The sequence below is a fragment of the Chrysemys picta genome, chromosome 1, assembly GCF_011386835.1.
Source record: "Chrysemys picta bellii isolate R12L10 chromosome 1, ASM1138683v2, whole genome shotgun sequence".
Lineage (NCBI taxonomy): Eukaryota > Metazoa > Chordata > Testudines > Emydidae > Chrysemys > Chrysemys picta.
Genome location: NC_088791.1, coordinates 77658415 through 78811847, shown reverse-complemented (window position 1 = coordinate 78811847; position 1153433 = coordinate 77658415). Strand labels below are relative to the sequence as shown.

The following is a 1153433-nucleotide window of genomic DNA, read 5'->3' as shown; positions in this document are numbered from 1 at the left end:
TCTACATAGCTTGCTTCCGTCAACGTGCACGGGCTGAAATTGTGGAAAAGCAGCATCACTTGCCCCATAACCTCAGCCATGCTGAACACAATGCCATCAACAGCCTCGTGAACAACTCTGACATCAGAATCAAAAAGGCTGACAAAGAAGGTGCTGTCGTCATCATGAATAAGTTGGAATATGAACAAGAGGCTTCTAGGCAGCTCTCTAACTCCACATTCTACAGGCCATTATCCTCTGATCCCACTGAGGGTTACCAAAAGAAAATACACCATCTGCTCAAGAAACTCACTGAAAAAGCATAGGAACAGATCTGTACAGACACATGCCTAGAACCCCTACCAGGGGTATTCTATTTGCTACCCAAGATCCATAAACCTGAAAATCCTGGATGCCCCATCATCTCAGGCATTGGCACCCTAACAGCAGGATTGTCTGGCTATTTGGACTCTCTCCTCAGGCCCTATGCTACCAGCACTCCCAGCTGTCTTTGAGACACCACTGACTTCCTGAGGAAACTACAATCCATCGGTAATCTTTCAGAAAACACCATCCTGGTCAGAATGGATGTAGAAGCCCTCTACACCAACATTCCACACAAAGATGGACTACATGCTATCAGGAACAGTATCCCCAATAATGTCATGGCAAACCTGGTGGCTAAACTTTGTGACTTTGTCCTCACCCACAACTATTTCACATTTGGGGACACTATATACCTTCAAGTCAGCGGCACTGCTATGGGTACCCGCATGGCCCCACAGTATGACAACATCTTTATGGCTGGCTTAGGACAATGCTTCCTTAGCTCTCGTCCCCTAATGCCTCTACTCTACTTGCGCTACATTGATGACATCTTCATCATCTGGACCTATGGAAAAGAAGCCCTGGAGGAATTCCACCATGATTTCAACAATTTCCATCCCACCCACAACCTCAGCCTGGACCAGTCCACACAAGTGGTTCATTTCCTGGACACTACTGTGCTAATAAGCGATGGTCACATAAACACCACCCTATACCGGAAACCTATTGACCACTATGCTTACCTACATGCCTCCAGCTTCCATCCAGGACACACCATACGATCCATTGTCTACAGCCAAGCTCTAGCAGGACTGGATGAGCAGCAAATGAAGAGCATGAGAATCAGGGTAAGAAGCTGTGACGTTATCTGATTAAGATATGATCATGCAAAAGCATTGTTGCTACCACTGTTATAAAATTACAATGAATTTTATACAAAGTGTGATGCATGGCCAGAAAGGGTTAAGCAGCTGGTAGGCTAATTGACCCAAATTCAAACCTTAGAGACATTTTGGTAGATAATGTTTGTGGTTTTGTGTGTTTACATATATATTGTTAGAAGTTAACAATGTAATCAAACCAGGGCCGGCTCCAGGCACCAGCTTAACAAGCAGGTGCTTGGGGTGGCCAAGGGAGAGGAGAGGCACGTGCGGCAATTCGGAGGCGGCAGGTCCCTCACTCCCTCTAGGAGCGAAGGACCTGCCGCCGAACTGCCGCCGCCGATCGTGGATTTTTTTCTTTTCTTCCCCAATTGCCGCCGCCGGTCACGATTGCGATCGCGGATTTTTTTTTTGCTTGGGGCGGCAGAAATGCTGGATCCAGCCCTGAATCAAACAGTTCCTGTCTATGCTGTATTCTGTTAATTCAGAGATCAAAAGGACATATTAACATAAACATAGGATATTGCTGTAGTCATCTCTCTTTGAAATGTATAGCAAATCACCTGAGAATGGTGGAAAATGGGCAATTGCCTTATGTTAATCTGCGCAGCTAATTACCGGTGATATTTAGGAAATAGGTCTACTTCAAAGTCCCCATAATTGCTGGAAGCATGGCTCCCCAGAAGTGGCCAGCATGTCCCTCCGCTCCTAGGCAGAGGGTGGCCAGGAGACTCTGCAAGCTGCCTCTGTCTGCAGGCACTGCCCCTGCAGCTCCCATTGGATGGGAACTGCAGAACCAGTGCCCAGGGCAGGAGCAGTGCACGGAGCCCCAGTGGCCATCCCTCCACCTAGGAGCTGGAGGGACATGCTGGCCACTTCTGGGGAGCCACGTGGAGCTACATAGGGAGCCTGCCAGCCCCACGCCAACCAGAATTTTAATGGCCCAGTCAGCAGTGCTGACTGGAGCCGCCAGAGTCCCTTTTTGACTGGGTTTCCGGTCAAAAAACGGACACCTGGCAACCCTATGGGTCAGGGTTACAAAAGGCTATTGCTGTTACATGCCAGGATTTAGTTTCTGGTGAGTTTAAAACCAAGTTCACTCATACATGTTTACCACTCTACTGGACATCTGTATAGACAAGAGTCTGATCTTGTAAATCCATATGCATCTGGATATGCTTAGGCATGTCAGAGAGTAAGTATGTATCAGGGCCTAAACTGTAAAACATCACAGAGGCTTGCTCAGTAGCAGGCAATTCAAAATAGTAATAACTTCTGTAGTACACATGACAGGTTTAAATAGAAATCATGGCCATGAGACAAAGTTTTACTCAAAGAATATAAAATAAAATCAAACATTTTGAAAATCAAGCAGTGGGGATGGGGGAAGTAAAAAGACTTAACCCCATGAAGAGGCTTCAGTAATACTGTCAGTTGATGGTTTCCATCAGCAGACTGCATGTAAGCATTCCAATAGAGAAACACCAGCTTTAAAGCAAAAATGTGCCACTTAGTAATACACATTAATTAGTTAGAGATGTCCTTTACCATGTGTTCTGCATCACATACCACCATTACCAATGTTCTAGTTTCAGCACTCAGATCACAGGGTACCTAATACTTTAGAAAATTACAATAATCAGTAACGTTAGTAGGAACAAAATTGGCAATAATTTAGGACTAATGTCAGCTTCACATGTGCAATAATTTTCCCCCATTGATTACTGAAACTTTCCACTTTAAGATAGTGTAACTATATGAAAGATTTTCAGTCGCGACCATAAGCTAAATATTTCTCTTTCCTGGCTCTCACTAATGTTATTTGCACAAAGCCTCAAGTCATCACTCTTCAGAACCACTCTCTCAGTATATCACTACCTTCTGAACTAGAAAGCTCTCCCTTGGTTCCCAAAAAAAGTCTCAATGGGTGACACTCATCCATTATGTAACACTGTATTCACTGGCGCTATACCAAAAATTTGATTCATAGAGTAAATCCTGGGTCCACTGAAGTAAATAGGAGTTTTGCCACCGGCTTCAGTGGGACCAGGATTTCACCCAGTCTTCACACTGGCATAATTTATACACTTTCAGAGGCATTAATTTACATTTGACATTTATTTGATCATATATTTTCTTGATTGTCTTGTTTTCCTATTTATGTTAAGAGTGCTGAGAGCTTGGTAGGGTGGTGTTTGCTTCGGAGGTTTTAAATCTAAATAAAAAGAGTCCAGATGGTTTTCCTACTTAATCCTGTAATATTTCCCCTCTTCACTCACTACTAACCCAGAATGTATTTACACATAAAGATTTGTTTTGTTACAGACCTAATAAAGGTCATTTTCTGATCAGATACTCCAATACATTAATTTCATATGGAATTGTAAGATGTACTAGTTTAAATGAGCAGATGTTGGCCCAACAACTTTAAAGCAGATGAGAATTTCCCCATAAACGTGACTCACTTTCTCAATATTCTATTGATATATAATTATGTTTATAATTAGTTGGTGTTTCATTCCAGGGAATTTGTTCATAGTTTGTAGAAAGCAGCATTTTATGTTAGAAAAAATGAGTGAAAGCTGACATGGGCCCTGCCCGTGCTGTAGTTTGTTTAGAGAAATAGAATACTAACGGCCTTGTAGTCTATAATCTGGCATTTTATTCAAGCTATGCATTAATTTAAAATTGAAATAAACAAATACCCCAGAGTTTAGTCTGGTGAGAAAATACAGCCCTTCCACCAAAATATAAAAACTACAGGATCATTCAGCTAGCTAAGCCCTTTTTTCAGGGACAATTTTATATACCAGGCAAATGACAACAGGTACCCAAACATCCGAAATATAACCCCTCCCCAACAAAAATGTTTCACAGCTCAGAGTTTCTAACCTGAAGTCTTAGCTTCAGAGTTTAACCCTGTGTAATCTCCAACTCTCCTTCCTGGAACAACTAGTTTTATTGCCTCTCCTGGGCCTAAAGTGTCTGTTTAAGCCTTGTTGTTAATCCCTTGTCTATGGAGGTCTGTCTCTTCACCCTTTTACACAAAGGAAGATACCTTGAAAAAAGACATCACATTCCACCTTTTTAACAGCAACAGAAGTTCAATGCTAAAATAAGGTTTGCTCTGTTTTGTCTTTTGACCCAAGCACTCCCATTTCTTCAGCATATATGTGCAAATTGTTTCAGAGACCCAGCAGTAGTTTCATAGTTCAGAGCAGAATTTGGTCCCATAATAAAATAGAAATGCATATATTGCAATATTCTGTAAAATATACAATCAACCCCATTGTAATTGGGGCTTGGCTCCATTTTGTAGCATTTAATAAATGTATGTAGTTAAAATAATGGGGGGAATGGGGGAGGATGGCACATCAAACCTACTACAGAGCACAATACTTATCTCAGGAGTAATTCATCCAAATAATGAAAAGGTTTCTTTTAATAAAGTTAAAATATTAGAGTTTTATGCATTTGTAATATTTCAGCCAAAACATTCATCCTTTACTTTCCCCAAAGCATTGCAAATTGTTGCATGCTGAGTGCTAATAGAGTTAATTCATTATGTACGTTTGTTGTGACATTTTCAATGAAACTTTTTTCTGTGGACTTGTGGCACCTTAGAGACTAACAAATTTATTAGAGCATAAGCTTTCGTGGACTACAGCCCACTTCTTCGGATGCAGTCCACGAAAGCTTATGCTCTAATAAATTTGTTAGTCTCTAAGGTGCCACAAGTCCTCCTGTTCTTCTTTTTGCGGATACAGACTAACACGGCTGCTACTCTGAAATTTTTTCTGTGGAATATTGTTGTTTTGTCAAAACTTGAATGTTCCATGAAAATATATCAGTTTTGACCAATTATGTCCGGGAAATCGCTCACATCCAGGAGGAGACTTTTTTGTAAGGGTTGAGGGAAAGACACAGACTAGCTCATCCCAAAAGAGCCACTTCCAATAGCCCAGTTGTTAAGGCACAGTCTGGGAAACCCATGTTCAAGTTCACAGCAGATATTTGAACCTGCATCTCTCATACCCCAAGTGAGTGTCCTAGGCATCTGGCTATTCTGGGGTTGGTTGGTCTTGGTCTTTGTGAAAAAATTCAAAGGTCTCATTTCATTCTTCATTGGACAAAAACAAATTTTGAAACCTTGGATTTTTTTTTGCAAAAATGAATTATTTTCTAACCAGCCCTAACAGTGGCATGAAGTAAGGCATCAAGCATATAGAGATATACCTTTAAAATCAAATTTCCTACAGATGGTGCTCCAGATTCACCCCGGGTATTTGTATTCCCCTCTATAGGATATGAAACTTTACTGTTACCATAATTCCCCCTACCTCAGCTCTCCTTCTGTTTGTCACACTCACTTGTTAGTTTGTTTTATATTAGATGTGGAGCTCTTCAGGACAGGGACTGTCTTTCTATCTGTGCGTTAAGTACTCAACACAATGGGACTCTGATCCTAATGCGGCCCTTTAAGGGCAACTGCATGAGAAAACACTTTCGTACAAAAAATACACTAAAGAGAATATTAAAGTTGTACAACTAAGCACCCAATCAGAAAATGCCTGACTTAACATTGTACATGTAACCTTAATTCTGCCCCTTATGTGTTGGCATTATGACACAGTCTTGCCCAGCATCACATAAGAACTCTGTGGCAGATCCATGAATTGAACCCAGCTGGGTTTTAATCCAGTGTTTTAAACAGGAGAACATTCTGTCTCTCCTTGCAACTCTCTGCGTCATTCATTGTTCACCTTGTGCTTTGAAGGAGGCAGGGATCTTGTAATGGAAGGCTGTTCCTGGCTGTGGAGGGGATTGTGGGCTGTAGGTATAGACAGCAAAGCCATGCACATAGATTTGGGATTTTTATTCTGAAAGGCAAAGCAGTTAAGTGGCTACACATACATAAGATTAGAGCAGAACATTTTTCTAAATATTAACACTTTCATCATGTCGTAAGAACATGAATTTCAGGAGAATATCTGTTTTAGGATTATTATTTTTCTGTTGTTTTGCAAAGCACACTTGGAGTGGTCTGAATAACTTTTACTGAAGAACAGTTTGGCCAGATTGTGACTTAAACCAGAATTGGCATTATAAGTGAGTGGAGGAACCATGTTGCAATAGGATCCTCAGAGAAAATACTCTCTGATTCGGTTGGAATTCCCTTTCAGGCTCTAAGGAGTGGTTATTGGAATGGAAACTTTGTCAGCCTTTGAATGGATGCAGTATGTGCTTCTCTCCCTGCCCAGGCAGCTCTGCTGTTTAGAGACTAAATATTCAAGTAATATATGTGCTAGCCAGTAATCCCATGGCCCAGTTTCCACAAGCATTTATAGTATCTTGTAATTAATGTCTTCCACATTGTTCAGCATTCACCATAACTCAGTCAATCTGGGTTTAAGTCTAAGTGAGTGACATGAAATCTTTCTACAAAAAAAAGAGAAAGTCTGACAATTGACAGTGACTGAAAGGAAAACTCCACTTATGTTGCTCTGTCCACTATTCTGAAAGCATTATCCATGATAAAAAGCACTTGTCACAATAAATAAGCTCCAAAATGTACTTCAAAACAAGCTTTTTAATTGTGATTGGCATATCTGAGCTACTTGCTGGCGGTGACCATCTTTTGGAAATGTGGTATCATTTGTAACACTGGCATTGAGCCTAAGAGTGGTGCTAGCCATTTTGCCAGCCAAAGCCAAAAATATTTTTGTACCCCCCCCCCCCCCCTCAATGGCTAAGCAAAAATAAAAAGGCCAGCCAATCAAAGGGCAGAGTGGTGCAGCAGGATAGTGCCTCCTAAAGGCTGGCACCATGGGCGACTGCCCTGCTCACCCACCCCTAGAACCGTCCCTGAGTGATCCCATTATAAGAGACTTTAAGCCGGTTTCTATCATGCTTTAGTACTCAGTAATTTGACTATATAAACATTGATGGTTATATTGTGGCTTTTAAAATCACAACTATATTAGAAAGCATGCATTATTGTGGCACACTATCAACAGCTGCAAGAAGATAGAGGCATGGACAATGGCTCTGTGGGCACTGTTAGAGCACTTGGAAGTGGCAGCTATTACACCTTTTCAGTGTACACTTCCTACAGGTACCTGCTAGTGTAGGAGAAGGCAGGGTCACAGCCTAATGCCTGCTTTGTCTTCCAGGACTGTCTAGTGTCTCTGATGGTACTAAAACTTCCCTGTGCCTTGTGATCAGAGAATGAAAGCACTAGAATTCTGACTGTCCATCTCAAGATGTGCAGTGAGATTCATTGTGTCCTTATTTCCCACCCACCCCATGCATCCACTAATGAACAGCCATAATCTTCTGTTAAGCATCTCATTTAAATATTTATTAATAGCAATACTTAGCACCTATATACATAGGCGCCGACTTCCCCTCTGCCCCGTGGGTGCTCAACCAATACCCCGCATCCCTGGCCCTGCCCCTGCCCCACCCTCATCCCACCCAATTCCACCCCCTTCTCCCAAGTCCCTGCACCTGCCCTGCCTCTTTACCACCTCCTCCCCTGAGCGCGCCACGTCCCCACTCCTCCCCCTCCCTCCTGGAAAGTCCTAAGCACCGCTGAACAGCTGTTAGGCGGCGGGCAGGAAGCGCTGGGAGGGGGGAGATGGGGGTGGGGGCGGGGGGAGCTTGGCTGCCTGTGGGGGGTCCAGCCCCGCAGCACCCACAAAGTCGGCACCTATGCTTATATAGCTGATATATATGATATAGAATATAAGTAAAAATGACCTCTAGAATTGGCATTTCCTGGTAGCTAATGACTATCCAAAGGAGTGGGCCTTTAAGCTGTAAGGTCATTAACTTAAGGAAATGTTCATCCCAGAGGCTATTATTGCTTTTAGAAACCATGCAAAATTAAAAAGATATAAAGTACCATTTTTTCCTGTATGCTGCATCTCATTCTATCAATGCTGATGCTGTACTAGTAATGTTCTTGCAGTCATTGACTGATATAGTGACAACAGGAAATTAGGGCTTCATTCTCAACATTCCATTAGTCTTCAGCTTCTATTCCCCCACTGTTCTTTTAACAAATCTTTGCTAATTCCTGATTGGGGCGGGGGACGGAGGGACCTGATTGATGTTTTTAAGTGCTATCTCCAATTTGCTGCATCTTTGTTTTGTTCATAAAAGTTACAAATGATTAGGCAAGGCTCGGCATTGCTTTTCCTCTTTAAGGGCCAGGTAAAAAAATAGGTGTGTTTTCACATAGCACAGGGGTGGGCAAACTACGGCCCGTGGGCCGGATCTGTCCCATCAGGGCTTTGGATCCAGCCCACGGGATTGCTACCCCTGTGGTGCCATGGGCCACACACCACTCCCAAAAGCGGCCTGCACCACGTTCTTGCGGCCTCTGGGGGTGGGGGGCAGAGGGCTCAGTGAACCACGGTCAATGAGAGCTTCGGGGGAGGTACACACAGGCGAGGGCAGCGCGCAGAGCCCTCTGCCCCTCCTCCCAGGGGCTGCAGGGACGCGGTGCCGGCTGCTTCCAGGAGTGGCAAAAGGCCAGAGCAGGCAGGCAGGGAGCCTGCCCTGGCCCTGGTGTGTGCCGCTGCCACCCCGGAGCCGATCCAGGTAAGCGATACTGGGCAGGAGCCCAAACCCCGAATGCCTCCTGCAACCCATACCCTAACCCCATGCCCTGAGCCCCCTGTCCTACCCACCCCCCTGCCCTGAGTCCCCTGCCATACCCTGCACCCCAACCCCCTGCCCTGAGCCCCCGTCCCACACTCCTCCCTGCACCCTTGCCCTAAGCCCCCTCCTGCACTCCACAACCCTGCCTGTACCCCAACCCCCTTCCCTGAGCCCCCTCGTACACCTTTCACCCCTCTTCTGCCCCAACGCCTAGCCCTGAGCCCCCTTATACACCCCGCACCCCTCCCACACCCCATACTCCCTCCTGCACCTCAACCCCCTGCCCCGGCCCTACATTCATGGCCCTGCATGCAATTTCCCCACCTAGATGTGGCCCTCGGGCCAAAAAGTTTGCCCACCCCCATATAGCATAATGTAATATGGAATTATGGGGCACAAATTTGTCCTTCAGTTTGAAATGCTCCTTTCTGCAACATGCCTACTTAAGTGTGGCACACCACTCATGTACCAATTAAGCCTTTTTGAGAATTTCAGTAGAACACAGGCTTTAGAATATCAGGGTTGGAAGGGACCTCAGGAGGTCATCTAGTCCAACCCCCTGCTCAAAGCAGGACCACTCCCTAACTTTTTTCCCCCCAGATCCCTAAATGGCCCCCTCAAGAATTGAGCTCACATCCCTGGGTTTAGCAGGCCAATGCTTAAACCACTGACCTATCCCACCCACCTTTGTGTTGACCCTCTACAAGGAGATGAATTTGATACAGGAAACTCTAGTAAACTCTATTGTTGCTTTTAGGGGAAACTGTTGCTTGCTGTATTACCTACCCTTTTTTTGCTGGATCATGGAGAATGGTAGGAGTCAAATTGATCCAACTTTCAAACAAATAATTTATTATTTACCTTCCTTACCCAACAAATGGTGTGAATTTGGTCCTCATAAAACTTGAGTGACTAATAATACTAGCAGAAGCCATAATACAGGCAGCTTCAGCTGGGTTCATTGCCAAAGCAGCTCAATCCTGACCTGCAGCATGCTTGGTATTCCAGGTGTGGGTATTTCTTGGCTGTATTCTTATTTCTGTGTTGTGAAGCTTTTGTTATGCAGACACACTAGGGACTGAGATTTTGGGAACTAGTAGAAACCATCTCATTCACTTAGGATTTAATGGCATGTTTCTAAAATGGTGCCTTACGGGCTGAAGATGAGGATACTTGATATTCTGTGCAGACTTTTGAAGTTGGAAACCTGTGAAAAATCTCAGAAAATTCTCACCACTTTATGCAGTTATTTTTTGTAAATTACCTCCAGTCTCCTTCTTACTATTACTCCAATATGATCGTGTGGTAAAACTAATCCATGTTTGGTCAGTTGCACTGGAGTAGCTAACATATTTCACTATTCTTATCTTAATAGATTTGTTCCATTTTCTTTATCCTTATTCATTATTTATTTGATGTGTATGTACATATATAGGCTATTACTGGACAGAAAAAAACTACAGGTAGTTAAAAATAATCCATTGCATAGTGACAGGAAGATGGATTTAATTCATTGTGTAGTTTCTTGCAGACATGTCCTTTTATTCTCTGGGGAAATGTGCTCCTTTTATGACAATCTAAGCCATTTTGAAAATGAGATATTAACATTTCCTGAAAGGAAAATTAGAATTGCTAGCATTGCAACATCCATGTTAATTAAAAATAAAAAGACAACTCACTTTTTTCAGATCTGACCTATTTATTACCTATCAGAAATAACTACTGCTCAGAAATAATTTAATTTGAAAGGAGATGTTTGGAATTGAATTTCAAACTCTTTGGTAAAATCGATTCTGTGGTATAATGCTAGTTTCCACTTAATCAGAATATCTGAATATAGGATGTTACATGGTATGTAGCTGTTTCTAATTTGTAAAACATTGATATTGCAAAAAATATATAGAGAGAGACATAATTTGAGACCTGGTTCAAAGGATTAGAGATGAATAATAGCCAAATGCATTTATAAATTCAGTAGAGTAAATGTTAGATAAATAAAATAATGTTGTGAGTGTTGGGAAAGGTGTTCCTATATCAGTGGTTCCCAAACTGGGGTTTGTGAACCCCTGGGGTTCGCGAAATGTTACAGGGGGTTCTCGGGAAAAAATTCTCTAATGGCGGTCAGAGCTGTCCCTAGGGATCCTGGGCAGCATGGGGCCAGCAGCCCGGAGCCCCTGGACTTCCAAGAGCTAAGCAGATCAAAGCAAACATAGCTATCACACTGAGGAGATTTAAACTTCAAGACTCCTTATAAGAAATGGAAAGGGAGGTGGATATTTTTTGCTATTTTTAAAATTAAATAGGCAGCTAGTATTGTTTTTAAAATTATTATGAACAATTTTAAGCTTTGTTGTAATGTGCATTGTTTGCCTGGACTGCTCAAGACCTGAATGCTTGTGTAGGAGGAACTCTTTGAGTTGGCTTCTTAAATGCCTTCATGCTGTTTCACATCTGATACTCCTTGATGAAACATAGAAGCCTTGTCTTATAACAGGCTTATTCAAAGTGATACAAGCTACGAAAGTGAGATCTTGGAAGAGTGTTGCCGTTTTCATAATGTAATAAAAATACTGTAATGATAACTAATAATTAATAATAAATACTATGTAATAAGCATGCCATAAAAACAAATTTTATATTTCCAAGATCACTGCTTTTATAATTTATGCTCAGGTAAAGGAGAAAATCCCTGGAAATATTCATTTTTAGGAGGGGGTTCACGAGACTTGACATTTTAGTGAAAGGGGTTCACAGGTTGTTAAATTTGGGAACCACTGTCCTAGATCAATAAAACTGCCCGTATTTCCATCTATCTGTGCCAGAATTTAGTCTCCTCTGCGACGATGTGTGTTCTCATTCAAAAGTAAACAAGAAAAAAATTAAACTTGAACTGATGTTCTGATATTGCACTTTCTTCCTCGTGCCCCCTTCTCAGCATATGAACAGTTGTACATGCTTATTCATGACGGCCTCCGCCTAAACCCTCCTTCCATGGCAGAACAAGAGTGGGCTAAGAGACTGAATATCAAAGTACAGCAACAACTTGGGGTTTTACAGTCAAATGAACAAAGACAACACTTAAACCAACACCCTGACCCTCCCCAAACCACTACTTCTTATTCTGGAAAGCAAGGACCCTGAAAATGATTTAGGGGGTCATGGTAGACAAGCAACTGAACATAAGGCAAAAAGACTAATGCAATCCTTTAATGTATGAACCGGGGAATACAGTGTAAGACAAGGGTGGTGATATTCCTCTGCATACAGCATTGGTGAGGCTGCTGTTAGAATACTGCACCCAGTTCTGGTGTCTTCTTTCTAAAAGAATGTTTAAAATATTGGGAGAGTGCAGAAAAAGAGCCACAAAAATGATCCAAGGACTGGAGCAAATGCCTTACGGAGTGTCGCAGGGCAAGTGCGCCCTGTCCCCTCTTGAGTTGGGGTAGGGTAATTACTTCCCTGTGGTTGCCTCCTTATGATGACCACCCTTTATCTTGGGGTGGTGAGGACTAATGGTAAAAGTCAATATGGCCACTCTCTCTCAGTCAAGGTTGTGTGGCCCAAAGGCCAGAGTCACAGTAATGGCCCCTTCCCACAAGGCTGTGGGACCCAATGGCCCAAATCAAAATGGCTCCTCGGTTCAGCCAGAGTGTATTGCCTCACGGGCAGAGCCAGTGTGGCTGCCTGGCAAAGCAAGGCGGCCTGGCCGAGTGGCAAGATTCAGTAGGGCTGCCCTCTCTCAGGGCTGCTTTCAGAGTGGTGTAGCCCAATGGACAGAGTCAATAGGGTCACCGTCTCTCAGGGCCACATGGCCTAGTGGCCAGAGTCAGTAGGGCTGCCCTTTCTCAGGGCTGCATGGCCAGAGTCAGTATCTCCTTCTGTGGAGCTGCATAGCCTAGTGGCAAGTATGCTCGCCACCAGGGCAGCGGGGAATCTGCCCAAAACACACTGACCCCACTCAGCATCCCAACTAGTCTCCTGGAGCTACTTTGTACCCAGTTCCTGATGCTGGGATCCCGGTGTGTCTATGGGCTCTGGGCTTCAGGCTTCTTGGTTGGGGCAGCTACCAACGGCTCCACCACTTCTGGGTTATTCTCCAGCATTGCAGCATCCCTGGTTTCTGCCATCTGGGGCTTCTGTGGTTTCTGGACTGGAGCTCACAGCATGTGTCCTCTCTCCTCAGTGGTCAGCCCTGAATGAGCTGAGCTGCTCCCATTTATACCTAGTCTCCAGCTGGAGCATGCCCAGCAGGGCCGTGGGGGCGTGGCCTCCTCGTCCCAGAGAGTGGCATTAACCCTCGCAGTACCAGTGCGGGGCAAGTGCACCCCATCACACAGTGACAGACTTAAGGAACTCAATCTGTTTATCTGATCAAAAAGAAGATTGCGAGGTGACTTGATTAGAGTGTGTAAGTACCTTCACAGGAAGAAAATACTGAGTAGGAAAGGGCTTTTTAACCTATTGGTAAAAGGCATAACAAGAACCAATGGCTGGAAGCTGACACCAGAAAAATTCAAATTAGAAGTTAGGCACAAAATTTTAATAGTGAAGGTGATTAAGCATTGCAGCAAACTACCAGAGAAAGTGATGAATTTTCCATCTCTTGATATTTTCAAATCAAGACTGGATGCCTTTCTGGATAAAATGCTACAGCCAAACCCAAGTTATACTTTAATCAATCACCAGTTATTGGGCTCAATACAAGGATGATTGGGTAAAATTCAACGGCCTGTAATATTCAGGAGTCAGATTAGATGATCTAATGGTCCCTTCTGGCCTTGAGTGCTATGAATCTATGATAATCTGGAAGTCTATATCCTTGTCACTCAATAGTCAGACTGTTATTTGTTATGTTCTTTCTTATTGATACCACAACTTCACACGTATTTTTGTAAGGTGTTTTACTTTTATAAAGATGAATTTGAACATCTGGACAGAAAGAGAACTAAATATGTAGACTAGCCTCATAAGAATATTCAACTTGCATGTGGGAGAATGGATCCTGATACTGTGAGAAGGATTGATAGGTTCTTTCTAAACAGAATAAGAAAATCCAGTCAATCTCTAAACTTAAATGGGTCTCATTCTTTTGTGGTAACAGGCTGGTAGTACTTTCCTGAAACACTCCAATCTGAAAACAGATCTCGATCCTGCTTAGAAGTAAGTGGGTTCTGCTGACTCATTAAAGGAGGTGACTTGTTATCCCACCTAGTTATAAAGGGGATAGAGAGGCTCTCATGTAAGAGAGGGTGTAGAGTGTGGGCTGATCTACCCTAAGGGAAGAACCATATGATCAGCCAAACCTGGGAAGAAGATTGGTGCTAATTTTAATGCTAGTAAAACCAAATCTGTGGAAGCGGAGAGTTTGAACTTTACTGTCTAGATTCTATTTGTAGAGCATGTTGGGTAAAGGACTTGATTATAAGATAGTTCAAAATAGATGCAGAACACAATTAACTCTTGAATCTGAACATTGGAATAAACTAGTGTTTACTATATTGAGTGCCTATCAAACTTAAACTTGGAAAGTAAACTAGATGTCTAACATCTGTTGTTAGAACTAAGGAAAGGCCAGATGCACAAGAATGCATTTTGTCTTACTGATGTCTCATTTTCAACTGTGCAAGAAGTTTGATATGAGCAGAAGCATCCGTCTAATAATCATGTTAAATTGCAATGCTGTTCTGTCTCTCAGCAACTGGTTAATTCAGTCAGAGCACATAAATTTTTCATCAGTCTTTAATTTGCTTAATTTTGGGGAGCTGTTGTCTTAGAAAATTTCATATCTTTCAGCCCTATGACGATAGGGTTGATGTCTTGTGCTATTCTTTCTCTGTCATTTCCATTTCAATATAGATTTTATAGTTCATTACCTGTCAATCAGTTTTAAATGATGCCGTATTCATTTTATCATGTTCTGTAAAACAGTTGCATGCTTCTTTCAATGTCTTACATTTATTTCAGTCTGAGCTCTATTTATTTCTCTAAGCACTGAAGCCATCTGTAGCTATGCTCATTTTAACGTGTATTTATTTTAGCAAATGCAATATTTTGTTTTATATGGCATTCATTTGGGATGTTTATTGAGGCAAGTGAATTCTGACAACAGCACGGAAAATTCTTTAGCTGTGACAAACAATTTTTTTCCCCACAGTATGTTTATTTGTCATAAAAACTCTGAGGACTAAGTTTTCAAACAGTGCTTTTCAAGATCTCACTAAGATGTAACAATGTACCAAACAACAAATGAACAAAAAATATATATTCATAGGAACAACTTCAGCTCCTGGTTCTGCTGGACGTTTGGGGGCATATCTTGGCCCACAATATGGGCTCTGCACTAATCTGACTGCACAGAGGATCCATAAGGTTGCCCTCACTATACGATGAAGGATTCCCTTGGTGCATGTAAATTCTTAGCTGGCATAAAGCTAGCAAAACGTCTTTTCCAGCCAGCTTCCCTTTTTCCTCTTAGTAGGTCAGTTTGTTGTGGAGTGTTAAAAGAGTGCTGTAAAAAAAGATGTATCTATAGTTAGTTAAAAGAACACACTCTGTGGGCACATAAGTAAATGTAGTATTTTTGTTCATAAATTAGTAGCCTTAATAAAGTTGTTGTTTTCGTACTGTAAATGGCTTTCTAATTTTAAGCTCTTAACAGGTGAATTTCTAATGGAGGGTGCCTGTGCATATGGGTCCATTTCCAGGGAGATGGGGAAGTTAGTCTTGGGGATGGAGTTTGTACCTTCTCTTCTTTCCATCCCTTTGCATCGATCCACTAAAAACAAAGCAGAGACTTTTTGGGGCTCATGTATGCATCCCAAATACAGAGCTGATTCCAGAACAGATATACCACTTGCGAACCCATCTCTAGTGCCACGTGGTAGCTTTAGTGCCCACATTTGCATTATGCAATTCACTTTAACAGCTTTATTCTCTTCTCTCAAACAAGCTTTTTTTTTTAGCATTAGAAGCAAGCAAGAGTCTATATGCACAGGGTCTTCATGCTGACACCAAAATGTTTAATTACTCTAAAATGTTAACGGTTTTTCTCCACTTTCCAACGATTTCTGAGCTACATTCTCTTTCAGGTGTGTTTGACATGGGAATCATCTGGCTGGGATGATTTAGCTGGGAATTGGTCCTGCTTTGAGCAGGGGGTTGGACTAGATGACCTCTTGAGGTCCCTTCCAACTCTGATATTCTATGATTCTATGATTCTATGACATAGTTTAAGTATGTGGGTTTTAACTGGTTTTGAAATGTGCCTGGAGCATATGGCAGCAGTAAAAATTGAAATAAATGTAAATATACCTCATTCATTGCAGTATTTTCCAAACTCTACTCATTGCTCTGGAGGAAGAGCTTTTGAAAAATGAATCTGTTGCCAGAGAGCATGTCTGTATGATCAATTAGTACATGGCAAGTCAGGGCGTGAATCCACAGCGCACTAACTTGTTGCGCACTAACTAGCTGTGTAGACCTTGCTAACATGCACTATGAGTTCTGTAGTGCACTTTGATATATTCCTGTTTGAAATGACTGAATTATATCCCTTCAGTTTTGCTATAGTGCAACAACTTGTCTCATCAGCCATAACTAGAAACTGACACTTGTTAATCTTAAAGACATAGATCCTGATCCAACAAAGCATGTTCAATTGCTTAACTTTAAGCATGAGTAGGCTCCTAGGCTTTAGTAGGGCTACTCAGTGTGCTTCAAGTTAAGTGTGTGTTTAAATATTTTTTTGGGTCAGAGCCTTAATTTTGGACCACCATTTAGGAAAACAACTCAATAGTTTCTAACTCAAGAAGAACATATGAAGGCAGCACAATAGTCACTGTGTTCCCTGTTTCTGAGAGCTGATGGGTCTGAGCTGCTAGGGCCCCTTCTCCTTCTCAATCATACATGTAATAGAGATAAGAACCTTCAAATTCACCTTTCCTTCAGAAGAAGAGGGAAGAACTTCTTGGATCCTCTTCCCTGATGGAATGGGAGAGGAAGAATGCCCTGTCCCTGGACCCCATACCCACTACAGAGACTGTTGGAAAAGGAAATTGTTGTTGCATTTTCCCTTACTGTGTACAGTGGGACTGAAGGAGAATGACCTGCCTCTGCTGATTATTCTGAGGGGATGAAGAGAAGGTTCTGCATAAGAAAGATGCAGGATGCTTGATAGGATTTAGGCCTGCTCACACCCCAGTGGGTTGAGAATGAGAGTACAAGTGTGACAAATTACAGGGCCTGTGCTCATCCCTATTAGTAATCTGGGAAACCATCTGCTGAAAATGCAGGAAGATGTAACCTATGAAATAGATCATAATTCATTTGTAGAATACTTAAAATTAAGCATATCATACAGCAGAACCATACCCAAGGAAATGCAAGGAGTCCTATTTGGAGAAAACTCACTAACCAAAGTAAAATGGTTACATAATAAACTGGGGAGAATAAAGAAGTATAATTCTTGGATATGCTGACCTGCTTAGTACAGGTATCCGAGCTGTGCAGCACAGCAGACCAGAGAATCACTACATAAAAGTGGTGGTTGACAATATTTTAAGAGAATTCTCTTGGGTGCAGAACTTCTCCATTGCTGTGGAGTCCTTTTGAAACAGACACCCCCAAGATACATCAGAAATATACAGTCTTGCATTAAATCAGAACCCTATATATTTAGAATATTTTGATAAAAGATCTGAAATTCAAGTACACAGACGATGCCTAGATTAAACGCTAAAGAGAGATGCCTTGTAAAACAGGGGACCACTTTGAAATGGATGGAATTAAAAATCTAATATAGAGACTTTTACCCATGAACAAGCTAAATTATTTTAGGAGATAAATATTGGAAATTGTATTGGATGTTAAACCCAGAACAATATTGCTAACTCTTGTGACAGTTGGTGTTTTTCTGGAGTCTTGTGATTATGTGAGAATCTCTGCTTTAAAAAAAAATAATCCTAAGATAATTGTGGAGAAGAGCTTCAAAATATGACCTATGTGTGACCTAAACGTTCAGAACCCAGAAGGCAAATAGAAAAGCCACACTTTTTATTATTTAATTAAAAATCTCATGATTTTTAAGCCAATCTCATGATTCTTGGAGAACGGGGGATGGCTTGATTCATGTAGAACACTTGGGGTGAAATTCTGGCCTAAATGAAGTGGAAGTGGAAGTCTTGTCATTGACTTCAATAGAGCCAGGATTTCACCCTGTACGTTGGCAGTATTGCCGGTATTGTTGAATATGGGTGGCTGAAAGTTAGACACCTAAATCCATGGTTCAAAAATGTTGCCTAAGAGACTAGAGGACACGTTCTGGAATTATCAAAGTACGGACATTTTGGAATTACATATTACAAATACTTTGCTGAATAACTAAGAAAAACTTTCCTTGGAATAGCATTCTGTGCTACATAGTTTTTAGCAGAGTTAATTAAATTAAATAAAGGTACAATGGGCAGCAGGTTTAAAACAAATAAAAGGAAGTTCTTCTTCACACAGTGCACAGTCAACCTGTGGAACTCCTTGCCAGAGGAGGTTGTGAAGGCTAGGACTATAACAGGGTTTAAAAGAGAACTAGATACATTCATTGAGGTTAAGTCCATTAATGGATATTAGCCAGAATGAGTAAGGAATGATGTCCCTAGCCTCTGTTTGTCAGAGGGTGTAGATGGATGGCAGGAGAGAGATCACTTGATCATTACCTGTTAGGTTCACTCCCTCTGGGACACCTGGCATTGGTCACTGTCGGTAGACAGGATACTGGGCTGGATGGACCTTTGGTCTGACCCACTATGGACATTCTTATATTCTTGTGTACCTAGAAAAAATATTTTTATGATACTTTCAGGATTACATTTTTTCTGCTTTAACATCCGAGGGACAGAGATGGCCAATGGAAGTTTCTAATAGGCATGATTCCAATAGCATCTATGAACATTTATAATGAAAGAAGATAAAAATGAAAAAAAATTGATTGGAGGCTCCTAGTTATCCTATTGCTCTTGTCTTAATGGCCTACTGGCTTTCTTGGCATCATTTCAATCAGCCTCTGAAATCCCAAGCAAGGCTAATGGACCTGCCTGTTGCGGGTTGGCTGGGTGCCCTTGGCCGCTGTGTCACCTAAGGGCAATACTCCGGGATATAATGCCTGCTGGTGAGAGTTCAAAGGGGCCACTTTGCCTAGAAACAATATCGGGGGTAGAGTTGCCTAGAGATGAAAGTGGAGTGGGGAGGGGAACTTGGGTCTGTCCTTCTCCACCAGGTTCTGACCCAGAGCCCTTTGAAACAAGGTACCCTGACACAGGTTTTGGGTCCCCAATACCCTGAAACGCATTCCCTGGGTCGCTTCCTACCTTGTGCCTGTCCTCTCTGGGGTTGGACGTGGGGTATCTCTCAGGTCCTTTCTGTTTTGTCTCCGGAATCTGCTCTGCTGGCAACAGCAAGCTGTCTCTCTCAGCTCCCGCAGTCAGCTGGCTTCCATGGTGCAGCCAGCAGGGTTGACCCCAGTGGCTTGGAGTCTCGGTGGCTTGCTGTCGGGAGGCTGTTGCATACAACTGCTCACCTCCATCAGCCCAGAATGAGCTGAGCTGCTCCCTTTTGAATGCTCTCTCGACTGGAAGCATGTCCAGCAGGAATGAGGGGGCATGGCTGTAATGGGTTGGGTCACAAAAACCCCTTGGGACTGTCATCTGGTCTGCTGAGACTACCTCTGAGCCCATTTTCTCTGCCAGTTTGGTCCTCCAGAACCCTGCCTTGTCGAGCCATGAATGCCAGTCTGCTCCAACAAAGACCCAGGGTCTGAACCACACACCCCAAAGCTGCTGACTTAACTGAAAACAGCTTAAGAAGTGCTCCTGTCTCTAGCACCCAGACACCCAGGTCCCAATGGGATCCAAACCCAAAATGAATTTGTTTTACTCTGTATAAAGCTTATACAGGGTAAACTCATAAATTGTCCACCCTCTATAACACTGATAGAGAGATATTCATAGCTGTTTGCTCCCCCAGGTATTAGTCACTAACTCTGGGTTCAATAATAAGCAAAAGTGATTTTATTAAGTATAACAAGTAGGATTTAAATGGTTCCAAGTGATAACAGACAGAACAAAGTAAGTTACCAAGCAAAATAAAGCAAAATCCTGATGTCTAAGCCTAATACATTAAGAAACTGATTTCAGATAAAATCTCACCCCCAGAGATGTTTCAATAAGCTTCTTTCACAGACTGGACTCCTTCCTAGTCTGGGTCTAGCAATCACTCACACCCCCGTAGTTACTGTCCTTTGTTTCAGTTTCTTTCAGGCATCTCTTGGGGGTGGAAAGGCCATTTCTCGAGTCAGCTAAAGACAAAATGGGGGGGTTTCCAGGGCCTTTATAGTCTTTCTCTTGAGGGCAGAAACCCCTTTGTTCTCCTGTGCAAAATCACAGCAACAGGATGGAGTTTGTAGCCCCCTGGGCAAGTCACATGTCCATGAATAATTCAGCTTTTTGCAGGCCGATGCTATTGTTTACATGTTAGTTTGAATGTTCCCAGGAAAGCTCAGATGTGGATTGGCATCTCCCAACGTCCATTGTCAGTTAAGTGTTTCTTGATTGGGCACTTACTGAGAATAGTCCTTTCTCAAGAAGCTGACCAAATGCTTCACTGAGGCTACTTAGACTCAAACACATTGAGATACAAGTAAATAGTCAATATTCATAACTTCAAATACAAAAATGATACACACATACAGACAGCATAATCATGACCAGCAAATTACAACCTTTCTATAGACATCCCACTTGCCCTCCTCTGCACAAGACCTGGTGCAACCATAGGACCTTGGTTGCAACAATGATCTATATGGTCACAGTTCGTGTCAATAACGTCACAATGGTCTCTTGGACCAAGAACTGTTCTTTATCCCTTGCTTTGCCAGTGCGGGGTTGATACACCCCCATCACACTTCCTGAAAGGGCTAACTTTAACAAATAGGTCGTTAAGTTTCATGTAACAAAATATTATTCTAATCTGTTTACTCCAATATGTGCTTATTCCTGTAAGAATATATTTCTATTCTAGTCAGGCTTAGGTGCTACTCTTTACAGTAAGCTACTAAGTCAAATGGCTGTAGTGCTATAAAAAAACCAGACACGGACCTACTCATCTCTAAATTCATGTATCTCCTTTATTCTTTCAAGGACACTGCCTTAATTAATTCATTCAAATTCCTTAGCCCTTTTCAGAACGTTAGTCTGCTTTGGGACATGTAGTTTTTTTTAACCCTATTATTTCTACATCAGACAGAAGAATACTAAAATATTCTATTTGGGGGATGGATTTGTAATATTGATATAGCATCATTGATGGGAATGGCGTTTTACAGGCATATACAAAGACAGACATACAGAGAGTATTTTTTAAAGGAATCCCTGCTTCAATGATATCAGAGTGAGAGCAAAGTGAAAAATGACAAACATTAGTAAGCAGGGAAATGAACAGAAGCACTATTTTAGGGAAGCATTGTATTTAACTTGTTCATGCAGAGCTGATTTTATAAGGTGTTCTGTTTCCTACATCTCTTTTCTTTTTTTATTTTTTTTTATTGTTCATTGTTCATATACCCAAGTGGGAGGAGATGAAATAGGACTGATGATCAGAGATAGACGAAAGGGTCTTCTTATTAATGTGAGTTTTTAAAGCAATTTGCAAGAAGACTCATACTGCTTGTTGCACAAAGAGGGAGAGCAATTCCAAAGGGCAATCTTTAAAAGAAATAAAATAAACACAATTGCAAACGAAGGGGATACAAAAAGCACTAAGGCGAGATTAGTGAGTACAGCATAGTCTCAAAGATGAAGGGGAGGGGCATTGGCAAGCTGACAAGCTTTCGATAGAGCTGGTATGTTATGGCTAGAAAGATGCTGGGTCTGAAATAACTGAGCAACACAGTGCTGCATTTTTCATTAAATAGCCCTGGGAAGTTCATGGCAAGTATTAGACACCTTGCCAGAAAAATAATAATGATTTTGAGACCAAAGAAATGGAACTACCCCCTGAGAGCAAGTTTAGAGCTGGGCAAACTATTTGCAGCAAACAAGTTTTTTGACCAATTTAGACCCCTTTTTCTGTTTGCTAATTATACACAAACAGATTTTTACTTCTACAAATGTGTTTGTTTTGAACACTAAAATATTAGCAAACAAATGGCCTGAACAAACATGCTAACTATGGCTTACTCATGAACTATTTACCGTGATTATTGCTTTGAATATTCAAAATTCATTATTTACTAATTGTGCTAGTCCAAAACCAGGATTCTTGTTGCTGTTTTTCACATTTAAAGTGTCCGATCAACTCTAGTCACTTGGTATTTCTATTCCAGGAATGGATGACTTCCAAATGCAAAGAATCTTTAAGACTTCCATGTGAATACTCATGGTGAATTTATATTTGCCTGAGTATTTGGGACACTTACTTTTGCCATGAATACGTCTGTAAACAAGGGTTTTCTTCTACGAATGTTCATGCAAGCTGGAAACACAAACACTGATAAAATTCATGGTTTGTTCAAGCCAATATTAGTGAATATATTTTTGCAACACTTGCCCACTTCTAGTAAAGAACACTGTCTTCTATTCATGCAGTCTGCTGCCATGTTCTTCAGGTGAAAACACAGAAGCTCCAGTTCAGGAAAGCATCCCTATTAAGGAGAACAGTTAAGCATTGAAATCAGTGGAACTTAAGCACATGCATATAATCAAGCATGAGTTTAAGTGCTGTCCTGATTTTAAGTCAGAAAGAGCTGATCAGAGAAAAGGGAAACTTTTTAGCTATTTCATCTGCTACAGCTTCCTCTCAATGAAAACATAAATGTGTTGTCTTCCTCAAACTCTCCTGAATTATTTTGATCCATCTTTAATCTTAATAACCCCAATTATTAATTAACTTTGAGCACTAATTATCAGTATTTCCAACTTTTAAGAAATGGTTTTAATAAATGACCCCCTTACCTCCATCATGTCTGTAATATTCCAAGGCAGGAAAGCATAAATCTATATTATTAGTAATCTCACACTGTATCACACTTATAAATTAAAATTAACTGAAGCATAATGTGAATTTTTGTTTATAAAAACTGTAGCTGTTGCCAGCTTTGTAATTGCTGTATGGTTGCAAATATCCTGGCAAAATTGTCGGTATTTTTTTTTTCTAATCTTTATTTGCAGTCAGGGTAAGCACATGAAACTTGGACCAAAAGTTACCTGCAAAGAATCTTGCTATGCTCAGTCATTCTCGGGAGAATAATAAAACAATATTATCAGAAATGTTTACAGTATCAAAAAAAAATTGATTTACTGGCACTGCACTATCATTCTTGGAATTACTGCTGGAAATGGCTTCTGAGAATGGGAGATTGATATATGTCATAGAGTGTCACAGTTAGGTCCAGGTAGTAGTTGCTGTGATGTCTCATTGCTTGTCAAATGACTAACACAAGATAAAACCAATCAAAAATGTGACTGGGGTCTGATTTCCTCTGGTCTTCTTATAACTGCAAGTTAACATATAGTAGTTGTCTTTGGGTTTTTTAATATTCCAAAATCATCCTTACTTCCATTTAATTATTCAGAGGAGGAAAAGGAATGGAATAACTTCATGAAATGTTATCACTTTCCGTGGGCAACTCCAGATAACAGACACAAGGTAACAGCTAGAAATTTCCATGCCTTTGACAGAACTTATCTGACAAAATGTTGTTGGTGTTTTTATGATGCTACTGCTGAGCACATCTTTAATCTTTTATGATTGTAACAGCAACAGGCCACCCAAACAATTCAAACAAGCAGCTTGACCAGGAACAAAAGTAATATGCATTTCCATGGGCTAACATCAATATTTGAACATGTATTTTGGAGGGCAATGCAAAAGAAAAGTTTTTTTGATGATGTGGTATAGAAGGGGCAAACCAGTTTAAATTTGGAAAAAAACGTATTTCCTGGAGATATGTGGCGTAGCATTAAGTTTCATGCTATTTCAGTGGTTCAAAAACTGCTATAGTTTTATCATTCCTAATCACTGAAGTCCGTCAGAAAATTGACAGGTGCTGTAAGTCATATGAATCAGGTCAATATCTAGCTCATTCTGCGGACAAACCTGAATTGTATTTTTATGTAGGGTTGGGGCTATAAATGGGCTGTATGCTACTCTTTAGCCTCACTTACACAGTTAAGGTAATCTATTATCCTCTGTCCACAGCAGAACTCCTGTTGATGTCATTTGTTTATTGACATTTCTATGACACAAATCAACATGATATTTGAGCACCTAAAATCCAGTAAAGAATGAATCATGTGTGGTAAAGAAGTATTTTTATTCCAGGGTAGTCCATGCACAAAAAAGCAAGGGGAATTAATGCAAATAAAAGGAGTTCATAGGGAATAGATGGGAATGATTCCTCCTTAGGGTGCATCAGAATCTGGCCCTCCCTTCCCTCCGGGACACGCAGTTGTCATTTAGGAAGCTCCAGCCATCCGTCAGCCCTTTCCTCGGGAGCTGCAAGTTTGTTCTCTTCCTTGGTCTGCCAACAAGTGAGCTACTCTGCTCCTCTTTTAAGCAATTCCTTAATTGCCTGAGCCCAGAGCAGCTCCTTAACTGCTTGTTGTCCTTCGCAGGGTTTGTGTTCCCCATTATGCTCCTCATCGGCTGAGTTTTTAGAATATCAGTTATGTACCGATAGTGTGTATTGATAGAGCATTTTATAACCTTTTAGCTACACTGCAAAATATATGCATCAAGCCGAACTTACTGACAATGTATCAGCCATGGCACAAACACTTCCACTCACTGGTAGGGCGGGGGAAGGGTGGGAGAAAGAGATTGACTGACTGACTGACTACCAAACTGGATAGCCTAAAGGACAGTTCACTGAGCCGGGAAAGAGGAGATAGGAGTTCAGATATCATCTCTTCTATCTGCTGTTTATATTTTCAGGTAACATATTACTCTTGTTATTGACCAAGGCTACGAACTCCAGCTCTTACTGGCAATCAGGGAAGACCTTCATGAAGGCCGCCTCCAGCTGAGAATTATGTCATCACTGCTAAATATAGAGAGTTTTTCTTGGTGTAATTACTTTCAGTAACTTTTAAACATCTACGTTCTTAGTGTCTTATAGGGACATGTCACAATCTCTCTCAGCCTTCAGGAGGGTCAACAAGGTCGGTAGTGTAGGTTCTTCCTCTGATACCCAGGCAGGTGCAGCGCCCTTTCTCCCTGAAGTAAAACCTTAGCAGTGACCTCTTCAGAAGAATTTCTCATACACACGGATGTGTGAAAAGTCAGATGTGCTGATCTAGGAATATAACTGACATAAAAGCATATAAGAAAACTGTTAAGATTTTGTGTTAGAGAGCAAATTGGATAATGATGGCTTACGTATTGCTTAATGATATCTGCTGGAGATGGAAATGAAAGTCTGTTAGATCACTGAGTGTCTTATCAACAGCATTGTAAGCAATATGAACGGGGAAAGCAATGCACAAGTCTTTCTCTTTAACTTATTTCCATGTCTGTAAGATGTTGGGTGTCGTGATGCAACCTTAACTATCACTAAACAGTTTTGGCTTATTAGAGTGTGTGTGCGCATGCACATACCCATGTGCTCGTTCAGTCTATAACTCAGGAGCTACAAACCCATGTGAATTGAAGTAAAAAAAAATGTGTCAAAGCCGCTCTGAACCATATCTGAGTTTCGTGTAGGCTTTCATTTCCACTTTTTCTTACTATACATGGAAAAACAAATGTGAAATCAGTATTATGATTCAGTGGTCAGACATATTGGATTTCTTAACTGTACACTCTTCACAATAGATGGGTGCTTATGGAGGTAAAATAGTCACCCCCTGAACATGCAGTTTGTTTGCAAAATTACTGCTATCGTCCCTATAAATGAGGTGACAAAAAAGTGCTTGGACTCTTCTCACAGTACTCTTATTTCCTTGATGAGTCAGATTCAGGCATTGCCTCCAGATAACAGATGGTTCAATGGTGATTCAGGATGCTAATTAGACTGTTGAAATTTCTTGCTAACCTTAGATAGACACAATCCTTTGAGAGATGATTACCACTATGCCATTTTTAAATGCTAACTGATACCTACTAAACTCCTTTTATAATGAACCCCTTATAAACATGGTTTTGTTGTTTAACACCGGTATAATGAACACATGATACCAGCAAGACAGTAATTAAATTCACCGTGGCATTTTAAAAGAGTTATTTACATGTTGTAACAGTTAGAGAACTAGTAGGGGCCCTTCAGATAGAACCTGGAAATGTTTGCAATAGGTTCATTGGAAGTTCCATAATATGTTGGTGAAGAGATATATCCTTCTATAGGGAGAGGTTTCACAGGAGGTGGAGGGGGGGAGCAGAAACAAAATAAGAAGCCCATTATCCTGAATAAAACAGAGATAGCTGAAAGGGAAGAAGGAAGATACACAGGAGCCCAAAATCTGATTTGCATCCAGTGTGCGGAATGGACCCAGTTTTCTGGGATGCCACCTAATGTACTGGGATTTCACTGAGACTGCCTGCTCCACTAGCCTGGAATCCCTCTCCCTGTTCTGCTGAATTAGGCTCTCCAGCCTCTGGCAGCACACACACATGGGTAGGGACGAACCAGCTGTAGAATCACACACAGTCTGCAAACAGCTCTCTATGAGAAGACTCAGCTAGAAAATCACCCAGTACTCAAGTGGAGCCCCCTTCTGGAAAGTACATCCAAAATAATATTGTCTTGTGCTGAAATCTATACAATGTAAGCTCATAAATTCGCCCCCTCCCTCAGTGTGGAGGAAGATATGCACAACTTCTTTCCAGTTAGAAATTGCACAAACTGGGTTTAATAATAAACAAAAACAAGTTTATTAACTATAAAAGGAAGATTATAAGTGATAGCAAACAGAACAAGGCAGATTACTAAGCAAATAAAACAAAACACAAATACTAAGCTTAAGATCTTAAAGATACTGGTTTCAAGAAGTAATTTCTCACCCTAAATGTTGTTTTAGGCAAATTACAGAGCTTCAGTAGCTTAGAGATCCAGGTATTTCTCTTTACAGACTAGACTCCTCTGTCTCAGTCTGAACTCAGCCCTTGCCTTTCCCACAGCTCAGTTCCTTTGTCTCTTCAGGTACTTTCTGCTGTCTTTCTTCTTGGGCAGGAAGGCAATGGAGAAGAATCCGGTTTTGCTTACTCCCCAGACTTAAATAGAATTTACATAAGGCGGGAAGCCTTTGTTTTCAGTGGAATCGTACCAGCAGTATTCAAGGTGGCACTTTTTACCAGGTGACATTATCACCCTTGCAGTGTCAAAGCAACCATGAAACCAGATTTATTTGCAATGTCCACAGGAAGGAACTCCCGGAAGATGGGGGATCCACATCTTCCAAGACTCATTGTCTTTTTCCTAATGGCCCATTAAGACTCATTGCTTATTGTCTGGTTTGGCTTCAAGTATAACCACAGTTGTAATTGTTAAAGAGTCAATATTCCTAACTCCAAATACAGAAACAATACATGCATACAAATTGGATTCTCACAATCAGTAAATTATAACCTTTCCAATGATGTCTTACATGAGCCATCTTACATAAAATATATCTTAATTATGCCATATTCATATCATAAGCATATTTCTATAAAGAATATGGAGCATCACGTCACATCCAGATCTTATAAAATAAACTTCTATTTGAACCATGTAAGAAATAATGAAATGTCTAAACATAGTAAAACATCAGTGTATACTGAATTCATACATATTATTTGTTGAGAAATGTAAGTTACTGTATACACTGAATGTGAGCCAGATTAAGAAAGATGCATTAAAAATGTGTTCCACTACTGAAATTCCCCCATTGTGTATATTATACAATTAGGTGCATCACATAATGACCTGGATATGATTTCTGCGATATAGCTGCCACTCTTTAATAATGAAGAAGTGACAAAACAAGTACTGCAGTGTGTGCAAACCTCACATTATCTCAACCAAAGGCATACTATCCTATATAAATGATTCAGTTATACTCTATACTGAACAGTCCTTTGTGGTTTTGGCTTTGTGATAGCAAAGGCAAAGGTATTGTTATGTTCTTAGCCATGCACTGGGCTAAGAACATATGAGGACATATTCTGTACTCATGGTCTGCCAAAAATGGCAATGGATTTAAAAAAAAGAAACTATATTAAATCAAATAAAAGGATGGCTTGATTCACTGATATTGCTTTTTTTTTTTTAAACTGAGGGTTGAAATGAATATATAGTCTTTTTCAAGTTTTTATGTTTTGGGTCCTTTACCTCCCTATCTTCTGCTTAGGAAAAGAACATGCCTCCCTGAAGGTTTGTCTAGATGAACAGTTTGTAGGCATCCCATTTCAAAATAGAGTAGATCAGAGCACAGTAGGGAACTTTTAGTGCATGTAGGGTTTCAAACTGGTGTATTGGTGCCAAAGTGCCCCCTCTGGCCATGCAGAGCATTGTATCAGAGTTCACTCAGTCTGGCAGGGTGGTCAGTTGGTCCTTCTTGCTTGAGTCCCTCTGGAGTGTGTGGGTTTTCTCCTTATTCCTGGCTGGGTCAGCTGGTCCTGGTGCCCAGGGGATTTGGAAATCCCCTCAGTTCTTAAGATTCTGAGGGGGCTGGTAGGGGATCTCAGGCAGAATCAGGACTCTATAACTCCAGCAGTGCCCTGAGTGTTCTGATTGGCCAAATGCACTATTTAACCTTGGAGGGTGCCCCAGGATGTTATCTGAGTAGCCACAGACTTCTGTTCTGCTGCGATTTCAGACCGCACCTTGCTTTCTGATCTCCAGTCTGTGACCCCAGCCTGAATTTGACCCTGACTCTTGCCTTCTGATTTCAGCCTGGTGCTGCCTCTGATTTCTGGGCTCCAACCCCAACCTGACTCTGACTCTTGCTTAGTGATCCCAGTTCTAGCGATTACGCCAATCGCTGCTCTCTGGCTACTGCCTTATGGCTGTCCTTGACTTGTAGACACCAGTCTGGCTGTGACTGCTAGGCCAGATTGCCTACACCTCAGTCCCTTATAGTTTTCCAAGACCCATTTTTGACCCCCTCCACAGAAGCCCTTTAGCAGGGATTTGGAAGGGGTGGGTCTACCACCACCCACTGGGGTACCAGCTCTGCAGGAGAGGGTCGCTGTACTTCAAACAGAGAGCCATGTGTTGTGGTCCCAAGTGGCACAGCTCCTAGCAGAAAATCAAACACTCTGCGAGCAGCAAGCGTGGTCCCAGGAGGAGAAGTCCATACTCCAGTCTCAGGTTGGTGCACAGCCCTCCAAACAGGGTCCTCTGGTCCCGCTACCCACATATTTTGATGGGAACTGCTAGAAGTTCAGGGAGTTCCTGAACCAATGCAGTCTCCTTTTCCTGTTCCACCATCAAATGTATCCCATTGCTCAGGCCAGGGTGGGTCTAGCGATCAGTTTGCTAGCTGGAGAAGTGCTGGATCGGGCCTCCCCCTTGCTGGAAAAGGACACCCTGGTGTTAACGGATTGGAATGCCTTCCTGCAAGCATTTTCTGCATTTTTTGATGAACTTCATCACAATCACTCAGTAAAAGCTGCACTATGAAGGCCTCAGCAGGAGTGAGTGCCAGATGCTTTGTATGCTGTCCAGTTACAGCAACTCACAGCTGATGTTGAGTGGAACGATGTGGCCCTGCTGCACCAATTTTGGGGTGGACTTAGTGAAAAGGTAGAGGATGAGCTAGCCCATGTTGAGACACCAAGCAGCTTGGATATTTTTATTGACCTTTCTCTCTGTATTGACAGAGTGCTGTATGAGTGAATGGAGGAGAGGAGGGGCACCATGTCACACCCCATGCCAAAAACCCCAGGCCCCAAACATGAACCAATGCAAGTTGATTTGGGGCTGCTGACACTTGACCCGGACAAAAAGGAATGGTAGCAGCACAATAACTTATGCTTTTATTTCAGAGCACCAGGACATGCCCTTGCCTTTTGCCCATTGAAGACCTCAACGAGCAGGGAATCAGGAAACAAGTGAACCCAGGCTGCCAGGGGGCAGCCTGAGTACCAACTGAGCACTATGTTGCAGAACTACAGGCCTCGAGGGAAACCTGATCCAGGACATGCTGGTCCTTCCCATACTTCCAAGTACAGATACAGTTATGTACCACAGATATGGCCAAGCTGATTCTCCCTCAGTGGGCCCTGATTATTTAGAGATGGCCGGTAATTTCATAGATGCTAAAGCTTCTCTTCTGCTACAAAGCCCCATCTGTTTAAAGCCTACATCAGTTCTTGTAGAGACAATAGATGAGACACTTCTGTTCTCAGGGCCAGTGATGCTGGAAACATTACCCCCTAGAGGCCATACTCCATGGTCATCCAGAAGTGCTTCAGTTCAAAATGATCCATTCTACACACTTCACTCTCATTCTTGGCATCACCTATCTGAAGCAGCATGACTCTGGCATCTGCTGGTGAGAAAAGAGGATCAGCTTCCCCCCTGAATGCTGTCAAAAGGTCTGACTGCATGCAGCTGGCCCCAACCCTCTGGGCCCAGGATCCTGCGGCCAATCAGAAACAATAGCACCTGTGCGGGAAGCCCAGATGGTGGCTTCCAGCCAGAAGGAACTGCTCCTAAGCCTGAGTTCCCATCTCACTGAAAAGTATTGGGAACATGCAGATGTTTTTGAAAAGAAAAATGATATGCTTCCTCTGTACTGGGACTACAATGGCCCCAAAGACCTGCATCCTGGGACTAAAGTCTCTTTTGGACAGATCTATGCAATGAGCAAGTCAGAACTAGCAGCCCTTCATGTGTACAGACAGGAAAACCTGGCCAAGGGCTTCATCCAGCTCTACTGCCCCAGCAGCGGCTCCAGTCCTTTTGTTAAGAAAAAGGTTCGAACACTATGTCTTTGTGTAGACTATCAGGTCCTAAACCAAGTGATGGTGTGAAAGAGGTATCCCCTGCCCATAATGTTGGAATTACTAGATTTTGTGCAGTCTGCCAGAATTTTCACCAAACTGGACCTCTGGGGGACTTAAAACCTACAATGCATTAGGGCAGGAAACAAGCGGTAGACTGCCTTTTGAATACACTGCGGGCACTTCTAATATTTAATCAAGCCATTCAGTCTGACCAATGCTCCCGTGACCTTTCAACATCTTGTGAATGACATATTTAGAGATGTCCTGGACCAGTATGCAGTCATCTATCTTTTATTCATGTTTTCAGATAACCCTGAGCAGCATTGCTACTACATTCGTCCATCCTGGAAAAACTGAGGGAGCATGACCTATACGTGAAAATGTAAAAAATGTACCTTTGATCAATCCTCCACAGAATTTTTGGTTATATTCTCTTCCCAGAGGTCATTAAGATGGATCCCCAGAAGTTGAAGGCCATCCACAACTGGGCAGTACCCAGGTTTCCTTGGGAGTTACAGTGCTTCTTGAGTATTGTGAATTTTTAACCGATGGCTCATTCCAGGCTTCTGAGGGCAAATAACCTTCATGACAAACCTCCTCTGCGGGGATGTCAAACTTGTTTGGACACCTGAATATCACTAAACCGTCAAACAGCTCAAGGCTTCTTTCACTATCACCACCATTTTAACACATCTAGACCCAGACCCAGTGGAAGCCAATGAATCTAATGTAGGCATTGGGGCCATACTCTCTCAGAGGCATAGCCCAGAGCAAGTGTTGCACCCCTGCATATATTACTCCCAAAAACTCACCACTGTTGAACGGAATTATGAAATATGAGATAAAGAACTGATCATGATTTAATCAGCCTTCAAAGAGTGGTGCCATCACCTCAAGAGAGCCCAACACCTAGTGCAAGTCTTTTCTGACCATAAGAAGCTTGAATATTTGCATAAGGCTCGAGCCTTGAACCAAAGACAGCTCAGGTGGGCATTATTCTTTTCTCAGTTCAATTTTGTTACCATCTATTGCCCAAGAATAGCCAACGCCTTATCCCAAAAGGAGGAATACTATAAAGAGGCTGAGGAGCCTAACCAAGAACCACTCTGTCTCCTAAAACCTTGCAACTTCTTTACACCAAGACCTGACTGATCTAATATGATCTGCTTCATGAGGTTATCTGTTAGTCCAGGAGGTGATGGAACATCCTGGGCAAATGAAAGCCAGAACCTAAATGTAATGCTCCACACAGGACAGGAACACATACCTCAGTGGGAACATACGAGTTCCACTAAGGTGTCCCCGGCTGGAAGAGCTTTGTCTCTGTCATGACACTCTGTTGGTGAGCCATTTTGGCTGCCTTAAGATTTTATGCATGGCTTCCCATTTCTTCTGGTGGCCCTGTATGTGAGCCGAAGTCCAGAACCATGTCAACTTCTGTGACCTGTGTGTATGCACCAAGACATCTCGTGCTAAGCCCCTCAGCACTTTAGTACTCCTGGAAACCCCGCTAGACCCTGAGTCTTGAGGACCCTGGATTTTACAGTGGAACTCCCCAACTCTGGCGGCCAAAAAGTGGTTTTGACCGTTGTAGACCAACTGACCAAAATGGCATACTTCATCCCCTGTGACTGCCTGCCCTCTGCTGAAACAACTGCTCAACTCCTGCTGGTGTATGCTATCCGTCTTCATGAACTTCTGAACTATATAATGTTTGACCAAGACCTGCATTTGTCTCATGTTTTGGCATGAAATGCTATGATTAGTGGATGTTTGTACCTTTACCTCCTCTGTGTACCACTCCCAGACAGATGGGCAGACAAGATAACTGGTTCTCCCTCCTGCCTTATGCTGAGTTCTCATACAAAAACAGTGACCACACCTCCAAGGGGCAGAGTTCCTTTTTCGCAAATTAGTGGTTCCACCCAGCCTTGCCAGCAGCCTCTCCATACCCAGCAGCCTCCAACTAGATCCAACAAATCCATCGTATTCAGGAGGAGCTTACAGACCACCTTGAAGATGCAGAAAAGGACAAGAAGTGGTGCATGGATTGTCAATACCAAGAAGGTCCAGTTGTCATAGTGGGCCAAAAGATTTGGCTTGCAGCAAAACACCTCCATACAAACAGGTCATCCCGCAAAGTAGACCATCATGCCATTCCGGAAATGTCAGCACATCAAGCCCATCACCTTCAAATTGCAGCTTCCTCAATCCTTTAAGATGCATCATGATTTTCATGTATCCCTCCTGAACCTTACATGGAGGACTCCTTTCCCGACAGCTCCCAACAGCTGCCCCTGCCAGTCCAGGTCCAAGGGCATGAGGAATATATAGTCCATGCTATCTTCAACTCAGAACTACAAAGCGGAGACTGTAGTGCCTCATTGATTGGGAGGGCTATAGTCCTGAAGAGCACTTCTGTGAACCTGCTGCCCATGTCCATGCTGCTGACCTGGTAAAAAAGTTTCATCAAGATAAACCAGGCCTGGCACCAACCTAAAGGAAGAGCACCCTTGGGTGGTGGGTAACATAAAGCTCTGTGGAACTAGAACCTGGGTTTGTGGGACAGCTAACATTGCCACTGGGAGAACACACACAGCCACATCCAAGGAGAACAATAGAGATTAGGCACTTCAGGAGGTACTGCCCAAAGGAGCCAGAGCGACAGCACTCTGCAGCCCTCTGATTGGTCAAGTGCGCTATTTGATCCTGGAGGGTACCCCAGGAAGTTGTCTGGGTAACCAGACAGCATTCTGGTGGTTGTGATTCCACACCTCACCTTACTTCCTGATCTCTGACTCCTGATTCCAGTCTGGTAACTAACTCTGATCTCTGGTCTCTGACCTGACCTGACTGTGACTCCAACTCTTGCTTATCCATCATGGTCTAGCAATTACTCCAATCCCTGCTCACTGACTACTGCTTCATGGCCATCCTTGACTTGTGGACACCAGCCTAGTTGTGACTGCTAGGCCAGACTGCCTATGCTCTGGTCCCTTAAACAGCAGAAGCAACATCGGGGATAGCATTCATTGCCTGAAGTTTTGTGAAGTTGAAACCTGAAACATCAGCTGCAGCCAAAATATAGTTGGGGAGAAGAGAGGATGGGGAACAATTCTGGGGCCCTCTCCACAAAGAATCTGACAGCTGGGGCACTGGGGAATGGCACAAGTAACCTTTAATTCCCCCAAGAGAGGAACGTTGTAGAGGAGATCTTCAGGCCAGTTACAATAGATTAGGTAGCATTGAATAGGACTATCCAGGTATTTTAAATAGTCCTTCATCCAAATTTGTTGTTGTTCTTATAATTATTTTATTTCATTGGAGCCAAGAGGCTCCAACTGAAATGGGGGCCCTATTGTGCTAGGCACTGAATAAATATGTAGTGTGATACAGTCTCTGCTCCAAAGAGCTTACAGTTTAAATAGATGAGGCAGACAAAGGGTGAGGGAGATACAGAGCCATAAGGAGGTGACAGGTTATTGGTAGAACCTAGAATATAGAACTCAGGCCTCCTGACTCCCAGTCAAGTACCCTATTCACTGGACCAAACTGCTTCTCTTAATCAAATTCATCTGCATAATAGAAATTCATGTAGCTCAGTGTTCTGGTTCATCACATCTGAAGAACTGTGATCTACAGTAGAACCTAAGAGTTATGAATGGCAGTTGTTCGTAACTCTGAACAAAATGTTATGGTTGTTCTTTCAAAAGTTTACAATTGAACATTGAGTAAATACAGCTTTGAAACTTTACTATGCAGAAGAAAAATGCTGCTTTTAACCATCTTCATTCAAATGGAACAAGCACAGAAACAGCTTCCTTACCTTGTTAAACCTTTTTTTTTTAATTTTCCCTTTATTTTTTAGTAGTTTACATTTAACTCAGTACTCTACTATATTTGCTTTTTTTTTCTTTGTTGCTACCTGATTGTGTACTTCTGGGTCCAAATGAGGTATGTGATTGACTAGTCAGTTTATAACTTTAGTGTTCGTAGCTCTGAGGTTCCACTGTATTGACAAATGACACTCAGATACTGTGGTGATGGCAGTATAAAAATGTAAATAGAAACACCAGTATCTTGAACAAACTTGATCTTTCTGCAGCCCATCAGTCAAATCTGAAACTTCCATAATCCCCCTTTCTGCCCTCCCAAATTGTACCATAGAGCTTTTACTAAAGAGAATATTGGTTGATAAGAATGATGCTTAAAATGCATTTTATGGGTTTCTACTCAAGTTTGGATAAAGTGTATTGAAGATTTTATTTTTGAAAGATACTGAGGATGTGTGAGCTAGTTCTTAGAGGCTAGAGAGACTGAGGGAGAGGGAATGTCTGGATCGGAGACTGATACAGACTAAAGTGTGATGTGAACTTTTGTTTTATCTCTTCAGCACCACGAGGCTAGTCAGTTAATTGACAATTTCATGGACGGCTTCTAGTTTTTGTCATTTCAGCAATTTAATGTCATGTTTATTATTTGCTTATTAAATATAAATATTGCTGCTTGTGGCTGCAGTCACTGAAATATTTCTTTCCTGGTATGCTTGAACACATTTTGTGGTTATTTCAGTGTTAGGTTTATTATGTATAACTTGTACAACAGGAAGCCAATTTCTGAGGGCAAGGGCCAAGGGTGGAAGCTAATAGAAAGGCACCTTTATGAAGGGGAGGCTATTCCTCTTCAAACACTACTCTGTGCTTAGTTATAATTCCAATCATGTGTCTTTTTAATTCACAATGTTTATTCCATTTAGAAGGGATGTGACTGTCCAATATTTTAATCCAGTACATAAAGAGTACATAAAACAGATTTAATCCAGTACATAAAGAGTACATAAGACAGATTTTTAGACGTGGACACCTAAAAGTAGGCTTCCAACTCCATATAAATAGGATGGGCTTGATTTTCACTGATGCCAACCCTCCTTCTTCCTGGCAGATTTCAGTGGGCGCTGCAGATGATCATCCTCGCTGAAAGGAGGCCACTGTTATCGGTGCTTCTAGAAGTGTATGGAACAGTCCAGAGGTGAAACGATGTTACAGATTTGGTGCTGTGGAATCTGGATGCTCACAAAGGTTATTTTTACATTTATTAAAGGATAAAAAAGTCCAAGTGGGCACACAGACACTTCAAAAAAGTGCAGCTCCATTTCTGATCTTGATCCTTTTTAATTAATTATATTAAATATTTAAACTTGTTAATGCAAGAAAAATAGATAATTTTTATAATCCATAGGTACTAGAACAAATTATACTGTGTAATAGCTTGATCCAAAGCCCATTGAAGTAAATGGAAAGATTGCCAGTGGCTTCAGTGGGCTTTAAATCAGATCTTATGTGCATTACATTACTTTCTAGTTCAGTGGATCCTTAAGAAAGTTTATTAGTATTTGTTTACTTAGGTACTTCTTCCTACCCTAACAATAATGCATGCAGTCAGACATACAATTGGCTATTGAATATAACTGATCAGAACACTTTGACTACATTTATTTTTATCTAAATATGTATTTTGTTGAAGCCAAAACATTGCATGGAGATGTATGAATTTCAACAAAGTTTTCAATGGGAAAGTTTAAGGTCCAGAGTGGACTATCTGGTCACTTCTGGAGAAAGAGAAATCAAAAACCTGATCTTTTAAATCTGAAAATGGACATTTCAACATCTTTCCATTTTGCAAAAAACATTCAAGAGGTTTTGTTTTTGTTCCCGTGTGGTGTGTAAACAAATTTAGAAACCGCCAGAGTTATGAGGAAACAGAATTGTCATCCTCTGGCCAGCTCTATTAAAGTATTAAATATATAACAACAGCTATAGTTAGAGGTGCTTTTTGCATATGTTGCTAAAATGTGTAATATGTAAATAAGAATGGTAGACAACATCAGAGTGTCCCTCTAGATGGACACCAATCTGCTGAGTGGCCGCAACTCCTGAATCCCACGTGCTTCTAAACTACCTGGATCTGGTTAGGGACTGATTTCTGTTCCTAGCTCTGGGTCTCTCAGGCGCACTTCTGAGGTGCAGGTCCCATTTCTGACACACTTTTTGAACAGTGGGCCCTTACTGACCAGCTGCCTTAGACCCCCAAACCAGTGCCACAGTTTTCCTGAGCCCCAATTGCTTAGGTATGTTCCCTCGGAGTCCACTTAGCTGTACGAGCTCTTGTTTATATACCCTTTCAGAGATAGTGTGGCAAGGAATACAGGCTTAGCAAAGGAATTTCTTAACCGCAGGCACTCTCCTCTTGAGCAGCACTATTGAGTTACAGATGTGTAGACCATAACAAACGGTCCTGAGGAGGCACCTCCTCCCTCCAGTCTGATCTCACCCCTTCTGTGGGTCTGAATTTAGTCATTGTTAATAAGATAGGCAGACTTTCTTGGCTTTGCTCTCCTCCCACTCTTTTTTCTAGCATATGGCTATAGACTGGCCCCTTGCTCAGAGAAGCAGCCTTCTTTATAAAACCATCTCTGACTTTCCTGTTGACCATGTACTTCCATGGAGAAAGTGCAGGCTCCAGCATGGTCCTCCCTTCTCCTTCCTACATTGTCCTTTCTGTAAAGAGTCATTCAAAGTCACTGGCCATACCGATTGAAAACACATTGTTCCAATAAGAGGGTAATTCCATGTTGATGGCCCTTGATAGCTCTGTGCCAGGTTCTCAGATACAGATATGCAAGCAGGCATCAAGCTGCAAGTACAAAATGAATGCTCTAATCCACAATGGATGTTACAGGGCACTATGAATGTCACACTGCAAAATGAAGATTACAATACAGAGTGGAGCCCCTGAAAAAAACATGACAAAATGGAATGGAACACAAAACAAAATGGAAGAAAGAGAACAACATAGGTTCCCGATATGACACGGACATTCCCTCAATCTGTCACCAACAGGAATACACAATAAAGCAAGAGAGAGGGGGAGACTTGGAGAGAATAAAGGAAGGGAGAATAATACCAAAGTTGATCCATCAAATTGAGAACTAAGCCATAACGTCCATGAGTTATTTCCAGTAGAGACTATGAGTTCCTAATAACATAGTAAAATGGTTAGTATTTACCGTAGAGTGAAACAATATCCCTTCATTAAGTTCTACTTAACATGTAACCATATTTATTCACATATGTGTAGATTTTAGATCTTATGAAAGGTTTCTTTTCCCCTCTACCTTTGCCACTTCCAGTAGGGAATTAATCAATTGTTCTCTATTGTGTTCTGCCTTGTCTTTCCATAATGCTAAGAGGCCTCAAATTGGCTTAATATTGTTTAGGTTTAGTTATTGTTCACTGTAAATCTCTGGCTTCTTGATGAAGTATTAACAAATTAGTGTATGGTTCTAAGATGTTCTTGGCAGAGACTTATGAGAAAAGGCTGAGTAATCACTGGCTATATACTGTTAATTACCATAATACAAATTGATAGAATATATTATGACACAAAGTATGCTGTAGCTCTGTAAACCTTGTTATTAGTATTTTTAATTAAACAATGATAAAAAGTTGATAAATTTTGTTTGCTGTAACAAATAATCAGTGGCACTTGCATGTACTGCATAATTTTGCAGTGTCCACGATATTAGAAGTTGAGAGATTCCCTCGTACAGGGTAACTGGTAGAGCTGGTCAGAAATTTTCCAACAAAACTCTGTTTTATTGGCAAATGCCAGGTCAATGGGTCCTAAATTTCCTGCAAAAGTGAGTTGGGTTCAACAATCTTTTGCTGAATCACAGGTAGGGTTCCAATGCAGGCTGATGTGGTCTGCCCAAGTCTGGGGGACCACAGGTTTCTAGGGTACATAGTTTTGGAACAGTCCCTCCATGTAGACTGATCCAAATGATAAAAAGCATTAACTTCAAAGGGATTTGGATTAGGTCCCAAACTTTCAGGAAGCCTCTTTGTTGAGTGCTTAAAACCGTATTTGCACAATTGTTTTTCTCATGCAAATATGTATGCAGTTAGTAATGCAGAGACATGCTGCTACAAATTTAAAGGATATTTTTAATTGCCTAAAATTGTTCTATTTGACTGTGCATTTCAAAATAATTAATTGATGGTAGCAATTATGGTAGAACCTGGGCACCTCATCCAAGATCATTGACCCAATATATGGGGTGTTTTACATGTGTAGTAAGAGGTAGTACTTTACTCTAAAAAGCTTGTAATCCCAATAGACAAGATATAACTACATAGCATTTTGGATCCTGCATCGACATATTTGGGCTAGCATTCTAAAAATAGTTGTGTAGACAGAGCTTTGAAGTTATGGTTCAGGCTGAAGCTCCAGCTCTGAAGCCCATCCCCTGCCTCTTTCAGAAATAGTGTTGCTATCCTTATTTTACAGATGGAGAACTGGAACACAGACATAAAGAGTGACATGGCTAAATTCCCCTTGACTTCAATGGAATCAGGATTTCACCCTGACTGCCTTGTCCAAAATCACTCAGGAATTCTGTGGCATAGCGAGAAGCTGAGCCAGAATCTCTGAGTCCAATTTCTTAATGCCAAGCCTATCCTGTCTGTTTCCCCACAATGTTTTGCAGAGTGTTGTTTGTTCCAAAGATTTCAGACAACCACATCACAACATACTCCACATTAAGCATTTGTTGAAATTCTGAAGCAAATTACAATTGTTTCAAGAATAAAGGAGATGGGATTTCACACATTTATCTAAATGTCATGGCCCAGAGATAAAGGGGGAGAGCTGATGACTGAGCTTACAGGTACAATAGAGTCCTGAAAGCAGGGCCAACCATAGACCAAATAGCACCCCAGCCGAAGAGCATCTTTGGTGCCCCTCCTCCATTTGTTAAACTTTTGAATACCTTATTTTTTATTGCATTTGTAGCCCATTTCACAACTTTGATGCATGATTTGCATGTATGATTTATCCCTGTCATATAAGATGATAAATTTGCACGCTAGGATCTGTACATCTGTATTTATTCATATCATATATAAGCAAATAAAAATAATTTCCTTTCAACTTATTGAAACTTTTTAATTTAAAAAATAACTGAAATGTACTAACATCAAGAAATTGAAATGTGCACCAACATTGGGTGGACTGGTATTAAATAGGGTTACAGTAGGTGACAGCCTTAGAATGTTAACCCTAGTCCTTTAGTTCAAAAGGTCGCTTTTTTCTTGCCTTTGCCCTCGCAAACAGAAGCCAGCATCAGAGAGATCCCAGACTGGTCAATGGCATTTTCAAGTGATAAAATAGCAAGCGATGTCAGTTTCTCATTGGCCACTGTTGATAGAAGATATGTTTTAATGAGCTTGAGCTGTGCTCACCACTCGCAACTATGACCGGCAGCATGACCAGAATCCTCAAAGCTATCCACACATTAGGAAAAGAGTCCTTCAGCCCTGCATCATGAATAAATTGGAGAACTTGGAGTGGAGAGTGCTTCCTATGTTGCAGAATGTGACTGATATTGTCCAATTTGACATAGAGGTCTTTATCATTGACATCTCTACATTCCCCATGAGTCAGCATTTGGTGAAGGTCCATACTCTTGTTCAAGAGTGTTTTCTTGTCAGCCAGCAGCTTACTAAGGTCATACAACTCCCGCCTCCACCCCCCCCAGGCTGTTTATGGTATTTCATTTGTTCAAACCTTTTTCTTGATAGACATTTGAGCAGAGTCAATGAGTGAGCAAAATAACTCTCTCTTGCATCTGATGCAACTGGCTTGAAGGAAAGGAAGCCACAAAGCACAAAGAAAGTTCTTGAATTCAGCTCAAGGATCCTTTCCTGGATACCACTGTTTCTTCCCTTCATGTTAGTGCTGTTGTCGTAGTGTTGGCCAAGGCAATCCTGAAGCTTTAGTTTATTCTTATTTAAAACGTTGATAAACAGTTCTGTTAGGCCTTTTCTAGTAGAGTCATCCACAGACCAGAAACACATAAAGTGTTCCTTTTCTTGGATACAACCATCCTCGTTGTTAACAAATCTTACTGTAAATGACATCTTTTCACTGTGAATAATGTCGGAAGTGCAGTCAATTCACATAATACTTCGCTTTGCTGAACTGCATCAATATGTTATCAAGCACCTTCCTTGCCGTAAGGTCAATTTGTTTTGAATTGTTTTGCTGCAGTAATGGTCCACAGCTTCTATACAAACTACTAGACATAGGTGCTAATGCATGACATTGTCGTATTTCCCAAGGAGCTCTACCAAACCGAGGAAATTACTGTTATGTTCAGTGAACAACTTAGTAGATGAGCCCCAGAAAGGCAAATTATTCTTTGCAAGGAAGAGGGTAATTGAGATCAGAGGTTTGAGCATGTTCCTCCAATGCTGGGTTTCTACATTAATAATGTGCTGGTTTTCTGCATCTATGCATTTATTCAGCTTGAGCCTGGACTTGACCTCTGTCCATTTGGAGTAGGCCATAAAATGGCCGGGTGACCTTTCATGTTGCTTCAGAGCATCAGCTAAGTTATGCCAGTAACTGTACTCGGAGGGTACACACAACGATCTGGCATTCTTGTCAAATATTTTGCAACAAAAACAGAACACTTTGTCAGCTGATTTCAAGTAAACTAGCCAACGTCGATTCAGTTTCTCACCATTCTCAAGCACTCTTTTGCAGTGTGACTTTGAGAAATCTCGCTTCTGCTTATTTACTGGAAATATCATATCCTTGATTTTGCCCAGCCTGTTCAAAATTGTATGATCAGCATTGGCAGGGTTTAAGATCACTGGCCATAAAGCAGAATTTGATGTGTCGATTTGTGGTGTGCAATTTTTGTCACCACGGTTTCTGTCATCATGCGAGGCTGATTCTTCTTTATCATTTCTCTCCTTTTCATGTAAACCAGATTTTTCTTTATCATTAATCTCGTTTTCATGTCAGCCCCATTCTTCTTTATCATCACTCTCCTCACATTTCCATTCCTTATCCTCAGGTAAAACTGCTAATTTCTTAGTAATAGGACTTCCTTCATTTATCTTCGTTCCTCAATTTCTTCTGCCCTGGGATGATCCGTACTACCTACAGCCTGGTCTATGTTGTTCTATTTCAGATATTTCTCCATCAGATTTGCCCCTTGCTTCAAATTAAATTGACAATTGAACCTTTTGCTTCTGATTCTGAGCTCCTGAAGGCTTCTTTGTGGGCATCTTTTATTTTCCCTTTTGTCGCTAACAAAAAAAAACAGCACCCCGAGCCTGACGCTCCCCCAAGTCTGGCACCCCAGGGTCCCTGTCCCTAAATTAGGCCCTGCCTTAAAGTATAGTAGAAGAATGTGTGGAGATGGCACAAAGAAGAAAGGGACTAACGTATGAGGTTATTCGCGACAAGACAGCAAGGGATTAATTATAATAAAGACCTCACTAAACTGAAAAGTTGTCCAGCTACTATAACTAACACTATATGCCAGACCAAATCTAAACTAGCATGTGACTTAATACTTAACCTTGGACAAGTCACTTATGGTATGTCCATACAACAAACCCCGCCACCTGCGGCAGAGACCCATCCCCCCCTGCTGGGTGTCAGAGCTTAGGCTCTAGCCTGAGCCCAAACATTTAGACTGCCATTTTTAGTCCCACAGTGTGAGCCCGAGTCAGTTAACTTGGGCTCTGAGACTCTCTGCCATGGATCTTTTGTTGTTGTTGTGTAGATGTACCCTTAAACTCTCTGTATCTCAGTTTCCCCATCTTCAAAAAGGGGTGGAGATGCTTAAGTACATTTTAAAGGTGTGAATTTGAGCTACATAGGTTTGTCTTCACTGACACAGCAAGATAATAACATGAGATAGTTATCTTGCTGTAAAATCTTGAGTGAAGATAAGGTACTTGGCAGTGTTCACCACAAGGCATATAGGCAAGGTCAATACTAATACTATCCAACCCCTCCACTCCACATGATTGACCTCACCTAGTTTACCTTACAGTAAAAATGAAAGCAAATTGTCGCCATTATGTTATTACAGAAGAATAACTAACATATATTAATTATCCTTGTCAGTGAAGACGTAACCGTAATTGTGCTATATTACCATTAAGGTGCAGGTGAAGTGGCTAGTTCGACAGTGTTTTAGAGTTAGTGCCCAATCCTGCAGTCCTGATGCACATAAAACTCTCTCTGATTTCAGTGGGAGTTATGCACACCATAAAGATTGCAGGTTCAAATTATTTGCTTATTAAATGTTTTGGAGCATTCCAAATTTTGGATTTTGTGTGACTTTGGCATAATCCAGAAAATGAAAGAAAAGTGTGTCCCTTTCCCCTCCAGCATCTCTGATGCAATGCTGTCTGTCTCCAAACCAGAGACAGACTGAAAGGGCTGCAGTAATGCCACAGATAGAGTAGGTTATATATATTCAGCTATAAATGTGTCTCCTTAAGGAGAAAGCTTCCACCTGCTGATAATAGATCTATTAGCACATTACACACAGTCTAAGTAAATATGCTTCAGATTACCCAGGCCAGAAGTAGAATGACAGAATAACTTTACAGTACATTTTCTCATTTGAGAGGTGAGCTCAATTAAGGCTCAGTTCTTCACTATTGGAGTCAGTGAAAATTTTGATTTTTGATGACACTTGAACAATTTTTGATTTTACGCCTATATCAGGTCAGTGGAAAAGGAGAAAGGGCTGACCATTCAGTACCACTGTCACGGTGCTCGGTAGCATCACTATGGCTGAAGCGAGATTGTGTTGTTGGCGCAGTCTCTTTGACACATTGTTAAATATCAGTTGCTGTGTGGTCCTGAGCGAGCACTAGTAGAAAGGAAAGTGGTAATAACATGCCCTCCTCATTCAGGGATGGCTGTTTAACCAGAAGTACTTTCAAGCTTGTGAAGCGGGGACCGCTAGCAGTGCCTTGTGCTAACCTTCCCTTGCTACTTCGTTATTATAGTTCACATTTAGATTTGTTACAGACTATTAGTTTGCAGCTGTGGGCTGATTCTATGAAATTTCATCAAAATATAAACCTCAAAAGATGAAAATCTGAAATGACAAGATTGTCGCAGTAATTTTAAGTTAATTACAAGTTGAGGTACAGTGGTGGAGGCAGCTCGTTGTGGAGCAGTGAAATGAAATCAATGGTGAGTGCCCAGCGGTAGTGCTCAGAAATAACAAAAAGTGATCTCATTAAAATTTTTAAACCCATGCTGCCTTTATCAAATGGCTACCAAGCATGTTTTAAATGACGTATGGAATGAAAACTTGTCTTCTTAATGGGCTTTGCAGTCAATACTAGGGCATGATGAGAGTGATGAAAGCCCATCAGACCTAGAGGTTTCACCCAAAATTGCCAATAGATTAGAACAACATTAATTGAGAGAGTTCATTTTGTGTTTCTGCACCATCAGTACCTGAATTCAGGCTGGTGGGTTGCAGTACAGGTCACAAGTATGGCTGGTCACAACTTGTCAAAAATTGAATTTTGACAATTTTTGGAAGGTGAAAAATCTTCACCATCTTTCAACCAGCTCTAGACAGAAGCACCTGCCTTTAATATTTTGTACTTTCTACTGATTTTCTTCTCTCAACATAACATCCTATTACCCACTTTTCTTCATGTGAGTCAGCACAGATTCCATGATGATAGGTATGGTATAAAAATCGAAATAGAATCTTAATCACTGCTGAAAAAAATTCCTAAAAAATGAAGGCCAAATTAGAAAAAATGCTGAAAGGGATTCAAATAGCAAGTACAGCTCCAAAAGCTAATAGGTCAAGAGCTTCCAGTCAATCAGCTGACAGCTATTCTGACACTTTTCCCATGAGATAAAATTTCCTATTTGCTAAATCATTGGGATTCCATCATAATATCATAGAAAGGTAGGGCTGGAATGGACCTTGAGAGTTCATCTAGTTCATCCCCCCCACACTGAATCAGGACCAATATATGTAGACCACCCCTGAAAGGGGTTGGTCTAATCTCTAATGATTGGGATTCCACAAGCTCACTTTGTAAGCTTAACTACTCTTATAGTTAGAAATTAACTATTCTTATAATTAGAAAGTTTGTCCTGATATCTAACCTAAATCTCCCTTGCTGCAGATTAAGCCCCTTAACTACTTGTCCTACTTTCAGTAGACATGGAGAACAGTTGATACACATCCTTCTTATAATAGCCTGTCACTGGTCCTTGGTGTGGTCTTTTGAGTGCTCTCTGCTGCCCCCTAACTGGCTTTTTTGGTTAGCCTATGGTCAGGACAGTTCCTGGCCCCAAGCTTCTAATTTGCCCAAGTGGTCTGCTTCAGTCTCTTTGGGCTGTATTTCTGGAGGCAGCATTATCCCAGGCCTTTCTGTCTCTCTTCCTTCTCTGAGTGCTCTTCTTTTATAGCAGGACTAATTTCCTCTAAGGTTGTAACTGTGGATGCCTGCCACCATGATTAGTGGTTGGGCCCCTGGATGATCGAGATAAAAAAGGAGGGCTTAAAGATGATAAAGTCATTGCAGAGAAACTAAATGGATTCTTTGCTTCAGTCTTCAAGGCTGAGGATGTTAGGGAGATTCCCAAACCTGAGCCGGCTTTGTAGGTGACAAATCTGAGGAACTATCACAGATTGAAGTGTCACTAGAGGAGGTTTTGGAATTAGTTGATAAACTTAACGTTAACAAGTCACCGGGACCAGATGGCAGAAATCAAATGTGAAGTTGCAGAACTATTAACTACGTTTTGTAACCTGTCCTTTAAATCGGCTTCTGTACCCAATGACTGGAAGATAGCTAATGTAACGCCAATATTTAAAAAGGGCTCTAGAGGTGATCCCGGCAATTACAGACCGGTAAGTCTAATGTCGGTACCGGGTAAATTAGTTGAAACAATAGTAAAGAATAAAATTGTCAGTCACATAGAAGAACATAAATTGTTGGGCAAAAGTCAACATGGTTTCTGTAAAGGGAAATTGTGTCTTACTAATCTATTAGACAGGTTTCAGAGTAGCAGCCGTGTTAGTCTGTATCTGCAAAAAGAACAGGAGTACTTGTGGCACCTTAGAGACTAACAAATTTATTAGAGCATAAGCTTTCGTGGACTACAGCCCACTTCTTCGGATGCATAATCTATTAGAGTTCTTTGAAGGGGTCAACAAACATGTGGACAAGGGGGATCCAATGGACATAGTATACTTGGATTTCCAGAAAGCCTTTGACAAGGTCCCTCACCAAAGGCTCTTACGTAAATTAAGTTGTCATGGGATAAAAGGGAAGGTCCTTTCCTAATCAGGAAAAAGATCTTGGAGTTATCGTGGATAGTTCTCTGAAGACGTCCACGCAGTGTGCAGAGGCGGTCAAAAAAGCAAACAGGATGTTAGGAATCATTAAAAAGGGGATACAGAATAAGATGCAGAATATATTATTGCCCTTATATAAATCGATGGTACGTCCACATCTTGAATACTGCATACAGATGTGGTCTCCTCATCTCAAAAAAGATATACTGTCACTAGAAAAGTTTCAGAGAAGGGCAACTAAAATGATTAGGGGTTTGGAACAGGTCCCATATGAGGAGAGATTAAAGAGGCTAGGACTTTTCAGCTTGGAAAAGAGGAGAATAAGGGGGGATATGATAGAAGTATATAAAATCATGAGTGATGTGGAGAAAGTAGATAAGGAAAAGTTATTTACTTATTCCTGTAATACAAGAACTAAGAGCCACCAAATGAAATTAATGGGCAGCAGGTTTAAAACAAATAAAAGGAAGTTCTTCTTCACACAGCGCATAGTCGACCTGTGGAACTCCTTGCCTGAGGAGGTTGTGAAGGCTAGGACTATAACAGCATTTAAAAGAGAACTGGATAAATTCATGGAGGTTAAGTCCCTTAATGGCTATTAGCCAGGATGGGTAAGGAATGGTGTCCCTAGCCTCTAATTGTCAGAGGGTGGAGATGGATGGCAGGAGAGAAATCACTTGATCATTACCTGTTAGGTTCACTCCCTCTAGGGCACCTGCATTGGCCACTGTCGGTAGACAGGATACTGGGCTAAATGGACCTTTGGTCTGACCCAGTACGGCCATTCTTATGTTCTTATGTTCTTATGTAAAAGGTGAGGAGACTTTGCTGAACTTGGAGAAACTAGTTGCACAGTCTTGTGAAGGCACTAGAAAGCTTAGAGCAGACAAGCAGGCTTATTTGACCATAGTGTTAGTCAGTCTCTGCCTGACTCTAAAATGCCCTGTGTGGGTTTTAGAAATAAATCTGGAAAGAACACTGATAATTGCAGAGTACGGATAGTGTCAAGAGACATGAAATGGCTAAATCAAAATTTAAAATAAAAACGGTCAGGTATCTGTGGAAAAAAATCTACAGTGAAAAGTTAGCTTTGCCTGCAAATGTGGCAACATTGTATAAATATTCAAATCAGAAGTATTTCTTCTGCAAAATTCCATTCATCTGTTTCCTTGGGACCTGCAAAGAATAAAATGCTCTACATCTTATTTTTACCTAGGTATTTTATATAACCCTTAGCAATTTAGTACATGGGTGCCTTGTAAAAATTAACATATTTATCCTCACAATACCCTTTTGAGCCAGAGCAATGTTGTTATTCCCACTTTACAGATGGGAACCAAGGCCATGTCTACATAAGGAACAATTTACCAATATAAGCATACTGGTACATTATACTGGCAAAGTATTCCTAGTGTGGATGCAGTTTATAACAACAAAGTTTTACTTTTGCTAGAATAGCTTATTCTACCCTATGATGGGATGTACCTACCCTGTACTGGTTCCGCAGGATTTAACCACACTGTGGGCTGAAAAGGCCATTCCCTCTCACCCCTGCTGGGCGTGCTCAGACCAGAAGCAGAGTATAAAGAGGAGTAGCTCAGCTCAGTCTGGGCTCACCATAGAGAAGACAAAACCTGTGTTGCAGGTGCCTACCAAGAAGCTGCCAGAGCCGCAGGCCTCAGAGGTCAGCCATACTGAGATCCTGGTGGACACCCAGCAGACCTCTGAAACTGACAGAGAAGAGACCACTGAGGCCACGAGATTATTGTCACTATAAATCAGGGTAGGAAACGACCCCGGGATCGGGATTGTAGCAACTAATCTGTAGCAACTGAGAAATAATCACAAAAGTACTGGTTCCTCAATACCCTGAGTTGTGACATGGTGGAGAAAGGAGGGCCCCCTAGGAGTTGGGCTTTACCGTCAAAGGGCTTCCATATAGACTCTGGCCACTGAGTCCTGTTGCCCTGAGAAGAAAAGCTTCCATGTAGACTCTGGCCATTGGGCTAGAAATGCCAATACATAGGCTCTGGCCACTGGGCCCCACTGCCATGGGAGCCAGGGCCACCATATTGACATGAAAGACAAGGGCAGTTGAGCCATCAAATCCCCATTTTATTTCCCCCACAACCAGACACCCCATCACAGGGTGTACCCACCCTGCGACACATCCCCTCTCCTGAAACAAGCTATACCAGTAAAAGAAGAGTTTTGCCAGTATAACTACATATGATACATCACGATCACACTTTCACAACCATTACTGATGTAGCTATGCTGGCAGAAGTCTGTAATGTAGACATGGCCTGAGGCTGTGTCACCAAAATCAGTGAGAGCAGGATCAGACGCTAAGGCCCAAAGGTCATCAAAGATATTTTGGCAACTAACTCCCATGGATTTCAATGGGGAAAAGGGGCCTAAATACCTTTTAAGATCTGTGCCTAATTGACTTGCCTACATTTACACAGGAAATCTCTGGCAGATCTGGGAACTGACTTCAACTCAGGACATCTAGGTTTTAGTGCCTTAACCAAAAGACCATCATTCTCTCTCTATGCTAGGACACTATTGGTGAGATAAAGAGAGGTTCCAAGGAAATTTCTGGCATCAAGATTCCCTGATGGTTATATAAACTTTCTGAGTGAAATCTTGGCACCATTGACGTCAATGGCAAAATTCCCATTGACTTTAGTGCTCCAGGATTTCCCTTGCTATCACTAAATGCAACTCGTGCTTTACAAGACAGTGCTGCAGAAATACAGGGAGAGAGGACTATCTTGTAAAATGAGTCCCGGGGGCAGCAATGCTCTAATTATAGGAATAAAAAGCAATCTGTCCAATTTATTTAAAGTTGTGCATTGGCTCTTTAGAAGCACATGTCTTATTATTACACTGGGCCGTTTGCACTTCGTGAATTTAGTCCTTTCAAAACCTTACATTATCAGCAGTTACTATTTTATTGTATTGTATTATAACTGTGATATTCAATTCACCTGACCTATCCATAATTTTCATGTATCTTTAGCTTAACACATCTTTACTATTTGCTCTGCAAAACAGTCTGATGTCTGATTTACTCTAAACTTATATCTATTATTGTTCGGTACTCCTATGGCTGTTCATGGTAAGAAATCCTGACCTTCAGCTCCCTGAAAATTGTAAGTAGACCCCAAATTGAATCAATTATCCAAAAACTGACTAATGCCTATTTTTTGAAGGTGCCCTTGGGGTAGTAGTTCAGCAATGTGTTTTACTACCTACTTATCTCAGCTTGTTCCACCAGCCTGTTCTGAAAATTAGAGCAGATGAGTTGGATTAAATTAGAAGCTCCATGGAAACAGTTATATTCTTTAGCCATAGAGGTTTGCTAGTTCTCCAAAACATTACTGGGGATAGTGTATATGGAGCTGGTGTTGCATTCAGAGCTCAGTTTCTGTGAATAGAAAATCTTCCACTCTCTGCCAAATTTTGATACAAAGAGCTTAAATATTTGTTGATGAAGTGAAAAATCATTTTGTTCTAATGTTTCAAAATTATTAGGCTGAAGCTTGTCCAGAATACTGATATTAAATGAAATAGAAAAATATGTTAACAAAAATTGGTGCCAGGTTGAAATCTTTCCTTAAAAACAGGAAGAATAATCTCAAGGATTAAGGTATGGTGGGTGACTCAACAAGAAAGAAAGATCATAGGGCCTGATTCTGCCGCCCTTACTCATTCTGACTAGTACACTACTTCACAAGTAGTCCCAAATAAATCAATGGGACTACTCACCAAGGGCCAGATTTGGATAACCTTACTCTGTGAGTAGCCCCATTGAAGTCAGTTTCTTTAGATGTGGAATTAGGATACTAAACATTAGTACCAGATCTTTAGGGAATTAAAAATAAACAAACAAAAAAACAGAACAAAGCACTATCTTGGATCTTTTCTCCCCTTGTATATGTGCAAAACTAGATTAATAGGATCTTAAAGGTGGAGTGGAGACCAATTTCTTATGTCAGGTTAGAGACAGGAAAATAGATCTGTTAAGTCTGTCAGGATATTTATATGAAGTTTATCACTGTGGGATCTGAAAGCCTTTGAAATGATGGGATAGATTTTAACTTCAGGCCCAGCCTAAACTGTACTACTCTAATAGCAGCCTCTGAAAGGGCTGGGACACACTTTAAAATCACAGTTCTTCCCCTGCTTCCTCCTTGCTCCCAGATGCTGCCTTTACCAGCAGTAAATTATTACTTACTCCTTTCACTAGCTCAGCTAATCTGCCTAGCATGTACAGGGGGCAAAGATTCCTCCCATTTCCCATGCATTCATACCCACTCTCCACCCACCTGTAACTATACTTATTCCGATATTATGTTGTGATGATTGGACCTCGAAATTTACCCTAATTCTAAGGTCAACTGTAAAAAAGTATGTGAAAATTCGTAAGATGCCACAATAACTGATATTAACAAATGTTGGTGAAATGTACAAAAAGGAGAGAGACTGAATTAGTGATATCAAAAAGGTCTATTGATATAACTTATTGACTCTGTTAAGATGGTGCTTGGTAAACAAGAAAAGTGTGGAATTAGAAATCAGTGAACCAAAACTGATGTATTGGAAATTAGGCCTAATTGGTGAACAAAATAATGAGGGGATGAGCTATTCTGCCCCTCGCCCCTTTTCTGGATCTTTAAAGAAAGTGATTTTGGAGAGAAAAACAGGTTACTGGAGCAAACTTCATCATCATGGCTTCTACACCCACCATCTCCTAGGATCCCAGACCTTCATCGTGATCTTTAGATGTCCTGACCAGAGCAGGCCAAAGAGGGGGAGCCAAATGACATCACCACCTCTACTGGCTCCAGCTGAATCCCCAAAGCCACCTGGGATGAATGTGGATCAGACTTTACCAATAACAGCAACAACAACAGGTTCTTCTTTCACCAAAAGGACAGTTATTACCATATTTGATACTACCTAAGAGACCCTCAAACAAGAGGTTTTTCCTTCGAAAAACACTCTCCAGCTAAAGGCAGAGGGAACAGAAATATTGTTACAATGAAAGCCTTTCGTAATACTCTACATTTCAAATGCTTTAATTGTTTTTCCTTTTCTTTCTTTAATAAAAGGTTAAAGAAGACTTCTAATGCTGTGTTTGCCATGGTTCTAAGCAGGCTGAGGACTCTGTATCCCAAAAACCCGGACCTTGTTTTACATGGTTTAATGTTGACCAATGACTGGGTCATGTTAACATCTCTGGCCCATTTATTCTATCTAAATTAATGAAACAGCACCCGGTCTAGATAGCCCATGTAATGACATAAGGAGGATTTCTTTTTACCCTAATGTGGGTGCATAGTCTGAATCAAATTTTAGAATTCACAAAACAGATCACTGAGGCCATCCCCTGCAGGTGCACAATGTAGCCTCCTGATAGAAGATGTATCTACTAATAACAATACACATCATCCTTGCTATCAGGGCCGCCTCCAGGCACCAGCCCACCAAGCTTGTGCTTGGGGCGGCACCTGGAGGGGGGCGGCGCGGTGCGGTGCTCCGGCTCCGGCCGCCGGGGAGAGCGGAGCCCCGGCTGGGCACTCCGCCCTCCTCCCAGGGCTCCGGCCGCCCTCCCCCTCCGGCGCCCTCCCCCCGGCCACCGGGGAGAGCAGAGCCCCGGCCAGGGCTCGCTGACCTCCCCCTGGGGCTCCAGCCGCCCTCCCCTGCCGCAATGGGAGGGGGGGGGGGCGCGGCCGGAGGCTTTTTTGCCTGGGGCGGCAAAAAAGCCAGAGCCGGCCCTGCTTGCTATAAGTCTAAGAAGAATTTTTTGCCCATGAGAGTAATGTGTGTTTGTTAAGGTGGGAAGCAGTGTTATATAAAATATACCAAAATAATGAAAACAGTCATTTCAAGATAAATAAATAATCTTGCATTTGGTCCCAAGGCTTAAAAAAAACTCCAACGGAAGAAACAGATAGTAAGGGATGGGTTTGATTACAACAAAAACAAGTCTGAAACATCACCTGCATGTCCATCTCAACCTGATGGTTTTTTTTTTTTTTGTGGTTTGGAAAATTCGTATGTATTTTTAATATACTAGGTATTGATGTGCCTTTGCATTCCTGGCTTCTAACTCAGAAACACCACCAGCCTATTGTTCTAGTATGTCTAAACCAAAGGAAATCAGGAGCACTGAAATCTTATGAGATTTTATGGCATCTTATGAGATCTGATGACATTTCCAGCCCAGTAATTTCTTAGTTCCTTTTGCTGTGTTAGTTTAGAAAGGAGAAAGATGGTAGGCGAAGGTATCTTGTAGATAGTGAGTGTTTAATTACATCACTTTAGTTAGTAAAACAGCTACTTCAATCTCTTATCTAGAAGAATTATTGAATGATACCTCCCATACAGTCAATGGGTAATAACTTAGCTTGTTGGACAGTAGGGGCCATCTTTATGAAGCGACTCTTTTCATGTCATTACTTAATGTGGGAAGGGTAACAGCACTGGTGACCTTTCAACCATAAAAGTTCCACTGAAACACATATATGAAATGTGCTATGAACATGTGTGGAGAATTATTTTTTCAATTGTCCAACTTGCACAGGTTGTACCTTCATTTATCCCATGATGCAAGGTCATGCAACATGTGACCTCATAAACACCATGCTTATTTATATGCTGTGATTGCACCTTAATGGGGTTTGCAGAAATTGAACTTTGCTTGCCCTTTTTGCAGAATTTAGCAGATTATTTGCTAAGTACTGGTGACAGATCACAGTATTGTTAATAGAACTGGCTGGAAACTATTTTAACTGAACCATTTTGCATAAGGGAATGCAGTTCCATCAACATTTAAATGCTTCATAAAATCATATTGATTTTTGCCAAAATCTTGTTTAGGTGATAAACCAGAAGAGACATAGCATCCGATTTTAATATATTCTGAATGACATATTTTGATATTTCCTTTAAAAATTATTTGCTTTTTGCTGTTATATAATGTATTGTAATATAAAGTTAAACTAAATTAAAAACTGAAAGGCAATGTTTTGTTATTTTTCTAAACTAAACATTTTGATTTGCCCAAAATGATATTTGTTTTTCTGGCATTTTTCTCTTGCATAAAATTTCAAATTTTTGAGTTTTATTCCTAATCAGAATGAAAACAAATGTTGAAACCACAAAGTCCTCCACAAAACAGGATCTGTGTTCTCCACACAGCTCTAACTGCCAACTCCAAGCATTTTAAAAAAATAATGAGTCAAGCTGCCAAAATTATGAGACTAACAAATAAAATGAACTAATTTTGGGGTCTTATCTTCTTTCTGTTTTTTGAGCTTTTTAGGGCTAATGTTTTCAAGATGCTCTCCACAATCAGGAGGGCTAGAAATTTTTTAAATGAAAGCTGAAGTTCTCATGTAATCTTGTCTCCAGGAACTGGGGCTTTAAAATCACCAAATATTGCAATACTGACAATAAAAGCACAAGAGTTGCCAACATTGTGAACAAATTATACTCACCTAGTATTTTATATGTGGCTGCTGTGTTTCAGTTTAAATATGTATTATGTGTGTCTCTCTCTCTTTTAGGGAGCAAATGGTGAAAAAGTGCTTACAATTCAATGCATGTTCTTGAACAAACCAGTAAAGAGTCTTATTTGGTAGTGGTACTAAAGTGTTTGTTTTCATTGTTCTATTCAGCTGTATTGCTCTCCTGATATTCTCATTCACAGTGGCATGGCACATAGTGGTATCAATCTTGTTCTTAACATTGTGTGACAGTCTCCTGAACACAGCCCACATGAATACTAATGTTCTCTCTCTCAGCAAAAGCTGAATCCGAAGTGACTCTCTTTCTGTGACCACATGCTCAGATGTGCACACAATGCAATGGTAGCCAAATATTTACTGATAGAGCATATTTCTTGGTATTTATATGGCCTCCATCACCATAGCACCTAGTTATATTAAATGATCGGAATTATCATCCACATCTTAAAAGTCTAACTGCTCGCATCCTAAAAGTTAGCTTCAATGGGGTTCAGAAAGGAAGGCAACAAAATGCCCGCTGGCTTCCATCGAGTTAGCTGAGATAGACATGGAAGTGTAGAATGAGACCTCTGTTTCTTCTCTAATATACAAAAAATGCCAAATTCCTAAACATATGGAGAAAGGAGTGAAACTGGGATCACATGATCTACTAAAAAAGCAATCTACACCCTCAGCTGATGTCACTTTCAGTGACGTGCCTCATTTTTCTACAGTTGCTAGGGTGAAAATATGTTATAACTGAGAGTTAAGTGGGACTTAAATTATGCATCGATCTTGTGCGTAATTTCACCCTCATTCAGCAGACCTTTCTTCAGTTCCCTAGAAACAGTGTCAGCAGTTGATGATTTGTCAATCAGTTCTGCATTCTGTCTGAGTGAGTCTGTCTGCACTTGAAAAAAATGACCTGTGGCATGGCCAGGGTCATGGTTGGCCTGGGTCAGCTGTCTTGGACTCAAGAAACTTGGGCTGTGGGGCTGTAAAATGCTGTCTAGATGTTTGAGCTCAGGCTGGAACCTGAACTCAGGGACCTCATGAGGGGAGAGGGGCCCAGAGGGACCCAGGCCAGCTGCGGGTGTTTAATTGCTGTGAAGATGTACCCAGTAAGGACAGCAGGGTTAGTCCTTCATTCAGTAATTGTCGTTGATATGGATGATGGCTGATATCAGTTATAGACAAGACTCATTTGGTGAGGAGTTGCATAGACTGCAGTATTAATAATAGTGGTTATTATTAAGTGATAGAGCTGCATTACTCCACAAAAAATTTACGAAGCAACTATGAGTATTATTGTATAACATAAATATTCTGCAATACTAACTCCAAAGTTTATTTTCTCATGATGCAGAAGTACCCCAAAACAGCTATTTTTGGGGAGGGTGGGAGGAAGAAAGGGTAATTATATTTATTTACTCAGAAGGAAATGATTCCTATGTTTTTAAAAATACAATATTTGAGATGTTTGGGATCAGGGTGGAATGCAGTTTACTGTTGAGACTGCTATATTTTCCTTTTTTTTTCTTCTAAATTGTGTTTCTCTACTGGAAGGTTGTATTTTCTTTTGATTTCTCTTTTTACTTATCTTGGTCTTATCAAATGTGTTGCTTCCTTTTGGGAGCCACTTTAGTAGCTTGGGAAATGTTTAATTTGTTACTTGTTATGTAAATATCAGAAAATATTATTTACTTTTTGAACTGTCTCAAAAAGTATTTTAAAAATAAAAAAACAAACCAAAGAACCCTTAACTTTACAGTATTCCCCACTGTTCTGTTTAGTGGTATCAGGATATTACATCATTGCACCTTTTGAGTCATGTTCTCAAACATGGATGAAATTGGCACTGTGACTTTTAATTGTATTCTTGTGAAACTTCAGATGACAATGTTTTCTGTTAAAATGATTTTGCTCTAGCTTTTATTATGTAGCTGAGCAGTGCTTGAAGTGTAGAACACTTCTTGAATTTCAAATGTGAGATGTTACACTTTGTATTTTCTCCTTCCAAACAAAAATAATCCAATTTAACTGTCTGTCTGAGAACCACTAGCTTGTTGATTGTTCTCTAATAAGTTAACCTAAAGAGATGTATAATAGTTTCATATTTAAATTCTTAATGTGGTTTCTATTGACCAATGTTAGAAATTTATTATGAGCAAAAGTTGTGTTATTTATCACTTTCTAATTAATTTTAGTACACTGATAGAGGAGTAGATTTGGATTTTTTTTTTCCAGATTTGTAGACCACTCTGATGTACTCTTAATTAGGTGAAAGGAATGCTGCATAATAAACTCTCCCTGAAACTATAGTGTAAATATGTACTGATTCATTTTTGTTTGTTCGTTTTTAAATCATATGGTAAAGAGAAGAGAGGCTATCAATCCCTATCAGTTTTTTTAATAGAGTAATCACTGAAATAAGTCCTCTGTTTTATCACTTTTATAGTCTATATTCATATATAATTTCAAGAACATATAATAATTCAAAAGCTTTATGCCGCAATTATAATGTATTTGGTTTTGGCATTTTAATAATACCCAATTGTATATTTAATATAAAGATTAGAATTCTTTAAACTGTTTTTAATGCAGATGGTGAAACAAAACTGAGACTGTTTCTTGAAATGGTGCTTTTTCAATCTTTGAGTTAAATAATTACTTTTGATTTTTTTTCAGACTCAACCACTGTAAAAGAACTAATACCATTAAAATTAAAAATAAACTTTACTTTATTTAAATCTGACCATTAGATGTACACCCAACAAAGCAAGGAAAAACTGAGCAAGGACAGTAATGAAGTCTCAATAAATGCCAGTTATTTGCAGACAGCTTGGCATAGACTATGCCTCTTTACCAGAGGGTCTCATGTAACCTAATATTGAGTTCAAGCTGAATTATTATAAATACAACAATGCAGCTAAAGGACAACAAAAAAGGTACTTGTACTCATGTGCATGATTGTGGATGCCCTTTTTTCTGAAAGTTCATTGTCTTTTAAACAGGTGAGAAATTTTCTTTCCAATGACAAGTCCAAATAACTAAGCTGGGTGCTGGGGATGTCCGTGAAAGAAGGATCAGTAGATTAGCTGCTGATTGAACACAAAACTAACCTTCTGCATTAGTTTCCTTGGAAATGCCACAAAAACATAGTTCCTTACTATACTGCACTTCACAGACAGCATATTTATATATATAATCAGTTCATGTTTAAATTCCCCCTCTCCCCAAATGTAGTAGGTATTCAACAAGCTGAGCTAGAGAAGGAATTCAGCAAAGTCAGATGGAAAGAAGTCAAGTTATCTTTCTTTTGCTGTTCAATAGTGTTTACCAAGAAACTGAGTCATAAGGACAATTTTTATTTTCAATCTCAGTCAGATATGCTAGTCAGTCAATAATTCAAGGATTTTTATGGAGTGGACTATAGGTAATTTAAATTTAATTTGTCTGAACTTGATTATTGACTTTCTTATAGTGCCAGACAATAGGCTTCTTAGCCTGAAGCGCTCTCAGCTTTTATATCCAAGATGAGAAAATTCACCAACACATTTATTGAGCCTTTAAGAAAGACAGCATCACACTAAAGACTCATCTACAAGGTACAGAACAACCTTGAAAGATTTTTGCAATATTTGAGATCCTTTAATAGTCTCCACAAAGCTAAATATGCCACACTAAATTTAATCTTCCAACTTTTTTGCTTCTCATATTCTTATCCCTATTTTTTTCCATCTTCCATTGTAATATTATTGAACATCTCCTCATAGTGCCAAATTAGATAGTCCTACGGGTTTTGTTTAATTAAATGGGTAGGCAGTTAGATCTAGGAGAAATGTGTCTTGCATTTTGTTTTTAGAAGGTGTGTATCTCCCCATTAAAGCTTGTTCCTTTCCCCAGTATCCCGTGAAAAGATTATTATTCTACATGCAAAGCTGCTGCCTACAGGAGATTATATAAATATGATTGTGTCAGATACTTTACACTGGTCTACAATTTTTGAGAAGTCGTCTGCTTCAGAGATAAAATGTGCTATTTATTATGTATTTTGATGTGCTGAATTCAAAGATGACAATTAAAACAACTGATTGGCTACTGTTTCTAAGATATTTAAGTTTTTACATGTTATGTCTATGTATATTGTGTAGATAGTAGAGTTTTAATCATATATTGTAAACCTAGGTCTTTTCATGTGTTTATGGTTGCTTTACATGATAATATTTCACCTGTCCTGTTTATGTAACACTTTAAAAATCAGCAAAAGGGTTATATAAATAAAATTTATTATGAAACAAAAGGCAAAAAACTATTATGTACATAGTTTAGTCCTATTCAAACAACAAGGAGTCTGGTGACACCTTAAAGACTAACAGATTTATTTGGGCATAAGCTTTCGTGGGTAAAAACCTGATTTCTTCCTATTCAGTATCTACTCGGCGCTTCTTGGCTTGTCTCTTGTATTCATTAAATGGAGCATCTCTTGTCACTGTCCAGCAATAGTCTGCAAGCATTGATGGGCTCCATTTGCCCTGATAACGTTGCTCTATTGTTGCAATGTCCTGGTGAAATCGCTCGCCGTGCTCGTCGCTCACTGCTCCGCAGTTCGGTGGAAAAAAATCTAGATGAGAGTGCAAAAAATGTATCTTTAGTGACATGTTGCAACCACGGATTTTGTATGCCTTGAAGAGGTTTTCCACCAACAACCTGTAGTTGTCTGCCTTGTTGTTTCCGAGAAAATTTATTGCCACTAACTGGAAGGCTTTCCATGCCGTCTTTTCCTTGCCACGCAGTGCATGGTCAAATGCATCATCTCGAAGAAGTTCACGAATCTGAGGACCAACAAAGACACCTTCCTTTATCTTAGCTTCACTTAATCTTGGAAATTTTCCACGGAGGTACTTGAAAGCTGCTTGTGTTTTGTCAATGGCCTTGACAAAGTTCTTCATCAGACCCAGCTTGATGTGTAAGGGTGGTAACAAAATCTTTCTTGATTCAACAAGTGGTGGATGCTGAACACTTTTCCTCCCAGGCTCCAATGACTGTTGGAGTGGCCAATCTTTCTTGATGTAGTGGAAATCTCTTGCACGACTATCCCATTCGCAGAGAAAACAGCAGTACTTTGTGTATCCAGTCTGCAGACCAAGCAAGAGAGCAACAACCTTCCAATCGCCACAAAGCTGCCACTGATGTTGGTCATAGTTTATGCACCTCAAAAGTTGTTTCATGTTGTCATAGGCTTCCTTCATATGGACTGCATGACCAACTGTAATTGATGGCAAAACATTGCCATTATGCAGTAAAACAGCTTTAAGACTCATCTTCGATGAATCAATGAACAGTCTCCACTCATCTGGATCATGAACGAGGTTGAGGGCTGCCATCACACCATCGATGTTGTTGCAGGCTACAAGATCACCTTCCATGAAGAAGAATGGGACAAGATCCTTTTGACGGTCACGGAACATGGAAACCCTAACATCACCTGCCAGGAGATTCCACTGCTGTAGTCTGGAGCCCAACAGCTCTGCCTTACTCTTGGGTAGTTCCGAATCCCTGACAAGGTCATTCAGTTCACCTTGTGTTATGAGGTGTGGTTCAGAGGAGGAGGATGGGAGAAAATGCGGGTCCTGTGACATTGATGGTTCAGGACCAGAAGTTTCATCCTCTTCCTCGTCTGACTCAAGTGAGAATGATTCTGGTGCATCAGGAACCGGCAGTCCTTCTCTGTGGGGTACTGGGCGTATAGCTGATGGAATGTTTGGATAATGCACAGTCCACTTTTTCTTCTTTGACACACTTTTCCCAACTGGAGGCACCATGCAGAAGTAACAATTGCTGGTATGATCTGTTGGCTCTCTCCAAATCATTGGCACTTTTCCTGTTCAATCACTGGCGAAGATTTGTTGCACAAGTGTTGCAGCATATGTGTGGGGCCCACCTCTTGTCCTGATCTCCAATTTTGCAGCCAAAATAAAGGTGATAGGCTTTCTTAACCGTAGTGGTTATACTGCGCTTTTGGGATGCAAAAGTCACTTCACCACAAACATAGCAGAAGTTATCTGCACTGTTCACACAAGTACGAGGCATCTCTGCTCACTTTGGCTAAACAGAAATGTGTCCCTTTGCAAAATCAAACACTGACAAATAAGAGAACACGACACTGTATGATTTCTAGAGCTGATATAGGGCAATTTGTTCAGCAGAGTGATGTAAGTTTCATTATGATTGCATCATCCATGACTTCTAGGAATAACATGATGCAATTCATATCATGTATGACGCAATACCAGCTTCAGATTGCATCATTCATTGTTTTGCCTAAAAAGCAAGTACTGTCCAAACCCAGTCATAGATTTATTCATAGATCCAGTCAAAGATGTATTTTAGTCATTTCTGGTTTAAATTGAGATCCCTTCCCTTTATAACTCACTTATCCTCCGCCATTCCCAAGTCAAGGGTCGTATATACTGACCCAATAGCATATCTTGAAAACTAGAGCCAATCAACAATTTTAAGCATCATTTTCGTTCTGAGTGACCCAGAATTAGTAAAGTTTGACTACATGTATTTCAGAAGCATTTTGGCTGTAGAGCAGTGTAAGATGCAAACGAGGTGTGACGCTGTCAGACTAAGTGACAACCTATACCAACACCCCGGGCCTTACTGAACACTGACAAATGCATAGCTGGAAACCAGTCTGGCACACCTGTGGATTAGTATAGTTAAAATACTAGTGTCCTGTTTATAAGCCTGGCACCTACAGCAGAACAGTGGTTGCTCAATATGTACCACACCCACAGCTCCACTTGCCCAGCTCCTGCTCCCAGTCTCAATCCCTGCCTGTACCTGTTTCCTGCCCCATCTCTGACCTGTCATCTGACTCTTGGCTCTGATCCTCAGCTCTGCCTTCTGACTATGTCTTTGGTTTACCTTCTTGCTCTGGCTTTTGGCTTCTGTCCCTGTGGTACTGACCCTTGGCTTGGTCCTGGACTCTGCCCTCCTGGACCCAGCTTTAATCAGTAGGCCAGACTTTCAACCACTACAGCCAGGTTTTTTTCTGGCAGAGCTTATTGGTGGCATACAGAGCTTGCAAACATGGGTTTCCACCTTGTAGGAATAGAATGTGCCCCTTCAAGACCAGGCAGCTGTGGTGCTGGCCTCCGGAAGCCAAAGATCCTGCTCCCAGACAAGTTTGATGGTGACTGTGGTCAGTTCTGAGGCTTCCTAAACCAATTCCAGCTCCTCTTCTTGCTATGCCCCCAATTTCTCTCCACAGATCAGGCCCCAGTAGGGCTCATCTGCTCACTGGGGAGGCCTTAGCCTTTTGGAGCTGTACAGCCCCCTCCTAGGACAGTAGGAGAAGTTCATTAAGGCCATGCTGGTTATCTTTTGTGGCCCCCACCCCACATGAACCTCTGAAGCTGCCCTACAAACGTTGCGGCAGAGACCTCGATCAGCTGCTCAGTACTCTGCCAACTTCCATCATCGCTCCACTGATACCAAGTGGAATGAGGCCATGCAGTGTCATCAGTTCTGACTTGTGCTGAATGATGATCTAAAAGGTGAATGGTGTTGGTCAAACCATTGCCCTCCCTTGACTATCTGATCAACTTATGTAATAGAATTAATGACCATCTTACTGAGCAGTGCCATGAACGTGGCCCAGCCACTCTAGTCCTAATGATTCTCTGGCCTCCAACTCCTCAATCGCTCACCCTGCTCCAGGACCCGGAACCTATGCACATCAACTGGGCCTGCTCATGCCTGATCGAGGCTGAGAAACACTGATAGTGAACTTTGGGTCTGTGTCTATGTTCTGTGGACATTGGACACTTCACCTCTAGATGCCCCTCAAAGCTCAGACTATCTTTGGGTCAGTAAACACCAAGCCCCAGCCCTGATAAAGGGATCCGGGCTGGGCCTGTCTCTTTCCCCCTCCAGAGACTCTCAACTACCATGCACCTCTATCAAGATGGCAGCAACTGAGAGCCCACCCTTCATGTGTCTCTGACTGCCATTGCAGCTCCTACTCCCAGCAAACCCAGTGGTCCATCTGGAGGCTCTGACTCAGGAGCATCACGTAACTTTATGGACCAGGATGTGGCTAAGGCCCCCAGGATACCATGTAGCTGGTGGAAATCTTCAGTGGCTTGCTTCTGGCCTCGGGCTGGTCATCCACCAGATGCCTCCTTAGGAGTCATTTTTCTCTTGGGGCACTGGGAAATCCTTCAGATTGGTTTGATGCAGGCTGTGTACACTCAGGTCATCCTGCCAATGACCCTGTATCCATTGGTGAAAAGGGACAGTATGCTTTTGCTCCCAATGATTCTGCCTTCCTGAGCCTGAGGAGAACAATGGTATTCTCTGCAGCTTGTGTCATCATGTGGGGAATCCCTGCTGTGTAGGAATGGGCACAGGGAAGCTGGGAGCGCCCTGACTATCCAGCCTGCCACCACCAAAATACCTCTGTTACCATGACCTTGAAGATGTATTCAAGAGGGGAAATACTGACACTCTACCTCTGCTCTCTATATCCAACAGCCCAACTCCCTTCATCTGCATATACATGCTTGCTGAACCAGAGCTTCAGCCCCTTTGCATCTATTTGCAGGAGAGACTGATGAAGGGGTTTATCTAACCATCTTCTTCTCCACAAGGGACCCTGATCTTCTTTAATAAAAAGGATGGTGCTCTGAGACCTGCATTGACTGTCTGGCCCTCAAGAAGGAGACTGTTCAGAACCATTACCTGCTCCCCCTCATTCATGAGCTCCTAGATCAGTTATGCTCTGCCTGAAATTTTATGAAGTTAGACCTTTGTGGGACCTGTAAACTGGTGCAGGTATGAGAAGGAGATGATTAGAAAACTGTCTTCCATACCCCGTATGGACACACTGAATACCTGGTCATGCCATTTGGTCTGTGCAGTGATCCCATGAACTTCCAGCATTTTTTTCAGCATTTTCCATGGCATGCTAGATTGGTTCATTATATATCTCAATGACACTTTTTCCAATGACCAAGTGCAGCACGCCAGCACATATGGGGTGTCTTAGAAAGGCATTGCCAGCACTGCATGTATAGCAAGCCAGAGAAATGCTAGTTCAACCAGGACATACTAGGGTTTCTTGGCTACATCATCTCTTCTGAAGGACTGGCCATGTACCCACACAAAGTGACAGCCATCTCCAACTGAACAGCATCCAAGGACATCCAGGGGGTACAATGCTTTTTAGGCTTCACAGTTTCTTTAGACAGTTTATCCAGGGCTTCTTGGCATTGGTCACCCCTATTACAGCCCCCCGATGGAAGCTAGCTCAGTTTCCTTGGTTCCCAGAAGTCGAAACCAGCTTTTGAGTGCCTAAAGCTGAAATTTATCACAGAGCTCATCTTGGTTAACCTCAGCCTGGGCCAGCCATTCATGGTGGAAGTGGATGTCTTGAACTTTGCACTGGAAGGAGTCCTCTCCCAAATGGCTGCCTCCAATGGTCAGCTTCACCCTTGGGCCTTTTACTTGCACAAGCTCACACTCAGTGGAGCAAAACTCGAACATCCTTGATAAGGAGCTACTGGCCATCAAAGCAGCCTTCAAGGAATGCCAGCATCTCTTGTTGGGCACTAGGTTCCCAGTCCACATTCTCACTAGTCACAAGCATCTGGAATTCCTCAAGACAGCTCAGCACCTAAATCAGCAACAGACCCACTGGGCCCTCTTCTTTATACCATTTGACTTCATGATTGACCTACTGCCCAGGGACTAAGAACAGGAAGGTGGATACATTATCCCAAAAGGGGGAGTACTGTAAACCTGACCAAGAGATTCCATCCACCATCCTTAAGCCATCAAATTTCATTTCAGGTTACACAGTTTGGTTCCTGCTGCCCAATGATCCCTTTGCCATTCATATCCACCAAGCCCTGAACAATGTCAATGCCCAGACTGCCTCAGCTTTCACCCTTAGTGATGGAATCCTGTATTGGAAGGGGTGCATCTACATACCCAATGTCCCACACAAGCTACAAGACCTACAAATCTGCCATGGTGCTCTTCTGGCAGGTCACTTCAGGCAACTCAGAACACAGGCCCTGGTGTCAAAGAGTTTCTGGTGGCCACTTCTACAGGCTTCAGTAGCAACTTATATCTGATCCTGTGATCTCTATGCCCAGACTTAGACTCCCCAGGCAAATCTGCTTGGTCTTCTCCAGCCCTTGACCACTCCACCCTGGCCTTGGGCTATTGTGTTGATGGACATCATTGTGAGCTACCACCTTCCCAAGGGTACACCATGATTCTAGTGGTGGTTGAGCTCCTGATGAAGGTGGCACATTTTATACTGCATTGCAGCCTCCCCAAAGCCTAAGTAATGGCCCATCTGTTTGAAGTCAACATCTTTCCCTTCATGGGTTGCCCACAAGTGTAGTATCTGACCGTATTATTTCCTGCCTTTGATGGAAATTTCTGTGACTCCTCAGCATCAAACTTCATACCTCCACTGTTTATCACCATATTACCAATGTTCAAGCAGAGAAAGTCAGTCAAGTTCTGAAGCAGTATCTATGCTACCAGGGCCAGCTCTAGGTTTTTTGCCACCCCAAGCAAAAAAATTTTTGGCTGCCCCCCGTCCCAGCCCTGGGCTCCTCGCCGCACCCTCCTGCTGCCCCAACCCTGGGCTCTCCCCCACCACCTGCACTCCCTGCCCTAGGCTCTCTCCCCCCGATGCGCACCCCCATGCCGCCCGAGCCCTGGGCTCTCCCCACCACACACACCCTGCCGCCCCAGGTCTGAGCTCCCCCTACCCCACCACCATTGCCCCCACACACACACCTCTTGCCACCCCAGCCCTGGGCTCTCCCCTCCCCACCCCGCCCTTCACCCTCCTTCCACCGCAGCCCTGGGTCACTGGTAACTCGCTCCCAGGGCCGGTCATTCAGCAGGAATTTTGGATGTGCACAGAACACAGACAGGATTGGTTCCCATATGGTTACAGAACTGCAGTAAAGTGGAACAATTTTCAGCTTGTGTGATTGGAGGATATCTGTATGCATATTATAAGACTGTCCTACATAAATGAGGAAAAGTTGAGGTGCCTTTATTATTCTTTTGTTCCACTCTTTCTTTCTATGGGGAATTTGCCAATACAATATCACTGTCTTCCTTTTAAACAAACAAACAAACAAACAAACAAACAAACAAACAAAAGGCAATGGCTTTTGAAAATAGCAATTCCAGTCCTAATAACCACTGGGAAGCATTTCTTGCTCAATTTTATCCTATTTTTTCTTCAGCAAGTTACAGTGGATCAGTATATTTGATTTGGGAGAAATGAAGTAACAGCTGCCCAAACTGAGCTTGAGCACTCCTGAATTTTGAGGTGTTCAAATCTGGAAGGCAGGTGCTGGGGGGGGGGGGGAGGCGCTGTGGCTCCGCAGGGGAGCACGGCAGCATGTATGCAACAGCGTGTCTGGCACTGTGCGAAGCCAGACATGCCGGTCTGAGTAGCACGGTAAGGGGGCTGGGGGGTTGGAGAAGGGGTAGAGGGTTCTGGCAGGGGCAGTCAAGGGACAAGGAGAAAGGGGGGGGTAGATGGGTCAGGGGTTTGGGGGGGCAGTCAGGGGACAGGCAGCAGTTGGATAGGCATGGGAGTCCCAGGGGTTTGTCAGGGGAAAGGTAGGGGGTGGGGTCCTAGGGAGGAAGTTGGGGGGGGTCTCAGGAGGGGGCAGTTGGGGACAAGGAGAAGGGAGGCTTAGATGGAGGTAGGGTCCCGGGAGGGGGCAATCAGGGGACAAGGACTAGTGGGGCTTAGATAGGGGGTGGGGTCCTGGGGGGCAGTTGGGGCAGGGGTCCCAGGAGGGGATGATTAGGGGACAGGGAGCAGGGGGGTTGGATGGGTTGGGGTGTCTGTAGGGGGCAGTCGGAGGGAGTGGATGGGGGGCAGGGTGGGGCTACCCTCGGGCTACCCTCCCTCCCCATGGAGTGTCCTATTTTTTGAATGTTAAAATATGGTATCCCTCCTCACAGTGCAGCTCTCCATTCACAGCAGGCTGCAGCATGAGGTCTCAGCTTCCGCACTCCCTCTCCCTCTTTCCTGTTGGTAGTGGCCAAGGGAATGCTGGGAAATGTAATTCTTTTCCTGCTCCAGGTCTGGCTCTATAGGCAGGGAGCTAACCAAGGAACTACAGCTCCCAGGGCCCCCTGTTGGTTCTCAGCTCCCATGCTGGATCCCTGCCGCCCCTGCAAATGAGCTACCCCAAGCACGTGCTTGCTTTGCTGGTGCCAGAGCCGTCCCTGTATGCTACTTCCTACATTATCACCAGTATGATTGACTGGCACACATTCCCCAAGTCAAATTTGTTTACAACAACTCTACACATGCCACAACCCAACCGAGTTCTTTCTTCATGAATTATAGGTATCATCCAGAAATCCCCCTTGACTTATCACTGCCCATCTTTGTAGCCCTCACCACACATATTCACCAAGTACGTTAGGAACTCAAGTGTCAGTTAGAGGCTGAGATGCATATTATAATACAAGCGCCATGCCCACTGACACTTTTAGACATCTCCCAACCTCACAGTAGGGGACAAGGTTTAATTGTCCTCCCAAAACCTATGATCCACCAGTTCATCTGCAAAACTAGATCATGAGTACTTAGGACCATTTTCAATCACAAAACAACTTAATTTGGTAACTTTCTCATTGCAGCTGCCAGAATCCGTTAAAATCCATCCCATGTTCCATATCTCCCTCTTAAAACCATTCACTGAGAATCCCTACCCACACCACACTACTCCTCTCCCCCTCCATTGATAACCATGCAGGACCAAGAGGCATAAATGGTTCAGCAGATTCTGGATTCCTGCCAAGACTGGGGAAGACTCCAATATCTGACTGTTGTGGTATGCGGCCCAGGGGAGTGGCTGTGGAAACCTATGAAACACATTCACGCCCTGACCCACCTGCGTACCATCCACTGGGCCTAACCCCAGAAACCCTCTCTAAGGGATCCTGGGAGATAACCCTGAAAGAAGGGGTGTGCTGCCCAGCTAGGACCAGCTGCTGGCCTGGTCCCTGACTAACTTTGCTGCTTTGGAACTGATGGAGTAGGCATAGCACCTGAGGCTGCTGGATCCGCAGTCCTGCTTGTAAGCCTGGCACATGTGTACCATGTCTGCAGGTGCGCTCACCCTCCACCTGCTTGAAGACTGCTTCTAGTCCCTGTTTCTGCTCCAGTCCCAGCCCCTAGCCTGTATCTGCTCCTGCCCCAACCCCGAGCTCTGTCCTGACTTCAGACTCCCAGCTCCGCCCTTCGGCTACACCTTGTGACTGCAAATCTGGTTAAACTTTTTAGCTTTGGCTTTGGTTTCTGACTCTTGGCTACACATTATGATTATGACTCTGATTTACCCTCCAACTCTGGCATTTGGCTTCTGCTTGACTGCCCATAGCCTAGTACTCTACCAGGTCCTTATAGAGCTTCCAGCAAGCTAGGGTTTAGAACTAATCTATCTCCCACTTCCTTTTGCCAGAATGCTAGGAGAATGAGCTCTTCCATGCATCTTTTATTAAAATACCTTAATTTCACATTTACTGGTAGCAATTTGATAATATTGTATTAGAAGAAAAAAATCCTCTTCCCCCTTTGGATATTGTGCTATATAAAGTCTGTGAGGCTATTGTGATTGGACAAACTAACAACACAGGGCACATAAGTATCTAATCAAATGGTTGGCTTTATTGAGTTTTTAAAGAACATTCACATCAAACCAATAGCTTTAGATTCTTTTTTGGAGTGTTCATTCCAGGTGAATATACTTGTACTAGGTGTATGCTCATAAATCAATGGTGCTAATACTATCCTGGGGTACTTAATTCTTCTAAATCAAGCACAACCTCATGTGACCATTTCAGCTTCTAGGAAAACTCTCTTCTGCAAACAAAACACTTAAATGGGTATCTCACTCTGCAAGTCCAAAACAGTTAAAATCGATATAGTTTATGTAGCCTATTAGGTCAACTGTGTCTACAGAATATTTTCAGGAAAAAATAATTCCTGAGCTTATAGTATAGTGCCTGAAGCAGAATGGAGGAGGATAAGTACCGGTAAGTTTGAATACATTACATTGTATAGCTTCTGAAAATAACAATAAGAGAACAAAGAAAGTATGCATAGATATGGCTGGAACCTCTCAGCTCAGAGTTCTGCCTTGTTTCTGGCAAAGGGGTCTCAAGCTATTTCTCTTGAGGAATATAAGTGCTTTCTGAGGTGCACTCTCCTTTTTTGCTACAGGAGAGGGGTGTGTGTGTGTGTGTGAGAGAGAGAGAGAATATTATAGAATCTGCTGCTCCATGTGGAATAGGATGGGGGAAGTGGTAGTTTTATACAAGGCATGGCCACTTTTTGAGGCTAGTGCAATATCAGGTGTACAATTTCTTCAAAGACTTTTTGCCTTTTCAGATATACCTGAGACTTTTTATTCTCTGAGAATGGGCATCTCTTGTGATGGGTCTTTTAGGTTAAGAGATAATCATTTACCTGTAATTCTTGCTCTCAGAAAAAAAATAAATGTAATGAAATAATTAAAAGAATCAATATTTTAAATATACACGAGTGTATGTAAAAATGTATTTAAGCATATGTGTATTTGTGTTCATATATATCTGTATGCGTACACTTACAGAATGTATATATCATTATATACTGCTTATATTTGGTTACTGTAGGTGGGATTTTACAAAGCTTACTCATTGACATCTGATGGGAGCAGAGCTAGGGCAACAGTGAGTGTTCATGAAAATCCTTGTGTATGAGCACTAATACATAAATACAGAAGCTCCACATAAAACAAAAAGAACAAGAGTACTTGTGGCACCTTAGAGACTAACAAATTTATTAGAGCATAAGCTTTCGTGGACTGCAGCCCACTTCTTCGGATGCATATAGAGTGGAACATATATTGAGGAGATATATATACACACACATACAGAGAGCATGAACAGGTGGGATTTGTCTTACCAACTCTGAGAGGCCAATTAAGTAAGAGAAAAAAACTTCTGAAGTGATAATCAAGATAGCCCAGTACAGACAGTTTGATAAGAAGTGTGAGAATACTTACAAGGGAAGATAGATTCAATGTTTGTAAAAACAGACACATATTCAAATGAAATTACTTGGCAGAGAGAGCATGGGCGTCCCTCCCATGAGTGGAAGTTCTGTAGTGCTGAGAGACCAAGGGTTATATTTTCTAAAGCACATTAGTAGTTTAGGAGCCTAACTCCCATTGACTTTCAGTGAGACCTAAGTGCTCATGCTGCTAAGGCTTCACTGCTCTTGTTGCTGAAGGTAGTTAGGACAAACTTAGCTCAGTTTGTCTATATATGCTATAGTCACAACTCTGACTGTCCTGTAGACATATACCAAGTCCTTTTTTTCTTTTTCTTTTTTTAAAATAGGGCTTAGGCTCCTAGGTTCCTTTGTTACCTGGGGTTCTTTCAATCCAAAGCTCTTGGTAACTTTTACTCTGTGCAAGGCAGTGTCAGGAAATAAATCAGGGAAGACACGGCCATCCGACTGATAGATGGCTGGCACAAGCAGGACAACACAAGAGTGCTTTCACTTAAAGCTAAACTTTACTTAGTCTCAAGCACTTACACATGTCCGCAACAGGTTAGTAAAACACCCCCAACCCTCGATAATTACCGAAGCTGAGTGTGGCTCTCAAGTGGCGCAGCAGCTGGTGGGGAACACAAGATGCATCGAGCGGGAGAGTCCAGTCCTGAAGAGTCCCACTACCTCAAACTTTCCCCCTTGTTTTATACATTAGTAACATAATGACATGTCCCTTAAAGAAAACTTGTTAAGCAAGCAGTTTCAGTGGTCAAACAAGAGGTTTTCTTCTGATTATTGATTAACCAGGTGTGGGTTTTTCCAGAGTTTGCAGCCTTGAGACTCTGTTAGACACATTCCTGAGGGCACATCCTGCTCTTCTAAAATGCATGTATCAGCAACTTCAACACAATTCTTATCAGGAAGGACGCGGGGTCAAGCTGCCCTTTCTGTAGTACCCAACCCTCCCTCCCCCCGCCTTGGTCAAGCTGAGGCTGCAACAATTTATTGGTTAATAATTAAATCCGTGTTTTAACACCATGTGATGCAAAGAGCCACAGAAGACACACTAAAGAGCCACTTGTGGCTCATGAGCTGCAGACTGAGTATCACTGTTGTAATAGTTTCTAGAAAACAATTCACAAAACCCTTTGCTTGTTTGTTATTTTCAAGAGTCTTTCTTTTTCTGAGCTAAAGAAGCGTGTGTGGGTTGCTCCGGCACAATGGTTCTTACTACAGTTGAGGCTATATAGTAACATAATCAGCAATCAGCAGAATGGGCTGTGATCCATTCCCAGGCTAGAAAGGGTTAAAGGTCAGACTTGGGCTCAGGAAGCCACACATGTGCTAGGTTTGGTCTTAAAGGCGCAAATCCAGTAGTTGGGTATGGAATGGGGAAAAGTGTAGGTGGGTAGTTCCTGCTAGAAAGCAGCTGCTAGCTGGGAAAGAAGGAACCATGTGGGGACTGTTGTTGGTTGGCTGGCTGGCCAGAGTCTGTTGCTGAAAGGAAGGCTTAAGCCAGGAAGATCGTGACTAAACTTGAACTGCCTTTCTGAGAGGCAAAGAGCTACTGTGTAAGGGATGACAATTGCATGTAGTGCCAGGGACTGGAGCTAGAACCTAGCAAGCTGGAAGATTCCTTTGTTTTGTATCCTTTTGGCTTTGTTTTTGGAGGATTCCTTTGCCCTGGAACGAGTTGGACACTTTGAGATCACCTGGCTAGAGGGTGAAGTTGATGATATTATAGCCAGCTATGCCCCATCTTGATCTGATGGTCCTGGCTGTTCAATATGGAATATAACATACTGGAATTTGTAGCCTTTTCAGACTTCACTTCATATTAAAGATGACAGCAGCTGTGGGCTGCATTGCAGGGGAAAAGTGAGGCAGAACACTCCCAGGACTACATCCTGCTGTCTGGGGTGTGCTTGAGGCCATGCCCAGTCACATTCTAAAGATAATATATCTCTGAGGCAGAGAAGTTGTCATGCAACATCATAGCAACAAATGTGCCTTTTCAGTTTGGCTCCCTCCCCCACCCCCAGTGCAATCTCTTCACTAGTGCCTCTTAGTAGGCTGGAGCAGACTTTATGTTGTAGATCTATTGATTTCTGGATTCTATGCAGCAAATAGATACATAATTTCCACTAATTAATGTAGCAGAATTCTTCAGGCAGCTTTAGTCATCTTAACTATTATGTTATTTCATATAGTTCTTCCCTTAGGGTAGGCCTAGATACTAATGTATCTTTCCCACACTTCTTCCCTTTCTTGCAACAATTTAATTCATGCCTCCCTATTTGTTAAATTTAGAATCAGCTGATGCAATTTAAGCCCAGATCCACAAAGGTATTGAGGCTCCTACCTTAGGCTGAAATCAGTGGAGGTTAGGAACTAAATACCTTTGTGGATCTGGGCCTTAGTATTCTATGTGTGAAGAAGAGGGGAGGAGTAAGTCCTATTGTCTCCATGCTCGTTTTTCACACCTTGGTAGGTGGTAGACTTAAACATCACCAGTAAAATAGGCTGTAGATTATAGCATAATAAATTCCTTAATCTCTACACTGCAGAAGAGGCAAAGTGATCAAAATCATATGCACCTGGTTCCCCATTCCAGTGCACTAGTTTCACACAGGTATAACTTTATTGGTATAATGTAGGGCTGTATGAATAACTGAATATTCAGTTTGGCTCCATGTCCAAATAATAATAATTAATAATAACTAATAATAAAAAGTTTCATGTTGACTTGAAGTGAAAATGTTTCCAATTTTTTCACAAAAAATATGCCAAAAAATTCTTTTGGATTGACCTGAAACTAAGCATTGTTTCAATTATGAGGTTTTTAAAATATTTCTACTTCTTTAAAAAAAATTGAGTGAAATTCCAAAGCAAAACAAAACTTTTCCAAAAATCAAAACTTGCTGAAAACTGTTTCAGAAATGCTGAAACAAATCATTGACACTTCCAAAACTTTTCTTTTTTTTGACCAAAACAATTCTCCAAAATCAACTCAAATTCACAAATTGTTTTGGTCAACCCAAATCTCCATTTTTCAGTGAAAAAAGATTTTGCATGAAAAAATTTATGCAGCTCTGATGTAATGTCTTGTATATCATAAATGTGATGTCACATGCGTGTATATGAATTATTCTTTTTTTTTACACTAAGAAAGTACTTTTCTTATGGACAGGTGTGTTTAGAACTGTGCTTCATGTATTATGCAGTATTCATTTATATATACCAATGGCTGTTTCCTTAATAAAGGGCATGAGTCTAAAAATTCAGTAATTTAATTGCTTTTAAGTGTAGATCTTTCACTTTAATAATATGCTCAGAATACAGATCTTTTATATAATTATTTCATAGTAAAGAAAAGACAAGGTCACATCAGAAAACATTTCTTGTTTCACATCACTGGAATGTATAATGCAAGAGCTTGAAAGCTTGGATTCTCTTCTGCTGGTGCATTATAGACTAGGTCAAGGTTAATTAGATATCTTTCATTTCAATGCATTCTAATTAGAGCCGCAGCAAGCTGTTTACCAGAGAACCAAGCTCTAGTAAACACAAATGCTCCTGGTCGTCTATATACATACGGTTTTCCAGCTATCTGTTTGTCTGCTATCAAGCTCACAGAAGGCTATTTTCAAATACAAAATGTTTTTTCTTTATACTGTTGTCCTTTGTCATGGGCTTTGTGAATCAACAAACAAGGGAACCTCCATACCTATATCTAGACTAGAGGCAGTTTTGCATATACTTGAAAGAAACAAGCAAAGATTTAGACTATGTCTACACTACAGACCTTACAGTCTCTCTGTACCAATGCAGCTGCATCGCTGTAAGGTCGCCCATGTATCCGCTGTATGCCGATGGGAGAGAGCTCTCCCATCAGCATAATTAAACCACCCCCAATGAGCAGCAGTAGCTAGTCAGCAGGAGAGCATCTTCCACCAACATAGCACTGTCCACACGGGTGCTTCTGTTGGTGTAAATTATGTCGCTCGGGGTGGGTTTTTTTCACACCTCTGACCAACAAAAGTTTTACCGACAAAAGTGCTAGTGTAGACATAGCCTTAGAATATGATGGGAATGGATTGGCTGTTGAGATACCACGGGTGGAGTTAGTGAGGGATGTGAACAGGAAAAAATAATAACAGTGACTAGAAGTGGAAGAGGCAGAAAGAATCAGGAAAAAAAATTCCCCAAGAGGCTTAAATATCTTAGAAAAAAATAGCTTCTGACTTCTCTCCATGATTTTGGAAGAACCAAAGTAGATAGTCTGCTCCTTGAAACTTAATCCTGCGTGCTATAGGCCGGGACATGTTTTGACAAGTTTTAGTTCTGTGTAGGTATTCACCCAGTGTGGACATGTATGTTTAATGAAGTTGATCTATATGGTGATACTCAATATGTTTTTCAAGTGAAAAGAGGTCTTGGAGAAGAGAGAGGCTACAAAGCTCCCCAGAATGTATGTTGCAGCTGGGGAGCTCTGGGAGAAAGTTGCAGCCTTTTTTTTAATACCTGGAGGTTCCTAGGGAGTAGCATAGGGGTAAAACATTTAATCTCAGACCTTGCCTACCATATGGAGTTTTCCTTAGAACTAACCATGGAACCCTCTTTTAATTCCATGCAATACTGATTAAAGAATTACCAAACTGTTTTGCCTCTGCTTTTTCTCAGTTTGTTTCTGTTTTATCTATTGTACTTTGCATTCTCTGAAACAGAATGTGACGTGCCGATACTAGATAAGTGTTTTTAATTACTTTTTAATTTAGAATTAGAAACATAAATCCCTATAGCGATAGGGTAATAGAAATAATTTAAAGGCAATTAAATGAAAGCAAGCTTTGGACTCTAGGATGACACCATTTTTTTAAACTGTCTTTAATTACTTTGTTTGGATCTTCTATTTAATCAAAATTCACTTAGAGCCCCTTGAGGAGAATTGATATTTTCCATTAAGCTTGGTTCACAAAAAATTAGTTGCCAAATGAATGATTTGAAGAAAACATTTGCTATAAGTGTATTTTAGCAACACAGGTTAAAAAAAATGAACTGGGGGGAAAAAGAGGAAAAGGGGTGGACAAAAGAGTAGAAATATCAGAATGAGGGGGAAAGGAAGAGAAGAACCAAGAATGCTAGACTCTCAAGATAGAGAAAACACCAGTCTTCTGGGATAAATTAGAGGAAAAAGAAGAGCCAGGTTGCATAAGTTTATTTGATGGATTTTCATGCTTTTTTTTTTTTTTACTGAATTATACTAATTATCTTCCATTCTTTATTCAGTTCCTATTGCTTGGTTAATCACTTGTTTTTATACAGGTATATAATGACAATGTATATGAATTGCAAGAAGTTAAATATTTCTCATGTTATAGTGGGTTAATGATTTCAGAAAGAAAAAACCTACATACTGGTACATATGTTTTTTTTCTTTTCCCAATCACACTAATTTATTTTTAGCAAATAAGTGCAAGAATATTTTAATTCAGTATTTGTTCATTACAATGTATAATTATCTCATCTGTCCATAAATCAGTTATAATGTGATTCCTTTCTTTGGATCACCATAAATTGGAATAGATAAGCTTTCAGAATAAAGATGTCCTTCTGATCCAATCATTTTCCTGCCAAAATGGATATGTACAGAGCATTCTTTGGTTCATGCTGATTAATGTAAAGTTGGTGGTCAATGAAATTTCCATCATCTATGAATTTATTAAAAATGAGTCCCTCAATGTTGTACATATCAAAGTCTTGACTGGAAGAGAGCGATGCAGAGCCTGTAAACAGCAGGAAAAAAATGTGAAGAATTTTTTTTAATGTTTTATTTATTTTTATTTATTAATTTCCTGCTCTTCTGAGCACTGCAAAAAGGCTAGTGAAAGACATGTTTAAATGTTTGTTATTTAAAGGTTGTGCTATTAGTGGCTTTTTTTATTGAAGAGCACTTCATTTCACTCTGTTAATACACAGTTAATTGTATGTTAACATGCTTTTGTGTAGGAAACATTTGAGTTACGTAATGTCTAGTCTCTAAAAAAAAAAAAAATGTATGGCCCACCAAAGAGCTTTAATGGATTTTGGGGCCCCCAACTACCTTAAAGTTGCCCATCCCTGTCCTAAGCTAGAGTTATTGTAAAGACTGTTAGAAATTGCAGGGGCTATAAGTTTACAGTTTCATCTCTTTTCAGTATCATCCTGCAATTTTCCAGCTCCAAACAGGTTGTTTAACTGCACAAAAAATTTTACACCAGTTCTCCCTTTCCCTTTCAGAGCTAAATCACCACATTGGAAGTGCTACCCTCTTTTTGCCTCTTATTGTTAGTTCCAGAAAAATGGGGAAGGAAGAAAAAAAAGGTGAATCTAAGAGATTGTAGACTAGTATGATATGGAGCAGAGCAAAGTGTAAAGGTTAGTGAGGCCTGGAAAGTTATCTCACAGGCACAACAGTTTTGGGCTTTTCAGAAGAAAAATCTTCCTTCTTCTACAATAATCTGCAAAGAGAGACTTTGTATAATACAGTAAAGGTGACATTTTTTTCATTTGTGTTACAGTAACACCTAGAGGCCCCAAACTAAGATCTCTGTGCTAGACACTGTAAGAACATCTTAGAGTCATGAACACCAGAGTTATGAACTGACCAGTCAACTACACACCTCATTTGGAATCAGGCAGCAGTGGGTGTGGGGAGAAAGCAAATACAGTATTGTACTGTGTTAAACATAAACTACTAAAGAAAGGGAAAGCAGCATTTTTCTTCTGCATAGTAAAGTTTCAAAGCTGTATTAAGACAATGTTCAGTTGTAAACCTTTGAAAGAACCTTTGAAAGAACAACCATAATGTTTTGTTCAGAGTTAGGAACAACCCCCATTCCTGAGGTGTACGTAACTCTGAGGTTCTACAGTAGTAAGAAACAGATCCTGCTCCAGAGAGAATTCACAGATAATAGTGACCTTATAGGCAAGTGAGCATGTTATTTTATCTCTTTAGGTTCCCAAACGTGTACACTTTTTTAAATGGTCACACACTTTTGAAGCAGTGTCACTGACTGACAGTCCCCTTTAAGAGGAAGCAGGGTCCAGTGCACCTGTGACTTACTACCTGCTGCCCAAATGGACTTTAAGGTAGGCACCTTGGCCTTATAAAGGGGGAGACAGCTGCAGGTAATTAGTCACATGTGCACTGGATCCTGCTTTATTTTAAAGAGTTCTGTTTGTCCTGTGACAAGCGGGGGAACCTTTCTAGGTTCTTCTCTGTTTTCTCCTTATGTCTAGTTCTACCAGACATGTGAACCTATTTATATATAGCAACCATCCACTTTCAGTTGGCCTCTGGTTCATAGCCTATTCTCTTTTAAAATCTGAATTCAAGAGGCGCAGAACACTTGCAGCTTCCATTGTTTTCAGATATAGTTGTTGATGTCTAGCACAAAGAGCAGATCCTAAGTATTTATGGTGTGCTTATACTGGAAAAATTCTGATACGTAATTCTCTACTAGTGCAGCTTCTCCAGCCATAATTATACAGGAAGCTGTACTGTGGACAGGACTCAGTTCATTGCCATCATGTTGTCTAATCTTGCTCAGAGCACTGTGATAGATGCCTGAGTCCTTTGTATGCTAAAATGGCCAATGGTGGAGAATTGTTTCTCTTAAACTGTCCTAAATAATTGCAATGTGTTTGACTATTGTAGATAATATTTATTAAAAATCTCATGGAAGTTCGAAAGGCACGATACTACAGATATTACTGTTTCTTAGCACTTCCATAGCTCTTTACATTTTCAGAGAGCTGCACAAACATTAATGAATTAATCCTAATTATTCACAATAGTGATTTAACTGTCTCAGTTTGATTGACAATTACCATAAGTAGGCAAGGAACAGTAGTGGAGTCCACAGGTATAAGAGAGGATAGTCACATAAACAGTAAGAAGTACAATAGTAATTTATTTGTCTATTGTCAATAAATTTAGCATTGTAAATTTTAAGAACAAAATCCTTTGGGCCTTATCAGCCTTATCCTCAACTCAGTGTGAGTCCTGAGAAGTGAGGGATGAAGAAACTTTGTCAGTACGTTTTCCAATGTAGATAAACCACTTGTTCAATCATTAAGCAACTTATTTGAAGTGGTTTATCTGGAATTCCTAAAAGTTCATCTTTTAAGACTTGAGTATTTTTCTTTTATGCAAGAGATTTATTTGTGACTATATGAATGTGGGATAGGACTGGGGGGTTGTGGGGGTTTTTTTGTTGTGTTTTTTTTTTTTTTTTACAAAATAACTTCTTATAATAGTGCATTTAAAACTATTAGAGAAGGGTCAGGCAGGATTGTTCAAGGATTCAGAGAAACTCTTTTTCTAAATATTTATATCCCTCCATTACTTTTATCACAAAAGGAATAAATCATTCATCTTATGAATAAAGCATTTCAAACATTACCATTACAGGTTTTGATTTTTTTAAAGAGGTATTGTATTCCACACAAGACTGTGGGCTGCATTGTGCCTTTTATGAGACAAAGCAATGCAGGGGAAGAAGAAGGGCACCGTATAGTCTGGAAGCATTATCATGTCATAGTCTGTTAGATTCTGAAGTAAGTAACAAAACTCACTATGACTCTTCAAAAGTGTAGCTAACACTCTCTCCACAATACTCCTGCTGGTGCATAGGGACAGGGGAGCATGATTTCACCCTGATATGCTCCCTCTCAGGCCCTGAGCTTTGATGGCAGGACTAATCAGCATATCCCCTCCTCATGCACTCCTGAAGTCAAGTCATGGCTGCCTTCTACATAGGTGCACTGGAAGATGGGGCTGTCCCCCTACTAGTTCATTAATGCTAATACAGAAGCAAGCAAACATTGCATAAAGTGGCACTAAAAGGGTGCAAAAATGTGAATGAACGGTCACTAAAATCATCTTGCAGTGCTCATAGCTCTTGCTGGTGGCAATGTTATTAGACACTGAAATTATAGTAAACAACATGAACCAAACAAATAAGTTGCATGGTAATTATCTGAACTAGAAATGGCCTTAAGTCACTGGATAGTTAGGCCCAAACAAAAAGCCTCGATCTGAATATATCGTGTCTTTAATGTGAATGATTCAGACCTTTTGGGTCTGTAAGATTGAGCTGTAAAATGTCTCCAGAACACACACTTTGTAGATTGCCAATTCAAGGTTGTGAGCTAGATTCAGAAGGGACTTAGGCACCTAACCTTCACTTTAGATACCTAAATCCCAGAATCAGGCTGCTGCAGACTGCTGTAGGTACCTAAACTTGCTTGCCATGTGAATTTTTGTAGTAAAAATTCTCTGGGTACCTATGTTTCTGCCTCAGTGCATCTGTACTGCTGCCTTCCTATAGGTAACAGGAAGCCTAAGCCCCAGAGCGATGCATGAACCACAGGAAGACAGGCATTCCCCCACTTAACTTGTCTGTTGGGCCCTATCCAGGAAGTGCACACTTACTGATTGGGCCCCACAGATGAGCTCACTATCTTCCCCCTTATCCTCAACTCAGTGAGAGTCCTGGGTAAGCAAGGAATGGAAGAACCTTTGTCACTAAGTTGTCTATAGCAACATTCATATAATTCAACAGCAGTTAATCACTGGAAACATTGCATTTTAAGGGGAAATGTTTCTTGTAAAATGAGCTTTACTTAAATTGATGAAAGGCTTTGTCCATTTGTCAACTTGCTTTTGGTAAATTGAAATAATTCTTGGGAATCTGAGCAAGAAGTTAAATTACTTTTTCTAATAAACTACACAGATATTTTTAGAAACTGTAGATAGTGATGTGCATATTGCATAACTAATGTTGTTATTAAACTGATTTAATTACTGGGTGATTTAATTATCAACGTTCACACAGTAATCAAATGTTCAGACCCTGCACAATTAATATACAACTTTCAAATATTGGGGGAAGGAACATGATTGGGAGCCACTGTCATACCACACTATTAAGGGGTGGTAGTGTTGACAGAGGTTAGTCAGGAAAATCTCCTATCTTTACTCCTGCTGTGGACTCCACTCTGATCCCCCTTCTCCTTCTCCCCCACATAACAGTGAGAAACAGAGAGGGCTAGGAGAATCCCCCAAATGAACATACTAAGAACAATCCTTCCATCAGAGGGCAGTGAGAGAGCAAGAAAAAGTCATCACCAAACACCAAAGGGCAATAGCTGGGATCAGACATGTGACCCCCATACCCCTTAAGAACTGCTAGGGGTGCAAGCCTTTAGCTAGTCTACCATTTACATTCTATTTTAGTCCCCTCCAGATGAGGCAGAGCTGTTTCTGAAGGGCGGGAAGGGTGAGAGAGAGCACTTTGGGTCAGCAATGCCCAGCAGGTTAGGACACCGATATTTGGGTTGAGGGAGAGAGTGGGTTTGGAGAAATGAAAATAATGATGGTGGGCAGGTGGAGGGAGAATCATAGACTTTTCTGTGTGTGCTGTCTGTTTTGGTTATTACATTCCAACTCTTTAGGGCAGGTACTATATCATGCTATGTATTTTCACCACACCCAGCACAATGGGGTCCTGCTCCTGACTAGGGCCCTTGGGTGCCACTGAAATCTATCTTAAATACTAGCAATATATCTTATTGAGACTAGCAGAATTGTCAAAAGTTTTGCAGCCAGTCTGTGCACCATAGGAACTGCTTGAAAACTCCCAATGATTCCCTACTATTGGGAAGAGATTAGGGAATAATGCAAAATGAATAGTTTATGTGAATTTAGCCCTTCTGTCTCCTTGTCTCAGCAAGTCCCTAAGCAAGTGTGTTCCCCTGAATTCATTATTCAATCCTTCCTGCCCCTCATTTTTTAAAAAAATGTACAGAATAATTATGAACAATTCTGAGTATTTGCTGATCGGGTTGTATTGGTCTGTAATGTATGGTTGTGTGTGCACGAGTAGAGACTGGTTAGTAGTGGCTGTGTACACAGTAGCTCTAGGGCATTGGTGGGCTCAGGGCCCATAACAATACCAGTTGGCTAGCAGGCTCTGGCCTGAGTTGAGTATGGGGGAAGAGCATGGCATGTTTGTTCTCTCTCCTGTGTCAGACTTACAGTAGACGCAGCTCTTGGGGCAATTAATGTTTTGGGCTTGATCAATCTTTTTAAATTTTAAATAGAATATATTGAGTCAACATAAAGTATATACTGTGCCTGTAACATGTTGGCATCTTTAAAGAACTAAAGGAAATATATTTGCTAGATTTTCTTAGGGGACTTATGCCTCTTATTAAGTGAAGAAACAACTTCATGCCCATAAAGCTGAAACCAACACTGTCAGCCTGGAAAAATGAAAATCCTTAAAGGCAGAAGTGGGGAAAGTCATGTGTAAAGGGCTCATTATAGTCTAACTTTGTACAGTCTGTTTGGCAAAGTAAACCTTTTTTAAACTCCATTTTGTAGGCATATCTATGTAAAATATGATAGAAAGGCAAGTTTTAGCTCAAGTTTTGTGTTCAAGTAAGAACACAGATTACTGGTGCGGTATTGTATGCATAAAGGTACAGAGTGAGATATGGTACACAAATCTGCAGCATTGTGGCTTACAAATATAAGTACAAGTAGTGGTATATGGTGATATTTCCATAAGTACTTAATACAGAGGTTTTATACATGGCAAGGTGTAGAGGTATTTGAGGCAGACTTGTTATATGGAGACAAGTAAGCAGGGGGTATTTGTTCATTTTGTAAATGAGAGAGCACTCCTTTAGTTAGAGTGCAGTTTTAGCTGGAGGCCATTGCTGTTTGTCTCAGTTTCTTTGTGTGTTTCAGGTAGCTCATTGGCTGAAGTCCATTGATCTACAAACTAATCTTGGAGCTGTTTAGCCTGCCCTATACACCTCTACCCCAATATAATGCGACCTGATATAACACGAATTCGGATATAACGCGGTAAAGCAGTGCTCCGGGGGCGGGGGAAAGGGTGGGTGCGGCTGCGCACTCCGGCAGATCAAAGCAAGTTTGATATAATGCAATAAGATTTTTTGGCTCCTGAGGACAGCGTTATATAGGGGTAGAGATGTACTTTCTTCCATATTTTGTATTTCTTGTAACTTGGTTAGATACATTGCAATTACAGCAGTTTTGGTTGTAAACCTTAGTGTGCTGATGTATATCCTGACTGCTGCTGTTAATATTCTGAATCACAAAATCGTAGGAATGTAGGAATAGAAGATCCTCGAGATCACCTAGTCCAGAACCCTGCACTAAGACGAAGTATACCTAGACCATCCCTGACAGGTGTTTGTCCAACTTGTTCTTTAAAACTTCTAGTGATGGGATTGCAGAACCTCCCCTGGACACCTATTCCAGTACTTAATTATCCTTATAGTTAGAAAGTTTTTTCTAATACCTAACCTAAATCTCCCTTGCTGCAGATTAAGCCCTTTACTTCTTGTCTTGCTTTCAGTGGACATGGGGAACAATTGATGACCATCCTCTTCATGACAGCCCTTAACATATTGAAAGACTGTTATCAGGCCCCCCTCAGTCTTCTTTTCTCAAGACTAAACATGCTCAGTTTTGTTAATCTTCCTTTTCTAAACCATGTATCATTTTTGTTTCTCTTCTCCTGTTTCTCTCCAACTTATCCACATCTTTCCTAGGGTGTGGTGCCCAGAACTGTATACAGTATTCTAGCTGTGACCTCATCAGTGCCAAGTACAATGGGACAATTGCCTCCTATGTCTTACAAATTAAACTCCTGTTAATACATCTCAGAATATTAGCCTTTTTTGCAACTGCATCACACTGTTGGCTTGTTTAATCTGTGACCCACCATAACCCCAGATCCTTTTCTGCAGTACTACCACCTAGCTAGTTATTCCCCATTTTGTAGCTGTGCATTGGATTTTTTCTTCCTAAATGAAGTACTTTGCACTTGTCATTATTGATTTTCATCTTGCTGAATTCAGACCATTTCTCCAATTTATCAAGGTAATTTTGAATTTTAATCCTGTCCCCCAAAGTGCTTGTGACTCCCATCTTGTTGTCATCCACAAACTTTATAAGCATAATCTCTGCTCCATTATTCAAGTCATTAATGTAAATATTACTGGAACCAGGACTGACCCCTGCAAAACCCCACTAGATATGTCCTCCCAGTTTGACTGTGAATTGTTATAGTCACTTTCTGAGTATTATAAGGTGGGTTCACAACTGGTTGACAGAACGTAATTTCATCTATACATTTCCCTATTTTGTTTAGGAGAATGTCATGTGAGACTGTGTCAAAAGCCTTACTAAAAACCAAGATGTATCACATTTTACAGCTTCCTCCCTATTCACCATGCCAGCAACTCTATCAGCGAGGGACATTTGTTTGTTTTGGTATCATTTGTTCTTGACAAATCCATGTTGAGTATTACTTATAACCCTGTTATCCTTTTTGTTCAAACTGATTGATTGATAATTTATTCCTGTATCTTTCCAGGTATATCACTTATGCTGACTGGTCTATAATTCCCTGTGTCCTCTTTGTTACCATTTGTAAACATTGTACTATGTTTGCCCTTCTCCAGTCCTCTGGGACCTCACCTGTTCTCCATCAGTTCTCAAAGATAATTGCTAACAGTTTTGAGATTGCCACAGCTATTTCCTTAAGCATCCTACAAAAAGTTTCATCAGCCCCTGTCAACTTGAATACCTCTAACTTATTTAAATATACCTTAACCTATTCTTTCCATATTCTGGCTTGTGTTACTTCCCTCTTGTTGTTAATATTAATTGTGTTAAGTATCTGATCATATTTCTCTCTTTTAGAGAAGACTGAAATGGTATAGTCATTAAACACTTCAGCCTTCTAAAAGTCATCCATTATTAGCGCTGCTTCATCTTAAGCCTGTTGCTCCTAATGAATTTATAGGACCTCTTCTTATTGACTTTTATGTCCCTTGCTAGGTGTAAATCATTCTGTGCCTTAGCTTTGCTTACTTTTATCCCATTCTTTTCTACGTATCCTTAGCAAATTGTCCATGTTCCCACTTCTTTCACAATTCCTTTTTGATTTTCAGGTCATTAAAGAGCTCCTGATGGAGCCATCTTGGCCCCTTACCATGTGTGACAGGGTTGGGACTCACCCCGCGGTGCCTCCTACTGGTCGTCTCAGGGAATTGGTTCAACCCAGTAGAGCGCCCCCTTCTGGTGGCGTCCCGTCTGTCATCTTGCCTTTGGTTGGCGTGCAGACCCACGTTGCTCCCAATGCACAGTGTCCTCTCCTGGAACACTGTCCTCCGACAGTGTCCCTTTGTCCATTCACACCCCCTTCCGGGGGGGGGGGGGGGCTGGATGACCCACAGTCCTGCACTTTCAAGTCCGATCCCTACAGTCCAGGATCTGGTGCAGTTTTGGCTGCAGCCAATGGCTGTGTGTACTGCCAAGGGGAACAAAGGCAGGTGGGGGGGGGGGAACCCAGGCCCACCCACTACTCTGAGTCCCAGTCCAGAGGCCCTCCAGCGACAGCCTCACTGTCCTCCTTCCTCCTCTGTCTGTCCCTCTGGACCGCTTCCCCAACGGCCCTTCTCCCCGCTAGGCCCTTTCCTAGGCCCTTTCCTACAAGGCCTGCCACCTGGCAGGCTACGGAGTAGGACCTTCTCCTGCTCTCCAAGGCTGGCCTGCACTGCACTGTCCATGGTGCTGGCCTCCCAGCTCTGGAGACAGACCCTCCCCTCTGAAGGCCTGGGACAGACTGACTGCTCTCTCCCTGAGCAGTCTTTTATATGGCTGAGCTGGGCCCTGAGTGGCTGGCCCCAATCTGTTATCTGATTGGCTTGCAACAAGCCCTTCTCTCATTGGCTGCTGGAATATGCAGGTGCCCAGGCCTGCCGCAGCCCACACTCTCCGGGCGTGGGGCAGCCGCCCCACCACACCATGTTTCCTATCTGTCCTTCCTATCAAGATCCTTTGCTGTTGCACCTTTAATATTGTCTCTTTGAGAAACTGCCAGCAATCCTGAACTTCTTTTTCCCTTAGATTTTCTTCCCACAAGAACGTACCTACCAGGTCTCTGAGTTTGTCTGCATTTTTGAAATCCATTGTCTTTAATATGCTGCTCTTATTGCTTCAATTTACTTAGAAACAAGAAAATTATAATTTTTGATCACTTTTGCTCAAGTTTCCTTCCACCCTCAGATTTGTAGCCAATTCCTCCCTGTTAGTCAGAATGAAGTCTAAAATGGCTGTCCCCCTGGTTATTTCATCTTTTTTTCAGAAGGTGGAGGTTGTCCCCACTACATTCCAAGAACTTACTGGACATTTTTGTTTTCCTAACAGATGTTGGCATAGTTTTGAATCCCCCATTATTACCATGTATTGTGTTTTGTATATTTGTTATTTATTCTAGAAATGTCTCAACCACCTCCTCTTGATTTGGTGGTCTACAGTAGAGCCTTGCCATGAAATTGCCCTTGTTTTCCCCCTTTTATCTTCACCCAGAGACTTTCAAATGGTCTGTCTCTCACCTGCTTCTGGACCTTAGAACAAGTGTATATATTCCTGATGTATAATGCAATATCTCCTTCCTTTAGTCCCAAATAAGTTATTCCCCTTCATACCAATATTTCAGTAATGAGAATTATCCCGCTAAGTTTCATTTATGCCAGTTAAGTCATAATTTAGCTTACATTTTCCTGTTTATTCCTTATAATACTTGCATTTGTGTGCAGACATTTATTATGTTGAGTAGATTCTCCACTGTTTTCCATCTTTTTTTTTCCCTATGACCCTATTGTAACTTCCCCCCAACATCTACCCAGCTGTTAAGGCCATCTTTTTATAACTACCTGTCATTTTTTGTCACCTGCCCCCTTTGAATCTAATTTAAAGCTCTACTCACTAGGTTGTTGAGTCAGTGTCCAAAGATGCTCTTCCCCTTCTTGGTCTGGTGAGCCCCTCTCTTCCCAGTAGTTCTCCTCCTTTTTGGACCAACATCCCATGGTCAAGGAAGTCAAAGCCCTCCCATCAACATCATCTGCTCAGCCATCCATTCATCTCCAGGATGTGTTTCCTTGCCTGGACTTTCAACTTACCTTCAACTGGGACAAGAACACTGCCTGCACCCCCAACTCCTTAGCCCAGAGCCCTGTAATTATTGCTGATCTGCTCAGGGTCATAACTAGCAGTATTATTAGTACCCACATGGATGAGCAACATGGGGCACGGGTCAGAGGGATGGACAAACTTTGACAACCTTTCTGTGATATCTCAGATGCAGGATCCAGGCAGGCAGCACACCTTCTTAGACATCAGGTAAGGTCATCAGACAAATGCCTTCATCCCCCTCAGAAGGAAGGCCCTGACTGCCACCTCTCTACCTTTCTCCTCTGTGGTATGGTAAATGATTCTTTTCCTCAGCCATTGGGGTCTGTGCCTCTCCTCTTTTTGCCACTACAGCATATTGATTCTTGACCTCAATGGACAGGAGACCTGGGTGGAGGGTGGAGCACTGTCTATTGCCCGAGTTGGTCATCAGCCAGTTTTCCTTCCTTGCTTGGTGCTGCTATAGTCTGTTCTAGTCAGTTAGCATCCTGCATATATGGTGATGTCCAGGATATTTTCTTGGTGAAGCCTTTGTGCTCCTGGATGCTATATAGATGAGCCACCTCCTTCTGCAGCTCTTACCTGCTTCCTGAAGGACTCCACCAACAGACACCTCTCACACTGGTTGATTCCTCCAGCTTTGCTTGCTTCAGCATGGACATGAAGGCTGTAATCCCAGCAAGTCAAACCAAGTCTTGGGTAGAAGGCTCCAGGGCCCCAACAAGTGCAGGCAGAGGAGGAGCTAGCAGCAACATTGACAACACACTTTTACTTTCAGATAAATATATAGTGGACCTTTTAGAAGCGTGCTTCCTGGAACATATTACGCAGGGTAACTATCAAATTGGATGTCAAAGGTTTCGTGTAACCTTGTAGGTGAGTGTATGATCAAAGTGTTTAGGTCCATGAGAAGTTGTAGAAAGTGTATGCATAGTGACCAATTTCCACATTCTTTTCAGCAGAGGTTGGAGATGCAATAGCTTCTAGTAGAAAAACAAACAAAGGTGAAATCTCTCATATTTTAGCATCTCAGATGATAAATCCATTTATGAACATTTTAATTATTAAAGTGTTTTTAGAAAACAGGATTGCCTCTAACTCTTAAGTAAAGAATAAAGAAAATCTGTTCCTCTCTTTTCATCAACCTCATTAAAATATGTAGCTAGTGAACAATTTTAATTAGCTTGACCTGCTTTTTCTGGGAACAATCCAGTTCTGCTACATATTTCTAATGCCTTCTGGCTAGTTTTTTGAATAATAGAAATGATCAATTCTTGTCAATGTACCAAAACTGCAATCTGAATTATGTTCCTCGGAACAGTTAACATTTTATATGTATCAAATACTAGCTTGGCATGTTTTAAAATTCTCACCAAAAAGCATGTGTCTTATTTCCAATATATTTATTTGGCTCATGGGAAATTTACCAGCTGGAGGGATCATCCAAGACCCCTTGTATTGCTGAACTCTTATGGTACCCATATGTGGGGTGGGGAGAGGAGGAGTGGTCATACGGGTGTATGGAATGAGGTGAGTTCCATGCCGCTCCCCAAAAGATTGACACACTTGGCAGCAATGGTGGTAGGGCATGGGAAGGGATATTGGATTCATACTTACACAGGACATGATTTGGAAATACCCCAACACAGGTGTGTGGATGGGACTGTGGACTTTATGCTCCTCATCCTCCTTTATGCACCCTCACTCGAGTGAACCACACCTGCCCCAGTTCATCCCTGTAACAGTAGGTACAAACATCATTCCAGAGTTCTTAGGGTCAATGGTGATCAGTGCTGACATAAAATTAACAGTTAGAACTCAGAATGGTGTTGATACCTCTGGACCAATTAACTCCACTTGTTTTCTCTTCATCCTATGAAGGTAGAGTCTTTCTCTTCATTTGGGACCATCAGTCATGCAGCCCCCTACCCTGCAGTATTAAGTATCCTCCTTTAACACAAGGCACTCTAGTTCACCCATCTTATTATTTAGACCTCTACCATTTGTGTACAAGCACTTTAAAACCTTGTCACTCTTTATTTGTCTGCCCTTTTCTGATGCCTCAGATTCTTTTTTATGTGAATGTTTCTCATCTGATCTGGCCCATACTTTATCCTCTTCCATCCTCTCCCCCTTCACTTCTTTCTCCATTCTCCTAGCTCAGGATGTCTATGTGAGTCTGTTCTTTGTGTATCCACCATTTTGTAGTAGACCTTTGATAAGGAGAAGCCAACCTTATCCCTTAGTGAATTCCATTGAAATCAGGGATGGATTTGGCTTCAGGTGTTATTATTAATATGCAAGACCTCAGGAAACCTGTTTATTTAAGAGTCAATACATGTGTAAATCCACACCTCGAACAAACTATGGTATCTCCCTATTACAACATGTTTAAAGTAAATTATTCTATTATCCCAGTCACACTGGAAGAAAGACAAGATGCAAGGGATTAGCATAATCAGGATATAAATGTATTCACTCATCTGTGAACTACTTGGCAATAAATCCGAGTATAGGAACCCTTAAAGGAGCCAGGACCTCTCCCTCCCTCCTCCTCCCCCACCCCATTGGCCCGGCCTTTGAAGTTTCAGGGAGCACATTTTCTTTTCTAAAACAATAGGATGTGTGTGGGGTTGATGGGAGGATTCCATGGGAGTTGAACCATTCAGGATTCTTGGAAAATCCTTTTAGGCAAATGTACAACTTCAAGATGGCTACCTTTTAATGTGGGGGCTAAATCCATCCTTGGTGTAAATCCAGGAAAGTGAGGAATGAACTTTGTTCCTTTTGTCTTTTTTCCAGCTGAGGGATCCAAGATATACATCCCATCTTTGTGAAAGATATTTTTTCTATAAACTGACTTCTTCCATGTGGAACCCACATAGTTTTTAAAATTCTGTAAGCTTAGCTGTAGTATAATGAGGAACATAACATACAGAAAACGATAACATTTGTTTAAAAATATCTAGACCAATGTATCCTATAGGTTGTCACTCCAGCTTTAAGCACACGGAGAATTTCACCCTTAATGCACAATTCTGTAATTATCTTCTGTAGGTTTCTTTTTTGTGATGTTGATCCATTTTGATGTACTTTTTCTCTTCTGCGTCTATGGCAATAAAGTGTTTGGGTTTTATTTTTTATTTCTGTTTGTTTGTTTTAAACACATTTGTTGCATTAATCCATAATAACCAAAAACTACCGAAAATGAGGGCAACCTAAAACTTATGATTGCCACAGTGTACCTTCCATATTCATCAGTATGACCCTACCATGATCTGACACACCCAACAGTATATAACACAGGAAACCACTGCAATTACACCCTTCATTGTGTCCAATAGGAATGTCCAATTCCAAAAGGAACCCTATCCCCATCAAACTGACACTCAAATGCTGCATACTTGTTTTTTAAAAGGCACAAAATTATTATATTTAGAAAGCACTGAGAAGATTCATTGATGAGGGGCAAATATTTCCTACCTAAGTAACTGCTGACTAAGGGTTGTCAGTATGGTAAATTACTCTGCGGCAAACCGTCTTTCACTGTGTTGTATCAAAGTCCACACTATGAGTCATTTCACGGTAAGCTGGTGCACTACAGACCATGGCTTGCCATGTAGCAAGTCACCATGTAGACCAGTACTGAACTTCTTTATTCCTCTTGTTCCAAGTGTTAGTGATGGCAGGAGTAATTGCTAGGGATGTCTGGATTTAATTACGCTTGTCAGGTAAGTTTTTAAAAAAGGGAAGGGGACACCTAAAATTGCATAAATATTTCTAAAAACAATATAGTTGAAAACCAAAGTCTGCACATGCCTTGTTACTTATTGAGGATCTTAAACAGATTATTGAAAAGTTTTGAGATAACATTACTTTTTTTCTAAAAGGAAAGAAAACCACATAATTTAATGGGAATATTTTGTGTGTGTGTGTGTGTGTGTGTGTGTGTGTGTGTGTGTGTGTGTGAGAGAGAGAGAGAGAGAGAGAGAATGAAAATGGACACCCTGATTTTGGAGAGATGATACTATTTTCTGTAACTCAATTTGGAATTAAATTTAACTGAAACTAAAATTACATTTAGGGCGCATATAATGTCCTCTTATGTCACAACTTTACCTCAGAACGTAAAATGATGTTTGCTTATAACTCAGTGTGTTGACATTTCACTCATAACACAGGTGTCAAGATTTCATGATACATGAGTCTGTCCCATTGAGCACGCTCCCCAAGGTAACAGTCTTTAAACAATTATCTTTTCCTGCTGATACATCCATTCTCTTCTCTCCAAGATATTCTGATAATTAGGGAAGTTCAGGGTCTCTATATGTTGCAATAAATGTAAGCCTGAGGGAGGGGATGTTAAAAACTCATTAGCCTCCATAGGGTCCAGTGAAAGAACACAGATGAGGAGCTGTAGGAATTTACTAGCAGTGTAAGAAACTCAAACTAAAATGTTGGGGGAAGGAAGAGGCCCAAGAGTTCGGAAGGGGGGGGAAAACTAAATTGCATAAGAGTTTTCATTAGAGATCCAGATTGGGTATGGAGGTTGGACCTGCCTCAGATAACTTGAAAAATGGATGTCAGATTACAAGCATTTTAATCTCTCTTTTTTTCTACCATATTTCCCCCCAGTTTTCTTCCTTTTCTTCAGTTTCACTGAGTGTACTTCCCAACCGCTGAAATAACTTCTGGAGCTAGTCCCTCCTATCTGTATCTAACATTTTTTTATGAACAAGTTTTCTATCTCTCCTCCTGTTTCCCTCCCCCCATCCCCGCTCCCATGCTTTTCTCTTGTTATGAATCTCTGCTTGTGTTCTGATCTTGTGATTCTGAAGTCCTTATCTCTAGCTTGTCTTAATCTTTTCTCTATCTCTGTCTCTGGATAATACTATTTGCTTTCTCCTTTTCATCATTTGCTCCCTTTCCCACTATTTCCTCCCTTGAATTTCACTCTGCCTTCCCTTCTTCTCTCCCTTTCTGCCTCCTATCACCCTTGTTCTCTTTCCCCATCAGACCATTCCTCATTCTCCCTTCATAATATCCCTTCACCATTTGGTCTCAGTTCTTATACTTTCTCTCCCTGATGCCTTCACCTCTGTACTGAGTGAAACTGAGGTACTGATTAAAAGCATAACTGCTGCAGCCGACCCAACAGTTCAGAAACAGCATGAGTAGCTCTTCTATACTGTGAGCCGATGGGGAATCTGGAGTGGAGCCTTGATCTACTCCAGATTCTCTTTCTATTCCACTAAGCTTTCCTACATAAGTAGGCTGGGAAGAATGAGATTTTTTGTCAGTAAATGGCAGTAAACATTTCCCCGTACACACAAAAACTGATGACAAAATATTTCCATCGATGATCATTGAAATTTACTGAGAGGCAAAGTAAGAAAAATGCTGCTTGGGAACGTATTAGTTGGAATTAAGGATATTTAACTTGTATATTTCAACTTAGGATGTTTACAATTTGTGTTTTAATGTTTTTTAAAGCTTTCACTTTTTGTATCTCGACATCTATTGTCACAATTGGCTGAAGACCCCCCCATAATTTACCACTAGTGTGAAAATTTAAACTGATAAAATTAAGAAGTGCTTAAAAATAAACATTGTTGCTATCCAATGAAATAATAAAAATATTGAATTCTGCCAAATCTAGTCATAAGTAAGAAGAAAAGTGGGAGTACTGTCTATGGGATGGAGAACGTAGTAGTACTATTAATACTGGTGAGCAACTTATTTTAGCATCCAGAATTTCATTAGGCTTACCTTCTCCCATAATCCCCAAAATATATTATAAAAGAGAAACTGCTGTATCTTATCTTGGCTGTACATCTATAAAATTTAACTTGCTGTTGTTCAATGAACTAGCTTAGTCAATGGAAGGCTCATGCATTTGAGTGTCTAAATGTACATCACAAGAAATGTTTCATCCACCAATGAAGTGCAGTCTCCTCTTCCATAGAAAGTAATGGTTGTTTAACAGTTCACACTAACAGTATATAGCAGCGTAGGAAAGTGAAGAAGAGTACTATGTCCATTGAGAACACAGGGTGAACTTATTATTTGTGTCTCCCAACGAAGTGCTGAAACTTTGGCTTAGTACTGATGAAGGAATGAATCACTCATTCCAGTGATCACCATCATCACTTTTGGAAACAATTGCATCTTTCTTAAACATATCCCAGTCAGATATTAACTGAGTACCATCCTAATTAGTTAACTTTTTCATGATGCTTTGAAATTATAAAGCATGCCATAAATGCTATATAAGATACAAATACATCAAAGCTGAAATTGTTACAGTAGAACTTCAGAGTGACAAATACCATAGTGATGAACTGACCAGTCAACCACACATTGGGAACCAGAAGTATGCAACCAGGCAGCAGCAGAGACAGAAAAAAAAGAAAAGAAAAGCAGCATATACAATACAGTGCTGTGTTAAATGTAAATGACTAAAAAAAATAAAGGGAACATTTTTAGAAAAGATTTGAAAAGGTAAGGAAGCTGTTTCAGTGCTTGTTTTTTAAAAATTAAAATGGTTAAAAGCAGCATTTTTCTTCTGCATAGTAAAGCTTCAAAACTGTATTAAGACAATGTTCAGTTGTAAACTTTTGAAATAACAACCAAATGTATTGTTCAGAGTTATGAACAACCTTCATTCCCAAGGTGTTCATAACACTGAGGATCTACTGTATTACTGGTGGCATGGCAGTACAGATAGTATATAATTTGAAAATTAAAGATTTCTCAGGCAACACATTTGCTTGTGTATCAAAATCTGACATTAGTGACGACAGCTTGATTTAGGGGCAGATGACCATGTGACCGACTAGGATGCCGGGCTGCGGGGGGGTGCAGGGAGCTGTTTTTGTTGTTAGCAACAAAAGAGAAAATAGAGTGTTTGAAGTAAAATGTATTAGGTATTCTGTATGTGGATTCATTTTTCACTAACCTCCTAGAATATTCTAGACCTTTGTATAATCTCATGGAACCTTCCAGACTTTCTGAGAACTACATTTTCCTTGAACCTCCTAGAACATTGTCAGCATGCCCTTAGGTGTATATAAGGGGCAGAGCATCACCAGACAGTCAGTGAGATATAAGAATGAACTGAAGTTAAATGAGAGTCCAGTTGTGACACTGTGAATCTTATTTTATTGTGTAAAGGAGCCTTCATGAGCACATTACAGGAAGCAAAAAGCTCAATTGCAATCTAGTTTGCAGCAAGGGGAAATGATGGGAAAATATCTGAAAAAACCCCAACATAGACCAGGATTTATTCAGTAGCAATCATCCCACTACAGAAGAAATTGAGGAGTGAAGTGTAAATGGTGGAAACCCTATTACTACGAAATTAGCAGATTTACCTGAAGATAAGGAATGGAAATGTGAGGAAAGAAATGGAGAATTGTCCAGTTTTCCTGGTGGCATAAAGGAGACTGATGATAAAGAACAATGTGGCTCACATGAAAAGGTGAGTAATGACAAAGAAAAATCTGGTTTACATGAAAAGGAGAGAAACAATAAAGAATAATCAGCCTCACATGATGACAGAAACAGCAGTGAGAAAAATTTCACACCACAAATTGATACATCAGATCAGGGGTCGGCAACGTTCGGCAACGTTCGGCTCACCAGGGTAAGCACCCTAGCGGGCCGGGCCAGTTTATTTACCTGCTGACATAGCAGGTTCGGCCGATCGTGGCCCCCACTAGCCGCGGTTCGCCGTCCCAGGCCAATGGGGGCGGTGGGAAGCCGCGGCCAGCACATCCCTCGGCCCGCGCCGCTTCCCGCCACCCGCATTAGCCCAGGACGGTGAACTGCGGCAAGTGGGGGCCACGATCAGCCGAACCTGCCGCGTCAGCAGGTAAATAAACTGGCCCAGCCCGCTAGGGTGCTTACCCTGGCAAGCCGCGTGCTGAACGTTGCTGACCCCTGCATCAGATGCTGCTTTATGGCTGGCGACTCTAAACTCTGCCAATATTGGTCGTACAATTTTGAATGGGCTAGGCAAAATCGGGGATATGACATTTCCAGTAAATGAACTGAAGCGAGACTTCTCAAAGTCACACTGCGAAAGAGTGCTTGAGAATGGTGAGAAATTGAATCAGTTTTGGCTAGTTTACATGAAATCAACTGACAAAACGTTCTGCTTTTGTTGCGAAATATTTTATAAGAATGCCAAATTGTTGCTTGCACTTTCCGGGTACAATTACTGGCATAACTTAGCTGATGCTTTAAAGCAACATGAAAAGTCTCCTGGGCATTTTATGGCCTACTCCAAATGGATGGAGGTTGCCAGGCTCAAGCTGAATAAATGCATAAATGCAGAAAACCAGCACATTATTAATGCAGAAATCCAGCATTGGAGGAACGTGCTTGAGCGTCTGATCTTAATTACCTTCTTCCTTGCAAAGAATTATTTGGCTTTCCAGGGCTCGTCCAATAAGTTCCTCACTGAACATAACAGTAATTTCCTCAGTTTCATAGAGCTTCTTGGGAAATAGATGCTCACACATGACATCATTATATGTCTTGTAAAGCTTGTAAAGAAGCTATGGACCAGTACTGCAGCAAAACAATTCAAAACAAATTGATTGACCTTATGGCAAGGAAGGTGCTTGATAACATATTTGATGCATCTCCACAAAGTGAAGTACTATGCTGTAATAATGCACTGCTCTCCTGATATTAATCACAGTTAAAATGTCATTTACAGTAAGATTTGTTGAGAACGAAGATGATTGTATCCAAGTAAAAGAACACTATATCTGTTCCCGGTCTGTGGATGACTCTACTGGAAAAGGACTAAGAGAACTGTTTATGAACATTTTGAATGAAAAGAAATAAAGCTTCAGGGTTGCCACAGCCAAGGCTATGACAATGGCAATGAAGGGACGAAAGAGTGGCATCCTAGCAAGGATCCTTGCACTGAATCTAAGAGCTTTCTTTGTGCCTTGTGGCTGCCATTCCCTCACCCTGCTTGTGTCAAATGCAGCATCATCTTCTTTAGATTCAGTATCTCTTCGGAGTACTGCAAAGGATATACGTCCTGTTTTCATTATCAACTATCAGGTGGAAGATCCTTATGGACAATGTTACAAATCTGACCATGAAACTGCTAAGTGAGACTCGCTGGGAGAGATGCATTGACAGTGTGAGAACAGTGAAAGTACCAAGTGACTGCGGTTTACTGCGATGGAACTGGCGCAGTCGAGTAAAGCAGAAACATGAGGTGCAAAGCCTGGCAAACCAGATCTCTGCCTTCAAATTTCTGGTATCAATTGTGGTTTGGCATGACATCCTGTTCCAAATAAACATTGTAAGGAAGGTATTACAAACTCAATCAATGTACATCGCAACCACTACTACTCTGATGAGAAGCTGAGCCTTGATTTTATTGTGGCCTACAGAGACAACAGATTTGAAGATGCCATCACTTCTGCCAAAGTAATGGCAGAAAACTTAGGAGTTGAGCCTGTGTTCAAGGAAACTCATATTCATTGGAAGAAGAGACAGTTCGGTTACGAGGGCAGAGATGAGGTGAGGGAGGTTTTTTTGCTCTTTCTTTGACACTGTTTGACTTTCCATGAAAGATGAACAAGATAAAGCACCACAAAAAGACCTGGATTTTTTTTTGTATGACTTTGGTAAACTACTTGCAGACAGGAAAACACTCTTGAACAATTGCATAGAACTTCACTGGCTGCTGACACATGAGGGATGTTCAGACGTCAATAATAAAGACTTTTATGTCGAACTGGACAACATCGAATTTTGCCACACAGGAAGCACTCTCCACTCCAAGTTCTCCAATTCATTAATGATACAGAGCTGATGGACAATTTCCTAAAGTGTGGATAGCTTTGAGGATTCTCTTCATGCTGCTGGTCACAGTCGCGAGTGGTGAATGCAGCTTTTCAAAGCTCAGGCTCATTAAAACATTTCATTGATCAATAATGGTTGATAAGCGACTGACATCGCTTTCTAGTTTATCGCTTGAAAATGCCATTGGCCAGTCTTTGGACCTCGCTGATGCTGTGCTTTAGTTTGCGAGGGCAAAGATGAGGAAAGCAACCTTTTGAACTAAAGGATTAGGGTTAACATTCTAAAGCTGTCACCTACTGTAGCACTATTTAATACCGGTCCACTCAATGTTGGGGCACAGTTCAATTTCTTGATGTTAGCACATTTCAGTTATTCTTAAAATTAAAAAGTGTCTATAAGTTGTAGAGGAAATGATTTTTATTTGTTTATATATGGCATGAATAAATACAGATCCTAGCACGCAAATTTATTGTTTTATATGACAGGGATAAATCATGCATGCAAATCGTGCCTCAAAGTCATGAAATGGGTGCAAATTCAATAAAAAATAAGGTATTAAAAAGTTTAACAAATGGGGGAAAGGCACTGAAGATGCTCCTTGCCTGGGATACCATTTGGTCTAGGGCCAGCCCTGAGAGGTGGGTTCATGTTCACATTTGAAGTTAGAATTTAGAGTTTGGCCAAGAAGTGTCAAGTTCATCAGCATTCTTTGAGATTAAAAGTGCTGTACAATCATTGGGCCATATTGTACCACAAGTTTAAAAGGAGGAGTTCTGTCAAATTAGTGTTGCAACATGGCATTTTATTAATATTAGTGTAATGGCTATAAAAGGAATTATGACATCACTAAATGTATTGCACACATTGCTTATAGACATGCTAAACTGTAAAGTATAAATATATAAAATCTTAAACTCCTCCAAGTTAATAAATATAAGCAATGAGACAAATCATCTGATTGTACTCAGATTTTTTCTCCATACCTTTGAAAAGCTATTTTAGATGTAAAGATAAAAATGACTGTATAAATGTTAAGTATTACTTCTGAAATTACCTAATGTTTTCAGACTCTGGCTTGTAGTAACTAATCCCAAAAGATTAATTTAGGACTAAAAATGAATGGTGGACTTAATAATATTTAATAATGCTTGGCTCTTATTATATTGTCGGAATTGTTTTGCTTTCTTGTGTTAGAAGCCTTAATTAAAACCATTGTATAAATATTTTAAAAAGCAATAACACTAGCCATTTTATTAACATGAGTACTGTGATTGGCATAAATAGAATTCAAATTATATTCCTCCTCACCTCAATGGGTTAGAGAAATATGTAGTATTTCACTTTCTAAATAACTGTTTCAAATACACAAAATCACCTTGTACCACACCATCCTAAATGGCATTAACTGTACAAAGTAATATATACACTTGTACACCCCTTATTTATAACAAGCGACTGCCAAAATTTGGCATTTTGATGGCTATATGCCAAACTTGCTGCAGTAATTTTAATATATGTGGTTTGGTAATATTGGAGTTTGCTGGCTCATCAGTGCCATGGACACTTCATTGATTCCTTTCATCACCATATATGAGTTTATACATAAAGTGGCAGTGATGTGGCCTTGTGATCATGAAGCATATATCCTTTTGAACAAGGCACTTTAAACCTCCCTACAATTTTTCTGTGGCAAATGGATGCTTAGGAGTATTCTGTGCCAGTGGAGTCTAGTGCAACCACCAGAAGTGGTGAAGCAACAGTTATGTCAAAAAGCTGATTAAATCCATTAATACTCAATGAAATATATTAAAATTATTACAAGTAATTTGACAATTGCATTAAATGACCAGATTTCAGTAAGGGCTTTTATTGTGACTTATTTTATAAAGAAAGAGATAAAATATACTGCACATGTTGTATGTATGTATGTAAATAAATAACACAAGTATGTAGGGACAAAATTAGAAAAGCCAAGGCATAAAATGAGATCAAATTAGCTAGGGACATAAAAGGAAACAAGAAAACATTCTACAAATACATTAGAAACATGAGGAAGACCAAGAACAGAGTAGGCCCATTACTCAATTGCACAATTGCAATAAGGCAATAACAGAAAATGTGGAAATGGCAGAGGTGCTTAATGACTTCTTTGTTTCGGTTTTCACCAAGAAGGCTGGTGGCGATTGGATGTCTAAAATAGTGAATGCCAGTGAAAATGAGAAAGGATCAGAGTCTAAAATAGGGAAAGAACAAATCAAAAATTTCTTTGACAAGTTAGATGTCTTCAAATCACCAGGGCCTGATGAAATACATCCTAGAATACTAAAGGAGCTGACTGAGGCGATATCTGAGCAATTAGCAATTATCTTTGAAAAGTCATGGAAGATGGAAAACATTCCAGAAGACTGGAAAAGGGCAAATATAGTGCCCATTTATAAAAAGGAGAATAAGGACCACCTGGGGAATTACAGACCAGTCAGCTTAACTTCTGTACCTGGAAAGATAATGGAGCAAATAATTAAGCAATCAGTTTGCAAACACCTAGAAGATAATAAGGTGATAGGTAATACTCAGCATAGATTTGTCAAGAATAAATAGTGTCAAACATAAGAACATAAGAAAGGCCGTACCGGGTCAGACCAAAGGTCCATCTAGCCCAGTATCCTGTCTACCGACAGTGGCCAATGCCAGGTGCCTCAGAGGGAGTGAACCTAACAGGCAATGATCAAGTGATCTCTCTCCTGCCATCCATCTCCACCCTCTGACAGACAGAGGCTAGGGACACCATTCCTTACCCATCCTGGCTAATAGCCATTAATGGACTTAACCACCATGAATTTATCCAGTTCTCTTTTAAACTCTGTTATAGTCCTAGCCTTCACAACCTCCTCAGGTAAGGAGTTCCACAAGTTGACTGTGCGCTGCGTGAAATAGAACTTCCTTTTATTTGTTTTAAACCTGCTGCCTATTAATTTCATTTGATGACCCCTAGTTGTTGTATTATGGGAATAAATAACTTTTCCTTATCTACTTTCTCCACATCACTTATGATTTTATATACCTCTATCATATCCCCTCTTAGTCTCCTCTTTTCCAAGCTCTTTAATCTCTCCTCATATGGGACCCGTTCCAAACCTTTAATCATTTTAGTTGCCCTTTTCTGAACCTTTTCTAGTGCCAGTATAGCTTTCTTTGACAGGATAACAAGCCTTGTAGATGGGAGGAAGTGGTATATGTGGTATATCTTGACTTTAGTAAGGCTTTTGATATTGTCTCGCATGACCTTCTCATAAACAAACTAGGGAAATACAACCTAGATGGAGCTACTATAAGGTGGGTGAATAACTGGTTGGAAAATCGTTCCCAGAGAGTAGTTATCAGTGGTTCACAGTCATGCTGGAAGGGCATAACGAGTGGGGTCCTGCACAGATTGATTCTGGGTCCGGTTCTGTTCGATATCTTCATCATTGATTTAGATAATGGCATGGAGAGTGCACATACATAGAAAGTTTGCAGATGATATCAAGCTGGGAGGGGTTGCAAGTGCTTTGGAGGATAGGATTAAAATTAAAATTCAGAATGATCTGGACAAACTAGAGAAATGGTCTGAAGTAAATAGGATGAAATTCAATAAGGACAAATGCAAAGTACTCCACTTAGGAAGGAACAATCCGTTGCACACTGTAGCAAGGTGCTGGTGCAAAAGTACCTAATTAGCCACTGCCCAGTCAGCTCCAATCAGGGGAAACAGGTTGGGGTTGATGGAAAAGGCCTGATGCCAGCCTGAGGATTGGCAACACCTGCTGGTCTGACAAGCCAAGGGCTATAAAGGCTGGGAGGGAGCCAGAAGGCAGGGGGCAGCCAGGGAGAAGTCAGTCAGGGAGGGAACTGGAGGTCTCCTAGCTGAAGGTTGACTCTGTCTATAAAGGAGATGACTAATCCTGTAAAGCTTGTATATTGATAGACACTGGTGGTGGGACAACCTTAAGTAAATAAAGACACATATGTTGCACAACCCTGAAGCCTCTCTGAGCCTTATTGAGGGCACCAAGTGGGCTCCAGAAAGAGGGGCAGGTCATGAACCCTGTTACACACACATACAAAATAGGAAATGACTGCCTAGGAAGGAGTACTGCAGAAAGGGATCTGGGGGTCATAGTGGAGCATAAGCTAACTATGAGTCAACAGTGTAACACTGTTGCAAAAAAAGCAAACATCATTCTGGGATGTATTAGCAGGAGTTTTGTGAGCAAGACATGAGAAGTAATTCTTCCGTTCTACTCCTCGCTGATTAGGCCTCAACTGGAGTATTGTGTCCAGTTCTGGGCACTACATTTCAGGAAAGATGTGGACAAATTGGAGAGAGTACAGAGAAGAGCAACAAAAATGATTAAAGGTCTAGAAAACATGACCGATGAGGGATGATTGAAAAAATTCGGTTTGTTTAGTCTGGAGAAGAAAAGACTGAGGGGGAACATGATAACAGTTTTCAACTACATAAAAGGTTGTTACAAGGAGGAGGGAGAAAAATTGTTCTTAACCTCTGAGGATAGGACAAGAAGCAATGGGCTTAAATTGCGGCAAGGGTGGTTTAGGTTGGACATTAGGAAAAATTTCCTAACTAACAAGAGTGGTTAAGCACTGGAATAAATTGTCTAGGGATGTGGTGGAATCTCCATCACTGGGGATTTTTAAGAGCAGGTTGGACAAACACCTGTCAGGGATGGTCTAGATAATACTTAGTCCTGCCTTGAGTGCAGGGGACTGGACTAGATGACCTCTCGAGGTCTCTTCCAGTTCTACGATTCTATGTTTCTATGTTTATTTTGCATTTTGAATATATATTTTTAGTAACTGCCAAATGCATATGAACATATGTATGTTAAAATAGTATAGAAGATTTGACTAAATTTGAAACATACACTAAACCACTTATGTATTAACTGAACACTTTTTTCCCTTTTTCCACCTACTGTTCTCAAAAATCCATTAATGTTTTCTAATCGATCTAAAATAAATTTTACACTACAGACCATTACATAAATTATTTGAAAAATCTGACTCCCCTTGCAAATTTCCAAAGAGGCAATTAAGAACATTCAGGAATCAAGTACCCTGGAGAATTAAAGAAAGGCTATAATTTAAAATGTAAAACAGTGTGGTTAAAGGATGTCATATTGCTTTGATTAAAAGTCTAAAGATCAAATCACATGTTCTGTGAATCTGTAGGATTGGCATAGTAAAATGTGCAGCTTTCTTTATGGTATAATTTTACCAAGATTTGTATAATTTTTATACGCTGTTCAAGGATTGTCAGTATATAATATGTCTTCTGTTTAACAACTAGCACTGTAGTGCAAGTGGAAAGAAATATTATCTGTACATTATAAGTAACAGCTTGTCCAGAGATCAGGGAGCAGGATGCATCCAGATATTTCAATCCCTGCTACTCTTTATCAAAGATGGACTGCTTCATTTATCTTTCAGAAGAGAAGTTTATGAGGTTCTTTAATAACTTCTCCAGTAGTGCAAGACCTTATCATGTAAATTATCCTGTAACACTTCATTCTAGATATACAGCATAGTTCTGCTTGCTGAGTGTGAAGAGTATATGAGGTATAGTAGGTATAATCAAATCCTCGTTAGCTTTTACCTGTAAATGCAATAATTACGTGTGTTGTATCCTTGACCTTTTGTGCAATGAAATATATCACAGTTTAATCATGCATTTGTGCTGGCAAGCAACAATCTGCCAGCTTTTAGTGTTCTACACGTAAAATTAATAGAATTTATCTAAAATATTCCACTAAATTGAACACATCACAATTCACCTTCCTCTGCAATCAAACCTGGATACTCTTATAGTAATACATCTAGAACATGAAATTAAAATATGCATAGTTTATGTGCACACCTACAACTTTAAGCACAGACAACATACCTTTATGTCATTGTAATCCATATATGATGATATCTCATCTTGCGTGTGTTAGTGCCATTCACCTTATCTATGTTATGTGTTTATCTTTTATTATTTAGATCAGCAGACTCAGACATCACCTTAACAAGATGCATTATTTATGTGGTAGGATTTACAGCATCATAAATAATGAATACTGAATAGCATGAAGATTGTGGAGGGGGACTTGGAGTCCTTTTTCAGAACATGAATGTCAGCGATTTCAAATGTTGGATGCAGTGACATAGCACAGACATGACTTCGCTACATGTAATGAACAATGGATTCTAATCTAGACTACTGAACATAAAGAAATTTCAAATCACAGGTAGCCAGGTCCCTAGCAGAAAGCCTAGTAACCCACTATGCCCAGCAATTGAATCTTAGATGTTAGGAGAGAACAGGAAATAATTTAGCTGAATAGGAGGTGGAAGAATGTATGGACTAGTGTGTGTGCAAGCCATACTAGGCTGTGATCTCATAGTGTTTCACACCAACTGTACTGTACAATCACTTTGCACTGGTGTACATTATTGCACAAGGCAGTAAAGAACAGGGTGGGCTAGAAAATAAAAATTCTGTTTCATGGGAAAAAATGAGGTTTCAGCATTTTGTTTCATTTTGCATCGGGATAAAACTGAGATCTTTCAAAATTATTCTTGAATAACCAGAGAGGGGGAGCAAGAGAGTGAAAAAAAGACACCTTGGAATAGACAATAGCCCTGTGGTTAGTGCATTTATGTGGGATGTTTAGAGATTTCAGTTTAAATCCCTGCTTCAGCTAGTCTGAATCTTTTTCTGGCTCTTTTGCTCTGGTCAAAGCCAGAACTTCTGTCCTGGACCTGAGAAACTTGCCCAATGAAACTTGTAAAAATGGGTGCATTTCCGCAGTAGTTTGTCTCTAACACAAAAACAAACTAAAAAAATAAAACATCATTTTGTCAAAAAATTCCCAGCTTGCTCTAGTTGGGAATCAGGTTCATTGTCCGCACTTAATCTGATATAAATGAGAAGTAATTGCATTGAAGTCTGTGGAGTAAACCTGGTGTCAAAGTGGTGACAGTGAATGGAGAATCAGGGCCAATGTACTTAGGAACGCCTTTGAAAGACTGCAGATTAAGAACTCTTTTTGTAGAGATGGCTTTGCTAGCTGGTGCAGAGGGACTGGAGTGGAATATTTTGTTGTCTATTAAGAGACCAGTTTCCAGTTTAGATATTTTTGTTATCTTTTTTATTATTTAGAAAGTATCTTACCTATGCACATGTGAAAAAAAACAAAACAACTGGGAAAGAAGAAAAACAAACCAAAAAAAGTTTGCAAAATTAAGGAAAATGTGGTTACTCATTGGTTTGGCCATCGTGTGAATTTGTTTTTTGTGCAAAAATATAGAGATGGATTTCATATTGCAGTATAAATAAAATGATTTTTGGGACATACTATTGATGTATTCATGTTTATGCAATACATTATGAGCAGAATCGGTTAACATGTAATGATGTTATTCTTATTTATGAATCCTTGTTATATTTTACTGTATACAATATTTTGTATGATTGTTGCTGGAAAACTAAGGGAAAAGATTGACCTCAAGCATCTAATTCACAAGTGGATCAAACCTACAAAGATTTATGCATGTGCTTGCTCTTGAGTAGTTAGTGGGATTATTCATGTGCTTAAATTTAAACATGTGTAGGATAAGGAAATGAAATATAAAAACATGGACCAATGTTTGATTACCAAGGTAAGAACTGGAAAATAGTTGTTAAACAGAAAAGCAAAAACTCTGAGTACTTTTGCTTACCTGAAGAAGGCACTGAAGTGGAAATACCAAAGTTGTTTTGGCCAGTCCTTCATTCTGAGAATAATTTATTTTTTCTTCATCATAAAGTGATGTACATATCTAAAACTCATAGAACAACCTTTTTCATTTTATATACTGAAAAAATTGGGTGTATCAGTCCAGGTATATTTAACATAATTGAAAATTATAATTGGCTCACACATATGGCTCTCAATAAAATTGATGAATTAATCAAATGTGTATTTCCTTGAAAACACTCCTAACTTTTAAGGGCATGGTAATTGTCTGAGTTAGTGGCTAACTTGATTGTAGAACACTGACCTATCAAAATAGGAATAAAAACACTGTGTATTTGCCAGTATTTACATTTGTTTTTTATAAATGAGATAAATGTATGTATCTGTTCCCTTGCAGAATCTTGCGAGGCCTTGAATGCTCTTACCATAGATTTCCAGATTTTTGTGCAACCTGGTTTGACTTAAAAGCATGGATGTTTAAAGCATAGAATCCACATAGTATCTTTCAGCCTTCAGCTTTACTGGGATTTGTGTGCATGAATAAGTTCGATGCAGTGGGTTTGAGGTTTCATACATAGGAGTCTCACTAGAATAAACAGTTTCATTCCCAGCCTCAATCTCAGAATTTCACCTTTTGATCCATTGGATGTCATTAAGGTGCCAGTTTCTTCCCTACTATCAGAAAGTTCCCAGACTCACAGGGTAAGCACTGCAGAGACTACAAATTCATCTCTGAAGAGATCGTCTAACATCCGAGTATTTCTTATAGGACTCTGACTCTTTGAAGCCTTTATCAGGATTAAACACCGTAGTTTGTTTCAGCACATGCAGCTTCATTAGACTTCACGTCTTTGCCTCAAAATCTCTATTGCTAAAATCATCTGTCATGTTCCTCCTATTTGATGTTCTAGGATACAGCTTTTATTAAACTACTATATTAAAATTAATAATAACCAATTACAGGGACTACTGAAATTCATCTTTAAACAGGACTCCCATATCTGCAATCACAGCCATTTATTTGTCATCTTTCACTGTCTCCTTAATGCCCTCTTCTGTCTCTACACAGGGGATTTGTCAAAGTTTTAAATAAAAGATTATCAATGTGATGTCCTCCTGCTCATCCTGCCCACCAACACTCTCCCACCTTTTTGTCTGTGATGATACTGAGGTTTCCTCAGTGCTCTTTTCTTCTAACTCTGCCCCAATGACTCTACATCCTGACCTCCTTTGTCCCCCACATTGCTTCCTTTTCCCCTTCATCTCTTACTCTTTCAGATGCCTTCTTTTCACTTTACAATCATACCACCTCAACTTAGGGGTCAATCTGAGAGCCAGCTAGCCTAGTAGTCAGGCAGTGACTCCATAGTTCTTTTTGGCCTGGTCTTTCTGGACAGGGTGCTGGCCAGGTCATATGCAGCAGGCCTCAGTCCCTCCTGAGTGTGTCTTCTGCTCCCCTTTGGGTTCTGTCATGGCACAGAGGCATGGAAACAAGGCAGGGAGATACAGGCCCTCCACTCCACTGCCATCTCTCTAGCCCAGAGGTGGGCAAATTTTTTGGCCCGAGGGCCACATCTGGATATGGAAATTATACGGTGGGCCATGAATGCTCACAAAATTGGGGGGGGGGGGGGTTGGGGGAGGGGTGAGGGCTCTGGCTGGGATTGTGGGCTCTGGGGTAGGGCCAGAAATGAGGAGTTCAGGGTGCGGGAGGGGGCTCCAGGCTGAGGCAGGGGCTTGGGGTGTGGTGGTGGGGGCGGGCTCTGGGGTGCGGCTGGTTATGAGGGGTTGGAGATGCAGGAGGGTGCTCTGGGCTGGGACCGAAGGGTTAGGAGGGGGATCAGGGCTGGGGCAGGGGATTGGGGCATGGGAGGGGATCGGGGGTGCAGGCTCTGGGCAGTGCTTACCTCAAGCACCTCCTGGAATCAGCAGCATGTACCCCCCTCTGGCTCCTATGCGGAGGCATGGCCAGGCAGCTCTGCTCACTGCCCCGTCTGCAGGTGCCGTCCCTGCAGCTCCCATTGGCCTTGGTTCCCAGCCAATGGGAGCTGTGGGGGTGGTGCTTGGGGTAGGGGCAACGTGCGGAGCCCCATGGCTGCCCCTATGTGTAGGAGCTAGAGGGGAGATATGCCGCTGCTTCCAGGAGCCACGGCACACACAGAGCGGGGCAAGCCCCTGACCCCGCTCCCTGGCTGGAGTGCCAGAATAGTGCAAGCCCAAGACCCTGCTCCCCAGCAGGAGCTTGAGGGCCAGATTAAAATGTCTGAAGGGCTGGATGTGGCCCCTGGGCTGTAGTTTGCCCAACCCTGCTTTAGCCCTGGGTGTGTCCAATCCTGCAGTTGTTTTCCTCTGTAAAACTTTTAAGATATCACCATTTCATAGAATATCAGGGTTGGAAGGGACCTCAGGAGGTCATCTAGTCCAACTGCCTGCTCAAAGCAGGACCAATCCCCAGACAGATTTTTGCCCCAGATCTCTAAATGGCCCCCTCAAGGATTGAACTCTCAACCCTGGGTTTAGCAGGCCAATGCTCAAACCACTGAGCTATTTTTCCCTCCCTGCCCCCCATTATCATAGAACATCAGGGTTGGAAGGGACCTCAGGAGGTCATCTAATCCAACCCCCTGCTCAAAGCAGCACGAATCCTCAACTAAGACCCCAAATCACCCCTTCAAGGATTGAGCTCACAATGCTGGGTTTAGTTGGCCAATGCTCAAACCACTGAGCTATCCCTCTCCTTATTTTTCTTTGTACAAGTCTCCAATCCATGAGTGGGCCAGGGATCTTTGGGCAAAATCTGCCCAAATTCTCCATATGGGGTCTTGGACTTGTGAACATAGGGGATTTGCCTTCCTGTGCCTCCCAACCATCCCCCTACCATAGGTGCCGTAGCTGATCTGTTATTGACTTCTCTGATGGAAAGAGCAGCCATGACCTCTCCAACAGTGTCACAATGTGAACAGTGTCTGTGAATGCTATTCAGACCAGTAATAACTTACTAAACTTTTGTGTGGGTGAATCTGACCATCACACTGCTTCCCAATGGAAATACTGCCATATCAAGAGTATGTTGATGACCCACTTCTAGGCCATTAACCTTCTGTTTTTGGATAGGGGAGTCTGTTATGTGAGTTGCACAGAGGAGCTATTCAGTAACATGGGAGCACATCACATAGCTGGATTTCTCCTCTGTGTAACTCCCCAGATCCTTTCTCAGACAAAATATGTTCATCCCTCCCCTGTTCACTGCCTAAGGGAAGTTGAACATGTAGGCCCTTAATTTATCATCTGTTCCAGGAAATACAATATCAATTCATGAATTAAGAACAATCCCTAAAAGTGATGAATCTTGCAATAAACTCAACTGTAAAATATGCAAATATAAGAAACAGTTTGGCACTTGGTGATGGATGAAGAAAAGGAGTTGGCATTAAAGCAGATTTTACAAGCAATGACATGCCAAAGCCTTTACATGAAAACTAGTTATATCCAATGTCAATCATTCATTTTCTGTCACTTTTAAGGGTTGGTCTTTTAGAGATGGCATCTATCCATACTGGCATCTGAAAGCACTATGTGGGAAATAGTACAATGTAGTGCATCATGAAAATGAAAGAAAATAAGAAATTGCAGGAGACATGAAGCCGGATGTTATTTACTATGAGAACAGTCACATGAGAATTGGTCAAAATCACACAACAGAGCAGCCTAATTATGGGCCCTCTGTACTATTGCAGCCATACAAAGAGAGCTGGAAAATTCCTGCCGGATGGAGTACACAGTTGCCTTGACACCACCATACTTCTCAGGGTAGATGGTGTTTTAAAGGGAGAGAGATGAAACAGGGCACTTCTTTGCTCCAGAGGTCCCCATCTGGGACAATGCCTCTTTGGGAGCTCTTACCAGCTAGTGCAATTTTAGAGCAGCCCTGTAGGCAAAGATTGGGGACAAGGAGGGGAGACCTGGGATGCAGAGAGGCAAATGAGGGCATTAGAGAGAGGAAGGGAAGAATGAGGGATTTAGGAGTAGGGGTAATTAGGGAAGTAAGGAGAAAATGAGGGGTTTGTTGGAGAGGGAGGAGTTAATAGAAAATTGAAAGGAGGGAAAGAAGGCATATTTTTGGAAAGGGAAAGGCTTGGGGAGTAATAAAAAAGTCAGGCAATTTGGAGAGAGAGAGAAAAAAAAGGAGGACTGTAAGGAAAGGGAAGTGGTAGGAAGATGGGTGAAGACCAACTAAATCGATGGCAGAGCACTCTCCGGTAGACCCTGGTACTCCACTGGGAACGAGAAGAGAAAGATAAATCAACGGGAGAGTGAACCCTCCTGTCGACCCAGCGCGGTGTAGACACCGCAGTAAATCGACCTAAGCTATGTTAACTCCAGCTACGTTATTATCATAGCTGGAGTTGCATAACTTAGGTCGATTTACAGCATAGTGTAGACATAGCCTAAGATGTAGAATCATAGACTCATAGAATATCAGGGTTGGAAGGGACCTCAGGGGGTCATCTAGTTCAACCCCCTGCTCAAACCAGACCAATTCCCAACTAAATCATCCCAGCCACGGCTTCATCAAGCCTGACCTTAAAAACCTCTAAGGAAGGAGATTTCACTATCTCCCTAGGTAACACATTCCAGTGCTTCACCGCCCTCCTAGTGAAAACGTTTTTTCCTAATATCCAACCTAAACCTCCCCCACTGCAACTTGAGACCATTACTCCTTGTTCTGTCATCTGATACCACTGAGAACAGTCTAGATCCATTCTCTTTGGAACCCCCTTTCAGGTAGTTGAAAGCAGCTATCAAATCCCCCCTCATTCTTCTCTTCTGCAGACTAAACAATCCCAGTTCCCTCAGCATCTCCTCATGAGTCATGTGCTCTAGCCTCCTAATCATTTTTGTTGCCCTCCGCTGGACTCTTTCCAATTTTTCCACATCCTTCTTGTAGTGTGGGGCCCAAAACTGGACACAGTACTCCAAATGAGGCCTCACCAATGCTGAATAGAGGGGAATGATCACGTCCCTCGATCTGCTGGCAATGCTCCCACTTATACAGCCCAATGTACCATTAGCCTTCTTGACAACAAGGGCACACTGTTGACTCATATCTAGCTTCTTGTCTACTGTAACACCTAGGTCCTTTTCTGCAGAACTGCTGCCTAGCCATTCTGTCCCTAGTCTGTAACAGTGAATGGGATTCTTCTGGCCTAAGTGCAGGACTCTGCACTTGTCCTTGCTGAACCTCATCTGATTGCTTTTGGCCCAATCCTCTAATTTTTCTAGATCCCTCTATAACCTATCCCTACCCTCAAGTATATCTACCACTCCTCTCAGTTTAGTGTCATCTGCAAACTTACTGAGGGTGTAGTCCAGGCCATCCTCCAGATCATTAATGAAGATATTGATCAAAACCAGCCCCAGGACCAACCCTTGGGGCACTCTGCTTGATACCGGCTGCCAACTAGACATGGAGACATTGATCACTACCCGTTGAGCCTGACAATCTAGCCAGCTTTATATCCACCTTATAGTTCATTCATCCAGCCCATACTTCTTTAACTTGCTGGCAAGAATACTGTGGGAGACTGTATCAAAAGCTTTGCTAAAGTCAAAGAATAATACGTCCACTGCTTTCCCCTCATCCACAGAGCCAGTTATCTCATCATAGAAGGCAATTAGGTTAGTCAGGCATGGCTTGCCCTTGGTGAATCCATGCTGACTGTTCCTGATCACTTTCCTCTCCTCAAAGTGTTTCAAAATTGATTCCTTGAGGACCTGCTCCATGATTTTTCCAGGGACTGAGGTGAGGCTGACTGGCCTGTAGTTCTCCGGATCCTCCGTCTTTCCTTTTTTAAAGATGGGCACTACATTAGCCTTTTTCCAATCATCCGGGACCTCCCCGATCGCCATGAGTTTTCAAAGATAATGGCCAATGTCTCTGCAATCACATCCGTCAACTCCTTTAGCACCCTCGGATGCAGTGCATCTGGCCTCATGGACTTGTGTTCGTCGAGCTTTTCTAAATAGTCCTGACCCATTTCTTTCTCCACAGGGAGCTGGTCACCTCCTCCCCATACTGTGCTGCCCAGTGCAGTAGTCTGGGAGCTGACCTTGTTTGTGAAGACAGAGGCAAAAAGAACATTGAGTACATTAGCTTTTTCCACATGCTCTGTCAGTAGGTTGCCTCCCTCATTCAGTAAAGGGCCCACACTTTCCTTGACTTTCTTCTTGTTGCTAACATACCTGAAGAAACCCTTCTTGTTACTCTTAATATCTCTTGCTAGCTGCAACTCCAAGTGTGATTTGGCATTCTTGATTTCAATCCTGCATGCCTGAGCAATATTTTTATATTCGTCCCTGGTCATTTGTCCAGTCTTCCACTTCTTGTAAGCTTCTTTTTTGTGCTTAAGATCAGCAAGGATTTCACTGTTAAGCCAAGCTCGTCACCTACCATATTTACTATTCTTGCTACACATCGGGATGGTTTGTTCCTGCAACCTCAATAAGGATTCTTTAAAATACAGCAGCTCTCCTGGACTCCTTTTCCCCTCATGTTATTCTCCTAGGGGATCCTGCCCATCAGTTCCCTGAGGGAGTCAAGATCTGCTTTTCTGAAGTCCAGGGTCCATATTCTGTTGCTCTCCTTTCTTCCTTGTGTCAGGATCCTGAATTCGAACATCTCATGGTCACTGCCTCCCAGGTTCCCATCCACTTTTGCTTCCCCTACTAATTCTTCCCTGTTTGTGAGTAGCAGGTCAAGAAGATCTCTGACCCTAGTTGGTTCCTCCAGCACTTGCACCAGGAAATTGTCCCCTGTACTTTCCAAAAACTTCCTGGATTGTCTGTGCGCCACTGTATTGCTCTCCCAGCAGATATCGGGGTGATTGAAGTCCCCCATGAGAACGAGGGCCTGTGATCTAGTAACTTCTGTTAGTTGCTGGAAGAAAGCCTCGTCCACCTCATCCCGCCGGTCTGGTGGTCTATAGCAGCCTCCCACCACGACATCACCGTTGTTGCTCACACTTCTAAACTTAATCGAGAGACTCTCATACCGGAGCTCTGAGCAGTCATACTGCTCTCTTACATACAATGCAACTCCCCCACCTTTTCTGCCCTGCTTGTCCTTCCTGAACAGTTTATATCCATCCATGACAGTACTCCAGTCATGTGAGTTATCCCATCAAGTCTCTGTTATTCTAATCACATCATAATTCCTTGACTGTGCCAGGGCTTCCAATTCTTCCTGCTTGTTTCCCAGGCTTCTTGCATTTGTTTATAGGCATTTAAGATAACTCGCTGATCGTCCTGCTTTCTCAGTATGAGGCAGGAGTCCTCCCCTCTTGCACTCTCCTGCTCATGCTTCCTCCCGGTATCCCACTTCTCCACTTACCTCAGGGCTTTGGAACTCCTTCCCCCGGTGAACCTAGTTTAAAGCCCTCCTCACTAGGGCTTGCAATGTATTACAATACTTGCAATGTATTGCAAGAAGAGTAAACTACCAAGCAAAGTGTCAGTCAGACATTCTTTTCAGCCTTCAACACACAAAAATCTGGTGAGTCTTTGTCAGAAAAGCCTCCAAAAACCTAACATGCCCATTGAATGAACAATAATTATTTGATTTTTATTTTATCTGTGATGCAGCAAAAATCAGGAGAGGTTCTTTGCTTCTACCATAGCATCTGCAAAACCTAGGCCACTGTTTTTGTTTTGGGTTTTGGATAGCTTGGCTAATTTGCTCTCTCTTCCCTAAATGTCTGCTTTGGATGCTTCCCACTGGGAGGAAAGGCATGTTACTTTATTATTATAGATTGATATTGTTATTATTAATTAACTTATTTGTATTATGATAGCACCCAAAGGCCTGAATCAAGATCAAGTCTCATTGTCTCGATGTTGTACAAATACATAGAAAGTCATGTCATTGCCCCAAGGAGGTTGCAATGTAATTAAGAAGATAAAATTGAGCTGATTTGAACCGATGAAACAAATGCTATATTTTCTTTGCTGGAGTTTCAGCTGGTAGTATTCATAGAATCACTGTTGAGGTAGAGAAAATTTTGTGCCACAACCTCTGCTTTGGACCCGGCCTTTCTTTGCAGGGGAAAGCCAGTGGAGATGAATTGGGCCCATTTTTAGTGGAGACTTTCATTACCTCATTTATGGAGGGTGGAGTGCCATTTCATCCACTGAGAAGTGCTTACAAGGCTTCTGCTGAAGAAAACATCACCTTAATATTGGCAATATAGGCACCCATCACCCAGAATATACATCTATATTTGGGCAATATCACTGAAATATTGTGGTTGGGGCAGGAGAATTATGTCTCAGATTTCTTTCACCTTTTTCAGCCTCAGTACAGACCTGATTATAATATTCACAATGGACTGTAATGGATAAAGAGCAACAAAGAGTCCTGTGGCACCTTATAGACTAACAGACGTATTGGAGCATAAGCTTTCGTGGGTAAATACCCACTTCGTCAGACGCATGTGGTGGAAATTTCCAGAGGCAGGTATAAATATGCAGGCCAGAATCAGCCAGACGTGTACCCAGAAGCCTCCTGCTGCAAGACAAGCCCAAGAAAGAAACCAACAGAACTCCACTGGCCATCACCAACAGTCCTCAGCTAAAACCTCTCCAATGCATCATCAGTGACCTACAACCCTTCCTGGACAATGACCCCATGCTTTCACAGGCCTGGGGAGGCAGGCCAGTCCTCGCCCACACACAACCCGCCAACCTTAAGCATATTCTCACCAACAACCACACACCGCACCATAGTAACTCAAACAAGAACCAATCCATGCAACAAACCTCTATGCCAACTCTGCCCACATATTTACACCAGCGACACCATCACAGGACCTAACCAGATCAGCCACAACATCACCGGTTCATTCACCTGCACGTCCACCAATGTAATATACGCCATCATGTGCCAGCAATGCCCCTCTGCTATGTACATCGGCCAAACTGGACAATCCCTATGTAAAAGGATTAATGGACACAAGTCAGATATTAGGAATGGCAATATACAAAAACCTGTAGGAGAACACTTCAACCTCCCTGGCCACACAATAGCAGATGTAAAGGTAGCCATCCTGCAGCAAAAAAACTTCAGGACCAGACTCCAAAGAGAAACTGCTGAACTTCAGTTCATTTGCAAATTTGACACCATCAGCTCAGGATTAAACAAAGACTGTGAATGACTAGCCAACTACAAAAGCAGATTCTCCTCCCTTGGTTTTCACACCTCAACTGCTAGAAGAGGGCCTCATCCTCCCTGATTGAACTGACCTCATTATCTCCAGACTGATTCTGGCCTGCATATTTATACCTGCCTCTTTAAATTTCCACCACATGCATCTGACAAAGTGGGTATTCACCCACGAAAGCTGATGCTCCAATATATCTGCTAGTCTGTAAGATGCCACAGGACTCTTTGTTGCTTTTTACAGATCCAGACTAACGCGGCTACCCCTCTGATACTTGATGGATAAAGGTGGTGTTATTAAATCTCTCAGTTTTCTTTGATACCATGGGTCTTGAGGTAGTATTGGCTAATTTGTAGGCCCTAGATGGATTGGAAAGGGCTGTTCCTAGGTGATACCATTTCTTCTTGTCTGAGAGCTTTTTTTTGGGAAGTTTTGGGTATTTCTCTTCTTCACCAAGGTTGCTCATTTGCGGAATTCCACAGAGTTCCATCTTGCCACCTATTGTTCAAAGTGGATATGAACCCGCTAGGAAAAGGAGATAATGTAGCTGTGAAAAATAGCACAGCCCTATTCTCCAGTATTTAAGTATAAATTGCTCAAAAAGCCAACCAAAAGTCAACATTGTCTATCTTGTTTCATGCCAAACGTTTTTTTGTTTTTCTTCACACGGTCTCATGGTAATTAATCATAACAGTCAATGCAAAATGCTGTATATTTATCCATCTTCTTTTATTTGGCCAGTTATTTGACCAGAGATATCAAAGGAAGTATGATCACCTACTGTACATACAATATCTCCACTAATACTTTTTTGCAAGCCTAGAACAGTGTGCATTTATGTAATGTTTCCTTCCTGTTGACTAACAGGAAGCACAGGATTCTTTCTCAAGTGGAACAAAATTATATTTTAGTGTTATTTCCATCACATGGGGAGAAAAATCTATAAGGAGGATTTAAAAAAAATATTCCAAATCAGTCCTGTAAAAAATTATGAAAGGACAAATATGTTCTGAAGCAGGTATTTTCCTCAGCCTACATATTCCAGTAATATTATAAATTGCATTTAACTTTGTTCTTGCTGAAAATGTTGACTTTTATTCTCCCTTATACAAATGCTATTTGTAGGTTTAAAACTGGCACTGGATATAAGAGGTGTGAGGCATACTGAATAATATATAATGTGCTGTACATTTTTAGAGATAGAAGGCTGGATTCTCCTGTCTGCTTTATACCCTATAGACGGTACAAAGTGACCTTTAACTGGCTGCAAATATTGTGGAGAATTCTCCCTAATGAGGAACTCTCCACTGGCAGAAAGCTGGCAGGGGCAGCTCTGATGCTTTTTGTGCCAGCTGCTCCTTCTACCATGGCATAAAGTGTAAGGAGGGATGTTTTAGAGATATGACATTGTGATGGGGTATACAAACCTCACACTGGGCCAAAGAGGGCTAAAAGACAGTACTGGGCCCAGGTAGCTCACCCATCCAACCCTGCAGATTATGCTCCAGCTGGAGAAAGGGTTGAAAAGGGAGTAACCCAGCTCAAAAAGTGGGGAGGAAGACAGACCTAACCTGAAGGCTCCTGACAAAGTGCTGGAGAAGACTCCTTTAGGGAATTGGACTATATGCCGAGCCTGGTTGGGGCTGATGTTTTGATTACCTTTTCTTTTCATCCTGTCTTGGATCAGAAACTGAGAGAGAAAAGCAGTGGTAGGAAGTGACCTAGGGAGAATAACACAGAGGGGGCACCTTAAAGGGCCCAACACTGTTGACCCTGTAAGGGCCTTTGGTTGAAGCCCAAATGGAGTGAGTGGGCCCAGGCTCCCCTATCACTACCCCTCCTACAGCAGGAACTCAAATCACCTGTCTACCTTATTGCAACTCTTGATTTAAAGGAGGACTAGGACAGCAAGACCTACTCAGTGGCAGATGGCACTAACCACTACGCCACCTAACCCATCAAGGACCATATTACATGCATGCTGGAGTGAAACTCTGATATGCTATTCCTGAACTGGTGTGAGGTCCCTAAGGGATCTTATACTGGTGGTGTAAGTAAGGGATACGCAGCACTGCAGCTGTATGGCTCTGAATCATGGAGCCACAACCAGCTACCTGAAAGACCCCTCCCTCTGCTCACCAATCCACCCACACAGTGGAGAAACAAGGTCAGAATTCATACAGACCTATTTGTGGAAGACTCAACCTAATATGAAGACTAGGATCAGAGGAAGAAAAAAAGATGGCTTTGCATGTCCCCTTCAGTTCACCAGTTTTTTTCTCAGCACAGTTGGTGAGAGTATAATAATAAGGGAAGTGTAGTTTAGATTTCCATTGGCTAGGACCCACCTAGTGTCTACCACAAGATAGCCCAAACTTTGTGGCATAGGGTTGGGCAAAAAATATGGATCTTTATTCTTTCCAGTGTGACTAGAGAGCTGTATTGCACTAACAGTAAGCTCAAATGCCTACCAACATTGCATGGTTAAACATCAAGCTATCCTATTTATGTACCTTATGTCCCATTGGTCGCCTACCTGTGCCCACAGGGACTGAATAACCAAAAAAAAAAAAAAAAGCTTACTACATTGTGCTAATGGGATATTTAGGTTACAAGTCAATTAATCTTTTAAAAAGTTAGATTTTTAAATGAAGGATCAGGGTTTGGATAGATCTCATTGCATTAAAACGATGTTCTCATCTCTGAGATTTGTCACTGGGCATGTACAACACCCTTTAGCTCTTAACTTGAGACAAAGACACCTCATTTTATCCACTGGGTGGTGGAGGGGTCAGGGCAGGATATCATATGCTTATATAGTTGGCTTGTTGTTTATATTATGCTGTTTGGGTCTCATTTGGGGCACTGCTTGCAAAGGACCTCAATCTCTCAAAGTTCATCTGAAATGATGGCCCTGAGTTGAATATTAGTCTTTGCAGCTGCATCTAGTCTTAATGGAGGTTATTAGGTCTAAGCTGAAGACTACTCAATCTACTCAATACTCTTATTTTTATATACATTCAAAAATATGAATATATATGTATATATATCTAATATAATTTGTGTGTGAGTATGTGTGTGTGTATAAAATACACAAAGCTATTTGAGAAACTCCCACAGGAGCTAAAAATAATATACTGCTATACCTAGATCTGCATGGAAGAGAATGAAAAAGTGGCACTTGACAATAAAAACAGACGTTATTGCTGTGTAAAAATAGTGTGTGAATATGATTCTTACTAATGATGAGCAAACTTCCGAAAGTTTGAAGATTTGGCTTGGTTCAGCTAGGGACACACCATTCTAATGCTTATACAGAAGCAACTCAAAGGTTTTGGGTTGCAAAATTAGGCTGGAAATACTATAACAACATACTTTCTTGTGTGATTTCAGTACTTGTGGTCTTATGTTGCAGTGCAGAGGCATGCAAATAATGGATTCTACTGAACTCTTTCAGAATTACAAAACAGGTTTAGTTTGGGTTCAGTTTGAATTTTGGCAAAAATTTAGTTGAGGCAGCTTACTTTTTTGAATTTATTTGCTCAGCACTTCTGACGTATCTCTTGGACACTCATTTAGGCAATGGGCTTTTTAAGTGTAAAGAACATGACTCAAAGAGCAAAAAGGATGGGGTCATTGTTAGTTTTACAGTAGCAAGTCACAGAACAGACCAGTAGCAAAGGTGAGAATAGAGCTGAGATCTCTTGACTCCCCACATAGCCCATAGAAGTAGCTTAGCTTTTTATTTTACTTAGCAGTAACACAAGGAACTTACAGGTCTCTATCTTGTAAGACATTGGCTAAGCAAGTTAGCATAAGTAGAATAGGCCTATCACCCTTAGCTTACAGTTACCCTAGATTTTGGGAACTGGGAATAGCTTGCTCAAGAGAAGGAGTTGGTACATAACAATATTAAGTAACTGTAGGAACACTGAACTGATACTGGGCTTGGATATTTTAGGACAGAATCATTGCCAGATTGTAGAGGGGTGGTCACCCACTCCAGCCCTGAGGGGTTTAAAGACAGCCCTCAGAGAAGGCTGTTGCAGGGGAAAGCAGCTACTAGGCTGATTGGGGAAGCAGCCGCAGCTAGGCCACGCCCCAATCAGGCCTCAGCTGGCCCTATATAAGAGGCTAGGTGCCAAGAGCTCAGCAGACTCTCTCTAGCTTCTGAGAGGGAGGGACTTGGCTGTAGAGACCTGAGCAGAGGCAAAGGAGCTGGGGAAGCTCCAGCCTGGAAAGCCCCAGGCTGTGGCTTAGCATAAGGCCACTGGGTACTGGGGGTTGCAGAGGGCAGCTCAGGGGTAGGCAAAGGCAGTAGGTCCAAACCCAACCTTACCGGTGATGGGTGACTGGCAATAGCCTTATACTGAGACAAGGGGGGGGATAGTGGGTGGGGGCTCCCTGGGGAGGGGAGATGCTGAGAGAAAGGGGTTACTGCCAAGGGGCAGCACCCCAGATAACAGAGCACTGGGTCTGGGAGGGACACAGAAGCCAAGTGGCAGTGGGACACTGGCCTGCAGAGGGTGCTCTGGAGGCTGGATGAGCTAATTCGCAGAAGTGACCAGCAGGAGGTGCCGCAGGGGTGGGTCCTGCATGGTTACACAGATGTTTAACCATAAACTTGCTTTAACAATAGTTGCATATATGATGAGCTAAAAAGTATTAATATGTTAACCTATAAGATAAGGGCACCCCAATGTTATGAAGGTGAGGAAGTTAGATTTGGAAATGGGAGGCTGGGCATCTGAATGAATATTCATGATAGTACCCAGGCCATATAATAAGCTGAGCCACGATGTAGAAGAGCCATCATTGATCCTTTAGCTCTTTGTTGTTGTTATCTACCTCCGAACTTTGGGCATTGGGGGTGTGGACCATTGGACTCATTTGGCATACCAGGGACAGGGCTGGTCCTTTGTCTCTTACCACAAAGTCCCCAAGGAAGGGTGTGAATATATAAGTGTCTGAACATATAAAGGGGATGACACCAAATATATCCTTAATACTATATTACTGCTATGTATTTATGTGGTTTAGAGCTTTCTTGTCTTTACTGATTGTTTGTTTTAATAAAAGTGGCTAAGGCTTTGCTTTGCCCTCAGTGGAGTATTTTTCCCATACACACTGGGGTTCCCTATATGATATTGAACTTGTTAGTTTTAACTCTGTTGAGCCTGATTCTGGGACTAGAACCCTATTACCCTCAGCTCATTAAATTAATATCAACTGGCAACCAATACAATTAGTAAGCATTAAAAATTAGGTTACCCCAGTCAATGTCCTCCCCAAGGAACTCTTCATTTTCAAAGACAAAATAATCAAGACTGTGACTTTCATGTGACAGAGACTCAAGGAGGTGGTGCAACCACTCTATGAAGATCGAGCAAGATCATATACCAAATAGAGACTGATTGCTCACTGACAGCTATGGTGTAATACTTAATATATTATGGCCCTGATAGATGTACTAAAAAATCTACCAAGGGAAAAGATAGAAATTGCAGAGTTTAGTACAAGCATCACTTAAAATGATAAATGAAAAGATTATGTATTCCTATGAAATTTTGCCATTAGGAGAGCAGACAAAGTGTAATTGGCCTGATTTGACTGTTAAAACTTAGTAAGGACATAGATCCCTGCCCTAACTCCAGCAGATATAACTGTTCAGAAAAAGATACCCAAATTGGGGAAGTACTTCAGCTATGCCTGAATAGTGAAAGAGTGACCAGCCTTGGTTCCATAGTTTTTGGGACAATGACACTGAATGTTATAGCAGAATGGTTAGTTTGTTTTCACTTTATATATATATATATATATATATATATATATATATATATATATATATATATAAATGCAGTGAATGTTTGAACAGTATCAGAGGAGTAGCCGTGTTAGTCTGAATCTGTAAAAAGCAACAGAGGGTCCTGTGGCACCTTTAAGACTAATAAAAGTATTGGGAGCATAAGCTTTCGTGGGTAAGAACCTCACTTCTTCAGATGCCGTGAGGTTCTTACCCACGAAAGCTTATGCTCCCAATACTTCTGTTAGTCTTAAAGGTGCCACAGGACCCTCTGTTGCTTTTTACTGTTTGAACAGGTAACTTTAGCTACTAACTGCCATCAGTGTTGATGAGATTAATCCTTCAGCAAATACAATACAAACATATGTACCATATATGATGGATAATGTGACGTATGCAATGATAGATAGGATAAGTTCAAGTTGATAATTTAATAAATACATTATGTCTTCGGAGCCAAAATTGGAATGTGTAAGTACATAGTCAAGCACCAATGGCATTTATATATGGAACCAATTCCTCAGCTTGTGTAAATCATCATAGATCCATTGAATCCTAAGTTATGCTGATTTATGCAACCTGAGCATCTGGCTCAGGTGACGTTAATGGGCGTTTTGCCATTTACTTCAATTGGGCCAGGATTTCACCCATTATCTCTAAGTATAATTCATTCCATATGTAAATTACCTTAACTTTCTTACCCAAACTTTATAGTCTTTTATAGTCTTTTTTTAATTATCGTGAATAAGTTTATATTAATTACTTCAGCAGCCTTAATATTAAGTTAACGAAAACGTGGTGTAGGAACAATTATGGTCATGAAAGAAATCTATACTGCAGTATTCCCTTACTTGGTGTAACTTGGGATAATAGACAAGAGCAGCATTTTAATGTTTAAAAGTATAACTCACTCTGCCCCTCCCTCCCACCAAAAGAAAAAACACCTTACAGTATTGCACCAGGTGTTTTTTAGCAGAGAGTGTAGAAGTCTGGCATTACATCTGAAAACTGACTTGGCACAAATCTTGCAGTCCGGGCTTAGGTCTTTTGACAGTGACTATCAGTGTGGATACATGACGCCAAATTATGCGGTTTTGAAATGCAGACAAGATTGTGCTGAATTTGTACCATTTTCAATTGGTATGAAAATCATTGCCATGATAAAAGGTTTATAACATTTCCCATTATCTTTACAATTTGTGTCCAAAAATGAAAGTGTTCTATAGTCCTTAAAAGATAATAAATTGAATTACTTTTGATTTTCTTAGCTTTTTGAAATTTGATTTGCTAGCAACTTTTTGCATGACTACAGCCTTAGCAATCTGTAAGGAAATAGTGCAACACAGAGCCAAACAAATGCAGAATACCGAAAAGACTAAAGTAGTATATAACAAACTACTGATATTGTAGACCCTTATGTGCTTTAAAATTCTAACCTGTAATTCTCATTACTAAGACTCTGACCCTGTAAACATTTAGGCATGTGCTTAACTTCCTGTGTGTGGACAGTCCAACTAAACGAGACTACTCACACATCTAAATTTAATCATGTTCAGAAAGATTTGCAGGATCAGAATCATCATTCCCCATTACAGTTTTGAGCCCCAGGAATAGAGAATTTTTTCACAATAAAAAGATCTACAAACTAGGTGAATAACACTGAGCTGATGTCCACTATAAGCAAAGTGTTTTGACTCTCTAGCTTGTTTCTTTCTGGGGATGGGAGAAGAATGGAAGTTTAGCAATTACTTCATTCAGGCCTCAGTTCAGCAAAACACTTAAGCATGTGTTTAACTTTAAGCATGTAATTAGTCCTGTTGACATCAATGAGCCTTCTCATATACTTAAAGTTAAGCATATGTGTGTTGCTGGATTGGGTTTATAAAGCGTTCAAAAGCAGTACTAGGTTTTCTGTGCTCATCTCTTGTCTCTTACTAATGACTTTTTATCTCTGAACTAGAAATGTGACACTTTAGAGTTTGACCTTGTGTTTCTCTATACACGTAACTCCAAATGACTTTGGATGCACAAAAAATGCAGGATGCAGCCCTTAATAGGCCACTTATTTTAATATGTAAATAGAAGCTCCATCTCATTCAGTGTTATAAAAGTTGGATTGTTCGCTATAATGATGAGGAACCTGTATTTTTAATTACTCCTATGCATCACCAATTTTACTGAAAAGCACAAATTAGAAGTTAGTTCAATTTGGTTGTGATGGCTTCTATTAAAAAAAATATATATCCCACACAACTCTGCACAACTGCCATGTTGATAAATGTTTACACCACTACATTAAGCGCAAATTACCTACTTTTGTACGAGGTCACATCCTTCACTCAGAGTGATAGAATGCATAAAGTTCCCCTGGATTTATTCTGAATGGCTTTGGGGCAGCAATAGAAATTGAAAAAGAAGATATAAATCTTTATCATTGACTGCAAAGAGTATTGTTTGGTTTCATTTTGGTCACATTTATGATGATGATTTTGTTAGAGAAGAAAATGCTTTGATGAAGGTTACCCAGAGAAAACTAGAGGTACTTCTATTGAGTTAAGTGCATCAGAACAGCACTTTTCACATAACTTTAGAATTCTGTAGAAGAAGAAAAAATTATTTTCATTTGTAAACCTAAAGGTTAATGCCAAACTTTTTTGCATTGGATTTTTCTGAAAATTGAAGCAAATCCACATACATTATTTAAAATGAGGTTTGTTGTTTGCTGTACTGCAGTGGTATCTGAAGAGAGGAGAAGTAGTGTGCACTTATCAAAATGTGGCACTATTATTTTTCCACTTATATATTCCATCGGATTTTTAGTTTAATGATAGAGAAACCTTCTGGGAGAGGGCAGAGAGGTCAGAGCAATATTTAAAAATTCTAAATATTTTCTAAAATAAAATATTTCAAAATCATTTATTGTAATATTGCTTTTGAACTATATTAAATCCTCAGTTGCTTGCAAAAATATTTTAGTTTGACTTATGATACAGAGTGGAAAGTGTTAATTGGAAATATAAGGCACAAAGTCCTTACTCAGTTCAGATGCCTTGCTGTATAATTCTTTATGGTTTTAGATGAAGACCTATAGAAATGATGCCCTTATCTATTAAATTCGGTAGATTTTCGCTTAATTTCTATAGAACACTCTAGCTTCCTAGGGAAGGTATTATCGTCTATCTAGAGGTGATATCAAAGCCACAAAATTCAGATCCAGATTATGAATATGTCAAAGTTCAGGTTCTGATTGTGTTTGTATAACACATAGCACAATGAGGCCCTATTCCAATCAAGTCCTACGGGAGCGACCACCAAACAAATAAGTAATAATAATTCATGGTTAAGATTAATGGTTTTAGTTTGGTTCATTTTACAGGAAAAAGACCACTTGGAAAATTTAGACCTGGATCCAGATTCTTTAACACTTTCACATTTTGAATGGATTCATACAGGGCTGCCCAGAGAATTCAGGGGGCCTGGGGCAAAGCAATTTCGGGGGCCCCTTCCATAAAAAAAGTTGCAATGCTATAGTAACATTGTTTGGAAATGTAAAAAAAAACTAGTGAAATACATTCAAAAATTAATTTGTAATAATTTGAAAATACACTAAATACATTATTTAAAAACATTAAATACTTTAATGGTATGTATACATTTGCAATTACATAATGGGCTATTGCTGGGTGATGGTGATGGTTGGTGCCGGGGGGCTGTGGGAGTAATGGGGTCCGGGGGGGTGTCCAGCTCAGAGGGGCTGGGCTCAGAGCTGGGGGTCAGGGCTGTGGAGAGATGGGGTCAGGGGTGCCCGGCTCAGAGGGGCTGGGCTTGGAGCTGGGGGTCAGGGCTGTGAGGGGGATGGGGTCGGGGGGTGCCTGACTTAGAGGGTCTGGGCTTGGAGCTGGGAGTCAGGGCTGTGGGGGTAATGGAGTCAGGGGGGTGTCCGGCTCAGAGGGTCTGGGCTTGGAGCTGGGAGTCAGGGCTGTGGGGGTAATGGAGTCAGGGGGATGTCCGGCTCAGAGGGGCTGGGCTCGGAGCTGGGTGTCAGGGCTGTGGGGGATGCCGCCTACCCCCTCTCCCAAATATCGCTGCAGCTGCCTGGTGTCTCCAGCGGGGCCTGAGCTCCCACCGCTCGGCCGCAGCTTGCAGCCCCGCCCCCTTACTGGCTGAGACGCTGAGGGATGGGGGAAGACGGAGGCGGGGGGAGCCTTGGACATACAAATTGGCAAATTGCCCCACTTTCCCCCCCCCTCCCCCCCGGGGCGGCCCAGACTCTGGGAGCGCCTCTCGCCACCGCCGCAGCCCAGGCTCGGCTCCAGGGGACTCCGCTTCTCTCCCTCCATGCTCCTCACACACTCCGGGAGCCTCTTTCGCCACCGCCGCAGCTAGGGCTGCAGCGGCCGTGAGAGGGGCTCCCAGAGTGTGTGAGGCGCGGGGGGGGGGCAGGATGCAGGGAGGGAGATGGCGGTCCTGCTGCCGCGCCAAGTCTCCCGGCAATGCTGCCCCAAGCAAAAAAATAAAAAATAAAAATAAAAAAGGGGGGCCAGAGTGCCGCCTCTTAGAAAGTGCCGCCCCAAGCACATGCTTGGAGGGCTGGTGCCTATAGCTGGCCCTGGATTCATATCAAACATGTTTCAAGAACGAGAATAAATTGCCTATGGAGGTTATGGAATCTCCATCATTGGAGGTTTTTAAGAAGAGACTAGACAAACACCTGTCAATAATGGTATAGTTATTACTTAGTCCTGCCTTGAGTGTAGGGGTCCAGACAAAATGACCTATTGAGGTCCCTTCCAATCTTACATTTCTATGATTCTATGATCCATGGGTTTGGTTCAGGCACCCCCCCCCCCCCCGACTCCATCCCCCCCATATGTTGCATGACAACTAACTTCCTAATGTCAACTGGCCACATATTCCTTCTCATTTGGAAGGTTGGTCTTTCTAACACAGGAGTGCAGCAGGATGAGAGCCTTAGTCAGGAATGTAGAGACTCTTCTACTCAGAGAGACTATCTCCCATGAGTGTTTATTTTCTCTCTGAGAAAGAAAGTAAAAATTCACTTTTATTTTGCAGTAATTTAATACGTAAGATAGCATGCCATTAATTCATTTTGTATTAAATTCCAAAACTCTATATTTTTCCCCAGAAACTATATTTTTCCACTCTGCGCAAAGAACTGAAAGAAGTCAGGAATGCAATATAACAAAAAGTTGTAACTGGTAAGTACTGTAAAATGAAATTACCTGACAGTAATTTCTCCTTTTCCCACAAATACACTCTGAGTAGAGGTGAAGATATGAAACTCAATTGTATGGGGGAAAACTACAATGCACACATTTTCTTTTGGATTTTTTCCTAATTCACTGGCAGAAAATTTAGTGCAAGTGAACAGTTGTATGAGTCACTGGAAACCCACACATGTCAAATTTAAAGATTATTCTGCTTAAAGAATATAGCTTTTGCATGTTGATTCCAGCAGCCCAAGGTTCTTATCTGTATTTCAATATTTTGCTTCTATGGCAATGAAAAGATGGACGCTAATATTTAGCATTTCTTCTGTTTCAGTTTTCTCTTCTAGGTCAATTATGTGTTTGGAAATGTATAGCACCATTTCTTTAACTTAGTGCAGTTGTGGTGTCAATATCTAAAGCAAGGAGAATTATTTGATCTATTCTTCAATCTGTCGCAGTTTCTCTCAAGGAATTAAAAAATTACCAGTGACTAAGTTTGCACTCCAAAAGTTATTTCTGTGGACTTTGGCTTTAATTTTTGGCCATGAAGTCATTAAAAAAAAATAGAAGCATACAAAAAACCTGAGGCTGAATTAGAGAAACAAGATGGGTTAGGTAATATCTGTTATCGTCAGTTAAGCTACATCTACATTGACATTTGGACATGGTAGTACCAGTAAACCACCCCGCACTATCCATATCTAAACCCCAGAAACAGGGATTTTGAGATGTCCATGGCAACAATGCTAGTATGTCCGAGGGGCATTCCTTGGGCTGTGGAACATCCCTGCATCCAGGGATGCCAATCCCTGACAATGTGTAGTGTGGACAAGGGGAAGGGGAGTGCTCCATGTCCTGAGTTGAATAGTTCTCCAGACCCATTTCCACAATGCACTGAACCCTTTCCTGTCTGACCCTTACACAAATCTATAAAGGTTCCTGTCCCCTCTTTCTCACTTGTAGTCGTGAGTTGCACTGACCACTCCAGAACAGTTTTCCCCTGCACTTTTTACATGGTTATATGTGGACATGGAACATGCTCTGAGAGCAGCCGTCTGGTCAGCCGAGCACACCTGGGTCTTGATAAATGTGTGGTTGGAATTCACTGTCTTCTCCCACAGCAAATAGGAATTTACATCTATACCAGAAAGTTTCAGAGACGCTGTCACAGGCAGGTATTCACTGCATTCTGGCTCTGTGCCAGGAACAGATAAAGCACCCGAGGCTCCAGTATTGGAGGGAAAAAGATTCCAACAGTCACTCTGGGAAGGGTCCTGCAACATGCCTCTTCTTCAAGGAGATGGACTGAATACTCTCCAGGGCTCCCAGTACCAAGCCAGGGCATGACCCCCTCCTCAAACCTGCTGGCCTCATCATCCAATGGGACACAGATGAAGGCTAGGGCAGGGAGACAGTAGGGACTGCGGAGGAGAAGGTCCAGAAGGAGGGTGCCCCAGAAGACATGGAGGAAGAGGAACACATTATCCTGCACTTCTTCCCAGCGGAGCTGGTTCAACAAGCCCTTCCTGACGAGCCATAGAAGGATGCCAAGACTCGGCAGGAAGAGGAACCCAAGGCTGGTAAGTTTAAAATCTCACCATTCCTGCCAACATCCCCTCCCTCTTTCTCCAGGGCCACATTCAGGACTGGAAAGCCACTAATCTTTCCCCCACCAGTGGTCCCTGACCAAGGCACAACTTTAAATTCAACATCTTATTGAATCACCATGAACCACTATAAAGCTTTTGGCAAAAGCTACCTAACAGATTATCAGAAAACTATCATACTGGGTCTGTTGGCCAAAAGGCTGATAGCAAGGGAGGGGGTTGAAAGGTCCAATTTAGGAACAGGGCATTTATACAAGATTAATGGTTCTCCAGAGTTACTCTGTTTTCTACTCCTTTGAAGATCACAAACTTTCACTACAGTAACAGCCCTCTCCCCCTTACACACATGGGCCACACGGAAATGGGACTCAGTGTAGTACGGAGGTGGTTATGTATGGGAAGGAGAAAGGGAATCTGTGCTCCTCTGAGGAATGTCACAGTGGTCTTCTGTCACAGTAGAAATGTTTTCAAGCATTTCCATGCCCTGGTGTCCAAAGTCTCCCTTCTCAGGGCCACACCACAGAAGTGGGGAGAAAGGAGGGTAGGTCTGGGATCCACAGTGGTGGCTGTGCAATCAAAAGGTGGTGTCCCTTTGTAGAGGGGAGATGAGTGGCTTGCAGTCTTGTCTTATGAATTTTCAGATGACTGTACAGTTGCAGGGGCTTTTTCTGCTCTTCACTGGACAAAGGGGTTGGATTTCCTGATGCTGCAGGGGCTAGTTTGAGGATGGGTGGGCATTTGAAGTGGTTTGATTCTCCCCCTCCAAGCAGGCTCCCATCTGCTAGCTTAGAATATAGTCTTGTGACTGGGGTCCCAGGGGAGCCAACAGAGATCACCCAGTTAGGGTGGACTGCAAAGAATGGGCAGGCAATCCCCAAAGCTGGTGGATATTCCAATAGTTAGATTTACCAAACCAGCACAAAACAACCTTACTGGTTTACCCAGAAGCCAACAAGATAGTCCCCTTAAAGTAACCCAGCCTTATGCCTTCACCCAGACACACAAGTCAAATATGATGAGGATTACTGAAAATCTAATTAATCATATAAAAAAGTTCTACCAATCCCAAAGGATCGGACACATTACCTCCATTACAAGTTGATGAATATTTCAGATCTTACCCAAATGCATGCTTACAGCCAATTCTTATTAACTAAAATAAAATTTATTAAAAACAAAAGGGGTGAGTATTGGTTAAAAGGTCAGTATACATAGAGACATGAGTACAATTCTTGATATTCAGATTCATAGCAGAGATGGTGAGCTTTGTAGATGCAAAGAGTTCTTTCAGAAAAGTTCATAGGTTATAGTCCAATGTTTATATTTGGGGTGGTCCAGTCAGGATTGGGATCTCAGTCCTTATGGTTTAGGCTTCCCCTGCATGACGCCTCAAGCAGATCTGAGATAAAAAGGTTTGGGACCCAAACATCTTTATAAAGTTTCAGGCCTTCTTGTGACAGCTTGGAGTCCTTAGGCGAACAATAGGCAACTATGGGGACTTTGAAGTGGACCCATTTCCTAAGCATCAATGGTAATTATCTCCACAGATTAACATAAGGCAATTGCCTGCTTTTCCACAATTCACAGATGATTTGCTATACATTTCAGAGAGATGAATACAGCGATATCCTATGTTTACAATTCATTTAAATGTTAAGATGTCCTTTTGATCGCTGAATTAACAGAATACAGCCTAGACAATGTTTGATTACATTGTTGATCATTACACAAGATATAAGTAAACACATACAATTTGTATCACCTTTAATTCCTTTCAATATAAGTTTGCATTTCAAAGTTCTAGCCTATCTAACATGTCTCTAAAGGTTGACTCTGGGTCACCTAGCCTGCAAGCTACTTAACCCTTTCTGACTATGTGTCATAAGTCTATTTCCATTTGAATTGTCTCCCAGTCCCATAAGCAAATGTCAACAAATATCTGGTGCAGAAGAAACTTCAGCTGGTTCTTAAGGTTCAGTGGCAGCCACAATAATGCAAACTGCATTGGCCATGTTGGCATCCAATTGGGTGTGTAGGCATTGCTGGCGAGCTTCAGCCATACAAAGGCACACTCCACTACTATCCTGCAGCTGCTTAGTTTGGAATTGAGCTCCCATTGATGGGTCATTGATGTTGGGGTATGGTTTCATTAACCAGGGTTCCCCAGAATAACCATGCACAGGAAGACACTATACAGAACCAGGTTGTTTCTGGGGAATAAAGTCCCATCCTTCTTATTCAAATACAATTCCGATCTCCTCAGCACCCTGGAGTCATGAACCTTTCCTATGGGTCTGACATTCATGTTCATGAACCTGCCTTTGTTGTCCACTATGCAACCTTTCTGATTGATGTACTCAGTCACTCCTTTTATGAGACAAAATATGGGGATATGGGTAACTTTGAGAGCCCCGGTAAAGTTGAGAAACTCCATTCTCTGGAACCCGGCTATAATGTCTGGAACTTTGATGATGGCAACCACCCATGGGTGGATGAGAGTGTGGATAGCTTTGCAAACCTATGCCACCACAAGCCTGACAGTGCATTCCCAACCCCAATTGGTTTGAAACTGACCAACAGCTGTCTGGCATTGGCAGTTGCCAGAGGGCAATAGCCCCCTGCTTTTGCACCACCATGGGTCTCTGGAACCAAGTGTTCTGCTGTTGTAGGGTTGGGGCCAGCTCCTCATAGAGCTCCAGGAATGTATGCTTCCTCATTCTGAAGTTCTGCAGACACTGCTTATCCTCCCAGGTTTCCAAGATAATGTGATCCCACCACACCATGCTGGTTCTCCTGGTTCAGAAGCTGTTGTCTGCCAGTGTTGTAACTGTATGTCCATGAGTAATCTCCTTTGTCGTAGGGTGTCACTAGATCGGTCAGAGTCCCAGTCACCCATCTTTGGCTTGTGAGAAAGGTTTGAGTCCATTCACCCAAGATTCTCACTTGTCATGCATGGCAACACAGACACATTTATCCTGCAAGAAGGAACAGGAGCAGAACCACATTGTCAGTCACTTGCTCCATGTCTTTCACCTAATTGGGTAGGAGAGAGCAATGAGTTGGAGCCGATATTGCCAATTTTGTGAAGACATCTGCACATCTGCCCACGGCCCGGTCCCCGCCGTTCCCCACGCGCCGAAGCGGCGGGGAGGGCGGTCCCAGCGACCGGGGGCAGACCGCACGGGCGGGCAGCATCTCGGAGGAATGCGGCTCGGGTATACACACGGTGGGGAAGGCGCAATGGTGGCCCGGTAGCGGACCGGAACGGATGGAGGAGACGATGGCCTCCTTGCTGTGTACACCAGTACACAGCAAGGAGGATCCTAGCATGTCTCCTGTGACACAAACCCTGTGATACCACTCATGAAATGCTGGTACTAACCTCGTGTACCAAAAATGCAGTGTGAATGTGGTTATACCCCGGGACAGCACATATACTCGTGTCCAGCACAGAATATTTGTACCCTTGTCAGGGGTATGTGGTACATGGGCGAGCATAAACATGGCCCAGTGTCCACGAACACACTCCTTAAGTGTAAATCAACAAAGCCCTACAGAAGACAATGAAGCGACACTGATTTACAACAGCTGCGGATTGGGCCCAATATCATCATTGCTCTATTTTCTAAACCGTTCACAAAATTCATCAAAAATTAGTTATTTTTACTGGATTTTCTTATTTTTCAAATGTTAATTATCGTCTCCTTTTAAGGATGTTACCAATTACGCCAGTAAGGCAATCCTAAAATTGAGATGCCTGCAAAAGAAAGTTATTAAAATCACAGAAAACTACACTACACTTGGCTAAGATGGTATCAAAAGGGAAATAACCTATTGTGTTTCTTTTTTCTTTTTGTAGTTTCATACTTGTCTTTTCCTATCTGTGAGAATGCGCCTATTTATTAATGAGAAATTCCTATTTTCAAACCTCTTCCTCTTTGATGATGATTATCTTTTGACATCATTTACCGAAAGTAGACTTTTCCCTCAATCTTTGACCTCTTTTGTCTACTCAAGGTTATTCCACAGCTAGAACTAGAATTACAGAGGTAAGATTAAAGGCGGGGAAGGGCGAATTTCAACAACACAAAGGGCAGTTACATGCCCAACTTCCTATCTTTTGTGCCTTTTAAAATCTCTCTCTAAAACAAGCCCACCATAAGTACGAAAGGGATATAAACTCTCATGCTTCAGGAGATAAGACAACCTTTACTGAGGGGATTAGAAAGATGCTTCTTGATCTTTACTTAGAAATATCACAGTTGGAGTAGACTGGATATAGGAATATATGAACTACTGGTCTGATTCAGTATGGCAGTTTTTATGTTGCATTAGTACATTCATGTTACTTTTAAAATTCTATTGTTAATTAACATTTATATTCTTCACCCACTTCCATGATCTACAACTGCTCTCTCTTCAGACACTTGTCCCTCATTGCCATCATCCAGCCTGACTCAGCAATTGCATCTGCTTTATGGCACTTTTTCCTGAAATAATCTAAACTTTTCATACCAGACTTCATGAGATAAAATATTAAACAAAACACAAACGTTTGAACAAGAAGCTCCCTTTTAAACATGGGCACCCTTCACTGTCTGACCCCACCCTATCTTCAGTCTCCTTCTCTTCAGCAACGTTCTAGAAAATAAGATCTTCTCTTATCTTTCTGAATTACCTTTGCTGCAAAAACTTTTGTGACTACTGGGCCTTTAATGGTATTGACACTATACTTTCCTAGGTAGTTAGTGAAATGACCTTATGCTCGTCTCTGATCGAGACCTTTTGAAATCTATTGTACTTGTTCTCAGTACATCATTAAGTACTATTGATCATTCTGTCTTTGAGGAGATGTCTGCCTAGAGTATATCTACACAGCAACCAGTGCTTAATTTGTGTCAGAGTTTGCCAGGGCTGAGCCCAGGCACCTCTAGGATTAGTAGTTCATAGTCCCAGAATTTCTGGGCTTGCTGCATCAGTTATGAATTTAAAAAAAAATGCTTGAACCCCAGCAACTAATTGTTTGATCCCCAGCACCTCTTTCATTACAAATTAAGCACTGTCAGCAATTAGCCACATGGCTGGCCCATGTCACCCTACTTTAGCTCGTGGTGTTCAGGCTGTGGGGCTGTTTCATTGTTGTTTAGACTTCTGGGCTTGGGCTGGAGCTCGGGCTTTGGGACCCTCTCACCTTGCAGGGTCTTAGAGCCTGGGCTCAGCCTGAACCTTGAAGTCTATACAACAATGAAACAGACCTGCAGACTGATCCCCATGAACCCGAAACAGCTGGCATGGGCCAGCTGGGGGTTTCTAGTTACTGTGTAGACATATCCATAGAGATACACAGGAAAGTTAAATGAAATTAACTAAAGGTGTGAATGTAAAGACTATTAGTTAACGCACAATAAAATCCTTTGTGGATGCATTCCCTTCAAAGGGCATTAAGCTAAAGTGAACTGAGGCCAGTTTACTTCTTAATGCACTTTCAATTAACCTTCAGTTAATTTTGGTTTAAATTTTCCTGAATGTGTCTATGTAGACAGTCTCTGAGTACCTTAAAATAGAAAAAAAAAGTGTAATTTGAATTTTAACTTTCTAATTACACTGTGACTTCAGGGAGTAACTAAGACCTGGTCTACACCACAAAGTTAGGCTGATATAAGTAGTCTTGCATCAATCTATAGGTGCATGTTTCTATGCTCAAATTTGTCTCTAATCAGCATAAGAACCCTGCTACAGCAACACAGTAAAATCACCTCCCTGAATGGAGTAGAGCCATGGTCAACCAACTGAGGTAGATGCAGTGCAAGTGTAGATGCTGCATGAACTGTGTCAACCCTAACAGTCCTCCAGCAGCTATTTCACAATGCCCCATTCCCTGCAAAAGGTTGCTATTTTAAACCCCACAGCCCAGAGATCACAGAGACTGGAAGCCACCCTCCCTTTTAAAAGCCCCCGAGTGTTTTTTCACATGCCTTTTCCTAACTGCCCATCTTGATGCAAACACCTAGCAGCTCATCTTTGTTGGGTGCAATTGCCCAACCAACCATGCTGGCTCCATGCACTAGATGTGCTCTTGCATGGAGTACAGAGGAAGTGCTGGATCTACTGGGCCTGTGGGGATAAGAGGCTGTGCAAGCATAGCTGTGGGCCTGCCATAGACACATGGACCTCTATGAGCAGATTACATAGGCGATGCGGGCAGAGAGGTATGACAGGGTTCAGCAGCAGTGCTGTGAGAAAGTGAGTGAGCTTTGCCACGCATACCACAAGGCCAGAGAGTGCAACAGTAGATCTAGTACTATACCATAGATTTGCTGCTTCTACAAGGAATTGCTCGCCATACTTGGTGGAGACCCTATCAGCACCGCGCAGACCACTGTGGGAACTTCAGAGGAGCCTGAGACGGAGACCCCTGCTGTGAAAAGTGAAGAGGAGAAGAAGGATGGGGAGAGACATGGTGGAGGACTCCAGCCAAGCTGTGAGCCAAAACCTATTTGAGACGCTGCCACAATCTAACCAGTCCCACCAGGTGAACACTGATGAGCCTGATGAAGGGGAAGGGAACTCAGATAAATGCATGCACGCAGTTGTCCTTACAGTACTCAGATTTAAAGCTGGCACCCCACCATCCTCCCCAAGTTAACAAGACAAGATGTTCTACTCATATGAGATGAAGTAGAGATACAACAAACAGAGGTAGAGTTGGCAGCTGCTTTTCATTCCCCTGTTTGGGTAGGTAGATGGACATGTGGAGCACTTTGTTTATGTGCACAGGGATGTCTGTTTTATCCTCCTGAGACATCGTGATGAAACTTTAATGGAGATATTCTGCAATCGTCTCCCAAAGATTTCTAGGGATGGCTGCCTTATTTCTTCCTCTTCCTCTTTTGCTATTCCTGTGATGAGTTTGTCTGGCATCATTGTTGTCCACAGGAGTGAGATATTTGCACTGTTTTTTCTACTTGAAGTTCTATTTTTGGAAAATCAAATATCTTTATTAATTCACAATAAATATAGCAGAATTCATAGTGGTAGTCAAAGCAAACAATACTTATAAACGCATACCAAGCATCAAAGAATTCATAGCTCCAGGAAAACACCCCATCATATTTATAAATGTACAGCAAGCACTACACAGTTCTTTGCAATCAAAGCTGCAGATGCAGCAAACACTCCAGCATAGAACATTACTCTGGGTGACCATTTAAAATGCTCTTTAAAAGCCTCCCTCAGTTGAATAGTTCCATGTTGGGCGCTAGTAATCCCTTGTCTCTGGCTGTTCAAAGTCAGCAGACAGCCACTCCACCTCTGTCCTCCACCTTGACAGCAGTTTTTTCCCCATTGTCTCACAGGTATTATGCAAGACACAAGAGACAGCTATATTAGCAGGAGTGTTGTAAGCAAGACATGAGAAGTAATTCTTCCATTCTGCTCAGCAGTGGTCAGGCCTCTACTGGAGAATTGTGTCCAGTTCTGGGCACCTCAATTCAGGAAAGATGTGGACAAATTGGAGAAAGGCCAGAGGAAAGCAACAAAAGTGATTGAGAAAACAGGACCCACGAGGAAAGATTGAAAAAAAAAAACGATTTTGTTTAGTCTGGATAAGAGAAGGCTGAGGGGGGGACATAACAGTCTTCAAGTAAATTAAACTGTTTCATAAAGAGGAGGGTGATAAATTATTCTCCTTAACCACTGAGGACAGGATAAGGAGTAATGAGCTTAAATTGCAGCCTGAGAGATTTAGGTTAGACATTAGCTAAAACTTCTTAACTGTAAGGGTAGTTAAACACTGGAGAAAATTACCTAGGGAGATAGTGGAATCTCCATCACTGGAGGTTTTTATGAATATGTTAGACAAACACCCTATCAGGGATGATCTAGATAATACTTAGTCCTGTCTCAGAACAGGGGACTGGTCTAGATGACCTATCGAGGTCCCTTTCAGTTCTACTACATTTCTCTGTTTCTATAAGCAATGGGATATTTTTCTTACTGAGATCCAAACTAGTGAGTAAACACTGCCAGCCTCCATTCAATCTACCAAAAGCAGATTCAACAGTCATTCTGCACCTGCTGAACTAATAGCTGAATCTTTTCTTGGTGCTGCCATGATGGACAGTCTATGGCTTCATGAGCAAAGGGTAGGCTGGGGTCTCCCAGAATCATTATTGGCATTTCAGTATCATCAATGATAATCCACTGGTCAGAAAAGAATGGCCCTGCTTGCAGCTTTCTGAAGAGTCCTATGTTCTTAAATATGATAGCGTCATGTACCTTCCCATGCCAGCTCACACTGGTATGAGTGAAGCATCCCATGCCATCTATCACCTCACTGCAATTCGGGAACCCCATTGTTGCAAATCCACCCACTATGTCCTTCACATTGTCAGTAATCACAGTCCTATGTAGCAGGAGACAATGAATGGCCCTACATGCTTGTATGACAACAGCCCCCTCTGTGAATTTTCCAACTCCAAAATGATTTCCCACTGACCCGTAGTAATCCGTCATTGCAAGCTTCCAGAGTATGATCACCATTCATTTCTCCACTGTCAATGCTGCTCTCATTCTGCTGTCCATGGACTGGAGGGCTGGGGTAAGCTCAATACACAGATTCAGGAATGTGGCCTTTCACATTTGAAAGTTTAGCAGCCATTGATTGCCACCCCAAATCTGCATAATGATGTGATCTCGCTAGTCAGTGCTCATTTCTAAGGACCAGAAGCAGTTCTCTACCATCTATAGCTGCTCTGTGAATGCCTCAACAACTGATTTGGTTTTTGCTATGTCCCTCAGCAAATTGTCCTCAAAGAAATTGTCATGTCCCCTGTTGTTGCAGTACTTCCTTCTGGTCTGGAAAATTATGCATCCTGGAGTTGAAATGTTCATAAGAATAGTGTAGATGGCAGATATCAAAAAGTGCCACGCAGGTTTGTAGGATTTTTTTTAAAAAGGCACAAAAAATATTGAATATGGATGGCATGATGGGATGGGGAAAGTTGAATGTTGGGAACCAGACCCTTAGCTCCCAGACATCCGGGGCAAGTCATTTCTATCCCACAACACATTGTAAACATTTTCCAAAAGGCATTGCACTGGACAGCAGCGCTTGGTGCACTGGGATACCCACCCATGGTGCACTGCACTTTGAATCCATATTAGCACTCCTGGTGAGTATACACAGCACAGATGCAAGCAGCGAAGTATGCATGCACCTGAACAATATACAAACTTCAGTGGCTGTCTGCTTATGTAACTTGCATCAACTACAGTTTCTAGTGTAGACATGGCCTGTGAATCTTACCATAACTCCCACAGTTAGAAGGTGCTCCTATGCACTGCCTTTTGTCCTTCTCTTCATCTATTTCACACACACACCATTTCTATCAGGTTGTTGTCCTCACTTCTACAGTATAGGAATAACACCCTATTGTACACCTCTTCTCGTAAATCATAGATCATATCAAATGAGAGTGCCTGCAATGATGAGATTAGAGTAATGTTGATGAGCAGTATAATAGAGTAGTACAAAGAGAAAATGCACCAGACAGGAAGGGTGAATGGAACAGGCAGTGTTAATGAGAATGGAATAGAAACATTGAAAGTGAAAGCCAAACAAACAAAAATTTAAAGGGGAAGCAGAGTGGAGCAAGTGAAATAAAAGTCTGAATTGGAAGTAATAACAATGAGGGGAACAAAATACAAAAATAGTCTATTATATAGTATCCTTAGTACATAATATCACACACACTGTTTCTGGTGTCAATGGCAAGCCAAATAGAAATGGTATGGTGTGTATTCAGGTTTTCTTTTTTAAAGGCAATAGGCAAGATTTGAGTGAAACAATTACTCTATGGCCTTGAGAAAGAGGGAACAGAGTTCCAGAGGAAGGGCATGGTCCTGCAGCCCACTAATGTTATTGGGAATTTTCCAAGAAAGACTGCATAATCTGCCCCAATGGTAGAGCTCAAGTAAAAGTGTGACTCCCTAACTGTGAGGAATCATGGGAAGGAGACAGAAAAGCAGTCAGAACATAGGAGGGGAGTAGAGAAGGGGGTAGTAGTAATAGTGATTTGCTGTGATGGTAGTTATAGGATATAAAATTTTAGAGAAGAGCAGTTTTGAATTGAGTTTGGAAATAGGAAGCCTATCAAAGAGAGAGAGTTATTTTGGATCATAATGGACATACTTTTACTGTTTGTCTTTCTTCCATTAATTCCCAGATCTTTCACCGAAAATATATATTTTTTTAAAAACAAAAGCATCCTTGCTCCTGCAAAGTATATATTTTATATACATTTTGCAAAGGGCAGCATATTTTCACCATATATTGCCAGCAAAAACAGCTTTTTGTGCTGAGGCAAAACAGAAATGTGGGTATTCAGTGCAATGAAAGGAAACTTTTATACTGCTTAATAAGGAAGACATAGAACATATTTGAATCAATTCAGAAATTTACCAGTGAACTCAAAAATACATGTGTAATACTCTTCAAAATGTTACTACACACCGATAATGCATAGAATTACTGTTACTGTCTCATTACTGCAGAGTTCTTGCAGTCTCCTGCCACATAGATAAAGCCTGGCAGTAGTCATATGACAGATATTATATAGAACAGTTCCATGAGAGGGGCACAAAGGGACAGGAAAGCTCCAAGTTTGATTGCCCACTACAATGCACCTGGGTGATATTATTTTGCACGTATGCAATGTGAATGCATCCCAGAAACCTTCAGTTGTGTAAACTCAAAGAAGCTGCATCACCAAAAAGAGGCTTTTTAATGTGCTGCTCAAGTTAGAGCCCTGAACAAAGGAGATACTTGAGTAATTCCCCCCTTGTCTGGTTTTCTGCAGGATACGTGAAGGCCAAAAACTGACCCTCTATGACTATGGAGGCTATTTTAAAAAAAATTAAATTTAATCCCACTCTTTTATGTGCTAAACTGTGAAGTCTCCTGAACTGACACCCATGGAGCTGGGAATTTTAGATGAATAGAACTCTTAATGATCAACTCTACAGTACGTCTGATAAGTTCAACATTATTTCATTTGTATGGAAAAATTCTCTTGATGTTCAATTGATGTCCCACTGTTGCATTTTAATGAACTGAATTTTAATTTTTTTTTCATTTTAAGAACATCTATCCAGCCCTTATCCAGGATTTATAATTGGGAGGCAGGGGTGGGGATGTGGAGGAGGAATTAAGGCATTGTGTTTAAAATTTCAACATTTTTGTTTGAAGTTTAGGATAGTGGGTTTGATCAGGTAGCTAAGAATTATATTGGGATAAAGGCAAAACATATTTAATTATAGTTTGAAAAATCAGAAAACGCATTAAATGGATGATTTGTTTTGTAAGATAATAGACTTGTTAGAGTAAATGTTAGAGTAAATTATTAGCCTCATTGATTGTTAGAATTTTTTAATAATGTTAATGGACTAAATTGTGAACTCATTTGCACCAGCAGAAGTCTGGTGTGACTCAAGGCATGACTAGTGTAACTAGCTGGTAGAATCTGATCCTGTCTCCTCATTAAAGTTTTTTAAAATAAATTAAATATCATTTTTCAGTATTAGTGGTTATTTAATGGTTCAAATATTTTAACAAGTTTCAGATATTCTCCTAGTTTTAAAATGTATGTGGGGTTCAGGATTTGCCCTGTCTACTTTCTGCCACAATTTTCGCATCCTTTGCATAATTTTTTTTCTTTTTAAGGCTTGATTCGTCCCAAATGCACTATGACAGCTGATGGCCAAAACCCTGCAAACTTCCCGAGATTAGATCCATAACAATGTAAGCTGCTCACCGTTCATAGGGGTAAGCACCCATCTGTTGATGTGAATGAAATGGTCTATTAGGCATTCCTTCCTAATGATGCAATCTATGATTCTACTCAGCCCATTCACCATACACACTGATTGCAATTAGTCAAGTTACCAAACAATAGCACAGCAACCTTTGCCGATCCCTACAATAGCATTTGAGAGGCCAGAGTTTTATCCTTGTGTCAGAAACATAAATAAGAGTGGTGAATATTGCCATATGTAGATTTTATAATGTAGTCTGTAGTCATGAAGGCTTTCTTCAGCTGGGGTAAGTCACATAACTCCATTTAAGCTCAGAAGCTTCTCTCTCTCATCAACAGAAGTTGGTCCGATAAAAGATATTACCTCACCCACCTTGTCTCTCTGATATCATGGGACCTACATGGCTAAACAATACGGCATACAATGAATCTATGTCTGTTTACCCCTCCTAAGGATCTAGCCCATCTTTTGAGAATGATGACTGTATTCACCGATATTACTGATTTTCTGTTTTCTGTAGACATTATTTAGAGGCTATTGCCAGCTTCTTTCTCTGTAAATTAAATGACCTTCCCTTGACCTATAGATTTATTTTTTTAATCATTGAGGTTAGGGTTGCCAAATTTCTAATTGCATAAAAACGAACACCGTGCCCCGCCCTGGCCCCGCCCCCACTCACTCCAGGCTCCCTCCCTCCATCGCTCACTCTCCACCACCCTCACTCACTTTCATTAGGATGGGGCAGAGGGTTGGGGTGCAGGAGAGGGTGAGGGTTTCAGCTGCAGGAGGAGGCTCCAGGTTGGAGCATGGGGTTGAGGTGTGGGAAGTAGTAAGGGCTCAGGTTGGGGGTGCGGGGCTCGGGTGAGGCGTTTGGAGTGCAGGAGGGGGGTCAGGTCTGGGGCTGGGGGTTTGAGTGCGGGAGAGGGTGCAGGGTGTGGGCTCCGGGAGGAAGTCTGCATGCAGGAGGGGGCTCAGCGCTGGGGTAGGGGATTGGGATGTGGGAGAGGGTGTGGGCTCTGGGAGGGAGTTTGGGTGCAGGAGGGGGTTCTGACCTGGGGCAGAGAGTGTTAGGGTGCAGGTGGGGGTGTGGGGTCTGGGAGGGAGTTAGGGTGGGGGAGGGGGCTCAGGGCTGGGGCAGGGGGTTTGGGGTGCGGACTCCGGCTGGGTGACGGTTACCTCAAGTGGCTCCAGTTTGGCAGCACAATGGGGCTAAGGCAGGCTCCTTGCCTGCCCTGGCTCCACGCTGCTCCCGGAAGCGGATGGTATGTCTGGCCCCTAGGCGGAAGTGCGGCCAGGTGGCTCTGCATGATGTGTGGTGTCTGCACCTGCAAGGCGCTGCCCCCGCAGCTCCCACTGGGCACGGTTTCTGGCCACTGGAAGCTGCGGTGCCGTACTGGGGGTGGGGGCAGCACACAGAACTTTCCTGATCACCCCTGTGCCTAGGAGCTTGCCTTAGCCCACCTGCACCTCCAACGGGACTTTTAGCAGCGCAGACAGCAGTACTGACCTGAACTGCCGGGGTCTCTTTTCAACCAGGCATTCTGGTTGAAAACTGGATGCCAGACAACCCTAATTGAGGTATTAGATGAAATGGGAGTTGTTACCCCATACACCCAGTGGAAGTGTCTGCAAGTGAGGGATATAGTATCATACATGAGAAGTTTAATGTTGCTCTAAAGCAGGGATCTCAAACTCGAATCACCAGGAGGGCCACATGAGGACTCGTATGTTGGCCCGAGGGCCGCATCACCCACCTCCCACTGTCCCCGGCCCTGCTCCCCCTCTCCACCCCCGCCCCGCCTGCAGGGTGCAGCAGGCGGCTCAGGGCAGGGTGTTGGGGTGGAGGAGAGGTGTGGGGTGCGGCAGGGGGCTCAGGGCAGGGTGTTGGGGTGCAGGAGGGAGTGTGGTGTGTGGCAGGGGCTTGGGGTGCAGCAGGAGCCTCAGGGCAGGTGATTGGCGTGCAGGGTGCGGCAGCGGGCTCAGAGCAGGGGGTTAGGGTGCAGGAGGGAGTGCGGGGTGTGGCAGGAGGTTGGGGTGCAGGCAAGAGGCTCAGGGCAGGGAGTTGGGGTGCAGGGTGCAGGAGGGGTTTGGGTTCCGGCCCGGCGCTGGTTACCTGGAGTGGCTCCGGGGTGGCACGGGCATGCATCGGGGCCAGGGTAGGCTCCCTGCTGGCCCTGGCCCCGTGCTGCTCCGCTCTGGGAAGAGGCGGGCACCGTGTCCCTGCGGCCCCGGGGGGAGGAGGAGCAGAGAGCTCCCTGCGCTGTTCTTGCCTATGGGTACCTCCCCCGAAGCTCCCATTGACCGTGGTTCCCCATTCCCAGCCAATGAGAGCTACAGGGGAGGTAACCACAGGCAACAGCAGCTCACGGAACTCTCTGTGTCCCCTTTCGCCGGGGCCGAAGGGACACGGTGTCCGTGGCTTCCTGGAGCAGCGCGGAGACCTCAAACACCATGCAACGTCCAGAGGAAAACTCCAAAAATATCCAAATTTGAGCTATAAATAGGGGGGGAAAATAAACTCCAAAGTTGTTTAATTTTCAATGTGTTAAATTTGTCCCATAAGCTGACAGCAAGAATTGCTGCAGCATTTTTTCTTATATATCTTCTTGACACTTTTATAATTGATCCCCCATGCCAAAATTTCTTAAAAGAAATAGGTGAGCGAATCTCAAAAAGTCCTATGCACTTACTAAATACAGATTGCTTTTAGAGGAATCTGAAATGTGGGCCACAAAGCAGGAAATCTAAGATGCCATATGTTACAGATATTGAACTGCATGCACTCAGGGCCGGCTCTGGCTTTTTTGCCGCCCCAGGCAAAAAAGCCTCCCGCCGCCCCACCCCGCCCCCCGGCGGGGAGCGCGGCAGGGGAGGGTGCTGAGCCCGGCCGGGGCCTCGCTCTCCCTGGCCAGCCGGAGCGCCGGGAGGAGGGCAGCGAGCCCGGCCGCGGCCCCGCTCTCCCCGGGGGGCTGGCCAGAGCACCGGGGGAGGGCGGCCCCGCTCTTCCCGGCCGGCCGGAGCGCTGGGGGGAGGGCGGTGAGCCCGGCTGCAGACCCGCTCTCCCCGGGTGATCGCCGCCCCCCTCCAGGTGCTGCCCCAAGCACATGCTTGGAGGGCTGGTGCCTGGAGCCGGCCCTACATGCACTATCTGTGGGGGAACATACTATATTAAGTTTATGTATTGCTGCGGGCCAAGAATTGTATGTATGATTCTGTTCTACTCCATTGGGGAATGTTACCACAGCTCTCTCAGGATTTAAAACAGTGATTAAGATGAGTCACTCACTTTGTAAACACCTCCAACTCCTGGGGCAGTTCACACATACTGGATCAAACTGGATTTCCAAAGACTAGTAAAACAAAGAAAGAGCTTTTGGCTTAACAAGGCTGCATTTAAACTGACTCAGCACCTTCTTTCTGATCCAACAAATGGACAGGATCTTCTGTCCAAGGGCTCCAACCCTTGTGCAAGAATCAGAAAGACTTTGGACCACCAGGCCTCCCGGGACTTTCTTATGTTTTCTTTGAAATGCTTTTTCCTTGAGAACGAAGTGCTTGTTGAGACAGAGCTGTGTGGTAACTTGTAACTGCTGGCAATATGCTCTTCTTAGCCCTCTCAGAGAAAGCAGAGTACAGGCACTGGCCTTTAGGCAGACTGGTTTGCTGGGGATATTGTAGGGTAAGGCAGGGAGCTATGCAGCCTTAAACCCCTGTCAGGAGGGAGACGCAGGCCTCCACTTAAGAGAGGTGACAGATGGAAGCCAGAAACCTTAAGTGAGTGCCCTTGATTGGCCACAGAAGGAGGAATACAGGTGCAGTTATCCTGGAACTGTGACATCATAAACAACCAAATAAAGAAAAAGTAAATAAGGTTCTTTCTAGTTAATAGTGCTAAATAGAATTCTCTTTAATTCTGTTAACTTTCTTGTGTTTCTATATCTTTTTTAATCTCCTCGATTCTTTCTTCCTTTTCTTGTTCATAATACATTTTTCCATAACACCGGCCATTCTCCACGATCAGCTATCTCTATGCATATATCTATATTGTTGTCTATTATCCATGCACTTTCCCATTGTGTTTTTTAATATTCTGCATTTGCTTTAATCCTTGTTTTTATATTTCACATTTGTTTTCTCAATTCTCCTTTGTGCGTCTTACTCTATCTTCTCCAGTTGTTTTTCCTACCTCCATTTCTCTCTCTACACCACCTTGTTCCTTCTTCCCTTTCATCTGATCAATTTTTCTCCACTTTTCTCTTTCTTTCCAGTTCCCCTCTTTCACATTTTCCCTGCTATCTTTGCATGGTTTTCTGTCTGTTTTTGATTTTAAATGTCAGGTAATAAATGTACTGTGAGCACAGTATTTTCACTACAATAAGCTCTTTCACTCTTGCATGGACTGAAACCTTAATTGAAATCAAGCCTCACATCTGAGTTTCAGTGGGAGCTATACTATTGCAAAAGAAAGAACAGGAGTAGATGATATAACCAATTGAGAGCTGAAACATCTGGGGGGTGGTATCTGCAGCTGCTCCATTTTAATAGATAATGTGAAATTTAGAGGGCTGGTCTTGATTTTTTTTAAATAGAGGATACGTCCATCAAGAGTGTACAACTTACTGCCTTAATGTAGTAGATGAGAAAGAGATGGAGGATAGCCCAGTCCGTATTACTTCAGCAAAGGTAAGAAGATGAATGTCTGAACCCTATTGATGCCTGGTTTCAGTTTTACTTTTAAAACTTAAGATCAAGCACCTGCCAAAATAAATTATTCACAATAAAACATTTCATGGATTCTGCACTGTAGATACCTTGAGGTCTATATCTCCCGGCAGCATTACTGCAAAAGTAGAACAGCCAAGGGGGAAGAGTTATTTACAGTCAATGATAGAAAGGCTTCTGAAACTTACCTTGTTCATGGGAAGATGGAGAGGGTTCCCTTTGTATGCCTTATCTCTAAGGGCAGCAAAGGAGTTGCAGTTAATGTTTTTCTTTTAATTTTGCTTTGGGGTGGGGGGGCATTTTTTTCATCCTTCCCTCTTTTACAGACTCTTTAGAAGGAAATAGTATATTTAAATTCAGTTACCTCTTACACATATTACTGTCCTCTCCATTAAACATAAGGAAACTGTTCCCATTTTCAGTCAAGTAAAACCATTTTGAATGACCTGAACCTTGCCCTTTCACTCATTGCTCTACCTAAAGCAGACCTGATCTCTGAGCTCTTCTGGTTTTAGTGTATTTTTTTTAATTCAAAAGATTGTTATTGAATTTTATATACAGTGAAAAAAACTTTCATCTGTTCAAATGCTAGTGAACAAATGACTCTCTTACCTGATCTGGGGGACACACCACACACACACTGTAGGATCAAAATTTACCCCTTCCTGGAGTTTGACTTTTTTAGCAAACAAGTGAATAATAAGACAAATGAGATAATCCAAGGTTTTCTGAAGTGACTAATGACTCTTTGCACTTCAGGTTTTGGGTGTCCAACATCAGTCACGTTGAAGGGACATGATTTTCAATGAGTTTAGCAAAATTGGGCCTCTTTCAGGCACCTGAGTTTGGACATCCAAAACCTCAGGCACCCAAAATTCCTGGTGACTTTGGAAAAACTTGGCCACAGAGTTGAGTCCAGGTCTTCTCCACAGACTTTGCAGCTGCTAGGGTTCTATATTCAGTGGTGCTCAGTTCCTCTCTTTTCCTAGCCAGGGCAGCTCAGCTCTGAAACCTCTCTGTTATTCTTTCATCAAATCATATTCTTGCCAGCTGGCAGGACCTCAGTGCACTTGATACAGCAACATCTGCCAAAGAGGAACGAGCAAGCATCATGCTTTTTACACTCAGTAGCACTGGTGAGAGTTGGTGTGGGAGGCTCTACAGGTCAGGACTGTGTTGTGTTTTCTTTTGTTTGTTTTTGTTTTTAATAAAAAAATAATAATTCCTGCATTTTAAAATTGCTCCAGGAGCTTTGTCAGAGAGGAAAAAATAGAACAGGAAAGCAATTCAGATTAGATAGATCAGTTAATAAATGCTAACTGCTTCTCACTAATAAACAAACTAATTATATTTACAGTTAGAGATTTTCATTAAAATATTTAAAATATTCAGCATTTGTAATCCTTGTCTGTGTATGTGACAAAATTGTGGATACTAATAGTTAGCAATGGATAGCACTTAAGGGTCGGAATTCAAACACAGCTGCAATATTTTTGACCAATAAATATATTTAAACGTAGCACTTTTAACATAATACTCCAATGATTAATTGCTTATTTACATTTATAAGTATGTACAAAAGTTAAAAAACTCTTTTCTGGTGCCTTTGCTAAAAATTAAGTATATAATCATACTAGAAATAAAGGCTACAGGTTCTTATCACTGGTAAATCCCAGAATAACTAACCACAATAAAATCATCCCCAAACAATACCTCCAGCTCCACAAATAGGACTCATAATTCCCATCCCTCCCTAAAAGTCTGGGTACATATTTAGCTCAACCTATTTGAGTTATAGCAGATGAAGGGATGGGATTCTATTCCAAAACTGAGGATCTCTGAGAAGTCTCCAGTTTGTTGATAGCAGCTGTGGCAATATGGCATGGGAGAGAAAAATAGCTTTCCTCAAAACTACTATGTGTTTGCTTATCAGCAGGTAGGAATCCAAGAAATGCCCTAGATTGCAAACTGACCAGTTTTCGACCTACATAGAGCTCTGTATAGCTCAAAAATTTGTCTCTGTCGTCAACAGAAGTTGGTTCAATAAAAGATATTACGTCACCTACCTTGACTCTCTAGATTGCAAACTCTAAACACAAATGGCATGCACACACCCTCAGTAAGAGATACAGCTATAATCCTCCTTTCTGATTGCTTTGCCCAGTCTACCAGTATCACCTTAGTCTTATCCAGACAGAGCATCAGTCAGATGGCTTTCATTTATGCCCAGATACAAGGCTGGGCATTTGACACTATTGGGGTATGGATGAGCTACAGACATAGACAAGGGCTTGGGCCACCGGGATGTGCTGGCCGCCACTTCCCACAGCTTCCATTGGCCAGGAACGGCGAATCACAGCTGCTGGGAGCTGCGGGCGGCCATGCCTACGGACGGTCAATGTAAACAAACTGTCTTGCAGCCCACCAGCGGATTACCCTGATGGGCTGTGTACGGCCCTCGGGCCGCAGGTTGCCCACCACTGGACTAGATGATCATGATGGTCCCATCTGACTTTAAAGTCTGTGAGTTTAAATCAATTATTTGCTCAGATCTACATAACAGTGCCCTCAAGGAATAAGAGCACCTGTCCTTAAAATGCTTATCAAGGGAAGACTATAGCCACTTGTCCAATCATGCAAGAGTCTGGAGATGAGACAACTATGCCTTATCTTGAAGGATATTTCAAGCAGCCAACAGAGGTAATAGTAGCAACATAGATGCTCCAACTTCATCCATCCCTGAGGGGGGATGATCATCTATTGAAATGTAATAAGTTACATATTTAAATATTTACTAAATGAGACCCAAGTACTTTAGTTCTCACTCAAGCACGAATGGTATGTTACATACTAAAAATGAACATTAAAATGTGTTTTTGAATTACCAGTGATTGTTTTGTTATCTCCCGACCTTAATGGCCTTGCAGTATAAACTGCCATTTTGCTGAAGCGCTGCAGACTAATAATGATGCTGAGTAGGACTGTGTTAAAGCAGAGCTCATTCCTATGCATGGGAAAGCAGGGGCATTCAAAGATGTTGTAAAGTAAAATTTATTATTATTTAAAATAAAAGTTAATTTAAATTAAAGGTTAATTTAAAAGTAGTTTTCAGTTAATTTACTTGAGTTAAACGTATAAGAAAATAATAGAATCTGCCTTACAATTTAAGATTGCCTGCACTCCATAGGAATGAGTTCATCTGTTCTTATCCCCACTCTGCAATATCAAGCTGTCAGGATACCAATTCTCATTTAATTATAAATTAGTAGTTTTACTATATTAAAACTTTAGTGGCTTGTATTACTTTCCTTTAGACTTATATCTAAGAGACGTATTTGTGACACAGGAGTTCTTCAAAGGAAAGACAAACTGCCATATTTTTGACATGCATCAAGAATAGAACAGAAAGATGTCTTTCTCATATTTACTTTGGCAGTTGGACAAGTACCTAGCCTAAAATAAGGTTTGCCAAATTGCCTAGATCTCTGTTATCCACTTTGATTCAGTACCTGAGGAGCTGAATCTTTTTGCAGTTCCACAAAAGTGCGGTCGCTATTTCTTTTCAAGAACTTGCTCTTGTAAGCAGGATCTGACTTGCAGAGGTCACAGCGGAGAAGCAGGTGGCAGCAGAAGGTGACCGACGAATGGCTGGTGATGGCAGCTGGCGGGGTGGCCAGAGTAGCAGAAGAGCAGCTGGCAGGATGTCCAGTGGAGAAGAAGGGCAGCTGGCAGGGCAAGTGCTCAGATAGCAGAACAGGCGAGGTGCCTTCTTTCCTGGGTGGGAGGTGAACTCACACAGATACACCTCTGAACCCTGGGTCTTCACTGACCAACGACAGCACTGTGAGTGGGGTATGGTGAGGGAGCAGAGGTGGGGGGAGGGGCACAGTAAAGGAACTTTTGGTTGTAGAACTCAAGAACATGAGGCAGAAGACACTGTCCCATGCACTTTAGAGTGGGTGTCCTGCTCACAGTTTTATGATTATGGTTCCTGCTTGCAGCATTTTCCCTAATTAATGTCAGGTGACTTCCCTCCTTTCATTAAAAGTTTCTTTTCTACACGGTGGTGTGTAATTTTCTCAGATTACTGGGTAGGGGTTCCAGCCAGGTCTGCATTGTATTGTTGAAAAGGAACCTCTAGATATTGAACCCGGCCTTGGTTGCTGCCAGCTCACCCTGGCAGAGGGGTTACATTCTCAACAAGTTTACTTCTGCTATAAGACACTCCTCCATGCCATATAAGTAATAGTAATTATTTGTGGTAGTGTTACTCTTTGGGGACATAATTGAAGGTGAGGCACCTCCCCACAAGACCCACCTAGGAAAGTCCAGAAGACTTAAACATTGTTTTATTAATATCCAACATATAGTGTCAATCACTGATCTGGGACCTTAAAAATCAGATCTGGATTTCTATTCCCATCACATGCCAAGCAACCACATAAAGTTTTGAGAAGAAAGGTGTTTTAACAACCCCGGTCCATATAGACCCCTGGTCAGAGGTTAAAGATAAGCCAGATATTTTCTGTATTAATTTAAAATTCCAATTAATGTGTCCTCTAGCTTCAGAAAAAATTCTTTATCCTTCTGAATCAGATAAGATGAGAGGCTGAAGAGACTAATTAAATACTTGCTGCTCTGACTTCTGGGAGCCACTAAGGATGCATAGCTTTACCGCTCCCTTCCCCACCTCCTAAAATCCACAATTGTTTGCAGTTAAATTGCTTTTTACCATCTAATTTCCATCAAGTATTATTCTATAACTCTTTTCTTTCAAATTAATATCATATTGGTTGTTGCTTCATCTCCAAACTTTCTACAAAATCCTAAAAAGCAAAAGCCATTGGTCAGCCCTCTTGTAGCCAAGATGGCTGACAAGGGAGAGGCTGCCCCTCTGAGACTAGATGCAATTATGGACTGGATAAAACAAATCTCAAGTGATAAGACTATCTTAAGAATATTTGAAGATATAATTGAGGTAAAAAATATTAATAGGACACATCAAGCTACTTTTCCAGGCTCAGCATCTAGACTAGATGAAGCTGAGACCAGAATCTCCTTGCTAGAAGACACAGTGAGTATTGTGAATATAACTGCAAAGTAACAGGGGAGGACTATGAAAATACTGCAGGAGAAAGCTAATGATCTTGAGCGAAGATCAAGGATAAACAATCTGAGAATTGTAGGGTGCCCAGACGGGCTGAAAAAAGGGAGACCTGAGGAATTTTTATCCACCAGACTGCAAGCGTTTTTATCTCTTCTCCCTGATCAGAATTTACATATTGAGAGAGCCCACTGCTCCCTTGCATCGGCCCCCTCCAAATCCAAAGCCCCGGGGAAATGTAAGATTTTTAAATTAAAATAGTAAGGAACTCATTCTTCATAAAGCTCATGCATTTAAAAATCTAACATGGAAAGGACACAGGCGGATGATTTTCCTGGATGACACCAAAGACGTGGAGGAGAAGAGGGCTAACTTCAATAGATCAAGAGCCCGAGCCAATGGGTTGGGTTTGGATGACCTCATTTCCTTCCCTGCTACCTTCAAAGTTAAAAATGAGAGCAAGATGCTTAGTTCTATGACAGCAGAAGAAGCTGAAAGGTATCTGATCTCACTACTGCAAAGGACTCCACAGAAGATACAGACAGGATGAATTAAAACAAATTTACCAGCTCAGTCACTGCAGTGTTGGAATTCAGTTCTCAGTTAAGCAACAAACTGTACAGGGCAAAGCCACCACTTTGCCACCTCCCTTTCTCTCAGTTTTATTTCCTTGAAGTTCCCTTGTTTCACCAGCACAGGGAGATGGCTGGGGAGCAAGTGACTGGGGAGAAGGATCTCATCTCAGATTGAATTTTGAACCTCCTGATTGGCTCAGGAAGCAGCTCTGGGCTCTGGCTGCTGGTGTTAGCAGGTTGGAGTGTTGGACACTCCTGCTTTGCCTGAATCTATCCACATTTTCCCCCTTGCCCCCCATAATTCCAGTGCACTGGGAGAACACCCACTTCTGAGATGCTGACTCCAAACAAATCGCTTCTCCAGACACGGGGACTCTTTACACCTGTGGATCAGCAAGGCTCAACAGAGTGTGATTTTGTTTTCTGTCCAAGGCACTCTCCCTTTTGGTACCTTTTCCAGCCCTTTCCCTCTCTCCTTTATTATTATTATTATTGTTGTTGTTTTAAATCTTCCCATTCTACCCTTAATGATTTTACTTTTTCATCTCCATCTAATTTCCTATATTCTGGGTTTATAATAAATCTGGAATTATTCAATCCATTTGTCCTAATGTACTGTAATGTCCTAATATAATGTAATAAGAAATGCCAGATCTAAACAATGTAATGAAGATTTCATGATGAATCTTTTCAATTCCCCAACTGTAAAGAAATCTGCTCTCCTAAAATCCCATCCAAGAATAATTATTATTGATGGTTATGATCCACCAAGTTACTGAGAATGTGTTAGTATGAAATGTTCAATTATTTTTTCAATAATATTAGTTCAAATGCTTTTCTTTAGTTTTTATTTTTATGAAATGAGTTAAAATAAATACTATGCTGATTTATATTGCTGATGTCACTACTGGGCAATAGCTATCATCAAGTGTGGATGAGGTTCTAGAGCAGTGGTTCTCAAACTTTTGTACTGGTGACCCCTTTCACACAGCAAGCCTCTGAGTTTTTATATTTAACACTATTATTAATGCTGGACGTAAATAAAGATGAGGAAGTTAGATTTTTGCTGGTGAAGACTAAGATCTCTGACTCTGTATATACTCTGATTATTATATGGGGACCCAGAAAAGATGATCCAAGTTTTTTTTTAAAGTTTTTTTTTCCAAATTAAGTAATATACCACTAGAATCAATCATCATAACAGGAGGTTTTAATGAGGTGTTGGACCCTTTTTAGACAAGTTAGTGTGGCCCCCATGTACAAAATCACATGCTAGAAATATTTTAAAAGATTATATGGAAGAATTAGGGTTAAAAGATCTATGGCAGTTGCAGAACCCTACAATGAAGGATTTTACTTTTTTTTCCTCCCCACATTCCACGTATTCATGAATAGATTTCTTCGACTCTGGTGGACTCAGTGCTAAATAATGAAATCAAGTCTATCGTGATCTCTGATCATGTACCAGTGATAATATATTCCCCCCCCCCCGACTAATTGGACTTGTAAAAGATAGAGATTGAACTCCTCTCCTTTGAAAGATAAACATTTTCAAAACTATGTCACAGAAGAAATTTGTTTTTTCTTCAACACAAATGACACCAAAGAGATCCCAATCCACCCTACAGGATATGCTAAAAGCTTTTATTTGGAGCAGGGTCAATTCTTATTCGGTGGATAGAAAGAGGATTAGCCAAGCTCAGCTCCTGAAAATACTGGTACAAATTAAAGCTATGGATTTAAAATGTGCAAAGTATCCTTTCCAAAGAAATCTTTTAAAAAGTAATCAGTCTTCGGTATGAAGTAAATCTATTGACTTCACTACAAGTTTATGCTCTTTTTAGACTCTAAGGCCTGGTCTACACTACGGGTTTAGGTCGACTTTAGCAGCGTTAAACCGAATTAAGCCTGGACACGTCCACACAACGAAGCCCTTTCTTTCGACTTAAAGGGTCCTTTAAACCGGTTTCTTTACACCACCTCTGACGAGGGGATTAGCGATAAAACCGGTCTTTGCGGGTCGGAATTGGGGTAGTGTGGACGGAATTCGACGTTATTGGCCTCCGGGAGCTATCCCACAGTGCTTCATTGTGACCGCTCTGGACAGCACTCTCAACTCAGATGCACTGACCAGGTAGACAGGAAAAGACCCGCGAAGGTTTGAATTTCATTTCCTGTTTGCCCAGCGTGGAGAGCACAGGTGACCCCGCAGAGCTCATCAGCACAGGTAACCGTGATGGAGTCCTCCCAGGATCGCAAAAGAGCTCCAGCATGGACCGAACGGGAGGTACGAGATCTGCTCGCCATATGGGGAGATGAAGCAGTGATAGCTGAACTCCGTAGCAGTAAAAGAAATGGAAAAGTATTAGAAAAGATCTCCAAGGCCATGAAGGACCGAGGCCATAACAGGGACACACAGCAGTGCCGCGTGAAAATTAAGGAGCTACGGCAAGCTTACCACAAAGCCAGAGAAGCAAACGGAAGGTCCGGGGCAGAGCCGCAAACTTGCCGCTACTACGCGGAGCTGCATGCGATCCTAGGGGGTGCAGCCACCACTACCCCAACCATGTGCTATGACTCTCTCACTGGAGAAACACACAGGGAAGATGGTTCGGGGAACGAGGAAGATGACGATGGAGGTACTGTAGGTAGCTCACAGCAGCAAGGAAGCGGAGAAACCGGTTTCCCCAACAGCCAGGATATGTTTGTGACCCTGGACCTGGAACCAGTAACCCCCGAACTCACCCAAGACCCTCAGGGCACACAGGAGACCTCTGGTGAGTGTAACTTTGTAACTATTTGTAAACATTACAAAAAAAAAGCAAGCGTGTTTAATGATTACTTTGCCCTGGCAATCGCGGCCAGTACATCTACTGGAAAAGTCTGTTAACGTGTATGGGGATGGAGCGGAAATCCTCCAGGGACATCTCCAGAAAGCTCTCCTGGTTGAAATGGGGTGATTTTATTAAGGGGACATTCAGAGGCGCCCGTTCCTGCTCTTCTGACCAGAAATGTTCCCCGCTGTTAACCACGCGGTGGGGGGAGGGGTGAAGTGATCATCCCAGAGAATCGTGTGTGTGTGTGTGGGGGGGGAGGGGGGTTACTTGTGTTTGTGCCGCATGTTAACCGGGAAACCGCAGCCCCCTCCTTTTACATTGAAACCCCATTTTAAATGGACAACCCAATTCATCCTTGATATGGGAAATGCGCTGCTGTTTGCAACCTTTCCCGCATGTTAAGAAGGTTAAAAAAGCCAAAACACTGTGGCCTATGATGGCTGCCTGCAAGCCGAAATATGCGACCTTGTAATGAAAGAGTGTACCCATTGTTCTCTAAAATGTGTCTTTTTTAACCACCTCTCCCTTCTCCTCCGCCAGCTGCAAATGTTTCTCCTTCGCAGAGGCTCGTGAACATTAGAAAGAGAAAACGTAGGACGAGGGACGAGATGTTCGCGGAGCTGCAGATGTCTGCCCAGGCTGATAGAGCACAGCAGAATGCGTGGAGGCAGTCAATGACGGAGATGAGAAAAGCCCAATATGAACAAGAGGAGAGGTGGCGGGCTGAATCGCGGGAAGAACAGAGCAAGTGGCGGGCTGAAGACGATAGGTGGCGTCAGCTTGCAGACAGACGGCAAGAGGCAATGCTCCGTCTGCTGGAGCATCAAACTGATATGCTCGAGCGTATGGTTGAGTTGCAGGAAAGGCAGCAGGAGCAGAGACCGCCGCTACAGCCCCTGTGTAACCAACAGCCCTCCTCCCCAAGTTCCATAGCCTCCTCACCCAGACGCCCAAGAACACGGTGGGGGGGCCTCCGTCCACCCAGTCACTCCACCCCAGATGATCGCCCAAGCATCAGAAGGCTGGCCTTCAATAAGACTTAAAGTTTTAAAATGCAGTGTGTCCTTTTCCATCCCTCCTCCCCCACCCATCCCAGGCTACCTTGGCAATTATCCCCCTACCTCTGTAAGGAACTAATAAAGAATGCATGAATGTTAAAAAAAAATGACTTTATTGCCTCTGCAAGCGGGAGGGGAGGGTGGGGTGGGGTGGTTGGTTTACAGGGAAGTAGAGTGAACCGGGTCGCGGGGGGGGGGGTTTGGAGGGTTCATCAAGGAGAAACAAACAGAAGTTTCACACAGTAGCTTGGCCAGTCACAAAACTCGTTTTCAAAGCTTCTCTGATGCGCACCGCGCCCTGCTGTGCTCCTCTAACCGCCCTGGTGTCTGGCTGCGCGTAATCAGCGGCCAGGCGAGTTGCCTCAACCTCCCACCCCGCCATAAAGGTCTCCCCCTTACTCTCACAGATATTGTGGAGCGCACAGCAAGTAGCAATAACAATGGGGATATTCTTTTCGCTGAGGTTTGAGCGAGTCAGTAAGCTGCGCCAGCGCGCTTTTAAACGTCCAAATGCACATTCCACCACCATTCGGCACTTGCTCAGCCTGTAGTTGAACAGGTCCTGACTCCTGTCCAGGCTGCCTGTGTACGGCTTCATGAGCCATGGCATTAAGGGGTAGGCTGGGTCCCCAAGGATCACGATAGGCATTTCAACATCCCCAATGGTCACTTTCTGGTCCGGGAAGAAAGTCCCTTCCTCCAGCTTTCGAAACAGAGCAGAGTTCCTGAAGACGCGAGCATCATGTACCTTTCCCGGCCATCCCACGTTGATGTTGGTGAAACGTCCCTTGTGATCCACCAGGGCTTGCAGCAGCATTGAAAAGTACCCCTTGCGATTTACGTAGTCGGTGGCTTGGTGCTCCGGTGACAAGATAGGGATATGGGTTCCGTCTATGGCCCCGCCACAGTTTGGGAATCCCATTTCAGCAAAACCATCCACTATTGACTGCACGTTGCCCAGAGTCACTACCCTTGCTATCACCAGGTCTTTCATTGCCCTGGCAAATTGGATCACAGCAGCCCCCACCGTAGATTTGCCCACTCCAAATTGATTCCCGACTGACCGGTAGCTGTCTGGCGTTGCAAGCTTCCACAGGGCTATCGCCACTCGCTTCTCAACTGTGAGGGCTGCTCTCATCTTGGTATCCTGGCGTTTCAGGGCAGGGGACAGCAAGTCACAAAGTTCCATGAAAGTGCCCTTACGCATGCGAAAGTTTCGCAGCCACTGGGAATCGTCCCATACCTGCAGCACGATGCGGTCCCACCAGTCTGTGCTTGTTTCCCGGGCCCAGAATCGGCGTTCCACGGCATCAACCTGCCCCAGTGACACCATGATTTCCACATTGCTGGTGCCTGTGCCTTGTGAGAGGTCTATGTCCATGTCAATTTCCTCATCACTCTCGTCGCCGCGCTGCAATCGCCTCCTCGCCTGGTCCGGGTTTCGCCTTGGCATGTCCTGGCTCTGCATATACTCCAGGACAATGCGCGTGGTGTTCATAGTGCTCATAATTGCCGCGGTGATCTGAGTGGGCTCCATGATCCCAGTGCTAGCTATGGCGCCTGGTCAGAAAAAAGGCGCGAAAGTAGTATCTGATGGACCAGGAGAAGGAGGGAGGGCGGGAGGGAGGGAGGGCCGAGTGACGACATGGCGTACAGGTACAGGAACAGGGAGAAACACAAACAACTGTCACACAGAATGGTCCCCCCAAAGATTAAAATGAAAACCCTGGGCTTGGCAGGCCATTGATTTCACGGAGGAAGGGGAAGCATATGAATACAGAACAAATCTATTTTTTACATCTTAAGGTGGCAGCCGACGGTGCAGCATGAGTGACAGCCATACCCATACCAGTATGACGATGACGGATACCAATCATAAAATACCATCATCTGCCAAAAGGCAAGGGGCTGCTGCTGTGTAGCAATGCAGCCCCACGTCTGCCAGCCCCACGTCCGCCAGCACCCAGCATCGCCCTCGGCCTCTTCTGGGTGCTTAGCAGACAATACTGGGCAATTGGCAGAAAATAGTATATTACGACTGGTAGCCATCATCATCGAAACAGTAGCATGTCTGCCCAGGTGGCCATGATTGACAGCCACACCAATACGATGACGACGGGTACCAGTCATAATATACCATCGCCTGGCAAGGGGCTGGTGCAATGCAGCCCTACGGCTGCCAGCCCCATGGCTATCACTCATGCTACACCGTCTACCGCCAAAAGGCAGTTAGCAGCTGCTGCTGTGTAGCAATGCAGTCCCACGTCTGCCAGCACCCAGAGGACATATGGTGACGGTGAGCTCAGCTGAGCTGAGCGGGCTCCATGCTTGCCGTGGTATGTTGTCTGCACAGGTAACCCAGGTAAAAAGGCGCGAATCTATTGTCTGCGTTGCTGTGACGAGGGGGGAGGGGCCTGACGACATGTACCCAGAACCGCCCGCGACACTGTTTTGCATCATCCGGGCATTGGAATCTCAACCCAGAATTCAAAGAAAAGGCGCGAACCGCTTCTCGGCTCTCTGAGCTGTGGCGCAAACGTAGTATCTGACGGACTAGGGGAAGGAGGGAGGGCGGGCTGAGTGACGACATGGCGTACAGGCACAGGGAATTAAAATCAAGAACGGTGGCTGTGCATCAGGGAGAAACACAAACAACTGTCACACAGAATGTTCCCCCCCAAAGATTAAACTGAAAACCCTGGGCTTAGCAGGCCGTTGATTTGACGGAGGGAGGGGGAAGCAAATGAATACAGAGCAAATCTATTTTTTACATCTTAAGATGACGGTGCAGCGTGACTGATAGCCCTCGGCATCTTTCTGGGTGCTTGGCAGCAAATACGGGGCGGCGTATGACGATGGTCTTCAGGCCTATTGCACAATCGGCTGCTCGGGGAAGACTCTGCTAACGTGCGATGACCCGACTTGTAATAGGACGGCTAATAGTCGTAATACACCATTTACTGCCAAAAGGCAAGCCCCACGGCTGCCAGCACCCAGATCGCCGATGAAGGCTACCAGTCTACTGCACCGTCTACCGCCAAAAGGCAGTTAGCAGCTGCTGCTGTGTAGCAATGCAGTCCCACGTCTGCCGGCACCCAGAGGACATATGGTGACGGTGAGCTGAGCTGAGCGGGCTCCATGTTGTCTGCACAGGTAACCCAGGTAACCCAGGTAAAGAGGCGCGAATCTATTGTCTGCCGTTGCTGTGACGGGGGAGGGAGGGGCCTGACGACATGTACCCAGAACCGCCCGCGACACTGTTTTGCATCATCCGGGCATTGGGATCTCAACCCAGAATTCACAGGGGCGGCGGAGACTGCGGGAACTGTGGGATAGCTGTGGGATAGCTACCCATAGTGCAATGCTCTGGAAGTCGACGCTAGCCTTGTACTGTGGACGCGGTCCGCCGACTAGAGCACCTAGAGCATTTTATTGTGTGGACACACACAATCGGCTGTATACAACCGATTTCAATAAAACCGGCTTCTATAAATTCGAACTAATTTCGTAGTGTAGACGTACCCTAACATACTGGGCAGCAGGGGACTGAACAGAGAAAATTCTTGCATACACATTTAAAAGAGAGAGCTCAAAAGTCCCGAATAGTATCACTCAAATCAAAACAAGGGCAGATTACTACTTATCAAAAAGAGATCAGTGTTTAAAATTCTAGCAGGCTCTTTCAATAATTATTCATCACCTGCCTCAGAAGAATGGAATAATTTTGTAAAACTCTTAACCTCCCACAAATCTCAGAAAAGCAGCAGGTCAGGCTGTCCTCTCCCTTGCAATCAGAAGAAATAATCAAGGTCATGGAGGAAATAAGTCTGGGCAAGACCTCCGGTCCTGATGGCCTACTCATAGAATTCTATCAAAGTCTCTAAGAAATTCTGCCTCCTAAGCTGTTACACATTTATGAAGATCTCTTAAAGAAAGTTACATTACCTCCTACTATGAACAAACCCCTAATTACTATACTACTTAAACTGGGCAAGTATGTACAAAAATGTTACAGCTGTAAACCCAGCTCTTTAATCAATACTGATATAAAAATACTTTCAAAAATATTGGTTAAGAGGCTTAAAAAGTAATTAATGATATGGTTCACCCCAACAAGTGGGATTTATTAAAAAGCATGGTTCAGATAACATGTCAGTTGATTAACATGATGGCATTCCACCAACATTATAGAAATTTCCAAGCACTCATTTCACTCAATGAAGAGAAAACCTTTGACAGAGTGAACTGGAAATATCTGTTTCTTACCCTGCATAAAGTTGGGTTGGGAAATTCCTTTATTCCATGGATAAAGCTGTTATAATCCAACCCCAAGTCTTGCATACTAACCCCTCTCCCTTTGATTTGTTTTGATGAACTGGACATACAGGCTCTCACTCACCCTTCCTGTTCAATTTAGCATTAGGACCACTTACATTACTAATTAGGGAACACCAAAGAATTCAAGGGATCAAAACAGGGTCTTAGGAGACAAAATCCTTCTATATGCAGATGACATCCTCCTATTTATTAAAAGTTCAGATCAATCTATTCTAAATATCCTACAAACAATACATGATTTTGGCAAATTCTCTGGCTCCAAGATAAATTGGGATAAATCAGAAGCAAAAAAGAGCTCATTGGATTTGGTTGCAAGTGGCTCTCCTAGAGGGACACTGCAACTGTCACACCTCAGACACTTGGCATCCTGTTCCCTAAGGAAATTGAAAACATAATCAAGATTAACTTAGCCACCATATTCATGCAGTTAGCAAATGATTTAAATAGTTGGCAGGCAATACCTCTCTTTGGGGGGGAAAATAAGCAATTAAAATGAATGCCCTCCCCAAGATCCTTTTTATTCTGCATTCCCTCCCTATCCATATGACTTCATTTTAATTTACCAAAATCAACAATATGTTCAGGTCCTTTTTGTGGGGTGCTGGTAAGAAACACAGAATTTTGTTACTAAGATTACTGCTTCCAATCAAAACAGGTGCTTTTAGATTTTCCAACTTTAAACTTTACCATCAGGCAATAACTCTTAGCCAAGCAGCATAGTGGCTCATTCCCTCATTCTGTACGCCCCCAAATTGGCTCTAATTGGAAACAGAATTGGTTGGTCCTTTCCTCATTTTCAATGAGCTGCACTTCTATTATTATCAATTCCTTAAAGAACAATTACCAACTATTGTGGCAGCTAGAAATACTTGGCATACCCACCTCCACTAAATTTAAAAATCACTCGCTTCTACATACAAAGGCCTCTATCGGAGATAACTCGAAACTCTGTATAGCAGGCAAACCCATTATTTGGCCAGATTGCATTAGGAAATGAATTTTGACCATGAGTCAATTTATTGAAAATGATACCTTCCTCCCTTTTACAATATTAAAATAAAGGTCCAATGTAGGGACTAAGAAGGAACTGCAATATATCCTACTCAAACATGCCATCTCCCATCTGTTTGGCCTTGATGCCTGCACCACAACCCAATGAACTACTTTCATTTCTCCAAATATTACCCAGATTGGCAAGACTTATGGCAACATTATATGCAAACCAGCAAATTTGAATTAAACATACATTCCCTAAAAAAGAAACGAAAGGCCAATCATTCTCTGCTAACCAATTTTTAGCCCGTGCTCAGAACTGTTCCTTGAACATCTGTTTAAGATTCATTTAGCAGAAAAGCACATGGAGGATGCATTGGACCCCCTCTCCAATAGGTCTTGTTAAGTCAGACAAATGTTGACTCTATGATTCAACAGGTGCTAACTTAACGCATATGCTCTGGGAATGCTTCTACCCCCATATATTTTGGGAAGAACTTAATTGCTGAAGTATTTTTTTCCCTATCAAATAAAATTGTGTTCCAAGCTAAATATGTAATTTTAAACCTATTAAATTTTAATTGGAAGCTGAATAAATCTGAAAACCTTTGGCTAAGTAGAGCACTAATGATTGCTAAAGGACTACTACTACAAAAGTGGAAATCCAAAAAGCCACGAACAAGAGTTATCTGGAGTACAGACATCATAAACTTGGCCATCATGGAAAAAATTGTATACTGTAATAAAAAGCCCCAAGAAAATTTTTCAGAGATATGGGATCTCTGTAAGTATCTGAATGATCCTTCAGTTAAATGCATGTCCCCCCCCCCACTATCATTTCCTTCCATCCCTATCTCTATCACCCTCCTTTGAATTTTGCTTCTATTCTTTAGCTTAACTTAATTTTCTTTCAGTAGTTGGATTTTTATAAACAAATACTGTTTCTTTCTAAATTGTATAATACAAATAATTGATTTATATTTTAATCATTCATTCATATATAATGTTTAAAGCAAAGCCAAAGTTAGGTTGCAAATGGTTAATATACTATAAGAAGTTTATGTATTATGAGAAGTTTATGTATCGTTTGTTATGCTTGTTTTTTCTGTGTATATATTTTAAAAAAATTAATAAAAAGTTAATAGAAAAAATACTTGCTGCTACACTTTTCATGTGCTACACATGGACATTGAGAACTCACTTCAATGTTTTTATAAACTGACCACATTTTGAGATGCAGCCAACATTTGTACCCTTTCACATGTGAAAGTATCTACTCTTCGTTTTTATGTATTACCACAAACATGAATAAATTCATATTCACTTTCAGTCCAAATTATTTTATATTTTAGATTAAAGGAAACTGTATATAAAACAGGTGTCTGCAGCTAGGTAATTTAAGGCTGTTTGCTATGTCCTGTACCTTTAAAAATGGACTTCCTAGCCAGCTTCCAGGAGCACTCACTGAATTACTTCATGATGGCTGCTGTTACAAAGTGAATCACATTCACTGTGCTCTCTCATGGAGACTTCATATAAGTATATATATATAAAATTCAGTGAGTGCTCCTGCAAGCTGGCTAGGAAGTCCATTTTTAAAGGTACAGGACATAGCAAACAGCCTTAAATTACCTAGCTGCATACACCTGTTTTCTTCACCCATGGCTACACAGAGTTTGGTAGAGAGATCTTTTATTATGAGACAGCAATATTTATCTCAAAATAACTGTACAATGATAGGGATGAGTAGCAACTCATCAGTAAAAATTGTCTGGAATCAGGGCCTCCAGCTGAGTCAGTCTCCAGGCAACCTAACGAGCACGGCTGGCCTTTAATAAGCTCCATAATTGGTTGGAGGGGTCAGTAGACTGGCTCTTAAGCCCAGAAGCAGCAGCAGTTCAGTGGCTACACAAAGCATTTATCTTGATTGTGATAGCTTCTGCGGCTGCTTGTTCCCAGCTCGGCTTCTATCTCAGCCCCAGCATTGCCCATATCTTGTCTCACTCCGGATAACCTGGTTCTGACCCTTGGCTCTGATTCCTGACTTCACCTGTCTGGGCCGTTCTTAGGGGGATTTGGGGGCTGAGACAACACCCACACCCTTCAGTCCAGGCCCCGCCCTGACTCCACCCCTTCCCTCAAGCTCCCGCCCTGCCTCTTTCCAGCTTCTGTCCCCTTCCCTGAGTGACGCCAGGAGCTGGCAGGGTGGAGCGGAGCGGGGCAGGCTGGGGCTGAGCGGGGCAGGCTGGGTCTGGGTCGCTCGCTGCTGCCAGCGACAGGCCCCCCCACAAGCTCCCCAGGCTGCCCTAGATCCCGCCTCCTGAAATGCAGGGCCCCCCAAAGTGGGGGGCCCGGGGTGGTGGCCCTAGTTTGTCCTATGGACGGCTGATGCCATCTGATGCGTGCTCTAACCACTAGGCATGACTAATGACTTCAGCCTATTTTCCAAATGTGTAACGACATGGCTGTTTACATATGACTATTTCTGCCAAATTACTTACTCTTTTTTCAGATCTTGGTATGCTTCTTTTCAACAAGAAGTCCAATTCAAACTTGCAGCATTAATTAAATAGGGAGGAAAGTGTTTGTTGGCATTAGGCTTCTTTTGCAGAAGCAACACTGTAGCTCAGTTGATTTTATAGCTATCCTAAAGCTTATATTCTATAAACTGTGTTGCAGGAATATAATTTTCCTCTCATGAAGGTTGCTAGGCAACATCACTCAAAATATTTTTGTTGACCACAAACATAGCTCTGTGTGGTCTCATAAAGCAACATACATTTTCCATTTTGTTTCTTCAAAGTGGACAAATATTAACTTGAATTCAATCAACTTGGAAATAGAAGTAATAATTTTAAAAATAATTGTGACATATTCTGTTCATGTCTTTCTTTTAATCTGCATCACCTTTCTTCTGTAAACATACTGGGGGTGAACATTAATAAATAAGATGCACTACATGTTAATGAGCACTAATTCAGTTTAAGCTTATTGGCTTCTCTGTACTTTTTAATCTTTTAAAACATGTTTTAGATGTTGGGGGAGAGGAAAATTTAGAAATAAAACATTTTGGCTTTATAAAGCTGTAATAATAAAAAAATAGCCATGTTAGGAAAGGATTAGCTATTTCAATGGTTAAAAGAAACAAAACACTATTACAGCTGCCTTTACCCAGACTCTCCACAATTCAATGCTCCCATGATCATAAAACCTAGATTAGAGACCAAAGGCTTGAGCCTGATGCTGTTGAAGGAAGTCTATGGCAAAAATCCAATGGAGATCAGTAAAATCAGGATTATGCCCCAAGTTAGCACTAGCTATAGAGTTGCTTACTCAATAAATGATCAGTGACCCTGATACTTGCATGACTTGTTACTGGTTCCTGACTATTCGAAAAAGCAAATCCTTTTCTAACACAGCCATTTTTATGATATATATTGTTGAATTGTTCATTTTCTTACCAGTAGTTGTTTTAAACATCGTAAATATTTTTGACTCAATATTTGGTTAGAAATAAGAATGACTATATCCCAGAGTGATAGCTACAAGTTATAAAGAAAATGAAAGTGCATTTTCACAAGATTAGAACACTGTACTTTTGAAACATAAAACAGGCAATTTATCCATTAGAATATATAATCTAAGTTAACATACATGAGAATTGAGTAGTAGTACTTTTACCACTGGATGACTTGCATACGATTCCATTAATGCAATGCTAATATAGTGACATTGACTAAAAATAATTGAAAATGTAATATAAAGGTTAAGTGCAAAGTGCATTCAGTAGATTACGCAAAAATCTTCATGCAAGCATAATTCAGTGAAAACCAGGCTTCCTATAACTTTGTGTGGTGCTTTCTTAACACACATCTGAGAATTCGCAGAGCATTTTAGCTCTGCTCACTGCACTTCTCCATACAGTTTTGACCTTTTACTATTACATTTTCTAACATCACCTACAAAACTTTATATTTGTAGAAACCTTAACTATAAGCAAGCGTTTAAGTTCATCTCTGTTCAGCAAAGCACTTAACCACATGCTTACGTCGTCATGACTTAAGCATGTGCTTAAGTGTTGTGCTGACTTGGAGCCTTCGGGTATGACTACACTGCACACTCATTTTGTTGACATGTAGAGTACATATACTACATACACCTTTAGACTGGGTATAAATAGCAGTGCAGACAGTGAGGCACTGCTTAGATGAGTAGAGGACAGACACTCCTGAATCCTGTTGTTGTATACCTAGTATGTGCATCCTCAGCTACACTGCTATTTTTAGCAGTGTAGCAGTGTCCCACTGCCTCCCTGCTGCTAGAATCTTTCCTACTGCAGGGAAAGGCAGGAGGAGGCAGTAAAAACAAAGGCTCCAGCAAGTCCCTGCTGTTGAGTCTTTCTCTGCTGCCTTCCCCTCCCCCCCAGCCTTTCACTGACATGAATAGCTACATACTGCAGTGTGTAGCTACGCATACCCTACACACCAATCCAAAAGGTGTGGTATCTAGAGGTAGCCTTGGTGAAGTGTTCCTGTTAAAGTATTTGTGAAAAATCTACTGTATAAAGCAGTGAGGGAAATATACTGTGGTTTATTTACATATCCTGAGAAATAGCACTATTGTTTTTTTTTCAAAACTTATGTTCAGTATGTATCTGAATGGGGAGTTACTTAAAACACTTGTAAAAAGATCAAATTGATTAAAGCATAAGAAGGATAAAACAGGAAGTCCAGGCATGCGTAAAAAGATAAGTGGCAGTTTTAAAGAAGTCTAAAAGTTTAATAGATATTATACATTTAATATATTTGATATGAGAGATGAAAGGAGAGCGACTTGAAAAGGAAAATACCTAAATAGCAAGCTTTTTGCATCTGCTTTGATAAAAATAATTCTTAATGCATTAGAATCACAGATGACTTGCAAGAGTAAATTTTACATTTCTGTATGGATATTTCAAAGGTTGCATGAAATGAAGTTTCTCCTCTGATCCATATCAATTTGTAAAGGTAGGCAATTCAGTTTGCTTCATGAAATATATTCTTATGAAGCATAACAAAATCCAATTTAGCAGTAAAATCCATTTAAATTAAAATCAAGGAGCAATCTTCATACGATTCGCTACTTGTACCATAATGATGAAATGAGATCAGATACCTATGCTGTACAGTTTTGTATCCTGATTACTTTTTGCCCTATTCAGCAGAAATTATCCACAGTAGGAAAGCTGCAGAAAGGTCACACATCTTGCTTTCTCACTTTGCCAAACTATTCAAGCAAGAAAATATGCTGGGATGTAGGACTGCTTTGGCTGAAATCTGCAAGTGTTTCCAGATCTGGTTGGAGGGATGAGTTGGGGAGAGCGTTATCTGTAATGTTTTTTTTTTTCTCTTTCCTGAAGAACTCCATTTAAAAAAAAAATAGAACCAATTTTTTTTTGCATGATATGGTGGCAAGAAGCTACTTGATGATTTCTAAAATTAGATGAGATCTGACCTAGAGTATTTTCTATTTGAAGCCTTCATATGGCCAGTGTTGACATACTCCAAGCGGGGGGAACTTCCGTCCCTAATTTTCTAATAGGCTGAGCAGCAGATTTTTTAAAAATGGGTCTGTGGAAAGTGACAACTTTTCTGCAACAAGATCCTTTTTCTAAGAGATTGAGCAAAGTTTGGGAACTGATTCAGCAACGTTTTTAAGAATGTGCTTAACTTTAAGTATGTAAGTCATCAGTGGGACTATTCACATGTTTAGAATTACATACATGATTAGTACTTCCCACATTAAGGTCTTAACAGGTGTTTGAGAAAACAATTGTGTCTGCTGAAACTGAACTCTAAAGCAAACATCATTTGTTTACTTTAACAGTGATGAATAAATATGAATGGATAAGCATAATATATTATAGCAATAGAAACACATTAATGCCTAGATATGTCCTCACATCTTCCACATAGGTTAAACTTACTATTGGATCTTTCAGGGTGTTTGGGAATTTAGCTCTGAAACTCGTTTAATGCCCATAAGAGACTTGCTGCTAAATCCTCACACACAGCTTTAAAATTTTACTCCTGCTCACAGTTAACCAGAAAGCAGTAAGTCAGGTGATTCGCTGCAGTGTAAGCCAGTTTAGGGAAGCAACAGTTTTCAGCAGAAGCTGAAACAGATTAGTGAAGAGCCAGATTTAAGATTGTAAATGAAATTTAGATGAAGGTTAGTGTGAACGCAGAGCTAGAAGAGAATAAAGTCAGACAGCAGGAATAGAGGACTGCTAATCTGGGTTATGTGGCTGTCTGGTGCTTAATGTTGCTCGAAACTAAGCTTTGCTAGCTGCAAAAATAATTTTCCTAATTGTAAATATTTTGTTCTTAAAAGAGCAAAAAAGCATCTCCCTCCCAACACATAATCAAAAAAGGTCCCTAAAGGTGATCAGAGTTCACCATTTTAATTTGTTTTCAATTTTAAAGACAGCATTGTCTTCATTCCTTTTTTAAATGTCTGTTTTTTTTAAAATGCAAATAATAGGCAAGAAAAGATATGCTACCCAAAATATATTATTTATGTAAAAATAATTAGAGTGTTATGTTAAGATATGTTGCCTATTCTTGCAGTTAGGACTCATGTAACCCTATAAAACATGTTAGCATGCATATTGTTTTGTGTGGACTGATCCCTTCGCCTGAGCAGAGCCTTGTTGACTTCAGTGGGGCTGCATATTGGTGCAAATGTGTGGAGCAACTTGTAGGACTGGAACCTTGGTTGTTTTAATTTTATGAAATCAGTTAGAGATTCTATTAAGATGTGTACTGAGGAATGATCTAACATATTAGACTAAGTTCACTTAGCATGTCTGCTGGCTAATGCCTACCAGAACCATAACAGATGGCTCCAGTAGTGGAAAGTCCACCAGAGAACCAGATTGCAGTGATAAAAACCTGTTCTTAAGCTGCAGGGCCATACAGCAGGTATGCGCTGGTTCTATAGGGTGTCTGACCAGAGCCCTGAAGGATCGTGCTGATTCGTGGGGTCCTAGCTACGGATGTTTTTTAACAGTGTAGTAGCAGTAGATTAACTTTACACCTTGAGTAGTCTCACTGATTTCAATGGGATTATTTGTAGAGTGAGGCACTGCACACAGTAAGGAAAGTTGGCAGAATATGTCTGGCTGTTAGAAAGAGTAATGTGCTAATAAACAAGAAAATGGAAATTGGAAATTGGATTTGGGTGAACCTCAAAAGATTCATACTGAATATGTGCCTATAAAGAGTCACAGGTTTAGAACCTACTGTTGCAGGGTCCTGAACAGCTGACAACTCCACATGGCCAGTGGGAAGCCTGGCAACCCCCTTGCCCCCCTCCCCAAACAATTATTGGAGGGTTAAGCATGGTAGTGTGAACCATCTGAAGAGGCCAGACTACGGAACCCTGCAGCTACCTGATTTGTCCACACCAACTATTTAAACAAGAAAGTTGCCTTAGTAATCTGTTTGAGCAACATGTGAAGTCTGCCTTACCACTGATACAGACTGCAGCTTTCACCTGTCTGACTCCTGTCCTTGACCATGGCCTGATAATTAGTACTGATTCCTGTCTTTGTCCCCATCCCAGTGGATGCTATTGGCGCAGCCGCCTATCCTCATATCCAAAATATGTGAACCCCTTGGGTATGCAAAATTTGTCCACAGTCTGATCTGCATAGCTGTCTATGTGGAACCCCAGTTACCTCTGTGAGACTCTACTTAGGCAGACCCATAAGTTCACAAGGAAACCCATTGAGTCATCATAGAAACCAAAACGCACCTCCCTATGATTCACTTTCGGAATCTTCTGCCTTCTATCTTTGCTCAGGGGACAGAAAAGATCTCAGAGAGGATTGTTTGGACATTATTCTTCATCAAGCTTCCAAGTTCTGTGAGATATCCCATGGTGCAGTGTCATTAGTCCAGCCCCAATGGATCCTTACCTGTTGACGTCAGAAGCCCATCTAATCTTAGAGTGACATCTAGTGTCTTGGCTCCAGGAAGGCAGCACACTGTACTGTTGTCCACCTGTCCCATGAAGAATGTTCTGTCAATTCTTCTGAGTATTAAATCTCCAACAAGGATAATCTCTCTACCTTGGACAATTGGAGAACATATTACGGGTAAACTTGATTTTTCTTACAGATTGGGCTGAGCTGCTATCCACATGTGCATCCTGTACATCTTTCCAGTCTCTTGCATTTGAGATCCACTCCCTGGATCTTGAGAGCTATCTTCCATAGTTTCCCTATTGAGGTGCTGATATCAATGTGAAACTTCTAGTTGTGTGGAATTCTGTCTACTTCACTTCTCTTCTCTCTTGTGTCCACAGTCCACCTATCCTTGTCTGTCTCCAGTCAAGTGGAAAGTTGCTATGACCTCTTGTCTTGGGTGGTTACAAATTGCCAGGCCTCCTCTTTGATTTCCCTTCTCACTAGTGGCCAAACAGTGCTCATGGCATTGGGGTTGGGGGCACACAGAGCCACTGGCATGAGGGAGGAGGTGGGGTGGGTTGCCAGGAGTCCCTGAGATGGGGGGGATGGAAGGGTAGCACACAGGGATCTTGTGAGAGGGTGGAGATGGAGGAATGCAAGGAGTCCTGCTGTGTGCAATGAGCTCAGCTGACAAAGCTATGAAGTATGCAACCCTATAGTTTAATTAAATGGCTCCAAAAATACAAGATGAAGTATTTAAGAAAGATATAGTATATGAGAAGAAGGATGGGCTTGTGGTAAGGGCATTGGTCCGGGTCTTGAGAAATCTGGGTTCAATGCCTAGCTTTGCCACAGACTTCCTGCATGACCTTCAGCAAGTCAATTAGTTCCCAATCCAGCAAAGGAGCTGTTTAACTCTAAGAATGTGAGTGGTCCCTATGACTACAGTTAGTTAGTGCACTGTTGGAGTAAATGCCCTGTTTCAGGGAAACATCACTTTTCAGGACAGCAGTTAAGAACATACTTAACTAAGCACCGTGGGGTTTAAGTACGTGATAAACATGCTAAAAAGCTTTCCTGAAATGGAGCCGACATGCTTTGCAATACTAGAACCTTAATCTTTTTGTGCCTTATTCTTCTGTGGTAAAAGATAGATAATAATAGTGCTTTACCTTGCCTGGGTTTTGTGTTGATCTTTTTCATGAATGTTTTTGAGGTGCTTAGATACAATGAGGGCTGTATGAGCAACTAAAAGAGTATGTGTAACGTATAAGTGCTTTTCGCATGCACAGTTGAACATTCACAGAATTTTTTTTCTAGGTGCTATGTGCATCAAGTGATGTGTAATGGCAGAAATCTCAAGAAATGTAGCCAAATGCAGGGAAATTTCACTACAGTACATTCATTCATGTGTACAGAACCTTGAATGTTAAAGTGTTATTGTGTTATCAGTGTTCTTTTTAGTCTAGAGAAAAGAGGGAGTAAAACAACAGCTCATGTCAGTCAATGGCTAACACCACTAGCAAAAATTCATATGCTGTACTAATCCTAGGATCATGCCACAAGTTCATAATTGCCAGCTAGTAGTTTTTTAGGCTCTTGCTGGTAAAGGCAGCATCAAGAATGTCACTAGAACTTGTAAAAAGGCTCATAATGAACTCCCTAATGGCTTGTACAGAAAAATATATTCATAGAATTCAAAATAAGGGCTCTTTTAATTGCCTGGTTTTGCACAGTAAAAATGGTAAGAGAGTAAATACCCATTAACAATAAACACTCTTTTATTGGGGAAGGAAATTTTAACTCTGTCTTCAGCTGCTTTGAGCATCATAACAAAATGAGTTATGAAGCAACATTTATAACATGGTTTTGCATGTTATTGTTAGAGATGAGTGAGGTAACTATTAGATATGGTGAAAATGCTCCTTCTTTACTGTTTTAAGGGTTGAGAATAAAATTTGTTTCCCCTCAACCTGAACGTTTTGCAAAAACAGATTCAATACAATCCATATGTTTCTGAAATCACATCGAAATTGACTAATCAGCAAAGAAGCTGTAAACCCAGTTTTCTTTGAGGTTTGGGGAGGGAGGAGATTGTGGAAAGGGAGGTGGATGCATTTGTTTGAAAATGAGACGGCAAAGATCTTTATTTTTTCTCAATGAATAATTTTGATATTTATATAGTGCCTTTTATCCCAAAGGGCCAGACCCTGGTCCCACTGAAATCAATGGGAGCTCTGATATTGAGTTTAGTGGGAGTAGAATTTGTTCCTAAGTACTTTATAGACTTTACATACATGCAGGAATCATCTCACTACAACCAAAATAGAACCACCTCTAAGGAGGAATGCAACAGCTAGTGAATAATATACAGTAGTACAATTTCCTGTTGCAAGTGCTGGAGGAACCAACTAGGGGCAGAGCTCTAGACCTGCTGCTCACAAACAGGGAAGAATTAGTAGGGGAAGCAAAAGTGGATAGGAAACTGGGAGGCAGTTACCATGAGATGGTAGAGTTCAGGATCCTGACAAAAGGAAGAAAGGTTCAGGGGGAGGGATAGCTCAGTGGTTTGAGCATTGGCCTACTAAACCCAGGGTTGTGAGTTCAGTCCTTGAGTGGGCCACTTGGGGATCTGGGGCAAAATCAGTACTTGGTCCTGCTAGTGAAGGCAGGGGGCTGGACTCAATGACCTTTCAAGGTCCCTTCCAGTTCTAGGAGATGGGATATCTCCATTAATTAAAAAAAAATATATATGGACCCTAAACTTCAGAAAAGCAGATTTTGACTCCCTCAGGGAACTGATGGGCAGGATCCCCTGGAATAATATGAGGGGGAAAGGAGTCCAGGAGAGCTGGCTGTATTTTAAAGAATCCTTATTGAGGTTGCAGGAACAAACCATCCCGATGTGTAGAAAGAATAGTAAATATGGCAGGTGACCAGCTTGGCTTAACAGTGAAATCCTTGCTGATCTTAAACACAAAAAAGAAGCTTACAAGAAGTGGAAGCTTGGACAAATGACCAAGGAGGAGTATAAAAATATTGCTCAGGCATGCAGGAGTGAAATCAGGAAGGCCAAATCACACTTGGAGTTGCAGCTAGCAAGGGCTGTTAGGAGTAATAAGAAGGGTTTCTACAGGTATGTTAGCAACAAGACACAGGTCAGGAAAAGTGTGGGCGCCTTACTGAATGAGGGAGGCAACCTAGTGACCGAGAATGTGGAAAAAGCTAATGTACTCAATGATTTTTTTGCCTCTGTCTTCACGAACAAGGTCAGCTCCCATACTGCTGCAGATGACAAAACAAGGAGTAATGGTCTCAAGTTGCAGTGGGGGAGGTTTAGGTTGGATATTAGGAAAAAACTTTTTCACTAGGAGGGTGGTGAAGCACTGGAATGGGTTACCTAGGGAGGTGGTGGAATCTCCTTCTTTGGAGGTTTTTAAGGTCAGGCTTGACAAAGTCCTGGCTGGGATGATTTAGTTGGGGATTGGTCCTGCTTTGAGCAGTGGGTTGGACTAGATGACCTCCTGAGTTTCCTTCCAACCCTGATATTCTATGATTCTATGAATACAATGGTTTGTGGAAAGAAATTAAGAAGAAGAAAACATCCAATGGAAATTACAGGAAGAATTTAGGTAGGCAATATCCAAGGTAGGATTTTGCTAAAGACACTATAGTCAATACTGCTACTTTTTCAGAGTGCCATGCCACCCACATTGTATGGGCTACTTCTTTCCTAGATGTGTGCAAGGATCTCCCCTCAGATACCCCTATAGTACTGTTCTCTTTTGCATCCAAGCACACCATTCTGAAAATGAGGGCCTTCTTACTCTTGGGCCACACGGTAAGCAGGCTCAGACTTGTCAGACAGTATATGACAGGATCCCCAACTGAGACAGCTTCCAAACTTGAAACACAGATCGGAATACCCAAATTAAACAATAACATGTTATCCTTGTGAAGTTGTACACACAATTTCACAGAAAGATGTCTCCACAGAGGATATTGTTTTTAAACTGTAAGTTTCCCAACAAGAGAAGGGAGGAATGGTGAGTCTGGATGCTCAAAGAATTGAAATCAATAAGTAGCCAATTTTCCTTTCCATTTCCTTTCAAAGCTCTTCATTCTGACGATGGGATTTAAACAGTAGGTTTTAATCAAACATCTATATTTTTGTGTATAAAAGGCCTGATCCACTGAAGTCAGTAGAAAGATTCCCATTGATTTGAATGGGCTTTGGATCGGGTCAATTATTATCAAAGTGCTTGTCAGGTGATGCTGCTTGTAGCCACCTCTGCCAAAAACCACCCTCACCAGGTGAAGGAGGAGAGGAATTTCATTCTATCCTGATTGAGCAATCTGATTCCTATGCCGCCAAGGAGAGAGAAAACCCCTGCCAGAGGAATGGCCAGTCTATGTGTTCAAAGAAGAAAAAATAAACAAGGGAAACAAATTTTCTATCCCACTTCCAGGGACTTCGCAGAATATTGTGTGTCTGCATACGTGCACATGCACCAGAGTAATCACCATCATCTTTCTCCCTTCCCCATCCCAAACACAAATGCTTGTAAAATTGCAGGATGCTTTGTCACTTGTTTGGAGCATCATCATGGCAGGGACTGTTACAGGATGGGTTCCAGAGAGGAAACTCTCTATTTGGAATTTGAAATTAATGAAACAAGTGAAAGCTCAGAAGCATTAGCAGCACTTGATAGAAAAAGAAACAGGGATAAAGGAAAATACCAGTGGAAGCTTGAATTGCTCTACTGACTCCTCCATCATATTGACTATGTGCTCAGAACTTTCCCAGCTAAGCAGCCCTCTCACCCACAGTAAAAAATAAATAAATCCCATTTTGTATGAAATTTTGTGTAGTAACATAAACAGACTGAACATTTTTCTTTTTATGTGATATTTTTAGTATCTTCCTTTTCTCTACTGCCAGGTGATTTGCCTCCTTTGCTGATGAGTATTGTTCAAAGGATGAGTAAAAAGAAATATGCAAACCAAATGAAGCATCACAAAGAATTTGAACATTTGATATTGCGCTCCTTCTCCACCACAAACTGTGGATTTTTTCCTAAAGCAACTGGGAAACCTGCCCTGGATAGAAAGTTTTCACATGAACTACATTGGATAAATTTTTATTCACTCTGATGAGAAAGCAGAAAGAGAGAGTAAATTTTTCTGGTTTCCCACTGTGTGAATGTGCTTGTACAACTCTACTAGTTAAGTAGACAGATATTAGTTCATTGAGGGAACCATTTCATTTCCCCTAAAATGCAGACTGGGGCACCTGAATTGTTTTGAAGCATCCAACACAAATAAACTAATTTAAAATACTTCTAGGCAGTTTATATTAGAAGAAGAACAACAAAGAAGTATGCCTTTCCCATGACTGATAGCTCTGAGGATTTGATAAGGCACTCACTTTTATTTAATGTCCTAACCAATTCTGGTTTGCATTAGTCACCTAAGCATAAACTCACCTTTTCCATTTATTATTACTTAAAGTTAAATAAACCTCTCATTGCCTTAGTAAAGAATGACAACCTGTGCAAGAAAAGTAGAGAATACATTAACTTTTCTCTTAGCAATCCCTCATTCAAAAAATGTTTTGGGAATTTTCAGAATGCTAACTAATCCAGAGAGCATGCAAAGTCAAATGACCTTCCCTCGTTTATAACCTGAGTCATCTGGATGCTACACCTGTTCTAATGTTGTGACTACATCTCAGTTTTGATGATCATTTCAGGTTTATTTGGGGCTGTTTTAAAAAAAAATCAGCAAATTAAGCCAAATAATTTTAAAATAAAATTGAACTATAGCTGCAAGTAGAAAGATTTCAAACTGAGTACATCTTGTGTATCCTTGTAGCTCTACAGCTTCAAAACAATACATAATTATGTGATATAAAATGTTATGCTCAGTGGGGATTACTTATGTGACTAAGGTGAGTAGGATTTGGTTTGAAATTAGGAAGAGATTCAATTTTTGCTCCCTTGATAGAGTAACTGATTATGGGCCAGGACAACTGGGTTGTATTGGCTTATCTGTGGGTGTGGTATTTAACCTGCACTCATTGCCATGTTTTCTGAAGTTCTTATACACTCTAAAAGTAAGCACACTAAAGGATCAATGTTTCTCCCTGTACACCCATCATTGTGGAGGTTTTGGTTTGCTTGGTGGTTTTTCTTATTGTGGAAAGTCCTCGTGAAAAAAATTGATTTTTCATTCTGATCTGAAGGTTGTGAGACTTGTTATGGTTGTAAGGTCTTCTGTCAGCGGGTTGCACAGTGGAAGCCCGTTGAGAAGAAAACCCAGTCAGTGGTCTTCACTTGGCATACTTAACAGCATACGCAGCATAAGTTTGCTTTGCATGACAGTGTTTTTTTACAGCCTCATTCCAAAAATAAAATGTTGAGCCTCAACTGATATAAATTGGCATTTAATTCAGTGAAGCTACATCTATGTAGGTTGGAAAATATGAGCCTTTATTGGGATGTGACTGTGCGGATAGATCTTTTGCAGAAGGGAGCCTGAAGTTCTGCCATACCCCACCTCAGAGGTACCCTGAGGAGAAAGCCTTGCCAAATAAAGCCAATGACCTTAGGTTCCAGGGTTTCATTACCAGCTCAGGGGGGCACTATTAGTGAACCAGTAATTGGGTCACATTCTGGTTTGCATACTGACATCTGGGCTGCATGAGTGGAGCAAAGGCTCTGTTCAGCTCAGAATTCATTTGGCACAGAAAAGTTTTTCATCCCTTTCCCCACTCCCCAAACACAGCTTGTTGCATAATTGGGTCCAGAAAGAGACATCCACCTTTCTAAGGGCTAGCCAGGAAGGATAATTCCTGGATAAGGGGGCCACTAAAGATCACCAGTAACAGGCTAATGATAAAAAGGATCAGATCTATACAAATTTTAGTGAGAATGTTAATTCCTGCAAGGCTTAACTTTCTGCTGCAAGCAAAGAGATTACAAATGGTAGCTCTGCTATGATGTGCTTAAATCTGGACACTGTAATGAACTCTCTCATAGAGCTGCAAAGGACTGTGAAAGGTCATTGAGTCCAGCCCCCTGCCTTCACTAGCAGGACCAAGTACTGATTTTGCCCCAGATCCCTAAGTTGCCCCAGATCCCTAAGTTGCCCCCTCAAGGATTGAACTCACAACTCTGGGTTTAGCAAGCCAACGTGCAAACCACTGAGCTATTCCTTTCCCCCCTGCTACGTAATTACACCTTAAAGCAATGGGACTACTCATTTGAGCAAGACCTGCAGGATCTGGCCCCTAGTTAATTGCTATGATGAAGCAGTAGCTGTAGAAATCTCTAATATAATGTACTGACAGCCCCTTTATTAAAGTTCCATAGAAGCCAGTGGCAAAACTCCAATTGACTTTAATGGGAGCAGGAGCAGGTCCTATGTGCTTTAATGCTCAAACTTTGGCTTCTCGTGTCCTTTTTCATTATTTCTATCTTTTAATCTTCTGCTTTATTACATATATATTTTTTTTCCGTGTGAAGGAGATGAGAACTTATTTTATCTCTTTGTGCCACTAACTTCCTGAGTGCCTGCCTGTGAACTAGACCTTTCTATTCTCCAAAAATAAGCCTTGGGTGTATTTTCATGGGTAAATGTTTAACTCGGAGTCAGCCTGGAGAAAAGTAGCTTTTGACCTTGGGTGAAAAAATGATGAAAGTTGCGTGAGAGAAGCACAGAGGCATGTAAAACTAAAAGTGTTTGGAGAGTGATGTACTCTGTGTTCCATTTCTATATAAACCTGAGTTCCATTTTCTCTCTCGCTCACTCCCCCACCCATCTGCCCCCTGCCATGGATCAGTCAGCACCTATACCTTTACCAGCAGCATATCCTTTAATCATAAAACCCTTTAAAAAGTACTGGAAAATGGTTTGTTTCCTCCACCAGAATCTAAAAGAAGAGTACTAGAGATTTGCTGAATAGAACAATTATTTATTGCAGTGTATAGAGGAAAGGAGATTCACAAATGAAAAAAGTGTGCACAGTAGAAAATTGGGAGGAAAAAGTTTCAGCATTAGTGGAAAGCTTGTTTATGTTACGCTAATTTCCTCAGAGCACAATGCACTCTACTTCCCTATTGCACTTAAAAAAGAAGGAATTTCCCCATAACCACCATAATAACACCAGCTGATCAACACACTTTTCTCATACATATTTTTAATTATGTTTAGTTTTTATATTGTATACATTTGTGAGAAATATAAATCCACTTTAGAGAACAGTAGCCTATGGCAATCATTTCTACAGATGAGACTATCAAGTGAGAAAGTGCACACAGGCAATAATAACAAATAGACTATATTAATGTTATTGGGTATCTTGGCTTTCTTCTGTGAATTTAAATAGCTGTAGTTTCCAATGCCTTTGGCAATCCAGTGATCCCGAAGAATTCAGGCATATTCTGTTTTGCAAACAATATTCTTTGTTTGTATTGCAAGTTCTTATCTAAAAATACAGTATGTATATGGGTAGATATTTATGTCGTTGGCTGGCTAAGCTTCCTTCTCTGAAGTTCTAGACTAACCATAGGCAGTATTTTAGACCAAGGACACTTATAAAGCTATATTTGCTCATGCTTCCTTAACACAATATCCTTCATCAGCCATGAACTTTTACCAAAACATTTTTAATCTAAATGCATAAAAAGTAATTGCACTTCAAATAAGAGTCAATTTCAACCTAAAAAAACCCACAAGAACTTATAGCACTTCAGTAACTGGAAAAGAAAGCAAATATTCTTATTTTGTGTGTCATTACGTATTATGTTTTTGTATGATTGCTTTCCACCTTGATGCTGTCAAGAGTTGATTTTATATGCTCCCTTTTACTGTTGGTTTCTCAACAGAGTTTGTAGGGGGGTTTCTTAATGGCCAAATATATATATATATAGTTTAAACAATTAAGCAGGGATGTTTGACTATTAAAATATGTGTTCAGGATGTGCAACAAGATGACAGTGAAGCTTGAACTTCAGTATGGTACTACAGGTAAAGGTAACTACATTATTTTTAAGGAAGTAAAAGTGCAATGGTCAGTCCCTGTATGTGTCTTATTCACTGAGCACTATGTGTAGTCCCAGAATCACTGTAGAGAGGTGTACCAAAGATAAGCCAGATATATCTATTCTTTCAGATTTTGCATATATCCTATGGGACAGGGGTTCTCAAAGGAGAGATTCAGTGTCTTTCTCCTCTTAAAACATAGTCTGGCAGTGCTTAAGACTAAACTTTGGAAGCTATATTGGATGGTTATGGCCCTGGGCTATTTAAACTGGAAACAAAAGGTTGTATTAAGATCTTGGAGGAGAAAATGATGGGTCTTCAATACCAAGGAAAAAGCTCAAAGTCCTCACCAATTATAATGATTATACACACTGGAAAATATTTTAGCAGCAGGATCTTTCAAGTGTTTTGTTTATATAAAATGAAATTACATGATAATCCTTGCTATGTATCAAGAAATCTCTCTGGCAAAAAATATCTCACCTACCCCTTCATATTTTAAAGGTCTTCAGAATTTGGCCAATTAGGGGTCCTGGAAAAATGGGTGCCCTGCCCACAGCAGAAGTGTGGGGCAGGCCATGGCAAGACCCAGGCCCCAACATCACTCTGCTCTCCGGCAGCAGCACTGGGCGGGCGGGGAAAGCCCCTATGACCCAACCCTGCTTCGCTCCCCAGCAGCAATGCCAGGCTGGCAGGGTGGGGTGAAGGAAGACCCAGTGCCCTGACCCTGATCCCCTGGAGAAGCACGGGGTAGCAGGGGAAGTCCCAGCACCCAGACCCCTGCTGCAGCCCCAGGACTGGAGGAGCTCTGGCTCCCTGCTGCGGCCTCAGGGCTGGGGGGAGCTCTCAGTCCCTGCTGTGGCCCTGGAGTCCTGGCAGAGGGGGACAGAGCTTCTCCACAGTGTGTGAGAGGGGTCAGAAAGTAGCAAATGGGGGATGCAGTGGGGGGGCAGAATGGGGCAGGACCATGGGTGGAACAGGGGCGGTCCATGGAGGAAGGAGCAGAATAGTGTGGAGCAGTGGACTGGGCCACAGGCAGAAGAGGCAGAACGGGGCAGGACTGCAGGTGGAAGGTGTGCGGAGGGGGACCCCCACTTGCTCTGGCTCATGGCCCCACAAAACGTTAATCCACCTCTGCACAGGAGTCAGGGATATCAATCTGGAAACACTGTGTCTACAGCAGCTCAGGATCTTGATGGCCCTCTGGCTCCGGGACCGTGTGGTTCTATGGGGAAAAAAAGGGGCAGGCATCTGTACTGCTTTTTTAAATCTGTAGGAGGAAATCAAGCAGGAGGGGGACTGGGGAATGTTCTAGAGAAGAGCTCTACAGTGAAGCAGTGGGAGAAAGAAGACAGTGGTTTTAGGGATAATATGATCCATTTTCTAATAAAATTCCATGTTAAATATTTGACAGAACCAGATCTTTCTGTGAAGTGAATCTCCACAGGATTGATATATGTCTCAGTCCATCCAGTCTCTGACTCCCTCTCTTGCACAGATTTTCGACTCATAGAATGAATTCCAGTGTCTGGAGGATGGGAGGAAAATGGGCCATGTAGGTGGCTCACTCCCCTCTACTACAAGAAGGAAAGAAGAGCAATATGTGGAGAGTCCGCTCTATGTGCAGATCCTGAGGGTGTGTACAAAATGATCTGATCCTCAGTCCTTAATCAAGCAAAACTGCTGAAGTTAATGTGAGATTTCCCTGAGTAATGATTAAGATCTGAAGAACTTTGCTCTTTCAGAGAAGTTTTCCCTTACCAAAGAATAGTCAGCATTGTTCCTTCTTTCACCTCAGTTCCCTTTGGTAGTTGATCAAGAAAAATCCATCACCTTTGAATATGAAGTTGTCTCTTTTTATGTTGATATATTCTAAGAAAACTGTAGATGTGGGGAAAGGGAGTATATATAGCTGGAATGCATAATAGATGCTGAAATATATTATCCCCAATTTTGAATAATTCTCACTTAAGAGGAAATATTGATTAATGCACTATTATTTTTTTCTTTGGGCTTTGTGTCAGTGAAATACTTATATGGTAATAAGTAGTGAATAATGCAACTAGAATTCAGTGTCTTAGGGGATTTTGACCTGGTTATATAAATTAGTTCCTCTTTATCTGTTCACTAAATGGCAGTTTAGGTACAGCTGATCATGACTTGATCACAATTAGAATGTGGAAGCAGAATAAAGGCCAGAATGTGCAAGCAGAATAAAGCCCAGACCAGTTTATATATATATATATATATACACACACACACACACACACACACTTTAATAGAGCCAATTTCACAAAGCTGAAAACAATTATGAATCAAATCAGCTGGGAGAAATAATTTAAACAGAAAAATATGAATGATCATTTGGAATCTTTTAAGAACACCTTATGGAATACCCAAAATGGCAGAACTGAGGAAGAAAGCTGTTGATTTTTAAAAACAAAAAACAAAAACCTGGTTCAGAGGGGAAGAGAAGGCAGATTTAAAAAGTAATATATAACTAATGGTAGAAAGGGGAAGTTGGTAGTAAGAATAAATATAAATCAGAAGCTAGGAATTGTAGTAATTGATAAGGGAAGCCAAGTGACACAATGAGAAATCTGTGGCCAGCAGAGTAAACGACAATAAGGAGGTTTTTTTGTTTTGTTTTGTTTTTAATATATTAATGAGGATCAAGAAGAATCTTGACAAAGGTATTTGTCCATTACTAGGAGTAAATGGTGGAATTATCAATAATAATACAGAAAAGGAAGAAGTGTTCAATAAATATTTCCTTGTTCTGTATTTGGAGAAAAAACAGATGTTGCAGTCTGATCATATGGTAATAACACTCTTTCCATTCCACTAGTACCTCTGGAGGATGTTAAACAGAAACTACTGAAGTCAGACATTTTTAAATCAGCAGGTCCAGATAACTTGCATTATGTTCACTTAGGTCTTTTTATACATTTCTTCATTACAAATTATTTAATTATTATCCAATTGGCTTTTAAACACATCAACCTTTTGGGTATTAGATAACCCATACCTTACACATGCACAAGCTTCAATTACCCAATTTTTGCATTTTTCCTGATGGTATTGTAATTTCTTGGTCATGCCATTTTATGTCATCTTTCCCTCTGTCTTCCCAGAAAAAGTGTTTTCATTGTTTAGGTTTTTAACCTCCAGTTACACCACATTGTTACTTTTCTTCCATCAACACTAACATAACTTTAAATAGATCAGCAATTCTGTGTAAAAGAAGAATTGGTTAAACCACTTATGCCAGCAAAGTCTTGGCTAAGTATTACCTCATCTGAACTCATTCACTATCCATAATTACAAACCATTAAAATATAACCAACAAAGCTTTTAATTTTACCATTTGGCAAGTTAGTGTTATAACTCAGTATATGTTATATCCTTAATCTATTTGGGGAGGGGAGTTAGGAATTTTTGAGTGGTTTATCAATTTTAGGGCATTGATATTTGGTTGCTTTTAATGGTACCCTAACACATCCAAGAGTTTTAAAAGAGCTGACTGAGGAGCTTACTGGACAGTTAAATTTTCTGTAATTCTAGGAACACTGAGGAAGTTCCAGCAGCTTGGGAAAAAGCTAATATTGTGCCAATTTTAAAAAAGAGTAGATGGGATGACCTGGATAATTATAGGCCTCTCAGCCTCAGATTGGTCCTGGGATATGGGACTCGATTAATAATGAACTAGAGGAGGGTAATGTAATTAATACAAATCAACATGGGTGTATGGAAAATAGATTCTGTCAAACTAATTTGATATCTGTGATGAAGCAGAGAAAACTCACACCAGCACAAAGAATTAGAAACTCTTGGGTCCACTTAGCCCTGCCCTGCTACACCTACAGCCAGTGCCAGGCCTGGAGGGGGAAGAAAAGGAGAGAATTTGGCTCATTTCAGGATTGACTGGAAAAAAGGCAGCTATGCCTGTCTTTGTGGAGGAGCATCACTACAAGCTTGACAGCCAGGATAGCTGTGAGGGGAGAAGCACTGTGTCTCTGACAGAGACTGCTGAGGAGACTGGGGAGCACTCAGTAGTTAATTAAATGTACTATTTGACTATAGAGACATTGTGGGGCTAGATTCCTCCAATTTATATCTGCCCCTTCCACAGGGACTTCAGACCATGGCAGGGCACCATAAAAGTTCCACAAGGGGCATTACTCCAGGCAAGTCACTACAGACTTTTTGGACTATAGGGACTATGTCCCAAACTCAAGGAACATAGCTATGAAGTAGCTCAGGGCAGTGGACTTAAACTCTCTGCATGGACGATCCTGCCAGCATTGCTTCACACAGGGCCCTGGTCTGGGACCTGGTGGACAGGGGGGGCCCAGGTCCCCCTACCACACCTCCTTAAGGGCTTAGGCCCAGACTCAAGTGGAGGCCAGAAGGTTCCTGGCCTAAGATCAGGGAAGCAAGTGACCAAAAGTGAGCTAGGCCGCCTTGTCCTCTGAGCACCCTATCAGTATCTTTTTTCTTTTTTTGAGATTACAAGTTTAGTGATAAAAGTAATAGCGCTGATGTAATATACTTAGACTTCTGTAAGGCATCTGACTTGGTGCCTCATGACATTTGATTAAAAAGAACTAGAACAATACAAAATTAACATGGCACATACTGAAAGAATTAAAAACTGGCTAACTGATAGGTCTGAAAATGTAACTGTAAATGGGGAATCCTCATGGAGCAGTTCTGTTCCAGTGGGGTCCTGCAGGGATTGGTACTTGGCCTATGCTATTTATTATTTTTCTCAATGACTTGGAAAAAAACATAAAAAATCACTGATAAAGTTTTCAGCTAACCCAAAAATTGGAGGAGTGGTAAAGAATGAAGAAGACAGGTCACTGATTGGCTAGATGTAAGTGTATACATCTGGGAACAAAGAATGTAGGACATATTTACAGGATGGGGGACTGTAATGGTCCCTCGCTCTCCCTCTCGGAGGGAAGCCACTCAGCCTGGTCCTGTCGGACCAGGACCGGAGTCTGTGAGACAGCCAAGAGCCCACAATAGGGCTGGGCGAGTAATAGTCCCTGTCTAACACAAGCAGTCAACCCTTAAACAGAGACTATCTGGGCTGGATTTGGCCTGGGCCAAGCTCAGGCAGCCAGCAAACAAACCAGTCTATCAGGGCTGGGGCCTGGGTTTGAAGAGTCTCAGGAATCCAGCAACAAAACAGTCTATCAGGGCTGGCTTTGGCATAGGCGGAGCTCAGGCAGCCAGCAAACAGTCTCCCAGTGAGCTGGGCCTGAGCTTCAGTAGGCTTAGGTTGCCAGAAAGCAACAGTCTTAAGTCTGGCTTTAGCCTGAGCAGCGCTCAGGTCGCCAGTAAACAAACAGTCTACAGGTGAGCTGGTAAGGGAGGCTCCTTCCTCAGGGCTAGAACTTCCCTGCCCAGTGTAAGGAGTCAGCCACCCCAGGGTGGGGTGGCAGAGGGACGCGGGCCCACCCTACTCCACCGCGCCCCAGCCGAAGGCCCTGGCAGGGGCAGGATTGGCTGCCCCTGCATCGGCGGAGATTCAGCCGCAACACACCGACTAAACCACACCTGGCTTGGTAGCCGGCTGCTCCGTGGCTGCCCCTGGGCTACTTCCTGCCACCCTGGGGTTCGGTACCTCTAGCCTCCAGTCCTCTTCCAGCTCCGCGGGGTAAACGGCAGCAGGGACTCCGGGCCATTCCTTGTCAGCGTCTGCGGATGGGGCACCGCTCGGTGCAGGTTTCTCTTGGGGATACAGCTGAACCGGCAAAGAGTCCTTCTCCTGCACAGGCTCCCCCACAACTGTGCTGCAGGGTCGGCCTTATCTACTTCAGGCCACGCCCAGGTACTTCTGGCGAGGGGGGTGGGGCGATCTAGGCTCTGCCCTCCAAGGAGCGTATAATGGTCCCTCGCTCTCCCGCTCGGAGGGGGGTCACTCGGCCTCACTACAGGGACACGATCCTGCAAAGCCATGACTTTGAAAAAGATTTAGGGCATCATGGTGGATAATCAGCTGAACATCCTATTAATTTCATGTGAGTAAGGAGTTCACAGCAAGTCCCATAGTTTGGTCTGCATGAATATATTTATAGGTAGAACGGGCAGAAAAAATAGTATGTTATCATGTAATTAAAGTCTATATTTCAGGCAACTTTTTCAGGCATTTCCTCTCTTTAATGCTTGACTTTGCAACCTTAATGTTCTTTTAACACAGATTTCTGTTTCATATTGATTTTCATTGAAAAGCCTACATTATAATTAAAAAAAAAAAACCTCAAGGCCACCAGCATTTGGGATGTAAGACTGCACAATTCCCTTCATGAAATTACCAAATCTGACAATTTCATTAAAGGTCGGTCTGCCAAAGTGACAGCTTTGTATTTGTACCAAGACATGGGCCTGATTTTGCAAGGTTCTTAGTATTTTCGATTCCCACTGAGATAGTTGAAAGCATTAAGCACCTTATAAAAGTTGCTTAATGCTTTGAAGGATTGGCCCCAAACTATAATATCGACAGTATGCTGACTTGGTAGCATAGGTTGAAAATTACCTTGACTTTTTATCTTGAAACCCTATTACATTATGTGGCATGATTTATCACGATGATTAGGTATTATAGAAGTAGTATAAGAAAATCTACTATATGGACAACTCTATGCTGTATAATGTGGTGGTATGGAATTCCATCACTAGTTATTAGTAATAAAAGAAACAATTCTGACCTTAAAATCAACAGTAGTGATTTTTAGGTTTGTGTTAACCATGTTATGTCAGAACAACATTTACTTATGTCACGAGATGGTGTAACTGGGGGTGCCTAATGAAATCAAAATACAAGTGGCTGCCCTGGCCCACTATCGCTTTGGGGGAAATAACTGGGAACTGCTGCTGCTGCTGCTTGGAGGCACATGAAAATTGGAAAATACTGCAGTCATTACAAAATATAAGTTTTTCTTATAGAGACACACTCCTTAACTGAGACATCTGACTCGTCCAGGACTGGAATTAGCACATATGGGATATGTGTTCTACTAATGAAGAATAACAGAATAATGTGTGCATTGTACACATTAGCAAATAAACTCTGGCAAATGATGTATAGTTCTATTTTTAAGATGAAAAGTGTTCAATTTTATCTGAGTTTTAACTACAGATTGGGTACAATGAATTTGTCTTTGGTTTACAAGTAAAAATAATAGTATTTATTTATCTCTGAGGAAAAAGAAAAATTGTGCATTTTGACTTTTCCTTTCTCTTGAGCTTTGCAAGATACAGGGACTAAAATAATGTTATATCTTTTGAAAGGAGCATTGCATTATGTACAGCTCATATTTCTCAACAGGAAGAAAATCTTTATGATATAGTTCTAGCCCTAAATGGTGGTTTTTACTCAGGCAAAACACTCACTGACTTCATTGGGAGAGCTGAATGCTGTGTGATGTCAGATTTTTTTCCTGGTCATCATAATTAACTAAATATTAAACTGTGTGTGTGTGTAAAATATATTCAGGGCTTTCTGAGGCCTAGAAGTTTGGAGCATGTCCTAATTTAATTTAGCCCTAGACCTTATAACTCTAGTCTGTGCTGAGGCACTGAAGAAGAGTACACTCCAAAAAGAGGCACACCTCCCTTCCCAGTACTCTTCCCCTTGCCCCCTGTGACATTTTTGATCTCTCCTGAACTCACTTAGCTGACCTGTCAAGAGCCAGAAGAAAGGACCCACTCAAGTGAATGGGCAGTGATCCTAATTCTGATTCTGTCATCCCTGCCTCCCGAGTTTCTGCCACTGCCAGCATCAAAACAGATTTTTCTTATTATCCCCTGACCTCAATTAAATCCTACTTTCTTGCTGATCACTAGCTTGAGGGACATGTCATAAAGCAGCAGCAGGAAGAGGTGAATCAGATTTGGGGTCAGGACAGGGTAGGAGGGTATTTTACCAAGAAAAAGATGCAGGATTGAACCAACTTCAGTCTTGTGTCCTGGCATTGGCCTACTTGCCAGCAACTCAAAACCCACCCTTCATATGGCATAGCAGTCCCCATTAACCTCTCCTGAAAATGAAAATCTGGTATTATCCGGGTGCAAGCCGTCTGAGAATTAACTAGATTTCTAATGTTCATTGAAATGATGCCAATAGAGACATTCATATCTTTTTCCTATTTTTAGCCAATGTTTGTGACAAAGACATTGGAGAGCAATTTTATTGAATCTGGCCCTTTGTATTCGAGGAAAATAAATTAGATTTCCTTTGTGGCTATTTCTGGAGGACATGAAAAGCTGTGAGCTGGGGAAAAAAATTGAACATACAGTTCAATTTGGCATAGTCAGACCTAGTGAAAGAATCTTCAAATAACTTGTAAGTAACTCTGAAGCACCTCCATACTATCTCAGGGAAAACAGGTTTGGGAATCTTATTATAATTACATAATCAATATAGATATAGTATTAAAAAGATCATAAAAGCCACAATCTTTTTATGTAGCTCTAAAGGTGTCTTGAAGATTAAAACCAGTCTATTTTGCCTTGCTTACTCAGGACTTTTCCACACTAGGCAGTCTTAAGTAGATGACAGTCCCTGAGGCTAAACTTGAAAGATGTTTTTCTTCTGCTCCACAGTGTCTGTACTGGGAGGAAAGCTTTGGCTATATGTGTGTTCTTTGACTGACTTACAGTTCTTTGGAAAGATTTCATATATAGAGAGAGAGTGAGTTGGGGAGGAAGGGGATGTGTGGCAGAGGTTAGCGATTATCTTTGAATATATATTGACCAAAAGGGAAATGCAAAAATAATTAGGTTTTGCCAGAAAAAAAAATGTGTTAGATTAGAAATATTCACCATAATACCTTGCACAAAAAGTCCTGTATTACATACACACCTCAAGGAGTCATCATTTAAACAGTCTTTATTTAGCAGTAGCTTCTACATACTGATACCCATATTTCCCCATACTCTTAGGCGGAAACTGTGATAGCTGTTGGCTTTTTTTTTTTTCTTTCTTTTTTTTTACTTTTTAAAGGTGCGATCACTTAAGAGCTGCACTTGGAAAAGGCTTCACAACCACACAAATTCATAAATGACCCGTAGATGTTCTTCACTGAGGATACATCAATGCTGCAGCTGGGACACAGCTTCCCAGAGTGGGAAACCTATGTGCTAACTCAGCTCTAGCTAGCTAACTAAAAATAACAGTGCAGCTCGGGGTAGCAGGTGAGCAGCTCAGGCTAGTTGCATGAGCATATACCAAGCTACATGCTATGTTTAGTGTGCTAGCTCAAGCACAGCTAGTTTGTCTGTCTGCAGTTTAGGACATATGCTCTCAGATGCAGTGTAGACATACCTTCAAACAGATTTGAGTCTTCTATTAAGATACAGCTAGTGGATTAAAGAGGAATATTAGCTCAATTTAAAGTCTGAAAGGTACAGTTTTCCCTTAATATAAATACAGTTGTGTTGAGATCTCATCCCAGCTCTGCTGAACCTCATATAGGGCATGATTCAACTCCTACTGAGTTGAGTGAAAAAAACTTCTGTTGACTTCAGTGTGAGTTGCATCAGTCCATATGGCCTAATCATGCATAGTGCTGGATTTTGATTTAACTTGGAGTGGTGGATGCTTCACAGGATCAGGACCAGACCTTTTAGACTGAAGCAGTGATAATATCAGTTGGCTCAGATGTCAGTAGACTACAAATTAAAATTAGCCAAAGGCTATCAAATAAATTCTCAGTGAATACACTTCACTTAGAGAGGTGGGGGACTGCTCTGCGTTAGTCAGTCACAGACAAAATAGGGAGAGATTATAAATAGGGTGAGATGTTGCAGATGCTTCATGGGATCTGAGATTAAATTTAGTATATTTTGATTGAAAGAGGCTGATCAACATAATTCTCATTACAGGCCTGTCTTTGGCCAGACCATGCGTTCTTCTAAATTGAGGCCTCCATTAGACTTTTGTGGAAGCTTTCTGTGTTAGGAGCTTGCTTGGATTTTCAGTATTCTGTTTTAGATTCCTGTTATATGAATTGCAGCAGAATTTAACAAAAACAGGCAAAGTCCAGTTAAGTACATGATCTGTCTCTACTGAAGGCATTGATGGCATCATAATAAATACATAAATAAACTCACTATATTCAACAAAAAACATGCATGAGAGAAGTTCTACCAATGTTCTCCATTTACCTTTTAGCTGGTATTTAGACTATAGGTGAACGGTATGAGAAGGATTGAGATAGGCAGAAATACACTAGATATTTACCCTCATAGAGTCTTTCACCCATCATATTATGACAATGGTCAAATCTGAGGTCAAAAATTTTGTTAGCGTCCATTTAACTTCATTGCTGCATCCTGCTACAGCTTTAAAGTGACATGCCTAGTAGAAACTTTGAATCATCGTCCAGTTGTTTGGCTGTTCAGTCAAATTATTATCAACAATATTAAGTTGCTCTTGTCCCAAATATTATCATGAACTGTATATGTCAACTGTGCAGGAAGATATTGATGCATGTCTGACTAGGGACTCAGTTCAACAAAGCACTTAAGTACACTTTTTAAATGTAAGCATGTGCTTTGCTAAATCAGGGCTTAGGTTAGAGAGGTTCCATTTTAACTTAGCTGGTAAGATAAATGCCTATGGATCAGAGGATGCCAGTTGCAGACTTGGGTAGAGGAACGTGCAGGATACACATGTATGCTCGATCGACAGCAGATGTGGAATTTTCCTAGTTGATTATGTAAGCTCTAATATCTGGGCATAATTTGATTGCAGCCATAATACATTATGAGTGGTATGGTCTATTGGGAGTGTGTGCATTCTGTAAAAGTTTAGAAATTATGTACATTTTTGTCTCACAGTCCAGGTATTTTCATCACCACTCATATATGTACACAAAAAAGGAAACCCATTTACCTTAGTATTGCATTTATTAAAAATGATCAAATCCAATAATTTAGCTCTACTTCTTTATTTTGTAGTTACGAGGAGAGCCTGAGGCTTCAAATCTTACTTGGATTTAGAAATGATGTCAACTGAGAAACTCCAGTCTGAATTACCTTTCCCAGTGAAGTGAACAGCATCTTATTCTTACAATTGAATATTCAATTTTATTTTGTTTAAAATGACAACATGTTTAAAAACAACCTACTCAAAATTTAGTTTTGGGTTGTGTCTCCTCCAGTTCAAGTGTTACTTTCCTTGTCCTTCAGATGTTCTTGATGCCATGGGCAGGGAGAAAAGGAGGAATATTTTGGAGCCTCTGTTCCCCTTTCTTATAGTTCTTTCTCTTTGATCATCTCCAGGTGAGCTTCCAGAGACAGAAAGTCTGTGGGGACAGGAACCTCTAGCTGTTTCTCTGCCATAATGTAGATTTCTTGCTCACCCCCTTTTTCCTGTGAAAGAATGGCCACTTAACCAAGTTCATTTGATCTTGTTGACACCTGGCTGAGGAGTCGGTTTGCCTTTTGTTTCTGAGGAACTGGTTTGTGGTTGTTTTTGCAGACTTGGAGAATGTCTCAGTAATATCATACAGTAGAATTTCATAACTTACATAAAATGTTGCCACACACATTTTACCAGGACAATAATGATCAGCAGATTCTCAGTTTTCAAATGATACGTCACAAGACATACTTTATACAAAACTTAGTCTTATAAAAGTGGTGAACATCAGGGTATAGACTGTCACAAGTGCATTTAAATGCATGGGTACTGATGCCCAGCTTTCAGTGAAAATCAGGAAGAAGGACAAGTTGCAAGGGATGTGGTTTAATTAGGTTGTCATTTTATTATTTAACTCATGGGGAACTATGCAGTGTAGTTGCCGCTGTGTCAGGGTATTAGGAAACTCTCCATCAGTAACTTGTATAGTGCAGCTTGTGATTCCTTCCTTAATCACCTCTACCTGGAAGAGAGCTACCATCAGCTCTCCCTTCTCCTCCACCCCCAGCTCTATACAGCTGGTCTGAGCCTGTTGGGGGGACCACACTGCCATCCATGATAGTGGGCTGGAGAAAGGGAGTGATCTCCCTGCTTTACCAGGCAGTAGGAGTGCCAACCCCATTCCCCAGATACTTTAAATAAATTCCAGTTTATTAGGAAACTGGATCCGCTATGGAACAAGTACCTGCACAGGATAGCTGACACAAGAAGGTGCCAGCAATTGACTTGGCCGCCTGCCCACCAACCCCCTATTGGTTTACCAAATAATTTACAATTCCATCCCTAACACTGTTCAAAAATGTGTGCTCCCCCATCAGAGAAGTATACCACATTGGTACCAAATCTAATCTTTTTGGTGGGTAAATATTGATCCTCCCTATTCCAGATGCTTTATGTTTGCCTTGTCAACCTGTGGAGACCTGGTAGCTCTCCACCATATCTTCCACTGCAGCATTTCAGACCAGTTGAGAATCATCCCTGGGGAAAGGTCTTGGCTCTGCCCTAGATTGCTCTCTTTCCTGATGGGGGAAGTCAACCCACTAACAAAATCCCAAATTGTTTTCTTCCACATGTACTTTGGTTGTTTTAGGTGGCTGCTTTCTCGTTCCCAAAGAGTGTACAAGAAGTATCAGCTGGTTCCAGAGAATGGGCCCAATGCCTCCAGCTCCAAAAATTGACTCTCCCGTGCTTCCCTTACAGCAGGGATCGGCAACTTTTGGCACACGGCCCATCAGGGAAATCCGCTGGCAGGCCGGGATGGTTTGTTTACCTGCAGCGTCCGCAGGTTCAGCCGATCGCAGCTCCCACTGGCCACGGTTCACTGATCCAGGTCAATGGGTGCTGTGGGAAGCGGCGTCCAGCACATCCCTTCGTCTGTGCCGCTTCCTGCTGCCCCCATTGGCCTGGAACTGCGAACCACAGCCAGTGGGAGCTGCGATCGGCCGAACCTGCAGACACTGCAGCTAAACAAACTGTCCCAGTCCACCAGCGGATTTCCCTGATGGGCCGCGTGTCAAAGGTTATCGATCCCTGCCTTACAGAGTCTCTCCATTCACACTGATGTGGAGGCATGGTAGTGAACATCTAGGGTAACTGGCCACACACTTGTGGGCCAAATGTATAATATTATACCCACACCAACTCCTGTGACCCATTAATATGATTAAAGGAAGGGCTAAATGGAAAGAGTTTAGCACATATAAATCACTGATTTTATCCTTCCTGTGAAGGAGTAAGGGATAATATTGCTCTGGGGTATGGAGCTGGCCTGGCTGCCTGATTAATCCATTCCTGCACCTGAGGAAAGGGGCGGGGGGAACCTTAATTAGCTGACCCTTATAAAAGAGGGAAGCAGGAATGAGGGGGAGGGGATTGCAACATCCTCCAGGAAGTGGAAGTGACTCGGTATGTGCCCAATAGAGTGCTAGAGGAGTTACTGCTGAAAGGAACTGCTTCAGAAAAACAAATGAACAAGAGGGTAGACTGTTTGGGGAGCCCTGGAAGCTGAGGCTCTTAGCAAAGAGCCAGGAAATCTTGATGTGGGAATTATTGGTGAGAGAGGCACTGAGATGCCACAATTGATAGGTATAACCTGTTGGGCTCCTATTCCCAGTCATGCTGTGGATGTAAACAATCCAATCCTGAATGAATAGGATCCCACTTCCCCAGGGGAACCTCCACAATACATTTGATTGCCAATGGTATTTCCTTTTCTGAGGTAATACCCTTTCCTGTGAAGGAAGAGTGGCTTCTACACAAAGCAAGTCTGTATTAGGCAAATCACAGTCCACTCCCCTTCCCCTTCCCCCCCCCCCCCCCGGCTCTTGTAGTGTTATTACTCACATGACATCCCTTAATTGCTTTTATTGATATTCTAAGAGTTCGGATGTCAGATCTCTCCCTCCCCTCCTGGCTGCAAACCCCTACATTCCAAAGCCCCATGTAAATTCTTCCTTGATGAAGTCAAAGTCCTTATTAACCCCGATAGGCCATCCCTCCAACAAATCTCAGCCTCCCCACACTTTCGTAACTTCTATTTGCATTCACATTACAGTACAACAAACTTTTGCACTCTGCTACCTGCAGCATAAGGATTGCAGGATCAAGGTTTTAATCTACAGATCACTGATGCACATAGAGTATAATAAATTCCATTAATTGTTCAAGAACTAATTAATTTTAAAATGAAAATGCCCTTGGAGGCAGATTTCTCCAATAAAATTTTCTTCAGAATCGTCCCTTTTTGAAAAAAGAATAGTTTCAAAGGACACATTACATCTTTAAATTAGTCAGTTGATTTCTTCTTTAATCCTATTAAAATGAGGTGGGGGAGGGAGGGGAGCAGAGTGAAAGCTTTTAACAAGCCTGCTAATAATTCTCTGCTTGTGGGCTGTGCTATTTGTTGCAGTGGAGAAAAAGGAATTTAGGATTCAGAAGTTGTTATTGGAATGCTGGCCTTGTTATACTTGCTGAATAAAGTAAAATCAGCTTTGAGATATCTGACATCGTCTGGGGGAAAAATGTCCCAGAAAGGAGCAGTAGGTCTTTGCTTGATAAATTAATCAGAGGCAGTGTGCAGTGTGAATACTCAATTATGTGAATAGATGCACAATATAAGGTGTGAAGTGACCACATATTTGTTTGATTAAAGGACTGCCCAATTACTCTTTTAGAATAGTTATCTCCCTGAAACAAAGGTTTTGAACTCAAATATGGATAATGTGTTTAAAGAATTCTATTTTCATTTTTAGTTAAATATTTGTATGTTTGTCATTCATAGTTTTATGAGCCAGAAGGGACTATTATAATCAACTGGTCTGAACTCCTCCATAATACAGGACATAGAATTTCACCTAGTAATTCCTGCATCAAAACTATAAATTCTGGCTGAACTTGAGCATATCTTTTAGAAAGACATCCAGTCTTGATTTAAAGACTTAAAGTAATGGGCAATACACCACCTTAGGTAAGTTATTCCAATAGCTCTTTACACTCACTGTTAAAAATGTACCCATTTCTAGTCTGAATAAACATGTCTAGCTTGAGTTTCTAACCAATGGATTTCATTATGCATTTCTGTCCAGATTTAAGAGCCATCTACTATCAGAAAGCTTTTCCCCTTGTGTGTAGTTGTAGACTAAGGGTAGTCAATTTTTTTTTCCAAGATCCAAATTTCTTGGTCAAGGTATAGTCGAGGTTCAGACTCCAGATAACAATAATGATAATAAGTAAATACAAAGATTTCAGGGTCCATTCAAAAGCATCTGGCATTCTGGATTTGGTCCACTGTTTGCCTATTGACTACCCCTGTTGTAGACCATAATAAAGGCATCTCATATATTTGACCTTTATATAGGAAAATAACAGGTCAGACCATCTCTTCCCATCCATGTCTTTCAGAACAGAAGTGTAGGATCCAGTGGATTCCAGCTCAGAGATACAAAGGTGGGCTTCTGTCACACATTGAGCTCTTACGTTGATATTATTTTTTGTGTTTAATAAAAATTCTATGAAAATTATATATGCATGAAGAGGTGACAGCATTCACAGAAACAAAATCCATTGGGAGAAACACTGGGCCCGATTCATCACTGTGCTACAACTGTGTAACTCCATTGATTTGGTTGCAGTTTGCAGATTCACAAATGGAGGTCAGTTTTAGTGCTCTTTTGAAAATTTGGCTCTAGATGATTTTAATAAAAAAAAGATTAATGCACAAATCATAAGAATTGCTGAAATGGAGCAGAACAAAGGCTGAAAGTTATGTATTTTTGGCCTCGACAATGTTCCAAAACAGATGTTTTGAAGCAGGTGAAAGCCACCCTCATAGTGCAGCTGCTTGTGCAGTACTACACGACAAAGGGAGATGTTTTCCTTTCCCTGGCTATTCCCTCAAGAATACTTGATAAAACTAATCATATGTAATTTAGTGGCCATTATTTGCACTGCTGAAGAGCACAACTGAAGACCTTACAATTTAAAGGGTTCTGGAATGCTTATGGTTTAAAAAGACTGACAGATAAAGTTAAGGGAAAGGGGTGTACAAAGAGTCAAGGTAATGACCGGCCACAGTCTGACATCTATGTAGATTAAGAGATATGCAAACTATCCCCACGTGCCCCTCAACCTTGTTGTTGTTAGTCAGCTAGACATCAAAGGAGAAGTGGGTCTTTGGAAGAGATTTGTATATGGAAAGGGTGGTGGCCTTGAAGATCAACTCAGGTAGAGAAGCCCATGGTGTGGGAGAAAACACAGATACAGTTATGGGGGAAGCCTGTAAATGGTGTGTCAAGGGTGGCACTATCAACAGACCAGGAGGAATGGGAGGGGAGATCTGAAAATAAAGCTGGGTAAATTGGCAGGGCAGTTATACAGAGACTTGAAGGAAGATGCTTTTCTTAGTAAATTGCATAACTTATGAAATACCAAAATTTCTCTTGAAACTTATTCAGCTATTTAGATCAATAACATCTGTCAATGAGTTCCACTGGTTTATCAAATGTTAAAAAGTACTGTATTCAGTCTTACTCGTTTCAAATTTGCTCCCTTAAATTCCCTTGATTACCTCCTTGTTGTCATATGATAGGAAGTGAATGTGTTGAAACTCTAACATGACCATTGTGATTAGTCTGATGGTTAGGATTTGTTGTTGTTGTTTTTTTGGGGGAGAGGGGGGTTTTGTATTTCCTTTGAATGTGAGATGCTACTCTTGCTACCACCTATCAACATGTGGTACCGCAAGAGTTTTCCATTGTGAGTTCTTGTGACGGGAATGAAATTAGCTCATGTTACTACTATATGTAGATTAATGTGAAAATGAAGTGAGCTAGCACCCAGAATTTTTGGTTAGTTGTGTGTTGATTCCTAGTTGAAAAGAAGTTTTAGTTTTGCTTTGCAACTCCATGGAGTGCCCAGTTGAGAAGAACCCTCAACCAGAGACATGAACTAGCAAACAAATAGCAGACAGAACAACTCTTTTGTTTAAGCATACAAGTGTAAGAAGTGTGGGGTGGTGAGAAAGAAAAGGATAGGAATGAAAATAGACCACACAGCTGAATATTTTTTTTAAATCAATTAATAAATCAAAGGACAAACATCTACACTGGACAAAGTGTTGCCTTATCTCCAATTAAACTATTTCAGTGGTGTCAGGCAAATAAATTTTAAGTGTGAATATCTGGTCCCTTGAAGTTAATGGCAAAACTCCCATTGACTTCCAAGGGTCAGGATTTCACCCTCAGTGTCTGCCACTGTCATGAAGTCCAAGGACCTGAGTTATCTGACACTCCTCATGCTCTCTAGGGTAACCTAAACATACTAATGGGTGCAGAGTAACTGGAAAGCAGGTGCCACAACACTTTATCTCAGAATTATTTGACTTTTTTATAGAACAAGTGCCAAGTTGAAATGTCACAACTCAGAATATTTGCTTACTCCATGAAAAGGGATTAGTGCTTGTCATAACTATAAAGGGAAGGGTAACAGCTGTCCTGTGTACAGTACTATAAAATCCCTCCTGGCCAGAGACTCCAAAATCCTTTTCCCTGTAAAGGGTTAAGAAGCTCAGGTAACCTGGCTGGCATCTGACCTAAAGGACCAATAAGGGGACAAGATACTTTCAAATCTTGTGGGGGGGAAGGCTTTTGTTTGTGTTCTTTGTTTGGGAGTGCATTCGATCTCGGGACTGAGAGGGACCAGACATCAATCCAGGTTCTCCACATCTTTCTAAAGAAGTCTCTCCTATTTCAAACTTGTAAGTAAATAGCCAGGCAAGGTGTGTTAGTTTTCCTTTGTTTTCTCAACTTGTAAATGTACCTTTTACTAGAGTGTTTATCTTTGTTTGCTGTACTTTGAACCTAAGACTAGAGGGGAGTCCTCTGAGCTCTTTAAGTTTGATTACCCTGTAAAGTTATTTTCCATACTGATTTTACAGAGATGATTTTTACCTTTTTCTTTAATTAAAAACCTTCTTTTTAAGAACCTGATTGATTTTTCCTTGTTTAAGATCCAAGGGGTTTGGATCTTGATTCACCAGGAGTTGGTGGGAGGAAGGAGGGGGAATGGTTAATTTCTCCTTGTTTTAGATCCAAGGGGTTTGGATCTGTATTCACCAGGGAATTGGTGAAAGGTTTCTCAAGGCTTCCCAGGGAGGGAATCCAATTGGGAAATGGTGGCAGCGGAACAGAGCTAAGCTGGTAGTTAAGCTTAGAAGTTTTCATGCAGGCCCCTACATTTGTACCCTAAAGTTCAAAGTGGGGATACAGCCTTGACAGTGCTAATCTAGTCCAGTGCTAGCCATAGCATTGCTTGCCATGTCTTCAAAACATTTTATTACCAACAAACTATCCTACCCTGGGAGTGGCATCCACACTTCTGTTCACTTCACCTGGTCCACAGTGAGCATTGGATTGTGGCCATGGAACCGGTGGGAGAGGTGAAGTTGATATTATAGAAGGTGCTAGACAAAAAGTGGGAAACAAAGGACTATGATAGAGATAATGAATAAGTGTTGGGGGGGGAGAGCCTGAGGCTAGGAAAAGGAGAGAATAAAATGACAGAGTCAAATCACAGAGAGTAGAAGAATAGAGAATAGAATAGAGAATTGCATTTCTTCTACCCTTTTCTTGCTCCTCCCCAGGAAAGAGAAAACTCCCATTGACTTCAGTGGAGTCTAGGTTTCACCCCAGTCCCTAAATGTCTTCTGCATTTCACTGATCTTGGACTTCAAGTGTATCTTGTGGTTGAGTAGTACTACAGAGTTGAGGTTATGTAAGTACAAAGACCAGTGGAGAGGAAGGAAAATAGATTAAAGCAAAGAGTATGAGTTAATCAGCTGGCTTAGTAGCAGGAATAGATAGTTTTACTGGAGCTGTATGAATATATATACCAAAGGAAACTTTTACTCTCTCCAAATAATGGGGGTTAAAAAAAATCTTATGGCTAAATTCTGAGAGCAAGGAAAGCGAGAGATTAGTACATTTTGAAATCCCTAAAGCTAATTTCTATTTCATTAGACTCTCCCTTTAATTGAAACAAATGCTGCTCTTTCAGAGCAAACCAACAAAATGTATTTCATTTGAATGCTATCATCATAGGATGAAGGGTAATCAACAAATGTGGTAGTTGTGGTTATTCAACATGTCAAGTCATATTTGTAAAGTTCCGCATTCAGACTGTTAGAGTGCTTTTGTGTTTTTGTTGTACATTTCCACCTCCTCAGGGCCTATTTAAATGTTATTCTCAGGTCAAAGTAGCTGCAAGAAAATCAAATCCCATCTGTTTCTGCCAAATGAAAGAAATGAATTCAGGGAATCAGCAGAAGACTCTTACTTGTTAAATACCACTTGCACTCAATCTGTGGCTACAGAAACTTCCTGCTCAGATGACTTGTGCAAAGTAGACTGCCTTCCCACTAGTAATCTGCACAGCCTTTTGAATGTGCCAGTAGTCACCAATAGACATATGAAAAATTAAAGTAAGCCACTTCTCACCTTCATAGATCATGAATTTTATTATATAAAGCCCGTAGAGATACTATCAATAGGCTGTTTTTTCTCGATGAACAAGGTAGATATTTTTATTAGGGTATTTCATATGATAAAAGCAGGGACCTCTCTGCATTTCCTGTTTGGTTTGATAAATCATAGATCCTAAGGGCAATTAAATTAACTACTACATTTGTATTACCAACAGTTTACAGATGTAAATACTCCAGGGTGAAAAACATGACTCAGTGCAGCTGTATACAACACCTCATTTCATGAACATTTTAGCTAAATTTTACTGGAGAAAGTGTGTCTCTATAGTGTTACTTGTTCACCTTCTTTATATATAATCATCACCCAAAATGTTTAAAGCAGTGGTTCTCAAACTTTTGTACTGGTGACCCCTTTCACATAGCAAGCCTCTGAGTGCGACTCCCCCCTTATAAATTAAAACCACTTTTTAATATATTTAACACCATTATAAATGCTGGAGACAAAGCAGGGTTTGCGGTAGAGGCTGACAGCTCACAACCCCTCATGTAATAACATCGTGATCCCTCCTGAGGGGTCCCAACCCCCAGTTTGAGCACTCCTAGTTCAAAGTCTTGTTTCTTCATGGACACCATTTTTCAATCATTATGCTAATGTGTTATTGTTAGTATAGTATTAAGAAGAGAGGGGTAGAGAGTCTGGTTTCTCTCTATCTCTCTCTCTGAACTTAAATCCTAACTATGTCAATGGAAGTGAGGTGAATACCCAGTGCAGGAAAGAACACATAGTCTGTAAATGAAATATTTGTAACTTTTGCTACTTCATGGACATGGACATGGACATGGCAAGATGGGGGGAGGGATAGCTCAGTGGTTTGAGCATTGGCCTGCTAAACCCAGGGTTGTGAGTTCAATCCTTGAGGGGGCTACTTAGGGATCTGGGGAAAAATGAGTACTTGGTCCTGCTAGTGAAGGCAGGGGGCTGGACTTGATGACCTTGCAAGATCCCTTCCAGTTCTATGAGATAGGTATATCTCCATAAATTATATTTTCTTATGAGTCAACAGTGTGCTCTTGTTGCCAAGAAGGCTAATGGCATTTTGGGCTGTATACGTAGGGGCATTGCCAGTAGATCAAGAACGTGATCATTCCCCTTTATTCGACATTGGTGAGCCCTCATCTGGAGTACTGTGTCCAGTTTTGGGCCCCACACTACAAGAAGGATGTAGAAAAATTGGAAAGAGTCCACCGGAGGGCAACAAAAATGATTAGGGGTCTGGAGCACATGACTTATGAGGAGAGGGTGAGGGAACTGGGATTGTTTAGTCTCCAGAAGAGAAGAATGAGGGGGGATTTGATAGCAGCCTTCAACTACCCGAAGGGGGGTTCCAAAGAGGATGGAGCTCGGCTGTTCTCAGTGGTGGCAGATGACAGAACAAGGAGCAATGGTCTCAAGTTGCAGTGGGGGAGGTCTAGGTTGGATATTAGGAAACACTATTTCACTAGGAGGGTGGTGAAGCACTGGAATGCGTTACCTAGGGAGGTGGTGGAGTCTCCTTCCTTGGAGGTTTTTAAGGCCCGGCTTGACAAAGCCCTGGCTGGAATGATTTAGTTGGGAATTGGTCCTGCTTTGAGCAGGGGGTTGGATTAGATGACCTCCTGAGGTCCCTTCCAACCCTGATATTCTATGATTCTATGACATACAGATTAGCTGAAAATGAAACTTTTGAAATGTAGCTAAATTTCAGGGCTCAGTCTGTAATTTGTTGAAACAATGGGCTGCAATTGAGTACTCACACTACATTCACCTTTGCTGATTTTTTGGCTATTCAGTACATAAATGCAGTAACACATGTATCCTCTGAGTATGGTCTCCTGAGATAAAATAAAACCTCCATTTGGCATGGCCCCACAAGAGGATGATTTTAGGCGTTTTTGGCACACCCTTGTACATTCTCTGTAAAGATGGCCAAGGCTAACACTTTGTGTTACAGCTGGTAGATCTCTTGATTTTGAAATCCCTTTATTCTGAGTAATTAATTTATACAAAGAAGTTTGAAAGTTGAGAACTAGTTCAAGAAGAAACCCTGCAATGGGTTGTGTGTGCTAGTGCTGCAATGGGCCACATAGGTTTGTTATTTGTATTTCTCTATAGTTTTTTTTTTAATCTCATCTTGTTGTCTATTGAATGATGATACAGACAAATCCTAAAATGTGAATGCAAAGCAGGAATGGGAGTAAAGAGCACTTAAGCACTTTGCTTAAGAAACTACCAAATCCTGCATGATAGCTCACAAACATATTGGAGCAAGTCTGTAGCGATAACAGTGAATGCAGGTACTGCAGTAAAAATTACTTACTGCCCAATGAAGAAGTTCTCACAAACCTATCCAACGCTCTGTACAAGCCCTCCTTACAAGTCCTCCTTATATGTGGCTAGAGGAGTCTTGACTTTGGCCCTATCTTTTGCTAAAAATACAATGTGAAGGAAAGAAAATGAAGCGTTTAGATTAAAATTCCCTTCTGAGAGATGAGTGTATTTTCCCTCTTTTAAGAATGCAAAAGGAACTGTACCTCAGACTTGAAGTATGCAGATTGTAGTGAGAAGTTCAACAACTACATTTCCATGTACACTGTCACAGGTATGTGATAAAACATCTGAACACTTAGAGACAAATTAGCTGTACATATAAATGTCAATGGGAATTATGCATTCTTTATTTTTATTTACACAAGGTGACAATTTAAAGCTGTCTTTAATCTGTCCCTCATATAAGTGCCTCCCTGTCTAATAGTTGAGGTTAGATGAAACCCTGGAGCACAAAGTTTGGTGTCATTAATTATGATTACTCTGGATAGTCCAGGTATGATAGCTCTGGATGTTCAATCCCTTTTAGAAACTTAAGTTCTCGACCTCAACAACTTCCTTCCACAATTTAGTCATATGTTAGAAGAAAATACTTTTTCACACATCAGTTTTGAACTTCCCAACTTTTTAACTTCATCTGATGTCCTCTTATTCTTGCATTATGACACTGGGAAATTCGTTTCACTATCTACCTTTTTCTATACCATTCATTATTATATACACTTTTACCTCCTCCCTTCTTATACGTCTCCTTTCTAAGGTTAAAAAAAACACAATCTTTTCAATCTCTCTTCATATGAGAGTTTATTCATGCCTTTGATAATTCTCATCACTCTTCTCTGAACCCAATTTAGTTCTGCAGATCCTATTTAAGATGTCGTGACCAGTACTGCATGCAGTATTCCTGAGGAGGCCTCATCATTGGTTTATATAAAGGCATTATAATCTTTGTATCGATCATCGTCCCATTTCAGTTGTATTCTTTTTAATATCAATCTAAAAAGAGAATATACTCAATAAGGGGTTAAAACAGATAACTTTATGAAAATATTATGTGTATGTACACCATGTTAACACTCCTCAAAATAAGGATTGAGCTCCTTTCAAACATCATAACACCAAGCATGAGACATAAGCAAGTGCTCTATTAGGAATTAGTTTAACAACTTTTATTTTTTTCTATGTTGAATGATCATAGGGCTTTCTGTAAAACATTTTTTAAAGAAAGAAATATACTTGTGTTTAAAATGTCAATAAAACTTTATGAAAATGAAGATGAGGGAGTCTTTGAACTTTAGAATTGAATGTTAGGAAAAAGATTCTGTGCAATGTTTTCCCCTCACAGTAAAAATTCTTCTTATGAATGAATCTTCAGGATTAAAAGATATGATAATGTAATAGAGATTCAAACAGCCAAAAAATGCTGTTCCTTCTTGCAAGGGATTTTTATTCCTTCCCTTCAGAGTTCAAGATTGTGAGACAAGTTCACCTGCATTTCTCCTCTTCACCTTGTTGGTGCTGGACAGCAATCAGCAAAGTCTGTTGTTCTCTGATAGGTTTCAGAGTAGCAGCCGTGTTAGTCTGTATCCGCAAAAAGAACAGGAGTACTTGTGGCACCTTAGAGACTAACAAATTTATTAGAGCATAAGCTTTCGTGGACTACAGCCCACTTCTTCGGATGCATATAGAGTGAAACATATATTGAGGAGATATATATACACACATACAGAGAGCATGAACAGGTGGGAGTTGTCTTACCAACTCTGAGAGGCCAATTAAGTAAGAGAAAAAAACTTTTGAAGTGATAATCAAGATAGCCCAGTACAGACAGTTTGATAAGAAGTGTGAGAATACTTACAAGGGGAGATAGAGTCAATGTTTGTAATGGCTCAGCCATTCCCAGTCCTTATTCAATCCTGAGTTGATTGTATCTAGTTTGCATATCAATTCCAGCTCAGCAGTCTCTCGTTGGAGTCTGTTTTTGAAGTTTTTCTGTTGTAAGATAGCCACCCGCAGGTCTGTCATTGAATGGCCAGACAGGTTAAAGTGTTCTCCCACTGGTTTTTGAGTATTATGATTCCTGATGTCAGATTTGTGTCCATTAATTCTTTTGCGGAGAGACTGTCCGGTTTGGCCAATGTACATGGCAGAGGGGCATTGCTGGCACATGATGGCATATATCACGAAAGCTTATGCTCTAATAAATTTGTTAGTCTCTAAGGTGCCACAAGTACTCCTGTTCTTTTTGTTCTCTGATGTTTCACAATGGTTTATCTGGTGCCTATGGGTATTCTTTTATTGGGCAGGAGATAACCCCCTCCTGTGGCAAACTAGTATTTCAAACTTAGTAATGTTTCTCTCCTGAATGTGTGGCTTTATAGATTCAGAGCAAACACTTTATAGTTTCAGAGCAAACACTTTTACAGTTACAGAGCAAACATTTAAATATTATCTTATCGCATGGGATATAAACATTATAATACATGCAGCAACATAAAGGCATTTCATAGAGTCTAAACACTAAGTACATTCTTATAACACTAATACCTATTCTGGGCAAACTAGCATACAGGTGACATCATGGTTTGACCTCCAGCTACAAGGTTGTTAGTTCTTAGCTAATGCCTGCAGCCTGGGCAAAACTTGGCATCGCATCTGACCTGCCAGCATCACAAAAAACATAACTGTTTCCATTATAGAACTGATTTTTGACACACTGCCCCCAAATTCATTTTTTTTAACTGTGAGCATTCCTCTCTTAAATACCTGAACCATGGCCACTTCTCTCCACTCCTCTCTGGGAATATGAAGACCTAACAAGGACGGGAGGTTGCCCCCTGAACTCACTCCTGGATATTGACAGGAAGTTTCCAGTAAACGTGCCACCCATGCTGGCTGATAGTGGCTCTTTCCTATCTCAAATGCCCAAGGTCTTACATACCTTCTAGCAACAGCCACATAGTATTGGAAATGTTAACACTGGTCCCAATGAGTGACTTTAAAGTTCATGGAGATGATGAAACCTTACACTCAGGTCAGGATATTAAAAACTAAAGAAATCTACTTAATTAGAACTGTGTTTTTTTTTTTAACCCAAACTTTATTTTTGCCAAAAAATGCAGATTCAGGTCAAATGACAGACTATGAAAATTTATGTTGACTTCACTGCTGTCCCCTCCAAAAACAACACCTGAAAATATTTAAACATTTCATTATGCCATTTCCTGAACAACATTTTTCATTTTGAAACAATTTAAATTTTATTTTAAATTTCCTTCAATTTTATTACAAAAATGTACTTTTTAAAAGATGCTTAATTGATATTAAACTTTGTTTGGGGTTGAATGATATATTTTGTTTGACTCAAAATGATTTTTATTAAACTTTTCAGTTTGCCAAAAATTTGTTGTCTTAAGTTGGCCTGAAACATTTTTTATTTTTTTTCAGAGCTGCCAATGCACTATTTTTTATTGTTGCAGAATACTTTGTTTTCATTTGTCAAACTCACCTGCCCTTGCCCGATACTTCATATGCATATCTCAGCCTGTGCACAGTTATTGGCATATCTCTAGTCTCAATTCTCCCACCATCTAGAAAAAAAACCCCACCTTCATTAATATAGATTTTTAAGAGTGTAAACATATTTACACTAAGAGGTGCTAACTAATTCTCACTTTACGCTGCTCTTTCTGAATGTTTAATGAAAAATGTTCATTTCTCACTGTTTGAGTGAATTTCTCAAAGAAGTAACCTGCCATCATAAAGAATCAGCAAGTCTGTCTATTTCCGTAGTTTGATTTTAATGCCAGAGTAGTCATTTATATTGCACTAAATGAAATGAAGAGAGTGAGGTTCACTTGGCTAGAGATTCTGTGCTTCACACAACTTTTCTTCCCCTGCTCATCATCTTCCTTTTCCTCCTTCACCTCATGGCATGTTAATAGATGTGGTCAATCTATTTTCTTTCATTTATGTTGCTGTATACATTATGCAGCTTGGCATGAGTGACACATTATGTTAAAGAGGGAGTCAAATGTGGAAGGGGGGAAATGGATAAAGAGACTGAATAAATTGCTGGAAAAAATGACACCTCTTTCCATTCAGGAATATAGAGTGACTGTTTTTTTTTTTTCTTTTAAACTAATGGATGCTCTTATGAAAAACACCTCAGTTAGCATCTATTTTCAGTTGTCTTTGTAAGATACCTGCAGACTGAGTTCTCATTGGAACTAAGGCTGTCTCCACCATTTTTACTATTTAATATTCATTGGTGAATCCTTACATTTTATGCTGTTTGTGACAGAGATTGGGTCTCTGTAGTAGGGGTTCTCATGACAAATTTTTTGGTGGCTTCAGAGTGCAGCCACCAACTCTTGCTGGTGGCTATTCTCACACCTTTTCCCTAAAATACTTAATTAACTTTATGAAAAAAAGCACATATACACATCAAAATCATTGTAATTTATTTATTGCTAGCTAGTAAGTCTGCTGCTGTGAAAAGTGATATTTGTTAATATTTTTCACAACCTCCCAGCTAGCTACTAAGTCTGCTGTGAGAAGTGATATTGACAAAACATATAAGTATCACTTCTCACAGCAGACTTAATTTATCCCTGGGCTTGCCAGGGCTGAGTAAGCCCTGGATAGGGAGGTGGATGGATAGGCAGCAGGAGCCAGGGGTGATGGTGGGTGGAGGGAGGCAGTGGGGAGCCGGCCTGAAGCCTGGGAGATGGGGTCTCCGGGCTCGAGCAAGAAGCCCCGGGGCATAAACCCAAAGCCCCATGCCCGGGGCCCAGGCTCAGTGTCCAAGGCTCAGGGACATAGCCTGAAGCCCCATGGCCAGAGCCTGCTGCCCTGTCATCCCAGGGCCAAAGCTCAAGGGCCGAACCCTGCTGCCCCCAGGGAGATGGGGAACTCAGTCTGCCTGCTCCTCCAGTCTTGTGCCCCATGTATCTCCAGAGAGGGGCAGGGCCCAACCCCTGCTGGCAGTCCCAGTAACACCAAGGTGGCACATCCAGGAGCAACAAGGAGTGGCTACTGCTCTGCCTCCCCCTCCCCGCCCCCATTGCCCTCCATAAGGCTGTGGCTGCAAGAAAAGCCCCTGGTGGCTGCATGTGGCCATGGTGGCCACATTTGAGAAACACTAGCATCTTGCACAATGGGGCTCTGATCCCCATTGTGGCTTCTGGATGCTACTACAAGACAAGTGTCTAATAAATATAATAATACTTTAAGGTTCACGACAGAAGTAGACCGATAGCACAGGCAAGAGCCAGGTATAATTCAGGGAAGTGCTGTGCACGTTTTTCCACACAGCTTTGTCACCGTATTGTCCTAACCTGCAACCCTATTTTCCATTCCTGGCTTTGTCTTGAGTAAAGAGTACCAGTCATGTGGAACTTTGTCAAATTACATGACAGATTTGTGACCTGCACAAATAGGAATTAACAGAAGGCCAATAACCTCACTTTTACTTTTGACCTCTTTAAACTTAGGTCTCCAGGGAGGTAAGGCTAATACATTACCCATCGTACTATTCAGTTCTTCACAATACCCTATACTCCCTTTCCATTTTAAATGATAACTGTGAAATATACTTTGCATTATTATTTTTAAATGTTAGGCAAAGATTTAGATGAGAGGTTTTTGATTTTTCACTGAGTTATTTCCACCATACTTGTGAAGTTAGCATAAAGCTGCACTGAATACTTGGCAAACTATTTTCTACAGAAGTAATAGGAGACATATAATAAAGCTACGGCCTCTTTGTGATAAAATGCCACTTCAGACGCCTTTAATTTGCTGCAAATCAGACTAAATTACAGTTTAAACTGAGAACATTGCTATCTTGCACTTCATGTAGCAATGCTGCATCCTAACACCATGTAAGCCATCACAAGATTTAGAGCTCAGCTCAATCAGAGGCAACAAAATTAGAAATAAATAGAGAAGGATCAATACAAAGTGTTGTCTGGAATAATGAAACAGCCCTTATCTGGAAAATCTATTTTATTTTTCTCTCACCAGCTGTACTCTTTGACAATCTCTGTCCCAGTCTAGTACACAATAGACCTATTTATTTTATTGAGGAAAAAGTGCAAAAGTTACATAACTTATATTCCAGAAATACTATATTGTTGATCAATAAAGTGGTTAAACAATTTAGTTTGTATTTTGTAGATACTTTGTATTAGCACTGTGTGTTGTTATTTAATATGGTGTAAGAAATACCTTGCAATTGCTGCTGGTTTGCCGTGCAGTGTCTGATGGGAAATGTTTTCAACCTTGCTTTAATACAGAATTTATCTATATGTTGTTGGGCAATGCTAATAAAAACATATAGAGAAAATTATTATTCCACATAGCAACACAGTTCAGAATCTCAAAGTGAGGCCAGCTTAGTGACTGACAAAGTGTAATGTAGGACTTTTTCTTCTTGAGCAAAAGTTCTGACAGTACTTTACACTGAGGAATCAAATGGTCATTTACAGAGCATTATTTGTGCTGGAAACTCAATTATTTGAATGATAGAAGTGCTTCTAGTTTCCTGGGAATAGGAAAAACAATCAGAAAATATGATTCAGCACAAGCCATTGTGAGTTGACTGAGCTCATTCCACACTTCCTGTTATCCATCCTTTTTTAATTACACTGCTCTACAGCCAAAATGCTTCTGAAATAAATGTAGTCAAACTTTACTAATTCTGGGTCACTGAGAACGAAAATGATGCTTAAAATTGTTGATTGGCTCTAGTTTTCAAGATATGCTATTGGGTCAGTATATTTGACCCTTGACTTGGGAATGGCGGAGGATAAGTGAGTTATAAAGGGAAGGGATCTCAATTTAAACCAGAAATGACTAAAATACATCTTTGACTGGATCTATGAATAAATCTATGACTGGGTTTTGACAGTACTTGCTTTTTAGGCAAAAAAATGAATGATGCAATCTGAAGCTGGTATTGCGTCATACGTTATATGAATTGCATCATGTTATTCCTAGAAGTCATGGATGATGCAATCATAACGAAGCTTACATCACTCTGCTGAACAAATTGCCCTATATCAGCTCTAGAAATCATACAGTGTAGTGCTCTCTTATTTGTCAGTGTTTGATTTTGCAAAGGGACACATTTCTGTTTAGCCAAAGTGAGCAGAGATGCCTCGTACTTGTGTGAACAGTGCAGATAACTTCTGCTATGTTTGTGGTGAAGTGACTTTTGCATCCCAAAAGCGCATTATAACCACTACGGTTAAGAAAGCCTATCACCTTTATTTCGGCTGCAAAATTGGAGATCAGGACAAGAGGTGGGCCCCACACATATGCTGCAACACTTGTGCAACAAATCTTCGCCAGTGGTTGAACAGGAAATCTATGCGTTTTGCAGTGCCAATGATTTGGAGAGAGCCAACAGATCATACCAGCAATTGTTACTTCTACATGGTGCCTCCAGTTGGGAAAGGTGTGTCAAAGAAGAAAAAGTGGACTGTGCATTATCCAAACATTCCATCAGCTATATGCCCCGTACCCCACGGAGAAGGACTGCCAGTTCCTGATGCACCAGAATCATTCTCACTTGAGTCAGACGAGTAAGAGGAAGAGGATGAAACTTCTGGTCCTGAACCATCAATGGCACAGGACCCACATTTTCTCCCATCCTCCTCCTCCTCTGAACCACACCTCATAACACAAGGTGAACTGAATGACCTTGTCAGGGATTTGGAACTACCCAAGAGTAAGGCAGAGCTGTTGGGCTCCAGACTACAGCAGTGGAATTTCCTGACAGGTGATGTTAGGGTTTCCATGTTCCGTGGCCGTCAAAAGGATCTTGTCCCATTCTTCTTCATGGAAGGTGATCTTGTAGCCTGCAACAACATCGATAGTGTGATGGCAGCCCTCAACATCGTTCACGATCCAGATGAGTGGAGACTGTTCATTGATTCATTGAAGATGAGTCTTAAAGCTGTTTTACTGCATAATGGCAATGTTTTGCCATCAATTCCAGTTGGTCATGCAGTCCATATGAAGGAAACCTATGATAACATGAAACAACTTTTGAGGTGCATAAACTATGACCAACATCAGTGGCAGCTTTGTGGCGATTTGAAGGTTGTTGCTCTCTTGCTTGGACTGCAGACTGGATACACAAAGTACTGCTGTTTTCTCTGCGAATGGGATAGTCGTGCAAGAGATTCCCACTACATCAAGAAAGACTGGCCACTCCGACAGTCATTGGAGCCCGGGAGGAAAAGTGTTCACATCCACCACTTGTTGAATCAAGGAAGATTTTGTTACCACCCTTACACATCAAGCTGGGTCTGATGAAGAACTTTGTCAAGGCCATTGACAAAACACAAGCAGCTTTCAAGTACCTCCGTGGAAAATTTCCAAGGTTAAGTGAAGCTAAGATAAAGGAAGGTGTCTTTGTTGGTCCTCAGATTCGTGAACTTCTTCGAGATGATGCATTTGACCATGCACTGCATGGCAAGGAAAAGACGGCATGGAAAGCCTTCCACTTAGTGGCAATAAATTTTCTCGGAAACAACAAGGCAGACAACTGCAGGTTGTTGGTGGAAAACCTCCGCAAGGCATACAAAAGCCTTGGTTGCAACATGTCACAAAAGATACATTTTTTGCACTCTCGTCTAGATTTTTTTCCACCGAACTGCAGAGCAATGAGCGATGAGCACGGCGAGCGATTTCACCAGGACATTGCAACAATGGAGAAATGCTATCAGAGCAAATGGAGCCCATCAATGCTTGCAGACTAATGCTGGACAGTGAGAAGAGATGCTCCATTTAATGAATACAAGAGACAAGGCAAGAAGCGCTGAGTAGACATTGAACAGGGCTAAACTATGTACATAATAGTTTTTTGCCTTTTGTTTCATAATAAATTTTATTTAGATAACCCTTTTGCTGATGTGTAAAGTGTTACATAAACAGGACCGGTGAAATATTATCATGTAAAGCAACCATAAACACATGAAAAGACCTAGGTTTACAATTTATGATTAAAACTCTACTATCTACACAATATACATAGACATAAAATGTAAAAACTTAAATATCTTAGAAACAGTACCCAATCAGTTGTTTTAATTGTCATATTTGAATTCAGCACATCAAAATACATAATAAATAGCACATTTTATCTCTGAAGCAGACGACTTCTCAAAAATTGTAGACCAGTGTTATTTAGTGTTTAAAAAAACACTAAACAGCATAGTTTGGGGATTTATATCTGCCTCAATTATTCATACTCCTAACTTAATTTGTCAAATGCATTTTGAAGAAAGCACTTAAAAATACAAATCTGGGACTCAATCTACATCCTTTTCTTTGCTTGTCCCCAGTACAAGTCAGGCAGTCCTTGGGCTAGTCTCAAACTACATCAGTTAACAAAAGGAATATACAATGTTTGGAATGAGAACAGGACACACAAGTTTGTTCCAAAAGGTTACTTTGGTATTCAGTATACATTTTTTTTACCCAGTGCTTGGAGCAGTTTGAATTTCCCATTCGCTTGGTGGTGATGTATTCCATATTCAGGTTTGCTATTGATCATGAATCTAGAAGATTTTAAATGGCTGACGGGGCCAAGGCAGGCTGACAGAAGTAAGGCTTTCAGGTTGGTGGGGATTTTGGAGGTGGAGCAAGAGGAAGGAGGAATGGGATTGAAAGTTATTTGTTTTTGTTACAGTTTAGCCTTTTAATGTACAATGCAACATACATATCAGACAAAAGGCTCATTTTTTCCTAAAACCAACATATGGGACCAATTTTTCAACTCCCATTCACGTGAGTAGTATTTAATGGGATGGCTTGTATGCTTGACTTTATTGTCCTTAGCTGTGAGAGCAAGGGCTGCTCATCTGAATAAGGGCTGCAGGATCAGCATCTTAGACTCTTCACATTGAGCCCAAGATATATTAAAAATAGGAGTCTAAAAGAAAACCCCTAAATCCAGAGCAGGCATCTGAATAAGTGGCCTGATTTTCAAAGGTGCTGATTACTCAGCAGTGCCCAGTGATGTCTTAGACTTTGAAAGTGAGGCAATTTAATTAGGCCCCAAAGTCTAGACTACCAAAATGAATGAAAAGATCACTTGAAACACTCTCTAAAACCATACCCCCCATCCTTATTTTAGTCATTGGTGCTGCATTGCTAGTAGATTGTTGAGCTTGAAGTTGCACATATAGTAATAGAATACAAGATAGGGTTCAGCCAAGAATTTTTTTTTTGCTAAAAAATTGTTAAATGGGTCTAATTGTCAACTGCTGTAATTGTTCTGCTATTTAAATTCAAGTGATTAACTAAAAAAGGATTAAATATGCATCTGACTTTGTTACAGTATCTATTTAACAAATAAACAGTTTTCAACATTAATGGATGAAAGTAATATTTTCAAAAGGTGGCATTAATCCTATTTTATGTGCTGCAATGTCTATTAAAAAAGAAGCAAATTATGTCTAATTACTGCTTTGACTATTGATTGGTGATAAAGTAATGTTACTGTAGCACCTTAACTGTGGGTGATAATGGAAAACATCTGCCTAATATTCATTCCCTTTGCAACAGCCTCCTGGGATATCACCTTTTACTCAGAACCAGGACATCATCTTATCTGGTTTCTAAAGCACCATTTGCTAAAAAACAATTTCCCCCCCAAAAATTATCTGTAGTGGATGCCCTTCAGAGATAACTGGAAAACCTGTCAAAAGAGATCAGAAATGTAAGACATCAAAATGTTACCTTTTACCTACACACTTAGATCCTAATTTTGAAGCTTCTGAAATATCTCCAGAATTAACAAGTATCAAAAGCAATTAAAATGTGGTGTTAGAGCTGATTACAATGTTTCCATCTTGTGATGTTCTCTTTCCTTTCCCTCATGGTTCACTGTTTCTCTTTCACGCCTCAAGAAACAAGTGTTCTGTTATCTGACAATGACAAGGCTTTGGATAGTCTTAAAAGTGCTCTATCCTCTAACTTCTACATCTGGAAAAGTTATTCAGTCACCTTCTGTTGACATTGACAGTCAGCGTTTCTTACTAATTATAATGAACAGGGACCTTCTCAGTCCTTGTGAAATTGTCTTGTAAACACGAAAGTTTTCTTTAAAAAAAAAAAAAAGATCAATTACAGCTGTATAGAGGATGCCCATGCAAAACACTTGTGTCACTTAAGACATAATTCTGCAAGCCTTTAGGACCTAATCTTGCAAACGCCTGGGTGTTTGATCCTGTACATGCAACAAGTCACATTAAGCAGATGCTCAACTTTGCAGGACCAGCGCCTTAGTATGCAGAAATCCCATCGAGAACAGTGGGAGATGTGTCTATAGCATACTTGTAGAACTTGGCCCTTACTTTGTTCATCATCAAGTGTATGCATACTCAGTGTATCGCTTTAGCAGCGCAGGTAAAATAGCTGCTAACAACAAAACTTTTTCCCTGACTATTCATACTAGTACAGCACTAGTCCTGTATGACATTAAAGTAAAGTCTTCTATATAAATTTGAGAAAAAATCATCTTGTTTGCGGGTTTGTAATGACCAGTAATTTTTAAAAAAAAGTGCTTGCATATCTATACGGACTAATGTGGTATTTTTGTAATAAAATTAGCTCTGGGGAAAATACTATCTGTTGCTTTTTTTCTCTGATTAAATGTTTCCATCTCTCTCCTCATTAAATAAATTGTGGTTTTGCACAATGCTAAGGATTTTTCTGACTCAGAATTTTTCATGCAAATCCAATTGAGGACCTAAAATATCTTGGCACTATCGTGGAGTTGTAGAGAGAGCTCATAGTCCTTTTGTCAGTGTGACTTATGGTGCCATTTTTATTTTGTTTTAATATTCAAATTGAGATGCGTAGCACCAAATTCAGCATGGTTCCAATAAATGAAATAGGGTTGCACCAATTCAAATGAGAAAATGTGGCCCATTGACTTCAGTAAGAGTTTTCCTTGAGTAAGGACTTAACAAATAGATTTCAAAATTTGCTTTTCATTTTGTAGTGTATTTTCATATGCTGAACATCTCAAAAAGGATTTAACAGAATAGAGGGGGTTCAGAGACTGGTGATGAGAATGAGTAAAGTCATGGAAAATGTCTGTATGAAGGGGGATTGAAAAGATTGGAATTGTTTATTCTAGAGAGAAGGTAATAAAGGAAGCCAAAATAATAAATGGCATAGGAAGGTAGATAGGGTGAATATAAAAGTTTCTAATCTTCTACTACAACAAGGAAATGTTCAGTGAAACTGCACGGCAGCAAATTTTAAATTAATAAAAAGAAATAACTCTTTTACACAATGCACAGCAGGCTCATGGAATTCATTGCAACAAGACATCATGGAGGGCCACATTTTAAAAGTCTTTAGGTACCTAAAGATGCAAATAGATGCCTAATGAGATTTTCAAAAGAATCAATGGGAATTAGGTGATTACCTGCTTAGATGCTTGGTAGTATTTTCAAAAATGCTGCCTGCATCTTCAGGAACCTAAATTCCTTTGAAAATCTGGCCCAGGAGCTTAAAAAGAGTATTTTTTTTAAAAAAAGGATCCAATATTTATAAGGATAGTGAGAACATCCAGAGTATATAGAAGTTAGTAAAGATTAAAAAGAGAATTTTGGAATGGATATAAATCTTCATGTTTCAGGACATCAGCCAACCTCTAACTAATGGAGACTGTCCTTTGGTCAATTAGTCCATAACTAACTTCCACAGAGTTTCTTCTGAAGCTGCTGATACAAGCCACTGTTGGGGCGGGAGCGAGGGAGGGAAATGACTGGAGTATACAAACAACTGGTATGATCCTATATGACAATTCTTATGTTCCTAACAAGGCTGATCTTTTTACTTTAGCAAAATATCACTCTGATTTTGTGAGGTGCTTGCATTTGTCTTTTGGAAGTCTGTTCCAATTCCTCCTCATACCGATGCATTCGTCTTTTTATTCCTCATATTTAATTATACAAATACTTGGGTCTCATTATTAAATGACAGGGATCCTCTAGCACTTTTCTAGTAATCTCCTTCATTCTGAATATTTTATGCAAAGACATCACTTTTACTCTATATCATAGATAATAATGACACTTAGAGACTCATCTTTTTACTCTTTTTGAATCAATCGATTTCTCATGCTATCCTGCAGTTCTTACACAGGCAAATTTCCATTGTAATCTATGGAAAACTTGTCTTTGTGATGGATTGCAGTACTGTGCTCAGATTATCTAAATGTACTTATAGTGACCTATAATCTTGATGAGTTTTTTTTAGCCCATTCTTCATAATTAAAACTCTGATTAACTTGATATTTGTACTAATCTGACTTTTCTTCATACAGACTTTTAAATATGCAAATACTCTATAGTATACTCTATACCCCTTTTTTCTCACAATAACAAACATTTGCTCTTGGATTATTATTTAATATTTTCCCCCTTTCAGATCTGTGCTGTGTTTATAGTAAATTACAAACTTTTTCTCTTCCTACCCATGCAATGCTGTATCAGTACATGGTACTCCTCGTTGTTGTTTCATTTGTTTAATAACACAATGCTTTTAATTTATGTCATCTGTTTCCTTTTTAAAATATAGTTGTTATTTAGACTTTTCTAAAGCTCAATTTTTCATGAAATTCACTGGCTTTGACAGTTTTATGTAGTCCTCCATGTTTTATGACACACAGACTTGTTTACTGGGTTATCTTCTTACTTTTTATTATTTTACTTATTTTAAGATTGCAGCATATTACACCTTGTCATTATTTTAACCTTCAAAGTGTCAGAAATACTGTCAGGAAACAATGCTGTATTTACAAAGGCTGCTGTAGCATTCCAGTCATTTCTTATTTTATTTTCAAGGTGCACACATATCTGTCTTATGAAACCATTTGAATTACAGGTGGAGGCTAAGTAAAATGTGTTCTTACTGACAACACTGACATGATCAGTCTTTTTCAAGTAGTTCATCTGAATAACAAACACCTGACCTGAATTTTTTGCGGGTAAAGTGTTTTAACTCTTACAAGTCTTCTTTATAGCTAAACGCTCTTGTTCAAGTGACACGCCAGTGCTTAACCACTGGAACAACTTACTTAGGCGTGTGGTGTATCCTCCGTCATCTGAGGTCTTAAACTCAGGACAGGATGTCTGTCTAAAAGATATACTGTAGCTCAAAGCGTAGTTATGGGCCTGATGTAGAAATTAGTGGGTTAGGTTTTATGGCTTATGCAGGAGAACAGACTAAATCATCATAATAGTTCCTTCTGGCCATAAAAATCTATGAACTTTAAGCATGTGCTTATGTTACTTAATTATGTACTGAACATTACGCACTTGATGAAATGCATTCCTGGACTGGTATGCTTTTTTGAATCGGGGTTATATTTTGAAAATTGAATTATATTAATTTTTGTCTCACTTTGGTTCCAGGAATATTTTATAACAATTGTGCTGAGTTCTGAAAGTTCCATTAGAACAAGAACAATTTAGTCAAAATAGTTACAGTATATCCAAAACTAAAATAAGTTTAATCTATCCTAACTAAACATAAATAGTGAGTTCATTTAAAGGTGGTTATAGTTGCTGAATTAGATGTCTAAGATGGACTGAAATATCCCTGTTTGGCGAGGAGCAGTTCCCATAATTTCACTAGAAAGCTTCTATGTAGAAGACTTTAAGTTATTAAACTAAATTAAATTTGTTTAATAGCAGGCTTATTCGTTGTACTATTTTATATGAGGGTAGAATGGAAAACTTACTGAGTACAATATGTAGGGGGGGGTGTTTGTTTTTAAAGTATTGTGTCGCTTACAAAAGCAAAGGTGAAAATTTTCTTGCAAATGGTGGTAGTAATGTATATTCTACTTACATATATAAAAATCATTTATGAGACCTAGGATTTTAAAATTATTAGATCAAGGAGTATTTATAATTGGCATTTAAAGTAGCTGGTAACTAAGGTGCTGCAATAGCAATGGATCAAATAGATTATTAAAAGAGAGAACCTTATAATCAGAGAAATTCCCATCTTCAATGGTTCACAGGCAGAACCTTTGTAGTCTGAGGGTTCTGAGCCAAAAGGTCTCAGGAAGTAGAGGCAGTGCTGGATTGCAGGACAGCTGGGTAGCACTTGTTTATATCAAATCTATGGCTGTTTTTAAAATAGATTTTTACACTGGCAGAAGGGGATGGCACTGAAGTCTGGGCCAGAGGTTGTACACAAATTACACTCTCAAGTGATTTGATACAGATCTCTGGATTTTGCCGGGGAATGTGCAACTCCTGTGGTTCAGCCCTTAATTTTTGAGCCAGTGTGAAAGTACTTTTACAATCTGTGACACGCCAGGCTCTTCTCCCACCTTGGGCTTCCAATCTCCAACCTGATGCCTCTTGCTTTTCAATACCTCTGTGATTTTTATCAATATCACCACCACCAAGTCCCCATCATAATCCATGTGTACCACTGTAACTACAGTGTCCTTCAGCTCTCAGCCATTTTGAGAGGAAGAGGAAGCAATCTCACTAGCCAGAGACCTAGCATCCTATTGGCTCTGCTAGCCCTTCTTTCCTTTCCACTTCCTTCTTGTGCCTTTAACTAGTCTCCCCAGCTGTTTGGATGATTAGTACCTTAACTCATCAACCCCCAGTCTGCTTAAGCAATAAAGTACTCTTCTCCATCATGCCTCTCCTGGTGGAGCTAATTAATTCTTAAGTGATCAGAATGCTGGGTCATCTAGTGACTCTCAGCACTCTGTCATGCCATCCAAAATCCATTTCAGGAAGGCAACAATATGGTGCTGACAAGTGGATTGAACTGCTCATCCTGGTGAAGCAGAAGTGCACGGAGGCAGCTTTTCCACTGTTGGAATGGGTCAAGCTGCTATCACAAGGTTTGATGAATCATTCATACACCAGTGGTGATGAAACAGTCATGGAAAGACTATATCCTGGTGATAAGATGTTAGTCATTCATCTAGGGACCAAACTGAAGCACATGAACCTTTCCAATGACTGCCTTACATATGAGTATATGGGAAGCAGCTCTTGGTCATGGGAGCGTATCTTTTCAGTATTAACATATTGTCTTGGACTGATGTCTTACAAAGTTGGCTGATGGGGTATGCTAGCTAGGTCGAGTCTTGTGTGTCTTTAGTGTTCTGTCCTGGCAGAAATGGTGAGATTTCCCTTTAGCAGGGATAACATTTTTGAGGGGAAATAGTTAGGTCTCCCACTATCTCAGAGATTGATAGATGGGCCAATACCTTTGATGAACATGGACGATACTTGTATTTCTTATAACTATACTATACATCTTTGACTATTTGATTACTGTCATGATGTCTGCTACATGGATACCATCAGTAACATTAGTCCTGGGTGGGGGTTTGCACGTCTGCAGAAAGGCAGACACTGATTGTATATAACCCAATCACTGGACATTTAGCCAAACAATACAGATCTCAAGGCCTTTGGTGGTTTTGTCCAAATCCAAGGGGGCCAAACCATCCCCAGCCTGGGGCAGAGCCAGGGCTTTAGTAGGAAAATGGATACTACTGGCCAAACACTATCAACTTGGAAATGTCTCGGCTCCACCGTAACAAACACAGAGGATTGGAGAATGTAAAAACCCTGGGAAGGACTGGAGGCAGACTCTCTCTAGCAAGGAGAGGAGAGACAAGAACCAGAAGAGAAGACAGAGCAGGAGGAGAGGGTGTTCAGAATGATCCTGAACACCCTGGAGGATACTGACTAAGATACAAAGGACTTCCAGGAGGGTGAGGAAAGTGAGGGTCAGAGTTGTTTGTTTTTCCATAGATCTGTATACCTCTTGTGCGTCATCTATGAGTAAAGGATGATTAGTTTAGAAATTATTTTTCAAAGCCTGTGTCCTTCTACTTTTAACTGTCAAAGAGTTAAATGATAAAGCAGGGTACTTATGAAGGTGGAGGTCTGGAGAAGACATGTGTGAGCTACTGGGAAGACTTGGTGGGTCCACACTGACCTTGAGGCACAGGGCAGCTGGACCTTAGGGAGACTCAGATCTCAAGAATGAGTACTAGCTTTGCAGTCACTACCCCAAATGTGTGTGTGAAATGTTGGACTTAGTAAGCTTAAACATATATAGAACCTAAAGACTGGGTCCCATACAGCAGCCTGGTGACTGACCAGAGAGGGGAGCTCATCCAGGTTCCTTTTCCTGCAAATTAGTCATCAAACCCACCTTCTGTGCTTCTTTTCACAAAGAGGCTTAAGATTCCACAGTGAGGTTTGATGTTTTCTTGGACAGTGTGTTTTGTATGGTGCTACAGACCTTGGAATTGTGCATCTGGGCTTTGCGTTTAAGCAAGTTGGTGAGATTTAGGATGGAGACTTTGGGATCTGAGCAGCAAAATGGAGACAGGCTAGTGGCAGTTCAGTGTGGTTTCTGTTTTCATCCTTCAATGTGTCTGTAATAGATTATCTTTAGGAGTTGTTTTATTTGTTGATGAGCTGTAGTGTTGTGTCCAGTTGGACAAAATGTCATGCTGGCATCCATCCTTATTGCCACCTGCCTTTCATAAATATTAGTCCTAGTCCTGATGTACATTTCAAATGTGCTTTGATGTCTGGTGCTGTAGCTTTTTTTCCTTATGAATGGAAAGTGTATTTTTGACCAACATTCACACTTTCAGGTGTTCTACAGAAGTGGGAACAATGGAAGCCATCAAATTAATAATGTGTTATCACCTGGTAACATGAAATAGGTGTTACGTTTTTAAAAGCAAAGACTAGATTAATGTAATTTCAGCCACAAAAAGCTTGGAATCAATTTCAATGCTAATCAGTGGTTGAAAGAATAGATTAGTAGTGCAATGAATGCCATTAACCTTTCAAGCACTGCCATTATATGAAGCTTCCTGCAGAGGCATATAGTAATGTGGAAATGTGATACAACCAGGCAAAGTACTGTAGAAACAAATGTTGCCTACAAAATTTTACAGATGGCATTAAAGTAAGATACTCCTATCAATAATTCTTGTTTTGCAAATAGGAATAACAATCATCCTGACAATAAAAAAAATTACATTTTCTTTAAAGAAATAAAGAAATAAAATTTATATGGCACTTGAATATTCTCAAATATGAACCACCACTTAATCTAAACACTTGGTTTAAATTGGATGATTCCTATAACTTTTTAGTTTGCTTTTTATTCAAATATCATTTTAATAATTTAATTTTTAATAGTGTATGTTGCAAAATGCATACTGCCCTTTGAAGCCCTTAAGTTGACATGATTGCTGGGAGATATTATTCTAACACAATATTGATATATTTGTTCTTCTGCGTTAATGAAGGAATTCTGATCAGTATACATTATTCACAGTATTCTTCTAGATGACATATTTGATAGAAAAACATTATGGACCTGAAGCTAAAATCAGATCCTGTTATATAGACTCCTGAGTTCCACTGACTTCACCAGTGATGGGTTTTAGGGGGGTTATATTGTGACCTTACACTACAGGAATAGACCAAGGCCCAGATCCTCCAAGGTATTTAGGCTCCTAACTTACATTGTCCTTAATTCTTTATACAGTTGGAAAGGGGAAATATCAAGCTCAAAATCAGCTCAGGAAGGTCCCACGGTATTTGGCCTTAAATTGTGATTTGCTTAGGTTTGGAAAAGCTGTTTTCCATTTTTTTGTCCAGTGTAACTTTATAAAGACTCTTTTGCTCCACCTGGATAACCATGAACATTTTGAAGCTGCTGTTCATTGATGAATTTTGAGTTTGAAATGTGTTGCTGGAAAAATTCATGAGACAAATCACATGGTGTTTTCCAATATGTTCATTGGTCCAAGTTCCTGGTCTAGGAAAACCTATGCAAAAAATGTCCGTAAACTATTTCTGACACACAAAATTTGAAGCAAACCTAGAAACATTTGCATATCACCATTTAGACTCATTTGGGCAAATTCTTCACTGATGGAAATGGGTGCAATTCCATAGAAGTTGTGTCCTCGTGCATCAGTGGACTAATTTTTTAGACTGATTTAAATCATGAATTTTTCAAGCATTCTAAATAATTATCACAGGTTTTTAAATGTAGCACTATATTAGTACTTTATTTTTAATCCATAAAAAGGTAGATTCACAGAAGTGTTTTGCAAGAACATACATTTTGTGAGCAAGAAAAATGTTGTGACCTTGTACAAAACATTTGGGAATAGAACCTTTAATTGCTGCTATTCTTTTATTCATTTTTAAATGTTCAATCAAATTTCCGAGATGATGATGCATGATCCCCAAGTTGTTTTAGTCCTGATATTCCATCATTTTGGAAACATTGTTGATACAATCAATGATGATAAATGATTCATCTCACTTAATTAGGCTGAGGAAGAAGTGAGATTCCATACAAAATGGTTAAAGAAATTTTTGATCTCCATAGCTTTCTAGTTTTGTGCATTCTGGGCTATATTTGCTTTTTCTTCCATCTTGATCCCCATAAGGGTGGATATACTAATAATAGGTAATCTTAAGAAAAAAGACTAAGGTTCTAAACTACAAATTATGTTGTGAAATGGAATGAAATAGACATTAGGTGAACAAACACTACATTCTTTTATCTGCAGCTAGAAATAAAAAAACACATTTGCTATGTCAGGAAATATTATACACCTATATGATTGTATATGCTCTTTATTCATTCTTGTTAAGCATCCTATATATTCAATAAATCATGTTCTAGTCATTTAGATTCTTATAGTTCATCCTTCACAGTATCGAAGTTAGTATGAATAAGCATTTGGAGATATTTGCATTTAGGAGAAAAAATGTTATTCTGATACATTTTAAAAGGTCCTTTAAGATGTTATATTCAGATACAAACAGGACACTAGTTTATTTTGACAGTCCAATATAAATAAATTATTAGATGCCAACCGCAGTACTGCAGCAGGTTATATAGGGAATGGATCCCTTCCTTAACGGCAGTACTGACAGTTCTGCACCATTATAAATTTAATGCATTTTATAGCTGTCTACTATTACTTGAAGATTATAAACTTAAAGAAGGGAGAGAAACTATTAAGGTGATACAAATGGGTGTAACAAGGAATAATTTGATTAAATTAAGCAATTGAACATGTAGACTGAATTCCTAATAATCATATATATTGGGTCCTTTTCAGCACTCCCTACTAATACTTTACTCAGGAAAAACTCCCATTTGACTGAGTTTAATAGAAGTATGGAGTGCTGAGTAAAGCCCTTGGAATGTGAAATGTAAATCCTACAAGGAATCTTGTAATTGTACACTAATCTTAGAGAGGAAGAACAGTCATGTATTTAAGGCACTGGACTGTGATTCTGTGTCAATTGCCAGTTCTGCCATGTACTTCTGTGTGAATGCGAGCAAATCATTTGATTTGTCTATGCCTTCATTTTCTCATCCGTAAAATGGGGCTATTAATACTTCATTCCTCCCACCCTTTGTTTTGTCTGTTTAGATGGTAAACTCTTTAGGGCAGGGACTGTCTCTTACTATGTGTATATACAGCACCCTGATCTTGGTTGGGGCTTCTGGATGTTGTTGAAAGTCATGAAAACCCCTTCTCCCGAGACATTTTAAATCAGCTGAATAAAGCACAATAAAAATATATATTTTTATAGAAAGCTTAGGGTGGCAGGGATGAACTAAATGCCCTTGGCAAACGTCTTGAAATATTTGGGTGGCCTTCCCTTCTTTCCAACCCCTGCTACTGCTTGCTACATGACTTTCTGCACAAAATATCCTGGTCTCTCCAACCTTTACATGTTTTCAGGCTAGCGAACATATACTGGGGCATGGGATCAGGGAGTCATAACTCTTTGAAGGCACTTCCTTTCCTTGTACAGAGTGAATTTCAGCCACAGAAGAGAATCTGGCTCATAGTTTTCAAAGAAAATAAATAATAGTGTAGCTAATAAAACTGTAAAGAAACAGCTAAAACAATGCTTGCTTTGTATTCAGGCCATGAAAATAGTGCAGATAGCTGTTATAACTTATTTTGAAAACTAGTATTGCTTTGTACATTTCCGAACAGTAACTGTAGGTATACTGCCTATGGTAAGATCAGAATCTGGTTAACCATTAAGTTAGTTAAAGACATGTTGCTGTAAATGCCATCAAACTGCATACATTAAGCTTAGGGGAGCATACAGGAAGAAATCTCAGATACTATCCTAGGTGAGCATCCTCTGGAGAGAATAGCACATTAAGATAGACAAATCAGTCACTTCAATTATCCATCCCCTAAGAGGAATTCTACTTTTCCCCCAGCAGATAAAGAAAAATCTTACCTTTGATGATTTCAAAAAGCTAAGAGTTACTGAAACGTTGGTGCAAACTCCGACTGTTAGTTCAGTAGCTGTAATATAAAAGCCAAATAAAATATGGATATGCACAGATCCCAGTGATTTCAGTAAAACCCTAAGGCATGAAAACATCCCATGAAAACTGTTGAAGTAGAAGCTAAGCTTTCAGAAGCAAAAAATATTCTCAATATTAAATGCAAGACATGCATTTTGGTTAGAGGAGTCAAGCTATGTTAGGATTTTCAATGCACCATGTGAATGTTAAAAGTACAAGTGAATCAGTTCTCTTCCTAAGATATTAAAATGAATAGTCTCAAATATTAAAGACATTATAACATGCAGAGGTTATAATGCAGAATGTTTCCTTTTTCAATAGGGATGTTTGTTGTGACAATGGAACAACCTACTGCCATCTTAAAGACATATAATGAAAGACTTGTGAACATTTTATAGAGAACAAGAGAAAGAATGCTTACACTGAACTTAAATAAGATTGGTATAATAGCAATTATCTATATTGGACATACTTTAAGAGAAGATGACTTAATTCCTGATTCACATAAAATAAAATCAATAGTTGAAATGCCCGCTTCACAATGTAAACCGGATCTCGGAGATTTAAAATGATAAAAATCTATTTGACAAAATTCATTGTAAATCTAACTATGATCATGAGGCTCTTAAGAGAACGGCTGGAAAATGACATTTCCTGGCATGAGAGGAACGATGATCTTGTTAAGACGTGAAAGTAGATCTCAAGAGATCTGTGTTCAGTTTCTGGCTATACCTAAAACTTGCTGTGTGACCTTCAGTGAACCATGTAATCTCTCAGTGCCTTGGTTCCAAATCTCTAAAATGGACATAATAGTTAGAGCCCTGCCAATCCCTGGATATCTGCTTTATATCCATGGATATCTGCATCTGTGGATGTGGATGCAGTCATATCCTTTACCATCTTTGCGGATCGGATGCGGATCCAAACTTTTGTATCTGCACAGGGCTCTTACAGCGAGATAGGGTGCTGGTGTGGGTGCACATGCAGACACATATAAAAGGTGGAGTGCAGATTGCGGGTCTGATACAAGTTAATTGTTCCAGATGCAGATTGGATGCAGATCCAAATGTTTGGATCTGCACAGGGTTCTAATAATAGTACTTCCTTTGTCTGTCTTGTCAATTTAAATTGTAAATTCTTTAGGGCAGGGACTGTATTTATACAGTGCCTAGCACAATGGGGCCCTGATTCCAGCTCAGGCCAATAAACAGTAAAATAATACAAATAACTTAAAGGAATATTGCCAAAAACAGGTATCAGAGCAATTAAGCATACTTATCAGTTATAAAATATTATGCTTTAACTAAGCCTACTACAATACCAGTATCTATTCTAGTGAGGTAGGATCCTGATTCAAAATCTACTTAAATCAGTGGTGGTCTTTATGTTGATTTAAGGGGGCCTTGGATCATGAGCTAGGTGCCCACCTTATGCAGGAGGAGCAGTTGGATGCATCCATGACTGAATTTCCTGAACAAGGCAGAAAGAAACTGTGATGTTAGAATGTCTTAGATTCCATCAATATAGAGATAGGAAAGAAAACAAATACAGAGGCCCTTTTCGCCAACCACTAGAAAGTTATTTGCTTGAGTCAAAGTAGCTATGTCAGTTTACACCAGCTGAAGATCTGACCTTTTAACTTTTAATGGCTAGTACTATACCTTAAAGATTTGTATTATAAGGAGTGCATAAAATCTAACCTTTATATTAACTTGTAGTAAGTATCTTGTAAGAGTTCTATTAAACTAAGCAGAACGCTAGAACACTTATGTTAACTATCTGAATATCCTCCTAAAGAGCATTTGTGGTCTATCTGGGAGTCTGAATGCTTTCATATCTGCAGTGCTACTCAGAAACTTTGAATCCACTCTAAAAAGTTTTGTAGACAATTTAATCTCATTTGCTCCAAAAATAAGGAATAATGGAAAGATCTTAAACTACAGGATTTTAACAACTGGCTGAAAGACATGTGTGCAGTAGTTAGAGTTAATGGCTGCAGGAAAGAAAGTCTACATTAAATGGTTTGATAATGGTCTTGTATTTCAGAACACTTTAAGTTGCACACTACTCATATATGGAGCAAATGTATTCTACGACTATCTAAATCATTATACAGCACTCTAAACTCTTCTAAAGAAAAAGCTTGAAAATGTATGTGGTTTCTGATATCCTGTACTTCTTGTTGCCTTTGGTCCATCCATTCCAGCCATGTCTGCTATATATTTTTTTCCTCTAGAAAGGTTTTCTTTACTTGTATAAGAATTTGATAAACAGACCAAAATAAATAAAAATGATGCAGGCTACCCTGGGTATGGAGAATCAGAGGAGGTAGGGAAGGACCAGTGTAGGAACTATGATGATCAGCGAGAACTTTTAGAAGGTTTTAATTTTTAACTCGTTTTTCACTGTTGTAATCGTAACTGCAGTTTGGGTTCAGGGTTCCATTGCCAACAATTTGGTTGTGTGTGTTTTATACCAAGCAAGAAATTACACACTCAAAAAGAAAAATAGTGGTTGTTTAAATATTTTGGTTGAGATCCTCACCTTTTGTGATAGCTGTTTACAGCCGACAAAAGGGCTGGAGTGGCAAACAGAGGTCCTAAAAACCCTGGATCTAACATGGGGAGGGCTCCCGTGTGGAGGCAGTATAGAGATAGTTGCAAGACTGTCCTCTAAGAACCATTTTGCAAGCCTTTCATAGGGAGCATGCCATAAGTGGGGCTGAGGGCAGGAGCCATGTTAGGTGAAGAGCTGCAACACCTAGCGCTGCAGATATTCTGAGCAGTGCTGCAGCCCATACAGCAGCCCCACTGTAACTTAAATAGAGTCCTAGCATTCTCTAAGTTAGTGATTCTCAACCTTTCCAGACTACTGTACCCCTTTCAGGAGTCTGTGATTTGTCTTGTGTGTCCCCAATTTCACCTCACTTAAAATCTACTTGCTTACCAAATCAGACATAAAAATACAAAAGTGTCACAGCACACTACTACTGAAAAAATTGCGTACTTTCTCATTTTTACCATATAATTATAAATTAAATCGATTGGAATATAAATATTGTACTTACATTTCAGTGTGATACTTGAGCCTGTTTTTCACTTGTGAGCCTTGTCATTCTGGGAGGCAGTGAAGCAACAGCAACAATTACATTTTTCTCCACATTGAGTCTATTTCTACTCTTTGTCTTGATTGCAGCCATAGCAGAAAATGAGACTTCACAAAGATATGTTGACCCAAAAGGTAACCGAATATCCAAAAGCACAGTTCCCAAGGTTGGTGTACTCTTTCTGTACTAAACACGAGAACTGGGTTAGCATGGAGTCATTAAACTTAATTGGCAGACCATGGTCTGAGGACAGCTCAAGAAGATTTTCTTGCTGACTGGCAGAGAGGTTACTGCTGCTAATATCCGACAAAATGAATGGATTTCTTATCTGGTTGAGTTGAGCTGAGTTGTCGAATGTTGGGGAAATATGACTTGAACTCAGATGTCAAGTGGGCCAAATGATCTACATATGAATCTTCAAGTGCTTTTGTAGAAATAGCTGAAGCTTTTTTCATTTTAACCTGGCAAGTCTGGAACTCAGAAAGCTTTCTTTGAAAAAAATTCTACTGGTTTACCTGCATGCACAGGGCATTTGGTCTTCAAATGTTGTTGCAAATACGCTGGCTTTATACTGTTATTTGATAGTTTTCCAGCAAAGGAAACACAAAGCTTGAGGTGGATCACTATTTGTAGATGTGACTCCAAAAGCAATATATTCCTCACAGAACTGACTGCTTTTTCAGTCATTTTCAATTTCTTACCATTTTTACTATCACCACTTCCAGCTCCTTCTTTTAAAAATCTATCCATTTTTACAACACAGCCGCATGCACAGCATGACAACTTCAACATCATTAACATGTTTGCATGCAGCAGTAAATGACATAAAATGCATGTGTAATACAGTGTGCATGTGCACGTTGTTTCCATATAATATATAGAACAATGGAAACAAGTCATTCTTTGTATGACATTTTAGTTTGTACTGACTTTGCTAGTGCTTTTTTGTAACCTGTTGTAAAACTAAGCAAATATCTAGATAAGTTGATTAAGACCTCTGCATACCCTCAGAGGTATGCATACCACTAGTTGAGAACCACTGCTGTAAGTAATGCTGGGGGCCTGTCCAGTCCCTGTAACAGTCAAGGATTGGGATGAGGCAAAGATGTCCTAAAGTTACCTTAACCCCAGCCCTTCTTCTGGGCTGAGAGTTCTCTCTTAGAGGCAAAGCACATACTTTCACCCTTAAAACTTAAAATGAAAAACAAAAAACAAGAAAAGGCCAGTCTACTTTTAACAAATGTCACTGGACAAGTCACTTCACTTATGTTGCTCAGTTTCCCCATCTTAATAAGGAGGATATTGCATATTATCATGAAATCTAGTAATTTGTCTGTACAATTTATGAATTCTGGTTGACATTATGGAGTTATTGTGAAATGTTACTATGAAAATTGCTGTATCACAAATGTCTCTGTATGCATATCCATCATGTCTTACCAGCCTAATCATCTAAAAGGAAATGATCTCCTTAGCAGATCAGAAACAGTGACCGGATAAATGGCTTGGAAAAGGACTTAAAAAGGAGTTGTTTATTAAAGGAAGCAGATAGAGGGGGAGGTTGGAGACTCCTATGATTGGTACGGAAGGGAGCCAACCCCCCTTTCTTATAGCCCAAGAGAGAGGGGCTGGATGGTAAGGTCCCAACAATGGATTGACTGGGAGCACATGAATGGAAAAAAGAGGGGGAGCTAGCAGAAGCACCCCCAGGGTAATTATGGAATGAACATGGGGTTACCTACATTGTACACTTTTATCTGTTGGGTAGTCCCAGACATCTAATAATAAAGTTGTAGCTTGATTAAACCCATATCAAATGTCTCCTGTCCTTCTTTCAGTATAACTGGACAAGCAGCTTTTATGTGAAACTTCATGCTTTTGAGATATCCAGGAGAGGTGGGACCCAGGCAAGTTTTAACACTTATTTCCTAGGTTGTTACTTGTAAGTGAAGAGAGAATATTGGAAAAGGAGGAAGTTGTTTTATGTATTCTCCATACATATACATTCTCATATATACTCATTTTGAAAAAAGATCTCTGTGCCACATACTTATATATAAACACACACACACACACACACACACACACACACACCTTGCTTAAGATTTTTGGCAACATGAGTTTGCAATGTTCATTTACACAGGAAGGGACAATGCCCTCAAATCCCCCCTAAAAGAAGTTATAGCTCACCACTCCAGGGTAGGGTTGAAATTCTCCTCTGCCCCCTTTAGAGTACACTACAGCTGGAGGTGTAATTTATATCTTGGATAGATGTTAGGGTGACCAGACATCCCGATATTATCGGGAATGTAACAACATTCAGGGCTTTATCTTACACACCTCTACCTCCAAAAAAGAAAGTGTCCCGATTTTTCACACTTGCTATCTGGTCACCCTGATAGATGAACATGTGCTAGCTCTGATTTGAGCTAGCATGCTAAAAATAGGAAGGTAGCTGCAGTGATGTGGATGGCGGGATGAGCTAGCCGCCGAAGTATAATCATGTCCAAGACCCTAGGTAAGTACTTGGTTGGCTAGCCCATGCTGCCGCTGCAAGTACACTGATACTTCAAAGCTACCATGTGTATATCTACCCTAGCTGGAAATTATGCCTCCAGCTGCAGTGTAGTCATAGTTTTAGAGAGACAGCATAGAAGTCACACCCCAGGGGATGAAGGTTAAAGGTGATTTTAAGCATCACTATACTCTCTGGCCCAGCACAATCCCACCATGATGCACCCTACTGGGTACCCAACAACACATCCCCACATTGGGGCTTGCATGACAATCCTAGAAAAACAGTCTATGACTGTCTTCATCAGTCCCTGCCTCTGGGAATTCCCTCATAGCCAGAGCTGGAGGATTTAGAGCCACTTTACACACCACATACAGGAGCTGCAGCACAGCTGAGAATCTCACTCTAGATGTCCTAGGTACGATGGGTTTGGGTGTGCAGGGATGAGAGGGAATCACAAAACTTTTGGAAAGACTAAGGCTTTGTCTACACTAGCACTTTTGTCTGCAAAATTTTTGTAGGTCAGGGGTGTGAAAAAAACACCCCCATAACATTGTAAGTTTCACCAACCAAAGTGGCGATATGGATGGTGCTATGTTGGCAGGAGAGCTGACACAGCTACCGCTGCTTCTTGCCATCATAGACTCGCTACACAGACCTTACAGCAATGCAGCTGCAGCTGTATTGTGCCGCTGTAAGGTCCATAACGTAGAAATAGCCAAATGTAGAAAAATGGTCATGATGATGTTCACTGGGTTACCCCCAGAGTATTATGGGATAGAGCCATGCTTCACCCCTCCCTCAGTTCCTGTTTAATCAGTGGGAGTTCCCCTTCCCCCAACCCCACACTGTTGTTATGCAGTGAAATAAAGCAGCAAGTACCCAGCTGGCAGTTCTGTAAGTAGACTTATTTTTGTTGCACTGAATGGTCCCGCTAAAACAGTAAAAATAACTTTTTGATACCTAAAAGTGTGAGGTATTCCAAGAGGAAAATGGATAGTGGGCAGAGTTCCTGATAACTGCAGATGCGTATTAACTTTTATTTCCCCACAAGGTTTTGCTATTGAATATGTCTATCGCCACCACACTTATAAGTAGGTGTGTGGGAGTATTTATGTAGCCAAAAATACATATCTGGTCAGATGCAACGTACTAAGTTGCACACAGAGTGCACATTTGATTACCTCTTCTAACACTGACCACTAATCCACAACACCAAGACTATTCTAACATCTAACCCCTCTACATAGCCCAAACAGCCACAATTCTCAAAACAAAAATATCCCTCAGTCTGACAGAGGAATTTTCCATTATCTTCCCTCCAAACCGCCCACCCCACCCCAGCCCACATCAATGCAGTAGGGAATAATTTACTTGTCCTGGGCGACAGACTTGTCAAATTATTGAAATATCAGTCCTGGACTGATGACATGCAAAGAGTCTAATAGCTCATGATTCATGGGGGCTTTATATTACTAAAAAGCCAGCAATCCCCCACCGCCATCTATAGTGTTGAGACATTTGTTTCTAGCTCTATTAGACATAAACATCTCTGACCATAACATTCTGATGTTATAACCTATTGAACAGATGTACATCTCTACCCTGATATAACGCTGTCCTCGGGAGCCAAAAAATCTTACCGCATTATAGGTGAAACCACATTATATCGAACTTGCCCCGCCCCCCTGGAGTGCTGCTTTACCATGTTATATCCAAATTCGTGTTATATCGGGGTAGAGGTGTATTAGGTAAATATTATAATTTTTCTGCCTCTGATGCCTGGATAGTGGGACTCATGGTACAAAGGGAGTCTAGTTTTACAGGATGATGGAAAACAAAATCAGAAAGCACCACCAGCGAATGTCTAAATCTCTACAACATTTCTAAAATAGCTTCTCTGTAAAATGTGGAATATATAAAGTGCATGATCATGTGGGATTGTATAAAATTTGACTTTATTGAGATACATTTGGAATTGCTTACATCAGCTATGGTACTGCTATCCCAAATTCATACTGATAAAACATTTCTACCACAACATATTGCTTAAGGGCTTTTCCCTTTCTCTGGTTCAATAATGTGCCACCTAGGCACAGGCCTGCGTTGGATGCAGTGCAGAGGGAGCTAGAGGAGGGAATGAACACCAGAAAGAGGTAATCATCTCTGAGCTCCCAGATGGACCTGAGAAGTGCACAGGATGCATCACTCATTAGGATGTACCACCAACAATTGCCTCATTCCCTTTGGAGTGATTTATGCATAGGAAAGCACATACAGGGAACAGACCTTGCATTCCCTGGAGCATGGGTATACAATTGTCCCTGTCTGGCACCGGATGCACAAGGTGTGTGGGAAGGGTTCTTACACTCGTCTCTCCTTTCCCTTCCCCTGCACAATGCCAAAAATCTATCCCTTTCTGGTTATTTAGATTTAAAAGAATTGTGTGTAACACACAAAGGAAGATTTACATTAATCTGTGTTAATGATTGCAATTTCTGGACTTCTTGTTAATTTAGGTCTCTCAAATGTAGACCTAACTGGGGCTAGAACATGTGGATCTTGCTTCAGAAAATGAGTCCGTCTTCATTTATGTTACAATATTATAATTTGTTGAATTTTCAGTCACTGCTTAGATGTGAAAGCAGGACAGCCTAGACATTCATAGCAAAGGAAATTAATTGAAAACATGCAAAGATTTAACAGGAAAACAATTTTTATCTCCAATTTTATGTATTGAGGTCATCATTTTCAAAGACTATCAGGAGTAATGCTATGCATTTGTGTGCTGGAATTTTAGCCTTTAACTTGCAAATCTCACTCCCAGAATATTCATTGTATTTAATTTGCTGATTTTATTTGCAGTCTGAAAACCCTGACTTATTTTTAAAGAATGATCTAGTCTCATTAAAAATTCTGAATAAGTTCTTTCTTGATTTCCCTAATTTTCTTTTAAAAATATAAACGACTAACTCAACTATAACGCGTGTTTGACAGAAATAATTTGAAAGTAATTATACAGAGCCAAGCATTTGGACTCATGGGTAATTTGAATGCAACTTCTTTCACTCTTTTATAATTATATACCCTTTGGTGTTGTGCTATTGAATGAACATCATCCTTTAACAAAAATGGAGAAAAAGATGTGACTATTCAGTATTCACCCCACAGTTCAAAACTTCAAGTTATCATTGTGCAGAAGAAAAGTGCAGCATAAAGAAAGCCCTTCAACAGAGTCCTGTGTCATCTCCATTAGGAGCTTAAAATCCTAGCAAAAGTTATGTAAAGATGCTTTTTGCTTCCCTCTCTTATGCAAATACATTTCAACCCTTGGATAGGGAACTGCATAAAAACCAAAAAACTTGAAACCAGTACCAATGAATGAGATAGCTATCACCATCTTATTACTTGCTTTTGTTAACACTAGCTAGATTCTGATCCTAGCTAAATTATTTAACCCAGAGTTGTGTCAGAAGTCAGTGGATTTACACCCAACATGAGATCAGAATCTGGATCTATTCCAGTCTCTTTCAGATGATATTTCAGTATGACACAGAGACCGCATTAGTCTCATTGGTTGAACTGAGATAGTCACTGAGATAGTTTCACTGTCCAGTCTGCAGGGCCATCAGAATGCAGATTACATGCAACTCAGCCTGATTTTTCATCTCACTCAGAAGAGGTTGGGTCTCCTTTTTCCTAGTGTCTGATTGAGAATGGGATTTGGCTGAGGGCAAGGTGGTTGAAGCTTAATCCCCAACAAGATGGAGATGAAGTTAGTGGGTTAGGGGAAGGCTCTATAGGGAAAGGTAGTTGTGATGGTGGCAGCACTTGCTTTGCCCCATTAGTGAGGGGATCCATCCTCCCTTCCGCCAAGAGCTGTGCCATATGGGTGTGCTTCTGGGTCCCTACTTGGTACTGAATTACAAGTGGCATCAGTGCCGAAAAGTGCTGGGGTTTTCTTGTGATATCTTCATTTGACTAGCTGCTGGTGACCTTTTCTTTCTCACTGTTGCCATCTGACTTCTAGACTAAATTATTGCAACCCAGTCCACAGTATGTGGAGCAACCTGAAGACAACCTGGGAACAACAGCTGATGCAAAATAGATGCTCATTTTGGTTAGAGAAGTTAATCATGGGGGAAAATATTACTTCCATTCTCTAATAATTGTATCAACTCCCCATTTCTTTCTGGGTGCTAATCAATATGTTGATTTTGATTTAAAAAGCCCTATAAGGCATAGATCCTGGCTGTGTGACAGACAGTCCCTCTCCCTGTGAGCTGCCAAAGCAGGTATTGAGGTTCACTACTGTGTTCAAGGAAATAGGCCTCAGATTTAAATGTTTGAATAATTTCTGAAGTTCACTTCCTAATTGACCCAACACAGACAGAATTTGTTAATCTTTAGGACAAAATTTGTTTCTAAATGTAATGCTTACAATAACAAGACAAGTATGAATTCAGCATTGAGGAAGGGTCCATCTAGTCTGGTATCATGATGTCTCCAACAATGGTGGGTACCAGATACTTCAGATGAAAGTGCAAGAAACCCAATAGTGAGCAATTTTGGAATAACAATTCCAATGTGAAGACTTTACTCTCCCATCCCCCACATACATCACCATCAGAATGTGGCTCATACCCTGAAGTGTAAATGAGTTTACCACTTTTTAAACAAATCCTATCCATCAAAACTGTGAATGTTCTTGTTACTCAAATACATGTCTAGTCCCTTTTGAATGCTGCTAAACCCTTGGACTCCAATGATACCTTATGGCAGTGAGTTCGACAGGATATCTGAAGCCTGACACTTGGAAGTCTGAATTCTGTTCTTGGCTCTATGCAGGCATGTTTGTGACCTTTGAGTATATCATTTACCCTCTCTATAGCTCAGTTTCTCCACCTAGAAAATAAGGTTCATATATCCCTACATCAGCGGTGTTGCGAGGCTTAATTCACTGATATTTGTAAATTGCTTTGCATGTATATAAGTGCCTTACCTTTGAGGATCTCAAAGTACTGTTAATAGATGATGCAGTGGAGTGGTCACCCGCTCCTGCTCTGAGGGGTTTAAAGATAGCCCTTGGAAGGGGCTGGGGTTGAGAGAGAAAACCCTAGGCTGATTGGGGAAACAGCCGCAGCGGGGCCATGCCCCAATCAGGCCCCAGCTGGCCTGTATAAAGAGGCTGGAAGCCAGAAGTAGCAGCCTCACTCTGACTTGAGAGGGAGACAGGCCTGGCTGCAGGGAGCTCACCCAGGGACCTAGAGGGAGGCAGGGTTGGGGAAAGGCCTTAGGAGCTGAGAACCCCTAGGCCAGCAACTCCCCAGGCTGCAGGGCCTAGTTCTAGGACTCCTAGGTATTGGGCTTGCAGAGGGGCAGCCGGAGGGTGGGTAAAGGCAGCCAGTCCAAACTCCTTGTTCCCTGTGATGATCGGCTGATAGACTGCAGTCTGCCCCAGGGCGCGGGGGCTAAACAGAGACTGGCAGTAGCCATGACTGAGGTGACATGGAGATAGGGGGTGGGGGTTCCCCTGGGGTGGGGAAACCCAGTAAGACTGTGGGGTGCTGCAGGAGGCAGAACCCTGAAATAAGGGCACCGGGGTCCTGGGAGGGACACAGAAGCCAACAGCAAGCAGATCATCGGCCTGCAGAGGGCGCCCCTGGGTTGAAGAGCTAATTCCTGAGGATGACCAGCATGAGGCGCTGCAGGGGTGAGTCTGTGCTGTGCTACAGATGATAATGAATTTTGTGGCTGATATCCCCAGTTTAAACTGAAATTTAAATAGTGCAGCAAAGAGAGATCAACAAGAATGTGCTAAAATTCCTATTTCTGTGAAAACTCATCTTTAATTGCAAAGGGAAACGAAAGGAAAACTGAGCCCTCTTCCTCTCCAGCTCCTGGAGCTGGGTGTGGGGGGGGGGGGGGGGAGTAGGAGGCAGGAAGGCTGAGTGTCCCAAGCTCTATGTCTCTCAGCCCCAGAGCAAGGAAGAGGAACAGGGAGACAAAGTGACCATGATCTCTGCCTCCTAAAGATGGGAGTAGGAATGCTGAGCAGGCGGGCTGGCAGCTCTTATCAGTTTCACAGATGGGCTCCTGAGAAGCCAAAAACTTCTGTTTTGCCTCTCCCAAACCAGAATCTTTCTTGGGAATCCTTCCTGTGGAAAAACAAAACAAGAATGTGTTTTAAATGTTGAGACAGTCTAATTACGGTTTGTGTTAACAGGTGGAGCTCTCAAGTCAATTACGATACTGTACTGAGAACAGGTGGAGCTCTCAAGTCAATTAAGATACTGTACTGCCCTTTGTCTGAATTCACAGGAACAAAAACAATCACACAGATGAGGCCTTCAGGATGAACATTTGTTTTTTCAAAAATGATTTTTTTTCACGGGAAGGGATTTCCATTTCTGGGCCAGCTCTAGCACTGAGGAAGGATGGTCTTGCAGTCAAGACACTGGCCTGGTACTAAGTAGATCTGGTTTAGTATGTTCAGGTCTGCCACAAACTGTCAGTGTGACCTTGGGTAAGTTGCTCTTCTTTGTGCTTGAGGTTCCCCATCTGTAAAATGGGAATAATACTTTCTTTCTCCTATCTTGTCTATTTAGATTGTAAGAAACATTCCCTGGCATGAAAAGCTTACAATGTGTTTTGTACATTGGGGTGTTGATCTCACGTGGTCCTTTAGGTGCGCCTGGAATACAGATGATCATGGAACAGAAGGGAATCATGGAGCTGCTGAAGGGCCACAGAGTATGAAAATAAATATGGGGGAAAGGGACAATGGGCAGATAGAAAGGCTTTAGGGAGGAAATGAGCATGGTAAGAAGGAAAGTAAAATTTATCCTAAACCGTAACAAGGTTTGAGTGAAGGGGATGTACTCATCTGTCTGATTTTCATTTTCCTAAAATAAGTGTGTCCCTCCCTAATTCAGGGTTTCAGATGTTTAACAAAGGAATTGCCCTTTCCCCTTGTGCTCTGTCTAGCATATTGAACAACTTATGTTAACATGGGGAACTGTCAAGCTCCCCATAAAACCTTTTCTTGATTACTATTTGTTTGTAGTGAGACTGCTGATGGACAGTAATGGAACGAAGCAATCCAGTAGAAGTGAAATGTACAGGGGATTTTAATTGGAAGAGAGCAATACTGGAGAAAACATTCTGTTTTTGTTCCCTTGAATTCAGAAAACCATACAGATGAAGCCTCTGCCCCTTCAAATTAAAACTTTGGCTTCAGGACATGCTGCACTATATTGTCTACACTAACAAGTTGCATTATAGTAGCTGTGGTAGCATGGAGTAAAAGGTAATTTTGTTCATTGTTTCAAGACTATTGGAATAAAAGGAAGAGTGAATCTAGGGATTTAAATATGTAAGGAAAGAAGGTCACAGACATGATATGCCTTAATACGTTCCACCAGAATGCCCTGGCAATGCATGTATTAATCCTCTACAATATAGTTGCCTTAATCATTACTGTTTCTGTAACTTGAGATTGTAAAATAAGTCTGAATAATAAAACTTTATTCTTCTGTAGCAATCTTCATCCAAGGATTGCAAAGTGTTCAAAAAACCTGTTTTATGCCCATTACACAGATGGTAAGTTAAGATAGTCTATTAAGCTTTGTGTCATTAGCTGGAACTCGCCAATTAAGACATTGTACTGAGATTAGGGCTTGTTCCCAATCTTATACGCTGATAAAGCCAACTCTCTCCCCCACAAATTGGTCTAGAATTTATATGAAAACCTGTTTCTGCTCCTGAAAAGCCACTAGTTGCAACATAAGAATGGCCGTACTGGGTCAGACCAAAGGTCCATCTAGCCCAGTATCCTGTCTACCGACAGTGGCCAATGCCAGGTGCCCCAGAGGGAGTGAACCTAACAGGTAATGATCAAGTGATCTCTCTCCTGCCATCCGTCTCCACTCTTTGACAAACAGAGTCTAGGGACACCAATTCTTACCGATCATGGCTAATAGCCATTAATGGACTTTACCTCCGTGAATTTATCCAGTTCTCTTTTAAAAGCTGTTATAGTCCTAGCCTTCACAACCTCCTCAGGTAAGGAGTTCCACAAGTTGAGTATGCACTGTGTGAAGAAGAACTTCCTTTTATTTGTTTTAAACCTGCTGCCTATTAATTTCATTTGGGATTCTATATTTACTGTTTCAGTGATTTCTGTTTCAAATGTGCTCTGGCTATGAAGCAAAGCAGGTGGACCTTATTTATACCTATGGAACACACAGTTTGATCAGATTTATGTGGTGTTTAGGTCCCAGGCTGACAGCTAGGAAAGACAACAGGTGAAATCCTGTCCACAGTGAAATAAGTTATGTAATTCCTATTGAGTCAATGAGGTGAGGATTTCACCAAACACCACGTTTTTATTGTTATGGGTCTCTGTCTGTTGAAAACAATAGGGAATTTTGCCATTAATTTCAAGAAAAGCAGCACTAAGCTCAAACTGAGCAAGTTTGCTCTGGAAGTTATTGAGAGACAAACATGAAACTCCATAATCCCACTTTCAGATTTGCACTACAATTTAAAAAAATACATCCTGGTACTCTAAGTATCCACACACGACTGATATAACAGCTTAATACACTCACCCCTGGGATCGGAAAAACTCTTCAATCTTCCAAAAGACTGTTAACACAAGTCTCCAACAAGGCTGAGTAGTATTTCCTGGGGTGAATATACATTAACTTGTCTATTGTCCCTATTCATAGGCCTTAGTTCAGTGGTATGCATTATCCAGTGCAAGCTTTTATTGTCACAAGAATGATCATCCAATACTTGTCACAATTATGGGGCCAGTTACCCATCCGTCCCCTTTCTGGTTTCTGAGTGCAGTTCCTCATCTGCTTGCTTGTACCTGTTTTGGGGTGGAATCTCATGCTTCTTCCACTTTTAGCATATCACTACACTGTGACAGTGTACCCCATAAGGCTTTATGGTGTGTGTGTGTGTGTGCTTATAAATGTATGTATGATATAATTGAAATAGGGTTTTGCTACATATGCCATGTAATATATCTATGTAAAGGTTATGATCTACTGGTTATGCTCATCCTAGTTGAACATTTGTGTGTTCAAAGTTATGAATATTGGCTGTATAATTGCTTGATTTCTAAGTAGCCTTAGTTAGAATATTTGGTCACTTCTTGGGAAAGGAATGTGCAAATTAAGTGCTCAGTCAGGAAGCATTTAACAGACAAAAGAGCTTGGAAGACTCTAATCCACATAAGAAGTCTACCTGAGGACGTTCAAGGTAGCATGTGGGTAATGGCTGCTACCTGTAAGTCCTGAGTCATGCATGGGCATGTGACTTGCCCATGTGATTCGGAATCTCCATTTTGTGACTGGATTCTACACAGGGTGAGGAAGGGGGTCTCCACCCACAAGAGAAAGTCTATTTAAACCCGTGGGAGACCCCTCCATTTTGTCTTCAGTTGGCTAAAGAAGGAGCCTCTCCACCCCCGCAGGATACTTTAAGGAAACTGGAACAAAGGGCAGTGACTGCAAGGGGTGTGAGTGATTGCTGGACCCAGGCTAAAAGGAGATTAGCCTGTAAAAGGAAGCATTCTGGAACTGGTGAGGATCTTATCTGTATTTAGTTTGATTAGACATAGATTTGCACATTTTTTTATTTTGCTTGGTGACTTACTTTGTTCTGTCTGTTACTACTTGAAACCACTTAAATCCTACTTTCTGTATTTAATAAAATCACTTTTTACTTATTCATTAACTTAGAGTATGTATTAATATCTGGGGGAGCAAACAACTGTGCATATCTCTCTCTCGGTGTTATAGAGGGCGAACAATTTATGAATTTACCCTGTATAAACTTATACAGGGTAAAGGGATTTATTTGGGTTTAGACCCCGTTGGGAGTTGGGCATCTGAGTGCTACAGACAAGCACACTTCTGTGAGCTGTTTTCAGGTAAACCTGCAGCTTTGGGGCAAGTAATTCAAACCCTGGGTCTGTGCTGGAGCAGACGGGAGTGTCTGGCTCAGCAAGACAGGGTGCTGGAGTCTTGAGCTGGCAGGGAAAACAGGGATAGAAGTAGTCTTGGCACATCGGGTGACAGCTCCCAAGGGGGTTTCTGTAATCCAACCCATCACAGCACTACAAAAAAAAGCTATTTAAAAAAAAAACAAAAAAACTTGGATTAGCTAACTGGGGTTAAAATAGCAGCGGAAGACGTGGCAACTCAGCTTTTAATTTAGGCTTTAACTCAAGCTGCTAACCCACATGTGTCAAACTCAAGGCCCGCGGGCCACATCCGGCCCGCCATACAATTATATCCGGCCCGCGAAATCGTTTTATATATCTGTTTTTAATGGCCCTGTGATATGACGCCCCAATAACACACACTACAAATCCCATGATGCAGTGCAATTGCCGCCAACGGCAAGCTGCGGTTCAAGTTCGCGGTCTGTTGATGTATACAACGCTAATATCAAATCAAAGCTAGACCCCAACAATGGCCAAGAGAAAAATTGATTCTGAAAACCGAGGCTTTCAAAGCCGGTGGGAGAATGAGTATATGTTTACTGAAATTGCAGGTAAACCAGTGTGTCTCCTTTGCGGGAGTAATATCGCTGTAATGAAGGAGTATAACCTAAGACGGCACTACGAGACGAAACATGAGAACAAATTCAAAAACCTGAGCGCAGGACAGAAGCTACAAAAGGTAGAGAAGTTGAAGAAGAATTTGACATCCCAGCAGACGTTTTTCACCAAAGCAAAATCACAAAGTGAAGCTGCTGTGAAAGCAAGTTTCATTGTGGCCGAAGAGATCGCCAAATCAGGACGGCCGTTTACCGAGGGGGAATTCGTAAAGAATTGTATGATGAAAGTGTGCGACGTCCTTTGTCCAGATAAAACGCGAGCGTTTGCAAATGTAAGCCTCAGCAGAAACACTGTTGCTAATCGGGTTTGTGAGATGGCGACTGATTTGAAAACACAGTTGATTGAAAGAGCAAAAGATTTTGTTGCATACTCCCTTGCCGTGGATGAAACTACTGACGCGACTGACACTGCACAGCTGGCGATATTTATCCGTGGTGTGGATTCCAATTTGTGCGTAACAGAGGAAATACTGGACATTAAATCGATGCACGGGACAACGAAAGGAGAAGACATCTTTGGAAATGTATTTCAAAGTGTAACCGACATGAAACTGCCGTGGGAAAAACTCGTTGGACTTACAACAGATGGCGCACCTGCTATGTGTGGTGAAAAAAATGGACTGGTGGGAAGGATGCGCTCAAAGATGCGGGAGGAGAACTGTGCCGGTGAGTTGACAGTGTATCACTGCATCATACACCAGGAATCGCTGAGTGCTAAAGTCCTAAAAATGGATCATGTGATGAACACTGTAACACAAACCGTCAACTTTATCAGAGCCCACGGTTTAAATCACTGCCAATTCCAGTCTTTTCTGCGGGAAATAGATAGCGAGTTTGGCGATATGCCATATCATACGGAGGTCCGGTGGCTAAGTCGGGGAAAAGTTCTCAAAAGACACTTTGAGCTGCGAGAGGAAATCTGCCAGTTCATGGACAGTAAGGGGAAAGACTGCACAGTTCTGCGGGATGAAAAGTGGAAATGTGAGTTGGCGTTCCTGGCTGACATAACGTCGCATCTTAGCGCTTTAAACCTTCAACTCCAGGGACGGGAGCACATAATAACCGATATGCATGATGCAGTGAAGGCATTTCAAGTGAAGCTGCGCTTATGGGAGACACAAATGCACCAATGCAACTTGTCTCACTTTCCCTGTTGCCAAGTAATACGGAACCAAGAAAGTGCCACAGTTTTCCCAAATGCCACCTTTGCTGAAAAACTCAGCGCGCTGCGCACTGAGTTCGCACGGCGCTTCAGTGACTTTGAGGCACAGAAAAGTAACTTCGAGCTGCTTCGCAACCCATTTGCAGTCGATGTGGAAACCGCACCTGTAGAAATGCAGATGGAGCTGATAGAACTGCAATGTAACGGGACACTGAAGGCAAAGTACGACACTGCGGGGCCAGCACAGTTCACTCGCTTCATTCCTGAAGCGATGCCGCAGCTCCGCCAACATGCGGCTCGAATCCTGTCCATGTTTGGCAGCACATATCTGTGCGAGCAGCTGTTCTCTGTGATGAAAATTAACAAAACGTCACACAGGAGTCGCCTCACTGATGAACACCTGCAATCGATCCTGAGAATCTTCACAACACAGAACCTAACCCCAAACATAAACGAACTTGTTGCAAAGAAAAGACTCCAAGTATCAGGCTCTGACTAAATAGGACAAGAAAATGGAATGTTATGATTTGTTATGATTATACTTTTGCTTTAAATTCAATTTTTTATTTATATTTTCAGATTTTTTAATATTCCAGCATGTACAGATTTTGAATGTATTGTATTGACAGGATATTTTTTTATGAAGAGCAAAATATTTTAAGTTGAAATGTATTTATTTTGGAATGATATCCTGTATTTTGGTTCATATTAATGGTTAAAAAACATAAATATTTAGTCTGTTAAATAAATGGTTATACTGTTCGGCCCGCGAGTTTTGAGTTTTGGCCCCCTGTGCAATTGAGTTTGACACCCCTGATATAGAGCATAGCATAATATCTGCCGTCTTATAGGGACACCTTCATGTGCAAAGATTCCTTGAATAGCCCATGCTGTTGTTTTCAAAAGATTATATGGTCTACAAAGTACGGATAAAAATGGACTGAAAACTTGACCAACAATCTTCAATAGTTGCTTAGTCTGTCATTAAATGGCTAGTAATAACCAAGGCCAAACAACTTCCAGATAAAGGCTGAATATCCATGAATATGGCAACTTTTTAAGTAACTACTGTATTAGGAAATGTAACTTTGTAAAAACTCAGATGTAATTGCCTTTACTTACAATCTAATTACTGTCACTTATTCTTGCACTATTGACAGTTTTTGGTTATGTGCCTTATTAACAGAGGCAGTATAATTTAGCAGCTACAGCACTGCTCACAGTACAGTAGTTATTGTTTTTGGCTTCAGAATGTAGTTGTGAGAGCATTTAGTCAGTCAGCGTGTAAATAAATTAACAGGATTAATATGTGACTTAATGCCCCCGGACATATCTGCCATCATACAATACGACCTCGTAGGTTATAAGTAATTACTAGTTGAATGTTAATGTAATGATTATTGTGTTGGTGAAATAATTACATAGGGTGAAATGAAAGGCAGCATATTCAAATTTCAATTAATTTTTCAAGCTTTGAAGAAAAATCCTGTTACATAAAAGTACAGTCTGTTTTACAGTAATATTTTAACTGAACCTCTGAAAAAGTTACAACAATTCCTCTGGTGCACAAAAGAAAAGACTGTTTGAGATTCACAAAGTGGGATTTAAAATGGGGGTGAGTAAGAAGTACACAGAAATACTTTTTTAACAGGGTGGTCTGTCCCCTTTAAAGGTAGTAGAGACTAGGGTCAGCCTACCTCTGTTTCATGGCATGGCTCTGTAAAGTTTGGGGAATTTTGAGATACACCAGGGCCCAGGAAATAGCACAGGCAGGTACGGGTGGAGAGGAAGTGATCCCAGGGAAACTCATCCTATTGTTCCATTAGGGTATGTCCATCCAGCAATTAAACACCTACAATTGGCCCTGGTCAGCAGATTCTGGCTCAGAAGGCTTAGGCTTCATGGCTGTAAAATTTCAGTGTGGACATTCAGGCTTGGGCTGGAGCCGGACTACAGGACCCTCCCCACTTGGGCCCTGTGATCAGGAAGTTTTCTAGAGTCCTGGCTCCATCCAAGCCCAAACATCTACACGGCAATTTTACAGCCCAAGTCCTGTGAGCCTGAGTCAGCTGACCAGGGCCAGTTGCAGATGTTAATTGCTTGGTAGACATACCTTCATGGACCAGGACCCTGGTAGTGCAGGTCGGGGCAAAGCTCCCCTGTCTCCCTGCCAACCATGATGAGCCCTGAGAAGGAAGGCTATATATGCTGCCTTCTCCCTCATAAAAAGAAGATACTAGCAGCAAGAACAATGCTTGCTTCCCTCTATTGGCCCAGAAACAAAAGGATTGAGTTAATAAGGGACAGTCTGGTAGTAAATTATTTTAATGAACCAAGAGGGAACTGAGGGTAGCCTGCCTGCAAGGTCACTGTACCAGAAGGTAGTGTGCTTTTGGGATAGCACCTGGTCACGTTCCTGTATAAAAATTACATTGTATCCGCCCCCCCCCCCCATCATGCTGAAACTTATTATACTTTTCCCCTTAAGCCAGATTGCTGTTATCTCAGAGAAGATCTAGACATGGAGGTGACAAATGAGGACTTAAGTAAGGTGCTGACAGAGGATAAACTGATGGGCACAGTTGATACCAATTCATTGAGTGGTAGATCACAAGAAATCTGAAATCCAAAACATATAAGGCCAGCTTTTACAGCACTCAGCACCCACACAAGCACCTAAATAAGATTCACGGTGAAATTCTATACCTACTGAATAGAAGTTTTTCCACTGACTTCAAAGGGATCAAGATTTCACCCTCAGGTTTCAAATAGCTCAGCACCCAATGTGCTTGAAACTTGAATCCAGAAGGGTCAGTTACCAAGACATCTTTTTCACCACTATCTCATGAGAGAAAAGGATTCAACAAATCAAAAGATAGTGAAGCCTTGTAAAGAGGTGTCACTTGTTAATAAGAGTGTCACTTGTTATTCTTGAGTCGTGTCATCCAACAAAAGAGTAAGTCCTTGAAATGCGTTAACAGAATAACTGGGTAACTTTTATTTTAAACTTCCCCAAAGTGCAACAAAAACACCACACAGTCTCAGGGGTTGTTTGTTCCAGACACTCCTCAGAGGTGCCCAACCACAAAGGCATTACCACAAAAGTGAATTCAAATATGAAACATAAGGAAAATATGTTCATTTGCTTCCTACTTCCAGGAGCAACTACACCTGCTCTTTGTTTATTTGGAGGAAAGACTACCAGAAAACTGGGAAGGGAAGTACCGGGGAGACACCCTTTTCTCCTCTGTATCCTGTTTGGGTGACTGTTTTTGGATCTACTTCCCTGAAACTGCCTACACAAATCACTGAAGACATCTTGCTTGCCAGGGACTCTTCTGCTGCTTTTAACAGTCAACTATCCACTTCTCCTTGAAATACTCTCTTCCTTAGGCTTCTGTGACTGCCCTTTCTTAATACTTAATCCCATTCACATGTTTTGATGCTGCCTTTTTCTCTCCCTCCCACTCTGTTATCCCAGGGGGTGGTTCTTGATTTTTTTTTAAACCTTCCATAATCATCCTCCAAGTGACCTCATTCATTTGCTTGGTCTCTAACTCTGATTCTCAAATCTACCTATTCTCTCCTTATCTCCGTAGTAAAAATTTAACTGACCAAAATTAGAGATGACTAATCTTTTCCTACTGGACATTTTATCCGTCTTCCTGCCAATGTAGCATGGCGCACCCTTCCTGTACAACAAAATCTGTTTGTTTGTGTTGCTAAAGAACTGTAGTGCATAATTTTATTTATTTTATACTTTGCTGTCAAAGGTACAGAACTTAATCAAATCAAGATCACAACTGGTTCATTAGTCACCTGGTTAATCCGTTTAACAATCTAAGAAATTGTGCCTAAAAATGCTAAATACAAAAAAACCTTAGTATGCATTAGTAGTTGTGAATCTATTTTACTCATTGTGATGTTGTCTGATTAAAATATAATTATGCAAACCATTGTTGCTACCATTGCAGCAAATTTTATACAAAATATAACGCATGGCCAGAAAGGGTTAAACAGCTTGCAGGCTGAATGACCCAGAGCTCACCTTCAAAGTCATGTTAGAAATGGTGATTAAGGCCATTCAATGCTAGAACTTTGAAATGCAACCTTATGTTGTTAGAAGTTAGAGGTAATATTAATTGTGTGTATCTTTGATACTAGCCATGTAAACAGACAGCTCCTGTCTGTCACTATAACTATTAATTCAGAGATCAAAAGGGAATATTAACATTTAGATGAATCTTGGGTGAAGTAATGTCATTGTCTATATGTCTCTTTGAAGTTGGTGATAGATTGCCTAATGAATAAATTGCCCTATGTTAATTTGTGTAACTGATTTCTGGTGGTGTTTAGGAAACAGAAGGTTACATCAAAAGCCTATTGTTTACCCAGGACTGTATGGTCAAGTGGCTGCTAGAAAACTGTATAAAAGACCATTGGGTCCTGATTCTGCCATCTCAGATCTGCTTAAGCTTCATCAGGGGACGTTTGTTGCCAGATTGAGATCCCAGTTATGCTGGAACTCCCTGAAGGTGATATTGGACATTGGACTATAATCTATGGACTAAATTCTAAAGGAACATTTTGCAACTACAAAGCTCACCATCTCTGCTATGTATCTCAACCTCAAGAACTGAACTCGTGTCTGTATGTATATTGATCTTTTAACCATACCCTCTCTCTTTTCTTTCTTTAATAAATTTTAGTTTAGTTCATAAGAATTGGCTGTAAGCGTGTATTTGGGTAAAATCTGGAATATTCAATAATTTGGGAGGTAATGTGTCCAATCCTTTGGGATTGGTAGAACCTTTTTCTTTTATATGATGAAACAAGATTTTCAGAAATCTGCATCATATTTGACTGGGGTACCTGGACGGAGGCCTGAGGCTGGGTTACTTTAAGGAAACTCTGTTGCTGGTTTCTGGGCAACCAGGGAGGTAATAAAGAAGCTGTTTTGTGCTGGCTTGGTAAATCTCAGTATTGAAAAATCCATCAGCTTGGGGATTGTCTGCCCCATTCTTTGCAGTTCACCATAATTGAGTGACCTCAGCTGGCCCCCACGGGGATCCCAGTCATACTAGTCAAAGTGAATAGTTGCAGTTCTGCAGTGCAGTAGTTGATGAGTTGCACCTCAAACTCATTGTCACTATGCAAAATTTACAATATAAAAACTATTTTCATTTCACTTCAGAGAATCATAGTCACATCACAAACTGTAATATTTACCAATTTTGATTTCCCATTAGAGCATAACCTATTTTAAGGATCTTCAGGAACATTTGATTATGAGACTTGAATACACTACTAATCATCAGCTTTCTCTCCTTCTGAATAATCTTTCCTGTTTGTTCTCTAAGAATGAAATCCTGGTCCCAGTGAAGCTAGTGGAAAAATTCCCACAGACTTCAATAGGGCCAGTATTTCAACCTGAATGTCTACAGTTCAGTTTTGATATATCTTCTTATTTTAAAGGTGATGATATAGGAATTCAGTATTATTCTGCAAGAATGTTAAATTTAATCCTTATTGCTGAATAGTTTCTTTTCAGACTGTCATTATAATACTATATAAATGGGGAAAATGCAAACTGACAAAGATAGCACTGAGTTGTTCAAGTCAATATTTCTATAATGATAAACCAAAATCCCATTTCTTGTCCTAAGATTCAATTATGGCTTATTATGGCAGGGTTTCTTTTAAAGAAAAGACATTGGAATGGTCTGCAGTATGAACAGCTAATCACTTCATTTCATACCATGTTTCTATGATATGTTTAACAAAATGTATGACAGTGTGATATGATCTAATTTATTTCAGAATCAGCAATTGATTCTATTTTATGCTATGCTTTATAAGATATTAAAATGCCAATGAAATGATCACAAAATTGTACAAGATATTAGCAATGAGTCATTTTTATAAGATGTACATGGTAGTAAAGTTAGGAAGTCATATTGGGTGTAATCCATGCCCCGTTGAAGTCAATGCGGTTTTGCCATTGATTTCAATGGGCCAGGATTTCACCCTTTGCTCCTTCAGAAATCTAGAAAGAGGCAGGGATGAATTCATACATTTTATATTGCTGCTAGATTTTATGCTGCTTTTTCTTATGAACATAAGAATTGCCATTCCAGATAAGTCCAGCAATCCATCTAGTTCAGTATCCAGTCACTTAGTGGTCAGTACTAGATGTATCTGAGAAGCATTCACAAAATCATTAAATACGCAATTATGGAATATGGGAAGTTAATACCTGCAGAACTCTCATGCACCAATTTATGCCTAAAGCATGATGGTTTGTACCTCTTCCAAACATCTTGAAAAAATCTTGCCTCATGAAGCTGTGGGATGTGCTCATTAGCCATATGCAGATTTCTGAATCCTGCTAAGCTCTCACCTCAATGATACCCTGTGGTAATGAGTTTTGCAGGTTAGCTATGTATTGCCTAAAATGTATTTCCTTTTTCAGTTTTACATTTGCTGCCTTTCAATTTAATTCAATGTCCCCTTGTCTTGTATTATGAGAAAGGATTAATAGGATTGCCTGATTTACTTGTCAATTTCATTCTAACAATTGAATAAAATTAACAAAGAAAGGCAAATAATTGGCAATGACAAGAACTTTTGTATTATGCCTCTTAGCACAGAAGTTCAGTTTTCATTTTTAACATAAGCTTGTTTCTGAAGATGGGTCAGAGCATCGTTCAGGGCTCCAACATATACATTAACATATCTGCCAAAGGCCAGTCATAATTAACATTACAGTATATTTCTAGATAACCTTTCAAACAAATTTCTAAGACAACCAGTTAATATATAGATCAAAGCTGTGGAAGGGTAAAACATTTATAAAATTCTAAAGTTTGAACTATACTCAAATCCTATATGTTTGTTTGGGATAGGAATTCTGACTAGTAGACATTTTCGAAGAGTCTGTGCTACAGGTGTCCTGGCATATTTTAAAGAACAGTATCTTTTGGAAGCTTCCAGTTCCAAAAATTGGTCCAGTTGAGTGATAGTCTTCAAAAGCAAATGGACAGAGAGGAACCTGTGTATATATTTGACTTTAAAAAAAAAAACAAACAAAAAAAAAAACCAAAAACCCCTCAGGTCATTGTTTATTTTAAGCACAGAGTTATTTAATCAGTTCTCCATGGAAGTAAATAGGCTGCCATAATGCTTGTCTGTATTGTTACAAAAAGTACTCTCCTGTGCTGCCAACCTCACCGTGCTGCCTCTATCTAGCACTGAAACACTATCTTTTGCTGCCATGCAGTCTGCAGTCTGTGATAAAGTGCAGTTCTGCGCTGCCTTGCTGATTATCTACTCTGCTATGGAAAGTGCTCCCTTGTGCTGCAGTATTCCATTTTAAAGTGCTCTTCTCTGCTGCTTGTCTCCCTTCCGAAACACTCATCACAATCGCTTTATTTTACTGCTTTCAGTTAGTTTCATTCTAGAGCATATTCTTTCTGTGCACTCTTCAGAAATGTTTTTTTTTTCTCTGCATTTGAACATCGGGAAATTTGTAGACTGGGAGTGGGTGAGGAATTGAAACTGTATATTTTAATTACTCACCGACTGTAAATTGCTCATAGCCATGTTTTCCACAGAGATGTTAACAAGACAAAACGTAAACTACACTGAATCATCCCAGCACACACAGTTTTCACTGAGAACAATGCATGCACTGACAACAATTGTATTAGCTGTTAAGCAAAGAGTATGTGTAACATGAATCAATTCATTTTGGATGAAATTCACCCCAGGCAGAAGGCCAGTACAAGGCCTATTTACTATGGGAGTGGGACTTAAGTTATGCTAGCCCCTCTGGAGCAATGAGTTTCACCCTCTGTTAATTTGGTGAACATGAAACTTGAGTATATGGAACTTCATATGACTTCCATATCTCCTTTCATCTCCCTGTATCCAAAACTAATAAGCTACAGTACTAACAGGTAAGAGGAGTACCCTAAAGCACAACTTCACCATCTCAATGTCCCTCCTTGAGGACAAAGTGACCTCAGCTACACTGAGGTAAATTCTTATGTAGGCCCTCCCCTAACATGTGGCTTAACCCTCCTCCTTTTTCTCTCCCTGGTGCTTGCTATCCCATTTGTAGCAGCTTCTCCCCTCTCCTCATGTGGATTCTTGTTTTCTTGGTGCCTGGTGCCTTCACTCCAGAGATTCCTCACTGTGCCAGATATGCAATCAGTGATGATACTGCTAGATGGCAAGGAGAGTAAAGCACATTATACAGGAGACAAAGTACCTGAGACAAAGTCCAGCAAAAGAATGATTCATCAAAAATATCAGCATGATAGAGGGGGTGACTTTATTGGGAACAGGAAAATTGGATCTGGGGAAGGAAGGAGTTTAAGATAACTAACAATTATTAAACATAAATAAGACAATTTCTTGCCTTATAACAATCAAACTCCCCCAAACTCCAATTCCTTCCCTAGCACCTCCCCCCCGTCAAGTCTGCTCTTGACTCGCAGTATCATATTTACTACCTCCTTCTGTAACCAGATATTTGATTTGACCTTGTAATCATCAATTTCTGCAAAGTGGCCATCAGTTAAAAAACCAGCCAAAATATATTCTCCACCACACTACTGAAGAATCTGATTATGTTTAGGGCAACAAACATAATTTTGTGTATTATCAACCCAGAATCCCAACAACATTAGTGGTCTGGTTATGTTTCTATACTTACAGTCCTTCTGACTGACCCCACTGTATATATGTTGGTGTTTGGCATACCACAGGTTTGGAGGCAAGCTTTGTAGGTGCTCCAAGCGCTAGGGTCCACAGGCTCTAACCCTGAATGGGTCCCTTTAAACACACATTTCAAATAAGTATTGCGATTCCTTTACTAGGGCTGGCCAAAATAAAAGGGACAGATACTCTAGGTACAAGGACGTCAGCATTTACAACAATCAATCAGCCTGGCAGATCCTTAACTTACAACCACAGAGACAGTCCAGAAGAGGGGTGTGAGGCTGCTTCTCGGTGGGATCCCTCCACATTGTTCTACTGCCTTCCCCATGTGTTGTCATCCCATGCCCCTTGCTTGCAGGCTATTCCCTGCACAACTTTCAGACTACCTGTTACCCTTCCTTCCTTCCTCTGCCAGCTCCCAAGTAGCTGCCCAGACTGCTTGCTGTTCCTGCTTACACACATCCTCCAGCTCTCTAGTCAGCCTGATATACCTGAAAACTTAGGCTCTTACTCCTTTATCCTATACTCTGAAGATTACGGAAACCTCTACTGATGCGTTGATTTGTAACACCGTGCTCTCATTTGGGTAGATTCTTTTACCTCCACCTCAGCCAGAGTTGCGGGGAAAAGTACCCAGTTATAAATCAGAAGGTCCTTTACACACCATTCTCTTCCTATCTTCAAGCTGGAAAATTATCTTGATTTATTTATCTTTGGCTTATTTTTCTTCCTTTCCACATTAAGTTGCATAATGAATATGGTGTCAAGTGTTCATTTGCAGTTCTGTTTCCATTATTCTTGGAACATTGTGCCACCATTCTTTATCATTCAGCTTCTTACATTAAGGTAGTTTCTCCTATTATTGAAGACAACAGGCCTGATTCTGATTCTGTACAGTTATTCAATAGAATGTGACTCCTTCTATTGCTGTCTCTGATTTAACATTCTTAGTTGGAACAAACAACTTTTCAAAAATATTAGCTTGCATTCCCTTTAGCATGCTCAGAGAGAGCTTGAGTCACAGGGTGGGTTGGCCCTTTCAGAGTGTGGGGCTTTACCCCCACCTGTGACTAATCGACTGTCTTCCAGCTGGTGAGACAAAAGCAGTTACCTTAAAGAAGTGAATCATAGATGGACTCTTATAGGAGACCCTTGTTCAAGGCAAGACCTGGAAAGCGGGTTTGTCACACTAGCTAGATGGAAGAACTGACTGGGGATACCTGCTGTGTAGATAGCAACAGAAATCCACTGAGGAACAGGTTCAGGTAGGATACTGGCTTATTTGTTTTCATTCATGTTGAACAGCGTCGGAACAATAAACATGTCTTTAGGGGAAGGGATTGAAATATTGATGCTAATGGGAGCATTATTGATGTACTAGCTCATGAGTTAGCCTGCCAGCTTGTACAAGAGTGGGGAAACTGAGGCAGGAGTGGGGTCTGATGATGAGTTTGGGTGGGAAGATTTCCACAAAGCTAAATAAGGAGTTGCTTTGATTACCTTTAAATACGTTCACATTGTGCTGTGTGAAGCTGAAATGCTATTAGGTGCTGACCTCCTTAAATTCCCATTGAATCAATAAAAACTGAGGGTGCTTGTCACTTCAGAGGATTGAGGCCCATTTGAATAACCTTTGTTTGCTAATAGAAACAATAATTTTGTCTGAGAGAAAAAGAAACATGTGCCTGGAAACATAAACTAGAGCTGGCTGGAAAATGATAAATACTCCAGTGTAAACTCTTTTAAAGAATTGGGTTCTTTCTAAAAAAGAAAAGAAACTTCCAAAATTTCATTACTAAGAAATGCCATTTTCTTGTTGTTTAAACTTTGTTTTAAATGCAAAATTCCAACCTGCTCTAATTTAAAGACTAGTATGAACCAATACTGACATTCTTGATTTACAGTAACACACCTAGAAAGTGACAGAATCACCCTCAATATAGGGGGGAGGGGAAGCTCCCTATATGAGTCATGGACTAAGGAAATAAAGTCTGATACTCTGCTCCGAGAGATCAGAATGATCTCAGACATTTTCCCACTATGCAGAGGCCCAGCACCACTTAAGAACCATTTAAAACAAAATTGTGTGATTTAGAGTATTTTCTCCCATGTCCTCTTGCCAATCATGAGTTCGAATTTAATATGTGTTTGATGTTTGTCACAATTTTTGGGGGGGCACTGAAGTGTTTGGTTCTGTAGACCCCATTAACAGTTGATAATTAATTAAACTCAGATTTGTGACTAGGTCAGGGATATGAATCTCAATGATCTACCATAGACTGATTCCTCTCATTTGTGTCTCTAATCCTCACATGAGGAAGGAGTTATAGAGAAATTAGACTGCAAGGTCTCATTCCTTATTATGTTTATAGGGTGGCTGGATAGCTCCCCCCCAGTTTTGATTATTGTTCATGAGATTCTGGCATTGTTAAGTTTCAATATTGAGATTCCTCACTGGACAAGTTCCTGTTGGGAGAAGTGAAACAAACCTCACAATGACACTCTACAGGCCAAAGGGTTTGCCCGCATGGATCCAATTGCAGGAGATGATGCTGTTGGGGTCCACTAGGTATAGCTACCAGGTAACTCGGGAGAGCGGAAGGCCAAAAGTATCGATGAAACCCTTTTGCTCTGGGCCTACCTGAACCACAGTGACTCCATCTTGGGAACTCTCACCTACTTCTATGCTAACTGTTTACATGCTCTGAAGTAGGCTGAAGCAGAATATGTAATGGTCAGCTTTTTAGCAGATGGCTGCAGTTTCACTCACACTAGCAGAAATAATAGAGATAAGAAGTGAGGGAAAGGAGGGGTAGTTAGTTTGCAGGCATCTAATCCAATGTCGCAAAGACTGAGAAAGTTTTCTCACAAGCTTATGTAGAGTTTATTGTAACAGTTGTCTGGAAGGGAGGGGTAAGGGGGAACAGCCAGACAAAGAGATGTATGCAAACAGTTTGGAGTATAAAAGGTAAAAGTTGTTTGTATTTGTTGCACTTGATTTGAGACATGCTGGTCTCCTAGTGCCATTTCAGAGCTCTGAAATAAACTTGGCTTGTTTTCTCCCCTCGGTGTCTTTATTGGTGCCAAGCACACTGGGCGACAAACCCCCTGTTTGCCATCTCGGGCCCAGTTCTGGGCAGGCAACAAGGCTTTCTACTTGGTCGCAGTTTTTATAACAATGTAAAATAAAGTTCCGTCTCTTAATATGCCTGATAGTTGTGGAGGTTCAGATTTGGGTACATCTCTTTTGGTTAAATCCCACTTTGCATCTAACTCTTTCCTATAATCCAACTGTAGCAACTGGGTGAGTGAGCAATCAGACGAAGTACTCCCTGTCCCAGACTTCCAGTTTAGTAATATTAGTATCCATTTTATTAATCCTAGCAGTTTATTGTTCAAAATTCACATAAAGGAAATAAGATCTGTAATACTTTCTTTTTATATTTAACAGCCCAGCTCATTTTTATTTCATCCCAGGTGCAAACTACTGCCAGGCAGAGCAGTATCACAGCTGCATCCATTTAGCACTCCCTAAACAAGAATTCCAGAACCAAAACATAGTGAATCACAACAGCTGGGCTTTATACCGGAGCCAGATTTCCCATGAGCTTTAGTAGTGCAAACAAATCAATATCTGTATTTGTACATTATAGTCTAATTATTTTAATAGTCTTAAAAGCCTAACTTAAGACTGACTCCCTGAATCCCTTTTACATGAGAAAACAATTTAAAATGATCCTGACAAGCTTTCAAAATAGCTCCTCCCCACTCACTGAAAGTCCCTAGTGCTTAGGGCAGTTTGCACCCTTAGCAAAACAGCAAAGTCAGGGCACCAGTCTGCAGGTGTTAAAGCACTGAAGTAGTTTTCTTTGGTAAAGTAGTCTATTATCTTAGGGCTTGTAGCAAGGAACCTGATGAAATAGCAATGACAAAGAGAAAGAAAGGATTTCTTTTTCTTTACTAGGCAAAAAATCAAGTGTAAAGTTGCTTATGCCCTCCTTAACATTTTTATATTATCGTAGTCCTATTTTTTTATATTAGGTTTATAACCACTATTGGAAGTGGAGAGAGAGAAACACATTAATTGTAAAGAAAAGGCAAAAGGAGTGCCAGCTCTTTTATCCCTGTAAACCTTACACAATGGCAAATGATACTCAATGGATGGAGGCTCAGATGAAGTTCAGAGTACGTTCTTTCTGAGAGCATATTGATCTTTTTTCTGCCAATATTGATTTCTAACATTAAAAAAACAAGGGAAGGGAGGTACCCATTGTGTTATGGTTTGCTGAGAGTTATAGGGGATATTGCAGGAGGGCCACATGGTTATGCATTTATCAAGTGAGAAGTCTCTGCCACATTTCTACCTGAGAGAGACAAGGTGGGTAAGGGAATCATTTATTGGACCAACTTCTGTTAATGAGAGAGACAAGCTTACTGCTTACCTCACCCACCTTGTCTCTCTTACATTCTGGAGCCAACATGGCTACAACAACACTGCATACAACATTTCTACCTTATCATTTGGCTTTGTAGTAATAAGTTGGGGGGAAAAAAACACTCCAATGCAGTTCTTTTTCAAAAAAACAAAAACAAAAAAACAGGATCCAAATTTCCAAATACTTGTGCACATGCTTACATTAACTCACATGAAGTCTCACTGGATTCCATGGGGTTATACTTAAGTGCATACAGGCTCTGGACTTTAGTTTGTGTAAGGTTGGGACGAGCAGTGGGGCAACTAACCCACCCAGGCAGAAAAGAAGAGTTAAAGCAGCCTTGGAGAGGCTGTACAGAACACGACCAATTAGAAGAGGGCTTATTGAGCCAGCCAATAGGGATAAGGCTTAGTGGAGCAGCCAATCAGGGCCAGGCTGGCCCATATAAGATGGTCTGCTGAGCAGAAGAGAGGCAGTCTTTTCCTGGAGGCCATGGAAGGAGAACTGGATACCCTGTAGGAGGAGATAGAGAAGTACTGGACAGGATCAGGGGAGTAAGAGGGAGCTTGAGCCTGATTTCTGTTGGACTGAGGGCCTGCTACAAGGATGGAGAAGGTGCTAGGGCTGTGGTGAAGTGCCCTAAGGAAATAGACAGTGGTGTAGGAGGGGGGCACTATGTGTCTGCCAGCTATAGGGTCCCTGGCCAGGTGCTCCCACTTCCCCACCAAGGGGAGTAGCCAGTGCATGGACCTCAGTTTGCCACTGAGGCAAGTAGCTGGACTGAGAACTGTTCCTCCCCTGGAAGGGAGGCTAGAGTACCTAGTGGGGTACAGTTGGAGGATTGTGTCCAGAAGAGTATGCCATGGTCTGTGGAGCAACATGGGTCCTAAAGGTAGAGGTGAGAGTGATGATGGGTGAGATAGCAGTAGATGAGGGTGCTCTGGTGAAATGAGAGCTGATTCCCAGGATGGCCAGCAGGAGGTGCCACAGTGGTGAGTCCTGCTCCATTATAGGATGTATTTCTAAATTTAATTCAAAGATAATATGAGAGCTTTATTTAATAGCTAAATTCACAACTGAAAAGATGGACATCTGTATCTGGTTAGATATTGCTGAATGGTTTCAGTGCATTGACAAACATAGGCATAGCTATTAACATAAAATGGCCACACTGGGTCATACTGATGGTCCATCTTGCCCAATATCCTGTCTTCTGGCATTGGTCAGTGCCAGATGCTTCAGAGGGAGTTAGTGGAACAGGGCAATTATCAAGTGATCCATCCCCTGTCATCCAGTCCCAGTTTCTGGCATTTCCCCACTAATGTGTGGTAGTATGTGCTATTCCCAGATGAATATGGTTGGGAAGTGCACAAGATGATGAAATGGTGGTTACACATCATGTTATTGGCTCCTAGCAGTCAATTGTTTTCTTTTAAATATGTACATAAATTGCACCCAGAGAGCAGAGTGACTGACCAGGATAGGGGACTGAGTTAAGGAGTCGCTGCTGTATGCAACATGCTCCCATAGCAACCGCCCATAACCTATGTGATTGTTGACTAAGTCAGTGCTACTTGTTGCAGTACTAATTCCTTCTGATTGGTTTTTGCTTGTCTTTGGGGAGTGATACTGGGAAATATACAGCTAAGGGGAAAGTTTCTATACTAATTTCAGATTTTATCTGAAAATAAATTGTTGGCAGCAACGGTGAGAGTGCTAGTGTAGACCAGGTTCCAGGTGACACCAGTGGCTAAAGGAACCTTGTTCTCTAATCATGCTCAGAGCAGGTATAAACCACGTGGAAACAAAGCACCAGTACTTTATCAACAGCAGTGCTCAAACCCTTACTACAAGAGATGGAGCTGACCTATTCGTAACAAAATGCTGACAAACTTCAGGGGTGAAAAGCTTGTTTAGGGATAGCACAGCAAAGAGCCAGGTCATCTTTCTTTTGTATGGTTGGTGTAGAGCAGCAATTACAATTTGACTTGAACTTGAATGAGCCAAATGGCTACATCAGGAGTAGCAGAATTTATTTCAGTAATGCCTTCATATTTATAAATTTGGCAGTAGGTAGTGATATGTTCATGGTCTATCGTGTGGAACCACATTCTCACACTGTGGAGTCCTTGACTTTCCATTTGTGCATTAGATATCCGCATCTACAATGGTGGGTTCAAATTCTGTTCAGAGTTGATCAAAATGACTGTGGAAGGCCAAACCCAGGAACCTTCTGCATGGGATCTGGCACAAGGTGCTTATTTTTAATTCTTGTTTAGCCCAATCTGCCTTCCAATCCTCCTTCTGATCATAGCCTGATTGCATGAGGCTAAACAAATGTTCACAGAAAGGCGTGCAAGACTTAAGATGTTTCAGGGGGGCATTGTCAAGGTCTTGGTGAATAGGAAGGTATATGCTTTCCTGGATTTGCTGAGCTTTGCAGAATGTTGCAGCAGTTCGACATATTGGCGGCGGAGCAATGTTAGACAGGAAAGGTAGCCATGGTATTGGAGTCAACTTAAGGGTTCCCATGATGCACTGCATCATTGTATTCAGCTGATATCCACAAGTCGTATGTGACCGCATCTGCTTCATACCATGCACAATATTCAGCTACTGAATATACAAGTGCTATTGCAGATGTTAGCAACACTGATGCTGATGCACCACAGATTGTACCTGCTAGTTTCTGGATTATGTTGGCTTCCGTTTTTATCTTTGCAGCCACCTTCTCAAGATGATCATGGAAGAAGAGGGTGTGGTCAAGTTTCACTCCAAGATATGTTGGCATGTAATCATGTTGCACATTTTTACCACAGAAATCTACTTTCAGTGTGTTTTTGGCACTCTTATTATCAAGGTGAAATGTGCTTACTATTGTTTTTCCAGGGTTTGGTTTGAGCCTCCATTTCCGGAAATATCTTCCATATTTTGGAGGTCCTTAGTTAATGCTTTCTAAATGTCATGGAGGTTTGATGCTTGGATTGTCACTGCAAGATCATCTGCATATCCACATTTTTGTGATTTAGTTAGAGGCATATCATTTATGTAAATATTAAAAAGGGTTGGCGCAGAGCTTTGTGGTAGCCCATTGTTTATGATATGGGTGAGTTGGTCTTATTACTCGGGTACACCCATAAGTGTCTGTTACTCAGCAGGGTCCACAGCTGGCCCAAGTGTTTAGTAGCAAGGTATAATTTTAGCAAGTTTCAGCATCAGGCCCTTAATCCATACAGCATCATATGCAGATGACAGGTCAACAAATACTCTGCCAGTCTTTTTTTTTTTTTTTTTTGATAGCCAGCCTCAATGTGAGTGAGTGCCAGAACTTAATATAAAAATAAAAAATGGAGATATACCTATCTCATGGAGCTGGAAGGGACCCTGAAAGGTCATCAAGTCCAGCTCCCCGCCTTCACTAGCAGGAACAAGTATTGATTTTGCCCCAAATCTCTAAGTGGCCCCCTCAAGAATTCAACTGACAACCCTGGATTTAGCAGGCTAATGCTCAAACCACTGATCTATCCCTCCCCCTTGGTTACAACAACTATGTTTTGGCCAGAAGCCTGCCTATTCGACAGGGCTAATTGGCTCAGTAAAAGGGCGTATTCTTTTGAGGATGATATGTTCAAGAAGTTTATAGGTTGTACATAGTAGAGAAATTGGCCTATAGCTTCCTGCTTCATGAGGGGTCTTTCCAGGCTTTGGAATAGCAATTACCATTGTCTCAAACCATATTTCAGGGATCCGTACTGTCCTTAAGGTAGCAGAGTACAATGTTGCTACCCATTGGTGTCCTTTGGGGCCAAAATGGTGGAGGAATTCTGGCAGAATAATATCAAGCCCTGCAGCCTTCCCTTTTTTCACTGCGTCAAGTCCTTCTTTTACTTAATGCTGACACTGGAAGGTTCTCTTTGGGGGATTGATGCAAGTGTTCAGTAGAGTTGTTCTCCTCTTGTTTGTTTTATCAAGTGGTCCTTTTGTGTTCTCCACTAGTTTGGAGGCTATTGAGTTTGGCCGGATTTTCGGTGGCAGGTACTCTGTGGGATGAATGGCCCCAAGACTTCATAGAAGTGTCCAGCCTCGACTACTTGACTGTGTAAAATCAAGGTTTTGCACACAATCAAGCTGGTGCTGGCATATGTGTGTATGTTTTGCTTTTTGTTTAAGCATGCATTAGAAGAGAAATTCTCCCCTCTTACTTCAATGGCAACAAAAATATTCTAAATGTAAAAAAATCAAATGAGGAGTCCTTTCTTTGAAACTCTTTCCAATTAACGATTAGTGATTAGCACTTTTATTTCATTCTGACACATTTAACAGAGATCACTGCCAAAATCATCATCATATTATTTAGAAATTAGCCAGGTAATTAGGATAAAATATGGTTTGTTTAAACAAAATATCCCTAGAGTCTTCTCTGTCACTTGCTTTCCTACTTCTCTTAACTTTCCTTAATAAATCAAGCTTAATTACTTATGCTTATCTAATAGCTCTGATTGAAGTCTAATTGCCAAGCCTTGCTTGAGTTCTGAAATTCAGAGTCTGCCACCATGTTGGATGATCTCCTTCCTATTCACTGGAGCGATATTGCTGCCAAAATTGCAAAAAACACGTAGGATATTTATGCTGTTCTTGAATACAGCAAAAAGATTCTTCAAGGCCGTGTGTGTTGGACCCTTACCAGAATGGCCTCTATAGGCCTTATGACACATGCTGTGGGAATGCCCAATTGTATGTGGCTTCTTGGTCTGCAAGTCTGAAAATAAATTGTTCTTGAATTCTAGGCTTCTTGGTAACCCATATGTCTTCTCTATGCTAAATAGTTTATGCACAAAGTGAAAGTTCTTTCCCTAGAGGAGGCAGTTTCTTGGACCCATCATAACTGTGAGTATCTAATAAGCTAGCAGTGAACACCCTGGTAGCCCCAGAAAGTGAGTGAGAGGCTAAACAGTTTCATGAATTTGGCTTTTTTGGGGAACATTGAGTAAAATACTTGGCTAAGCTTTTTTTATGAACCGTGTACTCAGCAGTGCTGCATACTTTGCTCAGTGCAGCTGAAGAAGACGTAGAGAGAGAGACTTTTGGACACTTTTCCCACCTCTTCCTTCCCACCCCTCAATTCCAGGGGGAGAATGTGGGCACTGGATTGGATGCTATGTAATTTAGGACTGCTTTAATATCTAGCTTGCTTTAATTCTGTAAGCTGGTAATGTTTCTACAGGGTTGCTATGCTAGCTGGGATCACCGTAGTGCAGTGTGGATTGGCTGTACTCATACTACACTAGTACACCCAATGTACTGGGTGGGCTGAAGGGGGAAGGTAGTGAGCCTGGTACACCAGCTCTGTGATAGCTGGAGTTCTCACATGCAAGAGGACACATCTTCTGCTAATTTAGGGTTTCATTGCTCTTTGTGCAGTTCTGGCAGATTAGATTTGGAGGTAGTTAAAATCACTGTTCTTTTCATAAAGTGATTCTATAACTTACTCTAAAATACAATAGATCTACAGATAATTGTGTGGGGGGTGGGTGGGGAGGGTTAATCTGGAATCTACCCTTTGTCCAATATTGCACATTACTTTGAAGTTCAGTTTCACTTTTTCTCTTTTGTAAAATCTGATACATATGTTCAAGTATTACAAATGGCATGTTTAAATTATGTGCTGGCCAACTGAAGTAGACCTGCAGTGTACTTTAAGCATCCATAATTCTTGATTAGGAAATGGAAGCCTGCAATGGCTCCCAAACTTTACTGGTTCACATACCACATTCTTAAATTGTTCCATCCATTCACTTCACAACAGCAAGCTCATGTTACATAGTTTGTGAACCTCTGGACTCAAGGGAATTTTGTAGGCATGGGTATATCGCCATTCCTAAACAAAATGAGTCATTTGCTTTAAAATCGGATGAGGCTGACAATAACAATGTAGCTATCTGTAGATACCATTGCCAAGTACTTAGAAGCCAGTAAATGAGTTAAGAACATGTTACTGTACATCTTACATTGCCCACATAATCCTATTCTAAACAGGTATAAAAATCATATTTCACCAAAACACATCTTAAATCTTCTCTGTGAAGAGTGCCAGATGGATGCAATGGAGCAGAGGGCAATAAGACTGGGAAAATGCCCAACTTAACACAACATTATCAATGTAAATCTAGTTGCCCCATACATTTGTGTTAAGAGGAGTCAGCTGATACTTCAAGTAGTTTTTTGGTGCCTATATATAATATATAACTTGTTGCAAGTTTCTTGTTAAGTTCCCAAAGTATCTGTCTAGGTAGGAAGTATGGTCCCATATACCACTATATCGCAAGTTTCCTGCCACCTAAATGTGCATGCACAATTAAATGAATATATATATATTTTTAAAGGCAACCCTACTTGTTTGCCAGGATTTGAATATATTGTGTGTGGGGGAGTGGACTGTTGGTTTTTTTTTTTGGTGGGGGGTGGAGTGGTGGAGATTAGGGAGCAGCAATGGCAAGGTCACTTATTTTTGTGCCTGCAAACAAGTCTAATTCAATGCATTTGAACCTGTGCACCAGGTTATTTAACCCTTTAATGTGATTAGTTACTGTGCATCAGTCTTTTGCATATTATTTGGATATGTGACTGTACGTTGGGTCCATCTATAAGAAAGCACTTAGTCTAAATCCCTTCACTGTTGTTTTGCTAGAGAAACAGTCACAGGATAAGAGCTGCAAATGTGTTATAAAATGAATCCATTTCAGGCAAGAAGGCTGATGTGGGTTGGAAAGAGATTAGCAGCTTTGAAAGAACTGATAAATCAGATACATCAACTTCCACCATCAGTGAAGGCCTCCCACACAAAACATAGCAAGCTAGTATGCAGCAGAGGAAAAAATGTTTGAAAAAGTTACCAAAACCATTAAATATGTTGGAAATAAAAGTGAATATACATGCACAATGGTATGTTACAGTATGTGGTGTAATGTTTCAGAACAATGAAAGCTAGCAAATTAAACAAAATGAATATAACCATATTGATTATTGAAGTGTTTAGCAAGTATGACCTATTTGCCTTAAATATTTTAAAAGGGATTGATTTTATTACCTTTCATAAAATATTAGTTGTATAAAATTTTCATAAAATGTTTAAATCTGTTCTCGTGTGTGTGTGTGTTGGTAACAAGAGCCATATTGGGGGTGGGGGTGACAATTCCCTATTCATTTTAATTAGGGTGGACAAACTTCTTCAGATTGGATTTGGTACAAAACAGGTTAACTTCTGCTTTTTTGAAGATCTCTGGTTAACTCTGGGAGTTGGATAAATACACTATTATGAACATTGGTTCATACTTAAAAATGAATTCCCTTTGGCTGCTCACTCAGGGAAGTGAATTTTAAGACTTACGCAACAAATCACCTGCAGAGTGCACACTTTAAACTCACACAGGGACTGCAGGAAAGGGTGGGTGGGTGTAGGGGAGAAAATCAGTTTACAGAGAAAGAGCTGTAGTGGGGAGGAAGAGCCTGTTCAAACTGATTCTGGAGCTGCCACCGGTAATGCCTTGTAGCAGTGCCACAGGGGCCAATTGCTTGCCAGGTATGGAAGAACATATGTGCTGAAGTAGAGGGAGCAGTGCTGCCACTCTGGGTCAGCCTTCACATTTTTGATAAGCAAAACAGACTAAGTTCCTTGAGTCTCTTGCTCTAATGCATATTTTCCAATCCTTAAATCATTCTTGTGGCTCATGTCTGAACCCTCTCCAGTTTTACAACATTCTTTTTGAAGTATGATTTAGAGATGGGCAAATAACTGATTTTTCAGGTCATAGACCGCTATGAAAAATAAAATTAAAGAAAAACTTGGTTTCGTCTAAACCAGAACCAAAAATTTTGGCAAATCAAAACCGTCTTTTTTGGGGGTAGGGGAGGGGACAGCAGCAAATGCAGTGTTTTTGTTCAACCGGAAATGAAACACTTCCTTTAGTTTCCAGAGACTCTTTCAAAATAAAAGCAAAGGATTCATAGGTTCCAAGACTAAAAGGGTCCACTGTGATCATCTAGTCTGCCCTTCTGTATAACACATGCCACAGAACTCCCCCAAAATAAATCTTGTATATCTCTTGAAAAAACATCCTATCTTGGTTTTAAAAACGGTCAGTGATGGAGAATCCACTACAGCCCTTGGTAACTTGTTCCAATGGTTAATTACCCTCACAATTAAAAAAAACATATGCCTTGTCCCAGTCTGATTTGTCCGGCTTCAACTTTTAGCCATTGGATCACGTTATACCTTTCTCTACTAGTCTGAACAAGCATCTGCCACCTTTCAAGTGAGTGCCCTCATCTATTCTGGTGGGAGGCTCCATCAGTCTCTCCCATTGAAGCTGTTCTACTTTGGACATGTGATTAAAAGTCACTGGGTGAAAGAGAGAGCATACACCCAAGCATGACAATAACTCAGTGGCCTGGTGATTAGAGCATTCACCTAAGAGGTGGAAAACCTAGGATCCTGTCCACCTATTCCAGCACCTTCTTTACATTATTTATTCACAGTGGAACAGCTTCAAAAGGAGAAATTGAGGGACCTCTACCTCAACTGTCTCATAGCCCTGTGGTCAGGGCACATACCTAAGAGGTAAAGCTCCCAGTTTAAATCCCTTCTCCCCCTCAAGTGCAGAAGTGTCTTGAACCTGAGGTCTCACACAACCCAGGTAAGTAACCTAGCCACTGGGCTAAATGTTATGAGGAAGTTGGCCTTGCCTCTTCCCTGGCTTCTTGCAAAACAACATAGGTAGGACCTTACCAAATTCACGACCATGGAAAAATGTGTCACAGACTATGAAATCTGGTCTCCCACCATAAAATATGGGCTTTTACCCTATATACAGATTTCACAGGGCAGACCAGATTTTCTCAGATTGAGGGTTCTGATCCAAAAGGGAGTTGCAGGGGCAGTCAGTTATTTTTGCGGGAGCAAGGTCACGGTATTCCCATCCTTACTTCTGCACTGCTGCTGGCAGTGTCTCTGCCTTCAAAGCTGGGCTCCTGGCCAGCAACCCCCGTTCTCCACCTGAACAGCTGGAGAAGGCAGCACCGCCACAAGTAGCAGTACTGCAATCCCCCTTACAATATCCTGCGACCCCCACACCACAACTCCTTTTTGGTCAGGACACCTATAATTACAGCACTGTGGAATTTCAGATTTAAATAGCTGAAATAATTAAATTTACATTTTTTAAATCTTATGACTGTGAAATTGACCAACATGGACTGTGAATTTGGTAGGGCACTAAACATAGGTACTTAATGTTAAGAGTTTGCCGCTGAAAATACCAAGTAGAGGGAGGTACCTCCCTGCAGCTTGGGCTTGGGTGCCTCTCTCTGAAAGAGTAGGGTTTATCACACACACCTTGCCTTGGCATCTTCCATCAGTTAGTTTAGGTGAGACACCGCCTGATGTGCTAGCATTTGTGAAGCCCATTCTGAGGGTCCTATCTCTTCCCATTCATTGTTTAGGGAACTTAGGTGCCAAACTCAGGCTTTGTGAATGCCAGTGATTTTTCTAGGCATCTAAAAGTTGGGTGTGGTGATTTTCAGCATCATCAGCCTAAGGTCTTTTGTGCTTGTAGACTCTTGTCACCTACCACTATACCTCTTCATAACTTCATATAAAAACAAAGGTAGGATGAATTATTGCCAATATGTCCTTTCTGAGTACCCAATTCTGCAATGATACATTTTACAATATCTGTGCTATCTGTAAAATAAAACATGAAAAATACTATTTGAAAAGTTGGATGGAAGTACAAAAGTTTTGATGTGTGATGTATCTGTATGTTTGTTTTATAATGCAGCCCCCTTTGTTCTCATCCCTCTGCTTGGGGGGGCAGGGAGGAGAGGATAAGCAGGATTCATCTTTTTTCAGTTTGCCTTGTCCTGTCACTACTTAACATCTTAGCAAGAGATTTCCTCCTGATAACATCTTATTCTCAGGATAATCTTGAACTTATATTAAATGTGACTTGAGCAAGTAACATATGGGTTTTTTACTGTGATGTACAGTACAAAACCCACTCACAACTACTTCATAGCTCTGCTGACGTTTATGCTTTCTGAAAACACTAAAAGGTTTGGACATGCTTTTTCGTGCTCTGAATTATACAGTGTTGCTATACGATGCTTAGTAATATAGTTTATTACTTCCCCCTTCTCAATACGCTCTTTCTTCAGTTAACTATTTATTTGTATTGCAGTAGTGCCCAGATGTCCCAATTACAGTCATAATGAATTTCTGGAATTGTCACAACTTGCTTATTTTTTTCTATTATCTTTCTAATCAGGATCCTTTGAATCCACCTATAACAACTGAGGGAAACAAATATGTAGCTAAAACACTGACAGCCGGAAGGTTGAAGGCCCTTTCATCACTGATTGCTGAGACTTTCTGAGAGCATGCACCTCCCTGCAGTAAAGTTAGTGGAGGAAGGAAGTCTGTAAACAATTGTGAACAAATAAGACACAAAAATTGCACAATGATGGCATTATAACTCAGCTACCATCCTCCACAGAATAAACCCAACTCAATGGAGGTGCCCTGTTATAATTGTCTGTAATGTTCTTTCCCATGAAAATTCACACAGCTCATGACCTTCAGCTACAGGGAAAACAAACCGTCTTGAAGTCATGTTGCCCCTCAAGTATGTGCCAGTGTTCTGGCATGCACAACTGTTGGCAAGGCACATGGTGTGCGGATGTCCCTTGGTACAGGCAGATGGTACAGCAAACACAAAGGAAGACAAGTTGTGTGCATATTTGGTGCATATCCCTGATTTTTTTTTTTTCCCCCTACCTGCTAGGAACCAGAACTAGTGTGCCCATGGATGGGTGTCTCAGGGTTTGGGGAACACTCCAGATCAGTTCGAGACTGTGTCACCACTTGCCCTGAAACTCTGGGTGCCTTAAAATGTTCTGCTGCTGTAGCGCCCAACCTGGGATGCTCATAGCCAGTCTAGACAACCCTGGTTCAGCTGCTCTGACCCCAGCAGCCTGCCCACAGCTCCACTCTGACTTCCACCTGTCTTGGTTACAAGCAGCAAGGTGACCCTAACACAGTTCCAGTCCTGAATTTCTCTAAAACGGTGTGCTCTGCAGTGTCCAGCCCTCTCCTGGACAATTCAGAGAAATAAGATTTCTTTATTCCTCTAAAGACCCAAAAGCACATCACAGCTTATTAACTTAATACACCTTCCATTTAAACACAGCACTGAGTTGGTTTATAGTAAAAATAAAACAAATTTATTAGTAATAGGACATAGGTTAAGTGATGCCAAGTGAAAAGAATAAAGTTAGAAAGGGTTACAAGCAAGTAAATGTGGAAAATATGCACCTAAAACTTAACCTAGCGAAATACAGGCTTTGTTCAAGATGGTTTCTCTCACCAGTCACTCTTCTTCCCAGCCATGGCTGACTTTCCCTCAGTCTTGACCTTCCATAGAAGTACAAGATGTTGGTTTTCCTTGTTTTTCTAGGTGAAAGATCTTGGCCTATGCAGATTTCTCACCTACATTCAATCCCCAAAGACTTCAACCTCCCTATTTTTCCGCTTACAAGTTCTCTGTCCCCTTGTGTCTGTCTAGTGATGGATAACTTAGGGGTTTCTCTGCCCTGCCCTTTATTAGTCAGTAAACCTTTGAAAAGCATATTTATCAACTTTCATTGACCTTTCTTCAAGAGGAAGGATGACCTCATGCCATTACTCTCTTCCTGTGATCTTCCCATTGCTTTGCATATTTTATGTAAATAGGGCTTCTGCTGTTTTTTGTCACACCTCACTTAATTTCTTTGGAGACGGGTAGATACTTGTGACATTCCCTTCTGTGTGAGAGAGGACTATTTCTCCCTTTGTTTGAGTTACAGGCTGTAAAGCATAATATTAATGTATTCATAATTCATGTATAAAGTATTGAATCAAAATGATTTTATACAACATTACTGTATACAACTGCTTATCACTTGAAGTTCAGCCCCCATCTTTATAGTCCAGTTAAACATTTGCAATGTATTATTTGAAAGTAAAACTCACACCAAACTTCTCTCTTCTGCTGGGTGTAGACACCAGGCTGTCTCCTCCCCAACTTGTTTGCTTAATAGCTTTGTTTACATAATATGTAAAAATGGACCTTCATTAACTTGTGTCTGAAGATTGGGCTGGTCAGAGGATCAAATGTGCATTCCTTTGTCTAAGGCAGACCTGTCTACCAACTCTCCCTGAGACGCATGATGTAAACACTCTTAAGTCATAATTCCGGCATATATCCATAACTCATAATACACACAAGAATATAACTCACTGATCATTAGTAATGTTCAAATAAAGCCTCACAAGGCATATTTTGTACAAAGATTATTACAATAGGGTGTGAATACAGGGGTGCTTATGGTCACGGTGGGATCTGGCTGCTTGTATGCAGTTTGTAAACCAGAATTGTCTGGATCTAGGGTGACCAGATTGCAAGAGTGAAATATCAGGCCACATTGGGTGAGCGGGGGGAGGGGGGGTGGAAGAGAGCCACAGGTGCACAGCCCTGACCGGAGCCATGAGAGGGGGTGCACAGCCCTAGGAAGCTGCAAGAGGGGTGTATGGCCCGTGCTGCAGCCCTCATCACAAGCCATGGGGCAAGGACTCATGGCCCCAGCTCCAGCAGAAGCCAGGGATACAGGGCTCCAGCCCCCGACTGAAGCTGCAGGATAGGGCCACAGGATCCTGGTTGCAAAGTCAGACCCAATTGCAGGGCAGAGGAGTGAAGGGTCGCAGTTCTAGCCCTGGCTCCAGCCCCAGCTGCAGTCACAGAGGGGAGGCCCACAGTCCTGCCTTCAGCCCCAGCTACAGCCACTGATGCAAATTAAGTCACAGAAGTCTGGAATCAGTGAGTGTCATGCCCCCCCCCCCCCAAATAAAACTAAATTATAGACTTAGTTCTAATCCATATTTAAACATACAGATTTATTTGTGCACTAAACAAACAGGGGTAAAGGGCTGGGTTGTTTATTCAGTCAATAAATCAACTTCCCAATTTGCATACCTCTCAGACATGCCAGAAGTCTAGTACTTCTTGGATGACTTTGCCATAGTCTTGACTTGCTTCTGGGCAATCACAAATCTGTAGAAGTCCTTGCAACTCATCGAGAAATTCAATTTGACAAGGGTTTCACCCCGCAACAAGTCTATGCTGCTTCAATTCCGGGCGTCAGTCCATGCACCTTTCATGATTGAAAATACACACTCTGTGTATGGGTTGCTTATTGGTATACTGAACACGTATGACACCAGCTTTGTCATGTTCAGGAATTCAGTGCTACCGTCCTTGTTTCTCAGCACTTGAGACCAGAGTTCCCCAACTGAGTAGTTTCCAGGCTCCAACTTGGAGTTGATGTCTTTGATGATACAGTACTCATCATAGAGCTGATCAAGATCCACTGTTTTCTGGAGGTTTACAGCTGTCACGGCCACAGACAGATCCTTGTATTCGAAATCCCTATTAACTTTGATGTTCAAGCACTGGGTATTGAACAAGTAGTCAGTTGTTGAAAAATCAAACCATTTCTCCAAATATAGGATCGACACATCATAACATTTCTTGAAGTCTTTCTGGAGACATGCAGCAGTGACAGGCAGCATCTCAGTTAATGCATTTTCAACTCTGGAGCCAAAGAATTTGTCATTCTTCCATTGCTGAAGTTTAATTCTCAGAATATTCATTATGGCATACACTTCACATGCTGTCATACTCTCATTTTCCAACAGAGCACAGTATCATTGAAGATTTTCAGGACATTCTGGAGGAAAAACAGATGAACCTCGACTTTGCTAGGCCCCTCACCTTGTTCACCATTTTCCATGTCCGAGAACAACATCCATAGAGATTTTGGGCACTTCTCACTGCCCAAAGAAACAAAGTAGCACTTAACAGCCTGCCATGTATTTACAAGCCTGTTTGCAGCTGGGAAAACACTCAACCAGTGTGTCGGAACATGGCGCAGTAAAGTGGCATACTCCACATCGACAAAGTCAAACATATCCTTCAGTGCTGCTACTCTCTTAGCTGAACTGCTGAAATGATTGAACTTCTTAATCACCAGAGTCTCAATATCAACTTGTAGGGTATTGCTAGCATGTTTCATGGCATTGTGCACAACATGGGCAGGGCAGTTTTCAAGCAAGATATTTTCGTTTTGTTTTTTTAAATTCTGGTACACTGTCGCTTTCCATAATTCACGTTTGCATTATCAGCACAGTAGGAAGACACTTTGTTTAGGTCTAGTTTGTGTCACAAGTTTTTCAAGTAATGTGTTGCTTATTGCCACTGCAGTCTCTTCGCATTGCTCATAGAAGTCTAACAGTTTATCTTGGACCCCATGTTCGAGTGCCCAGTATCTCAGCAATAAGGGGAAAGTTTTCACATTGCCCTTGTTAGATGCATCTGTGGCAACTGAGAAATAGGGACCATCTGGCTTCCTGGGGTCTTTTAAAAATTCTGTTGAGAGCAGTGACAGCACATTTTTGATCAATGCCTCTGCTTTAGTCTGGCCACTGCTGACATGCTTCGCAATCACTGAATCTGGATACAAGGTAGGCGCCAGTTTAAGTTCACAGTCACACGAGCAATAGGAGTGTTGATGGACTACTGTGTGGTAAACTTGAGTTAGCTCAACAATGATAACCTTGTCATTGAAGGATTCATTTGGCCTGCTGAAAAAATGTGAAACCAGGGTATTGCTCTTGTGAGTCTTGGTGTTTTGTTCATGATTTCTTGAATCAGCGTGATGCTTAACATCAGACTCACCACCATGGCAAATGCTAAATTCCTTCTTGCATGCTTTACAAAAGGCTTTTGAATCATACTCGTAGGATTTCCAAATCCAGGTGTAAGTGGCTTCCAGGAAGGGCAGGGCCGGCCAGGGGCAATGGGGTACCCTGGTCCGCCTGGCCCTGTGCTACCAGCATGCCCCTTCCCATTGGGGGTGGGCCCATGCTGCGCCACACAGCTCCCCTGCCCAGCGCTCCCTGGATCCACTATGCCCTGCACCCCCTGAATCCATTATGCCCAGAGCCACCCCACAACCCCCCACATTTCCACCACAAATACAGTGCTGTGCACTCCACACCCCTGCCCAGTGCCCCCCTGCCCACAGCCCCACCACAGCTGCCCAGCACCCCACACAGAACCCCCCACTTGCTAGTTTCCTAATACACAGATTTCTCCTTCCTCCCACCCTCCCTCCCAGTGCCCTTCCCCACAGCCCTCTCCACAACTAAACAATGCCCCAGTACCCTGAGACACACAGATCTCCCCCACTGCTCAGCACTCCCCAACAGGCCCCCACTGCCTAGCACCCCAAAACACACAAGCCTCCCCCACTGCCCTCCACACCCTCACAGTGCCCTCCACACCCTCACAGCCCAGCACCCCACACACACCTCCCAGGCACTCACTCTATCATACCCTGTCCCCTTCCCTGGCCGCACTCACTAGGCCTGCTGGAGGTCTCTGGATCTTAGGGTCAGAGCGGCGAGGGGGGTCTGCAGACTCTCCACGTGCTGTGCCCACCACAAGCGCGAGTTCCATGGCTCCCATTGGCCGGGAAAAGCACCAATGGGAGCTGCCAGAGCCACGGGGCGGGGCTTGCAGGCGGGAGCAGCTCCCCCCCTCCAACCCTAAGAGCCAGAGGGACCTGCCGGGGGGCGAGGTGGGGAGTCCCGGCAGCGCTTACCTGGGGTGGCTCCTGGGAAGCATCCTCCAGGTCCCTCTGGCTCCTCAGGTTGGGTGGGGAGGTGGGGCGGAGGGCTCTCTACCTGCTGCCAGTACCTGCAAGCCCCCCCCCCTCCCCAGCTCTGATTGGGCAGGAGGGAGTCGGTGCAGCACGCGGAGACCCCTCCACCTCTGTGCCTAGGTTCCTGCAGGCAGGTGGGTGTGCTGCTGGGAGCTGTCCCAGGAAGTGCCACCACACCAGCCCCAGAACTTTGGCGGTGACTCATGGTGAGCGGTCCCCAATTATCAGGACAAAGGGCGTCCCTACCGATGTACGTTCAGGACGCGGGACAACTGTCTTAAAATTGGGACAGTCCCAATAATATCGAGACGTCTGGTCACCCTATCTGGATCCCACTGGACTGGAAGGCTGGAATCACTCCCCCTTACCCTCACAAATGTTATGGAATGTGCAGCAAACAATGATTAGATGAACACTATTTGCCACATTGACAGGTGTGTAGGCAGTTCCAATGAGATTTCAGCATACCAAACTTGCACTTCGTGACCATTCTACAGTTATTAAGTTTGAAATTGAATTCCCTTTTTCAAGAGTCATTGATGTCAATGTATGTTTTCATGAGCCAAGTTAGGAACAACAAGGAGTCTGGTGGCACCGTAAAGACTAACAGATTTATTTGGGCATAAGCTTTCGTGGTAAAAACCTCACTTCTTCAGACGCATAGAGTGAAAGTTACAGATGCAGGCATTATATATTGACACATGGAGAGCAGGGAGTTACTTCACAAGTGGAGAACCAGTGTTGACGGGGCCAATTCAATCAGGGTGGATGTAGTCTACTCCCAATAATAGATGAGGAGGTGTCAATTCCAGGAGAGGAAAAGCTGCTTTTGTAATGAGCCAGCCACTCCCAGTCCCTATTCAAGCCCAGATTAATTGTGTTTAAATTTGCAAATGAATTTTAGTTCTGCTGTTTCTCTTTGAAGTCTGTTTCTGAAGTTTTTTTGTTCAATGATAGTGACTTTTAAATCTGTAATAGAATGACCAGGGAGATTGAAGTGTTCACTTACTGGCTTATGTATGTTACCATTCCTGATGTCGATTTGTGTCCATTTATTCTTTTGTGGAGGGACTGTCCAGTTTGGCCAATGTACATGGCAGAGGGTATTCTTTTTCTCCCAAAATAACAATGGGCCTAAACACATCCTACAGAAAAATACCTTTCTGAGGAATCAAGTCCATTCTTCCTCCTCCACTTACAATACCAATCTCCTCCACACACTTTTATCATGAACCTTTCCAGTGTTTCCTATGTTGCTATTCATGAATCTGCTTCTGTGGTCCACTAAACCTTGCAGAATGAGTGAATAGTAACCTTTTGGGTTCACATATTCACTCACCCCCTTTGGTGGGCAAAGTATTGGGATGTGGGTGGGGAAAGTATTGGGATGTTGGTGCCAACGGTGGCCCCTACACTGTTCAGAAACCCCATCCTCTGAAATCCAGCTATTTCTGGAAGGCAGCCACTTATTGGTAGATCGGTGTTAGTTGCCTTGCAAACATGCATAACACTAATAGTGGATTTTGCCACCCTAAGCTTCTACAGGACAATAGCCCCTCATTCTTCACCAGTATGGCTTGCCTGAATTGAGTGTTCTGATGTTGGAGGTTTCGTGCAAGCTTCTCTCACAGTTCCATGAAGGTTTGTTTCCTCATTCAAAAGTTTTGAAGCCGTTGCTGGTCATTCCAGGTTTCCAAAATGATGTGATCCCACAACACTGTGCTGGTTCTCCTGCAGCAGAAATTATTGCCATAGCATGCCCCTAAGCTGGACCATTGAGGCATTCACCATATCTGTATCATGGGAATCAAATTAATTGTCATTAACCCTCCAGGACACCCATCTTTGTGTGAGAAAGTTCTGCCCAAATTCCATCCACCAACTTTCCAATCACATTTTCTGCTTCACATTTGTCCCGTGACATGGAGCCAAACCTGAACCACATAGTATAGGACTGAAAGGGACCTTGAAAGGACATCTAGTCCAATCCCTTGCACTCATGTCAGGATTAAATATTATCTAGACCAGTGATTCTCAATTTTTTTTTTCGCGGACCACTTGAAAATTGCTGAGGGTCTCAGCAGACCACTTAATGATCTTGCCAAATGTTTTTTGTCCTATTAGCTAACTAATGTAAAGCGCTATATATATATATATATATATAAGTTAATTAAGGTTTTTTAAATTTTATATATATATATATATATATATATATATATAATTTAAAAAACCTTAATTAACTTTTTTTGTTCTACAAATAAAAGCAAACAACTCATATTTTAATATCAGTACATGGCATTACCTTTCTAATGTGATGGATGTGCCCTCTTCCCTTCCCTTCCCCCCCACCACAGCAGCTCTCAAGCTGGGGCTGGGAAGGAGGGGGGTCTCCCCCTGGCAGCTGCATCCCTGGAGCTTGGGAAAGTCATCTTTCTCTGGCTGCCGCAGCCCTGCAAGTTCCAAATTCCCCCCCACCTCCTCTTCTCACCCCACTTCCCCCTCCCACCTACCCACTGTACCCCCAAGGCCACCACCTCACCTTACATGTGCATCCTCTCCAGGGTCCAGGCACCTAATTAGTGGAGCCACGCCTGCCTAGCTCCACTAATTAGATGGGTGGCCCGACATTCCCAGGCATGCACCTTAGAAGGAACTATCCACGGACCACCTGAATGGAGCTTGTGGACCACTCGTGTCCATGGACCATAGTTTGACAACCTCTGACCTAGGCCATTTCTGACTGGTTTGTCTAATCTGCTCTTAAATTGCCAATGATGGAGATTCCACAACCTCCCTAGGCAATTTATTCCAGTGCTTAACCACCCTGACAGTTAGGAAGTTTTTCCTAATGTCCAACCTAAACCACCCTTGCTGCAATTTAACACATTGCTTCTTGTCCTATATTCTGAGATTAAGGAGAAACATTTTTTTTCTCCCTGCTTCTTGTAACAAACTTTTATGTACTTGAAAACTTATGTCTCCTCTCAGTCTTCCCTCCCCTCATAAATCATGTTTTCTAGATCTTTAATCATTTTTGTTGCTCTTCTCTGGAGTTTCTCCGATTTGTCCACATTTTTCCTAAAATGTGGCACCCAGAACTGGACACAATACTTCAGCTGAGACCTAATCAGTGTGGAGTTGAGAGGAATAATTACTTCTCATGTCTTGCTTACCATCCCAGAATGATGTTTGCTTTTTTTGCAACAATGTTACCATGTTGTCTCATATTTAGCTTGTGATCCACTATGACCCTCAGATCCATTTCTACAGTACTCCTTCCTAGGCAGTCATTTCCCATTTTGTAAATATGCAACTGATTTGTTCCTTCCTAAGTGGAGTATTTTGCATTTGTCCTTATTGAATTTCATCCTATTTTCTTCAGACCATTTCTCCAGTTTGTCCAGATCATTTTGAATTTTAATCCTAACCTCCAAAGCACTTGCAATCCCTCCCGTCTCAATATTGTCCTCAATTATGATAAGTGTACTCTCTATGCCATTATCTAAATCATTGACCAAGATATTGAACAAAACTAGACCCAGAACTGATCCCTGCATAACCCCACTTGATATGCCCTTCCAGCTTGACTATGAACCACTGACAACTGCTCTTTGGGAACAGTTTTCCAACTAGATATGCACTCACCTTATAGTAGCTCCATCTAGGTTGTGTTTACCTAATTTGTTTGTGAAGGTCATGCAAGACAGTATCAAAAGCCTTACTAAAGTCAAGATATACCATATCTACAGCTTCCTCCCTATCCACAAGGCTTGTTCCCCTGTAGCACTTTGGCACTAACCTGAATTCTGAAGAATTTCAATTGCAATTTTATTCCAATTGCAAAGACTTGTAATCGGAGTCTGTGACCATCTGTCACAAGGGGTTTTTTTAAACCAGACTTTCTAAGGGTACAGCAAAATGGCCATCAAATGTTTTCTTGGACCAGCATCTCTTAAGGTTACAAAGTGCAAAATGTCCTGATTTCCAGCTGTCACTTCAATTTTTGTCAGCCTGTCAACCTCTATACTAAAGCATTTCAAAATGCAGATAATTGTTGGCATAATGATTATTAAGACCAAGAGAGCAGGAACAGGAATGGAAAAATAACTTAGGAACAAGCAGGTAACATTAGGAAATATATCGCTGGTTAACATAGTCTTAGTATAGGCAATTTTTCTATTGGACAAAGCTATAACAAGAGCCAGGTTATCATTTGTTAACTAAAAAGTTTTTCTTTCAGATAGAAATGTATCAACTGATAGTATGTGTTTTGACCTGTAGCATGAAGGAGAGCAATAGTAAAAATGAATTTCATGCTAGTAGACACTCTTAAAACTAGACTTAGCTGCAGTCACATTAGCTTAGATAATGGGAGAATTTTTCTTCATTGAAAATGCTCCCTGTCGCTTAAGAAGAACTCACTGAGGCAGCCTGCCATCTAGCTTTTTCACAGCAAAACAGGCTTGCAGACTGCAGATGAGAGACTCAGGAGCAGAGACAATTTTAACTTAGCCAGCCCTAATTTATCTCAAGCTTTTTCAATTCATCTTCACTGCTCTATGCTCACTGGAACACCAGATTGTCATCCCTTGGGAACAGCATGCAACCAGGGATCTAGAGAGCTGTCACATCACAAGAAATATTTAAATTGTGCTGATTTTCTTCTGGAGTACTGAGCAGAGGGAATGAAACTCTCCATCAAGTCATAGCTTTGCGGGCAATAGATCAGAGGATACTGCCAGTTTTCTAATGGATTATTGTTATCGTGCAGGTTCTTCCTGAAGGTATGCAGTTGCTCTCAATTCATTACCCAGGCTGTTTATAAGGTAATGAGCTAATGAACTAGTGAGCCAAATATATTGGGAAAAATGTTAACTAAGTAATCTGTAGCAATGGAATGATATCACTTTATTGCAGCATGTTTACAGGTAAAATACTCTAATCCACTTATTGTAGCACCTACTGCTAAGTGCTCTGTCAGCTGCGGGGGTGAGGGGGGGGGACCCTCACTGTGCTGCAGACCACATTATCATAAGTTAGTATTGCTTGCCCTAAGGGTTTTGCTTTTGTGAAACAATGAATAGTGAAGGGCAAAATCATACTTCTGAAACAGTCAACCATTTACATTCCTGGGAATTGACCATATTTTATTTTGCAAAAGAGAATGTTTTCACAGGGATGGAGAGGGTGGAGAGGAAAACTTTCCTTGAAGTAGCATAAATTAATGTTGGAGTTTGACTTTTTTTTTTTTTTTTTTTTTGCTATGACATTACATGCTCTTATATGAGGGATGAAGGTATTTAATTCTGAAAAGCTCCAGTGTGAGATGTGTGATAGAAGCATGTTGTTGCATTTGTATTCCTGACTTGAGGAGTATCTTGATAAAACATCAGGATTACAGAACACAAACAGGAATATTAAAAATAAAATGAACCTATGGAGAGGAGTATGTTGTCTTTAAAATTTGGTGTTTTCTAAATGAGTTGCAGCAAGCCCTCCCTAAACTCAAAAGCTTACTGCCTATGTGTTAATGTGCTTTGTAGTGAAGTGTGAGCCAAAATAAAAGGATCTCACTAAATTGCAGAGCAGTCAAAAATTTTCAAACTGTTCCAAGCGCGGGAGTCACTGGAGCTGTGGAATTACAATGCCACATTTAAGCTAACCTCATGATATCATTCCTGATGTGACATTCTCTGCTCCAGCATGTGTATCAGCTGTGACACTTCAGTGTCTGCAGAAATAGAGGAAATACATGAACTAAAACCCTCAAGAGAACCTTATAATTAACCCGTTCACTGCTGGTTTTCTTCACTTGCTGTGCTGCCATCATTCCGCTCAAATGTCATGTTAGGCCATACTTTGAGTGTTTGGCAGCACAGTGGGTGGCTTCAACTGTATGCATGCTCACAAGTGACAGAGCCTAGTCCTGTTGCTTAAAGCAGTACTGAAAGGCACTGGGACAGGCACTGGGACACCGCAGTGATGGGTGAATAGGACAGACATAGCATGGGATGTTCAGCACTTTAAGGGGTTAAAAATAAATGAGACTGAAATGAGAGATGGAAGCATTAACTCAAACATTTTTCAGTTTGTTTTTAATAATCTTCTTAAGCTCTTGAAATAGTAGTAGAGAAGACAGCAGGGGTCATGTACTCTGTTCCCCTATAGAGCACCTTTCGACAATACTCTTTCTCTTGAGTCTCAGACTGAAAGAAAAAGGAAGAGGAGTATGGATTCAGCCCTGCCAAAATGAACTCTAAAAAACTATTTACTTTCCTATGGACATCGGAGGGACCAAGGCAGAGAGGCTTTAGCTCAGTGATATTCAGACTGAGGCTCGCAAGCCACAAGTGGCTCTATAATGTGTCTCCTGCGGTTATTTTCAGCACATGATATTAAAACACTGATTTTAATTATTAACCAACCTAAGTTATTAACAAATTAGGATGCTTTTACTATGTTAACCAATTGTGGCTGGTAACATAAAAACTTGGTCAATCATTTTGCTGTGAGAATAATATTGTGTATATATCATAGTAAATGAAACAATGAATTCACATTACTGTGGCTCTCTTGGTAATGTTGATCACTAATTTGGCTCCTGAATCACTGAGGCCTGAGAATTAAAGCAGTGATAAAACTCTGCCTATAGGATCCTACCTTCAGGTAGCTAATTTTCTGTTATAAAGGGAGTTCGTGTGCCAGGCTGGTTTTTCCCAATCTCTCAAACTTCTTATTTATATTTACAGAGTATTCTTAAAGTGCTGTTACCCTGGGGTGTTTCAGAGTTTTAAAATTCAATGGCTTATGAATATCAGAGGATCAGGAGGAGAATATGCATTTTAATATTATAACCCTCTCAAGAAAATCTGAGGACATGTTCAAAATAGGATCTTATGTTTTCCCCCTTAGGGTAAGTTTTTGTGTATTTGCTTTCAATAGTTAAAGTAACATAATGCCAGCTGATTAAATGTAATCACCTCCAACATTTGGCCTTGGCAAAGATCTAACCACTTAATGATGTCTCTGAATTTACATTCTTTAAAGTAAGATCGAGAAGAGATTAAAGTGGCACAGGAATGTTAAATGGTCAGAATTCAATGAAGGCTATTACATTAGCACTCTGTCCTAACTTTCACATAATTGTCCTTTCCTCTGCTTACCCTACTATTCAGCAATGCCATTCATCTCCTCACCTTTCAGAGAAATTGTGCATTCCGTTATGGACTAGGCATCTGGAACTTTCTGCCACCTTATGAAACAGTGTTGTGCTGTCTTGTGTGTGTGACACTGTATTACTTTAGTGTTTTGTATGTGGATCAAAATTATCCATCCGGACTATTAATTGAGCTAGCAGTTATTGGCACGTAAGGGGATTTAATTGGCATTTGGGGAGGGGGCGGGACATGAATATACTGAAGCACTATCCTCTTTTGACTGCTGGCTCTGTCTTCCTCTTATTGCTATTTTTGCTGTCTACCTGTTCCAGTTCCAACATTATTGTTCCAGCAGTTCTTCTCCTCTGTGGTGCGGACTTCTCTCAGAAGTCCACGGTGACTGCCAGATTTATTTTTTTGACGGTCTAGCTGTTCTTGCATTGTCTTAGAACTTTCTCACTCATGCTGAGGCTCTTTCTTAGCTCATCCTTCATCCTCCCCTTTCTTCCAGTGGGAGGAAATTATTTCAGGCAAGTGCACCAGTAAGAAATTGCTTATATGTGGCCTTGCTAGTTTCTCAGTTTCAACACCATGTGGCTATGTCTTATTGACTAGAGAAACCTTATCCTCTCTTAGATCACAGTGGATCAAGCAAAGGCTGTTTCAGTGGAACTTCATGATGATTTGAAACCACTTTAAAGAGATGGAGCAAGAATTTTTTTTTTTTTTTAAGTAATGATGTGTTTTTGTTTTTTTTTAAAAAGGTGCCCGAATTCTTGGTTGCTTAATGTGAGGTTCTTTTACAAAGCCTGACTTTCTAAAAGAGTTAAGCACTTACCCACTGAAAAGCAGGTAAGTTACCCTTTAACGTGCCCCAAGTTGGATTCCTTAATCACTAGTCATGTTTTACAATATTAGCCACACAGGTCATATCTGATTGGCTGGTATTTTTAACTGTAATTTTGAAGGAAGCACACAATCTGACTTAAGATGCAATAAAATAATTTTATTTAAATATGTGGGTGGCCTTGTATTTCATATAAAAAAAAGAGCAAAAAACACCTTTACATCTATTTTCTGTTTCAATATATATCACATAACATGCAGAAAACAGGGAGTAAGGATGCTAAGTAATTAGAGCCAGAGGAACAAGTCAGACTTCTTCACCTAAAGTATTGCATAATACCATACAAGTTTTCTTCCTGACAATGCCCTACATTAAATGGAAATCTTATGAAGTCCTAGTTTTTTTTTAAAATTCCATTGCAGTTAAGAAAGACTTAAGCATCCCGATTACTGCTAGGTGAAACTTCAGATAATATGCCAGCCAAAAGAGTCTGCCTTTTCATTTAATATATTTGGATACTGTCTCAGTGTGAGCTGGCCCTTAAGAGATGCCTGCCATCCCAGGTGAAGGGAATAAGCCCAGGTGTTACATGATTCGAGGCCTGCTGGGAGATATAAAGAGCAACCTGAGATTAGGGAGATAAAGATGCAGGGGGGATACATGAGCTGCTCTAAACAGAGATTCTCCTTAGCACCCAGGCAGAGGGCCTTGGGAGTGCAAGCCTGCAGGGACCAGGAGCCATCTAGGAAGACTGGAGTATAGAGTGCAACTCTGTTAGAGGAAAGCCTCATCAGAGACAGGACTAAGGCCCCTGCAGCATGAGTTGTGAGCCAACTAGAAAAGCTGGGTATGAGTTCCTGTATTAAAGTTGACAATGAATCAACTCTTCTTGAGGTCTGGATCTACCTGACTCATGCCAGTTATGGTGACGATCCTGAGAGTCCAAGAGGGAGGAACTGAAGCCACAGATGGGCCAAAAGCCAGACTGGGAAAGTCCCTGCCACAAATATATTTTGAGCCTCAATTACCTAATCTTGAAGGAAAAATTGAACAGAGTATCAGGGAATTGTAAGTGGCTTCCTGACATAAGACCCTGATCTGCTGTGCCTGGTGGGAGTTGACCACAACAGAGAATATGCCCCTCTATCTTGAAATGTCCCATGTGTGCCTGCATTGTAATAGTATGGTACCTTTACTGTTTAGGGTTGAGCACACTGGCATGATTTGGGCTGTATCTTTTCTGTGCTTGGAGGAAATTAGTTTTCAGGGCTGTCAATTCAGCAGTCATCAGAGGCACAAGATGTGGGGGAGGAGACTTCAAAAGTGAAGAAAAATCCTTCAAAATCTTTGAGACTCAGGCAAATTACTAAAAACACGAAGAGTATTATTGCTGGCAATCCCGAAAGATAAAGGAAAAGCTAACCCTCCCACACACAGTAACAAAGGATGTGATATCACAACTGCTAAAGTGGACATTGGACGAGTATGCAGTTTCTATTAATTTACAGAATTTCTGTGGAAAAGCCAAACTGAAGAAAGAAATAGAAACCTATTGTGACTGAAGAAGTGGGGAGAAGGTGCTAACAACAGATAGAAGTTACTGTACATTACTTACAAAGACAGTAATGCTTTTTTCCCATACGTACTCCAATGCAGAGAAGCGACTGTATCCCCATGAAGTGGGCTTCTGTGTAGGACAGAGACCAGGTTGTTGTTTTATTGCCTGACTCTTCAGGTGGTATTGAAGGATAGAATGTCTTCTGAGACTTACAAGTTGCTGCTGGAAAAAGTGTTTAGGAAAAAGCTGGGGGTGACAACAGAATGTGAAGAAAAACAAAGATTGCCAGTCTAAACTCTTACTTTATCTTTCTTTCTCAGTTTGATTATTGACATCATTGCTACTTCAGAAAATATGGAATGCCACTTTGGGGTGCCTTGCTTTATGCAGCCTCTAACTAGACAACAAAACCAGCTGTTAGGCAGGAATTGTATTAAAATGTTAATCAGGACTTAGACTGATGGTATATATTACAGTTGCAATTTGAATATTGAATATTGGGCAAATACTAACTTGGTGCCTGAGTCTCATAGTTCAATGAAATGGAAATTTGATAGGAATCAGGATTTTTTTTTTGGTAAGGGGATTTGATTAGTTTTGTGTTTGTTCCGCTTGTGGATCTCATCTAGTTATTTATTTGGGTGTTGTAAAAATGACGACAATAAGCAGTGCTGGGTAAACCTGGCAAAGTGTATGGGTTCTTGGCATAAATAACTCGTTCAAATTTACAAATATTTTCCAGTAAATGAAACTATACAGTGGGTCAGTATTGTATCTGTTTCATTAGGATCCTGATCATCAACTTCAGCAGGCTTTGGGATACATTCACTCTTCTAAGGCCCATTGAAGTCAGACCCTAGAGTCTCCCTCCCATTCCTTCTCATTTCACCACTCTTTCACCCTCCAATGTTGCCTAGTAGGTAGAGCACTGGGTTGGAACTCAGGAGACCTGGGTTTTATTCCCAGCTCTGCCATTGATCAGTTGGGTGACCTTGGGCACATCACTTTGTCTCTCCATACCTCAGTTTACCTTTCATTAAAAATGGGGGATGATACTGTGATATCCTTTTTGGGAAGTGCTTTGAGACCTACTGATGAGTGCTATATAAGAGCTAGATGTTGTTTTTTCTGCTCTTGGATTCCTTTCCCCCTTCCTGCACTACATGCTCTCTCTTAACAATGCAAATCCAATTTCAATGATCACATTTTATATCCCTGAATGTTCCAGTGGGTTCAAAACCAGGCAAAACAAATACACCCATCCGAGCCATGCAAAAGAAGTTCTCTGAAGTGGCAATACAATGAAGACATGCATGCTTGGCTATGGGACTGGCATTACGTATTTTTATGCATTTGGTAATGTGCCTCCTTTTGGTTTATATCAGTGGTTCTCAAAGCCGGTCCGCTGCTTGTTCAGGGAAAGCCCCTGGCGGTCCGGGCCTGTTTGTTTACCTGCTGCGTCCGCAGGTTCGGCCGATCGCGGCTCCCACTGGCTGCGGTTCGCCACTCCAGGCCAATGGGGGCGGCGGGAAGCGGCAGCCAGTACATCCCTTGGCCTGCGTCGCTTCCAGCAGCCCCTCCCCCCACTGGTATGATTGGTATGTGTAGTTTTGACCATGTTGTCCCATTAATATTAAAGTCTGGATCAAAATATGGAACAGTGGGCTCAAAATATGTATCTTCTAAACATCTAGGCATGATCACTGTATTTTATGTGTTTAAATTGTGAAACTGAAATATTCTGTACCCTGGTACCTGACTATATTGGTTTTGATAAGTTTTTTAGCTCCATGAAAAATTTTGGGATTTTGACTTTTAGTTCTGAGTGGAATGAAACTAGATTTTGAAATCTCAGAATTTCCTTTGGGATGGAAATTGATTTTTTTTTCAGCCTGTTCTAATATTGAATTCATTAAACTTGATAAGAATAGGATTCCTTGAATGTGTGGCTTCAGGCTAACTTATGAACCTTTTATTGTTGTATTCTTCTCCGGTACTCTTACAGAGCTGCTCTCCAAAGTGAGAACAAATGAATCCATTCTCTGCTGCTGCTTCTCCCTCCTGCCCTTCTGAATTGTTAGGATGGGACAATGTCAGGGGTTCTTTTGAGAGATCAGCACTTGTTTCTACTGTTCCTTTCTCAGTCTCTTAGAGTTACATAAGTTAGATAGAAAAGACCTACTAAGTCATCCAATGTCTCTTCTTGCAAATACAGTTCCCTTCAGTATGTAATGTATTTATTTATTGTCAGTACAATTAGAGGTCTTTCTGTTCTGGGAGCTCTCAACCTGGGAGCTCTCAACCTGCCTCTCCTTTCTATCTCTTAATGTGATTACCAAAGTCTCTCACATACTAATATAAATAATATTCCAAAAGATATTGTGGCACTATATCTTGTTCTAAATGTCAAAAGGGCCCAATTCACTTCTTTATTACACCAGTGGAGGCCAAAAATAATTCTGACGCTAGTGACATTACACTGGTGTAAGGGAGAGGGGAAATCAGGCTTGGTATATTTTAGAAGCTCTGTTGGCTGCTAGGCTTGGATCAGCTTGAAATTACTGCCAGTAAAATTGTTAATATTTTTAAAGGCATAGAAATATAGATAATTTATTTGGACTTAAATAATTTTTTCCAAGCTCCTGCTGAAGAGTAAACACACTTTGTAAACATTAATGCGTTCTTAAGCTTTGAAGAGGTGGTTTTTTTTTGTTTGTTTTTGTTTGTTTTTTTTTTAAACCAAAGCTTTAAACTCCAGCCAATAGTTTACTGCTGAGATTTTAAAGGGGTCGTTAGCACTGACCCCCCCCCCCCCCCCCCCCATTTGGTAAGGCAACTCCCATCTTTTCATGTGCTGTAATATATATTCTTCTTACTGTATTTTTCACTCAATGCATCTGATGAAGTGGGTTTTAGCCCACGAAAGCTTATGCCCAAATAAATTTGTTGGTCTCTAAGGTGCCACAAGGGCTCCTCATTGTTTTTGCTGATACAGACTAACACGACTACCACTCCGAAGTACAGTTTCAGTTTCTCTTACTATAGATCAGGGGTGTCAAACTCAATTGCACAGGGGGCCAAAACTCAAAACTCGCGGGCCGAACAGTATAACCATTTATTTAACAGACTAAATATTTATGTTTTTTAACCATTAATATGAACCAAAATACAGGATATCATTCCAAAATAAATACATTTCAACTTAAAATATTTTGCTCTTCATAAAAAAATATCCTGTCAATACAATACATTCAAAATCTGTACATGCTGGAATATTAAAAAATCTGAAAATATAAATAAAAAATTGAATTTAAAGCAAAAGTATAATCATAACAAATCATAACATTCCATTTTCTTGTCCTATTTAGTCAGAGCCTGATACTTGGAGTCTTTTCTTTGCAACAAGTTCGTTTATGTTTGGGGTTAGGTTCTGTGTTGTGAAGATTCTCAGGATCGATTGCAGGTGTTCATCAGTGAGGCGACTCCTGTGTGACGTTTTGTTAATTTTCATCACAGAGAACAGCTGCTCGCACAGATATGTGCTGCCAAACATGGACAGGATTCGAGCCGCATGTTGGCGGAGCTGCGGCATCGCTTCAGGAATGAAGCGAGTGAACTGTGCTGGCCCCGCAGTGTCGTACTTTGCCTTCAGTGTCCCGTTACATTGCAGTTCTATCAGCTCCATCTGCATTTCTACAGGTGCGGTTTCCACATCGACTGCAAATGGGTTGCGAAGCAGCTCGAAGTTACTTTTCTGTGCCTCAAAGTCACTGAAGCGCCGTGCGAACTCAGTGCGCAGCGCGCTGAGTTTTTCAGCAAAGGTGGCATTTGGGAAAACTGTGGCACTTTCTTGGTTCCGTATTACTTGGCAACAGGGAAAGTGAGACAAGTTGCATTGGTGCATTTGTGTCTCCCATAAGCGCAGCTTCACTTGAAATGCCTTCACTGCATCATGCATATCGGTTATTATGTGCTCCCGTCCCTGGAGTTGAAGGTTTAAAGCGCTAAGATGCGACGTTATGTCAGCCAGGAACGCCAACTCACATTTCCACTTTTCATCCCGCAGAACTGTGCAGTCTTTCCCCTTACTGTCCATGAACTGGCAGATTTCCTCTCGCAGCTCAAAGTGTCTTTTGAGAACTTTTCCCCGACTTAGCCACCGGACCTCCGTATGATATGGCATATCGCCAAACTCGCTATCTATTTCCCGCAGAAAAGACTGGAATTGGCGGTGATTTAAACCGTGGGCTCTGATAAAGTTGACGGTTTGTGTTACAGTGTTCATCACATGATCCATTTTTAGGACTTTAGCACTCAGCGATTCCTGGTGTATGATGCAGTGATACACTGTCAACTCACCGGCACAGTTCTCCTCCCGCATCTTTGAGCGCATCCTTCCCACCAGTCCATTTTTTTCACCACACATAGCAGGTGCGCCATCTGTTGTAAGTCCAACGAGTTTTTCCCACGGCAGTTTCATGTCGGTTACACTTTGAAATACATTTCCAAAGATGTCTTCTCCTTTCGTTGTCCCGTGCATCGATTTAATGTCCAGTATTTCCTCTGTTACGCACAAATTGGAATCCACACCACGGATAAATATCGCCAGCTGTGCAGTGTCAGTCGCGTCAGTAGTTTCATCCACGGCAAGGGAGTATGCAACAAAATCTTTTGCTCTTTCAATCAACTGTGTTTTCAAATCAGTCGCCATCTCACAAACCCGATTAGCAACAGTGTTTCTGCTGAGGCTTACATTTGCAAACGCTCGCGTTTTATCTGGACAAAGGACGTCGCACACTTTCATCATACAATTCTTTACGAATTCCCCCTCGGTAAACGGCCGTCCTGATTTGGCGATCTCTTCGGCCACAATGAAACTTGCTTTCACAGCAGCTTCACTTTGTGATTTTGCTTTGGTGAAAAACGTCTGCTGGGATGTCAAATTCTTCTTCAACTTCTCTACCTTTTGTAGCTTCTGTCCTGCGCTCAGGTTTTTGAATTTGTTCTCATGTTTCGTCTCGTAGTGCCGTCTTAGGTTATACTCCTTCATTACAGCGATATTACTCCCGCAAAGGAGACACACTGGTTTACCTGCAATTTCAGTAAACATATACTCATTCTCCCACCGGCTTTGAAAGCCTCGGTTTTCAGAATCAATTTTTCTCTTGGCCATTGTTGGGGTCTAGCTTTGATTTGATATTAGCGTTGTATACATCAACAGACCGCGAACTTGAACCGCAGCTTGCCGTTGGCGGCAATTGCACTGCATCATGGGATTTGTAGTGTGTGTTATTGGGGCGTCATATCACAGGGCCATTAAAAACAGATATATAAAACGATTTCGCGGGCCGGATATAATTGTATGGCGGGCCGGATGTGGCCCGCGGGCCTTGAGTTTGACACATGTGCTATAGATGGATCTTGTAGCACTGTCTGTAGTTGTGGTTGCCCACCACTTCACGCTATAAGACCCTGTTGTCAGTTACTTATCACTTTTTAAACTTTAACTGCTTAGGCTGAAATTTTCACATCTCTCTCTCTCTCTCTCTCTCTCTCTCTCTCTCTCTCTCTCTCTCTCTTGGTCTGAAAAATTTTTTAAAGTTCCACTTAAAATTGTTCTATTTTCCAGTTCAAAATGAAGAAAAATAAGATTTCAAAACCTTTTCATTTCTACCTCAGGACAAAACTTTTGAATTTTCCCCCACCCCAAAAAGAATTGTAGGTGTGCTACTCTAGAAGCAGAGACTTGAACAAGAAAAAAATATTTCTCAAACTCCCGACCATAGAGAGATGCTGCATGCTCCATCATGAGGCTACAGGGGCTGAGCAGAACATACCTTGCAGTTGCTTCTCCCAGACACTGCTGTGGCATCAAGGAACTGATCTGAGAACACTCTAATTACATCACCACATACTTCATTTTTCCAAAGGACTTGTGCCTCATTCACTGCCCATGATGGATTGAGGGGGATGAATCAGTGTTGCGTAGCATTATTACTGTCACCTGTAGGACCACTGCCTCGTTCATTGTAGTAAATGAGCAGGAAGAGAGAAGATTGTCTCATGATTAAGGCAGCTTAATGCCATCCTGGAGAACTGGATTCTATCCCTGTTTCTTGCCCAGAGTTTCTAGGTCATGCTAGGCAAGTAATTTAAACTAATATATTCATAGTTAGCCACTAATCCTGTGCTCCTAATTTTCTGAGTGCCTAGACTGGAACATCTAGAAACACACTTGCAGTAGTGCTGAGCACTCATGACTACAACTGAAGTCAATTGGAGCTGTGGTTTCAAAATATAAAAATCTATGAAATGCTAAGTACTCTGGAAAATCAGGGCTAAGGTGTTTGAAGTTGGTCATGTTTGAAAATACTGTCTGGAATCCCTGTGCTTCAGTTTTCCAGCTGTAAAATGGGGATAATATCACCCAATCTCACAGTGATGTGATGCTAAATGTATTAATGTTTGTGAAGAATTCAAATACGATATTGAGAATACCATAGAGAAACCCACAAGGAAATTAATCACTTATATTCTCCACTAGGTTTGCACGGTGTGCAGAAAATCAGGTCGGTGCCATACATTGAATGATGAGAATAAAGCAAGATATTGAATAACTACTTACTAATTTAACATCTGTCCCATTGAGACAGGAGTCCTGTGGAAAAATGGTATATGCTTATGTAAATAAAGACTGTATTGTAATGCATAGGCATAAAGGAGTCGGATTAAAGTTCCAAAGTAATCTTAATTCTAACATTTCTTAACTTTGGAGTGCTTGACTTTGCCACCTTCATGTTCTTTTAAGAATTTTTTTAAATTTATATACGAAGATTCCATGAATGTTGCTCTGTTTCTCACTGACACCTACAATGTCTGAATCAATGTGAAGTGATGGAAACAGCTACAAGCAGGGTCGAGAGCTCTTTTTGTTCAGAATATCATCAGGTTGAATCATCAATGGGTTTTTTGGTCTGTTAGCATCTAATAAGTTCTAAACCACTTCAACTTTTTTACAGATGATTTTGTGAATTACACCTGTATGACAGCACAAGATTTCAGCTACTGCTTGGAATACCTTTCAAGGAAACTGTATTGCTGTGGCTAGAAAAATGATTGAATTACTGCCATATAACCCTATTTGACACCGAAGGGCCCTTTGCAGAGAGGGGAACTGAATACCTGTATAAAACTTTTTTTTTCTATTGCTAATTGGCCAAAAAAAAAAAAAATCTTGTTTATTTCCATCCACGCTGTTTTACACAGCTTCTTTAAAATAAATTTTAGAGGCCTTGCATTGTTCTTCTGCTGACACAATTTGGAGTCCCTTTGAATTCAAAGGGACTACTCATATGCTTAAACTTAAGCAAGTACATAAGTCTTTGTAGGATTGATGCCCCTAGGCTTTTATTTGTGTCTTCTAGCAGCCCTTGGACCTTCGCCTTTGCTTAAGACATTTTTCTTTTCTTGTTTATACAGTGCCAGTCACAATGTGGTCCTGGTCCATGATAGGGTTCCTAGATGCTACAATAATACAAATAATTAATAATACCTGTAGTTTCTCTGCTAAAGACAGTAGGGCTTACTTTTTGTGTGGCTACCACTAAATCTGCTTTGGGGCTAATACAATCTCTCTTTATTGTCTTTCTTGGTCTAGGACTTCTGTCTTGTCTGTTAAGAGCTTCAACTAAAAGCTACAGGCAAGAAGCCATTTGCAGTGTACAGGTTTTATTGGCCCTACAAAATCCACTATCTATGGTAATTATTATTAAGTGCCAGTAGATGGCACTTAATCTGTTATATATATAAATCACTTGTAGAGCATTCTTGTAACATTCTTCACCTGTTTCCTAATAAATAACTCCAAAAATAATTTGATAAGTGACCAGAGGAAACACAACCTTCAGATTACTTATGTTCCATCTGGAGTTGTTCAACCTACAAAATATCAGAGGGGTAGCCATGTTAGTCTGTATCCACAAAAACAACGGAGTCCGGTGGCACCTTAAAGACTAACAGATTTATTTGGGCATAAGCTTTCGTGGATAAAAAAAACCCACTTCTTCAGCTGCACGGAGTGAAATTTACAGATACAGGCATAAATATTCTAGTACACTAATCCAGGAACCAATCACTAAACCTGTAACAAACCCCATTGCCAACTCTGTCCCCGTATCTACTCTCGCAACACCATCAGAGGACCCAACCACATGAGCCACACCATCAGGGGCTCATTCACTTGCACATCTACCAATGTGATATGCCATCATGTGCCAGCAATGCCCCTCAGCCATGTACATTGGCCAAACCTGACAGTCTCTACACAAAAGAATAAATGCACACAAATCAAACATCAGGAATGGTAACATACAAAAGCCAGTAGGAGAAGACTTCAATCACCCTGGACACTCAATAACAGATTTAAAAGTAGCTATTCTTCAACAAAAAACACTTCAAAAACAGACTTCAAAGAAACTGCTGAGCTACAATTCATTTGCAAACTTAACACCATCAATTTGTGCAAGAATAGGGACTGGGAGTGGCTGGCTCACTACAAAAGCAATTTTCCATCTTTGATATTGACACCGCCTTATCAATTATTGGGAGTAGACTGAATTGGCCTTGTCAACACTGGTTCTCCACTTGTAAGGTAACTCCCTTCTCTTCTTGTGTCAGTGTATATATATTTATGCCTGCATCTGTAATTTTCACTCTATGCATCTGAAGAAGTGGGTTTTTTACCCATGTAAGCTTGTGCCCAAATAATTTGTTAGGCTTTAAGGTGCCACCGGACTCCTTGTTGTTTTTGTCAACCTACACATTTTGGAATAGGGACAAACTTAAGCAAGACTGTTGTAGATTTTTTTTTTTAATCTAACTTCACTTTAATGGATGACCTATTCGCTGGACACTCTCTATGAGAAAACAGATTGAAATAAATTCAGTATTTCCAAAGTTCAGTTTTTTATTGCAAAAATCTCATATAAATAGGAAATCATTTTACTGTGTATTCGACCTCAGGTCACTGAGAATGAATTGCTTCAGATTTTATACAATTAAAACAAAAATGGAGTGGGACTTCCCATAAGTCTTCTAGTTGTTTTTATTAGCCTAAAGTATTCTGATTCTAGCAGAAATTGAATCTGAACATGACCAAGAGCTAATCTGAAACCGCTTCAAGTGCACATAAAATAGAGTACTTGTACTGTATCACTGACAACGTGAGTGTCTTTTTCATTAAACGAAACATGTGGCCATGGCATTTGTGTCACCACTTTAGTGTGTGTGTGTGTGTGTGTGTGTATACATACAAACACAAAATCAAGCTACTGTGAGATCATAAATTACTATAGCAGAATTATTGCAGTGCAGGGCCGCCCAGAGGGGTGCGGGGCAAGTGGGGCAATTTGCCCTGGGCCCGCAGGGGCCCTGCGAGCCCTGGCCTGGCGGCAGTCCTGGTCTTCAGCGGCGGGCCCTTCAGTGCTGCTGAAGACGCAGAGCAACTGAAGAGACCCCCGCCGCCGAAAAGCCCTGCGAGCCCCTGAATCCTCTGGGCGACCCTGTTGCAGTGCCATAATTTGGCACTAGCTGGAACTAGGACATAGGTTGTGGATAAAAGTTTGAAATCTCTAAGACTTGTATATAAAAGGCAGTCTGACATGGGACTGACAGCTCAGTTATGGGTAGCACTCTTTCTCCATCTTGCCTCCAGAGTCAAAAAGATAGAGGTGTCTGCCCAAGGAGGACAAGAGTGTTTATCAATTTAGGGTATCAGAAAATTAAAATGAACTTGATCATAAATTTCTAGAGTTTAAGTGATTAAAAATTGAATCTTCAAACTCCTTTCACGCCACCATCAGCAGCCAGTAGTGCTAGTTATCTTTTGTTCACTTTGACAATACTCTTGGTAACAAATGTTGTGCTAGCTACTGGCAGCCAACATACCACTGCAACACAATGCAGTGTGTTTCACTATTGTTGACAATGAGATTATTTAACTTTTTATTGGATAGTGGAGTTTTCCATGTTACCTCTGTATGCTGCACTAACCACCACTTTATTAGAGACAGAAAGATTACATCAAATCTTCCTCCCATTCAATTATGAGTGATGTCATTAGACAACAGATAAACTGAAGGATGTGTTAGGCTCATACTAGACAAATTGTGATAAAGAGTCTGAAATCTCCCAGGAGAGATAAGATTACACAATAACTATATGTCAAAGAATCCTGTGTTCTATACATATCTGATAACAGCATAAGCTTACTAAATTAAATCAAACCATTCTAACAAATGATAAAATACGATTATCTAATTTCTTAAAGAGCAAGCCTGTTCCATTTGCTCACACTACTATTTATCAACTTTATATATATATATACACACACACACACTCACACTCACTTGGGAAAGGAATAACGCTTGTCAGAGAATGACACAAGTAAAATCCCTTTTGCCTGGGATGTGCAGAATGGCTTATAGGAAGAGCAGTGCTGATGTAGCTATGCTTTTTTTAAATCATGGCCACTAAATTGGGTAGCAAAAAGAGAAAACATTAATGTAAAATTGTTGAGTATCAAAGGGGTAGCCGTGTTAGTCTGAATCCGTAAAAAGCAACAGAGGGTCCTGTGGCACCTTTAAGACTAACAGAAGTATTGGGAGCATAAGCTTTCGTGGGTAAGAACCTCACTTCTTCAGATGCAAGTCATACAAGTCACTTGCATCTGAAGAAGTGAGGTTCTTACCCACGAAAGCTTATGCTCCCAATACTTCTGTTAGTCTTAAAGGTGCCACAGGACCCTCTGTTGCTTTTTAATGTAAAATTATTCTTCATCAAAGTGTGGAAAGCTGACTTGATGTTTGAATGACCATTTAATTTTCTTCTCTGCAGGCTGCCAATCCTTCCATCTCTTATATTGGAATTCCTTCTCTTTCCCAAAGTGCCTAAGCACACCAGATCCTGATTCCCTTTATGTCTGTGACAAAACTTCCATTTACTTCAATAAGTCCCTTTTCTAAAGCCCAGGAAAACAACAGCTAGAGAGCATAGTCCTCTTTACTCTGGTCTCCTAATCAGGGTGTACAATCACCATAGCACATATATGCACACAATGGTACTTGGGGAGAATAGAGCCTTAACTTGCATAATATTCTACACTGAGAAAGCAGAACACACAGTTGTGGAGGAAGAAACCTGCAGGTCATTGTGCTGTTACATGCTGGCTCTTGTTTCATCAAGTCTGGTTGTGAATGCTGGTGTCTCCTGGGAGCACTAGTAGTGGTGCTTCAAAGGTCAAACAGCTCTAACATAAAACCATGCTAGTCAAGGTAACAAGACCAATTAGATGTTTTTTTTTTTATTTTATTTTTTTTTTGTATGGCCAGAAAGGACTTTATGATCATCTAGTCAAATCTCCTGCATAACAGGCTGCATCTAGTAGTTTCTGCATCAAACCCTTAACTTCTGTTTGAGGGATATCCTATTTCTGAAAGCCTTCAGGACATTAATTCACTATATCCATAGTAAGGTATTCCAATAATTACTTATCCTCACTTAAAATTGTGCACCTTATTTGTAGCCTGAATTTATTGAGCTTCAGTGTCCAGTCATTGGATCTTGTCATGCCCTTTCTGCTAGATTAAAGAGCCATCTACCCATCAGAAATCTCTTGACCATAGGTACTTTTAGACTGTAATCAAATCATCTCTTAATCTTCCTTTAGATAAATTAAATAGATTAAGCTTCTTAAGTCTCTCTCTAAAAAGGCATGCTTTCCAGACCTTGAATCATTCTTATGGTTCTCTTCTGAATCCTCTTCAATATTTCAGTATCCTTTTTGAAGTATGGACACCAAAACTACACACAATATTTCAATAATGGTCTTTCTAAAGTTGTATATGGAGGTTGTGAAGTTCGCCTGGTGATCTCCTAGGTCACTCCAATCCTCAACTCTGGGAGCCAGCCTTACCCTGCTCTGCTGTGAGAACCCCCACTCTCAGGCTGTTCACGCACCGCCTCTAGCATATAAGCTGCTCCCAGCTACATGAGTGAGCACTTTTGGCCAGCTGCTGCTTGGATTGTGCAACTGAATGACACTAGCTAATATCTCCAGTCCCAGACACAACCCTTCTATGAGTTCATCAATTTAACAAAGAAATTGATATGTACCAGGCTTGCTATACCAAGGAGAGTCTCTGACATGCTTCAAACCAAACACACAGTTTCAGGTAGAATAAACAAACCAATGTATTAAATACAAAACAAGAAGTCAGATTTGGTCAAATGAAATAAAAGCAAAACTCATTGTAAGTTGATCTTAACACTTTCAATGCCCATACAAACTTAGATGCTTCTCACCACAGGCTGGCTGGTTGTCCATCAGCCAGGCTCCCCACTTTGATCAGTGCTTCAGTAGCTTGGTGGTTGTATCTGTAGATGGAGGTAGAAGAGAGCGAGAGCATGGCAATCGTCTCTCCCTTTTATCATGTTCTTTCTTCCATCTTGGCTTTGCCCCCTGCCCCTTCAGAATCAGGTGAGCCTTACCTCACAGATTCATAGATTCTAGGACTGGAAGGGACTACTTCGAGAGGTCATCGAGTCCAGTCCCCTGCCTGCATGGCAGGACCAAATACTGTCTAGACCATCCCTGATAGACATTTATCTAACCTACTCTTAAATATCTCCAGAGATGGAGATTCCACAACCTCCCTAGGCAATTTATTCCAGTGTTTAACCACCCTGACAGTTAGGAACTTTTTCCTAATGTCCAACCTAGACCTCCCTTGCTGCAGTTTAAACCCATTGCTTCTTGTTCTATCCTTAGAGGCTAAGGTGAACAAGTTTTCTCCCTCCTCCTTATGACACCCTTTTAAATACCTGAAAACTGCTATAATGTCCCCTCTCAGTCTTCTCTTTTCCAAACTAAACAAACCCAATTCCTTCAGCCTTCCTTCATAGGTCATGTTCTCAAGACCTTTAATCATTCTTGTTGCTCTTCTCTGGACCCTTTCCAATTTCTCCACATCTTTTTTAAAATGCGGTGCCCAGAACTAGACACAATACTCCAGCTGAGGCCTAACCAGAGCAGAGTAGAGCGGAAGAATGACTTCTCGTGTCTTGCTCACAACACACCTGTTAATACATCCCAGAATCATGTTTGCTTTTTTTGCAACAGCATCACACTGTTGACTCATATTTAGCTTGTGGTCCACTATAACCCCTAGATCCCCTTCTGCTGTACTCCTTCCTAGATAGTCTCTTCCCATTCTGTATGTGTGAAACTGATTTTTTCTTCCTAAGTGGAGCACTTTGCATTTGTCTTTGTTAAACTTTATCCTGTTTAACTCAGACCATTTCTCCAATTTGTCCAGATCATTTTGAATTATGACCCTATCCTCCAAAGCAGTTGCAATCCCTCCCAGTTTGGTATCATCCTCAAACTTAATAAGCGTACTTTCTATGCCAATATCTAAGTCGTTGATGAAGATATTGAACAGCGCCGGTCCCAAAACAGACCCCTGCGGTACCCCACTCGTTATGCCTTTCCAGCAGGATTGGGAACCATTAATAACAACTCTCTGAGTACGGTTATCCAGCCAGTTATGCACCCACCTTATAGTAGCCCCATCTAATTTGTATTTGCCTAGTTTATCGATAAGAATATCATGCAAGACCGTATCAAATGCCTTACTAAAGTCTAGGTATACTACATCCACAGCTTCACCCTTATCCACAAGGCTCATTATCCTATCAAAGAAAGCTATCAGATTGGTTTGACATGATTTGTTCTTCACAAATCCATGCTGGCTGTTCCCTATCACCTTACCACCTTCCAAGTGTTTGTAGATGATTTCCTTAATTACTTGCTCCATTATCTTCCTTGGCACAGAAGTTAAACTAACTGGTCTGTAGTTTCCTGGGTGTTTTTATTTCCCTTTTTATACATGGGCACTATATTTGCCCTTTTCCAGTCTTCTGGAATCTCTCCCATCTCCCATGATTTTCCAAAGATAATAGCTAGAGGCTCAGATACCTCCTCTATTAGCTCCTTGAGTATTCTAGGATGCATTTCATCAGGCCCTGGTTCATCATAGTCCCAAACTTCCCAAGGGAAGGGGGGTGACTCACTGGAAAGTCCAGCAGATCCTTTGTTGTTGCAAGGACAGTGTCCTTTGTTCCTCAGAGACTGGGCTGGGTTTGTCCCATACATGCCCTGATGAGGTGTGAACTGCCCCTCTGCTCCTGGAGAGTTTTGCCTGGGCTTGTTTTAAGCCATGAGGACACATTTTCAGACTCATAACTATATACATGAAATTACAACCTATAACATTACTGTAACAACAATGCTTAGTGCATCACGAGCCTTCCGAAGACATCCAACATGACAAACTTTGAATTGGATACCACACAATCATTTTACAAGGATAAACATGGGGGTGCTGGGTGTTCCCCTGAGGTACAGCGTGTCAGAGGTATGCTCCTCTGTACTACTACTTGATATTTCCCTTGCTTATATATCCATAGATCGCATTAGCTTTATTAGCATACAGCATCACAATGGGAATTCATGTTTTATTTGTTATTTATCCCTAAGCCATTTCAGTTTTGATGGCTTCCAGGATACTGTCTCCTATCACAAATGTTCTATGTTATTTGTTCCTAAATGTGTGACCTATGGTTTGGCTGTATTAACTAGTGTTGCTCAACTGAGCTCAATTTACTAAGTGATCTAGATTAGGGTTACCATTTGTCTGGATTCCCCCGGACATGTCCGGCTTTTATGAGTTAAAAATATCGTCCGGGGGGAATTTGTAAATGTCTGGACTTCCCCCCCCATGCAGAGTGCGCAAGGCTGACAGGGCAGCCGGCTGGATGGTGCCACTTGCACTGGGCTCCGGCAGCCAGAGAGAGCTCCTCCTCCGCTTCCCCCTCCTTTCCCTTGCAGCTGAGATCCCTCCCTCTCTCCCTGCATTCACAGACTGCCGGATGTTCGGGCCTCCGGCAGTCTGGAGCTCCTCCCCTTACCCAGCGCACCGTTCAGCAGCACTCTGCGAGGGCAGGAACCGGGCTATACACTCCATGGGGGAGCGCAGCATCATGTCGGGCTGCGCGTGGAGCCCGACACGCTGTTCTGAGCGGCACGGTTAGGGGGCCAGGGGGTTGGAGAAGGGGCAGGGAGGTTCTGGAGGGGGCAGTCAAGAGACAGGGAGCAGGGTTGGATGGGTCAGGAGTTCGGGGGGGGCTGTCTGGGGGGTTGGGGGTGTAAGGTTTTGGGCAGTCAGGGGACAGGTAGGGGGTAGGGTCCTAGGAGGGCAGTTAGGATGGGGGGAGGGTCTCAGGAGGGGGCAGTCAGGGGACAAGGAGTAGGGAGGCGTAGGTAGGGGGTGGAGTCCTGGGGGGCAGTTAGGTAGGGTTACCATATGTCTAGTTTTTCCCGGACATGTCTGCCTTTTTGGTCCTCAAATCCCTGTCTGGGGGGAATTGCCAAAAAGCCGAACGTGTCTGGGAAAATAGCTTTGCCAGCATCCCTGCTTACCTTGCGGCTCCCGCAGGCTGTGAGCTGCAGGCGGATTCCCCCGTGGTGGCTGCTGTTGCTCCTTCTCCCCCCAGACACCTCAGCCAGAGCCCGGGAGGGGAAGTGCCCGACCAGGGGCGCAGGGTCTGGAGGTCTGGGGGCTGCCCGGCAAACCGTGAAGCCGGTAGCGCTCGGGCAGCTGTTTTGCGGCTGGGAGGGAGGAGGGGGAATGCGGGGTGCTCAGGAGAGGGGGCGGAGTTGGGGTGGGGACTTCGGGGAAGGGGCAGAGTTGAGGCGGGGAAGGGAAAGGGGTGGGGGCGGGGCCAGGGCCCCGTGGAGTGTCCTCTTTTTTTAATGAGGAAATATGGTAACCCTAATCTAGATTGGTTTGTATAATTGACCTGGCCAATCATTATTTAGCATGCCACCAGTTATGCCCACTGCAAATTTTATCAGCAATCCTTTTATATTTTCTTCTGGATTACTGAAAGATATTGAATAGTTTTGGGGCAAGAATAGATCCCTTTGGAACCTGACTGGAAACTCAGTTTTCCATTTACAATTACTTTTTTGAGATCAATCTATCCATTTAATTTTAATACACTTAATATGGGCTATGTTAACTTTATATAGTGCTAATTTTATCAGAATGCCATGCAGGACAGCTTTTCAGGATGCCTAACAGACATCTAAGTATGTTATGGCAACATAATTACTTTTTTTGGATCAAACATATAGGATCTCTATCACATTGTCTAAAAAGGGCTATTATCCATAAAACCATGTTGATTGCCATGGATTATGCTACCATGATTTCATTCTTTACTAATTGTGTCCTATATCACTCTTTCTATTATATTGCATGCAATGGATGTTGGGTTAATTGGCTTATAAGTACCAGGGTCATTCCTGTGACAAATATGACTAACAGACATATCTTTTTGAGACTATTGTTTCAACTTTGTAAAAGATTCACTGCATGTTTGTGAGCTAGTTATTGTATGCTGGCTAGTTAAGTGTGTGTGGCATTAAGGTCTATCCAGGAACTAAAATCAGGGGTGGATAATTACTGCAAACCTTGGAACCTGTAAATAACTCCAGAGAAGCACCATTCACTGAAATGAATTACATGTGCTGGTTCAGACAGGATTCAAGAGGCCCAGGAGACAAAGAGCAAGCTGGGGGTATAAAGGACTAACTTGAACTGACTCCCCCTCCCAGTTTGAGGCAGCCAATGGACATGAACCTTTTCCCAGGGTGGAAAAGGCACAAACCCTGCTGAAGTGGTTGAAAGGCTGTGACCTATCAGACCCTGATGTGGAAGATAAGAAACTTCTGGTAAGTTTAGTATGCATTTAGGCCTTTTATTGTTTTCTCTGCTTTTGTCCTTAAATAAGTGCACTCTGCTTTGGAAGAGCTGTTTGGTTACTTGTTACTGCTGACATACACTGTTCATAGCCTTCTGAAAGAAAACAAACTGTGTGCTGAGCTAGGTCAGACTTGCTGGGGCCTAAATCACTTGTCTTGAAGAAGTGGGAGGTGGATCCTTGCCAGAGCAAGGTGATGATAAGCCTGAGACTTAAGAGGGCATCCCATGGGCAAACCACAGCAAGCATCAGAGGTGTTTACCCTTCCAAAGTATTGGGATGATGGTAGCCCAGTGTTCTGGTATATTTAAGGAAATGCTTCTTATTGTCCTTAACTCTACTGGCCATAGATTTCTTTTCATTGATACCTTTTTAGCCTTCTATATCAATTGTCTTTATCTCCTAATTACCAATTTGTACTCCTTGCTATCAATGCCACCATTTCTCCATTTCTTTAATTGTTTTAATTCTTAATTGCAACTTTTCACTTCCCAAAATATTCTTAACCAGAATGTTTTTAAAAAATTTTAATATATTTTCTTATGCCCTGTGGAATTGTTTTGTTTTTTGGGAGCATCTACTAAAACATTCTTAAACTCCCAATTGTCATTCACATTTTTGTTTTAATTTTTCCTCCCACTCACTTTTTCTCATGTTTACTTTCAGCTTTGGGAAATTAACCCTTTCAAAGCATGATGTGCATATGTATTACCAGATGTACATAAGTGAAATTAGGTCACGATCACTTGTGCCTAGACAACCATTAAATATTTAGTTCAGGGATTAATTCATCCTTAGCTGACAGAATAAGCCTAATATAGACTTGTCCAGCTGCCCAATCAATGCAGGGCTTTTTAAATACAATATAGTTTGTAGTGCTTTATTCATTCTCATTTCAAATGTCTTGTATGATGAAACTTCCACCACTCCTCTTGGAAGGTTATTTCAGCTGCTAGAAGGCTTTCCCTGACTAGTCTTAATTAAAACTGAATTACACCTCTTATTACTATGCTAAAGCATGTCTGGTCCTGCACTTACTTTATGGTATACCATTCTTCTCTGTATTGGATCTTTATATTCTTTAGAATGTGGAGAATGAGGGAGTTATGCGGTATTTTTTATGAATGTCCTATGCCCCTCAGATTATTGGATTGATATTAATGTGCCTTCCTATCAGGAGTTAAATCAAAGGAGGGTTGTGAAGAGAGAGCAGCAGGAAACAACAATGGCAAATGTAAGACACCTGAGACCAACAGCTTGAAGGGCATTGAGATAACAATGACTGGGCCATCTACTGAGAAGTAGCTACTATTTGGTTCTCTCAAGACAGGCATAGTTTAATCTTCCCAAGGCTGATGCCTAAACCTAAAAAGCTGCTGACCTCAGGAAGGAGAGAGAAGTGAATTGTCAGCAGACTGCAGATGACACCCAAATGGACTGGCACAGTCAGCGAGAGAGAAACACTGTGACCCCTAGCAAGCAGGCTGGCTCTCCCAACCCAGAGATGGGAATGAGCTGGCCTTATTTGAGCTATGTATAAAGAGATTAGGTAAGGAAAGATGCATGTTTTATCCCTAGGCCCTGTGGGCTTTGTACTTTTTAGGTGAAAAAACAAAAAGAAGAATTATTTAAAGAAGTTGTTTTAGAGTAACTTTAATCATCTGCTGTTACAAACTCCTGGGGGGAGGGCTTTCAGGTGCTAAAGTCTGCTGGGCCTGCTGGATTAACATGCAGCTCAGACATCCAGTCTGTATGGTTCTACTCAGAATAAGGTACAAGAAGCGCAGCCTGCTGTTGCCTAAACGGTGCACTTGAGAGGGACTGAAGGTGGTCTAAGATGCAGTTTGTCCTATAACATGACACCAATACAGTATGTATTTGTTATGGTTTTTCCTCAGAAGTGATCCCTTACCCTTTTAAAAATTAGTTGCTCTTTGAATAGTCCATGATTTGACCTACATTGTTTATCTCCCTTTGGTTTCCAGAATTTAATTTTCAGATGTGAGGTCAAAGTCCCATTTTAATGAGCAAGCCTCAGGCTCCTGAGTACCTAAGTCACTTTGGAAAATAGGACTTGGGTTCCTAAGCAAGTTAGGCACTTCTGGAAATTATATCTATGATCTCACTAGAGATGTATAGAGAATATTCTCTCCTGGCTTTGTGCTATGAGGAATCGGAATATGCAGTCTTCGTTAGATTTCTGATGGTGTATTCTATTGCAAATTCATTCTGTTTTATATTTCCAAGCCGCTAATATTTGTAGTAATCTTTTGACATATTGGGGAGATGGAAACCCTCTGAAAGCATTATCTGTTCAATTATTTCCCTCAGATACATTGTACTTACCTAAACTGAATCCCATTTTGTTTCCATCTCCTTTTTTTCTAATCTCTGTACTTGTTTATATTTTTCTGCCCTCATTGGCATTCACAACAGTACTTCTTTATTATCGGGGAATGCAATTTACATGCTATTTACCCCGAACTTCATATTTTAATGAAGATGCTAAATAAGACCAAACATAACACTAATCTGTCATTCCACTAGACACCACCTCCAACTCATTTACCATTATTAGAATAGAGGGGCTTACTGTTTTTTTAAATAACCTGGTTACTTTAATTAAAAAAACCTGAAATAATTTTGGCCACATTTATATCCACTTTGTTGTTGTCTTATAAGCATTTGTGAGTGAATTTTGGTTAACAGCAGTGTTTGTGAAGATAGTTTGCATAGCATTCTTGTAACCTCATTGCACATATGTGAATTGGAAGAAAGGAAGTATTGAGAAAAGTGGAGGGGAACGTATAAGATAAAAACATGAGCAGAAGCTGTTAAGAACATATGGAAAACATGGCAACACATGGTAATAGGTGGTTGTCATGGTAACCTTGGCAGAGTTCATTGCTAGGATGTATGTGTAGGACAGTAAATAGCAAGCAGTTTCATGCTGAGGGAACTTAATTGCCATTTATTTTTAAAAAAAAACCTCAGTCTCATTTACCAAGATGAAAGGCTGTAAACTCTATATTCTGTGAATTAGCATGAGATTCAAAATATGATGCACATAGGGGAAAGTGCATGCAACCTCTGTATATACAACTGCTTCTGCATGTGATCCACTGACTCTTGCCTAGAAAGGTTTTTATAACAGAAGTTTCTTTGTTTACATATGTAAGCTGATGGGAAAACTCACTGTCTGGGAAGGTTTGTAAAGCTCCCAACAACTCTTCAGTGCATGACCCTTTCTGCAGGGCTGGCTTCATTTTCAAACCTGAATTTCAAAACAAGAGCAAGTACACTTAAAGTAGAGGGCATTGACCACCTGAGACTTTCCCAGCTTCTGCCCACTCAAAGAAAAGAGAACATACCTTTGCCTTTAGTAACCCTCCTGGCTACTGTGGAGAGAACCTCATGAGGTGCTACCTTGGGGTCCTTTATGCTGCCCTCTGTCCCACAGGCGAGAAGCCTTATAGTTGGTTTCCTGTAGGTCACATATTTGCTCCAACCACGTGCCCTGTCACTACAATTCCAAGTTTTAAAGGATGTAAAGGCTGTAATGAACACATTGAGATATGCACATGTGCCTCAAGAACTATTGCCCTGTTACCAACACACCTGCTTGATAAGTGTGGCATGTAGAATTAGGTGAATTTTTTTTACAGCAGTTTAACAGGTTTATACTTATCATAACACTATTTTTAATACCCTATATATAGGCTTGGGAGGATTAGATTTTTACTGGTGAATGTGGATTTCAGTGTGTGATGGAAATATTTTCATGTGTGTAATATATACAATCATCAAAAATGTACAGATAGGAAAATAAATTGTTACTTGGGAACTTTAGAGTTTGATTTAAGAATATTTACCTTTTTTAGGCATATGATGTTGATAATTTGTGTTTTATCAGTTTAACTTTTTGAATCACAATATCTACTGTCATTAAATAATTGTTGAGCCCCCATAATTTCCCACAACTGTACAAATTTAAATTGATAAAGTGAAGAAAAATGTTTAAGTAAATGTTATCCATCAAAATTATACCAAAAATTAAAATGTAATTCTGCAAAGCCTAGATGTGAAATGGAAATAACCTCTCCTCTTCTAAACAGCTAGTACATCTGCTCTACTATTGTACTTTAGTTAACATTCCATAAAAATTGGTTGATTATTGTTGAATAAGACACATGCCCAGGTGCAATACACTGGTCATGGTGCAGCAAATATGGTCTACTCTGCTTATCAACCAATGTAGCCTACGTTAAAACAAACAAACAAACAAAAAAACCTGTTGGATACCATTATGGTGTAAAATTAGAAAACTTCCATAAATCTTAACTTTAAAACTAGTTCAAAGATCCATGGTACTGTATTCTGAGGAGTGAGGGGAAAGGAGGCTGTGTTCTGTAATCCTAGTAATGTACAATCAGGTCAGCAAGGAACCTATTTGAAAGTGGGTTCTCTTTAAGAGTTGGACTTATTTACTAAAATCTCGATGACAAGTGAAACCCTGACTAAAGGCATGTTCACATTTAGAGGCAATTGCTTTCCATCACATGGAGTGAAAGTGGTAAAAAGCTTTTTCTCAAATATCTCTGCTATGGGCATATATAAAAATACTGTTAGTTTATTCTGATTCGGGAGCATAAATAATACTGTGTAATGATTTTCACATAATCAGTGATATATCTGGCTATACATATTCAAGGAGCCAGGAACCAGCCCCAGTGATGCATCAGAGGCGGGGAGAAGTGATAGAACTGCATGTCTGTTATAAATAAGGTTTTTGGCAAAAAATGCCGAAACAATTTTAGCTTAAGTCCCAAATTATAGCATAAAATGTCTTTCGTGGGTAAGAACCTTACTTCTTCAGATGCAAGGGAGGTTCTTACCCACGAAAGCTTATGCTCCCAATACTTCTGTTAGTCTTAAAGGTGCCACAGGACCCTCTGTTGCTTTTTACAGATTCAGACTAACACGGCTACCCCTCTGATACTTGATTTAATCAAGTTGTTTGTCATGGGAAATTGAGAAGACAAATCCTTCTTTACAATAAAACTTGTTTAAAGCTATTTTGAACCACACACAGGTTTTGAACCAACTAAACAAGACATGCAGGCCCTGATCCTGCAATTGGCTCCTCCTAGGTGGATGAGATGAAGGTGTTTCTCTTTCTCCTCCCATTATCATTAATACTATGGAGAAATTACCACCACTGATGAGGAGACCCCACAACAGGGAATATATATATACACTCCCAAAATATGCTCTGTCTTCCACTTATCTCAAGTCAATTTATTGGAGATGTTTGGTTGATCATTACCTTTTTTGGTTTGATGGTGGCTTAACTGGCCTGTTTTCCCTCCACCCACTTTGCACAGACCCTTCTTGGAGCATGCAGGGCCAGCTAGCAGAAAAGCCTGTCACCTCTGTGCATGGGTTTATTCTGATGGGGGTGAGAGGCAATATAGCCTAGGTGAATGCTGCAGCAGCAGCAATTCTGGAACTGAAAAATGCTGCATCCTGCCTCTACTTCATCCTCCTCTGTCCCATGGATGCCATTGCCCTTTGTGGGTAGATCAGGATTCAGAGGCAGACTGAAGAAGTAATGGAACTTGTATCTCAGTCTTGCTGATGTGAAATGTGACTGGCAGACTGGCTTCCTAAGAAATCTGAGTTCATGAGGCGGGAGGGGGTTAAGCAGTTGCATCCATTGAATACAGAAGAGGGGGTGTGGGAATGGAGGTTTAAGAAGGTAGATCTGGCTTTGAGAGAGTAAGGGGATTTTATTCCCTTTCCCCATGGGTGCAGGTTATCACCCCTTATAGATATTTCTCCTTCTTCTCCCTGGGATTCATACAGCTAAAGGCCTATGTATGGTATTGCTTTGTAAAATCATCCCTAACTTAATGGTTTGCCTCCAGATCAAGTTTATGGATCTCTATTACCATGGTCTGCGTGAAATGAGTTATTGATCTCAGTCCAGTTCTTCAAGAACAGATGCCATATATATAATAAACACTCCAGCAATGGAGACAATTGGTGTCTATAGTAGTAAGAAGTTTTGGCAAAGATGCTAAAAGTAGATGGCCATGGACTCTAAAGACCCATTCATCTCTAGGTGCTCACTGCAGAACGGGATTAATGGGGCAACTGGAATAGGATCTGCAATATTCCTAGTGCTATACCTGTTCCGTGGATAACTAGAGGGCTAGTGTTCTGGTAATTCGTACAAGTGCTATCTTTACGTAAATTGTAATTAATACATTTTTTGTAGTTTTAACACCATGAAAAACTCATTCACATAGAAACATCTTGAATGAAGACCTCTTATTACGTTTTAGTGTTTGGATATTGAAGTGAAAAACTCCCTTATAGATTTAGCTAATATCTGCATTGATTAATTACCAAATATTTCAATTGTAAAATTGCAATATTAACTAATTACCTTTTCTAGAATACTGGTGTGCATATATATATAATGTGTGTATGCATGTGCAATGTAATTACTTTGTATAATGTGGAAAGTGTGCTGGGTTGATACTGTAGACTCTATTGGCAGATGGCAAAAACTTATTCCCTTCCTGCACCAACTTGACCTAAATGTAGATTACACCAGATGTATGTTTGTTTGTTTATTTGTTTATAGTAGACGGTGGATATTCAACCCCAAATAAACACTCTTTAGTTGTATGCTAAAATGTTGCATTAATATTTAAAACATGAGTATATAGATTTGATGTATTGCATTACTTTGTCATGTGTCAATTTGCATTGATTTATAATCTGAACTATGTAACATGATATGACACCACATAATTTACCATAAATTGACATAATTCAACATAGCAGGTCAGAAATGTAAAACAAAACCAAAATAAACTTGTGTTTGATGAAATTCATGTTAATTTGGACAAAATTATGGTAGATTTTTCATGAAGCACAGAATTGGACTGAATTTCAAATTATGCTCATTTCACTAGCAATACTGTAGTTCCTCTATTTTCCTACCTATAAAGTCTTCAGTTGACTTGGTATATCCAAATAATATTGTACACAATCTAAACAACAGATCTAACTGAACACAAAATGTAAAGCAGTTTTTTAGTGGGTTAAAGTAGATGTTTTAAAGACTCTATCAAATATGAAATATGTATATTCTTCCCATAAGGAATTGGGACTGGATCCCCTGGGATGACCAAACTGCTCAGTATAAGACTAAGCCTGAGGCTGTTGGGTCTCCTATATAACTTGAAGTAACTGTTACCCAGGTTTTTGCTGAACTCAAAGCTCTTGGTAACTTTACTCTTTGTGAGGCAGTGGCAGGAAATAAATCAGCAGGGACCTAGCACGTCCAGTCAATTTGTTTGCCTTGCATTAACTAAGTGCTTTCAGTTAAAGCTTCTACTTTATTTAGTCTCCAGCAATTACACATATCCGCAATAGGTTAGTAGAAAACCCCCAGATTCATATTTACGTGAGGTCTTGAGGGGGTCTCAAGTGGATTTCTGTAGACATCCAGTGGCCGGCTTTCTGTCTGCAAGGGAACTTCAGAGGTGTTCAAGTGTCCACCAAGCTCAGATTCCCCGTCCCTCCCCCCCCCCTGGTCTTTATACCCAATTTGTTAGTACTTTCTGCTCAGCAGTTTTTTGATGAACAAGCTAAATGTGGAATTTTCCATCAGTTAACCGGCTGTATTTCTCATAGCAATAGTTAACTATTGCCAGACTTTCTATCTTGCACAACTGCAGCCTTCAGCAAAAATCACAAATCAGGAGGGCAGAGGGTCATGTTAATTCCTCGTGGTCGATCACTTTGCCCCTCCCCTCCTGCTTTGTTAGTTGTGCTAAGGCATCAGAAACGGCCTTTCTAGCTGCTATCGCTAAGGAGCATAACAATTGGTATTCCAGCTGCCGGCAGTGGTCTAGGCATGTTACTGGGCTCTGGGCTATGGGAAATATCCTACATAGCATCCAGGTTGTGCCAGAGTAATACTCTCATCACACTCCTTTTTCTTAGTCCAGGCAGGGAGGAGACATTCCTACCACACTGGCCTGTAGCATCTTGATTGTGTTCTCCTGTGTGCTCTGTCCCTTCCCCAGTGCAGAGCCTCACTTTCATGTTTGTTTCAGTCCTGCAGTCAGAAGAATAAAGACTAGCACAGCTGAGAGCTTTGATTCTATCAGCTCCCTCTGTGTGCATCTATCTCCTTCTCTGCTGTGTCCAAACATATAACATTTGGTGTTCCCCTTTTGTCAAGGGAAACCCCCAAATAGTCAGTTAAGGTGACATTACAGCTGCTTTAAACCACTAAGGAGAAGCACAATAGCTGTGATCCAAAGGACCTAGACTTCATTGTAGTATTTAAGTATAATGTATATCAGTATAATTTTACTAAAAATATTTAACTACAAAGTATTCTCTAAAAATCATGAACTGTGAGACATATAGTTCTGTGGCTAATTTATTTATTTCTCATTACACAAGTTAGTTTAAAACTTTGGGATTTTCTGTACAAATGCAGGACTTGATGTTCAAATCTGGGATGCTTGCAGAAAATCCGTACAAGATGTTGGTGACAGACCCTAGCCAGCAGGACTAATTTCAAATGTAGAAGTCGTGTAGGTCCACCTTGTAGTTTGTAGTTAATGTTCTGTTCAATAAACCTAGGTTTGTTTTGGAGGCCCAGCTTCTATTTCTATGTCAACAGGAGCTAACCTTTTTAAGAAAAGTTACACACTCAACACCCAGGGTCACCCCACAGAAACTCTAATGACTGAGTTTGGGGGTTAATTGATTGGCTCAGCAGAAAGACCCTCCATTCTAGGGTGTTTACTGTTGTATAAATCCCTTTAAGGTGGAGGGGAGAATTTTGCAGTGAGGATTAGGGAAATGCGTCAATACAGAGAAGACAATATGCCATATTTCATATACCATATAGCATTATTTCATTTTTATGGTGTCTAATAGGAGGAAAAAATTGTGCTCCAAGTAAAGCAGCAGAAAATCATGTTATGTTATTTCTAGCAATCTTTGAAATTACTTTGCTGAGCTGTAGGTATATGAATAATCGAAAGCTGAAGCTCATGCTGAGCTTTCAGATACAGTAATCTTTGTAGCCCCAAAATGACACACATCTACATACCAGGCAATCAAACAAGACCATAGGAAAGAATAACAAACACTGACAATGCACCAGAAGGTTGTATTTTTTTAAAGCAGTGTTTAGTATTATAAAAAGTTATTTGCAATCCAAAAAATACAAAATATATGCTCACATTGTAAACTAATATTTTTATAAAAGAGAATGGTAGCAATAATAAGAAAGTGTCGTAAGATACTAAAATATTTCAGATCTACTGCTTTGGATATCTTTATGGGAAACACTCTCTGGAGAGAACGTGACAGTTTAGAAACATTTATTTCCAATAAACATTTAAATGTATTTTGATTCATACCTTTATTTCTTTCATTATGTAGTTGTCCACAGCTGCCTTGAGGTGGAGGAGACATATAGGAAAGAGAGAGAGATTCTGCTTTTCTTTACCTCTCAGTCCCCCAGTTTCTTGTATATACTTCTTCCGATCCACAATTCAGGCAATAATCACCTTTGCTTCCTAACTAGAAGAGTATTCTGAAACACAATTTGTAAAACTCAGTAAGTGTATGAGACACGGTAAAATAATGAAGGATAATTGGTAGAAAACAAACTGCAAGATCTCCATGTAAGGGATCATTAATCTAATAGCATGAGTGGGTACAATCCAGTAAAGAACAGACGTGCTGTGCAGTTGGGTCTTTTTTTCTGGAATGCTTTGTGGCACCGGAGACTTTTTTTCTTCCAAAGTCCTCATGGAAAGTAGGAGTTTGGTATAAAGAGAAATCACTTCCAATGTGAGGGAGAGGTATGAAAAAGTGCATGAAATGGCACTTGAAATTAGGTTATGTTATGTGGTGTTCAACTGTATTCCAGTCTATAAACTGAAAGCCACACTTTCGCCCACCCTTTTGCCTCCTTCAGAAGGGGCTTGCCTACATTGGGCAATTATATTGCGTTTATAATGTGTTCATTGTTAAACTCAATGTAGCACTAAGTGTAGAAAAGGACTATCCTATTTAAAATTGGATCAGGTACTCATGGTGGAATCTACAATTAATCATGGTCAGGTGACATAATTTTAAAAACTGATGAGTACAAAGTTGTGTTTGAGGCATAGTGTTGTTACCAAGGGTAGATACTCCTTTCTAGGAGTAACTGATTCAGGTGAAGACCAGAAACCCAATGGTGGTAAAATAAAAATCAGAAATAGGGAAAAGACCCATTAGGTCATAGAGTCCATCCCCTATCAATACAAAACAGTTCCTGCATTCACTGGGCATTGTCTGACTTTATCAGAACTTTATAGATCTCCTTGTCATGAAGTACTTCCTGATGTTCATTCTCAGTGTTTCATTTAAAAAACATCAACAAAAAACCACAATCCTCTCCACTTCTATCATAGTTGTATTTCCTTGGGCTACCCTGAATAATTCCATTCCCATCTTGCTGTTTATATATGTGACTATATGGGGGGAGTTGTCAAGTTCCCCATTATTTATTGCTTAGTCAAGCTGTTCATTTAGCTCTCTTGCAGAGGCTCAATATAGAGATGTTGGTGATAGGCCCAGGTAGTCTGTGTGTGAGAGGGCGCTCAGGCTGGAGGGATAGGTTTTATATTCCCTCCTCGACATGTGCAAGAGCTAATGGCATACCTGAGCCCCACTGGCCCACACACCATCTCAGGAGATGCCTTCTTCCCACTCGCCACCATTCCAACCCCCCAGGCAATCGTGGAACCTTTAAAAGACCTTTTTCCACCAGTGCAGACAAATGCCCCCAGCCTTTGAGGGTGCATGGGTTGCTTTCTGTTCCCTAAGAAGTACCCTAACTCGTGAAAAGAACAGGAGTACTTGTGGCACCTTAGAGACTAACAAATTTATTTGAGCATAAGCTTTCGTGGGCTACAGCCCACTTCTTCGGATGCATAGAATGGAACATATATTGAGGAGATATATATACACGTACAGAGAGCATGAAAAGGTAGGAGTTGTCTTACCAACTCTGAGAGGCCAATTAAGTAAGAGGAAAAAAAACTTTTGAAGTGATAGCCCAGTACAGACAGTTTGATAAGAAGTGTGAGAATACTCACATGGGGAGATAGATTCAATGTTTGTAATGGCTCAGCCATTCCCAGTCTCTATTCAAGCCTAAGTTGATTGTATCTAATTTGCATATCAATTCAAGCTCAGCAGTTTCTCATTGGAGTCTGTTTTTGAAGCTTTTTTGTTGCAAAATTGCCACCCACGGGTCTGTCATTGAGTGACCAGACAGGTTAAAGTGTTCTCTTACTGGTTTTTGAATGTTATGATTCCTGATGTCAGATTTGTGTCCATTAATTCTTTTGTGTAGAGACTGTCCAGTTTGGCCAACGTACATGGCAGAGGGGCATTGCTGGCACATGATAGCGTATATCACATTGGTAGATGTGCAGGTGAACGAGCCCCTGAGGGCATGGCTGATGTGATTAGGGCCTATGATGATGTCACTTGAATAGATATGTGGACAGAGTTGGCATCGGGCTTTGTTGCTGGGTCAGTGGTTTTGTTCAGTGATGTGTGGTTGCTGGTGAGTATTTGCTTCAGGTTGGGGGGTTGTCTGTAAGCGAGGACAGGTCTGTCTCCCAAGATCGCCCTCATCTCGAATATTGCGTACAGATGTGGTCTCCTCATCTCAAAAAAGTTATACTGGCACTAGAAAAGGTTCAGAAAAGGGCAACTAAAATGATTAAAGGTTTGGAACGGGTCCCATATGAGGAGAGATTAAAGAGGCTAGGCCTCTTCAGCTTGGAAAAGAGGAGACTCAGGGGGGATATGATAGAGGTATATAAAATCATGAGTGATGTGGAGAAAGTGGATAAGGAAAAGTTATTTACTTATTCCCATAATACAGGAACTAGGGGTCATCAAATGAAATTAATAGGCAGTAGGTTTAAAACAAATACAAGGAAGTCCTTTTTCATGCAGTGCACAGTCAACTTGTGGAACTCCTTACCTGAGGAGATTGTGAAGGCTAGGACTCTAACAGAGTTTAAAAGAGAACTGGATAAATTCATGGTGGTTAAGTCCATTAATGGCTATTAGCCAGGATGGGTAAGGAATGGTGTCCCTAGCCTCTGCCTGTCAGAGGGTGGAGATGGATGGCAAGAGAGAGATCACTTGATCATTGCCTGTTAGGTTCACTCCCTCTGGGGCACCTGGCATTGGCCACTGTCGGTAGACAGGATACTGGGATAGATGGACCTTTGGTCTGACCTGGTACGGCCTTTCTTATGTTCTGAAAGATGATCCCTCACTCTCATAAGGATAGGTTGTAGATCTTTGATGATGCGCTGGAGAGGTTTTAGTTGGAGGCTGAAGGTGACAGCTAGTGGTGTTCTGTTATTTTCTTTGTTGGGCCTGTCTTGTAGGAGGTGACTTCTGGGTACTTGTCTGGCTCTGTCAATCTGTTTTTTCACTTCAACAGGTGGGTATTGTCGTTTTAAGAATGCTTGATAGAGATCTTGTAGGTGCTTGTCTCTGTCTGAGGGATTGGAGCAAATGCGGTTGTATCTTAGAGTTTGGCTATAGACAATGGATCATGTGGTGTGTCCTGGATGGAAGCGGAGGCATGTAGATAAGTGTAGCGGTCAGTAGGTTTCCGGTATAAGGTGGTATTTATGTGACCATCGTTTATTAGCACAGTAGTGTCCAGTAAATGGACCACTTGTGTGGATTGATCAAGGCTGAGGTTGATGGTGGGATGGAAATTATTGAAATCATGGTGGAATTCCTCAAGGGCTTATTTTCCATGGGTCCAGATGATGAAGATGTCATCAATGTAGCGCAAGTAGAGTAGGGGTGTTAGGGGCAGGGCCGGCTCTAGGATTTTTGCTGCCCAAAGCAAAAACAATTTTGGCCACCCCCTACCCCCGGTTCTTTAATTACCCCACCCCCGGCCCCGCCTCAACTCCGCCCCTTCCCCAAATCCCCAGCCCTGCCTCCTCCCCCCAGGCTCTCAAGCCTAGGAGGGAGGGAGGGACGGGGAGAAGCGGCGCCTGCGCCGCAGCCACTCGGAGTCTCCCCCTCCCTCCCAGGTTTGAGAGCCTGGGAGGGAGAGGGAGACTCCGAGTGGCCGCGGCGCAGGCGCCGCTTCTCCCCGTCCCTCCCAGGCTCCCAAGCCTGGGAGGGAGGGGTGCAGCAGCGCACGAAACGGCCGCTCAGGATCTCCCCCTCCCTCCCAGGTTTGAGAGCCTGGGAGGGAGGGGGAGCAGCGGCGTGTGAATCAGCTGTTTCGTGCGCCGTGGCAGCAGCAGCGGAGGTGAGCTAGGGCGGCCAGGACACATTTTTAGGGGCAGCATTCTGGCGCCAGCCATGCCGCCCCTAAAAATGTGCCGCCCCAAGCACATGTTTTGCTGGTGTCTAGAGCCAGCCCTGGTTAGGGGATGAGAGCTAAGAAACGTTGTTCTAAGTCAGCCATAAAAATTTTGCCACACTGTGGGGCCATGCGGGTACCCATAGCAGTGCCGCTGACTTGAAGGTATATATTGTCCCCAAATGTGAAATAGTTGTGGTTGAGGACAAAGTCACAAAGTTCAGCCACCAGGTTAGCTGTGACATTATCGGGGATACTGTTCCTGATAGCTTGTAGTCCATCTTTGTGTGGAATATTGGTCTAGAGAGCTTCTACATCCATAGTGGCCAGGATGATGTTTTCTGGAAGATCACCGATGGATTGTAGTTTCCTCAGGAAGTCAGTGGTGTCTCGAAGATAGCTAGGAGAGCTGGTAGCGTAGGGCCAGATGAGTGGGTCCACATAGCTAGACAATCCTGATGTTAGGGTGCCAATGCCTGAGATGATGGGGCATCCAGGATTTCCAGGTTTATGGATCTTGGGTAGCAAATAGAATACCCCTGGTCGGGGTTCTAGGCATGTGTCTATACAGATTTGTTCCTGTGCTTTCAGGGAGTTTTTTTTAGCAGATGGTGTAGTTTCTTTAGGTAATCCTCAGTGGGATCAGAGGATAATGACCTGTAGAATGTGGTGTTAGAGAGCTGTCTAGCAGCCTCTTGGTCATATTCCAATTAATTCATGATGACGACATCACCTCCTTTGTCAGCCTTTCTGATTATAATGTCAGAGTTGTTCCCGAGGTTGTAGATGGCATTGTGTTCAGCATGGCTGAGGTTATGGGGCAAGAGATGTTGCTTTTCTACAATTTCAGCCTTTGCATGTTGACGGAAGCAATCTATGTAGAAGTCCAGTCCGTTGTTTCGACCATCTGGAGGAGTCCATGCAGAATCCTTTTTTTTGTAGTGTTGGTAGGGAGGATTCTGTGGGTTAGTATGCTGTTCAGAGGTATGTTGGAAATATTCTTTGAGTCGGAGATGTTGAAAGTAGGATTCTAGGTCACCGCAGAACTGTATCATGTTCGTGGGTCTGGAGGGACAAAAGGAGAGGCCCCGAGATAGGACAGACTCTTCTGCTGGGCTAAGAGTATAGCTGGAAAGATTAACAATATTGTTGGGTGGGTTAAGGGAACTATTGTTGTGGCTCCTTGTGGCATGTAGCAGTTTAGATAGTTTAGTGTCCTTTTTCCTTTGTAGAGAGGCAAAGTTTGTGTTGTAAATGGCTTGTCTAGTTTTTGTAAAGTCTATCCATGAGGAAATTTGTGCGGAAGGTTGGTTTTTTATGAGAGTATCCAGTTTTGAGAGCTCATTCTTAATCTTTCCCTGTTTGCTGTATAGGATGCTGATCAGGTGGTTTCGCAGTTTCTTTGAGAGTGTGTGCACCCTAGACTTTTACCTTGTCTTGATGCTGAGAACTGAATTTCATTTATTCCTACTTCTCACTTCCTTCTTCCAATCAGTTTTCAATCCATGACAGGACTTTACTTCACCCCAGTGCTACCAGTTACTTTCTACCATGTCTAGCCCCTTTAATCTGGGACTGGTAATTATTTTAAAGAAATTTAGAGGCAGAATCATTGTATCATTGAGATTTTTCATCTATTTTACTGATTCTTTGAGTTAATCAGTTTCTTATGGAGGGGACTGTTCTTAAGCAAAAAAATGAGTGCTGGCCATTATCCAGTCTTCTGATGTGGCAGCTGTTTCATTATAAAACTTAGTCAAAACTTCAGAAGCATACAATTTTATTTTACATTACTGTTGCTAGTATCCTTAATAAATTTGAATCTATTTTCTTCCAGTAACAGCTTCAATTAATTTTATTGCATTTAAGGTTTACTCACTGAGTTTTCCAGAATATTCCCAGATCTATTTTTTTATTATCTAGCTTATGAGAGAATAGGAATCCAATTTTAGCCCTATATAAATTCAGTCATTAGTATCACAGTTCTATTATGAAAGAAACAAAAATGTAATGAGAAGTTCATTATTTTCAAGCAATATTTTTTTCCTCTTTAAGAGACAGTAAATCAGTAGATGCTTGTCAGTTTATTAAGCCCATGGGGTTATGGTATCAGTTTTTCTAAGTTAAATCCATGGTATTTTACCTAAAATCTTGCTCTGTGACAATAAATCCGGTCTTGCTAGGGAAAGCAAAGTTTTAACAATGTTGCACCCTGGAATAAATCTACCAATACTAGACTGATTTGTTACATTATAACGGTTCAATTAACTTTATAGGCTAATTGTCAAGTGTTCAATTATATCTAAGGTCGATGTGTCTATGTGGCCTTGAGTCACATTGTTTGATTATAGAACTTCAAAATGCAACCCAATTACTCCTGTTTATTATAAATACTTCAAAATGCAACCACATCACATTCCCTTTGTTAGAGTTAACTGCTTTAGAATAAATACAAAATAAATACTACCAGAATAATAATTCTGTGACTATTCAATAATTAAAAGCTATGTTGTTGATTCTTTTCTCATGTTGAATGTGTCTAACTTACCTATTTAAGATAATGCCCTGGATATCAGACTATTACTTAGATGCACAGCTTCACAGACTGGCCCCAAACCCTAGTTAGTTTTGCATCTTTTTATGTATGGTTTGGTGATAATTTATTCAGAAAAAATGTATATAGTGTCATAACTCTTGTATTTTTAAAAATCATTCACACCCCCCCCCCCCCCCCCCGTCTTGCCAGGCAGAGTTTACAATCTAAGGATCAGATTCTGTCCCCCTTACTTGTGTTGAGTAGTTCCTACTATGAGTAGTCAATTCCAGTGGGATTACTCTGGGTGTAAGGCAGTACTCAATATGCAGAAAGGTGCCAAAACTTGGCTCTAAATTAGCCAAGTCTAGAACATGGAGACAAACCCCAGAAGGATAAGAGTTAAAACAAAATAATGTGAACAAAAGTTCTGTTACATTGAAGAAGAAATAGAGCAAGAGGAGTGTCAGAGGCAGGGATATAGAGGAGCAGAATGAGGATATATGATATTGCTGGGAACAGAGATGATATTCCAGACATTAAGGGCCAGTGTCCAAGTAACAAAGGAGAAGACAAAGGGAATACAGAAGGTGGAAGAGTGGGTAGAGTGCACAGCAAAGCAGGCACAACAGTGATTAGATGTAGGAATGGGTGTAACTGTATGGAGCATTAAAACTGAGAATGATTTTGAACTGCTGATGGAAAGTGACAGAGAGCTAGCATGGAACCTGAAGAAGGAAAAGTGTGACACTCGGAGAGGCAGACAGATTTTCAATCTACCCAGTGCTTGGCAGCTAAAATAAAGGAGAGTGATGTTGTCAATAGTAGTGGAGAACAGAGGAAGTAGAAAGGAAGAAGGTTTGAGGAAAGATGAATTTGGTTGTCAAAGATCTTCATGTTTCAGTTGCATGAGGGACAGGTTGGAACAGTTATAGAACTGAGGACCAAGGCCTCTGTAAACTAGCGGACAACATTTTAACTCAGTGAAGAAATATCTAACTTGTATTCTCATGCAAGTTTAACTATTAATGTTCTTTGTTCTGAGGTTTCTAGAATCCCTTTTTTTCTTAGTAGTTGTTTTTAATATAAAGACAGTACCTACCATAATCACAATGTAAAAAATGTAACAACATTACATTGTAAATTCCACGTCGCAATACCAGGCTACTCCAGCAGGGCTGTATAATCCTTTTTGAAGTAATAGCCTGACTGCTTAATTTAATACCAGCACTTTGAGGGGAAGAGTTTAATGTGTGGACTAGGAATTAAAACTTAAATTCAAGTTGGAATGTATCCTCATTTCATGGCTTACAACATATTTTGGTTTCTTCGTTCATTTAAGCATGACAGAGTTCAAGGCACCCTGGGGAGACTCTCTTAAATAACATCAGTGCAGGCACATTTTAAAGTTAGTTCAGGCTAAGGTTAATCTCATCTTGATGTATCTGAAAAACTCTTCAAGGACTGTCAGACCTTCACTCCTCTGTTAAGAGGTTGATGGACCCAAATTTCACCTGAGGATAAATCCTTTGGCTAGAATGTTTAAAGACCAGATTCTGTACTGATGTCTTCTAGAGAATATCAGAGGTGGCCTTGAATCCATTTCAACCTTGTGCGTCGGGGTGAAATTTTCAAAAGCAATCAGCATTACTTCCCTCCTTGTCAGTGGGAGTTTTAACCTTGAATTGAAGGGGAGTAGACTATGGTCAACACTAAGAGACTTCCAAAAGTCTCACCCTTGTTTATGAAGTCAGGTCCTGATCCAAAAGTCAATGAAAACAATCGCACTGACTTTAGTTGGCATTGGATCTTGCCCCCAAAATGAGCATGTTCTTGTAGTCAGAAAAATTAAAGCAGGTAAAACACACTATAAAGGGGTACTAAAATAATGACAAGGCCATTAGCTGCTTTTTTAAAACTGGTGTTGGAAGAAAATATCAATATCCCTGTATCAAAATGTCTTAGCACTTCTTTCAGTGTGTAAAACCACACTTGATGCTGGTATAGAAAATAATGTACCTCATCACTTCAACAAAGGTGGAAATAATGATTGTTAGTGAGAATAGTGTGTGTCAACAGGGGAGATGATATAAAAGTTGCTGAGACTAACTAGTTCTCTTTTGAACCTCAGCAAGTATCAGGTTTCATGTCACAATACTAAAGTTTTCAAGGATTAACCAAAATGTTTAATTTACTTTAGTGCCAAGAATTTTTTTATTTTGTTTTAGTATTTCAACTTCTTTTCTCTTTTTATTACTATTGCTTAGACTATAGGCTGCTGAGAAAAGCAATAGGGCCCAAATTTGACTGATTTATAAAAGGTTTGATTGTTGATGTAGCATACACTTTTAGCAATTTGATTGTAATTAAATTGATGTCAATGGCAAAACTCTCATTGTCTCTAAGGGGGTCAGAATTTTACCCCAAAGATCTTGTTTAAAAAAATGGAAGGTGAGAGGAGGATAACAGCATGTGATTGAAAGCACCTGCCTTTCATTTCAGCTCAAACTCTTTTACACAAATAATTTGAGCCAAACTATAATATTTGAACCTATAGAACACCTTTCATCCAAGGCGGCCAAAGCAATTTACAAACACTGAGTCTTGCCTTTGTGGTAGTGTTTGTTATTTACAAATAAACGATTCCACTCCTAAAAAAGGGAATAAATATTGTTAAGGGAAGGTGATTCCATCACAAACTAGAAAATCCATACAAGGTTCCTTCCTTGGTGATGTCTTAAGGCTGAATTGAGAGACAGACACATATCATTGTAAGGTGTAGATGGACATGAAGGACTGCTGTGTGTTCATTATGGTGTAAAATAACTTCTTTTACTGATGTATTTAGGGCTAGTGAATCCTTCTAGTATGCTTTGCTTACCTAAATGAATGCTCTTGAGGACTTTGATTTGATTAATAACAGCAAATTTGTCTGTTTTCAGAATCGTGTTGAATGGGTGAAGGGATGAACATTAGTAATAGAGAGTGGATTGGACTGTATATCTAGTAAAGCTGGCCATTGTGTTTTTTTAAGATATTTAAATGCACTATTTGGAGGACTGGGGCTGATATTCCAACCTCTGGTTAATTGGTCCTTCTGAATAAGAGCATTGTTTCATGGTGACCTTCATTTGCAACTTCCTAATGTTAATATTTGGTAGATTGAAGAGTGTACAGAGCTCTTAGGTGGACGTCAGGCCCAAATGAGACTCAGCACTTTATTAACTTTCTTATTCTTCACAAGAGCTGAGGGAACAATGAAAAATCTGGGGGAGGGGAGAAAATAGTTTTTGGGTTGATCTCACTAAAACACAATAAAAAGAAACAAAGTCCAACAAAATAAGTGCTTTTCAGGTTTTTATTTTGTCATTGAAACCCCTTCTTTTAAACAAACCCAGCTAAATTGCAAAATGTCATTTTGAAGCCAAAATAGATTTTTTCTATTTTTTTTGCCAAAACTATGTACTAAATTTAACTTGAATTTCTGAATACTTTCTGTTGTCCTGAAACTGCATTTCTGGGCAAATAATTTGTCTGAAATTTAACTGAGCCCTATACTTCACTTGGCAAGATTTTGAAGGAAGTCTGAACTCTGCAGTTCCTGGAGTATGCAGATCAACAAGCTTTTATTAATCTTGATGCCATTAAATCCTCATGGGTGCAACACTTTTAACAGTATGTTTCTATGCCAGTCTTGTCCCTAAAAGAAGAAAATTAACAACCCTCCTTATGTCCCAATGCTACACAACTAGATGACTTCACCTGAATGAATTTGCCTAGGATGGGTCATCCTCATTAAAGCTCCTTTAAAGCTGGAATTTCCATTCCATTGGAAATTTGGAAATTCTGGAAAAAAATGGAATAAAAAGCAGAATTTCAAATTTTCCTGTGGAATGGAAATCAGAAAAAAAATCATTTAGAAATAAATGTTTTGTTTTGAAAACTTGGAATGAAATTGACTCTGGGATCTAACCTCCAAAGCTCCTAACTCAGTTATGGCTCAGAGGTTCCTAACACCCTAGCTGACTATCAGAACCCTGCCTATGATAAGTTTTTACAAAATACTTCAGGTTTGACAAATTGCCATATTCTGACTAATCCCATTTTGCTGGAAATTTCCCAATGGGCTGTAGTCAGCATCCCATAGATCTCCAGAGAGTGGGCCTGAGCTGTCAGGAGCTAAAGTTTGCAGTAATTCTTCAGTTTTGGGGGCGGGGGGGGGAAGCCTCCTCCTCTTTTATCTGTACCATACCATTCTGTCTGCTTGTGATTTTATGTCTGCTACCATTTATAGTATTTAATGATAATATGTGGCAGACATGGCCACCTAGAAACCCAGTCTATGAATGTCTATGCTTTAAGGTGCACTTATTGCAGTTTTCGTTTTTCTGTGGTGAGCAAATAGCATACTAGCTCTAGGCATTACACACAGAGGCAACTGTCTTTGATAGCTCTTTCTCTACAGTTAGCTGCTGTTTTTGCTTATTCTTCATGGTTTGATGTCTGTATCTGACTTGCCATTACCCAAATATTTGCAGTAAACTCCTGGGGGAACAAGAACACACACAAGTGGTTGACCCCAGTACAGCAAAGATTGATATGCTTTTTTTAATGGATAACAACAAGATATAATCTCAGAACATTCCAGGCATAAATAATCCTGTGAAATGTTGCACACATTTTCTTACCTTAAACAAAAAGCTGATCTGAGAGACGCAGTGGGCCATAAGTTTAAACAGAGCTCAGTTGGGGAAATATTTACTCCCATTAACAAGCATTAAGAATGCAGTAAATGAAGCATGTCTCCACTAATAACAGCAATATAAAAAGGATATAAAGTATCAGACATACTAAGGAAGAAAAATTCTGAGCCTAAATATCTAGCTAGTGTGGTGATGAAGTGGAAGTCACTGAGGTTCTTGTCTAACTCCTGTTGAAGGCAATAAAAAACCACCTATTAACTTCAATGGGAGTTAGATCAAGCCCTAAATAAATTGAGGAGAAAAGTCCTGGAAATGCTGTGTATTTCTTGTCCCTTAGAAAACAGCATTTCATAAAGTTGCTAGGTTCTCCATGTCAGAGCCTAGAGTTGGCCAGGGTGGATGTGTCTCAGATTAACGTGATCAAACATTTTCCTATTTTGCACATTGGTGGACCTGCCCCAAAGCTTGAGTTTTACACGACTGACAAAGGAGCTTGCAATAATCACCTCAATATGGAATACATTTAAGATTTCCCCTTATGGTGCAGCCTCAGATCATTAGTATATATCCAGGTACTCGGAACCCTTGGCTTGCTTAAAGAAATGGGCTCTCGTGCTGGATAAGAAATTAAAACATTTTTGACCAGCTAATTAAGTGCTAACAGATCCACCTACAATGGATCTCATCATTCTGCACCTCAACTTCCTTTGTGAACTCGTTAAGTTTGCCCCTTTTAGATTTCAGACCTGCAGCAATCACCTCTCTATGGGTGCCCATGTCCCTCTCCTCCCTGACTAAGGTTTTAGGCTTGTAGTTCCCCTGCAATTAACTGTAGTTCATCTGTGGTTCGCTTTTATCTCAAGAGCTATAATACGATCTACCTGTGACTAGGCAGCTTTCACAAAACACAATGCATTTAATTTTGGGCAAAGCATTATGGAGAAAACAAACAATAACAGTCTACATGTGTGCTAAGTTTACCAGGTGTCAACCATCTTCCACAAGGAAACAATGGCAGGTTTCCAGTCCTTCAGACCCTTCCAGGAGGGTTTCACACTCTTGATTACAATCTCATGTCAATTATTAGATCTAAATGAGGGATTCCCAGCTATTTCAGTCTGACCTGCTATATCAAAAGCTCTTTTTGTCTCCTGAATCGCTCTTGAACCTGGCCTGAACAAGTATATGCAGTTCACCCCAGAGGAACTTCTCTGTGTAACTGTTCTAGCATCACAAGTCATTACCTCCCACTGTTCTAGTTCTTGGGGAATGGTCTGTATCCTTCCCCCAGTGGGGCTAGAATACAATCCCTAGCTCACAAATGTACATATGACATTTGTAGATGCAAACATTTGTCTAGTCCTTGGCTCACAGTACTTGGTGCATCTGAATATAGTAGTGTTTTGAAGATTCCATGTGTCCAAGATTTCGCTTCTGTTATAGACACATTGATTTGAATTCAGCTCCATTAAACAGTGAACTCAGAGGATTATGATTCTAGGGTGTCACTTTTCTGATGCAGTCAGAATTGGCCTATCCCAATGAAATCAAAGGGAGCTCCCATTAAAGTCAACACTGAGCACTTTTGAAAAATCCTACCATACAGTAGGATTTATTTACACTGTTAGAACATAGAGGAAACTTGAAATATAAAAGGGGATTTTACAGAAAGCACCTTATGAAGCCTGGAGCTGCTTGAAACATTTCACTAAAAATAACAAATATTTTTGCCATTTTGTTTTTAACCAGCTGATCTGAAAATTAAATAAAATCATTTGGTTATGCAGAAGAAAACTCAGATTTTATTTTCATCTCCTTCTCCTGCAAACCTCTTCTACACCTGCCCTTCTGTTAAACATGGTAACTGGGAAATGATGTGACTAGCCAGATGGCTTGTCTTTTTGTACCTTCTCATGCAAGTTCTAGGAAGCCCCAGTCAAATCGGGCAGCCCCAGTCTGGCCTCACCTGACTTCTCTTTGGGGTCTACACTTTTCATGCTATGTGCATTTTAAATTGCTTCAAAGACCGTTTCTCCCTCTCTAAGTAAAACAACTCCCTTTACTTGTAGATTGGAAGCAGTAACCCTTTTATCATCCACCTACATTTTGTGTAACTTCTCTCAACTCTTAGTTCAAGCAGGTCCTTGTGAAGAGAACTCATTGCACTCCTGCATGAAGTTTCCAAGCTGGTATAATAATATGAAAATTACAAATTTTAAATTTTAAAATGATATATTAGCAGCAGGGCCGGTGCAAGGAAGTTTTGCGCCCTAGGCAAAACTTCCACCTTGCGTCCCCCCCCCCCCCCCAGCTAACCCTGCCCCCCTGCGGCAGCTAACCCCCCCCCCCGCCCAGGAAGCCCCCCTCCCCACTGCAGCAGCTATCCCCCCTTCCGCGGCAGCTAAGCCCGCCTGGGGAGCCCGCCCCAGGTCACCTCGGCTCCGCCTCCTCCGCTGAGCACGCCGACGCCGCTCTAATTCTCCTCCCCTCGCAGGCTTGCGGTGCCGATTGGAGGAGACTTAGAGTGGGGGCTGTGTGCTCAGCGGAGGAGGCAGAGTGAAGGTAATCTGGGGCGGGGAGCAGTTCCCCTGTGCTCCTCCCCCCGCCCCAGCTCACCTCCATTCCACCTCCTCACCTGAGCGGGCTTTTAGGCGCCCCCAACCACTGCAAACTATTGGCCTATTTTAGGGATTCAATGGTCAGAATATCTCACTAACCGCTCAGCTTTTTCTTTAGTTTTTTTTTCTCCTTCAAATATGCTGGATTATAATAGTGATCTTTGTTGTCATCCATTACTGGCTCCTATAAACATACAACTTGATATGTTTTCCAGAGGGGTTGAGCAACTGTAGCTCCCACTGAAGTAATCAAAATCCACCAGTGCCTAGCATCTCTGAAAATTACATCATAATAGGTAAATAATAACTTTCAGGTAGAGAAGCATGTTTTCTAAGAGCCTTGGGAGCTGTAGTCATGAAAAAAGCTGCAGAAGAGTAGACTACTTCCATTCCAAACATGCAGTGTTGGTCGAACTCAGCCTCCCACAATTAATATGTATGTCTTCTCCCCGCTCAGTTCCTCATGTATCCAACCCAATATGGTAAAATGCTTAGTGTGTGATCTACTCTAATGCTATTACAATGTTTTCTAAGAAAGATCTCATTTCATAGCTGCTAAATTAGTTGATTATTGACCTTAATGCTAACTGTACTCTGTTACCTCTTTCTTTCTGACTTATATGCAACTGTCCTATTTCAGGTGTTTTATTTCAATGTAGTTCTGCATCACATTGTCATTCACAACAGAATTAGACAAGGTGTCATACTTTGCAACACACTTGCTCCAACATTAAATGGTAGATATTTGCAGTGTTACTGTGTGATGCTATCCTAATCTAATATACAGTGCCATAAAATATTTGAAGAGAATTAAAATTAAACTTTAAGCTTTGAACTGCCTATAGTACATTAAAAGTGAACTCTGCAGCTGAAAAGTGACAAAAAAAATGCCAAAGCGAAGGATTTTGTGGCTTCCTTGGCAGGTTGATCAAAGTGGCTCTCTTAAATTAGTTTGTCTGCGAAGATACAGTTGGAAACACTGACTTTTATAAGAGCTGAAGGAGGGGAAGGGGTGCTTTGGCAGTGTGCATAAAATCAGTGTGAAGGGGAAAAACATGAACTAAAAAGAGAGACATTACAATGACTTGATAAATATAGGCATCGTGCACCCCTAAACCTTCTTAAAGAAGAGAAGTAAGGAGAAGAAAAAGAATAAAAGATAGGAAGAAAAATAAAAGATGACCCAACTTGTCTTACCTATTCTGCACATTTGAAAAATAATATTTTTGGGGTGGTGGTGGGGGAATAATTAGAGCAAGAAAAATCTAAAGGCAGGAGGACATGTTAAGCCTGTTAACCTATAGGTAGTTTGGTGTTTCGTTATAGAGAGCCTTCTCTAAGCACACTATTTAAATGCAGTCAAACAGAAAAGGAAAAATGGAAAAGCAAAGCCAAGCCACTGGATTTTGCTTATCAAATTATTAGAATTCTGACTAGCAGGTTATGTTTCATACCAGCTTTTGGCTTGACATATCATAGTTAACAATAGTTCAGAAGATAGGCACTAGGAAAAGAGAAACTTGATTTGCTAGCAAAGGTTTCTGATGTCTGAGTATCTGGCATAACTAGATAGAGATCCAGTGCTAATTATGATTAAAATGTTCCAAATCCTCCAACATTGTGGAATCAAGTTGTGTCATCATCTTGAATTTTTTCTTCACTTTTGTTTCTTTGTTCTCATTTCTCTCCTTTCAGTATGTTTCCAGTTTAGGAGTGCACAATGTCCGCATTGATCTAGTCATTTTAGACTTCCCTTTGTAGTATGAAGCCAATGTTAACTCTAAACTATTGTTAGCCATGCCCTACTGTATAGATGTAAGAGTTTTCACCAAAAAGCAAGGGGAAAGTTTAAAAACCAAAGAATGCAATAAGTTGTTGTAGTATTATTATTATTTATTATTTATTGTGTAGGACACAAGCAATTCAACTGGCACATCAGGCTTAAACAATTAAAATCAAACTAATACCACATACAGTACCAGCGAGAATAATAATAGTGCTTATCTCTTCAAAGGAGCTTTAGTACAGCTCAAGAATACTTAATCTTTCATTTTAAATGTCTTCTTTTAAAAAGGCAAAAGGCAGATGCCCACGCCTCTTAGCTTCTAGTAACCTCAGCCTCAAGCCAAATACGCTGTATTATGGAATTAATTAAATCTGTCTAAACAGAACACTGTATTAAAGTTATTTCCAAGTTCCTAGTCCTTTATGGTTTACAATTAGATAACATGTTCGTTAGCTTGTGCTTGGTGCAGCTGTGGAAGCCTAAGCCACCTTTCTGCATCCTCACAATTGTTGCATTTCTTTTTTGTTGTATTTGTTTTGGGTAACTTTTGTGAACCAAATCATCATCTTTCTTCTCCACCTTCCTTTCTCCTGCACCAGGCATCTTTAACTGAAATGGCTTATAAACATTTGTGGTTGTTCAAACCAGTTTCCTGACTAGTTTAACCTTTTGCTCACATTATTTCTGTGTGCCATTGGCAGCCGCTGCCTTCATATACATGAATAAGCATTCAAACTGCCAGCGGCTGCTAGTCTGAGTTGAAGTGTGTCCTCAAGAAATTACCTACAATGCATTTTGTCCTGTTTAGCTAAAATGAGTTTCCCTTTGATGGCTAGTGGTATGGTTGTCAACATTGCTAGAGGTGGTCAAAAATGTTCCAACTAAGGTAGGTGTGTGTGTGTGTGTGTGTGTGTGTGTGTGTGTGTGTGTGTAAACTGAAATGTGTGTCAGGGTCAGTTTCAATGAATCTCCTAATTTAAAAAAAAAAAAAAAAAAAACCTGGGAAAAAATGGTTTTTAAAATTCTTGAAACATCCTGTTTTGACGCTTTTAAAAGAAGGTCTTGATTTTTCATTTAGAAATTATAGTTAATTTGTACTAAAAAAAGTTAAAATGAAACATACTGAAATTATCAAAATGAAATGTTTAGGTTGACCAGCTCTAAATATTTTTGGATTGTTTGTTTGTGAAACTTTTCATGATTTTGACATTTGTCCTAATTCAGTATGGGAAATTAAAAAACAAACAAAAAAACCCACTCAAATTCTTGTGGGATGGGAAATCAGTTTCTTACACAGCTCTAAACATTTTTGCTATTTATCGAAGGTATCCGTTGCCATGGTATGTAAGAACTGAACACAGAAGCATAAACATGGCTTAGTGTTTGTGACTGGCTTAACATCATGGTCTTGATAGAAGTGGTACACAATCCTTGAGCTGACCGCCTGCCCGTGGGCGAATTTCATCTAACATGCATAGTTCTGAAGTAATCTGAAATGAGTAGGCTGTGGGTGTTTCTAAAAACACAAAGTGAAATACTCAATTGACTGTTTTCTATAACTAAACAATTGCAATTTTAATAGCCCTTCTGGTATGTGATTATGTTTTTGATTGTTTTTTCTCTTCCTGTTATCTTCCCCCTCAAACTTCTGCTTATTTTCACTCCAATAAGATGGTAGCAAATGTCTGAACTTGTCTTATTTTCATTGGGTCCTATAGTTTGATAGCTTTTATGTTTGATGTACCCATTGTGTGCACTTTTTTCAAATGAAAACATAAAAATTCTGTGATGAAGTCCTGGCCCACTGAAATCAGTGGCAACACTTCCATTGACTTCAGTGTGGACAGGATTTCACCATAGTGTTTAAAACTTCCTTTATATCCTAATCATACGAACATTTAAGTATATAGTTAACTTAATTCATGTGAGTACTCCCATTCATATCAGTGGTTCACATGCATGCATGTGAACAAATGGTTCTATGACTATGTCCAAAATTGATATGTGAGTATTCTTTTTATATTCAGTTTTGCTTTTGCTGGCTGGATTTTTCTTCTTTTATCAGACTTTTTTGTTATTAGTTTCTTTTAAGAAGTTACTAGAATATAAAAAAGTGGCACTTCAAAGAAATTCTGGTAAATATATTCATAGTAAAAATGTATGTATAATTCACTATATTTTGATATTACAGTAATTTGCCAGGTCTTGCATAGTTTACCTGCTGAAACATAGTAACATTTATTAATCAGCTCTTTTATGTTGGTACTTAAGAGTAAATGCATGCAGAAGAAAACACATTTTTCCTTATTTGGTGGCAGCCTAATATTACTGTTCATTTTTCTACAGTCATACAACTCTTTTGTCTAAGAAACTTAGCTGTTTACACCATAGTCATTCAGATATGAGAAAGCTGTAAACAAATAGTGAATGGCTTGAATAATTCAGACTCCGTACTTATAAAGTTGTCCATGGCAGTAGTTCATGCTTGGTGTACTAAGAAAATGGGAGGAAAAAAGATTGCTCTAACAGGAGCAGCTGAAAGTAACTGAAGCTTTGGAAACATGTTTATCTGAATCTTCAGAAATTATGATTTAAAATGTTATGGAATATTTTATCATAGCCTCATTAATACAAAATAAGCCTACAGTGATTGATAGAATGACTAGAAGTGCTGCAGACATTGGAGATGTAAGGTACTCAACTCTTCATTAACAAGCAGAAGTGAGGGTAGGGTTGGATTTCAGAACTCACATTTCTGACGTGTTTTCTTTTCATGTTAAGAGCTGTCTCTCCCATAATGAAATTGCACACCTCCAGTTCACTGGGGATATGTAATCATTTCTGAGAGGATGGATGAATGCAGGTGGGGTATGAACAAATACTTCTGAGAAGCCTTTGAGCATTGGATGGTGGTGTCATATCACAGAGTAGATTATGCAAGTGTAATTAAAACGCTATGCATCTAATTAATACAATACATATTAAAATAATGTCACTACAATGTAGATGGAAGAATGTAATAAAGGTCCTAATACAGCAGTCCTGATGTAACTTTTTTCTCTTTCCTTGTGTTCAGCCAAAAAAACTTATTCCTGTAATTACAGCTGCTAATTATATCTACTTGGTCTGAGTTGATATGGACACATTCTCAGACCAGGTGTCAGTATCGAGGCGGCTTGTGTGACTGTAGACAAATGGTTGCTATTTTAGCACACTAGAGGAAGTATAAGAAGTTGTCAATCATTCTCAGTAGCTGTTTTGAAGCACCGTGGAAGTTTTTATTAAGGGCAAGCATTCCTGCATGTACATACCTACCTCCTTTGTTCAAGAGCTTCAGGTTTCTAACTATTAGTAATGGATTTTGTTGGGGTACAAACCTGGCAGCCATTTTGAGCACCAGTCAAATCCAGCCTACCCTACCACTGCAAGGATCAGGTAGAGCTGCCTGAGGTAACAGACTGAATCTGTGGGTTGGATTTCATTAGTTTGCTGTAATTTTACAGGTTAGTTGGACCTTATTGTTCTGCAGCAGTTATATGCTAAGGTATCTGTACAATCCTTAGTCCCAAAAAGGAAAATAAATATTTTTATAGCAATGGCTTACAGTTAAGGGAATAGGGAAATTTACTACTTGCCTAAAAGGCCGCTGCCTTACTCTTTTCATTCTGATAAGCAAGCTTAGAATTAAGTAAAGAGGGCAGATGTATTTGTGTGAATATATATATTGTTGATACACAAGGCATGGCACTGTGCCTTGACTTACAGAGCACCAATCAGATCTAGGCCAGCCCTGCAGAGAGCAGATAAAGCTATCAGGGGTAACCCTGACTGAATCTGTGGGTTGGATCTCAATACAGTTTCCTATAATTTTACAGACTTCAGTGGGATTGAGACAGGGAAAACACCATAAAGGAGGAATTGTAGACTAAAGGGGAATTTTTTGTGAGTTGTATTATATCAGTCAGGCTCACACAGTGACTTTGGTTAACACCTACAGTAATTGTCAGTTTTTCTTATTGGAAGCTATGTATGTGTTCAGTTTCATGGATGCTGAAATAATTGGTTAGGTAGTATAACTAAATGGTATTTATTTTAAAAACTATATCAAACCAGAATGAGCCTACTTGAAAGCAGAAGATCAGCAATTGTATGAAGTCCCAAACTCTCTACTTATTTTGTGAGGTTTAAAAAATATATAAATTAAAATTAGGGTTTATGCCCGGTGTTATATTTTTCATTTTAAAGGAATATAATTCATCTCTGGTTAGTTGATATTAGTCGAGCTAGGGTGCTATAAGAACAGTTTCTTTTGAAGTGTTATTCTTTAAAATGGAATTTTGAAATTGCTCTGTGTGTGTAACTGTCTTATGGTAGAGACTGGCACTGGATTCCTAAGAAGGAAAAGAAAGTGAATCCTATTATAATTTCCACTTCTAGTATTTAGAGAGTCCCTGTAGAAAATCCAGCTGTAGTTTCTCACCAGAATGAATTTACAGTCTGTGCAAATACCTGAAGTCATATCGAGGAATTCTGTAGCACAGAATTGGTAAGTAAATCAACCTACCTCCTTTATATGTAGGTTACACTTACTTGGGTAAAACTTCTCAAACTCCTTAATTTAAGACTAGGCCTGGATGCTCATTTTTCATAAGCAATAATTTGAAGTTAGCTTAGTTTCCAGTACTGTATATATCAAAGAAGGGGGTCCACTGCAGAGTGATTATTTGTTTTTGTCATACTTTTTCTGAGACTTTTTATGGTATTAAAAACAATGAAAATGAGACACTAAAAAATTGAGATGTGTGAAACCTAACACTTCTTGTCCTCGTTCTTGTCTGAGTGGTGATATAGTAGTCTCACCAAAAATACTATCTAGGTGTTGAAGGATAGCAGTGTGGTACAGTAGATAGGGCACTGGGCTGGGGCTCAGGAAACCTAGGATGGAATCCTATCCTCGTTGAAGTAAATGGCAAAGCTCCCATGGACTTCAGTAGGGCCAGGATTTCTATTCCCAGCTGTGTCTGTCAGCTTAGGGCAAAGAGCGGTGACCATCTGTAAAATGGGATAATAATACCTTGCTTAGATAGGCTCTTGGAGATCTCTGTGTGAAAACAGCTATATAGGCCACCAATGGAATGATGGGATTTTTGCCATTGATTTCCAAGGGAGCAGGATAAGAACTACATTTTCTTTCCAATTACTATCATTATTATAACAATACATCACTGAAAGGCATAGAGAAAAGCAGCCCATAACTGTCATCTTATGAAACTCAATATGCTGAGGTGTAAAACCTCAGATTGGGTGTAAGTATTTTGTAAACTACTCACTTTGTTTTTAAAATATTGCTTACATGCATCTCCTTGAAATCATTTCCAGCCTTCTTCCATGCACCTGAACCTTGGAAGTATTTTCCTTTCCCTTGGTCCCACTCTGTTCTTCACAACTGTTTAGTTTTTGGAATACCTTTTGTTAGTAATTTAGTCTTAAATTTGCTGTACAGCAAAAAGGTTAGTTCTGAATCTGAAATCATTGTGGCAAATCCACAACAATTCTAAATATAATTTTTATCTCAGTAATTATTTTCTACAATGGTTTCTGACCTCAACTGTCTCTTATGCCTCATTTACTGTAAATTGCTGTTTTGGGTGTGATATGGATATTTCAAAGAGAAATATATCTGACACTAGCTATTATATTTGTTGGTATTTGACATGCTGACAGGACTAGCTTAGGGAGTCTTCCCCATCTTACACCTACAGTATTTCATAATGAGGCTGTAGATATTTGAGCTCTGGGAAAGAACAAACATTTAGTTGTGCTGTGGCCTCTGTCCTGTCATCCCAGTTTGCAAGCTAGCAACAATGATCATTCAAAAGTCACTTGAGGAATTATGGGACTGAGAAGGAAAAATGGAGGGAATCTTAACAAGAGATTCCAAACTCCCAGATCTCTAGAGCCATAAACATTCCTCTTTTTAGGTTGACAATAAATGGGGGAAGAGGAACTTTGCTTGTGTGGACTCTGAAACAAAAGCTTTTCCCCTGGTTTTATCTGAATATTGAGGGATGGCAGAGCGAATGAGTGTCTAAGTAGTTCAGAAAACAGTGCCATGGCAGTCTGTCCTTATGCAGTTTTCAGTATGTATTTTTGACATACTGATATGTTTCACTGTATATTAACAGTTCATTAGATAGCCTCCCCATATTGTAACTGTTATAAACCACTCTTTGGAGCAGTACGGTAGAACAGCGATACACAGTTCCACTGTTCCTGAGGTTGAAGTCCTAGAGGAAGAGGTGTCCTTTTAGTAGCCTGGTTCAGAAGGATTTTTAAAGCCTTATTTACAATACCTTCATTCATTATTTTTGGAAGTTATCCTACCTTAGGGTCCAAATTGATTTGAGGATTTCACAAATAGTGATTACTTTTTGAGTTGATTTCTTTTGAATTTTTATTGGGATTTTGAATAGTGACTAATGATTTTGTTGGGTACCCAGCTAGAGACTTTATAGTGCTGAATTCCAGGAAGGGCTGAGCGCTGCCTTCAGCAAATCAGGCCCCTTTATGTTGTCTAAAGTTGGGTACCCAAAATCTCTAGTCATTTTTGAAAATCTTGTCCTTTGGTCTTTCGTTGTGAAATGTTATCAATAAATGTATATCGATAGTTTTAACTTACCCCTTTCTATTACAATTATCAAAGAAAAATTCCAGCTGTTTTAAAATGTTCTTAAAAATGAAAGGAAATAATTGTTGTTGCCATTTATCCATTCCCTCCCGCCCTTCCTTATCCCTAGTAGACAACCAGTGGCTATTGGAGGTTAACTGATTTGCTCCAATGTTTATGCTAAAGTTTGTAGTCTTTCAGATTATTACAAAAGTGCATTAAAAATTAAATGGCTATGCAGGATAAGATGGTGAATTGTCAGTTTTTTCATGGAAGGAAGAGTGTTCAATTTTTAAGGCTAGCAGGATATAACTACTTGTCTCATGCTGCTCTCCTCCACCGTTGCTTAGTAATACCATGTAGAGCCACTGTAGTTAAAGTACCTTATTTCTAAACTTGCTCAGCCTATGTTGCACTGAAAACACAATATCAATGTGCTTTCAGTATGGAAATATTTCGCAGGCTCAGGCTGTATCATCAGGCTCCAGGTAGATTTCCCAGTAGGGCCCAGGACCTGGAGGCCCCCCACTGCAAGCTGTGGCAAATCAAGGATAGATATGTTGATCCAGGAATCTAAGCAGGAGACCACCAAAATCTGACACTTTTGATCTATCTGTGGAGTGACCACTGCTGAAATACAGTTAGGCACAGCTGGTAGGGAGGCAGGGACTAAGATCCCTCTCAGTTTACATTTGAGAGGCAGTCAGTGATTTCCCATAATATACAGCATGGCAACACACTAACTTTAAACCCGGAGAGACCAAATGTCAGGGAGGCAACATGTGTCAGCACTTGCAGTAAAGTGCTCTCTTTAGAGGTGTGCATGTGGCTGTCAGAGTGCTGGTGGGGTAGGGGGATGGGATTCTATGTGACTTAATTTCTGGGACACTGTGTGTGAAGAGGAAGAGGGAGGAGTGGGTGTGTGAGTGTGGGTTAGCCATGGGAGGAGTGAATGGGTGAATGATGCATGCATAGGAGACTGCCTTCTTGACTCCATTTCCCTCAAAGTATGAGTCAGAAGGGAGGAACATAAAACTTAGATTGCAAGCCCTTTAGGGCAGGGCCATCTTTTAGTTCTGTGTTTATACAGTGCCTCACACAATGGGGTCCTGATCCATGACAAGAGATCTTCGACACTAATGCAATACAAATAATATCAAAGGGTGATGTGAGAGAATTAAAAAGAAAATGAATGGGTGGAGAGAAAGGAAATGACAGGAAAGGGATGATAGGGAGAGATTCATGATGGAAACTAGGTGGAAGGAAAAATGAAAATTATAGGGGACAAGTGGAGAGAAGAATATAGGATTGTGGGGGAGGAAGAGAAGAAAATTGGAGTTATTAAAATGCACATGGAAACAGAAAAGTGGAGATGCCATTTATACCAGAAGCAAAGGAAAATTGTAGCAAAGGAACAGAAAGGGGGAAGAGGAGGAATAAAAGAGACACATGCTTTGAACCAGATCCTCACCTGGTATAAAATAGGGTAGCTCTATTGGCCTAAATGGAGATGAACAAATGTGCACCAGCTAATCTCTACTGAAGCCAGCATAACTATGCCAGTTTCCACCAGGGCTGGATTTACATTACGTGCCTCTAGGCTCAGCATCTTCAGTGCGCCTCCCCCTTCCCCTCCCCCCCCCCCCCCCGCTACCCTCCCTCCCTTCCTCCCCTTGCCTATAGCTGACCTTTGTGTTGCACAGTTTTAGAGAGGTAAGGTGCGTCTAGGCACGTGCCTTCTGTGCCTACTTGGAAATCCAGCCCTATCCAGCAGAAGATCTGGCCCAGTACATCTACTTAAACTTTAATTTCAAAATGTTAAAATAAATATACAAATGCCTTCCCTGAGATCAACCTAAAAGGATCCTCTTTGCACTTTTCCATTAAAACCTTTGCCCAATGAATTCATCTATATATGCTCTGTATAAGGCAGCCCATCACCAGCCCACAACAAATTATTATTCCTTTTAAACTGCAGTGTTAAAAATGGAAAGAACTGTATCTTCTGGGAAAATAGTTTTGAAATATTTAGACGGCTCTGGAATATGAAATGAGAATGGTCTCTAATGATAAAGAATCTTTCTTGGGGGGCAATAGGGAAGCTAATCCAATTTAAACTGATAAGTATAGTCAGTACTTTCATGCATAAACTGCCACATTATCAATATTTCTTTTAAAAGGGAGAAAATTATGAGAGGAGCATAATTATAATCCTTTGAGAATCCAGACCCAGCCCTGCTGTGAGATAAATCACTTTTTGAAGAAAAATATCAAATTCATCCTCATTAGCTTGCTCTATGTAATGTGTGTACAGTAGTAAAGTATATCATTTAAGTAAAAATCTGTTCCTGGCAGACTGACAAAAGTAATTTAAAAACTGTCTTTGTAATTATCTCAGCCATGGTAAGCAGAAATGTTTTATCCAAACACAGTTTAGAAGATAGAGGTTGTGAGCACTGTATTACAGATTTAAAGAACTGTATTAATAATCTGTAATATTAGTGGTAATAAATGGATAGCATCATTGGCAGCTGTGTTGTTAGCTCAGGCAGTAGAGAATCATGAATTAAGATCTAGAGGTCCCAGGTTCTATCTCTGTTACAGCCCACCTAGAGGCATCATTGTTACATATGGAAGATCCAATGAATATTGAGGTAAGACTTTGAGAATTTTAGTCTCTGGCTCCCAGAGGCAGACATATGTGCCTGGCCTGAGCCCCTTCAACAAGTGGCTGCATGAAACCAGATTTCAGGATTGTGGCCTTAGCTAGTTCTATCAAGTTCTCTAGCCAGACAATGTTTCTGTGATACATTATAACAAAATTGGCCAATATTAATCTTTTAAATATTTGCATGTATGCTTTTTTAAAGCTGATTTTTTTTTCTCCCAATCCAGACAACTATGTGGTGTGTCTGAACTGCAGTGTGGGCATAAAACTTACATTTAACTAGAAAGTAGGGTTTTCCTGAAATTTTTATAAAAGGAAAGTAAATTCAACTCTGTATAAGAAAATTATTTTCCAAGGTAGGAAGAGCCATTGAGGAAGCTTGTTTGAAATCTACATAGATAATGTATAATAGCATGGGAAATTATGGAGACTTGAACAATCGTACATACTTTAATATCTGCTATAACAGAAAACAAGTAAATTGAGGGGGTTTTTTGTATTTAGATATTATAGGAAACATCCCCTTCATTGGTAGGAAGATGGACTGGATGGTCTGATTACTATGATTCTAATATACTGAACAGACTTGAAGATGTGTATTGTAAACCTATGACATGTTTACATCAGTTTTTATGGGAACTATAGTTGAGCTTGTTTCTCTGCACACTACATGTTCTCACTGGGAAAAATGTCTCACTTAGACCTCTCATAGGGAGCCCAAAAGATGCACAAATCTGATTGTTGCTAAGATTTCCTGGTATGTGTGGTACCATGTGCAGTCTGAAAATATTCTGTGACTTCAAAAGACAGTCCCAGGTTAAAGATCTTATTGCAGATGCCATGTTTAGTCTGTAAACCTTTAATCAACTTTATTTTTTGTTTTCATCTGATTCTTTAAATTTGCTAATATTTCATAGGTTTATTTTTATGTTAAGGCTGCACAGTTAATTACACAAGTTGGACAGTGGCAAAGTTCAGGTTGTGGACAACTATAACTGTTCCCACTTTCATAGATTCCAAGGCCAGAAGGTACCATTGTGATCATGTAGTTTGACCTCCATTATAGAATCGGCCAAGGTAATTCCTAGAACCTATATTTTTAGAAAAACAGCTAGTCTTGATTTAAAAATTGTTAGTGTTGGAGAATCCACCATGATCCTTGGTAAGTTGTTCCACTGGTTCATTACCCTGACTGCTAAAAATGTATCCCTTATTTCCAGTCTGAATTTGTCTAGCATCAACTTCCAGACATTGGATCGTGTTATACCTTTCTCTGCCTGATTGAAGAGCCCATTATTAAATATTTGTTCCCCATTTTAAGTACTTATATATTGTAATCAAGTCACCCCTTAACCTTCTCTTCGTTTAGCTACATAGATTGAGCTCATTGAGTCTGTCACCATAAGGCATATCTTCTAATCCTTTAATCATTTTCATGCCTCTTCTCTGAACCCTTTCCAATTTATCAACATCTTTCTTGAATTCTGGGCACCAGAACTGGACACCGTATTGCAGCAGTGGTTGCAGAGGTAAAATAACCTCTCTACTCCTACTTGAGATTCCCCTGTTTATGCATCCCAGGATTGCATTAGCTGTTTTGGCCATAGCATCACACTGGGAGCTCATGTTCAGCTGATTATCCACTGCGACTCCCGAAATCTTTTTCAGAATCATTTTCCTAAGATAGTCCCCCATCCTGTAAGTTTGGCCTACGTTCTTTGTAAATCTATTCATCTAAGAACATTTAGCCATATTAAAATGCATATTGTTTGCTTGCATACAGTTTACAAAGTGACCTAAATCAAGCTGAATCAGTGACCTGTTCTCTTCATTATTGACCACTCCTCCAATGTTTGTCATATCTGAAAACTTATCAGTGATGATTTTGTGTTTTTTCTTTCAAGATCATTGATAAAAATGTTAAATAGCATAAGGCCCCAAACCAAGCCCTCTGGCACCCCACTGGAAAAACGCCCACTTAATGTAGTCCCCATTTGCAATTGCACTTTGAGATCTATCAGTTAGCCAATTCTTTATTTAATATGTGCCATATGAATTGTTATAATTGCTTAATCAAAATGTACAGTACCAAGTAAACACCGTATAGAAATCTATTACATCATCAACACTATTACCTTTATCATCCGAACATGTCATCTCATCCAAAAAAAAGTCAAGTTAGACAGGATACATTTTCTATAAACCCATGTTGATTTGCATTAATTACATTACCCTAATTTAAATCTTTATTAACATTAGTGAATGTTTGACAACCACACAGGCCTTTCCTTAGGGGACTGAAAGCGTTAACTATAAAAATAACATAGGCTCTGATTCAGGAATGTGTTTAAGCACGTACCCAACTAATCACATAAGTAGTCCCCTTGACTTGGTTGAGACTACTCATGTAGCAGTATAGTTTGGGACTCTCTAGTATGGACTAGAATTGGGCTAGTTTTATTGCATGCTATGAACTTTTGAGTTCATGGATGGGTGAATGAGAACAATGCACAAGAGAAGGGATTTAAGGCATATCTACACTGCAATCAGAAGATAGGATTGCTATCTGGTTGCTGTAGGTGTAGGCATATCTCATCTAGCTTTGAATGAGCTATCCTGCTAAAAATAGCAATATAGCCACTACAGCAAAGGTGGTGGCATGGGATAACTTCCAGAGTAAGTATCTAGGGCTCTGGGAGGGACTATATTCAGGCAGCTAGCCAGTGCCATGGCTGCAGCACTATTTTTAGCAAGCTTTCTTGGGTATGCATGTGTGCTGTAGAATGGACGTACCCCTAGTGAATAACCTGGCATGAAAAGGGAGGAAATGTATAAGCAGTAATGTACAAGCACTAAAGCTTTTCCCTATGTGGCTGCTGTATTAAGCTAAATAAGTACAGGGTTAAAAGAGAAAAAACAGGGGAGAAGAGTGACTGATTTCCAGTACTCACTTGAGAAAGATCCTGACTTGCCAGTCACTAAGGGTAGGTCTATGCTATCCGCTGGATTGGCAGGCAGCGATCGACCCCCGAGTGCTCTCCCGTCGACTCCTGTACTCCACCAGCGCGAGAGCCGCAGGCGGAGTCAACAGGGGAGCGGCAGCAGGTGAGTCACTGCGGTGTCTTCACTGCGGTGACTAGATCAAAGTACGTCGACTTCAGCTACGTTATTCACATAGCTGAAGTTGCATAACTTAGATCAATTACCCCCCTCTACTCCTCTTCCCCCCCCCCCCCCCCGGATAGACCAGGCCTAGGCATGTCACTGTTTAGCCAGGCATCTCCCAGGGATCTAAATATCAAAGCACTTAAGCATGTGCTTAACTGTAAGACTTAGTCTTAAAAGGGCAAAAATATCAATTTTAGGATTAATAACATTTTTAGATGTTAGCTGTTCTTGATACCCCTTTTAAGTTAGTCTCTGGTTCTAGGCTTTAAACAGGCTTGTTCAGGCTTAATTTCTGGTGTATCACAAAAAAACATTTGAAAGGTACTATATAAATGCCAAATTATTGTTAGTGTTTAGCTTTGCTTTTAATATATATTTGCAGACATATTATACTCTTAAATCTAGAAGGTGTTGAGTGCAGAATTTTGGTCAAGTTTGTCCCAAAACTTGACTAAAGTAACAATATACTCATGTAATTTTAAACTACTAAATTACAGTTTTGTTAAATAACCACTTAACTTGCATTGTGGTCTCCCCAAACTGTCCATCCACTGAGTTCTATGTTCAGTCTTCACATTTTGGAATACAAGTTGATTTCCCCCCCCCCCTTTTTTTTTTAAGCAGTCTGTTTGCCATGTCATTGCAATATATAATATCTCATCCTAGTTCAATCTACAAGTCAACGCTGTACTCCGTCTATGCACTAGTTACCCCTGAAATTCAATTGTTTTTGGTTGCTCTCCTTTCATTGCATCTGATGATCTCCTCTCATTGAACAATAGATCCTCCTTGCACAGTGTGTCTTCACAGAGATCCTCTTTGCAGCTTGACATCCCACTCTGTTGTCCATTGAGTGATATATTTCTGTTCAGGGCTTCACTGATTATTTTACCTTTTGCTTTTCCTGTTGATGCAGTTTTCTTGTTCTCTTTCTGCCCCTTACATGGAGTTAACTGCTACCAGCATCTGGTTTAGAGGTTAAAAGACACATGAATGAATGAATATGTTGTGCTAACAATTGACTTGAGAGAGGTTATGGAAAATATTTTTCTTTCCTTAAATAAACCACATGGCTTACACCACTCAAAACCTCTTTTTGCCCCTGTGGCCCCTTCTTTGCTATCTTGAAAGGATACAATAACACCCGAAGGAGTCTTGCTGACACTAATACAACCTTAATCTAATATACATTTTCTGAATAACTAAAAATACATATAATACTTTCTAAACTGAATAAACTATGTCCAAGAAATTTGCCCAAAAGGCTGATGCATAATTTAAGGCTGCCTGAGGGAAGCTTCAATTGGTACTCTGGCAATTTGTTCCTGTTTTCCTGACTGTTTGTATCAAAAAGTGAATCAGAAAATGAAATCTGACTTTGTTTAATGTAGCAAGTTTTTATATTTATAATGTCTACCGGTGATATGCAGAATGTGGCTAGTATATTTTAAATATCTAAAAGTCTGACCATGAAAGCATTTCAAGACTTTGCAGTAAGGAGTAAGACATAAATACTTCAGTGATGTGTGGTAATGAAAAACATAAAATGTTTTAAAAGTATGAATGTTCATTGGACTGACCAACAGGATTACAGGAAAATCTAGAGGCTTCCCAAAGCCCTGCAAACAACATCAGCTTAAGATCCCTCCTATACTCAAACAGCAAGTAGGTGGTACAAAAATTATCCAGCATCCTACACCATTATTCCTGGCTTATGTTTACCTTCACTGCTGCAAGAACCACATTTATGATCTTTATAGAATTTGGGTTACTAAAAAAGATAAGGCTGATAGTATTGCACCAGAGACAAAGGGACAAAGCAACTTAATTTACCTGCAGATAAATCCATGTTTCCTGCTTCACATAGGATGGTAATGATACTAAAACTGTTTGTTACACAAGCCTTTATTAGAATGCTCATATTTTCAGGTTGAATTGGTGTTGACTGTTTTATTTATTGGTGTGATCATGAACACTGACAGATTAAGAGCCCTGGCTACAGCCATACACAACTTTGCCAATGTGCTTCAGTCCATTCTTGTGCAACACCTCTACTATTCCAGTACCAAGGCCTCTTAGAACAGAGACTGCCAGATGTGCCAAATTGTGCAGTGTGGTGGAATGATGAATAACCATTGGGTTCATGATGACCCCACAGAGGTCTCTGATCTGTTTTATTATAAATGATTAAACTCAGGTGTCCAAACACAAAGGACTGATGAATCAATCCAGTGAACCCACTGTCCCTCAGACTTGACTTCTTGAACACTCAAAATGACAATAGATTTTGAAACTTTTAAAATACATTGCTAGGCATTTTCAGGGTCTGGGCATCACACGTTATTTATATCTGTCTCAGTAGTGGCAGTATCCTTGGACTTTGGTGTGTGTGTGTATGTACCTCCATGTCATCTTTTATTGCCTGTTAATTTTCATCTCTTCATTTCCTAGCTGAGAGAAGAGTTTTTAATGTGCTGAAGAAACACTAAAAGACAGGGAAACAGTGAGGTTTTACAGATGTAAATCAGAATGTAAGTGGCCAAGCATATAGGCAAGAGAGAGTGAGTGTAGATTTTTGTGTCAGTCTGTGGTTAGCTAGAAAACCTAAACTTCTTCAGCTTCAACCACCTCTAGTGTTTGCTTTTTTTAGTTGGGAACACAATGTTTTCCCCCCATTGTTTACAGTGGAAAATATAATCAGGAAGTAATTCTGTCATCTAATATAAATATTTATGAGAAGGAGTGTTGCAAGAATCATTACTCCTATTTCCATTCCTATGTTCTTCTCTGCACTTGTAAGCAATCCTGTAGCATGATTCAGCTTTGATTTACTGTATTAAACTTCAAGTAGATTCTATATTTTGTTACTTGAAATACTTGAACTATTTATTTCCATTTGTTTAGGTTCAGTTTTATGATCTCAAGTGCCCTTGATATTGTCAAGTTGGTGCCACTGATATTGTCAAGTTGGTGCCACATGGTTGAAATTTAACAGCTCCATTACTTCTGTGAAATGTACTTTTGTGTTTGGCTTAATATGCATAAGGGTGCTCAGGAAAAGTATAGCAAGCATAAAAGGGAAGCCCTATTCTGGAATTTAATGACTTTTGGGGGAGGGAGGGAGGGAATTCAAAAGCGCTTAAGTCCCATTGAAAGTCAATGGGACTTAAGCTCCTAAGTCACTTACGTATTTAAAAAATGTCACCTTTATCTCTCAATAGACACATGATTTGGCTACTGTTTATAAAACTGAAAATGTACTACACAATGGTCTCACATTTTGTTCAAAGTACTTTTCTACTCATCAGTTACCGATGAAGAAAGACAACAATTAAGGTATTTTCTAGTGTGAGAGGGGAAAAACTCTGTTTCTGTATCTCCTTCATTTGGCTCAGATTTTAAAACTACTAAGAACCCGAAATTTCCAAAAATAATAAAAGGAACAGTCATGTAAATAAGTCTAACACACACAATGTTGGATTCACACAATATTTCATTATTTTTCATATAGGTAAATCACACAAAAAAGAAGGGCATATTTGGAAGTTAGTCGCCTACTCCATATGATCTGGTAAGAGGGAGCAGTAAAGGGAAAAGGACCTTATATGCCAGTTTTCTTAGATAATCTGATTGAATACTACAATAAATGTGTGGCTCAGGAACTGTGGACTGGATTCTCCATGGTATGGTTACTTGTCTAGTTATTAATATTTGTGTAAAGGGAGCGTACAATGTTGCATTTTGGATTTGTAATATTTTACATTCAATTTGTTCACCCTTTGCAATGTGTAAATGACTACATCAAGTACAGGATGGTGATGTATATATCTGGGAATCTATATTTAAATTGTTTGTACGTGCTTGATTACATTTTGTTGCACTGAGTTTTGGTGTTTTTTTTGCTCCTGAGATGTAACTTACTATGTATAAATTGTTTTTCATGTAACTTATTCAGAATGCATGAATGTTACTTATGAATATAAATTTGCACTGCATTATGCTCCATATAGATAACCAGTGGTGAATCTCTTGAATGTGCTTATGTTGAGTACATTCTATTATTTTATCATAAAGTATTGATGAAGACTCAAATTGTATTATGCCCCAGAACTATTGAAGGAGCTACTATAACTCTTTGGGAATCAGAAAAATGGCTCTTATTTCTAGAAGATTTATGCTGAAATTCTGCAGAGTAAAGTGCACAAGGCCTTCTCTGCTTTTGGGCTTTAAACCTCAAAATGCTTCAAGAAAAGTTTTAAGTATTTTGACAGAGTAATACTGAGTTTCAGGAAACAGTAAATGTCTGCACTGGCCTGTTTTACATGAAGAAAACAAGCAAAATGCTAGTAGAATTAATTCACAGAGATTAGAGCCCTTAAGCAATAACAAATGTTGCTAGTAGTGATGGTTGTAGTATGCTCTACAGACGTTACAGGTCTCCATACAGTATAGGCCAGCATCTGTGTTGTGTGGGTGGTTAACACATATTCTGCTGTTTTTTGTAGCCATTCTGAAGAGCAACTCATGGTCTGGCACAGGGGGAGAGGTGAAAACTTGCTGACAGTATGTTTGTGATTCCTGCATTTAAATTCTCCCTGGGCATCAAACTTCAGTCTGACTGCAGCTGAGACTCAGCATACAGTCTTGATGAATGGCTAGTCAAACCTTCAAAGTAAAGTGAAACAAAAGAACATAAAAACCAAAACCCCATCACCACCATAAATTCTTCACAAAATAGAATATACTATGAAATCCTCCAATGATGCTGTGAAATATAATCTGATATGGAAGAGGTTCAATTGTTCAGCTCTCCAGTTCATCTTGCGAGTATGATATATGTCATCCATTGGTTCCACTGTAACAAAATAGTGGCTTTAAAGTGATCATATATGACCTCTAATGAGGACATAAAAATTTCAGCTATTACTTATTGAGGTGAAGATCAGGCTTTAGCTGGATCAAGACTGAATTACTTCTTACTATTAGAGGGAAGCCCTTTTGCCGTATTTTAAGGTTAAAGCAGCTTACACCACAGCTTCCTATTATAGCTGATGTGTAAGCACAGCAAAATTTCTACTCCTTTCCAATCCTTCTTTGTAAGTTTACCACTTGAAAATATGAAGCCTAGAGATTCTTATTCCTCAGGGGCCTCTGTGCATTCCCACATAAGGTCTAATGCTTCGAGATCAAGCTTTGGAACTGAATAAGAAAGCAATAAGCTGTGGGGTGCAGCAGTGTTCTTATACTAAGATTTGATCGTTTCTGCCTATATAAATGAGCACAACTCCACCCTGTCAGAAGTAAGGCCCTGCAACTGTGCCTGCTCAGCTGATGTCCTAACAAGTCAGCTTGGCTGCCTGATGGACTGCCCTGCCTAACTGGCTGAGGAAGCTATCAGGCTGGTTCTTAAGCCCAGCAGCAGCAGTAGGTCGCTGGCTTCTCAACACCTGTGGACTCTGTCTCCCTTGGTCATCTCTCTAAGCTCTGCTCCTGCTTTGCTCCTCCATGGCTGCAGCCCAGACACTGCCCTGCACCCAGCCTTGCTCCTGCCTCAGAACCAACCCTGCTCTTGCCTTCCCTGACTCCTGGTAATCCAGTACTGACTCCAACTCTGTGACCTGGTCTGCTGAGTGACATCCCCCTCAACTACCTCAGTTACTTTACTGCCACTACAGAAAGTTAATGGAACTACCTCCCATGAACTGTGAGCTAGTTAGCCTCTGGTATTATTATTTAGTTACTTAGAGTAGTTGGGGCTTGCCATGTATTATTTTTCAAAGCTATGTTGGGTCCTGAATAACATGGCAATTCAGAAGGTGTGTGACCTGATAAGCCATCTTTCCAGAGATGGATGCACATGTTTGGCACCTAGCATGTCTGGGAGAGGCTCATATAATGTCTCAGTGCATAAGTCACCATGCCTTCTCTCCCTGGAGGATAAGCCAGACAGTTAAGACTGTGGGCAAATGTGGCTTCTTTGAGCTTTCATCCAGACCGTTCTAACACTCCTTCAGAAGTTATGAGACCTGAGACACATCTTGCCACCCCAGGTTCAATGCTGCCCTTGATGTTGACATCCCTGAGGCAAACACTCATGGGGGCTGAGCCTCCTGCCTGGCACAGTCCAGCACAGCAGACTCCAACAAATCAGACTGCTCTGCCACAGAGGTCAGTAGCACAATCTTCCTTGATGCCCTTACTGGTTGACACCACCAGCGAGTCTCATGCTTCCAGATTGTCTCGTGCCTCTGTTCCAGGGAAGACAAAGGAAAAAGAGGAAGTATTCTGATCCATGAAAGTAGCCAAAAGAGGAAAAGAAAGAGGCATAAGTTTCCTTGAGCTCCATTGATGCATGTCACATGTGGAGATCCCTTGCGTAATTCAACGCCACTCTTGCTATGCACACCTCTCAGCTTCAAGCTGAGGCACTGAATGACTTGGATACCTCACCAGGCTACACAGCTCTAACACAGTTGATTTTCCTTCTCATGACTGGGGGCCCTCTAAATAGATACATTATGCCTCCCCTGCTGATCTACACAGCAGTATTTGTTACTCATATAAAATTGGAAAATCCTCGAAGAGCATGGGATCCCCTCAGAGCTGACATACCAGCTCCTCTAATTGTTAATTTCTTATATACTGGAATGCATGGACATCCTTGAAGAAGGAGGGATTACGTACTAGTCACTGTTTTTCTTTTGAGAGTTGTCTTCGTGCATTTACACTCCACCCACCTGCCTCTGAGTTCTTTGTGTTTCAGGATTCTGTTAGAAGGAACTGAGGCTGGGTGGAGGGATGCGCTCCCCTTATATAGATACAGCCAATGTTGTCCACCTAATACAAGAATGCTACTGCATCCCCCTAACAGACATGGCTTTATTGTACAGTTCTTTATTATACAGCTGTTAGATGCCATAAAAGGGAATGCACAGAAGCAACTCTCAGAACAACTGTTACTTGTCAATAACCCCTCTTAAATTAAACCCTGCAATTGCCATATCAGACACTAGTGTTTAATTTTTGAAAACCATTCATCTGAGAGTAACTATTCAGAGAGCTTAAATTCATAACTTTGCTAGATAGTAAAATTCATAGCCTGAACAGAGGCACTGGATTTATGGCTTATTACAACAATCTATATCTAAGGCTACGTTTTTTTAGCAAAAGTCATGGACAGGAACTGTGGCCAATGGGAGCTGCCGGGCAGTGCCTCAGGGCAGAGGCAGCTTGCAGAGTTGCCTGGCCACGCCTCCACCTAGGAGCCAAGGGATGTTGCAGCTTCTGGGAGGGAGGGGGCCTCCAAGCAAGGTAAGCACCGCCCAGAGCCCTCACCCCCTCCCGTGCCCCAAACCCCAACCCTGAGCCCCCTCCCACACCCAAACTCCTCCTGCTGCTGGGGGAGAGGAGGGCAGTGGCCCGAGAATGCCCCAGCAGCGCCAGTGCGGTTGGCCCAGGGGCTGCCTGATCTGCCCAGGTAGCCCCTGGGCCAGCTGCACCTGTTGCTGCAGAAGTCCCGAAGGTCCTGGAAAGTCACAGAATCCGTGACCTTCGTTACAAACTCGCAGCCTTATAACCCACTAACCCCTGTTTTTGTCCTAGGACTACAGGGATTTTAACAAGCTACTTCACCTTAAAAGGTCCCTTAGAATATGTGCTAACTGCTTATGCTAAATTATTTGTGTGATCATATATTTAGCATGAGACTCTACAGCTTTGTCTACACTACAGAACTTACAGTGGCACACTTGTACCACTGTAGCTGCACCACCGTAAGTTCTCCCATGTAGCAGCTTTATGCTGGCGGGAGAGAGCTCTCCCGCCAGCATAATTAGACCACCCCTAACGAGTAGCGGTAGCTATGTCTGCGGGAGAGAGTCTCCTGTCGACATACCATTGTTCACACTGGTGCTTTTGACCGTGAAACTTTTGTCAGTCGGGATATGGTTTTTTTTCATACCCCTGACTGAAAAAAGTTTTTTACTGACAAAAGTGCTAGTGTAGACAAAGGCTTAGTACCTTTCCCACACCTGAGGAAGAGCTCTGTGTAGCTCGGAAGCTTGTCTTTCTCTCCAACAGAAATTGGTCCAATAAAAGATATTACCTCACCCACCTTATCTCACTGGTATTCAGGATAACAGTGATTAGTTTGGACTGACCATCACGGAGTCGAAATGCTCCTGTTCTATTCAGATTAGTATACCATACCTATTATGTAGCTTCAGGCTCTTAGTGGTTAGATACTTGAAATTTCCTGTATGGTTTAGCCCAACTCTGATTCAAAAATTGTACTTCTGGGGGTGGACATAAGATTTTATTTTATTTCTTGCAGAAATTTTTCCCATGTAGTATTTAGAATCAAATAGAAGTCCCATCAGTGACCGGCTTAATATCAGACATGCACAAAGGAATATTCATTTAAAATGTCATTCCCACATTTCCAGTTGATGAAATGAACTGTGTAAATTGGAGTTTGGTTAGTGTTTTTCTTAATTCAACATGATCCCTGCCATTTATTATGTTGTAGATTTTATTATTGATGATGATGATGATGATGTGTGCAGTTTGAGCTGCCAACCTCATCAAACTAATCTGAACTGCCCCTCCCCCCTAAAAAAGTATGTCTAGTGGGTGGGAGGGGACACAGGGTTACCTTTTATGTGAATGGCAATGCTTCATGGTGTCCTCCTTACCCTTGTGACCCATATCTGTGATCTTTTAAATTGAATGTATCTGTCATTTATTACCAGCTCTATTTTAATTTCCTCTCCAGCTTACACTGCAAATAAAAGACTTCTAGCTGTTTTTAATTTTCCCCTTCTGACAGAAAGACATATCTGCATGATTAAAATGCCAGATATCTTTATAACTGTTATCAATTACATTAATTAATAGAAATAGCAGTTGAATTTGCACAGAAAAATATATTATTCTAAATCTTTGTTAATGCATAGCTGTCTATAAACTACTGTTTCTCCCACATCCCACTTATTTTTCACCCATCAGTTTATGCATAATTAATATCTGCTTCTCTAACCAGTGTGTCGTGTAGTTACAATATGCCTCAATATGAAGTATAGGCCCATTGGCTTTGCATCTTTCTGCCTAAGAAGTAAAAAGGAATTTTTTTTCATAAAACAAATTGTGCTTATTAAGTGGCTGAGTTATCTGAATGCCAAACAGACCCTTGACTATCACATATTTTCTTTTAAATTAAACTATAGACCACTCAGCTCACATTAAAAAAGTAAGAGTCATAATAGCCCCAAAGAGAACACATTAAAAGGAGAATCTGAAAGAGCACTGAAAGGTGCAAGGATCTACACTGGCAGGCTCCAGTGGAGGGTAAAGCCTAAGGGTGCTTCAAATATGCTTTGGATTTGCTCTCTGGCTCTCCTCCGTGTTCCTAGCCCAATGTTATATTACCTCCTTCCCACCTCGAAGCCCGGCTAGTTTTTCATCCATTTTTTCTGTCTTTTCTGGGACTTTCTGTGAGTCCCTTGGGCCTGCCTTTTGCAACCTTTCTTGTACCTCCTCATTATGGCCCTATTGTCCCTCCCATCTATTCTGTGTTCCACTCAACTGCATGTGAGCTCCAACAGGTAAAATAACAATAACAAAAAGGAATCCTAAGCCCTGATTCTTCCAGGTTTTTAATACTTGTCTATTTAATAAACCCTGCCACCTTTTTATTTTTATAACTTGGCAATGTATTTATCTTCACCCTATGCCTATGTCATTGTTTTATGTAAAACTCTTGCCTAACTTCCATTTTTATTTTACTATAAGCCAATATTTATTTTGTTACTTCTACAATTGCCTAGTTTTATTTGTTTAGCTTGATTTTTTTTTTTAAATTGTCAGTTTGCTGGAAAGGCGCGTAAGTACAATTTTAATGTATTAATATCTAAAAATTAGAAATAAAAAATACAGCCTTGCATAAGGGGTTTAAAACTAATGTGGTATGCTTTTTTTCTTTCTTTCTTTTGTTGCTTGTCATCCAGAGGGTGGCAGACCCATTGAAAACTGAAACAAAAAACATCTTAAATGTTTTACAAGACCTTTCCTAATTTCAGACTTTGTATGCAATGATTCTATCCATACTGAAGCATAGAATCTCTCCCCTCCCCCCACTGTAAAAACCTCAGAGGGGGGGACTAAAGTCAGGATCCCATCAGTTTTCCCCACGCTCATATGTGGCATGAGAGAGGATTCTTTTCTTCCCTTCCTTTCCACAAAATGATAGTTTGCTCTGCCTCAAACCCACAGAATCCCTGGGAACAGTGAGAGACTAGGGCCATCCATGAAGATACACTGTGATCCCCAGCAGCCTCTATCCCTTTCTCTTTGGTATAGCCACTCAAATATGATTTTTCTACCTTGGGCTCCCTTAGCTCCTGGGATCCTTTGCATCCAAAAAGAAGAATATCATTGGTAAAGGTAATACAGTCCTGTGGCATGTTTATGGGGCTGGTGGGAACACAAGTGCATTGTCCTAGCTAACCCCTGCTCAACACAAGATCACTCAGTCTGCAATATCTGTCTATCTCATGAATCTTAATCTGGAGGAGGATCTCCATGGGGTCTTGCGGATGGAGGGCAATGCTATAGGAGTGGCTGGCCTCAGGGGCATGATATGTCCCTGAATTTTTAAGGCAAGCTAGAAGTGCTCCTTTCAAAAAAGAGGTTTTGTGTTGGAAAGCTGACAGACCCTTAAGTGAAATGGTGCTTGGAAGGTATAGCAATAGTTTTGAACCCTATGGTTAGCAGAGTATCACATTGAATGAATATATGTAAGAACCACAAGCATGTAGGGACAAAATTAGAAAGGCTGATATTAAACTAGCAGCTAGAGACATAAAGGATAACAAGAGAAAATTTTACAAATATATTAGATGTAAGAGGAAGACTAAGGACAGGGAAGGCCTGTTACTCGATGAGGAGGGAACGAGCATTAGCAAACAGAGCAATGGCCGAAGCATTAAATGCAACCCCCCCCCCCTTTTTTTTCCCCCATCAAAAATTTTAGCAATGATCAGCTGATACACTGATGTTCACTATGTGAAAGTGGGGTCCGACCCGAGGATAAAATAGGGGGAAAACAAATTAAGAATTAAGTTAGATGTTTTCAAGTTGGCAGGAACCAATGAAATACATCCTAAATTATTTAAGGAACTGGCTGAAGAGATCTCTGAGCCATTAGCTATTGTCTTTGAGAACGCATGGAGGATGGAAGAGATCCCAGAGGACTGGGAAAAGGCAAATATAGTACCTATCTATAAAAAGGAGAATAAGGACAATGCAGGGAATTATAGGGTGGTCAGCTTAACTTCAGTACCCGGAAAGATAAAGAAGCAAATAATCAAGCAATCTGTTTATAAGCACCTAGAAGATAATAAGGTGATAAGTAACAGTCAGCATGGATTTATCAAGAACAAATCATGTCAAACAACCTAATATCCTTTTTGGATGAGGTAAGAATTCTTGTTGATAAGGGGGAAGCAGTAGATGTGATACATCTCCATTTGAATAAGGCTTTTGGTACTGTCTCACTTGACCTCATAAACAAAATAGGGAAATATAGCCTAGACTAACCTATTATAAGGTGGATATCTAACTGGTTGGAAAACCATATTCAGGTAATAGTTATCAAAGGTTCACAGTCAAGCTGTAAAGGCATATTGAGTGGGTCTTACAAGTATCCATGTGGGGTTCCTCAGCGACCAGTCCTGGGTCTGGTTCTGTTCAATATCTTAAATAATTTTGGCAGAGCTTATAAAGTTTGCAGATACTAAGCTGGGAGGGGTTGCAAGTGCCTTGGAGGACAGGATTAGAATTCAAAATGATCTTATCAAACTGGAGAATGAAATTCAGTAAGGGCAAAAGCAAAGTACTTCACTTAGCAAGGAATAATCAGTTGCACAAATACAAAATGGGAAATGACTGCTTAGGAAGGAGTGCTGCAGGAAAGGATCTGAGAGTCACAGTGAATCACAAACTAAATATGAGTCAACAATTGTTGTACGGTTTCCAAAAAAGCGAACATCATTGTGGGATGTATTAGCAGGGGTGTTGTAAGCAAGACACAAGAAGTAATTCTTCTGCTCTACTCAGCACTGATAAGGCCTCAGCTGGAGTATTGTGTCAATTCTGGGCACTACACTTTGGGAAAGATGTGGACATATTGGAGAAAGTCCAGAGGAGAGCAACATGAATGATTGAAAGTCCAGAAAACATGACCTCTGAGGAAAGATGGGAAAAAATGTACCTTGTTTAGTGTGGAGAAAAGAAGACTGGGGCGGGGGGGAACATAAGTCTTCAAGTACAGAAAATGAGTGTGACATATTGTTCTCCTTAAGCATGGAGAACAGGACAAGAAGTAATAGGCTTAAATTGCAGCAAGGGAGATTTTGGTTAGACATTATGAAAAACTTCCTAACTGTAAGGTTAGTTAAGTACTGGAATAAATTGTCTAGGGAGGTTGTGGAATCTCCATTGTTGGAAATTATTCAGAGCAAGTTAGACAAATACCTCTCAGGGATGGTCTAGATAATAGTTTGCCCTGCCTCAGTACAGGGTACTGTACCCATCAAGGTCCCTTCCAATCTTACATTTCTATGATTCTATTTTTGATGGTTAAATCTCTAAATGTGGTAAATATCTATTAGGCTTTGACTTTGGAGTACTTAAGGCTCAGGGAATTTATCTTTTTATTGGTCACTAATTTGCACATGACTGACTTATATAATGATTTTTTGTAATATGTCTCGATTAAATTTGCTTTAAAAAAGTAATCTGGCATTTGGAACCTTTACAATGTAGCTAGCCTATTTTAACAGTCCAGTGACTAATATCTCAATGAACATTAAGGACAACGGGCTTCAGTAACCCCAGAAACATTCAGATTTCATGGTTCCTTTGGAATGTTTTATCGATTTAATTGTTTGAATTACTTTGCAATTAATCTCAGAATATGCTATTCCCGGAAATTATTTGAGTGTAAAAGTAACATCGGACACCTTTTTTCCCCCAAACTGATTATTTTGCCCATTGTATAGTGTTTGATCAAGCAGTGATTAACCTTTCTTTTAATTACAAAAAAAAATGACTTAGAACTTTGGTTGTTGTGATTTTATAATCCATTCTCTTGTTAAATGTCTAAATGAGGCCCAAAAAATAAGAGAATTTAGACTGCAGACTGACATACCATCTGTAAACCATACCCCTTCTAATGATGTAGTGGAACGAACAGCTTTGAAGGTAGAGTTCGGCAAGTCCCTGGATGAAACTCTATTTGTTTTTAAGACAAAGTAGAAACTATTAGTAGGTGTTTTTCTGTTATTCTTGAAAACTGAAGTATTCCTATTGGACGGTGTACATATGCTCATTTTTACCAATAATTACATAGCAAAATAATGGGAATTATAGTTGTCCAGAGTTTACATTATCTGACTGTATGCTCTGATATTTAGATGGAAGTTCTGGAATGAATGTAAGTTCTTTTGATGTTTTTTGTGTTAAAATTACTGGTTTTCCCTTAGGTACTTCACTTTTTGTAGATGAAATTTCATGCCTCTTGTTCTCTGAGCTATTCTTGGTAATTGTTCTCTTTAAAATGTTGTAGCCTTACCTTTCAGATTTATCCCTCACTTACAAACAATATTCTAGTAAAGGCTGCCTTTTGAAAAGATGTCATCAACTCTGAGGGGTGTGTTTTTTTTTGTTTGGATCTGTTATTTCATTAAGAAGCTATGAATGTACATTATGGCTTGTGTATGTGTGTGCTGATATTTAAAAGGAAGAAGTCCTTAACATTTCTCGGTTCTTATATTTTAATTGACCTATATAATGGCTTTCGTAAATCTCATAAGGGATCTTTTTTATCCAATTGAAACAATGTAGGGTTGTGATAGGCAGAATGTAACTATTTATGTTAGCATATGGTAAGAATGTGTTTGTGCTAAATCTATTTGTTTTAAAAAATGCAGCAATAAAGTCAGCTTTTGCCAACCATGATTACATAGTAGTTTAATGTTACACGCAGAATAAAAAATAACTCTGGTATCTTGCAAATAATAACTTCTTGATGAAGACCACTGTAGTCTCAAATTAGCCTTGCATGTCTAAAGTTGCTGATTGCTGGATATTTAAATCCATGATAATGGGACTGCTGAATTTTCTTCTGACTTCTCAGAAGTGAGACTCCTCCTGCAAAACTAACAATTTTTCACCTCTTAGTGAGAACTGCTGAGTGATTATCACTTTTGAAAATCAGGCCAGTTAGTTGGATGCTAAATATGTACTTAAAGGACTCGTTTAAAAAAACAAACAAAAAAACTTAGCTTTCATTTTAACTTAATGTACCTTTTTATAGGATAACTTATTGTAAATATGACAGTAGCAGTTAGATAATGTGGTTTGTTTTGTAGAAACCACAATACTTAGTTACTCTGACTGCTTTTGTTAATGTCAGTTAAACAATTTTGATATGACTATTATAACCAAAATCTCTAACATGCAGTGACAATACATTCTACAAAGATGCACAAATGCTAAAGGCTTATCTTCTGGGACTCTTTCTAACACCAGGGACCTCTAATAAGCTTTTAACAGAAAAGTTCAAAGAACGGTTACATAAAAGAATTAGCAAATCTAAGTAGCTAGAGCAGAAAATAACTGAATTCAACCTTAAACTAATTGTTCTGTCTAATTGGAGGCTGTCTCTCCAAGTGCAACATTTTGCAATAAATAATGGCTTATCTTGTGCAATACCCTACCAGCAAATTTTTGGACTATTTGTAACTTAAGATGCTACAAGGGACATTAAAATGAATAATTGCTGAGTTATTTGAAAGAAGAAAAAGTAATTGCTATTGAATTATAGGTGATTATATAGTAACTAGTGAAATATGTATTAAGTACATTATGTTTAACCTTGGATTTAGTCTACTTTCACAGCAGTGTATTTCACTTATTCTGTGAAATACAAGAACTAGGGGTTATCAAATGAAATTAATAGGCAGCAGGTTTAAAACAAATAAAAGGAAGTTCTTCTTCATGCAGCGCACAGTCAACTTGTGGAACGCCTTACCTGAGGAGGTTGTGAAGGCTAGGACTATAACAGTTTAAAAGAGAACTGGATAAATTCATGGTGGTTAAGTCCATTAATGGCTATTAGCCAGGATGGGTAAGGAATGGTGTCCCTAGACTCTGTTTGTCAGAGGGTGGAGATGGATGGCAGGAGAGAGATCACTTGATCATTGCCTGTTAGGTTCACTCCCTCTGGGGCACCTGGCATTGGCCACTGTCAGTAGACAGGATACGGGGCTAGATGGACCTTTGGTCTGACCCGGTACGGCCTTTCTTTATGTTCTTATGTGACAAATCACCAGAAATTTGACCAGACCTGAACAACCAGTCTTTCTCCTTAAGCATTTTGGGTGAAATCTTGGCCTCATTTAAGTCAATGGGCAACTGTCATTTACTTCTGTGGGGCCGAGATTTCATCCATTTTTTTTTTTAAATACAGTAACAGATGTGGAAAGTATTGTGTCAAGGAAAAGTGGTGGAGTTTGGTCTTTAACAACTTGATAAAGTTACAATTATTTGTACTATTCCGTGTGTTTAGATCTCTGTTAGGAGTTTTCCTCTTCTGAGGCAAGCAGGGAAAACCAAACTCTATGAGCATGAAGGGACACAATACAATGAAACAAATCCTTGAGTCCTCAAGGGTACCATAAATTATCAAGTGACACCTCTGGGACATCTAAAAGAAACTAATAGAGCCACTGTATCCAGGTTAACAAAACATTGTATGTTGTGTGTGACAAAAACAAAAAAATCTGATTTCTGTTTACCACTAGGAAACAATTATCAATCAATAAAATTAGTATAGTTTATTTTATATTCACAAGTCATTCATATTGGGACACTTAACTAAGGTAATTGTCATTAGTAGAAGGAACTCTTCAACATAATTTCTTTAAGCTACTTTTTGCGTCTCCCCCTTGAAAATTAAGGCAAATAAGGAAACATCCAGTATTCATTTACATCTTTAATAACTAAGATTCACAATGGGAGTCCTTCCACACAGTGGACATTCTATCAGATCAGGAAGGGAGTTTTAGGTGTACTATGTGGAATTTTTAGAAATGCTTAATGGCTAGATTCACAAAGAGGATTTAAATATAGCAGTGCTCAATGTTGCAGTGTCTTGCTGCCTAGTAGAATCCTCCGCTCTGGGTTAGGTCCCCAGGTTCCCCATAAAATGCACAAGGAGAACTAGGCTGCTGAGGAAAGGAATTCACAGAAGCCAGCAAGCTGAGAAGAGAGCCTCCAAAACTAGCTAGGAGTGAAAAGCAGAGGAAAGGTTGGGGTGGGGTTTAGAGCCTATATCATCAAAAGTACTTAAATGCCTAACTGCTATTAAGTGGGCTTTAGGCACCTGACTGACAGGTATTTCCCTCTGGCCTATCTCTGCTCAGGATTTTCAGCCATGAATCCTCTCCTATAGTTAGGGCTAACCTGGCTTAGGCACCTATCTCATGAAAAATTATAGACACACACACACACACTTATAGCCAATAGTCCAGGGGTTAAAGCACCCCCAAGTGGCCGTTAGGCTATACAGCCCCACCCAGGAGGGCAACTCTATTGTCCCTGGTTGCTAGGCCTCACTGCCCTGTGAGTCAGGATATCTTTATTGACTCTGGCCTCTAGACCTTACCGCCCTGCAGAAAAGGATCACTCTTAACTTTAGCCCTTAGGCCTCACTGTCTGGAGACAGAGGGCAGCTTGAATGATGGGGTGCACTCCACCCACACTGGACTGGATCCTCCCACCCGTCACAGGGTGACTAACAGTGTCTTGGCCTCATGGCTCCTGGACTGCCTGGAAAAGCTAGCTCAAGGTTTGGAGAGGCTGTTTGGCTGTGAATTCCACTGCAGGTTTAGGTGGCAGCTGAGGGGATTTTTAGATTGTCAATTGTGCCTACACATTGGACTTAACCACCAAACTGCCCCTTTAGGAGTCTAAGTAACTTTGTAAATCTAACCCAAAGTGACTTAGGAGCACAAATATTGACTTTCAATGGGACTTAAGTCTAAGTGACTTATGAGCACTTTTGGAAAATCTCCCCATTATCTTTTATACCCCAGGTAACGTTTTCTTGTGTTGCAGTATCTGAATATATTGGGTGTGACTGATATTGCAAGAACTTGCCATAGCCTTGAAAAACCTTAATGAATTAAGTGTTTAAGTATCTTTGGAATCCCTTGTATTAAATACAAAAGTTGTATATTCCTGTGGGTTAGGGTTGTATGTAACCTCTGTCAGGGGAGCTGAATGCAAGTTTTCCATCTCTGATTATGCAAAAACCCAACCTTTTAAAGCTACACCGTGAAGAGATGACATTGTTTGCTGATTGTCCATTCCTGAAATCTGAAGGTCAAAGGCCCAACCTGTGCAAAGGAAAGCCTGAACTATTAATGGTTGTGCCAGTTCTATGCTAAGGCTATTATGAACTTGTAACTAGAGAAAAATCCCTCTGTGGAGTTTGAAGAAGTTGAGGGGTGATGTCTGATAATCTTGTTAGCAGGCATGTAGGTTCTTTTGTTGTTTAAATGTTTTTTTCTGCAATGCTTTCACCTTTATAAGCAAGCATATTTATTCTTAAGGGCTGTGTGGTAATTTTGAACTGCTGGCAATCATAGCTGTACATAGGGTTGCCAACTTTGTAATATTTAAAAACTGGATATTTAAGCAGGACTTCCAGAGCCTCTCCTGCCCTGCTTCTTCCCCCAGACCCCACCCACATTCACTCCTCTTTCCTCCTCCCATTGCTTGCTGTTTTTCCCTTCTCTCTCTTATCCTCCCCCCGCCCCCTGCCCTCACCCAAGTCAGGAGTTACTTGCCTGCAGAGCCATGGTTGGGAGAAGCATCCACAGTCATTAAATCAGAAATATGTTAAACCTGAGGTTAATTGCTGAAAGTGCAACAAAACAGCTAAGTCGCATAGATGAAATGTAATATTAAGAAACAGTAGCATCAAAGATATTGTATTTGATTACCATCCTATCTAATTCTATGCGCTGGAACAGGAATTACAAAGTAATAGGTTTCAGTAAAGACTCTTTTCAGGATTCAAAACAGTTGACTTCAGTACTGAACTATATTAAAGAAAGGCCTACTCTCTGCTGCAACTATGCTGTCCTTTTCTAGTAGAAATAAATTATTTTTTACTTTAAAAGAAACAAAAATAAAGCAGGCATTCTGGTTATTGAAGGGAGAGAACTGAAGTTAGGTTGTCTTGGATACATACTGTGGAATTATGTGGATAAAATTAGAGTTTGTATCCTGAAGAGATTTCTAAATGAAGAAAAAGGGCAATCCTAATTTGGTAGATAAGATATTCATCATGGAGTGTATAAGTGGAACAGAGAGAGAACAGGAACTTTATTGAGTTAATGGAGAACTTTTTCTCCTTTTTTTGGCAAATGTATAAGGCCTTTGTGTTTTTCCCCCTGGAAAAGAGAGGAAACTGGGGCACTTTGGTAAGGGCAGAGTTTATAATTTGTACATTTCCACTAGCAAACTGTTATAAATTCGGTTGCCCTGTGTTTCATATGGGCCAGTGGAATCCAAGTAGCCAGTTATATATTCCCTGGTGCAGGTGATCTTGACCCTTGACACCATAATTTTGTTCTGGAAACAGACAGCTAGAATCTAAAGATCAAACTCTATCCTGATTTATGACACAAGGAACACACACTAGAGTTCACAGGGGCACAGCCAAACATTATTCCATTAAGCAACTCTACTGGCTAAAATGTTTCTTTTCAGCAGGGGTGAGTGAACATTTCAAGAGCCCACTAAGGCTTTTGAGAGCTCTCTGAAAAGCTTCTAAAAGCTCAAAAACCTATAAACTAAAGCTGGGTCAGTAAACTCAATGAATTGTGAACCTTTTGTTTTCACTGCATTCTGTGTTAGAGATAAAAATTCAGGGTAAGTGTGGAAGACAACAACAGATGTCTGAGAATTTTACTGATGTCTGCCATCAGCTGTATTAGTGGAACATCTGAGTTAAGAACCTTGCTATTACAGCTATCTTAAACTGTCAAGAGACATTTATAATATATATCAGTTTGATATTACAATTTTGATTTGTGATAATGTACTATTTTCTTCTATTATACTCAATGTTTTTGAGACTGTTGCTTTTCAGCTCTTGGTTTGGTCTTTGTTATGATAATATATTCATATTTTTGCATTATCTGTTTCTCTCATTCCTTCATGCAGAAGGAAAATGCATATGACTACTATATTTATTAGGAGATGAATAGATAGAAAAAGTGACAATTGTATGACATATCCCTCTTTCATGATCATGATTTTTAATCCTATAAAGTAGCATGAAATTAGTGCAATCTTGAAATGAAATGGAATAAAGTTAACTCTGTTTTGAGAATCTGAGAATTGATGTGTAAGAATTATTTATCCCCCTGTCCTGAAAAAATCGCACATTTCTTAGAGATTTGAACTAGCTAGGATGGTAAAAAGTGCTTAAAGAAATTATAGAAATAATAGCACACTGAAATGTACCTTGGGATTCATAAGTTTTTCTTACTTTCATGCTTTTAACTAGTGGTGGGAGAGTTGGTTTAGATGGTTGACTGATTGAACTAACATTTGGGAGTGAAAGGCTCTATGTCCCATTGCCAAACACGGCCCAGCTTAGGAGTGATGAAAATCCATTACCATCAATTGCCCACAGTGAAATGAATTCAGTGGAGTTTGACATGATTGCTGGAAGCCTTATCAGAGATTAGTAGCCTGGTCCAACATAACTGAAGTCAATAGGAGTTTTATTGGTGATTTTCAATGTGAGTATTCAGATACATAGCAGAGATGAGCTTGTAGTTGCCAAATGTCCTTTTAGAAATAGTCATAGGTTATAGTCCAATGTCCATGCTCAGGGTGACTCCAGTCAGTGGCTGGGGATCTCAATCCTTATGGCTTAAGGTTTCCCCCTGTCTTGAAACCCAAAGCAGATCTGAGATGAAGCAGGATCCTGTCCCAGGATTCTTATACATTTTCAGCAGCCTTTTGGCCTGAGAAAACAATAGGCTTAACTCTCCTTCTTCCAAACATCCTGGCAATTAGCACAGGGTAACTTATCCATTAAAAAGTTCAGATACAGGTTACCACAATCTTCAAAAGAGACATATAGACAATAATACTATTTCACTCAAATATCTTCCTAAATGTTAATATTCCTTTTTTGATTTTTGAATCAAAGTTATAGCAATAGACAAGACTTGTTTGCTTACATCACAAGACCTGAGCAAACACCTACCCTTCTACCTCTAACAATGCAGACTTGCATTTCAAAGCTCTATTCATTTACATATCTTCCTAACCCGTTTCTAAATTTCGGACGTGGGTCAGGTCAATCTGTGAGTTAATTAACTCTTTCTGTCACCTTCCAGTGAAATATTATATTACACTCATAACGTCACACAGCAGTCATGAGTGAAAGAAGAAAACACTCCTTTGGGGCAGCATTCAGAAAAAGCTTTTCTATCTAAGCAGGAAGGAGCTCTCCTGAGATACATAGACACAAATGTTCACAATGAGCCTTCCGGCCCCAGTGAGGATGTGAGTGGTGAGGAGATGCCTGATCTTCCAGTTAGTCAGAGTGCAGGTGACCTGGCAGCTACTGCAGCATCCATATCTCCATCTCAAATGGATGTAGCCATGCACATGCATTCCTGAAGAAAAGTCTAGATCAGAGAAGAGTGTGGTGGAGGCGCAAGAAACAGCTGCTGCTGAGTTTAGTTCCTTAAGTCTAGATGATCCAGGACTGTGGACCCACTTGAGCAGTAGCCTGAGGGACTTCCTTGTACTGCATGGGCCACAGCAAGTGAAAAACTTCATGTTCCCCAAAGACAATGAAAATAGATGTTTCCATCAAATACCTATTCTAGTGACATATAGGAGAAATGCTTAATGAAACACTGAATGAAATTGAAATAACCTATTCTTATTAATGGAAAATCGGATGTGTTAAAACATATGTGTGTCGGTTGAAAGCTGACTTGTAAGGACTGTTTATATCTCATTGCTTTTCTGTTGATTTAAATGAGTAGCATTTTATCCTCAAATATTAAATGTAATCAGTACTCCATTACTGTTTGACCCCCAAAAAAGTGTAACAAAGAGATTATAAAACAAAACACTGGAGTTTATATGTCATGGGAGCTGGCCCTTTTAGAGGAGACAGGAACCAGCCTACCAGACAGGCTCCTATAAGGGTGAATCCAGCCAACTCAGACCCACAAGGAAGTAATTCAATCCCTAAATGGCTGGCTTGCAGCTAATGAGCCTGATAAAGGGTTATCAGGGCTCAGCTTAATTGGTTCCTAGAGACAGGAAGCTCCTGAGGAAAGTAGCTCCCAGGAGAACTGAGGAGAAGAGCTCATCATAGCAAGGGCACTGGAAGGTGTGCTGTGAAGAACAAGGAACTCTCACATAGTGGCAGGAAGCCTAGCCTGTCAGGAACTACATACTGCCCCAGAGAAGAGCTGTAGCTGACAGATCTCTGCAAACTCCTGACTCTGGAAAAGGATCCTCCCAGGTACGGGCAAGAGGCCTGACTTCAGAGAAGGGACCACAGCTGAGAGAACCCTGCTGGCAGGAAGTGGTGGATCCAGGTGGGAATGAATAAACTAAGACTGACTCTGTCTCCCAGCTAAGATGCTGGGAGGAGGGCTTGCTTGTGATTTCATCAGGTCTGTGGTTGATAAGCCGGACACCTCAGAAGAAGATTTTGTTTCCTGTGTGAAGCCTTAATGATATTATTGATGACATTAGGGGAAACAGAGGTAGAAAGCACATACAATGCCACACTTGGCTAGAAGGGGGCACAATAGGATAGGTACATCCTGTGACAGTGTATTACAATAAATCAATATATTAGTTACTAAATACTATCTCAATGTCATGTTTAATAAATATTTCACTAAATCATTCATTCACAGAGGAATTTGAAACCTTAAATACATATGAATAAAGGCACATGTTTTCTTTGCAGGTTTACACCACCATCTACTATATGTACCCATAATGGTAATACAAAGCTCTATTTATCTTATCTCTGCATGGAAACATTATTCCCATATATGTTTCAAACAGCATTATCCTCACAAGTGCCTAACTAGTAAGAGAGAAGAAGGGGAAAAACATGAGTGAAGCCATATTTGAGGCATTGTTAGCAGCCTACAGCCATGGAAACACATTAGGATAATTTCCCTGCAATAACAGATTTTTTTTAGATTAACCCCCAACCCTGACACAATCCTAATTCCCTGATAATCAAAGAATGAAACCTATTGAAAGCAATAATAAAAGATGTACAAGCTCATTAAAACATAGTTATATAAATATGCATACGCTGAATGAATAAATAATTCTTTAAATTTGTGCCACTGACAAGCACATACCAATGTATTCTGTCTTTGGGATGACGTAAAATTGAGACTCTGAACACTTTTAGCCATTAAATGCTGGGAGAATACAGCAAAACAAGTATTTCATTTTTGGGGGTCTCTCCACTTCCCAGCCTCAGCTGAAACTGGGAGCCAAAATAATCAGTCCCATTGACTTAAATGAAGTCAGGATTTCATCCAGTATTTCTGACCATGCCCATATAATTCTTGTGAAGGATACCTATCTTAAGAGATCTCCAACCCAATTTTCTCCCCCAAAAGGGTTGGGAAACACTAGTTCTTTTTGGGTCAGTAACATTATGCATAATGGCAGTGGTGTTATTTTGGCTGATCATATAACACAATAAAGGGAATAGGAATCTAGAAAAAAAATAAGTATTTGTTTCTTCTCCTGTCTCCTGCTGAATCAGCTGGAACAGCGCCTATTTGTGTGTAATACTATATAGCAGGGGTCGTCAATGTTCGGCACGCGGCTCGCCAGGGTAAGCACCCTGGCGGGCCGAGCCAGTTTTATTTACCTGCTGACACGGGCACATTGCTCGCTTGCGCCGCTTCCCGCTGCCCCCATTGGCCCAGGACGGTGAACCGCGGCCAGTGGGGGCCGCGATCGGCCGAACCTGCCGTGTCAGCAGGTAAATAAAACTGGCCTGGCCCGCCAGGGTGCTTACCCTGGCGAACCGCATGCCGAACGTTGCCGACCCCTGCTATATAGTGTTGTGACATGTTTGCTAGTGGCAGAAACCTTTACATGTTGACTGTTAATCAAGTGGCATAGAACCTAGTATCTTCACTGTGAAAGACCTCCTTATATTATTTCCTTTCCTGTGACTTTCTTCTCACATTTCCTCTGGGAGTAATTATTTCATAAAGTAACTTCACCTGTTCTTGAGTGTTAGTAGAGAGCAAAATTGCTGCTAATTATTGTGGTTGCATTTTTCAATCTATTCTGTAACACCAGGAATTAATCTCATATGAAATTTGATCTGCGAACAGGTCCCTTAGCTTGTTAAGTTGATGCACTAGTAAATCAGTGTTTTGTTTTACTCTTTATTGAATAGATTCATCCGGTTCTTAGCTTCAACAAAAACTGGGTTGACTGGGTCCTACTAACATGCCAGAATAAAAAATCAATAGTGTAATGCCACTTGTAGAGCTAGTAGTTCAAAAGGTATTTACATGCTATAATTTATCGAAGAACCAACATTGATTTAATATAGATATTGGGTCTTACAGACAATTGCAACTGAATACTACTAAAGGAGGTGAGAGTGGGGAGATGGCCAGATCCTCAATTGGTGTAAATCAGGAGAACCAGATTGGAATCAATGGAGCTATAGTGATTTACAGCAGCTGAAAATCTGATTTGGAGACTATGCCTGCTATAGGTTCTACAGTGGATTACAGTGATTTCATGAACATCTTTATTAAAGGCTGTTAAAGTAGTCCCTGTGGTTTTGGCACAGTTAAAATACATCCTCCAAGAGTATGACTATGTTTTAGTCAGTAATACTTTGGTGTTGATGCAAAAATGCATTGTAATTGTATACTCTGCTGTCAACCTGAGAAGTGTAATAAGCCAGGTGTTTTAACAACAACTTAAATCTCAGGAGAGCTTGAAATTTTTGACCCTAAATTTGCAATGTAATGATGCCAGATTTTCTGGACAGCTTTATATGCAATTGAATCTCATGTACTGTGGTCCAAAAAAAAAAAACTGTTTAAAAATTAATCCCCTAACCTTCTTTTTTCAGCTGCTGTATGTTCTGTAGACCAAACATTTTAAACTGCCTTCCACTAAGTAAGGGTTATGCTTCCTTACTCACACAATTTATTTCCTTAATGCTAACATCTATCATTGTAAATTGCAGCTGACGTACATACTCTGCAAAGACTTTTCCTTTGTTTCCTTGTAATGTTCATTTTAACACCCACATGTTTCTAACTACAGGAACTGACCCAAAAATTGTCATAATTTTAAGTCAGATAATTAATACCATTCACACAGGAGCAGTGTACACACAATGAATCATTCTAATTTCTTTCAGAATTTGCAAATGCAAGTCAAATGTGTGTGAGGTGGTGTTAAATCACCATCACCACCACACAGGCACACAAAAAGTCATTGTTAATTTAACTTTCAGCTAAGGTTGCTACTTTAATGTTGAAGTTAAAGTAGGTATAACAAGAAATATTATAGTTTCAAATCTAGTGCATTTAAATGTATGGTAACTAAAGATAACTAAATATGGATCTACTTTTGTAAATATCTTAATTTTTTCCCTGAAAGCAGTGGTACAAGTAAGCTGGTACAGTCAAGTATGCTGTACCATTAAGACATTTATTGCCGGTACGCCATACCGTAAAGACACATTTTCAGAACCATAGGGCTCTCCTGGGAACTGCAGCAGCAAAAGGAGAAGAATATGGGAGAATTCTCCTGTCCTCCGGTGGGGCTGTACAGACCCCAGACAGGAGATGCAGCTATATGGAAGGGCTGGGGACAGAGCTAAGGGTGGTATACCTGCACTGAAGGACCTGCTGGTGTGGGGCGCTGGTTCCTGGGAGCGGCGGCCCCACATTCTGCTCCTTTTGCTGTTGCGGTTCCTAGGAGAACCCTGTGGTTCAGCAGATACCAATTTCTATCCATGGATATCCACATCCATGGGTATAAATTTGTATCCCCACAGGGCTCTAGTCGCGGAACAATTTTCGTGACGGGTGTGGGGTCAGTGGCTTGGTACCGTATTGGTAAGAGTTAAAATATACTTGCACCACTGACTAAAAGTAAAAGCATAAAATATCACATTCCGCATTCTAAAAACTGTACCCCTCAATAAACCTATCCACCATTCCCCTAACAAGAATATTCCTTCATCATAACTAAAACAGGGACATTTCTGAAATCATTGACCAGAAATGAAAATCTACTATGTCCAGATGACATCTCTACTTCTACATGCCCTTCATGCTAAATAACTGTGTAAAGGGGGATATGGAGCCTATGTATGGAAGATGAGGGAGAAGGAAGAAGAGTATTTATGGTAAATATATTGATCCTTTACTTCATATATGGTGTAGGTGGATTGGACTTTCTGTATCAAAGGGGGATAGTGTATGGGGAATAATATTTTTTCTAAACTGAATACAAGATCTGATTTTTTACATGCAGAGAACCCATAGCTCCTGTTTATTTCACTGGCAGGTGTGGTTGCGCTGCATCATCAGGCCAATGGATAATGAGATATAATGTCTTGCTGTCACTAATCATATTGGGAAGGGGAAGAGTTGACTCTCTTGATGGAACAATGAGGCTAAGAGGTCTGTGGGCCATATGGTACATGGTGGGTTGGTTGTGTTTTTGTAGGGGTTTATAGTCCATGTTGACTGTGGGTTGGTGTAAAAGGTGTCTTGACTATAGATTGAAGTTGGGGGTGAATTAACGTTGTTTTAATGGGCAGTGAGGTACTTTACATGTGTACATTTATTTGAGATCATATGAATGAGGATATTTAAATATTGTTCTCTCTGACTGTTAATTTCCACATTGTCAAACACTATTTTAACTGTAACAAAAATAAAATTTAACTTCGGTGTTAAATGGGAACCATAACTCAAAGGTAATATATTTTTGCCAATTCACAAGATACTTAGTTGTTCTCCTGTTATATATTGTTCACTGGGACCAAGATCAGTCATAAGAACAGTCATACTGGGTCAGACCAAAGGTCCATCTAGCCCAGTATCCAGTCTTCCAACAGCGGCCAATATCAGGTGCCTCACAAGGAATGAACAGAACAGTAATTATCAAGTGATCCATCACCTGTTGCCCATTCCCAGCTTCTGGCAAACAGAGGTTGGGACAGCATCCCTGCCCATGCTGGCTAATAGTGATTGGTGGACCTATCCTCCATGAATTTATCTAGCTCTTTTTTTAATCCTGCTATAGTCTTGCCCTTCACAACATCCTTTGGCAAAGAGTTCCACAGGTTAACTTTGCCTTGTGTGAAGAAATTACCACCTCTTGTTTGTTTTAAACCTGCTGCCTACTAATTTCATTTGGTGACGCCTTGTTCTTGTGTTATGAGAAGGAATAAATAGCACATACTTATTTATTTTCTCCACACCAGTCATGATTTTATAGACCTCTATCATATTCCTCCCTTAGTTGTTTCTTTTCCAAGCTGAAAAGTCCCAGTCTTATTAATTGCTCCTCATACAGAAGCTGTTCCATACCCCTAATCATTTTTGTTGCCCTTTTCTGAACCTTTTCCAATTCCAATGTATCTTTTTTGAGATGGGGTGACCACATCTGCATGCAGTATTCAAGATGTGGGCATACCATGGGTTTATATAGAGGCAATATGATATTTTCTGTCTTATTATGTATCCCTCTCTTATGATTCCAACATTCTGTTAGCTTTTTTGACTGCTGCTGCACATTGAATGATGTTTTCAGAAAACTATCCACAATGACTCCAAGATCTCTCTCTTGAGTGGTAACAGCTAATTTAGACCCCATCATTTGATATGTGTAGTTAGGTTTATGTTTTCCAATGTGCATTACTTTCCATTTATCAAGATTGAATTTCATCTGCCATTTAGTTGTCCAGTCACCCAGTTTTGTGAGATCCCTTTGTAGCTTTTTGCAGCCTGCTTTGGACTTAACTTTCTTGAGTAGTTTTGTATCCTCTGCAAATTTTGCCACCTCACTGTTTACCCCTTTTTCCAGATCATTTATGAGTATGTTGAACAGTACTGGTCCCAGTACACACCCCTGGGGGACACCAATATTTACCTTTTCCATTCTGAAAACTGACCATTTATTCCTAACCTTTGTTTCTTATCTTTTAACCAGTTACTGATTAATGAGAGGACCTTCCCTCTTATCCCATGACAGCTTACTTTGCTTAAGAGCCTTTGGTGAGGGACCTTGTCAAAGGCTTTCTGAAAATTTCAGTCCCTTAATTATTCGCTATGGGCAAAATTCTGAAATCTTTACTCAGTTTTTACCCAGTTCTTTGGAGTTGGCCCAAATAAGGACTCAAAGACAAATCCTGACAGATGTCATGCACCTTATACTAAGTGATAAGCACCCTCTTTTCTCACACTGAATGCAATGGGAGTTCAGACTAGAACGCTTCTCATCGTCCATGAATGGACTCTGAGTAAAAACTAGCTTCTTGTGAGTTTGAAATATTCTCTAATCACCATTAATTACATTAAACCCAAATGGCAGGAATTTCACAGAGCTGAAGGGAATGAGAGCCATAAAGTCCAGAAAAAATAGTTACCATCTTCATACCAAAGAGGCTTGCAAAAGTCCAAGGAGAAATAAAATTAGAAACTAGAGAAGAAAAGTGCTTATTAGATGCAATCTATTTTCTCATCATATTCCACAATTCTCTTCTCTGTCACCCACTGTCCCCAGCCCAGGTCATTTTAGGATTGTTCCTCATAATGTCTCTTCTGGTATTTTTTTTTTTCAGTACCATTTGACATTATTCTAACAATAGGACTTCCACCTTTTCCCTTCAGAAGCTATTAAATAGTCCAATGAACCTTGACACTAACAACTTTCCCCTGATGACCAGCCTAAATTTTACTTGGCTTAATTTCATGTCATTGCTCCAATACTAAATTATCACTATGTATTGATCTAAATTCTTCTTCTGTGTTGGTATTTCCAGACGAGAGATTAGTGAATACAAACCTCAAGAAAAGTAGCAGGTTGTCTCTGCAGTCCATATCAACAAGAGAAAGAAAATGAGGTGGAAAAGAGAACCTGCCAGGGTGAAGTATATACCAATTTAGAAGGTAAGAGACAGAGGAGACTAGTTCAAAACAGTCGGCGCAAGGGCCGCTGTTATAATCGTCACTGACGCTGATTTTTACACCAGATAATATCAAAGACACTGAGTATTTGATTTCAGAAGTGTCTCTCTAACCAATGACACATAGGAAAGTGACCTGGCAAGCCACTAACTTGATTTTATTGTGTTCAGAGATGTCCTTTTTTGTTACTTTTACCCTGAATCCGTCTCAAGGAGAGGTGGTCAGGTTTCTTGACCCTCTTACTCTCATCGTTATCACAGAAAATGATTCCAGAACTGCAGAAGTGGAATAAAAGGCCATCCTGAAAAGCAAAGAGTTAACCACCCATCATTAGAAATGGATTTTATTCTAGTTTTCATGATAGTCCAGTAGGGAACAGAGAAAAGCAAGAGGAATGGTAATAGCAGCATTCACAACAATAGTATGTGTATCAGATTGAAAGACAGAGAGACATCCTGGAACAGAAAAATCTGGGGAATCCCCATCCTGGCCTTATCTCAACAGTTCTCTCCTCTAGAAAAGAGAGACTTGTTTGGGGGTATCAGACTGCAAGTGCATAGTGCAACTAGTGCTCTTTCGACATCAGTGTCTCAGTAGAAATCCTTAAGAAAGAACTTCAGAACAAACTATGGAGTAATTTGTCTTCATCTTTAACTTCTCATCCCTATTTTTCCCTTGACACTTTCCATTTTGTAATATTTCCTTGCACTTAGCTTCTCATGGCTCCTATACATTCAGAATTTTATCCTTAAACAAACCCTGCTCGTGCTAATAAGATTAGAAAAAATCAAAATGATAAGAGACAAAACTGATTATTGCTAAAACTTTAAAATTATTATTTTGCTTCAGATTTCATAACTCATCTTGTCTCCTTTCCCAGGTTCTCAACATGCACAGTACATAGGACAAAACTTTTTTCTTCCTTTCACTCTGACATATAGCTGATCAGATCATTTTTGATGAAATTTCATTTAGTTGAAATAGGCTGTTTTTTCAAAGCAGAAGGAAAGGGAGATTTTTCTCTCACTCTGTGTAAGCCTGTTGGTTAGACCTCTCACCTGAGATGTAAGGGATCCAGGTTCAAGTCCCGTGGATTCAGACTCTGGGATGAAAATGCTGCTCTGAATAAGGCAGAGCAGGGACTTGAACTGGGATCCTCCCACATCCTAGGCCAGCCACTCTTGTCTTGTCTTGTTGAAGAGAATAGCTCAGGTTTCTATCCAAAACTGGACATTTCAACATAGTTCAGTTTTCACAAAAAACATGTGAAAGGTTTTATTTTTGATCCAATCTGAAACAAAACCAAACTTTAAAACCTCTAAAAAGTTGGGCCGAAATGGAATTCTCTTCTGACCATCTCTACTTTTATGTAATATTGATTTACACCTTTCACTTGAGCCAAACAAAAAGGATTTGTGACTAGTAAAATGTTTGTCTTATTAAAAATGTATGAAAGTCCTACAGCTAAAAGTGATTTTTAGGGGAGAAGCTGATGGAAAAACAGGGAACCCTGCTTTCTTAGAACTTGTTCTAGCCTAGAGATCACTTCTCAAATAGAAGTGTATTTCTAATGCACCCATCTATCTGTTCACTAATGGTGGCTAGAGCTCTACCAACATTTTTTTACACTTTTGGTAACATGGGGAAATTTATGCTTGTTACCATTTCCACTTGGGGGGGGGTGACTCTTCTGACATCATCCACTCATACAAAATAATAGTTAAAATCTGTTTTTTGCATTTAAAAACTCACTTTCTCTGCCTCCACATTTCTGTTTTGCAGGGAACTTGCCTATTTGCTAGAGAATTTAAAGACTGGAGGAAGGGAAATGTGATATTGAATTGGACCAGGGGTGCATGTAGTCAGTCTAGTATCTTGCGTCTGATAGAGGCTTATTTTTTCATGGTGGGGGAAATGACCTTCCCTTCCCCTCAACTTTTAGACTTGATGAGACCATATTTCCCCGCCTTACCCTAGAGCTTTTGGCTGATGAGAAAGGAGGCTGAGATTGAGGGAGAAGAGAGTGTGAGGGTGCTTTCGGAAACAAATATCAACTGGGCTTCCCCCTTCTGTATGCTGGATGTCATTCAGCTGCTATGGCTCCAGAGACAGATGCAGTACAGTTTCCTGCCTCCAGAGGCTGCTCTGTTATTTGCTGGGCAGGCAGGAAACTGAAGCTGGGTTTCCTGTTGAAGCTAACTCAGTCTGGATGCTCCTTCTTGACCACCAGCTGAGTGTGGAGGCCAAGCCAGAGAAACGGGGGAGTTCAGTTGGCTGAGGTGGAGTTCCGGTCCCTGTCCTCCTGACTGCCCAGCATATACCAACAATAAACCATCCATCAGGTTTTGGGAGAAGGTGGTAGAAGATGTCTATTTCTGTGTCTTGGTTACTGGGTTATGCAGAAGGTCAGACTACATGATGTAATGGTCCCTTCTGCCCTTAAAATCTATGAATTGTATATGAGATTGTAATAAACATATAGCTAAGGGTAGCATAAAATCCCTCTTTACCCTGTAAAGGGTTAATTCCTCTTTTACCTGTAAAGGGTTAAGAAGCTCAGATAACCTGGTTGGCACTTAACCAAAAGGACCAATAAGGGGAGAAGATACTTTCAAATCTGTTGGGGAAGGTTTTTGTTTGTGTCTGTTTTTTTCTCTTCCAGTCAGTAAGGAACCAGGGCAGGAAAAATGCATCTCCTTAAGCATATCTGGACTAAGCATCTAGTATTGTAGAAATAGTAAGTAATAGCAAAGAAATGCATTAAATTATCTTTTGTTTTAGCTTGTGAATTTTCCCTGTGCTAAGATGGAGGTTTATCCCTGTTTTTGTAACTTTAAAGTTTTTCCTAGAGGGGAAATCCTCTGTGTTTTTGAATCTTTTGGTATTCTGTAAAGTACTTACCATCCTGATTTTACAGAGGTGATTCTTTTACCTTTTCTTTAATTAAAATTCTTCTTTTAAGAACCCAATTGATTTTTCATTGTTCTTAAGATCCAAGGGTTTGGGTCTATGTTCACCTGTACTAACTGGTGAGGATATTATTCTCAAGCCTTCCCCAGGAAAGGGGTGCAGGGCTTGGGGGAATATTTTGGGGGAATAGGACTCCAAGTGGTCCTTTCACTGATTCTTTGTCTAAATCACTTGGTGGTGGCAGCATACTGTTCAAGAACAAGATGGAACTTGTGTCTTGGGAAAGTTTTAACCTAAGCTGGTAAAAATAAGCTTAGGGGGTCTTTCATGCGGGTCCCCACATCTCTACCCCAGAGTTCAGAGTGAGGAAGGAACCCTGACAGAGAGATACAGCACATAGACAATATAAGTGATGATTAGGCTTCATATATTTGAGCAATATTTCATGAAAAAAGAAATAAAACATTAGTTTGCTTTATTCAAATCCTCCTGAAAACATAACTTCTATAGTTTTGCCTTTGAGAAGTAAGCAGGGAAGGAAAAAAATCGTGAGTGAGGATAGGGAAGTAATGTAATAATCAAGATGTTACATACCGTACAGAAATGATTAATTACAGGTTTTTTTAATTGTCACCCTTGTTCTTCCTCTTTCCCTTCCTCTTCATCTGTTAGGATCCAGGAGAGTTCTCGTGTCAGATTTAGATTGTATGCTTTTCCTGGCACAGAGCACGTCTTCACCTATTTGTGAGGTGCTTAGAACATAGTTTGTTAAAAATAAAACTATATGATCTGTATATTGGTGAAGGGGGTAGCCTCGGTATTCAGAGGTAACGTCACAAATTTTAAAGCAGTTCAGTGTGTCTCTAGTTTTTATGTAATGCTATGATATTTTATTACAATCTCATGTCCTTCTTGTCCCACTTGACTGTCTCTAATGCCATGGAAATGGAGGATTTAATCTATCTGTAAATACTGAAAGGTGTGCCGTTACTTACTTGTCTTTCTCATAACTTTTTTTTTATCTTGTTTCTGAATAACAAACCTTCATTTAGACCATCCTGGTCTCATACACTTAACAAAAAACAAAAAATTCTTTCAACCCTTTAAGAACATTAAAACAACAAAGCTATCTATGATAGTGAATACTGGCACATGTTCAGGGTGTTTTTGATGAAAAATTTAAAACCTTCATCAGACAACCACCACTTAATATTATCACATGAGATGATCAATTATATTTGACAGCAGGTACCAACTAGCCTAATCTGCTTTTGATGAGATCATCTATGGAGAGGTTAGATGCAGGAGAGACAGGGCAAATTTTTAAAATTGACAGTCAGAGCAATGGAAACACATTAACATTGAACAAGTCCTACTGTTGCAGGATATAGCAGAAAACAGTGTAAAAATAGTTGTATATTATCCAAATTGGCTCATTTGCCATGCAGGCAATCTTCTTAGTCAAGGCATCTGGTTTCTCAGAATGAGCTCCAGCTAAAGTACCAGATTTGTCTACAAATCCAACAGCTTCTGTGTCTCTTCCTTAGCAGCTGTCGTCATTAACCATCCAGTTTGTTTCCACAGAGAGGGCAGGTGAGCCAGAAACTAATCATATTTAATTGCACACGCTTTTAGTTTAAAAAAAGAACAGACACTTCTTTCTCCCTAATAACTGTCCTGGGTACAGCAGGCTTTCCCCGTCTTCAGCTGATGGTCACCTCCTACCAGTAATTTGGAGTATAATGTCCATACTAAACTGCTCTGCTGTGCCTTGTGAACTTATTTTTTCCCATACCTACTTTTCCATAAACTTTACATAGTACAATAGTAATGATTTTACTCACATATCCAGAAAAGGACAGTTGTGTGGAGAATGAGGTAGATGGCATTGAAACAGCAGCCAGGGATTCAAGCAAGGAATTTAATCCCAGTTTAGAGTTTACATGGGTGTACAGGGCAGAGTCACTAGACATGACTGGAGACTTGAAATACTAATAGTGCTCTTAAAAGGGTGCACCAACAAGTCTGTATAGAAATTGCCTTAGATAGCTGGCCTTTTGAGAAGGTAGAACTCGCCACCTAGTTGTTAAAGGACAAAGCCAGCAGGCATTTTAGCTTGGAGGCAGGGTTTCTAATATACAAGAGCTTTTTTCATTCGGTGTTGTAATTTGTGAATTCCAAAACCTCATGAATAAACTCTTGAAGTGGATAACTTGCTGACTGAGGCCATGTCTATATGTACAGTACTGCAGCGGCACAGCTGTACCAGTAGAGCTGCGCCACGTCTGGTGGAGACGCTCTATGCCAATGGGAGAGAACTCTCTCCATAAAAAAACACCTCCTCAAGTAGCATACGCTATGTAAGCAGGAGAAACTCTCCTGCCGACATAGTGCTAAGCACACGAGCACTTATACTGGTGTAACTTACTGCGCTCAGGGTAGTGTAGACATAGGATGAAATATTGTTTTTCCCTGTTGCTGAACCAGCTGATCCACTACGCTCCTGTACCATTGTTTTACCACTGCAGCTGCTTTCCGTTATTGTTTTGTTGCAAGGGTATGTTACTAAAATGAATGAATAAATTTATATTGGGTCTTGATCACTTACAGTAATTTACTGATATGAACAGAAAAGCAATCTATAAAATGTCCTGAAGAGCCATCCAAGGAGGAAACAATGTGGCTGGTTATCAGCAATGCAATCTTGAATAAAATACTTTCTGTCAATACTGTTTTACTTATATTGCATGTTACTGATTTAGTTTTGCACAAATTGTCCTATTAAATGCCTGTGTGTAATTCCTTTAGTAGATTGTTGATTTGTTTTTAAATTTAATGGGTAATCCTCTGGCAGCTTCTTTGTTCTTTCAGAAGGTGAAAAGTACATTTCTTCATAGAGGCTAAAAGGCTGCAGCTTTTTGGCACATTAAAAGTTACTTAAGCATACAGTGTCTAAACAGACTAGTTAATTTCTTGGTGGTGAATCAATATTAACAAAGTAGACTCTATTCTTCACTACCAGCATCTTGTGCCATGCTCTGTCTGCAAGTTTCAAAATAGATATGATGGGGAGCTACCTCATATAAGGTGCCTGTGATTCTAAAGTTTCAGATTCCTCTAGTCCTTACCTTTTCATTATTGTCCAAGTCATAAGGTAAATATAATGTTTGTGATGTAAATATACTTGGCAGTTAGCAATCCAGTTAGTGATCTAAAGGCATAAGAACATAAGTATGGCCGTACTGGCTCAGACCAGTGGTCCATCTAGCCCAATATCCTGTCTTCTGATAGCGGCCAGTACCAAATGCTTCAGAAGGAATAAACAGAACAGGGCAATTTATTGACTGATTCATCCCTTATCACCCAGTCACAGCTTCTAGGGTGTAGAGACACCAGGAGCATGAGGTTGCATCCCTGACCATCTTGACTAATAGCTATTGATGGACCGATCCTCAATGAGATTATGTTGTTCTTTTTTGAACCCAGTTATACTTTTGGCCTTCACAGAATCCCTGGCAATGAGTTCTGCAGGTTGATAGTGTTTTGTGTGAAGAAGTACATCCCTGTGTTTCTTTTAAACCTGCTGCCTCTTAATTTCATTGGGTTACCCATGGTCCATGTGTTATGTGAAGGGGTAAATAACATTTCCTTATTCACTTCTCTACACCATTCATGATTTTAGACCTTTATCACATCTCCCCTCAGGCATCTCTTTTCTAACATGTACAGTCCCAGTCTTTAATCTCTCCTCATATGGAAGCTGTTCCATACCTCTACTCATTTGTGTTGCCCTTCTCTGTACTTTATCCAGTTCTAATATATCTTTTTTGAGATGGGTTGACCAGAACTGCAAGCAATATTTAAGGTGTGGGCATAAAATGGATTTATTTAGTGGCATTATGATGTTTTCTATCTTATTATCTATGCCTTTCCTAATGGCTCCTAACATTGTTAGCATTTTGACTGCTGCTGCACATTGAGCTGATGTTTTCAGAGAACTATCCACAATAACTCCAAGGTCTCTTGAATGCTAACAGCTAATTTAGATAATTTAATAATCATTTTTATGTGTAGTTAGGTTTATGTTTTTCAATGTGTATTACTTTACATTTATCAACATTGAATTTCATCTGCCATTTTGTTGCCCAGTCAAACAGTTTTGTGAGATCTTTGTAACCTTTGCAACTGGCTTAGGACTTAACTGTCTTGAGCAATTTTGTGCCATCTGCAAACTTTGTGATGTCACTGTTTACCCCTTTTCCCAGATCACGTGGAGTGGCACTGGTCTCAGTACAAATCCCTAAGAGACCCCACTGTTTACCTCTCTTCACTGTGAAAATTGACCATTTATTCCTACCCTTTGTTTCTTCCTGTCTTTTAACCATTTACTGCTCCTTCAGAGGACCTTCTCTCTTATCCCATGACTTCTTATTTTGATGAAGAGCCTTTGGTGTGGGACCTTGTCAAAAGCTTTCTGAAAGTCCAAGTACACTATATGAACTGGATCACCTTTGTCCACATCTGTGTTGACCTCTGCAAAGATTTCTAATAGATTGTCAAGGCATGGTTTTGTTTACAGATGCCATGTTGACTCTTGCCTCAACAAATGGTGTTCATTTATGTGTGTGATGATTCTGTCATTTACTGTAGTTTCAAACAGTTTGTCTGGTACTAAAAGTTAGGCTTACCAGCCTATAATTGCCATGGTTGCCTTTGGAGCCTTTTTTTCAAAATTGGCGTCACCTTAGGTATCCACCAGTCATCTGGTATGGAAGCTGAGGTTACGTACCACAGTTAGTAGTTCTGCAATTTCATATCTGTGAGTTCCTTTAGCACTCTTGGGTGAATGCCATCTGACTTATTGGTGACTTATTAAGTTTTAATTTATCAATTAGTTCCAAATCCTCCTTTATTAACACCTCACTCTGGGACAGTTCCTCGGATTTCTCACCTACAAGGAATGGCTCAGGTGTGGGAATCTTCTTCACATCCTCTGCAATGGAGACCGATGCAAAGAATTCATTTAGCTTCTCTGCAACAGCCTTGTCTTCTTTGAGTGCTCCTTCAGCACTTCGATTGTCTAGTGGCCCCACTGATTCTTTGGCAGCGTTCCTGCTTCTGATTTATTTTTAAATAAATTGCTGCTAGTTCTTCTGTCTTTTGCTAGTTGCTCTTCAAATTCTTTTTCTGTCCTGCCTAATTATACTTGTATGCTTGTTTGTATTTTCCTCAGCAGGATTTCACTTCCAATTTTTAAAAGCTTTCTCTTTGTCTCTAGCCATCTCCTTTACTCTATTGCTTAGCCATGGTGGCATATTTTTTTCTGGGGTCCTCTTACTTTTTTTGTTTGTATCGAGTATACATTTAGTTTGCAGATCTATTATGGTGTTTGCAAAAAGTTTCCATTCAGCTTGCAGGCATTACACTTTTATGTCTATTCCTTTTAATTTGTTTAATAGCCTCTTCATTTTTGTGTAGTTCCCCTTTTTGATGTTCGTTGCTGTTGTGGTGGGTTTCTTTGGTATTTTGCCCCCACAAAGAATAAGTTGGAAACTGTATGGTACAATTATTAATATAATAAAATAAATATAAAGTGGCACAAGGTCTTTATAACTGGAATGCATCACAGAACAGGCAGATTTTCAGACGTGTTGTGGAGGAGAGGAAATGCCACTCGGACTGTTTGGGAGGCAGTTCCAGGTCTGTTTAGAGGCATAAAAGAAGACACAAAGCAATCAGTGCATAAGGGAGGCACATTGAGAGAGAAGATTGGGCAGAACACGGGGTGCAGGAAGGGATAGGGAAGAAAATGAGGGTGAAGGGAGAAATTTGTATTCAGATGAAGGGTGAACCAATGCAGGTTTTTAAGAAGGGACAAGTGTGGTTAGAGCAGCTAAGAACCTCAGCTGGCCTAGATTTTTAGATGCCACATTTGCTTTCCTCACGTTTTCAGTTCATTCCTTAATTGTCCATATTTAAAAACAAAATATTCTTTTATAAAGTCATTAGCCAATTTCTTTAAAACTGAATGATGCATGTAGTCTTGACCACCTGATGTGAATATGGTAGGATAATTCAAATATTCCCTTATCTTCTCTTTGTCAACAGTTCTTTTAAATTCGTTGCTTTTCCATACTAATTGTTCAGACTTATCTTTTGCTTGTTGAACACAGATTTTTAAAAGATGTTGAGTACCTGTTACTCTTGAATAAATCTTCTCTATCACAATAGTTTTCCTGTGGCATATTTATAAAAGACTTTCTTGTTTCCCTTGACCTTTTGTTGCCATGTTAACTCATTTTTCTTGTTTTCCTGCATTTTAGCTTGTCGGGAGCCTTAAATGAGTCCATGTGTTTGTTTGCTTACCTTCCTCCTTCGTTTTCAATAAATGTTTTCATTTATCCTGAAATCCTTGAGCAGCCCTTCATAAAGCCACATAGACAGATTCTTATTTCTTGCAGTTTTTTAGCAAAATTGTATTTGACTGATTTTTTTTTTTTCTCCCCTGTCTTTTTCCATTCCGCAGGAAGTAGTCCTCTTGAAGCCACTGGGTCTACTCATATACTTAGTCAGTCTCTTGTTTAATTATCATATTGAATTTAGGCCTAGACTTCTCTAAATTTTTTCCAAAATTTGCTTTCTTTAAACGTAGCCTTAAAGTTTTGTATTATCTGATCCAGTTCTTTGCTATAACAAATTCAAGTACCTCATAATTCCAAGGTTTTTTGTTCTGCTTTTCATAATCATAATTCCTCCTTATCAGGTAGGAGGCAGGAGAAGATGGCTTCATTAGAGGTTGGGAGTTTATACTTCCATGATTATAAAGATATTGTCTATATCACTTAAGAACATAAAATGTGTCATGTTGCTGGTTCGCTCTGTATTTCTTATGGACCGATATATGGATACTTAAAATTCCACATGAGCAAACTGTCTTGTGGTTAGAATACCTGCAGATTTGATCTAAGAATCATTAACTGAAGATTCCCAAGACCTCATTTTCTCATTCAGTTTTAATTTTCAAAAGGTTTTGCTCATATTGTTCAGAAATATATTGGGATTTTACAGCTAAAATGCATGGAGTATTGTTTGATCTGTCTTTAAATATAACGGCATACTTTTTTAACGTTTAGTCAGCCTGCTGAGTTCTGTTAAGTTTTTTTTTCCCAACCATGCTAGCTAGTTATTTATTCTGCATGTCATGGCCTCAATTTTCCCTTTTAGAGTGGTCATCAAATCCTGAAGTTTGTCACTGCAGGCAAGTAGCTTTTTCTAATGTTTCAATGACTTATTGCTGTAAAGAAGGATCAAAAGTGCACCCTTGGTGTTCAGAGATGATGCCTGGACAATCTGTGAGGCAAAGATCTGTGTCTTGGATAAAAAGGGGGAGGGACTCTTATTTCTCTTTGACACCTGGTTTTCAGGTATATGCAAGGTGATATTTTTTTTTCTTATTCCCATTATAGATAGTATCTGGTCGAGAGCTCTGTGGGTGTTGGAATTTTTTTGTTTATCAGTACATGCTGCAGTCTTGCAGAATATCTACCATATTTGACAGCCAGACTTCCCCCCTGCAGGTAACGACTCATCAAACCTTTTTCAGACCTCAGTTTTTTCTTTACAACATGTAATATCAAACACTGGTTTTGGTGATTACTCTGTCTATAAATAATGTCCTGCAGTCTGTATTGAAGAACAATGGACACAGCACATATTGAACACCTTCCAGCAGAACATTGTAAACAATTGTAGGCCATCATAGACACAGGTCAGTTAATGGCTAGAATACCATTACAAGACTCCCTAGATGCTGTGGACACTGTAGCTTGCTCCATCTCCATAGCAGTGTCACGTGTTGGGCATCTTGCCTCCAGCTCTTTGGATTCCCAAATATTGTTGATGACCTCCCATTTGATGGCTTTAACTTTTTGCTGAGACCACTAACAAATTGCTGTACACCTTGAAAAACTCCAGGGCCACCTTGTGATCTCTTGGAATCTATACACTTGCAAGTAAATTGAATTTTTGTAGATCCCAGATGGCCCAGAGATTCCATCCCATCCAGTTATTTGATTTCTGAATTCCTACTGAGCTGCTTAGGAAGAAACCAAGGTTTCAAAGAAAGATCACCCACTAGAGCTGGTTCAACCATCCTAATCAAAATGTCAATTTTAATGGACTGGTCAAGAGCTTAGAACAATGCCACTTCTCATATCTTCAGCTGCACTTATTTACCTGCCTTCTTCTCTTTGGGGACTCTCCCTTCCACTTTCTACCTGCTGGGGAACTGATTACATATGACAAATGGGCATTGAAAGTTGAGATCAGTTTACTGCATGTATTTTACCTACCTTCCTCTACCTCACATCCTTCCCCATCCCTCTTCAGGGACCCCTCTCATGAACACTTCTTGAGACAGGAAATCACCTCCCTTAGGAGCTTTAGAATCAGTTCCTGCTCAGCAAAGGGAGAAGGGATTTTTCTCAAAGTATTTTTTGGTCCCAAAGAAGAACAGAAGGTGGAGACCTAATCAAGATCTGAGACTCCTAAACAATTTTGTGAAAGCCCCAAAATTCAGAATGTTGACTCTTGCCCCTATAATTCAATCATTGGAACCAGGGGATTGATTTTTGGCCCTTGACCTTCAGGGCATGTGTTTTCATGTTGTGATTAACCCATCTGACCAGATTCTCCTTTGGTTTCTGGTTAGCCAAGACCACTTCAAATATCAGGTACTTCCGTTCAACCTCTCATCTGCTCAGAGAGTATTCCCAAAGGTTTTGGCAGTGGTCACCACCTATCTTTGTTGAAGGGTGATAATAGTTTTTTTTCCATACCTTGATTATTGGCTGCTCAAGGGGTTACAACAAGATTATTTCTACCATAAAGGTAGCTTTCCCCCGTTCCTCAAGCTAGATATCCAGCTCAACATTGAAAAGTTCACTTTGACTCGTGTACAAAGGATAGAATTCATAGGGGCCTCCTTAGACACAGTAATAACCAGAACTTAGCTCGCCATAGAGAGGTTCGAGATTCTAGCAAACCTCATTGCAAAAATTCAAATAATTCTGCAAACTTTGAAAATAGTGTTCAAGTTATGGACATATGGCAGCTTGCACCTTTGTAATGTGTCATGCAAGCTTATTGTGACAGGTTCCTTGGGGTGCAACCTGGAACTGGGGTACCGCTGAGCCCTATAGCTTACCAACCTGGGCTCCCTCTCACACTGATATGCTGTGAGAAGCTGCAAACTACTCCAGGTATTGCACTTTCACAGCCATCCACAGGCAGGAACACACCCAGCTAAGCTGCATGAATGCTTTTGCCAGCCACTCATGAACCAACAATAGAGAGGCTCCAGCCAATTCTCTCCAGCTCCCCAGCCTTATACCCTACCACTATACCATGTTGTTCTGGTCAGAAGCCTGACCAGTGTAAGTTTATTACCCAGTCTGCCACTTCTACAAAGGAAAGTGGATGTGCACCAGCCCTTGGAACTTGAGCATATTTCCCAAGCACTTCAACCAAAACACACTGTTTAAGGTAAAATATAAAATAGATTTACTAACTACAGAAAGATAGATTTTAAGTGATTATAAATAATAAGCGTACAAATCAAAGTTGGTTACCTAAGAAATAAAAGTAAAATCACAATCTGAGTTCTATAAACTGGACAGGATTTGAATCAAGCAGGGGCCCTGATAGTAGAGTTCCTAAATACAAAAGCTGGGATTCTCCTTTCCAGCCTGGACCCCCACCCCAGTTCAGTCTTTGTTTTCCAGACATGTTTGCAGGTGTTGGGGTGGGGGTGGGGGAGATGCCAAATGCTGTCACTTCCCCGTTTTATAGGTTCTTCCAGCTTGCTGGAAAGATCTTTTGCTATGATGCGAGTCAAGCAGAGTCCATTGCGGGGGTGGGGAGAGGGATAGCTCAGGGGTTTGAGCATTGGCCTGCTAAACCCAGGGTTGAGAGTTCAATCCTTGAGGGGGCCATTTAGGGATCTGGGGCAAAAATCTGTCTGGGGATTGGTCCTGCTTTGAGCAGGGGGTTGGACTAGATGACCTCCTGAGGTCCCTTCCAACCCTGATAGACAATGAATCATAGAATAGAATCATAGAATATGTGCTGCCTCTGAGAAATCTTCATGTATACAGATAGTGATAGTCCTTGGTAGTGTGGATTCCCCTTAATGGGTCATCAACAATGTCTGGCTTCTCCATTTTTATAACTGAAAGGCTGGTTGTGAGTGTTTTCAACTTCACAAAATGTTTCAGTAACACACACATAGCAAAACTTCATAAGTTCCCATACAATGATAACACATACAATCCAACAGGATATTAATATCCAACAGATCAAGACTTTTAGAATGATACCTCACAAGGCATACTTTATACAAAAACATAATATCATATCACCATGGAACATATGGGGGTTGCTTTGGGGTACAGAGTGTCACATTTATGCCTTTGTTGCTTCCAGGGTTGGCTCAGAACCATATACATGCTGAAAAAATACAGTTTGATATCAATTCTTTGTCAAATACAAGATTCCCTCAACTGGTGGAGTAACCCCTCACAACATCTGTGTGGGTGTCCCCTTAATCCAACCATCACCATAATGACAGACTTTGTTGCAGGAGGGTGAATATAGTGGCACATGCCATTAAGGGCAGACGGTCTACCCAAATGTTTGTTTATATATCAACCTTGTAGCCCAATTAATCCACAAAAAGCTCAAAAAGAAACTAAACTTCCCTGTTTGGCTTGTTTTTAAAAAAAAAACAGGACAAGGAGGGTGAGATCCTTCTCTCTTTGTGCTGAAGCAATGAAGCTATGGAACTTGTGTATAGTCAATCATATTCTTGTTTCAGCAGATTACCTTCCAAGCATAGAAAATACCACAGCTGACACTCTCAGTGGGCACGTCTTCCAAGGACTTAGAATTCTGGACTCTCAATCATATTTTTTGGACATGGGGGTTTCCAGAAGTGTGGACCTTTTTATCACAGTCACCAACAGGAAGTGCAGAGAGTTTTGCTCAAGAGGTGGTTGGGGCTTCACTCACTAAGAGATGTTTTCCTTGTTCTGTATACATTTCCTTCAGTGCCTCTGATATTGAAAGTGGTAAACAAGATAAGGTCATAGCAATAGCTCCAACATGGCCCAGACAGACTGATACCCTTTCCTAACTTGATTTGCTGTTTTGTCTGGTGATCAGTCTTCCATTCATTCCTCATTTCCTCTCTCAAGATGCTGGTCAGACTCTCCATCCCAACCTAGAAATTCTCCTTTTTAGGGCTTGGTTCCTCAATGGCTCATGGGAATAGAGACCTTCTCCTTCTCCAGAGGTACAGCAGGTGTTATTAAATAGTAGGAAAAATTGTATGCACAACTTATCTTCAAAAACGGAAGAAATTCCACCATTGGTATGACCAGTGGCATCTTTCTTTCACTCATTCCTACCTCGCTGCTGTACTTGAATATCTTTTGGAATTAAAAAAAAATCAGGATTATTTATAAATTCTGTCAGTATTCATGTGATGCCTATAATGGCCTTCTGTTCCTTGATTGAGGGATTTTCAGTATTTGCTCATCTCACCGTGGTAAGATTTATCAAGGGCTTGGAAATGTTTTTCCTCAGATTAGGGAACCCACCACTCTATGGGAACTAAACTTAGTACTGAAATTGGCTATGAGACCTCCCTTTGAACTGATGGATACTGATTCTCCTCTTAATCTATCCATAAAAATAGCCTACTTGGTGGCCATTGCTTCTGCTCAGAGTCAGGAAAATGAAAGCTTCAATGGCGGATCCTCCCTTCATGTAGTTTTTCAAGGACAAGGTTTCATTACTTCACCTTTCTAAAATGTTACCTAAGGTGTCATCTGAATTTTACATCAAACAAGTCATCCATCTCCCATTATTTTTACCCCCAAAATAACATATAACGTGGGAGGATGCAGCCTTACTCACCTTGGATGTCAGGAGGTGGACTGAACCAAGCTATTTAGAAAGTCTCCCAAACTGATAATTTCAATTGCCGACAGGTGAAAAGGGTCCATGATCTCCACCCAGAGACTCTCCAGGTGGATTTCTGGATGTATTATTTCTTGCTGTGAATCTGCCAATATACTATCTCCTCCTAGGATATTAGCCCATTCCACAAGAGCTTGTTCTACTTCTATGGTGTTATTTAAGCATGCTCCTATTGTGGAGATTTGCAAGAGTGCACCTTGGACTTTGATAGAGATCTTTTCCAAATATTATTTGGTGGTCCATTCTTTTAGATTTGATGCTACCCTTGGGAATGTAGTCTTGTCTTCAGTCTTAGGCTCTGAAGCTTTCCCCTCCAGTTGAGGGTACTGCTCAGTAGTCACCTGAAGTAAAGCACCCGTAGGGACACTACTCAAAGAAGAAGAAGGGATTACTGATCTTGTGCAGTAACTGGGTGGGAGGGTGGGTGGGTTTGTTTGTTTTTGTTTGTTTGTTTTGAGATCTGTGTCCCTATGGGTGCTCTACTACCCACCCTCATTCCTTGCTGCTTTGGAGTTTGCTCTGTGGGACTTTGTGGTGGAGAAGAAACTGAAGGTGATTCATCCCTGTAGCCCTATGTATCCTCAGTGTGGGGCACGAGGATGTGTAGGGCACACAAGTGGGCCAAACGGGCATGCCACCTGAATCTCTAATCAAAGGTGCATGAGGCATACGTGCACCTGAAATAGTGCACCAAGAGGGACACATCTCTCAAAAAATCCTCCGTTACTGAGCAAGTAACTTCTACTTTTCCAGTCATCTCTGCTGGTAATTACTGCAAAGGTAAATTCTGGCCTGTGATTTTGGGGGTCTCCTATTACTTTTTGTCTCACAATTGCTTCTCAAGACTCTGTCCATGCCAGCTATGCAAATCTTTCCTCCTCATCCAGTCCCCATTACTTTGACATATGGTTGATATCCTGTGATAAGGTCTTCCTTTTCCTTGGCTTCTCAGGATATGCCTCAGGAAAGAATGTAAATTTCTCCACTGATCCCTTCCCCTGCCCCCTCCTCTTCCAACTCTTCTGTTTTTGTTTTGTTTTGTTAATGTGATGTTGAAAGATTCAAGCAGAAGCTCTTGGTTTAAATATTTTAGTATAAAATGGAAGTTAACGGATGACTAGAGAAGTGGAGTAGAGCATTCTGTATTGGAGAAACCATGGCTATACTTATGAATGTGGGAAAATGTCAGTTTAATATGTTAGAAACACAGATGTGGGTTTTCCCAGGCAGAAGTTTCTTTCACTTAGCACAAATCTGTCAATATGTCAATTTGTGTTCAATATTAAAATAGGAGCCATTAGAGAGCTCCTAGTCTGCAGATTTCTGTATAAAGTTAAATTGACATGGGAGGCTGAAAAATGGTGATGTCTGGGGTGGAAGTGTATAGAGATGAGGAAGCAAGTTTAAATGGTAGCTTTTATTTTTTTTTAAGACAATAAGTTAATGGCCATAGTTTAAACTAACACTTTGAATATCTGGTTAAAAAATTTCCCCTAGAAACTATTTTACCTGGCTTTGCATGTGTTAATTAGCACAGCTGTATGGGCGGTCATTCCTAGTTGTATAATTCATAGATTATAGGACTGGAAGGGACCTCGAGAGGTCATCGAGTCCAGTCCCCTGCCCGCATGGCAGGACCAAATACTGTCTAGACCATCCCTGATAGACATTTATCTAACCTACTCTTAAATATCTCCAGAGACGGAGATTCCACAACCTCCCTAGGCAATTTGTTCCAGTGTTTAACCACCCTGACAGTTAGGAACTTTTTCCTAATGTCCAACCTAGACCTCCCTTGCTGCAGTTTAAACCCATTGTTTCTGGTTCTATCCTTAGAGGCTAAGGTGAACAAGTTCTCTCCCTCCTCCTTATGACACCCTTTTAGATACCTGAAAACTGCTATCATGTCCCCTCTCCGTCTTCTCTTTTCCAAACTAAACAAACCCAGTTCTTTCAGCCTTCCTTCATAGGTCATGTTCTCAAGACCTTTAATCATTCTTGTTGCTCTTCTTTGGACCCTTTCCAATTTCTCCACATCTTTTTTAAAATGCGGCGCCCAGAACTAGACACAATACTCCAGCTGAGGCCTAACTAGAGCAGAGTAGAGCGGAAGAATGACTTCTCGTGTCTTGCTCACAACACACCTGTTAATACATCCCAGAATCATGTTTGCTTTTTTTGCAACAGCATCACACTGTTGACTCATATTTAGCTTGTGGTCCACTATAACCCCTAGATCCCTTTCTGCCGTACTCCTTCCTAGACAGTCTTTTCCCATTCTGTATGTGTGAAATTGATTTTTCCTTCCTAAGTGGAGCACTTTGCATTTGTCTTTGTTAAACTTCATCCTGTTTAACTCAGACCATTTCTCCAATTTGTCCAGATCATTTTGAATTATGGCCCTGTCCTCCAAAGTAGTTGCAATCCCTCCCAGTTTGGTATCATCCGCAAACTTAATAAGCGTACTTTCTATGCCAATATCTAAGTCGTTGATGAAGATATTGAACAGAGCCGGTCCCAAAACAGACCCCTACGGTACCCCACTCGTTACGCCTTTCCAGCAGGATTGGGAACCATTAATAACAACTCTCTGAGTACGGTTATCCAGCCAGTTATGCACCCACCTTATAGTAGCCCCATCTAATTTGTATTTGTCTAGTTTATCGATAAGAATATCATGTGAGACCGTATCAAATGCCTTACTAAAGTCTAGGTATACCACATCCACCGCTTCACCCTTATCCACAAGGCTCGTTATCCTATCAAAGAAAGCTATCAGATTGGTTTGACATGATTTGTTCTTCACAAATCCATGCTGGCTGTTCCCTATCACCTTACCACCTTCCAAGTGTTTGCAGATGATTTCCTTAATTACTTGCTCCATTATCTTCCCTGGCACAGAAGTTAAACTAACTGGTCTGTAGTTACCTGGGTTGTTTTTATTTCCCTTTTTATACATGGGCACTATATTTGCCCTTTTCCAGCTTCTGGAATCTCTCCCGTCTCCCATGACTTTCCAAAGATAATAGCTAGAGGCTCAGATACCTCCTCTATTAGCTCCTTGAGTATTCTCGGATGCATTTCATCAGGCCCGGGTGACTTGCAGGCATCTAACTTTTCTAAGTGATTTTTAACTTGTTCTTTTTTTATTTTATCCGCTAAACCTACCCCCTTCCCATTAGTATTCACTATGTTAGGCATTCCTTCAGACTTCTCGGTGAAGACCGAAACAAAGAAGTCATTAAGCATATAATATTCCCTTTGAACTTAAAAGTCTTCAAAGTAACATCATTCACAAAGTTTACTTGTGAAGAAACAAATGGACTCTCTTTCAGGATCATGAGGTGGTGGAGCTGACTAGTACTCAGCTATCAGAGTATGATTAAGAACTGAAAGGAAGGCCAGCCTCTTAGGGCAAGAGACACTACACTTTACAAAGGTTTGACACAAATTAAAACCAGTATCATACAAGGTATAGTGTTGAGAGAGAGAGAGAGAGAGAGGCTTGCATAGGATTTGTTGGTTTTTCTGTGTGCGTGTAAGTTTTGAGGCTTCTCTATCTTAGGGTTACCATATTTCCACAAGCAAAAAAGAGGACACGGGAGGGGGGGGGGAGGAGCCCCGCTCTAGCTCATCCACTCCATCCCACTTCCCACCCCCTGATTACCCCCCTCAGAAACCCCCCTCCCCGCTCCTTGTCCCCTGACTGCCCTCTCCTGGGGCCCCTGCCACTAACTGCCCTCTAGGACCCCACCCCCTATTTATGTACAGGCGTGACTACCTGCCCTTTCCTGGTTACTATACGCGGCCAGTCCGCATCCACATCCAGTAGTTAAAATAAATAAATAAATAAACTAATGATTTAAATTGGAATTTCATCCATTAATAAGTATTTATTATTATAGTTAAAACCATTCTATTGAAGGGCAGATATTAAATAACACTAAATATGTTAATGTTCAAAACAATATTAAAAATTTGAAAATTTAGAGCATGGAAACCAAAATAGCTAAAATTTAGTTTTGGCAAGATACACGGAATGGAAACTCCGGGATCTTTACCTGTCACTGAATATAGCCATCATACCAATAGTGGAATATAAAACAAGTCTACATATACTCTCCTTAAAATTTTTACTTCTGTCCATTCCCAATAATTGTAACAAATCATTATTACCTTCACTCCACTTGCCACGCGCCCCAAGCACAAAACCAAAGAAGTGGATATTTTTACCTCCCGTTAAGTTTTTAATTTCTTCCTCTAACTCAAGATAATAAGCCACCTTCTCACTGTGGGCTTGTTCCAAACTTCCGGCATTATCCTCCCATCGCACTGTAACATCAACCACCACTGCTGTATCTCCTTTTATAAATATAATATCCGGCTTTCTTAACTCACCCTTACTATTTCTCAAATGGGGCTCTATCATTGCCTTCCACCCTAATTTACCAACCTTATCCACAACTGCAGACACTACTCTATTATGCCTTTTTATCCTAGCATTCTTAGTCTTATAACATTGTCCTGAGATATGGGGAACAGTCTCCCGCACTTTACCGCACCATCTACAAAGAGCATTCACACCTCCTCTTCCTCTTGCTAATGTCTCCCTAGTAGGATAAATATTTGCCCTAAGCTGCAATGCTGCGATATACGCTGACGATTTAACTTTACTAGAGTTTCTAAAAATCGAATTACTAATTAAATCATTTTTAAAATATTTTATCCCTATTCCCTGACATCTCAGTTCCGACCATCTTAAAAATTCCTCTTCCCAAGCCGCCCTGCTTCTTGTCCCCTGACTGCCCTCTCCTGAGAACCCCTTACGATCCTACCTGTCCCCTGACTGCCCCGACCCTTATCCACACCCCCACCCCATATTCACACCCCCGCCCCCAGACAGACCCCTGGGGACTTCCATGCCCTATCCAACTGCTCCACGCCCCCTGACAGGACCCCCAGAACTCCTGACCCATCCAACCCCCTCTGCTACCTGCCTGCCTCAACCCCTCTCCACACCCCTGCTCCCCTGACAGCCTCCCCCAGAACCTCAGACCCATCTAACCTCCCCTGCTCCCTGTCCCTGACTGTCCCAACCCCTCTTCACACCCCTGCCCCCCTGATAGCCCCCCCAGAACCCCCGACCTATCTAACCCCCCCGCTCCCTGTCCCTGACTGTCCCAACCCCTCTCCACACCCCTGCCGCCCTGATAGTCCCCCCCCAGAACCCCAGACCCATCTAACCCCCCCTGCTCCCCGTCCCTGACTGTCCCAACCCCTCTCCACACCCCTGCCACCCTGATAGCCCCCCCAGAACCCCAGACCCATCTAACCCCCCTGCTCCCTGTCCCTGACTGTCTCAACCCCTCTCCAGACCCCTGCCCCCCTGACAGCCCCCCCCCCCCAAACTCCCGACTCATCCAACCCCTCCTCCCTGTCCCCTGACCAGGGCCAGCTTTAAAGAGCCCAGGAATCGGGCTGCACTCCGGGGCTTGGGGCCAGGCCGAAGGTGCTCGGCCGGGGCTGGGCCGGCGCGCTCAGCTGGAACCAGGGCCGGCACTGCTGGGGCCCGAGCTGGGCCGGGCTGGGGGTGCTTGGCTGGCGCGCTTGGCCAGAACCGGGGTCGCTGCCCTGGGGCTGGAGCCGGGGCCAGAACCGCTGGGGCCCGAGCTGGGCTGGAGCCGCTGGGGCCGCCGGGCGCCGCTCGGCCTGGGCTGCGCCCCCCCGGAGCTCTCCTCCTCGTGCCCCCCCCCGCCCCAGCTTACCTGCTGCTGTCTCCCGCTTGCCCCTGCTTCTTTTCAGACTTCCCGTGAAGATCTGATTTGCGGGAAGCAGGGGAGGGGGAGGAGCAGGTGGGTGGAGCGTTCAGGGGAGTGGAGGAGGGGGAAGACAGCTGCGGGGCCGGACAGCATGGTAAGGCTGCAGAGGATGGGGGGAGCCAGGAAGGGGCTTTGGGTGTCCAGCGGTGCTTGGCCGCTGGTTTTCTGTCTATAAATAGCTGACTGGGGGAAATCCGGGACATTTTTAGATTTTTAAAAATCCCCCCCGGACAGCTATTTATAGACCGAAAAGCCGGACACGTCTGGGGAAATCCGGACATATGGTAGCCCTACTCTATCTTAATGGGGTCGGCTGAGCTCTTTTAAGTAGAAATGTCAGACAGCTGGTTGGACATATTGTCAGGTGAAAAACAAAAATTAGGTGAGAGTTGATGAATGCCATCTTGATTGATAGAGGTTGTTGCATATTCTTACACAGTTGCTACCTTGCATCTAAGATGTCATCTGGTAGAAGACCCAGTATTTAAACAACTTACTGTATACTAGGTGAAGCTGGTTATATCAAAGTTGCATCCCACAAGACAAACAGATGGTACACAGATAACCAGCTTGCTACTAGCTGAACAGAAGCAAACCATATACATATATATTTCTGAATCATCCCCATAACATCATCCCTGTATATCCCCAGCATATACAGAGTTATGTGATGATAGAATGTAAAGGTTTTATTGGCACTCAGACTGAAATCATACCAATAAAACCTTTTATATCACACACTGCCATCATAAATATAGTCTCTCAATATATACAGTCTGGTTCTAAAATATTTTATTTCCAAACTGATTTTTCAAACTTTTATTGTTATCAGTATACTAAGTGATTCAATTTCCATTTTCATTTTCTTCACCTGCTGTTCTTACCATGTCACTCCTCTGTTCAGATCCTCGACTGGCTTCCTCTTCTTTTCAGTGACAAATGTAAGTAGCTGGACATCACCATTAAGATATTGAATAGCTCTGCTCCATCTTTTATCTCAGTGCTCTCTCACTTTTCCTTTTGCCCCCTTCTCACAGCTCCCTTTGTATCTCACTTTGTGCCTTCTTCCAGGTTGTCCCTTATTCTGGGAATTTTCATATCTGTCCTGCAAGCATCCACCTTCTCTCTCAGATCCCTTCTTCAAATATATATTTTCTATGACATTTAGCAGTATTAAATGCTACCTAAATAAGTATTATCCTTCATTTGAATGCACACACAGAAGGGAAATAATCTTATGGCACCATCTGGTCACATGGTGCTTTATACATTTGAACTGGTAGTATCTGTGTATTTTTTATGATTAGGGGCCAATCCTTCAAACCATTACTCACATGAATTTTCCCATGGAATTTGGGGGATTTAAGTCATTTGGACTAAGATCTGAAACTTCTTTTTTGGAGAAGAAAAGGAAGTTGGGTAACTTTTTCCTTTTGAAATAAACTGCAGCAGCAGATATATTTTTGATGCAACTGATAGTTTGTTTTAGAAATGCCTTGAAGTCTAGGGCAGCTTTACACTAGCACTGTACTTAAATATTTTCTCTGTGCTGGCAGGATAAGATGCTCCTTTCCATGGTGGGGTTTTACAAATAGAACTCAAACTGTTTTTCTAAATAATTTTCCAATGGAAATTTTTTCACTGATTAATTTATAGTGGTATGTAACTGTTCAAGCAGTGAATTTGGTATATAGTAAACATGGATCCTGACAATGACCCTGTATTTGAACACTAGGTAGAGTTTCCAAATGTGGAAACAAACACGGATCTGAATTTTACTATCCTGAGCTTCAAATGCACATGCAAACCGAACAATCAAAAGTATACATAAAATAGAGAAGTGGTAAACAAAGAAGCACAGAGTCTGTCTGTCAGGCCATCATTTTATTTCTAAAGGTTTTGTACCATTTCCCACCACTGTAGTATCTAAGCATCTTTATCATATAACAGATTAACAACCTTGGAGTACTTGGAATTCTTGGCTTTCTTGTCCTTTTCTGGGTTATAGGAGGCATTGATTGGTGTATGGTGATGTGATTTTTGAGTGGGAGGGATGAGTTTCCAGAATAATCTCAACATGGATTATATTTCCATTGAGCTAACTCAGCCTCATGATCCTATTGTTACATTATTAGTATTATATTACCACAGCAGCCAAGAGCCCTCGCCATGGACCAGGAACCTCATTGTGCTAGGCGCTGTGTACACACAGAATGAAGAGTCCCTTCCCCCAAAAGCTTATATCCTGTTATCTAAATTGGAAGAATTAAGAGAAATCTGTATAGAAGGCCTTTTTTCCTCCCCTCTTCCCCCTTCTCACCCGTTCAGCAGCACAGTAGGTAACTTGAGAAACAACAAGCATGTTTGCCACCCTTTTGGAAACTGATATAAAATATTTGTTATAAACTGTTAAATAGGTACACATCAATATACAAGAAATGTTATAGAAACTGATCCTGGAAATGAAGTTAGAGGAACAACACTGCATAGATCAACGTTAGCCAGTTCAATTGTAAGATTAAGTCAGGAGTACTTCTGGAAATCTCAAAACGTGGTGGTTCCTACTGGCTCAGAGTGCCCACTAGTGGGTTGGTTCTCTTAGTGATTGCTCTGAGCACTGGTGGTTAATGAGTAGAATGTGAGATTTGGCTCATCTCTTGTCATTATTCATGAAAAAAGTTTATTACCCCATATAAATAACTTCTAAAAATGAACACAAAAGAGTGAAATACCATAGACAATGTCATGACTTCACATAGTCCTATTTCCACAGGCATGCAGATTTGCATTACTAATCATTTTTAATTTAAATTTATAACACATCATGTTCATTTGGAATTCTTTGTGCATGCAGCAACAGCTGTGCTAATTAATTTTGTGTAGTATCTTGTGAATAAATCTGCTTTTGGTTTCAGTGAAAAAAGCATTATCCCTATACAACTGACATTTGTGTAGAAGGAAATAGATTGAAACAGGTGAATCTTCCAAGCTTTGGGAGTTATTCTGAAGAGAAATGCTATATTATAAAAGTCTTATATAGATTACATACATACAGTATTTAACCTGTTCATATTAGTAAGACTTGCAAAAATTGTTGGATAACTTTTCTTCACATCAGGTACTTAATTTTCTACAAGATGTTTGTAAGCAAATAGGTATTTTTCTGCTTTTTAATTTTGATATATTGTGTTTAGTGACATTTCCAATTTAAGGGCCCATGCTAATAGAAAATGCACACACATTAATACTGAATTGTGCTACCATGTACTAGTCATGTGTGTATTTGTATTGAAAAGTAAAAATGATCACTTTAATTATGGGGCAAATCCTAATCCTACTCATTTACATTACAGCAATTGTTTATTTTTATTGGATCAGGAATTGGACCTAAAATGTTGATCATATTTTTAACAATAGACTTTCAATGAATATTCTTAACTTTAAAAACCGGATCAGTTATGACACAGCACTAAATATCCTAACTCTGTAAATGTTTCAGAAATCCAAATATGTGACTTCAAATACTGTGGTATTCAGGCTAAGAAAATTAAACAAACTATATGATTAAGCATGGGTGAAACAAGCCAATCCAAAAAAATTATATTGATTTTGTTTCTTGCAAGTGTTAACATTCATTGCATTTGGCATTTTTATTGTAAAACCACAAGCTTTGATAGTTACTTTTATCTTCAGATAAAGTTGCTGGTTTTTTTCCTCTAGAGATTTACAATATCCCTGTCTTATCAAGTTAAATAACCTGCCTGGACTTCTAAGGGTGGATACATTTAACTCACTGTGTGTATGGAGCTAAAAGCAGAATGCCAAAGCTATATGGCTAGTTTAATTGACGTCTCAGAGGCTATGCTTAACACTAGATAATATGTAATAGCTTAAATGGCAGAACAGAACCATTTTCAAGATCAAAATCTTGATATAACGCTGTCCTCGGGAGCCAAAAAATCTTACTGCATTATAGGTGAAACCGTGTTATATCAAACTTGCTTTGATCCTCCGGAATGCGCAGCCTTGCCTCCCTCCGCCCCCTCCCCTCCCCCCCCCGGAGCGCTGCTTTACCGCGTTATATCTGAATTCGTGTTATATCAGGTCGCGTTATATCGGGGTAGAGGTGTATATGAAAAGAGTGAGTGACAGGTGTGAAGCCATTCTCTACTGTCAGTAGCCCTTCATAATGTGGGGTTTTATTGGGTTTATGATGGCAGTTTAACTGGGATGCTGTGATACAAAGGTTTAACTGTGAATAAATCCATTCATGGCCTGACTTAAAATTTTATCTTACTGTACCTAAATTTATTTACTAGTGACTGAAGATTATTTTGATCGTAGTCTGCTAGAAGCATATATAGTACAGAAACAGGTAGTCTTACCTCATGCGCTAATGGATTTATTTAATATGTTAGTTCTCATCAGTCTGGGAATGATTTGGCATGGATGGCAGGCTTTGATCAGAAGATAAAATGTTTGAAATAAACATGAAAAGTAAATCCTTTTTTATTCTTTCCCCTGCAAGTGGTCTCTGCAGAGATGACCTAAGGTAAAAGAAAATTATAGGAAGAGAGGACTTGTGATGTTCATAACATCATTATTTCTGCAGATCAGTTGAATGCCTTGGGGTAACTTGTCAATGAACAGGGTATTAAGTGCATAACTTGTAATAACCATAATTAGAATTTGTGTGTTGTTCCCTTTGCACCACACTAAATATGGCTTCAACTGCATTTTAAAATTTTGTTACTCTACTCTGCACAGACTGTGAATAGCTAATAACAACAAAAAAATTTTTTTTTAATGATTTAAAATATAGAATATCTACTATAATAAACACTAGTTTTAACTAGTCCAATATTATAAGACTTTTAAAAAAAGCATGGAAGAATTTTTACTCTAGTTTGAAATCCAAACAGTCAAACGTTAAGGGAGATTTAGTGTGACTCCTGACTCCTATATGTAGCTTGGTCCTTTGCAACTCTGCTTTTGTCATTTACCTTAAAGTTAATGTGTGTATAATGCTTATGTAAGATGTAATCACAAATGTGAAAAGGTGTATTCCTTCTCACAAGAGTCTACAATAAATCTCTCTGATGCATTAGAGACCATCTTTGTTGTTGCAGCAGATTGAATTTCTAGCTGTAGGATCTGTCAGAAATAAACAGTAAAGAGTGTTTACTTTTATGTTGAGCTGTCAGAAGTATATAATTTAGTGAGATATGAGGAGTGTATAGGAGTAAGCATCCCAGGCTTGTTTGTTTATCCACCCACTAGTAGTTCAATTTGAATGAAAACTACATACATTTCTGTAGCAAAGAAAAAGCTCCATAGTCCCCAACCAATGATGACTAATGATCATATTTATTTTGAATATAACAACATACCGGTCAATAAAATGGCAAATAATGTCTTGTTGGGCATAGCATTTAACAGGGATGCTATCAGACCCTGTAACTACAACCATACTGCCTCTGTTTTCCTGCTTGTTTTTCTAATCAAGGACATACTTTCTCCTCTGAGTCATGTGAGAGTTTAACAATTACTTGCAGCTCTAACACCAGACCATTTCTTCTGGGACTGCAATCTGTTAGTTCAATTTTCTCAGTCACTGACGAAATGATCAGAATGAATTCATTGCTTCAGAATGAAACTGAGTGAATAAACTAAATGTGATTGAAATGAACTTTCGTGGCACTCTGACATGAATCAGACTTCTTTTGCTCATGTGCATGAGCGTGCGCACACACACACACACACACACACACACTGTCATGTACAATTGCAAATGGTGGTGTTTCAAATATCCACTAACAAAGGGTTCTTTTTCCTCCTTTGGATTGGCCTTTAACCAACGGGTTCCTTTTTACAGCAGTGGGAAAAAATGGGTTGCCTCTTGTGTTACTAGGCACAGGAAATTCTAAGTAAGTCTAAGTTTTTATCAACAATAAAGGTTTAATTTTAGTTGCATTAGGTGATAACATTTTAAATTAAACCTTTACTAATCTACATAATGCATATGGCTTAGGTTTCGGACATTTGTGTAGTGGCATATGATACTAATCTTCCTAAGCACCGTTACAGTCAAAAGAAGTTAAGCTATATAACACATTTTTTTAAAAAAAGTGACAATCTGCAAAGTACTCAGAGTTTCAATAAAAATTCCTTCCACTTTATGCATATCTGAAACTTGCACAAGGCTTTATTTGCCTTGAAAAATCAAGTCTAATGGGAGACCATACTGTGAATATGACATAGGAGTGATATGATCAACAAATTTGTCTGATTTAAATTTAACCTATTGCATTCAGAAACTGTTAGGATTAGAGAAGCCATACACAATTTCAGTGGCAGCTGATGCCCAAAATAACTGTCAGAGCTACAGGTACAAATTTCTCTCCCCTCCCCCCATCCTTCTCTTATACAAGATGTGAAAAGCTAGGAGATGCTGTTTTGGGCATTGGGTGGTATCAAATATCATTTTCATAGAGGATAAGAGGAAAGGAAAGGGTTAAGAAAAATGGGTGCCATCTTGTTTCTTCCACCCCTTTCAAAATGGAAAAAAACTGGAGCATTTTACTGTAAAGGGCAGGGTGGGGAGAAAATAATGTTTTTGACTCCTTCACTGTTCTTTCATTGTCCCAACCTCATTGTCTCTGATATAGTTCTTGCTCTGTCACCTCACCATACATTCACTCACACCCTTGTTCACCAGTTGACTCCACTCCCTTCTGCTCTCCTGCCTGCCAACTCAATCCATTTCCCTTCTGACTCAAACTTCCCTGATACCCTCATACCCCCACCAAATCAGAAACGCCCCAGAAATGCACCTAGGATGAACACCACTCCACTTCCTAACTCATCTTTCTGCCACACAAAACCACCCAGACTCAGAAACCTCCTTTCCTCACAACACACAAACCCCTACAGGTCAGAAATAGAGTCGGGGCAAAGAATAGATGGGGGGGGGGGGGGGGGTAGGGTTATTGGCTGTTTTGATAAATAACTTAAAAATAATCAAAATCAAATTACATTCTTTAAAAGTTTTTGATGATTTGAATATTTGAAAAAAATGAGTTGAAACATGATGATATTGAAATGAAACATTTCATTTTAACCCCTAAATTTGTGTTTTGCCTTTGACATTTTGAGAAAAGCAAGTAAAGAGCAGCAGGAGGAGATAAGGGATTTGAAATTGGGTCTCCCCTTCTGTCGGAGAGTGCCTTGAACTTGGGTCTCCCACAGCCTAGGTAGTACACTAACTACCGGCCTGAAAAGTAATTATCCCTGGTCCGATAACTATTTGTCGTTCATTATAATGTTGAATAGTCTATGAATAAGGTCCAGTACATGGTCCAATAATTCTTTAGTTATTTATAAAGAATGGAACAGGTTCAGCAGCAGAGACTTAGAAAGCCCCATACCAGAGTATCCTATAGCCCAAGCATTAGGGCACTCTGAACTACTTTATTTTGACTTTTCCAGTTTGGTGAAAACTATTTGGCAAACTCGACCCAAATTCGCGAATACTTTCAGTCAAACAGCATTTTTCAATGAATAAACTATTTGCCTGAAAATCTTCAGCTAGCCCTAGTCAGCCAACATAACTTTAATCCCGGCTCATCTCCCTCGTACCTGATACCCATCCCCATCGTGCTCAGAAACCCCATTTCCTTCTCCCTGAACTCAGAAGCATCCCTCTCCCTCCATGCTTGGTGTTGGTCCCACAAAAGCATGAACAGGAGCTGCAGAGAAGAATTGTGGCTGCAGAACGCATAGAACCCTGTGTGCTCTCTGCCTCTGGGACTGAAGGGAATCAACCACACAGACTGTATTGTTTCCTTTGGGCCACCTCCTGCTGCTGCTTGCAGCACATGGGCTGCAAGGAGTATGTGCAAAAGTAGAGCCACTGTCTCCTCTACTATTGAGTAGGGTCCGGTAGATGGCCAAGTCTCCCTGCCCCAAAACTCTGAAGTAGCTATCGGTTCTCTTCAGTCTGTCAGTTGACTGATGCAAAATTCACGATCTCTGCATGGTTATGAGCTATTGCAAAATGATATAGACACATGACGTCATTTTATATATCTGGGAACAGCATCTGCTACCTGACAGCTATAGGAAGAATGTGTGCTTGCTCACACACACACACATCACATCTAACACAGATACAAATAATTGTTTAGATAGTTGTTAAACTCTGAGCTTAGCACCAGGTACATGCCCCCTCACCCCCACCCCCCAGGCCTTTTTCCTGATAACAAATGTTTAGATGCATTTTAAATATGTTTTGTCATGTTCTGTCATATGTACCCCATTTTTAATCCTCTTTAGGTGGCTCTGTAGATTAATTGCAATATGTGATTGTGATGGGGTGTTTACCCCACACTCGCCCTGAAGGGGTTAATGAAGACTAAGAAGGGGGCTAATTAATGCAACAGGTCACAGCTGAGAGGAATCATGGCTAAGTAATCCCCGGACTGAGTGAGGGAGCACAGCTGGGGAGGAACAGGTCAGGTGGGACTTATAAGGACAGGAAATTGGCAGCAGGAAGTGGGGGCTGGTAGGAAAGGCTGCAGTTGCTCCCTGGGAGGAGTGTATGGAGAGTGCAGAGATGCGTAGCCTGCAGTTGCTCCCTCGAAGGATGAGGATGGGGTGAAGTTGGCAGACCCAGAGAGGGTGGGGGGGGGAAGAGAGAGCCAGCTGGTTAGGAAAGGGCTCAGGGAAATGCAGCGCAGTCTGGGGTGGAACAGACCTTGACTGCTGACAAGAGAGTCCCTGAGCCAGAACTTGAAGTAGAGGGTCGGTCAAAGTTCCCCAACCAGAGGAGAAGTGACACCAGTGTGCCAGTGAATAGGAAGACTGCTGAGTCTGTTTGTGTCCAGAGACTTTCCAACCCCGGAAGGGGAAACCATTTGGTGACCCGGCCAGAGGGCTAAGTAACAAAGAGGCAGCAGGAGCTCATGGATCAAGAGAGGGGCTGCAAACCCAGAGAGAAAGGTGGAAGATGGGATGCAACTGCGGGAAGGGGTGTTGACATCGTGAGCTATTCCCCACAGTGACCAGGAGGAGGAGCCATCCTAACAGTCAGTGGACCACTCCATCACAGTGATGAATTACAGAATGAGTTTCCCCATCTTCCCCAAATCCCCAGAGCCTGAAGTGACTGCAGGAAGTCAGAGGCTTGCACAGCATTTAATTCATATTCATATGATATAGATATTGAGAGAGAGAGAGAGAGAGAATGGAAAAACACAATATAAAGAATGTTAAACCCTAAATTATATGTATGTTTATCAGTTTGCATCAAACACTACAAAATATCAATTATTTTCTGGTTTAAACAGGTTGGTCTTGATTCTGAGTTTGTGACAGCCAAAATGTAGAATCTCCCATAAACCACATATTTTAGTTAAACAAGTGCTAATCATTCTCTTTCATATGCATTAAAAAAAGACTGGCTGACTTTTAAAGTGGTTGTGTTAATCAACTGTACTGATTCTTCATAAATTCCATTGAGCAATTTTTCCTCATGACAATGCATAGCTAATAACCCCAAATGAATGAGACTTAAGTACAGAAGAAACCTTTGAAGAGAGATCCTTCATTGCACAATAGATGTATTCTTTTCTGGTTAACTATTTGAAGAGGTGTCACTTAAAATTGCTCCATTGTTCTATTATATTGCTGCATAGGGAAAGTATTCGCTGAACCTCCTGAGTGTTGTTTGATGCACTTTGTGCATAAAGCAAATCAGGATTTCTCTGTCTTTAGAATAGTAAGTCCCCAGCATATCCCACACTTCAAAAAAGAAGTTTTTAACAAACTGAAATGACTGGTAGGTAAAGTCCCGTGGGAAGAAAATCTAAGGGAAAAAGAAGTGTGAGAGAGCTGGCAGTTTCTCAAAGACAATATTAAAGGCACAACATCAAACTATCCCGAGGAGAAGGAAAGATAGAACCATAGTGGCCTCTTACTATTCCTCCTATCAGCAGCTCTTGAATGATCTGAAAATCAAAAAGGAATCCCACAAGAAACGAAAATATGGACAAACTGCTAAGATTGAGCGCAAAAGAATAACACAAGCATATAGGGACAAAATGAGAAGGCTAAGGCACAAAATGTTACACCTAACAAGGGACATTAAAAGGCAATAGGTTCTATAAATACATTAGGAGCAAAAGGAAAAAGTAGGAAAGTATAGGTCCTCTCGTTTGTGGGGAATTAGAACAACAGCAAAAAGACTTAGTTTTTAATGTCTATTTTGCTTCAGTCTTCACTAAAAAGATTAATAGTGACCAGATACTAAATATAATTAATATTAACAACAAAGTGGAAGAAATGCAAGTCAGATAGGGAAAGCATAGGTTTAAGAATGCTTAGATTAGTTTGATGTATTCAAATTGGCAAAGCCTGCTTAAAAACATCCTACGGTACTTAAGTAACTAGCTGTAGCAATACTGGAAACCTAAGCAATTATCTTCAAGAATTCATGAAGGATGGGTGGGGTCTGAGGACTGGAAAAGGGTTGACATTGTACCGGGGGGGGACAATGAGGACCCAGGGAATTATAGGCCAGTGAACCTAACTTTGATACCTGAAATGATACTGGAACAAATTATTCAGCAATCAATTTGTAAGCACCTAGAGGATAATAGGGTTATAAGTAATAACCAACATGGATTTGTAATCATGTCAAACCAACCTAATTTCCTTCTTTGACAGGGTTACTGACCTAGTGGATAGGGGGAAGCTGTAAACGTGATGTATCCTGATTTTTATAGTGCAAAATGCAAGGTCAGGTACTTAAGACTAACAACAAAAATTTTTGCTTTAAGCTGGGGATTTATCAGTTGGAAGCAACAGACAAGAAGAAAAACCTGGGTGTATTGGTTGATCACAGGATGACTGAGGCTGGGTCTACACTACCCGCCTGAATCGGCGGGTAGAAATCGATCTCTCGGGGATCGATTTATCACGTCCCATCGGGACGCGACAATCGATCCCCGAATCAACGCTCTTACTCCACCAGCGGAGGTGGGAGTAAGCGCCGTCGACGGGAAGCCGCAGAGGTCGATTTTGCCGCCGTCCCTACAGCGGGGTAAGTCGGCTGCGATACGTCTAATTCAGCTACACTATTCGTGTAGCTGAATTTGCGTATCTTAAATCAACCCCCCCCCCCCCCCCCCCCGTAGTGTAGATGTAGCCTTAGTTACCAATGTGATGCACTCATGAAAAAGGCTAATGCAGTCCTAGGATGCATCAGGCAAGGTATTTGCAGTAGAGACAGGGAAGTGTTCGAACCATTATAAAAGGCACTGGTGAAACCTAATAAGGAATATCACATGTAGTTCTGGTTTCCCATGTTTAAGAAAGATGAATTCAAACTGGAACAGGTGCAGAGAAGGGCTATGAGGATGATCTGAGGAATGGAAAACCTACCTTATGAGAATAGATTCAAAGAGGTTGGCTTGTTTAGCCTAACCAAAAGAATGCTGGGGGGAAATATGATTGCTCTCTCTATATACATCAGAGGGATAAATACCAGGGAGGGGGAGGAGTTATTTCAGTTAAGCACCAATGTGGACACAAGAACAAATGGATATAAACTGGCCCTCAGTACGTTTATGCTTGAAATTAGGTGAAGGTTTCTAACCATGAGAGGAATTAAGTTCTGGAACAGCCTTCCAAGGGGAGAAGTGGGGGCAAAAAAACCTAACTGGCTTCAAGACTTCTTGATACGTATATGGAAGATATGGTATGATGAAATTGCCTACCGTGGCATGTTGCCGATCTGTGACTGCTAGTAACAAATATGTCCAACTGTCGCTGATTGGGCACTAGTTGGGGAGGGCTCTGATCTACTACAGAGAATTCCTTCCCAGGTGTCTGACTGCTGGGTCTTGCCCACATGCTCAGGGTTCTAACTGATTGCTATATTTGGGGTCGGGAAGGAATTTTCCCTTGTTAGATTGGCAGAAACCTTGAGGATTTTGCCTTTTCCTGCAGCATGGGTCGAGTCACTTGCAAGGTTAAACTAGTGTAAATGGTGGAATCTCTATAACATGAAGTCTTTAAATCATGATTTCTGGAGTTCAGTAATTCAGACAAAGTTTAGGGATCTATTACAGGAGTGGGTGGGTGAGGCTCTGTGGCCTGAAATGTATAGGAGGTCAGATTAGATGATGATGATCGTCCATTCTGGCCTTAAAGTCTGAGTCTCTAACAGGAATGTGTTGTATGTAAGGCAATGGAGGTAATTATCCCACTTTATTTGGCATTGGTGAGGCCTCAGCTGGAGTACTGTGTCCAATTCTGGGTGCCACATTTTAGGAAAGATGTGAACAAATTGGAGAGAGTCCAGCGAAGAACAACAAAAATGATCAAGGTTTAGAATATCTGATCTATGAGGAAAAATTTAAAAACACTGGGCACATTTAGTCATGAGAAAAGAAGACTGGGGGCAGAAGGGCGTGGAACCTGATAAGTCTTCAAATATGTTAAGGGCTGTTACAGAAAGGATAATGGCTGGCTGGCCAGAAGAAGAAGGCAATGCTTTCTGGCTTGGGGTGAAGGGAAGACTTAAAGCTTCTGGAAGAGCAGTCAGCATGGTGGATGTGGAGCTGTGAGGTTTAAAATGATCAGCTGGGACTGGCCCCTCCCTTCTTTACTCAGAACAGGCTGGGCAGCACCCACCCACCCTTCCTAATTAGGTCACAAATATGCCGGGTGTTTAACTATATCTGCTGTGGGCATTATGCTAGCTGCCTCACTAAGGGGGGCTGGGAAGGATTTTTTCCCTTATCACCTGTAGTGAGGCGGCCTGGCTCCCAGTCGCCCCAGCGAGGGACGAGCCAGAACAGCCGCCGGAGTGGGCGGAGTCGCCACCGCCTGTCCCCGCCCCCCGGAAGTCAAGGGGCGGGGCAGGACAGGAAGTATAAAGGCCCGGCCCCAGAGCTCAGTTGCCGTCCGACTGTGGGAGAGGACAGACGCTGGTGTCCGAGCTCCTGCTGGGCCGAGCCTGCCCCGAGCCCGGTATCCTGAGGAGGACTGGCCGAGCCTGCCCCAAGCCCGGTATCCTGAGGAGTGGACTGAACTTCCCCTCACCGAGTGTCCAGAGGAACCACCCAACTTACCCAGCGCTCACTGCCCTGAGGAGCCCATGATCTGGGACACGGCGGATGAGGCTAAGGACGTGCAGGTACCTATGGAGGAGGAGATGGGAAGTGGCCCAGGGATAGCAGACCCCGAACCCATGTCAGTGTGTTGCGGTCAGGATCCCCACTGACCCAGCAGCAGACGGATTGCTGCTGACAGTGCCCTGGGCTGGAACACAGTGGAGTGGGTGGGCCTGTGTTCCCCCCTGCCACCCCACGCCGGGTGGCAGTCTCTCCTCCTCCCCTACCCTCAAGCCAATGCTCAGCCCCTGCCTGAGGGCCTGAGCCCGGGACTACTGGTTGCTCGCGGCCCCGCCCCGACTTAGGGCTTGGACCTGCGAGATGGATCTGTTCCCCAGCCTCGTGTAGTGACGCAGCCTGGCTCCCAGTCGCCCCGGCGAGGGACGAGCCCCACCCCGGATGTCTACACCACCATATTGGCCAGGTGCAGTGGGTTTTTTTTCGCCTTCCTCGTAGCAGGTTCAGGTAGGCTCGGTTCATGCATAGCATGACGGGCGGTAGGACATATGTCCCAACTCTTTAAGTGTATGGTGGATGTTCAGTGCAGGTACTCCATAAATTAAGGCACAAAAGAACGAAAAAAAAAATGGCTTGGAAAAGGGATAAGGAAAGGTGCTTGGTAATTGAACAAGCTGGGGGCAGTTGGGGACTCCTATGACTGGTACAGCAGGGAGCCAACCCCCACATCGTTATAGTCCACCTTAACCCCTCCTCTGAGGGGGCGTGGTCAGTAAAGTCCCAGCAAGGAATTGCTGGAGGGACCTGGTCTCGGCAAGAAAATTGCTGAATTGCTGGAGGGACCTGGATGTAAAGAGGTGTGTGTGGCGGGGGGGGCGGAGCTGGTGAAAGCTACCCTCACTCCCCCGGAATTGGCTGGAAGAGGTAAGGTCTTGGCAAGGGAATTGCTGGAGGGACCTGGATAAATAGGGGTGAAACTGTGGAAGGTTCCCCCACCCCGAATTGTCTGAAATTGATAAGGTCCTGGCAGTGAATCTACTAGATGGATATATATTTTGCACCTGCACTGCACACATTTTGTCCACCGGGTTAGTTCCAGACAATGATAAAAGTTTATCAATGGTAAAATTGCGGCCTGATTAAACCTATATCTAATGTCTTCTGTCATTCTTTTGGCATAGCCAGACAATCGCCACCCTGCACTTAAGCTGGAAGGAGTTTGTTCTCCATGCCTAGTGAAGGTATGACGAGAAGTAATTGGCTTAATCTGCAGCGAGGAAAATTTAGTTTTGACAATAGGAAAATCTTTCTAACTACAATGATGATTAACCACTGGAATAGGTTTCCAAGGGAGGTTGTAGAGTCCTTGTCATTTTAGATTGTTCAAAACAGGTTAGACCAGGGGTCGGCAACCTTTCAGAAGTGTTGTGCCAAGTCTTCATTTATTCACTATAATTCAGTGGTTCCCAAACTTTAACAACCTGTGAACCCCTTTCACTAAAATGTCAAGTCTCACAAACCCCCTCATAAAAATTAATATTTCCAGGGATTTTCTTCTTTACCTGAGTATAAATTACAAAAGCAGTGATCTTGGAAATATAAAATTTGTTTTTATGACATGCTTATTACATACTATTTGTTATTAATTATTAGTTATTACAGTATTTTTATTACATTATGAAATCGGCAACACTCTTCCAAGATTTCACTTTCATAGCTTGTATCACTTTGAATAAGCCTGTTATAAGACAAGGCTCCTATGTTTCATCAAGGAGTATCAGATGTGAAACAGCATGAAGGCATTCAAGAACCAACTCAGAGTTCCTCCTACACAAGCATTCAGGTCTTGAGCAGTCCAGGCAAACAATGCACATTACAACAAATAGACAGTTATTCCCAGTTGCTCATAACATATTTAATCGCAATGTAAATCTGAGGTCCAGGGTACATTTATTATAATATGTTGGGCTTCAAAGTTCACCGTGTACTATCAAGGATCTTAGAACAATGCATAGACCCAAGTCACTAAGCTTCTAATTTTGCAATTGTCCTTGAGAACTGGGAATTCTGACACTGAGTAATCTGGGAGGGAATGTGGATGAGAGACTTGGTTTTGGTGAGAGGGTTAAACAGAGCCCCCAGAGAATACATTTCAAGTCATTGGTTCACAAAATTTTCCCTGTGCAAACCCACTAGCATATAAAATATTTGTGAATAGACCTTTTTGTTATATGTATAGCAATACATGGTGATAACTTGAGAAATGAACAAGTGCATTACAATACATACTCTGAGCATATACATATTTAAGTTGGGCATAGATTTAGTGTAAACATCCATTGTTCTACTGGTTAATAACTTTAATTGAAAGTAGAGGATGTCTTGGGATCTCCTGTAGTAGCTCGGAAAATCACACCTCTTGAGAATTGTGTATAAAGATAAACAAATAAACATGATCTCAAATGTGCTCTGATTTGTTGTGCTTTAAAATGAGGGCTTCTAAGAGTTTTGAACAGAAGTACTTGATGTTCAGTTATCATTTGAGAACCATGACTACATAATATAAATATCATTAAATGAGCACCTGTTCAACGTGGGCATCTGTCATTAGAAATAAATCATAGATTAAAACCTCCAGTTAAAGGTAAAATACCAGGAGTTCATCCATATAAGGCCACATCTACACTACTACCTGCCGATCCGGTGGGTAATCGATCTATCGGGGATCGATTTATTGAGTCTTGGCTAAACGCAATAAATCGATCCCCGAATCGACGCCCGTACTCCACCTTGGCAGGAGGAGTAAGCGGAGTCGATGGGGGAGCTGCGGCAGTTGACTTGCCACCATGAGGACAGCCAGGTAAGTTGAACTAAGATACTTCGACTTCAGCTATGTGAATAGCATAGCTCTCAAGTTGCGTATCTTAGATCGATCCCTCCCCCAGTGTAGACCAGCCCTAAGTCTGTGTATATTTCAGTCTTTCAGTGTCTATTCAGATTTACAAAGGGAACAGAAAACGGTTTCTTGTCCATTGTCTAATATTAACATTTTCTGATATTACTTTTGTGTCTACAAGCTATTTGTTTCAACCTGAAATTTTGTGCAAAGAAAAAGCATTTCATACTCATAAAACTAAATCTTCAGAGAGAAGTTTAATTTGAAAATGACCGTAAATGCTTACAAGATATATATAAGATTATTTTTAAAAAATCAAACATGTAGTTTGATTTTACTAGTTTGATGTATATGAAGTTTGTAGACTGATAGTAAGTTGAATACTTGGGAAGTTGTGAGGTACAGGTGTCATAAAATGTTGCTAATTTTTCTGGGGAATTCATAGGTTTAGATTTGCCTCGTGTAAGTACATTTGTATTCAAATTGGCTGAAGCTAAACTTTCTTCCAAACACCATAAAATCTTGTTTTCTTTCAATCACTAAACGTCCTTACAACTTGAGAGCCCCAGATGAAATATGAAAGCTGATTTAATGTAAAGTTTGATAGATGCTTTGTCCGGATGCCAATAGACAGCCTACCTGAATACCATTAAATATCAGTGCAAAAAGAAATTTTCCCTGTAGAATTCAAAATATGGTGGATTTGCATTTGGTATCTGATGTATAGAAACAGTCAAAAAAGACTAACAATGTTAATAATTATTAGAAAAAGGATAGAAAATAAAAGAGAAAATATTATAATGCCACTATATAAGTCCATGGGATTCCCATGCTTTGAAAAAACTGGATCTATTTCTGATCATCCTGCCTCAAAAAGGGATGTAACGGAACCGGAAAAAGTTCTGAGAAGGGCAACAAAGATGATCCAGGTTATGGAATGGCTTCCACACAAGAAGACGTTAAAAGATTAGGGATCTTCAGCTTAGAAAAGAGACGTTCAGGAGAGTTATGATAGAGGTATATACAATTATGAATGGTGTGGAAAAATTGAATAGAGAAGTATTAGAAATTGTCATAGAAAGTACGCTTATTAAGTTTGCAGATGATGCCAAACTGAGAGGGATTGCAACTGCTTTGGAAGATAGGGTCATAATTCAAAATGATCTGGACAAATTGGAGAAATGGTCTGAGGTACACAGGATGAAGTTTTATAAAGACAAATGCAAAGTGCTCCACTTAGGAAGGAAAAATCAGTTTCACACATGCAGAATGGGAAGAGACTGTCTAGGAAGGGGTATGGCAGAAAGGGATCTAGGGGTTATAGTGGACCACAAGCTAAATATGAGTCAACAGTGTGATGCTGTTGCAAAAAAAGGAAACATGATTCTGGGATGCACTAACGGTGTATTGTGAGCAAGACACAAGAAGTCATTCTTCCGCTCTACTCTGCGCTGGTTAGGCCTCAACTGGAGTATTGTGTCCAGTTCTGGGCACCGCATTTCAAGAAAGATGTGGAGAAATTGGAGAGGGTCCAGAGCAAAGCAACAAGAATGATTAAAGGTTTAGTGAACATGACCTATGAAGAAAGGCTGAAATAACTGGGTTTGTTTAGTTTGGAAAAGAGAAGACTGAGAGGGGACATGATAGCAGTTTTCAGGTATCTAAAAGGGTGTCATGAGGAGGAGAAAACTTGTTCATCTTAGCCTGTAAGGATAGAACAAGAAGCAATGGGCTTAAACTGCAGCAAGGGAGGTTTAGGTTGGACATTAGGGTGGTTAAACACTGGAATAAATTGCCTAAGGAGGCTGTGGAATCTCCATCTCTGGAAATTTTTAAGAGTAGGTTAGATAAATAACTATCAGGGATGGTCTAGACAGTATTTGGCCCTGCCATGAGGGCAGGGGACTGGACTCAATGACCTCTCGATGTCCCTTCCAGTCCTAGAATCTATGAATAAAAAAAATATATTCATCCATTCTTGCAACACAAAAATCAGGGGTCACCCAATAACACAAGGCGGATAACTTGGGAACTCATTGTGATGGGTTGTTGTGATGGCCAAAAGTATAACTGGGTTCAGAAAAGAATTAGGTAAATTCATGGAGGATAGGTCTATCCATGGCTATTAGCCAAGATGGTCAGGGATGTGACCCCATGATTGGGATAATCCTAATCCTTTGACTGCCAGAAGCTGGGATGGAAAGATGGGGTGGATCTTTCTAAAATTGCCTTGTTCTGTTTACAACCCCTGAAGGTCTGGTACTGGCCACTGTCGGAAGACCGTATACCCTGCTAGATGAATCAATGGTCTGACCCAGTATGGCTGTTCCTCTGTTCTTAGTTTAGGTGTTCAGATATCACAGTGATGGGCATCATATCGGAAGCTAGCTAGCTAAAAGTAGCTGAGAAATTAATGTCTCATTTGCAAATTCTAACTTAGAAATTAGTAAAAAAATATATATATTCTTGAGACTTTGACTAAAAGTTATGGGTCCGTCACAGATAGGTCCCAGTTAATTTTTTCAATATCATGGGGTAGAGGTAGATTAAAAGTTTGGCTGTGAGATGCCCCAGATGGATTCCTCCGCTCTTGAAGGCGAATAATGTAATCAGCAGCTTGGTATGATATTCCCTGGCTGGATTTCACAACATCAGCAAGTAGGTGCAGCTCTCCATGCTAATTTTTTTAACACAAATTCATGGAAGGCTGATTTCATCCTGATTTATTCAGAACAGCCTAAAGCATTGGTGTTATACAGTACATAATAATAATCCTACTTCAGTCAAAATGCAGAGGGAGGAGAAAATAAACAGACTCATGAGGGGGAAATCATGTTGCTCAGCTAAACTATGACTTGATTATATTTGTTATATGCAAAAATGAAGTCCAAACCACAAATATATATAATATAAATAAAATATATAAGGTGCTTTTAAAAAGCTAATTGCACAATGCTGAAACCAATTACGAGCCAAATCAGCTGGGACAGAGCATTTAAACAGAAAATAAAAGACTGATAATAGGGAACTGTTTAAGAACATTTTCTAGGTGCCCAAAAGTCAGCAATTGAGAGAGGGTTCGCTGGTTTAAATGAAAATAACCTGGCTTAAAGGGGAAGTGAAAAAAAGCTTGCTCTCTCTCTCTCTCTCTCTCTCTCAATCCCCAATTGGAAATAAATGGGGAAGATGATAGTAATTAATATACATTAGATGCTACGAATTGTAGAAAATTGATAAGGGCAGCAAATGGACACACAGAGAAATTTCTAGCCAGCAGAGTTAAAGACAGTAAGGATGAAGATTTTAAGCATATTAGGAACAAAAGGTATTGGTTCATTACTATATGAAAATGGTAGAACTGTTGATGATGAAGCAGATATAATCAATAAAATGTTTCTGTTCAGTACTTGGGAGGGGGGGAGCCAGATGATATATGCATATCATATGATGATGAAATACTTTCCAACAGAAACTGAAGAGGCTGTTAAACAGCAGCTATTAAAGTTAGACATTTTAAAATCAGCAAGTCTGGAGAACTTGCATTCAAGAGTGTTAAAGGAGCTAGTGAAAGAGCTCTCTGGACTATTAATGTTGATTTTTAATGCATCTTGGAGCACAGGGGAAGTTCCAGAAGACTGAAAGAAAGCTAATTATAAGCTTATCAGCCTGATATTGAACCCAAGCAAAGTAGTGGAATGGCTGATATGTGGCTCAATTAATAAAGAATTAAAAGAGGGTAACATAATGCCAGTTGACATGGGTTTATGGAAAATAGATCTTGTCAAACTAACTTGATATCTTTCTTTGAGATTACAAGATTGGTGTATAAAGGTAATTGTACTGGTGTAATATACTTAGGGTACATCTACACTACAGGGGGGGGTCGATTTAAGATACGCAAATTCAGCTACGTGAATAGCGTAGCTGAATTCGACGTATCGCAGCCGACTTACCCCGCTGTGAGGACGGCGGCAAAATCGACTTTTGCGGCTTTCTGTCAACGGCCCTTACTCCCACCTCCGCTGGTGGAGTAAGAGCGTCGATTCGGGGATCGATTGTCGCGTCCTGATGGGACGCGATAAATCGATCCCCGAGAGGTCGATTTCTACCCGCCGATTCAGGCGGGTAGTGTAGACCTAGCCTTAGACTTAAGGCATTTGATTTGGGTACCACACAACGTCAATGGATTTAAAACCAGCAAACCAATAGGTCTCAAAATGTAATTTTAAACAGGGAATTGTCATCAAGTGGGTTTGTTTCTGGTGTTTCTGATACCATAGGGATTAGTTCTTGGCCCTACACTAGTTAACATTATCGATGACTTTGAAGATAATGTAAACTTATTACTGATAAAATTTGCAGAGGACCAGGGGAGTGGTAAATAATTAATAGAAGAGGTCCCGGTTCTAGAGCAGTCTGACTCATTGGTAAACTATACACAAGCCAACAATATGTGTTTCAATATGGCCAAATGTCAGTCCTACATCTAGAAACAAAGAATGTAGGCCATGCTTAACAGATGGGGACTCTATTCTGGGAAGCAGGAACTCTGAAAGAGACTTGGGAGTTCTGGTGAATTATCAGGTGAATATGTGTTTCTAGTGCAATATTGTCATCAAAAGGGTCATGCTATTTGTGGACGTCTAAACGGGAATATCAAATAGGAATAGAGGTTATATTCTCTCTGTGTTTGTCACAAGTTTGACCTCTACTAGAATTCTTTGTCCAGTTCTACTGTCCACAGTTCAAAAGGGATGTTGATATATTGAAGAGGGTTCAGAGAAGAGCAGCATGACTGATTAAAGAAGCCTACAAAACAAGCATTACAGTGAAAGACTCCAGGAGCTTAACAAAGACACCGTTACGGAGTGACTTGATCAGTCTACAAGTATATATATGGGGAGCAGAAAATTGATAATACGGGATTCTTCAATCTAGCATTCAAAGGTATAACAAGATCTAATGGCTGGAAGTTGAAACTAGAAAAATTTAGACTAGAAATAAAATGTAATTTTTTTAAGTCGGGTTAATTAGTGGTTGGAACAGTTTACCTGGGGCTATGGTGGATTGTCCATCACTGGAAAAATTTTAACCAAGACTAGATGTTTTTCTGGTTTAAACAGGAAATAATTCAGAGAAGCCGTACATCATACATTACACAAGAGGTCAGAATAACTGATCATAATGGTCCCTTTTGCACTTGGTATCTATGAAAAGAAGAGAAAGGAAATTATTTAATGTCCATCTATTTTTATGCAGGTTGACAGCTGGAAATGAAGATGAGTCCACACTATACAGTTAGCCAGCTGTTTGCTGACCTATTGGCCACTGTTTGAAGCCTCTGGGTAATTAATTTGCAGAACAGCCCAAACAGTTGAGATATTTGATTAGTTAAACACCATATGAGTGTAAATCAGTTAAATATTAGCTGATAAATATTCACTACCTTTCCCACCTTCCCATCCCAACCAATCCCTGTCATTTATGGGCACAAGGTTGGTGGTAGCTGCCTGGATAATCTCTAGTTTACAGAGGGATCCAATGCTCACCATGAACAATCAATGGGAATTTCTTTAGGGCATCTCGCTGTTTACTTAATTTAACCAGAGCCCTATCCTGCAACAGCAGTGTCAGAATATTAAAAGGTGATTTCTACATAATGCTTTCTGTAGTGACTCCAGGTTCTGACCAACACTGACAGTAAACAGAAGCTTTCTGTCTGAGCTGATGCTTCAAAATGGGGATCAGGGGGAGGAAGTGAAGGAAGCAGTGCTTATGGGAAGGGAGGTGCAAAGGGCATATTGGTGACATTCAAACTGGATTGTTTTCAGATTCAGGGGTTTGACTATTATCTGAACATTCTATTCAGAATGTCCTAACCCAATTTGGAATATCTGCCTATTCACTCATTTTTACAGCGCAGCAGTTTTCTCAAGCACTAAATTTACTTAGACAGTTTGAAAAGAAAACAGAAAATTATAGCTCGTTTATATTCAATTTATATGGGTCACTAAGAATTGGCCTGTAAATTAAATTTATTCTGAACCTGGTTGCTCATTTATGTGCCAAATGAAAAGAACGATATCAAAGTAAGTGAATATATTAAATGTTTTCAAACATATATCCACTTCCCATTATTTATGTGGAAATGAGGAAGGAGCCAGAGAGGCACTTGTCTCTAGTAGGAAAAAATGACTCAGACACTACTGTGTAAAATGAACTTCTGAAATTAATACCTTGGAAATATGATGAATACATACATGCTGCAAACATGCTATTAATATTAAAATTGAGAATACTACTTATGGTTTATTAGTACTAGCATCTAGCTACTGTTACAGTGATAAGGGGAGGCTGATTTCATGCTTGAATGTGTTGCTGTACAGTGTCGGAATCCATTCTGTATACGTACTACTCTGCATAAATGCTAGGGGTGGGGCGATGATACCCTCCTGCAGGGGCTCAGATGGACTAGGGAGCCAGTAACGGTGGACCCTTGTCTCCAGTGGATCTCAGGCCCCAAACAATGAGGAACTGAATGATCTGCAGAAAACTCTGAAGGGAACCTTGTGGAATTCCCATACAAGGTTTTCTGCAGATCATTCAGTTCCTCATTGGTTGGGGCCTAAGATCCACTGGAGACAAGGGTCCATCGTTACTGGCTCCCTAGTCCATCATTGCCATTGAAAGCAATCCCCATGCTCTGCATTATCTTAAAAGGAGATTGTTTCCACATGGACTTGGCTTGGTATGTGAACAGTGAATGTAGTCCAGCAGTACCCTTGCATCAGTCTGCACCCACCCATCTTTGGCCATCCGTTTCTCTATATGCTGATGTCCAATTCCATGAAAGACCCAAGAACAGATCTTCAACTGGTTATGCTAAGAATCTGATTCCCTATGTGAGGCCAGACACACTTGCTAACATATCTATTTGGTCCAGATGCCCTGGAACAGCCAAAGGCCCCAGAGCTATCAAGAAACTTGGAAATGCTTCATAAACTTGCTGGGCCCGTGTCCACTATGCATGCTTTAGTAATGAAGAGGAACTCCATTGGTCTGCCGTTTTTTGTGAATGTGTGAGAAAGGGAGTCATCACAGCCCTTAAAAGAACCCCAGTGATGGAGCATATTATGGAATGTTAAAACATGTCTTTCTGAATCTCAGGTTACTCCTGATACAAGAAAATAGTCTATTCAAAATCTACTGGATGCCACAGAGGTTGTGCAAGAAGGGGACCTTGTCCTCTGATATTTGTTGGAGCTGTAATAAAGAAAAAGGAACTTTGATACATATGCTATGGAACTGTCCAGCAGTCAGGCAGCTGTGGAAAGAGGTGATGAAAATAGTCTTTGGTTGCTGAAGCCAAGCCTCAGCTGAAAATGGTACCCTAAGCTGTGTATTTACTACCTTGGGTTTTATTCCACCACAAGTATTTTGGGTCTTGAGGGCCACAATGATTACCAAGCACATAGAATCATAGAATATCAGGGTTGGAAGGGACCTCAGGAGGTCATCTAGTCCAACCCCCTGCTCAAAGCAGGACCAATCCCCAACTAAATCATCCCAGCCAGGTCTTTGTCAAGCCTGATCTTAAAAACCTCTAAGGAAAGAGATTCCACCACCTCCCTAGGTAACCCATTTCAGTGCTTCACAACCCTCCTTGTGAAAAAGTTTTTTTCCTAATATCCAACCTAAACCTCCCCCACTGCAACTTGAGACCATTACTCCTTGTTCTGTCATCTGATACCACTGAGAACAGTCTAGATCCATCCTCTTTGGAACCCTCTTTCAGGTAGTTGAAAGCAGCTATCAAATCCCCCCTCATTCTTCTCTTTTGCAGACTAAACAACGCCAGTTCCCTCAGCCTCTCCTCGTAACTCATGTGCTCCAGCCCCCTAATCATTTTTGTTGCCCTCCGCTGGACTCTTTCCAATTTTTCCATATTCTTCTTGTAGTACTTCAGATGAGGCAACACCAATGTCGAATAGAGGGGAATGATCACGTCCCTCGATCTGCTGGCAATGCCCCTACTTATACTGCCCAAAATGCCATTAGCCTTCTTGGCAACAAGGGCACACTGTTGACTCATATCCAGCTTCTCGTCCACTGTAATCCCTAGGTCCTTTTCTGCAGAACCGCCGCCTAGCCATTCGGTCCCTAGTCTGTAGCAGTGCATGGGATTCTTCCATCCTAAGTGCAGGACTCTGCACTTGTCCTTGTTGAACCTCATCAGATTTCTTTTGGCCCAATCCTCCGATTTGTCTAGGTCCCTCTGTATCCTATCCCTACCCTCCAGCGTATCTACCACTCCTCCCAGTTTAGTGTCAAAATGATTTTACAAAAATTGAAGAGTAGGTGGATGCCGAGTATTCAGACTTGTCTGAGTTAGCAATGAAAGAATGAACAGCTTATCAATGCACAAACTAGTTATTTGATTTTGAAGAAATTTGGACCCATTTCTTGATTCATTTGAATAATGCCAGACTTACATTCCACTTGAGATCTCTGCTTTTTCTCTCCTTCTTCCCACCACCATCCCAGTCCTCTGTCCCCCCCCCCACCCCCATTTTTTGCATCATTTTGTCTCTTGTTGTTGTTGTTGTTAGGTCCACCCTGACATTTTGTGTCTCTATAATGGTGTGGAAGTAGAACAAGAACTGACAGGGACTTGCTGCACCCAACCTGAGAGTGAGAACTCTGTTTTTCTCCGACAATATTGTCTGATTTTTATATTGTCTGGTCTTGCAGCTTTGAGAAGTTCTGAAGTTGCATAATTTTATGGGGTATCTGGTGACATATACTTGCTGTAAGTCATTTACCTTTTTGTATTTTAGTTTGTTTATTAAAATTAATTAAAAAAATCTCTCGCAACACAAAAAAGACAGCACTTCCCCTTCTACTCATTAAAGATGGAAATACATGCATCTATTTCATAGGGACCATGCAATTTTATATTTGATTTATTTTTGTTGATTCATGGCTGTATTTGAAATAAAACAAATTATATAGTTCTGTCTTAAATCCCTATGCTTCTGCTGCTTTTTCATCACATCATAATCCTTTGCTTGGACATTGCAGCTGGTTGCTGTGGAATAACTGTGGCGTCAGAGAAGATAATGACTTCAGCAATGGCACAGATGACTTTTTGGAAAAGACAATCTTGTTTTCATGCAAACACTCCAAGTATTGGGGGAGGGAGGACAGAGACAAATGAAATGTATTGGAGAGATAAGCAAAATTGCTTTAGGATGTCTGTGTCTGCACCTTCCAAAATTTTCTTCAAAAATGGATTGTAAAATCATGTGTCTGTGATGGCTAGGTCCCTATGCTGCAGTTTGTCATACCCAGGACAGCTCTGATTAATATTTGAACAATTTACTCAGAGACCAAAGTTCAACTTCCCCACCAGCCACCACTATTTTCTTCAGAAACCATACTTTTGCTGGACTGTTCCCCAATCCCACTGGCTAAGGAAGAATACGCAGTAAAGAGGATAGTATGGCTCTCTTTTCAAAGCAGCAGTTCTGAGCTGCCACTATCTCATTTTCAGCATGGTATTTTTTTGCCTGAGGATTCCTGAGAAATACTGTATAAACACTGTAGCTTTTCTTTAATTACAGGGTTCTTTTTTTCTGTTTCTACATCAGTCCTATGATGTAGAGTCCTATGACTCTCACTCTACCTGCTAGTAATATGTGGTGGTCTGCTTTGTGTTTACAGTGGCTTGTGTTTCTAGGTAAAGCTTTGTTACTGATGCAGCTTGTGACTAGGGATGTGTGAAATGCTTTTGTTAAAATTAGACATGTTCCTGAGCCTTCTACCATCTTTGAAACAAAACCAAATTCAAGCCCTCCTGACAGCTGGGCAGGTTTGGTTAAGGAGTCCAATAACCTATACTTCTGTTGTAATCTTCTCTTCTCCTACTAAAATATATAGTGGCAGTACTTGTATTGTTGGAGCAAGGGCATTCTCACCTTTGGCCTCTTTATAGAGGATGACAAGGTGCCTATCCAGCCAAGGAAAGGTGCTCGTGTGGTTAAACCTTGTATCAAAACTGATTTTTAACTTTTAAGTCATATATTTCTTAAAAAATAATTTATAAGGAAAATGGTAGGACAACCTTAAGTTCCATGTATGTAACACCACTATTAAAAGCTCTTATATTTGTATCTCTAGTAAACAAAGCTTCTGTCGCGTTTTTGTTGCAATATTTGGTCAATAATTTGCCCAGTTACATGATGTCTTTCCTCTCTCCCAAACCCCATTTGTTTGCTTCTCAAGCAGCAATCAACATGTTGACAAATGACATTCTGCTAATGGATGCACAACTGCAATATCCATGTTTCAGTTATAAACAGACAAATTATAAAAGTTGTTTTTAAATATCCTCAAATACATAAGATGATTTGGTCCAGAAATTATTGCTTTATGAAACAAATTAAACCTCATATTGTGAAACGAAGGCTTTTTATTGATTGGCATGTGAGCTGAATTGCCTTTTGTCAATTTTACTTTAAACTGCTTAAATTGTTGCAAAGAAAATAATGAACTCTATTTTTGACAAGTCCCGTAAATACAAATATTGAGCTTTCAAGTCCGAGCTTTCCTTATGAGCTTTTGAGCCTAATCTTAATATAAATGACATAGCAAAGAAAAAGGAAGAGGGAGAGAATAATTTTATATGAAACTTCTTGGGGAATGTAGGAGGGTGTTTATTTGAAGCTCATAATTTAAATCTGTCTTGAGCACACCTAGAAGATAAACAATGTACCCTAGAGTTTCTGTAGTGTTTTAAGCTACTTGAATGAATACATTTACCAGTGCTCAGATGCCAAGTCAAACAGGTGACAAGACAGCGCTAATTAATGGCATTTGCACAAACTAAAGCTTAGAAAATAAATTAATAAACCATTCAGACTTAACATTTGCTTGACAGAAACTCACTACTAACTGCACAGAGCATGGGAGCATTAACTGGCAGAATGGCATTGATCGCAAAATGCAATGCAAATTCTTTTCTAATCCAAAGGAAACCATTTACAAAGAAGCAAATGTTGTGTGTGTTTCTTCCAAGGTAGAAGCTGTGACTGGTTAAAAAATAACCAACTAACTGCAGTCTGACCAGGCTTTCGGTTGGGAGTATTCCATCCCTGCGTAAGCTGCAAGGGGCTAAAAGAATGGAGCTGGTAGCATAATCAGCTCTGGGTCTGAGGTGATGTATAAAGTGAATCTTGGTATAACTTGCATACTGAGTGGGGGGGGGGGGGGCAGAATAAGGTGTAATCTATTCCAATTTTGAAATCATTTAGACCAATCTCTGAATTTCCCTGTCTCTTCAGTGACTTTCTTCTGTCCAACTGAATGGTACTATAGGAAGAAGTCACAATTTAGTAGAGTCTTTTAAAGCTAAGAATGAGGAGTCTGGGCATGGGGAACATTATTACATGATATATGTAGTGCCATCCCTATTCAACAAAGCATTTAAGCACCTTTCTAACTTTCTAAGTCAAGTGGACTACTTGTGCTTAAAGGTAAGCATGTGCTTCAATTTCAGTTGTCTTTCAATTTTCCCATCTGTAAAATGGGGATAATATGTACCACAGGTGAAATCCAAAAATCAGAGAGATTAAGATGTAGGTGGGTATTTTTCCATTTCTACATGTGGGAAAACTGTAGCTTCAGAGAAAACCTCTGTTTCTCAGGGATCAGTATGTTAGCTTGAGTGCTGCGTATAGTTCCCATTCAGAACTAATTTGACCTCTCAGCATCTAGATAGGATATAGGTTACATATATCCTATCTGAGCTCTTAATTGCATTAGTAATATTGTGTTTTTCTAGTTGTTCTTTTTAAAACTAATAAATATATAGTCACTGCAGAAAAGCAGAGTGATTATTCTAATAGTAGTTTCTCTGACAGTAATTGCTTTGATGTGTGTCATGTCATCATGCCATGTTTGGTTAGTACATGAGGAAACTGATGGAACCAGGAATGTCGCCTCATGGGAATGATGGTTTTGAGTAATGATTTAAAGGGACACAATGGGGGAAAATGCTTAACACCTATCTGTGTAAGAAGTTGTTGGAAGTAGTTTGGGTTAATATTTTTGTAAGAAAAAAAAATACTTGTGATGTTCAGTGGAATTAGATTAGGCAGTTGATGACTACCACTTTTTTTTTTTTTTGGCTGATAGCCTCTTTGGGTGATATCCCTATCTCCATATTAATATACAAAGAGGTGACTAGGAGGGCTGACTCTTTGCTTATTTAGAAGTTGCTAGAATTAGACTGGTTTGTTGTTCTAGCCTAATTTTATGTAATCACAACTAAGTCAATTTGCATCAAACCTGAAGAACAAACGCTTGCTGTGCCTATACACTACAAGTGTGATGCGACACTTAACCATTCTTTATTGGAATGATACGTATTTCTAGATAATACTTGTTACATAATTACTTATGTGAAGGCATCTGATCAGACAGTATCATAATATAGGTCCCATTCCAGTAGAGCACATAAGTGTAGGCTTAAATTTATCCAGAACTGATTTTCCAAAAACTGTTTTTAGGCATGTTAAATGTCAATGTGATTTACTTTAAATTTTGCATCTCTGTGTTAACAACCAACAAACCTGGAACCATTCTGTTATAGGAATTTAAATTACAGACCTTTGTGTGAAAAATGCCCAGGAACTAGCATGGTTTTAAAATATAACTCTATTAAAATCCCTGAAAAAAAATCAGTTACTTCCACATCAGTTGTGAATTCTTACTGTAAATATTCATATAGACTGTACACAGACTATAGTTCATAGGTTTCCAACTTTACATCCACTAGAAAAATAACTCATTTTTTCTTAATGCTAAATCAAATCTAAAAACAAACCAGCTGAATATTCCTTTTTAAAATTATTCATCCTGCATTAGAAATGTTTGAAGGTTTAATTCCAAATTATTTTAGTAACTAGCATATGCCTGCTAATAAATTGAGTGCCTTGAGGCTAATTGTGAAATGAATGCCTTGAGGATGTTGCTACCTGCCAGATAACTGTTCGATAAAATTCACAGATATGACAATTATTTGGCATTAATGTTGGTATATAATTAATCTTGCACAATAAGAGAAGTTTAGCTTTGAAATAGAGTAGGCAATAGGGAGACCATAAGTGTTTATCCCCATCAAGTGAAAATATGGGAAACTGTTTTCTGTTAGACAAGCATGTAGCATTTCTAACAGCATTTGAGAGAAAACAAGTCTCATCTTAATTTTGGAATCAGTTGCTAATTAATTATGGCCCAACTGTGAACATAATCACATCATCGTATGCTATGTTCATATGGCATATTTTTAAATAGCGTTAGTGTTTCCCTTGCCTTTCATGAAAAGACTTACTAGTAGGATTTGGTTTTGATTGGTAGTTTTCCGACATATAACCAAATTATAGTAGTGTCCTGGCTGAAACATAAATTAATGTTATAGCAGCTATTTTAAAATGTGTTCTGTGGATTTTTACTTCTAATTCATGTTTAGAAACATGACTTACCTTGGGAGACCATAAAATAAATTGTAAGCTTTAAAGAACACTTTCTGGTGTTGTTCTAGTGCTTGGAAAGGGGTCTGACATAAGACCGAGGAAGGGCCGGCCCTAGACCAAATGGTGCCTGAGGGAAGAAGTTTCTTTGGTGGCCCCTTCCCCCATTTGTTAAACTTTTGAATACCTTACTATTTATTGCATTTGTAGCCCATTTCATGACTTTGATGCACAATTTATATGCATGATTTATCCATCATATAAGATGATAAAATGTGCATGCTGGGATCTGTAAATCTGCGAGCCCAGCGCCCCCCAAGCCCAGCACCCCAGGTGGTGGCCTGGGTCACTGGCCCCTAAATCTGGCCCTGGACTGAGGGCATGCATAGACTACAGGTTCATCTCTAGCAGCAGAAGTTAACGTGTTGTCCTACTATTTGTAAAGGGGCATTGCTCCTTCGATGCATGTGTATGTTCCAATGCTTCTGTTATGGGTCCTGGCTCTTTAAAAGTGGGAGGTGTAGTCTCAGTGGGAAATCATGTGCCTGTGCTTGATGGATGGGTGCAAAATCTAGAGTTTGGTGTCCCCATTGGGGCTGGATAAGAGACCTGGGAAACACTCAGGAAGGCTGAGGAATGAAGCCTGGGAGGGACCTAGAAGTTGTTTGTAGAAAGACCCCATGAAGGGGTGATGTGAAAAGGAGGAGACCTGGGCAGTAAAGCGCAATGTGGTGCTAAGGTGTGAGTTGACACCTGCACTCATTTATGTGCTAAGATTTCGAGTTGTGATGAGGGTGGGTTTCAGACCTCCTTCTCTGACCCTGTGAAAACAAGGCAAATGAATTGCTGAGCTTGGGAGAGGGTTTAAAGAGTAATGGTAGTGCGGGGAGGGAGATGATACTGTGCAGTACTGTGAAGGAGAACCCTCCATCAATAGAACTGAAGAACTAGTGAGCGCTGGGGGCATGAAAGACTACGTGTGCATTTATTTTGGACTTCTGCTTTAATCCTGGAGTGAGTGGATTTTGGCTTTTGATGGGAAGGTGAAAAGCACCACAGTGGCCAACAAGCCCATGAGACACCAATGCCAGTGGGGAAACTGTGGCCCAGACACATGACCAACAATGGAGAGGAAGCCCCTCATTCTTTGAATGATTGCATGTGTCCATTACATGTGTGCTCCTATTGTTCACTAGTGCTAGAGAATTTTCTCTAGCAGCACCCATAGGTGTGGCCATACCTGTGTCCCCATGCTGTCTGCTGAGGATATAAAGGACAGAGCTGCCCTGCCTATCCTTCAGTTTCTTCTTGCTGTTCATGGGCAGTGGTTAGAATTTGTAGTTTATTCATTCCTTCTGTGAACATACTATTTATAGTTCATTGTTAATAGTTTGTGGTCCTCCTTTTGGGTCCCTTGAACCGCCTTTTCTTTTTTCCCTGTATATTTTGATCTGAATGTTAGTAGTTAGTGAACCCTAGGCACCATCCACTACCAGGGAAGCCTGTGCCAAGATCCCCTGGCTTCAAGCCCTGCCTTTGCTGTCACAAGCCCATGCCAGTTAGTGACCCTCACACTGTTTGAAGTGTGAAGATCACATCAGAGAGAGGTGTCCAGTTTGCTGGGGCTTCCAGACAAGAATTAAGAAGCAGAGAATAGAATGCCTCAGGTGCATCCTCATAGGAGCCGATTTTCACCCTACATTTGTACCACCTCAGTTGACTAGGTGAAGTTCCTTCATGTCCAGGAGTGCTCCCCTAGCCTTATCTGGGGATAGAGACAGGAGGAGATTCCTATCAGTAGGACAGCCCTCAAAAAGGCACAACGTCTCAGAGCACCCAGAGCCAAAGAAAGGGATGATTTCCACATCATAAGAATCCTCAGTGCATTTGTCCTGAACCACAGAGGCTAGCCACTCTGGTCCCATAGGCTGAGGGTTCACTTTGGCCCACTGATCCCTGGTGCTGTATTCTAGTGGCTTGACCAGTCCAGAGTCAATGACTCTGTTTCCTGTGCCGGGACAGTTGAGGCCAACTACTTCCTCGGGGCAGATGCTTGATATGTCACCTCTGCTCCCTGTGGGCCAAAGGCCCAATTCACACTGAGCACCTTGGAGGCATACACAGCTACAAAGTATCCACTGAGTCTCTCAGTGACAACTTCACTGACTATTCAGGCTGACATTGCACATGGAGCCCATGTTTGTTTCCATGTTGGGATCTGCTTTGGCACCAACGACTTCAAGTCTGATACCAGTTTCAGAAGTCTGGAAGCCAGCTCTGAGACCAATGGTAACTGTTACAGCAGAAGCCTCCAGTGTTGCCTCTGGTGCTACCACTTGGTAGCAATCCACCCTGGCCTGCGGAGTACTCATATTCCTCCTTTGAGTCTACTTTTCCTATTTCAGGGAACCCAGGCATGGTTCTCACTCTCGCTCTCATAGAAGGACAAGAAGATGCCATTTTTCCATAATTATTTTTCTGGGTAGAACACACTTTAAGAAAAAAATAGCTAAAAATGTCTGGAGGCGGGAGAGTTGATCTGAATTAGCCTAAAACAATTCTGTATAACTTCCTGGTGCTTGCTGACTTTACTATCACTTCAGTTTGCTTCAGAAGGAAGAAATGGATCTGCCATAAGAGGCTTATAGAAACCACTGCGATAGGCCCCTTAGATTATACCATACTATAGCTTGATAACTAGAGAAAGAAATGTTTCAACTTTCCGACACATTATTTCAGGTTTGTACATTCCTTAGAGAGTTGTCAGTTAGCAGTCACGTGAGAGATTGGAGTTGGGGTATAACCCTGCTAGTAACCTGGTAAGGGCACATTGCAGTGTATTAAGATATTTCATGCATTGTTACTATTCAGGTCATTTTTAGCAGGAGCCTGACCTTGAGCCTGACTAGTATTCCAAAAATAGATGCTTGTGGTGCTCCTGTAACATGTTGAGCACACCCTATTCAGCACACCTATTGTGTGATCTCTTTTGTTATAACATTCAATCCATGCAAGTGTGCAATTCAATAGATAAAGCACCTATTGAAAACATCTAGCTGCTGTACAGAAATAATACTCCAAAACAATAAGCTCTTTGAAAACAGTTTAATAAATCCTGCACAGCTGCTGTTGGAGAGGATAACGTGAACTGATTTATCAGCAAGAGGGAGTGGGGGGCTGAGGTATAAAGGCTGGCTAAGGTTTTTTGGTTTTGGGGTTTTTTTTGTATGATTTGGTAGTTGCCATGTTTTCTGTCACTCCAAAAATAATGGTCGTCCTCTTGAAAAGTTCAATGTTTTTAAAATGCTACGTTTATATCCAAATGTAGCAATTGGCTGATGTGTGATGAAACTTTGAGTGCTGTCTTTGGATGAAGCATCTTCTTGAATTAAATAATATATAGTAGCCCCCAAAATAAAGTTGGAGGCAAGTTTGGATGATGCCCTTGTTGGGTGTTTGAGAACTGATAGGCATCTTCTCAAGAGTGGATGATATTTCAATATTTTATATAGGTGGTATATATTCTTATCCAATATCATTAATAATATTTACTGTTAAATAACTGGAAACTAGATTGGAATTCACACTTATAGAAAATGTTGTGATGAATAATTTAGTGAATTCATTTGTAATTGCTGAATTTTTAAATGTATGCATTTCATCTAAGAATGTAACGGCCATACTGGGTCAGACCAAAGATCCATCTATCCCAGTATCCTGTCTTCCAACAGTGGCCAATGCCAGGTGCCCCAGAGGGAATGGACATCCACTTATTCATCCACTGTCGCCCATTCCCAGCTTCTGGCAAAAAGAGGCTAGGAACACCATCCCCGCCCATCCTGGCTCATAGCCATTGATGGACCTATCCTCCATGAATTTATCTGGCTCTTTTTTGAACCCTGTTATGGTCTTGGCCTTCACAACATCCTCTGGCAAAGAGTTCCACAGGTTGACTGTGTGTTGTGTGAAGAAATATTTCCTTTTGCTTCTTTTAAATCTGCTGCCTATTAATTTCCTTTGGTGACAACTAGTTCTTGTGTTGTGAGAAGGAGTAAATACTTCCTTATCAACTTTCTCCACACCAGTCATTATTTTATAAACCTCTATCATAGCCCCCCTTAGTCGTGTCTTTTCCAACCTGAGAAGTCCCAGTCTTCTTAATCTCTCCTCATACAGAAGCCGTTCCATACCCCTAATCATTTTTGTTGCTCTTTTCTGAATCTTTTCCAATCCCAATATATCTTATATCTTTTTTTTTTAGATGGGGTGAGCACATCTGCATGCAGTATTCAAGATGTGGGCATACCATGGATTTATTATCTATCCCTTTCTTAATGATTCCCAACATTCTGTTCACTTTTTTGACTGCTGCTACACATTGAGTGGATGTTTGGAGAGAACTATCCACAATGACTCTAAGATCTTTCTTGAGTGGTAACAGCTAATTTAGACCCCATCACTTTATATATATATATATATATATATATAATATATATAGTTGGGATTATGTTTTCCAATGTGCATTACTTTGCATTTATTAACATTGAACATCTGTATTTGGATTGTATTTTATTCAGAAGCTAGATGTTGTCATAGATTTTAAAGCCAGAAGGGACCTTTGTGATTATCTAGTCTCTCCTCTTGCATGACACAGACCATAAGAATTGCCTGAATTAATTACTGTTTCAAGTCCAATATCTTTTAGAAATATAGCCAATCTTCATTTAAAAACATTTCAATGATGGAGAATCCACCACAACCCTTAGTAAGTTATTCCAAAGATCATTTACCCTCTGTTAAAAATGTGTGTGTCATTTGTCTGAATTTATCAAAGGGGGCTCAAACCTCTGTTCCTTATCTAGATAATTATAGACTGTGATCAAGTTACCTTTGATAAGGTAATTAGATTGAGCTCCTTGAGTCTTTCACAGGAAGCATGTTTTCCAATACTTTAATCATTCTTGTGGCTCTTCTCTGAATCCTCTCCAATTTTTCAGCATCCTTCTTGAATTGTGGACATCAGAACTGGACATTATTCCATTAGCATTAAGCCAAATACAATAGGTAAAATAACCTCTCCACTCCTATTCAATAGTTCCCTGCACATCTAAGGATTCCATTGGCCTTTTTTACCACACGATTGAGCTCTTTTGGCTTCTTTCTGCGATCCTATTATTTCTATCTCTTAATATACCAATACTATTTTTAGGATTTTTTGTTGTTCCTAATATACTTTAGAAATTCATTCTTATTGTTCTTAACTCTGATTTCCAGAGATGACTTCTTATGTCCTTTTGCTTCCTTTGTACTCTTTTTAAAATAAATTTCAGCTTCTAATTTATATTCATTGCTTTCAGCTTCCTCCCTTCCCCACCGCCCATTTATGTATTTTTAAATGTCTGTTTTCACCTTCCCTTTAAGCCAGGATGAGTTACTCACCAATGTTGCCTTCTTTCTTGATTGTAACACATGGGACATGTAGTAAAATATCATTAATAGTTCCCAACTATTATTCACACTTCGCTGTTTAAGTTCTTTCTTGCTGCTGATTTGGCTCATAATGTTTTTCAGCTGGCCCTGTAAAGCACCAACTATATATTATATTAATATATTATATGATTTGGACTTTATTCTGTTTGCACATAATAAATGTAATCAAGTCATGATCACTGGCACCTAGGCAATCACTAATATTTAGTTCTGTGATCAGTTCCTCTTATTCTGTCAAGATGAGGTCTAATATGAAATTCCCCTGTGTTGGATGCAACACTTTTTTGAGTTAGGAAATAAACATCCTCCAAATTTCTAAAAATTATAGATGACATAATACTGGCAGTATGAGACCTCCAGCATATGTCACTGAGATTTAAGTCCTCTGAGTGTATAGACAGCTGGTCAGTTTTCTACAGCGATTAGGTTGTCTGCAGCAGACACCAGTTAGTACTCCATCTGCTGCTTTATCTGGAAGAACATGAATATGTTTTCAGTGGGTGCTCTAATCTACTGAGCAAATAAAGATAAATAATCATCCTGAATTGTAAACTTGCATATAATACATTGGAATGGACTGAAAGTTATAACAAGAGACCACACAGTTGGCATGATGAATAGTGTGCTGAAAAGTGCTACAGGAGCATCACAAGCATTTATTCTTGAGATAGGGTAAAGGCTTGAGACAAAATTAATGCATTGGTAGATGCTCCTGCTAAAAATGACTCCTTGAATAACAGTACAATAAATGTCTGAAGACACCAAAACATGCCTGTACGAAGTAATTAGCAAGGTTATTCTCTCAATTCCAGGCTATCAGGTGAATATCTGACCGAACTCTTCACAACATGCATAAGAACATGAAAATGTTTTTAATGTAGTTTTTGGACTACAACCACCCCCCTGAATAAACAAATGCCATCATGTAAAACTACCCTGGCTCAGGCACATACTTGGAATTTGCACAGTGCATTTCATAGCTATTTGCTGACAGCAGAGGAATTTAGAAACTTAGGACTGCTGGGTGAGGTTACAATTTTTGATGAACCCGTTTTGATCAACCTGAAATTCTCAGAAAATGTGACACATTTCCCTGATTGGTTTGGCCCTAACATTTTTTGGTGGTGAGATTCACAAGAGGACTTCTGCACCGTACACAAAATGGGAAGAGAGAGTGCCCTTCTTCAGCAGATGAGTTAGGGCACTCACTTGGGATGGGGGAGTCCCAGGTATGAATCCCAGCTCTTGAACATGGATTTGAAACCAGGTTTCTTCTGTCTTGGTGAGTGCCCTTATTCCTGACTACAGGTTATTCTGGTATGAGTCTCTCAATCTCTCCTCTTGAAGGTTCTCCACTTTGTATAAAATACTTGAATAGTTATTGGGCTAGATAGTATAGTTCTACAGACCGGTGGCTAGAGCACTCACCAGAGAGGTGGGAGGCCCCACTTCAAGTCCCTGCTACAATGACAATTGATTCAAACTTATTTGATCAAAATTTTGAAAAAGAATCAGTCACTTTGATCTGAAGCAATTTTCACCACCCCCGCCCATCTATTCACAACTTACAGCAAACTGAAAAGACAGTTATTCATCCAGCACCACTCCTTGGTTCAATTCCAACTTCTAGGGGTGGGGATATTCTAGTTGTTCTGCCACTGTGCCCCCAACAAGTCTCTCCATCGCTTGCCCTATGTCCCCCTCTCTTTTCTCAGTTCCCTCTGTTCTCTTTTCCATTACCATCCACATCCTGTCTTCTGTCCCTCCCACCCCCCAGTCTTCTCCTCCCTTTCATTCTCCTTTGCTGCTATCTAACCCCCATGTCCTGGGTCCTGCCCTCCCCCATCAGTTTCTGTAAACCACCCACCCCAATTCCATCGCTTTTTTATTTCAGACTGCTGCTTCCTTCTCTATATTGCTGGATGCCACAAAGGGCACAGGAAAGAGTCTCATTTTGCTCTCCCTTCCAGTGCATGGAACCACAGTGGGTTTGGCAGCTGGGAGTTGTAATTGCAGGGTAAGTCCTCCTGTGCTCCTGCAGTCTCAAGATGGAGCATGCTCAGGGCAGACAATCATAAGAGAACTTAATGTCCAAACTAAGTGCATGAGCCTGGGAATTAGGGAAATTAATAGCAAATATGAAAATTCTGTATTTGACCATGTTTTGCACTCTTTGGTTTTTCAAGAACATTTTTGTAAATGAGTGTCCATGTGCATGTTGTGAACAGCTGTTCATGCGATTACTTGTGTTCACTCCTGACAAAAGCTATTTGTTATTGTGCTGGAAGTGCTGGTCTCCTCTTAATGTGGTTTCAGTCTTACAATCAGAGGGTGAAACACCACTATAACTGATGTAGCCAAACATAAGAATGTTTTGGGTCAGACCAATGCTCCATCTATTCCAGTATCCTGTCTTCTGATCATGACAGTTCCAGATGCTTCAGAGAATGAACAGAACAGGACAATTATCATGTGATCCAGTCCCTGTCTTCCAGTCCCAGCTTCTGGCAGTCAGAGGTTTAGGGGCACCCACAATATGAGGTTGCATCCCTGACCATGTTGGATGCACCTATCCTCCATGAACTTATCTAATTCTTTTTTTAACACAGTTATAATTTTGGCTTTCCCAACATCCCATGGCAACGAGTTCCACACATTGACTGTGTGTTGTGTGAAGCAGTAGATCCTTCCTTTATAATCTCCTCCTTTCCTAAAAGGTTCTCCAGTCTCTAAAACTCTCCTCCAAACACCATAATCTCATCCAAACATTGACAACCTAAAGTCCTGCCTGTCTAAATGGCCCTGCACAGGGAACTGGAAGCATTTCAGGAGACTGCTACTATGGAGGTCTGTGACTTTAATCTCTTACCTAACAGCCTAAATTTAGCTTCCAGGCCCTGTCCCCTGCCTTTCTCTGTCATTGGTACCTGCATGTACCACAATCACTGGTTCCTCTAAAGCCTTTACACCCATAGGCAATTCATCATGTGGCTTTCCTGGTCATCACAAACTCAATTATCTATTTTCCTAATAATGAAATCCCACATTACTATTGCCTGTCTCTTCCTGATAACTAGGATCCAATCTCCTGGAGCAATGTCATCAGTGTGAGACGATAGCATGATATCTGGAAGGAGGATCTCCGCTATGGGATTGTTTCCTTCTGCCTACCTTGATGTTCTCCTTCCTGGAGACTTGTATCATCCTCAACAACACAGAGGCCATCACTAAGAGGGTGGGGTGGGATTGCTTTGTGTCCCTGAAAGCTTTATCTGTCTACCTCTGTCTCTTAGCTCCTCTAGCCACACTGGTCTCAAGAGCCTTTACTTGATCTGAGTGCTTGCACCAAATGCACACATAGGCCACCTACCCACAAGGCAGCATTCAGTGCAATAAGCTGGCTAGCCCCCACTCTTCTCCCTGACTTCTACCTGCATTATTTTTACTCTTGCAGGGGATTGTGTTTGTTTGGTGGGGGTGATGTCCTGAATCTTTAAATGTTTGACCACTCACCCCTCCCTAATGGAAAGCCTCACTTTCATATGAGTTTGTTTTGCAGACAGAACAATAAAGCCAGCACAGTACAGCCAGTACAGAGTTGTGTGTCCATCAGCTCCTTCTGTGTGTCAATCTCCTTCTCTGCTGATCTCAATCTCCAGAAATATAATGGGGTTATTGGCCTAATTTTAGAGTGTGTTTGTTAGGTCTATGTGGTTCTCACGCTTCCTTTCTAACTCCCTAACAAAGCTTCCATTTGCTAACTCCTCTGATTGCCTAGGGGCATGCTTTTTAAACCCCTGTTCTCCTTGAGTTAACCCCACCCCTTTCTCAAGTGATTAGGGATCAAAGAATACCAGGCTAGAACCTTGTTAGTAAGTTCTCAGCCTAGCCTAGCAGGCCTCTTGGCTCAGCACACAGTGCCCAAAGCAGACCATATATAATGAAAACCAAACAAAGATGTAAGTTAAAGTGTGAATCGTTCTCAAACATTCCTTGACCTAAAATATGATTGCATAAAGTGTTTGAACAGTTATACATTGAATAGTTTTGTGAAAAATCAGTATCTGGTCATGGATAGTTTGCAAATAGGGAGAACAGGCAAAGTTGATCAGGTAAATGTGTTTGCTATGAATGGTCTTGCTGGCTCTAGTGAGTATGCATAAAAGGACTCTATTTTAATTTTACATAAAGTTAAGCTGTGCTTGTGGATCAGTTTTCTAAGGCTCAGCTAGTACAGACATGTTCTGTTAAAGATAAAGAACATGAAGAGTAAACAACAAAATACTTCAATTTGCCCTCTACCATTAAAGATTGTTTGGCTAGTTAATAAAAATTCATAGCACTTATATAATATTACATGTTTGCAAAACACTTCACTAGTATTAACCCATCTAATTAAAACATTTAATTTAAGTAACATTAAAAGTTACTGGCTCATGAACATGCCCAAAGTTAATTTGTGAAACCTTATTTAATAAAATATCCCTCCCTCTCATAATGTTATAGTCAAATGGTGTTCACAGCATTCAGAGAGGAACATACTTATCTTTGATACTTTTGGTTGAAGCCAGCATCTTCCTCTCTCTCTCATCCACCAATCTTACAGTGGTTTAACCTTCTACTGTGCAGTTTTGGAGATAGCCATATCACTCAAGCACTGTTAGGATTTAGCTCTGATCACCTACGAAAATGCCATAATTATTCTGCCTCTAGATAGAGGCAATCTATCTCCAGATTTCTACAGAACACATGGTCTAACACACCTAACAAATTTCTGGGTTATTTGGAACACCTTGGGAAGTGTTTTGGAGAATTTTGGGAGCATAATTCCCCAGGATTTTCCATTTCTCTTCATAGCAGCTCTGTTCTCTGGCTAAGGTAGAAAAAATGGCAGGAACCCAAAAAAGCAAGCAGCAAAATGCCAGTATGTGTTTCTTGCCCTAAATTCCTCCAGCCCTCGTTAGAAAGTTCTCTGAATCTTTTTTGCAAACAAGAGGTCCACCCTTAAACTTCCAAGAATGTTCATGGAGAAAGTAGACCCAAAGCAGACTCTTCTGCCAGACCTCTTCCCATCCCTGAGGATAACTCCTCTGGACTGTTTTTCCTCGCTGATAAGAATATGGGCCCATAATTTCCCCCCAGGTATTCTGGTCACTATGATGTGAGTGTCAGGGTGAAGAGCTCATGGTCTATTCTTATTGGCAAAAGGACATTGTTCCATTTGTGAACTTAAAAAAAAAAAAAAAAAAAAAAAAAAGTAAAGATTGACTGCAATGATGATCAATTCAGTTAGTATTGAAGACTATGAAAAACACACCTGAAGATTCATCATCACATTCTAATCATGAGCTACAATGGGTGTGAGGAGATGCAAAAAAATTTTCTTTTGTATAAAGGAGCAGCGCTTCCCACTATAGAGCTGAAGTAAACTCAGCTTCCATTTGAGTACTGTGACAGGTACGATGAACACAGGCATATCTTGAAACTATTGTTTCAACTTTACAAATGTTATCTGCATACTTCGAACCATTCTTTGAAAGCATGAAAATTTCAGACTATTATATTGAGATGTGCCTGACAATATGGCCCTGTAGGCCATTGTATCCATAAGTGTTATATGTATGTGTGTGTTCCTGGCTCACTGGGTGGATTTGGGAAATCTTAGACACCAGATACATTGTATGATAATCAGGCTTATGTTTGCTGCCCCCATGCTGCTACCTGAGAAGTAACATCGTGACAGAGAAAAACAGCTCCCTCCCTCCACTTTATTTGCATACTTGGGTGTCACTGTTGCACTGGTTGTCATGGCAATGGCTACCTTTGATAAGGGATTGACCTCAGATTATCATATTGTTTGAAGAAGGGTCACAGGAGGAGTTTCAATAAAATCATACTGGGTGTTGCTAAACTCTGCTGTGCTTCTTTGGGTTTGTACTGTGTTGTTAATTACCCTTTTGAAATGAGACCATTTGTTTACTTTCCTCAAAAAGGGTTGCATAAAAAGAAAGGAAAAAAAATCATAGCTCTTTTTTCTGTACATTGTTAGAATTGGGGGACTGTGACTTTATGAATATTAACTTATTGTTAAAAGTGGAAAATTATTGATGAGTCCCTGCTCAGTTTTCTGTTACTCAATTTAAAGAGACATTTAGAAGTTGCAGATCATTTTTTCCTAATACTGTAAAATCCATATTTCCCCCCAAATACTGAAAATAACATTTTCATAACTCTCTCCAAAATACAGGGAGACAGTGACTCTTGCTGACATGTTTACATGATAATCTACATTTTTGAACAATACTGATGCTACTTAATTATGTCCTATAAAACATAATTGTAATGCATAGTTTTACAGCAGGATGAACATTGTCCATGAAACCTTAATTCATCCTTTTTTGCATAGGCAGTATTATACAGTCTTTAATTACATGCAGAAGTGGCTACCTGTGGAAAATTTTGGCATTAGTGACTTGCCCAGCATCACATAGGAGCTCAGTGGCAGACGCCAGGATAGACTCCAGGTCTCCAGGGTGGCAGTAATTAGACTATTATAATGCCTACACAGAAAGGGGAACCAAATTAAGATCTCATGTGTAACCTGAATACTGACATATCTTAATTTGTGAGTATTTGGTCTTGCATGCTTTTAATCCTTACTTTGTATCTTCTATTTTTTATGGGTTAGTTTATTGATGAGAGCAGCCTAAGCTAATGTTCAGTAAAGCTTTGTTTGTGATTTTTTGGGGGGGGGAGGGTTGGTACAAGAATTACTATGCTATAAAACTATAATACAATAATGTTTTATGAGACACTGACTATTAAATTGCAGCAGTATTGTTTATAGGATGTTGACTTACGTAAATAAATCCACAATTCAGGAAGGATTTTGATAAACTGGAGCAGGTTCAGAGAAGAGCCACAAAAATGATTCAAGGATTAGAAAATATGCCTTATGATGGTACACTCAGGGAGCCCCATATATTTAGCTTAAAGAGAAAGTTAAGGGGTGGCTTGATTAGTCTATAAGTAAGGGAACAAATTTACTAATGGCCTCTTCAGTCTAGCCTAGAAAGGTATAACATGACCCTAGGGCTGAAAGCCAAAGTTGGAAACATTCAGAGTGGAAATAAGGTATACATTTTGAACATCGAGTGTAATTAGCCAGTGGAACAGTTTGCCAAGGATCGTGGTGGATTCTCCATTACAGACCATTTTAAATCAAGATCGGATGGTTTTTTCTAAAAGATATGATCTGGGAATTATTTTAGGGAAGTTCTAGGGCCCTGTATTGCATAGGACGTCAGATTGGATGATCACAATAGTCCCTTCTGGCCTTGGAATCTATGAATCTATTCTTTCAAGTCATTGTAAGCACTGTCATATTAAATGCAAGGAAAGTGACAGCCAGGTTTTACATAATACTGCGTCTAAGACATATGTTGACACAAAACCACTTGAGTTTTGCTTTTCGTTGATCTCCATGTTACCAGAAGAAACTATTATACATGCATAGCTTTATATATAACTAAGGTACCCGTGTAGCATTTTTCTTATTCATATTTGACAACAGTTATAAAAATGACCAATGTCTGAAGTGCAAAAATGATCATAGGTAGTAAGCACTGTTACATATCTAATATCAGTGTCTATTTAGTATTTTAAAAAGATTCTAATTTGTTTAAAAGATAACTATTTCAGTACATCTCACACACCATTGGTCAGAACAGTTTCAGCCCTATTTCAAATCCTTCTGTGTAATCCTATAGCTTTATGGATATTGAAATAGTGATCTTCTAGAAGCCAATAGAAACAACATATACTGATTAAATTTGTTAATAAAATGGTATAGGAACTGCACCTCTCAACATTCCCAGAAGGACTGTTGTTGCCTGTAAGTCTCTTAGCACATGCTATACACATGAAAGACTTTTGAGAATTCCCTTGTGAACGCTGGAAGCCTACAATCTTTTTACTCTAAGTGTCATTAAAGTGTGAAGGTTTTGCTGGCATTTGAACTCTGCTTGCAATGAAGGTGTGTGTGTGTGTGTGTGTATGTGTGTGTGGGGTGGGGGGGTGGCTTTGCTTGAGCTAAAAGGAAAAATCTCAGATTGCAGTGACTAGTATTATTAGCAATTTATTCTATTACAAGGCCTCCAGCCACTAGAGTGCAAAACCATAATTCCCTGGAAGGTATCAATTTAAATCTGAGCAGTGCAATTCTGAGCCCTTGATGTTTTGGGTCCAGTTTCAATGCTATATTTGGAACTGTTCATTGGCAGCAGCAGTTCCAGACTTGACAATGTAGAATTTTATCAGCTTTAGAATACTTAGAAATATATTCAAAGGAGATGCATGTTAAGTTCCAAATATACCTTTTGCAGTTCATATTTAATTCCAGTAAATCTCCCATTGTTATAAATGAGTATATCCCATACTTAGTTTTGTAGTAGCCAGTTATAATCACACACCCTTTTTCAAATAGAAAAAGCATGGGTTTTTAAGTTACCCACTGACTGCTTTAATGCCCAGTCCTGTGAAGAGCTCACAACCCTCACTGAAGAAGATAGTAATTACCTCACAGGACTTGATCCATAGGATTGAAGTGCACATCTGCTCACAGAAAGATCTTTTCTGAAAGGCAGAAAACCAAAAGTATATTTTAAAGTTTTAAACTCATAAAACCTAGTTTAATTAAGAATTGTGGTCTTTTCAGCTACAGTTTTTTAATCAAAGCTCGCCTTTTTCAATTTTCCAGGCTGATGATGCAGCACATGGAGTTGGCAAATCTTTGTGATACTGACTATGAAAGTGTTTAAAAACAATTTAAAATATATTTTAATGTCTGAGGGATCTGTATGATTACAGTTTGTGGTGCCTTTATGTATCAACATAGGGTTTGGCTCTGCCAGGTGCTGACTACCCTCACTACCCATTGAAGCCCGTGTTAGTTAAGTGTTCGGCACCTTACCGGATTGAGCCCAGAACCTTTTAGATCAGATGAATATAGGACGGGGGGAGGAAGGGGCATGGGAATATAATGAGCTAATTAGATATATTTGTAGTGAAAACAAGAATAAATTTATTACCAAAGATTCAAATAGTAGTGAGTAAAACTATTCGTTACACATAAAAAAAAATCGTAACATGCTTTCCAGAGACTAAACTTAACTAACACATTATTCTTCTGTCTAAAGAAATGTATCCCAGCTCCATAGTCCTCTGCAGCGTTTCAACTGAATTTGGCTGAGATCCTATTTTCTGAATATAAATGCACTGTCCATTTACTTCCTACGTGCAGGATGAGGCGGTGTCTTCATTGCTTTCTATTATACCCCCCCAAAATTCATTGTCTGTACTCAAAGACAGGTTAACTACTCATAGCTTATTTTTCTTGTGTGCTGCTTTTCTCTTGACTTTGTATATAAATTGGCATCCATTCTGTTAGTTTATAATGCTTAATATACATCCAACACAGAGAGAGGTGAATAAACATCTGTTGTGTTACAGAAAATCTGTTTTTTTCCACCTCTGTTGGTGACTTTCACCTCCATACACACTCTAAGAACGTATTTCCAGTATACATAAAGAGCACCTTGCATAATATCTGCATGTACATTTCATAACAATATTAATGACCAGTGTGATTCCAACATTCATTTAAGATCTCATATGACAATCTCTGGGGAACAAAAATGTAGATACCAGAATCAGGACATTCCTGTAACCCCCTCACCAGTTGGCATTAAGGCATTTTTGGGTCACACCTGGAGCCTGCAGCCCAGTATAAAGGTCAGGATACTAAGGAAAGGTTAGATTTAAAGAGAGGAGCTCAGGAGAGGTGCATCTGAGTACGTGGGACTATTGTTTAACTCTGGGATTGTGAAGGCCGGTTAAGTTTCTTCATTTATTAGGGGACACCAGGGAAATCCAGTAGTCCTCAACCACCTGGAAGGGTGAGCTGCATGAGCAGTGAAAAGAGTTTGGGTGGACAGCAAACAAGTCACATGAGACTCTTTAAGCTGTGACATTTGGACTTGAGGGCTATGATTGGGTGAGTCAGAAGCCTTTCTATAAAAAAAGCCCTTGACAAAGGTAGTTTTCCATGGAAAATATATTTGTGGAATGATTGGTGGGACCGGCAGGGGCACATTTGTGCTGCAAGGAGACATCAGGAGTCCTTAACCCTTTATAAATCCCTTTCAAAATTGTCTTTTTTTGATCAGGTGGTCAGCTGAAGAAAACCCCACCTCCCTTCACTTATGTGCTCTGACTGAGGAGAATTCCGGCCCCTCGTCTCTTTCTCCCACCGATGTCTGTCAGGAGATACTCCATTCAGAGGTAATAGCCCCTACTGTCAGACACCTTATTTTTAAAGCATCTTATGGCCCTTTGATTGCTTTGTCCCTCCTTTCCTCACATAGATTCCTGCTACATATATTGTTCCTGCCACAGGTGCTGGCTTTTTCCTTTGCTCAACTTCTGCTCAGCCCCAGGCCCCACCCCTGCCCTGCCTCGTCCCACCCAGTTCCACCCCTTCCCTTGAGCTAGGGTTGCCAACCTTCCAGGATTGCTCTGGAGTCTCCAGGAAATAAAGATGAATCTTTAATTAAAGATTGTCATGTGAGGAAACCACCAGAAATACGTCCAGCCAAAATTGGCAATCCTACCCTGAGCGCCCCCCATCTCCGGTCCTCCCCCTCCCTCCCAGTGCTTCCTGCATGCTGCAAAACAGCTGATCATGGTGGGCTAGAGGTACTAGGAGGGAGGTGGAGGAGTTGATAGGCAGGGCTGCTGGTGGGTGGGTGGGGGGTGGGTTCGATAAGCCATGGAAAGTTTTATGAATGGGTATCTGCAACTTCAAAGGTCCATCCTTCCTAACTGAACCAAATTCTTCTAGTTGATTTGATCCTTTTTGTTAACTCCATACGACAGACACACCACTCTCCACCTCTCTCCCTGACTTGAAACAAGTTAATGAGCCTCAGTTCCTTAAGCATCTCAGTTGAGATGGAGAGGGAGGGTCTTTCACGTTCAGGCCACTTGCTACAGGGGACTGCCTGTTCTCTTCAAATTCTACATTGTTTTGGACTGTCACCTAGGACTCATAATAGATCACCTTTGACTTTTGGAAACTCATAAGATTTTGAGCAAGGGGAAAAAGTCAGGACAGCAAAAAATGCAAGACCTGCTGAGATGAATTTCAGGGAGGACAGGAACACATTTGGGGTCAGTGGAGTTGGAGCATTAGGTTGAGATTTGACCCATGTTATTCAGAGCTAGTTCATTCATCCCTAGCTTAAATTAACGCTGCAAGGATATGGAACATCTGACAGATCAAAAAAGGAAACAGAATGAGTCTCCCTAGGAGCTAAAAGACATACCAGCAATGATATTTCATTTTACAATTAATGCTTTGGGCTTGGGTCTATGAAGCTTACAAGTCCTGACTTACCATTATATAGTCCACCTGACAAAGATAGGGAGAAGTTAATTGGAAACAAAAGCTATTTTCAGTATGGAGAAACTGCTTTTCGCCACAGTGAAAAATTCAACCAGTGATTCTGGTGAAAACTTATTTTTCCCCCTTGTTTTTACTAGTCAATTATGTTTTATATATAATATGAATGATGGTCTAATTTGTTAAGTTTGATAGTGGGATCAAACTATTAACCAAAGATGGTGTCGTCATTGTAAGAAAAGCTTATGTCTTTTCCTCTCATCTACACTTGGGCCAGTTTCAAACACTGTGAAATGCATTGTGTCATAAGCTATTCCTGTGAGCAAACATGTGAACTGCAGAAAGTGAATGGGTTATGATTTTACAATGGATCATAACAAAAACAATCAGCTACCACTCTGAAATCTTACGAGAGTTCCTTCCATGTAACACTATTGTCTAGAATACATTAATGCCTTCTGGAAAATCTGAAGGTTTCCAAGTCATGAATCACTATGATTTCCTAGATTACGTTTGTTTCTTTGAAGAAATTCCTGCATCTATTTGCCTTTGAATCATACTAAATGAAAAAGTGTCCATTCACTATATCTGAGCTCTCTACCATTCATAACAGAAGTGAATAATAGAAACAGGTGAATAATTTCTTTTAATGAGAATTTTTTCAGTATTCTTTTTTTCTCAAATATTTAGCTGGATCATTTCAAGTATCTATTAATCAGAATATTTTATACCCACGTAAACATTTCTCCAGTGGTCTGAATGAAAGAGATCGTGAATCTTAAATAAACAAGCCAGTCAAATATATATGTAGTTGCATGTCCTAGGAGAGAGAGTCCACATAGATCCCTGTCTGATGTTTCAGGACTCTTTGGGGATATATTCATATTTCTTTTCCATCCCAGACTTGGTAGCCTGCAAGAATGAAGGCACTTAGAAAGAAACATATGCAAAGAGCAAACTAGTCCTTTCACTCAGGCTGTTGTCTGCAGAGAGAGAACAAAGCAAGAAAGAACAAAAATGAAGTCCCAAGCAGAGAGCCCATACTGGGTGTCTCAACAATCTGTACTGATCAATATTGCTGCAAAACTCTGCACACAAATGCTACAACAATGACAGTTTTCTTGGATATCTGCATTTAGATTGTGGTTAAACATGCATGACAGGATGGATATTTGCTCCTTCTCTAGTTCCTTATCTGTACTTTGAGATTCACTTTCTACAGCAACATTTTAAATTGCATAATCTCTTAGACTAAGATAAAGCACAACCATTTTTCTTAGTAATGACATTACCAAACTTCAATTTCAATTATTTTTTCCTTTTCTAAACCTCTATCTTGCAACAACTTGTAGTATGTTTCTTCATTATTTCCCCTTTTACTTCTCACAGACATGTGAGTGGTCCCAGTTCCTTCCTGGCAACCAGTTTTTCTCCAAATCCTTCTTCCCCTGTAACTTTGTATCTCAAAGTCTTGGTAAAATCCCCTGTTATAGATTCTTTATTTTTTACCTTTTTAACCTGGTTTTTGCTAAATCTGGTCTAGGTAAATCATATCTAATTCATAATTTGTTTACAAAAATAACTGCTTAGGGTTTTTTGGTTTGTTTGACTCTGGTATAGACCTGTATGATAGACTATTTTGAGCACACTATTGAAGGGGTCTGCCTTCCTATGTGCTAATATGTATGCATGAAGTATTCTGCTAACCTATTTGTTGCTGGGTGATAAGCTGCATATTTAGTGTGGGTATAAAATATTCTGAATTTCTTCTGAATAATATTTGAAATTCCATAGAAACAAATTGAAAATCCCTATATGAAATGATACCTTCAAAGAACCCATATAGGGCAAACATATTTTGCAATGTATTAATGGTCTTGGCAACAAAAGTATTTCCTTTAATTTTTATGTATATTTTTTTCATGTGGATATTCAGACTGCTTTTTATGAGGTTGGTCTCATAAATCTTGTGGCATTGTTTCTGTTCTCTGATTGGCTGAGTGTAATTCCTGTAAACAAGAGAGAGACTTGAATAATCCTCTTTGGGTTTGAATATCACAAGGAGATAAATAGAATTAGGAAAACTTAAATCATCTTCTTGGCCACACACACTTTACCTAAGGCTTCATTTTTTGGGAAAAAAATTATTCTGGTGTAAAATGTGTTGCACTGGTTCCGGATTTAAATGTAACATACACACAAAGCTATGGTGCATGCATGATCCCAGATTTGAAGAATATTATGAGAAAACTGTTTGGCTTGGGTTCTGGGGACTGCTGTAGTCCCTGCTGTATTGAATAGTCTCATCCCCTATAAACATATACCAGTTACACTGTGAATAATCCTGGATGTATGTTAAGCTTGTGAGTACTGAATGTGCAAGCTTAAAATTTACTTCCTATAAGCACTCAAAACTCAATTACTCAACATTTGTAGAAAGAACACACACACAGGGGCATAAGCATGGCAGACTGAAGCAAATGTATTTATAAATTTGAGCAAATACACAAACTTTTTGTGATATTTGCCCAGCTCTACTATTTACTCACCTAGGATGGGCTGTCGTCAAAGCATTCTATGGGCTTATCTAAACAGCAAGTTTTTGTGTCAAGACAGGGTGTGACTCTACTGCACACCATCTTACCGTGCAGTAATGTCCTGTGTGGACACTGCTGCGGCACTCTGAAAGATCTGGACTGCGAGTGTTTGTAGTAAGCCAAGCTGCACTCCAGGACTTTCACTGCACTGCAGCAGAGTTGACACAAGATGCTACTTTGCAGCAAGCTGGCATGCCGTCGATTCACCCCCTGGCTTGCTGCGCACTAACTTGCCATGTACAGACAAGCGACATGTCTAGATGGTTTGAGTGGGTCTATTTTTGAACTGCAATCACATGTGACAAAGCACTGCAATGTCACTAGCCAGCTAGGTGAGTCCAGAATCCTAGTATTTCAACAATTATATCGACGTGCTGCAATGATTTAAGTTGTCCGAGAGACAGAACCAAATCCTGCTTTCATTGGGGGTCTAAATGGATAAGGACTGAGTAAAAGCAGAATAAACACCTCAGCTTTAGTCCATCTATACTAACCTGGTTTTCATTTGCAAAAGATAACGATGCAGGAATTAAAAAACAAAACACATTGTCAATCTACATATAAATCAGTATAATCTCAAATTGAGTTTTGAAAATGGGCTGTCTTGTGTTGAGACACAGTCAGCAAAGGTCTGTGTGGGAGTCAAAAGTGAAAAATCTGAAATTCAAAGCAAAAACACATCCACAGGCTCAGCTGTCTAAAGCCCAAGGTGTTAATTTTGGCTCTATTCTCCAGCTCCTACAGATTAACTGTAAAATCTATATTTTACTTAAAATGTGCATTTTTTCAAAGGCATTTTTTAAAAAAGATCATTATTTCTTACTGAATGACAGGGGACTGCCTTCTTTAGTGTTTGTTTATTTTTTCATTTTGGTTTGGAAAGACAGCATGGCTATTTTGAACTCTATTCCCCAGTTTTGAGACTCTTCCAGAGTGTGTAATTTGGGGTATTTAAGAAGTATGACCCCAAATTTACCCCAAGGCCTTAGGCACCACTACCTTAATCCAGTCTTGCCTTGGATATATTCTTTCATTGTCTCCCATTAACTGGAACAGTTTTGCCTGGAGCAACATGGCAGTTCTTCATTCGATACCACCAGACAGGTTTGCTCCTCTGGTAGCATTGATTGGCTCAATTCACAGAGGGCGTAAGGTTTGTGTTTGTGTGGTTTGTATTTTTAAACCTGGATTGCAAACTTGCCTTGTGTCCGTGTATTTGGTTAATGTTTTCAGGATGACGTTCTCCAGTTAAATTAGGAGTAGTCGACCCATCATTTGGACAAAAGAACTCAAAGAAAATGAATAACATTGTCAGAAATCAGGGCCTTCAGCTGAGCCTGGGACCAGCTAATTGACCTACAGTTGAACACCCTGATTATCCAGATGCCCTAACAGGCCTAGTGGTGCCTCTCAGCAGCAGCACCAGGCCAGCAGCTGTTCAATACTTATTCCTGCAGCTGTGATCACTCCTGTGCCTGCCCTCTTCCTGCCTTGCTCCCGTTCACTCCAGCCCTGCTTGGTTTCTGACTTCTGGATCCAGACGCTGGCCTTGGGCTCTGAGTCCCAGCCTTTGGCTCAGCTCCAATCAGTAGCCCTGGCAGCTTGCTGCTCCAACCACTAGATCTGGATGCCCCTGATAAGTGACACAAATGGATTTTCATCCTTGGGATAAACAGGTTGTGATCACGCTGTACGTCCCATACTACTAAATAGACAGGAAGTCCTGGCTACATCAGAAAGAGCCTCTAGTATGTGGGGGAGGAGAGGGAACTATTATGGAAGCAATTCCACCGTCAAGAACATACACTAATGTTGAAACAGTACACCGAACAAAATAGATTAACCATGGGCAGCTTAATGATATTCAGTTAGCATGTATATTCAAGAATTACTTAACAGAATGCCAAAGGATACTTTTCCTACAGTGAGCCATATTTATCGAAGGGACATATATGGTCCCCATTGCTGTAGTGTTAGAGCTGGTAAAATAAAATAACTTTCTGACAGTCTCCCCAAATTTTGAGAGGGGGAAATGCAAAATCTTTCATGATAAAGGATTTCCATCTTTTGGCCACTGCCACTCACAATCTTTAATGTATGTAAATGAGATGAAGGACTGAGGCACAGGGAGGGAATTGAATCTGGATTTCTCAAGTCCTAGGCTGGTACCCTAACCACTGGACCATCTTTCCTCATGTATAAACATAACTATAGGAGAATACACAGAAACTATTCAAACTACAGTATCTTGATACAAAAACAGATATTTTTAAAGAAAAAAGAGAAACTTTTGTATTTTCTCAAAATGCAGTTACTTTGTGATTTCAAAACAATTAGTCACAATACTCAGTTACATCTGAAATTCCATCATTATCTCATTCCATTATGCTTAAGTACCGTAGCTCATCTAGTATGTAAAATTACTTCCTCCATTACTCAAATAGAGCAAATCAACTCCAGTAAGTACAGCTGATATACAGAGTGAGTTAAGAATAGAATTAGAATTTAGAAACTGCATTACTGTGTTTTTTCCCAGTCACGACAGATTTCTAAAATTAATACTTTCTTTTTTCCTAGATGAAGCTCATGGTTTTTATTTGAGATTAATTTTAATACAACTATTAAAATGTTTTAAATCATTGATTATTTCTATTTATTTCAAAGTGCCTACTCAAATCTCCAGTGTTCAAATAATATAAAGAGCGTTTCCTTTTATGGGTTGTCCATGCTAATGTGGCCCATGTTGGTAGTGAGTGAACGTAATTATTAAGAATGGCTCATCTGGCTTGGAACAAAATTAGCTCAAAATTTTTGCCCAACATTCAAATAATCTGAAATGAAATATCTCCTTCACTGAAATTGACACTGCAGATCTCCATTGCAGGAGTCACTTTACGTGACTTTTGGTCAGGTCCCAATTCTAAAACAACTTAACTGTTAGAGGGATTCTTCTGTGTCAGTCTGTAGGCCTGATACTCCAACTATGATTATAAAAGCTCTGCCCATAACCATCCTCACCGTTCTCTATTTTTCACCTGCAGAAATGGTCTTTGTCATCTCCCCATCTCTTGAAATAGGAACGGAGATAGGTAAATGCTAAGTGCTTTTGAAAAATCTCACCCATGTAGTGTGGCGCTAATGAAATTGTGCCTGGCCTAAGATGGTGATGTTCTTTACTGTTAAGTTTTGTGCTTGCGTCAATTTTTTGCTTTTACGTATGCAATAGGTGCATATGTAATTTCCTCATTAACATATTTAGCCTGATATACTCCTGGAATTGTGCTCAGGAGCTGTATTTGCTCCACGTTCCCAGGCACTTAGAGGCTTTTAGCACAGGATAAAGGGCACTTTCTCTTTAGAGGAGAAATCCATTTTGATGTTGTGGTGTGGTGCATTATTTAGAAGGAGTGTGAGGCTTATCTTGTTTTCTCCTTCAGAAATTAGGTTTCTGTTAAGAAAGATATTCTTCCCTAGCCACTCTCTCAGCAATTCCTATTAGGAAAGACTATTCTTCCTATCCAGCCCCCATGCAGCTCTGTTCTGTCTAACTGTAACTTCTCAGAAGGGGTTCTGAATAGTTCGTCTCACTTTCATGTTGGCAGGTGATGCTCCTGTGGCATACTGAGGAAGAAAATGGATGTATAGTAGCTCCAGCAGTGAGGATATAGTCAGTCTCTCTGCTATCCATGAGGATTGTGGGGGTCTTCCTCCTACCCCAGCCATGATGGTGTTTGGTCAAGCAGCTATGCACTGCTGACAAATGACTGACTCACTGGCTGCTGGGTGTGAAATGGCTGTTCTATTGAGGCAATGAGAGTTGGTGGCTTCTCTGCTGTAGGCAGTTTTAAGTGCAATCTCTAGTACAAAATATTTGTGTTCCAAAGTATTTTTACATTTAGGAGCCCTCCTTCAAAAAGTCTATGGAAGGCAGACTTTCCAGGATATACCAAAACCCACATTCCTCTTTTGCTATATGCAAATTTTGGCAGACACCGGTCTCTTACTCTCCAGTTTGTGCCACCATGTGAAAACATTTCAAGTGCACATGAATTACAGGGGTAATAGTCCAATTTCGAGAATTTGAACTTGAAAAATATTCAAGAAGATTTTAAATGGAATCTCTGAAAATCCAGGCTGTAATGCATTGATAGTTAGATGTTACCTAAATTCACATTCCAGCAAATGCAATATACTAGACAGCATAAAAATGTCCTGATAACATTACTGAAGTCAGACAATGATTAGCATATTACACTGATTACATGTAAGATTATGTAGGAAATCAATAAACTTGTATGTTTGTCCAGTGTTTGTATTTCTGTCTGTAACACAAATATGCTAGTGAAGAACTAAAGTATAATGGTACAGATCCATGGTATAGTTATTCAGTAGACATATTGCAATATTTATTTCAAAATGTATTATTGAGATCATATCCTTTTAGTTTTTAAATCTTCGATTTCTACATTTTTCACTCAAATACACTGGTGTTTTTATGCCCACTATTACAGCTTGATTGTAAAATTAAAGAGCTTCTGGGGCAGATGGTTGTTTTCTTTGTTAATTTGTTTTTATATTCATTAATTCTTGTGTTTACCTTCTGTTTGTGCCTCTGTTTGCCAGATAACATCTACAATATGGAAGTCTGTAATCAAGACTGCAGAAATGAAGTAAATGTTTCACTTTCTCTGCATAGCATGGGGCAGAAATAGGTGTTCTACATTGTTGAGTTCCAAATAATTTTCTCACCAAAAATATATAGACTAGAGTAGAACTGCTCAGGAATTTTCTGTCAGAATGACTTTCCTTTGGAAAATGCTGGTTTTTACAAAACAGAAATAATCTGTGAATATTTCAATTTTGCAACACACATATATATATATATATATAATATGTTTCCACTCGGAAAATTAAAAAGACTGCTCCCTATTTACCTACCTTGAAAACTCTTGTCAATTTGGCTTTTTCTCTCTGCAGGCAGAAAGTGAAATTGACAAGATCCTTCTAGGCAAGAAACTGAAAAATTCTGTTTTGGGAAAACCAGAATGTATTTTTTGGGGAATCCTTTCCTGTGAAAAATTCAATGTTTCTGACTTTTCATCCTGATTGGGGATTACATTGTTTTCATGGGGCATGTTGAATTAATTTAGATGGCATATATGGCCCAAAGGTGTTAACAGAAACTTGTCATTGTCCAACATTAAACAGTGTTAAACAAGGTTCAGGATTTGGTATACAGAAAGTTAGCCTGCTTAGTACCATGGCAAACACATCATTAACATTTTTTTAAACCTTTTATTACAGATACAGAAAAGAAGGAGAAACAGTTAAAATATTTGAAATGTAAAGTATTAAGTAAGACTTTCATTTTAACATTTCTTGTTCCCTCTATCCTTAGCTGGAGAACATTTTAGAAAGAAAACCCACCTTTTTGACAATCTTAGATTGTATCAAAAATGGCAATAACTGTCCTTTTGGGGAAAAGAGAATGTGTTTGTTGAGATGGGCTAGAGCTGTTGCTGCTGCTGCTAAGTCTGATCTCATTTCATCTCAGGTGGTGGTTGGGATTCCTCTCATGCTGGTAGAGATGACAATGTCATCTGGATCCCTCTCCCTGGCCAAGTTTGGTCAGGGCATCCTTCAGGCTGAGAATGAAGAAGATGGTGGCAGTGGAAGCTATGATGCTGAAACTCTCTTCAGTAGCCTCCATCTGTTCTTTCTGTTTCCCATCCACCAAGTCTTTCTTTAAAAACCGAAAAGGGAGTGAGGGGGGAAATATGTGACACACCCCTTTTGGTTAATTAATTTCTGGTTGTACATCTGTTTTTACCAAGCATGATTTTAACATAGTCCTTGAACCATATGAGTAGGCTCTTTTGTTCTGATTAATTTAGTTTATCTCCTTTTCCTACCTTTTCCCATCACCATTTATTATTATAGGTTATTGTGACATCTTATAAACTTTGACATATTTTTTACAGTTGAGCTCACAACTAGAGTAAATCTATAGGGCCCATTATAGTTTCTGGCCAGCTTTGCAAATATACATCTCAAAAGAAGGTTATGACATCTTAAGCCTTTGAGGAACAACAAAAGCTGTCCACTTTTAAGTGGAAACATGAATTACAAGTAACAAAGGTATTGTACAAAACATTTCCCAACCATAAATGTTCTCCTTAACATTTGAAGAATGAGGACTTTGGAGAGTTTGAAAGAAATCAGTTTTAATAAGGATAGTTCTTTTTGTGTGGGTTTAACTTGAGGATTTTCTTTTTCAAAGAAGAGGCACTTTTATGACTGAGTTTATAGTTCTGATAACGCATCCTGAAGCATCACACCTCTTTGAGCCTGACTAGAGAACATCTTTACATTTTTTACACAGTGAGATCTTTTTCCTCAAACCTAAATATTGTAGAAAATTTGATTTCTTAAGATAGAAACTATATCTAGACCCAAATGGTGCCTTGGAGAAGAAAAAATGTACAATTGTGTGGCTGTTAGCCTTTTTGACCAAATGGCTCCTAGATGTATACATTACCATTTTCAATACATTTACAATTTGCAGTTAAAAACGCCTATTGAATATGTTATACAAAAAATGAATCACAATAACTAACATTTATATGCATCTTTCCAAACATAGTATAAAAGCAAATATAGAATGTTAATGCGAAATAGAAACTACAAAGCTTCATTCCAATGTAAATACACTTGATACCTCCTTTGTCTAAAACCTCCATCTTCTTTGATATATCTTGGCTTATCCCTGGCTGACAGAAAACAGAGATCTCCTAGGCAATTCTTCAATTAGTTTGAAAATATTAAAGATATAAAATTAAATAAGCAACTAAAACATAAGCATTTTCCTATTATATTCTCTAAGCAGCATGCAAACGAAAAATTGTATTTCTTAATAATCAGTAAAGGTGCAGGCAAGTTTGAAATAACTGAACACAAATAAATTAAACTTTATTAATACTATTTTTGTACCAGTATTTGTTTTCTCCCTGCAATAGTAATTGCCTCAGTGTAAAATCTGTTAGCATTTTTTCAAGTGATTCAGACAATTAACACAGGACATGCTTTTAGTTTTCTTTCTACCAGTGTCATCCAACATTGTAATTAGTAGCTAGCATATTTTTTTTTAGTTATTTAAACATTGAGTACATATAGGAGTCTAAAAGGAATTAGAGGTTGCTCTGGTCTGCTGCTGCATCTCTGTCTGGGGTGTTAAGGAATATACATTCCCTTTCTCAAAATCTCTGATAGCAATAGATGGCTGGTTCAACCCAGGACTGCACATTTTCCCCTGTAGTTAAATCTCAGGTCAGAAATATGGATTTCTGATGGAGAGACATTTCTGTTGCTGGAGTATAACAGAAACATCTTAGATCGGTATTTCTATGTCAGGGTTGGGGACCCCCAGAGGGATACCAAATGGCAATCAGGGGGTCTCGAGGTCCTGAAAATGTTCATTTCCCCCAGTCCCTGCACACCCTTCCCTTAAAGGTCAGGTATTCTCTGTCAATCTCTTGAAACACAGAAATAAAGTGCATAGGTTTGTCATTGATCTATTTGTACTCTTATAGTAAATGTAAAGGCAGACATGAACATTTTTTACTTTAAGTAAGGGGTTACAATCTCAAGAGTGAGAGCCTGTCGTAAATTAATTTTTGTGTTTGAAGTAGTGAGGTTTCATAAGTAATTGAAATAATGTGACCGGTATATCCTGGGACATATGCACACAGGAATGTCCTTTATTGAATAAAATGCGGGAGAAATGTTTTCCCCCATACTCAGAAAATTATATAAACAATTGAAGACTGAGACCATAGACAGCCATGATATGCAATTTTGGGGCTCCATTTTCACTTGTACTTTAACCGCGATAACCAAATCATTCTCCAACAGTTTGGCTATAGTTCAGGTTAAAATAAAGTATTTTTGGTTTACTAGGTCAGGGTGGGCAGGGCCAAATTTTGTTGAAGCAGCTTTCAAATGAACAGGGTTTAACTTTAAAACGTATTTTAGAAAGGTGCATGCTGAAAGAGGTTCTAACACTGTTTGGCCTCATCCATGTTGACCAGGCAAATCATGATAAAATGATTTTAATCTGAACTGTGGTTCTGGTTAAAATGGTTTTAAAAATCGTTCAGTCTACACTGTTAAAGTACAAAAGAAGATGAGGTTTCTGAATTATCATATCTTAAAAATTGGATTTTTACCTTTCTGGTATCTGGAATTCAACTGTTGGTAACTGATTACATAAACAGACATAGAATTATTTTTTTTATTAAAGCTAATGTTAAAATTATATAATACACAGGTTAAGGAAAGACTGTACATCTGGATATAGTGCTTAAATTATCCAAAGTACAAAGGTTGGTTTAAAATTAATACAATATGTATAGGATGTAATCCGCAATAACCCAAATAAGATTAATAAATTTAACGATACAATTTAGATATTAGCATCCAAGTATTTGGGTACATCACTCATCAAAAGTTATACAGAGAGTTGGTTATAGAAAGCAAATATATGACTAAGTGTAGATTTGTCCCTCAGTAATTGAGCATTTAGGATAGATTGTCCCTTAGATATAATCCATCAAAGAAGTATTTCAGTTACTTTCCAATTTTGCTTCTCATTGGCAGTCCAGCTCTTCTCTCCTGGTATTGCCAATGTCCAGTGATGTGTTCTAGGTAGACGGATGCCATCGGGTGGTTGAGGGACAACACCATGAGTTGCCGCAGCAGCTGAATGTAGTGTTGACCAATTCTGCATTCTTGCAACATTTGCTCGTGTGGTTGCAGTTGGCTGTCCATTCCAGGGATGGCGGAGTTCACAGCAACCTTCCCCATGGGCGGTGGGATGGCTCTCACTAGACGATCTTGGATGATATTGTGATGCAGCTGCCAGGCTCTGGAATGGGACTTGCAGCTACACAAGATGTGGGGTAGCATCCTGTTGGCATAGCCGCACTTCCTGCATCGCTTGTCCCGAGTCCCATGGCGAATGGCTCCATTAAGCTGGATGCAGTTGAGCTGGGCCCTGTGGATGAACCGCCAGTCAGCAAAACAAGTGAAGCTACCCCCGGGGAAGAAGTGGTTGCTGGCATCTCACTTGCATGTCACCTCAAAGGCCTTGCCCTGGTCCAGCTTCCATTTCAGGTTTTCCACATACTGGCAGTGGATGGCAACCTTCAGGGTCCTCTCCAGCATGGTTCTAGCTCTTGGAGTGATGATTATATTCTTCACCTATGGCACCAGGACTCCCAGCTCCTGACGTTCCTCATACCACATCCAGTGGCAGCCAATATGCTTCTCCATTCATCACAGAGCATTGTGGGCATGAGTCCAGAATGAAGCAAAGTCTCCCCCCTCTCTTCCAAATTCGCCTTCCAGTGAGCTGCTCATGTAGGTGGCAACATCTTGGGTGGAGGGGGTCCTGGCGATTCACTTTCTGATGACATCCTGCATAGCACTCTCCATGATGTTCCTCGCCATGACATCGGGGCATTTCAGAAGGTCTGAGTGGTCACTGCAACATCTCACAGATCGCCCATTCGAGGGACATTGGTATCAACCTTCCTGTGCGAGATGTACACCGGTTGATTGCTGGCCCTCTGAGGAAGAAACATCCACTTCTTCACTAGCTGCCTGATGATGTTGTCTGCCTTGTTAAGAGGTACCTTTGCCACGGCAGATCCCCTCAGGAAAAATTAAATATAGGGGATCAGGAAGGTATTCAAGATGTTGATCTTCTGCCCTGGTGACAGTAGGAGTCGATGATCCTGGCCACATCTCGTAGGATCTCTGCGATGGCATCCTCAGATGTCTGATGGATGCGGAAATCCGTGGGTGTGCCAAGATGTTGGTATGCTTGCCCATCTTCGAGGAAGATCATGGGTTCACGCTGGATCTGAAATGGCGTCACCTGGACAACGTCCCTTCTACTGCCATTGATATGCAGGGATGCACACTTCTTGTCATTGAAGCAGAGTCCCATCCAGTTGGCAACCTGGCTCATGACATTGAGCATTTGTTGGAGACTCTCAGTGTTGTCTGAAATAAGGACCAGACCATCTGTGTAGGCCAGGCTATTCACTCTGTTGCCATACAAGTCAAAACTGCCGAGATTGTTGGAGATTGCTCAAATGAGCAGCTCCATGGCTAAGTTGAAAATGATGGGGCTGAGGGAACAGCCTTGCTTCACACTTCTACAGATAGGAATTTCAGCATCTCTCCTTTCATGGAGCGGATAGTGGTGGTGAAGCCTTCATAAAGTTTCTGGACCAGTTGGAAAAAGTTTTCAGACATCCTGAACTCTCACAGCATGGCAAAAATGTGCTGGTGAGGCATTGATCCAAAAGCATTAGTGAGGTCAAGCCACGCTATGGCCCATGGCCAGGAGGGCATGGCAGCAGTTTGGATGGCAGTCTGAAGGACAAAATTGTGTTCGTAGCAGCCTTCGCATTACATGAAGCCTTTCTGGGTGGAGCTGATGGCTCCTCCGTTCATTGACCAGTCTGTGATCCTAGCTGCAACACAACTGGCATACAGTTTTGTGTATGGTGGAACAGGGAGAGATGGGTCTGCAGTTGCTGGTGTCATTTCGCTCGCCTTTCTTGTAGACAAGAACCCTCATAGACTTCTTCCAGGAGCTGGGCGTACAGGAGAACTTTTTGCATTTGTTGAAAATGGCAGTTAATACCAGGCAACCAGGATGTCATTTTTTCAGGAAGTTATAACGAATGCCATCTTTTCCTGGGGCTGTGTTTTTGGTCTTTGTAAGTCCGGTCATTACTTCTCATGATATAAAGTCTCGTCCCCTGCATAGTCAACCCAGGTAAAGGATGAAGGCACCCTGGATGCTGCGTGTCGTTCTGAGCTACATGGTCAAACACACCCTTGAAGTACAAGAACAGTCTCTCAGACTGGTGTTCACAGTAAGATGATGGCCTGTTGAGGATCTCTCTCCTAGTCTTAGGGCGGTTTGACTTCTAGAGCTTCTAGATTCTGGATGCTGCTGCTGGATCATAGCAGTGACTGACGTTCCTTCTCCTTGCTTCCCTCATGTTGTTCTTGTTATATCTCAATGCAGGAGTTCTGTGAGCAGTTGGTGTATTCTCCTGAGTTTCCTTCCTCTCAGATACGATTTATGCAGACAGCTCCTTAGTGAGTCTGTCTACAAGGAGGTCAAAGTCATCAAAGGAGGCTGTCCTCACTAACTCCTCCATCCAAGCGGCTAGCCATGGTGTGGCAACCCTCATCAAAGGCTGCTGCTCCTCTGGCCTCTCAATCTCTGCAGGCTCAGACTAAAATTGCTGTGGGATTAGCCTGTTGCCTCTTTTCCTGACTGTGTGGAGAACTCCATACAGCCAGGTCTTGGAAGGAAAGTCCATTCACATTTCTGCAGAACTTTATAGGTACAAGGGATGCCTTCCAGTACTTAGTGACTTGTAAGGGGAATCTATCTCCTCTCCACTCCCATGAAATGGCAATAAAATGTGGATAGAATACTGAATGTAAAATGCATTTTATGAAACACAAATAATAGCACATTCTAGTATCTCTATTTGAAAGATATTTGTCAGAGGACATGGACCACAACTAATGTCCAGGGCCTCTTCCCTTTTACGTATTACATTTTTTCCCTTGTAATGTCTGAAATAATTTTATACATTCACCTTTGTGACCCAGAGACCTCTTGATGCCAACTGGCAGTGGGCATAAGGGGTGCAAGAGGGTTACAGAAATCTCCTTTGTCTGGTATTTATATTCTAGTTCATCAAGAGTGCCATGTGACCTCTTTTTAATACAAGCATGGGCTCATTGGTCGTCATCAATATCATTGCAAAACACATCTATGGATGTTGTGTAAGGAATTATGTATATACATTGAAAATTATGTTCTTAATGTCTGTGTCTAGGGATTGGACACCAGGAAAGGCGGGGGGTAATGGGGGAAGGGAAGGTTTTCTTTCACGCAAGAAATGTTTATCTGTTTATATGTAAAATGATCATTCACAATGGCCCTCCGCTCACCAGTCTGAACCAAATGCTAATGAAAGATTGTGCAAACTTCAAATAGATAAAAATAACAGGAAGAGGAAAACAGTGGGGAGGGATCCCTACCTTAAGGTGCACATCAACGGTTTGTTTTGGTATATATGGGGGGGCAAAGAGGACACCTAGCATCCTTCAGCTAGGAAGTAAACAGACAGTGACTTTTCTTCATGAAAAAGGTTTATCCAGCAGGCTTGCCTGAAAATGCTTGAGAGAACTTTGGGTGAGATGAGCTTCTTTAGACAGGAGGATAACTTGTTAGTTAAGTTTAGTCTCTGTAAAGCACATTATGACTTTATTTTATATGTAACCTTTAGTTTCCAACATTTTTACCCATTATCACTTAAATATCTGTTCTTGGATGATAAACTTATTCTTGTTTTCACTAGAAATATATCTTAGTGCTGTGTGTTTAGCAGAGCTATGTTCTAGGGTATAACTAATATGCTGTGGTGTACTGTTCCTTTGGGAACAGCAGGCCTGGTAATTCTGTGAGTGTTCAGTGGGTAAAGGACTGGACACTATGAGGAATGGTCAGAGGACATGGTGGGTTGGTGTGTGACTATTTTTGACCTGCACAGAGAAAATGAGGTCTGCAGAGACCTGGAAGGCAGTGCATGTGTTGCAATGCAGTGCAAGATTTAGGGAGCTGATCCACAGCAGGCACCAACAAGACTTCCTCATATTAAGGGTGGGGTGATGGTGAAGTGCCTCACAACCCAGATACCCCAGGGAGTGTCAGAACATTCAAAAGAAAAGAAGAAAAAAGCAAAAGTAACAAAAATCTTGAGTCCTCATGCAAACTCTTAGGACATCAAAATATGTAAGAGGAGATTTAAGAGGAGATTTTAATAAATGTATCACCAAGCACTTGTTACTGGAGCCAAAATGTATATTGTTATGGCTGGATTGCTAATAGCTGTTAAACTGATAGTCATGTAACCTGCCCAAGTGTGTGATCTGTGTTTCTGTCCCTCTAATGAGACACACTTGGGCAGTGTGTTTAGTCACTTAAAAGAGAAAAGTTCCCTTCTTATCACCAACCCCCTGCCCCACCAAAATAGTCTACAAATATTTGATCATGATGTCTATTTACAGTGTGAACCTATCAAAATCGTCTTCCACTGTGAGCCCTTTGTGGCTTACTGGGTGAAATTCTGGCCCCACTTAAGCAAATGAAAGTTTTGTCATTGACTTCAGTAGGGATAGGATTTTGCCCACTGTTCTTACGTAGTCTTATTTCGGAGACTAGTGAATTTAATTTCCTTACTTCTTGATGTGTTTTTTTTTATTAGCTTCCTTTTATGTATCTTTTATTGTTGCCATTTCTGCAGTGTAGTGTCATAGTGACAGCTTCTTATTTCTCCAAGAAGGATCTTGAACTCTAATTTTATTGTGTTCACTAGTACTTTGTGGCTCACCATAATTATCTTTTTGAACTGGGGTACTGCTTAACACTAAGTCAAAAAACCCTTCTCCATTGCTTATGTGAATTCTATGCATTTGCTTGTAAAAGAGCTATGTTTTTTCCTTGTCCTCTCTTCTTTCTCCTTACTACTTTCCTCAGTTACTTTCTGAAAGTAGTAGTAATAAAACCATTGGGGATAATCACTATTAGGTCTAATAATAACTATTAGGGATGCTTAATCTTTAAAACTATCCTGAATTCTTGGCACTGCACAATTTTTTCCCTTGCCACTGAAAGAATACATGATTATAGAGTATAATTTATAATAGAATATTGCTATTTACATTTGTTAAATGAATATTTATGAACTGGTTTTTCAAACTCAGAAAATGTTGACTACAGTACCTTTGGTTCAGAATGAATAGCTGTGCCATAGGACAGCACATTTCTGAACCAGGTGGTTGGCAGTCATGTAGTGGTCTCCAAATGGGTGTAGGTTCAGTGACAACAGATTTATCTCTGCAGTAATATAAACATTATTGTGAGCAATCTCTGTTCTTATTTGACTTTGGTTTTCAGTTCTGAATACCAATTAAAAGATAACTAATATGCCGTTCTAATATGATCATTCAGTACCAAACGTTGGAACTTCCCAGGATAAGAGGAAGAAGGTTGATGCTACTGAATTCAGAGATGACAGCAGTAGAAGTGTTCTTTCTACTGGGAACAGTGTCTAAAACTGTGTGAAAAGATGTGACTAGTACCCTGAACTCACTCAGAATTAGGCTCTCAAACAGTAATTAAAGTTCAAGAACCCCATTGTTATCATCATTACTTTTAAAAGGTGTGGGGGTGGTGGAGGGGTTTACTGGACTGAGCTACCTGCTGGATAGTTCTCTCTCCATGGTCTTCTGGGACTGCTAAGTAGGCATATCTCTAATATATTTTGGAAGATGCCAACTAAAGCCCTGCCACTACATTAACCCATCATAGTTTTTGAGACAGGAGGAGGGCCTAACATTTCCCTCTCATGCCTAAATTAGAAGAGAGGTGCATATAGAGCAGCAGGTGGAGTAGAACCTCATTAAGCATAGTGCACAGTTGTATTTTCCTAGCAACTGCACAGTAAGCTTCTGGGGGATGCTACTGCCCCTTATATGTAGTCTATCAGTATTTTGCAGTCCTGATATAGATCAGTGTGAGTAGGAGGAGGGTCATGCTGCTTCCTGATTTTTTTTCTCTTACCTTTATAAATTTACAAGGCATTATTTGTTTACATTCTGTATTTGGGGGCAAATCTGAATTCAGGGTACATATTACAGTCCTGTTCCCCACTTAGAAATGTCCAAACTCCTTCAATTGCATTTTGTTTGAGATCTCTCTTATATTTCGGCCAACTTCTGGAATTTCATTCTTCTTTGGATGTAATTTAGTACTTTTGTTGTTTGAAAGGTATGTTAGTCCCTTTTATTTTCTTTCATTTGCAATTTTGGAGACTTTTCTCTCCACTGGATCTGCTGAAAGGGGCTCCTGAAAGATTTAGTGACTTACACTTCTGATTTAGTTTACCCCTTCTCTGAATGCTGCTCAGTTATCCCTGTCCAGTAGTTCTGAGGCTCATAACATTATTTATGACTACATCTGGCTGGGAATTTTCCATCAAAATGGTTTTTCAATGAAAAAACAGTTTCTGCAAAATTGAAAATTTGGGAAAATTCAGTTTTACCAAAATAGTTTGATTTTTTTTTCCCAGTGGGAAAATAAAATGTGATGTTTTAATTCAGGTTGACTCCACCTGAAATGAAATATTTATGTTTGTAGAACCAAATCAAAATGTTTTGGTTTTGGTCAGTATATTAATCTGTGTCTGCCTGAGCTGCTGTAGTATCTCATGGCAGTTGCAGTTCAGGTGCCTCATGTCCTCATTCTCTTGTATGGATAGGGCTCCCAGTTGGACTATGTTTCCAATAATGCACCCTCATGGTTTGACCAGAAGAAAGATCCATGAGAGATGTAGACCATCCACCGAATCTGGCGCATGGTGGAGAATAGGGGCATGAAGCATGAGCCACAACAAAATGTTTTGACATTTCTGAAAAATTTCATGTCAGAACTCTGAGAAATTTTGATATTTTGACTTTTAATTATAACTTGGGACAAAAACAAATTTCTAAATATGGAATTTCCCATTGGACAGAAATACTATTTGTTTTTTCCTACTAGCTCTACTTCTAATTTATAAATCTTCTCAAAATAACAACATTTTGACAAAATCGCCATTTTCCACTGGATAAAAAAATAAAGAAAAATTTCAGCCAACCATACCCCATAATTACCCACATCTTAATTTGTACAAATTGAACACTGTGCTGTACTAGCAATATACTAAATATAATATTGAGGAAAAATGTATTTGTTTTAGCATTTCTCTCACACCAGTAGGCCGGTAGTGTCCCCACCCAGCCCACTTCTTGTAGAGTCAAAAATTAACCTAGTCTGAGCTCTAGTATACAAATGAATTCTTCTCTTAGTATCTATCTATTTCTGAACCTAGCTTACTTTTTCAGAGGGATAGTCAGAGTAGCATTTGAGCCAAAATTATCTAATGAGTCTTCAAAAGTTAATCAGCAACTCCTTATTCCAGACTCTCGTTTACTCCTTGGAAACACAAATGGTGTTTTGTCAGCAAAGGGAGAACATTTATATCTCCATTTTAAAGTGTGTGTGTGTGTGTGTGTGTGAGAGAGAGAGAGAAAGAGAGAAAACAGGGCTTATAATGGTGACTCATAGCAACTTCAACAATAGCATTCACACCCACCCTATTAAAATATATATAACATATGTTATGCTAAAAGAGACATAAAATATTTCACATTATGATTTTGCATTAAAAAATACAAATGTCTTGCTTTCCTTTAATAGTCACATTACTACATTAATTGTAGACCTGGGTGAGAACTGATTTCCTGAGAAATTCTGCAATAACAGTGTGGAATGAAAACAAAAAATAATGGAATTTCCCACAAAATGAAATTCAGAAAAATACTTTTTGTTGTTGTTGTTGATTGAAACATTTTGTTACATTTTTACCTTTGACATTTTTATAAAATTTTAAAAATGTGAAATGAAAAAATTGTTTTGGAATGGCAACTTTAAATATTGAAAAAGTCTAATCAGAACATTTCAAACCTTCACTCAATTTGGTCCCCCCCCCCCCAATTTCTTCTAAATTGACATGTTTCCATGAAATGTTTTTCAACAAACTCTCATTTTTCAGATGGAGAAATCAGAAATTTTCTGACCAGCTCTAACTAATGCTCAATCGATTGTAATCGTGAATAAAATTAGGATAGAGCCCTAAAATACTTCATCATAGAACTGGGGAGGAGAGAGCGAGATAACATGTGTAAATATGTGTTCTTCCTTCTTTGAGGTGGGTCTGAAGACATTGATTACTTTTGTCTACCATTTTACTGCTTCCCCTGTTCTATGGCATAATAATCCACAAGCATCCCATTCTTTAATTATGGACTGGCGGTAATCACTCCATAGTTAAAGATTGTAAGTTCTGATTTTCAATTCTGCAATTTCGTCCCCAAAGCATATGCTTTCCATTTCAACTTCTTGAAAGATTTTGCTTAGAAATTATTACCTTATAAGGTAATAAGCAAGCAATTCTCTGATAGAGCCAGAAGAAGACAGTTTACTTGACTAGGTTTAGCCAACACATACTGATAACCATCTTTCTATTATGTATGGGTCAGCCAAATTGCTCTGTTTTCCTATGCAATGTCATAGAGCTTAAAATAGTGGCAAATAAGGGGAGATTAGAGTACTGCACTTACTGTGCAGTAACTGGAGTTTGTTGAAATCCTCATACAGTTTTTCATTTTTTCTTTCCAGACTTTGACTCGCACAGCAGCTGCATCTCGGGTTTCAGCCTGCAACCTCAACATGACGTTCCAGGCCTGCCAAATATTGTTGGGATCTGCAAGATAAAAAGGTATATGAGATAATTCAGTTTATTGTATTAAAGTAGAGAAGAACTTGTAGAAGGGGAAAAAACGGGGGGGAGGTTTGGCAACAAAACCTGTTTTATGCCTTTATGAAATACTGTGTGTCTGTGTGTGTACACACACCGTATCAGTATAATCTATTTTAAGTTCATTTTAAACCACCCACTTATTAAAATGTACAGCTTCTGATAGTGGTTTATGTATTAAGTTTAATATTTATGTACGTGCACCGACACGAGCAATATAGCTCCAATCCAGGAGTTTAAAAAGGTTACCTTCCTCTGAGGTATTTGCAGGGATAGAGGGCTCCTGCATGGAGAGAGCCAGGAAACAACCAAACTCAAGAAGAAGATTGTGCTGAGGTTTATACTTGCATTGGTTTTAAGTTAGAAAAAAGGCAAACTCCAGGAAGTGGAGGATATAGCAGGATAAGTTTGAAACATCCTGTGTGTGAATTAAGTCATTCAAGTGGCTGTTGAAGTCACACAATCCCTGAGCTCTGACAGAAAGTCAGGGGGAAGATTGGGTGGTCTGTATAGCACCTTGTTTCCACTTTGGCTCTGGATCAGCGAACAAAGTGAGTGCACTTGAAGAAGGAGTCCCCTGATGGTGGGCTTTTCTTGCATTTGCATCAGATGCAAAGAACACATGCTCATTTTGAGGTCTCTCAAAGAGTTTGGTGGGGTTGTATGAGTTAAACAGTCACAAGGCTGGCAACGACATCCTGTCAGAATTTTGCCATTAATGTGAGGTCTTACAGCTTAGGTAAAATCAGCCAGCAAGAAAACCAGCTCCACCCTGAAATGAATTCAATATATATTTTAATTCTTTGAGGAAGTAATTATTTCAGTCCTTACAGATTTGCCAATCAGATATGGTCTCAAAGGGGAAAAAATGAATAATTATAAATTCATTGTGTATTTCTTATGAGTTCCCAGTAACTAATTTATATGAAATATATTGCAGTCGCATTAGGTTTATGGATACTATTTCTCTATTTAGTATGATTGTGGAGGGAGCGTGTGTGTGTGTGTGTGTGTGTGTGTGTGTGTGTGTGTGTGTGTGTGTATATAGATATATATATATCTATATCTATATACACACACACATGCTCCCTCCACAATCTATATATAGATAGATAGATATAGATATATGTAATCCTAATGTTTAAAAATCTCCTGCTGGATAGACCCCATTTCTTTGCTTGTGTTGAGAATATTGAAGTAATGATCAAGTAGGATTTTTTTAAATGTTCTCTAAACTCTAGGTTGTCATTTGTTGTTGTTAAAAGATTTTATCACATTATGAGACATATATTTTTCTGAAATGCTATATCAACATTATGCACACTCTCCACCTGCTAATTATTCTATTCTAGATTGATTTGGGTGCGCCATTAACATGAAATCTTGCTTGAATGACTTTTTTTTCCCCCACTGACATACAGAGATATTAGCGAGATATGCATTTTGCCCTTTTTACTTTACCAGCAACTTCTCTTCTTACTATTTTTATTTTATATCTGACTAAATCTCACCTGCCAATTCTTTTCCATATTGACATAGAAAAATCCAATTACATTTCACGATTCTGGTAAAATTGGTTGATGAAAGCTTACTGTTGTCAGAGGAAGAAATAGCTGTAGAGTTAAGACAACATAGCTGTAAACTGGCATCCATGTGTCCATGTTTCACCTTACCACTCACCAGCGTCCTTATCACTATACTGGCACTACTGACATAATCAGGTTAATGTATAAGAAGGGACTGTTGACTTTTATGAAACTGTGTGAAGCTGTAGAATACATAGCGTGGCCTATAGTGGATTTATTCTGACCATCTATAATGTAGTTAACTAATATCCTACTAGTACTGATTGGAAAACTGTTAACTAAAAAAGCATATTAACAGTTTCTCTTAATGTGGTACCCAACAATGTGGTGATGTAGTAGAGTAGAATAATGGTAGTGATCTTCTGTATGATCAAGGACAAAAATGAAAGAAGCCAATGCAATTCTAACAGTCTCACTCACTCTCACACCTTACTTTCAATCCTTGCAAAGAGCCTCTTAGGGGATAGGTATCAAGAGCAGTATTTGACTTTTTGTTTGTCAAAACAGAACTCTATGAGAAATCAGGTTCAAACTTGACTTGGTTTGCAAGCTTAATGAGACCGATTGTATATCTGTCTGCATCGCTTAATCACAGCAAAATTACTTATGAACAGAGTCCCTTGTGCTGAGAGACTGGAATAGCAGAAGTATTGGCAGTCTGAGATGATGATGATTTATTATAGTGCTTTGGATGTTCACAACATTCTAGACTTAGTACAAGTATACAAATCAAGAAATGAGACACAAGGTCTTTTCTTCAAACAACTTAAAATTGACAACCTGTGTGGGAAATTGTTTGACCTCTACCTGCACCATCAATCCTTTACTTTCATGACCATTAAGGAAATGCAAAAACAACAACAGAAATTGAAACAACAAAGATGGGAAACAGATTTAGAACTAGTATTAGCAGTACTACCTTTTACTTTTAATCTCCGCAACCATGTAGGTGTGTTGTAGTGATTTTCTGTGGTAATGGCCATTGTCAAAGCTGGGATTCTAGACTAACCGGATCATTGTTCCATGATGGCTGTTCATGTTCCAAAATGTAGATAGATCAATGTGGAACTTAAAAATTAATTTGTAGCATGCATAGTGCATTGCAAATGGGAAGTGCTAACGTGTTAGATAAGTCTGAAGTACTTATAGTATTGGTGTTAAAAATAATAGCTATTACTGTTAGCGTTATTATTATATAGTGCATTTAAAAACCCATGGTAAGTTAATTCTGTTTTTTTGTTTTTTGTTTTTTTTTGGCTAGGAAATTATGGTGTCTTTCAGTCTAGCCAAGTCAGTCATGTTCCTGAACTATATTCCTTTCATAAACTCTCTACTTTGCTTTGCAGTTTTTATTCATACTTCCCTATTAGCAGCAGCTCTATTTCCCTATTAACAGGGAATGCAAAAAGGTATATCAAGAATCCAATTCCTAGAATATTTGATTTAAACAATCCAAACCAGTCATGCTAACCAAATGTCATAATACACTTAATTGCTTCTGTCATAATATTGGGTTGTCCATTAACTTATTAAACATAAGGTTGGTATGTATAACTTTGTTGGTAAAGAAAAATTAATCCAAACAATAAACTTTGACAGGGCAACATTTTGATATTTATCTCTTGGGACAATACTACATGCCTCTGCAGGTTGTAAAAATTGTATTTTTGCACTTGTGCTATTACATCTTCTTGACACAGCAAGACTAAATTCCAATTCACACCATTGCTGGTTACAGGACGAAGCATGCCACAGACAGTAAACCAGTTCTGTTATCTATCAGTCTTGCAGTTGGTCTGTTCCCTGACTATAAGAGTTGTCTTCTGGTATTGCATTTTGAATACAATGGCATTATTTGATGAAACCCACAAATTCAGCTCTTTTGTTGAGCACCAGATAAATCCTAATAAAATGGATTTTGGGTGTGAAATCACCTTCTGGTCCCTGTTTTGATGAGATTATATATAGCTGCTAATAAAGTCACTGATACCTATATCCATGTAATGTTGCATACTCTAGAGAGCAAGATATACAAAGTTAAAATGTGCAACATATTTTACTTGATTGGCTATAAACTCTCAGATGAATTTCCAGGTGGTGAAAATAGGCTTTCTTGATGTATTTCAGGAATAAATCCTTTACATCTGATTAAAATGCAGATGAGTATCATAAACTATTGTAATTTGAAAGGGCTGATCTCTTGGTACAATCTGCTTCCATCTGCTTCGGGTGTAAAGCTGGAAGGAGATGGCTACAATACAACTGAATTCAATTTGGGGTCAGAGCTAGCGCCCCACCTCCCACCCCCAAGCTGAACATTCAAGGTGAACCTCCCAATGTGAACCAAGCATTTTTGCTGTTCACTTATGATATTTTGGAGATGTCCGAAAAGCGTAATTGGTACATCTTTATGATGAGATTAGTGATAATTCTAGCAAAGTATAGCTTCTGCTTGTGAAGACTCCGAAAACAATCCTGAAAATGATAAGAATGACCGAAAGGGTAACATGTCACAAATGTTCTGAAAAGGCTAATTCGGTGCACTAAGGTTTTCCTTTGATGGGTGGTTCATTTAGCTCTTCCTATATATTTCAGAATAAGGTCAGTGAACAGCTCTAAATCATATCTTGAGTCTACCTACTTGCAATTAATACTCATTATTTTAATTATTGCAATTATGATTAATATAGCTATGTATCAAGAGTTTGGTTTATGGGACTGTCTTGAAAGAAGCTGCTGCATCTTGGAAGATTATTGCTTGACTGGGATGCATCCAATAAGGATCATTGGTAGCTGCTATGCATCACTCCAAGGGCAGTTATTAGATGTGAGTTTTTGAATATTGATGCCTTACATAGAGGGATAGCAGGAGCAGCAGGGTCATTTGTTGAAGCAGTAGTTGCTAGTTTGGAGGGGAAAAAATAAGAGAGAAAGTGAGAGGTGAGCTTAATATACCACCTTTGCATGGCTGACCTGTAAAGTGTGTGTGAGAGACAGAGCAGGGAAAATAAAAAGGCAATTTCCCAGTTAACTGATGTTGAATAAATAGAGTAATAGGTACTTTTACTGTAATTCTCTTTTATATTGAAATTATGTAGGCAGGGAGGAGAAGGAAAAATACTCCTTTTCATCTGTTGACTTCTTAGTAAAATATTAAACTCATTCCCTGCAAAACAAATAGTCTGCTTTGAAAACTGGCATGGGATGTAGGGATTAGCAGAGGTGTTGACATTGAGAAATTAAGTTCAGTTACTCAATGGCAGGGAACGATATCAATGAAGAGAGGAAAGAAATGTTGTGCTCAGCTCACAAACAGCAGTATTACCTTCTAAAATGGGTGACTGTCAACAATAGCTTTTTTATTACTTTTGTTATTGGGAAAAGTCATTGAATATTCCATTCACTCTCCTTTTCAGTTGATGTTTTGATAGCCTGAATGCCTCTGTATAGTGAACTCATTTCCTGAAAATGTATTTTTAAAGAATGTCTGAGAGGCTCCAATTCTACAGGACTCTTTTTTTTCTGTTCTCCCTAGAGTTTCTCAATGTTTTGCGTATGGGTTATGCCTTGAACTGACATGGAGAGAGTGAAGAACTGAAGGCTTGATTAAATGGTAACTGTGTAGTAAGATTTCAGTTACCAAACTTTTGGACTAAAGATGTAATTGGCATTGAGAAATTAAAAACGGGATAGATGTTAATGCAAACATTTGCCATGGAGAAGGAAATGGGGAACTGATCATTATCAAGTATCAGAGGGGTAGCCGTGTTAGTCTGGATCTGTAAAAAGCAACAGAGAGTCCTGTGGCACCTTTAAGACTAACAGATGTATTGGAGAATAAGTTTTCGTGTTTGAATGTAGGGTTACCATACGTCCAGTTTTTCCCGGACATGTCCGGCTTTTCGGCAATCAAACCCCCGTCCGGGGGGAATTGCCAAAAAGCCGAACATGTCCGGGAAAATGCCGGCCGGGCACTTCCCCTCCTGTGGCTGCTCTGCTGAGTCTGCTCCTCCCCTGACTCTTCGGCTCTGTTTAAGAGCCGAGCTGCCCGAGCGCGATGGGCTTCAGGCAGCCCCCCTGCCTCCGGACCCCAGCCGCCGGCCGGGCACTTCCCCTCCCGGGCTCCAGCGGCGCAGGGTCCGGAGGCATGGGGGCTGCCCGAAGCCGGTAGCACTCGGGCAGCTTGGCTCTTAAACAGAGCCGAAGAGTCAGGGGAGGAGCAGAGCCTCCGGCCGCGGCGGCTCTGCTCCTCCCCTGACTCTTCGGCTCTGTTTAAGAGCCGAGCGCTACGGGCTTTGGGCAGCTCCCATGCCTCCGAACCCTGCGCTGCCGGAGCCTGGGAGGGGAAGTGCCCGGCCGGGGGCGCAGGGTCCTGAGGCATAGGGGCTCCCCGAAGCTCAAGCGCTACCGGCTTCACGGTTTGCCGGGCAGCCTCCAGACAACTGCGCCCCCGGCTCGGCGCATCCCCTCCCGGGCTCCAGCTGTACTGGGGAAGCGCCGGCCGGGGGCGCAGGGTCTGGGGGCTGCCCGGCAAACCGTGAAGCCAGTAGCGCTCGGGCAGCCCTTTCCGCGTGGCTGGGAGTGGAAGGGAGGAGGGGGCGGAGTTAGGGCGGGGTTGGGGCGGGGAGGGAGCGGAGTTGGGGCGGGGCTAGGGGTGGGGAAATGGGCGGGCCAGGGCCCCGTGGAGGGTCCTCTTTTTTTATTTGTTAAATATGGTAACCCTAGGTGAATGCCTACTTCGTCGGATGCATGTGACGAAGTGGGCATTCACCCATGAAAACTTATGCTCCAATACATCTGTTAGTCTTAAAGGTGCCACAGGGCTAATCATTATCAGAGTATCTAGATGCTGCATGTTTATCCTAGAAAGACACCTCAATCAGCTGAAACTATTATTTGACCATTAATGTCTTGTCCCTTCGTTAAAGAAGGAATATCACTCAAAGGAAACATTTTGTATAAAGGCAGAATATCTGTACAATAAAAACAAGGGATATAATGAATAGTGATGTGTGGGCTTCTCCACACACAGAAATTCTTTGTAGGACATCTGGCCAAGCATGTATAAGTGACAGGTCACAAAGTCTGTAAGGAAAAGAAGAATTTTGTCTGCCATATTAGATAATTCGGACCCTTAGTAAGAAATTTTAGTGGCAGTATAGTGCTGCTGTAGCACTAGTCTAGGCATGTTTGTGTTTATCACTTTATTTCACGCTATTTTGGTACAATTGCCAATAATAATCTTTATTGCCTTTATTCCCTTGCATAGTAATAGCGATATTTTAAGTCTGTGATATTTTCTCCAACCATTGTTGATGAGCATCATGAGAAACTATACCTTCTTGGAGCATAGTACAAGAATCTGGTTGCCATAGGTCATAAAAGATTATGAATAAAAAGTAACCAAAAGACTAAGCAAAAATATTGCTCTTCATAGAACAGCAATGTCAAAATCACTTAGTATGACTGGAAATTTCAGTGGTTGCCTTTAGAATGTCAACATTTAGTAATGGCAACTAAAAATATCCGAAATACTGAAGTTATTTCTGAAGGCCTGTATAGTGAAATAGTATGGTGTTGGCAGTCACCAGTTGGTGCTACTTAGAGCTGGTCAGAATTTGTTGGAATTTCAAAATTCTTATGAAATTTGAAAAATAAATGAGGACACTTTCAACTAAATTAAAATTCTATAGCTTTGACATTAAATAAAACATTTTATGTAAAGATTGCTCTAGAAACTTTATATTTAAACATCAACCTTTTATTTTTTTAAGTGAATAGAGTTGTTTGAGTTTATCTTTAAAAGCTGAATAGTCATTTTTTCAAGTGCCATAGAAATCCCCAGTAAGAAATTGTCAGGATAAAGGACAGAATTTTGAATCACATGTTCATTAGATCTCCAGACAATTAGGTTTGATAGAATTTTCTGAACTGTATAAAGGTTGTGACAGCATTTTCCTGACTGGACTGCATCTTTATGGCTATGAGCTAAGTGTAAAATTGACCTTAAGTCCCTTCCTTGATAATTACTTGCTAATCTGTAGTTGTTCGATTGACTTTACAATGATGATCTATAATATGGTAATAAGGAAAAATAAGGAGAGATGATGGTCTTCTTCAGGAAATAAACTATATAATCAAATTGAAAACTAAAATGTACACAAAACAGTCATATTATTTTCATCTGATTCATTAAAAAAGAAGGTCACAATCCTGTAATTATCTCCTCGTGGCGCCCTTGATTTTAATAGCATTCCAGGAAGGCTCAGGAGTGCCCACATGGTAGATTGGGGTCCAAGAAAGATCCTCTCTCTTCTGTTTATATAGTAATAGCCACTTAAAGATTAGAGGTTCAGAGTCCTAATTGATAACTTGTTTGATTTTAACCTAGTTTTATATTTATTGTCTAATTTATTCTTCAATTTGTCACAAGATCTAATTCCCCAACTCTGTTATTCTTAGCTTCCAGGGCAGGAAGATTCTGTGTAGGAAACAAATCACCAAAAGCCATTTGACCTTTTCTTGCTTGATAAAACTGGTCTCCAATTAAGTCACTTATTACAATTTGTAGCATAGCTTGGAAATGTACTCTATCAGTGCAATGTGTCACTAGAGAACAGTGTGATTTTTTTAAAAAGCCAGTAAGTTAAAATGTAGTATTAGACTTGCCTAAGTTGAGTCTATTATCTACACATTTGGGTATTAATGTACACAATTTCTTACTGTCTTTTCAGTTACTTCCTAGCCACAAAAAAATCCACAAATGGTACATTGCATTTTTTTGTAGGAAGCCTTTAGCCTGGAAATGTCACCTCACACTTAAAACAATAAAACTGCGTATTGTAACATGAACATGGGATTCCCAAGTGACCTAACATTTCGGATAGAAAACATTTCATTTTGATTGGAGCATGGATTCAGCCTTGTAAACAAGTTCAACAAAGAATACAAAATATGTAATATAAATTCAAGTTCATATTCCTCTATTCAAATGCTGCACATTAGGAACCTAGGAACTAGTTATGACGGACAAATTGATGAGCTGTCTTAAAAACAAGTACAAGGATAGAGATAGGCACCTTCTTTCACTTCTTCCAATTACATTGAGAAGATTGTTGCACTCTCTCCATTATGTATAGGATTTGTAGCAGTTCAGAATTCCCTCCTTTCATTTATTTAGGTAGAAGCTAGTGCTTTCTCACTTAAAGTTAGATTGTGCTGTTTGTACACTGCCCATATTAAAAGGTGATGCATAGGCACACTGCCCCAAGTGGAGCACCAGAAAGCATTGTGATTGCCAGGCTCTGTTGTAGTGGTGGGGTGGCAAGATATTTGTGGCACTCCTTTTATGAGGTGCAGAATACCATCACCATCCCACAAACAGTCAATTCTTTTGGCTGATGCATGGGGTGAGGTTGGGTGCTCGGCTTAATCCCTGCTCTTTACCGTCCTCTTCTCACCCTTTTGCTCCCAGAGAGGAGCATCTGGTGTGCAACCCAAGAACTCCAGGAGCTTTGATGTGGGTAGCCCCTGTGTGGCTGCTGAAGATGGGGAAATCCGCACACTCCCCTACTTTCATGTATGGCTATATTAAGTCTCGTAACAGTCTAGTCTAGTCATGGTATAAATTGGTCAGTTTAATTTAATACTGCTGTACATTTATAATGTGTTTAATCAACTTAGTTTTAACGTAGACCAGGCATTTACCAGAGACCTTCTGTGATCTGTATGATAAAAAGTTTCAGCAGAAAAAAAGTTGTATTGTCTTATCCTATGAATACTTGCTGCACTGAGTACCCCATTTGAAGCTAGTTACTGAATTAATTAATTAAGCCCCAGTAATAGTTGCTACTACTACTACTACATCTTCATTTGCTTTAGTTTTTAGTAAAAATGTTTCTTCCTCAAGGTTTATTTTTGAGGGTTAGAGTGTAGTGTTTACAAAAAGGACAGTAAAAATAATTTCTTAGGAAATTATGATATTACTGTTCCACTGAAATCTTTGAAGACAGAAGTATTTTTAAATGAAATAAACTTAATTGTATGTGATTGTGTATATTTTAGAAATCTGTTGATAAGTTATATTTAAATGAGCATTTTTTCAGAGAACAGTAATATTTATTGAAATACTGCTTAACTAAAGGCTCATTCTTAAGTCAGTTTTAAAAAATAAATTTAAATGTTCATTGTAGAAACACCAAAAAAGAGGGGTTTCAGATCTTGATTAGGCTTTTGTCAAATAGATTTAGCTAATAAGAATATAACATTCCATTAGTTTACATTTCGGATCTCACTTTTTTTCCATATGAAAACTAGCCATATATTAAGGCCCAAAATGCAGTCAGCTTGCATGCAGAATATTATTTTAATAATTATTTTGTAATATATTATTTATATACAGTACCCCTTTAAATGTCGACACTATTTTACAAAGCAAAGAAAGCCTGTGGGCTCAGAGCCTAACAAAGACAAACTGCAGGGCCGCAGTTGAAGTGGGGAGCATGGTAGCAAAGAGGTCAGCATGAAAAATAGAGCTGGTTTGGCTTTCAGTTTCAGTTTGGCTCCAAATATAAACTATAAAATACAGAAAGAAATCCCCACCCTGTCCTGCAACCCATAACTTGATATAGTTCTAGAACTTCTGTAATTGGGACACTATTTGGCAGGTGCCCCTCTGTGGCCAGAGGTGTTTCCACAAGGCCCTCCGACTGTTCAGGGGCCCGTGGGAGTGGCGTATAGTTTATCTCAGGGCTATCCACAGCCCTTCCTGAAACTGGCTCAGTAGCAAAAAGTAATTCAAAATAGTCTTCAGTGTTTCAAATACAATGTCCATCATACCAGCCCTGTATCTCTCATCCAGCTTCAATGGTCTTGTTATCCATGGAGACTTTATTCTGATCAAGAGAAACATAGCCTTCTAGTTTAGACTTTCTTCCTCAGTCTCTTCCCCTGCCGTTTCCTGTTGCCTTTTATACTGGAATCATCTGATTCTCCTAAGGTGGGACTCATCTTGTAACCTGGCTTAGCCCCAGGCTCCCCAGCCCATGGGCAAACCGCCCTATTACTCTTCTATTACTAACTCCATTAAAGACATAGGGCTAGATCCTGAACTATGGCTGAGACATGTTTGGTGCATCTGAGGAAGGGGGTACAAACATGAGTTTTAGTGATCATGTGGCTGTTGTGTGCCAGTCTGATTCCCTCAACGAAAGTTTGCCTATTGTGTCCAGAGTTGTAGCCATGTTGGTTTCAGGATATTAGAGAAACAAGGTGGGTGAAGTGCTATCTTGTCTCTTTCGCCAACAGAGGTTGGTCTAATGCAACTTTCAAGCTACACAGAGTTGTTCTTCAGCAAGTTTGTCTCTTTCACCAACCAATTTTGGTCCAATACAAGATATTACTTCACCGACTTTATCTCTCTATTGTCTCCAGGGTCTGTTACAATAGCCAGAGATCACCAAGAGGCCACGGATACCCCAGCCATGCCAACTGTATCTATTGCATTGGCTTTTTGCTGTCTGAGGATAACTTGACACAGAGGATCTTGTGATAAAACTTTGTTTAAAAGTTCTTTAACCTTACTGAAAGTCAGATTTACACTTAATAAAGGCAAGAAAAAATAAGCTAAAGCCTAGGTCTTGCAAGGAGATCCCTTTCGGTATGCAATGTAACATCACATACTAACTTGTGATACCTTCAAAATTTGCCATAATAGTGCACAGTAAGAAAACTTTAATGATGTATTTTCCTCCTTTGACTTTGTGTTGCATGATTTAAAATAACAAGAACTAAATTTAATTTTTAAGTGGTGCTGGATTCAAAGAGCTGTAAATGAAATCCTACACTCATTCACAGAACAAGTACACCATAGGCAAATTTCTCCACGCTACCCTGCCAATATATTTCAAGCCTGAAATGGAAGTATTGCCTCTAGAAGTATCAGGGTAGTTTTATTCTTTATATCTGTTCAGTCCTTGGTGTGTCTCCTGAATCTGACAGCTAATGTCAACTGCGATGTAGACACGTCTCCTCTAGGAATTTTACAGGAACAAAAATCACAAACTTAGTTCACATATGGTAGACCATAGAACAGCTGCTTAAAATGTCACTTCTCCCCTAAACCACATTTGAGCTCACTCAATATGGATGTTTTTAAAGTTTAATTCAGACTTTTGTGGATTTCAAAACCGTACTTGTGGTCAGCTAAATAAATAAAGCTATCATTTACATTTGGGGAAATGTTGGCCTTTAATTAGCCTTCTGATCTCCAGTGCGTGTGTGTTTGCCTTTAAAAGGGCAATATGAAGGATTTTTCATTCATCCTTAAGTTATTTTTGAGCTATTAATACTAAGAAAGAGGACAGAGAAAACGAGGGAGGATTAGCTCTTAAAGGTCATTCTAAGATGTGAAAGGTGTCATTGACCCAACAAGCAAGCACAAGTAGTTGTTTTAAGAATTATTTTTTTATAAAGAAAATATACCACGTTCTGAAGGAACTTTTTTTTCTTTGTGACATAAGCTCGCAGTTTGCAAATAGAAAGAGCATATTATAATTCATTTTTTTACATGAGGCTTTATCCATGTCTTGAACTCTTTGAATGGTTTTAAATGTTGTATGTCTTTATGCTGTTTCAGTGGGAACTTTCTTCACTTCTATTTTTGTGATTGAGCAAAGTTTTGTGGTAACCACTGCTCAATAGATGAAATTGTTTCAAATGTGTATCTAATTTAGTAGTGCATTGTAATACAATGCACTACTAAATTATTGTAATTGTAATGACAAACTAGGATTTGTCATTTCACACTGACTTTGCAAGCATTGTAGTTAACTGAAAGACTGATAGAGAACTTCGAGCAATATAACCTTTTTTTTTTTTTAATAAAACTGTAGCGTAGGGAGAAACAGGCAGTATTTAACTGAATTTTACCAGAATTTAAAAACCAGCCTGTACCTTGTTTAGAGACATTTATATTTACAACACTTGAACTATAACAGATAAAACAAGAGACTAAAAATAAATATCAAATAGTGGTTGTTGTCAAGATCTTTAATTCTCTCCTTTGCTTAATGTTGTCACATCGTTGGGAACACAAAACTATGCTGATAACACTAATAATTATGAACAGTTTTTCTAAAATTGTTAATAATGGGTACTGTGTAGAATCTCAGAGGAGTGAGAAACAGATGCCGAGGAAGTGCTAGAGTAATTTGAAAACAAAGTCATGGACAAAGATTGAGGACATGACCAGCATATTAGCTATTCAGGGATGTTGAAATATAATGGCTATGTTAATATTGTAATGTACAAACATTTAAGTGGAAGTTAAACACATTTTTATTAAGAATGAGGGAGCACGGGATCACAACTGCATTAAGCCGGTGTGAGAATTAAAATGATATATGGCCTTGGTATCTCTGTGCTTCCTGTGTTTTTAATGGCATGCCTTGTTGAAATTGATAGCTTTTCCTTCCTTCTATTTTGAAATGATATTGTCAATGTGAAATGTGGAATATCACTGAAAAGTCCAGTGTTGTCAGTCTTTCCAGTGTATTCAAGTCATGTGCACCTGATGTGAAGGTAGTACATTGCATGTTAGGGGACTGAATCTTAAAGGTGAATAAGAATATATTTTTTTCAACCAAGTAGGCTAGCTTTACAATAAACTGCCAAATGTCCTAACAATAAAGAACATTTCAGCAAACACACTTTTTCTTCAAAATAAACTTTTTGGTGGTTGTTGTAGGCCATGAAGCTTCTCTGTGCAATCTCTAAGTTTGCATTCACACTGGACATCCCAGTATGCACAGATCTTCCAAAAGAATCATAAATAGTACTAGTAGAAAACATCTGTGGTAGTGGAGCAAGGAATTGCCTGTGGGAGGAATAGGTAAGTGTTATACTTAGTGTTGAATGGTAACTTTGGAAAAATATCCAGTAGTAAATAAAACAGGCTTACCTTTTCCTCCCATTTGATTAGTTCTCTGCTCAAGCACCAATGATGTTTAAGGTTATCATCACCAGCCCACACTCCGTTACTTAACACAAGGAAGATGTTAATTATTATTAGATGAGAAAAAATTATCCTAGTTACTAGCCTGTCAGTTATATAAACTTGGTATGATTAAAACGATATTTTAAAATAGTATCTGATCATTCAGTTTGCTCTTCATTGGTGACTTTCATCTAAAACCTGTTGATTATGTAAATCTAAATAGTTTTTTCCCCTTAATTCACAATGCTATATGGTTGGCATAGTGTTCATAAATCAAGCTGTTCACTTTGTGCATCCTCACTGCTAAGAGAAAAAGGGATGGAATCCAGATAAGGCCCGAGTATCAACCCTTTGCTTGGCAGATATGGAGACTTCCTAGACAGTGGAACTGGTGCACTTTCCTTGCACGAGGGAGGACAGGACTATTAGGACTTGCTTGGGGTATGTGCACAACATGGATATAGAAAGCTGTCTCGGGAGAGTTAGGGCATAAAATTCCATTATAGGCTAATGCAGTAATTACATGTGAGGAAAGGAGAAAGCTACCTTGCGACTACCATAGCCCAGTCTCACCTGTGGATGCTATCTCATCAGAGACTTGAACAGCAACCATAGTCACCTGTGTCCCAATTGTGCAGAGCATTAAAGGTGTATTACAGATGAACAGGCACTTTTCTTGCCCAAACAGCCATTGTCTGGCCATGTCAGAAGAAAGACAGGAGGCAAAGGATGTGGTTTAATTAGGCTACAATTTTATTCACTTAAAATGGTGGGAATATCTGGTAATAAATTGTATGGTGCAAGTCGTCATTTATTTCCTTAATTGTTTTCATCTACTTGGGGGACTGCCATCAGCCCTCCCCCTTCCCAATCTGGTCCTAGACAGTGTATTGCTCTGACCCTACTGCCTCATAGTGGAGCCCCATGGCTGCATGTAACCACAGCAGGTTCCTCTGCCATCTTGTTCCAGCAGCTGCTGCTGTTGGATGATTGATGAGAGCCTGGCATTGCCACCTTACTGGCCGGGGCTGGGTGGGTAATTTCTCCCTTGCCTTTTGAGACCCTGGCTCTGCACTACCCCCTTTACTGCCTGGGGGATTTCCTCCACTACTCCTTGCCCTGTGTACTAGGCAACATAGCCCTGCACACTTTCCCTTGTGTATGGGGATTTCTTCCCCACCCCCTGCCATGCTATCTATGTTCCCCAGCATTCCAGGAGGGGAGAGGGAATTCCCCTTATCCCATCCCAATCTCAGAACACTGTTGTGGTGAGTATGTGCATGCATCTGGAGCCTCCTCTGTGAGCCCTGAGGAGCTCTGCTGCTGTTGACAGCCTGATCGTAGTTAGAGAGGCCATCTTTGGAACAGCCCAGGGTAAAAATACCACCCTCCTCCAGTCACCTGGAATGTAGTGTCCCTCCTCCCCACACCTGGTGCAGCCACTTCCTGTTCCATCCAGGTAAACATTCCCCTTCCTCACCCTTTGCCACCAATTACAGAGGGAGCCCTTTTAGAGGCAATAACCCCCTTTCTTCCCTCCTATTGGAAAAAGGACACACTGCTTATAGTTAAAGTGAGTCTTAGTTGATGCAGGGGCCTTATATGGACTCTATGGACCTTTGTGAAATTACTAGTATCTGTATATGACCCATGAACTATTTTGAGTCTGTAAATATGTCATGTTTTCTTAAATGGGCTGTGTATGTATATTATATTTTTTTTCAATCATTCTTTCTGTGCATGAAGTAGTTGCTTCCATTTTCTATTTGTGCCTGAGTATTCTAACATCTCCTGTATGTACTTCTGTTTTCTGTGTTGTCTGTTAGCATTTGTCTGAAATACATGCCAGTATTCCCATAATAAGTGTAGGAGCTTCAAGTTAATCAGAATTCATTTCCTTTTCATTCTAATATAAATCCTCAAGGCCACATTTAACTTATTACTCCATGCTGCTCTAGCAAATCTATCCTATTGATGAGTCATTATTTTCCAGTTTTTCTGCTTACTGATATCCATGATCCCATTTTCAACCTCACTTACACACAAGTGCAGATTAAGAGAGATTCATTTTGGAGGAAACATTCCCCATCAATTTAGTTGTGCCAAAAAATGAGCTTCTGAGAGCAGACTACCATATATGCTTGTCCTTTGCCAGGAATTCTCTTAATATGGAGAAAAGGTAGAATTCTTCTGAGAAGTTTTTGGAGAGAAAATAAAAGAAACTTGATGTGTTTCTGTTGAGAGAGTGATCATGGGAATCTGAAGTAATCCCTTATCTTTTCCTTTCAAAACTCTTTTACACATAGATTTTATATAAAATGTGTAGTATTGTAAAAATACTTTACGGTGTTAGTTGGACTCCGTTCAAACTCACTTTCAGTTGTAACTTCTTTTCTAAAAAAAATGTGGGCATGTGGTATGAATTCATGAAAAAACTCACCAGGTTATAGATCTAAGAAAGGCATATATCTGGGGAAAAAAAAAAAATGTTCACTTCTCCTTCTCTCAGTTTATGGGTAACTTGGAGTACTTGAAATGGTTCTTTTCTCACTAAGAGCCTGATCCAAAGCCTGTTTAGGCCAATGTGACTCTTTACATTGACTTCAGTGAGCTCTGGATTGGGCCCCAGCCTTTGTAGTTCCCTCTGATGCATATTGAAAAGCCATGTAGCATCTATTGCTCCACAAATACTAGATCAAGAATGTTTGGGTACATATTCAAAGTTTTCTGCAATTTATAACTATACATATTACCTCTGGGCACCTTGCATCTCGATAGAAAAAAATACCATTTTGTTTTATTCTTTCAAAACTTTTTTTTTTTTTTTACCACCAGGTCCATAGCTGATTTATCTTTCAGTTGTAATTTCCAGGTCAACTTATTGGTTAAAATGGTACACTGCCTTTCTATTAAACTTGTATCTACCACTTTGATTTTGTTCTGATATGTATAAGCTTGTATTTTTACTTTAAACTGCTGCAAAATAAAGATGTATCCAACTTCAATGCCTAAAGAAGAGACTTCACATTGTATTCTTTATTCTAAAGCAAACACTTTGCACATCTTGTACTTGGGGGAAAAAAACACATCTGTCACTACAATAATAGGTTATGCTATCTATGTATGCTGTTGTGATTTAAATGATAGTTGCCATCTAATCTGGCAGTTATGTGGTGCTCATGCTTGATTCTTTGTTGTATTTACACCGATTATAAACTTATTGTGCATGAACCAGTTACATTTTTGGATTGGGTGTCTGTACAAAGGGGCTCTGATTTCCATTGTAGGCTTCTAGATGCTATAATAATAATTATATTATATTCAAATGCAGGACCTGAAATCTCAGTTCATTTGATAAGATTTACTTTCTAGCAGAAAGTGATTTTGTAAATAATAAATGTATTATGTTGTGACTAGAATATCTGAGGTGGTTGAGCTAAACAAAAGCAAATGTAAAGTTGGTGTGCTGCACTCAATATGTTTGACACCTACCGTCATCCACAAGACCATCCATTCTATGATAATGATGAAAGCGTTAATACTTTGTCTAATATAAGTTACAATGAAAAGCATGTTACCATTTGATAGAATATCTCTTATTGGAAACTTCCCTGACCAGATATAAAAATATCGTAGTAACTTACTGACAAACACTTTTTAAAAAAAAATAAACAAGTTATGTATGTACACTGAAAAGTGAGCCAGCTTATGATATAGGTTTAATAAATAAATGATGCATTTGATGGGATCCAAAACTTTGAGAAGTAAAGAACCCTAGGAATGTAATCAGTAACAAAATGAGTCCACTGAAGCCAGGCTCGAAAAGGGTGTTTTTTAGATGGTGGAACTGGACTTTTAAAGAGATTTTTGATGTATTTGTAAATCACTGGTTTTGTAGTGCTGTTATTTTGAGATCTAGAGGCTGTAAAGTATATGCATAAAACCCAGATATATTGATTTCCAGATCAGCTTTACCTTCAGTTAGATGACTTCCTTATTGTCTTAATTACTTGTGACTGATATTCTTCAAAGGCAATCCAAGCTTAACGAGTACAAATTGAACACTTTTTCTTGACCATTGCCTGCTCCTGACTTCAATACTTTGACACATCTGTGCTTAGTTGCCATAATGAATATTCACATATTCTCAAGAGTTGCATCAGTTTCTTGGCTGTGGACAAACTCCTGTTTTTCCAGCTGCTATCTAATTATGGCAAGGCTTTAGATTTCCAGTAGCTCATTTTCCAAGCAAGTTGCAAAGATGGCAGTGTTTACAGATGAATTGCTCTCAGTTAAATCGATAGTCATATGATCAATTAATTTTTGTAGGAAAACATTTTAAACTTTTTATCACTCCTTTTAGGACTGTTACATTAATGTCCTGTTAGAGCTCATCAGTATATTTAATAACGCAGGCAAGTGAAGTAATGTTTGAACTTAGTTATCTTTGACTGTTATCCAGTTTTCCGTGGAATATTGTTGATGCTGTGATTAATTTTAAAATATTTGTGCTTAATTTAATGTTTTCAAAGATGTTTAATTAAAAGTGTACCATAAAGCAATTACTTGCTTTGGACACATAAGGATTTAATGTTCGATTCTCCAACTCATCCATTTCCTTGTACTCTAAGAAATGTGTATATCCCCATCTGACACTGCCTGTGCTGTAGCTGTCTCTTATGGTGGCCCTTCCTTTGCTTACACCTCTAACTGAGTCATCTGCCAAGGGGCACAGTGGGGTGTTTGTGTCTCTCCATCTTTTTTCCTCTCCATTCTCCTCTTTGGAATAGCATTGCTTTTGACCTTCTTCTTCTTCAAATAATTCATCTCCCGACTCCTCATGGGCCACCTTCTTCTCTGACATCTGGCTTTTTTCTCTTCCTCCTCTCTGTCCCCCAACATCACCATTCTTGACTTCAGTTTTAATGTTGTGTAATCTTCCCCCCTCAACCACAGTCTTATTTGGGCTTGGCACCTGAACCAGCACTCTTACTCACCAGAATGGTCACTCGCTCTTCCTTAAATTCACCAAACCCTATTGCTTTTCAAATATCCCTATTTGTACTCCTTTCAGACTACAACCTCATCTCCTTCGACATTTCTCATCTGTCTCCCTCCCAGTACTTTACTGTCTTTCAATCCATCAACATCTGTTATTTCTCTGCCCCTGGTCTGCTCACACTCTCTCTTTTCCTGACTCTCAAATATTTTCACTCTTCTTTCTCCTCCATCCTAAAGCCTTTATCCCCTGTCTTCATCACAGTCTGTTGTGTAAACCCCCATCCCTGGCTCATCTCATTATCAAAGTCCTCTTCCCCTGCTCCTGTGGTTCTAGCCCAGTGTCCACACTGACTTCCTCTGCTACACATTTGTACTTCCAATCCCATTTTTTTCTGCCATATTCCTTTCCAAGCAGCATGATATTCACAACCCTAACTGACTCACAAGCATACAGTCCCAAAATCTGCCATGACCTCCCTTTCTCCTTTTTCTTTCTTCTCTCCATCTCATCTAATATCCTTTGCTCTAATCTCTCCCATCCTAACAAATTGTGTCTTTTGCACTCTTTTATCCCTTCACCTCCAAATTGGCTGAATGCACTATTTGCAACTGTTATTGTGAGTTCTTCTCTTATCTTCCTGGGTAGATTTCAGTCTGGCTTTTAACCAGTCTACTCCTTCTCCATAGTTAGATCTCAGGACTTCTACTTTAACCTCTTCCTTCTTGACCTCTGCAGCTTTTGACAATGTTGATCAGATCCTTCTTAAAATCTTGTTCTCCCTTTGACTTTTGTGGCTTAATCCTTTCCTGAGTCTCTTCCTATATCTCTAATCTTTCCTTGGGTGGGTCCTATTCCGACCACCACCCTCTTTCATAGGGCTCTTCTGTTACAGAATTTTTTTCTTTAGGATAACCTTATTTGCTCATATGGCATCTTTATTTGGATGACAAATCTATATCTCTGCTCCTGAACTGCCTCCTTCCACCCAGTTCCTCAGATTTGTCTGTCTAAGGGTACGTCTATACCCAGCCGCTAGTTCGGCGGCTGGCAATCGAACTTCTGGGTTCGACTTATCGCGTCTTGTCTGGACGCGATAAGTCGAACCCGGAAGTGCTCGCGGTCGACTGCGGTACTCCAGCTCGGCGAGAGGAGTACCGCGGAGTCGACAGGGGAGCCTGCCTGCCGCGTGTGGACCGAGGTAAGTTCGAACTAAGGTACTTCGAACTTCAGCTACGTTATTCACGTAGCTGAAGTTGCGTACCTTAGTTCGATTTGGGGGTTTAGTGTAGACCAAGCCTAAGACTTCTTCTTTTTCATATCTTGTCATTTACTTAAAACTTACCATGAATAAACTGGTTGAGAGTAAAAAGTTTTTTTTTCCTTTTATGGTTTCTTTGTTTTAGCTATTGGATTTGGGAAGTTTCTAACATTATCATTTTCATTAAAAAATAAATAAAAGGAAGCATGACAAATAACAGCTAAAATCCCAAAAAGCTATTATTGTGCTAATGGATCCCTGTTCATTCATAGGCCATTGCTATTTAACCTACACTCAAGATGCATTACTTAGAATCTCCCTATAATTCATTTGGCCATCAGTTTTGAGTCATAATGAGTCAGACCAAAGGTGCATCTAGCCCTGTATCCTATCTTCTGACAGTGGCTAATATCAGCTGCTTTAGAGGGAATGAACAAAACAAGTAATCATCAAATGATCCATCCCGTCACACATTCCGAGTTTCTGTCAAACAGAGGCTAGGGACACCATCCCTGCCCATCCTAGCTAAGAGCCATTGATGGACCTATCCTCCATGAACTTATCTAGTTCTTTTTTAAACCTGTTATAGTCTTGGCCTCCACATCTTATGGCAAAGAGTTCCACAGGTTGACTGCGCATTGTATGAAGAAATACTTCCTTTTTGTTTGTTTTAAACTTGCTACCTATCAATTTAGTTTGGTAACACCTAGTTCTTGTGTTATGAGAAGGAGTAAATAACACTTTCTTATTTACTTTCTCCACACCAGCCACGATTTTATAGACCTCTATCAGATCCCCCTTAGTCGTCTCTTTTCCAAGCTGAAAAGTCCCAGTCTTACTAATATCTCCTCATATGGAAGCTGTTCCATACCCCTAATCACTTTAGTTGCCCTTTTCTGAACCTTTTCCAATTGTAATATATTTTTTTTTTTAGTTGGGGCAGACATATGTACATGCAATATTCAAGATGTGGGCATGCCATGGATTCATATAGAGACAATATGGTATTTTCTGTCTATCTATCCCTTTCTTAATGATTCCCAACATTCTGTTAGCTTTTTTGACTGACACTACACATTGAGTGAATATTTTCAGAGAACTATCCACAAGGACTCAAAGATCTTTCTTGGGTGGTAACAGCTAATTTGGACCCCATCATTTTAGATGTATAACTCCATGGAAATTTTGATAAGTGTTGTCAGAAATGGGATGAGTTGGGTATCATTCCAAAGGCCTTTCTCCCACAAACACGTTACCAAACATGACAAGCCTAGAACAATTGTGTGTGTAGATATATATTTGAGCAAATATTTAAAAAAACAACTTAAAAAAATTATACTTTAACACGGATGCATTGCTTCCGTTAAAAATTGGATCTTTGGTAATCCTAGGGAAGTTAGCATTGACATATAGGACTGAAAACGTTTATTCATGAAAATCATCATCAGTGTCTTCTCCATCTAGGGTGTCACTGCTAGAGACAGTATCACACTGATACTCATTGAACTGCACTGGCACAGCTCAATACAAGACAAGCTGTTGACCAAACATTTGCAGGGTGGTGAGCACCTGGTTTTTGCACACAGAAATTTGATTAGATGAAGGATTAATTTCAGAGTGCACATGGTATTTCATTCACAACTAGTGTGGTCAGTCCATCCTCCAAGACCCATGCATGCCCAGTAGGGAAGGGTATTTTTGGATACAGTTGATCATAAATTATTCCAGAGCCATTCTATTGTTTGATAATTTGTCCTTTTGATAGCAGGTATAAATGCACCCCTGGTGGGTGGCAATTTTTCTTCATTTGTCTGCTTCTTGGAAAATGTCAATGAAGACAGCTCTGCAAGTGTTGTAATGTTGCTGTTCAAATGGTAAACTGGGCATATGAACACCTCCAGTGCATTTCTGACCTCATTAGTGACTGTCTCAGCCATTCAGAGTGAGGAGGAAACATGCGGAAGCTGAATCAAATGCTTTCTAGTAAGATAAGTTGGTCTTTTAAGTCAACCTTCTTGAAACGGCATGGATATCTGGCAGTCCAATGGCTTTTAATGGTATGAGTGATAGGAACATATCTCTGAGGGATAAAAAGCAATTCTGTTTCCCAGCACAGGCACAAAAACAGAATCTTGTAGAAGTCTTGGGTAGCATCTCAGAGAGAGCGCTAGAACTTCTCTCTCCCGTCCAAAAACACAGAGTATGGTAGCACCTCTTTGTGGCACTGATGGCATGCAAGATAATTTTGGTGTGAGATTTCTCATGGAAACTATGAAAACCTCTACTGAACAGTGCAAGATAGCAGCTTCATTATGCCATATGACAACAAAATTATTTAAGTAATTTTTCGCACAAGAGAGCATTTTTTTCCTGTGAGGTATATGGCTAATTCATTCTTCATGTCAGTATGAGACAATAGTTTCTTCATTGTAACATTGGGAATGTTTGTAGAGTCAATGATTTTTGTATTGGACAGGTGCAATAATATTATTATTATTATAATAATATTGGTAATATTTTAATTGATTTATCTCTATATGTGTGAAACACAAGGTGGACTTTGTCATAGTTCCAGTATTTTCTCTGTAGTGTCATAATGAGGTGTTCAGCCAAATCTCAGCAGATGTTAATATTTTGGTTTGTTGAGAGCTTGTACCTCAGCCACGCTATCCATGATTGCTCTGCTGAAAAGCCTCTGATTGTACAAGGTAGTAGCCACATTGTCTGTACGTGCTGGCTTAGGAAGACCATACCAGATGTGCAATAGTTTGTTTTTTGCCTGGCACATATGGATTGTTCCATCTCATTCAAGCATCAATACTGGCACCACAGAAGACTCATGCTTCCCAAAGTCTCTCACAGATCAACATCACACTGAGATCTGGACATGAGTAGGAGATGAACCAACAATGACCTGTCTGCAGTTAGCTTTGTATCAGTTCCTGGCATCTTCCTTCACTCTGGCTGTCTTCTTTGCCTTCGAGCTCAGCTTTAGTCTGTTCTTCTAGATTGGAGCCCATAGATTGACAGAGCCTTAGATAATGTTTGTTGGTTTTTGAAGGCTTCATGCAAGTCTTGACCCAAAGTATCCAATCAAATGACCTCTTTAGCTATGTCATCATTTGAAGACTGCTGTTGTCATGATATTAATGATTTCCAATCCATCAAATGGGTTGTGAGTAAGCTCATCCTGTAGTTTTAAAATTTCCCCTTCTTGGCATTTAAACGCACGCAATGAGTCTAGATGGTGTTTGGGATGATTTTCCCAGAAGTAACCAGCCATGCTTAATATTTTGTCCAAAAATTGATGGCATTCTTGGGTTGTCAGAGCATTTTGGAGGCTGTGTTATGCCCACAGACTATCCCTCCCCTGCTCTGACTTTGATTGCTCTGTTTTCATGTTCTAGGGCTTCATCTGAACCAAGTGCACAGAAAGGAACTGGTGACCTTTTAACAACCCAATTATCTTTTCAAAAATTCTCCCATATGTCAGGTCAGATTTTTCTACATGTTATTTCAGCGAGATACCAGTCAGTCATCACAGAATAGTTTGCTAAATCTATAGGGAAAAAAAGTATTTCACAGAGTCTTCTAGCGCTTTGGCATGCAAATTCAAATTAGCAGTCCTTGACAGTTCAAATAAAGAGCAGCAAAAGACTCAACCATCTTCGTGTATTGTCAGACCACAAAAGTTGGCTTTGTCACTGATTTAACCTCATCAAATTCCTTAACCCATTCTGTGATATTGCAGCTTTTCATAGTGTGCAACAGGTCATTGAAAGTAGAATGTACACTGGATGTGTGGAACTAGTCTTGCAAGTCCTGTGCCCTTTGGGAAATGACTGCAAGCACATTAATATGCTTTTCAAAGAAGACATCTAGGTAGCATTTTTGAAGGGCACTAGTGTGTACATCTATAGAACATCAAAACTTTTTCCTTGCAAGAATTTGGTTCACAGTATGCTCTATAAAAATCCCTGAGATCTCAGGAATACCAGTGTCATCATCAAAGGAGCTGATTGTGTGTATTGCTGCAAAGATTTGCTTCAGTTCTCTAGGACACAGATGCCATCATGAAGATCATCATGGGACATTATCAGCTGTTAAATAGGCCTGTAAAGGCCCATGTTTATTGTCACAACACATTTTGATTCAGTTCCATAAATATACTTATTCATGCATTCCAGTTGCATAAATTGAACTGAGTCATCAGTGGGGCTTGCAGGTATGATTGCATATATGAGTCTTTCAGTCTGGCACCTTCTATAGTACCAAGTTAAAGGCTGGCCCCATTGGAATGTATCTTTTGCATGACATGGTATGATATGGTATGTCTTGAGTGTCTAGATGATTTGAAGGTACATCATTCTCTTCAGCTGAAGCTGTGCTCAGTAATTTTTTTCACCTCTGGGGTTCATCCCACTTTTGCACAATAACTAAGTGAGGTGTGAATGTAAAAGACTCTAGTATAGTCAATTTAACTGCTGCTCCATTGAAAATTGGATTTCTTGGCTTCAGAATTTTTGGACCTTGGTAGGAAAGTAAGTGAGTCAAGAAGACAGGACGCTCCTTCAAGGAATGGTTCTTTGCTTTTCCAGAGAGCACTTGATCATGGGACTGGTTCTCATTAATAAACTCCTAAGAGCAGACCATAACTGTATCAGGAAGGGTACCTTTGCCAGCTGCTGTATCTTCAAGGAAGTCTAAGTTATCAGCAGCACAAAATATAAACCTATCCTTCCTGTGGTTTCGGAGAATGTATGCCCTTCATTCAGTTCCATGTAGCAAATAACCACATTTATAATTGCAGTCTCCAGGGGGACTACTCTGTAGTCACTGGAGAACCTAAAGCTGTGCATAAGCTGCTATAGAATTTTGTTACAGGTTTTGGAATGAATTGATAACCAACAGCCATATGTAGTGGTAGATTATCACATGTGGCAGAGTTGTAATGTATGTGTTGGAAACCTGCCTTTCACTCAAGCATTCATACATAGTGATTTGCGATAAAATGGCCTCCTTGAGCGCCACCTGCATGCTACTCTATCTGCTGGTGCTGAAATCACTGTGGCCACTAATGCACCACTTAAACACGTGCAGGTCACAGGGTATTATTTTTTCAGGTTTGGCATCAGCTATGCTCCCACAAACTGAAGGACAAAATGTTTTTCTGTAAAAATTTAGCAGCTGCAAATAGTCTTCATATTACTGTTGACATCAGCACTTTCTTCCGTTTTTGGTAGCACCACACTCTTTCCCCCCCCAGCTTTTAGGGATGTGCGCTGTAATTCATTTCTTCAGATAGGATTGCTAAAAAATGTCCATGTTCCCCAGTTCATCTTCAATAAGGGCTTTAACTGCCTTTCTTCTAAGCATTTTTTCTTCTTCAATCCCATTCAAAGCACATTTCTCTGTACTTAGCCTCTTCATCAGCTATCACCACCACTTTCCTATCCATTAGAGTGTCTGCGAGGCAATTTATGAACTCAGCTGAGTCACTGTTTGCAGTAGTATATTGTTGGTGTGGTGCTAGTTGTGACACACAATATCATGTGTTTGTGTCTTTTGGGTCAATGCGGGAAGCAGCGTGGGCTGAGGGAGGTGCTGGCCGCCACTTCCCGCAGTCTCCCTTGGCCTGGAATGGCGAACCGCGGCCAGTGGGAGCTGCGATTGGCTGAACTTGCAGAAGCTGCAAGTAAACAAACTATCGCAGCCCACCAGCAGATTTCCCTGATGGGCCGCGTGCCGAAGGTTGTCAATCCCTGAACTAGCCCTTAGAATCACATACATTCCCAGACTATGTCATAGACTACCTAGTCTTTCCTATGGGTTACCAGTTGTCCATTAATATTCTACGTCATTTTAAGTCAAGTAATGGGAGACATTCTGCCGGTCAGCTAATAAGATTGGATTAACTGTTTTTTGTTTGTTTTGTGAGGGGAGGAGTTACCTTACGCAAACTTTTGTAGAAATGTTTTAAAAGTGTGACGGATGTCATCCTACAATCCTCTGTATTTCTTGTTTTTCTCCAGAAGTCAAAATGCCATGAAAATGACTTACCTTGTGCCTTGACTAAAACAAGGGAGTATTGGAAATTGCAACAAATATCACTGGTTATAAAATATTGAAATTATCGGTCTGCTTGGCTGCCTAAACATTTAGAAATTGTTTTACGGGATTATATCTCGAAATACTCTTTGTTCAAGATGATTTTTCCATAACCCTTTGTCACTACACATCTGTATATACAGCAGCACACATTTTTCCTTACAATTCTCCTTCATTTTTGGATGCATTATTAATAGCAAAATATTATAATTTACTCTTTCCCTATGGTATAAACATAAAGATACTGTAGTTTCATAATTGAATTTTCCATTAAAAAATGTTTCTCTTCCCTATCCCCAAAATAAAATAAACTCTGGTGTGAATATTTATTGAATTTTCAAATAAAATGATGTATTTGTATTTTGCTGATGCTTACCAATATGAATGACTCTGCTTTGTACATTTTCTAGAATAAAGAAAATGTTTTAATGAAAAATAAGTGGCATGAAAGAAGTTAACTACTGATGAGATTAGCTGTGCTCATTGCAGAAAAATGTACTAATCTAAAGCAGCATATTCACAAAGGGTTTGTTTATGTATGTATTTGCATTTTCTGATGTCTTATTAGTGACTTCAGTGGAAAGCTTCCAAAGGATTAATTGCTTGCTTTTGCACAAGTTCTTTATTTATCATCATTAACAGGCCTGTTTGAAAGAGGTAGGGTTTTTTTTTATGGTGTAATGTATCATTTACTGAAATTCTCTTTTTGGCAAGCTGACAAAAGTAGTATATTAGATGTTATGCTGTCTAATTACATGGCTTGATTCTAGTAATCATTTCGAATTTGTTAATCTCGATGCAGGAGGACAGAAAAGAAGAACACTGTAGCACAAGTCTTAAAGCTCTTTCCATCATACTATATCTAAGATAGGATAAAATGTCTGGAAAGTCTTATTTTGTAGCGTTCTCTAGACACGTCTGTTGAAATAATTAACCTATTCATTGGAAGGGTTTTTAGCTCGTGTTTGAGAAAAGCTTTTGTTACAGAAAACAAACTTCCCACAGAATGTTCATTGTGAATAACACCACAATGTCATCAATTGTAATATTCTTTTTTTTTTAAAAGAAGTTATGCCTAAAGAAAGCTTGACTGTTCAAAACATTGTTTTAGTTATTTAAGATAACTGGTATTTTTTAAATTTATTAACATTCGATTCAATGCATTTAATGGACACATCAGTGCATTTACTATCAAATAATTAAGAATACTATCCATAATTAATATAAAAAACTAATTGAAAAGCTGTTCATGGAATATTTTGACAGGTACTTTTTGCCAAAAATATTGAAAACCCCATTAATTAAACCCTATCAATATTGTGAATGTTTGGGCTGTCTCTATTTACCACGTCATAGAAGAGAGAAATTCTCTGCCATCCCCAGGGGTTAGAAAAACAAGGAGCATAAGATAATATATTTTGTTGGACCAACCTCTGTTGCTGAGAGAGACAGACTTTTGAGTCACACAGAGCTCTTCTTCAGGTCTGGGAAAGTAACTCCCAGCATCACAACAAAATGCAAGGTGGAACAGATTGTTTAGCACATATTGAAAGTGACCGTTGTAATTTGTAATATACTCCAAATATCAGCACATACAAACACTTATCTTCTTCAGATAAATTTAAAAACATATGTTTTCAATCTTCTAAAGTTTTTGCAGGGGAAGCCTAGTCAAGCTGAAGAATTGGAATATATTACAGAAATCAATATGCTAAATATAATACTGGTCTCAAACTTTTGTGAAGTTTATAAAGACATTAATGGAATGGAATATATATATCAATATAAATGAGAAATTATATGAATGTCAGCCACAGTATTGTTACTTTGTGTAATTGTATTTTTGATCAAAGAAAAGTATGGTGGGATATAAAATGTCAGCAGATTAATTATTTGTGCAAAGATTTACAAATTAAATGCATGTTAGTGACATATCTAAAACCGTAATATTTGAACAAACTACTCCCAAAGCCCAACTACAGTGCACTGTCTCTCTTAATATTACACTGGTATTCTGTAGGCAGCCTTCCTGGTACCTGCTTTTGACTTATCTCTTATCTACTTTTGGTAGGTCTGTAGGTTTGATGGCGCTGTATATAATAATCCATCACAGGGTACAAGTACAGGAATGTTAAAGTAATTCTTAACATTATCAAGTGGAATCTTGGACTTTTAACACAAACATAAATGCACTTCAGACACTATTGGAACATTTCAGTTAGGTAATGTTTGTACTTTTAGGTAAGAGAACTACAAGAAAGGTCATGCCTGTTTTGAAACCAGACAAATAACTTTTGAAAACAAATCTGTGACCTAAGAACCTCTTAATGTCGACTGGCAAGTGGGTACAGAGGGGTTACAGAAATTTCATGAGCATGTCGTGTACATTCTAGTTTGCTGAAGAATATCATGTGAGGTCTTGTATGAAAGCAGGTGTCATGCTGGTCATCTATATCATTATGAAATGTATGTACCTGTACTATGCTGTGAGTTATGTATCTGTATCTGAAAATTATGTTCTTAAGCAAGTAAGGTAAAAACAAATCACCAAAGGTGACATTCCTTAGACCAGTTCCTCCAGATAGGAGGTAAGAAATATATCTCTGTCAGGATGTAAATTAAGCATTGTAAGCTAACAGAATGGTTGTCCAATTACATATCAATTCAAATGATAATGAGGAGGCATGAAGTCAACAGGAAAGGAGCACACGGGGGGGGGGGGGGGGGGAAACCCAAGCCATAGGGTTTATCCTGTCCAGGAATAAGGACAATACATTTTTTGGGGGGGGTGGAGGTGAGGCGGGTATAAGTAGAAGACAAAGAAGACATTCTGGTATCCCTTCACTGCGGAAGCGAAGGGACAGCAATTTTAGCTTCTTGGCAAAGGGGTGTCAGTCATGCTTGGTTGAAAACTCTGATGAGAACTTTGGGTGAGATAAAATGTCTTTAGACGAGAGTAACTTGTTAGTTGAGTCTCTAGAAAGTGTGTTATGATTTTGTTTTGTGTGTAACTATTGGTTTCCAATATTCTTACTCACTATCACTAGAACCTCTTTTCTTTGACAAATATTCTTGTTTTCACTGTAAATAGATCTTACTGCTGGTGTTAAGCCAAGGGGTGGTCCTCAGCTGAATCTTACAAGCTGGGGTGTATACTGTTCTTTTGGGAACAGCAGGCTTGATAGAATGCTCAGTGGAGAAGGCCTGCATGCTACAGGGCATGCTTAGAGAGGACTCGAGGGTTGGTATGTGCCCTTCACTAACCTGCAGAGAGGGAGCAAGGCCTGCAGGGTCCTGGAAGGTGGTGCTTGTGTGCCAGAGACTGATGGATTCAGGGGGCTGATTCACAGTAGGCACAGATAAGGTTGCCTCATGCTGAAGGGCTGTGGTAGTGAGGTAGTTTACAACCCTGGAGAGCATCACACATACATTTAGTTAAAAAATGTGGAGTAAAATTATGAGTATGTTTCTGAAGTACATATCTGAACATCCTTTCCATAGACATATTAGTGAAAATAGACCTGTGGAAATCAAAAGCATAGTCCAGTTTAAATGACCAAATGTCCTTTTATTCCTAGGACAGTCTAGTCATCGGAGCCTTAAAACAGAGCAGATGTACACTGTTTCTTTAAATCTGGAGCAGGAACCCAGACAAAGTGTTCTAGGCAGGAGATTTACAATGAAACAGGGATTCTGTAATGCAGTGTAGTACAGGAAGGGCATAGTTTGAGCAATACTTGCTTAACTCACAGGGGCACTATGAGCGTAACTTATGATCTAGATCATTGGTTCCCAAACTTTTCGGCATCACGCACCCTTTTTAATTTTCGAGAAACCCTCATGCCTCCCACCTCTCCCTTACCATCATCCAACCCCCTTTTTAACAAATTCAATTTGTAATTTAAAATGAAAAATAAACACAAAAACTGGGTATAATTTTTTATTTAAAATTAAAAATAAGCACAATGAGTTTTTCTTGGCACAAAAAAATAATAAATATGTAATTTAAAATAAGAAATAGCATAAACAAAATGAATTTAATGTGAAGGATGCTGCTGCATTTTCTTCATGAGTTGGGAAATCCTAAGTTTGAAAAATGAAAGTGCACAATGCAAATCATATTCGACATCCAGTTGATTCCTTTGTTTCATTTTTATTATGACTAAACTCGAAAAGCTTTTTTCACAGAGGTACGTCGACGAAAATGGAAGAATAATACCCAGCGCTTCTTCTCCAACTTTGGGGAAATTGGGAAATATTTTATCCAAAATTCCTCCAGGTTTAAGTTTTCGAAAATATCTTTCACTCTTGAATCATATTTCATTTTGAGTGCTTTTTCTTGAAATACTTCTGGCAATGAATTGACATCAACATGGAATAGATTATGTGCTAATTTCTGAACGGGGTTGCCAGAAAAGTTGTCTGGAAAATAGCGGATGAATTTGTCAGCAAGGCAGTCCAGATGAAACACAATTTTGTTTTTTGCATCCTCTTTACAAAGTTTCAGTGATTGATGAAAATGTTGGTAAAGACAAAAAATTAGGCATCTGAGCTTGCGTTCGACGTTTCCTAAGCTTGATTTTTTTCCGTAAATGCTTTTATGGCATCGTGTTGCACTATAATGTTTGCAGTGTTGTTTCCTTGCAGCTTCAAATTGAGATTGTTCAAAGATTCAAAAATGTCCAGGAGGTATGCCAGTGAAAGTTGAAACATTTGGTCCGTAAATGAACGATATAACTCTTCTTTTTTCTGTTGCTTGAGGAAAATTTCCACTTCGTTTTCCAGTTAGAATAATCTCGAAAGCATGTTCCCTTTGGAAAGCCATCGTACCTCCGTGTGAAATAAAATAATTTTATGATCCACACCCAAATCTGCGCAAAGAGCTGCAAAACGTCTCATATTTAAGTGCTGTTCTTCACAAAATTGACAACTTTGATGGCCAAATTCAACGAGTCCCATAGGTCATCTGGAAGGGTTTTAGCAGCCAACGCTTGTGAGTTATGACGCAGTGAGTCGTGATCTTGGCTGGATTTTTTTCTTTCACCAATGTCACAAATCCAGAGTGAGAGCCAAGCATCACTGGAGCATCGTCTGTGCATACACCAACCAGTTTTTCCCCATGAAAGTCCATTTTCGTCAAAAAAAAAAAAAAGTTGGAAACCGTTTTCATAACATCAGAAGCCTTTGATGTGGTCCTCAATTCCTTTGGAAAAAACAGTTTTTCTTTCACAGTTCCATTGTTAATTAATTGAACGTAGACGAGGAACTGACAGCATTGTGCTAAATCAGTGGTATCGTTGCACTGAATTGCAAAAAAAAGAAGCTTTCACTGCCTCCACAACTTGAAGTTTTAAATCTTTTGCCATGTCATCGATGCAACATTTTACAGAATTGTCAGAAAGCAAAATTTCCATTTTTTTTTCTTGCTTTCGACACCGAGCACAATATCAGCTGCTTTCAACAAGCAAGGCTTCACAAGAGTTTCTCCTATTATTTGCGCTTTCTTGGCTTTATCGATGAGCGATGACTGTTCATAAGAATCTTCTACCACTTTGGCCGACGCTTGATGAAAAACTCCAGTAGTGTCCAGCTTCATGCGTTTTAAATTTTGAAGTTTTAGCAGCAAAAAATTATTTTGGTTTGTCTTTCAAAGCGCTGTGGTTCTTTGTCAAGTATCGCTCAAGATGACTAGGTCTCAAGGCATCATTGCTGAGAACTCAGTGGCATACTACACATTGAGGATGATCAATCCCGTTTTTTTCCATGACGGTGAAGCCATACTTAATGTAGTCTTCATCGTACTTCCTTTTCTTAATCGCGACCATAATAACAGATATAACTTAGATAATAAAAAACCTATAAAATAATTTTCCTGATTTGTGAATAATAATGGATGCAAGTTAATTTGAGTTATAGCAAATGTTTATTTACTACTACTATTATGAACGGATGCGTGCTGCCCTATAATATACCCCACCACCATTCCGGCAAGTAGCCGATCTTGTGTGGTGAGTGGTGGAGGTAACTGCTCCCACGATAGAACAGTCTTGAACATTCTCACAAATGAGTTAGGAAGTTTTAAAAAGTTCCATGACTTTCTACATCGTTCTTCGGCCTCCCCACCGACCGAAAGGCAAAAAAATAAAAAATATTCACATTTTGTGGTATGAAATTTGAAAACATTGCAGTTATATACTTTTATTTATAGTTGTATTTTTATTATTATTGTACTTTGTTATACCTTTATTCTTGTCTACTTATATTTATAATTAAAATCGAGAAGATTGTTAATACTTTATTGTAGTTAAATAATATAGGCCTGTAATTGGACACTTTTGAATATTTATTATGTATACAGAATGTGTATAATTTTATTGTCTGTCTATTAAATAAATAAATTTAAAAAATTTACCCTGATTAAAAAAAAATGTTGTTATGAAAATTTCACAGCTTCGTGCCCCCCTTGGAATTTCTTCACGCCCTCCTGCGGGGCTTGCCCCCCAGTTTGAAAACCAATAATCTAGATTAATTTGCCCTGGTAAAAGCCAGCTTTTGGTGGTGACATAATTCTTGTGGGAGTGTGGTGTAGAAGCACAAATCACCTACCAACTCCTGCTCTTCCAAAAGCCAACTAGCATGGCTCAGAAAATGGGCTGTGTTATCTTGTGAGAGGGCCAGGTAAACTGGGGTGAGAGGAGCTGATTCAGAGCTTTGATGTTCCCCAGCTGGAGTGTTGCCATCATACAATGGCCAACTTCTGTAGGGGTGAATTCATCTCAGGTACAACGGCCTGTGGAGACCCAAGATGTAATTTGCACCCTATCCGAATCAGTGCGTGTAAAGCACTTCGAGATACTTGCATGAATGGTGCTACATATCTAAAGATTAGAGAGGAGTATTAGTACTAAAATGCTGCTCTACTCAAAAAGTGTGGCTGTGCAAAAGTGTGACTTTTCTACTCAACAGATCTATGCTGTATGTGTTTCTGGCATCTCATGCTCTCACTTCTGTGACTAAAATATGGTTTTCATTCTAGTTAGCACTGTAGAGCCAACATGGTGCAAGTTATGGATTATCACCAGCACAGTTTACTGAGTTTCGGTCAGATATACTTGTGCTTAGATAGTGTGGGGATGGACAGTATAGAAAATCCTAAGAAATGTAGAAATCCTCTAAGCACAATAGGCTTTGCATAGGTTTTTATGGAGATCATAAGCTGAAGACAATGGGACTAAGGGTGTAACAGTCTTTTATTCATGAGATGATGCATGGGGGGGAGGGCAGGAGGGAAGAGTCCAGCCCAATTCTTGTGGGCCAGGCTGAGTTTGCAGGACTGCTAGTTGGAGGCAGAAGGGGCTCTTTCATTTCTTAATTGAGTACCTTTAAATAGAGTCATTATTAAGACACAATAGCCATGGAACCACAGAGTGCTGTTTTTGCACAGTCACATTAAAGTCATGCAGGCTTTAACTTTCCAAATTTTGAATGTAATAATTCTATAAGGTAAATTTAACCCTTCAGCTTTCCACAAAATGAAAACAGCTCATCACTGAGGCCAACTGAACAAACCAAATTAGGAGTTTCAAGTTAGAGAAATTTTCAACTATTGGAATACTTTATATGTTTTTAATAGTTTTTCATTTTCCAAATGCATCGTCTATATAGAGGTTTAGGATTGGATCAGAGTAGTTATATCTAAATCTTGCATAGATGTATCATAACTTATTGCTTAGGTTTCCCCCCTGCACTAAAGGTCAGCACCTGTTTCTTCAAAACCTGTGAGCTTCTTCTCATCACTGCAGTTTCATTTATTGATGGCTTGTTGTTAGTTTCATTTATTCTTCCTAACATTTTGGTTTTTAGGGGGGAGAGAATGAAGAAACAAAAACACGGTTAAAGTCAGATTATCTAAACCTGCCATTTGACAATATGCTGTTCATTATTGGGTTGCCATATCCATATTTTGAGGATGGAACTTTGGTCTCCAGGTGTCAAGGGCTAGCATAGGGTCCTCTCTGCCAGTTGAGTGCAGCATTGCAGCTGTACGGGGGATCCAGATAAGGAGGGTTAGCAAGCAGGAAAAGGAATCTGCCTTTCTGCATTTCCTGTGGACCCAACACTGTCCAAGTGAAGATAAGTGACTGAAGATCCTACTCCCAGCCTACAGCTTGTACTGTGCCCTTGTACCAGGCTGGGGTGGGTGGGTGGGTGAATTTCATGTTCCCAGCAAAAAGCTTAATTATTCTTGACTTTATGCACATAAAGTGAATTTTACCCTACATGTTGCCTATAAGGAAAATGGATACAAGGGGAAAACATTCATAGTTTTAAGATGCAAAATGTGCCAGTACTGGCCTCATTAATATGTCCTGTTGGATTGCAAATGAACAGCAAAATAGAAAAAAATAATTTGTAAAGTAGGAGAGGTTTTTTTTTTTTGTAGTTAATCGGATACATTTAGTTGGAACAAGGCCATGAAAAAACTATGGCACTTAAAGCCAAGAAAAGCCTTCTAAATCTTTGATTTTGCCTAAATACAGACTGTTTTATGCTCTATCCCTTTAATGATTTTTTTGGGCTGCCTTCCATTGTCAGTGTACATTTTCACGGCCTGACAATTGTTTGCATTACATCGGGTTCCTATGAAAAAAAATAGCTTTCAGATATGTAGTGATAGCAGATCAAGTGTTTCTGGAAAGAAATCCAGGTACCGATCATGCAAAAATCAGCTGTGATTTATGTTGTATGGAGGAGGAATTGCCAATTTATTCCATTCCAAATCATGTGTATATTTTAGTTTCTGCGCTACAAATAATCAGTTGGTCCCAGCAAAAAAAAGGCTGGCATTTGACACAAAAAATCCATTAATTTCTATTGTGTTGCATATCTATAGGCTACTTTACCTTTCCTCCTCATAAAAAATATAGAAATCCTACTTCCTAACCATGTTCAGAATTCCCAGTGCAACTTGAAACCTGTTTTACTAGAACTGCTTATACTGTAAGCAGGGGAGGGATAGCTCAGTGGTTTGAGCATTGGCCTGCTAAACCCAGAGTTGTGAACTCAATCGTTGAGGGAGCCACTTAGGGATCTGGGGCAAAAATCAGTACTTGGTCCTGCTAGTAAAGGCAGGGGGCTGGACTCGATGACCTTTCAGGGTCCCTTCCAGTTCTATGAGATAGGTATATCTCCATTACAAATTATATAAGAATTTTTTTAAGCTAAAATTCTCCTCTATAAAATCATTTAAAATAGGTGGCAGCATTTGAAAAGTGGTTCCATTAAACATGGTCTTCAATGAGAAGCATTTTAAAAGTCTATGCAGCATTCACAATAAACAAAATGTAGGACAGAGTAAAGGACAGTCAGGGCATGTCCACATTGCAATTAAATGTTTCTGGCCTGTCAGCTGACTCAGCCATGCAGGGCTGTGAAACTGCCCTGTAGACGTTCACGCTCAGGCTGGAGCCCAGGCTCTGGGACATCACCAGAAGGGGTGGGAGTCCCAGAGCCTGGGCTCCAGCTTGAGCCCAGATGTCTGCAGGGCAGTTTCCCACCCTTGCATGCCTGAGTCAAACATGACATGAGATTCTGGAACTGAGGAGCACACACACACACACACACACGATATGCAGACAATGCTTGAGGCTTATTAATGTTAGACTGAGTCACATGTTATACATGTCCACATTGCAATTAAATGATTGTTTCTGGCCTGTCAGCTGACTCAGGCATGCAAGGGTGGGAAACTGCCCTGCAGACATCTGGGCTCAAGCTGGAGCCCAGGCTCTGGGACTCCCACCCCTTCTGGTGATGTCCCAGAGCCTGGGCTCCAGCCTGAGCGTGAACGTCTACAGGGCAGTTTCACAGCCCTGCATGGCTGAGTCAGCTGACAAGCCAGAAACAATCATTTAATTGCAATGTGGACATGTATAACATGTGACTCAGTCTAACATTAATAAGCCTCAAGCATTGTCTGCATATCGTGTGTGTGTGTGTGTGTGTGTGCTCCTCAGTTCCAGAATCTCATGTCATGTTTTGATCTGAAAGCAGATCAAAGTTCACTAAAAACAAGTCTCTTTTGACTGGTTATAATTTTAAAAAAGACAAACAAGCCTGCAGTGATTAACAGAGCATAAAGGCTGTATGGGTTTCTTGACATTTTAATGGTGTGTCAGAAACTCCCTCCACCCAAATTTCCTTGTTTAGCCAGTTGGTAACTCATTGTATCCATCCAGAACATTTTAATGTCTTATTAGCAACATATACCAACTTCACACACATTGAAAGGGCTGCTAGACTTTTTTATCCTGCCAAAGAATTTCCCCACATATTTATGCACAAACATTTCTACACTGGTGAAATATTTGAGCAGTTTATCAGCACTCCTATCTAGCCTGATTTTTGTGGTTGTGACTTTTGTTTATTATCGTGAATAATAGACAGTCACAATGATCCCTTCTGGCCTTGAGGTCTGTGAATTTGTGATTTGAAACATCATAATATCCCTATTGCAGTTTGAAGAGCAAATACTGGGTCAATGATCAAAGCTGGGAAACAGTCTTATCAACTGCTGTGGTAAATAAACAAAAAAGGGAGGTAAATTGTAGTAGATAGTGTATGTTAGACAAAGGGATGGCTACAGAAACTAGTATGCTCCATGAGATAGGGATGGAGATCATTGAGGAACTGACAGAAATATATTACCATATTCAACTGGGGTTTCCCCCAGTTTCTGTGAAGGCCATAGACACCCAACCACACACTACACCTTCATTATGCACATTAGAGGCAGACAGATGTGACTGAGGCAAGCAGGGGAACTCTCACAGTGTATTGCAGCAGTACTTCGATGCAGCACAGCACTGCAGAGGGGCACGATCTTGGGGAAGGCGTTGGGCAGAGAGGTCTGAAAGAGATCTGCTAACCTGAATCCTTGGTTAGCAAGTATGAAGAGATAATAGCCCACACGGTGAGTTCCAGTAGCAGCTGCAGGACAGTCTCCACTGAAACCTTCTGGCCCAAAGGAGAATATGCCTTGATATTTTGTAAGACTTTTGATACATTCCCACAGGACAGTCTCAAGCAAACTAGGGAAATACGCTATAGATCAAATTGCTGGTTGGAAATTCATACTCACATGCATCCGAAGAAGTGGGTATTCACCCACGAAAGCTCATAGAATCATAGAATCATAGAATATCAGAGTTGGAAGGGACCTCAAGAGGTCATCTAGTCCAACCCCCTGCTCAAAGCAGGACCAATTCCCAGCTAAATCATCCCAGCCAGGGCTTTGTCAAGCCGGGCCTTAAAAACCTCCAAGGAAGGAGACTCCACCACCTCCCTAGATAACGCATTCCAGTGTTTCACCACCCTCCTAGTGAAATAGTTTTTCCTGATATCCTACCTGGACCTCCCCCACTGCAACTTGAGACCATTGCTCCTTGTTCTGTCATCTGCCACCACTGAGAACAGCCGAGCTCCATCCTCTTTGGAACCCCCCTTCAGGTAGTTGAAGGCTGCTATCAAATCCCCCCTCATTCTTCTCTTCTGGAGACTAAACAATCCCAGTTCCCTCAGCCTCTCCTCATAAGTCATGTGCTCCAGACCCCTAATCATTTTTGTTGCCCTCCGCTGGACTCTTTCCAATTTTTCCACATCCTTCTTGTAGTGTGGGGCCCAAAACTGGACACAGTATTCCAGATGAGGCCTCACCAATGTCGAATAAAGGGGAACGATCACGTCCCTCGATCTGCTGGCAATGCCCCTACTTATACAGCCCAAAATGCCGTTAGTCTTCTTGGCAACAAGAGCACACTGTTGACTCATATCCAGCTTCTCGTCCACTGTGACCCCTAGGTCCTTTTCTGCAGAACTGCTACCTAGCCATTCGGTCCCTAGTCTGTAGCAGTGCATGGGATTCTTCCGTCCTAAGTGCAGGACTCTGCACTTGTCCTTGTTGAACCTCATCAGGTTTTTTTCGGCCCAATCTTCTAATTTGTCTAGGTCCCTCTGTATCCGATCCCTACCCTCTAGTGTATCTACCACGCCTCCTAGTTTAGTGTCATCTGCAAACTTGCTGAGAGTGCAGTCCAAACCATCCTCCAGATCATTAATAAAGATATTAAACAAAACCGGCCCCAGGACCGACCCTTGGGGCACTCCGCTTGAAACCGGCTGCCAACTAGACATGGAGCCATTGATCACTACCCGTTGAGCCCGACGATCTAGCCAGCTTTCTATCCACCTTACAGTCCATTCATCCAGCCCATACTTCTTTAACTTGGCGGCAAGAATACTGTGGGAGACCGTATCAAAAGCTTTGCTAAAGTCAAGGAATAACACATCCACTGCTTTCCCCTCATCCACAGAGCCAGTTATCTCATCATAGAAGGCAATTAGGTTAGTCAGGCACGACTTCCCCTTCGTGAATCCATGCTGACTGTTCCTGATCACTTTCCTCTCCTCTAAATGTTTCATAATTGATTCCTTGAGGACCTGCTCCATGATTTTTCCAGGGACTGAGGTGAGGCTGACTGGCCTATAGTTCCCCGGATCCTCCTTCTTCCCTTTTTTAAAGATAGGCACTACATTAGCCTTTTTCCAGTCATCTGGAACCTCCCCCGATCGCCATGAGTTTTCAAAAATAATGGCTAATGGCTCTGCAATCTCACCCGCCAACTCCTTTAGCACCCTCGGATGTAGCGCATCCGGCCCCATGGACTTGTGCACGTCCAGTTTTTCTAAATAGTCCCGAACCACTTCTTTCTCCACAGAGGGTTGGTCACCTTCTCTCCATGCTGTACTGCCCAGTGCAGCAGTCTGGGAGCTGACCTTGTTCGTGAAGACAGAGGCAAAAAAATCATTGAGTACATTAGCTTTTTCCACATCCTCGGTCACTAGGTTGCCTCCCTCATTCAGTAAGGGGCCCACACTTTCCTTGATTTTCTTCTTGTTGCTAACATACCTGAAGAAACCCTTCTTGTTACTCTTAACATCTCTTGCTAACTGCAACTCCAAATGTGATTTGGCCTTCCTGATTTCACTCCTGCACGCCTGAGCAATATTTTTATACTCCTCCCTGGTCATTTGTCCAATCTTCCACTTCTTGTAAGCTTCTTTTTTGCGTTTAAGATCAGCAAGGATTTCACTGTTTAGCCAAGCTGGTCGCCTGCCTTATTTACTATTCTTTCTACACATCGGGATGGTTTGTTCCTGCAACCTCAATAAGGATTCTTTAAAATACAGCCAGCTCTCCTGGACCCCTTTGCCCTTCATGTTATTCTCCCAGGGGATCCTGCCCATCTGTTCCCTGAGGGAGTCAAAGTCTGCTCTTCTGAAGTCCAGGGTCCGTATTCTGCTGCTCTCCTTTCTTCCTTGTGTCAGGATCCTGAACTCGACCATCTCATGGTCACTGCCTCCCAGGTTCCCATCCACTTTTGCTTCCCCTACTAGTTCTTCTCTGTTTGTGAGTAGCAGGTCAAGAAAAGCTTTGCCCCTAGTTGGTTCCTCCAGCACTTGCACCAGGAAATTGTCCCCTACACTATCCAAAAATTTCCTGGATTGCCTGTGCACCGCTGTATTGCTCTCCCAGCAGATATCAGGGTGATTAAAGTCTCCCATGAGAACCAGGGCCTGCGATCGAGCAACTTCTGCTAGTTGCCAGAAGAAAGCCTCGTCCACCTCATCCCCCTGGTCTGGTGGTCTATAGCAGACTCCAACCACGACATCACCCTTGTTGCTCACACTTCTCAACTTTATCCAGAGACTCTCAGGTTTTTCTGCAGTTTCATACCGGAGCTCTGAGCAGTCATACTCCTCTCTTACATACAACGCAACTCCCCCACCTTTTCTGCCCTGCCTGTCCTTCCTGAACAGTTTATATCCATCCATGACAGTACTCCAGTCATGTGAGTTATCCCACCAAGTCTCTGTTATTCCAATCACATCATAGTTCCCTGACTGTGCCAGGACTTCCAGTTCTCCCTGCTTGTTTCCCAGGCTTCTTGCATTTGTGTATAGGCACTTAAGATAACTCATCGATCGTCCCTCTTTCTCAGCATGAGACAGGAGTCCTCCCCTCTTGCGCTCTCCTGCTTGTGCTTCCTCCCAGGATCCCATTTCCCCACTTACCTCAGGGCTTTGGTCTCCTTCCCCCGGTGAACCTAGTTTAAAGCCCTCCTCACTAGGTTAGCCAGCCTGCTGGCGAAGATGCTCTTCCCTCTCTTCGTTAGGTGGAGCCCGTCTCTGCCTAGCACTCCTTCTTCTTGGAACACCATCCCATGGTTGAAGAATCCAAAGCCTTCTCTCCGACACCACCTGCGTAGCCATTCGTTGACTTCCACGATTCGACGGTCTCTACCCCGGCCTTTTCCTTGCACAGGGAGGATGGACGAGAACACCACTTGCGCCTCAAACTCCTTTATCCTTCTTCCCAGAGCCACGTAGTCTGCAGTGATCCGCTCAAGGTCATTCTTGGCAGTATCATTGGTGCCCACGTGGAGAAGCAGGAAGGGGTAGCGATCCGAGGGCTTGATGAGTCTCGGCAGTCTCTCCGTCACGTCGTGTATCCTAGCTCCTGGCAAGCAGCAGACCTCTCGGTTTTCCCGGTCGGGGCGGCAGATAGATGACTCAGTCCCCCTGAGGAGGGAGTCCCCGACCACCACCACCCTCCTCCTCCTCTTGGGAGTGGTGGTCGTGGAACCCCCATCCCTAGGACAGTGCATCTTTTGCCTTCCAATCGGTGGAGTCTCCTTCTGCTCCCTTCCCTCAGATGGGTCATCTAGTCCACTCTCCGCATTAGTACCTGTAGAGAGAACATGGAAACGATTGCTCACCTGTATCTCCATTGCTGGTGCATGGACGCTCCTCTTTCTCCTTCTGGAGGTCACATGCTGCCAAACCTCCTCACAATCCTTCTGTCCCTGCTGCGCCTGCTCTGAATCTTCAGAACATTGCGGCCGTAGAAGCATCTCCTGACGTCTGTCCAGGAAATCTTCATTTTCCCTTATGCAGCTCAGAGTCGATACTCGTTTCTCCAGCCCTCGAACCTTCTCTTCCAATATGGAGACCAGCTTGCACTTTGTACAGACAAAGTCGCTTCTGTCCTGTGGAAGAAAGACAAACATGGCACAACCTGTGCAGGTTACAACAGCTGATCGCTCACGTTCCATATCTCCGTCCTCTTAAGAGCTTCCTCAACTGTTGCAGGAACTAGTCAGAGAAACCTGCAGATGAAAGCCTCGGTGCGCTCTCCCCACGCGAACTCCCAGGCAAACTCCCGCTGTTAGCCTCTGCTGTTTGCCGCTCAGCTGGTTCGCTGCTGACTGCCCTTATATACCAGTCAGGCCCACTCAAGGCCCACCTGGAACAAAGCACTCCCAATTCACACTTTTCAAACAAACAAGCAAGCAATCATGCTCCAATACGTCTGTTAGTCTATAAGGTGCCACACGACTCTTTGCTGCTTTTACAGATCCAGACTAACACGGCTATCCCTTTGATACTACTCAAAAAGTAGTATCAATGGTTCACTGTCAGACTGGGAGAACATATCTAGTGGAGCCCTGATGGGATCTGTCCTGGGTCTGGTACCAAATCATGGGAACAATTTACGAACGGCCATGGAGGATTCTCCATTACTGGCAATTTTTAAATAGTTTGAATATTTTTAAAGACATGCTCTAGTTCAAAGGAATTATTTTGGGCAAGTTCTATGGCTTGTGTAACACAGGAGGTCAGACTCAATGATCAAATGGTCCCTTCCAGTCTTGGACTCTATTAATTGTTTGTCTCTTCTGTTTTCACACTGTTTGGTTCCCTTGCCACTGCTATGATTCTCTCCATGCCAAACCATCAAATATACATACCCAGAGCCTTCAGGTCATTGATGTTGGGCTCCCGTGAGTCCCCATTCAAGTTGTTAATGTCCTCCCCCTGTTAGGAGCATGTGAGGCATTCGCCAAACAAAAATGTCCTTTTCCCTGTCTCTCCCTTATGAGAGAGGGTGATCAGAGTAAAAAAGAATAGATTAGATGACCTGTCTCTTGCACAGTCTTTGTAGGGCTAGCTCTTTGGGGATTGGCTTATCAGCTGGCCTACTGTCTTTAATTAGGGTCTGCCTCCAGCCCCTCCTCTTGGGGCACCGTGCTTTACAGCTGGTCCATGCAGTTTTAGGGGCATAAGGCCGGCAACTATCTTCCTGCTGGCTCTCAGTCTCTGAGCTGTAGCAATCTTTTCCTGTGCCACCACTCCTTCCTGTGGCAGGTTTTCCCTTTTTAACCTCCCCCACACCCACTTCCCTCTAGGCAGAGCAGGTGTGCCTTGTTACAGGTGTGCCTTGTTAGTGCTGAATGAGCCCCAAAGCGCTCCGTCTCCTCTCCAACAAAGTGAGGGTGTGCAAGCCTGTTTGCAGTCTGTTTAGATATTTCTTGCCACTTTTGCATCGCAGTGTCACTGATCAGTAGAGTAATTGCTCTTTACTTATCTGCCTGCATGGTTTTATCTGCTTTTCAATTCCAACCACCAGCTAAACGTCACCCTTCCTCCTTGACAACAATCACAGCCCTGCTGCCTGCTTTCCAGTCATTCTACCCTGATCTGCTTTCTGCTGCCAGGATGTGCTTCCTACTGCCCAGCTGAGCCTTGAGGAAAGAATAAAAGTACTGGCAGCAGGCAGCCTTTTAGTGTTGAGTTCCACTAAGGGTGGGCGGGGGTGAAGGATGAAGAAAGGGGGCACAGGAGAAAAATAATAAAGCAATTTTAGGTGATTTAGCAGAAGTGACCCTTGAAAATGGATTTGAATGAAGAGAGGTTTTTTGTCACACAGATCAGATAGTCCATTATAAGGCCTGGGGATGGAAGAAAGCATGAAGACATTTGTGGGAGAAACAGAGAAGCAAGTATTTGAGACTGGTGGCACTGGAAATGTAGAGGGGCTGATAATATAAAAGATGAGGGATCATGACGTATGACCAATTTAGAGTGCAAGCTCTACAGGGCAGGAGTGTGCCTTTACTGCCCATACAAAGTGCCAACTACACCTATGGTACTGTTTACAAATATCAGATAATAACAAATTCACTAGTGTTGCACATCTCTTTTTTTTTATTTAAAAGAAGGAGATAACACAATGGGAAAAGATCTTGTCCTCTAAAAAGGGAGGGAAAAATAGCCTATATTTAGAAAACCTGTATCACAGCCAAGATTCCTGACTTTGTGTTGCTGACATTTGCCCAGTATCCATGGTTCAAGCTATTTAATTGCTCTTTCTGCCTCTCATTTTCAACATGCTCAGCTCTCTGTGCCTAGTGCAATGGTGCACAAACTCTGCAACACACAGGTGATACTGGCAACCTTTCAGGAGCAAGAGGACTGCAATTCACATACACATTTACATAAAAATTACTTGAAATTTGTATCCGTTAGGCTTCCTCCCTACATTGCTTTTAGAATAAGTAATTTTTTTTAAGTAAAGTGACTCCTTTGCTACCCTGAAAGCTCGGTCTTCTCACGATTTCTCTTTCCTTTTTTATTTCTTTTCTTTCCCCTTTTCCTCCTCTTCCATCTGCCACCTTTCTGGCCATATTATGTTGATTTTGATAGAGGAGGGTGATATTTCACATCATCTTAGTGATAGCAAAAATGTAATATTGTCTTGATTTTACAAGATAAAACCGGTGTAATACTGCTTGTATTGTGATGGTAGCACAGAATTATTATTTTTTAAAAATGTATTTAGTACATTGGCAGGACACATAACTGAATTGGTTACTTGGGTTTCACAGCCCTAGTAGAGATCCCCCAGCTGGACACTCATTAGGCTGTTGTGTTGGGGTCCCACCGGGCTGGACCCATGTGCTTTAAGTTTTCTGAGTATGAGTAAGCTCCAGCACTGTCTCTTTCTTTGGCCTCTCTGACATACTTGTGGGTACAGATGCTCAGTCTATTACACCTTCATGGAAATGGGATCCTGTGGCCCAGCTGCTCTAGGCCCTGGGATCAGTGTTGACCTCCACCCCTGAGAATCGCTAGTAGCTTAAGCACACCCTTTTCCACAGCTCCAATTGTGTGGGCACTCTGGGTATATAGGTCTCCTCTTCCAGCTCACATGAGATTTGACACAAACAGACACACAGCCTTCTCAAGCATTCAAGCACCAGTCAATCCCTCTATACTTTACATAGCACAAGAAATATATAGATTTAGGGTACGTCTTCACTTACCGGAGGGTCCGGCGGCAGGCAATCGATGTTCTAGGATCGATCCCGGAAGTGCTCGCCGTCGACGCCGGTACTCCAGCTCGCCGAGAGGAGTACGCGGCATCGACGGGGGAGCCTTCCTGCCGTGTCTGGACCGCGGTAAGTTCGGACTAAGGTACTTCGAATTCGAATTTGCGTACCTTAGTCCGAAGTGGGGGCTTAGTGGGGACCAGGCCTTAGACAAAGCAATAAAATACCTGTATTCATTTCCCCGTTTGTTTCCTCACCACCCGGGAACATTCTTTTGGCTTAGGTTAGAGTCCTCTGTAGAATCCAGGATCTCCCTTTCCGCACATGACTTCTCTGAATTGTGAAGTCTTTCTCTCTGCAGCCAGTTACCTTGCTTCTCAGCTGATCCCACAGTTAAAATAAACTCTTCCATTAAGATAGCCTGTCCTTCTGTTCTGCCCAAGCTTCCTTTGTCACTGTGAGTTCCTCTAGTCTAAGTCCCCCTCTTCCCCACAAAGTTTCTCAGGCTGTCTGGTTTTTAAGACCCCAGATTAGCACCTGGTCAGCTCGTTCTCCCATTCAAAAATTTTCTCCTATGCTGAGGACTTTTCCACTCTCCAACCCCCCCAACCCCCTGGAGAGAAGATGGAGATAACTGGTTTCACCTAGGATGCAACTATTATTTTGTTCTCCTCAGGCAAGACTTATTCAGGTGTTGACAGTCTTCAATGATCAGCCTACTTGTGGATGGACATGTTGATGCCATTCCCCTGTCTCCTTAGCACAAGGAGCATGGGCCAGTAAAGGGTAAAAGACAGTCATAAGACATAAGGATACAGACAGTTCATAAAATCAAACTGGAATTGATCAGGCAGATTCCCCAAATTATCACTTCGTCTCTTCCCCCCATGTAGGCTGTTGTCAATGGAACATACAGAAAGGGGTGAATGGTGCTCCTTGTTAGAACATCAGAAGAATGTGGCCCATTGTGCTCCCATCAGAACTCTATTCTATGTCATTCTGCCTGTAGATTCCCCAAGAACTATCATACAGATGAGCACCCTGTTCTCTCATGCAATACAGCCCTTATACAGAAGGCAGAATTTTTTGACCATACATGCATACTCCTTATCAAATGTGCAAACGATCAATGAATATTCCATTCTTTTTACTAATGCTCCTGCAAAGTATTATAAACAGACACAGAATTCAGTTTTGCTTTTTATTATGTGGCTTAAAGTATATAAAAAGTGTGTGTGTCCATCTGCCTGTGTAACGTGCATTTATAAAAAGAATGTAATAGATTTGGTAGACTGGAATATATTTCTTAGCGCCGTGGCTGGTTTAATGACACATAAATAATGTATGAAATGAATTAAGTAATTTAAAAGCAATTATAAGGAAGTATGTATTTAGAATCCGGAATGGTAGTAATTAATGGCTTCTAGTATTTAAGAACAGCATGGTATTGGTTAGTGAGGTTTTCTCCCCAATATATATTGTAGATTTTTGTTTTCTGTGTCTTCCTCCCTCTCCTTGCACTACAGGAATTTTTCACTGTTAAATTTGGGAATTGGAAGATAAAATTAAGACAATTCTAAAGGTACATGAAATTTTAAAAGTACAGATTTTCCACTAAAAGGGACATTTCAAATAGGTCTATTTTAAAATGTGTTCCCCGAAATAGCTTCAGTGGGACTCCTGAACCACAGGAGTCTTCTCCAGAAGGACTTCACTAAACTATTTGAGGCTTTCATAGTGGACTAGATATAATGCCCATAAACTTTACAAATATTAATAGCAATTAATATTCATCATATAATTGAAACTGGTCAGTGCTGCAAATAGTATTACCAAGGATGTGAAGATTACTTCCCACATTTGAAGACCATATGTCATGGTGTTTTCTGGAATCAGGTGTATTCTTTAAAGTAGAGCCTTGCAAAGCTATCAGGTTAGATATCTGGGGACAATGTGGCGAGAATCTACACCTTTTTTTCATTCAATTTTTAATGAGCTATGACAACAAATATTGGAATTAAATAATAGCTTATGTTAATCTTTACAGTTCACTTGTGTAGATTAAAATAAAGTTGTGACCCTTTTCCCCAGTACAATATTTTGAAAGCACACATGGTGGGAAGAATTTCCTGTCATGTTGTGTATCCACAGAGAGTTTTACATCCAATACATGTTAAATTCAAATTGTTGTTTTTGCCCCTGCATCTTTTGCTACTAACCACCATTATGTTCATGAGGACAAACATTTGTGATTCCCATAGCATGAGAGCTCCATATTGTTAAACAATTTCCATCCTACTAAAACAAGTTTATTATTATTAATAATAATAATAGGCAAACCCCCCTACATTTTATAGAAGAAAATTAAAACTGTAGACTTCTGATGTTAAACCAGTACCTAAGTATGATGTGCATTCTTTTTTGAGCATTAGTCTTATTAACTGCATATGCTTCTATGTCAAAATGATGACACTTTACACTGTTGGCTGCTGACAGAAAAGTCAGAAATGACAATTTTAACTAACAGCAAGTTATAATTAAAAGTCACAGTTTACACAGGGCAGGGATGCTTCTCACCATGTGAAATTTCAGAGGCCTGGAATAAGCAGAGAAATATCAATAATGTGATATTAAGATATTTGTTCTCACAACACACCAATAAGGTAGATTGGTAAATGTCGTCCTTATTTAATTGGGAAATTGAGACAGGGTCTGGGTCTCATTAACACCAAGATCCCTTTATGCCACTCCCTTATTGACAGCACAATATGAATGTAAGTGAGGATCAATATAATTTGTTCTTTTTTAGGTGCCTTTACTGTCAGAGTGCTGCAAAAAGACTTTACTGTAAATGCAAATCACGTTCAGGGAGCTTAAGGAATTTTTCCAAGGAGACATAGGAAGCTAGTGTAAGAGTAAGGACTAGTATGTAGAAGTGTTTGTCTTTCAGTCCTATGCTTAAATTAACAGACCCTATGTAAAATTTTCAAAAGCGACTAAGGCCTTGTCTACACTACCCAGTTTTGTTGGCAAAAAGCAGCTTTTTGCCAACAAAGTGTTGGTGTACACACTACAATGCTACTTTTTGTGGGGAAACTCTCCTGTTTTGCCAACAAAATACAACCACCTTGACAAAAGGCATAGAGCTTTTTGCGGAAAAGTTAGTGACAAACCGTCAGTGTAGATGCTGGCGTTTGTTATGTCGCTGTAACTGGCCTCCCTCAGTATCCCACGATACCCACTGTGATAACTGGCCTCCCTCAGTATCCCACAATACCCACTGTGGTAACTGGCCTCCCTCAGTATCCCACAATACCCACTGTGGTAACTGGCCTCCCTCAGTATCCCACAATACCCACTGTGGCCACTCTGCTCACTGTTTTGAACTCTGCTGCGCAGCAGGAATGCATCCCTCCCTTTTCAAAGCTCCAGGAAGATTTGACATTCCTCAGCTTGGAGAGCTCATATGCTGAGCATGTGGCTCCCAGTAGGAAAACAGCAACACGCTCCTGCCTGGATTACGGGGGGGGGGGGGGGGGGGGAGAGGGGGGAATCATTGGTCTGTGAGCTGAGGAGGATGTGGGAGAACTCAGAGGGCATCACAGAACCATTAATGTGGAATCCTGCTCTGCTCTCCCCGGCACTAGGTGCTTTTAAAACTTTTACCCTATCTCTCTCACTAAAAATGGATGCAAGTTCTTAGTGGGACTGCATAAACTATAATATCCCACTTTGTGGAAACTGTTGTGAATCAGGAATGTAGGACTGGAAGGAGCCTCCTGGATCTTTGAATCTAGTCCTCTATTATCACAAGCAAATCTATCATATAATGCTATTCATAAATATATCAGGCTCTATCTTAAAATTAGTTAGGTTATTTGTCCCCACTATTCCTAGTGGAATAGTGTTTCTTGTTACTTCTTACAGTAAAGTCTCTTTGCAGCACTCTGACAGTAAAGACACCTGAAGAAGAACAAATTATATACTCTGGACAAAAAAGGCAATTCATGGTGGGTTTATTGATGACTGTATTTCAAAAAGATCAGAATTTGGGTTCTGTTCAGATAAGAGTTGAAAAATTTCAATACTTAGATGAAATCTCTGGATATCTGACAATTCCTACCACACCCAGGAAATCTCAGCTCATTCTACCAGAAGTGTTGGCTTTTGGAAGAGGCCAAGGAGGCTACTGCTCAGGACAGGCATCCAGACTTTTACCTACTGTTGCAAATAGACTTTGAACATTACTTTCTTTACTGCCAGCCTTGCCTAACCACATAACACTGCTCTACAGCCAAAATACTTCTGAAATAAATGTAGTCAAATTTTACTAATTCTGGGTCACTGAGAACAAAAATGATGCTTAAAATTGTTGATTGGCTCTAGTTTTCAAGATATGCTATTGGGTCAGTATATATGACCCTTGACTTGGGAATGGCGGAGGATAAGTAAGTTATAAAGGGAAGGGATCTCAATTTAAACCAGAAATGACTAAAATACATCTTTGACTGGATCTATGAATAAATCTATGACTGGGTTTGGACAGTACTTGCTTTTTAGGCAAAACAATGAATGATGCAATCTGAAGCTGGTATTGCGTCATCCATGATACGAATTGCATCATGTTATTCCTAGAAGTCATGGATGATGCAATCACAACAAAGCTTACATCACTCTGCTGAACAAATTACCCTATATCAGCTCTAGAAATCATACAGTGTCATGCTCTCTTATTTGTCAGTGTTTGATTTTGCAAAGGGACACATTTCTGTTTAGCCAAAGTGAGCAGAGATGCCTCGTACTTGTGTGAACAGTGCAGATAACTTCTGCTATGTTTGTGGTGAAGTGACTTTTGCATTACAAAAGCGCAGTATAACCACTATGGTTAAGAAAGCCTATCACTTCTATTTTGGCTGCAAAATTGGAGATCAGGACAAGAGGTGGGCCCCACACATATGCTGCAACACTTGTGCAACAAATCTTCGCCAGTGGTTGAACAGGAAAAGGAAATCTATGCCTTTTGCAGTGCCAATGATTTGGAGAGAGCCAACAGATCATACCAGCAATTGTTACTTCTGCATGGTGCCTCCAGTTGGGAAAGGTGTGTCAAAGAAGAAAAAGTGGACTGTGCATTGTCCAAACATTCCATCAGCTATACGCCCAGTACCCCACAGAGAAGGACTGCCGGTTCCTGATGCACCAGAATCATTCTCACTTGAGTCAGACGAGGAAGAGGAAGAGGATGAAACTTCTGGTCCTGAACCATCAGTGTCACAGGACCCACATTTTCTCCCATCCTCCTCCTCTGAACCACACCTCATAACACAAGGTGAACTGAATGACCTTGTCAGGGATTTGGAACTACCCAAGAGTAAGGCAGAGCTGTTGGGCTCCAGACTACAGCAGTGGAATCTCCTGGCAGGTGATGTTAGGGTTTCCATGTTCCGTGACCGTCAAAAGGATCTTGTCCCATTCTTCTTCATGGAACGTGATCTTGTAGCCTGCAACAACATCGATGGTGTGATGGCAGCCCTCAACATCGTTCACGATCCAGATGAGTGGAGACTGTTCATTGATTCATCGAAGACGAGTCTTAAAGCTGTTTTACTGCATAATGGCAATGTTTTGCCATCAATTCCAGTTGGTCATGCAGTCCATATGAAGGAAACCTATGACAACATGAAACAACTTTTGAGGTGCATCAACTATGACCAACATCAGTGGCAGCTTTGTTGCGATTTGAAGGTCGTTGCTCTCTTGCTTGGTCTGCAGACTGGATACACAAAGTACTGCTGTTTTCTCTGCGAATGGGATAGTCGTGCAAGAGATTCCCACTACATCAAGAAAGATTGGCCACTCCGACGGTCATTAGAGCCTGGGAGGAAAAGTGTTCAGCATCCACCACTTGTTGAATCAAGGAAGACTTTGTTACCACCCTTACACATCAAGCTGGGTCTGATGAAGAACTTTGTCAAGGCCATTGACAAAACACAAGCAACTTTCAAGGACCTCTGTGGAAAATTTCCAAGGTTAAGTGAAGCTACGATAAAGGAAGGTGTCTTTGTTGGTCCTCAGATTCGTGAACTTCTTCGAGATGATGCATTTGACCATGCACTGCGTGGCAAGGAAAAGACAGCATGGAAAGCCTTTCAGTTAGTGGCAATAAATTTTCTCGGAAACAACAAGGCAGACAACTACAGGTTGTTGGTGGAAAACCTCCTCAAGGCATACAAAAGCCTTGGTTGCAACATGTCACTAAAAATACATTTTTTGCACTCTCATCTAGACTTTTTTCCACCGAACTGCGGAGCAGTGAGCGACAAGCACGGCGAGTGATTTCACCAGGACATTGCAACAATGGAGAAACGCTATCAGGGCAAATGGAGCCCATCAATGCTTGCAGACTATTGCTGGACAGTGACAAGAGATGCTCCATTTAATGAATACAAGAGACAAGCCAAGAAGCGCCGAGTAGACACTGAATAGGACTAAACTATGTACATAATAGTTTTTTTTTGCCTTTTGTTTCATAATACATTTTATTTATATAACCCTTTTGCTGATTTTTAAAGTGTTACATAAACAGGACAGGTGAAATATTATCATGTAAAGCAACCATAAACACATGAAAAGACCTAGGTTTACAATTTATGATTAAAACTCTATCTACACAATATACATAGACATAAAATGTAAAAACTTAAATATCTTAGAACCAGTAGCCAATCAGTTGTTTTAATTGTCATATTTGAATTCAGCACAGCAAAATACATAATAAATAGCACATTTTATCTATGAAGCAGACTGCTTCTCAAAAATTGTAGACCAGTGTAATTCCTTCCATGGAACAGTTCTAGAAAGAGGTACCAGCCTTTGGCCCAGTACACAGGCAGTTACCTTCACTTTTTTATCTTCTCTGAAGTCAGAGTACTGTTCTCTTTGAAAACAATATCCCTAGAACTAGAATGCAAGAGTCAAGTTAAGTGTGCCTTGAACAAGGGAGGCATTATTGGTAAATTACAAAACCGAAGGAAAAAAGTAGAAATCAGGTGGCAGAATATTTATATAGGTGTATATCTGAATAGGGATCTTTTAAAGTTTAGGTGCAGTCAAGGTACAGACTATTGGAAAAAACTATCATATCTATAGCATTGTAAAATTTATAGCGGGTCGCCACATGATTGAGAGAGAGGCAGCAGCATAATATGGTTTTAAGATATTTCTATATTATAAAAAGCCTCTTTGGTTTCAGTCAATGGAAGTATTTTGATCTTCTCCATTAACCGGCTTATAGTAGGCAACAAAGTGCATACTACTGTTTGAAGTCACCTTTTCAATAAAATACAGCTATATGCTCCTTACGTAAAATGTCTTTGAGTAAACTATATCCTCTGGAAGTATTCATTTCTAAATACTATATATGAGAATCTGTGTTCTTCTTACTGGTACAGAATATATACTGGCATCTGTATTACATCCTCTGGGATAATTTTTTTTTTATCTCCTTGACAGAAACTTTGCCTAGTTCAAAGGCAGTTGTCAAACTGTTTAACTAGATCTCACGACATTGTTTCTTAAGGTGGGGGAAGGGAAGAACATCATTTGCATGTAGTTCACCTTGCTACCTTTTGTTGGGTGAATGCTGCTTCCATCCAGGGGACCAGATTCTTAGCTGGTGTAAATCAGTGTAAGTCCATTGATTTCAGTGGAGCTGTGCCAAGTTACCAGCTTAGGAGATGGTTCAGTGACTTCAGTACTTTTTCTTTCTGTGTTCCTGTCATGTATCAAAGTTCATTAACATTTTAAATGACTGAATACTAAATGAAACTGCCATCATTAAGAAAGACCCTTTTCTACCAAATTCAATAGAATCATCACCACTTTTATTACCCTTTGTGTGTCTTCCATTTCTAACCGATGATTATGCCTTGTTTCTAGAGACCCACTCCTCCCTCATCTTCTAGGCTTCTGTCTTGTCCCAGTTACTCACATACTTCATTGACTACTCCCACAATTCAGTCTTCAACTATCCTTTTCTACTGCTTCTGAATTTCTATAAGGGTCACCATGGATCTCTTATTGGCATCCTCCTTTTGTGTTTCTACACACTTTCTCTTTCGGTGAACTTGCCCACTTGCATAGCTCCAGCTTCCACCTCTATACTGATAACTCTCACATCTATGCCATTGTTCTGGACCTCTCTGCTTCTACCAAGGTTTTCTTCTCTGCCTGTATCTGAGATCTCTTCCTGGATGCCTTGTCACTTTTTTCATACTAACCACTTTAAAGACCAAATAGTTTACTCCTTAACTGTCTAGCAAACTCCCTGACTGTCTAGCATCCCTGCTTCCTCCATCTCTGACAACTTCATTGGGTCATTTTCCATTCCTCCCTGTCAGTTTCACATACTGATCCTCCTCAAATATAGCTGTTTTTCCTTTATACCATCTCCAGAATCCACCCAGGCCCATGTCCCTTTAATCTCACGAGGAAAACAATTTACACAGAATGTCCTCTGTAATAAGATTCTCCTTATTAAAGTTACATTTGTGACAAAAATAAAAATAACTTTTAACTGTATTATGTAGCATCACAACTTTTGGTTCTAACACATTCCACCTTTGTGAACTTCTCAGTGCAGACTGAAAAGAGTTCTTTTGAGCTACTCTGACAGATATATACCTGGGGGCTGATGCACCACAGTTTTGTGCTGGTGCAGCTTCATTGGTTATGGTAGAGTTGCACTGACCTAAAACAAGAGTATGTTTGGTGAATGTCTTCCATAGATCAATAAATCAACTCTTTAGAGTTAGTAAAATGTAAGGAGAAACCTTTGCAAGGTCACACCAATGACTGTATATTTATGACTGGATCAGACAACCTTACATTGTTGACACTGTTGCCAAATCAATTGATTGTGTATTGATTACTTAAGAATTTCCAATTAAAACTCTGAGGATTGGTAGGTTGTTGTCCCAAGATCAGGCCCAGTATTATTAAAATTAAAGTTTAGTTGGGAACTCCAATGTGCATAGTTGCAAAACTCACACTTAGGAAAATCGTTCTGTGTTTTCAATAGTTTTGTTAACACAGTTAGTAAAGTTACAAACACTCCAGCCCAGCACGGTAGATGGAGATAATGCAAAACGAGCATCTGAGCATCCATATATTTACAACAGCCCTTGTGGAACAACCTGCAGTGTTAGTCATTATCTTTTTCATCATCATCAACTGCCTCATCACCATCACCAGTGGTCATCACTCTGGCATCTCCCAATAGTTACATCTGCCAAGGCACACAGACTGGGTTGCATCTTTTATAATATGTTATACTGACACTATTATGCCTAATGCATATTCAGTAAGGGTTTCTCCCCTTTTACTTATTTGTACTTCCTCACTCTACTAATGTTGGGGTGCCCTTCTCCCGTAGGTTACTAAACCTTTTACGGCAAGCTTATTAGCATATATGACAATTAGTTACCATAACACTCTTGTGGTCAGACATCTGCTATGTTCCTAACTTAAAATATCCCAAGCTGGTATAACCACAAATATGCTAGTTTTCTGTCCACAGTTTAGTCATTACAGCATTCTATCTTGTGACCTAGGGTTACTCTGGTTAGTTGCTTATGCTAATGCTTTTTGGACTTTATGCCTTGTTTAGCTAAGCTATTGTCTTACATGTCTTGTATATTCATTAAATTATTGCCTTAACTTACACCCATGCCTTACTTAGCAAATACCTATACCTAATAGGCTACAACATGTAAAGCCTCATTCAGTTTGCAGTTCAATCAACGTTCACCTTTAATTTCAGACAAAAAACGCATTTACTTTTTGGTCTCTCTATTTAGACTTTGACTTTCCAATTTTTTATATTTATTTTTCAAAAAGGTGCTTCAAATGCAGGGTGGAGTGTAGAGTGTCTTATACAATATCTCCACCATTGAGTATAACATTTGCTTGTGCTCTCTGTAAGACTAATTCTGTTTGTTTAAATGTGAAAATGTAATACAATATAATAAGCAAAATGACATTTTACATGGCACATGCTAGTGTTCAATATATTTCAATATCTGAGAGAGAAAAGTAAGTGCAAGCCAAACTTCCACTTAATCTAGAATATGCTTTTCAAGTCAAAGATGTGATTCCGATGTATGAGATCTGTGTAATCAAGCTTAAACCAGAAATAAATAAATAAACATTCCTACAAGAGGAGATGTAACCAAAATCCTTTAGTATTTTCCTGTTGCTCTGATTAGTGTCAAACCTCAAGAGCTTCAGAACAAAATGCAGAAAATTCAATGTAGCTTTCACAATAATGCCACAAAACAAACAAATGCAAAAATTGAAGTTCCCATTCTGCAGAGCATAAAGATAAATATATGTTAACTTTGGGATGGCTGCTGTAAAGGAACCTACAAAGGTAGATATAAATAGTGTTACATCCATATAATGAAAGTATAATGAGAGATTTTATTTACAAGTATCTATCTTGAGATGTTTTTCAACACCCATCTACATAGTATTGGAACATTGGTTTCACAGCTGTAAGTGTTGGACCTCGTGACTGCAAAAGTAGTCATGGTGTGTAGACTTCCCTGTTAATACAGTTCTTTATCAGCAGGAACTCCTGTGCTTTCAAGGGCTTTTCTAGAAGAAGAAAATCAAATTATCAAATCATTCTAGTATAAGCCCCATTTGTACTAGGACAGTGCATAAAAAGCAGGGGTTTTCAATGGTGTATCTATTAATAGAGTTATAATGGTGTAAATTTCCATAATCTAGACACACCCATATACATTTGGGCCCAATTTTGGCACCTTTACCTCATAAGATTTCAGTGGGACTCTCTGTGGACTAAGATACTATTCAGGATGAAAAAAGTTGGCAGATTCAGCCCCTTTGTAAACATAGGGATTTTCTGTTCAGTTATTGATGTAAGACAAGTCACTATACCTCTGCATCATTTACTGCTCTTTGTATCAGCTTTATTTAATGATATCAGCATAACTCTGGGTATAGGATTGATTAATTAATTTGCATTGCCTTTGCTGATTGACTGAAGATCCTAGATACATTGGAAAAAGAACAGGAGTACTTGTGGCACCTTAGAGACTAACAAATTTATTAGAGCATAAGCTTTCGTGGACTACAGCCCATTTCGGATGCATCCGAAGAAGTGGGCTGTAGTCCACGAAAGCTTATGCGCTAATAAATTTGTTAGTCTCTAAGGTGCCACAAGTACTCCTGTTCTTTTTGCGGATACAGACTAACACGGTTGCTACTCTGAAACATGTCATAGATACATTGGCTGGTTTTGCTCATGAATGGTGTTCTTGTTTGTTTTACATTTTAAATTACAGAGTTCAGGATAAAAGAATGAATCTACTTGTCTGTAACTTTTATTTCCCTTTCATAGCTTTCTATCCCTCTTAAAAGTAAAACCATGCAACAGACAAATTTAGTTGATTGGTTTGTTCTTTTTACAGTCATTTAAAATGTAATTGAATAACAAAGTTACCTTTTACTTTAGTGCTCCAGTAAATCACATAAGTTACCATTTAAAATGATATTTTAAAGGAATTAAATCTTGCTTTGTCTCAGAATAATTTGAAGACAACTGTAGAATGAACCTACTTTTACATTGCAAATTCAGAACAAAGAGCAGTCCTTCCCATGAAAATAAAAATGAGATGTGGATCTGGGGAGGAAATGTTTGTAAGGATCTCCTAGAACAGTTTTGCTTCAAATCATTTTGGGGAAGGAAGGCAGGGTTAGTCTGTGAAATGAGTAGAGGTTCAGCCCCTAGAAAATGGGTTATTATTATTAACAATTGGGAATAGAACCCTGTTTGTAATAAGTGCAGCACAAACACTTAAAAAGAAAAAAATTGCCCCAAGGTGCTGACCATCTACATTGATTTAAAGGCTTAACTGGATAGTTTAGCTTTAGCAGGCAAGAGAGGGAGTGGTTGTAAGGAGACAAGGCTTCCTAGATCTGGGTGAGCCAAGTGGTCTGTCAGCTCTGCAATAGTTCTTGTATCTGTGTAGCTGTCTGTTCCAGGGTCCCCTTTAACAATGGTTCCCCAGTATGAATCACTCTGTTGAAGAGTTAATACAGCCTGGAAGAGTTAATAGATTCATAGGTTGTGAGGACAGAGGGCATTGTGATCATATAGTCAGTGATGGAGAATCCACCACAATCCTTGGTAAACTGTTCCAACAATTACCCTCGCTATTAAAAATTTGTGCTTTGTTTCCAGTCTGAATTTGTCTAGCTTCAACTTCCAGTCATTGAATCTTGTTATATCGTTGTCTGATAGACTGAAGAGCCTATTATCAAATATTTGTTCCCCATGTAGGTATTTATATACTGTTATAGAGTCACCCATTAACATTCTCTTTGCTGAGCTAAATAGATTGAGATCTTTGAGTCTGTCACTATAAGGCTTATTTTCCAATTCAGTAATTGTTCTTGTGGCTGTTCTTTGAACCGTTTCCAATTTTTTCAACATCCTTCCTGAACTGTAGACACAGAACTGGCACAGTATTCTAGTAGTAGTTACACCTTTGCCAAATGCAGAGGTAAAATAATCTTCCTATTCAATATTCCTGTGTTTATGCATCCTAGGATTTCATTATTCTTTTTTTGCCGCAGCATTGCACTGGAAGCTCATGTTCAGCTGATTATCCATCATGACCCCAAATCTTTTTCAGTCACTGCTTCCCAGGTTAGCACCCCCATCCTGCAAGAATGGACTGTATCCTTTGTTCATAGATGTATAATTTTATATTTGGCCCTATTAAAATACATATTACTTGCTTATGCCCACCTTACCAAGCAACCCGGGTCACCCTGCATCAGTGACATGTGCTCTTCACTATTTAACATACCCCCAGATATCTGCAAACTTTCTCAGGAATGGTTTTATGTTTTATTGTCACTTTGATAAAAATGTTAAATGATATATGGCTGAGAACTGATGCCTGTGGGACACCTCTTGATACATACCACTGGGTAATGACTCCCTGTTTACACTTACATTTTGAAACCCATCAGGTAGCCAGTTTTTAATCCATTTCACGTGTGCCATATTATTTAACATTCTAGTTTCTTTAAAAAAATATTGTGTGGTATCCAAGTCAAATGCCTTGGAAAAGTCTGTTGCATCAACAAAATTACCTTTATCAACCAAGCTTGTAATCTCATCAACAAAAGATACCAAGTTATTTTGACAGGCTCTATTTACCATAAACCCACATTGTTTGGCATTAATTATATTATCTTCCTTTAATTTGTTGTTGTGTTCCACAATTGCCATTCTGTTATTTTGCTGGGGATCGATGTCAGGCTGACAGACCTATAATTACCAATGTAGTCCCATTTACCCTTTTAAAATAATAGTTCTATATTAGACTTCTTCAAGTCTTCTGGAACTTCCCTAGTATTCCAAGAGTTATTGAAAATCAACTTCAATAGTTAAGGTTAACATTAACTGTTAAAACCGTTCATATTAATGTTATCTATTACTTCAGCCTGAAGTTGTATAACCTCCTCTTTATCTGTGTAAGGTTGATAAGGAGAAAATACTGTTGTTCGCAGCCCTTCCTGCACAGTCTCTGAATTCTTCTTCTCCATGTGGACCCTAAAAGCACATAAAACCCTCCATGGGGTTGCCAATGAGTCAGCTGATCCTGGTGTAGGGCTGAGTAGATCAATGCATGGAGAGACCAATCTGATTCCCTTTTTAATAGATCTAGAGCTTCAAATAGATTTTAATATTACAGACTATGAATTTGAGTGTCTGGATTGTAAAGTGTAGAGTGACTTAATATATTAGCAAACTTGAATTTTATAAAAAAAACTCAGTCTGAATTTTGTGGTTTTATGTTCCTTTAAAAATGTAATGTTCATCTCATATAATTTATCTCTGCTTCATTAAAGAGAGGGACTCAGATCTTGCTTTGCATTTTAATGTTTTTGTTTTTGTTTTTAATCAAATTTGTTTGTGATAGCCTTTAAAAAAATTGAAAATTATGTTTTTCCCATCTGGCTTTATATTTTTACTTTTGGCAAATATCAAATTCAAAGCAAAACTTCAAAATGGGGAATAGCTGACTAGATGGTATCACTGCTGAAAAGGATTTGGGGTTATAATGGATCACAAATTGAATATAAGGCTACAATGTGATGAAGTTGTGAAAAAGTCTAATGTCATTCTGGAATGTATTAAAATGAATGTCATATGTAAGACATGGGAAGTAATTGTCCCACTCTACTTGACACTGGTCTGACCTCAGTTGGAGTACTGTGTCCAGTTCCGGGCACCACACTTGAGGAAAGAGATGGACAAATTGGAGTCAATAAGAGAGCAACAAAAATGATAAAGGATTTAGGAAATATGACCTACTAGGAAATGTTTAAAAACAAACAAACAAATGAACGAACAAAAAACAACTGGATATGTTTAGTCTTGAGAAAAGAAGATTGACAAGGGGGACCTAAAAATAGTTTTCAAATATGTTAAGAGCTGTCATAAAGAGGATGGTGATCAATTGTTCTCCATATCCACTGAAGGTAGGACAAGAAGTAAAGGGCTTAATCTGCAGCAAGAGTGATTTAGGTTAGATATTAGGAAAAACTTTCTAACTATAAGGGTAGTTAAGCTCTGGAATACACTTTTCAAGGAGGTTGTGGAAACCTCCAATATTGGGGATTTTAAGATCAGGTTGGACAAACACCCCTGTCAGGGATGGGCTAGGTGTACTTGGTCCTGCAGGGCACTGGATTCGAGTTTTGGGGATAGTATTAATTTTGCTTCTTTTTCTGTTTTGGTTGTCTCTCCATCAGAAGAGTCAATTTATTACTCCCTATGCATTAACAGAGACTTTTAAAATTGAATATTCACAGAGTGAATGTAAAGATATATAATCATTTTGAGGCATGCCAAATTTCACGTTTGCTTAATAGTTTTTCCTCTGAAGCCCAGAACACCTAATTGCCTCCAAATAGTTTTACTCCTAATAATTTAAAGATACATCATTTTAAATTGCATGTTCTCAGGCTACTAATCATTTCCAAATTCAAAGGGCTTTTATAAACATTTAAAGAGCACTAATGATATAAAATTACTCTACATGTCTAAAACCAAATAGTCTCCAAAGGGTCTGGTTTAGAAAAATGTATATCATTTCAGATATTACAAGTAATTATTCAGAGTGCAGAATTGCTAGAAAAATCTGTAATTTCTCTTTTGGATAGGCTGGGCACTGGATGGCTCAAGTAGTGTGATATGCAGCTTTTAGTCTAAAAGTTACTGAGGAATTCAGTTCTGGTAGAAATTGCAAGTTAAAATATTCTCTATCATTTTGTTTATAGCATTGGACGTTTGTGATTTAAGTCCCGAGGAGCAAATCCTGCCCCTTTTGTGCAGAAGAATCTATACGCTTCCTTCCTTCACCCACCTGTTCGTTGCTTTCTCTGCCACAACCCCGCTCATCTGCATCTTCAGTTTGCAAATTGCTCCATCTGATTTATATTGATTTAACAACCCCCATTTGCATTCTCTGAATTTGACCCATCACACCATTGCAAATTAATGAGTTTTAAAATAACCTGAATTAAGATTTTCTGCCTCTGTGATAAAGGGATTTTGTGAATACTCTCCAGCAATCAGAGGCATTGTGCAAAAATTTAGAAAGCTTTCTAAATCTTCACAGTGTCAAAATTTTGTAGCAACAGGACAGTTTAGTCACAGTCTGAGGGTCAGATTCTGCCACTCTTACTCTTGTTGGATGGTTTGGTCTACTATTCTTTATTATATTGCCAGTAAATATACTCAACAATTTATTGCATGTGGAAAAGATATGGGGACAATTCTGCACTGCTTTCAACTGTGTTGTAATTAACATCTGTACAAAAATGAATGTAAAGTGGGTTATACAATGCTACCCTTCAGAGAACAGATAAAAATATAATATAGACTAAACACAGGAAGGTGTAGAAAGGTCATAAAACATTAGGTTAGGAGGGAGTTGAAGTAGAAGAATTAAGGATTTTTTCAAAGTTATGGCAGAATGGAGGAAGGCATGAAGCCAAGAGTGGAAGAACGAGAACAAAGGCCTTGATTCAGCATTGGTTCAGCAAGATACTTAAGTATGTGTCTAACTTTAAGCCCATGAGTAGTCCCATTGACTTAATTGGAACTCCTGTGCTTATATACCTTCCTGAATCCAGGAGCAGGAAGAGGATTATGTACCATAAAAAACAATATAGGCAGTCCGAGGAAAGAAAAGCCTCTGATATCTGTTTATTGGCACAATGTAACTAATAAGATAGAGATCTTACTGTATTCTTTGGCATGGGTGGTGAATGATTATGATTGATATTTATGTGTTGTTTTTTCTCGCTGACTAAACTGTACCCTCCACAGATTTTGAATGGATTCCACTGAAATTGGACCTGCAAGTTTGTTAGAATGCCTTGGTTCTCATGGAATGCGCATGCATATGTTGCATACATTACACTCAAAGGAATAAATTCCTCTTCCTTCATGAAATATATCAGTCAGCCCTATTGCAACGTCTCTCAGAGGGTTTTAAATTTGCAAAGCCAAACTTGATTACACTTTAATTTTACATAAAAATACAAATATTTATTTATGTCATGTTTCTGCTATCTAATTTCTGTTTTCATTTTAAAGTGTGATGCAAAGTAAACATGGCAAATGCTGCGCAGTGTTAATGCAGTAGCACTGATTCATTAAGAACTGAGGGAAACTTACTGTACCTTTTCATATGATGATAGTCATTACTGTCTTTCTTTCTGCACTATTACACTTTTTTCAATCCCAAATTCAGTTCAACTGCCAAAATGTCTTATGATGCTAATCAAGTATCAGGGGGTAGCCGTGTTAGTCTGTATCTACAAAAACAACAAGGAGTCTGGTGGCACCTTAAAGACTAACAGATTTATTTGGGCATAAGCTTTCATGGGTAAAAACCTCACTTCTTCAGATGCATAGAGTGAATGTTACAGATGCAGGCATTATATACTGACACATGGAGAGAAGGGAGTTACTTCGCAAGCGGAGAACCAGTGTTGACAGGGGTCCATATGATGAAGATGTCATCAATGTAGCGCAAGTAGAGGAGGGGCACTAGAGGACGAGAGCTGAGGAAGCGTTGTTCTAAGTCAGCCATAAAAATGTTGGCATACTGTGAGGCCATGCGGGTACCCATAGAAGTGCCACTGACTTGAAGGTATAAGTTGTCCCCAAATCTGAAGTGGTTGTGGGTGAGGACAAAGTCACAAAGCTCAGCCGCCAGGAAGTGAGGAAACAGATTGACAGATTTAAAAGTCACTATTATTGAACAAAAAAACTTCAGAAACAGACTTCAAAGAGAAACAGCAGAACTAAAATTCATTTGCAAATTTAACACCATTAATCTGGGCTTGAATAGGGACTGGGAGTGGCTGGCTCACTACAGAAGCAGCTTTTCCTCTCCTGGAATTGACACCTCCTCATCTGTTATTGGGAGTGGACTACATCCACCCTGATTGAATTGGCCCTGTCAACACTGGTTCTCCACTTGCGAAGTAACTCCCTTCTCTCTATGTGTCAGTATATAATGTCTGCATCTGTAACTTTCACTCTATGCATCTGAAGAAGTGAGGTTTTTACCCACGAAAGCTTATGCCCAAATAAATCTGTTAGTCTTTAAGGTGCCACCAGACTCCTTGTTGTTTATGATGCTAATGTGTATTTTCAGCAAATAATTCGCTTCATAGTTTGAAAGGCTTAAAACCCTGAGAAACTGGTTATTATTCTTATTGCAATATGTTACTGTATGCATGTCTTCAACATCTACTGAGCATGAACTTTTTATCTGTGTTGTCATTTGAATTCAGCTCTTTACGTCCTTTCTCTATTTCTCTGAGGAATGTTTGTTCATAAGCACTACTTGATGTTATGTTCCATGTGCCTGCCTATATTTATACTGACTACAATCTTTCAGTGAGAACGGAAGAGTAGAAGCTATTGTTTTGCAGTGCATATCTGGATTACAATTACTAATACCATCATAGTTCCTATTCTAGTTTGCTGAAATAAGCCATCATCCGAAAATCATACCTCTTTCTGTTTTTGCTGTAGTGATAGCAAGCACAGGACTCCTAGTCTCTCCCTTGTTGCTTGAGAGTTATTTTTTTCAGAATAAGTGGTATCAAAGATTTAATTAATCATTTTCACCCGAAGAGATTCTAAATAATGTATCTGGTCTTTTTTTGTATTAGCGATTGAATTGTGTGTATTTTTATTAAAAAGAAGATATCATTTAAATGTGGTGTAGTGGTTGGGGTACCACAGAGGGATTTGGGAACCAGAGTTCAAGTCCCTGTTTTGCCACTGACTTCCTGTATCATCTTGAGCAAGTCACTTAGACCCTCAATTCTGCATCTGTAAAATGAGGATGATGGTATTTTCCTATCCCGCAGGGGCGTTATGAGGATAAATACATTAAAGGTTGTCAGGTGCTCAGATACTATAGTAATGGGGGCCACATAAGTACATAAGTTGGGTAAGTTAGAAACAAGTCTGTTACAGCAAACCTCTTAGATTATCCAAACATAACGATAGCTTTTATTCAGAGTAAAGTATTTCACCAGACTTCAGTTTCTCACTTTTATATCCATGTATGCCAGGTTATCCTTGCAGAAACTAAATATGGGGAGAGTTTGACTGAGTGACAGTTAAAGACTGATGAGGTTTAATCATACCATGAGATGAAGATAGATGCTGACTTTTTTAAAGTGGCAAGGTACTAATATGGCAATTTTATGAAGTCATTTCACTAACTATGAGCACCATAAATTGCTGTATGATTGCATGAGATAGGTGGTACATGCCTCTCAGATCAGTGTTCTCATTCACTAATCTTTTCTTTTATCTTTCAAATCAGGCCTCCTGGGTAGATTGGTGATTGCCCAAAGGATGCTAAATGCAGAAAGAATGGTTAAGTTGATCTGCTCTGTGACCCCCTTAGAAGATTCTTTCAGTAGGCTCTATTTGGGGCTGTAGTGTCATTTACCTTGTGTGCTGCACTGTTCTGCAGAGGGGATATAGTAATTATATTAGGCCCTAGAAAAGAACTTGAAATGTGTCATGTTACAGCGAATTCAACTGCTTTTAAAATAGGGGTATTGCACTTAGCAGTTTGCAGCAGCCTTATTACAAATTGTTAGTTTTAATTTTTGTTTTGAAGTAGAAATGTAAAATAACTCTAACTTCGTCTCATTCAAGCATTCAAAAATAAAAAATATTAAACATTTATCTAGCATCAATAAGCTAGGCCTATTGCTAACAGTTAGCAGTTTATTTTTTTTATTCAGGGTTTCTTGTCAGTTAATCTCCCTTCTTTGATTAATTTTGGCCACTCTCAGACTGGATTCTGGCCTTGATGGAATATGGATCTGATCCAGAATAACCATCCCTATATCCCCTCTTATGACCTATTCTCAGCTCCCTGATTCTAACACAATATTTAATACTTGTTCAGATATTTCTAAGATGTTTCCTTCTGACACCTTTTCCCTACCTCTGCCCTTTTCCTTTTTTCTATTTTTCTTTTACTTTTCATTGTAAACTTTGACTTTACTTTTGATGGTAAAAACCAATGATCAATGGTATTACTTAATAACCTGCCCACTTACACATTTTAACTTATATTTGTATTACCTGGGCACAACATGCGAACTTACTTTATTTCTTTTTCAGTGGTGCATTTAAAAATGGACAAACCTGTTATTAAATTCAGCAAAGAGTAAAACAAGATCCATACTTCCTGTTCTCCAAATGTCATATACATTTGAATTTGTACAATGCCTTATATTGTTCTCCTGCTATCCATTTGCAGTATCCAACTGCTGTCTCTTGTCTTATAGTTAGATTGTTAACTTGTTAGCAGGAATGATCTTTTTTGTATATGTGTATTCAGTGCCTAGCACAGTGTGGCTCTGGGCTCTGAGAGGAACCTCCTGGCACTGCTGTATTGCAAAAAAATAATTGGTGTCTAGGCCCAAGAGACAGTACAAAGTTTACATTCCATTATTCTCTGCTCTGACCTCTCTTTGCCTTTCTCAGTCTTTTTCTTACACAGAACAGCAAACATTTTGAACATTTAATTCTCCTCCTGATAATTAACCACATTTTGAAATCACTGGATTCTCTGGTATTTCCTAGTTTGTTTATCAGTGCTTCCTTAATTCCATACTGATGCAAATGTGTAAGTGTAATGGTGCAGGGCAGGGAGACCTGCCTTGATCACTGTCAGCACCGCAGAGAGGGCTCATTCCTGGAACTCTCAGCACCACAGTAAGCATTAGGAAAGATGTGATGGTCCACACTACGGGTGCAGGACATCCCTGAAAGTTTATTGGGGAGGGAGGAAAAAAAATCTCATTACATGGAGTATAAGGTCCTTTAAAACACCTCCCTCTCCCTGCTGGGATTTGTCCCTGTCTTCCCTCCTCTTAGCAGTTCTGATCTAAACATTCTATTTAATATTTAACAATAAGCCTTCAGACATGAGCTAATTCGAGCAATCAGTGTATTCATCCTCTGTGCCAAGATAGAGAACTTTTGTCTTTTATGCCACTTGGAAATCAATTTAATCTCCCTAGATAAATGTGTGGGTATCTCTAACTTAGGTACTTAATTACTTCTGACCAAGAGGGGAATGCCTCCATTTCTTTGTTCTGTTTTCTATTTAGCAAAGAAACAGATCCAATTATTGCAGTCTTCCCTGCAGTGAATTGGGAAGTGTGAGGTGGTTAGCAGGGGGTTATAAGATCTTTGTCCAAAAGTACAAAAGAAAAATGGGAACATGCTAGTCTTATTTAACCAGTTTAGATTTTAAAAAGAGTGCTCTGTCTCCTTCAGTTATTTCCTAACCTTTCCACAAATTCTTAGTTTATACATTCTATAGGACTCTAATCTCAAAAGTGCCCATCAGTTCTAATCTAAAATGTCTGCATATTGCCTATCTGCAGTAATCTAAATATTTCCTTTATTATATGATTTATATTTACTGTTCATTCACTTTCTATTCATAATATGGAACAGACACAAAGTTGGAGGGCTTGGAATTTGGGTCATACACAGTCATTCATGCTGCCAGGTGATAGCACAGTAATCATTTCAGGCTGTTTATATTTCTATAGTTATTGCCACTATGTAATTTGTAATGAAAGAGGTGCCAGGACTCAAGCAATTAGGTGCTGGGGCTCAAGCAATTTTTTTTTTCATAACTGACATAGCAAGCCTAAAGGTGTCAAGGTTCAGTCCTGGCACAAATTAAGCACTGGTTACTGCTACATAGCGGGTGGCATTTCAGAACTTAACCTCACACTGTGGCATTTATATGTAATGTTTATATTATGTCTGACTGATCATGACAGTAGATAGAACCACCATATAAAGAATTCTATAGTCAGGTCAGTGGGCAAGAGGCAGTTCATGTTTTGTTCTTGGGTCCCACCTTCCTAGGCTATGTCTTCATACCAAAATGGTGTGGTTGTTTTGTGGGGGGGGGGGCAAGGGGGGTTTACATCAAGGTAGCTATCTTGATGTAAAATCCTATTGAAAAGAAGGCACTGTAGGTTTTTACCTTGATGGAGCTGGCTGATGTCAACCCTATACCCCTTATGACCTCAACTGACTAGATAGAGGTCAAAATGACAGTATCTTCTCTTCAATAAGGTGTTAAATTGAGATCTATTAGAAATCACCCATATCATTTTAACTTCCCTATGAAGGTACATCGTGTTAGTTTTCTCAATGTAAAATACACTTTTTTCTGTAAAGACATAGCCTCATTCACTTTCCAGACCCCTCGTTCACCACCCTGGATCCTTCTTTCCTGCCCCTTGATACCTTAGGTCTCTACTGTGATTGTATTGAGGTGTCCGAACATTTGATGATCATGGGAAGGGAGGTGTGGTTCCATGTTGCACAGAGTTTATAGGGCAATGTCAGTCAATTTTCACCTATTATGCTTTTTGAGCTGAGTCCAAAGAATGCGCTAATTGTGAATGGAATTGTACTGCTGGCACATGTTCAGAACTAATACCAACCACTTCATGGATTTAATGGTCATCTGGAGGATAGGAGCACCAGGAATCTTAGGTAGTGAAAGGAGAAGATCTAGAAGCTGTTGGAAACATTGTTGTGGTTAGAGCAGACAACTAACGCTGAGAAGACCTGGCTTCTCTTCCTAGTCTACCATGGTTTGCTGTGACCTAAATTCACACTTAGCTTCTTTGTCTGAGTTTCTTCATCTGTCTGAAAAATATGTATATTATATGATTCTTAGCCTCCTTTGCAAAGTGTTTCTGTGATTCTCATGCATTTGTATAGCACATATCTTCTGAGAACCTCAAAGCTCTCTACAAAGGTGGCTAAGAGTCACACAATCCCCTTTTATATTAAATATGACTAGCAGTTGTAGTAATAGGAAGAATAATGGGGGAAAGGGCACTGGAAGTCTGAGAGATGGTTTCAGAGTGGAAAGAGGTTGCTGGAAGTCTGGAGTAAGTAAGGTAGAAGCTTGAAGGTCATGAAGTCTGGGAAGAGTCAGAGGATAGCTATGAAGTCTTTCAAACAGGACAGTAACGTTTCAGAACTATCTTGCTATTTTAGATTTATATTCATCCCCATGCTTGGACACTAATACTCTTTTTACAGGGGAGATGCTGTTTCTGAATGTAAATTATGTTGCACCACATGTCATGGATTTTGCAAAATAGATCCAAGATGTGAGACTTCAGACACCTTTGTTTCCCCTTTTTCTTAAGTATAAGCTGCTCCTCTTTTATTTTCCTCTTTCTGTGCTAAATGGTAACACTAGCCTTCTCTGCATGTAACACTTAACCTGCTGAACATCAAACACAGGGTGGAGAAAGCAGTATTTTAGCATTGGCACTGGAAGTGGAATGAGAGCTATTTAAATTTCACTTGCTCATTCATCTCATCTCTTAGAGTTGGAAATAGAATACATCACTGTACCAACATTACAATAGTTATCTTTGCATTCTAAATCCATATTTTCAACTAATAATATCTTTCTCAAAAACCTACATTTTGGGTGGATATTTCAGATCTTGTTTCAGCCCGGAAATGAATTTTTTGAAAATTTTGCTGAGATCAGTGCCAGAGGGGGAAGAAAAAGTATTTTTCACACAATAAAACTTTCAGGCACTTGTGAATTTTGGCTCTAACTGTGTATGTATTAATGGCCAAATTTGATTTCAGTTTCACCAGTGTAAATTCAGTGTTCTCCATTGATACTCAGTTCCTTATACTCAAGAGGATGTTTCACTTCACCTACACCCTAGTCAATGCTTTGCTGGATTGCCTGAAGGCTGCCATTACAGAATGGAAGATACGGAATCAGACTCTGAATCCTTCCCATGCCATTGGACATCACTCAAGGGCATGGATATGGTTATCATCTATCATGCTGTTGGAGGAATGGCTGCCTTGTTGTGTTTCTATAACTTTTCTTTTTACGAGGATAGGTTGTTGGCCCTAATGCTCAACCCCTAACCCTGGAGGCCAGTGCACTGCTTTTCATCTGGTCCCTACCCTTTGACCTCTCCAACTTAGGTGTCCCTACCAGGACGTAAATCTCCCGGTGGTGTAACTCTCAAGGTTACTGGAACACACAAACTTTTCTATCATGTCAAAGTGAAATTCATAGGCTAAGCTCTGAGTATCAGTTTCCCATAATGATTTTCTTGTGATTCTCACATCCAACTGATCAAATCTTAATAGTATGCTGTGAAGAGGTACACTCACCACTACAGCACTTCCTTGTGGCTGGGCATCATGTAAAGGCTCTTTCTCCATCTGGTGTCCCCTGCCGATGGTGTTTCTGGCACTGCAGTGGTCTCTCTTCCCATAACTTGGCCCTCTGGCTAGGTCATGATTTAGCCCACCCCTCTGGGGTAATAGAATCCAACAAAATAACAACCTAAATGTCCTCACCAAAAGGTCTTCGGCCCCAGCACTGAGCTCTGTGGTCCTCACATCCCTCTCTCAGGATTCTCTGTTGATTTGAATCCCATTACCAGGGGTTTCATACCATTGTTAATACCATCGATAATAACCTCTCTGGATTCTTCCTTGTTTCAGGGATGGGACTATCAAAGCTCTCTCTAGGAATCCCCTAACAAAATCCCAGCATAAAAAAATAACCAAAGTGTCTCTCTAACGTGGTGCTCAGCACGTTCTGGAACAGTTACAGATTCAGGCTGATTCATATAGACATTTATGATACTCAATAGTACAGGCTGAAAGACGTATAAAACATCACATATTTTCTTCAGTTCCATGTGTCTGAATACACTCTTAACCTACTAGACAATGAACATATTTTTATTGAATACCGCCATATATTCTGCATAGTTTTTACCATTTGTAGTGTTAATGGGTAGAGATTTCTTTTCAGTGGTTTAAGTGGTTTGGGAGTAATACAAATTGACTTCTTCTGATAATTTTCTCACCACCACTCTACCAGGCTGCTGATCAATTCCGTCCCCAACCCCCCAATTTGTAATGATTTTGTAGATTTCAGAATAAATATTTTGACCTAGATTCACAAAAGTACTTAGGTGCCTAAGTCTGGCTTTAGGCACCTAATTCCCAGTTTCAGGTTCTACTACAATGCACAAAACTCCCGCTAAACTCTGTAGGCACCTAAAGTTACTCTATACCTACATTTGTGCAGTAAAATTTCCCTAGGTGCTTATGTTTCTGCCTCTGGGCACGTGCAATGCTGTCTCCCTCTAGGCATGTGGATGTCTATCTCCGCCTGAACCCTGGAGCAATTCAGAAACCAGGGGAATATAGATGATTGGCTGCCTAAGTCAAATGCAGGGCCCAGTCTGGTAAGTCCCCTTTGAGCATGCCTACTGGATTCAGACAAGTTCACACAAAACAGCTGGGAGTGGGGGGGGGGGGGGGGGGAGAGTGCAGAGAAAGACATCCCTCATTAGTTTTATCCCAGTGGCCATAGGTGCCGACTTCCCCTCTGCCCCATGGGTGCTCGACCCCTCCCCTCCCCCGCCCCTGCACCACCCTTGCCCCACCCCAATTCCACTCCCTTCCCCCAAGTCCCTTCCACGCCTCTCTACTGCCTCCTCCCCTGAGCAGGCTGTGTCCCCAATCCTCCCCCTCCCTCCCCGAAAGTCCTAAACGCTGCAAATGGCTGTTAGGCGGCGGGCGGGAAGCGCTGGGAGGGGAAGGAGTGGGGACGTGGCACACTCGGGGGAGGGAAAGAAGGGGTGGGGGTGGCAATGGGGGGAAGTTGGCTGCCGGTTGCTGCAGAGCACCTGCTAATTTTTTCCCGTGGGTGCTCCAACCCTGCAGCACCCACTGAGTCGGCACCTATGCCAGTGGCTACGGTACTCACCTGGGATGTGGGAGTCCCCCAGTTCAAGTCCTCCCTTTGGCTGACAAGGAGAGAGGATTTGAACAGGGCTCTGCCACCTCTCAGGTGAGTGCTTTTAACCATTGGGTTATGGGATACTCTGATACAGGGCTCCCTCAATCTCTCCTGTTGAAGTTGTTCCACTATGGATGAAGGAGAGAAATTGGAGCAGGGGTATTGGACCCTCGATCTCCCACATCCTGTGTGAGTGCTCTAATCACCAGACTACAGAGATATTTTCATGCTTGTGCTATCTTGTTCACTCTCTCTTTCTTTGGCTTAAATGGCTGTGTTTTTAATTATGATGCCTAACTTCCAGGCCGACAGCCTCCTGACTTAACCTCTAGCCCGCTCCACCATTCCTTTTAAAAATGATACTTTGAGGAAATTCTTTCCAGTTATATTGGTTTATATTGGACACTTTGTGTGTGTCTGTGACAGCTAGAGAGAATAATATTAGTGAATTGACTAATACAGCAAACTATTGCTCAACTATACATTTCTGCTAATGAATTCTAGTGCAGCACAAATTCCTCCTTTAGTGAACTCCACTACTGTTATATGGAAGAGTGAAGGCAATACAGGCTATTTTAATGCCTATATTAGATCAAACTAAGCCTCTCACCATCCGTTCCAACTCCTAATTATGAATGCAGAAGAACATCTCTCTCTACTACATCTGTAAAAAGTTAGATATAAATGATTTAAATACAGCTGTATGTTCATGGTATGATGCCACGTGCAACTGATACTCTTCTTTTATGTTGAATGTACAAATCAAGGGAAAATTTGCTCATTCCTGATAAAGGGTCGATGGAATGACCCTCATTGACTTCAGTGGCTTTGGATCCGACCTGAAATGAAATTCTCAATGTAGTAACTTTTTTAATGGCAACCAGAAGTCAAATGTTTACTGTAAAAGTATAAAGTTTTGTCTATAATTAATATTACGTACTGTATAAACTTTATTTAATTCTCAGCTATATTAGCCCTTCTGTATATTGATTGATTTATGTGGTTGAGTGCCCTCAGGCAAGACCATTTTATGTCATCCTGACTGTTTCCAATGGATCATTGACAACAATAGATTTAATAGAATACATGTTTTAGAACTGTACAAGTGCCATTTTGCATGCAGTACAGTCTTTATAATTTTAATCTCACATTATATTGAGGACAGTATCCTTGTGCAACATTCAGAACCTGGAGATAATGCTTAGAAAATGCAATAGCATAATTCAGATCAATAAGATCATTTGGCTGGATGACGGTTTAAAACAAAATGCCAAGTTTCTAGCTCACTTTGTTTAACTCAAAGCCATTGCTGGATCATTGCTGGACCAAATCAACTGCTGTGCTCAAAAAGTGTAATCTAGACAAACCGTATGATGAATCTATGCAATTCATGTTCCCAGGGAAACGCCACTCAATTAAAACCAGAAAATAATCACTTGTTTTAAAATCTAGATACGTATTCTACCAGGGATACTTAAGATTAATTAAATAAGGGCTTGTTCTTCATTTACGTATTTATTCTGAGATGTAGTTACACGTGGTCATAGAACTGTGCTTTCTTGTAGTGTGATGGCAATGAAAAAGATGAAGTACATAATATTCTTAGCTAGCATAAATGAAGGTCATGACCCCCTTTTTTCTACTTTTTTTTCTTAAGTACTAACCCAGAGAAAATGATTGGCAGCCTTACACTGCATTTTCGAACTTTTGAAAAACTTGATTTTCTTTTTGTAATACTCAATTTATGCTTGCTTTCAATTATATTTTGGGGGCTTAATAAATATTCAGATAAATAATTGCACGCTTAGTCACAAAGAATGACAGGGTGGGAAAGAAAAACCTGTGACTTCTTTGTTTTCTTAACAAGGTTTCTGCAGCAGCAATATGTTTTAATTTTACTAGAGACATCGTCATTCCTTTAGGGGGTGGAAAAACTGTAGCAATTTCTGACAGCTTCAACACCAGCCTTAGCCTCTAGAGTCTGAAAACTCTGTCCAGAATAGACTCTGTTATAGAATAAATTAACATAATATTTTCTTTTCCTTTGAAGCCAAGCAGCAGTTTAGCAAAAATGATTGAAAAGAACTTAAGTGTTACAAAATACATAGACATCTATATTCTCTTGAGCATGACCCAAAAGTGTATGGACTGCAATTAGCTGAAATAATTTTATCCTCCTGTCAAAGGAATTTTGAAATTCAATTTAAATAAAGTAGTAGATAAATAAGACCCAACTTTTCCCTAAAGAACATATAAGGAAAACTTTGACAATATAAATGTAAACAAATGCGTTTGTTATATAACTCTTGTGTTTTATCCTCACTGTCCTCAATATTTAGATCAAATAATGACTGATCAAACACATTCACAGCATGAATGTAATGGACTGAAACCAGTGCTGGGGAGAAGGCTGGTGTGTTGCACATTGCTATACTCTAGAGCCATGAGATTTCTTGCTAGTTTTCCATGTAATTTTTTTCCAGCCCCTGTCTACTACCCTTACACTTACCACCAGGTGGACTAACGGGTCTTTATGACCAGAAGGTTAGTTAGGCTATGGAAGGAGGCTTTTCTGCAGGATGACCAACAAGTCCTCCAGGAGAGCCATAAAAACTCAAGAATCACCCACACCAAAGAGAACCTCTTAGTATAACAAGAGAAGGTTCATTTGCAGAAGGTGAAGGAGTCTGCAATTACTTTTCATTTTCCTTGTTCAGTTCATTTCCTTGGGAAGGAAAATGTTTCTATTAATAATAGATATTCACATCAATGACTGACTTTAGGAGTACTCAATGCGTCCCCACCACCCAGGGAACTCATTGTGCTCCTTATCAATAGTTGCTGAAAAGTTTTAACCTTTCAGTAGTTTTCAGGATACTAAATGGTTTTTCCAAATCCCTAGGGAGTGTGACCACTTTGTAGTCTATGATGATTTCCCTATCAGATGGAGCTGGGGAGATTTTTAATTGAGGACCCTAGTCAGCTTGGGTACATCAACCAATCTATGTTTTCTGTGTTCAGGTTTCCAGTTACTACCTGGTAGTAGGCAGTCAGGTCTCAGCCTGTGTCAGGTTGAAGTAAAACTCATTATGGTCACTGTAGAAGCCTTTTTGCCCGGTCTGATAACACCAGCCCTGGAAAAGCTCAGGAGTCTTGAAAAATGAGTCTAGATTAATAATGATCTTGTCAAGTATGTATCTCATCTCTGTTGCAAATGTCCAAGGACATATTCTAGGCTTAGATTATCGCTTGGCAACAGGGCAATATCTGAACCCAGTATCCCTTAGCCTGAGAGCATGGCTCCTGATAGTGACAAGCTCTGCAGGCATTTTGTTTCTAAGCAAGTGGCCTGACCGGCCTGCCTTCTTAAAGCTCTCAGCTGGATGTGCTTAAGTAGTAGATTGAAAAGATTTGTGGTATTACACAGTTGGATCCATGTGCACTACTTTCATTTTCACCACATGTAGATTGCTTTTCTCCCTTCATTACTGTCTTAATCTGACTCTAAGTCTAGCTCCTTCTAGGTCTATCTTGCAACAATTTTGGCATATCAAATCAGTATTTAGGTCAGTATCTCCACATGACCCCTTATTGTGAATCTAAGCTTATATGGAACTTTATATTTTTCAAGTTCTCATTAAGCCACCTATGGCATGGGATCTTCCTGGAGTCCTGAGAAATATAATGAAACCTTTCCAGAATATTGGTGAGCTCAAGGTTTTCTTTCATGGAGGGTCATATCCGCTTCTAGGAGTGAATTTGGCTCATTGAATGAGTGTGATTTTTGGCTTTAGTACCTTTTCTGCCTTATTATAATTTTTCTAGGATAAGAAGATGCTAAAGAATCTTCCAAAATCTCTTCCCAGGATGGTCCCATATGTCATAATGGCGGCAACTTGTCATGTCCACCTACCCAAACTCGTGAGGCCTCTCTTCACATATTTAATGTAAAAAGTTCCTTGGGAATGTTACTTAGGGCAGACTAATTCCAAATACAAAGTGTCCTATAGGATGTGTTGGAACTTTAGACTTTATGCTCAAGCTTAGCTCTTAGATGAAACACAAAAGGGATTTGCTATAGAGTCATGTGACAGAGTTTCTCGTTAAACCTGAATAAATATAATGTGTAGTAGGGGATACCATTGCAGGAGTGTAATTGCTTAATACTCAAACATGACTGATTTGTAACCTTCCAAATTAAACCATTGGCAGTCTGATTTTAAAACGCTAAAGATAAGTGTAGGTAAAGTTCAAAGTAATTTCAAAGAGTGACGGTACTGGAAGAATGACACTGATTTCCCACTGACCCTGCATTGCCTTTCAGGTACAGGGGCAGATTCTTTCTTATTAATCATAACCATCTGTCAGAAGGAAACTCGTGCATAGGTGACAGCTCCTCAGAGTCCCTTGCTAGCACTTTAAGTGTGCAAAAGAACCATTTAATTAAGGTTTGATCAATAGTAATTGCATATTGAATAAATGTCAGGAATATTTTTCAATCATTAATAAACAGATTGGATTAACCATTCTGATAGCAAATCAATTGGAAATGATTTATTCAAACTATAATTAATGTCTATAAACATAATTTTAAATTGAACTGTTTGAGTGAAGAAGCTGGTTGTCTTGTGTAAAATACTTAGTAAATATATCTGTAATTATTATTTATTGATTAAAACTAATAGAGACTGACACTCAGTGTTGTCCATAACTAAACCACAGTAAATGTTTTCAGTATATTTAATAAGGGATGGTCATTTTTTTAAAAAATCTGTATTATGTGTGTATATTATTCAATTAGTATCAACACAAATACCTGTGGACATTGTTACATGCAGTATTATGCATTTTTGTTTTCCTTATGACTGTGATTGGCTGGAGTGTAAATTGTTAAAATATTAAAAGTAAAGCTGAATTAAACATTTGCTTTTCTGAACTTCCCCCAAAGACTTGGGGGAGAGGGACCTATGACAGAAAGGGTAAGCATGAAAAGACTTCTGTGATAAGTTGGCAGTCCCCGAGGGTGAATACAGGGGGGATGTCCTGAGGAAGTGGAATTTTCTCTTGGAGGATGCAGTTTCTTTCTGACCTTGAACCTCCAAGCAAACCAGTGGGTACTGATTTCTTCCAACATTTGCAAAATAAACTACAGTAATGGTACAATTCACAAAACTCACTAAGAATCAAACCCTTCAGGATTCACACAGATCTGGTCTAAAATACATTTTCGATTCATTTATTTTGTGCTGAATAATCAGAAGCAGATGAACTAATAAGGAAACAGCTTAGCTGGACGCACGCACCATAATTAGTGATTTTTTTTAAAGAAAGGGAGAAATATATATTGAAAATATTATTTAATGTGGATGGAGTTTGAAGTAAATATTTTATTTTTTTCTCGTACCAAGGATTCATAGCTTGATGAATTGCTGTTGTTTATTTCTGCTGTTAGTGCCTGGAGCCAAAATGGAGCCCCATTGTGGTAAATGCTGTACATATGTGTACTGTAAGAGACAGCCCCTGTCCTGAAGAGCTTAGTCTAAATAGAAAAGATGCACAAAACTGGGAGAAAGGAACGATTATTATCCCTCTGTTGCAAATGGGAAGCTGAGACACAAAGACATCGAGTGACCTTTCCAAGGTAATACAAGAAGCCTGTGGCATAGGCAGGATTTGACCTGAGTGCCAGTGCCGTCCTTAACTATAAAACCATTATCGTCTCTAAAAAGGAGTAGTACATGATAACTGCCCAAGATTACAGACAGATTAGAGGTAGATTCTGTTGACAGCTCTTCTAGAATGTTTTTAGGCAGAAATTAAACGCAGTTCCCGAAGCTGATTTAGCAGTTACTGCTGGCACATAAAACAGAGAAAAACAGATCTAAAGTGGATGCTGTTTGTACATGGGGCCACACACCATGACTTCAAGAGTGAAGCTGTGCTGAGTCACCACTCTCTTAAGAATGCTGCTCTCTTGCTGATGCATCATATTCCCTGATCCTTTGCTTGCATGTGCAATGTACTGTAGCTTTTATCTTGGCACAAAATACTTCATTATTTCTGTTCTGGTCAGGGCCAGCCTGTCCTATCTCTGATGTTATCTCTTGGCAACAATAAGAATAAATGGAAGCGGGTAATTGCAGAGTTGGATTCTATTCGGTGGTATAGCTGCTGTGCACTAGGCTGCACAAGTTAAAAACAATAATTTACAATGCTGTGCTACTGTAAATGCGCTGAGAGGTCCTATTATGCAACATGTTTTTGAGTTGTAACCATTCAGGCTAAAGTCTTAGAACTGATGGTATTTTGTTTATGAAATGTATGCAGAAAAAGGCAGATCATACCCCCTGCTCTGCCTCTGTGCATTACAAGGCTTACCTGGATGAAATTCTCTATGCACATCAGGGCACGGTGGGGATTTGGGGGATAGCCAAACTAAGGAGATGTGGTGCTGAAGGATTTATGACTAAGCAGGTCTTGTGCTGGTCATTGTGTCCAGAATTTTGGCAATACTGTTAATCTTGGTATGAGCTAGAATATCTTCATAGAAATATATGTATGGCAGAATCCACTAATAGCTAAAAAGGGAGCGGGGGAATTGGGAGAAAATACAGAAATATTCAGTGTATATTTTCATTCAAAAATTGCTGGTTTTAGTCAAAACTAGCTTTGAATAAAAATCTTTGACTAGCTACAATAAAATTGCATGTAGCCAGTCAACTCGGTAGTGGATATATAGGAGCAGATGCTGAGAGAATGCAAGTTACTCCAGAAAAATTCTGTCTAGCTGAAGAATCCAGTGTTTTTCTCCAATTCTGTCCTTTTCTGATGCCACAGTATGGTGCAATAGTATTTTTCTGCCAGTTTCATCTTCGATTCTTTGATCCTTCTGGGGATCCATGCTTAGAAAGCAGTTGCAGAGCTGTCTTTTTTATGGAAGCGTGCTAGATGATGGTCAATCAGGTGCAGCGGTTGAGATCAGTCTTATTTTTAAATTTGATTTATTAACAGATTCATTCTTTTATAACAGAAATATTTTATAAAACTCATTTTGCAATTTAAACAGGGATAAATGTAATATATGCACAAAAACACAATTATAAAATTGGCCTACGGAAGTCCCTAAATCTGTATTGATGTGAATAGCTACCAATCACTTTTTTTAACTTTGTGGTATTAATTTTATATTCTAGTAGATGATATTCTGGTCTTCGTCTTTGTCTTCCTCTTTCTGTTCTCTTGGTTGAAATCTTTCACTGTCTCATGTTCAGGTCCAAACTTCCATTTTCCTTACGTTTAGTTGCATAGCCTGTATATTAGTTGTCTTATCAAGTCTCTGCATGATATTAAGCTTTTTCTCCTTTTTCCTACAATTTTTCTTATTTTAATATCTTAATTTTGAGGTTAGTCTTTTTGACACAAATAAAGGCAAAATCTGGCTGGGTTTGAGTGTGTGTTTGAGGATGTTTGTTTGGATTTTTTTGTTTTTTTCTAAAGCAGCACAGTAACTGGAGGCTGAAAGAAGGAGAGGGACATCACGGGACGGTCATTTGTATTTCTAAACTGTGACACTCCATAATGTATGCTTGCCTGACAGGCCTGTCATTTTCAGTTAGTGTTCTTGGATTTTGTGTACTCTCAGTAGCTTTTTTTGGATTAACATGGCATAGGATGGCCACCTTCACATTTTATTTAATTGTATCTAAGAAAATTTTACTTTAGATGAAATTTGGCTCTGGTTCACCCATTTTCTGCAGCAAAAAAACATGGAGGGCAAAACTATGATTGCTTTACTTACGTGATTATTCCACCAAAGCCAATGTGAATAATTGCATAAGTAAGATAATCAAGACTTGGTTCAGAGAGACTAGTGTATTCAGCATGATTTGCAATCTTTTTGCTGGAGCAGAGTAGCCTAAGAGAGCTATTAGGAATATATATTCTTCTTGAAGTGATGGTCCCGGTATGTATTCCAAACACTAGTGCGCCAGAGCCGGAAGATTTCTGTAGCAGTGTCCATTGACCCCTACGAGTGTGATATGTAGTCTTATGTTCCATGTGTGGTTATATGAGGCTGTGTGGGATGATGCCCCCTCAGCTCCCTCTTATGGCCAAATGGTTGGAGTCAGAATCCTCATTCCTCCATGCTCATAGTTTGACTGTGAGACCGTTCTCATCTGTTGCTGTATATAGTGATTTTTTTTCTTGTAATTAGTGTTAGTTAGTCTCGCCTCGCTCGGGGCCTGCCCCCAACTTCTTCGGGGGACTATGCCCAGTGTTCCAGGATTCAAAAATTGTGCTTCGTGCCCTCGCTCTTTCTCAGTGAGCGATGAGCACCAATGTTGTCTTTATGGCCTCGGGGAAGCACATCCCCGCTGTGAGATTTGTAGGTCCTTCCCACCGTGGACTCGTGAGCCTTGTGGAGGAGGCTTTCCAGCTGCTTGCACAGTCCAACCTGGCAGTACACTGCCCTTCACTAGTGATGAGTGCCCCACCTAGCACATCCCGCGCCCCAGATCTGGTGGTGCAGGACAGGCCCAAACATGAGCACTGCAAATTGCAGCAAGTCCCTATTGCAGACTGTTGCCAAGGACAGTGTTCCCTCCCGGAGCTTTGCCAGGTCGACAGAGATGTCAGATGCAGACACTGCCGCACCACTGCCTAAGCTTCCCTGTTCTGAGGATAAAGCTAAGAGGAAGAAAGATGTTGCTGTACCACCTCCTGATGCAGTGGCTGCACAACGGGACCACTCTACAGGGCACGCACTGCAAATACAGCCAGAGTCTCTGCGCTGCACACCACAGGCACCACGGCGCTCTGGCAGTCCTAGAGACATCTCCTGGACTCCTGGGCATGTCAAATCCCTCCTTCCAGTGATGCACATAGATCTACCCTACCCGCCTTCTCTACTGCTTGTAGTACTGGAACCCCCCACTCCGTCAGACACACTGCTTCTCCTGGTGCAGCGGCCCTACTCAGCCCTCGGCAACGGACCACCCATACTGACGGCTTTCCTGCTACTGAATGTTCCCTCACTCTCCTGATGCCTTCTTGGGGGTGGAACCATCCTTCTCTCCCATTTCCAGGCAAAGCTCAAATTCCCATACATGGCTGGTACACCCATCAGGGTAAGCCCCCACACTGCTACTTTGGTACCGGTATCCTTGAGGCCTGCAAGACCCCCCCAGACCTGAGATCCTGGCCACCCTGGAATCCTTACCACCAGCAATACACACCTTCCCAGGTATCACATCTTCTTTCCTGGGCTTCTGCACTTCACCTGTTGAGCTCCGACCTTGAACTGGAGCTGGAGCCAGAGCCAGTATTGCTTGTTCCAACAGTCCCTATAGCTGCCTCCTTCTCTCCAGGTGAAGCCCTGATTTCCTCTGCCTCTCGCCTCCCGATCATAAGCAGTACCAGGAGCTGCTACAGTGGGTTGCTGTTGACTTGGGCATACCGTTCGAGGAGGTACACGAGCAACACCACCAGTTTTTGGATTGTCTTCATCCCAGGGGACCATCTCGCATCACACTGCCCCTTAATGACAATATTCTGCAGTCTGGCACTTGTCAGTTTCCTGCGCCCCCATGCTCCAAAGGGCAGAACGCTGGTACTTTGTCCTCTCTAAAGGGACAGACTTTCTCTTCTCCCACCCACATCCCCTTCCTTGGTAGTGCATGTGGGGACCAAACGGGTGCTACAGCACTCACATGGCTCTATTCCCCCATATCGAGTGGTAAAACTCCTTGACCTCCTGGGCCGCAAGGTCTATTCCACATTGCCATTTTGCATTGCCAACTACCAGGCTCTTCTGGCAAGTATGACTTCAACAACTGTGCCAGCAGAGTTCCTGGGTAACCTGGTGACCAAGGTGAGCCTCCAAGCTACTGTTGATGACACAGACGCATCCTCCTGCTTCCTCACCACTGGCATTGTCATGCACTGGGAGTCATGGCTGCCATCTTCTGGCTTCCCGCAGGAGGTCCAGACCGCTATCCAGGACCTCCCTTTCAATGCAGACAAGCTGTTCTCAACAAAGACAGATGAGTCCCTTCACTTCCACAAGGGCTTGAGGGCGATGCTTCAGTCTCTCGGGATATACACCACGGCGCCCCAGTGTAAACCGCAGTGACAATCATTCCATCCATGCTCAGATGCACTGGCTATCCTCAATACCAGGAAACCCTGCAGAAACATAATTGGTCCCAGCAGCCCTGGCCCTTGGCCCCTGCCACAGTCACCACCTCTGCTTTACTGCAGATACCAACCAAAGGACTAATTTTGACATGCAAGTCTAGAGCACTGAGTCTCCCTCCGTCACCACCCCAGTCCCTGTCACCTTTGGGAGCTGTCTTGTCCTGTTTGCCCACAACTGGGGCAAGATCACCACAGACCGGGGTACTAGAGATCATACAGCACGGTTACTCTATTGAATTTCTCATCTTTCCTCTGCACTGGGGCCTCCCCTCCAGACACCTACTGGGGTCTCTCTCATCTCAACCTCCTACAGAAAGGCGGATGCCCTCCTCACAAAGGGAATGATAGTACTAGTGCTTGACCCCTTTGTCAGCAAAGGCTTCTACTCTCTGTACTTTCTCATCCCAAAAAAGGGTGGAGGACTCCACCCTACACTTGGTCTCTGCCTCTTCAACACATTCATCAGAAAGGCCAAATTCCATATGGTGACGCTTGCCTCAATCCTTCCCCGTGGAGCCTGGTTTGCAGCTTTTGACATGAGGGACGCATACTTGCACATCAACATCCACCCGGGTCACTGCAAATTACTTCACTTTCACATGGGTGACAACCACTACCAGTTCAGGGTTCTTCACTTCAGCATCGTAACAGCTCCAAGGATCTTCACCAAAGTATTCACAGTTGTGGCAGCACAAATGAGGTGTCTGTGGTACTACGTGTTCCATTATCTGGCTTCTAGTTGCGCCCTCCCTCACCAAGATTGTCTGCCATCCATGCTCTTCACTCTCCTCACCACTCTCAGCATCTGTATCAACAAGGAGAAGTGTGCTCATGAGAACTCAGACGAACCAATTCATCAGTGCACACCTGGATTCTGTGGGAGGTCGGGCCTTTCTCATGGCAGACCGCTTCGCCACCCTGATGGCTCTTGTGACAGACTTGCGCTGCAAGCCATGCACCATGGTGCATCATGTCCAGGCAGAGTTCCTCTGGGCAGTGTCTGCTCTTTCCCTAGACACCTTTGAGGAACAGTGGGTGATGTCCAGGGTTCTCTGCTTGCTGTCCCCCTCTGGTTCCTTGATTATGGCCCTATGACCTCTCTTCTGGCTCTGTTTTTTCCTCAGATGCTCCCTTTGGCTGGGGGAGGGACATTTAGACATGGATGGGCTTACACTCCTGTCCTCCACACTGATCACTGCTTGCTACTCATCTGCATTTGGAATACATATAGGGACCATCACTCGAAGAAGAAGAGGTTACTTTTCCTGTAAGTGGAGGTTCTTCAAGATGCGTGGTCCCTATTTGTATTCCAATACCCATTCACCGTCCCCTCTGCTGTGGACCGTGCTGCTCAGCAGTAAGAGAGTGACTGAGGGGGCATCATCCCACACAGCCTCATATAACCTCACCTGGAGGCTATATACAATGTACGTGTGGGTCAACGGACACTGCTGCAGAAATCTTCTGGCTCCAGCATATGGCACCAATTCTCACCCGCGTTTAGAATACACATAGGGACCACACATCTCGAAGAACCTGCAGTTATAGGTAAGTACCCTCCTCTTTTAAAAGTACTGCATTCTCCATCCAAACTCTGTAGCTTTTAAAAAAATATTTTTTACATATTTTGGTGCACTTAATCTGGGAATGTGAATCTTAATAATATTAATATTATAATAATATTAATAATAAAATAAAATAAAAGTAGCACTGAATTTTAACCCACCCCCCACACCCCCACTATCCAAAAGGGATTCAGAACCACCTCCACTTAAATAAAAATGTTTTAAGGCAAAGTGATTTTGTGTTTTTTAACAAAAAAGATAACTCTTCATCTATTTAAGAGCCCTATTCTCAAAGCAATTACAGGTGAACTACACTTGAGTTTTGCAGATAGCAGAAAAATCCCAAAATTGAATGAGTCCTCTGGGAACTTGTTTAATGATTTGAGTGCTAGTGTTATCTATATAAAAGACCTTTTGTAAACTGAATGTCGAAGATAAAGAGATTACAAGATTTTCAAAATTGTATTATTATTATTATTATTATTTAATTTTAATTTTTCATTCTTTTGTAAACACATTGAAGAAAACATTTAAAAAATGATTCCTGGAAGCGAATGCATGCTGTTGAATTTTTCAATACATTAGACTATATTAGAATTGCAATGGTTGTAAACCATGAATGGTCTGATTGGGTATTTCATGTGTTGGTGAGCAGTTACTCACAGGAGCAGGCCCAATGAAATGAACATTAATAACAGTTCTACATTTGCGCCTGAAGTAACCATAGCATTTTGCAGAATTACACAAACCCTCCCAGGTTGCCTGTAATCATCCCATGTGTGTCCTACTTTATCTGTATGAGATCAGTTTTTGAATTTTGTGCCATCTTTGGCTAGAGAGGTTATGCTCGGAAAACTAACACAGAATAGAAGAGCGAAAAAATTTATTTAGAGATGGTGTTTCTAATTAGTTTTACACAAAGGTACAGTACCTTACCCAACTTTTTCACTATTATTCTGTTGCAAGTTTTGATTACCATACAAGAGAAATGCAAAGCTGTGCAGCAAATGCTAGTGAGCTGAAGATCAGAGTAAAGTCTACAGTAATATAGTACTGCAATCTGAACTAGAGATGAGTGAACTGATTTGCATAAGACAAGAATCAACATAAATCTTTGCCATGAGTCAAATGCATTTAAGGCTCAAAATATGTTGGTATTCAAAAAAAATGTTAGTATTTTCCTCCATTATTTCCCCCCTTTTTTGTTTTGTTTCATTTATTTCTGTTTTTGAACAGATCTTCATGCTTCCTGATTGTGGCTGGACCCATAAACAGAAGTCCTATATAACACTGCAGAAAGATAGTGTAGGAATATTTCTAGCCTGTCTGGAAGTAGAAAGTATATTGGATTGCTTCTTGTAGCCATCAATGGACCGCAACAAATATTCTGTGGTTATTTCTTGCGCATTGTGGCGGGGCGTTGACTTACTGGCATGGCGCCTCCTGCTGGCCATATCAGGAATTAGCTTTTTCCAGCCCAGAGCAGCCCCTGCAGGCTGATGTCTCGCCTGCCGCTGGCCCCGTGTCCCTCCCAGACCACAGTGCCCCTCTACTTCAGGGTTCTGCCCCCAGCAGCAACCCACCGTCTCTGGGTCTCCTCTCCCAGGGGAACCCCCAACCCTCTATCCCTACCTTGCTTCCGTGGCTACTGCCAGCCATCATCTAGCCTCCACTCCCTGGGACTGACTAGTCTGTAAACCACTCATCATCGGCAAGGAGGTTAGGCACAGGCAGCAGGTCCTATCTCTGGGCTGTCCCTCTGCAGCCCCAGTACCCATTTGGCCCTTTTAACAAGGCCTGCTGCCTGGGGGTTTTCCTGGCTGCCTTTCCCAAGCACTGCTCCACCTCAGGTACCCTTCTCAGCTCTCAGGCAGCCAGGTCCCTCTCTGTCCCCAGAGTGTGTGTTTTCAGTCTCTGCCCCTCAGCCTTCTTATAGGGACAGCTGTGGCCTGACTGGGGCATGGCCCCACCTGTGGCTTCTTCCCCTAATCAGCCTAGCTTTTCCCCCACCCCAGCCCTCTCCCCAGAGCTGTTTTAAGCCCTTCAGGGCATGAGTGGGGCGACCACCCCGCTACATGCGTATTGTAGATACATTTACATTTTCACTCGAGAAGAGGAACTGATAATAGAACTGGAATTGGAACAATAAATCTGGTTACCAGATATATAGTGGCAGGTTGGCTGAGCACTAATGCTTGATGGGGACCAGGAATATGTCAGCAGCTATCATCCTTTCGCTTGGCTGTCTGTTTTTATACTGCACTTATCCTCACAGTACAAAAGAGAGTACCTCACACTTTAATAGAAAGGATCACCTTCTTTTCTCCCTTCTCCAGGCAGAGAGATTCTTTGTTTTTTTGAATGTGTATTTAATGCTGTAAAGCCAGGTCATGTAAGTGTGTTTCACATTTTGTCCTGAAAGTAAAGACTATTGTAATGTGTTTGCGGTGTGAATGCCATGGTCCTGCAACAACTACTGAGGAAGCTTTGTATCCAGCACTCACTATACTATTCTTGTAAACTGTTCCATATATCTTGGGAGAAGAGGGTCAGGGTGGGGGAGTGTGTGTCAGTCTCTAAGGCAGTTTGGGTCATTGCCATGGGAGGCTTGACATTTGAGTCACATGCTTGTACTATTAGGATTGTATCAGAGCAGTGCATGAGGCAGTTTAGAATAGAGATGTGGTGGTTGAGGAACTTAAAGATGTTGTTTCTTAGGGAAGGAAGCAAAATATCTAGTGTTTGGGGCTTGCTAGGTATATAGGGTGACCAGACAGCAAGTGTGAAAAATCGGGATGGAGGTGAGGGGTAATAGGAGCCTATATAAGAAAAAGACCCAAAAATCGAGACTGTCCCTATAAAATTGGGACATCTGGTCACCCTATAGGTATATAATGACTACTGATGATAGAGGAATTAGCATTTCTGCATGGTGTGTATTTGGAAATGAAAAGAGAGAGTATAGTGTTCTGATAGTGAACAAATAAATTTAAACTTATAATTGCTTTGTCTGATTAACTTCCATTTTGATGGGGAAATTTGCAGTACCTACTGTGACAGACCCAGACCAGTGGGGTACAGGAGTCTGGTAGAGGGCAAATATACTGGTCACTGGATGAGTAGTTTTCTGTTCCCTGAGTGACCAGAGCAGGGGCTGCACTAGAGTAATCAGGAACCTGCTAGAACCAGTTAAGGCAGGCAGGCTAATTAGGACACCTGGAGCCAATTAAGAAGAAGCTGCTATCAATTAAGGCAGGCTAATCAGGGCACCTGGGTTTTAAAAGGAGCTCACTTCAGTTTGTGGTGTGAGTGTGAGGAGCTGGGAGCAAGAGGCGCAAGGAGCTGAGAGTGAGAGGATGTGTTGCTGGAGGACTGAGGAGCTCAAGCGTTATCAGGCACCAGGAGGAAGGTCCTGTGGTGAGAATAAGGAAGGTGTTTTGAGAAGTCCATGGAGAAGTAGCCCAGGGAGTTGTAGCTGTCATGCAGCTGTTACAGGAGGCACTATAGACAGCTGCAGTCCACAGGGCCTTGGGCTGGAACCCGGAGTAGAGGGCAGGTCCGGGTTCCCCCCAAACCTCCCAATTGACCTGGACTGTGGGTTCTTCCTGAGGGGAAGGTCTCTGGGCTGTTCCCCAGCCCACATGGTGAATCTCTGAGGCAAGAAAATCTGCCAATAAGCGCAGGACCCTCCAAGATAGAGGAGGAACTTTGTCACGCTACCTACTGATTGGTTTGAATGTTAAAGATTGCCGCCACCAGGGAAATGGGGAAAGAGGCTTATATTTGACTCTTAGGTCTCCTCATTTAAGGGAGCAGATATTAACACTATTATTTAAAATCTTTAACATTTAAAACTAGGTTTAATCAATTACTCTTTAGTCTTGCACACTAAAGTTCAACTTGATGAATCCAATACATTGTTTTCTCCCATGATATTTCTGGGGTTTGCTACAGAAAGGTACATGGAGAGGAGATAATAGAAGAATGTTTGGACTCTGAATATATGTTTCTGGGTATCTTTATCCAATTCATTTAAAATTTGCTGGAAAAATTCTAACTCATCCCAAGACCAAAACAGCCTAGTGTTGCTAATGGATACCCTTTTGTGGATTTTAGATTTGGACTAGGTCAAACCCAGACTCAGAATGACATTTAAAAAAAAAAATCTGGAAAACTAAGTTTCTTGTAGAAAATTTCAATTGTGCAAAAACTGCATTTTCTGTCAAAAAAAAAAAATCTTCCTGATGTGTTTCCAAACAGCTGTAATAATATATGTAACTTATCAAGAGATCTTGCAATAAAAATCACAAGTGTAAACAAATAAAATATATACATGATTGTGATTATTAATTCACTATTGGCATAGTACTTTTATGCAGAGACTGGTATACTGCCTATCTAACACAAAGATGGGACATACAAAGTTTTTAATTGTTTCAGATTTTGTCTTAGTTTTAAATATCCTTTATAATCTGCCTGTTTCTATCTAATCTTCAACATTTTAAAAAAGAAAACAGCAGAAAAGGAGAGTTTCCAATTAAAATTAATGGAAGGAATAAACATGGACTAGAATACCAACTTGGAGAAGCAGTGAATTCCAATTACTCATTTCAACACTAGTGATATCTATTTTAGTCTGTTATACTCAGGTGGACCAAAAGAGAAATATACTAATTGTACCACTTCAGTGCATTGGTGATTCTTAGTAATGTTTTGGTTTTCCTGGGAGTTATACTCAGTGGTATCAAAAAATTTTAACAAATGATGATGTGAAATGTTTTGATACAACATTTGGGATGTCTTAAAGTAACTTTAAAACTACTGGAAGGGTTCCACTCAATAGAGTTGCTCCAGTTTTACACCATTGTGACTGAGCTTGGCCTACTGTATTATCCAGCAGTACATTAAGGCATAAACTCTGACTGTAAAATAGCAAATTGGCTTAGAAATTCTCAAATACTATGACTCAGAGTGAGGATCTCTTTGTGCTTGTGCAAATTAAAGACAGCGCTAATTTTACTATTTTTAGAAAAGGAGAGCAGAAACTAGTAGGAAAAAAGGAACAAAAATCCAATTCATACCAATATATACAACTATACATCATCAGCCTGACTACAGGACATAACACTTTTTGAATGCATTTTAGAATTTTCTTTCATAGCTTGGCTATTGTTTTATAACATAGCCTGAATTGTAATTACAAAGTCAGAAGCTTCTTGACATTGAAGGTGTACAGAGAACTAAGGGTTCATTGTTTCTTTGAAGATATTAATCTAGACAGCTGATTATTGAGAACCAACTGGTCAGTACCAGAGGGGCAAAAAAGTGTTATTGACAAGTTTGAAAAGACTCAGGTGGAGTAGTGTTAACTATCTTCAACATGCAAGTGCCGTTGTGATGAATGTGTACAACTTTTTTTTGTTTGAAAGCTAATTATACTGCTTTTGTGTAGGGCCTGGAGATCAGCCAGATCAGTCACATGCGCAAAACATCCTTGGATCTGTCTCATTTAAACAAGAACTGCAGAAAATGTAATAGCAATGCTGAAGCCTTTTATCCCACTCTACTAAGAGAAGCTTATTTTTCTATATCACTATCAGAGTTGTTTTTTTTTTTTTAATCTATAAAGTAATAAGGTGGTGCTGAGGAGTGGGAAAAGTGGGGGGAGGAAGCCATTATATAATTATTGTAAATGGTTCCCCCTCTTCTGTTATATAAATACCTATGTTTTCACTGAGTTAGATTTGGTTTGCAGGGCAAGGGAATTTGACTAATCTGTTGGATATGGATTGTTGCACTATTTTTCAGTAGTGCAGCTTCATATCCTGTACTTCATATCCTGTGCTTCAAGGCCCTCCCCCCTAAAAATTCCAAAACCCTCTTTCTAGTGTATGGGTGTCTGTATAGTCAGACCATCTGCGGTATTTATTGTTTGGTGGCGTATCACCACAAGCCTCCAGGAAAAACCCACATACATTAGCCCCCTTGGGTTTGCTTGTGCATTGGACCCACTCTCTTGTTCTAGGAAGGCAACTACGGTGTTAAAGTCACATTGGTGTGAGTTGCTGAAATACAACAGTGTGCTTTTATTTTCCTTCTGAACTCTTCCTTTAGTAGTAAAATAGGTATAAAAATACATTTTTACTATATGGTTCTACATGTCTCTTTCTTAATGAATAAGACAAAGTCCTGAGGAAACCTAGTACTGGAAGAGGTGATGTTGGAGATGCAGCTCTCTTCCCTCTGTATCAGTATTCAGCCAGTGTTACTGAATGCTGATTCTGAAGGTTTTTTTTTTATTATTCCCAAAAGGGCTTAAATACTAAGGTCCCAGTTTCAGAAGGCATTAGACTTAGACTCATAGACTTTAAGGTCAGAAGGGACCATTATGATCTTCTAGTCTGACCTCCTGCACAATGCAGGCCACAGAATCTCACCCACCCACTCCTGTAATAAATCTCTTACCTATGTCTGAGCTATTGAAGTCCTCAACTTGTGGTTTAAAGATTTCAAGGTGCAGAGAATCCTCCATCAAGTGACCCGTGCCCCATGCTGCAGAGGAAGGCAAAAAAAACCCAGGGCCTCTGTCAATCTGCCCTGGAGGAAAATTCCTTCCCGACCCCAAATATGGTGATTAGCTAAACCCTGAGCATGTGAGCAAGACTCACCAGACAGATACCCAGGAAAGAATTCTCTGTAGTAACTCAGATCCCACCCTATCTAGTGTCCCATCACAGGCCTTTGGGCATATTTACCTCTAATAGTCAAAGATCAATTAATTGCCAAAATTAGGCTATCCCATTATACCATCCCTCCCATAAACTTATCAAGCTTAGTCTTGAAGCCAGATATGTCTTTTGCCTCCACTGCTCCCCTTGGAAGGCTATTCCAGAACTTCGCTCCTCTGATGGTAGAAACCTTAGTCTAATTTCAAGTCTAAACTTCCTGATGGCCAGTTTATATCCATTTGTTCTTGTGTCCACATTGGTACTGAGCTTAAATAATTCCTCTCTCTCCCTGGTATTTATCCCTTTGATATATTTATAATCATATCTCCCCTCAGCCTTCTTTTGGTTAGGCTAAACAAGCGAAGCTCTTTGAGTCTCCTTTCATAAGACAGGTTTTCCATTCCTCAGATCATCCTAGGAGCCCTTCTCTGTACCTGTTCCAGTTTGAATTCATCCTTTTAAACATGGGAGACCAGATCTACACACAATATTCCAGATGAGGTCTCACCAGTGCCTTGTATAACAGTACTAACACCTCTTTATCTCTACTGGAAATACCTCACCTGATGCATTCCAATAACGCATTAGCTTTTTTCACAGCCATATCACATTGGCGGCTCATAGTCATCCTGTGATCAACCAATACTCTGAGGTCCTTCTACTCCTCTGTTACTTCCAACTGATGCGTCCCCAGTTTATAACAAAAAAATCTTGTTATTAATCCCTAAATGCATGACCTTGCACTTTTCACTATTAAATTTCATCCTATTACTATTACTCCAGTTTACAAGGTCATCCAGATCTTCCTGTAGGATATCCCGGTCCCTATCTGTATTGGCAATACCTCTCCGCTTCGTGTCATCCGCAAACTTTATTAGCACATTCTCACTTTTTGTGCCAATGTAAGTAATAAAAAGATTAAATAAGATTGATCCCCAAACCGATCCCTGAGGAACTCCACTAGTAACCTCCTTCCAGCCTGACCGTTCACCTTTCAGTCTGACCTGTTGTAGTCTCCCCTTTAACCAGTGACTTATCCACCTTTCAATTTTCATATTGATCCCCATCTTTTCCAATTTAGCCAATAATTCCCCATGTGGAACTGTATCAGATGTCTTACTGAAATCAAGGTAAATTAGATCCACTGCGTTTCCTTTGTCTAAAAAATCTGTTGTCTTCTCAAAGGAGGAGATCAGGTTGGTTTGGCACGATCTACCTTTTGTAAAACCATGTTGTATTTTGTCCCAATTACCCCAATGTCCTTAACTACTTTCTCGTTCAATTTTTTTTTTTTCCAAGACCTTGCATACTACAGATGTCAAACTAACAGGCCTGTATTTACCCGGATCACTTTTTTTTCCTTTCTTAAAAATAGGAACTATGTTAGCAATTCTCCAGGTACAACCCCTGAGTTTACAGATTCATTTAAAATTCTTGCTAATGGGCTTGCAATTTCATGTGCCAGTTCCTTTAATAATCTTGGATGAAGGCCCCCATATCTGGGCCCCCCGATTTAGTCCCATTAAACTGTTGGAGTTTGGCTTCTACCTCGGATGTGGTAATATCTACCTCCATAGCCTCATTCCCATTTGTCATCCTACCATTATCCCTAAGCTCCTCATTAAAGACTGAGGCAAATTATTTGTTTAGATATTGGGCCATACCTAAATTATTCTTAACAGCATGTGCTTTAAGTTAAGACATGCTGAAGTCCTTTCTTGAATAGTGATGCTTTCCTGACAGTATTCTACAAAGTTGACATATCAGCATCTTTAACATATTTAAATACTTGCAATTGCATTCACCTTTCTCAGATTTTCTTTTTTGCTTTATTTAGATAAGGAAACCTCTTGGTATGACTCTTACTTCTGCCACTAGAAGATGGCTGTGTTAAAGTGGAAAGTGATATGGACAATGAATTTCTGTACAATGTTTAGCTATTTAAGATATTGCACACCATAAACTAGTACGGTAACCAAATTTAGAATAGATTATGTATTGATTTTATATCACTGTAAACGTGTGGGACTCACCCCTGCGGCGCCTCCTGCTGGTCGTCTCAGAGAATTAGCTCTTTGACACAGGAAACCCCCAACCCTCTAATCCCCACCTTGCCTCAGTCTGGGCTACTGCCAGTCATCACCAAGCCCCCGCTCCCTGGGGCAGACTGCATTGTAAAAGCCACTCATTATAGGCAAGGGGGTTTAGACCTGCTGCCTTCCTCTGCCTCCCAGTACCTCTATGGGCCTTGGACCAGGCCCTGCAGCCTGGGGAGCTGCCAGCCTGGAGCTCCTCTGGCTCTCCCCAGCCCTGCTTCACTCCCAGTACCCTTCCTGCAGGCAGCCAGGCTCTGCTCTCTCCCAGCCTGGAGAGAGAGCCTTCTTTTGGGCCTCTGGCTCACAGCCTTGTTTCATTGTCAGCCCAGCCTTTCCCTGCCACAGCCCTCTCCCAGGGCTGTTTTAAGCCCTTCAGGGCAGGAGTGAGGTAACCACCCCATTACAATCACCTATTGCCATTGTGCAGATGCTGCATCTGTCCATTCTTCTAAGTGTTGCCCAAACAAAAACAAAAGCATTTTTTTTCTCATCTCATTGAATAATTTTAGATAGTTTTTGTTTTCATCCACTTTCTTAGGCTCTGGCAGAACAGTGCCATTATAGAATCTGCAGACACTACTAGGACTGAGTATAATCTGTGGATTTAGTTGGAGACTAAACAAAAATAATTGAATAATATACTTTTTTGAATAATATGTGTGATGAATAACAACAAACCTTGCTGAATGTCTTTGATTAATTATATTCAATCAGATATCATCAGTAGTGTATCAATGACAATGCCACACAAAATGTTTAATAATTGCACCTAGCGGCTTTATGTAAACATTGAACAGGATGGGTGGCAAGGCTCAGCACTGTCTTCTGGGACGTGGGACTTCTCAGATGGAAACAATCTAACCTACTGGTTACCACCCTAGTCACACCTGTAAAATCTCTAGTTGAATGGCACACTGTGCATAAAGCTACTCACTTGCATATTGCTTTTTTTAACATACATTTACCAATTGAATGTACATCCATGAAATGATTTATAGTCACTTTGTCATATAATGAGAACTTTTGCATAGCTCTACTTGTGAACAAAGCCAGAGTTAGAACTCTGAAGTTTCTACAGGTGATCGCCACGTAGATTAAGCAACTGTTTTTTAACTATTTTTTCTAAACTGTTTTAACTATTTTTATGCCTAATCCAGCTACCAAAGTCTTGTTATAATGGAGAGGTAAAGTCTAGCATTAATTAAGATATTTAGGTGAAAAAATGGACAAAAAAGGGGAAAAGAAAAAGATAAGAAATCAACTTGTACAATTAGAATGTTTTACATGGCTAAAAAAATCAGGCATAAGACAAAATAATAAAGTTAAGATTAGAAAAGCAAACTGAAATTTACAACTCCCTTTAAAGTATCATTATTGGGGCAATACATGCAAGAAATTCATTTATGGGAACTATTTGAGGAACTGATTCAATTGATTAACTATGCCAACATTCTTTTTCCTCCTTCCAGATAAATCCTATATGTCTTGCCAAAACATGTGTAGTAGGAAATAAATTTGAGTTACACTGGCTAACAATACAATAGTTTCTGAATTGTTAATGGCCTAATAGAAGTCAGTGTGATGGATTGACTTTGAAAGATGTCATTTTAGGCAGACACAAGTTTGTAATGTATATAGCAGAACAATATTTGTCTAATGTGAAGCCATAAAACAGTACTTTAAATTTCAGCATAAAAAGGATACTGAGGGTGATATGTCTAACATTCAATAAGTCTGATATACAGTCAATATCAGTATCTCAAATATTAGGATTACTGTATATAAAATTGAAAATGTATATACTGAAAGGTTTCAGAGTAGCAGCCGTGTTAGTCTGTATCCGCAAAAAGAAGAACAGGAGGACTTGTGGCACCTTAGAGACTAACAAATTTATTAGAGCATAAGCTTTCGTGGACTACAGCCCACTTCTTCGGATGCATATAGAATGGAACATATATTGAGGAGATATATATACACACATACAGAGAGCATAAACAGGTGGGAGTTGTCTTACCACCTCTGAGAGGCCAATTAATTAAGAGAAAAAAAAACTTTTGAAGTGATAATCAAGCTAGCCCAGTACAGACAGTTAGATAACAAGTGTGAGAATACTTACAAGGGGAGATAGATTCAATGTTTGTACTGGCTCAACCATTCCCAGTCCTTATTCAAACCGGAGTTGATTGTGTCTAGTTTGCATATCAATTCTAGCTCAGCAGTTTCTCGTTGGAGTCTGTTTTTGAAGTTTTTCTGTTGTAATATAGCCACCCGCAGGTCTGTCACTGAATGACCAGACAGGTTAAAGTGTTCTCCCACTGGTTTTTGAGTATTTTGATTCCTGATGTCAGATTTGTGTCCATTAATTCTTTTGCGTAGAGACTGTCCGGTTTGGCCAATGTACATGGCAGAGGGGCATTGCTGGCACATGATGGCATATATCACATTGGTAGATGTGCAGGTGAACGAGCCCCTGATGGTATGGCTGATGTGATTAGGTCCTATGATGATGTCACCGGAATAGATATGTGGACAGAGTTGACATCGGGGTTTGTAACAAACCGGTTTGTTACAAACCCCGATGTCAACTCTGTCCACATATCTATTCCGGTGACATCATCATAGGACCTAATCACATCAGCCATACCATCAGGGGCTCGTTCACCTGCACATCTACCAATGTGATATATGCCATCATGTGCCAGCAATGCCCCTCTGCCATGTACATTGGCCAAACCGGACAGTCTCTACGCAAAAGAATTAATGGACACAAATCTGACATCAGGAATCAAAATACTCAAAAACCAGTGGGAGAACACTTTAACCTGTCTGGTCATTCAGTGACAGACCTGCGGGTGGCTATATTACAACAGAAAAACTTCAAAAACAGACTCCAACGAGAAACTGCTGAGCTAGAATTGATATGCAAACTAGATACAATCAACTCCGGTTTGAATAAGGACTGGGAATGGTTGAGCCATTACAAACATTGAATCTATCTCCCCTTGTAAGTATTCTCACACTTGTTATCTAACTGTCTGTACTGGGCTAGCTTGATTATCACTTCAAAAGTTTTTTTTCTCTTAATTAATTGGCCTCTCAGAGGTGGTAAGACAACTCCCACCTGTTTATGCTCTCTGTATGTGTGTATATATATCTCCTCAATATATGTTCCATTCTATATGCATCCGAAGAAGTGGGCTGTAGTCCACGAAAGCTTATGCTCTAATAAATTTGTTAGTCTCTAAGGTGCCACAAGTCCTCCTGTTCTTCTTTTTAATGTATATACTGTTAGTCTTCAGTTTCCTACAATGTCTCTAAAGAGTGATCAGATTCATTATTAATTTTCAAACAGTCTCTTTCTGGGGTATGTAAGGATTTTAGTGATGAGCAAACTTCATCCTTAGCATACTTCCACTGAAGTGTAACACATGAAGCAGCAGGGAAAGAGGTTAGAGTATCAGGGACAGAGAAAGTGTTTCATCTATTTTCCCCAATGCAGTCTCCGGATCTTTCTTTCTTTCTTTCTTTCTTTCTTTCTTTCTTTCTTTCTTTCTTTTTGGGGTTTTGTTGTTGGTTGGTTGTTGTTTGTACCCTGGAGATGAACCATCTCCCTTAATACCAGCAATTTGGGAAAGTTATGGACCATAACTGGTGAGAGGATTTATGGAGTGATAATGGTCAATTCCTTGTCTTCCCCATATTGGATTCTTGTAAGGAAACAGCCTGCCACCCTTCCTTTCCACCAGATCTATTTGGAAGATTTGGGAGACATTTTGGGCTTGAAAATTAATGTTTGTAAATGGAAAAGTGTGTGTGTGTGTGTGTGTGTGTGTGAGAGGGGGAGAGGAGGGCCGATGGTAGGGGAGGGGGAGCAGAGGGAGAAATATGTTGTACATTTCTGCTGTTAATAAGTTTTTGCAGCTGCTCCACAGAATGCCATAACAAATAAAATGTGTTATAGAATGCATTAAAGATGTATTTGAAACTGAATCTCTTTTTTATCAATAAGATACTACAACTCGCCTGACAATTTGTGACAAAGAGCTGATATTTTTAAATCAGCCCATTATGCTATTGGTAAACCAATTTCTAAATTGAATGAAAAATTTGTGCCTATTATCTCCCTTTTACATTACTGCTGGTTCATAGGAGATACTCCTCAAATCCAAGAGGACAGATTGGAAAATAATTGGAATTTTAGGTGAATAAATGACTAACTTCTCCTTCAGAGTAATCTATGGAGCCTTAGTATTTTCCCTAAAACTGTAAACAAGCTTTTTACAGTAGATCCCACTTGCAAAGGCTTAAAATATCTGATTTGTCAAAGTCAACACCTCAGCTAATTTTTTGCAAAATGTCAAACCCTTAACTATCATCTATTTCTTTGTGCAGTACAGTGTAGGCAAGAAGATGTACAGTGATAAAAGTAATTGGCAAAACATCAGGTTATTATTGTTCTGTGGGCATGTCTATAGGAACAGGTGGAGGAAACAGGTGAGGAAAAAATAATCCAAAAATTTCCAAGGTTTCTGGGAGGCATACCTTTCAACTTCTCCGCACCCCTTTAGATTAATCTGTGTTTATAGTTTTACAGTATCTTTGGATATAGCTTCAGATTTATGGTATTTATATAACAGTCTCACTATAAATATGTGTATGGACTACCTTTATAATTATTTACATATAGCAAACCTAACTCTTTTTAGGTTTAGCAATTAAATCCTATGTCTTGCTTTGTCAGGATGATCTAGCTAAATCATTCTTATTTAATCTTTCATTGATATGGATAAATTGGGAAAGGGAAACAATAGTAAGGGGGGAGAGTTTGAATACAGCATATATTAATTCAATTATGGGAGAAACATCCATTACCAATTACAGGTGTCACACAACTGATTTCAAAAATATTTATTGACAATATGGGGACAGTAGAATAGAGGTCGCTGATTTTTTTTTTTTTCCTCAATAGGTAATTCACCAAAAAATGCAGCTTTGGTCAACCTGAAACTGACTGGTGGAGGAAGTGCTATGACTTCCTTGTAACCTTTAACCCAGTGGTTAGGGTGCAGGAGTCCTGCATTCAATTCCCTGCTCTGCCTTATGTGGATTTGAACATTGCAGGAGAGTGCCCTAGGCACTGAGAAGTAGGATAATGTGGAGTGGGTCTTTCTCAGTCTTCTGTGTTGAACCTGTTCCACTGTGTATAAAATACTTGAATAGTCATTGGGTGAGAGGGAGAATAACTCTATAGGTTGATGGGTAGGGGACTGAGATGGGAGACCCATGTTCATATCTCTGCTCCAATGACTATTTAATTTTTAAACAGCGAGGTACAGCTTCAACAGAAGAGATTGAGAATCCCATCCCCACACACCTACACATCAAAATATCTCTTAGCCGCTATCCTTAGACATAGGATTTAATTGCTATACCTAAAAAAAGTTAGGTTTGCTATATGTAAATACCTATTAAGGAAGTCCATATACATATTTATACTGAGACTGTTGTTATATAAATTCCATAAAGCTGAAGCTGTATCCAAAGATTACTCTCCTGCAATAGGGGATACCTACGTTCCAGTATCTTCTGCACATCAGGCAGAGGAGGAGTTCAACAGGGGTCTCACATTGTAGGTGAGTGCCCTAACCATTGAGCCAATGGTTGTAAGGCAGGTGTTACCACCAACAACCATTTTGAGTATCTAGCATTTCATTTCCCTTGTTTTATTATAAAAAGTGTCCAGAAATAAAACCCAACATTTAGCTAGAAACTTTTTGAAAAATGGCTGTTTTTTTCAGGGCATATGTCTCTGCTATCCTTAGCTCAAACGACACCAAATTCAGCTAAAGAAAACCTCACAAAGCACTCTCCAGAGGCACACCATATTTCAAAGGAATCCAACTAAGCATGTTGATTTTAGAGGACATAGGAAAGTCAATGTGTGACGGGTTCCTCCCAGGGTGCAACCTGGAACTGGGGAATCATTGAGCCGTCCAGCCTGGACTATCTCTCACAATGCCTTGCTAGTGACAAGCAGAAAACCCCTCCAGGAACTGTTGTCACTCAGCACAACATCATGTGGAGCCCTACACCCAGCTAGATTACATGAATATTCACCTAGCCATTCATGAACTAACAATAGAGAGAGGCTTCAACCAAAAGAGCCCCTGTTCCCCAGCCTAGGATCCCAGAGCTCTACCGTCCTGCCCTGGGCAAAAGCCTGACCAGTATGTGACTTATTACCCAGTCTGCCACTTCTACAAAGGAAAGTGGCTGTGCACCAACTCTTGTTCCTGATCTGAGATTTTTCCCCAAACACTTCACTCAAACCACTTTGGTTTAGGTAAAATATAACACAGCTTTCTTTACTATAGAAAGGTAGATTTTAAGTGATTGATAGATGTACAGATCAAAGAAGATTACCAGCAAATGAACAAAAACACAGTGTAAGCCTAATATACTAGATAGGATTTGAATTGAGCACTGTCTCGCCCTATTAGATAGTATAAACAGTCCACTAAGGTTTCATACACAGGCAGGCTTCCTTTTTTCTGGCCTCGGACCAGCACTTCCCCCAGTCCAGTCTTTGTTCCTCAGGTGTTTCCAGGTGTTCTCTTGTGTGGGGAGTGAGGCCAAGTCATAATGCCACATCCCCCTTTTATATCTCCTTCCAACTTGCTGGAAAGATCTTTTGCTGTGACCTGAATTAAACAATCTCCCTTGGGTATATGCTATCTCTGAGACATCTCCATTGTACACTATTCCTGGGGTAATCCTTGTTCTATCTCTAAGATGTTTCCATTGTTCAGTTCCTGGGGTAATCCTTGTGAGTGTTTCTATTCTCCTCAATGTGCCATCAACATTGTTTGGCCTTTTTATTGTTGTACCTGAATGGCTGTTTGTGGGTGTGTTCCCAACCTCACAACATGTTTCAGTGGCACATACATAGCAAAACTTCCTATACAATGATAGTACATACAACTTAACAGGATACTAATGTTCAACATATTAAGACTTAAAATTATACCTTACAAGGCATACTTTGTACAAAACATATCATAATTATATTACCATGGTGAATATGGGGTGCAGAGTGCCACTTTGGGGCACAGAGTGTCACACAATGTTTAAACAGAAATCATGAAGCAACCTTAACATAGCACCACTGTAATTAGAGAAAGATTCTGGTTTCACAAGTGCTGCTCAGGGGCAGAGGGTGAATGGGTACAAAAAGGCCAAAAGATTATCAGTGAATCTCAGGGTATAGAAAAGCCCCTTCTAAGTCCACACTTTGCTGGCCATGACTCTACATTGGCAGCAAGGAGAGAGGTAGTGGAAGAGTGTCTACACTAGTGGAGGCTTTACCTACACTGTGCTGATCATCCTAGGGCCAGTTAAATTGGCTTTTATGAAAGACTATGCCAGCTGTGCGCTACAAAGTGATGCCTGGTATAGACTAGAGATACTTGGGCTCATCTGTTAATACTGTGCGTTGCCTAGTAGGGGTGTTCTCCCATGCAGGTTTCCCTGTACATGCAAATTTCCTCTTTATTGATAGAGGAAAAGCACAGGTAAAGGGTCTGATTTAAACTCACAATAGCAAAGATACTTATTGTTTAAGCCTTAACTCCACTTTTCTGGCTCTTACTTATTTACTTCTGGATACATTTGAAATGCATTCTTTCCTGTATTCACATTTATTTTAAAGAACAAACCTAAAATGAAACATCCAATTGAAATTGTCTCACCTATCGATGGGATTTGTGAGAGATATTCCAGGGATGGCTGTAATATCTCTAAAAAAAGCTACTAAGACCTCAGTGGAGATCCCTAAGTCTCTAGGCCACTTAATGTTCCTATGTGTAGTTGAAAGGCATGATTAAAAAATATCTCCTGGTAGATACATATTTGACATGACAAACTGAGACGACTGTGAAGAAATGTGTACAGTCTGTCATCTTTCTTGGAGGACTGGGTACATAATTAATTAAGGTATTTAGGTCCTTATTCATGCCATATAGTAGTATAACTTGATATTAGGAAGAATCAGTTTGCCTTTATTAATGGATATTATTAGCATTTCGTTCTCAGTACCCACCCCCAAATTGGGAATTTTATTTTGGTAAACGAATAAAGTGCACATCAAATTTAGTTTCTTAAAGACGGGAATTAACATGGCACAGAATATTGATTGGAAGACTAACCTGTCTAGGAAATATGTTCATTTTAATTATATTTCTCCTTTCTAGCTGTAAAATGGGGGGACATTTTGCTAGATTGTCAGATTCTCTTTTCATTTGAGATAATATGTGATTTCAGTTAAGATTGTACAACTGAGAAAGTTCTTTGGATATTTTCATGCTAAATACTGTTATTGTTTCCAGTTCTGAGCACCACACTTTAGGAAAGATGTGGACAAATTGGATAGCATCTAATAGAGAGCAGCAAATGATGATGGGTTTACAAAACCTGACTTATAAGGAAAGGTAAAAAATTGGGCATGTTTAGTTTTGAGAAACGAAGATTGAGGGGGGGACCTGATAACAAATATTTTAAGGGATTTATAAAGAGGATGGTTGTGAATCAACATATCCACTGAAGTAGGACAAGAATTAATCTGAAGAAAGGGAGATTTAGGTTAGATATTGGGGAAAACTTTTTAAACTTTCCAAAGCTAGTTGAGCATGGAATAGGATTCCAACAGAGGTTGTGGAATCCCCATCATTGGAGGTTCTTAAGAATATGCTTGACAAACACCTGTCAGGGTGATTTATCTGGTCCTGCTTCAGTCAGGGGTATGGTCTAAATGACCTCTTGAGGTCCCTTCTAGCCCTACATTTCTATGATTCCATGATTTATATAGGGAACAGCCCCAGATCCAGTCCTGCCCCTGCCAGCACGTCTTTCAAAGCTCTCCCTTTGGGTTAAAATCCACATGGGACTAACCTCCTCTGTGTGATCTCACTGTGTTCCCGCTTCAGCTGCTTCCATCCTAGCTTGGGCAGGGGCTGGGCTGGGTGGCCTCTTCCTCCCCTCCTGTAATGTGGTATATAATGCAATCAGTAAGTTCATTGCTGTTTGTGTTATTACATTTTTAAAACAGAACGGCAGTGCTTAATGTTGTGTGGTTAAGAAGAGGGTTGTTTCCAGAGCCCTATGATTAAGGAGTGCCTCGTTGGGGGCTTGTTTTGAGAGCCAACAGGGCTTGTTGTTGTTGATAAACCTGACAACCCTTGCATTCCCTCAAATTTGGCCTGGCCTTCCTCGTTTCATGATGAAAGAGTATCTGGACCAACCCTATATGAGTGATGCTGTGAGCTGGTGCTTCCTCCCCCACCCTTGTACCATAACCTCCAAGCCATTAGAAGTCTTGCTGCACCACCCCACCCTTAGAAAGTTGCTGAGGCCCCTGGTTGAGCACCTCTGTTCTAGGGAGTAGGAGAGGGGCAGCACAGTGAAGTTTTGCCTAGGGCAGCAATTGTCTTGTAAATCACATGGTCAGTCTAGGTCAGGAAGGTGAGGCCCCCCCCAATTTCCATAATGCACAGAGACCCCAAATTCTTTAATCTGGGCCTACTTTTCAACATAGTGATATATAAAAGAAATAGGACAGTAAATAAAAATATAATCAGGAGAGAATTTAAGGTGGCAGTTGATAAATAATTGAGGAACATATTAATCCATTTAGGGTCTTAAGCATAATAATTAAAAACAAGTAAGTTAACACTGCAGTCGTGATGATCATGTGGGGATGCTGATGTTGTTGGATTTTGTGTTGTGGAATACAGTTTAGATGCTGCAGTGTTACAAATAATAACTTGATAAATAATAGCTAAAGTTGAACACAGAAAAATGTCTAGAAAGTGCTAAACAGGAAATGGAAACTCCGTGTGACACTAAGCATATTAAAATTTATATTCCACCAATTCTGACCCATAATCATTACTGTTAGAGTTATATGAAAAAGCTAGAAAGTTAGATGGATTGCATTGCTCCAATACCTATGCAATAAAGCAAACCCAATCATTCAGAGGTTGTTTTACATACTAAAATCTAATAGTTCAAGTTGATTTCCTGTCAGTCTTTTCCTGATACGAAGTTAGATTTTTTTCATATCTGTTTGTGGCCATCTGAGATTACACAAAGTAAGGAAAAATAACAAATTAGAGGTCAAAGAGCAAAAAATGTGTGTTTACCTGTGCCTGTTCTGCATTTGTATAGTGCATACCGGCATTTGGAGTAAGCCAATATGAAAATTTTATAAATAATGCATTCTTTTCAAATGGCAAATTGTATTTATCTAGATCCCATGCAATTTTAATTTTTTAATCATTTGTTGTTTTTTAAGCCAAGTGACTTTCTAGTATAGTTATGAAAAAAAACATTAAAGTAAAAAAAAAAAAACACTGACAAGTTCCTCACTAAAGAGTGTATGTTTAGTCACATTCCTCAGCATAGCATTTATACTCCAATATTAAAACAGGCATAAAACCATCTTTAAGTGAATCTCTAACCAATTCTCTCTTGAAGTAGCTCTTTCTAATGCATATATGGTCAATATATTAACTGACAAAAGAAAGCAGACTGCAAACTAAAGCAATAACTTCAAATTAGAAACTTTGACTCAAAGAGCAATGTCTCTCACTTGAAATCATATTGAAAGTCTCAATAGTGATCTTTTTGATTCAATCCATTCAATTTTCAAAATGCCTGCTATGGAACAGCCCAGCCACCATACTCCAGCCTTCAAAGGATCGCTGGGTGTCCCTTCCCCCAAGAATCCAGGCAAGGACAGATGGGTTTATGGATTCTTGTGGTGAGTGGAACAGGGGCTCCAACTGCTCTAGCCCCACTACATCCTATGAACTCTCCCTTTTCCCAGAGCTCCAGCTCAACAAGTTTGCACTCTCTAGGGTAGAGGTTCTCAAACTGTGTTCCGCGAGCTCCATTCAGGTGATCCGCGGATAGTTCCCTCTAAGGTGCGCACCTGGGCGGCTGCACACAAGAGAATGAAGCGCCACCCACCTAATTAGTGGAGCCACGCCTGCATGACTCCACTAATTAGGTGCCTGGACCCTGGAGAAGACACACATGTAAGGTGAGGTGGTGGCCTTGGGGGGGAATAGGGGATAGGTCGGAGGGGGATGTGGGGTAAGAAGAGGGGGTGGAGGGAATTAGGGACGTGCAGGGCTGTGGCGGCCAGATAAAGAGGCAACGTTCCCCAGCTTTAGGGCTGCGTCTGGCGGGGAGAGACGGCCCTCCTTCCCAGCCTCAGCATTGTGGCTGCTGTGGTGGGGGAGAGAGGGAGGCGCCCCCCTCCTTCCCAGCCCCAGCTCAGGGACTGTTGCGGCAGGGGAGAGAAGGCACATCCATTGCATTAGAAAGGTAAGACTACTGATATTTTAATATGAGTCGTGTGCTTTTATTTGTAAAACAAAAAATGTGTATTATTAAGGGTATTTTTATATAGCGCTTTTATCCAAAGTGCTTTACAATAATTAGCTAATGGTACAAACAACTTTTGGAAAGATCATTAAGTGGTCTGCCAAGACCCAAAACAAGTTGGAGAACCACTGCTCTAGGGTACTCCATCTACCCTTCCCCTCCCCTCTTCAGTCCCATCAAAAGCAGCCCCACACTTCACTCAAGTGTCTCCCCCGTGCCTTTTCTGTAATACGCTGGCAATCCCTATTCAAACCCGGCCATAAACTTTGGATTTTCCTCGAGGAGGTGGGCATTACACCAATGATCAAAAATAAATTATGTCCTGACTATCCTAAATAGGTCTTACGGATGGACTGACAGTGAGGCCCCCTCTCTGAGCACTCCTATATTAAGAAATGTGCAATAGTACAAAACCCTAAAATAACTTCTGTGCATCTTTCACAATGTGCACATTCCCCACCCCAGATCTTTTCAGGAAACTGTAAAATACATGGGGATAGAAGTTGGGGTTGCATTGAGACTCCCTTTATGTTCCATATTCTGAGGAAGGACTCAATTTGGGTTGGGTAAGTGACCTGGCATGCACGCACACACTTCTTTTAGGTTGTCTTCTTGTATTCTAGAATCACAGCTTTCATTAAATATGAAACAAAGGCTCTAGTCTTTGACTGTGAAGAAACACTTCAGAACCTGAACAGAGTGTAACCAATACAGAGAGGTCTAACTCAGTCTGCAGAGAACCTGAAATAATAGTGGCAAGGTGAACTGCGTCTTCATCGCAACGGGTGTCATCGTCGGTGCTGAGTATGATGGTGTAAATGTCAACATTGATAACTATCTCAACGCTGATATAGTAAGCAGGGGGGATAATCATGATATGAAGATCTGCAAAATCTGCTATGTATAGCATTTGACCCTTGGGAAATTATAAGCAATTTTCCCCTCTGATTTGTCCTACCTAGACAAACTGCTACTGAAGGGGAGCCTGGTGGAGCATTCATCTTGTTCCCTCCCTTTTAGAACAGCAGGGGCCTGGTCTGTTTGGATGGTGGTTGTGGGCCAGGCTCAAGATGCCACTCAAGATGCTGCTGATCCTTCCTATGGAGGTTGTCTTCAGAGTAAGACAGGAATTCTCGAATCTATTACTCAAGTACCTTTTTCAAATGTTCTTCACAACCATGAGGGCTAGTAACTTTTTTTTTCTTTTTAGTTTAGATTCTGCCATCACATGACTCTGGGAACCAGGGCTCTTGGCACATGCCACTGTGACTATGCCTTAATAAAGCTGTGCTCATAGATACATCTGAAACTCACTGCAGGAGAATACAGCAGAGCTCAGGAAGTTAGCCTAGGAGTTGAGGCCTGGGTTCAATTCCGTATTCCATCATACACTTCCTGTGTGAATTAGGACAAGTCAAGTAGTCTTTCTGTGCCTTGTTCCTCATCTGTAAAATGAGGATAATAGGACTTCCCAACTTTACAGGATTATTGTGTAGATAAATACTTTAAAGATTGAAGTACTCAGATACTATGGTAATGGGGGTCATATAAGGCTCCTACAATAGATTGCATTTTGAATATCTGCACAATCTATGGTGAGTGGTGTCACAATTTCAGGGTTAAACTGTACTTTTGACACACGCACCCCTTGGTGTTCCTTTAGGGCACCCACTTAAGGTTTTAGGCTTTGTATCTATCACCTCTCTTTTTTTGTGATTAATTTGAAAATAATATATGTATGTATGTTTGAAATAAATACTTTTCAGGTGTGACAAGTACTTAAATATGAGCCCATTTTGATTTTTTTTAAAGCATTTCATGAGTTTTTGAATACTCTGACTTTAAAATAGATACTCTATAAATGCCAAAATTCAGATACAGGTAGATCTTGGCATACCGCATGCATATAATATGTTATAAGAATTTTAGTTTGGAAGTGGAAGTTACTAACATTCTTTGCTAGAATAGATTGGATCTCTACCAACAGCTTAGTGTCTAAAGTTTTAATCATCTAGTGATTGAATTTTTCATTACTAAGCAATTGGCATTTCAAGTTTTAAGAACTACATGCTTAGCTGTGTTCTAGAATTAGAGGGCAGGGGGGACTTGAAAATGGTGTTGCCAGGGAGCTGCCAACCAGTTAGACACAAGCAAGTTTCTCTTTCTCATTGAGGCAAGGGGCTAACACGGTGACTCAGTCTTGGGCACCCCAATAAAGTGTCACACTGTGTCCCATTGTTTCTGTGTCTACATCATCATAGTTGCTGAGAAAAACTCGGCAACCTTAGCAGCTAAAGCTTTAACTAGTGCTTAAGCTTTCACCAGACAGCATATACGCAGGTTTTCATATGAAACAGCAGGAACCTAGCATCAAATTGAAGCAAAGATTTACATGAAATAAAGAAAATTCTAAACTAAAAAGGGTTGTTACAGGTAATGCCACTAAGTGCAATTCCAGATAAGATGTACCAAAGAAAAATATTTATAAAACACTCCCCCCACTTCTCCAAAAAACAGCAGAATGGAACAGGAAAGTGCAATAGATTGAATTAAGCTAAACACTGAAACTGAACATGAACCCCCCAAAAGTTTATCTTTGGATGTTTGATCTCAGTTATGGATTGAAACGTCTCTGGAAATGTATCTGCTAAGTGATAGCATTGCACAGTGAGTAGACTGTTAAATTAGAAAGAATGTATCCCTAAAAATTAGCAGAGAGTAAAACTGTATGTGTTTGGGTTGGGTGGGATTGTGAAATGGGCCCTTGGCATTTTAGATATGATGAATATTTATTAGTGTGGTTGCCTTCTAGGAAGAAAAAAAACATAAGGATAGAATTGTAATGAGCCTGCTTTATTGAATGTAGCACATACTGCTAAATTAATTTTGTATAAGCTGTATTTACTACAGAATAGTAGATGCATTTCTTTGATTTTACTGTTACCACTAAATGCCTATACTAGAATACAGGAACAAAATACAGTCGGGTGATTTAGAAAACAAAAACAAACTGTGTAATAAAAGCAGGAAATGATTTTTGCTTCTACAGTAAATGTTCTTTTCATGCTTCTTGAAGTGTGGTATTAATCATGGATGTTGCAACATAACCAAGAAAACATGGGAAACCGGGTTCTTAGAGAAGTAATTGCAACAATTTTGGATTTTTGAACTTTGCTAAATTTTTATAAAGGTCTGTACGAATCTATTAATGGTAATTCAATTTTGCTTCTTTATAAATATATCTTAATTATTAGTCTTGTTCAGTTCACAGGAAAAAACGTATATATTAGACGACCAAACAAGATCTACTGTACAATGAGAGAACAAAAATGAGAAACAAAATTCAACATGGATTGACTGTATACAGAGTAAATCGAGACAATATTTCATCTTTTATACCTATTATTTGAGCTGGAGGAGATAGTGCTATTTCATCTAGTGACAGATAATGATTGGCAGTGCATCAAGAAAATTACCCCCAATAGTAGTATAAAACCCCAAATAAAGCACAATTTTGCTATGAAAATGAACAGTTTCACTTTTTTAAATGCACTGTGATTGAAAAGCTATGAACTGTGATCATATTTTGTATTTAAGGCCCCTACTATGAGCACAAAAATATTGTTCTATTACCTTGGTGAAAACGCAGATGGGTTTTCAGCTATGTTAACATGTTATGGGGACTGGGGATCCAGGCCCCCCTTTTTTTGAGTACTGTGACAGTGCTGGGGACCAACAGCTGAGCCAGCGCTCTGGTCTGTTAAACACCAATTAATTCAGCCCCCAGGGTGGATATGCTGGGGCCTACTTGGTGGATTAGGATGGACTGGGGGAGGACTAACTCAGAAATTCACCCATTAACGGAAGTATCAGAAATCATAGGAAAGCAGTGCGGCGGCGGGGAGGGGGGCTAGAGGCTGGTTAACGGAGCCAGGAAGAATTTCTGGGTAGAGTGATCTCTTCCATGTCATCAGCAGAGAAATAAGGAGAAACTGAAACTGTAAATGATTATGGTGTAGGGGTCAGTAAGGTGGTGGCAATAGCAAATGTAAATAAACTGCACCAGGGTGTTAACAACTGTGTAGACCGACAGCAGAAGACAGGAGCAGGTACTTGCCCTGTCACAAGTACTGATACAATCAAATAAGAGGAAGTGTGTTTATATGCCAGGTGAAGGTTGCCTGGCAACATCAGTGTCAATTTCTCTTCAGGGTATAATACCTGTCCATGTCTAAAATGCTATTTATCTTCAATATAACAAAGTAATTTATGTTCTCAACTCTCCTGTGACCATTGGGTATCTGCTCACCATACATTTAATGCTTGACTAGACTGCACTTCAAAAAAAGATAGCTATAAACTTCCATGCTATGTTCAGAACTTATGGCATCATTAACACTGAAATGCCCCTCCATCATCTCCCTTTTTTATACTATTTAATAAGAGGACTGGAAGGTGAAGGCCAAAAGTTATTCACCAAACCACATTTAAATTAAAAACCTCAAGACATTAATGAAAAATCATTTATTGGACTGAACAAACTGATGCAACACAAATCACTGGAGCTTGGACTGTTTAGCCTGGGAATAGCATTCCAATCTTTATTTTTAGCTGGATTTTTTTTTTAAAGCCCCAGCCTCAAAGAGGTGTCCCAAATGCTTTTACCCACAAGTGCAGAAAGCGCCACCTGTGTCACACTCATTGAATACTACCTTCTTCACGTAAAAAGTGATATGCAATTGATCATCAGATTTTCTGAAGTGCCCAAAACAGCTACAGGCCGGCCTATTCCAGACAAGAATCTCCAAATGCCAATGGTGTGAAAAGGCAATGTTGATATTTGATCATATTTCTATGTTACCCAATTAATTAGCTCTAAACAGCTAACACTATCTGATCATCTACTGTGATAATGGACAAATTAGGGTGGTGGTGTTTCTGATTGCAACTACTGGATGAATACAAGGTGTGCTTAGAGCAATTTTATGAGAGTCATATTGGTCTTGTACCACCAAAGCCACTTAAGCCTTGTTGAATAAAGTCTTGACAAAAGACAGATTTTGCATAATAGGAATAATTCATTTTTTCAACAAACTAATTTTGGATTTTTTCCAAATAAAACTATTTGAACCTGGTAATGTCCTTTTAACATGGTAAATTTTTAGCCATGGAAATATTTTACCTGGATACTCTGGAGTTGGCACTGTTACTTGATACTTTTATATGAAGTTGTTTGGAATATGACAAATATTACAGTATTCCTAAAATGTTTTCAGCTCAATGCTTTGAAGCAAACAATAAGGACATTTAACTGAAATTGATTTGTTGCCTGTGTTTTTAGTTAGCTTGTGCATGTTTCTCTGGCTGAACTTTTCTGAACTTTGCTTTCAAAATAACTATCCATTTGGAGATGCAATTCTGGCACCCTAGTGCATAGATGGATGGATATTTTAGCTGCCTAAGAATGCATGGGAGCTACCACAAAAGCATTAACTGAAACAATGTGATGAATGCTCGCATCCCGACTCCTCTTCTTGCAGATAACTTCAATAGAAATTTAAAGGCTCCTGAGGAAGAGTTGTGAGAATTTATAAAGTAATTTCAGTCCATATACTTAGCTCTTTTGCTCACCTCTTTTACATGACTCTTCTCTGTTTGGCCTTCTCTTATAAGGCCTGTTTCTGATATAAAAGATCATCAGGATAAGTATTTGTTAAAACCATTCGGAAAGAAAATCAGAATGTAAATCAGATGGACGATGTCGTTTTGGAACCATGTATTTAAACGTATAGACCTATTGTCACATATTATGAAGCTGGATGAAAATATTTAAAGCAAAATATAGAAAGTGTAGTCGAATGGTTAGAGCATAGACCAGGGTGTTGGTACTGTCTGCCCCTGGGCTTAAGTTAGCAACTGGAGATGCAACTGCAGTATAAAGAGTAAATTTCTCTTTCCTGCCTTGTGAGTGAGTGTCAGGCTACTCTTTGGCCTTTCTTTAGAGTCTGGGGACATGGGAAGGGCAGTGTGTGTGATGTGCTCAGACAGACGGAGGAATTGCCACTCAGTACCTCTTACACTTAAAGAGCCAGATGCAGCAGAAAGGGGAAAGAATACACTGACTTGCCTCTGCCAGTGATGGTAATATGTGTCCCAGTGGCTTGTTGCAGGAGGGAGAGAAGAAAGCTGAACGGGGGAAATGTTTAACTGTGGTGTTTTTGATTCACAGTTTCATAATGTGGGCCCCTAGCAGCAGAAAGGCTGTAAGGGAAGAGGTTGTACCAGCAAAACGCAGCCATGACACTTCTCTACTGAGGAGCTACCACAGCTCCCATAATGTGCAGCAGTGTGTGGGCAAGGTGTTGGAGCTTAAAGCTCACCCTGGTCATGGAAACTTCTGCTTGTCAAAACTAGTTTCAGTTTGAGTAGAGAGAGGCTCAATACGAATCATTCATAAAGCTCTCTAGGTAAACTATACTTGTTTCAGTATGTTTCCATGCATGCTTCACTGCCGTAGCCAGCAGTGCCCACAGTCACAGAAGAGCTGGGACAAAGGTGGTACTTGGGCAGACTTGGAATATGAAATACTGTTCTATTTAAAAAGTGATTTTCTTCCTCAGAGTGGCAGTGTGTGTGTGTGTGTGTGTGTGTGTGTGTGTGTGTGTTTTCTATGATGATGCTGTGTGTTTTTTGTAATCTGACAGAAATTAGAGGGGGTGAGTTGAGGTTTCTTTGTTTTATTTTTAAAATCTTGTCTGTTGGGAGAGAAGGGATTCCTACATTGATGTGTTATAATGGCCACAATATGGAATGAATGAGGTAAAGTGGGAAGGAACAAGGGATGGAAAAAGACTATATATGTTTTATTGGCAGCAACAATCTTCCTATTGCTCAAACACCACAAAATCCCTTGGAATTAAGAGGAAGAATTAAATGCAGCAGCACATGCTGAAGTAGAAGCAACAAATGAGATGTAATCAAATCCAAGCAATTTTGTTAACAATAACTATAGTTGATCGTGCATTTTATCTCTCCTCCCATTAAACAAAGCCCACCAGCAGTAGTTTATTATCAGTTTCTAATTCTCATCCAGCACTAGTGTCAGCTGTCCCTCCTACAAGTTTGCAGCAACTGTGCAAAGAAAGCCAATGTAGTAGCTATTGATTATTTAGAGGGATGCAGTTTTAATTTACGGTACTTCTGTTACTATGAGTTGGTCACTCATCTTAACGTACTGTTTACAAGTTGATGTGCAAATCCTGCAGGCACATGCTATCAAAGTCCTGAACAATGGCTAAAGGGTGCTGTGCAAGTTTAGTCAGGTGCATTGCCCCATACATTTCAATGGGACATACTCCCTGGATTAAAGTTACATATGTACTATATGTATGTTATTGCAGGATTAGTGCCTTTAAACAATTATTAACTGTATGTAGTCCCTCTAGTTCTTTAAGTATCCACTCCAGTTCTGTTTTGTTCATATAACATTACAGCACATTAACAGTTTGGTAGAAACAAACAACTGTGTGACCACGTCTTGTCTTTAATCCCCCAACGTAATAAATGTGTTTCATTTGGGCTGCACAGCTAGTACCTGAGCCAGTGTGAGCTGCCAGTTTGGGGCCCAACTCTTTTCTGTTACTTAAAAAAAAAAAAAAAAAGGCTGCTGCTGTTAGAGTACTCTCTGGATTTTCTTGACTCATTTCTCCTGAGGCAAGGCCATGTTGTTTTCAATTTGGTCATATGTCAGTGTTCATCTGTTTACTCGATCAGTTGTAGAGCAATATTTTGTAATCCTGCTGATTGCAGGTGGATGGGCATGTGTTTTACCTCCCTCGGTTTTGTGGTTCATTCTCCTAAAATACATTTTGTTTTTCATTTAGGGTAAAGTTTATCCAGTTATAGATGGCTTTCGGGTCCTGTGTTGGGGCTGCAAGTGGAATGAGTGCTTGCAGACCAGCTGTAAAACAGGAAGCCTCTGCATCGTGTGCCTGCCTTGAGAGGGAAAGGTTTCTAAGCTTAACTACATAGCATGGAGCACAGCACTGGGACTGGGGATACAGGAAGGGCATGGGATCTAATGGTCTTAACACCTAATTCAAGAGGCTTTGCAGGTGGTGTTTCAGACCATATGCTGAAATTATGGCTGTGGGGGAAATGGAGGCAGTCCTGCAGCTTGGGATAGATTTTACATCCTCAAAACCTAAATGCACTTTTATGTCAGAAAGCCCAATTATTTGAGCTTTCTTTGGGCGAAGTGAATCTTACCCTTAGGTGGCAAGCTACATTGCCTTCCCTTCTTTTAAGGTGCACTTTTGAAAACCCACAAGTAAAACATTCAGAGCCAGTGACAATAAATCTGCAGTAAACTGGGGACAAATTACATTTCTTCTTCCATTTTATGGATTTATTTAGCAGTAATACAATTGCAATTAAAACCCAGCACTGTGACAGGGTAGCAAAATTTGGGGGAAAGAATAACACTAGCAATTGATCTGTACACATTGGCAAGTGAGGACAAACACAAGGATGGATTTTAAGCAGCAGGCCTCAACTTAATTAAACTTGATGCAGAAGATGGGTGCTACCCGCCCATCATCCATACTCTCGTATACCAGGCATTTTAAGTGGTTCCAGTGTCAAGGTTACAGGGCTCCTACTCTATAAGACAGAACTTGTGGTAGACTTTGTTGGCCTAACCCTAGTACTCAGCTCACTTTTCTGAATCTTTTCACCCCTCCTACCTCTGTGAGGGGAACTGTAGTACTAAAAGCCCATGAAGAAAGCCCTCTATCCCATAGGTACAAGGCTCATCAGCAAAATCCCAGGTCTTTTATTTCTAGGAATTGGTCCATTTAGTCTTTTAGCCACATTGGAAACCAATTGCTGGTTGCGATGAAACAATATCCTTACAAAGTACCACCACTAATCAATAAGTCCAACTTTTATTTAACTTAACTGTACCTCCAGGATGCTGTGAGGAAGATGGGAAAAAAAAAAACCCTCCCTCCCACTGTCAAGAAAGCACTCCTTCCTGATAATCAAAACAAGCAATTGGTCAGACCACAGCCTCTGCAAAACACTGTTCTGATACTACAGTTACAGGAGAGGAGAGTAGGGCTGCTGAAATAGTGAAAGAAGAAAAACAATGAGGAGACCTAGTGGCACCTTAGAGACTAACACATTTATTTGGGCATAAGCTTTCATCTGATGAAGTGGGTTCTAGCCCACGGAAGCTTATGCCCAAATAAATTTGTTAATCTCTAAGGTGCCACAAGGACTCCTAGTTGTTTTTGCTGATACATCTAACACGGCTACCACTCTGAAACCAGAGAAAGAAGAGGCTCCCAAGGACCTGGAAAAAGGTTTAAACTAACAAAAGGGGAAAGAGAAGGGCCAATTAACTTTCCTCCTTCTCTAGCTGGCCAATGGGGGGATAGAGCCTCCTGAGGAGATGGGACCACTTCTGCTTCCCCCTCCCTTGTTCTCCCCCAACTCTTTCTATTGGGACTGTCCTTATCACTGCTGGTCCTATCAAGTTTCCCACCCTTGAGACAGGCGAGTGGCATTTTCTGGGCAAAGATCTAACTTTCAAAGATGCAATATGCACATTCCAGATGCTATGTGCGGCTATATTCCTGTCACTGCTCACCTGATAGAGGGATATGTGCTGTATAACTGTGACTTAATGTAGCCTTGTATATGCCAGTGTGAAACTTTGTGTTTAATATCTAATATTGTCCTGTATCTTTTCCTGTCCTATGAGTTTTCCTTGTGTTCTTCATGCTTTATCAGTAGCTGCTTTTCTTTAATAATATACTAAATATATAGAGCAAAATGCAATGATTGTTTTTTTTTCTTTTAATAAAAAGGGCAGGTACATCTATGTAGCAGGTAGCATAAGAGCATGATTACATATAATGTTGCTCAGACATGCATTAATAGGAATTAATTGTTTCCATCAAAAATATAATCTCTTGAAGCCTTAACTCCTTTACTGATTTTGCATTATCATTGTAAATCCCTGCTGCTAGCTTGGGTCACTACAGTACACGGCAAATGCACAAATGCAGGATCTCCTTACATCTCACTATCCTCATTTTAGCTATAGAGGAATACTATTTAAAACTGTTGTTCATTTCAAGGGGGAAAAACCCGTTGACTTTTATAGTGATATTAGAGATACTGTGCACTAAATTAAGCAACAAGGCTACTGTAATTTCCAAATGCTACAAGTTCAAAGCCCATATCTGAATTCTGCATAATGGCATGCATTCTCTCTACTTCCCAGTGAGTACCCCAACAGAGCAGAACCACTGTAGATCCTCTGTACATGCATGCAGAGAAGGATGTTAGAAGTTTGGGCAGGGGGTCCACAACCCCACAGAGTGTAGTTCAAGGAATCTTGAAGTGGCCTCTGGAGCAGCATGGTGAAGAGTAGTGCAGAGCAAGGTTGGGTACAGAACTTATGCCAATATATGTGGTTTTTTTCCTCCCCTTACCCTTAGAGACTCTTGCCTCTCCCTTGTGTATATCTACACTACAATGTAAGCCCAGGGTTAGCGGGACTTGCATCAGCTGACCCATGTTAGAGAATCCTGGGCTTGACTGTCAACACTGTTTCTTAACCCTGCATTAAGACTTTTCTAACCTGGGCTTGAACCTGGGGCTCTGGCATCCACACTGCACCACGCAGATTTGAGTCAAACCAACCATATACCAGAGTCTCTACCACCCTCCTGAAATGTGGCGGCGCTAGCCCTTTGACCATGATGCACTGTGGGAAAGCTCTACTGCTCACCCTGCACATTACAGGAAGTTTGAAGAGCCCATCAACACAGCCTGCCGGGAGTCATTTTGGTCTGTTCGCTCCCAGCTACCACAGCCAGCAATATGGAGGAAGCGTCTATTGAAGAACTTGCACTTTCATGCCTGTGGCAGGCAGCACATCTGTGAGGTGCTGGTGGACATTTCAACAGTGGTTTCTGACCCACCTGATGGATTTTATGATGGAGGAGAAGGAGCTGGAGGAGGAGGAATACACTGGCATGGCAGATTCACACTGCAAATAGTGCTCAGTACAGTTAGCATAAGTGCTGATGCCCCCTACATAGACTGCACTTCTGACACAGGGCCACAAGCACAAACTGGTGGGATCACATCATTATGCAGACCTGGGATGACCAGCAGTGGGTCCAGAACTTTCGCATGAAGAAAGCTACATTTCTGGAGCATTGTGTGCAGCTTGTCCCAACCCTCCAGTGTAAAGACACACATGTGAGATCTCCTTTGCCGGTCCAAAGAAGTGGGTTGCTATAACAATCTGGAAGCTGGCTACCCCAGACTGTTACAGGTCAACCAGTTTGGTGCTGAAAAATCACCCCTGGAGTCAGCACCTATGTCATGTGCCCTCCTCGAGAAACATATGAGTACATGAACTGTAAAGAGTACTACTCCATCGTTATGCATGCCCTCATGGACCACAGAGGCTGATTTATGAATGTCAATGTGGGCTGCGCTGGAAAAGTTCAAGATGCCAGTGTTTTTTGCTGCTTGGGAGTCTACCTTCATGGACAGGCTGGGACACTATTCCCACCAAATAACATTGTCATAAGCAGTTACTCTCCCCACTGCTGTTCTGGGGGACCCCGCATGCCCCCTTTTGCCCTGATTTAAGAGGCCTTGGCAAAAGATGGTTTAATTACATTCTCAGCAGGTGTACAATGGTTGTTGAATGTGCTATTGGCTGATTAAAATCCTGTTGCAGATGTCTACAGACCTGTGTCGATGCCAATGTCATTAATGCTGTCTGCATTACTGAGTCTTACTGTGCTCTTCAAAATCTTTGTTAAGCCAGAGGTGAGCCATTTGCCCCTGAATGAACCTTTGACAGTGAGGAGCCACTGAATCGGTACGCTTTGCCAGAAAGTGCGCCTACTGCTGCTGGAGCTGGTTGACCCAGGCAACAGAAATCAGGGATGCTTTGTGTTCTCACATTATGGACTTGCATGGCCTAATGGAAGAGGGGGATAATTTCTGTAAGAATGTGCTTGTGGGGTGGAAGGGATTAATTAATTGTGGGGGCTGGGATATTCAGTGCTTGGGAGGGGTGTGGGCTTGATTACCATGCAATGTACTTATGAATGACATGATGAATAATGAATAGGATGGTGGCGTAATCTCAGAATCACAGCATGAGTTTATAGATGGAATTTATTGACGTGAATTGCTGTACCTAATTAAATAGAGGAATTGTATTTGCTCAGTAATTCATAATTACTCTTGATCATATTTTTAGTGTTATCTCAAATCATAATATAGTATTATATTACTTGTATAATATGATGCAGTGATAGCAACAAACTTTCTGGATGACATGCACTTGGTGATGGGAGGTATGGAGGTATCCCCAGGTGAAGGTCAAGAAGGAAGGCTGCGTGTAGTAGCCCTGCCCAGCTGCTCATGGGACATGAATGCCTGGTCCACCCCAACGTGGGTTGTCCAAGCTACTTCTGGAGTGAGGGTATGTTGCAGAGGGATCAGTCTGTGGTGTGGGGAGAGGCAACAGGAGCTGGGGATCTTCCAGCCAAGCTGGAGATGAGATGCTCAAACAGTTCTCTCTTTTGAGCTCTATCTTCCTCATTTAGCCACCCTTCCTGTCTCAGGAACAGCTTTGCAAGTGCCTATTCCGTCGCTGAAACACTGTCTTCCATCTGTGCAGCAAGCCTCAGCCTTTCCTCCTGCCTCTTAGCATGCTGTTGTTCCAGTCTTGCATCCTTCTGCTTCTGCTACTGGACCTGCTGGTCTGTCCTCTCAAGAACATCAATCATAACTTCGTCATGGAAATGTGGTCTTTTTGAAATGGTCCATGCAGGTCCATGTATTAAGTTCTTGATGTTCAGCAGGCAGTAGAGTTGGAGGGGCCTGAAACAGGACAAGAAACAGTTATTGTCAAAAGCAGCTCAGTGGAAAAGCACAGAATTAATTCTTGTGGAATCTCAAGGACACAAAACGTTATATTTCAAAACTGAACCAATATATATTCTGAAGGGGATGCTTCAGTCAACATACTCTCTCTGGACACAGCCTGGTTATTCACATTGGGAGAAGTGCAAAGACAGTGAGTGTTAAGTTTAAAATTACAAGTATTTTCTATTTTATCAAAACTTGTGTTGTGAGGAGGGCGGCTAGTGTCCTTGCTATAAAAAACATTTTCCTATCATTTCAGGCCTTTCATATTTTGGGAGAACATTACTGTTCTTGTGGTGCCCTATTGGCAAAAGGAGATGTTATTCCAAGCGGATGGTATGAAACCTGTAGTATATGTAACCAAAGTATTCAAATGATAGTGATTGAATAGCACATCTGTGAGTGGAATGAGCTAGTCAGCTACCAAAATGGCCCTGGAAAATATGCTATTCCCCTCAATGTAACTATCTGGAGTTCCTGATTCAGTAAAAAATTGCAGCTATCAGCAACCAGGATTGGGTCAGAATCCATGAGGGAATTTAACAGGATGCTGAGTTAGCTCACACCTGGCTCACCCTCAAATGTCTGTATGCAAACATGCAGAACTCAAAAGCCTTCCTCCTCCCTGCCCCCAGAACATTTCTGGACAAAAACGGACTCCCCACTCATACATGGGAGAAATTATTTTGTCTTCTGCAGACTGCATGGACTACTGCTAACAAACTGATATGAACTAGATTTGGAAATAGAGCACAGTTGCCCAAACACGTACACTGACTGTTTCCAGGCAGTTCCATAGACCATTGAGTGATTACAGAGCAGCAAACGTCAAGCCATTATTACTTAAATAGAAAACCTGAATGACCCAAGCAAACATTTGTGACTTTGCAGTGAAAATACTCTTTTTAAAGCTATTCCCCCCCCCCGCCACACACACACTGTTTGCAATTCCTGGTGGCCAATTTGAACTCTACATGGCGGGGTGGGGGGATGCCAAGGCATTTGGATACAATCCACCATTAGCAGATACATGCTGGAGCTTCTCGTAACTTTTCCATTGGTTCTTAGAGCAGCAATCCCTCCCATTACTGTAATAATAAACTTTCAGTTGGAGTCAGAAACGTACCAGGCTCAGGAAGGGATTTTGTTTCCACTGAGTTTGCTGCAGTTCCTCATGGCAGGGATCAAACGGCTCTTCTAAGTACAGACCCAGAATTTGCTGTTGATTCTGTTCCACAGCCTGCTCTTGAACTGATTTCAAAAACAGAGTCACTTCATGGTCCACACTTGGAGCCTGCTGCTGGCTCCCACCATCACTCCCCATGCTCCATTCAGGGGCAGCAAGGCACCATCCTGGCTGATCATCATCATCATGCACCATGATTGGCTCTGTGCTGGGCACAACGCCCTGCACCTGGTCAAGCTCCTCATAAAATGGTCATGAGGTTGACAAATTGTCAACATGTGGTTCTGGTCCCAGGTCTTTCGGTACTCATTCTTCAGTCTCTTAATATGCTCCCTGTACTGGTCCCAGGTCTGAAAAATTTGCAAAGCTGCCAGGTTTTCAGGTATCTGCTCATATGCATGGTAATTCCTGGTACTTTTGCTAAAGTCTACAGTTTTACTGGCCTTGAACCAGAGATTCACCAAAATTTGGCTCTGCTCCCATGACCATGAAGCAGTATGCTTTGCAAAAGGCTTGCTATGTTCAATCTCCATTGTAAACACAGGAGGCTCTGCAATGGCCTGTTTGCAGCTCAGTGATCAGCAGACAATGGGTTAACACTGACTCACTGACTCACTGCTGCTGTCTGCAAAGGGGAATAGCTTCCATTTTCACTTGAGTCAGTTGGAGATTGTTGGGAAGAAAGGACAAAAGAAGTTGATCCATGGGATTGTGGGATACTTCTGATGGACTCCCAGGACTGCATGTACATTGCAACCAAGCAGGACTGCATGTACATTGCAAAGCAATAGTGCTTGAATCCTGGTTCCTTGACTTGGGCTCGGACGCTGCTGCCTCGCAGGGTCCAGGAAACCTGTGTCCAAGCCCTGGGTTATCGTGATTTCTGTGTATATGGAAATGGGGTTAGGCTTGAGACTGAGTTTGATCCTGGGCTTACATTGCAATGTAAACATACCCTGAGACTGTTTCATTCCTAAAGCTGGAATAGTGGCCACAGATGTTACCTGTTACCTGATAAAGGGTTCCTTCTATCTGGTTCCTATGGAATTTCCCAGTTCCCAAATGAGTTACTGTGCAGGGTTCTTGGACAAGATTTGGACTAATGGGGACATAGTAGATAACTTTTATAATGAGTTGTGGGTTTTTCAGATCTATTAGTATGACCAAAAAAGTTTTAAGAGGCTGGAATCTTAGCTGACTGGTGTTTAAAATTAATGGGATGTATGTGGTTAAATCCTCTGTCCAATTTTGCAAATATAAATCAAATGTATACATTTTCAATTTAAATCCAAATAACTGGAAATCGATGCTTCCTTTACTTATCAACATATCATAAATTAATTTGCACATTTCCATGGCATCACATATTCTTAAATAGAGCCTGAAAATGCTTTCTGGTTTATTTCATATGTTTGTAATATTCTGTATTATTGCAAAGAAAAATAATAATGTTGAGCTTCCCTTCAAAGGAACTGATTCACAAGTACTTTGCTATAAAATGCAATTTCACTCTAAGCAAAATGCTACAAAACTAACACTCTTTTCATATTCTTTGGCCCTGATTCAGTAAAGAAATTGAGCATGTGCTTTGCTGAATCAGGAACATGGCTGTGGAGTCTTTCCTGTGCACTCCCACCATCTAGAACCATGACCCAATCCACTAGGTCATCTCTCTCGCTTTGTTAAAGTTCCTTCTTAAAACATTTTTCCAGAAGGCTTTTTTCCACTTTAGTCATCTCCACAAGAATCATTTGCAAATGATAAAGATATGTACTTGTCTCATAAGTAAACAAGCAAAAATTATGGCACTAACAGGATCCATATTTATTTATTTATTTATTTTGGATTATTGGTTTGTGAAAATTTTCAAGAGTAGGATTCTGTCCTGTTTTGGGATAGAAAAGCTTTTGAAATCTTGAAAACTCTCATAGGTCAGGTTCTGCCCAGCTCCACTTAGCACATTACTGGTGTTATAAATAAAACAATATTTTTATTCTTTAAGTCTGCATATCTTTATAATTTATTAATGAAATAGTTTGGGATAAATACTCTTTTGTTTTCTTAGCAGGAGGAAGCCTTCAGTTAAACTATTTTTAATGCCTGTTAAAGGTTTATATTTATTGATGTCATTTCTTCTAGAATAACATTATTTTATCTCATCCTGAGGAGTCATAAAACAATGGACATTTGATCAAATTAATATAATGATGATTGGCTAAGGTCAAACTTGCAGATTGCATGTGGGTGGACAGCTGCACCCATGTAGAGTGGCAGTGAACTCAAGGGGACTCCACTGGGGTTTAGCAATTACATTTTTTGGCCCAATACCTATAATAGTTGATGAAATAATATAATACTATTAAGTTAAGTTCATCTCTGTAAAATAGATGATTTTTTCTTACCACAGCTATTCAGCTATCTCCTTCTTTTCAAGAGACGCTCCAGAGCTGGTTTGCCTACAGAGCTTTGTTACCAAGTCCCTGAAATCTTATTTTCTCCATTTTATTTTGTATAACACATAGCCATTTTATGACTCTTATTAACAATAACAGAACTGTTGAAGGATTAGCCTAATGGATTTTTACTGCATGTTTCATCACTGTGGTATTCTCCTAATATTATTCATGGATTATTTATAAATAGAGATCAAAGAATCTTCTTCCACATTCTTATAAATTGAAAGAAGCCAATTTAATAGGATTACAAAGTAGCTATTGTCCCTGTGAACTTGGATTCAAATTCCAGATGGTATATATGAATAATACAGGGAGTTCAGGTTCTATCAGACCAGTATTATCATGAATAAAAGGAGGACATTGCTTGGTATTAAAGCTTGCCAGTCCTTAGCAAGAAGCAGCTCCTTGATATTGATGCACATTAGCTTTGAATGTGTTCAACAAATACAAAGCCTTTGTTGTAAGAAAAGCCAGAGCATGGCAGTAAAGTTTTCACTATTGAGGCTTTTGGATCGTTTGGAAACATGTCACAATATAAAAGGATTAAAACAAAGATCTAGTTACAGTTTTCATTTGGAAGCATGGGATTTGAGGTGAGAATAGCTAATTAGTTATAGGAGAAATCTACAGGGTCCTATATGACATTTATTGTTTAATAAATTGTAGCCGATACGTAAGCCAATATACTTAAAACAAGAGGGAATGATGTTCACGTTATCCAAACTTAACTTAAACTGAGCAGAAGACTGACTAATGCAGCATATTTCTGTAGTATTATACCTAACTGTAGTGGGGTGGACACCCGCTCCTGCTCTGAGGGGTTGGAAAAGCCCTGCAGAGGGCTGGGGCAGGGCAAGGTAAAACCCTGGCAGATTGGGGGAAGTGGTTGCAGCTGGGACCATGCCCCAATCAGGTGTCAGCTGGCCTATATAAGAGGCTAGGAGCCAGGCACTCAGAAAGTAGTCTCTCTCTGCCTTCAGAGGGAGAAGGGCCTGGCTGCAGGGAGCTAGACAGGGTACCTAAGTGGAGCAGGGCTAGGGAAAGGCTGAGGAGCTGGGGAGCTCCAGTCTGGATAGCCCCAGGCTGCGGCCTGGTAATAGGCCAAGGGGTACTGGGGGTTGCAGAGGGCAGTCCAGGGCTATGCCAAGGCAGCAGGTCCGAACCCAACCTTGCCGATGATGAGTGGCCTATACTGCAGTCTGCCCCAGAGAGTGGGGGCTAGCTGGTGACTGGCAGTGGCCTTATCCTGAGGTGAGGTGGGGTTAGTGGGTGGGGTTCCCCTGGGAGGGGAGACCTAGCATATGTATGGGTATTGCCAGGGGGCAGCACCCAGAGCAAGGGACACCGGGGTCCTGGGAGGGACACGGGGGCCAGAGAAGAGGAAAGGCGGATCACCGGCCTGCAGAGGGCGCTCCAGAGGCTGGTGAGCTAATTCCCTGGATGACCAGCAGGAGGCGCCGCAGGGGTGAGTCCAGACCCTCTTACACTAAGGCTTGGTCTACACTAAACCCCCAAATCGAACTAAGGTACGCAACTTCAGCTACGTGAATAACGTAGCTGAAGTCGACGTACCTTAGTTCGAACTTACCACGGTCCAGACCCGGCAGGCAGGCTCCCCCGTCGACTCCGCGTACTCCTCGCGGCAAGCAGGATTACCGGAGTCGACGGGGAGCACTTCTGAGTTCGATTTATCGCGTCCAGACAAGACGCGATAAATCGAACCCAGAAGTTCGATTGCCTGCCGCCGAACCAGCGCGTAAGTATAGACAAGCCCTAACATTCAATATTTTATAGATATAGCCAAATATATTTGACAGATATTGAAGTTATCTGTGATTAGTGGATATATAAATACTATACATATATATTCATTGTCATGGGTAATGTGTTTCAGTTGAGTGAGATGTTATCATTTTAAAATAAGATTTATGCATTTAATTAGATGGAATAAAAGTAACATAAATGACCTGAATCTACTTCCAATAAAATCATTCGGGGGCTTACCACTGACTTCAAAAGATAGCAGGATCAGTTCCTAAATAAGTTCAGTTTAGAAAAAATTAAAGGCACTATTTGAACAGCTGTATATCTATCATGCTGATATGGCCCCCTTCACATAATATCCGAATGCTTGCAATCTTTATTGCAAATATCTGACGACATCCCTGTGAGGTAGGGTAGTCCTGTTATCCCCATGTTACAAATTGAGAACTGAGGCACAGAGAGATGAAGGCCTGGATGAACAAAGAAGTTAGGCACTGTGATGCTGAGCATCGCAGCACCTACCTTTTAGGCACCTAGAAAATCACTGTTTCACAAAGCCTGAGTTAGGTACTCAGTCTTCCCATACAATGTATGGGGAGTCACAAAAGCCAAGCTAAGAATGGGAGTCTCAAAAGCCTGTACGCTAGGTGGGAAGTCACGTAAACTAGCCACTGGGAGATGCCAACCAGAGAGAGGTATGCTAAACCCCACTCGTCTCATGGAGTTAGGCATGGAAGTCTAGGCTTCAGAGAGGCACCTATCTCAGCTTCTGATTCTCAGCTGCATCCGTCTCCTGGAGTTAGGTAAGTATGTTGTTTTAGCAAGAAATTGGGGTAAGGAGGAGGAAACTCTTCCTCATAACTTTTAGTCCAGAGTTAGGTGCTAATTTGAGATGTGGGAGACTCCTGGTTCAAGTCCCCCTCTACCTGAGGGGGAGAAAGAATTTAAACAGGAATCTGCTGTCCTTCAGGGGAGTGCTCTAACCCTGGGCTATGAGATAAGAACATAACATAAGAACGGGCATACTGGGTCAGATCAAAAGTCCATCTAGCCCAGTATCCTGTCTTCCAACAGTGGCCAATGCCAGGTGCCCCAGAGGGAATGAACAGAACAGGTAATAATCAAGTGATCCCCATTCCCAGCTTCTGACAAACAGAGGCTAGGGACACTATCCCTGCCCATCCTGGCTAATAACCATTGATGGATCTATCCTCCATGCATTTATCTAGTTCTTTTTGAACACTGTTATCGTCTTGGCCTTCACAACATCCTCTGTCAAGGAGTTCCACAGGTTAACACAGATATTCTGATGTGGGGCTCCCTTAGTCTCTCCTATTGAAACTGTTGCACACTGGATAAACTCTTGAAGTGTCAACTGAGCCAGAGAGAGAAAGCAAGCTTGAGAATGATGCTGTAGCCTGCTGGTTAGAGCACTCACCCAGCCTGTAGGACATCCATGGTCCAGGCCATGAATTCTTCATTATTTATCCACAATGCAACAGCTTCAACAGGAGAGACTGAGGGAGCCCCACAACAGCCTATCATGTATTCTAATGGTTAGAGCACTCAGCTGAGAGGTAGCAGATCCCTGTTCTAATCCTTTCTCCCCTATAGGCAGAGGGTGGGGGCTTGAACTGGTGAGCCCAACATCCCAGGGGAGTGCTCTAACAGCTGGGTTAAAAGTTATGAGGGAAGTTCTCCTTTCCCCCACCCCAGTGGTGCTATTTTAGATATTTCTTGAGGGGTGAGGGAACAAATTTTTCAGATCTGAATTTAAATATATAATAAAAAACAACGTAGGTTGCCTCCCCCAGGACATGGGGAGACCCCCAGAACAGCAGGGAGGCAGTAACTGGTACAGACAGCCCTAGTGTGAGTATCTGTGGGTAGAAGTAGGTGTAAACCCAGGGAAGGGGCTGTTAATGCGCTGCCAAGCCCAGATGAGGTCTGGAGTGTTCTGAGGTCACCTCAATGTCACTGCTCAGTCCTGTCAGTATGGGGAGAGGGCTCCCTATGCTGTTATCTGCATGGACAGAGGTGCTGCGGGTGTTTGAGGTAGGACTACACAGCCCCCTTGCTGTTGCCTGGGTGGGGGGAAGGCAGGAGAAACAACATGGTAACAGAGACCGAGATGCCTGGTCCCTCCCATTCAATAGCATTTGCACAGACTCTCATATGGGTGGGCTTGGATGCGAATTGGGTGGGCTATGGCTATGCCTCTGCTTTAAGTGAAAAAACCTGGGGAAGGGCATTCTTCCTAATCCCCCAAAATTGGCACTCCTGTTGTCCCCCCCCACACACATTGTTTTGTTTGAACTTACCTGAGGGACCTGGTCCTGAAGGTGTACTCAGAGGCTGCCTACCAGATTAGGACCTGCATGCAAATAAAGCAGTCAATTGCCCATTTTCCCCTGGCTTGTGAATTGCTCTGGGGCTTAGGTGGGAGATAGACGTCTAAATGCCTAGAGGGAGGCAGCAGTTCATATGCTCAGAGGCAGAAAAATAGGCACCTGGGGAAAGGGAACTTTTACTGCAAAAGTTTAGATGCCAAGTCAGTTTAGGCACCTACAGCAGGACTTTTGTGCATCACAGTAGCCCTGAAACTGGGACTTAGGTGACTAAAACATGGATGCAGGTACCTAACTCCTTTTGTGCATCCAGGCCTGCATGACTTGCCCGAGGGCATGCCAGAGATCTAAGGTGGAGGAGGAAATTGAACCTGTATTTCCTAAGTCCTATTCCCCCCCCCCCCCCCGAGCCTATTTTTCTGCTTTGCCTGGCTTTAATCCACTAGACCATCCTGAGCTGTAGATAACCTACTATCCACTTAACATTCAGCAAGGAAAATATGTCCACCTACCCAAATTCCTACCCACTTATATTTGACAAAAGTATGTTGCACACTAATGCAAGTGATGGTTGCTGCTTTCCTATTTAACAAAACATCTAATTACCATCATTGGTTTTTTGAAGGGTATTCAAATGAAAAATAAATGAAGTGTTTTTATCGAGGAAATAAGATTTGCTGGAAAATCACTGTGAAGTTTTTTTTATCAGCAAGAGTTGGCTTTGCTAAGGATAATAAATACAAAATTTCAAGACAGCAATTGTCCCCTTATCTTACAGTCTGATGTGGCTTTACAACTGACTGCATTTTTAGTAGTGGATGAGTAGGGACACACCATGACAATTGTACATGCAGGCAAGGCTGACAACTGGTACACTCTGTAAAAGGGTCAAGCGTGTGCTATCCCTAGAATATCAGTGCAGAAGAGGAAGCAAAGTCATGCTACATTCTGACCCAATCACTCATCTTTTGGGATATTCATGTTTGCTGTCAGTTCTGTGACTGCTCTTTTCCCTTCCTTCTGTGATAAGGAAGCTCAAAATGTAGATGGATTCATGCTGCCCCATGAGCCACTTTTTCTCCTCGTGTTGTGCACTTCCATAAAATAGGCCTGGTTGTGTCCCAATAATCTTTTAAAATACCTCAAAGGAAAATCAGAGTGTTCTATAAAAATATCAGCTATCCATCAATGTGGTTGAGGTAGACCCTAGAGAGGAGCCTAGGGTTCTTCTTTGAGTAGTGTCCCTGTGGGTGCTCCACATCAAGATATGCATGTGCCTGTGCACTCTTGAGCTCCGATTTTTGTCAGAAATGTTCACTTATCCATGACTGCACCCCAGACACCCTGGTGCTCCAATATGAGGGTATATGAAACGGTTGGACCCGGCGCCACTCCATTTCTTTTTCAACAGCCTGCAGCTTGTGACACAATGCTGCACTGTCCATTAGCTAGCTATGCAGCTTGCTATATCTCTAGCTTAATATTTTCTTTTCTTTTCTTGTTGTTGTCTTTATTTTTGTTTTTTATAACTTTTTTTGCTTTTGCGGGGCATAAAATCCTGCCAGACCTGCCACAATTCTTTCCTACACTGTGATGGACATTCAAGCTGCCTTTGCTGCCTGGGAGAGTCTTGTGACCCCTCCAAATGTAAGATCTGTTCACATTTTAAAAGCAGATTTAACAAACTGAGGGAGGACATGCTAAAACTCATGTTGATGGAGCGCTCTTTGAGATTCATGGGATCCAAGTCCTGAGATGTACCTGGATCTTCAGAGAGCCCCGGTGACCATCATTCTGAGATGGTAAGCAAAAACCCGGGACACTTCAAAGCCATCAAGACCCTCAAAGAAGAAAGGACTCTCTTCTCCAGAAGGGGAAAGTCACCCTCTCAGCTTCGGTCTCAGGAGACTTTGTGTTCCATTATGGGTACCATTGATGCTCCAGTACTCTCCATTAACAAGACAATGGCACTGGATAAGAAGACCGTGCCATGTACTGAGAAGTCATCTGGTAAACCACCTATAATGCCATTGGACATTTTGCCTCCAAAACACAAGGACTCCAAGCCAAATGTGATCACACTTTGATACCATCTACAACACCACTTGACATACTGAATCCCAAGGTTTCCTACCTGGAGTCCCTAATACCTTCCACTCTTCTAGCCCATGAGGATCTTTGAATCCCAGAAGAGCATGAATCACCATTGCTGATCACTTGCCCGTGAATGATGGTCTGCTGTCCCAGCATGTTCTGTGTGGCAAACTCCACCTACTATACCATCTGTGTGTAAATGGCCTGACAAAAAATACTACATCCCACCCAGAGGCTCAGAACACTTTTTTTCTCCCACCCTACTCCCAATTCCCCGGTTGTAGAGGCAGTTAACAAACAAACACTTGTTCAGCTGAACACCATCTGCCAAAGCATTAAAAAGACTGAACCTTCTGGGCTGCAAGAGTTACTCCTTGGACTTGGAGGAGCCAATTACTAAGCCCGAATAGCAAAATATCAGTTTACAAAGTTTTCATGTTTTATTGAACACCTGTTACAGGGTCAGAGAAACAATTTCAAACCCTCATAACAGAATTCCAGACAATCACCAAAGCATCTCTCCAGGCCTCACTTGATGCTGCCAGTACAGCTGCATGCTCCATAATTACAGTAGCAGTCATGTACTGATCTTCTTGGCTGCAGTCCTCCAGTCTGCCCCAGTAGGTACAAAACAATGTGTAGGACTTCCCTTTGAGGGGACTAACTTTTTTAGTAATGCCATGGATGGATCTTTTAATTCTCATAAAGACTTCCCATTGACACTATGATCTCTGGACATCTATACACCTATGGCAAAGAGAAAGTATAGTAGATTCCAGATGGCACAGTGGTATCACCCAGTCCATTACCTACAAGAACAGCCAACCCCCCAGGAATCAGAACAGGTACACTAAGAAAGGACCATCCTCTACAGAGACCTTCCAGTTGGTGGCATCCTCATTGTTCGAGGGTCATGAACTCTCTCCTGCTCTGGATCCAATGCTGCACCTGTCCCCCTCTATCCTCATTTCCTGCCTTCCTTGGAGCTCATCACCTTGGAAAGGTGGATCCTGGAACTGATTTACATAAGTTATTCCATCCAGTTCACCTTCTCCTTTCCGCCCCCTACCCCTTCTCATCCCTCTTCAGGGATCCCTCTCACAAGAGTATTTTGAGGCAGGGAGTACAATTCCTTCTAACACTGGGGGCCATCAAACCTGTTCCACCAACTCTGTTGAAAAAGGGTTCTATTCCTTGTACACCACTACCTCGATATAGCGTGACCCATATAACACAAATTCAGATATAACGCGGTAAAGCAGTGCTCCGGGGGGGCGGGGCTGCGCACTCTGGTGGATCAAAGCAAGTTCAATATAACACGGTTTCACCTATAACATGGTAAGATTTTTTGGCTCCCAAGGACAGCGTTATATCGAGTTAGAGGTGTAGTTCCTGGTTCAAAAGAAAAATGAAAGTGGAGACCAATTTTATTCCCTGGGACACTGAACACCTTTGTCCGCTCTCTGTGGGTCAGAATGGTAACCCTAGCAGTGATGATGCCCTCTCTGGGCCCAGGAAATTGGTTTGCAGAGACATTTCCTATGTTTTGTGGTGGGCAGAGACCACTACCAGTATTGCATCCTTCCCTTTGTCCTCTTCACTGCCCCACAGATCTTTACCAAAGTCCTCTCAGCCACCACAGTTCATCTTTGCAAGATGGAATTAATGGTTTTCCCTACCTGGATGATTGGCTTCTGAAAGGTTGCTCATTTCTGGAGGTACAAACAGCAACCAGCACAGACCTATCTCTGTTCCACTTATTGGGCCTCCATCTCAATGCGGAAGATTTTTCTCTCTCTCCCTGTAATAGGAGGCCTGGGCAGTTTAGTGGTTGGAACACGACTTCCAGCCCCTTGCTTCCCTGGTCAAGGGGCCTAAGTCTTTAAGGCAATTGGGTAGGAGGACCCAGCCCCTCACACTCCACCTGGTCTCAGCCCAGGGCCCTGTGTAAGTCAACCCCTGAACAGGAGATCTTCCAGCAGGGGGTTTGTCAGCCTGGGCTACTTCCTCCCACTGTCCCTTCCATTTGAGGTATGGCTCCTATAATCCAAGTTGTTGTGGTGGCTTGTCTCTAGTAGCACCCCCTCATTAACTTTGGGTGACATCCTGCTGCGGTCCTAGGTTCTTCCGGGCAGGGCAGCCGTAAGTGTGGTGGGGCCAAAACCCCACAAGATCTCTGTGCTTCAGTCACCTAGCAATATCTTAGGCTGGATGCTCCTAAGTCTCTTCCACAGTCTCCTTTAGACGGGGAGACTGTACTTCCTGGCAGCTGCCTTGTCTGACTGACTAGTGACTCTTCTCATCAGATAGGGCAGCAGCCTCATCATCAGTCAGCCCTGAACTGAGCCAGGCTCTCTCCTTTTCTTCCCCCTCCAGGCCTGGCATTGGCTTAAGGTATAACAGGGAAGGGCCTAACTGGACCTAGAGGCTCTCTTTAACTCTTTCCATGCTAGCGGGTGGTTTATCTGCTTCATTGCACACCCACTCAATGAATAGACTTTGTGACCATTGTGGGCTTCACTACCACCAGTGCATACTTGCCCCTAGGACAGATTTGCCACTCTGTCCAGACTTGTTTCAACAGCACAGCAGAGCCCACAAACCACCGCAAAGGCTTGCCTGCAACTTCTGGGCCATATGGCAGCCTGTACATTTGTGACAACCTTAGCAAGACTACAGTTTTGGTATCTTCTGATCTGGTTGACAACCATCTATGCCCCCAAAAAGCACAGTCTATCCAAGTGGGTATCTGTACCTCGGAGGGCTCTTGGTTCTCTGAAGTGGTGGAAAGATCCACAAAAGGTGTGTGAGGGAGTTCCATTCTTGCCTTCTTCTCCCACAAGTATCATTACTACAGACACCTCCTTGATAGGCTAGAGTGCACACTTCCAAAATCTTACAGCTCAGGGCAAATGGACCCCTCAGGAGTGGATCCTCCATATCAATGTATTAGAGCTCAGAGCAGTTTGTTATGCTTGCCAGTGATGCCTGACCCATATCAGGGACCACCAAATGAAAATAATGCTGGACAACAGAAAAGCAATTTATTATATCAGTTGTCAAGGAGGATCAAGATCCCAGTGCTTAGGTGCAGGATCCATAAAACTATGGAACTGGTGCATGTTATACTGCATAGAGATCTCAGTGGTTTATCTTCCAGGACTACAGAACACAGCAGTGGATATCCTCATCAGACATTTGAGCATTAATCAGAAGTGGGAGATGAACAAGGTGTATTAAAAGAGAGATGTCTTACCTAGAGTCATCCACAGATAGATCTCTTTGTGACACCATCTTATGAAGTGCAGACAGTCCTGCTCAAGAGGAGGGCACAGTCACTATTTAAAGGGAAATGCTGTAGTCATTCGTTGGCCTCGCATATTGCTATATGCTTATCCCCCAACTCCCTTACTGCTCAAAGAATAGAGAATAGAAATAAACACTTTGGACTTTGGTGGTTGGGAAGGAACTAAAGTGGCAGTGGGTCTGCCCCCTCCCTATATGCCTTTGTACCAGAGCACCAGAGTGTCTGAGGCACAGCACTGCTGACAAAAATCTCCAATGAAGAATGCACAGACATGCTCACATCAAGGTATGCGTCCCTGTGGGTGCTCCACATCAGGAAGAACTCCAGTTACTGTACAAGATAAGTAATGCCTCCTGCACTTCAACCAGCATCCTTCAAGGTAAAACTACCACCTGGCTTCTCTCAATAACATCTATCTCTTTTGAGACATCTCATTGTTAAGAAGCCTTTTTTTTTCCAGTTGTAGACTGGGCCTTAGTGTCATAGGATTTTACTGCTTATTACTCCAGTGTACTGTGTTGTCTCTACAGTGCTATAAGTTTATTTCCCTTTTATTTTTCTCCTTTAAAAAACAAACCAAGAAACTAATTGCAAAAAAATCATTAATGCAAGACTAAAGTATCAAGAAGATGAAGAAAATGCTTTGTTATACAGCAAAGTTGGAAGTAGAAGGCAAAAAGGGATAAGAGGATGAAAGGAAAATGCATGATGGCAGATAGCCAAAAGACTTAGTACTGTGTAGTGTGTTTTGTTTCGTTAGCTTGTGGGCTAGCTGTGGTATTCGCTACAATTCTTTTGTCTATTACTTTTTCTTCATTTCTTTTCAATTGACAAACAATGACTATTGAATTTGAGGGAACAGAAACAACTAGGGATGGTACGAGGGGCTATGGAAGAAGGTGCAAAGATTAGATAAGATAAAGTAGTAAAGAGGGTTAGGTGAAAGCTTGGGAGGTGAAGGAGGAGGGGAGAAACAGAAAAGAGAGAGTTGTAGGCACGAACATGTTTGTGTAGAGTCTTACATGTGAGAACAAAAAGATTGACTATAAAGTGGAATAAATCTGACCCCTGGACATCCTATAGACGTTACCTGGTTAGTAGCATATACTAGTGCTAGAGAAAAATGTGTAAGCTGCTAAGCTCCCAAAGAAGCTAACTCATGTTGAATGCCAGGACTTGCAGACATATTGCAACATAATAAATCAATACTAGGAAATATAAGAAATCAGAAAAAAGAAAACATTAATTATTGAGAGGACATGAAAAGAGAACAATAAAGAGGAAAATGCTAACTACTTGCGCTGAAAGAGACAGATGGGATTAGCCCATGAAGTCCAAATAAATCTAGTTGCCTTTGATACCTTCTTGTTGACCTTCAGTCTCTGAGGTGAAAGTCAAAAGGGCAGATATGTAATCAGGGATACAGTACAAAAGGCCTTTCTGTCTGTAACAATGTACACAATGCTACCAACATGTACTTTCAGAGAATGCTGAAGAGTGGGAAATGCACGTAAATAATAGCAATTTCTACCAGATCTGGCCACAGCCAATCTCTCTGGGCTTAGTTCAGAAAAACAATTTTACCTAATACCTGTGCACTGTCCTATCATGGAGATACTCTTTAACCATTATAACACTAGGCCATATTTGTATAATTTTATTTCACTCTGGGGTCTCTTTGCTCCATGGCACATGTATATAAGGGCGAAAGTTTGCTCTGAATTGCACCTGTTCATAGCTGGAAGTGAAGGAAGTCTTTGGCTTGATTACTCTAGTGTCTGAGCACCACACAATCTTTAATATATTTCACCTCACAAAGCCCTGTGAAGGAGGGAAGTACTAGTCATCTTGTGTGTGTGTGTTTGACTTTTACTGCAGCACCATCTTTTTTCTATTTTATTCTCCTTCCATGGATTATTGTTTTTTCATAATTGGAAGATTTTGCCTAAAAGTTGTTTTATTTTCAAATTATATTAATTTTTAAAACAATTTGATGCCACATTGTTGCATTAGAACACACTCCAGGGTGTTTTTACTGGTGTATTAATAAACACCTCAGGAGGCTTAAAGCACTCTAGACTTGTGCTTCACAGAGTACCCAAAGCATGTATTAATGGAACAATAAAACACACCCTGGTGTGTCTTAATGCCATATTAGAAATGTTGAACTTATGTGGGATGAGGCCAAAAGCAAGTAGAAGTATCAGATGGTGCATGTGACACAGTTGAATCTATCCATTTATATTTAAATCTAAATGTACTATCTACTTCTGAATAGCATGACCAGATAGCAAGTGTGAAACAGCAGGAGAGGGGTTGGGGGTAATAGGCGCCTAAATAAAACAAACCGCCGAATATTGGGACAGTCCCTATAAAAGGTCTGAATGTCCAGGAAACTTTGGATTCAAGATTGTCTCCCCACCCCCCGCCTTTTTTTTTTCTTCCTGATGTTGGAAGAGACATGAAAAGATAGAAATACAGGGTTAATAATTATCTTTACTCCTTTAATTTGTAATATGCATGTGTCCTACAGAATAATGTTTTGAACAGAGAAAGACATTAAATACAAAAGCAGCACAGGTAGGACTCATTTTATCCTTACATTGCAACAACAACTTTCTAAACCACCTCAGCCTCTGGTTTTTTTCAGCTGTTCAACTGAAATCATCTAAGTGCCACTTTTAGTCCCTTCACAAAAAAACTATTTATTTACACTCCCGCACTAAGCACTCTCTTGACTCTGTTTTCTAAGCTCAGCCATTTTTCCTCCTGTATGCAGATAATTTAATGCCTGCTGCTTGTCTTAGGTACTTACATAGCTCCATTACTGCAATATCTGAGTACTTCATAATCTTTAATGTATTTATCCTCACAACATCACAGTGAGATAGAAAAGTGCTATTATCCCAATTTTACACATGGAAAACACAGAGAGAGAGCGAGAGGCTAAAAGACTTGCCCAAGGTCACACAAGTAGGCTGTGTTAGAACTGGGAATTGAACCCTTATCTGTGTCAGCTAAGTGAGCAGCTTAATCACCACTTTATCCTTTTTCTCTGTCTATAGCTGCCTTGCTACACAAAAGGAAATCCACTTAGTGTTCATGTGGTCAGCAACATTCCCTCTCAAACATAATGCTATTTTTAACAATCTTATGTGCTTATGAGATGATTTAGCTTGTTTTTTTATCATTTGCAACTGAATGCAAGGTTTTCTTTGTTGGGGGAATCTCTTCTGCTGTTTAATAGGACTTGTTGTATTAAACGTTAGAAGTTCCAGTATATCATTTATTTAAGACCTGATTCTACCACCCATTTAGAGTAGAGTATCTCAATGATATCAGTAGAAGTACGCTGTGTGCGGAAATCTAGCAGAATTGTCTCCTTATATTTTTCAACATTGTATAATCCCTTCTGTTTCTGATGTTCATATGCTTTGGCCACAATTGGCTTCTTTTTAATTAATCCTTTGTTACTAAATAATAAGTATTCGCAGCAAAGTGAAGCAGGCTATAGGAAATGCTTTTTAATCCTTAGGAAATGCATTTCAAAATATTTGAATCTTCCTCCTCTCTTTTACTTGTGCCCTTTTGTGAGTCTTTGGGCCTTGGCAGGCAGAGAGATGGAAGTAAAGTATAGCACCAATTCTGCATCAAGCATTTCTGTCAACACTTTATTATTTTTAAAAAACTGGAATCTTTTCAGGCCGTGGCTGTACTACTGTGTTTCAAAGCTTCTAATACATATTTTATTTTATAGTATTGGTTTAAAACTGGCAGACAGAAACATTTTCCATCATGCTGTAATTAACACATAATCCATTCCTTAGCTACTGGTGCACACACAATCTCCTTAGTGATATTAAATATGTTGTTGTTCCTGCTCCAAAAAGCAGATTTATTGTCATAGGCCTATTTTTTTTTACAATTCCTGCTGAGCAGCTAAATCCTTCTGCTGTACTGGACAGCTGAGACTGCTCAGCCTCTTAAGATCAGGCCTTCTATAAGTAGATGTTTGGTAGGTAGAGCAGGGGGACTTATGTTTCCCATAAACAGGACTGTGTATATTACAAGTAAGAAAAAGGGGCAATTGCACTGGGTCTCAGACAATCAGAATTCAATTTCTAACTTTAGCATGATTTCCGGTGTGACTTCTCCATCCTTCAGTTCCCGTCGATACACTAGGGATATTAATATTTCATGCAAGTGTGGTAAGGACAAATTCATTACTGCTTGTGAGGTGCTCAGGCAATACAGTGATGAGGCTATACAATTACCTACCTAGATGGGGCAGGCCTGAGCTACCTGCTTTAACTCCATGGCTCTGCTTCTGCAGACTACTAAGGTATGTGGCAGTGATGATGTTTCTGTTGACCGTAGATTTTTAAGGGTATTGGTGGTAGTGTAGCAAAGGGCCATTATGGGGTTTGCTTTAAATGGTAACAGATTTTTGCCATGCAAAGAGCTATTATAAAATTATAATAATAAAGGGACAAGAATGATAAAGGAGAATGGTAATGTGGGCCAGTGGAAGCAAATGATATGAAACATTTCCTAAACTTTGCTATGAAGGTCTTGGCAACCTTACTTGAGCTCATTGGCTTTAATTTATTTTTCTAGTTCCTTCCAAACAATATTTTCAGCAGTCACCTATATGTGATTTTTTTGCATTTATAACACATTTTTCATTGGAAACCATTTTACAACTGTAAATTCTGTATGGTTTGGGGGTCATGTAGGAGAAAATTAGATAAGCAGTGTGATTAGCCAAACTGTAATTTCTCCAGGACACCAAGGGAAACATAATATCTCTCACTGTTGAAAAAGTGGAAAATGTGTCACTGGATCTTATACAATAGCTGTATTTGATAGAAGAATGTAGTTGTGTGTGTGGTTGAGTGGACATGTTTGGCCTAGTCAGGGCCTTTAATTTAGTATTAGTCACTAAGGAGTCAAAGACTACAGTATGCATGAGCTCCTAGGAATGGGAGATGTGGAGCAGGTGGTGCAAACAACCTACCAACTGAACCTTTTCTGAATCCATGTCAAGCCTAGAGATTATGGTACTTGAAAATCTTTGGTGTCACTATTGCACATGAATCAAAGTAATTCTCTGAATGTCTCAGTTTCACCAACTAGTAAGTTCTTAACTTCCTATCCCTATAAATGGGCATGGTGAGTTAACAGAGTTGGAAGGAGAAAAGGGGACGGGAGGGCTTAGTAGCCTGACTTTGTTCTCATTTTAGCACATTCAGCAATAGCATGTATATGTTGTTCTTCATGACATTTCTTTGATGGATGCTACCCTAGTGACATTGAACTGAGCAACAGCAAAGGGGGCAAAATACCCCATATTATTCTGGTTTGTCAAAGCGAGCAAGTATTTTAAATTCTCATGATATTTATTCCTCTAAACTTTTTTTTTCTTTTTTTTCATGTTCTTTTTGGTTACATTTGAAATATTTATCTTTGTTAGATTTCCTTCTGTATAATTCTGATTAAAAACAACAAAAATATATTTGTCAAGAAAAAAAATCACTGGGGAAGCAAATAGCAATTTGCTCTTCAAACTTCAAAAAGGCAAGGAATCCCTTGGGAGGGGAGGCAGTAAGAATCTGCTGCAGAGAAAGGGGCCTCCAGGGATCAAGCCCTGGGAGACAGTGCTCATCTAAAAGCACTGGGCATAGCCCAGGAGTAACACATGGATTTAGAATTGATGTATGCAAGTTCAGAGTCATATCCCAGTTGAGCTTTTAAAAAAGTTAGAGGAAATTTGGCCATCTATAATTTAAGTAAGTTAAGTCAATTTATTCATGTCTCAATACTAGTGACATCTTTTGCTGTTTGTCCCCTACTACTATGACCTACCACTATTCCTTCCATGGAAGCTTTCTCAAGGTTATTTTCATTTCTATGTCTGATGTCACCAAGGTACATAAGTTTGCGCTTGTTGATTTCTGAAAGCAGAGTCCACTTCGCTCCTATAATATTTCTAATATAAGTGTTCATCTTCTTTTCCCTCATCTTCTTAATCTTCACCACTACATCATCTCATAGGTGTCAATATTCTTCTTGTCTGCATTAGTTTCCTGGGATTAACATCCATAAATCACCATGGAAACAATTACGTTTTAGACCAGTTGAACCTTTATACCTTTTGAGATACCTTTGTACACACTGTACTTTTTATCTAAAATTTACATATTAATTAATCCAGCATTTCCCCAAGAGTTGGATGTTCTCTCTAAGGAAATGTGAAAGACTAACTAGGACAGACCTCTCAACTGGTCACTGGAGACTCAGGTTTCATTTAATAAATAAAAGTAAGTTTCTAGTGGGAAAAAAAATCTTGAAAATATGAATGAATTGTTACTGAAACAGCAATGTCTGCAGAGAGTCTGAAACTTTAGTTCTGAGGTATTAACTGCCCCATTTCTTTCAAAATGTCACCCACCTGCATCAATGGGTGGGGGAACTTGATGGGACAAGTGGTGAAAGAGGGAAAGTCCCAGCAGTAAGGGAGGGAGACGGAAAGGGATTATTTTTTTCTCCCATGGACCAATTGGTAGAGGACCAGGGAGTTTTTTATCTTCCTCACAGCACCTTCAAGTCACAGTGGGATAAGTACTGGGTTAAGATTTTGATGTTGGGCCTTGGGGTCATGTGATAGGGTGAGACCTTGTGGCCTTTGTGGGCCTAGGTCCTCACCCTGCTGCACGTGTTACCCAGGGTTATCTGAACCTATATCCACACCACCACAGGAATAGGCGCATGATCCAACTACCAGCACAAGCAGCGCACAAGAGTGCATCATCTCCAATATCTTCCAACATCCATGCTGTTAGTAATCTGGAAAAGCATAACAAAGCTTTTCCCCTCCTATATAAACAGCTTACTTAGACTTGTCAGAATACAAGTCATTTCCCACCAAGCTGGGAACTCAGGCTTTTAACTGTACTTCAAGCATTCACCTGGGAATCAGCAAATTTATCAGTTCTGAATTGCTTAGGGTGGAGGATAAGTGACTGTACCAATAAATTTTATCTGAATACCCTTCCTCCAAGTTTCACATAAACTGTGAGCCTCCTACACCCAGCAGTGTTCAAATGTACCACTATCAGGCGATGCTTCCCTTCATGCTCAGCCATCTTTAATAAAAGTGCTAGCGTGGGCAATTCATCAGTCTTTTCCGTTGGTTTGTATCTCAGGAGTAGTCTCCAAATTTTCACCCGCCAGGGATAGGGAGTTCTTTTGTAGGGAGTGTCTCCCTTGTCCTTCCCTTTTCCCCTTTCCCCTTGGCCTTCCCCCAGAGTTTTTTCTGGGAGGGTTATTGCAGCTACTTTATCAGCTTTTTTTCTTGAGGAGGTAAATATCAATCTGCAGCCCCTAGGTTTTTCTGGCCCTATCCCTTATGTCTTCTAACCTAGCTACTTCTGAGTGAATAACCAACAATGCCATGTGAATCATGGGGAGAAACCCTTGGATCAAGGCCTATTTAAATGCAGTTGTCTTATACTCTGGTTACCTGCCATAGTCCACCCAGAGTGTTTAAATGGTAGCTTATTTCTAGCCACATAGCTTTGTGGTCTCTCCCTCTCCTGTTGCTTCTCTTGGTGGTATATCACTACAGGGCTTTTTCCCAGGAAAAAGGCCTTTATCATCTCCCCCGGAAAGCTAATATGCCTTTGGGCATCATCATCTTTGGGAGGGGTCCCTACTTGGATATTATAGAGGAGCCTTGCAAAATCCTCGGGTATCATATGTTCCCTGATCAAAGCTGCTACATCTGCAGTGATGAGACTGGGGATTCCAGCTAGCCTTGTCAGCCACCCTAGGCTGTGCTCCAGTTTAGCTGGCCAACCTGATCAGAAGAGAAGGGCCCGTTCTCTACCCTCTCTTCTGTTTTCCCATCAACTCTTCCCCTGCCCCAGAGGTCCAGTCTTCCTCACCATGGTGTTTATTATGGGGACTATGGGCAGAGGCTTCTTTCTCACTACGTGCTATCCTCGCTTCCAGCTTATGGTAGCTAAGTGCACAAGAAGCCTGCAGGTTATGTCAAGTCCAGTTCTCTTGTAACACACCCTCTGACCCCTCACAGGGGAGAGTGTGATAGGACATAGAGCTGAGTCCTGGGGGTTAGGCTGAGGAGAGCCTACTCTGCATAATAGTTTATTTGGTAAGGAGTCCTGTAACCCCCGTATTGGAACCAATTAAATGGTTGGTATAGGAGATTATGGGTAATGGGTGGATTGCACCCATCCCCTGTGTTAAAGTTTAATAAAAGTTGCAGCCTGCAACTTAATTCCATGCATTTATCTGTCCTCATTTTGCTGCTGTGTCCACATCAAGGATGGCTCAGATGACAATGGTGATACTTTAAATATCGATATTAACTATTTTGTTTCTCAAGGCATGTGAGAAATGAAGAGAAAGTATCATTTATGAAGATTTACACAATCTTTAGTGGCTGTTCAGTTTAGGCCTTTAACAACACATTTAATGGTTGAAGAGGGTGAGATTTTCATTTTTCTGAATAGGGGCTCAGTTTTCAAATGTTGGGAAATGTTACATTTACTCGTCTAGAAGAATGGTTAATTTTTATTTGGAGAAATTAACTTCTGAATATTTACTGTAGCTTGAAATGTTGACATTTATTCTAGGTCTCTTACTGGTTTTAAAAAATGAAAACACATAAACTATGGTAAGTAGCAGAGACTTGGTAAGCAGCACATCTCTTTAAACTGCTAAAATGGTTATGTTTTTGTTTAAGAGGTGGCTGGGAATTTTTTGACAGAATGTTTGTTTCTTTGAAAAATATTGATTAGTTGAAACTAAAACTTTTTGCAAAAATATATTGGTTTTGCCAAATCTTTCAGTGAGAAGGTTTATTGTGTCTAGTATGGAATTTCTGCTCAAAAGGACGGGCAAGAGAGACCCATCCCAAAGTAGTCACTAGTAATGGCACTCATGTGGGATGAGGAAGACCCACTTTCAAGTCTTTGCACTGTCTGATTTGGAGCAGGGACTTAAATCTGGGTTTCCTGCGTTTCATGTGAGTGCCCTCACTAACGGGCTGTAAAGTAATTCTCTCTGACCCAGTTACTATTTAATTATTCAGACAAAGTGGAACAGCTCCAACAGGAGAGACTGCGAAAAAGAGAGACTGACTGGATAGCCTGGTAGTCAGGGCACTCCCCTGGGATATGGGAGACCCAACCTCAAGTCCCTGCTTTGAATCGGGCACTGAAGTAATAGCTGAAACCTCAAAAACTCTTGTGAAATGGAGTTTTGTTTTCTGGCTAGCCCATGTGTTTTGGTGTATGAGTAGCTGACATCAGTGCGAGTCGGTGATGAACTTTTTAGTTCCTTTAAAATGAGGAACTAAAGTCAGTGAGCTACAATGGGACAGACAGTTATTGACATTTTTATCTGGCTCTCTATTGCAGAAGCAACCACAAAAACAGGTAAAAAATGTGCTTGCATTATGAATTTCAGTCACTTGGAGACTGTAGCTTTTGCTAACCAAGGAACTCACTTTTATTAATGAACTAAACACTTTTTGTTTTGTCTTTGCTTGTCAGTAAAATAATTCATTTCTGAAATTTGCCAGTTGATCCTCCCTATATTGTGGTGATTTTGACACATCAAAATAGTGGTAGATTGACCGTGACAAATTCTGTTTTCATGATAGATGTCAGTAATACCTGAGGCAGAAATAGTCTTTTCACTTGGAAATGATTGCTCTCACTGCTTCAGTTGCTTGTCAGTTTTATCTTCTAAGCCACAACCTGGGATTGATAACAGATTCTCTTGTAGTTTTCACTTTCCATATTATTTCTCTATGATCTGGATGATGAATTGTTTCTTCTCCAGTACAGCTGAAGTAAACTATGCTATGTCTGTATTCAGTTCATTTTGAAGTTTAGTCACCTGATTTTGAAACTGGCTGATAGTGTACTTTTCTTATAGAATAGATTTTTGTCTACATTTTCAAGATTTCATCAGTTTGCAGCCAGGACGTGTTCCTAACATGGGAATGATTGTTGGGAGCTGGCATCCTGTTAGAAGGTGAGCTGGCCTTCATTTGATTACCTCTGCAGGGATTGATGAGCTACTGAAAAGCTGAAAGACAAAGGTCATCCTGATTTTAATAGTTTTCTGGCAGTCTGCTTTTAGTTTCTCTAGATGTCTATATAAAATGTCACATGACAGAGATGTGCTTAGAAAAAGCATCTTACTGAACATTTAGGAAGATTCCTACTTTCCTTGAACAGGGCTGGCTAAAAAGGTAATTGTGTGTAATAAGATGGAAAAAAAATCTTGAGCACATGCTATTTTTATGCGCCCGTTCCTGTTAGTTCTAACAGAATCAGGTAGCCACTAGAGCTGCGTGGGACAAAAATTGCATTGTCAGTGACGCAAGATCATGTTTTACTATAGTGGCAGCAGTGCAAATAGAAAGTTTGCATAACTACTTTTATTAAAGTAGTTTGCAGTGGTTGGCATAAAAGTCATTATTTTAAATTAATGGAGATATCCTATCTCTTAGAACTGGAAGGGACCTTGAAAGGTCATTGAGTCCAGCCCCCTGCCTTCACTAGCAGGACCAAGTACTGATTTTGCCCCAGATGCCTAAGTGGCCCCCTCAAGGATTAAACTCACAACCCTGGGTTTAGCAGGCCAATGCTCAAACCACTGAGCTATCCCTCCCCCTGTTACAGCATTTACCAACTGTTGTTACAGCATGGTGTGAGATTACTGATGTATTGCCCTGTATTTAGCCTAAAAAAGGACAATGATACCAAGATGTACTAGTTCTTGGTAAATTGACATTATATTGGTAATCACTATATTACTTATTGTAACTGCTGAACAAAGGGATAATTGTGTTTAGTGACTACAAATCGTACAGATCCAGACTAACATGGCTACCCCTCTGATACTAAGAAGATAAGTAATTACTACCGTCTACCAACTGCCACAGCCAAAGTTCCTGCATTTTATTTATTTTGCTAACTGTATTCCTGGCTACTTATTAGCATCAGCATTGAGCAAAAAATGAAAGGATAAAGTGGTACAAGGCAGGTCATATCTTCCCACCAGATGAAGACTGCAAAAGGATTTGATTTTGGGGGGACAAAAGTTTTTTATTCTTAATCACATTCCTGAAAAGCAGGAAAAGATAGTAAAAAAATATGGTGACTGAAGGATATATAGAGTGAAGTTATACGTTACAGGCCTCTTATGATGCTTCAGACAAACTTCAGATCAGGCAGTAGGGTCAGCAGCTTGAGACATGCAAGATTATAAGGCCAGAAGGGACCATTATGATCATTTAGTCTGACCTCTTGTATACATGGGCCATAGAATTTCACCTGAATTAAGCCCTTAGCTTCCCATAGTAGCACAGAAGAAAAAACTTTTATTTAGCTATTTCCTCATACCAAAAGGGAAGACTGTTTTTTTTTTTTTTTTCCATTGTGGATCTCTGAAAACTGGACAGAGTCATCAGAAAGTTCAAGTTCAGCACGTTGACACTGGCTTCTGTAATTTCTATCCTTTCCCTTGAGACTGATTGCATACAATTTAAGAGGCCTCAGTGTTGTAGCAGTGTCGGTCCCAGGATATTTGAGAGACAAGGTGGATGAGGTAATATCATGTGCTATCTGTTCAACCTTGTACTTAGCTGTGACACCTTTCCCAGACCTGAGGAAGAACTCTCTGTAGCTCGAAAGCTGGTTTCTCCCACCAACAGAAATTACCCCCCCGCCCCAAATTACCTCATCCGCCTTGCCTCTTAAATTGAAATATGCCTATCTACATCTGTATTGACATTTAGCTAGTTTCCAGATGATAACAATTGCATCCCCATGCAAAAAAAAGCAGTTGTCTGTATCCTTTGGCCTTTCTACCACACCAAATGCCTGGCATGACTGGCATTCATTACAGTTTACACAGATCTTCTCACACCTGGATGGTTGGCTAATTGAGGATCATTCTCAGCAAACTTCGGAAGAATCAGTTGATGTGACATGTAAACTATTTCAGTCCTGATGTCTATGGATAAGCTAGACATGGGATAACCACTAGGAAGGAGATTATCCTGGACCCTGTTCTAGTTAGGAGAAACCTAGCAGCTTGTTTCTTTCAATTTTAGTAAATTTTAAATATTATCTTCACCCCCGAAAAAAGATTATTTTATATGAAAGCAGAGATTCTGCTTAGGCCCAAAGTCCAATTCCCTTAATAAATGACGCACATGACCTCCCACAATACCCTCCAGCTCATCAGTGCCAGATTTCATCTGGGTTTATATATGATGAGTGATTTATGCAGCCCTACTCTGAAATTAATCTTTAATAGTTAATGATAAATTGAAAATAACAGTCATAGAATGTAATGATTCACTTGCATTAATATCAGATTAATCATAATGATTTAATGTTATCACACTGAATACTTAATTGGCTAATAAAGATTTGTCAAGGATTCTAAAATACTACTGATTCTACAACAAATTACTAGAACGTATGTATTGTATGCCCCTATCACCTTTAATCTGTCCCACAGACTATACTGTAGTGTAGTTTCATTTGTGAAAATTTAACTGTGAACAATGAGATTGTAGATAATCCCATGGGTTACACTTTAAGATATTTTTCTGATTCTGTTCTGTGAAAAGTTTTACAACCACTTTCACTATAACACAAATTATTTTTACTTCATTTGTTATTCATTGTAATTGAAATAATGATTTATTCTTCAAATATTCATTTGGATGTAACGAGTAATTCTGTAAGAAGTGAATTTTAAATTAGCATTAATCATTTTCCATTTATTATTTTACTAATAGTTATGCTATCAGCATTGAAGTGTAATGTTGTAAGTGCTATCAGCAGAAAAGTATAATATTATAAGTGCTATCAGTTATGCTTTTTCATTATATAATTCATTTGGCTTTCTGGTAATCATACTGCTGTATAAATAGGAAATTCTTCACAGCTGCACAAAGTTTTAAAAGGGAAACATGGCCTATGTCATTTTTATAGCATTTAGTTATGAAATGTTACAAATGACTTGTATATAACAGACTAAAACGCACCTATTTTAATTACTCAGTGCCACAAAACATTTCCACACAAGCCATCTGATCAACACATGTAAGAATGTTTCAGAAGTATTAGGTAAGCTGTACTAGTTCCAAATTAGTTATTGGTTATAGGACTCAAATGATTATTTCCCTCCCATGCTTTCTGGGATACTTTGTGTGCTCCAAAATAGTGTTTTCTTTTGCTGAAAGAAAGTGCAAGTGAATTTAGTGCTAATTAATGTGAGGTACTGAGTTGATAGCATGAGAGACACAAGGTGCCTGATTTTTTCTCTCACCAGCATGAATCACAAGTAACTTCACCAAAGTCAAGAGGAGAATCAGGCCAAAGATCTATAGTTGGTCTCAGAAAATTCTGTGCAGCAGGGTAAGCTTTTATCTGTTTCCCTGACAATGTGTTTTACCACCATCTGAAGAGGGAACCAGTCTATGCATATGAATGAGTGGTACAGTCTGCCTGCACATTCAGGCCTTGACTTTCCTACTACAATGGCCAACAAGGGTGACAGTTGGTAATGGATTTGTGATGTGGACAATGGTTCAATAATAAACAAAAGTAACATTTTCAAAAGTGCCTAAATCACTTAAACTCAATGGGATTTACGCTTTAAATGATTTAGATGCTTTTGAAAATAGGATTTTGCCTAAGTGACTTCATAAACTCTTCTGAAAATGTTACCACTAAGTACAGCATCCCAATTCATATCAGATAGTTAGAAATTTCTAACTCTAAAGGAGTTAAGCTTTCCCCAGCCAGCCCAGGCAAGGGCTTATGCCATCTTATGATTCTCAGTCTGCGAAGAAGCCTCTATTTCCACTTAGATATCACTTTTTGTATATAAACAAGTTAACCCTTTTCGGACTTCCAAAGGAATTGGGTGTATACAGTTCCAAACACACCTCTTTCCTATGACAAATATACACACTCAGTGGAAGCCTCCTTGTAAGAACTTGAAGGATTGGGACCTGGTCCATGGGGGATCTGTTCTGCAGCTGCTGATGCCGCATCAGCACTGGAGGGTTAGGATGTGCTCTTGTGGGTGGACCCTGGAGTCTGGGCTTGGCAGGGAATACCACTCAGCAGGACCTGAGTGGCAGCCCCTCACAGCCCACTGATTGGTTTGAACCAAGAAGCCATGATGAGAAGCTCTCTGAGCAAAAACATGGACTGCCTTCCTGTCTCTGCTCCTGACCCTCCTTGCAATAGACCTTAGACTCTGGCTTTCAACTCTGGTTTGTGCTCTTCCACTGCTGTCTGTAACCTGGCTCCTGATCTCCTGGTAACTGGACACTGCCTGCCTCCTGATGCCTGAACTTCAGTCTGCCCTCTACTGGATCTTGGATTCTGACCTCCAAGTACTTGATTTGGGCTGACTTCTGCTCTGACCACTATGTATGACCACCTTCATCCTGGTCATGGCACTCCCTACCAAAATCTGCATCAATGTGGCCTATGCTCACTGTATGTACCTGGAAGAAAAATAGCTGCAGATTTCAATAACATGAGGTAACAAAGAATCTCCTTAAATTGGGTAAACACTCAGTCACACATGACCACTGGACCAGGATTGGTTCTTTCTTCCACATGAGATTAGTAGATGGTGGTTGTGGTGGAGAAATTTGCAACAAAGTAATTGTTACTTTCTGCAAGCCTCTCACACACCTCTTTTTGGTGATTAAAACCAGAAACACCAGTAAATCCTGTGCTCTAGGCACCAGGAATATAATCTGACTGTTCCCAATGACCTAATTTAGTTCCTGCTTTTCCAAATACCCCTATAGTATTACATATCCTGCTCTATATAAGGAGGTGTGGACCACCATTAGATTCTTTAAAAAAAAAAAAAAAAAAACTTGCAGGGATTTTTATTGTATGAATAATACAGTTTTTATACATAGGATACTGTGAAAAGTTTGGTAAAGTTCATACAAAGGACATCAAACCCATTGACAGCAGAATAAACTAGAATGGAGTTTCAATGCCAAAACTTTTTGTGATGACATTTCCCTTTCCTCTCCCGACACCTGCAAAACAAACTCCAAAACCTTTTTTAACTTTGAAAACCTCCAACTTTTCAAGTATGTTTCTGAGAAGTATATTTACTTACTTCAACAGTTCTCTGACAGAAGACAATGATAAATTCTGTAGGCTTATTTAATTCAAGGCTGAGGATGTAAGAATAAAATGTCAGTTTATAATGGAAAGCTAATCACGTATGTAACTATGCTGAAAGACCAGTGTCCACTGGTGAGATTTTCAAAAACTTCCAAGTGAGGCATATGGGTGCCTGACTTCCATTGACTTTCACTGGAACTGTGATATTCTAGCTGCTGAACTGCAAACAGGGAGAGAAACTTTTCTTCTTTTCTTCATGTATTTCCGTTAAGAAGAAACAAGTTAGGATTTTCACATATAAACCTGAGAGCTCCACCTAAAATTGCCTTTTTTTCCCTTAGCAAGAATATTTGATGCTATCAAACAAGGGAATTTCTCCCCTGAAAATTCTCTAAAATTAAAATGTTTAAACAAAGATTTGAATTTAAAATTTCTTGATATTTGTTGTACACCAAGCAAATTCTTCATTATATACAAAATGAAGTGAAGCTACCTGGCAACCAAACTCAAATTATTATTAACGTTGTGGTAGTACAAAAAAGTGATGATGCTCTGAAGTTACAATATCCTTATATTGTAAGCTCCTTGGGGCAGGGACTCTTGTTTTTCCCTTCCCCAGAATCCAGCACAATGGGGTCCTGGTCCATTACTAGAGCTCTTAGGTGCTATGGTAGAACAAATAATTAATAATAACAATGCTGGATGTTGAATTCTGAATCAGAACTAACTGTAACCCCTTATCTAAATATGCCCACGATATATTGTACGTGTGGCCATAGGACATAGTCTGTAAATCTTTAGAATGCTGCAGGCCCAAGGGTGCAGCATGTTCTTTATCTCTGTTGTGACCGTTGCTGTTAGTTCATGCCTGAGCTAAACTATTTCTCCAGGTGCCGTCTGTGTGATGGGTTTTCCCAGAGTTGGTAGAAAACGTGTCTGAAATTGCCACATCACATCCCAACCCTGTTGCCACAATACCTCAGCGTATCCCAGGCCTGTGTATATTGGTGTGATAGTGCTTATGTCGGGCCTCATCTTGCAAACACTTGTGCACATATGTGCAACTTCACTCAATGAACAGTCCTACTGAAGTAAAAGGGCAAGACCATAAGGGCCAGTTTACACAACCAACTGACTCAATATGAGCAAAATTACAGATGTTTCCTGGATCAAGCCCTTAATTATTGAGTACCCATAATATTCTAATACTGCATTACTTGTTATCATAGCATGCTCTTCTAAATGCCAGCCTTTACTATCCAGGAGCCTTTTACATACCTGTCCATGTGCATAGAATAATCCAGAAGGTATATATGTCTTCCTACAGAACCTCCTATCTAGCTTTTAAATGTTACAGTGTGTGGCAGTCACAAAAAGAGATTTAAATATTGAAATCTTTAGCTATTTTTTATAACATCTTTGACAAAATCATGTTTACTCATAGAGGGCCCAAACAAAAGAGCCTCTGAGAACCTTCCTCTCCCAGAAACTTGAAGGGATAGCACTCAGAGCCTTTCAAGATCCAGGTAGCAATGTTATCACAACTGATACATTCATTTTGATACTAGTTTATAGCATTCTAACCTGAGCAGGGCCGGCTCCAGCATTTCTGCCACCTCCTTCGCTTCTAGAAGGAGTGAGGGACTTGCCGCCCCCGAATTGCCGCAGGTGCCGCCCCTCTCCCTTGGCTGCCCCAAGCACCTGCTTGTTAAGCTGGTGCCTGGAGCTGGCCCTGAACCTGAGTTAGTCTCATCAGCACAATGGAGTTAACTGAAAAAGGACTAGTTCAAGTTTTTCTGCATTCACCTCATGTCTCCTTACTGTGGTCTACAGTGAAACTAGGAGTCTTGTTGCCATAAATCAGCTGCATATTGATCACTGAACCTGTACATAGAGAAGTTGACTTTTCAGCCCACGATCACAGTTACATCTCTCTTTTGGTGTGTGCACTGCTTCTTAGCAAGACCTTTGTCGTGGTGCACTAGCAATAGCTGCGTATCACTTTTTCAAAGCCTCTAATTTCTGTATCTCAAGCTACCAATGTGATAGAGAATAGCTCTGAATACTCCATAGTGCCAACGCATTAGCACAGGGGGGGGAAGGATAGCCTTATGTTTGTTAAAACATTTTAACTTTATTACAAATATTTAATAATTAATAACAATTGACTTATCAGGAAGTACTTTAATGCATGTATAAAATCATACTGCTGAGATCAGTACTTAATATACTGTATGATGTTATGCATTGTGGTTTAGTAGTAGTGTATCAATTTGTCTTTTCATCATCTGAGTATTTTTAAATACATTCATGCCTTAAAGTATCTAATTTATTTTTAACTAATAAAAGTGTTCTTAATTATTCTTAAAGTATTTGCCACCTTGATTTAACATTTTACATCTGCTACATCTATCTTCTATTAGAAGCAGCTACTACCATTCTGTTTTTACAGTGATTTGAAGCTGAATGTTGCAGGTTTTTTTGACATTACCTATGTTATGTGGTTCTCAAAAATCCTTTATCAGATTCCCTCCTTTAAACCAACTTTCTTTTTTGTGCTCAAAATTACACTCTCTAATTCATTTTTGTAAGTCACATTACTCATTCTACTGTGGCCCCCTTACATGACCCTTGCTCCTTCTGCAACATTCAGTCCATCAAGCTCACTGACATCTCTGCTACTCTGAGCCATTCCTTTCTCTGTATTCTCTCCGTTCTTTCAGCTCCATGGTTGCTGTCCTCAGCTCCCTTCTCTCCTCTCACATGGCTGTCACTTACTAAACACAAACCTCTCCTCTCACCTTATTATCCCTATTCCTGCACCATTCTACTGAGTGCCTCTGGAGAAAACCTCTTGATTATGTCAGCTTCATCCACTATACATTTCTCTTTTCTTATCCCATCCTGTCGTGACCCAAGAACTAAGCAGAACTTTTCCAATCTCTGTCAGAAGTTCTGGGAATGAGGTGAGGTTTTGTTGGTTCACCAGAGGCCAGGTTTAGTGACCTTGTAGACAACACATTTCCCATGGACTAGCTTCACAAGAGGATTTAAGCACCTAACTGCCATGTTAGGCTTCTACATCCTAGAATCATGCCGCATTGGGATTCACAAAACCCTGCTCAGCTGTCCCTGAATACTGTGGGCACCTAAACTTACTCACGGCCTACATTTTTGCTGTAGAAGTTCCCTAGATGCCTATTTTTCTGCCTATGAGCATGCCCACTGCAGCTCAAAGTTCCAGATGCCTAAGACTCAGAGCGATCTATGACCCAGGGGAAGATAGGAGTTCTTCTACCTAACTCCTCTGTGGGGCCTGAATCAGTAAGTGTTCTGGCTCTTTCTCACCCAATGATTTTTCCATTTTTTATCCAACATGGAACAGCGTCAACATTGGACAGAAGAAAGAGGGAGTATGAGAATGACTCCAGAGTCTGGTGGTTAAAGCGCTCATGTGTGAGACCCAGGATATGGTCCCCTGCTCTCATGACTTTAAAAAAAATATTCAAAGAAGATCAGCTTCAACAGGAGAGATTGAGAGATCCAGCATTAGAATATTGCATAGTCCAATAGTTAGGCCACTCACCTGGGAGGTGGCAGATCTTAGTTATATCCCTTCTCTTCTTTAGGTGGAGGGTATACTTCAGGTCTCCCACCTACCAGGTGACTACTATAATGACTGGCCTAAAAGTTATGAGGGAGCAGGACCTAATGCCAAAAGATGTTTGTAGCTGAGAATCTCAAGATCAGAGAGGCACCTCCCTGCAGCGCAGATTTAGGCAACAATGTCTGGTATGGAGCAGGTCTTAGAACATACCCCCTGCCTTGGCATTTCCCATTGGCTAGTTTAGGGGAGGGATTTCCTAGCCTGCTGACTTTTGTGAATCCCATTTTGAGACTCCTATCTCACCCCATTTATTGTACAGGGAGCCTAAGCACCACATTTAGGCTGTGTGACTCCCAGTGATTTTCTAGGCACCTAAACGCTAGACATAGCATCACCGCACCTAAATTTTGTTGTGAATCTAATCCTAGGAGTGTGTGCTGGGGTTCTTTTTGGGCAGGGGACAGGTGTAACTCAACTGGAGGAAGCCTGGGAATGGGTGGCTATAACACAGGCAGCCACTTCCTGAACACCTCCTTCATGGGCAGAATTTCCTTTGCAGCAGCCTCCCATCTTTGCAGCAGTTCTCCATCTTCAGGGACCCTTAGGAACTTGCTGGTCCACAGGTAATTTGAACAATCCTTACAAAGGATCCCATTTATTTTATCCCCTGGGCATACTCTGGCCCTCCAAGCCCCAACCCTAGTTCATTGTCTCTCTCCCGGTAGTCCAAAAGAACAGAAAGTCTTTGAAATAGAACAAAACTCTCACAGTCCTCATGCCACTTTCAGCTGAAACCCTCCCCTCTGAGAGTGAGTCTGCTTCCCGGTACTTCCTGCCTAGAATTTGTCCTTCTTCACAGGCTTTCTCAGCTGGTGCCTTTCCACTGCTGACTCAGGGCCTGCAGGTGCCTTCTTACTACTCCCTGCATGTCTATACACACAACTGCAACTTCCTGCTCCTTTTATACTGGAATTACATGATTCCTCTCAAGTGGAACTCATTCTGTTACCAGAGTTGGCTTAGCTGCAAGCTCTCCAACCTATGGGACAAGTCTAATTTAAGGATTTGTGATGGGAAATGTGGTTGTCACATAGGATGCTAAGGAGAATCTCTTCTTTGTTGTTATATTAAACTGTGGGATTATTCTGTTTGTGGGTGGTAGTGTTTGAGGGTTTTGGACTACTCATATTTTATTGTTCTCAATTCTTTTTATACAGTGCTCAAGAACATCAGATGGGCACTTTATAAACAGAAATAAATTAGAGTTCCCTTTATGCTATGAAAACCCCTTTGGAATGTTTGTGCTTGAAGAGAAGACAAATGAAGGTCTGGACAATCTGTTGCTCATTCAGACAAAACCAGTTTCTCTTAACTATAACGAGGGAATTAAACAAACAAATTCTTAAGTTCTCTTTGCAGGAAATGTTCCTACTTCTGTCCCTGCTAAATAGTCTGAGTATACGATAGCGCTGTGTTCAGTGCTCACTGTTTGGTACAGAGTGCAGTGTGTAAAGACTTTCTAGTGTGTTCCCAAAAGAGACTGTTTGTGCTTCAGGAGCACTTTTCTGAGCTTCAGGGATAAAGTATCTCTGGTAGAAATGATTTAGCAGTACCTAGAGAAGGGATAAACTCCAACAGAGGATGGCTAAATCACCACAACCTTCAGTTTGGTGGTAGAATTTGTAGTTCTGGAGTATAAAAATGCATGAAGTAGTTAAAAATAATGGTTCTTATAACGTTTGGAGCACACTTCCAGCAGCATCTCAATGTAAATTCCAGTATTGTTGTATTCAAGTTTATTTCCATAAATAACCCTTTAGATGTCCCATGACTAAAGGAAATCAGAAATCTTCAGGTTCTGTTTAGATACTAACAATGTCATTAATGTAGGATGGTAGAGTTTAAAACCATGGGTGTCTGAGGCAAAGCATCTAAACTACAAAATAGTGGCAATTGAAAGATCATCATTACTCTTACAGTCCTAAGAAGTACCTATATCAGTGTTCCTCTGTTGAGTGTTTAGCATTATCTTAATTATTGCTGGTAATAAGGGCTATTCATACCCTAATCAAACTTTAATAATTTTAAAGTATTTTGTCAGTAATATTAATTTTATATACAACCCTGTTAGTGTTATGTTCAGGAAAAGGGGTAAAATAAGGATGGATGGATGTGTATAAAATAGCCATGATTGCATAAAGGCAATGTGTATATAATGTACATTAAATAATTGCTGATCATTTTTGAGACAAAAACTTTACCCCATTATTGTCAGTTTCTCTCTCCAACCAATCAAATAGCAGTTCTTGGAAATAAATATAATTAGGCTTCTAAGGATTAGATTTTTATTGGTAAATGTTAGTGAAATCGATTTCATTGTACACACACAACTGGGTTGTAGAAAAAAATTCCATTGACAAATTACAGAAATTGATGATAGGCAAAGTAAGAAGATGCTGCTTGAGAACTTATTAGAGTTTGATTTAAGGACATTTACTCTGTATATTTTGATATGTGATATTGACAATTTGTGTTTTAATGGTCACAAAGCTTTAACCTTTTTGAAATCAATATCTACTGTCATTGAACAATTTTCTGACCTGCTCTGTTGTCTGACGCCCCAATAATTGCCTGCAACTGTGAAAACTGAAATTGATAAAAAAGCATAAACCCCATAATTTTGCACAACTGTGAAAATTTAAATAGATACAAATAGAAAAATGTTTAAAAATAAACATTATCTGTTGAAATGATTAAAAAAAAAAAGAATTCTGCCATGTCTAAGTATAATTTAAATAATTATAGTAATATTGTATGTACTCAGATTTATGTTCTTTTCCCTTTAATTTCCCTCTTTAAAAGTCTACCTTATGTTTGAACCATATGAATTTGGGTTGTTGTTTTATTTTTATAATACCTAAAAATGTGCTAGATGTTTGTCAGACATATAATAAAATGCATACCTGTCCCCAAAGAATTATACTCAAAACAGACAACATATCATGTAGATTACAGACAAAAGAGTAGGGATTAGATGCACAAATTGATTATGTGCAAACACTTTCAAGAAACAGAGCTGACCTTGTTCTTTCATAAAATATGTAGGTACTTTATTGTTGTGTGTTCAATAAAAACCCACACCCCAAACTATATCTATATAAAACATTGGTGTTTGCCCCCTAGAAATGTTAATGGGAGTTTTTATTTTACTTTAATTTATAACTTATTTTATCTTAATGGGAGTTTTTATTTCTTTTGGACTATATGTCTATATGCTAATAAATAGATATGCAAAGAAAAGCAGATGATCTAAATTTGAAATTTCCGTACAAAGGCTCATTACTGCTATTTTATTCTTTTAGTTCTTTTTGACTGAATACGTATGTGCATGAAGATTAAGAGTCTGACAGCATGGGAAGCTAAAATCCTCCCTTTGTCTGTTTTGGTTTAGCAGACCACCACACATTGAACTTTCTAATCAGACGACCAACCCTAACTTTGATGTGGCAGGATTGCCATTGGAAGAAGTGAAAGGTAATTCAACTTTGCTTCTTTTGGTCAGTGTTTACTGTGCAAAATTATACCAGTCTGGTTGTTATAGTATGTATTACCTAAGCAAAGACCATGTCTTTTATTTTTAACATCTTGTGAGGCATACAATGCCATAGAAGTGAAAGGGCAGTGCATTGTCTGTTACGTTTGACTCATCTTTAATCATCCATCATATCAAAGTGATTCAACTCTTAGCAAAATACACACTTAGATCTGGAGCATACAGTGTGCCTGCTTGAAATATTTCACATTCTGAGTTTGTGGGTCACATGATGCATATGTGATTTGTGTAGTTTCAATGTTTCCTTGTATGAAGAAAATGAAATTTTCTATTTTCACTCCTCCTGTTAAAGCATGTTAGTTATGTTAGGTTCTGTCTGAAAAAGTTCTACGTGTTCCTTAAAATTCAAATATTATCTCTAAATCTGCAGCAACTGCTGAGATAAAATTGTAGAAATGCTGACTTTCATTTCATTGTCTGGCTTTCAGTATACTTCCTAACATTTGGCAGCTTTTCCCCATGTACCAGCCTCATTTTATAGCCCTGCTGTTATGTTCTTGAACTTTGTCATGACTATGATCCTAGGGCATCTGAACTGTCAGATATAAAAGTGGGAAGAGAGAAAGAGGGTAGGAGAGTTGTAGAAGGCGAAAAGCTTAGTAACATGCTGATGAATTTCCTTCCAGCAGATAGTTTTCACTTTGCCTTCATTGCTGTCACATTTCCTTAAATAATAGGAAGACTTTTCCACTAATGGGCAATGGAGGCTGTTTGCCTGATGAGAACTTGCAGAGGCAGCCTGCCATGTGCCTTTATCTTTTAAACTGAGGTGAAACAAGCTTGCCTGGCTGCAGATAAGCAGCTTAGAAGCAGTCCTATTCAGATGTACCTGTCACTAATTTATCTAGGTTTTTTTGTATTCATATATACTGTTCTATGTGCAGTGGAGCATTAAATTGCTTTCCACTGGGAGCAGGTCACATTCAGGGGTCGACAGAACCATGCTCCTGGATGAAGAATACTTGATTCATACAGGCTGTTTCTATCGAGATCTTGGCAGGTGAATTCTCTATCTAATTAGAGATTTTACACAGGCTTTTTACTGGAAAAGCTGATAACGTTTTAATATAATGTAGATAACCATTAAGAACCTTTTCAGCTGCACTGCATTTATGTATGTTTTACAAAGCAAAATGAGCTGCTGCTGAATATTGGTATGTCTGGATTGACAAAGAAAATTAATCACATTCAGTTTGCTTTAGTGACACCCATTGTTGTGGTAATTGTGTAGTAAAGATAGATTACACTTCCAGTCAAATGGTAGCAAGCTTCCCATTTTATTTTATTTGTTCAGTTTTGATAAATATTCTTTCATGCATCTTATTAGCTAAGTCAAACAAAAGAAATAGGACTTAGACTATTTTTAAAATATCAAACTGGAGACCAGCCTAAAATCTCCCTGAATCCCTCTTGCTGAAAGTGTTTCCTTCTGCATTTTGAGAGATGTTCATTTCAGAAAGTCACAGTTTGCATGAAGACAGTTGAAACTCATAACATGTTTGTGTTTGGAATGTATTTACTCTTAGAGTACTCTTAATAGTTGTGCAACATCATTTTTGTCAGTGTTGGGTATTGCTAGGAAGGGGTAGAAATGTGAAACTTCAAGCTATTGTCTTTGCTATTGCTTCTCAACTGTTAAACTATGCAAAATTAACAAACAAACAAAAAAAGGCAAAGTGGTTGGTAAATGAAAGCAATAAGAGTGATGTTTCTTGCATGTTGGTAGTTTGCAATGACGTGTCTTTTATTAAAAATAAATTTGTAATACAATGCTTGTTTTTTTATTGAGAAGTGAGCAGTATCTACTCAGATGCAGAGCAAAGCAAATTTTTTAATTTCTTACACTAGCACAAGACAAGTTTAACAAAACTAAAAGCGGGATTTAACACTCCATTGACTGAAAATCATGTCTTTGGTTCTCTTTTCTTTGGCAGGAATATTTTACATCCAATATAAAGCAATTGTCTTTTTTATGATATTAATGAATATGAGCATATCACAAAACAACCTATTGGATCAGTTTTGCAGAACTCACAGTATTTAAATGAATCATCATAGATTCTAATCTGTAAATTGGACAATGACCTCAAACCTTGTAAGACTGTCTCATAAACAGTGGTGCCAAACACAGTATGTACATTTCACAACATTTAATTGGAAAGGTAACACTTCCTGAAATATGTATATTCCTCCAAATTGCATTCTCTTTAGTTAGAACCTGAGAGGTTTAACTACTGAACAGAAAATAACACAAAATAGACCTTTCCTTTGAAGAAAGCAAAATATCCAGTGGAAAATCCACTCAAGTTTGCAGTGTAAATTATTGTCTTTCATGCACTTGGATTCAGTTGGTAACTAACAATGAATCTGTACTTTGTACCCATGAAATTAATGTTCAGAATTTGAAAGTCAACTCATAAAATGAGTTACCTAAGTCAAGTATTTTTCTGTTCCCTTATTGAAGAAACCTACATTAGAATCAAGTTTCTGGTGGTTATGCATGTGTAAAATGAATTAAAAGCCATAAGTATTCTTGAGTACTTAATTTAAATTCAATTTTGGTGACCATCCCTATCCCAGAAAATTTGTTCATTTGAAAATTTGTGGAAAGTAAGCTGGAAATGGGTACAAACACAATCAAAGTCCTGCCTTGAGTGCAGGGGACTAGATTAGGAGACCTCTCAAGGTCCCTTCCAGTCGTATGATTCTATGAAAGCAAATCCAGTTAAAATGGATTCATTTTGAAGGAAATGCTTCATTTAGTAGGAGTTTTAAACCTCTAATCCCCCTTTTTTTTTTTTTTAAAATCAAAACAAAACAAAATGAAGAGCAATTTAAACCAAAGTAAAAATCAACAAAATTGGCAACATCCTGTTTTGTCGTCGTTTTCTTTTTGTTTCATTTGCAAGTTTTTGTTTTATTTTTTTGTAAAGAAAAGGGAACCGATGGTTTAAATTTAAAATTCCTACTGAATGTAGCACAAATCTCTGATAATCTCTCCTGTAATGAAATGTTTAAGAACACTTTCAGTTTTCTTCTTTGTGGAATGTTTTTATGTTACTGGATTCCAGTGCCTGAAAATGGGAATGAGTACATACCTTGCATGCTGAAAAGCCTTTTCAGTATTCCATAATGTTGTTAGTTACTCACTGCCATTCTCTTACATTTACAACTTCAGTTAAATGTGAAGTGATGGAATGGCCAGCCAATTAAAATATTATAGATATAGAATATTTAAAAGGTCAAAAGTTCAGTGCTGTACTATAACAGGATATAATTATTCATTATCAGTTTGATATTTTAGTCTTTTGGCAAATAATTTAATAAGACGTGGAAAAGAGAGACTATAAATCTACTGCCATAGCAAGAAAGGCATGAGCAAATGGAATTCCCAAACTAAACAATTTGTAAATTCAGAGCTAATTTCTCCTCAGCTCTGGGTAGATAGAGATGTAGCTGGTGGAGGTCATAGTTATGAGCATGCTTTTCCCCTTCATATTCCTACCTATTGAGGGAGCTCATTCAGCAGCATCACGTTTAAGAACCTTGGTATCACTTTTGACCAAGCCTTTCCATGGAAAGCCACATGTCAGCTATGAGAATGTTTTGCAATTTGGACAAGCTTTGTCCTTTCTTCACCCATAATGGTTTTGCAAAAGCAACATGTTCTTGTGAACATACAATTTTGTATGTAATGTATTGTAATTTTAGCAGAGTTTATAGAACAGGGTTTATAGAACAGAGTTTACAATAATTTATGGCTTGTTCAGAATTCAGAAGCATATTTGCGCACTGGTTTAAGCAGCCAGGATTGTCCTATGCCTGTCCTGTATCCTTTACAATGACAGTCTGTAAAGCCTTACATGTTGTAAAGACTCTAGCCACATCCTAGTTCTGCTCATGAAGCTCTGCCCTAACAAGTGTATCTGCTCAGTTACCATGAGCTCTTTAGGAGGTATCTCATTGTTGTGTCAGAGGAAGGCAAGTAATCAGGCCTTTGTTTTGGTGGACTGCAGAATGTTAAACCCATTCTCTCCTTACATCATACAGAACAACCTCCTACCATCCCCCATCCCCCCCCCCCCCATATGTGGCCAAATCAGCTTCTGCTGAACAAAACCAAACCTCTTTTCAGCATTCATGGTTGTGAAAACCGCCTCCGTCAAGTGAATAATACAATGCTGTTTTCCTGATTCAGCAGACAGAAACAGTAGTTTCAGACGTGAAATTCCACACCCCATTCATCTCAGGGGATATGTAAACTCTGAAGGCTAGTGGCAACAATGGTCAATATTTATTATTATAATAGTTATAGCTAAGATTTGTAGAAGAAGCACATGGCTATTTTGGAACTGTGACCAGTGTTTGGTATTGAGTAGTTTATCACCATTCTGAATTTTCCAAAATATCTCCTTTTCCTACTTGCAATTTGTTCCATTATAATTCTGATATTCCTTTAGATGTGAAAATGGCAGGTCTGTTTATTTGTTCAAAATTTTAAGAATGTACTTTTTGGTTTGAAATTTTTCATCGTTTTTAGAGGTTTGGGTATAGTAGCTGTGTTTCCAAACACTTCTCTGTGATTATATATGTTTACTGTTATTGTAAAACTGAAGACTTCCCCTATAAGTGACTCACCTTTTACTTAAAAAAAAAAAAAAAAAAAAAAAGTTGACATAGTCATTGGTTAGAGGTGATGCTGTTATCCCCACAAAGAGTTGGGTACTTTGATAATGTTATGTATTTACCACTGGAAGGAATATCACCATAATGTTCAACAGTAATTCATTACAATTCCCGAAAAAGCTAACTCTGGTGCTGTAATATTGGTGCTTCTCCAATTAGCTGCTTTCTTTATGGAGTCAGTAGATACATTGTGCAGGTGCCATGTTAACGAAATAAAGGGTGAAACGTTTTGCTGGATCAGAGTCCTGCTTTTCAGCACCTCGCAGGATTGAGGCCTTAAAACTTAAAAGCTGTTGTCACATTAATAACCATACCAATATAAATATAAGAAATTCAGGGCCACATTCTCAACCCTGCTTTCCCTTTGTGATACAGTGCAGCCATGCTGCTAGCTAACTGGCTGGTGAAGGATGATTCCAGCATGGAGAAAACATAGGCATAGAGCTGCTATAATGCTGTGAACACCACTTGCAGCCAGGAGTAACTGGGGCAGAGGGGGAATGGAAAAATAGGGTGTGGGCTGGAGTACCCATTTACTGGAATGGCCCCCTTGGCTATAACTAACCAGGAGTTGCTTAGAGTAGCTTGCCTAAGACTTCTTTAAGTGATGCTGAAGATGGAACTAGTCCCTGACATGTGGGGATGGGAGAAATTTGGCTTGAAGCCATTTTTGCCCTTCCCTTGAGCCCAGGATCAAGATCTGTGTGTGCTCAGAGTTCTGTCTGTGTTAAATTAAATGTCAAAAACAAACAAACAAAACAAAATAAAAATTTAACACAGGCCAGTCATCTTACACATGTTATGATACATTTTCTAAAGCAGCCTCTAAAAAATGGCCCTGCAGAATTGTGCATGTTCCTCATGGCATTTGTGCTTTCCTATCAAGTCGTTACAAACACAATGATCAAATATGAGTGTGTAAATGCCAACTGGTAAATGTGAAAACCGGCTTTTCAGGTGCATTTTTTTAAGACCACCTTTGAAAATTTGCCTTTATGCTTGACTGAAAGTGAAGTATTCAACCTCGAACAGCAACTTGTTTCATCATTTTGTTCATGAGGTGCCTGAAGCTGTTAGTGAACATGTGAATCCAGCCCAAGGTTAAAACTGGGGAAAAATGCCTTTCCAGGAGCTCATTGATTATTAATTACTGGATATTCTTAATGCAAATACCACAGTGCAACACTCACAACAAGCTGAGTATACATATTGGAAACAGTCACTGAAAATATGATACAGCAAATAGAGTTTGACTATTAATCAGCAACCTTCAGTGCCAAGAAATAAGACCTAAGTTAAGAGGGCTACAGGGTATGCTGGAGGTACAAGCAAGCAACATGCAAATGCCACAACCCAGTCTTTCTTTTAGACAATAATGATCCAGAAATTACCTTTAAAAGAAGAATTTAGTCAGAGTTACCATGTAGCTGCATCTAAGTTAACATAATTATGCTCTGTTCTAAAATTAAGGTAAATTATTTTTTGGTAAATATTACATTTTAATAGGGGTTATAGTAATTCTGATATTATATCTGTTCACTACATTAGAGATTTTCAAGTTTAAAAAAAAAATCCAGAATTATGGCATACCATAATAATACCATATCAAAGTGATAGATGAAACATGGTGGCTGCTCAGTGCTACAGAGTTATTATAAATGAGAGTAAATGCTTCCTCGTCTTTTATGTACAATCCAAAAAAGGGGACCCTCATTTAGAGTACTGAGACCATTAACGTCCAGAAATGCATACTTTGGACCAGGAGCTGGTCACATATTGTATGAAGCACAACTAGGGCAAACAGGAGTTGCACAGAAAGATTTTGAAGCTGCTGTCTTTTGCAAAAATACAGATTAAAACAAAATTAAATGGAAAATTGCTGAGAAAGTGCAGTGTTAAGTAGGAGTACAGATTTGCTTTTGTTATCTGTACTTGCAACCGGAAAAAAATTACTGGGAAGGAGGATGGAAAATGAAAGATATTTTGACTCATAACAATTTGGAGCAGTGCTTTAGTAAAGCCACAGTTGTGCCTCTCATTTTTCAAACTTAGAAAGATGTAATCCATTGCACGTTATCTTTCAACTAACCAAATGCCTCACTATATCAAGGAGCTCAGAAGGAAATAACATTTTTAATCTGATCCCAGTCACTGAAAGGCTATTTCTCTATAAATTCTATGGAAAATAAAGCAATTTTACACAGAGGTCTGTGAAAAGCAATTGACTAAAATACCATATATGCTAAATAATTTTCATCTTCTATCTATTCAGTTTTAGATGAGTGCAAGGGCTTTTTGTAGAGCGTTCATCATTTTGTGTATATTAATTAAGCTTCAGAAAGAAAAACAGAAACTGAATTCTTTTGGACAATATCAGTTGTGTGGTATATTTGACTGAGAATATCTGACAATGTTTATGCAGTGTACATCACATGTGGTGATCTCTTTCATAATACTACTGTCATTGTCTGACTGAAATGACTTTTTTCTCATTGTTTGCTGTTATCTACTTACTGAATGCCTATTCTTTGTAGTTCTACCACTTTAATGTCAACACACTTGCTTTTATAAGTCTTCACTTTAGAGTGTGGGTTTAGGAATGAAGGGCATTGCCTGATTATTATTTTTTTAAGAGCATGTTATGTTTTTGTAGTTCATTGCTCAGATTTAAAGCACTACCATTAGTGGCTGCAAACATTTTTATGTCTTCTATAGAAGTGCCTTCAGCTGGCTCTCAGATGCCATCTACTACCCATAAACCATTGTACATGATTGTACAATGCCTCTTTAAAGCACCACGGGGATTGGAACATGTGATTCTGGGTCTCATCTGAGGGGGACACATTGTAACTGAATGCAAGGTAATAGTATGAAAATGCAGGAACCACTGATCTAAAACAAAATTACCCCCCCCCCCCAATTGGATTATCCTGTAAAGGGAAAGCTACATGAAGATATACAGTTCCCACTACAGACATATTTTACCCTGAGATGTCATGTGGCATATGGACTTCCAGGTCATTTGGTTATGTGCAATTATGAGGAGAGCTATTGAACATTCAGGTAAAATTGGGTTAGTTTGAAGGTGGAGAGAGTTAGGGACTGAAATCAAGATTTATTCACGGGGAAGCATCTTGCATTTTTGGCTATGGAGGGATTTCCTTCATAACGTTTTTGCCACTTTAGCCACATTAGCATCTGCTTGACCACTGTCACCCTTCCTGAAAGCCTTTGGATGAAATCTTACCTGTGTTGAAGTCACTGAGCATTTTCCTATTGACTTCATTGAGGCCAGGATTTGCTCCGCTATCTTTATTCCCAGAATAACTCATTAGCTCCATGATATGCTAAATTATTTCTTTCTAGCAGAGTAAATGGGAATATTATCAAAGGTGAACTTCTATGTACACTCCAGGCAATGACAGTCACACAGCTCAGAACAGTTGAGAGCTGAGCTACTGAAGAGGAAAAACAGATTCTTCTTCCCAAGTTCAAAAGAAATTCCAACTGTTTTGTCATACCAGTATTCTATACTGACATTATAAATCTTTGAAACAGTTTGAATTTAATATCATCCAAGCATTAGTAAATAAAAAAGATAAAATAGGCATGTATAATATATTCTAAATATGGACAAATTCTAGATTACTGTTTTTGTGACATAATTCACAATTCAAAATGATTGACATCCATTTTAAACTGTACAAGCCTGATTCATCCTCCTATTACTATACACCACAGTCATCAAAAATTAAGATATTGAATTTTTAATATTTACTTTTTTATAGGTAAAAATTTTTCAAGCAAAAATATTTTGAAGGGTTTTTGCATTTTGTGAAATGTTCACATTGGAAGACTTCAACATGTAATTCACAATGATCATACCATGATTCAACCCTTAACCTAAAAGAAAATTAGGTATCCTGTTCTACTCAGTTTTATACCAAGGTTGGGATAGTTGGATGGCTTAGAGAATGTGGATGTTCTGTAACTATTATCAGTTACAATATATTGCCATATAGGAGAAAAAATCCTAAGGTGAAGTCCATCATTAGAAGTTCTAAAAGCAAAAGCAACCTATTATCATGATCATACCAGAGGTACAGGGAACATTGCAACATGGTTGTCCAACTTTCAGCACAGCTATTATAGATACAGTAACATTAGGATTGGAAAGAAAAAAATATTAGAATGTCAATTATATACTGGTAACTGCTATTATTATTGTTACTCCTTTTGATCTGAGCATGTAGCCAAAAAAATGATGTCTAGTGGCTGTTCCAGATAGGAGGAGAAATTGGTTATAGGTGTTTCTTTGATGCAGTTTTGTTTATTTACAAAGAATTTACAAAGTCCTGTTTGAATGCAGAAGGAATCCAATAGCACAAAACAGCTTATTTTGCTCCTAGCACCAAGAACATTCTTTTCAGTCTGCACCTTATCCAAAAACACCCCCAGAATTCTTCCCAGGTTTCATCCAGGGTCAGCCACCATGCTTTCAGCTGCTCTCTCTCTCTCTCTTTTCCTTTTTTGTGTGTGTCTGTTCTACCTTCCCCCCACACTCACACACCTACCCAAAACAATACTCAGCAAAAGCTCCTGTGCAGGTTAGTATCTCCTTTTGTTTTAAGTGGGGGTTTATGCTTACAGTTATGTTAACTGAAGGGTAAATTCATAACTATGAACCTCAATGGAGTTTTAACTCAGCCCATAACTAGCTCTTAACGTCCTCCAACTCAGCTTTGCTCATTGTCCCAATGAGACCCCAAAAGGTTACACCCAATAACTCATCCCAAACAAATTAAAAATGTATACAAGTTTAACTGTTCACATATGTACAGTGCCTTTCTGTCAAAATCTTTTTCACATCACCACCCAAAATAATTTTATTCCCAGTAAAGCATCGTTGAGGCTTTTATCTTCCTGTTTTTCAATTCACTCAGCTCTTGAGGAACACCTATTGTTTCTGTGGAATTTGCTAGTGGAGGCAGACTCTGCCCATTTTCTTCTAATGGGGAATTCACCTTTATAACCACTTTTTCAGCCTCAAATTCCAAAGCTACCTTTTCAGTTTCCAGGGGTAGCCAAGTTGAAATTCTGTGTCTCTGATATCCTCCCAAATGGTCCTTATAAATAACTGTGCTATTAGTCCTGGGATCCAGCTATTTCCTGTACACCATTTAATTTATTTGGGTCAGTACTGTGTGGGTTCCCTCCCAAGATTTATCTCATTTATGGCTCTTACCTGTCTTTCTTTTTGGATGGTATAACCAGATCAGGTTCCTTCTTTTAAAAGTTTCCACGTATGACCTTCTATAAAACAAATTTTTCATTTTATCAGAAGCTATTGTTAAATTTTCTCTAGCAATAGTGTGAACTTTCAGTTCTGGATGGTAGACTTTTTACATAGTCCAAATGGTTCAAATCCTTTTGTTCCTCTTCAGGAACTCCAAACAACAGGTTTACTGGGGTCCGTAGCTCATGCCCAGACCTGAAGAGTGCTGGGGTACACTTTGTAATGTCATTGACTGCTGGTCTATAAACCATCAAAAGGAATGGGATATGCTGAGTCCAGTCCCTTTGTTGTTTGTACAATGGTAGCCAGCAGAAGCCCCAAAGTCCTATTGAACCTTTCCACCATCCCGTCTGGGTTTACTGGGGTAGTGCGAGTTTTATGGATGCCTAGAAACTCACAAGCCTGTTAAAACATTTTGGATTCAAAATGTCTCCTTGATCTGTTTGTAACTCACCTGGGAGACCAAATCTGGTGAAAAATTTGTTTACTAGGATCCCTGCTACTGCCACAGCTTTTTGATTTCTTACTGAGTAAGCTCAGGCTATTTCATGAAGTAGTTTATGGCTAGCAGCAAGTATTGACTGCTCTGACAACCTCTGTCTCAAGAACATCAATGGCAAAGTGCTCCATTGGTGGCCCCACAAGATGCTTCTGCAAAGGGGCTTTCCCAGTTTTAGGGGGTGCCCTTTTTTGACACAAGCATCACAGTTCGCAATTGCAGTTCTCTTTCTTTTACTATTTGCTGTTTGTCTGATCAAAAGAACTTTAGCAGTTCAGATTCCCTCAGAACCTTGGGTCTCAAAACAAGTTTCAACCACTCCCCATCTTTCCTGTGCTGAAAAGCTACCACCGCATGTAACTGTTATAATGGTTTCTGCCCCTGAGGGTAGGACAATTCATTCACTGAAAACCAATTGCCTAAAACCACTTAAAAGAAATTTCCACAGACTGAATTTCAAAGACATGTTTCTGTCATTGATTACACAATTATTAGCCATAATAAAATAAAAGTGAATTATTAACTCATCCACTATTTGAGCTACCCAGATTTACTGCTTGAATTCCAGTGGTCCAGTTTTCACATGGGTGACCTTTCCCCAATCACTGTCTCCATTTGAGACCATTTAGGTGGTTCAGTTTTGGATCCCCTGTTCCCTAGCATTTTTAGTGTCTGGCTAATAATTGTTATGTTTGAGCTTGTGTCAACTATCCCTATCCATCTTACAGAGCCTATTATGCACTCAATAGCCAGACTCACATTATTGTTGTTCAATTGCTCAGATCTAAACAAAAATGATGGAACTGATCCTTGCACATCCACCATACTTTGCCCCATCTGCTTGGTGTTCCCCCATTTCCTGAACTGAGAGAGGCTCTCACTAGACACTTGTGACAGTCTGTCTTGTCCGGTCTTCAATTATTAACAATGCGTTTTGTGACCAGCATTTGTCACAGTACCAGCATTTAACTGTTTCCTTTAATTTTTTACATTTATTGCTAATATCCCTTGTTTTACAAGCCAAATTTGTCATTTGTTTTAATTATTCAGTAAAGTCATGAGCCAGATTAGAATCCCATCTTTCATCATACATACTAGACATAGAGCTGTGCTTAGAGGACTCATGGTAATCTACTTCCATCTTCCTCACTAGCATCTGCTTCCTCTTCTGGTGAACTGCTGCAAGAAAATGTGGCAAATTCCACAGCTTCTCAGTGTGTCTTTGGCCTTTTTTCACTGAGCTTGATCTGAAAGTCCAAGTCCAGCTGTGCATCTATAAATTGATCTATTGCCAGTCTATTCTGGAAGGCTTTGGTGGTATCTGGATATGACAAAAACACAAGTCTCCACAGGTCTTCTGTCAGTTCAGGTGGAATTTCTTCTTTCCCACTCCTTCTTGCTCTTGGCTGTCCTGGCCAGCTCAGATTGATGGCTAGAACCAAACCACATATCAAGAACTTGTACAAGGTCTGGAAACGCTGTCTCTTTTCTGGAGGTAGTTTCTGAGGCACCATCAGAACCAGGCCATCCAAGTTGACTGCTAGAATCCCTCCTTTCTGTCACTCTTCCCAGTCATATGTTTGAGCTATAATGTTTAGCTGAGTCAAATAAGCCTCCTGGGAAGGTGGTGTGGGGAAATAGAACTTGGGGGGGGGGGGCTTCCTTTTAATAACCAAAGTGATTCTAAAAGCCCAAATTCAGACCCTCTGACAGAGGTCTGTTATGCTGACTGCCTTTACACACAGCAGTACAGGCCACGGCCTGAACAAGCTGTACAATTCTCTGCCAAACTCGGTCAAGGGTTGTGACCAGAGGAGGGAGGGGGAGTGAACAATGCAAGAGACCTCTGCACATAATAACCGCATGTTTATGAAATCTAATAACCGCATGAGTGAAGAAATTGCTTTTGCAAAAAGGCAAATTTCTCCTGCAGTTCCAGCTATCTGCAAAATCAGCCAATCATAGATCTTCCTTGAGCGTCCTGTGTTAACCCCCTACGCCAATAACCGTAAAGCCCTGGAAAATAATATGTACCCTGACGAAAAATACCTCTAAATTGGTGCCAAGTAACACCCATAATGGAAAAAAACCAAGTGACCCCTTACCTAATAGGCACCCAATTCTCGTAAAATAATAAGGAAGGTGCCGGGAATAGGGGGGCAGGCCCCAACTTTAATTTTTCCATGACGTATGATTTTTCCACTGTGCTTGCGGTTTGACGGAATAAAGCAGTCTGCGAGATGCTGCCAGGTGTGTCAGTCTTCGGACTGCACCCCAGTGCACTGGTATGTATGTCAATAAACTGGCCTCAGGCTTGATTCATAGATTCATAGATTCATAGATTATAGGACTGGAAGGGACCTCGAGAGGTCATCGAGTCCAGTCCCCTGCCCGCATGGCAGGACCAAATACTGTCTAGACCATCCCTGATAAACATTTATCTAACCTACTCTTAAATATCTCCAGAGACGGAGATTCCACAACCTCCCTAGGCAATTTGTTCCAGTGTTTAACCACCCTGACAGTTAGGAACTTTTTCCTAATGTCCAACCTAGACCTCCCTTGCTGCAGTTTAAACCCATTGTTTCTGGTTCTATCCTTAGAGGCTAAGGTGAACAAGTTCTCTCCCTCCTCCTTATGACACCCTTTTAGATACCTGTAAACTGCTATCATGTCCCCTCTCAGTCTTCTCTTTTCCAAACTAAACAAACCCAATTCTTTCAGCCTTCCTTCATAGGTCATGTTCTCAAGACCTTTAATCATTCTTGTTGCTCTTCTTTGGACCCTTTCCAATTTCTCCACATCTTTTTTAAAATGCGGCGCCCAGAACTGGACACAATACTCCAGCTGAGGCCTAACCAGAGCAGAGTAGAGCGGAAGAATGACTTCTCGTGTCTTGCTCACAACACACCTGTTAATACATCCCAGAATCATGTTTGCTTTTTTTGCAACAGCATCACACTGTTGACTCATATTTAGCTTGTGGTCCACTATAACCCCTAGATCCCTTTCTGCCGTACTCCTACCTAGACAGTCTTTTCCCATTCTGTATGTGTGAAATTGATTTTTCCTTCCTAAGTGGAGCACTTTGCATTTGTCTTTGTTAAACTTCATCCTGTTTAACTCAGACCATTTCTCCAATTTGTCCAGATCATTTTGAATTATGACCCTGTCCTCCAAAGTAGTTGCAATCCCTCCCAGTTTGGTATCATCTGCAAACTTAATAAGCGTACTTTCTATGCCAATATCTAAGTCGTTGATGAAGATATTGAACAGAGCCGGTCCCAAAACAGACCCCTGCGGTACCCCACTCGTTATGCCTTTCCAGCAGGATTGGAAACCATTAATAACAACTCTCTGAGTACGGTTATCCAGACAGTTATGCACCCACCTTATAGTAGCCCCATCTAAATTGTATTTGCCTAGTTTATCAATAAGAATATCATGCGAGACCGTATCAAATGCCTTACTAAAGTCTAGGTATACCACATCCACCGCTTCACCCTTATCCACAAGGCTCGTTATCCTATCAAAGAAAGCTATCAGATTGGTTTGACATTGGTTTGACACCCTTATCCACAAGGCTCGTTATCCTATCAAAGAAAGCTATCAGATTGGTTTGACATGATTTGTTCTTCACAAATCCATGCTGGCTGTTCCCTATCACCTTACCACCTTCCAAGTGTTTGCAGATGATTTCCTTAATTACTTGCTCCATTATCTTCCCTGGCACAGAAGTTAAACTAACTGGTCTGTAGTTTCCTGGGTTGTTTTTATTTCCCTTTTTATAGATGGGCACTATATTTGCCCTTTTCCAGTCTTCTGGAATCTCTCCCGTCTCCCATGACTTTCCAAAGATAATAGCTAGAGGCTCAGATACCTCCTCTATTAGCTCCTTGAGTATTCTAGGATGCATTTCATTTGGCCCGGGTGACTTGCAGGCATCTAACTTTTCTAAGTGATTTTTAACTTGTTCTTTTTTTATTTTATCCGCTAAACCTACCCCCTTCCCATTAGTATTCACTATGTTAGGCATTCCTTCAGACTTCTCGGTGAAGACCGAAACAAAGAAGTCATTAAGCATCTCTGCCATTTCCAAGTTTCCTGTTACTGTTTCTCCCTCTTCACTAAGCAGTGGGCCTACCCTGTCTTTTGTCTTCCTCTTGCTTCTAATGTATTGATAAAAAGTCTTCTTGTTTCCTTTTATTCCCGTAGCTAGAGTCTGTAAACTAAAATCAATGCATGGGTGTCTATGACCACGACAGTGGTTTCCCCTGAAAGATAGTGGGCTTTTGCATCATTTGAGCTGGGACCGACTAACTTCTCCCCACTGGGCCTCTGTGGGTTACGTACTGGGGTAGAAAACTGTTGTAAATGTCCAATCTTACACAAGTCCTCTGGCTGGCTCAATTCCTCCTCCAGGTGGCTGCCTTCCATTGTGATTTATGACTCGTTGATTTCCTCCTGGAGTTGAATTTTCAGCTTTTTAACTCGTTGTTGCGGCTCATCTCTGTTAGCAAGTTCCAAATTGGCTAAAGGTTGCCTGGTCTCCACTATTGCATGGGAAAACCTCTGATCTATGGCAGTCAAGCTGTTGGTCATCTCATTGGTCTATCTTGCTGTTCCAGCCTGGGAGTTTTGCAGCTGGGCTTCCCAACCTGTTTGGACACTTTGTAGTTGCAGAGATTTGACTACTTCCTTCATCTCAACTCTCATTCCTTTCTGTAAATCCTCCAGATGCTGCTTTAGTTCCTTGTGTGAAGCCTCCAGGTCTTGTTTTAAATATTTTTGTGAAACCCCCAGCTCCAGTTTTAAGCTTTTTTTACAATTCCTTTTGATCATCTTTGATTTCTGCAAGAATTGCAATCATTTGCTCCATCTTGATTAAACAGCTCACAATTTCTCTCCTTGAAAACCCCAGAGAACATCCTTTCTCAAATTTACATTTGCCTCATTAACTGTTCAACCAATGTCCTGTGGAACAAACAGTTTTCAGTTATGTAATTAAAGACTATATCAGCAAGCATATGCAAAAGAAAGCACGAGGCAGGTGGCATGTTAACATTCAGCCTAAATTGTTAAAGTTTGGCAAAGTTATAAGCAAATGGAGTTAGGGTTTATAATGGAAGGTGTTAGGCTACCTTAAGTACAGGTTTCACTACCAGTTCTTCCCATAATAACCATCTCTATGTGCTTGATGTATGATCTCTAAGATGGGAGAAGAGAAGAATGTACACTGAATATTAGTGCAAAAGCGTTAACATTGAAGCTGGGTAAAGTGTGCAATAGATTCCCATGATACAAAGTCAATGAGCCCTATCACTTAACCTATCTAAAACTAGATTGGTCAAACCATCTGAGAATATACTGTAGGGATCAATCCTGTACTGGATTGACCTGGGGACAGATTATTATTTCCCTCATTTACTCATAGGACAAAGAAATGTCAGGAATGTGAGTGCACTTTGAAGTGAGTGATACAAAACTTTAGGACTATGTGAAACTGTAGAATTTTGCTTCTGTGCAAGTTTCATGAAAAATCTGCCATTTTTGTACAACATTTTTCTTCCAACTCCTCTGTGTACAGATTTTGGGAGCTGTCATCTACTAACTATTTCTGTTATAGTGTCATATGTAAGTAATTACATTGTAGATATTAATGAAAGTAAAAGACAGTTTTATCTATTTTGCACACTTTCTTCGTAATCAGATTACTTATTTGTATATATTAAAGTCAAGGGTTTGGGCTTGCTTTTTGTACAGTCAGGCCTGTCTGTCCCTCTGTACTTGGTATAGCACCCAGCACAATAGGGCCCCAATCCTAGGTTACCAGCACAATGCAAATAATAATAATAATTAATAACAGGATTAATGTACTTTGTACATGGCTGGGATCCCTATTGTGCCTGAGCAATGGATACATAGAAGAATTAAAATTGTTTGGGTCTCATCTGCGTCCTTTTATTCATTTTACAGGCCAGCTTTTCAAAAGAACACAGCACCCACCAGGTCCTTTAGGCACTTACTGAATTGGCCAGATTTTCAAGTGCTCAGCACAGAACATTTCCCATTGTTTTTACCTGTGAAAATCTGGTGCCTAAATGAAATGGCCAAAGCGGCTAAATGGGAAATGAGCTTGTTTGAAAGTCTGGCCTCCATGGTGGATGCTGAACACTCTTGAAAATTTGACCCTTAATATACTTTAAAAAAAAAAGTTTTCAATATTCAGCTTTAATTTATGTTCCCATTCCCCACCCCATTTGCTTTTTTAAAGACACAGTCTGCAGTGTATTTTAGAAAAGTTCTTTACTTGCCCAATTGTAGGATATGCTCAGCCTTCATTTGCATAACTGGATATATATTGTTATGTATGGCAGGATATGAATTTCAGCTCACTTAGGTGACAGAAAAAAGCATGTGATGAGGAAGATTCTGTCTGTTTCAAATTATATGGACATTCAAGATGGGCCTGTTATGAAGGCAAGAAAATGTTTTGAAATGTACCCAGTTTCAGAATACTGTAATCTCAAATTTTAGAGTAGCAGCCGTGTTAGTCTGTATCCGCAAAAAGAAGAACAGGAGTACTTGTGGCACCTTAGAGACTAACAAATTTATTAGAACATAAGCTTTCGTGGACTACCTCAAAATTTGTAATCTCAAAATACATTATCAATTCTTTTCAGAACAGAATTTCTCAAGTGACTGGAAATCAATTTCAAATGGAAACAAATCCAGTAATTGCAGTTTCCCTGGTTCTCCACAAATTACCAAACCGATGGAGTTTATTTTCTATCTACCTGACAGAAATGTGCATTTAGTAAACACTTTTTCACTTGTGACCACTGCAAATAATTATCAGACTGTTAGGTAGCAGATTCTTTTTGTACAGATAAGAACATACTCAGGAGTAATGCATCATGATGTATACAAAACCTCTAATATTTATATTTTGAAATTGCAGATAATATCATTCTTGGCTATCTAGGTTGTGTATACCTTGGTAGCAGCCTTGCATACCAAATTTATGTCCCTCATCTCTATTGTCCATTAGTATATGGTCACTTACATACACTGTAAAGTTTACAGAGATGATTAAATACAAACCTGGAAGAAAAAGGTCAAAGAATAAACTGCAAAGCAAAAATGAAACCTTATATAAGATATAACATTTAAAAAATCCATTTGCTCTTATGAGTTTTGCCTAAAAAAGTAAACAGTATTATTAAGAATCATTCACTTCATTTGTATGCAAACACTATACTATGTACTGGTTTCAACCCACGCAAATATATAGTTTTACCATATCTGTCATCATCACTGATATCATTGTGCACTCCTCCAGGGAGTAATTTACACTACAGGCATTGCAAATATCTATCTGGATTACTAAAATTAGCAACAGTGTTTCTGACATGAAACATACTGTTTAACAATGCAAAATGCCACAAGGAATAATCCAAACAATACAAGTGCCTGCATTACGCTAATGCATGTATAAAGTGAACTACTAATACATTTTAATCCCTGCATTAATTCTTTTGGTAATGAAGAACATTTTGTAATATAGTAAAGAAACACTTCCTCTCTCTGTCAATATAACAATAAAGAATAATCATGTCCTTTTGTCCTTCCATTCTGCATGTCAATTGCCTGTTGAAATGGAATAATAAGCAAATATGCTGGACAAGGCGTCAGCACTGTTTAGTGATTTGGATGATACCATAAACTAGAACTCCATATTTTGCTTTAATGTGGACACAGCAGTTGAAGAAATTGTGCATTGCACAGCTGCCTGTGTTTAAACAAATGGTTGAGACTTCATTAATTATTAACAAAATCTTATTAAAACTGGTCATTTTAACTGATTCACCTGCATTCATCCCCTGGAGGTTTCTCAGCACATAATGTGTCCAATGTGATGATTCATCAATTGGCCATGAAAGCCCTAACAATGAGACAGAAGACACCTGGGAATATGCCTTTCTTCCACCCACAAGTAACAATATTCCACCAATAACTAACGTCTTTCATTCCTCTTTCTTTGTGTGAAAAATTTGAGCTCTGATGAGAAATGCCTGAAACTGTGTTCCCATGTCTCAGTCCTGACTACAGATCTCAATCAAAGCATTTCCAGCCCTGGGCTCAGAATAGGGATCAATTGAGAGCCCCTGCTAATGCACTGTTTATATGCTGCATTGTTGGCTACAGGAGCACCAGTGATTGGCTTGGACACGCTCCTCCTATTGTCAGACAGTCACTGGGGAAAAAGAACAGGAGTACTTGTGGCACCTTAGAGACTAACACATTTATTAGAGCATAAGCTTTCGTGGGCTACAGCCCACTTCTTCGGATGCATAGAATGGAACATATATATATGTTCATATATATATATATATATATGTTCCATTCTATGCATCCGAAGAAGTGGGCTGTAGCCCACGAAAGCTTATGCTCTAATAAATGTGTTAGTCTCTAAGGTGCCACAAGTACTCCTGTTCTTTTTGCAGATACAGACTAACACGGCTGCTACTCTGAAACCTGTCACTGGGGAAAGTCACCCCAACTAGCCTAGGAAGAGCAGCGGAATATTACAGCAATAGATGAAGGGTCTGAAGTTGGCTGTGACAACCAGGGTCGGTCTTCCCTGGCCAGTTCTTGCTGGAGAATTGGGAGTGGGTATTTGTTTTCTATAATAAATAGATTGAATTGTAAAAAATAATGAAAATAAAATCAATGACTATTGTCTGCATAGTCTGTCAATATTTCTAGCCAGTTAGCGGGAGCATGTATCGTTTTTAACAATTTCAAATGTAAGCAAACATACTGTATCCGTTTAAATTTGATATTCCATCCACTGAAGCTCTCACTCTAAAATGTTTGTATATTATTGATTGGCTCACAATGAATAGTATAAAAAAGTGAGTGATGGCTTACCAGAAGAAAAATGTGTCACTCCTTCTATTTTGTTGTTCAGATTGTTTTAAAAAGATTTTAATGCCAGATTTATACAAACAGAGATTACATAGTGAATATATATTAAATTAATAAACAAATAATTTAGAGAGCGATACGGTGGGAAACTGCAAAATATGGAATACAAACATTGTTTTAACTTTAGATTAATTATGCACCACCTTCATTCATGTTTACTCCCATAAATCATGCTGCTTATTATACAATAACTCTGGTTGTTTCTGAGGTGCAATTGTATTTGAATATTTTCCCAATTGATACATGAGTGTAGTACCTCGTATCAGTGTTCAATATGGAACAAATCCTATAGTTTATATTTGGGGCTTACTCAAGCCAAAGACCACATGATGGTCCATTAAGTACAATAGTTATCAAATATTGTGTGGTACATACATTGATATTAATGAGTTGCACAAGAGAATTTTGTCTGTGTTCTAAAGTAAACAATAACTTTCCACTGTGATGGATGCTGATGCTAGAACTCATTTTCTGGGTGTCGGTTGTTACTAAGAGAATCCTCATGGTGTATTTGTTCGTTTGTTTGTTTGTCTGGACTCCTTCAGACATTTCATTGAGTTCTTATGGTCTATGGTTCTCTTCTGCTTAAGACATAGTTCTCTGTTTTGCTTTTTCATACCATTCCTTGTTAGGATAAACAATCCTATTGCATAGTCACAGAAATACAACTGCAGCAAATGGGGCTGGATAGTATAACACAGATTTATAACTTAAGTGGCTAGTACCATGGGGAGTTGTGAACTTTGCTGAACACTAATGTGCTGACTTAGATGTGTTTATAGCTCTGGTCTTCCAGTATTGGAATCTAGTTTTATTACTGATAAAATAATCTATGATCATGACTATTTCTTTCAAGTTGCATGGAGATAATCAGGAATTTTAATTGTTCATGTCCCTCAAATGTGCTGTCCCAGATACTAAAACATTTTTATTGGGTTGGGGTTCAGGTTTTGTGGGGTTCCTATCTGGGAGAAAACATGGGAAGAGTGTATTCACTGAGGGTTATTTCTCCCCAAATTTGCATACCTACCACTTCTGCTGTAGAATTGTGGCCTTCTGAAATCATTGTCAGACTGTGACAGCTTCGCTCCCCCTACTCACCCCCTTACTTGTTTGTGCAGCTTCTGAGTCTTTGTTGTCTCCCTTGCACAGATCAGGGAGCAAAAAAGGGGTGCTGACGTGCAACTTTCCAAACATTGCAAATGTCTAACTGGGTGCAAGTAAAAAAGGGCACTTTTGGCACTGATATCCTATGTCATGCTCAAGCAACTCGGAAAGCATCACCAGTCTGAAAATCCTTTAGATGACAAAATGATATATTCCATCAACAGTGGTGAAATAACCTCCCTTTCTCCTTCCACATCTGTCCTTCAAGATTTTCCCCTTAATGTCTTCTCTAAATTAAGTTTCAGACACTGTCCTCCTTCCAAGTCCCAGTCTTAGCAATGCTTTGGTACAGCAAAGACAACTCTTGAAAAGGAGTGCTGTGTTTCATTTACATACCTAATGAGGCCACAGTCTACTTAATATTTCTCTCCCATGCCTAGATGCACATGCCTAGGTGCACTACATACATAGTGAAGATCAGGGGAGTCAAAACAGATGTGTGTTTTTGTGTTTTGTTTTCGCATCAAAATCATCTCAGAACCACATTTTGAAGAATTACAATGGGCTCATTTTGGTAATCTTCACTCATGTTGGTGAGCACTTACTCATATGTGTCGTCCCTTGTAATCAATGCTGAATGTGTCACACTCTTGATTGAATACCTCCGTTATTTACATTAGAATTGGCTATCCAACCCTGTACGCAAATGCTGTCACTTATTATCATTCATCATCCCTTAGATCAAAGAGAGCACTTGTGTGAGTAAGTGCTCACCAATGTGTGTAGAGGGTTTCACAATCAACCCTTATATAAATGCTGGAGACATACAATGGAAAAAGTAGGGCATAGAACATTATTTAAAAACATTGTTCTTGAAGCAGTAGATGGACATGGAGGCGCCCTTTACTAGAGGGGCCTCTGAATTTTATTGGGAGTGTTCCAGTTGGGAAGATCCTGTTTGCTGCAATCCAGCATTAAAGACCACAACTTCCATGATGACTTGGGGGAGAAAGTGAGAAACTTCCTCTTCCAGGGAATGTAGGGAAAGCAGGAGTGGGCTCCATTTTGGGGGGAGGAGACAGATTGCTGCTGTGGAGCTCTGTCCATACCAGGATCTGCTGTTAGGAAGCCAGAAGCTGCTGCTGAGAGCCTGCAGGGGCTTTGATCCAGCAGGGAGCCTCAGAGGCTGTTGGTGGCTTCACTAGAGCCAAGGCAGAAACTGTTGCTCTGCCTAGAGCTGACTGAGGTGGGCCTGCAGTGAAGGAACTGAGAGTATCCCCCACTCTTGTTTGGGAAAGTACTTACAAGGGAAGGGGCACAGCAGAGAAACTCAGTCTGAGTCAAGGCAGAGTGATCTTCCCACTAAACCAGGACCCAGAGCTGCTGACATTTGGTGGGGACAACTCCAATCTTCACAGGGTTTGTGCAACTTGTTGCCTGGGCTGGACTGACACACGGAACCCAACTGAGTGCTGTCTGCAGCTTCAGATCTTCAAGCGTGCCCACATAAGCAAGTGTGTAGGACTCTGAAACCTAGACTTCGGGGTCGGATAAATGGTAGCAGTGTAAATGCCAGTTAGATAAGTTTCATTTATCACTGTATCCTATGTTTGTTAATTGATTTTATTCAACTGCCCCTGTAGATTTAAATTAGTAGTGACATTTAATCTTAATCTGGTATACCCTTTTTCTTTAAATTGTTCAGTAAAGGTCTGTTAACTCTTAAGTATATTGGATGTATATTTATAATTGGTATTTTTGAGGTACACCCATGTCACAGATTATTAATTATTTTTAATTATTATTATTGTTGTTTTATTATTATTAGAATACATTTATTCCTGGAGGTTCCCGAGGCACACCACTGAGTGTGTACAGGGGGCAGCCAGGTGAAGGCACTGCCAATTTTAAATTCCTTTAAAGGGACTGCAGCAGAGGGGTGGATAGAGGATACCCACCTATCCAACATCATCACGGGATACTCAAGATCTCCTTTAATGTCAACAACATCAGGCGCCCAGGCACACAGGTGAGTGTTGCCTGCTGCCGAGTAACCCATGGAGGAAAGGGGGGTTACATACTTGTGATTTTTAAGTCGGATGTCATCTATGCATTTCATATTACATTCAAGAGTTTCTAATCTATTATAGGTTTACTTTTTTAATTCCTTATGTTTTCTCTGTGTGAGTTTATTGGTCACTGCTTAAAAGGAAAACCAGTTAATTTGAAGACCTCTTCCCATTATTGATGTCAAGAAATAGATACTGTTAATTTTAGGTGATAACATTAACTGGTGATGACATCTGGACTGCATCACAGCCTTGGTTGAAAATGAAGAAATGTCATTTTATGAGAATTATGGAACATAAGTGTGCAGTTTAATGCAGGTGGATAAAATGACACTTTTGTTACATAAAGTATGCACGCATACACTACTTTTTAGACTCTAACCAGAGAAGTTTTCTCTAGTAATTTTCATGTCTACAGCAACTTTCATAAAGAACATTATTCATTTCTGAAAAGATTCAGCAAAGATACCAGACAAAACAATAAAAAAGCCAAACAATATTCCATCGATGTACATTTTTGAAGTTACAGATAAAAACTACAGCAGAATGTCAATACTTCTCACTTAATTAATTTGCATAATCAATAATTTTCACTAATGCTCCGTCCTCCTCACCCAAAGTCTCAGTAAAGATTTAATAGTGAAGTGCATTTCCCCAAATGAAAATTGTTTTTGAAAATTTTGGCAAACCAAAAAGTTGAAAAAAGGTCATTTCAATTTTGAGTTTAAGGTTTTTTAATTTTTCGGGTTTTTTAGGTTTCTTAATAAAACTGAAAGAAATGTCTAAATCTAAGCTTGTTTTGAATAAAAAAACCTGAATGTTTTATTTTGAAAATGTTGAAATGTTTTGACTTATTTTTTTACATGCACAATATGGAAAATTTGACTAAATTTATGGAATGTTTGTGTCGCTGAATCTGTATTTTTGTTTTAAAAACTACACTCGTCTTTGCATTTTAAATTTTAACTGTATTGAAATGCTAAGAAAACTGAAGTATAGCTGCAGAATGTTAATTATTGATGCTGAGGGTTAACAGAGGATCCATTTATTAGGTATAACAAGGATTCATTATTGCTCACCTGAATTCTACAATACAGTTCCACTCTTGCTCAACTAGGCACAAATTTGTTTTGTTTATACCAGTCAGGAATGATTCCACAAATGATGTCTGTGTTTGTGTGTGAGCATAATATTTTAAAAACTACCAACTTATAGCAGTGTTTGTCTGATTAATTCTTGATGTTGACAACATGAAAAAGAAACATAATTATTAAACTAGGCCTCAGTACAAGAAAGTGTACAAGAAATAGGGCTTAAATGGGTACTAAACATTAAGAATATGTTTAAGTGATTTCAACATAGGGATGCCTTCCTGAATCTCATGGTCTTAATTTGTGCAGCTGGGAAACGTGTATTGCCTGCAATCTAGGTTGTATCTCAAGTTCATTATCAGAACAAATATCACTATGACCATTCCTCGGAGAGGACTCTGCTTTTCATGTAAATTTCACCATAAATTACGGTATCTTTTTGTGCTGCTAAACTATCTTTGTTCAAAGCTTTTGCCAGGAGCATTGACCTTTAAACTACAGACTGTATAGGTATTTTCAAATTCCTAATTAACAAATATCTAGTGGATATGATGCCCAGAGCAATATTTATTTTTTTCCTTCTCATATTTCCCCCTTTATTTTGCAGTCCAGTCCTGCAAAGCTACCCCTGTGTCTGTTCTGAGCTCTCAGTACAACAAACTAGATAGATTTTAAATGCTAGGCTCAAAATTGTGTACTGTTGCATTTCTTTATAACATGTTTTTGTGTGTCCACCTTAATGCCACACTACCGATGTATAATCAGTATAACCTCCCATTTCCTCCCTGGATTACTCGGGAGAAGGCAATACTCACCTATATGTCTGGGTGCCTGATGATGTTGATATTAAAGGAGATCCTTAGTATCCCATTGGTGATGTTGGATAGGTGGGTATCCTCTATCCACCCCTCTGCTGCAGTCCTTTTGCTCCTAAAAGAGTTTAAAATTGGCGGTGCCTCCACCTGGCTGGCCCCTGTATACACTCAATGGTGTGCTTTGGGAACCTCCAAGAATAAACCTATTATAATAATAATAATCTGTGGCATGGGTCTAACTCAAAAATACCAATTAACAATAATATACCTCTATCCCGATATAACGTGACCCGACATAACATGAATTCGGATATAACGTGGTAAAGCAGTGCTCCGCGGGGGCGGGGCTGCGCACTCCAGCGGATTAAAGCAAGTTCGATATAACACAGTAAGATTTTTTGGCTCCCGAGGACAGTGTTATATCGGGGTAGAGATGTACATCCAATATACTTAAATTAGAGTTAACACAGCTTCACTTAACAACTTAAAGAAACAGGTATACCAGACTAAGCTCAAATGTCACTACTAATTTAAATCCACATAATTTAAATCAATTAACAAATATAATATACAGTTATAAATGAAACTTATCTAACTGGCATTTACCCCGCCCCAGTGTATACACTCCTTCAGAGTCCTAGATGCTTGTGTGGTTGTGCTTAAAGATCTGAAGCTGGAGACAGCACTCTTTTGGGTCCCATATACAGTCCAGCCCAGGCAACAAGCTGCACAAACCCTGTGAAGATTGGAATTGGCCCCACCAAATATCAGCAGCTCTGGGTCCTGGTTTAGTGGGAAGATCACTCTGCCTTGACTCAGACTGCGTTTCTCTGCTGTGCCCCTTCTCTTGTAAGTACTTTCCCAAACAAGAGTGGGGGATACTCTCAGTTCCTTCACTGCAGGCCCACCTCAGTCAGCTCTAGGCAGAGCAACAGTTTCTGCCTTGGCTCTAGTGAAGCCACCAACAGCCTCTGAGGCTCCCTGCTGGATCAAAGCCCCTGCAGGCTCTCAGCAGCAGCTTCTGGCTTCCTAGCAGCAGATCCTGGTATGGACAGAGCTCCACAGCAGCAATCTCAGTCCTCCCAAAATGGAGCCCAGCCCTGCTTTGCCTGTATTCCCTGGAATCCGGCGTGCTGCAGTCCAGCCTGACAGACCACAACTCCCAGGATGCCATAGGGAAAGAGTGAGAAACTTCCTCTTAAATAAATATAAATATATGGAGATATTTATATTTATTTAAGTTGTGGTGTGTCAGGCAGGATTGCAGCATGCAGGATCTTCCCAACTGGAACACTCCCAGTTACGTTCAGAGGCTACATTAGTAAAGGGTGCCTACATCAGTTTTCTTTGGCCAAAAAATAAAACAAAAAAATAAAAATAAAACAGGCAATAACTGCTATGGGTTAGTAACCTCTATGTGTTATCCTTTACTTTGTTGTTTTAAAAAAATCCAACTGCTTTTGTTCCCCTGAAGTTTCTCTCTGATTTCTGCACAATTTCAGGCTCCTACCACAAGGGCCCATTTCTACTTGGCTTTGAATCTCTCTGGGTATACAAGATTTTTCTTGTGATGGGGTGTCCTCTCCACACTTGCCCTGAAGAAGCTAAGGCAGGCCAGAGCAGCCAATGAGCCTATTAGGTATGTTGACAAGATATCCCGATTTTATAGAGACAGTCCCGATTTTTGGGTCTTTTTCTTATATAGGCTCCTATTACACCCCACCTCCTGTCCCAATTTTTCACATTTGCTGTCTGGTCACCCTACTATTAGGTGGCAAACTGGAGAGAATTAAGATTGAGAGAAAAGTCTTAATGAGAAGATCACCTGTGTAACAACAGGCAAGGCCTATGTAAGCCAGGAAGCTGACAACAGAGACAAGCCAAGAAGCTGGAAAGGCTGCTGTCATTCCCAGGGAAGAGAGTGGAGTGTTTGTAGCCTGCAGTTGCTCTTTGGGAGGGGTACAGTTGGCAGATCCTAGAAAGATGGGAGAGTCAGAACGTTAGGAAAGGGCTCAGGGAAATGCAGCAAGGTATAGGGTGCAACAGACCTTGACTGCTGCGTAAAGGGTCCCTGAGTCAGAACCTGGAGTAGAGGGTGGGCTGAGGTTCCCCAACAAGCCGGTGGGGGAGTGGCATCGGTGGGACAGTGAGTAAGAAAGCTGCCTAAGCCTGTTTGTGAGAGAGACTTTATTACCCCGAGAAGGGGCAACCACAATAGTGACCTAGATGGAGGGCTGAATCACGGGGAGGCTGCAGCAGTCCCTGGGGTGTGAGAGGGGCTGAAGACAAAGAGAGAACATAAGAATGGCCATACTGGGTTACACCAAAGGTCCATCTAGCCCAGTATCCTGTCTTCCAACAGTGGCCAATGGCAGGTGCCCCAGAGGGAATGAACAGAATAGGTAATCATCAAGTGATCCATCCCCTGTCGCCCATTCTCAGCCTCTGGCAAACAGAGGCTAGGGACACCATCCCAGTCCATCCTGGCTAATAGCCATTAATGACCCTTTCATCCATGGACATATTTAGTTCTCTTTTGAACACTGTTATAGTCTCTGGCAATGAGTTCCACAGGTTTACTGTGCATTGTGTGAAAAAATACTTCCTTTTGTGTGTTTTAAATCTGCTACCTATTAAAGGGAAATGGAGGGGATGGCATACAACCACAGGAATGGGTGTTTACCTGGTGAGCTATTCCCCAAAATGGCCAGGAGGAGGTGTCAAACCTGCGATGAGTAGACCTGGGCTCATCACACACAGGACATTAAATTTACTCATCATTATACTCACAAATACTAAATACTTTCTTTGCCCATCAAGGCTTTTCACACACTTTGTCATCAATAGTGAAAACACTATTCCCATAAATGGGCTATCTGCTCATACTAATTAACTCCCTATGATTTTAAAAATGAATGAATAATAATGAAGAAATAATTACACTGTTACAAAATCTTAATAAGCCTCAAACCATCTCATATCTTGGAAATGCTGAGATTCTGCATCTCAGACATCTTTTATCTGTCTTTCCTGTTATTTATTGCCTATTTGCAGTCAAGTTATAATTTTCTACATCTGAGATACTAAGATCTCCCTTTTCACTTACGATAAGTTCCTTGGCAGCTAAGAAGGCTCTGAAGAGCCAAAGTTTATGTCCATTAGTGAAATTAGGAAGATCTATCATGGCCTGAATACCAATTTCTTAATGGAAAGTTGGAGATCAACTTTTCTGTCTGGTGATCACTTCCAACCAAAATTAATGTGTCTTGGAATAGGTCCACAAGAGATGAACTGGAGTTCCGTTTGGTAATACTACTGTTTTTAAATGGGTAGTACAGATGGGAGCTCTGAATAGTGTCAAACGGGACAAACCTCGTAACAATGTGACTTCACAGAACTGAAAAGTAAAGAGTTAGTACATTTTAAAATGTGAGATGAAGTTGTGTGGATATATATTAGCTGAAGTATTTTTCACACATGAAATATAACTTTCATAACATGTTATACAGAACTTCACTCCCTAGTTGAGTCAGGTCATATTTAAGTTCTGATAAAATTTCACACATCAAAGTGTCTACACTGATGTAATAAGTTGTTGCTGCAGAATTATTAGCCTTATTGGTGGTGTCCACCATTTCCAAGCAGTTAATACCTTCAAGCTCCCTCTCTGGGTTTGTTTCTAAGTATATGTAACTGTCTTACATGCTGTGCTTTCTGCATTTAACAATGTCCTTCTTTAGTGCTTGAACAATCTGAGCTAGTCAAGGTTTGTAATATTTAATATGTGCATGTATTTTTATGATATTATAGTGGACAGAATGGTGACTGCTGTAGTTTAGATTTAAATGCTATTTCTAACTCACTATTTAGGTTGTGTATAATTACATCTGGATGAATAATGCTGTATACTGTATGAATATTATGTGGAATTTTGGTACATTTTCTTTGGTTGTATCCATGGCTCCTATGCTTGCTATATGCAAACATTTGAGTGCCCATCCAGTCACTATTACAATACAATTCCACTGACAATCCTTTTAATGTGTTTTTTTTTTAAATAATGGAGAGCTCATGCAAAACTAAATGTTATTGCTACTTGAAGTTTGAGAAATCAAACATATAGAAAGCTCTGCTTCTTTATGCTTGTATCTTATTATTTGATCACTATATCATTATGAATTATTCATCAAACAACTGATAACATAGTATTGTTATTCCCAAGTAGCTAGTCAAAATCTGGGGCCCTGGTGATGTTCCAGTAGGGGTAGAAACTGATGATGGGGTCTGGTATTTTCTGATGAAATCTTATTTATTTACAAAGAATGTACAAAGTTCTGCCTCTATGAATGCAGAAGGAGCAGACTAAAAAGCAAGGGTTTCACTTTTTTGCTGGCTACCCAGACTTCTTTCACCCCCACACCAGAACCTTCCTCCAGGCTTCTCTCTGGTTCCACAAACCAGGGTGTGGGCAGTCAGGGCTGATGGTTGAAGCAGGAGACATGCCTATTGGTCAAAGCAGGAGTCAGGAGCCAGATCTAGGGGTCAGAGCTAGAGACAAGAAGCCAGTAACCAGAGCCAAGGAGTGCTGCATCTCAGGAAATCTAGCAGATAGTAGATGACTTGAGGGAATTTGGAAGCTTGCTGAAGAAAAATAATGTCCAAGCCATCTTCTCTGAGATTCTTCCTGTCCCTTGAACAAAGGAAGGCAGAAGATTCTGTAAGTGAATCCCTGGATAGCTAAGTTGTAGAGGGCTTTAGTTTGTGGAACATTGGCCCATCTTCTATGGGTAAAGGGGCTGTATAGTTTCAGTGGCCTCCATCTCTCTAGAAGGGGGATCAATGTCCTCGGGGAGAGGCTGGCTAGTGTAGTCGGCAGGAGGTAAAACTAATAATAAAAGGGTAGGGTAAAAAAGGGAAGATATGACCACTCAGCACAACATTGATATGTTAACAACAAAATTAATCAAGGAACCAAAGGACATGAAGAAAAGGAATTCTTGAATTGCTCATATATTAATGCTAGGACCCTGGGTAACAAATGAGGAATTGAAATTTCTCATTTATGAGTATACATTTTTATCTAGTTGATATTGACACCTAGTGGGATTATTTGCACAATTGGAATGTTAAACTTAGTGATTATAAACTATTCAGGAAGGATCGAGAGGGCCACTCTGTCAAAAATGGCAGTACCTAATTCTGAGTCACTGATAACTCAGAAGAAAGTGATCTTGAATTCTTATGGATCAATGTCCAAACAGATAAAGCACAAGTGGGTGCTATTTTGTGTCTTCCACAGACCCCAAATCACACAAGGGAACAGGATGCACGTACCTATAATGTGTAAGGAGGTGTGTGTGGTGGGGGAACTGCAATCACAGGATACTTCAATGTGAGTGATGTGCTGGAAGTCTCATGTTGTCAATACTAAAACATCCTTGGAATTTCTAAGCATAATAGATGGTAATTTCCTAACTCAAAAAATGTTGCAGTCAACATATCGGTGGTTCTACATTAGACCTAATACTAACAGATAAAGAGGAACTGATCACAGAACTAAAAGTAGATGGTTGCTTAGGTATAAGTGATCATGACTTCATCACATTTCTAATGTGGAAGCAGAATAAAATCCAGACCAGTAATACAGGTATTTGTTGCTTTAATAGGGCCAATTCACAAAGCTGGAAACAACTATGGGCCAAATCAGTTGGGAGGAAGAACTTAATCAGAAAAATGTGAATGATAATTTGGAATCATTTAAGAAAACCTTATTAGATGCCCCCAAAGCCTCAATTCCACAACTGAGGAAGAAGGCTGTGCTGGTGAAAAAGCCAACTTGATTTAGAGCCGAAGTGAAGGCAGCTGTAAAAAAATAAAATAAATATAACAAATGGAAGAAAGGGAAAGTTGGCAGTAATGAATATATATCAGGAGTTAGGAATTGTAGAAAATTGGTAAGGGAAGCCAAGGGACACAAGAAGAAATTTATGGCCAGCAGAGTTAAGGACAATAAGAAGGAGTTTTAAAAATATATTAGAAATAAAAAGAATGCTGACAATGATATTGGTGCACTACTAGATGGAAATAGTGGAATTGTCAATAATCAGAGAAGGCAGAAGTGTTCATTAAATATTTCTGTTATATATTTGGGGAAAAACAGATGATTCCATCTCATAACTTTCTTTCCATTCCATTAATATATCTGGAGGATATTAAACAGAAGCTACTAAAGTTAGATATTTTTTAAATCAGCAAGTCTAGATAACTTGCATGTAAGACTTTTAAAAGATTGGACTGAGGAACCCACCTCACCCCCCCCCCCCAACCATTAATTTTGTTTAATAAGTTGTGCAGCACTGGGGAAATTTCAGAAGACTGGAAGAATGCTAATGTTGCTAGTTTTTTAAAAGGGTAAATGGGATGACCTGGGTAATTATAGGCCTCTCAGTCTGACATTGATCCCCATAATGATCGATGCTGGTAAAATAATAGAATGGCTGATATAAGAATCAATCAGTAAAGAACTAAAGGAGGGTAATCGAATTAATATGAATCAACAGGGCTTATGGAAAATAGACCCTATCAAACTAACTTGATTTTTTTCTGATATTGCAAGTTTTGTTGATAAAGATAATATTGTTGACTTCTGGAAGGTGCTTCACTTGGTACCGCACAACATTGTGATTAAAAAACTAGAATGATATAAAATTAACATGGCACACATTAAATGGATTAAAAGCTCCTGATTGATAGGTCTCAAAATGCAACTGTACACAGGGAATTGTCATCAAGCAGGTGCATTTCCGACTGGGTCCCACAGGGATTGGTTCTTGACCTAAACTATTTAACATCCTTTATCCAGGACCTAAAAGAAAATATAAAAATCATCACTGATAAAGTTTGCAGATGACCCAAAAGTAGGAGGAGTGGTAAATAATGAAGAGGACAAAGCACTGACGCAGACCAATCGAGGAAGGGGGGATAGCTCAGTGGTTTGAGCATTGGCCTGCTAAACCCAGAGTTGTGAGTTCAATCCTTGAGGGGGCCACTTGGGGATCTGGGGCAAAATCAATACTTGGTCCTGCTAGTGATGGCAGGGGGCTGGACTCAATGACCTTTCAAGGTCCCTTCCAGTTCTAGGAGATGGGATATCTCCATTAATTATTATTAATCTGGATCTCTTGGTAAACTCAGTGCAAGCTTGTCATTGTCTGCGGCTATCCCTCAATATGAGGATGATGTCTGCAGAGGGGAAAATTAATTGGTGAGACTTAAGATGGCTGAGGATTCCAATCTGTGCTCTACAGATTTTTCCACATATGTGACAGTTGGTTGCACGGAGAGAGCACATCTGCTGGCCAGGATGCTGTACACTTCCTTCCTCCTCTGCCATTTCTCAGCCTCTTGAGCAAGGCGATTCTCTTCAAAATGGGCTGAGGTTTGATGTATGGTCTATTGCCAGCCAGCTCTTCCCAGTTCATGGGGTCAATGCTTCCCTTTTTAAGATATACTTTCAGGGTGTTCTTGTAGCATTTCCTCTGTGCCCCATGGGTCCTCTTACCATGACTAAGTTGAGAAAACGGTACTTGCTTCTGAAGATGAGTATCAGTCATCCACACACAATGACCAGCTCAGTGAAGTTGATGTTTCATAATCTTCACCTCAACACTGATTGTTAGCTGCAGAGAGAACGCTGGTGTTTGTGTGATGGTCTTCCTATCTGATACGGAGAATCTCCCTAAGCAAATGCTGTTCCATTCCAGCCACTTACGATGGCTTCAGTATGTCACCCATGTCTCGCACCCATAAAGGAGAGTGGGGATGACTATTACCTTGTAGACCAGGGTCTTAGTTTCCATTCACAAATCTGTCAATAAAGACACAATGGAGCAACTTTCTGAAGGGTTCACTGTCACAATGGCTCCTATGTTCAATCTCCATATCAAGATTGGTTATCTAGGAGAGGTGGCTACCAAAGTAAGGAAAATACTCAACATTTTCCAGAGGTTCACCACCAATGACAATTTGTGGGAGAAGAAGGGCAACTTGTGCTGGGCAGGCTGAAGAAGCACTTTAGTTTTCTCAGTGTTGTGGGAAAGTCGTAAGCTATGATAGGTGCCTGAGAAAAGATCTAGGGTAGATTACAAGCCAGTCTTGGTATGCTGAAGATAGACAGTCATCAACATACTGAAGGTGAGTAATAAGAGTCCTGGCGACCTTAGTTTTAGAATGAAGATGCCACAGGTTGCAGAGCTGGCTGTTCATGTGATACTCAATTGCTGTTTCAGAAGGAACACAGTCATGAATAAGAATCAAGATCATGGCAAGACAGATGGAAAAAAAGGATTGGGGCAATAACACAGCCCTCCTTAACACCAGTACAGATGGTGAACAGGTCCATCTCCAACCAATTACAGAGGACAATGGCAGGCATCCCATCATGAAGTAATCTGAGAACACTAATGAACTTCAGTGGGCATCTGAAACTATACATCACTTTCCATAATACTTCACACTGTGCGATCAAAGGCCTTAGTTAGGTCAATAAATGCTGTAAACAATGGCTGGTGGTGTTCTCTACACTTCTCAGATCTGTTGTGCAACAAAAATCATGGTAGTGGTGCTCCAAAACAATCTGAAATCACACTGGGATTCAGGAAGGACCTCTTCAGCAAGAGGAAGGAGACAGTTCAAAAGGATGTGAGCAAGGGTCATTCTGGAAATGGAGATGAGGGCAATGTCTTGATAATTCCCGCACATTGACTTGTCCCAATTTTTAAAAATGGTCACAATTGTGGCATTCCTTAGGTCAGGAGTAATTTCCTCCTTAACCCAAATTCTTATAAGTTGATGAAGTTTTTGTATGAGTGCTATTCCACCAGCTTTGAAGACTTCCACAGGGATGCCATCTGGGCCTAGAGCCTAGTTGTTTCTAGTCTGAGCGATGGCATGCTAAACTTTCTCCAAAAATGGGGTGTCTGTCAGGGGTTCTATTATTGAATGCTGAGGAATGAACTTGATGATGTCAGCTGAGACTTCAGATTCATGGTTCAATAGAATTTTAAAATCCTCCTTCCAACATTTCTTGAGGGCTACCTCCTTAAGAAGGGTGGAGCTGTCCTGGGATTGCAGAGTGGTTGTGCCGTTTGAACTTGGCTCATAGATGGTTTTTGTTACTTGAAAAAAGCTTCTCATGTCATGGTGATCAGTGAAGCTCTGAATCTCCATGGCCTTTGCTTACCACTACTGATTCTTGATGTCATGAATCCTCATTTGAAATACAGCTTTAAGTTGATAATTCTTTAATTTTTTCTGGTTAGAGGGTTCATTTCACCAAGTGCAAAATGTGTGTCTATTCTAATGAATAAGTGCTAGGATTTCTTCTTTGTTCTCATCAAACCAAACTTGATGGCAGTGAGTGAAGTATCCAATTGATTCAGCACATGCTGTGTGAATAATGGTCTTGATCTCCTCCCAATATGTGTGGATGTCATTGATGATGTCAGGTAGGCACTGGTGTGATCATTCTGGGAATACTGTGTCCAGTTCTGGTGCTCGCAATTCAAGGATGTTGATACATTTGAGAAGGTTCAGAGAAGAGACATGAGAATGATTATAAGATTAGAAAACATGCCTTATAGTGATTGAACTCCTTGAAATCCTTCTATCTATTTAGCTTATGAAAGAGAAGGTTAAGGGATGACTTGATTAGTCTACATACTTAGGGAGCCAATAGTTAATAATGGACTCTTCAATCTAGTATAAAAAGGTATAGTATGATCTAATGACTGGAAGTTGAAGCAAGACCAATTCAGACTGGGAATAAAGTGTACATGTTTAACAATGAGAATAATTAAGCATTGGAACAATTTACCAAGAGTTGTGGTGGATTCTCCATTACTGGCAATTTTTAAATCAAGTTTGGACGTTTTTCTAAAAGGTCTAGGAATTCATCTAGGAATTATTTTGGGGAGTTCTATGGCCCGTGTTGTACAGGAGGTCACATAAAATGATCACAATGGTTTCTTAATCAATGAACCTATGAACTTGAGGTTAACATCTGAAGCCAGGGGTCAGAGTCAGGAAATCAGTAGGGAAGCAGGGCTGGAGTGAGGCTGGGAAAGAAGCAATTGTAGCTGCAAGCATAAGTGTTGAGTAGCCAGAGATCAGTTGTTGCTGTTGCGTATAAGAGCAGGTTTGCTGACTTGCTCGGCTAATCAGGCAGAGAGGTCAACCAAGTGGCTCTGCTGTGGCTCAGCTGTGCTCATAGGCTGCCCAGAGACCGAGCAGTCATAGTTGCAAGTCATCAATCCTGACACCTGGTCACACTCTACTTACAGGTTGCTGCTTGGCTTTTTTAGATGCCTCTGTCCTTCTGAGGTTCTATGTTCTGTCTTACCTCTCACTCTCATACACATATACCCTTACCCAAACAATACTCAGCACAAACTCCTCTATCCACACACTCCAGAACTGCTGAGTGAATTCACATAGCCCTTTTCTCTTAATTATACTTAGATATTTTAGTTGGAAGTTCACACTCATCAACCGAACGAGGTTTTAACTCAAGCTATAACAAGGTTTCACCTAGCTCATAACAATATAATACAAACTGGAAATTTAATAATTGAAAATGAATACAAATTAGAATTTCTGGCAATCCCTATCCTGCAAGTTACAATGCATAACTGTTTCAAATTGTTGCACAGCCTTATATTAACACTGGAGATAGTGCTTATATTTAAAATATTATGAACATTTATAGTATAGTATTACAATGAAATTTTAGTCAGAAGTGATTTTAGAACAGTGAGAATATTGAGGTAATTTAAGAACTAGTATTATATTATATATATATAGTCATAGAACACATTGCATTCATTAGGCAGTGGCTTTTTGGGAGAAACCTGTAGCAGTCATTGTTCTCATCAAAGTGGCACTAATAAGCCATGTCTCTTGAGAATGATACTGAACACATAAATGTTGAAGCAGGAATCTGGGGCATGGGGTGAGTGTTACTAGAAAAGAATCATTGATTATTTTTCTGCGAAACAAACAGAAGATTAGGAAGGTTGCAGATGATTTACCATAAAATCGACTCTGCTCTCTCTTCAGCTCATTTGAAATTGATATTTGCTGCCAAATGTGAAGTTTTCCCTTATTCTGAGATCAAAGTAGAGGTGAGCCAACAATTTGGGTGGGACTGTGAACACCTCTGAACTGGCTGTTTGCATGAATGAAACAAATTGAGCCTGAACTGGGAATGTGGTGTGGAAGTATGATTCTATGCTTCAGGCAGATGGAAGATAACAGGAAAGGGCTGGCTATAAGAAATCAGCAATCCTGGTATAATCTGTAATAGGAATGCCATCTTCATAATGCTTCATGATGCTACCTTCATAATTCTGCAAGCTTAGGGAGAAGACCAAACACAGTTGCTAATCTGCCTAGAGACCTACTCCACTCAGTTGCACTTACGCACATCATAGTTTTTAAAGTTATTTAGGCATTGCTGCACTCAGCACTTAGGAGTCTAAATTTCATCAACAGTTAATGGAATTTAGACTCCTAGGTGCCTAAATCCCTTTCAAAAAGGAGTTTTAGCTTCCTAAATCAGCTAGGTGTTGTGATACCGAGTGCATCAACACCTAAATACCTTTAAAAATGTTGGCCTCAGCTACTAACGCATCTGGCTACTGCTGAATAGCTACTCTTCCAGATATCGAATCCTCCACTTGTTCCCAACCCCTAATTGAAAGGTGCCTTTTTTGAAGAATGAGCACTGAACCATCTGATGCTACGGTGGGAAAGGCCATATATGTAATTAGATATACAGTAATTAAACATTCACTCAAAACTTAACCTCAACCTATGTGTTTATCATAGGGTAAATGAAAAAAAAAGTTTGGTTAACTAAATATAAATATATTATATATAATTCAAAATATTTATTTTCTTGTTTCTAGCGAGGGTAGGAAATGGAACTGGGGGGAAAACCCACCATAAACTAATCTGTTCTTATGCTATTACCATCATGGTCAGGGAGTACTAGAAATCTCACGAAGGAATGTGTTATCTCAAGATTTCTAGAATTGCTTTCCAGAGCCAAGAGGTTAAGATAAATTTCTACTTTCACCCATTGCTAGTCTATTATTCCATCAATATGAATCACGTCTAGGAGAAAGATAAGTTCAGATGACATACAGGTCATGTTTGTGTGTGTGTTTGTGTGTTCTGCTGTGATCCAGGTGGGAACTTTACCTATTTACAGTAAAATATCTGAATATATCCATGTAGCAAGGTATTGTGCCAGAGCACCTGCTTGTGGCATTGTGAGACCCCGCAGGCACATTTTCTCAATTCCCCCTACTAGGGTTCAGATATAAACCACTCACTACAGGGCTCTTTAAACAATATTCCTCTTCTATTGGAGTCTGATGTATTTTGTTTATATGTTTATATATATAAAATTTGTTAGTCTCTAAGGTGCCACAAGTTCTCCTGTTCTTTTTGCGGATACAGACTAACACGGCTGCTACTCTGAAACCTTTATTTATACAGTTTCCCCCCAAAAGAGCTCTCCTTTAGGTTCAATAGTTTTAACAGCCCTTGTCCCTGGGGCTGTGGGGATTTCAGGAGTCTTCCCAGCCCTTCTTCTCTGGGCTGAGGAGATTTCAGGTTTCTCCCTTGGCAGAGGAGGCCCACAGCTCACCTTGTGCGTCTGTGCTCATTACCTCAAACCACCTATGGCTTCCAACCAGCTTTTCCTTCAGCTGGCCCCTTTTCCCATTAGCCCTTTTCCTCCCTGGATTGGGAGAGCTCAGCAAGCAGCAACATTCCACTGCTGGTGTGTCTCTCTTCTGAGGGAAGAGAACAAAGATATACACAAGGCTGGATTAACCCATCTCTGGGCCCTAGGCAAATATTCACTTCTGTGTTCCTGCCTAACCTTCTAATATGAGTAACAACAAACAGTAGACTCCCTATGGCTGGGCTGGCCATGCTTTGGATCCACCAGGTCTGGCTGCTCATTCTGCTGCTGCTCTGAGCGCTGCTCAACATGATGGAGGGCAACCTGGTCAAATTTGCATGGTGTTGCAACCCTGAGCACCAGGTCACAATGCCACTCAAGTGAGTGAAGATCTTTCAGTCTGCATGCAAATCCACATCTGTTTAAAGCAAAACAACAACAAAAACCAGCCACCCCAACATTTTGCCTTTTTTCCCTGCCCCTCCCATGAATTTGGGCCCTAAGCATGTGCTAGTTTGCCTATGCGTTAAATCAGCCCTGTATCTAGAGCGCTTCTTCCCTGAGCTGGTTGGCTGGGAAAGAGGGAGGACTTGCCTCTCTGTCTCTACAAGGCTCCTTGTCCCAGACTATTAAAGGAATAGGTTTTCCTACACATGGATTCCCCTCGCAGGATTACCCTCTTGTGGATTCCTACACAAGTGGCCCTGGGGCCACTTCCTCTATCCCCATCTCTGCCTTTGTAACTTTCCTAGACTCTTGGGTACCAAACCCTAAAAGGGCCGCACCACATGACAGGGATGGAATGACCCCTACGGTCAGGAATTCTTAAGGGGACAGGCCACCACTGCCGCAATCCAGAATTGTCTGTGCATTAAGGGCTAGATTATCTCTTTAAGTAGAGCCCTGAATAAGGGATTTTGTGTTACCTGCATCACCCGAGGAGGAGGGGCAGGCATTGTTTCCTTAAGGGCATAGGGGGAATATTCAGGTACTGCTGGTCTACAGAAACAAATTGCAATCGTTTTGCCTAGTGCATTTGCAAGGTTGGAGTCAAACCTTCACCCATTTCCCTTCTGTTCTGTCCTTCCTTTCTGCTTTGCAGACCTGCTCTGAGGGAGAGAGAAACATGGTGTTTGTTCAGGCTACCTGTAACCAGAGGTTAAGGGGAGTTCTTATTCGCCTGCATGGGCATACATTCCAAATAACAAACTAGCCATAAGTATTTTGGTTTCATGTACGAAAAACGGTGGTACCAAATCAGTCCAATCAGATTTTATATATGGTCTGTGGATACACTATAGTGCTTTGATACACTACTAGATTTAGTCTAAAATGCCCAATCATTGTCTACTTTATTCAGTCACTTCTAATTATGATTTCTACTAATCAAGAAAGATGATTTAACAACATTTAACACTTGACTAACTTTAGCCATCAGTAATGGAAAACAAGTGACAAACTGTGATATTAAGAAGAGAGACTACTGCCATTTATTTACAGTTTCAATTTACAGTTCGTGATTTTTAGTAGAGGAGAAAAGCTGGCATTAACTCATGGGTCATTTACAATTGATTTTTGAGTCTTCTTTTGCACTGATTTCAAACAGCAATACAGACAGTGGAACTTTATTTCCATGTTATGATTTCCTATAAAGCCCTCAAACCTCCTTCTCAGTCCAGCTAAACTGGTGCTAAGTGTGTTTATATTTAAAACATCTTATACTTTTATTTTTAAAGGGCCAACAGATTACCACTTCACTGACATTCCTATATTTAATAAACAGGTTGTAATTATGTTTTTAGTCTACATGCGCTCAATCACTATCATTCAAAGACACAACCTAGAGATACGATTTTGTTAACTAGTTTGCTAGCATAGACTGATCCTTAATTGATACTCGGTGGGTGAGTGAACAGTTGTGCCCTGATCAGGGCTGCCCAGAGGGGGGGCTGGGGCAATTTGCCCCGGGCCCCGAGGGACCCCATGAGAATATAGTATTCTATAGTATTGCAACTTTTTTTATGGAAGGGGCCCCTGAAATTGCTTTGCCCCAGGCCCCCTGAATCCTCTGAGCAGCCCTGGCCCTGATGGAACTCCATGCAGGTCCAGCAGACTGCTCACGTTCTGTCAGTTGCAAAGTCTGAGTCATATTTGTTTATTTCCTAATTAGCTATCATATTAACATTTTCTAATAAATGTATGTAATGTTTTGCTTAATATAGCAGATTCTCACCCCAACTATCACCTCTAAATATGCAAGCCTTTGACTTCCTTCAGTGGAGTTTATATTGAATCACTTTAGAACTCTGAAAATACTGTTGCTGTTTTTCACCCTCTTCATTTTAGGCCAAATCTTCCTCCTGCTGAAGTCAACAGGAATTCTACCATTAAGCTCAACTGAAGGATAGAGCATTTTGAAAGCAATGTCTTGTGTGGTTGTGTTTTCCTTAGAAAATATATATATTAGAAATAAATGTAAGGTTAACTTAAAAAAAGTTTCCTTACTGTTGTAAGTATTTTGAATTTCATGAACTATATAAAAATAAGACTAGTTTATTTTTCTGCCTCGCTCAGAGACTTCACACTTTCTGATGCACAATGAGTCAAAATTGCTTCTGAATTTCCTGAGCCCCAAAGGAAGGGTCAACTAATAAGAAAAACAGAAGAAATGTTATGCATCTGCACCCTTGAGACAAAACCCAGCCAGTTCAAAGCTCAAAATATATATATATATTCAAAAATGCATTGAAAACGTTCATTGACATCCATTGTGTGAAGAAAGAACTCCTGCACATCTTAATTTTCACTGAGGAAAACCATTCCCAAGGAAATAAAGTATTTTGAGAAAAATACTGAAAAATGAAAAAGGGGGAAATTGTGTTGCGTTATAATTCAAATATTTCCCTATATCTTTCTGTTGAGCATAAGGCATTTCAAGTGAGCATGCACATTGAACATTATCTGTTCATCACAGTGAATGTATACTGAGATTTGAAATTCATCACTATTTTAAACCTATGTCAATGTAGACCTTAGAGTGTGTTTGGGAAAAGAGCTATTGTAGTCTCTTAAACAGAGATAATGGCTTTAAACAGAGATAATGTATTACATCATTTAAATTTTGGTACTTGGATGGTATCTTGCACAAAGTTCTATTCTATTGATATGTGTGCTAATGGGGTAGCTTTCCCAGCATGGGGGATTAGGTTTCAACTTCACAGGCATTTTCAAAGCGTACAACACAATGGATTAGACTGGTTTCTAATTTCAGATTCATGGTAATTCATCACCATGTACTTTGAAAAATCCACTTATGGTACTATATTTAATAAGATTGTTCATAATACACAAAGTGATATGGGCTTTTATATATCTGAAATTATAATTGGCCCCTTGCACTCTTACTGCCAGGCATTAAAAGCAGATGGAGAGTTAGCCATGGCCTGATTCTCAAACGGGGGAAAAAAAGTCATCAAAAATAGTCTATTTAACTCTGTCACCATTTTCAGTTTTAGTTTAGATATTATTCTGAATCTTCTCATTCACTTGTGCACACAAGATCACTCTTTCCTAGTTTAGATGTGACAAGAAATTCTAAAGTAGATGTGCAATCGCTAGTAGCTCTGGTGAAAAAGGAAAAATCTATTCTAATGAAAATGAGTACTGGCAACAGAGATCTAGAGTATTTGACCCATCAGTACTGTATTCATGGAACACATTTTAAAATATAGCCAAACATACATAATTAAAGAGATTCCTAAATTACAGGGAAGATTTCTATGTCTTTACATAGCTTCATTGCCATACTACGAATCTCTTACAATTATTGATTGATTTTTGTCTTCATGGAATCCCATAGGTAGTCCTATTTCTATTTTATTGGTAGGGAGTTGAGGGAAACTGGTAGATTAGGTGATTCTTCCAAAACCACATATGAAGAATTTGGACATCAGGAATTGAACCCACTGAAAGTTTTTCATCATTGTATTATATTATTTGTTTCCTATACCTTGACTAAGCACCAAATAAGGAAAGAGTTTTGTGGACTATACCAAAAAGAGAGGGGATTTTTAGTATAATAAGAGGTACTTGTTACAACTAGCTTTCAGGTGATGACATCCATTTCAACAAATGGAAAGTTTAGGCTGAATGTCTAGAAAACAAATTCCATTAGTGAGTACAATTTGATTATGCAACATCTCTCAAGGGAAATGATTGCACCTTAAGCTCAGGGGACATTGTCTGGGCTTTCTGGAGAAAGGGTAGCAGTGCTTTATGGGTTGGGGAGGGAGATGGAGCTCAGAAGCTGCTGTAAAAAGGGAGGTAGGGGTCAGCATGGTGATGCTGACTCATCGCCTGGCAATGTAAATGCAGAAAGGTTAAAAGGGGCACACCCAAGCGTTGGAAGCCCTTTCTCCATGCAGCAGGCAAAGTAGCACCCACCCTTCCCCCCCCCCCCCCCCTCCCGGTGGCAAATACCAGGTTTGGTTAGGACCTGCTGTGGACATTGCGCTAGTCTTTCCTTTTTAGGGGGCTGGGGAGGAATTTTTGCCTCACCACCATATTGGTTTGGGTGGAGTGGTGTTTTTTCGCCTTTTCTCACAGTGGGTTTCGGGTAGGATGTTATAGTCAGGAGAAAAGAGGGTTAGGTTATATGTCATCACTCATTTTGTAAGTGTGGGGTGGAGGTTCTGTGAAGATCATCCATAAGGAAGGCATCCTCTGACAGGATAAATGGCTTGGTGAAGGACTTAAAAAGGAGGTGTTGGTTAAAGGAATGGAACGGGGGGGGGGGGAGGGAGAGGCAGTTCAGGGCATCTATGATTGATACGGCAGGGAGCCAACCCCTCTTTCTTATAGCCCACCTTAACCCTCCTACGAGGGTAGGGAGATGGATGGCAAGGTCCCAGCCATGGGTTGGCTAGGTGACCTAGATAGAAAATGAGGGGGGCTGGCAGAAGCCCCCATTAGTTATTGAATGAGCCTGGAATTGTTTGCACTGTATGCTTTTATCTTCCAGGTAGTCCCAGACATCTAATAATAATTTGTGGCCTGATTAAATCCATATCAAGTGTCTCCTGGCCTTCTTTCAGAATAGCTATACAATGGTGGAAATCCTGTTGCTTGGCACCTTTGAAACTAGATTGTACAGAACACTAGTAAAGATTGAATAGGGAACAATCCTTCAATGGCAGGAAAATAGATTAGATTTCCTGCTAGAATTTTCCATCTCTATATTCTGTGATTCTGTCTTTAATTTTGCCTACTGTTTTTCCCACGGTTATCTTAAATATTAATTCTTCCTTCCTACAAGTCATTGTGTGATGGCTTGTTAAACATCAGCTGGGTAAAAATGAGAAATGAGACCTTTGATTTTTTTAGCCTTGACTTCAGCGGGGCTATCTGATTAAAACATACTTCTGAGATCACATTACATTTCATAAATGTGGAGCTTACCTTTTGGGTCCACTTTTTGCACAAAATTCATTTCTTCCAGAGTAATAAAAAACAAAAGTAATCTTTAAGCTCTCAGGATGGAAGATCATCCTCTATAAATGCTAGTTGGTGCCCAGAGGGAGGACTTCAGATGCTAGCAATTTGTCAATCAACAGATAAGTACCTTTGATGTTATACATTGAAAGTTGTGAGCAGGATCTCAATCATGTTGGCTCTTCCTTCCATTGTGAGATTTATATTTCTAAAACCCTACTATATACTATGGAAACTTAGAAATAAGGGCTCAAATGTTCAAATTTAGGCATATAAAGTTAGCTTCTTGCACCCCATATTGAAGCACCCAAATGTAAGTGGTTTGGTATTTAAAGGAGATGGTCATTGAAGTCAACTGGAGCTGAGGTGCAAAGTACTTCTGAAATAAAGGTCACATCTAACTTTGGGCATTGAGTGTTGCAAATTTTGGCCAAGGTTTCTTGAACTCCATAATAAAAGGAACTTATTGTTTAATATTACTTTAAATCAGTGTCTCATGGCCCATAATTGGGGCCTCAAAGAGCTTGCTCAAAAGACATACCTATTATTCAGAAAAATACATTTGAGGTAAAAATAAATAAAAATAAATTTGTGGTTTATATGAAAGATCTATAAATTTAATCTATTGATACAATGATGCATTCTAAAGACTTTCTTTTGTGGATAGTTTTTGGAATGTACTAGCAAGGAGCTCCTACACAATCTTCATATGTTGTTTTGCAAATCATATGTTCATTTTCAAAAAAATTATTAACATACCTTGTTCTATTTTGACCAGATTGAGTAATTGCATTATGTTTTTAAAAGTAAAAGAAAAAATGTTTCATAAGGAATATGTAGGATAATATGATTCTGAGATTATCTAACACAGGAATCAGCAACCTTTGGCACGTGGCTCGCCAGGGTAAGCACCCTCGCGGGCCAGGACGGTTTGTTTACCTGCCATGTCCACAGGTTCAGCCAATCGCATCTCCCATTGGCTGTGGTTCGCCGCTCCACGCCAATGGGGGCTGCGGAAAGCTGCAGCCAGCACATCCTTTGGCCCGCACCGCTTACCGCAGCCCATATTGGCCTGGAGCGGCAAACCGCAGCCAGTGGGAGTTGCGCTCGGTCAAACCTGCAGATGCGGCAGATAAACAAACCGGCCCGGCCTGCCAGGGTGCTTACCCTCGCGGGCCATCTGCCAAAGGTTGCCGATCCCTGATCTAACAGGAGTGTCATATGTAAGACCCAGGAAGTAATTGTCCTCCTTGGCACTGGTTAGGCTTCAGGTGGATGACTGTGTCCAATTCTGGGTGGCACACATTAAGACAGATGTGGATAAACTGGAGACAGTGCAGAGGATAGCAACAAAAATTATAAAAGGTTCTGAAAACCTGACTTATGAGGAAAGGTTAAAAAAACTGGACATATTTAGTCTGAAGAAAAGTTGAAGTTGGGGGAACCTCAGAACAGTCTTCAAATATGTTAAGGCCTTTTTATAAAGAGGATGGTGAGCAATTGTTTTCCATGTCTACTGAAGGTATCACAAGATGTAAGGGGTTTGATCTGCAGCAAGGAAGATTTAGGTTAGATATTAGGAAAAACTGTCTTACTATCAGGGTAGTTAAGACTGGTAATAGGTTTCCAAGGAAGTTGTAGAATCCTTGTCATTGGAGGTCTATAAGAACAGCTTAGACAAACACCTGTCAGGGATGGCCTGGGTATACCTACTCCTGCCCAGCACAAGGGGCTGGACTCTTCAAGCCCTACATTTCTCTGCTTCTCTGATGATGATAATAATAATAATAAAAAAAGTACAGGTTCTATACGTATTTATTTATTGGAACTTGGCTAAGATTAGGTCACTATTATGGGAACTGATGAAATAGCACAATCTTCGGTGAAATAAAATCTGAAAATATGCTGTGGCCAGTCCTTTTGTCTAACGGTATCTCCAGTGGGAGGCTAAAGTGTACTGTGATGCCCAAATAATCTTTTTAATGTAATTTTGGGCCACAGAGCCCTCTGGAGGCAGCATAATGAGCCTTACTAGACATGTGGGGGGGGGGGTGTTAAAAGAGAGCTCACTGTGACATTCCCCAGTGATCCTTCCATTTCTTTCAGGAAATTATGTTGATAAGTTCCACTGGGTACCATGTCAACCTTCTCTGCTAGAAAAATGGGTAGTCATGATGCAAGGGCTTTGAGGGGAGTGACAGTGGAATTAATGTATTATGGTTGGGATTACAAGGATCCTGCAGAGAATAAGATTAATTTTTCTCTTGAATCAGAGGGTAGCCGTGTTAGTTTGTAGCCACAAAAACAACAAGGAGTCTGGTGGCACGTTAAAGACTAACAGATTTATTTGGGCATAAGCTTTCGTGGGTAAAAAATCTCTCTGACGAAGTGAGGTTTTTTTACCTATGAAAGCTTATGCCCAAATAAATCTGTTAGTCTTTAAGGTGCCACCGGACTCCTTGTTATTTTTCTCTTGAGTTTCTTTTCAATTGCCCTATAGTTGTCTGAGTCCAGAACTGCCCTAAGTGCAGGTCTGGGAAGGAATGCATTATCCTACATCATGTTGACCCAGGTCTGTTCACTCAAAGCCAGTAGCAGACTCTTAGACTTCTTTTTGTGGTCTAGCCACTTGAGAGGGCTTGAAAGCCATACCATTTTAAGTGTGGGTTACATAAAAATGTGACTTCGAATCTTCTGAGAGGTAGAAGGTAGGGCATTTGAGAAGTGCATTGTGATTTTTCTGCTGATTTCTCTACTGGTCAAAAGAAAAATATCACTCACAAAGTCACTGTAATTTCAAGACCTTTATTATCTTCATGCATAACATGAATCTTTTTATTAAATTTCTTTTATACATTTTTTTTCAATTAGTTCCAATACCCATCACAAGGAGGAACTGGAAGATTAAGGAAAAAGTGATCTGCAATGCTGCAGTTTTTACTGCTGATAAACAAATATAACACAATAGTTTAACCTGGCAGTTTCCAAGACTTTTCAAACAAGACTTCAGAATCACAAATAAGCACTTCAACAACTTACATGCCTTTTTGTCTCTATAGTTCAAAAAAGTCAAGTAGACCTAACATTTTCTAGATCTAGCCACCACATTTATTAATGTTTTCTTATAGCTCAGCATTTCAAATCTAAATTTCTTTATTGATTTCAGAATTAGATTGGGAATAACAAAAGAATGGATCTGAGCTCCTTAATGCAAACTCAGACTTGCTGTAAAGCTATCCATTTTTGTTTTTAAAGCAGTTATCAGCTTTAAAATGTTATCTAAAACAAACAAATGTTATCTAACTATAACAACATCCCCCCAAATGTATAATTTGTCTGCCTGCACTGTCAAGTGGACGAGTAAAGGAACTTCCAATTAAGTTATGCATATATTGCAGGGTCCATTTGTGGGAATTAGTCAGGAGAGCTAATTTCAACAAAGCCCAAACTCTCGTGATTTAAAGAGGTTTCTGGGTTCTGTGTGAATCATTTGCACATCCCTATCCTATCTCTGCTCCTTCCATCTTTAAAACACAATAAATTCTCACCTCTGGACATAAGTGGCAGCACTTGTATGAAACTAAATGATCATCCCTCGTTTACTCTCTTTTCCTTAGTCCTCTCTCTTGTTTATCACCTTTTAAAATATTTTTCTTTTACTGTATAATAGGTAGGACGACTAGCACAGTAACTGATAATATATTTTGATTAGGATATACTTGTGTTGAGAGAGAAAATCCTGCTTTCCCTCCACCTGAACTAGATCTTTAATCAGTTGGTAAACTAGATTAGTTTTCCTGGAACACTCTTTTGGATTATATGTTTGGATTATATGAAACTTTATGGCATTGTCTTGCAATCATCTGGCAAATCCCATGTAGTCAGAACTTTAGAAATTTTATTTGATCAATTCTAGATTCTGCTGCACTAGCAATACACTTTTGGAAAGCACTCCCCATGCCTGTTTGCCACAGTCCAGGTCTTTGTGGCCTTCTCAATATGATGGACAGTGCATGTCTTTTCTGTTGATTTTTGTTCATCTGTTTAATCTAGATCGGGGTGGGCAAACTTTTTGGCCCGAGGGCCACATCCGGGTTGCAAAACTCTATGGAGGGCTGGGTACGGAAGACTGTGCCTCCCCAAACAGCCTGGCCCCCACCCCCTATCTGACCCTTCCCACTTCCCGCATCCTGACTGCCTCCCTCAGAACCCCCGACCCATCCAACTCCCCCTGCTCCTTATCCCCTGACCGCCCCCCGGGACCCCCCCACCCCTTATCCAACTCCCCTGGCCCCCTTACCATGCTGCTCAGAGCTGCATGTCTGGCAGCCGCGCCGCCTGGCTGGAGCCAGACATGCTGTCGTCATGCTGCCCTGCAGGAGCGCGCAGCCCTGCTGCCCAGAGCGCTGCCCGCGCGGCGGTGTGGCTGCAGAGGGAAGGGGAGACAGCGGGGAAGGGCCGGGGGCTAGCCTCCCCGGTTGGGAGATCAAGGGCCGGACAGGACGGTCCCACGGGCCGGATGTGGCCCGCAGGCCGTAGTTTGCCCACCTCTGATCTAGATACTTAGATATATCTGGCCACAGCCATGGCACTAATCTTAAGGCTAGCCATTGCAGTAAGCTGATATAATTTGCAATGAATGTGTTTTAAACTTTATTGCAGTACTAAATGCCACATAGGAATGAACTTCTCAAGAGCAGTATGTATTATGGAAATAATTTCATTTTTTTGCCAGACTGAAGTTCCATGTCTCATCTAAATCACGTACAGTTCAGATTTCTAAGGGTGGGGTAGAGGGGTAAGGAAGATTTTGCATCACAAGTTGGCACCTGGCAACATGGAATTACAGATTGACCTCAAGCTCACCCTGTATCTTCCCCTTCAGCATTGTTTTCTTTAAATTGATTGCAGCCTCAGAGGCTTCTGGTTCAGCAGCAAAGTCAAAATAATACTTGTGAGAAGACCAGCAGAATTCATTTCTATTTCTGTCTTGTCTTGGAGCATGCTGATCTGCTAGATAGCTAGCTCTGGTTTCTCCTTGTTATATAATAACTTTAAGTACCTTCCCCCTTTTTATTAATGAAATGGTCTTTTGGAACTGGTGAGATGTGGCAGGTAGGCTGTTTCCTAGCCCCACCATTAGGAAATGTTTGAAAAATTAGGGTCCGATTCTGCAGTTATTGATAAAAATTCAACACTTAGAGTGGCTATAGAATAAGGAATTGTGAACTGTTGGTAGTGGGAATGAAGTGTTAAACATGGCAAAGTAGAGCTGAATTTTCATGAAATGTTGACATTTTCCCTAAGCTTTCATCCAATTCTGCTGGATGTGAGGAAGTAGCTGTATACCAAAACAATAAATGGCTTGCATATGAGAGAACAATGGGAAACATTGGTGCTTTTCATTCTGTTCTAAGACTTCCAAGAAACTTGTGTTGTAAGTGATCAGGACATAGTGTAAGAATATTTCAGAAAACTAATTTGCCCATAAAATCCTCTGTTGGCTCACTATTTTCTTAAATCCTCTAAAATAAGACACCACATATCTATCTTTCTCCTCATTCATCTTTGAGCTGTAGGACCAGCCTCTAAACACAAATATATAGACTCTCCAAATAAACACAAATTGTTGCTGTATGCTTGTTTTGACGTCACTATGATTTCCTGCACACTAAGTGAAATAATTCTGGAATTACTCCATGTCTTTTCCAGCAGCAAACTTTGAAAAGTGCCAATGGAGTTTATGGGTGACATTACTATTAACAAGAATAGGTACAGCTGTCAATTCAATCAGAGTTGTCTTCACTCAATACAACTGAGATTAGCAGTCTAAAAGAAGTGTAGTATATGATCTATATGATAAAGCACCTTTTCTGGTTGCTGAGAGAAATGACAGGATGTGGTTCCTGAATAAAATGTTTAGCAAGCTCCCAAGACACCCACAGTCAGAGCGATTCAATCTGCATTCTTGTTGTGTTGTGCGCAGTCATTTCCCCAGTGCTATCAACCAAGTGTCAGCAGTGACAGCTTTACAAACCATGAGCTCCAGCGGAAAAGTGCAGTTATTTATTTAGCTTCATCACTGTGCACATTTAAGAAGAGTGGAAATGCATGATTTACCACAACTTCTCTGTGTTCACGTTGAAGGAGCCAGAGAAAACCTGGCTGCCTTTATAGTTTCAGTCTCCCTCTCTCTTCCTCTTACATTTAAAATCTGTCCATTTAGAATGATAGTAACCCTCTCAATGTTTGACATACTATTTTAAAATATCAACCTGTTTAAGTGTGACATTGGGGACAAAATCATGTAAGTTGTTTTCTTTTTGTTTGCTTGCTTTTTAACAAAAATGGCATATTTTAAGAGTATTCAATGGCTCCATTATATAAATATAATTTTAAAGTTTAAAATACCTTCTATGTTTTAAATATCTCTAATAAAGGAAAAGTTAAATTGACAAGATACAAAACATAGGGAACTCAGTACCATAGTTCTTGGTACATATGTCATTCAAGCTTTAGTAGAAAGAAACTTTTCTTGAACTTTTACTGTAGTTTATACAAATTGCTCAATTATCAGTTAATTATCTGATTGCATACAAACTGTGAATAATGGATGGCAGTGATCTATAGTGCCGGAGCATAATGTTTTAATTTTCAATGTTAAGGATAGATAGCCATGACCCATATTGCAAGCAAAAAGTACTGAGGAAAAGGCATAGGATTTACAGGAAAACATATTGAAATATGGTTATGAGGGATGTGATGAGGATTCTGTCTTCATTGTGATAATTTCAAGAAGCACTATTCCAACATTTATATGTCTATTTTTTTCTGAGTAGTAGTTAGGTGGTAATATCACCCAAAAAATCCCAAACGAAAAGTCACAGGCCAAGATTTTCAAACATAACTATTGATATTGGATGTCTCAATTTTTGGCTGTCCAACCCGAAATGTTTTAAAAGGAACTGATTTTCAGAAATTTCTGAGCACCCATCCTCAAATAGTCAAGCCCTGTTAAGATTTCTCAAATTAGTTACCCAAAAATAGAGGGAATCAGAATCACTAGTTGCTTCTGAAAATTTTGGCCATAGTCAGGAAAGTTTCTTCATCAACATACATTCTTGTAGGTTTCTAGGCAGTGTCTACAACCAGCAAATGAAAGTTGATTATAACCACACCATGAACAGTAAACTCCAACTTCTGGGATTCAACTGAACCAGTGAGCACTGTTCTGTGCTTCCAAGCTACCCTTTAGCAGTCACTCTTATACAGGGGCGGCTCTAGGCACCAGCAAAGCAAGCAGGTGCAGGGGCGGCAGCCGGCAGGGATCCAGCCCAGGAGCTGAGAACCCACAAGGGGCCCTGGGAGGTGTAGTTCCTTGGTTAGCTCCCTGCCTATAGAGCCAGCCCTGGAGCAGGGAAAGAACTACATTTCCCAGCATTCCCTTGGCCACTATCAACAGGAAAGGGAGGGGGAGGGAGTATGGTAGCTGAAACCTCATGCTGCAGCTTGCTGTGAATGGAGAGCTCACTGCTAGAGCGGGATGGCACTGTGAATGGGGAACAAGTGTGCCCAAGGAGTAGAAGGCTTTGGGCCAGATATCCCCTTCAGAAGACATCCCCAGACTGGATTAGGGATACTGGTGTGACCTCACCTTGCAGCCTCCAAAGAAAGAATTGGGTGGACTAAATGGACAGTGCCCCTCTCTTTCTGAAGCCTAGCAAGGGAGGTACGTGGATCCCACTAGAATTTAAAATGAAAAGTAAGGGAGGGGAGGCTCTACTGGACCTGGGCAGCTTTAGATACAGTACCAGGCCCGTAGGAGGATTTCCAATCTGAGCCATGGAAGCAGAAATTTACTTTTCCTTTCCAGATTTAGCTAATATTCAGAAAGTGAGTCTAGCATCTGCCTTCCAGATTTGAACACTTCCAGATTCAGGAGTGCTCAAGCTCAATTTGGGTAGCTGTTACTTCATTTCTCCCAAATCAAATATACTGATCCACTGTAACTTGCTGTAGAAAAAGTAGGATAAAATTGAGCAAGAAATGCTTCCCAGTGGTTATTAGGACTGGAATTGCTATTTTCAACAGCCATTGCCATTTTTTTTTTTTTTTTTTTTTAGTTTTATTTGTTTAAAAGGAAGACAGTGATATTGTATTGGCAAATTTCCCATAGAAACAAAGAGTGGAACAAAAGAATAATAAAGGCACCTCAACTTTTGCTCATTTATGGAGGACAGTCTTATAATATGTATCCAGATATTCTCCAATCACACAAGCTGAAAATTGTTCCACTGCAGTTCTGTAACCATATGGGAACCAAACCTGTCTGTGTTCTGTGCACATCTAAAATTCCTGTTGAATGACCCACCCCGGGAGCGAGTTACCAGTGACCGAGGGCTGGGGTGGAAGGAGGGTGCAGGTGGGGGGGAGAACCCAGGGCTGGGGGCGGGCAGCCAAAAATTTTTTTGCTTGGGGTGGCAAAAAACCTAGAGCCGGCCCTGCTCTTATAGATCACTTCTTGTGAGTGCAAGGGGAGGGAAATGAAATGTTGGATTTAGCTGCTTTTTCTCTAAACAGGTATTTTCCCTGAACTGAGTCATGGTAGCTTGAGATTTGCATGCAGTTGATGGTCTGAAGTACAAATATAAACTTCTGCACATGCACAAAGGGTTATTCTAAAGAATGTTTCTCTCTAGGCGAATATTTCAACAAAATCAAATTACTGAAGAATGTTTCCTTAAAGAAATGGTACCTATCCATGAACACTCAGATTCATTACAAATGGTGGATAGATACTTACACATACAAAGTTTGCTTGAACCACTTCTGGTCTTTATCACTTTTTTCAAGGTCTGCATCACTTATGGTGAATTGCACATCTCAAAATGTAAAATGGAATTTAGGCCAGAATTAGGTGCTGAATGCTCCTGGGATTTATGCAGTGAATTGGTATGAAATGGTGTCACAGAAAGATGCATATTTTGTCTGTTTCAAACCAGGGAGTGAGGGGGATTTTGTAAAGACAACTGTTAGTGGTTTGGCTTAAATTATTGATTAATCAGACGTCAGATACCTTTGCTCAATCAACACAGATGAATCAGTACACTACAAAAAGGGTCATACTTTAACAATCTGGGGAGCAGCCTTGCAGAAATCACAACTTATATCATCAGTCTGTGTCTGTCCCAAAATATGAGCTTAATTTGATATGTATATATACTCACCTTGTTTACGACAGGTAAAAGAGTCCATAAATTCTACAGTATAATTAGAGACCTTACTCCATTTTTCTTATCTTGCTTCATATCAGTTTTTTCAGGGTAATACTACAAAGACATCTGTACCAACAACCCCTAGGACACTGTGTTAACTGTACCTAGCATACTGTTCATATTTGGCAAACCTCGACAGAACATACTTCTTGTTTCCGACAGATTCTACACATACAAGAGCCAGGTTATACACAGTTTACCTATCAGTACATTTCCACTATAAAGCTTCACCTAAGTGCAAGGTATTCTTGGAATTCAGTTCATAGTTATACAACTTAGCATAAATACAAAGTATTCTGGTTTGTAAATAGTTCAGTGGCGGGGGAGGAAACTGTTAATGAAGAGTTAAGTTTACTTGGTGGAATGTTGTCCCCTGCCAGAATGTTAACTTAAGAAAAACTCAAACTTCTGAAAACCAGGAAGTTCACAATTAAAGTTCCCCATGCAACCTTAACTCTGCCCTCTTTCAGCACTGCCCCATTAACACACACCTCTACTTTGCAAACCCCACAGTTGCTGAAATATACAAGCTCTTCCCCTCCTTTTACAACCCATTGACTCTTATGTACAGGATTTCATCTAACACTATTAAAGGACAAAAAGGAAAGAAAAACTGTTGCCATGCCACCTTTCCTCTGTTCCCTTGGAGCTGGCAGGAGCCAATGGAATCATTTGCATTGACTCCAGGCACAGTCAGCATGTTAGGTGTACCTACACTAACAGTGCAGGCAATAGTTAGGCTTGTTTGGTAAATGTGTATTTGTGATATGAGGAGATGTGTGGATTACCCTGAGGTTTGTGACAGATCAGTGATTATGAATGTGATCTGTTTTCTGCTCTCTTGTGTGTAAGGAAAAGAAAGAGGTGTGTGTGTTTATGTTCAGAATGCAGCATTTCTATGCACAATTGTGTAGGTTATGTCTGTAATGAGCACAGGATTTTTACTGAAAAAGGATATTGTCAGTAGTGAGGTGGAATATGAAAGGATTCTAATGCTCTGATGATAATGAAGTGAAAGTGTAGGTTGAGATGGTATCCTGTGAGTATAAGGGAGTGAAGGTTGTGAAGTGATTCTTAAATTGCACACGTGTGGTATTCTTTCTGGGGAGTTGGCTAAGTATGTGAGTGTACACCCGGATATATGCATCTTGAGGGATTACTCAAAAAGGGTAAAGGGAAGGTGGCTTGGACAATTTTTCTTCTTTTTGTCCTTTAATAACGTTCGATGGAATTCTGTGGATTAGAGTGAATGGATTATAAAAGGAGGTGAAGACAGGGCCGCCCGGGGGGGGGGGGGGGGGGGAAGTGGGGCAATTTGCCTCAGGCCCCGGGCCCCCATGAGAATATAGTGTTCTCATAGTCAAAAAGTATGACAACTTTTTTTTATGGAAGGGGCCCCTGAAATTGCTTTGCCCCAGGCCCCCTGAATCCTCTGGGCAGCCCTGGGTGAAGAGTTTGTACATTTCAGTAAAGGTAGGATAAAAGTATCTCTGTTAATATGTCTCAGACCCCCATAAAGGGGCAAGAGCTCCCCAGATCTGAGCACGCACAAGGGAGAGGAGAATGTGGTGCCTCTGCCCTTGTTCTCCCCCAGTCCCTCTGCCTCTCACTCCCATGTACCCTTCCCACTGTCCCACCCCTCTACTGCCCCTAACCCCCAAGCCTCCCTCCCTCGAATCTCCAACATTTCCCTTCCTCTATCACCCAACCCCATTGATCCCCCTCCCCTTACTGTAGCCCCATACCCCTCACCCCATATACCTCAGACCCCTAATAATTCTCCCCTTCCAGAAAGTATTCACATCTATCTCTCCCTCCCCCCGCAAATACTTTGATTGCATTCCCTCCAAACTAAAATTGCCACCCATAACTCACAATTTGTAGCACTCTCCAGCCATTCACTTCAAAGCTTCTTCTGTCTTAGGTGGGGGGATTATGTTAATGGAGAAGTGAGCTCAGAGCTAACAAGAGGGCTGTGATTCATCGAGTCATTAGTAACGCTCAGATTATTAGTGCACAGCAGCAGAAGGAAACTCTTTTGTGGGAGATTTGTAATTCAGGACCCCGTTGGTCAAATAATCCTAAATTTGGAGCACTGATGCTATCCTGTACCCCAGTGAGTCACACCAAATTTCAAACCAATCCAATTACCCAGATTTAAGAGCACTTACAAGAGTCAAATTTTAAAGCATATAAAAGGTGGGAATGGAGCCACTCTAGCCGTTTTTCTGTATTGGCACATGCATTCTGTAAACATTTACATTTTCTTAAATACCATTCTCAGTTTGGGTCCCCCAAAGATTTGACACTAACTTTGGTAAATCTTAACAGATGGAGATCATTTTGACCCGCATCACAGCAGTATGGTGATCTGTAGCTCTGCACAAATAAAACAAACCTAGAAGATTTTTAAAAAAAAATAGCTTTTTTTTTGTTGGTGTTTATATCTCCAGAACTTCACTGCCAAGAGACTCAAAATTTGGTTCACTACTCCTGTCCAGTACCCTCCTGAGGACCACAGATTTCAAAGAAATCTGACTGAGCATGTCAATTTTAGAGGACTTAGAAAGGTCAACCTTTAAACAGATGTCATGATACAACCTAAACTATACAGGAGCTCCCACACCGCTATAATATTGGCTAACATAAGTTACAATTTTCTTCTATTGAGTGCCCTTTCACAGGTCTGGTTGGGCTCCCCCTACTGGTAGCTCACCATATTGCTATGAGGGGACTTAGCTGTTAAATCCCTGGGTGTGAAGTCCCCAGAGTCTTGCCGATCACTGACCCTGTCTGGGGGCCCTATGCACACTATCAGGGTGCAGTTCCTCTATCTAGTACTCCTTCATAAGTGCAGTGATCACGTGATTCCCTGCCCAGCCCCCAGAACCAGTACTGGCTCCTCAGAATCCCCAATATGTTAAACAGATCCTCTCCCAGAACTCTACACAAAGGTGTGAACCTTCTGGTTTATCTCTTCAAGGGACCAAGTGGTAAGTGTAGCATGTAACACAGACACTTTGCATGGACTTCTAACACGTTGCTTTTTACTTAATTACACAAGAAATACACAGATTCAAACAAAAATAATAAACCTTACAAGCATTTCCCTGCCTCCATTTCCTTACCACTCTGAAGCATACCTTGGGCTGGGGTCACAGTCCTCTGAGCCACCCAGAGTTGTCCTGCTTCTGTGCACCACTAATGTTGTGAAACATGGAGCTTTCTCTCCCTAGGTCCGCTTGCTTCCTCTGACATTGTCTGGTCTGATCCCTTCCATCCTCCTGCTTGAAATTCCCATTTGTCTCACCCCAAGTCACACTGTGTGGCTATGTGAGTCTGTTTGTATATCCTCCTACATATACCTTGGCTTCTTTGTTCTGTGTTTGTTCTAAGCTGTTTCCACCTCAGTAGGTGGTCACTGAGTTTTAACCACTCATCATTGTCCCTGGTCTTGCAGAGACATGAGACAGCTCTGCTGCCCACGCTGGATGCACCTCCAGGGGGGCATTTGTAATACAGCAATTTTCACAATAACTTCATACTTTTATATACCAACCTGATTTCCCAAATTGTCACATGCCTTCCTATCCCCACTCCACCCTAGCCTGTTTTATATTTACATGAGCTGCCATTTCTGAGTTTGTTGCTCCGTTTAATTTTTGCACATTACTTAGAATTTATTAAAAACAATCTGCTAAAGATTAAATTTCAAATGTACAAAGGAATATTTTAACCCTGACATATCACTGGAAACGAGAGAAGCATTTTGACTTGTTAAACCCCATTGGACATATTTTCTCTTATTTGAAATATTTCACAGTACTTGAAAAACTTATGCCAAATATATTCAGCTTTAGCTAACAGATTTTTCCTTTCTCTCATTTATGTGCTAGCTTGTTTTTCCCTTTGAATGCTCTGAGCATGATTCAGTAAAATCTGCTTCAGTTTGCATAGTTAAAACAAAGTTTTGTTGAGAGTTTTAAGGAAGAGACTAGGGAGATTGATCATTTTGATCCTTATTCACAAAACTGAGACACAATTACTACTTAATAGTCAATACTGAATGTACTAGGGATGGGACAACTTTCACGTTCAGTGAGTTTGAAATTCATTTAAAAATGGAGTCTTTTAAGTGGTGCATTCCATTTAGGCAGATCACACTTGGCTACATCATTGTCATTCTATGCTATCACTTCTCATTGTTCTATTTCCCATTCTCCTGGTCTCACTAGCCTTTCTTTACCACTCTTCCTTCCTTGCTACTTTCCCCTTTGCATTTTTGTCCCCTTCTTTTGGATCATCTACCTGTTTGTTTATGACTTTAAGCCAGTCTATACTGATTCCTGGTGCTGGCTAGCCTGCAACTGATGTACCCCATAATGCTTTGCTCCCACTGAACTCAGCGGAAGTGACACTGACTCAGAGAACTTCTCCTGTTGTGGTAGAAAGGAGCAAATGATTCCAAAGCGTGTCAGCTGCAGGCTACATGGTAGGGGGAGATAGTCTTAGAATTGTTGTGCTAAATATAGTTAATCAGGAGTGGAAGCAATTCTGTTGGGAGGAAGGACTCCCTCTTTAGGTGGATGGTTAAAGACAGTGGTATGAGAGGGAGAGGGAATAAAGGGTAAGTGATCTTTTGTGAGGAACTCGATCTTTAGGTGATTCTTGCAGGGATTTGAACTACATTTTGAACTAGGTACCTTCTGAAACAGAACAAAAACAAGATGTGTTAAGATTATGTTAAAGCTTAAGGGGTTAAAGATTAACCCCTTTCTCAAGTTACAGGGCCATTACCAAAATGACTCACATTCTTGTTGAGTAGCTCCTCACCAGGGGTTTACAATCTGGCCCTAAATTAGAAATGATATGACAGGAGGTGAGGTGAGAAAATGTAAGGAAGGAATTATAAAGAAATTATGAGATAAAGTCAATAAGATAATGCACATATTCAGCAAGGGCTACTGTATGTCATGATGAAATAAACAAGAGATTTTCTGTGTGTAGTTTTAAAATATATTGTTATGGCAGATGTCCTTAGGTGACCTTGTTATATGTAGTCTTCCAAATTGTTTTTCTTAGTGTGCAAGTGAGTTTTGACTCTTAGGAAGTGTCATAACTATAAAGGGAAGGGTAACAGCCCTCCTGTGTACAGTACTATAAAATCCCTCCTGGCCAGAAACTCCAAAATCCTTTTACCTGTAAAGGGTTAAGAAGCTCAGGTAACCTGGCTGACACCTGACTCAAAGGACCAATAAGGGGACAAGATACTTTCAAATCTGGGTGGGGGGAAGGCTTTTGTTTGTGCTCTTTGTTTTGGGGGTTGTTCGCTCTTGGGACTGAGAGGGACCAGACATCAATCCAGGCTCTCCAAATCTTTCTGAACAAGTCTCTCATATTTCCAACTTGTAAGTAAACAGCCAGGCAAGGCGTGTTAGTTTTTATCTTTGTTTTCTCAACTTGTAAATGTACCTTTTTGCTAGAGTGTTTATCTCTGTTTGCTGTAACTTTGAACCTAAGGCTAGAGGGTATTCCTCTGAGCTCTTTAAGTTTGTTTACCCTGTAAAGTTATTTTCCCTCCTGATTTTACAGAGATGATTTTTACCTTTTTCTTTAATTAAAAGCCTTCTTTTTAAGAACCTGATTGATTTTTCCTTGTTTTTAGATCCAAGGGGATTGGACCTTGATCCACCAGGAGTTGGTGGGAGGTAGGAGGGGGGATGGTTAATTTCTCCTTGTTTTAAGATCCAAGGGGGTTGGATCTGTATTCACCAGGGAATTGGTGAAAAGTCTCTCAAGGCTACCCAGGGAAGGGAATTAGCACATTTGGGAGTGGTGGCAGCGGACCAGATCTAAGCTGGTAGTTAAGCTTAGAAGTTTTCATGCAGGCCCCCACATTTGTACCCTAAAGTTCAGAGTGGGGAAGCAGCCTTGACAGGAAGACATGTTGTGTTGTGAGTTTGGGATTTTGCAAGGTTGCTGGGAGAGGCAGATTTGGGAGAGAGAGTTCTGTGTGAGCAGCAGGAGAGTTTGCTTCTGCTTTGGGTTTGGTTAGAGTTAATGCTTGAGGAAGAGTTGCTCCTTGGGAAATGGGCATTGGTATTGGTCTGAGATTCCTGGAAGAAGGAATTTCTCTGCATGTTGTTTGACCATTTCAGTTCAGGACCAATACAACATATGGAATATATCCGGACTCCACACCACTGATTTCCATTGGGAAGCTGACCTACAAGTCCCCATACATCTGCTACCACCCATAGGGATGACACTGGGGTGACATTGGTGTCAGAATGAGTCACTGATTTTAGAATAAGGGGCAATAGTATATTCAAAGTAAATGTATGTCTTACTTGGCCAATTTCACATATATTTTACTGCAGAAGTCAGGCTTAAGGAGAGACTTGAATAAGTGAAAATGTGGCTTTATAAATCAGTTTAAGAAGGAGACAGACAGATAAAGTATCAAAGACATTTGTGAGAGAATGGAGTATCTAGGCTGGCATCACTAGAAGTGCCATCACTTTGACTTTGTGCCCTCGGCCCCAGGGCCGGCGTAACCCATTAGGTGACGTAGGCGGGCGCCTAGGGAGTTAACATTTGGGGGGCGGCGACCGCGGCGGCTGGATCTTGGGCCGCCCCAGTCATCGTCGGTATTTCGGGGGCGAGAGCTAGGGTGGCAAAAAAGCTGGTGGCGCTCCTCCTCGGCCCCAGCCAGTCTAATGCCGGCCCTGCTTGGTGGACCCCCTGAAACCTGCTCACAGCCCACTAGGAGGCTAGAGAACCACTGTGTTAGAGAACATAAAGGGAGGTTGTGGAAGCTCCTTCGCTGGAGGTTTTCAAAAGGAAGCTGGATAGTCATCTGTCTTGGATGGATTAGACACAACAAATCCTGCATTTTGGCAGAGGATTATACTGGATAATTCTTGCAGTCCCTTCGATCCCTGTGATTCTATGATGTTAGAGAAATCCTTAGATGATGTATATCTTCATAGCCCCATTGACTTCAGTGGAGACTCTAATTTACAGTTACTGATTATCTGGACTATTGCATTTAATAGGCTCCATAGCATTCTTTTTGTACATGCATCCTATTAAAATTTGGCTGTACCAGAAAAGGTGTGTCTTCTTAAGATAAAGGGACAAGTTATTTGCACTTTTGGCAAAAAAATAAAAAAAACTCTTAGTCTTTACCTATCATCCTCTCAGAGGCCAAGGTGATTACTTGGTGGTAGCAAAAACAATCCCTCTCACATAAACTGAATTATCTGTTCTTAAAATCAATGTTGATCTGTTTTTTTGTCACCAGGGTAATTTAGAGAAGAAGCAGAAAAAAGTGTGCTTCCCATACTTCATAGTTTTGTGTTGGTAGAAACAAGAGTAGCAGAAAAAATGTATACTGGTACTAAAGAAAACATAAAGATGGATGGGAGAAAAATCCCTTAATGAACTGTGGAATGGAAATGTATGGTTGGAAGATGCCTCATTTGCTGAAAATATGTACTGTAAGCATCTCTTTCTTCTACACTACTGCTCTATTTCTGTTATATTTGTGTTTAGATGTGGTTTTCTGATTCAGTTGGAAGAGTGCTGGCAGATACATCCATCAATTTTGCTTCTTCACTTGGTCATATGAGTCATCCAAGACTAGTTCAGTTCTACATAGGTGCACAATGGACTCCTAATTATTTTCTCTGTCATGAGTTAAATTCAAGTTGTAACCCTTATTCTAGATGTAAAAAAAGATTACGAAGAATAAAAGTACAGTGACATTGGAAAAGTCTGGGAATGGGCGACGGGATGGATCACTTGATGATTACCTGTTCTGTTCATTCCCTCTGGGGCACCTGGCATTGGCCACTGTCGGAACACAGGATACTGGGCTAGATGGACCTTTGGTCTGACCCAGTATGGCCGTTCTTATGTCTCCAGTGTGAAGGTTAATGTAGGAATCCATCTCCTAGCTTTGCACTTGTGTTTTATTTATGTGTTTGTTTATTTTGAATCATCAGCCTCTAAAATAGAGCATAGTACTTGCACTGGTTATTGTAAGGGTAGTGAACTTCTGTGTTGCCCTTTAGTATGATAACTTCCTCCTTTGACCACACATCTTTGATGTGGAACCTTGCCACATACCTGTATTGGGCAATTCTAGCACCTCTTGTTGCTCTGTAATTTATAGAAGTGCAAATAACTATTAAAGGGTGCTTGGCGTTAGCATCTCATGTTTTAAGGTGAAACATAATTCTGGCTGTGCTAAAAATGCACCAGTAATGTATCCACATCTTTGGTATTGCCCACAATCCATTCTTTAGTTCCCTATATATTTCATTTTAATTCCTCTCTCTGTATATTTTGGAAAAAAAATTGTATTAGTAGAAATTCTGTTAATATCTGGGGGGGGGGGGGAATCTTGTTAGTAGCAATTCCACATTTATCCTTTTAACTTAATTCTGATTATTTTTCAAAAGACACTAATATCTTTCTTTCCGGATAGTTTATATTACATGATAAGCCTTGCTCCTTTGTTCACTGTGCCCTTCAGATGCATACACAGGAACCACACTGGCATATGTAGCCCTTTTCAGATTTAATTGAGATTAATTTCAGTCACAGTTACTCCCATTATTCATGTATTTCTAACTCCTTTATAATGCATTTTTAGATTCAACAAAAATCTGGGATATCTGACATTGCCTTAAATGCGGCTTTCTTAAAGTAAAAAAACAAAAAGTCAATTGTTTGTTAGTACTTTGGCAGAACATAATTATTTGAATTCTAGAATAGATTTTATTAGTTGCATTCTAATTTTGTACAGTTTTAACCTTAATTATCATAGGTTGGCACATTTCTTAAGACTAGACCCAAAATAACCCCTGACTATGGAGGATGTTCAACAGACTGTGGTAAAAAAGCCATCCTGCCATACCTTTAGGAACAGCCTCCTGCCTTCATATTGTTTGCATAGTTATCCATATTCATATTGGAGTATTGCCTGTTGTGATCTTCCTTCAGGCATCTCTCATTTACAAGATGAGACTTGATTTATGTTTTTGTTACAGACATGGAGTTCTTTTGAAACATCCAAGAATCCTCAGTTGCCTACTGTTTTTAATTACTATGTAAACTGTTGTTTACAATGCCAGTTACATTTTTTCTCTGCAGATTTTATCATAATTCTAGGGTATAATTGATCTGGCAGCCAGTTTGGAATTAGCTGTTCAGATATATTGTTCACTTGAAAAACAAATGCTATGAATATGCCTAGCTTTGACCTCCACAGTCCTTGCAATGTCAAGGGCCCTGTAGGAGCAGCTTCAGTTACAAAGAAAATACTCAGTTTCCAAAAACTACTTTTTGAACTGTCAGATTGGTCTGTAGGGAAAGAAGAGGGTGGGGAAGATGCACCAGAAGGGTGAGCAGGGCGTGAGAGCTGCTAAATCTCTGCTGCTGTTGTAAGAAATTCTTGCTGGTGGTGAAACCTACCTTTGAAACTGCACCCCCACCCCAACATCTATCTGCCAACCCGCTGTAACCTTCCAGTACTCATGGCTGAGACTTGAACTCTTGGCCATAGAAGAAACAAATACTAGTATTATGTAGTATGTTTATTATGATGGTGTCTAGGGGCCCCATTGTTCTAGGCACTGCACAAACAGAATCAGAGACAATCCCTTCCCTGACACATGGCCACCATTTACACATGTGTTATTTTTAATCCCCTTCTCTTTGATGTGCCTCACTATAAAGAACATTAATTATTATTTGTTGTTGGTAGCACCCACGGTATGCTAGACAATTTCAAAACCTAAAAGAAAATGTGAGACCTTCCCAGAAGAGCTCACAAGCTAAAATCCTTGGCTTTCTGTTTATTTTTGCTCATTTTCAAGAATAAAAGCAAAAATAAAATTGTAGTCTTTTGTAATGAGGTAGTAAAAAATGTCTCAAAAGTCAGATTTTGGCCATGAGTGCAATATTTTGAGTTATGGCTCTTTTTTATTAATATAGTGAAGAAAAAAACAAATAACTGGATGTTGAAGAATAGACTGAACCCTGATAAATGCTCCAAGGTCAAAAAATTGATTGTACTCCTAATATTATTACCCTATAAGCAGAATGTTACTAAACTCAGTTCAGTGGTGTACATAAATAACTTCTGATTTAATTTGTTTTAGCTATTTAATAGTGTACTTATGGACAGTTGCCCGGATTCTGATCCTACTTTAGTGATGTAAATCAGGGATAGCTATGATGAAGCCTAGGTAGGGCTGAGCAAAAACCAGAATTTCTGTCCCACTGTCTACAGATCATCTACAATAACCATTTGAAAGCATACAACATAAACTGATTGCTTTTCAATTTAGCATGCAACAATATTCCTTTTTTAACTTTAAAGAAAATAACTAAATTTAATGTATATGCTTGAGCTATATATCACATACTGTATTGGGCTGTGATTCTGTCAGCCTTCTCAAGTGAACAAGGTAAGGCTTGGTCAGTAATGTGTTAAGGAGTGTCATTCAAATTAATATCCAACAAATAAGTCATTATTTGCAGTTTCCTTCCTATGCCAACAATTTAGGTCCCCAACTCAACAAGGTATTTAAGGTCAAGCTTAACTTGAAGTATCTGGGTAGTATTATTGTGTTCAATGGCACTACTGATTCTTAAAGTTAAATGTGCACTTAAACACCATACGGAGTAGGGCTTATGCGCTGAAGTCTGTTTTCAGTGCATAAAAACTGTTGCGCATACATATTTATGGATTAAGTATATTCATGCTTTTATTATACTATATAAACTCTAATTGAAAAATGAGGGAATTCCAAGACACAAAACATCACTTAAAAGTTGCTACATTATATAATCTCATCCCTTTACAAAAACAAGCTTTGAGAACTACACTGACTAGTTATGGTGATTTCTTTTATTTATATACTTTATACATAGAAAATATGCATATATTTGTAACCCTTCTGCCCATCTAAGTTGGCAGCAACAAGGGCCGGGTTCTGTATCTAGGGGTTCCGTTTCAATAACGCAATGCAAAACCGGCTCGAGCCCCCACCCAGTGACCTGGGACAATTACATACCACCCCCTGGGTGCCTCTAGGAGGCAATACTTCCCCTCTCGCAAGCACGGAGTCTGAGCGTAACAGAAAATGTTTAATAACATGAGGTAAACGACATCAGCATTAAATTGGAAAAACAACACAAACAGGCTTCATGAGCAAAAAACCCACCCCAGCAAATTGGGCTGTGTCCTTTCCCTTTGGTTCTTGAGACCAGCAACCCAAGAATCACCAAAGTCCCAAGGGTCCAACAACCCCAAAGTCTCTTGGGTCCAGCAACCCAAGGATCACCAAAGTCCCAAAAGTCCAACAACCCCCCAAAGTCTCTGTCCCTGGTCAGTGCAGCCCCAGAGCTCAAGCGGGGGGGGGGAGGAAGGCACGCAGGGTGTTAAGGGGCACCTTACGTGATCCGAGGCCAACCGGCTGCCTCTCCGTGGGGTTCTGCCGCAGCCTTCTCCACGAGCCGCTCCGCTCCACTCCACCAGCTGTCCCGTGAGCCGCTCCCGCTGTCCACGAACTGCTCTGGCAGCTGCTCCGATCTGCTCACCAACCTGTGAGCCGCTCAGCTCTGCTCCACTTCAGCTGTTCCTTGGGCCGCTCCCACAAGGCTCCGCTCTGCTCTGCTCGCTGCTTCTCCAGCTGCTCCGCCCTGCTCACAGACCTGTGAGTCGCTCAGCTCCGCTCCAACCGTCCCCGTGAGGCTCCACTCGGCTAGCTGCTCTGCCAGCCGCTTAGCAATATAGCTTCAGGCTCCCCCACTAGTTAACACAGTCTCAGTGATCTCAGCTCTTAATAACTTTAGCTCTTTTGTGATTTCAGCTCTTAGCAATTTCAGCTCATAGTAGGGGAGCCCCAGTGCTAGTGCACCATTGGCCCAAAGCGAATTCAGCTCAGCAGCCTGTAACTAGACTCCTAATGGAATCAAAGTTAGCTCTGACATTCAACAGTGGAGAGAGGAGGTAGTGCAATTGGTGTTTCAAACCCTCAAAGAGGGCCCATACCATCAGGTATAAATACCTATCCCCATCTTCTTTCAATTCACTGGGTTTTGTAACCCATGCCCCTTGTCAAGCAAGTGCTACTTAGGTAATGGTGAAGGACTCACTCAGTCCTTCTGTCATACAACAGTTCCACTGGCCTTGATTCACAGAATCAGAGTAACAAAACTTTATTCTTCCTGCCCCAATAATAGAGAAACTGGGGATCCCACACCAGCCAAAGTAACCACTTTGAGTTGCTGTTGTTTCATGCCAGGCGAGTGGGTGTGGCTATGCAAACCAGATCAGCCCCTGGAGTTCTTTTCCACACTCGCCATAATTCACCACCAGATGTCAGGGTAGAGCTCATCCTGACTCTGCTTACATATTAATATTTATATTAATATTTTGAAGCGGTCATAAAGATTACTTATATGTCAGTGTTTAGGGGATTGAATACAGGGATGTTTTACACATTCCTCTTGCCTGGTAAGTGAATGCATGAACAATGAGGGTATTCAAATATTTATTAGAATTACCTTAACTAGTAATTTCCATGCTGCTTAATTTTTTTGTTTTAATTATTGTTTCTACAAAGGTAAGATTATGTCATGTAATAACTTTAATTTTCACTTTATTTCTTTGTCTGATATTCCCATATGTTCACTATTTTTCACTCAATAAATTCCATTCTGTATGTTTTATTTATTATTCCATTTTCTACTCAATATGCAAGTTCATAGATTTCTATTTATATTGTAAATTATATCCCTTAATGAAGTCAGGATGTGTGACAGGACTGCAACAGACCTATGTATGACAGGATTGTGCATATACCAGCCCCAAGAGTGACCGAACATAAGTCAACCCCTCCCACCTCCTAGAGCTGACCAGACTCTGTGTGTGTGTGTGGGGGGGGGGGGTTTCTAACAGAAAATATGAGCATGCTCCAGCCCAAGGCTACCAGGTCAAAACCTGACTTTCCCTTTAATTTCTGCTATCTGCTGTTCTGGGCCCAGGCACTAGAAATGAAAGCTGTGATCCTGTCTTTCCTGTGCTCTCGCTGAACCCCCATGCTGACACTCAGGCAGTGTGGAGGAGAAAAACTGTCTGATTTGAATTCAAAGGATACAAAAGCCAGACAAGGTGGGAGACAAAGGAGTAGGTTGGGACAAGAAGTCTGGTAAGGACTGGGACTGGAGAGGAAAGTGGGAGGAGAGGAAGACTGGGAGTGGCCGGGCAAGGAGACTGGGCAAGGGAGGGGGATAAGAGATGCTGGGACTGGTTGGGCAAGGAGACTGTGACTGGAGACAGTGAAGGAAATGGACATGAGGGACTGTGAGACAGTTGGTGGTGATGATAGGGACACTGAGATTAGACGAAGAGCTGGGGGAAGTTATGGAGATGGGACTAGGAATGAGGGTAAGGAGGGAGGGAAGACAGATCTGACAAAGAACTGGGGTGTGGGGGGAGAACTGGGACTAGATCACAAATAGACTTGGTTAGGGAGCTAGGGAGAGGGATGATTGGAACAAGGGAGCTGGGTAGGATGTGTTAGGGCAGGGGTTCCCAAACTTGATTCACGGCTTGCTTAGGGTAAGCCCCTGGCGGGCCGCAAGATGCTTTGTTTACCTGTCAAGTATCAGGGGGTAGCCGTGTTAGTCTGTATCCACAAAAACAACAAGGAGTCCGGTGGTACCTTAAAGACTAACATTTATTTGAGCATAAGATTTTGTGGGTAAAAAACCACTTCTTTAGATGCATGGAGTGAAAATTACAGATGCAGGCATTATATACTGACACATGAAGAGAAGGGAATTACCTCACAAGTGGAGAACCAGTGTTGACAGGGACAACTTGATCAGGGTGGATGTAGTCCACTCACAATAATTGATGAGAAGGTGTCAATTCCAGGAGAGGAAAAGCTGCTTTTGTAGCGAGCCAGCCACTCTCAGTCCCTATTCAAGCCCAAATTAATGGTGTTAAATTTGAAAATGAATTTTAGTTCTGCGGTTTCTCTTTGAAGTCTGTTTCTGAAGGGTTTTTTTGTTATAGAATGTCTAGGAAGATTGAAGTGTTCTCCTACTGGCTTTTGTATGTTACCATTCCTGATGTCCGATTTGTGTCCATTTATTCTTTTACGTAGAGACACTCCAGTTTCTCCAATGTACATGGCAGAGGGGCATTGCTGGCACATGTTGGCATATATAGCATTAGTAGACTTGCAGGTGATTGAGCCCCTTATGGTGTGGTTGATGTGGTTGGGTCCTCTGATGGTGTCGCTAGAGTAGATATGGAGACAGAGTAGGCAATGAGGTTTGCTACAGGGATTGGTTCCTGGGTTAGTGTTTCTGTGGTGCGGTGTGTAGTTGTTGGTGAGTATTTGCTTCAGGTTGGGGGTCTGTCTGTAAGCGAGGACTGGCCTGCCTCCCAAGGTCCGTGAGAGTGAGGGATCATTTTCCAGGATAGGTTGTAGATCGTTCATGATGTGCTGGAGAGGTTTCAGCTGGGGGCTGTACGTGATGGCCAGTGGTGTTCTGTTATTTTCCTTGTTGGGTCTGTCCTGTAGTAGATGACTTCTGGGTACCTGTCTCGCTCTGCCAATCTGTTTCCTCATTTCCCCAGGTGGGTATTGTAGTTTTAAGAATGCTTGATAAAGATCTGGTAGGTGTTTGTCTCTGTCTGAGGGATTTGAGCAAATTTGGTTGTATCTTAGGGCTTGGCTGTAGACAATGGATCTGTGATGTGTTCTGGATGGAAGCTGGAGGCATGTAGGTAAGTATAGCAATCTGTAGGTTTCCGGTATAGTGTGGTGTTTATGTGACCATCACTTATTTGCACTGTAGTGTCCAGGAAGTGGCTCTCTTGTGTGGACTGGTCCAGGCTGAGGTTGATGGTGGGATGGAAATGGTTGAAATCCAGGTGGAATTCTTCAAGGGTCTCCTTCCCGTGGGTTCATATGATGAAGATGTCATCAATGTAGCGCAAATAGAGGAGGCGCGCTAGTGGACGAGAGCTGAGGAAGGATTGTTCTAAGTCAGCCATAAAAATGTTGGCATACTGTGAGGCCATGCGGGTATCCATAGCAGTGCCACTGACTTGAAGGTGTAAATTGTCCCAAATCTGAAATTGTTGTGGGTGAGGACAAAGTCAGGTGTGCCGTAGCCTCATCAGGGATTCTGTTCTTGAAAGCTTGTAGTCCATCCTCATGTGGAATATTGGTGTAAAGAGCTTCTACATCCATGGTGGCCAGGATGGTGTTTTCAGGAAGATCACCAATGCACTGTAGTTTCCTCAGGCATTTGGTGGTGTCTCAAAGATAGCTAGGAGCTCTGGTAGCATAGGGTCTGAGGAGAGAGTCCAAATAGCCAGATAAACCTATTGTAAGAGTGCCAATGCCTGGGCCACCACTTCCCGCAGCTCCCAATGGCCAGGAACGGCGAACTGTGGCCACTGGGAGCTGTGAGTGGCCGTACCTGTGGACGCTCAGGTAAACGAAGCGTCTCACGGCCCACCAGGTACTTACCCTGAACAAGCCATGAACCAAGTTTGGGAACCCCTGTGTTAGGTGGCTACAGCATGGATAAGGAATCCAAGTAGAGAGGCTAGAGCGGAGTACAGGGGAAGAGAGGAGAAACAGATCACACAAAGAGCCTGGGATGCAGGATTGCTGTGGAAAAAAATAGTAGGTGATCAGGTAAATAAAAACTGTAGCATTATTCATATGCACTAGAGTTCCAAGTTAAGTCACACAGGCAGCCTTAATTCTGGCATTTCCTAACTTTTGAGTGCTTGACTTTGCAACTTTAATAATTTTCTTTTAACATAGTTTGTGTGTATGTGTGTGATTACTGTATAGATTACAAAGAAGAAATAAAAACAATATAACTCAAGTCTAAATGTGAAATAAGGTCAATCTTCTTGAATGAAAACACATTCTGTGAGATAGTTAGAGGGCCCTTAAGTCTGAGAATGCAGATTCCGTATCCACTCAAAAAGCTAAAGGTGATTTTGAATGTTTCAACAAGTACTGCATACTACTATAAGCAAGAATTCAAGAACTCCTTTTCAGTTAAATAGATTAGAGATGGGTAACTCCAGTTGGTTCAAGGTTTATGAGCTTCGTGATTATTTTAAATGTGTTGTGAATTTTCAAATCATGTTGAAGGCTTTTATGAAACTTTTTTTTACTATAAATCAAATCAATACTGTTGTTTTATAGACAATGAGTTCTAAAACAGGTTCTCAATCAAAGACAGTCTGTACCATACTAACAAAGATAACAATTAAAGATGTCTGTCACAGGATGATTGAATCCTTCAAGAAAAGTAGGCTTACTCTTCCTGTGCCTGAACAGGTAGTTAGACTGGATTAGAGGAGTAGAGTTGCACCTGCAGCTAGTAGATATTTAAGGGGAGATAGGAGTTGGGACTGTGTGGATGGCTGAGGAAAGTGGAAGAACGTTAGGAGACAGAAGCAGTGGCTGCCCTGAGCCAGGAGGGAGCCCCAAGGGCTGGAGGCTGAATGTGGAAAGTGGAAGCTGGAGCTACCTCAGGCAGCAAAGCCTAATGGTCAGAAGTGGTGAAGCTGAAGAGACAGTGAATCCTTCCCGGGAAGCTGGAGGCAGCAAAGCCTTAGGGGCTAGGTGCACAGAGCCTGGGGCCAGGAGGAAGTCAGAGAGGCAAGATGTAGTGAAGCCTAAGAAAAGGTGAAGCATACAGGGCCAGAGATGTATGTGTTTGGACCTGAGGTGGGGATTTGAGTAATTTAAGTTACTAAAATCAACCTTCCTCAGGGGCATGGAGTTTGTGGTTTGGTTCCTGAGAGATCAAGGGAGTCAGGGGATGGAACTCTGTAGTTTGGCCAACCTTCCACTATGTGGTGCTCCCAGCAGACATGGGTTATTACAATGGTATGCAGCTGTTTTTCTATCCAGAGAGATGTACAAGTAGTCACATGTTAATAACCTGAGATCTTTGAGACTGTGTGGCTGTTGGATTGCAAAGCCACCCAGTCTGATTGGGAATCAAATGGAAAGGATCATGTATAACTGCTATATAAAATTGTAGTGGCTTGAGAATGAAGTACGAGTAGTGGTTTAACCATGTTAAGTTCATTGCCAAAGACAGTGAGCCCTGTTCTTGTGAGGAAAGCCACGCTATTTTTGCCTCAAATTCATATTGTAGATTTTTAGCTGTGAGAGACTTGATAAAGGTTTTCAAAGGCAGCAATAGCATGTTTGTAGCTGGTCTTGTTTCAAATAAAGGCATGAATGCTAGGGCCCTACCAAATTCATGGTCCATTTTGGTCAATTTCATGGTCCTGGGATTTTAAAAATCACAAAGTTCATAATTTTAGCTATTTAAATCTAGGGTTACCATACGTCCAGTTTTTCCCGGACATGTCCGGCTTTTCGGCAATCAAACCCCCGTCTGGGGGGAATTGCCAAAAAGCCGAACATGTCCGGGAAAAATACCGGCCGGGCACTTCCTCTCCCGCGGCTGCTCTGCTCCTCCCCGGACTCAGACTTCGGCTCTGTTTAAGAGCCAAGCTGCCCGAGCCAGCGCTACCGGCTTCGGGCAGCGCCCTTGACTCCAGACCCCAGCCGCCGGCTGGGCACTTCTCCTCCCCGACTCTAGCTGCTCTGCTCCGGCGGCGCAGGGTCCGGAGGCACGGGGGCTGCCCGAAGCCCATAGCGCTGGCTCAGGCAGCTTGGATCTTAAACAGAGCCGAAGAGTCAGGGGAGGAGCACAGCAGCTGGAGCCTGGGAGGGGAAGTTCCCGGCCGGGGGCGCAGGGTCCAGAGGCATAGGGGCTGCCCGAAGCCCGAGCGCTACCGGCTTAATGGTTTGCTGGGCAGCCTCCAGACCCTGCACCCCCGGCTGGGCACTTCCCCTCCCGGGCTCCGGCTGTGCTGGGGAAGCGCCGGCCGGGGGTGCAGGGTCTGGAGGCTGCCCGGCAAACAGTGAAGCCGGTAGCGCTTGGGCAGCCCTTTTTGCGTGGCTGGGAGGGAGGAGGAGGAGTTAGGGCGGGGACTTTGGGGAATGGGCGGGGACTTTGGGGCGGGGAAGGGGCGGAGTTGGGGTGGGGGTGGGGAAGGGGCTCTTTTTTTTATTTTTTAAATATGGTAACCCTATTTAAATCTGAAATTTAATGGTGCTGTAATTGTAGGAGTCCTGACCCAAAAAGGAGTTGTGGGGAGTCACAAGGTTATCATAGGGGGTGGGGATTCAGTACTGCTACCCTTACCTCTTCGCTGCTGACGGTGGTGCTGCCTTCATAGCTGGGCAGCTTGAGAGTAGTGGCTGCTGGCCAGGAGCCAAGCTCTGAAGGCAGAGCCGCCACCAGTAGCAGTGCAGAACTAAGGATGGCATGGTATGGTATTGTCACCCTTACTTCTGCGCTGCTGCCTGCAGAGCTGGGCCCTCAGTCAGCAGCCGCCACTCTCCAACCGCCCATCTGTGAAGGCAGCAGTGCAGAAGTAAGGATGGCATGATATGGTATGGTATTGCCACCCTTACTTCTGCGCTGCTGCTGGTGGGCCCTGCCTTCAGTGTTGAATACCGGTCAACATCTGCCACTCTCCGGCCACCCGGCTCTGAAAGCAGTGCAGAAGTAAGGGTGGCAATACTGTGACACCCCCCCTAAAATAACCTTGCAATCTCCTGCAACTCCCTTTTGGGTCTGGACCCCCAATTTGAGAAACATTGATATCCCCCATGAAATCTGTATAGTATAGGGTAAAAGCACACAAAAGCCAAGATTTCCTGGGGGGCGTCCAGATTTCATGGTCCGTGACGTATTTTTCATGGCCATGAATTTGGTAGGGCCCTAATGATAACCAAGAACCTGAATAGTTAGTGACAAACATATGAGATTGTCCGCATGACATTAAAAAAAAATACCCAACCTTCCCTTCATCTTCTCCCTGTACCTGCAAAGCTTGACATTTCTTGAGCCCAATATATTTTGCAGATTTGTGCAGAAAAAGATAAACATCTTTAAAAAATATTGTGCTATGATTCAGTGCATTGAAGTGTCAAAGGTCTACTGCTGTCAGACAGCATCTAGTGGGTTGAAGGCTCCTTGTGCCCTTTCTCCACCACTGTGCACCAGCATAAGGGACAGGTTGATAATCGGGTTTGGGTTAGTCAAAAGTTCAGACCTCATCAATAAAACAGAAAATATAATGGTCTAGTAAGGATATGTTGGGATGATTTCACTTTGATCTGAATATATTAGTTGTATCAGGTGCTCGATAGTGGTGGTGGTGGAAATTGGTCTTTAGGTGAGGAAGATCTCAAATTTTGAGTGCAGATTATTACCATTAGTACACTCAGGCTCCTATTCAACACAAGAACCTAGAGGACTATTTTTCCTTCCCAGGAAGATCAGCAAATCTTCTGATTTACTTTTACTACATGAATGTTACTGATCTCTGAAGATGAAGTATCGGGGATCAGGAATAGTATTTGGGCCTTTCCAACACTTGATTACTTGGTCTCCCTTTCTTGTGACACTGATCACAAAATCTAGACTTTGGCTACTCCCCACAGGCAATAGGCTTTTCTTTTTTATTATTGGAGGAGTTATTATCCTTACTATAAGGGACTGGCGCATAGTTGGTCTAGCCTAGTGATCACAGCTGGGGTGGAGTAGTAGGTGAGAAGGTGAGGAATCTCTAGAGCCAGGTTCAATATGCAATAAACAGAGACCAAAGATCAGAGGTAGTACTAAGCTGCAATCAGGAGGCAAGAGTCGGTCAGGGTTGGAGACTGGAGATGAGAAGACAAGGTGAGGTCTGGTGTCGCAGCAGCATAGTAGTCTATGTGGTTGCCCAGACAACTTCCTAGGGCATGCTTCAGGGTTAAATAGTGTACTCAGCCATTCTGAGGGCCACAGGGTATTGTCAACTCTGGGTCCTTTTGGTGGTAACTTCCTGCTGTGCTTAATCTCCACAGTGTTCCCTGGACATACCTCTGCATGGCATCCCTGTAGCACTGTGGGAACATCAGCCATACCAGGCTCTGCAGACTTGGGTTATAATCCATGGATTCTTACACTTACTTGTGTTGCTATAATTATTGCCAGCAGTCACTTTCTTAATGTCCATATTTTTTGAAGTAATGGTAGGAGTGATGCAAGTAAGGAAGACCTGAAGACACACCCATAAACAATGGCAAAACAAACAGTAGAAACTATTGTTATCAATAAAACAAACTTCTCAATTGGTAGCAGAGCCAGTCTCAGCATTTTGGATTAGGCTTAGATGTCAGAGATTCAAGATAACTACACCTTTGACCTCCTCCATAGTCTACTTAAGAACTGCTCTCTCAGGCCTCTAGCCGTCACCCCTATCTGGACAGAGACCCACATCCCTATCCTTCCTGACCAGGAGGTTAGGCTTTGCATCCCCCTTGCATTTCACTGTGTTTATCCAAGTAGGTCTGATTGAGAGGCCAGCACCTGTGCTTTTCTTTCTCTGCAAGAACTATGAACAGTGTGCCAGTGTTTACAAGTAAGCAAACAGAGTACATTTATTTAAGGACAAAAGCATATAGAGAAAACATATAACACAATAAAAAGCTCTAAGCACACACGAAACAACCAGAAGTTGCTCATCTTCCACATAGAATCTGTGTGCATGCATGCACATGCTTGTCTGCCCAGTAGGTCAGAGTCCTTCCAGCCTTTCAGCAGTGTTTGTCTCCCCCTTGGACAAAAATTCATGTCTGTTTCTTAAATGAAAAAGAAAATCTCTTTCAGTTCAAGATCAGCCTTTATACGCCAAAACCTTTATTCTTAGACATCCTGAAAAAAGCTAAAACCAATCACTGCCCTTTGCCCTAGGGGCAGAGGCGGCTCTAGCTTTTTTACCGCCCCAAGCACGACAGGCAGTCCCGCGGATTTGGCGGCATGCCTGTGGGAGGTCCGCTGGTACCGCGGCTTCGGCATACCCGCTGCCGAATTGCCGCCAAACCCGCGGGACTGGTGGACCTCCCGCAGGCATGTCGCCAAGGGTGGCCTGACTGTCTCCCTCGCAGGGACCGGCAGGGCGCCCCCCGCGGCTTGCCGCCCCAGGCATGCACTTGGAGCGCTGGTGCCTGGAGCCGCTGCTGCCTAGGGGGCAAAGCCTCAAAGCCTGGATATCTGCATAACCAGTCTTGGGACTTTGCATTAATTACCCCCTACTGATTCCAGATTCCCCAGGGAACCTATCCAGGAAGCCAGGAACACAGAAATACATGTAGCAGATGTTCATACAAAGGCTTGTGAATTTTCTACAGGTTTCTTGTCTGCCCCATCTCAGTATAATAGTTTTTGAAGTCTTCATGCTTTCAAGGATTGCTTCACACATACAGATAACATTTATAAAATTGAAACAATAGTCCCCACAGATGGTGCATGTGTTTGCAACATCTGTCACACTAGGAAATGGCATTTCTTGCCTCTCCTTCAGCTACCTTCTCTGACTGCTCTCAGTGCTGATCACACCACTGTATTCTCCTTAGAATATTGGTGATGGTCAGCAAGACATTTCTTCAAGGTTCATTGACATTTAACTAGCTCACTATATATCACCTTGATCGATCGGTCCATCAGCCTTCACAGAGAGAGCGCCGATCACAACATGTCATTCATGTTGCTCTAGCCCAGTGGCTCTCAAACGTTTTTACTGGTGACCGCTTCCACATAGCAAGCCTCTGAGTGCGACCCCCCCCTTATAAATTAAAAACACTTTTTATATATTTAATAACATTATAAATGCTGGAGGCAAAGCGGGGTTTGGTGTGGAGGTTGACAGCTTGTGACCCACCATGTAATAACCTTGTGACCCCCCTGAGGGGTCCCAACCCCCAGTTTGAGAGACCCTCTTCTAGCCAGTCCTCCAGCCACCCGCTGGCCAGGCTGTGGGTAGCACCGGACACCCGATCAGCATAGCGCACTGCATCCCTGGGCAATCTGCCAGTCTCAGCCTCCCAAGTAGCTGGGAGGTTACAGGTGCCCAACCTCACTATATATAAAAGGGCTTAAAGAGCTGCATGGTGCGGACAATCCTACCAGCTCTGGCCAAAGAACTTGGGATGTGGAGAAGCATGTATGCCCTCCTCACAGAAAATAGTAAAAGTGAATAAAAACCACAGGAGAGTAGAATGCTTGTGGGGCATGGCAGGACAGGCAAGGCCTATGTGATAATGCTTGGCTGCAGAAGCAGAAATTGGCTTTTCCCAGCTTTTGGCTCAAGAAGCTGAATCTGGTTTTCTGGATCTGAACAACCCTGTAATTCAAGAATGTTTGGATTCAGAGTTCTGTTTTATTTTTAAAGTAATATAAATGCTCAAAATAGACATCTCACCTCTTTCTTCCCAAACCTACTGGACATCAGAGAGATGCAAAAAAAAAAAAAAAAAACCCTGTGTAAAAACAAACTCACACCACCTTCAAAGCAGGACATGACATATTTTGACTCCTGTTGTGTTATGTATCCTGTTTGTCTAAGTGTGGTACAGAAAGAGATGGTCAGACTAAGTGCAGTGGTGGCCATAGTGGACACATGCCCTTATCAGTATTACAGAAAGGAGATGGTACAGCTGTATGATTAATATCAGTTGTATCAGGGCGATGATTGATCCCGAAGAGCAGCGACTTTCAGGACAGGACAACAGGTGTTGAACCATATGTGCCACTTCTCTGGAGAAAGGGGAGAGGGCAAAGAAGTGCCAGCTCACCCAACCTCATTCAAGGCAGACTCAGTGCTAGGCATTCCTTGTCAAAATAGCAGAAGTATCAAATGGAAGTAACAAATGTATATGATGATATTTAGCACTGACAGAAGCAATGCAATGCTGAAGGAATGAATAGATCCCACAGTCTTTCTTACCATGTCTTTCTCAAATGTTTGCTTTGCTTTCTGTTTTTAGCAGGGACAGGGGAATCCTCCTTTTGCTCCTAGATAGAAGACTGACTTGTTCTACTTATGTGATAAGTATTTTCTTTATTCTGCAACCACCTTGCTCCACAGCACTAACCTGAAAAGATTTTATTTTCTGATCTGTAAATGGCTTTTCTCCCCTTAGGCTCTTAAGTTGCAGTTCTAGAACTTTTGCAGCTATTTTCTTTGAAAATTCATTTCTTCCTGCCATCCCGTCACTTTCCTCTTCTTTTCACAGAACCTAAGCTGCTGTTATAAGCTGCCTTTCTGGAACCCAAAAGTAACATTTAATTTGCAAATTCAACAATGCACGTTGACTTAATTTGCTTTCTACCAATGCTCAGTGCAATGCAAAAACAGAAGAGCTGACAAATGACTGCCTGTTTTCAACCCCACAAGGCCCAACTGGGTTCAAATTGAAGAAAGTTAGTGCAAAAACATGCAGCCATCCCTACTATATTTAGACAGAGATCTAGAGCATGAAGAATTCTGTAGGTTCCTCAGAGTGATGACTAGCTGCCATGAAAGAATTTTGGAAAGAAGAAAGAGACTGCTTCAGAAGATTTATATGGCAATTTAGTTCAAACTCTGATAATATGCTAGGAATTGAATAGATTCCCTTTCCCAAGAGAACCTTTTGTGGATAGAACAAAACCTTGTAGAGACCAACTTTGGGGAAAGCCCATGTATAGAAGAAGCAAAGACAAATTTCATTACCTTAAAGAACTTTGCTTATGATATCAACTAGATGGCATACTGCATCCTAAAATAATTCTTAACACTGGTTTTGAAAAGTCTTAGAAATCAAGAAGTTGTCTTGTCTAACCCCATTTCCTGTGAGACACTGAGCTATTACAAAGAACAGTGAGTCCAATCTTTCATTAGAGTGTTAATTCTTCTTAGCAGCAACACAAAAGCCAGACATCGTAATGATTAATTTTTTCCAGAGTGGAAGCTAGACTTGCTATCAGATTAAATAAATGTGAAGTTGTTTGAGGAATTATTTGGTGGTCTAAGTTGTTCCTGCTGCATATGGCAATGTTCCCTCCTCACCAAGAGTAAGCACTGTTGGAGGTCTGTTCTTGGTGAAAGCCCAAGAATATAATATTTTAATATTGTTGCTTCATAGTATGGTTTACAAAAATCCCAACACTTAGATATTCCTACGCTGACAGTTTAAATTTATTTCTAAAGTTTTCACAGAAAAAATATTTTTTTATATATATTCCAAAAGCTTTCCTTCTCCTCAGAATTAAGCTTATTGTAAATATGTTTTTTTTTTTCATTATGATGAGTTTAGTGTCCCTTTATTATATACAGTTCAGGAGCCATGGTTTACTTTTTCTTTTAAATTGATTAAAGAAAAGAACTGTAGGCAGCACGATGCTGCTCTGTAGCACTGTATTGAACCCAAAGAGCTATGAACTTGTATTTAATGGACTTCTAGAAAGTACTAACAACAAACAGTCAGAGAGTGTTCCAATCCAAGGAATTGTAATGCATTTGAAAAGGTTTTAAAAGCTTGATGCATAATACTTGTTCAAATAAAGAGATGGATTAATTACAACAGTCTGAATGTTTAATCCTGAATATAGTAGAGAAACCATAGCTACTAATTGCTGATTTGTTTCAGGTAAATAAACAAATACATTTAATAAATAAAAGTGGGAGGGGGGAAGGAACAAGCATGTCTAAATAGCAAGGTTTGAGAGGCTATTTGAGCCAAACAAAAATCCTTCAAAATTTGGCAATCTGACCCTAGTGAAGGCAATGAACCGGAGCAGAAATTACAGCAGGCAGTAGGTAAAAGGGAATTTAGAAGGGACAAAATGTGTTTTTAAGCATAAATATCTAAAGCTATAATAACAAATAATGCACTATTTAACTGTAAGAGAAGTGTGAAGCCTGTGAAAAATCAGTTGGGTTTGCTGGATCATCAGGTTTAAAGAGATAAATAAGATAAAGTCATTGCTGAGCAGATATAGGATTTCTTTGCATCTGATTTTACCACGGAGGAATTTTGGAAGATACCTGCTCTATTTGGTAATAAAGATGAAGTCCTTTCAAAGACTGAAATATGTCAAAAGGATAATTTTAAAGAAGACAAGTCACCACCTCAGATGGTATATCTTCAAGAGTCCAGAAGAGCACAAGAATGAAATGGGTTAACTGCTAACAAAAATATACAATTTCTCATTATAAACAGCTACTGATTGGAGGGTAGAAATTGTAATAACCAAAACAAGGCTCTAGGAGTGATCTGGGAAATTACAAATCAGTAAGCCTTACCACTGTACCTGGCAAATTGGTTGATATGTGATAATTAAAAACAGAACTCCAAAACACCTGGAACATCATGATATAATAGGGTCTAATCAACATGGTTACTACAAAGGAAAATAGTCTCTGTGGTTTCTTAAAATTCTTTGAAGGTTTCAGTGTTGTGAATAAAGGAGAACTGACTGACAAATGTATTTAGACATGTAGGAGTTTGACAAGATGCTACTAAAGCAGTTATGAGGTGAGAAGCAAAGTAATGCTGCATGACCACAGTCTCCTTCTTGGATGGTTTAGCACAAGCAGGGAGAGTCCAGTAAAAAGCAAAACATGTATTTATTACTGCCACTGGGTACAGAGGCAGCTCCCCTCCAGCTGCTGGTACTGCTGAATCCAAAACACTTTTGTCTTTCTCCACAAACAGGAAGGAGCCCCTCAAATTCCAGACAGCAAGATTCTTCAACTCGGGAGAAACCATAGCCTTAGGTCACCAGATCCAGCCAGCACAATAACACTGCTACAGTATAAGAGGCATCAAAAGCGTGCTAAGAGGCAGAAAGCAAAGAGTAGGATTAAATGATAAATTTGCACCATAGCAAAAGATTACCAGTTGGTGCCTCAATGTTCGGTACTAGGGCCCCTGTTCTTTAAAAGAATTAATTATTTGAAAAGATGTGTGTGGGGGGGTGAGTAATGAGGTAGCAAAATCTTCAGCTGACAGTTATTTAGGTTAGTCAGGATCAGAGAGATCCTGACTAACCTAAGAAATTTCCTGTAAGAAATGAAATTCAAAAAACTATTCATATACCTTACGGGGTTCTAAATTAACTGTATCAACTCAAAAAAGGGGATGGGAACATCACTGTAGACAGTTCAGTGACAACCTCTGCTCAATGTGCAGCTATGATCAGAAAAGTAAACAAGTTAAAATGCATAAGGAATGAGATAGAGAATAATACTGAAGAGATATCAATTTATAGAAATCAGTGGTACAGCTTCACCTTGAAATATTGTGTGCAGGACTGGTCACCTTATCTAAAAAGGAGATTACAGAACTAGAAGAGGTTAGAAAAGGATGACCGGAATGACCAAGGCCATAGGAAAAAAATCTAATACAATGGCACTGTTGCTCTTTACAGAGCATGGTGTATGTGCCGAGGAGTTTTTTGACTGCTGAGTCTGATGTGTGACAGACAGTTCCCATCTACAGGTAGGACACACCCATGCACTAGCAATGCTCTGAATCTGAGCAGCAGATTCTTTCCTCCTCTGATGCCGGTCATCACAAAGCTGGATCCAGTCCGCCTCGCTCCATCTACGAGCTGACTCCACCAACCAGAGCGGCGTTGTGCACTCCCTTCCCAATCATCCACAGAGATTCCAAAGGATACTAAGTCATCTTTTGTGACAGCGGTGCAGCGGTCTGCCTCTCTTTCTAGACATTTAGCAAGCTTCAGAGTACAGCATGCTTTTCAGGATCCTGTAATCCCACATTCGCTTGACATGTCCAAGCCACCTGAGTCTTTTCTGACTAATCAATGTTCCCATGAATGACAGGACAGCATGATTTAACATTTCCACATTTGTCATCCTGTCTTGCCATCTTATTCAAAGAATGTTATGCAGGCATCTGATATGAAAACTGTTTAGTCTGTTTAGTACAGAGATTGAAAACATTAGGATTGTTTACCTCAGAAAAGAGATGAATAAGAGATGACATGATATAAGTATAAAAAATATTGAATGGGAGAGAAAGTGATTGTGAACTTCTTTTCTCTGTGTCTCATAGCACAATAGAACAACATGTGGGACATTCAAAGCATATCAGAGTGTACTTTTCACGCAATCAAGTATCAGAGGGGTAGCCGTGTTAGTCTGGATCTGTAAAAAGCAACAAAGAGTCCTGTGGCACCTTATATGCCACATGCGTCTGACAAAATGGGTATTCACCCACGAAAGCTTATGCTCCAATACATCTGTTAGTCTATAAGGTGCCACTGGACTCTTTGTTGCTTTTCATGCAATGTTTGTTTAAACTGTGGAACTCATCACAGGACGTTGTTGAGGCCAGGATCTTAACAAGATTCAGAAAAGGACTGGACATCTATATGGCTATCAAGAATAACCAGATTTGTCATAATTAATTATAAAAAATATTTGTGGAAGGGATATTAAGCCTCATGATTCAGGGATTAAGCCAATCTTTAGTTGTTAGAGATTCCCCCACAGCTGCCTACTGCAGGGAGCTACACCTTTCTCTGAAGCATCTGGTACTGGCCACTGTTGGGAGACAGGGTACTGGACTTGATAGACATCTGATTCAGTCTGGCGATTCCTAAGTTCCTAGGTATTACAAAACTATAATACATCAAAATGTAAAAGTTAATAGGAAGACGTCTTCATTCAGGAAAACATTTCAAAGTTCAGGAGTTAAATTCATGTGTTATACAGTCTGTAGAGCATAACAAGATTCTCACATGTTCTTTCCTATATTCTTATCATTTGCAAGATCTGAGATTCCAGGTTCTTTAATCCAGGCTCTTTACATGGAATTTGGATTAAAATCATTTTATCATCTCTCAATCAGGGTGCCAATTTATATCTTTGTTCTCTGGACGTCTCTAATGTAGCCTCTTTCTTCCCCTAACAAACAAGCTATAAGTAGCTTTTAACAATAGCGCTTCTGTATTTCGCCTTTGTTGGGGTGTTCAATTAAGAGAAGCCAAACAATAAGAAAGAGGGGATCTTTAAAAACATAACATTGTAGAATGAACACCAGTTTATGACTGAGATCATACAGTGCTAATAAGGCTGACCTTATGTGTACAGCCATTAGAGGAAGAAAGCATGACCATATTTTAACCATCTGGCATTAGGTTTTCATTCGGAGTTCCCTGGCTTCCATTTAACACCACATTATATGAAATATTGCATGAACAGGTCATGGTAGCTGGGGAGAGAACACTGGGTACCACCATAATGCAGTCTTAATAGAAGAAAGTGTATTCTTCTTCACTGAAATGTGTCCTCACTGACTTGCATCTTAGTATGAAGCACCTGTCAATTCCTAATCAGCAACAAAGGAATAGGGATGGGAAAACTAGAAAGAAAATATTGAACACACAAGGAGGAATAATGCCATTTCCATACTGGGTTCTGTGTAAATGCAAGCCAACTCCTACAAATTATTTATGAATCAGTAGAGATGGAGCTTGTCACATAACTGGAACATCAGTGATCCTGCCTACTGGTCAGAGCAGGAGTCAAGTCTCTGGTGTTCAGAGTTGGAATCTGTGTTCAGAAGGCAGACATCAGAGCCAAGAGTCAGAGCTGAAGTCAGAGGTCAGGAATTAGAGCTGAGGGTAAAAACCAGGTTACCTGGAATGGGGCAAGGCAGCACCAAAGCTGGGAATAAGCAGGCACATGGTCAAATGTTCTGAGCAGCCGCTGAATTGTTGTGGGTGCTGGGCTTAAGAGCCAGTCTTCTGACTCTTCCAACCAATCAGGCAGTGTAGCCAATCAGACAGCCTATTACAGGCCAGCCACACCCATCAGGTTGCCTGGAGACTGACTCTGCTGCAGGCCCTGCTTCCTGACTGCTGAGCCTACAAGGGATAAGTGCCCAAATGCAGAAAGTTTATACAGCAAACTGAAATTTAAGCTTGAAAGTGAAAAGTTCAAGTTTGATATCTCACAAAAGGCACATTTTAGCCTTTCTACTTCTTTCCTAATGGGCAAGGTTTAATAAATGTTTATCTTAGAAACATATTCTTTGCATATTATCTGTCTATTGTTCCACTTAATCTCCTGACATTGTAATTAGTGATCAAGTAGACTGGAGTAAAATGAAATGCTAAATATTTGAGTGAACTCATCTGAAGTCATTGCTCACAAGAAATGACAAAATATAGTCTTGTATGCAATAGCAACTTATCATTGTGTGTTTAAACTTCTGCATAATGTGACCTCTCAAAGAAAATATTTTCTATAGCTATTGTATATAGAATATGTGGTAGTAAACTCATCTCTTGTACATTAAAGAGCTGGATGGTCGCATATAATCATCTGTCCCCATGTAATAAAGAGATGCACTATGAAATCAGAAGCCTTTGGAGACTCAGTTGGAGACACAATGCCCCCTGATGTTCAGCTTGGCAGATTCTCACTGGTGGTATGACAGTTTACACCAGGTGTGGATCTGCCCCCAAGATTTTATGGAAGAGAACAATTGATGTGTTACCTTGGAGAGGGTGCAGCAAATGCTTCTATTTGCTTCCAGTTAGCTTTGCTGGCACGTGCATAGAAGGTTGGGATCATGACCTCAACCCTTCATGGCCTTTTCTGGACAGTTGCCTTTTGGTGTCTGTGCTGAGTACAAGGGGTGCTATTGGGCTTTGCCCATATGTGAGATGGAAGTGGAAAGAGTCTCTTTCTTCCCTCCTCACATATCTCTCAGGCACTATAAGAGGCCAGACACAATTTTGCCGTAAAAGCTTGGGCAAAGCTAAAGTGTGTGTGTGTGTGTATATATATATATATGTGTATGTAAAGGAAATCACTAATGATTCCTTTACAACCATGAACGAAATAAAATGATCTTTTGGAGAAGCAAAACCTGATTTTTGGAGGAGAGAAAATCTCTGATTCACATGTTTAGAGTCTGCTCTTAGAGGTAATGTAAAACAGTCTGCACTTGTTGTAGTCTGTATATCCAAATCTAAGTATTACATTGATGATACTGTGGTGCTTTTATCTAACTGAGGTTAATATCCAGGAAGGACCTATGAATTGCAATGTGCATAAATAAAATCCACTTCACAGTTGCACTAAGTCATACGTGATATCTGATATGAACAAAACTCAATTTCCATCTATGAATTCAGTAAGAACAGTATAATTTTATGTAGGATTATGTCTGAACTCATGCATAAAACATTGTCACATATGTACAGAATATGTAAGGAATAGTTGACGAATTAGACTCCTTGATGGTATCCATATATTATCATAATATTAGTAATCTGGTTGGGTTTTTGCTGTTAATAATATAACTGACTTTTGGCATATAGGTCACAATTCTTTTATTTATGAACATAACTTTAAATTGCAAAGTTTTTAAACAGGCTCTTCTGCCTTTCTATTCGTTCTATCTTTGCACATCAAGTAACTAAAACAAAAATATGTATTAACTTTGCTTTTTCAGATAGAATCATAGAATATCAGGGTTGGAAGGGACCTTAGGAGGTCATCCAGTCCAACCCCCTGCTCAAAGCAGGACCAATCCCCAGATAGATTTTTGCCCCAAATTGCCCTCTTAAGGATTGAGCTCACAATCCTGGGTTTAGCAGGCCAATGCTCAAACCACTGAGTTATCCTTCCCCTGCGTCAGTGCCTTGTAGGTTTGTTTAAGGTATTGAGTTAATTGCTATACATGAGGCTAAAGAAATCCCAGCGGTTACATTCATTTTTAGTGACTGATTTTTTGGGGATATTCTGCTTTTTTTATATTAAAGACTGAGGTATTCTAATCAAGGATGATGCCAAGGGGAAGTAAGGGGTAGCGGGCAGCCACCAAAATATTTCCCACTACCCCTTCTATCCTACTTGACCAGAGAATTAGAATAGAGGCAGGGGCATTTTGTTCCCTTACTATAATGTGTGAGCTGTGACTGTGGAAGTGATTAAAATCATCATCATCATCATGTTCCTATTATGCCTCTGGCATTTAGGGCAGTGACGAAGCTCCTCTACTTCTGTCTGTTTCTGGCAAATCTTTCAATGGTTCCTCAGCTGTGCCCCAGGTTTTTCAGCTAAGCTTCCACAGCTCTTTGCCATGTTGTTTTTGGGAGGACCTCGTTTTTGCTTGCCTTCAGGTGTCCATCTTATTGCTACTCTGGTGATGGAATCAGTTTCCATCCGAAGCACATGACCGATCCATCTCCAACAGCTTCTGGCAATGATAGTGCTCAGATCCTCTTGGCTGCACTGTCAATAGATCTTAGTTTGAGATTATTCTGGGCCAAAAGATATGGAGGATTTTTCTGAGGCAGGTTGTATGGAATGAAGACAATTTGGACATGTCATACTTTCTCATTCCCCAGAATTCTGCAGTCTAAAGTAGTGTTGAAAGTATACAGCTCTGATAAATCTTGAGTTTGGTTTTGGGATTGTATTTTGATGATTTTCAGACTGTATTTAAGCTCCTGAAGGTGTTCCTGGCTTTATTGATTTTGTTCCGGATGTCCTGGCTTGTTCCACCGTTCTGGCTGATGGTGCTGCCCAAGTATGTAAATGTTTCTACATTGGTGAGAACATAATCCTATATCCGTACTGGGGATGGTGAGTCAATATTAAAGGTCATAATATCTGTCTAATTGCAGTTGATTTTCAGTCCAATTTGCTGGCTGAATGCGTTGAGTCGAGTTGTTTTTTCTTGTATATGGTGTTGGGTATGTGATAGGAGGAGGCAGAGGGATAGCTCAGTGGTTTGAGCATTGGCCTGCTAAATCCAGGGTTGTGAGTTCAATCCTTGAGGGGGCCACTTAGGGATCTGGGGCAAAATCAGTACTTGGTCCTGCTAATGAAGGCAGGAGCTGGACTCCATGACATTTCAGGGTTCCTTCCAGTTCTATGTGATCAGTATATCTCCACATTTTTGCAGCAATCTCCCTGCTTCCTGAGATAAAGAATTACCTACTTGTGTTTTACTAATCCTGTGCTCTGGTGTCCATGCCTTGTTGTGGCAGGACAGCTTGCATGCTCTAACGATCTCCAGAGTCTGTCAGTGAGGGATTTTTGCTCCTGTTAGATTCAACCATGCCAGATTGGAGCCAGACAAAATAGACATCCTGGTGGGGGTTAGGCACAGGGCTAACAATCCTGTCCCATAAAAAACAAAATATGTTACGGAAACAGCAATGGAGAAATGGACTATTACTGTGTGTGATGGTCTTCAGGAGTCAATGACCCATATGACTGCCAGTTGTGAAAGCTGAAAGGAAGCCACTGGCATAAAGACTGAACACCAAGACAAAAACCAAACTTGTTTTTTGGAACATACGGACAATGTATGAAACAGGGAAGCTAGCTCAGGTCACAGCAGAGATGAGACGCTGCAGCTTACACATCCTGGGTGTCAGCGAGAGCAGATGGATGGGATCAGGAAGATTAACAATAGCCTCAGGAGAAACTTTGCTGTTTTCTGGATGGGATGATGGACAACCCCATGAGGATGTTGCCATCCTTTTGAAGAAAGGAGTGGAGCATTCCCTGCTTGAATGGAAATCCATCAGCAGCAGACTTATGAGAGCCAGACTGAAAGGGAAACATAATATCATCACCCTGATTCAGTGCTATGCTCTGACAAATGATAGTGATGAAGAAGTAAAGGACCTTACACTACAGGTAGAGTTAGAGAGAGTACCACACCACGACCTAACTATCGTCATGGGAGACCTGCCAAGGATGGTAAGGACAACACAAACAATGACAGAGCAATGGGAAGACATGGGTGTGGCACTATCAGTGGATTACAGGGAAATACTAATTGTGTTCTGAGTACACAGTTGAGACCAAGGAAAACAGTAACTGAAGTTTTGTTTTTATTGTAATTTTAATTATAATTTTAACATAGATGTTTCCATTTATCATTATTTTCATCTTCAAAAGCAAAAAACCTTAAAAAATATCATTCCTATGTACAAATACTATTTCAGTTCTCTCGTATCTATAACTTACCTTATATACTTCCTCTCTTCCTTCCTGGTTATCAGTCTCCCTGTGGAGCAATACCACTACAATATCCTCAGGATTTTAGGTATTCCAATAGCACATAGCAACATACAGTTTAGAACTTGGTACTCACTGATGTTTCAAGGTTGATCAGCATTCTCTTTCTCTAAAAATACATGCCAAAGTGCACTGTAATCATGGACTTGGAAAATAAATTTGCAAATAGAACAAGCTCTCATGGTGAAGAGTACCCAGATTAAATACCCTTTTGTGTACTATTCCATCACAGATCACATTTCTGTAAATCATGCTAATAGAACAGATAAGTTTACGTAGGTTGAAAGACACAATAAGAAAGGTAAGAATTACATGGTGTTTTTTTGGCATCTGTGGGTTTTAACATGTGAATTGCCAGTGTGCAGGTTTAGACAAAGCATTTTAAAGAAATGTTTAGGAGTGTTTATTTTCCAGAAGGTTTGTGTGTGTGTGTGTGTGTGTGTGTGTGTCTTTTCCATTGCAGTTTTTATTATCATCATTAAAATATTTAATTTTATTTTGTTGAAAGAGGAGAGACTGTGGTGCATCATGTGAGGTGTAGTCTGGCCATGAAGGTCAGGTGATAGGAGAGAATGGGGGTATACTGCACCATATCTACAATGAGACACTGTGGCAACTCAGGGATGGAATAATGTTGAACTGAGCTAAAATGAAACATTTTGGTTTTGTTGAACATACTTGTAGCAAAATCTAAATTTTTCCAGTGGAATGTTTTGATTATGTAGAACCCACATTAAAAAAAAATCTCAACCAGCTCTATTTGTTTGTATTATAGTAGCACTAAAGGCTCCAATCACCATCGAGGCCTCATTGTACCTGACACTGTAAAATCACTAAATAAGACTAGAACTGACGGAGGCTTTTTTGGCACAATATTTTCCCCTGGAAAATGCTGATTTGTCCACAACTGAAACTTCTGGCAGAAATGTATTAGTTTTGCCAAAACTTTCTTCGGGAAGTTTTCTCAGGTCCCAGATAAAAATTTTACACAATGTAACCTCAAACTAGTCAATTAGGTAGCCTCAAAACCTGGGATGTGGGAGACCTAGGTTCAAGTATCTTTCTTTCTTGGTTTCATCCTAATGCAGAAAAAAAATATTGAAATCACAAAACAGATTTTGACTTCTTTTTAGATTTTGCTTTTTTTCTGTTGAAACACTTTAGCAAAATCAACACAAATTTGCAAAGTGTTTTGGTGCTGTTGAATTTTCACTGAACAAAGTTTCAGCTGAAAAATTTCACTGAGCTCCTTTCCTGTGTTACATAGGTGCTTTCGAAAATTTAACTCTAAATGTTTAAAAATACAAATGGACTAATATGACAGTGCAATTGTTGTATATATAAAAAAATATAACAAGTAGTATAAGATTCCAAATATCTGTACTTAAGATTTACAGATGTTTATTTTATTATTTGAGAAATAATATGCGTCCACCTAATAAATACTATTGAAATGCATATATTCACAGAGTCAGAGTTAGTATTCCACGAGCAACCATAACTTGCTTTTTCCTAACTTTTGACTGGCTGGTCATGTAAGCTTACTATGCTGTTAACATTTTTTTTCTATAGAATATATTAAAATATGACATAACATCACACATATAACACACATGTCATTTCCACACTGATTAGTTTAAATAATAGAACTGCTTCTGTCTTATAGCCAGAGCACACTGTTAACTGGAACAACAAATGGCTTAGTGACTATTCATTGTGCGACTAATTGCAGGCTGCATGTTTTTTTCACCCTTTTCCAAGGCAGCAAAAGTTCTAGAATCCCTGCTGTTTAAGATCATTTCTTTGTGCTAGTATGTGGGAAAGAAGAAGAGAAAGATAAAAATAGTCAATGACCATTCTACAAAGCAGAAGAAAAAGCTGAGTGAAAATGTATTTCACAGGCCTTTAGATCATACTACTTCATCCTGCCATCTTGCTCTTCCCATAAATGTAATGACAAATTGTTTTATTTTGAATATTCATAAAGGTCTCTAGGCACAAAATCTACAAAGATAAATAAAGATGGAAATCCCAGAAATAACATAACTAAATTAATACTATAAGCACAAAATTAACATTTTTAGGATAATCTCAAAAGAGCTATGTACAAATATCCATACCTAACTGCATTCCTCTCATAGAGAATTATACTTCCTTGTTTACTCTATTTAAAAACTCCGGTTTCTTATAGCTAAGTAAACATAGCTCATATCTGGATATGTATACTGTTAAGAATCTCTGTGAATCCTGTATTTTATTGACAAATATGTAGGTATTCTGTTCTACAATTTTTTTTTAACAAAATTTTATATGTTGACATTTTTTTTCTTACAAAGAGGAAAATGAAAGCAATTCAGCTCTATTAAGTAGTTAGAGTATGTGAGATATAAAATGTATTATTTATAGTTTAGTATTCAGTAAGCATTAATTACATTGTATTTTTATAATAAACATGGAAGAGACATGTGCCAAGCTATACTGCTAGAAAGAAAAGGAATGGAATATATAGAGTTACTGATAATTGACAGGTAGCTTGACATCTTTCTTTCTCCAAGTATGGTGTGAGGAAAGTGCATGTGGGCAGGGGTTTTGTTTTGTTTTCTGTTTTTTGTTCACTAGATCTGTGAGAGATCTGTGAAGCCTGCCATGTGAGCAAGCTTTCTTTATCTTGTAAAATCTCCCCAACCTCACAAATCCAGGGAGTGCTTTATTAAAGTCAGCAGAGAAATCTTCAAGAAAATAATAACAACAATTATAATTAATAATACATTTTAAAAATCTCAAGTGACTTAAATGTGTTTCTGATCTTGGTTCATAAAGTCCTTCACTTTCTTTCTCTTTCCCCGACCCCCACACTTGTCTGAAACTCAGACCAAACAGCTGAAGCTCCAATAAATGTATAGACATATGGTAGCTTGCTGGATTTCCATGTCATCTTGAGCCTAACAGGTGAATAGTGGCTGGTTTTTAAGTTTTTTTTCCAAGGGAAACTATATATAGTCATCATATTTGCTAGAGTTTGAATTCCTGACCAAAAAAGAGTTTGTGTCTCTATCTTTCTGGCTCATTCATACACTCTTCTAGCCTTGCATCTTCCTAACAATATATAATTCCCACCTTACATTGATCCTAGTTCCTGCTGTCCTTCGTTACATCCTGGGAGATCAGCATGCTTCTCTTTAGAATGCACTAGTCATTCATTACTAATGCCATAAAAGCCCTGAAGTCCTAGAAAAGAAGATTCTTTACTTTTACCTTTCTGTTCCCTCACTATTAATAGATAACTCCCAGCTGCTGTTTCATTTTTCTTCTGTCAGGAAAACTATAACTACATGATTAAAATGGCATGCAGCTCTAAAACTATTATCAATTATACTAATTAAGGTCAAATAGACTGGAACAGCAGTCTTTGTGGAAAACAATGCAGGCAATGTAAACTGCTTTTAATTTAAGGGCATCATATGTACATATGACAGCTTCTGCAGACCTTATTATTAATTATTTCTAGGCAGTCTCTTATAATCACATTTCTAAAACCTAATCTGTTATTCTGCTCTCTTTCAGCTGGGAACATAAAGAGCATTGATAGAAATCAATGTTTTCTGAATGGTTTGTGCGGGGTAGGTATAATGACCTCTTTTCAGTGGAAAATATCTGCTTTTTCTCTTGTGCCAAAAGAGATTTCACTAGGAATTCTGAATATTTGTTTTCATAAGAATGGGTCCTACTGAGTCAGACAAAAGATCCATCTACCCCTGTCTTCTGACAGTGGCTAGTGCCAGGTGCCCCAGAGAGAACAAACAGAACAGATAATCATCAAGTGATCCATCCCCTGTTGCCCATTCCCAGCTTCTGGCAAACAGAGGCTAGGGACACCATTCCTGCCCATCCTAGCTAATAGCCATTGATGGACCTATCCTCCATGAATTTATCTAGTTCTTTTTTTGAAACCTGTTATGGTTTTGTCCTTCACAATATCCTCTGGCAAGGAGTTCCACAGGTTGACACTGTGTTGTGTGAAGAAATACTTCCTATTTTTTTTTAAACCTGCTGCCTATTAAATTCATTTGGTGACCCCTGGTTCTTGTGTTATGAGAAGTAGTAAACAACACTTCTCTATCTACTTTCTCTACACCAGTCATGATTTTATAGATCTTAATCATATCTTTCCTTAGCTATCTGTTTTCCAAGCTGAAAAGTCCCAGTCTTATTAATCTCTCCTCATATGGAAGCCATTCCATAACCCTAATAATTTTTGTTGCCCTTTTCTGAACTTTTTACCAATTCCAATATATCTTTTTTGAGATGGGGTGACCACATCTGCACACACTATTCAAGATGTGGGCATACCATGGATTTATATAGAGGCAACATGATATTTTCTGTCCTATTATCTATCCCTTTCTTAATTATTCCCAGCATTCTGTTCACTTTTTTGACTGCCACTGCACATTGAGTGGATGTTTTCAGAGAACTATCCACAATGACTCCAAGATCTCTTTCTTGAGTGCTAACAGCTAATTTAGACCCCATCATTTTATATGTATAGTTGGAATTATGCTTTCCAATGTGCATTACTTTGCATTTATCAACATTGAATTTCATCTGCCATTTTGTTGCCCAGTCATCCAGTTTTGAGAGATCCTTTTGTAGCTCTTCGCAGTCTTAACTATCTTTAGTAATTTTGTATCATCTGCAAATTTTTCCACCTCACTGTTTACCCCTTTTTCCAGATAATTTATGAATATATTGTATAGGACTGGTCCCAGAACAGACCTCTGGGGGACACCACTATTTATCTCTCTCCATTCTGAAAACTGACCATTTATACCTACCCTTTGTTTCCTATCTTTTAACCAGCTACCAATCCATGAGAGCACCTTCCCTCTTATCCCATGGCAGCTTACTTTGCATAAGAGTCTTTGGTGAGGGACCTTGTCAAAAGCTTTCTGAAAATCTAAATACACTATATCCAGTGGATCCCCTTGGGCCACATGCTTGTTGACCCCCTCAAAGAATTCTAGTAGATTGGTGAGGCATGATTTCCCTTTACTAAAACCATGTTGAATATTCCTCAACAAATTATGTTCATCTATATGTCTGACAATATTGTTCTTTATTATAGTTTCAACCAGTTTGCCCAGTACTGAAGTCAGGCTTACAGGCCTATAATTGCCGGGATCACCTCTGGAGCCCTTTTTAAAAATTGGCGTCACATTTGCTATCCTCCAGTCATCTTGTACAGAAGCTGATTTAAATGACAGGTTACAGATTACAGTTAGTAGTTCTGCAATTTAACATTTGAGTTCCTTCAGAACTCTTGGGTGAATACCATCTGGTCCTGGTGACTTAATGTTGTTTAATTTATCAAATATAAAATTTAATTTATCAAATATTAAATTCCTTATAGCTACACAGAGATTAAACAGGGGTCTTCTCCAAATCTAAATTCATTTTTTCCTTCACAAAATAAAGCTATAATCTGATATCACCAGATGTTACCTGGTGCTCTATACATCAAGTATGCAGTTGAGAAATAGAGCTGGTGGGGAAAAAAAGGTATATATTTTCCATGAATTTTTTTTAATGAAATGAAATATTTATATAGAAAAAAATCATGTCATTTTCCAATTTTTTAATTAAATGAACAGTGCAAACAGTTTTTCTTCATTTGTCTATCTGCAGGTGAGGAAAAGAAGAGAAGGGGGAAGATAAAGAGGGAACAAAAAACCTAAAATGTTTCAATTTTTTTGACAGGAAAGTCAGAAAATGTTAACCACTCTAGTAAGAGAATCCTAAAACATTTGGGTCATGACTGCCTTAGTAACTGCTTCTCTCCTCATGTGATAGCATGTGTCTATGATCAGATGGAACCTTCAAGCTAACAGTGCCCATGTTAAATTGGTGAGGCACTGGTGACAAGGTGCTTTTTACTGAAAGACCCTTGAATCTGGAATCTGCTTCCCATATTTGCTTCAATATAGTCCAAGTCTGACCATCATAGTACATTGCTCTTTTCCCAAACTGCTGAGGAGGAGGTGTGCTGATGATAGAACATATTTTTTGAGGATTCATGGTGAAGATTATACTGCTCCTTGTATTGATCAAGTATAATCTGGGTGTATGTTTTTTGTGTATGCATGTAGAACATGGGGAAAGGGTCATTTCAGAAACCAAAATAAATAAAGTTCACATCTTAACACAAGAGAAAAAATCCACCAAGTGGGAATCCTTCCTTTTAATGTTTTAGATGCATAATCATTTCTGCATAATAAGTGGCTATAACTGTTGCCACAAGGTGTTGAGTAATGAATGAAGAAATGGAACAGCTGGATTTTGAGAGAGGATTTCTTGAGAGAGCAGCATGCACAAGCAGGGTATGTGACCCATTATACCAGGCCCGGCATGCAAAATACTTTGTAGCTAAATTATTCAGATTAGATGGGTGTTGTAATTATATGCACTGATTATTAGTCCCTTATTAAAGTGCCTCCTAAATAAGGGGTCTTCATAATGAACAAGCAAGCATTACCAAAAATATTTTCACCAGTACAAATGTATAAATTATTACAGCAATAAACTTCTATTTTGTTATAAAATCCCTTGCACCACCCTGCAATAAAAATATTCCTGTTGAATATATTCTGATAAGCAATGATAGCTTCTAACTATAGTGGGACAGATCCTCAATTGGTGTAAATTGGAATACCTACATTTAAGTCAATGGATCTATACCAGTTTACGCCAGATGAGTATCTGGCTCAGGGTAACTTCAAAGTAGTATTTTGTAATTGTCTTATTAATTACACATTCTTTGTGGTCTCAATCCACAGTCCATTGAAGTCAATGGGAGTCTTTCCATGTACTTGAATGGGCTTTGAATCAGGCCCTTAATCTTCCACTCTTCCTTTCCTTCCTCCCTTCCCCAACACGTCCACCCAACATAGAAGAATTTTTCTTCTATTTAGTAACTTTAGCTCAACAGCTCTGAATAATCAATGTAAACAAAAAATTGTCTGATTGCACTTCCATAACCATCTGATAATAACAATGCAAAAACTTTTATAACTTTATCATAGTTAATTTTTTGGCACATGAATAATATTTGCTGTGTACCTATGTACCACAAACAAGATTCCTTGCAAAAAGATATTACATGGTGGCTGACAAATAGAGCAAGTCAGGAATTTTTCAACTAAACTTATCTTTTGTTGTTGTTGTCAGAAAATGACGATTCTCTGAAACCAAATTTGTTGTGGAAATGTATCTGTTTCAACTAAACTTTCATTGGAAAGTTTTCTCAGGTCCAGGATGGAATTTCTGGTGAAGGACTCCTCCTGCCCCCCAGCCTGGAATAGCCAATAGCCCAGTTGTTAGGGCACTCATGTGTGATGTAGGAAATGCAATTGCTAGTCCTCGCTCTGCCTTATTCTCCCCTACCTGTGGTGAGTGCCTCAACCACCAGGCTACTGTCCTGTGTGTCTCTCTCTCTCAATCTCTCCTGTTGGAGCTGTTCCATTTTGTAAAAATTATTAAATTTTCATTGGGTTGAGGGAGAGACTGACTCTCTAACCCAATAGTTAGGGCACTCAATGGGGATGTGGGAGACCCAGTTTCAAGTCCTTGATCTGAATCACACAGTGCAGGGATTGGAGCCTGGGTTTCCCATATCTCAGGTAAGTGCCCTAACCACTAGTGTATTAGCTATTCTGGGGTGGGTCTCTCTGTTTTTTGTTTTGTTTTTAATAAAATCATTGTCCAACACAGAATGGACATTTTCATGGGATGGGAAAATCATTTCCTGCTCAGCTTTAATGAGAAAATGATACGGGTGAGCTGAGGCAAGGAAGACAGCCCAAGGACCCTATGGTATCCCAGATGAATGCTGTTAAACTTGAGCTAAACAGATAATTACCGCAGCTCAGAAAATAAACAATTGCTTAGAATTTACCACAGCTCCTTAAATAGTACATTCACATGTGCACTGAATTACTTTCTCTGAGTGTGAAATTTTGTATAACTATTAGGATTATACTAAGAAAAACTAACATGTAATGTGAAGAAAACTACATGAGTATTCAATAAGCAATGAGTGAGCATCTGACTGTTCCCTACAAATTGTGGGGGGATACTTTCCTAGCATGAAATTCATCTTTTGGAGGCGGGCCAGCACAATCCTACTTAACAGTTTAAGTGGGACTTATATGATTCATAGGCCTTGTGCAATCTTTTCACAGGGGCAGCTTTCAAGCTTTTGTGCAGTGTTCTTTTGGAGCATCAGGAGCTCAGATGTTGGAGGAGGAAAGTTAATGGAGTTGAAGGTGTGGGATGAGCCTTATTCAGAGCTCACAGGAGACTTGACAGAACTATAGAGGAAAAGAATATTAAAATATTTTTAAAAGATTAAGAAAGTAATATGACACAGGAAAGGGACAAGGAGTGTCATTAAAGAAATTACATACAATATAATGGGGATTAGATATAAACACTAATTGTTTTAAGTGATTGGTTCCTGTGCAATTCATTGTTGTAAACCTTGTTTCATACCAAGAAATGATGGAACTGAATTTCAGTACACAGTTCCTTCAGTAAAATAAAGATGAAGATAGATTGGTTTAAAGAAACTGCTACATTTATTCTAGGAGGAAGGTCCACTGTGTGTATGAACTTAGGACACAAACAGGCAAAAAGATATCTGAAGATTACTGCTTTAATTTCAGGGAAGGTCAAAGGGGTCAGACAGGTTGTTATTTTCAGAAAAAAGACTAAAGGAGATTCTAACTTTATTATTTTTTCCAAGGAATGATAAAATGGAATATACGACTCATTAATTTATAACAAAGAAACACAGAATGGAAAATAGTAATATATTTAATTTATCAATTTAAATCAAGGCAAAGCTGAAACAATATAATTAGCAGTAATTGAAACCAAAGCAAGGTGTGTTTGTAATACAGAATATATTAATTTAAATCTAGGTGAGGAGAGAAGAAGTAAATGGTTCATATTTTTGAAGGTGGGAAAAGATTGAATTATGGGTCTGATCCAGCAAAGATCTCTGCATGAGAAAACTTATGCCTGCATGGAGGCCATATAAAGTCAAAGGGGGCCTATGAGATGAATGAAGTTTAGTCTTATTGCTTTTTTAATTCTATAATATTTGTTGTGCATAAATTAGGCACATGCAAATACATGTATACAGTTGTGCACATACAACTTAAAACATCCTAGCCCTACATTTCTTTGTTTTGTATCTGGACCAAACATTTTAAAAAAGAGAAAAAGAAAAGGAGAATTTAAATACAAATCCATATGTAAGAGAGCACTAGCACTGTGTGTTAAATAAATCAGGAATTTTCCCAAGAGAAATTGCAGTTTCGTCAAAATTGAAATTTTCCATGTGGGAATTTCAATTTTGGTATTTTTTATTTTTTATCAGGAAATTGGAAATGAAGTAGTTTATTTCAATTTGTCTTGACAGAATATTTCATATTATTGAATTGATCTGAAATGTTTCATTTCAATTCAGTTTAAAAGCGAAACAAAACTAACCAAACCCCACACCCAAAACCCCACCCCAAATCCTCCAATAAACTGCATTTCATAGAATCATAGAATCATAGAATATCAGAGTTGGAAGGGACCTCAAGAGGTCATCTAGTCCAACCCCCTGCTCAAAGCAGGACCAATTCCCAGCTAAGTCATCCCAGCCAGGGCTTTGTCAAGCCGGGCCTTAAAAACCTCCAAGGAAGGAGACTCCACCACCTCCCTAGGTAACGCATTCCAGTGTTTCACCACCCTCCTAGTGAAATAGTTTTTCCTGATATCCAACCTGGACCTCCCCCACCGCAACTTGAGACCATTGCTCCTTGTTCTGTCATCTGCCACCACTGAGAACAGCCGAGCTCCATCCTCTTTGGAACCCCCCTTCAGGTAGTTGAAGGCTGCTATCAAATCCCCCCTCATTCTTCTCTTCTGGAGACTAAACAATCCCAGTTCTCTCAGCCTCTCCTCATAAGTCATGTGCTCCAGACCCCTAATCATTTTTGTTGCCCTCCGCTGGACTCTTTCCAATTTTTCCACATCCTTCTTGTAGTGTGGGGCCCAAAACTGGACACAGTATTCCAGATGAGGCCTCACCAATGTCGAATAAAGGGGAACGATCACGTTCCTCGATCTGCTGGCAATGCCCCTACTTATACAGCCCAAAATGCCGTTAGCCTTCTTGGCAACAAGAGCACACTGTTGACTCATATCCAGCTTCTCGTCCACTGTGACCCCTAGGTCCTTTTCAGCAGAACTGCTACCTAGCCATTCGGTCCCTAGTCTGTAGCAGTGCATGGGATTCTTCCGTCCTAAGTGCAGGACTCTGCACTTCTCCTTGTTGAACCTCATCAGGTTTTTTTCTGCCCAATCCTCTAATTTGTCTAGGTCCCTCTGTATCCGATCCCTACCCTCTAGTGTATCTACCACGCCTCCTAGTTTAGTGTCATCTGCAAACTTGCTGAGAGTGCAGTCCACACCATCCTCCAGATCATTAATAAAGATATTAAACAAAACCGGCCCCAGGACCGACCCTTGGGGCACTCCACTTGAAACCGGCTGCCAACTAGACATGGAGCCATTGATCACTACCCGTTGAGCCCGACGATCTAGCCAGCTTTCTATCCACCTTACAGTCCATTCATCCAGCCCATACTTCTTTAACTTGGTGGCAAGAATACTGTGGGAGACAGTATCAAAAGCTTTGCTAAAGTCAAGAAATAACACATCCACTGCTTTCCCCTCATCCACAGAGCCAGTTATCTCATCATAGAAGGCAATTAGGTTAGTCAGGCACGACTTCCCCTTCGTGAATCCATGCTGACTGTTCCTGATCACTTTCCTTTCCTCTAAATGTTTCATAATTGATTCGTTGAGGACCTGCTCCATAATTTTTCCAGGGACTGAGGTGAGGCTGACTGGCCTGTAGTTCCCCGGATCCTCCTTCTTCCCTTTTTTAAAGATGGGCACTACATTAGCCTTTTTCCAGTCATCTGGGACCTCCCCCGATCGCCATGAGTTTTCAAAAATAATGGCTAATGGCTCTGCAATCTCACCCGCCAACTCCTTTAGCACCCTCGGATGCAGCGCATCCGGCCCCATGGACTTGTGCACGTCCAGTTTTTCTAAATAGTCCCGAACCACTTCTTTCTCCACAGAGGGCTGGTCACCTTCTCCCCATGCTGTACTGCCCAGTGCAGCAATCTGGGAGCTGACCTTGTGCGTGAAGACAGAGGCAAAAAAATCATTGAGTACATTAGCTTTTTCCACATCCTCGGTCACTAGGTTGCCTCCCTCATTCAGTAAGGGGCCCACACTTTCCTTGATTTTCTTCTTGTTGCTAACATACCTGAAGAAACCCTTCTTGTTACTCTTAACATCTCTTGCTAACTGCAACTCCAAGTGTGATTTGGCCTTCCTGATTTCACTCCTGCACGCCTGAGCAATATTTTTATACTCCTCCCTGGTCATTTGTCCAATCTTCCACTTCTTATAAGCCTCTTTTTTGCGTTTAAGATCAGCAAGGATTTCACTGTTTAGCCAAGCTGGTCGCCTGCCATATTTACTATTCTTTCTACACATCGGGATGGTTTGTTCCTGCAACCTCAATAAGGATTCTTTAAAATACAGCCAGCTCTCCTGGACCCCTTTGCCCTTCATGTTATTCTCCCAGAGGATCCTGCCCATCTGTTCCCTGAGGGAGTCTGCTTTTCTGAAGTCCAGGGTCCATATTCTGCTGCTCTCCTTTCTTCCTTGTGTCAGGATCCTGAACTCGACCATCTCATGGTCACTGCCTCCCAGGTTCCCATCCACTTTTGCTTCCCCTACTAGTTCTTCCCTGTTTGTGAGCAGCAGGTCAAGAAAAGCTTTGCCCCTAGTTGGTTCCTCCAGCACTTGCACCAGGAAATTGTCCCCTACGCTTTCCAAAAATTTCCTGGATTGCCTGTGCACCGCTGTATTGCTCTCCCAGCAGATATCAGGGTGATTAAAGTCTCCCATGAGAACCAGGGCCTGTGATCTAGCAACTTCTGCTAGTTGCCAGAAGAAAGCCTCGTCCACCTCATCCCCCTGGTCTGGTGGTCTATAGCAGACTCCAACCACGACATCACCCTTGTTGCTCCCACTTCTCAACTTTATCCAGAGACTCTCAGGTTTTTCTGCAGTATCATACCGGAGCTCTGAGCAGTCATACTCCTCTCTTACATACAACGCAACTCCCCCACCTTTTCTGCCCTGCCTGTCCTTCCTGAACAGTTTATATCCATCCATGACAGTACTCCAGTCATGTGAGTTATCCCACCAAGTCTCTGTTATTCCAATCACATCATAGTTCCCTGACTGTGCCAGGACTTCCAGTTCTCCCTGCTTGTTTCCCAGGCTTCTTGCATTTGTGTATAGGCACTTAAGATAACTCAATGATCGTCCCTCTTTCTCAGCATGAGACAGGAGTCCTCCCCTCTTGCGCTCTCCTGCTTGCGCTTCCTCCCAGGATCCCATTTCCCCACTTACCTCAGGGCTTTGGTCTCCTTCCCCCGGTGAACCTAGTTTAAAGCCCTCCTCACTAGGTTAGCCAGCCTGCTGGCGAAGATGCTCTTCCCTCTCTTCGTTAGGTGGAGCCCGTCTCTGCCTAGCACTCCTTCTTCTTGGAACACCATCCCGTGGTCGAAGAATCCAAAGCCTTCTCTCCGACACCACCTGCGTAGCCATTCGTTGACTTCCACGATTCGACGGTCTCTACCCCGGCCTTTTCCTTGCACAGGGAGGATGGATGAGAACACCACTTGCGCCTCAAACTCCTTTATCCTTCTTCCCAGAGCCACGTAGTCTGCAGTGATCCGCTCAAGGTCATTCTTGGCAGTATCATTGGTGCCCACGTGGAGAAGCAGGAAGGGGTAGCGATCCGAGGGCTTGATGAGTCTCGGCAGTCTCTCCGTCACATCGTGTATCCTAGCTCCCGGCAAGCAGCAGACCTCTCGGTTTTCCCGGTCAGGGCGGCAGATAGATGACTCAGTCCCCCTGAGGAGGGAGTCCCCGACCACCACCACCCTCCTCCTCCTCTTGGGAGTGGTGGTCGTGGAACCCCCATCCCTAGGACAGTGCATCTTTTGACTTCCAATCGGTGGAGTCTCCTTCTGCTCCCTTCCCTCAGATGGGCCATCTAGTCCACTCTCCGCATTAGCACCTGTAGAGAGAACATGGAAACGATTGCTCACCTGTATCTCCATTGCTGGTGCATGGACGCTCCTCTTTCTTCTTCTGGAGGTCACATGCTGCCAAACCTCCTCACAATCCTTCTGTCCCTGCTGCGCCTGCTCTGAATCTTCAGAACATTGTGGCCGTAGAAGCATCTCCTGACGTCTGTCCAGGAAATCTTCATTTTCCCTTATGCAACGCAGAGTCGATACTTGTTTCTCCAGCCCTCGAACCTTCTCCTCCAATATGGAGACCAGCTTGCACTTTGTACAGACAAAGTCACTTCTGTCCTGCGGAAGAAAGACAAACATGGCACAACCTGTGCAGGTTACAACAGCTGATCGCTCACCTTCCATATCACCGTCCTCTTAGGAGCTTCCTCAACTGTTGCAGGAACTACTCGGAGAACCCTGCAGATGAAAGCCTCAGTGCGCTCTCCCCACGCAAACTCCTGCTGTTCGCCGCTCAGCTGGTTCGCTGCTGACTGCCCTTATATACCAGTCAGGCCCACTCAAGGCCCACCTGGAACAAAGCACTCCCAATTCACACTTTTCAAACAAACAAGCAAGCAATCAAGCACACGGTCAAACTGACCAACTGTCCCAGCAGCAGGCACTCAGATACTCACCAACACAGCCCCCCTAATGCAGCACTTAGCGTACCTCCTCTTGGACAGCTCCCAGGCAAACTCCTGCTGTTAGCCTCTGCTGTTCGCCGCTCAGCTGGTTCGCTGCTGACTGCCCTTATATACCAGTCAGGCCCACTCAAGGCCCACCTGGAACAAAGCACTCCCAATTCACACTTTTCAAACAAACAAGCAAGCAATCAAGCACACGGTCAAACTGACCAACTGTCCCAGCAGCAGGCACTCAGATACTCACCAACACAGCCCCCCTAATGCAGCACTTAGCGTACCTCCTCTTGGACAGCTCCCAGGCAAACTCCTGCTGTTAGCCTCTGCTGTTCGCCGCTCAGCTGGTTCGCTGCTGACTGCCCTTATATACCAGTCAGGCCCACTCAAGGCCCACCTGGAACAAAGCACTCCCAATTCACACTTTTCAAACAAACAAGCAAGCAATCAAGCACACGGTCAAACTGACCAACTGTCCCAGCAGCAGGCACTCAGATACTCACCAACACAGCCCCCCTAATGCAGCACTTAGCGTACCTCCTCTTGGACAGCTCCCAGGCAAACTCCTGTAACACATGGTTTTATAGGAGTTGTAGCTTGGGAGACAATGCTACAACCTGTCTCCCAAGAGACAATGGGCTCCTCCCTTGAGAACTTCATCTTCCACCCAGCATCCACATTACGTTGTGGGAGATGTAGTCCTCCAGGGAGCCGAGCTCATAGGAGACAATGAGCATCCAAACTATAACCTCTGTAAAGCAATGAACTAAGGAAATGCAGTTTAATGGGATCCTAATGGAAGCCTTTTGAATCAGTTTACCAAAACAAAGTAGAACATCTTGATTTCATTTCATCTTCAGAACATTTCATTTTGATCAAAAATGTCAAAGTGAAATATTTTCACATTCTTGAACAGATATATATATTTTTAATTTCCATTCTTTGAAAACTCTGAAATTTCACCCTTTCGGCCTGTTCGGTGATGAAAACAAATGTTGAAATTTCAGAAATTCCCCCGGGACAGAAATTATGAATTTTGTTTCACTCTACTGTTAAATTTCAGCCAGTCAGTGTGAATGCATTTGACTTTCAAAAGCATTTCCATGTACAGCAGATTGTGGTTTATATTGTTATGCAAATTAAGAATTTAGACATTGAGGACAGATCATGTCTACATTTTCCATTTGGATAATAATACAACTAAAATCTGGTCTTCAAAGAAATATTTTTGAGAGTCAAATGTATGCAGGTTGACTGGATGAGTTTTATAATGCACAGTTTAACTTCCACTCATTGTCTGGGGATGGATCGTGAGTGGAAGAAGAGGACACATACAATGCTGAGCTTTCTGTTTATAATTCAGGGATGGACTACAGGAGGGCAGGGTTTTTCTTTGCCAGCAGTTTCCCTATGTGACTTTTGAGTTTTGCTCCTGGTGGGGAGACTAATCCTGGGTAGAACTGATGATATTTCACTTCAGTTGTCCTATTGCAACATTAGCATAGGTTTGAATCATCCTGCCAGAATTAATCCTATAATCTCTCAATCTAGTTTGGCTAATTAGAAGCCCATAGAATCCACTTCAGTTGGATTTTTATCTTCTGTAGAATGGCTCACCCAACCTTAACTATTGCAGCCATTCAAAAACCGAAAATGTTGTTATAATAGTGTAATATAGATCATGGCTAATCAACTAGTGATTAACATACCATTTTGAGTGTATTCTGCAGTCCATGCAATGTTGTATGTGTACTTTATTGAATGGTAATTAAAGGAAACATTGAGGGAGAGTATAAACTAACTTCATTTGTCAGATATATTCCTGAAGACCTAAAATGCTACCTCTTCTATAAGGGGATTTCTTGGTCTCTGTGGTGAATTCCATTGAATACAATTGAGTATTAATAATAATGAAAAGAAGGAAGATATTTTGTTATTGCAGATCAGTTTAATGTTCTGGAACTTTAGAACTCTGTATACTGAAAAATAACTAACTACAAGATTATGATAATAGTTCACTGAATGTCATTCTAAAAATCATCTATCCCAGCCACCAGTAGGACTTTTGAAAAGAAGCTACCCTTTGTACATCAGGGTTTTAAAAAGATCAGTGAGTGAACATAGCATATAAGCAGCCATGCTAAATCAACGAGTGGCTTATACTTCCCAAGGTCTTTCTCCCAGTTGGTTTTATTATCACTGAGCTTCCAGCAAATGGTGAAAGATCGCCACTTCACACAGAAGGATTTTTTATGTTGTCAGAACTTGTCGATGTATTATTTTCTTAAGAACAATAACAATATTAAAGCATCATGCAGATGCTTGTAAAATCACCTCTTTTAATAACTCAGTAAAACACCATGGAATTCTTTGAAAGTATAAGAAAAATAAATCCACTTGTGTGTAAATTCAATTAAATATGAGCCTTTTACATGCCTGAAAGACTGGTTGGTCATTCAGCACATTGCTATACATTGATCACCAGGCCTCCCTTCCTTTTGTGAAATAACGTGATTTTGTACCCTGTCATGCTAACTGCAGAAACAACCTCCTCCTTTTACGTTATCTCAATTTCTCTTGATATAATACTGACACTTTTTTGCTGAATATCTCTATTTTTGAGGAGCTTTCATTTTAATTTGTAATTAAATTGAATTCAGGATAGCAATTCTAGTTTTGAGGGAAATGAGTCATCTCTCCTTTCCTGATGGAATTTGGCCATGCAGCTGAGGCTCTGAAAGTGATGAGTAAGAGCTGAGACAAAATCTTGCAAGATTCACCTCTGGCTACTATGCTTGATATAAATGAATGAAGAGCACCTTGGTCCACTGCTGACTGAAAACGTTTGTGTCTTATAGGAAGGGTAAGTAACCCTTAAACACACATTAGTCTGTCTAACATTCAAAAGACCATCTTCTGACAGACCCACTTATCATTTTCTGGTCTCCAATCACCCAATTTTGGCCAAAATGATTGAAAAGTTGTTGGTAACTGGTATTTTAAACTTCACACAGGCTTCAACCTAGATATAGATAGTGCTGGTCATGAAGCTGGATAACTTACTTTAGCCGTTGAAAGATCTCCAATGTACACGTTAATGTTGTTAGATTTCCACTTGCTCTATTAATTAACTGATTTACTTTAAATGTAGCTTTTTCTGTAGATCTCCTTGGGCAAGCCAAATCTGAAGACTCTACTATATCTCCAGTTTGTATTTCATTACATGCTGTACTGATGACAAGATTTATAATCCTATAAAAAGAGGCTGTGTTTTAAAGCTTAAACACATGAGGACAGAGAGTTAAGACCGAATTTCAGCGTAAGCCCTACGTTTCATGACTTTAACGAAAGTAAGTCAGTTTAATGAAAGTTGGTCATTGAAATGTTCTATTGAAAATGTAGAGTAGTGGCTTTATGCCGCATTTGTGGCTCCCTATTGAGGGGCTGTCCTTGATGGCAAAGAAGCATCAGAGTACAATGCTACTCGGCCTCTCCGACAGGACTGCATCAACAATGATGCAGGGCTGATATAAAACAACATTGATGTGGGGCTGATGTATGCCAGTTCTACATCTCTCCATGCTAGGCAAATCCTTAGCTGTCCAGATTCACCAACTTTCCAGATTAGTTTTACCCAGTGCTACATTTGTAATGAAAGAGGTGTTGGGGCTCAAGCAATTGTTTTACTTTCCTAACTGACGTGGCAAGCACAGAGATGCCAGGGCTATGCACTGCCAAGCCCAGAGGTGCTGGAGCTCAGCCCTGGCACAAATTAAGCATGGGTTTTGCCACATAAAAGTGGTGAAACAGAGATGAACATCTGGCATGCACACAAACCAGGCTATCTGTGGAATGATTTTTTGTCCAGCTATGCCAAAAGAAGGAAAAGAGACACTTGATATGGATGTAATTAGGCTGCAACTTTACTTTTAGATATCTGGGACTACCCGGCAGATAAAAGTGTACAGTGCAGGTAACCGTGGTTTATTATGTAATTACCCAGGGGGTTTCCACCAGCTCCCCTTCTTTTTCATCCAGGTCCTTCCAGCAAGTCCATTGCCGGGACCTTATCATCCACCCCCCTCGTAGGAAGGGTAATGTGGGCTATAAGGAAGGGGTTGGCTCCCTGCTGTTCAACCATAGAAGCCCCAAACCCCACACCATTCCACTCCTTTAACCAGCACCTACTTTTCAAGTCCTTTACCAGGCCATTTATCTGGTTACTGGATGCCTTCCCTATGGAGTACCTGCACTGGACCTCCGCCACAAGGAGGCACCAGCAATTAGCTTGGCTGCCACCCCCCCCAACCTAGTCAGGGTCCCAGACATCTTCCAATGGCCTTTTGTATAGCAGACCAAAAACATGTTACCCCCAAGTTTGATAGGTGATTCCCCCCGCCCCCCGCCCCGATTAACTTGGTTGCCCTTTGCACTACGCAAGGATCATCAAGGACTCCCGCAGCTGGGTTGCCAGTGCCATGTACCGCAACACCAGCCCCTTCCTGATGGGCCATATAGGTGACCAGCCTCCCAGATCCTCATCTGCCAAAGCTCCATAGCAACAGTGGCATCTACTTGAGTTAGTCGCTAGCTCCTAGTGCAGGCCACAGCAAACGAGACAGAGCATCTGCTATGCCATCATCCAACTGCGGGCATATGCTTGGAAGGAAAAAAAGATGTTAAGGCTTAAATATTGTGACACAAATTCCCTCTCTAACTTCATAACCCTGCATGAGGTGAAAGTTTGGCCTGACATGTTGTCATACCAGAAATACATACTTTTATTGGGAGGGAGCTGTAATATGCCCGCCCTTCTGTTCCACTCGATACCTAGGTATGCTAATGTAGTGGAAGGGCCCTCTGTCTCATCTTCAGCCAGGGATACCCCCAAATGTTTTGCCAGGCCACCTGGTTCATTGTCCTGTAATGGAGCCACCTCATGGGTATGAAAGGTGATGTATTACTCGATATTCCCTTGAGTGATGTTAGGGACCAAACCCAGGGGCGGGGGGGAAAACCCTTACTTCTCTATGGGTATGTCTACACTACGAAATTAGTTCGAATTTATAGAAGCCGGTTTTATTGAAATCGATTGTTTACAGCCGATTGTGTGTGTCCACACAATAAAATGCTCTAGGTGCTCTAGTCGGCGGACCGCGTCCACAGTACGAGGCTAGCGTCGACTTCCGGAGCATTGCACTATGGGTAGCTATCCCACAGCTATCCCACAGTTCCCGCAGTCTCCGCCGCCCCTTTGAATTCTGGGTTGAGATCCCAATGCCCGGATGATGCAAAACAGTGTCGCGGGCGGTTCTGGGTACATGTCGTCAGGCCCCTCCCTCCCCCGTCACAGCAACGGCAGACAATAGATTCGCGCCTCTTTACCTGGGTTACCTGGGTTACCTGTGCAGACAACATGGAGCCCGCTCAGCTCAGCTCACCGTCACCATATGTCCTCTGGGTGCCGGCAGACGTGGGACTGCATTGCTACACAGCAGCAGCTGCTAACTGCCTTTTGGCGGTAGACGGTGCAGTAGACTGGTAGCCTTCATCGCCGATCTGGGTGCTGGCAGCCGTGGGCTTGCCTTTTGGCAGTAAATGGTGTATTACGACTATTAGCCATCCTATTACAAGTCGGGTCATCGCACGTTAGCAGAGTCTTCCCCGAGCAGCCGATTGTGCAATAGGCCTGAAGACCATCGTCATACGCCGCCCCGTATTTGCTGCCAAGCACCCAGAAAGATGCCGACGTGGGGCTGCATTGCTACACAGCAGCAGCCCCTTGCCTTTTGGCAGATGATGGTATTTTATGATTGGTATCCGTCATCATCGTACTGGAGAGGCTATCACTCATGCTGCACCATCGGCTGCCAGCTTAAGATGTAAAAAATAGATTTGTTCTGTATTCATTTGCTTCCCCTTCCTCCGTGAAATCAATGGCCTGCTAAGCCCAGGGTTTTCAGTTTAATCTTTGGGGGGACCATTCTGTGTGACAGTTGTTTGTGTTTCTCCCTGTTCCTGTACCTGTACGCCATGTCGTCACTCGGCCCTCCCTCCCTCCCGCCCTCCCTCCTTCTCCTGGTCCATCAGATACTACTTTCGCGCCTTTTTTCTGACCAGGCGCCATAGCTAGCACTGGGATCATGGAGCCCGCTCAGATCACCGTGGCAATTATGAGCACTATGAACACCACGCGCATTGTCCTGGAGTATATGCAGAGCCAGGACATGCCAAGGCGAAACCCGGACCAGGCGAGGAGGCGATTGCAGCGCGGCGACGAGAGTGATGAGGAAATTGACATGGACATAGACCTCTCACAAGGCACAGGCCCCAGCAATGTGGAAATCATGGTGTCACTGGGGCAGGTTCATGCCGTGGAACGCCGATTCTGGGCCCAGGAAACAATCACAGACTGGTGGGACCGCATCGTGCTGCAGGTATGGGACGATTCCCAGTGGCTGCGAAACTTTCGCATGCGTAAGGGCACTTTCATGGAACTTTGTGACTTGCTTTCCCCTGCCCTGAAATGCCAGGATACCAAGATGAGAGCAGCCCTCACAGTTGAGAAGCGAGTGGCGATAGCCCTGTGGAAGCTTGCAACGCCAGACAGCTACCGGTCAGTCGGGAATCAATTTGGAGTGGGCAAATCTACAGTGGGGGCTGCTGTGATCCAATTTGCCAGGGCAATGAAAGACCTGGTGATAGCAAGGGTAGTGACTCTGGGCAACGTGCAGTCAATAGTGGATGGTTTTGCTGAAATGGGATTCCCAAACTGTGGCGGGGCCATAGACGGAACCCATATCCCTATCTTGTCACCGGAGCACCAAGCCACCGACTACGTAAACCGCAAGGGGTACTTTTCAATGCTGCTGCAAGCCCTGGTGGATCACAAGGGACGTTTCACCAACATCAACGTGGGATGGCCAGGAAAGGTACATGATGCTCGCGTCTTCAGGAACTCTGCTCTGTTTCGAAAGCTGGAGGAAGGGACTTTCTTCCCGGACCAGAAAGTGACCATTGGGGATGTTGAAATGCCTATCGTGATCCTTGGGGACCCAGCCTACCCCTTAATGCCATGGCTCATGAAGCCGTACACAGGCAGCCTGGACAGGAGTCAGGACCTGTTCAACTACAGGCTGAGCAAGTGCCGAATGGTGGTGGAATGTGCATTTGGATGTTTAAAAGCGCGCTGGCGCAGCTTACTGACTCGCTCAGACCTCAGCGAAAAGAATATCCCCATTGTTATTGCTGCTTGCTGTGCGCTCCACAATATCTGTGAGAGTAAGGGGGAGACCTTTATGGCGGGGTGGGAGGTTGAGGCAACTCGCCTGGCCGCTGATTACGCGCAGCCAGACACCAGGACGGTTAGAGGAGCACAGCAGGGCGCGGTGCGCATCAGAGAAGCTTTGAAAACGAGTTTTGTGACTGGCCAGGCTACTGTGTGAAACTTCTGTTTGTTTCTCCTTGAACCCTCCAAACCCCGCCCCCCGACCCAGTTCACTGTACTTCCCTGTAAACCAACCACCCCACCCCACCCTCCCCTCCCGCTTGCAGAGGCAATAAAGTAATTGTTTTTTCACATTCATGCATTCTTTATTAGTTCCTCACAGAAGTAGGGGGATAATTGCCAAGGTAGCCTGGGATGGGTGGGGGAGGAGGGATGGAAAAGGACACACTTGCATTTTAAAACTTTAACTCTTATTGAAGGCCAGCCTTCTGATGCTTGGGTGATCATCTGGGGTGGAGTGACTGGGTGGACGGAGGCCCCCCCACCGTGTTCTTGGGCGTCTTGGTGAGGAGGCTATGGAACTTGGGGAGGAGGGCTGTTGGTTACACAGGGGCTGTAGCGGCGGTCTCTGCTCCTGCTGCCTTTCCTGCAACTCAACCATACGCTCGAGCATATCAGTTTGATGCTCCAGCAGACGGAGCATTGACTCTTGCCGTCTGTCTGCAAGCTGACGCCACCTATCGTCTTCAGCCCGCCACTTGCTCTGTTCATCCCGCGATTCAGCCCGCCACCTCTCCTCTCGTTCATATTGGGCTTTTCTCATCTCCGACATTGACTGCCTCCACGCATTCTGCTGTGCTCTATCAGCCTGGGAGGACATCTGCAGCTCCGTGAACATATCGTCCCTCGTCCTACGTTTTCTCTTTCTAATGTTCACGAGCCTCTGCGAAGGAGAAACATTTGCAGCTGGTGGAGGAGAAGGGAGAGGTGGTTAAAAAAGACACATTTTAGAGAACAATGGGTACACTCTTTCATTACAAGGTCGCATATTTCGGCTTGCAGGCAGCCATGGTAGGCCACAGTGTTTTGGCTTTTTTAACCTTCTTAACATGCGGGAAAGGTTGCAAACAGCAGCGCATTTCCCATATCAAGGATGAATTGGGTTGTCCATTTAAAATGGGGTTTCAATGTAAAAGGAGGGGGCTGCGGTTTCCTGGTTAACATGCGGCACAAACACAAGTAAACCCCCCCCCCCCACACACACACACACGATTCTCTGGGATGATCACTTCACCCCTCCCCCCACCGCGTGGTTAACAGCGGGGAACATTTCTGGTCAGAAGAGCAGGAACGGGCGCCTCTGAATGTCCCCTTAATAGATGTACTGGCCGCGATTGCCAGGGCAAAGTAATCATTAAACACGCTTGCTTTTTTTTTGTAATGTTTACAAATATTTACAAAGTTACACTCACCAGAGGTCTCCTGTGTGCCCTGAGAGTCTTGGGTGAGTTCGGGGGTTACTGGTTCCAGGTCCAGGGTCACAAACATATCCTGGCTGTTGGGGAAACCGGTTTCTCCGCTTCCTTGCTGCTGTGAGCTACCTACAGTACCTCCATCGTCATCTTCCTCGTTCCCCGAACCGTCTTCCCTGTGTGTTTCTCCAGTGAGAGAGTCATAGCACACAGTTGGGGTAGTGGTGGCTGCACCCCCTAGGATCGCATGCAGCTCTGCGTAGAAGTGGCAAGTTTGCGGCTCTGCCCCGGACCTTCCGTTTGCTTCTCTGGCTTTGTGGTAAGCTTGCCGTAGCTCCTTAATTTTCACGCGGCACTGCTGTGTGTCCCTGTTATGGCCTCGGTCCTTCATGGTCTTGGAGATCTTTTCTAATACTTTTCCATTTCTTTTACTGCTACGGAGTTCAGCTATCACTGCTTCATCTCCCCATATGGTGAGCAGATCTCGTACCTCCCGTTCAGTCCATGCTGGAGCTCTTTTGCGATCCTGGGAGGACTCCATCACGGTTACCTGTGCTGATGAGCTCTGCGTGGTCACCTGTGCTCTCCACGCTGGGCAAACAGGAAATGAAATTCAAACCTTCGCGGGTCTTTTCCTGTCTACCTGGTCAGTGCATCTGAGTTGAGAGTGCTGTCCAGAGCGGTCACAATGAAGCACTGTGGGATAGCTCCCGGAGGCCAATAACGTCGAATTCCGTCCACACTACCCCAATTCCGACCCGCAAAGGCCGGTTTTATCGCTAATCCCCTCGTCAGAGGTGGTGTAAAGAAACCAGTTTAAAGGACCCTTTAAGTCGAAATAAAGGGCTTCGTTGTGTGGACGTGTCCAGGCTTAATTCGGTTTAACGCTGCTAAAGTCGACCTAAACCCGTAGTGTAGACCAGGCCTATAGGTAATTGATTAATTTTTTTTGGACCTTACCTGTGTGCTACTCCCCGAAAAGGGGATCTGAAATCCCAAAGTTAACCATGCCCCCCAAATATGCCACATATGTATTATTAGGGTAATCCCATAGGAAACCCTGAACACCCCTTAAGCCTAACTGGCGATGGTGCCCATGCCCATTGGACAGACCCCAGATTGCCCCTCTACTCAACCTGTGTTCTGCACCCCATGACCTGCTCAGCCAAGCCAAATGGGTCCCAAAGCATATCTTGCATGCGTGCTTGAATCTACAGGGGCTGTGAAAACAACCATTGTTAGTAAATGCCCAACAAATATTATTATGTGACTCGTGCCCCTGCTGAGCTTGCAGTGGAAGGAACAGGCCACTATCCATGTGAACTCCTGCTCTCCATGGAGTCATCCACTCTAACCACAGCATGTGATGCAGTATGTCGCACCCAGTTTGTGTTGCTCCCTTTAATTTAAACTGCTTGAGATGCGGCAAGTGCAGAGATGCCAGGGCTATGCTCTGCAAAGCCCAGAGGTACCGGTGCTCAGCCCTGGCACTAATTAAGCATGGGTTTTGCCACACAAAAGTGGTGAAATGGAGATAAACATCTGGCATGTACACAAACCAGGCTGTCTGTGGAATGTTTTTTTCTCCCTTTAATTTTAAAAAACAATGATTTCTTTCAAAGTAACCTTTTTTTGTAAGTTGCTAGTAAAAGACAATGGAAATATGATTTGGGAATATGATTTAGGCTCGTAGTCACTTGGGTGCTTTTGATATTATTTTTTACCCTAAATCTATTAAGTAAGAGCCAGTAATCAAGCAAAAACAAAATCAATCAATAAATAAAGGATACTGTTTTCAAAAACACTTTAGTGATTTAGGATTAGACCTGTGTACATAACTGATATTTTGGGTCAGTGACCAAACAGGAAAAAAATGAATTTTAAAAACTTTTTAGTAAAATGAAACAGGACAAAGGTTTTAGGTTGTACTAAACATATTGTTTGACCTGAAATAAAATTATCTTTTCATTTTTGTGGGGTTTTTTTTAACTTTTTTAAGCATAATAGAAGTAAAATTCTAAATACAAAGTTGTTTAAAAATGAAAAAAAAAGTTTTTTTTTTTGAAAAATTAGAAACTAAATATTTTAACTGTTTCAGAATTTTCCTTTTCTTTTTCAGTACAAACAATTCAGTGAATTCAATACAAGTTCACACAATGTTTCAGTGGACCCAAATATGCATTTCATGGCCAAAATGAGTTTTGTCCCAAAAAATTTGCCCAGTTCTACTTAAGACACTTGGGATCCTAAATCCTACAAGGTCAACTAAATACCTAAGTTCCTTTTGAAAATGGGACTTGGGGTCATAAGTCACTTATGTGCTTTTGAAAATTGTACTCAAACTCAAGTTTCAATGCTACTAAAATTTAAACCCTTAAATGTACCATAGTCTTTGTGCCAATATTGCAAATTACCTAGTCCAACGTTGTTATTTTATGTGATATTTTCTTTTATTGCAATTAGAATCCCATACTTACATTCTCCTTTGAAGAATGTCTGTAATCCCAGTGAAATGACATCTTTATAAAAGACTTTAAAAATAAGGGAACCTTACTTTCTTGTTTTTCAGTGTAGTCAAATGTAGGATAGCAAGACTATGCACCATTTGTAAGAAAGCTAGTCAAGTGTGATAAGACTGAATATTTGACTAGATTTTATTCTCCAAGAAGTCATTTTGGGGGTTTTTATTCCTTCACTCCCATTATGAAACTGAAACCCTTCACAATCACCTAAACTCAAATTGACCTCATTTGTGTCTCTTCTTTTGGACTTCAGTGAATTTGTGAGGCATAAATTAACATCAGTCATTCATTACATTCATTTAATCAGTCAGGCATTTAACCTTGACAAAGAATTTTACCTTAGAAACACATATATCTGTTACATTTTTTAGTAGCACAATTGAGGATAGGAGGTGTATTCCATTATTTTAGAGATGAGATTCTAAAATGAGTGAAGGATTGAGGCAACTATCCAGCTCAATCCCTTAAGCATATGCTTAACTTTAAGCATATGAGTAGTCCCATTACAGTTAATGAGACTGTTTGCTTGTTTTAAGCTAAGCATATGTTTAAGGGCTTTGCTGGCTTGCAGTGCTAGAAATTGAAGAGCATATGTTTGTGAATAGGGAACTTTTAAAACTCCTAAAATAAAGCTGCCACTTTTTTTAAAAAGTACCATCTCTTGTTCTGCCATCTCTCAACAGTTCTGCAAGAACTGCATAACCAATTGTACTTCAGTACTAGGGTTGATCAATGAATTGTTAGGATTTTTTTTTAAGTTTTCTTCATGATATATGAAAATATCTACTGAAAAATGAATTTGAAAGTTCTTCAAATTGGATATTGCAAGAGTAAGTGACAATGTAAACAGAGCTGCCATCTTGTGGATAACAAGGTAGTGAGCCAGTTGCTGATGCTGCGAGAATAAAATAGACAAATGCTTGTAATAATTATTAACTCTTCCTGACTTGGCACTCTTCTGAAATAGAATTCTGAGAACAGCAATTTTGAGTCTGTACATTTAATCTCTAAAACCTCATCATCTGAGTTCTAATTTTCCCCCAAATCTTTAGACCTCACCCCAACCATGTTAATAATGTGTAGGTTAAGCTACATCGAAAGACTTGTGTTTTTCAATTAGTCTTTGCTGTGTTTTGTAATATAAATAATTGGTTTAACCATTAAATTGAATTGACAGAAATAATTGTCAGGCAATTAAATGCAGTAATGATTTCAACTTGTGGGAAATATGTATTCATGAAACTGAGTTTCGCTTCGCTTGAGCTCTAAAATCTCATCTTCTGTTTGATTCCTCAGAATTATTTCTGTGTTGATTAATACTGTACTCTGGGAGAAAGCAGCATGCTTAGTCACTGAGAGTCGGTCATCTTTTTTCTTCTACTAAATGTGATTTGTATTTTGCTAAAGACACCTTCAACAGTAGCCTGTGCCATGGATGCCATACTTTCTGTATCATATAACGAGGGAGGCTAACAAACCACTCTTATCACAGTGACACACTCTGAGAAAGCAGTATATGCATTTTTATAGCATAAGGATAGGCTATTTGCTTTGGTTGTATCGATTTTTTTTTTTAAACAAAATGCAGGGATAATATGAGTAAAACATTATTTGAGCTACTTTGTGTCTTTTACATGCTTTTCACTCAGATGGTCATTTCAAGGAAGTACCTGACAGCTATTTCGGCAATATTAGCTTGCAATTACTGTCTATGGAAGAGATACAGCTTCAGTGGTCCATTATCTAATTTATTTATTTATTTATGTTATTATTTGTACAGCCAATGGGAAATGTTATGTTTAACACACTGGAAAGCTTGTTTTAGTGTTGATAATAAGTGCATTTATTATGATCATGGAGCTGCTATTTCACTGACAGCTTCACAGCTATTACCTGTTGGGTCTGACCATCTCTCTATAATCATCCAAATTTCCACCACTTTGACTATACAGCAATATTAATTTTAACATCAAATGTATGTGTAAATTGATGATTCACTATCATTAAGATACGTCGTAAACCACACAACTTAAAGATACTAACTTACCTCAAGTTTACAGTATAAAAAAGCATTCTAATGAAAATGTGCTGGAGTTTAAGTGCAACTTCCATTTAACGGATGGGTTTGGGGCAATATTCTCCTCTTAAATTCACAATGGGCCTCTATTGCTTATTGAGTGCTAATTTCATGAGTAAAACTACTAACATAAATGACTATTCAGTGGCCAAAATATAAAATCTGGACTCTAATGTGTTAGTGTCGATGGAGGCTTTTTTCCAGCATACTGTACTTTATCCACATAGAGTATCTAGCAGTTCACATAAGAATAAATCACCCTGTTAAGGAAATGAAGTATTGTGTGTGTAAGAATAACAAATGTATGTGACATGAATTCATCATGTTAAGATTAGTTAGATATGGGAACTCTACATTTTACAGACCAAATCAACCTACATAATCAGATTTTATCAACAGTGTCTCTTTGTTTGATCTTGGCTATTTATAGCATTAAAGTTTCAGAAGAATATAACTTAAACACGTGATATGTCTAAGCATATTTTACCTCATAAATAATTTTTACCCATGACTCATATCTTCTTAACAATTACTATGTCTTACCTTTATCATTAATCATACAAAAGCAAAGTTGCCTTTCCTATTGTCCAAATTCATCTTTCTGATCTGTAATTCAGTTTTATGTCACTTTGCATGGTAATGAATCTTTTTTTTTAATATACATTTCCATCTAAACTCCCATGTTTTCTAGGCAGAAATAAATGATATGGGGCTTTCACTTTGGCCTAAAGTACATTTTGAGTAATAGGCTTGCTTCCAGATCCTTACACAGAGCTGCTGTTTATTAAGTCCCCAGAATTTAATCTTCTGATTCTCTACAACTTGGTGAAAGGACCACAAGGCAATGGCAGAGCTGTTTATCAAGTTTATTCGAGAACTCCTATGATATGTTTCACATTCTATATTAAGCAACAACATTTCTGAGTATATATTTTTCCTGGGGAATAAACTGAACAGAAGGAATTTTAAACACAACCCTTACTTTTAGTATTAGGAATACTGAATTGCAAAATAATTAATGGGCTATACATTTTACTCCCAACAAACATCAAATCAAGCTCCTATCCAGTCAAATAAGCAAAAGGGCACAATTCAAAGTGATGGGAAAATGTTAAAGTAGATAAAGTAGTACAAAAGCTCTATATACAACATGTAACATATATGACCTGTGATTTTTTTTCTTTGCATAGAGCAATAGGATGTTCTATCAGTTAAAACTGAAAGATCAAATTATTATTTCTGGGTTTTTTTCCGAAACAGTTCTTTAATAGCTGGATTGGGGCTCATTTTAAAGTGCACATGATTTGTGGAATATTTCTGGTAACATAACAAAATATGTAGTGCCACTATATTTAGGACATCAGATTTTTGACAGTGTGTTTCAGGCCTCATTTACCACACAATGTCTGAGATCCTACTTTACATTCAAAGAATAAGTGCACATTTACATTTGTGCATATCTTTACTTTTTTTTGTTTTGATTTAAATTCTTAAAATACCAGTGCCTTCCTGTAGCTAACCTAATTATAGCTATATATGCAATGTTCTCAAATTTAAACCCCCTTTTTATGTGTATCTTTGAGAAATCTCCTGGCTTAATAGGAGGCAATATAAAATCATTAAAAAAGTGAATTCTCCAGATGCTGTATGCATTAACCTTTCATTTAATACCCCTTCTGTACAATATTTTGATGATTACTGTCATTTAGTAAACATTATGAAAATACAATTCCCCAGAGCTCTTGTTTAATAAATTAGGCAAATTAGGTTTTGGATTTTTTATTTTAACTGTTTAAACAGCCTGCACCTGCCACCCAAAGTGGGAGCTTTCAGTACATTCCATTCCCCCCACACTCCACCCCATATACATATAAAACAGATCCACATTTCAATTTGCAGCTGACAGTTTAGGGTTAAGATATGATTCCAGGTAACAGAAGCCAATGAGAATACACCCAGTTGATGTTTGTGACATCATCTTACAGTCAGAGTACATAGAACAGCTGAGGTAGCTTTCAGCCTCAGCACCAGTGCCATTATGATGGATGTTTACATCTCTTCATTGAGAGCCAATTATCTTGCTTTTGTGTGAGGCCCAAATATCACTCATGCTGCCTGCTTGCACAGAGCACTGTTGGATCTAGCTGAACGAATTGTTTTCTCTGTCTCTGGTAAGAGTCTCTTCTATTTTACCTTCTCTTTCAGAATAAAGGTGATGCGTCCAACCTGTATAGGAAACTGCTTTCTTAGTCCAGAGGCTTATAAAAGCTATAATATGTAAAGTGTGGTTTTTACTGAAAGAAGAAAGATGCTTTAGGAAAGGATGTATTTTAAAGGAAAATCAACTGTATGCCTATCTGAAACTTTACTTTGCAATATAAAATAAATAGTATTGCTATCTATGTTTAACTTTACGACAACTGAAGTTATCATTAGATTGACAAGATTGTTACTCTGAACAATAATTTATTGCATGTCATTTTCCTTCTTTCTATAAAAATCAAGTATTTAGTGGCAAACAGGAGATGGGGAGGGCTAGGGATAGAGAGTTTAATATCAGATCAAACTTTAAAAAAAATGTTGTGGAATACTTTTGTGGAGGTGTATTCCAAAATCATGGAGACTGATACTAAGTTGTTCAAGTTACAGATTCTGAAATAAGTTGTGTTTACTTTGTTCCTGGTTATCATTTAAAAGGACAAGGAACTGGGTAATAGATTTACAGCATTTAATGCACAAGTAGCTGTACTTTTCAATGAATAATATTCCCCCCCCCCCAATTATAGTGCACAAAATCTAAGGTGTGAGAGACGTGATTATCTATTTCAAAGTGTTAGCAGCACTGTGGTTCCTATCAGGGGGTTCTACTAGTATAGCCTTCCAGTTTTGCCTCAGAATAAGTACATTTAACGCTTGCAAACTGATGTGGATTTAGGAGATTAGCAGTGACACTGGCACTGACAAATCAGATACAATAAAGGATTTAATTGACTGAAGGAGTTCAGGGGCTACTGTATGAAGAATCCAATAACCAGTTTAACTAGTCAAGTAGTATACATAATGGGAGATTAATAACAGACTATAGTTAATTTAAAAGCTGGTGAGACAATTATTTATTTGGGAAAGACCGGAATTCACTAAGTACCTATAATTTAATATCTTGCTGCACTTATTTTAGTAATCTGTGATTGTACAATAAAAAGTTTTAAATAATGGCATATGTTGCAAGCATTATGAGTGATTGCAATTCTCACACTTATTGTCATTCAGTCTAGTTATGAATAGTTGTCTAGGTCTGTGCTAATCAGTATTTTTGTCAAATAATAGCCATTTTCAGCTCAAGCAGCAGAATTAAATACAGCAGAATTTCTCAGCTATGTTGTACTTTTTTTCATTTTTACTAATCCAGTCCTGTTTTTGCAGTTCTTAATATTTACCACATTTGTTTTAGCTCTCAGTCAATATATGTCCAAACAATCTCAAGCTTGAATCAAATATATCAGATATATATATTATAGAGGGCCTTGGTATGATGTATTTTAGTTGGGGCAAAATCTCCATTACGGTGTATTGTTTTTTCAATGGCAAAACCCAAAGCACCCTGGTTAAGGTTTGAAAATCATGGCCTATAGGCAAATTGAATATTTTACATTTTCAGAGTTTCCCCTGCTTGCTTCTATCGTTAACAAGTTGAACTAGTTTTCTTTCCCCTCCTTAAATAACTTGGCTTAGTCCCTGAGACCGAGAGGAATACAATAAATGTACACAGTCCTCAGCATCAGCATTACAAATTTACACACTGTACAGTTCCATGCAATTTGCCTATCATTACTAGAATTAATATAAGAGCATACAGTAAATCAGCCTCCCAGATAGACAAAAGTCATGTATGATATGAAGAAACTAGCTCCTAGCATTTCCAAAATGCTCAGGGAATTAGCGATTCCACTCAGTTTGGATCCCCAAGTCTAACCCTCACAAGTCCAGAGGGTTCATATTCAGGGGGTGTGTCTCAGACCTATTGCTTATACTTAGAGGAGTTTAAAAGTGAGTGCATGTGATAGGGTTAATGAGGACCTGTGAAGCCAAATAGATGACCTGGGAGAGGGAGGGTCAGGGTTAATTGAGTAAAGCCTAGCTGAGGAAGGGCTGAGGCAGCACTATAAAGCCAGGAGGCTGAAAGCAGAAAAGAGGCTGCAGGGGAAGGAAGGTGCAGTCACTTTCTGGGATGAGGAAGATTGTCATGGACAAGGAGGAATTCCAGAGAGAGAGAGAGAATAAGCTCTGAGATCCTGCTCTGGAGCAAGGAATTTAGCAAGAGGCTAGGAGGTGGTGAAGTAGCCACAGGGAGTAGAGTAGGCACCTGCTGTAAACCAGAAACAGTCAACAGAAGAGAGAGAAGCTGGGTAGGAAGGAGCCAAGGGAAACAGTAATGGGGAGGGAGACTGAGCAGACCTGGCCTGATGGTTATGGGATCCCTGGACTGTAACCAGATATAGCAGGTGGACCCAGGTTCCCCTGGTGGCCGCTGATAGTGTGTAAGCAGGGGCTGAACACCATCCAGGGAAGGCATTTGGACAGTGCTCCTGCTGGACTTTGTAACCATGGAAGAGGTGGACTAGATGGGTACCCGCCAAATAGCCAAGTTATCCAAAGAGAGACTATCACAGAGTGAACTAAAAGCAGAAGGGGGTACCTGATGCCAAGAGAGCTACTTTCCCAGTCCTAGACACAAGAAGATGCCCTACTGGTGAGTGGGAAACCTGTTACCGTGCACTATTATTTCACACAGCCTTTTGAAATCCCAGGAAAACTGTTGATCTTACAGTCCTGACAGCCAACTGTCTAGTACAGTCAAGCTCAGTCAGGGAGCAAAGCATTTTTCTGTTCTTCAGATCAGTGGAGAATCCGTTTGTTTGCTCATACTACAAAGAAAATGAATTTTAAGTTTTGGTTTTAATAGGAAGTTAAATTCTGCCTGCCAAGCCATAGAGATGCATCTTCCCTGCAGAAATATCATGTCACACAGTTTTTTTTAATTTTTTTTTTTTTTTGGAGGGGAAACAGATTGAGGGGATGAAGGGAGGGCTCCATCACTGCTTGACTGTTAGCTCACCATTAGTCTAATACACAACTTCTAATATGCTACAGTTTGCACTTAAAACACAGCGTGACCACTGAACATGTTTAGCAGTTTCCATATACCTTCTAAAGTCACTATAGTGGAGGAGGAATAAAAAGATTACTTTTGAGTTTAATAGGCAGTTCTGTTTTTCTAGAAGTAATAATATCACATGATTTCTCATGAATGAATCACACATCTTCACAATGATATCAGGTAACAGACAAAGAGAGATCTGACACAACAAAAAATTGAATCAGCCCTCCTACACAAGGAGCTCACTACAACCCATTGCTGATTTTGAACCAGAGGCCAATGTGAAAAATAATGAAAGGTGCTTGCAAAAACACAAGAGGTTTAACATCCTGGGCAGAAAAGATAGGTCAATCAACTGGGCAGAAACATGGAAAATAAATGTCTTGTTATAAAAAAGCATAGATATTATCAGTAATAAAACCATGAACAAAAAGATTGTTCTTCCCTCCATAAAGTAAATAAGAGCTCAAAATTTCCTTAAAAAATTAGGGAGTGCCAGAATTAAGGTATTAAAAATATTGATTGAGCATGCAGGGGTGTAATCAGGAAGGCCAAAGCACAATTGGAGTTGCAACTAGCAGTGGATGTGAAGGGTAAGGGTAACAAGAAGGGTTTCTACAGGTATGTTAACAAGAAGAAGAAGGTTAATCAAAGTGTGGGACCCTTACTGAATGAGGTAGGCAACCTAATGACAAATGATGTGGAAAAAGCTGAAGTACTCAATGCTTTTTTTGCCTCAATCTTCACAGACAAGGTCAGCTCCCAGACTGCTGCACTGGGCAGCACAGTATGGGGATGAGGTGAACAGCCCTCAGTGGTGAAAGAACAGGTTAAGTACTATTTAGAAAAATTGGACATGCACAAGTTCAGGGGGTCGGATGCAATGCATCCGAGGGTGCTGAGGGAGTTGGCTGATGTGATTGCAGAGCCATTGGCCATTGTCTTTGAAAACTCATGGGGGAGGTCCCAGACGATTAGAAAAAAACAAATATAGTGCCCATGTTTAAAAAAAGGGAAGAAGGAGAACCTGGGTAACTACAAACCAGTCAGCCTCACCTCAGTTCCTGGAAAAATCATGAAGCAGGTCCTCAAGGAATCCATTTTGAAGCACTTGGAGGAGAGGAAGGTGATCAGGAACAGTCAAGATGGATTCACCAAGGGCAAGTCATGCCTGACCAACATGATTGCCTTCTATGATGAGATAATGGATCAGTGGATATGGGGAAAGTGGTGGACATGATATACCTTGATTTTAGCAAAGCTTTTGATACAGTTGTGATGGGTTCAGTCACAGGGACCCCCTTGGGATTGTTACCTGACGTGCTGAAATTACCTCTGAGCCCGTTTTCCCTGCCAGCTTGGGACTCCAGAACCCTGCCTTGTTGAGCCAGACACACTAGCCTGCTGCAATACAGACCCAGGTCTGGTCCACACCCCCAAAGCTGCAGACTCTAACTAAAAACTGCTCAGCAGGTTTCCTATCTCCAGCACCCAGACACTCAGCTCCAAATGGGATCCAAACCCCAGATAAATCCATTTTACTCTGTATAAAGCTTATTTAGGGTAAACTCATACATTGTCCACCCTCTATGTCACAGATAGTGATGCACAGCTGTTTTCTCCCCCAAATATTAATCACTTACTCTGGGTTCATTAATAAACAAAAGTGATTTTATTAAGTATAAAATTGGATTTAAGTATTTTCAAGTAATAACAGACAGAACAAAGTAAGTCACCAAGCAAAATAAAGCAAAAATATGCAATCCTAAACCTAATAGATTAAGAAACTGTTTACAGGTAAAATCTCACCCTCGGAGACATTCCTATAAGCTTCTTTCACAGACTAGACTCCTTCCTAGTCTGGGCCCAGTCCTTTCCCCTAGTACAGTCCTTGTTAGTTCCAGCTCACGTGGTAACTAGCGGTTTTCTCATGACTGGCCTCCCCCTTTGTTCTATTCCACCCCCTTTTATAGCTTTGGCACAAGGTGGGAATCTTTTGTCTCTCTGGGTCCCCACCCCTCCTTCTAACTGGAAAAGTACCAGATTTAAGATGGATTCCAGTATTATGTGACATGTCACTGTAAGACCTCATTCTTCATTACCCACAGGTAGGTCCACATGTCCACAGGAAGGCTTGCAAGTAAATAAACCATCAACAACCAATTGCCCTGGTCAATGGGAGCCATCAAGATTCTAAACTACCATTAATGGCCCACACTTTGCATAGTTACAATAGGACCTTAGAGTTCTGGTTTCAGATACAAGAATAATACATGCATACAAATAGGATGAACACACTAAGTAGATTATAAGCTTTGTAATGATACCTTACAAGAGACTTTTTGCGTAAAGCATATTCCAGTTACATTATATTCACACTTAAGCATATTTCCATAAAATATATGGAGTGCAACATCACAACAGTCTCCCACCATATTCTTGCCAGCAAGTTAAAGAAATATCGATTGGATGAATGGACTGTAATGTGGATAGAAAGCTGGCTAGATGGTCGGACACAACGGGTAGTGATCAGCGGTTCAATGTCTAGTTGGCAGCCAGTATTAAACAGAGTGCCCCAAGGATTGGTCCTGGGGCTGATTTTTTTCAACATCTTCATTAATGATCTGGATGATAGGATGGATTGCACCCTCAGAAGTTCACAGATTACATTAAACTGTGGGGAGAGATAGATACGCTGGAGTGTAGGGATAGGGTCCAGAGTGACCTAGACAAATTGGAGGATTGGGCCAAAAGAAATCTGATGAGGTTCAACAAGGCCAAGTGCAGAGTCCTGCATGTCGGACTGAAGAATCCCATGCACCGCTACAGGCTGGGGACCGACTGGCTAAGCGGTAGTTCTGCAGAAAAGGACCTGGGGATTACAGTGGATAAGAAGTTGGATATGAGTCAACACTGTGCCCTTGTTGCCAAGAAAGCTAATGACATATTGGGCTGCATTAGTAGGAGCATTGCCAGAAGATTGAGGGAAATGATTATTCTCCTCTATTCGGCACGGATGAGGCCACATCTGGAGTATGGCGTCCAGTTTTGGGCCCCCCACTACAGAAAGGATGTGGACAAATTGGAGAGAGTCCAGAGGAGGACAATGAAAATGATTAGGGGGCTGGGCACATGACTTAGGAGGAGAGGCTGAGGGAACTGGGCTTATTTCGTTGGCAGAAAAGATGAGTGAGGGGGGATTTCATAGCAGCCTCAGCTATCTGAAGGGGGGTTCCAAAGAGGATGGAGCCAGGCTGTTCCCAATGGTGGCAGATGACAGAACAAGGAGAGATGGTGTCAAGTTGCAGGGGAGGAGGGAGGTCTAGGTTGGATATTAGAAAAAACTATTTCACTAGGAGGGTGGTGAAGCACTGGAATGGGTTACCTTGGAAGGTTGTGGAATCTCCATCCTTAGAGGTTTCTAAGGCCCGGCTTGACAAAGTCCTGGCTGGGATGATTTAGCTGGGGTTGGTCCTGCTTTGAGCAGGGGGTTGGACTAGATGCACTCTTCCAATCCTAATCTTCTAAGATTCTAGTCTGTATAATTCATTCCCCTTGTGCGTAAACATCATCATATAGTTTTAAGTACATGATCACATATAATTTTTTTGTCTGAGGACTATTCCCTCCCATTGGCCAATTGATCCCAGTTGCCTCCCCCCTGCCCGCCACCCACATGTTCCCCTGACTCCATGTCCCAGTCTTCATGTCCATTCAAGGAGCTTCTCCTCTCTGCCCCTGGCTCCCAGTGTAGTGCTTCTGGGATCAGGGCCCTGGAGAATGTATTACCTGTAGTGAAGTTCTTCCAAGGTGCATGGGCTATCAAGAACGGAAACCTCATGAGTCTCATTCAAAAATGTATTCAAGGAGGTAACACATCTACGTTTTTTTAACCTAGAAGAGTAACTAGTGTTTTGTGGTCAGTTTCCCTGTGGATTTTTTTGCTACTAGAAAGTCTCTGAAACATTCTCAAGCCCTTGTAATGGCTAGGACTTCTTTTTCTATTTGTGCGTAGCATTACTTTGTAATGGTGAATGCTTGTAAAGCATATACTACTAGGAGGAGACTCTTTCTGAAGGAAGACTGCCTCTACCCTATAGGATAAGACATTTTTTGAAACTTCAGTCATTATATTTCTCTTAGACAGAACCGAAACTGATGGAGTGCTCAGGTATTGCTTCATGTCTCTGTATGCCTGGCTCTTTTAATTCCCCAGTACCAGGAATTTTGTGGATTTAGGAGATCTCATAATGGCTTTTAGTTCTCCACCAGATGAAGTATCAGTTTCTCTGGTTGTGTCACCATGGCCATGAATCAAAAATACTTCACTGACACTCTGCGGCTCCTTCAGCCTGGTAATTGCTTGCACTTTCTCTGGATGAGGTTGCACCCCTGGTCCATCAATGATCTGGCCTAGAAACTTGATTCTATCTTTTGAGAATTCACCTTGGTAAATGATAGGCCTGCCTTCTCTAGCCTTTCCAGGACTACAAAGAGATGCTGGTCAATAAGGATATAATCCATTTGACAGAGAACCCTACCAGACCCCCCAGGAATTGCAACATTTTCCTCAGGACGCATTCAGGAGCAGGTGTAGTCAACTGAAACAAAAGCTTGTAAAAGGTGTGGTGAAGATAGTTAATAGTGCTGATTTTGCAGCAAGTTGTATCTGCCAAACCCTGGACTGGGCATCCAATGTTGAGAAAACTTTTGCTTCTCTAAGCTGTCCCAGGTTGTGTTCAACACATGGGAGTACATCTCATTCTCTACTGACAAATTCTCACTGAACTTGGCAAAGTTACATAGATCCAAACCTTGTCAGTCGGTTTTGGGACCACCACCATGCCCATGCACACCATTCAGTTGGGCTGCCTATTTTGGAAGTTGCCGTGATGCTGAGCTCTGCTTTCATTTTGGGCAATAAAGGCAAGGAGACTGTCCTAGGTGTAGACAGAGCAAATGAGTTTGCATTTGGTCTAAGTTTAAATGTTTCCCAATAGTTTTCCCAATCAAGAAGAGATAGTGTCAAGTTGCAGGGGAGGAGGAAGGTCTAGGTTGGATATTAGGAAAAACCCTTTTTAGACATTTCTTGCATGTGTTGTTCCTTGCTGTCCTAGGTGTAGACAGAGCAAATGAGTTTACATTTGGTCTAAGTTTAATGTGATAATCTCCCAATAATTTTCCCAATCAAGGAGAGATGGTGTCAAGTTGCAGGGGAGGAGGGAGGTCTAGGTTGGATATTAGGAAAAACCCTTTTTAGACATTTCTTGCATGTGTTGTTCCTTGCTGAATAAAGCCATTTGTTGTGAGGTAGTTTGCCACACCATGGGCATTCTTTCACATTCTTGTTGTGCACCTTTTCTTTATTCCATGTTAGCATAGCCCTCCCTGGATTCATTCATGCCTGTACTTGTCTGGGTGGGTATTGTTTTTGGGCATCCTGAGATATTTTCCTCCCCCTGTCTATGGCTTCTACAGTGGGTTCCACCTTAAAGTGATTCCTCAGAAAAATTCCTTCTTTATGTAGTAACTTTGAAGTACTATGTTTTGGCTGTCTCCAGTTAGAAGTTAGGATAATTTTGGGGTCTTTCTGATGGCTGGCTATCTCTCAGCCCTAACATGGGCCTATCTCTGATAAGTTCTTTGCTCCATAGCCACAGTGTTGGATTTGGTTATACAGGGCTGTTATGAAATCATTCACTGACTCACCATTCCCTTACTTTGTAAGTGAAATCGTTCCCGCTCACATTTCACATTGCAGCATGGCATGAAATACTTATCCAGTTAACTGTATTGAATTGTTTCATATGAGTAGTTGTGTGGGCTTCTGGAAAGGATAGTGTCATCTGCTCCAGGTCCCATTGTATAGAGCAGGTTATTCACTTGTTTCTCCTATAATTGCTGATCTAAACCAGAAACATGACAAACTCTGCAATCTGCTTACCCAGAGAGACTGTTCCTCAGCATCCTGGAAATCAAATTCTTCTGGAGGTGGTGTTTGGGACAAAAGCTGGAATAAATGTAGCCATCACTACAATTCTACCAAACTAGATTCCCCCCACCTCTCTTTGTTGTTGTTGCCTTTCTATGGAGTAAGGTAGTGTGGCCCCTTAAGGAAGCAAACTGGTGATAGTCTCACCTTCAGCGCCACTTGTTTTCCTGTAGTCACTCCTTTGACTCAGCATAACAGATCTTTCTTGGTCCTCTGTGTTTGTAGGCTACTTCCTAGCTTGTTTTGCTGCTAGCTCTGTGCAGCTTGTAGGTTGTTCTGGCTGGGGTGGAGGACTTACTTTTCTGTTTTCCTTTCCCCTCTTCCCTTGCCAGGATGTTCTGTGATCTGTCAGGTCGAATACAATTCCACTTGGACACCATGTAGAGATTACAGAGACCTAGGACACTGTGGTCTGGGTGATTGCACAATTGTCTTTATTTCTTGCCTACACAGACACTCACCTTCTTGCTATATGCTCCATGCAGCCTTTAGTATACCTGGAGAATTCAAACTCTTGGAATGAAAGATCTTTCCCTCCTCACCTGACATCGCCTCTTTAACTCATTTATGAAAGGTAATGTTGGCTGCCATTCTGTGACCGCTGTATACTTTCTGTTGTGTCTTCTGAATCAGGCTGACCTTGCCAGTGCCCATGCACAGAATTTCAGAGAGAATCTGGCCCAGCACTTATGCTGCCAAATTTCTGGTGGTAAAGTCTAGATTCTTGGGAACTATTGACCTGAAATTGATTTTTTTACTATTTACTGGTCCCCTGTGCACATTTTATGTTGACTCAAAGAAGCAACAGTTTGAGATTAACACTTGTAAGATGGTATCTTTTAATTACTCAGCCAAACTCTATCAGAGCCACATCATACATTTAAAAATAATTGTTGCTTCTTCTAATTCTAAACTGTTACTAAATGATTTATGTATGTTTTTGGAAGATACAAAATTTATCCTAGTGTGAAGAATCTAATGTTGCTTTTTTCAAAAAGTATTGAAGTATTTAAAATAAAATAAAATAGCCAGGATTTTCATTTTTGAGGATATTTTGAGTTTTATTACAAAGAAACGACCATAGAGCTTGCTGTTATGTAATTAGAAACAAGATCACTTCTTCATCCCTTTTATTATTATGAAATAATTCAAAGAAATCCTTGATCCATTTGAAAATCACCCATTGTTATTTATTAAGTTAAGGAATACATTACAATTATATTAACAAAAATATTTCAGAAACTTTAGAATTGCGAGACAGTGACCCTAATCCTGTTTAATGGAATCACAGACACCTGCAACTGCACAAAGCCCATTGGTTTATATGGGCTTCATATGGGCACAAAGATTTGCCCCTCTGGCTCCAAATGAGGCCTGTGTATATGTGCCCAATTGATTTTAATTTAACTTTTTCTAACTTGCAAGTAACTAGCAACTGTGTAGTAGAAGTACTTAGTCCACTAATGATTAAGAAGACCCTTTGTGAATGACTAAGTGCTGTGAATTAGGAGGAAGTGAACACCCAATAAAAGGGCAAGGATAATGCATAGCAGAATATAGTTTGTTCTTTTGTCAACTGTACCTTACTTTTAACTATTTATGAGTATATGTCATAATACATAAGTACAGTATATTTTGTAAAAATAATGAAATCTTATTAGTAGGAGACTTCAGTACAACTGCTGTTTAATTTTTGCTGAAAGAAAAAAACCTGTAACAGGGAAGACTCACCACAGCAGCGCCTCCTTCTGGTTGGTTTGGGAATTAGCTCTTTCAGAGGTGCACCTTCGCTAGTAGTGTCTTGCCCTCTGTTATTCTCTTGGTCTCCACCATCCTCACAGTCAGACCCATGTCACTCCTGGACCACAGCATCCACTACTGGACACTGCCCTCCAGCTGTGCCCGCTCTGCTGGCTCTCCCCACATTCCAGGGGGTGAGGGGGAGAGAGGGGCAGCAGCTTTTGGTTCTATCACTCACCTCAGTGAGTCACTGCAGTCCTCAGTCTAGCCTCTTTCTCCAAGGGCAAACTGCAGTCTGGCTTAGCCACGCTCATCACTGGCAAGTGGTGGGGATAGAGAGGGACCAGGCCTGCCCACTACTCGGGGCCGCAACCCAGGGACCCTCTAGTAGCAGCCACTTACTGCCCTCCTCCAACTCACCTCTACTGCCTACTTCCCTGGGCCACTTCCCCGTAGCCCCAGCACCTGCTCTGCCCCAATGTGTCAGAGCCCCACTCTGGCAGTCATCAACCTAGAGCTCTCCCAGCCTCTGCTAACCCTGCCCAGCACTGCTCTGTCTTGCCAGTTCTTCCCCCTTTGCCCTCCAAGGAGAGACTCAGCTCCTCTCTGCCCTGCAGCCTTCTTATAAAGCCTAGCCTGGCCCTGATTGGCTGCTTTCAAGCCTCCACTTGATTGGCTCCCATTAAGCCCTTCCAGGATTGGTTGCAGCTCTGCGCAGCCTCTCTGGCTTGTTCTTAATGTGGTTTAGTTGCATGCTTTAATAAAGTGTAGATTAGGAATGAAGTACAGATAGGTTTTACAGAGTGTGTTTGGTTTTTCTTTTGATCTCATCCTGATAATCCGGGCCTGTCCCCTTCAATACAGCATTTGACTTGCACCATGACAGGTAGCAAATGCTAGTGATGATGTTAATGACTGATAATTAATAAGCACTAAATGTATCTACCTCTTTCTCTCTCTCTTTTTTTACACTTCAAGGTCTCCTATTGTGGTAGCAAGGCTCAATAGGATTTATGAGAAATCAGGTGAGATTTCAAGATAGGCTGCCAATTTAATGTGTATCATCGCAATATAATTTCAGCATTTACAAAAAGCTCTTTGTTCTTTGGCAAATATTGTCCGTACAATGCCAGTGTTGGTGTTGGCATGGATTACCAGCTGCATAAAGCAAAAGTGTAGATACATTCAATTTAATATGCCCAGAGGCACAGACTTGACACACACTTCTTTTCTGAAATTAATCATTTATTCATTCATAAATCTCATTTTTCCTCGGCCATGTTTTTTTTTTGCAGTTCTACTTTATACTGTCCCATGCTTCCAAAAATCAACACTTGGTTATAATCTGTGAGAAATGTTTATTTTAAATCTTGGAAGTGCTCAGAATCAAATTTAGTTTGAGTTTGAACTCTTTTTCTGTTACCAGCAGTAGCTAGCCTGTTTTTTCTCCATGTTCTTGAACTGAGAGTAGACCCTTTTTTCTGAATGTCTGTGCTCTATTTGGACCTCTACAAACTTTACCATACTGTGGTTTGTAACATGTGTTGTTTACAGGGCCTTACTATGATCTCCTATGTTCCAAGGGAGAAGAAGGCAACTGTCTGAAATATACAGGACAAAGCTGATTTTATGGGAACATCACCCCATAATGTTTTACTCATGCTACAAAACCGTACATTGATATCACAGTGTAGAATTCTTTACATGATTATATTTTGAAAACATAGATTTTATCTGATTAAATACTTATCTCCTTATTAGTTAAAGGTTGTGAGACATTAGCAAATAAGTGATGCATCTTAAAATGTAAAACAGATGGTCAACTTAGTGTGCGAATTCATTATGGTAGGTCAGATGGTAAGCGCCGTATGGCATTTATTCTTTTTCACTAACTCGTTGAGTTTATCTGATATAATAAGCAGTTTTAAGTTGTTGTTTTTTTCTAATAAAGCCATTTCATTTTCATTTAGCTCTCCAATCCAGTTGGAAACCAAGAAAAAATATTTTTTCTAGCTCTTATCTTTCTGATTTAAGCAGGCAATAGCCTAGTGCATTATAACTTTTATAATTCCTTTAGTTATTTGGAAAAGTTTGTGATGGGCTCCTTTCCCTGACATTGGAGTTCTTACCAGATCACAGGTTAGGCTTAGTCTCAATGTATGACTGAAAGAAGACAATTGTATTTATAACTCCCCTATAGTTCAGTGTTACTTTATATTTTGGCACATGTAATATTTTTTCTGGTAAAAACTGGGGTATAATTTGTTTCCTGTACATCAATAATGTTCTGTCGTGTCAGAGATGAGGCCTGATCTTGATAAGCTAGTATGACAATTATGAAGCATTGACCATGTGGACTGGTGTAACAGCAGTAAGGGAGCTGCAGTAATAGTGTTTCCATTTTAAAACTAGTGCCTCCCCAACCTCTGATGTCACCCTTGTTCATTTCTGGCCTTCTGCATCATCTTGTTTGGCTACTGTTATTTTCTATCCCTTATGAGGTTTCTTCAAATGACTTGGCTCAGCTTCACAACCTAATTCCCTTGTTTATTTTCTTGGTCCATCTGTCCAGATTAAGAAGGGAAGTAAAAGTAGCATATTATATGTTATATAATATATATAATAAAACAAAACAAATATGAAAGATGGTTGCAATAGTACAAATCAACAGCTAAGAAATGAGACATTTTATAAGGGAAACCAAAGAATCAATGTAAAATCTATGTCCAATAGACTTACATTTCAATATATCAGGAACAAATGAAATCCTAACAATGGTGCAGATACAATACTCAAAAAGGTTGGTAAAATGTCAATCATGGTGCAGAAAAGCCAGAAGTATACAAACATATTTCTATAATGTATTTGGAAAGACGCATGAGGATGCATTCATATCATACTGTGTCAAGGAAATAATTTATATTTTCTCAGTAACTAAAGAGGATGTCAAACAGCAGCTATTGAAGTTTCTAATCAACAGGACTGGATAACCAGCACCCAAGAATATTGACAGTATTGGCCAAGGAATTCTCTGAATTCTCTGAACAATTATTTTTGTTTTTAATTAACATTGGGGGAAGTTTCAGAGGCCAAGAAAAAAGCTTAAGTTTTGCCAATATTTAAAAATGGTAATTTTAATAATCTGTGTGACTATAGGTTGGTTAGCATGACTTTGATTATAAGTGGGGAATTGTCATCTTCTGGCTTGACTTTGAAATTTAATGTTGATTCAACATGAAGTATTTTCGTTTGTTTTTGTTGTGGAAAAAAATCACTTTTGTTTTGAAAATATCATTTTTTTTCGGTTTGGCCTGAAACATAAAAAACAATGATTAGCCTTGCTTTAATAATAACCCCGTCGATTTCACTGCTTCTAAATTCCTCCCACTAACATTTTTACTCATTCTGCTATAGTCTAACTCCTCAGCTCACATTTTATTTTCTCTCCATTTTATTTTAAACAAACACTGTTTTCTTTTTATTTTTTCTTTCTGAGTTGACCCTCTAACCACTGTGTAGATCTTAGAAAGATCTAAAGATCACAAATCTCCTTTTCATTCATGTCATTCATTCTTTCTCTACCCCTGTTCTATTGATCCCCTGTTTGTTTTCTCCAGTCTGTTAATCCGTCTGACTTATCTCACACTTTCCTTTCCCTCCATTTCTGCTCCTTTCTGTTGACACCATCATCCCTATTTTCAAATCTAGCCTCACATTTACTTTTCTCTATTCTTCTCACATACAGTCATACAACTATGCTGATTTTCTCCACTTTAAATTAAATCGCTCATTTCTGAATTCAGTCTGTTTCTTTCTAAACAACTTTATAGTTGCCATCTGTAAGAAGTCAGAATTTGCCAACATTTAACACAGGATTTGCCAACGTTTATATGAGAGACTAACTTTTTCTTTGTGCTCAGACTAGGAAATAATAGTGGTAACAGTGTGGTGTCAATGATTTATTCTTCAGTATCTAATACAACATTTCTTCATGTTTCTCCTTATCCCTATTTGTTGGGTTCCTTGTGGTCCTTTTCTTTGTATTTGTAAATTTACAGTGCCATATGCTTTATTTTTAATAATAACCAGAACAATAATAATAATTATCTGATCCTTGCCTAGTCTCTGTTTTTGCAACATGATTTGCCCGAATATGAACTATTACAAATTTCAGATCATGTGAATGCAATTTTCTCTACAAAATTGTGAATACCTTTCAAACCTCTCTTCTCCTATAAATAATTTACTTAAAAATAAAGAGTCATGAAACTGGCATTATAGAAATATAAAAATGAACTTTACAGCACATTAGAGGTGTTTGTGTAACCCATTCGTCAGTGTGCACTACATGTCCCATCTGTTTGATCCACAGTCAGTTACAGCCCCAGTTACAGAGCCTGTTTTTTTATCTCAAGCTGTAGAGACTCATTCTTTTAGCTCTGGAGGCCTCTGATTAAATTCCTAGTGCATTAGACAGTATGGCAGCCACCACATAAGTGAGGTCTTGTCTAGGATTTAAACTGCTGGGTCTCAGATGCTCAGGATGACTTTCCACTGTCCAGAGGAAATATATTACCCGTTGGACAGTATGTGTTATGTGTCCTCTTCTATTCCTGATCTACAGAAATTCTGAATGTAATATACACTCTGTTATACAGGCTGGCACTTTGGCTCATTCTGTGAAGACTCACACTTTTAGTTCAGTAGCTCACTAGTTTAATTCCTGGTGTCAGCCAAGATGACATCTATTCAACCTCCACTAATAAATTATTTGTCTTGCTCCTAGTGTTTTCATTTGTGCCACTTCACATGTCATAACTGGACCTCGACAGGTTAAAAGAGATGCAATTCACATACATGTTTACTTTTTTTTCTCTTCTTAGGATTTATAAATTTATATATATTGCTGTTTTGTGCACCAATCAGCTTTGTAAGTTACACTGATTATGTCTACACCGTAGCTGGGGGTGTGCTTCCCAGCATGAACAGACAAACATGTACTAGCTCTGCTTGAGCTAGCGTGCTAAAAAATAGCAGTGTGGCTGCAGTGTCACTGGTGGTGGCTCAGGTCAGCTATCCAAGTACATACCCAAGGGGTTGGGCAGGTTTGTACTCGGGGCTAGCTGAGCTGCCTCCTGTACTGCCATGGCCATACTAGTATGTGACTATCTACTTACATAAAATCAGCTTTGTCCTGTATATTTCAGACAGTTGCCCTTTCCCCCCATCTACTTACACTTTGAGCACAACGCCATTTGTCTCTGTAATGTATTACAGTTGATCATGTATAGATGGGCTACTGAATGTTGTTTCTGGATATTTGGAACCCAAGTTTAGTCATTTAATCTATTATCTTGCATGCTAAAAGATATTACGGCGCTGAAGACTATATTGAGATACAAGCAGGCATTTTGCATCTACTCATATAATCCATCCTTGCTGATAAATTAGGTCCGTGATGGATCCATAATAACTCTGTTAAGCCAGACACAACTATGCTTTTTGAGGAAATAATTAGCATAATACACAGTAAGGGGAAAACTGCAGAATTCTGACTCAGGGAAAACTCTCATTGAAGCCATAGTCCTCTTGGAGTTTGAAAAAAATAAAAAAATAAAACGTTAAAAGAACAAAATTTTAAACTTTCAAGAAGTGGGACCATATATGCATAGTAAGCAGCTTTGTGAAGCCATTAGCACTGCTTCTAAATACAGATGCAATGTGTGTCCCTGTGCAGAGAGTGAGCGGTGCAAGTAAGTTCTGGAGGCCTATTACTTCCAAATAAGGTTTGGACTGCAGAGGAATAATAGTAGTTCAAAAACAATAAGGAGTCTGGTGGCACCTTAAAGACTAACAAATTTATTTGGGCATAAGCTCTCGTGGATAAAAACCTCACTTCTTCGGATGCATAGAGTGAAAGTTACAGATGCAGGCGTTATATACCGACACATGGAGAGCAGGGAGTTACTTCGCAAGTGGAGAACCAGTGTTGACAGGGCCAATTCAATCAGGGTGGATGTAGCCCACTCCCAATAATAGATGAGGAGGTGTCAATTCCACGTGGTGTGTAGTTGCTAGTAAGTATTTGCTTCAGGTTGGGGGGTTGTCTGTAAGCGAGGACTGGCCTGTCTCCCAAGGTCTGTGAGAGTGAAGGATCACCAGCAACTACACACCACACCACAGAAACACCAACCCAGGAACCAATCCCTGTAGCAAACCTCGTTGCCTACTCTGTCCCCATATCTACTCTGGCGACACCATCAGAGGACCCAACTACATCAGCCACACCATCAAGGGCTCATTCACCTGCACATCCACTAATGTTATATATGCCATCATGTGCCAGCAATGCCCCTCTGCCATGTACATTGGCCAAACCGGACAGTCCCTCCGCAAAAGAATAAATGGACACAAATTGGACATCAGGAATGGTAACATACATAAGCCAGTAAGTGAACACTTCAATCTCCCTGGTCATTCTATTACAGATTTAAAAGTCACTATAATTGAACAAAAAAACTTCAGAAACAGACTATGGCCTGGTCCACACTAATCCCCCACTTCGAACTAACATACGCAACTTCTGCTACGTGAATAACGTAGCTGAAGTCGAAGTATCTTAGTTCAAACTTACCGTGGGTCCAGATGCGGCAGGCAGGCTCCCCTGTCGACTCGGCGTACTCCTCTCGCAAAGCAGGAGTACCGGCGTCAACGGCGAGCACTTCCGGGATCGATCCGGGATCGATTTATCGCGTCTAGACAAGACGCGATAAATCGATCCCAGAAGATTGATTGCTTACCGCCGGACCCGGAGGTAAGTATAGACGTACCCTTCAAAGAGAAACAGCAGAACTAAAATTCATTTGCAAATTTAACACCATTAATCTGGGCTTGAATAGAGACTGGGAGTGGCTGGCTCATTACAGAAGCAGCTTTTCCTCTCCTGGAATTGACACCTCCTCATCTATTATTGGGAGTGGACTACATCCACCCTGATTGAATTGGCCCTGTCAACACTGGTTCTCCACTTGCGAAGTAACTCCCTGCTCTCCATGTGTCAGTATATAATGCCTGCATCTGTAACTTTCACTCTATGCATCCGAAGAAGTGAGGTTTTTACCCACGAAAGCTTATGCCCAAATAAATCTGTTAGTCTTTAAGGTGCCACCAGACTCCCTGTTGTTTTTGTAGATACAGACTAACACGGCTACCCCCTGATACTTGACACCAATAGTAGTTCAAGGAGCAAACATTAGAGAGGCCTTGATGTTGAATTAGTTGGTTCTACTGCACTTATAACAAACAGCTTGTTCATACTGAAGTGCATGACACAACTTCCATAGGTTTTCTGTTTTAGCTGATTTTATTTGTCTTTGTCCTCCTCCACATTTTTCCTAATGGATCTTTGTTGTACCTTTATTAAAGTGTATTCTTTCATATTTATGGAGTGCAATACTTCCTCCCATTGCAGTCTGCTTACTGAGGACCAAATCATGGCTCTTTTATGGGGATGAAAGAAGGAATACCACACAGAGAAGAGCTAAAGATATTGGGAAAACTCAGAATTTCTACTCATGGAGTTGGCAATATGTTATTGTTTTTATTTGTATTATGATAGCACTTAGGCACCCCCGTCATATATCAAGGCCCCTTTGTGTTAGGTACTATACAAACATATAATAAGGTCCTGCCCTGAGGAGCGTACACTCTAAGTATAAGATGAGAGAGAACAGCTGGATGCAGCAAACAGATGGAGAGAGTCACAATAAACAATATATATCATAGTTACTATATCTCTATAGCATGGTATTTGGGGGAGGTGGAAGGGAGAATGGAAGAGACAGGTTTATCTCTTCGATATGTGAGCAAGGTCTAGTAGTATGATACTATACAGTACAATATGAAGGGACAATGTGGAATATCTCACAGAAGATGTGAAATCAGAGTAAGCTTAATTATCTTCCCAAGATTTTAGACTCATTTTTGATTTTCAGTGTCCTCTGTGTAACCTCCACCCAAGTAACTCCTATGAAGTCTTCAGTATAAAAAACATCTGTCCCAATCAGTGGTACACTGGTAGGAAGGTGGCAGTGGAAACACTATATATTATCCCCTGATGCCTGTGCCCTTGTGTTTGTATAGGGAGCAGTCTGTTCTTCCGTGCGCCAACAGGTGTGAATTTACCCTGTAACATTTGGATTTACTGCTTAATGCTCTGAAGGGATTTATTGTTTGAGTTCTCAGCTGCTAAATTATAATATTACCTGAGAGTTTCCATAAGATAAATTAAATTCTCTGAGTTTTTAATAAATTGCATAATAGTGATAAGGCAATTCCAGGGGGTGTTTTATTATGTGAAAACTGTTTACCTTGTAAGTACACTGCCAACCTTTCTGACTTCTTAGGGAAGTGATTATACAAATATTGCTTCAAGAAAACCACACTCCCATTTAGGATTTACTAGGTGAATACTTGTTTTATTAAATGCATTTGAGACAGATTTTATATAGATAAAATGAGGCCTCTGGAATGCCTGAGAGTTTGGGAATCAAATCTGAAGTCTTGGGCAAATACAGACTGCGCCACCTGTACTATATGCTTATCTTTAAAACTGGCTATCAGAGCATATCCCAGTTTTGGACTGGAGTTCTATGGTACTAGTTACCATACAAAGAAAATGAAAAGATGTTTTTTGCCATAAAGAGCTTAGAGTCCAAATACCTAATCCTACAAAGAAATGCATTTAAATTAATAGGACAGTGTGTAAAGTCAAACACATGTAAATATTTGGAGGATAGGGCCTAAATATCTCATATGTATTATATCCTTCCAATACTGCATTAGTGATCATTATAGGATGGGTGTGACGAGTTCCTCCCGGGGTGCCATTTGAAACTGGGGTATCACTGAGCCTGCCTGACCCACCAGCATGGGTTCCCTTTACACTGTGCTGCTGTGACAGGCTCTCGAGCCCTCTCCCGCACACAGAGGTAGGGACACACCCAGCTGCAGGTATATACACACACATGCTGAGATCTGCTCTGTATGGGAAGGCTCAGCTAAGGGATTGCCCAATACTCAAGTGTACAACCTCCTCTAGAGGATAAACCCAAAATTGGACCATCTTGTGCTGCACAGAGGAGAACTATACAGCATAAGCTCATTGAAATTCACCCTCTCCCTCAATGTGGAGGGAGATATGCACAGCTTTTGCCCCCCAGTTATTAATTCCACAAACTGGTTTTAGGGAAAACAAAAACAAGTTTATTAACTACAAAAGATAGATTTTAAGGGATAGCAAACAGATCAAAGCAGATTACCCATCAAATAAAACAAAAATACAATCTAAGTTTAAAATACTAAAAAAACTGGTAACAAGTAGTAATTTCTCACCCTAAATGATGTTTTAGGCAGAGATTCTTGAAGGCCAGATGCACTTGCCTGCAGCTTAAACCTTTAGATATTTCATTCACAGGCTAGACACCCTTCCAGTCTGGGCTCAGTCCTTTCCCCCTCATTCAGTTTTTGTTTCTTAGATATTTACAGCAGTCATCTTGGGTGGGGATTCAGTGAAGAACGAATCATGATTATGTCACTCCCCTGCCTTAAATAGGTTTTACATATGGCAGGAATCCTTTGTCTTCCAGTGTGGTCCCCCCCCGCCCCCAGTGGAGAAGTACTAGTATTATTCATGGAGTCCAGTATCAGGTGACTTGATCACGTTACCTTGCAGCCATAACTCAAAGGCTGTTTGCAGCATCTCTAGGAAGGCTTTCCCAGTGAAAGATTAGTGTCTTCTAAAACCTATTGTTCTTCCTAATTGCCGTTTCCAGCCAGCAATCTAGACTGATTGCATTCTGTCTAGTGGGCGTTCTCCCGGTGTAAACACATTTTAATAGGTGCATACATAATATTTCTAATTTCACATGCAAAAATAATACATGCATACAAATATGATAATCATATTCAGTAAATCATAACCTTTCCAATGATATCTCACATGCCTTATATTGCACAAAATACATCATAATTATGCCATACTCATATCATAATAATATTACTATGAAGAATATGGGGCATAATGCCACAATGTGTTATATCATTTCAGCACATATATAGAAAGATTTATATGTCCAAAAGCAACAATCTTTGAAATCTTTTTGTAGCTTCCCATTTATATGTAGGTGTAAGACCCAGAAACTCCTCCCAAGTAACATGTTGAAAACTTCAAAACTTCATTATGTCTGTTTATGATTAGCTTTATCTGGGAGCCCTTGCTCCATTGACACATTGATATATCTGTTCTGTCTGTGGACAGTTCAATTATTGTGAATACAAATGCAATAATGGAAGAGTTATTTTTGGAGACAAAATTTTTAATCCATTAACTTCGCAAGTTTTTATTTTTAATAATTAGATTGGATTTATGAATATATAATGGAGGGAGAATTTTTAGAATGCTAAAATTAACTAAAATATATGCCACAGTGGAAAAAATAAATAGAAAACTACAATGTTTTCCATTCCGAGTTGCATTATGTTACTTTCAGTCTAGCAAAGATCTTCCTAATGTGAAAATGTTATCCAGTGTTCAGTATGTGTATTATGGGTCTCCCTTTGGCTAGTCCCTAGAATATCGGTCTACTGTAATGACCAGCAAGAGCTGTTTTTCCTGTATTTCAGGTAGTAAAGGCTCAAGCTTTTAATGCTGGAGGTTCTAGATTTGGTATGCAGTGATGACTCATGATGTTAGTCATTATAAAAGGAAGATGGAAAGTTAATAACTTAGGTCATGATGCATCCTAGCAATCAAGGGAATTCTCTTTTGAAATCATCCTTAGACTTGCAATCAACAAGTCCAATTAGACTCATAGACTCATACACTTTAAGGTCAAAAGGGACCATCATGATCATCTAGTCTGACCTCCTAATTATTATTAATGTTAAATCAGAGTACTAGATGGGAAATGGTATATATTCCAGCTTTTGGAAGTATGCTTGAAAGCATAATGGAACAAAAATGTAATTGAGATTAAAATGTATTTAATAGGATATTTAGAATAAATGGAATACTATAAAACAACTGGAATGGCTCTGTCAATGAGTTACTGTTAGATAGTGGGAATACAGGGAGGACCTATCTGACATAATTTATTACAGACAATGATAAATACAGCTTTGAATGAAACACTCTTTGGAGTGGAGGAAAGTTTAGATAATGAATATGGGAGCCATTCCTATGATTTGTAAAAGAAACATTACTCAAAATACCCCAACAAATTATAACAAAGGAGAAGTTCTAGGTTGTCAAGTTGTCAATCCAGATAGCCTATGCCAGCAAGGCCCCTCCACCATATGCATTGGCCAAACAGGACAGTCTCTATGCAAAAGAATAAATGGACACAAATCAGACATCAAGAATTGTAACATTCAAAAACCAGTAGGCGAACACTTCTATCTCCCTGGACACTCAATAACAGACTTAAAAGTCGCCATTCTTCAACCAAAAAAAAATCAAAAACAGATTTCAAAGAGAAACTGCAGAACTGGAATTAATTTGCAAACTTGACACCATCAAATTAGGCCTGAATAAAGATTTGGAATGGCTGGGTCACTTCAAAAAATAATTTTCCCTCTGTTGATACGCACCTCTTCTTGTCAACTGCTGGGAATGGGCTACCTCCACCTTGATTGAATTGGCCTTGTTAGCACTACAAAAAGTAATTTTCCCTCTGTCAATATTCAACCCATCTTGTCAACTGTTGGGAACAGCCCACATCCATCTTGACTGAATTGGCCTTGTTAGCACTGACCCCACATGTGGTAAGGCAACTCCCATCTTTTCATGTGCTGTGTATTTATACCTGATTACTGTATGTTCCACTCCATGCATCTGATGAAGTGGGTTATAGCCCACGAAAGCTTATGCCCAAATAAATTTATTAGTCTCCAAGGTGCCACAAGGACTCCTCATTGTTTTTTCTTTAATCCTCGGTTTCCAAACCTGTTAGGACACAGCACAGGTATACAGCAGGTGAAGCCTTCCACAGCTTCCTCTCCTCTGCAGCTCACCCTCTGATCTCCTCCCTTTAGTTTCTGTTCTTTGCACTTATAGATCCTCCCCATCACAAAACCAATTACCTCCTTAGGCCAACAGTAATCCTCACAGGTAATAGGTTGTTTGATTCCAACTGTGCCTGCAGCCTTCTCTGTGCTGCAGCAACCTCAGTGATCGGAGCCATAGTCAGTGCTCCACAATACTATAGATATGTACCCAAAGTTGTACTAAAAATGGTGTAACATATTGCTTGAGATTAGGGTGACCAGATGTCCCGATTTTATAGGGACAGTCACTATATTTGGGGCTTTTTCTTATATAGGCTCCTATTACCCCCCACCCTCTGTCCTGATTTTTCACACTTGCTGTCTGGTCACCCTATTTGAGATATAAATGTATTTAATAGGATAATCCAAATAGAGCACCATAACGCATATACCCGAGAGGGCAGAGTTGAGTATGCAAATACAAACATAACTTTGGACAAGCCTCTGCCTCGCCATTATGAGGTTGTATAGGAAAAGGGAAGAGTAAAAGAAGCCTTGTCTTCCAGCCCCATGTGGGTTGCCAAAGGGCTGAGCATATTGACAGTATCTGCACTCAGTGGAGCACAAGGGCTTGTCCCTCCCATGTAACTTCTGGCTGGGGGAACAATCTGCACCCTGAGAAGGGGTATAGTGGCAGTGGGCTGTGCATTCTGCCTCATGGTGCTGTCTCTTGAGTACAGTGTCCCCCTACACAGTGTCTCTCAGGAACAACTGACTCTCTTGCCATCCACTTGACTTTTAAACAGTTTAGTAGCATCAACCCCAAAGCGTTCAAAAATGGTCAAATTGGGTTAAATCCATTATTTAAGAAAATAATAACATTTAGATTCTCTTTTATTTGTCCTTTGTTTTTTGACTCTTTGTAGTGCACATGGGTCATGTTTTCAAGTTTTTGTCCCGAAACTTAAAAACTTGTTTTAGAGGGATCGAGATTTACTTTTAATTTTTAGTGAAAATAAGGATTCTAACGTAATCAAGTGTCCCCTAGGCTTTAAGGATAATATCGATATCATGAAGCTCATGCTGAAATTGTGAGAGTTGGCAACACTGATTATTACTTGGGGTAATGTCAGAGGTACGTCAGTGCAATCAGAGGTGTTGCAGCAGCACATTGTAGACATACCTAAAATAGTTTTGATCAAGCTAGCTGACTAAAAATAGCAATAGAGCTGTGGCAGCATGGGCTGTACAAGGAACCTGTGTACTTACTTGAGTGGCTACCCCATGACGCCACCCATGTTACTGTAGCTTCACTGCTGTTTTTAGCAAGTGAGCTTGGTATGCCTATACTTGGTATGTCATACTTCCTGTTGCATGCAGACATACCCTTAGTTGCACAATAGACTTAATAAAAGCTTTCATGGAATTTCTTCCTATCTAATCTAACTAATCTATCTGTGTTTTATATATAGATATAAAATGCTTCCAAGGTTTTTAGCTATTGTACGAAAAGAAAATAGTCTTGTACACAATAATCTAGAAACAATACATGCACTATCTGGTGTGAGTCCCTTTAACAGGGCCAGATGGAATGTTGGACTCTAAGTGTCTGTGGCTTTTGGAAAGGACAGTTGATATGTGAGAGGGAAATGGAGTCCAAAGCAGCCCTTTAACTCCATCTTTCCTGCTTTTATGGATGAAGTGGGACACTGGAGGCCCACAGAAGCAGTTCAGAATATTTCCTTCAGGTTAAACCAAATAAATCCTCAGGAGGTGGCAACTGCAGAGCCAGGGTGCTACTATTTCTGAAGTGGGAATGAGCTGCTGGGGAAGAGAAATCTTCTTCTGGGTGTGACAGTGAAGCCATTGAAAAGGAAAGGGGAAGAAAATGGGAAACAGTGTACAAGAGGAGGCTGCTGTGAATGACCTGGGAGTCCAGGCCTGGAGAACTACTTTGAAGAGACCCAGGGTAATTGTAGTCATTCGTTCTGTCACTGCTGCAGGGAAGGAACCACACTGCTCCGACTTTGATGACAGAGAAGGGAAGATATAAGTTCATTGTCAGTGCTGAAGTGTGTTGCAGTGTCTGTAGCTTTTGGATATGTTTTTTAAATGGCTGCTGCAGCAACTTGTTATTATGCATGTAACTAAGTAAACCTTAACTACTTATTACTATAGCTTTCCAACCAGTTTACAACAATCACTATTTTATTATAATTATTTATATTGCTTTGTTATTGGTCTGATGTGAAGATTAATTTTATACTTTGCCCCCCAAAATGGTCACCTCTTCCTACTTCCCAGTTTAGATTTCATATTGGAGTGATCATTTGTGCTCATTTAATTTTCAAAAGTACGGTACTCAACCATATGTACTTACTAGCATGAAGCACTCTTTCTACCATAAATAATTGAAAATTAATTTTAGACTAAAAACATTTACAAATCCTGTTAGTCACTCTACACTGAAGTGAATTATTTGTTCTGTGTTTGTACAGCACCTAGCACATTAGGGATCCTTGGCAGAACTACAGTATAAATACATAATAGAACTATGCAAATTCCATAACTACAACTGCGTTTTGTAAATTTTAGTTATGTAAGTGAACCTGAGATATACTTTATCTAACACACACATGCACCCACACGTATTTATCTTTATCTTATTGGTAACTTCTGTCTCTTGTGTGTGATTTTTGTCCTCTTTCTCTTCATTTATGCACTCTGTTAAACTCCAATTCAGTTTTTAAACCTCAAAAAAAAAAGTTAAACCAAATCAGTTAATAAATTGTCACAAAACAATCAATCAATTGTTGTTTATATGTTTGGGGGGAGGGTTTAGCCTTATTTACTTGCCAAGTTGCAAATTTCAGTAATTTCGTATAAATTAATGAGTCTTTATTGTAATGATATATCAGGAGCATGGACTGCTAGTCAAGGCAGCATTCATACTGAAGTGGAGCTCCGCTATCTTAAATGTTAATATTATTAAAACTTAAGAAGGAAATGAGAATTCCTTTGCAATATGGTCCGTGAGGATCTAGAAGAGGTGACCTTCAACATGACAAAAGGCAAAGAAAAGCTGGTGAAATCAGGAAGTAAAATACGTGGATTTCTGTTTGATACCTGAGAATCACGGCTCCCCAAAATGTCTCAGGATTATCTATTCAGAAGACAGAGGCAGTTCACACTACATCACCTCCTACATTAACTCCACTAGCCTTTCATCCAGAACTCATTTATCACTGGGCACTCTCACAGAATATGCATTAGTGTACCCTTCCTCCCACAGGCTCTTCAGAAAAGCCCGACAAGTCTTGAGAAATTCCTCTGGTGTTCAGACATCTAAAGCGTGACCATTTAAAACAGGGGCGGGCAAACTTTTTGATCTGAGGGCCACATCAGGTTTCTGAAATTGTACGGAGGGCTGGTTAGGGGAGGCTGTTCCTCCCCAAACAGCCAAGCATGGCCCGTCCCCCACCCCCTATCCAACCCCCCTGCTTCTCGACCCCTGATGGACCACCCAGGACTCCTGCCCCATCCAACCCCCCCCCCATTCCCTGACTGTCCCCCCCGGGATCCCTACCCCATCCAACCACCTTCTCCCTGTCCCTTGACCGCCCCCAGAACCGCTGACCACCCCCCCACCACCACATCTGCCCCCCCCCCTTTCTGACTGCTCCCACCAGGACCCCTGCCCCCATTCAACCCCCTTCTTCCCCACCCTCTGACTGCCCCACCCCCTATCCACACCCCCGCCCCCTAACCACCACCCCGAACTCCTCTGCCCTCTATCCAACCCCCCTGCTCCCTGCCCCCCTTACCACGCTGCCTGGAGCACCGGTGGCTGGCAGCACTACAGCCGCGCCACCCAGAGCACCAGGACAGGCAGTGGCTCTGCAAAAGCCCTGCTGCCCAGAGGATCGCGGCAAGCTGAGGCTGCAGGGAAGGGGGAACAGCAGGGGAGGGGCCGGGAGCCAGCCTCCCAGGCCAGGACCTCAGGGGCCGGGCAGGAGGGTCCCGCGGGCTGGATGTGGCCCAGGGGCTGTAGTTTGCCCGCCTCTGATTTAAAAAGTGATGCAGTATAGTTGTTCTGCTAATGATGTACCAATGTTTCTGTCATACTTCCAGTGTTCTTTTTGACCTAATCTAATTTTAATAATCCAATTTCTGTAAAATAGCCATATAGAAAAACTAAGAAAGACTGCCATAAAAAAGGAACAAGGTAAAAATAAAAAGTGTATAAATATAGTGTTAAGGGTCAAACTTAAATTCACAGTCATTAAAGTTCAAGGTTGAGGCTGAAAGTCTAGGCTGAGTGCACAAGATAGAAAACACATTGCTGGCATCCCTGGCTACTCATCAGAAGTAACAATAAGAACTGAGGCACAAGGGGACATTTTCTTTAGGATGGAGTTTCAGGGATGCTTAGGTTTTTTTGTGGGTTTAATTTAGATTATAATATTGTCATAAAGTAGTAGTAATATTTACTATAGAGAGAATTCTTCATATTTCTTTCAAAGCACTGTTCAAACATTTAACTTAATCCTCACAACACACATGTGAGGCAGATAAGTATCCATTATGCATAAAGAAACTCAGTCCCAGAGAGGTTAAATGATGCCCCATTTACATGCAGTGAGTGAGAGACAGGATTAAGTTTAGAACCACTGGAAGGGGCTTTTAGGCACTCAGGGTGTGTCTAGACTACCGTAAAAAACCCCTGGCTGTCCTGGGTCAGCTGACTTGTGCTTGCAGGGCTCAGGCTGTGGGGCTCTAACATTGCAGCATAGACCTTCTGGCTCAGGCTGGAGCATGGACTCTTAAACCCTGTGAGGTGGGAGGGTCTCTTGAGTCTGGGCTCCAGCCCAAACTGGAACACCTACACTGCAATTTTATAGCAGCTGTTCTGTGGGTCTTTTATCACAGTGTAGATGTTCCCTTATTAACTTTTGGCTCTATGGAGGAAAGTTGTGGTGTTCATTTAAATAAACAGTATGTATCTAGCCGCTTTCTTTGCAAAAATAGCACTGACACTATAAAATTGTGTAAGCCAGCTGCTGGAGTTGAAAAGGTCAAGCAACTGTGCTACATATTTTGCCTTAGGACATTGAGTAGAAGCCCTCCAGCTACACTTTTTATATAAATTTAAGCCAGTTAGTTTTGTGATCTCTCCCAAAACATCATCTCGGTAACCTTCCCCCTCTTCCAAATCTGGAGGCCTGTCCCGTGCATAGTGTAGTGATTTTGATGGAAGAAGATTTGGTTTCATTTTAGCGTGCGCACACATGCATGCAGACACACACAAAAATGGTCAGGTTCCCTCTCTAATGAAATGGTATTGTACTGTTCATCCATTAGCTGGCACTTTGTGTAAATACCCTATTTAAATTAACCTTAGCCATACCTGGCAGAGCGTGAAAGGGTTTTATGATGAACACATATGGTGTCTATAAGCAAATTCTGTAGCCAGTTCATATCTGGTACTGGGACATGACACCCTCAGAATTTTAAGGCAAGGGCTCAGTTGCTTATACAATAACTAGGAACTTGGTCCTATTTTGGTACAACAGTGTGTTCACTCATGATGTGCTCTGCCTTGGTAACTTCAGGGATTTTTTTTTTAAATCTTTGAAGAAAGACAAAACAAGGATTCTGGCTCAATATTTCAGTTTGAATTCATTCATGACCTGATGCCATGTAAGTGCACAGTGCCACTTTTGGTCAACAGAATTACACACTGTATACTTAGGCTAATCCCATATAGCTCTTTGTGTTATTCACTCTTGGCTGGTGGCAGTTTTGCTCCTTAAATTTTTAAATACACTAGCACACACTTAAAACCATCTAAATGTTCACTTCAGGTATTGCTAACAATCACAATGTCAACAACACAGTCTGTAATGCTTTTTTTTTTACATTTTGCATCAGGCAAAAACTTTACAAACAAGTTAAATTCATTTAGAGGAATTCTGTGCATTTCTTGGCATTTCTTCTCCGAGTATAAGATTGCTTCCTAGAATTAAAAAGTCAGTTTGCCATTCACATTGGGAATACTATCATTATCTAGGAGTCAACTCCCCCAGGATCAGGCCTCAAAACTGGAAATTCATACTACTCTCTTAGTTGTAAGAAATTATATAAATACTATTATGTTTCTGAAAGTGTTTATTTCTTATTTTTGTTGCCTAGTACTACATATTAAGTGTGCCCCAAACATAGTCATGTTGGTGACCAAAGAAGCTAGGAACAAATATTATTTTGTTCCTCTTTAAAATATAATTTTACACAGAATTGGAAAATGTAATTTCATTCAATATTTTTGTGGCATTTTTTCCCTTTCGTCTTTCTTCTTTTAGACTGTTGTATCAAATAATAGAACATGTGATAACCAGAACAAATAGAAGAAACTGAAGTTCAGGAAAAGGTTCCTAGATACAAATTCCAGTTCTACTGAAGATTCCAATTTATTAAAATTATATCCATCCTACATTAGTGACATCAGTGACAACAGACAAATCCTGCTCATTTGACTCATGCAACTAGTCCCACTTAAGTCAATGAGACTGTGTTGATGAATAAAGCAAATAAGATTTATCCCAGAATGTGCAGTGAATCTTATATTTCCTATCATTCTTTTCTGAGAATAACTTCAGTTAAATCTCCCGTCTTTTTAAGTTTCCTGCAAAATAATCCTCTGTCAATATCTCCTGAAAAGAGAAATGTAGTTCACACAATCAACTCGTATCCCCATGTCCTTTCTCTCTGTGTAGTTCTGTAATATATGCATCATACATATATTACAGAATATATGTACACCTCCCATACGCTCTTCAGTGAATCCAAACCTGATCTAAGAAGTTTTGGCAGAGTCCAGAAGTCAAGAATATTTAAAAAAAAAAACTTTAAAATGACAACTTCAGTAAGAAACTAGCTTCAGCTGCTAAATGAAAAAGGCATTGATGCAAGAATTGCAAGGTGCTGTCAACACGCTATAACAATTTACTTCACTGCATTTAATCTGTAAGAAAGGTGAAAGAGAGATGCACTTGAAATTCTCACATATAGAAAGAAGTGCCTTCTGAAGAACCACTACTGAAAACCAGCTAATGCTTGCTGAAGTCCAAATCCAATTAGACTAAAATTTAGTCCCAACTATTGATTCCAAAATTCCATGTTCTGCTTCAGGGTTTTTTGTGATGTGATAAATAATTTTGGTAGAGATATGCTATCACGAGCTTAAAATTTACCAGGCAAATAAATGATGAGCTGATTTTTAAAATACTGTGTATTGAAATGCAAATCATTTCATATTCTGTTCCTCTCTGGGTGCCTTAATTCTTTAAAAAGAAATTTAAAAGTTGCTTTTCACTTTCGTTTGGGATGGCTGGCCAAATTCTGCTGTCGCTTACAAAGTTTCAACTTCATTAATTTTAACAGCACTTCATTGGTTGAGTATTTATAATGGGATACAAACCTCTAAAAGTTCAGTCCTGTTGGGAAATGTCATATGAATTTTGAGAGGGTTGAAATTCCTTGAAGCAGGTTCTCTAGTGGATTACAGACATGGTTTAAAAGACCATTATTAAATATAGCCAGTTTAATCTTATCTTATCCATGAAAATTCTGTTTTTGACCATAAAATAGCTGTGGTTATAGTAATAAGAGAAGTTATTTTCAGCACTGGCCCAAGGTAACAATAGCACTATCGTGTGTTAATGCAAGATAACATTTTGTCATCACTGTGTGCAGTGCATAGAAATAATTATATCTGAACATAGCATCTAGAAGTCTTATTTTTTTGATGACATAATCTGATTCACATTGTTCATGATTAAGATATGGAACCCATATCTAATTAATGTGGGGAACAAGCAATAGTGATAGATAATTTTATATGTACATCTGCTAAAACTGAAAAATCAGATTTTCTTTGTCAGACGCACAGAGACTTGCATGCAATTCCCAACATAACTTGGACTATGATAAACACTTATTTTGCTGACATTAAAAGTGGAGATTTATTATCAGTAAGTAAAAGGGAAAAAGAAAACAAATAGGTTATAAAAAAATGTCCCCAGTCAAAGCAGGCCTACTACAAAATGTTACTGCGATCACACACGTTCATATAAACTGTGGATGTGGTTGTATTGTTTTCTTGCACTGTGTTACAGTAACATATGCACTGTAGGGGAAACTTTCCCTATGTGGAAAACTTGTGCAAGGCCCTGTGTGCCACATAGGCCCCATGGTGACGCTCTTGGAGGGTAGGGGGGAAGGCGGTTGTAGGCATACCGAACACATAGGAAGGTCTCCATACTGCTAATGCATACAGACATAGATTCTGTGCTGGTCCTAAATAGGCTTATGAAAAGCAGAGTATGCTCATTGGATTGGGAAAATGGTCCAAAACCCACAGATGGACAACAAGAAATGGTATGCTGGAACAACAGCTGCAGAGGGGCTGCATGGCAACACTATGTCCTGCTTGCAGTTATGCGGGTGGTGAATTCTGTCTCCTCAACACCTTGAAGTTCCCTACACAAAGTGCAATTATTCAGGCTTTGTGCAGGGGCAGAGCAGGGTAGACTTTCTATTCATGTCTACAGAAGGGTCACAATTACTTTTCACATTGGGAAATTGGATTCCCGAGAAGGTGGGTCTCTAGCTTTGAAAACTGAAGCCCTTCAGATTCCAAATTAAGTGAATTTGAATATTTTTGGGATCTGAAAATGTTTGTCTAACTTGTTAGTATTGATTTTCAATAACTCTTGGAACACCGAAGAAGTTCCAGAGGAGTAGAAGAAAGCTAATGTGTCAATATTTAAAAAGGGTAAACAGGGTGATCCAGGTAATTATAGGCCTGCCAGCCTGACATCAGTTTGGGGCAAAATAGTGGAATGACTGATATGGGACTCAGTTAATAAAGAATTAAAGAAGAAGAATGAAATTAATGCCAATCAGGGAGCTCACACCCAGATTAGCACAAGCCAAGTTTTGTCATACTGGAGGCAGGGTTGTGTAACAATGTGACTTGCTATCCTGACAACCATCAGATAGGTCTCAAAATGTAATTGTAATTGTAACTGGGGGATCATCATTGAGTGGGTGTGCTTCTAGAGGACTCCCAAGGGGATTGGTTCTTGGACTTAAGATATTTTTGTATTCAATGACCTGGAAGAAAACATAAAATCGTTATTGATAAAGTTTCCAGATGACACAAAGATCCGATGAGCAGAAAATAATTAAGAAGACAGTTCACTGATACAGAGTGATCTGGATCTCTTGATAAGCTGGGTGCAAGAATATGGTATATGTTTCAATACATGTAGGTACAAAGAATGGGATGGGTATGTTATCCTGGGAAGCAGTCACTCTAAAATTAAAGCTTGGAGGTCACAGTGGATGATCAACTGAACATAAGCTCCCAGTGTAAGACTGTGACCAAAAGGGCTAATGTGATCCTTTGAGGTATAAACAATGGAATATAGAATAGGAGTAGGGAGGTTATATTACCTCTGTATTTGGCACCTGTGTCACCATTACTGGAATACTGTGTCCAGTTCTGGTGTCCACAATTCAAGAAGGATGCTCAAGACTGGAGAGGGTTAGAAAACATACCTTATGATGAAGTCCATATATTTAGCTTAACAAAAGAAAACACTGGGGGGAAAATATGATAAGGGGTTCTTCACTCTAGCAGACAAAGGTATAACTTGATCCAATGGCTGTTGAAGCTAGACAAAATCAGACTGGAAATAGGTGCACATTTTTAATAGTTAAGCTTATTAACCATTGGAATTACTTACCAAGGGTTGTGGTGGATTCTCCATCATTGTAAATGTTTAAATCAAGATTGGATTTTTTTTAAAAGATATACTCAAACAGGAATTAATTCAGGGAAATCCTATGACCTGTGTTGTGCAGGAAATCTGATGATCACAATGATCCCTTCTGGCCTTATTTTTTAATTGTTGTGCATTTCTGTACTCCCTGGGTTCATCCAGATGGCACAAGGACCCAGAAAATGTGAGAAGCTCTTTACTGTATTCCTTGCATAGTTGAAACCATATACTTTATTTAAATAATAAACACATGCACACATGAGAGTAATCAGCATAGCAGCTCTGATACTTCTGTAATTGGTGTTTCATTGTCACAGCACTTTGTTTTTGTTTAAATGGAAATTTTATGCCAGTGAGTAGGGAAATATCATTCACCTTTTCTACCCATTTTAGAATGTATTGTATTACTGGCAAATTCCCAGTTCAACACAGAGAGATAGTGAAGTGAAAAATTTCATACATTTTCCTCATGTAGTACACATGTACTCCAAAGAAATGGGTCATAAAGTTTTTAATGAATCTCATCTTTAGTTACAAACCTTTACAGTTAATGTCCCTTGTTGCTTGAAAACTGTCTTATTAATACATTATGTCGGAAGTATAATCCCTTCCTGGCTTTTGAACAAATTATTCGCTGAAGGGAATGAATTAAAACATTGCTGGGGAAAAAAAATCTGCTCTATAAGCTGCCCAGATGTCTAATGCATTACACCTGATTAATAGGGCTATCTATAGCACTGAAAACTTTAGGCTATGTTGTTAGACATGGTTTTGTTTCATTTTCAGAAGGTCAGTCTACCACCTCAACTATAGTACAGTTATCCATTACTGCCTGTGATTGTGTTGACCCTCAGGAAATACAGCTGCTGACATCCGAAGGAGGAGATGACCTGTTCATAATCTAATGGAAATACCTTTTCCCCACTTCACACATAAATTAAGAAGAAAGTCAAAATAAAGGTGGCTGAGGCAGGCAGGCATCTGATAAAGGTCAAACTTTCAGAGATTTTTTTTTTACTACAAATATGGCAAAAGCAATTACCATGTATTTTTTTTTAACATTGTCTACTCAATGACAGATGCCCAGGCTTCCTCTGTGACCAAGCTTCTTGTGTAAAGGGAGTGTTATTGTAAAATGTCACAAGAAAGATGAATAATGGAGCAGAATAGCACACTGTTCATGTTTGTATTTTGGATAAAAAGTTTACACATTCCAGCATTCATTTAAAAAAAAAAAAAATAAAGATATCCAGGAAGGCTTTTTCTATACCGTGTAGCATTTACTAATTTTCTGCAAAATGTTTTAAATCAGGATTTTTTCTAAACAGTCTGGGACATATGGAGACATCTATCACTTAAAATGTAGTAGTTGTTATTTTTTCTGACTTGCTTCCCCTACAAACACACTGGCCCTTCCAAATCTCTGACAGAAACTGTTTGATAGAAATTCTCCACCAAAAAGGGTTTCCTATAAAGTTTGATTAATATGCAGAGCTGGTTGAAAAAATAAATTCCAGTCCCATGGGATATTCTGAGATTTCAAGATTTTGTTTTGTCCCAAATCAGTAGATATCTCTGATTTACCTTTTATTTCATTTATTTATTTATTTTGCAAACTGGAGCAGAATGGAAAATTTTTGACTAAAAGCTGTGTTTTTTCGAAAATACTGAGTTGAAAGTGGACATTTTCCTGGAAATGAATAAGTTTCAGTGAAACTCTTTTGAGGGGAAAGGGGAAAAGAGAGAAGGAAAAGCCTATTGCCTTGTGATTAGGGCACTCAACTAGGATATGAGAGACCAAGGGTCAAGTCCTTGCTCTACCTGATTCACACTCTCAATCTCTCCTGTTGGAGCTTAAATAATTAAATGCTCAGTGACGCAGAGAGACTGACTCTATAACCTGGCACTTACGGCACTCCTCAAGTCCCTGCTCTGAGTCAAGTAAAGCAGTTACTTGAAACTGCATTTCCTATTTGCCAGCTGAGTGCCCTATCCACTGGGCTCTTAGATATTCTGGGCTCTTTCTCTTTCAAGACAGATTTTTATGAAAATTTCTAAAAGGTCTGAGTTTTGTTCCAGTGGAGAATGAAAACCAATTCTGAAACCTCAAACATTTTTTTTTAAATGAAGTTCTTTTTCTAGCCAGTCCTAGTTTCAACCTTGAATCGATATGATCAAAATATCTTATAATATATAACCAAAAATAATAATGTCAAAATGAGAAACAAGTTGGGTGAGGTAATATCTTTTATTGGACCAACTTCTGTTGGTGAGAGAAATTGTGTCCAATAAAAGATATTACCTCACCTTCCTTGTCTCTCTAATATCCTGGGACGGACATGGGTATAAACACACTACATATAATGTCAAAATGAAACATTTCAATCTTATCTAAATAAACTGTGGCAATAATTCCCTGCAGAATTGACATTTTCTAATGGAAAAATGTTCTGTAAGATTTTTTTTTTTACCAGCTCTACTAATATGTGACTATAGAGTGGGGACAGGACAAGGTTTTTATTCTACAAGGTGCTGTAAAGGTTACTGTATAGGGTGCCTGCCAGCAAGTTATATCCAAGAGCTCTTGATTTCACTTGAAACAATGACAAATGGAAATGTTAACTCATGTGACAATCGGAAAAGGCAAGGGTATGTTTGTGACTTCCAGCAAGAATGCCCATTTCTCTGTTGTACTGTTTATATGCCATTTTTTTACTGCAGTGGTCTAGTGGTATTCTGGAGAGAGGTATTGATAAATCCCAGCTTTTCCCTCTAAGTGCAAAAATACATAAAGCCAGTTTATGATCTGCCTCTATGCAGGTGCATAAAGGAACTCTGTGCAAACAGTCTTCTTCCCTTTTGAATGGCCTACACAAGGGCAAATGACAGTATCAACCCTCTGAGTAGTCCCACTGCCACCCCCCTACTTCACCAGTATGGGGAGCAACGCAGATGCACCACTGTGATTCTCCATAACAGCCTTTAAATCACAATCTAGTTCTTGATAGTTAATACTGTTTTATGGGACTAGCAACTTCTCTATGCTCTCTAAAGCATCCTGTTTGGTCCAAGACTAGATGCTTGGCTGTATACCAAGAATGAATTCCTTTTGTTATGTTGTAATCACTAGCAAGGAAAAGGCTCCACATTTTGCTTGCTGATGGGTGAACTAGATGACATCAAATAAGAACTTTATGGTGTCAACATTGCCCTCCCTCACAAAAAAGCCCTCTCCCCCCCAAAAAACCTCCTCAACTCTGTGCCCAAAATGTAAACCTTTTGAGTTCCAAAAATAGTTTTCCTCAATTTTGCACATAGGCTTTCCCCTTTTTATCCTTTCCACCTGCAGACTCCAGATATAACCAGAACCAAAACTACAAAAGAGGGTAGTGTGGCTCTGGATGACCCATGGTGGTAGGAGGATGTTCAGAGAGAAGGTATGTAAGGGGAAGACTTATCATGTCCTACTCTCCACGAAACCTCGCATATCAGTCTAAGGGACCCCAAATTCTATTTGCATTATACACTAAATGACACTGAAACCAAAGCATTTCAGTTTACCTTATGGTAAATGGCACCAATCTGTATTACAATATATTACCTTACTGCAGTGGCTCACTACTACTCTACAGCTGAAAAGGAAACTTTGAATGATAACCAGAGAACAACCTTCTGCACAGTGCACATTAACATTATACTGCTGAAAAAGCAGTGAAGTTATGGTTTCCAGACTGAATAATGCCATGTTTATTCCTCTGGGTCCATGTTTTAATATGGATTACAGTATCCATCTCTCTTTTTTACTAGGAGGTCAAAGAAAAATATTTGTCCCATTAACCATAGACATTGCGTGCGCGCGCGCGCACACACACACACACACACACACATCACTTTCATTTTCAGCTAGCAGCAAAAAGTGGACCTTATGGTACCTCATATAGCAAAAAATAAGATTTTTATCTGGTGAAATAAATGTATAGGATCAGGGCCGGCTCCAGGGTTTTGGCCGCCCCAAGCAGCCAAAAAAAAAAAAAAAATTGCGATCGCAATCTGCGGCGGCAATTCGGCGGAAGGTCCTTCGCTCCAAGCGGGAGTGAGGGACCATCCGCCAAATTGCCGCTGAATAGCTGGACCTGTCGCCCCTCTCCAGAGTGGCCGCCCCAAGCACCTGCTTGCCAAGCTGGTGCTTGGAACCGGCCCTGTATAGGATGCTTTAAATGTCACTCCTTAGATTTTTTTGCAAACATTAAAATTACATCTCTCATTTTAGATATTTTGGGTCATTGTATTGTTAAATGGATTTTTTAAGGGGTGACAGTAATAATGGATAGGAAATGTTATATACATTGTTCCTTAGTTCTATTGCATTTCCCTGACATGACTGAATTCTTGGTCTTTTTTGCTTTTTTGCTGAAAACCTATCAGCATGAATGTTTATACTTGCATATTAATTTGTAGATAACACTGGTTATTTGAAGAGCAGCATGTTAAGAAAGGCATCGTGCTAATTATTTCTCTCATCAAATCTGCATGCATCTCCTGATCCCTTCAGACACCACAAGTTCACATTTTCTTGGTGGAGTTAGTAATCTCTGATAAACATTCACAAGCTAGCTGAGGACAGTTCCCGGAGGACTCAGTCAGTTCACAGACTTTCTGTTTGTCTAGTTTGACTTTGCTGATTCCAACAAGAATTCAAGCTCTTAGCACTGGTAAATGTATAAATAGTGATACCAGTCTAACTTAGGCCTGTATGCCAAAGTGAACCAAGATATTTTTTATACAGAACAATTATGTATATTAAAAAGAAATAATAATCCATAGGTTTCACAGTGATGTCTCATGAGTACAATTCTTATTTTCTTGCATCACAGTAGTCTAAACAGTGGAGTATTTATGCAATAATTAAGGCTTGTAACTCAATTGTGCCTGATAGAATCTGCAGCTGAATTGTAAAAGAATGTACTGGTAAGTCTACACTGCAATAACAAACCTGTGCCGCTGAGTTTGAGCCTGCATCACCTGACTTGGCTTGCCAGCCTTGGGCTGTGGGGCTATAAAATTGCAGTGTAGACCTTTGGGGCTCAGGTTAGAGCATGGGCTTTGAGACCCTGCAAGATCTGTTATAGCCCTGCAGCACAAGAGCGCTGCCCCGGGTCTTTTATCACAGTGTAGATATACCCTAAGGGGCTTATGCTAAACTTCAGTTCATGCTGTTTCAGTAATACATTCTGATTAGAATTGCACAAATTTTGACTCAACATTATAGAGTACTAGTAATCTTCCTTTAGGTACGTTTGAGTTACATTTGCAAATGTATTGCATTCTGTCTTTTTTTTTTTTTTTGCATTAACAAAAACATCATAATAGCACAAGATAATTTCTCAGTACCTGGACACCTGTAAACATATCAAGGCAGCTCTTTGCTTTGTATTTCAAATTTCAAGCTGGGTTGGTTGGGACTGGTCATCTGGCTAAAATCCCTGGATCAGTGCGGGTCCTGCATGTGGAAGACTTTCAGAGTATAGCTCATGTATAGGGTTACCATATTTCAACAATCAAAAAAGAGGACACGGGGTGCCGCCCTAGCCCCACCCCAGCCCCGCCCAGCCCCGCCCCTCCCACTTCCTGCCCCCCTCCGAATCCCCCTACCCCCTACCTGTCCCCTGATTGCCCTCTCCTGAGGCCCCCCCCACACCTAACTGTCCCCAGGAACCCACCCCCATCTAAGTCTCCCTGCTCCCTGTCCCCTGACTGCCACAACCACTCTCTACACCCCCTTCTCCTGACAGCCCCCCCAGAACCCCCGACCAATCTAAACCCCCACTGTTCCCTGTCCCTTGCCTGCCCCAACTGCTCTCTACACCCCCTTCTCCTGACAGCCCCCCCAGAACTCCCGACCAATCTAACCCTCCCGTTCCCTGTCCCTTGCCTGCCCCCCCACCAGGTCAAGGGAGAGCTGTGAGCTCCACGTGCAGCCAAACACTGTGGCACTGCTCTGCGAGGGAGGAGGGTGTGGGGGAGGAGGAGGGACTCTGGCTGCTAGAGGCCCCAGTGGCTGCGAGCGGCTTTCAATCAGGCCCAGCCGTCCCGGGAAGGAGGAAATCCCGGACATTTCTACTTTATTAGAAATCCCCCCCGGACGGCCATTTAAAGCTGAAAAAGCCAGACATGTCCGGGGAAAGCCGGACGGATGGTACCCTACTCATGTATAGATTTTTATTTTGATTTTTCTATGGGTTAAGGCTGGACATTGGTAAGTTGAGAAGAAAAGCCATTGTTACAAGTAGTACATTGCTAACTGTTCAAAGAGACAATACAGCTTGTTGATTCCCCACCACCACCATTAAATAAGGTGGTAGACAGCAATAATCATAATAGATCATAGTAGTAGATTCCAGTGTCATATCTCCAACAGAACGTAGCAGGTTGTATCATAAATAAATGTTATAGGATGTTATGGAGTGTTATAAATGAAGCAGCTCCAGCAGCTGCAAACACAGCCATGTATAACAGAGGGATATTTTTGCTGCATTGGCAGTTGATCACATAATTCCCTTAAAACTGTTCATTCCGTATGAGTAAATCTGTAGTGTTTAAACATTATTTCAGTCCTAACTCTCTTACCTGCTCTAGTAACACTCACATGCGTTTTGTACTTTGGATAGAGAAGTTTGATCTTCTTGACGTGATATTATTTATTCTACCTCTTGCTATAGTTCCAGAGGGAATCTCTCTGCACATGGAAAATCACATTTGAAATTAACAAGTTTCAGTTTGGCAGAAGAGTCTCAAGACAGGCTTAGTACAAAAGATTGTTAATGTGTATAAGATATTTTAAGTATTGAGTACAATAACATTAGAAGCCATGGATAAATAAATATAAGGGGGGGTGGGGGGCGGGAAAGCACTTCAGATCATGTAACCATATTGGAAGATAAGTGTGGATTGTTCAGTTCTTTAAAGTCTGATATTTTGTGCTCAGTATACATGTTAATTTGAGTGGTTCTTCAAAAACACAGAGGAAATAAACGATAGCCATAGTTTTTAAAGTTACATTTTTATTTATTTTTAGTTTAGAGAACAAGGTAAAATCTATTACATAAAACACCATTACAGCACAGCATGATAGCACCAGCCACATCTATTTGCCATGTCACTTTTAATATAATTCGATTTGACATAAAGACACATATTTATCATCTTGCCTCTGCCTACCAGTCTGAATTTCTTCCTTAATGAATTCAACTGCAGCAGCCATTGTGCCCAAAATGCAAGAATTGATCAATCTGTTCTTCAGATTCCCAGTGGGACTGACCTTAGCTAAAGAGAGCATAGCAGTTCTGCGGAGACAATGAAGGGCTCAGTTTCACTGCTGGATGGACCCATACAAGTGCATGTTTCTGTAACCTGACTGATCTGTCAATTTAGATCAGTAATGCCAGATACCAGAAGGGCAAGACTATCAAGTAAATTACAAAGATATCCTCGAGCTACAAATTTATCTTACTGTCTAGTACGTATGGCTAATGACCTGGTAATTCAGCTATGGAGAAGTAAGGACATGGCACGTGGACCTGATAGACACAATTATCCATGGAGAGTCATTTCTAATTCATTCTTAAATTAAACACACCTTTTTCTGTTTTGCTAATGGCAAAGATTATAGATCTATTCTGAATGGGCTAGATGAGAATTCTCCCACCTGACACACTTCAGCAGTACTAATTGAATTTTTTTAAAAAGCACCTAAGTACTTAAGAGCCTACGACATGATCTATTCTACATATGTCAACCTAACTGTAAGCATCTACATTAAAATGTGGCTCCAACCAAAATAACTCGCCCACTACACTGACTTAATAACTCCACCTCCGTAAGAGATGTAGTGCTTAAGATGATGCAGTTAGTCAATGTAATGTTAGTGTAGACACAGCATTGCTTACATTGACTGTTGCTGCCTGTGATGGTGTGAACTCACCCTGCACTGGACAGCAAAGGTTAACCCCTCCTTGTGGACTGAGGAAGCCCTGCCCCCATGGCCCTACTAGGCCTGCCCCAAGTGCAGTACCAGTATAAGAGCAAGCAGATCAGCTCAGTCTTAAGTCTGATTATTGCAGGCTCCAGCCTCGGAGCTGCTGGAGACCCCGACTGTGTAAGCCAGAGGTTCTGAGACCCCGGCAGATGCCTCAGTACCTACAGACACCCCATGGACTTTGGAGCCACTGGGAACAGCCCAGGCAGAGGAACTCTGAAGCCTCCGAGCCCATGGATGCAGGAGTCATGGTAGGAAATAGCCCAGGGGAGGGACTAGCCAAAGTCCCGAGCATAATTGGTATGTTGTGACTGGATCCCTGCTGACTCAATGGTGAATGCTCTTGCAGTTATCAGGGCCCTGGGCTGGGACACAGTGGAGCAGCAAGGGTCCAGGTCTCCCTACCCCAGTTGCCACCCGCCTCCTGGTTGCTGCCCACCATCCTATTGACTCTGGCCACTAGACCCTACTGCTCTGCGAATCAGGCCCACCCTATTGATTCCGGCTATTAGGCCTTACTGCCCTGGGAATCTGGGCCACCCTATTGAGTCCGGCTACTAGGACTTGCCACCCTGGGAATCAGGGTAACCCATTGACTCTGGCCACTAGTCCTTGCTGCCCTGTGGCCAAAGGTAACCCTATCGACTCTCGTCCTTCGGTCTTATTGTCTCGAGGTAAAGGACAGTTTGAGGGACAGAGTGAATTCACCCCAGACTGGACGGGAACCCCCACCCCATCATATTGCTTTTCAGAACCGTTCTACAATGCCCCACACTGGCAGTTAAATCAGTGCAAGTTTGCCTGGTGAGTATGCGCACTGCTGACACACACAGCATAGTGTGGACATGTAAAACTGATTCAATTACTGTTGTGGCTGTACATTGACTTTACTTAGGTTGACTTAATAGTCTAGTGTAAATTCTCTGTCTATTTCAAAAGTGACTTAGAAACCTCTGTCTCACTAAAAGTCAATGGGTATCAGGCTCCTGTGTCACTTTAGGCACTTTTGAAAATTTTACCCATCATGCCTAATTTTCCTTTTATCTGCAATTAATATGATGTAGAGTTTATTGTTAGCAAAAATGTCCTGTGCACTAAGACATATTTAAATTTCAGGAATTTGTATCTAAATGTGCTTACTTTCCTAAACATAAATAACTTTTGATTTAGAAGTCCAACGCTTGAAAGTTGAAAATGGTGATTAACAGCTTTTTGCCTTATCTTACTTAAACAGGGAGTTCATTAAAGGCAGGCAGTTTCAAAAATACTTTTATTTGTTTACCACCTTAAATAAGGATAATGATTTCATCCAGATCTATGTACTGCTAAGCAAAGATGCATTTATTTAATCATGATAGTACACTACAGATACATGTTTATAGATGTATCATTACTTGAAATCTTTTGAAGGGCTCTAGTCCTCACATTCCACTTTCCCAGTGATATAGTACTTATTTACTTACCTCACAGAGGTGTTGTAAAGATAAATTAGTTGGTGTTTATGCAGCACTTGGAAGACTTAGTCGAATATAAATTCTAAATAGTAGTTGTTGTGCTAGGCTGAAAACTAGAAGCTGCATGGATTTGCCTGCTCAGAGCTTACTGATAGTGTTAGATATAGATATCACAGCCTCGCATATGAATTATTCATAGAATATCTTCTCTTATTATTTTTATTTGGGGGTCAGAGGGAGAGAATTAACATAACCACCCTTAGTGGACTTTTTAGGAAAGGTGTAGGGACTATCATTTGGCTCATTTCAGAGATGAATCTAAATGAGTCCAGAGGGAGTCTAAGTTGTTTTAATGTAAACCTTCCAATTTAGTGCCAATTTACACCTTCTCTACACACTCTACTCCTGGGGAATTTTGCATCACTATGCATGCGCAGAATTCATGTCCGCCGCAGATTTCTTTGCTTCCCCACAGAAAAATGGCTTTTGATGGGAAAGCAAAGGAAAGTTGCAAGAGCAGTCATGCTCCCCTCCCCAGCTGCACAGGCAGGTTGGATCAGGTGCCTGGAGCAGCCAGTAGAGACATGAATCACCGCCGGGAGGTGGGGGGCTGGGCAGTCATGCAATTGAGAGAGAGATACACTCTGTCCCTCTTGCTCGCTATTTCAGAAAGCTTGGCATGGAGGGGCAGAGTTTCATGGTGTTTCTGAGGAGATAGGCATGAGGCAGGCTCTGTCCCCTCAGATAGAGCAGAATGTAGCAGCCTGCTTTCTTTCTGAATTGTTCCCATTGTCTTTGTAAATTCCCCCAGGAGTATAAAACAAGTATAAAAGTTTTAAGGCTCCTTTACTTTGCCAGAGGCGTGTAAAGGACAGTATGGCCTTAAAGATGCTTATGGTGCTTTCGTGATTAGAACTGGTCTAAATTTTTGGACTGAAAAAATTTCCTATCACAAGGTGCTCCATGAACTGTTTCCTACTGACCTTTCTGGAGATGGTCAGTAACCAATATAAATTGTGAGTTTGATTCCCCAGCCCTCACTTGCTCTTCAAGTGTTATGGTAATATCGAGCATATGGTTGCATATATCTGTTGATTAATAACTAGAAATAAAGGGTCAAACCTAGCTACATTACTATTAGACAAGGGGAGTTGGGGATTTCCGCCAATGCTCCCCACTCACATTTTCCATCCATTGTATTTTAGTTTAAATAAAGTACCAAATAACTGAAATCAGAGTGATTATATTGCATTATTTTATCAAATAAAATATGCAGAATTTTGCAAAATTTTAACATATTGTGAGCAGAATTTTTAATTTTTTTGGTGCAGAATGTTTACATTTTTGGTGCAGAATTCCCCTAGAGTAACACTCACCTAGACTCATTTAGATTCTCACCTAGTGTTGTAGTTTACAATGGCTGCTTACATATCAGTGTTAAATTTGGCCCAGTGAATCTATAAGAATGTAGCTGCCTACCCTACCTAAATTTACATAATTTCACACATTCTTCCATCTCTTTGCTTAATACCATAGTTTAGAGTCTCTCAGACACCGATGAGTACATGTGGTAAAAATGTTTAATTTACATGATGGGTGAAATTCTTGCTGCATTTAAGTCAATGACAGATATTCCAATAATTTCAGTTTAGGCCAGGATTTCTCCCCATCTTTGAATTTGGCCTATCATTTTCTGGGAAGTGGATTCTGTTGTCACCTTAAAGGTGCCCTGCATTTCAGATTGTATTGCTCCTCTCCTCTTGGATTTTATGTTGGTAGTGACATTGAAATGAGGACTTGAGAGGCCAATATCATCATATTCATAATCCATTATAATGATATCCCAGTCTTCATCTATGTAATATCAATACTTTGTCCTTTCAATTTAATATCTTTTTAAAGGTGAATAAGAGTTTTACAGATGGAGAATCTCTGGGTCACAGGGAGGGTCAGTGACTTATCTGGTGTCACATAGGACTGGACACATCAATTGTTATTCTGAAACAATACCATATTCCAGTAAAGTATGTCAGCTGTTAGATGTCACCTACCCATCTGCATTTCTCTGTGACAAAAAGAAACTTTTAGTGGCTTTCATAAATATTAATAAGATGATGGCTTTGAAGGCATTAGTAATGGAAAATCACAATGTTCAATTATCTTTATTATCCTTTTGAGAACTTTTTAGTGAGAGTAGTCTCAAGTTATTTTATTTTATTTTACTTACTTTTAATGTTTAAATTATCTTGACATTATACTAACATAACGTCAATTAAAAGCTAATTGCCCATATTAAGAAGAATTAGAGTCAAAGCCATTGATAATGTACAATAATGGTAATGTACAATATGAGCCATACCAACTATATTATGCATTGCATACCATTACGTTTTGTAATATTTCCTGTAACTGTAGATATACTGTCATAGTTGAGAAAAGTCAAATAAGCTCTTAACTGTATATTGGGTCTTTGCTTTCAAGGGAAAAAACAGATTTCACTTTCTATATGTGAAATGTATTAAGTTCAAGCTTGTGGCTAGAAAAGGCATTATACACTCCCTCTTCCCAAGTCCCCAATTCAGCAAGATTCTTAAACACATGTATAAACATGTGAATAGTCCCATTGACTTTATTTGGGGTCAAGATGGCACAGCCAGGCTATCTGCATTTAGCAGTGTTGTAACCGAATGCATCTCTGGCCACTACAGCCATTACCACTGCTAGTAGCTTCCTTCTATTCTCCTCCTCTTGCTGACTGCCTCTTGTCTCTTCTTTGGGAATCTCATTTCATTTCATTGAAAGTTCATCAAACCTCAACCCACTTTGCTAGACATTTTGGGCTCACCAAACTGGGATTTTCTGAAAAAACAGAGTAAAAGCAGATTTTTGTTAGAAAATTTCCAACCAGCTCTATTCCCAACCCTAGATTTGGCAATCAGTATAACTCTGAGCATGTGAGCAAAACACATCAGCCAGGCATCTAGAAAGAGAATTCAGAGCATTGGTCCACACTATTTGGTATCCCTTATTCAGCTGTGGCCAACCTCTGATACTTCAGAGGACGTAAAAAAAAAATATCCCCAACGGTGTTAGGGTTTGAAGCTTAAACCTTTACTTAGGTGAGTAGTCCTTACTTCCCCAAAATGTTCATTGCAGTAAAGCATCAGAGACAGGAGTGCTGTTTTCAATCTACAAATGTTAGAAGAAATACAGCTGCACATGTGCATACACGAACGTGTGTGTGTGTATATGTGAATAGTCCCATTGACTTTATTTGGGGCTATATATATATATATATATTCTACAGTTTCAGGTTCTGATATATATATCTATATATATATCTATATCTATATATATATCTATATCTATAGATATATATATCAGAACCTGAAACTGTAGAATGAAGGAGTTTGGAGATGTGCTTGTGAGTAGGAGGCGGCCAGGGAAGACTTGTGTTTCTGGATGAAATTCCTGTTAATTGAGGTCAGTGGCAAAACTCCTATTAACTTCAGTAGTCACATTTTTTAGCCTCTAAGTTTGAGATAACTGCTCTGGGTTGTTGTTTTTGTGGGGGAGGGTGCGGGTTAGGGGTTTCTAACAAGTTGATGCTGGCTGTTTTGCACATTTTGCTATATGTGTGTGTGATTACGGTGAGGATGACAGTGGATTTGGGACTCAGTGATTTTGTTGGATATTTATTGGTATTTTGAGAGAATTTAGTTGGACATATTTGTACGTCTACTACAGGACTCCAGATAAATACCGGGGAGGCACCCCTCCTCTTTGTTTGCTGAAAATGTAGCATAGCTAAGTTTTTTTGGCATGAATAAATATAAAATATCTGTCTACATCCGAGTGCAGTCACAGAATCCACAGGCCTTACCTGAAGTGAAAAAAAATTCAGACAGTGGCCTTTGATGAAATAATATTTTAGATGGAAAAAAGTCTATTGAAATGGACAAGATTATTCTTTAACTCGATGGCATCTGTTTAGCATTCTCTCAATGGCAGTAGGGCAGAATTATTTGTCGAGAACTGTTCTGCCAAAAGCTGCATCATCAGATGCAAAAATGTCTACTGTACAAGATCTAGTAAAACTATGAGTGGAAAGACCACACAGCAGCACTGGAGACCTGCTCCAAGGAATTGTTATTCTTCACTTCCCGGGAGATGATGGCAATGTTTCTGGAAATGAATGATCCTTAATATAGGATAGCATAATTTAAGTGTTCTTATACTTTTTCCTTGTCCCTTCAAAATAAATGAACAAACTCATTAATTAAAAACTTGTGTGTTTCTATTCATGTAAAAAATCATGGCATCTAGTGCATGAAAGTGGCTCTGGGGCTTCTGATGTCCCCTTAGTGGTTCAGAGAGACTACTGTTTGTGCATTGTCTGACTGGGGCAGATTTGTCCTGTCTGACAGAGCCCCAAGGGTGCACACACCTGGAAGCAATGAGAGCAACTTCCATGTCCATTGGTGTTTTTATTTATTAATGTTTCTCTTAGTCTTGGGGCATGTGGCTTTCAGAAAGTCTCTCTTTGCCTTGGGTGAGACTTGGAAGACTGGTGGACCTCCAGATTCATGCCAAGCTCCCCAAAATCTATCCTTGGGCCTTTGGACCTTCGTTGTGGGTTGAAGTCCTTCTCCTGGGACTTGTTTTCTTCCTACTGCTACTTGGTGTTCATCTCACATATTCATCAACAGCTCCCCAGTGGGCCTCAAGTCCTCTGCAAAAGCCAATTACCGTTGAACTGTTCCAGGCTGCTTCTCAGGAACAGTCCTAGCTCAAACCTGGGGTACTGCTTGCATGTCCTCTTGCTATAATGGTTCTGCAGGCATGTAGGAGAAGAAGATGGCACTTGCCAGAAAATTACTAAATTGTTCAGAGTTCCCCTCTTCTATTCTGTATCCTTCCCTTCCTCCCCACAGTATATGTCTTAAATTGAATATTTTTGTGATTTTTTTCCCCTTGGAACAGCCTGAGAAGTTTGGAGGTGGAGTCATCCTCCTATTATCCTCTTTCGCCATTCTTTGCTCTCTCTCCTTCTTGATAGATGCTGTTATCATTCTAGTCATGCTAATTTCTGCAGCACTTCTGGAGAAGAGGAGGAACTCTGACAGACCTAATAACTGATAAATAGTTTACTGTTATTTTTCATTCCTTCTAACTCTGAAAGCAAAACAGGGGAACTTTATGTTTGGATTACATCAAGTTGGTTATTGATTCTATTAATTTTACAGTGCCTAGAATTGTTATGTTTCCTTGCCAATCTCCATTATGGACTTTCACATTTTGATTCCCATCTCAGTAAGTTACCAGGAAATAGAGCAAGCTTAGTAAGCATAATGGAATATTCATAAGGATTAGAATTTTCTCTTGTGCATATGTTTTTAGATAACTTATTTTATTCCATTGTTTTGCATCTAAGATCTATAATACAGGATACATAATGTATGAAGTTCTTTAGAAATACATTCATTCATTCTTCCTGTGATTGCAAACTTCTGCTTCATGGTCTGTTTTTCCATTAACAATGCATAGGAATAACCATTTTTTATAAAGCTGTTTGTAGTTCAGTTCTCATTTTGCAGACTGTGCAATGTTACATACTGCTGTCCATGTTCAAGGTGAAAAGTAATAACAGTAGTTAGCATTTATATGGCATATCAGGTATAGTGTTATCTTGATCATAGAGCCATACTGCTCTTTATAACAAGTATTACATAGTTTTCGTTATTCATGAAAAAATTAGACTTTTTAAAGTTAAAAGACATTTTATATTGAATTAACGTATTTTCTATTTAAAAGTCAGAAGAATGTTTCATAAAAGAATCAGTTCTCTATTAAGAAAAACCCACAAGTTTTCTGAGTAAGGAATATGTTCCACTTTTGAGTTTGTACATCATCTAACACAATGGGGAATTAATCCTGATAGGAACATTTGAGTGCTATTGCAAAGTAAATATTTAATAATAATAATAAATTTAAAATGAGGCCGGGGAAAACATTTATGTTATTAGTTATGTATTTTTGTTAAATTGGTTGAAGCAGGAAAATATTAAAAAGATATGGTATCTTAGACACCTAAGGATTGTAGAGCACTAAAACTATACAACAGTAATAAAAATAGGCAAAAGAGGCCAGCGTTATGTTATTACAAATAAAAATAATTGTTATGACAAGTTAGTGACCATCTGGAAACATCCTGGCCACCACGATGCTACACGGAATGGCTACATGGGACTTCAAAGCAATGATGAGGATAGATTTCAGACACTCCTACTAGAGCTGGACAATGTTTTCTTTTTTGATGAATGCTATATTTGACAAAAAATGCTGTTTCAGTTGACCCAAAACTATTAATGAATTTGGCATGAATTTGCTGAATAGTTTAAACATAAATTTTGTTTTTTTGGGACCCAGTGCCATTTGCCAATGAGGAGGGGAAGAGTGCTATATAACCATTAGCCCAATAGTTAGGGTGCTCATATCCAAGACCCAGGTTCCAGTTCTCCTGCTCAAAAGACTGTTTAAATTGTATAGAACAGCTTCAACAGGAGCAACCAACCCCAGAATATCCCATAGTCCAATGGTTAGAACACTCTTCTGAAAGGTGGAAGAGCCAGTTTAAATCCCTTTTTTTACATCAGGCAGAGAGAAAAATGGCACCCTGGTCTCCTACATTGCAGGTGAGTGCCCTAACTGGTGGGCAAAGAGAGGTGGGTCCCCGACAAGCTCATTTTTGTGGCTCTAGCTAACACTGAAAGAAACATTTAATTTGCTGTAGCAAAATTTCAATTGGTTCTTTTTGATTCACTGGAAAAAAATCAGAATGTTCAGTTTCGGCTTGACCCTTCCCCATTCTTTTTTGGAATTGCCAGTAAATAAAAAATTCAGGTGTTCTCCCAGCTCTGATTCTTACTTCAAAAATTGTAACACTTGAACTCAAAGAGACTCCATCATCTCTTACCAATGAAGGGCCTAAAACAATTTAATTTTCTGATTCCACCCACTTGTGGACAGTAGTAAACATGTACAACAACTGTATTCTAAGTTTTGCTGTGGTCACAATGGTGGAGAATGGAAGGAAAAAATATGACTTCACAAGGGATTGCAGAAAGGTCTGCATACAAGAGGGAAAAGACACATAACAGAAATTGAAAAGCAGGGCATTAACTTAAGAAGAATATATAGTCAATGAATGTTTGTAGGAAAAATGTAAAGTCATCAAGAAAGTAGGAGTTAATGTCAATTTAAAGGGTTTTTATACATATGTCAGAGGTAAAAGAAGATTAGAGGAAAAGAAGTCAATTTATAAATGAAGTGGAGTATATTAATGATTCAAAACCAGCTGAGTTAAAGAACTTCTGAAAATCTTGAAAAATAAAGAAAAGAAGTTTGGGCAATTAAGAGACAAGGAAGACCTTATTCAATATTTGTTGGTAAAGAGGAGGTTAGGGAATAGTTGAACAATTTGAACATGCATACAAAAGGCAGTCCAGATGGTATGTATCCTAGGGTATTAAGGGAATTATTGCCAATTGCCATTCCATAAGTCTAGCTTCTATCAGTCTAAAATAAACGAACAAATATGATAACGGGTGGGGAAATGAAGACAGTGGAACCATAATTAACATGATGACAAAACTGAACACCTTTTAAAAAGAATTTGAAAGACAGGGTCAGATTTTTAATGGTATGTACATGCCTAATGATGCAGATAGGCACGTAGTGTGATTTTCAGAAGAACCCAGGCTCCTATCTCCGATTTATTTAAATGAGTTTCAAGTGCTCAACTCCTGTTGATTTGAATGAGGTTTAGGTGCCAAAGCACTTTTGAAAATCCCAATAGGCACTGATCTGCATCTTTAGGCACCTAAGAACCTTTAAAAATCTGTTCCTAGGTCCCAATCCTGCATAGGGTTATGCATGTGCTTAGCTTTCCACACTGAGCAATTCCGGGAAAGTCCATGGAACTACTTGCAGTGCATAAAGTTAACTGTATGCGTAAGTCTTTGCACTATCTGGGCCTTAGTGACTACAAAGAAGGTGTTATATATTATAGTGTTCATAAAGCACGTGATTCCATGTCCTAGGAAATCTTGTTCTCAATAGTCATATCAGCTTGGTTAGGGAGCACTACCAGAGGAACTGAAAATTGAACCTCAGGACCATAAACAATGTATCAAGACAACAATGTATCATGCTGTTGGAACATATTCAGCAGCATAATAAAGGAATGAAGTTAGGACTGGTCTTATTTTACATCTTCATTATGATCTACAAAGAGAGTAAGTATCTTGCTAAAGCCATCTGCAGATGTTAATCAACTGTGAGGAGTGCAAATATAGTTGAATACAGAGAATTAATACAGAGGGACTTCAAGGGCCAGATCCTCCGATAGGCTCCAGCAGCTTTGCACTGCTCTGTTGACATATAATAGCCATAAACTCACCTCAGCTTGCCAGTTGAGAGAAGTTTACAGCATTGTTGGAGCTGTGCAAAGCAGTGAGAGCATGAATAATTGTAACATGGAAACATCTTGGAAAAATACAAAGTGAATGCACCTGGAGAAAATAATCCAGAAGGGGAGGAACCTGGAAAGGAGAAATGTCTAAAGGAGTCCTAGCGCTAATAAGGGATGGCAAATTAGGAAACAGTTTCTGATGCAATTCAGCAGCAAAAATAAATTAAAAAGGCCCTGGCAGTTTTGATCTGTTACACAGAAATATCACATCATGGATGTGGCTACTGCTGTGGTGTGACCACAAATAGAGTGCTGCTTTCACGTATGTGTACACTTTATTATTAGGAAAATATTGAATAACTAGAGAAAGGCAAAAAAACTGATGAGGAGCTATACTGTTCCTAGAAGAAAGCTGCACATCTTCCTTACTCTCGGCTAGGACATTGTATTTGCATAAAATCCTGCTCTTTTGGTGACTCCTGCCACTAGGTGTGGCTGTTTCTATATTCTGCTCTGTTTCTTGCTACTAAAGAGCAGAGTTTAGAAAAGCTGGCATAGAGGCTGCCTCCACTCTACACGTTTACCCTCTGGTGCATTCTGGGTGGAACTGGGTTAACTATATATTCTGAACAATATATCCTATGAATTTGGCATTTTTCCTGTGTGTGAACTACTCAACAGGGCCGGCTCCAGGCATCAGCCTGGCAAGCAGGTGCTTGGGGCGGCCACTCCGGAGAGGGGCGGCACGTCCAGCTATTCGGCGGCAATTCGGCGGATGGTCCCTCACTCCCACTCGGAGCGAAGGACCTCCCGCCAAATTGCCACCGCAGACCATGATTGCGGCTTTTTTTTTTTTTTTTTTTTGGCTGCTTGGGCTGGCCAAAACCCTGGAGCTGGCCTGCTATCCAAGAACTGCTTATGATTTTAAAGAATTTCTGTGGTTGCTTTTCATAAATGTCTGAATGGATCTTTCACAAATTGATGGGGTTTTCCTCTGTTTCGATTTTCACAATTGTACCAAGTGATCTTTCAAGTTATCTGCATTTGTAATTAAGTATTTGGTTTTGTGTGCCAGGAAGTCTGTTACTTGGCTTGATTTCAGTTCCTTATCCTGAATAGAGCTGGTCAGAAGAAATTTGACAGAACAGTTTTCCACGGAGAAGGCTGTTCTATCAAAACCAAGACACTTTATGAAATGATTTTGATTTTCCTGAAATTATGTTTAGCAGGAAAGCAAAGTAAAAAAAAGGTCTGAGAGGGTCAGAACATTCTGTTTCAATATTTTTGGAATGAAACATTTCAATTTTTCCTTTTAAAATGACTTTTTGTTTTGATATTTTTAATTTTCGGTTCTAATATATATTATAATAAAAAGTCAAAATTAAAATGAAATGTTTTCACTGATTTTAAACTCTTTTTAAACATTTTATTTAATAGAGCATTTCAAAATGTGCATGTTTAATTCCAAATCAGAATGGAAATAAATTTTGAAATCTCAAAATTCTCTGTGAAACAAAATTTCCATTCGCTGCCCAGCTCTTATCCTAACTCGGAAGGTTGGCTAAAAGATTGCAAATTGGGTTAAACATAGGCAGAATATCAGGAGGAAAATTCATGAGAGGGGATGTGTTAGACTGGATTGGACACAGACAGCTGCAGCAACACAGGAGCCAGCAAACAGACCTGTAAACAGAGGAGTTTGAGTGGGAGTTTGCAAGGGGAGTTTGCGGGGAAGACTAGGAGAACCAGGCAGAGGAGCAGACAGGCTAGTGAAGGGAGTGTGTGGTGTTCTGGCAATGTTGTGATGCTCATTGGGGGGTTGTTTTGCTGTGGGTTGTAGTGTTTTGGTTTGCTTTGTGTTTCCCGGACTAACAGGACTTAGGTGGGAAGGCTATGACAGATACAGAGGCAGCAGTGGTAGTGACCCAAGCAGTGGAAGACACAATGAAGATAACTAGACATGGAAGCTGCGATATGTACATGATCCTGGAGGGGGTACCTGAAAAGAGTTTCGTCTTCATGAAGTGTCGCCTGATAGAGCTGATGGAAAAAAAGATCAGAGGATTGGAGATGCAGGTGGAAACTCTGGTTGAGTTTAGAAAGGGGTTCAAGCAGATGATGGAGCAAAGGGAAAAGCTCAGACTTATAGATGGAAGCAGGACCAAAGAACTCTGAGGGGAGACTGCTGGGTGAGGAAAGTGGACAGTGGAAGCATGTGACTAAGGGTATGTCTACACTACGAGAGTACTTCGATATCACTTAAATCGAATATGTGGAATCGATATTACAAAGTCGAACGTGTGTTTCCACACTAAGGACAGTAATTCGACTGTGTGAGTCCACACTAATGGGGCAAGCGTCGACATTGGAAGCGGTGCACTGTGGGCAGCTATCCCACAGTTCCCGCAGTCCCCGCTGCCCATTGGAATTCTGGGTCGAGCCCCTAATGCCTGCTGGGGGAAAAAATGTGTCGAGGGTGGTTTTGGGTAACTTTCATCATCCAATCGTCACTCCCGCCCTCCCTCCCTGAAAGCGCCGGCGGGCAATCAGTTCGCGCACTTTTCTGCTGAGTGACAGCGCAGGCGCCACAGCACTGTGAGCATGGAGCCCGCTGCGACCATCGCTGCAGTTATGGCCGTTGTCAACACCTCGCACCTTATCAGCCACCTTTTCCAGAGGCAGATGGTGAGAAATCGGGCGAGGAGGCTACGGCAGCGCGATGAGGACATGAAGTCTGAGAGTGGCACAGACCTGTCACAAAGCACGGGACCCCGCGCCGTGGACATCATGGTGGTAATGGGTCATGTTGATGCCGTGGAACGGCAATTCTGGGCACGTGAAACAAGCATTGAGTGGTGGGACCGCATAGTGCTGCAGGTCTGGGATGAATCCCAGTGGCTGAGAAACTTTCGCATGCGGAAGGGAACTTTCCTTGAACTTTGTGAGTTGCTGTCCCCTGCCCTGAAGCGCAAGGACACCCGGGTGCGAGCAGCCCTGACTATCGAGTGGCCATAGCCCTCTGGAAACTTGCCACGCCAGACAGCTACCGGTCAGTCGCGAACCACTTTGGCGTGGGCAAATCTACCGTGGGGGTTGTTGTGATGCAAGTAGCCAAGGCAATCGTTGATGTACTGCTGTCAAAGGTAGTGACCCTGGGAAACGTGGAGCTGATCATAGATGGCTTCGCAGCGATGGGATTCCCAAACTGCGGTGGGGCCATTGATGGAACTCACATCCCTATCTTGGGACCGGACCACCAGGCCAGACAGTACATTAATCGAAAGGGCTACTTTTCCATGGTGCTGTAAGCACTGGTGGACCACAGGGGACATTTTACCAACATCTACGTCAGATGGCCGGGCAAGGTTCATGACGCTCGTGTTTTCAGGAACTCTGGTCTGTTTAGACGGCTGCAGGAAGGTACTTACTTCCCGGACCACAAAATAACTGTTGGGGATGTGGAGATGCCTATAGTGATCCTCGGGGACCCAGCCTACCCGCTAATGCCATGGCTCATGAAGCCCTATACAGGCACCCTGGACAGTGAAAAGGAACTCTTCAACTACCGTCTGAGCAAGTGCAGAATGGTGGTGGAGTGTGCTTTTGGACGTCTCAAGGGGAGAGGAGAAGCTTATTGACTCGCTCCGATCTCAGCGAAACCAATTATTGCAGCTTGCTGTCTGCTCCACAATCTCTGTGAGAGCAAGGGGGAGACCTTTATGGCGGGGTGGGAGGTTGAGGCAAATTGCCTGGCTGCTGATTACGCCCAGCCAGACAGCCGTGCGATTAGAAGAGCCCAGCGGGACGCGCTGTGCATCCAGGAGGCTTTGAAAGCTAGGTTCCTGAGTGAGCAGGGTAACCTGTGACAATTTTGTTGGTTTACAGAGAAGCTGAATCTGCCCCCGTTTCTTTACCCAGTGACTGTTCACAATCCTCTCCAGTTTCATACCCCGTTCACCCCCTTCCCCCCCTTCCAACACACGTTTAAAAATAAAATCACTGAAAATTTGTTAATGAACAACGTTTTATTTATTACTGTTTTCGCGGTAAAGTGTTGAAACTGGGACGCAGACTGTGGTGGGGAGCGGGTGTAGAGTACTCATGCAAAGGACGCTTCTAAACTCGAGGAATGCCAGGCTCCTTCTTCTACAGTGGTCCGCACTGGCGGACTGATTGTTTGAACGGAGCCTGCCACCCCTCCTGTTCGGGACTCTGTGTGTGGGGGCTATGTGACTTTGTGGCAGGGGGAGGACGGTTACAGATTCCCTGCTGCGTGGCTCTGTGATCCAGGATAAGGACCGCTGCATAAGATCTGTAACCGCCCTCCCCCGCCACAAAGTCTCATAGCCCCCCCCCGACAATGAAAACCACCTCCCAGACTGACCAGGGTGCCTAGTGACTGCACTGTGTGTGTGACCTGCTGCTGAACCTGCCCCCGTGTCTGTACCAACCACCTTTCCCCCCCTTAAAACAGACTGTCCTCTAAAAAAACATGATGGAAACAGCAATTAACAGAAACGTATTTTTTATTAGCAAATGAACAATGAAACTGGGATGGGGGCTTGGGTGATGCGGGAAGGAAAGGATTTATCAAATTTTGGGGAATGACAGCCTTCTGCCACTTGAGCAGTCTGCAGGGGTAGAGTGACAGTTTTCACGGGCTCTGCAGCCCCTCCTTCTTGGTACTTTCGGTGAGGGGGGTATGGGACTTTGTGGCGGGGGACGGTGGTTACAGATAGACTGCAGCGGGGCTCTGTCCTCCTGCCTCCGGTCCTGCAGAACATCCACAAGGCGCCGGAGCGTGTCTGTTTGCTCCCTCATTAGTCCAAGCAGTGTTTGAGTCGCCTGCTGGTCTTCCTGCCGCCACCTCTCCTCCCATTCCATGTGTGATCGGTGCATTTGGGACAAGTTCTCCCTCCACTGACTCTGCAGTGTTGACTCGGCACGGGAGCAGCCCATAAGTTCAGAGAACATGTCGTCCCGTGTCCTTTTCCGTCTACGCCTAATCTGCGACAGCCTCTGGGAATCTGATGACAGGGTAGGTCGGGAGACAGCCACAGCTGTGGGATGGGAAAAAGGGAGTGAATTCCTCAGAAAGATAAATTTTTGAGTGAACAAAGCAAATAGTCTTTCTCTGTGAAAAAGACCATTCACAGCACCTATCACATGCGCACTCAGGACAAGGTCGAATTTTCGTCCTTCACATTCAGTCCCTGGGGTCCTGCAGTGCAGATCACAGAATCGGAACAGCACAGCAGAATTTGGGTAGCGGGCTGACATGGTAAGCTGTAGACTTGTGGCAGCTTAAAACTTTCATAATAGCACTGCCCTACTTTCACGTTCAAAGCAATGCTCCTAGCGTTGGCCAGTTCCTGCTGCCAGCAATCCGGCAAGCATGAACTCTGCCCCTGTCCCACCCCCTCGCGGCTGTCCCCGGGAAAGATCCCTCTATGCTGCCCCTCTCCCGCCTCCACCGCATGGCTGTAAACCGGCGGTTACAGTTCTGTAAAGGAACAGGGAAGCAGTCCCAATACTAACATTGCCCTAATTCAAAGCAGGTGACCATGAGCGACATCACTCTGATGCGTATTTCTGACAGCGAGAAAGAACACATGCTTCGGGAAAGCCTCCAAAGACCAGGGCTGTATGCCGCCATGCTGTGCAAGGCAATGATCCCGGAGTACTTGATGGTAGCCTGGCGCGGAAACGTTTCCTACTACGGAGGACACAACAAGGCCGCTCTCCCAAGGAACCTCATGCAAAGGCTTTCCAATTACCTCCAGGAGAGCTTCATGGAGATGTCCCATGAGGATTTCTGCTCTATCCCCGGATATATTGACCGAATTTTACTGTAGCTGCACTGGCAAGGGCTAAACAGTACAGCACCTAGGGCAAACCAATCAAGATTTTTTTGCAGCAGTTGCACTGCCAAAGACTAGAACTTTAAGTGCCTAGGACAGTCTAATCATGAAAAAGCCACAGTTAATATTTATATTCTTTTATAAATAAATGTTTACATGTTTAAACCACTTACCGGCTGATCCTTCCCCTGATTCTGGGTCCGGGTTAACGGCTGGGGACGGTTGGTAGGGGATCTCTGTGAGGGTGATGAAGAGATCCTGGCTGTCTGGGAAATCAGCGTTGTAAGCGCTGTTGACTGCCTCGTCCTCCTCATCTCCTTCCTCTTCTTCCCCGTCCACTACCATCTCAGAGGAAGCGGGCGTGGACAATATCCCATCCTCAGAGTCCACGGTCAGTGGTGGGGTAGTGGTGGCGGCCGCACTTAGGATGGAATGCAGTGCCTCGTAGAAACGGGATGTCTGGGGATGGGATCCAGAGCGTCTGTTTGCCTCTTTGGTCTCCTGTTAGCCTTGTCTCAGCTCCTTGATTTTCACGCGGCACTGCGTTGCATCCCGGCTGTATCCTCTCTCTGCCATGGCTTTAGAGATCTTCTCGTAGATCTTTGCATTCCGTCTTTTGGAGCGCAGCTCGGAAAGCACGGACTCATCGCCCCACACAGCGATCAGATCCAAGACTTCCCGATCAGTTCATGCTGGGGCCCACTTTCTATTCTGAGATTGCACGGCCATCTCTGCTGGAGAGCTCTGCATCGTTGCCAGTGCTGCTGAGCTTGCCACGATGTCCAAACAGGAAATGAGATTCAAACTGCCCAGACAGGAAAAGGAATTCAAATTTTCTCGGGGCTTTTCCTGTGTGGCTGGTCAGAGCATCCGAGCTCGGACTGCTGTCCAGAGCGTCAACAGAGTGGTGCACTGTGGGATAGCTCCCGGAGCTATTAGCGTCGATTTCCATCCACACCTACCCTAATTCGACATGGCCATGTCAAATTTAGTGCTACTCCCCTCGTTGGGGAGGAGTACAGAAGTCGAATTTAGGAGACCTCTATGTCGAACTAAATAGCTTTGTTGTGTGGACGGGTGCAGAGTTAATTCGATTTAGCGCTCCTAAATTCGACATAACCTGCTAGTGTAGACCAGGCCTAAGAGAACCAGGCAGAGGAAAAGATGGGCCAATGAAGGAGAAATAGAGCTCAGGAACAGGTTTATGGAGTTGAAAAATGAAGAAGGGGCACAGCAGGTGGTCACTGAAGGTAGGAGGGCAAGCAAGAAGAAAAGAGCAGCTAGTTCTATAGGAAGAGGAGAAGAGTTAGTGGAGATAACAACACCAAATATGAGCCTCAGAAGGATACAGGATGGGTTGCAGAGGATTGCAAGGGAGAATAGGAATCGAGAGGACTTGCAGCCAGAGGGAACAGGGGATAGACAGAAGAATCGCAGCATCACCAGGAAAAGGCAGGTCTACATGACTGGGGACTCCATACTGAGAAGAATAGACAGGCCTGTAACCAGAGCTGATCCAGAGAACAGAAGGGTGTGCTGTCTGCCAGGTGCTAAGATATGGAATGTGGACCTGAGGCTGAAGAGGATCCTAACGGGAACGGGAAAGAATCCACTTATTGTCCTTCTTGTGGGAACAAATGATACAGCTAGATTCTTGTTGGAACGTATCAAGGGAGACTATGCGAGGCTGGGGAAGATGCTTAAGGAAATCAAGGTTCAGATGATCTTCAGTGGGATTCTGCCTGTTCCTAGAGAAGGGCAAAAAAGGTGTGACAAATTTATGATGATCAACAGATGACTCAGGCAGTGGTGTTACAAGGAGGGCTTTGGGATGTATGGCCACTAGGAGGCATTCATGGGCAAAGGTCTGTTCTCTCGGGATGGACTTCACCTGAGTAGGGAGGGAAATAGACTTCTGGGATGGAGGCTGACACAACTGATTGAGAGAACTTTAAACTAGGTATTTGGGGGAGATGGTTGGGAGATGTCCAGGTAATCTCCACGCCAGATTTTAGCATTGAGAGGGAAGAAAACGAAGTAAGAAAGGAAATAGCCGTGGGTAGGAGAATGGACATAAGGAGGAAGGGTAGTGTAGATACCAGTCTAATATTTGATACTGGTGGTAGAATCCATACTGCCTAATCGGGTAAAGAATGTGAGTGAAGCCAAACAGCAAAAATTAAGATGTTTGTATACCAATGCGAGGCGCCTAGGTTACAAAATGGAGGAACTAGAGTTACTTGTGCAGAAGTGAAACCAGATATTATAGGGATAACAGAAACATGGTGGAATAGTAGTCATGACTGGAGTACAGGTATTGAAGGGTATGTGCTGTTTAGGAAAGACAGAAATAAAGGCAAAGGTGGTGGAGTAGCATTGTGTATCAATGATGAGGTAGACTGTAAAGAAATAAGAAGTGATGGAATGGATAAGACAGAGTCTGTCTGGGCAAAAATCACATTGGGGAAGAAAGCTACTAGAGCCTCCCCTGGGATAGTGCTTGGGGTGTGCTATAGACCACCAGGATCTGATTTGGATATGGATAGAGACCTCTTTAATGTTTTTAATGAAGTAAATACTAATGGGAATTGTGTGATCATGGGAGACTTTAACTTCCCAGATATAGACTGGAGAACAAGTGCTAATAATAATAATAATAGGGCTCAGATTTTCCTGGATGTGATAGCTGATGGATTCCTTCACCAAGTAGTTGCTGAACCATCAAGAGGGAATGCCATTTTAGATTTGGTTTTGGTGAGTAGTGAAGACCTCATAGAAGAAATAGTTGTAGAGGACAAGCGTGGCTCGAGCGATCATGAGCTAATTCAGTTCAAACTAAATGGAAGGATAAACAAAAATAGATCTGTGACTAGAGTTTTGATTTCAAAAGGGCTAACTTTAAAAAATTAAGGAAATTAGTTAGGGAAGTGGATTGGACTGAAGAACTTGTGGATCTAAAGGCGGAGGAGGCCTGGAATTACTTCAAGTCAAAGTTGCAGAAACTATCAGAAGCCTGCATCCCAAGAAAGGGGGAAAATATCATAGGCAGGAGTTGTAGACCAAGATGGATGAGCAAGGATCTCAGAGAAATGATTAAGAAAAAGCAGAAAGCCTACAAGGAATGGAACCTGGGAGGGATCAGCTAGGAAAGCTACCTTATTGAGGTCAAACATGTAGGGATAAAGTGAGAAAGGCCAAAAGCCATGTAGAGATGGACCTTGCAAAGGGAATTAAAATCAATAGTAAAAGGTTCTATAGCCATATAAATAAGAAGAAAACAAAGAAAGAAGAAGTAGGACCGCTAAACACTGAGGATGGAGTGGAGGTTAAGGATAATCTAGGCATGGCCCAATATCTAAACAAATACTTTGCCTCAGTGTTTAATGAGGCTAATGAGGAGCTTAGGGATAATGGCAGGATGACAAATGGGAATGAAGATATGGAGGTAGATATTACCATATCCGAGGTAGAAGCCAAACTCGAACAGCTTAATGGGACTAAATCGAGGGGCCCAGATAATTTTCATCCAAGAATATTAAAGGAACTGGCACATGAAATTGCAAGCCCATTAGCAAGAATTTTTAATGAATCTGTAAACTCAGGGGTTGTACTGTATGACTGGAGAATTGCTAACTTAGTTCCTATTTTTAAGAAAGGGGGAAAAAGGTGATCTGGGTAACTACAGGCCTGTTAGTTTGACATCTGTAGTATTCAAGATCTTGGAAAAAATGTTGAAGGAGAAAGTAAAGGACATTGAGGTCAATGGTAATTGGGACAAAATACAACATGGTTTCACAAAAGGTAGATCATGCCAAATCAACCTGATCTCCTTCTTTGAGAAGGTAACAGATTTTTTTAGATAAAGGAAACACAGTGGATCTAATTTACTTCTATTTCAGTAAGGCATTTGATACTCTTCCACATGGGGAATTATTAGTTAAATTGGAAAAAATGGGAATCAATATGAAAATTGAAAGGTGGATAAGGAACTGGTTATAGGGGAGACTACAATGGATCATACTGAAAGGTGAACTGTCAGGCTGGAGGGAGGTCATTAGTGGAGTTCCTCAGGGATTGTTTTTGGGATCAATCTTATTTAATCTTTTTATTACTGACCTTGGGACAAAAAGTGGGAGTGTACTAATAAAGTTTGTGAATGACACAAAGCTGGGAGGTATTGCCAATACAGAGGAGGCCTGGGATATCAGACAGGAATATCTGGATGACCTTGTTAATTGGAGTAATATTAATAGGATGAAATTTAATAGTGAAAAGTGCAAGGTCATGCATTTAGGGATTAATAACAAGAATTTTTGTTATAAGCTGGGGACTCATCAGTTGGAAGTAACAGAGGAGGAGAAGGACCTTGGAGTATTGGTTGATCACAAGATGATTATGAGCCGCCAATGTGATATGGCCGTGAAAAAAGCTAATGCGGTCCTGGAATGCATCAGGCAAGGTATTTCCAGTAGAGATAAGGAGGTGTTAGTACCATTATACAAGGCACTGGTGAGACCTCATCTGGAATACTGTGTGCAGTTTTGGTCTCCCATGTTTAAGAAGGATGAATTCAAACTGGAACACGTACAGAGAAGGGCTACTAGGATGATCCGAGGAATGGAAAACCTGTCTTATGAAAGGAGACTCAAATAGCTCGTCTTGTGTAGCCTAACCAAAAGAAGGCTGAGGGGAGATATGATTGCTCTCTATAAATATATCAGAGGGATAAATACCAGGGAGGGAGAGGAATTATTTAAGCTCAGTTCCAATGTGGACACAAGAACAAATGGATATAAACTGGCCATCAGGAAGTTTAGACTTGAAATTAGATGAAGATTTCTAACCATCAGAGGAGTGAAGTTCTGGAACAGCCTTCCAAGGGGAGCAGTGGGGGGCAAAAGACATATCTGGCTTCAAGACTAAGCTTGATAAGTTTATGGAGTGGATGGTATGATAGTATAGCCTAATTTTGGCAATTAATTGATCTTTGACTATTAGCGTTAAATATGCCCAATGGCTTCTGATGGGATTTTAGATGGGGTGGGATCTGAGAGAATTATTTCAGAGAATTCTTTCCTGGGTGTCTGGCTGGTGAGTCTTGCCCACATGCTCAGGGTTTAGCTGATCACCATATTTGGGATCGGGAAGGGGGGCCAGCACATCCCTCAGCCCGCACTGCTTCCCGCAGCCCCCATTGGCCTGGAGCAGTGAACCGCGGCCAGTGGGAGCCACGATCGGCCGAACCTGTGGACGCGGCAGGTAAACAAACCGGCCCAGCCCGCCGGGGCTTTCCCTGAACAAGCGGCAGACTGGCTTTGAGAACCACTGCAGTAGAGAACAATCTTCAGTTGAGGGGGAGATTGACAGGAGGATGTGATAGGTCTTTCCCATCTCTAATTTATATAATTGTATATAGTAATGGTGCGTGTGGTGAAACAGTGTTCTGCTCAAGAGATACTGAGGTTGTGTTAGTTGGTAGGTAAAGCAGGGACTGGAAGTCAGAAGATCTAGGTTCTATTCCAGTGTAAGTTTGTGATCTTCACATCTCTGCATGGTACCTGCGTTTCTTTATCTTTAAATCATGAATATTACCACCCTCTTTTGAAAATTGATTATTTCATCTGAGAATTTATAAAAACAATGGGTACATTTTTTTAAAGCATCTAAGTCCCATTTTCAAAGTCAATGGGACTCAGGCTATTAACTGTCTAAGGGCTTGTCTACACAAACATTTAGTCTGTGACAAGCAGGGCTGTGAATCTACCCTGTGCTTGCCTGCCATGAACAGTCTGTGTGGACTCTTCTTATATACTCTAACAGTTTGTTAGTGTGCTTTGATCTACCCTGCTTTTAAACAGGAATGAGCTAAAGTGCTTTAACCAACTGTTAGTGCTGCATAGGCAGGGTCCACATGGACAGTTAGACTGTGCCAGTCTAGTGTGGGGTAGATTCACACCCCAGCTTGCCGCAAACTAAATGATCATGTAGAAAAATCCTAAGTGACTTTTGAAAATGGGACTTAGGCTCTTAAGTCACTTAGGCAATTTTGAAAATTGTATCTTATACACATTATTATTTACTGCTAAAAGACACAGTGTTCCAAAGAAATATCATTTGTTGAAAGATCTCACACTGGCTCCACATTATCACGACCACTGTGTAGTAGCCTGGTCACTGTTTGGTTTCAGGAATAGTACAGCTCCAAATTTGCTGTGTCCACTCATGTTTAAAGTAATCAAAATAAAATGGGTTGCATTAAAGTTAGTGTTGTGCATATTCAGGCTCCAAATAAAGATTTCCATAAAATAATGATTCAATTCAAATAAATTACACTTAGCCACATTTAGTGACCTTTTCAATTTCCAATTACAAAGCTGCCCATTCCTGCAGTGTTTTCATTTACTTTTCTTATTCTTTGCTTCTGTTCATTTGTCAATCAATTAAAAGGACTGTTGTTTCAGGCAATAAATTAACTATAATGTTTACCAGGTTTCATTCATCCTCTTGGCACACGTTCTTTTGCTGAGGGTAGATTTGTACATTTAAACTGACAGAGTCAAGTTCCCCCGATGTGTCTAACTGAGATTCTATTAAAAATCCACTCTCTCCTTCCCTCCCCTCATCTCACTCAAAGTAATCAAATCCAAATCAGCAGCTACATTTAGAATTCTGTGGAGCTCGTTAGAGCCATGCCAGAGATGAATGCATACTGGTCTCACTACAAGAGAAAGAGCCCATCTGAGTCAATTGTTGGACCATGCTTCCACATTTATTTAAAAGTAATCTCTTGACAGAGCAAGATTTATTTTAGTGCTTCTAATATTAAATATTTGTTTCTTGATGACTAATAACATTTGAATTAAAGTACATAACTGCAATAAAATATTCATGGCATTATTGTAATCCATTCTGTCATAAAGCAGAAAAAGTTTGTACAACTCATGAAGGAAAATGACAGGAATGGGTGTCATCAGCTTTTCTGGCATGGGTTATGCACACCTAAAATTTTGCTGCAGACCAATTACCTTCATTTCCCCCCTCCATTTAAAAAAAAAGTTTCTATTATTGTATTTTGGGCAAAAGTTCTGGATAACTATAAAGAGCTGTAAGCTAAAATGAGGATATTAAAATCTCATGTTTCAGTTCATAAATTGATTACCTGCCGGGGTAAGAAAGGAAGTTCTTTTCCAACAACTGGAATGGGGATGGAGGTTCATCTTCCTCTCAATAATTAATTGATAGGCATTGCTGGAGCTAAAATATTAGATTTGATGGATGAATTGGTGTGATCAGGTATGGAAGATCTTCTGTTCTTACATTACTGTGGCATATGGGGCCAGATCCTCAGCTGGAAATCAGTGTAGCACTATTCACTTCAGTGGAGCTATGCTGATTTACACTAGCTCTTTATTCTGAAGGAATAAATATACTCATTTTTGTGGCTGTTGGTGTGTTGTATTGGGTTGTTTTTACCACAAATCGAGGGCTAATTAAACATTCCCTATGTGGAAAGATAATTATCTGTTTTTCTTCATTTAGAAACCTCTGGTAGCTTAACTGTGCATTTCAGTAGCTACAGTGTCTGTTCACGAAGAAAGAAATCTCACTCAACAAAGCATTTTCCTATTACAATGTTAGCATTTTGAATGAATCTTTCGACTACAGTTTGTACTTTTAAAATCAATCTGAAATCAGTGATTTCCGTTTTTCAGTGTAGTAGGTGGAATGGGAAAAGAAAAGAAAGAAAAGAAAAAAGAAAAACAATGGAGCATAAGTATTTTGTCTCAGTGCGTCCTTTAATTCTTTTTTTTTTTTTTTCCGTTTTCCACTGCAAATTTTCCTTTATCATAAAACCATATTCCTCATGTGATGCTTTGCTCTTCACTCTCTGACACTTCTTTACATGTAGGTAGCTTCTGGAAACTTATTACCAGAGTCATGGAGTGGTGTCTCTCTGGTATAAAATGAATACATGAAGATCCTTGGAATTTTTAGCTACCTTGCTAATCCATTCTGTCTTTGTAATAATTTGGGAGACTTCAACACCAGAAAGGAACTCCTCCCACTTTTGCTTTTTTAAACAGTTCTTCTAGAAGCCCAGCTGTTTTGAAAAATGAATGATCATTTCTAAAGTTGTGCCGTGGAGACTTAGTAGGACCTTTTTTTTGAAGAGCTTTAGGTAAAATACAGAACAATACAATGTGTATGCATGTATTCTTCATATCAATGAAATGACAAGCTGCAGTGCCATCAGAAAGTAATAACCACAGTGGAGTCAGTCCCTGTATGTAAGCATGGTGAAATACACAAAATACTAGCTGAGGTAGTTTTAGATCATTTTGTTTAATTAAATTAATGATCACGTGCTTTTAATATGTGGCTTTTTAAGTTTATGGATATACTTTCCCTCTGAGATGCTCATCTATCACCTAGAGTGAAGTAAATACAAGCAAAGTGCTGCTAATTACTTATATTGCTAGGATTTCCCATATGCTATGCCCAGTTGTACAAAGATAGCGAAGAGGTAATGTTTTCAGTCCTGAAGGGGGTTTTAAACACTGTGGCTAACAATTTATTTTGTATTCTACCACCAAGCCATCACAACATATCCAATTTTCACTTCTTTTTCCCCCCCTGGAAAGCTATCACTATGCTTGAGTGAATAGCATAGACTCCATTCCAGAAGCTGCTGGAATTTGCAATCACTTCACATCACATCATCCTTCTGTTAAATGGATTCAGTTTTCATGACTGTTTCTTTTGGGGAAATCCTCCTTCCTCATCTCTTGTTGCAACAGCAAAGTGAAACCATATATTTTGTGTTCTAGGAAATATATACTTTAATTATTTTAAAGGAATATAAATGCTTAAGAACATAAAAGTATAGAAATTGCAAAAGTCAGGTATGACAGATGCCTATTTCTCAGTTCTCACAGTGTGCCTGGGAGACTCATGATTTTTGAATCACAGAGCCTGAAGATGACAAAATCCTTCTAGGCCAAACTCCTGCCAGAGCTGGATTGCTCGCTTATTGTACGTTTGCACTATTGTAGTTTAAAGCCCAGTGCTTTAGCTTCCATTGCTTCCCTGTGCCTTCTGCTGCTGTTGGAAAATTTTCCTGATATTCTGCTCCATTTTTTTCTTAATTTCATCTAACTACTGTAGTTAATACTCTCTTTTTCTATGCTAAACATTTCCTCTATGTTTTGTAGCTAAATAGTTGGTACTTAGCCAGATATGATTAGGCCAAGATTTTAAAAAATGGTGGCCTACAGTTGAGCCCCTAAGTCCACATGGGTGCATGCAGAGGGCTCTGCAGGATCCAGCAAAGTTTTCAAGTAGGGTGATCTACATGCAGAGGACTCCAATAACCGGGGCCGGCTCCAGGCACCAGCAAAGCAAGCTGGTGCTTGGGGCGGCAGGTTGAACGAGGCGGCATTCGGCCCAATCCTAGGGTGGCACAGCCGCTTTTTGTTTTGTTTTGTTTTGTTTTGCTCCGGCCGCCCTGTAGGGGGCGGCGGTGCGGAGAACAGGAGCGCCCTGCAGCAAGCCCGGCAGGCCAGTCCTCGTCCTTCCCTCCCCACCGACCGGAGCAGATTCCTCCCGGCAGGCGGCAGGCGGCAGGCGGCGCGGCGTGGCACAGCGCGGCGGGAGGGGCCACGTGGCAGCGCCCCGCTGTAGCCCCGTCCGCCCCCTTCTCTCTCTCTCCCTCCCACTCCCTCCCGCTAGCCGGTTCCCCTGCACCCGCGCTCCGGCCGCACCGCAGGCTTTTTTTTTTTTTGCTTGGGGCGGCCAAAAAGCCAGAGCCGGCCCTGCCAATAACGGGCTCCAGGGGAGTGTGGTGTGCCCCCTGGAGGGAAAAATCAATTTGTTAAAAGGGGCAGTTTTATCTGATAACCATGGAGATAATACTATGCTCCGCATTGAGAAGAATATGCTTTCTGCAGGTGAATCATACCAGCCATAAGTGCAGCCTTACAATAATGCTTCAGCTTTAACTTCTGAATTTTTCCATGCATTCAAGACACACATTTTACAGTAATGCGACTGAAACCAAACATCACAATGTAGATATCTATTGGTATTACCATCAGGGAAATAGATTTGCTACCATTAGAAGCCTTCTCCTAGCTAATGAGAAGAAAGGAAGTTTAGGTGAATATCTCTAGAGAAAACCTTTGAGAAATAAATTGGAAAACAATTTCACTGTTAGGAGGCAGAAATTGCCATCTACAATTTAGCTGCTGGCATTTTACTTGTTTCTGGATTTGGAAATAAAATACTGTACATACACATTTTTTTCTATTTTGTTCTTTTTGGAAGGAGAATTCTCAGGATGATTATGATGATGAGAACAGGCTTTGGGATTGTGAATATGAGACAGATAATAAAATATACAAAATGAAGGGTAAGAACAAAAGAACTAGCAGAAAGAATGAGGCATGACAAGAATACTCATTTCCCCATCACTTTTATTAGTGCTTCGGAGTAGGGGAGAAAGTTGCAAGAAGATCAACACAGTAGCCAACTTTCATGCGGTAAATAAGCACCCCGATTTTCACGATAAGCCAAAAATCAAGCTAATCCCATTGCAAAACAAGGCCAAAACAAGCCAATCTTTAAGAACCCCAACACTCTCTGTGCCTATGGAGTCTGGGACTGTGGTAGGCCCACTGTGCACCCCTGACTCTCTCCCCTCCTTGCCCCAGCTTGCTGGGAGCCAATCAAAAAAAAAAGAAGCAACAAGCTACAAGCCAAACAAGCAACAAGCTACAAGCCAAAAGCTAGCCAACAAGCAACTCACAAGCCAATTAAGCCAAAAACAGACCCAATTTCTGTGTTTTTTCCCACAGGTTTGGCATGTCTGAAAAAATTCAAGAAGAATTACCCTCTTTCCAAATGGTCACCATCTCCCAGTGTTCTCAATGAGACTGAGGCCATGGGCTGCCCTTAACAAAGATGTGCACTACCTTTATTCACCTTCTCCTCCTCACAGTAGCTCCTCTCTGCTTTCCGGCAAACTAGGAGCCACCATTTTCCCTCAGCAAAGCTTGGCATTATTCCTACTAGGAACAATGATCAGCAATGGCCATTCCTCACCTACAGAGAAACCAAAACAATATTTCAGAGAGGTTGCACTGCTAGTTATTCCGCAGCAAATAGCATAGGTAGAAACATCCAGAAACTCTGCTTTATCTAGTGTAGCTAGATTAATGTAGAAGGACAGTCTATAGGAATAAGTTTGCAAGTTGGAAATTATTCAGTGGTTTATCTTATATATTTCTTTGTGTCCTCATCATAGACTAAGGGAAGGAAGGGAAGAAAGAAGGCCTATAAATTTTTGAAGACTGTAAGGGGGAATTAAATATCTCTTAGGGTTGGGGATAAATTTTTGGGAAAATAGACTGAAATAAAAAAGTACTTTTATGTACAGCTACTAGTAAAAGTACAAAGAAATAGACAACATAATAGTGTTTTCAGTTCTGAGACCATTTGATTTTCAAACACATTTCAGAATTTTCTAAAATTTCTCAAGCATTTGACCAAATTTCCTGCAGATTTTGAATGGACCTAATATAATAAGTTATTTGGGCTTTTGAGGATACTGGTGTTGGCTTTTCCTCTTCTATTAAAGGATATTAAACATTATAAAGACAACAAGCTGCCATATTGTAAAAAAGTGAGTACAGTACCATATTATAAGTGCAATAAATTCTAAATTGAGATTGCCAAATATGATTTAAGAGAACATCCCTTTGCTTTCATTTTCTCCTCATAAATAATTTTAAAAGATAAGTGGTGTTATTCTCCCTATTCTATATTAATTCAGACCTTGCTTTAAATTGTTTTTGATGTCTCATCCACTAAATCGGAGTCCTTCTTAATAATTTACAGTTTCAAATCTTTACTAATTCATCTGTTCAACCTAATTTCTGTCTGTTTCCAGTCAGCATTTGGATTCTTACCTCATATCAAATCTGCTAAATGAGGGTTGCCCTTCGCCCTGAAGTTGTTTCTCCAGCTCAGTTTTGCAGAGAAGAGACCTGGTGTTTGCAAAGAGGCAGTCAAAATACATTTATCCCATTTTCTTCCTGAATGTTTCTCAACCTTAATTATATTTATAACCAAATAAAATAAAAAATGGAATCCAAAGATTGGCATTCCATGCTTTTTTTTCTTAATTAATCAAGACTGTCATCTTTTAAAAAATGGGCTGCCTAGAAATGCACAATAAGAATATTAAATTTCTGCAAATTCAAATGCTTCAGATGAAGAATGAAATTAGCCACTTCTTGCAAACACCCACCTGTGTTTATATGCATTATTTAAAAATCTTGGCATGTTGTATATTTTAATAGAGATCACAGGAAAATAACCCCTCCTTTATGCCAGTGAATACTGGGCGGATTTGCAGCTAATTGTTTGAAAGATTCGACCACTGGTAAATAAGACAGAAGCAGAATCCTGGCTCCTACCCCAGACTGAAGGATTGGAAGCTGTGTGATTAGGCATGTGCATATATATACAGTGTGAGGGAGAATATTTGATGGTGTGGTATAAAGCTTTAATCACAGTGAGTATAGAATGAGAACACAACTCGTTCTTGGCCAAGACAGCAAAAATTATAGAAGTTATCCAAGCAAGTGCCCATGAAGCATTCATATCAGGTCACTCTTTTGTGTAGTTTGACTATGTCACAAAGCCTCTATGGGGAAAAAAAAAACAGGGAGTTAAAAAAATGTTTGGACTATTTTTATTCTACTTTCTTTGTAAAATCACATTTCCCTATTACCATATGTCAACCTATGCAGAACTCAAAACGCAAAAAACATATAACTAATACATTTTTTAATCCTGTAAAAACTTGATTTTTGTTTTGGAATCATGGACTATAGGAATATGGAGTATTTTATACTTTTTAAGTTTTCCCTGATTGCTTGAGCCAGAATCATTCTAAATTAATAATCTTTAACTATAAAAAAACTCAGATAATTCCAACTCTGATTATAGTCCAACAACAATATAAAATAATCATTATGAGTAATAAAAGTATGCAAATTCCACCTGCCACATTGCCCATATGGACATAGAAGCCCACAAAATCCTGTCCTGAGCATTGGAAAATATAAGTATTCCAGCAACTTGTATTGCCAAAATTCACACTGGATTATTCAGTTAGCCACTTTCCAGCATTACCAAGGTATGCATAAAATATTGGCCTAATAAACCTCACCAAATCCACAAATCAATTTGAGATGGTAGTGTTACCTTGTTTTTAAGCGTTGGGCCTGTTTCCAATAGCTATCCCATTTGTCAGTTACTGCAGCAAGAATACCATTCATATGAATCTATAAACCTGCAGTGGTCATATTCCTACTCAAATTCATGACAAGAATTTTCATAGAAGATTATTGCTGTTCTGTTTATGCCGATTTGTAGAAGACCATTTCCTCCGTGCCAAATGCATTCCCTTTCCCAAACACTTCCCCTTTCCATTGTACTCTCTTTAATTGCAATGACAGGGAGAACAAGGAGGAGTCAGAACATGGTCATCAAACCAGTGCAGGATGTAGTTTTCTTTACACACCTGCTATGTCAGCTTGTATTGCTTTGTGTCACAGTTCTTCTACTCTTCCACTTAATCATTGTGAAATCTGGTACAGGATCAGCCAGTGAATGGGTGAGATAGAATCATAGAATATCAGGGTTGGAAGGGACCTCAGGAGGTCATCTAGTCCAACCCCCTGCTCAAAGCAGGACCAATTCCCAACTAAATCATCCCAGCCAGGGCTTTGTCAAGCCTGACCTTAAAAACCTCTAAGGAAGGAGATTCCACCACCTTCCTAGTAACCTATTCCAGTGCTTCACCACCCTCCTAGTGAAAAAGTTTTTCCTAATATCCAACCTAAACCTCCACAACTGCAACATAAGACCATTACACCTTGTTCTGTCATCAGGTACCACTGAGAACAGTCTAGATCCATCCTCTTTGGAACCCCCTTTCAGGTAGTTGAAAGCAGCTATCAAATCCCCCCCTTCATTCTTCTCTTCTGCAGACTAAACTATCCCAGTTCCCTCAGCCTCTCCTCAGAAGTCATGTGCTTCAGACCCCTAATCATTTTTGTTGCCCTCCGCTGGACTCTTTCCAATTTTTCCACATCCTTCTTATAGTGTGGGGCCCAAAACTCGACACAGTACTCCAGAAGAGGCCTCACCAATGTTGAATAGAGGGGAATGATCACGTCCCTCGATCTGCTGGCAATGCCCCTACTTATACAGCCCAAAATGCCATTAGCCTTCTTGGCAACAAGGGCACACTGTCGACTCATATCCAGCTTCTCGTTCACTGTAACCCCTAGGTCCTTTTCTGCAGAACTGCTTCCTAGCCATTCGGTCCCTAGTCTGTAACAGTGCATGCGATTCTTCCATCCTAAATGTAGGACTCTGCACTTGTCCTTGTTGAACCTCATCAGGTTTCTTTTGGCCCAATCCTCTAATTTGTCTAGGTCCCTCTGTATCCTATCCCTACCCTCCAGTGTATCTACCACTCCTCCTAGTTCAGTGTCATCTGCAAACTTGCTGAGAGTGCAGTCCATGCCATCCTCCAGATCATTAATGAAGATGTTGAACAAAACCGGCCCCAGGACCGACCCTTGGGGCACTCCGCTTGAAACCGGCTGCCAACTAGACATGGAGACGTTGATCACTACCTGTTGAGCCCGACGATCTAGACAGCTTTCTATCCACCTTATAGTCCATTCATCCAGCCAATACTTCTTTAACTTGATGGCAACAATACTGTAAGGGACCGTATCAAAAGCTTTGCTAAAGTCAAAGAATAACACATCCACTGCTTTCCCCTCATCCACAGAGTCAGTTATCTCCTCATAGAAGGCAATTAGGTTGTCGAGCATGACTTGCCCTTGGTGAATCCATGCTGACTGTTCCTGATCACTTTCCTCTCCTCTAAGTGCTTCAGAATTGATTCCTTGAGGATCTGCTCCATGATTTTTCCAGGGACTGAGGTGAGGCTGACTGGCCTGTAGTTTGCCGGATCCTCCTCCTTTCCTTTTTTAAAGATGGTCACTACATTAGCCTTTTTCCAGTCATCTGGGACCTCCCCCGATCGCCATGAGTTTTTAAAGATAATGGCCAATGGCTCTGCAATCATATCCGCCAACTCCTTTAGCACCCTCGGATGCAGCGAATCCGGCCCCATTCACTTGTGCTCCTCCAGTTTTTCTAAATAGTCCCGAACCACTTCTTTCTCCACAGAGGGTTGGTCACCTTCTCCCCATACTGTGCTGCCCAGTGCAGCAGTCTGGGAGCTGACCTTGTTCGTGAAGACAGAGGAAAAAAAGCATTGAGTACATTAGCTTTTTCCACATCCTCTGTACTAGGTTGCCTTCCTCATTCAGTAAGGGGCCCACACTTTCCTTGACTTTCTTCTTGTTGCTAACATACCTGAAGAAACCCTTCTTGTTACTCTTAACATCTCTTGCTAGCTGCAACTCCAAGTGTGATTTGGCCTTCCTGATTTCACTCCTGCATGCCTCAGCAATTATTTTATACTCCTTCCTGGTCATTTGTCCAATCTTTCACTTCTTGTAAGCTTCTTTTTTGTGTTTAAGGTCAGCAAGGATTTCACTATTAAGCCAAGCTGGTCGCCTGCCATATTTACTGTTCTTTCTACACATTGGGATGTTTTTTTCCTGCAACCTCAATAAGGATTCTTTAAAATACAGCCAGCTCTCCTGGACTGTTTTCCCCCTCATCTTATTCTCCCAGGGGATCCTGCCCATCAGTTCCCTGAGGGAGTCAGAGTCTGCTTTTCTGAAGTCCAGGGTCCGTATTCTGCTGCTCTCCTTTCTTCCTTGTGTCAGGATCCTGAACTCGACCATCTCATGGTCACTGCCTCCCAGGTTCCCAACCACTTTTGCTTCCCCTACTAATTCTTCCCGGTTTGTGAGCAGCAGGTCTAGAAGAGCTCTGCCCCTAGTGGTTCCTCCAGCACTTGCACCAGGAAATTGATAGACGGATCAAAAGAATGTCTGGGAAATTTACTGATTGGAACAAGTTCTTAGCATCAATAATTGGCCGTAGGAGTAATCTGAGTGGGAAAGACGTGATGTAAATTGACGCATACATTGTCAACAAGGGTTTTAGTAGGTTTTGAAGAAGTAACATTTGCAATGTCTTGGCTGTGGTTGGATAAAACAACATTTTCTTGTAAAATCTCATTATGTTAGGTGGCCAGCTAAGACTACTAGCCTGTTCTGAGCAAATACTCATTCAAGATTCAAGTATAATGAAATATAAAAATGATTGAGAAGTCACAGTTTCCTGAACTCACAATAAATCCTACTTCTCATCAGCTGTTCAAGTTATGGAAAGTCAATAAAAATGTAGTTATAGCAGCAGAAAATTGTGAAGATTTTCTTTTGCCTAGTGTCACATAAGATCGGTCCATTGAGTGAACATCTTCCAGAGCACAGCATACCAATGTTAGCTGCCAATGGGCACAAGCAAGAAATACCCCCTATCCAGGTACTGAAAGCCTGACCCAAAGTCCATGGAAGTCACTGTAAAGACTCCATTGACTTGCATAAGCTTTGGATCTGGCTTTGAATGCACCATTAAAGGTTTGACAACTATTGCTGATATCATTTACTAAAATGACAGGTGCATCCTAAAAGATTCACATGGTCGGTTGTGTAAAGCAAAATAAAGATTTTTGTGTATAAAAGACATAAAAGATGATTGTATGGAGGAAGTCAACAAGACAAAGTAACAAAACCATGTTACATATTCTTCTCCAATGTAAAGAAAGGAGGAAATCATCAGTTTCCATAAATGAAAAAAATAAAGAATCGAAAGAGAAAGAATGTCCTTCCCTGAATTACTATTACAAATAAGAGAATGAAAATAAATTAACAGTATGATTTTAATTAGGCTAAGTACAGAATCTTGGTATGCTTTTGGAAACCAAGCAAGCTTGTTCATTGTGAAGTTTTTGTCAAGCTTTGACAGGTCTATTAATGTGCTACCCATGACTGGTTTGTATACCTCTACTCACAGTTTCCCTCTATATCACATTTGAAATGCACTTTTCCCTTTCATAAACCAATATGACGCTTTTATTCAGTGATAAGAATAAATACTCTCACTCCTAGGTTATTAGCATATACTGGAAATATAATAAAGGAGGTAACTGTTTATGGCAGCATGAAACTCTTTCACAGAATATAAATTATAAATCTCCATCCAATGGGCTAATCACAATGTATTAAGCATCTTTTCTGATAAGCAGGAAAATTGCAGAGTGAGATTCAGATAGATATGATTAACAGAATGAAGAAAACGGAAAAAAACCAGAACTAAAAAACCCCCTATATTTTCAAAGAGGCTATAATCACAGGGTTTTAAAAGAAATCCTTTTTACAGAGGATTAATTGCTTTGTGAAGCATACTTCCCTGGTCATCATAATAATTCTGTTTGTTATGTGTCTGGTCTGTTATTATATTAAATAACATAGTGTTGAAGCTATCAGAGAAGAAACAGTTTATTGTATGATAGTGCTGGGTACAAACATTTTTATAACCCACTTTTTTCAGCTTAATTTTTAATGAATAATAATAATAAAAACCACTTTTCAAAAGTGTTATTAATTGTTGCCATTAAATCATTTGAGACTTCAATGATGTGAAAGTTTTTTTTATACACCTAGAGAACTTAGTTGAGTTTACAAGTCTAACCCTTGTTTCTTTCGGGGCAAGTGTTCTCGTTGGTATATGTTTGAACTGAATTTGAACTCTTTCCTAATGAATTGAATTTAGTTTATGATTTAAAGATTGAGAGCAATCGTTAACTTAGTGACTGTGAACCTAGGAAATACTGATACAAATGAAGGCTTGGCTCATCCGACTGACAACTGTACACAGGAGGGGCCCTATCCATGTGTGGATCTCATGTGCTGTGGCAAGGCCAAGCTTATCTGTGGTATCAATTCCCCTCCCCTCCACACGTGCCTGTGGTGCATTCTTTGTGGGCCTAGAGTCCATGTTGGGGGAGAAAGTAGAGATTAGAAGGATCTGGGAGAAGTGGGTTGGCCATGGATGGGGTTGGGAGCGCATCTCCTCCCTTCAGTTCCATACAGATTCCCTGGAAAAGATAATACAGTCCCAGATGGGGAAATCTCTGATAACAAGGCTCCAATAAAGCTGAGCTGCTAGGAAGCAGGGGAAGATGCTTGTGGAAAAGCATAGGGTTTTTTAAAGGTAGCCATCCCGCAGCAAAAAAACTTCAGGACCAGACTCCAAAGGGAAACTGCTGAACTTCAGTTCATTTGCAAATTTGACACCATCAGCTCAGGATTAAACAAAGACTGTGAATGGCTATCCAATTACAAAAGCAGTTTCTCCTCCCTTGGTGTTCACACCTCAACTGCTAGAAGAGGGCCTCATCCTCCCTGATTGAACTGACCTCGTTATCTCCAGACTGATTCTTGCATATTTATACCTGCATATTTATACCTGCCTCTAGAAATTTCCACCACATGCGTCTGACAAAACTTATGCTTATGCTCCAATACGTCTGTTAGTCTATAAGGTGCCACAGGACTCTTTGTTGCTTTTTACAGATCCAGACTAACACGGCTACCCCTCTGATACTTGAGGATTTATGCAAATTCCCATGGGTCCTTCAGATTTGTAAATGGGCCACACAGCCTTTTCTGCAGTGATAAAAAACTGCCTCCCTGATGATAAGGGATCTCAGAAAGGAATTCCAATGGAGATCGCCTCCTCCAGAGCCCACCACTGCTGGTTTTAAGGTGGGAGAGGAAGATTTGGCCCCAGGGAACCAGCATTTTACTACTCTCTTAAAATCGTAATTTTTTTAAATGCTAAGTGACATCTAGGCAGGCAGTATCTTACATTCAGAAACCAGCCTGCTTAGAAATAAAAGGTAAAAACAGAGGAGTTTTTTTTTTTAATCTTGTAGAAACTTTGAATAATGGACTAAAGTGAGAATTTATAAAGTAATCAAGATACATAAGGTATGGAGCAATTTGAGTACTCAGATCATTGAGATTTTAGCTTATCAGCACTGCTGATTGCTTATTAAGATGTTCCATGCTTATTCCATGTTCAAGTCATGGAAACCAGTATATCTCAGTGATTTTAGCATTTGAGTCCTTCTACATTTGGTCTGTTGTTATATTTGGGAAAAATAACTCTACAGATTCAAACAGTTTAATTTTGAAATACACAATTCTCTTTTCTAGTTTAAAACTTCTTGAGTGAAATCCTGGCTCCAGTGAAGTCAGTGGGAAGTTTGTCAATGGGAAGTTGGGGCCAGGATTTCATCCTATGTATGTAGTGTACACTTATGAGATATGTTAATAGCATGATCAGGAAATAATGCAAGGCTACTTGTTACTACAGTTGCAGAACATTGTTTCCAACATCTTGACAAGTGAAATATAAGCAGGACCCTACTGTATCATGAGTTGTTGCAATTTTAAGTTAATAATTGAAAGCCACAACAATTACTTGAAGGCCTGTTAGAAGAAAATCTCTACAGTTTCCTGCATGGGTATTGTCTTGGCAAAACCAAGCTGTAATATCTGTGTCCAAATCTATATCTTTTATAATCATTTCAATATCTGTATTTACATAAGAATGGCCCTACTGGGTCAGACCAAAGGTCCATCCAGGGCCGCTCTAACCTTTTTGCCGCCCCGCCGTAACGAATCCCACCCCTGAGCACCGCCCGGCCGAACCAAAAACAACCCCCCCGAGCGCCGCCTCACAGAACCAAAAACAAAAACAACCCACCCCCAGAGTGCCGCCCCGCTGAACCAAAACAAAAACAAAAAAACCCTGAGCGCCGCCCCGCTGAACCAAAACAAACAAACAAACAAAAACCCTGAGCGCCGCCCCACCACCCGAAGATTGGCCGCCCCTTAGAAGGTGCCGCCCCAAGCATGTGCTTGGTCGGCTGGTGCCTGAAGCCAGCCCTGGGTCCATCTAATCCAGTATCCTGTCTTCCGACAGTAGCCAGTGCCAGGTGCCCCAGAGGGAATGAACAGAACAGGTAATCATAAAGTGATCCATCCCCTGTCGTTCATTCACAGCTTCTGGCAAACAGAGGCTAGGGACACCATTCCTGCCCATCCTGGCTAATAGTCAGTGATGGACCTATCCTCCATGAATTTCATAGATTCATAGATTCATAGATTATAGGACTGGAAGGGACCTCGAGAGGTCATCGAGTCCAGTCCCCTGCCCGCATGGCAGGACCAAATACTGTCTAGACCATCCCTGATAGACATTTATCTAACCTACTCTTAAATATCTCCAGAGACGGAAATTTATTTACTGGTAGTTCTTTTTTGAACCCTGTTATGGTCTACAATGCTTAAGATTGCATTACCCTATTGTTTGGAGGCCTGAACCCAAACCCATGGACTTCAATGGGCTTTGAATCAAGCCCTTTATGTCGAGGGGTCTGTAGGGCTCTATCAGTCTCATCATCAGCAGTATTTGTGTTTTATATAACTTAATCACCTGGGGATCAATCCTGCAAACTGAGAACTGTGACCCTGATCCAGTGAAGCACCTAACCATAGCCTTAATGTTAGGTATGTGAGCTGTCTCATTGTGTTAACTTATACCTTGCTAGAGCTGACCCTTTTATGTGTCATTGTAGATGGTTTTGCTTTTCCTTTGCTAAATCAGCTATTTTTGCCTTTAAAATACATAGGATCAGATTATAAAATAATATGAAGTTGCCACATGGAGATACAGCTCCAGTGCAGCATAATATTCATTAAAATTTCATTTTCAAAAACAAGGTTGCAAGAGAGGGGGGGAAAGGGAGCAGGGGTAAGAACCTACAGAATAGTATTGCTAACCTTATGCCTCATTTCTATGGTAAGCAGTAGAATTATTAATAACAATACCTTACCTTTCCTGAATATTTTATCTAGAGTTCAGTGGTCCACAGGGGGTAGCATCTGCTTTTCCATACACAGGAAATTTAATGACATGAATCTCTTTTATCTTTCCCGTAGCTCAGAGTGTGCAAGAATCACACTTAAGTAAACTTTTATTGATGTATTACTAGTCCAAAAGTTTTGTATTTGTTTTGGTTTTTTATATTCTCTACTTTTGAAACTAGACTGTAGGCCCAAGATGCTCACCTTTTTAATCCAAAATCTATTTCTAGCTTTAGGGATAGGATTTGTACCCTGAGAGGATGTATCATGACAGAAATACCCAGTTAAAGAAAGTCTATGGTAGTCTAGATGACTTTATGTTAATAGAAAGTCAGGATTTCTTTTCATACACTCTTCTGCTGGCTTGCTTAAAAATGATATATGGAAATGTTTCAGTGCATCTGTATTGTGTGGAAGGCTTCATCTCACAGCATATCTCTAGATAGGCATTATTTCCTACACCATACAAAAAAGACCACAACCTAGTCAATGTAAGAGTTCAGTAGTAGTGGCATTTTATTTTAATTGTTGATGTTATTATATAGACCGCTAATCTAATGTCATTTGCGGTCAAAGATAGGCGTGAAGAGGTGAGATGGGGTGGTGTCCTGATTGTCTCTACATAGTATGGGGAAGGAATCCTTCTCCATCAGACCACATTTCTGCATCTACTCTGCTGAGGTCACTTAAGTCCAGTAGCCCTCTATGGGTTCATTAGCACTCTGCCATGAAGGCAAAACAGAGTCCTGGAGGATCCATGTAAAAGTATCTTCTGCACCACCACTCCCCACCCCCACCAGCTGTAGGCTACCTCCCTCTATTGGCATTCTTATGGGCAGGGAGAACCTGCTGAACTAGGCTCTATACCATGCAAAAAGTGTTCACCTCCTATGTACTCCTTCAGATCCTCTAATCTGTACTTTATGCAATGACAACATCAGATCCACTAATTGCATGCTCGTGCTTATCCGGGGAAACTTCACATCCTCTGAGGTGGGAGTTAGATTTGCCATCCATGGGTCTGAAAAGTCAAATCCCTCTGGGTAAGATTGAGAAAATGGCCTACGGGGTTTAGGCACCCAACTCCCATTGATATTTTTTGTAAGTGCAAGGAGGTATTTATTATTAATTTATTATTTGTTCATTCTCTGCCAATGCTTTGGTGCTGTTCCATAACCAAATGCTAGGGAAAATGAAACCCAATTTTCAGCAGCCTTCTGAAGACTAGCCTTGCAAAGTCATGCTCTGTAAGAAACTTCAGGGTTCACATACATGAGAGTGACTAATGGTACTAAACTTAGAAAGATGTGACATTAAAAAACAAGATGGCCTCTAGGACTTTATGGACTTGTCAAACAATGCAATACAATGCAACCATTGTCTGGATGGTGATGGCTACTGTACTGGGTCACTGGTTTCATGCTATCTGCAGTCATTCAGTACATTGCACAAGATTAGCTTTGTACCTACCTCTGTTGCTATTGTGGTATTTGAATTCACTTTACATACTGTTGGAAGATTGTCATGCAACAGTGGTTAATCCTGACCACAGCAATGCATTCTGTCAATGCTGAGATTGGGGGTTTTCACCTTTTCTTCATTGATGTTGTCATTTCATAAACTACAGACATGAGAGGAATGAAATGGCTCTATGGGCTGTGCATTTCAACTAGTTTATGGATTCTCACAATCATGAGGTTTGTGTACTATCAACATTTATTTATTCAAGATAAAATTCTATCAGATTAACAATGCTGCGCTGCATTTTTAGCCTTTTGTGACCACTGAAGATTGAAACCTTTTTCTACTTGGACTTTTTCAAGCAATGGGTATTTGGTCAGGCATCAGTGTTGTCCCGGGAATGAGGGACATGCTATTTGAAGAAATTGGATTATTAGCCACATTTGAACCCCAGGTAGCAATTGCCATGTTGAAAAAAATGTTAGTAATTGAATGAGCTAATTAAAGAAATTATAATTGTAGCTAATTTGGCCTACCTACAGGGTTCAATTATTATATCCAATGTGGATTTTTCTTGATTTTACATCTGGCTGAACTTCTGATTCTCCTTGCCCCAAACTTGGCTGATTTTACATGTGAGATATTCTGAACTAGGTATTTTTCTTATTTACAAAAATGGTAAAGGTTGAATTTCACCCCTGTCAGAAAGTCTGCACAAGATTCTCTGTACCACCTAAATCCTACTTATGCCCAGTTGTTCATAACCTCACCCAATATAGGAGCTGATTTGGTGAGGTGTTACACACCCGCAACTGCCAGGTGCAACTGCACAGCACTCTAATCAGTTGGTGGTGAGGATGCACTGCACCTTACAGATCTAACTCTCTCCCAATCAGGTTCTTTAAGTGTATGGGCTGGGAGAACAAAGGAATAATATAAAGCAGGGATCGGCAACCTTTGGCACGCAGTCCGCTAGGGTAAGCCTCCTGGTGGGCCGAGCTGGTTTGTTTACCAGCCGTGTCCACAGGTTTGGCCAATCGCGGCTCCCACTGGCTACGGTTCACCGCTCCAGGCCAATGGGGGCTGCAGGAAGCGGCGTGGGTCGAGGGATGTGCTGGCCGCTGCTTCCCACGGACGCGGCAGGTAAACAAACCGGTCCAGCCCACCAGGGTGCTTACCCTGGCGGGCCGCGGGCCAAAGGTTGCCAATCCCTGATATAAAGCATTCTCAAGTGGTTAAAAGGACGGGCATAAAATAACAAAATACAATTCTACTCGAGAAAATGCAAAGTAATATTTTTGGGGAAACAATCCAAAACACACATACCCATTGACTGAAGTTCACCACTGTTGCAGTCTTCAAATAAATCTTGTTTCTTAGTTTGATGCAAAATGTGAGAACAAAAATGTTCCTACATTTTATCTATAGATCTCTATGTAAGCAGGGATCCTACTATAGCAATTGTTTTCTGTTAATTTAGTGACTGGATGTGTGCAAAAGCACAAAAAGTTTCAAGTTCCACTGGCTGGTATTATCAGAACAATATTCCTGGAAGTTTGATTTGTAAATACTAATTTTAATGTTCCTCTTCTCATTTCACTGGGATTTTCTATAGTTTACTGTCTATAAAGTTTACGTTGTGCTTATAAGGAAGCAGAAGGTATGAAAAAAGAGGACCGTAGCAAAGATCAAGATGTGATACAATGGATATTTTGTACAATCTAATGAGTATAACAAGTGAAATTCCAGTACAACATGGCATGCATAGAAACAAGGCACTGCCATCCTCACAAAAAAGTTAACATCTGTCCAAGTCCACCACAAAGTGGTATGTGAGATATCATGATCTTTCTTTCTCAGGTCTTGTCTGAACAGTGACTTAGTGCATGGCAAACCAAGGTGTAAATCTACAGCCATTAGCCCACTATCAAACATATCCTTGGAACAATATTGCTAATCTTTTACTGCACTCTAAATGATACAATTGTTAAAGTTTTCTATTATGATGGCATTTGCATTTGATACTTCAGCCTACCCTTCCTAGTTGGTATGGATTCAATTTCCTACCTCTATTGAAAGATAAAGGCTGAGGATTTTATCCACACAAAGTTAGATAAATAACCAAGCAGCAATTTTAGAATGCTACACCAAATCAATTCCTAAAAGAGTAACAGCAGAGCTCCTAATATCCTACTTCAAATGAGCTATGAATAAACACAAGCATTTATTATGAAAGGTCTGACATTGATATGCCAGAGTAACATTCCAATTCAGCTGAGGGGTTCCAGATTCTCTGTCCAGACACTTTGTGATGGAAGCACTGACTTGAATTGCCACGCTCAAGTATTCAAAAATTAATAGTCAGTCCCCTAAAAATCACAATACTGGATTAAATGTATAATTTAAAAAGTAATAAATGTTGGGGTCTTTTTATTTGCCTTTTGGTTTTGGAGTCTTGAATATTGCCATTTTCAAGCTTTTCTCTGCAACCACCCGGGCTAGGAATTTAATTTTAAATGACAGCTGGGATTTTCATATAATCGTGAGAGTCTAGGAGCTGGGGCTTTTAAAAAAATCATAACACTCATGATAAACTTACAAGAGTAGACAACACCGATACCATCCTTTCTCCAGATAAGTTATCTTATAAAAGTGAAAATGTACTAATGTTTCCCAAACCATATACTCAGGCATATGATATTTGAAGCTAAAACACTTTCATAGTTATGGGAGTTACTGTGAGAGTATCACTATAGACCGCATACATAGAGTCCAATGTCTTTCACTCATTGTAACAGAAATTGTGATTCCATCTCATTAAAAAAAGGTGAAAAGGTGAGGGAGTTAGGAAAGTTAGCATTCTAGGGTCATATTTTGGTATCCTTGGTCAGTCAGATCATCTGATGATGTAAATTAGTATTTATATTGTCTTAAGATCTAGTTCATGGTGTTCTACCTACAGCTGGTCAGGAATTTTCTAATGAATTTTTTATTGTGGAAAATATAGTTTCTGCAAACTCAAAAATTTCCATAGGAAATGTTAATTTGGCCAAAATATTTAATTTTGACTCAGTTCAACATTAAACTGCATTTCCCTGTATTGACACATTGCCTCATGGGAGTTGTAGTTTGGGCATCCCATTCCCCATTCTCTCTAGGGGTCAGACTCCCTGACTGGACTGTGTCTGACTCTGAGATGCAACATGGTCTCCCCTCTGACCAAGCTGTGTGGTGCATCATGGGAGTCATATAACTATGGGTATATCACAGGAGCTTTAGTTCCACCAGGAAGCTTGGTCCATAGGAGAGAAGGGAGTCCATCAGGCACCAGAACTACAATTTCAGTAAGTCACCCCAGCACATTAGGGAATTGCAGTTTAATGTTGAACTGACTTGAAATGAAACAGTATATGTAGTCAGTATATACTTAAAAATACCTACTAATGTTGAATGTCTCTGTTTCTGAGTGCCCAACCTGAGCCTGATTTTTCAGAGGTACTGAGCATCCACAGTTTCCATTGCTTTTCAACTGGACTTCCGGTTCTCAGCACCTTTGAAAAATCAGGATCTGGGTATCTCATTTTGGCCTCAATCTGTGGTCACTTTTGAAAACTTTGGCTTTAAATGTCATCAGCTGCCCAGTGTGGCACTAGTTTTTAGAAGTGCCTTTCATTATCATCTGCACTTTGTGTCTTATGTTGCCCATCAAGAATAATTTGTTCCGGTTGTCTGATGTCTTTCAACACCACATGACTTGAAGAAACCTAAAATAGCTTTGTACCACTGCCTTCTGCTCAGCTCCATCTGTCGTTGCACAGTTCCCATATCTATCTCTTTCCATCCCCTGATAGAATTCCAAACTGAACAAAAGCCAGAAGTGAATGATTCAGAATCAATGGAAATAACATAATTAATTGAACTGGTTATTAAATGAAATTAACAAAACTCTGAAAGGATGCTGTCTGTCTTGATAATTTTTATTCTTTACACTGAACATATCTTAAGTGTTTAATCATCAAACCAGTTCAACAGTTAAAATATAACTAAATATTTAAGACTGTATTTTCGCTCTGATTTTAAATGGATATGCGCAATTGTATTTCCTCCTATTAGATATGACCATAAGAGGTGCTGTGGGCTCTGATCTTACAATGGCCACAGTGCACATTATCTGTACTATTTTTTTTTTTACAATGGGTTGCACAATAACTTAAGTGTGTTTATGTATTTTATGGAATTTGTGCTCCAGTGATAATTAGATCATTAAAATTCTTATGTGGAATCCTTAAGATGTGAATGGCACAACAGATCAACTTTCTTCTTAGGTCAACTTTGTATTTATCATCGTATTTTACATGTTCAAAGTACTGCCCAGACATTAACTAATCCTTACAAGACCTTTGCTCTGAAATAGATGAACAAACATTGTTCCCCAAGGGTCAGTCCTAGGACCAATCCTATTCAACTTATTCATAAATGGTCTGGAGCAGGGGTAGGCAACCTATGGCACGCATGCCGAAGGTGGCACACGAGCTGATTTTCAGTGGCATTCACACTGCCCAGGTCCTGGCCACCAGTCTGGGGGGCTCTCCATTTTAATTTCATTTTAAATGAAGCTTCTTAAACATTTTAAAAACCTTATTTACTTTACATACAACAATAGTTTAGTTATATATTATAGACATAGAAAGAGACCTTCTAAAAATGTTAAAATGTATTACTGGCATGCAAAACCTTAAATTAGAGTGAATAAATGAAGACTCAGCACACCACTTCTGAAAGGTTGCCAACCCCTGGTCTGGAGAAAGGGGTAAACAGTGAGGTGGAAAAGTTTGTAAATGATACTAAACTGCTCAAGATAGTTAAGACCAAAGTAGACTGTGAAGAACTTCAGAAAGATCTCACAAAACTAAGTGATAGGGCACAAAATGGCAAATGAAATTTAATGTGAATAAATGTAAAGTAATGCACATTGGAAAAAATAACCCCAACTATACATACAATATGATGGGGACTAATTTAGCTACAACTAATCAGGAAAGAGATCTTGGAGTCATCGTGGATAGTTCTCCGAAGATGTCCACGCACTGTGCAGAGGCAGTCAAAAAAGCAAACAGGATGTTAGGAATCATTAAAAAAGGGATAGAGAATAAGACAAAGAATATCTTATTGCCCTTATATAAATCCATGGTACGCTCACATCTTCAATGCTGCATACAGATGTGGTCTCCTCATCTCAAAAAAGATATACTGGCATTAGAAAAGGTTCAGAAAAGAGCAACTAAAATGATTAGGGATTTGGAATGGGTCCCATATGAGGAGAGATTAAAGAGGTTAGGACTTTTCAGCTTGGAAAAGAGGAGACTAAGGGGGGATATGATAGAGGTATATAAAATCATGAGTGGTGTGGAGAAAGTGAATAAGGAAAAGTTATTTACTTGTTCCCATAATATAAGAACTAGGGGCCAACAAATGAAATTAATGGGCAGCAAGTTTAAAACAAATAAAAGGAAGTTTTTCTTCACACAGCGCACAGTCAACCTGTAGCACTCCTTGCCTGAAGAGATTGTGAAGGCTAGGACTATAACAGGGTTTAAAAGAGAAGGAGATAAATATATGGAGGTTAAATCCAGTAATGGCTATTAGCCAGGATGGGTAAGGAATGGTATCCCTAGCCTCTGTTTGTCAGAAGGTAGAGATGGATGGCAGGAGAGAAATCACTTGATCATTACCTGTTAGGTTCACTCCCTCTGGGGCACCTGGTGTTGGCCACTGTCGGTAGACAGGATACTGGGCTGGATGGACCTTTGGTCTGACCCAGTATGGCCGTTCTTATGTTCTTATTATCTCTGTTTTATAGATGAAGAAACTGAGGCAGAATGGTGAAGTGACACAATGAGTTACCGTTACAGCAGGGATTAAAATGCTGGTTCTCTTGACTCTCAACTCCCCAAATTTCCTTAAAACTTTAAATTACACTAAAGAATAGGAACTGTGGTTTGGTTAGCACTTATTTATCAGGGAAGTGGGGATTCGTTCTACCATTCCTCATTATTTAGTATTTAATTAATCAGTTCCTCATTTCCTCAATATTTTATGTAGTGACATTTATTTTATCTCTCTCTCTCTCTCTGTATGTTTCTTTCATTTTCTTTCTTTTTCTCTTCCACCGCTCACAGAGGAGAGTAAGTGATCTGAGCAGAGTTAAGACAACTAAATCAACAAGGCCATTCTCACATTTGCCTGGCACATTATGTATCTTTTGGGTTTTGTAATTAATATACAGGACTGTATTTCCTTTTTCATATGTTGAAAGGTTAGGTGAAATCTGACTCTCAGCAGCTGAATTGTTTATTAATTTCATAATTTCTTTTCTCCTAATTACTTCTCTTGTTTGTTTCTGTGTAGGCTTTTTATTTCATTTAATTTTATCATTGTTATATTTAAAAACAAAAGTAACTTGATTTTACTTTCCCCAATGCAATTTACTATCTTAATCCAATTTCTACTAAAATACGGTTGTCCCAGTATATGTACATTCTGACTTTAAGACTTTGAGATTTGTGGGGTGGCGGGGGCGGGGGGGGCAGAGGGGCAGGGCTAGTGAAGAACTAGAGCCTGAATAGAGGGTCTCTGAGCCTTGTTGGCAGTGCAGGGTAGGATGCTGAGAGGGGCTCCAGGCACCATGCTTCAACAGAGCTCCTTATCGTTGCTTCAAAAAGAAACCGCAGACATTTCCCACACACATGCCCAGAGCCTGCTGCCAAAGCAGCATATGCAAATGGGCATGCGGGCATGGCCACACCCCCAGATTCCTTAAGACTGTGGAACACCTGGAATTTAAGGGAATATTAGTTCCCTATCCTGTTCTACTCTTATGCAGGTATATGAGGGGCAAGGAAGCTCTACGCACCCTCTCACCAAGCTTCATGCAATACAAGCCAGGTTGTCCTAATTTTATTTTAAAGCAATTTATGTTTTAAATTACATTTATTCTGAGTTCATATTAGACTCAGTTGTGCAAGATGCTGAGGAATCTGGGCCCAATCCATCAAAAAACGTCCTCTGTTTAATTTTAAGCATGTGAGTAGTTCCACTGATTTCAAGTCAAGCTACTCCTGTGCTTAAATGCTTTGCTAGATTGGAGCCAGATTGCTCAGTGCATTTCATTATTTAACATACTGTGAAGAAAAGTTTGTCTGGTTATCAGACCATCTTAAGAATAGATGTTTCTTGGTTTTTTTTTTTTTTACTTTATAGCTGAAGAGAGCTTTAGAAAAATATAATACTTAACTCTGTGAAGTGCTCATTCACTAAATAAATAAAAAACATCATCTTTTGGAAATATATCTAAATGAAAACCACAAAATACATATAATCAAAGCTACTTTATTCCTTTAATTGTGAAATGCAGAAAAATAACACAAATTTACCATTAAAATTTAAAAAAAAGTTTCCTTTGTAGATGAAACTTTTAATTAAAGTCATTAATGTATTATCCATCTTAATGTGAGACCTTGGCATCTCATTCTTCTGAAATGCATGAGTACATTTTAAATAAAAACACATTTGTAATCAACTTTTTACATTTTATTAAAATTGCCAATATGACATAAATCATCTCAAACAAATTCTTGTTGATGTAATCTAATATAAATCTGAATTATAAAACTGAAATGAGAATTGAATTAAAAATCCAAGGTACTGCAGGAGTTTGCTGTTATCTCTAACCTTCTGGCTAATATATATATATATATTAGCCAGAAGGTTAGTGTTTTCTGTTTTTCAAGAAAATTAAGAAACTCCAGAAAAGACAGTGGAAATTGCAATGTTTTCAGTGTGTTATAAAAATGCAAACATTAATTTTATTCAGATGAGATCATTTGCATGCAACTGGATTAGACTGCACGTTTATCTCATTCCTTTCTCAAGCCTGTGAGCTTGTCTTCCTTTTACAGAAGCCATTACAGTTAATAATATAACTGTCTGCATTGTATATTAAAAATGTTACTGTTATATGACTTCTGTATAATAGTAAAACATTAGTGACTATTTATCATTTTATTCTCTAGTTCATTCTTCTTAAATTACTCTGGTTAAAATAACAGATTTACCAGCATGTCATATCCTGTTTTTTCCCAATTTTACAGACTAAATTCTCTGTTCCTTGTCAGTAATTGGAGATTTAATTACCTATTAGTTTTATTCCTGTTTATCAGCAATATTTAATTGATTTCAAATATTTTAAAGCAGAAAATATTCTCTCACCTATCTACAGCATATCCTTTTCTTTGTTAATTATATAGCTTTATAATATTTAAAAAGAGTATGTTTTTAGCCTCTTTTTTTTTCTGACCATGCCACTTTCCTGAGTCTGCCAGGTATTGCAAGAATTGGTAATGGTATAGGCAACTGGTAACTGCTGATAGTAAGGGGGCACAATTTAAAGGTTATGGTGGTGTGCAGCAGGGTTCAAGGCGGGTACTCAAGAGACAAAAATGTGTTAATAACTGTCTATAAATATGTCCAGATGCTTTTTTTAAAAAAACGGTTGAAATGAAAACTAAATTGTTCTTGTTTATATATCTTGTTACAATAGTAAAGGTTTTATATTTTGCAAAATACCACTCTATAGTTGTGTCCACATTTACAATGGTGATTTCACAATGGTAACAAATTGTGACAGGGCATCAATCATCCATAAAGGTTTGCTACCTCTGAACTTTCTCATGCTGTGCTCTGGGGTTGATGCCCTGTCACATTCATAGCAAATTGTGACAGAGGTACCATCCCTCGGTCACACTTTGGTACCCCAGACCAGAAGAGGGAAGTTGAGAGGAGAAACTGGAGGCACACAAAGTGATGTGGCTTGCCCAAGGTTGCACAGCAAGTCAGTGGAAATCCTGGCTCTCAGTTCCCTGTACTTTACTGCAGAATCCCGATTTTTAAACTTTCTGGATTCCCCTTGTAAATTCTCCAAAGACCTGATGAGTTTAATCTGTTTAGTATACTTCCCTGCTGTATTTCCAGAAGCAGCAGCTATTAACTGGCAGGTTCATCAACTGAAACTCTCATCTTTCCAAATGTCATCTTGTGTCATCTGGGATAGGGGGTGGGGTACGGGAGGATGTGCAGGCTCCGGGAGGGGGCTCAGGGCTGAGGCAGGTGGTTTGTGATGCAGGAGGGGGTGAGGAGTGCAGGCCCTGGGCAGCGCTAATCTCAGGCGGCTTCCCAGAAGTAGCGATATATTCCTCAGCTCTGAGGCAGAGGCGGGGCCAAGCGACTCTGGCAGTTTGCGCTGCCTCCGCCCACAGGCATCACCCTCGCAGCTCCCATTGGCTGCAGTTCCCAGCCAATGGGAGCTGCGGAGCCAGCGCTTGTTGCGGGGGCAGCATGTGGAGCCCCCCCTGGTCGCGCCTTCGCCTCGAAGCCGAGGGACATGTCGCCACATGGAGCCACGTGGAGCCAGGTAGGGAGCCTGCCTTAGCCCTGTTGCGCTGCCGACCAAAATTTTAACAGCCTGGTCAGCAGTGCTGACCAGAGGTGCCAGGGTCCCTTTTCAACCAGGCGTTCAGATCAAAAACCGGACACCAGGCAACCCTAGCCTGCATGTAAACAGCTGCAGTATTCAACAAATTTTGTTAATCCTAAAAACACATGCATAATACTGTATATTATTTAGGGCCATCTACCAGTAAATTTATCTATTAACTAACTAATTACATTTATACATCAGAGGGATAGCCGTGTTAGTCTGGATCTGTAAAAAGCAACAGAGAGTCCTGTGGCACCTTTAAGAGATGTATTGGAGCATAAGCTTTCGTGGGTGAATACCAACTTCATCAGACACATGTAATGGAAATTTCCAGAGGCAGGTATAAATATGCAGGCAAGAATCAGTCTGGAGATAACGAGGTTAGTTCAATCAGGGAGGGAGAGGTCCTCTGCTAGCACAATAGCAGATGTAAAGGTAGCCATCTTACAGCAAAAGGACCAGACTCCAAAGAGAAACTGCTGAGCTTCAGTTCATTTGCAAATTTGACACCATCAGATCAGGATTAAACAAAGACTGTGAATGGCTAGCCAACTACAAAAGCAGTTTCTCCTCCCTTGGTGTTCACACCTCAACTGCTAGCAGAGGACTTCACCCTCCCTGATTGAACTAACCTGCGTCTAACAAAGTGGGTATTCACCCACGAAAGCTTATGCTCCAATACATCTGTTAGTCTTAAAGGTGCCACAGGACTCTCTGTTGCTTTTTACATTTATACAGCACTTTTATACAGCACTCCTGTAATAGCCACCATACAAGCTAGAACTGTGCACAGAAAGGTAATTCCGTTTAACAGAAGATTTTGATATTTTGACATTTGGTTTTGCTCTGATTTGGAACAAAACCCCAATATTTCAAAAATTCTTTGTTAGAGGGCTTATTCCTTCACCCTCTCACTTCCCTGGTCCTTCTTGCATGAACAGAGAGCAACAATACCCAAAGTCCGAAGGTGCAAACAATTCAATGTTTATTGGAGTGAACTTCCAGCAAGCTTAAATCCAAGTTCCTTTTTCTTTATTTTTGAATCCCAACTTCCTGTTTGCCCCTAATTTATATAGAAATATTCTCAGCTATACCTTAACCAATCATTTTATTGAAATCTATTTAACCAATCCTAACATATTGTAACATAATTCTCTAACCAATTATATCCCACCACCTTAATTAGTTTACACCCAGCAAAATGAATTATACAGCAGACAGAAACAATCACAGAACCAGACAGAGACCATGCAAATAAACAATAGCAAAGTAGGAACTATAATGACAAAACAATACAGAAGTGAGGATTTCACAACTACATCTATAAAGACATAAGGGTTTCCCAGCTGTGTCTATTGATAAGTGAGTTCTTACCAAACAGAAAACTATCAAATTAAATTTCCTTTTACATCTTCTAGGCTGTTCCCTTTCTCTGGAGGTGATAGCTCAGATCACCTTCCTAACAGCCGCAGATCGCCTTATTTCAATATGGCTAGTTTGGAATGTGAGGATGTGACCGCACGCTTCCCAGCTTATGGCTGCCTCTTAGCCAAAGGCACTGGCCTAAGAACAGGGCTTCAGACTGTCACAGTGAGAGAAGGCCCTTACACAGATTCTTTCTTTTATACCTCTATAACTAGCTAAATGATAAACTTATACCTAAATTCTTAAAGTATAGGCCTTTACAGGCAGGCCTGCATATCTATATCCTAACATTCTTCATGAAAGGGAATGAAGTTCCAGCTCTCGGCCCACCCACCTGGCAAGATGCTCCAGAGGCACTGGTAGCCTAAGCTAGTGAGGCGCACAAGCCTGGGAGTTTGGGGGCCATTGTCCCCAGGGCTCCCAGGTCCCCATCTCCCCCTCATGCCACTTGATGAGCTGAAGGTGAATCAGGAGCCTACAAGCCCCAACTGAGCAGGGAGCTTCTGAGCTTAGGAGCCATAGCTCCCAGGGTTTTGAGTATTTCAACTATCTGTCAGCCCACCGAGCAGGCTACAGCGGAGCTGGGCAGGTAAGCTGGCAAGAAACCAGACATGTTTTAAAACCTGCCTGGCAGGAAGGGCATAAACCCTGCCTAGTTTCCATTACGACTTCGTCAAAATCAAAGTGGCTCCATGAAATGTTTCAGTTTTTGATGAAGTGGCATTCTCCAACAGACAAACGCTCCACCTGAGAAATTCTGACCAGCTCTAGGACAAACTCAACAAAAGACTATCCCTGCCTTGAAGAACTTACCATCTACATAGACAAATACCAAGGGGAAGGAGGGAACAGAAGCACAGAGAGATTAAGTAATTTGTTTAAACTCACTTGAAAGGTCAGTGGCAGAACTGGGAATAGAATCCACTTGAATAGGTGCCCTGTTAATACACTGAAACACACTGCCTCATTAATATGGTTTTGTACTTTCCTGATCTAAAATGTAGTCCTGCAGCTAGCTCTGGGCAGAAAATGGTTAAATAAAGCTGAAATCACTCTAGCTGGGTTAGGCGGTGGAGCCTCAGGACAGAACCAGGTAGCATTTCCCAAGGGACTAGAGACAGGCTTGCCTGAGTGCACCTCAGGACTCTAGGACTACCCACCAACTGCAAACTGAGAGTGGGGTTTAGAGGATGGAGAAGAGTGAAGTGATGTGGGAAAGGGACATTTGTCTTTTGGATATTCACTCTGGCAGGTGAAGAAATGAGTCAATGGTCTACTGCCAAAGTTACTGTGTGGGAGTGTTTTCCTTATCAGTCATTTAGATGTATTGTTTCTGTATTTTCCCAAGTTAATGCTGTGTTCCCTTTTCCCTTATTAAAGTATTCATTTTTTCGTACGGACTCAGTGCTTGTGAGAGAAGAAGTTTTGCTTGTTCAATGTGCTCGGGGAGGTTGGGAGGGGTGGTGGTCCCCAGGTGTGGGTCCAAATCAGTTTCTTAGTTTTAAGAGGAACCTGTAGCTATTTTAACTTAGCTCTTTTTGCTGCTAACCCCATGGCAGAAGGTCACAGGTCAAAAGCAAATCAAAATAAAATCTTACAATTATCAGTTCTGCAGGAGAGATCAGGGTATAAATGATAGTAAGTGCACCAAAGTTAGATTAGAGGACTCAGCACAGTCAGTTTATTGGTAGAAACTGATTTATAGGAGACAACTGGCTGTGACTAGTAAAAGTATAAAGCTGGAAGTACAAGTATAAAGTATAAAGCTGGAAGTTAGAGATGTTGGATGTAACAAGAGATATGTGTTTGCCTTTAAAGCAGTCAGTAGTATCCTTATGCAACATTTTCTGTTAACAGTATGGTCACTGGGAAAAACACATTGCTTTCTGCTCCCAGTTATAGAGAGAAGATCCAGTTATAGAAATATTGGCTAGGTTGCTCATCTGGGATTTGGGAGACATGAGTTGAATTCCCAGCTCCATCAAAGACTTCCTATGTGACCTTGGGCAAGTTGCACAAAATCTCAGCTCCTCAGTTTCCAATCTGTAAAATGAGGAAAACACTTGCCTGCCTCACAGGGGTTGTTCTGAGGATAAATACACTAAAGATTAGGAGATGATCAGATACCCCAGTGATAGGGGCAATATAAGTACCATAGATACCACACATTCGATAGTATGTGTTCTATGGTCACAACACAAAGTGCCCCATCCTGCAAAATGCCAGGCACTTACTGTGAAGTGAATGGCAGCAGAGGGTGCCCAGAACTTCACCCAACCGGCTGCAAGTATTCAATGGCTCCTGCAAAAATACAAAACTATTTAAGAGTGAAATATTTAATTTTATTACTGATTTTCTTGTGTTAGACTCTTCCGGCCTTGCATGTTGTAATATGAAGCTTTTCACATTACTTGGCAATTTTGTTAATAAACCCACATTTTAATATGATATAATATAGAATGAAGTTAATATCAACCGTTGAAAATATTTTTCATTTTTTATGCACTGCTCTAATATACTTGCTAATAATGCAGGAAAATCCACTATTACAGTGTAAAGTTTAAAGACAATTTTTCATTGTATTGAGTTAAATCCACATCATGTCAGACAATAAAAATATAATTAGAAATAATTATATTAATATGAATAATTTCTGATTGGACAAGATATGATGGATTACAGTGTAATGTATACCTTAAATTCTAAAAATCACTGATGACATGCAGTACTCTACTTCTTCAATATCACTGTTTTAAGTTGTTGGTTTTTTGTTTATTTACCACAAGCTACTATTCTGCTGTGGGTATATGGCACTTTAAACAAGGTTTTTAACATTTTTACTAAAATGTATTAAATTTCTGAGCAACTCTCCTGTTTCCTTTCACTTCACTCTTTTAAACCACTCTTTGACCCCAAACCCTAGATATGACCTTCTTCCTTTAAGCGAATATCAGCAAAATATAGGTTGATAAATCACAGAAATAAAATTAGGTAATTTAATCCACGCCCCCTGCCATTGCAAATTTATTCCCAACCGTATGTTTACTACAGTTTTCTCCATAATAATGAAACACAATTAATTTGATTTTTTTTCCAAGTCTCATTGTATTCAAAGAGAGAATACAAAATATTTTTCCTCTTTTTTAAAACATTGTTGAGAGGTTCTTTAAAAAGTTGTCATTAAAATCCTACCATAGAATTCACAGATCTAAAATATCTGTTAGATTCTCCAGACCATCTCACCATCAATGCAGGATTGTTTCCTACAGTATGTACATTTTCAAATGTCTTTTTTCCAATCTATTCTCAAATGTCCCAAGCAATGGGGCTTCTACCATTTACAGTAGGAGACTTCCACAGCCTAATACAACCTACTGTTAGGGTTTTATTTTTTCCCTTTGCGTCTCTAATCTTCCCTTTCTCAGGTTCATCGCATTACTCTGATTATAGCCCATACATACCCAGACGTTTATTCATTGCTAAGCTAAGTTACACATATTTAGCAATTTTATCCTTTCCTCATTGCCCCCAATGGAACCCACATATCCACCCCTTATCCCTCTATTGTATGTATTTTCCACTACTTTTGCTCCTAAGACAACACTACTTCCACAATAATGTACTCAATTTTGGTGGTAAATATTGTACGGTAGCTAAAAAACAAACCGTGTTCTCAAATCAGCAAATATCACAGTAGATTGACTCCTATATCATTTTCAGATATTTCTATACAGTTCTACACAAACATTGTGTTTCTTGACATTTCAGTCCATGATGTAGTTCATGGTCTTCAGGGAACACTCCAGACACAACTACATCTTTAGTAGTGATCGTGCTGAAACTGTTGATTAACTTAATTGTTAAAGATACTCCTCTTTTTAAACTAGACATGTGTTGCCTTTCCTGTTCTCAATGACTATTTTCTATTTCTAGTAACTATAGTACCCCAAATCCTGTCAGGAAACAGTCTGCAGCAGAGCCAGACTCTGGCAACGTAATGAGTGCAGCTGGCCTGTCGTAGTCTGCCTAATTGGTTACACCACCTGATTGGTTGAAAGAATCAGCAGATCAGCTCTTAAGCCCAGCAGCAGCACCAGTTCAGTGGCTATTCAAAATATTTGCCCTTGGCTCCTATAGTGTTGTGCCTATTCCCAGTCTTGCAGCCAGTTTTGCCTCTGCCTTGCCTCATTCCAGGTAACCTGGCTTGGACACTTGGCTCTGATTCCTAGCTAGTGAATCCATGACTGCCAATGCCCCACTCTCTAACCAATCATTTCTTCAAATCTGGATCCTGTGGAATGTGAGTTAAATGAATGGCCCAGTCCAGCAGAGAACAATCTGCCCTTGCTGGCTGGCATAAGAAGCCCACCCTGGGGTCAGCAGCTGTGGATAGTGCTTTGTATGCAGAGAAGGAAGTATCCTCTTTAACAGTTGCAAAATGCCATGTTATATATTCCATGGCTGCCTCTTTGACAGGAATGGGATCTGGGGCATTTTTTCCAGAGCTTTGAGGGAAGAGGTTGGGAATTAAGAATATAGTCAATGAGTCACGCAACAGGAGAGGGTTCTTCCCTTGAGGCCAGTTTGTCAGCAAAACCTTTTAAAGTATTTCTTGCCTAAAGGGGACTTCCTCTGAGAAGCTGCTTCATTCTGAGGACAAGCAAGCTGATGAAGAAGAGGGGCCAGGCATCTCCTACTCCTTCTCCCAACTTTCAGGAAGGAGTAACCCCCAAACAGGAATCCAGCAGTGAATTGGCTGAGTGGGAGAAGAGTAGCACAAGCAGCAGAATGGTCATGAATGGACGTCCTCTTGCCTAGCCATCAGAATGCTTCACATCCCTCTGTAAGGCAGGTGCTTCTCTCCCCTTTTCTTTCACTCCTCAAATCTTGCATCATACACTCACAATGTGCCATATCACCTTTTTACAAAGTTTTACCTAACTCAACTAGAAGCTGGCTATGGAGTCAATCTGCCTTTCCACTAGAGGCTGAACTTAAGGATCATACAGACTCCCAAGCTGAAACAGCTCTCATGGCCTGGGCAGCCACAGCAGCATGTAGTGCATGGATGAATCTACAATCAGGAACTGTAAAGCTCAAAAAGCTAAAGAACTCATTTGTATAACTTTTTTTTCTCATCTTATCTCCACAAATGAGCAAGAGGTTTTAAGGTTTGGGTTATTTTAGTCTTACACCACTGGCTCCTATTTACCATAGTAGTTATCCCGCTTAGACACCCACACGTATGGCCATATGTCACCTGGGAAGGGAGTAGATCTGTTTTCTGGGACTGGGTGTAAATAACTGAGGAACTGACAACAGCCATCATGTTTAACCTTTGATCCGTTTGTCTTTTGCCATTTCCTGTTCCCTCCTGTATAACTGATGAAGGAGCTGGAAAAAAGAACATGGTTTGGCCCAAAATAGACATTTTTAGCTCAGCACTTGAGTTAATCATATGTTCTTATTTGAAATCAGAGGTAGTGGGAGCCACCCCAGAACATTCCACCAGTGCTGGCCTAGAGAGCCATGTCTTGTGGTGACCAGGCATTTCAGTTCTTATGCCATTTCATTGTTGTGAGGCTGACACCTGTCCATTGGAATCTGGACTGAAACTACAATGTATTTAACATAGGTCATTGAATAGCTGTCAACAGGTAAGTACTATGGGCCTGAGAAACTAAATTAAAATTTTGCTCATGGCCTTGTTGAAATGAGCCAAAGGAGAGCAGATAGCTGAAGGGGCAAGAGGAAACATGAAATAAATAGTTCAGGGAGGGCAAGAGGTAGAAGAGATGTGGATTAAGGGGTAGGTCATGGTCTTAGAGGCACATACCCCACCGTTTGAAAACTAGGATAAACAAAGAGGGAACAGAGCTAGATAGGACAGTGAAAGGAAAAATACTACTACCAGATATTGAGAAATTGTTTCTTGTTTTTTTTTCAAAAGATGTGGCTACGTCCTGCTCAGAGAAGGGATCTCAGGGTGAACAGAAGAATTTGTTAAAAAATTCAGCCAAAGAGTTTGGTTTTAGGCCTGTTCGCAGTTCAGAGCAAATGTTCATATCAGGAAAGTAGGGAAATTCAATCCTAATTATAGGAACTCAAAGAGTGAACTATCATGTAGCATATTATGAAGGATTCTTGCTTTGAGGATATATTACACTTGCAACTGCTCTGATGTATTTTAGTGTAGGTTCTATTGCCATGATGAAATACATCCCTGGAGTGATGGCATTTGGTATTATACTTCATCAGAGCAGCAGCTTTTAGTGTTATACAGTGCATCATTCACGTGACAGCCTTGTGGTGATGTGTAATAAATCACTATCCTAATCCCATTCTGACCAAACATATTTAGTATTCACTGCTATTAATAATAATGTATTGATTGTTAGTTTTGTATAGTAAATAGGCATAATACCTGCATTTCTGGCTCTAACCAACAGTGCGTCTTCTCTAAATAGTACCACCAGGGTTTCTGTCATGCAGAGACTTCTCTGGTAGAGGAAATAATTCACATACTGGAGTCTAAATATACAGATTATCATAATCTTTAGGTGTGACAGAGGTTAGGTGACAAATAAAACCTTAACATAAACTAGTCAATTATACTATCAGCAGGACTGTAAATTATCTAAGTACAAATGCTCCATTAGTCCAACTGCATATATCTACTAGCAAAATCAGCTTTAAAAAAACAAACAAAAACAGACCATTAATGACATCCCCAAAGTGCCTTCTGTTCTGTGTCAGTGTTTCTGCCTCTCCGTTCCTATTCTAAATCTCTATTATCTCATTTAATACAAAGTAGTTTCCCCTTGGTTCACTACTTGTTTGCTACTTCAAACTCATTTTAAACTTCAGTCGTCTTTTAAATTAATCAAAATGAACAGAATCCTCCAGTTGCTCTCACCTCAGGACCTCCAGTCCTAATCCTGGTTGTCATCCTCATTATATTTAATTAATACATCTAGACTTTCATTTCATTCGTTATCTTGTTCTACCCATTACTCTTCAATAAATGTACCAAATAGCTCAGCTTTGTGTGAGGCTTGCTCCCACTCTGAAGATGACCACCGAACTCAGCAACAGAGGATATAAGTAAACCTGATCAAAATTTCTGCTGCAGGTGGACCCACTTTGTACCCTGGGTTGTGAATCTCAGCAGTGAAGGGGAGCAGGGGTGCAGGTGCTGAAGCCATTCACAACTTCCACTCCACCAGGAGTTATCTATTAAAGTCCACAGAGTTGATAGGTCAACCACAAACCAGGCAGTGCAAAACCAACTGGGAGATGCACTGATACAGATAATTTCCTGGGGAGCCACTGGCAATGGGGCTGACCATACAATACATTTGTCTTCCCTTTGTGGCGCTCCTACCACCATTTGCCCTCCCTCATGGATGAATGCCTACTCTAGCTGAGCTATCTCCATGGATGCAATGGGAGACTTTTTCCCTTAAGCTCAGAGATGTAACTGAGGGAACAATTTGGCCCTAACAGATTTACCTAAAGCCCACTGGCATGAATGGAAATACTATCAGTGGGCTTTATGTCAGACTTAAATCCCTACATTTTTATCATTATTTTGTGTATTCCTCTACTGGAGTATAAAACTTTTATATATGTAATTTACAACTTCCCAAAGTAAAATCACATGCCAATTTCCCTGCTCTTAATTAGAGTCATCAACCAGTTCTCCCTGATATTTGTACATTCATGGAGATCTCAGAAAGACATTTTTTTTAACTGTATTTGGGAACTCGCTGCTGAATGTCATACTAAATAATGCCTTTCCTACCAAGTAAGGAGGGTAACTTTATCATATAACTCATACCTCATTGCTTATCGGTTGTCCTATAGCAGTGGTGCAAATACCTGGTGTAAACACAACTGTCACTCTCTGTTTTGTATTCCAAAGGCTATCTGTGGATCTTTTTTATTAACAATTTGCATGTTCAACTTTAAAACCTGCTTTCTGGAAAAAGAAATTGCCAGTCAAAGTTGGTGATTCCAATGTTTGTGAAAAGCAGACATACAAAGGGGTGGAAAGAAGCAGCCAGACAGAGTGGAGGAAAGCAAATACATTTAAAAGCTCAAACTAATATTATTGACATTTTTTACATAATATAAGTGGAATTTTTTGGATCTTCTTATTCAACTTTATTAATCTTTGGCTAATCCTGCTTTATTACGTATCATATTTGAAAGATTTCTTTAAACACCTTTTCCATGTATGAATGTGAATTTGGCAAAATATGCCAACTTCAGTATTATGATAGAATCATAGGACTGGAAGGGACCTCGAGAGGTCATCTAGTCCAGTCCCCTGTACTCATAGCAGGACTAAATATTATCTAGACCATCCCTGATAGGCTTTTGTCTAACCTGCTCTTATGTATATATGCAATAGGCTTGTTTGCCTTTTATGACTGCATTAATGTCATTTTTTTCCTTTCATTTTTCAGTAAAGGAATAACCAAAAATTTTCTGCCCAGTTAATGAAAGAAGTTCAGTTTAAAACAGGTTCCTTTAAGTGTTAATTCTGATTGTCAGTTTGAGCTGATAGCCATAGTGATGTAGAGATAGATACTGGATACCTAGTCCTATGGTTCATGTGGAAATATTGACTGGCTGAGCTAAAGATGGAAGAGTCTGAAACCAGCTATTTCTGCAGTGGCTAATTTTAGCTTTCATCTATTTTAAGACCATAGTCACTGTGTGATTCTATTCCTATTCCATTTTAGCTACCACTTTTTGCCAGACGATACTAATGTACTGTACATCATGTTTAATTCATGATTGTTTACCCACTAAATATAGACACCTATATATGTGTGTTTTAGTGTGAATTTTCTCTATGGAACTTTTCTCCAGTTATTGTATTCATCTTTAGTTTTAATCCATAAGCTTTTCAAAATGGTGCATTTTATAATTTGTGCTTATAACACTAATGCACCTTTTTGAAAATCTGTCCCTTCGGATCCATTAACTCAGACACTCTTTGACTAAAAGCACTCCGGGAGTTTTCTATTTCTCTCTCTCTCTCACACACACACACAATACTGTGTGTGTGTGTGTAAAGAGTGTTGGGGAAAGAAATAAACAATCTGGATAGCATGACAGCAGACAGACCATGTTGAATTGAACATTTTTCTTTTGATTTTTAATTACTGTTCAATTTTTACACCACAAACAAGACAGAAAAAATAACACCTAATTTAATCTCAAAAGGGACATCCAATTGTTGTTAGTTTTTAATCATTGCTATATATGTATGTAATAACCAGTTATACCAAAGCTGAGTCCTGATAGCACAAGAAACAGTTAAATGAAAGAATCATATATCTAGCCCTTGGCAAGTCAATTTCAGCTGTATAAACCCTTTATTTTCTGCTTGCCTGTAATGGACAGCTTTCCATTAAGGGACAGTGGAAGCCAAAAAGAGGACAGGATCATCTAAAAGAGGCCATAACAGTTTAATAAATGTGTGAACAGTATATTTTCCTAAGTACCAGTTGTTTTTGAGTTGTTATATTAAGCCATGCTTAGTTCATCAACTTCAAAAATGTGTGTACCCCACTCATCTGATGTTTATATCAAATATATACATTTGACTTCATATAGTTTCAGTACCCCTTTTTAGGATACAGTGAAAAGTCTCCCATTGACCATGCTGGGCTCTGGATCAAGTCCCTAATGCTGTTATGTTAAATAGACAAGTATAGAAGTTGGAAGACCACAAACAAACAAGAAATCACTGTCATTAGAGCAAACTGAGTACAAAAATCACTGTTACATAATTAGCCTTTTATTTCAAAAGCAGACCCTAGCTTTTTCATACTAATGACTGAGTCTTCAATTTTCAAATTAATGTGTTTGATGAGTTACAAAATAACTAAACAAAACCAATAAAGCACAGCACAGCTAATATATCACAAAATATACTTTATTTATTTTGACAATTGCAGTTTATTTTAATTATTATGATAAGATTTCCTATTTGTAAATATATTACCAATTGCTTTGTAAAAGTAATGTAGTTTTGCTACAATTAGGCCTCACTCTTGAAGACTCTGCTTTTAAGTCTTTGCTGAGAAAATGGGAGAGCCCTCCCATTTCTTGTAAAAATTATATCCAGATTTTACTGTATTTTGTTTATTTTGTTCAGGACTGCCCAGCTATCCCTTCTCCCTTCCTGAGGGATTAGCTGCTCGTCACATGCGAGAAAAATTTAAATTTTCACTTCAGCTAAAATGACTCATTAGTCACAGCCCGGCTATTAGGACCCCACATGACAAACTGCTTTATCTGTCTGCCCTTCCTTCTTGCTGCTCATCACTGCTGCCTTGGAGATCAGCACTCTTCTCCTTTGAATACATTAGTCATTCATGAATAATGACATACAAGTTTGGCAGGACTTTAGAAAAGGAGCCTTTTATTACACTTTGCTAACAACCATTAATATCTATAACACTCAGCAGTTTTCTAATTTTCTTTTGTGAAAGGACAAGCTGTAACTATATGACAAAATAGCATGGGGTCCAAAACTATTACCAGTTTCATTAATGTAGGTGAAATAGAAGGAAACAGAACAATAGGTTTCATTCATTTCAGATATCGGAAATTTCTAGGTTTTCGAAAACCTCTTATCAGCCTTGAGCTGAATTTATATACACTAATTGGAGTAAAAGTCCATTATGACAGACACATCATTTTTTTTCATTCAAGTCCGTTAAAGAAATGAGGCCAAACTATGAAAGGTTTCAGCCCATATGCTAAATGGATTGTAATGTAAAAATACCATTGAAACGTACTATTTCCATGCTAAAATTGATAGAATTGCAAACTTTATATTTGCTATTAAAATTTTGTCTATCTGGGTACCGGTCATGCAAGAAGATTCCCCACTCTTGTGTGGTTATATAGGAGGCACTCCCACTGTTTTATGGAACCCCACAGGCACTACTTGCTCTTGATCCCCACCAGTAAGCAGGATACTGAAAAGTGGGCAACTGACAAGGGCTGGTCATGCCACCTTCCACATTGGCCCACATAGCATAGACAGCATTCTGTGGCAACCTCACAGCCGGTCCAAAATGTGCACATGTACCCCATATGGAATAAGCAGCATCAAGGAGTCTGCCCATATGGAGATTAAGGGTATGTCTACACTACAAAATTAGGTCAATTTTATAGAAGTTGATTTTTAGAAATCGATTTTATACAGTTGATTGTGTATGTCCCCACTAAGCGCATTAAGTCGGCGGAGTGTGTCCTCACTACCATGGCTAGCATCAACTCACAGAGTGGTGCACTGTGGGAAGCTATCCCATAGTTCTCGCAGTCTCTGCTGCCCATTGGAATTCTGGGTTAAGCTCCCAATGCCTCATGGGGCAAAAACATTGTCGCGGATGGTTTTGGGTACATGTTGTCAGTCTCCCCTTCCTCCCTCCCTCCATGAAAGCAACTGCAGACAATCATTTTGCGCCTTTTTTCCTGGATTACCCATGCAGATGCCATAGCATGGAGACTTCTCATCTCACCGCTGCTGTTGTGAACATTGTAAACATCTCACGCATTATACTGCAGTATGTGCAGAACCTGGCTAAGAGACGGCATCACGAGGACGATTGTGAGGAGGACATGGACACAGATGTTCATGAAAGCACGGGATGTGGCAATTGGGACATCATGGTGGCAGTGGGGCTAGTTGATACAGTGGAACGCTGATTCTGGGCCCGGCAAACAAGCACAGACTGGTGGGACCGTATAGTATTGCAGGTACGGGATGATTCCCAGTGGCTGCAAAACTTCCGCATCCATAAGACCACTTTCCTGGAACTCTGTGAATTGCTTTCCCCCACCCTGAAGTGCAGGAATACCAAGATGAGAGCTGCCGTGACAGTTGAGAACCGAGTGACGATAGCCCTGTGGAACTTGCAATGCCTGACTGCTACCGGGAATCAATTTGGAGTGGGCAAATCTACTGTGGGGACTGCTGTGATTCAAGTAGCCAATGCAATCACTGATGTTCTGCTATCAAGGGTAGTGACTCTGGGAAATGTGCAGGTTATAGTGGATGGCTTTGCTGTAATGGATTTCCCTAACTATGGTGGGGCAATAGACGGAATGCATATCCCTATCTTGGCACCGGAACACCTTGCCAACCAGTACATAAACCTCAAGGGGTACTTCTCAATGGTGCTGCAAGCACTGGTGGATCACAAGGGACGTTTCATCGACATCAACGTGGGATGGCCGGGAAAGGTGCATGATGCTCGCATCTTTAGGAACTCTGGGCTGTTTGAGCAGCTACAAGAAGGGACTTACTTCCCAGACCAGAAAATTACTGTTGGGGATGTTGAAATGCCAATAGTTATCCTTGGAGACGCAGCCTACCCCTTGCTCCCATGGCTCATGAAGCCATACACAGGCAGCCTGGACAGTAGTAAGGAGCAGTTCAGCTATAGGGTGAGCAAGTGCAGAATTGTGGTAGGATGTGTCTTTGGATGTTTAAAAGCGTGCTGGCGCTGTTTGCTGACTAGGTTAGACCTCAGTGCAACCATTATTCCCATTGTTATTACTGCTTGCTGTGTGCTCCATAATATCTGTGAAAGTAAGGGGGAGACATTTATGGTGGGGTGGGAGGTTGAGGCAAATCACCTGGCTGCCAATTTTGAACAGCCAGACACCAGGGTGATTAGAAGAGCACAGGTAGGAGTGCTGCACATCAGAGAGGCTTTGAAAACCAGTTTCATGACTGGCCAGGCTACGGTGTGACAGTTGTGTGTGTTTCTTCTTGATGCAAGCACACCCCCTTTGTTGATTTTAATTCCCTGTAAGCCAACAATCCTCCCCCCTTCGATCACAGCTGGCAAAGGAAATAAAGTCACTATTGTTTTGAAACCATGCATTCTTTCTTTATTAATTAAAAAAAGGGAGATAACTGATAAGGTAGCCCGGGTGTGGTAGGGGAGGATGGAAGGACAAGGCCACATTGCTTATTGTAGCCACACTACAAATCAAAACTGGTTGAATGTCAGCCTTCTGTTGCTTGGGTCATCCTTTGGAGTGGAGTGGCTGGGTGCCCGGAGCCTCCTCCCTGACCCCCCCGCATTCTTGGGCATCTGGGTGAGGATGATATGGAACTTGGGGAGGAGAGCAGGCGGTTGCACAACGGATGAAGCAGCGGTCTGTGCTCTGGTTGGCTTTCCTGGAGCTCCACCAGATGCCTGAGCATGTCCGTTTGCTCCCCCATTAGCCTCAGCATTGCATCCTGCCTCTTCTCATCACACTCACTTAATGCTTTCCTGGACTCTGCCACTGAATGCCTCCATGCATTCAGCTGTGCCCTATCAGTGTGGGAGGACTGCATGAGCTTGGAAAACATGTCATCGTGAGTGGGTTTTTTTCGCCTTCTAATCTGCGATAACGTCAGGGACGGAGATGATAGGGGGATCATAGAAACATTTGCACCTGTGGGGGGATAAAAAGGGAGAGTAAAATTTAAGATGATACATTTCTGAGAACAAAAGGGAGACTCTTTCACGGTGAATCAAGCAATTCACATCAGACAGCACGTGTGCTTTAGGTACAAGGTCACATTTTGCCTTTTATATTGAGCATGTGCCGGTATAGTGACAAATCACACATGGCTGGGCAACAGAATTCAGTTTCCAGGCAGCCATAGTAAGCCAAAGGGTACGCAGGTTTGACTTCTAACATCCTCCTAAACATGTGGGAATGTTTTCAAACTGCCGCACCTCCTTTCCCATAGCAAGCAATGCCAGTTGGGTTTGCCATTTAAAAGGAGGAGCTGCGGTTTTTGGGTGGATGTGCAGCACGCACCTCCGCCCACCCCTCAGCATGGCTATTTGGGATGGTCCCTTCACCCTGCCCACTGCCGTGTGGCTATTCTCAGGGATGATCCCTTTTAGTCAAGCGCAAACAGCCCAGCATGAACGGGGTCCTTTTACTGTTCCCTTATAAAAATTCCCCTATTTCAACCAGGAGACCATGAATGATATCACTCTCCTGAGGCTAACACAGAAAGATATAGACTGAATGTTGCTTGAATGAGACTGTCATAACTATAAAGGGAAGGGTAACAGCCCTCCTGTGTACAGTACTATAAAATCCCTCCTGGCCAGAGGCTCCAAAATCCTTTTACCTGTAAAGGGTTAAGAAGCTCAGGTAACCTGGCTGACACCTGACCGAAAGGACCAATAAGGGGACAAGATACTTTCAAATCTTGGTGGGGGGAAGGCTTTTGTTTGTGCTCTTTGTTTTGGGGGTTGTTCGCTCTTGGGACTGAGAGGGACCAGACATCAATCCAGGTTCTCCAAATCTTTCTGAACAAGTCCCTCATATTTCCAACTTGTAAGTAAACAGCCAGGCAAGGCGTGTTAGTTTTTATCTTTGTTTTCTCAACTTGTAAATGTACCTTTTTGCTAGAGTGTTTATCTCTGTTTGCTGTAACTTTGAACCTAAGGCTAGAGGGGATTCCTCTGGATTCTTTAAGTTTGATTACACTGTAAAGTTATTTTCCATCCTGATTTTACAAAGATGATTTTTACCTTTTTCTTTAATTAAAAGCCTTCTTTTTAAGAACCTGATTGATTTTTCCTTGGTTTTAGATCCAAGGGGGTTGGATCTTGATCCACCAGGAGTTGGTGGGAGAAAGGAGGGGGGGATGGTTAATTTCTCCTTGTTTTAAGATCCAAGGGGTTTGGATCTGTATTCACCAGGGAATTGGTGAAGAGTCTCTCAAGGCTACCCAGGGAAGGGAATTAGCACTTTGGGAGTGGTGGCAGCGGACCACATCTAAGCTGGTAGTTAAGCTTAGAAGTTTCATGCAGGCCCCCACATTTGTACCCTAAAGTTCAAAGTGGGGAAGCAGCCTTGACAGCGACCAAAATCCAGGACCATTCGCTGCCATGCTTTGTGCTGCAATGATTCCAGACTGCTTGCTACTAGCTTGGCATGGTAAAGTGTCCTACCCTGGAGGATGAAATAAGGCAGCCCTCCCCAGAAACTTTCTGCAAAGGCTTTCAGAGTACCTCCAGGAGAGCTTCATGGAGATGTCCCTGGAGGATTCCCACTCCATCCCCAGACACGTTAACAGACTTTTCCAGTAGCTGTACTGGCCGTGAATGCATCCCAAGTCTTCAGGGCAAATCAAACATTAAACACTATTGCTTTTAAACCCTGTATTGTAGTTACAAATGTGCACTCACCAGAGGTGCCTTCTCTGCCTTGGGGGAGGGTATTGGCTCCAGGGTGATGAAAAGGTCCTGGCTGCCAGGGAGAATAGATTCACTGCTTGCCTGCTGTGCATTCTCCTCCTCCTCCTCCTTCTCCTCCTCCTCTTCCTAATCCACAAAATCCTTCTCCATGTTGCATGAGACTCCCCCCTCGCAAGTGTCCATGGACAGTGGTGGGGTAGTAGTAGGGTCCCCCCCTAGAATGCCATGCAGCTGATCATAGAAGCAGCATGTATGGGGCTCTGACCCAGAGCTACTGTTTGCCTCCTTTGTCTTTTGGTAGCCTTGCCTGAACTCCTTGACTTTCATGCGGCACTGCTGTGTGTCCCTGTTGTATCCTCTGTCCATCATGCTCTGTGCGATTTTGGCATATATATTAGCATTTCTTCTTTTTGATCGGAGTTCTGCCTGCACAGATTCTTCTCCCCATACAGCAATCAGATCCAGTGTCTCCCATTCGCTACATGCTGGAGCTTGTTTGCGATTCTGGGGGGACTGCATGGTCACCTGTGCTGCTGAACTCACCACACTGACCAAACAGGAAATGAAATTCAAAAGTTCCCGGGGCTTTTCCTGTGTACCTGGCTAGTGCATCAGAGTTGAAAGTACTGTCCAGAGCGATCATAATGTAGCACTCTGGGATAGCTCACGGAGGCCAATAACGTCAATTTGCGTCCGCACTACCCCAAATTCAACCCAGCAAGGTCGATTTTAGTGCTACTCCCCTCGCCGGGGAGGAGTACAGAAGTTGATTTTAAGAGCCCTTTAGGTCGACGGAACGGGGTTGCCTGTGTCGATGCATTCATTATAAAATTGACCTAACACGGCTAAATTTGACCTATCCCTGTAGTGTAGACCAGGGCTAAGTGACTTGCTCAATGTTGTACTACAAATCAGTGGCAGAGTCAGGCAAAAGTAATTCAAAGTTCTAAGTACAGTACCAGATTGCAACCCACAGTTCACACTTTGACCATACCATAATTAATTTTCTGTAAAGATTTATTAAATAATTTTTTTATAGTCAATGTATGCTTATTAAATGCTATAGATATCCTTTCTTAAAATGATATTTTTCTTGCAAGAAACAACAGTAAATATTTCTGTTGTGCTGGGTCAGCTTAGGCCTTGTTGGGCAGAGCTGTGAAGTTACGTATTAGGAATTGTAATATAGATCTCAGCATTGCTAAGAATTCGTAACTTTCTAGATGAAAGTGCCTAGGTCACTATCTTCACATTGGACTTTTTTTCCTAAAAAATTTGTGAAAGGATCTCTTATTAGAATTGTACCAAAAAGTCCATGTATAAACCCTATATAAACATACATACTATAATTTCCTGGGCTTCCCCCTCCTCCTCCCTCCCCCACAAGATTTGAAACAGTAAAATAATCCTCTTCTACTAGATGCCGCCTACAGGTACCATACAAACAAGCAGCACTTTGATATCTTTCTTTTTAATGGAGAAAATTAATAGAGAAACAAAATATTTGCAAAATGTCTGTGATGAAGTGCTGGTACATTAAATGCAGTGTTGAGTGATATCAAAATTATCTCAGGTTTTATTATAGGAACATGATATCCATCACTCCTTTATGACTGCCTGTTCACAACTGAAACTCCCACAAATCACCCTTTTAGAGGAACTTTTCCCAGCATGCTTTTCTTATAGCTGGGCTTTTAAATTTGACAGGGACAAGCAACTGTAGTCTTAAAGTGCCCATTTGGCAGTTGACGTCCAGCTAGTAAGTATTACTATTATGTATTTTTTTCTCTCACTTATCACTGAGGAGAGGACATATCTTCTCGTTGGACAAAAGCAGTTAATTTGAAAGCCCATATGAAAGCCTGAGATATGACCTACCATTGACCTATGCAATATTTGCACTGTAGTATATAATTTGAAGAAAAACCTGTATTTATGGTAGGATGATGATGTCAGTTCTCAGTGCTATCTTCACTTATCTGTCATGGAAGTACCTACAATGCAGTGTTTCTGAAAGCTATTTAAAGCTACTGATGTTATGCACTGCACTCCCATCTCCCCTCCTTATTGAAACCTTTCTCCTGTTCCTCTATACCAGCTCTGCTGGAAAGGCAGAATTAGCAACAGTGCCACGCTTCACTAGCAGTTAGATGCTCCTATCACAAAGTGGAGTTTGATCTCCAGCTGTGGTAAAACCTTTTAAATCAAGTTTATAGGTACACCTCTACCCCGATATAACGCTGTCCTCGGGAGCCAAAAAATCTTACTGCATTATAGGTGAAACCGCGTTATATTGAACTTGCTTTGATCCGCCGGAGTGTGCAGCCCCGCCCCCTGGAGCGCTGCTTTACTGCGTTAGATCTGAATTCGTGTTATATCAGGTCGCGTTATATTGGGGTAGAGGTGTATATATATAATTATTTCCCTGTTTGAGGATGGGAGCATGGGGAGCCTTCATGTACAGTCACTTTCCTGTGTGGAAGACTGTTGGAGAGAAGGGGGTTGGGTTCTATACCAGCCTTTCTTCCTCCACCAAGATACCTGGTTTCACTGGGTGAAGAGGGTAATCTGAGGGTGCTACCAGAACTCTTTTCATCTCTGTTAGAAGGGCAGAAATGGGGCCAAAGCAAGTGCATCTGAAGAAGGCAAAGGGTCGTACTCCCTAACCAGCTCACATTAGTACTGAAGTCTAGGTTCATGCTTGGTAGAACCATAAATCTGGCATCACAGGCCTACCATATTAGTAGTACCGGCATTATTTTATTAAGATAATATTTCATGCATGTCTATTGTTAGAAACAAAAATGCTTTCTGAGTTTCTGTTGAATTTATTTTCCGGTTGGTTCAAGTTTCGGTGTTCCGAAGCTGTCATTGCCCCGTCCCCATAAATGGACATACGGGGTTTTATTTCCCTTAGGACATTTGGACCAAGCTCATTTAAATATAAAGCAGGATTTTCTTGCTATTTATATTTAAAGAAGGCTGCTTTCTCCCTCCGAAAAGGGGGTGGGGTCTTAAAGGGCCTGCTGCTCATTGGCGTCTGTGGGAGTTAGGGATGCTCAGCAAGCCTAAGCGTTAGCCTCAAAGTGTGGGAAGCTTTGGAAACACTTATTTGTTGAGGACATAGTAGAGAAGGGGTAAAATCCTGGTCCCGCTGCTTATACACGTGATCCTAAAACCAAAGGTTTGCCTTGTATCTCGGTACCTAGGTAAACTGTAGTCAAAACTTTTCCAAGGACACCCTCTCAGAGGCAATCTCTGGTCTTAGTTAACAATTTGAAAATATATTTGTGTCTGACCTTTATTTAAAAGCCATCGCTACTAGGAATTGATTTTAATTATTCCTTTGATGATCACTTCAGATGGGTTTCACTATATTCATTTCTGCCCAGCAGGCAGGTCAGTGTGTGGCTACCGTCCAGACAGATAATTATATAAACCAGCCCAGGAGGCAGGTCATCAATAAGGATGTCCCTTGCAGTCATGTAAAATCTCATAATTTACCTCCCAGGGAAGCAGTAGTCCTCATGACTGCCACTCAGGCAAGATATGGCACGGACCTGCCTAGATGGCAGGTCAGCATATGTAGATACCTCAGCAGACACATAGGCTGAAATCCAAAGTAGCTGTGTCCCAACATGAATCTGGTTAGAACCCCTCTAGTATATCTAGAGAGAGAGAACATGCCCAAAGAATTTGTCTTAGAAAACAGCTGTTCAGTATTTTAGGTGACCAATGGAGCAGTCTCTGAAGCTGCTAGGGATAAGGCCATCAAGGTCTGCCTGTAACATTATCAGTATTGTAGAACAGTACTTTCGTTTTCTTTCCTTTTCAGATACCAAAATAGCAACAAAACGATTAGGACATTGGATGACTATCAAAGTAAGATTAACATTTCATGCAGTGTTTGATCATTTGATATAAGGTCTGTGAAATGTGACATGAAAAAAGAAGATAAACTAGTGAATTAGATTAGCACAGTTGTTCCCACTTTTTATTTTGTCTTTATTATTCTGTAAAAGGAATCATATCACTTTTGTAAAACCTGAAAAAGAAAATAATTGAATGATGTCTCAACTGTGATTTTTGTCATGAGCCCAGAGTAAGGAGCAGCATGTTGTGTGACCCCCCCCCCCCCCCCCCCAAGAACAGCCATCCCTCCTGGCTCTTCCACTTCTCTGGGGAGGGATGGTCTATATCTGATACAACATACATTCCCTTGCATATTGACACAGCTATTCTGGCTTGTGCAGTGAGGAGATGGAGCAAAGGACCCAACCTGTGCTCACCTTTTTCCACATGTGTGTGGTAGGGACATAGCAGCTCTTCAGAGCCTAGTCCAATCCTGAACTGCTTTTCATAATGCTGCTAGCTGGCACAGGGGAATGAAGTGCTTTGTATCCCCTTACACCTCTATGCTAGAAGTAAGCGAAAGCATTTTTAATGTTGTGGATAATTTCCAGTGAGCTCTAGATTTATAAGTACAAGTATTTTAGGCTAGTATTTTTTTTAAATCTACTATAAAATATTTTAGAGTAGATATTTGTATTTGATATGTTATTTCATATACCATTTTTCAATATGATGAGTGATATACATCTATATACCCTGCCAGACATCTTTCAGTGAAAAATGTAAAGTAATTTAAAGAGAATTGGTTCAGGATAAGTCACATGGGAGGTACAAAATGTCAAATACACATATTCTCCTCAAAAAGTGAGAGTGCAGTGGTTTAGCAGCATCTCTCATTTTGCCATAGCAACATGATTTATTTGACCCATTTTAGGAAAACTATAGTCATTTGTACCTGAACTTTGGCTCCAAAAAGAGGGTCATTTAAAAAAAAAATAAAAGCTATAAGAACATGCTTGAAGCTTGGTTCCAAAAAGAGTCCAGCAACAAGAGTGGGGCACACAATTTGGTTTCATAAACAAAATGTTTTGTTTTCATATTTCTTCAGTGACAAAAGTAAGTATAAATCCAAGAGATGACCTTAGAAAGTGCATTGCACTGTAGAGGCTTCTGCTGCAAAACCAATATGATCTTTAAACTAATCTAACTATGAACATCTCTTTTTGAAACAAAAAAGCAGAGGACATTTTGGCAGCAAGCAGTACTGAAATAGTTGGAACACCCTTGAGCAAAGCTACAACAGGTCACAGAGCACTGACATCCTTTCACCCCTTCACATCGTTTGGTTAATGTGCAATTGTTCAATTTTGCCACTGAAAATAGTAGCTACAGGCTAAAAAATATAGTTGAAGAGAAGAGTTGCAGGTGTGTATGGAGCAATATTGTCCTCTCCTAAAAGCTCATTGGGAGTAGTGTGAGGGGAAGTAAACTTAAAATCTACATGCGTGGGAACTTGCAAAGATCTCTGTGATTTTCTCAATGAGGGAACCTAAGTATCTTTAGGGAGAACTGGAAATTTGATTCCAGCTTTGGGATATATTGTGCTTTTTGTTGTACCCAGCCAGGAGAGGGAATAAGGCACCCAACTCCCATCCCCCTTGCTTACCCTATCTGGATTTTGGGTCCTAGGTCTGGTGTGCAGTGTAGCTCTGCTCTCCTCCTAATTAGCTAGTGAGTCAGGGGCAAGGGAGAAAAAGTGAGCGAGAGCCTTATCATATTCCTACCTCCCCACCACTTTCTGGACAGAATAGCTTGCCTAACATGAGTATGGAAGTAATCTGCACTTTGCATTAATTTACTTCTACCTTGGAGCAAGAGGGAAACAGAGGAGAAATTGTAACTCTCTGAGCCACAATTCCTTCCTGGGGCAATCAGTTGTACACTATCTATTACTCAAAGCTGAATATTAAAGCACACTCTAGCCCTTAGTGACTGTCAGGGCATCCAAACCCTTTGCACTCATTTCCCTGCTCATTCATTCCTCTATACACTGCACCTTGCAGAAGATGGGTATCTCTGTTAATTGTCTTTAGTAGTGAATTGCCTTTTAAAATAATCAGCTAACCTTCCTCTTCACACAAACTATTCCCTATTATCACACCACTGACTCAAAAGCCTGCTGATTCACGAACTAACTAATTCATGTTTGTGCAGCACTTTGAATGTGTAAGGCCATATATAAGTTACATGTATTATTTTTATAGAAAACTTAGGGGAAACATTATATTAATAGACAATTCTGCTTATCTTCACCTGTTAATTATTAAGGAGATGCTCACAACAACAAGATATTTGGGTTTTATTTTATTTATTTATTGGGGGGGATTTTATAAACACTTATTTGCTCCTGCTGTTTGTAGTTTATTTGAGATTATAACTCTCCATGACATCACACTTAGTGGTTGTGTACATGATTATGTCTATTAACAGATAATTGGGCTTCAGATTGAGAATAAGCCACAGAGAGTAGATAAACACTCAGTGCTGTTTCCTTAATTGTGTGCTATAGTGGCTTAAATATATGGGCCAAGATTCTCTAAAGTTGGTGCCTAAAAGTTAAGATCCTAAAATCATTTTTAGGTACACAAGTGGCTGAATTTCAAAAGTGTTGTGCACCCAGCAGCTGCCAATGGAAGATAAATATGTAGAATTTATATTTCAATGTAACAGCTTAAGTTTGCGTAAGTACGTAAAAAACAAAAACTGTGAAAGGGACTGATATTACTGCATTACTCCATTGTAATGGTGTTGCAGTCGTGATTCAGGCCCATACTTCAGGTTATAATATAGAATGTAACTGTACATGTTCAAATGATCCATTTCAATTTGAATAGGTGTGAATAATTTACCACAGAATAATTTACTTTCAGGAAATGTGCCTAAAACTGTAACTGAAAGACCAAGAATGCAGTCCCAGTCCAAGCAGGAAATTGCCTTCCATTTTGAAAATACTTTATTCTGAATTCCATGGTTGTATCTCTCTCCTCAGAAATTCACACAACTAAGGTTGGAGTTTGCTGATCCAATGGAACAAGCCCTAAGCCCAGCCCAGAAATGGGGAGAACAAGTGAGCCAAACTCTTTCAAAACCCAGTATGTCAGCGTTAGTTCAAGTTTTTTTAAAGGCTCAAGACAGCTCTTGCTTTATTTGAAAAGTGTTCACCTAGTCTTTATATAACAAATGTGCATGTCGAGTTTATGGAGGGATGCAATGTCAATCATTAGAGATACCTGATTCAGATACACTGGATACATGAATATTCAGAGGCCCAGAAGCTAGCAATCATGATGGTTGTTGCTGATGGCAGCACCCATCCTACCTTTCTTTTTTTCCGGGTCCTTACTGTGGTCAACATTGTAAACTCAGCATTTACCAATAATTACCAAACTGTAGTATCTGAGTTCTGACCATTTTCCATACACATAAAATAAACCAAAAGCAACAATCTGTGGTTTGTATTTCTACATGTTGATTTCTAAATGGCAACAACTGTGTACATGTCATTCATACTTATCTAGCTAGCCCATCAAAGATTTTATACAATGGTATCTGGTAATACTATTCAGATGCCCCTAAAATTACTTGTGTATATTAAATGAACAGTCATACCCAGAGGATTTGGTTAAATTCACTCTGCCATTCACAGAAATTAGCCTTAAGTGGCCCTTCTGCAGGAGGGGGTCATATGTGACTAGTTGTGTCAAGAACTTGGGTGGCAATTGATAAAATATCCTTCCTAAGTCCCATTTTCAAAAGGAACTTAAGATTCCTAAGAGCCTAACTCTCATTGAAAGTCCATGGAATTTAGGAGCCTAATTGCCTGTTACTTTTGAAAATAGAATGTAGCCTCCTAAATCATTTAGGTCCAGATTTCCAATGCTATATAGGCTATATCGGTGGGTAGTAATCGATCTATCGGGGATCGATATATCGCGTATCGTCTAGACACAATATATCGAACCCTGAATGCGCTCCCGTCGATTCCAGAACTCCACCAGGGCGAGTGGCGATAGTGGAGTCGACGGGTGAGCCGCGGCCGTCGATCTGTGCCATGAGGACCCGAGGTAAGTCGAAATAAGCTACGTCAACTTCAGCTATGCTATTCCCGTAGCTGAAGTTGCGTATCTTACATTGACGCGACCCCCCCCCCCAGTGTACACCAGCCCTAAGTGCTTATCTGCATCATTAGGAGTCTAAATACTTCTGAGAAACTGGCCCTGAGGCACTTTTGAACATCTTAGCCAATGATCTATCCCAAAGGCATCTCAGAAAACTCCTAAAAAGCCACTGGGAGATTATAAAGTTGTTCCCATCTAGCAGAAGCACTGAAGGCAGATGCCAACATAACAGATGCCCCCCTTCCCATTGCCCTACAGTAAAAGGCAACATGTGGTGCAGGGAAATGTAAATTCACATCCCTTCTCCAGGTTGGGTGAACCAAGCTGAGTGTGTATTGTGTTAGGCTAAAGCTTGTTATATCAATGCAGCTGTTAAAATAAATGAAAAACTTATTTTGCATCCGACTGAAGGACAAGGTATCCAGTTGGTTCATTATAGTGCTTTTCTAAAACATTATTCATTGATTTTTCTCTGCAACCACAGTTTGTCTTCTTTTTTATTCAGTAGATCAAGACTTCAATATCTGCCCACTGGAGCTAAACTTCATGTCAAGGAAATTAATCCCTGGGTAGATGAATTGTAAGCAAACTTGATAGTGGGAAGACTGTTGTTGATGAGGCAGTTTATAAGCTCCGAAAGAAACTGTTCTCTTTGCTGTACAATAAAAGGGTGTCTTCCATGCAAGCCTAAAAACAAGCATTGTTCTCCCCCCCCCCCCCACCTATTATTTCTCAGTAGTTCACTGGTTATTATAGTTGCAACATATGCCAGGAAAAAAGGAGCAGTATAATCTTTGCATTGGGGAGGATTAGCTTTTATCATCAAGTTTAGTGGATTGTAGGCAGATATTTTATCACTTAAAAATAATTTTATGGCATTTATTCTTTTGTGAATTTGAAATCTCATATGAATGCCACTATTACTCATCAAATGTGTTAAAAGCATAAGGTAGAAACACAACTTGTAAATGAGTTGTGGTTGAATAAAATAATGAAGGAAAAGGCTAAAATTGCTAAAATTCTTTTAAATGAGAAAGTGTTGCTCTTTTGTACGTCTGTGGTTGGAATCTAAAGTCTGGAATGAAGTCTGATAAGTAGTACTATGGTCTATACAGTAGTATTGGTTTTTTCCTCCTAATAAAAGATTGCAGTTATTATAATTGAGCCTAGGGCACTTTACATTAAAAACAAAAGTGATTGAATATTGCAAAGGAGCATTCGTGAACACACGTTTGAATCCTGAGCAACTGTTAGATCTTTCAATATTCATGCCCCTAATTAGCAGACTTTCCAATGGAAAATGCAGTTTTCCTCAAAATTTTGCCAACATTTTTCAATTTTCCTTTGGGAAAATCAAAATGAAATTTCATGTCGGGTATTTTGATTCATCAGACTATTTCATTTTGTAACTGACTTGAAATGTTTTTTTTAATCAGTTTTATAAAACATTAAACTGTATTTTCATTGTGGTGCATAACCTTAGGAAAGTTGTGGTTAGGGTTCCTATTCTCTCTTATGGGCTGGAGGACTACCTCTCTCATAATAAAATGTGGATTTTCCTTTCTGTAGTGTATAATTGGTATCACATGATGTGACCCAAGACCTTCTTGATTCCAACTAACAGAGGGCACTGGGGCATATATAGGTATAAAGATCCCATAGGTTCACCAAAATAATGTCATGTAAAGTTTCTAATGAAAGCCTATGTTATATTATATATTGCTATTGTAGTCATATAGCATAGTGTTGTGGCTACAAATAATTCCAGCCCAAGTACATGCATATAGAAGATAACTATTTAATTTACAGGTTCAGTCAGATGATTAGGAATCTAAATACTAGTATCTGCATCTACCATTATTTGTATCCATAAAACTGCAGGTCTAAAACATAGTCGGCTTCAAAAAAAATTGGTCATGAATGTCTACATTTTATTGGCCCAGTTGTATAATACTGGTGAAAGGAAAATGGAGACTTAGTGTAACATAACAGTTACTTTTTATTCTTATCAGCTGAAATTATATCAAATGAAAAGTGGTGCTTATGGTTTAAACAGATAACCACACTTTCATTAGATCAATTAGAACTGAACTTTACTTAAGTCTATAAACATTTCGAGTGGAAACATTTCCTACTAATAATGCCATTAATTACTTGACAGCTGATTTTTCCAATGTGGTACTCCTTAATTACTTAGCAGCCATAAGTGGTCTATGTCTATAATGATGGGGGGGAAATCCAATTATCTGACCACAAACATTCAAATACTGGAATTTAGCCACAGACAGAAAATTCACATTCTACTCTTTCCTCACATGAAGAATTTGGGAACTAATGAAAGGTGCCTTAATCTGTGCTCAGTATGAAGCCAAACACTCCCATCCTAATAGTCATAGCAAATCCTGGCTCTCACACAATCCTTGCTTGGTGACAGCCACCATCTTGGCCATCACACTGAGATTAAATTAGGCATCTTTAGAGCTAGTAGCAAGAGTGTCTACAGCTTGAGAGCCAGACTCAGAAGCTGTGGGATGTAACAGACACATCCTTTGTTATTTAGGAACAGAAATGGAAGCATAAAATGCACTGACCAGTGGATTACACTTGGTACTGGCAGAAATTAGGCCTGCCACTTATATATGCCTTAAAGCCTGATTGGCTGGATGGTCAGGAGAAGGCCAAAAAAAAAAATCCAGCTGCCCCCATGAACCTGAGGCGGGGTAAAATATTTTTTCCTGGCTCAAATTGGCAGTCAGGCATAAGTCAAAGCATCCCTGGAGGCCCGGAACAACCTTATTGACCTTAAATGTACCCACCAATTGGCAATTGAATAAGGTATTGGTGGAAGACCTCAGCTGCTGGAATACTATTCCTGACCCAGCACAAAGATATACTTCTCCAGCTTTGGGGATGGGATCTGTAGGGTTCATCCCATGAGTGATGGGTTTACTGGGTGATCAGTCCTGTGAGGGGAGAAGGGGGTTGGTGAAGAGCTGAGAGTCAATTGACCATCTGTGGAGGTCCTTTCCCATTTGTTTCACAAACCCCCTAACTGTGCAGTATAAGACGATTCAGCATTTAAAACTGAAACTTCATCCTTATCACAGACCCATGTTCCCATGGCAGGGACTAAACAAGTTCTGCTCTGACCAGGGTCTGACTAGGAGCTGATTCAGCCTCCAACACTTCTTGACCTGCCTCAGGAGTATTCTAAGTAGTGCCCAGCTGCAATGGCCTCAAAGGGGCCATTTCAGCAACTGGCATGCACCAGAATGCAGCAGAGTACTCTGGCCATGCTCCTGTGCCACAGAATCCAATGTGTTGTTGTGTTTTTTTTCTGGGAAGGAGGGTATAGAGGAGGCTTCTGGAGGCTTCTCCTAGTGAAGGGGGCTCTTTAACTATCCGCGCAAGTGGCAGAAAGCAGACTTAAGAGGGCCAAGGATCTGATCAAGAAGGAGCTACTGCATATCACATGTGCTGTAGTGAATTAAAGAGCAAATTCAGCTTTTAGTGCCATGTCATGCTTCTATTGATGTCAGTGGCAGTCCTGTCACTGACGTCAATAAGTGCAGATTAGAACTAGTCGTACAATGTGAAATTCCATTTTGTGGTCTTGTTGGTCAGAGCTTTAATTTTACCTTTTATAGTTTAAACCATGTTTTAATGATTAAAATAATCACCAATATATTTTGCTATTAGAATTATGTCTTATCCAGCAGCATATATTTCTACTCTCATATTTTACAAGTGAGTACCGGTATTTTATTTATTATCTGCTTTATTAATTTTCTGTTTGCATGTTATCCTCCAAGAGGCATTGTGATGGACATATTTTAAATGATGAAAAAATAAGTGATAATTCTACTGAAGTTAGCTATAGGCAATGACAAGTTTCTGTGAAATAAATGCATCATCAATGCAAATGTGTTCCATTGATCTTCGTGTGTGATATTTTAATGCATTTTTATGGAAACTGGCTGCAAAATAATTTAAAAATTAAGAAAACAAAGGCCGTTTGGCTGAATCTGAGTGGGATTTTGTTTAGCCTTCCATATATTTTTTTAAAACTATGAACTGTTGCTTTAGTTGCATACATTTATATCAGTAATAATGTATGCATTTGTATAATAATTAGTCATAGCTGTATTTGCTATTCTCCTGAAACTCCCGTAAGCATGCTAAACATTTTACTATATAAATGTAAAAAACAAGAACCCTGCCTAAGGAGTTTACAGTCTAACGTCCTGATTCTACAATGTACAGTGTGTGGGCAGACTGGTGTATGTGCTATACGTTGCAGGATAGGGTCATAAGGGCTAGATTATGAAATGTAGTCTCCAATCAGAAGGGTAAGCGACAGTAAGATGCTCCCTCCTTCTCTTCTTACTCTGCTGCTCTGGCTATCTGGCCACTGTAAGCTATACACTCACTCCTTCCTTCCCCCTCTCTCCCCATCCCTTGCTCCAAGAACAGGTAGGTATGAAGGAACATGAAATGGGAAGATTCCTGGCTTTGTCCCTTCCCACAGTGCAGTGGCTAACACAGCTGAGTTGAGGTGGAGGCTGTAGTACTGTCATGGCACCAGGGGGAAACTGAAGGAACTGTGCTGTACAAATGTTTATCCCCTAACGACTTCTAGGGTCATATAGATTATGCATAATTGTTGCTCAGGACTAAATGTAAAGGCACAATCTAGCCCTCATGTATATTCATGTATATGCATATATTAATTTAAATAATGATTTTTAGTAGTAGTTGCATGTCTTATTGCTATTATTTCACAACCACCAAAAGTGTGCTAGGCATTTTACAATACAAATATAAAAACGGGGTTCCTGCCCCAAAGAGCTTTATGAATTAAAATATAATATAGTAAGAGTTTAACAAATAATGTAGTGGAATGGGGTGAGGAAGGATAAGTGCTACAATCATAACATATTTATATGGCGACTCAATTTGCCTACCTGCACAACTTTGGGGTTCTGCTGGGATATAATTTTACTTTTTGGATTGTGGGGGAAGTTTAACTCATTCCTTGTAATTAAAGAGGAAGAAGTGAGTTTTCCATAGAGATCTGAAAGAAGAGGAGGGCAGCTTGGAGAGTATAAAGGGCCAGATTGTTAGTTGATGTAAATACACATAGCTCCACTGACTTCAGTAGAGCTACATTGATTTATGCCAGCTAAAGATCTGGCCCAGCGATACTACAAGAATTCTTGTTTATTGTGTCTGTGTTCTATGAAGTTGAAAAAGACACCCTTATTAGAGGATACATTAATTAATCCAAGGACACATAAGACAAAAACATCTAACAGTAACTTGTTTTTTTCTGGAGTACTGTAAATGACACGTATAAAGATACACTTCTTCTTTCTTCCTTGAATGCCAAAATAAAGTGTGTTTCTAAGACAGCATTGTTTTAAAAAAGAATGTATCTAATTACATCTTTAAAGTATAAGAATTTTAGAATCAGCAATTTTACGTTTCAGGTTTATTATAATTTATTTTGGAAATAGCATATTTAATATTTTTTTTCAATTTTTAAGGAAAGAAAATTGCCTAATTTTATAAGTAGATGTCAGTGACTTTCTACTAGCTATAATGATTTTGTACTTTGTTGACTAAAATTATAATTGCATTTGTAGATTTTGGTTTTTGCTCTGCTTTCAATTATTTAACAAGCAGCTTCAAAAAAAGTGGATAAAGGATCTGAACTAAATCCATTAGCTTTTTGTGATGGCATCTTTATATGCCCCCAAATGCATTATTAATATGTTTCCTTTATGGTATATTTATGAATACAACGACATCATTCAATTTTGAATTGATTCCTATAGGTTTACTCTGTTTCCACATGCACTTGAAGAAAGAGTGAATATAAACATTTGAGGTGGATTCACTTTTTTAAAAAAATACAAGAAAGCCCACATGTCTATACTCCTAAAAATGTTTTGTGCACTTGACAAAGCCATTCTGTTTGGTTCAGACAAGTGACCTGAATCATAAAACGCTGTCAAAAAAGAGCAATATTGTTCTGGTGACATTAATCAAATGGTAATGCCCTTTGACATTATTCCCAAAGGACTCTGAAAAGTAAAGTAGAGAGTTGTGGTTTTTTTATTATTATTGTACATGAACTACTTAGCAGAATTTTTATTGGAAAAAGGGATTATATGACAGTATCCACAAAGATCATGTTTTAGTAATAAAATAACTGTTTATGACTTCCTATGAAAGCCTACTGTATTCTTAAAGTAAAAAGCATTACAGAGAAAACATATTGAAAACAATAAAATAGCCTACATGCATGCTACTAAGCTTAACAGTATTAACCCCAATGCTAACATGGATTCTGGCAGGAGCAGGCCTTCAAACCCCCTCTCAAAGGGATTCCTTGTGGTTACAAGTTCATCACAGCTTCAGCTCAGAACAAGCCCCAAGATTTATGAGGCCTCAGTAGGCTAACTCCTTCCAAGGCTACCCTAAGGACTGGGGCCCTCCATGGAAAAGGGGTCCTGTCTGTTTGCTGGATCAGGAAGAAGGCCATGAGCTAATTTAAAACCAAGCTATTTATCCAAAACCCCTTTCTTTGTCAATTGGTCCCTAGAGACTCCAGTTTGAACTAGCATATGCACACTTTTCCAGGGAGGTGGCTTCTCTGGTGATGTTACAACCTGAGTGAATTTGCCTAATCACCTCTTGCTAGTTTTCTAGTTACCCTTCCCATGGAAATACATGCAATTACACAATAGCACATACACAATTGTGTTTTTAATACGACGAACTCAATGTTAAAATTAATTCAATAAGGTTACAGTTAATTACTCCTGGGGGAATTCTGTGCCACTGAGCATGTGCAGAATTTATGTCCCCCAGAGATTTCTTTTCTTCCCTGCAGAAAAATGACTTTTTGATAGGGTAGCAAAGGGAAGCTACAAGAACAGTCATGCAACCCTCCCCAGCAGTATGTTTTGGGGGACTAGGGCAGCCATGAGAGAGGTAAATTACTGTGGGGCAGGAGGCGGGACTGGGGAAGACCCAGCTGGTGGCTCCTACCCTGCTCTGGCCTCAGCTGCTAGTCCAGGCTGGGCTGGGGAGGATGGGACTTCCTCTTCCCCTGCACAGTATCCAGAGCCAGGTCAAACCCACCCCCATATTTCTCCCCCAGCTGCAGGAAGCTCTGAAATCTCCCACCCCCAACCCCCCACACTTCCTGCACCCATCGCTCCTCAGGGAGCTGCTCCACCCAATCCCTGTGCCTTCAGACCCCCTCATACCCAGACCGTCCTGCCAAGCCTAACCCCTCTGCCCCAAATTCAGAATCCCCCCAATGAGCCCCACTCCCCCTGCACCTGGACCACCCTGATGAGCCACCCACACATGGATCCCCACCCCACTGAGCCCCAACCCAGATGCACCTGGATTCTCACCCCACTGAGTTCTACTGCCCCAGCGTCTGAGCCCCTCATTGAGGCCACCACACCTATACCCCCGCTGAGCTCTATTCCCCCCCCAACACCCAGAGCCCCTCTGCTGAGCCCCAGCCACATGCATCTGAACCCCCCTGAAGAGTCCCATTACTGTTGCACCCAGTACCCCCCAACAAGTCCCTGTGCATCCAGATCCCCCCCTGCACCCAGATTCCCCACTGAGCCGCTTGCATCCGGATTGCCCCACACAGAACCCTCTCAACCCACACCTGGATCCACCCACACTAAGCCCCTCCACACTTGGATCCTGCCCTGCTGAGCCTGCCTGCCCACATCTAGTGCACCTGGCACAGAAGGGCAGGGCCCTAGGGTGTTTCTGAGGCAGGCCCGGTCCTTGCGCTATGTCAGGGTTCGGTGCAGCCTCACTGTTGAGTCCATGTCCTGGGGGCAGGGGAGAGCTGCACAGTGATCTCCCACCTCTGTGCAGCCAGTGGCCTGTACTCCCCAGTACCATGCCCGGGCCTCCACATTTATTTGACAAATACAATTTGCAGAATTTTCAAATATTGTGCACAGAATTTTTATTTTTTGTTGCAGACTTTTTATTTTTTTGGCGCAGAATGCCTTCAGGAATAATTAATTTAAGAAATTTCATTCAGGATATTGCAGGAAATTGCCACGAAGTACATTGGAAGAAGTATCATAGGCAATATAATCTGTACTGCAACTCTCCACAGAACATCTCTGGACATAGACAAAGGTCATTGCGTTTTCTGTGTTGTATATCTTAATTTTATTATCCCTATATTTGACATTCGAAGGATAGATATCACAACAAAAGATGGCCCATGAAAGGGTCCATCTTATTAATATTTCTTTTTAAGAGGGTACAGGTTCAATTTCATTTTACATTCTAAACATGTGTACTATATTTTCTACACTGAAGAAGCCTGAAAGAGTAGGCATTCTAAAGTCCACTGGCAAAGATACATACTCAGCATCTGTATGAATAAATAAAACATCATAAGTAGTTGTAAAATCATCATAAAGGGATAATGCATCCTATCAAAACTATTGTCTGCAGATTTTATCAAAAAAAGGGCTAAATCCTGCTCACTCCTGTTCATGCAGTTCAGCATACTGACTACACTGGGAGACTTTGTGAGTGACATGACCAGGACTTTTAGCCCAAAATGTTATATCAGAAAGGAGTATGCTCTGTTTCAGATGTGGTAGCATTTTACATGCCATTTGCACTCAGTTTGTATAGATGTAAGACAGTGGAAGTGATCACTTAAATATGCAGTTACCTTTAAATAAGTGTTTTTCCTGATCAAAATGTCTACTTACAGGGTTTAAATATATTCATAATTTCAGACATTTATCTAACTTTCATTCCATCTACAGGCATGTACTCCAGAATGAAACTGAAATAGGTTTAACACCACATGAGAATTAAAAATACAAAAAAGGCTGTAAAATAATGTCTTGACTGTAACTTATTTTCCTTTATGTTTGGAGTAATATTTGTGTCTGATTCTGATTCATGAGTAAATAACACTATAGAAATTAGTTTGGTGGTGTTGAAATATGTTTGTAATAACCAAACTTCGAGAGATCTCACATTTAAGGGGAAAAAAACAAACATTTATAAACATGATTGAATGGTAATATGCATTTAGCCCCAGTTGGCTATCATTACCATTCAGTAGTGATTAGAGGAGTATTTAATAGATATTTTGCATTCCATTTGTCTCTGGCTTTTATTATGGTTCTATGATTTTAGGTTTTTAATGTACGTGCAGTACCTTTGCAAGTGTTCAAGCAGAGGCGTGGATGAAAAAACTATAGCCATCAGAGTTAAGCCTTTTTATCAGGCTTTCATACAAGGATTTGAGAATGCGACTTCAGGGAATATTCTACTCTTGCCTTGCATAGAAGGGAAAAAATATTTTCTGTTTCATATGCTGTTTCTGACCAAGGAAATTCAAGTAGATGATTGTTAATAAATGTTTTTCAGCTCTTTGGAAAAGCTTAGTGCTAAAATTGAACCAACAGTAAATTAGTAACATAAAATAATAATAATGAGTAGATGAAACTTGAGATGAGTTTTGAATTTATTTATTTATTTATTTATTTATTAGTTGGAAGTCTTAAATACACTTTGAACCATAACTGTATTTTTTTTTTAGATCTGTTTGCATGTAAGCATGAATGCAGGAAGTTGCTCATTGTCATGGATTTTCTAAAGTGTACACGTATAAGGATGATTACAAGAATGAAGATGATTAAATTATAAATTTTCCCAAAGTGAATATCTGTGAAAAATATTTCACATGTAAGGATAAGAGAAGTATTTTGTCTCTTTCTGGATTTCAAATAAGGTTAAAATATCCCTTCATATCAGTATGAAGAATTTTCACATTTTAAAGAACATAGAAAAAGTATGTAAAATGCAACACAAGTCACAAAAGTGACACCAAATATGCAAAATAATGCCATGTCTGTGAAGTTTGTTGAAACAGTGAAATGTCACTCTACAAAGACATATCCCCTTTTTTTTCTAAAAGCACCACAGAACTTGCATTAAATTAAAACTACTAGTTTCAACTAACTGTCTCATAAGAACATAAGAACATAAGAATGGCTGTCCTGAGTCAGACCAAAAGTCCATCTAGCCCAGTATCCTGTCTACCGACAGTGGCCAATGCCAGGTGCCCCAGAGGGAGTGAACCTAACAGGTAATAATCAAGTGATCTCTCTCCTGCCATCCATCTCCACCCTCTGACAAACAGAGTCCAGGGATGCCATTCCTTACCCATCCTAGCTAATAGCCATTACTGGATTTAACCTCCATACATTTATCTAGTTCTCTTTTAAATGCTGTTATAGTCCTAGCCTTCACAACCTCCTCAGGCAAGGACTTCCACAAGTTGACTGTGCGCTGTGTGAAGAAGAACTTCCTTTTATTTGTTTTAAACCTGCTGCCCATTAATTTCATTTGGTGGCCCCTAATTCTTGTAATATGGGAACAAGTAAATAACTTTTCCTTATCTACTTTCTCCACATCACTCATGATTTTATATACATCTATCATACCACCCCTCAGTCTCCTCTTTTCCAAGGTGAAAAGTCCTAGCCTTTTTAATCTCTCCTCATATGGGACCCGTTCCAAACCCCTAATCATTTTAGTTGCCCTTCTCTGAACCTTTTCTAATGCCAGTATATCTTTTTTGAGATGAGGAGACCACATCTGTACACAGTATTGAAGATGTGGGCGTACCATGGATTTATATAAGGGTGATAAGATATTCTCCGTTTTATTCTGTATCCCTTTTTTAATTATTCCTAATATCCTGTTTGCTTTTTTGACTGCCGCTGCACACTGCGTGGACGTCTTCAGAAAACTATCCACGATGACTCCGAGATCTTTTTCCTGATTCGTTGTAGGTAAATTAGCCCCCATCATATTGTAGAGGCTCAGATTATCTTTAGTGGGATTCTGCCCGTTCCGAGGGAAGGGCAGCAAAGGGCTGATAGGATTGTGAGAATAAATAGTTGGCTAAGGGAGTGGTGCTATAAGGAGGGCTTTGGGATGTATGGCCACTGGGAGGCTTTCGGGGACAGACACCTGTTCTCGCGGGATGGGCTTCACCTGAGTAGGGAAGGAAATAGACTTCTGGGAGGGAGGCTGGCTCATCTAATCAAAAGAGCTTTAAACTAGGAAGTTTGGGGAGACGGTTGGGAGATGCACAGTTAATCTCGACGCCAGATTCCAGTATGGAAAAGGTGAGTAAAAGGAGAGGAGACATAGCCGGGGAGATGAGATTGGACATAGGAAGGACAGGGGGGACGGACACAAGGAGGCCTGCAACATATAGTGCTGCTAATGGGAGACGGGCTAAACGACATACATTAGGGTGTTTATACACCAATGCCAGAAGCCTAGGTAATAAAATGGAGGAATTGGAGCTCTTGGTCCAGGAACTGAAACCGGATATCGTAGGAATAACGGAAACGTGGTGGAATGGCAGTCAAGACTGGAACACAGGTATGGAGGGGTATGCGCTGTTTAGGAAAGACCGGAACAAAGGTAAAGGTGGGGGGGTGGCCTTGTATGTCAATAGTGAAATAAACTGTAAAGAAATAATAGTGGATGGATTAGATAACACAGAGTCTGTCTGGGCAATACTCACACTGGGTAATAGGACTACTAGAGCCTCTCCGGGGATAGTGCTTGGAGTGTGCTATAGACCGCCGGGATCGACCCAGGATATGGATAAGGAACTATTTAATGTGTTTAGAGAAGTAATTACTAACAGAAACTGTGTAATTATGGGGGACTTTAACTTCCCTGATATAGATTGGGGAACAAATGCTAGTAGCAATAACAGGGCTCAGATGTTCCTAGAAGTGCTTGCTGATCAATTCCTCCATCAAGTGGTAACTGAACCGACGAGGGGGGAGGCCATTTTAGATTTGATTCTGGCAAGTAGTGAGGACCTTGTTGAGGAAGTGGTAGTAGGGGACAATTTGGGCTCCAGTGATCATGAGCTAATTCGGTTTAAAATACATGGAAGGAGTAACAGAATTAAATCAAAGACTAGGGTTTATAATTTTAAAAAGGCCAATTTTAACAAACTAAGGGGACTGGTAAGGGAAGTGGACTGGGCAAACGTATTAATGGATTTAAAAGCAGAAGAAGCCTGGGATTACTTTAAGTTAAAGATGCATGAGCTGTCGGAGGCCTGTATTCCAAAAAAGGGAAAAAGATTACTAAGCAAGAGATTTAGACCGAGCTGGATGACCGACCGACTCAAAGGTGCGATTAGGAAAAAACAGAAAGCGTATAAAGAGTGGAAGAGGGGAGGGATCAGTAAGGAAATGTACCTAAGTGAAGTCAGAGAATGTAGAGATAGAGTGAGAAAGGCCAAAGGCCGTGTAGAGTTGGAACTAGCGAGGGGAATTAAAAGCAATAGTAAGAGGTTTTACAGCCACATAAATAGGAAGAGAGCAAAGAAAGAAGAAGTGGGACCTCTGAAGTCTATTGCCAGAGAGGAGATTAAAGACAATCTAGGCATGGCGCAATATCTTAATGAATATTTTGCATCGGTGTTTAATGAGGCCAATGAAGGTATTAGGGATACTAGCACCACTATAGAGGGGCATTCGGGATGGTGGAAACAAAACTTGAACGCCTTAATGGGGCTAAGTCGGGAGGACCGGACGATCTACATCCGAGAATATTGAAGGAATTGGCGCGGGAAATAGCAGGCCCGTTAGCGATAATATTTAATTAATCTGTAAACTCGGGGGTGGTCCCGTTAGACTGGAGAATAGCTAATGTGGTTCCTATTTTCAAGAAAGGGAAAAAAAGTGATCCGGGTAACTACGGGCCTGTTAGTCTAACATCTGTAGTGTGCAAGGTGTTAGAGAAAATTCTGAAAGAGAAACTAGTTGAGGACCTGGAGGGTAGTGGCAATTGCGATAAATTACAACATGGTTTTACGAAGGGCAGATCGTGCCAAACGAATCTGATCTCCTTCTTTGAGAAAGTAACGGATTTATTAGATAAGGGAAATGCGGTGGACCTAATATACCTGGATTTCAGTAAAGCGTTTGATACTGTACCCCATGAGGAATTATTGGTTAAACTGAAAAACATGGGGATCGATATGAAAATCCAGAAGTGGATAAGGAATTGGTTACTGGGGAGAAAGCAGCGGGTTGTATTAAAGGGTGAACTGTCGGGTTGGAGGGAGGTTACTAGTGGAGTGCCTCAAGGTTCGGTTTTGGGACCCATTTTATTTAATCTATTTATAACTGACCTCGGAACCGATTGCAGGAGTGGGCTGATAAAATTTGCGGATGATACGAAGGTGGGAGGCGTTGTAAATTCGGAGGAGGACAGGGATATCCTGCAGGGAGACTTGAATGAGCTTGTGAATTGGAGTATCAGAAATAAGATGAAATTTAATAATGAAAAGTGTAAGGTGATGCATTTGGGGATGACTAATAACAATTTTAGTTACAAGATGGGGACGCATTGGTTAGAAGTAACGGAAGAGGAGAAGGACCTAGGGGTTCTTGTAGACCGCAGGATGACTATGAGTCGACAATGTGACGTGGCGGTGAAAAAAGCCAATGCGGTCTTGGGATGCATTAGGCGAGGTATATCTAGTAGGGATAAGGAGGTCCTGCTTCCGTTGTACAAGGCGCTGGTGAGACCTCATTTGGAGTACTGTGTGCAGTTCTGGTCTCCCATGTTTAAAAAAGATGAACTCAAACTGGAACGGGTGCAGAGAAGGGCCACTAGGATGATCAGAGGAATGGAAAAGCTGTCGTACAAAAGGAGACTAGAGGAGCTTGGGTTGTTTAGTCTGACAAAGCGAAGGCTGAGAGGGGATATGATTGCTATCTTTAAATATATTAGAGGGATTAATACAAGGGAGGGAGAAGAATTATTCCAGCTTAGTACTAACGTGGATACCAGAACGAATGGATACAAACTGGCCGTGGGGAAGTTCAGACTTGAAATTAGACGAAGGTTTCTGACCGTCAGAGGGGTGAAATATTGGAACGGCCTACCGAGGGAAACGGTGGGGGCGACGGACCTGTCCGGTTTTAAGATAAAGTTAGATAAGTTTATGGAGGGAATGGTTTAATGGTAAAACATAGTAGTCAAGGAAAGCCAAGCAATGGTGGGTAAATAGTATAATGGCTAACGGGGTCGGGCTGGAGACTCTTGCCTATATGCTCGGGGTCTTACTGATCGCCACATTTGGGGTCGGGAAGGAATTTTCCTCCAGGGCAGATTGGCTGAGCCTCTGGAGGTTTTTCGCCTTCCTCCGCAGCATGGGGCAGGGATCTCTAGCAGGAGGGTCTCTGCCGATTGCAGTCACTAAAAACAGGATTGGGGACTTCAACAGCAGAGTCCAGGGAAGGGGTAGGGACGGTTTTATGGCCTGCAGCATGCAGGGGGTCAGACCATATGATCATAATGGTCCCTTCTGACCTTAAAGTCTATGAGTCTATGAGTCTATGAGTAGTTGGGGTTATTTTTTCCAATGTGCATTACTTTACATTTATTCACATTAAATTCGTAGTTCTCAAGAACAGGTTATGATGGACTGAAATCTATTATGAACCTATGATGTGTGCTAATGCAAGTGTACAAGATGGGGGTAAGAACTCCCCTTGTATTCCTATGTGGGCTTCCCGAACCTTAGGTCTGGGTGTGCAGGAGTACATTGGGCTTAGTATTTGCTTACTCCTGCCTAGGAGTTGGGGAGAGGGGTGTCATGAATGGCTGTCACCTTGCTCTACCCCCAATACTCACTAGTCAAAGAAGTTGTGGTAGCACCAGAGGAGTGTTTAGTAATTTATTTCTGGCGGAGGCCAACAGCAAAATTCTACACCTATTGACTGAGGAGATAGCAGGGGAAAGATTGTGCTTCTGAGGTATGTCTTTAGTGCCTCCAGGGTTACTCCTCAATTGTGACATTTACATATCAGTCCTTCTAAAGACTATGTCTATAGCCACAGACTAGCTCTTAGCAAGCTACAATAGTCATGATAGGGAATTGAACCCATGGTAAAAAATATTTTTTTTTAAATCCCATCACTCTGAATGCTTTTCCCTGATGAGGTGTCTTGCTGTTTATCTCACAAACTAGATAATGTATTTATGAGAATGTTTATATTCTCTTTGATTTTATTTCTGATGTGTTTCATGAATGCAGTAGTCCAAAATATAGCGGTATTACAGAAAATATGCAATATGTTGTATAATAATAAAACTCTATCTTTAAATCATAAGATAAATAGTTGACAGGTTCCTAGATTAGTAGTTTGGTGGGGTCCTGGAAAGATCGAGGTTAGTTTTTTGATGTTCCTTTCTACAGACTCTAGGGCTTTTCAGATACAGACGGCAAACTTGGCTCATCCAAATAAAGAAGTGTGAGTCTTTATTATTTTGGAGGGATAGCATTAAAATGCTAATATATTCAAGGTACTGTCATGAAATGATGCCACTGGTTAAATCATGGACATCAATCTATCTCAAGAGTAAGCACCCAGGGAATATTCGGCCAGTGAAGAAGCATTTTTGTTTTTATTTTTTAAAACACATGGCTGTGTAGGAAAAGGAAAGATGAGGAATCCAGTAGTGCTAGGTTTATCTGTAGAAAAAGAACCTTTGACACTGCAGTTTTGCTGTTACTGGGGGAAATGTACCATTATCCAGGAAATACAGGAAGAAGGGAAAACTTGGAAAATTTTAATTGAAAGAAACTTGGTATGATCTACCTAAGAGCAGGTCAAAATTAGCATATATTGTGTCTGGGGAATGGAAATTTTACATGTATGGTATTTTGAGAGTAGTTACAACTTGACAGGTGGTGAGCCATACATTTCAATTCTGGTAAAAGAAAAAAAAGTATGTCTAGATTTTTGATCTTTACAGGGCAAATGTACTGCTGTTTACCCAGTAAGCTTCCTCAGCTGGTAAATCCTGCAAGAAAGCTTGTTTACCAGGAGCCATATCCTGCATGCTTTGTTCAGGCAAAACTCCCATTAAACTCATTGCCTCAGAATGGCATCAATAAGGCCTGCAGGGTTTGGCCTTTCAAAACTGCAGTCAGAAGTATCATTTTCAGATGCATGGACATCCTAACTGTTTCCCTAATCAGAATCATGCATCAAAGAGGCTGAAGTTAGACGTTAGCTGCTGACAATGGAATGCATGATACAAATTATCAATATGAACAGTGTGAATCTCACCTCCATAGAAATGCAGAAAAATAAGGCAGGTGAGGTAATAACTTTTATTGAACCAACTTCTGTTCTTGAAAGAGAAATGCTTTCGAGCTTGCACAGAGCTCTTCTTCAGGTCCATAGACTGGAACACTCTCTTGTCTTGATGGAGACTAACAGAGATGCTGGTGTCTGAAGAATTCCTTTGTATTGAGGAGCAGTTGAGTAGCAGAAGGATTGCGCAGGCATGCCTGAAATTGCCCATGTTCACTACCAGAGCAGTAAAGACCATGTGACTTTGGGGTGAATGCTCCAGGGTCACCAGTTTAATTAGCTACGGTTCAGTTTTCTAGCATAAACATGGACTTAGCTGGGTTTTCTGCCAGTGGCATTCTGCTTTGCTGCTATTTCCTCAATCTCTGTTCAAAGTGAACAGGATTCATTTTTATTTTAATATTTTAAATAAATAAAAATATTACACTAAAAGATATCCTGAGCCTGGGATCACCAATTGCTCTTCCAAGGAAATTAAACCTCTGTAAAACCCAGGAGCCTACTGGAGCTCATCAAGGGGGCAACAAGCCCTTGCATGTGTCTAGATGGTTTAAATCAGTCACAGCAACTCAATATTGCAATGAGCCAGAACTGGGTGTATTGGCTCTAGCTTCTCTTGTGTGCAAGGAGAAAATAATATGAGAACAGCCTTTCATTACCTCTGCCTCAGTAAGGGCCTGATTTTGATACACTTTCTCTCACTGAGTAGAACCTTACTCCACAAATTGTTCCATTACCTTCAATCAGACCCTGTGGAGCAGGGTACTATTCAACATGGGTAAAGATATCAGCATATGGCCCTTTTACTAATCTCTTCTTCCACTGATCCCTAGTTGCCCACTTTTTTCCCATGAAAGATCCAGCATAGCATGACTGGGACATTTAAGGAGAGCCTGTGAAACTATTCTGTCACCTGGAGCTAGAAAAAGCAGTCTGGCCTTGCATAGATGACCAAAACACACACACACAAACAGACATTAAATATAACTAACCAAGAATAAAGAGAACACAAGATCTAAAGAAAAACAAACCTTGCAGGCAAGTTGATAAGCTGGCACAGTAGCGGGAGAAAGATACATTTTGAGAAACAGAAGAATTCTTATTTAGCAAAAGTAGAACAGGTCTAAAAAATACTTGGATTGAAAAATAAAAGACACTATTTAAGGACATCATCAGGAAGCTTTCAGTCAACTAAGATAACAAAAACTCTAAATAAAACTATGATTGGTTAGGATAATAAAGGGGAAATACAGAGACAGATGACTAATGTGAGAGGAAACTTAAGTCATTGTGGGCTGAAAAGTACTAAGCATTGCTTTAAAAACAACAAAGACAGCATCTTTGGGTGTTATAAAAGGAATAGCTTTGTTCTGCAATAACCTGCAGGTTTTGGCAAATATCTAAGATAAAATAAAAATAGAGAGATAAGGAGAAATAGTGGAGGACAGAAAGGAAGATGACTAGGGCAATCAAGGGGGATGAAGGTAATACCTTTGCAACTCTTTAAAAACCTCTCCACCTCCATATAGCCTCTTTGCCTCACCTTCCCTCTTTGCTTTATTTAAAACTGGTAGGAAGATCATGTTTCTCAAAGGTAGATATAGATCTGTAACCTGGATATGTGCATTTATTTATATATGTATACCTATTATATGGATAAGAATACTTAGAGTCTTAATTAGTGATGATAAAATTTTGGAAGGGATTTAAACCTCATGATTCCAGGCTTAAACCAACCTCTAACTATTAGATCTCACACTGAGATTGTGTGTGTGTCTGTGTGTGTGAGGAGATGGGATGAGTGGGGAGGAAGATTATCCTATATCTGCCTATTGTTTATACTGTGTACTTCTTACCCCTTCTTCTCAAGTATCTGGTATTGGCCATTGTTGGAGACAGGAAACTAGACGACATGGAGTTTCAGTCTGATCCATTGTGCTAATTGCTATGTTCTTATGCTCTTAAAATGCAAGGCTAAACCCAAGGTCCAAATCCAGCCCAGGTGAGCATAGCCCATTCAGGTCCCTGCTGATCTTGCACAGTTCTATTTTAGTCTGAATTTTGAATTTCTTACTCCTTAGTCATACCCAACTCCCCTTAATTTTGCTAGGACTTCTGAAGCAGGACTGGTTAAGGACTTCAAGAGTGGTCCCCCTGGTATTTGCTTTTGACAATCCATTATGAAGAAGTCAATTGATACATCTTGAATAGTCTGATTTTACTTAATACTTCAAATTTGAATATGCAGGGCCAGATTCTCAGCTGATGTAAATCAGGGTAGCTCCATTGACCAGTGCAGCTGTACTGATTTAAACCAAGTGAGGATCTGGCCCACTATTCCATTCATCCTCTCTAGATAATGGTTAATCGGTGTCCATTGATTATATCAACTATTTCAGATTTAACATTTTCCTAGAACTATCACTTGCAGGAGACTCTATATTAGGAAGGATGAAATATGGCCTAAGATCAAGCTTTCTTTTGCTATTCCTGTACTATGAAATCAACTTCAATTAAGTTATACTTAAAGGTCTACCATAGAGCAGGACATCTGCAACATCCCATATTAGGTTAGGAGGAAAAGGCTTGAGGAAAGGAGTAGCTTTTGGTCTACTGTGCATTTTCCACCTAAACAAGTTCAAAAAGAGACTCCATTCTTATTATAGATCAGACTTGTTAGGAATCATTGTTGGCTAGGAAATTTCCATCAAAAAGAGTATGCTTTGAAAGGAAACGGCAGGTTTTCCATTGGACTAGATTGAGATAATGAAGCAATTTACTTCAGGGGGAGGACAGGCTGCATTTCCTATCATTGCTCTCCCTTAGGTTTCTGCCGGGGACTGGTAGCTTCAAATTCCACTGTGGCTCCCATAGAAGCTTGCATAGGGGAGGGTGCATTGAGAAAGCAAGCATTTGAATAAGTGCACCCCAGACACACTGTCCAGGACCCTCCCTAGCTAATCCCACTAACAGGCTACCTTTGGGATCCCCATTGGAGTGGAGGTAAGGTTGCTGTTGCATTGCACTGCCACAGTCATCTCCTTTCCACCACAAGGGGCCTTACATCCATGTTTATGCCACTAGAATCCATCAAAAACAAGAAATCTCAATAATATTCTGTGTTCCCTACCTAGTTTTACAGATACTTATAATTGATATATTTCTGACTTTTACAGGCATAAATATAACCAGTGGTGGTGGGCTCTAAGGGGTTTCACGATCCCCCAAATTCTAAAATGCTCACATTTCTCATCACTGTAATTTCTCAATAAATGTTAGGAGAACTAGTACAGTTTCTATGCAGCACAATCTCTCCTTGCAATCCCCTCTCACTTTATTCTGGGTGGTGGGTGCATCTATTTAAAAGGCTTATAGAGAAGACACTGTTTGTTTTTAAAATATTTTAAATAAATGTAAAGTGCCCAGAAATGATGCTGCATTAGCAGGAAGGGATACTAAGGGATCTCAGACCTTATCTTCAAGATGCCCAGGATGCCTAAAAGATCACCTCAAGATCTGGGAGGAGGGCCATAGTGGACATCTCTGCTCCTCTGGCACAATGGAACTTTCTACCACAAGTGTAGAGCTTGTCTGTGCAGGAGACAGAGCTTTCTCCAGGGATGTCCCGAGACTGTGAAATGATCTCCCACAGGAACTAAGGACAATCACACACCTCACCAAGGTGCTCTTCTATGACCTGCCACCTCTAACAATAACATATATAAGTGTGTACATTTAAAAACAGCAATAACGACAACCCCACAAATCTTATCCAAACAAAAGGTTACCAAGATAAAATACTCCACTGCAGACACAATTCTCCCCCAGAAACGAGGAGGAGATACAAAATGAACCACATGTAACAAATGTTAGTCATGGCATAGCTGAAAAGTGTTCAGTCACTGCAATGATAAGGGCAATATATAAACCTATATTGCAGGGGTGGCCAAACTGTGGCTTGTAAGCCACATGCGTCTTTTTTACCATTAAAGTGCGGCTTGCAGAGCCCCCCACACACCCCCAGACTGAGGGTGGGGGAGCTCAGGACCTCTTCTTTGCAGTGGGGTGGTGGGGTAGGGGCTTCTGCCCAGGAGAGAGGGGGATCTCGGGGTTTATGCCCAGCGGGGTGCACCTGCCAGGGCTCAGGGCTTCAGCCCCGAGCCCTGGTAGGCACCTCCCGCGACACGGAAACCCCGAGCCCCAGCAAGTGTGACCTGGCTCTCGAACTTCTGAAGATTGTCGTATGCGGCTTGGAGGATCAGTAAATTTGGCCACCCCTGCTATATAGAATAGAATGTTTATCCCCAGGAAAGGTATAGTATGGACATTAGGTTACTAATTATGATGCTGGTTTTGGTGCTGTGGACACATCCATCAGTAACTATACTAAGAACCCCAACGCATTTCACATTCTCCCCCAAACAGCCATCAGGTGATGATACATTTTGGCCACTACTGACCTGGGCTGATTAAACTGATTACTTAGAGGCAGGGCCAGCTCCAGGGTTTTTGCCGCCCCAAGCAGTGCAAAAAAAAAAAGCGCCATGATCGCGATCTGTGGTGGCAATTCGGCGGGAGGTCCTTCGCTCCGAGCGGGAGTGAGGGACCATCCGCCGAATTGCCGCCGAATAGTTGGACGTGCCGCCCCTCTCCGGAGTGACTGCCCCAAGCACCTGCTTGGCAAGCTGGTGACTGGAGCCGGCCCTGCTTAGAGGTAACTGTCCTGTGCAATGTCCATATCCATTCTCTCCAAAGACACTGGTTTAAACACCGTAATCTTGTTCTTTTACTTCGTTTTTCTTATTTTATTCTAACGGCATATTATTACCAAAGAGCTATACCTTGGGAAAGCAATGTGGTTTCTACTTTCCAAGGGTGGTAATTTACTAATGTAATGATTGTATGTTAACCTTGTTGGTGGTGCCATACTATTGTCTGAAATGAAAGTGTTTTGGAAAGCCAATGCGTATAACTATTCCTGTGTACATCTAATAAAATGCTTCAATGTTTAGGTCTCATTATATGACTAGACAGATTGTTCCTGTAGTCAAGGCGCATAGAGTGAGCATGTTGTCACTAATCTTCCACTTCAGGGTCATTAGCTTCTGTAGTATAGTTGTGGTAACAGCCATCAGAATAAATTAATGATTAAAAAAATACATTCTCTATGCCTGTGGAGGACAAGGAAAATGTATATGTAACAATGTCATAGCAAACAATACTGACATAGACAGAAGCTCAATTTACATGAGAACAAAAAAGACAATAATAAATTGCAAAGCTGCCTCTACAAGTATGCATGTTGAGTAAGACAAGAGGCACAATAATTTCACTGGCAGAATTAGCAATCTTTGCCAGGCCCATGTTATTCGTCTTAGGTAAATTACTAATCTCTTGTGAACTACTGACCCTGGTTTTGAGAAGACCTACAATTCTCATTGCTGTCCTTCAGAGTTGAAGATACTTTCCATCTCTCAGGATCAGGTCCAATGTCAAGTAGCTTCAAAAACTGGTCCTGGCAAGAAAAAAAGAGAGAGAGACTAGCCAATTTAGAACAAACCTTTCAAGATATGAACCCAATTAACCTGCCAGTAGCATTCTCTCATATCAACTCCCAAATTCTTTAAACGACATTTGTTTCTAATTTAAAATATTGTATCAAGATGGGCAGTATTAAAAAGTTCTTAGGTTTGCTGTGTAATAAGTCTTAACTGCACATTAAAATTACTGTTAAAAGACTTTCTCATTTATTTCTTACATAAAGAGGGCTAGTTGAATTTACCGCAGGATGTGCGTGGGGAGGGGGGAAGGGACAGATTATTGTAATCTTTTTGAATCATTTTTTTGTTCCTCTGTTACACCAGGTTGCTAATGGAGTTTTAATTTGTTGTTACACCAAAGTTTTACACTTCATTACATCTCTGTGCCAATAATTATGGCCCTTATTGATTTCCTGTCTTTTTTAGGTATTCAAGAGCTCTTCAGGGCTTGTCTCCTACTGGATTGTTTTTCTCACATTGAGATGCCACTGTTAATCTTTCAAAGGAGAGGTAGAAATCATTTCAGTTTTCTGTAATACGTTCTCATCTTCTTAACCACTTTACAACTAATTAGGCAGGGCTCCCAACAGCTTCCCACCCTCCCCCTCCCCCTACCAAAGAAAAGAACAGTACAGTGTTTCAGTGGTGGTGGTACCTCTTCTGCAGCAAAACATTTGCAAATTTCCTGATTGGTTTTACAATGTGCAATAAGGTACCCTTTTCAGCATAGGGATTTAGCCACATGGTTTCCATTCAAGTTAATTAAATGCAAAAAAAATGTTAATGCTAAGTTAAGATCGTGTGACTAAGCATTAAAAGTCAGGAAAAGCCAAAGTTTGAACATGCAACTTTAATTTTCCTCCCTGGTCCATATGCATTAGGAGGCTGTTATTAATTATATAATAACATACTGTTTCCCAAATAATACAGTATAATACCACAGAATGTTTTATCCTGCATCCTTAAGTACCCAAGTGTATGATCTTATATTTGTGTCATTCTTGTGTACTTACAGAAACAGTCTGATCAAAATAGTCCACGTGGACTAAATCCTGCTTTCCTTACTTAGGCAAAAATCCCAATTAAGTCACTGTGGATTTTGCCAGATAAGAAATGCAAACTGAATGAAGAATATGGGTCAATGAGATATTTTAATTAAGCAAAACTACTAGGGATGTAGTTAGTTTGTTGTTGGTTAACTATTAGCCCTTTATATGAAAAATCATAAAGCCCAGGCCTTGTTCCATGGAAATACATGGAAGAATTTCCATTGGTTTATGGGAGCAAAACAGGTACTTAATGCTGTACACTATCTCCTTATTCTTTATCTGTAGTATGATACTAAGTCTGCTTTAGTTTTGCTATGAGCGATTTTCATATTTGTGTGTGTGTTACACCCAGAGACAGAGGTTGCTACACATGAATACAGTATCTAATCTCAAAACATCGAGAGTATATTACATTGTGTGTGAGAGAATATTTAATCACATAATAAATAAGCAAAGTCTCCCAAACCCAGACATCCTTAATTTAGGGATCCATACCTCACTGTCCAGAATCAAGGCCTCTGAATGCTGTTGTCCTCAGCTAAAGACTCTCAAACCCACCTCCATCCTTGACCATGAGGCATTATTAACTCTGGGCTATCATAAACTCTAATCTAATCTGATCTCTCCTTTTCTGCTCACTCTCTTGCTCTCTCTCTCTCTAGTATTTCTAATGTACCTTTCACCATTTCACCCCAGAGGTGGCTGTGTCTCAGAGGCAGTTTAAATGATTCTTGAATGATACCCATAAAATTAGTATTTCAATTCAATTGTTGAAGCATTATGGGATCCCTTGGAATGAAATATATTAAATATACTAAATTTAATGTATAGTATTTTAAAAATATATATGTGAATAATATATAAAAGGACACTGTATGTTACCATTCTAAATTCAGTGTTCATTTTATTATGAGAATTATTAAAACTGACAGCATGATCTTGAGAAATGAGTTATGGGCGTTCAGAATATCTTGAGATGAGATCCTAAGGAAGAGGCTGTTTTATCATCTCAACAGAGTCATTTTTGAATACTTCTATTGAATTAAAACAAAGCCATGTTATACTTAAGAGTAATGGGACTGGATGGCTCAGGAGATTGGTAATGGAATATGGAGCCTTCCACCTCTACATTACTAGTTCTAATTTAGCCTAGATTATTAGTGACAGAACATCAATACTACCTGACAGCTCTGTGTTGTCCAATATTAAATCAGTTGGTGGTCTCAGTTCAGTTCCTAGTGGACAGGTGTACCCATCACAATTGGCAATTCCTTTGACAGTCACAGAAGAGAGGACAACATTTGAATAGCAAGAGAAACTGAGTTACTGTCTGGCCCTAGAAGTAGCATCCCATTTGCATGGTTGAGATACAGATGCATTGTACAATGGGATAGCATATACTGAACACTCTTGGAATATCTGTTATGGGATAAAAGCTGTTTACTTTATTCACACAAATATCCCAGCAGTTCCAATAAAGTCAATGAGACTACCCATGTGAGTAAGGTGAGCAGCAGGTCCTGCCGCCCAGTGGATGAAGGGCTTTCCAGTTGTGAGTATAAGGAATATCTCTCTACCAGAGCAGTCTTCAGGCAATAGAATTTACCTAAAAAGGCCTACGTGGCTTAATGCTTTCCGTTTTGAGAGACTGCTTCTCTCCCCATTTTGCCATGGGTAGAGGCATTCAACCTGGACCTGGCTTGGTACAAAAAGCAGAGTACTGCTAGAAGGGAGTTCCTTGTGAAGGCCCCTTCCTCTGGAATTCTCTTCCCTTCCCACCCGCCCCCCCAAAATATAGATTGAAGCTATTGATCTTCAAGACATGCTGCCAAGTCTGTCTGGGAGGGCTGCTAAAGAAGCAAATATGTTTGAAGGAGATGTAATGAAGAGATGGGAAAGTTGTGTTTTGTTTGTTTGGTGTTACTGCCCAGTTATTCAGTAGTATTGTCTATTATGGAGTTGCTGTTCCTTTTTCGGTGTGTTGTACTTTAAGTAGTTGACCTAAAATGGTTGGTTATGTAGCAGTTGTTACATTATTTTTTAATTGGAAATATATAAAAAATAGAAGAACCTTTTAAAGTGTGACTGCTGTGTGTAATCAGATAATTAAAATCTGTATCATAATGCATCTGCATAAGGGGCCATTGTTAAAGTGGTGAATGCAACCTTACCTGATGTTTCTTGACTTTTGACTTCATTAGCAATGCAGTTTAACATTCTTTTAATGGAGATTTTTTGTTTGTTTTAATATGGAATAGTTACTGTATAGCTTAAATTGACTATTTTGATGTACTTGAGCATTTTTAGCCAAATGTCTATGCAAAATACACTCGTATGCCAGAACAGCAAGTATTTATTTACACTGAAAATAATAACCTGTGAGCCTGGATGAGAGATTGGTTAATATTGTACCTTATGTCACTAATGCTAGCCATATAATTGAATTTATATAGCCATCTATTTTCTGACCATACAAACAACTGATCAAGCAAGCAAGTCAAATGCAGAAACATCATTTAAAAAGATTAAAGACAGTATATGATGCATACTAGATAAATCTCAGAAAGATAATCAACAGTTTGGTGAAAGTAGCTTGTATAACCTTTGGAGATACTATTTAATTGCTTAGCTGTTTACACTGCAACCTCAATACTATACGAGCTGGATTCCAGGTCTTAATAAATTTGTTTTCCTTTGGCCTTTTTTTGATGAGACGAGAGACCATATTGTTGCTTTAATGTACATAGTTTTCTATGACTAATTTCCATGTTTGAAAATAAAGATAAAAACAAATGCTTGGGCTTAACAATGTTTAGTAGTTAAATGGTCTCCATTAAACTTTGAAGTTCACACTTTAACAAGGTGAACTGGGTTATGGGAGGTGGGTGTCCACCTTTTGCTACTGCTTTTGTTTATCAGAATCCATGTTTGTTGGATTGAGCTGTAAACAGATCCAAACCCAGGACTAGACCTGGGATTTGGCTTCCTCCTATTGCTAGTTGTAAATGGCCTCTATTTGAACATTACACAAATTAACGTGTATATAGTTTTTGAAATGCAAAAAACTCAACCTTATTTTCGGTTTAAAAGGTACGCAATGTATAAGGCTGGAGTTGGCATAGTGTTAACGTTGCCAGTTTAGTGTATATAACTACAATCAATGCATGCAGTAAAATTTTTGAATAACAGTAAATAGAACTCAGAACAGCAATATCTAGTATTAGATAAAAACAGAAATGGAAATATGATAATGAATATTTTAGTTCCACAAACCTTTTCTAGTCTCCTGGGTGTGATTGGTTGTATAAGACCCTCATCAGGAAACCAAGGGTTATCAAGCAGCTCTGGGTACAGAAGGCCACTCCCAGCGACATCTGCTGGGCATGCTCACAATAGAAGCAGAGGTCAAACGGGAGTGACCCAGTTCAGTCGGGGGTGGGGAGACAGAGCAAGGGAGCAATCCTATGCTGTTAGCTCCTGCAGAGAGGCTACAGGAACACCACATTCCCTGGACCACACCCTGCTGCAGAGCCGCCAGAGGCCCCCAGGGGGACTGGGCCGTGAGTGAAGGAGAAGAGCCACCAGATCCCTGTCAGTGAGAACTCTGCCATGTTTCCATAAGTCGACCCTTGTTTTGACTTTGGAGGGTGCTGTGAATAGGAAGTGACCCAGAGAGTAGGCTTGGTGGTGCATGCCCCCCAGGCTGCATAACCAACCAGCCAGTCATGGGTCCCTGGGTTGGAACCCGGTGGAGCAGGGAGGGCACAAGTTCTCTTAACACCAGCCACAGACTCTCAATGCTGGGCAATACTACCGGGCATGGACTGACTCCCTCCCCACCAAATGTTTGGTTTATAGTATTATGAATATTTGTTGGCCTCAGAGTAGTTCCTTTGCTAAATGAAAAAAAGTTAAAAAACCTAGGCATTCATTAAAACAACAGCACTCTGAATCCTGTGCTGTGTACTGGGCCATTATTGAATCTTCCCCAGAAATTGAAAAACCCTATATAAGCTTTTCAAATCGTTATTGTTTAATTTCTAAGCTAATTCTAATTAAAATCTCAGAAAAATGGAAGGCAGTGACCTGCCATTTACCATTCATCCTAATGAAGGAAGGACCTGTAGAAATGCATTTAGCATCAGCTATAAGATTGCAAGATAATATTCATGTTTAAGAAACATTTTATAAAAATTATATTTTATCTACCTGAATGATATGCGTACAATGATTGTGTTCTTGATTTCTATTAACTGCTTATAAATCCACTGCCACCTGGGGATGAAAGAAGGAACCTTGGGTTGCTTTCTGAACAGGTTTTTCAACCTAAATGCAATACTAAAGATTTTTTCCCCTTTCTTTCTTGAGATGTACTGTACATACAGTATGCTGAAACATTCACTATGTAATTAATCAGAAAAGATATGATCATGAATTAATGGTCATGTAAATATCCAGTGTATGGTAATTTTTCAAGCTGTTATTGCAAAGAAAGGGTTACAACATTACAGCTTTTAGAACAATCTTGGTTTCCTGATAATATTTAGGCATACCAAAACAGGGGGGTTATACCAGGCAATACTGGTAAGGCATACATTGTGCTTCCCATCTCCCTGAAACATTCATGACAGTGTTTTGACTGGTATTTCTATAAGCACAATCTGCTGAGGCACAGCACTAATACTTATCAGTACCAGTACTGTGTCCTTTGGTGCTGAAATGTGACTGTACCAGCATCTAACAGCACTGTTTTTCTAAATAAGATTTCGGCTTGTGAGGAAAGATGCTGCTGCGTATTTTATTATGCATACATCTTTTCACTTTGAGTGTTCTTGTTTTTTCCCCAATAGAATTCTACCTCTTCAGCCTACAAATAGTAAAACGCTGGAATTAAATTCATATTAACGGTTAGTTGTATTTGGTTCTGTAATATTTTTTATTCTTCTCTTTTTATTTTGTGGATGTTGCGGGGGCAGAGACATTGCATTTCCAATGTCCCTGCCTTCCATGCAAAATTTTATTTTAAGTAGGCTGCTATTTTCACCATTTCCTTACTTACAGTTTAACATGTGCAATAATGAATTATATTTTAACTCCTATTCCCCATTGCTGTGCACTGGTGCTGTATGTTACTTGGTAGATAAATCTGCGTAAAGTATTTCTAAAGCATCTATCTACATTTCACTCCAGAGGTGACTGCATTTTGGTAACTGTTTAAGTGATCTTTTAAAGATCCAAAATGAAGTTATTATTTAAGTCTGAATTTGCAAGTGTTTTAGGTTCCTTTGGGATAAAAGACACTGTATAAATGTGTGTTTACTAATCTTCCCACTGATATTTATATAAAAATTACTTTAAGTGGACCCTGCTTAATATTGTTTTTAATTCAATGCTCACTTTATGTCAAGAGATATGACAGTTAAGGGTAAGATACTAAGAAACTACCTGCTACGCCTATTGGCTTCATTGGCAATTGTGGATCTTCAAGGTCAAGGCAGACTAAAATGCGGCTGTTTATTATCTCAATACATTAAGTTTTGAATGTGTTTATTGAATTAAAATCAAACTATATTATATGTAATGTTTCTGGAACTGGAGTGGGGGGTTGGTAATACAATATGGAGCTTTCCACCTTGACATTACTGGTTCTAATTCAGCCTGGATTAGTACAGTAATGACAGAACATCAATACAATGACAGCTCTGTGTTGTTCAATATTCAATGAGTTGGTGGTCTCAGTTCAGTTCCTCATGGATAGGTGCTCCCATCACACTTGGCTACATTATTAGCAATCTCAAAGGAGAGAGAGCAAGGATTGAATAGACAGGGAAGCCAAACTGCTGTGTCACTGCTGGGTAGCCTCTGGGTCTGGGGTGATTTGGGAAAATGTATTCATCTCTACTGCCTTTGCTCTACTTTTTCCTGCACAATTTCCCCACCTGTTGTAGTGAAATTGGTGAGATTTCTCATAGAAATAAGAGGAGTAGGATTTAGCACTTTATGCATAAGACTATAAAAGAGTAAAAGACTATCTAACATTTTCATTAGATCAAAATTCCTCTGTAACTGCAAACAAAAAACAGATGCTGATGCATTGTAATTACTCATATTACATTACATGCATGCATTTTCTAAAGAACTATACTAACAAACATGTTAATGGCTAGATTTCTCAACCCCATCCTTCCCACTATCTTTCTCCTGTCAACACCTCCATCTATCTGGAACCTCCATTTTAAACCTAGACTAACACCCTCCCCCCCCTTTACCTTCACCCCTTCTGCTCCGTCTGGAACACTTGCTTCCTATAAAAATAAAATAGAATAAAACAAATAAATCTCCACAAACTTTTCATCTCATATTATGTTTCCAGGCCCTCACAGACTCTTGGGTCCCCCCTCTGGCACTGCCTTTGGAGCTGCTTTTACAATGATAGCTTCTCCTTCTCTCACAGCTCTCAAACCAAGTCATGAAGAAATAAGGTGGGCAGGGGTGAAAGTGAGCTGGTACGGGCCCGTACTCTGTACCGGTAAGAACCCACACCAGCCCATACCCAGACCACATTAAAGCGCTGCTTTGGCAGTGCTTTAATGTCCCTGGCCCCTTTTGCTTCCCCTGTCGGCAGCCCTGCCAGTAGGGTCCATACCGGCAGGGCCACAGACGGGAGTGTGGGGGGGGGGATAGGCAGTGATGCTGACCCCCCCCAGTCCCTCCCCTTCCGCCCGAGGCCCTGCCCCTTCCAGGGGCCGGAGCGCCCCCCAGCCTGTACCAGTAAGTGGCCTAACTTACTTTCACCCCTGAAGGTGGGAGTTCTGGACTCCTTTCCTCCTTTTCCTACCTCCACCACTTTCCCACTTGTCCTTCATCAAATAATACTCAATTCAAATTCTGTGTCATTTCCCACTTGAGGTAGCTATCTTCTGCAGCCACACAGACTCCTCCTCAGCCACCTTACTGTCTCACTTTGACTCCTGGCTCACCGCCGCACACCTTCCTCATGAGCACATTCAGCTAACACGCTGGTGTTCCATCTGATCCATTAGCTGTCTGACTCCTTGCTTTCACCTGCTTATGAGAAAGATCTCATGTAGGATTTCTTCATGAGGAATTGGATCATTTTCTATGTGCTTACCAGGTTTTTTGCCAGCTCTTTGTTCTTTTTGTGATGTTCTATTTTGTTCAGAGCTGAGAATACTTTATTGAAGTTCTTTAAGCGCCTTTTTACTAATATCCACAAGTTTTGTGAACTGCAGCTGAAGCCTAAAAACCATCAAATACTTAAAGAAAATTTACTTCTCCAGAGTGAAATAAACTCTTAGGGCAGGTCTACATTACTGCTTAAGTCGATCTAATTTGCATCGCTCAGGGGTGTGAAAAAGAAGTCCCCCTGAGCGATACAAGTTACAGCAACCTAAGCGCTGTCCACACTGGCACTGTGTCGGTAGGAGACACTTTCCCGCTGGCATAGCTTCCGTCTCTCATGGGAGTGCTCTCCCTGGCATAGTGTGTCTTCACCAGACATGCTACAGCGGCGCAGCTGCATCGGTGCTGCTGCGCCAATGTAGCATTACTAGTGTAGACCTGCCCTTACATGAGTACATTTTGAAAGTGATCATGCAGACAATTCCATTTCCTTATAGTCTCATTAGCATTTTAGACGGAGGGAGGCATAACATGACCTGGCACCCATGTGGGCAGCAGAACATCTCAGCTTTCTTGGTCAGCAGTTATGAAACTCAAGAATAGTCCAACTTCTCTGAAGACAATGCTGAGACAAAATAGTGTGTGACCATGTAATTCAAGACTCTCTGATAATTCATACCCACATGGTGGCCAAATTAAAATTGCACAGGCAACCTTCATCTTGTCATTTCCTAACTCTTGAATGCTTGACTTTACAACCTTGGCATTCTTTTCTTGTGTTTCTGTGTGGGTTGTATCACTACTCTATAGTGTAGTATAGATTCTATATTTATTTGCCTACTTATCTGCTGTACAGTAGTTAGTAGGGGAGTGTCTAATTTGCAAAGAATAGCTTCCATGTTTAGATTTCTTTCTCCTCTCAGTCATTATCTTGAGAGTTCTTCAACTTGTTTGTTGCACTTTCAATCTGTTTGCTCAGGTTTAAGGGTTCTCTTGTTATGGCTCTTCCACTGTTTGTTTTGCTTCCTGAGCATGGGCTGTTAATATGAAGTGTGTTGTTATAGACTTCATTTCTGTCATTGGGATGTTGACTTGAGGTCATTAATTGCACTTTCACCAGAGAAAGAGTTGCAAGTAGTTGAGGCTATTTTCTGCTTGCTGCTTCACATATCCCCTTAGTTTCATTGAGTGTTTGATTACTGAAACTTGTTTATGGAATTATCCTGTGCAGCAGTTCTCTTGTGTTAACCTTCAAGCTTTTTTTTTTTTTACTGCTACTGTTGTGTAAATTGAATTAAACGCAAATCATGGCAATCTTTAAAAGAAAACTAATTTCTGCAGCATATATGTTGCATGTATTTATATAAGTTATATGTATGAATGTATTAACCCCAAATTTGGGTGGCCTAACACTTTTGTTTATAGCAAATTCTTGCAACCTTTTTTTTGAGCAGCTCTCACACCTCCATTGTCTGTGGTAGGCCTTTGATATTTGGCAGGGAGAATCCCCTTGGGCTACAGGGCCTTTCCTTTGTCCCGGGAAATTCTATTCAAATGTATATGAGTTGTGTAAAATTCACCATCTCCCTTCTCTCATTTGCGTTCCTCAGGGAAATACTGGCAGACTGCCAGAATCACTGACCATTCCAAAAATAGGATAACACGAAAAGCAGCAGCAGTGCACATTGGACTGAGAACACCTGGGAGGTACCAGAAGAGCTGTAGTGTGGAGTGGGAGATAACAGAGCTTCATCCCATCACCCCCTGGGGACATCATATGGGCCAGGAGCATCACCAAGACCCAGGGGGGATTAGAAAACTAAGCTGGGTTCCCCCTATAACTCCACTGGACCCAGATTCCCAATATCCCCTGCAGCTCTCTCTGGAAGGCACCACATAGGGCAGGAGCTCCCCTAATTCCTGGGGATGGTGAGAAAGAGATGAGATAAGCTCCACCACTAAACCCTCTGGACCCAGCAATACGGCTATGTCTCATTCCCAGAGGTTCTACATGGGAGAGGACCCCCACCTCTGGGGATAAGGAAGAGGAAGAGCTGAGGCAGGCTCCTTCCAACATTCTCTGGTTCTGGCACCACTAACAGACCATCTTCCCCACCCCCTGGATAACAACATTCTATTGCTTCCTGTTAACATAATTATTCCTGTAGCTCAAATGGTACAAATCTGTGCTACAGTGCTAAAGACTCCAACTTCAATTCCTGCTGATGTTGCATGATGAGGAGGTTGTTACATTTGCACATAACAAAACTGGTTTTACCTCTGCCCTTAAAAAAAACTCTAGGTAATTACATTAAAAAATCTACATTAAAAGAACAATATATGTGTGTCCACCCTGTGCACTAAATGAGGCAGGAGTCCTATGGACAAATTAGTATGCAATCATGTAATTCAAAATGTATTGTAATTCATATGCACAAATGGACTGAATTAAGGTTAGGTGGGCAATCATAAATCTGGCATTTCTGAAGGCATGACTTTGCAACCTAAATAACATATTTAATGTAGTTTTAATGTGATATTGAAATAGTATGTAAAATACCAAAAAAAAAAAAAAGACTATAGAATAAGGAGATTATGTGACAATAGTCATAATTGTGTTTCTGCTGTATACTGAGCAAAACAAAACACAGTCTGCTGTCAGAATATGTGGATGGTTGTTATCCCATAGCCTGTCATGCCAATTATGCTTGACAAACCAGAACAGGAAAAACATCAGGTCTCGACAGCGTTTACCAAAATTCAAGAGAGTGATTGGCAAACTTGCAACTAAGCTGTCACTAGTAGCCATAAAATGAACTCACAACCACAAGGTGTCATATGCATTGCCAATGCCAGTTTCAAGTGAAGAAGTCCTGTGTCATCCATTTAATAAACTATTAGACCACTGATTGGTTTACTCATGTTCCCTGTATTTTTTTCCTTTTTGATGTGTGACTGTCCAAGGTGAGAATTTGCTAATTTATGAAAGTCAAGGGAGTTGGGTATAGGTCTTTAACTACCCCCTATATATATTTAACTTTAACAATTGAAACACATGATCCTCCCTCATTAATACAGCAATGAGTTTGACCAGCCATCAGAACAGAAAATCCCTGTACACTTGGCAATGGAGAGATTCTCTTCCTCCATTGGACTTCATGTATGGAGCCTCATTTCCCCATTTTCATCTTAAACTCTGAGCAGTTCATCATCTGAAGTGTCTGCTTTCTCCCACAATATTACTATCGGTATTCTGTTATACTCACCAAGCTTAGAATCTGTTTTCTTCCTATTGGAAAATAATTTTCCTATACCTCCCTCATCCAGATTGGATGGGCCCCATCCTTTCATGGGATATCAGCATCAGATTATGAAAGATGGAGACGAGATTAACCACAAAGCTAGCTATTCCCCCTTAGGCAAAGCAGATGCTTGGGAGGGAAGTTCTGATGCAAAGTCACAGCTAATCCATTCTAAACACTTCTCATTAGAGCTTTTCCCTAATATCAGAAAGTTTAGGTGTGTAGTCGGTTTCATGGTCCATTCATTGGCAGACTGCATAGAATTCGTAGGTTCCTGATTGGGCCTGCGAAACAGAAATGGCAGTCGTATCTGACTTCTCCTTAGGGGAGAGAGCCCATAAGTTTTAGAGGGGAAAATGCCTTAGTCCATGTGGAATTCTGGGTCAGCAAGACCTCAGGCTTTCTGATAATATAGTAGTCTGCCCTAGTGGAGAAGGAGCAATCCAGGGTATCTGCAAGTACATGCTGTTGTATTATGTTCAAGAGGTCGGGGGTTGATTTGGAAAGACAGGAAGCTGTTGAGTGGGTCTGAGGTTTTCTTGGACTTCCACATATCTAGGAACTTCTCTATGCCTGATCCATATTTTGAAAAGTGAACTTGTGCTGATTTGAAGATGATGCAGACTCCAAGTGATGGTTCCTCCTCCATGCACTTGGGGGGGGGGGGGAAATTGAAGTGGGCTACTTTGGTAGGGACACCACAACAGAGCTTGTATGGGGGAGAAAGAAAAAGTAACCTTATTTCCATTGAAACAGATAGGCATTCATTTGTGATTTTTATGGCTTAATTCAATAGTCTAATCAGGATAATTCCCAGGAAACAATCTCAATGTGAGTGGATTATTATGCACAATCTAAAATCCTCTCTAAGAAGAACCTTGTTTAGTATTCTCTTGACATACTATACAGTAATGCTTTGCTGAACAGTCTGCCACTTTTACAAACCACACTATTTGGAACATAGTCCACTATATTAACTATAGATGCTGATGTCTGAATAATGTAGAGTCTTTTTGCCTGATTGGCACTTTCTCACTGCAATCTTTTTTTTTTTTAACAAAAAAATGTATGTGGTACTTTTACTTGAATTACATTAAAACTTCATAAGGGAGACAAAATGTCCTGAGGATTCTTTTGGTAATATTAATATCTAAACATACTGAGAAGAAAATGGTTAACAATCCATCACAATGTTCTTGATAAGAAGTCTGGACAATTATGTATTGAGGCTTTGTGTTCTGGCTCATTTACCCAGCTCCTCTGATGTAGCTAGCTACTGTAGGCTGCCCTCCTCCCCCACCCTTTCCACTAAAACTCTCTTTGAGGAGCATCTGAGACAACATTTTTCTCATAAAACATTAACATTGAAAGCACTGAGAATTAGAATGGTCCCAAGCCCATGGGCTTTTTAATCTGCCGCTAGTCTCTTTCTTTTTTTGAGTGTGTTGCATATGAACTTTTCATGGAAAACAAGATATAATTTCTAAAAGATCAAGTTGCACAAGTTTGAATATTAATCCTTTCATTCCAACAATAACTTCAAAATGTAGAGCCCCTTTCTATGTACTTCAATAAACAAACAACTTGAAAACTCAGTGCCACATTATGCTACTTATGTTATAATGGGTTGGTAAGGGATTCTGGGAGCATCTGCGGGTCCATTTTACCATAGGAAATGATGGTGAAGGGCTGGTGTTATTGCCAAGGATCTGACCCTCAATATAAATGCCCGACTCATAAAAGATGCCACAAATTCCATGGGATTTCCCTGTGGACCTTAGGACTTCTACAAGGTTGGAGGGCTATGATCCCTGTTCGTCCACTGATAGCAATACCCTCCTCACCAGAGAAGATGACACAGAGGAAAGCAGCCAGTTTCACAGCTGCAGAGTTTTCTGCCCATCATTGGCCCTTTCATAGTCCTTTATGAAGGAAAGCATGATCTAACTCCTACTCTTTCTCTTATACACTAGAAGGTAATACATAGGTTTGTTTCTCCATTCTGCTTTTCAAACATAACAGAATTTGCCACTAAGCAATGGTCTCCTCCTGATAGTTGCCCTTAAAAATTATAAAATTTCCCTACTGATGAGTATCCAATCAGGTTTATAATACTCCCACAGCCTTTTGAAATGCATGAACCCTAGGAGGCCAACATTCTGGTTTTGTGGTAGGCCATCCTATCCAGAGGTCTATGTGGCCTACCTCAGAAAGCATGTGGAGAAAGCTTCCCACTCTTTGGCCGTTAATGATGTAGGCAATTGGGAAGAAGAGAAATCATACAATTCAAGTCCTCACTTTGCATGCTGCAATGCACCCAGTTCTCAAGAGATGCACCCAATTTTGATCATGGAGCCACAGCTTTATGCCATTCTTCCAGAGCACTTTTTATCCTTAGATCTTGAAATGCTTTTACAAAGGGAAGCAAGGATCACTATTTCTACTTTATAGCTGTGGAAAATAGGGCCCAGAGAGGTGAAGTGATTTCCCTGAGTTCCCACAACATGTCAGTGGCAAAGATAGGAATAGAACTCAGTTCTCCTGACTGCCAGTCCAATATCAGCCTCTGTATCCTACTGTTACATCCCTAAAGAGAATGTACCCAAGAAAGGTGACTTGTTTTTAGAGGTAAAATATATTTTCTCTCTGTCAGTCATATTGTCACAGTGAAGTGAGAAATCAGTTTTCAGATGCTATTTGAAAGTGATATACTTCTTCCCTTGCTTTACAGAGAGCAATGAGGAATAATGCAATGTAGTCAGATGGAGTTTTGCTTATTTAGGAATATAAAATCTGAGGGCATATTAATTTCTCTTCCCTCGAGCGTTTGCTTCTTGGAGTTAAGACATAAACTGTAATAGAAAGGTAGACCACTGAGCATTTCTAAACTGAAACTCATTTTTAGAAATGGTATTTCAATGGTGCACATAACAACAATTTAAATTACGCGAATTCAACTATATGCGCTCGGCAAAAAAAACCCCGACAAGATACCTGTAAATACTGCAGGCGATTCCCAATGAGCGTATGCCCCGGAGTGAGCATGAGATGGGAGACGTGAATCTGCTGTTCCCTCAGTCAGTCTCAGTTCCCGTGTGCCTCTCATAGTGTGAGCATCTCGCCGTGCTGAGTGTGATTCTAGTGTTTAAAGATATGTATTTTTCATACAACATGGCCCCTAAATGCAAGCCAACTACTTCATCTGGTGCTCAACCAAAGAAACAGCGATCTGTTCCAATGCTGGAGGAAAAACTGGCTGTGTTGGACTTATTGAGAGATGGTATGTTGGTCTCCAACGTGGTGCATAAATATGGCCGCAACAAATCTAGCATCCGTGCCATCAAGATTCGAGAGAGCGAAATTCGTCAAGCCGTGGCATCAAGTGCTCCAATAACTGCTAAGGTGACGAGCCAGGTGCATGATAAGACTTTAGTGAAGACTGAAAAGGCATTAAACTTATGGCTGGAAGACATGAATCGTAAATGTGTGCCTATCGATGGCAACATGTTGCGAGAAAAGGCTCTTAGCCTCTACGCGCTGTTCAAACCTCCTGCCAAAGAGGGACAGCCTTCTGATGAGAAGGAATTCAAAGCCAGCCAAGGTTGGCTTAACAGTTTTAGGAACCGCTTCAACCTCAAAAACGTGTAGACTACTGGTGAAGCTGCATCTGCCAATGAAGAGGCAGCAAAAGCCTACCCCGAACAATTAAAGAAAATCATAGAAGAAAAGGGCTATCTTCCGGAACAAGTTTTTAATGCTGATGAGACTGGTCTCTTCTGGAAAAAAATGCCCAACCGCACTTACATTTCAAAATCAGAAAGACAAGCCCCTGGCTTCAAAGCAGCTAAAGACCGCGTGACTGTGTTGTTTTGCAGCAATGTGGCTGGGCATTTAATAAAGCCGGGCTTGCTCTACAGGGCTGCAAATGTCCATGCCCTAAAAGGCAAGAACAAAAATCTCCTGCCTGTGTTCTGGCAATCAAATAAAAAGGCTTGGGTGACGGCAGCATTATTTCTTGACTGGTTCCACAAGTGTTTCATTCCGGAGGTCAAGCGGTACCTCGAAGAGAAAGGACTTGACTTTAAAGTATTGCTGATTGTAGACAATGCTCCTGGCCATCCTGCGGCACTCCGGTTTGCACATAATGATGCTGATGTCGTCTTTCTCCCCCCGAATACCACCTCCATTCTCCAACCTCTTGACCAAGGCGTGATTCGCTGTTTCAAGGCCACGTACACAAAGCTTATGTTCTCACGGATACGTAGCACTATGGATGCTGATCCCAATCTTAATGTGATGGAGTGTTGGAAGTCCTTCAACATTGCTGATTGCATCACTTATATTAAACAGGCAATGGATGCAATCAAGCCTGAAACAGTCAATGCATGTTGGCGAAACCTATGGAAAGGAGTTTGAGGCGCAAGTGGTGTTCTCGTCCATCCTCCCTGTGCAAGGAAAAGGCCGGGGTAGAGACCGTCGAATCGTGGAAGTCAACGAATGGCTACGCAGGTGGTGTCGGAGAGAAGGCTTTGGATTCTTCGACCATGGGATGGTGTTTCAAGAAGAAGGAGTGCTAGGCAGAGACGGGCTCCACCTAACGAAGAGAGGGAAGAGCATCTTCTCCAGCAGGCTGGCTAACCTAGTGAGGAGGGCTTTAAACTAGGTTCACCGGGGGAAGGAGACCAAAGCCCTGAGATAAGTGGGGAAATGGGATCCTGGGAGGAAGCACAAGCAGGAGAGCGCAAGAGGGGAGGACTCCTGTCTCATGCTGAGAAAGAGGGACGATCGATGAGTTATCTTAAGTGCCTATACACAAATGCAAGAAGCCTGGGAAACAAGCAGGGAGAACTGGAAGTCCTGGCACAGTCAGGGAACTATGATGTGATTGGAATAACAGAGACTTGGTGGGATAACTCACATGACTGGAGTACTGTCATGGATGGATATAAACTGTTCAGGAAGGACAGGCAGGGCAGAAAAGGTGGGGGAGTTGCGTTGTATGTAAGAGAGGAGTATGACTGCTCAGAGCTCCGGTATGAAACTGCAGAAAAACCTGAGAGTCTCTGGATAAAGTTGAGAAGTGTGAGCAACAAGGGTGATGTCGTGGTTGGAGTCTGCTATAGACCACCAGACCAGGGGGATGAGGTGGACGAGGCTTTCTTCTGGCAACTAGCAGAAGTTGCTAGATCGCAGGCCCTGGTTCTCATGGGAGACTTTAATCACCCTGATATCTGCTGGGAGAGCAATACAGCGGTGCACAGGCAATCCAGGAAATTTTTGGATAGTGTAGGGGACAATTTCCTGGTGCAAGTGCTGGAGGAACCAACTAGGGGCAAAGCTTTTCTTGACCTGCTACTCACAAACAGAGAAGAACTAGTAGGGGAAGCAAAAGTGGATGGGAACCTGGGAGGCAGTGACCATGAGATGGTCGAGTTCAGGATCCTGACACAAGGAAGAAAGGAGAGCAGCAGAATACGGACCTTGGACTTCAGAAAAGCAGACTTTGACTCCCTCAGGGAACAGATGGGCAGGATCCCCTGGGAGAATAACATGAAGGGCAAAGGGGTCCAGGAGAGCTGGCTGTATTTTAAAGAATCCTTATTGAGGTTGCAGGAACAAACCATCCCGATGTGTAGAAAGAATAGTAAATATGGCAGGCGACCAGCTTGGCTAAACAGTGAAATCCTTGCTGATCTTAAACGCAAAAAAGAAGCTTACAAGAAGTGGAAGATTGGACAAATGACCAGAGAGGAGTATAAAAATATTGCTCAGGCGTGCAGGCGTGAAATCAGGAAGGCCAAATCACACTTGGAGTTGCAGTTAGCAAGAGATGTTAAGAGTAACAAGAAGGGTTTCTTCAGGTATGTTAGCAACAAGAAGAAAATCAAGGAAAGTGTGGGCCCCTTACTGAATGAGGGAGGCAACCTAGTGACCGAGGATGTGGAAAAAGCTAATGTACTCAATGATTTTTTTGCCTCTGTCTTCACAAACAAGGTCAGCTCCCAGACTGCTGCACTGGGCAGTACAACATGGGGAGAGGGTGACCAACCCTCTGTGGAGAAAGAAGTGGTTCGGGACTATTTAGAAAAACTGGACGTGCACAAGTCCATGGGGCCGGATGCGCTGCATCCGAGGGTGCTAAAGGAGTTGGCGGGTGAGATTGCAGAGCCATTAGCCATTATTTTTGAAAACTCATGGCGATCGGGGGAGGTCCCAGATGACTGGAAAAAGGCTAATGTAGTGCCCATCTTTAAAAAAGGGAAGAAGGAGGATCCGGGGAACTACAGGCCAGTCAGCCTCACCTCAGTCCCTGGAAAAATCATGGAGCAGGTCCTCAAGGAATCAATTATGAAACATTTAGAGGAGAGGAAAGTGATCAGGAACAGTCAGCATGGATTCACGAAGGGGAAGTCGTGCCTGACTAACCTAATTGCCTTCTATGATGAGATAACTGGCTCTGTGGATGAGGGGAAAGCAGTGGATGTGTTATTCCTTGACTTTAGCAAAGCTTTTGATACGGTCTCCCACAGTATTCTTGCCGCCAAGTTAAAGAAGTATGGGCTGGATGAATGGACTGTAAGGTGGATAGAAAGCTGGCTAGATCGTCGAGCTCAACGGGTAGTGATCAATGGCTCCATGTCTAGTTGGCAGCCGGTTTCAAGCGGAGTGCCCCAAGGGTCGGTCCTGGGGCCGGTTTTGTTTAATATCTTTATTAATGATCTGGAGGATGGTGTGGACTGCACTCTCAGCAAGTTTGCAGATGACACTAAACTAGGAGGCGTGGTAGATACAATAGAGGGTAGGGATCGGATACAGAGGGACCTAGACAAATTAGAAGATTGGGCCGAAAAAAACCTGATGAGGTTCAACAAGGACAAGTGCAGAGTCCTGCACTTAGGACGGAAGAATCCCATGCACTGCTACAGACTAGGGACCGAATGGCTAGGTAGCAGTTCTGCAGAAAAGGACCTAGGGGTCACAGTGGACGAGAAGCTGGATATGAGTCAACAGTGTGCTCTTGTTGCCAAGAAGGCTAACGGCATTTTGGGCTGTATAAGTAGGGGCATTGCCAGCAGATCGAGGGACGTGATCGTTCCCCTTTATTCGACATTGGTGAGGCCTCATCTGGAATACTGTGTCCAGTTTTGGGCCCCACACTACAAGAAGGATGTGGAAAAATTGGAAAGAGTCCAGCGGAGGGCAACAAAAATGATTAGGGGTCTGGAGCACATGACTTATGAGGAGAGGCTGAGGGAACTGGGATTGTTTAGTCTCCAGAAGAGAAGAATGAGGGGGGATTTGATAGCAGCCTTCAACTACCTGAAGGGGGGTTCCAAAGAGGATGGAGCTCGGCTGTTCTCAGTGGTGGCAGACGGCAGAACAAGGAGCAATGGTCTCAAGTTGCAGTGGGGGAGGTCCAGGTTGGATATCAGGAAAAACTATTTCACTAGGAGGGTGGTGAAACACTGGAATGCGTTACCTAGGGAGGTGGTGGAGTCTCCTTCCTTGGAGGTTTTTAAGGCCCGGCTTGACAAAGCCCTGGCTGGGATGATTTAGCTGGGAATTGGTCCTGCTTTGAGCAGGGGGTTGGACTAGATGACCTCTTGAGGTCCCTTCCAACTCTGATATTCTATGATTCTATTCTATGATTCTATGAAAGAACGTGTGAATGATTTTAAGGGTTTCCTGGCCATTGACAAAGAAGTGAAACGTATTGTTCAGGTGGCCAGGCAAGTGGGTGGTGATGGCTTCGTCGACATCCTTGAGGAAGAAATTGAAGAATTAATTGAGAGCCATAGAGAAACATAGACTAACAAAGAGTTAGAAGAACTGATAAAATCATCTACAGAAGACAAAGATGATGACGATGAACAGGAAGAGCCAGCAAGTTGGAATCTTCATAAATTTGCTGAAGTGTTCCAAGCAGTGAAACACTTGAATGATTTAATTTCTGAATACAATCCCTCTATGGAACGAAGCCTCAAAATCACAAGTAGTATTATGGACGATTTGAGACCGTATCAAGCAGCTCAAGAGACAACAGCGACAGTTGCCGATCACCATATTTTTCAAGGAAAAACAGCCAGCAGCAGATGAGCCTACTCAATCAACTTCTCAAGCTGAACCAGAGCCAACCACTTCGTCTACGACTTGCTCTCCGTCACCCAAGCTCTCCGTCACCACCATTTCCTGGATTTACATCAAGCCCCGATGACCCCCTGTAATTACCCCCTGTAATTAAAAATACAGTACTGTAAAATTATATTTTGCATATGTACTCTTTATTATATACTGTACATTACTGTATACATTACACATTTATACATGCTGCTGTACAGGCTTGTATACACAAAACCATGTACAGTATACTGTACTTTATGGGCGATTTAAGGGATTTTCAAGGGTAATTTTGACTATACACGATTTTCGCCGTATGCGCTGACTTTAGAACCTAACCCCCGCGTAAGATGCAACTCCACTGTACAGGACTGTGACAGGGTGTACCTGCCTCACTGTGGCCCCCTGCTGGAGGCCCAGCAGTCCTACTACACCCTGCCCCAGGAAGGAGCAGTGAAGGTGAATCCTCTAGGCCTGCCTAGAGAGGTCTCATGGAAGTTGCCAATCAAAGCCCAGGAGGCTCTGATAAAAGCAGGGTATTAGCAGGTCAGTGCCTGGCAAGGTGAAAGGAAGTGTGCTCTGCTCTGGCCAAGGGGAGCTCAATGGGCTGCATTTGCTAAACCTGGGAGTGAGAGAAGTTGAGAGTTCTAACCCCAAGGTATTGAATGGAAATAAAGGGACCAGGCGGGAAGAAGTCTCAGAAAGGCGGTAAGGTTACCACATTTGAAATGCAAAAAACTCAGCAACTTCCCCTCCCCCACAAAGGCAAGCCCTCTGTAACACCAATCCTCCTAACCACAAGGCAACTCTGCAACCACCCCTTCTCTTCAACAGCCACTTATAGTATCTAGAAAGATAATACATATAAATAAGATTGATAACATCATTGATAACAAACGGGCATTTGTTGTATCAACACATTTTGCCAGCCAGTCTTTGTAGTCTGTTTTGTTTAGTCAGTTGTCCTTGAATGTGCAGTTTCTCATGCAAGCTCTGGAGCAGAGGGGTATAGCAGGATCACTCACACTATTGCCCTGATCTTCCATTATTTATTATGCCTTGCACATTTCCTCACTCTCACGTGACTCAAACCCTCTCTCACACATGCACACGGTGCACTTGAGTGCCTCTGGGCAGACAGCTGCTGTATTTTCAACTGTTTTGATCTGTTATTGCTTAAACAGAAGTGAAAACACTGCTGCATCTTTAGCAGGACACAAACTTTTAACATTTGATATCCCAGTGTATTGAGATACTAATGCAAATCTTTAGACCCACGTAAAAACAAACAAACAAATCCAGCGGATTAAATTAATTTTCTGGCAACTGGAAAATCCATTAAAAAACATACAAACAAACAAACAAAAAACAGCCAGGCTGGTCAAATACTGGCCAGGTGGTAACCCTAAAGGGCTGCATGAACTAATTGAAGGAATTAAAGGAAGTGGTACACGGTTGCTATTTAGAGGATCCCTGGGTTGAAACCCAGAGTAGTGGGCCAGCCAGTATTCCCTCACCAGCCACTGACAAAGTGGCCTATGACCTGAGGAGGGGACAAGATTCCTTTAGAGGCCTGACTGAAAGTCTAGATTTAAAAAGGGCTCAGAGATGAGGCTGAAAACCCTGGTGAGGGCAGACAGCTTGTTGAACTCTTTGTTACCCCAAAAGGAGTCCATTGTTGACTGTGTGATTTGGCCAGAGGGTTGAGTCATTGAAGATCCACCAAGCAAGGTCGACAACCTATAGGGGGTCCTGGAGCAGGAAAAGATTGGAGTACCATACCCAACTGTTAGGGGGCACTCGAGAGTTGACTGTCCTCCAATGCAAGGACACAAGGAAATAAATATTTGCTGACACAATATTTGCATTACTATGTAGAATACTTTATAAATTAGTGTACTTCAATATAAGAGCATCTATATATACACACAGTATTATCTACTGTGAGCAAACGTAGAGCAAGTTTAATCGACTTGCTTAGTTGTTGTTTCAGCTGAGACTAAATATTAAATATGCTTGAGAGAAAATATGGTGTGAAGTACTGCTTAATTTCAGTGACAGTCTCCACAGGGGCAAACTGCTGAATTCCATAAACCACTGCTTTCCACACCAATCTTGGAGATGTCACCTCCACATTAACACGTACAGTTCCTGTTGCAATGAGAGGTGAATCAAAATTTTTTCATGCCATGTCACCAAAATTCATCCATTCATATATTCATAAATTTTAAAACCAGAAGGAACAATTAGAACAGTGCATAACAGAGGCCATAGACTTCACACAGCAATTTCTGCACCAAGCCCATAACTTCTGTTTGAGCTATAGTATCTCCAATCTTAATTTAATGACTTCAAGTGATAGAGAATCCATCACATTCTTAGTTATTCCAATAGTTAATTGCCCTCACTGTTAAAAAATGTGTGGCTAATCTGAATTTGTCTATAGATACATCTTTTAAGCACTGGATCTCATTATGCCTTCATCTACTAGATCAAAAGGCTGCCTATTATCAGAAATCTCTTCCCCACATAGGTTGATTATGATTAGGCCACCTCGTAACTTTTTTTTTGAAAAACTAAACAGATTAACCCTACACATTTAAGGACTATTTTCCAGACCTCAACTCATTCTTGTAGCTCTTTTCTGAGCCCTTTCCAATTTTTTCAATGTCCTTTTTGAAGTGTGTACTTCAGATCTAGATTCACTATTCCAGTAATTCTTTCACTAGCCCTCAATACAGACCACCTGCCTACTCCTACTTGATATTCTCCTCTATATGCATCCAAGGAGTATGTTCTCCCTCCAATCTATAACATTATACTAGAACATGGTTACCTACCATGACCTTTCTAATTTCACGGCATTCCTGGATACTTGTTCCCACCTTGTAAGTATACTCTACATTCTTTATTCTGAGATGTATGACCTTTCAGTTGGTTTTATTACAATGCTCACAGTTCTATCAACCATAACCTAATCACCAGCATCATTCTTAATTTATTTTTTACTATTGGTTTTGATATTGCTATGCATGTTTTAGATTAACAACTGAAATATTTGAGAAGAGTTGGGCCAATTGTGGTAAATGTTATAATAGCAGCTTAATTTATAGTCCCGTTGACTCTATGATATTCCCTTATCTAGCATGTCTGACAGTCTCTTACTTTTTATAAGCAAATAGTATTTTCTGTCAATAGTTCTGCTTATTTTTATACCCTCCACCCAAATTACTAGAAACTACTTCAGTTTTCTAAAATAGCAGTAGCTATCTGATCTGTTAGTTAAACACTTATTAGTTAATTTGAAATGCTGTCACAGTGTGTTTTGTTGTTATTCCCTCTAAATGATAAAATAACCACACTTTCCTTACCCAAATCAAGTTTAATATGGACAACTGTAAAGTTATATATCTAGGAACAAAGAATGTAGACCATACTTACAGGATGAGGGACTCTATCATGGGAAGCAGTGACTCTGAAAAAGACTTGTGGGTTATGGTGGATAATGAGCTTCCAAAAGTGATGCTATGGATAAACAGGCTAATGGAATCCTTGGATGCATAAGCAGGGCAATATTGAGTAGAAGTAGGAAGGGTATATTACCTCTGTATTTGTCACCAGTGCAACTACTACTGGAATACTTTGTCTAATACCAGTGTCAACAATTCATGAATGTTGATAAATTGGAGAGAGTTTAGACAAGAGTCATGAGAATGATTAAAAGATTGGAAAACATGTTTTAGTGAGAGACTCAAGAAGCTCAATCTACTTAGTTTAACAAAGAGAGGGATTTATGGGGTGATGATCAGTTTATAAGGGAATGAAAATTACACAGGGGAATGAAATTTTATAATAGACTCTTCACTGTAGTAAACAAAGGTATAACAAGATCCAATGGTTGGCCGTTGAAGTTAGACAAATTCAGACTGGAAATATGGCACAATTTTTTGTAACCATTGGGATAATTAACTATTGGAATAATTTACCAAGGGTTGTGCTGGATTCTCAATCACTGACAATTTTAAAACATATGCTCCAGTTTGAACAGGAATTCAGGAAAATTCTATGGCCAGTGTTATACAGGAGGTAAAACTAGATGATTGCATTGATCCACTCTTGTTTTATAATCGAGAAATCTACATTTTGCTCTGTGGCTGTTCAGTGTTGAAGAAGTTGTGTGAACTGCACATTAATGTACTGAATTAATCAAATTATTAAAAACAGGCCTAGTTCTGTAAAGTCCTGCTCATATGAGTAATCCTTACTCATTAGTCATCTCGATTTCAAAGACACATGATGTTATGGACTATTCATGTTGGAAGGGGTCCATAATGTTGGAAGGACCAGGTCCAAAGATATTACTATATTGAGCTGTGTCCTAATGTATTACACACAAGGAAGCAAAATCAGACTTGCAAAGGCAACCTTAATTCTGGCATTTCTTAACTTTTGGGTGCTTAACTTTTTACTCACATGATCAAGACTTACCAAAAAAATCAGGAATGTATCTATTTTGTCTCTGAATTTAGAGCATATGTATAAACACTAGATAATGTTTTATGGTATATGTAAACTTTTAAACCACTAATACCTAATGTGTATCTAAGGTTACTACAGGGTAAGACAAAGGGAAATTGGAATTCTATTTATTTAATGTTTATTATTTTAACCCAAACTGATGAGAAAATCTTACACAGCTGATATTTTACTTACAATTAAATATTGTCAATCACCAGACATCATAATCATATGACAATGAATTGGAAAAAGATCCTGAATGCTGTGAAACTGAATACACCTCTACCCCAATATAACATGACAGGATATAGCACGAATTTGGATATAACACGGTAAAGCAGTGTTCTGGGGGGGCAGGGCTGCGTACTCTGGTGGATCAAAGCAAGTTCGATATAATGCGGTTTCACCTATAACGCGGTAAGATTTTTTGGCTCCCGAGGACAGCGTTATATCGGGGTAGAGGTGTATTATAAGGACTGTTCAAACTAATGATAATTTAAAAAGTGGGAAAAAATTGAAACTTGTCTAGATTATAAAAATAATCTCAAGTCACCTGTGACATTCTTACAAGATAGATAGCATAGTCCACATCTGATGAATGACTTCCTGGGGGGAAAAACATTATTGAAATTGACACAACTATCATATTGTTTCAAAATACCATATTTTGACTTGTGCTATGGCAACCTCGATAACTCTGTCCATTCTGATTTGCACGTGTCACTGGCAGATCATCAAAGAATTGAAAATCATGTGACAAAAACAAGCTTATGAAAAAAGAAGGGACAGTAGGCTGGACACAAAAAGGGCACTAGGTAGATATTTTTCATAAGCATTCTTAGTCATTATTTAATTGTTTTAAAATATCAGTGAATTACTTGAGTAAAAATTACAGGTTTTCATCATTTTTCTAGCAAACTTCATTCACTGTACTTTTATGTGTATATGCCACACCAAATACCTATAAATATAGAAATTTGAAAATTACCTGTACTATCTGATTGAAAGGGGAGCACTAAGTGATGCAATTGTATAGATGTAAATATTAATTATCCATTATCCCTTTCATTAATCTGGCCCAGAGTCTTTCCTTGAGGAGACTAAAAATGTAAAAATTAAAATTACAGTGTAGTAAAGAAAGTTAATTATGCATTAGGATTGTTATCCTACCTGTAGGCCTCTGAATATCACCAGTGTTCAGAAGTATCTGAAAATTTCTGTACCTTATCACTTCATTTATAATTTTTCAATTAGGCCTTATTTTTAGCTTTTAATAATGAATATTGAATCTGAGTAGATTTCTTTAACACTTTTGAACAGGTATAAATTTAAAGTAGGAGCAACTAATCTGCTTTGCTGTTAAATTGTGCAAATGTCCTCAGTCACATATTCTCATTATCCATCTCCTGCATGCTTAAAACAATTTTCATTTACCTGTTTTCAGGGCATGCATTTTGCTGAAGTCCAAGGCAAAGTTTGCAGTATTTGCTATATGCCTGTTTTGTTCGTTTTTTACTCCCTACAAAGTGCATCCTAGTTGGATGTGGATACTGCAAGGAAATGATATACAACACCCATTTGTATGGCTTAAACCAAGCCCCAACTTTATTTGACTGCTTAAATAATCATCCATAGCTCTAAGGGGGTGGAACATTACAACCCAATATCTAGCAGTGTCCTACTCCAGTTCAGAATGCATTATTAGCCTATAAACCCCACAATATTAGGGAAAGTTACCTTTAGCTCTTCCTTCTGCTACAAGCCATGGGATTTCAACAATAGCCAGAAATTCTAATCTACTCTTTCTATGTGCAAGAATTGGACGGTCAAGATAAGGTGCTGTTAAGATAAGATAAGGTAATGATTTGAACACTCCACCCTGAATAACAGTTCCTGGCACTACTCTAGGGCGTGGTAACCATGGCCATAGATGCATAGTAAAGGAAAGGGGTTTGATTCTCCTCTCTCTCATGTCTGTGTAAAAGTCAATAGTGGGTCAGCTCCTCAGCTGGTGCAAATAAATCAAAGTAGTTCAGTTGATTTCAGTGAAGCTATGCCAGTTTATTCCAGTTGAGGAACTGGCCTAATGCAGATATACTGTTTTTGCACAAGTTTGAATCAGAAGATAAGTGGGTCCACAGATTCTTAGTTGTAATTTAAAAGTAAAAGGATCTACTACATCTATAAAATCTAGTAATACTTGGTGCTTGTGTAGCACTTTTCACTTTCCAAGAGCTTTACAGAAATTAACATTGGACTGGAAGGGACCTCCTCGGTCATCAAGTCCAGTCCCCTGTTATCACAGTCTAATAATTCTGTTCATAAACTTATCAATCTCCATTTTAAAAGTAGGTACGTTGTTTTCCCCCACAACACCTACTGAAAGGCTATTTCAGATCCTCACTCTTCTGATGGTTAGAAAATGTTTTCTAATTTTCAGCCTACATTTAATTATTAAGTTTTTCAATAACTTTGCGTGGTCGGTAGATAAATAAGACTAGTGTTGTAATCCACATTTCATAGAAGAGGGAGCTGAGAGGGGGCATGGTGGCAAAGATTCGAAATTGTAAAAATAAAAATACCTGCGTCTCAGTGGTTTCCATTACAATCACAATATTTGGCAATTTACTAACCACTGTGATTTCTGATATTACTACCATTTTGTCCATGTTTATTATAGGGAATAATTGTGGTAAGTAAGAGGCTAGAGTGGGCTTTTTTTTTTACTTTCATCTACTGAACTTTGGATGAATATTTAATTGCTTAGTGTTCCTTGGTTCTATGCACCCAGTCACTTCCACCAATGGAATTTCCAACACCAATGACATCCATTGCTTAGTATTTTCAGCATCTCTGTCAGCTGTACAAAACTAACAATTCTTATTTTACCTCTTTTTTTGTTTGTTTTTTGTTTGTTTGTTTGTTTTTGTTGTTGTTGTTTGATTAGATATTTGGGAGACTTCAAACTTTGCCTGAATGTGAAGTCTTCCATTTTAATCCATCACATGTGTACTGATTTCCATTATTACTGCTTAATCTAATGTTAACTTTGCAATTCTGTCTAAATAAAAATAAAATATTTTGTTTCTATGTTTTTGTCACTTTTGTGACAATGAAATTTGAAGTGTGGTAGTTGCTAATGTGAAAGGCAGTTTTCAGTAGATTGAAAAATGCTGTCTTTTGAACACTGGAAAACATTAAATGTTTAAGGTAAGCATGTCAAAATTTTCTATTGGGAATCAAGAGACAAATCTGTTGTATTATTTGTAAAACCAACGGGAAAAAACTTCCCCAACACTGCTTGTGGAGGTATGAGCTACATTTGGGCATTGCTGTATGACACTGTGGCATATTATAGTGCTGCTATACTGATTGAACTTTCTACTATAGCTCCTTCTAGTTGGTCAGAAACTCCTGGTATAACAAAAGTATTAGCTGCTGTTGCTCTCATAATTACCAAGTATAACACATCTATACCCAACATGCATTTGGAATTGCCAGATAACCATATCTTATTTAATGGTTTTCTATAGCACCTATCCTAAGTGTATCAAAATGCCACACAGGTAAATGCATTAAAACCTTTCACTTTGGAAGTTAATTAAGCAAAATTAAATTAAGGCTACTTTAATTCTGAATAAGAGCATCCACACAGGTGTTTAATGTGGTTTAACTAATACACTTTAAAGTCACACCTTTAGTTAATTCAGATTAATTCTCCTGAGGGCAAGTTCTTAGGTCCATAGCAGAATTAACTTTGGATTCTGATCACCTACTGATAACCACTGAATTTGGGCCCATGATTTTTTTGGGGGGGCGGGTGGGGGCTTCTGGACATCTTGTGCTCTGAAGCTATCTACGTTTTGTTCAACTAGTTCAGCTCATTGCTACTCTACGTTACTGATTTTCTTTTCACTCAGACAGGTTTGACAGTAGAGTAACCCAGCTAACTTCAGTGAAGTTAGTCCTTCTTTGCACCAGTGTGAGAAAAGGAACAGGCACATTTTATTCCAGAAATTGAAATCCTAGTCAGATTAATTAAACAGGATGGTGACGTTTTAGATTGTTTGTCATTTCTATAAAAATGGGCAAAGTATGAATGGTGTGATTCCAGTAGCTACATGTTAATTTACATCACTCTTAAAATAAAGTACACATGCCCAGTAACTATAAACTACCCTTCCAACTGAATAGTAAAGATGATTAAAAAATGACATGGCTTTGGAAGACACTGGCCATTCTGAAACAATGCAGCATCTTCATCTGAAATGCAAAGACAAGAGGGGAAATCTCTCAGACTTTACAATGTTGATGATACTATACAGCAATTAAAAGAATCCAGCAAATGGATCTTAGTAGTAGGAAATTATCTTTGACTTAAAATGGAGAATACATTTAGCACCATTAAAAAGTCCAAGTTTATCTTTTATTGGCCCATTAAAATCTAACTGCAAAATGTGAATTTAGTTGTTGAAATCCTGCATTAGTTAGCATCCTTTTATTCACAGATTATAAAATGTAATTAAAAATATTGTTATGGGACAGTTTGAAACTGGCTGCGAAGGCTAGGAAAATTGGTGTTTAGGTTAAAAATACCTCCTTACATCTCCAGATTGTGCTTATAACCTTTATTGCATGTACTGTACAATAGGAAACATCTCCCACTACTATGAGACCCCACTGCAGAAACTGCTATTGGCTGCCAAAGATAATCAGAATAACTCAGGCTTTTGTTTCAGCTCTGAGTTTTCTGGCTCTAGTTAAAATTGATATGATTCTGGCTAAAAATAGCTAGGCAGATGGAACCCTTTAAAAATCAGATTTAAAACTATACTCATCATTACTCATGGCCTCTATCCATACGCAGAACAAGACTCTATACACATGGATCACAGCTCCCTCTGGTGGAAGGATGGGTGGGTGAACATCTTCCTCAGTAGGGATCCCACCCTCACACTCTATTTCTTCCACGGATCTATAGAGGGCTGGAGGGCCTTAGCAGGAACAGGGGCAGGGAGGGAGTGACCAGTGTAAGGAGTAGGCAGGATTGGCACAATCTCCCCCATGTCCAGCGGTGTTCCTTGTGGAAAAAGACAACCCCTACACTGTAGTGTGAGGTCAGAGAGTGGATGTTAGAGCACATGCCAGTGTTGCTTTTCTGGCAGATAGGTTCGGGAGAGGAGTGCCACATGGAGGTACTGAACTGGCTTCCATGGGATTTGTGGCATGGACTTGTAGCATGTGTCACAAGGGACAAACCCCTCTCCACCCTTGTGATGGTCACTGGGGACAAATCTCATCTAAGGGGAAAAGGACATTTAGATTGTTTGTTTGAAGTTAGTTTCAATTGAGTGTTACAAGAACAGGCGAGAGAAACCCTAAGCCTTGGTCTAGAAGAGACAGGCTGATCTTGCAGTGATCTGACTGTTTAATATTAACCAAAATGGGTTTTGAGTTAATAGAAGAAAGTACAGTCAAACAAGAGAAATGTATTATTTACTCTTAGTTAAATATCCATTCAGCTATTGCTAGGCTCACTTTATATAGATAGATAGATAGATAGATAGATACTGATGTATTTGGCATACTGTAATAAATACTCAGTCCAGAAGTATAAACAAGATACTTCTGGACTAAGGGTATTTACTACAGTATGTCAAATACGTCAAAGGGAAAATTAGCAATTCTTTTGCCATTAGAATACTAGGAAATGGCAGTCACTATTTATCTCCTTTCGAATGCTAATAAACATTAGAGATAAGCAAACTGGTCAATTAGTATTTTGAAACACAGAGGCAGTTCCCCAGTTGGTTTAAATTATCATATCTCTGATTTTAATGGAACTATGGCAGTTTATATTATCCGAGGATCTACACCATACTCTTTTATCTTCTCTAAAGCAAGCATTTTTTTAATGTTTGGATTCTTTCAGGAAATTTCCTCCCTTCATATCCCCACAACAGGCTCCCCCTCCAGGCTTTTTTGGCCTCCACATCCCTTGCCACAACCCGTCCCTCCAAAAAGTTGACAACTCCTTTATCTTTGAAAAGCTCCCATCTCTACTTTTTCTCTGCTGAGCCTAGATCAAAGCTCAGTGGCAGGTTTGGGGACACACAGCAGTATGTTGGAATTGTTTTTTTATGGTGGGCCAGTATAATTGTCACACTGCATGAGCAGTTCAATATGTATTGTGTCGATTTTATTTCTGCATTGTATATTTTAATTATTCTGTATTATTGGAGCTAAAGACTGTGCTTAAAGAAATCAATAGGCTTATATCACATGTATGGAGTTGTGATAAACTACTTGAGCCAAGGCTATTCCCATTGTAAGAATCCTTACTTCCCAAAAATGCTTAACTTTATGCTTCCTTCTCTTAGTCTCACTTGCCAGAGCCTGAGGATGCATCTCATTTAGTAAACAGTTTTGCATTTTCCATTTATACCATGACTTTTTCCTCTTGTTGGTTGTTTGACATACTCTTCTTTTATTTTTCTTATTCAAGTGCTCTGCTTTTATAGCCTGGTTAAGGTCCTTGGAGTCTAAGCAAATATTCTAGCAACCATATTTTTTGTCCATAATAACAAAAGAATTTCCCCTAACAGGTGTTTTCCTTGTTGTTTGCAAGTGTTTCAATTCTATCCAAGTCAGCCTTCATTTTGTCCAGAAGAACACATAGTACCTTTCTAGGTGGATGAATCCCAGAAGCAATCAGCGTGTTTACCTTAATTTTTTGTGCACTAGATAAACCACCCAATCCTCAAAATAAATCCTGGTATACATTAATCAGTGTATTAGAGACAGGGTCAGACTGATTCTCTATTGATAGTATTCTGTTTTCTAGGTCGAGGCTTGTCTATGTGGGAAGGTTATGCCAGTATGAGCTAAGGTATATCTAAACTGATATAATTATGCTGCTATAACTCCCTATATGGGACACTTTTATTCTGGTATAAGAGTGCCTTTTTTGGTTTCACTTATGTTGCTTTGGAAGGGTTTAAGATAAACTTCAAAAGACCTATCTTATTCTGGAATAAAGGTGTTCACATGGGGAGTTATACTGTTATAACTATAGAGGTTGAACTATACTGATATAATTATACCAGTATGACTGGTAAAATGTCTCTGTGTAAACAAGCCCCCTGTCCATCACATTCACTAAACCCCTAGTATAGATGGAACATATTTTAGGGCTACAATGAATGTCTTCACATCTATAATGTGAGAATCACTATAGCACCTTTCACTGAAGAAAATGTAAGCATATTAGTGTCTAAAAACATCACATTCTCCATCATGCCATTGTTTTAATCTTGTTTTATTAAGTGGGGTTGTGCTCTTCTCACAGAGGGAAATTGTGCAGCTTTTCCTGCTATTACTGTCATATAGGGGAGTGTAACAGTGTGCTTGGAGGGCAGGTTAGTGAACCTGACCTCCAGCCCCTCGCTTCTCTGGCAGTGGTGCCTCAGTCTTTAAGGCAGTGAGGTAGGAGGACCCAGGCCCTTCCTCCCCACAGGGTCCCACTCCAGGGCCCTGAGTGAAGCAACCTCTGAACAGGGACCTTCCAGCAGATGGTCTAAGTCCACTCTCCTAGGCTATTTCCTATTGCTGTCCTTTAAATTTTGGAGTATGGCCGCTATAGTCCAATAGTTTGTAGTGACTTGACTTAAGTAGCGCCCCCTCATGGACCTTGGTTGGAGTCCTGCTGCAGCCTCAGGTTCCCCTGGGGAGCTAGCTGTAAGTTTGGTGGGGCCTCACTGCAAAATGTGTCTATCGTTCCATCATTCAACTCACTCACTGCTGGGGGCTCCTCGGTGTCCTCTACAGTCTCCCTTGGACAATGCGGCAGTGCTTCTTCCCTAGTGGCTATCAGCCTCCTAGTGATGCTCCCCTCAGGTAGGGAGTCAGCTAGTTCCAGTCTCTTTGCCAGTCAGTCCTGAACTGAATCAGGTTCTTTCTTTTTCTTCCCCTGCCAGGCCTGCTATTGGCTGCACATATAACAGGGTGGTGCCAGCTGGACCCATACGCTCTCTTTAACCCCCACCGTGCTGGTGTGAGGTTTCTCAGCTTCATCATAGGGAGGCTTGTGCAAAATGCTATATACACCCTGAAATTGGTAAAGTTCAGGCTCATCCTAATAGAATGCACTTCCTTAGCCTCGGGTTTTCCCAGAAAAACACCCTGTACTCAGCTCCTGAGTGTGTTGCTTTGTATTCAGTTAGCTCTAGTTCCACCAGACATCAGAGCTGAAAGAAAGAATGATGGTTTCATTAAAAAAAATAAGGCCTAGCTCAAGTATTGCTTTGTAATTGAGGATTGAAATTTTCAAATCCATCTAAGGATGGGTACTGGGTATGTGAATCCTTTAGGCAGCTTTTAAAATTTGAGCCAAGATGGAGAAAACCTTGTCTATTAAATCTGCCCCTTTTAGCCTTCGCTCTGACCTTACTCCATTGGTTTCAAGTGGAATTTTGGCTGGGAAAGAATAGCAGAATCAGCCCTGTAAACATGTGTCCTTTGATGAATACTGGCTCTCAGGTACTCCTTGGGGTGCCTTGGTATGAATCTGGCAGTTCATCAGGAGGCAGTTGCATATAATGAGCCAGCTGCAGTTTTCATGTGTTTTTTCCCTTTAATTCAGTTAGACTATGCTATAGGTTGGAGGGATCAAAGGCACTGACCAACTTAGATTCTCATTTGTGAAGAAAAGGGAGCAAATTTCTTGGCTAGCTGAAGAGTATTTTTTTTTAAATAATACACATTCCTGGGCACTGTTTGGTTATCCAAGAGTAGTGAAAACTCCAGTAACACCCAAGCATACTGTTTTGATATATGTCCTGCATGTGGCCCATCAGGATAATCTGATTGCGGGCTGTGAGACATTTTGCTGATGTTGACCATCCACAGGCATTGCCCCCCACAGCTCCCAGTAGCTGCAATTCGCTGTTCCCGGCCAATGGGAGCTGCGGGAAGCAGCAGGCCGCAGGGACGTGCTGGCCGCCACTTCCCACAGCTCCCATTGGCCGGGAACAGTGAATTGCAGCCACTGGGAGCTGCGGGGGGCCGTGCCTGCGGACGGTCAACATCAGCAAAATGTCTCGCGGCCCGCAATCGGATTACCCTGATGGGCCGTAAATTGCCCACCACTGATCTAGACTCTTCGGAGGGCCTATGAATCTCTGATATAATTTAATTGGGATCAAAGGATAGCTTACATTCCACCTTGTGTGTCTTTCATATGTTAATAAAGTTGTGGCTGTTATGCCAGTATTTTTTTTTTCTGAATTGCATTGTGTCCTCCTTGCCATAGGCAATAACATGCTATGTTGAGGTACAGTCAGAAGAATAGATATAGTTACAGCACAGCACTGAACTGCTTCTATTCTACATTTTTCCCAGATCACAAATAATATTTTAAAACTATTTAGCATGTACAAATCTCTTTAAATAACTTTGCCCAAATAAATGTTTCTTAATGTGTTATTGACATGGATCCGCAAATGTAGGAGAAAAAATATTTTCTTTTGATGTTCTTTTTAAAGCAGATAAATCAAGGGTGTTGATAGGTTAAACTTGAAATAATAGCTGACTCTTGCAGCAGTTTGAAGCAAATGAAATGGACATTATTTTATTGAAGGACAGTGAGGTATGAAATGTTTAAATAGAGATTTTAAAAACACCCTAAATTGCATTCATCATGTTTTCATCTTAATGGGAATTTAAGCACTACTTAGGTATGCTAATACTCTCATTGCTGCTCAGATAGGCATACCTTGCAGAGATCGCTGATTCAAATAACGTAGTGCAAAATGAATACTTTGCTCTATGACATCTCTATTGTACTCTGTATTTCACCTCTCTCCTTATATAAATAAAATCTACTAGTCTGCCATCCTTGTTTCAATGAGAGAGAACTTTTTCTTCAAGCTTAGGCAGATATCAGTGAGGGATATAAAATATTAATAATGAAAGTTCAGGGAATTAGATGTATCCCCAACTATAGGCTTGTCTCATCAGTAGGAGCGTCTTCAGTCTAACCTATTTCTTTTGTGTGATCTCCATCAGGGATGATATAGAGGCAAAATAACACATCCGTTCAGATTAAAATGGTTGCTGATTTTTTTTAAGTTTCATGTTTTGGGTTTCCTTAGCTTTATAAATTTTTTCAGCACAGTGTTACTTGTTTAAGAGGGGAGATATGTTTGCCAGGCTGTCATTCTTCTTTCACCTGCCTTAATGTGGTGCCACTCTGCAGACCTTTATCCTCAACATGAAGCTAGGGAAACTGGAGGTGGGTCAGCCAAAGAGATGGCTAAGTTTGTACTCTTTTGTCCTTTAACTGGATGGGATGCCATGATGGAGAGAGGATACATAAGGGGCCAGTAGCCTTGTTGGAGCGCGTGTGTACCCCTGTCATAGGTTTCACCCCCACTCTGGACTTTAGAGTACAGATGTGGGGACCTGCATGTGAACCCCTAAACTGAATTACCAGCTTAGATCTGGTCTGGCTGCCACCACCCAAATAGTTTCAGTGATTTGGGAAACTCTATCTTCCCCCAAAAAACCTTTCCCTCCTTGGGTAGCCTTGAGAGACTCCTCCACCAATTCCCTGGTGAACACCGATCCAAACCCGTTGGATCTTAAAACAAGGAAGAATTACTCATCCCCCCCACCCTTTCCTCCACCAATCCCTGGTGAGTCCAGATCCAATCCCCTTGGATCTAAAAACAAGGAAAAATCAAACAGGTTCTTTAAAAAGGCTTTTAATTAAAGAAAAGAAAGGTAAGAGAAAACCCTCTGGGAGATAGCATACAAGCTGATCTCACAGACAACAGATTCAAAACACAGAGGATGTTCCCCTGGGCAAAAACTTAGTTACACAAAAAATACCCAATTTGATTATTCCCTAATGCTCAAGACAAGTTACAAAAAGAAAATAAACATAAACCTATTTATTCCTTTTCTAATACCCACTACTCTGGTAAGAGGCTGATTCCTTGATCTTTTCCACTCTGGTCAAAACTGAAACTTACCCAGACAAAGGGAACTTCCCTCCTTCCTTTTGAAACATTTTGTCCCCCCATTGGTTCCTCTGGTCACGTGTCAGCTAGGCTAGGTGAACTTCTTAACCCTTTATAGGTAAAAGAGGCATTAACCCTTAACTATCTGTTTATGACAGCCCCATAGGCTGTAGAGATTTTCTTGATTTCTGACCATGCTAATTTATTGTTTGGGGATTGGAGTATGTCATGTGCCATCCTTCCAGTCCTTACCCCAATCCCCCAGTGTTAGGGCCTTCATGACTTGTGCTAGGTTGGACTTATCCCCTATTTGGAATTAAGAAGGTATTGTACCTCTTTCAGCCAAGAATGGATTTTTCATTTCCTTTGTTGCACCTGCTGGATCCTTTTCATAGCTCATGGTTACTGGTTTATCCTTCCTAGGCAGGGTCTTGTGGGCTGGTGGAGAGACCAAGACAGCTGTATGAGTAGACAACCACAATGTACAAGTGACTGTTGAGACTTTGTTGGCCAATCTGTGATTGGGTGGTGTAGTTGGCCAGATAGTCACGCTTGAAGGACTTTGTGTCATGATTTTGCAGTGGTGAAACACAGGGACCGCGTGGCTGGGGAATCAGTAAATCAGTTTGAATTCACAAGTTCTACGGTAAGGTTATGGCAAGAGGCCATAAATATGCAGTGTCAATGTGTTTATTTCTGAGACATGAGGATGGCACTCAACAATGATAAGTTTACATTAAATCAAAACCGTAGCAGTATGGAACCAACACAATATTATATTTGGCTTCACTTAATTCTGAACTGCACAGTCATTTCCTAATACTGAAATCATGAAAATAATGACAAGCTAGCTGACTGAATGGTGTGTGCATGTATGTAGAAATATGTAAATATGGTTTAAATATTGGCCTCAAAAAGTTGTACTTAGTTGTTATGGGGGGAAATAGTCATAGTATATAATAGGAACTCAGTCATTCAATATTTAAGCTTTATATTCTTCAGAAGTTTTTTCTTTTGTTTTTACGTTCTGGCTACATTTTCCAAGTTACACAGGCAGATTCCGTGCATGATCTACATCTTGGATTCTTTCGTATTTTTCAGATATTCTGAAACTTATTTTAAACAAAATTTTCATGCTCTTTGTAAATGTTTTATAAATAATTATTTGTATTGTTTTAGTGGATATGCTGATTGATTTCAACTTTGGAATTTCCATCTTCTTTTGTGCAATTCTATGAAATAATTCATATCAACTTGTTTACAAGATTTTTGGGGGAAAGTTTTATTACATTTTCAGAACCTTCATGAACTACACAGTAACACTAACACAACTTAGCTAATTAAGTTGATAAACAAAGCTACTTAGTAAATAGATTCTGTTACCAAATCAGCAGAGTTGAGAGAGACTTTTTGAATCCCCATGTAAAAATTCTACTAACAAAAAGATTTCCTTCAGGTCTGATTGCTTTATGTAGCAAAAGTCACTCTAAAGTACATAGAAACTTCCCTGATTGCTCTCTGTCCCCTTATCTGTGTATGTAAAACATGTAAAATGTGTGTGTATAAATTGTTAGAGAACATTATTAAGGTTCTAAAATCAAGTACTCAAAAGTTAAGAAATCCCAGAATTAAGATTGCCTTTGCAACCTTAATTTGGCCCCTTCTGCATATACCTTATGATACAGTCTTTAATTACTTGATTACATACTATGTTTTCCACAGGACCCCTGCCTCATTCAGTACACAGAATGGACAATGCTCACTTAATGAGCAGCTATTCAATATTTTGTTTCCTTGTCATTGTTCAATGTGTTGGCCCCAGGCCTTGTTTGTTGAACACATTTCAACCCCTGCTCTGATAACAGAATTATTAATTTCCTCCTGGGCTTTTCAGTGCCATTCATCTCTATAACATCTGAGGGCTTCACAAACAATGCATTTATCTTCATAACACCCCTGTGAGGAGGGGAAGAGAGGGGCATCATCCCCATTTTACATATGGGGAACTGAATCACAGAGATTATGATCAAAAGCCTCCACTAAGTTTGGGTGTCCAATTCGAGACACCTAGGACCTGATTTTTCAACACATGTAACGTTATATCTAATTTTATATGTTCAAAGCACAGTTACCATTGACTTCAGTTGCAGCTGGGAGTGTTCAGCACTTTTGCAGTCAGGCACACAAAAAATGAGGAACACAACTCGTGACCACCTGTGAAAAGTTTGGCTTAAGTGTTGGGCTCTGGGCTTCTAGGCTCCCCTTTCTGCTAGTGGGGGACTCCCCGGGCTGCCCTCCACTCCCCTGATGTAGTCTGTGTGACTTGGGAGCAACCTGGGGAGTCATTGGAAGCCAAGACAGTTGGCTGCTCTGTTTTGTTTAGAAAAAACATCAAAAGGAAACAGTTCAATTGTTCCAATATGAATTCTTCTGAGAAATTTTCTACACTTCCTTGTGTGTGTAGGAAATTTCTAATTTTCTACTTTTTGTTGCAAATCAGAACAAAACTTTTTTTTAAAAATGTCACAAACTTTCCTACAGAATGGAAATTCTGAGTTTTAACCAGCTCTCCTTACAGCAGCCTCAGTGCTGCTCTAAATTAGATTTGACTGCTATTTTAGCAGCCAGGGACGGATCACTGTGCATGTCCCATTATACCAGGGTGTGAGGGGTGGCACAGAACAGGGGACTCTGGAGCCTACAAAACCTACCTGCCTGCATTCCTCAGCTACATTCTTGACAGGGTAGAAACAAAATTTTCTTTCATTTAAACACCAAACTACCTGTTTCACAAAATCTAAACAGGATTTCTGGGTACACCACCTTTTGTATGCTTTTGACACAGCTTGAGATCTAGTCACATCTCCCTCAAATCTTTCCTATATGCCTATTCCCATTGTGCTGTGCTCAGTAACTCTTCTTCGATTCCCCCAATAAACCAAATTACTTTCAAATTAATAAAAATATACTCTCTGTCTCAGCAGCCTCTTCTGTCCACCTGTTTCCCTCCCTCCACCCCCCCTTATTTCTTCTATTCTGGTTTGTGCACTTGGTCTTGCTTTTGAAATGACAAAATCAGAGCTTTCCCTTGTAATCATGTGGCTAGTCCATGGCTATACAATGCTCCATTCTGCACTATAGTGTAGCAGGCACAGCAGGTGGAAGCTTATTTTATTTCCCATTTTTCTAAATTGGAACATCACTTTTAGTATGATGGGGGAAATAGGTCAGGTGACCCATTTTTTCTGGCTAAAATCCTGCAGGCTCATAAGGATACTGTTTGTCATTCAACCTCACAGGTCATCCGTTAGATTATTTCTTCATAAAATGGGGCACAATTACTCCATAAATATACAAGAGAACTTGATCTGAGGGAAAATAGAGTTCATGTTGTATCTGCAAACATTATCCTGTCTTGGCACATGTCTCCCATGAGAAAATATGTGATGATTTTAAACTGCCACTTCTTGCAGTATATGTCTTAGGCAATCATTGTCATTGTACAGGGCAAAATGTATCGTCATTTTTCAGCTGCAAGTTGCAATACAGGAGAACTCACAGGCCAACACATATGGAAGGCTCTGTAGTTTTGTAATGCATTCTTAACATATAGAAAAGAAAAGGTCTAGTAAATATTGAACAGAACAGCTTTTGTTTCCTCTTTCCGGTGCTTGATAAAATCACCCACATGCAGCAGGTATTCTGTGTACAGAGCTATGTCTGAACAACATGATTTGAATATCTGATTAGTCCTGGGCAAGGTAGACATTTTGATACCTTTTTTTTTTTCCAGGAGTGAGGAACATCACCATTACAGACACATAATAGAACGTTTTCTCTCCCCTCCATTCCTAGAAGATAAAATAAATAACTTGCCTTGAACAAATGGTAAACACTGACAGCCAGATATTTAATCCAGCAGGGTAGAACTAGGAAAAAGTGCAAGGGAAGCCAACAGAACTGGACTGATTGTTCAGGTAACTGTCCTGAATACTACCTATCACTATTATCGCTCCTTAATTCAATATGCAACCAACTTCAATCCCATAATTTTCCAGGGGAACAAGTTTCCCTTTGTCATTATAGTTCATGGATTCTTTCTTTCTCCCCCTCTCTCATAAGTATCCTCCTCCATCCTCCCCACTCATTCACACAGTTAAAGGCACAGTGTTAAGGTCAGAAATCCTCCTTTTGACAAATGTATTTACCTTCATTATTGTCCATGTGTATTTTTCCCAGTCAAACCAATTGCTTGTACTATTTAGAAATTTTGGTTGAAAAGCAGATGTCAAACTTAATGAGAGACTCACAGTAAACAAACTGGTGCAGTATACTGTCCCTGGCATAGCGCACCATAAGTGTCACAGTGAGACATCTGTTTGCTGGCTTGCTTTTCAGCAACAGAAAATGTGGTTTCTGTTTGGTGTGAATAAGAAGCAGCTAAAAGCTGAGAGCCAACCATCCTGCTGCAGCGCTGGGAGCACCCAAACAGCTGTATTCATTCACTTGCCCTAACAATTTTACATAAATAATTGTGAAACAACTTAGAGCCACCTGTGTTTGGCATCATAAAGGTAAAATCACCACACTAAAATAATTTGTAAGGGTAGTAGAGGATGGTAAGATTTTGGAGAAAAATGCCAGCATGAAATCCTGAAAGTAATTCAACCCGTTGTCAAGGTGGGTTGATTGTTTACCATCTTTGATGATGTCTCCTTAGGATTGTGATAGATCTATGTAAATGCTGTAAAAAAAACCATAAATATCCACTTTTTTTAAATGAATTTGCTTCATGTACACTCTGATCCTTTGTATTTGCTTTCTGTGAATACTCTTGTGAATTTTTAAATTGCTATTCATGCAAGAAGTGCTTACCTACTCATCATCCAATCAGAGGCTTATCTGACCAATCACAACTAACACACAGCTTCAGTAGCAAATCTGTATAGTGATATATTTGCAATCAATTCAGAGTGGAGGAAAAGTCATTTATTTATTTTTCCTGAATAATTACAAATAATTTAGCTGCATTTTTCCAACTTATTCACCAATATTCTCCAAGCAGAAAAATAGGCTAAATTTACTGGATAAATATTCACACAGTTCTAGTTGTGATGCAGCATAATCAGTGAAGTTATACCTGCTTAAAATGGAAGGAATACAGTTTTACACCCGTTTTATACTTCTCGTCTGTGCATTTATATGCAAGTGTTGGTTTTTTTTACACAAGTGTGAATGAAGTTTGTGTCATCTCAGCCAAATCTGAGTAGCCTGCAACAGCTCTAATTAAAAGATCTTGACTGCAAATAATGAAATACTCTTGACTTTGGCCACCGAAGCCATAATCTAGCCTGTAAAATATATATTTCTAGCTCATTTTGGGGAATGGCATTTTTCTCCTAATGTTTTAAATATTAACATTATTGGTTAAAATATTTATTAGCTTGTTACATTATCTGGATAAGTCTTGTGTAGTGGAAAGGGATCTGATTTACTTAAAGCAAGAGTGAAAAGAACTTTTACAAACTGAATATGTTCTGTATTCTGAGTTGTCTCAATAATGAAAATACTGCTCATGAAAGACCTATCAGCAGTCTGCAATGATGTGGCAATGTTGACTAATCCACAGAACCTAGCAGGTGAACAGAGCTCCTTAATGTTTGGTCTTACTTCCCCAGAGCGTTCTGGTCCATTTCTTCCAAGAGGGTTCTGATGGGAAGCTGCTTTTCCTCCAAATGGGGTTTCACTGGTGGGGCCACACAAGGCTATATTTCAGTTCAGCAAGGGTGAAAAATTCTGACTCTTTGTTTTTGACAGTATTATAGCAAAAGCAGATGAAGTTGGAAAGCTGAAATTGGCATGGGCAGTAGTCCTCATTGAAGACCAGGGCCTTTGCCAGGTTTGGAAAAGAAGGGTTTTGGTCTGAAAACAGCAAACTGAGTGTGCAATGTGCATATGTCAGAGCTGACCTTTGGGTTCGGTGAAACCATCAGCAATGGGCCCTCATTTTAGAGTGATTAGAAATGCACAGGAGGGCCATCATTCATTAAAAAACATTTTCCAGACCTTTTTTCTTGTGAATATAGGCTCTAACCCACGATAACACTTAAACACATGCTTGAAGTTAAGATGGAAGTAACTTCTTTGAAGCCAGTGCAACTACTCGCATGCTTAAGTTAAGCATGTGCTCAATTGCTATGCTGCATCAGCACCATAGTCTTGAAAAACAAATTGGTATAAACCAATGCAAGGAACAAGCTGTTGGGTTCTGCTTCCGCAGGAAACTGGTGGGACCTAACTATTATGGGCCTGTTTCACTACTGTTGCTCCTATGGTACATCAATCTAATCTGCCAATTAGTTGTGGAGCGACATAGGTTATATCCCAAAGAATAATGTTGCTGACCATCCCAGAAAGTACTTAAGCCATCCCTGTTCACATAGGAGTAATCTTACTGCACAAGAATCAGTTCCATTTGGGTGTGTGGGGGGGGGGAATGTTTAGCAGAGCTGAACATCAATGCTAAGTCCAGCTCTATATCTGTGAAAGTTCTTATGACTAGACATAGTATCTTAATTTTGGCTGTCTGCTCAAATGTATTATCATGCAGTCTTTACTAACGTGCATATGTTGCTACATATATATGTATGTACATGTATCTAAGACAAACTACTACTATGTTTGTTAAATGTGATCATATAATTATCACTTACCACAATGGATGCATACAAAAGATGGAGATTGTGTTCAATTGTAACTTCCACATTTTTCCTTTAAAGTGGTAAATTGTACAAACATAGATCAAGATCCTCCACTGGAGTAAAGTGGTATTCTGTTGACGTCAGTGGGGCTACACTGACACCAACAGAGGATGTGGCCCATAGATTTTGCATTTAACTTCCTATTTTGCAGAAAAAAAGTTTTATGTATATAACTCAGACCTTTATGGATGCATTAAAAACATGTTATCAATATAATATATTTACTGTGCTAATTCCTTGTCATTCATCTTAAATCTTTACATCTCAGTTTATCGTTTAGCCTTCTGTTACTAGCAACCCAGTTATATTCCAAGACAAGTTCTTAGTTTCAGTGAAAGTGATTCCTTTTTTGAAGGAATCTTTTTTTTATTATATGCTTTTATAAAGAGTCATTGGAGAGATTCTTTTTCATAATTTGTGGGCAGAAGCATTTTGAATATATTTCTGATCCCTAGTCTTTATAGGTACTGTAAAGCCCACTTTATGCCTATACTTTAAATATGAGAGACTTGATTAAATTACTATTAATTTTGTATACAGTTAAATTATAATGACACAATCACGTCACTCCATGTGCATTACCTTTAAATCATTTTTTTTCCTTTGAATAGTTCAGAAAAATAAAAATATTGATGGCTCCATTTTTATAGTTACAGTAATATTATCTGGAATATATGGTGTTCTAGATGTCAACATTTTGACACATCTCAGAATCTGATGAATTACACTTTTCTTCTTGCCCTACTACCTGTCTCAGGTATAATTATATCTATAACCAATGGGTTATTTTGTCTGTCATCTTAATCAGGCAATCAAAATTCACAATAGCAGCATCCATCAGAATAGTTTACAATATTGAAGTCAATAATATTGCTGGCAACATTACTATTACTATATCTCATTTAATTGCCTTTTCCACCAACCTTCATCTCTCACCCTTCCCCATTCCCTCCTCCCCTCCCCCCCCAAAAAAGTTGTGGATGTACAAAGTTACAGATCACTATGAAGTAGAAGAATAAAGCTTTTAAAATATTTGGTATTTCTTAGGATTTCTTCACAAATCATTGTGTAATCCATGGGGGGGGGGGTGTATTATGGATTCCCGTCTATGTCAATCTACAGAGGATGTGCTTTGCTACAGCCTCTGGCTACAGAGGTGTGGCTCTTTAGCTCAGACTGCAGCTGTTTATGCTTTTTATCTGTGGAGGTCTCTGGGTTCAATGCCAGTGTGTCAGCCAAGAGGCTTGCGGTCACAGTCACATTATATCTCTGCACATTATGGGACAGTGTTACAGTACATGCCTCAGACAATCTAACACAGGCAACAAGATCAAATCATTTGAAATAGTCACAAAAGTACAGATCATGCACAATCTTGTCACACATTTTTAGTCAGCTGTCTCTCTTTCAACATGCCAATGAAAAATAACCTGCTTATTCTGCTTATTGCAACATAAACTTTCCAGAATGTACTCTAATGCCATTAGGGGACAAACTACATTCTCTATCATGGAGCACTTCAAAATACTATATTAACATATGTAAAATTAATCACAAGAAGACCTCTTCTTCCATTGATGCACGTGGATAGCTCACATTAGTGTTAATGAGAATCACACACCTAGACAGTGATAGTACAGAAGACCACTAGCCTGATAACTAATTGCAGTCCAAATGCTTTAGAAAGTATCCCATGAAGTAGTATGTATTTGTATGTCATAGTCTCATGAATGGACAGTAAATACCTATCCAGTCAGTGGTATTAAAAAAATGGCAACCCCCCATACAGACGTACATTCCAAGAAACAAAGCCTTAAATCTACTCCCACCAAACAATAATCACACTCTGCAAGTTTGGAAGGCATTGTGCCCACAAAAACTACAATCATGACTTTTGCTTTAGTTTAGTTCTTCAGGAGAAACCAGGGCAAAGACATTTGTCTGGACACTAGAAGAGGAAGCATCACCTGCAGAGCACACTTCTTTTCCTTAGACCATTTCTTAGGCACTTAAAGATGCACTGTCTCCAAACTCTCACTGCACAAAAACAAATAAAAAACTGCAAGCAAAAATCGAAAGCAGAATGCTTACTATTTACAAAACGAACACACAAACAGCGACTGCATCTGCTTCAAACAAAAATTGAGAACTGGAAATAGAACGGGGGGAGGGTGTTATATCTCTGTCACACTAGTCACTGTCTACAGCACGAAAGCTCATAAAATCAGGAAGCATGAAGGAAAAAATAGAACAACTCCCAAGACCTGTTTCAACTTCCAATTTCAGGCAATATAGCCCTTTATTGTTAATTTGTTTTTTCATCCTATATACCTTTTTTCATTTATGTGCCCAAACTCCAGTGTGGCCAGTATGTATTTTATATAGACTGTGTGAGCCAAATTGTGGTTCATAGATTCATAGATTCTAGGGCTGGAAGGGACCTCGAGAGGTCATCAAGTCCAGTCCCCTGCCCTCATGGCAGGACCAAATACTGTCTAGACCATCCCTGATAGACATTTATCTAACCTACGCTTAAATATCTCCAGTGATGAAGATTCCAGAACCTCCCTAGGCAGTTTATTCCAGTGTTTAACCACCCTGACAGTTAGGAACTTTTTCCTAATGTCCAACCTAAACCTCCCTCATTGGTTGCCTCATTGTGCTGCAGTAGTGGGACTCCTTGTGCTCCCTTATCTCCATCTCCTCAACACCAGCATTACAGTACATTAATCAACCAAAATTTGAATTCTAGCACTTCCTGTGTGCAAATAGTGACCACCGGCACTGCTGTCAGTCAATACTGCACCAAGGAGACATGTTGGTGTTGGTGGTGTCATGGCCGTGGCTTTCTGGGCTATGATGGGAGTAGCAAATGCTACATGTGACCTATATCAGTGCAGTGTGGATGATGCTAAATGTGCTTTCTGCTGTGCCCTGGAAGCATCATGCTTCTTCTTAGCTTCTATAGGCATATTGGCTCAAGACATCGCCACTTCCACCTCTACCACACCAACATAGATTCCTCTGGGATACTTGGAGTATGGTAATTCATTCATAGAGAGTGGTTTGGAGAGAACATCTAAAAATATGACACTCACCCCATGAAAATAGAAAAGTCTGTACAATCAACCATGGATAGTCCATTTTCAAATGCCTGTTTGTTTATTTTGTGGATTGGAATATTGATCACATTTCAGCTTTGCTGGGTTTGGTTCACACAAGTTCCAATGAATGGACATGTTCGTTTTTTGCATTCCCTTGAGTTTTGTGCTTGTTCAACCTCAAAGTTTTGCAAGCAAAACTCAATGTGAAACTGCAACGTTTCATTAACTTCTTGGATTTGCCTGTGGGTTTTCAGGTTTTGATCAGTTTGCTTGAAGATGGCAGTGGGGCTGGCAACCACCTTTGTGTGTCTCATTGCGGTCAGGAGGAAAAAGCGATGTGTTTTTGGAACTAGACAAGAGTAAAAAAGATTCATGCTTTTTCTTTCAATCCATTTACTAAACACAATAGAGTTTGTTGGTATTGTTCTATTTAAGAATTCTTGAAATTTCTACAGTTATCTGAGATTTTAGCAATGGACAAGGCCAGCTTTGGAGCCCCACTGGTGGGGGCTGTTTTTAGAACAACTCCGGAACAGCTTGTATAGTAATAACTTGTTCTCACCACTACACACACACACTCTCAGCTCTGTTTTTTTTTAAATAAAAGATGGAGATATCCTATCTCCTAGAACTGGAAGGGACCTTGAAAGGTCATCAAGTCCAGCCCCCTCCCTTCACTAGCAGGACCAAGTACTGATTTTGCCCCAGATCCCTAAGGGGCCCCCTCAAGGATTGAACTCACAACCCTGGGTTTAACAGGCTAATGTGCAAACCACTGAGCTATCCCTCCCCTCTCCATGTGCTCATCTTCTGCAGGTGAGAGGGCAGGAAACAGTTTCAGCATTTTACTACATAGGCAGTCAGCAGTAATCAGAACATGGTGAGGAGTTATTTTGATGGACGTAAGGCTTGATTTTCATAAGTTTGTGTAAAAACTTCAAAATGAAACTTTTGCAAAACAAATAAATAAGTAAATAAACCCCCAAACACATCAGCAAAGCTTTATTTGATTAAGAAATAAGCCTTTACAAATTCTATACCAGGGATCAGCAATCTTTGGTACGCGGCCCACAGGGAAATCCGTGGGCGGGCCAGGACGATTTGTTTATCTGCAGCGTCCACAGGTTCGGCCGATCGCAGCTCCCACTGGCCGTGGTTCGCCATTTCAGGCTAATGGGGGCTGCGGGAAGCGGCGGTTAGCACATCCCTCGGCCCGGGCCACTTCCCGCAGCCCCTATTGGCCTGGAATGGCAAACCGCGGCAGGTGGGAGCTGCGATCAGCTGAACCTGCGGAGGCTGCAGGTAAACAAACCATCTCAGCCCGCCAGCAGATTTCCCTGATGACCTGCATGCCAAAGGTTGATGGTCCCTGCAATAGAAACTGATCATCCTATTGTACAATAATTTCTAACTGAGTTGTTGTAAAAGGCCCTGGTAAAGTAGAAATAAACCTTTTTCACCACTACACAGCAAATAAATGCCAATTTCTAGTAAACAGAGGGCCTGGTCTAGCATATACTGACGTCAATAGAAAGAGTTAGTGGGTTTAGATCAGGCCCAGAATGCACAGCGAAGCCTGAAAAATAATAGTACAGTATATATGGGAAATGTTTTATTGTGGAAACTATTGCTTTGGTAAGATGACAATCTGTCATTTGGTGTTGGAGTCTGTTTAGATCACAAATGTTATCTGTTTGAAACAGGGTGTAATCATCTGACTAATCCCCACTAAATGATCTGACTACAGTTTTTATATGAAGTCTAAGATGTAAGATTTAAACTAGAGAAAAAATGGAACAAAAATCTCTTCCATTACATCTGTTCTTCCATGCAGACAGTTTTTAAACAGTGAGGTACGGTACCATTTTCTTTTAAGACAAGCTGTGATAATTGAAGGGGGTGGGTAGCTCCTTTATGGACACCCAGACAGTCAGCTAGCTGTAAAATCCCTCTCGGTGTCTGTTCGCTGGTAGCTTTACCTGTAAAGGGTTAACAAGCCCACAGGTAAAAGAAAAGGAGTGGGCACCTGACTAAAAGAGCCAATAGGAAGGTAGAACTTTTTAAAATTGGGACAGAAACTTTTCTCTTTGTCTGTCTGTTCTCTGGGCTGGAGGAGAAACGGAGCAGCAATGCTATAAGCAGGAATGCTGTGTAAGGCTTGAACCAGGTATGAAAATTCATTACTTATTTGAAACCTCCCAAATATGTAAGTAAATTAGGAATGTTTAGCTAGATGCGATCAGGTTTATTTCTTTATTTGGCTTGTGGCTCTCCTCTGTGCTAACTCCTGATGCTTTTGTTTGCTTGTAACCTTTAAGCTGAACCCCCAAGAAAGCTATTTTGGGTGCTTAATATTTGGAATTGCTCTTTTAGAATCTAGCAAAAGCCTAAGTTCCAGATGTATTTTCTTCCTTTTTGTTTTTAATATAATTCACTTTTTTTAAGAACAGGGTTGGATGTTTGTGTCCTAAGAGGTTTGTGCCTATGCTGTTTGATTAGCTAGTAGCCACAGCTAATTTCCTTTGTTTTATTTCTCAGCTCTTCCCCCTGGGAAGGGGGGGAGAGGTGAAAGGGCTTGAGGGCACCCACAGGGAGGAATTCCCAAGTGTCCCTTCCTGGGTCCAAGGATTTTTTTTTGGCATTTGTGTGATGGCAGCGTTTACCAAGCCAAGGTCAGAGAAAAGCAGTAGCCTTGGGAGTTTAATAAAAGCCTGGAGTGGCAAGTATTAATATTTAGAATCCTTGCGGGCCCCCATCTTCTGTACTCAAAGTGAAAGAGTGGGGATTCAGCCTTGACACAAGCTACTGTAATTCATTAGGAGCGTGGCAGAGGAAAAGGCACATGTGCAAGTTAAATTTGTTTTCATACCTAGCTAAAATCCTCCCAAATCTTTGCAATCCTTGTAAGACCCATCAATGGTTAATTTACCCTTACTCCTCAGTTTGTTAGAAAATGTTTACCATCAAAAGGTTCTGAAACTGACCTCCAAATCTGATAGTAGACATATAAAAGTCTTCTCTTCATCGACAAATCATATTGGGCTAGATTATGATCCCAATTACTCTCCTTAGATCACAATCACAATCTGCCCTATTTTATGTATTTTTTTTCATAGTTTCAATTCATCTCTGAAATTAGCTGAGTCTATATGAGGAATTTCCAGGCATGAAGAATGTCTAGTGTCTCATATTTTGGATTGTAAAATAATGTTAGGTGAAAGTGGAATTTCTCATTTACATGAGAGAGAATGTATCCTTATGTGCAATTAATCCTTTTAGAGCTTGAGTTGGTTATGCACAAAAAGTCTTGTTCTTTCTAATATATTCAGAATTCTCTGAGGGCTCAGTCCTCCCATCAGACACACAGGCACTTCACAGCAGCTGATTTTGCGCAAGTACTGAGCATGAACTATAATAATATGGACCAAGCAGCATCTGTGTTGATATATTTAAGGACTGTATTAAATACTAAATATCAGTACTTGGAATATATTCATGTTGTTAAATGAACATGATGGGCTTGGCACAAGCTGGAAAATGGGGATGTGGGGAATCAAGGATCTGGTTCCAGACCCCTGGTTCTGAGGGTCTTAGCTACCTCCAGTGTGACTTAGAGCTACTGCTGGACATCTGTAAATTGTATCATTGACATAAGGCTACAATAGACCCTATGCCAGTGGAAGTGCCATGCACAAGCTCCAGTTCAAATCCCCCCTCCACTCCCATCAATGTGCCACACCCACTCTCCATCGCTCACTGCATACAACATGCCACCTCCTCCCATGCCTCAAAGGAAGGGCAGCTGGCTCATGCCTGGACACATTTGCATGATTTGGGAGTTCCTCTCTGACCTGAAATTCTCTGCTGGCTATTTGCAACCATTTTCCAACCCCTTTGTACTTCCTGAGTAGCTCGAAGGGGCTGGATTTCAAGAGTGAATCTGGCTTGGTTTCTGCAGCCCATCCTTACCAATGGTGGATCTATTTTTCCCTGCTGTTCACTTGTGTGTGTGTTGTGAAGTCAGATGCTGCTCAGTAGATGAGAAAACGAAAAAGCAGCAAAGACCTGTGGCTCTTAAACAGAATGGTAGTATGAAAGCACTTTCTTTTTTAGTACCACCAAAACTTCTTTTGTTTTGGTAGTCTCTTTGAAGATATTCTATTCAAATCGTTCTGCAGTGTTCAGAAGAACATTGCATTTCCTGGTCCCAATTCTTTCCCTTTCGCCACCGCCAAACCTCATATTACAAAAACCAGAAGGTGATGCTTTGTAAATTGATGTCACAATTGTGGATGTCATGTTATAATACATGTACCGTTTCAATCTTCAGCTGCCCTCAGATCTTAACTCACTTCATATTAACCTCAATACAGTATGATATTTAAGCACAGGTCTAACTTTAAGCACTTGAGTAGTTTCACTAAAGTCAATTGGGAGTACTTACTCACTTGCTTAAAGTAAGACACATACTTAGGTACCTTGCTGAATCACGGTCTTTATCAGATGTTAATATCATACTTTCTCTATCAAACCTAATAGCTTTTCCTATTTTGAATGGTTGACTTTCTGCATAGATCATAAGTATTCCAATTCTTTTCATCCTCTTTTAGAATTCCATGCGGTCCTCATCTCAAATCTAAGGAATATTGAGTACCTTTTGTATCTTGTATATTCACTAGTGTGTGTGCCATCCACAAAGAATGGTATAGGTTGATCATTCTCCCTTCGATGGTATTATACAAAAGTATCCAACAAAATGTTAAGGTCCAGTTAAACAATATTACTATTCCATCATTTATGAGTTATATGGGGAATAACTCAAGTCTGATTCCTAGGATTTCATGCACCCCTAGAACACTCTGGATTCCAAGTTTCTCTTTTGATCTATATGTTTAGCAGTAGCACACGAAAATCTGATAAATAATGAGTTTATTTTTGGAATCTCAGCTATCTCTAAGGTTTCTCAATTGGCAGATTGGGCAGACTCTCAACTATGTTGTAAAATCATGAGACAAAGCAAGAGAAGACTGTTTTGTACAAAGGCCCAAGCATACTTACACAACTGATGCTTACACAAGACAATGCTCTATTGAAACTCTTCCTGTCTGAGAAGGATTCATCTTTGCAAAACACGTCAACTTTTCTGCACCTATTTTCTACATTTTGGGTCTGGTTCTCCACTGCCTACCACCCTGTGCAGTCCTGTGCAAAGTGAGTGTAAAATGCTACCATTAGTTGCATTTATACCCATTTGAAACATTTGTAAATGATTACACAAGGTACAAGGCAGTGGAGAATTGGAAAGCCTGTCTGCATTTTACCAAGTAAAAATCTCCCTCAAGTTGCCTAATCTCCTGATATACACCAGGCCTTAGGTCACTTTCACTGTATTGCTCAGGGATATGAAAAATCCACACCCCTGAGTGACACAGTGAAAGCAACCTAAACCTCCGTGTAGACAGTGCTAGGTCAAGCTAACTACAGCATCTTGGAGAAGTGGAGTACCTACGCTGACAGGAGAAGCCCTCCTGTAGGCATAGGTACCATCTTCACTGAAGCGCCACTGCTGTAGTGTGTTAAGTATAGACATACCCTAAGACTCCTGAAGGACATGGCATAATTTTAATATCTCCTTTTTCAGTGCATCCAATACAACCCTTTGTTACTTGTACTGATCACAGTGGTTGTCAAATTCTGATTTACTGTGCACACTGGTAGACTGTGGAGCACGTCTGCTTCTGTCACACTGGTGAAGCATCCATCAAATTTTAAAAAGTGACTTCCTGCTAGTTGCAGACCAGTCCAGGCCTCTCTAAACATTTTCAGGAGCCTTTTTGAGCAACTAAAATTCAAAATGAACAAAGAAAACACTCTGCACAATACGTGACCGCTTCATGTCTTTGTTGGATGTTTCTTTGGTGTTAATTCAGCTGTGTTCCAAAACAAAGCTGCAAAGTGACCTGGAAAGATTAAAGATGTTGCAGGCCTCCAGGGGAATTCAGTGCTAATGTATCTATATTCTTACTAAGGACCTGTCTACGCTGGCCCAGTTCAGACTACATGGGTGTGAACAGCAGTGCTCACCAAAGTGCTGCGCTGTAACTCCCCCATGTGGATGCTGCAGGCACAAACTAAAAGGTTCCTAGTAAGCATTAATGTAAACCTCTTCAAACAGGATTACATTAATGTGCATTAGGAAGCTTTTGGTTTGTACCCTCACCATCCATTCAGGGGAGTTACAACATGGCACTTTAGTGTGCACTGTTGTTCACACCCCATAGTCCAAACTTTGGGGCAGTGTAGACATAGCCTTAGTATGAGAATTGGCATTGTTACTGTAAGTGTCACAGTAGCCACTAGAGTCACTGACCTCATTGTTGTTGTTGTTTTTTATATTGTTAGATCTGAGAGCTTGGAACTGTGAAAACCTCAAAGGACTATATTATCAATAAGTAGTGTATGTATCTGGTTCACTGGGTGGGTTTCCTGTGGAACCTGGAATCATGAGTGGAGGAGGGATTAATTCACGTAAACAAGTCGGTAGAAGTAGCACTCCCAAGCTGCATGTATTGGCTTTGGTCAGGTTCAGGAGGGCCAGTGGACAAAGAACAGGGAACTGTATAAAGACTCAGCCTGAGCTGACTCTGTAGAAACACACTCTGGAACAAAGAACTGACAAGCTTATGTACTGTCCTGCCAGGTTCCCATGTGGTGACACCTGGTATGCCTAGCAGGCCCACACACATGCTGGGATAAACACAGTGAATTGCAGAGAAATTGCAGCCTAAATCTTCAGCCTAGACCAGTGGTGGGCAACCTGTGGCCCATGAGCCACATGCAGCCCATCAGGGTAATCTGATTTCAGGCCATGAGACATTTTGCTGACATTGACTGTCAGCAGGCATGGCCCCCCGCAGCTCCCAGTGGCCTTGGGCCGCAGGTTGCCCACCACTGGTCTGGGACCTTTAACTTGCTCTAGGATTTGTTTTTCCTCAAAATAACATACCATTGTTATTGTAAATGCTGCCACAATAGGTGATAAAAAGTATCATCTATTCTGACTTCCTGCTTTATGATTCATGACCATATGACAATGACTAAGCTTCCTTTCTTTCTTTGTGTTACATTTATAGATGGCACTCTGCCTTTCTGTCAATTGCACATTCACTAAAACTGGAATAGCAGTTTCACTTACAATCAACAGACTTGGTAACAATGTCATAGTGATCCTGTTGTGAGCTGAATTATTATGGCAAAGAGACTGAAGTGCAAAGAATGAAAGACTGATTTCAAATCAATAATTTACATCATCTTAAGTAAAAAAAAAATTGACTTTTAAACAAAATCAGTAGAGTTCTCTTTTAAGGTTTAGTATTGCTAGTATAAACCACTGACATAGATTATGTCTATTAGAGGTTCAGAATCTTGGGTCTTATTTTTTATGCCTAGGCATGGGGAAATGAGTTGGGTGTATACTGTTGGCTGTAATTTAGACACTCCTTTCTTAATTTGTCAAGTCCTTAACTTTAGTTTAACATAATTTATAAGTTTAATAATCCATAGAGTTTATGTCTAGCAGGCTGTTGGGATACTGTCTTGTGAATTTCTATGTGGTAAATTCCAAAAAACGTTTTGTTTACTTTGCTAGGTTTCTAATTACTGGTTATGGTGTGTATAAGTGTTTTAGAGGAGTGAAAAAAATCTATTTAGAAACCTGGCAGATTGACATAAAACAACTACTAGATTCATGGGATTCTTTCAAATTGATTATTTGCACAGGGCCATGTATCTGTGAAGTCTAGGGTCCCCCTGGGAAATAATGTAAAATAGATTAGGAGATTAAACGTGAGAAAATTGGTTTTCACTGGCCCTATTATTAATCTTTTTCTAAAATGAGTTTTTCATTAAGACTTCCCATTGAGCTCTCCGACACTACCTTCCTGATCAATAAAGGAATTCATTCCAAAAAAAGCCTTAAAAAGTGATGTACAGGGAACTGGCAGTTTGCACTAAATTACCATGCACAGTTTTAAAAATTAGTTTATTCCTGTAAGAAAACCAGTTGGCAGTGAGTTTTGATGAATACACAACCATAAAATGAAAAGAAAAAAAATCTTTAGAAAGTGCTGAATCTGTTGCTTAGTTTCTCAATACTTCATGTATTGAACTCAGTATACTGTCATACACACAAAATATATAGCTATGGGCTTTTTAAAAATAAGATATATTTACCAGAATTAATACAATATGTATTAGGTACATCAAACAATTGCCATCTTGAGCTCTGCTGCTGCAGTCAGATTTGCTAGCACAGACTCCCCACTGAAGTCTCTCAGGCTCCACATGGGTGCAGGAACCCACATTAACATGGGTTCAGGGACCCACTGATTGTGGGATCAAAGCATTTATTTAGTTCTTAACAAGAAAGAACTGGAAGCAGCTTTGCTGTTCAAAAGACTTTGCTATTGAAGGGCTAGCACTTTGCGTGTATATCCTGATGGGTGCACCACCACAGGATGTGTGCGCACCCGTGTTCTCTCAGCTGGAGATTTAAACTACCATCGTCCGTGGGTCCGTGCCTGCACATGGCATCTCCCCATGTTCTTGTGCGAGGGCCTCTCCTGTTCAGGCACGAACCCGCCACTGCTCCCGTTCCTTTTCAGCTGCCTGGGCTCGAGGTGGTTCAGAGTGGTGTCCACAGTGTTTGTAGCGATTGTTTGGGGGTTGGGTTTTTTTTTAGTTTTACGTATTCTAATTTCAATTTCATTTTATCCCCCTTTGTTTTGTTTAGTTTGATTTCCAAAACATACTTGTGCTTTCAGGAGATATACCCCCTCAAACAGTTTTTCCCCAGCCAGGGCTTTTGTCCTAAGCTGGTCTATCCACAGCTTTCCTGCTCAGGTTATGCCAAAGACTCCAGGCTTCAAGCCTTGTCAGTCCTGCCACAGGTCTTTCCCCATCAGCAATGCGCATTCCAGCTGCCTCCGCTGCCTAGGAGAGTTTCACATCCTGACTATGTGCAAGGTCAACAGGGGTTTTAATAGCAGATCTCACAAGCTCCTTCTTATAGAGCGCTTGCTGAGACCTGTGGGTCCAAATTCCCCTCTTCCTTCCCCATGCCCCCACCCCCATACATTGGCCTCAGCTGCACTGGTTCCTTCAATCTCAGCAAGTAAAGACCGTGGGGGTTGCTTCAGAATCAAAGCATTCTAAGAACAAGAGATCTCCTTCCTTGGAGAAAGACTCCAGGAGGATGAGGCAGTCACCCCGGATGCTGGAACTTAAGGAGACCTTGTGCCCTGGTTCAGGTGCTGTTGAGCCTTCTGTGGGCCCTGGTACCTGTGCACTAGTACCCATCTTGAAACCCCTCAGCTCACTAATGAGTTGTCTGGCAAACGCCAATTGATTCAGAAGTTGATACCAGAAGAGAATGCAAGAAGGACTCTAGAAGCAAGGACTCCTCTCAGAAGTCTGTATCAACCATGGTACCTTCTTCCTTGGGTCACAGCCACAAGAACCATTCAAATAGTACCTCAGCTGAGTCCCTGGCACTGTCCTCCTCAGCTCACACTCCTACATGGTGCATGAACCACACCTCCCCAGCACCAGCCACATTCCTCTCGCATGACCTCTGGGTCTCAGAAGAAACAGACTCTCCCCTCATAAAGGGGAACTGAAAGGGACTTTCTGTAGTAATGTCCCACTTATCGGAGCTGAAGCCTCCATCTAGCACAGTCTCCCATCCACCAGTATAGACTTGACTACCTGCCCCTCCTTGGACTGCAGTACCAACACAAGCCCTGGTACTGACATTGAGAGGTCCTCCTTTGGACACTGAAGAAAATATGACATCAGACTTGGATATCTCTGTCCAGGATTCTATCTCTGCTTTTCCAACCCTCTCTGGAGATGTTTCCAGATGAGGAGTCTCAGTCCACAATCCATAAATGCTCTTGTTACCCCTGGCCAGAACAATCTTTGGATCCTACCCACTTCCCCTATGCACCATTGCAATGGGCATTTTGGTACCCAGGGGCCTTTATATCAACTATTATACGGTGCCTGCCTGTAAAAGGCAACATACTAACCAACCTCCTCCAGTACCATAGCATAGCTGGCACTACAACAGCTTTCCATTAAAACAGGATCCCCTGCAAACATCCAATCTTTCGTGTGGGGTAGAGGTGATTCCTTCAAAGATTAGAAAAAACTCCATTTCCTTGTATTCAGGTCCTGATACAAAGCCCAGTGAAGTCAATGGAAGTCTATTGATTTCAATGGGCTTTGGAACAAACCCTTAGCAAACTTCAGGTTGGAAAATGCTAAGATGTTTTTGTCCTTATGCAATAGCTAGTGGGATAAAGAAGTACATGTAGTACATGCTAGTGCACTGACGCTGACTCTTCTAGTGGGGTCAGCATCCTCAGGAGCCTTTCTCACTTCCTTCAGTTTCATGAACTGCCAGACCCCTGCCACCTCACTACAGCTTCCTGTTGGCCTTTTAGAGAAATCAGCTGATCTCTCCCAGGTATGCTCTTTAGCAAACTGTGTTGGCTAGCTGCACGCCTTCCCATACACATAAGAGGTGAGCCACCTGTTAATTGTACAAATCCTTTGGTGTACTGCAGACTGAAAAGTATAACATGCATTGTAGAGCTGTGTGAAGCTCTGTACCTCAGGGGAATACCCTGCACCCTCATGTTCATCCTTATAATATGATCGTGTGGTATCCACTGCAAAGTTTGTCATGTTGGGTATCTTCGGAAGGCTCATGATGCACTGAGCATTGTTGTTATACTAATGTTATAGGTTATAATTTCATGTATATAGTTATGAGGCTGAAAATGTGTCCTTGTGGCATAAAACAAGCCCAGGCAAAAACTCTCCAGGAGCACAGAGCCAGGCAAAACTCTCCAGGAGTAGAGGGGCAGTTCACATCTCATCAGGACATGTATGGGACAAACCCAGCCCAGCCTCTCAGGAACAAAGGACACTGGCCTAGGCAGCAACAAAGGATCTATTGGACTCTCGAGTGAGTCACCCCCTCCTTCCCTTGGTCAGTTTGGGACTACAATGAGGTAATGTTCATCTGACTCTGAAGCGGGGGGCAAATCCAAGAGGGAAGAAAGGACATGATAAAAGGGAGAGACGTTTGCCATGCTCTCACTCTCTTCCACCTCCATCTACAGACTCCACCACCAAGTGACTGAAGCGCTGATCAAAGGGGAGAGCCTGGCTGAAGGCCAACCAGCCAGCCTGTGGTGAGAAGCATCTAAGTTTGTAAGGGCATTGAAAGTGTTAAGATCAGCTTAGAATGCGCTTTGCTTTTATTTCATTTGACCAAATCGACTTGTTGTGCTTTGACTTATAATCACTTAAAATCTATCTTTTGTAGTTAATAAAATTTGTTTGTTTATTCTATCTGAAACAGTACATTTGGTTTGAAGCATATCAGACTCCTCTTGCGATAACAAGCCTGGTACATATCAATTTCTTTGTTAAATTGACAACCTTATATAAGCTTGCAGTGTCCAGCGGGCATAACTGGACACTGCCAGATGGAGGTTCCTAGGGTTGTGTCTGGGACCAGAGATATTGACTAGTGTCATTCAGTTGCACAATCCAAGCAGTGGCTGGCCAAAAGTGCTCACTCACGTAGCTCGGAGTAACTTACATGCTAGAGACTGTGTTTGAACAGCCCGGGAGTGGGGGTTCTTAGAGCAGAGCAGGGTAAGGCTGGCTCCCAGAGTTGAGGATTGGAGTGACCTAGCAGATCACTGGTCCAGATAACATGAGGGGAATGTCACAGGCTGAATTCTTGAAAAACTTCTTAAATTATTATTTCTCTTAAAACAAGAAGCAATTTTTTTTTCAAAAATTGATAAGAATATCCATCTATAATCTACTGTGCTTCTAAAATTCATTATAGTCAATACATGGCATGCTCTCTTCTTTGGGTGTTTCCCTTGGAGAACCGTATTCAATGTTGATATATTACAAGGTACTGTGTTGTACTTCATCTACTATATATTGAAATTGTACACTAGGACTAGCTGAACATTTTCTACATGGGTTTTCGATTAAATATTTTTAAGTAACTTCCTTCTGTGGAAATGTTTGACTTTTTTGTTAAACTCAGACATCTGCAAGTAAAATATTTTGGCCAAAACCTGTAATATTTTGCTTTAGAAATGTTGCTGAAGTGCTTGATGTCCCCATTCTTCTCTATGGGTTTAGCTCCCCAGCCACTCTGCATCTCCAATGATTCACCACTCCCAGGGACATCACTCTGCTCTCCAGGAGGGGAGACCCAGGTACATCATGGGAGTTGTAGTCTGACCATAGTTGTAGTCTATAGAGGCAAATGGGAACATGAATGAAGTACCCAAACCTCAGCCCATGGGGCACCAAGGCAGCATTTCCACATTACAATTTTATGTTTTTTTGAATTTCTGCTGAAAGATTGAAATTGTCTTTGAAGAAAAACAAACAAAACCCACCTTTTTTGACCAGCTCTACGCGTCTTTAAAAATAGTTATGATGCTACAGACACACCAGTTTAATTGGCTTGCTTTTTATAAATTGGGTACCATTCACATTTTTAGATCCAGGTTTAACAGTGAAAGCATGGCAGAAATGAGATATTACTTTAATGTTAAAACATTAAATGTTTGGAATATTTGCCACATTGTTCTCAATTTCTTTGGCCCTGTCTGACAACTAACAATGCTTTCTGATTAATTTCATGCTACCAGCTGATAATTCAGGAATCAGGTACAGTCTAGTGACATCATGTGTGCATACAGCATTACCTAGATGTGGCATTAAACTCCCCAAACTTTACTTGTTGAAAAACTAACATCTTGCTTTTTGTCTAAAATTCTTTTCATAAAAACAATATTTGTGTAAAAAGTGAGTTCCATCAGTTTAGGCAGTGTATAATGGGTCCATAAACTAAGGGACGAGATTCTGCCTGGCCCTAATGAGCTATGCAGTAGCAGAGAGGGTATAAGGAGACTTCCCTACTTAGGTTAAGGCCTAGGCAGAACTGCAGCCCTGTGCATCACATGGACTGCTCCTTCCCTACTCTGATGCTCTGAGGGTGGCAGGACTCAAATGGGGAAAAGAAGAAGTAGGGCCATGGCACCACTGAACCCCATGCACTGGCCAGAGGTCAGGAATCAGGGCAGGCATGTAGCCCAGTTTGTCTCCAGGCAGCCTCATCAGTACTGCTGGCCTGCAGTGGGATGCTGCCCCTGCTTTGAGACCCTCCTGGCCTGCTACTCTGCTTACTCCATTTCCTGACCTCTGGCTTGACCCTTGGCGCCAGCTGTGGACTACTGACTCCAGCTCTGAGTCCAGCCTTTGGTTGCTCTGACCACAAGGCTACACTTTCCTTGTCCTGGTAACCCTATGTAACCAGAAGAGTAGGAAATGCAGAGGGAGATTATGCTGTTCCCCATAAAGAACGCTTCTTGGGGTCCCCCAACATTAGTGTAACTCCTCACCCTCCTCCCATACTATGGTCTGGCCCAAAAGGCACAGTATGGCCATTAATGATTTTCAGTTTTTCACTATGTAATTCACAGGTGCCTGGGAGATTGTTCCCCTTCTTTTGCTCCAGTGAAAGTAAAAGCATGAGAATTCTAAAAGTTTGTTAGGGGAGGAGATCAGGTCCTAGAGACTTTTTAACATCTCAGTCTCTCCTGCTCTCAGTACAGTCCTATGGATCCATCGTCTGTGCTATCTGCATTCTCTCAACTATTCCTTCAGCTTCTCTTTGGTGGCTGTAAATCATCCTTCCTCCCACCCCCACTCACCTCAGGGTTCAATTTGCCACCCCCTCCTCTCCTTCCTCTAAACTCATTCCTCCTAGTTCACTCTTTGTTTCCACTATTATGGTGATGACTCACAAATATCTCTGTCCTTGACCTCTCCTTATCTCCCCAGTCTTGAATCTCTGCCTGCCTGTAAGACCTTGCTCCTGAGGGAATTCTGTGCCAAAAAGTTTAAAATTCTGCACCAAAAATTAAAAAATTCTGCGTACAATATTTTAAAATTCTGCAAAATTCTGTAAATTTTATTTGTCAATAAATAAATGTGGCTCCAGCATGGTAGTGGGAAGCACAGAGCACTGGCTCCACTGAAGTGGGAAATAACCCTGAATCCCCCACCTTCCCCGGTACAGGGACTCAGCAGTGAGGCTTCACCTCACCCTGACACAGTGCAAGGGCTGGGCCTACCCCAGAAACACCCCGGGGCCCTGCCCCTCTCCACCAGGTGCACCAGGTGTGGGCAGGCAGGCTCAGCCCAGCAGGATCCAAGTATGGAGGGGCTTAGTGTGTGGGGGGATCCACATGTGGGCTGAGAGGTTTCTGTGTGAGGCACTCTGGGTGTGGGTGGCTCAGTGGGAGATTTGGATGCACAGGGGCTCATTAGGGAGTTCCGGGTGCAGGGGCAATGGGACTCTGCAGGGGATCCAGTGAAGGAGGTTGGGGTTCGGGGAGCGGGAGTCTGGGTGAGGGGGCTTGGTGGGGGGGTCCAGATGTAGCGGGGTAGGGCTTGTCAGGGTGAGGGTTCAATGGGGCTGCTTAATGGGGGAGTCCCAGCTGTGCCGAGGGGATGCTGCATGCCGGGCTCCTGCTTCCCCCTGTAATTCCCGTATCCCATTTTCTTCTCCATTCCCCTCCCCTCATTCTCACATTCCTTTCCCCCTGCCCTGTTCCACCTGATTCCTTCCCCACTTCGTCTTCCCCCACACCAGAGCCGGCTCTGGCTTTTTTGCCGCCCCAGGCAAAAAAGCCTCCCGCTGCCCCCTGCCCCCCGGCAGGGAGCACGGCAGGGGAGGGTGCCGAGCCCAGCCACAGCCCCGCTCTCCCCGGCCAGCTGGAGCACCAGGGGAGGGCGGCAAGCCCACCACAGCCCCGCTCTTCCCAGCCAGCCAGAGCGCCGGGGGGAGGGCGGCGAGCCCAGCCGCGGCCCCGCTCTCCCCGGCTGGCCGGAGCGCCGGGGGAGGGCGGTGAGCCGGGCCGCGGCCCTGCTCTCCCCGGGTGAGCGCTGCCCCCCCCCAGGTGCTGCCCCAAGCACATGTTTGGAGGGCTGGTGCCTGGAGCCGGCCCTGCCCCACGCCCCCTTACCCAGACCCAACACGGGCACTCACTGTACAGGAATGCGCCCAGCACACAGAAGGGGAGCACAATTGGGACTAGGACCCAGGAGAAGTTGTTCAGCTTCAGAGTCAATGAAGCCCAGATGCAGCCTCCTTCCGCTGAGCAGCTCTGCACTTGCAGAAAAGAACGGGGGGGGGGGGGCAGTGGCATATAACCCATGTGCCCCCCATGCCTTGCCTCTCTTTGGAGGGGGGCAGTCCCTCACAAAACCTGTGCCCATGGTTGTCCTGTCCCCACGCAGCTTCCCTTTGCTTCCCTTCCATTTTCTGCAGGGAAACACAGGAATTCTGCAGGGGGCCGCAGTTCTATGGGCACGCAGTCATGCAGAAGCCCCCCAGGAGTAAGACCTGGTCTACCCTAGAAAATCAGGTTGGCTTAACTGTGTCAGTTGGGGTGCGAAGTGATGTAGTTAAAATGACCTAAGTCTCCTAGCTACTGCCTCTCGGGAAGGTGGATTATCTGTGCTGATGGGAGAACCCCTCCTATCAACATAGGTGGTGTCCACACTAAAACACTAAAGCTGCAGTGCTGCGGCTGTGCCACTGTAGCCTATCAAGTGTAGACAAGCCCTGAGACATCTCACCCTGGATGTCTCACCTCGCTTTCTTTCCCTTCTTTTTCACTAATTGATAGCTGAACTGTCCTCCTCATCGCTGAGGCTCACAATCTGTCAAATTCCTTTGTCATTTACCCCAGCATCCAGGCTTTAGGCAAGTCCTGTCAGTTCCTCCTCTATATTATATTTCCAAAACCCATTCCTTCCCTCTGTCACAGCTGATAAAACATATCCAGTGGTATTTCTGATTCATTAGGTGGCACTCTGTCCTCCAAGTCAATACATTTTCTCAGTCATTAGTCATCTATTGCATTGATTAGTGTAACCTTCTCTGCAGCATCCCTAATTTTTTAATCTCTATTCTGTCTAAAACTCTAGAGCTAAAATAACCCTTTCCCCACTACTCTGTTTCTCCCTCCTTGAATCCCTTCATTGACTTTGTCCTCCTTGCCCTATATGATTTAAGCTCTTCAGCCTCACCTTTGCATATCTATACAGTTCTGCACCTCCTTACACTTCAGCTTGTTTCTTCGTACACTGCCCCTTGAATACTTCACTCTGCCCAGTCTGCCTTTTTTCCCAAACGGTCATCTCAACATTCAGATCTCTCCTTCAAGCCCATTTCTTTTTGCCTACCCTTCCTTCACTACTAAGTATGATAAAGTCTTTGCCTGCCCACATACCATTTCTTTAATTGTCAGTACAGTGCAGTATCTAGATTGTAAATTCCATGGACATTACATTTTTTAAATGACATGTTTTGTCCCATGTGGTGCTATAACACCCAGTACAAAGAGGAGATTGCTTAATCCCATGTAACCCACCCCCACTTAGCTTTGCTAGTCTCATCTGAACTAACACACTCTACCTTCCCTTCCCCAACATCAGTTTTACTTCTTGCTGCCAGTGCCAGCAAACCTCATGCCTGTCAGCTTCAAACATTTTATATGTATTTCCAAGCTTTCAGTAAGACAGACAGTGAATCTTGTTGGAAGTCTGTCTAAGCCCCATGGAACAATCTATCCATTACAATTTTCCAATTCACTGCCAACCATATCTGCAAATATATACAATTACATTGATGTTCTTATTTTTCATCTTGTATGGAAAAAAACATGACACATGCGAACACAAGTGTTGCAGACCCTCATGTACAATTTAATATTAACCATGTAAAAAAATCCATTACATATTGGCTAGATGTTTCTTTCTGGAATCTTTTGTTCTGTGTGGATAATATACTTCATAAAGAGGATTGAACACAGCCTTTGGGGCTTCAAGTGCAGCCTTCCAAAAAGAAAAGCAGAAAAACAAATTGGACAAGCATTAAGAAATGCAAGCAAAGCAACTCAGCTACACAATGGCAGAATACTGCATCAGAAGGCTGGCGTGTAGGGATTCTGCTTCAGAGAGCCTTAGTCAAATCAGGGATTGTAATGAAGTTCACCATGTTTTTTTGTGTGTGTTATCTCTGGGTTTTGTGGATATTGTAAATGTGGCAATGGATAGCTTGTACTGTACTTCCAAAAACGGGGACTTTTTGGTGACAGGCAAAGCTGTATGGCTGATTTGGAAATGTTACTATTATACAATAATAATTCAGTTGTCATTTCTGACAGTCACCAGTTCCTCTGCAAATAAGCAACTTTTCTTGAGTTTGTGAGATGTAGCACTCAAATACACAATCAGTGTAACATAGGTACCAAAATACTTACTCACATAGTGACAATGAAATGCTAAGGGATATTAGAGAGATTATCAAAATAAAGAACTCAATAATAGTGGGGGATTTCAATTATTCCCATATTGACTGGGTGTATGTCACCTCAGAATGAAATGTAGAGACAACATTTCTCGATACTTTAAATGCCTGCTTCTTGGAGCATCTGGTACAGGAACCCACAAGGGGAGAGGTAATTCTCGATTTAGTCTTGAGTGGAGCACAGAATCTTGTCCAAGAGGTAACTATAACAGGACTGCTTGGAAATAGTGACCATAATATAATAACATTTAACATTCCTCTGGTGGGAAGAACACCTCAACAGCCCAACGCTGTGGCATTTAATTTCAGAAAGCAATACTAAACTGTTCAAGATAGTTAAGACCAAAGCAGACTGTGAAGAACTTCAAAAAGTTCTCACAAAACTAAGTGATTGGGCAATAAAATGGCAAATGAACTTAATGTGGATAAATGTAAAGTAATGCACATTGGAAAAAATAACCCCAACTATTCATACAGTATGATGGGGGCTAATTTACCTACAACGAATCAGGGAAAAGATCTTGGAGTCATCGTGGATAGTTCTCTGAAGACGTCCACGCAGTGTGCAGCGGCAGTCAAAAAAGCAAACAGGATATTAGGAATCATTAAAAAAGGGATAGAGAATAAGACGGAGAATATCTTATTGCCCTTATATAAATCCATGGTACGCCCACATCTTGAATACTGCATACAGATGCAGTCTTCTCATCTCAAAAAAGATATACTGGCATTAGAAAAGGTTCAGAGAAGAGCAACTAAAATGATTAGGGGTTTGGAACAGGTCCCATATGAGGAGAGATTAAAGATGCTAGGACTTTTCACCTTGGAAAAGAGGAGACTAAGGGGTGGTTTGATAGATGTATATAAAATCATGAGTGGTGTGGAGAACATGAATAAGGAAAAGTTATTTACTTGTTTCCATGATATAAGAACTAGGGGCCACCAAATGAAATTAATGGGCAGCAGGTTTAAAACAAATAAAAGGAAGTTCTTCTTCACACAGTGCACAATCAACCTGTGGAACCCCTGCTTGAGGAGGTTGTGAAGGCTAGGACTATAACAGGGTTTAAAAGAGAACTAGATTCAATTCATGGAGGTTAAGTCTATTAATGGCTATTAGCCAGGATGGGTAAGGAATGGTGTTCCCTAGCCTTTGTTTGTCAGAGGGTGCAGATGGATGACAGGAGAGAGATCACTTGATCATTGCCTGTTAGGTTCGTTCCCTCTTGGGCACCTGGCATTGGCCACTGTCGGCAGATAGGATGCTGGGCTGGATGGACCCTTGGTCTGACCCATTATGGCATTCTTATGTTCTTATGTTCACACACCTCTGCTACATCATTGTACTTACCATCTTTGGATAGCATGTTTGCTGTATTGATTAGCTGCAGTTAGATTATAGCTGGCTGTAATGTGTCCACACAGAGGGATGATGAGGGTTGAGATTAGGCCTTAGAAATCATGGAGCACAAGTTGCTGAGAGGTGTCCAAAAAGGTCTGAGATTTTCATTGACTGCAATGGGGGTAGGATTTGGTTCATAAAGAAGAGACTCTTCTTAAAAGATTATTGTTGTTTTTTAAATCATGTAATACTTAAATTTGTGCTGCACTATATTGATTGTGTAAGAGAGAGTGCAGAATTGGAATGTGAAAATCGATCTTGACCTCTGTATTATTGCGTAAGTTTCCCAGAGTTACAGATCCAATAAAGAGCCGTTTTTCATCATTGTAACTTCATGAGATTGTGTATCTCAAAAGAGCTGAAAAGAGAATGAACTAAGATTGTCAAAAGAAACCTGTTCAAGCTGCCTAAACTTTGACAAATCAAGAAGAAATTCAGATGTATATTTTAGCAGGGATATGGGGTCTAGAGAAAAAGAATCAGGAAAGCACAAGTCATCTTTAGAATAGAAAGAAAATTAAATTTCCAGATGCATTTATTAATGAACATGAAATCCTTCAGGAGTGATTTTCAAAAGCAGTTGCATTTGTATAGTTTAGATGTCTATTTAGTTACATATGAAAATGAGAGAACTAATCACATAGTACTAAAAAATACAGATATGAACTAGCGGTTGTGGCATTGGATGCTGAGTTCAAGCCCTCTTAAAAATCTGGGCTTCAGCCTCTTTTGGCTTTAGTAATGGGGAATATTTATGTTTAAATATCTTAAAGCCTGTTGTCATGTCACTATGGAAAGAGCCAAGGCTGTTTTTGGTTTTTTTTCAGAGGAGGCTGACTGAATTCACATACGCCTGGAACCAATATTAAGTTTTCTTCTGACCAATTTCACTTCTACTGTGTTCCACTATACAGTGTTAGAAGCTGGAAATTGAACTGTAACAAAGAAGTAGTTCTGGGAAAATGAAGGGAATGTTTCCTAAAAGCACATACTGTAAGTATGCTAAACAAAGCAATGCATTAATAATAAGCTGATTGGGAGAAATACAGATAACAAAGCATGCTGATGTGATAGCAAATGTGTGTACATGCTGCCATCTAATGTTTGTAAGAGCAAGTGTCAGCACATCGTCTGAAGAACATATTGTATAGGATAAATTTGTTAAGCCGTAACTGTGGCATCCTTCTCTTCAGTCTGTTTAATTGGTATGAATCTATAGCTGGCTCTTACGAACAAACAAAATTCTTGAAAATTTACTTTGTTTTATCCTTCAAATTATTGTGAACACTATTTGCAAACAGTTATATTCATTGTTATAATGATTTCCATATTAAAGGTACCCAGTAAAAATATGGAGGTTTTCTTCTAAAAGCTTGTCCTGCAAATTGAGCCTGTGCTCTGAGACAAGCTGAGTGCTTCTCATTTTATACATCATCACCACTAATAAAGTTTCTGTAGTCCTTCACTTATATTTCTGCAACTCCATTGTCTGCAATTTATGATAGTCCAATGATACAGTAATTGATTGATGACTGCCTGGAAATAATTATGTTCATGATGCATAATATGGAGCAGAATCTGCAGCTCATAGCAGTGTTGGCTGTGCAGGGCTATGTGAAGTAAAGCAGGAAATGTTTGGTCCTGTAACTCAAGTCAGCAAATATGACTCTGAGCACACACATAGAGTAACCTAGTGAGTAAGAAGGTGCCATTGGTACAATAATTTTTCAGAGGAAAACTTCACTTTAATGCTTGAAGGTGCATTACCCCATCTAAAATTTTGACCCCGGAGTTGCCGATATCTCTAACATCCATGTGTTCAAACATACTTGAACTTTTGAGAATCAGGCTAGCCATTACCAGATTATGAACAAAGCCTGTGTTTAAATCTATTCATACCTGAATTTTTAAATTTCTAATTCCCATCCCACCCTTTAAAAACAATAATTTTGAGGAAAGGAACAATGTATCCCCCTCAATATCTATTAGTGAGGTCTACTTTTAAAGAGTCTTTATGTATATTATTGTGACATTACCTAATATTAATAAAAAGGGCAAAATTTTGGTGGAGCTTCTGTCATTTCCCTCCAAATTGCTAGGGGATCCTCATCTAACAGTTTGAGGAAACCCGCAGACCATGTCACTGTACACATTCTAGTTGCCAATTGTAGGCAGGGCAATAAAATCATTTAATCAACAATGTAGTGGTATCATTTCATACTCAGGTAGGATTTTCTTACCTCCTGTACTCAGTCTACAGATGTAGCATTTCTTAAAAAAGAAAAAAGCAGAAACAAAAACCTATTTTCTTTACTGCTTCATCACTTTGCACCAGGTTCCTAGGACTATCCCCAACCTCTCTTGAATTCTCTAACCCATGTACTGCACAAAAAAATTTTTGCTATGTTTTTAGGCCTGAGTCAACAGCATGAAAATTATTCCGTTTGTGACTCATTTTTTTGTCGTTTCATACAGAATGAAAGTAAGCAAGCTACCCATGCATGGAAATGAAACTATGTATGATACAGATAGATATATTTCTCAGCATGTGGTAGGATATTAACATGCAATGAACTATAAAGATGGAATTGCAATGTCATTTTCTTAACGAAATTTCCAGTTTAGAAAAAATACTTTGTGCATTTTTTTCATCTTCAAAATATTGGCCCGCTCCAAAACGAACAAACAAGCCTGCAAAATATTATCAGCTGTTAATATAAAATGAATAATTAAAAGCATAAGAAAGCCAGGTTAAAATGCAATGTTTTCCTGCTAGAGGGAAAAATAAGCTAGACTCCGTGATTTCTATCAAAGACTCGTCATACTAGTCCACTTGTTTTCCACCAAATTTCACTGGAAAACAAATTACTGGTATTACAACCATTGCCCATTTTGTGTTACATTCTGAGGACAAAATTTGGTAGAGTCCTGATACTTGTTTTCATAAATAATTAGGCTGGGAGAAAACAATGTGATGCTCTAAATATAGTCTCATTGGGCCATTTGAGCTGCTCAAGATCACCAAGTTATAGGAACAGCCTAGCTGGTCTCTCTGTTCCTCCACCATATCCCCTATACCCGGTATAGTGGTGGTGTAATCCTCCTATAGCTGGTTAACCTGGTTTCCTAGATACTTTGGCTTTGAGTGGTGGATGTGTCTCATTCATTGAATGTTGACATTCACTCATTTTTTATTTCCTTATTTGTTTTATCTTATCATATTGTTCTCATTCTTATAAGAGTTTAAAAAGTCTGTTGTACACACATAACTTCCTTATTCCAAAGCTCATATTTTGTCAATATGGGCTAATGTGGATGGTGAATTGTTTGCTATTATTAATACATTGTGTGTATGTCTCACTGTTATTTAGGATCTAGTGGAGTAATTCTTCAAAATATTTGATATGTTTAATCAGGTTGGCAGAGAAAATATGGATTGTAATTTTTACTTCCAGGGTTTTTTTTATGTTATTCATCCTGAAAGTTCTCAAAATGAATGTGCAAAATCTTTGACAAATTTCCACACATGCTTAGATCTGTTTTCTATCAGCTTGGATGCCTATTGGCATGCCAATATTTATTTTTGTATGTGCAGTTTAACACTTGCATAGACCATTCTTTGCCTCAATTTATGAAAACACAGCCCCATGCAGTACGTTCATATATAAGGTCAGTGAGTGAAACTTGGTAGAATAATTAACAAAATGTAATGGACAGTATCTTAAAGAAAAATCATCTTTCTGATTTAAACTAGACATGGATATGAGCCACAAAAGTTGAATCTGGTTTCAGGTTCATAATCCCTCAAAATCTGAGGCTGTTTGAATTAGAGGTTTGTTTTTTAGTTTGTGGCCATCTCTAATTCAAACACATGAAGTAATGCACATGCTAATGGCTGTGATTTGGTCTCTAAGTGGTTGTGTTCTATACATATTCAAAGAATTTAGTAACGTATTTTTTTCTCCTAGGAGACCCTATATGTTTTTCTTCACGTGAAGCTCACTTTGAAATATTTGGATAAAATGAGATGCTTGCGGAAACGATCAGCAGTATCCTTCTTAGGAGTCCTTGTCATTTGCCTGCTGTTCATGAACTTGTACATTGAAGATGGTTATGTCTTGGTAAGTTTCTTAGGTGGAAGAAATGGGGTCATGGAACAAGCACACAGTACAAGGTACCACAAAGCTGCAACTCTCCCGTTTTAGTGGGCTGTTCATAGTAAAGTCCCCTCAGATTGATTCATATTAAGGGGACTTTACAAAGGCAGTGGCTAGCAGGAGAGCCTCAGGTAGTGTTATTCCACACATATAGGGAGTCAGGGAGAGCCTTGCAGAGAGTTTCCAGTTCCCTACATGTGTTTTTTTCCTGCAAGGGAACTATTTGGGATATTATTTCTAAACTCCAACATATATATATAAAATATGAGAGGGTACCATTAAAATCTTGATGTTTTCTTCTTATAGAGGTAACATATATTACAGTCTTTCCCACTATACGTTTAAGGAGCACTGCAGATATTACAAGTAAGGTATCTAGCACAGTGTGAAGCCATGCCTCTTGAATGTTCTCCATTTTAGTCACAAAATTATCCCCATTCTGCACACATTTGGATTTCCCTCATTTTAATTCTTGAAAATTATTATGTCTGAGGTCAGGACCCAGGTTCAGTCCCTGCTGATAATGACCCACCCAGGAGTGTGGCATTACAGCTACAACTAATGTGACAGAAGACTCAATTACACAACAGGAATTAATCCCACATCATTTTCAGTTTCTTGCATGAATATTTATTTTTCTGTGTCTCATTTTGAGTCTCTGTCATGCCATATGTCCCATATTTGGGCTTTTGGCAAGTGGAAAGGTATTGATGGGAACCTCAAAATTTTCATGGTACCTATTGTAAACTTATGATTTAAAGGTAGGATTTCCTAAAGCACCTGAATTAGTAGCTTCATTCACTAAACTATTGATAATGTGATGTAACTCTACAGTTTGTGCTGGGCATACGCCACAATTCAAGCTCAAATGACTTCTGAGATACTAATGGTAGTGTGGATGTTGAGAGTTGGACCAGGCCCTATGAAAGGAGACAACTGTTTAAGGCCAAGCTCTTGTAGTCATATGAGTAAAGATAAGCATGAAACAGCACAATCTATGGGACAGGGTATTAGATTTGGAGTCAGGAGACCTGATTTCTCTCACTAGGTCTGCCACTGACCTGCTTGGACAAATCACAAGTCACTTTACTCCTCTGTACCTCTATTTCCCCTCCCATTCTTTGTCTTGTCTATTAAGAACATACATTGTGGGGGGCAAGGGAGGGTACATTTGTGTCTGTTACTATGAAACTAGCAAAATGGGTCCCACTCAGCCTGTAGTCAGTACTGTAATACAAGTTATAATAAATGTGTATGGATTTTCAATATCAGGGCCAGAGACATTACTAGGCAATGTCCAATAATGTCAAACTTATGCTAAATTGAAATAGTGATTTAAAAAAAGTTAACAGGTGATATTACTATATTATCACTGCTAGCCAATCCATTTTCAAGTAATCCAAAAGAGAATCTCTGTTTTCTGGTATGCCACTCCACTTTTTGATATATCGCTTCCTCTAGTGACCTCGTTTGCATTGAGATTTTGTACAGTATCTTATTTATTCATCATCTCTTGGTTATGATAAAATTTGACCTGGCTTATACTATATTTTCTCCCAGTGTCACTCTCCCTGATGTCTCTCTTGCTTCTGCTAATTGCTACAAATTCCTCCCCCAGATGCTTCTGAAAGTGCATCTTTTTGGTTCGTTTTTTAAATCCTTTCCTGTCCTGTTTGCTGGCTCTCGCGATGTCTTATTCTTAATTTGTCTTTTTTTTTTTTTTTACATTCACTTTCTTTCATTGTTTCTCTCATCACAAATTTGACATGTCTGAGCTTATGTAGCTCCCAGCCAAGACTTTTACTTTCTCCTGACAGTTTTCCCAGATCTCCTGATACCTTTATGGTCCATCAACCATTTTTCAAATGTGTTAGGCTGTTGGCTTTTTTATTTTATTTTATTTTATTTTATTTTATTTTATTTTATTTTATTTTTCTACATCCCTGACCATGTTTGACGGCTCCCCTGGTCCATCTGATGTTTTCTTTGCTAAGGTAGAAGATCAGCAGTTTAAATGTGGGAGTTTAGAAATAATATCCCAAATAGTTCCCTTGCAGGAAAAAAACACATGTAGGGAACTGGAAACTCTCTGTAAGACTCTCCCTGACTCCCTACATGTGTGGAGTAACGCTGTCTGAGGCTCTCCTGCTAGCCACTGCCTTTGTAAAGTCCCCTTAAGTTAGCTGATGAGGGAATGAGGCCCATGGCTTCAGTCCTTCCCCAGCTATCTTTCTCAGATACCCAACCCAATGGAGAACAAGGCTATGATTTCCCGTCCCCCACATCTAATGTGAAATTCTTAGTATTTTTCATTAACGTGAACTGTCAACGGGTGGCTGGCCCCTTTAATTGAAGCAGGTCCAGCTCCCCTGTCCCAGACCGGTTGCTGCATATGGGTATGTTTACACTGCAATTAAACACCCAGGTCTGGCCTGCGTCATTGGACTCACAAGGCTCAGGCTGTGGGGCTGTAAAATTGCAATGTAGATGTTCAGGAGACCCACAAGGGGCAAGGACCCCAGAACTGGGGCCCCAGCCTGTGCCCAAACATCTACACTTCAGTTTTAGAGCTCTGCAGCCTGAGCCCAGTCATCTGGGTCAGCCAGGGATATTTAATTGCAGAGTAGACACAGAGAATTTGGCTAATCGAGAGGGCAGCACCGGGGCTATGTAGTGCTAGGTTGTCAGTAAGGATGGGGGAGCAGGAGCAGTAGGAAGACCCCTGGGACGGGAGACAATGGGAACTTGCTGGGGAGAAAACCCAGGGGAGGTGCTCATCTGAAAAAGCAAGGAAGGAATTTTTTAGTCCTTGCAGGAAGGACTGAAAGAGGCCAGGGGGGGAAATAACCTTGGAGCTGTAGCCCAGGGTGAGCTGAAGAGCTGTGCCTGTGTTTGGAAAACAAAACCATGCCTGGGAAGAGAGGCTTGGAATGGCAGTGGGTCTTTGTGGGCTGGAGAGAAGCCAGCACCTTACAGAGACCATTTAAAAAAAAGGGGTGGGGGGGATGTTGATTTTGGGGGCTTTCAAATTTCATTTGGAGTCTCTTGCATGTCTCCAGTAGAGTCCACTCATATTGCTGCGTAAAAGTGCTGACTCTCTTGTGGATGTTGAAGTGGGAACTGAAATCTCCATTTCAATGCATGAGCCTACTGGGGGATAGTGCAGCAAAGACAACTTTGCTTAAGCAGCCTTAGTGATACAACTACAGTTCATGTACGTGATGTGCAGCATTGATGCACATTGGCAGGGAAATGTGGAGATACTGAAATTGCAGCTGTGTGTGCTGATCCTGATCAATGGATCCAGAAACTTTCATGAACACTAAATTCACTTAGACTGGATCTCAGAATATGCATGGTTCAATGCTGACTTTAAGCATATACTGTGGGTTGTAAGTGATAGGGAGAAGGGACCGTGTCTTTTTATTTCTGTTGTAAATGTAAGTACCCTTTGGGGGCACTGTGAAAGTAATAACAATATTGCATATGGGGATCCTCTGAAGAGCAAAGTGTCTCTTGAGAGGCAATTAACCCCCTCAGCTCTCAGGAAAGTTAGGGGAATCTCACAAGGTCAGTCAAATGTAGTACAAAGTGTATATGGTGCTGACTGCCTGCTTCTTCCCCTGCACTTACTTCCCTCTCTGGGTGCACACTGTTTTCCTGATTAATGGCTGAAAACTAGGATCACCACAGAAAAATCAGGAGATTGAGTAGCCAGCAAGTCTAGTGGATCAGCTGTATGAACATCTGTTTGGTAACCCCCTGAGGTCAGGGTATGGACTCTAGCTAGTCCATTGACTTACATTCTAATCTGGAAAGTGATAAACATAAAGCTTTGTTTCATAACTTATCAGTAAATGCAAGGTAGCCTAGCAGCACTAGGAAGAAATTACCCAGGGAGACCTGGCAGAATGAGAGAGCATAACCGTTCAGGTAGGTGCATCTGGATGTTAGCCAAGAGAACCTGACTCAACTCATAAATGGATTATTTATTTCTTCTATAAAAGAAAAATACTGAACTTAACATGAACCTGAGATAGGTTACTGGAAGTGTTTCTTACATCACTGATTGTGAACCTGAATAACATTGAAATAAATATTGTTTATTTTTTTGTCCTTTCTGCTTGTGTTGGCAATATTATTGTTTATTGCATAGTGCTCTCTTTTAATCAAAGCTCAAGTCACTTGTCTTGTATTAATGTATTATAGCACACGTGTGAAACTGCCATATACTTTTCTTACTCTTCTCAGGGCCAAAATCATCCAATGTGAACTATAAAAGCATTCCTAACGCTATGTCAACTCCATGACACCACAGCTCCAATGGAAAATTTTCTTCTTTGCATAAGCATTAAGAGACAGATGGTGTGGGTGCGACACTGTGTATGCCATAGTGTAGGGGTGGGCAAATTTTTGGCCTGAGGGCCACACTGGGTTTTGGAAATTGTATGGAGGGCCGGTTAGGGGAGGGGGGCTTGGCCCGGCCCCCACCCCCTATCCCGCTTCTGGCCCCCTGACGGCCCCCCGGACTCCTGGCCCATCCAACCCACCCTGTTCGTTGATGGCCCCCCTGGGACTCCTTCCCCATCCAACCACCCCTTCTCCCTGACCGCCTCTGGAACTCCTGCCCCTAACTGCCCTCAGCTGCCCCATCCAACCCCCCTTCCTTCCTGACTGCCCCCCACGGGACCCCTGCCCCCATTTAACCCCTGTTCCCTGCCCTCTGACCACCCCTACCCCTATCCACACACCTGACCACCACCCCGAACTCCCCTGCCCTCTATCCAATTCCCCCTGTCCCCCACTCCCTGCCCTTTACAGCGCTGCTTGGAGTACCGGTGGCTGGTGGCACTGCAGCTGCGCCACCCAGCTGGATCCAGCCCTGCACCGTGCAGCACAGAGCACCGGGTCAGGCCAGGCTCTGCAGCTGCGCTGCCCCAGGAGCTCGCCACCCCACTGCCAGTGGTGCAATGAGCTGAGGCTGCGGGGGAGGGGGAACAGCAGGGGAGGTGCCGGGGGCTAGCCTCCTGGGCCAGGAGATCAGGGGCCAGGCAGGAGGGTCCTGCAGGCCAGATGTGGCCCGCAGGCTGTCGTTTGTCCACCTCTGCCATAGTGGTATGGAGAGCCTCAACTCAAAGAGAAATGGGCGAGATGGGAAGGAGGCAGGGCCATAACCCTATCCTTTCTCTGCACCAGCCTATTTTGGTGGTAGGGCACGCAGTGGGTGCAGGCACCAGCATCTTTCAGCATAGTACAGTTTGTGCACTTCCCCTGCACATCAAGGATCTGGGGAAGGAATGGTCTGTACTCAGGAAAGTGCCAAAGTGGTACAGTCTTGCCTTAGGTCTGAGAATATTATTTCATGTTTCATCTGCAACAGTTTCTAATATCACAAAAAACAAAAGTTAAACACTTCCCCACTGTACTGTCGAGGGAGATTATGTCCTACTTTGAATATAGCAGCACTTTTCTGGCAATACTGTAGTGCTCTTAATTCTTCTAGAAAACTAGATCTTCAATGTTTCTGTGCCAAAGGGCTTTTTTCTCTTTCCCAATTACTCTTAATCTGAAACTATATGATAGATTTATTGTCACCAAAAATATATAATATTCAGATAACAGATTTTTAAAATGAGGTGAGATTTAAATGTTTTCCAGAAAACTAACTTTGAAAAAGTTTATTCTTTGAAATTTGTCTGCCCCCCTTGTCTGTTTGGCCGGCATTCACAAATATATTTCTCTCTGTGTATTTCCCCTCCATGGGCTCTCTCTCATTCTTTCTCTTTTCATCTTACTAGGAAGGGGACAAGCAATTAATCAGAGAAACAGCCACACACCAGCTTAATTCAGAGCGCTATGTTCACACTTTTAAAGACTTGTCAAATTTCTCAGGATCTATAAATGTTTCCTATCGCTATCTAGCTGGCACACCTTTGCCAAGGAAAAGTAAGTAACCAGAATCTGATTTTCATTAAATGAAGATGTTACCTCAGATATTTTTTTACATAAATTAATTATTTCATTTTAGAACTGTGTGAAAACTCTTTGACCTACAGTGACATTCACAATGCTGCCTGTTCCATAGATTTCCCATGGTACTTCTGCACAGGGATGATACAGGGGAACAATGCAGGTGCACTTCTGGGTCTCCATGGATTGAGATGGGTAGAACCACTGAATCTTCACTTATGTGGTTCCTATAGCTGGGAACAACCATATATAGGGCATGAAGGTCATTCCATAAGCTGGAACCATAGACGGACTCAGCCACAGCACTATAGCCTGCAGGGTGGGGTAGATTTTCCTGCACTCAGGCCCTAGGTGGAACAGTTCCAAATAGTCTGGTTATTCTGACTTTATGCAGTTGGTCTAATAAAAGATATTGTCTCACCCACCTCATTTCTCTAATATTCTCACTTTAGGCAGGAGTCAAGACTTTCATCCGCGCACTGAAACATGCCAATATTTGGCTTTCGACAGGTCACCTGGGGGCACCAAATCAATAATTTCACACACAAACAAAGGAAATGAGGGTCAGAATGGAGAAGTCCAAGCATATGTCCAATGCATAAGTCCAAGCACCGAGAGAAAAATAAGACATCTGTGAGTTGTTGGTCTTCCTAGGACAGGGTTGCAATGTAAATTTTAGTTGAAATAAGATTTGAGAAGTTTGGGGTTGTGTAGGCAGTGCTGATGACTGATGGCGTTTGTACCACTCCATTTTGAGTAGACAATTTAGAGGAAGGCCACAGGACACCTCATTGGAACATGATTGCAATATTTCACCCATGCTCACATTATCTGCAAAATTTTGCAAATCAAAATATTTACATAGAGTTTTGGTCAGCTGCAATGGAAATGAAGCATACTAGTTTTAACATGAACCTATTTTTACAGAAAATATGGAGATGAACTGATTTTCTTAAAAGTGTAGTTGCTCACAATTCCAACAGAGATTGCATTCCATCCAAACAGCTAGATTCTAATAATAGATTTGGAGTACATGTTAACAAATATCTGAAAGAATTAAGCTAATGCTGTATGCACATGTGCAAGAAGAGATATTTCAAAATACCGCAGAAGGCAAAATCTCACCCAAAAGATTTTAAATGCACTAAAAACTACTTATAGAACTACTTATACTTATTATATATATATATATATATATATATATATATATATATATATATATATATATATATATATATATAATATTCAGTAGTAAATTGTATTGTACTTTTAAGTAAAATCTGATTTACTTGTCTCATATTCAATACCCTGGTCTATTTCTTACTGAAAATATAAAGGAAGTTTGTAATAGGAATTCTAATAAGGAAAAATTAGAGAATTGGGAAATATTTTAAAACTGAAAATGCTAGAAGAAATCATCCGTGAAAAGTTTAGAAATCCTCAAAACTATGTATAAATGTAGTCAAGCTTGTTATGGTACCATAAAATGGTAAAAGCAAGGCCATTATTCTTTAACTCATACTTTTGTGCTATTTTTCATAATGGCTTGACTTAAGAACAATTTGTGAGCCATAACTTTTCAATCCCATTTCTTTATAGCTTTAACATTGTCTATATGTATTCCTTTTTTTCTAATAGGCATATATGCACACATCACTTTGGCTTTAGTCCATTTCACAACACTTCTTGCAGTTAAGAAACTAATGTTTAATTCAATAGTCTCCATATGTCAAATTGCTTACAACATAATTCGTCTTTCATGAAAAAACATAGAACAGTCTTTGTAGCATACCCTTAATACGTTTACATATTAAACATCCCAGACTTCATCATTCAGAAGGTTTATTTCATCCACTACAGGCCTGAAGGTTAGCTTTGTTGTTATATGATTTTCAAAGCCTGATTCACGTTCAGTTAATCTTTCTGTCTGAATTTTCTTTTGCACAGGGTATCTTACAATTGGACTATCCTCAGTCAAACGGAAAAAGGGGAATTATTTGCTCGAGACGATCAAGTCTATATTTGAGCAGTCAAGTTATGAGGAACTGAAGGAAATTACAGTGGTGGTTCACCTAGCAGATTTTGACTCATCCTGGTGTGAAGGGATGGTCCAGGACATTTCACAGAAATTTGCCCATCACATCATTGCTGGCAGGTTAATGGTTATCCATGCCCCTGAGGAGTACTATCCAGTACTAGATGGCCTTAAGAGAAATTACAATGACCCAGAAGACCGTGTGAAGTTCCGATCCAAACAAAATGTAGATTATGCTTTCCTGCTTAACTTTTGTGCTAATCTTTCTGATTATTATGTCATGCTAGAAGATGACGTTCGATGCTCTAAAAACTTCTTGACTGCTGTTAAGAAAGTAATTACCTCGCGAGAAGGTTCCTATTGGGTGACTCTGGAGTTTTCCAAACTGGGCTATATTGGAAAGCTATACCACTCCCATGACCTCCCGCGCCTGGCTCATTTTTTGCTGATGTTTTACCAGGAAATGCCTTGTGATTGGCTGCTAATCCATTTCCGTGGGTTGTTAGCTCAAAAGGATGTCATCCGCTTTAAGCCATCTCTGTTCCAGCACATGGGATATTATTCATCCTACAAAGGAGCTGAGAACAAGCTAAAGGATGACGACTTTGAAGAGGATTCGTTTGACATCCCTGACAACCCGCCCGCAAATCTTCACACCAACATGAATGTATTTGAAAACTACGAGGCAAGCAAGGCTTACAGCAGCATTGATGAGTACTTCTGGGGAAAAGCTCCTTCTACTGGAGATCTCTATGTGATTGTCTTTGAAAAGCCTATTAAAATCAGTAAAATTAAAGTTATCACTGGAACAGAAGACCGGCAAAATGACATCTTGCATTATGGAGCCCTGGAAGTTGGGGAAAAGATTGTAGGGAGCAAAAAAGGGAGGCAATGTACTACTTACTTGAGACTAGGGGAGTTCAAAAATGGAAATTTTGAAATGACAGATGTGGAGCACAAAGTTCTGTTTGATATTAACTGCATGAGAATACTTGTTACCAAAAGTCAAAAGGAATGGCTGATCATTAGGAGCATTAGTATTTGGACTTCTCAGCCACCAAATCAATAAGGCAAAATTACTGAAGCTGGTCCTCCTCCTTTCGTGGTGGAGTGAATGCCATCGGTTGGGTCCCAACTGGTGTCATTCCCCAAGGAGACTGACTGACTTCCAATTATTTACTTTTGACACTGGAAATCTGGGGAAATCATAAAACAAGCAAAAGCAATTTATTTTGTACTAGTCCGCCAGGCAATATACAAACACTAGTTTGTTGGAATGTTTGAATTTTATAGGAAATGCAAACAAGTTCTCATCCATCACTTAAGATTCAGAAATCCTTCTCTTTTATTTTAATTTCTCCTTTGGGAAGAACTGCTGTACTAAACAAAGCCAATGCTTTTCCATTATTCAGAAGTTTTGTAGGCTTTGACCAGTATGTTGTCAGATGAAATTTGACTCCATCATAGCTACATATAAATTAATAATCAGATGGTAGTACATGTTTGTACAATAGTTGGTGGTGTATTTGTTTGAAAGACAGTTGTGATAATGAAAGTCCATTAATGGAGCTTCCAATTTCATTTGAGCACTGTAAGAAAACAGTGTGGTTAAACATTGTGACTTATTTTAAATGAAAATACATGTACAGTTATAGATCAGACATGACAATACTGTAAAAATAGTTAATTGCATTCACTATCCTGTCTCAACAAATATGCTTTGTTCTTCTCCCAGGGTCCTGGCATTGAAATAGGTCACCAGTTGTATTTTCTGTCACATGGGGCCCAACCCTGCAGTCCTTATTCAAGCAGTCACACGGTCAATGGGAGTTTGCTTGAATAAGGACTGCAGGGTCAGCCCCTGAGCTTTAAGGACAAAATTATCCTTTTGGATTTTCATGGCAGTAGTTTTCATCTTTAATATTCTCTCTTCCAGCACATTCAGAGCTCCCAGTGATGTCAGTGGGAGAACTGCACAAAGCTGAACACTACCGTATGGTCCAAGAGAAGAGTTTTGCACTCAGTGTTTAGATCAGTGGTGGGCAACCTGAGGCCCATCAGGGTAATCTGATTGCGGGCTGCAAGACATTTTGCTGACATTGAACGTCCGCAGGCATGGCCCCCGCAGCTCCCAGTGGCTGAGGTTCACCATTCCCAGCCAATGGGAGCTGCGGGAATCAATCAGATTATCCTGATGGGCCACATGCGGCCTGCAGGCCGCAGGTTGCCCACCACTGGTTTAGATGTCCATCTCTCATCCAATGCAAATGAAAGATATATAAGGTTCAGCAGTAGAGGCTGAAGGTGATCACTGATCTTCCCTGGTTGATGTCTCTGCAATAGCGCTGTGTGAAACATCTCCCACTATTTGCAAAAGCAAGAATCCTGGTTTTGCTGGATATGTGAGAAGTAAATACTTTGCCAAGTTAGTTTTGAATGTTTTCAGATTTTTCAATGCTGAATAAATTGTCTTAGGAGCTCAGATGATGTCCCCAGATGTCAGATGTCTCCAGATGTCCCCAGATGATGTTTTGGTCTATATATTTATATACTACCTAGACCTGTTCCTTTGAGGTTCTGAGCACCTACTGACTGGGGCTGATTGTCCTCCATTCCTATTGACTTCAGTGGGAGTTGTGAACTTTAATACTTCACAGAATCAGACCCCATATGTATACAGTACATATGATATATAAACACATCTGGATTACCATAGACTCATAGACTTTAAGGTCAGAAGGGACCATTATGATCTTCTAGTCTGACCTGCTGCACAACACAGGCCACAGAATCTCACTCACCCACTCCTGTAACAAACCCCTGACCTATGTCTGAGCTATTGAAGTCCTCAACTTGTGGTTTAAAGATTTCAAGGTGCAGAGAATCCGCCAGCAAGTGACCCGTGCCCCACTCTGCAGAGGAAGGCAAAAAAAACCCAGGACCTCTGCCAATCTGTCCTGGAGGAAAATTCCTTCCCGACCCCAAATATGGCAATCAGCTAAACCCTGAACATGTGGGCAAGACTCACCAGCCAGACACCCAGGAAAGAATTCTCTGTACTAACTCAGATCCCACCCTATCTAGTGCCCAGCACAGGCAATAGGAGATCTTATTCTTCTTTAAGGCATTCCAAAAACTTTCTTTAAAGATACTGGGAGCTACACAAATATATCAGTAGCAGCACAGATGAACACTATATTACTAGTCTCATGAATATTGTCGTAATCATCAAATTGCATGTGCTGGTTTCAGTTGAATCTAGGAGGTAAGGATTAAATTGCAAGAATTCCTGTACTGACCAAAAACTCCAAGTGGAAGTGAACTAAATATTGTACTCTGCATACTAGCAAGCCTGACATGGCTATTTCATAAGGGCAGATTATTCACAGGTCTACAAGAAGCAGCAATCTAATTGCTTTTCCTGATTCATAAATCCTACTAAATTCAGATGCAGGTTTGGCAAATCCCTACTTACAGCAGCAATGTACTTTAAAATAGATGGTCTAGTAAATACCTTTACAAAGTACACAAAAGTGTCCCCTTCCCAAAGAGAAGAGTCTTTGTTTCTCTTGTTTCTTAATACCTACCCAGAACTCTAATCTCTGTGAAAACACGATATTTTAAATACAGTTTGGCAGTTCAACTTCAGACACCACTGCAGTTTAGCTAAATTAAAAATACCTACTAAGCTTAAACCAATACTTATCTAAATATACATGAAAGACTTGCTATTTATATTTTAAATTATTTTCCATGGTAACCAGCTAATTTTATGGTCGATCCTAATACTCCTTTAAACACACAATAAATTCTTTTTTGCTTCATTTACCATTAGTGACAAAGAAATCTCAATAAGGAACACTGAATACCTGAAAACTGGTGTAGAAACTAGCTACCTGGTTATATATAAATGTGCTGTTTCCAAAACAAATACATTTTGAATTAGCATAGATAGTAAACACAATCCCAAGGCTTTAGATGCCCATGCAATCAAAGCCATATTCAATATGAATGTTTTAGAATAAATTAAATGTTCTCTACACAAACCTGAAGTAATTTAATAGCTATTGTAAACCATAAATAGTAAATATTTTTAAAATCATTTATTGAGCTGTGCTTCCCCCTCCGTACCTTCCCCCCTCCCCCCCAAAAATCTTACCATTAATGAAGCTGGGAAAAAAGCACATGTTGCTGTGTTTACTGAAAACCAAACTATTTTGTAGTTATGACAACAATTTTGGGGGGTGAAATTCACCCCAGTGCGGAGGAATGGCACAAGGTCCCTCCCATCAGTTAAATCCCATTTAAAGCCTATTTTCATAGCTTATGTGGGACTAATGCTGTCCCTATGCATCAGGATAAATTTCACCCTTGTGAACGTGACTGGCAAATTTTATACATGATTTTTTTTCCCTGTGAAAATGATGATTTTCCCCCCTGGAATAAATTTACAAGAAGAAGAGTTTTACAAAAGTTAGCATTTTGCTATGCATCCTGCAAAAAAGCTATTTCTTAGCAAAAGGGACACTATTTAATCATATTTGTGAATTCTCGCCAACATTCCCCAAAGTACTGGATTTTCTTTTTTTTACTAGTGACTACTGATGAAGCAAATAATTGGTAGTTTCACACAGTTCTATTCACTGGTGAGTACAGGTGTTCCTATGTTTTTGTTATTGTGTATTTCTTGTGTTCATTCGTGGATCAAATGTCCAGTTCCCTTGTACTGAAATGGAAATGTAGAACCATATTTTTTAAATATGATACTGTAGCCTGCATACTAATGGATCCATTCTTCATTGGGCATATATGTATCATTCCACTGGCATTACTTGGAATTGCATATGTGCATCAAAGGGAAAATAGACTTTTTAAAATGTAATGCCCGTGGGCTTTTTTTTTTCTTTACTAAGAGTCAGTTTTTTCCATCCTTATTCATAGTGGGTAGTCCCTTTGACTGGGACCAGTTGAGGAGTAAACTACTACTTAATATGAGTAAGGAGGAAGAATCTAGCCTTAATTTGCTGCAGTTTACTCTACAAACCCAAGTGAAAGTAGTTGTCTGGCTACACCATATCATTGTTTATTCCCTTTACTGTATATTCTCTAATGAAGAGACTTCACTAAGGTGCTATATGAATGTATTGTTTTTACATCAGTCTGATCTAATATGATCTGTTTTAGCATTCACCCAGTATTCTGTTGTGTTAGGCACAGTTAATGTTTTGTTTTTTTAAGAAAGCAAATGAAGATCCTTTTCTTTATTGAATTAAAAATAAAATCAAAATTAAAGTGCTTCACCTTGGAAAACTGTAAAAGGGAACATGGTTAGACATCTTATCTGCAAATACAACCGGCCTTCATTTTGAAATGTTATACCAGTCTTGGTGGAATTGACACCACTGAATAATCACATCTGACATCTGCATTTGTGATCCCTGCATGTTTGAATGAGTTAGAAGTTAACAGCAGTGACACATTATGTATAATTAGATGATGTAAAATAACACATTCTCATATGGCACAGTGCTTTGCAACAACCAGGTGGGATATACAAGTGGATTCCAATGAAAACAACTAATATAATTCCTTTCTCTGTCAGATTCTAAATAAGGTAAATAACTTGAATCACAACTACTGTGTCAGTTTTCTCATATGCTCTCACTGAAGTCAATTGCAAAATTTCAACTGGCTTCAATGGGAGCAGGATTAGTGCTATGTAATATTCACACTTGGAGGTGTGGATTTAAAGGTTCATGAAGTAACTATTTATGCAGAACTAAAACCAAAAATCTATGGTCCTTATGTTTCCGTATTTCTTCTCAGCACTAAAGATGGTCTGAAATGGAAGTAGCCTCCTTGCTGGTTGCTCTTTGTATCATAACTCTACTGCAGTGCGACATCATTCTCACCTTGCCTCCAGAGGCTCTTCTAGGAGTTTTGAAACAGTGAATCTATTCCAGTGTTACCTAATCTACAGTATTATTTCTCAAGTGCTAGTTGTGGGTAGTACTTCTGAAAACAATATTGTATAGAGACAGGATCGATACCACCATAAATGATGATCGAGAAGAGAAAGTATCCGCCATATTAGTGTGTCACTACTATAAAACTTAGAGAAATCCAAAACAGAGTGGACCAGCTTTTATTCATTATTGGATATTTGCTAGTTATCAAACTGCCTACTAAGGGCCCAGAGTGAAATTCACCCCTGTACAGAGAGACAACAAATGGCTTATAAGTCATTTATATCCCAATTAAGCCTTGAAAATAATTAAGTGGGATTTAAATGGTTAATCAAGCCTTGTGCTGGTCCTATGCACAAGGGGGTGTGTATTAATTTTGCCTTCAACTAATGAGTCTGAACATAAAAAGCAACTTTTATTTCCTCTGTTCTCCTCGTTAGATACAGCTGTGTCTTACTTCTGTCCTTCCAATTGCTCTTTATTCAGTCATATTTTCTTTTTTCTTCCTAGCACTTTAGAAAATCAGGACTCCTGAGACAGCAGTGTTCTTAGGTTAAAAGTCTGAATTCTGGTTGGCTTTGAATTGCTGTATTTCCCCAATCTCTGTATGAAATGATCCAGTTTCTTACTATGCTTGGCAAGTAAGCCTCACAAGCATGAAGTTCAATTTTGTTGTCTGTTCCCCATCACACAGACTGTTATTAGGGCAAGGTTGTCTGGATAACTATATCAAGCAAAGCTTTTGATTTTGATTTTGTTTGTTTTTTGTGAAGTTTTTTTTTTAATTAAGTTTATTTCCCAAGGGTAAACAGAAACCTTATAAAAAGTGTTGGTGTTTAATTTTTAAAACAAGGATCCAAACTTTCTTTGTGGTTATACCGTATCTTTTGCGAGCAGTTTGAAAAGATGACATTTACACACAATGCCATGGTAATAAGAAAAAACTGAATACAAGAATTAAATATATTTAGTGGAGGAAGAAACCATGTGTTGCTGGACAACTGGATCAAACGGGTATATTTCTTTTGTGGAATTGCACTTAAGCCGTTAAACTTCTTGTTTAAGGGCAGAGGAATAGCATACTCCTTCCTGTCCGCATATTGCATTAACCCTTTTACAGAGAGACATCCACATGGCCCTAGCTTTGTCCTGTTCTTGCTGCTTCAATGAAAATAATGTGTTCAACTTTAAAAAGGATTGACCTAGGCATGCTCAGAGATGTGGCCCAGAAACGATTGTATTAGCAATCTACTCAGGTCAGTGTGGTTCAGCAATGGAATAATCTTGTCTAGGTACATGAATAGAGTTGTGGCAGACATGGGGAAATAGTTATTTATCCTTGCTATAGTACCTGTAAATTATTTTAAAATAAATGAAATGACATGAAAAGACTTTTTGTGCTAACATCTTTCAGGTAGTGGTTATAGAGTGTTCTTTTAACTGTGCATACTACATTTTAGTTTATATAACTACAGCCAAAAATGCATCTTTTCAGCAATGAAAGGCATAATTTTGTAGAAAATTGGACAAATGGGGTATCTTGCAGTTCAAGACTTGTATCTACATTGTTCTGATAGCCCAATGTTAGATGAATTACCACAGAAGTTGAAGAAGGTGAACAATTGTAAAACCTTGAGGCTACTTTCTGACAACTGCGGTTGCTAGGGCTTATTTCAGGGCCTCGCATCTCCTCTTGCTACTGCTTAGTAGCTACTGAGCGTCACTGGCTTTTCACATGAAGGCAATATTCAATTGCTTTCTGATTAAGGCAACATGTATTGCCACTTGTGAGATATCAGATCCATGTAACATTTAAATCTGTACTTCCCATAGTACACTTCCCAACATTATATAAATATGTGTGTGTGTGTGTGTCCTCCCTTCCTCTCTATCTCTCTCATTTATTTCAGTACTGAGCAAATCAGAATCATGGAAAAGGTGAGGTAAGGTGAAAATTCCCCCTTATCTTGATTTAAAAAATCAAGTCTACTGTTACCATTGATTTTTCAGGATTAATCTTTTCATTTGGCCATTGCTCATTATTTTGAAATAGCATATCCACTGGGAAGACAATAAACATGCCAGTAATTCAATTTTAAAATGTGAACAACCCCCCCCCCCCCCGCATTAATAATGATGAAGCAGTTTTCAGTTGTCAAAATATGTGCTACTCTATACCCATGCACATCCAGCAAGGCAAATTGCTTTGTTTACCAGTCCTGCAAAGATTCTTGGTGTCAGTTTGCTTTGGCTTTTGAGAGCTGAGCCAGTTTTCTGTCCTCCATGGAACTGAATAGCCTCTTTCAAAAATAAATAAATAAATAAATCAGTTCATCTCTCTGGTGAATGTCTAGTTGGCTTTCAAAGATGGAGTTTCTTGTTTTTTTTTCCATAAAAAACTGTGTCTAAGAGCCAGCCTGCAGTCTTGCCTCAGCCTGCTGCCCCCACCCACACACTTATTTTCTTCTGGAATCAGGAAGTTTTTGTTTACCCATGGAGTCTTCAACTTTGTGAGCAGCTGACAAGGTTCAGCATATATCTTCCTTTAAAAAATTTTTTATTTAGGAGGATTTGAAGTAGAACTCAGAATATATTCCCCAAAGGAGATAAAATGTTTGCTTGAACATCCCAAACGTCTAAAATTCCTGAGAGAGTTTGAGGGGGAAAAAGGCAGTAGAAGAGGTAAATAGAATTATATATATAAAAAATGCAACAAAAAAACCAAAGTCACAGATTCCTCCTTTTCTAAAGACTCCGAGTTCCAGACACTCTGGTTAAAGAGAGAGACCCTTTTTTAATCAAACCAATGCATCAAAAATAATTTGTGCATTGGTTTTTCCACAGTGAATAGTTCTTTCTTTTGACATTTAGTCACATTCCAAAGAACATAGCCTCCTGGGTAATACCTCTTGCCAAGATGTGGCATGTCTTTTGTAAACAGAGATCCTTTCTTCTGAATATCAGTTTCATCATAATTAGTATATTTAGCTAAACTGTAAATAAGAGTTAACTTATTCCTGACTTGCAATACTTGCAAAACTTTCTAGATATTTTTATTGGGGGATTAAATTAATGCCATATAATAGCTTTAGGACAAGCACATGATTTAGAAGACACAACTCTGTTCTAATTTCAAGGTAGATTCTCCTAAAAAATGATATTAAGAGGACAGATTTTAATCCATAACAACTATATTTAAACTTTCCACTCTGCTAAAAAAAGTTATCATCCTTGCTCCAGGGCTATGTGAAAATTTTTGCAAGTAAAGCTAAATTGCTGGAAAAAATGTCTTTCCCCCGGATATTTTCATTAGTTTTTGCCTTCAGCATAACCGCACATCCCTCCAACTTTGCTTAGAGAAACTAAGTTTCCTTGTATCACATATTTCCTTCTACTCAGCTATATTGGACCAAATCCTGAGCAAGTATAAATCATCACAATTCTGTTTAACTCAATAGAGTAACCCCAATTTACACCTTCCGAAGACCTAATCCATTATCTTCCTCAATGAACTAAAGGGTTGTGTTTGTTTACAACTAATTGGCTTGCAGTCAAATCTTTCTGGCAATGCTTTTTTGAATGTTCAGAGAATGGTATAACATTTTGCAAAATTTTGAAAGATTACTTACCAGGATCCTAAAGCTAAAGTTGTAGTAAAATCCCACAGATGTCAGAACATAGTCAGAATTCTCAAAAAAGAAAGTTTGGATGTAGCTCTCACTTCCCTATCTTTCTCCTACTTTATTTTAGGACTATAATAATAATAATTATTAATGGAGATATCCCATCTCCTAGAACTGGAAGGGACCTTGAAAGGTCATCGAGTCCAGCCCCCTGCCTTCACTAGCAGGACCAAGTACTGATTTTGCCCCAGATCCCCAAATGGCCCCCTCAAGGGCTGAACTCACAACCCTGGGTTTAGCAGGCCAACGCTCAAACCACTGAGCTATCCCTCCCCCTCTGATACCCATCCTTACTACAAACAATACCTTACACCATGAGAAGTCCCACCATAATGGAGCTATTGGTGGAATAAGGTGCAACTCAATATGAGTAATATTATCAGAATCTGGCCCTTAGTTATTTCCCTTGTAACTGTAGCAATGAAAAGTGCACCCTATTGATTGTTGCAATACAAAGACAACTAAGCCACATTGCCAGTGATGGCTCCCGTCAATGGAATATTTCTTCCCTTTCCCGCTCCTCACTCTGAGTTCGATCCAAAGCCTGTTGGAGTCAATGGGACTCTTCCTATTAACTGCAGCGTGCTTTGGATCCAGCCCATCTTTATTTGGATGACAAGTTTCTGTCTGAGGTGTTTCACTCACAAAGCTGTATAATGTCACAGAACATTAACCCCAAAGGAAAACACCATTTTGGAGAAGATAAGTCCTGGGTCAAGTTCAGAGGAGAATCTTAGAGAGTCTAGATAGGGGCCAGAGTTTAAAGGTACTTAGGTGCCTAAAGATGTGGATGGGCACCTGATGTGTTTTTTTCAAAAGCGTCTAGGTACCTAACTCCCATTGACTTCAATTGATTTCATATGCCTAAAAAATCTGGCCCTAAGTCCCTGACCTGGCACACACTTATGTGCATGCTTAATGTTAAACAGTCCCATTGAAATCAGGAGTTGGGGCTGAAGTTGGTGTAACTTACATCTTCTCCCAGCCTCATTGTGGTGCATGTTACATCAGTTTAAACTCTTCTACACTTTTTTTAACTTCCTTTTTTTTCTTGGTTTTCCTCTGCACATCCCCACACCTCCCAAAAAGCACCCCTCTTGCCCTTATTTCTGGAATTACCCCCTTCAGAGCAGTGCTTTCTGGAATGACAGAGGGGCATGGCAGGAATATGCTTTGAGGGTTACCTGTAAGAAAAATATGTCTTGGTGTTAAAACACCTGAAAGTAGAATTGCTAATAACTCAGTTCCAGTAGTGAATCATGGCCTATAGCTGAGCCATTTTCTGCTTGTTATGAGTTCAAGTTCTCTCTCTCTTTTTATTATTAATTATTATTATTATTATTTATTTGATTAGTTTACATATGAAGTACAAAGAAATGAAAAATTCTACTTTTAATTTTCTGGTTCATATAGATTTAGAACTTTTCCAGAATTTGTCCACATGGAAACCTTTACCATCTGGTGAGCATGCTTTGGTTGGTCTCCCAGCCGAAGCTGCCCAGCATGTCTTGGAAAAGTTCCTAGCTCTTATTAACAAAGAACAAAATCCCTCTTTGTTGTTAGTTTATGGGACAGATTCTACTCTCTGTTACACTGATACAAATCTGCAACTCCAGTAACATTTAAGAGCAAGCCCTGAGCCTGGATCTTTTATGACATGCAATATTTGATATATAGAAGTATTTTATAAGGAAATAAATTGGTCTGATTACATCTTATAATGGAAATAGCAACACATGCTTAATTCAACACTAGCAAAAAAATGGAGCCACAATTTTACTCCTAGTTCATACCTTTATCATAGCCCTCAAGGGGCCATGCCCCATGCTTTGAGAATTGCTCTTTTACAGTAAGAATACAGAAGCTTCCAAAACATCCTCTCATATGGTTAACTCTTGTTCCCTTTATTCCTGTGATTTTGGCCCTGAAGGTACATCTTCACTGAAGTAAAAGTCCCACTCTACAGCCATGGCTGGCTGGGGTCAGTTGACTTGGGCCTGCTGGGCTCAGTCTGCAAGGCTATAAAATCGTGGTGTAGACATTCAGTTCTGGCTTCACCCTGGGCTCTGAGACTCTGCAAGGAGGGGTGGGTTTCAGATCCCAGTCTCAAGCTCAAACCTAAATGTCTACACTGCAGTTTTTAGCCCTTCAGCCCAAGCCCCATGAGTCCAAATCCAGCTAACCTGGGCTCTGAAACTTGGTGCTGTGGGTTTTTTCTTGCAGTGTAAACATACCTTTAGTGATGTAATGCAAGCAGTGTATAAAACTCAGGACAAAGAAATTATTCTCTACTGTGTGTATGTCTAATGTTTTAGTAAACTGGGTCAAAAGAATTCTCACACACAGACACACAAATAATCAATTAGTAAAAGTGTTTATAGCCTTCAGGAGACCTGTACACATTCTATCTATTTTGCTGGAAAACAGTTCTGTTCTCTCATACGGCATTTCAGAACAGAGCTCTGGCATAGATTGTTATTTGCAACAGCTTCCTAAGTGCTAATTGACCATGTTTTGTTTTAGTTTTGTTTGTTTGTTTTCCCAATCCTTTTTTTAATACTTTATTATGTCACAAGCAATCACTGTCTTTTACAGTTCCATTTCTTATTTAGCTGTGCGAGGGCAAATAAGGGGAACACCTGGTACTTCTCATCAGTCTTCTTAGCCGAGCTTGACCTATTTGTAACAAACAGTTCATATGATGAATGTAACTTATTTTTCTATCCGTTTACTATCTCAATTGTTCAAAACCACTTTGGGCCAAATTGTGGCAGTTGTTAACTGCCCCATGTAGAAAAGAGGGTGGTGCTGAATTGTCCCAATAAGGCTATCAGGTGGCATTGTTCTTTCAGTTCCTTGGTGAGCTCCTCCTTCCCCCACCCTTGGTCACCATTTATTCTGGTGCAATATGCATCCCCCTCCACATCCAGCCAGGGTAGAGAGAGGAATTATGATTGTTCCACCTATTCCCTGTATCTTCTCTGTCAAGGGGATGCTGGTAGACAGCAGCCCTTGTGCTCAAGAGAGCACAGCAACAACACTTGCACTGCTGCTAAGAGAAATCAGCTTTCAGAGGAGCAGGGACAGTGACACAAAGAGTATGTCTACACTGTACACTAAGCCTGGGTCTGTGGAATCTGGGCCTATGGACTCAGTAGTATGTCAACACTGCAATTACACACCCATGCCTGGCCCGTGTTGCTAATTCAGGCTCACGGGCTAAGGGGCTATTTAATTGTGGTGTAGATGCTTGGGCTCAGACTGGAGCCCAAGCCCTGGGACCTTCTGGGCTCCAGCCCAAGCCTGAATGTTGACACCACCGTTAAACAGCCCCTAAGCCAGAGCTTTGTAAGTGCTAGTCAGCTGGCATGAACCAACCATGGATGTTTAATTGCAGTGTAGACATACTCAGTGTTTCCAAGCCCATGCTTAAGCATCCACAATGCATTGTAAGCCTAGGTTTACAATTGCTGGACCTGGGGCTCACAGCTGTGCTAACATGTCCATTCTACACTACGTAGACCTTCTGACTCAGGTCTGCAGCATGACCTGCTTCCACATTGCAAAATGACAAGGCTTGGACCAGAATTCCAGCACGATTTGGGCTCTGACCCAGCACCCTACCAGGGTGCTAAGACCCGGGTCCTGAATGCTTGCTGACCTGAGACAAGCTGTTTTGTATGTGGAATTGGATGGAAGAGGGGCTTGGGCTCATACCGGAGTCAGAGCCCAGGTTTAGTGTGCAGTGTAGACATACCCACAGAAGAGGATGACACTGCTGCTCCCAGAGAGTTCTGTAATATCACATATCATGGGCCTGATCCAAAGACCATTGAAGTCAATGGGAGTCTAGTCATTCACTTCAGTAGGCTTTGGATCAGGTCCTAATTTACCAGTTTTGTTTAATCATAAACCTGAGTTCAGCTACAGGTGAGCTTTCTGAGAGCAGGTATGAGAACAAAACGTTGCTCACTCAAATATTCTTGAACAAGCAAATAATATAAATTAGACTATGAACATGCTCCAGTAAAATTCTATTCAAAACTGTTGAAAGCTCCATAAAAAACTAACCCACTATTTGAACCCTGTTTAGAAAAGAGGTTCTTTTTCTCTGGAATCTCATGTGAGTGACATCTGTTCAAAAATGGGTCTAGGGAACTCTTACTCATAAGGATTATACTATTATAATGTCTGCCCAGGTAAATATCACAAAAGCACAGTTCAGTAGTGCTAGAGTCTATGAAACTAACATGTTGCACTGTAACAAAGTTGGCACCTGACTCTCACAAGCACCCAATCTGGCTAGGTGTGTCTGTGGTCTTTAAACCAATCCAGCCCTGATATGGGGATATATCCCCAGGGCTTACTCCCTGTAGACATTATCTTCCTGCAGCCCTCCCCAGGCTCAGTCCCTACCCGGTATCTGCAGTCAGCCAGGAGCTCTTTCATTGCTCCTTGGTCCCTGTTAGCAAATTGTCTTTGGCTCAGTCTTAGCAGCCAGCCTCTCATTCCCTTGGTCAGGGAAAGTGTGGGACCCTTACTGAATGGGGGAGGCAACCAAGTGACAGATGATGTGGAAAAAGCTGAAGTACTCAATGCTTTTTTTGCCTCTGTATTCATAGACAAGGTCAGCTCTCAGACTGCTGCACTGGGCAGCACAGTATGGGGAGGAGGTGAGCAGCACTCAATGGTGAAAGAGCAGGTTAAGAACTATTTAGAAAAGCTGGACATGCACAAGTCCATGGGGCCGGATGCACTGCATCCAAAGATGCTGAAGTAGTTGGCTGATGTGATTGCAGAGCCAGTGGTCATTATCTTTGAAAACTCGTGGTGACTGGGGGAGGTCCCGGATGATTGGAAAAAGGCAAATATAGTGCCCATCTTTAAAAAAGGGAAGAAAGAGAATCCGGGGAACTACAGATTGGTCAGCCTCACCTCAGTCCCTGGAAAAATCATGGAGCAGGTCCTCAAGGAATCCATTTTGAAGCATTTGGAGGAGAGGAAGGTGATGAGGAACAGTCAACATGGATTCACCAAGGGCAAGTCATGCCTGACCAACCTGATTGCCTTCTATGATGAGATAACTGGCTCTGTGGATATGGGGAAAGCAGTGGGCATGATATACCTTGACTTTAGCAAAGCTTTTGATACGATCTCCCACAGTATTTTTGCCAGCAACCAAAAGAAGTATGGATTGGATGAATGGACTATAAGGTGAATAGAAAGCTGGCTAGATTGTTGGGCTCAATGGGTAGTCATCAACAGCTTGATGACTAGTTGGCAGGACGTCTCCACTGCTCCTTACCTGATATGAGTGTGGCAGAAGCCTGAGGCCTCCAGCAAGGGGCCTCTGGGCATAGTCCACCCCATCACATTCACTTTTCAAGCATGATATTTCACAAGTGTTTCAAGGCAGCCTTCTAAGGAAATGTCCTGAATTTGACATCATTTTAAAAAACGTGAAATTCCAGTTTAAGCTTAAAAAAGCATGCCCTTCACTTTTAAGACACTTACCCAAGATAACACAGTAAATCTATATCAGAGCCAGGTATTTAGCCCAGGACTCTTGGGTCCCCAGTTCAGGGCTTTCGAATTTGGGTATTGTGTTTTGTTTTTGCTGACTTTTCTGGCATTTGGTAATTTTACAGATAGGTCTAATCTCATGGCCATAAATAGGGATTAGATGTCTTATGTTTTAAGTAGGGCTGTCGATTAATTGCAGTTAACTCACATGGTTAACTCAGAAAAATTAATCACGATTAAAAAATAATTGCAATTAATCACAGTTTTAATTTCACTGTGAAACAATAGAATACCAATTGAACTTTATTAAATATTTTTGGATGTTTTTCTACATTTTCAAATATATTGATTTCAATTACAACATAGAATACAAAGTATATACTGCTCACTTTATATTATTATTATTATTATTGATTTCAAATATTTGCACTGTAAAAATGATAAACAAAATAAATAGTATTTTTCAGTTCACCTCATAGAAGTACTGTAGTGCAATTTCTTTATTGTGAAAATGCAATTTACAAATGTAGATTTTTTGTTACATAACTGCACTCAAAAACAAAACAATGCAAAACTTTAGCACCTACAATTCCGCTCAGTCCTACTTCTTGTTCAGCCAATTGCTAAGATAAACAAGTCTGTTTACATTTACAGGAGATAATGCTGCCCACTTCTTATTTACAATGTCACCAGAAAGTGAGAACATGGCACTGTTGTAGCTGGTGTCGCAAGATATTTACATGCCAGATATGCTAAACATTCATATGCCCCTTCATGCTTTGGCCACCATTCCAGAGGATTCTTCTTCCATGCTGATGACGCTCATTAAAAAATTAATGTGTTAATTCAATTTGTGACTGAACTCCTTGTGGGAGACTTGTATGTTTCCAACTCTGTTTTACCCGCATTTTGCCATATATTTCATGTTATAGTAGTCTTGGATGATGACTCAGCTCATGTTCATTTTAAGAACACATTCACTGCAGATTTGACAAAATGCAAAGAAGGTATCAATGTGAGATTTCTAAAGATAGCTACAGCACTTGACCCAAGGTTTAAGAATCTGAAGTGCTTTCCAAAATCTGAGAGGGATGAGATGTGGAGCATGCTTTCAGAAGGAGCAACACTCCAATGCAGAAACTACAGAACCCAAACCACACAAGAAAGAAAATCAACCTTCTGCTGGTGGCCTCTGACTCAGATTATGAAAATGAACATGTGTCGGTCCACATTGCTTTGGATTGTTATCAAGCAGAACAGGTCATCAGCATGAATGCACGTCCTCTGGAATGGTGGATGAAGCATGAAGGGACATATGAATCTTTAGCGCATCTGGCATGTAAATACCTTGTGACACCAGCTACAACAGTGCCATGTGATTGCCTGTTCTCACTTTCTGGTAACATTGTGAACAAGAAGCAGGCAGCATTACTCCTGAAAATGTTAACAAACGTGTTTGTCTGAGTGACTGGCTGAACAAGAAAAAGGACTGAGTGGACTTGTAGGCTGTAAAGTTTTACATGGTTTTACTTTTGAATGCAGTTATTTTTTGTACATAATTCTACATTTGTAAGTTCAACTTTAATGATAAAGAGATTGCACTACAGTACTTGTATGAGATAAATTGAAAAATACTATTTCTTTTGTTTTTATAGTGAAAATATTTGTAATCAAAAATAAATATAAAGTGAGCATGTACACTTTGTATCATTTGTAGTAATTGAAATCAGTATATTTGAAAATGTAGAAAACATCCATGAATATTTAAATAAAAAGTATTCTATTATTCTTTAACTGTGCAATTCATCGCTATTAATTTTTTTTAATTGCTTGACAACCCTAATTTTAATTTACAGTGATATCTCCAAGTTCCTTAACATTGCCATGAGGTGAAATGTACTTACATTCTGTGTGTATTTTGGGGCAGATGCGCAATTGGTGTAATTAGTCACAATGAGGAGTTACGACAATTTGCACCAGCTGAGGTTCTACCTCTTTATTTTAGCAACACATATTCCAAAGTAATCCTGCAGAAAACTCCTCTTTGATTCCATTAACAGCACTTCCTGTATTCTTACCAACTACTGCAATAATCTGGAAAACAGCTTTCGCAGCTGAAAATTCATGAGATGCATTCAAGCGTCTCGCTTAGAAAGGCATAAATTAAGATTTGCTAGAACCAAACAAGAAATAATATGGAGTTGTTCCACACATCAAAAAAGAGTGTTTTTCTTTAATGGAATGAGTCAAAACCTTCGACAAGTGCAAAAGAAAATGCTATAGTGATCAAGCCTTCAGGCCTATGAGAAAAATAACAACAATTAGGGCTCAAAATAGCTTCCTATGAGGTTTGTTATTAGTGTATTAACAGGTTTTCAAAAGCCTTACATAGGTTCATATTTAAATACACCAAACTGACTTAAGGAGTAAATAGCTGCCCCTGCAGGCATGCAAAGCCTACCGAGATTCAGCATAACAGGTATGGTTTCGCTGCATGGATGTCGCAGGATAGAGGATGCTAAAAGTAGAGTTTGTTTAAAAGTATATAAAACAAACAAGGACAGAGTATCCTAATCTGCACTCATCTGAATGTAAAGATAAAATTTTGAGGTCTACTTGGGTTGAAACTTGGGCCATTTCCTATTTTTTTCAGATCCAATTGGGTTGATTCTTTGGCTATTTCCTATTTTTTTCAGGACTGATTCACCCATCCATTTGATATATTCAAGACTAAAGGGGAAATCTGAACTGTGTACAGTGGTCAATTTTGGAAAGGAGCTTCACTTTACTGTTTGCTATATATGATGAATAAGTCCTTTAAGGCTTTAAAAATATGTGGCTGGAGGCCTCTGTTGCAAGGCTGGAGGGAAGCAGGAAGGTTGGAGAGGATAATGTTGCAGCAATCATTTCAGCTTCAGAAAGGCCTTGACAAAAAACTTATAACCTTTAGTAAAGCAATTTAAAAAAATAAAAAAAAGGCATGGGAGGGATGCTTCAAGTGTAGCCTGGCCCACTGGGAGGCAGAGAGAGATTGGGAGATGTCAGAGAGCCATAACATAGATCAGTGTCTGATAGACTTATGAAGACACCACAGAGAACAGAGAAAATTGGGATGAAGAATAACGACTAATAGAATTGTTCCCACTTACATGCACACCTGCACTATTTTCTGAGATAAGGGCTTAACTATAACTTGGCCAAGGCAATACTTCAGACAAAAAAGGTGTCAAGGCTGATTCCCCACTCTGGCACTTCAAGTGGAGAAGGTGGGCGCCCGCAAGGATTCTAAAAATTAATACAGGCCACTCCAAGCTTGTATTAAACTCCCAAGAGTACAGTTTTTCTCTGACCTTGGAAGGGTAAATGCTGCCACCACCCAAATGCAAAAAACCCCTTTGAAACCAGAAAGGCGCACTTGGGAATTCCTTCCTGTGGGGTATCCTCAAGCCGTTTCACCACCTCCGTCCCCTCTGGGGAAGAGTTGAGAAAGAAAAACAAAGGAAATCAGCTGTTGCTACCAGCTAATTTAACAACATGCACAAACCTCTTCGGACACCAAAAATCCAGTCCTGTTCTTAAAAAGGTAAATTTTATTAAAAACAAAAAGAAAGAAAATACACCTGGAACTTAGGCTTTTGCTAGATTTAAAAAACCCACTTACAAAATTTAAATATCAAGAATAACCTTCTTGAGGTCCATCTTAAAGGTTACAAGCAAAACAAAAGGCATTTGAGGTTAACACAGAGGAGTCTACAAGCCTTACAAAATAAAAGAAATAAACCTAATCACATCTTTGTAGGCATTTCTGATCTACTTACACATCTGGGTTTCCAAATAAGCAAACTCTAGGTATGATCTGATGATTTTTCATATCTGGCTTAAGCGTCTCACGGCATAACTGCTCCTGGTTCCCCTCTTTCCCAGAGAACCACAACACACAGACAAAGGGAAGTTTTTTTCCCAATTTTAAAAAGTTCTAGCCTTCCCGTTGGCTCTCTTGGTCAGGTGCCCACTCCCTTTCCTTTACTTGGGAACTTTTTTAACCCTTTACAGGTTAAGCAAATAGAGACTAGCTACTAAGAGGAATTTTATAGCTAACTGGCTGGCTGGGTGTCCATAAAAGGGAGCTACCCCCACCCTTTTATTTATCACAAAAATATTGTAAAATATACCTGGCTATTATATTAAAAGATATGTGGGTTTTTTGTTTAGGTTTTGGTGGTGGGGAGGGGGTGCTAAGAGAAAGATGCTGAGGGGCAAAAGGAGATAGAGCGCTGGGTTAGGAGACTGTGGAAGAATAGGAAGTGTTATATGAGGAGCTGAGGGGAAGAGCAGGGGATCCAGCCCACATGAATTTCATTGTAGGATTGGGGCCTTCATGATAAATGAACCTGGAAAGGGTGGATGTTGGGTTTTGTTCAAATGCTAATTTTAAAAATAACCAGCTTATCTAAATGTAATGGGTCTACTAAATTTAGTTGGAGACTGGTCTTGTTTAAATGTTCTGTACTTCCTGCTTCCTGTGAGCCTGGAAATACGAGAAGGGCTGCCCTCATGGTATTTTGACACTTCCAATCCTGCTTTAAAAAAAAGAGGGCAAAAGGTAGCAGAAACTGAAACATGGGAGGTGGAGGGGGGGGGAGAAGAACCTTCAAAGAAATTTGGTTTGGAATCCATCTGTTCTACAAATGGAAAAAGATTCAGAATAGAATGGGCATTTATTTTTTCTCAGTCACCTCACCTATCCCTGTACAACTACATATCCTCATGAATGTTAATTTTAGATACTCATGTTTATATTTTTTCAAGTAAGAGAGCACTACTTGCTGTAGCATGAAGTTTGTCATTCTTCTGATCTCAGTGTCTTTTATATGATGTGAAACCTGGTGATCCCTTCAGAAGGTTGCTCTGTTCTGTAGGAACATAGTGGTCTTGTATTTTGTGTAAAAGTCTAGTGAAGTGTAAGGCAATCTCTCTGATGATTTGCTATGAGCATTCATAAATTGTTTATCTTCAAGAACCAGTACGTTGACTTGGTACTGTGCAATGTTGTTAAGTCTCAAAGTTTGGGCCACAGCTTATCAGAAGCCTTCCTGAAGAAGGAAAGACCTACCATGCCTATGGGAAAGTTTGTTTGTGTTCATTTCTTTGTCTGTCGCCAGCTCTGGAAAAGGTGGGCTCTCCAGGTTCAGCCTCTGACCATGGGACTGGTGTGACAGAACACCTGGAGGCACAAACTAACAGCTGGGTGAATGCAAAGGCCCTGCCCTGACCCTTAGGGGGTGCCCTAGAGAAGAAAGCTGGTGACAGTATCTCTCAAATCTATTGTCTTTGTCGTTTTAAATAATAATAAAAAAATCCTCTATTAAGTTCAGCACATCTAACAGTAATATAACTTCTGGTCCATATTCTACACCCTTATCTTATAATACTCCCCCTAGGTGAAATCCTGATGCCACTGAAGTCAATGAGAGTATAGCCTTGGAGATGGAGTCCCACTGAAAACACTGAGACAAGTGCTTTCAATATCAATTACAGTATTGGCAACTGACCCACCGACATTTCAGAATTCAAGTAAAATTGATTTTGTGCACAGCCCTTATCACCCTCACACTCTTGTAGTTAGCTTAGTGCTGGAGCCTACAAACGTATGGAGTAAATAATACTAGACAGAAAAAATTAAAAATTAATAGGAAAATGTACATGGTTTTAATTTTATTTGCCATCTTTTATTTTTATTCATGCACTTGATATTTGGAATCAGAGCACCACCTAGTGGCCACTAGTGGATTTGTTTATAACATGAATAACCTAGACAATTCTTCTTTTGTCTTTTTTAACCCCTTTTCTCCCGCCTCTATTTATGGAAACTACCTACATTCATACCTTTCTGCAGCCAACAGTTTTGATGTTTGTGTATTGGAATATTTATGAAATGTTACATATAAATATCTATAAAGGCCAAAGAGTTTCAAATTTCTACCCACATGGGACCAAATCTTGGTACACCTCTACCCCGATATAACACGAATTTGGATATAATGCGGTAAAGCAGCGCTCCGGGGTGGGGGCGGGGCTGCGCACTCCGGTGGATCAAAGCAAGTTCGATATAACACGGTTTCACCTATAACGCAGTAAGATTTTTTGGCTCCCGAGGACAGCGTTATATCGAGGTAGAGGTCTATACTTATTGAAGCAAATAGACTTATTTAAAGGAATGGAAATACATTTGTGAATGATTGCTGGATTTGTCCTAGGGAACACAAATATAGGAGCCAGTCCTGCACAGATGGGCTGTGGAAACCCCACTAAGCCCTCTTGAAGTCAATGGAGCTCTGCATAGGCCCAGCACTCTGCCTGAATGAGATGCAATGCATGCTTGGAGGTATATGTGTTCACCTACACAGAGGGGAAGGCAAACAGGTATAGGGCCTGATCTAAAGCCTATTGAAATCAATAGAAAGCACAAATGGGCTTTGGAATGGATCTATATTACAAAAACTTTACACATATTGCATCTCTTTTTTTAAATAAGGTATAAAATATTGCAAACCAGATACAAACACTGATAATCACCCTTCTGCAGGGTAATGAATTATTATAAGGGTAACAATACAAGATGCAGTGTTACTGCATTTAAGTATATAATGGGGACTGAGATGAAGAGGGAGGAGGCAAAATATGCCCATAACACAAAAATATTTAGGTTATTCAAGACAAGAGAAGACTGGGGGAACTCCAGAAGGATCTAACAAAGCTAAATGAATAGGCAGCAGGATGATGACAGCTGAAATTCAGTGTTGACAAGCGTAAGGTAATGCACATTGGAAAGAATACCCACTGCTGTGTTTTAATGTAACTGGGAGATTACTTTACCTTTGTATCTGGCACTGTTGAGAGTGAACTACTGTATCCATTTCTGGAGTCCAGCTTTTAAAAAAGTTGTTGAAAAATTGGAGAGGGTGCAGAAAAGAGCCACAAAAATGACTTCAGAGCTGGAAAAATGTCTTACAGTCTGAGACTTCAGGAGCTCAATCTATTTAGCTTATCAAAAAAGACCCAGAGGCATCTTGATCATGGTTTAGAAGAACTTTCATGGGGAGAAAATACCAGGTACTAAAGGGTTCTTTAAGCTAGAAGAGAAAGGCATAGCAAGAACCAGTGGCTGGAAGTTAAAGCCAGTCAAATTCAGATTACAAGTAAAGCACATTATTTTTTAACAGTGAGGGTGATTAACAATTGGAACAAACTACCAAGGGAAGTGGTGGATTCTCCATCTCTTGAAGTCTTCAAATCAAGACTGGGTGCCTTTCTCAGAGGTATGCTTTAGTCATGCTAAAATTCTATGGACTGCGATATACAGGAAGTCAGAACAGATAAGCTAAAGTCCTTCTGCCCTTAAAATCTCTGAATCTCTGAACTGTAACCACTAAATAAATCCGCAGGACTCACTCATTTGAAATACTGTGGGCTGTTCTGGTCACCATATTCAGAGATGGACAATGAAGATAATATGAGGCTTGAAAAGACGTTCGTATAAACAGAGATTGAAGCAACTGGCTGTTTAGTTCAGAGAGGAAATGAATGTGGTGTCACAGTAGCTACTGAAATCAGTGACATTTTGTAACTCTGACCCAAGTTATGTGAATGGGAGCAGAAAATAAAGAGCAGTCTCTTACTAGCCCTCCTGGTAAGATGGAGGGTGGCAAGATGTATCCCACTTTTATTACATGGTGCCAGAAGAAAACTGAATCTATGGTAAAAACAGATGAAATAAAACCACCTTCTTCACAGTCTGGTTAAAAATTTTCCAACTGAACAGCTTCATTAGAAACTGCTGATTTGTCAAACCTGAAAGTTCTTGTGAAAGTGACTTGTGTTCAGTGACCTTGCATTGAATCACAGGCAGGGTTCCATCAAAAAACAGTTCATCTGGCAGGTTAATGGGGCGCCCAGGCTTCTAGGGACCACGGCTCTGGGGCAGCCCTGTCAGGCTAGGCTTCTAAATTTTCCAGACTTCCTGCCACAGACCTGGGACCTGGCAGTGCTGGAAGCCCTGGGACTCAGATCCTGGCTCTTTAGCAGGTAGCCTGGAAATGCTGAGAATCCCAGCTGCAGCCAGGGTAGGACAGACTCCCAGGTCTGTGGCTGCAGGTCACTCGCTCCATGTGGACTGCCTGTGCTGGGGACCCCAGAGCTTCCACACTTCTGGGCCAGCTGGATCCTCTGGGATGCCCATTCATTGGAATGAAACCAAAGTTCAAAATATCCCACTTTCTCACAAATCAGAAATTCCAATTTTCACCAGCTGTAGGATAATCTGGCAGAGAACAGGAGCAATTGATTGTAGCACTTACAAATTTTCTTTATAGTAATTTGTATTGCAATAGCATCCAAGTGTGTAAAATTGTTCCCAGTGCTCCATGTGGCCCAGATGCTTTGGAGATTTACAATATATTCCAGTGGCATCATGTAGGGGATGGACCAAGACCATTCAAAAGTTTTAAGAATACTGTGAATCATGGAAGAATGTCACTTGGGAAAGATGTATTTTCTTTACAAGAAGCCAGCTGCCAGCTGGGGACAGCTGAGCATTAGTTTACAGAGCTATGTAATATTGCGAAGTCATGTTAATTTGGAGCGTTAACAGAGGGACTAATTAGAGAACAAATTATTTGTGATATAACTGCTAAAAGTGTTGCTATTTACCTCTTATAAGAGAAAAAAGGGTGACAATGATATTGAAAAACAACAAATTTCAAACTGAGAAAAGTTAACATTTATTACATAGCACATAATTAACCTGTGGAACTCATTGCCACATGATAGAACTGAGACAAAGAGCTGTCCACAAAGCTAACTCTGGGATTGAAAATAGTACTGAGCCATCCTGCATGTTTATCCTGACAGTTATAAGCATCATAGTTAATGGCAAGAAATCCACCTATTTATAGTCCATGTTCAAATACTACAATGTGCTTAGCAATTTCTGCTGAACTTTTCACATCGTGTAGCCTGTGATGCAATGTCCAACCCAGACAAAACAGAGCAGGTTAAGTGAGGGTTAAGCAGATAGGCTGCACCTGGGGATGAATCAGGGATTGAAAGGTTGATTGAAGATAGAACCCAGCTGAGAAGAAATAGGCTGGGCTGGTGTAAAGCCAGGAAATTAGCAGCTGAAAGGTGCTGCAAGGGAAGTAGTCTGAAGTCACTCCCTGAGAGAATGGAGGTGGATTTGGGGATACAGCATTAGTTAGTCTGCCATCATGCCTTGGGAGGAGGGAGTTTGAGCCGGTAAACCCAGAGAGGGGGAAGGCCAGAAGATAAGAGCAGAGAAAGAGGAAGGAGCCCAGGGGAAACAGCAACAGGGTCTGTGTGCAAACAGACCATAGTTGCTGGACATAGGGTCCCTGTAGTGGAACTTGGAGCAGTGGGAGGGCCCTGGTTGCCCTACCAGCCACTGGGAAGTGGCACAGACTGGGCAATGGAACAAAAGACTGCTTGAGACAGCTGATTCAGTGGGACTGTGCTACACTGGAAGGGGAGGACCGTACAGAGAGGTGCCAGAGGGCTGAGCCATGAAGAGGGAGCATCCTGAGTCCCAGAGAGAGATATAGGGGCCCCAGTGTGAGGAAGGGGATATGAGACCTGAGTGGAGCTAATTGCCAGATCCGGCCACAAGGAGAAGCCCCAGCGGTGAGTGTACCCTGTGACATGGCCTCACAATTTCAATCCTATGTTCCTTGTGTGCACACAAATGAAAGTTTGAGTTAACAGAGCATGAAGGATTTGGACCGGTATGAGAGCATAGCCTGTTTTATTTATACACTTACAATATTCTAACTCTCTACAGTAAACATTAAATTTAAGTAACAAATTTTAAAAAATATTTCTTTGGGCTTTCCGGATTTAGAGACTGAGACTCTAACACAGAGATGGGTCTGACTTAAAAACCTAGCTTGGTACTGCTAAACTTTGGGGGCCTAGAAGGGGTAGTTCAGGATCTGAATCAGGATCCAGAACCAAATTTCCCAATTTTGTATTTCTATAATGAGCAGAATCCAGATCCAAGCATGCATACAGTCTGCGTCCAGGTCTGAATTTTATACCTTAAACACATTCTTAGTTAAAAACAGAAGGAGAAAAAGAGTGTGTGACTAGTATTTTACCTTGTATTTGAGTGGGCAATTTCTCCCGGAATTCAAGCATGGGCCATACGTCCCTGTTTCTGTATCAGGACAGCCTAGGGGATGATCTAACTTGCTCAACTCTGGTAAGCTCCCTAAGGCAGCAACATAGCATAATGGAGCCCTGCCATGCTCTCACCATACTACTCCCGCCACTACCAAGGCCCTTCTGTGATGCTAGCAGACCAGGTGCCAGCTGATGCCAAGGCCCCAGGGTTCACTAAATGCTTACAAATGCATAACTGGAAACCAGTCTGGCTTGCCTGTATGTTAGTATTTTAGAGTTGTAAGAATGTGTTTGGTGTTTAGATCTTATGAATTGCCTGTAGGATGCTGCATGTATTAGTCTGTCTTATCTGTACCCCATGTAAAGCAATAGAAAATGTTTGTGATGTAAACCTCTAACTGTGAAATTCATCAAACAGAAGAGAAGTCTTCTCTAATGCAAATGATGGCTTCCTACAGATGATGATAGGTCCTGCCCAACCAGAAGGCCTTTGAAACCATTTGAACCATTGTGAAACATCAAAAGAACAAAGACTTTGCTAATTGTATGCCTCATCCCCTCCAGGAGGTGACAACCTGTGCATGAACTCATCCCATCAGCTTGGACTTTGGGGAAAAGAGGATAAAAATCCTTGACAAGGAGAAGCTAGGGTTCTTTTTTACTGCTTGGATTCTAAAGGTTAAGTATCACCAAGCATAAGCAAACCCCCCCCCCCCCCCCCCGGCTGTTTTGCCTAAGTTAGCCCTAAAGGATCTATGGAGTTTGCTTATTATAGAAGTTACTATTATCTTTTGGAATCTACAACTGTAACTCAATTGGGCGTGTTTGTTTAGTTGCTTTAAGCTTGTAAATAACTCTAATTTTCTTTTCCTAGTTAATAAATCTTTAGTTAGTTTATTACAGTGTTGGCTACAAGCATTGTGTTTGAGAGATCTAGGGCATAAGTGACCAGGGGTAGCAGATTGGGGGAGAGATAGCTCAGTGGCTTGCACATTGGTCTCTTAAACCCACAGTTATGAGTTCAATCCTTGAGGGGGCCACTTAGGCAAGCAGCTGGGGATCCAGGGATGCTGGGGAGTATATTTTGTTTTGAAAAGAGAATGTTTTAGTGTTTCCAAAATGAAACATTGTGGAATTTCCATTCCATGAAAATTTTTGTTTCTAACTTTTTGCCCCAATTTTTGAGGGGGGAAAAATGTTTATGAAACCTCAATTTTTTCATCCAATAGAAACTGTTTCTCAGTCAGCTCTACTTATGGTATCTTGGACAAACATTTTTGATCAAAAGATAGAAAATATATACAGATTATATGGTGTTTTCATAGATTAATCATGTATATCTGCATATTGGGTACTATAAATGGGTACGTTTTCAGTATGGTACTTACGTGGACTTGTCTCCTCAATCTCTTGGAAAATTATAGCAGAGTTATATGTAATACTTTTTACCAGTTTACCACAATTATGGGAATATCAATCTGGCACTACAGAAACACAGATGCAGTCCTGCAGCCATGCCACTGTAGACACTACAGCAACATAAAGGTTTTTTTTTTATTGTTATATTGCATGCACCCCCTTGAGAGGCAGAAGCTAGGTTGACATACAAATTCTTCCCTTGACCTTGCTGCATCTACAGTGGAATGAGGTCAGCCTAACTAGGTCAGGATGTGAAATTTTTCACATCCTGGAGTGATGTAGCGAGGTCAACCTAAGTTTTAGGTGTAGACCAGGCCTAATCCTTTCAGAGAGAATGCATAATTTGATTTCTATCACACATAACAGACTAATATCATGTATAGGGGTGTGTGTGTTTGGTTTATAAGCAAAATCTTTGAAAAAAACACACTCATCACCAGGTGACAAATTCTCTAACAGCATCAGCACCAGTTATTGCCAGTGCCTAAGCTCCTACTTAACTTTAAACACCTCTTTAAGCCCCATTGAATTTGATTGCTTGAAGTGACTGGCTGAATAGCACTGGCATAAGTACATTGTTAAATTTACTGATGTGCTTAAGTGCTTTGCTGAAATGGAGACTTAAAGCCCATATAACATGATCAATGCAAGTAGAGTTGAACCTTCTTACATCAGCAGTACATTTCTCTTGATTTTTGAGAGGCAGCAAACTGTTTCCTTGGGAACTTCATTTGTTGTTTCCTTTATTTCCACAAGATGATGCTATAACTCAAAAAATCATATAGATGCAGAATGATTACAGTCTTTCCTTTTCCCTGCAAGGGAAGATCTTAGAATATGGTGACTGCAGTTTTAAGTGTGATACAGCTGTTAGTTACAACGTACAGGTCTGTCGCATCTTAGGCGCATTTAACATGCGTGATTTCAGCTTTACGCGGTCGGCAAAACAAAAAAAAGAAGAGAAAAATAACAATTTAAATACTGTTTCTGTAGTGCTGGCGATTCTGCCCACTATTACACTCAATGTAATTTTGACTATACACGATTTTCGCTTTAGGCGCCAACTGAGGAATGTAACACCAGCGTAAGATGAGACAGACTTGTACTGCATATAAAAAATATACACATCCTTTTGAACTTATACATAGAAACATTCCAAAATCATTAATGTATATTGACCACCGTTTTCAATCCTAGATGCCTAAAGTTAGGCACTTACATCCATATTTAGGTACTGGGGCTTGATCTTGAAAGTTGCTGAGCACTCAGGCTTTGGTCCAGGAAAATGTTTAGTCATGTGCTTAACTTTGAACAAATGCAGAGTCCAACTGACTTCAGTGGGACTACTTGTGCTGAAATGTAAGCATGTGCATAAATGCTTATGTGCTGCATTACACGGAGGCACACCCAAAATAACTAACCATTTTTTATCATTGAAGCCAAGAGCCATTTGCAAGATGTGGATTTGGATTTGAATTCAGAATCTCAGGGTGGGGGAGCATTGTTCATCTCTGGAATTTTGATTCAGGCCTCTCTCGAGCTGCAAATAAAGCAGTTTCATCAGGTTCCAGGAGTGGGTTGAGGGAGTACAGAATGTGGGAGCATGCTGGTGTGATTGCATTCTTATTGTCTGGCCAATACCTCAACCCAGACTGCATGAACCTCATCCTCTCCTTAGATATGTCATTTTGCAACAAGTACAGTCTGCCATGGTATGTGCAATCTAAATAAAACTAAGAAATAGAGGAGAACACATTTGTTAGTAGATTTAGTCGGTAGCATAAAAGGCAAGGCTAGAAAGCCTTGAACTGTATTCTATTATTAGTGATTTACAATACATTGTAGCAGAGCTTTGTCACTATATCTATATGCTATGTGTCTCCCATTTTTGTTTGAGCAGTAAAACTCAAGTCACGTTCCTCCTGGTGAATCTTTGGATCAACTCACTGGCATACACACAGTTATATCCTCTCCCGCCCTTTCCTTCCAGACAGTAGTATGCTGCAGGCGTTTATGCTGCAAATGAGCACATAACCGGAAAGACTGATGCTTCAAAGCATCACATGTGCCAGTTTTTCCCCCTTTCAGAATATATTAGTAAAACTTACATATGCTGCATTTGAATTTGTCCAAGCCACTTAGTATCTTTCTAGACACGCGTCTTCATTATTTAATTCACATCTGGCAGAAACGCTAAACAACGCAAGAGAAAAAAATTAAAAATGTAGGTCAGATGCTGTGCAAAGATAATTTCCTGTAGTTGCCTCAAAGGCGTCATTCCTCTTATGACTGAGTATTTTCCTCTTCAGGTCAATAAAAAAGACAGGTGCTGCATAATTACTATGGAAAAAATCCACTTAGCTGAAATGAATCTAGCGTAAATAATGGAATGTGTCCACATCAGATCACCTGCAAACTATCTATTTCAGATTTGTGGGAATGTCATCTAGTGGTTAGAGCATGGGACTAAATCAGGATTCCTAGTATTTTTTTGAGGCTTGAGTCTGCCAAAACTGCGTGTATATGATGTTGGGCAACTTACTTAACTTCTCCATTGTCCAATAGGGGATATAGATCTCTCTGCTGGAGGGTGTGAGGATTGATTAAATAATGCCAGTAAAACACTTTCAGATTATTGGATGAAATAAATGATACAGTAATATATGGCCCTTATATTACAAATAAAAATGATGTTCTGCATAGGGCTGGTTTAATTGTTTTTTGCAGAAAATGTGTTTCTGTAGAAAAATATTGTTAAGATGACAACACAATTTTTGGGGGTAATTCATTTTCACATTTTTTTTTTTTGTTCAATGAAATTTCAAAATTATGGGACCTCCTTCCCCACCCCACCCCACGACAATCCATTGGACAACACTTTGGGACGAGTTAAAGTATGTAAAGTTATGCATGTGCATAAATCTTTGTAGGATTGGGGACTGTATATTGAATTCTGAGGAGTATTCTAATGCATAGTTTTTAGTTTCACTGCTAGAGTATACTTTCAGTCTTTCCTCTTATTTTTTCAGGAACAAAAGGTTCCAGTCCGACACGTGTAAATACACTTGTCTTTAATCTCTCTGTGGCAATGCTATTTTCACAGAACACAGTTCCTTTAGCATAAGCACCGTCTATAATCTTTTCTCCACTGCCTCCAAAATATTTTTTCCATCGTTCTTGTAAATAACAGCTTTGTCTAGTTACAAGGTCACAACAGGCATATAGTGTCTGAGATTTAGGATTCTTTTCTTCTGAACTCAAATAACTTTGAATGCACTGTTAATATTACTGCTGAGTTTACTCCATAAATCAGAACTTCCTTTTTGATTTTCAGAAATGTTTTCTATGCCTTCAGTAATTTTCCCAACCAGGTGTTAGGAAAGAATTCCCCCGTGGCAACTAGGAAATGTCCTGTACAGGACCAGCCCTGGACATGTAAGAAAGGCAAATACAACTTTAAACTTCCTCCATTCTTCGGTATTTTGGCTTCACAGAGCAGGTATTCCCTTCTGGTGCACTCTGCCAAGTTGCTGACTGCTAGCAATGCTGGCTCGATGAGCTTCTCTGTAGGTGCCTCTGGTTAACCTGACTTTTTCACCAGTTCTAGCTCAGTACAGAGATTCTCCTCTGTTCAGCGGGGTGTAAAGACCTGTAATCTAGGGTGGGCCAGGTTTCCAGGGTACAGCAGCAGCAGGGAGAAGAGGATGCATGGGAAACCCACGCTCATAGGCACTGGAACTAGGGGAGCTGGGGGTGCTGCTCCACCCCCTGGATTGAAGTGGTTTCCATCATATACAGGGTTTACAGTTTGGGTCAATGGTTCTCAGCACCCCTGCCCACGCTCTCAGCAACCCACTGAATGCTTCCAGGCCACTCTCAAAAGGTTGAGATTAGGCCCTGACTGGCTCACTTGCCCTTTCTATTGTGTGAATGGGGACTTCTTCAGTTGGAAGCCTAGGATATGAACCCTGAGCAATGGATGGGGAAACATTCAGCATTATTGGTGGAGGTACAGGTGTCAACCTGACATCTGTACCACCAGGAAGGCAGGAGGGACAAGTAAGAGCCTGGCATTTACTGTGCTGGGGTATGTATATGTAAGGGAGAGGGCAGATGACAGCTTGTCACCCTCACTGTCAGAGAGGCTTTCCAGCCATTAGGCCGATAAACTCATTGTAAGGAAGATGGAAAGCTTGCTTTCTGCCAAATCTGAACCTGTTAGGTGGGGACACATACATTCAATATACAACACCATACTCTGCCTTCTGGTCCTTTCTGTCTTTATCAACTATTTGTAACCCAATCCATTAGATTAATTATATCCTCCTCTCACTGTCTCCCACCCATACGCCTCCTCACCCTATTGCTGCCCTCTGTCCTTCACTTCCAACTCCCCATGCCATCCCTCTGTTGTTGCCTGTCCTCTCCTCCTCAACCTCTCTTTGCAATAGCTAGCTCTGCTCTTATGCCTACCACTCAGACTTTGCAGGCAGGACATGACCTGCAAGGCTAAAATGAAAGCTGTCAAATACTTTGCTACCCAGTGCTTTGAATTCAGTTCAGATCCAAGTGTCAATACATTTTAAAATTGAGCTCTCCTCCCCTGAATTTTGGAACGTGACAATTAAGCCTGAGTACTATCCAAACCAGGTCAAATTTGCAGCTAAGGTTCTATCAAGCCAAAATTACATGAGGGCTAGACCTGTTTGGCCAGTTCTGCCAATACACCAGTGTACAAAGGGCAGAGGCTCATCGCTAGTGAATTGATCAGCATACTTTGATAGTAATCAGTCATAGGCACTGACGTTTTTACCAGTAAATTGAGATCTTCATCGGAGATGATCTTGTGGTAGGATTACCATAGATACAACAAAAACAACGAGGAGTCCAGTGGCACCTTAAAGACGAACAGATTTATTTGGGCATAAGCTTTCGTGGGTAAAAAACCCACTTCTTCAGATGCATGAATATATCTTCAGATACCTGCACATATCTTCAGATACATGCATCTGAAGAAGTGGGTTTTTACCCACGAAAGCTTATGCCCAAATAAATCTGTTCGTCTTTAAGGTGCCACCGGACTCCTCATTGTTTTTTGTGGATACAGACTAACATGGCTACCCCTCTGATAATAGATACAACAGAGTATTTTACCTGTAGCATTTTTTCTTTTTTTTTAATAGTAGCCAGAATAGCACACCTTATTTGTATGCCTTTTTTTTCGATTTCCCAGAATCTTTTCCAGTGTGTTGCACAAAACTGTACTGCTTCATCAGGTTTTACTTCTTCACATTAGCAATTCCAGTGAGCAACCTGTAATGCTTTGCTCAAACAGAGTTCTCATCCACTGCAGTTGAAAACAGCTTTTCCTTGATAAAAGTTTAACTAAAGTAGATGAATCAGAGCAGCTTTTTGTATCCAATAAGTGGCAGATGTATATCTACCAGAGAAGCACTGAACTGCTTAAGTGAACAGGAATCAGTTTTACAAGAACTGCACTGTGGATATTTTAATATTCAATATATCTAAATAAAGCCCTTTCCTTCCAAAGTAAATGTCAGATCCCTCTCTTACATTAAGATATGCCTTTGTTAGTGATGCATTATGTTTCTTTGCACACTATTGAAAGCTGCTAATAACAAGAGGCATCAGAAATGTTTGGGTGTTTTGCCTTTACCATCTTGAGTGCTCATAAGAAATCTTGTTTATAATTTACATCCATAGAGGTCACAAAAACAGGTGTTCTTTGACTTGTGAGGTTTTAAAGTAGCTTATACTTACGCTGAATTTGAATTTTCCAGAGATTCAAACCTTCTCCACAAAGAATTTTTAAAACAAAAGTATGGGCTTGGGAGTAGAGCTGCATACAGCTTTTCATACACAAGCTAATACCAGCAACTCTGAGGCTATTTTAATTTGGGTGTAAAAATTAATGGTGTTTCAACATACATGTTCAGTTATTTTTTGTAATAATATAAAAATAATCGAGGGCACCATGGTGCAGCATGCCTGGGATGCTGAAATTATCCAGGCTTGTATTGTCATTGGCCTGTTTTTATGCCAGGCTACAGATACTTTTTTCCAACCAGGCAAAAATACAACCCATTTTGCTCCCTCAAAGAAAGTGTGCTCCTGCTGGGAGCAGAGAAGCAAGTTGGAGGCCTCTTAGCGGCAGGTGGTATCATTTCAGAAAAGTTTGGGCCAGGTAAGGGAGGACAAAATTGTCATCTTATAAAACATTTTACTGTGGTCACTGTTATATTCTGTGAAGTCTGGGGAGGGCACAAAAAGTGGAAGACAAATTGGAACATATAGACTCAGGGAAAGCTTTCAAGGAGCAAACCGAAGTCTGGTGTGCTATGATGGGAATGGCAACTGCTCCCCTTGCCCATTACACCCTTGCTAGGAGGGGACAGTATTGAATTAGCTGGAATTCAAACTAGGATTTCCTAGTAAGTGTGCTGAGTTTTCCCAAGATGGAAATGTAATGTCATGAATGTATTCATTTTAGATGAAATTTACTCCAATGCAGAGAGCTAGTACAAGGTCTATGAACCATATGGGCCTAATTTTTATTATTTATTATATGTATTTTGGCAATGCCTACAGGCAAAGGCCTCATTGTGCTTGGTACTGTATGCGCTCTTAACACAGTCCTGAAGAGAGAAAAATAGAAGCGTATGTCTGCATTGCAATCATGGAGTGTGATTGTAACTTGTGTAGACATAGGTGAGCTAAATAGCTCAATCTCTGTGACTGCAGTATAGACTTTAAGGCCAGAGTGGACTGTCATGATCATATAGTCTGACCTCCTGCATATTGCAGGCTGCAGAACCTCACCCACCCACTCCTGTAACAGACCCCTAATCTCTGAGTTAATGAAGACTTCAAATAATCATTTAAAGAGCTCAAGTTACAGAAATCCCACCATTTAAACTAGTTTAACCTGCAAGTCTCCCAAAGTCTCTGCCAATCTTTCCCTGGGGAAAATTTTTTCTTGACCCCCAAATATGGAGGTCAGTTAGACCCTGAGCATGTGGGCAAGACCCAGCTGCCAGACATCTGGGAAAGAATGCTCTCTAGTAACTCAGAGCCATCCCCATCTAGTATCCCATCACTGGCCATTGGAGATATTTGCTACATCCCGTTGTAGGCAGTCTCCTCAAACCATCCCCTGCATAAACTTATCAAGCACAGTCTTGAAGCCAGTTAGGTTTTTTGCCCCCCATCACTCCCTTTGAAGGCTGTTCCAGAACTTCACACCTCTGATGTGAAACATTCATCTAATTTCAAGCCGAAACTTATTGATGACCACTTTATATCCATTTATTCTTGTGTCAATATTGGCACTTAACTTATATAACTCCTCCCCCTCCCTGGTATTTATCCCTCTAATGTATTTATAAAGAACAATCATATCTCACCTCAGCCTTCTTTTGGTTAGGGTAAACAAACTGAGCTCTTCGAATCTCCTCTCATAAGGTAGGTTTTCCATTCCTTGGACCATCCTAGTAGCCCTTCTCTGCACCTGTTCCAGTTTTAATTCATCTTTATTAAACACGGGAGACCAGAACTACACCTGGTATTCCAGATGAGGTGTCACCAGTGCCTTCTATAATGGTACTACCACTCCCCTGTCTCTAATCAAAATACCTTGCCTGATGCATCCTAGGACTGCATTAGCCTTTTTTACAGCCACATCACATTGGCCATTAATACTCATCCTGAGATCAACCAATACACCCAGGTTTTTCTCCTCCTCTGTCTCTTCAAACTAATAAGTCACCAGCTTATAGCATCAAATTTTGTTAGGTCCTAAGTGCATGACTTTGCACTATTAAATTTCCTAACATTTCTATTACTCATTTTCAAGGTCATCCAGATCTCTTTGTATAATATTCCAGTCCTCTTCCATATTGGCAATACCTCCCAACTTTGTCATCCGCAAATTTTATTAGCACACTCCCACTTTTTGTACCAAGGTCATGTGGAAGCAGAAAAAGAACTGACATGAAAATGAGATTGCTCCCAAGACCGATTCCTGAGAAATTTCACTAGTAACCTCCCTTCATCCTGACAGTTCATCTTTCAGTATGACATGTTAACTCTTTAACCAGTTCCTTAACCACCTTTCAATTCTCATATTAATCCCCACTTCTCCAATTTAACTAATTCCCCAAGTGGAACTGTATCAAATGCCTTATCGAAATCCAGGTATATTAGATCTACTGCATTTACTTTGTTCAAACAATCAGTTATCTTCTCAAAGAAAGATCAGGTTAGTCTGGCATGATCTACCTTTTATAAAACCATGTTGCAGTTTATCCCAATTACTGTTTACCTTTATGTCCTTAACTACTTTCTCTTTCAAAATTTGTTCAGAAACCTTGCATACAACTGAGGTCAAATTAATGGGCCTGGTTTCCTGGGTCACTTTTTTCCATTTCTTAAAAAATAGGTACTCTGTTAGCAATTCTTCAGTTTCAGGGTACAACCCTTGAGTTTGTTTTGGTTTTGTTTATTTAAAGATATGGTCTAGTTAAAAAAAAAAGTGGGGTGGGGGGATGGTCTATGGTCAGACTAGGTCTATGCCTAACTAGGCCAGGAGGTCATACCAAATCATTCCAATGATCTCTTCTGGCCTTGGAATCTATGGATTTTTGTATCAAACCTTAATTTTGGCATTTGCTAACTTTTGAGCTCTTGACTTTGCAACCTTTATAATGTTATTTGTATAGAATATACACAAAGAATAAAATATGAATTCTGTCATTGAACCTCTATGGCTATTAACAGTGCTGAACAAATTATGCTGAATTCACGTTCTGCCTATCACTGTGGTTTGTTGCCCAACAATCTGTAACATAGGAAGAAGCAGATAATGTACACATTACAGTTCCCAATAGGTGATAAGGTGAGAGAAAGACATATCTTATTATTTTTAAAAATAAGTTATTTTAAAAGCTTTGGAAGCTGCTCTTAATCTCTCTTCAGAGCTTTTTGAAGGACAAAAGTGGTTTTTGGTGATTCTACTTTTAGATGAGGTACAAGGTTCTTATAATAAAGTGTAGAGTCACTTGTTTTTTTCTCGCTCTTTTTTTTTTTTTGAGGGAAGAAAGATCAGCGCTAATCTGTCAGTTTGCGTAATAACTGGTCAGTGACAATTTAAATATGCTTGCTGTGTGAATCATAAAACATAATGTTTCGCAACCTGCCTGGCCATACACAAATCAATTATTCAGATGATTCTATAGCTGTGGGTCTTTTCTTAGTGGTCTGCAGAATGCAACATTTTCAAAAGCAGAAGTTGTAAAACTGGGTGGTCGAGTGTGGGTGTGTGAAACTTTTTGATGATGTGGTCTACAGGGTGATAAAGATTAAGAACCACTGAATTAAATAAATTAACAGATCACAGCAAAATAAAATCATTTTATGAATTTGAGTAAGAACTGTGTAGATTTGAAATGTTTTTAACAGTTACCAGGGCTATGATTATTCAGAATGTCATGGTTATGGACAAGCTTTGTTTCAGACCTTTCTTTTGGTGGAACAGCCTGGTCCAACTATTTTTAGTCAGGATATCTGGGCTATAGCCCCTCTGTTCTTACCAACCGTGGTAGCCCAACAGCCCCAACCGTGTTCAGCATCTGCAAGCCCTTTTCCTCCAGGAGCTGTGATAGTGCATTAAAGAGACTCATAAACAGCTCAATCAATATTAAGCATTATTTATTAACTCCCCCAAAGGTACATAGCAATCAGAGACAAGGCTTAAAACAAAGGCCTTTAGGGCCTCACTTAATCTTTCCTTGCAAGATTTCACTGACGCTCTGTGAGCTGCTCCTCCCAACCCATTCATTGCCCTTCCTTTCTAGGCCCGGGTCCTTTAATGGTTTAGTATCCCCTTTGATCCTAGGCTCAGCCCTGGGAAAAGTAAACCTGGTTGGAGCCAAGCAAGGGCATTTCCCAATTAAAAGCTTCCCCATTGTTCCCTTAAGGAGACTTATATCTGTCATTGTTTCATTTCCTGTTTGCTTCACCCCTAACAGCTTCCTTTGATTTAATTCTATGCTGTCAGGCAGGATAATAAGAAACAGGTAAACTGAGGGCATGTGATATTTATAAAAATAATACACATAACTCCCTCATTCTCCACAGCTTTTAACTTTTGGGCAATTGTATTCCATCATTTTGAGGTATTTCCTGCAGTGATGTGGAGACTTTTGAGAAGAATGGCAATTCACCAGGGAGTTGAATTTGGTGGAAAAAACTCTCCAAGATTGTTAGGTAAATGCTTTCTTGAATATTAAAGGCAAAATCCCTAGAAACCTGACATCAGTGACAATTTCTGTGACAAGGAAAGAGAAAATAATGGTGTTTTATTCATCATACTATTCTGTATATTTAGATTGCACACTTCCATAAATAATTGTTGGCTGCAGAATTCTGAAGAATTTCAATACATCTTCCCATTTGTGTGTGGTACACATGCATGTATTTAATCACCCCTCTATCATCTATTACGTCTCTCTGAACAGAAAAGAAGGCATGTCCCGATGAGTTCTCTATGAAAAAAAGAACAAACAAGGATTGTCTTCAAAGGGTGGCACAACAGCAGCAATATACTGGTTATCACACAAGTGTGTTGTCACTGTGACATATAGGTTATACATGTAACTACCATATTTCAGAATGTTTCTTTTAAGTGTTTGATTATAAAAATAATAACATACAGGTGAGAGATGTAGAAACACAAAGTGATATCCAACAAAGTTCCTCCACCCCATAGGCAAACTATTCAAATAAATTAGATTTATCCAGAAATCCTTCTCTTAACCACCTTCATCAAAATGCCTATGATGTTTCATGAACCTGTGTCATCCTGCCAAAAACTTCATATTTCATAGTCCTTATTCTTGCTGTATCATTGATTACCCAGTGACAAGTCAGCCTCTTGCTCCATTACCATGTGCTAACCCGCAATATAAAAATATTTCTTTTGTACATTTTAAAAAATAATAGCGGATATTTTGTGTCAATGATGGGAAAATTGCTAATTTTACCATGGTTTGCGTATAGCACTTTTCATATATAGAGGCCAGTTGGTTTGGGAGGCCCTGGAGTATAACTTGTGAAAAATAGCAAATATTCTGTTTAACTGAATTCTGTACCAAAAGGATCTGAGAATCATAGACACCTGCCCAAGGGCCATCACAAAAGTTTGAGTATAGATGTATATAATGACTAAAACATCACCTGATAAACGTAAAAATATTCAAAAAATGTTTCTTTTTGAGAGAGACAAGGTGGGTGAGGTGGTCTTTTAGAAGGCCAACTTCTGTTGGTGAAACATACACTTTAAAGCTCCGCGGAGCTGTTCTTCAGGACCTGATAAAGAAAAACTCAGTGGATCATGGAAGCATGTCTCTTTCACTGACATAAACTGGTCCACTTAGAAATATTACCTCACCCACCTTGTCTTTCTCCTCTCCACCCTGGCTACAACATCATTGCAAACAATCTTTTATTTTGACATTTTGAAATGAAACATTTTGATTTTTCACTTCAAAATTGCTTTTGTTTTGAAAATTCCTTTAATTTTATTTTTAAAACTTTTTAAAAGATAAATAGTGCTCAAAATCATAATGCGCGTACAACCTGAAACAAATGTTAAAAAAATGTTTTGAGTGTCAAAACAATTTAAAGAATTTCATTTTCAGCTCAACCTGAAACTGTTTGTTTGTTTTGTTTTGTTTTTTAACTTTTGGAATAACCATCAAACTGAAAAATGTGTTATTCATACAGCTCTAAGCTACAGTGACAGATAGCCAAATCTCTCAGTAATTGCTTTATTAAATACAAATAGCTCGTCACCAAAAAACATTTCTAAAGGGCCAAGTCAACAGTCTGTACTAATGGCCTTCAAAATAATACTTAAGAGTTAAGCCTATTTTATGAGTATGAAAGAGAAAAAAATGTCTGAATTAACAAAACTTTAAAATGCCTTGATTATTATTTTTACAACTTACAAATATCTTAGTTAATTTTAATCATGTTGACTGAAAATTTTACAAACCAATTTTCTTTCCAGACTGAATTTTCATAATGAAATTCTGAACTCTAGAAAGCTTGGCTTATAATATCAATTGAACTTTCATATGGGTGAATAACATGATTGTAATATATTTCCTGAATTTAGTTTCCTTTCCATTCATGTTTGGCATTTAGTTTTAAAGTGCCAACAACATTTGCCTCCATGTCTTTACTGAGAGCAAGAAAATAAGTCTAATTTTCCAAAATTATGGATATTGTTTCTATGGCTAGGCCAGGATTTTTCACACTCTGTCCTCCAAATCCCTGCCAGATCTGTAAGAATTGTTATGTTTTTTTCTCTTTTATTGAAGGTGTGTGAGGGTAATGACTGTCTTGGTCTCAGATGTTTTTTTCCTTGTTCTCTAGTGATTAAGATAGCAGAATTCTCCAGTCGTGAACTCTCAAGAAAATCTATTCTGCTTTGTTATTTCAGCTCAACAGGGAAACCATTTGGAATTACTAATGCTATATTTTAGATCTACAGAACTTGAACATTTGGATGAGAGTGTGTTCCCTCCCACCTATTTCCACACCTTAATAAAAAAGAACATCCTGACTAGGGTTACCATCCATCCGGGTTTCCCCGGACATGTCCGGCTTTTTCAGTGTTAAATGGCCGTCCGGGTGGATTTCTAATCAAGTAGAAATGTCCGGGATTTCCCTCTTCCCCTTGTGTGGCGCGGCTGATTGGACACCTGGCCTGATTGAAAGCCGCTCGCAGCCACTAGGGCCTCTAGCAGCCAGAGTCCCTCCCCCTCCCCCGCTCCCTCCTCCCCCACAGAGCAGCGGGGCTGTGTTTAATTCCACGTGGAGCCTGCATTTCTCCCTCTGCCAGGTAAGCGGGGGGGGAGCAGGGCAGGCGGCAGGGTGTGTGTGTAGAGGCTGCAGGGGCGGGGGGGGTGCAGAGGCTGCAGGGCAAGTGGGGAGCAGGGGGCACAGAGGCTGCAGGGGCGCGGGGTGCAGAGGCTGCAGGGCAAGTGGGGAGCAGGGGGCACAGAGGCTGCAGGGGGGGTGCAGAGGCTGCAGGGTGAGTGGGGAGCGGGGGCACAGAGGCTGCAGGGGCGGGGGGGTGCAGAGGCTGCAGGGCGAGTGGGGAGCAGGGGGCACAGAGGCTGCAGGGGCGGGGGAGTGCAGAGGCTGCAGGGTGAGGAGGAGCAGGGCAGGCAAGGGCATAGGGGCTGCGGGGCGAGTGGGGAGCAGGGAAGCACTTAGCAACCCCCAACCAAGATCAGAGCAGGAGGGAGGAGGGGGAATGCAGGGTGCTCAGAGGAGGGGACAGAGTTGGGGCAGGTACTTTGGGGAAGGGGTTGGAATGGGGGCGGAGAAGGGGTGGGGTTGGGGCGGGGCTAGGGAAGGGGCGGAGTTGGGGCGGAGCCGGGGGTGGGACCAGGGCCCCGTGGAGTGTCCTCTTTTTTAAATGTTTGAATATGGTAACCCTAATCCTGACTCTCCTTTCATATACACTCCCAAACTTACAATAATATGTATTTTCTTTTTTTTAAAATGATATGGATTTTGTCCCAAGTATTTATCAGCACTGGCCTGAAAAAAACAGATACTAAAACTGTTTCAAATTCTATGTGGATGTTCTAGTTTATTAGGCCCTTTCACAAAGAGGCTGGCTTCTTAAGGGGATATGGGCTCAATCTCACTGGTGATAGGATCAACTCATCTCCCCAGATAGGGAAAACCATTGGGTCATTTGACTAACTCAGGCCAAGCCTTGAGAAATAAGGAAGAGGCCTGGGAATGAAGGGAAAGGAAGCTGTGCCAGAGGCTGCAGTGAGCAGGAGACCATTAACCGGGGGAAAGGTTTGTGCGTGGAGGGCCACTTGGATACTGAGCCTGTGGAAGACTCCAGGCAAGAAGTCTGAAGTGTCACTGCTGGGAGAGAAGGCGGACAGACCAGCATGGGAGTGGTGCAGAAAAGTGCATGAACTGTGTGTGACAACCTGTACCCCATGTTCACCATTTATAAGGTTGTAATATATTTTGTACAAAATACTCCTTGTGAGGAATCATTTGAAAAGTCATAATCTGCTGAACATTATTGACCTGATAAAATGTGTGGCAACATTTTATTTATAGTCGCAAGACTCTACTGTATGACTTTGGTATAACAGTTAAGAAGAGCAACCCAAACCAGTTTTTCAGAGACAAAAACACACTGGCACTCCAGCCAGGTGCTAAAGGGCTATCACCAGTTTAAGCAGCCATTCTCCAGCAGGTAGGAAGGGGTAAACAAGAAATTTGCATTCCATCACAGGGACAGTTCAAACCTCATGTCCACAAGAGAATGTTTTTGTCGCCATGAATCAGGAAGGATGTTTCTAGTACAAGAAACAGAATTATAAAGAGGGGAGGAAAGCACTGGACTTCACTCCTCTTCTTCCTATCTCTGCTCATGCTATCAAGGACACTGAACTCAGGTGGAGTAGATCTAGGCTAAATAGAGACCCCGCCTGTGAAATGTGGTGTGCAGTGAGAGAAATGCTTTTGCTTTGAATTCTGTAAGTTTATTAAGTAAGACTTTAGTTTGTGTTTTATCTTTTTTCTTTTAGAGTAACAGCCGTGTTAGTCTGTATCCGCAAAAAGAAGAACAGGAGGACTTGTGGCACCTTAGAGACTAACAAATTTATTAGAGCATAAGCTTTCGTGGACTACAGCCCACTTCTTCGGATGCATATAGAATGGAACATATATTGAGGAGATATATATACACACATACAGAGAGCATAAACAGGTGGGAGTTGTCTTACCAACTCTGAGAGGCCAATTAATTAAGAGAAAAAAAACCTTGTAAGTATTCTCACACTTCTTATCAAACTGTCTGTACTGGGCTAGCTTGATTATCACTTCAAAAGTTTTTTTTCTCTTAATTAATTGGCCTCTCAGAGTTGGTAAGACAACTCCCACCTGTTTATGCTCTCTGTATGTGTGTATATATATCTCCTCAATATATGTTCCATTCTATATGCATCCGAAGAAGTGTGCTGTAGTCCACGAAAGCTTATGCTCTAATAAATTTGTTAGTCTCTAAGGTGCCACAAGTACTCCTGTTCTTCTTTTTTCTTTTGTAACCAATCCTGACTTTTATGCTTCATTACTTGTAATCACTTAAAATCTATCTTTTCTTTCTGTAGTTAATAATACACTTGTTTTACTGTTTTATCTTAACCAGTGTTTAGTCCTAACGAGGATTAAAGTGTGTGGGGAAATTCCATTTGGACAACAAGGCCGGTGCATGTCATTTTCCCATGACGAAATGACAGACTTTATGTGAGCTTGCGTTATTCAGTAGTATGTTGGGCAGTACAAGACACATTTCTGGGGGAAAGTATGGGACTAGGGAGAGTACTGGTACTGATCTGCAGTTTAATTAATGAGTGGCTAGCTAGTAGCAGTCAATACCATGTGACTGGGACCAAGTTACATTGCTGGAGACTGTGTGTTAACTGGTTAGGAGTGACTGTTCTCACACCAAAGCAGTGTAAGAGGCACCCTAGGTTGGAGAACTGGGGGAGAGGGAGGAAACAAGGCTGTTCAACAGTTCAGACTGTACCTTGGGTAATGTCACACTGTGAAAGACAGACCCACAGATAGGAGTGGGTCGACCCAGCCTGAGACTGAGGTGAAGACTTATTTGTTTTTTGTTTTGAGTTCTATTTGATTTATGCCATCTTGTTGGCAGGACTAAATAAATTGGACTCTTGAAGAGGAAACTTGTTTTAAATATGGTTGGACTGTGGTGTGGAGTACGCAAGGTGCCCTTCAGAAAGAGAAACTGAGGCAGGACTGCTGCAGTCATCTATTCATGAGAGGGCACTGGGGAGGCTGTGACCCAGGCCTCAGCTTAGCAAAGCACATGTTTAACTTTAAGTCACTAGGACTTAATATTAAGCATGTGCTTTATTGCTTTGCTGTATTGGAATTATGATTATTTTTGAAATTAGTGCATATATCTTTGTGAGTTCACACATCACATGCCAAGCTGCAAAGTTTATATGGCTATTTAAAAACAAACAGATCAATACAATCTGTGGGTGACAATGGGAAGTGTGATTATCCTCAATGTAATCAAAGTAAAATGTACAGTATAATGTCTTCACTGTAAAAATGTTATTTTGGTCATGATTAAGGATATGGTTCTGTTGTGGATGTCACGGATTCCATGATTTTTAATAGACTTCTGTGACTTTTTTGGCTTCAGGCTACCACAGTGGCAGGGCTGCAGCAGTTATCAGCCCCCGCCCAGGAGCAGTAGCAGGACTGGAGCAGCGGCCGCAGTCAGCTCTGGGGCTTGAGCTGTAGCCAGGCCCACAGCAGTGCCCGGAGCTGGGTCAGCCTCCACTGTAAGAGCAGGCTGTGGGGCTAGAGCAGCAGCGGTGATGGAGCAGCGGCTGGCAGTCAGCCCCTGATGGGGCTCACATTGTTAAGCCCACCCTCTCACCTCAATTTACTTTTTAGTAAAACTCACAGACAGGTCATGGGCTTCCATGAATTTTGTTTATTGCCCACAACCTGTCTGACTTTTATTAAAAATACCCATGACAAAAGCTTAATCTTAGGATATGTCTACACTAACTACCGGATCGGCAAGCAGCGATCAATCCAGCAGGTGTCGATTTATTGTGTCTAGTCTAGACATGATGAATCGATCCCCAAGCACTCTCCCATCGACTCCTGTACTCCACCATCATGAGAGGCGCAGGCGGAGTCGACGGGGGAGCAGCAGCAGTCGACTCACCGCGGTGAAGACACCAAGGTAAGTCGATCTAAGTACATCGACTTCAGCTACATTACACATAGCTGAAGTTGCGTAATTTAGATCAATTTCCCTCTCCCCCCTTCAGTGTAGACCAGGCCTTAGTCATGATTCACTGTGCTGGAACTTTTTAATACCAAAGCTAATCCTGCATAATCCACAGCTCTGATGGATATGTTGAGTCGTGGTTCACCTGCAATCGGAACCATGACCATGATTTAGGACATTTTCATTGACTTCATTGGACTTTAGATCATCTCTTAAAGAGTAAAACTAAGTCCTTCCATTCAGCATGCATAAAGTATGGAGAGAACATAAGTTGTTTAATTGATTGCATAAATGAAATAAATGTTGCTTTCTTGCCTCAGTCATAATATGAATTTCTCTGAAGTAGATACTACCTTCTGGCTTTGTTCAACTAGCAGACATCAGTGAAAATATTTTCTCTCTAATAGTAGTAATATAATTTATTATTATTGTTATTTATTATTAAATCATGTCCTTCACTGGTCCATGAAGAATCCACAAGTTCAAGCCACCAAAATAAGGAAGATCACTTAAAAAATATTTGAATTTCAAACTTAATAGCCAATGCACAATGTTTCCTTGCTCATTTAGACTTAAACCCTGATAATTGCCACTGGTCAGAAAACATTGTGGCAATTCTGATCACCATATTACACATCCGTTTGCCAGCATAGATTGGTTTTGAGGTGTTTGAGACATTTTATGATATTTACTGGTGTTTATGGACTATTGATTTACTTTTTGGTGTAGAAAGGTTTGTTTTATAACACAAAAAACCCTCTTATATTGTAGCAAATATGTTGAAATCTCAGATGTGTACAATACATCATGCTTAGAAACTAGATTTATTTGTAAATGTATTGGTCCAATTAATCTCAAGTAGGAAAAATCACGTTCAAGAAACAACAATTGCAAAAAAGACACAGTTATGTTATAATCTTGATGATTTTTCATAGTATATTTTTCACACAAATATGATTTTAGATTTAAATAAGAACCATAAAGCACAGTTACTCAAACTAAATATACATTGCTGTCTTTGCTGCATCAGTAATATGAACTTCTCTTGAGTATGTACGGTCTTCTGGCTTTGTTAACGTGTAGTTGCCGTTTCAGGATATAAGGAGTTTTTCTCTTCATTATATCTTGGTTTGAATCCTCTTGATTGAAAACATCCTGCTGAAGTATCTGTAAGACATGAGAAGAGACACTGTGGAATCTCTGTATTTCTTTGGATTAAAGATAAAGAAAAATATTAATCTCTTGATATTTTTGTACATCTATATTCTCTTAATATACCCACGAGAAAAAAAAAGATAATGGTCTTTATTAGTTTCAAAGAATTAATTATAAAGCAATACCTATCTAATCTCTAATCTCTAATCAGAGATGATGAGTAAATTTCAAAATTTTGTGGGTGAAATCCTGGTTCCATTGAAGTAAATGACACTGTTGACATTGACTCGAGTGAGGCTAAGATTTCACCCAGGGAGCTTTCATTTAATATGGATGAAGTTTCAGAAGTTAAGGTTCTTATATTAACTTCTTTGGTCTAAAATTTAGGCTGGAAATCTCATGAGATTTCCACTACTTGCTAGTTTTATCCTTCATAGCAATATTAGTGGGCAAAATGAGAAATATATAAAATTTTAAAAACCAGAAATGTATGAATATCAACAAAATGGCAGTTGTAAATGTCAGAATGTTCAAAAACAATTGTGCTTTGAGTTTTGCATGAAGGGTCAGGTCATTTCTTAGTTATCTGAAATGATTTAATCCATTCTTATTACTGCACCTTTTAATGATCACACACAATCCAACTGGCTGACAGAGGGTTATTCAATTAAAACCTTTGTAGCACTCCAAACTTAATTGTTTGAGGTAGGGCTTAAATTCTCAGAGTATTTCCTGGAGCCCTGGGGCTTGGGACTTCATACCTGTGGGAGGCATCAGGGTTGGGGCTTCACGTGCCGGGGCTCCCGTGGGATTGAAAATATTTACTGGAGCTCCACTCCAGATGGCTATGGCTGAATTTAAGCCCTGCTTTGGGGCACTAAAATCTATTGATTACTTAGTAAATGGGTCCTGATCTAAAATCCATTGGAATCAATGGAAAGACTCCAAGTGATTTCAATGGGCTTTGGAACAGAGCTTGGATGAATAGGATCACAGGAAGGTGTGTCATGGTCAGCAGTGGAGCCTTTTCTCAAGTTTCCTCAATCCCTTCTTCCCTCATTTTCCTCCCCTTCTCTCTTAAACTTGTCTAGGGTTACCATATTTCAGCAAGCAAAAAAGAGGACGGGAGGAGCCCCGCCCTAGCCCCGCCCCTGCCCCTCCCACTTCCCGCCCCCCTCAGAACCCCCAACCCTCCCCCCGTTCCTTGACCCCTGACTGCCCCCTCCTGGGACCCCTGCCCCTAACTACCCCCCAGGACTCCACCCCCTACCTAAGCCTCCCTGCCTCTTGTCCCCTGACTGCCCCAACCCTTATCCACACCCCCACCCCCACACAGACCCCTGGGACTCCCACGCCCCATCCAACCACTCTCCACCCCCTGACAGCTCCCCCCCCCCGAACTCCTAAACCCCTCTGCTCCCTGTCCCCTGACTGCTCCGATCCCTCTCCCCACTCCTGCCCCCTGACAGCTCCCCCCCAGAACTCCCAACCCCCCCGCTCCTTGTCCCCTGACTGTCCCCTCCTGGGACCCCTGCTCCTAACTGCCCTCCAGAACCCCACCCCCTACCTAAGCCTCCCTGTTCCTTGTCCCCTAACTGCCCCTCCTAAGACCCCCCCCCAACTGCCCCCCAGGACCCTACCCCCTACCTGTACCCTGACTGCCCAAAACCTTCTCCACCTCCCCCCAACCCCCCCCGAACTCCCGAACCCCCCCCCTGTCTCTTGACTGCCCCCTCCAGAACCTCCCTGCCCCTTCTCCTGCCCCCTGGCCCCCTTACCCCGCCGCTCAGAACAGGGTGTTGGGCTCTGTGCGGAGCCGGACACGTGACTGCGCTCCCCAGCGCAACACACAACCCGGTCCCTGCCCCTGCACAGTGCTGCGGGAGCGGGGTGCTGGGCTGCCGGGGAGGAGGGGCTGCCGAGGCCCAATGCAAATGGCTCGGCAGGCCGGCCGGCTCAGAATGCAGGGGGGGGGGGGGCAAGGAGGAGGAGCTCTACAGCTGCTCCGGAATCTAGCCCTGCAAGCTGCAGGGGGAAGGGCTCTGGCTGCCAGAGCCCCAGGTGAGAGGCTGACTTTCCTGCAGCCCTCCCAGCCGCACCTCGTTCTGCCTGGGGGGGAATCCTGGACATTTTGAGTGATTTACAAATTCCCCCCCGGACGCTATTTTTAACACAAAAAGGAGGACATGTCCGGGTAAATCCGGACGAATGGTAACCCTAAACTTGTCTGATATTTCTTTGCACTCCTTTACCTCACATCTAAGCTGCACAGAACCATAATTTCTCTATCTATGGCTTCTTTGAGGCTGGGAAGCCCCAGTTTCTGCTACATTTACCTGCATCTCCAGGGTAAGAGACACCTCAGTATCATGGTGAAGCATGCCAGTTCTACTGCAGCTACTCTTCAGTGCTAAACGTACTGCTGTTACAGTTCGGTGTAAGTGCTACTGCAGCTCATGCACAGGCTTGAAAATGCACTGGGCTGAATCCCCTCAGCTGTGCTGAGTATGAACTTGGCGCAGCTGAGAAGAGAGTGCATACTGGAGAGAGAGAGCAAAATGGCTCTAAACCACCTTTTCTGCCTCCTGGACCTCTGGGCAATGCTCATGGGGAAACACCCTGCTTCATGGTATTCCCCAGGGCAACCATGGTAGCTTTGCATTCACGCTGTACTGACATAGGTAGTGCAAATGGCCAACTACAAAGTGGGCCCAACGATCCTATGCACATACATAAGACCATCTCCTGCTTTCAGTCACACCTCTGTAAATCCAGACTAACTCTACTGCTGTTGAACAGAGTTTAATTTTCTGTTCTGTCAAGAAGCTCATCTTCATATCTCTGCTTAGTTTTTTGGGGAATGGCTACAAAGTGTGGAGAAATGATGTAGTTAATATTTCACATTGATATAGTCCAAAGCACCCTGCAACTCTTCAGAAATGATATATGTACAAGACTGCTTAAGGAAACCACTTAGAGATGGAGAGCACCATCGAGATGGATAACCAGTGCCCAACAATGCAAGAAGGGGATATTTTGGCCAAATATACTGAGGCTTTGAAGGGTCCATACAGAGAAGGCAGGACCTAGGTTTTTAAGTCTCTCTTGAAATATAAATACAACATCAAAGCAGAGTCCTTCGAGTGACATGCATTACTTATGTGTTGCTTACCTCCCAGTGCTGAAAGGCTCTGCTGTGGCAGACTTTTTGGAGCTGGTATATTGTCAGCATCGCTTCCAAGCTGGAGCCATCTAGAGCAGCAGGAAACTGTCCTCTCGGAAGGAGGTCATCTTCCTCAGACTCCGCTGTTTCCTCTGCTTGGTTGTTTATGTTGTTTATAAGACTGCACACATTGAGCAGGGTCATCTTCCAATAAGGAAGTTTCGCTCTGTTAAGCTGAAGGATACAAAACACATGCTATGTGAAATGCTGTCTTCTCTTTAGCAAAAGCTGTGTGATACTGTAAAACATTTCAATGGGGACAGTATATTTTGTTTAGTGGGTTTTGTTTGTTTTTGTCTAACCAAAGTTAAGACAACAATTAAGGTGTGCGGTAATTAAGACAACTCATTTACTAAACATGCAGGGTCTGATCCCCCTCGTGTAGTTGTGCAATGTCAAAGGAAATTGCCATCAGCTCAGAATGGTAGTATTTCACACCACTCTGCGCAGGTATAAATGATTTTACGTGGTTCCAGCGAGTGAAGAATCGGGCTTGTTGGTTGAAGTTCTGGTGCAGAGAGCTCAGCCTAACTAATAAGCCTGTCGATGAGGATGGATTCTGAGTCACAAGAGGATCCTCCCTAAACTGTAGGCCAATAAGGGGTACTTCTCTGCTCCATGGCTACTCTTGCAGGGAGTGTGATGTAGCGGACACCTGCAGTTCATGAACCCTAAGGCCTTGCCTGCTGTGGCCCCTTTAACAATCTTGTGTAGGGAGCTATCATGGAATACCAATCTGCAGAGCATAGTGGATTACAGAGTACCAAAATGAAATTACAGATTAAGCTGATGTATGAATACAAAAAATATTATTAAGCAAATAAAGATGAGCCACTCAATATCTGGTTCTTTATGGGAAGTGGGGTGAGTTTATAAAAAAAAATGAAGGGAAATAATGAAGAAATGGAGGATTGAAAGTATTCTTGCAATAGGCTGTGTGTTATTTGCCTATACATCTGACACCCATGCAGCTAGCAGGTGTTGATCCTATTCAGAAAGGGTTGAGTGAGTTCTGCTGACTCACTGAGGCAGATGACTTAAGTGATCTTTATATACAGAAGGTTAGAGTGACTCTCATGTGAGTGAGGATCTAGAGTGTGGGTTGAATAGTCCCAGACAGAATCCTAAAACCTACCAGGCCTAAGGAGCAGATTTGAGATGACTTTTATATCTTCTTATTGATAAATTCCAACCACAGTAGGGAGGCCATTTCGAACTTTATATAGTGTATGGAATTTATTTGTAGGGAAAGTTGGAAAAGGTGACTGCCCACTTTATTCTGCAGTCTGAACATATTACCATACAACCCAATTACATTACAAAACTGGGACATAAAAGATTAATGCTATTGGGCCATCTGTACATATCCATGCCTCCTATTACCATTATTAAAAGATAGACATGAATACCAATGGCTGTGTAGATCCCTTATGAAGAGGGAAAACGCTAAATTCTATGGTACATATATTCAGAGATAATTATCCAAAGTCAGCAGAGAGACAAGTCATGTGGGAGCAGATATCCAACAGGGGCTGGTGGTAGGGGAAAGTACTGGCAGGCAAACAGAGGTGAGTAGCAGTGGGGAGGCAGGTATGTGGGGTAGAAAGGAGGGATCCAGCAGAAAGGAGGATAGTTCAAGATGACTGGATTTGTGGAGAGTGTTGGAGATCAGGAAATTTAGAAGGAAGTGGAGTCTGTTGTAGTAAGTAGAAAGAAGAATCCACACTGGGGGAAAGAATGGGGGCTTATCATGGGAAAGGGAGATATGCGGATCTGAAAGTATCTATGGTATTATATGTTTATCTTCAGTTTCTCAGTGCAATTTGTTGAATAAATTAGGGTTACTAATAGATATTGGAGCATTTTGCTGTAAGACTGGGTGAACTGCAACAAGAGTTCAGTGATGTAAGAGCCATCAGGCCCCAAAAAAGAATTTACTGATGTGGGAAGATTTCCTCCTGGTCAAGCTGAATCTGCAGTCAGTAGAGAATCTGTTGCACTTAAGTGCCCTGGGTGCTCCATTAACTTAAACTATTTATTTCCAGTCAACACCTTCCCTCTGTTTTCCTATTAGCTAGAGCTGGGTGGAGGAAGGTAAGTCTGGTTTCATGAAGGATTTTGATATCTGATTTAATTCCAATTCAGAACACCCCCCCCCCCCGCAACATTTCAAAATTATCTGTGAAAAGGAGCTTTGACTTTTGGAGGCAGTCTTTTTCTTTGGGGGGGGGGAGAGATGTGCCCCTGAAGCCCTCAGATCCCTTGGCTGCTGAGGAGTGGTGAGCTTGGGAGCCAGGACCTATGAGGTTTCTAGGCTCACAGCTCTCCATCTGCCTACCAGGTGGGCTGCCAAGGATCATGAGCTTGGAATGCCAGGCTGATGAGGAGCCTCACGCCTAAGGCCAGGGTTTCCATGGCTTCCAGGCTCTCAGCTCCTTGCCAGCCTGCCAGCTGAGACTTCTGTTGGAACTTTACCAACAGCTGCCTGTCCCTATGAAATGTTTCAATTTCAACGAAACGCCAAAGTGTATTGTTGGAATTTTTCTACCAGCTTCTAATTTTGATTTGGAAAAAACTCAAGTGAGGATGCCACCTCGCCTTGGCTTCACTCACTACTTCCCTTCTCCGTCATATTTTCCACTCTCTGCCTTCCCCGTCTATTTTTCCCTTCTTTAACATTTTGATTTTTCTCCAGCATAGAAAGTAGTTTCCTTTAAACAGAAACTAGGCACATGAAAATTCCAGGCACAAGGAAAGCATAGGCTGAGCAGTACCTTCTTGCTCACTGAGCTCATAGTTCCCAAATGATCCATGTTGTGCGTCAAATCATAGAAAGATAGGCTGGAAGGGACCTCTGGAGGTCATCTAGTTAAACCCTCCTGTGCTGAGGAAGGTATAAGTATACCTCAACCATCCTCGACCATCACTGTCTAATCTGTTCTTTAAAACCTCCAATGATGGGGATACCACAACCTTACTTGATAAATTATTCCAGTACTTAACTATCCTTATGGTTAATTTATTTTTCCCTAATATCTAACCTAAATCTTCCTTGTTGCAAATTAATGTCAGGCTTATTTTTTTTTAGTGAATTAAAGTGTATTTGTTTGTATGTTTCCAGGAACAAATATTAATGTAGAAAAATAATATAGCTGTTTCAACAATACAGACATTCATTTTATTTAGTGATAGCATGGTTGGGATGGGGGAAGGGTATGTACTCCATGTAATTTTCAGTCCACTAGAGAATCCCATAACCTGGTGGTTCTTTGAGTCATCTTTTTAATAGAGATGAATATTCTATGCTGAATTTGTGTGGTATTCATTGTTAGCCATATTTGTGTCTGTGTGTGTGTTTGTGTTTGTTTGTTATGGGGAGAGAGGGAGAGAAATGTCATAAAGACAGGCCAAGGGAGCTTCAGAAATTTGAATCAATGTCAACATTTTTTAAAGAAATTCCCTTTGGACCATAATCTTCCCTCAGATACAGGTGTGTTATTAAGTGGGCATAATTTAGCCATTTGTTAGACAAGCCTTGCTTTCTCAGCAGCGTTGGTTCACTGTTCAGAAATGTGTATATTGGTTTATGGGCGAAATGGAAACACATCCTAAATCCTGCTCAGCAGCTTGAAATGTTGTGTTTTATTTTGTTTACTTAGTGCTCATATGGTCTTCCACACAGGTGATCTAATTAGAGTTTTGAAATATTTTGAAGGATGCGACAGGTTCAAAACAAAATTAACCTCTTCATGGAATGTCTGACTTAATTAGCAGGAGGTGGATTTAAAAAGTAAATAAAATGCCCATTTCAATTCCAAATCTCTCTTTGGTTTACTTTAAATTATTTGTGGCATAAAAAAAATTTTCACACAAAAGATGAAGCTTTCCATGTATGCTTTCCCCGCATGTTCCATGCCTTTACACAAAGAATGATGTTTTCAGTATGTGGATGAAAATTCTGTGGCTTCCTGTGTAGAGCTTCAGTATCCTTTGGGTCTAACGTTGTTACTCTATCCCAGCTTTAGACATTCCAGAGAAAAATTTTTTGAAGACATGGGTAGCATATCCAAGTAGCAACCCCCAGCTGAGTCAAGTTTAGTACAGTTCTTACTAGCTAGGCCAGGAGAAAAGTCCCCTTTGGCTCCACAGTTATTGGTTTTTGCAGCTTTGTTTGTGAGACACACCTAAGATAGATTGGTACAATGGACCTGATTCCCATTTATGCCACACTGAGCCTAGGTCTACACTGGGAGGTGGGGGGGGGAATCGATTTAAGATATGCAAATTCAGCTACGCAAATAGCGTAGCTGAATTCGACGTATCCGATCCGACTTACCCCGCTGTGAGGACGGTGGAAAATTGACACCGCAGCTCCCCTATCGACGGCGCTTATTCTTACCTGGGCTGGTGGAGTACGCACGTCGATTCGGGGATCAATTGTCGCGTACCGACGAGATGCGATAATTCGATCCCCGAGATATCGATTTCTACCCGCCGATCCAGGCGGGTAGTGAAGACAAGCCCTTACATCAATGTAGCTCTTTTAACTTCAGTGTAATTACTTCTGATTTGCACCAGTGTCAGATCAGAATGAGGCCTTATGTCTTTAAGAACGACTGACTACGTTAATTGTCGGGCAAGACTGAATATATGAGGGCTATTTATAGATTGTGGGAGGGAGTATGGTCTCCTGGTTACAGCACCAGACTGGGATTTAGTGGACCTGGGTTCTATTCTTGGTTCTGCCACTGGCTTGCTGGGTGATCTTGGGCAACTCACATCACCTCCTCCTGCCACAGTTTCCCATCTGTTAAAAAATGGGGACAATGGTACTGTTTTCTTTTGTTAAGTGCTTTGAGATCTACTGCTGAAAAGCACTAGGTAAGAGCTAGGTATTGTTATTATATAACTTTCTGCTGCATAGAAAGCTCTCCCAATTAAGAAAATAGAACAGGATTGTTACTCCAATGTAAGAGCAGGTACCGAATGACTATATCTTGATTTATACATTGTGTGAACTCTCTAGTAATATGGTAAAGCATAGCCTTACACTCATAGAGCCCAAGAGTCCTGGTTCACTCATGCCTGAGTGGCATGTTTTCCGCACAGTTCTAGACTGTCAGTCACACTGGTGACTACAAATGCTCAAGCTATGGTTTGGAAAACAGCCATGAAGGAGATCAAAGCACCAAAGTCTCAAAGGGTAGAGCGAATATACTGAAGGTTAGTTCAAAAAAGAATCTGGTAGTAATTTGATAAAACAATGGAGGTTGTTTGTAGTATGAATCTGGCTTTGAGATTTATTGATGCTGAAGAATTCATGCAGGGAATTTGATATATGTTTTTGCATTGCTGAAGCTTCTTATGAAATGGAATATTGAAAGTTGTTGGGCTCAGAAATATAATGGGCCTTTTTTTTTCCTTTGATGTATTTCTGAAAATTTGGGTCCCAGTTGTTAATAGAGCTGGCCCACACTGGCAGTTTGTGGTTCATGATAAATTTTGGATATTTTGAAAAAAAAATTCAGATCCAAAATGAAACCAGATTTTTAGAAACTTCCCACAAACCAGAAAATCAAAAATAAAATCATATTAATATTTAATTTACATGGTGTTTCCGAAATGAAATGTGTTCCCTGGGACCTGGGCAGTGACTAATTGAAATGGACATTCTTGTTAGTTTCACAGCTACTATTCAGGTGGCAGCCATGAAACAGTCAAGGATGTCCATTTTAGTTAGCAACTGCCAGGGCTCCCAGGGTCTGCAGTTCTGAGGCTGACCCACAATACAGACTGCCCCACCACAGGGAACTCAGAGTTTCCAACCTCCTGGGCCACCTGGCCTCAGGACTGCCCACTCACAAGTCGGGTAGCACAGGGATCCTGCTGGTTTGGGGAGTTTGGAAGCCGTGAGGTCCTGGACCTAGGGAAGTCTACATAGTAGGGCTGCTGTGGACCCTGGAAGCCTGTCCCAGGACTTCCAGGCACTGCATCAGTGAACCTGAAAGTCTTGAGAGCCCCCAGGTTTTCCAGGTTCCCTCCAGCGGAGCCAGGAGCCTAGAGCTGGATCTCCTAGGGCTACCAGGTTCCTTGATGTGGAGCAGGCAGCCAAGACTGGGTTAGAGCCTAGCCTGGGTTAGAACCAGTGTTCCCAGGACATTCAGACTCCCAGCTCCACCTCAGGGAGCCTGACAGCCTTGGCATGGTACGGCTGTCTTTTGACAAAAACCTGCCTGACAGACAGAGTTTCATCAGAACCCTGCCTGGGATGCTACAAATTTGTCAAACCCAAACATCTTTTGCAGCACATTTCAGATTCAACAAATCAGCATTTTTTTCCCAACAAAACACTGTTACGTCACAAAATTTCCAACCAGTTTGAATTGTTTACTTAAAAGGAACACCTAGGGTAGCCTTTATTGTGTCTGGAACTGCTTTGAGTGTGGAGGACTAAAGCGGAATCTGCATTCCACTGAATGGATTTGTTACGTATCAACTTGTTTATCGCTGATTTTGGTTAAAAAGTACCTCCGGAGGTCCTGTTGATGTAGTAATAATTTATATTGCACTGTGTGCACAGTATTAGCTGCTGGAACATGGAGAAATCTTGAATGTTACACATTTTATAAAAATAACTTCATTTCAGCTCTTGCTTCTTATATCCTCTAACTCATCCTCAGCCAAACAGATTTTTTTCTTTAAATAGAACCTCAAAATAATGAATAAATTCAGATGATTGTGTGCCAGAGATAGCTAAAACAGAGGAAACTGGTTATAGCATTCTGGAGGTATACTACAGTGCTTGCAAGTCAATTAATATTTGGAGGTTGCTGCTCTGCAATGAGCTTTGTTTCATGACAGAGTACTCTCTTTCTCCAGGTAGTATGATTTTACTGCTTAGATTTTTCCTCCTTTTTCCATAGTGGAGGATGAAATAATTAAGCATATTCTGCAAATGGATATTCACATTAATTCAATGGAATATCAGGGCATACCTGTTATATCAGCAGTGCAAGACGTGTCCGGTCTATAGGAAATACTTATCTATTCAGAGTCTCATCTGCCAGCTTCGGTGTAGTATTTGAGTGCCTCCCAGATACTTAAAAATAGAAATAACAATCTTCCTTTCTGTGTTGCTAAGCAGACAGGCTGAATTTTGTACCAACTGGAGCTTTTCCAAGGTGCATTGCTGTCCTTGCATATATGAGTTGCAGTTACCCAGGTTGGAGGTCATGAATGCATGGATAACTGTGGCCAGGGCTGTGTCTGGTAGGAGGGAGCTATGTCTTCTGGCCAGACACAGCTCATTGGCCTGCTAAACCCAGGGTTGTGAGTTCAATCCTTGAGGGGGCCACTTAGGGATCTGAGGCAAAAATCAGTACTTGGTCCTGCTAGTGAAGGCAGGGGGCTGGACTCAATGACCTTTCAAGGTCCCTTCCAGTTCTATGAGATAGGTATATCTCCATATATTATTATTATTATTGGTATAGATGGTAATGAGCAGATTTTACAACTACAAATGCTGGGTATTGCTTATCTATCATACTATAGCAATGAGGTGTTGAAAAGGACCAAGATTGCTGACAAGTTTAATAGTCTGAGAGCAGGTCCCTCAATAGTGGGGAATATTATAGAGGAGGCATGTTCTTCAAAGTGACGCCACTTCACCTCAGTCTTGTTTGGGTTCTGCTTTATCAGGTTATTCTTCATCCAGGTGCCAGTTTTATCAAGGCACTTTTTATTCTATGTAAAGCAGATGAAGACCAAGATTACATCTGCATACTGATGACACTTCAGGCTATGTTGTCTTCCTAGATCTCCAACAGGCTGAGTAAATGTTGAGCAAAACTGGAGAGAAACATGAGCCTTGTGGGATTCCATAGTTGAGAACTCTGGAGGTGGAGAAACTGTTGTAGAGAAAAGACCTAAACCATTTCAGGGAACTTCCATTTGCCCCGGGAACTTCTGTATCCCATCAGGGATGTGACACAAGTATTTGGTGATCAATAGAATCAGATGTTGAAGACAGGTCCAGCAGTAGGAGTTATGAGTATGGATGTCCTTCCCTTTTTTATGACCAGGAAGAAGCCATCCACCAGGCTGCCATGCTCTGGCTTGAAGCTTGACTAAGAGAGACCCAACCCACAGATGGTATTGAAGACTGGAAAAGGGAGGAATAGACCCTGGGCAGTAGTTTGTGAAGTCAGTAGCATCTAGTGCAGACTATTGCATGTTCTATGATGAGTTGTAGATTCCCCTCATCAAAGAAGAGTCCTTTACTCTATTACTATCCAGGAAGGCTAGGGCTTAGAATCACAAATAATTAGAGGTATATTCTTGAGCTGTGAATCAGTTTAAAAAATTTGAGCACTAGGACATACTACGCCATCTGAATGCCCTTGCTGAAAATATATTATGGACTTACCAGGAATGCCAGGCAATGTTAATGTGGTTGATAAACTACTTTGTTACACTTGTACATCCAGACTTTCCAAAACAGGTTTGCTTTTTTCTCCAAGATGTGCCGGCCAACAAGATGATTAGAGATTGCTTGGTTAGACTGGCAACTCCATATCACAGATGATTAGTGAGAAATCACAGTAGTTATTCTCCGTTGGAATTAGATATGAGGTGGCAGATGACCAGACCTTCCTCAATTGAAACCTGTTAACTACTACACCTTCCATCCCAAAATGTGCCTCACATTCTTTTACACACTTAAAATAGTCACTAGACATTAGGTTTTAATCTGATGAATGCTGCAAACCCTCACAAAGTGCATAATAAATGAATTTATTATCCCTCTAATTGGTGGAGTAGTGAAGACTCCCTTGCTGGAGTGGTGTTATCTCACGCAAACTACAAGTGACTTTTCGGAGGCTTCACTATACCTTACTTGGATGTCAAGAGAACATGCACAATATGTCAAGGAGCCTGAGATTCACAATTATGTCACCACAAGTTAAGTTAGGGATGTTCCTATCACAAGTCCACTTGTTAAGACAGGCACAGTTGTTATTAGGTCACTTGAACTGTGTTTATGGATTATGCAGCCTTCTGGACAGAGGGAGGCCTAAACAGCAAGTTGCCTCACCCAATACTACACATACCAAAAAACAGCTATGATTCAATTTGGCACATTCCTAATCAGCCGTTACACAACTGTTTTAGTGTTTGTTGTGTGTCAGAGATGGGGGAGAGTGACAAGTGGTGAAATCTTGGCTCTATTAACATCAATAGTAAAACTCCCACTGACTTCATTGGAGCTAAGACTTCACCAAGAGTGTATTAGCCCTTTGGGACTCAGAGGAAGAATCCTTCTGACAGAATCCCACTCCTAAACTGGTCCCAGAAAAAGAATCCACACTAATCTTTTCCCTACTTGACCAGCAGGAGTCAAGAAGCAGGTTTGTGTGACATCTGGGCCTTGTTACCTTGCTAATTGAGAATACAGAAATATAGGAATTACCATACTCGATCAAACTGAATATCCATCTAGTCCATTCTCCTGTTTCCATTGACGCCTGGTATCAGGTGGTATCAGAAAGGGAGGGGGTGAGAAACCCTGAGATGAGCAAATGTGGAATAACCAGCCCACAGGGGAACTTTCCATTAAAATGCAAAATGTTTTGACCACTCTTGTGAGAAGTGATAAAACATCCTATTTTAAAATAAATAAAGAAATCATTTATCAGGGAAGAATGAAACATGCATATATTTCCCACTTAATTAAATTTTTTGGCTACTGTCAAAATGTGTATGTTCTAGTTTTGATACTTCACCTATGTGAAGCTGAGATCATTGAACCCTGTGTATTTGGAAAATAAATCTATGGCTGATTCTTTGGCCACTCAGGAAGGAAACTATTTACTAGATATTTTTGTGACTATTTTTCTGATGTTCTTTACAATCACTAAAACTACTAGATTATTCCTAAACCAAAAACAACATCTGTTGGTAACAGTTTTTGTCTTCTGAAAATATAAATTTTACACATATGTAGAAAAAGTACAATAGCGTCTCATTTAGGCATTAATTCAAGATCAATTCAGATATAATCCTATTGGAAACACATTTTCTTCTGATACATTTACATGAAACACAACCTGAATAATTTAATGAAAGTACCAGCATTACAAGTGAGAGACACTTTAAAGGTGTTGATGTGACACAGAAAACTTAAACTTCCTTTGAACTAGAAGAAAATTTTGCACCAAAGTAATGCCTTGCACTGAACTTTTATGTCTAGACTGTTATTACTTTGTGCAAAGACTTCCATGCTTGTAATGAGAATTCATGTGTTCCCTACAAGTCAGCTAAAGGGTAAAAAGAAAAAAGAATTACCTTTGATGTATACATATTGGTCAATAAATCTGCTTCTAACGCTTTCATTTCCTCTTCTGAATCTGGGAATAAATCAGAAACACATGTGTACTAGTTCATCACAAATCAGAGTCATTTGATTTCAGAATATAGGCTTTAGGTATATCTCATAAAGAGCTCTTAAACTTAGATAATGGATAAAGAGCTAGTAGAGAATCTTCCTCTCTTAAAATATGATCCAGAAAGACTGACTGCAAGGGTCTTTTAGTACAAGTACAGCCTAGGTTAATGATGCATCTTATAAACAGTCACTCACCATCATTCTAGGGCCTGATCCAAAGTCACTGAATTCAATGGAAAGGTTCCCATTGACTTCAATGGGCTCTGAATCAGGCTCATAACCTATAGCCATTTCAGTAAAACAAAAATGTTGCCAAATCTCCTCATCCAATGTCAATATGATTTTTTTATCATCTGAATAAGCTGGTCTGTCACCTTTGCAAACTTTTAGACCCTGACTTTGTAGGTCTTTATCTTAAAAGGGACATTTCTTCATAATAGAGACAAAGTTTTAAGTAAAGTTTTTTAAAAATATGCATTAATAGTAGTTATATTTACTACGCAAGACTCTAATTTTAGTTATACCAATATAAATTCTGCTGACATCAGTGATTTCAGACCGATCAGAATTTGACCTATTGACTTTTAACTCTGTGAGAGAGAGAGAGAGAGAGAGAGAGAGAGAGAGAGAGAGAGAGAGAGAGAGAGAGAGAGATTTAATGTAGTGGAATAATTTCTTTCTACTAATTTAGTTGACCCTACATAGCGCAATATATTAGCAAGTCTTATGACTTATCTGATGGGGAAACGTTATTTTAGAAGGATGAAGCACAATCTGAAAGAATTCTATTCTGCTGTGCACTGAATTTGCAAATATAGCAATCGTAACTCAAAGAGTATGGTAAATGTTTGGAGATCATTAAATACTTCTGTTGAAGGAAATTTCATTTTAATTGTTTTGTAGCTCCCTAAAAGCAACAGTAATTCAAAGCCAATCCCTAAATTTATTTACTTAGACATAAAAAAAAATAACTAACTTATCTGAGGCTCTAGGTGCCCTAACAAACATAACAATATATTGTAAATATCAGTTGCATTAACATGAGCAGTGTTTTTGTTGTTATTCAAGTGTTCCACTATAGAGTGGAATCTGTTGCCCATTTACATCCAGGTATGAGATCTACTGATGAAAAGTGCTATAGACGAGATTTTTAAAAAAAATTTAATTCAATTATTTATTTATTTTGTTGCTACTGCTACCTTGCTAGTCATAGGAATGTAGGAGATAAGGCTAGGGGGGGCCTTATGGATCATCCAATCCAGTCCCCAGCTACTGCAGACAAGCCTAGGATATATTCCCATTCATAAAATAATCAAGCTTCATTTTAAAACTAGTTAGGCTGTTTGTCCCGACTACTCCTGCTGGGAGACTGTTCCAGAACCTCACTCCTCTGGTTAGAAACCTTCTTTTACCCATTATTCTTGTGACACCATTGTCCTTTAGCTTAAATAGCTCTTCTCCCTCCCTGGTGTTTTCACCCCAATGTATTTATAGAGGGTAATCATATCTCAGCTTTCGTTTTGCTAAGCTAAACAAGACAAACTTTTTTAGCCTCCTCTTGAAAGATAGGTTCTTCATTCTCACTGATAGCAGTAGTAGCCCTTCTCTGTACCAGTCATCAGCATAGTATCTTAGTGCCTATCAAAAGTCCTGTTACTAGGATTCTGTCCTAGTTTACACTACAAAATACAGACTTAAAATAGAGCATAGAGAATGGCCAAGATAGGTGGAATGCTGCACAGAATGCATAGGTGCTAAGAAATGTTTTGAATGAAGAGAGCAAGGGAGCTTGGTGTACCTTATTTGGGAGGCTATTCCAAGTGAAACAGGTGGCAAGGAGAGAAGCATGGATTCAAGAGCCAGTGAAAAAGACAATGGGAGGAGGCAAAAGAGACATGGGCAGACAGCAGAGGGGGTGGGAAGCGGTGCAGGAGGAGTTGAGGGCAAGGATGCAATGGGGACAGAGTTATGGAGAGCTCTGAATAGAAAGTTTGTTTTTATCATACTATATTGTTTAAGGGGGAAATGTACACACCTTACTCTCCTCTGGCTGGTTCATACCTTAACTGGATTGAAATTCTGCACTTTGCTCATATATTTAAATTTTACAAGCAACATTTTCCCCTCAGAACAAATCATATTTTCAAAAGAAAATTAAAATACATGTTCTGTATCTTAGCTAAAAACAGTGCAATGCTTTCCACATTGAGCTAATCTCTGTCCCAGGTCCACATTTTCATATTTTTAAGCAAAATAAATCTTTTTAATTATGGTATGTCCCGCTTTCTTCATTATAGACCCAATCCAATGTCTATTGAAATCAATGGGAGACTTTCCATTAACTTTACTGGGCGTTGCATCAGGTGCTACTGCAGGTGCTAAGATCTGATCCTGCATCACTGATGTTAACTGTCACCTTTTTTGTGTGTGTGTGTGTAATGCTTTTTTAAGATCTATGGATGAAAAGTGCTACATAAAAACCAAGAATTATCATTATTCTCACTGCTTTGCTATTCTGTGAAACAGAGGAACTGATCCTGCTGCAAACAAGTTTACAGCAAAATTCCTTTCTCTTGAAACAGGTGTAGGATCAGAGCCAAAGATCAAGTGTGTGTCAGGTTTTGCTTACACTTCTCACACTGTCAAATGCTAATACCTAGTTTACTAGTTATTCTCTTCAAAACATTTTTGTTAGTATTCCTTTAAGATCTTGTTAGGGAATAATAATTTATCATCTAGAACAATGCTAATGTGCTACCGATATAAAAGTTTACAGGTGAAAAATTTTAATCCAACGAACAGCGCCCGGTGCTCCTGAATACACGGTGAAATAGAATTCTGAAAGTTGAAATGTGAGGGTTATAATTTCTTTGTGTATTATTTTTTACTTTACTAGCATTTCATAGAATCATAGGAATGTAGGGCCTCAAGGTCATCTAATCTATTTTCTCGCTTCATGATGAAGCAGGCAAGTAAGTACACCTAGACCCTACCTGACTCTGTGAATATAGCATCATAAATCATGTTAATAAAGTATTAAGCTATTTTGTAATTTAACAAGTCTGTATTTTGAAATCTACTCTGCTGCATATGCATGTGTGAGTGACTGTGTGGCTATAAAAGCCATTATATTTTTGTGTATAAACTTAGCTATGTCATTTTCCCAAAAGAAACTATAAACTAAACAAGTGTTACAGGTCATCTGTTATCCTCTGGCTATTTAAAGCAATTACACTTGGAGTAGAAAGTCACTTGAGTTTATCCTCCTATGGTGTGATTTGATTTTGCATTGATGTAAATCTGCAGCTTTCTTTCCCCTTCAGATGATTTGGTAAAGATTATTTTAACACTGCAGCTTCAGTTTTTGTATCTGCATCATTGATGGATATGAAATATGTATTTTAAGTACATGTATAGCCATTTTGGTTAGGATTTGTTAAGGCTTCATAGGAGCTGTAGAAAAGATATTGCCTAGGATATTTGAGAGAACAACACAACATTCCATAGATCACAAATACTTTCAACATTTGTTACAAAGTGAATGGTCACATCCCGTTATGTTTCTCAAGGGCTATTCTATAACTTTTTAAAAAATCTAATATTGATGCTGCGTGAAAGAGCAGGTGAATGTGAAGGAAGGAACTCATGGCAATGACAGAAAAACTGTCATTCAACACTTATCAGGGATAGCTTGTGTGTGTGTGAACATATATAAACCTTATCTAGAGTTAACTCACTTTGTTTCTTTTGATCTCATCCGAGGGGCTAGTACACCTGTTAGCTCTTATCACCTGAAAATGACTAGTCAGATGTAAAACCTTTAAAAAAAAAAAAAAAAAAAGACTTCTACTCCTCCTTGGTTTAAATGCCCATCAGCCGAGGAACAATCTGATAACTAACCACAGAGACAGGTTTGGGGACAGGAGCAGAGAGTCCCCCACACCAATTCACAGCTTAGGAAGGAATCCCAAAGAAGTTGCAAAGCTTACCTGAGCACAGACTCCAGGAGGTGAAAGCCAGCAGGATCATGCACACCAGTTGAATTCTCATTCTTGCCATCTTGAGCCCTCTAGAAAGTAAAGTCCATAAATACTAAGAAGAAGAGATGAGAGAGACAGACACAGACAGAAAGAGAGAGAAAGTACAGCTGCTTCTTTCCCTCGCTGCCTTGAGTGGACTTGTGAGTGTCTGAACCATAAGGGGAGCCCTGGACCATTCCCTAAGTATATAAGCAGTGGGATGATGTCACAAAAGTAGAGTGATTGTCTCTTAATGAATTACCCTCCCTTCTCCTCCTCCTCCACAGCCCCCGCCCCCAGATACTCAGTTCTGAGTGAAACTGACGCGATTCACTAATTGCGCTGCGCTGCTCCACACTCCTTGACGCACACAGAGATCAGTTCAGAAACGTTCTACATACGGAGCAACCCGGTGTTCGGCTCACCTGTTCTGCCATACACACAGCAACCCGAAAGATAGGGCAGTTCTTAGTTCTTTATGGGGAATAAGGTGTATGTGCGTGTGCATTAAAAAGGAGTGATCACTTGGCAATGAGATGCACTGTACAAGATGCAAGAAAGATGCTCTGGGAAAGGGAGCTATATTAAAAGGGCGAACATCTTACCCCAGTATCCCTTGAGATCACCCCATAATCATTTTACATACTTCCCCTCTGTAAATGTGTTGCCGAATTTTACTAATTGCTCGACAAACAATGCGAGGGAATAAAATGTATATTGATTTATATGGAACCGATGTTTTGTGCCATCAAAGGTTGGTGGCGGTTTTTTTATGTATATTTTCCATAGATTTTTTTTTTAAATTTAGGACACACTAATAGCTAGACTTTAGGCTATTTTGTGTGTCCTAAATTATATAGTATACATATATAATGTCTGAAAGTTTAAGTGTGCTATAGGGTAATGAAAAATATTCCCATGATATAGGAATTATATTTTGGCACCAGTGTTGCACAATATTGATAGGGATTTCCCCGCAGTCCCACTCTCCAGGACATAATGAGAACAGATTCTAGGTGGGTAAAAACTGTGGTATATACATTAAAAAAAAACGACATACAGACGATACAAATGTATGCAGTTCAAGTGATAGGATATTTTGTGTAGCTGCTTTCTTTAAACCGGAGCTGAGGTGTTTCGTTTTGGCAGGTGTCTTTGCTTCCATTAGGGGGCGCAATGGAAGTATGAGAAAAATCACTCTTCCCGCTATTGGTATTCAAGCTTTAAGATCCTTATAGAAAACTCAGAGCTATATTGACTTGAGTTAATAGAGCCTCCTATTGTATGCAAACTGGATTGGTGAAGTATTTCTCATTTGTGTTTACATTCTTTCCCTATAATTTTTATCCTCAGCACCATCACTATAAATGCAAAGAATATTTGAAGCAGTGGAAGGGTGCATTGAGGTGAAATGCTACAGAATCACATTAGCCTGGAGCACATTATTTCTTTACAATGTAACTTTTCTCAAAGACAAATGTTCCATCTGCTGAAGGCAGAGAATGCATATATTACAGTGCAGCATATTTTGATCTGTGGGGATTTATTTAAGGACTGGTACACGAAGTCCACATGCCAGCAACACACTCATTGAATGATTGCTTCTCAAACGATGATTGCGCAGCACTGAAGAGGAAATAGTTTCCTTTAAAAGCAAAAGCAATGACAGTGATCAATTATATCCTTCTCTCCACGTGCTACACACTTTTACATACTGTTGAAATGTATTCCTTGTAGTTAAAAAATACACCATATTTAAAACATCCTGCCACCCAAGGCAGCCTTAGGTCAGACTTCTTCTGTATGGATTCCCGTTTTGCACCTCTGTAAAGTTTTTTGTACTGTTGTCACACATGGATAAATATGAAGAAACATACCCCAAGTTAGTTCTTGGATTATTGTTGGCACTTTAACCCAAACCTATTATTGAAAGCTTTTTCTTTCCTGTAATTCTGGCTTACTAAGCAAGGATGTTTTTTTTGAAATAAAGCTTTCCTATTTTTCCTATTTTTTCATTCATATTATGGTTACTGAGGATCACAACTACACACAGTATAAAGACCAATCGTTAACTAATTTTACTCCCTGGGTGTGCTGTTTCTTTTCAGAAAGTTCTGTGAATAGGAATCATATCTAGTGTCTACTCTCTGCATGGGTTTCTCCAACAGTGTAATTCCCATATTCTTACATAACTGAAATGTACAGTGATGGGGGGGGAGGGGGTGTTCCCGCAGTGAGTGTCAGTTTTACTGCCACTAAAAGATGTGATCATCTAGTTTTTATCCTGGTTCTCTCTGGATTGTAAATCTCCAGGGAATAATTTAGGGTTCTGTTATGCTATAACCTTTCTGAGTCCTGCCTCTGTTTTTATCCCACTACTAGCAAATAATCAGGCATGAACACTAAAGTAATTCAAAATCTCTTTTGCTTCTACATTCCCTCTTCAGTACTCATCTGTACCTTCTAGACATATCATTTTCAAATGTACTGGGGTCAGCAACCATTGATCCAGCACCCTGGAGTAGTTTTCTTTTGTTCTAAATGAGATTGAACAGTCTGTTCTTTTCCCGTTGCTCCTTTGTTTCCTTTCCTCCAGCTTCTTGCTATGTCTGCAGCTTTCCCCTACTGTTGCATTAAAATGTGGTATAGTGGGAATAGTAAGCATTTTAATAACTGAATCTCAAAATCAGTTATTTTCATTCCTAGGTCTTTCCTGTTTGGAAGCATTTCTTTCATTTGCAGAAGAAATTGCCCTGGGAAGGCTTTCTAGGAGGTAATTGTTTCTCTTTCTGTAAGGTTCACTTTCTATTTGTGGAGGTCCCTTTTAAAAAAAATATCTCTGACCCACATAACCTAGGGAAAATACGTACAGCCCCTCAAACATGTCAGCTAGGGTGGGGATGTTGTCATATCAGACAATATTCAGACTGTGGTCTGCACAGCACTCTCGGGCCCACACACCACCTTCTCTCACAGTGGCAAAAAGCAGCTGCAGGTAATCAAACAGTGGTGCTTCCTATTAGATGTAGTCCAATAAAAGAACAAACAAACTAACCTCTATGCACCCTGTGTATCTGCTTTGTCTTTTGTATCTGTAAATACAGCTGCAATCAGTTCTGAGGATGACACCAAATATGATGGAGTTAGTAGCTATAGAGAAGAGAACCAAACTGCTAAATGTGCTGGAGTGAGAGGAGCAGAAGCTACAGGTAAATGAGAGGAGAATAAGTATCAAATAATTGGTAAAGTCTTCCACCCAGGGAGCAGAAATAATTAGACAGATGCAAAATGGGGAGAAATGCACCCAACTGCACTCATCTCATTAAAGCAGGTTTATTTTCATATTATCTGTTTGACAGTGTCCTATGACATTGTTTGGAACCAAGCTCTGCAGGTGCTACAAGGAAAGTGTGGAATCCTGAATTTCATAGAGGAGTTACCCCTTCCCCTTCAGAAGTGGGAGCAAGGCCTCCCCTCAAACTTGGGGGCATTGTGACTTCAATGGAATCACATCTGTGTAACCTTCTCTGGTTATGGTCCATGGGTCTGAACAGAAGATGATGGCTGTTCCCTTCCAACCAGCCCCTTCCATGCCACGGCTCTGCTCAGTGTCCTGCCCCCAGGGCTGGCTCCAGCATTTCTGCTGCCCCAAGCAAAAAAAAAAAAAGCTGCGATCGCGATCGGCGGTGGCAATTGGAAAAAAAAAAAAGCCGCGATCAGCGGCGGCAGTTCAGCAGCAGGTCCCTCACTCCTAGAGGGAGTGAGGGACCTGCCACCCCCGAATTGCCTCAGGTGCCACCCCTCTCCCTTGGCCACCCCTGCTTGTTAAGTTGGTGCCTGGAGCTGGCCATGCCTGCCCCTCCCCCATTGTGGACCCTGGTCTGCACTGAGAAAGCTCCACCGGGTCTGGAGGAAGAGAGAATGGTCTCACTGAGGCAGCAGAGCCCCTTTCTGGATAGAAGGGGTGAGATCTCCACATGGAGGTGTCCTTCACTCAGAGATCAAATGAACATTGTAAAATTTGAGTTCAGAGTGCCAGTACAGGACAATTAAATGTTTTCAAGGGTTTTGGGGCGATCTTTTTTTGGAGGGGGGATAGTGAGGGAGGGGAAGGTTGGCATCCTTGATTCACTGGTTGGAAAAATTCACCTATTTTCTTTAGCTTCCATCTCAGAGTTTCCTAGAGAACTGTCCATTCAGGACTGCATTTCTTCCACCCCCATAATTACATATTTTCCAAAATAACCTCAGTGAATTTACCTTTCAATTGACTCCAGTGTCCATGATATAGCCACTAAAACATGCACTGTTTTTTTTATTTAAATGTAATTAGATGATATCAGTACAGAATATATGTATATATGTGTGTGTGGAGGAGTGGATAATATCTTTGCCGTGTACCACCGTATATACATACATTCCCCTGTCCTCCCCAACCCCAACCGGTCATGCTTTGATATTGTTTGGTAAACTGAAACAGTTTCCGAGTGAAAAACTGTTACTTTAACAGAACTCTTAAATTGTTGTTGGATTGAACAGATGAGAATGATCATCTACAGTTCTTGAGAAGGAGAAATTAAATCTGCCTGAATTCAGTCATGTGAATTCCACTCTTTCCCAGGGTATTCAGACATGCATGTAGATATGCCTCAGTTTCCCCTCACATATGATAATCGTAGGTAACATGCGCTGTCTCATATGGCATTGGTTAAATTGTATCACTTCAGGAGGAACTGGAGGGCACATTGTGAAAGTTTTGAATATACTATACTTTGTCTCTCCTGCTACCTTCATAAGTATCTCAGATAATTGTGCTGTTATTTTCTTTGTATCTGAGAGACAATTTCACTTCAGCTAGTTATTTAAACATCAGAGAGCTGTGGAAAGATTTTTGAGCTAAAAATACTAAGGAGTATTTCATCTGTGCACAATAGAAATGCAGCATGTCTCTATTGCTGGAAAGAAATGTTCTCAGATCAGTAAGGTTATGCTGAGATCTTCAGCTTGGACAGACCAATATGTTCTCAACCAGGGATAGCCATCATGTTTCAGGGGCCTCAATCATGCCCCTTTCTTTATGCTAGCTATATAGAGAGTCCCAAAACTTATGGAAGGGGGCTCCCAAATTTTTTTATTGTAACTATGGGTCACAGTATGGATAAAATTGGGAACCACTGATTTGATTTAGTTAAGCTTTTTCCTTTACTTAATTTAATAGCTCTTTTTTCATGCCCATTCTTCTTTCTACTCCTTTGCCATAGCAGGCAGAAGTACTAACACCTATGGATTCAGCACCTCTGCATGAATGAATGTATAGCATTCAAGAAAATCTTTAGGGATTAAAAAGCAAACATTACAGTACAGACAATTTTCTAATAAGAAAATGTCACAACAGCAAATATGAGAAAACAATCATTTGCAACATAGATAACTTAAGTAGAAACCCAATGGATACAGAAATGAAAGCATCACTCTTGAAAATAGAATATTGCTTTGCATAATACTAATCATCATATTTTGCATTTACATAGAACCTTTCAATGAAAGAGTTCAATGCTTTACATACATCCATTAATCAAGGCCACATCTACTTGAGGAGCACTTTACCAGCATAGGAATACCAGTATACTATACTGGCAATGCAGTCCTAGTGTGGACAGAGCTTATATCAACAAACCTTTTACCTGGATAGTTTATTCCACCCCCATCCACCTGAGTGAAACAAGCTACACCGGTAAAAGAAATTGATTGACCATGGTGGGTGCAGGATCAGACCGCAAGTGAATTGCCCAAAATAATGTGGCAAGTCAGTGGCAGAGTTTGAAATAGAGTGAAGGAGTGCTCCTGACTCCCACATTCCCGTGTTCTAATCACTGCATAATATTGCCCCAGTCCTGAAAACATTTGCACACAGTCTTAATTCTAAACACAGGCGTAGTCCTGTGCATTTCAATAGCAGTACTCAAGTTCTTAAAATGAAGAGTAGATATATGTGTTTGCAGAACTAGAGCAAACTTTAAAATAGGAAATGACAGTATTCAAATAAATGACACTTATGAGTGTGATGATGATGATATTGTCCAGATAAGCATTGGCTGAATTATTTATTATGAGAACTTTCTATGAAGAATTCTGGCCTTTCTCCTGTTTGTGAACCATTTGCAAATTGATCTGGATTTCTCTGAATGTGTTATTCATATATACATGTTGTAGCCATGTGGTCCCAGGATATTAGAACAACAAGGTGCGTGAGGTAATAGCTTTTATTGGACCAACTTCTGTTGGTGAGTGAGAAGAAAAAGAGCTCTCTGTAAGCTCGAAAGCTTGTCTTTCTCATCAAAAGAAACTGGTCCAATAAAAGATTACATCACTCACCCTGTCCCTTTGTTATTTATAAGTATTCACTAAATAGCTTCTGTGAACAAGTGTTCACACACTATTAACTTTCAGTATTCATGGTAGGTGACTAGTCATCTAATTTATATAGCATTTTCTACTCCTGACTAAGATAAAAGTTTTCTTTTTTGTTAAGTATCAGAGGGGTAGCTGTGTTAGTCTGAATCTGTAAAAAGCAACAGAGGGTCCTGTGGCACCTTTAAGACTAACAGAAGTATTGGGAGCAAAAGCTTTCGTGGGTAAGAACCTCACTTCTTCAGATGCAAGAAATGGAAATCTCCAGAGGCAGGTATCAATCAGTATGGAGATAATGAGGTTAGTTCAATCAGGGAGGGTGAGGTGCTCTGCTAGCAGTTGAGGTCTGAACACCAAGGGAGGAGAAACTGCTTCTGTAGTCGGATAGCCATTCACAGTCTTTGTTTAATCCTGATCTTTGATGGTGTCAAATTTTCAAATGAACTGGAGCTCAGCAGTTTCTCTTTGGAGTCTGGTCCTGAAGTTTTTTTGCTGTAAGATGGCTACCTTTACATCTGCTATTGTGTGGCCAGCGAGGTTGAAGTGTTCTCCTACAGGTTTTTGTATATTGCCATTCCTGATATCTGACTTGTGTCCATTTATCCTCTTGCGTAGTGACTGTCCAATTTGGCCAATGTACATAGCAGAGGGGCATTGCTGGCATATGATGGCATATATAACATTGGTGGACGTGCAGGTGAATGAGCCGGTGATGTTGTAGCTGATCTGGTTAGGTCCTGTGATGGTGTTGCTGGTGTAGATATGTGGGCAGAGTTGGCATCGAGGTTTGCTGCAGGTTGGTTCCTGAGTTAGAGTTGTTATGGTGCGGTGCGTGGTTGCTGGTAAGAATATGCTTAAGGTTGGCAGGTTGTCTGTGGGCGAGGACTGGCCTGCCTCCCAAGGTCTGTGAAAGTGAGGGATCATTGTCCAGGATGGGTTGTAGATCACTGATGATGCATTGGAGAGGTTTAAGCTGAGGACTGTAGGTGATGGCCAGTGGAGTTCTGTTGGTTTCTTTTTTGGGCCTGTCTTGTAGCAGGAGGCTTCTGGGTACACGTCTGGCTCTGTTGATTTGTTTCTTTATTTCCTTGTGTGGGTATCGTAGTTTTGAGAATGCTTGGTGAAGATCTTGTAGGTGTTGGTCTCTGTCTGAGGGGTTGGAGAAAAAAAAAAAATTAGTGGAGATATCCCATCTCCTAGAACTGGAAGGGACCTTGAAAGGTCATCGAGTCCAGCCCCCTGCCTTCACTAGCAGGACCAAGTACTGATTTGCCCCAGATCCCTAAGTGGCCCCCTCAAGGATTGAACTCACAACCCTGGGTTTAGCAGGCCAATGCTCAAACCACTGAGCTATCCCTCCCCCTATGTTGCTCAGAGTGTGAAAAATCCACACCCATGTGCAACGGAGTTATACCAACCTAACCCTTAATGTAGACAGTGCTATGCCAATGGAAGAGCTTCTCCCTTTGACATAGCTACCAACTCTAGCAGAGGTGGATTAAATTACACCTATGGAAGAAGCTCCCCTGTTGGTTTAGTGGTGTCTTCATTGAAGCACTATAGCAGCACAGCTGCACCACTGCAGTGTTTTAAGTACAGACCTGCCCTTAGTTTTAGGGTATATTTTCAAAAGTGTCTAAGTTACCAGAGCCTAACTAGACTAGACAAATCACTAGAAAATATGCTGCAGGGATCAATCCTTCACTGACAAGAAGATGAACTAAATATGACCTATTCAGTCTTGTCAATCTCTGATTTCTGTGTCTGAGTTGTATGTGGTGCTACATAATTTGCTTTATGCTCTTCTTAGCGTAGATAGAGAAGGGGCATGAGTGGACGAGAGCTGAGGAAGCGTTGTTCCAGGTCAGCCATAAAAATGTTGGCATATTGTGGGGCCATGCAGGTGCCCATCACAGGACCTAACCAGATCAGCTACAACATCACCGGCTCATTCACCTGCACATCCACCAATGTTATATATGCCATCATATGCCAGCAATGCCCCTCTGCTATGTACATTGGCCAAACTGGACAGTCACTACGCAAGAGGATAAATGGACAGATATCAGGAATGGCAATATACAAAAACCTGTAGGAGAACACTTCAACCTCCCTGGCCACACAATAACAGATGTAAAGGTAGCCATCTTACAGCAAAAAAACTTCAGGACCAGACTCCAAAGAGAAACTGCTGAGCTCCAGTACATTTGCAAATTTGACACCATCAGATCAGGATTAAACAAAGACTGTGAATGGCTATCCAACCACAGAAGCAGTTTCTCCTCCCTTGGTGTTCACACCTCAACTGCTAGCAGAGCACCTCACCCTCCCTGATTGAACTAACCTCGTTATCTCCACACTGATATATACCTGCCTCTGGAGATTTCCATTACTTGCATGTGAAGAAGTGAGGTTCTTACCCATGAAAGCTTATGCTCCCAATACTTCTATTAGTCTTAAAGGTGCCACAGGACCCTCTGTTGCTTTCTTTTTTGTTATATTTTAAATTCACCTCTGGTACCAATTTTTAGACAATACATTGTTCTTGCCAAATCTGTGAAGATGATGTGATTTGTAAACATTTTCCTAAACAAACTGGTGGCTGTCCACATGCTTTCTAATGATTTGATCAATAATTTCTGCTGCCAGTACATTTTTTTTTAGCTGAAAGAGAAAATAACTTTTTAAAATCTTTTCAACCAGTTCTATTGAATGAATAATATGACCCAATGAATAACAGCAAATTGGATTATATCCAGTCCTATATAGGTTCTTTTACCACACTAATCACTGTAATATCTGAGCTCCTTCTAATCCTGCACTAAGCAGAATGATTGACATTCATCTTACTGTGAAACTATTTACATGGTTTTGTCCTATTAGATCAGCTATAGACCAGATGAAAGTTGCATAAAATTTTCGATGCATCTTGAGGAAATGGACAATTACGTCAACAAATTAGAAAAGCTTTATAAAGTGAACTGTTGAATTAAACAATTAGGGCTGAGTTGTAGTTGTTGATTGCATCAAGACACTTTTGTAGTAAGATGACGCCTGAACTGACAATGCATTAAAATTCAGTGTAGTGAAGTGCACCTAAAAGTATCTCAGGCAGAGGCTCATATTTCCGTTGTGTTATAATTGTAACTATTCAATTTAAATTCCATATGACTCTACTGATTTCAGGGTTGTGCGTAGCCTTCCACTTGATCAGTACCATCTCACAAACAGAATTTCTTTATAAACAGGAAATTAATGCATCATAAAATACATTAAATCCTTAGCCTCTTTATATGCACAAAGCAAGACAATCCTACATTGAAACAGTTACTATATCCTTCTTTCACTTCACTTTACATAAAATTAAAGGAGATTCCTCAACAGGAATCTCCATATGATATAATACCTGGACAGAAATAAATTCATATGCAGAGTGTATTCATGCATCCTTTTCATTGAAGCTAATAGGGGTGTTGCCTGAGCAAGGAGTGAAGGATCAGGGCCTTAAAATACAAGTGAATGACTGTAAATAAGTTAGAAAATCTGACCTCCAATGCAGTGAAACAAACAGAAGTGTTTTGACTCTACTGTTCTAAAAGTTTCGAGGTCAGTTGATAACAGCACAGCCAAGGGCATTTCTGTCTCTCATAATATCCGGCAAGTGGATTTCTCATATGGAACAGCTGGCCCTAAGAAGAGCATAAAGCAAATTATGTAGCACCACATACAACTCAGACACAGAAATCAGAGATTGACAAGACTGAATAGGTCATATTTAGTTCATCTTCTTGTCAGTGAAGGATTGCATATTTTCTAGTGATTTGTCTAGTCTAGTTAGGCTCTGGTAACTTAGACACTTTTGAAAATATACCCTAAAACTAAGGGCAGGTCTGCACTTAAAACACTGCAGTGGTGCAGCTGTGCTGTTATAGTGCTTCAATGAAGACACCACTAAACCAACAGGGGAGCTTCTTCCATAGGTGTAATTTAATCCACCTCTGCTAGAGTTGGTAGCTATGTCAAAGGGAGAAGCTCTTCCATCCGCATAGCACTGTCTACACTGAGGGTTAGGTTGGTATAACTCCGTTGCGCACGGGTGTGGATTTTTCACACTCTGAGCAACATAGTTATACCGATGTATGTTTGTAATGTAGACCAGGCCTAAGTTCCATTAATGTTCCATGAGATGCTCCTAAGTGATGTGGGTGCTTTTGATTTTTTTTTTTCTTTAATGTCCTAAGCCAGTGGTGGGCCACCTGTGGGCCGCACGTGGCCCATCAGGGTAATCCACTGACGGGCTGTGAGACAGTTTGTTTACATTGACCATCTTCAGGCACAGCCGCCCGCAGCTCCCAGTGGCCGCGGTTCGCCATTCCCAGCCAATGGGAGCTCCGGGAAGCGCTGGCCAGCACGTCCCTGGCCCACTGGGAGCAGGGCTTCAGACTCCAGCCCCAGGATCACCTCTCCCCATGCTGCTCCTGGTCCCTGCTGCCTCCTCCAGCCCCCAGCTGTACAGCCGGACCCCAGGCTCCAACTCCTCACTCCCACATTCCCCCATCATCCGACCACCACTGCCTCCTCCAGTCCCTTTTAAGCCCTGGGTCTCCTGCCTCCTAACCCACCTCCTCATCCAGAGTTTTATTTGTCCCCCAGCTTGCCGGGGATGAGTAACTCTGCTGTGAAAAGTAATATGTACAAATATCACTTTTCACAGCAGCAACCAAGTCTAAAAAAAAAATAACAATAACAAAAAAAGTAAAACACACAAAGTACCTTATTTGTGTTTCTATTCTGTTTAGGTCCAGTAAAGAATAGAGACACCAGAACATTATTTTTATTACTGAGTCTGCAAAAAACCCTACATAAATAAATTACAATGATTTGGACATGTATATGTGCATATTTATTTGTTTTTCCTAAAGTTAATTAAGTATTTTAAGAAAAACTGTCAGAGTGGCCACCAGCAAGAGTTGGTGGCTGTACTCTGAGGCCACCAAAAAACTCCTTGTGAGAACCCCTGATAGACCTTTATATCAACAAAATAATACCTATATATATATAAAATAAAATCCTGCTAAGTTTTTTGTCTTCAGTGATATCTTGTGACAATGAGTTCCATGGGTTAATTGTACATTGTGTGAAAAAACTATTTCTTTTTATCACTTTGAAATTTGTTTCCTTTCAGTTTCATTGTATGTTTCCTCTTCTTGCATTTTAGAAAGAGTCTATTGAAACTCCCATCTCATTTGGTACTTTGTATACCTATCATGACCTCTCTTACTTGCCTCCTCTCTAAAGTAAACTATACAGATATTTTCAGTCTCATTTCAGAAAGAGTGCAAAGGGTAAGTATGTTATTTCAAACCTGGATAGAAATGTACAGTTGTTATTGCAGGAGTCTTTCCTAAAATTCATGCCATTAAAATGAAAATGGAAACTTTAGAGGTTTGCACAATGAAGTGTGTGTATATAAAATTTACCCTAAAGATTTATTTTTAAATCTGCTTTGTGTTTCCTGAGGTCCATCCATATGATTAAGTTTATCTGGCAATTGCAGGTGAATAAAGGAACAAATAGGCCACTACATCACACCGTACTTTAATAGTTACAATCAATTAATACTGTGAGATGATAGCTGATTAATTTGGAAGTGTAAGAACAGCTGTAGATGTTGTCCAATTCCCATTTATCTTTGTAATGAGGAGAAAAGTAAGTGAGCAATATTAGAATGCTTCACATTGTAATATGCAGCAGATAAAGCTATTTAATGTTACCTTTGCCAACAAGGGAGAGGGAAGGAAAAATCCCTTTATTTTAATACCTATTTTACTCTCAGAAATTCTCAGCAGCTAAATAGCAATTCTGTGCCAAGACTGTCTTGCAAACATCTCAGGGGGTTTGGAAAATATTTGCCACCATTTAAAGGTGAAGAAATCCCCACCTACAGCATATAAACCCTGACCCGAAAGGACTCCCATTGATTTCAGTGGGTTTTGGATCAGGCATATAATACCCAAAGCAGATCCTGCTTCATGAAACCTCCCTTGGCAGCAGCCTCAGGAATCTGAGAGATTTGTGTGTGTGTGTGTGTGTGTTAATTTAACCCACCCAAACAAGCTGTGACTCCAGTTCCTCTCTTTGTAGTCACAGCTCAGGGAGTTTACAGACATGGGATTGAACTGAAAGTATGTGGGGCATTCCCAGGGCTGCCAGTAATAAGTAACCCATGGAATGGGCTCTAGCTTTGTTTATTGCAGGCTGATGTGACCATCTCTGCTTACGGAAATGGGGTATTTTATTCCAATGTCAAAAACGACAAAGCTCTTTCTAGATAAACCCATCACTCTACCTGATTACTCCTCTTGTTTAATACAAACACCAGCAGAGGTGGGACAAGGCTAAATTCAGGATGCCTGATTAACTATTACACCTACAGCTTGGTATAGCCATTTGCAGCAGTATAAAGTGAGTGTAAAATGCAATGAACTCAGAATGGAAACATTTTACACCTACTCTGTAAAGGTGCAAATAACTGTACAAGCTACAGGGCAAAGGTTCATTCTCCCCTGCCCCCAGTACCCTCCACCATCAGTTCCCTATTTATACACCTTTCCGCTTTAATGGGTCAGCCTTTCTGCACTGTAATTCCCAGCCAAAGCCCATTGAAGTTAATGGGATCCATGTTTTCCCTTTCAAAAGCTTTATTACTAATCCTCTTTATGCATTAGTGCCCGGGATTTTGGAGCAAACAACAACTTTAACACATGCTCACTTCTTTAACAAAGCCGGCCAAAAAAATACACCATGTTGGAGTGTGCAATGAGGTATTGCATTGTCCCTTTCTATTCTTCTAGCCACTCTCCCTTCCTAACAGCCCCATTTTATGGCCCGATTTTCAAAGGTGCTGAGGACCTACAGTTCTCACTAGCTTCAGCTAGAATTGGGGGTTCTCAGCACTTTTGAAAATCAGGCCCTCTTGGGAAGTGTTATGAAGCCACACGTGGCTGCTGAGTGAGGTTTGCAGACTAAAGTGTCTAAAGGTTTATATGCACCTAGCAAAGTATCAAATGTTTACCTAAAAGTACAGAGGGGCCAGAGAGGTAGTAGCTGTGACCTACTTTGTCACTTCATCTCCCGACTGTTGCTACACCCTGTAATGAGAAGCAGCTACAGATTGATCTGTAAGGAAAGTTATTGTTATGCACTAGAACTGGTGGAACAACTGTTGTCTGCCCTTCATTAAGGCTTGTGTTTAGCTGCTCGACTTGACTTTAAGTGGCTGGAACTTGGCGGAGAAAGTTTGAATCCTTCTGTTGTGTGTTCTTGCCTAGCTCCCTCCTGGAGTCAAATCCCCTTTTTCCCTTTGTTGATCCGTGCCTTGGCGGCTGGCAAGGCTGAAAGTTTAGCAAGTTCTGCAAATAACTTCACATCACAATAGAAAGTGTTTTTTTTTTTTCCTTTTTCCTGCTCATAAACGCCTCCTTGAAGATTGCAGCTGGGCAGGACTCCAAAGGTGCAGCAGCAACAACAAACCAGTAGTTCAGAGTTAGCAAATTGCACAACTTCCAGCTCATCGCTACGCTGGGTGACTACTAACAAGCTGAAGGAGGTGAGGGGAAAGAGGGGGAGGAAAGAACACCCCAGCCTTGGGTTTGGACGCGTTGATGTGGTGGTTCGGCCGCTGGAGTGGCTATGGCTCCCTTTGGAAGGAATCTATTAAAGACCCGGCACAAAAGCAGGTAAAGTGTGCGTGTGCGCGCGGGGGGGCACTTGATGTGTTGTTTTGCAATTAGGTGACTTCGGGGGGGGGGGAATGTTGTTGGGAAAAGTTGAACCCCCCTGAAACTGACTTAGAAACTTACCTACCGGCTCGTGAGTCAGTTTAATGTGTTGGAGGGATATTGATCCGCGTGTGCAAGTGATGCGTCTCCTTACTCCAATCTGTGCATATTTCGCCCCTTAAAATCTCGGGCAACACTTTTAGTAGGAAGGGCAAGCTCTAATTTAACAGATTCCCTAGCCTTGGGTGCCCTCCGTGCTCCCAGCCCAGCCAGGTTGTTTAAAGTCTCGGGCACCTCGTTTGTAACAGGCTGCAGATTAGTAGGAGTGCAAAGGAATGATTGAAATCCGGATGTTAATGCTGCCATGCGTGGTGGTAACTAATTGCAGCCAGGGTTATAGCGCCCCTTATCAAAGCTGGAAAAAAAAGTATCCGGACCCTCTCTCACACTAGGGCGTTCTTCTTGCTACTAGAACTTCAGAACCAGTGGGAACTGAGTTGGTTAATTGAAAACGGTGTGTTGCTGCATCGACTTTGAGACTCTACTCTGGGGAGATCTGTCTCCCTCCTCCCCGCCCCCACACCAACTTTTTCCGAAGTTTGCCTGGATGTAGGAACTGGGTCCTGAAAACTTCCAAGAATCCCTCCCGTTTCTTACCACATCCCTTTAATTGTAAGTTTGGGGTGAGGGAAGAGGGTAGCATGGTGAATCGAATGTGTTATGTATGGAATTGAGAGGCTTTTAGTGTCCCTATCCCGCTCTCGGAATTTGGGACTCTCTTTTTGCCAAGAAAACTGTTGCCGATAAACTGTGATAGCCCAGGTTCGCTGCTGCGATTTCTAATCCTACAGGTTGATTTTGGCGGCTCCCCCTAATCAAACTTGCTTCTACACGCCAGCTGCATAGACTGGAAAGGGAACTAAATTTGCGCGGTATGAGATTATGTAATTATTTTGAAGTGCTAATATGGCACTAAAGTTTTAAGTGCAAGTTTTCATGGAGAGAACATGCTATTTCAGTCTCGAGTTTCTAATGACTCAACAGGTCTAGCTAATGCTATGCATAACTCGGTCACTAAAAAGCTGGCTGTAAAAGCCTCTGTTGTTATCTTTACTTCATGTTATCCTGCATTTGGAATTTCGTTCATAGTGATCCCGATCCCCTTCCTAGTGGGCAGGATTGGGCATAAATTTGAGGGTATTTGTAGTTCCATAAATTTACTTCAGAGAAAGTTAGGATTGTTTTTCTTTTTTGTTCATTGTTTCCATGCACAGTTATGCCAAAGATTTATACTGAGATTGTGCATACATTTTAGTGAATTATTAATTCAACAAATTAATGAAAGCAAATCACTCCATCAGTTAGGGCCTTCACGAACAATATTATGTTATTTTAGAATCACTAATAGCATGGGATACTGTCCACAAAAGTGCATGGGAACAGGACTGTAATTAATATTTTTCATAAAGGCATTCCACCTTTAGACCTTCTGGAAAGGTTGATATACTATTTAAGACCAAACCAAATATATATAAAATTTTCCTGTATTTTCCTGATACTTTTTAAAAAAGAATTGTATTATATTGACATCAGTTAGCTGAATAAATACATACATACACCCAGAAATATTCATCCCGTTCATTCAGCTGTGAATCTCTTTCTGATTTAAAATACACCCCTCATGGTAATTATGCAGAATGAAGGTCAATTTACAAAGCTTTTTTAGTGTGAATTAGTGAAAAGCTGAGGGGAATCTCCAAAAAGTTGAGACAAACTTCTTCTTCTTCTTCTTCTTCTTCCAGTTTCTCTCTGAAAATGGCATATCTATTCTGACTGGCACAGAAGTGGTGTTTTAATGGGCAATGCGGGGGCAGGGGAGAGGGGATGTAGAAGTCCTGTGCATGTATAATAAGGATGGTGGGAAGGGGAAAGTGATTCTTTTCAAAAATTTCCTAACTACATTTTCAAACAGTGGAACCTAAGTGTATATGTCTAAACTTCTCTATTAGAACAGATTTGTATTTGAGAATTCAAGGTTTGCTTGCAGGGATGGTAAATGTTTTTTGTTTTTTTTTTAAACCCAATATGATGCAATGACCAAGAAAGAGTTACTCTCTTGCTACAGTTGCCATCTTTGCCAGCTTATTTCAAACCTTGCACTGAATGGAAAGTGCCATTCAAGCTTGACATTGGGAGGCAGTGTCATCCGGTGGTTAGAGCAGCAGACGGCATCAAGAATTTTGGGTCGTGATCCAGCTGTGCCCAGTTTGCCTATCTATTAAAAGGCTGTATTGTATTTTCCTTCCTCACAGCAGTGTTTCTGAGGCTTAATGTTTGTATGGCTCTTGGAGAAACTCAGATCAAAGGTGTTATATGTGCAAATAATTAATAAAAATGAGCATTTTCCCCATATTGTATGCAGTGTGGTTGTAGTTGTGTCGGCCCCAAGGTATTAGAGAGACAAAGTGGGTGAGATAATATCTTTTATTGGACCAACTTCTGTTGCTAACAGAGTGGCTCGAAAGCTTCTCTCTCTCACCAGTAGAAATTGGTCCAACAAAACATATCACCTCACCCACTTTTCCCATCCATTTTCCCATTTAGCTTTTTTTATCTTCAAAGTATTTCATGATCATTAACTTAACTTTCATATATTCCCCAGAGATGAGCAATTGTGGAGTATTATCCATATTTTCCAGATGGAGTAAGTGAAGCAGAGATGTAAATGACTTAGCCAAGGCCAGGAAGGCAGTCAGGACAAACACCAGAATTAGAATGAATGAGTTATAGCTGTGTGCTCAGACACAGGACTACACGTCTGTGGTTATTATCGTCGTTACTTTTATTTCATATTCCTCTTCAGATATTAGCAGCTTCTTCAAAGAGTAGGATATACAGTGCATATGGGCAGAGCTAGTGTAGGCTACAATTTCCAAAAGCATCTACATGACTTAGAAATCTTAGCCCAATTGACTTTCAATGAGACTAAGGCTCCTAAGTGCCTATGGGCCACATTTTAAAAGATGAAAATAGGTATATAGGAGGATTTTCAACAGCATCTAGATGTTTGTCACCTTGAATTCATTAGGCACCTACATACCTTTTAAAATCTGGCCTTAAATGACTTTTGAAAATGAGTCTTAGGCTTGTAAGTCACGTAAGTACTTTTCAAAATTGCTGTCTCTGTCACTACCACATTCATCATTCCAAAATTCTTGGCTCACCTTATGCCAAGAAAGATTCAATCACATTTTCTCATTCATTGAGACCGGTCCCCTTGATTTTTCAGAACAAACCTCAACTACTACATTGATCTAGCATTCTATCTAATTTCACAGATTGTTTATTTTTAGGCCAGGCATGGAGGTGAAGGGAAATGGTGCTCAGGGGTCCCTCTCCCTCATGCAGATCTCCTGCAAGTGCCAATCTATATTGCCAGGCGCAAACAGCCAGAGCAATATCTTTGGAGTTGTCAGCATAACTCGGCCATAATGACCTTAAGTTTGGTACAACCATCTGTGTGTTCTATTTACATGCACACAATGTTGCTTGCTGATTGGGCATTACTATTACAAATCTGTTATTTATATTTATTGCTTTTGCTCTTGCTTCATGAACATTTCCACTTCTATCTCTCATTTTTTAGTCCTGCACCGGTAGCCACTGAGTTCATGCAGGCAAAGGAAGCCCGCTGATTAGACATAACCTGTTCTCTTTGCCCTGAGTGATGATTGACTGTTCGGCATTGGGCTCTGATGTGGGAATGGAGGGAAGCCAAGCATGTGGACCCTATAGAGTGGCCCTTCCCAATTAATACCCATGTAGCCCCGAGGACTCACTAGGGGGCAGGATAGCCAGTTAGGTCAAAGCCTTGGTTTAAGCAATACCCATTTGGCACTGACTCAAGATCCCCACCACCTCTTGCTCTACTGGCTGCCCACTGAACCTGTTCAGATCCTGATAGCAAATGCTTATATTTTCCCCACGTCTACAAGTCAGTGTAATACAGTACATATTAAGCCTTGGTGAAGGGATACTCGAAATGCTCAGCATTTGGGTTTGGATTGGCTAGGAACTCAGTTCCAATACTTATCTGAATTATCGTAACCTCATATAAAGTGGGCTGGAAGTCTCATGAGAACATATACACAATGTCTGACACTTCCCTTCTTGGATGCGGGTTACCATGAGAGCAGACTATCTTGTGCCATTTTGGCACTTCTTGTTCCAATCCCATCTGGAGTGTGTGCTCGGTGGGTTGGGGAAGACTTATTCAGAGCCTAAGATTGAATTCAGGTTCAGTTTTAGAAATGGGAAGATATTCAGGGTGGTGACATTATATATTTTCCAAATTATTGTTGTCCATGCCTACATGCAAGTACTTTGAGGCAGGGGTTGTCTTTTTGTTTTGTGTTTGTACAGTGTCTAGCACAACAGGGTCCTGATCCATGACACGGGCTCATAGGCATTATGGTAATACAAATTAATATTAATGATGTTGCTCCGCCATCAGAGAAAGGATCTTCTTTTTGGCCCCAAGCTCATATATTATAATTTATTTTCTGGTCCAACTTGTCTGCTTTGTTGCAAGAACCAATCTGCTTGCTTCACTTTCAGGAAGAGCTATATGTCTGGCAAAACATTAGCTTTATTTCTAAAGAGTTAATTATCTAGGAGAGTAGACTGCAATTTCATTGCAGTGGAGTAAATGGAATGACTAATAGACTTGTGTGTAATACTACACCATCTGGAGAAAGAACAATACTTAAGCAAAGTTGAAGTGAATATGAAACACCAATATAATGTTCAGTGAGGCTGAGAAAATACTGCAGATGAAGAAAAATGTTTTCAATGGAACAAAAGACAAATCTTATTGATAAATGACTTCTTATTGCAGTGGTGAGAAATTAAGATTTCATGTATATGAATGGGAAAAGGGGATCAACTGTGCTACTGAACATGGAATGACTTCAGGATAGAGAAGTAGATTTTCAGTGGCGGGATAGATTTTAACTCTGTATCCTCCATAAAAGTCACATTTGTGACAGGGCTAAATCTCATAGGATGGTCTGAAAACGTGTCCTCAGACCCTTTTTCTCTAGCTCAGACATTCTTAGTTTTTCTTTGGATTTATATGTTGAATAATAATAAAATATACAAAACAGATGGAAGTACTTTACAAACATTATTATTTTAAAACAATCTGCAAACATTAAAATAATCCTGTACAAACATTTATTTATACCCAGCAAGTTAGTATCAATATTGGAGTGTAGGACTTTCTGGTTCCCAGTCACATGTTCAAATGGCTGGACTGTTGTCACTACTGTTGTTGTTGTTAATTCCTAGGAATTAATCAATGAATGAATGATCAGGGCCCCATAGTGCTAGATACTGAATAGACACATAATAAAGAAGACCATCCTTGCCACAGAAATTTTACAGTCTAGGGGCCTTTGTTGAAGTCAATCACTATCAGAATGCAACAGGTGGACAAAACAGACAAGTCTTTTGTATTGGAGTACATATAGTTTAAAAAAAAAAACATGTAAGTCTTAAGTGGGTAAGCAGCCGCAATACAGACAAATGCTGTACAGCATTCTCGTGAATCCATGTCAGCCCACCTCCTTCCTGACCTTGTTTGTCCCTGCTATTCTAGTCCTATGTCTCTGATGAGCAAAGACTATCACAGGTTGGGCAAAATACTTGCCTCAAAAATGCTGCTGATGACATCTGCCTTTCATCTTCTGGAAAGCTGCAGAATTCCTGCACTTGTAAAGCACTGGGGAATTTTCACCCAATACTTTCTACTTTTGTGTTCATGAGATGTAGAAGTTAAGGCCAAGAAATATTCAGAAATGGCTAGTGACTTTGGCAGCTCAACTTTTTGGGCACCCAATGTGAGACTGTTTTAAGGGGACTGATTTTCAGAAAATGCTGCACAACTTTTGAAAACTAACCCCCATTAGAGTGTCTCCAGTTGGGTGCCCACAATCACCAGTCACTTTTGAATATCTTTGGCTTGACTTGCCTACAGGGCATTGCTACCTAGACAATGGGACATGGAATCAGGAGACTGGAGTTGTACTCCTGGTAATGTCACTGACTTGCGTTGTGACCTTCAGCAGCTGATAATCTCCCTGAGCTTCACGGTCCCTCCCTGTAAATTGGGGGTGGTGCCATGTGTCTGCCTCAGAGGGACATAACTAAACCATGTGTCGCCTATAGAAGTGCAAAGAGTAAAAGCCACCCAGGAGGAGAGAGGGAATGTAGCATTAAATCTCACCAAATGAGGGTCAATCCATCCTCATCATCATATCCATTCATTATACTCCACACCCGAACACAACCTCTCTATGAACTTCATACCCTCATATCTCAATGTCTGTACTTTGACCCATCAACCTTTTACCCCCAATCGGAGATATTGCAGATTATGTATTCCTCATGCCACCTGATCTTAAACCAGACTTTGCACCCTCGATAATCTGTATGTTATTCCCTGATAACCAGAAACTTCTATGCTCAAACTCTGTTCGCTATTTTTTTTAACATCATCTTAATAAAATGTTCAGATCTCAGCGTTCCTTGTACTGAATGTGTGCTCAATGTACCATGCTGCCCAGAGGACATCCCAAAACACACACGTGAGAATTCGCAGCTGGCTGTTTTGATTTTTCATCTTCTTCACTGAGAAGTTTTCAGCCTTCTGAAGTTCCACAAAGCATTAAAACTGGGGGTGGGGAAAGAGCTGTGAAATCGCTCAAAAGGAAATCATAAAAATTACCACATGGCTCGAATAGATTGGATGGCAGTTGTATGAGGTGAATGTACAGAGGAAAGATGAGCTCAGGGCCAGCTGTGTTCAAATAAACATGTAAGGCCTTAATTTTCAATCACAAATCTCTGCATTAATGACTTCCTGAGATAAAAAAACTAAAACTCTTATACCCTGGGGGCACAGAGAAAGCACCCCAGCTGTTGGACTGAAAGGTGCTTTTTCCACTACACTCTTTGATATACCTCTCAAATGCCCCTCATTTCCAGAGATTACTTACATTTTCTTTCTAGTTACTTATGCACTACACAAATTCAGGGTCAACTCATTTTGTTGAAAACCAGAAGTCAAGAATCACTTAACTGGGATTACAGACAGCATTACTTGCATTCAGGGGATAAACCCTACTGCATTTGAATGTGGCTGCATGGATACATTTTTTATGCCCCTCATTTGGAGTCTTGGGGTAAGTCTACGTGGCAGCTGGAAGTGTAAATCACAGCTCAAGGTGACATACATGTGCTAGCTGTGATTGAGTTAACATGCTAAAAATAGCCCACACCACCACCTGCACTGCTATCTACTAGAGCTACTTACAGAAAGTGTCAGACTGTACTGTACTCAGGGGCTAGCCCAAGGTGCCATCTGTGCCACCATAGCTGCACTGCTGCTGTTAGCAGGCTAGTTCAATCAAAGCTACATCTACCTGAGCTGGAAATTGCACCTCCAGCTGTCGTGTAGACATACTCTTTGTCACACATGTGGGCTTTGGATTGATGGGAGGCATTATCTTTGGAGCTTACTTATCTTGGGTAGGAAGGTGAGACTACCAACGTATGTTTGTTCTTGTAACCTTAGGAAGGATTGATATCCATACCATCATGGTCTGTCACACTTGCAGTAGTCAGCTACATTATTAAGAATAGAGAAATGTTAGAAGCAAGATGAATTTTTACAGATATGGGAAATTGCCATGAGTGGGTAGCTATGTAATATACTAATTTGCTTCAGATCTGTTTTGGGGTTCAGAGTCTGGAATGTGCTTTTGCTTGAGGTCCCTATTCTCTACACCCATATACCCTCACTCACGCATGCTTAAAATAATTGAGTTATGGACGTCCCAGTCATAGAAAAATGTAATTGCATCCCATGAAAGGTATATTATATTTGTTTTGCTTCTTTTTAAGAAAATAAAATTTGGCATAAGGGTTGCATTAAATAAGGAAAAATGTAACATATCTCTTGGTCAGGCATAAAATCAAGGTTTGAAAAATGGAATAATCAGTTAGCTATGAGATAACGTGAAAACTTGGTCTGTCAATATGTCTACTCTCTTTTAATCTTTACGGGTTCAATGACCTCAGTGGAATTGTGCATATGAGTCAGGCTTACTCATGTGAGTGAAGTTTTGCAGGATCTGCTCTTAGGCCCTGAACCTCTGCAGAAAGATCCCTTCATCCATGTGGAACAAGTTGTAGGACTGAGGCCTTAATTTGCTTTTTGCCAGCCTCATCCAAGTCCAACATACAAATATTTTGGTTTAATGGTAGTTTCCACGTATGTAAGCACTTTAAAGTTCAAATGTATTCAAAACTATGTGTGAGACACTGATTTGACAGTTAATTTCATGCCTCATTTACCAAAGGAAGTGATCAGATTCTGTTTACTGATTAGAGAGTGGCTTAGTATAATAATTTGTAAGTAAGGTCATGGCATACTGGTTTTTGGTTGTTCTTGTTTCTGTTGGCTTTATTATCGGTAGGCTGATGTGCTGAAAGTTGCTTTGTTGTTTTGAAGATGTAGAATCCACTACTTGGACAATATGTGTCAACAGGCTTTCTGCACACTGACAACTAAGGTACTTGCAGCATAAGGTCCTCTCCTGCAGCTGTTGGGGCAGTTTCACAATTAGAATCTTGTCATACCAAACCGCTCACTAAAATGGTCAACCTCAGACTCCTAACAGAAATTTGAGACCTGCTGACTTTGGTGTGGTTTCCAGGCTTTGGTACTGGGAGACTTCAATCTCCTTATACAGCAGAGGTCATCTTCATTTACTTGTGAGTTCACAGATGTTAAAGTTACCATGTATGTTTCTTAAGTTATTACGAGGAACAGGCAAAGAGTAGTTGTATGTTTGACCTTGCTTTGGGACTGAACTAGAATTCTGCCCCTCCCTCCCCCCATCACAGTCAGACCATCATCTTACACAGCTGAATATTGAAGCAGCAAAATACTTTTCAAAGGGGAAAAGTTCGATGGTCCAGCCTCAGTGCTGACTGGTCACAGAAGAAGATTGGCAAAGTTTTTGTACTCACTGTCACAGTCCAGGGCAACTGCACATGTATTTCCCCTCTACAATCCAGCCAAAGGCTCACACTTTCCGGTTCCCAGCTGTCATCTCTTGGACCGAGACACATGTCGCTCTCCCTCTGACTGGTGTATTTCCAGGTTGCATGGTATTTAAGAACATAAGAATGGCCATACTGGGTCAGACCAAAGGTCCATCCAGCCCAGTATCCTGTCTACCGACAGTGGCCAATGCCAGGTGCCCCAGAGGGAGTGAACCTAACAGGTAATGATCAAGTGATCTCTCTCCTGCCATCCATCTCCACCCTCTGACAAACAGAGGCTAGGGACACCATTCCTTACCCATCCTGGCTAATAGCCATTAATGGACTTAATCTCCATGAATTTATCTAGTTCTCTTTTAAACCCTGTTATAGTCCTCGCCTTCACAACCTCCTCAGGCAAGGAGTTCTACAGGTTGACTGTGCGCTGTGTGAAGAAGAACTTTTATTTGTTTTAAACCTGCTGCCCATTAATTTCATTTGGTGGCCCCTAGTTCTTGTATTATGGGAACAAGTCAATAACTTTTCCTTATTCGTTTCTCCACACCACTCATGATTTTATATACCTCTATCATATCCCTCCTTAGTCTCCTCTTTTCCAACCTGAAAAGTCCTAGCCTCTATAATCTCTCCTCATATGGGACCTGTTCCAAACCCTTAATCATTTTAGTTGCCCTTTTCTGAACTTTTTCTAATGCCAGTATTTCCAGGTTCCCTGCTGCCTACACTGTGAATTTCCAAGGAAGGCAGATTGCCTCAGTAGGCCTGCTTTAGCTTCCTTCCTCAGAGGCTGTAAACAACACAATTGCCACAGTTAATTTACCACACAGCTCTTTCTAAGCAAGCATACATTCTTAAAGTGAAAGCATACAGAGAGAATATATTGCAAACAATAAGCTTATTATCATACATATTCTTTTATCTCTACAATGGCTCTTGTTGGTGTCAGTTCTTCTAACCCTTCCTTAAGGATTGGGACCTTCCATGCTGGATCAGAATGAAGCCCCCCGGTCAGTTTAAACTCAGGCTATTCATCCAAAAGTCCTTTCTATGTCTATTGGTCTCTAAAGAATCCAGATTGAACACAAGCATCATCATGAGGTGGTACCTCTCGGGAGGTGTTATAACCTGAATGAATTTGCCTAATCATCTTCCACTCTTCTTAGAGGGGCAGTGGATACCCTCTCCGAGGAATTGCATACAATCCTTGGCCCAAAATAACACAAACTTAATACAATAAGTTCTCCCAAAGATATTGTAGGATATTGTCATACCTGTCACACTTGCTATGTTGTCAGTCTTTTATGATTTTTATATCTCTATCTCTATCTATATATAGAGAGATATAGCCTTACAATATATATTTATTTTTGTTCAACCACTATTAATGAGATGGTAGATCAGTGACATTCTTATAGAACTTATTGGTTTACTGGTAATCTTACATGAAGCGTTTAGGCAGGAAACTGCCATTGGTGAAGGAAAATTAGCTTCTAGGCCTGCTGTTTAGAATCCATTTATACCCAGTGTCTTCTCTGGCCTCCTTTATTCTGAGGGGAAAGAGCTAACCAAAGGAAATTGTCTCAAGCTGTCCATGATCTGGTTAATATTGATGAGAATAGTTGCACTCTAACACATTTTAGCAATCTTGGTGTGCATTCTTCGTAGGTGAGCAGATGGTTGACTATACTGTTATAAAATGTCAAAGAATGAGGCAAACTCCCAGCTACTCTTAGGTAAATTTCAAGTTGTTACTCTTTCCGAGTTCCAGGAGATCCTAGCTGAGCTCAGCTCCATTTGGGTTTCACCCATATAATTCCTGATTGGTGGACACCTGTAGTGAGGTCCCAAGTCAACTCTTGATGGAGATAGCGAATGTTTTACTTTGGGAGGGCAGGACACTCCCAACTTTTATATACACAGAGCCTCTATAACTTGTCGGGATGTGGACATACTGGATAGTTCCTCACCAGTGTCACTTTTAGAGGGAGTTCTTGAACAAGAATTGGATTTATTGTACAACTTTTAGTCAAGCATTAGACATTCTTGTGGCACTGAAACAGGCTGTTTCCCTATGAAGTTGCTGAAGAACCATAATGTGGGTTATCCTCAAAATACTGAAGATAGTCAGTGCTGCTTCCTTTCCCATCAATCCATCATGAACTATTTCTTGGCTGTTTGAGTGTTAAGACAACACTTCTCTTTGGATGACAGTTGGTTAATAATCTGCAAGATTGAAGTGATGTTCATGTTGCTAGAGAAGTGTCTTGAGAGGCTTGTTGGCAGTTTGTGCATGCCCACTATGCAGGGAATATGTCTATTTGAGGGACTATTGTGGAATTTGGTTGTCATCTCAGAATAGAGGCTTAACTCCAAATAATGCAAAAATTATGCCTAATTTTATCAGAAGCTGATTTCACTACAGTAATTCATGTCTCTGGCTCATCTAGAGTAGACTACTGCCATGCCCTTGTAAATAGACTTTCTTTGAAACTGAACTACTTAGAGAGCACAGCTACTTGCGTGTTTCTTAAGGGGTTGATTTTCAGGGCCTTATTCAAAGCCTGTAGAAGTCAATGTAAAATTCTCAGAGACTTCAATGGACTTTGAATCAGGGCTTACTATAGAAGAGAAGGAATTTGTCATAATACCTGCACTAGTTACTAGTACCCCAAAGTATACAATTCAGAGTCACATCTGTACTATAACATTTGGTTCTGGTATGTGCTTCATTAAGCTGGCTGATCTTTACTTTCATTTATGCTCAATCGGTGCCTTATAAATGTGTTCAATATGAAAAATTAAACACCTGAATTTGGTTAGCAAATAGAAGATGAAATGTTCAATGATCAGGTATTGAAATGTTTTATCTATGTTGCTATCTTTAATGCAATAGTTATGTGGTCCTGTATCTAAATCTTTTATTATGGATTCTGCTGTTCTACTTGGAGCTGATATTTATGTAAAGGGTTACCATCAATATTTGGAGGCCAAAAGTGTAACTTAATAATAATCACAGCCTAAATATTTTTTTAATCACTAAATTAATGGCAAGAAATTGGGGGGCTACCTCTGGTACAGTGGTCCCTAAATTGTGGGGTGCCCCTCTCCATGAGCAATATTCAGAGGGGTGTGGCGGGGCCTGGGAGGGAGGGAGAGATCTCCACCCAGTCTCGCTCTGCCCCAGCTCTGCTCCTGGCCCCAGCCAGGCTACAGATCTGCTCCCAGTCCCAGCTCCAGCCCTGCCCCCAGCCTCGGCCCATGGCCTGGCCCTGGTTCCACTCCAGGCCCAAGCTGCAGCCCCAGTCTTGGCCCCTGGTTCCTGGCCCAGCCATGGCCTCAGCCCTGACCATGGCCCTGCTCCCAGCCATGGCTCCAGCCTCAGCCCTGACCATGGCCTCGCTCCTGTCTCCTGACCACAGCTTCCGGGGTGGGAGGGGAACAGACAGGGGCAAGGAGGGACACGAGGTAAAAAGTTTGGGGACCGCTAATATGATGCTGCTATAGACACACTAGAACATTATTACTAGAGCTGGTCTGATATCTTCATAATAATAGTTGTATGAAGATCATGTGCCAGCAATGCCCCTCTGCCATGTACATTGCCCAAACCGGACAGTCTACACAAAAGAATGAATGGACACAAATCTGACATCAGGAATCATAACCTTCAAAAACCAGTAGGAGAACACTTCAACCTCTCCGGTCACTCAGTAACAGACTTAAAGGTGGCAATTTTGTAACAGAAAAGCTTCAAAAACAGACTCCAAAGAGAAACTGCTGAACTTGAATTAATATGCAAACTAGATACCATCAATTTAGGCTTGAATAGAGACTGGGAATGGCTGAGACATTACAGACATTGAATCTATTTCCCCATGTTAAGTATCCTCACACCTTCTTGTCAAACTGTCTGAAATGGGCTATCTTGATTATCACTACAAAAGTTTTTTCTCTTAATTAATTAATTAGCCTCTTAGAGTTGGTAAGGCAACTACCACCTTTTCATGTTCTCTCTCTCTCTTGGTGTGTGTGTGTGTGTGTGTGTGTGTGTGTGTGTGTGTGTGTGTATAGCTCCTTAGTATATGTTCCACTCTATGCATCCGATGAAGTGGGCTGTAGCCCATGAAAGCTTATGCTCAAATAAATTTGTTAGTCTCTAAGGTGCCACAAGTACTCCTGTTCTGGAAACCTATCTAAATAACAATTAGAGATAAACCAAAACAGCCATGTTAATTTCAATTCTTCTCAGAACCACTGGGAAAATGGAAAATATCAACATTACTTGGTGCCTGAGGGAGTTTTTAAAAGGGTATTTCATATATTGGTGTGTGTAATACAAACTGCCAACACAGGTGCTTGTGTATGTATCTTGGGTCAGATCCCTCAGCTACACACACGAGCCATGTCTTCAGCAATGAAGCTCTGATTTTACACTTGTGGAGAATATCTCTATATATGAGAACTAAATGTACGTATGTGTGTTCATGTATTCATTGTAGATGGGGCTGGTGCATTTCAGTTGTTTATAACTTTGCCAAGCTTTCATCATTTTGGATTGAAATTTTCCATGTTGAGTACCTGCCTCAGGCAGAAACTTATTTGTTTAAAAAAAAAAAAAAAAGACAACCCAACGTAGTTCAGCCATTTCTGAGAACAAGACTAGGAAAAAATACATTGTTTTGTCCATGTTAAAATTTTCTGATGACCTTTTTTTCTGTATAGCTCTAGTTCCCCCATGCTTTGAAGTAGGGACTTAAATTTGGCCCAGGATGGTGTTTGTGTCAGGGATGGGCCTTTTGCCATCCTCTTGACAGTCTACCCAAATCTGGCCAAGTTATAAGACTTTTGAAAAATTGTAGTTTACACATGCTCTGTAGAGACTTCATTGATTTTTAGCAACTAAAATCTCTGAATATTCTGTCCTGATTGAGCATGCTCCATGTCCTTACAGCTCCTAGTGCTGACGAGGTTGTGCATGTTCCGTCCTCACAGAATGACAGCATATGCTCCATCCCATCACAGCTCCTACGTTCTACTGGACTACATATGTGTCATCCTCACAAAGCAACTGAGTAGACTCCCTCCAGCCCATTATTACAAGAGCAAAGCCAGACTTTCCCAGTATGCTTCCAGCTTCTTTGGGCCAGTGTGAGGCCAGGCACTAGAACTGGGACCCTGTCTCTACTGCACGCCAGGCAGTGCAGCGAAGGAAGCTGTTCGATTCAAATGTAGAAGGGATAAAAGCTGGGAAAGGGAAGAGATTGGGACGAGGAGTCACTGAGACTGGGATTGGGAGTGGATTGAATCTGGGACTGGCTGGGCAAGAAGAATGAGGCTGGGAGCAAGGAGGATGTGGGTGGGGGCGGGGGACGACACACTGGGATTGTTTGTATGGAGAGTCTGGGACTGAAAGCTGGGGTAGGGGGGAATAGAAGGGAAGGCTGGGACTAGTTGGACAAATAGACTTGTCAGTGACTGAAAGCCAGGAACACTCAGAGGTCTGCATGGTGGATCTGAAAGGTTCCAACCCTGCTGATGATCCACATATATGTCAATTTCTGTTTTTTGTTTTGTTTTGTTTTTTCCAGTTTGCAACCTTAATCAAATTCTTTTAATGTAGATTGTGTCATTTCCTGTTGTTTTTTTAAAAAGCAAAGTAAAGCAAACTGTGCAAACTTAATTAATTCCCCCCAGTGCATATGCAGTATAATTTAGGTTTTAATTATATGATCACATTATACTTTTTCCCCAGGACCCCTGCTTCATTCAGTGCAGAGAATGGATCTCTGGAGGCCTTCTGCATTCTCCCTCAGTATTGTATATCAAAGGAGGTTGTTTTCTGTAGGACTCTTGCCTCATTTATTGCAGAAGTTAGATGAGGCAGAAGATTGCAGGAAGAGAGAGGATGGTCTTATGGTTAAGGCAGTTGGATGTGATTGTGCCATCGGGGATTGGATTCTATCTCTGCCTCTATCACCTATATGATGCTGGGCAAGTCACTTAAACCAGAATTTTCAGAGGCACCACTAAGAGTGTGTTTCTCATTTTCTGTGTGCCTGACTTGTAACCCTGGGGTCTGATTTGCAGAAATACTTAGCAATCACAGCTACAATTGACATCAATGGTTGCATCAAACACATTTAAATGCTATATAATGCTAAGTACTCTGAAAAATCAAGTCCTAGATGTCTCAACTTTGGCTCCAGAAATTAGTGGATGCTTTTTACCTTAACTTGTCTGTGCCTCAGTTCCTGATCTGTAAAAGGGATATAATAGCACTCCTTCACCTCACACAGGTGTGGTAAAGCTAAATTAATTAATGTGTGTGAAGCACTCAGATTCTATGAGCGCCACAGAAAAGTCCATGAGGAAATTAATGATTCTGTCTTCAGAGCAGGGTATTAATAACGTCTGGTATATAAGGCGTAAGGCCATACATAGATCAGTAATTATTGAATAGTTTGCTGTGATGGGTTTGGTCATAGAGAGCCCCTTGGGACTGTCACCTGATGTGTTGGAATTACCTCTGAGCCTGTTTTCCATTGCCAGCTTGGTACTCCAGAACCCTGCCTTGTTGACTCAGACACGCTAATCTTCTGCAACACAGACCCAGGGCTGGTCCATGCCCCCAAAGCTGCAGACTTTAACCAAAAACTGCTCAGCAGGTCACCTATCTCCAGCACCCAGACACCCAGCTCCCAATTGGATCCAAACCCCAAATAAATCCGTTTTACTCTGTATTAAGCTTATACAGGGTAAACTTATAAATTATTCACCCTCTATAACACTGATAGAGAGAGATGCACAGCTGTTGCTCCCCAAGGTACTAATCACTTACTCTGAATTAATTAATAAACAAAACTGATTTTATTAAGTATAAAAAGTAGGATTTAAGTGGTTTCAAATAATAACAGACAGAACAAAGTAAGTTACCAATCAAAATAAAGCAAAAACACGGAAGTCAAAGCCTAATACATTTAAGAAACTGAATACAGGTAAATCTCACCCTCAGAGATGTTCCAATAAGCTTCTTTTACAGACTAGACTCCTTCTTAGTCTGCGTCCGATCCTTTCCCCGGTACAGTCCTTGTTCCAGCACAGGTGGTAACTAGGGGATTTCTCATGACTGGCAGGCCCCTTTGTTCTGTTCCACCCCCTTTTATAGCTTTGGCACAAGGTGGGACTCTTGTGTCTCTGGGTCCCCACCCCTCCTTCTAAATAGAAAAGCACAAGGTTTAAGATGAATTCCAGTACCAGGTGACATGATCACATGTCACTGGAAGACCTCATTCTCCATTCTTTCAGAGCTGGCCTGCACCTACCCAGGAAGGTTTGTGAGTAAACAGAGCCATTCACAACCAACTGTCCTAGTTAATGGGAGCTATCAAGATTCCAAGCCAGCATTAATGTTCCACACTTTGCATAGTTACAATAGGACTTTAGAGTAATATTTCATATTTCTAGCTTCAGATACAAGAATGATACATTCATACAAAGAGGATGATCACACTCAGTAGATTATAAGCTTTGTAATGATACCTTACAAGAGACCTTTTGCACAAAGCATATTCCAGTTACATAATATTTACACTCATAAGCATATTTCCATAAACATATGGAGTGCAACATCACAGTTGCTCATTAAGTGAAATGATGTCAAATCTGACATCAGGAATCATAATACTCAAAAACCAGTGGGAGAACACTTTAACCTGTCGGGTCAGTCAATGACAGACCTGCGGGTGGCTATATTACAACAGAAAAACTTCAAAAACAGACTCCAACGAGAGACTGCTGAGCTGGAATTGATATGCAAACTAGACACAATCAACAAAGGATTGAATAAGGACTGGGAATGGCTGAGCCATTACAAACATTGAATCTATCTCCCCTTGTAAGTATTCTCACACTTCTTATCAAACTGTCTGTACTGGGTTATCTTGATTATCACTTCAAAAGTTTTTTTTCTCTAACTTAATTGGTCTCTCAGAATTGGTAAGACAACTCCCACCTGTTTATGCTCTCTGTATGTGTGTATATGTATATATCTCCTCAATATTTATTCCACTCTGTATGCATCTGAAGAAGTGGTCTGTAGTCCACGAAAGCTTATGGTCTAATAAATTTGTTAGTCTCTAAGGTGCCACAAGTACTCCTGTTCTTTTTGCGGATACAGACTAACACGGCTGCTACTCTGAAATAAGTGAGCACTGTCTGTCAAGTGCCCGGAATGAAGTAGGGTTCCTGTGGGGGATAAATACCATGTGATCATGTAATTAAAGTCTGTATCATAATGCATATTCAATAAGGGGACGAATTATGGTTGCCTCAAGGCAGCCTTTATTCTGGCACTTACTACCTTTTGAGTGCTGGACTTTGCGGAGTTAATGTTCTTTTAACATTGTTTTTGTGTGTGATAGCATATATGACAATGGAGAGTCTAAAATATGCACATGTGTGTGTATTTTATGCTTTTCATTGTCTATTGTCTATAAAGCTGGGTATAGATAATTGTAACTTTTAAAGTCATAGGTCAGAGCTATGGTAGTGACCACTAGAATGAGAACATATTTCACAAAAGGATTCTAAATATGTGTATTCCTGCAAATATAACAGAGAGAGAGAGAGAGAGGAGGGAAATGTGCTCCTTTAGCTGCCGCTACTGTACTCATTCAACTGATAGTGTCTTGCTAAAGTAAACTTTCTTTTTCTTCTCCCTTTGTGCATTTGACACTTGAATTATACAGTCACCTAACTGTCTGAGTTAAAAGGATCCTTAACTGCTCTGGTGCAAAGACATTTGTATATTCCAAAATGTTGAGACATCAAATATGTGTTTTAAATGTTAATTCGACCCGACTTACTGTGAACTAAATATATCACAATAATTAGTTTTCAGTCTGCTTAAGGTGTTGTAAAGAATTAGCTGTAATTTACAAAATACATACCAAGCAAATGCCTTTCAGATCTGACAGATTGGTAGTGTTTCTTGCAACTGTCAGTGATATGTCTCTCTTAATTAACTACTAAACACTTAATTTCTCATTATAATGAAGTGATATGCACCGTTCAGATAGTATCAAAGTTAACCCAAATGTGTATTTTTTTTTTCACTAGCCATTCTTTCCTAGGATGAATAGGGGAAATAGAAGGGATTAAGGTGGTAGTTAGAACTTGGGAGATATGAGTTCAAATACCTGCTATGCCACAGGTATGACCTGTGACCTGGGGCAATTCATTTAGTCTCCTTGCGTCTCAGTTCCCCATCTGTAAAATCCAGATAATAGCACTTCCTTAGCTCATAAGGGTGTTGTGAGAAGAAAGCATTAATGATTGTGAGGTGCTCAGACACTATGCTAATGGATGCCATATAATGACCTAAGGGCACATCTAGACTGCAAGGGCACAGTGCTGGGTGAGGGCTCTCCCAGAGCTCTAAAAAACACACCTCCACAAGGGGAATAGCTCCCAGCACTGGAGCACTGTCTATACTGGCACATTACAGCGCTGAAACTTGAAGCACTCAGAGGTGTCTTTTTTTCTCACACCCCATAGCGAGAAAGTTACAGCGCTGTAAAGTGCCAGTGTAGACAAGCCCGAAGATAAATAGGAAGATTTTCTACTCAAAATTAATGTCAAAGATTTAAAATTTGTGACCTAATTATTTTATTACCATGGCTTTTCATTTCAATACTCAGCCTCTCTGAAGCTACAAAGCAGTTAACCACAAGTTGCTACAGACCCACTATTATTACACAGCTGGAGTAGACATGCTAGCATTACAATGGCTCCATTTTGGTAGTTTTGTATATATACTTGTGCATCCTATTCAAAGTATCTGATATAAATTGGTTCAGATTTCTTTTGTGTATCTAATACTCAGCGTGGGTATTAACTCCATCTTGGGTTTCTTTTTTCCCCTTCTGGCTCGTCAAATACTAGTTGTAAGTAATGGAACCCATTTCATTCAGAAAGTTCCAAAGAGAGATGAAATAGATTTGAAAAGGAAAAAAGAATTTGCTTGCAAATGAGGTCTTGACAAGAATTCCTTTTGGAGATCACATTTTCAATGCACTTTAATGAAAACAAGAGAGACAGAGGAGATTATATGGTGTAATTTCAAAACTGGGTGGTTCACTGGCTGTTAAAATAACGAAATATATAGACAAAGTGAAACTCATGGAAGACTTGCTCTGATGTTCTTACTCCACCAATGCTCTTAAGTACTGCATGATTTAGCTATCTATTACATACAACAGACCTGGGTCAAAAGAACATTAAAGATGCAAAATCAATAATTTGAAGGTTAGGAAACCCCAGCTTTATGGTTACTAATACAATCATAATCCAGTTGTCTTGTGGTAGGGTCCCTATGGAAAAAATAGCATTTAACTAAAGACATATAACACACATTCATTGGGGCAGATTTAGGACTATGAAGGCAACTGTCAGGAAAAGTTTCCCAACTTTTCAGTGCTTGACTTTGCAAACTAAATAATGTTCTGTAAATGTAGTGCATAGGTAATCAGTTGCTGGGGTCATGTGCTTGGAGTAGGGAGTGTTCACTGGGGTGGGAAGAGCCCAGCTCAGCTACTGCCCCATGTGTTATCTGCAGAGGGGGGCCCGTATCGGACATGAGTTTTAAACTCTTCTCCTTCCTCTGTTTATAAGGAAGAGGTCTAGGGAGAAATAATTTTCAGCCTCATCCTGTAAACAAGCCATATCAGCACAAGACTTAAGTTTTGCGTAGGTTTTGTGCTGGTCCTTTACAAGGGTAAATTTCTGCATTGGTACTTTGGCGGCAGAAAAATTGGGCAGCACAGTTTCATTTGCTGATGAGTGGAAACAGCCTACCAAACATACCTGCTGCCATGCTGAAAGGAACAGTCTGCGAAGTTGTGTGTTGTGCACCAACACCGAACAATTTGAAAATGTCTCTCTTCCCACACCTATCATACTGCTGCAAATTACAGTGTCCGTTTCAACTAGGGAGCTCCTGCCTCAGCTGCTGCCAATACTGGTTCTCCAACAGCAGTCACATTATTCACATCAAAGATTTTTTTTTTCCAGTGGATCAAGTTGCTAATGTTACTTTTTGCTCCTTTTGGAAAGCACTTCTACAAACCATGATCTTGGCTCCCTCCTTGTTCTCAAACCCTCCACTCTGCCAGCCCGCCATAGTATAGCACTGATGCAGCTTATCTGCCTTGGCATTGTGCCTTCTCAGCAAAGTTGCTCATGGTTACTCACAGAAGTTTCCTTCCAGACATTTTTGGACTGGTAGCCAGAAGCCCTTAAATATATAATGGAGAATGATGCTTTGTCTGTCAGGATAGTTGTTGCTGTGTAGGTCTGAAGAAGAGCTCTGTGCAGTTTGAATACTTGTTTCTCTCACCAACAGAAGTTGGTGCAATAAAAGATATAATCTCACCCACCTTGTTGTTTTGTCTGACAGGCAGACAGATTTAAGGTGTGGATACAAGTTATAGAGAGTGTGTACCCTGAGGGTGGTGGAAAGCATACCGTAAATCATTTCACAGTCAAGGCAGATAAAGAGGTGAAGAATTAGCAATGGAGATTTGTAAAGTAATAGCCACCATTGAAAGGCTGACAACCATGCAATTGCTGTGTCATCATTATACCTTCATTCTCAATCTTCAGGAGAGTCTTCCAAAAGTATTTATAGGGTGGAGAGTTCCTCTTATCAGAGGCGGATTTACCATGAAGCAAACAGTGCGGTGGCACAGGGCCCCCAAAATGCAGGACAAATCTCATCTGACAATCTGCCCCTGAGTCCCAGCTGGTAGCACAGCAGGGCTCAGGCAGGCTGCCTGCATTCGGTGGCCCCACGCTGCTCCTAGAAGTGTCTGGCTGCTGGCACGTCCCTGCATGCCCCTGGCAGGGGGAGGTGGCTCTGCGCACTGCCCCCACCCCAGGCAGCGCACGGAGACCCGCTGCCCCCCTCCTTCCAAGAGGCGTGCAGAGATGTGCCAGCAGCAGGGCTAAGGTGGCTCCCTGCCCACGCTGCCTCCCTCCATGCTGTGCCACTCCCGGAAGCAGCCGGCATGTCCCTGCGGCCCCGGTGTGTGTGTGTGTGTGTCTCCCCGCACGTTGTCCCCACCCCAAGCGCCAACTTGGTAGCTCCCATTGGCTGGGAACTGCGGCCAATGGGAGCTGCGGAAGCGGCGCGCAGAGACCCTCCCCCTTCCCGTCCCCTCCCCCAGCCTAGAAGCCGCTGCCTGAGGGGTGTGCCGGTCACTTTGGGATCTGCGCCATCCAAGGTAAGCGCCACCCCCCGAGCCCTACCGCACCCCAATCTCTGCCCCAGCCCAGAGCCCGCAACCAAACTTCCTCCCACTGTCTGAACCCCTTACCCCATCCCACACCCCTACCCCCTGCCACAGCCCGCACCCAAATTTCCTCCCAGAGCCTGCACCCCTCACCTCTTCCCACCTCCAACCCGCAGCCCAGAGCCCGCACCGAGCACCCAAACTTCCTCCCAGAACCTGACCCCTGCACCCTTTCCTGCACCCCAACCCTCTGCCCCAATCAAGGTACCTCACTTTATTTTCATTTACTTCCTATTACTTATAATACAGGAGGAGGATGAAGAAAAAAAGAATGAAAAACTTGGGAGAGCGGTGGGGAGATGAGAGAATGTTCTTTTTCTTGGCTGGGTCCCGAGGGTGGGGAGAAATGAAGCTGTGCACGAGGCCCCACTAACTCTAAATTTGCCACTGCTTCTTACAGTAACTATTACCTGTTTGTTCTTATCAGTCTGATGCCTCCAAATATGTATACCTTTTAGCCTTACAATTTCTGTGGTTTGTATTTTCCCTAGTGTAAACTCTGCCACCCATCTACCTAGCAAACATCCCCTGCACTTATCAAGGATCCCATTTTTAGTTCCATCTGACTGTGGGTTTTTCTTTTCTTTTTCTTTTCTCATAGTTTGTTTTCGTAAGCAACTTCTGTTTCCTTTTCTTTGTTTCACTGAAAATATGGGACCTGATTCAGCCACCCTTATCCATACTGTGCAGGGGTAGGCGAGAAAAGGAGGATAGAAGAATCAGTCCATGGTTTGCCACTGTTATCTTTATTAGTGCTGGGCACCCAGTCAGGTACAATTCTGTGATGGACATGTTTACAATATGCATTTCCCCCCCTCTAGAACACATTTATCGATCAGCCATACTTTTGTGGTCTTAATGTATTTTGTGATGTAATGTTTTATCTGTCCCTTAACAATATATTTTACTTACAATGGCCTCAGCATGGGAATGTATTTTACAGTTACATTGGTGATAGGGTGACCAGATATTTGGGAAGAATATTAATAGACAAGACTTGTAATGTATCATTGTTGCCTTAAAGCTGTTTGCTATCATTTCAGATCATTATTGTATGTTACATAGAGCTAGCTAAAATAGGCTCTCTTGTAACTCATTATTATAATGTTCCTGAAATATTTAAATTTAAAAAGCCTTCTCCTAATAAAAAAAAATATTACAGAGCTTGCCTGGTTCCTAATGCTTTCTTTTGTTTTCAATAACCTATCTTAAACTTAAGCAAGGGTGGCACTATACTTATATAACAATATCAATTAAAGATAAAACCAAATGGTTAGGGTAAGTCTGTGTTATGTATTTTGAACTAATTTATTAATGTTTCTCATTTGCTTTCAAACTGGCTTGAGGTCTGTCATGTCCAGGAGAGAAAGGATGGTTCCCGTGGTTAGAGCACTAGTCTTGGGTTTGCTGCTCTGCAGACTTTCTGGGTGAACTTTGTCAAGTCACTTAGCCTCTCTGTGCATCAGTTTGCCATCTGTGAAATGAGGATAATGAGGCTGACCTCCTTTGTAAAGCGCCCTGAGAGCTACTTTTGAAAAGTACCTGGGTATTCTTCCTCCTTCTTCGGAGACTTATTGCATTATAAGGATTACTCTGATCAGGATGAGCCTGACAGTCCTTCCGCAGTGGTGTTCGTAAATGATAATGGTAAAATCCTGCTCCACCCCCTCTCTGTGGCCATTAAGTGCCCTGACTGCAGTGTGATGCAGGAGGGAAGAAGGGTCAGGATTCTGGGACCCCATGTGCAGAGTCTACCCGCGTTGCGCCCCACAGAGGTGAAATGTGCCCTGGTGCACATAAGTTGGCTGGAGAAGAGCAGGGGTGAGGCCAGTGGTTCTGGGGTTATGTACAGTCAGCAACCCTTTTCCTATGGAGTTGGGCAGTGAGGTGAGTAGGGTCTCCTGCAGCCTGAGGAGTAACAGAGTAACTCCAGTTATTGCTTCACAGCCTAGATGTGGGGGACAGAACTTTTCTCTCTTATGCCCTAAAGACATCCCCTAGCACATAATCCAGGCAGGCTGCACCCTGGGCACAAGATTTGGCTCAAAGTGCTTTAGAGCAAATGTCCAAGAGCTGGTTTTAAACTTGAATATATAGCCAGATTGACTGAGGATGATTTGAAAAAAGCAAAAGGGACCGTTAAGAAATTCATTCTGTGTTAGGTTTACTATCTGGACAGTCACTGCAGGAATTTCTGCCGTTTGCTCTTTGAGATTCAAATAAGACTTAACCAGGAAGATACAGAAGTTCAAGCAAACCAACCTCAGGACAAAACACATACAAAGGAATTATTCAGTAGTAAAGTTGTAGAAAAACAAGTCTAACAATAATAGTAAACCATACATTGCAGTGTCGGGGGCACCGGAACAGGGGGGCTATGCCCTCCCACTTTTTACCAGCAGCAAGTGCGAGCAATGAGGGAGGGAGTGGAGAGGAGCGAGCGGGAGGCAGGGTTTTGAGGGAAGAGGCGGCATGGGGGTGGAGACTTGGGGAGAAGGGGCAGCATGAAGGTGGGGCCTCAGGGGGAATGGGTAGTGAAAGGGCAGGGCCTCAGGTGGGGGGGAAGGGCTGTCACAAAGGAGTGGGGCCACAGTTCAGCTGCCCATCTCCCCCACTTTAAGGACCTTCGGTCACCCCTGTGCCGTGTACAGTGAAAGAAGTTACTAAGCCAAAACCGGAAACTTTTTCTTTCTTTTTGAGATCGCATTAAGCTGAAAAATTCAGATTCAGATCAGACCCTTCCAGAGCTTTAGAAATATTCATATTCAGAGATCTGATTCAGAGCTGTGAACTTCAGATGTGAACTTCCCCAAAGAACCAGAAATCCAATTGGTCCCCAACATATGGGAGATTTTGACCTGGGTTTCCATACGAGGACCATCCCTTATAGTCGTATCATTTAATTCTTATGCTGGCAAAAATCCCATTGAGTTCAGTGGGAATTTCACCTGAATGAGGACTTCAGCATAGGGCACCATAAGCTTGACTCTTTGCAAATTCCTGAAGCTCAAATTAAAGCAGAATCAATGTTAAAATGTTTGTTGATCTGCTTTGCCTAGTGGTCTTGTAGCTCCATACGTATTTTTCTAGTGCTGGCCAACAAATGGAATTTCCATTCTACAAAAATAATTGAGATTTTGAAATTTGTTTTCATTCCAAACTGGAACATTTTCTCCTCTGCACGGGCAATTGCATGGTAGCTGACGTTGGTGCGAGGGCTATCTGCAGTGGGTAGTTTCCCTCCATCAGGGGAATTTTCTGATGACCAGCTATTGCCAGATTCTGGCCCCCTTGAGATTCCTGAGTGGCACAAAGAGGCTGGAAAAATTTTCTACATTGCCTCTTGGGGTTCTATTGGGATTTTCTAACGTCAGCAGTATCTTTCCATCAGTCTGCTTGTTGAACTTCTGGTGAAGCCAGTAAGAGTTCTGTGTAAAAACTGATGGCAGGATATAGTTTTAAGTGTCTACTGGTACATTGTACCTACAGACATTTTAAGGTTACTTGAAGTTTTGCTAACCTCATGGGTTCATACCTGCCAAGACTTGCTAGGTAGCCTTTAAAGTAGTTGGGGGCGGGGGGGGGGGGGGGGGGAGAGGAGAGAAGAAGGAGAAGAAGGAGAACATTTGCATAGTTTATATAATCTGGCACATACTTCCAGTGTACCGGAGAGCACAAAGATAACATTTTACTGTAACAAAAAATTAAGAATGAAAAGAATACCTGTCCCAAAGAGTTTGTATAAAAGTCTAAGGAGAATGGGAAGGAAGCAAGAACTATTATAACAAACTGGGGAATAACAGGTGAGGCAGTAGTACTGCAGAAAGTATTCCCAGAAGTACTGGGAGTTACAGTGGATCACAAACTGAATATGAGCCAACAATGTGACAGTTGCAAAAAGGCTAATATTCTGCTGGGATGTATTCACAGGAGCATTGCATGTCTCTACTCAGCACTGGGGAGGCCTCAGCTAGAGTATTAAGTCCAGTTTTGGGTGCTACACTTTAAAAAAAAAAATGGGGGAGAGTGGACAACTGGAGAGAGTCCAGAGGAGAACAAGCAAAAGGATAAAATGTTTAGAAAACCTGACCTCTAAGGAAAGGTTGAAAGAAGTGGGCATGTTTTGTCTTGAGAAAAGAAGACTGAGGGGGAACCTGATAAGTCTCCAGGTATGTTATTGGATGTTACAAAGATGACTGTGATTAAATGTTCTCCATGTCCACTGGAGGTGGGACAAGGAAATGTAGGTTAGATATTAGGAAAAACTTTCTAGCTCTAAGGATAGTTAAGCTCTGGAATAGGCTTCCAAGGGAGATTGTAAATCACCATCACTGGATGTGTTTAAGAACAGATTAGACAAACATCTGTAAGACATGGTTTAGGTTTACTTGTCCTGCCTCAGAGCAGTTGGATGAACTACATCACCTCTTGAGGTCCCTTCCAGCCCTACATTTCTATGATTCTATAAGTGCAACTAAATGAAGAGGGTGATGATCTACTGTGCATGCCTGATACCCGATGTGTTGTTATAAAGAAACAGAGGGGTAGATCCTATAAAGCAATTACCTCAGCCGAGATACCAGTATATTGTTTCTTACACCTATACGTGTTTGCACCTATTTCATTTTTGTTTGTCTATCAGCTTTTTTCCACTTTGAAAATCATAGACTGATAAATTACATTTGATTTCCTTTCACTTATTTCTTTATCAGCAGCTGGTGTAATTATTTGAGCAACTATCAGGTACATTTGATAACGATTATATTAATTTGTGTAATCTTTACTTGACACCTAGCTCCTACAGTAACTCGATATTCCATTCTGGATTTTTCTTTGTGCATACTTTAGCTTAAAGCAAACATTGTTTGTTGACCATTGTAGCTGAACTCTGTTGCAATAGTCTATTCCTGTTAGTTTCATTTAACTACTAATCTATCAACAAGTAAAAACATTTTTATGATATCCTGTGCTGTGTAAACTTACTAAAACGTGACAGATATTGACTTTGTGGCCTGTGACACATTCAACAGTAATGTCAACTGATCTAATGTTTTCTCATTGTGTTGTGTTTTGGGTTTTTAGTACAGACCCATGCCTTAATGATTTCTTGATCTTTGTTATCTGGGATTTTTAATGCCCACTGTATGCTTCAGTAATCTGTTGGAAACTCTGATTTGCTTCAATTAATTACAGTAAATCACTGATCTTTTAAATGGGACCTGTTGAAATAAGAACCTGTGATTTTTACCACACAGACTTATTTAGCAAAGTATGAATTTTACACAAGAATGCTCCAGTAGAAGAGTAACACTGCATTTGAACAGAGTTCTCTTGTACGATATAACAGTAATAAGATATTTACTCTATGTTACATTTGTAGTCCGTTACTAACCCCAGTCTCTTGAGGCATCTTGCCTCCATACAGAGCTGAGTCAATCACAATTCAAGTTTTTGGATTACATTTAATCTCCCAAACAGGGTAATAATTTAAAAAACGAAACTAGCAGAAATGTTTTAATAAGCAGGATGTAACACTAATGAATCCAGATTAAGCTCTAATCCTGCTATGGCACATGAGCCTAGAAAAATACTGTGACTCAGTCTGAAATGCTAACCATTGTAGAATCAAATACTTTCTATGTCGACCACGTTTCCAGTATCCCTGCATTTTTCAAGCTTTCTACATGGAAGTGGATTAAAGCTTGTGCATTTGAATCTACAGAGAATACAAGAGAAGATTCACAATAATGTATTGTGCTCAGAGGATGTATCTAGAGCTAAACAATGGGCCAGATCCTTGGGTGTGGCCAAGCTACATGGGGACTCTTTTCTGACTCTGGGGCCACTGTCAGATATAAACTGAAGCAGTTTAATGGAATTAATCCTGGACATCTGCTCAATGTAGTGGTGTACTGGCCATTCCTCTTCACCACATTGCCTGCACTGGCAGCAGGGAGGAGTGGAGCTATAGATGCCTCTATGACAGCTCTGCATCAATAGGTGTAATCCTTCGGAGATGCCACATCTCTGCTGGTGATGTACAGTATTACCAACCTCAAGCATTTGGAAATCATTAGTCACCCCCTCAAAAATCACAAAATGGGTGTAAAAATGATGAGTGGGGTTTTTGGTGGGGTTTTTTGGGGGCGGGGTAGAGTTGGGTTTTTTCGTTTTCAATAAGCTTGGGGTTCTTTTTATTTGCGTTTTGGTTTTGGACCCTTTAACATTCACTCAGGTCACATTTTGATGATTTTCTCCACAACCACAAGAGCTAGATTTTTATTTATTTATTTATTTATTTTCACAAAAGCTGAGATTCTCCCATAATCATTTGAATACATGATCTGGGGCTTTAAGAAAAACACTGTATATCACCGAGACTTTCAATAAAATTCATGAGAGTTGGCAACGCTACGATGATGTGGAGCAAAGGGACTGCAGATTTGTCTCAGCATCACAATATTTTTTCTTATTTTATCTCCTGTAGGGTTCACATGATTTGTGGTGGTTTAGTGATTCATTTAAAATAATCTGGATGTTTATCCCAAGCTTCTGAACCTGTATTATCTACAAATTATACAGTTATCTTGTGAGAAAAGACTTTCTTCTGAGATTCCCAGTATTCCTTGATCCAGCTGGGAGCATAATACAATTAGAATAGCACTTTATATTAATCTATACTTCTGCTCTTTAAGTGAATTGCACCCAGGCATTTAGAGAAAAGGGTGGGACAGGGTTTTAAAATTAATATATAAGAATCTGAAAAAGAGGTTTGGATTTGTAGTTGACTAAAATTCAGGTAGGTTGGTATTTCTTTCCCTTTGGTCCAGTGACAGAGAGGCAGGCAGGCCGGTGTTCTCTCCATTTACATTTTAGGATTTTTAATTTTTTTTTTAAGAGTATGGGAGGTTTGCCCACCATTTGGCAGTTTATATCAAGGATAAATGGATTGTCATTTTGATTCACACACTGCATGCCACTGACGTAACTCATATTGATGTTTCCTTATTCTAGATCTCCAGACAAGAACATGGCTTCTGATGAAAGGGAGATAGTGGTTTGGGTATGCCAGGAGGAGAAAATTGTGTGCGGACTGACAAAGCGCACAACCTGTGCTGATGTGATCCAAGCTCTACTAGAGGAACATCAAGCTACATTTGGAGAAAAAAGGTTTCTTTTTGGACAACCTAGTGATTATTGTATCATAGAAAAATGGAGAGGCTCTGAGCGGGTCCTTCCCCCGCTGACAAAAATGCTGAGACTTTGGAAGGCCTGGGGAGAGGAGCAGCCCAATTTGCACTTTGTTCTGGTGAAGTCAGATGCTTTCCTCTCATTTCCGTTGTGGAGGACAGCTGAAGCAAAGATAGTACAAAACATAGGAAGACAATGGGAGCTCAGCCCAGCGAATTACATGAAGTTGTTGCCAGTGGATAAGCAAAAGAGGATTGTTAGAAAGACTTTCAGGAAACTGGCCAAACTTAAACAGGACCATACTCTGCAAGAGCGAGACAATATGGAGACATTGATTCATCTGATCATTTCCCAAGATCATACCATTCATCAGCAAGTCAACAGAATGAAGGAATTGGATACGGAAATTGAAAAATGTGAAGCCAAATTCCACCTCGTTCAGGTAGAAAATGATGGAGAAAATTATGTGCAGGATTCTTATTTAATGGCCACTCCAAATGATGCTGAGCAACAAACAAATGTTCTACATGGTCAACATCAGATGCATGAATACTTGAGCAAAAGTGATGGAATTTTACAGATGGAAGAAGGACTGAAACATCACAAACTACTAATTGAAAAGCTCTGTGCTGAAATTGAAAAAGAGGTAAAAGGTGTATGCACTGAAACAAATGGAGATGGTAAATGCATGGCAGAGGCTTTAAATGGCCAACTAGAATCCTCAAATTTAGAAAGTGTCAAACATGAGTTGGAAAAAAGTACGAAAGATGGCTTGAGAATCCACTCTCACTTGAGCTGCATTCAGAAAGAGCTTACCTACAGGGACTTGCTGCTGCAAAAGAAGGAAAAAGAATATGAACTCCTTGCGGAAGAATTTAATTCACTGCATATCAAAGACAAAATTGAATCCAGATGTCCAGCTAATGAAGAGCAGGCAAAAGGCAGCGAGGTTTCCAGCAAGTGTATCGCAGTGCCAGACTTTGTTCGTAAAGTGACTAATGTAGACATAAATGATACAGACTCTGACACTGGAATCAGCTCGACTCATAGTCAGGACTCTGAAACAGCTTTAGGAGACATGATACTGTTGTCAACATAGCTGGAGACCGTTGTGCACATGACAAAGAGTAATATAAAACCAACCATCTTTGGGGGGATATTTATCCTTTTAATAGTCTTGCTATCATAGGGTATGTCTACACTGCAGCTGGAAGTGAGCCTCCCAGCCTGGGTAGACAGACTTGTACTAGCAGGGCTTGAGCTAGCTCGCCAAAAACAGCAGTATGGATGTTGTGGCTAGGGCTGCAGCCTAGGCTCTGAAGCTGGCCCGATCCCATAGGCTTGAGAGCCCGAACTGCAGCCCAAACAACAACATCCACTGTTTTTAGTGGGTTAGCTTGAACTCCACTAGTGCAAATCTGTCTACTCAGGCTGGGAGGATATGGTATAGACATGCCCATATCATCTCGGACCTGAAGGTGTTGACCACTCTGGCCCCAATCCAACAAAGCACTTTAGCATGTGTGTAACTGTGAACATAAGGGACTACACATGTGCTCAAACTGACCCACATACTTTAGCATGTAAGTAATCCCACGTGTTTACAGTTACACACGTGCTAAAGTTCTTTGCTGGATTGGGGCCAGAGTGCTCAGAGTTTTGTAAGACTGAGTTTCATTGAGACAAAAGTATTCTGATGGGAGATGGCCTGAACCAAAATTCCAGATCTGAAACCCCTAATCTTTGGGTCCATCTCTACATCTGACTAATCTTTTAGGAATGTGGACATAAGGGATAGACCAACTTAGACAGACAACTTGATTCTCCGCTCCGTTACACTAGCTTTCTTCCACTGGAGTAACAGGGTGTAGGATAAGGCACACATTTGGTTAAAATGTAGTTTTCATGATACTGTAGAGGTGATAAAAAGCATATACTTTTTTATGTTGTATATTTAAATTTCATTACCACAGATTACAAAGCGTAAAATTTTCAAAAGCACTTAAGTGCCATTTTCATAAGTGACTTAAGCACATAGATTTATGTCTACACTGCAATTAAAACCCAGTGGCTGGCCCATATCAGCTAAGGGGCTGTACAATTGTAATGTAGACATTCAGGTTTGGGCTCGGGCTCAAGCCCCTTGAGCCCAAATCAGCTGGCATGGGCCAGCTGTGGGTGTTTAATTGCAGTGTAGACATACTCTAGCAGTCTCAGTCCCATTGACTTTCAGCAAGATTTAGGGTTGAAAGTTAATCTGGAATAGGGTAAATGAGAATTTAAAGTGAATTGTTCCTGATTTAACACCATGTTTGGAATTTCTTATTCCAGAATGAGAGCTTCCATACATGGAGTTAATCAGGAATAATTAATTAGGAATAGCTGTATTGGAATAACTCCCTGTGGTAGACAAGCCCTTAGGCTCCTAAAGACCAGATCTTCAGAGGTATTTAGGACCTAACTACCATTGAAATTGGTGGGAGTTAGATGCCTAATACTTTTTGAGGATCTGGACCCTAAGTCACTTAAGAATGTTTGTTTGGAAATTTACCCTGAAATCTGACTAAATGTATTTAATGGGAACTATGTACTAGCTAAGCAACACAAAGTTCAGTCATATCCTGGACTTAAGTCTTAAACGATGAATGAAAAGATGACATATAGATGGCATAAATCTAAAATAATTTCAACTACATTCTTTTCCTTTCCTATGTTTTGGTGTTCATTAGAGTCCTCTCACTACCCTCAAGTGTCTGCCAGTCATCTGGTTTTCAAAATAACCAGAACACTGTGGATTTAAGACTGTAAATATGACTTTGGAGAGCAACATTTCCTGAACACCACAAACTGTTTGTTTTTAAAGACTTGTGAATTCTGGACTTTATGAAGAGAGTTTGTGTTTGCAGGTATCTATCTTGGCTGCCTTAATATATTTTATCACTCAACATTATATAAAATGATTGGGATGCTTCAAGTGTAACACATGGAGCTCAGCTACATGAATTCTTGTATATAGCAAGATCTATAGCAAACAAGACATCTTAACATTGTAATAATTTATTAACACAACTCAGCATCTTTTGTACTCTGCGTGTCATGTACTGATATTAGGCATTGCATGCACTTCTCAGTTCAGAGCTTTGAATGTTGAGAGCAGGCTAATGTATTTCATGAGTTCTTGTGCAGTTAGAGATTTCGTTTAATGTGTCAGCAGTTTTTATAAATACATTTTCTAGCCTGTCTTTTCCTATTGAAATTCTTTCCTGTGCAAAAGGCCAGCACTATGTCTTTGGGCCACTTCATTCCCACATATGCTCTCCATCAAAACAGGGATTTTTGCAGAGCTGGGTGAGTAATTGATTTTTCAGTTAGGTGGCAATTCCAAAAATAATAATACAAAGAATTAGGTTTGGATTGAACCAAATCTGAAAATTTCCAGAATTTTCAGTGAATCAGAAGAGTCCATTTCAGCTCTGCCCCGGAGTGGGGATTCAAAACTGGGTTTCCCACATCCCAGGTGAATGCCCTCCTAGAAAATTAAAATGAAAGAAAGGGACAGCAGCACCTTAACTGCCTTTGCTCCCACCAACACCAGTGCTACTGCTGATTGCTTTGTTGCTCATACCATACATGTCAAATCTGCAGATTGACCAAAACTGCATTTTCCATTGAACAGACAATTAATCTGAAAACAAGTTTGCCTAGTTCTCTTTATGTGATCCACAGACGTTGTGCTGGCCCTCCACAAAGGGGTGAATTTCACCCACACTGCATGCTTGGTTGTGCACCCATCCCTTGTAATGTGTAGATTTGAAGGATATTGCTTTCTATTGAGAGAGGAAAAAAAGCAAGAAAACCAAGGCAGGATACAATATTTCTTTAAAAAAAAATCCACAATGATTTGAAGCTCAGCCTCACTGTCTGCATCAACCCTGAATTCCTTAGATGGGCTTAAATAAGCAATACAGTACATGCTCAGTGCTGTTTTAGCTCCCTCCTATTGCTAAATCCCTTATTAATTCAAGCTTAGCACACCATCAAGGTATCTTGGGGGGAAAAGCATTTCCCAATATTATCCTTTTGCCTTCTTTTCCTACTGAGTTAACAGAACATAAGAATGGCCATATTGGGTCAGACAAATGGTTCATCTAGTGCAGTATCCTGTCTTCCAACAGTGGCCAATGCCAGATGCTTCAGAGGGAGTCATCAAAACAGGGCAATTATCAAGTGATCCAGCCCCAGTTGTCCAGTCCCAGTTTCTGGCTGCCAGAGACCTAGAGACACTCAGAGCATGGGGTTACATCCATGACCATCTTGACTAAGAGCTATTGATGGACCTATCCTCCATGAACTTATCTAAATCTTTTTTGAATCCAGTTATAGTTTTGGCCTTTACAACATCCCCTGGCCATGAGTTCCACAGGAAATTGTCTTTCTTTCTCCTAGATTAGCTAAGATTTTTGCCTTCCCTTGGGAACTGCAAAATATTAACCCTTTATGTTCATTTCCTGTCTCTCTTAAGTCCTGTTTCTCTGGCACCCTTGAACTCTGATTTTATGACTCATGCAATTCCATTGCGTGAGCAATGCTTACTGATTAAGGGAAGCACAAAGAATTGCTGCATGATGGTGTAACAGCTCAGACTGGGGGGGGGGGAAGGGAAATCAACTCACCAAAGAATAAAAGGGTATGAATTAGAGTAGAATATAGGGGAAGTCAGGACACTGGATTGAGGTGGAGGAAGGGAGAAGTGTTATTTTGATGGCAAATAGTTATCTGTTGAGGATGAGGAAGAATAGCCAGGTGAGTGGGTCTGCACCACTGCTATTTTGAGTTGGGATAATTTGGATCCAGATATGAATCCAGGACAAGAACCTCAGCTGTTATAAAATGGTGTAGCTGAAGTCAGTGAAGAGGCACTGATTTACACCGGATGAAAATGTGGTCCGTATACTGGCAAGGACTTTACTGAAGAATTCACTCTTGCACATATAAAATAACCAATATAACCGCTGTTGTTTTCCCAATGCATACTGGATATAATTTCATGTTTCTGCATGATTAATGTGTAATTTAACAAATTTGATGGAACCAGATAAGTAAAAATGTAATTTCCTGTTTCAGGCTCTTGACGACTCTTTCATTTAGAAGACAAATAAAAGAACATAATTATCACTTGATTATGTAGATGTGTACAGTATTTGCTATTCATTTAAATGGTCAATAATTACAGTATAATTGCAGAATTATTGCATGCTTGTCTTCTGCAATACCCAAGACATTTTATCATTTCAAAACTAAGGGCCAAATTTGATCCTCCAATCTTGAGTGCATGAAGTGGACGGATGGGGGAAATGTCTTCTGTCTGAAGTATGTGCTTGTATTTATGGGCCCTAATGCAGTGCATTCGAGTCTAGCAAATAGGTTGAAGTTCAGAGTTGAACCTTCATTCTAAGGCTTTAGGCTGACAACACATATAAGCTACCACTTTTCCCAAAGGCATGACTGTTGAATTTTTTTACATTTCCACTCTTGAATGAAGCAGACTACTGGAGCATCCATGGTGGCACTGTTGATGGCAAAAAGCGTATGTGACGAGTTTGATCACAGAGATCCCCTTGGGACTGTCACCTGATCTGCTGAAATTACCCCTGAACCCGTTTTCCCTGCAACCTTAGGACTTCCAGAACCCTGCCTTGTTGAGCCAGACATACTAGCCTGCTGCAACACAGACCCGGGGTCTGGCCCATGCCCCCAAAGCTGCAAACTTAGGTAACCTGCTGAGCTGTTTTCAGTTATCTCCAGCACCCAGACACCCAGTTCCCAATGGGATCCAAACCCCAAATAAATCTGTTTTACTCTGTATAAATCATACAGGGTAAACTCATAAATTGTCCTCCCTCTATAACACTAATAGAGAGAGATGCACAGCTGTTTGCTCCCCCAGGTATTAATCACATTCTAGGTTTATTAATAAACAAAAGTGATTTTATTAAGTATAAAAAGTAGGATTTAAGTGGTTTCAAGTAATAACAGACAGAATAAAGTAAGTTACCAGGCAAAATAAAACAAAAACACGCAAGTCTAAGCCTAATACATTAAGAAACTGATTATAGCTTATATCTCACTCTCAAAGATGTTCCAATAAGTTGCTTTCACAGACTAGACTCCTTCCTAGTCTGGGCCCAATCCTTTCCCCTGGTACAGTCCTTGTTAGTTCCAGCAGACATCTCAGGTGGTAAGTAGTGGTTTTCTCATGACTGGCAGCCACTTTTGTCCTGCTCCATCCCCTTTTATAACTTGGGCACAATGCGGGAATCTTTTGTCTATGCTTGTCCCCACCCCCACCTCATCAATGGAAAAGTACAAGGATTAAGATGGATTCCAGTATCATGTGACATGGTCCCATGTCCTGTGAGACCCCAGCCTCCATTCGTCCTGGGCTGGTCTACACATACACAGGAAGATTTGCAAGTAAACAGAGCTATTTACAGTTCATTGATTCTGAATCACCCTTAATGGCTTCCACTTAATATGTTTACATCAGTAATACCAGTTTATATCTTATTCTGCTAACTCCAGACATATAAATAATACATGCAAACAAATAGGATGAACACACTCAGTAGATATTATAAGCATTGTAATGATACCTTAAGAGACCTTTTGCATAAAGCATATTCCTGTTACATCATATTTACATTCATAAGCATATTTTCATAAAGCATATGCAGTGCAATGTCACATCATAGTTAATATTCTTTACTCAGTAATATTTCATTAACTTTACTCAGCATAAACTATCTTATCTCCAATGTATGTCATGTTGTACATATTGGACCATCATCTTAACATAAAAAGTAGACGGCTGGAAAATGGAAATCCCTGACTTCCCTCCCTCTTTCTCCCCCCCCCCCCTCTGCCCGCACCAAAAAAAAACACCAAAAAACACATTTTGGAAAATAATTTCATCCCGAACCATGACAAAATGTCAAAAGCATGACATATTTTGCAGGAAGGGTCTTCAAGATAAATGTCAGTTGCAGGCAAACCGAAAGAGATTTTTTTGGCTTCCTAGTTGCCTGCAGGGAAGGTCTTGTCAAATTCACAAGTGACATTGACAAGAGCCTGCTGTTCTGACTCCCAGCCTCCCCACCTAAGCTCCAGGGCAAAGAAGCATAGAAAGGTAATTCTGAGACTCTTCGTCTTCTTTCCAACTCTGCCAACTTGCTGCCTCTGCATTTTCACATCTTGTGGGGAGGTCAGGAACAGCCCACTAGGAAAGCTTTCGTCAATTTCATTGGCAGAAAGTAAAATTGACGAGCCTTCAAGGCAGGCAGCCAGGGACTTTGCTGGGAAGTGGGGGTGAGGGTGTTTGGTTTGTCAAAACTGAGATCTTCTCACTGAAAATTTCAGTTTTGTGAAAAAGGCATTGTTTGTCAAAAAATTGTTTGAATTAACAAAATGTTGACCAGCTCCAGTCGAGAGGAAGAAATATTGTTCTAACTAATGCCCTGATTTAGCAAGTAGTCCCAACGATGTCACCTCCTGATTTAGGAAGCGTGTCCTATTTTGCTTAGCAGCTGTGTTAGGATGAAGGCATTCTGTGAGTAAATAGATAATTTTGAGGAATGAGAGAACGCCTCTGAATATTAGAACTCTCCTGAAAACAAAGAGCAAGAATTCTCTTTTCTCTTCCCATATCCCCATCCAATATACTTAATAAAAATACACTTATCAAATAAAAGCCTTTTTATTTTCCCATTCATTAAATAAAGCACATGTTTACATATTTTCTTTTTCTAATAAATTAAATGTTTACATGTGAAAAGTATTTCCACTGACGTTGCTTAGAAACTGAACATACTGTTAAGAGCAGAATTCTAATTGGAATCCCAAAGCTTTCCTTTTAAAGTTACATTAGGCCAGCAGTTCTCAAACTATGGGGAGGGCCTCCCAAGGGAGGTATGGGAATGTATCAAGCTGTGTGCCTTTTTTTTTTTTTTTTTTTTCCCTAAGAGCTCTGGCTGTCAGCTCGTGGGGCTGGGGCTTGTGCAGAAGGGCTGTGCATACCTGGGAGGTGGGGGGAATGGGATAAAAGGGACAGCCAGAGCCTCACTGCCCCAAGGCTGACAGCTGGAGTCCTGCTGCCCAGGCTCTCCTTCACCTACCCTCAATCTCTCACGGGGAGGCAGCAGCAGGGTTCCAGATGTCAGACTCAGGGTGGCAGCAGCAGTGCAGAAGTAAGGGTGGCAATGGGGTGCTAAATCTACTGTGACTTTTCACATTGCCACCCATACTTCGCTGCTGTTGGCACGGTTCTGGCTTCAGAGCTGGGTGCTTGACCAGCAGCCGCTGCTCTCTGCTCCACCTTCAGAGCTGGGCGGTGGTATATGTACTTTGGAGGGGGAGCATAAACGACTACAGACATAAAGAGCGTGGGGGGGGGGCACAATCAATTGAATTTGAGAACCACGGCATTAGGCCGTCCCTTTCTTGCTGACTTGTGGTTGGATTAACCTAAGTAACAATGGCTATGATTTCTTCAAGTTACAGCATTTGCATAATAATTATATGTATATTTCCTTTTTCTTCACCTGTGTTGTTTATCCTTCTGGGTATCTTAGTGGTGGATTTAAAAGCCAACTAGATTATTTGGCATTTTATCAGATTCCAAAATAACAGACTACCCAATAGAGTCCTCAAGGCTCAGTATGAAAATATAGGACTAATCAGATTAAATTTGCAGGGTCTTTATTGTACAACCAAATTTTCCCGTAGAGTCAATGGAGGAAAAAACAACTTTTCCCTATAATGCATATTTAAATGTTTTAAGACACTTTTTTTTTCAATTTAAATGATTGCTTTCATAACAGAGTGGGATTCTGGCCTGTGCAATGTGACCATACCTGGGGGTATTTGTAAGTTTGTAAGTTTTCCAGTGCTAACAAATTCAAAATTATACACTACAATGGGCTAAATCTTTAAGTCCTTACTCTAGCAAAATTTACCTTGACTTCAGCTACTTTTGCCAGAGTAAGGTACAGCCATAAACAGATCAACATGTTACTAACACTTGACTTTCACATAGGACATGACTAAGCCCCCACATGCTGACTGTCTTCAACTTGAGTTGTTGGGTGCACAATATCTCTGAAAAATCAGCCTCATATGATGCAGTCCTGCCCCATTGAAGTCAGCAGGAGATTGGCTATTCACTTCAATGGGAGCTAGATCAGGTCCATAATGCTATACAGACTTTAAGGTCTGATGCAGGAAACTATTCCAATTAAGGAAATAAAAAGCACATGCTTAAGTTTAAGCAGGTGCTTAAGTATTTTGGTGAGTTGAAAGTTATGTACTTAAATCTTTCATACATATTTGCTAAATAGATGTAGTGTAAGTTAGTATTTTACAGAAGGGAAAGCTAATGTATCAGAATAAAAATAGTCTCTAGAAAACCTAACTAGAATTCAGATTTTTAAACCTTCAAATTTAGTTGGATTTTTTTATATTAACAGAAGCACTTAAAACGGAGTCCAAATCCATTTTCCAAAGGCTTCTGCAGTTGACAAGCTTCACAAAATGCAGAATGTATGTGCTAGATCTGTTGAATCCCACGTATGGGTATGAAAAATCTAGTTGTTGTGCATGTAAATGCAAGCTTCTGCTTGTGTAACCCGTACATATACATTTGGCCTGACTCACCTGTTCCTTGGGCATTTGAAAATTTGGCTTATAATGTTTATCCCCTCCACTGACTTTCATTTCTGGAGACTTATTCTTTAACAATCCCTTAGTAAAAATAATAATAATTATCCTGATGTTCACTTGCTTATATCTAGTAAAATAATTAAATCCTCTAGGACAAAATAGCCTTGCATCACTACCTAGGTAAAAGTCCAGAGTCATTTTGACTCTGATTGTTTTCATTCAGAAGGATCCGATGCAAAGACATCCTGGATCAGAAGTTCATTTTTTGTTTTCTAGCTGCAAAATTTTGTGAAAACAAAATTGAAATGCCCCACAGTGCAGAATATTAGAAGGTGTACATTTAAGCCCACGCAATGTCTGCAGCTCAATTCTAGACCATAGGTGTCAGAAGACAGCTACCTGCCTGAAGAAATGGCTGGCCCTTCCTCCCTATCCAGTAGGACTTCAGAGTTACGAACACCAGAGTTACGAACTGACCAATCAACCACACATCTCATTTTAGAACTGGAAGTACACAATCAGGCAGCAGGAGGGGAAAATATAGTACAGCATGGTTAAACTAAAACTACTACAAAAATAAAGGGAAAGCAGCATTTTCCTTCTGCATAGCAAATCTTCAAAGTCAATGTTCAGTTGTAAACTTTTTGAAAGAAGAATAATGTTTTGTTCAGAGTTACGAACATTTCAGACTTACAAACAACCTCCACTCCTGAGGTTCATAACTCTGAGGTTCTACTGTATTTGGAGCTCTAGACAGACATATTCTTAGGCCTGGTCTACACTACGACTCTAATTCGGATTTATCAGCTTTAATTCGAATTAACCCTGTAACCGTCCACACAACGACGCTATTTAATTCGATGTAAAGGGCCCTTTAAATCGATTTCTGTACTCCACCCCAACGAGCGGAGTAGTGCCAAAATCGATTTTAGCAATTCGAATTAGGGTTAGTGTGGCCGCAATTCGATGGTATTGGCCTCCGGGAGCTATCCCACAGTGCATCATTGTGACCGCTCTGGACAGCAATCTGAACTCGGATGCACTGGCCAGGTAGACAGGAAAAGCCCCGCGAACATTTGAACTTCATTTCCTGTTTGCCCAGCGTGGAGAGCACAGGTGACCACAGATACCTCATCAGCACAGGTAACCATGCAGGCTGATAATCGAAAAAGAGCACCAGCATGGACCGTGAGGGAGGTACTGGATCTGATCGCTGTATGGGGAGAGGATTCAGTGCTTGCAGAACTTCGTTCTAAAAGATGAAATGCAAAAACTTTTGAAAAAATCTCCAAGGGCATGATGGAGAGAGGCCATAATAGGGACTCTGAGCAGTGCCGCGTGAAAGTCAAGGAGCTCAGACAAGCCTATCAGAAAACAAAGGAGGCAAACGGTCGCTCCGGGTCAGAGCCGCGGACATGCCGCTACTACGCCGAGCTGCATGCAATTCTAGGGGGGGCTGCCACCACTACCCCACCTTTGTTCATGGATTCTGGGTCGGGGATAGTCTCGATGCCTGAGGATTCTGCCGATGGGGTAGAGGAGGAGGAGGAGGAGGAGGATGAGCTTGCAGAGAGCACACAGCACTCCCCTCTTCCCAACAGCCAGGATCTTTTTATCACCCCGACTGAAGTACCCTCCCAAGCCTCCCAAGCCAGTACCCAAGACTCTGACCCCATGGAAGGGACCTCAGGTGAGTTTACCTTTTAAAATATAAAACTTGTTTTAAAAGCAAACGGTTTTTAATGATTACTTAAAACTTGTTTTAAAAGCAAACGGTTTTTAATGATTACTTTGCCTGACTTTGCATTCGTGGTCAGTTCAGCTACTGGAAAAGTCTGTAGCTACTGGAAAAGTCTGTTAACGTGTCTGGGGATGGAGCGGAAATCCTCCAGGGACATCTCAATGAAGCTCTCCTGAAGGTACTCCGAAAGCCTTGCCAGAAGGTTTCTGGGCAGTGCATCTTTATTCCCTCCTCCATGGTAGGACACTTGACCACGCCATGCTTGCAGCAAGTAATCTGGTATCATTGCCTGACAAAGCCTGGCAGCTTATGGTCCCGGTGTTTGCTGGCATTCAAGCAACATCCGTTCTTTATCTTGTTGTGTAATCCTCAGGAGAGTGATATCACTCCTGGTAACCTGGTTGAAATACGGGAACTTAATTAAGGGGACAGAGGTGGCCGTTCCTACTGGGCTGTTTGCCTGTGGCGGAAAATAAATCCTTCCCTGCAGTTAGCCAAGCGCAGATGGGAAATTGGCCCTGAGTTTTTCGCGTTTGGCTAGCAGGGATCTTCCCTGTTACCAGCCACGCGGTGGGGGGAGGGTACCGTGATCATCCCAGAGAATTCATGGCGGGGGGGGGGGGGGGGCGGCGGCGGGGGGGGGGGGTAGTTTGGTGCCTGCAGGGATCTTCCCTGATACCAGCCACGCGGTGGGGGGAGGGGTACCGTGATCATCCCAGAGAATTCATGGCGAGGGGGGTGGGGGTTAGTTTGTTTTCTGGTGCTGCTGAATGTTAACAGAAAAACCGCAGCACTCTACTTGCCTGAAGGGGCCCAGACAAGCCCCACCACACTGCCCCCCCCCCCCAACTGCCTGAGATTGGCCAGGCTTCTGCAGCACTCTACAAGCTATGCTTGGTATGTGGGAAAGGATGGCGCAGAAGCTTACCATGGCCGCATGCAAGCCGAATTCTGTTGCCCAGACCTGTGATCTCTAGCAACAAAGCCACAGGCACTCAGCATTAAGAGGCAAAATGCGACCTTGCACAGAAATCACATGTGCTATGTAATGTGAACAGTGTTGGTCACCGTGAAAGAGTATAAGCATTGTTCTGCAAAATGTAGCTTTTAAAACAATTCTCTCTTTTTTCCCCTCCCTACAGCAGCTTCAAATTCCTCAAGCCTCCCTCCTCCATCCCGAAGGTTATCACAGATAAGGCGTCGTAAGAAGAAGACGCGAGACGAGATGTTTTCGGAAATTATGCAATCCAGCAGGAGTGACAGAGCTCATCTGAATGAGTGGAAGGAAACAGTTTCAAAGTATAGGAAAGAAGTCAGTGAACGTGAGGACAGGAGGGACCAACGTGAGGAGAGGAGAGACGATCGAGATGAGAGATGGCGGCAGGAAGACCAGAGGATGAAGGATGCAACGCTGGGGCTGCTCCGGCGTCTGGTGGAGGTTCAGGAACGGCTGCTGGAAAACAGACTGCCGCTTCAGCCCCTGTTCCACCCTCCCCCCTCCCCATGTTCCGTATCCTCCTCACCCAGACGTGTAAGAACGCGGGGGGGGAGGCTCCGTACACCTTCCCATTCCACCCCAGTAGACAGCCCAAGCAAAAGGCTGTCATTTTTTTAACCTTTTCTTTGTGGCTTTTTCCTTCCCAGCAATCCTCCTCCCAAATACCACCCGGGTTCCCTCCCTCTTTTTCTAATCTATTAATAAAGAATAAATGATTTTTAAATGATAGTGACTTTATTTGGTTTGAAAGAAAGCTGGGGGAAGGGGCAGGGTGGGTTCCTTACAGAAAATCAGTCAATAAAGGGGGCGGGTTTTCATGAAGGAGAAACAAACAGATATTTCACACTGTAGCCTGGCCAGTCATGAAACTGGTTTTTAAAGCTTCTCTGATGCACACCGCTTCCTGGTGTGCTCTTCTAATCGCCCTGGTGTCTGGCTGCGCGTAATCAGCAGCCAGGCGATTTGCCTCAGCCTCCCACCCCGCCATAAAGGTCTCCCCCTTACTTTCACAGAGATTGTGGAGCACACAGCAAGCAGAAATAACAATGGGGAGATTTCTTTGGCTGAGGTCAGAGCGAGTCAATAATGATCTCCAGCGGCCTTTTAAACGGCCAAATGCACATTCTACCACCATTCTGCACTTGCTTAGCCTGTAGTTAAACAGCTCCTGACTCCTGTCCAGGCTGCCTGTGTATGGCTTCATAAGCCATGCCATTAAGGGGTAGGCTGGGTCCCCAAGAATAACTATGGGCATTTCAACATCCCCAGCGGTTATTTTCTGGTCCGGAAAGTAAGTCCCTTGCTGCAGCCCTTTAAACAGAGTAGTGTTCCTGAAGACGCGAGCGTCATGAACCCTTCCCGCCCAGCCCGCGTTGATGTTGGTGAAACGTCCCTTGTGATCCACAAGTGCTTGCAGCACCATTGAAAAGTACCCCTTGCGGTTTATGTACTCGGTGGCTTGGTGCTCCGGTGCCAAGATAGGGATATGGGTTCCGTCTATTGCCCCACCACAGTTAGGGAATCCCATTGCAGCAAAACCATCCACTATAGCCTGCACATTTCCCAGAGTCACTAACTTTCGTAGCAGCACCTGAGTGATTGCTTTGGCTACTTGCATCACAGCAGCCCCCACAGTAGATTTGCCCACTCCAAATTGATTCCCGACTGACCGGTAGCTGTCTGGCGTTGCAAGCTTCCACAGGGCTATCGCCACGCACTTCTCAACTGTGAGGGCTGCTCTCATCTTGGTATTCTGGCGTTTCAGGGCAGGGGACAGCAAGTCACAAAGTTCCATGAAAGTGCCCTTACGCATGAGAAAGTTCCGCAGCCACTGGGAATCGTCCCAGACCTGCAACACTATGCGGTCCCACCAGTCTGTGCTTGTTTCCCTTGCCCAGAATCGGCGTTCCATGGATAGAATCTGCCCCATTAACAACATGATCTCCAAAGCACCGGGGCCCGTGGTTTCACAGAATTCTGTATCCGTGTCCGTGTCCATGTCCTCATCATGCTTGTCGCTGCGCTGCCGCCGCCGCTGCCTCCTCTCCTCGTTTTTCTGGTCCTTGCTGAGCATAAACTCCACGAGAACGCGCGAGGTGTTTACAATATTCATGAGTGCTGTCTTGACCTCAGCGGGCTCCATGCTTGCCGTGGTATGGAGTCTGCAGTGTTCACCCACCCAGGAAAAAAGGCGCGAAAATGGTTGTCTGCCGTCCGTTGCTTTCATGCAGGGAGGGAGGGAGGGAGGAAGTGAGGCTGTACCCAGAACCACCTGCGACGATGTTTTTTGTCCCATCAGGCACTGGGATCTTAACCCACAATCCCAATGGGCGCGGGAGACTGCGGGAACTATGGGATAGCTATGGAATTGCTACCCACAGTGCAACGGTGCAGAAATCGACGCTAGCCCCGGTACTTGGACGCACACCACCGAATTAATGTGCTAGTGTGGCCGCACTCATTTCGACTTTATACAACCTGTTTCTCAAATCCGAATTATCTAAATTCGGATTAATCCCGTAGTGTAGACATACCCTTAGTCATTTTTTTCTCATGAAGCCAGCATTATCTTGTCATCCAAGCACAGGAGAAGCATGGACTCTTCTGAGCTGGTCTTAGATTGTGTTGACAGACCAATTCTTCTGAATAGAATCTACAATGTTCAGTTCTTTCAACTGGTTTGAATATGTCTAGATCATGTGAACATGAATTTTATCTGAGTGTTCACCCACCTCTAATTTAATCCCAATTCTCCTTTCTTTACTTCAGATATCTATCTGATATCCCAATTCTCCTTTCTTTACTTCAGATATCTATCTGATATCATGTGTCTGGGGCTCCATGCAACTTCCATTGATTTCAATGTCTTCCCAGCCCTGAAAGGACTAACACCTGACCACACCCAAACATCTTTCAGTCCCTTCCTTCAGGGAATAGTTTATTAATTAAAACAAAAAATTTAGCAAAGTTACACAAACCAAAGCTGTTCCACTGACCAACACAGGACATAGGGCCCAGAGGACTGTGTGTGTGTGTGTGTGTGTGTGTGTCTGTATCTCTCTTCTACCTGGCCAGTCATAGGAGCCAGGATGATCAGGACTAGTGTATACTAATGAAGGACTCTACACTCATGCTGTAGATTGCATGAAGCAGATGACAGGGAATGGCAGAGCGCTTATGCCAAAAGCCCTCCCGCCTTCATGAGCAAGCACAAGGGTTATTGCAGCCTTAGGCCACAATAACCCCTAGTGAGCTTCTGAAGGATGTTTGGGAGAAAGATGGATCAGACTAAAATTGTCTGAATGGGAAAACACCTTAAAGTTTGCTGTGGGAGGGCATTCCCTTACCCCTTTTTCAATCATCATGTAGGTCAACCAATCCCACCTTTGCTGGGATGACAGCTTTGTTTCAGAGTGCGCAGCCAAGAGTGGTTTCAGTCAGGTGGAAGAGAAAAGCTCTGTTGTACTAGGTGCTGTAAAAATAAATACATTTCCTGCCCTAAGGAGCTTACCATCTAAATTCGCAAAGAAAATATTATCATCCCTATTTTACAGGTGGGAAGAAAGCTAATGTTGGGCCAATTTTTAAAAAGGGTAAACAGGATGACCCGGGTAATTATAGGCCTGTCAGCCTGTTACCAATCCTGGGTAAGATAATGGAGCAGTTGATACAGGACTTGATTAATAAAGAATTAAAGGAGGGTAATGTAATTAATGCAAATCAACGTGGGTCTATGGAAAATAAATCCTGCCAAACTAGCTTGCTAGCTTTTTTTTATGAGATTACAAGTGGGATTGATAAAAGTAATAGTGTTGATGTAATATACTTGGACTGCAGTAAGGTGTTTGACTTGGTACCACATGATATTTTGATTAAATAATTAGAACAATATAATGGTACACATTATATGGCTAACTGGCTAATGGATAAGTGTCAGAATATAACTGCAAACAGCGAATCTTCATCAACTGGGTGTATTCCGAGGTGGGGGGTGTCCCTCTGCACTTAGCCCTATGCTATTTAGCATTTTTATCAATGATCTGGAAGAAAACAAAATCATCACTGATTAAGTTTGCAGATGACCCAAAATTTGGGGGAGTGGTAAAATAACGAAGAGGCCAAGTCACCGATTCAGCGCTATCTGGATCAATGGTAAACTTGGTGCAAGCACACAATGTACATTTTAATATGGCACAATGTAAATGTGTACATCTGGGAAAAAAAGAATGTGGGCCATATTTACAGGATGGTGGACTCTAGCCTGGGAAGCTGTGTCTCTGAGAAATTTTGGGGGGTCAGAGTAAATAATCAGCTGAATGTGAGCTCCCCATCTGACGTGTGGCCAAAAGAACTAGTGAGATCCTGGGATACATAAACAGGGGAATCTCAAGTAGGAGTAGAAGGATTATTTTACCTCTCTATTTGGCACTGATGAGACCTCTGCCAGAATACTGTCGCCAGTGCCCACAACTCAAGAACGATGTTGATAAATTAGTGATGGTTCAGAGAAGATCCTTGAGAATGATTAAAAGATTAGAAAACATGCTTTATAGTGGTAAACTCAAAGAGCTCAATCTATTTAGCTTAATAAAGAGAAGGTTATGGAATGACTTGATCAGTCTGTAAGTATCCATGTGAGGAACAAATATTTAATAATGGGCTCTTTGGTCAAGCAGAGAAAGGTATATCATGATTCAGTGGCTGGAAATTGAAGCTAGACAAGTTCAGATTGGAAATAGGGCATACATTTTTAACAGTGAGAGTACAGTAATTAACAATTGGAATAATTTACCAAGGTTCGTGGAGGATTCTTCATTAATGACAATTTTTTAAAATCAAGATTGGATGTTTTTTCTAAAAGATATCCTCTAGGAAGTATTTTGCAGAAGTTCTATGGCCTGTGTTATACAGGAGGTCAGACTAGATGATCAAAATTGTCCCTTCTGACCTTGAAATCTATGAATAAACAGAGGCATTCGGACATCTCTACCAGAATCAGATCTTCTACAGTGTACACTACCATCTTAGCTACAAGGGCATCCTTATTTTCTAGACCAGCCTTCTTTTCTCTAAGATGGATTCTGCCACCATACTCAGTCCGAGTCGTACCCCATTCCTTGAATAGAAACAATGTATGTATTCACTGAATAAGGTACTAATGGACTAAATTGACCAGCCCTTATTCAGTCAGAGAGACGAAGAAGAGACCATTTATTCCCCTACTCATTCCTTCTGAGATTGCAACACCAGTCACAGGGCTGAAACAACCAGGGCTTATGTGCTTGATACTTTTCCCAAGTGGGTGGGATAGAGGTAGAGAGGAACAAGAAGAGGGAAAATCCTGTGGTCAGCTGCTTACCCCAACGGCCTGGCTTGGATAAGTGAAGTAAGTTTCTGCTTCCCTGCTCACCAGAGCAAAGGGGGAACAGGGGAGGAATTGTGGCTCTCTGAGATGTAATTTATTCTCTGGGGTACTCTTGGGGTTGGGCAGCTACATGCCACCCCTTACTTAGTGCTAACTGAAAAGTTAAAATCCAGCTCAAAGGGTATAATCTTAGCCCCATTGAAGTCAATGACAAAACTCTCAATGAGTTCAGTGGGCCCAGGATTTCACCCAAAGCGAGTAAGGTGGCAGAACCTGGCTTTCACTCCTTAATATCTAATTTCCTATTCTCTTTGATCTAGTTTACTCTGACATGGGACAGGTCTACTATGTATATGAGTTAAGGAACATTTTTATTTTAAATACTCTCTCTGAATCACAAGGCACATGGGTCAAGGTCACAGTCTGTTTAGGCCATTTGATCTTTCTGCCCATGTAACCAGTGCTCAGCTCTCTTTAATGGTTAATGCCATAAGATTGCAGCAACAATGCGGACTTCTAAAAGCCATTTCCTAAGAATGTCTTCATCTTATATCCTTAAACGCACACACGAACCCCACAATGATGTTAGGAGGAAGCTGCATGTTATATAGTTTAGTGGAGGGTCAGAAAAGGTGTTTATATGATACCAGTGCAAGAAGTCCATTAAATGTACTTAGAACAAATGTCAAAAGCATCAGAAAACAATGCTGTGGGGCTTGATATTGACACGTACCCTTTTAAATTGCAGGCTATTGATTTGCTGTCTGGTGCACACATCAGGGAAGCAGTCATTTCATCCTTTTTAGTTAATGTTCCACAAGGCCACACATAAGGGGGTCTGAAATGCTCCCCACCCCACAAAGCTGCAGGCAATAAAAGTTTACTTCTTCCCCTCTCCCATCCTGTTTTGTTTTTTTTCTCTTTTGATTTAAACTTATGTGCTTCTGGCTGCCTCTCTGCGTCAAGAGCTTGTGTGGTGGTGTAAAAATTGGCCTTAAAAATTACTTTAATTGCAAACTTATCTGTAAAAAATCTGTGAAAGTTCCTACGATGTTACAATAACCTATCATAACAAAAGTTGGTAGAAAATAGGTTGTTTTTAATAATGAATGTTATAAGCCGGTGCAAAGAAACCAGAGACTAAATTAGTTCAGGCAACTCGGGCCTGCTGATTTGGTTCAAGGACAATGTTGCAAACGTGCTTGGTAAAAATAGAAGATGTAAAACCAAAAATTAATGACTCAAAATTGGCATGTCAAACAGGCCTAATATGTGGACAAAAATATTTAGGGGGATAAACTATGCCGCCCATTTTTTTGCCCTTTTTGGGGTTCTTAAAAAGAGATTTTGAAAATCTTGGCAGCTCTTGCCCCATCCCATCTCATCTCAATTTCCCTGACTCCGAAGACAGAGGGAGAAGCCCAGACCAAAGAATGTTCTTCCTGAGCAGCAAGCCAGCAGGCCTTGTTCTTGGTTACGGAACTCTGTTTTTCCTCTGTGGGTCCTGAAAGTCATCATGACATCCATGCCTCAGTCCATCAGTGGGGATAGCTAATTCCCCAAACCACAGAGATACATAAGATCCAGTTCTGTCTCCCTTTCCTTTTGTGTTACTATCTGCCCCTGCCCTATCCTACCCTATCCCTCACTCTCTCCGTTTTTCATTGAATCCTGAAATCAACTGCACTGTATCAGCACAGCAAGATGAGATAGCCAGAACTTTGCCCTGCCTAAGAAGGAAGGACACAACCAGATAATGTCTCTGATTGGAATGTGAACCAGGGACCAGGCAACAGGTGTTGTGTCGACCTGCCAACCAAAGCCATCCAGGATTCCAAAAACATCAACAAAAGCCTTTGCTCCCATCTTCCCCGACCATTTCTATCCTCTCTCTCCTCCACCTCTCTGTCTGTCTGTCTATATCTATCTGGCTGTAAAAAAACAGGAGAAGTGAATATCCTTCACACATCAGGACTGAGAGTAAAATTAACCCTTTCCTTTTTATCAAAAAAAAAATTGTTAGTGAAAATAAGAGACTCTAATATTTTGCCTTTAAAAGAAAAGAGAATTTCATAAGTTTTAATTGTTTGTTTTGCGTCATTACTCAATTTCAGTTTCAGTATAAATACTTGGGTTTGGTTTCTTGTTCTTTCTGTTTCATGAAGAAACTTTCACCTATAGAATGAGTGAATGAGTGCTTTTAAGTGTTTGCCAAAAAACTGAATAAACCCACACCTCTGTTTTTTTTGTTTTTTGCTTAAAAGCTTTGAAATACTGTTTCAGTGTTGAAAAGTGAAAGGTTAATAACATCTTTAAGTCATTTAGCCCTTGAAATCAATACAACAGTGGTTGGAAAGAATCTAAACAAGATGAATCTCTAAAATAATCCCCCACAAAAGGGGCTAAGGTGCAGAGCAGGACACTTTATACAGAGGATTCCAGGTGTGATTGTTGACGTCACTAGGCATCACCCTAGGTAACTCGGGAGGGTGGAAGGCCACTAAGTGTCAATGAAGCCTTCCTGCACTAGGCCTAAGTGAACCAAACTCTATCCTTCCATGTTTAAACTCTAATCAACCTCAAAAGCCAGGTGCAATTGGAATATGTAAGCAACCAGTTATCTGTGTGCAACCCCCTGCTCAAGCGGTAATAATGAGGCCTGCATGTTTCTGGCTGAAGGGAAAAAGGACAAGATAATGGTTTAAAGAAGTTGCTAACAAGCTAGGCTTATAGCTGCCAAGAATGACTTAACTATTACCAGGGACGGGAGGGGTAGAGGGAGGAATGGGGGGGAGAAAGGGAGGGCTAGAGGGGAAAGGGGGGGGTGAGGCTTAACTGCAAAATGTATAAAAGAAGAAAAACTGTTCCTGTTAATGTGCTTGATCTGAGACGTGCCTGTCTCCTTGCACCGCTTTGGGATCCCAAATAAATTTTGTTTGCTTCTCCACCTGGTGTGTTTATTGACGCGAAGCACACCGGGCAACGGACCCGCTGTTGCTTTGCCTCGGGCACTCTGTGCTGGCAACAGTTTTGGCGCCCAACGTGGGGCTCGAGGCTGAAATTTAGCCTTGCCCGGACCCCTCTCGGAGGTCGACAGATTGCGGTGACGACCGACGCCCAGTGCGCACCGGTGACTTTACCGGGGGCCTCGGCGAAGACGTGGTTTGGTCGACCCCAGAGGGCACTACGGTGCAACGCGCTCGAGTAGTGGAGAAGCAGCTGCGGGCGACGGTGGGGAACCGGTCCCATGGATAGGGCGACGGTGCAGAACCGGACCCTTGGATAAGGTAGGAACAGTCCAGTGGGGACTTTATCTGTCTTGACCTGGGGACGCCCAGTGTCTACCTGTTATGACCTGGGGACGCCCAGTGTCTCCCTATGGGGCAGGGACAGAGTATGGCAGGCAGGGCAAGGTGTACACCCTTGGAATGCATTCTGGTGAATTGGAAAGTGTTTGGCGCAAATCCAATAACTAAAAGTAAACTGAAAAGGTTCTGTACAGTAGACTGGCCTCAATATCAGCTAGAGGTCCAGGAAAGGTGGCCACCGGAAGGATCACTTAATTATAACACGATCCTTCAATTACTTCTGTTTTGTCAGCAAACGGGCAAATGGAATGAACATATGTATGTACAGTTGTTTATGTTGCTAAGAGATAGGTTAGATATTTTGCAAAAGTGTAATTTGACTCCGACAGGTTCGGTAGTAGCTACTGTTAGTCCCCAGAACCCCCCCCACACACAGCTGTAATGGCAGGTCCGGTGTCCCCTTCGGCTATCACCCCCCCCCCCCATATAAAGACAAGGTGTCTCAGGTCCCAGAGATTGCCCCCTCGGTGGAATTTTATCCGTTGATCACTGAGACCATGGTGTCCAGACATGGCTCAGATAGGAATCAGGCCACTACTATGCAGGTTTACACCCATGTGCCTTTTAACCCGGTGGACCTAGCAGCCTTTAAGGCACAGGCAGGGGAATTCTCTACGAACCCAAGCAAGTTTATCTCAGTTTTTGAAGGGTGCCTGGCTAACTGTAAGCCTGACTGGGATGATTGTAATGTCCTTATGCAGACCCTGCTGTCTGAGGTGGAGAGTAATCAGGTTGTGTCTAAAGAAAAGGAAAAGAGGCAAGCGAAAATGATGGTTGCAGCAGTACAGGCCGGTGGCAGGGGAAAATTCCAGGAAGGTGGAAGGGGCCGGGGAATGAGAGGACGTGGGCGCCCTGGCTCACAGGAAAGGCGTCTGGGTCGCAACCAGTGTGCCATATGCCGGAAGGAGGGACATTGGAAAAATGAGTGCCCCGAAAGGGAAGGTACCCCTATGATGGCAGTGGAGGATCAAGAATAGGAGTGTCAGGGGAGACGGACTATTCTGCCCCTGGAACCCCGAGTAAACATGGGGTGGGATATTCGGACATAGACTTTTTAATAGACTCTGGAGCTGCACAAACCGCCGTAAACCAACCACTGCAGCTGCCTGTGTCAGAGTCCCTCACTGTGGTGGGTGCCACAGGGAAAGGAACCAAATGCCCAGTATATGCCCCAGTGGAATGTGCTTTGGGAAACAGAACTCTATCTCACAAACTGGTTTACCTCCCTGATTGTCCAACGCTTCTACTGGGACGGGACCTGCTTTGTTGCTTAGGAGCCACCCTGCATTTCACTCAAGATGAAATAACCCTCACCTTACCCCCAGAGAATGCCTGGATAATGACCCTTGCAATTGAGCCCTCAGCCATGCAAGCCCCAGAGTGGAGCCAGTGGGAAGACAAAAGGAGGGTTAAAAAGCAGCTTTGCTGGACAGTGTTGGCCCAGGGATTTAAAAATTCCCCCACTCTGTTTGGCCAGGCCCTGGCCAGAGACTTGGAGGAGCGGGACAATGAGGACAGGGTCCTCCTCCTGCAATATGTGGATGACTTGTTAATTGCTGCTGTGGGTCTCATCCCTTGCCTTAAAGCCACTGTAAGCCTCCTGAACTTTGTTGGACTCCTCAAAAGTGGGTGTGCTCGTCCTGGTTTGTTGCTCCAAAGCTCTGTATAGAAGTTATTTTGCTGGATAATGGCAATGTGTATGTGTTCATTGTTGGGAAAAGGTGTATGAGTGAAGAGTGGAAGTTTCCTTTCTAAGTTAAAAGAAGCCAAGAAGGAGAGAAGGAAAAAGAACAGAACGAGTTAACTGAGGGAAAAAATACAGCTAGCAAGCTCAGTCCAAAGATAAGACACTGGCCCAATCCAAGGACACTGCCCAGAGCTAAGACTTGGCAAACAGCCAAGAAAAGGGGGGGGCCTGAATGTGCCCAAGCAACTATGAGATCTGCAAAACATTGCCAGGCATTAATGAAATGTGTTAGGTTTCTTTTCTCACAGATAAAAGAAGTGCTACCCAAAGACCCTAACAGCCCTGCCATTCATTGAAACAAGGAGACTGAGTCTACGTAAGGTCCATCAACGAAAAACTGCTTTGGCTCCACACTGGAAAGGCCCTTTCCAAGTCCTGTTAACCACTAACACCGCTGTGAAGTACCAAGGACTGCCCACCTGAACCCAGGCTTCTCACTGTAAAAAGACCTCTCCACCTCGGGAGGACTCTCCGACTGATGATAAGCCTATTTAAAGACAGGGTGATGTGCTAGTAACCCTCTCCCATGTATGATGCTGAACCACACTGTTTCAGGAAAAGAGAAGAAGGAACACTTGCTTCATTAAAACCACAAAGTCCAGGAATTCCTGACTACAAAAGACATTAAGAACTGACCCTGGTGAAGAAACAAAGAATTATACGCTGGCAGGGAGGCTCTTAGACCCCTGGCCTCCCAGGTACAGGCTGAATGTCTAGTCTGCCAAAAGAACAACCCTCGACCAGGAGTGTCAGTGCCACCAGCCACTCTGGAACCTACCCCAGGCCCAGGGCTGGTTTGGCAAATAGACTTTACTGAGTTCCCCCGGACCCAAGGATTCAAATACCTTTTCGTCTTGGTGGATCGATTCAGCGGATGGCCTGAAGCCTTCCCACGCCATAACAACACTGCCAAGACGGTGGCTCTGAAATTTGTCAAGGAGATCATTCCCCGCTTCGGACTCCCCCAGTGGATGGAATCTGACAACGGAACACACTTCACATCCCAAGTTGTTCAAAAGATATCGGATGCCCTCCAAATCCCCTGGAAGCTCCACACTCCATGGCGACTGCAGGCCAGTGGAGTAGTGGAACGCACAAATCAGACACTTAAGCGGCACCTCTCAAAGGTGTGACAAGAGGCTTCCCTTAAGTGGCCTGATGCCTTACCCTTTGTTTTGCTCCACATGCGCGCTCTCCCAAAGGGCAGGTTAGGGCTCAGTCCCTTCGAGATTATGTTTGGAAGGGCATGGCCTATGAACGGTACACCGGTTCTGGCAGGGAAGTGGGAAATGGGGTGTGGCTTTTTATCTCAGTACATGTGCTCTCTGTCTGCTGTTCTCTGTTCTCTCCACAGGTATACCAGAGATTTGCAGCCTCTCCTGCTGGATGCCCCTGTCCATTCCTTGCAGCTAGGCGATTCCGTTCTCGTTTGGACCTGGAAGGACAAGCCTCTCCAAGAGAAGTGGAAGGGACCCCACACCGTCTTGCTGGTCTCCCACACAGCAGCAAAGGTCAAGGGACACAAGAACTGGATTCAATCACTCCCGTCTGAAGGCAGTGCCCGCTCCTGAATGGTGGACCGTCCAGCCTACGGAAAAAGACTACCAGCGACGACCTGAGACTTAAACTGTTATTCAAAAGACAATAAGGCCTGTTGGGAATGCCCTGTGGTCTCTTTGGACAGTCGCAGCGCACTCCCTGTGAAAACTCTAAGCGTTGGTTGTGTTTACTCTCACAGGACCGGCCTAACCTGGTGGCCTGGTCCTTTTGTTTTTAATCTGCCTACTATTGGTAATTGATATTTTGTGGGTATTTGGGGAATTGTAATTGTTAGGCCCTAGGGTCACCTGCCCAGCATGAGTTCAGGTCCAGGGTCTGCCACAGTGGTACTCTTTGCCATAGGGACACTCCTTTCGTTACCTCCCGTTTCCCCCAGGCACATGTGGGATGGAAAGGGATCCCTACTAACTTGGAAACAAACACATATGAGTCCTTGAAGGTTTGCTTTGCCCAAGAGTTTAACCTCTCTAACTGCTGAGTATGCTCCCAAATCCCGCACCACGCAGCAGGGTTACCCTGGAGGGTGGTCCCCCAAAATTGGTCAGATATCTGTTGGGGATGGTTCAGTAGGGGAAGAAATACCTCGTGTACCCCCTTGTCACAAAACTGTACCATTGAACCCAGTATGCATTAAGGGACAACCCCTGGCCGCCCCAGGCAGCATAAATCTTTGTATGCCACCTCAGAGCCCATTAAGGAAGAAGCTTATGTCCCAGAAAACTCACAGGACATTAACAAGCACGTCCTGTCGGCCAAACAGGCTTTCAAGCAGTGGAAGGCCCAGGAAAGGAAACCCACAGTTTTCGATTCCCTTTGAAGTTGGTTGCCCAACCAGGAGGACTGGGGGGTGGCCTTGTGCGTCTCCTCCTCACCGGTGTGGTATTGTGCCTGGTCACCCTCCTCCTAATTGCTTGTTTTAAAATGCTCCTCTTTGTGCCCCCCGCTCCTCAAAAATCCCGGCATATCCTCTCATTGAAAACCCCAGCTTCATAGCACTTAATCATAACTTGTCCACAGAATATGAGAAAACTCAGCCAAAGGCTTGTTGAGTATTCTCAAAGGAGGGAGTTGTTGACGTCACTAGGCATCACCCTAGGTAACTCGGGAGGGTGGAAGGCCACTAAGTGTCAATGAAGCCTTCCTGCACTAGGCCTAAGTGAACCAAACTCTATCCTTCCATGTTTAAACTCTAATCAACCTCAAAAGCCAGGTGCAATTGGAATATGTAAGCAACCAGTTATCTGTGTGCAACCCCCTGCTCAAGCGGTAATAATGAGGCCTGCATGTTTCTGGCTGAAGGGAAAAAGGACAAGATAACGGTTTAAAGAAGTTGCTAACAAGCTAGGCTTATAGCTGCCAAGAATGACTTAACTATTACCAGGGACGGGAGGGGTAGAGGGAGGAATGGGGGGGAGAAAGGGAGGGCTAGAGGGGAAAGGGGGGGGGGTGAGGCTTAACTGCAAAATGTATAAAAGAAGAAAAACTGTTCCTGTTAATGTGCTTGATCTGAGACGTGCCTGTCTCCTTGCACCGCTTTGGGATCCCAAATAAATTTTGTTTGCTTCTCCACCTGGTGTGTTTATTGACGCGAAGCACACCGGGCAACGGACCCGCTGTTGCTTTGTCTCGGGCACTCTGTGCTGGCAACATGATGGTTACAGCTGGTCAAAAAATTGTGAACAGGGGGAGGGGCAGAGGATTGGGGGCATGTGATGTGTTTTCACTGAAATTTGAATGTTGACAAAAATAATAAAATTTTGAAAAAATTGGATTGGCTTTACTGATGGTGCAGATCAGGCCTTGATGAGAGACTCTGGAAGGGTCCCAGCTCCTGTTAATGTTTTTAATAAAGACATCTATGCCCTTAGATGGTGCCTTTCATCTGTGGGTCACTAAGTATTTTGTTATTTATATATTTATTTATTATTAGTATTACTGTAGTGCCTAGGAGCTAAGTGCTGTACACACACAGGACGAAAAGACAGTCCCTCCCCCAAGGGTCTTGCAAGCTAGGTATAAGACAAGAGACAACACATGGATGCAGACAGACTGGAAAAAATGGGATGATATTGGTCAGCATGATAGTCAGTGGTCTCAGCACAACAGCTGCCTGACCAGTGTGAAGATTTTTTTTCCACAGGCATCATGGCAAAGGGGATTTTAAAGAAGGATTTGAAGGTGGATAATGAGGTAGCTTTGTGGATGTTTATGGGGAGCATTTCCCTTGCTGCCCGAGCTACTTGGGAGGAAGTACAAAAGGTGCTTTTTGAAAAATCTAACAGGTGGGCAATGAAAGCCGGCTTCGGGCTGATCGAAGGTGAGCAGCAAGTGTTTGATGCTGTACAAATATTGGTTAGCTAAGCCTCAGTGCCATTATTTCTACTTAACTGAAATCAATTCAAAATAAAATAGTCTCTTTCACTTATCTGCCTGCCTCAATCTACTCCATTGCTACTTCAGAAATCTAGACTTAAATTTGGAGTCTATCAGAAACAAAACAAAAACAAAATGTTCCCCATCCCAATATCATTTCCTTCAATTGAAGTAACAGGCATAGGCACCCATTCACCCTTCCTTAAATTATAGGAAGAATTGCAGTGGGACAACAGTGTCTAAATACACTGTATCTTATGCATGCCTTGTGTTAGGCCTGTGGATCAAATCCTAATATCTACACTGTAGCTGGGAGTAAGCATCACAGCCAAGGTAAACAGACTCATGCTAGCTCGTCAATAGTGCACTAAAAATATCTGTGTGGATGTTGTGGCACCAATGGAGCCACCTGAGGTCAAACCCACCTTAACCCTTGCATCCAAGGGTATGTCTACAATACAAAATTAGGTCAAATTTATAGAAGTCGGTTGTTTAGAAATCGTTTTTATAAAGTTGATTGTGTGTATCCCCACAAAAAATGCTCTAAGAGCATTAAGTTGGCGGACTGCGTCCACAGTACCGAGACTAGCGTCGACTTCCAGAGCGTTGCACTGTGGGAAGCTGTGGGTAGCTATCCCAAAGTTCCTGCAGTCTCCACCGCCCATTGGAATTCTGGGTTGAGATCCCAATGCCTGATGGGGCAAAAACAGTGTTGCGGGTGATTCTGGGTACATGTCTTCCGGCCTCCCACTCCCTCCATCCCTCCGGGAAAGCAACGGCAGACAATCGTTTTGTGCCTTTTTTCAGCCCAGACGCCATAGCACTGGGATCATGGAGCCCGCTCAGATCATTGCGGCAATTATGAGCACTATAACCAACATGCACATTATCCTGGAGTATATGCAGAACCAGAACCTGCCAAAGCAAAACCAGGCAAGGAGGCGACGGCAGCGCGGTGACGAGACTGATGAGGAAATAGACATGGACATAGGCTTCTCACAAAGTACGGGCCCTGGGAATGTGCACATCATGGTGTTAATGGGGCAGGTTCATGCAAACTCCGGGTCTGGGAAACAAGCACAGACTGGTGGGGCCACATAGTGTTGCAGGTCTGGGATGATTCCCAGTGACTGAGAAACTTTTGCATGTGTAAGGGCACTTTCATGGAACTTTGTGACTTGCTTTCCCCTGCCCTGAAGCGCCAGAATACCAAGATGAGAGCAGCCCTCACAGTTGAGAATCAAGTGGCGATAGCCCCGTGGAAGCTTGCAACGCCAGACAGCTACCGGTCAGTCGGGCATCAATTTGGAGTGGGCAAGTCTACTGTGGGGGCTGCTGTGATCCAAGTAGCCAATGCAATCAAAGAGCTGCTGATATCAAGGGTAGTGACTCTGGGAAATGTGCAGGTCATAGTGGAGGGCTTTGCTGCAATGGGATCCCCTAGCTGTGGTGGGGCGATAGACAGAACCCATATCCCTATCTTGGCACCGGAGCACCAAGCCAGCGAGTACATAAACTGTAAGGGGTACTTTTCAATGCTGCTGCAAGCACTGGTGGATCACAAGGGATGTTTCACCAACATCAATGTGGGATGGCTGGGAAAGGTACATGACGCTCACATCTTCAGGAACTCTGGTCTGTTTCAAAAGCTGCAGGAAGGGGCTTTCTTCCTAGACCAGAAAATAACCGTTGGGGATGTTGAAATGCCTATAAGTTATCCTTGGGGACCCAGCCTACCCCTTAATGCCATGGTTCATGAAGCCATACACAGGCAGCCTGGACATTAGTCAGGACCTGTTCAACTATAGGCTGAGCAAGTGCAGAATGGTGGTAGAATGTGCATTTGGACGTTTAAAAGCACGCTGGCGCAGTTTATTGACTCGGCTAGACCTCAGCGAAACCAATATTCCCATTGCTTTTGCTGCTTGCTGTGCGCTCCACAATATCTGTGAAAGTAAGGGGGAGACATTTATGGCAGGGTGGGAGGTTGAGGCAAATCGCCTGGTCGCTGATTACATGCAGCCAGACACCAGGGCGGTTAGAAGAGCACAGCAGGGCGCGGGGCGCACCAGAGAAGCTTTGAAAACCAGTTTCATGACTGCCCAGGCTACAGTGTGAAAATTCTGTTTGTTTCTCCTTGATGAACCCCCCTCCGCCCCGGTTCACTCTACTTTCCTGTAAGCTAGACACCCACCCCGCCCCCCTTCGATCACCGCTTGCAGAGGCAATAAAGTCATTGTTACTTCACATTCATGCATTCTTTATTAATTCATCACACAAATAGGATGATAACTGCCAAGGTAGCCCAGGAGGGGTGGGGGAGGAGGGAAGCGCCGGGTCGGGTGGGGGAGGAGGGAAGGACACACTGCACTTTAAAACTTTAAAACTTATTGAAGGCCAGCCTTCTGTTGCTTTGGCAATCCTCTGGGATGGAGCGGCTGGGTGGCCGGAGGCCCCCTCACCGCGTTCTTGGGCGTCTGGGTGAGGAGGCTATGGAACTTGGGGAGGAGGGCTGTTGGTTACACAGGGGCCGTAGCGGCGGTCTCTGCTCCTGCTGCCTTTCCTGCAGCTCAACCATACGCTGGAGCATATCAGTCCGACTCCAGCAGCCGGAACATCCACCATTCAGCCTGCCACCTCTCCTTGCATTCATATTGTGCTTTCCTGCACTCTGACATTGTCTGCTTCCACCCATTCTGCTGTGCTTTGTCAGCATGGGAGGACATCTGGAGCTCCGAGAATATCTCATCCCGAGTGCATTTTTTTCACCTTCTAATCTTTGCTAGCCTCTGCGAAGGAGAAACATTTGCAGCTGGTGGGGGAAAAGGTAGATTGGTAGTTAAAAAGACACATTTTAGAGAACAATAGGATCAGTCTTTCCCGTTAAACCTTGCTGTTCACATTACACAGCACATGTTCTTTCGTTACAGGTTGCATTTTGCCTCTTATTTATATTGAGGGCCTGCCGGTTTGGTGTGAGAGATCACTCACGCAGTGCTAGGCAACAGAATTCGGCTTGCAGGCAGCCATGGTAAACCACAGTCTTTTGGCTTCTTTAACCTTCATAACATGTGGGAATGGTTTCAAACAGCAGCGCCCTCATTTCCCATACCAAGCAGCCGTTGGGTTGGCCATTTAAAATGGGTTGGCAATTTAAAAGGAGGTACTACGGTTTGCTGGTTAGCGTGCAGCACAAATCCAAATCCCCCTCCCACACACACACACGCAATTCTCTGGAATGATCACTTTACCCCTCCCTCCACCGCATGGCTAATAGCGGGGAACATTTCTGTTCAGCCACACAGCCAAACAGCCGAGCAGGAACGGGCATCTCTGAATGTCCCCTTAATAAAAGCACCCCATTTCAACCAGGTGACCATGAATGATATCACTCTCCTGAGGATAACACAGAGAGATAAAGAACGGACGTTGTCTGTATGCCAGCAAACACCGGGACCATACGCTGCCATGCTTTGTTATGTAATGATTCCAGACTACGTGCTACTGGCCTGGGCCTGGGGTGATAAAGTGTCCTACCATGGCGAACGGAATGAGGCAGCCCTCCCTAGAAACCTTTTGCAAAGGCTTTGAGAGTACATCCAGGAGAGCTTTATAGAGATGTCCCTGGAGGATTTCCGCTCCATCCCCATACACGTTAACAGACTTTTCCAGTAGCTGTACTGGCTGCAAATGCCAGGGCAAATTAATCATTAAACATGCTTGCTTGTCTAATATTTACAAAGGTACACTCACCAGAGGTTCCTTGTCCGCCCTCAGGGACCAGGAGTATGCCTTGGGTGGATTCAGGGGTTACTGGCTCCAGGTCCAGGGTGAAAAACGTATCTTGGCTGTTGGGGAAACCGGTTTCTCCGCTTCCTTGCTGTGAGCTATCTTCAAGATCTTCATCATCTTCTTCCTTGTCCACAAAACCCGCTTCCGTGTTGCGTGATTCTCCATTGATGGAGTCAAAGCACAGGGTTGGGATAGTGGTGGCTGCACCCCCTAGCATGGCATGCAGCTCAGAGTAGAAACGGCATGTCTGCAGCTCTGCCCCCGACCTTCCGTTTGCCTCTCTGGCTTTGTGGTAGGCTTGCCTTAGCTCCTTAATTTTCACGCGGCACTGCTGTGCGTCCCTGTTATGGCCTCTGTCCTTCATGCCCTTTGAGACTTTTTCTAATGTTTTGGCATTTCGTTTACTGCAACGGAGTTCAGCTAGCACTGATTCATCTCCCCATATGGCAAGCAGATCCCGTAACTCCCGTTCGGTCCATGCTGGAGCTCTTTTGCGATCCTGGGACTCCATCTTGGTCACCTCTGCTGATGAGATCTGCACTCACCTGCACCTTGCCACGCTGGACAAACAGGAAATGAGATTCAAAAGTTCACGGGCCTTTTCCTGTCTACCTGGCCAGTGCATCTGAGTTGAGAGTGCTGTCCAGAGCGGTCACAATGGAGCACTCTGGGATAGCTGCCGGAGGCCAAAACCATTGAATTGCGTCCACACTACCCCAAAATCGACCCGGCAAGGCTGATTTCAGCGCTAATCCCCTCATCGGAGGTGGAATAAAGAAATCAATTTAAAGAGCCCTTTAAGTCGAAAAAAAAGGGCTTCGACGTGTGGACGGGTCCAGGCTTAAATCAAGGTAACGCTGCTAAATTCGACCTACAATCGTAGTGTAAACCAGGCCTAAGTTTGGCTGGCAAGCTTGTGCCTCTGCTGGTGCCACAACATCTACACAGATATTTTTAGTGTGCTAGTGTGAGTCCCACTAGCACAAGTCTGACTACCCAGGCTGGGAGACTCACTCCCAGCTGTCATGTGGACACCCTAAATCACTCACGTTCAGTGGTGCTGGAACAGTTTTTAGAGTGGGGATGCTGAGCTGCTTCCCCCTTTCCCCCCTAGAGCTGGGGCCGGGAGCAGGGTTGTGGCTTTGGGAAGGGGGGATGTGGACAGAGGTAAGGCAGGTGCCCCAGCTGGGGGCAGGTGCAGAGCCCGGGGCTGGGGCTAGGAGCTGAATCCCCAGACGCGGAGCCAGTGTTTGGGACCCCACGCAAAACCTAGGGGTGCCTCAGCAACCCTGCACCCTTAGTTTCCGCGCCTATGCTCACATTCCAGTACAAGAAGAATTAAATACAATCAGAGTTCAGTATAAGAGATTTCCACTTCCATTACATTCAGCCAGAAGTGACAAAAACAAGGTGAAAGATCTCATTTAGGGTATGACCACACTAAATTGAAATGCTCCAGTGTATCCTTCGCTTCACTCTCAGCAAAAGATTCATCTAATCAAATTCAGATGGGCCCACATGACACGTCATTTGATTGTCACACTCCATCTGTTGTGGTGGGAACTGGGTAATTGGCTACATAGCTGAGATGATAGCCTATTGGTGCAAATGTCATGTTTTGACAGCAGCCTGTGGAAAGTAATATTTTCAAATGTCCTGTTATTAAATAAAGTTACTTGGAAAGAGTCCTTTCCCGTGTAGAAGTTGTTGATCTCTAAACACAAACACCGCTCCTGAACAAGAAATTGCTTTTGCATGTGAAGGCATAAGAACATCTGCAATTTTAGGCTCAATTAACTTCTGGAGCTACTTAGAAGAATGGCTCTGCCATGTTGATTTTCATGCCTTTCCTCCCTAGTAAGCTAAATATGTCTTATTTAACTTGACAAATTATACAGTGTTGTTGAGAAGAAACAGATAATTATCATGCTAGAACTTGGATTTCTATTGTGCTAATCACTCTAAACCTAGATGTACCATGTTGCCCTGCTAACATGGAGGAGTTGTTGGGGATGCAGCTGGTTTCACTTTCTTGATAGCTGATGGAGCCCTCAGCTTTGTCAAATGTTGGCTTACAGTATGTAAGCAATAGCTTGTACTGTTAATGAGTCTGTCTGAATTTAATAAAAATTAAATATGAAATGAAAAAGCAATCAGTTTGTGATGGGGTGTGTACCCTACACAGGCTCTGAAAGAGATAAGGTGGGCCCGAGAGGCTAATTATGCTACCTGGCTCCACCTGGAGGGTGGGCCAAGCTTAACTAAAGATGAGTCCCAGCTGGGAAAGGAACTGGGTGGCTAGTTTAGGCAGGAAGTTTGGAGCAGAAAGAGGCTATAGGTCTGAGAAGATTGGTGAGACTACTGGCAAAGGAGGATAGCATTAAAAAAGCATTACTTTGCTTTTTAAAAAAATACAGGACTTGGTGAGAGGATAAAGATTTTTGCTTATGTGAAAACTGCAGTAGGTGGCCAACATAGCCTATACATAGACAGTGAGGAACTCTGCAGTCATTCTCTGGGATTAGTGAATAGGGAGACAAGGGAGACCATTAGTGAGTAGGGAGATCAAGGAAAAAGCCCAGGGGAAGAATAAGACAAGTCTGACAAGTAACCAGGAGAGATACAGAGCAGCTGTTACGGTGGAGCAGGTTCTGGTGCTGTGCCCTGAAAAAAAGGCAGGGACTAGACATTCTGGGAGAGAGCTCTGGGAGGCATTTGAACAGGGAATAGAGCAAGGGAAACTAGAGAGGGACAAAAGACCAAGCCTAAGGAGGGTGGAAGTGAGTTTGTTTAATTTTGTTGGTTTGGAATTTTGTTGGGGGATTCCAGGGGTGAGGTCTGAGAGTCCCAGCCCTGAAAGAGGGGTGAACCTAGAAGGGTTGCAGGGGAGAAAGCCTGACACATGCTGGGTAGAAATAAGTCCAGGGAGGCAGCAACAAGGAGTCTTGTGGAGTAGACCTTGGTTGCTAGTTATAGATTCCTTGGGCTGGAACCTGGTGTAGTGGGAGGACCTGGATTCCCCTACCAGTCACTCATGAGTTGGCATGAAGCCAGAGAAGGGGTAAAGGATGATGGAGGACCCTGAGAAAAGGGTGTGAGGAATAAGGGCCCAAAGTTGTGGCCAAAGACCTTTTTGTAAGGACATTTTAATTGTTTATTTGTTGGACTTTCTGTTACCCTGGCAAGGGTGGACTTAAAGACTTGTCCCCTTCAGAATTAGTTTCAAGGACTGTAGGGGGAACTTGGGGAACCCTCTATGATGTGCTGTGTTAAACATTTCTGCAAGGGAACATCTTGATTTTGGTCTAGGAAAATCTGGGTTGATATTTAAGGGGGAACACCTTTGGGTGGGAGACCAAGAGTAAGGCTGTGTTGTGGAAGGCTTGCCCTAGGGGTAGGAAAGAACGTAAGAGGGAAGCAGTGTCAGTGTGATACTGGCCCTTTAAGAGGGAAGAAGTAGTGCAACTGTGATGTGTCAGCTGATCCCCAGTGGGCTTAAAAGTGGGCACCTGGGCCCTAGAATGGAGTCATCTGATGAGTCAAAGCTGCTTGTGTCAGTCAGGAAAAGGGCAGGGGAGTGCTCCCTGGCTGGCTGAAGGTCAGGGAGCAGCCAAGGGAGTTGCCAACTGAACTGATTTCTAAGCCAGATGAAGGCAGGGGAACAGCAGAGGGGCTTATACGCTGACCTCTGCATGCTGGAAAGCTGAACTCGGGGGGTGGGGAGGGAGTGAAAGGGGCAAGGGGAGTGAGGGATGGTCCCTTGGTGAGGCTGAACTCCAGCACAGAGGAATGTGGGGGTTCCCGCTGTTAAGAGAAGTGCAATGGGATACTCATGTGAGTAAAGCAAACATAATTTGTCCCTTGCAATACATCAGCTCAGGGAACTGGATATTTGGAGTCATCTTAAAAGTGGAAATCACTTTAAAGCAATGGAAAAAATAATCTTACGCACAGAAATGTAATTAAAATATGATGCAAAAGCTCTTATTTTAGATGTGCAACTAAATTCCAAGAATTTAGTTAAAATGACTTAAAAGTACACTTAGTAAAAACATTAATTTTCAGTACAAAGGGAAAAAATGTCATATTTTATGTATTCAAGTTATGGACTCCGTCCGTACAAGTCTGTGCATATGAATGGTTTGCTAAATTTTCCATCTTATGTTAGTCATACACTGGGCTGTTGACTCTACTGGGGTTATGAAACAGAATCTAGCAAAACAGGGGATTAACTTTAAGTACATGAGAATTCCCACAGAAAGGGTAGCATGTGAACAGTCCCATGGACTATGAAATGATAAGTGAAGTCAGCAGGTATGACTTCATTGCATCTGGGAGCAAGCCTCCAAGCCTGGATACACAGACTTAAAATAGCTGGGTAGATGTTGTGTGTCAGGCTCGCAAGCCACCCCCACTCCCCAGACTTTAAAGCCCAAGCTCTAGCCCAAGATGCAACATTTACACAGCTATTCTTAGTGTGCTAGCACAAGCCATGCTAATACAAATCTGTGGACCTGGGCTAGGAGGCTCACTCCAAGATGCAGTGCCAATGTACCCAATGGGACCACTCACATGCTTAGAGTTAAATGCATGCTAAAGTGCTTTGCTTTGGTACAAGTGTTTGCCTGCATGTGGCCTTCAGAATCAGGCTCCATATGTATTTAATACATTACACACAAAAAACTACATTAAAAGAACAGTATTAAGGTCAAGCACTTGAAAGTTAGAAAATACCAAAATTAAGGTTACCTGTGCAACTTTAATGTGACCTCCTTGTACAAATGCATTATATGACAGTCTGCAATTACAAAATCACATACTTTTTTATTTCGGAGGACCTTCCTCATTCACTACATAGAATTACGGTGCTTACTTAATAAGCACAATTCCGTATTTTATTTTGTCCTCACTGTATAGCTCTAGGCCTATTCAAACCCTGCTTTGAAGACAGAATTATGAAGTTCCTCATGGGTTTTTCTATGGCGCTCATCTCTATACTCTGAGTACTTAAAAAAACATTAATTAATTTTGATGACACCCCAGTGATTGAAGGGCTGAGTGGGTATTATCCTGGTTTTACTAATAGTGACCTAAGGGCCAGAAATTAAAGGTCAAAAGTCTCCACTAATGTTGAGTACCCAAATTGAGACAATGTAGCGCTCATGCTTCAAAGTATTTAGTATTAGGTAGCACTGTATGTATTCAAGCACAGCCCCAAGTGACTTCAGTTGCATCTGAGTGCTTAGCACTTGTACAGATCAGACTGCAGCCTATCAAATCAGGCAATTAGAAAATGAGGCTAACATACAGTGACTACCTGTGACTAAATTGGTTTAAGTGACTTGCCCAGCATCACAGGAATTCTTTGGCAGAGACAGAAACAGACTCTAGTTCCGCAGGGCAGCAATCAACTGCCTTAACCATGACCCTTTTTTAATTTCTGCAATTCCCACTTCATTCACTACACACCTTCCATCTTCAGCAACAAATGAAGCAGAGGGCATTTACTACTTAACCCTGATTCATTTCAAGAGCAGGTTCATCCAGTGAACTTAATGACGAAGAGATCCTGTGCAAAAAAAGGTATGTGATGTAATTAAAGATTGTATCATGATACATATGCACAAGAGGGAATGGATTAAGATTGCATGGGGAACCTGAATTCTGGTCTTTCCTAACTTTTGAGTGATTGATGTGGAAACCTTAATAATCTTTCAGTGTATTTTTTCAAGGTGTAACTTCCTAGGTTTTGAAAAAAGCAAACTGAAAAAACGGAAATGCTATCATGCAGCCTCATATTGACACCAACAGGTACATCACTAGGGTTGAAACCTTTAGCTCCACCACCAGATCTCTGCCACCTGGGATAATGGAGTAACTGATAGCAATAGTATATTGTCATTTTCTACATCAGGGATCGACAACCTTTCAGAAGTGGTGTGCCGAGTCTTCATTTATTCACTCTAATTTAAGGTTTTGCGTGTCAGTAATACATTTTAACGTTTTAGAAGGTCTCTTTCTATAAGTCTATAATATATAACTAAACTATTGTTGTATGTAAAGTAAATAAGGTTTTTAAAATGTTTAAGAAGCTTCATTTAAAATTAAATTAAAATGCCGAGCCCCCCGGACCGGTGGCCAGGACCCAGGCAGTGTGAGTGCCACTGAAAATCAGCTGCGTGCTGCCTTCGGCACGTGTGCCGTAGATTGCCTACGCCTGCTCTACATGAACCAGTGTTAGATGGGGATGAAACATTTTGCCACTTGGTTTACCGGATACTTGCTAACAGCAGAGGAATGGTGAGACTCAGGAATTTTGGGTTTCATTATAGGTTCTGGAGGAGAATATGTTCTAGTCAGCACAGACTCTTCTGTCTTTTCCCCTTCACACATGACCCTTCTTTCCCATTTCCTCCCACCTGTCCCTGTCCTGACCCTTCCCTACCCCTGGCTCCACATCCCAGACCATTTCTCTTTGCATATACTCTCCCAGTTTCCACTCCTCTGGATTCTCATCCCTGTTCCATTCCTCTTGCCCAGCCAGTTCTAGTCTCCCACTCTGGACTCCCTGTCCCAATTTTCCCTTTAGAATTTTCTCTCATCACTCCCAGTCCTAGTCTCCTTGCTCCATCAGTTCCAGTTCCTTTCTGGGGTCCCCACTGGATCCCAGTCCCAATCTTCCCCCCTTGGCTCCTTATCCAATCTCAGTGTCCAGCTTGTCCCAATCTCTTTGCCCAGCCAGTCCCAGTTCTCCCTTGAAACTCTGCTCCTCATCAGATCTGGTTCCCTGCCCCAGTCTAGCCCAATCCAACTCCCAGTCGCAGTGTTCCTCTCCATGCCCATCCACCATTCACCAGCCCTAGTCTCTCCTACCCATCATCCTACCAAATTTCAAGAGCCTGCTCCAAAGAATGGGGGCGCTAAAGCTATCTTAAAAAAAAAAAAAAAAAGGTTGCCAGAAGTTTTTTTTAATGGGTAAAAAAATGTATATTTCCTAGCCTTTTTCTCAGAAACAGAGTAACAATTTTGGCAGAATTTTTCCAAAATAATTTAGTCTGAGGCAGACACCCGCCATTTAAAATGTCAGCCCATATGGTTACTGTTTGGCAGTTACAAGCAACTGACAGAGTCTTATAATAAGAAGTGTCAGGCAACCTTAATAATAAGTATTGCTTCCAATGGCTTTGCCTATAATAAATCCTGCCCCTGCTCCCTTTGAAATCAATGGTAAAAATCCCAATGGGGCCCCATGAAGTTAACATCTTTTAATACATAAGAGTTGAATATTGAATTCAAGGGGACTAAAGCATGTGCATTTAAAGTGCTTTCCAGATTCATAGACCTGATTAAAAATCCGTACAGAGCTGAAATTGCTATAAAAATGGAATGTGGGCACTTGCTACTGAGTTCCATCTCAGGAGCACAGAGAATGAAATCCATGGATATTTTCTTTGAAAATTGCCAGATACAATTGGCATCCATTGCATGACTACTACAGGCATGGAAAATGAAGCAAATTGTTCAACTGCTCATTTCTGCACAGAATGCTCTAAATGGCTGGCCACTGTACTTAATCAACGGCAGAGCACAAGGGTTTGTTTTTTTTCCCCCTGGGACAACAGCAGTACACCAGATAACATCGCCCAAAGCAGCTTCAGAGACAGGAACGTGTTTCTCTAACTTGGCTTTCATTTGTGACTCAAAAATACAGAGCGTAGTGTCTCGGGCTGTTTTTTCTCTTTCATGCTTTTCCCCCTTTTCTGTGACATGCGATTCTTCTGAGAGTCTCACACAGAGCTTGGTTACAGCCTACTAGCCTTTGGCACTGTGCTTGAGAGAAAACACTTCACTGAAATAACAAGCAAAAACAAAGTTTGTGAAGCTGGGATAACACAGATTGTTGTGGCAGCTTGTTGGAAGGTCATGACATCAAAGTACTGTTCAGTAGTTCAAACAAGAAGGTAGGATTGAGTTGCCATTGAGGGTTAGGTAAAGGGAGCGTGACCATATGGCTACAGAGGAACCCCCAGCCCCAGAATTCTCTTTATATACCCCAATGCCCAAACTGCAACTCACAGGCCAAAAGGAAGAATAGTCAAAATGTCTTGTTCATACTGTAGTGATCAGATGGATCACTGCTATTGGTGGAGTTTGTACTGTTTGCTTATAAAAATTGATGAGCATTATGCTTTGGGATTATTATGGAACTTTCAAACAGCAAAATCAGTAGCAAATGTATTCATTTTGCATCTGTCATACTTGATCATGTTATCTTTCTTTACTTAATGTTTGTAACTTGATGTGTCATGAAAATTTCATGGAGGTAGAAGCAGTGCAAAAACAACAGAAATCTTTTAAAAATAGGAAATAGGCTGGTACATCTTTCTCCCTTTGCTTTCCTTTCCAATCCTTCCAAAATCTTCATCAACTCCCCTAAGTGTCAGCTCTGCTTTGTCATTTACAAAGGGAATAAACTGTCTTTTCTGTTGCTGTATGCAGTATTGTTATAGGTCTGTCAGTCTCAGGATATTAGTGAGACAAGGCGGGTGAGGTAATATCTTTTATTGGATCAACTTCCCGTTGGTGAAAGAGACAAACTTTTGAGCTTGGTCCAATAAAAGATATTGGATATTTGAAGATATTACGTCACCCACCTTGTCTCTTCTGTTGCTTACAGTTGGTGTCTTCCAGGTAGCTCTTGTAGTTGAAAAAACTGCTTCTGATCTCACCTAAAGCTAGGAACTCCTCTAACTGCAAGACAATGACTCTTTATTAGCACTGGTGTAAATGAGATCAGAATCAGGCCCGAAGCCTTCAGGTCTTGATTGCTTCACTTGTCACATAGAATTCCTCCAGGTTCTCACAACACCATATGTGGGTATAAATAAATGAAAAGCCAGCTGATACGTTTAAAGGAAAAGACGCCTAGTGAATTCTTATGTTGTAGCCGATAGGATTAACCTGCTTGCTTAAATTCCCATATTATCCAAATTAATATAATTATTACACCCTAAATCAGGCTACAATGTTCAGGGGAGCAACTTTGTTTAATTTGCTGGCATCTGAAAAATAGGGGCAAAGAGATTAATTTACCACTGGTCTCATATGATTAGGCCAGTCACAACTCGAACTAGTCTTACACGAGCAGTAGTCACAGGACAATAAAGATTCCAGCAAGGAGCCAGAATTTCATCCCAGTTATAGATAGCTATAAGGTTCAAAAACATATAGACATGTCTGTCAAATTCTATGGGACTTTTTCATAATTAGTCCCCTCCATATTAGCTCCACTCATGATGCTCATGCCCTGAAGCTCTTTCCCAGCTCACATATGTCTTCATGCATAGCAGTAGGGCTGCCTTTCTTGTGCCTTCCTGTTGGAGGACTTGCATTGCCTTGTGATTATGATTCATAAGGGATGGAGATACCATCATTCGCTACAGTACAGGGTATAAAATAACCATGAATGCTTATTGTACACTTTATGGAAAGCCTATCAAAAATAACAAGTTAAAGTGAACAGTGGATTTTTATGGACATGAACAGTGGGTCATACTTATTTACATCACACAGGTATCATGTCAGCTAGGAAGAAGATATCTACCATGCTGGTCATCCCAGTTTGCAGCAAATTGTATTGCAGTGCCATGAGGTGGGAAATGCATGGCATATAATAGCTGTTGGAAAGAGACATCTTCTGCATGGACTGAATAAAAATGATGGTGAGCACTACAGCCCTACTCTTGCTCCTACCTGAAGGAGAGTTCTGAAATTGACTTCAATATTAGCAAGATCAGACCCAACATGATTATACAGGCCAAATAATCCAGTTAATAGAATTTTTAAAAGATGGAAACTAATGATATACTGATGTTCAAATAAATTACTATGGATTGTAAACTCTACTAAACTCAGTTTCTCCTTTATGTCCATGGGAAATAGTCATGTGCTTTTCTGAATCTGGATGCTTTCCTGAGGAATGAAGAATACTGCCTCAGTACACCAAGATACTTAAGAAGCGTCTAACCTTCCTCAAGTGGGTCACAGATAGGCTTCTTTCCAATATGCTAGATTCCCATGTACAGAATTATCCAAAGTTCTACTAAGCAGTATGGCTCATCTCTATTGGACAGGAATAAAAGAGAAAGATATTGAAAAAGAAAAAGTAGAGTGAAAACGGACATAGAGAGGTCTGAAGAAGTATTATGGACAGGAAAATAAGCAAACTAAAATTGCTACACTAGGGAAGGATGAACAGTTTGCAGCTAACTTCTGGCCCCAGAGACTCAGCTCTCTCCTTCCTGCTGATCTTTTGAACTGCTTTCTATCTCTTTAGTCTTTGTTCAGCTCTCTTACTGCTTTCATGCTCAGGATTTTTTTCTTTTCTGATTCTGGAAGCCAATTTGATATAACATAAAGAAAGAGGGAGAAAGGGGTTTGTGTGTGTTTGTGTATGGTGGGGGAAATCTGATCTTGCTGCTCTATTCAACTAAGAAAGGAATCTTGGCTGATAATACAGTAAGTTGCAGAAGGTCATTTATTATATAATAGTCACTTGTTCTGAGGGTCAATGGTGAGGCCACTGGAACATGTGAAAGGAGGATGGAGGGAAAGAACATACTAGAGCAAAAGGACAATGAATTAAAGAGAAAATAACAGAAAATACAAGGTTACACAAAAGGAGAGAACAGCTTAACTAGAAAGAAATCTGTAACAGGGAGCAAATGGAGCTCAAAAAGAAATGACTGATGAACAAAATGTTCAATGTCTCCCTCCTCCCCCCGAGACTGGGAGAATGCATTTAAATCATGCAATAATACTCCTTTAGGCAAAATAATCCACAGTCTGACACTTACTTTTCCTAATATAGAAGTTAAATTTGTCCTCTTTAGCTTGTTACTCCTTGTTTAACACTAATGTTTAGTGTGAATAATTAATTTCTGATTGTTTCTCTTCTGATATTCCCAGAACGATTGTATTTCCCTAAAAGGATGCACCATCAATTTAAAAATCACACATCTGTTTGGACTACTTTCGTCACAAGTTCTACATATGATAGCTATAGCTGAAAGAGAAGTGAAAAAGAATTTGCTGGGTCAGATCCTCAGCTGGTGTTAATTGGCATAGCTCCCCTGAACTCGATGAAATTAAACAGATTTACACCACCTGAGGATCTAGCCATCTGAGTTTGCATTTGAAAACACTTGGTTTGAAAACACTAATTATTTTCCATTGCTTTTTGTGTGGGTCTTATATGAGGGAATCAGGGGAGAGAGAGAGCCCCTTACTGCAGGCCTGCTACTCATCATCTGCAAATGATAAGAAGAAAAAGGCAAGGGAGTATGTTTTAATTTGCTGTGGGAAGTAGGGAAGAAATCCTATTTCAGACATGTTACTCCTGCTTGGCCCATCTTGCTAAGGGATCTGCCTAAGGGCTCAATCTAGCCCATTGAACTCAATATCAAATCTCCTATTGACTTAAAATGGATTGTGGCAGGGCAAATTATGTGGACTGGCTCTTCTGTCTGTGGACTACCTTATTACAGGAAAAAATAACTTCATGGTAGTGTTCATCTTGAGGAGCTGAATGCATCTGTCTTTCCTCAGGAAAAAACTCCTATTAAAGACAGTGAACTCTGTTAAACTAATTTCCCCATGGATCTTAGGTAATCTTTACTACAGCAATGGGTTGAGTTTGTGGTCCATAACATGACACTAGCTCTTCATGTCGATATGCGCAGGTAGAAGCTCTTGTTGCTACTATCTAAACATCACAATTGGTTTGTTTTCAAGTGTTAGTATCTGAAACCTCTTGACCATACATGCTTAACAATAAAAGGGAAAACATTACTGCTAGAAATGTATCCTGTGCAAATGAAAGCAATGGGCAAAGCTTTGGTTTGACTTCTGCCTTCTTTTAAAATTATTTTTGCCAGTACAAAACCTGGATGATTCTGGATCAAACTCAAAACAGTGATTTAGTTAATGTTCCTTAGAGCGCCAATTTTTGTTTGAGATGGGTATTTGATTACTAAGAGAACTTATTTTTGTTACAGAGTGCATATCTTCTGTACACAGAAATTCTTAGGACAGGTTTTCAGACTTTGCTGAACATTTCTGAAGCTGGTTGCATTGTTCCTCCTGGCTGTGTTGTTCTACTTCAAAATTATCAAAGTTCAGTGCAGTATTAAGTGCAAAAGACCTCCCTTCTCATTCTCACGTTGCCAGCAAATATGTCTCTGCTTTGCAATTCTGATTAATTCCCAGCAATCATGGAAGTGTATTGATTGGTGGGGTTTTTGTTTGTTTGTTTTTTTGAGGGGAGAAGGGATTTAATTTAATCAAAATTTACTTTCAAGAGATTTTATTAGTAATGTATAATAGAAGAAACAGGACGAGAGGCAGATAACGTATAGCCTGATTCTGATCTTATCTATGGTAGTGTAAATCAGAAGTATTTAATCAGAAGTCTGTGGAATTACAGTGATGTAATATCTGTGTAAAACTAGATTTAAGCTTGTATATGTAGCCTTACTGGATTACGCTCAAACACTCATTTTGCAGACAAACCATTAAGTAATATCACAGAGGGATTAATAAAAGGGTCCAGAAATAAGTCCAAAGCCTGACAAAATAGGAAGCCAGCCATTCAAACAAATTATAATAACTTTGGTATTTTAAGGGTTAGGAAGAAAATGTCTAGAGTGATTAAACAGAAGAGCACATGTGCCGTGTTTTTATGTTCTCAAGTGACTAGTATTTGAAAGCACAGACCAGCATTTTCAACACTTAACTCACCCAGTGGCTTTTATGCACCCTCTACAATGAGCCCGCTGGACTCAGTTGCTGAAAAAATCAAATAGTTTGGTGCTGTGCTGCTCAGAAATGACTACAATGTAGAAGCTAAATGGGATTTTAGATTAAAAGGTACAAAGCACAAACCAGCTGTAGAAGAACCATAATTAAACAGTGTCTCAAATTAGTAAACCGTTCCCTATTTTTATTCCAGTTGTATAACCGTTTTCATGGGGAAAATCCATTACATCAGCTTAATGAAGGCACTTACATGGAAATATTTTAAGATGCCTTTAGGTTGGGATTTATACTTAATATTAATTGTAAAGGGAGTGGCATGACTAGTCCCCCGTCAACATGCAGAAAAGCTATGCTGCAGTTTAAGATTAGGGTGACTCTTCCATCTGTGGTAAAGACAATGGGCCAGATTAACTATGGTATCAAAGCATGGCTAGACTGGTCCTGTACCCTGGCAACACCCTGTTGCTGCAAGCCCCATGGGACAATGTCCCACTCCAGTCCCTGAATAGCCTTTCCTCTGTCACTAGCCTTTGTGCTAGTGGAAAGTATGAATCAGCAACAGTGCCCTTGGATTATTCCAGACTGACTTCAGTCACTATGCCAGGGCTGAATTTAGCCTGCTATGTTAGCCTCTGTTCATGTCACAAACTGATTTTAGGATTTAATGGGATCCCTCAAGTTATCAGCTTTCCCCCATGCATTTCTCAGTTTGAGTCCAAATCAGCATATTGGCAGGAGGCTAAAATTTCCCAGAATGCCATTGGCATAGTTTGACAATCCATCTTTTGAAAATACCCTCTTAATGAATAAAAAAGTCTATATTTTAAACTAGTGGTTACTAATGTGGTTAAGTAGGAATATTCAGTGAGAACTTACTTTCAATCTTGCATCTTTAAAAAAAATGACTAGTAATATACTAAATTATATGATGGATCCACTTAGCTATTGGATCAGTGTTGCCTTATACTCAAGTGACATGCAAAATTTTGTCAAGCTTAATGCAAGATGTTCCTAATGATCTACATATGAAACTCACTTTACTCCAGTGAGACTTTTGGTAAATTTTGTGATGTATAGTACATTAACTGCTTTTTACCACTGACTAGTAAAACTGCCTAGACTATCTAAGTCCTATATGTTGTTCTGTAGGTGACATGACTTATTGAGTCCACTGTTTTACATAGTGGTAATGGTCAGTTGGTCTGTTCTAGTCAGATTGGAGAGTGCTGCTGCTGTGTTTCCAGATGATGATCTGCTCCTGTGTGTGATAGTAGAGTAGCTAGGGAAAAGAATGGAGCAGAAAAAAATCTGGCAGCCGATAGAAATTAATTAGGAGAAACCAGATTTAAAAAAATTATATCTTTTGTTGACTCTCCCAAGAGAGGTAACACTGCTCAGCATTTGGGCTAATGAAATTCCCTTGTGAATCATTCTCTCTAAACTATCCAGGTCATATCTTGATTAGCATCTGTTTCTTTTTTTTTATAAACATTTTTTTAATCCCATGGGATTTGCCATTTGTTTGCAAACCCTGTCGACCATTTCCTCATGTAAATACTGCCCCATTTGTAACAATGACTCTAAACTTGACAAAAACTTGACTTTTAACTGAATGGTGCCATGGTTTGGCTCCACTTGCCATAGAAATGAGAAACTACCTCTTCACAACATAACCAGTGAAAGGTTAGAAAGGTCATCAGAGCCCCTTAGAACAAGTTAAAAGACAGGAACTCCTCCACCTCCACCGTCCCACATGAGGGGAAGCAAAAAGTTGAGGAGAATGCCTGGAAGTTTGAGAGAGTTACACTGGGAGCCTGATGAAGAACGGAGGGTTCATCCACACCTCTCAGAATGTCTTTTTCAAGCTCCAATCACTGTTTCTGACCTCTAAGGCCTTGTCTACACTACGAGAGTAGTTCGATTTTACTTGCATCGAATTTTTGTAATCGATATTGCAAAGTCGAACGTGTGTGTCCACACTAAGGACAGTAATTCGACTTTGTGCGTCCACACTAACGGTGATAGCGTCGACATTCGAAGCGGTGCACTGTGGTCAGCTATCCCACAGTTCCCGCAGTCCCCTCTGCCCATTGGAATTCTGGGTGTAGCCGGCAATGCCTTCTGGGTAACAAAATGAGTCGAGGGTGCTTTTGGGAAACTGTCGTCATCCGTCCATCACTCCCGCCCTCCCTCCCTGAAAGCGCCGGCGGGAAAACAGTTCGCGCGCTTTTCCAGTCATTGACAGCGCGGACGCCACTGTACTCCGAGCATGGAGCCCGCTGCGACCATCGCTGCAGTTGTGGCCGCTCTCAACGTCTCGCAGCTTATCATAAAGGTTTCCCTGAGGCAGATGCAGAAAAGTCAGGCAAGGAGGCTACGGCACCGCGGTGATGTCCTGAAGTCTGAGAGTAGCACAGACCTGTCAGAAAGCAGGCGACCCAGCGCCGAGGACATCACAGTGGCAATGGGTCATGTTGATGCCGTGGAACGGCGATTCTGGGCACGGGAGACAAGCACTGAGTGGTGGGACCGCATAGTGCTGCAGGTCTGGGATGAATCCCAGTGGCTGCGAAACTTTCGCATGCGGAAGGGAACTTTCCTGGAACTTTGTGAGTTGCTGTCCCCTGCCCTGAAGCGCAGTGACACCCGGTTGCGAGCTGCACTGAGTGTACAGAAGCGAGTGGCCATAGCCCTCTGGAAGCTTGCAACGCCAGACAGCTACCGGTCAGTCGCGAACCAGTTTGGGGTGGGCAAATCTACCGTGGGGGTTGCTGTGATGCAAGTAGCGAAGGCAATCGTTGATGTACTGCTGCCAAAGGTAGTGACCCTGGGAAACGTGGAGGCGATCATAGATGGCTTCGCAGCGATGGGATTCCCAAACTGCGGTGGGGCCATAGATGGAACTCACATCCCTATCCTGGCACCGGACCACCAGGCCACCCAGTACATTAACCGAAAGGGATACTTTTCCATGGTGCTGCAAGCACTGGTGGACCACAGGGGACGTTTTACCAACATCTACGTGGGATGGCCGGGCAAGGTTCATGACGCTCGTGTTTTCAGGAACTCTGGTCTGTTTAGACGGCTGCAACAAGGTATTTACTTCCCGGACCACAAAATAACTGTTGGGGATGTGGAGATGCCTATAGTCATCCTCGGGGACCCAGCCTACCCGCTAATGCCCTGGCTCATGAAGCCCTATACTGGCGCCCTGGACACTGAAAAAGAACTCTTCAACTACCGGCTGAGCAAGTGCAGAATGGTGGTGGAGTGTGCTTTTGGCCGTCTCAAGGGGAGATGGAGAAGCTTACTGACTCGCTGTGATCTCAGCGAAACCAATATCCCCATTGTTATAGCAGCTTGCTGTGTGCTCCACAATCTCTGTGAGAGCAAGGGGGAGACCTTTATGGCGGGGTGGGAGGTTGAGGAAAATAGCCTGGCTGGTGATTACTCACAGCCAGACAGCCGGGCGATTAGAAGAGACCAGCGGGAAGCGCTGTGCATCCGGGAGGCTTTGAAAGCAAAGTTCCTGAGTGAGCAGGGTAACCTGTGACTTTATAGTTTGTGTACTGAGAAGCTAAACCTGCCCCCGTTTCTTTACCCAGGTAATGTTGACTATCCTCTCCAGTTACATACCCCCTTCACCCCCCCTCCAACACACGTGTCGAAATAAAAATAGTTCTACTTTGTTAAAGCACACCGTTTTCTTTAATACTGTTTTCGCGGGAATTTTTTAAAACTGGGACGCAGACTGTGGTGCGGGGCGGGTGTAGTGTTGTGACGCGAATGCAGCTTCTAAACTCAAGGATTGACAGGCTCCGCTGCGGTGGGATGCTTGTTTCAACTGAGCCTGTCAACCCTCCTGATCGGGACTGTGTGTATGGGAGGTCTATTTGACTTTGTGGCAGGGGGAGGACGGTTACAGATCCCATGCTGTGTGGCTCTGTGATCCTGCCTAAGGACCGGCGCTTAAGATCTGTAACTGCCCTCCCCCGCCACAAAGTCACAGAGCAACCCACCCCCCCCCAACATTACATCAAAACAACCTCCCAGACTAACCAGGGCAACTAGTCACTGCATCACTGCATTGTGTATGTGCCCTGCTGCTGTGCCTGCCCCCGACTATGTACCCTGCCAAAGGAGACTGTCCTGTCCAATTACCAACCCCCTTTCCCCTCCTCCTCCAAAAGAACATGATTGAAACAGTAGTTAACAGAAACGTATTTTTTATTATCAACTACACATGGCATTGGGAGGTGAAACTTGGACGGGGGCTTGTGTCAGGCGGGAAGGAAAGAACTTTTCAAATTTTGGGAAATGAGAGCCTTCTGCTACTAGAGCTCTCTGCAGGGGTGGAGTGAGACTTAGCAGGGACTCTGCCGCCTCTCCTTCTTTGCACTTTGGGTGAGGTGGGTATGGGACTTGGTGGCGGGGGAGGGCGGTTAGAGATGGACTGCAGCGGGGCTCTGTCCTCCTGCCTCCGTTCCTGCAGAACATCCACAAGGCGCCGGAGCGTGTCCGTTTGCTCCCTCAGTAGTCCAAGCAGCGTTTGAGTCGCCTGCTGGTCTTCCTGCCGCCACCTCTCCTCCCGATCCATGTTGGCTTGGTGCATTCGGGTCAAGTTCTCCCGCCACTGGGTCTGCTGTGCTGCCTGGGCTTGGGAAGAGGCCATAAGCTCAGAGAACATGTCCTCCCGTGTCCTCTTCTTCCTACGCCTAATCTGCGCTAGCCTCTGGGAGTGTGATTCCAGGCTAGGTTGTGAGACAGTCGCAGACGGGGCTGTGGAAATGGGAAAAAGGGAGTGAATTCCTCAGAAAGATAAATGTAGTTGTGAACAAAGAACATAGTCTTTCTCTGTGAACAAGACCATGCACAGCACCTTTCACATGCGCACTCAGCACAAGGTCGAATTCTCGGCCTTCGCATTCAGTGCCTGGGGTCTTGAACAGCACATTTGAGAAGAGAGGCAGCACAACGGAATTTCTGTTGCAGGCAGACATGGTAAGCCGTACACTTGTGGCAGTTTAAAACTTTTATATTACCACTGGCCTCATTTCACATTTAAATCAATGTCAGTCCCTGCTGCCAGCAATCCGGCAAGCGGGAACTCTGCCCCTGTCCCACCCCCTCGCGGCTGTCCCCGGGAATGATCCCTTTCGGCTGCCCCTCTCCCGCCTCCACCGCGTGGCTGCAAACCAGCGGTTACAGTTCTGTAAAGGAACGGGAAAGCAGTCCCAACACTAACATTCCCCTACCTAATTAAAAGCAGGTCACCATGGCCGACATCACCCTGATGAGGATCTCCGAGAGCGACAAAGAGAGAATGCTCCGGGAAAGCCTCCAAAGACCAGGGCCGTATGCCGCCCTGCTGTGCAGAGCAATGATCCCCGAGTACTTGATAATCTCGTGGCGCGGCAACGTGTCGTACTTCGGAGGACCCAATAAGGCCGCTCTCCCCAAGAACCTCATGCAACGGCTTTCAAGTTACCTCCAGGAGAGCTTCATCGAGATGTCCCAGGAGGATTACTGCTCTATCCCCGGACACATAGACCGCATTTTACTGTAGCTGCAGTAGCAGGGAATAAACAGTAGAGCGGCTTGTGCAGGACAATCACTGAAAACCGGACATTGCTAGATTTCTTTTCAAAACTTGCACTGCCCCTTACTAAACCGTTAAGCGCCTAGGGCACACTAATCATGAACAACCCATTCTTTTAATTGTTAATATTCCTGTTTTGTTAAAAATAAATGTTTAGATGTTTACAACACTTACTGGCTGATCCTTCACCAGATTCTGTGTCCGGGGTAATGGCTGGGGACGCTTCGTAGGGGATCTCTGTAAGGGTGATGAAGAGATCCTGGCTGTCGGGGAAATCAGCGTTGTGAGAGCTGCCGACTGCCTCGCCCTCCTCATCTCCTTCCTCATCTTCCCCGTCCCCTAACATGTCTGAGGAACCGGCCGTGGACAGTATCCCATCCTCAGAGTCCACGGTCACTGGTGGGGTAGTGGTGGCGGCAGCACCGAGGATGGAATGCAGTGCCTCGTAGAAACGGGATGTCTGGGGATGGGATCCGGAGCGTCCGTTTGCCTCTTTGGTCTTCTGGTAGCCTTGTCTCAGCTCCTTGATTTTCACGCGGCACTGCGTTGCATCCCGGCTGTATCCTCTCTCTGCCATGTCTTTAGAGATCTTCTCGTAGATCTTTGCATTCCTTCTTTTGGATCGCAGCTCGGAAAGCACGGACTCATCGCCCCACACAGCGATGAGATCCAAGACTTCACGATCAGTCCATGCTGGGGCTCTCTTTCTATTCCCAGACTGCACGGCCATCACTGCTGGAGAGCTCTGCATCGTTGCCAGTGCTGCTGTGCTCGCCACGATGTCCAGACAGGAAATGAGATTCAAACTGGCCAGACAGGAAAAGGAATTCAAATTCAAATTTTCCCGGGGCTTTTCCTGTGTGGCTGGTCAGAGCATCCGAGCTCGCACTGCTGTCCAGAGCGTCAACAGAGTGGTGCACTGTGGGATAGCTCCCGGAGCTATTAGCGTCGATTTCCATCCACACCTAGCCTAATTCGACATGGCCATGTCGAATTTAGCGCTACTCCCCTCGTCGGGGAGGAGTACAGAAGTCGAATTAACGAGACCTCTATGTCGAACTAAATAGCATCGCAGTGTGGACGGGTGCAGGGTTAATTCGATTTAACGGCGCTAACTTCGACATAAACGCCTAGTGTAGACCAGGCCTAAGACCTGAGATTCTGTATTTGAGAGAATTTAAGGGTAAATGCCAGACCAGAGACCAAGAGGGGTGACCCATATCAGGATAGTGGGACTACCTTGCCTGCTTCAGGCAGAAGGATGGAAACTTGTAGGGGATCTAGGTAACTTGTCATAGTTTAGAGCAGGGATTGGCAACCTTTGACATGCGGCCCGCCAGGGTAAGCATGCTGGTGGGCCAGGCTGGTTTGTTTACCTGCCGCGTCCACAGGTTCGGCCGATCGTGGCTCCCACTGGCCGCGGTTTGCCGCTCCAGGCCACTGGGGGCTGCAGGAAGCGGCACAGGCTGAGGGATGTGCTGGCCGCCGCTTCCCATCATCCCCGTTGGCCTGGAGCGGCGAACCACGGCCAGTGGGAGCCGCGATCGGCCAAACCTGCAGATGCGGCAGGTAAACAAACTGGCCTGGCTTGCCAGGAGGCTTACCCTGGCGGGCTGCAGGCCAAAGGTTGCTGATCCCTGGTTTAGAGTAAATGCCACAACCTCACTCTAAAATAGACTCAGATGGCTCATGAACAAGAATTCCACTATAGCATTGTATATCCTCTCAACTGCCGCATCACCAGGTGAGCCACAAATTTTTGTGAAGTGTCAAAATCAGCATTTAAAATGGTGTTAGTTAAGTTAATCACCAAATAATGGCAATCTTAGAAATAGAGAACCTTATTCTCCAATGATTTGCACCATGTGTAGTTCTTTTTATATAGGTGAAAATTGGCTACAAAATGCTACCAGAGGTGTGAGTGGAGAATTCTAATCAGGTAGTATAGCGTGCCCACTTTGCAAACTGTTAATGGAATACACAAGCCTGTGAACGTTTCCTTGCAGAATCTTTGTTTTCAAGGATGAGTTAAATAGTTTGGATGAGATAATAAACATCTGGAAATGGTGCCCAAAAGTTACTTACCCATAACCTTTACTGATGTCTGAAAAACGTGTTTTATTTTGTTTTGTTTTGTTTTGTTTTATTGTCATCTTGTCTCTCCTGATTCCAGATGAAGCCAGAAGTAAAACTACCACATTAGCACCTGAGTGGCTTTAGAGGTGGCTTTTCCTGGGCAACAAAAAAACGGGGAATACATACATGTATGTGGTTTTGGTTTTGGGTGTGTGGAAGAACTTGATCTGGTGGGATTTCTAACCCAATTCCAGACTACAGAGGATTGTATATGTTAATATCTGAACTTTTGGATGCTTCTATGAAAAGAATCCTTTAACCTTTATTGGTTCCCCATCACTAATCGCCATACAATTCTATAAAATGTTGCCTATATTTCAGTATCTGTTCCTCAGCTTCTAAATGGAAAAAATCAAAGTAAAAGTTTTAAATGATTCCTGTACAATTTCAGTGGAGTTACACCAGGGTGATGGACTCTGACTTAAAATAAAAAAAGGCAATAAGGTCCTCTCAGTAATATATGACTAGTGCTAATGACAATACAAAGGTTTCTCTTGGTCACTTCGGAGGAAAATAAACTACTGTATCCCATGACTCAAACAACCTCAGTCATTAAGAAGTACTAGGATTCCTTCTGCTGAACTTGGATAGAAGTAGGCTCAGTTCCGAAAAAATGCCCCAGCTACCCTGTATATATACCTTGTATCCCCACTTACCTTGAACCTCCCAGTGAAAGTTTGAGAGTTTCTCTAATTTAATTAAATCACCGTACAGAATGCTGGTACAATTTTACTAGAGAAAACTGGTTGGTGAAACAGAATGGACACCATGCTTCTTCAGTGACTTTTTAAAAAAATGCTCTCTCAAAGGGTTCCCTGGAGCACATACAATTATTTCTAATTCCTTATCTTTAATCTGATTAAAGAACTCTGTTCTCTGATTGACAGTGTTGCCAGCACAGAGTGCCCGAGGCAAAGCAACAGCGGGTTCGTTGCCCGGTGTGCTTCGCGCCAATAAACACACCAGGGGGAGAAGCAAACAAAGTTTATTTGGGATCCCAAAGCGGTGCAAGGAGACTGGCAAGTCTCAAATCAAGCACATTAACAGGAACAGTTTTTCTTCTTTTATACATTTTGCAGTTAAGCCTCACCCCCCTTTTCCTTTCCCCTCTAGCCCTCCCTTTCTCCCCCCCCATTCCTCCCTCTACCCCTCCCGTCCCTGGTAATAGTTAAGTCATTCTTGGCAGCTATAAGCCTAGCTTGTTAGTAACTTCTTTAAACCGTTATCTTGTCCTTTTTCCCAGAAACATGCAGGCCTCATTATTACTGCTTGAGCAGGGGGTTGCACACAGATAACTGGTTGCTTACATATTCCAATTGCACCTGGCTTTTGAGGTTGATTAGAGTTTAAATATGGAAGGATAGAGTTTGGTTCACTTAGGCCTAGTGCAGGAAGGCTTCATTGACACTTAGTGGCCTTCCACCCTCCCAAGTTACCTAGGGTGATGCCTAGTGACGTCAACAACTCCCTCCTTTGAGAATACTCAACAAGCTTTTGGCTGAGTTTTCTCATATTCTGTGGACAAGATATGATTAAGTGCTATGAAGCTGGGGTTCTCAATGAGAGGGTATGCAGGGATTTTTGAGGAACGGGGGGCACAAAACTTACGGAGGAGCAATTTAAAACAAGCAATTAGGAGGAGGGTGACCAGGCACAATACCACACCGGTGAGGAGGAGACGCACAAGGCCACCCCCCAGTCCTCCTAGGTTGGGCAACCAACTTCAAAGGGAATCGAAAACCGTGGGTTCCCTTTCCTGGGCCTTCCACTGCTTGAAAGCCTGTTTGGCCAACAGGACGTGCTTGTTAATGTCCTGTGAGTTTTCCGGGACATAAGTACAACATTCATTCCCAATAAGGGCACACACCCCGCCCTCGGAGGCTAAAACATAATCTAAGGCCTGTCTGTTTTGCAGGGACAGCAACCGGAGCTGGTATAGCTCTGAGTTAAGGCTCTTCTCTATGGCCAAGGTTTCATTGGTGAACTTGGTGAGAAACACAGAGAGCCTATGATAAAATTGGGTTAGCCGTTCCACCCCATAGGATGGGAGGAGGATCATACCCAACCTGTCTCCTTCCTTAATGGGCTCTGAGGTGGCATACAAAGATTTACGCTGCCTGGGGCGGCCAGGGGTTGTCCCTTAATGCATACTGGGATTCAATGGTACAGTTTTGTGACAAGGGGGTACCCGAGGTATTTCTTCCCCTACTGAACCATCCCCAACAGATATCTGACCAATTTTGGGGGACCACCCTCCAGGGTAACCCTGCTGCGTGGTGCGGGATTTGGGAGCATACTCAGCAGTTAGAGAGGTTAAACTCTTGGGCAAAGCAAACCTTCAAGGACTCATATGTGTTTGTTTCCAAGTTAGTAGGGATCCCTTTCCATCCCACATGTGCCTGGGGGAAACGGGAGTTAACAAGAGGAGTGTCCCTATGGCAAAGAGTACCACTGTGGCAGACCCTGGACCTGAACTCATGCTGGGCAGGTGACCCTAGGGCCTAACAATTACAATTCCCCAAATACCCACAAAATATCAATTACCAATAGTAGGCAGATTAAAATCAAAAGGACCAGGCCACCAGGTTAGGCTGGCCCTGTGAGAGTAAACACAACCAACGCTTAGAGTTTTCACGGGGAGTGCGCTGCGACTGTCCAAAGAGACCACAGGGCATTCCCAGCAGGCCTTATTGTCTTTTGAATAACAGTTTAAGTCTCAGGTCGTCGCTGGTAGTCCTTTTCCGTAGGCTGGACGGTCCACCGTTCAGGAGCGGGCACTGCCTTCAGACAGGAGTGATGAATCCAGTTCTTGTGTCCCTTGACCTTTGCTGCTGTGTGGGAGACCAGCAGGATGGTGTGGGGTCCCTTCCACTTCTCTTGGCGAGGCTAGTCCTTCCAGGTCCGAACGAGAACGGAATCGCCTGGCTGCAAGGCATGGACAGGGGCATCCAGCAGGAGAGGCTGCAAATCTCTGGCATACCTGTGGAGAGAACAGAGAACAGCAGACAGAGAGCACATGTACTGAGATAAAAAGCCACACCCCATTTCCCACTTCCCTGCCAGAACCGGTGTCCCGTTCATAGGCCATGCCCTTCCAAACATAATCTCGAAGGGACTGAGCCCTAACCTGCCCTTTGGGAGAGCGCGAATGCGGAGCAAAACAAGGGGTAAGGCATCAGGCCATCCGCTGAATCGATCCACCAAAACGAAAAGGTATTTGAATCCTTGGGTCAGGGGGGGAACTCAGTAAAGTCTATTTGCCAAACCAGCCCCGGGCCTGGGGTAGGTTCCAGAGTGGCTGGTGGCACTGACACTTCTGGTCGAGGGTTGTTCTTTTGGCAGACTAGACATTCAGCCTGTACCTGGGAGGCCAGGGGTCTAAGAGCCTCCCTGCCAGCGTATAATTCTTTGTTTCTTCACCAGGGTCAGTTCTTAATGTCTTTTGTAGTCAGGAATTCCTGGACTTTGTGGTTTCAATGAAGCAAGGGTTCCTTCTTCTCTTTTCCTGAAACAGTGTGGTTCAGCATCATACAGGGGAGAGGTTACTAGCACATCACCCTGTCTTTAAATAGGCTTATTATCAGTCGGAGAGTCCTTCCGAGGTGGAGGGGTCTTTTTACAGTGAGAAGCCTGGGTCCAGATGGGCAGTCCTTGGTACTTCACAGCGGTGTTGGTGGTTAACAGGACTTGGAAAGGGCCTTTTCAGTGTGGAGCCAAAGCAGTTTTTCGTTGATGGACCTTACGTAGACTTAGTTTCCTTGTTTCAATGAGTGGCAGGGCTGCTAGGGTCTTTGGTTAGCACGTCTTTTTTCTGTGAGAAAAGAAACCTAACACATTTCATTAATGCCTGACAGTGTTTTTCAGATCTTATAGTTGCTTGGGCACATTTAGGCCCCCCCTTTTCTTGGCTGTCGGCCAAGTCTTAGCTCTGGGCAGTGTCCTTGGATTGGGCCAGTGTCTTATCTTTGGACTGAGCTTGCTAGCTATATTTTTTTCCTCAGTTAACTCGTTCTGTTCTTTTTCCTGCTCTCCTTCTTGGCTTCTTTTAACTTACAAAGGAAACTTCCACTCTTCACTCATACACCTTTTCCCAACAATGAACACATACACATTGCCATTATCCAGCAAAATAACTTCTATACAGAGCTTTGGAGCAACAAACCAGGACGAGCACACCCACTTTTGAGGAGTCCAACAAAGTTCAGGAGGCTCACAGTGGCTTTAAGGCAAGGGGTGAGACCCACAGCAGCAATTAACAAGTCATCCACATATTGCAGGAGGAGGACCCTGTCCTCATTGTCCCACTCCTCCAAGTCTCTGGCCAGGGCCTGGCCGAAAAGGGTGGGAGAATTTTTAAATCCCTGGGCCCACACTGTCTAGCAAAGCTGCTTTTTAACCCTCCTTTTGTCTTCCCACTGGTTCCACTCTGGGGCTTGCATGGCTGAGGGCTCAATTGCAAGGGTCATTATCCAGGCATTCTCTGCAGGTAAGGTGAGGGTTATTTCATCTTGGGTGAAATGCAGGGTGGCACCTAAGCAACAAAGCAGGTCCCGTCCTAGTAGAAGTGTTGAACAATCGGGGAGGTAAACCAGTTTGTGAGATAGAGTTCTGTTTCCCAAAGCACATTCCGCTGGGGCATATACTGGGCACTTGGTTCCTTTCCCTGTGGCACCCACCACAGTGAGGGACTCTGACACAGGCAGCTGCAGGGGTTGGTTTACAGCAGTTCGTGCAGCTCCAGAGTCTATTAAAAAGTCTATGTCCGGATCTCCCACCCGCATGTTTACTCGGGGTTCCGGGGGCAGGATAGTCCGTCTCCCCTGACACCCCTATTCTTGATCCTTCGCTGCCATCATAGGGGTACCTTCTCTTTCGGGGCACTCATTTTTCCAATGTCCCTCCTTTCGGCATCTGGCACACTGGTTGCGACCCAGACGCCTTTCCTGTGAGCCAGGGCGCCCACGCCGACGTCCTCTCATTCCCCGGCCCCTTCCACCTTCCTGGAATTTTCCCCTGCCACCGGCCTGTACTGCTGCGACCATCATTTTCGCTTGCCTCTTTTCCTTTTCTTTAGACACAACCTGATTACGCTCCACCTCAGACAGCAGGGTCCGCATAAGGACATTACAATCATCCCAGTCAGGCTTACAGCTAGCCAGGCACCCTTCAAAGACTGAGATAAACTTGCTTGGGTTCGTAGAGAATTCCCCTGCCTGTGCCTTAAAGGCTGCTAGTCCACTGGGTTAAAAGGCACATGGGTGTAAACCTGCATAGTAGTGGCCTGATTCCTATCCGAGCCATGTCTGGACACCACGGTCTCAGTGATCAACGGATAAAATTCCACCGAGGGGGCAATCTCTGGGACCTGAGACACCTTGTCTTTATATGGTGGGGGTGTGATAGCCGAAGGGGACACCGGACCTGCCATTACAGCTGTGGGGGGGTTCTGGGGACTAACAGTAGCTACTACCGAACCTGTCGGAGTCAAATTACACTTTTGCAAAATATCTAACCTATCTCTTAACAACATAAACAACTGTACATACATATGTTCATTCCATTTACCCGTTTGCTGACAAAACAGAAGTAATTGAAGGATCGTGTTATAATTAAGTGATCCTTTCGGTGGCCACCTTTCCTGGTCCTCTAGCTGATATTGAGGCCAGTCTACTGTACAGAACCTTTTCAGTTTACTTTTAACCAACGGATCCGATCCAAACACTTTCCAATTCACCAGAATGCATTCCAAGGGTGTACACCTTACCCTGCCTGCCATACTCTGTCCCTGCCCCATAGGGAGACACTGGGCGTCCCCAGGTCATAACAGGTAGACACTGGGCGTCCCCAGGTCAAGACAGATAAAGTCCCCACTGGACTGTTCCTACCTTATCCAAGGGTCCGGTTCTGCACCGTCGCCCTATCCACGGGACCGGTTCCCCACCGTCGCCCGCAGCTGCTTCTCCACTACTCGAGCGCGTTGCACCGTTGTGCCCTCTGGGGTCGACCAAACCACGTCTTCGCCGAGGCCCCCGGTAAAGTCACCGGTGCGCGCTGGGCGTCGGTCGTCGCCGCAATCTGTCAACCTCCGAGAGGGGTCCGGGCAAGGCTAAATTTCAGCCTCGAGCCCCACGTTGGGCGCCAAAACTGTTGCCAGCACAGAGTGCCCGAGGCAAAGCAACAGCGGGTTCGTTGCCCAGTGTGCTTCGCGCCAATAAACACACCAGGGGGAGAAGCAAACAAAGTTTATTTGGGATCCCAAAGCGGTGCAAGGAGACTGGCAAGTCTCAAATCAAGCACATTAACAGGAACAGTTTTTCTTCTTTTATACATTTTGCAGTTAAGCCTCACCCCCCTTTTCCTTTCCCCTCTAGCCCTCCCTTTCTCCCCCCCCATTCCTCCCTCTACCCCTCCCGTCCCTGGTAATAGTTAAGTCATTCTTGGCAGCTATAAGCCTAGCTTGTTAGTAACTTCTTTAAACCGTTATCTTGTCCTTTTTCCCAGAAACATGCAGGCCTCATTATTACTGCTTGAGCAGGGGGTTGCACACAGATAACTGGTTGCTTACATATTCCAATTGCACCTGGCTTTTGAGGTTGATTAGAGTTTAAATATGGAAGGATAGAGTTTGGTTCACTTAGGCCTAGTGCAGGAAGGCTTCATTGACACTTAGTGGCCTTCCACCCTCCCAAGTTACCTAGGGTGATGCCTAGTGACGTCAACAACAGGATCATCAAACATGAAAAATGTTAGAAATTAGACCTCTTTCATTAAAATGTGCCTTTGCCTATCTGGGATGTGATATAATGGAATAATCACTTAGACCAGTCAAGCATTTCAGACAGCATATTTATCATAAGGTAGGGTTTCTCACCTTTTTTCTTTCTGAGCCTTCCCCCTCTTCCCCCCACTTCCCCCTCCCCCCCCCCCCCCCCATGCTCTAAAAACTCCACAGCCCACCTGTGCCACAACAACTGGTTTTCTGCATATAAAAGTCAGGGCTGGGGTTAGGGGATAGTAAGCAGGGCAATTGCCTGGGGCCCCATACCACAGGAGCCCCATGAAGCTACATTGCTCAGGCTTCGGCTTCAGCCCTGCGTGGCGGGACTTCGGCTTTCTGCCCTCGGCCCTAGCACGTCTAATGCCAGGCCTGCTTGTTGGCTTCCCTGAAACTTGCTCGTGTCCCCTTAGGGGCCTTAGACCCCTGGTTGAGAACCAGAGGGGATGCAATAGAAGTGAGTGAAGTTGTTTTAACTGCCTTCTAAATTTATATTATAAAGGAAAAAAGTGCAAATGACTTCACTGTAATGTGAATAAACAATGAGACAATTATTACCAGAAATTAATCCCATTTTAAAATGTCAACAAAAAGAGGGAGGAGATCTGTATCAAAATCTAGTAATGTGATACTACCTAACCATTTTCTTATCACTGAAATATGAAGAAGCCTCTTTTATAAATTGCTGTTATGTAAGTGTGACTAGCTTGGCAAGAGATTCCGTGACAGGGCATGGGGGAACAAAATGGATGCTTTTGCTGTAGTTAGTGGAGTGAAAGTGTGTACTTGTTTTACAGAAACTTCACTGGGGTGCTGTACAGTAAAATAAATGGTTTAACTTTATCTGTATACTCTGTATTCTGGCCAAGTTAGCTTAACCAGTAAGAATTGGCTGTCTTTCTACCATGACTTGTGTGCCATCTCAACATAAATGCAAAGAAGAGACAGATTTTGTAAAGGGAATTTTAAAACCATTTGATTTCTTATTATTACCATAACTTTATTGCTTTGCTAAAAATGCTGATTTTTTTTTTTTTAGTTTTGTTTTTGCATGAATGCCTGATTCTAATGGAATGTAGGAGTGTATTGCTAAGTATGTTATGTATATCCGGGATTCACAGCTTGCTTTAACATGTTAGCAGAAATTATGGAATGAATTCTTTAGGAGGCCCATTTGGAACACAAAGAGTTTACCTGTGAACTCCCTTCCTTACATTTGGAATTATATGGCTTTTGTCACTAGCAAATAATTTAGTAGTATATCATGCCCTCTGCTCCCATGAAAAGATGCTACAGGGAGACAGAACAACTTGGAGGATATGGGGAAGTACTGTCCTTGAGACAGCATTCTTCTCACTTCCCCTACAAAAGCCCCTTCATGGGAATTGTGGTTCAAGTATAGGGAAGGGATTGGGGGTGGAGGAAAGTGGGGTGACAGCCAGTGAGGTGTTATCTTTTCCATTCACCAACCTGTTGTACGTCCCTGGTTGAATTAAGTAATTTTAACTTGCCTTCTTCCTCCCTCCGTGCTTGTGACCCTTCAAGTCCCATGAGCATGGCTCATAGCCAGGGCTGGCTCCAGGTTTTTTGCTGCCCCAAACAACAACAAAAAAAGCTGGAGTGCCGCCGTCGAAGGAAAAAAAAAAAGTCCGGAGTGCCGCCCCTTGAAAAGTGCCACCCCCAAAGGGCTGGAATGCCACCCCTTTAAAAGGGCTGCCCCAAGCACATGCTTGGAACGTTCGTGTCTAGAGCCAGCCCTGATCATAGCTGTGCTGATGGGGACAGAAAGAGCTAGGAGACATGACAGGTGGGTCTTGTCTCATTGCAGTCTCTGCTGCTCTCTGGGACAGAAGCCCCCTGTTTTTTTCTGTGTAGGTAACTGTACATGTGCAAACCCCATACAGAAGAAGGTGTGGAGAACTCTGAAGGGAACCTGTCCACTATGCAACAGTAGCCCATGTATGTGAAAGTGTCATTCTTAAAAAGTAAAATCAGTTTCTAGCTTTCCACTGTTAGCCACCTCCCTGTTCTTGAATATAGTCTGGCTAACAGACCATATTCAGTGTCCCTCAATCAATATACAGAATGCAATATAAATTAGAAATATATAGACATAAAAGATTTTTAAATGCACATAAACTAACTCTAAGGAGTATTTTATGTGACAAGATATTTCCTCAGAATTAGCACTAGAAAAAACACATAGGGCTTCACATAGGGCTGCACAGACCAGTTTGCAGAATTGCAGCCAAACTAAGAATTAACATTCTTGAAAGAGGAGAATGCATAACTGAAGATTGTCTTGAAACCTCTGTCTGTTTTCATTGTGAGTTACTCAAAAGGTGAACTGAACTGGATTTTATATAACAAGATTGACTGACTGAAACAATTGCAAAGAATGCCTTGCAAGAAACCATTATGTGCTGATCTTTTAAGGTTTTAGACAAGATTAATTCTGCATTAACACTCTCATTTTCTATAAACCTTTATTATCTCAAATTTCTCTAAGTTGTTTGTTTTCTATGACCTCATTTTGCCCTTGTGGGTATTGTTTTAGGGCCCTGAGGCAAGAGTTAAAAGGATTGATTTTTCCCCCCCTTTCTGACATACCTTTGTTGATAAACACAGTATTTAATACTATAAAGTTTACCCCCACACACCTCAGCCTTTTGATGACTTACACTGTGTAATTGATTCTATCTGGTTTTCTTATTAAGGAAATAGCACAATTTTGCCCAAATATTTCATGCTGGCCTGATCACCTGCTGGCATCCTTTTCCTAGGAGCACTTCTGCTTTTTTCTTCTTATCTTGCTTTCCAGACATAGAGAGACCTCCCCCCAACAAAACACCTAAAACCATCACCTCATTCTCTTTTATATTCCTCCTAAAATTTTACTCCACCACAGTGGTAACAAATCTCTACCATTTGGCATTGATTATACTAGTGGGCCATTGACACTACTAATGGATGCTTTTGTACCCATCTCTGTTATTACCCATGGCATACCATTTTGTCTGTTTATACACCTGTTGCATGTGGTCATAATCCTAGATTGAGCTCTCTGGGGCAAGGACTCTCTATTCTCCTTTCTATACTACCTAGCACAATGGTGCTTTGAGTGCTAACTGTGCGCTCAAGATGCCACCATAATATGCACAGGGGGAGATTTTCAGGTAATAATGGTCAGTATAGCACCCAACTCCTACTAACTTTGACGCCAATGGAGAGATTCCCCTGGTTCTTATTCCAGGCTCTGCTCCTGACTTGCCATGACCTTGGACAAATCAGTTGGCCACTCTGAGCCTCAGATCCTCTCATCTGTAAAAGGCATAATAATCCTACCCACCTTTATGAAGCAGTATGTTGTAGGCAAGGTAAGTAGCATTGCCTGTTATTAATTAAGATCGTCTGAAACTTATTATAATTGCTTATAATCTTGCCAGACTTTAACCATTTGGGGTAAAATTGTACATCATGTGCCTCAGGCTATTACGTGGAAAATGTCAGCCAAAACAGTTGTCCTTTCTGAGAATAAAGTTGAGGGGAAAGACATAGCTTTGCTCCTGTGTGGTGTGGTGGTTTTTTTATTTATTTATTTTTATTTTATTTTTAATCTTGAGACCTTTTCTTTTTCAGTGCTTTAGTATTTGGAGTAGGGACTTAAGATTTGTCAAGGGGGCCTTTGTGTCAGAGATGTGCCTTCTGCTGTTCCTTTGCGAATCCCACCCCAATTTAGCCAAGTTGCGTCTTTGAAAAATTTCAGTTTTCATATGCTCACTAGAGAGTTGCTGGACCTTAACAGCTAAAATCTTCCAAGATTCCATCCTAACTGAGCATGCTTGAGTCTCTATAGCTCCTAGTGCTGACCAGACTGTGCGTGTGCCACCCCCACAAAACAACTGAACATGCTGTCTCTAGCCTAGGGCTACAGTGGTGAAGCTGGATTGTTCCTGTAAAGGCTGCTCCAGGGATGCCCCTTCCCCCTCTGGGCACCCAGGTAGTATGGAGGAGGAAGCTATCTGATTAGGACCCAGAGGAGACAAAAGCCAGATTAGTCGGGAGGAAATAGGTTTGGATAAGAAGTCTGAGACTGGAATCAGAGAGCAGGTCCATACTATGCACTGAATGAGGCAAAGGTCCTGTGGAAAAAATATGATTGTGTAAATACTGATTGTATTATAATGCATATTCACAAGGGGGGGTGAATTAAAGTTGCACAGGTAATCTTTATTCTCTGTTTCCCAACTGTTGAGTGCTTGATTTTGCAAACTTAATAATAACTTTTGTGTGTGTGTAATTGAATATAATGTATGAAGCTATTTTATTTGTATTATCACGTTGCATATGCTCGTCCCAATCTTTTAAATTCCTCCCCTTGACTTTCTCTCCCACATTTGCTTACACGTACTCTCTTTCATGCTGGTACCTGTGCTTTGAACAGTCTTCTAATTGTTGCCTGCTGAGCACCCTCTGTGTTCCTTCAAGTCTCTTTAAACTATTTGTCTAAATCTTTTCCTACATGGTTTCCCTGACCAATAATTTAACCACATCCTTCATTTACTGAACAGCTGTCATGTGTCTTATCTCTTAGATCGTAAGATCTTCAGGGTAGACAGTGTATTTCTGTTCTGTAAAGCTTTGCATACATTTGCTGTGCTATGCAAATAATTAGCAATGATAATTCACTGAAGACAATAGGAGATACAGCACTTATTTTTTTTCATTTGTCTGCCTATCAATCTTGAATGTTTTATTACAGGTAGTCAGTTTGCCATTGACTCATTAATGGATTCAGCTCATGCCATGCTGTTCTCAGTCCCTGCCAAGCTTCTTCCACCCTGATATTATCTTGTGATGTTTTGGATTAAATGGTTTCTTGTATTAAGTGAAAGCCTGCAGCATTTCAGCTAACAAAATGAGATTAATTTAAGTTGAGTCTGTTATTGAAAACTAATAAACTGAAACCTCAGGCACATAAGATTAGTCATTTTTTTCAGCATATAGACATGCTGACTACTTAAAAATAATTAACTCATACTCTCTGCCACCATTGCTGGACATTTTCTGGAAATCTGATCCCTCCATGATATCTTTACTAGATGGGTCGTTTGTGCATGCTGTTGCTTGATGCAGTTTGTTTCTTTCCCTACAGCACATGTGTGACACTTCAGCTAATTGGATTTTAATAATTGTATCTAATAATTCCATGTGACTTTTCCTATTTCACTTTTTGTAAACTAGGTTTCAAATTAAGGCCCTGGTCCAGCAAGCATTTATGAACACTGAGTAGAACCTTGGATTTAAACAACCAGAAATGATGGCAAATTCCTTGTGTATGACAAAATATAGGTAGTTTTTCATAAGATTGAAAGAATTCTACACTGAAGAGACTAACTCTTTGTACAGCATGAAAAGATAAGGAAACACAATACTTATGAATGATATTTTGCAGAACTGTCATACAAAGTTAAAGCAATCCTCTGAAGACACTGATACATTCTCTGTTGAGGTACCGTCTGGGATTAATACTAATTAATAGCTAGTTTTTAATCAAGTGCTTTTCATCAGTAAATCTCAAGGTGCTTTACCAAGGAGATCAGTGTCATTATGCCCATTTTACAGATAAGGGAACTGAAGTCCATCTCCAGTATTGCAAGTTTATTAAATGTCTAAGGGCCAGATCCAAAACCCAATGAAGGCTATAGGAGACTCATTGACTTGTATAAACTTTCGATCTAACCCTAAAGGCTTGATCCTGCAAAGTTCTGAGTACTCTGGCCATGATCCAGCAAAGCACTTAAACAAACACTTAATTTGTTTAATTGCTCTCAATCATGTTAACTTAAATGGGATTATTCATGTGCTTTAAGTTATGCCCATGTTCATAGGATAAAGCCCTAAATGAGCTCTTAGGCATACAGGTCCAAATGGAGAAACAATCCATTACTTATCACATATGGGGAAGCTGCATCTCTATAATAATAATACTATTGTAGGGAATGCAGATGCTCAAATGGGGAGGGTTTCCATCACCCACTAAGTGTCAGAAAATAAACAATTATTTCTTTCAGCTCCGTGGAGAAACTGGTGAGTATTGATACGGCAGAAGAAATCAGATCTTTCATTTGGGGACTTCCCTGCAAATAGGGAATCTGAGCCTACCTGTACTCTCTCCTAATGTGGTTACAAAGATTGCAAAACCAAGATTCTTCTTCCACTGCATATACTATACCAAACACCCATAGGAGAAATGTTGATAGAGATACCTTTCCTGTCTGTGAGTTTCCCTTGCATATGTGCAATAAATGTTGTCCTGGGTTGGGATTTTGAGTTTGGGTGCACAGCTGCTACTCCAGCCTTGTGCCACCCAGGGATGACCCTTACAAAAGCAGAGGTCAGTTCCATTGCCTTTACAGATGCTAGGCAGGAGCAGGACTGAGAATCTGTCCTATATACTGTTAAATTCCAGAAAGACACAAAATTGATTTAATTAGTCTCTTTAGAAGAGTTACAGAGCGCCCAGACTCAGTATATCATATTTATGATTTATAATCAATTTGTGGTCCCCAGGTACTGTATGTTAGGTTGGCAGAACTGGGAAGACTATATGAGCTTTGGATTCATTTGCAAGCAGTGTGACAGTATTTTAATCATAAAGGCAGCATTTGCCTTTTCTTCATGGTGATTTAAAAGATAAACTTCAAACTGAACTAAAGGGCTCCCTCCATAATTAAGTAATCAGCTGTCATCACTACATTAGCGTGAATTACAGTACAAAGAGCTTTAATCTACTTAATGTGGTAGGGTTTTTTTGTTTTGTTTTTTTAGCATTGGAATATAGTATTTCACTAGTTGGAACTCTAGCTGTCAAAACATTACTAATTACTAGATCATTTCTTGTTACCTGATATAATGAAAAGATGACCCTGGCTTCCACTGTTAAATAGTGTAAAATTTTCAAAAGTTCCTGAAGTCCATATTTGTAAAGGCATATAGGTGTTGCTGAGCTCAGCACTGCAATACCTATCTGACTTGGTGGTGAAAGTCCAAGGATGTTAGTTCCTAAGTTATTAAGGCACTTATGGAAATTTTGTCTGTTCAACTGCATTAAAAAGTTTTGTGATTAAAATCTTAACTCAAATCTTTCAAGCTCTTTGCATGGGAGAATATATATCTAGAAGCAATATAGGATATATATCTATATTCTTTTATTTCCATCATTTCTTATTTGCAATTACACCATAATAAAAAATATAGGCTACATCAGTGCTGTGCATAATGACATAGTACAGCTCAGAGGAAATATAAAAGTTCAGACAGGTACCAGTTCAAGCACAAATAATGAACCAAGGCCTCGATTCGGCAAGCTCATAATCACATACTTAATTAAGTCTCATTGGACTCACAGGAATTTAAGCATGAGTTTAAAATTAAGGAAGCTATTTCACTTTCAAATAATCAGTCCAATAAATGTAGTTCCTATCCAAATTAAATCTACTTTAATCAGGTGAAATTATAGGGTACTCCTATCCACTGTTAGCTACAGCTAGAACTTGTTGAAAACATTTCACTGAAACATTTTTGGATAAAAAACAGCATGGAAGTTTGAGTGATTTATAGTATAAATGATTATGATTCATTATTCTTCTACACAAAACTTCCTAAACATCTAATTGAGGAACAGGAATAATAACTTATGATTTAGGTGCAGTAGGCAAAACAAATGCCAAATATTTGAACTGATCAGTTTGTGAACAGCCATGGGCTGAAAATTATTCACCAAAACTACTGAAAAAATGCTTTTGACTATCTAATCAATTAACAAAAATAGGTTTTCAAACTGTAAGATAGTTTCTTATACATTTGGCCTTTCTTAGGGTATGATTCATAAGCAGCAGCAGATTCACTCTTGTAATTTTTTGGTCAAGGCTCTTCCCTCTCTTCCCCTCCCCCTCTCCCCCCCAGGAACAAACCCAAATCCATATATATGTATATAACTGTTATATACGTATATGTATAACACAATTAGTGACCAAGCAAACAAACCCATTAAAATAAGTGGAATTCCTTTGAAGAAATTTAAAATCCAAAGGGTGACCAATATGAACAATATGGCTTATAGAGCCAGTCAGAAAACCTTTGACAGAATCATATTTGATCAGAATATGTGGTTACATAGAACAAAATGCTCTGCAAAATCTAGGATTTTTGTTTAGAAATTACTATATTTATTTATTTTGTATTCTATGTTAAATTACTTTTAAAAGGCAGAATTGAAATATCTTTTGCCACAAAACACTTCTGGAATTTTCTTTTGCAGAAAACTTTGAAACTTTTAGTTTTCATTCCAATTTTGAACAAACCTCCTGGGAGGTGATTGCTGCATTCTGGAGTTTTAGCCTAGGGAGACAAAGGATTGGCCAGTAATTATGATGCTAAACTGGGATTTAGAAGACATGGTTCAATTCCTTGCTTGCTACAGACTTCCAGCATGACCTTGGTCAAGTCACTTAACCTCTCAGTTCTCCCTCAGTAAAATGGGGATAATAGTACGTCCCTACTGCATAGGGTTGTTGTGAGGCTGTTTACAGTGAAGAATGAGAGATGCTAAGATATTACAGGAATAGGACCCTAAGTGTATATTACAATACATACTAAACTGGTCATGTTAAAGCAGAAGCTCCATTTTAGGCTTTAACTCAACCATTTTATATGTTGCCTTGTCTCCATTAGACTTTTAAAGGTTGTTAGTTATCATGTGCTAACATCACCCCCTTTAAATCTTAATCTAGGCCCTAAAATGGAGTTTAACATGCTGTTTGGAGTACAATAAATATTCCTTATAAGGTGAGTAAAAGTCCATTGAAATGCACTGAAGCAAATAATGTTTTTCACCCCATTTTGCTATAAGTGGCACTTTACTATAAGCCAAAAATCAAAATAAAGTCCATGCTTGTCTTATATTTATCCTGGTCTCAACACCTTGATAAGTAGCCCCCTGCTTTCTCATGGCATATGCAACATTAATTTGCATTGCATTAGCACCCAAAGGCCACACTCAAGATCACAATCCCATGATGCAAGGTACTGTACAAATACATAGAAGGAATCAGAATTTGTCCCAGAAAAGTGTATAATCTACACAGACAAGGCAAACGGTGACAGAAAGGGATGCTCCACAGAAGCAGAGTGAACAGGATGATGTTTACCAAAAGTCATGTTTGACTTTATAAGGAAAAATGATTAAAATATATTATTGGGGCAGAAAAGAAATGAGAGGAAAGCAGGAGTGAATGAATTAATAGGAGGAAGGGATGGGAGAAGAGAGAATGCTAGAGAGGAGTAAGGAGTGCAGGGAGATTGAGGCTGATAGCAGAGGGTCTGTAAGGGAGTAGATCCTAGTAAAACAAACAATCAGAGGAAAGAAGAACTGAAGAAAGCAGAAGCTTGCTCTTGCCCTCAAGATCCATGCAAGGAAACTAAAGTTAACCCCTCATGATCAGCTAGCAACCCTGCACCCTGTCACCTAGTGCAAAAATAAAAAAGTAGCAACTATAATTCTCAATGTTCCATTGATCTCCTTCAACTTCAGTATAAACTATACTTGCAGATCCTAAGGCCCCTTTTTGGCCCTATCCTCATAAGAGGAAAGGGCTGGGCCTGGTTTCCGGTTCTTTACTGTGATGTGGTGTTTAGATGTTGCTTGTATTATTAGAACTGGGAGCACTGGCTGTTGGACATCTGAAAGGACAGGAAACAGGAAGGAGGGGGAGGAGTTGAGGAGGCTGGGAGAGTTACAGGGTGTGCAGCTACCCTTGGAAAAGAGACTTCCGCTGTAAATAAAGTTCTGTTAAAGTTTGTTAATACTTTGCGTGGTGGATACAACATTTTGGCAACGAGGATAGATCTTCTGCCTCTGAACCCACCTGCATCCTTTCTGCAAAGCCCAGGTGAGCCTCCAGTTGCTTTTACTGCCTGGATCCGTATGTTTGAGACTTATCTGCTTGCAATCAGTGCTACAGAGATTTCTGAAGTAAGAAAGCATGCTCTGCTAATCCACTGCCTTGGAGCAGAAGGGCAATATATATTTTACACTTTTCCCCTTGCAGATGATAAATATGAGACTACACTCACTGCATTAAAGAACCTTTTTGTGCCAAAAGTGAATGTAGTAGCTAATCGCTACAGATTTCGCCAGCATGAGCAGAAACCAGGGGAGACTATAATGCAGTATATTGCCTCCCTGAGGAGTCTGATTGCAACGTGTGACTTTGGGAATATGGCAGATGAGATGATTAGAGACCAGCTCATTGAGAAAACAACCATGCTTCATGTAAGAGAACGCTTACTTCTAGAACCACAACTTACACTAGAAAAAGCAATAACCATTGCTACTCAGACTGAGTCAGCTACAGCTGAAGCCAAAATAATGAGCAAAGATACAGGAGGCCCAGTCCAGACTGTGACTCCTTTGCAGAAAAGTTCACTATCACTGCAGACAAACAATTGCAAAAGGAAAACTAATGAAAAACCTGGAATCTTACGCAAAGGGGACCATAAATTCACAGCTCCTCTCAAAATCATAGAGAAGAAGGGAACTTACACCTATCGACTTTCTGATGAGCGGGTATGGAATGCTTCTTATCTTGCACCTGCCTATGCACCAAGAGGAGATTATGCCAACACCCGGTCTGCATTGGATGACTTCACTGTAGAACCAACGCAACAAGACATTGAATTGGAACCGGGGCTTGAGAGATGGCCTGTCAGACTCAGACGACCACCTGCCTGGACTAAAGACTATGTTATGTAGTATCTACGGTGTTTTCAGTGTAATATTCCTGCCAACAGTATAGTGTCTTGTTTTATATTTGTTCCTGGGGTTAGAACAACAATGTTTATTTTAATTTGGAAAGTTTCTTAAGAGAGGAGGGAATGTGGTGTTTAGATGCTGCTTGTATTATTAGAACTGGGAGCACTGGCTGTTGGGAGTCTGAAAGGACAGGAAACAGGGGGGAGGAGTTGAGGAGGCTGGGAGAATTACAGGGTGTGCAGCTACAACTTGGAAAAGAGACTTCCGCTGGAAATAAAGTTCTGTTAAAATTTGTTAATACCTTGCGTGGTGGATACAACATGTGATTAATGAAAAAGGCAGCTCAAACAGCCACTCTAGTACAGTAACAGGACATACTCTTTAGAGAATGCAGGATCTTGGTTGTTTTCCAAAGTCTCCTTTTACCAAAGGCCTACACTAAGGGATAAGACTAACAGAAAGCAAGCCTGTGGGCAGGAACTTGCACCAAAGTGATAGCACAATAATAAAATACAGAAACAGCCCCAAATCTTTCTTACCATTAGTCTCTACTCAGGCAGGGTTGCCCTCTTATAGGAGGGGTTTTCCCCCAGAATGATCTTTTGGGGGCTGGCCCTTTAAATGGGGGCAGAGTGAGTCAACTAGCCTCAGCCTTAGAGCAGTCATCAGGGGACTGGCTGGCATTTGCTATTGCAACATTCTTCTTTAGCTGGGTAAGTGTTCTTAATGCTTGTTATGTTTTCCTTTTTTTTGTTCCTGAGGAAATATTATGGTTTTGTAAGTATCTTAAATCCCTACAGCTAGGCTGCAGTGAAGCTGGAAGGTTTGTCCTTTATATGACTTCTTAAGTATACTCATAGCAGCATAAACTAATCAGACTCTTCGGCTGTCTCTGCTTTACAATTGCCATCACAGCATTTTGACCTTAATTTTGAAAGTCCTACCTTCGGATGGTCTAAAGTATACTCTTGCCTCCTAGACTAAATTCAGCTCTTCCAGTGTATGAAGCACCAACATTTCTACTCAAGGTAGAAGGTGTTAAAAGAGATACTGTTGCTGGAGAGCTGTGAAATGTAGTAGAGGAAGATGACACACAGCTAGGACAAATTCTTGCTGGTTCAAAGAGAACATGTTAAGAAGCGCAAAGGGTAGTGTGCCTTAAATTTGTAACTGCTGTTAAGGGAGTTGAAGGCACTGCGAAACACTTTTTCATCCCAGCATGTAGGAATGTAGCCCACTCAGCTGCTACATTACAAAAACTATAAAGGCATTTTCCAAAGATAGTACTATGTCAAATTAGCAGCAAGAGCTAATTTGCTCATTAAAGTAAAAGAGGTGCTATTTATGTATAACACAGTATCCGTGTCAGTCTTTGTTATAGCAACAACGTTCATGTAATACACTTGGCATATTTACCTTAGAACTTAGTTCCTCCGGTGCTGATGACACATCGGGCAGTCCAGTTCACCCAATGATTGCAGTCACACTCTAATTGTGATACTACTTCCCAGGTGATGCTAGCACATTCAATATCCTCTGTCATTGTCTTCTGCCTGTTATTCCTTGGCCTTCCTTGCTTTCTCTTTCCTTTCTCAGGCCCCCAATTCAATGTTTGCTTTTAGCATGTCTCCCATCTTCCATATGGAATACAAGTCCCAATCACCCGAGCCTTCTTTTTTTGATGATATTTTCTATCATCTCCTGCTCTGTCAGCTCCTTTCCTTTTGCATTATTTGTTTTGTGTTTCCATGAAATGTGTAGCATCAGCCTCAGTCATCTGTGATGGGCAGCCTCCAATCTCTTCTTTGTTAACCACTGTCATTGGCCAAGTCTCTGCTCCATACAATAGCCAGGGTCAGTTTAATCTGTTGTTTAGTTTGAGATGGAGACCTCTGTTTGACCAGCTGTTATTTCACCTTCCAAAATGGTGTTTTCTTTTCTTAATCTCACATGAATGTCTTTATCACAGCCACCTTCAAATGTCATCACACTCGCCAGGTAGCAGAATGCTGCTACCTATTCAATTTCTTTTCCATACATGTACCCCCTTTACATCTGTCTTCCAGTTTCCCATGCTTATAATCTTGGTTTTCTCTGCATTTGTTGTCAATACAATTTTTGTTGCTTCCTGTTCTCTTACATCAGAAGTAGAAATCATTCTGTTCCACATCACACTTAGTAAACTAATGCTGATGGCAAGTCAAGGTTGTGTAACGTCTCCACTAACCCATTTTGCACCATCCATAATGTCTCTTGTTGCCCCCTTCATCACCCAGTTGTTGCTAATCCAAAAAGGATTGGTGAAATACATACCTTTGTCTAACTCCAGTCACAATAGCAAACCAGTCACCCAGGCATTTATCCAATCTTACTGCAATTACACGTCTATCATATAAATTCCTTATTATGTTGCTCAGCTTGTCTGGTATCCCATAGCTCCTAGCCCTATTCCACAGGGTCTCTATGTGGATGCTATTGAATACCTTAAGTCGGTAAAATTGATTAAGATACATTTTTACCAAGCATTGGCGTTTTCAGTGATCTGTCAGAGTGAATATCTGTTCACAACATGATCTACCTGGTTGGAACCCAACTTCTTGGTCTTGTATTATTTCATCCACTGCCACCTTCATTCTTTTCAGCATATGGTAGTCAATACTTTGCCCAGGAATGATAGCAGTACAATACATCCTCAGTGCATGTACTGAGGAAAATAACCCTTTTTTGGCAATGCCACTCCTGTGACACTTGTTCTTTCACCCATTTTATTAACTGCTCAATAAAAATTTCAATTCCTGCCTTCTGCTTGAATTCTGTCAACACCAATGCCTGTCCCCTGTTCGGGGCCTTGGATGGCTACTTCAGTTTCAGCTGTTGGTCTCTTTTCTATTTCTAACTTAGCACTGGCATTTCTCTTGTACTTGTGCATGATCATCGACTCTGGAGTGTTTTATATGGAATGGCAATATTCTTTCCATCATGTCTTGTCTGCATTTTTAACATCTGTCCCTAAGAGTCCTGAGTGGCATCTCCTGTGATGGTCTGGTTCTTCCTGAGATGTGGCCTTGGCTGTGATATTATTGAGTAGAATTACTACACCTCTTTTGTGCATTTGTCCTGCTGAGGGTAAGTAGCACCATTAGACACAATCTTACTACTCCCTGGCCCTCTCATCTCACTAATGCCAAGTATGTTCAGATGGTTTTTTTTTCATTTCTCATGTAATCTGTGCCAGCTTTCCCATACTGTACAAATAGTACATTCCACGTGCTTTCTCTCATTACAGATTTAGTTGTCAGGATCTGATGTTATGAGATATCCGCTTCCTTTCAGCTTTCACTGAGACTGTCATATTTGGGATTTGAGCTCCATCTGCTCCTCCAGTTCTCCAGTTTTGGATTAATTGAACTGTTTCTGTTGCAGTAAGGTTTTACTTGAGTGGGTTGACTATCCAACTACAGAACCCTCCTTGTTTATCCAGGCTTTGGACCAGCACTGTTGCTAACAGTGGCAGAGTTACCCTTGGCATACAGTAATCATGTTAGATTTGCCAGTGGCCCATGGTATTTTGTTGGCACCACTAGGATATAGCTTACTGTCTATGCTATCCTGGCAGCAGTGTATAAAGTACATGTAGCTACATACCTCAGTGAAAAGCAGGCTGTGTCCGTACTGGAGCAGACTCTGCCAATGGGGAGCTGCCAGAACCTTTCCCTGTGGTGGTACTGGCGTTTCTTTACTCTACTTGCCTAAGCAGTGCCTCACTGCCTACATGCTATTTATACCTATGCTGGGGGCACATTCAGGGTATGTACTCTACATACCACCATAAGTGTAGACATAGTCTGAGATTACGATTCAGACTCTTGTTTGTGGGGCAGGCCATCAGCTGTGTTGCAAATTTAGACTCTTCACTGAGTTCTGAACTACTTAAATGGTATAACTTGTTCCACTACACCTACACTAGCTTACATCACAGCTGGAGACACCACCTCTATATATTCATGTCACTCATATTTTGAGAACATCAAACGTCTCTTGGGCACTGAACTGGTGCATCAAGTTTCAGCTTGAAACTTTTGCAATGGGAATTTTATAATGGAAACATTAACCTTAAGAACACACCCTTAACTATAGCTTGAACATGCTCTTAACTATTGCTTTATGAATGAAATGCTATGGTACAATAGCTTGTCGTGTGGATACTCAGATAGCAATACCACACTTTTTCTCAGTTAGTCTCTTGGTATAGTATTTTGACCTCCTGGGGGCAAAAGAGTTGCAGCAAGTTAAATAAGACTGTTTCTGCACTCCAGCAAAAGCCAAAACCTGATGCTTCAGAAGCGCTGCCTAACAAGTTGTGCAGTTCTGTATAGCATTGCATGGCTCCCTTCCTTCCCCTTTCCTGATAGACTTTCACCAAAGCACATGCCAGACTTTCACCAAAGCACATTTTTTGTTGATCCTTTCTTAGTCTTTCCAAATCCCCACTCCCACACCTCTGATGGCCCTTGTGCAATCTTCAGGATCACTGTTCATAGGTCTTCTCAATCTTCCACTCTGGAGGGCTCTTAATCTTGCAATGAATCGCATTCTTTTGAATTTTTCTTGTTCCTTTCCAATCTCCTCTCTGGTTTTAGTCTTTGAGAAATTTGGTAGTAGGGAAATGCACTGGAGTGATAACCCTAGAAAGCGAAGTGTTCTATTCACAGGTCAGATAAAAGTGCAAGCAGAGGAAGCACAGGCCTTCCTATGTGGTGCTGTCATGGTGCCTCAACCCTGTCCTAGAAGAACCATCTTCAGAAGTAGGAGGCCAACTGGGTACTAAGTCAATTTAATCCTTTTTTTTTTCTTTTCTTTTTTTTTGTGTGCTGAGACTACCAATGAGAATAATAATTAATATTAACTGTGATGTAGACAATTGTTCATTAGGAACAAGTGAACAGCAACCATCAAACTCATTTCACATATGTCTCTATACAGCCTTAAGATAGTGATGTCTTTCAGTCTGGTTTTGAACCAGTGACCTAGACGTGAAAAGCTCTGTATCCCATTACCAACTGTCTGGTCATCTAATCTCTTCCTCTCTGTTTTTGGATGGAGTACTCTGTTGTACTTGCAGAGTTAAATGTTTAAATCTGGTTAAAAAGAATGTATCTGCATGTTCTCCACTAATATTAATGGGCAACCTGTGGCTCTATCCCAGTAGATCTCATTAAAAATATGTAGTTAAACTCTTGTTGCCCTGAACCAATTCAGACTCATGAAAGCTGACTTCTCTTCCTGGATCTGCCACTGGCCTTCTGAGTGATCTTTGGGCTACATCACATCCCCTCTCTGTGCCTCAGTTTCTCCAGCCGAAAAATGCAGCTGTTGCAGGGGAATGTTTGTGTTGAGAAATTTTTCCACTGGGATTTTTAAAAATGCAAAAACCGTGAAAATATTTCTGTTGTCCTTATTTTTTTACCTAAATTAGGAGCCAAATCTGATCTGATGTCTTTTAATAGCTCTGTCAACATATATAAATTTCAGGAGATTAATTTCTGTAGTTTCCATTCAGGTTTCTCTCCATTTCTGTGTCCTTGTGGTTAATCTATAGTTATACTTGTTCTTATTAAAAATATTATAAATTTGTGCATGTGCAATCACAAAAACACATGAGGGTTTCTCAACTGTGGATTTTGATTTTATATCTTAGGAACAGACTTCCACAAATATAGGCATAGAATGCAAAATAGAGAACGGTCAAGCTTTACTGGGGGGGGGGGGGGGGGGAGGAAGGGAGTGAGGGGAGGGAGAGGAATCACATTTCTGTTTTTAAGCATAAAATTGCATTATATGTAATAGATCAAAAGCTGGCTTACCTGGAGGATCTAAAAAACCATAGCAGAATTGCAGTTCTGCTACCCCCATCCTGGTTGTCCAAAACTCCATAGTCAAGTTTTGTAAGTCTCCCATGTAATGACCCAATAGGGGGTGATCAGGGTCAAGTTTGTGGGCCAAATGTTTTACTAGAGTCCCAACTCAGCATGCCACATTTGGATTATTCATACTCCTAGCATGAGTAATCTGCCCAGGCAGATGTGTAGTTGCTTCCAAAACAATATAAGTGTATATAAATACTGCAAAAGCAGGTAGAATTTATATTTTGGGAGGCAAAGTAAAGACATTTGGAGTTTGTCTAATAGTCTTGCGTTCCTATTAACTAATAATATTGTATTATCATTTAGGCTCAGATCCTCAAAAGTTTTAGGCTCCTAACTCCCACTAAAATTTAATTACCTTTGAGGATCTGGGCCTTAGTGCCTGATTTTGCTCTGCTGAAATCCATGGAAACTTTACCATTGACTTAGTGGGCACAGGATCAGTCCCATAGGCCTGATCCTGCAGAGACTTACATACATATTTCACTTTATGCACTTTACATGTTGCACTTTACTTTAATGGGACTAAACTGTGTGGTGGACGTCAATGAAGCCCTGGCAATTTACACCAGCTGAGACTGTCGCTGTGCCTCAAGTAAAATGTGTACGTAAGGATGAACTCTTATTCTCAACTTCTGTTTGCTTGCCTTGTTCTTAAAAGCTTCCCTTTTGGGTTGAAAGGTGGAACGTAGATATTTAATGCATGTTATATATGAAAATATCAAATATTGTCAATGGTTAGATGTTGCACATATGTAAACTCAGAATTACCATGCTATAAACACAAATTCTATGCATTAAAAACTAGATATTGATTAGGATAATTGGTCAACAAACACTATACTCTATATTCTATTACTAACCAGCCATTTAAGAGGAAATGTAAAATGTGTCCAATCACTGTAATCAGCATCTTCTATTTTTAATATATAAAACTTGTGTTTATAGCATGGTTATCCACAATTTACTTATTTCAAAATGCTTAGATGTTGCATAACATTTATCTGTTTACTGGTAAATATGAGTCCTGGGTGAAACATACCAAGGGAATAATTTAATCCTTATTTTAAATGGAAATTGTCTACTCTAAGAACAATGAAGTGATTTTTACTTTATGGTATTTCATTCTGAATCATATTTATTCTTCAGAATTATTTGCTAATACAAGTGATTCTCTGTTGTAGCCCATTCTGGACCAGTTAAGCTTTCACTAGTCAAAATTGGTGTTTTTCTGACTAAGATACATATGTTCTCCTTTCCCTGCATGAATGAATGCAACTCTTAGATTAAAATTTCAGGTGTGAATGCTTGCTTTCTGTGAATATTCTCAATTTTTTTTGCTTAAAATCCACTGTTTCTCAGGATATACCTGCTAGTAAGCAGTTTGATTTGAAGGTAGAAAGCAAACCCAAAGGAAATTTGTTTAAAAATTCTAATAGAACTGAACTTGTCAGCTCTGTTACTCATATTTATATCTCTCTCCTTCAAGTTGGACTAGAGCTCTTATTCTTGGCAAAATGAGATAGGAAAGAGAGTATCCTAGAAAATAACCTTTGCTAGACACTGAAATGTCAGAAATTTAAAATTTGATACTTTTTGCCCTCCCAGAGCTGGAAGTGATTGCTGTGTCCCAATGGGAAGCTGGGAATACTTCTTCCTAATGGTTGAGTTCTCATTTTTTTGCCCTGAAATGTTGTGAGTTAAGACATTTTTAGATAGTGAATACATGTCAATGGCCCCTTTCCGAATCTTGCATGTGCTGGGCCTGAGGCAAAGGTTAACTTTTTTTTTAGGGGGGGTTGGGGGTGGAAAGAATCCTACATTTACAGGGAGAAGAATGGAACGTTTCTATGGTGGGTTGACTTTTCTGTTTGAAGCTACTGTGAGCTCTTGGAATGTTCAGATAAGTCCAACGGGAGATGAATTATTGGGGAGAGAAAGAAAGAGGGTGAAAAGTCAAGGATACAATAAATGCAGTACATGGGTCAATTTATCAAATAGATCTCACCTCAAAAATGCAATATATCACATTATAACCTATCTGTGTGGGGTTGTGATTGGCCTCTGCTGAGGATCTGAACAGGAGGGAGAGGAAGCAAAGCATTCTTCACACACATGCAGTTAGTCCCGTCAATGCAAACTTCTCCTAAAGGACAAGGAAAGGAGCAGAGGCTGTAGCCTCTCAAAGGGTGCTGTAGTAGCCACATTTGCCCTCTTCTATCCAAATCTGAGACAAGGTGGGTGAGAGAGAGAAACATTTGAGCCACACAACTACACTGTATTCAAACCTAACTGAGGCATTATGACTGCCTGAAGCACAACATAACACTTCCCTTAGTTCCTTCCCGGGTGGCATGTCACCATACTGCCCCCACCCCCAACGTGGCTATATGCCGAGCTCAAACAGACATAGATATAGCTATGTAATAGTTATGTCGTCATGTTCCATGTACCGCAGCCTTTAAATCTCTAATTACAGAGACAGGCAGCCATTTTGTGCTGAATTTTTATGGCTGGCAATGAAAGAGGCACATGCTCTATGATCTTTCAAGTTCCCTAGTTTTTCCTTTTGTCTAAAATAATCACTTTCAGAATGGTGGCTGTGGCTGCCTCCTTATATGGAAACATAAAAATCATATGTATAAATATTTTTGTTCTTGTACTGGAGCATATAGAGCTAAAACTAGGCACTCCTTTTTACTTTTGCATAAATCCAGAGAAAATATCAAAACACTAAATACAGACTGTCATGGGTGAATCTGATCCCTAGCTAATTTCAGTTGGGAAAGGGAGTGCAGTGCACCTGTACTCTGATCAAAATAAATAAATAAAAAAGAACAATTAGAAAGTGAGTTCTGGTGTGGTAAATGAAGCATTAGCTATTTTGGGCATACATTCCCCTATTTTGCTCATCAGCAGATGCTGATGTTACAAAATCATAACTAGCAATTGGGCACAGATGGTAATCTCTGTACAATACAAAGGCTCAGAAGGGAATAAGTACTTAAATAGAGAGACCTCAATCATCCTTTGCAATAAGTTGCCTGCTGTTGCTTTCAAATATACCTATTCTCATTTTCAAGTTGATTAGAAAGTCAGTGTATGCTCAACGGACATGACTTCTGTGCAGACCTGACCATAAATGAAAGCTGCCCTCACCAAGCACAGAGATATGGCAGGGGAACAAATTCTGCCTGCCTTCCTCCTTGGGTGAATTTGCCTTGTGATAAAGCCTCCCACAATAGCGTAGTGCATATAACTTACTCCCCCCCTACCTGCTGGTGAGGTTCACCAAGACAATAGGCTGCAAATGAAGAGTAAACTTTAAATTCCTCTAATGCTGTACTTGCTGTGTCTTCACTGATATCTGAAATACTGTGGTGTTAACTGAAGCATTATAAATATCTTGGTGAGTATATAAAATTGGTGGGCCCTTAATTTGAGTTACCAACATCTTTACTGAGGTTATAATGCCATAAAATGTTCTGAATGTCTTCTAAAGCAGTGAGCTCTATTTCATAGTCACTTTTTAATGGTGAATCAAAAGCATTGGAGGTTCACAGGCAATGTCTCAGTTTCATCTAACTCTGCGAGGGTTGGGTTGTCACTGAGCCAGTGACACTCCCTGACTTTCTTCTCTGCCCAGGTGCAGGTTAGAGCTGGGTGCTTTAACTTATACCAGTTTGGCATGGTCCCTTAGGGACCATAGGTATGTTGGGTATAACAGGAACATGATGTGTACTGGCAATGCTCCTGACATACCCCTCTCCACCCTCTGCTTTAGTGAGGAAGGTGTAGGAGCCATCTCCTCTGCTTTATGCCCATTGAGGAGTTACAGGAACAGGGCAAAGACTCTGTCCCTATGTAACCCACACACCTCCTGGATGTGGTGTCCTGTCCCATCTAGTGAGAGAGAGAGAGAGAGAGAAGATTAGATTAGATGATGAGTCTGCTCGACAGCCTTAACTGTCAAAGCCTTAAGAGCCAGTTGGCTTTTAGCTCATGCTGTAGAGGCTCATGCACTTATTTCCAGAGGCTCCAGGTTCTATCCTGCCTGCCAATGACTGGGGTCTGTCGGTGTTACAAGTGTGGGCTCGTCCAGGATTTCAACTGGGAAGTCTCTGAAGCTTGGGACGCGCTTCCTCATCTAGGGGAAGTATGTAACCCATACATCTAATAGGTGTGGTGTTCTGTCCTATCTAGTGGCACCGAGACCACTTGGAGAGAGAGATTAATGAGTTTTCTCTACAGCCTTAGCTAACAGCCAATTTGCTTTTAGCTCATGCGGTATGCTGACGACCGGGGTCTGTCGGCGTTACATCTATGTTCTGAGAAACTTTCTGAAGTCTGTTTGGATAGTTTGGTTAAACATCTAATCTGAGCTAGTAAATTGGGTGGGAAATATTCTGAGACAGCACATGAGATTTCTGGTACATTCTACTTCTAGATGGGTGAGAAGTGCTGCAGGCTTATATTGCCTTGTGGGTAGGTATGTTTGAATTTCTCACACTTAGGTGGAGTTGGAAAGTGCAGAGCAGTGTGTATGTCAACTTGTAAGTTTAACTGTTCAGAACCTCCAAAAAGATTTAATTTGAGTTTGCTTTGTTGGATGAAGATTTTGGTCAGCTTTTCCTTTAGCCAAGCCAGTTCATCCATACTGCAGCTCATTAAAATGCCTACTGTTGCTGCCAAAAAAAAAAAAAAAAAAGTATGTGAACAGACTGGCACATGTAAAATACCTATTATTCAAAAAGGCAGCAGGTGTATTGTTGGTGTGGCTGCCTCTTTCTGCCCTTTTGAGTTAGTCACAATGAAAAATTGATGCAGTTCTGTATGATTGCGATGTATGTACGCAGACTACTGAAATCAGAGTAAGCTAAGCTACTGTGGAATAGGTTTGAATCCAGTATGAAAAGCAAAAGAGAACTGTCTCCAGCATAAGTTCTTAAGTAATTCTGCCAATGATGGAATGTAAGTGGGAAAGGAGACCATATGTTAACATCGCTTAATTCATATTTAAAACAGGAGGGGGAAATTGTATACTATTTCTGGAAAAAAGTTGTTGTAAACCAGTTTTGAGCTGGGTAGTGTTGTTTGTATTAATTTATTAATCAAATTCTAGCATGCTTAACACTTCAAATACTGTGCCATGTTAATTTTATCTTGTCACTATTTATTTTAATAAATCATTAACATACCCCAGGTTATGAATTCATCCAGTTTTTTAAAAAAACTGCTCAGGCTAGCTATTTCACTACTGATAGTATTGTTTTATACTCAATGTTTCCCAAAAATACTTAGAAGGGGATAAAAATGAAAAATTACTGCTGCATTTTTTTGAGCTATGCACTATGTAGTTCTTTCTACTTTTTTGCACTAACTTGCTGGATATTAAGAAAGGAAACCACAATCAATTGAACAATGGTTCAGCTAGTATTGTAAAGAAACAGTATAACTGAAATCTATTGTCTACGTAAGTTCACAGAAATACAAAATCGTTTCTTTGACAAGGTTTTCAGTTCAATGGGATTAACATACACGAAGTGCTGAGTATCTGCAGCACTGGAGATTTTAGGGGAACGGTTGAAATATCAGACACTGGGTCCTAATGAATTAAAAAAAAGTGATCTGTAACTTTACCAGCAAAATAAAGTTAAAATCTATCTCAGTAATAGTAGTCATATAGCTGTGCAAATAACTGCTATTTTTGTATGCTGGCTGTTCCAAAAAATGGAGAGGAAACAATTGCTTTTGGGTCAACTAGAAACACCATTTATTTTATTTTATTTATTTATTTTGCGCTAGTCAAAAGTCAGATTCTGATTCAGCCAAAAAGGAAACATTTTGTTTCAATTTTGGGCATCTTGAACACTGCTTTTGTTTAAAAAAAAGAAAAGGAAATCAAGGGATAAGGATTTAGGCACCATTTTTTTAAAAAAGAAGAGGAAGTGATTTCCCCTTCCCTCCCCCCAGCTTGTGCCCTGTAGCCTAGTGGTTAGGGATTCACCTGGGATGTGGGAGACCAAAGTACTAAAGAGTGAGGATTTGAAGAGACTGGAACCTGTCTGTCCCCGCTCCCAGGTGACTGTCCTATTCACCAGACTATGGAGTTGTTCTTGTTCACTGATCCAATGAATATTTATTTATTCAAAGTCTAACAGTTTCAACAGGAGAGACTGAGAGAGACTCACTCCAGAATAGCCAATAGCCTGAGGGCACCACCTCCTCTTTCTCCGTTTTGTGAAAGGTGCTTAAGTCCCCTTGTGAATCCAGCCCTCCCCCTAGCCCCAATCAAAATGTTTTAGTTTGGAAATTTAGACGTGACCTCTTTCAACATTTCCAATTTTTTTCTTCTAAAACAATTTGCTGAAATTGACATGTATTGACACAAAGTTCTGCCCAACCAAATCTGCATTTTTCACTGAGGGAAAAAAAAACTTTGACCAAAACTTTTTGTCCAGCCCTAATTGTGGTCAATATTAAGGAGAGTGAGATGAAGCAAAACTGTTTTAATGTGACACCTGCAGTTGCTCGCTTATGCCCTTCTTTTGTGTCTGTGCTGTTTATTTCCTCTTCTTGGGTGTAGGACTTTGTTTATTAGCACTGTATCTCACATCATTGCCTGCAGTCCTCATTGTTCAGTTGACTTTGCAGTTTGGATCTGTCCTCCTGTGTGTTTGCTACCTCTCTAATTTTGATGTTCCAGGCAGACTTGATTACTATTGAATTACCACCAAAAATTCCCAGGAAGTGCAGAAAGGCACTTGGTTGATTTTTTTTTTAATTGGGTCAAAAAACAATCCCTTATAAACTTCAAAGTCCTATCCTGGGCTGCACCTAGCATGGCGTGTCACTGTTTGAAGACTGACAGAATCCAGAAAGCTAACGGAACTAAGCACCAAAATGCTTATCAGAAGCTCAGAAAAGATTTATTTTTTCTACAGGATGAACTTGAAGAGCACAGGAAAAGCTGGTCCGGGGTGAGGATACGAGCCCGGAATTTGAGATACCCATGTTCAATTCCTTTCTCCATCACAGACTTAGTAGGGGACTTTTGGCAATTCTCTGTGCCTCAGTTCCCCATCTGTAAAACAGAAAGAATTGCGCTTCCTTGTCTTAGGGGTGTTATGAAGATCAGGGCCAGCTCCAGCATTTCTACCGCCCCAAGCAATCGCGACTGGCGGCGGCAATTGGGGGAAAAAAAAAAGCCGCGATCGGTGGCGGCAGTTTGGCGGCAGGTCCTTTGCTCCTAGAGAGAGTGAGGGACCTGCCGCCCCCGAATTGCTGCACATGCCGCCCCTCTTCCTTGGCCGCCCCAAGCACCTGCTTGTTAAGCTGGTGCCTGGAGCCGGCCCTGATGAAGATACATATAATAACAACTGTGATCACTTTACCTATTATAGTAATGGGGGCCCGATAAATGCCTAAGGTAGAAATCAAAATACATTTAAAAACATTGTTGAGGGTATAAGATTTAGGTCTTGGTTCTGCAACTGTTACAGCCAAGGAACCCCATTGAAGAGAATGTACGATTTGATGCCAAATTGGCCATCAGTTGCCAGATGTAAACAACAGATGCAGGAAAAGGGGAGTATAGAGTGAGTTGAAGAAGCAATAGCTAAGAGAACATAAAAGAACTAAGAATGACTGAGGAAGAGAATTTTTAACAACTGACCGAGGTGACTCTCATTTGCCAAAATTATATGGATAATGTGTGATAAACGTCAATAGAAGGCACAAAGCACTGACTAGAATGCATAGAAATCTCTATGACTCTTTCACTGTTCAGCATGTGACTCTAAATCTTTCCGAACGACTAAAGTCAAATGCACAATTAATGACTTCTTTACAATTCAAACCAAATCACTAATTAAGTTAGGTTGATGCCCTGTAATACTTGACATCTATTAGAAGTAATTAACATGGAGATAACAATGTACACAAGCACTAAAATACAGCAATATTTTTGTCCATTCTCTGTTATTTTTCGGAGTAACTATATTTCACTTCTCCATCACTGAATTTATACTTTGAACTCCTATAATACATACTGCTGCAGATGGCAGTACTATTGATCAAAGGTTGTTCAAAACACAAATGGAATCTGAAGGAAGAAGACTGCTTTAAGTGTAAACATGAAAGTGTGGACTAGAATGATGTACATACATATCAACTGGTATCACTCAAGCCTCACGTTGTATACTGAACCTCCTGGATAGATGGGTGAATTGTTTTGGAAGAATAAGAAACTATCCAAACAAAACCCAAATCCTGAAATATATGAGACATAGTTAACTGAGATTTCCAGTACTTGTGGAACTCTTACATAAATCTGGACCTATTTTATATGCCTATTTGAACCAAATTCTGGCTACAGCATGTGTCCTTTCCAGGTATCTTTTTCTACTATACTAAAATATTTCCACTTTATTAAAAACTAAAGAACCAGAGTTCTTTCATGTTTCCAAACTGCATGTGAACATTGTATTAGTCTTTTGGCTGTATGGAAATTATGATTTGATTGACTTGAGGAAAGCCCACAACCTAGAAGAGTGTCACTTGACCATCTCAGACATTATAGAGGGGACAATCATAATAACCAGGGTCAAATATCAAAATCAAGCAAATCTCAAAAACAATGAAGAAAAGAGTTTGAAAGCTACATTATTTAGCATGCATGTGTTTGCAGTGCAGGCATATATTAGAAAATGTGGCCCTGTAAGACCAGTCACTTAGAATGTGGTCTTGAGCTATAATAATAAACTTGTGTGTAATTACTAGAGCCCTGTGAAATTCCCCCCCACTACAGTTACCCATCCCAAAATATCCTGGCCAGCTCCTTAAACTCCCCCCTACCTTCAAATGTACCCAGTACTGCAGCCTCTAAATAACCCCCACTTCTCCATCTCGTCTCAGTGACACAAAACCCATGGGACACCATGGCTCTTTCCAACTCCTACCACTTCTTTCTTCAGCCTCCATCCCAGTCCCCCTCTCTATCCCCAGGGACCCCTCTCTAGGTGCCCATATCCCCCTCCTTCCCATTGAACTTCACCCCCCCTTAGCCTCCTTAGCCCCAGAAACCCTTCCTTTACCCCCTTAAATGTTCACCCTCCCCCAATGAGCCCCAGCCAGGGTCCCTTAGGGATAGGGTGACCAGATGTCCCGATTTTATAGGGACAGTCCCGATTTTTGGGTCTTTTTCTTATATAGGCTCCTATTACCCCCCACCCCCGTCCCGATTTTTCACCCTTGCTGTCTGGTCACCCTACTTAGGGACCCCTCATCTATCCCCCCTTTTATCTGCAGATTCCTGCTAGTTGTGTTCAGACCTGTCACCTATTAAGAAGGCTGAGAGCACTTGATCAGGGAATGGAAATACACTGTGTGATTTGGGTATCCAAATTCAAAGCTGTAATACGGATTATTAACATAAAATACCTCACATGTAGTCCATAAATGCTCAATTGGGCACTCACAATATGTGTTGAAAAATGCAGTAAAACTGAATATATTCACACACAAAAAGGACTGTACATAAGCAAATCATGAAGTTAAAAAAAAGTTTTCCCTAATTTGGTATTCAATGTATGCTATTGGACTTCTTGTCGTCAAGGCTTCAGTCAGCCTCACAGTTGGGATATAATTGACTAGAAGGTATGTTTGGGTTTCCCAATTCAATAATGGCTGAAATAGGAAGAGGTGGCTTTTCCAGGAAGATTAGGTATCAGTGTATCTTCCATGCTACAAAGGGATTTGGTCCACAGGAATGCCTGTATATCAATGCAAAATTTTGTGCTGTTCCTGATCTAGTATTTTGCATGGCACTACAGGCCTGTTTGGGCCTTGACATTATGCACGTATCTTTGGGAATTTATGGGAGATGTCTCTAAATTCCCTACATGATTTTTGAAAATCTCAACCATAGTGCCAGATTTTTCTATATTGGTGTAATTTTACAGAAACTCCAATGAAATCAGATGACTTACACTGGTACAAAACTAATGCGAGCAGAATGAGCCTAAGAAGTGTGCTCTTTGATATTTGAAACATTCTCCTCATACATTTGACCAAAAGTATTTTATGATCAGTTCTGGATGGGAAGGTTCAGTGTGCTCAATACAGTAGCCCTACTTCAGAATTTCTAAGTCAGAAATAAAACGTCATCTGTGAAATATTCCCTTTTTGCTTATACAATCACTGCTCCACCGGTTGTTGCTCTGCCCGCTGAGTGCCCACCTGCTGCTCAGGAGGCTGTATTAACGGGCACCAAAGAAAATTCCCCCAGGGCACCATTTTCCCTAAGACTGGCCCTGCATGTACATGTCCAACCCTTCTGCTTGCAAAAACACTGAAGAATGCAGATTAGATGTCTGTCTAGAGTGACACAGAAGCATGTTAATTAGCTCACACCACAATGTGGGAAGAGAAATATTCATCAAATACGTTCACCTTTATTGTCAGGCTTCTGGATTCTCTTTCTTCTACTCCTCCATTGCTTCCTTTATGATGGGAAGGTCTTGATATTTTCATATTACAGTGGGTGGTTGTCTCATTGACCAATGGTTACCAAGTAACCTTCAATGACAATCTAGTTGTTTTCCCCTCAAAAGGCACATTATAATGTATTTATATTATAGTATCATCTAAAAACCCAACTGACATCAAGGCTAGGGCATTATGTTCGGCATTAGAGTTGCACATAATGAGAGAGAGTCCTGCTTCTAAGAGATAATCGACAAGACACAAAAGATGTATCATTCTCATTTTACAGATGGGGAATGAATAGACTGAGTAGTTCAGTTATTTGTCCAAGGTCACACATGGAGAATATGGCAGAGCTGCAAATTGAACACCAATCTCTAGAGTCACAGGGCTTGTCTACATGGGAAAGTTTCCCCAGTTATTGTGCTATAAACTACTACCAGCGTAACTCCTGATGTAACCATTTTTATCCTGGAATTAGTGTCTTTTTTTTTTTTTTAAGTTCAGTTAAAATTTCTTCCAGAATGACAGAAGTACTTTTATAATGGCAAAGGAGTTTCTATACCAATGGTTACACCAGTATAACTATAGCAGTTTGAATTCACACCTTAGCTTGTGCCGGTGTCACTTTCCCACATATACGAGCTCTCCACCAACTAACTTAATGACAAAACCTACCTTCCTGAAATTGAGAGCAATTTCACATCATTGTGATTTATAGAAGGAGCTGGTCAGAAGTTGTCCACCATAACCTTTTTCCATTGAAGAATGCTGATTCATCAAAATCCAAACTTTTTGCAGTGACTATTATTTTGATGAAGTTGTGACAGAACCCTTCTTGCCAGGCAGAATTTCTATTTGAACCCTGCCTGGTTTCCTGCCAGTTTGCCTACCTGGATCCTCAGCAGTATGCCTGGAGGGCTGCTGGAGAGCTGGATCTACAGCTCTGGGGCAGCTCACCAAATGGACTGCCCTTCAGATAGGGCTTCTTTCCCTTTCACAGAGTATTTAGAAATTTTTGGGTTGTGAAGGAAATCAAATGGTGAAATCCTCCATGAAACCAAATTACCTTCCTCAGCACCGCTCTTGTTATAGATGTGCAGCAAAGGAAGGCCAGATCCCTAAGTTTTAAGTGTACTTCAAAATAACTTTTGTTCATAAAAGACTGAGTCTTTAGTGCTAGATTTCAGAGTAGCAGCCGTGTTAGTCTGTATCCGCAAAAAGAAGAACAGGAGTACTTGTGGCACCTTAGAGACTAACAAATTTATTAGAGCATAAGCTTTCGTGGACTACAGCCCAGAGCTGTAGTCCACGAAAGCTTATGCTCTAATAAATTTGTTAGTCTCTAAGGTGCCACAAGTACTCCTGTTCTTCTTTAGTGCTAGAGACCTCTAAAATGCTCAAAAATGTGTTTTAGAAATGGATGACTAGAGGATGACAATTCCATTTCACTGCAACTTCTGAGGCTTCAAAATTTGTTTTCATTCTGCACTGGAATGAAAACAAAGCCTTTTGAATTTTATGTGTGTGTGGAAAACAGAGTTGTTTGTCACATGTGAATAGCTTGGTGGTTAAGTTAGGGTCCTGGCCTGGTATGTTGAAGACTCGGGTGTAAGTCCATGTTCTGCCTCATTCAGAGTACTTCATCTCAGATCACTTCAATTCAGACAGAAGAGGGACTTGAACTTGGATCTGCCTTGTCCCAATTTTCACACACACACACACACACACTCTCTCTCTCTCTCTCTCTCTTTCGGAGAACTGCTAGGTTTTTGCGAAACATTTTGGCTTTGAAACAACAAATTTCTCCAAAATTAAATTTTTGCAAAAATGTTCTGACAAACTCTAATTAGAACTGTGTGGGAATAAACGATCTATTATCACTCTTTTCCTGCAGGTAAACAATTTTCTGTGTTTCTTAGGTGACATGACTTTGACATTGAAATATTAATTCCACAGTGGAAGAGATGACATCAGCTGGCGGAAAACTAGTATGAGAAGTTGCCAAAGATCTGCCTTAATCAGGGGCAGGCAGGTGCTTCCTGTGTTTGGAAGTAAGTCCATTTTTGTATGTATTTCCAACTCTTCAAATGTGATCTTACCTCTAAAGCAAAAAGCACATTAGTTTTATAACCAATACATATGAGGTAAGAGAACAATGAAATATTCTAGATTGAAATAACTTCATTTAAAGTTTTAACTAGAATGGAGTGATTTAGATTTTTAAAAAGATGGAATTTTCTTGGTAGATTTTCTGTGGAACAAAATGACAAATGAGTTACAATGAAATATTGACGTGGTCCCAGAATCAGTGAGACACAGACAGTACACTATGGCTGCAACTTTCTTTAAAACAATTTATTTCCTCATAAAAGACTTGTCTACACTTCCCTGCAAGTCAGCCTATCTGGGTATGAATACCAGTGCTCACCAAAGTGCTGTGCTGTAACTGCTTGGTGTGCACACTGTAGGCATGAACTAAAAGGTTCCTAGTTTGCATCAACGTAGTCCTGCTCAAACAGGATTACATTAAAGCTAACTATAAACCTTTTTGGTTTGTGCCTGCAGTATCCACCCAGGGAAGTTACAGTGCAGCACTTTAGAACACAGTGTTATTCACACCCCGATTGCATTGCAGTTCAGACATAGCCTCAGATAATCATCCCAAACTAGCTAGCAACATTGTTCAGTATGGATCTCAACTCCACACCAGTGGCCCCACTGTCCTGTAAGCCTGAGGATGACTGTGAAGGCCATGCCCCACTTCACCCTCAGGCCTGCCCCTGCACCTAAGTAGAAACCAGAGACCCATCCTGCTCCCCTCATCCGTGTTACAGCTAGAAGAGACAAGATGAGGGTGCCACAAGGTGGTAGCAGATTTGTCTTGCCACCATTAAACCCTTTGAAGCAAAAAGCATTAACAACGTATGTGAAAAAACATGAACAGAGCAAAGCAAGGATACAACAACCTGCAATGGTCATGGACAATCTTATTTGTCCCACATGTAACCATGTTAGCAGTTCTCGCATTTGTCTGACCTTACATAGACCTGTTCACCTATACTTTCTGCTGAAGCCTCTTGATGTTGATGTGAGACTCCATCGTCATCATCATCACCACCACCACCCTTTTGCTAGCTCCTCCCTCCCTCTTTGTACACCTTATTTTCTCCATATTTTACTGGTATGCTGTGATGGGGAGGCTAATATCATGTCATGTCAGGCAACATTCAGCAGTGGTCTAACTCAACTGAATTTACACTGGGGATCTATGTGGCCTTTTAACTATAGATTTTTAACAAAGTATATGATAGCGACAAAAAAACCCTGCAATGAATCAACTATAATATAGCACTGGAAAATCAGTGTAAATATATTAATATCCCTATTATGAGGCTTAAACAGTAATGCTGAGATAATTGGAAAATTATGTCTGGGAGATTAAATTGGTATGAATGATGGGCACAAGATGAAAAACTGCTGCTAAACCACAAATTCTCATTAGTAATCCCCAATGTAGTAGATATGTTGAGAAGTATGAGTCAGCTATTCAGTAATCAAAATTAAGATGAGTGCAACTTACTTGATCTAAGAGTATTTTCTCATCGGTATTAAGCACAGTTGTCAAGCCATAGCATGAAAGGGTGTGGAGAAAACTTAGCAATGTAGGGAGAGAAGAGAGAGAGAGAGGGGGGAAGCTAATGACTCTAGCACAAATTTTACTGTGTGCAACTTCAGTGAAGCATGTAAATGAGATCAGAATATGACCTTCTTTCTAATGAATTTCTTTACCAATACACACAAAGTATAGATAATTGGCATTTGATCTGACAACCATCCTTACCAAGTCTGGTATAACTGAGAACATGTACTCCCCTTGTCTTCATGTGGCCCGTAGAAGGATCTAAAGCCACAGACAACACTGTCATACTCTTGTCTGTTTGTGAATATAATAAATTTTGAAAAGAGTTTATTTCTATTACATTTCCATTCCTATAATGTTCTAGCAAATGGAAGTCAGTCTTAGCAACACAGGCTTCATCATATGTGTTCCCTTTTACTGTTGAGTTTCTGGGTTCTCTTCCTTTTCCTCCACTGATGGAGAATACTTTTGCAATGTTTCAAATTCTTCATTAATTTATCCATTCAGGGGACAAACTTTTAAAAACTGAATATTCATCATTAGACATTAAGGCTGCAATTGCTGGTCGAACAAGTGTTCTTGGAAATGAAATGCAGTATCTTGAATTACAATATAATTACAAACCAGATAATATTCTTCCCATCTTTTCTTTTCAAATGTTCCTGTTCTGAAGATTGAAATGGCAGGCATATTACAGTCTGGCCTATTTCTCTGATACAAATGTTAGCTTGGCAACTGCATTAGGCTGGTAGCTTCTTGAAAGCTCAGATACATTTGAAAAAAGCTATTTTGTCAGAATTTGGAAAGGATTTGATAAATGCTTGGTATAAGGCTGGATGAAATGGAATTCTTGAGATGGAAAATGATCCTGCAATTTTAAGCAGCTGTGTCAAAATTCTCTCTGCTGTGTTTGGGCTTGTTATAGAATGAAATGCACATCCCAGCTGCTCTTGAAAATGTTCTAGTTCCTTAAGCACTTTTCCACTCATATGTAACCTATTTGTTCTGTTAAAACTCTGACGGCTATTGATTAAACACTTGAGCCAAAGGTTTGTTTTTTCTCAAAAATAGATGCCTAATGTTAGTCTTCTAAGTCCCTGCTTAAGCACCTAAATGAGTGATTTGGTTTGAAAAGAACTCAGCACATGGTTGATATGACTGGGAGGTGATTGGTGATCAGCACTTTTGAAAATCAGAGAATTTATCTAGGTGACTAAATAAAGATTCATGAGGCTATCCAAAGCACCCATGCTTCAAATCTTGGCCTTCGGATCTATATTAGAAGTGGAAAGAAACCTCACTGCTCATCATTAGCCTCACTCCACTGCTAGGTACCCACTGAGGTGTTTGTAATAACTGAATACTTACCTGGTGTGCATGCAGACCTGTGTCCTGGAAGAATCCTCCATTTCGTTACAGACTAAGAAAAATCAAGCAGTTGTATCATCATTGGGTTAAAACGAAGATCTCTAATTATAATAATAAAGAATACTATTTTAATCAGAGAATGATTTTAATCTTCAAAATACTTCTTATTAATTATCACACCAACCCTTGCAATGGTCAACTATGATTATCCCTATTTACATATGGGGAAATGGAGACAAGAAAATTAAATGACTTCCCCAAATCTACAGAGTCAGTGTCACACCTGGGATTATAGCTCAGAAATTCCTGGCTTCCTGTCATGTGCTCAGACCACTATAACATACTGCTGAGTGAGAAATCAATGCTGTACCCTATAACTCCTTAACAGTGGCGGTCAGCAATAAATGACACGAGAGGAACAAGCCAGATTTTTTAAAATTAAAAAAAACCTACTCTAATAGCTAATCCTGAGTCCTGATATTATTGCCTCAGAGAATCTGTGCTGCTGGCAAACCAGGTGCCAGCTCTTGCCCAGGCATTAGGTAAGAAGTGACAAACTTATAGCTGGAGACCAGTTCACCTGTATGTTAGTTTAGCTCAAAATAGGTATTAGTCTTATACGAATGTATTTAGTATTCAGACTCTATGAAATGCTTGTAAATTGCTGCATGCATTAATCTCACTTGTAAAGTCTGTTCCATTTTGCAGTTCTCTGCTGTTTGAACTCTGACTGGACTAAAGACCACAAACTAAAGCCAAAGATACCCCTGGGGTTACACTTGGGTCTGCCCCGAAAGTCATTTGAATTGACAGATCACTGCAACTCTGTCCTTTTTAGGATCTAGATGGTAAATCATTTATGTGTATATATTTGCTTCCTTTAACCTGTAAGTAATTCTCTCATTTCTTTTTTCTAGTTAATCAACTTTTAGATAGCTTATTACAGAATTGGCTACAGGCGTTGTCTTTGGTGTAAGATCTAGGGTACCAATTGGTCTGGGGTAGGTGACTGGTCTCTTGGTAATGGAAGCAACCTGAATAGTGTGTGATTTTTCTTGTAAGTGACCATTTATCACTAAGTTCAGTTTGTCTGCGTGGCAAGATAGCCTGAGAGTCTAAGGGGACTGTCTGTGACTCCATGGTAAGACTGTTACAGTGATTCAGGAGTTCACATTTGTTACTGGCTTGGAGAAATCTAATTAAAGAACACACCACCAGTTTGGGGTATCTGCCCTGTTTTTGACAGTCTGCACTGAGGTAGGCACCCATGGCTGTGAGCCACTCTAGACAGTGTGGCAGAATCCGTGAGTTAGACAGTGGTGAGAATGGAGACAAAAAAGAACAAATAGGAAAGCAAAGTAATGGGGATATAGGTGCATGTGCCTGGTTGGAAATTCTACAGAAAGAAAATCTCTTTTCAATATGCAAATACATGACAGACCAAGGAATACTTAACTGCTCCAGAAGCAAACTACTCCATGTGGGGAATTCAGTTTTAAAACTCAATCTAGTGCAGGTTCCATGGAAATAACCTATGTTTAAAGAACAGGAGTACTTGTGGCACCTTAGAGACTAACAAATTTATTAGAGCATGCTAAGTGTCTCTAAGGTGCCACAAGTACTCCTGTTCTTTTTGCGGATACAGACTAACACGGCTGCTACTCTGAAACCAACCTATGTTTAGTTTCTTTAATTTTAATTGTAACACATACTTAATTGGTAACTAGACAGTATCATTAGTGTCGGTCAGTCAGCTGTTGTAGTCATTCTGGATGATGTGGTAGCCTGTTGCAGCCAGAACTATAACAGTAACTTTTTTATGGTCTGACTTGACTTTTTAAAGCATGAACTGCCCTCTGCAAGGCCAGATATCTATACAAGTGCTGCCATCTGAGCAACTATAACAAATGAGAGAGTGGCAAGAAAGGTGCAAACTAAAATATTCCAAAACTTAAAAAAAAAATCACAAAAGAAGCCTTGAAAGTGTTAAAATATCTAACAAGAGGGAACAATGAAGTGTTCTTCTTTATGTGGGTTTTCCCCATGAAAGGAGCAGAAAATTCTACATCTCTTAAGGAATTTCCTCCCCCTTAATTCTGTTGTGCACACATGAGTTTGCCCCTTATGCAATGATAGAGTGGTCCTCCCCCCTGAAATGGAGGAATCCTGAGATCTATATAAATCTGGTAATTTAAATAATCATGTTTATAATTTCTATGACTATAGCACCTAGGATCCCTAGTCAAAGACCACTGTGCTAGGCACTGTGTGCAAACACAGAACAAAATGATGGTCCTTGCCTACAGAGTTTACTATCTAAGTCAAAGACAGGAGTCAAAAGATGGAAATAGAGAGATTGACTGGGGGAGTACAAAGAAACAATCACACAATATTGGTCAGCATTATATGCAGTAGTCTCAGCACAGCAGCAGCCTGACTATTGTCAAGTTTTTCATGGGCATTACAGCAAAGGAGAGTTTTAAAGAGGATTTTGGAGGGGGGATAATGAAGTAGCTCTTCATATCCAGTAGGAGCTTCTCCCAAGCATGATGGGCAGCATGGGAGAAAGTATAAAGCCTCTGACATCTAGATGCTAGGACTGGATAACAGGGGATGGAAACTCCCTCCTTCCCCCTGAATTTCCCTATTCCCCTTCTAGTGGTAAACTAGTTTGTAGCCAATTACTTCATTTGATCATTCATTTATTGTGTGATGTTATAATGAACTCATATTCTATGTCATATATAATCATTGTATGCTAAACAGATTTAAGTTGGAGAATTATATAAGTATAAGATTGATAAGTATTCAGAAGTTATAAATATACATTAGGTATCTAAGTAAGTAGGGTTGAAATGCAAGGCCTACAGGCTGAGGCCTCTAAGATTTTAGCTTAGCCATACTAGGCCTTAGGCTTAAGAAATGCTTGACATAAGTAAGTGACCAAAGAATAATCTAATGCTACAAGATTAGGGGAAAAGATGTGCCAATGGGTGGTACTATAAAAAAATTTACCTCAGGGTTAATTTTGGATCACAAAATGCCCTAGAGGAACACTTTCTTTTAACATGTGCCTTAATCACAGGGTGCGTCAATGCTAATGAGAATAAAAAGGAATTATACACCATATATGGAAAATGGAGTACCCCAATATTCTTAGGGTGACAAGTTAGCTGTGTTGGCAATTTAGTCATTTTCCAACACCCCGTGTAAATTTGAAGACCCCCTCTAATTTCAATTATTCCACACAATAATTGCCCTGTTCTGTTCATTACTTCTGAAGTACCTGGCATTGGCCACTGTCAGAAGACAGGATACTGGGCTAGATGGACCACTGGTCTGACCCAGTATGGGTGTTCTTATGGTGTTTGTTTGAAAATTTAACAAGTGGGTGATGGAGGCTGGTGACATGGACTGACTGAAGGCAGGAGTGAAACTTTTGATACTGAATAAGTAATATGGTTAGGGCGGGGATAGGCCATGAAAGGCCTTAAAAGTGAAGGCAAGTAGCTTATGTTTGATGCCATAAAGCAGTGATTCTCAACCAGGGGTACACCCCTGGGGGTACAGAGAGGTTTTCCAGGGGGTATGTCAGCTCATCTAGATATTTGCCTAGTTTTACAACAGGCTACATAAAAAGCACTAGCGAAGTCAGTACAATCTAAAATTTCATACAGACAATGACTTGTTTATACTGCTCTATATACTATACACTGAAATGTAAATGCAATATTTATATTCCAATAGATTTATTTGATAACTATATGGTAAAATGAGAAAGTGAGCAATTTTTCAATAGTAGTGTGTGCAGCAACACTTGTATTTTTATGTCTGATTTTATAAGCAAGTAGTTTTTAAGTGAGGTGAAACTTGGGGATACACAAGACAAATCGGACTCCTAAAAGGGGTACAGTAGTCTGGAAAGGTTGAGAGCCACTACCATAGAAAAGGAGGGCTGCAAAGAGAGGAGTGACATGATAAAAGTGATGGACTAGGACAATGATCTTTGCAACAGTTTTCTGAATGGCTATGAGCCAAAGGAAAGGATGTGGCAATGATTGAGATGTTGAGGACACCCTGTATGAGAGTTTTAGCTGTGTGGATGGATAGGAAACACCATGTCATAGAGACATTATGCAGAAAGAATTAGCAAGATATAACAAAGCTTGGATGTGAGGCCCTACAGAGCGGACAGTCAAAGATGGCACTCAGGTTACAGGCTCAGTGACAGGCAGGATGGTGGTGATGTCCACAGTGATCAAGCAACGAGGTATGCATGGGGATGGAGAGAATAGATTAAGAGCTCTGTTTTAGCCATGTTGAGCTTCAGCTGGTGGCTAGGCATCCATGAGGAGATGTCCCTCTTGCCATTCCTATGCCCCTATTCAGGTCTTCCAGTGGATCTCTGTTCATCTGGTATAACTTTTTATAAGAGCGATGCAGTCCCTGGCTGCCTCCCTATGCAGCAGCACAGTAGTAGCAGAAGAGGAAAGTCTTTAGGTGTTAATATTGATTAAGATATCACAAAATAATAATAAAAACTAAGCAGATCAAGGGATACTCTGACATATAAATAATGGAATTGACCAGAGAATGTAGATTATAGGGAAAACTCCTGCATTTGTGTCTTCCAGTTTTAAATTACTCAAATAAAAGTGCTTTTACCACTTCCCTTGGGAGTCTGTTCTACAAACTAATAGATACTACCTGTCCCTTCACTTGTCCTGATTCTCAGCCTACATTTACCTTTGCTTAGTTTCAGGCCATTATTCTCAATTACACTGGAAATGGTTACAAAAGAGAACTTTAGAAGAAAATTTAAAGGGTTGCTTAAAAGGTATGATAGACTATTAGTGGGAAAATACACTTTTTTGTTAGCTCATGCTGGGAACTTCTTATCTTTTGAAACTTCATAGTGTTACTTGGAAGAAAATGTGTTCATTTTCCCCTTCGATAACCTAAATCACACAAAAGCACGATTACACCCTTCACCATCATTTCTGAGAGAGAGAGAATCAGGGATTGTCCCAGATTCACAAAGTTTTGCACTCAGGAATAGTTTGCATTGGTTAGGGCCTTTATATCAGAATCTTGCACAAGCGTCATGGTTAAAGCTGCATTTTGGACCCCTTTGTGCTCTCTTGAATGCACCCTTCAGGTGACAGGCCTTGCTTCCTTCACCTTTCTCAAGAGTGGAACCCCACAGTCCAATTATTCTTGCTGGATCTCTGGGTTGCAGTCCCCCCCTATTTCCCAGTTGTATAAATATAACAGATCCACCTGTTCTTATCACCTGCAAAAAAACTTCTCTGTTGGGAGCCCATAATCAACGGCTGATTAAAGGAACTCAAAAATAGGGCTGGCCAGAAAACAGGAATTCTGTTTCAGGACAAAATTCAAGGTTTTTAAATTTGTTTTCGTTCTGCATTGGGACAAAAGAGATCTTTTTGAAACTTTTCAGGATAAACTGGAGTGGTATCTACTTACCCAGCCCAGAATAGCTAGTAGCCCTGTGGTTAGAGCATTCATCTGGGATTTGAGGAAACCCAGGCTCAAGTCCCTGCTCTGTCTGATTCAGGATAAGGACTGGAACCTGCATCTTCCACACCCAGATGAGTGTTCTGACTCCTTGGCTACGGAGGTAGTCTCTCTTTTGTTTAGACCAGAAATTCCATCCTGGGCCAGAGAAACCTTCCCAACAAAAAAATGTGCCAAAACAATATATTTCCACAAAAAGTTTCACTTTTGACAAATCAGCATTTTCTGACATAAAAACATTTTCCTTGGTATTCTACTCATTGATGGCATACACCACAATTCCTTTTATGCTATTCATGTACAAGTTTACTACAGAACCATCATAATAGCAATATGCAAAATCTCATTATGTGATGAGATGTCTTTTACCCAGGAAACTAAGAGTATGATGTATGGAATTATTGGGCAAGAATTTGTACCACAGAGGCAAACATTGTCCCCATAGGGATCAATTAGGAACTAGCTCATTAAAGCCAGAAGAAGTAAGCCCAACTGCAGGAAGATAAGGACTGAACAGTGGAAGGTTTGTTGATTTGGGGATGGAGAGGTTGGCTGCAAAGATAAGCATTACGACACTTTTGCATTGCTGACCTTTGCTGCATGCTCCTCTCTCATAGCAGAGGATCTAGTTCTTTTAGAACACCTAAGGTTGAGTTTACACTGCCTGGGATGTTATGATTTGGTACAGTATGTTTGAAAATGTTCTTTTATGTATTGCCTCTTTTGTAAATAAATCATTTTGAAGCAGAACTCTTGTTTCTAGTCTGATTTTATTCCAAGCACTTTCACTCTATCAGGCCACACATTTATAAATAAAGAACTAGATCTTCTGCTATGAGAGAGGAGCGTGCAGCAAAGGTCAGCAATGCAAAAGTGTCGTAATGCTTATCTTTGCAGCCAACCTCTCCATCCCCAAATCCTGGGCATGATATATGCAAGACTGCTCCATGTTGTACATTACCCTAGCTGGCAATGGGCTCCAGGGGTAGGAACTGCAGTTATTAATCAGCTCAGTAAAGCATAGACCTGGCCATGCACCCTTTCCCTTCTCCACACCCTACTTTGGTGTGATCTCCAGAGGTTATGCCAACTCTATGGCCCAATTCCACTGACAGCATGACCCAAAGCAAAGAAAGTTAGAATTATATATAAGCCTTCAGCATCAGTGGCAAAGGCAGATTTTGCAATTGGGGGTGGGGGCAATGGGTCATGTATGGTGCCATTTCAATTATATCTATTGGTTTGCTAATTTCACACATTATCATGCCTGTGTATTCTGACTATGCAAACCTGTTTGTCATGCCACAACGCTGGGCTGGGATTACAGTTGCAGTGTAGGGTGGAGGGTGCTGCTGCAGATGGTGGGTGCTTGAAAAGATACCACACATACACCTAAAGGCTGCTGTGGGGACATTCACAACGCTGTCCGTCTATTAGCTTTACCACTGTACAGCTTATGCAGGCTCAGTTTCCTGAGGGGGAAGGGAATCTTGGTGAGATTCAAGCTTCCAAAACACATCATCCGTTTTCAGAACCCCCACACAGTAGCTCCGTATTGACAAATGTTTTTCAATAAATTCTCAAATTCTCTCCAGAGAGAAACACTGCCATATAAGTATAGAAAATGACAAAACGAAACCATAAAGAGTGACTAAGATAATATAAAGCCATCCATGATATTAGGGTAATAAAAATTAATGTTTGAAACTCTTCCACCATTACAATCCTTTCATAATGCAACACTTTACAAATACTGTTCTTAATAAAGACTCTTGGGAACGCATGCCCTCTCTGGGCCCATAGAGAGCCCTGCCGGCAGTGGAACCACTGCAATTCTGCTGTGCAGCGGTGGTGGGAGGACAAGATTCAGATAAACCACACAAAGCATCCACACCCAATCTCTGGCCTGGGGCTCAGCATGCAGAGGGTTCTGTGCATTTATTGTAGCAAGCCTTATGTGAACAGGGCAGGTCAAGGGCTCTATCATTACATTTCACTTTGTATAATTCTATGGACTGTGTCATATGGGAGGTCAGACTAGATGATCATAATGGTCCTTTCTGCCTCAAAATCTATGGACCTATGAAACGATAGGTCATTACCTCCCCTTAGAACATGGGTGCAGCAGTAGCAATCTTAATACTGATGTAGAAGCAACAAAATAGGAAGACTTCCTCCTTCTCCACCTTTTTTCTTACCGAGGTTTGATTCGACAGATAGGGTGGATTTAACTCTAAAAATGCAAGGCTATAAAAAACCTCATTAGTAAAATTCTGTACACAGAAACCTAAGCTGATGTATTGAAATCTATAAAGTAGGCAAGTTTGCACCAGCTGAGGTTCTAATCCAAGCTTATTTGTAGCTTGTTCTGTCAGTGCTGACTCAGACAAAATTCCCATTGATTTCCCAAGGGCCCACTTCATCTTGCAACAAAGTTAACCTAAAACATATTGAAAAATTAAGTTTCTGATAAGAATGTTCGATGGCTGCAAATAAATTATTTCTTTTTTCAAAAATTCTGTGTAGATTTTACAAGCATTTATATAAAATTATATTTTTATTAAACAGAATTTTAACAAGGTAGGTTTTTGTCAATTTAATCCTCCTATATTTTCATTCAATTCTCTCTCTTCTGGATGCTTGTAGCTAGTGGTGGGTGTTCCCTAGAGCTGAGCCCTGTTGGTGCCTATCTTTATCATTAATTAGTGTGCTGCCTTAGAGGTGTTCAGTCACTAAGAATATCACTCCTCATTTATTTTGTGCTCACTGAGGGCATGTACTTCTTCTGAAGGACCCTGAGGCACAGAATAACACCCCAAAATCTGGATAATTACAAATCCCAGTTTCAGTCTGTCTGACAAAGCCAAGAATCGAGCTCTAACATTTCAGCAGCTGCACTGCCTTATAAGGATCAAATTTAAAGCTATTGTAAGCAATGCTGTCCAACATGGTCATGTAATCTTCCCATAACTGTTCCAAAAACCTGTCTAGTCAGACTACATCAACTTCCTAATAAATCAAACTAGACAGGATTTTCTATTCTATAATTTATTAGCCATCTATTTTAGCACAGTACAGAATATCATATTGCTCAATGAGTAGCACTATTCCTCTTCAGAATCAGAATGTCATGGGTTCAAGGTCCATTTAAGGGACAGAAGGTTAAATAAAGGAAAAATAGCTGGCTGGTGAGATATATTAGACTATGAAATTGTCTCCCAAGAGAAATGGTGAAATCATTTGGTTAGATACTGCCGAATTCAGTCTCACATTGGCAGGATGGCAGAGATGGTCTAACAGGTCTCTTTCATTATTTAAATGCTACCTTTTACTTTATTTTACACCTTCTTATGATCTTGTGTTAGTTGTTTTACCTGACACATCCCTCTTTAAGTAAATCAAAAGGTGTAATTTATATCTTCTACCAGGGTCCTCACCATGTCATTTACACTAATTTTAGATTCAGTGGGCCAAATTAACAGATGATGTGTAGAGGGAGTAAGTTGCTTATTGGTTAATGGATGTGAATCTAATGGCTTCCAATTTAGTTCTCCTAGAATTTACACCAGTTTAGATTATCTTGCCTCTAACATAGTGAGAAACAGGTATGCCAGTGTGGAATCTGGCCTACTGTCTATGTAAAATATTTGTGAAAATACAGATATATATTGCATTTACAATCTTACAAAATAGGCCAATTCTGAGAAGATAAAAAGCACATGGTACAGGACAAATGCTCTACATGTACTCCAAAATCTCTTTTGTTCTTCCTGTGAAAATAGGGTTTTGTTGATGTGAGAGGGAAAATACAACTCCAAAAGGTTACTCTTAGAAATTATTTACATTTTGATCATTTTAATATATATTCTATTATTCAACCTTTTGTAAAGTTAATCTTCAGTGTGGTTTAATGCCTCCAATTATCAAAAAGAGTTTGGTACCATTCCTCTGTATTGTATTGAACTGTACCACTGCCTTCTAATGAATGGAAGCAGAACTACTAAGGGCTTGGCTACACTTGCGAGTTAGGGCGCAATAAAGGAGCCCTGGGCACCCTAGTTCACTCCGCATCCACACTGGCAAGGCATGTACAGCGCTCTGTCTCCACAGCTACAGCGCCGCTGGTACTCCACCTCGGCGAGTGGAATAACGTTTGCTGAGCCTTGGCTACAACACACGGGCGTCAGGGTGAATGAGGTGTTGCGTTACTGCGCTCTGATCGGCCTCCAGAAACGTCCCATAATCTCCTTAAGTCAAGTGGCCACTCTTGTCATTGTTTTGAACTCCTGTAGGAATGTGGAAATGCCCTTTCAAAGTTCTGTTTCTGACAGCCAGCATGCAAGCCATTACTATGGAATGCTGTGTGTGAGACAGAGAGGCGGGGGAGGGAGGGGGGAGGTCTGTTGCTATCTGAACTTACAAGACAGCATGCTGACATGCTCTCAGCCCCCCAAAAACCCACTCTTTCTCCCCCCACATACACACAACACACTCCCTGTCACACTCCACCCCAGCCCTCCCATTTGAAAAGCACGTTGCATGCTGGAATAAAAGCTTTGCATACTGGGATAGCTGCCTATAATGCACCACCCCCAATGTCGCTGCAAGTGTTGCAAATGTGGCCATGCCAGTGCGCTTGAAGTTGTCAGTGTGGACAGATTGCAGTGCTTTCCCTATTGCGCTCTACGAAGGCTGGTTTAACTCACAACACTCTACATCTGCAAGTGTAGCCATGCCCTTAGTGTCTGATATGCCCTATACTTCATTCACAAAGGACAATCTTTGACTCAAGTAGTAGGGCTCTAAGATTTTGAAGCAGGAGGCCCTGAATTTGGTCCCTTCTGGCATTATGAAGTTCTGAATGGCTGATACTTTGACGTTCATTGTGGGCCTTAATTATGTTGCAATAGAAAATACAGAGAACAACTATATTTTAAATAAGAGTTTCATCTTATTGCATTAAATATTATATGCTTGATCATTAATATAGATATTTAACATTTCTAAAACATGAGACAATTGCTGGATTTTTTGTGTGCTTATTAAATAAAATCCTACAATGTTTTGAAATTCCATTCTGTCAGCGGTAGAGCTACCTAGCAAAATTGTGTTGCTGAAGTCCATGTCAGAAATGTTGATAATTTGTTGTGCTTATATAAGCCTTTGGCATGTATCCAAGTGTGCTACAGATTCACTGTAAATTGTTTAAACAACCCATGCTTGCCTCCAGTTGCTGCTGAGAAGTGAGATATTAATCAATCAGTAAATATAATAAAAATAGATCGGAAAGAAACTTTCTGTACCAGTGAAAGCTGATACAGAGGCAATGAAGCATAGGTAGCCATTTGTGCATTGCTTAGAAGCTATATTGTAGCACAATGGAAACCTAAGTAGGTAGATTATACAGCATGTTGCTCAGAAACCCCAGAAAACAACACTTAACCTTTATTTAAACTAAATAATCAAGTAAATCCAATGGCTTGTGATCTACTTTTCTAGAGTTTGTGAGGCACTTGATTGCAGAAGGTATACTTACTTTCCAGAAGGATTCTAGTGCTTGGCATTTCTCTTAGCCCTTCCATTACAGGCTATCCAGTCATGAACATTTTGCTTAGAATGAAAGCCTGCCACTTTATATAGAATCTCAGGGTAGGATTTTCAAAAGTATCCAAAGTTGGCCTGAAGTCAATGGGATGATTTCATCAGGAGCAGAGTTAGGCCAATCCTGAATGTTTTTCAAAATCCACACCCTCAAATATTCTTATATCTGGGCCACATGGATCACCTCAGTCAAAAGGCTTTGCCTGAAAGAAATACACAGGGTTATGTGAAAAAGGAACCTGACTTTTGCTACCAAATAATGTTTCAGCAGAGCTTAGCTCCATGGCAGATAGTGTTACCCCAGAATTTGACATTCTTGACTGTATCCCAGAACTTGACGGTTTTGCAGTCAGCCATTTTGTATGTTCAGCCACTGCCAGCTGAAAACCAAACATCACATAGCTAGGAATTATCTTAGATCTTTGTGAGACAAGGTCAGACACCTGCGTACTTGCAGTTTGTTGATCAGAATGGGAGAATGGGACAGAAAGTTATGGAAGAGAGTGAGTGAATATGGACCTTGGTTTCAGGTGCCCCTGATATATTGTTGATGTGGCTAGAAATACTAGAAACGTTTTGAGATAATGAGTAGTTTGTTGAAATTAGGAGAATTTGTGATCCAGTAGAGGTTACTATTCTGACCCACTGGGAGTCACTATAGGTTCTGCGCTTTGTTAGAGCTAGCTATAAAAGTTCAGGTAAAAGTAAATACTTCAGAGCAGTCCCAGGAAGCTTTTCTTCGGGCAAGGAGTAGCCATCTAAACTCCCCATCAATCACACGGTCCCTAGAAGCCTGGCTGGTGATCACTTGAAACTATCTCAGACTGTGGATAACTATATCTGGGATGTCCTAAACTCATGTGTGTGTGCGCGTATGAGTTTAATATCTAACAAATAGTAGTTTTAGATAAGAGCACACTTGATTGTATCAATCATTTATTAGATGGAAGCACTGTGTTCCCATTGATTTATTTCTGAAACCTCCTGGAAAGAAACAGTTAAGTTACCATTGTGTTGGGGTCTGAAAGCCCCGGGTAACAATAGGGGCAATTAGTGCATAGGCTGTGTGCTTCTCTTATCCATTTCCACTGCATTCAATGGAAAAGTAGAGTTTTGAATCTTTTGGCCCCAGGGGCAGGTCTTTTATCATATTCCTGTGTAGTTCAGGTTGGTAGGTATGCATTAAAATTTATTTATCTTTAGAAGGAATTTCCAGCCATCACATATATTACAGGGGACATGTATTACTAAGTGATTCTCAGTTTCTGAATAACAGGTACAATATCTCACTCCTGTCATGGGCTTTGAAAAAGAAACTAGTAGTAGCAAATTGAGTGTATTACTGCTCATGCTATTTGTCCCCAGTGGTTCACTGGCATAATATTTCTCAAAGTGCTATTTGGTAGGCATTGTTCTGATACATGACTCATGTGAAGCCTCATTGGCCTAGAACAGGGCTCGGCAACCTACGGCACGCATGCCAAACACGGCACGCGAGCCGATTCTGAGTGGCACGCTGCCTGCCCGGTGAGAGGAGGAGAAGCAGGTGCGGAGGGGCCGGAAAGCACCACGGTGGGGGAAGAAGCGTGGGAGTGGGGAAGCTTGGCTGCCGCAGGACCAAGCTTCTGCCTCCTGCCCCCGCAGGGGAGAGCGGTGGGTGGGGGGGCTGAGTGGGGGAGGGGGGTGGGGAGTCCCGGACCCCTCCCCCACTCAGCCTCCCCGCCCACCACTCTCCCCTGCGGGGGCAGGAGGCAGAAGCTTGGTCCTGCGGCACCCAAGTTTCCCTCCTCCCCCGCTTCTTCCCACAGCTTGGTGCATTCTGGCCCCTCTGCCCTTTCTCCTCCCTCTCACTGCCCGCGATGGCCCTAGCGAGGTGGGGGGGGGGAAGAGCAGCAGCGTGCACACAGCTCCGTAGAGCAGGCAAAGAGAGGTAGGGACGGGCCTGGGGGAAGGGAGTGGAACAGGGCATATCCCTCCCAGCCCCCTGCCATGAGCAGCTCATGGCAGGGGGCTGGGAGCACCCCCACGAGCCGAGCACCCCAGCCCTCTACCCTGCACCCCCCACACACCCTCCAGCCCTCTGCCCTGACCTCCCGCCAACACCCAGCCTTCTGCCCTGCACCTCCACACACCCCCAGCCATCTGCCCTGAACCCCCCCTCACCCGGCCTTCTGCCCTGCACCTCCACACACACCCCAGCCCTCTGCCCTGACCTCGAGTCGCCCCGCTCAGACCACTGCAGGCCTAGGTGAACAGAACCCCAGGCTGGAAGCGGGCTGAGCAGGCTGGTGGCGTAAGATCTGCATTTTAATTTAATTTTAAATGAAGCTTCTTAAACATTTTGAAAACTTTGTTTTCTTTACATACAACAATAGTTTAGTTATATAATATAGACTTATAGAGAGAGACCTTCTAAAAAACGTTAACATGTATAACTGGCACGCGAAACCTTAAATTAAAGAGAGTAAATGAAGACTCGGCACACCACTTCTGAAAGGTTGCCTATCCCTGGCCTAGAAACTAGGCCTGTAGAGCTATCAGGGAGTTAACAGCTCCAAACTGCCACCTAGCATCAATGTCACTAGCTTTCACTCCACCTCCCATGACCCACTATGGACACAGACTAGGGGCTGTTCCATCTCAAGGGTTTGACAGGCAGCAGCCTTCTGGCTCCTAATTGGCTCCCTGCCCTATATATACCCAAGGGGCATTCCAGGAAGTGTCTAGGTAAGAGTGTGAATTTTCTGTAACTGCTGTGATTGTTCCTATTCTTTGACCTTGGCTTGTTTTGACCTTTGCCTTCTGACTTGCATCCTGGCTATCAACCCTGGCCTGTAACTGACTACAAACTCCTTGGCTACTCCTAACCTCAAGTTTGCCCCTGCTTTGACCCTTGGCCCTGACTGCCCTTGTTGGGATCATAGAATCATAGAATATCAGGGTTGGAAGGGACCTCAGTAGGTCATCTAGTCCAACGCCCTGCTCAAAGCAGGACCAATTCCCAACTAAATCATCCCAGCCTGGGCTTTGTCAAGCCGGGCCTTAAACACCTCCAAGGAAGGAGATTCCACCACCTCCCTAGGTAACGCATTCCAGTGCTTCACCACCCTCCTAGTGAAATAGTGTTTCCTAATATCCAACCTAGACCTCCCCCACTGCAACTTGAGACCATTGCTCCTTGTTCTGTCATCTGCCACCGCTGAGAACAGCCAAGCTCCATCCTCTTTGGAACCCCCCCTCAGGTAGTTGAAAGCAGCTATCAAATCCCCCCTCATTCTTCTCTTCTGGAGACTAAACAATCCCAGTTCCCTCAGCCTCTCCTCATAAGTCATGTGATCCAGACCCCTAATCATTTTTGTTGCCCTCTGCTGGACTCTTTCCAATTTTTCCACATCCTTCTTGTAGTGTGGGGCCGAAAACTGGACACAGTACTCCAGATGAGGCCTCACCAATGTCGAATAAAGGGGAATGATCACATTCCTCAATCTGCTGGCAAAATCCTGACAATGTATACATTATTTGTTCATCTGTTAGAATTAGCATGCTCTATTTTTCACCAGTTAAAAATAGCTTTTATTTCCTCTTTGTGTTGGGAGAAGAGCCTTCTGAAACCCCTATCATGTGGCCCATTTGCACCAAATAGTAACATCCTCTCAAGTTGAGGAAACCATGCATCTTCCTTAAGCCAGTCAACACTGCTCTAAATGCTGGCCAGCATCTACTCCAGAAAAATATGAGGTACTCCCTACCTTAGGGGACTGAACATGCTGCTTTTGCTGTACAGTCTGGTTCTTTAATGAATTGTAGTGGGTTTTGTGTGTGTGTGTGTGTGTGTGTGTGTGTGTGTATGTGTAGAAGGTGGGAGCAGACTAATGAGGGTGTGAAGATGATGAACTGGTTAAATTACTGTAGCATCTGGTATAATGCATCTTCTGTCCTTGCTTGTATCTGCAAAGAATTTTACAAAACCTTATTGTGGGAAAGTCTGTTCTGTACTAGATAAAGGCACTGGCTGATAATTCCACAAGATTTTCTCTTGGTATTTTTGTTACTCCTACATTTTCCAAGGACTTCTACAAGAGGATGGATTATAATGGAGTCCAGCTATATGATTTCTGTTGTAATCCTCCTTGTCTACTAGTAAACTCTTTTAATCTGTACTCGTAGAATTCCTGTCAAACCTCCAGACTGTGGGAGTCTTGTCAGGTTATGTAGATAACAATATATAACTTGTATCCTGCTGCATTAAGTCTTGTCACTCTTGAATGATCCATTACTTAATTTCCACAATGTCTTCCTTCCTTCCTCCTTATTTCTCCTTGCATTTATTCAGAATGGCACATCACTCATTAGAAGGGCAATTTTCTGTGGTTGGAGCAGCAAACCTAGAATCAGGGTTGTTGGTTTCTGTTCCTGACTATAACACTGACTAATTGTCCAACACTGGCAAAGTTACTTAACCTCTCTGCTCCAGCTTAGTCCTTAGTAAAAGGGATGTAATCAATATATACTGTCTTACCTCACTGGGATGTTGGGGCTGAACACTAGTTTAGAAAGTACTTTGAGAGATCTGGGTAAAATAGCAATATATTAAGAGCAGAAGGATGCCACAATTAAGGGGGATCCTTTCAGATCTCTCTTTAAAAAAAAATATTGAGCAAATATTAGAGCAGCTCATCATTTTTCATTTGAGGCTGTTTGTTTAAAAATGGCCTTTTTCAAAAATGAAAACTTTCACAAGTTTTCCAGTTCCCATCCCTCCCCACCCCCACTTTTAGCCCCTTTTTGCCATTGAATGCAACCACTCACCTCCCCCTTCACTGCTGGAGCAGTAGCTGGGACGGAAGGTGAGAGGGGCCTAGTAATGACCCGGCTCTTAGTTTCTCATCTCCATGTAGCCCTAGACATGCTTCAGTAGTCACCCACCCATAACACTTCAGCAGCCCCACGCTGATAGCTCCTGTGTTGCCTTGACTAGTCCAGCACAGATAGAATGTATTGACCATAAATGGAAGTTATTGATACTTATAAACATGCAAATAGCTCATAAAATAACTTGCATAACTCACATAGATCCTCTCTAAACTTGGCAGCTATGATCCCATTGCCCTTATAAAAACAGATTTAAAAGTTTATCAGATAATATTTGAAAAATAAACGATACAGAAAATTTGAAGCGTCAGTTATTGGTCATTGGGGGTAACATACAGCGTATAGGGAGATGTTAGTATTTTGGTGTTGGGCAGCACACATAATATATACAGACTGCAATGTCCCCAATGGGGGAGGGGGGGTAAACGGTGGGCAGGATCAAGATACAGCCGACAAGTGGTGAGGGTCCATCACTCATACAGAAAGTAGAGACAGTCACGGGTATAAGTAAGTGGGCTGGGTAATGGGGATGGGGTGACCCTCACGTGGTGGGATTCAGTTAGGTTCGGTGGGTTCAGGGCTCAGGGGATTACTACAGCAGGGGTCGGCAACCTACGGCACACGTGCCAAACACGGCGTGCCAGCCGATTCTGAATGGCACGCTGCCTGCCCAGTGAGAGGAGGAGGAGGAGGGGCGGAGGGGCTGGAAAGCGCCACGCTGGGGGAAGAAGCGGGGGGAGGAGGGAAACTTGGCTGCGGCAGGACCAAGCTGCTGCCTCCTGCCCCGGCAGGGGAGAGTGGTGGGGGGGTCCCGGCCCCCAGCCCCACTCAGCCCCGCCGCCCACCGCTCTCCCCTGCGGGGGCAGGAGGCAGAAGCTTGGTCCTACCGCAGCCAAGTTTCCCTCCTCTCCCGCTTCTTCCCACAGCTTGGTGCATTCTGGCCCCTCTGCCCCTCCTCCTCCTCCTCCTCTCCCTGCCCGCGATGGCCTGTGAGGGGGAGGGGGAAGAGCAGCAGCGTGCACACAGCTCCGTAGAGGACGCAGAGAGAGGTAGGGACGGAGCCTGGGGGAAGGGGGTGGAACAGGGCATATCCCTCCCAGCCCCCTGCCATGAGCCGCTCAGGGCAGGGGGCTGGGAGCACCCCATCCTTCTGCCCTGCAGCCCCCCATCCCAACACACACCCATTCCTCTGCCCTGAACCCCCCCATACACACCCAGCCTTCTGCCCTGCACCCCCCAAACCCCCCAGCCCTCTGACCTGACCTCGAGTCGCCCCCAACACCCAGCCTTCTGCCGTGCACCTCCACACCCACTCAGCCCTCTGCCCTGACCTCCCCCCATCACCCAGCCTTCTGCCTTGCACCTCCACACACACCCCAGCCCTCTGCCCTGAACCTCCCCCAACACCCAGCCTTCTGCCCTGCACCTCCACACACACCCCAGCCCTCTGCCCTCCACCTCCACACACCCCCAACCCTCTGACCTGACCTCGAGTCGCCCCCAACACCCAGCCTTCTGCCCTGCACCTCCACACCCACTCAGCCCTCTGCCCTGACCTCCCCCCAACACCCAGCCTTCTGCCCCGCACCTCCACACCCCCCCAGCCCTCTGCCCTGACCTCCCAACACCCAACCTTCTGCCCTGCACCTCCACCCCCCCCAGCCCTCTGCCCTGACCTCCGCCCAACACCCAGCCTTCTGCCCTGCACCTCCACATCCCCGCAGCCCTCTGACCTGACCTTGAGTCGCCCCCAACACCCAGCCTTCTGCCCTGCACCTCCACACCCTCCCAGCCCTTTGCCCTGACCTCCCCCCAACACCCAGCCCTCTGCCCTGCACCTCCACACACCCCCAGCCCTCTGCCCTGACCTCGCGTCCCCCCCAACACCCCGCCTTCTGCCCTGCACCTCCACACACACCCCAGCCCTCTGCCCTGACCTCGAGTCGCCCTGCTCAGCCCACTGCAGGCCTAGGTGAACAGAACCCCAGGCTGGAAGCGGGCTGAGCAGGCTGGTGGCGTAAGATCGGCATTTTAATTTAATTTTAAATGAAGCTTCTTAAACATTTTGAAAACCTTGTTTACTTTACATACAACAATAGTTTAGTTATATAATATAGACTTATAGAGAGAGACCTTCTAAAAAACGTTAACATGTATTACCGGCACGCGAAACCTTAAATTAAAGAGAATAAATGAAGACTTGGCACACCACTTCTGAAAGGTTGCCTACCCCTGTACTATAGTAATGCCATACTAATGCACTGTCTCTATTGTATCACATTCTTTCCCAATTGTCCTCTCTGTGTTGCAAATGTTTAGGGAACCAAGACCATCCACAGACCTTTTGTGAGGATTCTCCTGTGTAGTGGAATCTCCGGCAGGTACAGGGTCAATGGAACTGACTACTTTGCCTCCATGTCTACAACCTGCTAATGCAAAAGGTCTGATAGTGATGATAGGAAGAAGAATGGCTAGTGTGGCCCCTGAGCTTCTCTAACCAGCCTGGGGCCAGCAACAGAATTAAGGAGCTGTAATCAGCTTGCTGACAGCCACCTTTCTCTACTGCCCAAGTAGAGGAGAATCTGACCTGTAATGTTTAGGACTATTCTTGTAGAATACTGTATTGCCTCTTTATCAATGTAGATGAAAGTTTCTCTGCACAGCATATTCTCTAAATTTCATATTCCTCTCATTGCCCATTTTTGGATAGAAAGTGTCCAGTGCCTTGTAGGAACAGTGTCCAGATTTGTTGCAAGGCATAAAGTATTAGGCCAATTATTCAAAAATCAGCTTTGATGCTGGATGCTGCTATTTGAGTAGTCAACTCTGGAGACACCTAGAGCTTGAGTCTCCCATTGACTTCTGCTGGAATTATGGGTGCACCCCTCCTCTGAACATTAGGTCCAAGGGCTCGCAAGTTTGACACAGAAATGGAGGTACCCAAAGTCAGAGGCCTTATCTGAAAACTTTGGCAGTAATGGCTGGTATTGAGAAGAGTGACTCGCAAACCAGTTCTAATGCAATAACAGACCTGGATGTTTACCTCCTACCATGGAATACAGCAAAGCTTTTTATTAAGACTCAAATAGTTCAATTAATGTTTTTGTTTTGTGTTCAAATACCCTTGTGCTTTCTAGTCTTTTCCTGGAATCACAGTTCCACCATATCAAGGACTTTTATATGACCTATCTGAACAGGATATACTGGAAACCTAATGACCAAATACTAGGATCCAGCTGAACTAAACAGTGCCGCACCCAAATTATGGGTGTGGAGATGGCCCTGGAGGCTCGTTTGCCACTGGTGCGATTTAGTGCAGCCTTGTAAAAGGGACTGGGTCAGACTGAGTCTGCTTTTGTAAAACTGTGCATCTAATTTCCAAGCTTAAAAGGTATGGACAAATAAACTGTTACATGGTTAGTATACTGAATGATGGGCAACATAATAATGTGGTCAAAAATGGTGGTGTCTCAAATTTAGGCCACAACAATTAAGGTAGCGGCGGCAGGGCTCCAGCGGCGATTTAAAGCGCCCGAGCTCCTCGCAGCAGCTGGAGCCCTGGGCCCTTAACATCACTGCTGGAGAAGCCGGTCCAGTCCCACATGGCGTACTGGCTCTTGCCGGTACGCCGTACTGGACTGTACCGGCTTACTTTCACTTCTGATTGACCCTCAATCAGCTTGCTTTCACCAAGCTCCTTTCTTAGCTAAGCACTGGTCAAAGCATAGACAGCAATAGTGAAACAAAGCAGTATGTCATCTACATATTGAGTACATTACAACCCAGAACATCTTATTGTCTCTCCTAGAGGCCTCACATACACTTTGAACAGGTGAGGATGGTGAAATAGAGCTCTTGTAGAACCCTACAAATAAAGTCTGAGCAGCTGCCCAATGCCACCTACTGGGATCTTTTTGAAGGGTAAGAATAGAAGTACTTGAGTATTCCAGTCCACACGTGCCTGGGCCTGCAGTTGAGTCAACAAAACCCCAGGGTCAATGGAATGAAAGGCTACAGATAGGAATAAAAAATAATCTTCATGGACATCTGATCCTCCTCAAGCCTCTGGAGACATAACAGAGAGAAAAGGCAATGAAGCATGATCTTAAATACTGGGTTTTCATTCTCCAGTTACTGAAAACAAGAAGCTTTACTTTGTTATGCAGTTTTATCCCCTCTAAACAATTCAGCTAGATATTGTCTCATGGCTGATTCAGATGCACTGCAATAGTCACAGTGGGTGGTGCACTCGCTCAGGAAAAGACCTATTATTTTGGCTTGTGTTTTCATGAAAACCTTGTTCAGGTTCACTGGCATTAAAATGTTATAAGGGAAAAATCATGGCTATAGTTATATCTGGAAATTGCTAACACAGCCCAAGTTTAATGAATAGGGATGGACCTGAAGAAGAGCTCTGTATAGCTTGGCAGGGCATCTCTTTCACCAACAGAAGTTAGTCCAATAAAACAGATTACCTCACCCACCTTGTCTTTCTAGGATCATGGGACCACCCTGGCTACAACACCACCTCATATATAAAATAACATACATAGAAATGTAAGGCCTGCAGCATTATTCAATAGTGATTCACTTCAACAACGCAGAAAAGATGAAATATTCAATAAATATCGATGTTCTGTATTTGCAAAGAAGGAGGAGGATGAAGTACTTTACAGTCCATTAATAACCAACAAGGATGTTAAACAATATCTACCAGGGATAAACATTTTTAAATCAGCAGGCCCAGATAATTTGTTTCAAGAGTCCTAAAAGAGCTGGCTGAGGAGATCTCTGGACTGCTGATAATTTTCATAAATCTTTGAATACCAAGGAAACTCCAGAAGAGTTGGACAGGTCTAATGTTGTGCCAATATTCAAAAAGGGTAACTGTAGGCTGGTTAGCCAGACATGAATCAGTTTTCCATTATTTTGTCTGGGATTAAGCTGATAAAGAATAAGAATATAACTTTGACTGGCATTAATGTTCTTATATGGTGTGTGTGTTTTGTGTTTGCACAATTGATCTTGTCAAACTTGATCTCATTCTTTGAGGAGATTAAATTAACCTATGCAGTCATCTTTATCAACCAAATTTTTAGATTATTGTAAGAAATTTGACTTACTACCACACAACTTTCTGATTTTAAAAATTAACACGGTCAATAAAGCTTATTTTAAATATATTAAGAATTGACTAACTGACAGATCCCAACAAGTAGTTAATGGGGAATTGTCATGGGAGGAGTGTGTTTCTATGGAATTCTGCAGGGATGGGTATTAGTTCCAACACTATTCCACATTTTCACGAATGATTTGGAAGTAAACATAAATTCACTGCTGATCAAATTTGCAGATGAGACAAAGATTGGGGGAATGGGAAATAATGAGGGACAGGTAGTCATACAGAGGGATCTGGATCTCTTGGTAGGCTGGGCCCACTCAAACAAAATGTGTTTTAATACAGAAAAATGCAAAGTTATTCATCTAGGAATGAGTAATGCAGTCCATGCCTACAGAATAGGGACTGCATCCTGGAAAACAGAGATGTAATGCAGTAGTAAATCCCAATCCTTTTCTGCACTGAGGTAAAATTAATAAACAGGATACTGTGCTCAGTTTGTAGACTTTGTGTAAACAATATTCTGTGCAATATTGTATTGAATTAAATAATATTTAATTCAAAATAAGTACAGCAGATAATAAGGGCATTTTGCAAAATATTTCCCATCTGTGAGCAGGCATGGTGCCTTTGGACTGCTGATTTAGTTCCTACTTAGAAATAATGTGTGCCCTTCGAAGTCTCCATGGGGAGTAAGGCAGTTGCATATTATGTACAATGCAAAAACACAGAATTAACCTAATTCTGATGAATTTTGTGGATGGTGAAGTTTATTTAAACAAGTTGCCACGGTAATCACTGTTGAACTCCAGGTGAATCCAAGATAGTCCGAAATTAAGACCATATTGAACAAGCAGACTTAAATACAGTCCCTCCATTTTTGTTTGTACTGTATCATAGCACTTTTAATCTTCTATGCCTCCCCCCATTACCATAGTATCTGAGCACCTCAAAATCTTTATCCTCATAACACCCCTGGGGGGGGTTGTTTATACACACCCACATAATCTGCAGACAGGTTACAAAAATGAAATAAATAAAAAATAACAACCCCATAATCCTGTATGTTAAAAGAACACTACTAAAGTTGTAAAGTCAAGCATACAACGTTAGGAAAGGCCTGAATTAAGGTTTCCTGGGTAACCTTAATTTTGCATCCTTACACATTATGATACAGTCTGTAAATATATGATCCTATGCTATTTTTTCCCCATGAGAACCCTGCCTCATACATAGAGAGCCACTTATTTAGCTAAGAGGCATATGTAATAAATCTCTGTTTATTTTTATAGTTGTAAACATCTTGTAGGCAGAAGAATAATTTAGGACAATCAGGGTCAGGTGTGTGGACAATTCATTTTAGTAGGGGGGGGGGGTAGCGATGTAAAGTTAAAATAGCTGCCAAATATCACTTCAGTTAGTACTGAAACCTAACTAAATTTGTCCCCTTAATGAAGATAAACTTCTATTCCAAATGCAATATTTCATTTGCTTATAATTGAAACCCTACAACTGGGGGTAGAGGATGGTGGTGGTGAGAGGCTAAAGTCCCCATCTGTCTGTGCTCATGAGCATAAATAGGATGTCTTATATGCATAAATAAGTATTGATCTGAAGCTGAGAAAGGGAAAACTTAACCAGACCATCAAGGAAAATCTCCTGGCATTTATATGTACTAGGTCTGAAGCAGTCTTGGACAATAATGGAAGCTCAACAGTTTGTCATATCTAACTCTAGAACAGACAAAAATACAACAGGGAACAATCCTGCCTGGCTGGGGGAGAGACTGAATAAACTAATTTACTGATTCTCAGTTCTATGAATCGCTTACCTGGATTCACAATAGGGGCAGCTCCAGGCACCAGTGCAGCAAGCGCGTGCCTGGGGCGGCAAGCTGCGGGGGGGGGGGGGGAGGCTAACGATCGCTGTGAGGGCGGCAGTCAGGCGGTCTTCGGTGGCATGCCTGCGGGAGGTCTACTGGTCCCACGGTTTCTGTGGCAATTTGGCGGCAGGTACGCCGAAGCCGCGGTACCGGCAGATCACCCGCAGAAATGCTGCTGAATCCGCGTGACCACGGACCGCCCGCAGGCATGCCGCCGAAGGCCACCTGACTGCCGTGCTTGGGGCGGCAAAAAAAAAGAGCCGTCCCTGAGTCACAACTGACACTGTCAGAGGTTTTGGTATTGTATTTCTTAATGAAGATTGCATCCGTGTTCCTGACTCAAGCTTGAAATAATGAAAGTAAAGAGAACCTACTAAGAATCCATCCCAGGTTTCATGTGGGAACCAGAACATGTTGCAACAGATCATTTTGTTCTATACAATATACTTTACAACTGGCTGGATGGATTCAATAAAATGCTAGTTCACCAGTTCTGTAAAGCTGCTGCTAATATGGTACCAAACAAGTATGACAGAACTTGCCTTATGAGACAATGTTCTCCTATTAGAAGCAGCTTTACATTGTTAACTAGAACATGGAAAAAAATAAAATTGAGCAGCGAGAACACTACATTGTAGGCTGTGCTCATGTATTTAGAATTTCTATGCAATGACCTGTATTTTACATTGCAATTACTTAGATAACACATGATTGATTGGAAAAAAGTCTTTCTTGGAAAATACAATTCTGCAAATTTCCTCCAAATTGCATGTCATATTAGATTCATCATTTTAGCACTGGGGAAGCTGACATTTTTTTGTTTGACCTTCAACCGAAGGCTTTCTACTTGTCTGCAAAGCTTGCAAGATAAACAGGGGTCAGTGTTTGTTGTTAGATTGTTGGTACTCTAAGCTCAGGGATTTTATGAAAGCCATTATTGACAATGGCTCAGTGGTCCTGCCAGTAAATAACTCTATATAGGTCCAATAATATTAGAGAACAGAGACTGAAAAACAAACATTACCAGACTGCATTCTATTTTATATAATGTAAAACAGAATGCAGTCTTTGTCTGAGTTGTTTAATCTTCTGTGCAAAATCAGTAAAGATGCAATTTGAGCATGAAAGTAACCAGAAGATCTCCATTTAAGTATGCATATTATGCACGTCACATTGCATGATCATATTATATCTTTACTGATTTTGCATAGCAAATTACACAACTCAGACAAGGACTCTAAAACATACTAAAACAATGAGGAGTCCTTGTGGCACCTTACAGACTAACAAATTTATTTGGGCATAAGCTTTAGTGGGCTATAATCCACTTCATCAAATGCATGGAGTGGAAAATACAGTAGGCAGGTATAAATACACAGCACATGAAAAGATGGGAGTTGCCTTACTGAGCGGAGCATCAGTGTTAACGAGGCCAGTTCAATTAGGGTGGATGTGGCCCATTTCCAACAGTTGACAAGAAGGGGTGAATATCAACAGAGGGAAAATTATTTTTTGTAGTGACTCAGCCACTCCCAGTCTTTATTCAAGCCTAATTTGATAGTGTCAAGTTTGCAAATTAGTTCCAGTTCTGCAGTTTCTCATTTAAGTCTGTTTTTGAAGTTGTTTTGTTGACGAATGGCCACTATTAATTCTGTTATTGAGTGTCCAGGGAGATTGAAGTACTCTCCTACTGGTTTTTGAATGTTACAATTCTTGATGTCTGATTTGTGTCCATTTATTCGTTTGCATAGAGACTGTCCGGTTTGTCCAATGTACATGGCATAGGGGAATTTCTGGCACATGATGGCATATATCACATTGGTAGATGTGCAGGTGAACGAGCCCCTGATGCTGTGGCTGATGTGGTTAGGTCCTATGATGGTGTTCCTTGAATAGATATGCGGACACAGTTGGCAACACGGTTTGTTGCAGGAATTGGTTCTTGGGTTAGTATTTTTGTTGTGTGGTATGTAGTTGCTGGTGAGTATTTGCTTCAGGTTGGGGGACTGTGAGAGTGAGGGATTGTCCTTCAGGATAGGTTGTAGATCCTTGATGATGCGCTGGAGAGGTTTTAGTTGGGGGCTGTAGGTGATGGCTAGTGGCATTCTATTACTTTCTTTGTTGGGCCTGTCCTGTAGTAGGTGACTTCTGGGTACCCTTCTGGCTCTGTCAATCTGTTTTTTCACTTCACCAGGTGAGTATTGTAGTTTTAAGAACATTTGATAGAGATCCTGTAGGTGTTTTTCTCTGTCTGAGGGATTGGAGAAAATGCAGTTGTATCTTGGGCGTGGCTGTAGACAATGGATTGTGTGATGTGGTCTGGATGAAAGCTGGAGGCATGAGGGTAAATATAGCGGTCGGTACATTTCCGGTATAGGGTGGTGTTTATGTGACCATCACTTATTTGTACAATAGTGTCCAGGAAGTGGATCTCTTGTGTGGACTGGTCCAGGCTGAGGTTGATGGTGGGGTAGAAAACACACTGTTCATCAGAAACATACTCTTTCATTTTCCCCCTTTAATCATCCCCACTATTAAAATTAATGTGCATAGTTAATATGAGTCATATTCATAAATATTATTATTCCTATGGTAAAATCATTTGGTGCTTGAGGTAAATCTTCCCCTGATGGTGTTGGTGAGGCCAGGTGAAGGGCAGTTTCCCTGGCTGGATGTGGGGGTTTAGGAATGAGGCTTCCCTCCCAGCTTTGACTCTTCAGCATCTTATTCTGGGGCTGGACAAGCTGATACTGGTGGGCTGCAGTGGTTGAATGACTACCACTCAGTGTAGTAGTATCTTGGCTCACCCTCTTCTTCCTCATACACTGCTAGATGGAGAGCTATGCTGGTAGGGTATGGCACCTCCCACAAATGCTCCTTTAGGTACTACTGTGTGTGTTGGGGCCCATTGAAGATTTTTGCAAGCAAGAGGGGGAAGACATTATTGCAGTTCTTTTGACCCAGCAGACTACAGATTTGGTGATCAAAAACTCTATCAGACTCAGGTGAACTCAGCCTAAGCTTTGGGGAGTTAATTCTCACTGTTTCTGTGGGGAGTGACCGGCTTAGATTTAACTTGTCTTGTGTTTATGTATAACTGAAGATAATATATGTTGATTATTAAGTAGCCTTGGTATGCAGTAGAAATTAAGTTGTTGTTATTAATTATTCATTATTATTATTATTAATGTTATCATAATATTTTTATAAAGTTGGTACATACGGAATGAACTTAATTCTATTGTTATGTTTGGACTTGATTGTGGGGAGGTTGACCCTGTGAAATCCTTGCTGAAAATCCTCAATGACTGAATTCTGGGTCTCCATGTGCTTTTCTGTAGGCGTTGTTTTTAAGCACTAGAGGGAGGAGCAATGAAGTAAACTCTAGCCCACCCAAAGATTCCATAGACATACCCTAAGTGTAAGATGAGACAGATGGATACAACAGGAAGGACTCATTATACATAAAAAGTGTATTACATCTCATCAGCTCCTGCAGCAAAAGTGGAGCTATTTAGTCTTTTTCTTTCTATTCTGACCATCTGTTCTCGTTGCTTTAAATGTGCTTACATTTTAAGGCTAATTTTGCAAGGAAAAGGGCTGGAAAATTATGGTTTTAAATGTGAATTGAGATTTTTATTAACAGCCTCATCAAGGTCCCAGTAGCTCCTCATTAAGGGATCAAAAATGAAACCAGTGATTGTAAATGAGCAGCAAAGTCGTGCTGAACCCTAGGGCATCCAATGAGAATTTTGAATTTGATATAAAAGGCAAATGGAAGCCAGTGAAGGAAGTGATTGTGATGCATGGCCAGAAAGGGTTAAACATCCTGCAAAATAAATAACCCTCAAAAGACATGTGGGTAGGTAATGGTTGTGTTTTTGTGTATTTACATATGTAATTACAGTATAGACAGCGACTGTTCTGATAATTCAGAGGTCAAAAGAACATCCTAGCATTTAAATGAATTGTAAACGCCGGATATCTCTGTATTCATCTCTCTTTGAAATGTACTGTGAATGGTGGAGGAACAAGCAAATTGCCTTATGTTAATTCTATAGCTAATTACTTGTCAAAAAACATGAAATTGTATAAAAGATCCTTGGGTCCCGATGCTGTCATCTCAGATCTGCTTAGGCTTCATCAGGGGAAGTTTGAGTCTAAAGACTGAGGTCCCAGTTATGCTGGTACACCCTGAATATGATATTTAGACATTGGACTATAACCTATGAACTATTTCTACAAAGCTCACCATCTCTGCTATGAATCTGAACCTCAGTGAATTGGACTCATGTCTGTATGTATATTGATGTTTTAACCATACTCTCTCTCTTGTTTTTTTAATAAATTTTAGCTTAGTTAATAAGAATTGACTGTAGCGTGTATTTGGATAAGATTTGAAATATTCAATAACCTGGGAGGTAATGTGTCTGATCCTTTGGGATTGGTAGAACCTGTTCTTTTATATGATGAAATAAGATTTTCAAAAATCTGCATCATATTTGACTTGGGTACCTGGATGGAGGCTTGAGGCTGGGTCACTTCAAGGGAACTGTGTTGTTTGGACTTATTAATAACCAGTAAGGTATGAAAGAAGCTGTTTTATGCTGGCTTCCAGAGATAATTTAATAATTGCAGAAAAAATTCCTGACTATATTCTCGTATAAGAAACAATGTGAAAATGTATTCATCTGACCCTTTTGATCACACGGGATTGGCCCAGTTATAGAAGAGTTCCCCCATGTGACCTATCCTAATAAAAACTGATTTAAACTGGAGATTCATCCTGGACACTGGATAAAGTTTACAGATATATACACAGAACAAACAACTTTGCAAAAAGCTTCTACAGATTGTGTCTAGGAACTAACTTACTAATGAATCAGGCTGCTTGTCACATGCAGAACAAATTAGCAGATTTTGATTACTTTTTCAGTTTGAGTCGAACACTTTATACAGCTCTAGCAATTTTGCCCAATTTCTGCACACACAGTTGTCCGAGCATGTAAAACTGGAAATTTTTTTTAATTTGATCTAATGCAGTGATTCTCAAACTTTTGTACTGATGACCCCTTTCACATAGCAAACCTCTGAGTGCAAAAATTAAAAACACTTTTTTGTATATTTAACACCATTATAAATGCTGGAGGCAAAGCAGAGTTTGGGGTGAAGGCTGACAGCTCATGACCCCCCACATTATAACCTCATGAGCCCCTGAGGGGTCCCAACCCCCAGTTTGGGAACTCCTGATCTAATGGTTCTACATCAGTTAAAGGATATTCAGTGTTCCTGGGAAATTCTCTTAGGTTTATGGTGAGAACTAGCCTCGTTATTTGTAAGTAAAAATATGAGAATTACACTATTATGTGTCTGTGAAATAATGGAGCTACTTCAGTCACCACACTTCCTCTTCAAAAAAGATACTGAACTGTTAAGTACCTACCTGAGAGGTAAGAGAAGAAATATGAGTGAAATGAAGAAAAAACACAAAACTCACTTAAGGATTTTTTTATCTATTTCTCCCCTTCTTGACTTGGCAATGGCACTTAATACAGATGACAAAATACTTGGTGAAATCAGAATGCATTTTTAAGGTAAAATTCATTGGAGAATGAAACGTCATCTTTCTGAGATACTTGTTTCCAGTTATCCCTAGCTCTACTATAAAATAAATATTAACAATACACAGTGGTTGCAAATCCTGGTTGCATAATTTCTCAAGCTGGTGTAGTGCTCACTTGCAGAGAGAGAGAGAGAGAGAGAATGACATTGTAAATATATCTCCTAGGTACCATACATTTTTTGAGTAGAAGTCTCTTTCCAGCTTCTATGTTAATAGGGTGGGAGAAACAATTCCAGTTTTACTTTACTGGATAAATGAGTAGAGTATTTATCCCTCAAAATTACTCCCTCAAAATTCCTAGAATCCAGTTATGCCCATATTGTAGAATATTATTCTTAGTAGCTTAGCTAAATGCTGTAAAATGAAGCTTAGCTTTTAGTACTGGATATTAGAGATGATTTAAGATTATACGTCAAAACTAGGTTTTTGGCTAAATGCTTTTTCCCCACAAAAAGTGTCTACTTCCCATGGAAAACTTCAGCTTTTCACATTAAAAAAAAAAAAAAAAGAAAGAAAGAAAAGAAAAACACCCCAAAACACTGAAAACTGAATCTCTGATTTGGAAATGGCACCAGGATGCTGTATGTGAGTTGTAGTTTGGATGATCCATGCCCCAATTCTCCTCCCTGAGTCAGGTTCATTGCCAGACTACATTTTCCATGGCACATGGTGAAGGCTCATTGTGAGGGAAGGCCATGCTGTATCATGGGAAATGTAGGGGGGGCGGGCTGGGAGTCCAGTATATGGAGAGAATGGAGGTATAGGGCACTTGAATTACAACTCCCATTAGGCAACAAAATTGATTTTTTTAATAAATATTTTTGTTTCAAATGAGTTTTCTGCTGAAATTTTTCTGTTTTCAATATTTTGCTCCTAAGTAATTTTTTCCATGTAAGGAAATAAAACACTTTTTACCACTTTCCCTGGATATCTCAAATATGGGAGCGTGGCTGCCTGCTCTCAGTAGTCCATCATTCTCTGGAATCCTGTGTGCAGTACTAGTCACTCAATCTCAAAAAGGATATTGCAAAACTAGAGGGAGTTCATAGAATGGGGATGAGGATGATCAAAAGTATAAATATGTTCATATAAAGAGAGATTGAAAAGATTGGGATTGTTCACCTTAGGAAGGAGATATGAGAAAAATATCTAAATATAATGAATGGTTTAGAGACGGTAGATTGGGAACTTCTGTTCTCCTTGAAACAGACAAAAGGACATTAAATGAACCAAAGTGGATAAGCAAAGCTAATAAAATATTCTGTTCACACAATGCGTACATAGACCATGGAACTTGTTGATACAGGATGTCACAGAAGCCAAGCATTTAGCAAGATTCAGAGGGGACTCCTGTCTCCCAAAGTGGAAATGATTTGTAGATTCCTTTGGAACAAGGGGAGGTTTAATAAGCAGGAGAGGTCTCCTCTAAGTCAAGACACTGTGACATATTCATTTAACTGGGAGTTTGGTTAACCCAAGGCTGGTGTAAAAGGGTAGCTCACCCCTTACAGGCTGGAGGGCTGGGGCTAGCAACCTGATGACTAGAATGAACTACACCTGGGAGAGATCAGGGCCAGTTCCCTATAAAGAGCAGCGGGAAGTTGCAATGAGGGGGACAATGATGAGAACCAAAAGCATAAGATCAGATAAAGGGTTAGTAGATAACTAATTAGTAAAAGAGGAGGAGCAAGCTAGCCAGCAACAACATTCCTGATTACATTTAAGGGAGGGACTCTAACTGAGAAAGTAACATTAAAGTCTCAGATATTCAGAATCAAGTCATATACCACTTTAGAGGGGGATGGGGGAATATAAGTGCTGATGGTATGGGCATGTAGCAACTGTTTGTAAAGGGAAAATGAGATGAAATAAATGTGGGGAAGAACATTCCTATGAAAACTGTATAGAAGGGATAGAGGTCAAATATAGTAACTGCAGTAGTAATCACAGTCCAGCATATAGAGGGTGTATTGTGGCAAGACCAGCTAAAGAACTACAAAAGACAGCTTCTGCCTAAGATTTTATTAACAATTTTATGAGGAGACTCTCAAAGCATCCGGCAGAGAAGGAACAGACAATCAGCACAGGAAAAGGGGAACTGCAGACACAGCCTCATTCTATAAAGAATATGATAAACACTGTGGAAGAATTGTCAATGACATACCAAAAATGAGAAAAGAGGGATTTATTGCATTTAGGATAGAAGTGATGAACAGGTTAAAAAAAACTCAGAAAAAAATGACAATTATAGCAAGGGCAGTGGAAAAAATACTTGTATGGTAGCAGTTTGTCAATGAACTGTAGTCATGCAATTTTGAATTATATTACTAGTGAAATATGAGTAGTATGGAGATCAATCTTTTTGCTGGAATGCATCCAGTTTGATAGCATATGGTCAAAACTAAAAGAAAATATCCTGAAAATGAAAAGTAAGCCAGATATTATATGCATCCAGGAAATATGGCTGGTTGAAAAGCTTGCTTTTAAAATTCCAGAGTATGTTGTTTTTAGTCAAGACCAAAAACTGGGAAGAGGAGGGGGCATATGTACTTTCATAAGGGAAAGATTAAACTACATAGCAGTCAAGATACGAGTAATAAGTGTATTTATTTAGAGTACTGACTGGCCATTTGGCTTAAAGATTTTTTTTTTTTTTAAATAAATAGCACACAATCCATCTTTCTGTCTAATGTGTAGGGTGGAAGAAACAATTGATCACCTTTTTGGATAGGTAAGACTTTTATTAAAGGAAGGGAAAACCTTTCTGAGGAATTCAAACACTAAGGTAATAAAAATTACATGTTTTAACTAAAACACTGAGGAAATAGTGTATTATTCAAAAGGCATTCTTATATTACCTAAAAGATACAGGGAAGAGCGAGAGAATATAAACCACTAAGTATTGAGGAATTATTGTTAGAGGCAGCTATAGACTATTCAGTCCAATCTGCTTAGCCATTAAAAACGCAAAGAAAAAAGAAAATTTAAATGGGGACACTCAAGAAATGGTAGAGAGACTGTGGAGAGTGTGCAAGTAAAGACAGCATTCAGGGAAGACCCTGAGATCAAGGAAGTTGTAACAGAGGAGCTGCAGTGAGCAGGAGGCTCTTGGGAGAAACCCTAATTGAGAGAAGGGTTTGGGCCTGGAAGCCAGATCAGAGGGCTGAGGAAGGCTAAGCTTCCCGGTAAGGTGAAGTCAGAGAGTACCAGGCCCAGCTCCTACCATAGACACTGAATGGAAAAAGGATTTGGGAGCCTGGAAGCCAGAGGGCTGAAGAAAGGATGAGCTCCTGACAGGATAAGGCTGAGACTTTGAAATGGGAACCTAGCTCTGGAAAGAAGGGATGGGGACTCCTGCTATAAAGTGACAGAATGACTGAACTAGGGTTGGGTCCTAGAGGGTCAGTATGTAAGGAGTCATTAAATTGGTCCCCAGGAGCGGAATGTTGTAACTGTGGACTGTGAGTTAAGGGGCTCTGGAAAGGGGAGAAATGTACCAGGGCACAGCAGAGTGACCTCTGGCCATGAGGGGGTGCCCAAGAGGTGGCTGACCTCACTACAGGTGGCTAATTTGGGTTACAGTGCACTAAATTTTAGCACTAAATGCTAGACAAATCAGATACTAATATGCAGAAACTCTATATTTTAAACACACATTGGTTTAGCAATATCTTAGTCAACAGCTAGTAGGTCAACACTTTATTGACCAGTTAGGAAGGAAAATGTAACATGATGTCTTCACAATCACAAAGTCCACAAAACAAAGAAAAAAATTAAGCCTCCATGAGAGAGCACAGTGTGTTTCTCCACTGCTACAAGTTTCTTTTGAACTGAATGTAGAATGTCCCCCACCTCTAACAGAGAGCAGACTACTAGAAATTTCAAGGTTCAGTATATAGGAAACAGAGGTAGCAGACATATAGTTGCATATGCTATAGTTCTAAATCACATGACCCTGATTCAATAATTGAGGAATATGTGTGTGTAGATACTAGAGCTGAGCAAATAATTCCCTTGACAAATTTTGCCTCTTAAAGGCATAATTAATCAAATGTGTCTGCTATTCAAATGTCACTGACACATTTCTTTTGCAAAATCTGTTATAAACAGGACTGATTGAGGACAGTTCAGTACAAGTTTCACCGATAGATATTTGTTATAACTGGTATGTTTTCTGTTCCCTGGATGAATGAACATAATGTTAATAATAACTTGGGGGAGGGGTGGATTAGAAGACACTGATCTCTTGGGGAAAGGGAGCAGTTCAGGGAAATATAAAAACAGTCTTGGGGGATTTTCTAAAATGTTAAATCTTTTATTTTCCTTGCCACACGGGCCCTTCATGAGGTGTCATTCCTAGAAAAAATGGGCTAGTGTAAGATTTATTGGCTGGGTGCTGAATGTACATTTAATCTTCTCTCAGCACAGACACACAAAGTAATTGTGTGGGCATGCATGGTACTCATTTTGAAGGGTGCGGTCAGATCCTTGCTTAACTGCTGCTGTACCAAGGCTCTGGAAAGAGGCTTTGTGAACTCTCCTCCCTCTTCTGTCCCATCTCATGAAATATACCAAGTGCATTACAGTTACCTGTGTGTAATTGTCATCATGCCAGCCAATTATAAGTAATTGCTTGCATCCCCCTCAGCTAGGACTATGCAGTCAGATGGTTATTCGGATCATTTAGACTCCATCAGGCAAGGTGCTGAGCACTCTGGCCCTAAGCCCACAGAGCAATTAAGTATGGACTTACATGTAAGCATCTGAGTAGTCCAATTTAGTTCAATTGAACCACTCTTGTGCTTGGAAGTTAAGAATGTGCTTAATGGTTTTACGGAATCAGGGTGTAAGTGCTTTGTTGGATCAGGGCCATCAGAGTGCTCAGCAGGTTTAATTTTAATTGCCTCTGGGTCAAGACACAGTGCAGGAGATTTGGGAACCCTGTTTCCTTGTTTATAAAGCAATATCCCATCATAATAAAACGTACCAACTCTGGTGTGAATACTCAAGCCCCCAGGTACTCATGTGAGTAGAATATGACCACTCAAATGTTCACTCAAAATGAAAACAAAAGGAACCTGATCATGACCAAAGCAAATTCGTTACTAATTTAAACAAATGCTTCTTTTTAATTGTTTTTTTTTCCTGTTTTTAACCCCTTTAATTGGCATGCACATGTAGGGGAAAAAGCACTTCTAAAGGCAACACTCTCAAACTATTTGTAGTATTTAGATCACGAGTCCAAAAGTAATGTACTTCAAAAGTCACATACTTCCACAGAAGCTGTGCGTTGTCAAGGTTACTCTGATTCTGACCTCAGCAATAATCCTTGCCTGACATGTCTCTGTTATGCAACAGAAAAGATAGAGAATTCATGAAAAAAAGTGAAGCCATAGTTCAAAGCAAAGCTCGGAAGAGAGAGAAAATGCAGGTTAAAGCAACAATGGGGAGCAGCTGGGCTCTCTGAACTTAAAATCGTGTGGAAAACACATCTGTCCAAATATTAGAATACCAACCACTGCTTTTTTACTTCACTGTAAAAAAATAAAACCAAACAGAAGTCTTAATTTAAGCAGCTTTTTTACTTTGTTTTTCTAATAAACAGAGGTAAAATCAGCATAACAATTTTTCAGCTATGTTTAGAAAATTTTCTACCATTTCAGTTTTCTTAAGTATTGCTCTCAATTTGGGGAAATTCTATATTGGACCTCATTTTGATGGATGAACAGGAATTGACCACTGAACTAAAAATTAGTGGTTGCATGGTGCTCATGGCCTAATTATATTGATGTGTAAACAGAATATAGTCCTAATTAGTAATATCTCAAAGTATTGTTAAGGTTACCATATGTCTGGGTTTTCCCAGACATGGCCTCTCTTTTGGTCCTCCAATCTCCATCTGGGTGGATTTTTGAAATATGCACAAGTGTCTGTGATTTTGAGCCGGGCGGCTAGAGAGCTACTAAAGTGTACAAATGAGACACATTGGTGAAATGGTAAATAATTACAGGTCAGTTCTATGCAGTGATCTGGATTGCATAGTAAGCTGGGCTCATTTAAAGACACATTTTAATATAGACATGCATCTATGAAAAAAATAAGCTAGGTTTTGCTGTGGGATAGTGGGCTGTGTCCTGGAAAGCAATAACTCTGCAAGAGGTTTAAGGGTACTGGTGAATAACCAACTGAACATGAGCTCCCAGTGTGGAATAGTGAGGATGGCCATGGAAGTGTGTAGGTAAGCAGAGACCATCAGTACCCAAGTGCAAGTTCCATTATTTTCTCAAAAATTAGTGAAATCTTTTGGAGGTTCTTGTTCAGCCAATCGCTAAGACAAACAAATGTGTTTACATTTATAGGAGATAATGCTGCCCGCTTCTTATTTGCAACGTCCCCTGAAAGTGAGAACAGACACTCACATGACACTGTTGTAGCCAGCATTGCAAGGTATTTACGTGCCCGATATGCTAAACATTCATATGCCCCCTTCATGCTTTGACTTATAGATTGCAAAAGATTTGTAATAAAAAATAATAATATAAAGTGAGCACTGTACATTTTGCATTTAGCATTGTAACTGAAATCAATATATTTGAAAATGTAGAAAAACATCCAAAAATATTTATAGTAAATTTAAATTGGTATTCTATTGCAGGGATCGACAACCTTTGGCCCATGGCCCATCAGGGAAATCCACTGGCGGGTCGAGATGGTTTGTTTACTTGCAGTGTCCGCAGGTTCGGCTGATCGCAGCTCCCACTGGCCACGGTTCACCGTTCCAGGCCAATGGGAGCTGTCGGAAGTGGCGGCCAGCACATCCCTCAGCCCGCACCGCTTCCCGCAGCCTCCATTGGCCTGGAACCGCAGCTAGTGGGAGCTGCGATCAGACAAACCTGCAGATGCTGCGGGTAAACAAACCATCCCGGCCCGCCAGTGGATTTCCCTGACGAGCCATGTGCCAAAGGTTGCCTATCCCTATTATTGTTTAACAGTGCAATTAAAACTGTGATTAATCACAATTAATTTTTTTAATTGTTTGACAGCTCTAATTTAAATTATTAATAATATATGGAGATATACCTATCTCATAGAACTGGAAGTGACCTTGAAAGGTCAAGGAGTCCAGTTCCCAGCCTTTAGTAGCATATTGATTTTGCCCCAGATCGCTAAATGCCCCACTCAAGGATTGAATTCACAACCCTGGGTTTAGCAGGCCAATGCTCAAACCACTGAGCTATCCCTCGTGTATAATGCAAGAAAAAAAGGTCTTTTGGTCTGCAGGGAGTTATTGAGAGGCTAGGGTATCCCTTCCTCCAAGTCTAACCCCTTATCACACAGACAGTCTCTCTCAAACCCATGGAAGGGAAGCTACTCACACAGGGCAGTTTCCATGAGAAAGAGTGAGGGATGATTATAGATGACATCAATTCTTCCTCCCTCATTTCCAACAGATTTCAGGACCAAGAAATAGGTTTTCCAATCCTTACAGCTTCTCTGTGGGGAAAAAGTGGAGGGATGATATATCCTTAGGTAATTAGTTCCGATTTATATAACTTGTGATTGTTTTTGTTTTGTTTTCTGGTAAATTCTTTCCCCCTCTCAAGATAAAAAGCATCATGGTTTCGTTCTTTGTCTCAGGGGATCATCCACTCTCATGCGTGAACACACTATGTAAGAGGTTGCTTTAAATAGAGAAAAATACTTCTAGGCGTTTGGGCTGGTGAATGATGCTCTGTCACGCTTTCTGTTTTAACCAAGAAAATTTACATGGAATAGAAGGGAAAAATTATAGAGAAGAAATTTCATAATAGTAATGTTCCAACAGGAAAGAACCAGTCTTTCCAGAATGTTGTCTCTGTGGGTATGTCCAGATTACCCACCGGATCAGCGGGTAGCGATCGATCTATCGGGGATCGATCTATCACGTCTCATCTAGATGCGATAGATCGATCCCCAAACGCGCTCCCATCGACTCCGGAACTCTACCAGGGCGAGCGGCGGTAGCAGAGTCGACTGGCGAGCTACGACCGTCGATCCCACGCCGTGAGGATGGGAGGTAAGTCGATCTAAGATACGTTGACTTCAGCTACGCTATTCCCGTAGCTGAAGTTGCATATCTTACATCGACTGCCCCCCCCCCGAGGTGTAGACCAGGCCTAAAACTTGTGTGTAGCTTAAAAAAAAGAAAGTCAGAAGCATTTGCAAAATTAATCAACAATCAAATCTTACAATTTCCACCCACAAACACTAGTAGTAACAACAAATCATGATTAAATTTGCTTTCTGAGCAACGTTGTTAATTTTCAGATGTTTTCCTGTAGGAAGAATTTGCCACAATCATAGCTGAAATAGATTATTCTGGAACTCAATAACTGCTGTGCTTTTTGCTCAACAAATCATATTAACTATAGGAGATAATTGTGCCAGTACTCCAGATACTACAAAGTTTATTTCTAATAACTAACCAGATGCAAAACATATAAAGCATTATACTATTACTGTTGAATAATTATAAACTTTTAACAAGAGGATTGGCTAACTGTTAGATTTTTGTGTACTTATTTTTTATTTGAAGCAGCTTTTTAAAATTCAAGCAATTTTATAATAAAAACTATAGCTGAATATTTGAAAAGTTCTAATTTTACCCTTTTTAAAAAATTCTCTCAGGGAACTAAGCCAATACTGGATGCCCTAATAAGGGCAGCATCCAAGTATAATGATGCAAACAGGATATATCCTAAAATGCCACTGAAATCATAAAATACTGGATTTCTATGTATAGTGGAAATTATGGTATCTCAGGCACCACTGTATGGAAATTGTGACAGAGTCCTGTGGCACCTTATAGACTAACAGATGTATTGGAGCATAAGCTTTCGTGGGTGAATACCCACTTCGTCAGACACATGTAGTGGAAATAGCCAGAGGCAGGTATAAATATGCAGACAAGAATCAGTCTAGAGATAACGAGCTGAGTTCAGTCAGGGAGGATGAGGCCCTCTTCTAGCAGTTGAGGTGTGAACACCAACGGAGGAGCAACTGCTTTTGTAGTTGGCTAGCCATTCACAGTCTTTGTTTAATCCTGAGCCGATGGTGTAAAATTTGCAAATGAACTGAAGCTCAGCAGTTTCTCTTTGAAGTCTGGTCCTGAAGTTTTTTTGCTGCAGGATGGCTACCTTTACATCTGCTATTGTGTGGCCAGGGAGGTTGAAGTGTTCTCCTACAAGTTTTTGTATATTGCCATTCCTAATATCTGACTTGTGTCCATTTATCCTTTTATGTAGGGACTGTCCAGTTTGGCCGATGTACATAGCAAAGGGGCATTGCTGGCACATGATGGCGTATATTACATTGGTGGATGTGCAGGTGAATGAAACGGTGAGCTTTTGCGAACAGGGGCTGCTAACAGGGAGTTTCGTAAGGGAGTTTGGAAGGGAGCAGGAAGGGGGCAAGGGTCCCTTGCCGGTTCTATCTGTTTTCTCTTTATTCCCCTTTGAACCTATAACCAACTACATTCAAAACTTCTTGCTTAAACAACCCTTTCAGCAGGCAGGGGGCTGCAGACAGGGGAGTTTGAGAGGGAGGCTTACGATGGTTAGGAAGACCCGCAACACCTGTGCCAGCACTGCTTCTGTCTCCTCCACCTGTGCCTGTAGCCAGACAGAGCGCCTGAGCATGGATGCTACTACCCAGATCCTGGTGTGGTTTTGCAGAGACTGTAACTTGCAATTTCCACTTATTGATATCCAGGCTGGGGGGACCATCCAATGTGAGAGGTGCCTGCTGGTGGAATCTCTCAGGCAGCAGGTGGGAGAGCTACAGGAGGAGGTGGCTAGGTTGAGGAGCATCCGAATCAACGAGCAATTCCTCGACAGTGTCCATGTGGAGACAGCTGAGGTAGCTGTCCCAGTACACAGGACTGCTGATACACCACTGGTGGAGGAGGAGATGGCTCAGGGCGGACACTGGCAGCTGGTTACTTCTGGCAGCGGGCAGTGCTCCACCCCTGCTCCGAACCCTCCTGCCGTGGTAATAGGTAACCGTTATGCTCTTCTTGATACAGGAAAGAAGGAATCACTCCCTACAGTAAAGGAGGAGAAGCCTCGTACCCCTAAGGCTGGGAGGTCTGCTGCCACCACTGCGAATAGGAAACGTAGGGTAGTGGTGGTCGGAGACTCTCTGCTGAGGGGGACGGAGGCGCCCATCTGTCGCCCTGACATTTCATCTCGTGAGGTATGCTGCCTGCCGGGAGCCCGTATCCGAGACGTTACGAAGGCATTGTCGAGGATTATCCAGCCCTCTGACTACTACCCCATGCTACTCATCCATGTGGGCACAAATGATACTGCGCGGTGTGACACTGAGCGGATCAAGAGTGACTACAGGGCTCTGGGAGTACGGGTGAAGGAGTTTGGAGCGCAGGTGGTATTCTCTTCGATTCTTCCTGTCAAAGGTAGGGGCCCGGGCAGAGACAGATGCATCATGGAGGTGAATGCCTGGCTGCGAAGATGGTGTCGCCAGGAGGGCTTTGACTTCCTAGACCACGGGATGCTATTCGAGGAAGTACTGCTAGGCAGAGATGGCGTTCACCTTTCGAGGAGAGGAAAGACCCTATTTGGACACAGACTGGCTAACCTAGTGAGGAGGGCTTTAAACTAGGTTCGACGGGGACAGGTGAGCAAAGCCCACAGGTAAGTGGGGAACATGGAGACTGGGGAGATGGGTTGGAAACGAGAGGGAGTGTGGGCTATATTGTCAGAGAGAAAGGAGGGTCAGGACAAAACTGGGAGGAAAGATCAAACCAGTATCTTAGATGCCTATATACAAATGCAAGAAGTATGGGGAATAAGCAGGAAGAACTGGAAGTGCTAATAAATAAATACAACTATGACATTGTTGGCATCACTGAAACTTGGTGGGATAATACACATGATTGGAATGTTGGTGTGGATGGGTACAGCTTGCTCAGGAAGGATAGGGGAAAAAGGGAGGAGGTGTTGCCTTATATATTAAAAATGTACACACTTGGACTGAGGTAGAGATGGACATAGGAGACGGAAGTATTGAGAGTCTCTGGGTTAGGCTAAAAGGGGTAAAAAACAAGGGAGATGTCATGCTAGGAGTCTACTACAGGCCACCTAACCAGGTGGAAGAGGTGGATGAGGCTTTTTTTAAGCAACTAACAAAATCATCCAAAGCCCAAGATTTGGTGGTGATGGGGGACTTCAACTATCCGGATATATGTTGGGAAAATAACACAGTGGGGCACAGACTATCCAACAAATTCTTGGACTGCATTGGAGACAACTTTTTATTTTAGAAGGTTGAAAAAGCTACTAGGGGGGAAGCTGTTCTAGACTTGATTTTAACAAATAGGGAGGAACTCGTTGAGAATTTGAAAGTAGAAGGCAGCCTGGGTGAAAGTGATCATGAAATCATAGAGTTTGCAATTCTAAGGAAGGG

The 1153433-nt window shown here is 40.9% G+C and overlaps 7 protein-coding genes across 23 annotated transcripts; 3 read left to right on the top strand and 4 right to left on the bottom strand.

Moving 5' to 3' along the window:
• Positions 1-148270: 148270 nt before the first annotated feature.
• On the top strand, positions 148271-150777 carry LOC135974072 (mediator of RNA polymerase II transcription subunit 15-like). Its single transcript, XM_065560099.1, has 2 exons — positions 148271-149196; positions 149797-150777. Exons 1-2 carry the CDS (start codon positions 148656-148658, stop codon positions 150297-150299), a joined length of 1044 nt encoding a protein of 347 aa, XP_065416171.1. The 5' UTR covers positions 148271-148655; the 3' UTR covers positions 150300-150777.
• Positions 150778-226721: 75944 nt separating this feature from the next.
• On the bottom strand, positions 226722-296281 carry LOC135974071 (uncharacterized). Of its 3 annotated transcripts, none has more exons than XR_010591205.1 (4): positions 296156-296281; positions 292047-292229; positions 291872-291949; positions 226722-227614 (listed from the first exon to the last, which is right to left on the bottom strand). XR_010591205.1 is itself a non-coding variant. In XM_065560081.1 (4 exons), the coding sequence occupies exons 1-4, from the start codon at positions 296194-296196 to the stop codon at positions 227283-227285; spliced, it is 603 nt and encodes a 200-aa protein (XP_065416153.1). In that variant the 5' UTR covers positions 296197-296281; the 3' UTR covers positions 226722-227282. The 3 variants fall into 3 exon arrangements, 1 of the variants encoding a protein (XP_065416153.1); XM_065560081.1 differs by having other exon boundaries at positions 292047-292198; XR_010591204.1 differs by lacking the exons at positions 291872-291949; positions 292047-292229.
• MGAT4C (MGAT4 family member C) lies at positions 288383-919419 on the top strand. 13 transcript variants are annotated; one of them, XM_065560019.1, is made up of 10 exons: positions 288383-288646; positions 351666-351817; positions 354464-354590; positions 420657-420771; positions 441869-441968; positions 592129-592211; positions 906388-906553; positions 909529-909681; positions 915516-915663; positions 917635-919419. In XM_065560019.1, the coding sequence occupies exons 8-10, from the start codon at positions 909583-909585 to the stop codon at positions 918789-918791; spliced, it is 1404 nt and encodes a 467-aa protein (XP_065416091.1). In that variant the 5' UTR covers positions 288383-288646; positions 351666-351817; positions 354464-354590; positions 420657-420771; positions 441869-441968; positions 592129-592211; positions 906388-906553; positions 909529-909582; the 3' UTR covers positions 918792-919419. The 13 variants fall into 13 exon arrangements, with proteins under 13 accessions (XP_065416091.1, XP_065416082.1, XP_065416119.1 ...); XM_065560010.1 differs by lacking the exon at positions 351666-351817; XM_065560047.1 differs by lacking the exons at positions 351666-351817; positions 354464-354590 and adding an exon at positions 329783-329842.
• LOC135983807 (mediator of RNA polymerase II transcription subunit 15-like) lies at positions 698830-700821 on the bottom strand. The gene is made up of 2 exons (XM_065597168.1): positions 699971-700821; positions 698830-699464 (listed from the first exon to the last, which is right to left on the bottom strand). The coding sequence occupies exons 1-2, from the start codon at positions 700509-700511 to the stop codon at positions 698962-698964; spliced, it is 1044 nt and encodes a 347-aa protein (XP_065453240.1). The 5' UTR covers positions 700512-700821; the 3' UTR covers positions 698830-698961.
• A 42796-nt stretch (positions 919420-962215) lies between the features above and the next one.
• NTS (neurotensin) lies at positions 962216-980476 on the bottom strand. The gene is made up of 4 exons (XM_005279101.4): positions 980222-980476; positions 976133-976194; positions 965738-965962; positions 962216-962577 (listed from the first exon to the last, which is right to left on the bottom strand). Exons 1-4 carry the CDS (start codon positions 980289-980291, stop codon positions 962437-962439), a joined length of 498 nt encoding a protein of 165 aa, XP_005279158.1. The 5' UTR covers positions 980292-980476; the 3' UTR covers positions 962216-962436.
• A 13303-nt stretch (positions 980477-993779) lies between these two features.
• RASSF9 (Ras association domain family member 9) lies at positions 993780-1028296 on the top strand. 3 transcript variants are annotated; one of them, XM_005279100.5, is made up of 3 exons: positions 993780-994401; positions 994916-995115; positions 1022940-1028296. In XM_005279100.5, the coding sequence occupies exon 3, from the start codon at positions 1022956-1022958 to the stop codon at positions 1024213-1024215; it is 1260 nt and encodes a 419-aa protein (XP_005279157.2). In that variant the 5' UTR covers positions 993780-994401; positions 994916-995115; positions 1022940-1022955; the 3' UTR covers positions 1024216-1028296. The 3 variants fall into 3 exon arrangements, with proteins under 3 accessions (XP_005279157.2, XP_042706883.2, XP_005279156.2); XM_042850949.2 differs by having other exon boundaries at positions 994896-995115; XM_005279099.5 differs by lacking the exon at positions 994916-995115 and having other exon boundaries at positions 993783-994401.
• A 41274-nt stretch (positions 1028297-1069570) lies between these two features.
• On the bottom strand, positions 1069571-1072939 carry LOC135974065 (uncharacterized). The gene is made up of 2 exons (XM_065559995.1): positions 1072363-1072939; positions 1069571-1071368 (listed from the first exon to the last, which is right to left on the bottom strand). The coding sequence occupies exons 1-2, from the start codon at positions 1072937-1072939 to the stop codon at positions 1070893-1070895; spliced, it is 1053 nt and encodes a 350-aa protein (XP_065416067.1). The 3' UTR covers positions 1069571-1070892.
• Between the last annotated feature and the right edge of the window lie 80494 nt (positions 1072940-1153433).

What these genes read in the sequence shown, in the direction of transcription:
- LOC135974072 (XM_065560099.1), top strand. Translation starts at nt 148,656, where the DNA reads ATGGAGTCCTCCCAGGATCGCAAAAGAGCTCCAGCATGGACCGAACGG. An exon ending in GGGCACACAGGAGACCTCTG is followed by an intron (nt 149,197 to 149,796) that starts GTGAGTGTAACT and finishes CTCCTCCGCCAG; the next exon opens with CTGCAAATGTTTCTCCTTCG.
- LOC135974071 (XM_065560081.1), bottom strand. Translation starts at nt 296,196, where the DNA reads ATGTCTACAGAAATCCACTTGAGACCCCCTCAAGACCTCAC. An exon ending in GAGGGTTACTAAAGGCAAAG is followed by an intron (nt 291,950 to 292,046) that starts GTATGTTCTCTT and finishes TTTGAAATTCAG; the next exon opens with GTTTGAAAATGAAGCCAGCC. An exon ending in TTTACAAACCTTCCCAGACA is followed by an intron (nt 227,615 to 291,871) that starts GTGAGTTTTCCC and finishes GTTTTTCCACAG; the next exon opens with GAAGGATTCCCAAGAAAGAT.
- LOC135983807 (XM_065597168.1), bottom strand. Translation starts at nt 700,511, where the DNA reads ATGGAGTCCTCCCAGGATCGCAAAAGAGCTCCAGCATGGACTGAACGG. An exon ending in GGGCACACAGGAGACCTCTG is followed by an intron (nt 699,465 to 699,970) that starts GTGAGTGTAACT and finishes CTCCTCCACCAG; the next exon opens with CTGCAAATGTTTCTCCTTCG.
- MGAT4C (XM_065560073.1), top strand. Translation starts at nt 909,583, where the DNA reads ATGAGATGCTTGCGGAAACGATCAGCAGTATCCTTCTTAGGAGTCCTT. An exon ending in TTGAAGATGGTTATGTCTTG is followed by an intron (nt 909,682 to 915,515) that starts GTAAGTTTCTTA and finishes TCATCTTACTAG; the next exon opens with GAAGGGGACAAGCAATTAAT. An exon ending in CACACCTTTGCCAAGGAAAA is followed by an intron (nt 915,664 to 917,634) that starts GTAAGTAACCAG and finishes TCTTTTGCACAG; the next exon opens with GGTATCTTACAATTGGACTA.
- NTS (XM_005279101.4), bottom strand. Translation starts at nt 980,291, where the DNA reads ATGGCAAGAATGAGAATTCAACTGGTGTGCATGATCCTGCTGGCTTTC. An exon ending in CTCCTGGAGTCTGTGCTCAG is followed by an intron (nt 976,195 to 980,221) that starts GTAAGCTTTGCA and finishes ATTTATTCCCAG; the next exon opens with ATTCAGAAGAGGAAATGAAA. An exon ending in GAGCCTTTCAGCACTGGGAG is followed by an intron (nt 962,578 to 965,737) that starts GTAAGCAACACA and finishes CATGTCTTACAG; the next exon opens with ATACTTCAGCAGGATGTTTT.
- RASSF9 (XM_005279099.5), top strand. Translation starts at nt 994,355, where the DNA reads ATGGCTCCCTTTGGAAGGAATCTATTAAAGACCCGGCACAAAAGCAG. An exon ending in AAGACCCGGCACAAAAGCAG is followed by an intron (nt 994,402 to 1,022,939) that starts GTAAAGTGTGCG and finishes TCCTTATTCTAG; the next exon opens with ATCTCCAGACAAGAACATGG.
- LOC135974065 (XM_065559995.1), bottom strand. Translation starts at nt 1,072,939, where the DNA reads ATGCAGAGCTCTCCAGCAGTGATGGCCGTGCAGTCTGGGAATAGAAAG. An exon ending in ATCTGGTGAAGGATCAGCCA is followed by an intron (nt 1,071,369 to 1,072,362) that starts GTAAGTGTTGTA and finishes CCATTTCCACAG; the next exon opens with CCCCGTCTGCGACTGTCTCA.